Source organism: Engystomops pustulosus, chromosome 10 (genome assembly GCF_040894005.1).
Source record: "Engystomops pustulosus chromosome 10, aEngPut4.maternal, whole genome shotgun sequence".
In the NCBI taxonomy this organism is placed as follows: domain Eukaryota; kingdom Metazoa; phylum Chordata; class Amphibia; order Anura; family Leptodactylidae; genus Engystomops; species Engystomops pustulosus.
In genome coordinates, this window is record NC_092420.1 from 35,403,121 (window position 1) to 36,511,977 (window position 1,108,857).

The 1,108,857-nt window shown below is 41.8% G+C and overlaps 5 protein-coding genes and 3 long non-coding RNA genes across 13 annotated transcripts; 4 read left to right on the forward strand and 4 right to left on the reverse strand.

Moving 5' to 3' along the window:
• Nucleotides 1-24,577: 24,577 nt before the first annotated feature.
• On the forward strand, nucleotides 24,578-56,574 carry FAM234B (family with sequence similarity 234 member B). 2 transcript variants are annotated; one of them, XM_072129006.1, is made up of 13 exons: nucleotides 24,578-24,674; nucleotides 38,450-38,845; nucleotides 41,637-41,732; nucleotides 42,982-43,170; nucleotides 45,500-45,630; nucleotides 47,118-47,265; nucleotides 47,701-47,842; nucleotides 48,730-48,873; nucleotides 50,447-50,528; nucleotides 52,437-52,595; nucleotides 52,898-53,018; nucleotides 53,264-53,493; nucleotides 54,263-56,574. In XM_072129006.1, exons 1-13 carry the CDS (start codon nucleotides 24,614-24,616, stop codon nucleotides 54,269-54,271), a joined length of 1,908 nt encoding a protein of 635 aa, XP_071985107.1. In that variant the 5' UTR covers nucleotides 24,578-24,613; the 3' UTR covers nucleotides 54,272-56,574. The 2 variants fall into 2 exon arrangements, with proteins under 2 accessions (XP_071985107.1, XP_071985106.1); XM_072129005.1 differs by lacking the exon at nucleotides 24,578-24,674 and adding an exon at nucleotides 38,292-38,379.
• Nucleotides 56,575-79,133: 22,559 nt separating this feature from the next.
• LOC140103641 (40-kDa huntingtin-associated protein-like) lies at nucleotides 79,134-110,645 on the forward strand. The gene is made up of 12 exons (XM_072126794.1): nucleotides 79,134-79,282; nucleotides 80,400-80,446; nucleotides 82,088-82,160; nucleotides 82,679-82,838; nucleotides 87,011-87,079; nucleotides 93,986-94,106; nucleotides 94,609-94,701; nucleotides 99,039-99,103; nucleotides 99,922-100,003; nucleotides 101,769-101,815; nucleotides 106,270-106,325; nucleotides 110,261-110,645. Exons 1-12 carry the CDS (start codon nucleotides 79,224-79,226, stop codon nucleotides 110,340-110,342), a joined length of 954 nt encoding a protein of 317 aa, XP_071982895.1. The 5' UTR covers nucleotides 79,134-79,223; the 3' UTR covers nucleotides 110,343-110,645.
• A 16,181-nt stretch (nucleotides 110,646-126,826) lies between these two features.
• On the forward strand, nucleotides 126,827-152,583 carry GSG1 (germ cell associated 1). Its single transcript, XM_072129053.1, has 6 exons — nucleotides 126,827-127,054; nucleotides 130,637-130,949; nucleotides 144,105-144,152; nucleotides 145,649-145,801; nucleotides 148,121-148,232; nucleotides 148,340-152,583. Exons 1-6 carry the CDS (start codon nucleotides 126,998-127,000, stop codon nucleotides 148,629-148,631), a joined length of 975 nt encoding a protein of 324 aa, XP_071985154.1. The 5' UTR covers nucleotides 126,827-126,997; the 3' UTR covers nucleotides 148,632-152,583.
• Nucleotides 152,584-154,337: 1,754 nt separating this feature from the next.
• EMP1 (epithelial membrane protein 1) lies at nucleotides 154,338-175,079 on the reverse strand. The gene is made up of 5 exons (XM_072128652.1): nucleotides 174,922-175,079; nucleotides 158,078-158,188; nucleotides 157,474-157,576; nucleotides 156,553-156,696; nucleotides 154,338-155,297 (listed from the first exon to the last, which is right to left on the reverse strand). Exons 2-5 carry the CDS (start codon nucleotides 158,153-158,155, stop codon nucleotides 155,146-155,148), a joined length of 477 nt encoding a protein of 158 aa, XP_071984753.1. The 5' UTR covers nucleotides 158,156-158,188; nucleotides 174,922-175,079; the 3' UTR covers nucleotides 154,338-155,145.
• A 30,004-nt stretch (nucleotides 175,080-205,083) lies between these two features.
• Nucleotides 205,084-214,830, reverse strand: LOC140103907 (uncharacterized). Its single transcript, XR_011850203.1, has 3 exons — nucleotides 214,658-214,830; nucleotides 211,697-211,847; nucleotides 205,084-205,267 (listed from the first exon to the last, which is right to left on the reverse strand). It is a non-coding gene; the product is annotated as an uncharacterized lncRNA (long non-coding RNA).
• Nucleotides 214,831-297,592: 82,762 nt separating this feature from the next.
• On the forward strand, nucleotides 297,593-298,868 carry LOC140104535 (uncharacterized). The gene is made up of 3 exons (XR_011850354.1): nucleotides 297,593-298,361; nucleotides 298,445-298,545; nucleotides 298,624-298,868. It is a non-coding gene; the product is annotated as an uncharacterized lncRNA (long non-coding RNA).
• A 35,613-nt stretch (nucleotides 298,869-334,481) lies between these two features.
• On the reverse strand, nucleotides 334,482-887,420 carry GRIN2B (glutamate ionotropic receptor NMDA type subunit 2B). Of its 5 annotated transcripts, XM_072127540.1 has the most exons (16): nucleotides 887,193-887,420; nucleotides 743,870-744,007; nucleotides 697,293-697,417; nucleotides 646,173-646,552; nucleotides 548,116-548,529; nucleotides 460,639-461,237; nucleotides 393,349-393,463; nucleotides 369,778-369,986; nucleotides 364,831-365,002; nucleotides 362,863-363,016; nucleotides 362,312-362,437; nucleotides 361,281-361,510; nucleotides 350,260-350,420; nucleotides 349,050-349,237; nucleotides 347,707-347,945; nucleotides 334,482-342,731 (listed from the first exon to the last, which is right to left on the reverse strand). In XM_072127540.1, exons 5-16 carry the CDS (start codon nucleotides 548,509-548,511, stop codon nucleotides 340,971-340,973), a joined length of 4,350 nt encoding a protein of 1,449 aa, XP_071983641.1. In that variant the 5' UTR covers nucleotides 548,512-548,529; nucleotides 646,173-646,552; nucleotides 697,293-697,417; nucleotides 743,870-744,007; nucleotides 887,193-887,420; the 3' UTR covers nucleotides 334,482-340,970. The 5 variants fall into 5 exon arrangements, with proteins under 5 accessions (XP_071983641.1, XP_071983640.1, XP_071983642.1 ...); XM_072127539.1 differs by lacking the exon at nucleotides 743,870-744,007; XM_072127541.1 differs by lacking the exons at nucleotides 646,173-646,552; nucleotides 743,870-744,007.
• A 204,360-nt stretch (nucleotides 887,421-1,091,780) lies between these two features.
• LOC140104570 (uncharacterized) lies at nucleotides 1,091,781-1,094,493 on the reverse strand. The gene is made up of 3 exons (XR_011850364.1): nucleotides 1,094,450-1,094,493; nucleotides 1,093,374-1,093,543; nucleotides 1,091,781-1,092,936 (listed from the first exon to the last, which is right to left on the reverse strand). It is a non-coding gene; the product is annotated as an uncharacterized lncRNA (long non-coding RNA).
• Between the last annotated feature and the right edge of the window lie 14,364 nt (nucleotides 1,094,494-1,108,857).

The window sequence follows — 1,108,857 nt, forward strand, 5'->3', positions numbered from 1 at the left end:
TGTGGCTGCAAATTTGCGGCTGTACCCTTAGTCTTCCGGTTCTATTAATACAATATGCCGTAAGAGCTGGTGACTGTAAAATGTTACAGGTGTAGGTTGTATTGCAATAAAGTATCTCATAAATAAGGGTTAAAGTCCTTTTTTCACATGTTCATTTGGCAAATCAACCTAAGGTTTCTGGATATGAATGCACATTTTCCATCTCACATGACATGTGGCCAAGTGGCAATTCTGAAAAATCCAGACAATAAGTTATATATAAGGTTTTGCTTAATTATTGCAAAGCCTTTTATTGTTTTGACATAATTGTTACCATGGATATGTGAAAAAGTCAGATCCAATACAGGCACAGTTTGAAAATGATTTATGCTTCATAAGATTTAACACATAGTTAATTAAAGGGGTATTCCGGGAATCAGCATAATTCATATACAAGTGGGCACTCAAAATATAAGCTAATGTGTAATTAGTTGTTATTTAAAATTTTGCTCCCCTTAGCAGAAAATGCTGGTGACATAGACTGTAATGAAGAATTAAAATGCTACTGGCCCTTTAATCAGTCCGTTAATTTCCTCCGCGCGGTCCGTTGCAGGACAGAAGATGGCTGCTGGTCACATGTCCACATCACATGTCCTGCACCTGCCTGGGCAGGTCATGTGATCACCACTATGTTTGGCTGTAGTCAGTTGGTTGCAGCGCATCCAGTATGGCCAGTGGTGTGGTGATGGCAGTTACACATCATTACTATGGTAAAGAAGCAAGAAAACCTGTTACATCATCACTGGGAGCAGAGCATAAGAGGGAGGAGGAGTTACTGAGAACTAAAGGATCATGGAAATTGTAGTTTCCTGTGGCGGCCATCTTAGTGATAACTCCACCTACTTTAGAGAGGCCATAAATTTTGTAAATCATAAAATCAAATTATTTAAGCTCCGTTTTGTGACTAATGACATTGAGTATTGTTGTATTCATTTATTTATATCATCATGGGTTTTTGTGTCAGACGTTCATATTCCTGGAATACCCCTTTAAGTAATTTCCTGGGAAAAGGAAACTAAAGAAGAATAATCGATGAAGTATATAAATACATTTTCTTTACCCCTTAAAGAGAACCCGTCAGGCAAAATAACCCCCCTAAACTAAATATATTTTCATACACTGCCATTAGAGAGCATTGCCTCTATCCCTTCATTGTCCCTCTACATGCCTGTAAACCTAAGCAATGAGGTCCTAAAGCTGTATGCAAATGACCTGTGACATGCAAATGCAATGCAAATGACCTGTATGCAAATTACCTGTCCAATTAGTAATTAGCATATTCAAGCTGTCCAGCTTATTCATGAGTGGGAGGCACAGCCACACCCACAGTGCTTGACTGACAGCCTGTATAATGATGTAATGACTGCTTCATGTGCTTGCTGGTGGCCACGCCTCCTGCAGCCTGTGTGTGTATGTGAAAGATACAACAGTGTTTCAAATCTGCCTGTGTCACGATATGCAGTTCTAACTTTGGAACGCTTTATCTTACAAAGTTTAATTTCAGACTGTTTTTTTGTGAGATATTATACTTCACATTAATATTATATTTAAGTTAAAATTTTCTGCACTTATTTGTAAAAAAAAAGAAAATTTGGTAAAAATTTTGAAAAATTTAGCAATTTTCTGGATATGTTCTGCATATCATACAGTTAGTCTACCCACCCAAATTGATTCCTAACTAACAAACCATAAACCATATCTTTGCTTTATGCTGACATCATTTTTTATGAGGTTTAAAGTTTGATACGCAATTCATTTTCATTAGGGTTTTCACAGTTCTATTTATTAGAAACTCCCCACAAATTGCCCCATTTTTTAAAACAGCACCCTTGAAACTAGTCAAAACAGCCTTTGTTAAGCTTGTTAACCCTTTAAAAATCATTAAGAATAAAAATAAAATGGGGGTTCTATTTGTAATTTTTTAATGTTGACAATGAAATGATTATTTAGTCCTAAAATTGACTTTTTCATGCAGGAAAAATGAGAAAACACATGTCAGAATTTGCTGTGCAGTTTCTTACCAGTAGGGCAATACCCCACATGTGAATGTAAACTTATTAAGGGGCCCACAGAAGTACACAGAGTGGGAGAAGCGTTTATCGAAAATGCAGTAATATCCCACACGTGATCACAAACTGCTGTATGGGTGCATAATGCGGCTTGGAAGAGAAGTGTCTATTAGCGGTTCTTGCTGGAACAGGTTTCAGGTGTTATGTCCCGTTCGCTGAGCCCCTAGTAGGGCAGTAAAAACCTCCAAAGAGGGGACATATTTTTAAAACTAGACCTCTCAAGGATTGCAGTAACACTATATTTGGGGTGCAATAACCCTTTAATACATTAGCTTTTTGGGGGGGAGGGTGCAAAAAGAATCTATTTTGTAATTGATTTTTATGGGTTTTTTTTTGTCTTTTACACACCAAATAGCAAAGCTAAACATGTTACTCTATGGGTCACTACGGTTATGGCGATTGATATTTGTTGATTGAGCTGTTTTACAGATTATTTCAATTGTACTTTTTATTGGTATCATGCAGGGGTAAATGTGACTTTTTGATCACATTTTATGGTTTTATTTTGTTTAGTTGGATCCGCATAAATCATAAACTTTGTTCACCATACGAAATCAATAATTATTTTATTGCACTGATTTTTATGGCCGTGGCAATACTCAATGGGGCAGATTTATCAAGTGTCTGAAAGTCAGAATATTTCTAGTTGCCCATGAAAACCAATCACAGTTCAGCTTTCATTTCACCTGTGCTCATGAATATTTTAAAGGGGAGCTGTGATTGGTTGCCATGGGCAACTAGAAATATTCTGACTTTCAGACACTTCATAAATCTGCCCCAATATGTACTGTTTGTGTCGTGATTTTCACTTTTTATTGTGTTTGGGATTTTTACATTCTATGGGACATTAAGTGGATTTTTATTATTATGTATTAAAATTTATTTTTATTGAGGATTGAGTGAGGATTAGCTCTAAAAAGGGCTGTCCTCGCGTCCTGTAGATCCACCTTCCACCATTCTAGCTTTATAGGTAGATTCCTGGTGGTAGGTTTCCTTTAAGTAGAGAACCACCTGTAATAATAATAATAATAATAATAAAAATAATAGTTTTCCACATTTCCAAAAATAACACACTGATCCATTTTTGTATGATGTGAAGGCCACTGCTGCAGTTAGTCAAAGTTTTCCTGGCTGTAGTTTAGATTTGTTCTGAGGACATCTGTATCATAGGTTCTTGGTGTCTGATTATTACAATTATTTTACTCTTTTTGGCTGCTGAATTTTTCCTTCTAGCCAGAGTTTCAACAATTTGGCAAATTGTACTAAGAAATGGGGAACCTTAAATACTTTGCTTCTTATTCTTCAAAGGCCCAGTCACTTGCCAAAATAAATTAATAACATGGAGGGTGGAATTTAACAATGTGTCTCATATTCCGCCAATCTCTTGCTGGAAAACACTTGTCTTTTGCTGTGCCAGATTTATCAATGGGATGATGAATTCTGGTGCAGTCTAACACTGTCGGTTCCTTCTTTAGACCTACTAGTTATTCTATTAGTTAGTCTAAACTGTGCGCCGCAATTTATAGCGTACTGATGATTAACCCTTTCTTGCATGGCCAGGCCCCCTTGTTCAAACAAGTCGGGAAAGTGCCAGAAAAAGTCTAAAATAATTAATAAATGTGGTGCAAGGCTTTTTAGACAGTATTTTTTGCCACAATGGGGGTATTTATCAGGACTTATGCCACAAAAGTGGAGTAGAAGCTGAAGTAATCACAAATGCTAGTGCTAGTAATGCTATGCTAGCGAAGAGCTGTCACTAGGAATGTCAGTATAAACTGGTGACAGTTTCCAACAGCAGTCCTATGCTAATTTAATCTAGTCTAATCTCAAACAGTCTCTGTTAGGATTGGGTAACACACAAGACAGGGGATAGTGTGCCCTGAGCTTGCCCCAACCTCTGTCCCTTCCTATAGCCCCCCCACGCTAAACCGTGGGGCGACTACTTGAAGACTCGAAATACACTGCTAAGTGTGGGAAGGGAAAACACAAACAGACTGACAAACATAAAACACAAAAGAATGGTTAACTAGCCGGAGTCACAACGAGAGGGTACGTCAATAGCAAAATCAGTAGGCAAAGAGTCAATGTCAAAAACGAGCCGAGGTCAACAAGGATACAGATACAGATACAGAGCAAGTCAAACCTAAAGCTGAGCGAGTGGAGAAGGGATTTCAAACACTGGCACAGGTGACTAGTGAGGCTGCAATTTATGCAGCCAGAACCCCACCTCCAGAACCTGATAGGAGCTGGACAACTACTGAGAATTAACCCCTCATGGTGCAGAATAACCAAGCACAATAGCAGGCACCATGCAGAGGTACCACAAGTCAGCAGTTCAGAACACAACTCCTAGACAGCGCGAGATCTTAGCAGCCGCTGCCCGGGATGAGAGGAGGAGTTAGCGCGGACACGCGCTGGAGGTTGGAGAATACTGCTAGCACCACCAGAAGAACCAGAAGTACCAGCATTCTCTCTAGCGAACGTGACAGTCTCATCCTGCAGTCACTACATGTGTAATGTCAAATGGTCTCATACTGCAGTCACTGCATGTCTAATTTCAAATGGTCTAATCCTGCAGTCACGGCATGTCTATTGTGCAGTCGTCTCATACCATAGTCACAGCATGTCTAATGTGAAATGGTCTCATACCATAGTCGCGGCATGTCTAATCTCAAACGGTCTCGTACCTCTTTCACTGCATGTTCTCTTTTAATCGGTCTCATACAAAATGTGTCAAATGGTGCCAGGTGCTGTCACTGCCTGTCTAATGTAAAATGGTCTCAGATCACTGTAGCTATGATAGCATCTTATACCGCTGTGAGAATAGCTGTGTCTGGATACCCACATTGTCTTTGTTTTATAGCAAGAAAATTGTACGATTATAACCCTCATTTTGCAGCCCTCTACTCCTTACTTAGCATTAATTTTGGTGTTATAGTTTGGGTCCCCATTAATTTCAATTCATGGTCCACTTCAGGGTCAAGTCCAGGTACCTAACCAAACGTTTCCTGAAGTTTTGCCATATTTGTCAACCCTGAATTTTGACAAAAATGTTCATCACAATTCGTGACTAGAGATAATAAATGTGTTTTTACCATAAGCAACATTAAATCCGACAGGGCATAAATGAGGGAAGTCAGACCCTTACAAGCAATGTAAGTTCCTCCTTGCCTGCCATGTAATGCCAACTTTTGGCATTAGCTCTTCCTGTGAGTAAATAACTTAAACCCCATTGAAATCAATGGAGCTATGGAATGCACTCTATAAACTGCTATGAGACTTATAATAATAATTCCTTTATGTATATAGCACACACACAGATTACGCAGCGCTGCACAGAGCTTGCCAAATCAGTTCCTGTCCCCAATGGGGCTCACAATCTAATCAACCTACCAGTATGTTTTTCGCACAGCTCACGGTATCATTACCATTACAGAAGTCGGCATCTTAGGGTGGCTGTAATATTCCGCAGTCAGACTCTCGGTGATCACATAGTTATACCCTATTTTAAATATAGGGATGGATGTTATTCATAGGAAACTGTTTTCTGGTAATGTATCAATCAACTGTGGAAGAGGGAAAAATCCTGAAAAACAATTTTTTTTAAATGTATAACTTGAATTATGTTAAAGCACAACCCTGAACATGGATCTCGAACTGCAAACTTCTTTTTGATAGAATTAGTATTTATGGTCCAAGATGGTCTATCAAGCAACTTGATCTTCCATTATGTAACTAAACATCTCCAGCCAGGAGGTGATGTCAGTGTTGGAAATTTTTACAGTTTCATCCAAAGTGATGTTCCTTTCGCTCAGACACCAGAAGACCTGAGGGGTCCATTTTATGGTGTATGAAGACCATCCTACTAGGATCCACTCGGAATGATGCCAAATCACTGCCTGTTACAGGCTCCTATGTTCAGGTATATATGACTATGACATGAAGGGCTATAATGGTCCCTTATATTGTTGATGTTATTGGTCCTTGTGATTTCCCCTTCACTGTCGCCTGTCCATTATGAAAGATCTTTTTCTTTATCACATTAAAAAATGATCACATATTTACAATCACATGACAGATTTGGATGAATTTGGACAGTTGATGTCAGTTCAGAGTTGGTTATTTTGATCACTCTCAGTGACAAATATAAATTGGAGAATCAGCAACATATCTTAGTATAGATAAGCCAATATTGGAGGTGGATTCCCCTGTCAGGAAGCCATGGAGGTAAGTGTCATACACAGATAATTCTACATCTTACTGACACCTTTATAGTCCATCGTAACATTGTAGACCAATATATACTATTTAATAGTACTTTATTAGATGCAGACATATATACTATAACCTTCTGTTGGAGATCTGAAGGTGGCACCCAGACTACTCAGATTTATAGGACCTGATGGATTAGACCCCTGTTCTTCAGATGATGGAAACTCAGTAATAGATGCTGATGCACAGATCAATAATAAGAACTGCACAGTCAATACAAGAGCACAATACTTGGATTGGAAATAAAGAGATAGGATGATGGATAAGACGTCATGCTATCTAAAGACTCTTCATATAGATCATCTTACCCTATGGACTGTCATTATGATAGAACATGTGGCACATTGAAGTTCTCGTAGCAAAACAGCATTTTGGGTTCAAATCATCTTGCAGGTAACATGACCATAATATTATCATCATCAACACCAGATATACACAAATAAATACATATATCTTTACTAAATATTTATATATATATATATATATATATATATATATATATATATATATATACAATAATTACTCTCCAGTGTCCTCGCTGCAGGCATTGGGATGGCCATAGCGGTGAACAAGGGTTAGAGGCTATTTTATTGTTGTATTTTACACTAAACATGGAAGACAGAGAAGATCCTCCAATGATAATCTACCCTTTGAAATCCTATACTGTTACATATGGTACATATAGTAGGTACTCCAAATAGATTAGGGCTCCCAAACCAGAACCTATTGGGAAAAATTAAAAACCTAAACAGGCCTAACAAAGATAGTGTAAACCATCACTTGGTAGAGTGATAGATGGGCAGTATGTCCCTTTAAGGCGCACACGATCGGATTTTGGCGCAACGGCGCTGGCTTGCACGCGACAGAAATCGGTGGGCGGCCGTCAGACAACCTGACGGATTCAGACAAACCGCGGAATTTAAAAAAAGGTTTTGTGTTGCAAAATCAAGCACTCACATGCACCGGGTAGAAGCAGGTGAACTCCGGTGGACCTTGGCGCAGCAGCAACACATGCAGGAGCTCGGACGCATAGTGAATCGCGCCGGACCTAAATCCTTGTTGGACAATGCACAGCGGGATAGCGACAGGACCGGGTAAGTTATTCTGCTCCATTATTTTTGTTTTATGCTGAAGAAAGCTTCTTTAGTTCTTGTTGGACTGTGTTAAATAAATCTTTTGACTTTTATTTGGACAAACCTGCCTGAATGTGAATTTGTGCCAGACAACAAGTCTTTCTGAAGAGTCCCATTTCCCACAATAGGTTTTTAGGTGAAAAAGAAGAAACTCTTGCAGCAGATGTAGAATAGAGCTGTAAAATACAAATTGCAGCTGCTGGAGAGAGGTCCATCTCCTGCTGCAGAAAACATTCCCTAAACCTTAACACTTTCTCCACCGCCTTTTACTTACTTGTTTACACACTTTGGGTTCAGACTTTCCCCATTTTGTTGACACACATAATGTTTCCCATCAGTTCCAAATAAATTAAACTTGCTTTCATCACTTCTCTGTCCACACAACACGCTGCTCAGTAAAGGGGCTAGTACAGATGCAGAAGTCAAACAGTACCCCGTAAACCCTTCCTCTAACCCCCCCCCCCCTTTCGCAACCCAACACTGGCATCAGAGGCTGCAGGCCCTTAATGTCCGTATACATATAAAGAGAGCACAAAAAGAAAGATCCTGGGTTCAAGGCTACTAAATGCCTCCAGCTCATCAGGTGATCTTGAGTTTGCCCAATTTACCTGCTAATAATAATTAATAAATCATTTAGAACAGTGTTCCCCAACCACCGGTCCGCGGCCCAAGACCGGGCCTTGGAACACCTGGTATTGGGCCGCGCCTGACCTCTGTAAAACAAAAAAAAAACCACCAAATAATGCACTGCTCTATTGACGACAAGCGTCATGATGTCATAACATCATGCTATTAGTGAAGGGAAGGAAGAGAAGACTGTTACAGGGGAATGAGGAAGGTAAGTATTTTTGTTTTTGACAGAGTTCGGCTGGGAAAGGGGACATTGGAAGCATATGGTGAGGGAAGCAAAGGAAAGGAGACATGGAGGGAAGACATAATGCAGTAAAGGGTACATGGGAGGGGAGCATGCTACAGGAAAAAGGACAATACAAGTTGGGGTGCTTCAGGAAATGGAACGATGTAAGCTAAGCACACAGGGAGTTATGGTGGAGCATTCAAATATACATTTTTAGCTATGAAATTATGACACCAGACCGCAACCCCCACCGAACTGGTCCCTGAAGAAAATGTATGTTTACCGCTGGTCCCTCGGCAGAAAAAGGTTGGGGATCACTGATTTAGAAGATATGACACTGTAGAAGTATAAGGAGAAAGTATCTTTTGGATAATACTCTGGGTAAATATCTAAAATAAAAACCTCTCCACTTATCAAAGAGCTTTTCTGTTGTATCTTTGCAGTACTCCACCTCGATGCCTTCTAAGTGAATGTATCTCCTGATGAGCTGCAGTACATCCTCAACCTGCGGACCACCTGGCTAGTATGCAACGTTTAGCTGCTAAGATATAGACATGGAGCACTAGGGGCAGGGAGAATGATAGGTTTGGTCACTGCAGAGTGGGCTTTCAGGTCAAATGCTCTTAAACGTTGTGACACTATATGACGAGAAAGATCCTTACCCTGTTCAGTGCTGATCTGGTGAACAATTCCAGCTGCAGTGTTGAAACAATAACATGGACAGGTTTTCTCTCTTGTATTTGTCTTTCGAGAGTGACCATCTTTCTTGGGGTTCACCGCTTTGAGCTCCTTCGGGACAACCTGCTGCCCGAGTCTTTCAGCACACCACTTTTTTACAGTGAAAACTGGAAAGTTAGGCTGCAAGTTAAATAGGGTTTGCAAGATAAATATGGAAATTAACACCAGGTGTCAGATTATCACCAATGATTTGCAAGTATCAGAGGGTACAATCACACGTGGCGTTCAATGCATGCGTTTCAAAACGCATGCAAAACACAATCATTAATGCAATGTAAACTCATTAGTTAACATTGTGTTAACACATGAGTTTGTTAGCGCAATGTTACCACATTTAACTCATGCATTTACAGTTGCATTTTGTAAACATACATGTTAACAGCTGTTTAATTTGGCAAATCTTTCTTAAGCTTTTGTAATGCATTTTAAAATGCATGCATTAAACCCAGAAAGTGTGCTCTAATTTTGATAATTGTTTTTTTTTTTTTACAATTATCTCATTAACATTTTTATTTAGTGCTTTAGAATATATACATTTTACGAAATAAGCTTAACATACTAGTATTTTACTCATCTTAGAATATTTTCACATAGGACTATACTAATTTTGATCTCCAGTGTACATTATATACTTAACCCCTTAACGCTACAGGGAATTGAATGAAGAGGGCTCACGGGCTGAGTCCTCTTCATACAAGGGTGGGGGTTGTTGCATATTGCAGCAAACCCCCACCGCTAATAACCGCGGTCAGTGCTTGCACCGATCGCGGCTATTAACCCTTTCATTGCCGCCGACAAAGTCGCCGGCGGCATTTGAAAGACGGCGGCACGTGGGCGCCACCATCTTTTTTTACGATCGTCACTCCCCCGAACGTCATCGGGGGGCGGCGATCGGTTGCCATGGTAGCCTCGGGTCTTCGTTTGACCCGAGGCTATCTGGCTTCTGCATTGTAATGAATGAGCCGCAAAAATGCAGTATATTGCAATACAGTAGTATTGCAGTATATGGTAGGAACGATCTGACCATCTAGGGTTAATGTACCCTAGATGGTCTAAGAAATAGTGAAAAAAAAATAAAAAAAAGTTTAAAAAATAAAAAAAAATAATAAAATATTAAAAATTCAAATCACCCCCCCTTTCCCTAGAACTGATATAAAACATAATAAACAGTAAAAATCAGACACATTAGGTATTGCCGCGTCCCAAAATGCCCGATCTATCAAAAACCGGTTATGGCTGGCGGTGACCTCCGAGACAGGAAATGGCACCCAAATGTCCGAAATGCGACTTTTACACCTTTTTACATCACATAAAAAATGGAATAAAAAATTATCAAAATGTCACACAGACCTCAAAATGGTATATGTACTGAAGATATGGGGTATGAAACAAAAATATAATGCTACATCTGTAGTTTAGTCACTACAATTTAAAGAAAAGAACAGATGTAATTTGCAAGGTTGAATATAAATTTTATTAAGGTTAACAATACATGATAAAAACACTTAAAATACCCTAAAAACGGGTAAAAGCTCAGGTCCCCCAGGTGTATACTCAGGTATCACCAAAATTCATAATTTTACAACAAATAGTTTATCATGACAAGAAATTTCTTGTACATAAGAGTACATCAAATCACATTGCATTGCATTGCATGGTAGCTAAAGTGCAAAGTGTGTCATCTAAGCAACTAAAGTGCAAATAAACAATAAAGTGCATTAGACGTGGGCTAGCCTGGGTCCCATCAGAGCAAACATTAAAAACAAAAAACAAAGATAATATTTCATAATATAGACCTCAAAATGGTAGCAATGAAAACGTCGGCTCATTTTGCAAAATATGACACTTCACACAGCTCCGTGCGCCAAAGTATGAAAAAATTATTAGCATTAGCAAGTTATTGGCAAAATTTTATTGTACATTCATTTAATTTTTGAAAATGTATTAAAACACAATGAAACCTGTATAAATTTGGTATCACTGTGATCGCACTGAACCAAAGAATAAAGCTGACATGTTATTTGGAGCGCAAAGTCAAAGTTGTAAAAACTGAGCCCGCAATTCCACAATTATTTGCTTATGTGTTTGTGTATGCTGTGAACCGTTGTCTGGCCCATGAAGATTTGTTGAGTGGTTCTGGACCATTTATTATCAATAAGGCTAAGAGAACATGAATGCAAAGGCCAGTGGCATAACTAGGGTAGGCAGGGCCCCATAGCAGACTTCTGAATGGGGCCCCCTTACCCCTTAAAAATATACATATTTATATGCTCACAAATGTGAGTTACAGTTGCACGGTATACACATATAGAGCATAATGCAGTATATATACACATCATACATTGTGTAGACATACAGTATATACACATCACAGATACAGCTTGTATACATCACATATATGTTATATAAATATTATGTTGTACAATGTATATAATGGCGTACATAATGGTGTCCATTCTTTTGTCAGGTTGGGTGATGAGGCTGAATTCACACGAATGTGTGCCCACATGGCTACAGCCAAAGATAGAGCAGGTTCTATCTTTTTTGCAGCCACAGCACGGTGGCCCGAGCACGGGCACCATAGGCGACTATGCCGGACATATAGCCGGCCGAAAATTTGCGTCCCATATACATTCATGTGAATGCAGCCTTGTCCTTATAGAAATATAAATCTGATCCTAAAAGACAGTGCTATACCAAGGCATTGTACAGTTCAACTTGGAGCCTTGTTTAGAAATCACAGGGTGCCACATGCCGTCATACAGTCCCATTGTCCAGATGTGCAGGAGCCCTGAGGTCTTTGCTGCACTAATTCCATGTTAACATATCTGCGTGCACTCACAATACAGAGATCCAGCACACAAGCATGTTCCACAGCTGTAAGCATCCTGAATGGTAATGAATCAATGAAGCATAAATGTAAATCAGTGTTCTCCAACCTATATGAAACACCCTTTAATCTACAGGAGATTAACTGAGAAATATTTGAGTCCCTTTTCATGTTCAATATAGCTCCTGAAATGGATTAAGAAATCCAAAGTTCTCACTAACACTGATTTATGTCTGTTGATTTCTGGATGATAAAGTGCTAGAACAGATGTAGCAAACGCTGCTGTTTAAGAGACATAAATTCTGCCGCTTTCTTTTAACAAAGGCTGTGATTTTGTTTTATAGGGCTCATATGGTAAGTTACCAATTAAAGGTAGGACTATTGTACACTTCATATTAGCCAAGGGGAACTTAAACTAAACACTCACCATTAAACACAGTGGGGGAAATTTATTAAGATTGGCGTTTAGAATGCCATTATTAAAGTTCCCCCTGCCGGCAGTCCTGCGCCCATTTTCACTAAGAGGGTCTCTCTTAGTAAATATGGGCGAAAACTGCACCAGTCCCGACCTGTAGACCAGATTGGAACTGGCTCTGGCTGAGTTTTTTGCCCTAGTCTCCAACGGAACTAGGGGTGCGGGTGCGGGTTGTAGAATGGGCAAAACTGGCAGGAACAGGGAGATTCATGTGGTTTCTCCATGATAAAGAAGCCATAATAAATCTCTCCCAATGGATATGGCCTATCATTTTATGAAAAAAGGGAATTCTTTTCAAATAGGTCATAATACAATACCTTTTCTATGGCAGGAATTTCTGGAGATTTCTAGTCATGTTTCATACCCCCCATATCACTATACAGTATTTTCTGAAAGTAAAAGCTAGTAGTAGAAACTTCTGTCTATGTTCACCCCGGGCTTAGAGAGCCGATGCGTTCCAGTGATCCATTCAAAAGTTTCTCAGCGTTGAAGAATTTTTGGTCTGGTGATCACTGCCAATGTTTGAGGCTCTGTACTCTCCTTCTCCAACTGAACATTTTCACCTTAACCAAATTCCTCCCAACGCCCACTCTTTACCTAATACCACATATTTTAAGACAATTTGCACAATGACTCCTTCAGCAGAGATATGTTCTCAAATACAGTTTATAGCATTGAGAATCCAAAACCTAAATGTTGCTCCTTTCCTCCTGAGCCCTGCCATGTCTCCATCCTGCAGATTATTGCCACATATGGGGTGTTGCCCTAGCCGGGGTAACTCGCAGAATGATTTTTAATTTGTTTGTCCCCAGTGGCATGAGATGGGCAAAATACATTTGTCACTACAATGGCAAATTTGATAAATTGAAATGCAATTTTTACTCCGCACCACTAACTTTGTATTACATTTGAGCAGGGCCGGATTAAAGTTGGTGGGGGCCCCAGGGCGCAAAATCTGGTGGAGGCCCCCACTGAGTGTAGCGTACATACATATCCTCCTGCTCACTATCCACTATCCCAGCAGTAACACCGCTACATACAGCCGCCTCGCCCCTAGTAACACAGCTACATACAGCCGCCTCACCCCCAGTAACACAGCTACATACAGCCGCCTCGCTCCCAGTAACACAGCTACATACAGCCGCCTCGCCCCCAGTAACACAGCTACATACAGCCGCCTCACCCCAGTAACACAGCTACATACAGCCGCCTCGCTCCCAGTAACACAGCTACATACAGCCGCCTCATCCCCAGTAACACAGCTACATACAGCCGCCTCGCCCCCAGTAACACAGCTACATACAGCCGCCTCGCTCCCAGTAACACAGCTACATACAGCCGCCTCGCTCCCAGTAACACAGCTACATACAGCCGCCTCGCTCCCAGTAACACAGCTACATACAGCAGCCTCTCCCCCAGTAACACAGCTACATACAGCCGCCTCATCCCTAGTAACACAGCTACATACAGCCGCCTCGTCCCCAGTAACACAGCTACATACAGCCACCTAGTCCCCAGTAACACAGCTACATACAGCCGCCTCGTCCCCAGTAACACAGCTACATACAGCCGCCTCGTCCCCAGTAACACAGCTACATACAGCCACCTAGTCCCCAGTAACACAGCTACATACAGCCGCCTCGCCCCCAGTAACACAGCTACATACAGCCGCCTCATCCCCAGTAACACCGCTACATACAGCCACCTCATCCCCAGTAACACAGCTACATACAGCCGCCTCATCCCCAGTAACACAGCTACATACAGCCGCCTCGCCCTCAGTAACACAGCTACATACAGCCGCCTCATCCCCAGTATCACAGCTACATACAGCCGCCTCATCCCCAGTAACACAGCTACATACAGCCGCCTCACCCCCAGTAACACAGCTACATACAGCCGCTTCATCCCCAGTAACACAGCTACATACAGCCGCCTCGCCCCCAGTAACACAGCTACAAACAGCCGCCTCATCCCCAGTAACACAGCTACATACAGCCGCCTCGCCCCCAGTAAAACAGCTACATACAGCCGCCTCGCCCCCAGTAACACAGCTACAAACAGCCGCCTCATCCCGAGTAACACAGCTACATACAGTCGCCCCAACCCCAGTAACACAGCTACATACAGCCGCCTCACCCCCAGTAACACAGCTACATACAGCCGCCTCAACACCAGTAACACAGCTACATACAGCCGCCTCAACACCAGTAACACAGCTACATACGGCCGCCTCACCCCCAGTAACACAGCTACATACAGCCACCTCATCCCCAGTAACACATCTACATACAGCCGTCTCTCCCCCAGTAACACAGCTACATACAGCCGCCTCGCCCCCAGTAACACAGCTACATACAGCCGCCTCTCCCCCAGTAACACAGCTACATACAGCCGCCTCGCCCCCAGTAACACAGCTACATACAGCCGCCTCATCCCCAGTAACACCGCTACATACAGCCACCTCATCCCCAGTAACACAGCTACATACAGCCGCCTCGCCCCCAGTAACACAGCTACATACAGCCGCCTCATCCCCTGTAACACAGCTACATACAGCCGCCTCATCCCCTGTAACACCACTACATACAGCCGCCTCATCCCCAGTAACACCGCTACATACAGCTGCCTCACCCCCAGTAACACAGCCGCCTCATCCCCAGTAACACAGCTACATACAGCCGCCTCGCCCCCAGTAACACAGCTACATACAGCCGCCTCTCCCCCAGTAACACAGCTACATACAGCCGCCTCATCCCCAGTAACACAGCTACATACACCCGCCTCATCCCCAGGAACACAGCTACATACAGCCGCCTCATCCCCAGTAACACAGCTACATACAGCCGCCTCGCCCCCAGTAACACAGCTACATACAGCCGCCTCGCCCCCAGTAACACAGCTACATACAGCCGCCTTCCCCCCAGTAACACAGCTACATACACCCGCCTCATCCCCAGGAACACAGCTACATACACCCGCCTCATCCCCAGGAACACAGCTACATACAGCCGCCTCATCCCCAGGAACACAGCTACATACAGCCGCCTCATCCCCAGGAACACAGCTACATACAGCCGCCTCATCCCCAGTAACACAGCTACATACAGCCGCCTCATCCCCAGGAACACAGCTACATACAGCCGCCTCATCCCCAGTAACACAGCTACATACAGCTGCCTTTCCAGTAACACCACTACATACAACCGCCTCACCCCCAGTAACACAGCTACATACAGCCGCTTCATCCCCAGTAACACAGCTACATACAGCCGCCTTCCCCCCATTAACACAGCTACATACAGCCGCCTCATCCCCAGTAACACAGCTACATACACCCGCCTCATCCTCAGTAACACAGCTACATACACCCGCCTCATCCCCAGTAACACCACTACATACACCCGCCTCATCCCCAGTAACACCACTACATACACCCGCCTCATCCCCAGGAACACAGCTACATACTGGGGCCAGGTATACATCCCCCACACTGATATATACACACCTTTATATACTTTTATACACACAGATAAAGTTCTAAACGCATATACTTGCACCCATATATACACACACACATTTATGCACTCATATACATTTATACACTAATACAGAGTATATACAAACTCATAAAGTATATACACACATACAGCAAATACACACACATTCAGTATATACAGCATATACCCACATACCATATACCCAGCATAATATATATATATATATAATTTAAATGTACACACATATATGAGTGTATAAATACAGTATATGCAACACAGTAGATGCATATATGCCCATATACACAGTATATACACAGGAGATGCATATATACCCATATACATAGTATATACACAGTAGATGCATATATACCCATATACACAGTATATACACAGGAGATGCATATATACCCATATACATAGTATATACACAGTAGATGCATATATACCCATATACACAGTATATACACAGTAGATGCATATATACCCATATACACAGTAGATGCATATATACCCATATACACAGTAGATGCATATATACAGTAGATGCATATATACCCATATACACAGTATATACACAGTAGATGCATATATACCCATATACACAGTATATACACAGGAGATGCATATATACCCATATACACAGTATATACACAGGAGATGCATATATACCCATATACACAGTAGATGCATTTATACGCTGTACATGCATATATACACAGTATATACATATATACACAGTATATGTATGTATATACTGTACATACATATATATACACAGTATATACCCATATACACAGTATATACACATAAATACACAGTATATACCAATATACAAACAATATATACACATAAATACACAGTATATACCAATATACAAACAATATAAACACATATACACAGTATATACCAATATACAAACAATATATACACATATACACAGTATATACACTGTATATACACATATACACATATACACATTGTGACACAGTCAGGGGTTTGTTGTTGGATGGGAGGTATTATCCTCTCAGCTTGTGTTGCTCAGAGTAATGCAGCAAGCTGAAATCAAGCACCGGACCAAACTTCAAGCTCCGGTCCAAACCGGGTTTTCAGGGTGTTCCAGCTAACAAAGCTGAGCTGGAAGTGTGCACAAGGGGGGAGAGGCTTGTTTCCAAGAGAAAACACGTGTCCTGTCTAGGAAGACAGGTTGGCTTTATTTGGACTTTAAACGGACTAAGTGCTATACAGCATTTTCTGCAAGGTGTGAACTTACACCAATAATTTGGACTATTTGTGAAGACCCTGCTTCTGGGTGAGAAGGCCAAGCCTGGTCTGTATGTTTATGTTTTAACCAAGCATGAAGACAATGCTGGATTTTTTGTTCCATTTGTTTTGTGGTGTGAATAAACACTGAACTGAACTGAGAACTGTCTCTTTCCCTCTGTCTGCGACCGCTACCTAGCTTATACCTGAGCAATACCCCACAATTGGTGGAGGATGCGGGCAAAACGTAGTGAGGGTGGTGCAAAACCGGAGTTTTTTTTTCTGGGCACCATTGCATGTCGTGGATTAAACCTGCAAAGTTTCAGCTAGCATCACCGGACAAGATGGAGGAGCTGATTAAACAACTTGTGCAAGCTAATGTTCAACAGCAGATGGCACACTCTGAGGCTATGCAGGCCCAGCAACAGACTAACGACTTACTGCTACAACAAATAAAGGCGCTGCGTGAGACTCCAACAGTGGTGACCCAGCTACAGCCTGCGGCCAGAGAGAGAGTCCGAACTGCGCTGAGAAAGCTGACAGCGGAGGATGACGTAGAGGCCTTCCTGGCGGTGTTCGAGAGAACGGCAGAGCGTGAGGGGCTGCAGCATGACCAGTGGGCTGAAGTGGTGGCCCCGTTCCTGACTGGCGATGCGTTAAAGGCATATTTTGACCTCACTCAGGAGGATGCCCTGGACTACAAGAAGTTGAAAGGTGAGATCCTGGCACGCATGGGAGTCAATGTTTATGTGCGGGCCCAACGTGTATATCAGTGGGGGTTTGTGGAATCCCGAGCTGCCAGGTCTCAAGCTTATGACCTACTGCACCTGGTAAAAAGATGGCTTCAGCCTGAGACTTTAACCCCAGCCCAAATAGTGGAGAGGGTGGTGGTAGACCGTTTTGTGCGCACTCTGCCGGTTGCCATTCAGCGCTGGGTAGGTCAAGGTGACCCAGGTAATTTAGACCAGCTGGTTGGTCTGGTCGAACGTTATATAGCCACCCAGGACTTTGTGCGGGACTGTACCCCTACGCGTAAGCCACCCCGTCCCTCACCCCCACTTGCAGTGACTGAGGAAAAGCCCCGACCTTCTGCTGGGAGTAGCTCCCCAACGATGTCCAAACAACGTTCCACAAAGATTCGGGAGATCCCCACACTCCGCTGTTGGCGCTGTCATGTCCTGGGACATATGGCTGCAAATTGCCCCTTGGCCTCCGAACCTATGGACTGTGGGTACGCTCGCCGTACTTCCTTCTATGCACGGCCTGTATGTACCGCTGACGTCCTGGATGCAGGTAGGGCACCTCCCATGTGCCCAGTGTCCGTTGATGGGTGCAGGGCTAATGCATTACTTGACTCAGGGAGCCTAGTGACCATAGTACGGGATACCCTGGCGCTACCCTCTCAGTTCACTAGTCGCAAGGTTCGAGTTTTGTGTATTCATGGAGACTTAAAAGATTATCCAACCGCACTGGTGGTCATAAAAACACCTGCTGGGAGGAAAGTCCACGAGGTGGCAGTAGCATCAAATCTGCCCTATGACCTAATTATAGGAAGAGACTTTCCATTATTCTCTGCACTATGGCCATCGTTACTGCATGTCAGTCCCCAGGGGTCAGGGAGAGCAATAGCTGAAGGTCATGTTCCAGACCTAGAACCAGAACCTTGGGAACCCGAGGCGGAAGGGCCAGCGGTAGGGGTGACCGCCACTTCGGTGGATGATGGGGAGACACTACCAATGAATGTAATGGTTGGGGAAGTAGAGGACTTGCCGCCAGGCCCTGAATTGTCAGAATTAAACGTCTCTGGTGACAATTTTGGTACGGCGCAACTCCGGGACCAGACTCTGTCCCGAGCCTGGGGGAATGTGTTAATGGTTGAAGGTGAGCCACAACAACCAGGAGCTGAGGCAGTTTTTCCTCGTTTTGTGGTTCACCATAATTTACTGTATCGGGTCACCCAACTACGGGGTGAGAATGTTGAACAATTAATAGTGCCTCAGGCATATCGTAGGATGGTACTGGATCTTGCTCACCAACATGTTTTAGGTGGACACCTTGGGCCGCAGAAAACCCAGGACCGTATACTACAGCGATTTTACTGGCCCAGTGTGTTCAAAGAGGTGGAAGAGTTTTGTAAGTCCTGTCCGACCTGTCAAATAACTAGCCCCCAGCAGCACTTCCGCAGTCCCCTAGTACCCCTCCCAATTATCGAGGTACCTTTTGAGAGAATTGCCATGGACCTTGTGGGTCCAGTACCTAAATCTGCTAGGGGTCACCAACATATTTTAGTTGTCCTTGACTACGCAACCCGGTATCCAGAAGCAGTACCACTGCGTCATACCTCTGCCAAACTTATAGCTAAGGAGTTAATGGAGATGTTTTCAAGGGTTGGGATACCTAAGGAGATTCTGACAGACCAGGGGACTCCCTTCATGTCGAAGGTCATGAAGGAACTCTGCAAGTTGCTGGGGATTAAACAGTTAAGGACTTCAGTTTACCACCCCCAAACAGACGGCCTGGTGGAGAGATTTAATCAAACTTTGAAAAATATGCTGAAAAGAGCAGTGTCCAAGGATGGAAGGGACTGGGATCTGCTTCTGCCCTATCTTATGTTCGCAGTGCGAGAGGTGCCCCAGGCCTCTACTGGGTTCTCGCCCTTTGAATTACTATATGGCAGACATCCCCGAGGTTTGCTGGACGTGGCCAAAGAGGCATGGGAGCAACAACCCACTCCGCATAAGAGTGTCATTGAATATGTCACTAAGATGCAGGAGCGGATGGAGACAGTGTTGCCCCTTGTCAGGGAACATATGGAGGCGGCTCAGCGAGCCCAGAGTCAGGTCTACAATAGAGTAGCTAAGGTGCGGAGCTTTAACCCAGGAGACAGAGTCTTGGTTTTAGTACCAACGGTAGACAGTAAGTTCCTCGCAAGGTGGCAAGGCCCTTACGAAATTCTGGAAAAGGTAAGCAATGTAAATTACAAGGTACGTCAGCCAGGGCGACGGAAGCCAGAGCAGGTCTACCATGTCAATTTGCTAAAGCCTTGGAGAGAAAGGGAGACCTGCGTTGGGAGCACCCCGCAGCCGGTATGTTTAGGGGAAGGGAAACCAGTACCTCCAACTGTTCCCGGGGAAGCGGTTGCCACAGTGCACATTGCTGACAGCCTTTCCCCTAAACAGGCTCAAGAGGCCAAGGAGTTCATTAGTCGGAACACGGACGTGTTCTCTGACCTCCCTGGACGTACTTCCGTAATCCAACATGACATTGTCACGGAGCCCCAGGCAAAAGTCCGGCTAAAGCCGTACCGGGTGCCCGAAGCTCGGCGACAAGCCATCACGGAGGAAGTACAGTTGATGCTGCGGCTGGACGTAATTGAAGAGTCAAGAAGTGAGTGGGCAAGCCCAATAGTTTTGATACCCAAACCAGATGGGACGCTACGTTTCTGTAACGATTTTCGTAAACTGAACGAAGTATCCAAATTTGATGCTTATCCCATGCCCCGGGTGGACGAGCTAATTGAGCGCTTAGGACAGGCCAGGTATTTTTCTACCTTGGACCTCACTAAAGGGTACTGGCAAGTGCCCTTGACGGAGGCTGCCAAGGAGAAAACTGCCTTTATCACACCTGAGGGACTATTTCAGTATAAAGTGTTACCCTTTGGCCTGCATGGCGCCCCGGCCACGTTCCAGCGTTTAATGGACATTGTGCTTCGTCCACATCGGCGTTACGCGTCAGCGTACCTCGATGATATTGTCATTTTCAGTGCTGACTGGGAGAGTCATCTGGCAAAAGTGCAGGCTGTAGTAGACTCCCTCCGTAGGGCCGGGCTAACTGCTAACCCAAAGAAATGTGCCATAGGGCTAGAGGAGGCACGGTACTTGGGCTATATCATTGGGCGTGGAGTCATCAAACCCCAGATGAATAAGGTAGAGGCAATACGGAGTTGGCCACGACCTGTCACCACCAGGCAAATAAAGTCATTCCTGGGGATGGTGGGGTATTATATGAGATTTATTCCCCATTTTGCTACTGTAGCGGCTCCATTGACAGGGCTCCTGAAGGGACGTAAGACAGTGATGGTTCGCTGGAATGACCAAGCGGAGAAGGCTTTTTCCGCTTTGAAGTCGGCCTTGTGCGGGTCACCAGTCCTGGTGACACCCGACTTCAACAGGGAATTTGTAGTACAGACCGATGCCTCTGAAGTGGGCCTCGGTGCTGTACTATCTCAGGAAGTTAATGGGGAAGAGCATCCTGTTGGGTTCCTGAGTCGCAAGCTCACCCCAGCCGAAACCAGGTACAGTATAGTGGAGAGAGAGTGCCTAGCCATCAAGTGGGCACTCGAGTCTCTCCGCTATTATCTGTTGGGGAGGAAGTTCCGACTGGTGACTGACCATTCACCTCTCAAGTGGATGAGCCAGGCCAAGGAGAGGAATGCTCGGGTCACCAGATGGTTCTTGTCTCTACAGAACTTCAAATTCACAGTGGAACACAGAGCAGGCCGGCTACAGGGGAATGCAGATGCCCTGTCCCGGGTGCACTGTCTGGCGAGTGTTCATCCCCTCAAGGTTGAACAAAGGGAGGGGGTATGTGACACAGTCAGGGGTTTGTTGTTGGATGGGAGGTATTATCCTCTCAGCTTGTGTTGCTCAGAGTAATGCAGCAAGCTGAAATCAAGCACCGGACCAAACTTCAAGCTCCGGTCCAAACCGGGTTTTCAGGGTGTTCCAGCTAACAAAGCTGAGCTGGAAGTGTGCACAAGGGGGGAGAGGCTTGTTTCCAAGAGAAAACACGTGTCCTGTCTAGGAAGACAGGTTGGCTTTATTTGGACTTTAAACGGACTAAGTGCTATACAGCATTTTCTGCAAGGTGTGAACTTACACCAATAATTTGGACTATTTGTGAAGACCCTGCTTCTGGGTGAGAAGGCCAAGCCTGGTCTGTATGTTTATGTTTTAACCAAGCATGAAGACAATGCTGGATTTTTTGTTCCATTTGTTTTGTGGTGTGAATAAACACTGAACTGAACTGAGAACTGTCTCTTTCCCTCTGTCTGCGACCGCTACCTAGCTTATACCTGAGCAATACCCCACAACATATACACTGTATATACAAACAATATATACACATATACACAGTATATACTGTATATACACATATACACAGTATATACACTGTATATACACATATACACAGTATATACACATATACACAGTATATACACAGTATATACACAGTATATACATACAGATAAATATATATGTATATACTTACCTCTTAGGGTGACCGGCCGTGGCTTCAGGCAGGTGGGGGGTCTTTTGGCTGTTGTTCTGCTGGTAGGGGGTCGGCGGTGCTTGTTCAAGGGGGGAAAGAGGCGGGGGGGGGGTGCCACTTGTTCGGACGGGGAGGGGGGGCGACGGGTGCTTTTTCAAGCGGGGGGGGGGGGGCGGAGGGGGGGTGACGATTGTTCAGGGGGGGCGCCGGGTGCTTTTCCAAGCGGGGAGCGGAGGGGGGGGGGGGTGTCGCTTGTTCGGCCGAGGAGGGGAGGGGCGGCGGGTGCTTGTTTGAGAAGGGGGCGCGGGCTTGCTTGTCCTGGCGCGGGGGTTGATGTCACGGCCATGAATGGCGGGGGATGGGCGGGCCGGCAGGCGGTCTCCTGTGCCGGGGCTCGCTTGTTCGGCCGGGGATGGTGGGAGGGGGGGCCGTGGCTGCCTGTTCGAGCGGGAGCGGGGGGGGCGGGGCAATTGAGCGGGTTTCTTGCTTAGGCGGGCCGGCGGGGGTAGGTTGCTCGGCCACACATGCCTGAGATTGGGCGGGCGGGCGGCGTTAACCTGTGCCGAGGGGGGCGGCCTTGGAGGTGGAGGTGGTGTCACCTGTGCTGAGGGGGCGGCCTGGGAGGTGGAGGCGTCTCTGTCGTGAATGGAGATGTCGTGGAGGCGTCTCTGAATCTGGGAGCAGCGGGCATCTCAGATGGGAGGCGCGGGAGGTGCGATCTGGTGGGGGCCCCTAGGGGGGGCAAGATGGTGGGGGCCCCGGGGTTCGAGCCCCGGGAGCCCTGCCTATAATCCGGCCCTGCATTTGAGCCAGAATCTTGGGGGTTAAAATGCTCATACAACCCTACATACATTCTTTTAGGGAAGCCCTTTCCAAAATACGGTGACTACTTGGGGGTTTCTATTGTACTGGTACCTCAGGGGCACCTCCAACACCAATCTAGTGAAAATGGAGCTCCAAAAGCTAATATTTTGCTTGCTTCCTATCCTGTCATTTGATTGCCACATATAAGATATTGCCCTAACTGGGGTAACCCACGGAATGATTTTTAGGGGTGTTTGTCCCCAGTGGAATGAGTTGGGCAAAATAAATTGACACATGACATAGTTGAGATAAAAACACAATTTTCACTCTGCACCATTTACCATTTTGGCCAGCCTGTTGGGGGTTAAAATGCTCACCACAACCCCAGATAAATTCTTTGAGGGCTTTAGTTTCCACATTGGTATCATTTCTCAGGGGGTTTCTATTGCACTGGTACCTAAGGGGCTCTGTGAACATGACATGGCACTCCAAATCCAAACATGTGATAATGGAGCTCCAAAAGCTAAATTTTGCTCATTCCTTCTGAATGTGTCCATTTTAGGGCTAAATTAGAACAATCTTATACAAAAATTGAAATGTCAAAATTTTAAATCCATTTTTGTTTGTTTCCAGAGAAAGAATTAAAGGGTTAACAGACTTCTCAAATGCTGATTTGAATAGTTTGAGATGTTAGGTTCATAAAATGGTGTTACTTGTGGGGTATATAGTACATAAGCATTTATAGGGCACTTCCAAACTGAAATTGGTCACTAAAATTGTAGTATTTATCAAATCTCTGAGAAGTTGCTACTAAAACTTGAAACCTTCTCACATCTGTTAAAAAAGTGGAAACGTAAAACAAATTATGGAAATAAAAAGAAGACCAATAGCAAAAGTTTTGTGGTGTGACTTTTTGTCTAAAAAGTAGAACATCAAACTTTGAAAATAGGAACATTTTTTTAAAAAAATTACAAAATTATTGGATTTTTTTTATAAAAGGATTAAGCCTTATGTATATTAAGGGGTTAATATATATGAACCTCTAATCAAATGTACAGCACCAAGGAATCACTTCTATTAATAATGTACAATAATGTGGAAAATAGAGTGAAATATGCAGTTTTTCAATATATTCACGTGTTTTTTTCATTTATGATAAAAAATGGTTTGTAAAAATAAAAAATATGGCCATGTGTTTGAGGTATTCGCTTCCATTCCTTTGCTGTTATGACAGAACTCATTCCCTACTCTCCATGTCAGCAGCACATACACGGGGATCAGTATACAGCTATCCGCGGTATCTGGATCCTCACTGTACTTCCTGTCTACTGTCAAACTACAACTCCCAGCAGGAGTAGCGGCGCGCATGCGCAGTATCCATCCATTGAGTATGGCTACGGTGCTATCCAGAGCCCTGAAGCTGCCAGGTGAGCGCTCGTATAACGGTGCGGGGATTGGCTTCCTGTGCTCGGCGGGGTGTAGAAGGAGCGGCCCGGGAAGGCGCCGGGGCACGGAGCTCTTTCCTATAGAATAGGCGGTGTGTTTTATGATAGCATATGCTGCGCGCTGCTCCATGTACGGTGGGAGATAAGTCTCTGCGCTCACTATGGGACACGGGTCCATGTAGAATACAATGGCGCAGCCGCCTGCAGGCCCATAGGGGAGCACTTACTGGGGGCTCACGTCATCTGTGACCCCCTCAACTATGAACTCTGACCCCTACCTGCGGTCTCTGCCCCTCCAGCTGCTTTCTCTGACCACCACATCCGCTGCCCCTCCTCCAGCTTTTCTCTCTACCCCCAAAACTACCATTGTCTCCATTGATGTCTGCCCCCAGTCGCTGTCTACATTGAGCAGTGCTGAACTTGCGCTACATACCCTCCATTTCACATGGGGCACTCACAATTTTTTTTTATCACTGGGGAGGGAGGGGGGGGGGGTCTTAAAGTTTTATCCCCCTCATCCCCAGAAAGCAGACACTACTTCACTATGCAGTGGAAGGAGGATGAGGCATTAGTGGGAAACCCCTTTAATAAATCAGCATGTATCTAGGTGTCCCTGTTGCCCTTGTAAAAGGAGTTTGGTCCCTATGTAATAGGGATGTAAGATATATTTCCCATCTGGTCAGATATAATCATTCTGTGATCGCCCTGTGCCATGCAGATGAGCCTTGCAGTCATCTCCTCACAGTTCTCTTTCCCCCCTCAGATCTGTGAAACAGGGCTCCACAAACATAATACATTATAAAAATTATGAAATTTCCTCTACATGTCTGTTCTATTCTTCATCTAAGGATTTAGGCCATGGATGAGCAACATTTATTGGTCCAAGGGCCACATTTCCATACTGCTCAACTTTAAGGGGCAACATAAGTAACTGGCACCCTAAATGCACCAACAATAATGCTCCCCCCCCAAGCAGATAATAATAGTATCGGAGACGCCTCAGAGCAGACAAATAGTTCTGGAGACCTCATTGCAAACTTAAAATACTAGAGACCCTCTGGAACATAAAACTAATAATACTGGAGACCCCAGAGCAGACAAAATAAATACATGCTCTCCTTTTCTGGCTCCCCTCTCCTCCCTGCAGCACGCTGCAGCTTCTTCTTTCTCAATGTGCCGCTCTGCTTTGTGTCCTGTGCTGGTTGTTTCGACGACATCAGGGCTCGGAGCAGAACTGTGCCAGGATTAGGAGAGGACCCGAGAACAGTACAGTACGGCTGGCAAGTATTTATCACTCTTGGGTCCTCTCCTGGGGGAGTTCTGCTCTGGGTCCTGACCTCGAGACATAAAACCAATGTCAGGAGAGGACCAGGGAGCAGTGAGGACTACCCAGCCAGTTATGGAAGAGCTCATTGGACTGACTGACTTGTCAGCAGGGTGCGGAACACAACTCATGGCTTGATAGGCTGCATGTGATGTGAATTGTGCACCCTGAACCCCTGCACTTTATGTACATGCTCAGGAGTGAAGCTTCTCTGCTATAAATTAGAGGAATAAGGCACTGGGAAGGAATATAGCTTAACACTGCTGGAGTGACCAGGACAGAATTGTGGGGTCAGAGTCAATGACCAGTATTTACCATAAAAATTAACCCATTGGAAAATACAAGTACCACAAAAACAGGCCATTTTATGCCCATGTGGGATCAAAAATTAAAAAGTTATAGAATTTTGGCGCTGTGTCTTGAAAGCCATTTTAGGAGGTGCCCTTAAGGTGTTAAACAAAGGAAACTAATTGCAAATTCATTTGTAAACATTCAGCGGGAATTTTAGATTCATATGAAATTATACTAAGAGTGGTAGCGTGTCCTATACACACCAGCGTGTAGCATCCAGTGCAGTTCAGCCGTGTACTTGGTTTGTATATCTATGTGTACATATCTAAATATATATTTGCTTACATGGATCATTTCCTGGTAACTTTCCACAGATATTACCGGTATCTGTATATTTGCTGTGAAAGCTGTAAAGGACCAGATGTGTCTTTGTGTCTTCAGTAATTTATGAAAGTGACATTTTGGAGCAGATTTTTCTGCTTAGTATTTTCCAGTGTGTCCTGTACAGAGGGTGGTTTGTTTTTGATGTGCACAGTTGGTGTTTTTTATGTCCTCCTCAGATGTAGAGGCAGCTAAACAAAAGAGATTTATCCCTTGTATGTGCAGGTATATCACCAGTTATACAGCGTCTTTTTAGCAGTTCAGAGGTTTCCACTATACAGTCCTGTACTTGCCAGAAACTCCACCCCGATCTAAGCGTGTGACATTATTAGATAAGTGTCACCTGACTGCTTGCTGGTCTAATGCTCCTTATGATTATGACTTCTTATACAGCCAAGGCCACATGGGGGACAGCATGCTCTTCTGCAAGTCATAGAAGCAAAAATCACCCAAAAGTAGCTGCTGCTTTTATCTGCATGACCCATTCATGGCTCTCAACTTCAAACATCACAGAGGTTACAGTCTGCACTTAAAACTGGCAGCCATGATTGACATGCTGTAGCTGCTAGCAGAGTCCAGCTATCCTTTGCCTATTTTACCTAGAGGCTTACTGCGCTCATCTTGTAGGTGCATTGTAGTTCCTTTGATCTACATTCTTTGATCTACATCTGTAGTCACCTGTCAGACAAAATGACATTTTATGTTGCACTTGTCCCCTTCTTTAGGGCATGTTCATATCTCCCAACTTTTTCAATAGCGAAAGAGGGACAAAACATGTGGTGCAGAATCCTTTTTTTTTGCCATAAGCAATGCCTTTTGATCCGCCATTTACTTTAACTCTAAAAAGTAAAATTCCCCCTTTGCCCTCAAATTGTCCCCCCCCCAGCTCCCTGTCACATTGTGGTCTCCTCCTCCCCCTCACATTGTTACTCCCCCAGCTCTTCCTCACATTGTTGCCCTCCTCATATTGTATCCCCTCAGTAACTTAGCTCTCCCTTATATAATACCCACTCCGCTGCTTCCCCTCATATTATACCCCCCACCAATAGTTCTAACTCATATAATCCACTTCCTAAGCAGAAACCCTGATTATTCCCAAATTCAGCCCCTTCTACATTCAGAGTTTTGGCTGATTGGATCACACATATACTAGCACAGCTCCTGCTTTCTCCCTTCTCCCCTCTCGCTGCATAGCTACTATGTTTATAGGTAATGGCAGGAGGTTCTGCCCTCTCCTACTGATTTACAAACTGGGTAAGATATTTATCACAGGATCTTGTCTTTTATCGATCCACTCTGCTAAACATGGGAGAGGAAGCAGCAGAACTGAGCTTTATCAGACTGAGCTGTCTGCTGTGAGATGCAAGGGTCGTGTCTGAGCCGGAGGTCTTGCTAGAGCCCTGCTATATGTATGGAGCATCAGCAATCATGTGCTAATGTACTGTGTTGAGTTTCTGTATATGCAAAGCCTATGGACAAATCCAACACAGACTGGCTGCACATGTGTGGCACAGCTGTTTGATATTATATAGCGAAGAATTGGGCATTGGCGCAGATGTGAGAACAAGTGCAATCAGTTTTGGGAAATGTATTTTTTGCCCGAAGCTAAAGCTAGTCACAGACCCTACTATTTAATCTCAGGGATATGAACAGATTTTGCCATGTTCTTTGCATTTATTAGTTAAAGTCCATTAAAATATTATTAGTTTTGTACTTTATGAGCATTACAGTATGTATATTTTTCTTGTATTAATATTTGATGTTGTATAGCGGTAGTAATAGATCATAAGGAAAGTGAAAAAATAAAAAAGTTGTATCCGCACTGGCAACTGTTAAAAATTAAGGAGTTCTTCCAATTTTATTAACATCTAATTTAAAAGTGACATCACAAAAAGAGAAAGGGGAGAAGGAAAGGTCTGGTAACGCGTTTCGGACAAGAAAAGTCCTTAATCATACCCATTGACACAGAACTCCAGAGTGCTTTAAATAATGGAGGAGGACGCCACCGGAAGCCGGGAGGTAGGCGTGATGGAGGTGTGTATGTGAGTGAACATGAGGCCGGTCATGTGATATTGTGTGGGCGTATCATGATGACATGACTCGGAAAAAGAAAAAGAAAAACAGGGAACAAAACGTAAGTTACAAAATGTATAAAATACAATGTAATAATTAAAGGGGAATTATGCAAGAAAATCAATATATAAACATGAGGTCATTTCTATAATTTAGACCTTTGGGAAAACGTGTGTCCAACTGCATAATCCAAAAGGCTTCCCGCATATGGAGTTTTTTCTTATGATCTCCTCCACGGTTATTGGCAGGAACCTGTTCAATAGCTGTAACACTCATGTGTTTAAGAGATCCCCCGTGTGCATCCCGAAAGTGTTTGGATGCTCCGGAGACATTACGTGAACTAGTAATGTTGTCTGGATTTGCTCCGGTGATATGTTCCGCTATGCGGTTTTTGAGTTTTCTGGTAGTACAACCAGTATATTGTAATTTACATTGTGTGCACGTAATTAAGTACACTAAGTATGTGGTTTCACAGTTGAGATGCTTACGTATGGGGTAGGTTTGACCCGTGGAAAGAGATGTAAAGGTGGAGGTCTTATGTAAATATTTACAGAGGTTACATCTGTTACGCCCGCAGCATGTGCTACCTTTATAGCTTAGCCATGTTTTTCTATGTTGGTGGACAGAGAAAGAATTAGGGGAAAGTATGCCACCCAAAGTGGGTGCTCTGGTGGAAACACAACGTATGCCTTTCTTTAGTAAGTTGTCCAATGTATTGTCCTGATATAGGATAGGTAAGTATTTTTTTACAATATTTGTAATCTCACAGAATTGAGGACTGTACTGAGTGGAAAAAACTGGTATGTCAACAGATTTAGGTTGCGGGGCTTTATCGAGAAGATAATGTGAGCGATTTTTGCTGTCAGTTATATTGCGGGCTCTGCGACATAGTTTTGGGCCGTAGCCTCTTTTGCTCAATCTAGCCGAGATGACCTCACATTCTGCATTATATGATTCAAGGGTGGATGAGGCCCTTTTGGCCCTAATGTATTCCCCAATAGGTAAATTTTTAATGGTATGTTGGGGGTGGCAGCTATCCGCTCTTAAGGATGTGTTACCTGATGTTGGTTTACGATATAATTTGGTAGTGATGCTAGAATTGACGGCATAGCCCATTAATAAAATGTCAAGGAAGGAAATGCATTGGGAATGATGGTCAGAGGTAAATGTGAGATTATACTCATTATTGTTAAGGTAATGCATAAAATCGACGGCTGCCTCCTCACCCCCAAGCCAGATGAGGAGGCAGTCGTCGATGTACCTTCCGTACCAACAAATATGATCTTTGTGGGGATTAGTGACAGCAAAAAGATGTTCCTCCTCCCACATGGCCATGTACAAATTGGCCAATGTGGGGGAGAAGCAAGCCCCCATTGGGCAGCCCATTTTCTGTAGAAAAAATTGGTTATTAAAGGTAAAAAAATTATTATGCAATAAAAAACAATTTTTGCTCCCCTTCCATAAATTGCCCTACTAACGGCTCCGTACTAAACATATAGCAGGAGTGTTTTTTCTACATTATTTTTCCACTTCTTTTCCCTTTTTCTTGTTACATGGGACGTTATCTATTTGTCTACTAATAAGAAATAATATTTTTTATAATATGGAGGACACACCTAACCCAACACCGCCCGCGGAGGAGAACGATGACTTTTTATACAATCCCACACGTCTTAATAAAGTCACACAAATCTTCAATATGGATGAAAGAACCAGAGATACTGAAAATAATATACGTGATCTAACCAAAAGTCTGGACAAATCTTTGACACAACGTCTGAAATTGTGGTGGAATCTGACTACTCTACAAAACTATGTGGATAAATCCATGATCCCCAGAGGTCTACGTATCAAAAAGTTTCCGACCACAGACTATGGACAACCATTCATGGATGCTTGGAACAATGCTCTATCGGAATGTTCTTTGAAACTAATGACATTAATCATTGATCAAGAGAAAATTCTACTTAAAGAAACTCAAGTTAATATTGATAAAATCAGAACATCTCTGACAGAAACTGTTCCCATGGATAAATTTCAGGACATAACCTCAAAAATACAAGATAATCTGAACAAATTGGAATCGGAAATTATGGACATCAAGAAATCCAAATTTAATCGAGATTATTATGACTATATGTCGAACAATGTTTATAGTACAATCAAAGATCAACAGAAACGACACAGATCCTCTTCTAGAACCCGTAGACGCAAAAATTATACTCCTAGTCATGTTACTTTTTCTTCCTCAGAATATGAGTCGGACACCAATCTAGATTCCATGGCTACGTGTACAGATGGCAACATCACACAATTGAACACAACTCTTCCAAAAAACGGTCCACCCCCGACCATCCTAAAAAATACTACAAAAAAACAAGGAGGGCGGGGAAAAAACACAACAAACGAAAATATCATATATACGACCAGACAAACGAACAAGAAATAACAACAGAGTCCAACACAACTAAGTGTGATGTAGTGAATCTTTCAGCTTGCATCATTAATAAATCCCAATATGATCTCCTTATCAAGGGCTTGGGCTATGCCCCTACAAAAAATTTCGATCTTTTTAGAACATTATGTGACGTCAACAAATTTGTCAGACTTTTAACTGTCAAAAGACATTTCAGTCAAGACAAAGATCTTTCTATTACAACGGACATCGAGAATTTGGTTGACAGAAATGTCTATATAAATACATTGGGCAAAGACCCCTTCTCCTTAAATATGGATTTCAATCTTCAATATAACATTTGTCAATTAATCGACTTACAAACTGAATTCAATTCCGATCGTATTCCCGATGTTGAAATACACGACACCACCAATTTCATAAAAAGAAGAAATCCATCCTTCTATCCCATAAACTCAAGGACTTCTGAAATGGATACATATCAAAATCTAATAGAAAGAGATCTAAAAATCTTACACGACAAATTCTGTCATGACTCTAAAGCTATTGACAACCTTACCATCTCAGAGAGAAAAGCAATTACTACTCTAAAACAAAATCCGTATATCGAAATTCGCCCTTCGGACAAAGGAGGATCAATAGTAGTGTTGGACAAAGATCTTTATCTCATGGAAGCCAACAAAATGTTGGAAGACGACTCAACTTACTTGAAATTACCTACCAATCCAACTACTCAAATTCAGACTAACCTCAAGAAATTATTGGAAGAAGGAGTCATTCTGGGTATTTTTGACCAAACTACTGCGGATTCTCTCATACCCTCGGATCCTGTATGTCCCAATTTCTACTTACTACCCAAGACACATAAAGGATCGTTCCCACCCAAATTTAGACCTATTGTATCTGGTATGGGTTCCCTTCTGGAAAGACTGGGGTCTTGGCTGGACAATTTGTTGCAACCTTTTGTAACCAGACTACCCGGTTATATCCGAGACAGTAAAACTTTGTTACGAGCCATGAATGATTTGCCCTGGTCAACACAACACAGTTGGTTGACTTGCGATGTAGCGGCCCTGTACACCTCCATTCCTCACTCTGGAGCGTGCAGGGCCGTTGCATCGCACTTACGTAAATTCAGTACTTTCTCTTGTATTTTACAGGACTATATTGTGGACATTCTATATTTTTTATTGCATAATAATTTTTTACCTTTAATAACCAATTTTTTCTACAGAAAATTGGCTGCCCAATGGGGGCTTGCTTCTCCCCCACATTGGCCAATTTGTACATGGCCATGTGGGAGGAGGAACATCTTTTTGCTGTCACTAATCCCCACAAAGATCATATTTGTTGGTACGGAAGGTACATCGACGACTGCCTCCTCATCTGGCTTGGGGGTGAGGAGGCAGCCGTCGATTTTATGCATTACCTTAACAATAATGAGTATAATCTCACATTTACCTCTGACCATCATTCCCAATGCATTTCCTTCCTTGACATTTTATTAATGGGCTATGCCGTCAATTCTAGCATCACTACCAAATTATATCGTAAACCAACATCAGGTAACACATCCTTAAGAGCGGATAGCTGCCACCCCCAACATACCATTAAAAATTTACCTATTGGGGAATACATTAGGGCCAAAAGGGCCTCATCCACCCTTGAATCATATAATGCAGAATGTGAGGTCATCTCGGCTAGATTGAGCAAAAGAGGCTACGGCCCAAAACTATGTCGCAGAGCCCGCAATATAACTGACAGCAAAAATCGCTCACATTATCTTCTCGATAAAGCCCCGCAACCTAAATCTGTTGACATACCAGTTTTTTCCACTCAGTACAGTCCTCAATTCTGTGAGATTACAAATATTGTAAAAAAATACTTACCTATCCTATATCAGGACAATACATTGGACAACTTACTAAAGAAAGGCATACGTTGTGTTTCCACCAGAGCACCCACTTTGGGTGGCATACTTTCCCCTAATTCTTTCTCTGTCCACCAACATAGAAAAACATGGCTAAGCTATAAAGGTAGCACATGCTGCGGGCGTAACAGATGTAACCTCTGTAAATATTTACATAAGACCTCCACCTTTACATCTCTTTCCACGGGTCAAACCTACCCCATACGTAAGCATCTCAACTGTGAAACCACATACTTAGTGTACTTAATTACGTGCACACAATGTAAATTACAATATACTGGTTGTACTACCAGAAAACTCAAAAACCGCATAGCGGAACATATCACCGGAGCAAATCCAGACAACATTACTAGTTCACGTAATGTCTCCGGAGCATCCAAACACTTTCGGGATGCACACGGGGGATCTCTTAAACACATGAGTGTTACAGCTATTGAACAGGTTCCTGCCAATAACCGTGGAGGAGATCATAAGAAAAAACTCCATATGCGGGAAGCCTTTTGGATTATGCAGTTGGACACACGTTTTCCCAAAGGTCTAAATTATAGAAATGACCTCATGTTTATATATTGATTTTCTTGCATAATTCCCCTTTAATTATTACATTGTATTTTATACATTTTGTAACTTACGTTTTGTTCCCTGTTTTTCTTTTTCTTTTTCCGAGTTATGTCATCATGATACGCCCACACAATATCACATGACCGGCCTCATGTTCACTCACATACACACCTCCATCACGCCTACCTCCCGGCTTCCGGTGGCGTCCTCCTCCATTATTTAAAGCACTCTGGAGTTCTGTGTCAATGGGTATGATTAAGGACTTTTCTTGTCCGAAACGCGTTACCAGACCTTTCCTTCTCCCCTTTCTCTTTTTGTGATGTCACTTTTAAATTAGATGTTAATAAAATTGGAAGAACTCCTTAATTTTTAACAGTTGCCAGTGCGGATACAACTTTTTTATTTTTTCACTTTCCTTACTGTCCTGTACCTTGGACCCGGACCAAGCGGAAATTTCATCCAGCACGGCCTTGTACCTAGACGTCCCTTTGGAAGGGTGAGCACACACAAACTACAAACTTCTTTTTTTGACTTTTGCAAGTAATAGATCATAGCATGGGACCATTACTCTTATTAGCCTCTATAATGAAGCTATTGTGATACTGTAAGGTGATACTTACCTATTGCAGATAAGGACTTTGCAGGAACAAGACATCCACTGTAAGACTGTAAGTTTAATCCCTTTGCAGACCCGGCCTGGTTTCTAAAATAAGTGAAGAATTCCAGTCTGCTAGAAGACACGTCTTCACATCTGAAAACGTGGAAGTTGCTGGTTTAGTGCACTGTTTTGTGTATACACAGTAAGATACTCAGTGGATATTACAGCTAGCACAGTACAGGAGTACAGCTTCTATGGCCAAACCATCCCAATGCCATCAATTCCCCATGTCGTATGGGAGATGCCCTCTTTCCATGCTACAATGTGCAGTATAGGAAAAAGGTTGATGTTACTAGATTTCAGACTACTAGGCAATTCCACCAAAATTGAATTGAACCTTGAGTTTTGCTAAAATGGGGTCTCTTATATTTTTCCCAACTTTCACTAAAATAATGTTGTCTGTAGATATGAACACATTGCATAAGCAAAATTGCTGCAGCTGTGTGGCCTGCAGGTGTGATGTGATATTGTCATCATGTCTGCTATCATCACAATAATAGGGGTTGATGAGGGGTTATAAAGATATATGGACATGGTGGCTTCACAATATTATTACTACAACTAATAAGGACATGCTGGAGTATTATTACTACAAGTAGTAAGGCAGCAACATATCATAACTACAAGTAGTTCAGACACAGAGGGAGTTGAACAAGATGATGGTACAGAGAGCCCTGTTGCCCTGCTTCAGCTGTGTGGCCATCAGGAGTGATGCAATGATGTCTTCATGTCTGCCGTCATCACAACACATAGCAGCAACAGAGAAGAAGAGGAGAGCTGTTGGGGATAAGGGAGAGGTGTGTATCTGGTGTTTATTATTATTTTTTATTTATAGTGGGGGGGGGCTTATAGGGGGCCACAATAATAAGGGTGATGAGGGGGTCATATAATAAAAGGACATGCTGTCTTCATAATATTATTACTACAAGTAGTAAGGACATGCTAGCTGCACAATATTATAACTACTTATGGGAGTGAAGCAAAAGGCCGATATGTGGAGCATATATATGGTATTTAAGGGCTTTTTCGTATACACGGCTTGTGGCACTTTATAGTGGCGGTGCTCTAACTCATGCAGTAAAAAACAGACTTTATAGAAAAGTAGAAGAGAGCTGGAATTTCTTCTTTCAAAAGAACATATTCATTTTAGCAGCGCAAAATGAGTCGTCCTTCACACTGTTCTTTGTCCTGCAAATAATATCACTCCCTGTCTTGCTTGTATATGGTCTTTTTAAAGAAGAAATTAAGTCAAGACATTTTAAGTGGTGAGTTCCAGCTCTCTTCTCCTTTTCTACATCAATTATTACTACAAGTAGTAGGGACACGCTGACTGCACAATATTACAACTACAAGTAGTAAGGACACGCTGGCTGCACAATATTACAACTACAAGTAGTAAGGACACGCTGGCTGCACAATATTACAACTACAAGTAGTAGGGACACACTGACTGCACAATATTACAACTACAAGTAGTAAGGACACGCTGGCTGCACAATATTACAACTACAAGTAGTAAGGACACGCTGGCTGCACAATATTACAAGTAGTAAGGACAAGCTAGCTGCACAATATTACAACTACAAGTAGTAAGGACAAGCTAGCTGCACAGTATTACAAGTAGTAAGGACAAACTAGCTGCACAATATTACAACTACAATTAGTAAGGACACGCTGGCTGCACAATATTACAACTACAAGTAGTAGGGACACGCTGGCTGCACAGTATTACAAGTAGTAAGGACACACTGACTGCACAATATTACAACTACAAGTAGTAAGGACACGCTGGCTGCACAGTATTACAAGTAGTAAGGACAAGCTAGCTGCACAATATTACAACTACAAGTAGTAAGGACAAGCTAGCTGCACAGTATTACAAGTAGCAAGGACACACTGGCTGCACAATATTACAAGTAGTAAGGACACACTGGCTGCACAATATTACAACTACAAGTAGTAAGGACAAGCTAGCTGCACAATATTACAAGTAGCAAGGACACACTGGCTGCACAATATTACAAGTAGTAAGGACATGATGGCTGCACAATATTACAACTACAAGTAGTAAGGACACGCTGACTGCACAATATTACAACTACAAGTAGTAAGGACACACTGACTGCACAATATTACAACTACAAGTAGTAAGGACTTGCTGGCTGCACAATATTACAACTACAAGTAGTAAGGACTTGCTGGCTGCACAATATTACAACTACAAGTAGTAAGGACACACTGACTGCACAATATTACAACTACAAGTAGTAAGGACTTGCTGGCTGCACAATATTACAACTACAAGTAGTAAGGACATGCTGGCTGCACAATATTACAACTACAAGTAGTAAGGACTTGCTGGCTGCACAATATTACAACTACAAGTAGTAAGGACATGCTGGCTGCACAATATTACAACTACAAGTAGTAAGGACATGCTGGCTGCACAATATTACAACTACAAGTAGTAAGGACATGCTGGCTGCACAATATTACAACTACAAGTAGTAAGGACAAGCTAGCTGCACAGTATTACAAGTAGCAAGGACACACTGGCTGCACAATATTACAAGTAGTAAGGACACACTGGCTGCACAATATTACAACTACAAGTAGTAAGGACAAGCTAGCTGCACAATATTACAAGTAGCAAGGACACACTGGCTGCACAATATTACAAGTAGTAAGGACATGATGGCTGCACAATATTACAACTACAAGTAGTAAGGACACGCTGACTGCACAATATTACAACTACAAGTAGTAAGGACACACTGACTGCACAATATTACAACTACAAGTAGTAAGGACTTGCTGGCTGCACAATATTACAACTACAAGTAGTAAGGACTTGCTGGCTGCACAATATTACAACTACAAGTAGTAAGGACACACTGACTGCACAATATTACAACTACAAGTAGTAAGGACTTGCTGGCTGCACAATATTACAACTACAAGTAGTAAGGACTTGCTGGCTGCACAATATTACAACTACAAGTAGTAGTAAGGACTTGCTGGCTGCACAATATTACAACTACAAGTAGTAAGGACATGCTGGCTGCACAATATTACAACTACAAGTAGTAAGGACATGCTGGCTGCACAATATTACAACTACAAGTAGTAAGGACTTGCTGGCTGCACAATATTACAACTACAAGTAGTAAGGACATGCTGGCTGCACAATATTACAACTACAAGTAGTAAGGACATGCTGGCTGCACAATATTACAACTACAAGTAGTAAGGACATGCTGGCTGCACAATATTACAACTACAAGTAGTAAGGACTTGCTGGCTGCACAATATTACAACTACAAGTAGTAAGGACTTGCTGGCTGCACAATATTACAACTACAAGTAGTAAGGACACACTGACTGCACAATATTACAACTACAAGTAGTAAGGACTTGCTGGCTGCACAATATTACAACTACAAGTAGTAAGGACTTGCTGGCTGCACAATATTACAACTACAAGTAGTAGTAAGGACTTGCTGGCTGCACAATATTACAACTACAAGTAGTAAGGACATGCTGGCTGCACAATATTACAACTACAAGTAGTAAGGACATGCTGGCTGCACAATATTACAACTACAAGTAGTAAGGACTTGCTGGCTGCACAATATTACAACTACAAGTAGTAAGGACATGCTGGCTGCACAATATTACAACTACAAGTAGTAAGGACATGCTGGCTGCACAATATTACAACTACAAGTAGTAAGGACATGCTGGCTGCACAATATTACAACTACAAGTAGTTAGGACATTCCGGCTTGGCCATATTACGCTGCAGGCAATACAAATGTAGAAACTTTCTAAATATACTTTTGTTTGTAAAACCAGATCTGCAGGTGAGTGCTTGAGCTGAGCAGTGATAGGGAGAGTGTTCTGGATTATTTTGGATTACTCGCCCTCTCTGCCTCGTGTTTCTCCTGTACTGAAGGTGTACGTGCTTTGAGTGAGTCATTATGTTCAGACTGTTCAGCATGGTGCACAGGGTAAAACTAAATCCTTCCTACTTGTTTTGGTCCCAAGGATACAGTAAGTATCAGTCGAAGTAGTAGTGAAAATGGTGGTATAATGACACTCACACCTGCCTGCTGTTTTTCAGGGAAGAAGTCCCATGACCCCAGAGAGTACGACCCTCTCACCCAGGCCGATAGCGATGAGAGTGAAGATGACCTTGTTATTAACATCCAGCAAAACGGTGTCCAGAATGGAAAGGGCTCTCGAGGGGCCTCCCAGGATCATGACTCGGATATTGAAGGAATGCCAAAGAGGGTCCTACAGCGACCAGTAGATAATAAACAGGATGGACTGTCTACCTCAGGAGCCCTGGAACCAGAACTCAAGCCGCCATCCTCTCTCTTGTCGTATGTGCGGACCACGGTGTTCCTCCTGACAGTCGTGGTGTCCATGGTAATGGTGCTTGTGTGCGCTTTCCTCATCCCCTGCCCTATGAGCGGTCAGCACAGCATGTGGACGCTCCATGTTGGCTATGACACAGGTAAGCGATGCTTGTGCAATGAGAAATATAACATTTGGATTTCAAATGCACATAAAGGGTTAGAAGATGCGGCTGACAAGCCTCTGAAAGCTTTCAATTTTATTTTTACAAAACTCTGTAAACCTTTTAGCATTTATTTTTTAGTATTTTCTCTCGTAAATCATAAATCTGTGTGAAAAGAGCCAACAGATCATGGAAAAAATGCATATCCAGCTGCATCAGAAAAACATAGGACCTGGTTCCTATACCAATACCGAAAGCCTCCTTTAATGTGTACAGGGGTAGCTTTAACCATCAACTTATGCTATTGCTTGGGGCCCGTGAGACCTTCATGCCTATTGCATGCACATGGACTCCCTGCTCTGACATTAGGGGCCCCAGAATACCCCCTGCATGTGCATGCTGGAGCCGGGCATATGGCATACTTCTTGCTTATGTAAATGCATATTTTAGCATTGTTTCCATTCTGATGTTATGTACACTGTGGAGTGGTGTGTACTGTAAATATATCCAGCAGGATAGAATATAGTATAGCAATGACTCTTACACCCTATAAGGGAGTATTATGGTTCTTTATAGTATAGTATAGCAATGACTCTTACACCCTATAAGGGAGTATTATGGTTCTTTATAGTATAGTATAGCAATGACTCTTACACCCTATAAGGGGGTATTATGGTTCTTTATAGTATAGTATAGCAATGACTCTTACACCCTTTAAGGGGGTATTACAGTTCTTTATAGTATAGTATAGCAATGACTCTTACACCCTATAAGGGGGTATTATAGTTCTGTATAGTATAGCAATGACTCTTACACCCTTTAAGGGGGTATTATAGTTCTTTATAGTATAGTATAGAAATGACTCTTACACCCTATAAGGGGGTATTATAGTTCTGTATAGTATAGCAATGACTCTTACACCCTTTAAGGGGGTATTATAGTTCTTTATAGTATAGTATAGTATAGCAATGACTCTTACACCCTATAAGGGGGTATTATAGTTCTTTATAGTATAGTATAGCAATGACTCTTACACCTTATAAGGGGGTATTATAGTTCTTTATAGTATAGTATAGCAATGACTCTTACACCCTATAAGGGGGTATTATAGTTCTGTATAGTATAGCAATGACTCTTACACCCTATAAGGGGGTATTATAGTTCTTTATAGTATAGTATAGCAATGACTCTTACACCCTATAAGGGGGTATTATAGTTCTGTATAGTATAGCAATGACTCTTACACCCTTTAAGGGGGTATTATAGTTCTTTATAGTATAGTATAGTATAGCAATGACTCTTACACCCTATAAGGGGGTATTATAGTTCTTTATAGTATAGTATAGCAATGACTCTTACACCCTATAAGGGGGTATTATAGTTCTTTATAGTATAGTATAGCAATGACTCTTACACCCTATAAGGGGGTATTATAGTTCTGTATAGTATAGCAATGACTCTTACACCCTATAAGGGGGTATTATAGTTCTGTATAGTATAGCAATGACTCTTACACCCTATAAGGGGGTATTATAGTTCTGTATAGTATAGCAATGACTCTTACACCCTTTAAGGGGGTATTATAGTTCTTTATAGTATAGTATAGAAATGACTCTTACACCCTATAAGGGGGTATTATAGTTCTGTATAGTATAGCAATGACTCTTACACCCTTTAAGGGGGTATTATAGTTCTTTATAGTATAGTATAGCAATGACTCTTACACCCTATAAGGGGGTATTATAGTTCTGTATAGTATAGCAATGACTCTTACACCCTTTAAGGGGGTATTATAGTTCTTTATAGTATAGTATAGCAATGACTCTTACACCCTTTAAGGGGGTATTATAGTTCTTTATAGTATAGTATAGCAATGACTCTTACACCCTTTAAGGGGGTATTATAGTTCTTTATAGTATAGCAATGACTCTTACACCCTTTAAGGGGGTATTACAGTTCTCATGATGTAATTTGTTTGTTGATTTAATAGGACATTTTGTGATATTATCTAATGCAGATCATATTCTTAATAGATCTCTCTAATTACCTGTATAGAGGTATGAGCTGCATTAGTTCTGTATAAAACTAAATATGGCATCAGTCATGTGACTGCAGGCATACAGTACCCTGTCCCGCAAGTAGTAATATACTGCAGATCAGAATATATATAACCTCAGTCAGGGTTGCTATAGAAGCAGATCAGACGGCACCATCATTGTTCTGCCAGGGCACAGATACTAATAATCTGTGTATCATATGTTTTACAGGCGGTCCCCTACTTAAGGACACCCGACTTACAGACAACCCATAGTTACAGACAGACCCCTCTGCCCACTGTGACCTCTGGTGAAGCTCTCTGGATGCTTTAAAATAGTCCCAGACTGCAATAATCAGCTTAAAATTGTCTGTAATGAAGCTTTATTGATAATTCTTGGTCCTATTACAGCAAAAAAATTTGAAACTCCAATTGTCACTGGGGCAAAAAAAAAATTGTCGGGAACTACAATGATAAAATATACAGTTTCGACTTACATACAAATTCAACTTAAGAACAAACCTACAGTCCCTATCTTGTATGTAACCCGGGGGCTGCCTGTAATTAGTTCCCTAATTTATTTCTATGCAAATGAGAACTGACCCTTTCATTTTATGAACAGAGGAAAAAATCCTGAAAAAGTGTCAAAAATCATTCCACTGTGACAGATGTGAAAGATCTGTAAAATAAACTCCTGTTTTAAAAACAATAATGTTGTCTTATACCTTAGTATTTTTATGTTGTGTTTTCCAGAATTTTCCTCTCCGCTGGAGGTGTTTGATGTAAATAAGGATGGCGTACCAGATATACTGCTGACATTCCTCTCTTCTAGAATCGCTGCACCACAGGGTAAAGATTATTGCTTTCAATAGAACAAATGAGCAACCATTTTAGTACTTTAGTAGATGAAGAAGTGAGGGCACCTGTCAGAGTCCTTTTGGCCTGGTGTTTTAGTGTATTGGACTTCTGTCGGCACACTCTGCCCTAAAGCCTCAACTGGTGGAGGCTGCAGTGATAGTTGACCTTGTGGAACATTCTCCCACCCACAGTGATCTTGGGGTTCTTCTTTACCTCTCTCACCAAGGCTCTTCTCCCACCATTGCTTAGTTTGGCTGAGCGGCAACGTCAAGGAAGAGTTGTGGTTATCCCAAACTTTCATTTAAGATTATGGAGGCCACCGTGCTCTATGGAACATTAAGTGCTTCAGAAATTCTTTTTCAACCTTGCCTGAGCTCCTTGGGCAGTTCCTTAGGCCTCATGATTCTCATGTGCTCTGACATGCACTATGATGTCTTATATAGACAGGTGTGTTCCTTTCCTAATCAAGTCCAATCGGTTTAATTAAACACAGCTGGACTCTAATGAAGGAGTAGAACCATCTCAAGGAGGTTTAGAAGGAAATGGACAGCATATGAGTTAAATATGAGAGTCACGGCAAAGGGTCTGAATACTTATGACCATTTAATATTTCCTGTTTAATAAATTAGCAAAAATATCTACATTTCATTTTTTCTCTGTCAAGATAGAATGCATTGAAAGATCTTGATCTTTGATCCAATTATCTGCAATGAAACAAAGTGTGACAAATTTAAAGGGGTCTGGATACTTTCCTTACCCACTGTATACTCAGCTTGGTTTGAAGCTCTTGGTGGCTGCGCAGTTATTCAGTGAAGCCAGTGTAGTAAAACCCAACTTCACTACACATGTGCTATAAGTCCAGCCCATACGCAATGAATCTGGGATGGACTACGCTGACTTGATTAAAGTAACGAGCCAGTGCTGGGAGCAGGATAAACTGATGAGGCTTTTCTAATTCCAATACCCCTTTAAAAGTTAATCTGTGAAAACATTTTCATTGTCCAATCTGAGTACTGAGAAAGCATAGTAGTGTGGCGAGACCCTGATTTTAGTAGTCATTTCTTGTATGTCTTGTTATACTTTTCTTGAAATCACTTTTTATCATCTACAGGAGAAGCCTATAGTTTTTGCCATCGTTAGATATGTTAGCATATTCCTGATGTCAGATTTCTGTTAAATGTATCTGGGTGCTTCTTTAATATGATGTAGACTATGGCTTTTCCTTATATATCCTTTGCAGATGTGGTGAAGCAGCCCCCCTTCCTTTCTGTTCTCTCTGGTGATAGTGGGGTCGTGATGTGGAGCAGACACACCCAGGAGTATCTTCGGAGTATTCAATGTGGACAACTGCTCATAAAGCCTGGACAGAATGCGACTTGTCTTATAACTGGAACTTACAAGCTACTAAGCTTGATCACTGCATCTACAGGTAAAATCTTGTCTCATTCTGTAAGATACAGTATGTATCTAGTATGGGCTCTAGGTTCATATTCACTAAAGTCCTAGCTGCCCAAAATGAAAGCTATGCAATGTGTCTGCATTTACTGCTCATGTCTATGTCTGTACAGTAAAATCACAGCTTATGGTGTCATGTGTCTCTTACTTGAAGGTCCCATTAGCTTCTCTTCAGATCACTAGTAAATCACTGGTGACATGTTCCCTTTAACAATAAAAAACGCAAAATAATTTTTAACCCTCTCTTAGAAAACTACAACAGCTTAAATGGGTTGTACCACATATTTATATGATTGACCTTGTAGACATTGGCTTTAATTTAATTTAGTCCAAACCAAACACACATTGGGGCTCATTTACTAAGGGTCACGGACTGTGCACCTTTTTCGGGTATTTGGCAGTATATGGTAGGATCAATCAGACAACCGGGAGTCTGAAAAATAGTACAAAAAAAAAAAAAAAAGGTAAAATAAAAAAAAATTATTAAAAAAACCTAAAAATTAAAATCACCTCCCTTTCCCTAGAAGTCATATAAAAATAAATATCATAAACACATTAGGTATCGCAGTGTCTGAAAATGCCCAATCTATCAAAATATAACGTTTTTTCACTGCGTTCAACCCCATAACGGAAAATAGCTCCCAAAGTCTCAAATGCCAATTTTTTGCCATTTTTGCAAAATATAAAAAATTCATTAAAAAGTGATCAAAAGATCATATAGTCCTAAAAATAAAAGCATTGAAAATGTCCCAATGAATGAAGTAGACCTGTCATTTGGGGCGCAGAGTGAAATATGTAACATCCAAGCCTACAAGAAATCGGCGCAAATGTGTTTTTTCATCATTTTCACTGTATTCAGAATTTTTTTTCCCGCTTCCCAGTATAGGGCATAGAATATTGAATACTACCACTGTGAAGAGCAATTTGTTATGCAGAAAACAAGCCCATACACAGCTCTTTACATGAAAAAATAAAAAAGTTGTAGATTTTTTAAGGTGGGGAGTGAAAAATAAAGACGCAAAAACAAAAAAGGGCCTGGTCCTTAAGGGGTTAAAGAGGTTAGCCACTTTTCACAAAATCTGCCACTTTTCAATACACATATCTGCATGTTTAGTGTGGGTACCTGTACCTTGAGAGCTTCGAGAGCTTTGACCTTCCCCTGTTCTCGCCATGCTACCCTTAACATATATACACAACTTCATGTTTCTCACTACTTTAGTCTGTCCTAATGGCGTCACCCACTGTACCTCTTTCTCACAGACCGTCCTCACTGACAGACACCTAAATAGGGGAGTGCAGGATGAGGCATAACTCTCCTGCTTCATCCCCTCCTATTCATCAGTACACAAACATGAAAAAAGTCAAACGTACTGCTTTGACTCAAAGAAACAGGATCAAATCGCACGGGGGCGGGCCACAGCCCGATTGCATATGCGTTTCTATGGAACCGCATCTGTTTGGTATAAACAGCACCTGGTGTCTTGTATTGTATGAATGTGAACGGGCCACGCGCCTGTGCGGTTTAAATCTATTTCTAAATGGAGTCATTGTGCTACGTGTGACCACACCCTAAGTACCAGGAATGCTGAATCACTTGAGGGATTATTATTGTTGGCACATGGGCAACTTATGTAAAAGAGTGGCCAACCCCTTTAATACAAATAATTGAGGAAAAACTCAATTAGTGACCCCTAACACTAACAAATGACACTTTGGGGCAGATTTACTTACCCGGTCCATTCGCGATCCAGCGGCGCGTTCTCTGCTCTGGATTCGGGTCCGGCCGGGATTTATGAAGGCAGTTCTTCCGCCGTCCACCAGGTGGCGCTGCTGCGCTGAAAGTCATCTCATCGCGCCGGAATGCACCACCTCGGACCAGTTGAAGGTAAGCGCTCCCCAAGCGACACTTTTTCGGTTTTTAAATGCGGCGGTTTTTCCGAATATGTCGGGTTTTCGTTCGGCCACGCCCCCCGATTTCCGTCGCGCGCATGCCGGCGCCGGTGCGCCACAATCCCGGGGCAATTCAGGTACAATCGGCGCAAATCGGAAATATTCGGGTAACACGTCGGGAAAACGCGAATCGGGCCCTTAGTAAATGACCCCCTTTGTATTGTTTCCAATGCAGAATGCACACGTATACAATCACTCCTGGTCCTGGATATTCCGTGTAAACATTGAACTTTTCTAATATTATGATGACTGATGTCTCTGCAGTGCTGAGGTTTTTTTTTTTTGTGTATTTTTATGAGTTATGGGATTAATTTATTAGGTATAATTTATTTTTATTTTTGTTTGCTGTAAAGGGGAATCTTTATGGACCATGAGTCTCAGCCACGTGTCTAGAGGAACAATAGCTGCTCCGGCTGTAATTCTACCAGATCTAGACGATGACTTTACAAATGATTTGCTTGTTCTTACCATCGGGGAGAATCAGGTATGTATTAGTATTGTGTTTGGAGATTTGTATTTTGAAGCTGCGGAAGAGTAAAATGAAAGTATATATATTAACATATTGTTATCATGTTTTATTTTTTACCATTTACCGTATATAGTCCGTATAGTACTCACCTTTATAGCCGGCGCAGGGAGGTACGCGCTCGGCGCTTACCATGTGCGCGGCTCTCCTTCACTTCCTATGTAGCCGTGCGCACGGTCGCGCGCATGGTAAGCGCTGAGCGTGTACCTCCCTGCGCCGGCTATAAAGTTTAAAAAGTGTTTTAAACTGCGATACAGCCGTTTAAAACACTAACAAAAATAAGCTCCGGCACCAGCTCACCCTGAGCTGGTGCCCGGTATTTCCATCTGAAACCTGCCACTTCAAGTGGTAGGTTTCCTTTAAGGAGTAGTTGCTGCATTTTCACCCTAGGGTTATACAGGCAGTCCCCAGTTTACGCACAAGATAGGTTCTGCAGGTTTGTTCTTAAGTTAAATTTGTATGTAAGTCGAAACTGTATATTTTATAATTGTAGATCCAGACAAATTTTTTTTGGTCTTTGTGGCAACTGGATTTTTTAAATGTTGGATTGTCATAAGAACCAGGATTAACAATAAGGCTTCTTTGCAGACACCTGTGATAACTGTTATAGCTCTTTATTGTAGTCTAAGGCTAAAGTACAGTAAATGACCAACATCCAGAGGGTCGTTTGTAACTAGGGGTTTTTTGTAAGTCGGATGTTCTTAAGTAGGTGACCGCCTGTACGAGAGTCAATAAATTTTCCCAGTTTTTTTTGTGGCAAAAATACCTCGGCTTATACTCGGGTTGGCTTATACTAAAGTATATATATATATGTTTTTTTAACTGTAGTCAGGAGAAGAAGTTGGGTACATGGGGTTTGCTGGGATCTGTAGTTCTCTTCACTCAGAGTAGTATTACAGAGATTGTAACAAATAAAAAATGGATAACTTCCTCATGACAGATGAAAAAAGTCTTATTATGGTAATGTTTGGAGACATATTGCCATTGAATATAAACTTATATAACTTAAATATAAACTTAAATATATAACTTTTAGTCATTGTAACAATTTTATATGAGGTGTATACAAGCTCATGTTTGTCATTATGTTATTACCATTACGGTAAGGCTACATTCAGACGATGTATGCCCGCCGGCCTATATCGGCGCTGCAGAGAGGAGCAGGGGATGAGCGCTGCTCACCCCCGCCCCTCTCCATAGGAAGATACAGCGCACGGTGCCGTATCGCGTAGAAAGATAGGACATGTCCTATCTTTTCCCGGGCTACGGAACGGTACGGTGCCGCACATGTGCTGCACCGTACCGCTCCCGTACAGGGTCGTGAGTCCATACAAGTGTATGGGGGACGTATATCGGCTGTATATACGTTGGCGGTATATACGTCCCCCATACATGTGTGTGAATGTAGCCTTACACATAGCCTTATACATCTGTTTCTTATGCAGCCAGATCTCGGATTCCTTCTGGTGTCAGGCCGGACTGGGAACCCTTTGGGTGAAATGGTGAAATACAGCATCATGGGAGAAGGGAAACTTTTAGGACCTCAGGCCTACTACACAAGCCAGGGGGCAATTTACATCCTCTTTGGTTTCGGTAAGCTTTGTCTTCTTTGTATCTGAGTAGAATCATGTTTTGTGCCACCAGAAAAACCTGGTGAAGTTGTAATTGTATGTGAATATGGTGAAGTTGTCATATAAATTAAATCTGCCTGAAGGTAAACCTGAGTTTTAAAACTGGGATGGGGTACAAACCTTTATAGATCCCAGGGTCACATTGTCATATTATAGTGCACACAAGTTGAGGTGGCCCCTTTTATCTCGGACAGCGACTTCTGCTTGCGCACTTCATGCCGTGTCAGGAGCATATTGATTATAAATGCTGAAACAGTAGAATAGAGCGATTTCTTTACTTAGTAAGCAGATCCCTCCATTGAACCTCCATAAATCCTGTCTACAATCTCTGTGACCGGCAGCCCTACATACATGGACTGTTCTGAATGCCATTAATAACATTTTGTGCTTTTCATAGGGAACATCCAGGCCGTTGCATTAAGGGACATATATGCACAGGCTAAAATTGCTGGTAGTTTCCCAAGTGTTCTTCAGAGGATTGATCCAGACTGGGAGAAGAGAAGATCAGTCAATCACTCTAAACTGATCAATGTATACAGGTATCTATAGAAAGAAAAGATGTGTGCTTGTTTTATATGTATTCATTTTTATTACCGTATATACCCGAGTATGACACAAAAAATGGAAAAACCTTTTGACTCCAGTATAAGCCGAGGGTGGGAAATGCATTGGTCCCAGCCCCCCCCCCCCCCAAAATATAGCCTGCCAGCCCCCTGGAGTATATATAGCCTGCCAGCCCCCTGGAGTATATAGCCTGCCAGCCCCCTGGAGTATATAGCCTGCCAGCCCCCTGGAGTATATAGCCTGCCAGCCCCCTGGAGTATATAGCCTGCCAGCCCCCTGGAGTATATAGCCTGCCAGCCCCCTGGAGTATATAGCCTGCCAGCCCCCTGGAGTATATAGCCTGCCAGCCCCCTGGAGTATATAGCCTGCCAGCCCCCTGGAGTATATAGCCTGCCAGCCCCCTGGAGTATATAGCCTGCCAGCCCCCTGGAGTATATAGCCTGCCAGCCCCCTGGAGTATATAGCCTGCCAGCCCCCTGGAGTATATAGCCTGCCAGCCCATGGAGTATGTAACCTGCCAGCCCCCCTCGAGTATATAGCCTGCCAGCCCCCCTCGAGTATATAGCCTGCCTGCCTCCACAAGTATATAGCCTGCCAGCCCCTGCCTGTAGGAAAAATAAGAAAAGTGAACTCGCCTTCCGAAGCTCCCCGGCAGCCATCGCGGCTCCGACATCGGCTCCCGGTCCTATGCAGGCACCATGACGTCAGCCACATGCGAGCGGCTTTTTTCCTTGACTCGAATATAAGCCGAGTTAGGGTTTTTCAGCACATTTTTGTGCTGAAAAACGTTGCTTATACTCAAGTAAATACGGTAGTAATTTTTATCCACAGCTGAGAACTTTCATCTCTCCCCATTTTGCAGTGCTGGAGTGGAGTTTATTCAGACTGTTCCCGTCTATCTCAGCAATTTCAGCGATCTGCTGGTCACAACAAAAGAGTCTGTAACTCTTATGAGGGGACAAGATCTGGAGCAGAGATGGAGCATCAGTGGAAACAATATTTACAGGTCTGTATGACAGGATTGTCTTCTTCTTTTTAACTATTAGCTGTAAATGGCAATAAAACCAATATACTAATACTACCTACTAAAACGTACTCATTGTTATATTCCCATCCGCACAGAGTTCCACTTCTACAAAGGTCTGCCCATTTGGTGTACAGTGCCCTTTACTGGCTACAGACTTTCATCCTAATTTATCAGTTACCTGCACCATAGTGGATTCATAAAGCAGGCAGCAACAGGGGACCAATGAGGAGCAAAAGTAAAAATAATGGCCCCCATCAATCACTAACGTCAACCTTTACAACACCCACTTACCCTAAAACAGATCATTTGTAAATGATGCAATATACTGCTCTACTGTAGTACGGCAGTATATGGTAGTATCTATCAGACAAACTAGGTTTAAAATACCCTAGGAGGTCTGAAATACAGAAAGAAAAAAAAAGTTAAAACAAACCCCTAAAAGTACAAATCACACCCCTTTGCTTAAAACTGATATAAAAAGTAAACAGTAAAAATCATAAACCTGTTAGGAATCTCTGTGTCCCAAAAGTCCTGATCTATCAATCTATAAAAACAAAATGAAGAAAACAGCAGCACTCAAACGTTGTTTATTAACTGTGGAATAAACAACGTTTTTCACTTGAATGGAGTGCTGCCGTTTTCTTCATCTTACTATTGGACTCCTTTGGTGCAAGTGCAACCGAATTTTACTCTTGTTTTCTTTAAGGGTTGTGCTGCTGTTTTTCTACTTTTTTGTAAAAACTGTTATTTTTGACGGATAACCTAGTTATAGAAAATAGTGCCCAAACCACTTTTTTTGTCATTTAGAAACTCCTCACGAATGGTATCAATGTAAACATCATCACATCCCGCAAAAAATTGAAACCTTGAGCAGCTCCATGCTCAAAGTATGAAAAGGTTATTAGCATTAAAATATGGCAAAATGAAGAAATGTGTTTATTTATTTTTTTTTATGCTTATGAAAACCAAATAAAACCTATATAAATTTGGCTTACCCATAATTGCACCGACTGAAAGAATAAAGAGACTGTGTCATTTGGAGCACGCAGCGAAAACCATTGAGAAAACGGCAAACCATTTTTTGTTTCGTCCAGTTTACTCCATTTGCAATTTTTTTTTTCCCACTTCCCAGTACATGGCATGCAATATTTAATATGGCCACTTAGAAGTGGGATTTGTTACACAGAAAACAATCCTTATAAAGCTCCAGAAAGATAAAAAAAAGTTATGGATTTTTAAAGAAGGGGAGCATAAAATGGCAACGCAATAACGAAAAAGGCCATTGGCGGGAAGGGGTTAAAATTTAAAAAACCGCTCATGCTGTTCTAGCTTCTCCCAGTTGGAGGTTGCTTTTACTTGATGTCATCTGCATACCCTCTTATTTCATTAAAAATTCTTAAAGCTCTCTAAATCCCATCTGTGGACAATGGTAACCACCATACTATATAATGAAAGCCTTGATGTATCCTGTATGTAGACGTCTGGATCGCCTATGTGTATCATATAGGATACTGCATTATAGAGTGTAAACTAACTTGGCGTCTCCCTTTAGCCATCCACAGCCCGGTTACTATAACAGTGATGAAAACCTGGATTTCTTCATACAAGTTCAGAATAACGCTACAGAGAAAAAGGTATGAGTCAGACATAATACCAGGCGCTTCATCAGGATGGCAGCTTTTATTATTGTGCACTCATGCAATGCTTTAGGCACTTATTCATCATATTGTAATATTATTGCATTTAGCTATATGGGACACTGTTATTTTGTGTGTGAACTCACTACTCTTTGTTCTTTGCAAAGCTCACATTGTTCAGCATTAGATAGGAACTAAATAAAAAACGCCTAAGATGCCACAGTTATCTACTGGCCACAACATCTAAGTGGTTTCAGAGGAAGGACGCTTCTTCTGTCGCCGATCAGCAACCTGCATCTTTGATCCCCCAGGGCAGCAAGGGGTCCAATAAAGGACCACTATTCTTCCAGGAGTCTAAGGCTACATTCACACGATGTATGCCCGCCGTACCTTAGTACAGCGGGCATACATGGGCGCTGCGGAGAGGAGCAGGGGATGAGCGCTGCTCACCCCCACCCCTCTCCATAGGAAGATACAGCACACGGCGCCGTATCACGGGAAAAAGGACATGTCCTATCTTTTCGCGGGCTACGGAGCGGTACGCTGACGCACGTACAGGGCCGTGAGCCCATAGAAGTGTATGGGGGACGTATATACGTCCCCCATACATGTGTGTGAATGTAGCCTTAGCCTATTAGTCACTGCCTATGGGTGCATTAACACTAACGTATGCTAGCTTGGCCAGAGCTGGCCGAACATACGGCGACACGGAGCGGCACATGTGTACCACTTCCGGATTGCCATAGCTGTTGTGGGACGTATTTCCAGCCACAAATATGATGCACTGCACCACATAAGATAGGTTACTAATCTTTTATACTGGAAAATCCCTTTAAAGGAAAACTAGCGCGTGGATTGTGGTGATTCAAACTATTAATACTTACAGGTTGGACATTAGTAGTCTGTAACAGGACAGGTTTTCGTTAAGCTTTAAATAGCCTCATTCTGGAAAAAAATATACTAATTTGCACATAACACAGGCAGCCTGGCGCTTATTCATCTTTTAATTATGCACGCCTCCATTCTTAAATCCACTAGCACTCCCTCTCACCCCGGTGATATCATCCGGCTCTCAGGAAATCTTGTGAAAGCAAGCCAGTAGATGTGTCTACCTGATAGCGATGTAGACTGTGCACGCAATACTTCCCGAGAGATGGATGAGGTCATTGCGCATGCGCAGTGTACATCGCTATCAGTCAGCCGCATATTACATCACCGGCTCTGGGGTAGATGGGTGGGAATCGAGGAATGGAGGCGTGCATAATTAGGAGATGAATATACGTCGAGCCGCTTGTGTTATGTGCGAAGGATCAGCATATTTATAAGTAGTTTTTCTCCGCAATCACACTATTTACAGCTTAACGAAAACCTGTCCTGTTACAGACTACTAATGGTTTAAATCAGGACTACCCAAGTGGTAGTTTTCCTTTAATTAGGTTTCACTCTTTTATTGAAGATATTTTCTTCTTTTGTTGAGCAACAATAGAAACCACATTTGTCTTTTTAACTATATTTCTGAAATATAAAATCATTTATGAACTCCAATATTTATGATCATGTCTCCCAGCTCCCCAAGCCTGAGAAACTGCTACCATCCAGTTGTAGGTAAATCCATTGTGGAAGCATTGTTTCATTTTTTACTGAGAATTTATAGCTTTCTCTATGTAGATTTAGCACTAGAATGTACTGCAACAACAAATTAGAGGTATGGCACAAAAATGGGGATATGCGAATACACAGAAAGCTCGGCGCTCCATGTTTTCAGTTTCAGAATGAAGATCTTCCCTGTTCCTTGTGGATAGAGGATAACGTGTAGGGTTGGAATACCACTTTAACTTCTTAAATACAGATCCTGATAATTCAGTGGCTTAGATTGAGTGTTTTACCTGCTGTCTTTTATTTCAGGTCATCGTTATTGATGGGTCCACAGGTGAATCGCTTTGGGAGTGGGAGATGCCGTGGCATGAACATGACCGAGAAACCAAGGCCGTCTCACTTCTGACTGCTGATGGGAAATCTGTATTCCTTTTCTGGGGCGGAGAAGTGAATTTGGGTAACCGCTCTGTAAGTTTTGCATTCCACCGATTTAGGGTGCGGTCACATGGTGTATTTTTACTGCATATGAAAAACGCATGCGTGTTTACCTTACATTTGGCTGGGCTGAGTTTGTTTTTATTAATTGATGGAAGTGTAATCAGTTGCGATAACATTGAAACGAAGAAAAACAGGTTAAAAGCAGCCAAAGTAACATTCAAAAACCCATGTGTTTTGCAATGTGTTTGAAAACGCACCGTGTGACCGCATCCTAATCCTATTATTGTGTGTAGTGATCCTGTATAACTGTTATGATTCTCTATCATGGACAGCACGCGCCGTATAGACAACCGGACTCTTCATGGAGCCGACATCTCTATATGCTCTGCCCTACCTATCCAGGGGTTCTTCTGGATCTCTTCAATGTTTCTTCCAGTATTGTTGCTTCCGCTGGTAAGTTTGGATGAATAAATAATCATAGTGGGGCAGATTTGTAAGGTGAGACAGTGCAGAGTTTTTAGTTCATATTACGACATAATTCTGTCATGGACAGATTAATTAATCTTCCCCAATGGCTAAAGCAGGTTTGTAGCAATGTATCTTTTCGTGGCATCATAGTAGGACATTGATCCATTATATCAGTTAAACACTGATGCTAAATGTATATTTTTGTGCATTCTTTCTCTTTATGTTGTTAGTTGGGATCAGAGAGTTGGAGAAGGACGCTCTCCTTGCCATCATGACAGCAGAACAGGAGCAGAGTACGTCAGGCAATATGTCCCGTAACCTGACTGTAAGCAAAGTGGGCATGAGGTGGGCTCTATCCAACAGTCGCGCTGTGTCTCTGAGAGGAGCAAATATGAAGCCAAAATTAGAAGATATAAAAAAAATTCTTACTAGGCTGAAGTTCAGTTCGCTCCCTCAATGGGTAAGTGTGCAATAATATCTGTTATTGATTACATTTTCTCTATATAGAATTATACAATGAATGCAAAGTAGATAGATATATATACAGGCGGCCCCCTACTTAAGGACACCCGACTTAAAGACCACCCATAGTTACAGACGGACCCCTCTGCCCGCTGTGACCTTTGGTAAAGCTCTCTGGATGTTTTACTATAGTCCCTGATTGCAATAATCAGCTGTAAAGTGTCTGTAATGAAGTTTAATGATAATCCTTGGTCCAATTACAGCAAAACATTTTGAAACTCCAATTGTCACTGGGGCAAAAACATTTTTTTTGTTTGGAGCCACAATTATAAAATATATAGTTACGACTTACATACAAATTCAACTTAAGAACAAACCGATGGAACCTATCTGGTACATAATCCGGTTACTGCCAGTATATGCATAGACACACATAGATAGATGCAAGATTTGCCCTGTTTTGTAAGGTACAGGTAAGTGCTGCTGAAACGCAAGTTACGTAAGTATGGCTGAACACCATAGAAGCTGAGAGCAGATGAATATATTACAACATTGCTTCTAACTAACTGGGGTGAGTGCAGGTCAGAGACCCTAACATAGGGCTTATTGCCTCACATGTTATTTTCCATATCATCGGAAACCTTATGATAAGTAATGTGTAGATGGGCTTGTGATCACCTTATCAGGTTGTTCAGTCACTCTTTCATCATTTCTACTACTGGTTACCAGTGAGATATTTCTAAAGGTTGTCTTCTGCTCTTTTCCAGGCATTATAATTGTTGAAGGAGAAGACCATCCCAGACGAAAGTGGTTTCTATACCTTGGTGTCACAGGCGCAATTCACAAGAAAAGCCTTGAGATTGGGGGAGATGATAATCTGTATTCCTGTGTATCAGTATAGATGTATTGTGTCACTAGATTTCAGGACTACCTGATCCTTCCTACACACACACCTACACATTGGAGACTAGGTGACATATTGCCTTCTGTTCCCTTTTTTAGGATAAAACATGGTGCCGATCTCTAGGTTATGGGCTTAGTTTACTGTGACAATTTTATGGCAATTTTATGAGTTTTGCTGTAAATTCTCTAAAAAATTTTGTACTGAAATGATAGTTCTGGGATTTCTTCCATTGTTCTCTACAGTTAATGGGGTCTTCATGCTGGTGGTAATTGAGCTTTTTCTGTCGTAGTGCTGGATGTAGCGTCAGAGTCCTGATCCCATTGCATTTCATGAATAAGTCATGAATAAGTGTACTTAAAGTAATAAGCTGCTCCAGTATCTTCCTTGTATGGGAAGTCTTTATACTACATATTTTGATGCAGTCAACAAATCCTGCTTGACGTATGTCTATTTAGAAATAACAATATAGTGGTTCCAGCCCTGAATCCAGTTAGTAGAAGGATTTTGCCAGTCCTGCCTCCTTGCCTAGATGCTGGTATGAATAATCCTTTCTCTACATACCTGGAGGTACATGTTAAAGGAAATCTACCATCAAAATCCATCCTGATAAACCAGGGACACTTACTCATAGATCCAGGCACTGTGACTGTAGTAATCTTTTTATATTTGTTATCCGTGGCCTCTGTCTTTCTGAAATTAACTTTTAAACCTATGCTAATGAGCCTGAAAGTCTACTGTGGAGGTTTCCAGAGCCCCTCTGTGCTGTAGATTCACAGGCTGTCACATTGTACAGGAGCACTTCCTGTGTTGCAGGGAGATGACATCAGACAGAGGGAGCGCAGAGCAGGAGGAGAGGGGGACTGGGTAGACGGTCTTACAGCCTGTGAATCTGCAGCACTGAGAGGCCCTGGGAAGTGCCCCAGTAAGTGCCCCTGGTTTTTCATGTTTGATAACGATGGTAGATTTCCTTTAAAGGGAAGTGCACTCAGATTGTGTCACGGCTAGTCAGTGGCATCACTTGAAACTGATGGGCTCCAATTGCAAAGTCCTTGCCAGGCCCCCAACTATAATGTATGGTTTCTAGTACTAGTCTTCTCATACGGATAAGTGACACCACATGGGCCCCCGGTTGTGACTGCACCATCTGCACCCCCTTAAATTACGCCCCTGCTACTATTCCTGCCTGGACCAATACTCTCTAAGCTGAGAAGCAGGAGATTTGTCTTGTTAGAAGCATGGGAAGGCTTAGGGAGTGATTTAGGCAGAAGTTGCATATGGATTAAAGATGTCCATCTGTGAAATGGCATAATGGACACAACGGGGGTCATTTACTAAGAGCCCGAATCGCGATCGGATTGTGCACGCGACGGAAATGGGGGGTGTGGCCAAATGAAAACCCGACGGATTTGGAGAAACCGCCGCAATTTAAAAAATGTCGCGGGACACGCGCTTACCTTCACCAAGTATAGGATCGTGCACTGCGGCGGACCTTGGCGGACTTCAGCGGAGGAACTGCCTTGGTGAATCGCCGGAAGACCCTAATCCACCGCAAAGAATGCGCCGCTGGATTGCGAAGGGACCGGGTAAGTAAATCTGCCCCAACGTGTTGTCAGCAAATTATGACCCTTGTAGGAGAATTTAGACTCCAGTCATTTCTATTGGTGTAAAGCTATAAAAACAATACAATACAAGTATACAGGCACAGGTATAAAGTTTACCACATATTGTTCTCAATGGCGTTTTTTACATGTAGAAAAGATTGTACAGATACAACCACTATTGTATAAATCAGCAGTACATGGATACAGTATTGACGTAGGATGTGTATAATAAATGTATAGGATTGTATTATAGATTATTTATTGTCTAGCAGCAGGTTGCTTGCAGAAGCTGTTGTAGTGATGAGGCTTTTACAGTATATTTAGTACTGTATATACACGTCCACTACAGTCTTAAATATTTGAGACTAATTTATTTTGCATAGTGTTTCAGGATGTGTCCTGTGTTAGGTCTGAGTTGTGTGATGTAATGTGTAATAGACTATTTATTCTTTGTGCTCCGGCTGAACTCAAAAACCTGTGATATAACCTGATAGAGAATGTGAATGTCATTTGTACATAAAGTTATCTGTATAGAAACAGATTTCCTATTTATGGAATAAAGCATAATTGAAGTACAAAACTCAGTCTAGGATCATTTCTGGTATAACCTTCTTCCAGGTAGATGAGATCACACGAAGAAGGATAGGAGGTCATGTGCATTCTGCTATGCACAGTGATTATACCACCAATATAACTAAGGCTGCATTCACATGAAGGTATACCTGCCGGGCGGGCGTACGTCCGGCGCACTGGAGAGGAGGGGTGACTACTCCCCTCTCCATAGAAATGCATGGCGTATGGGCCATAACACGACACCGCATCGCTCCATGCGACCATTGCCGTCTACGGTGGACGTATGTATGCGTGCAAGCTTGTCCCGTATTTACATCCCCCATACGATCGTGTGAATGTAGTGTAACAGTAACCTTTATTATGTCCTGTACTATTCTGGCCAGGACCTGGAGCGTTGTGTGGACTGTGTTTCTTGCACATTTCTCTGCATGTCAGAAAGATTGATATGACATGTACATATTTTACTATTTAGACCTTGGACTAAATAGGGATGGAACACCTAAATGTAGATCTTTATTTGATTTGTGCAAGGCCTATTCTCCTGATGTGATTTGCTTAAGGGCATAGATCCAGGCACCAAGACTGTGATAATCTTCTTATACTTGTTATCCTTTCCCTCCATCCTTCTAAAATCAGCGTTTAAAATTATCCTAATGAGCCTAAGGGGCTCTCAAGGGATTTTCCAGAGCCCCCCAGTTCTGCAGTGTTACAGGATGTTACAATGAGCAGAGCATGTCTCGCCCTCCCACTGCTCTCTCCCTCCTCCCTCTGCCTGTGTAATGCAACAGGAAGTGAGACCTGCTCTGCTCTTTGTAACAGTGAATGGAAACATCACTGATCACTCAGGCTATTTTGCATAATTGTAAATGTTGATTTTAGAAAGAAGAAGCGCCCCTGGTTTATCATGATGGATTTTGATTTTCTTTAACAAATGAGCAGATTAATATACCGTATATACTCGAGTATAAGCCGACCCGAGTATAAGCCAAGACCCCTAATTTTAACACAAAAAACTGGAAAAATCTATTGACTCGAGTATAAGCTGACGGTGGGAAATGCTTTGGTCACAGCCGCCCCAGTATTTAGCCTGCCAGCCCCTGTAGTGTATAGCCTGCCAGCCCCCTGTAGTATATAGCCTGCCAGCCCCCTGTAGTATATAGCCTGCCAGCCCCCTGTAGTATATAGCCTGCCAGCCCCCTGTAGTATATAGCCTGCCAGCCCCCTGTAGTATGTAGCCTGCCAGCCCCCTGTAGTATGTAGCCTGCCAGCCCCCTGTAGTATATAGCCTGCCAGCCCCCTGTAGTATATAGCCTGCCAGCCCCCTGTAGTATATAGCCTGCCAGCCCCCTGTAGTATATAGTCTGCAGCCAGCCCCTGGCCCCCCAGTATATAGTCTGCAGTCCTTGCCCCTGGCCCCCCAGTATATAGTCTGCAGTCCTTGCCCCCAATATAATGCCTGTAGGAAAAAAAAACAAAAAGTGCCCCCTGACAGGTCCTCTTCTATACATCACTGCTCCGGCAACGGCTCCATGTCCCCGTGCAGTCCGTCACAGGCATCGTGACGTCAGCTGCTCTCAGACGTCAGCGTACATTTTTTGTGCTGAAAAACTTGGCTTATACTCGAATATACACTCACCGGCCACTTTATTAGGTACACCTGTCCAACTGCTCGTTAACACTTAATTTCTAATCAGCCAATCACATGGCGGCAACTCAGTGCATTTAGGCATGTAGACATGGTCAAGACAATTTCCTGCAGTTCAAACCGAGCATCAGTATGGGGAAGAAAGGTGATTTGAGTGCCTTTGAACGTGGCATGGTTGTTGGTGCCAGAAGGGCTGGTCTGAGTATTTCAGAAACTGCTGATCTACTGGGATTTTCACGCACAACCATCTCTAGGGTTTACAGAGAATGGTCCGAAAAAGAAAAAACATCCAGTGAGCGGCAGTTCTGTGGGCGGAAATGCCTTGTTGATACCAGAGGTAATAGGAGAATGGGCAGACTGGTTGGAGCTGATAGAAAGGCAACAGTGACTCAAATCGCCACCCGTTACAACCAAGGTAGGCAGAAGAGCATCTCTGAACGCACAGAACGTCGAACTTTGAGGCAGATGGGCTACAGCAGCAGAAGACCACACCGGGTGCCACTCCTTTCAGCTAAGAACAGGAAACTGAGGCTACAATTTGCACAAGCTCATCGAAATTGGACAGTAGAAGATTGGAAAAACGTTGCCTGGTCTGATGAGTCTCGATTTCTGCTGCGACATTTGGATGGTAGGGTCAGAATTTGGCGTCAACAACATGAAAGCATGGATCCATCCTGCCTTGTATCAATGATTCAGGCTGGTGGTGGTGGTGTCATGGTGTGGGGAATATTTTCTTGGCACTCTTTGGGCCCCTTGGTACCAATTGAGCATCGTTGCAACGCCACAGCCTACCTGAGTATTGTTGCTGACCATGTCCATCCCTTTATGACCACAATGTACCCTGTAACATCTGATGGCTACTTTCAGCAGGATAATGCGCCATGTCATAAAGCTGGAATCATCTCAGACTGGTTTCTTGAACATGACAATGAGTTCACTCTACTCAAATGGCCTCCACAGTCACCAGATCTCAATCCAATAGAGCATCTTTGGGATGTGGTGGAACGGGAGATTCGCATCATGGATGTGCAGCCGACAAATCTGCGGCAACTGTGTGATGCCATCATGTCAATATGGACCAAAATCTCTGAGGAATGCTTCCAGCACCTTGTTGAATCTATGCCACGAAGAATTGAGGCAGTTCTGAAGGCAAAAGGGGGTCCAACCCGTTACTAGCATGGTGTACCTAATAAAGTGGCCGGTGAGTGTATACGGTAGTTGGTGTAATACAAAATTTCTTGCAAGGATAATCTAGGATTAGAGGACCCCAGAATTATGTATAGAATATATATTTAATTATCAGAATATAAAAGCATATTTAATCCCTTATTCTGCACATATTTTTCAAATTAATGCCTAGGCTATTTTTTAGTATTCTATGAAAGCTTTCTACAAGCTATAATTTTTTCATTTTCTGGTTGCCACAGCAGTATGGGGTCTTGGTTTTTTCATGATTAAAAGTAGTAGGGGTCTTATATGTCCTACTTTTTCACTTCTATTAACCCTTTCTGTGCAATATGTTTAAAAAAGATTGCAAATCTGTTTTAAGATCCTGAGAGGGGGTGTAGCCTTACAGAGGTAGTGGCTGCCGAGTCCATGCACTGAGGGTGCTCTCATACCTCCATCCTCCGGTCCTCTGTCTCTACATGGAAAATCTGGCATGCCGGGGTCACCTGGTACTAACCTCATCCTAAAAGGACCGCGATGGTTCCTTTCGGGTGATCGGAGCCTGGTTGTCGATGCCTTGTGGTCAGTGGTGGAGGGGATGACGGCGTCTCAACGAAGACGGCACTGCAGCTACGAGCGGGGGTACACTCTGTATATCATAGATACCCTCGGGCTGGAAAGTGGATATTGCAACGGTGAGAGTCAGCCCCCTAAGGTCTGTGATTAACTACTTGAACTAACTATTAGTAACTATCTATCTATCTGGAATAACCGGAAAATGTAACTGTAGCCTTGCAAACTGTTTACAAGCTTAACTTCATTTGGCTGAGTGCAAGATTAATATGCCTGGCTGACTACAAGCTTATTCTTTTTGGCTGAGTGCAAGACTAACTTTCTTGATTGCTTATAACACCATTCGTTTGGACTAACCCAAGACTGTCTCCCCTGGCTGTCTACATTTTCGGCTTGAGCATATAAAGTTCCTTTGGCTGAATATAAGTCTAATGTCTCTGGCTGAAAACGTCAATGCTTTCTGAAGATATGTTAGAATAGGAACTTTTCTTGATAATTTTGCTGTGCTTAAATAGGGAGCAAGATAACCTTAACCTCTTTAGTCTCATCTCATAGTTACAGATGATAATGCTTGCCTGCTTGAAGTAACTCTCTGTTTGTATTTTGTTTAGAAAAAGGCATACATGTTACGTGTTTATTATTCTAAATATCTGACACTGGGTAATCCTGCAGGTTGTTGGAAGGTGCAAGGAAAGGAAAGGAATACTTCAGGGCAGTGATGGCCAACCTATGACACGCGTGTCATCATTGACACACGTAGCCATTTTCAGTGACACACGGCTGCTGGAGAAAAATTGCTGTAGTGCAGTTGTCTGTTGTCTGGGGCCGGTCGGGCGGTCGGTTGGCGATGTGGTCTGCAGCGAGCGGCTGCATCTCAGTCAGAGAGATTGCAGCTGCTGCTCCTGTCCTCCTGTCCTGCTCTGCGGAGGCCGCCCAATGACGCCAGAGTGGAGCGTGGAGACAGAGCAGCCCCAGCTCGCAAAGACGCAACCTATGCTGTGCCTGCGCGGGAACATCTACACAGGAGCTGAAGCAGCCTGAAGAGGAGTAACGGAGGCTCGTGGTGTCGTTGGAGCCTGTGCCAGTTAGGTAAGTTAATTTATTGAGTTGAGCTCTGCCGGGCTGGGCTGTGATGTACACTCTTTGGGGGGCACTTCTCAGGACACAAATGTCCTTAAAACTAGCTGTTGCTGGACTGCCACAGGTTCGCCATCACTGGAAGAATTCCCCCTCCCCCTCACTTATCTTAGTTTATGGCACCCCACACAAGTTAAATAACAGCAAGACCAACAAAAGAAACCAACTGACAGATTAACAAAGAAGTCACTAAGCAGGTAAGTTAAATAACTATACGCAATTCAAGTAGCACAGGATTCCAGCACTTTCACAGAGGACGCTTGTAGTATTTCAAATTCTTTATTCCATCAATAAAAAGTCACAGCAGATGCAGCATATAGACACGAAAAGATCTACGCGTTTCGTCCGGTTAGGACTTAGTCATGATCCCGCCACCATAAGACAAAGACTGAACATTTAAACCCTGGGCCATACACCAGTTGGACGAGGTGTGGATCACGTGGTATCTACCTGATAGGCAGTAATGAAACTGCATTCACGCCCCTCTTAGCGTGTAATGTGAATAGCGATCTACTGCTGGTCCAACTTGAATAAAAACACTATAAAAAGATTGTATAAAACATAGCTTGTTATAGGGAAACTAGTTGCAGGTTGTAAACATACATTTTATACAGTACATTCAAGTGTACGGGGGCAATTCGCTCCTTCCATATATAAACAAACAACCTACACTAACTTAAGCCGGGATGCAAAGTATCACGGTTCAGACTGTGAAAAAATATATGCAGTATTAATTTAAACCATATACAGTAAACAATGCTATCTCCTATATATTGAAAAAGGAGTGCATCCAATCCATCAGTACATGACAAAGTCATTTCTCTCATGAAGAGACATTAGGGTTCTATCTACCTACTCGAGAGTGCATACAGCACATACTATTATTGTGTTCGCTAACCCAGGAATGTGGTATGTTATTATCTGTTTTTATAGATTGCATCATGTGGAATATAAAATATCCTCTCCAAAATACCCACAAATTTACATTTTATTGGGTCCAACAATGCCTACCTTGCAAATTGCAGGCCAACCATATTGTTAGGAATCAAGAGAGTCTACCCCATGTCTAATTGTACCATAATATCATATCTTTCCTGGAGTTTAACCCCAAGGGGACCCTACTTTCCAGGGAGAATATCCAAAACGCCTCTCTGTTAAGGAGTTTCCTCCTATGGTCTCCTCCCCTGAGCGGGCGATGTACCTTTTCAATGCCCTTCCATGAGAACGAAGAGATGTTTTTGTCATGTGCATCCCGGAAGTGTTTAGACACTGCCAAAATGTTGTTTGAAGTATTTGAAATGTCAGATATATGTCGTCTGATACGAATTTTCAAGGGACCGGTGGTACACCCCACATATTGGAGTCTACAAACGTTACACGAGATTACGTAAACTACATACGGTGTATTACAATTAATGTATGTACCTATTTTGTGTTTAGATTTGTTCACGAACGATGTGATAAAATTATCAGTGCTCAAAAGGGGACAAACTTTGCAAATTTTATGACCACATTTGTGGTTTCCTGGAAACTGCAACCATGTGTACCCACCCCTATTTCCATGGCTATTAAACAGGCTGGGGCTAACTTGGTTACCTATGGTAGGTGCCCGTTTTGAGCTAAAGTTAATACCCCCCTGTCAACATCTGGCTAGGTCTTCATCCTGTTCTAATATAGGGGCATATTTTTTAATAATATTTTTAATTTTGTTAAATTGATTGCTATACGTTGTTACAAATACAATGGGTTTTTCTGTTTCTCCGTTGGGAATGTGGGGTTGAGATTTGGGTTTGAGCAATATTTGCCTATTTATTCCATCTACTTTCCTTCTGGCATTATCTAGAACTCTGGGGTTATATTGTCTTTCTCTCAATCGGCCATAAACTTTATCTGCTTCTGATCCATATTTAAGTGGATCCGAGCAGTTACGCTTAGTTCTTATAAGCTCGCCTGTGGGAATATTATTAATGACATGGCTAGGATGGCATGACGTAGCTAATAGTAGGGAGTTCCCCGCTGTGTCTTTGCGGTATGGTAAGGTCTCTATTGTGTTGCTATTACCCTTTAGTATGATATCTAAAAATGGTACTTCCATGCCACCAAATGTGCCCGTAAATTTCAGGTTCATGTTGTTAAGATTAATATATTCCTTAAATTGACTAAAGGAGGGTTCCGTGTCTTTCCAAATAAAGACCAGGTCGTCAATAAAGCGGCCTGTCCATTGGATGGCATATTTAAAGGGATTGTTTTCTGAAAAGAGGTATAAGAGTTCCCACTGTGTCATGTAAATGTTAGCAAGGGAGGGGGAGAAACGGGCCCCCATGGGGGCCCCCCCTACCTGCAAATAAAACTGACCATCAAAAATAAAAAAATTGTGTTTTAGAAGAAATTCTGTGGCCATAATAATAAATTCTTTCAGACCATCTGAGTATGAGCTGAAGTTGTTCAAATGGATGGCTAAATAGTATATGGCTAAATTATGCGGTATGGAGGGATAAAGTCCCACCACATCACATGTAGCCCATCCCCATGTGTCGTCCCAATCCAATTCATTTACTATGTTCAGAACATGTAGTGTCCTTGAGGAAGGTAGGGGAGACACTAGCAAGGGGTTGCAAGTAAAAGTCCAGCCAATTTCCCAATCTCTCCCCAAGGCTCCCTATACCCGCCACAATGGGTCTCAGTGGGGGAGGGAATTTACCCTTATGGACCTTGGGGAGAGAATGGAAAATCGGGGTAACAGGATGTTCAACCAACAGATACCTCGCAGTTTTCTCATCTAAGGCTCCCAATGTGAGTCCCTCCTGCAGTAATTTGCTCAAACCCTCCTTAAATTCAATGGTTGGATCCCTAGACAATTTTCTGTATGTGGTCTCATCATTAAGTATTGTTTCATTTAACATTTTATACAGTGTGGCATCCAGCAACACAATCGAACCCCCCTTATCCGCCGAGCGGACTACGATGTTATCATTATTTTTTAACTCTCTTAATGCCAGTGACTCTGCCCTTGTAAGATTGTATTTCTTATCATTTTTAGAACTGGAGATTTTAAGCTTAGTAAGTTCCCTTTCTACCAGCTCCTGGAAGGTGTCCATGACATCACTTCTGGAGGTTGTAGGGTAGAATAGGGGATTACGAGTTTTAAAGGGTTTAGTCAAGGCATCTGAGGGTTCCAACGATTCACATTGGAGGGTTTTCAACAACAAAACATTACATTGATCAACAAAATCAAAAGCACCTTGTGAGTGGATCTCACTTTCTGTATTTAACATGCCCCTTGGCCCAGTTGTTTCTTCAGATGAGTTACCTTCCTCATTAGGCATACCCAAAAAATGTTTCCGTACAGTAATATTTCTGATGAATTTATTTACGTCTAAAATGGTATTGTATAAGTCAAAGTCATAGGAGGGTGAGAAACCCAAACCCTTACTCAATGCTGATATGGTACGAAACGAGCGGGCAGGAAGCACAGGAGGGGGAGATGTAAGAATGAAGACCCGACATGGAAAGAAGGACAAGTAGCGGAGTCCCCGGTTATAAATTTATCAGCCTGTGTTATTAATGACCATACCATATCAGCATTGAGTAAGGGTTTGGGTTTCTCTCCCTCCTTTGACTTTGACTTATACAATACCATTTTAGACGTAAATAAATTCATCAGAAATATTACTGTACGGAAACATTTTTTGGGTATGCCTAATGAGGAAGGTAACTCATCTGAAGAAACAACTGGGCCAAGGGGCATGTTAAATACAGAAAGTGAGATCCACTCACAAGGTGCTTTTGATTTTGTTGATCAATGTAATGTTTTGTTGTTGAAAACCCTCCAATGTGAATCGTTGGAACCCTCAGATGCCTTGACTAAACCCTTTAAAACTCGTAATCCCCTATTCTACCCTACAACCTCCAGAAGTGATGTCATGGACACCTTCCAGGAGCTGGTAGAAAGGGAACTTACTAAGCTTAAAATCTCCAGTTCTAAAAATGATAAGAAATACAATCTTACAAGGGCAGAGTCACTGGCATTAAGAGAGTTAAAAAATAATGATAACATCGTAGTCCGCTCGGCGGATAAGGGGGGTTCGATTGTGTTGCTGGATGCCACACTGTATAAAATGTTAAATGAAACAATACTTAATGATGAGACCACATACAGAAAATTGTCTAGGGATCCAACCATTGAATTTAAGGAGGGTTTGAGCAAATTACTGCAGGAGGGACTCACATTGGGAGCCTTAGATGAGAAAACTGCGAGGTATCTGTTGGTTGAACATCCTGTTACCCCGATTTTCCATTCTCTCCCCAAGGTCCATAAGGGTAAATTCCCTCCCCCACTGAGACCCATTGTGGCGGGTATAGGGAGCCTTGGGGAGAGATTGGGAAATTGGCTGGACTTTTACTTGCAACCCCTTGCTAGTGTCTCCCCTACCTTCCTCAAGGACACTACATGTTCTGAACATAGTAAATGAATTGGATTGGGACGACACATGGGGATGGGCTACATGTGATGTGGTGGGACTTTATCCCTCCATACCGCATAATTTAGCCATATACTATTTAGCCATCCATTTGAACAACTTCAGCTCATACTCAGATGGTCTGAAAGAATTTATTATTATGGCCACAGAATTTCTTCTAAAACACAATTATTTTTATTTTTGATGGTCAGTTTTATTTGCAGGTAGGGGGGGCCCCCATGGGGGCCCGTTTCTCCCCCTCCCTTGCTAACATTTACATGACACAGTGGGAACTCTTATACCTCTTTTCAGAAAACAATCCCTTTAAATATGCCATCCAATGGACAGGCCGCTTTATTGACGACCTGGTCTTTATTTGGAAAGACACGGAACCCTCCTTTAGTCAATTTAAGGAATATATTAATCTTAACAACATGAACCTGAAATTTACGGGCACATTTGGTGGCATGGAAGTACCATTTTTAGATATCATACTAAAGGGTAATAGCAACACAATAGAGACCTTACCATACCGCAAAGACACAGCGGGGAACTCCCTACTATTAGCTACGTCATGCCATCCGAGCCATGTCATTAATAATATTCCCACAGGCGAGCTTATAAGAACTAAGCGTAACTGCTCGGATCCACTTAAATATGGATCAGAAGCAGATAAAGTTTATGGCCGATTGAGAGAAAGACAATATAACCCCAGAGTTCTAGATAATGCCAGAAGGAAAGTAGATGGAATAAATAGGCAAATATTGCTCAAACCCAAATCTCAACCCCACATTCCCAACGGAGAAACAGAAAAACCCATTGTATTTGTAACAACGTATAGCAATCAATTTAACAAAATTAAAAATATTATTAAAAAATATGCCCCTATATTAGAACAGGATGAAGACCTAGCCAGATGTTTACAGGGGGGTATTAACTTTAGCTCAAAACGGGCACCTACCATAGGTAACCAAGTTAGCCCCAGCCTGTTTAATAGCCATGGAAATAGGGGTGGGTACACATGGTTGCAGTTTCCAGGAAACCACAAATGTGGTCATAAAATTTGCAAAGTTTGTCCCCTTTTGAGCACTGATAATTTTATCACATCGTTCGTGAACAAATCTAAACACAAAATAGGTACATACATTAATTGTAATACACCGTATGTAGTTTACGTAATCTCGTGTAACGTTTGTAGACTCCAATATGTGGGGTGTACCACCGGTCCCTTGAAAATTCGTATCAGACGACATATATCTGACATTTCAAATACTTCAAACAACATTTCGGCAGTGTCTAAACACTTCCGGGATGCACATGACAAAAACATCTCTTCGTTCTCATGGAAGGGCATTGAAAAGGTACATCGCCCGCTCAGGGGAGGAGACCATAGGAGGAAACTCCTTAACAGAGAGGCATTTTGGATATTCTCCCTGGAAAGTAGGGTCCCCTTGGGGTTAAACTCCAGGAAAGATATGATATTATGGTACAATTAGACATGGGGTAGACTCTCTTGATTCCTAACAATATGGTTGGCCTGCAATTTGCAAGGTAGGCATTGTTGGACCCAATAAAATGTAAATTTGTGGGTATTTTGGAGAGGATATTTTATATTCCACATGATGCAATCTATAAAAACAGATAATAACATACCACATTCCTGGGTTAGTGAACACAATAATAGTATGTGCTGTATGCACTCTCGAGTAGGTAGATAGAACCCTAATGTCTCTTCATGAGAGAAATGACTTTGTCATGTACTGATGGATTGGATGCACTCCTTTTTCAATATATAGGAGATAGCATTGTTTACTGTATATGGTTTAAATTAATACTGCATATATTTTTTCACAGTCTGAACCGTGATACTTTGCATCCCGGCTTAAGTTAGTGTAGGTTGTTTGTTTATATATGGAAGGAGCGAATTGCCCCCGTACACTTGAATGTACTGTATAAAATGTATGTTTACAACCTGCAACTAGTTTCCCTATAACAAGCTATGTTTTATACAATCTTTTTATAGTGTTTTTATTCAAGTTGGACCAGCAGTGGATCGCTATTCACATTACACGCTAAGAGGGGCGTGAATGCAGTTTCATTACTGCCTATCAGGTAGATACCACGTGATCCACACCTCGTCCAACAGGTGTATGGCCCAGGGTTTAAATGTTCAGTCTTTGTCTTATGGTGGCGGGATCATGACTAAGTCCTAACCGGACGAAACGCGTAGATCTTTTCGTGTCTATATGCTGCATCTGCTGTGACTTTTTTTATTGATGGAATAAAGAATTTGAAATACTACAAGCGTCCTCTGTGAAAGTGCTGGAATCCTGTGCTACTTGAATTGCTTATGTTCGTGTGGGCTTACACGTATACCCGTGCACCTGGAGGACTGCAAGGAAGGGCGAATTGGTGAGCTGGCTTCCTCGTTTGTTATATTAAATAACTATACGTATTTGTTATTTAAACTCTAAATATCACAAAATTAGTTTTTTTTTCTCAAGGTGACACATCACCCGAGTTATGCTCGGTTTTTTGGCGAATTTTGACACACCAAGCTCAAAAGGTTGCCCATCACTGCTTCAGGGGAACAGGGATGCTCTGAGCACTCTGGAGTAATAACTTCCTACCTCTATCTCGTGCATAATGATGAGAGGTAAAAATTTACTAAAAAAACCTACCCCACCTAAACCAAAACACCAACTGACTCGTGCCCAAACCAAATCCTCCTCAAGGCATACAGCCCTGAACATATCTAAGGGGGTTAATAGTTTATGTTTTAACTTTCACCCTCAGCCTATTGCCCAGCCCTCTTCTTCTTCTCAGGGTGAATCTGAATGATTAGAGATGGCATGCTCGCTGAAAGGTGATCAAAATTTACCCCCATCGCTCAAAACGAATACGATAAATGAAAATCAACAATCTTTGCTCACAGTAGAAGTGATGAAAAATATGTTAGATAGATTTGAGGCAAACTTTTTGTCTAGAATGTAGGACATGATGGGGGAGTTACAAAAAGAAGTAAGGTCGATTGAGGGAAAGAATAGACCAGGTGGAAACAAAACTAACTGAAGTAACATCATTGCATAATAATTTACTGGTTTCGCACAACGAATTAGAAGACAAATTATCAGAACATGAGTTAAAAATGGGGGATTTAGAAGATAGATCGCAAAGAAATAATGTCCACCTGAGAGGCATCCCAGAAGTGGTCCCAGATTCGGCTTTGGAGGAATACGCAGAGAAATTTATTTCTGCAATCCTACCTGAAGCAAAAAAATTTGACATAAATATAGACCCCATCCACAGGATTCCAAAACCAAAACATGTAAAAGCAGACACCCCAAGAGATACAATCTTTAGGATGCATTTCTTTAAAACTAAAAATCTTCTTATACAAGAAACCAGAAAAAAAACTTCCCCCCACCTTATGGAAACATTGAGATTTTTGAAGACCTGTCACCCACAACATTGAAAAAAAGAAGAGAGTTTGGTGAGGCCTTAAGAGAAGCGTGTTTGGTATATAGAAGGGGTTTCCCAGTAAAATTAATCATAATAAAGGACATCACCAGCTTCACATGTAACAATGTAAAAAAGGTAGAGGAATTTATTGAAAAGTGGGGGCTGTCTAAAACTACTCCTAATTCAAATCGAGAAGTAAAAAATAAGGTGGATCAGGAGTGGGCGGTAGTAGGATGAGGAATTGGGGAAGATGGAGGGGAGATTAAACCCTCAAAGTGGATACACTGAGCGATATGGGATCCTCTTTTTCCCAACAAAGGGGGAGGACTTCCATCCTCTTGGTGAATTTCTGCCCTAGATCCATTACGTCAACACTGGAACTGTTAAAGTCTATTCCTGCTAAGAAATAAGTCGGAAATTCAGTGTATTTGTATTTAAGGAATGTTTTTGTATATGTGTCTGTTATTTTTGTTGAAGCTAGCTCTGGGAGGGGCAATTTAATGGAAATAAATAATGATGGATTAATTGCATTGCAGAATGAGTTACAGATATGGTTATTGAAATAATGGGGCACATTTAGTCCACAGACTGCATTTTCGTCGGGTTTCCCGGCAATTTCCGTGTTGTGCCGCATTTAACAGGGGATTTTGGCGCACGCACATCGGCGCCGGCTTTCACGCGTCACAAATCGGGGGCGGGCTGTCGGGCGATCTGACGGATTTGGACAACGCACGGGATTTAACATCTCAAATTGTGTTGCAAGACATCCACTCACATACACCGGGAAGAAGAAGGTGAACTCCAGCGGACCTCAGCAGGGACGCGACACATGCAGGATTTCAGGCGCACAATGTTGGTGAATCGCGCCAGACTTCATCTTCGTCGGACCGTCCGGAACGGGGATCGCGACGGGACCGGGTAAGTAAATGTGCCCCAATGTCTTTGAATGTAAATGGGCTGAATTCAACACAGAAGCGTTTGTCATTATGGAAAGAAATAATTAAATCACAAGTGGGTTTACAAAAGACACTCTCATCGAGATTTCCCCATGGTCATTTGCACATTATCTTATGCCAAAAAAGCAGAGGTGTGCATGAAACACTGTTATGTTCACCCTCACTAGGAAATTGGTCTATGATGGCCTGGGATGTCAGGGGTCTGGAGTAAATCTTTTGTGGGGTTTGTAGTGTGTCCATGTAATGTGCCATAAACCCAGGTGCAATATTGAGGCCTTGTGTCATTGACTGGAAGGTTATCATCAGTTTGAACTCCTCAGTTTGGACCTGGAGAATTCATCCTGCTCTGTAGTTGTTGTTGTGTCTCCCCAATGTATTTATTATTTATTTTAGCGACACCTCATGCATAGTATCATGTACACAGCATTGGAGGATCTACAGGAGAATGTGCCCAGGATTTTATACTCCTGTTGTGTGTTGGGGATGTGGACTGTAGAACAGTTTTTTGCTGAAAAAACTATTATAAAATTATGAAAATTAGGCTCTGTCGCTCCTGTGGCTGCCTGGTGCCTCTCATAATAGATGAAGGGAGCCACAGCACCAAGGATGTCAGGTTCCAAAAAGTCTTAATTGATACATCATCCAGGCATAAAAATGCAACGTTTTGATTCCCGTTGAATCTTTTTCAAGCAAAAAGGTGCCTCTCCTCACCCTAATTATGCACTGCTTCAGCCTTGTCCTGCCCAATATACGTAATCACTGTGTTGTCCCTGACAGAAGTAATCAATCGCTGCACCTCCCCTAATCATTAATCTCTGATTGATTAAGCCTGTCTGAATAGTTCAGGCAGCTGTGTATGTAGAAGTAATGCGTATGTATGGCAGTCAGCCTGGACCCAACTTTCCCAAGGTCCTGAATTTTATAATTGTTTTTTCAGCAAAACCACTCAGTTCAAGATATGCGTCTGCATCAGTGTAGCTACAGCATTCTCAATGTATGTTTGGTTCACAATGCATAAAAACAAATGGTAGATTTCCTTTAGTAAAAAAATGTGCGGCAGCAGCCTCCCCTCATCAATAAAATGTACAGCAGAGCCCCCCTTTTAAATAAAATGTTCAGCAGGGTCCTCCTTTAAAATATAATACCCAGCAGAGCCCCCCCTTAAAAGAAATGTCCAACAGTGCCCCCCCCCATATAAAAAAAAAAATGTAGAAGAGACACCCTTAACAAATAAATGTCCAGCAAGGCCTTCTTTTAAAAAAAAAAAAAAAAAAAAGTACTCACCTGTGCAGGGACGGTTTTATACAAAGTAAAACTAAAAGTGGGGCCCCAAAATAAAACAATTTATGACCAGTCACAGTCAGTAACCTTTAGTATGGTAAAACAATCTGTAATATGGGAGAATTTTATAGGAGATAGATGATAGGGAGATAGATGGTCAGCACGGTGGCTCAGTGGTTAGCACTACGGCTTTGCAGCGCTGGAGTCATGGGTTCAAGTCCCAGGCTCAACATTTGCAAAGAGTTTGTATGTTCTCTCCATGTTTGCGTGGATTTCCTCCGGTTTCCTCCCACACTCCAAAGCATACTGGTAGGTTGATTAGATTGAGAGCCGCATTGGGGACAGGGACTGATCTGGCAAACTCTGTGCAGCGCTGCGTAATCTGTGTGCACTATATAAAGAAATTATTAATTCTAATTGTTATTATTATGATAACAGATAAATATGAAAGATAATAGAGATTTGTAGATGTAGATAAAGTAGATTATGTATACAGAAGATAGATATGAGAGATACATACAGTTGAAGAGAAATAGAAGATTAATAAATAGAGCAAAAGTGAGATGTATAAATGGTCAGATTATAGGAAATAGATAGCTAGACAGATACACATATAGACAGGAGATAGATCATAAGCATCTTCACCCGGGAATTCAACCAAGGGATATTAACCCTTTCACTGCCAGGAATTTCTGTATATTTTGTCACGTTATTGGCCAGATCAATTTTTACAATTTTGACATTTACAAATAAAACCGATATTGCAGCAAAAAGAATAAAAGTGAACCGCAGCAAACCACATATTTTCTGAAATCAGAGACTTGCCCCATTTTCAAAATTGCATTAAAAAGTTTAAAGACATAGGCGCCTTCATCCAATTTTGATTCAAACTGAAACATTTTATAAAAAATACTTAAGATTTGACTGGCAAAAAAATGTGCTCCAAACAGAAAAAAATTACCTTCTAAATGTGATAGATGGACATGTGTAGAGTTCAGAAGAACTCTAGAATTTACAAAAATGCTAAAACAAAAACCATGACATACCATATATACTCGAGTATATACGGTATACTATGGGCGCATAATCATATACATCATATACATATACATATGGGCGCATACTATGAAGCGGCCGCTGATGACATCATAGTATGTGCCGGCCGGAAGGTAACATGGCCACGTCTATGCCGGCTGTTACATAAGACAGAAGAGAAGCCGCAGGGAAGACAGAAGAGGAGCTGCGTCGAGCATCGGGGAGCCGCGCTGAGCATTGAGGCTTCTGCAGGGTGAGTATATAAGTTTATTTTTTTATTGACTCGTGTATAAGCCGAGGTGAGGTTTTTCAGTACATTTTTTGAGCTGAAAAACCTGGCTTATACACAAGTGTATACTGTATTTGGTTGCAATCCACAAATTTGTTTAAAAATTTATAACACACAAAATAAAAAAGCTCCTATTCTGTCAAAATCATTTTTTTTTCCAGAAATCACCTTGTAAACAAGAATAACTTTATAATTCATACACACTTCCACCTTCATGCAACTTTGCAGCAAACAGCAATAAAATGCAAAAATTGCATTAAAATTCAAAATTCCCTCTGAAATATGGACAAATTCAGAATACTTGTATAAAGAAAATATACTTTCCTAAAAAAGTAAGATGTGAGGAGTTCATATATACCCCACATGTGTATATTCACCAAAATATGCAGCAAAAGGAACGTTAAATCCACATGGGACACCAAACCATTTTTGCAGAAAATTGCTCTGAGCTTCACACAGATCTATCATTGTATGATTCCTTACACAACGGTAGCCCAATTAAATAACTATATAGCCATAAACCAAGCGAATGAGATAACAAAAGTCACTTTTAGATTGCGCCATTGTATTAGCCGCCCAATAACAGAACCCTCTGTGCTTCATAAGAATTTGAGTAAGAACATCATAACACAGGTATAAATAATGGAGGATGGTGTGAAAAAAAACTTTATTCAGGAACGAACATGTGAGTGTTTTTGGTGTTACATATAACTTTATGGACATGTTCTGAGTCGCGGTGTTAATATGTAGCGACATTAGAAGAAAAGGATGGAATGTTCATCGTATCAGTCAATTTTCTCAAAAAAAAAGATCACAAAATAAAAGGCAATAAGAGAGCAAGGGTGTTCTTAGATAGTTCTGGATAGGAGAGGGTCAAAAACACAAACATTCGTTTATATTATTCCTTATCAAAATTTAGTAACACATAAAGTCATTGGGGCTTATATAACAAGGGTCGCGGATTGCACTTTCATTGGACTGTTTGCCGTTTTTTGGGATTTGCGCAGCTTTGACGGGTATTTAACAGGGGGTCTGTGCTGGCATTGTGTAGCACGAGATCGGATTTTGGCGCTGGCTTTCATGCAACAGAAATCGTGAATCGCGCCGGAAAACTTCCTGAAAAGTACAGAATTTAGAACTTTAAAATTGGAGAAACTTTGAAATTTTTGCCAAATTTAATTTTTTTTTACTAAACAGAAAAGATATATTCCAAAAATGGGAATTGATTTGAAGCACAGTGGGGCAAATTTACTTACCCAGTCCTGTCGCATTCCCCAATCCGGACGGTCCGACGAAGATGAAGTGCATCTGTTGCTTCCTCCGCTGAGGTCCGCCACTGAAGACCTTGGGTCATTTCACAGTGTGTTTGCCATCAGTGGCTTGTTACCAAAAGGATACCAGACCCACCAGTCTGGAGAGGACGTTAAGCATCTGTTCAGCCATAAAAAAAGATAATCTCTGGTGGCTTTAAGAGAACAATCTACAATGTTTGCTGTGGCACCACCAACCAACAATTACGATACAGATGAGCGCAAGTCTGACTGGTTGGAAAACAAAAGTTCTCCAATGATCTTGCTCATGACGTTTGGTCAAAGAGCATTGGGAACAATTTTGAAAATTACAAAGAACTTTGTGTTGTTTGGGAGTCTCTAAAAATAAATAAATCCTATATAAAGAATCATCACCTTCACATTCTGTCAAACAACATGACAACAGTGAGTGTCATACTAAAGGAGACAAGGGGGAACAAAGTCTTCCACCCTGCTAGCTATTTCTCAGAAAATCTTCAGTTGGGCGAGACATATGCAACATCCCTGCCAATGCATAGGCAAGGGGGTAGTTATGAATACCGCCCTCTCCATGTCAGGATCTATCTGGTGAGTCTGCACAACTCATCCAGAAGATAATGCTAGAAGTGTGATTGGAGAGGTGGTACCACCTGACCAGAGGGAGCATGAAAACCATTGCTGAATGATAGAACATGGTCAGAGCAGAGAGTCAGACCTCATGGTCTGTCTGTCAGTGTCAGTCAGAGAGACAGAGTGTTCAGCACATCTTCAACGCTGCCACAGCCATTCAATCCCAGGAACTACTAGTGCCTCAGGCCTACTGCCTGACACACAGGGCAAGTCTGGAGACTTGAGATCAGAACTGCAGCTTGCACTATTTGTACACAGTTCTTCCTGAACTAGCCCAGCCTGCATCTACTATCAGGCTGTGTGCAACTTTGCTGCGGAACACTCTCCTTGACAACTTCAGCAACCAGAACCTACTTGTTATCATGTTGGGCAATTGCATTCTGTTCAATAAAGAACTGTAAGTTGATTTACACAACTTTGCCTCCATCTGATCCCTGGAATACGGCTGCTTACCACCACGGGCTCCCCATCCATCACCCAGGGACTTATCCTTCAGACACTCAGGGATAGCCCCAGGGAAAAACCACTGCATCAGCCTCTCCCTCCATATTTCTTGCGCACACCACCTTCTGGAGACCGACCAGGCTGTAGGACAGCCCTCCGGTCCCCATACCACAGCATGCCTAAGGCCTGTCCAAGGAATTCTTGCCTCAAGAATGAACTCAAAATGTCATCATTCCTTTTCGCTAGACCCATGGAGATTCTTGACTCCTTCTGCCACAAGTGGGACATGCCTGTAGCCTGTGCATTCCCCTTATCTCAAGAATGCTTCGGAAGATATACCAGAACAAAATCAACATAATCTTGATCTGCCCAAACTGGCCAAAGACTAGCTGGTATCCATTCCTCAAATCCATGGCACTGCAATAATCCTGCCTATAGAAAAGTATATTCTGTTCCAAGGTCCCATACTCCATCCAAATCTGGGGAAACTGCACCTCTCGGCATGGATCCTTAAAGGAAACCTACCATTTCAAAATGGTCATTTTGACCTAAACATACCTTTACCTTGGGCTAGGTAAGCAGATGCTGGAGGTGGTCTTGTTAAAGCACATAAATCCGCAATTTCGTCAAAAAGATCTATTTTTACACTAAGCGAATTACACCATTCAGCGCTCATGGGCCCCTGACACAGGACGCTCGTCACTTGGTTAAGATCATAACAATGCCCTCACTCCCCAGAGTCGGAGACGTCATGTGCACTGTATCTTCGGCCGCAATACAAAGCGGATGGCCGTGCTTAATGAAGTACAGTTTAAAATGGTAGATTTCTTTTAAGGGTTGAATTTCTGAAGTTACAAATGTAATGAAAACCTTAAAGGGGAGTGGGTAATATGCCACTTACTATTTACCATAAAATTTGAAAGAGACTTGTTTCCCTCTCAAGCTAACCCATATATCTTACAGATTGGAATTTCTGGGGGCTGGTCTAGACATGGGATTATCTAAACCCTGCAGGTCCTTCTCTTTACGTAAGACGACAGATCCTAATCTTCTTCAATTTCAAGGAAAAAGATAAGGGAGGATTGTGGCTGAGAACTGCAATATCTGATTGCTACATACTGCAAAAGAGACAAGTTCCATATGCAACACCCCTGCCGATGCAAGGCAGAGCGGTTGTTGTGAATACGTCCCAATATGTAGCTTGCAACCTGTGTGGAGTCTGATCAACCCCACAGTAGGTCACTACACAACACAGGGAACACCGCAGCGGTAGATCCTGCCTGGTAAGGCAGGAGTTAATTGTTTAATGTGATGTCCTTCCATCAGCCAATCACATCGGTTCTAATATTGTATTGTAAGCTGGGATGCCATTGGAGGAGTAACCACCACCTGACCAGTGGTAGTAATAAAACCCCTGGTCAGGAAAGTTCTAGAGAGAGACACAAGACTCAGTCAGACAGAGCAGAGCACCCAGGACAAGCTGAAGCATCCTACTAAGACACAGCTATCTCCCAGCCTGCCCTTGCATCCAGGCTGGTGACCAATCCCTGTGGTTCCCTCTCCAAGTGCATCCCCAGCCGGTTACCATTGTCAAGATCCGTTTGGCACGTTATCTATTGTTGCTGTCGGTTCCAATAAAGAACTCTAAGTTACTTTTGTACAACATCTGCCTCCGTCTGGTCCCAGCTACTAAGGCTGTCACCATCACGGGCACGCTATCCACCACACAGGGACTCCAGACCCCAAAGGGTTCCCCCAGACAGAACTACTACAGCAGCCTCTCCCTCATAATTTCTTGCCAACACCACCTGCTGGAGACCTGCCAGGCTGTAGGACAGCCCTCCAGTCCCCATACCAAGCACCGTGACACTAGCGTCCCTAGCCACTCCGGTATCCCGGGCCCCGGCTGTCTCCAGGCCCCAAGAAAAAGGCTAGGCCCCGGTGGGGGATGTTGCACATCCAAAATCAGTGCTCTTTAAACTCGTGCAGTATCAACTCTCTGGGCAAAGACACTTATCCAAATTTGCAAGGCAGCAACCTGGTCCTCTTTTATGAAGCACTATTGCCTAGATCCACCAGGATCCTCGGACATATCTTTTGGAAGAAAAGTTCTGCAGGCAGTGATCCCTGCCTAAATATATTCCATCTGATAAATGTCCGGGTGGGTCATCATGGGGGACGCTTTGGAAATTGAGAATTAGTACCTACGAGTAATTCAGTTTCCATTAGTTCACCATGACAGACTATGTATTCCCTTTCTGTATCTCTGTGCTGTTTTGGTGTGTGAATTAACATAATAAACAAGGTCCCATGCACACAAATGTATGCTCACCCAGGCCAGCAAGCCCAAGACCTTGTGTACACTGACCATGTACGAGAGAGGCATAATGACACAATGGGGAACCTTTACTTACGCTTCCTGACGCGTTCCCCGAAAGTGCATTGTTCCGACGACAATGCACTGTGCCTTGATTCACTAAGTTCGTGCCCCCGATATCCTGCATGTGTTGCCTCCCTGCTCAGGTCCGCCAGAGTTCACCTTCTTCTTCATGGTGCATGTAAGTGCTTGATCTTGCGACACAATTTGAAAGTTCTTGCGCTCAGTCCAAATCAGTCGGATCGGCCAACGGCTCACCCTCCGATTTCTGTCGCATGAAAGCCAGCAGTTAAATAACTGTCACAGCGGCGCAAATCCCGAAAAAGTCAGAAAATTTGACAAAAGGGCGACCGTGGACCCTTGGTAAATAAGCCCCAATCAGCGCATCCTCAGTCACACTCCATCGACAGAGGATGAAGCCGACACAGCTGTTACAATATTATTTTTATTTTTTAATATATGCTACTGAGTTACATATCTTGAAACATAAGTATACTGAATGTATTTTTTTTGGAGAGGGGGGGGGGGGAGGGTGGTAGGAGGGTTAAATGGATTAAATACGTTAATTTCTATGTTATTTATATGACAATGTCCAGTTGGTAACAACCCTTTAAGACTACACAGGCGAAAAACCATTCCAGTCCCCTCCTGGTGCAGGAAATCTTTAGGAATCACTAAGACTGGGCGCCTGCTTATGATAAAGGGTCGTGGCTGATACATCAAGAGGTTTAGGCCTTTTGAGGTATCCATGGGGGGACTGTGCTGACCTGGTGTAGTTTTGCATAAAAATATTTTTTTTAAAGTACGCAGGCATGGGTTAGGAACGCCCTGTTCCTGCCACCACTCCACATCCACATAGCAATGCCCCCCCCCCCCCATAGTTTCTTGCCCGCTTTGCTTTTTTTGTTTTTTGAAATAAACCTATAGTTTTTATCTGTAAGACTTTTTTCTTCATTGTTACGCTGACAAATATCCTCTTTTCTCTTTGTGCCTCATTTCTAAACCACCAGCAACAGCCATGGCTCAAATACGTGTCTGATTCTTCTTCTGTGTAAAGGCACATTTACTAAGGACTTTGCTGCAGTTTTCTGTCGGACTTTGGACTTTATTTTATATGCATTTAAGAAGTGTCCGCACCACATATGTGTCACACAGGACTCATTTGTGTCACTGCTGCGCTATACCCGACACAACACAAATTTCTGCACATTAATGGGCGTTCCAATGCAGAGTGCACACACAATGTTGAAGGTTCACCAAAAAAAAAGTTAGTGAACTCTGTCACAGCAGTGCAGGGAGCGCCAGATACATGAAGAGCCATAAATCATGAATGTGGCGCCCTCTGTACACTACACAGGCAAACTGCCTAAACTCTCCACAAAACAGAATGGGGTCCTTTATAATTCTTCTCTGATCTGCGCTCGGAGTTAGTAGCGCACAATAATGGACTTATAATAACGCTTTTGTTTTCTTGCAATACTAACACCTTGATCACTCATCTAAGATGTAATAATGACTTTCTATCAATCCATCTAAAAACCTGGACAGTCTTTCAAAATGCAATATGCAATTTTACTCGTACTTAGAGGGTATAATCCACTGATATTTTCATCACCAGTGGACAATGTCACGACTACCAAAAACTCCTAGACTTGCCTGCTGGCATATTCTGGGTTATAATATTTGTATTGGGATCAGTTGAAGTTTTATCACACATACAGGTAACAATAGGAGGGGTCGGTACATTATCAAGGAGCCATTCTCTCATTGACCACAAGGTGGCAGCACGGGCACATTCAGAAACGTGGGGGTACTGTGGCACCGGAAGAAAAACAGCTGATTACGCACCGGCCAACCAAAACATGGCGGCGCTGCCGGAAGTCAGCTAGCTGTCACTGGACAACCATGGCGGCTGACGGAGATTTTCTGCTGCGTTACAGAGCCGTTTCTAATAAGCTGAAGAAGTGAGAGACGTTCTTTTTTTTAATCTATATCTGCATTATGCTTACCTCTTCCCGCGCTACAGGCTGTCTGCTTGGTGTGCACTGAGCTCAGCTTTATCTGTTGCGTTTTCTTGTCCCTGTAGGTTGCAATCGCTTGCATTGATTATGACTTCTTTCTTCATTGTATTTTATGCACTAAGTTAGGCAGAAGTAGTCATATCTTTATTATAAAAGTATATGCAAATAAAATACTAAGCAAATAGGTGCTAAGGTGCTCATTAAGTATGTAGTACCTCTTGTAATAATTGTTAGGTCCTGTTCACACCTGGCTAATCATAGCCATGGCTAGTTGCCAATCCACCATTATGTCCGTCTCACGTGTCCTGACGTGGACATCTAGTCCGTTCATCTCTAGCTGTGAGAGCGATATATACATCTGTGGTGAGACCAGGGAATGAGGCTGGCACGTAGACCTGGTGTCTTGCCCAAGAAATGGTTGTAATGAAAACTCAAAAATTGTGCAGATGTGTCAAAGCTTTCGGCACATTCTTCTTGAGAAAACTAGACCGAGTGATAATAAACTGCGCCAGATTTATCATCATGTATCAGACAGTGAGAAATCAGGCGCAGTAAGAGTCTGGTCCTTTGATAAAACTCCCCCAGTGTGCTAGATGGTAGCCAGCCTGACTCTAATATCTCCACGTTTCATCCCATTACCTTGGTGACCCTGTGCAATGGACATTTACTGCTGTCATATTACAATCACATATGAGTGCGGTCTGCATCATGGGGATAAGTCCCAGACCACTTACTGCCCTGAGTACAGGATGGTAGAGCTGCGCTTCGGCTGGGCCTTGCTTAAATTAAGATGTCAAGCTATAAGACATAATATGGGGCTTTAACCCTGTCTTTATTTTCTCTTCTAATACCATTCCACATTGTTATACGTTTAGATGCTTTAAAAAAAAAAAAAAAGGTCATCACCAGTAAAAAGGGTGAAGGACAGGATTGTTTTGACAGTGCTAATAATTACTGCCCGGGGTATCTAGGGGTCTTAAAAAGTCATCTGTATATCCATATGTGCACATTTTTATTTTATTGTGTCTTTGATACATCATTTGTGGATTTACTTTTGTAGGCGATTTCTTCGAAAACCCAATGTAGCAGAAGCAAGTGAACAATTTGGTAAGACTTTTCTGGTCTGTACTGGTCTGTGGTCTTGGTCTAATCTTGGATGGTCTCGTCACTGTTAGGGGATTACACTTGGTTATCATTTCAGTCTATATCTCTCTCTGGCATAGATTTTTATTTATATACACAACATATACAGAAAATGTCCCTTCACTGATGCTCTATTCATAGCTGTGAGACCTGCAGATATAGAACAACATGACCACAAAATTGTATGGAGCAGAAGGTGCCCAGGCAGGTATGTTCTGTTCTTGGGATCATAAGGGTCTCAGTGCTCGATCTGAAAGTTATGGAATAGACAATAAGTGGTCTTTGAGGCGGCATTCACACTACCACAGGTAGGGTTGTAAGCCATATCCCATTCAGTTTAAATGCAACACAACTCTTTCGGACTCCTTTATGCCCCTTTATGTGCAGAATTTTGGATCATGTGCAAAGTCAGACAGAAAACTCACGTAGGGGCTTTAAAAAATCTAGGATGGGTTTGGTCAGACATTCACTTGTAAAGTCTACGGGAGGAATTAAAAACACATTGCACTCTAAGATACATGCAAGTGCAATGTGTTTTTACCTATTGCATTGCTATAGAAAACATAGACTACAGTCCGTGCATGAAAAAGTAAAAATTGGTAAAAAAAAAAAAAAAACCTCATGAAACACTGAACAAACTCAGAAAACAGATGAAAAATGTCAGTTCTTCACTGACCAAACTCTGCCACGCTCCTGTGAAAGAGGCCTTAGAGGGGGATGGCCAGTATACACTGGAAAACCTTCATTAATAAATCCGGTCTAATCTAGAGGTGGATTGGACCGCTGAGTGTTCTTTTGGATGGATTGCACAGCAATGGATAACATTCCTTTAATTTTACTACTAATATCGAAAAATGTTATTCGAGCTCTGAAGTAAAAACACATCACATGACCTTGCAGTCATGTATCTAATAATAATGCCTGTAGCTTTCTATAGAATTATAACATAGATACCACCTTGTGTCTTCAAAGTCATTAACTACTACAGACCTGTGCACTGTTGTGTCTTAAAGGGAACCTGTCACCAGGGAAACCACCTATAAACCAGCAAATATACTTTATAGGCGCTTTTTTATGGTTCCTGGCCATGTGATTATCAATGTCCAACGCAACCTTTATCCTGAAAAATATAGTTATATCCGCGGAAAGTAACCAGTCAGGGGGCGGGATTCAAGGAACAGTTGTCAAGCATTCATCCACCCTCCTGGCCGCCTCGCCAGGTAACTCCCGCCTCCTTACCATTGTGGAGCTGGTACCAGCCCTGCCTCCTTGTTCTTGGTCTCCTCCTTGTCCTCCTGGGCATGCGGGGGTTACTTAACAAGGCGGCCTGGAGGCTGGATGAATGCTTGACTACTGTTCCCCGAACTCCGCCCCCCTGACTGGTTACGGCCCACGGATGTACATTTACTGGTTTATTTCCCTTGTGACAGGTTCCCTTTAAATAGTCATTGAATAAAAACAAGGTTGAAAACTGCACAGTGAAGTTCTTAAAAGCTTCATCATCTTGCCTTTCAGTTTTCTCGAATTGTGGAGACCATCGCTTTAGTATTAGTTTTACAGTATTTGTGGTATTTATTGTGTTTGTATTTATCCATCTCGCTATAGGTCAGTTGGCTAAAGAGCTGAAACAGCAGGACTGCCTCCAGTATGCGGGCTTCTGTAACCTGGCTATGGCTAGGTAAGTACTGCTAAAATGGTAAAAGACAGGCCAGACCACAAACTCGGGGTCCTTCTCTATAATTGATAACTGGGCAGTCGGCTGTTGAAGGAAGTGGGTGCTGAACAGTCATGGGCATAAATCATAAACACAATCTCCTGTTACAGAAAGCAATTTAACAATCTGATCAGTCGGGGGCCTCAGGTCATGAGCGTTCCCGCTCTCTTCTATTAATGGAACAGCTCGTCTATGCGAGTGCTGGAAGTAGCTGGGCGCAGTGCTCCACTATCGCTGGCACTTTCAGTTATCATCGAAGAATTTGAAAAACCCAGCACTGTGCTCAGCTATTTTTGGCACTTCTTAGAGGGTAAGGGACTTCCTGACTTGTGATTGGTTGATGTAGCTTTATCCAAACCACCATATTGTTACTTCTCATCCTGTATTTATCGGACAACAACATTTTTTTTGTATTGTTTTGCACTAGTATCTGAGTCATGGGTTATTCTATTAATGTATCTCATTTGTGGTTGGTTTTGTAGGTGTGAACAGACTCTCTTCAATGCCCCTGGAGAAGCCATGGCCCTGACGGAGGCTGCGCGCCTCTTTATGCAGGAAGAGAAGGAGACACAGCGCTTAAAATGCCCAGGATTTGAGGAACATCTGCAAGCGGCTATTAACTGCTACAGCTTCGCCATTAAGGTTAGGAATACAGGCAGTCCCCGGGTTACGTTCAAGATAGGTTCTGTAGGTTTGTTCTTAAGTTGAATTTGTATGTACGCCTGAACTGTTTATTTTATAATTGTAACCCCACACAGTATTTTTTTTTTAGTCTGTGACAATTGGATTTAAAAAATGTTGGGTTGTCATAAGAACCAGGATTAACAATAAAGCTTCATTACAGACACCTGTGATAACTTTTATAGCTGTTTATTGTAGCCTGGGGGCTAAAGTACAGTAAATTACCAACATCCAGAGGTTCATTTGTAACTAGGGGTCGTCTGTAAGTCAGTGGTTCTTAAGTAGAGGACCGCCTGTACAGTGTTTTGTCTAATTTTGTATATATTTTATAATAGAAGATTTAAAGAGATTTCTAATTGTAATTTACATCAAATTTTGTTCATACCTTTATGCATCAGTTATTCTGAGAACACCAGTAGAAAATACCAGGCGCACAATGCTCATATACATGAGTATATGAAAAATATAAACTTACATACTCGCCTTTTACTGCAGATCCCCAATAGTAGTTGATAATAATACTGCAGACCCCATAGCAGATGATTATAATACTGCAGACCCCATAGCAGATGATTATAACATTGCACACCCCAAGAGCAGATTATTATAACCCAGAGCAGAATACTCTCCTATCCTGGCTCCTCTTTTGCTCCCTGCGGCACAGTAGAGCTTGTTTCTCTGGCTGCTCTTCTCTGTGTACTTGGCTGGATGCATGGGTCCTGATGCTCATTTAGTCAGTGTTGGGACACAGAGCAGATGGGTAACTCCTGCTGCAGTGAGCGCTTCAATCAGTGATGGAAGAGCTCATTGGTGTTTGCAGACAGCAGCTTGTGGCTTGTATACCTCTGTAAATTATCACTCCAGCTGTATTTACAGGAGCGAGCCACTTCTCAGATGTGTTTTTCATGTATATCACAAAGGTGTTATGAACATTGTCTTACTCGTGTCAACCCTAAATTACGCACACCCGCCTAAGGCGTAAGGGGCAATAGATAATATTATAAATTGTGAAAGTTGTGAAACTTGAAAAGCAGATCTTGCATAATAAACCCTCTGCAGCTCCTCATGATAGACATTGTGTAATTCTGGGTGGAGGTGTTCTCCATGTTGTATTATCTTACTGGAATAGTTCTTTTATTTCTAGATATTTACTTTACCAGTGATTTTTACATTGTAGGAAGCATTTTCTTTTTGTCTTGAACCTTTCTTGAACCCAAGCTCATATATACTTGACATTTTCTTCACATGAATTAGAGGTTGACCCATATTCCCTGGAGTACACTTTAAGAGTCTAAACAGACTGAAGAGTCCTTATAAAAGTGTTTGTACTCCACACATTTTCTGAATATATGTAATTTATCTCAAGCATCCATGAATCATACAGGGAGAACACTTACATTCTGTTCTATAATGGGACCATCGCATTAAATATAAGTGGTACAATAGCGTTCCACATCCTCCAGCAACCTAGGCTTAATGGGGGTCTTCCCTAACATCGGGGCATATAATTTGGTGGCCACTTTGAGGGTCAACAAGGATTGGATGCATGGCACCTCAGTCTATACTTGTTATGTGCCACATATGACCGCCTGACCGCATGGACAAGATCCAACCCCTTACTAATGTCCTCATGGCGTGCATAGTCCAGAGTCAGACAACATTTCATCCTTAGTCCCTCATATTCAGTGCACCTGTCGTTAGATCTGCAACCCTGACTTTCAACACGGTCACCCACACCATGATTTGTATACATGGTTTATGGCTGGAATCTGCAAAGTAGCAGAACTAATACACAACACTGACAAACAAGTTGTTACGTTCACGGAATTACTGTAGAAATTCTGTAACCTCCAGGGCTTGGAATTTAAAATTTAAAATTTAAAATTTAAGGCTACATTCACACGAACTTATGGGGGACGTATATATGGCGGATTTATGTCCCCCATACACAGCAATGGGCTCACGGCACCGTACGGGAGTGGTACAGTGCAGCACCATACCGTTCTGTAGCTGGGAGAAAGATTGGACATATCCTATCTTTCTCCCGTAATACGGCGCCACGGCCATATATCACTATGGAGAGGGGCGAGCGGCGCTCATCCCCTCCTCCTCTCCCTGGCGCTGATGTATGCCTGCCGTCCTACGGTACTGCGAGCATACATCATGTGAATGTAGCCTAAAACATATATATGGTAAGCTTGTAAATCAAACCTACAAAAATTGCCAGGGCTAAATATCTACATTCAAAGATGATCTATGGAATACATATTTGTTAAAAACACTGGGCATAGATTAAAAACTGGTACATAATAGTAGACATCCAGCAATGTGCATGTAATGCAGACTTTGTTTCCACCAGCCTTGGTTGGTCCATGAATTTGTTTCAGTAACCGACTATAATCATTATTGCAATTTGGCACCGCTGTGCGAGAATGCAGGGGTTCCTTGCATGATACATCCCTATGATGCACGGAATCACGTCCTTGTCTCTGTGATCGGTCCATGATACAGCAAGAGACTAAATAAACGGGAGGATGGTGCCTTGTGTATTGGTATACGACAACAGTGGGGTGATTCAGTTCTCCTCTCATCTGATGTAAAGTATTGATGGACGTATTACATGGCATAGTTCTGGAAAGCTAGGCCGACTGCATCCCAAGATGGATTTATATAACTGCACCACTTCTCAGCAGGAATATGGTAACAGAAAAGCAGCCTCACAGAGTCTTTAAGTAATTTTTTGTATCGTAATGTATTCATAAAATCCATCACTCGTTACTGTATTTTGAAAAGGGAGTTCTGCCCGAAACGTGTTTATGCATAAACGATGACATCCTTAATTACTCGGGACACAGTAGTGTAAAACCGCCCTTAATAGCAGTACCTTATCAGCACAATGCATGGTCATATATTTGGATGCTGCAAACACAAAGGGGGTCATTTACTAACGGCCCGATTCGCGTTTTCCCGACGTGTTACCCGAATATTTCCGATTTGCGCCGCTTGTACATGAATTGCCCCGGGTTTTTGGCGCACGCGATCGGATTGTGGCGCATCGGGGCCGGCATGCGCGCAACAGAAATCGGGGGGGCGTGGCCGAACGAAAACCCGACGTATTCGGAAAAACCGCCGCATTTAAAAACCGAAATGTGTCGCTTGGGAAGCGCTCACCTTCACCTTCTATGGCAGTGATGGCTAACCTATGGCACTGGTGCCAGAGGTGGCACTCAGAGACCTTTCTGTGGGCACTCAGGCCATCACCAGAGATGACTCCAGGTATCTTCCTGCAGTAACAGACAGCCCAGGACTTGCTGTGCACAGAGGTATTTTAAAGTGACAGCTCTACCTGGGACTATTTTCTGCTTCATTGGTGTCCTCAGAGTGCTGGTATCAATGAAAACTGTGAGTATAAATCACAAATTAAATTTCTGTGATGGCACTTTGCGATAAATAAGCGGGTCTTTGTTGTAGTTTGGGCACTCGGTCTCTAAAAGGTTTGCCATCACTGTTCTATGGGATGGTGCATTCCGGGGCGTTAAGATTATTTTCGGCGCAGCAGCGCCACCTGGTGGACGGCGGAGGAACTACCTTCTTAAATCCCAGCCGGACCCGAATCCTGTGCAGAGAACGCGCCGCTGGATCGCGAATGGGCCGGGTAAGTAAATCTGCCCCAAAGACTTTTACACAGTGGGGTACGTATTGTATATATGTCTCTGAAGGGATTAAAAGGAAATGTCCTTTCACCCCAGAGGTTGCAAGCATTATCCCAATGGGTAGGTGACAGAAACTTGGGTTGTGATCTCTACTATTACTCACATTAGTTTCTTCTTACTTCTTCAGATAATGTGCATTATTCTGCATATTGCTATTAAGCACCTGTTTTTAATCCAGTTCACTACAAAAACTTAATTTTTGTGTCCACTACAGTGTTTTAAACAATATTATATGTATTCACTACAGTGTTTTTATATGTAGATATTTTGTTGTGGACATTTTCTGTAGACTTGAGATAATTTTGTGGCCATTTATCCTCTGCTTCTGGTCCATATTTGGTTAATGTGTCTTGTAACTTTAGGCCGGGGTTGATCATCTTTTGTTAATTGGTTAATTCATTGATTTCTTCTATTTTTCAGGTTTACATTGAACTTAATCAACCTGTCATGGCAGCCAGTTTATGTTTAGAACTTGGGAATTCTCTTAAGGTAAAGTTTTGATGGATATTCCCTTAAATGTTTTGTCAGTGGTTTTTAAACTACTTTTTTTTTTTTTACTAGTTACCCTTGTTCCTAATGATAAATGTAATTTCAAATAAGAGACTACCGATGTGGCCATTTGGTTACTCATAACCCGAAAAGGCGGTGCAATAGGTAATCATCCCTTCCACCACTTTTTGGCCATGTTCACACAGTGCACTTGGATTGCATCTTTAAAATACATTTCAGTTGCATCAGGAGGATGTATTAACACTTAGACCTAAACTCTTAAGTTCAGCATGAAGCAACACGTGCTTTTCATGTTAGCTTGCATGACACTCTCTGAAAGCGTAATTCCGTTTGGAGGAGTAATTCCTGATGTACATGAAATGTGTCAAAACAAACACTAGCTTAACCCTTTGATATCCTTGGACATAAATTCATGCACACCCGTCCCTGGGTGTGCATTTATGTCACCGTGACAACTGTGAACAGTGGTAGCAGTGCGTGACCCCGGCAAGTGTGACAGCTGGTCGTCAAACATAACCACGGCGTCTGAATGGTTAAACAGCTGAGATTGCAAGTATCACAATCACCAATGTTACATTGGAGTCCTGGGCATATAGGGCTTCTAGCCATGTCCCAGCCACAATTTTTCTCCACCATGTCTAAAAAAATTGCCATCAGTAGTCTAGTGGGTGGAGGTTCTGTCCTGTACCTCTATGGCAGGCAGTAAGCCCATAGTCTGGTGGATAGAGGTTCTGTCCTGTGTCTCTATGGCAGGCAGTAAGCCCATAGTCTAGTGGATGGAGGCTCTGTCCTGTGTCTCTATGGCAGGCAGTAAGCCCATAGGCTAGTGGATGGAGGCTCTGTCCTGTGTCTCTATGGCAGGCAGTAAGCCCATAGGCTAGTGGATGGAGGCTCTGTCCTGTGTCTCTATGGCAGGCAGTAAGCCCATAGTCTAGTGGATGGAGGCTCTGTCCTGTGTCTCTATGGCAGGCAATAAGCCCATAGTCTAGTGGATGGAGGTTCTGTCCTGTACCTCTATGGCAGGCAGTAAGCCCATAGTCTAGTGGATGGAGGCTCTGTCCTGTGTCTCTATGGCAGGCAGTATGCCCGTAGTCTAGTGGATGGAGGCTCTGTCCTGTGTCTCTATGGCAGGCAATAAGCCCATAGGCTAGTGGATGGAGGTTCTGTCCTGTACCTCTATGGCAGGCAGTAAGCCCATAGTCTAGTGGATGGAGGCTCTGTCCTGTACCTCTATGGCAGGCAGTAAGCCCATAGGCTAGTGGATGGAGGTTCTGTCCTGTATCTCTATGGCAGGCAGTAAGCCCATAGTCTAATGGATGGAGGCTCTGTCCTGTACCTCTATGGCAGGCAGTATGCCCATAGTCTAGTGGATAGAGGTTCTGTCCTGTACCTCTATGGCAGGCAGTATGCCCATAGTGTAGTGGATGGAGGCTCTGTCCTGTGCCTCTATGGCAGGCAGTAAGCCCATAGTGTAGTGGATGGAGGTTCTGTCCTGTATCTCTATGGCAGGCAGTAAGCCCATAGTCTAATGGATGGAGGTTCTGTCCTGTACCTCTATGGCAGGCAGTAAGCCCATAGTCTAGTGGATAGAGGTTCTGTCCTGTACCTCTATGGCAGGCAGTATGCCCATAGTGTAGTGGATGGAGGCTCTGTCCTGTGCCTCTATGGCAGGCAGTAAGCCCATAGTGTAGTGGATGGAGGTTCTGTCCTGTGTCTCTATGGCAGGCAGTAAGCCCATAGTGTAGTGGATGGAGGTTCTGTCCTGTACCTCTATGGCAGGCAGTAAGCCCATAGTCTAGTGGATGGAGGCTCTGTCCTGTGTCTCTATGGCAGGCAGTAAGCCCATAGTCTAGTGGATGGAGGCTCTGTCCTGTGTCTCTATGGCAGGCAATAAGCCCATAGTCTAGTGGATGGAGGTTCTGTCCTGTACCTCTATGGCAGGCAGTAAGCCCATAGTCTAGTGGATAGAGGTTCTGTCCTGTACCTCCATGGCAGGCAGTAAGCCCATAGTCTAGTGGATGGAGGCTCTGTCCTGTACCTCTATGGCAGGCAGTAAGCCCATAGTCTAGTGGATGGAGGCTCTGTCCTGTGTCTCTATGGCAGGCAGTAAGCCCATAGGCTAGTGGATGGAGGCTCTGTCCTGTACCTCTATGGCAGGCAGCAAGCCCATAGGCTAGTGGATGGAGGCTCTGTCCTGTGTCTCTATGGCAGGCAGTAAGCCCATAGTCTAGTGGATGGAGGCTCTGTCCTGTACCTCTATGGCAGGCAATAAGCCCATAGTCTAGTGGATGGAAGTTCTGTCCTGTACCTCTATGGCAGGCAGTAAGCCCATAGTCTAGTGGATGGAGGCTCTGTCCTGTGTCTCTATGGCAGGCAGTAAGCCCATAGGCTAGTGGATGGAGGCTCTGTCCTGTACCTCTATGGCAGGCAGTAAGCCCATAGGCTAGTGGATGGAGGCTCTGTCCTGTGTCTCTATGGCAGGCAGTAAGCCCATAGTCTAGTGGATGGAGGCTCTGTCCTGTACCTCTATGGCAGGCAATAAGCCCATAGTCTAGTGGATGGAAGTTCTGTCCTGTACCTCTATGGCAGGCAATAAGCCCATAGTCTAGTGGATGGAGGCTCTGTCCTGTACCTCTATGGCAGGCAATAAGCCCATAGTCTAGTGGATGGAAGTTCTGTCCTGTACCTCTATGGCAGGCAGTAAGCCCATAGTCTAGTGGATGGAGGCTCTGTCCTGTGTCTCTATGGCAGGCAGTAAGCCCATAGGCTAGTGGATGGAGGCTCTGTCCTGTACCTCTATGGCAGGCAGTAAGCCCATAGGCTAGTGGATGGAGGCTCTGTCCTGTGTCTCTATGGCAGGCAGTAAGCCCATAGTCTAGTGGATGGAGGCTCTGTCCTGTACCTCTATGGCAGGCAGTGAGCCCATAGTCTAGTGGATGGAGGTTCTGTCCTGTACCTCTATGGCAGGCAGTATGCCCATAGTCTAGTGGATAGAGGTTCTGTCCTGTACCTCTATGGCAGGCAGTATGCCCATAGTCTAGTGGATGGAGGCTCTGTCCTGTGTCTCTATGGCAGCCAGTAAGCCCATAGTCTAGTGGATGGAGGTTCTGTCCTGTACCTCTATGGCAGGCAGTATGCCCATAGTCTAGTGGATAGAGGTTCTGTCCTGTGTCTCTATGGCAGGCAGTAAGCCCATAGTCTAGTGGATGGAGGTTGCCCATAGTCTAGTGGATAGAGGTTCTGTCCTGTACCTCTATGGCAGGCAGTAAGCTCATAGTCTAGTGGATGGAGGTTCTGTCCTGTGTCTCTATGGCAGGCAGTAAGCCCATAGTCTAGTGGATGGAAGCTCTGTCCTGTACCTCTATGGCAGGCAGTATGCCCATAGTCTAGTGGATAGAGGTTCTGTCCTGTCCCTCTATGGCAGGCAGTATGCCCATAGTCTAGTGGATGGAGGCTCTGTCCTGTACCTCTATGGCAGGCAGTAATCCCATAGTCTAGTGGATGGAGGCTCTGTCCTGTACCTCTATGGCAGGCAGTAATCCCATAGTCTAGTGGATGGAGGCTCTGTCCTGTATCTCTATGGCAGGCAGTAATCCCATAGTCTAGTGGATGGAGGCTCTGTCCTGTGTCTCTATGGCAGGCAGTAAGCCCATAGTCTAGTGGATGGAGGCTCTGTCCTGTACCTCTATGGCAGGCAGTAAGCCCATAGTCTAGTGGATGGAGGCGCTGTCCTGTGTCTCTATGGCAGGTAGTAATCCCATAGTCTAGTGGATGGAGGCTCTGTCCTGTGTCTCTATGGCAGGCAGTAAGCCCATAGGCTAGTGGATGGAGGCTCTGTCCTGTACCTCTATGGCAGGCAGTAATCCCATAGTCTAGTGGATGGAGGCTCTGTCCTGTGTCTCTATGGCAGGCAGTATGCCCATAGTCTAGTGGATGGAGGCTCTGTCCTGTGTCTCTATGGCAGGCAGTAAGCCCATAGGCTAGTGGATGGAGGTTCTGTCCTGTATCTCTATGGCAGGCAGTAAGCCCATAGTCTAGTGGATGGAGGCTCTGTCCTGTACCTCTATGGCAGGCAGTAAGCCCATAGTCTAGTGGATGGAGGCGCTGTCCTGTGTCTCTATGGCAGGTAGTAATCCCATAGTCTAGTGGATGGAGGCTCTGTCCTGTGTCTCTATGGCAGGCAGTAAGCCCATAGGCTAGTGGATGGAGGCTCTGTCCTGTACCTCTATGGCAGGCAGTAATCCCATAGTCTAGTGGATGGAGGCTCTGTCCTGTGTCTCTATGGCAGGCAGTATGCCCATAGTCTAGTGGATGGAGGCTCTGTCCTGTGTCTCTATGGCAGGCAGTAAGCCCATAGTCTAGTGCAGTGATGGCGAACCTTTTAGAGACTGAGTGCCCAAAACGCAAACCAGAACCACATATTTATTGCAAAGTGCCAGCACGGGAATTCTAGCATTAAATTATTAAAATCTTCTTGCTCCGTGCTATACTACAGCTTTCCATTGTCCTGAGCACACCAATATCGTTGACAGAAGGTGGGAAAATTCAGATTGCCATTGGAGCTTCCCTGAACATGAAAAATTGTGGGGCCTAGAGCAGGAGCTTCAATGGCACCAATGATTATCTGACCATGTCCTCACCTTCTCTTCCTGCAGTCTCAGGTAGACCAAGATGCTTCACGTTTTGGGCTACTTGGGCCTGCAGGAGGATCCCTCAAGTCCTGTCTGGTAAATTCTGTGCTGGGGCAACAGCCTGAGTGCCCACTGAGAGGGCTCAGAGTGCCACCTCTGGCACCCGTGCCATAGGTTCGCCACCACTGGTCTAGTGGATGGAGGTTCTGTCCTGTGTCTCTATGGCAGGCAATAAGCCCATAGGCTAGTGGATGGAGGCTCTGTCCTGTGTCTCTATGGCAGGCAGTAAGCCCATAGTCTAGTGGATGGAGGTTCTGTCCTGTGTCTCTATGGCAGGCAGTAAGCCCATAGTCTAGTGGATGGAGGCTCTGTCCTGTACCTCTATGGCAGGCAGTAAGCCCATAGTCTAGTGGATGGAGGCTCTGTCCTGTGTCTCTATGGCAGGCAATAAGCCCATAGGCTAGTGGATGGAGGCTCTGTCCTGTACCTCCTATGGCAGGCAGTAAGCCCATAGGCTAGTGGATGGAGGCTCTGTCCTGTGTCTCTATGGCAGGCAATAAGCCCATAGTCTAGTGGATGGAGGCTCTGTCCTGTGTCTCTATGGCAGGCAATAAGCCCATAGTCTAGTGGATGGAGGCTCTGTCCTGTGTCTCTATGGCAGGCAATAAGCCCATAGGCTAGTGGATCGAGGCTCTGTCCTGTACCTCTATGGCAGGCAATAAGCCCATAGGCTAGTGGATGGAGGCTCTGTCCTGTGTCTCTATGGCAGGCAGTAATTTAAAAAAAAATTATAATAAATATAAACCTACAAATTCAAATCACCCCCTTTCCCTAGAACTGATATATAAATAAACAGTAAAAATCGTGTGTGCGTTTAAGCCCGTAAAGGACAATAGCGCCCTAAGTCGAAAATGGCACCTTTTTGCCATTTTTAAAAATATAACAAATTCAATAAAAAGTGATCAAAAGTTCTTACAGTCCTATAAATAGTAGCATTGACAACGTCATCAAAAGTCGCACAAAATGACACCACCTACAGTTCCGTACAATAAAGTATAAAAAAAGTTATTAGAGCCAGAATAAGGCAAAATAAAAAAAAGAAATTTTGTACGGAAGGTTTCATTTTTGGTAAATGTATGAAAACATTATAAAACCTATGCAAATTTGTTATCGCTGTGATTGTACCGACCCAAAGAATAAAGTAGACATGTCATTTGGGCAGTAAAATCCAAGCCCACAAGAAAACGGTGCAAATGCGTTTTTTTCACGATTTTCCCTGCTTTTGTAATTTTTTTTTCCTTCTTCCCAGTACATGGCATGGAATACTCATTACCATCACTATGAAGTGCAATTTGTTATGCAGAAAACAAGCCATCACACAGCTCTTTACGTGTAAAAATAGAAATGTTATAGATTTTTGAAGGTGGGGAGTGAAAAATGGAAATGAAAAAAACAATAAAGGGCCATGTCGTTAAGGGGTTAAACCACAATCATTCCAATAAAAAGCACTACTCATTCCATATGAACTAATACAGAAACATAAATAACATATCAATGCTATATGGCATTACCGATAAAAAAAAAAATTCCATAATAGTAATAAAATGTAATCAATAGAATATAGCTCCCCCAAAATGGTGTTACTATACTCCTTGAGGGTTGTAGTTCTCAAATGGGTTCACTTTTTAGGGTTTTCTCTTGTTCTATGTTAAAGGTTCGGCAAATGCCACATAGCGCCTCAACTTGTTTCATCAAAATTTACCCTCCAAAAATGCGATGGCACTCCTTCTATTATGCGCTGTTATGGGTCGATAAAGTGGTTTACATCCACATGTAAGGTATTGCCAAACTGCAGAGCGATTAGTTTTTTGATCAAATACATTTTTTTTTGAAAAATCGGACCATAGACCAATTTTTTTTACATGTAAACGATATAAATAATAAATAAACCCTCCCTTTGAAATGCAGTTCAAAAGCTGCAGAGAGGACCTAGCCCTTATCATGGGGGTCCTGAAATACTTGTATTTAGGAACAAGGACCACACGTTTGCATTGTACATGCAGAAGATGTGGTGCTCTTTTCTGATTCCAATATTTCCCATGTAAATGCATTCATCTGTTCCAGCCCGGTCCTGGGGTGTTTGAATAGTGTTTCAAAACAAAATGTGTGAACGCAGCCCAAAATTTTTATTGCAGAGCACTGTGTTTTATAGGACTATGGTCTTGATAGAAAATATTTTATTCTATTTATACAGGACATGAACAAGCTTGGTGAAGCTGTAGTTTACTTCCAACGTGCAGCAGAGTTACAGACACAGGTCCCCATTGAATGCCTGCTGTCTCTGGGATACGTAGCGTCTTGTAAGATCATGACACGTGAGTACTAATAGTCTGGGGCTATGGAACATGATGCACTATATAAATGAAGACTGTTTATTATTATTGAATATTAAATACTTGCACATCGAAGTACAAGCCCTCATAAGTCTCTGTTGTTTCCATTATTTGCACTAATCATAGTATATAACTATTTGGGTCTTTCTCAGAGAGGATCCGTTCCCTCATGCCATAGTGATGGAAAAGTCTGTCACATACTTGACAACATTCTTCTTATAACCACCGATTTTTGACAAGCAGAACTGATTCATTCATGTATATCTGTCTATAGTAACATGCACAGTTTGTACAGTTGTTTCTTCAAATAGATGTCCTGTCTTTTCCCTGTGTACGGAGCGGAATGGTGCCGCACCTGTTCTGCTACATACCTCCATTGCCGGCCTATGGGGGATGTATATACGACCACAAGCTTGCGGCTGTATATACATCCCCCAACAGTCGTGTGAATGTAGCCTTAGTCTTGTCTACGTCTTTTCTGCAGGAGATTATGATGGTGCACTGGCCGTGTTCACAGAGATGCAGCTTCTCGCTCAAGAGAAGGGTCTTCATGCTCCAGGGAATAATGTGCCCGTAGGTAAGGATATCAGAAAAACCTTTGGACTCATAAACGTCATAATAATCTGATGATTTAATAATCTGATGATTTAATATAATCTGATAAGAGTGCATATTACTATATGATTTAACTACTAAAAGGGGTCGTCCTGTTTTGCTGGGAGTGAATACTAGTCTGTAGCAGTAAGCAATCTTTATAATTTCAAACCTAGACACAATGATGCCGTCTATCTCCATACTACAGAGAGCGAGGGTTACTCACATATGCAGAAAGCTTTGCTAGTGGACAGACAGACTATCCTACTTACAATTATTTCCTCTTTTTGGAAATGTGTGTAGCACATTTGTCCCACCCAATACAATTACCAGCCCTGTACATTACTCACATGTAAACCATAGCCTCCCTCAATTACCGTAAAAGCAGTTATTATTATACATTTATTGGTTTTAATTAGGAGAGAAAATGTCATCTGATCCCTACAATGATGGACATCGATCTAGTTTTAAGGCCTTACTTGTGTCAGATGCAGAAACATGTGATAAGTCTGTGACCTCCTGTTATTGCCGGATCCTCCTGACTATGGATTAGAAGAGGCAACTTTTTTTGTCCATCTTTTTTGTGCAAAAATATGGTATATAAAGCTAGGAGTCTCTGCTTGCTGGTATAACATTAGCACCGACAATGTAATCATGACAACAGTGTGTCACTGCTGTTCAGCAGGAAAGTAGGGACTCCAAGCACATATCTCACTATGATGCAAGGAGTCCCCTTCCCGGCACTGTACTCTGTCCATGAAATCCAGGCCAGGACTTTTCACAGACCACGCATGGTTTTGTAGTGCTGACCTTATTCCTCCAGACTGATTATGATAAAAGATAAAATCAGCACAAAATGCATGGGAAAGTACATGTCATTGCGCTTAATCTAGCTGTGGACAGACTCCCTTTTAGATTTGAAGCTACTGTTATGACCCATTTTTGTAGTTGCATGTAGTTTCTGGTTGGGACCCCAAATAGTTGTTCATTTTTGGTTCATATTGACTATAGGAAGATAATAGGATATGAAAAATGTTAGATATTTTATTGTTATTGTCAATATGAGGTTTCTCAGGGTATTCCGTGTCACATAGCCATTTTCCTTCCACCTAAAAGGAAGACCCAAAGTGTTGTGCATTGTAGCCCCCTCCTTCTCAGCCACTTCTTTAACCCCTTAACGACTTGGCCTTTTTTAGTTTTTTCACTTCCATTTTTAACTCACCAACTTCAAAAATCTATAACTTTTTTATTTTTCCACATAAAGAGCTGTGTTATGGCTTATTTTCTGCGTAACAAATTGCACTTCATAGTGACGGTATTTAATATTCTATGGCGTGTACTGGGAAGCAGGAAAAAAATTCCAAATGCAGTGAAAATGGTGAAAAACCACATTTGTGACGTTTTCTTGTGGGCTTGGATTTTACAGCTTTTACTCTGCGTCCCAAATGACAGGTCTACTTTATTCTTTGGGTCGGTACGATCACGTGGATACCAAATTTGTATAGGTTTTATAATGTTTTCATACATTTAAAAAAAATTAAAACCTCCTGTACAAAATATTTTTTTTTTATTTTGCCATCTTCTGGGGCCAATAACTTTTTCATACTTTGGTGTACGGAGCTGTGGATAGTGTCATTTTTTGCGAATTTTGATGGCGTTTTCATTACTATAATTTTTGGGACTGTGCGACCTTTTGATCACTTTTTATAAATTTTTTTATATTTTTCAAAATGGCAAAAAAATGCCATTTTCGAATTTGGACGCTATTTTCCGTTACGGGGTTAAACATAGTGAAAAAACATTATCATATTTTGATAGATCGGGCATTTTCGGACGCGGCGATACCTAATGTGTTTATGATTTTTACTGCTAATTTATTTTTATATCAGTTCTAGGGAAAGGGGGGTGATTTGAATTTTTAGGTTTTTTTATTATAATTTTTTTTTTTTTAACTTTTTTTTATTTTTACTTTTACTATTTTTCAGACTCCCTAGGGTACTCTAACCCTAGGTAGTCTGATCGATCCTATCATATACTGCCATACTACAGTATGGCAGTATATGTGGATTTTACTCCCCATGCATTACAATGTGCAATTAGCACATTGTAATGCATGGGTTAAAAGGAAGTAGCCTCGGGTGTTCGGAACACCCAAGGTTACCATGGCGACGGATCGCCGTTCCCCGTGACGTCATCGGGGAGCAGCGATCCACAACAAGAAGGCGGCGCCCATGCGGCGCCATCTCTTTGAAGCCGCCGGCAGCATTGGCGGCGGCGATCGCGGAGAAAACACCGGGTGTTACCGGTAAGCCTTTGCTGCAATATGCAGCAAAGACTTACCGGCTATGGAGAGGGCTCGGCCCGCGAGCCCTCTCCATGAACCGGGACCCGGCGCGCGCCGTACTAGTACGGCGCGCGTCGGGAAGGGGTTAAAAACCAGATGGATTTTAAAATCCATTTACCATATATACTCGAGTATAAGCCAAGGCCTTAATTTTAACACAAAATACTGGGAAAGCCTATTGACTCGAGTATAAGCAGAGGGTGGGAAATGCATTGGTCACAGCCTCCCCAGTGTATATAGCCTGCCAGCCCCTGCCCCAGTGTATATAGCCTGCCAGCCCCTGCCCCAGTGTATATAGCCTGCCAGCCCCTGCCCCAGTGTATATAGCCTGCCAGCCCCTGCCCCAGTGTATATAGCCTGCCAGCCCCTGCCCCAGTGTATATAGCCTGCCAGCCCCTGCCCCAGTGTATATAGCCTGCCAGCCCCTGCCCCAGTGTATATAGCCTGCCAGCCCCTGCCCCAGTGTATATAGCCTGCCAGCCCCTGCCCCAGTGTATATAGCCTGCCAGCCCCTGCCCCAGTGTATATAGCCTGCCAGCCCCTGCCCCAGTGTATATAGCCTGCCAGCCCCTGCCCCAGTGTATATAGCCTGCCAGCCCCTGCCCCAGTGTATATAGCCTGCCAGCCCCTGCCCCAGTGTATATAGCCTGCCAGCCCCTGCCCCAGTGTATATAGCCTGCCAGCCCCTGCCCCAGTGTATATAGCCTGCCAGCCCCTGCCCCAGTGTATATAGCCTGCCAGCCCCTGCCCCAGTGTATATAGCCTGCCAGCCCCTGCCCCAGTGTATATAGCCTGCCAGCCCCTGCCCCAGTGTATATAGCCTGCCAGCCCCTGCCCCAGTGTATATAGCCTGCCAGCCCCTGCCCCAGTGTATATAGCCTGCCAGCCCCTGCCCCAGTGTATATAGCCTGCCAGCCCCTGCCCCAGTGTATATAGCCTGCCAGCCCCTGCCCCAGTGTATATAGCCTGCCAGCCCCTGCCCCAGTGTATATAGCCTGCCAGCCCCTGCCCCAGTGTATATAGCCTGCCAGCCCCTGCCCCAGTGTATATAGCCTGCCAGCCCCTGCCCCAGTGTATATAGCCTGCCAGCCCCTGCCCCAGTGTATATAGCCTGCCAGCCCCTGCCCCAGTGTATATAGCCCGCCAGCCCCTGCCCCAGTGTATATAGCCCGCCAGCCCCTGCCCCAGTGTATATAGCCCGCCAGCCCCTGCCCCAGTGTATATAGCCCGCCAGCCCCTGCCCCAGTGTATATAGCCCGCCAGCCCCTGCCCCAGTGTATATAGCCCTCCAGCCCCTGCCCCAGTGTATATAGCCCTCCAGCCCCTGCCCCAGTGTATATAGCCCGCCAGCCCCTGCCCCAGTGTATATAGCCCGCCAGCCCCTGCCCCAGTGTATATAGCCTGCCAGCCCCTGCCCCAGTGTATATAGCCTGCCAGCCCCTGCCCCAGTGTATATAGCCTGCCAGCCCCTGCCCCAGTGTATATAGCCTGCCAGCCCCTGCCCCAGTGTATATAGCCTGCCAGCCCCTGCCCCAGTGTATATAGCCTGCCAGCCCCTGCCCCAGTGTATATAGCCTGCCAGCCCCTGCCCCAGTGTATATAGCCCGCCAGCCCCTGCCCCAGTGTATATAGCCCGCCAGCCCCTGCCCCAGTGTATATAGCCCGCCAGCCCCTGCCCCAGTGTATATAGCCCGCCAGCCCCTGCCCCAGTGTATATAGCCCGCCAGCCCCTGCCCCAGTGTATATAGCCCGCCAGCCCCTGCCCCAGTGTATATAGCCTACTGCAGCTGGTGGACAGATCGCACAGAAGATATGCAGGGGTATTTATTTTTTTGATTCGAGTATAAGCCGAGTTTGGGTTTTTCAGCACATTTTTGTGCTGAAAAACTAGGCTTATACTCGAGTATATAAGGTATGTTATATTTCATATTAGTTGATGTAACACATTTCAGTTGCAGCCTATGTCTTTATTCCAGGAGCATTTTTGGATATTATTGTAAAATGTGAAGTCTCTCGGGTCCTTCTCCTAATGCTTCTTCAGGTAAGCTCTGTAAAATCTGCGATTTTTGGGTTTGGCTGAGCCTCCATACTCTGCACTAAGTAATTTTTTCCCCTTTTTTTTATACTTTTGGTGATTTTGATTTTTTCTACCCCTATTTAATATGTCGAGCAATGTGTAAACCATCAGCCTTGTCTCCGGGGCACTGAAAAGTTAGTTTGCATACAGATAGAAAGATCTCTTGGGAGTAGAAGATGTATGTGTGGGAAGCTTATTTTGTTGTTCACGCACAACCCTGATGTGAGGGACTACATGCAGTAATGTTCAAATTTCGATTACATAATGTTAAAAAATACTATCACTCTCATACTATACTATATTGTATATACTATAATATGTAATGTATATACTCAAGTTTAAGCCAACCCGCATATAAGCTTAGGCACCTAATTTTAGGAGTGCCCCTTAATTCAATGAAAAGGTGCTGCAAAAGCCCCCCCCTCCCCCCCCCCGCCTCAGACGTAAAGCACTGCAGCACTCCCCCCTACACACACTGATGTAAAGCGCTACAGCAACCACCACCACCCCCCTCCCTGGCTAAAAAAAACCCCATAAATCTGGTAGTTACCTCAAGCTCTCCTACAGCTCCTCTTCTCCCTCTCGGCTACACCATTTTTGGGTCAACCAGCCTACCATAAAGGGGCAGAAAAGGTAATACATTTCAATTATTAGGGTTTGGGGAAAGAGGTTATGTATGAACATGTGCGTAACCTAGGTATACCATATTATCAGGTGTAATTGAGGTTCCTTTATTGTATAATAAACATCCATCAGTATGTTGTGTGATTATCCTGTTTCAGCCTCCCCCTCAGAAACTACTACCTGAACACGCACAGACTCTAGAGAAATATGACTGGGAAGCCTTTGACACTCACAGTCATGGTAAGAACTGCTGTGTGTGAATGAACACCTGAGAATATGAATAATCTTTTCCTGGTTTAGTATACTCTGTTTCTCTAGGTCAGTGATGGTGAACCTTTTAGATACTGAGCGCCCAAACTACAACCAAAAACCACTTTTATGTCGCAAAGTGCCAACATGACAATTTAAGCAGTAACCTATTGATCTCTGCTGTCTCACAAGTTTCAATCATATTGGCGTCCTGAGAACACCCATACAATAGAAAGCAGGAGACATTTGGATTGTAGCTTCCCTCCAGGGTCCCCTGAAGAGGAAGATTCAGGGGACCCAAAGCTGGAGCTCTAACGATAATCCATCTCTGTCCAGCCCTTCTCGCTCCTCCTGGCAGCCAAGTAGGTGTAACTTTAAAATAGCACTGAGTGTGGCTCGTCCGGGGCTGTCTTAGGACTCAAGGCTTCCTCCTGCAGTCCATCTGGTAAATTCTGTGCTGGGTGCCCACAGAAAGGGCTCCGAGTGGCACCACTGCTCTAGGTCTTATAATCATATGTCACCTACTGCTATGCTGTATATCTATCCGAGTAATATATTTATTGCATATAACCTTTATTCTATAGAAAATGGTGGTGCCATCATCCAGAAAATCAACTTTCAAGTTAAATGTAAATTGGTTTTATAAAGTCAAGGAGGTGCCATGGTAGTGGATTATTAGATCAATTTCTGATGACAGGTTCCCTTTAACTATTTGCTAGCACTACGATCCTGTCCTAATTGTCTGGTCAAAATACTATTGGTATTTAAATAGGCATGGTCCTTGGGCGAATATTCTCCTATCAGGATCACTACCCACTTTTAGTATTATGCTACTAGGGAGCCGGGTAGAAGAGCCGTTACCAAGGTCATAGGAATCCCATCTAAATGGGTTACATGGCAGAGGAAGAATTTTAGAGTCTGTTATGGAGGACGCCTGAGGGCCTGACGGTGTACAGTACAGGCACTACCATGATTACATGTTCAAGTAGAAGAAAATATTAGTTATAAAATTTCAGGGAGTTGTTCAGGATTTAAGAATAAACTATATGTGACTTGGGGAGGTGCTATTAAAACAAGAAACACCTTATACTTACCTCCTCAAGTGCTCCCATGATGCTCATCACTGCCCGGGCTCTATTAGTGTACAAAGGCTGGCACTGCCGCCCCGACCACTGCCGTGCCTGTTATACACTGAAACACCTGGCAGTGACGTGCAGCGCTGTGGGTGAACACCATCCCCATTACAACATGGAGCGTGTGTGTATAACAAGTTTGCTAAAAGATTAAATTCACTTTTAATCGGCCATTAGCCTGAAATACATCCCTTGTAGATTAAAATAATGACACTTTTACAAGGCTTACAAAAAATATCTAAGTCACTGGTTTCAGGACTTGGCCAGGGGTTAACAACACGATGAATAGAGAATGTAGGAGGAATTATTTCTGAGATTAGAGGGATGGTGGATTACTTCCTGAGCTGTCAGTGTCCTTGTAATTATAGGGTTGGAACCACCATCGCTGTCTTGTCATCCATTAGGTATGGCATGACAAATAAAACCCTGAAATATGTCATTTTTGTGGCTTTTTTGGGAGGTGTAGTTTGCATTTAGTTTTTTTTTTAGGCTACATGGTTATGGATTACATAAAGACGGGGCAATGGGAGTCTTGAATCACCAGTAATGATAATTGTGAAATGATTCTGTTGTGACTAATCCTCTCCGCTGACAAATCTCTCTTTGTTTTTTTTCCCCTGCAGTGAATTATCTGACGGAGGAGGTGTTCTTACTGTTACAGTCAGTTGTGGCAAGTATCACTTTATGTGTAGTGCAGTGTGTAATAGAGACTCCTGTATATAATCATACATCACGCTGCATAGGGCTGAACCCTATTTGTACATTGGAAGGAGCGGCTTAAGGTTCCAGTCTTGCTCCTCTTACTGTAAAGTATCACTGTCTATGGCAGCGGTGAAGCCATCCTCTGTGTAGAAGATGTCCCCCTAAATAACATTAGAAAGATCTCGACATGCTGTCATTCTATGGAAAACTTCCTATGTTTACTTTTAGTGGACAGAAATGTGACCATGGTCAGTTTTCAATCCACTAGAAGTAAACATAGAAGCTATCTATAGAGCAGTGATGGCAAACCTTTAAGAGACCGAGTGCCCAAACTGCAAACCAAAGCCGACGTTTCTAGTGCAAGGTGCCAACACATAAATTTAGCCCAATAGTGCCACAATACCTCTATACAAGAGACAAATAACACTTTGACTTCATGACACCACCATTACAACCACATAAATAGCAGAATTCTGGTTATAAAGACCATTATAGAAAGGCCAACATTACCAATAATAACACTATACTAGAAGCTAATATAGTGATGAATACTGTATTACTGCCATCAGTGTCGGACTGGTGTACCTTGGGCCCACCAGAGAAAATTTTTTGGGAGGCCCACCCTTCATGTAATAAGAGACTACCAGACTACTCCTATTTGAAGGGTAAAAGACGTTTTATCAAACATTAGATACAGAGCCAGAATCAAGGTCTATACATAACTGTAGCATTCAGCCAAGGTTGCAGCCATATATGCATCCCCACAATGGCAGTGTGAATGCACACTAACTGTGTCCAATCATCGCTGGGAAAACATCTTATTAAATTACAGTGTACTGTGGCTGTAGCGCCATGTATGGCTGTGTACTGCTCCTGTAGCTTCATGTATGGCTGTGTACTGCGGCTGTAGCTCCAAGTATGGCTGTGTACTGCTCCTGTAGCTTCATGTGTGGCTGTGTTCTGAGGCTGTAGCTCCATATGTGGCTGTGTTCTGAGGCTGTAGCTCCATGTGTGGCTGTGTACTGTGGCTGTAGCTCCATGTATGGCCGTGTACTGTGTCTCCATGCTCCATGTATGGCTGTGTACTGTGGCTGTAGCTCCATGTATGGCCGTGTACTGTATCTGTAGCTCCTTGTATGGCTGTATACTGTGTCTGTAGCTCCGTGTATGGCTGTATACTGTGTCTGTAGCTCTGTGTATGGCTGTGTACTGTGTCTGTAGCTCCATGTATGGCTGTGTACTGCGGCTGTAGCTTTGTGTATGGCTGTGTACTGCGGCTGTAGCTTTGTGTATGGCTGTGTACTGCGGCTGTAGCTTTGTGTATGGCTGTGTACTGCGGCTGTAGCTTTGTGTATGGCTGTGTACTGAGGCTGTAGCTCCATGTATGGCTGTGTACTGCGGCTGTAGCTCAGTGTATGGCTGTGTACTGTGTCTGTAGCTCCGTGTATGGCTGTGTATTGTGGCTGTAGCTCCGTGTATGGCTGTGTACTGCGGCTGTAGCTTTGTGTATGGCTGTGTACTGTGGCTGTAGCTCCATGTATGGCTGTATACTGTGTCTGTAGTTCTGTGTATGGCTGTGTACTGTGTCTGTAGCTCCATGTATGGCTGTGTACTGCGGCTGTAGCTTTGTGTATGGCTGTGTACTGCGGCTGTAGCTTTGTGTATGGCTGTGTACTGCGGCTGTAGCTTTGTGTATGGCTGTGTACTGCGGCTGTAGCTTTGTGTATGGCTGTGTACTGCGGCTGTAGCTTTGTGTATGGCTGTGTACTGCGGCTGTAGCTCCATGTATGGCTGTGTACTGCGGCTGTAGCTCAGTGTATGGCTGTGTACTGTGTCTGTAGCTCCGTGTATGGCTGTGTATTGTGGCTGTAGCTCCGTGTATGGCTGTGTACTGCGGCTGTAGCTTTGTGTATGGCTGTGTACTGTGGCTGTAGCTCCATGTATGGCTGTGTACTGTGTCTGTAGCTCCGTGTATGGCTGTGTACTGCGGCTGTAGCTCCGTGTATGGCTGTGTACTGCGGCTGTAGCTCCATGTATGGCTGTGTACTGCGGCTGTAGCTCCATGTATGGCTGTGTACTGCGGCTGTAGCTCCATGTATGGCTGTGTACTGCGCCTGTAGCTCCATGTATGACTGTACTGTGGCTGTAGCCCCATGTATGGCTGTGTACTGCGGCTGTAGCTCAGTGTATGGCTGTGTACTGTGTCTGTAGCTCCGTGTATGGCTGTGTATTGTGGCTGTAGCTCCGTGTATGGCTGTGTACTGCGGCTGTAGCTTTGTGTATGGCTGTGTACTGTGGCTGTAGCTCCATGTATGGCTGTGTACTGTGTCTGTAGCTCCGTGTATGGCTGTGTACTGCGGCTGTAGCTCCGTGTATGGCTGTGTACTGCGGCTGTAGCTCCATGTATGGCTGTGTACTGCGGCTGTAGCTCCATGTATGGCTGTGTACTGCGGCTGTAGCTCCATGTATGGCTGTGTACTGCGCCTGTAGCTCCATGTATGACTGTACTGTGGCTGTAGCCCCATGTATGGCTGTGTACTGCAGCTGTAGCTCTGTGTATGGCTGTGTAGTGTGGCTGTCGCTCTTAAGTATAAGTTTTATTTTCTCTGAAAATCGCATACACAACACAGGAGAAATGCTGCAGCATTGTGAGTTTAGGGGTAGTAGCCAGTATAGAGACAGAGCCGCGAACAAGCGGAGCACCGGAGACGAGCAGGCAGCGCCGGGACCCGGCAGGCGTCGGGGCCCAGTTTCATGAGACTGGGGAGATGGTACGCGTGCCATAGGTTCGCCACTACTGCTATAGAGTGACAGCAAGCAGAGATCTAGAAAACGTTCAGGAATTGATACAAATTTTATAACATTTTATTATAAAAACAATAACATTAACTTGCCGAAATGGGAACACCCCTCTAACCCCTTCCTGCTGATGCCCTTTATGGTTTTTCGGTTTTCACTTTTCACTCCCCACCTTCAAAAATCTATAACTTTTTTATTTTCCCATGTACAGAGCTGTGTGATGGCTTATTTTCTGCGTAACAAATTGCACTTCAAAATTGTGGTAGTTAATATTCCATGCCGTGTACAGGGAAGCGGGAGAAAAATACCAAATGCAGTGAAATCGGAGAAAAAGCCCATTCGCGCCATATTCTTGTGGGCTTGGATTTCACTGTACGCCCCAAAATCATGTTTACTTTATTCTTTGGGTCAGTTTGATTACGGGGATACCAAATTTGTATAGGTTTTATAATGTTTTCATACATTCTGGCGCTGATAACTTTTTTATACTTTGGTATACAGAGCTTTTGGTGGTGTCATTTTTTTGCGACTTTTGATGACGTTTTTAATGTTATCATTTTTAGGACTATACGGCCTTTTGATCACTTTTTATAGAAATCTTTTATAAAATGGCAAAAAAGTGCCATTTTCGACTTTGGGGGCTTTTTTCCGTTACAGGGTTAAACGCATTAAAAAAAAGATTTATTATATTTTGATTGGGCATTTTCGGACGCAGTGATACCTAATGTGTTCATGATTTTTACTGTTTATTTATATTTATATCAGTTCTAGGTTAAAGGGGTGATTTGAATTTTTATATTTTTCTTATTAGATTTTTTTTTTAACTATTTTTCAGACTCCCTAGGGTACTTTAACCCTAGGTTGTCTGATCGGTCCTATAATACAGTATGGCAGTATATGGGGATTTTCCTCCTCCTTAACAACGTGTGACCCCAGGCTGCTGGTATCTGGAGAGGGATCACAGGCATACCCCTCTCCATAGCCTGTGAGCTTTTGCTGCGTAATGCAGCAAACACCCACCGGTAACACCCGCGAGAAGCATTAAAAATCCAACAGCGCTTCAAAAGGTTATATATAAAAGCTATATATAAGGAGAGAAAGGCAAGTGGTACATTTGAAACTTTGGGGCCCTTGGTCGGATACCTTGGTTTATTATACTAATTCAGTATGTTATTGTTGTTTGCCTTGTTGAATCCCGAAATGTTCATTGCATCTTGGCAAAAGGTTCTCATAGCCCTGTGTGGCGATTTGATCATATGTAGCATGCGTGCTAACTGTACCACAATTGGCCTGTAGCCTTGTCTGGAGTGGGAAGGGAATGGTGTGGTGAGATTGCTATGTTTATGTGTAAATTTTGCAAAATAATAAAGAAATATCTGATTAAAAAAAAAAAGCCGATGGCGCATCGGGGAGCCATGTTGGCTTAGTTGTAACCATCGTCGCTCCCTGCGACATCAGCGAGGCAATCTGTTTCTTTGACAGCCACAGGTCATACAAAGACCCGGGGCAGTCTGGTTTCAACTGAATATACACTATATTATTCTAGTTACAATTTGCAGAGTCTGTGAGCCTTGTGCACTTGTATGTTTGTTTCTCATTTCTTTCTTTTTCTTTTTCCTGCAGATGGCATGTCAGGAAAATGATGTGGAATCACTTAAAATTTTGCAAGTAGAACTCTGGTATGTGCATTATACTCCAGCACTCTTTAGTCTAGCACACTAGTCCTTGTCTACCAATTTTCAGATGCGCCTGTGTAACATGCAGAAAACAATCCGTAACATATAGAATCTGTAACAGACAAAGGCCTTGCACTGTAGGTTCCATTATTGATGCAATGGGAACATTGCCCTACAGCAGGGGTCTCAAACTCAATTTACCTGGGGGCCGTTGGAGGTAGATTCTGGGTAAGGCTGGGCCGCATCAAGTTTTCCACACAAAATGCGCTTACAAAATATCATTATTCAGATTCAAATGTCACGGCGTCTCCCAGTGCAAGGAAAGCCCCAAGCTGGGAGACGTGTTTTCTCTATGAACGCGTCCTGTGTACCGAGGGGTCCCAAGCTCCTACCGCACTGAGCCCAGTCAGGGACACTCCATTCCCCCCCCCCCACCCGGTACTTGCCTCCCCGTGTCCCTCCCATCGAAGAAGATGAAGTCGCCGCTCTGACCTGCACCAAGTGCGTTCAGAGCGGCGACTTCATCTTCTTCAAGTACCGGAGGGAAGGGGATTAACCGGTTACGGGCCCTTTCCTGTTTTTTCATGTCCATTTTTCACTCCCCACCTTCAAAAAACTATAACTTTTTTATTTTTACACGTAAAGAGCTGTGTGATGGATTGTTTTCTGCGTAACAAATTGCACTTCATAGTGATGGTATTAAATATTCCATGCCATGTACTCGGAAGCGGGAAAAAAATTCCAAATGCAATGAAAATGCATTTGCGCCATTTTCTTGTGGGCTTGGATATTACGTCTTTCACTGAGCGCCCCAAATGACATGTCTACTTTATTTTTTGGGTCGGTACGATTAAGGGGATACCAAATTTGTATAGGTTTTATAATGTTTTCATACATTTACAAAAATTAAAACCTACTGTACAAAAATATTTTTTTTTATTTTGCCAAATTCTGGCGCTAATAACTTTTTCATACTTTGGTGTACGGAGCTGTGGGTGCTGTCATTTTTTGTGAAATTTGATAATATGTTCAATGATATCATTTTTAGGACTGTACAACCTTTTGATCACTTTTTATAGATTTTTTTATATTTTTCAAAATGGCAAAAAAGTGCCATTTTCGACTTTGGACGCTATTTTCCGTAACGGGGTTAAACGCACTGAAAAACCGTCATCATATTTTGATAGATCGGGCATTTTCGGACACGTCGATACCTGATATGTTTATGATTTTTACTGTTTATTTATATTTATGTCAGTTCTAGGGAAAAGGGGGTGATTTGAAATTTTAGGTTTTTTTATTATTATTTTTTTTTTTGAACTTTTTTTTAATTTTATTTATACTATTTTTCAGACTCCCTAGGGTACTTTAACCCTAGGTTGTCTGATCGATCCTATCATATACTGCCATACTACAGTATGGCAGTATATGGAGATTTTCCTCCTCATTCATTACAATGTGCTATCAGCACATTGTAATGAAGGGGTTAAAACGAAATAGCCTCGGGTCTTCGGAAGACCTGAGGCTACCATGGAGACGGATCTCCGCCCCCCGATGACGTCACGGGGAGCGGTGATCCCAGGTAAGATGCTATCTTTTTGAGGCTGCCGGCAGCTTTGTCGGCAGCCATCGCTGTGAAAGCACCCGCGATCGGTGCTAGCACCGATCGCGGGTGTTACCGGTAAGCCTTTGCTGCAATATGCAGCAAAGACTTACCGGCTATGGAGAGGGCTCAGCCCGTGAGCCCTCTCCATGCAGCGCGACCAGGTGGGGGCCGCAAAATATTGTCCCGCGGGCCGCGAGTTTGAGACCCCTGCCCTACAGTATTGGCATTAAAATAAGCAAAAGTAAACCGTAATATGGACCCATAAAATCAACCGGTTAAGTTTTGGGTAGATCGTTCAGTATTATCACTATAGCATTATTCAGTCCAATATTTTGGCTCTAAATTTGATTAGTTTCCATTTGTGCACCATGTGCTGAGTGTATTTATTTATTTATTATGTAATAAAGAGAGAACTTCTGTTCTTAAGTGTCTTATCTTGCTTTAATCTTTTCATTAATCCTTGAAGGAATCCTGGTGCGGGGAGTGTTGTGTTATTGATGTTATGCAATTCAGTCTCTTCCTCAATCCTGCACCACACATTTGTTTCCATCTCTATGTGATTGGTACAGTATCAGTTATCACTGGATTGTCATGTGATGTGTGGCTGGTCCGTACATGAGCACTTACTGCTGGTTACAGCAGAATGGTTACTTTAATGTAGATTGGGTTGCAGTATTTTTTGTTTTCTTGCTTATGTCGTTACCCTTTATGTCTTTTCCACCTTGGATTTTGTCCTGTATCCTTGTATTACATTCAGATATTCTTTTGTAACATAAAATTAATACAGGCAGTACAGGATAGGTTCTGTAGGTTTGTACTCACTTTGAGTTTGTATGCAAGTCGGAACTGTATACTTTATCACTGTACCCCAGCCAAATTTATTTTGGTTTCTGTGACAATTGGATTTTAAAAATGATGGATTGTCATAAGAACCAGGATTAACAATAAAGCTTCATTACAGACACCTGTGATAACTGTTACAGCTGATTATTGTAGCCTAGGACTAAAGTACAGTAAATTACCAATATCCAGAGGTCCGTTTGTAACTAGGAGTCGTCTGTAACACAGTTGTTCTTAAGTAGGGGACCGCCTGTACATAGTTATTAGTAATACTTCGGCCCTGTTGGTTCCATGTCATGTAATGAATTGTCTCCGGCTTGTAGTTTATTTTTTCTGTTCCTGTGAAAATAAACTTTTTTTTTTTTTTTTTAATTAAAACTAGATGAAACATTTTTTAACATTTTGTTTAAATTTTGCGTAAATGAGTCCTATAGCAATGGTTTTATTTTGGATTATAATCCCACTTGTGATAATGAGATGACTGCTGGAAACAGAACAGTGTACAGAACAGACAGATCCCCTTAGGCCGTCTGCACATGAACATTGTTTTTGCCAGTGTGTTTAAAGGATTGCACACATTCATTTCTATAAGTTAATTCACATGACTGGTGTATGACCCAACTGCCTGAACCACAAAACAGGCCAATTCCTGCCGGAGTTTGCGGCTTGTTTAGTCTTTTTTACTGTAATTGGTGCATAAGTGGACCTCGCATGGTGATAACACACGTGCCACAAAACACTGTTGGATTTTGTTTGGTTTTTAAAATCCTAGATAATGACATTAAATATTAAAATTGATATTACCCAAAATAGTTATACAGGTTTTTACCAAAAAGTGTTTTCAAAAAAGGAAGTACTTTATATACTCGAGTATAACTCTAGTTTTTCAGCACAAAAACTATACACCGGGGGGGGGGGGGGGCAGGGGCTCGCTGGCCTTACACCGGGGGAGGGGGGGGGGCAGTTACTTGCTGGCCATACACCTGGGGGGGGGGCAGGGGCTCACTGGCCTTACACCGGGAGGGGGGGGGGCTTCAGGGGCTCACTGGCCATACACCGGGGGAGGGGGGCAGTTACTCGCAGGCCATACACCGGGGGGGGGGGGCAGGGGCTCGCTGGCCATACACGGGGGGGGGGGGGCAGGGGCTGACTAGCTATATATACGGGGGGATGGGAAGGGGACAGGCTATCTATAAAATGGCTGGAAGCTGTGACCAATTTATTTCCAACCCTAGGCTTATACTGGAGTCAGTAGGTTTTCCCAGTTTTTTTGTGTACCCAAATTAGGTACTTCTGCTTATACTCGAGTGTATACGGTAGTTTCCATTGGTGCAGAATAATCAACATTGTGTGGAGATTATTATTGTGACTCTACAATTTCCATTTAAATCCATTATCTTGGGTTTATTGTAATCAAAAAGTTCCTTGGTATATAGGATATTTATATTTTTACAATGAATACCCACTAATGTATTATCTTTAATATCTACAGGCCACTCTTGTCAGCAGAACAGAACCACTTATTACATTTGGTCCTTCAAGAAATGATTTCCCCCTCAGGTCAAGGCATATGAACCACGACATAGAGAAGACCTAGAAGAAGCTATTGAATCCTGTGTATTTCATCTGTAATCCTATGAAAACAGCATTGTATCTCAGTGTTTGTTGGTGCAGCTTTTTATAATGGTAGTGTATATACTTCATGGCTGTTCTATAACCTGTGACGATGGTGGGAAAGGCCTTTCCTGGTTCCATGTTCATTTCAGTTTACATTCCATGTATTTCTCTGCACTGTCTGCTCTATAAAGTTCTATGATGTAGTAATTTATGTATTGCAACAAAAACAACTGTTCAATAAAATGATTTTTTTATTAGTATTTACAATTCAATTCTTTTCAGAATAACACAATCTAACCATTTTCATTTACAAGAGCGTTTGCCATGATTGTCATGTTCCTAGCAAAAGTTTTTACCCACTGACAACTTCTCTCATAAATGAACGGTGGATGTCAACAAAGGAGCTACAGCACGGATTTGGTAATTTAGACTGGAAATTATGTGGCACAGATGTGTTACTATGTATCGGCTTCATGGCTATGGTCAGAGATAAGTAAGTGACTGATGAATCTCATAGATGCTCTACTCGACAGTGAAAATGTAGAGGAAAAGAAAAGGCACAAACAGAATGGGTTATACACCTTGTGTACTTGAATAAGATACCAGGGTATCACTAGTGCATACGTTTTGTACAATAATTTTATACTGCACCACTTATGGTGTTATGGTAAAATTTTGGGAGATTTTTACATAATAAAAGTATTTTACTTAAAATACATAGACAATATTTGAAATACATGGTGCAGGGCCCTTATACTCCATAAAATACCATTATTTATACATACTATCTTATATCATTCAATATTCAGAATATTCTTCAAACAACTTAATTGTAGACTGGTGCAATTGTAAACTGTTTCTTTTACATCACCAGATATAGCAAACACATTTAAAGTCTATATATTGCGCAATTGTATATAAAACGATCTAGGAAGATAGGAGTTGTGCATCTGTACAGCTCCTTCCCCCTGGTGCCATCATAGTATGGCCGCTGGTGACATCATAGTATGCGCCGGCCAGCAGATTGCATGGACACGTCTCTGCCAGCTGTTACAGCATAAAGAAGACAGAAGAGGACCCGCAATGAGTATCGGGGACAGCAGAAGGTGAGTATGTAAGTTTATTTTTTTCATGCGGGTTGGCTGTATACTACAGGGGGCTGGCAGGCTATAGACTACATGGGGGCGGGCAGGCTATAGACTACATGGGGGCGGGCAGGCTATAGACTACATGGGGGCTGGCTGGCTGGGTACTACATGGGGGAAGGCTGGCTGGATACTACATGGGGTAAGGCTGGCTATATACTACAGGAGACTTGCTGGCTATATACTGGGAGGCTGTGACCAATGCATTTCACACCCTCAACTAATACTTGAGTCAATAGGTTTTCCCAGTTTTTGTTGGTAAAATTAGGGGCCTCGGATTATAGTTGGGTCAGCTTATACTCGAGTATATAGGGTAATAAAAACGCCTTAGAAAATTCAAATCTTTCATTATTCTGGCATCTTGCAAACATAAATAATTTTGGTAATTGTAATTGACCTAAAACTGGAAAGGTTTATTCTGATTTCTTATCAGGTAGTGTAAAAAACATACATATGTGTCTTTTTGTATAGTGTATGTAAACCTGTTCCAAATATATCAGCATTTAACCTCTTCCCACCAATTCCCTTTTTTGTTTTTGTGTTTCCATTTTTTGCTCGCCTCCTACCTTAAACCGGTTTTCCCATGAAAGAAAATTCTCAAATTTCAATCACATAGTGATTTTACCACAATAAATATCATTTCCCCCTTCACCAGGACTGCACCATACACCAGAGAGAGGTCCGCCCCCCAGATAGAGCAAACCCTTAAAGCTCCACGCCTCCCTCCATGCCTCCGTGGTGCAGCCAGGCTTTCCGGGGGCAGAAGCTGGAGTGGTGAGAAGCCTCGGAGGTGGAGCAGGGCATCCAGCTCCTTTTTCAAGATGGCGCCGCATCTTATTAAGATTGTAAGGGCCATTATGTAACTAGAAGAGGAAAGAGAACAAAGATCAGTCCGTGATGTCATGTTCCTGGGATTGGGGGATAGAAAAAGGAAAGTGTTTCCTTTACACTGAAATCTTTCATCCCTTATAAAAGCAGAATGGAAAAGGTCAGAGAAGAAAATATTTGTACCCAAAGAAAATATCCCTTAAGGGGATATAGCCATATTTAAGGTGTCCAAAAAAGCTGCCTTTAGAAGACTCCAGAGTTTTAAAAGACCCTATGGACAAAAGAGCAGATGGGTTCCTGTGTAAGGCCTGGGAGGCTTCCTCCTCGGCTTTTACACAGAATATTGCAGCTACTTGTGTTTGCAGGTCCATGTTAATGTGGCTAACACCGCTGGAGGAGAAAGTGAAGAAGGCCTCTGACGGATGCTTTAGTTTAGTGGATGCTTTCAGATTATCAGTCAGGTCATCAGCCCTTTCCAACTCAGCCAGAAGGGCACTATGGCTTAAAGGTTGGAATGGTGATTTTGCCTCAAAGAATCATCTATGTTACATTCCACATGAAGGTCAATTCTTGTTCAGTACAACATTAGACGTGTATAATGCAGGGAGTGTCAGATTCATGATTTCTGGCGCCCGTTCGTAAAGAATTTGGCGCTCCCTAAACTGGCCCGACAGGGCACCAACCTTTTTTCTGGTCTATCTTTAACATGAGGCATGTGACACACTTTTGTAGGACTTGCATGTTAAATTTGGCGCATGGTCTGACTAAGCACCGGAACCCCCCTAATCTGTGTCGCATGATGCCTAGTGCAGGTGCCCCAACAAAACGGTTGCATGCAACACATTTGTGGTGCAGACACTACTTAAATACCTGTGCAAGCAGTTTGCACTAGAAAGAACGTGCAAAGCCTTAGTAAATGTGCCCCATTATGATCACATAGTGGTTAGATTATCAGGGTACAATTTTATATACACTTTCTCTTACCTTCTGAACATTGTACTAGTATCTGACACATAGAAAGAGAGATGAGACGGATCAGAGATGATGAGATCCATGAGATGCATATTACACACAATGACACAGTCAGCTCTCCTACATCTCTACTTTTCTACAACACACTACATTTGCTGTGCCTTCCTCCCCCAATAAATAACTTCTCTGTCTGTAGCTTGTAGTTCTCCTCATGCTGCCTCTGCTAGCAGGTTGTCGGTGTATGTGTCAGTGTGAGCTCCGTCCTGGACTACAGGGGGGCGGAGCTAGAGTGCAGGGAGCAGATGGAGAGAAACTCAGCTCCATGGCCGTCACACAGAAATCCAAGAGTCGTGTCTAGGGCAACTGAAATTGTGTACACCAGGACTGATAGGGACAAGTTGGACTTATGTCTGGGAAATGCTGTATTTTTGTTATCCTGAGTAGGTTTAAGAAACTGGTCTTCGTGGGAATACCCTTTTAATATTTTTATTCTGTGTTTGCATGTTTATAAGTGCTTGTTTTCGGTTAAACAAATTGTACTTGCATTGGCAATATTTAATTCTCCATGCCGTTTGCTGGGAGGCAGGAAAAAAATACAAATGCAGTGAATTTGGCAAAAAAAAAAATGTTTTTGCACCATTTTGTGGGCTCTGTTTATATGGCTTTCACTATGTGATCCAAATACTATTTCCCCTTTATTATTTGGGTTGGTACGATTACAGGGCTATCAAAGTTTTATTACGTTGAATAGGTTTTTAAAACTAAAAACCTTTTGTACAAAAAAGTCTTTATTTTGCCATATTCTGACGCTGATAACGTTTTCATACTTTGACTCACGGAGCTGTGTAAGGTGTCATTTTTTTGCAGGGCAAGACGATGTTTACATTAATACTATTTGTGGTACTGTATGACCTTTTGATCACTTTTTATTTACATTTTTATGATTTGCAAAATGACAAAAAAAAGTGGCATATCGGACCTTTGGTATTTTAGTTGCACTGAAAACATCTTGTGGAAAATTCTGCATCCTGGAAGAAGCAACCCTGCGATTCTGGACCTAATGGAGAAGGCCACCATCTATAAGTTGCAAGTTGCCTCTTCTGTCTTGTAGTACTTGATTAACCTTTTGGTGTGTGAGACAAACCTCATATTGTGTAGTGTCACTTAAAGAGTGTGAGTAAGTCTTCCTTCAAATTTGACCTGTCGGCTTAGTGTTGGTTGCATGCACACGAATGTATGCCCGCACACCTACTGCCAGGCGAGCATACATCTAGCACCATGGAGAGGCGGAGGGTTGACCCATTGAAATGCACGGCACACAGGCCGCACTACAGGGAAAGATGGGACATGTGCTTTCTTTTCCGCGTGTACGTAGCGGTATGTTGCCGCAAGCTTGTGCCTGTACATGCTCCCCCCCATACAGTAGTGTGTATGTAGCCTTAGTAGTCAGTATTATTTATTTATTTTTTTTTATTAAGGCACAGGTTCTTATTAGGGTTTACCTGGTAAACTTTTTTTGGACATGATATAAAAGGTGTGTTAGAGATAGAATGCTGCATCTATGTATTCAAAAAAATTAAGACTGGTAGTGCGCTTACAATCTCCATACAGCCCAAGGCCTATAGTAGTCTTAATCTCCCACTGTCTGTAGTCTAGAAATTGTGACTTTCATAGTGAAAGTGAATTGGTGGGCAATTCTGTTATCCGGACTATCTGGAGAAGCAATATTAATTGAAAAAAATTATGGGAAGGACCTCCACCAGTTTGTGCCCAGGGGCCTCCAAAACTGTTATTCCAGCCCTGATGGTGCATGTTTTCTGGTCACAAATGGATCTTAATTAGAGATGAGCGAACATGCTCGTCCGAGCTTGATGCTCGGTCGAGCATTAGGGTACTCGAAACTGCTCGTTGCTCGGACGAATACTTCGCCCGCTCGAGAAAATGGCAGCTCCCGCCGTTTTGCTTTTTGGCGGCCAGAAACAGAGCCAATCACAAGCCAGGAGACTCTGCACTCCACCCAGCATGACGTGGTACCCTTACACGTCGATAGCAGTGGTTGGCTGGCCAGATCAGGTGACCCTGGGATAGACTAGCCGCTGCCCGCGCTGCTCGGATCATTCTGTGTCTGGATGCCGCTAGGGAGAGAGCTGCTGCTGGTCAGGGAAAGCGTTAGGGTGTTCTATTAGCTTACTGTTAGGCAGGAGTGATTCTCAAAGAACCCAACAGCCCTTCTTAGGGCTACAATAACGTTCTACTTTTTTTATTTTAATTTGCATCTAGTACCATTTTGTGAGGAATTAGCAGGGGGACTTGCTACCGTTGTGTTTAGCTCTTAGTGGCACACATATCCATAGCAAAGACCGAAGTGGGAAAATTTAGTAGGGGTTGGATTTCAATTAGGCACTAACTCAGTGTCATCTCATCTGGCATAGTAGTGTGCTTTGATACTTGGCTAGAAAATAGCCATAGGAGAATACAAAGAGCTTACTTACGCCTACAGTAGCGTTCTATATATTTGATTTCTGGTTGATCTGCTGGTGGCTGTACTTTCTGCAGTGCATGTACTAGCCAATTCTGAGCAATTTGTAGTGAGACTTGCGACCGCTGTGTTCTGCGCTTAGTGACGCACATATCCATAGCAAAGACCGAAGTGGGAAAATTTAGTAGGGGTTGGATTTCAATTAGGCACTAACTCAGTGTCATCTCATCTGGCATAGTAGTGTGCTTTGATACTTGGCTAGAAAATAGCCATAGGAGAATACAAAGAGCTTACTTACGCCTACAGTAGCGTTCTATATATTTGATTTCTGGTTGATCTGCTGGTGGCTGTACTTTCTGCAGTGCATGTACTAGCCAATTCTGAGCAATTTGTAGTGAGACTTGCGACCGCTGTGTTCTGCGCTTAGTGACGCACATATCCATAGCAAAGACCGAAGTGGGAAAATTTAGTAGGGGTTGGATTTCAATTAGGCACTAACTCAGTGTCATCTCATCTGGCATAGTAGTGTGCTTTGATACTTGGCTAGAAAATAGCCATAGGAGAATACAAAGAGCTTACTTACGCCTACAGTAGCGTTCTATATATTTGATTTCTGGTTGATCTGCTGGTGGCTGTACTTTCTGCAGTGCATGTACTAGCCAATTCTGAGCAATTTGTAGTGAGACTTGCGACCGCTGTGTTCTGCGCTTAGTGACGCACATATCCATAGCAAAGACCGAAGTGGGAAAATTTAGTAGGGGTTGGATTTCAATTAGGCACTAACTCAGTGTCATCTCATCTGGCATAGTAGTGTGCTTTGATACTTGGCTAGAAAATAGCCATAGGAGAATACAAAGAGCTTACTTACGCCTACAGTAGCGTTCTATATATTTGATTTCTGGTTGATCTGCTGGTGGCTGTACTTTCTGCAGTGCATGTACTAGCCAATTCTGAGCAATTTGTAGTGAGACTTGCGACCGCTGTGTTCTGCGCTTAGTGACGCACATATCCATAGCAAAGACCGAAGTGGGAAAATTTAGTAGGGGTTGGATTTCAATTAGGCACTAACTCAGTGTCATCTCATCTGGCATAGTAGTGTGCTTTGATACTTGGCTAGAAAATAGCCATATCAATAGGATAGCATTGTTTGGTTTTAAAAACTCAAAAAAAAACAAAAAACACAAAAAAAACAAAAAACACAAAAAAAAACAAAAAAAAGTTTAAAAAAAAATAAAGTTATAACTCTCATTTTAAAAATGTTTAACCCGAGGGCTAGGGGTAGAGGACGAGGGCGGGGACGTGGGCGTCCAACTACTGCAGTGGTCAGAGGCCGTGGTCCTGGGCGGGGTGAGACACCACCTGCTGATGAGGGAGCAGGGGAACGCCGCAGAGCTACTCTCCCTAGGTTCATGTCTGAAGTTACTGGGACTCGTGGTAGAGCACTGTTGAGGCCAGAACAGTGCGAACAGGTGATGTCGTGGATTGCTGACAATGCTTCGAGCAATTTGTCCACCACCAGTCAGTCTTCCACGCAGTCCACCCATGTCACCGAAATCGCCACTCCTCCAGCTCCTGCACCTCAGCCTCCTCCCCCCCAGTCTGCCCCCTCCCAGGAAAATTTGGCATTTGAACCGGCATACTCTGAGGAACTGTTTTCTGGACCCTTCCCACAGTCACAAACCACTTGTCCGGTTGCTGCTGAGCAATTTTCCGATGCCCAGGTTTTCCACCAGTCACAGTCTGTGGGTGATGATGACCTTCTTGACGTAGTGGAAGTGTGTAAAGAGGTGTCCGACGATGAGGAGACACGGTTGTCAGACAGTGGGGAAGTTGTTGTCAGGGCAGGAAGTCCGAGGGGGGAGCAGACTGAGGGATCGGAGGATGATGAGGTGACAGACCCAAGCTGGGTTGAGAGGCCGGGTGAACACAGTGCTTCTGAGACGGAGGAGAGTCCTCGACCAGAACAGGTTGGAAGAGGCAGTGGTGGGGCCAGACGGAGAGGCAGGGCCAGAGCTGGTGCATCAGCGCCAAATGTGTCAACTAGTGAAGCTCCCGTGGCGAGGGCTCTTGCGGCGAGGGCTAGATCTTCAGAAGTCTGGAGGTTCTTTAAGGAAACACCGGATGACCGACGGACTGTGGTGTGCAACATTTGCCAAACCAGGCTCAGCAGGGGTTCCACCACTACTAGCTTAACTACCACCAGTATGCGCAGGCATATGAATGCTAAACACCCCACTCAGTGGCAACAAGCCCGTTCACCTCCGGCCGTGCACACCACTGCTCCTTCCCCTGTGTCAGCTGCTAGTCAGCCCCCTGCCCAGGACCCTGCCACAAAAACCCCATCGTCGCCTCCACGATCCTCCACAGCATCCACCAGCGTTCAGCTCTCCATACCCCAGACGCTGGAGCGGAAACGCAAATATAGTGCAACCCACCCGCACGCCCAAGCCCTTAATGTGCACATCTCCAGATTGCTTAGCCTGGAGATGCTGCCCTATAGGCTAGTAGAGACCGAGGCCTTTCGCAACCTCATGGCGGCGGCCGCCCCTCGGTATTCGGTCCCCAGCCGCCACTACTTTTCCCGATGTGCCGTCCCAGCCCTGCACCAGCACGTGTCAGACAACATCATCCGTGCCCTGACCAACGCCGTTTCTGACAAGGTCCACCTGACCACGGACACGTGGACGAGTGCTGCCGGGCAGGGCCACTATATATCGCTGACGGCACATTGGGTTAACTTGGTGGAGGCTGGGACCGAGTCTGACCCTGGGGCTGCTCATATACTGCCGACGCCGAGGATTGCGGGGCCTACCTCGGTCCAGGTGTTTCAGGCCTACTATGCCTCATCCTCCTCCCACCCCTCCTCCACCTCCTCCTCCGAACTACCATCCGTGGGCACGGCGCCATCAGTCGGTAGCTCTAGGCACAGCAGCAGTGCCGTCGCTAAGCGACAGCAGGCGGTGCTCAAACTGCTGAGCCTAGGCGACAAAAGGCACACCGCCCAAGAGCTATTACAGGGCATCACGGCGCAGACTGATCTGTGGCTGGCACCGCTGAACCTCAAGCCGGGAATGGTTGTGTGTGACAATGGCCGTAACCTGGTGGCGGCTCTGCAACTCGGCAGACTGACACATGTGCCATGCCTGGCCCATGTGTTAAATCTGATAGTTCAGCGTTTCCTCAAGACATACCCCAATCTGTCTGATTTGCTCACGAAGGTGCGCCGCATCTGTGCGCATTTCAGGAAGTCCAGCCCAGATGCTGCCACTCTCAGGGCAGCGCAGCGCCGCCTCCAACTGCCCGCTCACCGACTGTTGTGCGACGTGCCCACGAGGTGGAATTCAACACTGACCATGTTATCCAGAGTTTACCAGCAGCGCAGAGCGATTGTAGACTGCCAGATGTCAACTTCCACCAGAACTGGTAGTCAGGTCAGTCAGCTTCCTCAAGTCTACAATGAGGAGTGGACGTGGATGTCTGATATCTGTCAGGTGCTGAGTAACTTTGAGGAGTCAACACAGATGGTCAGTGGCGATGCCGCCATCATCAGCCTCACCATCCCGCTGCTTGGCCTGTTGAAAAACTCTCTGGTCAGCATGAAGTCGGAAGCTTTGCGCTCGTCACAAGAGACAGGGGAAGAATATTCCCTTGTTGATAGCCAAAGCACCCTCAGGTCTGTTTCTCAGCGCATATCGGAGGAGGTGGAGGTGGAGGAGGATGAGGAGGAAGAGGAGGAGAATGTTGGCGAGACACAAGAGGGGACCATTGTTGAGTCCTTCACTGTTCAGCGTGTATGGGCAGAAGAAGAGGAGTTGGAGGAGTTGGAGGAGGAGGAAATGGACAGTCAGGCCAGTGAGGGGAGTGAATTCTTACGCGTTGGTACTCTGGCGCATATGGCAGATTTCATGCTAGGCTGCCTATCCCGTGACCCTCGCGTTCAAAGAATTTATTCCATCACCGATTACTGGGTGTTCACTCTCCTGGACCCACGGTACAAGCAAAATCTTCCCACTCTCATCCCTGCAGAGGAAAGGAGTGTGAGAATGCATGAATACCAGCAGGCCCTGGTGCACAAGCTGAAACAGTATTTCCCTTCTGACAGCGCTAGCGGCAGAGTGCGTAGTTCTGCGGGACAAGTAGCGAGGGAGAGTAGGCGAGCAGGCAGCTTGTCCAGCACTGGCAAGGGTACGCTTTACAAGGCTTTTGCCAGCTTTATGTTACCCCAGCAAGACACTGTCACCTGTCCCCAGTCTCGGCAGAGTAGGGCTGATCTTTACAGAAAGATGGTGAGGGAGTACGTAGCTGACCATACCATCGTCCTAAATGATCACACAGCTCCCTACAACTACTGGGTTTCAAAGCTGGACATGTGGCACGAACTGGCGCTGTACGCCTTGGAGGTTCTTGCCTGCCCTGCCGCTAGCGTCTTGTCCGAGCGGGTTTTCAGTGCAGCTGGTGGCATCATCACCGATAAGCGTACACGCCTGTCGACTGACAGCGCTGACAGGCTGACGCTTATTAAAATGAATAAAGGCTGGATTTCTCAGAATTTCCAATCTCCACCAGGTGAAGGAAGCTCAACCTGAATAATTGATCCACTCCTCCTCCTCCTCATTTTCCTCCTTCTCCTCCTCTTTGTACAGTAAAGCAGAGGAAAATGGCTATTTTTTGACAGGGCCCACTGGCTCTTGCTATAGTACTTCATGCATTTAATTTTTCTGGAGGGCCACCTACCCGGTCCTCTGTTTGAAACAATTTTTGTGAGTGCCACATACAGGCACTCAATCTATTCCATTTTACTGGAGGGCCACCTACCTGCTCCTCTGGTTTGAAAAATTTTTGGGACTGCCACATACAGGCACTCAATCTATTCCATTTTACTGCAGGGCCACCTACCTGCTCCTCTGGTTTGAAACATTTTTGGGACTGCCACATACAGGCACTCAATCTATTCCATTTTACTGGAGGGCCACCTACCTGCTCCTCTGGTTTGAAAAATTTTTGGGACTGCCACATACAGGCACTCAATCTATTCCATTTTACTGCAGGGCCACCTACCTGCTCCTCTGGTTTGAAAAATGTTTGGGACTGCCACATACAGGCACTCAATCTATTCCATTTTACTGGAGGGCCACCTACCTGCTCCTCTGGTTTGAAAAATTTTTGGGACTGCCACATACAGGCACTCAATCTATTCCATTTTTCTGGAGGGCCACCTACCCGGTCCTCTGTTTTAAAAAATTTTTGGGACTGCCACATACAGGCACTCAATCTATTCCATTTTACTGGAGGGCCACCTACCTGCTCCTCTGGTTTGAAAAATTTTTGGGACTGCCACATACAGGCACTCAATCTATTCCATTTTACTGGAGGGCCACCTACCTGCTCCTCTGGTTTGAAAAATGTTTGGGACTGCCACATACAGGCACTATCCAAATTAAATTGTCTCCATAGCAGCCTCCACACGTTGTCTCCATTGCTACCTCCAAAAGTCGTCCATATAGCTGCCTCCATACATCGTCCCTTTATCAAACGAGGTGTGTCAGGCAGAAATTTGGGTTGTTTTCATGGATTCCACATCAAAGTTGTTAACTTTGTCGCCACCCTGCTGTGTTATCCACAAAATATACTGGCAAACTTTTACCATTTAGGGATATTATTTCAGCGCTTCTTGCGCATCTGTTTACATTCCCCTCACCCGGCATATCCTAAACTTATAAGAACGCTACTACACTTGATCTTATACAAAAGGTTCTTAGAAGTGCTGTTTGGGGAGTAGCCTAGAGACAGGGGCTTGGATTGGCGAAAGCTCGCCTGGCAGCGGAGCGCCAGCTCCATGCGCATCATGCGCTTCTTGCGCATCTGTTTACATTCCCCTCACCCGCCATATCCCAAACTTATAAGAACGCTACTACACTTAACTTGGTGCAGGCTGGGACCGAGTCTGACCCTGGGGCTGGTCATATACTGCCGACGCAGAGAATTGCGGGGCCTACCTCGGTCCAGGTCTCAAAGGCCTACTATACCTCCTCCCACCCCTCCTCCACCTCCTCCTCCTCCGAATTACCATCCGTGGGCATGGCGCCATCAGTCGGTAGCTCTAGGCACAGCAGCAGTGCCGTCGCTAAGCGACAGCAGGCGGTGCTGAAACTGCTGAGCCTAGGCGATAAAAGGCACACCGCCCAAGAGCTATTACAGGGCATTCCACATCAAAGTTGTTAACTTTGTCGCCACCCTGCTGTGTAATCCACAAAATATACTTGCAAACTTTTACCATTTAGGGATATTATTTCAGCGCTTCTTGCGCATCTGTTTACATTCCCCTCACCCGCCATATCCTAAACTTATAAGAACGCTACTACACTTGATCTTATACAAAAGGTTCTTAGAAGTGCTGTTTGGGGAGTAGCCTAGAGACAGGGGCTTGGATTGGCGAAAGCTCGCCTGGCAGCGGAGCGCCAACTCCATGCCAAGATCCAACTAACATAGTTTTAACTGCAGAACCTTTAATCTACTACTAGTTCACTGCCTCCATACATGGTCCCCTTATCAAACGAGCTGTGTCAGGCAGAATTTTGGGTTGTTTTCATGGCTTCCATGTTAACTTTGTCGCCACCCTGCTGTGTAATCCACAAAATATACTGGCAAACTTTTATCATGTACCGATATTATTTGAGCGCTTCTTGCTCACCTCCTTTGGTTCCTCTCTGACACCCATTGGTTTGAAGCCTGAGTCCAATTAGGGTATGTCGCCATGCCACTCTCTAGCCTGCTGCCGCTGCCTCTGCATGCCGTCCCCTATAGTGTCAGGGTCAATTATTGGATGTTTTAGATGCTATCTAGCTTCATTCTGTCACTCTGTCATGGCCATGCTGTTGCCCATAATTTTGGCATAATGGTGCGATTAGGCAGCCTCAGAGGCATCCATGCATGCTGCCCCTGCTGTTTCCTGTCCATTTCCGTGGTGTTTCCATCCTTTTCTGAGGTTCCCAGGTGTTTGGCCAAGCTTCCCTGTGCAGAGCCTTGGTCCCCTTGAAAAATGCTCGAGTCTCCCATTGACTTCAATGGGGTTCGTTATTCGAGACGAGCACTCGAGCATCGGGAAAAGTTCGTCTCGAATAACGAGTACCCGAGCATTTTAGTGTTCGCTCATCTCTAATCTTAATGTATCCCTGGGGCAAAGCTTTCAGGAGCTACAGCTCAGGGGAACTTAGTGAGACTTTGATGAGAGAGGAGAATAGCTGCAGTTTATTGATCATCGTCTGACACAGTAAAGAAGCATTTTGTGACTTAGTCATAAAGTTCAGCTGAATGCTCCATTCTGGATGGATTGAAGTCTAGCCTGTTTGGTCAACAAAGAACCTTTGTCTGCTGATGTGTCTCATAGTTAGGTGGAGATACAGGATCAGGGGATTTATTGTTGCGTAATTTGGTGTTTTGTAAGTTTGGGATTAAGGCCGACCTTTTGATATCTTCTGACATGTATGTTTTATTAAATACTGGGATTCCCCATAAAAGAACATTTCTGGAATGTATTTCATCATGACTGCTTTGTGCCTCTCCTCTAATATTGCTCCTCTACATTTATGAATAAAGTGACACTAGGTATTATCATTCCCCTTGTCATAGTGTTGTGTGTTTTTGCACCATCAGCATAAGGAATGGAGAGAGCCACAGCACCCGGTACGATTCAGTTCCAAAAAGTCTTTATTGTAACATCATCCAAGCATAAAAATTGCAACGTTTCGATTCCAGTTGAATCTTTCTCAAGCATGCTTGAGATTGAGCATGCTTCTCAAGCATGAATCTTTCTCAAGCATGCTTGAGAAAGATTCAACTGGAATCAAAACGTTGCAATTTTTATGCAATTTTTATAAAGACTTTTTGGAACTGAATCGTACCGGGTGCTGTGGCTCTCTCCATTCCTTATGCTGATTATGGGACTCTGAGCACCGGATCCACAGCTGCGAGCACCACTCAAATCGTGATTACCTAGGATTGCTGTCTTTCCCTCTCCCTTTTTGCACCATCATTCACTGGCAGTGCCAGTTATCAATTCTGGAATCATTTCCCCGTTAAATAATATTCTAATGTTTGGATCAATGTTTTTGTCATTTCCGATATAACTCTAACCCCTTTTCATTAGGGCCATTTTTCCTTTTTATGTCCCCCCCCCACCACCTAAAAAAAAATACATCAAAGAAATGTTTCTATTTTTCAGTGTACACAGCTGCATGAGGGCTTGTTTTCTGCATAGAAAATTGCACTTCCTAGTATCAATATTTAATGCCATGATTTACACAGCTGGTAAAAAATTCCAAATGCATTATAATTGCCAAAAAAACCCTAATTTGTCTTGTGTGGTCTGTTTCACTGGGTGCACCAAATGAAACTTTATTCTATGGTTTGCTATGATCACAATAAAACCAAATTTATATAGGTTTTATTATATTTTAATAGATTAAAAAAAATGTAATCCTTTTGTGCAAAACATGAGGACGGGGCGTGGAAAGAGGACGAGGAAGGAAGCGAAAGCAAGTCCTGGAGACAATAAGAGTAGAAGAAACAGAAGAAGATAATAATGACAATCTTTTAGTGGTCAATCTCACTGAGATCGATCTAAGCCCTGCATGTATATCAGTTTTGTCAAAAGGTCTTGGTTTTTGTCTAACTTATAATTTTGATTTTGTGGAATTGGAGATTGACCTCTTCAGGGGTGTACGCAACATCAACTTGAAGAGGTTTTTCTCAATCAATGCATCTATAAATAAAAGTGTTACAGTACCTGAGGTTAAAAAAGAAGGTTAAATACCCGTACAAATAGGTCCATTAGGGTTTATGGTCAACCTAACCACCTTACCGCCTTTAATATCGTTTAGAAGAAGTATAAGTGTGCGTCATATAATTGTGGGTAGCCGTCTACCCCCTCCAAAAAATAAATTGCTTCCCAAAATGGTTCTGACAGGCAATTTCTGTTAAGGCCACAGTAAATATTGCTGGCAAAATATAAAAACTAAGCATTTGTGTATTGGATGAGTTAAAATATCGACACGCCAATTTTTTTCATGCAATTTGTAGTTTACGTTATTCTTTGCCCTTGCGGGCATTTTTACATAGGTAAAACAATAAGACCGCTGTACATTTGATTTAGTGAACATTGCTATTCGGTCAAAAGCAGAAAAGGCGCACCAAGATTAATTGAGCACATTAACAAAGTGCATGGGGGCAACACACAAGTTCTTTGTTTCGGGGTATCAAGCAGGTACCTATACCACCTAACGGTGGGGATCGCCACAGGAGCTTTTAAGGAAAGAAGCCTGTTGGGTTATGAGGACCCATGCTATGGGTCCTCTAGGGCTGAAGGATAGACACAACATGGGGGTTTTCCTTTAATGGTACCCCCCTGTCCTTCCTCTTCGATCCGTCCTATGTTCTAGATATTTTCATATAGACATAGTATGATGTTAGCACTTACATTTATATATATATATATATATATATATATATATATATATATATATATATATATATATACTGTATATATATAATTCTCTCCGTTCTGGATGTCTTTACCGATTTCCTACTATGTAACACATGCCTATAAAGTATAGGTGAATGAGTATTTCCAGATTGTAATCCCCCCCCCTATTTTATATTTTATATAAAGGCTGTAGCCTTTTCCAATACCCTGCTCCTATCTCTATCCTGACTGGGCTACTATGTCATACTTGTTTTACTTTGTGAAAAAATAAAGAAGAGGTTTTATCGGTTAGTGCGGCAATCCTTCTGTTTTTTTCTTATGTTGAATGCACCCCTTCTATGAACAATGAGCATGACCTGGATGTTTTTGCATATTACTTCTGTGCCGTCTTGAGACATATATACTCGCACCTTGTATAAATAAGGAGTTTGCATAGTGCCCCTTTTTGAATACTGTACGCTTTATTTAAAACACATTTCTCTGTTTTAAAATCAATTTTTTTATGTGTTGTAAAAAAAAATGTAGATTGTGACAATTAGAAGTTATATTTTGATAGAACTTTTGGTATGTGGCAATATATAACATTTTTTAATTGTTTATTTTTTATTTCTGAGGGAAAGGGGAACGCTCCGAGGCACGCGCAGAACGCCGGGTAATCGGACGAGGGCGCGCAGCTATGAGGAGCTGCGTGCCGAAGATGAAATAGTAGGCGGAGAAAAGAGGCTACTGGGGCGTGGAGTAGCCGCGATGTGTAGCCTCATGTCAGGCTACTCCATGCCCCAGTAGGCGCTTAAGAAAATTTACATACCCGCTTATTAAAGTTATTATAGCCGGGACATGAGGATTAGCCCAAAAAAGGGCTGTCCTCACGTCCCATTCATCCACCTACCACCCGATCTACCTTTATAGGTAGATTCGTGGTGGTAGGTTCCCTTTAAACTGAAAACTCTTGCATTTTTGCATGTTTACTATATGTTTGACTGTTTTGAACCTATTTTTCATCATTTTTGGAAATGTAAGCAGCCGTGTTAACATTTTCACAGATGCTTACAATTCCAGAATTGAATAAAAACGTATTAAAACCAGTTAAATGCATGGTAAACATGCAAAAACACATTTGCTTTTGGTACGTTTAAAAACGCACCAAGAACGGTCCAAGAATTGTGTGACCGTACTCTAAGAGCTGTGTATTTCAAAACCTGGCCCTCCCTTCAACATCTGCTTCTCTGCATACTTGTATTCATATTCATAACTAGACAATGGCTTAATAGTACTTTCGACAACTTTTCTGAGTACGGTGCTTTTCTTTAATTTCAGGCAATTACTGATTTCCATGTATAGAAAGCAGAGAACATTCCCCCTTTCTACCCAGTTGCAGACTTCTTGACTATTTCCTTGAGTTATCATGATAAAATGTGAGTGGTTGGGTTATCACCGTGCACTAGATCTAAGATCAGGATGAATGAGAAGGGTTTAGATGGAACAGCTGGGACTTGATTGTTTTGTGGATTAGGAACCTCCATTTCTGTGCAGCAGATGTTGGTGATTTCACAGCAATGATTCGGGTTGGTCTCTGGATATTGCGATTAGATGGGAAGAGGAGCATTACCAGCAGTTTATTGTTGTCGAGGCTTTGTGCACGGCTTGTTTTATCTCTTCCGTGCATTTTTTTAACAACTATTTTATGTGTCCTCATACGTCTACACTATGCACCTTTCTTCAGAAGTGGCATCGTCTGCAAGATTTCTGCAAAAGACAACATCTGTGAGTATTTAATGTCACATTTATGGTGGTATACATTAGCTTGCATTAGTGTACAATACTTATTGAATGGGAATGGAAAGAACATAGTGATTTAATGGGGAGTTTATCTGCCTTTTATCTATTTAATGATTTCCAGTTGGTACAGATAGTAAAGCTCACATCCAGTGCTGAATCTTTAGTCCTATTATCCATCTTTTATCCCAAATTAAAGGGATTTTCTGATCTCTTTGCAGCAATGTGTTGCACAATAACAACATTGCATATAAGCATTGGCCGTACAGTTTTTTTTAGATCTGCTCAGTGAATTACTGCTCTTCTGTATCTTAGTAAAGAGATGTCCTTAAAGTTATTCTTTATCAAGTTAAACGCTATACAATTTTCCAACACCTAAATATGGCTGTTTGTCGCCATTTTGTAGGAACTGTGTACTCCAATTTACTTGAGGTTTTTTTTTACTGCTTCCTGTTTTTTTTTAATTCTATGTAATATAGATGCAAAGTGTCTTAACACTTATGTGCACATTTTTGGTTTAATGAATTCACTTAATTTTAACAATGTCCTTATGTTACTTGTTCATACTATGTGGAAATGGACTCAAGGTTCTGGGCACAAGTAGAAAGGTACTGCTTTCCATGGAAGATTGTTAGTGATTGTTTTTGTGAACGCTTTGATACTTTGACACCTTTACAATATTCTACACTGTAGATATCAGTTTTAGGGTGCTTTTTGCTTTTGCATGTTTGGCTGGTTTGAATCTGTTTTTTGTCATTTCTGGAAGTGTAAGCAGCTGTGAAAATGTTAACACAGCTGCTTACACTTCCACACTTCCAGCAATGAAGAAAAACAGATTTAAACCAGCCAAACGCATAGTAAACATGCGTTTTACCATGCGTTTAAAACGCCCATAAATGCACTGATTGGCCGCACCCTTACACAGTGAAAGTGAGTTTTATATGTTTTGACATCTTCTCTGAATTTAGTGAGAATGGAACAGAAACATTAATACTGCATACCTTGCAGCTTCATATTTTGAACTCATGACAGTATTGTTGGAAGCATTATACACACTACTAAAATAAAGTTAGGGATATTTCTGGTGAAATGTATGGAAACCATATAAAGTTCATACTGCAGTGATCCTGAAAGTAGGGTTATTTAAGAAAAAGCAATGACTATTTCCTTACCTCAAACTATTTATTGAAACAATATCCAACAACAGTGGTGGGTATACCCCCACAAAAATAGCAGTGTCTCAATGACATGGTCTTGAGCATAAATAACAGCTTGACAAAAACGTCTCATGCTGGTCAAAAATCAATTAATTGTCTAGTGAGGCCTGGAATACAACTCTTCCTTAAGGGCTGCCTTGTCAGTTCATTGAGGTTTTGGGGTGCAGAGATATGAGTGTCTACCCAGTGACCTAACTGATCCCATAGGTTGTCAATGGGACTCAAGTCTGGAAAAAGTATGTACAATCAAATATCCTTAACTTTTTGTGAGCGGTGTAGTATGGGGAGCCTCAACCTCCCCTTTTCCGAATGCAAAGAGTTTCTTGGCCTCATATAATCTTCATTGTTGACATAAATTACTGGTGTAGGAACGTCATGAGTACAAACCAGGGACACAGAAGTATATGACGGTAATTGATAATGGTAATGGCTTTGCCAGAAGTTGTTCTGCGTCAAAATAAAACAGATACGCTTAGGAATTGTATAAGAAGCTAATACTGAAATTGGACAATAGTTATTTTCAAGTGTTTATTTATGTTAAGGTTGATGATTTTGGCTTACAGCCAATGCAAAGTCAGAAGTCATATTTATCAGAAAATTTTAATATTATACAAGACCAAAAATTTTGAACACAGAAATGTTGGAAAAATGAAAATGATGTACAGTAAATGCCCTCAATACTTAGTCGGTGGTCCTTTTGCATGAATGACTGCATCAATATGTTGTGGCATGAAGACGATCAACTGATGGGTCTTGTCAAGACACCAGACCCAACAATGCAGACGAGCTAAAGGTCAAGGCTTCCATAAAACCTCTGCAGTTCCATCACCTGATCACCTCCATGCCAACCCACATTGACTCTGTCATTAATGCAAAAGTAGTCCTGATCAAGTATTGAGGACATATTTTTCATTTGGCCAACATTTCGGTTTTCAATTTTGTTTTTTACAGTAGGTCTTATATAATAATCAAATTTTCCGAAATAATGACTTTTGAGTGTAAGCCATAATCATCAACATTAACACGGATAAACATTGAAAAAGTTCACTTTGTTTTAGGCTAGGTTCACATTACATTCATTGTATATGTTGAGAAAGCTCCCGAACTGCACTGTGTGTAGTTTGCCTGTGTATAGTGCAGAGGGCGCCAGATGCAGGATTTCTGGCGCACGTTCTGAATGAATCTGGTGCACCCTGAACTGCTGCGACAGAGTGCACCACTTTTTTTTTTTTGGTGCACCTTTAACATGGGGCGTGCAACAGTTCTGTCAGACTTTGCAGGTTAAATCCGACTGAGCACTGGAACACCCATTTCAGCGCAGAAATTTTTGTCGCATGTAAATTAGTGCAGCCGGGCTACAAAAGGGTCGCATGCGCCACAATTGGGGTGCAGGCACTTCTTTAATACCTGTGCAAGCAGTTTGCACCTAAAAGAATGTGCAAAGTCCTACGGAAAACTGGTGCATGGCCCTTAGTAAATGTGGACCACTCTATATTGCATCTAACAAAAAAGGCAGGATAGAAAGACGTAGCAAGTCGTTTTTTTTTGTGATTTTGTGGTATTTTTGCACTTTATAAGGTATATGTATACAGGCGGTCCCCTACTTAAGAACACCTGACTTACAGATGATCCTAGTTACAAACGGACCTCTGGTAACTGGTAACTTACTGTACTTTAGCCCTAGGCTACAATAAACAGCTATAACAGTTATCAAAGCCATCTGCAATTAGGCTTTATTGTTAATCGTGGTTCTTATGACAACCCCACATTTTTAAAATACAGTTGTTACAGAGAGTCTGGAGTTACAATTATAAAATATACAGTTCTGAGTTACATACAAATTCAATTTAAGAACAGACCTACAAAACCTATCTTGTATGTAACCCGGGGACTGCCTGTACATTTATTTATTAAATTTTTGTAACTTTTTATTAAGTTTTTTTAACTTTAATATTTTTTTTCCACAGTATGGCTTGCACCAGTGATCCTCTGATCACTTTTTCAAGCTCATACATACAAATGTACTGCAGTGTGTCTCATGCTCAGTTAGTTACAGCCAGGCCCTACGCTCATGATAGACATTGGGCATTGGGGCTGCTTGTGGAAGGATCATATTGCATTTGATTAGTTTATTATAGCATCAAATGGCAGATACTTACTTGTAAATGCAGTGATCCATGTATAGAAGGGGATCAGGGATAATGGGCTGTATCTCTGTCTGTAAAACTCAAGACCGGCTGGGGGTCCACAATCTTTACGGCCACCAGGGCCGATAGTTACCTTAATCTGATACTGATAGTAACTATATTATATTTGCTGTTGATAACATTTTACGTTTTCTCTTTTTTTATAGATGGAGCTCACAGAGGTTGTTCCCTGGCGTCGTGCAATATTGGCAGTGAGTTTCAATCTGGTGTCCCTTGCTCTGTCCACAACAGCCCTTCTTAGCAGTTACTGGTGTGAGGGTACACAAAAAGTTCCTAAACCCCTCTGTGGAAATGGTAAGGCCACTAAATGCATAGTGGTTCCCATAGCTGTGGAGAGTGTAAATGCCTCTGGTCAAGATGTGGTCCATTACAGCTGGGAGACTGGAGATGACAGATTTGCTTTCCGCTATTTCCACACTGGAATCTGGTATTCTTGTGAAGAAAACATTTTGGGAACAGGTAAGAAAGAAAGTGTTGTTCTGTCCATTCAAAATGGAGAAAAGAGAGTGGCTTGTCCAGGTGATGACATAAAAGCTGTACATGTTTTTGATAGTCTGGATCCATGTAGGTCCCATCTTTGACCAAGTAAGTCTTATTATTAAACAAAATCTACCATTTAATTTCATGCATCATGAACCAAACATACCTTGAGAATGCTGTAGCTACACCAATGCAGGAACATATCTTGTTTAATCCTTGAGCTAAGTGGTTTTGCTGAAATAATAATTATAAAATTCAAGATAATGAAGCACTGTCGCTCCTTTGCCTGACTAGGCGCGTCTTCTCTTACATCAAGTATGCACTGCTCGAGAGAATATTGTAATCACTGTGTTGTGTATATGAGTCATCCAGTTCAGGTTGATTAGTCCTGTCTGGACAGTTCAGAAAGCTCCCTCTAATGTGTTTATCAACGACAGGCTAAAGCAATCCAGCTTTCCCAAGGTCCTCAATGTTTAATTGTTTTTTTCAGCAAAACCACTCTCAGGGATTAAACCAGATATACTTCTGCATCAGTGTAGCTGTAGCATTCTCTCTAGCAGCCACAGTGCCCCCCAGCAGTTGCACTGTTGCTCAGCAGCCAGAGCCCCCCAACTGCCTCCCAGCAGCAATGGGGACTAACTACCTGTCCCCTCATCTTGATCCTAATATTCTAGCTTCAGCATATTACATACATCCTCACCAGTAAAAGAGAGAATGCAGTTTATCATTACACTCAATGTCCTTGATTTTGGTATGTAGACACATTTTCTTACGAGAAAATAGTTTATTCTTACAAGCATAAACCAACAACATCTGCCCTTAAAGCAGAATATCCCTTTCTCCTGTAGCAGCTGGGTAAGAAGCAGCATATATATTCACGGCAGATGGTGTGACAAGGCTGATGTTGTGATGTAATTGTGAAGCTTACATTTAATCCAAGGTCAAATATTGGCACACTGTACATGCAAATTGTTCTCTATTGTTGACTAGCACTATATACAGAAATATACCTTATATAATGCATAATGTACAACTGTATTTTTTATTTCAATTTGTATAGAGGCAGAACAGAGCATATATGTACATTGCTAATATTGTGAGTAGCAGATCCATTTAAAGGGTACCTGTCACCAGGGACTTCATTTTCACTAAAGATAGGTTGCAGAAGCCGATTATCGCTGGATTGCAAATATGTCTTTCTACCTTTTCTGTGCATTTGCATTACAGTATAAGTGGGTGTTTTAGTTTATTTTTGGTTTGGCTGCATTTTAAAGAATGTGACTTGTCTGTGCTGCTCACTCACTCCTCAGCTCTCAGCCCCCATTTTTGTGCTCATTTACAATTCCTCCCTCCCCCGCCGATGTCAACTAACCAGTTGTCAGCTCTGTCCTTGTTTTTTCTTGAGGGGGTAGGGGGACTTTGTTTTTCTTTACCACATGCCCCTGGGACTCAAGGATGAAAGCTGGCAGGGAGCTTGGTGAAGTGTAATATAATTTATTTCGATAACCATAAAAGTCAGGGATTTTATAAAAACTGTTTTTCATAATGCTTCAATGTGTCTGTGGGCACAACTAAAACAGCCCTCTTGTGACAGGTTCCCTTTAAATTTAATTAGCCATGTACAGTACTTGCTATGCAGCCATCTTATTGAAGTCAAACTTAAAAATTAGCTTGAGTTATTATATTTAAAATATAGGGATCAGTTAACTATTCCATCAATGGTTCTCAAAGAGGGTAGAATCATACGTCGCGTTTAACGCATGCGACACCTGAAGAGAGATTTGCCTAAATAAACAGCTGTTAACACTCGCATTTACAAAACACAAATGTTAATACTTGAGTTAATGCATGAGTTAACATTTGTGTTAACAAACACATGTGTTAATGCGATGTTAATGATGCATTAGCGGTTGCATTTTGTAAATGCAACTGTTAACAGCTGTTTAATTAGGCAAATCTCTCTTCAGCTGTTGCAATGCGTTTTTAAACGCATGTGTTAAACGCAACGCATGACCGCACCCTGAGGGCGCGTTCACACGTTGCGTTTTGCCCTGCGTTTTCGTTGCGTTTGAAATGCATACACAACAGCTGAGGAGAGGTGATTTGCCTAATTACATCACTGTTAACGTTTCCGTTTACAAAACGCATCGTAAACGCGATGTTAACGCATGTGATAACTTTGCGTTTACAAACGTAAACGGTAATGTAATTAGGCAAATTATCTCACATCAGCTGTTGTATATGCGTTTCAAACGCAATGAAAACGCGACCAAAACGCAACGTGTGAACGCGCCCTGAGAGTTGAAAGACAATGAGACCTAACGCCATCTGATTGCTGATTTTGTAATGATTAGTAATGATTGCACATATTGCCCCCAATTCCTTGCATCTGTAGAATTACAGTATGCATGTGTGGTGGAACAGTATCAAAAGTCTGTTACAGGCTGTTACACAGGAGGCAAGTGTTGTCAAGCTTTGTACTGTCAGAGTTGGCAACACATTGATGAATTTCCCTCAATGTAACTTTACTATCAATAGCTTTTAAAAGGTTTTGGTATAGACTGTGTATGATGGGGATCTTGGGATATTGAGCTAGTGATGCCACAAAAAAAGGCACTACAATACTAGTCTCCATCTGTAATTGAAATCATTTGGTCAGAACTGCAGGGTCCATTATTTTGTGTCCTACCACAATTCAAAGTTTGCATGTTGAACAGTAAACATGCAATTGTAATCTCTTACTTTTAGCCCAAAACTGAAGGCCTAAAGGAAGACTAAAATTATCAACAGTAGGGAGGATGATTTTGTCTTTATTTGAAGAGGAGTGAAGTGGCTTCTTGCCTACAATCCTTAAAGGACATCTACCATTATATATACTGATGTAGACTCCTATAACATGTCATTTCCTCTTCTTTATCAAACACTTTTTATTATATTCCAGCACATAAGCATTTGTGAAATATAGAGCTATATTAACCCCTTCAGGACTAAGCCATTTTAGGTATTTAGGACCAAGCCTGATTTTTTTTTTATATATCTGCCCTGTGTCATTATAAGTGGTAACAGCTATGTAATGTGCAACATCCCCCAACGGGGCCTAGCCTTTTTCTTGGTGGCCTGGTGGCCCAGAATACAGGAGTGGCTGGCTAGTGCAGCCTAGGGCACACTGTGGTCACGGTGCTTGGTCTGGGGATCGGAGGGCTGACCTACAGCCTGGCAGGTCTCCAGCAGGTGGTGTATGCAAGAAATATGGAGGGAGAGGCTGATGCAGTGGTTTCTCCCTGGGAGAGTGTCTGTAGGTTGAATCCCTGGGTGATGGATGGTGAAGCCTGTGGTGGTAAGCAGCCATGTCCAGGGATCAGACAGAGGAAACATTGTGTAAATCAACTTACAGTTTTTTATTGAACAGCAATCAATGGCCAAAACAGATAACAGCAGATTCGTAAGCTGGAAGGATCATGGAGAGCCGGTCCACAGGAAGGTTACTGAACTATTATAACTGGATAAGCAATCCAGTTTTCCCAAGGTCATCAATGTTATAATAGTTTTTTCAGCAAAACTACTCAGCACAGGGATTAAAAAAAGATATGTTTCTGCATCAGTGTAGCTACAGCATTCTCAAGGTATGTTTTTTTCATAATGCATCAAATCAAATGGTAGATTTGCTTAAAGTGACTCTGAGAGTCCTAAATAATAGTAAAACCCTGTAAATTATGGCATTTTAGAAACTACACCGCTCAATGTAAGAATAATCAACTTTAAGAAGTTTGTTAACCCTTGAGGTGTTTAACAGGGTTAAAAAATTGAGATGTATTTTACAAGCTGTAATTTTGTAAACAATAGATTCATTTTGGCCAAAAATTAAACAATCATGAAGTATTAAATAATGGAAAACTCCACAACAGTTTGATACCCAATTTCTCCTGACTTTAAGGCTCCATAATATGTGTTGGTAAACTGCTCTATGGGCTCACGACCGGGCATACAAGGAGCACCATTCAGAGGAGATTTGCATTGTCACATTTTAAAAGCTATAAAATGTTTTTTGTTTTGTAATTTGGACATATGTTCGATTATGTTTTGCGGGATGTGATCCACTTTTCAGCTGCATCATTTAAGGGGATTCAATTGCCAATTGATGACATTTTTTTAACTCTTTCTTGGTGGTGGTTAAAAAAATGATTAAATTGGTTAAGGGTGTTTAGGTTTCACTATATCATAAACATAATATCTTATTTTTACTCTATGGATCACAACAATTACTGCAAAGCCCATATATATATATATATATATATATATATATATATATATATATATATATATATATATTTTTTTTTTTTTTGACTTGTTTTGCAGAATATAGAACTCATTTTGTGAGAAATGTGCTTGTTTTTGCATCACCATGTATTAATCGGCATAACTTTTATTTTTTTTGTTCACTGAGCTGCTTGTTTTTTGTGGGAGAAGCTGCACTTTTTATTGATATAATGTTTTTTTTTATGGTGTTCACCGTACCGGTTCAGTGACGAATGTATTTTATTGTAGGGGTTCTTACGGATGTGGTACCCAATATATAGTGTTTGATGGTGATTTTCTCTTTTTGTATGTTGTATTTGATTCTTATATAGAATGGGGTTCAGGGAATTGTATTCTTTTTTTAATTTATTTTGTTATTTACACTATTTAAAAACATTTTGGACTGTCTTTTTTGTCTCAATGAGGGACATGAACAAGTGATTATTTGATCACTTTTTCAGTGTAATATACTGCAATACTGATGTATTGCAGAATATTACATAGTCGGCCTAAGCATTCTGCATAAGCTGATATTAGCACTGTTAGAGCGTGCTGAAAGCACACTCTAACAGGCATTTACTTCAACAGGGCTTCAATAGCAACAAACGGCATCTCCCGTGGGGATCGCCCAGGCTCCGCTTCTGAGCCAGGCCAATCACCATGGCGTTACTCTGGTGGTAACCCACACCTTATGACGTACACTTATGTAAGGTTGTGGGAAGGGGTTAAATATGCTAATTCACCCAGGGTATTATTCAGACTGCTGTTGACGTCATTCGGAAGTTTGTAAGTCTTTTCTATCGAGTCTGCTGCATAAGGTAAGGCTTATTGTGCATGCGCGAGACTTGCAGACTGCCGGGTGACATCACCAGCAGTATGAACAGAACCTGGGGAGGGGCTCTACTAAAATTAAAATAGAGGGGGCGTGAATAAATTAGCCCATAGGACCAGGATATTTAATATAACTATATAAAAAATGCCACTGTGCTGGAATGTAATAGTGTTTTTTAAGAAGAGAAAATGGCATACAGGTATGTAAATCAGTATATCTGATGCAAAGGAACCTGTGTAATATTAGACCCATGGTCCTTTGTTGGTGGCTTGTGTGTCATTGGCATGCAAGTTATGCTCACGTTATCAACAGTACAAAAGAACTTCCTTGGCTGTAAAGGAATAGAACCCATTCCAAAATATGTTACTCGTCTCACATTCGGGATCATGGAAAAACAGCTCGCACACAGCCAAAACATGAGTTGACATGTAGGAAGCCTTACTGTGACTTTACAGTAATAATTTTAACATTAGTAAACCATGATCTATTATTACATCCTTTCTTGGAGAAAGGACTTTTTTTAAATCTACAGTTAATTCTTTTTAATCACATATCAAAGTGATTTTAAATTATTTGAAAAATTTGTATAATATCTTTTGCGTTTAGTTAAGAAAAAAACTGAAAATTAGCAAATATTTTGAAAAATTCTGCAGCACCCCTGCCAATATATAGGCAAGGGAGCAGTTGCAAATAAGGCCCTCAACCTGTTAGAACCCATCTAGTGAGTCTGATCAACTCCTTGAGGGGGAATGCAGTAAGTCTGAGGTAATTAGCAGCAGTAGATTCTGCCTGGACAGGCAAGGGTTAAGGGGATGTGAGTTTTCAGCCAATTGTATTTTACATTGTACACTGGAGTGTGATTGGAGAGTGAGCCACCACCTGACCAGGAGAAAAGAAAAAACCCTGGACAGGGAGGGGCTTGATTTCTTAGGCCCTAGCTCTCCATAGAGAGCACATCCTGTCACAGAGAGAGTAGAGAGACAGAAACAGGGCAAGAGCTGCAGCATCCACAACTGGACACAGCTCCATCCCAGCCTGCATCTGCTACCAGGCTGGTGAACCAATTCCTGAGGACACCTCTCCATGACCACTTCAGTACCGTGAGTTATTTTGCACAATGTTGCCTCTGTCTGTGGGGCACAAGAGGGAGGGCAAAGTATGAGATTTTTTTTATAAAACCTTTACCAGTAATAATGTGTAGATACCTGCTCCAAACCAAATATCAGGTTTATATGAACCAGTAGTAGTAGTAACATGCCTTTCAAAGATGGTTGACCCGTGTGAAACAATCCATGGGTTCCAAATTCTATCCAATAGAGGCACTGTGTCCAATCTAGTTGCCTCAATTCTCTTAAACAGCATTACAAGGTTAATTCTGTTTTTAACTGCTGCAAAGGATAGGCCTGCTGCATTCAATTTTGTTGGCAATGTTGATGCCGGTTGCTAAGGCTATGAACGGGACTTAACGGTGTACTCTATACTGTACTTTCGCTGGTTTGTCTCCAGCAGGAGTACAGCTGGGGTCATTGGTACTGCACTTCCCAGAATGGAGCGTATGAGAGGTTTCACATTGTTCTAGAGGGATTCTACAGTCGGACAGCACTTCCAAATGTAAACCATATCGCCCATAAGGTGGGTGGGCACATAATAGGCTCTATGTAGTTACCTAAGGGAGGCCACCATTAGTGTGACCTGTTGGCTATCCTTTGCCAATGCGGTGCCACAATGGGGCTCATTTACCGTATATACTCGAGTATTAGCAGAGTTTTTCAGCACAAAAAATGTGCTGAAAAACCCTAACTCGGCTTATACTTGAGTCAAGGAAAATAAAAAGTTAACTCAGCTTCCGACATCCACCGCGGCTCAGACATCCATCGCGGCTCTGACATCGGGTCCGTCGCAGTCTTCCTGACATCAGCCGCACGCTGGCGCTCTATGTGTGCCGGCATCGGCACACACTATGATGTCAGCTTGCGGCTGACGTCACGAAGACTGCGACGGACCAGGACCCGATGTCACGGCTGCGATGGATGTCGGAGCCGCAATTGATGTCGGAAGGTGAGTTAACTTTTTTTTTCTTACAAGCAGGGGTTTGCAGGCTGTATCTCGGCAGGGGGCTGGCAGGCTGTATCTCGGCAAGGGGCTGGCAGGCTGTATCTCGGCAGGGGGCTGGCAGGCTGTATCTCGGCAGGGGGCTGGCAGGCTGTATCTCGGCAGGGGGCTGGCAGGCTGTATCTCGGCAGGGGGCTGGCAGGCTGTATCTCGGCAGGGGGCTGGCAGGCTGTATCTCGGCAGGGGGCTGGCAGGCTGTATCTCGGCAGGGGGCTGGCAGGCTGTATACTGGCAGGCTGTATACTTGAAGGGGGCTGGCAGGCTATATACTTGCAGGGGTCTGGAAGGCTATACACTACAGGAGGCTGTGACCAATGCGTTTCCCACCCTCGGCTTATACTCGAGTCGTTAGGTTTTTCCAGTTTTTTGTGTCAAAATTAGGGGTCTCGGCTTATACTCGGGTCGGATTATACTCGAGTATATACAGTACTAAGGGTCCGAATCGCGCATTTTCTTCAGGTTCTTCCCAATGTCTCCATCTTGCCAATGAGAGCTGACAATCCAGGTCAGACTCACACAGGTCCATGAAGTGAGACTTGACGTCAGGGGTAGGAGCATTGCAAAGAGAGTATAACGTGATATCGTTCCCCTGCCAAATGAGTTATTCAGTATTTTCAAATACTGTGTAGCTGTTCGAGGATGTATCCTGAGGGATTAATTGTGCATAATGCGGTAGTTGTCAGGGTCAAAATAGCTCAGAGGTAGGAACTTCATATTTGGCAACAATTTCATTGTGAGATAAAAGCTTGCCCCTTGACATCAAATGGCAGACACCCTTTGTGAGCCCCCAGCCTCTAAAGGCTCTAGGTCCAAGGATAAAGGAGGAATTGCAAGTTTAGATTGAAGCTTAGATTGAAATCTAAGCGCACAGCTTTAAGGAATGTACAGTCATGGCCATAAGTTTTGAGAATGACACAAATATTATATTTTCACATGATCTGTTGCTCTCTGGTTTTTATGTGTGTTTGTCAGATGTTTTTATCACATACAGAAATACAAGTGCAATGATATTATGAGTAACAAAAGCTTTTATTGACAGTTAGAATGAGTTAATACAGCAAGTCAATATTTGCAGTGTTGACCCTTCTTCTTCAGGACCTCTGCAATTCTCCCTGGCAGCTCTCAATTAACTTCTGGACCAAATCCTGACTGATAGCCGTCCATTCTTGCACAATCAATTCTTGCATTTTGTCACAATTTGTTGGTTTTTGTTTGTCCACCCGTCTCTTGATGATTGACCACAAAGTCTCAATGGGATTAAGATCTGGGGAGTTTCAAGACCATGGATCCAAAATCTGTATGTTTTGTTCCCTGAGACATTTAGTTATCACCTGGTGCTCCATCATGCTGGAAAAGGCAATGTTGATCACCAAACTGCTCTTGGATGGTTGGGAGAAGTTGCTTTTGGAGGACATTCTGGTACCATTCTTTATTCATGGATGTGTTTTTAGGCAAGACTGTGAGAGAGCTGATTCCCTTGGCTGAGAAGCCGCCCCACACATGAATGGTTGCAGGATGCTTTACAGTTGGCATGAGACAAGACTGGTGGTGTCGCTCACCTTGTCTTCTCCGAACAAGCTGTTTTCCAGATCTTCCAAACAATCGGAAAGGGGATTCATCAGAGAAAATGACTTTACCCCACTCCTCAGCAGTCCACTCCCTGTGCCTTTTGCAGAATATCTGTCTGTTCCTGATGTTTTTTTCTGGAGAGAAGTGGCTTCTTTGCGGCCTTCCTTGACACCAGGCCTTGCTCCAAGAGTCTCCGCCTCACAGTGCGTGCAGATGCACTCACACCTGCCTGCTGCCATTCCTGAGCAAGCTCTGCACTGCTGGTAGCCCGATCCTGAAGCTGAAACACTTTTAAGAGACGGACCTGGTGCTTGCTGGTCCTTCTTGGGGCGCCCTGGAGCATTTTTGCCAACAATGGAACCTCTCTCCTTGAATTCCTTGATGATGCGATAGATTGTTGACTGAGGTGCGATCTTTCTAGCTGCGATACTCTTTCCTGTTAGGCCAGTTTTGTGCAGTGCAATGATGACTGCACGTGTTTCTTTAGAGATAACCATGGTTAACAGAAGAGAAACAATGATGCCAAGCACCATCCTCCTTTTAAAGTGTCCAGTGGTGTGATTCTTACTTAATCATGACAGATAGATCTCCAGCCCTGTCCTCATCAACACCCACACCTGTGTTACTGGAGCAATCACTGAAACGATGTTAGCTGCTCCTTTTAAGGCAGGCCTGCAATGAAGTTGAAATGTGTTTTGGGGGAAAAAGTTCATTTTCTAGGCAAATATTGAGTTTGCAATTAATTGCTGTTAAGCTGATCACTCTTTATAACATTCGGGAGTATATGCAAATTGCCATTATAAAACCTGATGCAGCAGACTATGTAAAAATTAACATTTGTATCATTCTCAAAACTACGGCCATGACTGTAGCGAGAAAGGGATTCAAAAATTTTAATTGCCCGGTAGCGGACCAATCATCCAGAAGAGGTTTGGAAATAAAACAGGGCGTAGTTTAGATTCCAGGGAAATCCAAGAACCTCCAAAAGGAGGTTCTATTTGGAATTTTTAAATGATTATTTAGCCCTAAAATTTACCCATTCATGCATAATAATAATAAACACATCTCATTTTTTGCTGTGCAGTTTATGAGTAGAGCAATACCTCACATGTGAAAGTAAACTACTGTAGGGGTGCACTGCATGGCTTTAAAGGGAAGGAGCGTCTACTGGCTTTTGAAGGGCAGATTTTATTGGAGCATTTGCTGAGCCCCTAAGATAGTAGAGGAGTAAAAACCTCCAAAGAGTGGACCCATAGTAACACTATTTTTGGGGACGCAATACCCCATTTTTTAACCTTTTTTTTTTTTAGAGGGTTGCAAAATAAAATAATTTTTTTTATGTTTGACTTGTTCTACCAAACAGAAATGAAAATTTAAATGCTGCCCAACCAGAAAACCTCTGATTCCCGGGTATATTTTCAGCCCACTGAATTTACAAATTGAAACAAAATGACTTTCACACATCACTTTCAGAAGGCACAGGCTTACTTGCCCTCTGTGGCAGATACTAAACATGCCAAGAGCAAGTAGTCAATCAGTGACACAGACATTAGTGGCATGTAGTACCTCACAGGTGACTATCTGCTCCATCAAGAAGAGGACTTCATTGTGTCTTCTCCCTGCCATGGTTTATTACTTTTGAATTAGCCAGCAGATTAGGCATTACCTTCCGGCATCACATCTCCCCACTGCGCCCATAAAGTCAACTAAATAACAGTGTTCTTAAATTATATATACCCCCACAACACAACTGACCAATAAATTATCATATAAATTGATACATATATGCAAATATAGCTCAAAACAATAAATTATGGTATGTATAGCACCCTGCATTTATATTATCCATACATCCCATACATCCATATCCATTATATACAGCCCCCCAGTTATGTTATCTATACAGCCATTTACATTATATTATATTATAATATATACACCCCGTTTGATTATGTTACATGCAATCCCCCTCTCCGTTATATTACCCATATATCCATATACATTCCCTGCCCCTGTGAGTACAAAAATTTTTTATATTCCACCCCTATTATTAAAGCTTGTGCCCAGAAATAAAAATAATAATTTAGTTACGTACCTCCGTTCATGGCCTCAAACAGGCGCTTCCATCCCCATCTGAACCCTGCTCTTCTCTTGCTGGATGCTCTGTGGATGGACACAGGTGGCGTGATGTCATTACACACTGCCTGGGTCCTCCAGAGCAACAGTGTGGAAAAACAAGTCTGCGTCAATTAATTATCCTGGTGGACATTAAATTCTCCTAAACTGCCGCCCCCTCAGGGATTCGACAGCTGCCGCCTGTGGCGAGATTCTCATCTAGCCTCATGGCAGATTCGTCCTTGCTACAAAATAAAAACTCATTTGGAGAGAAAAATCTGTTGATTTTGCATTGCTGTCTACTAAGCAAATGTTAATAATATGTGTCAGTCTATTGTGCTGGGAGGCTACAGGCATGGACCGCTGCTAAGATGAATGAAGCATCGGCCACTTAAGTAGGGTCAAGTAGTGGGGGTACCTGAAGGTCCTGAGTGGGATGACACGATTAGCCCAAACGAGGTGCGGGATCCCTGGAGGTGCTCCTGGTGCTGATGAAGCTTGTCAGGGCCATCACAGATCCAGTTGCAGAGCTGTATCTCCTGGCACTGTAGGAGCCTGGGCAGGCTAGTGAAGTACCTGGGTGCAGTAGGCCTGGATGCTGTGAGTAGATGGGGAGCATGGGGCAAATCCACAGGCAAGCTGCAGAATGTCCACACTCTGGTCCACCTTCCAATTAAGGCCCCGGGTGCAGGAGCAACTTAAGGCGGAGTGCAGTCCGTGCCACTGGAACTCCTCACAGGCAGCTCTAGGAAATCCTGAGCCTCCAAACGAGATCTGGATGGGGCGAAGAGGAGCCCAGAAAGGCAGCGATTACCAACGGCCCAGTGGGAGTTTCAGTACCCAAAAGAGTGGTACCAGGAGTAGGATCCACCCTTAGCAGGCTGGTGGTGGAGTTACTGGGTGCTTTGGGGCTTTAAAGGGACGAGATGGGCAAGGATTGTGTGTTGGTATCAGGAGAAAGGCTACCTTGCATCCATCCTGTTCAACAGCTAGAATTATAAAAAATGTTATTCCAAATTTATAGCAGAAATGTTTTTTTCTTCCTGTAAATAAAAACCACATTTTTTTTCCCAGAAAACAAAGTCCTCATACAGCAATCGCAACAGGGAGCCTTAAAGGGCAACTCCAATATTTTTTAACAAATCAATAGCATTTGGGATGTAGTAGAACAACTTTGCTTATTATTTGGATTATTTACTTCCAGCTGTTTCTTTGCTATACTCTTCAGTTTATTGGCTCTGTACTAGCTGTGTCTCCTGGCTGTGTTAATTTCACATGTGATTCCAACTAGTTGTTAAGAAATACAGGAGGGTCTACTGCATCGTGCTCACACAGGAGGGAGGAGGGGGAGGTCATGCGGTTAGCAGACAGCTGAGTGTATTTAGTACTGAGTATTTAGAGCTGAGTACTTAGTACTACATAGAATAGTGAAGTAAGGTCCCCGCTTTTGAGCGTCATTCCATCTGTCAAAGTCTTTGATTCTGCAGTACTGTCTCTGTCTCTCTCTGCATCTCATGCTCATCTCATAAACTCCTCTGCAGCCCCTCCTCCATCTTCTGCTCTCTCAGCACTTTATGCACAGTGCAGATAAGCTATTAACCCTTAGTGCTCACACAGCACAAATTATACACTTGATGCAACTTTTTCTATTACATGCTGCATGCACCTCCATGTGATGAAAGCTGACAGGTTAGTCGCCTTACAGATTCTGTATGTACACTATGCAGTGTTTTGATGGATTTACGTGTAGGCATTTCAATAGATTTACTGCTAAACTACTTAATGAGTGAACACACATGGTAACTGCGGGCAACATAAATTTGACCTTATTTAGGCAGATACAGAGAAAGGCTAGTTTCCACCTACTTTGCTGCTGCAGAAGATTTTTGACAAGCAGCTTCAAAAAACAAAATGCTGTATTTGTGTAGCATCATATGGGCATTAATTCTGTTTGTTTTAAAAAGGGGAATCACATATGATAATCTGGTAAATACACTAAAACATTGGAGTTTTGCTTAAAGTGCATGTGTTAAATGTATCCTCAAGGTACGATTGTGTTTATATAATAACCTGTCCTAGTACTCTAATCCACCCATGTTCTAGTTAATTTATAGTAGCTGTTACCTTTTACTGTGAAAAGTGTACTTTTGTAGCTTTTGTTATCTGAAAATATAAACATTGTACTTATATTTCTTTTTGTCACACTGCAGATGAGAAATGCAGAAGTTTTTTGGAGCTAACCCCCCCAGCAGAAAGGGGTATGTTAAACAGTGTTCAGTAAATAACCTAATAAATTGTATGCATTTTGTTGTATGCATTTTTTTGTCCAAAAACTACATTTTTCATAAAATCAATTAAGGATAACATGACAAAAATAGCATTTGCTGATTGGATGTGAGTAGATTATTCCGTAGGTACATAGGAGGGCAGACAATATACACTATGGGGGAGATTTATCAGTACTTCTACATCAGTTTTCTGGCATAGAAGCACTGAAATAATTGCAATAATGCCTAACCCTCTTGATGTATCCGGTGGGACATGGGTGGCATTGTCCTTATCATATGCCGGCCCCCGTGCGCATGATAAATTCCCTCCAGTGGTATTATTTCAGCCAGTAGTTTACATCTTGTGTTCCAGATGTGAAACATACACATTGTTATGCTATATTATGCTCTTTTTCATATCCCTAATATAAGATATTGCAGGAAATTTTATTTTCAAGTTTGGGCGACATATTCAATTCTGTTTAACAATACTAAGTGTTTTAGTTTACATAAAGCAAAACATCAGAAAGATAGGTGTGTAACCCAAACTTGGCCGGCCTGCTTATTGACTGCTGCAGGACAGACCAACTGGCCTATCTGATGTGTGTTTTGGGGTTCGGCTCAAGATAAATCCAATATTTTAATGAAGATTGCATTTACGGTAATTCCAATTTAAAGTTTGAAGAGAAATTGGTTAAACAGTTAAGGCTCTAAATACTTGTTTAAAAACTCTAGGGCAGTGATCCCCAACCCAGTACCAGGTATTCCAAGGCCCGGCCTTGGGACGCGGACCGGTGGTTGGGGAACACTGCTCTAGGGGACTCTAGAAATTAAGTCCAAGACTCAATAAAAGCAAACATTTTTGGGGGTGTTAAACCTTCTCATGAAAACTCTTTTCATAAATTATACTGGATTTTATAGAGTTAGCCGATTGTTTTAATAAACTTTATGTAAACATTTTAAAGCTGACATTTGAGGTGAAGCTAAGTAGGTCAGTGGGAAGTTAGGATGTGCATTTACTATACATGATTGAATTACAAATACAAAACATAATAATAGGGCAGAAGATATGTAAATATGTTAATAATGAATAATAAATAAATGATTGATGGCTGTAAAAATGCATGTCTATATATAACAGATAGGAGAACAATGTATTCTCATGCACATATGCATATACTCTCTGACTTATAGGTATAAACAGTATACATTATATACACCGCAGTCAAGACTTTTATTTTCAAGCAAGATTTTGTGCCTGGTTTTTGTAAAACGCTATTTCCAGAGGAGCAATTGTCAATAATCCAGTCATTAAGATTTATGAGCAACAAAACACAAATGGAACTCATAAATATGTCATATAGAAAGTAATGGTGAAGTGTCACATGTGTTCTAGTATTGCGTGTCTGTATAGTCTGGTTTTGGGTGGACTTGTTTTACCAATCAATAGGTTATGCATAATCCTTACATTGTGTTCTCTACTACAGGGATCCTTTGGCTTTCATTGGGATCAGAACTGGTGTATATTACACTGCTAGTTATCAGCTTTGTGCTGCTACTTCTGGAAATCATTTACACTGGGAATCCAGTCTGCGGACTGAAGCTGAATGCTTTTGCTGCAATGTCTTCGGTACTTTCAGGTAACATAATGTTTTTCTGACTAAGGCTGGGTTTACACCTCATTTTTTGGCATATGTTTTAAGGACATGTTGGATGGATTCCAGATGTGTTCCTACAACAAATGGCACAGACGTATCCCACCATATATGTCACCCAGTGATTCCTCCCACCTGAATGCAGGGAGAGGAGTGAACAGACAACGTACCTGCTCAGCAGAGGCTGAGGAACGTATCTGCTCAGCACAGGCTTCTGTTGCCTCCGCTGAGCATATAATGTTGCAGGATACGTCTCCATCTGTCAATGTGTACACTCAGTGTATATGTTGGGGGGAATACTAAAAACAAGGTTTGAAACCAGCCTAAGTGCTCTAAAGAGTGTATCATATCATATCTACAATTTAGCATAAAGACAATCATTCCATACACTATTCTCTTATTCTTATTTTTATATTTTAAGATCCCATGTATTCCTTCCCTTGCAAACTTGTAAATGATGTACAGTGTGAGAGAAGTACACAAAGTTAAAAATGGATTTATTTTTTAATGTGGAAACAGTGTATCTCACTGTTCCATGCTGTTTGTGTAACTCCTATGTAGTTCAATGGGAATTTAGAAAACAGCTGTTCTCGTTACTGGTCCCATCATGAAATTTTTTTTGTGTTATCTAAATAAAATATTTGAAGCGTTGAAAAGCAAGTCTTAGGTTCAATGCCAAATTCTTGGTATTATTGATGATGGGATTGGGTCTCTATTTGGCATCACTGCCTCCTAATTGTGGACATTGAAAGATTCCCAAAATAGATACTAATATCCAACAGGGCAGCCTGGGACTGGGTTCATTATAGAGAAAAGTGTGGATCCCAAAGTTGGGATCTGCATCTATAAAACATTTAAAGGAAATCTACCGAGTGATTCATACCTTATAAAGTAGCATCACTTACAGAATATTCTTTGCAGTCTCCTTTTCCTAAAAACAATGTTTTAAAAATACGCTACTGAGCTGCAAGTGCTGCCAGGAGCATGTTATTGTATGTGCAGCCTGAGGTGCTCTAGTGACGCCCCCAGGAAGACTTAGGAGACCATATTGTACCAGTATTGTCAATTACTTGAAATTAAAGGGGTTCTCTGGAGGTGGAAAATCATGGCTGCAGTCTTCCAAAAACAGCGCCTCACCTGACCATGAGTAGTGTGTGGTATTGCAACTAAGCTCCATTCATTTCTATACAGCTGAGCTGCAGTACTGGCAGTAACCATGGTCGGGTGTGGTGCTGTTTTTGGAAGACTGCAGCCATGTTTTTCCACCTCCTGAGAACCCCTTTAAGTTCAATTTTTTTAAGTTCAGTGCTTTTTTTTTGGTTCTTTTTTCGTCCATGTATAACTAACATCAGTCCTGAAAAGAGGTGGTCCCTAGGAAGATGTTGATAACAAAGGCAGAAATTCCAATATAAAAGTTTCAGTTCTTTACTGAGCTCTGGTTTGTTCCTGAACTTAACAGTCTGTCAAATCCCAACCACTTCGGCAACCAAGTCATAGGATTCAACAACCAATGTCAGGAAACCCTAATGTTATGTGCACAAATCAAAGCATGTCTGAAAGTTGCATAAGGCGAGCACTGCTACACAAATTCCAATATACAGTATCACCCTATAAGCCCCTCTTTAACTCCTTTTTATTCCTACCACTCCAATGGAAATACAGGAATGTAGACAGGTCAACTACGGTCTGAGCTAATTATTTCTGAAGGGAATTTGTCACTTTATCTGAGGCCCCTAAACCACCAATGTCAAGTTAAACAAGTGGAGAACTGCTGTTAAAGGGAAGCCATGTATATATTTTTCTATTTTAGTAATCAACATAATCTAAATTTGCATTGTAGAGTTCTCTATCAAGTCTCAGATGTTCCCTTGCTTTGTACTACCCACTCATGCGTACGAATGGCAGCTAGCATATGACCGCCATAGAAGTGCATTGTGCATGGAACTGTATGATGCTCTATATTTTGCCCAATGTACGACCTGCAGCACATCTTGCTATGGAGAGGGTAGGGGTTAGGAGTGCTTACCCCTCCAGCTCTCCAACCAAATGTATGTCCCGGCCCCGCTGTGGCATATGTTCATGTGAAAGCAAGTGAGTGAGTGAGCGAGTTAGTACTGTGACACAGATAACATTAATGAAACTTGAAGGCGGGGTGTCAAGGCTGGTCTGCATGATTCTCCAGTTGTGCCCCACCCAGATGGCATTTGATGAATAATACTGAATTCAACAATTTATTGGAATGTGTTACTTGGCTTATACACTGTATAGTAATATTCATATAATGACATGGTATATTTCATGCAGGACTTCTAGGGATGGTGGCCCACATGATGTATACCCAGGTTTTCCAAGCCACTGTAAGCCTTGGACCAGAAGACTGGCGACCACATTCATGGGATTACGGTTGGGCATTTTAGTAAGTTTATCCACGATTTCTTCATATGTAGTACAGTAGTTGTCAAAATAATTTTTTTTAGAGTATCCTTTCCTTTGAAAATAAGAAACCTATTCCTTGTATTTTAGCACTGCATGGGCATCTTTCACTTGCTGTATGGCTTCTGCTGTCACAACACTCAATACTTACACCAAAACTGTTCTGGAATTCCGAAGAAATCAGAAAGCTTTTCAGCAAAGCTTGAAGGAGCAAACATGCTTTCTGAATCACAAAGGTATGAATTGCTATAGAGACAAGCCTATCCACTCAGTGTCAGAGAGCTTGGACTTTTACACTGAACTACAAAAGAAAGTCCTTCTACGTGACCATTCAATGGATCTTGAGGACGTGGAAGAATCTATGGAGGAGGAACATTGCTAGGAAATATGACACATTTGGAATATAACACTGTTCCATGGACAGCTATGAAATTCTTCATCTTTAACTTTGAATATCCAGCAGGGCTGGACATTACACACCTGTGTACCTGTTATGCTAGTATAAGTGTTTACAATGATGTTGGTTATACTGATCTCCCCCGTGTGTGTCAGGCACCATATGTATTCATATAAAACAAAGTGAACCCCAAAATTAATGATCAGTTTGACCACATGTCTATTCACAACCAAAATACCGAATGATCTGATGTCTCTGACATTGTTTATCAGTAACTATTGCAACTTTTAAGCCTCGCTATTTTTTTTCTAAGCTACTGCATATCTCTGGGTTCCTCGTTTTCCCTGTTGGCTTCTCCTTCTACTACATTAAGCTGTCATTCCCAGATTTGCTGCCAGACCTTGCATTGCATCTAGCTATGAAGCCCTTATGTCTGCCAATTACTCTTTGCAGTGCTGCACCAAGACTTTATGGATCCTGAAGGAAAACATAGTTTACAGACTGTGCTCTTATAATCAATATTAGTGAGCTTCTGTTTACACTGCTATTCTTAATTTTATTAGGGTCAGGGAGTAAGAGATCTCCTTATGGAGGGTTTGCCAATTAAAGGGGCTTGCACATGAAATTTTAATCCCCTAGTCATGTTTACATAATAAAGATTTTTGTTCTTAACCCCTCACTTTTCAATTTTAGTCAGTTTTATTGCTGTTTTTGGTTATATCACTCAATAGACGAGTCAGTGTAAGAATCCAGAATTTGGGCGACACTAGCTAAGCAGACACTTCATGACTCCTCTGTGCTATGAGATGCTGTGTGCTGACAATGTGCTTAGTTTATCAGGGTACAGGTTTATCTGCACTTTAATTTAGCTATTGAACAGTCTACTAGTATATGACATATACAAAAATAAAGATGAGACAGATCAGAGTAATAAGATGGATATAAGACACAATGACACGCTCAGCTCTGCTTCCTCACCTAATCAATAAAACACACAGTTAGCTTTGCTATGTCACCCCCTCCCCTCAGATACAGAGCTTCTAAAGCTACAGTGAAAAGTGTAGAAGTACGCTGCTGCTGGAACAGGAAGTGCCCGTGTCTGTAGCTCTCTCTGCCTCCTACTCCTCCCCCTGCTCTTGCAATACAAGAGAAGCTAAAGGAATCTGCCGACCACAGTCAAAAGATTTATGGTTGGATCCAGGGACAACCAAATTCCCAAAACACCAGGACTGAGATGGGTTGGAATTTTGTTTGTGAAATGCTGTATTTTTGTTTATAACATTGAATTAGAGAATGTTTTAATGGGTTATCCTGACTATATTTAAGAATCTTGTCTTTGTGGTAATATCCTTTTAAGGACACTTTTCAGGCATGTGAAAATTTATTGCCATCGATGCACCACTAGGGTATTCTGGGAAATATGCAAATAACTGTAGACAGCGCTGTTTCATGGTTGTATCTATTCTGTACAATGTAGGGAACTGGTTTAGCTGAATGAGAGGCTTTTGACTAGTAAGAGTCGTTCTTACGGAAAGTTTGCCAAATTCGGCTGCCTTGCAGGCATGTGCCTGCAAATACATTTTTCTAGATGGGGTAAGGAAAACAATGCTTCTTTTGCTACCCAGTGCACCCACATTATACTGAAGTGCTGTTTACAGTAGGTAATCTGTCCCTTCTGTAATAGATATACTGGTTTGGCTTTAAATGACATTGGGCCAGATTTACTTACCCGGTCCATTCGCGATCCAGCGGAGCGTTCTCTGCGCTGGATTCGGGTCCGGCCGGGATTTATTAAGGCAGTTCCTCTGACGTCCACCAGGTGGCGCTGCTGCGCTGAAGAGCATCGGAACGCACTGGAATACACCGAGCCGGGCTGAGTGAAGGTAAGTGCAAGCTCCGCGACACATTTTTTGTTTTAAATGCAGCGGTTTTTCCGAATCCGTCGGGCTATCGTTTGGCCACGCCCCCCGATTTCCATCTCGTGCATGCCAGCGCCGATGCGCCACAATCCGATCGCGTGCGCCCAAATCCCGGGGCAATTCAGGTGAAATCGGCGCAAATCGGAAATATTCGGGTAACACGTCGGGAAAACGCGAATCGGGCCCTTAGTAAATGACCCCCAGTATGTCATTAGGCTTCCTGAAAGTCATGCTTTGATAGTAAGTGGTATGCCTTACAAGGTAGCAAAAGAGGCATGGTTTTCCATTTGCATATTTCCCTTAATTTTATTCACATTTACACGTTATAAAAATGATAAATTGTTATTTTTCTGTTAAAAATGTAGGCGTGTTTATTCTTCACCCTTGTCCTGCACATGTTGAAGACATGCTAACCTTGACTGCATAATCTCCAATAAACAAATCAAGGCCTTATCTGTAATCCCTGGATTAGGCGTTCCCTTAAAAAAACTGTAGAGAAATTAGTTATGAGAAACCACTAAATGAAAGACATAGATTAAAGACGGGGATCTAGGACGATTTCCATAATCCATTGTTGTCTTTCTTTTCCACCTAGTGTTGGTGCTATGATCAAGCAGTGGTATAATGACCAATAGATCTGATCACTTCAGGAAACGTTATAGTTTATTATTTATATTGAACATTGTTGTGTTGTTTTTTTAAGCTTATCTAGAGTGGGAAATGGCAGAATTTTAGGAATACACCTTCTCTCCAACATGGCATAATATTGTATTACCACATTTGTCTGACATTAAAGTAGAATGTACAGTGCATGGAAACATTACTACTTATCCTTATGCTCCAGCCATCTCATTCCTGCAGATACACTGAAACCTCTCCAAAAGACCACCACTTTGAAGACTACCTTCCTAAAAAGATCGATTTCTTTTATAGTGTTTATTTTTTTTCCCCCATTGTAGACTATTTAAGCTCCTCCTATGAGCGGAAAACCACTTCAAAAGGCCAATTTTATATGCAAATTGAGTGATCAGCTCAGAGAGGTTTCACTGTATAAAGGTGGCCACTACATAATTTTCCTTGTTTCTGGGATTCTACTAATAGTCATTTTTTTTATTCATAGTATACATCTTTTATAGGTTGAGAAGACACACGGAACTGGTGAAAGTTAGTGGTAGTGGTATTGATGGCGGATGCAAATTCTGTTCACATGCTGTAAACCACAACTACTGTGTGCAGCTGAAACTATTTTTTCTTTTTGTTGCACATAATTTGGTAAATCCCTTAAGTATATTGTGAAACAAAAGAATACCCATATTTAGATCAACCTGCCTGATCCTTTTTCTTGACATCTGTCATTCACAAACCTCAGGAACATTCAGGAATAACAGAAGAGACAGGTTGCAGTATATTTAGCCATATTTAGTCAATGAATCCATTTAATATTGTATCAAAATATTTACAAGTAATGCAAAAACTTCATGTTCATTCCATTCCACATAAAGGCAATAGTTGATAGTATGAAAGATGCAGAGTATATTAAAAGGATGGCTTAAATATATACTACCTAGGAAGCATGTACTAAGAAGATGCAGGGTTGCAGATGGACTCTAACCACAACAAAAATAATCCAGATCCAGTGTAACTTAAATCCACTTAACCCCAAATGCAAAATCTGTACCAGCCCCTCATTCCCCAACGTTAATATGTCTATATATGTATAGTACTGCTGTCCTCATATCGGGAAAATACTTTACATGGGCCTCCTACAATTCCTGGGCCCAGGTGCACCTGCACCCTCTGCACCCCCTCAAATTCTGCCCCTGAGACAGAAGTAAACAATGTAGTTACTCTAAATAGACTAAATCTGCAACTGTCTGGTTGTTCCATGAAATTTACAAAGGATCAATTCTATTCTGTCATGTCTGTAAATACTTGCATTCCTACAAAAAAAAAAGGTCTGGAGATCTTATTCTTAGAATTTGCATGTGCTTCTGTTATTCCTCTTAAAAACATATGAATGACTATTTTTCTTCTTTAAAGGGGTTGTCCGAATGTTTTTTTTAAATTCTTCAGGCGGGCTGGGAAGGGATTTAAAAAAAAACCAAAGCTTTGTTTTTTTAAAATCCCTCCCCAGCCCACCTGAAGAATTTAAAAAACACTCCGATAACCCCTTTAAGCATTTCTGTCATTTCTGACAGTATGGGGGAGGGGGACACCAGTGTTAGGCCTCTTGCACACTAGCGTTGCGTTTCACGTCAGGGTGCAATGCGTGAAAAACTGACGTTTTGGCTGCGTTTTTGTTCCATTTTTCCTTGAAGTCATTTGCGTTTTTTTTGCGTTTTCGGCGCATTTTTGACGCGCGATTCAATGGGAGACTCGAGCATATTTCAAAGGGACCATGGTTTGGGATTAAAATGTGTTATTTAATTGAAAAAGAATGTCTTCTGATAATTTGCAAACATCTGCGATCTATTCTTCACTGTTCCGCGCGTATATTATCTTCCGACAATTTAGCAGATGTGAAGAACAGTGAAGAATAGAATAAAAACAGTGAACACAGTGAACACAGGATCATTTAAGATAAAAACACAGTGCAGAACACAGTGCAGAATAGATTACAGATGTTCGGCACATCTGCTTACTTGTCGGGAGATACGCGCGGAACGGCGCGAACAAAATAGCATGTGAAGAACAATATATATGTGTGTGAAGAACACATTGCAGATGTTTAAATACATCTGCAATGTGTTCTTCACACATATATATTGTTCTTCACATGCTATTTTGTTCGCGCCGTTCCGCGCGTATCTCCCGACAAGTAAGCAGATGTGCCGAACATCTGTAATCTATTCTGCACCTTGTTCTGCACTGTGTTTTTATCTTAAATGATCCTGTGTTCACTGTGTTCACTGTGTTCACTGTTTTTATTCTATTCTTCACTGTTCTTCACTGTTTTTTTAATTAAATGATCGTTCGCGAGCAGGGGAAATAATGTTATTCTGGTCACCTAGCAACCCTTACGTTTAAAACGCATTGCACTCGCATTGCACTTGCAATGATTGCGAGTGCAATGCGTTCTTGATGCATCTCCATAGACTTGAATGGGGCGTGAAAATTGCGCGTGACTCGCAAAAATAGAGCATGCTGCGATTTTGACGCGCGTGCAAACGAACGCAAGCACGCGCGTCAAAAACAACGCTAATGTAGAAAGACCCATTGAATACAATGGGACAGAGTGCAATGCGAGTTCTGAGCGTCAAATGCACGCGCAGAACTCGCACGTGAAAAACGCCAGTGGAGAAGGGGCCTTAAAGTTGCTGGCGTCTCAGGTGCAAACTCAAAGCTGTAGCGCAGGACTGAAAGCGCAATTTTAGTTATACATTTCCGGAACAACACTTCCCTCTAAGATGACATGTTCCACAATTTGACAGTGGATGCAAATATGCGGTAAAGCAGACATGTCTTTAGAGTTATCCAGTTCTCTGGGTTATCCAGGAATGGACAATATTTAGTACTGCAACTTGACACCAATGAAGTAACTTGTGGTGTGGTAAAATGCAGCCATATTTTTTAATCCTGTAGATTAATCCTGTACAAGGCTGCAGACATATCCATTTCCCAGGTTTAAGCAGCAATAGGTGTAAATTCACCTCACGAAAATTGACTTCTGATTTCTTTGTTGGCCATTTTTTTGTTAACACGCTATACCAATATATTCTATTGATACCATCATTAATTATTTTACAACAAAACCTAACCGTGGAGAATCACATGTTTTATCACATGGTACTTTATTACATAAGGCATCTTAAAGCAAATACAATATATCCTGAATAAGGAATGGCTTAATATACAAGGTGAAAGGCTCCCCACATCATAGTGGCGCACATGACTGACCTTGGAAACGGGGCACTTTACATTAATATTTAAACAAATATAATATCTGACATATACCTATATATTGCCGTTGAGGGTTGAACAATTTATTCCCTTGCCGTACATTTTTCTGATTAACCAATAACATTATTATTCCTATTAAACAAACATATTTAACATTACAAAGGTAAAATAGAAAATTAATGTCTATGGAAACCCCTTTTTCTCACAAATTCATTCGCCAATTCAAGAGGCCTTGTATTGTGAACATGCACTACTTAGACAATACCACACGGTGTCCTCAGAATACAACCCAACACAAAGGTTTACACCAAAATATCGTATAAACTAGAAATAAATTAGTCAAATACTTTTTGCTATTTTAGGGTCACACATAGTTTCTAATTTGTTCCATTTGTCATTTTATTCATGACTAAGAATCCCTAAATTTAGGTAAATGGGAAATTTACTGCAACATGTTTTTGTTTACGACTTGGATGGCTTCCCCACTGCCATTTTGCCTTTCCGAAGGGGGCAATTATATTAAAAACAATGTGACTTTATGTGTGTCTTTCATAGACTATGTCCACTGTATTCACCCTCTTTTCTATGGCATGAAGGAGGATTTCTCATGTTGGCAAGTTGGGGAAATTTGTTGAAATTACGGTTCACAGGCTGTGGGGTAGGTACAGATCTATAGGCAATTACTTCTTCCGCAGAATCATATAAAGGATTGCAAGTATAAAGCTGAGAACGAAGCAGATCCAAGCTAAAATGAAACAGTATGCTTGGTATGTTCCATCAGTATGTCCAAATCTGGCTGTGTAGATTGCAACTCCAATTAGAATACAAATGACTGTGAAGAAAAGAAAAAAGATCATTGTAAGATCATTGTTGTTAATTAAAATGTGTAACATATTTAATAAATTTCTTGGCCATGTGTTCACTTGATCTTGGTTAAAGGTAACTTTTGTCTTTAAAGGGAATCTACTGGCAGTATGTTGTAGACAGATGCATAGTGTTTTCCAAAATACTGTTACCCCTCTCCATTATGTAATTTCCAAAATATTCCCAGTTTAATCTGGATGCTAATTAGGCAGTTGGGGCACCAACGTCATATCCTAATCACCCAAGTACTGCTTTTCCATCTTAAATCACTGGTCTTTTATCAGTGTCCCCATGATTCTCACAAGACACATCTCCTGATGGAGAGGGTAGTGGTCCGGGCAGGAACAGCAGTGCTCCAGGTGCTAAGGAATGACCATTATAATCTGTATGTAGTGAGGCAGTGCAACCAACTTTATATCTGAGACCTTAGTGCACCAAGGGAGGTAGTAGACTCCTGCAAACTCAACTTGGACCAAACCATTCTGTTGCCCAATTTTTTGTCTGTGTACTAAGGTGTAATAAGGAATTAAATAAGTTCTATGAAAAGGGAGCACTAGAAAAATAATACAATATTGTTCATGACACTAAGAACTTTATATATCTGTCCTGCTGTAGGAACAGAAAAATGCTATTTAAGCGGTGACAGATCTGTCAAACGCTTAACACAAATGGTGTCCAATGGACAACACTGAATGATAGTAGACTTCACTGGGTTTTCTTTCTTGATGTTTGTAAATATTAATATTGCATGCAGATTTTTCTGATATTTATGCAGTTTGTGTCATTTAACAGAGCCCCCTAGCCCGTTTCAGGCTGGTATGCGTGGGGCCCACCAGTGAAATCCACTGTTGGGGTCCACCACGCTATAACTACAATCAAATATTACCTGACAAACATGATCAAATTTCTAAAATATTGCTGACACAAATTTCTTTCAGTACTAGCTTCAAAGCCCGTGTCTTAAACAATTATGGTTCTGACAGCCCTGTCAGCTGTTTCCTTCTTGCGAGGCAAGAATACCAGCACAGCAGCAGGTAAATTGGCTTGATTGAGAAGGTTGGACCAGGGGAGGAATGATAAAGGACAGTGAGGGCACAGCAGAGTATTGGTAAAAATGGTAAAATAAGCAACATGAAATGTCCAGGTCCTTGAAGTTTAATTAGCAGAAGACTGTAATAAAGAAGTGTCAGTGTGATCAGATTTTTAGAGTTTTGCATACTTACAGCAGACAAACATTAGGGCCCCCGTAATGTAAAAACGACATCCTTTCCCCAGTGTGAAAAGCTGTGCAATGAATGCGATCAGTGCAAAACAGCAGAAGATAATGGCCAGGATCATGAAAGCTTCCACCGCTCTCATAGAAGGGTCTGAAAAAGACAAAGAAAAGCAGTGGACTAGCTGGTTACAAACAGCAAAAGCCATGAGCTTACAGTTGGAGCCTCACATATAGAGAATTAATAAAAAATAACAAATTTATCTGCAGATGGAGATTTGTCCATGAAACATGGATTTGTGGTATGTAGGGAGCACATACAAATGTGAGAATCCATTGCTGTATATATGTGTTATAGTACCAGGTCTGCTAAAGTCTGGCTGCACATTTATTTATACATTTCTTGATGGTTAAGTTCCACTGTTTTTGGAGCTCTGCTGCCCAGATTCATTAAAGTGGCTTTGGCCCTATAAAAATCTCATTCTCTAATTGCTGTCTAGGATTTTTTTTGTTAACAAAAATCGCAAAAAAGTCACAAAATGCATAAAAAGTTCCAGCACATGTGCCAGAAAGGCAATGGAGTCACTATGTGGCTTTGTGCAAAAGTCCCAAGTCATGAATATAGCTTTCTCATGGTTACGCCAGATTAATGAAGTGGTGTAAATTGTTCCTTGAGACTTTTTAGCAGTAAAGTCCAAAAAAACTCAATGGGACTTTTTTACTCCAAAAAAGTCACACAAAACCAATGATAAATAACCCCCCTCTCTTTATTCATATATATCAATACAAAAGACTGGACTAGCCTATAGCACCTCCTAAATCTACCACTCCATTACCAGTTGATGTTACTCAGAAAAACATACTAGTCTTTATTGTATTGTGAAGTCGCATTGAGACAAAACATGTTCTTAAGAAAAGAATAGTAACTTACGGTTCCCAGAATCAATGTAGTTAAATATACTGTTACAGGTCCCTGAAGTGCAATGGTACCATATACCTAGCGAAGTTATCCCAGTGTTAGTTTTTAGCCAAACCTGAAATATAATAACCAAAATAAATTATAGTCTTTGCGCATTGGATTTCCTGTGTTATTAAACATTGTGCTTAAAAGAAACAGTTATACATTTTGGTCCTGAAAAAAGAAACTGTTAGCACCATCTAAATTGACTCATCTTCATGCTTTTTTTTGCTGGTTCTGCAGATCATTTTCCTGGCTGAGCATGCATGTAATGTTTTGCAGAAGGCTTTTTGTTTGACTTTCTTGTTTTCTGTCTTGTGTCTCTTTCTATTCTAAACACTTAGAAACCTTATATAGTATTCTTATACCAATCCATCTATCAATCATTATATTTGTCTATTGTCTCATTTGTATCTTTTGTATCTATCTCCCCACAACATACTCTACTGTTTCTGTGCCTAAAAAGTGTAAAATGCTAAACAAAATATTTTATGTTATTCTCTTTACATTCTTTTTTCAAGGTAAAACAGACTAGCAAATAACAAAATAAGAAATACAATTTTATAATAATACATACATTAGAAATTGTGGCCACAAAGAGCATGATAGTGACAGCGATGTGAACCACAAACACAGCTGCTAGGATGACCAACATCTTGCTTTATTGCTGGGGATTCCACACCAGACCCTAAAAGAGATATACAGATGGTCAGACATGAATATTATAAAACATTATAATCACTGCCATACATTTGAAAATACAGCTAAGTTAAGATGCAACCAGTGACTGCTAAATGACGGCAGATACCTTGACCACATGTTTAAAGGGAGGGAGACGTATGAAACTTCTGCCAAACATAACCTAATGGCATATATTAGTAATATACCGTAAAATATCAACTTTCAATTTTGCATAAAATATAGAAAATAGATGAAGGGCAGTAAATTAATTTAGCAGGATCATAAGAAGAAGTAAATGAAATGAAGGAAAGATGGAGGAATGTGCAGTGGGAGAACAGTGGAGGTGATAAATATGTAGTTTTTCCATAAACAAAAAGAACTGGTAAAAAAAGGTAGACAGGAGAAAGAAAAAAAGATAGATAAAGATGGAATGCTGGGTGAGATCTAGATTGCACATTAAAAACCTGAACTTGCAACCTCAAGGAGTGTCCTTATGGGTGAGGTAGTATCATTTCATCACTGGTATGTGCGATTTACAGACACACCTCCAACACTGAAAGTGTATTTATCTATGTGACTCAGTCTATTCTTCATATCCAACCCAGACCCTAGTATATTTTACATAATTTGCCAACAGTGAACCCAAGGTACAATATAGGAATCTGGGTGTAGTGCAACTAGATTATCAAAGAATCATTCTACTTCTTCTGCTACTGACAGCCTTATCCTTCATAGTTTTCTACAATATGTATATCTGCTAAAGTCATTATCACTAGTAAAGTTAACACTCAGAATGCAGGTTAAAGGAATAACACTGGCAGTGTGGGTCATAGGAACCAGATTGTGCAATAGATGTGCAAGTAAAAAAAAATAAAATATATACATATATATATATATTTACATCAGGCCCCATCATCCGCATCATGGCAGCCGTGAGCTAGCTGCAAAAGCAGCAGAATGAAGGCATGGTGAGCATCTTTTTGTCTCACAGTACCGTGTCTGAGATGGGGGCGGCCACGCCGCAAAACATAGAGCGGGTCTTATACCTGCCAGGACTAGGGTGGCACCCCCTCCTTTTCCGGCCGGCTTGCGGCCTGCTGTGGACATGTGCATGAGGCCTCAATTTGCATTTACACATATAAGAAATCCTTTGTATAGAGATTACATTACTTATCATATGCTTAACCTGTGTAACTCTTATATAACTATTATTGTTTAGAACTGCAATACTATAGCTTCAGAGATGAAAAGTAACAGAATTCCTTGTTGGTTCAATCAGGGTGAAAGTAAAAAATTGGACAATTAGGAGCAAACATGTACAAAAGTAGATGAATTTATTTATTTCATGAACAGAGGATTAGGCATAGGGAGAACTTCCCTATTCTTTAGATCCAAATCCAGTCTTGGGATCTAGGACTCTGTGCTGAGGGTCCCCCACCCTTTGGGTATTGAGACACTTGTGGGCTATTAATATACCTATTTTCTACTGTATGGGAGCGTGATTTTCTCTTTTTTATATATTGTATTTATTGTTTCAAGATTGATCTGATATTCACTCTGCAAATAATATTCAGAAAGGAATCCAGCTAACAAAATTGTCAACTGCTTCCTACATCAATCAGCAGAATTAAGAATGTATCTCTGGACTTCAATTCCAACTTGAATGTTAGGTTAATAATATTTTTGTGTTCACTTAACAATCAACTTAGAAATAAGAAACTAAAAGAAGATATAAAAAACAAGTGTAATGTGCGCTTTGCGCAATATTATTTAACAGTATCACAGGCTCTTAGTCAATCTAGTCTGTTTTCAGGATGTGCACACAGTTCAAACTTTTTTTTTGGTGCATCTTCATTCTACACTGTCCAACACAATTGTGTTGTATTCTAGACATAAATGTGTCTCAAAGTACGCCTAAGCACTACCATGCCCCTTTATGTGCACAGTTTTGTAAAGTGTCAGAGAAAATGCAACTGTGACACAGCGTAAACACTAATAAATACATGTGCAAGACACTTTGTTTTTATACAAATATAGACAAAAAATTGGCACAGACACAATAATATATCTGGGCAATTGTATCCTGCTGGTAAGAAAAATTATTATTTAAAAAAAAAAAATATATATATATATTCATACGGCAAGTTATATAATATATATATAATATAAGTTGCCTTATGAGTCATAATATAGTAGTCGATTGAATAAAACAATAGGTCCATTAAAGTAAATCTTGGGCACTAGAGGCATTTATCCATTGATCCAGGTACTTTGATGGTGGTAATTTACTTCTATTTGTTATCCGTGACTTTTATTCTTTCAAAAATTCTGATAATGAACAAGAAAGTCATCCCCAGAACTCCTCCGTGCTGCACATTTACATGATGTTACAGTGTGCAAGGAGCACTTCCCCCTCCCACTGTGTGCTGAAAATTCCTCTGCTGCAGTGAAATTATATCAGGCAGAGGTAGGGGAGACAACAGGGTTGGACCGCCCTGGCCTAGGACTGGAAGACCCTCTGGTAAGCCCCAGAAATGGCTCTGTGGCAGGGGCTTCTGTCCCCAAAGGAGGCCTCTGCCAGTTTTAGTATTGTACACAGTGCAGCCGGCCATACCGGAAGCGATCAAGACACTTCCTAGACGCACGTTGCACTTTGACCCAGGATTCACTACAACTTGATGACATCACACAACCAATCATCCTGTTTCAGAGGGTGCTGAATCCGGCTGCAGTTATAGGGAGAAGTTATCAGGACTTCTGGACCCAAAGGATAAGACATGTCACCTGTGAGGTAACAGATCCCATTGGAGCTGACACTTTCATCCCTGACAACAGCCAGTCCTCAGCAGGAAGACCACAAAACCAGGGGTAATTCTTATAACATACACCAACATTAATGCCCTGACATATGGTTACTGCAGCCTCAGTATACAAACAGAGAGCCGAGCACTGGAAGAGAGTGAAGGAGAATTTCTGTATTAGTTATTTCACTGCCTCCCCACCAGTACCTAAAAATTCCCTGATCACAGACTCTTGCAATGTAGGTAAAGTTTCTATGTAGTAGAAGGGTAGGCCCCCAGAATCAATTTCTCTGGTGGGCCACAGGCACCCCAGTCCAACCCTGGGAGACCGTGTATTAGCCTGTGAAGCTGCAACAGGAGGAGCTCTGATAATGCCCTTCCAGCTCATTTTAAAAGTTGATATTAGGAAGGAGGACATGGATCACAAATATAAAAAAATTTATGGATCTATGACTGAGTGTCCCTGGTTTATCATGATGGATTTTGATGTTAGATTTCATTTAAGTCCAACAGTGGTTTACAGTGGTTTATTTTCTAGATGAAGGCAAAAAAGATGATGCCTATTAGTTGATAAAAAAAATACCCAACATGGCAGTTAAATAAAACCCTAGATCAAACATCACTTCTCAGAAATCTAATTCTCACAATAAATAATATTTTTGCTGTCAAGAAAGGTATCTTGGCCCCTTGCAAACTTGTCCAGTGTATCAAACATCACAACATACAAGCGAGTTCCCTAGACTCACTGCTATTATCATAAAGAATCCTGAGTTGCTACAACAAACAACATACAATAAAACTATTCATTAAACCACAATAGTTTGATGAGTAAATATTGAGGCCCTCTACATAATCATTATAAAGATATATACTACTAAGTATGGTTAACTGGAGTATTTAAGCCAAGACAAACACTCATTGTGCTTCTTGCTGATCTGAAAAGTCAATTGTTCTAAGTTTAATGTTTGTACTCAATTGCTGCAATGCAAAAGAGCAGATTACACACAAACTATATAAATTAGAAACCCAATTTCCCCATATGCTATTTTAAGTAAACTGAAAGGTAAAGCCAATTAGCAGCTTCAAATTTTTTCTCTCAAGTCCATTGATGTTAATAAGAACTAGTCTTTAAGCCACAGATTACATCTGGTCACTGATGGTTCCAGAAACAGGACAAACTATGTGCAGAAAGAGCAGAGCAGATTGATATAGAAATATGAAGTGAAAGATTCAGTCTAACATATAACTAATTGATTGAAACCCTTGTTCACTCTATGCTTGGGAATTTGGAGGACGGTATCACTCAATAGTTGGCAGCCTTCCCTGTATGAATATACATAACTCTGGGAACCAGGTAGAGCTACAATATATAAATAAATTTGGTGGAGTCTTCTTTCATTTTAACATATATGTGTAATGTTCTGTGCAGCTGTAAAATGTTGAACAACTAAGATGTACAATCGAGGAAAAAACAGCAGAACTCTGTTGTAATCCAGTGAATCAAGTGTTCTCTTTATTCATCAGAAATATATGAAATGTTTCGACGCTTGGTCTTTGTCAAGCTTGACAAAGTGGAAAGAAAGTGTTTAAGTGTTGCATGTATTTCTGATCAAGAGAACATTCAATTCACTGATAAAAACTGTCTGCTGCATTTTTCTCCATTGTATCTTCCTAGACCCATGCAACTGGGATCTTTCTGCTGATGGCACCCACCATTATGTAACCAGGCCCAGATTGGGCAAATTTCGATGCTCTCCCGTGCCTTGTTTTTCAAGGGTTTAAAAGTAACAACCTTCAATGAAAATCTTACTTTATGAGGATATTATGAAAGTTTGGTCAGCATTAACATTGAATAAAGAAGCTGATAAGATCATTTTGAGTAATATCTTTCTTAATGAAATCTGACGTTATATTTTATATACTACAATAGGATAGTTGGACATTTGAGCACAAAGTATTTGTCTTGTTGGCATGTTTTTCTTGCTCCTTTTTAAATTTTTTACAACCGTTTGAGTTGCTCTACAGGCCACACCTCAGCCTGAATCTGTTCTGGGCCAAGGCCAGAGGTTTCTGCAAGAACTTGCCAAAGGGTGCGGACTGGCTCATTGAAAGTTGAAAAAAATTATAGATGTATTAACAGAGACAAGATATATTACAATGTGTTACTTCCATTCATGGGGATATAAATTATTCAGGGATTGAGTTATTTTAAAGGGAACCTTCCACCACGAATCTACCTATAAAGGTAGATCGGGTGGTAGGTGGATGTATGGGACGTGAGGATAGCCCTTTTTAGAGCTAATCCTCACGTCCCCGCTAGCGTAGCATAAACTTTACTGCCCTAATATGTAAATTTAATTAAGCGGCTACCGGGGCGTGGAGTAGCCGGACACGAGGCTACACGGCGCGGCTACTCCACGCCCCAGTAGCTGCTTTCCCCCGCCTACCCTGTGATCTTCGGCGTGCAGCTCCTGGCAGCTGCGCGCCCTCGTCCGAGAAGCCGGAGTTCTGCGCATGCGCAGTAACTCCGGCCTCGTTCCCGAGATCGCGCCCGAGGATGATAACATGAAATGACATTGTTTAAGGGTTCACAGCATATAGTCAAGATTATAATGGGATGTACCAAGTATTGAGACAAAAATATGTCTGGAAAACATACAATAATACTCAGTTTAAGTAAAAATCTATGCATCATAGATCTATGAATCAAACATTTGGTAACTCAATTACTGGGGATAATTTATCACTACGTTTGTCTGGTTTATTTTATTATGTTCTTACCTGACTCAGCGGGGCAATTTATCACCACTTTGTCTTGGTTGTTGTACTATGTTTTCACACTTATTGGACTCAACTCTGGACTCAGTTTAGACAATTCCCACAGGTCAAACACGGCAGAGTGACACATCTTGTATTTGTACAGTCTCTTGTACTAAAGCAAGTTCACATCTAAGTTAGTTTATCAGATCTGTGAAATAACTAAATGAACTGGCACTTATTAAGTAACTTAAAGTGGTTTTCCCTTTTAGTACACTTACAACCCTACCCACAGGATCCCAGCAGTTTCTCCTCCAGTGACCCCCTGAGAGCTCCATGGAAAGCTTCCATGCATGTTAGACCAATGCTCTATTCACTTCTAGGAGAGCTAACTATGAAAGTATCTGTGCTGCTCAACCATGTAGACCAGTGCTATATTCATGTAAAACACTCGGGGGGCACATAGGGCATTCCTATGATCCCTGGTCCCGAAGAAATCAGACTCTTGTTCCCTATCCATGGGGAAGAGGATGAAGTTAATAGGCGCTGGTCAGTCGCTGCCTCTTCTTTTGTTCCCTGACGGATCTTTGTGCCTTGTTGCCTGAGAGAAAGCGCTATTTTGAGACTATTGTGATCTATCTGACCTCTACTCTGTTTCCTGACCTTGATTCTCTGCCAAAGTCTTGACCAGTGATGTACTACATAGTGGACAGGATTTGTATAAACTTGCTGCTTTAAACTGCAGTAGAAACAAGCAGGAGGCTTCTGCAGCAATCCCTCCTCTGTCTCTGGCCTAATGAAGTTTACAGGAATTCATTTTTTAAATGGATTATTCACCTATTCTTAGAATAAATAATCAATATTAGATCAGAATGGTGTAAGGATCGATCCTCAAGATACTGTGTTCTGCTGTGTTCTTTCTTTTATGTCCTACCTTCATTTACATTCATTCTTTATCTAATTTCCCCCCTTTTTTGTGTGTTGTAGCTGATTAGACTTTCTTATGTTAATGTCTGTTACATTTTTGGACCTTCCAATAGCTAGACTAGACTCATAATGCCGTGGTACCAAATTTATATCATTGTTTACCGATACATGTGTGTTGTGTTATTTCTGCACTTTAAATCTCAACAAAAATACAATCAATAAAAGATTAGAGGGTGTCTGATAACCCCCCTTGCTGATCAGCTGCTTGGAGTGAGCTCGGCTACTTCTTCACGGGCCAGTGATGTTTGTTTTCACGTGGCCTGTTTGCAGCTCGGTCCAATTGAAGTGAAAACAGATGATCAATAAAAGTATTTTGGAGAACTCCTTTTAATCATTTCTGGCAATATCTACATTCAGTGTCAGGCAGTGATCCTTGAAACCAGTGCTCCATTAAATCCCAGGGCTTCTGTAATTCTCTAAATTAGTCTTTAGAATTAGGTCACTATGGGGTCAGACGTATATCCTAACCATATATTGTATATACTGTACATAAGAGACATAGCTACATCTAGCCAAAGAAAGAGTGTTGCATGACACAACTATATTTAAAGCTATTACTTCTAACTTTGATATGAAAAAAAAAAAACATTTAGTTATCCTTGGTTGCAAGTTTTTGATAGTCTTTCTAGAATAAGTGAGATGCAGAACACTTATACCAGCCAACTATTCTTAATATCTAGTGTGCAATGGAGACTACAATATACAGGTGGTCCCCTACTTAAGAACACCCGACTTACTGACGACTCCTATTTACAAACGGACCTCTGGATGTTGGCAATTTACTGTACTTTAGTCCCAGGCTACAATAATCAGCTATAACAGTTATCAGAGGTGTTTACAATTAAGATTTATAATACAATTGTCAAAGAGACCAAAAAATTTTGCTGGGGTTACAATTACAAGATATACGATTCCAACTTACATACAATTTCAACTTAAGTACAAACCTACAGAACCTATACACCTGTATACCATGTAACTTAAGGGAGAATACAAATTATATTCACAGATATGGGTGTTGCCGCCTATTTGTGATATATAAGGATACTCTGTTTGCACGTGTGGTTTCCATGTGCATCGAGAAGCAAGTCTGAACACTTCTTTCTTGTCACCTCATTAAATGAAAGAGACATTACAGAATATATTTTACTCCTTTTCTGGAGTAAATAAAGAACATTAAGTTTCATTTTTGCCATGTCCAGCTGTTTCTACTGTTTGTATATCAAAAAAAGTTAATAGGAATCCCTCCGACTACAAGTAGGGTTTATTTGATGGCTGTAGCCATGGAGTCACATTATTTTGCATGCAGGCTACATACACAAAATATAATAATGTATTTTGTCAAGTCTTTTTTATAAAACTGCCTTATTTCTTATTTTATATATACTAAATAAATACAATGTAGTAATATTTATCATAAGCTAAAGTAGAAATGAATAATCAGAAGTAATTCTTCTGGTATTCTGTACACTTAGCAACTTATCGCCAGCGGCGCATTCTTTGTGGTGGATTCGGGTCCAGCCGGGATTCACTAAGGCAGTTCCTCCGACGTCCACCAGGTGTCGCTGCGCTGAAGAGCATCGCAACGCACTGGAGTTCACCGAGCCATCCTGGATGAAGGTAAGCGCGTGTCGAGCTACATTTTTTTTTTAAAATGCGGCGTTTTTTCAGAATCCGTCGGTTTCTTTAAACGGCCATGCCCCCTGATTTCCGTCGCGTGCATGCCGGCGCCGATGCACAACAATCCGATCGCGTGCGCCAAAATCCCGGGGAAATACAGGGAAAATCGTCGCAAAACGGAAAAATTCGGGTAACCCGTCGCAAAAACGCGAATCGGGCCCTTAGTAAATGACCCCCACTGTGTGCAAAGGGGCAAAAACTTGTAATGATGCAGAATATTGAAGAACTGCTTCCAAAAGTCCAGCCTTGACACACTCTATATACCACCTTCAGGATACATGCCAAAAGTCTATTAAATTCATCATCAATGAGCCGTTACATATGTACACGTTCAGTTATAAGAAAAGAAATTCTAATGAATCTATTCTTAATTAAAACAAAACCGAAATAAGATCCATAAATATTTTGTGAGTGACATAAATAAATTAACTCCCCATAAAACACTATTGCTAGCAGCTCTGGATTGTATACATGGTAGTAATGACCAAATCTAAATGCCAAGTGTAGTAAATCATTTTCATTAGTATGTATCAACATGAGGTGAAATAAATGAATGTAAATGACCTGTCATTGCTTACATGTCACATCATCTCCCCAATGGCACACCCTGTGTTCTATTTTAGTGATGGGTAGAGTAATTGGCCCATGTACTGTACAGGGAATAGTAACTACTTATTGTATGGGAAACTACACTATAGTATCTTTTTCTAAAACATGTTTGGTTATGCGCATTACTTGACTTTTGTAATCATGTACCAACGTGTTACCTTTGCCTCAGGTAACATGTCAATGAGCACAGGTCGTCCACAAGCCATTGCTAGCAGTCATATTAGAATAGAATGTGACAGCAAACTTTAGAGAATACATTGCAGAAAGTTATGTTACATTCATACAGTCTTTATCCAGGGTGATAGCTCGGTTCACCTTTTTCTGTAGTGGCTATAAGTGGCCAGCACCATAGTTACTTCAGGTTTTACCATAGAACTTAGTAATTATGACATACGAGGATGGTAAAAGGTTTCCTATATGTTTCTAGCATGCTCTCTTATTCTAGTAATTTTAAGGTTTTTAATTTCAGAAAGTTTGGGGGTCTGATTTTTGGACATATAGAATGGACGCTCTATTCACTTGTCAGAGACTGCTAAGTAAAGTGCTTAGCTCCAGTCATGCCATAGAGAATGAGTAAAGCATCTAGTCATGCACAACCAATTCCAATGACACTGGGATATAATAAACCCAGATTTTGTGATAGGTGGGCATCCACTAATTCCCTTTTGTACAGTTTCTTGGAGATAACTTAAATGACTAAAATCTCTCTTTATATTGCTTTGGAGAGATCTATTATAAACCCCCTGAACTGTGTGTAAACGGGGAGATGATAAAATGTTTGACATGTCTTAAGAATTTAACAATAAGCTTGCACAAGAGACCATATAATATCACACCCTTCTCATCTTCTCACCTCCTGTCATTACAAATGCTATGTCATTGTCTGTGGTATTTCTATATGGAAACCCTTTAGGTTTTGTTGCCAAGCAATTGTTTATATACTTATGATGATTTTATGAAGTAAATATGTGGTAGTGAATGTCTCAGCCTGACAATACATACGGATTTACCTCATAAAGTTCTCTCATAAAGTTCTCTCTGCATTTCATGGGCTGCAAACAATAGGCCCGTTGCTTTACATGAGATGACAGAACAAGGGGACTGCACCGCCCACAAATATGGGCAAGAATACGACCTTGTCTGAGTTTTGCAGACGCGTCATTGGTCATGCATAGGGTCGTGAAACCCATGGCCATGTATATAAGTCCACAAAATACATGGGGACATTTGCTAGCTGTTGAAACAACGGCTAGTACAAGTCTCCAAAATACATTTGTGTACAGTACAGGAGGCCTTATTCTCTTTAAAACTAGTGAAGGCTCCATGTACACGAACATGTACACTTTGTGGCCCGCCAATAGGGGGACGCTATGTGAATCCCCTGTTTGCGGCCTGCCTGTCATCGACAGGTGAGTGACGCTCACAATGCCAATAGCAGCAGAAAATGTTTGCCTGGGCCACAATCTGCCCTATCACTTGTGTGAATACACTGGCCGTGGGCATGAGCTCATATGGGGCCTTGTGCCAGCCCTCTATATGTTTATGTGCATCAGGTCTAATTCACAGAATTGTAGAACTTACCAAGTAATTTTGTTCCTGCCAGGTAAAATGATTTATAATATATATATACTTTACATTATGTAAATGCAGCAGTTGCTATGCAGTGAATGTCATTCTCATTGTTACAGCCTGATAAAGGGACATGACATGACACATTGACTCATCACTTGCTGTTTAATAGCTGTGAACATTTTTCTTAACAGATAATTGGAGTATAGAAAGTGTATTATTTCCCTCCTTATACATATAGTGTATAGTCTCCATGACAGTGGTCATCGTGTAAATGATTCTGCACAGTGAATCATCTCAGCTGTGGAAGGCTGTTATAGTACCTACAATTGCTCCAGGCATCCATCCTTTCATCTTAAAAATGACAGAAATGTACCTGAGGCGCTTACAGAGTAAGACTTATTTTAGCAAACACGTGGCCATCATTTTTGAGTTTATACTGAATTATCTAGCATTCCCTTTTTTGAGCAGGTAAAAAGCCTTGGGTATCACTCATATCTTTTTGTCCTTTGTTGATTCCCAAAACTAAAACTGTGACAGTTAAAATAAAATTTTCTTACTGACTAAGAGACAAATTCTTGTACAAATTGGAGATATTTGTTATGTGCAAATGGAAAGTATTGCTTTTGTAATAAGAAAAGTGAAGATTTTATCCAAGCATCAGCAAAAGCCCAGTTCTGTCCTGGTTACTATAAGAACATAGATCTTTAGAATTTTTATGGGGTCTTGGCTAAACAAGACACTGTTATGAATGTATATTTACTGCACAAATGTCATAGGTAACACGTCATATGATTCTTCCTCATCCCATCCCTTCCTCGATTGAACTTGATGGACGTATGACTATTTTCAACAATACTAACTACATAACTATGTAAATGCTCTCCACCATATTACTAATTTACTGTACATATACATTTATATGTCCTGGCCTAATGTTTTCTGCTTCTTTTTAGACAACTTGGTATATAAACTCATATGGGTGGCCTTGGAGGTTCACTGCTTGGTGGGATAACTGGTAACTTTCAAGATAACTACATGATGTACTCATTTTTTCTATGCATTATGTTGATGTATTTTGTGAAGCTTATGAATAAATGTAAATTAACTTTCTGATTATACAAAACTTGCAAATCTGGTTTTGCTGTATCTGCCCTAATGTCACTTAATAAAGACCTGCCACCTACGCAGAGTGGAGCTGGCATGCAATATAGGAAACAGTGACATTGCTCAGGCCCCGACATTACTCAACCATTCTCTAAATCACTAAAATAATAAGAAAACACCCACATTAAATGGATATTACTAAGATTATCAGATAAAAGCATATTTCTTGATATTTTGACAAGTGAGGGATTACTTGCTTCACTATAAAATACAGTCACAAACACAGCAAAATTAATGTGACATCATGAATATACGGTCGATTCAGTCTGCATCATTTTACAACCTTATCTACTATGATACTATAATCACACATTTGTTCAATGTGTTGTCTGTTTCTGAGTGCAGAATGATGCTGGAGACACCACAGTCTACAGCAGCGTCTACAAGACATGTACTAGCCCAATTCCAGTCTGTACTTAAAACATAAAACAACGCCCCTAATGTGTTTGCTTAGCTACATCTGACTGCTCTGTGGAACACTTCCTAATATTTTTACGTTCGAGCCAACACCCAACTACTAAGGGTTTGGTTCTCCCTTGTCATCCAAAATGTCTACTATTTGTCCTTTTTCTCTTCCTGACAACCATCCCATAACATTGCATTTGCAAAAACATACATAAATAAGTTGGGTAAGAGTCAGCAATGTAGTCATGATAACTTTTTTTTTACTGTAGTTCAGATTCAAGTTTAGAATGTATCCCAAACTGCTTCCTACATAGAGGTATAGATAGTGTCATAGTCACTAAAATGAAAAATGTCACTCCTTAAAAAGTCAGCAGTCCAGTTCACGTTATTGGAGTAAATTGCCATCAGCGCAATAGCATGGCAGAGTAGGCAGACATTTGATCAAGAGTGAAATTATGTATCAATTACTCATTGTCCTTACCATATTTGAGTGATTTGTTTCTTATGGCTTATTACAACATGGTTCGCACGTTAAGAGTGGTATAAATATTGAAGATTTAGTTACTAATCGTGAAAAAAGAAGTATATAATGGAATGGCTTCAAATGGAAAACAGCAAGTTTAAAAGTCATTGTATCAACATTAAGAAATAGTGAATCTGTTGAATGTATCATATCATATAAATACAAGTATAGTAGTAAAAGTTGTGCAGCTCATTCCAGGATTTTTTCTCTAAACAAAGTTTCAGAAGATTGTTTTTTGACTTTAATAAAGAAGATCATTTTCTGTAAAGAAGATAATTCTGGTCATGTCATAGCAACCTTTAGGTCCCGTCTTAAAGTCTTTCGCTTAGTGAGTTACAGGACCTGTGTTGTTCTAGTCTCATTGTTACACTTTAACTAGTGTTTATATTTATGTGGACAAACCTGTTCCTGGTATAAAAAAAACTATTGTAATGGTGTAAACTCTGACACTGTAAAAACAGTTCTGGGAGTTGGCTATTGCTAACTAGTGGTGCAAACACCCCAGATATTAGATATTTCTTTCTCTGAATTTGACATTTCAGAAATCATATTTTGAAAAATTGAGAGGCAGAGCTTCGATGTGAAGTCATGCAAGTGATGTGTAACTATTGTGTGATAACAGGCATCAAATGTCACACCAGCCAGCCGCCCCACCCATCTGTCAGATTCACAGTACTCTGACTCATTGTATATTAAAAAACAAAATCCTAGGCAACCCAACCTATCTTGTGAGATATGTACTGGCAGACAGTGACACTGGCAAACCACTTTGTTTACGTGGTTAAACCATGTGTATAAAGGACAGTGTCATAGCCACTGGAATGCTAATTTCCTACACACCCTGAGATGTTTAATACAGACTGTTAAAAGGAATATATTGGGGAGCAGCATAAAGGAGTGACAGATACATTGATTCAACCACAGGTTCAGCTGAGCTTGTCACAAAAAGTCAAATTCATGATCCTTCTGCGGATTGACTGCTCCCTATGTTACACATAGGGAGAAAGCTATTAACCAGCAATGGGGGATCTGGCAGCTCATTAATACTGAAGACTCCACAACTTGAGTACATCTGTGATGGGAGTCCAGCCTTGGCTCCTGATTTATCTAATAATTTAGGATTTTAGGAAATAGATATGGCAAAAGTTAGGGGGATAATTACCTTAAATGACATCACATGACATAAATGTAACACAAGGCACCATGTGAAAACAGAGCTTTATATGTATATGGTTGAATAATGGCAGATTGTCCCTAAGTACTGGTTCCATACAGGAGCATGTCCCAGTAGTGAACAAGGAGGCAGGGCAGTGCAGCTGTCATTCAAAATAAGGGGGTGTGTTTCACAGGCACCCAGAGAGAGAAGAAGAGTCAAACCCAGGATAAAAAAAGAGTCAAGTAAGCTCATTTGCATATCTGGAAAAAAGTGCCTCACTTGCAACTAATTTAAGGTGAAATGGAGAGTACTTTTAACCCTTTACAAGCAGGCATTGTTGGTTTGGAGGGTAAAATTCTGGTGACGAGTCTTCTTTAAAAGTAGGAGTCCGGCCATTGAAGAATACAACTGGTAATATAAAATTAGACTGTATACCGCACGTGATTTCCATATTTATACTGACAAAGATACATGTACTTGCAGGCTATAATATCAGTTCACTGGGGAGAGAGAGGACTCATAATGAGATTGCTGTAGCCCTGAGGTCATTGTACACTTAAGGCTTCAGCATACACCTGCCATGAATAACACTGAAGTGCCTGGGGCCATCAGTCACATTATGCAGTCAATTAAATGGCATAGTTGACATCTAAGCACTATCACTCAGGATCTCTGGATATTCATGATTAAAAATGTATACAGTATATGGATTAAGCCAAAATGCCAAGATTTTTATTCATTTTATTAAGTTAATCTTTCATGGCCTAACTAATAAACACTATTTTTGCTCTGTCTCCCCCCACCTGCCACTTACTGCAATTAGTTATCTATAAGGCAATTATATGTCCATTGCCATGATCAAAAGTATAATAAATGTCAGCTATGGAGGACATCTCTCTCTAGTGATTATGCAAATGTTATACCACATAATTGGCATATTATCATTCCCAATCCAGATGCCAGGGATACTATGTTCTATATTAGTATTGGCTATACAAGTTTTGGAAGGAATAACTAGCATAACAGAATTAGGTTATGAAATTTCTTAAAATGTCCCTTAATGTAAATAAATGGTTATTTATAGTCTCCAATACAAGTAGATAATACATACAATATACCGGTGTCAAGTATGCATGGCAGATGTTAGCTGTAAGGCAACAGGGGATTATGTAAAGTAGTATTGCATTATAATATAGGCAGTTTGGGAGATAGTCATGAGCCTAACCGTTCTAGGGGGCCCATGGCCACCCAAACCACCCATCAAGTTTTATACTCAGAAGGACCTTCACCCATGAAATCCTCATCCTGCTACACATGTACACAAGAGCCATTTTAGGACCTTTGAAAGTCTCCAAAGGTCCTACAACCACTGATTGGAAGGAGGCAAAAGGGAGGCATCCTCCAATCTGCAAGAAACTTGATTCTACTACCATATTTAGGAAGTGGTTCCCAGACTTGTAGGGGCTATAATATTCAGACAGCCCAGGGCCCTTGGTTGTCTTAATCTGCCCCTGGTGAAAATGGCCAAAAAATATATGTTAACAAATGTGTTGACACCACCAAGAAGAACTTGATTAAACTGAATAAATGTATTTTACCAACCCAAAAACGCTGCCATAAAACTATAATTGTGTGTGAATGAAGCCTCACAAGATATTGCAGAATTGCTTAACCACAAATACCAAAATAGAAGCCAAACTAGACAGCATAAAAATGTGTGACAAGGTAACCAAACAACACCCATTTCTGAGTGAACAAGGTGTATCCGTATTTGTAAGCCACAACCAGTAGTGGATCCTACATATATCATGTATGCTGGAAAGTATTCATACATTCGTATTTTGGATCCATTTCTGATTAACCCTTAACCCAAACTACTGCCCAAAATACTGACATGTGAAACTGGCCATAGGGTTCATGTCCACAACAGTGAAAAAGGGCTGTCTCCCGTGCCATGGCAGAAGGCTGTTTTTTAAAGTTTTGGGCACAAGCTCTTTTCACACCATGTGGACTTGCAGGTTTATATAACAGAACCTAGAATTACTAAACTGGACTGCCATGCTTTTTGGCTCAGTCTGGTAAGTCCCACAAGCACACAGGGACACTTTGTTGGACTTGCTTGTTGGCACAGGCTTAAGTCTTGCAGAGTCCTCATATTGTACTACACCCTAAGAGGTCTAGAAAGATAAGTGTTAAGGAGATACCCAATTCAACAACAAGGTTTGAGCATAGGGTTTACATCAGATAATTTGTAGCATTTTCTTACAAAAATACATCTACTAATTTTGTGTCCTTTGGATTTCCTAAACCACATTCTACTAGACATGTATCCTCTCACTGCTACTGCAGGATCAACCATCACTATTATGAGCTACTATAGCAACGACATCCTAAACCTTGGCAGAAGTCCAGAATTCAGGGTAGCAATGATTGTTCTAGACCAGCATTCCAAGTATGAAGTATAAACCTGGAGAATGTTGAGTTAGTTTGGCATTATTTTATGTGGGGTATTATGACCTAATGGATTAAAAGAAATATCCATCTATCTAATTTAGATGTATTTGGGTAGATATCATTAAGTACTAAATGACAAGTTATGTATTTTTATATTAAGAACCTTTAGAAGCTAGAAGGCAACTGAAAATCTTTTATAGCATCAGGTGCAGATTGCGGTAGGTTTCTCAGATGAAAGCTGTTTTGAAAGTTTTTCAATGGGTTTGGAAAAAAAATGCCAAAAATTCCAATCCCAGTGCATACTGTGCTAAAACCATAAATTCTGTATAGTTAGTCTTCTCTGTTATCTGACACCAAATTTAGCTCTAACTGCAGGATTTTCTGTAAAGAAAAAAGCAAACACATGCAAATATTTGTGTGAATCCAGCATTATGCAGACACATAAAAGAAAAAGACAAGTAAAATAAATGTAAATTATGGGTAAATTAGAAAAATACATAAACTGCACAGCTGTAACTGGTCAGAGACAACTATCACAAAACCTAAAAAGTTTTGTTAAATCTTGAGCTCTACTCATAGAAATCACTCGCCTTTACACAATCAGTGCTGAATGCATATTTGTGAGAACTTACCGGGGAGAGTTATGTGTTGCCAGAGCTCCTTGCTCACTTTAGTGTGAGTGGCAATACTTGCATAGAGATATTTCACAAGCAGTTATAGGTTCCCTATGATGCAATTTGGGAGGTGCCGTTGTGGGTTTTATAGGAACATATATGCAGAGAAACAGCGAGGAAAGAATTCAGCTACACCCAGTTTTTGGCAGCTGTACGGTTGCAAGGTATGGGAGGAGGCAGAAAAGTTGTATTACCTCCTGTGCTGTATGAGTCACAGTTACATTTTTAGGTGGAAAAAAAATGAATGACTAAAACATACAGAGTGATGCACAGAGGATCCTTGGGAAACAGATCTGTTTACCAAAACAAAGATTTACAATGAGTAAAAAATGAGGCGTGGAACTAAACGATCTTGTCATAGAAACTCCTCAAAATGTAGAAGTCTTGTCCAGGATAAGGTCACAATTTGGTAATGGCTAAAAGTTATATTGTTATGAGTACAAATACTTTTGTATTAACTTTTTTTTACATTTTTCTCACTTCTCAATGTGGTGATCATTGAGCTCCGTCTTTCCAGGCTGTAGCCAGATGTAAACTTACACTTTGTAGCTCAGCCTGTACATTGCCCCTTTCCCCTCACATGCTCATTGTTCCAAACACAGCACCATACAGTTCTTGAAATATAGCAGCTTTAGGCTGGGTTCACACCCACTTTTTTGCCATAAGTTGTAAGGATACATCAATAGGATTCTGACGTGTCTTTAAAACGTATGGCAGAGACATATCACACTGTATGCCTATACAGTAAAGTACATCGCCCATGGACCGGACCCTCCCTCCCCCATGTATACGGGTGGAGGAGTGTACAGTGGCAGCAGCCATTAATTTGCAATTGGGAACGGGGTGTTCCCCCAGTGATAACTAATATGAACAGCAACATTACCGGGTCCTCCTGCCAAGCACTGCATCCGCTCCTCATTGTCGTCCATTGCAGGATGAAAAGACATAACTTTCTGCATCTTTCTATCCTGCATTTTTTGCCGTATGGGAGCAATAGTAGTCAGACGGATTCAACAACTATGCCTCAATCTGCTACTATTTGACAATATTTGTGCTTTCCCTACGTATACGCTTAGCGTATACAAAAAGCGTGATGTGAACCCAGACTTATTTAACACCTCTAGTCACCTTCTTGTACGTCCCCAGATGTATTACTCTCACAAGCCAGCTGTCAGTGATACATTCTGTATGCAGCATTATGCCAAAGCCATATTTTTTAGAAATCTCTAAATATTTTTGCATTTTTCAGACATGCTTTACTTTCCCATTCATATTGATTACATAGAATAGTCTGTACTAATATAGTATTATACAACAATATCTGGTCTTCTATTCCTAGCAGGTGATAAAGCGTGAGTAAAGAGTTAATTGGACAATTAACTGGTTATATGCAGTAAATGTTTACTTTTTCAACATTTTAAGATTTCATTGAATGTTTGCTACAACGGTGTCAAGTCAAGTGTCAAGTTAATCTTTGCTACATATGTATCAGAGGTACCTGGAGAGTAAGGACAGATCCGTGTGTCTAGCTGCAAGGAGATAAGAACAAAAACAGAGGCGCTACCCTAGTGTATTACTAGGGATCCTGATGAAAGCTCCGGTCCGGAATTGAAACGCATTGCATGTCCGCAATGAAGCATTGAAACCATCACGAGTCTCCAACAATTCATTGGATGGATCAAGCGCCGGTCCACTCCTCTGCTTCTCCTTCACGGGTATTTGCATTTGCTACATTTGTGATATCTGATAAGGACAGAAGGTCATTGTTGTAAAGAAGTTCTTTACCAAGCCATGGAGCAGACCTGAGTTGACAATAGCAACATTAGCCACAAAAAACTGTTCAGGCTAGCAAAAATATACAGATATTATCCTGGGCTAACAGTAGGAAAGAATAAAGGGTTGCCAGGGATTTATGCTGCATTTATGTCATATTTATGTGCACTGTAAGACTCACGTATATTGTAGTAACGTAAGCTTTGGCAAAGAGGTGAAAGCTCTTACACATTAGTATGAGCTCCATTAGAGTCATGAAAAGGGCCATATATCGGTGATCCCATAGTTATATGTTCAACACTTGAATAAAGTCTACAATAAAAATCAATAATGATAAACCAGGGACACCAAGGCTGGGACCCGGACGTACATGTGCATGTGTTGCTCACCCCTCCCCTCTCCTTCAGAAGTAGTGCCGCACGGCCATTCTCATGGGTGAACATAGAGCATGCTGTGTGTTAAAGAGGTCTTATTCATAAATTCAGGCACCGTGACTGTGGCAATCTTCTTATATTTGTTATTTATGGCCTCCTTCTTTCTAAAATAAAATTTTACAATTATGCTATTGATGGGGGAGCCTCAGGGGCTCAGATGGGTTTCCAGAGCCCCTTAGTGATTTTCACAGGTTGTTGCAATGAGAGGGGCAGGTCTTCCCTCCCTGAAATTTCTGCTGCTGCAAGATTACACAGGCAGAGGGAGGATGGTAAGAGCAAAGGAAGAGGGAGACATATTCTGCTCATCGTAACAGCCAGTGATGCTGCAGCACTGAGGAGCTTTGGAAACACACAGAGCCCCTCAGGCTCATAAGCATGATTTTAAAAGTGTATTTAGAAGGATGGAGGCTAGAGATGAGTGAATATTTCGCCAGCTCGAGAAAATGGCATCTCCCGCCGTTTTGATTTTTGGCGGCCAAAAAACAGCCAATCACAAGCCAGGAGACTGCAGTACACCCAGCATCACGTGGTACACTTACATGTCGAAAGCAGTGGTTGGCTGGCCTGATCAGGTGACCTTGGAAAAGACTAGCCCCTGCCCGCGGTGCTCGGATCATTCTCTGTCTGGATGCCGTTAGGGAGAGAGCTGCTGCTGGTCAGGGAAAGCGTTAGGCTGTTCTATTAGAATAGTGTTAGGCAGGAGTGATTCTACAAGAACCCAACAGCCCTTGTTAGGGCTACAATAGCGTTATTTTATTTATTTTTTATTTGCTTGTGGCTGGGCTTGCTGGCACTAGTAGTGCAGCTAGTACCATATTGTGGGGAATTTACAGGGAGACTTGCGACCGTTGTGTTTAGCTCTTAGTGACACACATATCCATTTCAAAAAGTGGGACAATTTATTAGGGGTTTGATTGAATTAGGCACAGTCTGGCGATTTCTTTTTTTTTTTCAAAAGTGAAAGTGAAAGTCACAGCACAAAATCCTTTTGTGTGCTGTTAGTGGTGCAAATGCAATTTCATCTAGCTTAGTCTGCCTGCTACTGTTTAGCAAGCTAGTCTCCAGAAATCCCAATCCACATTCTCTCTGCCGGTGAAGCGTACTGTACGTCACCTGTGGCGTAATCTAATACGTTTTTTTGTTCACATTAGTGTCATCGCCATGTTGTTGCCCATAATTTTGGCATAATAGTGCGATTAGGCAGTCTCAGAGGCATCCTGTCCATTTCCGTGGTGTTTCCATCATTTTCTGAGGTTTTCAGGTTTTTGGCCAAGCTTCCCTGTGCAGAGCCTTGGTCCTCTTGAAAAATGCTTGAGTCTCCCATTGACTTCAGTGGGGCTCGTTATTCGAAACGAGCACTCGAGCATCGGAAAAAGTTTGACTCGAATAACGAGCACTCAAGCATTTTAATGCTCACTCATCTCTATTGGAGGCCATGGATAACAAATATAAGAAGATTACCACAGTCATGGTGCCTGCATCTATGAGTGTGTGTTCCTGGTTCATCCATTCTTGATTTTAATGGTAGATTTCCTTTAAGGTATATATTGTGTATATACTATAAATACTTAAATAAAATCAGATGCACCAAACAGCTTGTAAATCACTCCACAAATGAAAATACTCTATACCTGGGGCAAGAGGTAACAATAAAAAAGAAATAATGCTTACCCTGCTCCAACTCACAATTAGAGCTTCTCAGTTTGTCAGTTTGTTGGCACTATCCAACTGGGCCAGAGGTGTCAGCAGTCATGGAATCCACTTATGCCAATCAGTGGCGTTCACAGGCCCCCAATGACGTCACTTGTTTCATGCCGCTGAGGTCTACAGAGTACATTGATTGGCCACAAAGGTCCCATGACAACCAGACCTTCCAGTGTAAGTATGCTTATTTGTTTTACCATTTTTTTTACCAGTTTTTTCTTTAGTTTTTCCAAGATTTATGGTAAAAACTTTAAAGGGCTGTACATAACTGTGTAACGATATTACCAATAAGTATAACATACTTACAGAGCTGCTACTGTGTGACACACATAAAGCATTAAAATGAAAAGCAATTTCAGTTTGAATGCAGATGTTTCAGGTATGTTAGCATCTGTCAGATCTTAAAGGAAACAAAAATATGGCTTGATTGGTCAGAGCTTGGATAGTATAACTACAGGATATTCAGTGAGGTTACAGTTCCCTATTACATATTGTTATATATATACTGTAAGATACTATTTCTAAGTATACCATTGTGCTAAAATGTAGCTTTGGGTACTTAGGAATTATAGGGTTGACTGGGACCAATGTGAATACCTCCATATACATACAGTCAAGTTTCCCGTTAGAAACACTAACACTAACAGAATTAATGAAAGGCCCTCATAGGAACACGGGAATTCATGTGCAGAGGTAGAAGTAGTTGATGATTCACAAGATCTAGTTGTTCTGAGGACTGTCCCTGTATTGTATATTTAATCTCAGGCATGAATAATATAAGGTGTGGTAGAAAGAAGTATCAGATTCTTTAGGACAAGGCAGTCGAGCAAGGATTATAGTCTCTGGTTGGGTACTGTGAATTCACTGAGGACAATACTAAAGGCTTGTCATCTTATATAAGAAGAGGCATCCTTATTGTGTGGTGTCTTATTGTGATCGTGAAGAACAACGTGCAGGGTGCATTTTAATAGGCAAAGCTCTGTTTAATTTACTTCTTGCTGCTTTTGGTATAAGGTTTTGATGTTACAGAATGTTGAACAAGCAAAAATGTAAACATTACAAATACAACTGCAACTAAAAGCAAAAAATCATATAGTAATAAAGTATTGTTTGTGGATGTCATCTCTTACAGTTGTTGGGCCTGACGGACTACAGGTGCACGGCTCATTATAAAACACATCTCTGCTTTAGTTGTCTTCATACAGAAGGAGTAGCCAGCACTCGAGGGTTAGCATATAAGAATATTTCTTTTATTCTTTAAGCAGGCTTAAGAAGTCATACATGTAGACACATCGTAACAAAAACGAACAACGCGTTTCTGCATATAGCCTTAGTCATGATCTAAAATGTTATGTGTTACAAACATTTAAAAAGACCTCCTAACACAGACATAATACCCGAGGTGCGTTGTCCGACGAGGATGAAGTCCGGCGCGATTCACTAAGATTGTGTGCCTGATATCCTGCATGTGTCACTTCCCCGCTGAGGTCCGCGGACTGTTCACTGTTATTAATAAAAAAAAATACAGCATTTCACAGATATAATTCCAACCTGTCTCTATCAGTCCAGCTGTACACAATTTCGGTTACCCCTGTACACGACCCTGGATCTTTTGAGTTTAGGGTCAGCTGCCATCTTGACTGAACCTTCAAGGAGCTTCTCTCTTTGCTCCCTGCCTCAAGCCCCTTCCCGTACATTACAGGATGGAGCTCTCACTAATACACAGACACTTCCTGGCAGCATGTACACAGTGAGGAGAACCACAAGCTACAGGCAGATAAGTTCTTAATCCGGATAGTGATGGGAATTACAACTCTTCTAAGTGATCTGGCTCATTAGACTCTGCTCACTAAGATGAGCCAGCTGTTCTGGCTCCTGAACGTCTCCCTATTAAATATATAATAGGGAGCGCAGGCCAGTCACTCACCCCACACCACTCTACTTTTAACCTGACTGTATCAGGTTAAAGGGGGAGTGGTAAGCCGGTTAGGGGCAGGTTAAGTGAGTCATCATTCTTAGAGACGGCTCGTTCGCAATCGACACATTACTATATACGGGGAGGGGGGGCACATCAGATCTCATAGTCTGTGTGTGTGTGTAGCTGACATGTAGCTAGAGTTGGAGAGTGTCTAATATGCATCTCATGGATCTTATCTCCCATCTCTGATGGGAAATGAAAGTATGAAAGTGTATATAAACCTCTTACCCTGATAATCTAACCACATTGTCAGCTCACAGAACAAGATGGATGGTTGTCCCAGTCTACACCCTGGAATTTTACACTGACCATCACTGAGTGATAGGAGCTAAAACAGCAATAAAACTAAGTAAAACTGTAAAGTAAAGGGTTAAAAATTATCTTTATTGTGTTAACATCACTAGGGAGTAAAAATTTGAGAATTTTCTTTCATGGGCAAACCCCTTTATGGTTACTATATTACTTAACAGACTAAAATCCATCTAAAAGGTCATGCAGAAAAAATATACATACATACTGAAAATTCTAATATGCCAGAAACAGAGAACCATACCTCATTGTGACTGCACTTCCCTGCGACTGGTTTGCTGGAATAAGAGCATATTAATTCTCATTCAATAACAAGTAATTACATCAAGTCTAGTCCCCAGGACAAATATTCAAAATGCTTCTCTGTTTAAGATTTTCCGTTTGAAGTACCCTCTTCTTATTGATTTGTGCACTTTTTCTATTCCCTGCCATAAAAACCTGTAGTGTTGCCTGCATGTTGCCGACATCTCTGCACCTATGGGACCATGATCAGATTTCTGTCCACTGGAATTAAACATAAAAGCTTCCTATAGCAAGACGGACAGCAAGCAGAGATCTAGAAAGGAATTGATAAAGAAAGTATATTGGATAATTGAAATATTGAATAAGTTTTCATCATGCAAACAATAACATTAATTTGCCGAAATGGGAATACCCCTTTAACTATTGGTTAACTATGCACAGTCAAGCTAGTCAGCAGCAGAACAAGAGGATCCTGTAAGGCCCCTTTCACACTTGCGTTTTTCAGGCACGATTTTCTGCGCATGCTTTTGAGGCGCAGAACTTGCATTGCACTCTGACCCATTGTAATCATTGGGTCTTTTCAGACTTGCATTTTTTTTCACGCACACACGCGTGTTTTTTAAACTCGCATTTAAAAGCGCATTTAAATCTCAGCATGCTTTACTTTTGCAAGTCACGTGCGTGAAAAACACACCATACCATTTCACGCATCAATTGCCATAGAAAAGATAGAGCTCAGTCCTGAGCATTGAAATTGCATTGAAAATGTGCGTGAAAAACTGAGACACTGAACAAACTCTAAATACCAACAAAGATACCCTCTACAATCAAATGTAATCCCTATACCAATCAAGAGACAAATACCAAAAAGCAGTATATAGCACTGGTGGCGAACCTATGGCACGGGTGCCAGAGGTGGCACTCGGAACCCTTTCTGTGGGCACCCATGCCATCACCCCAGCAGAGAGTTTGCCAGACAGGACTCAGGGCTTCCTCTTGTGGTCCAATACAGCCCAGGACTGGCTCAGCGCCATTTTATACCAACATCCTTGGCTGCCAGAACTACAGGAGGAACAAGAAAGTGTGGACAGAGATTATTGTTGGAGTGCCTGCTCTGGGAACCCTGATTGTTCCTCTTCAGGGGACCCTGAATCCAAGTTCTCCATTATCTTTCTATTGTATTGGTGAACTCAGGACACTAATACGATTAAAACCTGTGATACAGCAGGGATCAATAAGTTACTGCTTACATTATCATCTAGGCACTTTGCAACATATAAGTGGCTTTTGGTTGTACTTTGGGCACTCTATCTCCAAAAGGTTTGCCATCACTGGTATATAGGATCAAAGTATCATACCACTATCAATACACAACTACCATGTTGTTATAAGATTAATTCAAACTTTATTATACAATAAATTGACACTCCAAAAATATAATAAAAACACGATTAAAACCACAGAAACAACAAAACAGAAGGGTGGTGGTCAGAGTAGTAATAACAATACATTCCACAGTGGGATATCACAATCAGGCACATGAGGGCAAGTGCCTACCAATAGGGTTCAAGTCACCAGACCACCACCGTGTGTGGTATTTAAATCCGTAATAGGTACGCCCATATTTAAGATGGTCCAATAATTATTAGACTTACCCAAGATCATAATTTGTCCAGGTGTGGTTAGCTGCGCACACCCCCGGCATCTGCACACACATCCGGCCGCGGGAGCTGAAGTTCCGGAAGACGAGGGCGCGCGGAAGTCCGGACCGAAGGAGCGCGCACCATCCACCCATCTTGGATGTTGGGCAGTACCTGGATGTTAGGTAAAACCAATTGCGTGCACTCGGTATGATGAAACAAAATCTGACTGAAAACTGATTGAACTCTGATGCAAAATGTCAGTTTTTCACTGACCAAACCGTAATCGCACCCTGGGAAAACTAGAAGGGAGTCCTTTAGCGTCATGCATGACTTGTTCAAGAACATTTTTTAGCAGTATAGAGCACATAGTATGTGCTTTAAGTGATAGAAATACTGTAAATAAATGATAGAACAAACACTTTGCTAAAATTTAGCTTTAAAGTGGATAACACATGTGGCTCATAATAAGTGGTTATGTGTAGGGACTTAAAGAAAACAGTGCATAAGGGTAGTTACTGGTGACCATGCGTTTAACCCCGTAATGGAAAATAGCGCCAAAAGTTAAAAATGGCACTTTTTTTGCCATTAAAAAAAAATTAAAATTCAAAAAAGTGATCAAAAGGTCATACAGTCTTCAAAAAGTCACAAAAAATGACACCACCCACAGCTCTGTACACCAAAGTATAAAAAAGCTATTAGCGCCAGAAGTTGGCAACATAAAAGAAAAAAATTGTACAGGAGGTTTAAATTTTTGTATGTATGAAAACATTATAAAACCTATATAAATTTGGTATCCCATACACACTACCCCCATACAGTGAGTAACACTACCGCCACACAGGTCTCAGACACTGCAGCTCATATTTACTGTGCAGGTTCCTGGTCATACATGTGGTGCTTAGATTGTTAAGTCTTTGGCTGGGCTTTATGGGCTTTATGGACTGGTGGCACAGTGTGCAAATTAAACATGGTGTTCTTACTTCTTCATTCTGTGAGAAAAAAATGCCACCCTTCAGACACCCTGTGCGATGGCCTTTGTTTCATGGACGTGTGCAGTAGCAGGTGACATGGCTACAGGCTGACCGCTGCACTTGGCCCACTTTTGCATGTTCTGCTGTTCCCATGGCTTCCTGGCCACCACCTCTTAATCTGAAGTATTACTGCCTTCTACCCATGTTGTCTCTGCACGTTGTATAAAGCGACATTCATTGGCAGTTGTGTTTTATCATCATCATAAGTCTCTTCTGACTGTCCACCACCTACACCATCAACCTCCAATAAAAGCGCCTGGGAATCATGGAACTTTATCTCTGCTACTGTGGCAGGGGAAGGTGGATGTGACATGGAATCCCAGATAGGAGAGTCATTGTATGGCATGACTGACTTTCCAAGACTTGTGGCTGAAATGGCTTTGCTACTTTGAAATCTATGTCTGTGATGCCTACCTATGGCTTAAAGGAACAAACACAGAAGGTAATTAAATGAATAGCTATTATTGTCTATCTATCTGCAAATAATTAGTAACTGAAGCTAGTAATATGTAAAGAAGGAGGCAATACAAACATTATTTATCAAAGATGGTTGGAACATATGCCTTGTACAACAAGACATATCCTTAGAGCACTTCTCCTAGAAATCCCACTCAGTAGTGAGACTACAGTGAGCATCTGTTGTCAGTTATTATGTGCCTTATATGTCAGTAAAAAGAAGAGGCTCAAGCTATAATCTTGGATATGGAATTTGAGGATGTCACAATACATAGAAGAGGCAATCTAACTGTGACTATAAGGTATGTGCTGTATGCTTATGTCCTGGATGATAAAGAGATTCCTCACTACATTCCAAGGTGACAAGTGTGCTAAGAAGTGTGAAAAATGAGTTTCTATAGTTTAGTTGCCTATAAGTGACTGTTCTTAAGTCTCTGTTAGAGGATGGTTAGCAGGACAATGCAATGAAGTAACTGTGTGCCATATTATTGAGGTTCTGTGGAAAGTGCTTACGGAGTGGCTTCTGGCTGCTACACAGTGTACAGAGCTGTGCTGGCACCTGAAAGTGGAAAGGCGAATATTTTTTTTTTTTTTAATTACACTGCAAAGAGAAGAGGAGGTCACAATAAGAGGTCAGAAATTAGGGGGGCAACAAGATAGGGGGTATCAGAGGGGAATATACCAGGGGGCCCATACTAAGAGGGGGGAAACAACGGGGGCATAAATGATACAGAAGATGCAGTGAACCAAAAAGGATAGAGGCTCACTGTAAGAAGGGGAAATACCACACTAAGAGGGGGGGGGAATGAAGGGGCCACAAATGTGGGGGGCCGACAAGATAGGGGGTCACAGTAAGAGGGGGAGATGCCAGGGGTCCCACAATAAGATGGGGAAAATGAGGGGGCCAACAAGATAGGGGGATCCATAATATGAGTGGGAGATGCCAGGGGGGCCACAATTAGAGGGGGTAGATGAGAGGGGCCCACAAGATAGTGGGACCTACAATAAGAGTGGGAGATACCAGGGGACGCACAATAAAAGGGGGATGATGAGGGTGGTCCACAAGATTTAGGGACCCACAATAAGAGTGGGGAATACCGACGGGCCCACAATTAGGTGGGGGAAGATGAGGGGGGGGGGCACAAGATAGAGGGACCCACAATAAGAATGGGAGATACCAGGGCTCCCACGATAAGATGGGGAAGATGAGAGGGGCCCACAAAATAGAGGGACCTACAATAAGAATGGGAGATACCAGGGGACCCACAATAAAAGGGGGATGATGAGGGTGGTCCACAAGATTTAAGGACCCACAATAAGAGTAAGAGTGGGAGATACCTGGGGGCCCACAATAAGAAGGGCCTCAAGAAGAAGATACATGAGAGGCCACAATAAGAGGGAGAGATGAGTTGGACTACAATAAGAGGGGGAAATGGTGGGGAATAATAAGTACGATACATAAGAGGAGCCAAAATATGAGGGGGAGATGAGAGCGACCACAATATAAGAGGGAAATGAGGGAGTCCAAAATATGAGGAGGAGATGATAGGCCACAATATTAGGGGGAGATGAGGAGGCACAAAAACAGATTACGCCACCACAAAAAAAATGCTGTGACCGCACTCCGAAACTCATATCAAGTACATCCTGAATATCTCCCTCCTAAACACATATGTGTTTAGACCTTGAGGGTGCGGTCACACGTACCGCTGGTGTTGTATTTACAAATGCAGTTCTAGCGTACAAGGGAGTACAAACACCAGTGTTCAAAAAGGTCCAGGTGTTAGAATATGGAGGTATGATTTTTTTTCTGAATGTTTTCACGGGCAACATGGACACTTAGGGGCTCCTCTTCAGAAGCTACTTGGGGCATGGATTAGCCTTAGTCCTGGAGTTCACAGAGGCCACTCCACACCTTGGAGATAATGAGCATAAACAAAGTTAAAAACACATACATTTTTGAAAATAAAAAAAAGTTGAGGGAAGAGGCATATTCGGGAAATCTGCCGTCAGGATCTACTAAGTGAGTAGATTCAAAACTATACAAATTTGTTATCTATTTGATCACTGTGATCTTATTGACCCAATTTTAACAGTAAAGCGAATGTGACAATTGCACCACACAGTGCAAATTGTAAAAACTAAGGAAATGGTGTGACTGCAGTATTAAATTGGGTGTAATGTTTTTCCCTCAAGAATTCTTATAAACAAAAAAAATGAGGTTATATCCAGGTAAAAATTTAACAAAGAAGAAAAATTGATATCTGACACCTAAAGGTCAGACTTCTTGTCACCTATGGCAGCTTCAGTGCCCGTGTTAGATTGTGCTTTGTCTGATGCACTTACAAAGGCTGGTATGTCAATGTGCTAGCCTCTCTGGCACTTACACTTTAGTAATTCCTACTGTGCTAGATGGCAAAAGCATGACCTCTCAACCGTGACTGTGCTCAAGGGATTTGCTCTGGTCACCTCCCCTTGTTTGTATCTACCGCACCTCTCATTACAAATACCTTGTGGCAGTAATTAGATTTAAAGGTATTTAAAGGTATCATTCCATACAGTAGTTAATGTCATTGGTATTAAAAGCCATGAAATTGCAGCTGATGTCTGCATAGAATCTTATTTCATTTATATATGTATAGTCAAAAAACAACAGTGCTCAAAGGATAAGGTACTTTATTCACCATATGTCCAGAGCAATGTTTCAGCTCCTAGGGAAGGGAGCAAATCACAAGTGCAGAATAAGAAGTATATAAAGAGGAAGTGACATCCTCCAGTGTGTATACATAGTGGAAAACATGATCAAAAAGTCACATGAATAACACGAAATTACATAATTTTAGTGCATAAAAAGACAGAAAGGTCACATGAGAAAAATAAAATCAGATCCATTATCAAGTCCATTATTGTGTAACTCACATTATATATATACATTCGGTTAGGTAGTTCATACATTATCAAAAGTGACTTATCATATAAATATATCAACCGGCTCTCTCCAAGGAATGACCGGAGGAGAAGGGAGGTAGGTAAGAAAAGCTACGGGGGAGTGTATCAGACATTGAAGCCGGGGCACAGAGAGGTTCGGTGATGCCCCTTAAGCACTGCAGCCTCGTTCATTCATGCTTTTAAAATGTCCTTTTTGATAAAATGGATCAAACATCTAGTGATTACGAGAACAGGGGTCGCTGTGAATATGTAATTTAGGGAGCTCTGTATATATGAAAGACTTCATTTGGAATCCGATATGGCCAGACTTGTGATGTGATTCATCCCACCATCATGTGCAGCAATAAGTAAAATTTTATTGAATTCCTGCAGATTATAAATTGTCTTTCAGTTCCCCAGTGTGTGTTTATGGGATGGACAAATATCCCATATACATGATAATGCTGCACTGCAGATCTGACAGGTACCCATAAAGTTTGGGGGACAGAAAAATACATTGACCAAAGGAGGTCCACACCAAAATTTTTCTACATGGCCCAGCCTTTTCTAGTAATGTCCTTCAGTCTAGGGATGGGTGCTGTATCGTTTCTCATCCTTTCACAGTTTTTTGGTCTCTCTACTCATCAGTGCAGCTGAGTGCTGTATAATTGATTAATTAGAAATTATTTGTACAGAATACTATTCTATTAGATTTGTATTTACACATTTTTTTTCTATTTCTCTAACGATGGAGGATTTTTTAGCTTTTTATTATTTGTTGAATCTTCTTGTATATTGTGCCCCTTTGGGAGTGTGACCTGGCTAAATTATTTAACCATATTTGGTCTTCTTTTGTTGCTGTTGCTGTTAACATTTCATTGTTCATTGACCAGTTTGCCGGTCACATGACTCCATTCACCAGTTATGGACATGTGCAGTAGTCCGACTAATGCCCAATTTCAATGGCAGAAGGCCGTTGGGTGCATCATGAACCTTGTGCTTATATTGGTGAGCACTTAACATATGGTTTCTAATTACATTGTACATCAATGGTATTTGGGCACCTACCAACCAGCAAGAATTTAGTCTCTCTCAGACCTGTTAAATTACAGAGCTCTGTACCCGTTTGAACTGGTTGCCTGTTTAAATGACACCTGTCCACACACTCAATAATTCTCCAACCTCTCAACCATGGCCAAGACCAAGGAGCTGTCTAAGGACAACAGCGCAAAATTTCAGATTTGTACAAAGCTGCAAGTAGCTTGGTGAGAAAGCAAAAACTGTCGCCACAATTATTAGAAAATGGAAGAAACACAAAATGACTGTCAATATACAGTCTTTGACTCCATACAAAGGTCAGGAAGCAGGCCAAAACTTATTATACATGGCCTTTTTGAAGTTCACCAATGACCATCTGGATGATCCAAAGGATGGAGAACGTTAAATAGTCAGATGAGACCAAAATAGAACTTTTTGGTATCAACTCCACTTGCCGTGTTTGGAGGGAGAAGGATGAATAGAACCACAAGTACACCCTTCCCACCATGAAGCATGGGGGCGGAAACAGGAGACTGATTTTCTGCAAATGGACAGGATGACTATACCGTATTGACTGGATGATGGATTAAGTGTGTAATATGTATTACGACATGTATAAAGAGATTGTGGCCAACAACCTTACTTCGGTAAGAACATTGAAACTGTGTTATGACTGGATCTTACAGCATGACAATTACCTGTGACTTGCAGCCAAAGCAATAAAAAAGTGGTTTTGTAAAATGAATTTCTAGGTCTAGAGTTTGACCCAATTGAAAATATTTGAATGTAGCTGAAACTCAATGTTGCCCTGAGACGGCCCTCACACTTGAAAGATCTGGAAAAGATCTGTACAGAGGACTGAGCCAAAATCCCTGCTGCAGTTTCTGCAACAAAACTGTTTCTTTACCAAGTATTAAGTTCTGTATTCCTATTGTATCAAATTCTTAATTCATGCAATATGCAAATTACTTATTTTAAATACATTTTGTGATTTTATTGGATTTCTTTTTAGATTCTCTCTCTCACAGTCGAAGTGGACCTACAATAACTATTAGAGACCTCTTAGTTGGTGGAAACTTGCAAAATCGGCAGTGTATCAAGTACTTATTTTCCCCATTGTACATACATTTTGTATATACATTTTGAATGACTTACATTACTTAAATTCCATTGCATTCCAGTATAGGGCAAGGTTTAATTAAATAAGGAAAGGTTTGCTAATCTCAGGAGACTAATAGTTATCTAAATATTCCTCAGAGCTTTGAGATTCATAGAGCTCACTTCTTCCGTAAAACTAGTTTGAACAAAGGGATTATCATTAACTGGCATGAAACATGAATCACCAAGTCATAAGAGGTTACTTTAAAATAGAAATCAAAAATAATGCTAAGTTATAATAATGGTTTATTTACAATATTTTTCTACCCATTTACAGAGTTTATTTTGGTCCTACTGTAATTGTTATTCATACTGCAGGATGAGAACAGGAAGTATTAGTATTGTCTATATTGGTTCTGGAGGATTGACACTCTGGGGGAAAATTATTGAATTAAATTTGCAATTTTGGTTGTGACCTATGTATACCTATTTATTCACATACCTATTGAATCCTCACATTTAATACCTTTCTAGTATATTCACTGTGACTTAAATGTACATTATCCCTATATTTTTGTCTTATACATTCTAAATACTGCCAGGTAGAATGTGAGTGTTGTCAGAGTTGTGAGAAGGATGCATTTTTTAGGGTTGTTTCCTAAAGCCTGATCTTCAGGACATGGCTGCTAGAATACTCCAAGTATTTGGGGTGATTTTGGCAGATAAGTTGCACTTCTTAGGTATTCTTTAAAGCAAACCAGTCACTAGGAATGTTATTTTTAGCTGGTAATACTTGTGGTTGTGGTCTAATTGAATGGTACACTCAGTGGTAAAGACTAAGTTTTGATTGAAAAACAAGGGTATCATGCCCATGAGGTTTTTATGCTTAACCCATGGCATCAGTCTTTTGTTTTCTGCGTAACAAATTGCACTTCATAGTGATGGTATTAAAGATTCCATGCCATGTACTCGGAAGCGGAAAAAAATTCCAAATGCAGTGAAAATGGTGAAAAAACGCATTTGTGCCATTTTCTTGTGGGCTTGGATATTACGGCTTTCACTGAGCGCCCCAAATGACATGTCTACTTTATTCTTTGGGTTGGTTTTAGGACTGTACTAACTTTTGATCACTTTTTATAGATTTTTAAAATATTTTTCAAAATGGCAAAAAAGTGCCATGCGCAGCATGCTCAGTGTCTTACATTACACAGTGCAATACATCTGTATTGCACTGTGTAACCTGCAAAAGAGCTTGAACAAGTGATCAAAAGATCACTTGTTCAAGCTAAGATGTCAGATACTGTAAAAAAAAGTTAAAACAATAAATAAAGTTTTTTTTAAATAAAAATAAATAATAAAAGAAAGTGAAAGTCCCCCCAAACACCATATTTCCCTGTACACAAGTAATAAAGTATAAAAAACACTAAATCACAAAAAAACCACTTATTTGGTATTGCTGCGTCCGTAACAATCTGTACAATAAATCCTAATCATAATTGGACCCGCTCGGTGAACGTGGTAAAAAAAAAACCCAAAAACTTGCCAAAAATTAAAACTTTTTATCAAATTGCTTTACAAAAAATGTTCTAAAAAGTGATCTGAAAACGTTACAAGCACCAAAATGATACCACTGAAAAGAACAACTTGTCATGCAAAAAATAAGCTCACAACCAGCTCCGTCAACCAAAAAATACTATACTTATGCCGCTATAAATATTGCAATACTAAAACAAATGCAATTTTTTTCTATTCTAGTTTTCCTTGAATAAAATTGGACAAATATAAAATAAAATATATAAATGAGGTATCGCCGTAACCGTAGTGATCCGTAGAATAAAGATAATATATTATTGTTATGCTACAGTGAACACCCCCCCAAAAAAATGCTAAAAATCCAAAACAAGAATTGATGATTTTATTTTCCTCCACACGTAAAAAGTTAATAAAATTGCTTCAATAAGCTAAAAACCCACTAAAATGAAGGGTTTTTTTACAGTGCATCTCATCTCGCAAAAAATAAGCCCTTATTTGTCTAAATTGATTAAAAAAATAATTAAAGATTGTGTAGCCTATTCCCAATGCGCGTTGTTATAGAACGGTGTGGCAGGTAGTGACTTGCCACCACGGTTCAGACACAGTGATCGGGGCAAGATGGCGGCTGTCCCTGACAGCCATACATCCTGCCCCATGAACCAGAAGGGTTCCATCCGCCCCACACCCCCCAGTTCATGATCGCTGCTATTGGCTCATCAATTCAGACCAGCCAATAGAAGCGAATTTACTTATGACGTCAGTAATACTGATCACCATGTCTGTAGACACGGTGATCGGGGCAGGGTGGTGGCTGTTCCTGACTGCCACTAATTTTGCCTTGCAGTCCAGAGGGGTTTTGTTGCCCCCCTCTGTCCATGTTTGCCGCTATTGGCTGGTCGATTTGGTCCAGCCAAAAGCAGCAATATTTGTCACAATGGGCATCGCTAGGGTGAATAAGAGCAACACTTGGCGATAATTTCCCTACGAAAAACGAAGATATGGTACAGAAGCGCTGGCCGTGCACATTGTTCAGATGATGCTGTACAACTCTTACGTGCTGTTCCAATGTGCAGGTCCTGCCGTATCATTTCTCCGTTTTCAAGAGGAAGGTATTAGGAAACTAATATTAAGACCCCAGTACCTCTGGTTTAGATGTTCCCATGTTTTGCCAGGACAGCATTTTCTCGGTGAATTCTGCTGCTTCTAAAGGTAGGACTCAATAAAGAGTCTGTTCCAAAAGAGGAGTTAGGATGGACACTATGTACTAAGAGACCCACGACACCTCCAGGGTGACAAAAGTTTAGTTGGTCCCCTGGTATATTCTACCTCCTTATACGCAACACATTCACAAATCAAAACCCAACCTGTTGTGAATTAATTTTGGTAAAATGAATAATTGTAACAACTGTTAGGTCCTGTTGCTCCCTATACCCCTCCATTATTTCATAAGGGGCGCCACATAACGGGCACTGAACTTTCCAGAAATAATTGCAATTTCCATCTTGGACTCCATTGCACATCATATTTGGAAACCACCTATATGTTCAAAATGCTCATTTCACCACGTGTATTACACTACACCACATATTACACCTCGCTAAATTCCCCAAGGGGTGTACATTCAACAATTAGGGTCACTTTTCAAGTTTTCCTCTGTTTTGTACCACTACGGCTCTCCAAATGCATCCTGACACATGTGAAGGATTTCTGTCAAATTTGGCCTCTAAAAGACAAACATCCCTCTTTTCCTCTACTGTGCGCCCATAAAGCATTTTATATGCACATGCGGGGTACTTCTACACTCGGGAGAAATAGTTTTATACCTTTTTCGGGGTTACTTAATATATTATCCCTTGTGGCTTACAAAAATTAGGGGTAAAGTGACATTTATAGGAAAATGTTCACCTTTTTAATGTTTAGGGCCTAATTGGATCATTCACCTGTAGAGGCAAATACATACACTCACCGGGCACTTTATTAGGTACACCTGTCCAACTGCTCGTTAACACTTAATTTCTAATCAGCCAATCACATGGCGGCAACTCAGTGCATTTAGGCATGTAGACATGGTCAAGACAATCTCCTGCAGTTCAAACCGAGCATCAGTATGGGGAAGAAAGGTGATTTGAGTGCCTTTGAATGTGGCATGGTTGTTGGTGCCAGAAGGGCTGGTCTGAGTATTTCAGAAACTGCTGATCTACTGGGATTTTCACGCACAATCATCTCTAGGGTTTACAGAGAATGGTCCGAAAAAGAAAAACCATCCATTGAGCGGCAGTACTGTGGGCGGAAATGCCTTGTTGATGCCAGAGGTCAGAGGAGAATGGGCAGACTGGTTCGAGCAGATAGAAAGGCAACAGTGACTCAAATCGCCACCCGTTACAACCAAGGTAGGCAGAAGAGCATCTCTGAACGCACAGTACGTTGAACTTTGAGGCAGATGGGCTACAGCAGCAGAAGACCACACCGGGTGCCACTCCTTTTAGCTAAGAACAGGAAACTGAGGCTACAATTTGCACAAGCTCATCGAAATTGGACAGTAGAAGATTGGAAAAATGTTGACTGGTCTGATGAGTCTCGATTTCTGCTGTGACATTCGGATGGTAGGGTCAGAATTTGGCGTCAACAACAACGGTTCAGGCTGGTGGTGGTGGTGTCATGGTGTGGGGAATATTTTCTTGGCACTCTTTGGGCCCCTTGGTACCAATTGAGCATCGTTGCAACGCCACAGCCTACCTGAGTATTGTTGCTGACCATGTCCATCCCTTTATGACCACAATATACCCAACATCTGATGGCTACTTTCAGCAGGATAATGCGCCATGTCATAAAGCTGGAATCATCTCAGACTGGTTTCTTGAACATGACAATGAGTTAACTGTACTCAAATAGCCTCCACAGTCACCAGATCTCAATCCAATAGAGCATCTTTGGGATGTGGCGGAACGGGAGATTTGCATCATGGATGTGCAGCCGACAAATCTGCGGCAACTGTGTGATGCCATCATGTCAATATGGACCAAAATCTCTGAGGAATGCTTCCAGCACCTTGTTGAATCTATGCCACGAAGAATTGAGGCAGTTCTGAAGGCAAAAGGGGGTCCAAGCATGGTGTACCTAATAAAGTGGCCGGTGAGTGTATATTACACATTGCAAAATTCTCTAAGGGGTGTGCATTCAAAAATTAGGGTCACTTTTCGGATTCTTGTCTGTTTTATACCATTAGGGTTCTCCAAATGCATGTCAAACATTTCTGTCAAATTTGGCTTATAAAAGGCAAACATCCCCCTTTCCTTTTACTGTGCGCCCATACAACATTTTATATACACATGTGGGGTACTTCTACACTCGAGAGAAATAGGTTTACACATTTTGGGGGGTTATTACATTTTTTTATCCCTTGTGGCTATAAAAAATTAGGGGTACAAAGACCTTTTCACCTTTTTCCTATTTAAGTCCTAATTAAATCAAACACCTTTACGGACAAATACACATATTACACCTTGCTAAATTCTCTAAGGGGTGTGCTTTCCAAAATGGTGATACTTGTTGGGGTTCCCCTCTGTTTTGGTACCACTACGGCTCTCTAAATGCATCCTGACATATGTAAAGGATATTTGTCAAATTTGGCTTCTAAAAGGCCAACGCCCCTCTTTCCCTTCTGAGCTTCACTGCGTACCCATACAACATTTTATTTGCATGTGTGGGGCAATTTTATACTCGGGAGAAATGCTAGTACACATTTTTTGGGGTTGTTTTATCTTTAATGCCTTATGGGATATAAAAATTAGCAGTAAAATGGACTTTTTTGGGAAAATCTTCATATTTTTCCTTTTAGGGACCTAATTGAAGCAAACACCTGTAGGGGAAAATACACATATTACACCTTGCTAAATTCTCCAAAGGGTGCACTTTCCAAAATCGTGACACTTGTTGGGGTTCCCCTCTGTTTTGGTACCACTAGCGCTCTCCAAATGCATCCTGACACATGAAAACTTTTTCAGCCATATTTACCCTCCAAAAACGAAACAACACTCTTTCCATTCCAAGTGCCCCCCTGTGCCCGTACAGCAGGCTACAGGGACAAAATGGGTATTGGCATACTCAGGAGGAATTTCCCTAAACATTGTAAAATACATTTTCCTTTTTAACCCATTGTGAAGGTGCAAATTTTAGTGTTCAATGAATCTATAGTAAGATAAAATTACATTTCTGTAATTTTACTTTCATTTATCTTTCACCCTCATGAAACGCTCAAAGGATTAACAAAATTCCCAAAGGTTGTTTTGAATATTTTGAGGGGTGTAGTTTCTAAAATGGTGTAATTTGTGGGGGTTTCCTGTCATGTGGGCCTTATAAAGTCACTTCTAACTAAATTGACCCTCCAAAAGTAGGTTTTGATGAATTTCGTGAAAATCTGAAAAATTGCACCTAAAGTTATAAGCCTCCTAACATCCTAAAAAAAGGAAAAGATGTTTGAAAAATGATGCCAAGTTAAAGCAGACATGTGGAAAATGTTAGTTATCAAGTTATTTTAGTGCTATGACCAACTGTCCAAAAAGTTGAAAATTTTGAATTTGGAAAACATTGCCAAATTTCCATTTATTTCATAAATAAATACTAAATATATTGATTAAATTTCTCAACCAACATGAAGTACAATGTGTCACGAAAAACAATCTCAAAATCAACTGGATATGTTAAAGTGTTCCAAAGTTATAACCACTTAAATAGACACATGTAAGATTTTAAAAAATGGGCCGTGTCAGGAAGGTGAAAAGTGGCTTCAGCGTTAAGGGGTTAAACTTATATAAAGTGTTGAAATGATTCAGAATGCTTATTTTGAAAATAAGCAGAGTGTAGGCTATTGGAACCTGTCACCAGCTAAAAATTACATTTCGAGTGACAGGTTCGCTTTAGAAAGTCAGAAAGTTTACAATCTATGCGAGCTGCCGAAGGGGTATGTTGTTTTTGGGAGGCTGTGCAGTAGGCTATGTTTAATTTTAATTTGGAAGTAGCCTGTTGTCTAATTGGCCAGACAGCCAGAGTCTTTTTCCCTACCATTATATACCATGTATACTCAAGTATAAGATGAACCGACCCCCTAATTTTACCACCAAAAACTGGGAAAGCCTATTGACTCGAGTATAAGCCGTGGGTGGGAAATGCATTGGTCACAGCATCCTAGTATATAGCCAGCAAGCCAACAGTAGTATACAGCCAGCCCCCTTTACTATATAGCCAGCTCCATGCAGTATACAGACAGCCTCCTTTAGTATATAGCCAGCCCCCAGTAGTATACAGCTAGTCCCCTTTAGTATATAGACAGCCCTCTGTAGTATATAGCCAGCCAGCCGCAAGTAGTATACAGACAGCCACCTTTACTATATATCCAACCACCAGTAGTATACAGCTAGTCCCCTTTAGTATATAGCCAGCCCCCTTTAGTATACATCCATCCCCCTGTAGTAGCCAGCCAGCACCCTTTAGTAGCCAACCAGCACCCTTTAGTAGCCATCCCTCTTTATTAACCACCCAGCCCCCTTTATTAGCCAGTCAGCTCCCTTTATCAGCTAGCCAGCCCCCAGTTTTCCAAGTGCTTAAAAAAAATAAACTTACATACTCACCTTCGGGTGGTCCTGATGTATGGCGCGGCTCTCTGATGCTCGGTGCGGCTCCTCTAGTGTGCCGATGGGGACCTAATGAATGTCTCCAGGCCTGTCCTCGGCAAAAGACTGCTCGATCCAGCTCCTGGCAGGACCAAGCAGTCTGTCTGTCAGCCTATGCAAGTGCATACAAAAACTGACACTTTACACAGCTCCATACATCAAAGTGAGAAAAAGTTATTAGCCTCAAAATATGGTGAAATTAAGGTTTTTATTTGCTCAAAAGGTTTTATTTTTTTTTAAATCAAAACAATAATAAAACCTATATAAATTTGGTATCCTGTTGATTATACCAAACCAAAGAATAAAATGTAGATGTGTTATTTGGAGAATAAACTGAAGCTTAAAAAACAAAGCCCATAAGAACATGACACAAAACGCTTCCTTGTAAATTTCATAGCCACTGGAATTTTCTCCCACTAATCAATAAACGGCAGGAATATAAAATACTGTACAGTCAATAGGAGGTAGCCATTATTCAGTTCTGTACACCGAAAAAAACCCGTAAAAATGTAAAAAGTCCATCGGCGGCAACGTGTTAAAATGCCCACTATACCATGTCCTCTCGGGAAAATTGGATTCTGGTAGCTCAGGGGCTATGCACACTGTCATGGCACCCGAAAGCTAAAATCAAAATCTGCCCTACAAAAGCATTTTAGGGCTAAATGAACATATAGTTTACAAAATTAAAATTAAAATTTTGTTTTAATTTCTGTAAAATACTTAAAGGGTTAACAAGCTTGAAATGTGCTGTTTTGAATAGTTTCAGGGTAAAAATAATTAGAATGGGGTGATTTGTGGAGAGTTTCTATTACTAAGACTTCAATAACCCTTATAGAAATAAAATGGTCCCTAACAAAAATTATTCTAAAATTTTGTGGAACAGTGATCTTTCTAGCATCAAAATAAAATAAAAGGACACCATCACAAAACTGAGATATGGTAAATGTTATTTTGGGTAGAGAGAACATTAAGAATTTTTCAAACTATTTGTCAAATGAACCCTTTTTCATAAATAAATGCAAAATATATCAACCAAAATTTCTCAATAATTTGAAGTACAACATGTCATGAAAAAAACAATTGGGTAAGTTAAAGCCTTGTAACGTGACATATGGCAGTTTTGAAAAATTGGGCTTGTCATCAAGGCACAAATGAGTTTGGTCACTAAGGGGTTAAATTTAACAGTTGCTGAACCTTTAAAGCATATTTCAGAAATAAATAGAGCAGGTGATAACAGTAAACTTCTAATGAATATTCTTAAAGCAACTTCTCTGTTCCTTTTTCTACTTCTTTCTCTGGTAGTGAGTTGGGTATCTTAATTGGGTATCCAAAAGAATTCTGAGGTCCATCCAGTTTAGATGGAAAAGGACAGGTTCTATAAATCTTTTGATACCCAAAACATGTTTTTCGTGATGATTCGGCTCTCTGGATATTTAAAGGGGTATTCCAGGAAACAGCATAATTCATATACAAATGGTTCATTAAAATACAAGCTAATATGTAATTAGTTGTTATTTAAAATTTTGCTCCCCTTAGCAGAAAACGTTGTGGACATAGACTGTAATGGAGAATTAATATGCTACTGGCTCTTAAATCAGTCCGTTAATTTCCCCCACGCGGAGAAGACTCAGGACAGAAGATGGCCGCTGGTCACATGTCCACATCACATGTCCTTTACCTGCCTGGGCAGATCGTGTGATCACCACTAAGTTTGGCTGTAGTCGGTTGGTTGCAGTGGATCCAGTGTGACTAGTGTTTTGGTGTTGTGCAGGGATGGCAGTCACACATCATTACTATGGTAACAGAGCAGGAAAGTCTGTTACATCATCAGTGGGGGCAGAACATAAGACGGAGGTGGAGTTACTGAGACCTAACGCATCAGGGGACTTGTAGTTTCCAGTGGCCGCCATTTTGGTGATAACTCTGCCTACTTTAGAGAGGCCATAGAATTTTGTGAATCATAAAATCAAACTATTTAAGATCCATTTTCCTGGAATACCCCTCTAAGCCATTTGACAGTTTAGCAGGTTCTGCCAGTTGATACAGAACTGGCAGGGGACAAGAAGGATGCATGAACAGGGCTACCCTATATAAAAGTGTTATATATCACCCAGCCAAAATGCAAGACTTTAAAAAAAATACCCCTTTTAAAGCCACGCTTACACCACGCCCAGGAAGGTCAATCCCATGTTAATAATAGGGCTAATATAGTTAGGAGCTTTAGACCTGGTCTTCAGGTCTTGGTAAAAAGTAAACTGCCAGCTAAGTGGAACGGACATAATGGAATTTTAGAAAAAGTGTAGAATAGGGAAAAGGAGAGGTGCACTGGAAAGCTAATAGTAGGCTTTACCAAACTTATCACATACATATAATTAACCCATGGTAGGACCCCGGGGTATGGTTGCTAGTCAACAATAGTGGTAAAATGAATTGTGTTTTAGGGTTATTTAGGTAAATATTCCAGGCACATTATCATAAGTTCATGTCCAGGAGGTAAAAGAGTTTAAACAGAGCAAAAGGCATGTGATACATTAACTAACAGGTCGCACATTATTATACAAGCAAGCAACATACAGGGTATGTTTGGGCTAGGGGTAAAGCTATTACAGAGGAATAGCAAATGAGGCTTGTGTCAAACACAGAATATCCAGGTCAGAAAAATAAAATAACCATTTTAAAATTCCCCGGAAGACAAGATATACTCAGGATAACCCAGGAAGATTAAATGTACTCAGGATAACAAAATAACACATTCTCTAATTCACTGTTATTAATAAATATACGGCATTTCACAGATATAATTCCAACCTGTCTCTATCAGTCTTGGTGTACACAATTTTGGTTGCCCCTGGTTCCAACCCCGAATCTTCTTACTTTGGGGTCGGGGAAGACATATTGTTCTCCTGTCTGATGCTGCACTGAGCTGCACTGAGCTGCTCTCTGCACTCCAGCCCCCAGCCTTTTTTGTACAAATAAACTCCAGTACTGAGCAGATGTAGGAAATAGAATGGTATAGGTAGCTCAATACTCAATACTTTTGTCACCATCACATAATCACTAATACCCCCACATATAAGCAAGTTATACCCTATCATGTGGATAGGGGGTAACATGTTGTCACTGGAGAGCCCCTGTAATTGTTGCAGCAACTTTTCAACAACTTTTATTTGAGTTATCAAGCAACCTGCTACATCTGTAGTGCTTGGTGGTTATCATTAAATGTATATTTACCCAGTTATCTATGCACCCAGGGTTAATATTGTATAAAACTTCATATTACTTCATTTCAATGCAGCTGCATTGAAAACCTCCACAAAAGCACATGTAAGTTTTCTGATAAAAATCTGATGGTCACACTATTGGTTTGGGTCGTATGACCTGTGGGATTAGTATACCAACTGTAATATGGTCCATTTAACAAAGCTGCATTATAGGTGTCTATATTAACCCTAGAGGTGCAGGCATAAAGTACATCTGCTCATTAGTGTTTATTTTGTGGCTGATCACCTGTTATTACATAATCTTGCTCAGGACTGCCACACCCTAGGTGAGTAACAAGGTTCTTTAATTTCTATTCATCTGTAGAGGTGTCTGTTTGCCATTATAGATTTGACCAACTTTTGTTTCCCAGCTCTGCCGTTGGATGGTTGCTTGTCCTGACTTGTATCTGACTTATCATAAAGCATGATCTCTACATGTCCTGAAGTCAGATCTCTATGAATACCCTCACACTTTCTTGCACTTCATAGCGTACTGAAGAATTTCTTGAACAAAATCTATAACACCACAGTATTTCTCAAGACTTTGGAGGACGTTATGAAGCCTTGTACTGGCGTACTACAAACCTTGAAAAATTCACAATTCCTGGTGCACAGTCAAGTGGGTGTTAAGGGATGTGGGGTGTAATGGCTGGAGCCTCTTAGTATTCCTGGTGTGACCCGTAGGATGGAGGAAAATGATAGGCTCCAAGTTCAGGTTACCTGAATATACAAGTGATATAAAGTCGTTGTCCACTCCTAATACACGACCTTGACAGCCAGGGCCGGTTTTATACAAAGTTGTGCCTCAGAACAAAAATTGAGGTAGAAAAATAAAACTATTTTATGAACAGTCACATTTGAGTAAGAGGCTCCTTCACCTCTGCACAATAATAACACCTTGTAATAAACAGTAGTATGGTAAGTTTATTTTTAGACAAAAAGATAGATACATAAATGGTTAGATGGACAGATATAGATAGGAAATAGACAAATTATAGGAGATAGATAACTAGAAAGATATATAATAGATATCTAGACAGGAGATAGATTCTAAGCATCTTAACCAAGGGGTATTAAAGGAGCAGTGCATCCTCTGCCCACAAAAGTCAACTTGCAGGAGGCCCCTTTAGGACAGGGAGCCCTGTTCAAATGCCCAGTTTGCCGCCCCCATACACTGAGCCTGTTGACAGCTTAGGTCCCTTAGGCTGTGGGTATTTATGCTAATGGTAAGTGACATGCCTATTAAGTATACATTTTTGAGTTGCTTTAATATATATATATATATATATATATATATATATATATATATATATATATATATACTTCAACTGATTTACTTTTTTTTTACAGAGTATTAATTTAACTCATTGTTGAATAATAAGTCGGCTGGAGGCAAGGGGGTTATGGAGAGGGTGCATGGGCTAAGCCCTCTTCAAACAGCACGGACGTTTGCTGCATATTTGTTGATAGAGGCATTTAAAAGCCAGTGACATTTAGGGCTTTTTGGCAATATTGGCACAATTTGTCCTATTGATACAGGGCAGCAGGTAACATGTTGTCAATGGAGAACCCCTTAAACTGTAGTTAATGTTGTTATTGTTAAATGTATTTTTACCCAGTTTTCTATGAATCCAGGATTTATACTATATAAATCTTCTTCTCACCTTTAAAAAAATGCAACTGCATTGAAAACTTCCACAAAAGCACATGTGATTTTTCTGATGCAGATTACTCTGATGCTGTAAGTTTGGGTTATATGATTAGTATACCTACTGTAATATGGCCCATTTAACAAAGCTGCATAGGTGTCTATCTTAAGCTTAGAGAGGCAGGCATATAGTACATCTGCTCATGAGTGCTCATTTTGTGGCTGATCACTTGTTATTAAATAATCTTGCTCAGGACTGCCACACCCTAGGTGAGTAACAAGGTTCTTTAATTCCTATTCATCTGTAGAGGTGTCTGTTTGCCATTATAGATTTGACCAACTTTTGTTTCCCAGCTCTGCCGTTGGATGGTTGCTTGCCCTGACTTGTATCTGCCTTATCATAGATCTCTGCTGGTCCTGAAGTCAGATCTAAGGTTTCTTAGGCTGTGAGTATTTTGACTATGGGTAGTAACTAGAGATGGGCAAATCAATTCGAACAAAGTAAAATTTGTTCCAAATTACAGGAAAACTTTGAATCGTCACGAATTCGAAGTTTATGGTGATTCGTGGGAACAAAGTTTTTTTCCCCCTTTATTAGCAAAATGGGCACGAGCACAACATGTTACATGAGGCAGAGAACTCTGGGAAGAATAAAAGAACACCCTCAATGACATGTGCAGACCTGTAAGCCAATCATCGAACGGCAGGCTTATGTGATGTTACACAGCCTCACTGCATCTGCTGTCTGTAGTGTCTGTACTGTACTATGCTGTAGTGATTTCTGCTCTAATCCCAGGCTGTCCGTTTTAGGCGATCTGTATGCCCCAAATAGCAGTTCTTTTATGTTGCTGAAGTTACTAGCAAGAACTCTGTGTAAAATCCACATCGTTTCTGGAGTGATTTTTGCACCAATCTCAGGGTGTCCATTTTGGGGGATTTGTATACCCCAAATTGCAGTTCTTTTTGTTACTGAAGTGAATAGGAAGAAATCTGTGTAAAATCCACATAGTTTCTGGAGTGACTTTTGATCCAATCCCAGGGTGTCCGTTTTGGGGGATCTGTATACCCCTAATTGCTGTTCTTTTTTTGTTGCTGAAGTTACTAGCAAGAACTCTGTGTAAAATCCACAGTTTCTGGAGTGATTTTTGCTCCAATTCCAGGGTGTCCGTTTTGGGGGATCTCTATACTGTAAATTTCAATAGATTATTTTTGCTAAAATTGAGAGCAAGAAATATGTGTCAAATCCACATAGTTGCTGGAGTGATTTTTGCTCCAATTCCAGGGTGTCCATTTTGGGGGATCTGTATAATGCAAATTTCAATAGCTTTTCGTTGCTAAAGTTGAGAGCAAAAAATATGTGTCAATTCCACGTAGTTTATTAGCCACTATGCCAGACAGAAAGGTGGAAGGTGAAGCTGGTAGAGGTCGCAGCACAGTAAGGGGACCTCGCAGCAGGGGTCACTCTGTGAGGCCAGAACTGCCATTGTCATCTTGCGGCAGTGTGTTGATCAACAACCCAAAGGTTGTCGATTGGTTGACTAGGTCTCATCCACTTCCTCCCAAATAACATCTTTGAGATTGGCACGGGAGGTTATGTTGCACTTGCAAGTAGTCAGGCTGTGCATACTGAGACCGTTGAGGAGAATGGCAGTGACAGGGAAACACAAATCGATGATGATGTAGCCGATCGAACTTGGGAGCTGGGTGAAGCAAGGGCTTGATCATCATCGTCGGGAGAAGAGGGTGTCAGCTTGCGCGTCAGGCAGTAAAGCAGGCAGCAAGTCCCTACTGTGGCCGTGAGTCAGCAGGGTGGCAGCAGTGTGAGAACCCGCTTTGCAGGTCTAAGTAAGCAGTGGCACAGGGGCTCAATGAGGCAGCGCCATTAGTAGTCACAGTGCCAAGTGTTGGCGGTAAAATCACCAACTCGGCGGTGTGGCAGTTTTTTGTTAAGACACCAGAGGAGCTGAGTGTGTGTACATGTAGAATCTGTGGGCAGAAAGTGAAGCGTGGCCAGGGAGCTAACGTTGGCACAACGGCCCTGCGTCACTTACCCCTGAGAAAGTCACCAGTTTGGTGACGATACGCGTGGGCCTTTCTCCACTCCCTATCCAGCTGACCTGCCTCCCTGGCTCTTTCCCCTCTACTAGGCACTAGATGTCTTCCATTTTCTTGGGTATTGTATGAGCAGGTTGAGGGTTTTTTCAGGTCCTACATTATATTACACTCTTTTGCACAGGGCACTTTACTGCATTGTTGTCATTTAAGAGGCTTTTTAGACCATTCATGCTATTTGACTCACAAATACTTGTTTACCTGTGCATTATCTTGATCGTGGATAGGGAGTTTAAGGGATTACTGCCCTTGGTAGCCATATACACCCATTGGGTGTATTTTTTTAAGTGTTTTTATATTCCTTGATGTCTTGTTATTTCTATTGTTTGTAATTGTATTAATAAATGAATTTTGTCTATTTAATGTGATCGCTTGTACGCATCCAACTTTTTCTGGTTTTGGTTGTTGCATTACTTATTGGGATGCGTGGATATGGTATTAATCTATACTGTGGTGGTGCCTGCTCTCCTTTTGTGTAGCAGTGGCGTTAGTAGTCACTCAGTGCCAAGTGTTGGCGGTAAAATCACCAACATAGCGGTGTGGCAGTTTTTTGTTAAGACACCAGAGGAGCTGAGTGTGTGTACATGTAGAATCTGCAGGCAGAAAGTGAAGCGTGGCCAGGGAGCTAACGTTGGCACCATGGCCCTGCATCAGCAGATCACCATACAATGGCCTGGGAGAAACGTGGCTCAGATGTGGTGGTCCATCCTGCCGCTGCAGCAGCACCTAGTGGCACACATGCCATTTCAGCTAGTCAATGCTCCAGCACCTCTGCCGAAGGGAGCTGTTTGTCTTTGATATCATCTTACTGTCCAGATGCTCCTCCTCCTCGCTATGCATGGCGCCTGCAGTCGTTTAAGGAGGCAATTTCAAAGAGAGTTTGTATTACAGTCCCTCCCGTGGACTGTAATACAAGTAGTTCCAAGCCGAAATTTATTTTCCAAAAAGACAGTGCCAGCCCTTCACAAATATGTAGAGCAGAAGGTGGGCCAGTCCTTGAGCTTATCGGTTTCTTCCAAGGTACACGCAAGCGCAGATGTGTGGAGCTGTAACTACAGTCAGGGCCAGTACATGTCCTTTAAGGCCCACTGAGTGAATGATTGAGTAAGTGAAAGAAATCAATCTGTGGCTATCCCCACGAAAACTGCAAATCGTAACCATGGTGACAGACAATGGGAGGAACACGGTATGTGCGCTGCACGGAGGAGGGATGCTCCATGCACCCTGCATGGTGCCCGTGTTCAATCTGGTTGTCAACAGGTTCCAGAAGTCTTTCACCCATATGTAAGACATTCTAAAAATGGCCAGGAAACTGTGCATGCACTTCTGCCATTCTCACAAAGCCAAGCACACCCTCCTCGAGTTGCAGTGGCAGAACAGCCTCCCCCAACATAGGCTGATATGCGATGTATCCACTCGTTGGAATTCCAGCCTCCATATGTTAGACCTGTATGAACAAAGAAAAGCCATTAATGATTTTTTTTGATGATGCAAGCGGATAGGAGTACTCCCCTGTGTAACTTTGATATCAGCCACTGGTAGCTCATGTGTGACACCTTGAAGAGGTCATGTTATTTGTCTTTTGCCAGGACTGCGGGATGAATAACGTCATTCCACTGCTTCATGCCCTGGAACTGATGCTGCAAAATTTGTCTGATCAGGGCACTGGAGAAGTGGCGACTACATCTCATGGCCACATTAGTCTTTTGGAGGCTGAACAGGAGGAGGACATTGAAGCACAATCAGAGTCTGATTAAATTAGTGGTTTTTCTACTCAGGTGACAGGAGAGGAGGAGCAGGAGCATCCGGAGGAGGTAGAAGACGAGCCAGATGACCCAGAAGCACCGTGGCATTATACAGTGGAGATGGAGGCCGGGAGTCCCTCAGACGCACTTGTGGAGATAGCCCGCAGAATGCTGCTTTGCCTAACTAGTTACAGCCAAATAGTCAACATCCAGCATAGGGATGAGTTTTGGCTCTCCACCCTCTTGGACCCTCACTACCAGTCCAAAATGTGTGACATTTTTCCAGCTCCCGAGAGGGAGGAACAACTGGCTTACTATAGAGAAATACTGTGCAGACAGTTGCCCGCCGCCTATGTGCGCCATTGGCCATCCTCTGTCAGGTCTGACCAGGGGATTCCTGGCAATCATCGCTCACATACTACTGCCACGGCTGTTGTGGGGAGATCTGGGGGGGAGGGTGTAGGAGCAGTAGCATCTCCATCAGCAGCAGCTTAAGTCTGGAGTTCTTAATGAGCAGCTTCCTTCACCAAACTAGTCAGGAGGGTAGCCGTCGCCAGCAGCTGGACATGGAGAGACCCTGCACCAGCAGGCGGTGGCCTACTTGGACAGCACTCTACCACCCCAGGTAGAGGATCCCCTGGACAACTGGGCAGACAAACCTGATGCGTGGCCGCAACTTGCGGAGTTTGCAGTAGAGAAGCTGTCCTGCCAGGCCAGTAGTATGGCATCAGGCAGTAGTATGGTATCTTCAGTGCGACGGGGACCATTGTTACTCCAAGGAGAACTCGCTTTCCACCCATAATGTGGAGAGACTTATCTTTGTCAAGATGAATCGGGGGTGAGTTGGCCAGGATTTCAACACAGCAATGCCTTATGCATCATATTAGCTCAGCCCTGACGCCTCTCCAAAAGGTTGAGAAATTAGTCTGGATTCTAACTACCTGCCTTATCCACTATTCTGATTCTGCCAACCGCCTGATGCCACACATCTGCTGCCAGTTGCTCCATCTGCCTCCCACCATCTTTACCAGGGACTGGAATTGTCACCCACCTCCACACTCACTTTCACTCACAGGTCACTTTCTGACCTTATATGATGCTGCTGCCACCTCCAGAATTTGTCATTGTGCCACTCTCTGACCTCATGCTGCTGCTGCCACCCCCAGAATTTGTCATTGTGCCACTCTCTGACCTCATGCTGCTGCTGCTGCCACCTTTGCGGTTCCTTTTTGGCAAAGAAATAATGGGGCACATTTACTTACCCGGTCCCTCAGAGTTTCCTAAAGTGCATTGTCCGTCCGGAATGCACTGTGCCACTATTCACTTAGATTGTGCACCCGATTTCCTGCATCTGCCGCATCCCCGGTCTGGTCCGCCGGAGTTCACCATCTTCCTCCCGGTGCATGTAAGTGCTTGGCTTGCAACACCATTTTGAAGTTAAATTTCACAGTTTGTCCGAATCCATCGGATCGTCTAACGGCTCGCCCCCTGATTTTCTGTAGCATGAAAGCCAGCGCAATTGCGCCAAAATCCGATCGCTTGCACCAAAAACACCTTTTAAATACCTGTCCCATCAGTGCAAAATGGAAATCGTCGGGATATCTGACGAAAGTGCAGTCCACGGGGCCCTTAGTAAATGAGCCCCAATATTTTCAGGGAAATTGTAATGAATGATGCATGTGGCATCTCTAATCTTCAAATTTAAATTAAAAATTAAAAAATTCATTTCAAACTTCGTCATTGTGCAACACTGGGGCCTACCATGTTGCTGTCACCTAAAGAATGTCATCGTGCCACTCTCTGACCTCATGCTACTGCTGCCACCTCCACACTTTGTCATTGTGCCACTCTATGGCCTACCAGGTTGCTGCCAGCTCCAGAATTTGTCATTGTGCCACTCTTTGACTTCCTGCTGCTGCCACCTCCAGAATTTGCCATTGTGTCACTCTCTGACCTCATGCTGCTGCCGCCTCCACACTTTGTCATTGTGCCACTCTGTGGCCTACCATGTTGCTGCCAGCTCCAGAATTTGTCATTGTGCCACTCTTGCCACATACTCATGCTGCTGCCGCTGTCTTCCTGGAACACTCTGTGATTTCTATAATGCTGTATTCACCCTCCACCACTATATGACATTGCCACTATGTTTGGTTTTCCCCTTCATTTTATCTGTCACAAGGAATGAAAACCTTCAGGATTGATAGCCAAAAGCAGAAGTGGATACAGAACACAGAGGACATGCAAATATCCCATTTACTGACCATCTCTGTTATGGAACAACTCCCGTTTGTTTTTGGCTTTTGCAATACTGGTGGATTATTGACTGATTGAAAGCAGACACTGACGGATGAAAAGAAGGGCAAAATGATCAGTGAAGTCAGTGCAAAATTACTGCCGACAACCTCTGCACTCTTACGGGGGGGTTTCTACATGTGTAAGCATTTAACAGAACAGGTTCTGTCGTAATCTATGGAATCATCTGATGTCAGTGTGAAAAAGAGTGCACTCTTTGATGTTATAGTGGGATCCTGACCTTCAGCTCCGTCCTTTCTAGCTGGCACAGACGTTACCTTGTCAGGCTACGTTCTCGCTTCACTTCCCCTGACGAAGCCCGACCCGTGGGGTCCTTTCTCCCACATCTGCATCTACTACTGGGCAATATTCTATTAACTGTATTTTGATTCCTTTTGGCATTCTACACTGCTTTGGTATTAAGCCTCTACATACTTATACATCGTGATTTTTTGCTGAGATTATCTTATTGGCTTTGAATGTTTGCACCATTGCAGTGTTATCTTTATATATTCCTAATTATTTGATTACAGTGACCGGGGTTTATGTATGGGATGTTATGTAATTTTCAGTGTTTTGCCACTGTTTTTAATTGTTTTTAATGCTAATTACATTTAATAAAGTTTATACCATTTGTATACACACCCGCTTTGTTCTTTCTGAGTAGCTTATAATCTTATTTGGGGGGTGTTTAACCCAATTTTTGTATATTACCCCTACATTGAGCTTGAGCTGGTACAGACGTTACCTTGTCAGGCTACATTCCCGCTTCACTTACTCGGTGAAGTTGGCCTCTGTAAGTGCCCATGGAATTGAAGAGTGAAGCGATTCTAAGAGCGGCGACTCTCATGTGCGTGTCATACTAAAACACAGCATTGTTTGAAGACCAAACCACCCTCCCTATGCATATTTAAGCATGGCACAATGTTCTACAACACCCTACAGGCTCTCTTCAGCTAGGAAATACCTGTTTTTCATTTGTCATGATTCAATTCAAATTTTTTGACAAATTTGCCCATCTCTAGTAGTAACGATCTGTAAACAAGTCCATATAAGACTCCAGGACCTGTAATTTATGCAGGTCTGTAAATGCAATAGATGTGCTGGTACTTTATTGCATTTTATGGCAGGAATGATCAAACCAAATAGGTTAAAATATTATAGTGTGCCTGAAAAACAGTAAAAAATGATGACAATAAATAAACTAAAAAACGCCCCCCTTTCCCGAGAATACAAAACTAAACAGAAAAACATAAACATGTTACGTATTTCCGTGTCCCTAAAGTCTCAATCTATGAAGATATTTAACCAATTATTCCCATTGGTGAACCCTATAACAGAGAATTTAGCAAAACAAACATTTTTTTGATAAAATGAGATCAATAGGTTGTACAGTCCTCAAAAAATGAAAATGTACTCTTGCCAGTTGTGTACAATGTAGTATGAAAAATGTTATTGGCTTCAGAATATGACAAAGCAAATACATTTTTTTCATACAAAAGGTTTTTATTTTTTATCTATTAAATTTTGTTCATATTATTAGTTTATCTATTAAATTTGTATAAGTACAAATATAAGTATTTTAGTATAAGCCGAGGGTTTAGTGTACAGCTAGCCAGCCCCCATGTAGTATACATCATCAGCGGCGACACTGCCGCATGGACGCGATCTGCCGGCTACAGAAGAAAGAAGAATGAAGAGAGAAGAGGAGCTGCCGGGACCCGTGCAGAAGATCGTGAGCCCTGCGCTGAAGATCGGGACCCTTGCCAACTATCCGGACACCGGAGGGTGAGTATTACATTTTTTTTATTTTTTACTTGACTCGTGTATAAGCCGAGATGAGTTTTTTCAGCACATTTTTTCTGCTGAAATACTCGGCTTATACACAAGTATAAATGGTATGTCATGTACAGTTTGTATAGCAGTAAACAATCCTTAAGCACCCCGGCACGTGGAAAAGTAGGGGAGCAAAGAAATGCAAAAATGAAAAAGGTAATTGGTTGAAAGGTGTTTAATATGTTGGTATTTGTATTCATTTCTAATGATGTATAGAATTTGTAATATTACTTTCCAGTAGTGGATTATAATATTGGCAGTTTTGGCAGTAGCCCTGGGCCCAAGCACTACCACAAGTTTTATACTCAGGAGGACCTTCACCCATGAAATCCTTGTAGATGTGCTCCTGCTCTCGTACATACACATGTACACAAGATCCATTTCAGTACCTTAGAAGGTCCTCCAGAGGTTCTATAACCGCAGATTGAAATCAGGCAGAAGGGACGCAGCCTCCACTCCCCAAGAAGCTGATTCTAGTACTATATGTAGGAAGTGAATTACGGACTTATAAGGGCTATGTTATTAATAAAATCCAGGGCCCATGGCAGTCTTAACCCGCCCTTGTTACTTTCACATTTTTATCTAGATTTGATTTTGGTGTGTGACTGCTTACACCAGCAGATCCAGCTGTCGCCTGATTCTACATGTATGTTATATTAGTCACTATAGGATTTTGAAACATCACATGAAATCCTTTATTAATTTATATATGAGTATGGAATACAGATTGCTGCTGGCCAAAATCAACACTCACTATATAATAAAGTAGAACCTTATAATAATTCATATTTAGAACATGTTCTATATTGCCTGGTAATTTTCAGTTTTATTGTGGGTGTAGTTTATAGGCTACATATTATGAGTATTTGTTAGTACAAGTTATTATCATGTTTTCTCATTTATTTCTGGGCAAACTATTTTAAAAAACTACAAAAAGCAGCAGGGGCATTATAGCGTGGTTGCAGGATGAGGGTGAGTGGGGCAGGAAGACCAACTTCCAGTGTGCTGCAGCAAAACTAAGACGAGACAGCTCAGCGCATGGGAAGATGTTGTTATATTAAACTGTGACAGCCACTGTGAGGCTTGAGTATCAGACTAAAATGGGGCCCATTTTAGTCTGATACTCAAGCCTCTTCTGTGAAAGAAAGCCGACTCCACCAGCCCCGGACCTTTTGTGGAGTAGCCTGCAGCCAAGGCCTTCTGTGGAGGTACTGTAAATCTATTTGAACAGGAGAGGGGGCTCCAAGGTTACATTACCATGTTAGAAAAATCTATCAATGGAATACATCAGTTTTAAAATACTGTGGATTAGAATTGCCTTTAAGAATTGAGGGTGAAAGGCATAGGGCTCTTCTGAGAAGAGAGGCTAAATGGATCATAAAGACAAATTCAGTGGGTCCTGTAGGCCTTAAATGGAACCTGCTATCAGAAATTGCCATAATAAACTATTATCAGTATGTTGTCAAGCAGCTGGACAAGCTTCCAACTCATGTTTCTTTCATGGCCCAGCATGGTGGCATCATCCAGAGAATTAACTTTAAAGGGAAATGTAAACTGTTTGCATAAAGTCAGGGAGGCAGAAAGTTTAACACTGAAGTAAAACTCTTCTCATGCATCGGACTTCCAGTGATCTGCTTAGCAATGTCTCTGGATGCAGGGCCATCAATTACAGTGAAGGGTTTCAGAGGCATGGAAAGCTTGACTTCTATGTTAAATACTCCGCCTCCTTGACTTTATATAAAACATTACATTACTTATTTCAAAGTTGATTTTCCGGATGATGTCAGCATGCTGGGCCATGAAAGAAACATGATCTAGAAGCTGCTTAGCTGCTTGACAACATACTGGTAGTGGTTTATTGATGACAGGTCCACTTAAACGAAAATAGTGATGAGTGTGTTCCTGTGTACTGCTTAATTGATGTAAGTTGGTTCAAATTGTAAATATATTAAGTTTCTGGTATCTGTTCTTAGTATGTGTATGTTTTTGGTATTATGTCTTACCTTGTGGACGAGATGGACCTTTCATAGGGATTAGAGAGAGAGCTGTCATTTCTGCAATCTCCAGGCGGGTGATGGGGGTTGAGCATAGAGAGCCTTTTGAGAAAAGCGTCTGTTGTAAGTTTGACTACGACATTCCCCTCTTTGCTTCCCCCTAGAGTGATGTACAATGATTCCAAGAGAAGAAGACAGGTTTTAGATGTCCGGCCTGAGTAGTGCCAGTTCATTCTGAATAGTTTCCAGAGCCTATTAAAAACTATTTACATCCAAAACATCCTTACAGTGCTTTGAGAAAAATATTCGCCCCCCCCCCCTCCTCTTGAACTTTTCTGCCTTTTGCCGCATTTCAGGCTTCCAACATAAAAATATAAAATTGTAATTTTTGGTAAAGAATCAACAACAAGTGGGACACAATTGTGAAGGGGAACAAAATGTATTGGATATTTTAAACTTTTGTAAAAAATAATAAACTGAAAAGTGGGGTGTGCAATTTTTTTCGGCCTCCTTAAGTTAATACATTTTTGCCCATTCTTTCTTTCAAAACAACTCGAGCTCAGTGACGTTGGATGGAAAGCATTCGTGAACAGTAGTTTTCGGCTTCTTCCACAGATTCTCGATTGGATTCAGGTCTGGACTTTGACTTGGCCATTCTAACACCTGGATACGTTTATTTGTGAACCTTCCATTGTAGATTTTCTTTTCTATATGATTGCTTGCACAGTGTTCCATGGGATGTTTAATGTTTGTGAAATCATTTTGTATCCAAATCCGTGTTTAAACTTTTCCACAACAGTATCCTTCCTGGTCTACATGATGCTGATTGATGATTACATGATGCTACATGATGATTACCCTTAATAGTACGGCGGCTGAGCCCTCTCCATAGGCCCCTTCCACACTTGCGTTGCAGATCACGTCAGAGTTTGATCAGGGTGCGATCAGGGTTTGGTCAGTGAAAAAAGCACATTTTGCATCAGAGTTCAATCAGTTTTCAGTCAGAGTTTGTTCAGTGTCTCAGTTTTTCACGTGCATTTTTTTTCAGCGCTGAGCTCTATCTTTTCTATGGCAATTGATGCGTGAAAAACGCATTGCACTTGCGTTGGACTTGCATGTGTCTCAGAGTGCAATTAGTTTTTGATGCATCTCCATAGACTTGTATGCATTTGTGTGCATTTTTCACGCGCGTGACTTGCAAAAGTAGAGCATGTCGAGATTTAAACGAATGTTAAAAAATACGTGCGTGTGTGTGTGTGAAAAAAAATGCAAGTCTGAAAAAGCCAATTGATTACAATGGGTCAGAGTGCAATGCAAGTTCTGCGCATCAAAAGCACGCGCATAAAACGCGCGTGAAAAACGCAAGTGTGAAAGGGGCTTAACCGGTAACACCCAGGATTGGTTGCGAGCACCGATCACTGGTGTTATCCCATCAATCGCCGCCGGGAAAACTGCATTGGCAGCCGCCATCTTGGTGACGTCATCGGGGAGCGTCGATAGGTCGTCATGACAGCCTCAGGTCTTCCGAAGACCCGAGGCTGTCTCGTTTTAACCCATTCATTACAGTGTGCGATTTGCAAATTTTTATGAATGAGGTGGAAAATCCCCATATAGAATGGCAGTATATGATAGGATCAGTCAGACAACCTAGGGTTAAAGTACCCTAGGGCGTCTGAAAAATAGTGAAAAAAAAAGTTTTAAAAAATTACAATAAAAAAAGTTAAAAATTCTAATCTCCCCCTTTCCCTAGAACTAATATAAATATAAATAAACAGTAAAAATCATAAACACATTAGGTATCAATCACCACGTCCAAAAATGCCCAATCTATCAAAATATAATAACTGTTTTTCACTGCGTGGCACTTTTTTGCCATTTTGAAAAATATAAAACATTCAATAAAAAGTGACCAAAGGTCGTACAGTCCTAAAAATTGTTGCATTGAAAAGTCTCACAAAATGACACCACCCACAGCTCTGAAGTATGAAAAAGTTATAAGCGCCAGAAGATTGCAAAATCAAAAAGAAATTTTTGTACAGGAGGTTTCCATTTTTGTAAATTTATAAAAAACATTATAAAACCTATACAAATTTGGTATCCTCGTGATTTTAGCGACCAAAAGAATGAAGTAGACGTGTCATTTGTGGCGCACAGTGAAAGCCGTAAAATCCAAGCCCACAAGAAAACAGTGCAAATGCGTTTTTTCGACATGTTCTATGCATTTGGAATTTTTTTTTCCGCTTCCCAGTACACGGCATGGAGTGATAAAACAAAAAAGGGCCAGTTCGTTAAGGGGTTAAACATAAACTATCACAGCACAGGTGTAGTTATATATAGACTTCATTACACACAGGGGGATTATATTTATCATCATCAGTCATTTAGGACAACATTGGATAATTCAGAGATCCTCACTGAACATGAGCATGCTGCGCTGAAAGTAAAGGCCAAATAATATTGCAAGCCCCACCTTTCAGTTTATTATTTTTTACAAAAGTTTAAAATATCCAATAAATTTTGTTCCACTTCACAATTGTGTCCCACTTGTTGATTCTTCACCAAAAAATTTACAATTTTATGTCTTTATGTTGGAAGCCTGAAATGTAGTAAAGTTTAAGGAGGCGGAATACTTTCGCAAGGCACTGTATATGTTAACATGGAAACCCATCTTTGATATCCCCTTCACAATTCTTGCGTCTGTTGAACGTGTGAGTTTTTGGAGAGTTTCTGCTTGCATTTCTTTGTATGATGTCAGAATAGCCTCCCAGAGATGCTGTTTTGATGTTAACTGCCTCTCAACCTCATAGATCTTTTGCTTGATGATAGGGTTAGGGTTAGTGGGCCCAGACATACATGAAGACTAATTTCCAAAAAGTTTTGTTTACTATATTTTTAATGAATATTTAATCAAATTTTGTGTGTGTGTTTTTACTTTTCGAGACAAAGGCAAAAGGGAATAGTACAGCTCACCTATCCATTACGGCGAAGTTCTGCTGCATCAAGTGTGAACGGTGCCCAGGATCCAGAGGGAAAAAAGTCCTGTGTCGGTTCAGGTGAACTTGAGATTGTAGATGGAGAGATCCAGCACTCATTCATGAAAAGTTAAAAAATCCATTTTCTTTATTTCGACTTCATTAAAAAAATAGAGAAATATACAATATGGAAAAAGTGTAGTAAGCTTACATACAAAAATAAAAAACACAGAGGGACCTACGCGTTTCGGACGCTATATGTTTCGTCCTTAGTCATGGTCTGGCGTGTACTGTGTAGGAAGGGATTTTTAAATGAATAGTGGGCGTGAGTAAGCGTGTGATGCGCATGCGTATGGTTTGCAAGAAGATTGGTAGCTATACAAGTCAGATAACTAGGCACATGCTAATAGTAATAGAGGCATTGGTGTGATGCCAAGACATCAGTATAGATACATAGTATCTGTTCTATTGTTCAAACCTATAGGTGCCCGTGTGTCCAATTTTAATATCCAAAATATCTCCCTGTTCCGGAGCTTGCGAGTTCTGTCGTTTTTACTTTTCACAGTTTTTTTTCTTTTACTTTTTTTTCTTTTACAAGTCTATAGAGAAGAGAGAGTGGTAATAAACCACATTTCTCTTCTTCTTAGGGTCTCCAGGTCTCTCTTACACCAAGAGACCCTTTACAATTGTACTGTGGACAGGGACTCTCTAAGCAGACACATTATGATCCCTTTGTGCTGACAAAGTGGTAAGATTATCAGGGTATAGGTTTTGAATATTCACTAGTATCTGTAACATAGAAAAAGACAGATGAGACAGATCAGAGATAATGAGATCCATGAGGTGCATATTACACATTACATTCTTAGCTCTAAGCCATAACATACATTGTGAACTCTGCTATATGCCTCCCTACCCCTCCCCTGGATAAAAACTTTATCTGTCTGTAGCTTGTAGCTTTACTCTCCTCATGCTGCTTGCTGGCAGGAATTCTCTGCGTGAGCTTGTCTTGGAAGGCAAAGGTGGAAGCCACTTCAGAGATCAGCTCAGTGCGGCATCAGACAGGAGAACAATATGTCTCCCCCTAAAGTAAGAAGATTTACGGTCATATCCAGGGACAACCAAAATTGTGTACACCAGGACTGATAGAGAATAGTGGAAGTAGAGAATGTGTTATTTTGTTATCCTGAGTATATTTAACTATCTTGTCTTCATGGGAATACCCCTTTAAGCATCAGTGCACCCTGTTGAAGGAGTTCTGACCTTGCGTCGATTTCCGCAATATCTGTGCAAAATCTGTGACTTGTGTCCCTTTATTTGCAATTTTTTCATAAACATAGTCCCAATGTCACCAGGAATTATTATTATATATTATTTGGAAAGAAAGATGATACACACAAAAAAACAAGAGTGCATTTCTACATTTAAAAAAAAAAGAGAGCCACTGTCCTGCAACACTTTATGCATTACAATTTTCTAGTGTACTGTACATGGTCATTTAAAACTACAATTGAACTTTGTACCAAATCTAATAAATACGGTAATCTTAATTCTCATAGCGTCATCATATCCCATAGTGGTCAAAGGGAACCTGTCACCAGAAGGCACAATTTCACTGGTGACAGGTCCTAATAAGCAATACATAGTACTTTAAATAATAATAGTTTCAGATCTCTGCTCCTTCCTCTAATATCCCCTAATAAATCTTACCTGGCTCCCTGCCAAGTCCTGGGTTCATGGCTCTTTTCAAATCTAACATTAAGCTCATCAATAAGCATAATTCCCACATCCTATCAGCCACTAACTCTCCCTTTCTGAGGTAAGCTCACCACGCAGCAAACCTTGCGTGTGCGCGGTGAGCCCTACACCCTCGCTACACCTGTGCGCCTGCGCAGTTAACTGCTCATCGGCTCGATGTGTACCTGAGCTCTGCCAAGTTGGAAGGCGCAGAGAGGGTGCGCATGTGCAGTTCACTGCCAGTCTCATCACACCGACGCTAAAAATGAGGAATCAGTTAAAAAATAAAGGCAATCCTTTCCTCCTTCTCTCTTATTCAGTGAACGACTCTTGGTTTGTAAGCAGAGACTGCAGGGATGAAGTTTTATGGTTTATGTCATTACTGCTGATATTTTTGCTTTGGATAAGGATGTGAGAATCAGCACTCAGCATCAGTAAGTAAATGCTAACAACATTTATAATAACCGATCACCACAGCCCCCATCCTCCTCCCTGGGGCACCACACCACATACATATTGCCCTTCTCTTCAACAATTTTTTTATAAAATACAAACAATTCAAGACCACTTTACCTTTATTTTCCTAACAGAGGCTCCAGGTGTAAATCAAGAAAGCAACTATACTCCCCCTTCCCTCCAAGCTGCACTGACCCTCCTGTCACCGCTGGTCTCTGTTTGTACACAGAGGCCCAGAGGTGATGTCACAATTATAGCAGGCACCTGCTACAGGCAGGCGGGCACCTGCTACAGGCCCTAAGCTGTATGAGTATTACTGCCCCTGCAAGTCTGAAATTCACTTCCTACATATGGTACCAGAATCAAGTAACATATGGAATAGAGGATGCGTCCCTTCTGCATATGAAAGCTGCAGAAGGAATGCACTATATATCACTATACATATAGCTCCCTCGAAATTATTATATTACATATAGCCCCCCAAAGAAGGCAGCAGGTGTTAAGGGTGTTCATCTCCATTTGTCTAGCTTTATGGCTACCATGGGAAACCGTATAGAACAGCTAGAGAGGAGAGGAGGCTTATTGGGAGAGTCAGTAGGATCTTGAGTGATGTCACAAGCATGTGACTCATCACATGCTGCAGACCGTCCAATTACAGACATGCTGTCCTGCATCATTTGAAAGTCCTTAGCGTAATGGCAAAAAGCCTTAAGTAATGTCTTCAGATCAGCCAATTACAAACATATCCTGTACTGGACACAGCCAGGAAGTACCCACACACTTCAGGAAGAGCTGAATCTGATTTAATAAGCAATTATGTCAGATATATCACAGTATAGGAAGAAACCAGAAGCATGATACAGGTATTGCTGGAATTCTTGTCAAAGCCTCTCTCCTGCGGTGCTAAATCTATTTTTGTCAGTAACTTTACAGTTATGCTTTAATTGTACCTGTTTGAACTTGTTTCCTGTATAAAAGACACCTATCCACATATGTAATCACACTCAAACCTGTCCACCAGGGGCAAGACCAAATTGCTGTCTAAGGTCACTAGGGACAAAATTGTAAACCTTCACAAAGCTTGGATGGGCTACAGGACAATAGGCAAGCAGCTTGGTGAGAAGACAACTGTTGGCACAATGATTAGAAAATGGAGGAAACATTCCAGACTGTCAATCATAGCCTCTCAAGGGGAAGTCGTGGTCAGGGTCATGGTTCTGTTATCATTGGATCTGGGCAAATCCCTGGATCGCATTGATACCAAACCTGACCCATTTGCTATATCCCATTTGCAAATACATTTTTCGATCTTTGATATTCAGGGGATATAGAACACTTGGTTACACAAATATCAATATCTCTGGATAGGTGGACAGAGATATTGATATTTGTGTAACCAAGTGTTCTTTATCCCCTGAATATCAAAAATAGAAAAATGTATTTGTCTTCTGGTGAGATGGGCCATAACTCCATAACTGTCCCTATTCAACCTAGTGGTATAAGAGTTTTTATGGCCCTTAGTCTGTTTGTGAGTGGAGGTGTGAATGCCTGAAGACGATTTGACACCTGCTGTGTGATCGTAAACGACCTAGCTCAATTAGGCCAATTAAGCGGAGGCTGGGGGAAAGTTGTGAATTTGTGTACTAGAAAGCCTCCCCCTGGTCACATTTATCACACCATGTAATGCAAGATTTTGGATTTTGGGTCTTTTAGTATGACAATGACCTAAAACAAACAGCCAGGGCAACTAAGGAGCAGCTGTGTACGAAGCATTTCAAGGTCCTGGAGTGGTCTAACCAGTCTCCAGACCTGAACCCAATTAGAAGTCTTTGGAGGGAGCTGAAACTCAATGTTGCCCAGTGACAGCCTTGTTACCTGAAAGATGAGGAGAAGATCTGTATGGAGGACTGGGCCAAAATCCCTGCTGCAGTGAGTGCAAACTTGGTCAAGAAATACAGGACACAGCTTACCTATGTTTTTCTATGGTATCAAATACTTATTTTATGGAATAAAAGACTATTATTTAAAAATCATACAATGTGATTTTCTGGATTTCTTTTTTAGATTCTGTCTCTCACAGTTGAAGTGTACCTCCAATAAAAATTACAGACCTCTTCATTGGTGGTGGGAAAACTTGCAAAATTGGTATGGGATCAAATCCTTATTTCCCCCAATGTATGTTCCCCCAAATTATTGTATTACATCTAACCCCACAACTTATTATTTACATATTGCCCACCAAATTATTACATGACATACAGGCCCCCTAAAATTACTGCAGTATATATAGTCCTTTCAAAATAGTATATGATACAGTGGCCCAAAAGTTTAAACATTTTAAATAATTAAGTGCCCCTCATATAAGGTTCTCTCCAAACTTGGTTATTACAAAAAATAAAAATCAGTTACTCATTTCAGTTGGCTCCTGCCTCCTTTCTGCCCATCTTCTTACTGCTGAAGCCAGACAGATATGAGTGGACGCCAGGACGTCTCCTGGCTGCATTGCACTCACTCTGACAATGGCACCTGAGTCATAAAGATGCAGATGCTACTATCTATTTAAGCTAACAAATAAGCATCAATAGAAAATGGTGTGGAACATCACTCTAAATGTAAATAACTAGCATATAATCAGCTGGAAGAGTGGTATAAGTACCTTATATCAAATTCTTATTGAATCACATTAACTGGTTCCCAACCGCCCCGAGGTGTATTCACTGTGTGCGTTGGGTCCCGGTGTATGGGCTCACGGCTCACGGGCCAAGCCCTCTCCATAGCTGGTGCTAGTGATCGGTGCTAGCTTGAAAAGATGACTTCAAAAAGATGGTGGCGCATGGGCACCATCCCTGTGACATAATCAGAGAGCGGCCATCCATCGCCATGACAGCCTCGGGTCTTCGGAATTACAATGTGCTTTTAGACATGTCATTTGGGACGCACATTGAAAGCCGAAAAATCCAAGCCCACAAGAAAATGGTGCAAATGTGCTTTTTCACCATTTTCACTGCATTTGTAATTTTTTGCCCGCTTCCCAGTACATAGCATGGAATACTCAATACCATCATGTTAATATAAAAAAGTTTTAGATTTTTGAAAGTGGGGAGTGAAAAATGTAAATGAAAAAACAAAAAAGGCCTGGTCCTTAACCGGTTAAAAAAAGCAATTGTGAAATTGTACAAACTTAAGGGTATCTGATGTTGGCAACAATCTGTCCTAGTGTCTTTATCGTGATTCAGGTGTACTGTAGTTGCAGCTAGATAGGAGTGGGGTTAAAAATGCTGCCCCTACTGTGTCTCCTATAACTCCCACCCTTTCAAGGGCAGTAGCGAGACCGCCCTTGTTAAAAAGTACTTCCCCCCATCCACATACACTTCCCTGACGTTTTTCATCAAAATTGATTCTTCAGTGGGACTGGCGTGTTAAGGTAACAAAAAGAGGGTAATCCACCAATTAAGGTACAGTAAGTAAAAGTCTTGCTGTGCACCTAGCCCAAGTGAAAACTGCTAGTCCCGCATCCTGGGGCGGGCGGTGGGACCCAGATGAGTAGAGTGGCATTACTTCCACCTCTTTAAATGAAAAGCCCCGCCCTGTGCTCTACCCCATTGGCTGAGGGAAGCCAAGGCAACCCCACATGGCCGGCAGCAGTGTGTGGACCCTAATGTTGCAGACCGCAGTGTAAACAGACAGTGGTACTGCCAGGTAGAGGTGCTAATGACTGCTAGTTAGTATCTATTTAAGTTACATGGATAGGTACTGTTATTACTATTAGTAGTTACTGGGGGAGGCCTCTTATGGGGAGAGAGCTCATCCTTCTGCAAGGCAGAATCTCATGTGCCATAATAGGACCTAAGAACAGAAGGGTCATTATATACTGAAATCTCTCCCATATTTTTTCCGTGGCATTGTAAACATAAAAGACAGCGTAGTAGTTCACTTCTGATTATATTTCTGTTGTCAGAATATGCGTAAACATATTTTTTAAGTGAAAGATTTTAAGTTTAAAATCACTCTCCTTCTGTCAGCAAGCAATACAATACAGGTGTTATAAATTTTGAGCCATATTCAAGGTGTCTTGTCACTGTTTCCATGTTTCTGTCCTTGGTCATATTGGTTTGGTAACAGCATTAGTTGCATTGCGGTGATATTACTCAGATAAAGAAAATGTTTTTGTAAAGAAAACTCCCATAAGAAGAAGTATAATGGCATGTATACATCACAATAGATATGATGTAATATAGCTATGTCACAACTCACTAATGCCATAACCCCTACTACAGTGCTCCGGAATAGCAACCCCCATCATCCAGTACATGCCTTCTGTATAGCTGCATCTGTGATGTCACCATGGGTGTAACTACCAGGGCAGCAAGTAAAGCAGTTGCTATGGGGCTCATATCAGCTTAGACATAGGGAGCAGTTAGTAATGAATGTGTCATCCAGGATTGTAATTAGCTTGATTACATTTTATTACAAAATTCTGGATATCAATTAACCCTGCACTGCAGCATTCATCTTTATTTGCATTGTTCCAAAACGATGGTGTGATGTGGCCGTTAGTACTGTAAAATTACTGAGAAGAATATTGTTTTTGTGTTTAACTTAGTACGGGGGGTCCCCTACTTAAAGGGAACCTGTCACCAGGGACCTCATTTTCCCTAAAGACAGATTGTAAAAGCCCATGACACCTGCAGTGCAAAAATGTCTCTCTGCCTTTTCTAAGCATTTGCATTACAATAAAATTGTGTGTTATAACTTACTCTTGCATCCTGATAAAAATCCTGTGGTAGCCCTAGAGGCTGGGCTTTGGCTTGGATGCATTTCAAAAAACAACATGTGACTTGTCTGAGCTGCTGGCTGCCTCCATTTTTGTGCTCCTGTACAGCTCACTCCCCCCCCCCCCACTGATGTCATCTCACCAGGCTGTGACCTCTGAGAAGGAGCAGGAGGGGGAGCTGTACAGGAGCACAAAAGTGGGGTCTAAGATCTGAGGAGGGAGTCACATATTGTTTTTTGAAATGCATCCAAACCAAAGCCCAGCCTCTGTGACTACCCCAGGATTTTGTATAGGTGCAAGGTCAGCTATAACACACAATTATATTGTAATGCAAATGCTTATAAAAGGCAGAGAGGCAAATGTAGGTGTAATAAGCTTCTGCAACCTGTCTTTAGTGAAAATTCCGTCCCTTTAAGAACACTTGATTTACGGACAAACCCTAGTTACAAACGGACCTCTGGATTCTAGTAATTTACTGTACTTTAACCCTAGGATACAGTAAACAGCTGTAACAGTTATTAAAGGTGTCTGCAATTAAGCTTTAATGTTAATCCTGGTTCTTATAACAACCCAACATTTTTAAAATACAATTGTCACAGAGACCAACAAAATTTTGTCTGGAGTTACAATTATAAAATATACAGTTCTGACTTACATACAAATTCTCCTTAAGAACAAACCTCCAGAACCAATTTTGTATGTAACCCGGGGATTGCCTGTACTGTGATATAACGGTGTGTCTTATTCTTGTACACCGATATCAGTGTCTTTATTATTTGTGTGCTGTGAGACCACTGGGGGACATTTACCATAGGATTTTCCTGACTTTTTGGTGTAAAGAAGTCGTTAACTTTTTAAAATAATTGAAAAAAATTGCAAGGTCGCTCCCCTCTTGGCTTATTTGCTGATATTTTACCCCTCTTGCAATTATTTTGCGATCATTTAAAAATCATCTTGCCCCAGATTAAGCCAGAAGAGGTTGGGGGCGAGGTGTCTTGGCATCTGAAGTACTTTTGATTATAGATGTGTGCTTTTAGATTCTCCTTGTAAGTAGAACAATAAAGTGATTTTTCATCGTAATACGCACAAATACCCTTAGGCACACTGAACGGGACTAAACATGAACTCAGTCATATAGGACTACACTATTGCTAATATAAATTAGGTAAATTGCCCCAGCCTTGTCGAGTAGATATGTCGCTCAGCAGGAGGGGTTAGCACTGTTTTTGATAAATGTGGCCCAATGTGTACTATCAGCCACAGTTTGCGTCATTCTGTTCCGTGCAGCAGCACACATAATTTTTGCCATAATAATTAATGGAAACATTATATAGGAGAGCGTACTCAATAAATAAACCTATGGGAAATGGAAGGTAAACTGGGGCCCATCCATTCAATTTCCACAGCAGAGCAATAGATCCGTAGTGTGAACTATTATGCTAAAAATAAATAGAAAGAAATAAAAAAGCCTTTTATACCTTGGAATTTATATGTATATTAAGACTTGATAGTATTATTGTTGGCATCTGAAAAAGGAAAACTGTACATTGATAAATTGCTGCAATAGTACTTCTGTTATTCAAACTATGACATGGAGACTAGAAAAATGATTGTAATTTTTGTAGGAGCCAGGAGCCAATCTATACATTCTTATACATAAGATTAGATGTAATCCTAGGTTACACATAAATTGTGTGTGTCACTGTGTCTAGATGTCACATCACTATGACAAAGAGGTCCTAATACTCTACTTGTGATGAACACAAATACTACAAATCATAGACACCATTTCAAATGAGCCTAATAACATTTTTATCTAGGTTTGAAAATCTTTGTTTCATAAATAAAACCACATACTGGTAAAAAAATGCACTGAAGCAGCACTCCAAAAAGTAAGGATTTATTCACCAGTCGTGCACAGTTCAACATTTCAGCTCATCAATAGAGCAATTTTCAAGCAGTTCGCAAAGTGTTACAAGGCAGGTATTAATCCACGATGTGACATCATCGTGATCTCATACATATTTAAATGAGTATTCACATAGTGGGGCACATTTACTTACCCATCCCGTTGCGATCCCTGCCGTGCGTTGACCGACGAGGATTCGGGTCTGCCGCGATTCACTAAGATCGTGCGTCCAATTTCCTGCATGTGTCGCTTCCCCCGCTGAGGTCCACCGGAGTTCACCTTCTTATTCCCGGTGTATGTGAGTGCTGATCTTGCGACACAATTTGCTTTTTAAATTCGGCGGTTTGTCCGAATCAGTTGAGTTGTCCGGCGTCCACGCCCCCTGATTTGTGTCGCATGCAAGCCAGCGTCGATGCGACACAATTCGATCGCGTGAGCCAGAAACCCGGGCAATTCAGGGCAAAACGGAAAACCCGATGAAAATGTGGTGTTCAGACCCTTAGTAAATGTGCCCCAGTGAGTATGAAAGTGACATGATCATAAATACAACTGTGTCAGTTATACATATACACATACTGTAATATGCGCCAGTGTTACGTCATTAGTAAGAACAATAGAGAATATAAAAATTTGTGTAGACACTCACTCCCCGTAGAGGGCAAAGACTGTCCCACATACAATCAGCGCTTGTCAAAAGATAAAGCATCACATAAAAATGAGAAAGGCCTAAGTTCCAGCAAAATATCACACCTTAAATCAGCGATCTTACCTAGTAAGGTGTGATATTTTCCTGGAACTTATTGTATATGGGACAGTCTTTTCCCTCTACGGGGAGTGAGTGTCTACACAAATTTTTATATTCTCTATTGTTCTTACTAATGACGTAACACAGACGCACATTACACTATACATATATATGTATAACTGATACTCACTGTGAATACTCATTTAAATATGTATGATATCACGATGATGTCACATCCTGTGGGTGGATAAATACCTGCCTGGTAACACTTTGTGAACTGCTTGAAAATGTCTCTATTGATGAGATGAAATGTTGCATTGTACACCACGGGTGAATAAATCCTAACTTTTTGGAGTGCTGCTTCAGTGCATCTTTTTACCAAGTCTCCTAACCATTAAAGGAAACCTACCACTTGAAGTGGCAGGTTTCAGAAGAAAATACCGAGCACCAGCTCAGGGTGAGCTTGTGCCAGAGCTTATTTTTGTTAGTGTTTTAAACCGCTGTATCGCGGTTTAAAACACTTTTTAAACTTTATAGCCGGCGCAGGCAGTGGCGTAACTAGAGTCCACTGGGCCCCGGGACAAAATTCCTAATGGGCCCCCCCAATTATACCTAAAAAAAACCCTCAAAACCCTTTCTGCTAACCGACATTTCAGTGCTTACATATTCTGCCCCCCACAATTAATTATTTAATATTCTCTCCCCCCCCCACAATGAATTATTTAATATTCTCCCCCCACAATGAATTATTTCCTATTCTGTCCCCCCCCCCCACAATGAATAATTACATATTCTGCCCCCCCCCACAATGAATTATTTAATATTCTCTCCCCCCACAATGAATTATTTAATATTCTCTCCCCTCACAATGAATTATTAAATATTCCGCCCCCCCACAATGAATTATTACATATTCTACCCCCACAATGAATTATTACATATTCTACTCCCCCCCACAATGAATTTTTACATATCCCCCCCCCACACACACAATTGATTTTTACATCAAATTAATTATTATATACAATAAGCCCCTTTTACAACTGATTGATTTTAAAAAAAAACCCTGTACACTCACCTCTGGCAGCAGGTCCCGCGTCTTCGTTCTTCAGCCCACGGCCAGACAGGAAGGGGTGCGCGACAGCGTGATGACGTCATCACGCGGCCGCGCATCCTAGTTCATGGAGCAATGTGCTGAGCGGTGGTTTTCCGGCCACATCGCTCCAGTTATAGTGCTCGACCGGCCGGAAACGGCCACATCGAACACTATACAGTGACGGGCAGGAGCTCCCTGTCCGGACAGACGGAGGCCCCTGCCCGACTGCCAGTGGCGTATCGACCGCTGTCGTCATTGATACGGTCGCCCGGGCCCCCCCGTCCGATGGGCCCGGTCTCAATGGCGACCGCTGCGACCGCGGTCGGTACGCCACTGGGCGCAGGGAGGTACGTGCTCGGCGCTTACCATGCGCGCGGCTCTCCTTCACTTCCTATGTAGCCGCGCGCATGGTCGCGCGCATGGTAAGCGCCGAGCGCGTACCTCCCTGCGCCGGCTATAAAGTTTAAAAAGTGTTTTAAACCGCGATACAGCGGTTTAAAACACTAACAAAAGTAAGCTCCGGCACCAGCTCACCCTGAGCTGGTGCTCGGTGTTTCCATCTGAAACCTGCCACTTCAGGTGGTAGGTTTCGTTTAAGTCTAAAAGCGTGCACTCATTGTGCTTCTGCATACACTGCTTTTTTTTAATAAAATCACATACTGGGGATCATTTACGAAGGGCCCGAATCGCTTTTTTCCGTCGGGTTTCCCGAATTTTTCAGATTTGCGCCGAATTGCCACGTGTTTTTGGTGCACGCAATCGGATTGTGGCGCTCTGGCGCCGGCATGCATGCAATGGAAATCGGGGGGAGCGTGGCCATTGGAAAACCCAACGGATTTGGAAAAATTGCGGTATTTAAAAAAAAAAAGTGTTGCTTGACACGCACTTACCTGCGCCATGAAATAGAAGGTGAACTCCAGTGAACTCCAGCGGACCTCGGCGCAGCAGCGACACCTAGTGGATATCGGCGCATGGACCTTAGTGAATTCCGGCCGGACCTGAATCAGCGTCGGAGATCGCGACTGGACCAGGTAAGTAAATCTGCCCCACTGTGTATAGATTGAGTTCTTTTCCCACGAATCAAAGCGCTCAGCAATTTCTGTTTGCTCCATTTAGATGTATAGAGAAGAACAGTCATGCACGGCTGTTTGCTCCATCACTCTCCAGAAGCGACGAGGGGTCTGAATGAGGTAACTGGGATCCCAAAAGACCCCTTGTTTTCCTGATCTGTGGGGCTCCATCACTGAGACCCCCACCGATCAGCAAGTTAGGCCCTATACTGTGGATAGGGCCCAACCTTGATTTTTGGGAAAACCCCTTTAAGTCATAATTTACAGTAAGGTTGTAGCTATGTATCCATGCGTATCTTTACTCTCTGCCTGGAACATACATTGAGGAAAAGGGTCAAGTAATGTAAACACTTTCCAGACACACCCTTACACAGGACTCCGTGTAAGATACTTCTTGTACTTATAACCCTTCTAGTGTGTTTACACAAGGTTCTGTTCTAAAATTGGAAAGTTCAGTGAACCATTAATATTTATGGGCTGAAATGATCAGCATAACATGTGATGATACATCAAAGCTTAGTATAAGAGGTTTATAGTTCCCCTCCTCTTGGTGAGGGTCCTTCTCCCAGCACCCCTATAGATCAGCTCTCGCTAGCAGCTAAAAACAGAGAATAGAACAGGAAGCAGACAGCTCTATTCTCTTGTAGTGGCTAAATTGAATTCCTACACTTTAGCTCCTATTTAAATGAATGAGAGCTGATCTGCAGTAACCAGATCTGACAACTAAACTGAAAAATTGATTATTTAATTCGCTGGAAACAGCTGATCTGTGGTGGAGCAAGGTATTGGACCCTCAACAACCTGATATTGATTTTGATCTTTTCTGCAGAAAAACTTCCTGGACTCCTTTGACGATGCAGTTAAAAGTGGTTGTCTGGTTTATAAAACATGTTATATCTATTGAAACAGCATAAATGAATGCAATGTATGCATACAGATATGTACAGTTTTACAATGTTTTAAAAAATGTAATTACTGGGCAACCCATTGCTGGATTATGGGGAATTAAGAACTGGCAAATTGCTTTGGTGATCTTAATGTGCGGAGCATATAAATCATTGGTGCCCTGAATCTACAGGAACTTAAAGCAAATCTGTCACCAGGAATGTAATTTTTAGCTGGTTACAGTTTTCACTAACCTATGCTTTCTGATTAAAAAAATTCCTATGTCAGCCTGAATCATTTCAGTACTGTATAAAGAAAATGTTAAGGATCACACGGGCACACGCTATGCGTATGATTGGAACCGTTGCCGTCGCTGGTATCAGAGGTGTGCCTCTCCACCGCTATTAACTAAAAGAAGGAGCAATAATAAGGTATACCTGCACTGGCTGGAAAGAGTGAGTGTACATGTATGTGTGTTATAAAAAGAAGAATTGTGCAAGGGGGAAAGGACTGGACTTCTTAACACTGCGATTATCTCTAAAAAAGACCAGTTGTCATGTTTTGCTACACTAACCTGTAGCACCACTTCTAGCGTGTTTCCGCGGGTCCAGCAAAATGAATCCAACAGTGTGATTTCTTTGGTCCAGGTTCACACTATAGTCCCCGTTGTAGTCCAAGCAATAGTTGAGCAATAGCGAAGCCCCGGCCGGTAGCATCGCTAGGTCAGACTAGTAAAAACAGATGTACCGGTGGTACGGATGGTCCAGAAGGACAAACAGGAATATCCACCGACGCGTTGTCGAAAGCAACAGCTTTCTTCCTCAGGGTAAGTTTAATTTACATCACCTGACTCCCTGCCAGCAGTGTGTAGGTTGAGTCCCGAACGGATGGGCAGCTGCAGCCTGTGTGTGCCTGTATCTCCTCATACATTATTCTTCTACTCACCTTCATCCCTCTCCAATACCTGGTCAATGCACATGAGAAAAATTGGGAAGGGTGAGGGAGCTGCAGAAATGTGGACACAGGCAAACACAGGCTGCAGTTGCCCTCTCCCAGGGACTCAGCACAAGCTGCTAGCAGGGAGCCAGGTAATGTTAATTTAACTCATATAAACTTCTGAAATGATTCAGAATGTTGACAAAAGCAACTCACAGGCAAATCAGCTTAACATAAGCTATGAGAACCTGTCACCAGCTAAAAATGACATTCCTGGTGACAGGTTCCTTTTAAATGCTCTGGATAGCTAGTGGGCCCAACTTCTGAACAACACTAAACAACACTGAACAACACTGGCATATTTCAGTCTTATCATCTTCTTGCCGGCAAAGAACAGGGATCCCAGAATACCCCTTTGAACAATTTTAGCTGAACTTAACAAAAAAGTGTTGCTTAATTGGCTGCAGGAAGCTCCAACTCTTTAGTTAATAATCAGGGCCGCATCTACCACATGTGGCAGATTGCGGCCACTTTTAGGAGCAGCATTTCACTGCCGGTAAAACGGACTTGCCATTGGCTGACAAGTCCATGCTACCTGAAAGAATGAATTAGTTACTCACCGGTAATTCTATTTCCATTAGTCCACCATGACGGCCCACCTGGAGGATGTCCCTTGACCTCTGTAGGGACAGGAAGAAGAGAGGTTAAATTCCCCTCCCCGCATCCTCCCGCCAGTGACTTCAAAATAACCACGCTGAGGAAGATGCAACAATGATTTATTTATATGTTTTGATCACATACAGTTTTATCATTGTGAATACAACGTAATCTTAAACAAATCAAGGGAGGGAATCTATAGGCCGTCATGGTGGACTAATGGAAATAGAATTACCGGTGAGTAACTAATTCATTCTTTCCACTTCGTCCCCCATGACGGCCCACCTGGAGACTTACAATATAAGTAGTCTTTTAGGGAGGGATTACTGCTTGAAGCACCTTTCTCCCGAAGGACAGATCCTTCGAGGAGGGCAAGTCTATAGTGTTTAGAAAAAGTAGAGGAGGAAGTCCAAGTTGCCGCTTTGCAGATTTGCTCTAGGGAGGCCCCTCTTTTCTCTGCCCAGGAGGTGGATACAGCTCTTGTGGAATGTGCCCTTATTCCTGATGGTACTGGGATCTCTTGGATGTCATAACAAGAAGATATCGCCATCCTTAGCCATCTAGCGATGGTTGCCTTGGACACCTTCCTCCCCTTATTTTTCCCATCTAGAGTGTGCCATTCGCGTTCTCTCTCGGAAGACGGATTCTCACAGAAAGAAGACTTCTGTGGAATTCTGAGACCACCTGTGCTCGATGAGGGGTTGATCGAAGAAGGCACTTAGGGCTGATACCTGGACTTTTAAAGTACTTGTGGAAAGTCCCAACTCCAGACCCTTTTGAAGAAAGTCAAGAACCTTTAGGGTGTTTATAACAGCAGAGGAGAGTCCTTGGGACTTCATATAGTCCGATTCAGGATCCACGCTGATAACTGGAGTTTTCCTGGATTTGGATGAAATATTGGACCCTGTACCAGGAGATCTTCTGATACTGGTAGAATGACTGGATCCCGAGTGGTCATTCGCTTCAGAATTGGGTACCAGCTCTTTTTGGGCCAATTTGGGCACACAAATATGGTCTGCGTCTTCTCTAGGAAAATTTTCTCTAATACTCTGGCGATCAGGGGAATAGGGGGGAAGGCGTAGGCGAGAGTGGTGTTCCAAGAGTGGGAGAATGCATCCAGATGATTTCTGGTCTCCCCTTTTTCCAAGGAAAAAAAGTGTTGACACTTGGTGTTTCCTCTTGTTGCAAATAAATCTATCTGAGGTTTCCCCCAAAGAGAAGACAGGTACTGGAATATCTCTTCTTTTAGGCACCACTCGTTGGGAAGTATTTTCCTTCGGCTGAGGAAATCCGCCCTTGTGTTCTCTGTTCCCTTTAGATGGGTAGCTGAGATTGATAGGACATGGTCCTCTGCCCACAAAAATATTTGTCGTGTTAGGGACATCAATAATGGGGATCTGGTTCCCAGGTGGTGTCGAGCTAGTTGAGCAGTGTTTGAGCTGAGTACCTCCCAGACCGCTCTCAGCTCCCGGTAGTTGGACGACCTTCTGGAGATCTCCTCTGTCCAGGAACCCTGCGTCAATTTTTGAGGAAGCACTGCTCCCCAACCGCTCTTGCTTGCATCTGTCTGTATGGTGATATACGGACTGTTCCTCCAGAAGATTCCCCTGTCTAGATTTGCGTCTATCAGCCACCACTTGAGATCTTCCTTGACTGAAGAGGGGATAGATACTTTTTTGTCCAGTCCTTCCCAACTCCTGTTCCAGGATCTTAGGACCCATTTCTGGAGAGCTCGAGTATGGGCTTGGCACCAAGCCACTGAGGTGATGCAGGCTGTTAATAGTCCTAGGACCTTCATAGCGCCCCTGATGGAGATAAGAGACCTTCTTCGGAATCTTCTTAACTCCTCCCTGATGTGAGCCCTCTTTTCCTGTGGAAGGAATGACATTTGCAGACATGAGTTTAAATTCACTCCCAGGAATTTCTTTACTGTGGCTGGTGATAAATCAGATTTTTTGTAATTTACGATCCAGCCCAGTCTTTCTAAAGTTCCTATTGTAATATCCCTTGAGGAAATTAGGTTCTGTTTGTCCTGTCCAATAACCAGCAGGTCGTCTAGATATGGTACAATCAGTATGTCCTGCTGTCTTAGAAACGCCACCACCTCTATCATCACCTTGGTGAAGGTTCTGGGGGCTGAAGATATGCCGAAGGGGAGTGCACAAAACTGAAAATGTAACGTGGAACCCCCCGGAGATAGGACAGAGAATCTTAGGAACTTTTGTGAAGACGGGTGAATGGGGACGTGATAATATGCGTCCTTTAGGTCTATGGTGCACATTAAAGCATTCTGGTGGATAATGTGGGTGGCAGACCTTACCGACTCCATCCTGAACTTGTTGTAGACGATGAAGTCGTTGAGTCGCTTTAGGTTGATTATCAGCCTGTTCGATCCGTTTGGCTTCTTTACAAGAAAGAGAGAAGAATAAAACCCTTGTTTTTCTTGTTCCCGAGGAACCTGGGTAATAACTCCGGAAGACAATAAGGAGGATATTTCTTGCCAGATAAGACAGTGAGACATTTTCAACATATGGGGAGAGGGTGATAGGTAATTTGTAGAAGGAACTTTCTTGAAATATATCTTGTATCCCTGAAGAAGGATGTCTAGAACCCAGGGATTTGAGGTAATTTTTAGCCATTCCTCTCTGAACTTCAATAATCTTCCTCCTACTATGGCGTCATTGCTTCTTGTTTCTATTGGGATCAGATGATGCTGAGAAAAGAAACCCTTTACCTTTTCCCCCTTTCGGGTAGCTCCAGCGACCCCTTTTCCCTTTATCTTTGTATTCCTCCCTTTGGCCTTTAAAGTCCCGAAAGGGCTGTTTTCTGGGTACTGGCTTATTCTCCGGGAAACCCTTTCTCTTATCTGATGCCCTTTCCAAGATGGTATCAAGTTCTGGGCCAAAGACAAATTCTCCTGAAAAGGGAAGACCACACAACTTTGTTTTTGAACGGATATCCCCGTTCCACTGCTTCAGCCACAGCGCCCTTCTTGAAGCATTTGTCAGAGCCCTTTCTTTTGAAGAGAAACATACACCTTCAGCTGCCGCGTCTGCTAAGAAAGCCGTTGCTGATTTTAGTAGGGGGAAATTTTCTAAGATTGTTGTTCTGGGAGTTCCCTCCTTAATATGAGATTCAAGCTCGTTCAGCCAGTACAGAAGATTCCTCGCAACTGAAGTAGCTGTTAAATTTGATTTTAAGCCCCACATGGATGTCTCCCAAGCTTTTTTTAGCAGAGAATCGGATTTTCTGTCCATGGGGTCTCTAAGCTGCGCTGCGTCCTCAAACGGCAGGTCTGTTTTCCTTACTATTTTAGTAACCTGCATGTCCACCTTAGGGCAGGAATCCCATAATTTAGAGTCTTCAGGCTCAAAGACTAATCTCTTCCTGAAGTTTTTTGATATAAGGATCCTTTTTTCAGGTTCCTTCCACTCTTCGGACACTAATTCTTTGAGAGTGTCATTTAAGGGGAACACCCTCTGGCGCTTTGCTTTTAACCCCCCAAACAACTCGTCTTCTTTAGACTGGGGTACAACCACGTCCTCAATTTCTAAGGTTTGTCTGATGGCCTTCAGTAAGTTATCTAATTCATCTATTTGGAATAAATGTCTAGATTCAGCAGATTTTACAAAATCCTGAGGGTTTAAGGAGTCTTCTGTCTCTATTATAGAACAAGAAGGAGTCTCCGAATCACTTCCTGCCTCAGATGGTGATGACTCGGGTTCTAATCTGGGTTTTTTACATGGGGGAGCCCTAGATGTAGCTGCAGCAATAGATGAGACCACTTTCTCTTCTATGAAACCTTTAAGCTCGTCCAGAAAGGATGTTTTCTCCTCTCGCATAAAGTTGTCAATACACACTTTACAGATTGGCTTTTTATACGAATCTGGCATAGAGTGGTTACACATGTTACATTTCTTGGTTCTGGTTTTATCCGATTTCTCGGGTCTTTCAGGCCTGCTAGCCTTATCCCCCTTCTCCTCTTTGCCTTTCCCCCTAGACCCCAGGTCTTTTTCCTAAAAGGCAAATACAGGAGACTAGTAACCCACTAACATTGCATACACAGTGGCAATATATCCCCTGAAAATTAACCCCACTTACATATACTGGAGGGTGCAGGAAGATTGGGTTAACTTCGTCAGTCATAGTAGACAGTAGAAGATTTTGGTCGCAGATACTGGAGCCGTCGTCACAGAGCAACTAGTGATCTACCTGCTTTAAATACCTTAATGGGGAGCCCATCCCCCTTAGAAGTGGCTGCGGTCTGCGTCCCTCGGCTCCCAGTAATGCTTTGCGGGTTTCCCGCGTCACTTCCGGTCGCGTCACTTCCGTGTAATCAATATTGCAGCGCGGCCGTGGAGTAACGCTTCGTCCCCCCCACCTGGAGGAGAGAGGGCACCTCTCTTTGACCTGCCTCGGTAGGGACAGGAAGAACACTGGCGGGAGGATGCGGGGAGGGGAATTTAACCTCTCTTCTTCCTGTCCCTACAGAGGTCAAGGGGCATCCTCCAGGTGGGCCGTCATGGGGGACGAAGTGGAAAAATAAATTACATTGGCGCCTTTAGGCCGCTCTGCAGAACACAGGCCGGCATTTGTGGTTATGTTAACACTTGCGCCTTCTTGTGTCCCTTCACAGACATTGCGACTGCCGTCAGGAGAACAGACGGTAGCTGCAGGTGAACGATGGGGCTGGAGCCCGAAGGTGAGTACAAGGCATGTTTTTTTTTGTGGGGGGGGGGGCTGTGTATACAGGGGGGAAGAGGCTGTGTATACAGGGGGGAAGAGGTTGTGTATACAGGGGGAGAAAGGCAGTGTATACAGGGGAGGCAGTGTATACAGGGGAGGCAGTGTATACAGGGGAGGCAGTGTATACAGGGGAGGCTGTGTATACAGGGGAGGCAGTGTATACAGGGGAGGCAGTGTATACAGGGGAGGCTGTGTATACAAGGGAGGCTGTGTATACAGGGGAAGAGATGCTTTTATACAGGGGGAGGGGAAAGGCTGTGTATATAGGGGGAGGGGAAAGGCTCCATATACAGGGGGAAGAGGCTGTGTATACAGGTGGGGGGCTGTGTATGTGGTAGGAGAGAGGCTGTGTATACAGGGGAGGCTGTGTATACGGGGGGCTGTGTATACAGGGGGGCTGTGTATACAGGGAGGCTGTGTATACAGAGGGGGGAAGCTGTTCATAACTGGGGGAGGCTAAACTAGGGCACCTAATAAATTGTGGGTGCTCTATAAACTATAATTCGGGTGACTATATATAGGATGTTTATGTGGGGAATAGTTTGTTCAGTCATGTTGTGAGGATAATATATATTAGAAACATGTTCTATTATACCATAAGTGACTTTGGTGTTTTTAAGGGTAAAGTGTGGAGTTGTGCTGTATAGAGCTGAAGACGTTTGATCGTGAATTCAGCAAAGATAAACCATGGCCGGGAGAAATCATAAGGTACTGATGGAGCAGAACGTCACCTGTAAGGTACGAGATACTAGATGTCACTAATGTCTGTGTCTAATGACTGACGACTAGTTTGTAAGGTAGCATCAATGGGCGTAGCACTTTCATGTTTCAGCTCAGGCTGCAAAAAGGCTAGAATCGGCCCTGGTAATACTTGATACTTATCTCTCTGATCTTGCATCACTTTACAGAATTTAAAAAAAAAATGTTGAGATATAAAAGCAGAAATGGTCAATAAGTCAGTAATAGAGTAGCCTTTTCTAGTATAACCTCAGCACGACACTACAACACTACACCACATTCTAAGCTTCTCGCACACTTTAACCATGGCCTATGTGCTGATTTTTCCTATGCTGCCTACGATGGCATGTAAGTTCTTAGTATTTATCACTCACCTGATTTTCTGTGGCCTCACCCTAAGGCGTTGTCTTGGCATCTCCAACAATGCCATGCTTTGTAAAAGTCAAGATCCTGACCTTCTCTCTTTCTCCCCACCCCGTCTCCGCAAACAGATGTGGAATTTCAATGATCTGGAGAAAAACTGGGAAAGAAAGGACCAGTCCTTTATAAACCTATAAATAATGTAATAAGCACAGGTAATTCATTCCAGGAAAGTGGAGTTTAAAACAATAGTGTACTATTATTTGTATATACCTTAATGTATGTAATCAGCATAATAAATAAAGTTATTTCTGCATGAAATCTAAAAGAAATGAACATAAAGGGGCAGATCTGTCAAATGTGTACAATTACTGTCCCGACAGGTTAAGGGTGCTATAATTGTTTAAATGAGGGTGGGACCCCTAAATTACTGCTGTAGCACACTCATTTGGAGTTTGTTTATGAATAACATCTTGAGGTTTTTCTCTTGGAACAATCCAAACATAGTGAATTAGATCAATAATTGATAGATCATCAGTCCCCCTCTGATACACAAGTTCACCCTCCTGTACCAGCAACGCCTGATAAAAGCACTTCTAAAAAGTACTTCTCTACAGTAATTGTTGAGCTGCCTTGACTTGACTAATAACAGGGTGGTTCTGTTGTGTCTCTGCTTGCATATTAATGTATTTGATATCTTAATTTCTAAATATAAGTATGTTGGAATGTTACATTATTTGATTGTATAATGCTAACTGACTTGGGTCTTACTTGTCTCCTGCGGTTCGGAGAGTTCTAATGGTACTGTGATCTATGTGGTCGTCACAAATATTTACACAATCGCTGTAAAGAGTGCTATTTTGTATAAACTCCAATCCTAAGCAGACGTAGCTAATATAATGGTTTAGCTGCGTTAAAATATAATAAACAGCAAAAATCACAAACATGTTAGGTATTGCCGCGTCTCAAAATATAAAAACGGTTATTCCCAGCAGTGACCTCCGAGATGGGAAATGGTGCCCGAATGAAATGGTACTTTTACACCATTTTAAATCACATAATAAATGTAATAAAAAGTTATTAAAATGTTGCGCAGTCCTCAAAGTGGTAGCAATGAAAATACTAGCCAATGGAGTGCTAAACAGCTGTTATTTGCACAGTGAACATTGACACATCAGTTGTAATTTATCATTGGGTTGTTGTCTGTGTTTGGTGTTGTTTTGGTGTAGATGTGGTACAAATGCTGTTTCGCGACTTTCAATTGCACCAAATGAACATAAGATAATGCATAGTCACTTTGACATAGACCCTGCTTGCACCTAATTCACTTTTTGTATTACGGTAACTAATTTTCACAATAGGACTAAATTCATGATTTGCGATTTGCTAATTTCCGTTTAGGCTCAAATTCTGGCACATATTTACGCCAGTACCCACCCTGGTCTATGTTGCAAATTTAGTTTGGGTTTTTTGTGACTTTTCATGTGACTGTTGCAAACAACCCAAACAACAAAAACCACTGCCAGCAGATTTATTAAGGGCAAAAGCTACTTTAATGAAACTGACTGCAGCGGACCTCTAAACACAGACATAGAACTGTCGTAAGAAGCCACTTGTTCATTTTTCCGTGTACAGATCTGTGTGAGGGCTTATTTTCTGCATAAATTTTACTGCTCAGTGACATTATTGATTATTTTATGCCGTGTACTGGAAAGCTTGAAAAAAATCCAAATGTGATCAAGTGGTCGAAAAAAAGAATTTGTGTCACTTTTTTGGGAGCTTAATTTTCACGACATGCACTGTGTGTTCCAAATGATACATCTACTTTATTCTTTGGTTTGTTCCGATCACGATGAAATCAAATTTATATAGGTCTTATTGTGTTTACATACATTTTAAAAATTAAAAGAATGTGTATGAGAGAAAAAAACTGTTTTGCCATCTTCTGACACTAATAACTTTTTCATACTATGGTATACGGAGCTGTGCAAGGTCACTTTTTAGAGTCACTTTTTGCAAGATGAGCTGACATTTTCATTGCCACCATTTTGAGGTCCGTGCGACAAATGGTGTAAAAGTAGAGTTTGATTTGGGCGCTATTTTCTATTATAAGGTTCATGGCCGGGAATAACCGTTTTAATATTTTGATACATCGGGCATTTTGAGACGCGGTGATAACTAACATGTTTGTGATTTTTGCTGTTTATTATATTTTAATTCAGTTCTAGGGAATTTTTTTTTTTAAATTTATATTAAATACATCCCCCAGTAATCACTATTTACAGCCCCCCAGCAATAACTACGGTATATATGTGCTGAAAAACCTCAACTCGTCTTATAACCTAGTCAATACTTAAAAAAAAAACACTTAAAAAAAAGCTTACATACTCACCCTCCGGTGGCCCTCCGCGGCCATGTTGTCTCACAGCCGACAGGCGCATAGTATGACGTCGGCAGCGGCCGCATCATACTATGCGCCTGCCGGCAGATAACATGGCCGCCTGTTACAGAAGACAGAAGAGGAGGCGGGAAGCCAGAAGAGGAGCCTCGATGACATCGGGGGAGCAGCGCTGACATTGCGGGAGCAGCGCTGCACATCGGGTCCACCGGAGGGTATGTAAGCTATTTTTGTTTTTTAAGTGCTAGGCTGGCTGTATACTTCGGGGGCAGAATGGGCTGGCTGTATACTACTAGGGGCAGGCTGGGCTGGCTGTATACTACTGGGGACAGGCTGGGCTGGCTGTATATTACTGGGGACAGGCTGGGCTGGCTGTATACTACTGGGGACAGGCTGGGCTGACTGTATACTACTGGGGCAGGCTGGGCTGGCTATATACTACTGGGGCAGGCTGGGCTGGCTGTATAATACTGGGGCAGACTGGGTTGGCTGTATACTACCGGGGGCAGGCTGGGCTGGCTGTATACTACAGGGGTCGAATGGGCTGGCTGTATAGTACAGGGGGCAGGCTGGGCTGGCTGTATACTACTGGGGGCAGGCTGGGCTGGCTGTATACTACTGGGGGCAGGCTGGGATCGCTGGATACTACAAGGGGCAGGCTGGGCTGGCTGTATTCTACTGGGGCAGGCTGGGCTGGCTGTATACTACAGGGGACAGAATTGGCTGGCTGTATACTACTGGGGGCAGAATGGGCTGGCTGTATACTACCGGGTCAGGCTGGCTATATAGTGGGGGGGGGGGCTGTGACCAAAGCATTTACCACCCTCAGCTTATACTCGAGTCAATAGGTTTTCCCAGTTTATGGTGGTAAAATTGGGGGTCTCGGCTTATACTCAGGTCGGCTTATACTCAAGTATATACGGTATATAAATCACCCCAGTAATCACTATATACATCCCCCTACCAATAACTATATACAGCCCCCAGCAATAACTATATACAGCCCCCTATAATAACTATATACAGCCTCCCTATAATAACTATATACAGCCCCCTATAAAAACTATATGCAGCTCCTTGTAGTAACTATATACAGCCCCCTATAATAACTACATATAGCCCCCCTATAACTAACTATATACAGCCCCCCTATAATAACTATATACACCCCCTGTGAAAACTATATGCAGCCTTCCTATAATAACTATATACAGCCTCCCTATAACTATATACAGCTACTATAGCTATACACAGCCTCATATAATAACTATATACAGTCCCCTATAATAACTATATACAGCCTCTTTACAATAACTATACACACCCCGTGTAATAGCTATATACAGCCTCCTACAATAACTATATACAGCCCCCCTATAATAACTATATACAGCCCCCTATAATAGCTATATACAGCCTCCCTATAACTATATACAGCCCCCTATAATAACTATATACACCCCCTATAAGCAGTGCTGGAGTCCTGGGTTCAAGTCCCATCCAGGTCAACATCTGCAAAGAGTTTGTATGTTCTCTCTATGTTTGCGTGGGTTTCCTCCGGGTCCTCTAGTTTCCTCCCACACTCCAAAATATATTGGTAGGTTGATTAGATTGTGAGACCCATTGGGGAGAGGGACCGTTTTGGCAAGATCTGTGCAGCGCTGCGTAATCTGTGTGCGCTATATAAATAAAGGAATTAATATTATTATTAACTATACACAGCCCCATATAATAACTTTAAACAGCCTCCCTATAATAACTATCTATAAACAGTATCCTATTATAAATCTTTACAACCCCCATAATAACTATATACAACCCCCCTATAATGACTATATACAGTTCTAGGTAAAATAATAAAATTGTACTCACCTTCCATCGTTTGGATGATGCACGCCAACGTCTTTCCCTTCCCTCGCAGTGTCAGGATAGTAGATATTGGAGGTGTACCTAGATGGTGGCAGGCGGCACCGTGACATTGTGTCACACACTGCGCTGTCGGCGGAAGGGAACATATTGTTCCGTCACTCTTTCAAAGACTGAAATCGGGGCACATCTGCTGCATACGGCCTGGGGAGCCCGGACCCAAATACTCTGTGGGCGGTCGTGTGACCACCCGAAACACCCACATTTGCTGGGGACCCCTTTAAGGACAAAGTGTGTCTGAGCCTATATGTTATGAGCTATATAAAAAGTTGATAATTGCTTACCTTTTACTGAGTTTTGCACCTTACACAATATGACAGCCAAGAGCTATGCCCTGCTACTATTAAAAACCTTGTTGGTGAGCAACATTTTGCCTTTCTTTAAAATTAGGCAGTAACCAAAAACTAAAATAATAACAAACAAATGGTGATACGAGAACAAAAAGAGTTTTATATAGGGCTTGATAATAGACCTTAATAATAAAGAATAAACTTCCCCGTCTATTAATCACCAAAGCAAACTCTATGTAGAAATTGAACTGGCAATGATTGTTTTAAGATTTCTATGCCAAGATATACAGTATTGAGAATACAGTCCTGAACTGCTGTATAGTAACAGTAAGGTAACAGTACAAAGGAAAATGACAACAAATGTTTTGCAAAGTTGCTAAACTTATCAACTGATCAACATAAGCTGATAAAGATAATACCGATTTGTTACAATATTCCATTACATAAAACACTTAGGAAACTACAAATAGTAACTGCATATAACAAGCAAATACATCAATGACAGGAAACAAAAATATTACCCAGGAGTTCACTACCCAACTGCCCCCAACCTTGTTCATTCATAAATAAAAAATTAAAAAATCTTTATTTATGCAGCGCCTTCATGTCCCGTAGTGCTTTACAGTAGCTCCTCAACCATTTGACTAGTTAGGGTTAATTTACAAATGCCAATGTACAGTTGTATAGCTTATAACATGAGCAAATGAAAGATAGTAAAGGGCATCACAGGAAAGGTCATTAACTGATGCTGCACCTGTTGGGGCCAATTTAGGGCAGAAAAACGACAGTTTTTTTCTTTTTAGTGACAGGTTGGCTTGAACATATCGGGGCTTATTTACTAAGGGTCCCGCGGCTGCATTTCTGTGGGGTTTCCCAATTTTTCAGGGATCGCGCCGGGAATTATGTCGCACGCACGCCATCTTTCACATGTCACAAATCAGGGGGGGGGCGGGCTGTCGGATGATCTGACGGATTTGGACTACGCACGGGATTTAACAATTCAATTTGTGTCGCAAGACATGCACTCACATAAATCGGGAGGGAAGAAGGTGAACTCTGTCAGACCTGATCGGGGAAGCGACACATGCAGGAAATCGGGCGCACGATCTTCATGAATCGCGGCATATGGGCATTCCGGCGGATAATGCACAGCGGTGATCGCTCTTGGACCGGGTAAGTAAATGTGCCCCATAGAGCTAACACAGTGCGATACAGATGTATTGCACTGTTCTATGTATCACACTGAGCATGCTGAGGGCCCAATGCTGTCAGAAATTGGCTCATCAGACTTATAGGAAACAACATGTAAAGTTATTCAAAATAAAATTAAATAATGAAATAAAGTGAAAGTCCCCTAAACATCACCATTCTCTATACACAAAAAAATTTATTCACAAAAACCCCCACATATTTTATATATGCTGTACATTGTAAAAAAAACTTGCCACATTTTTCATCAATTTAATTTCCAAAAAATGTTCTAAAAAGTGATCCAAAAATGTTACAAGCACCAAAATGGTACCACTGAAAAAAACAACTTATCATGCAAAAAATAAGCCCACAAACCCACAGCTCCGTCAACTAAAAAATATGTTTTATGTTATGCCCCTGAAAAAATTAGGATATTTAAACAAATGCGATTATTTTTTCTATTCTAGATTTTCTTCAGTAAAATTGGACAAATATAAATAAAATAATTAATATAAATAATTGAGGTATCACCATAGTCCTAATGATTCATACAAGAAATATAATATTTTTATACTACAGTGAGCGGCCCCCCCAAAAAATTCTATAAATCTGTAACAAGAATTGATGATTACATTTTTTTTATATTTACAGTATATATTCGATTATAAGAAGAGTTTTTCAGCACAAAATTTGTGCTGAAAAACCCTAACTCGGCTTATACTCGGCTTATACTCGAATCTATAAAAAAAATTAACACTGTACTCACCTTTGCGACGCCCCCCGTAGGTCCTCTTCTTGCTTCCGAGGCTCTGCTGCCTCTTCGCATCCTTTCGTTCCTCTTTGGGTGCTTACGCTCCTCTTTGGGTCATTCCCTCCACTTCCGGGCCCCTCCCAATGCCAGCGGCTCTCAAACAATGACATCAACAAGCGTCTGACTTCATTGTGTCTGCCAGCCCAGTGCGAAGACCCAAAGAGAGCCGAAGGACCTGAAGAGGGTCCAAAGCAAGAGGACCTACGGTGGACATCGGAAAGGTGAGTATAGTGTTACTTTTTTTTTTAACTACAGGGGGCAGACAGGCTATAGGAGGCTGGCTATATACTACAGGGGGCTGGCAGGCTATATATTACAGGAAGCTGGCAGGCTATATACTACAGTGGCTGGCAGGCTATATACTAGAGGAGCTGGCAGGCTATGTACTACAGGGGTTGGCAGGCTATATACTGTGGTGGCTGTGACCAATGCATTTCCAACCCTTGGCTTATACTCAAGTCAATAGGTTTTCGCAGTTTTTTGTCTTAAAATTAGGTACTTTGGCTTATACCCGGGTTGGCTTATCATCATAGTATCATAGTTTATACAGTTGAAAAAAGACACATGTCCATCAAGTTCAACCAAGGAAGGGAAGCAATGTTATTTAGGTGTAAAAAGGCATCTAGACCCTTCTTGAAGCTCTCTGCTGTGACCAGCGCCTGAGGCAGGCTATTCCCCAGATTGACAGTTCTCATAGTAAAAAAGCCCTGTCGCCTCTGGTAATTCAACCTTGATTTCTCCAGAAGGAGACAGTGCCCTCTCGTCTTTTGATTTAATCTGGAACAACTTACCACCATATTTTTTGTATGGACCATTCATATATTTATATAAATCAATCATGTCCCCTCGTAGTCGTCTCTTTTCCAGACTGGAAAGCATATTCCAGGTGAGGCCGAACCAATGCCTTGTACAGTGGTAATATTACATCCCTATCCTGAGAGTCCAAACCATTTTTGATACATGACAAAATCTTGCTGGCTTTAGAGGCAGCTGATTGGCATTGCATGCTGTTTCTTAATTTATGATCTACTAGTCACCCAGGTCCTTCTCAACAAGGGACTGTCCCAGATTTACTCCTCCAAGGACATATTTTGCCTTTGGATTATTGGCCCCCAGGTGCATAACCTTACATTTATTCACATTGAACCTCATTTGCCAAGTGGACAACCAAACACTCAGTTTGTCCAAGTCACCCTGCAGCCTATGAACTTCTGTATTACACTACACAGTTTGGTGTCGTCTGCAAAAATAGACACAGTGCTATTAATTCCTACCTCTATATCATTAATAAATATATTAAATAGTAGTGGGCCAAGCACAGAACCCTGGGGTACACCACTCATAACTGGTGACCATTCCGAGTAGGAATCATTGACCACAACTCTCTGGATACGATCCTTCAGCCAGTTTTCATTCCAATTGCAAATAATTCCTGCCAGACCAATAGCCCTAATTTTACCCATCAGGCGTCTATGAGGGACAGTGTCAAATGCCTTTGTAGAGTCCAAGAACACAATATCCACAGCTGCTCCTCCATCCAGGCATCTGCTCACCTCTTCATAGAAACAGATCAGGTTAGTTTGACAATTTCTATTCTTATTAAACCCATGCTGGCTGTCACTTATTACACTACTTGATCACACACTCCAATATATGGTCTTTTACTAACCCTTCCAATACTTTCCCAGCAATGGACTCAAGTATAGTTAATGAAGAATTAATAAAATCTCATCAATAAGCTAAAGACCCACTAAAATAAAGGATCTTAAAAGTGCCCAACGAACGACGTAATAGAGTGTTCAGGATGGGGTGCAAAGTGTACATTAATGAGAAAAAATGAACTTTTTTGTTCTTTACAACAGGCTGCAATGAAACAAAGAGTGAAAAATTGAAAGGGATCTGAATTCTTTTTTCATACCCACTGTATATAGTGTGTGGTTCATTGTGTGTTAAAAATTAAGTAAATGATACTAATGTATTCCTGATACCCTACGGCTCTGGTTCTATTGCTACCAAGGTCTGCATCTATCACAACACAAGAAATGCCCAGAGATGCCCAATCGGCCTCTCTCTGGCCTCATTGGTGATCAATTTCTATCAGCAATTGGCTCATCAAACATAAAGGAAATGTTTCTATGTGTGTTGACATCAAGAAGAGCAGACCGCAGTGTACCTGGTGATGATGTCACGGGCCTACCAGTCTACCTCCATGTGGCGGTGCCTCTTCGTGGCAGCTGCAGGCATATTCACCTCCCCTTCTGTCCCCCTCCCTCTGCCTGATGTAATATTACTGCAGCAGAGGAAGCTTTAGCACAAAGTAGAAAATCGAAGTTCACACTGTAACAGCCTGTTGATCTGCAGTATGAAGGAGCTCTTGTAACACGCCAGGCCTTCAGGCTCATTAGCATAATTTAAGAGTTGATTTTAGAAGGAAGGAGGATGTGGATAACAAATATAAGAAGATTGCCACAGTCATGATGCCTAGATCTATGAGTAGGGGCCCCTTGTTTATTCATGTTTATTGGTCGATTTCCTTTAAAATGTGCTTTGCAGTAGTTGTCTGCAGACTACGTAGAGATCTGTGAAGGACTGACCTTGTACATTGAATTCCCATTGCATTAGTTGCAGAGCTTGCCCATGAGAGAACACTAGGCACCATGGGAAGTGAGGCAACTGTGCACCAGGAAATAAAAAGTGAACAGCACTGATCAGAGGTAGTGGAGCCCTTGTACCACTGCGCATGATGACGTAAACCAACACCTGGGACTGAAGTCTAAGTGGTACCCAGTTTTCACTAGAGCCCGCCGCAAACCAGGTTGGACTTGTTGCGCCGTGGTACCAACGGGTCGTATCACAGGCACGACTTTGTCCGCGGTGGTGGCCAAGGCGTAGTACAGAATCATGAGGCAAACTCATGGTCGTGGACAGCCAGGAGGTCAGGATCGGAGTCTGGGAGGTAGTAGTAGGTCAGGACAGGCAGCACAGGATCACAGTCATTAACAGAACCGGGGTAAAAACGTGAATTCGTAAACACAGCAAATTGCCTGAACCTGCTTTCTCAGAGGCACTAGGCACAAAGATACGGTGGGGAACGGTGGGAGAGGCCGGCTTTTATGCAATTTCCTGGGGATGGCCAGCACCAATCAGTGGTGCGCTGGCCCTTTAAATCTTCACGCGCCGGCATGCGTGTGCCCTAGGACGCATGTCGAGATGCTGGAGCCCAAGCAAGGACAAGAAAGTGGCGCTAGTGTGGCACAAGCGTGGCGCCAGCAGGCAGCGAAGGTTACGGGTGAGCACCCATGACAAGCACCATCAGGCTGTACATGGATGGCAGCGTAAATTCATTGTAATTTACACATACATACAGTATTTCTTCTTATGCATACATATACTAATATGCCAAAGAACTAAGAGGCTTAAATTAAAGGCCAGAGAGAGTCAGTAGGTTGCTAACATTGCTCCCAGGGGCTAGCACTACAAGGAATTGGAAGCATGCTGCTACTTTGTGTCAGCTATTTTGCAAATGGGTATTAGATGATACTTAAAGGGAAGCAGCTAAAATTCACATACCTGGTGACAGGTTCCAATATGCTATGCTGATTCTAAAATGCTTTTGTTAGCATTTTGAATCATTTTAGTTGTTTAATTCTCACAACCTGGATCCCTGCCTGCAGCATGTGGTTAGTACCCCGGGGCAGTTGCATCCTGTGTGTGCCGGTGTCAGTCTCCTGTCCTCCAAGCTCATGCGGCTCCCTCACCCCTCCCCACTTGCTGTCTGTTTATATCAGTTCTAGGGAATGGGGGGTGGTCTGAAATTTTTTGTATTTTCTTTACTGTATTTTTAGACCCACTAGGGTACTTGAACCATAGGGTGTCTGACCACTTCCACCACAGCAGTATTGCAGTATATGAGAATTTTGAAGTGCAGATGTATCGGCTTGTATCGGTCTGCCGAAAGACAGTTCTGGGAGTTTATATACTTTACATACTCTCCATAAACCTCAATGGGGGAGATTTATCTCTGCTTCTATGCCAGTTTCCTGGCACACTGCACAGGAATTTTCAATTAAAATAGCAAATATACAACCTCTATGCCATGTGGACATGGGCAGGACCAGGGCCGGATTAAAGGAGGGGCTCATGGTGCTCGAGCCCTGGGGCCCCCACCACTTTCACTTTTTAAGGGGCCCCCACCAGTTCCCGACAGTCAGCGACTCAGCTCAGCTGAGTCACTGACTATCTCTGTGTGCAATGCGCAGCAGCCCGTGGCCGCCTGCAACGCACATAGGGGTCTAGGATGACAGCTGTCTCATTGAGACACAGCTGCCTTCACTGGGAGAGATCGCCATTTTCTGCAGGGGACTGACGGCTAAAGTCTACAGGGGGTTGGTGGCTGTATACTACACGGGTCTGGCGGCTGTATACTACAGGGGTCTGGCAGGCTATATGCTACAAGGGGTTGGCAGGCTATATGCTACAAGGGGTTGGCAGGCTACATACTACAGGGGGCTGGCAGCCTACATACTACAGGGGGCTGGCAGGCTGTATACTAAAGGGGGGTGGAAGGCTATACACCTCCAAAAACATTGTTGGAAGGGCCCCCACCAGTTTGCGCCCAGGGGCCCACACCACCCTTAATAGGGCCCTGGGCAGGGCATAGAGGGGTGTGGCGGCTGGTGAAGAGTGCTCTCCCTGTGCCTGCACTGTTTTTTACGCAAAACTACGTCAGGGGGCAAAGGGGGCATGACCAGGAGCACTGGCATATGATAATCTCCCTCAATGAGTCTGCCACTGTCTATCGCTGTCAATGGTTTTTATGCATACTTTTTATGCTATAGTCGATTTATGTTAACCTTTCAATGGTGCCTTCTATATATGTAAACCACCCACAACCAGCACCCTTTGCATGTAGTCCTTGGGCTGAGCCCTCTCCTTAGTAGGTGGATGCCTACTGTATTATACAGCAGGCACCCTCCATTAACATCCGTGATCATACAGCTTTGTAAGCTGACAAATAATCAAGTTATGGCTTCTGTAAAAATGAAAAATCTAAATCAAGCATGATAAACTCAATAAAATTAATAAAGCTCAATAAAATTATGCTCATGAGCCTGAATGGCTCTGAGAGTGTTTCCAGAGCACATCAGTGATGCAGATTCACAGGCTGTTACATTGAGCAGAACAGGTCTCCCCTCCCCTGCACTTCCTGCTGCTGTTAGATTACACAGGCAGAGGGATGAGTGAGAGAGCAGGGGGATAGGTAAGACATCTTCTGCTCATTCTAACAGTCAGTTAATCTGTAGCACGGAGGGGCACTGGTAAACCCAGAACCCTTCAGGCTTATAAGCATCATTTAAAAAGTTGATTTTAGAAGGAATGGGTAATAAATATAAGAATATTACCACAGACACAGTGTCTGGGTCTATGAGTAAATGTCCCTGGTTCATCATGCTTGATTATGAAGGTAGATTTTTTAGGTTAATATGATGCAGCATTGTCATATACATTTCTACATCATTTCTTCCTGCTTCCCATAGGTTTTCAACAGTCACCACTAAGGGGGTTAAGTGCACTGAGCTTAATGAAAGCTGTAGAAAGATCTCTATGTATTGATTTGTGTGCTACGCAGCAAGAAATTCCAGCCCGCCAAAACTCACTGGCGGGAACACACAGGCTGCACGGACCAAGCTCCGCCAATGCTTGAATGGTGCAAATCCTGCTTCAGAGCTCTGTGGCCATGAGAAATTCAGCCCGACATGAAGCTCCCGGTGGGAAGGACCTAAACTCTGCCCTCTGGCGCGAAGACTTACTGCTCCACCTTACTGCTCATTCCTGCTCCACCAGCGCAGGAAGAAAACTCCAGTGTGTCTCGTGGAACAAGTAGGAAGCTCTCACCATGGTGTGACCTCGGCTTCTTGATGAGGAACTGGAATTCCCTGAGGCCTTCGAGGCGGTCATCGTGAATAAGAACACTTACAGGGGTCTATTGCTGTAAAAGGGTTGATATGAGCATCAAAACTGCGCTACCCTTCAACATGCTTTGTGCAGTGCTGCGTAATCTGTGTGCACTATATAAATAAATTATTATTATTATTACCCTTCACCATAAATCAACGTCTGAAGTTGGTTTAAATTTATTTGGATAAAATAATGATAAAGATCTTTAAACTGATATTTTGAGCAATTCTGAAGTGTATAGAAAGAATAAATAACAGTCAAGGTATGACACATGGCATCACATTATATATCTTACATGCATGGATGTGACATAACTGTCCTCATCATTGAGAAGTAAAGTCATGAGTTATGTGGAGGGACATCGCCATCTAGTGACTGTGAGGAATAAGGACATGAAGTCAAATGCAATGGAAGAATTAAGAAATTACACCACATATCAAACCAAAGAAAATCATTTAAGAAAAAAAGGCAAAACGAGGAACTTTTTTAAATTTTTGGAAAAATAATAATTTTTTTTCTTTATTGATTTATCTATATTTGTGTCTGTGTTTCAGCATGTGTGGTCTGCGTGTAAAAGGAATCAAGCCAAACAAAAAGTAATACTGCAACATGCATCAGTAGTAAGGCTACATTCACACACTTCTATGGGCTCACGGCCCTGTGCGGCACCATACCGCTCCGTAGCCCGGGAAAAGATAGGACACGTCCTATCTTTTCCCGTGATACGGCGCCGTGCGCTGTATCTTCCTATGGAGAGGGGCGGGGGTGATCAGTGCTCATTCCCTGCTCATCTCCGCTGCGCCGATGTATGCCCACCGTGCTACATCGTGTGAATGTAGCCTAAGGCTGTAAAAATACAGCAGTATGGACTAATACAGCACTCCCAAATGATACTTAAGCCAAAAATGTGAATACAGGGAAATACACTACAACACAACATTAACTAAAGGTTTTTCTTCAGTTTTCTGACAGATTTTGCAGTATTTAAGAAGTGCCGGCACCACAATTGTGTTGCATGCGGCCCTTTTGTGGTGCAGCTACACCAGGAGTCCTGGTGCTCAGTCTGTCGCACGCACTATGTTAAAGGTGCACCACAAAAAAGTTAGTGAACTCTGTGCAGTGAGCACCAGGTTCATGATTTCTACCACCCATTCTTCATGAATCTGGCGCACGCTGCACTATACACAGGCAAACCGCATTTAGTGCAGTTTGCACCACTCTTAGTAAATGTGCACCAATAACTTTATTATTTCATGTTAAAAAATAGTACCATCATTCATTAATAAACACACAAGTTGGTTTTTTATATATGTTTGTTTATTAATAATTTGTGGTACTATTTTGAACATGAAATAATAAAGTTATTGGCCTACATTTACTAAGGTCCTTGCGCCACTTTACTGCCGGACTTTGCACATTATTTTCAGTGCTAACTGCTTGCGCTGGTATTTATAAAGTGCAACAGATTTGTGTTGCATGCAACAATTCTGTGTTGCAGATGCATTACACCGATGCGACAGAAATTTATGTACTGAAATGGGCGTTCCGATGCACAATCAGAGTTTTCACCACATTTATCATGCAAAGTCTGACAGAAGTGTTAAAGGTGCACTGAAAAAAGTTGGTGCACTCGGTCGTAGCAGTGCAGAAGGTGCCAGATTCATTAAGAACAGACACCTCAGTGTGCACTGTTTTTAGTAAATGTGGGCCATTGACATATTTTTTACCTATAGTTGTGTAGTATTTCCTCGTATTTACATTTTTGGTTTGCGTTTAAAAGGAGCTTGAAGGCAGCACTAAATGGGATATCTATCTATCCAAAAACATGGGGCAGCACTCCAAGTACTATATGGTGAAAAAAGGAAGTGATTTTATTCCAAAAAAGGAAAGATTTTGGTGTATTACCATCTTTCCCTGCGCACTGTTGGAACTCACAATATGATGTCAGTCGCATGAAGTAAGAATAGGACCTGTCAGGGGCATTGGGAAGGGGAGTACTGATGTGCTGGGCATACTGGGGGTGTATTCATATATCAGAATTCTTTAAAATAAATAGTAATAGCAATAAATATAGTAATAAATTCAAAGATTCACATGTATTTAAATATTGAAGTTCTTTAAATGTTGATTGATGAATACATGAATACATGAATTTATTACTATTTATTTATTACTATTTCTATTTACGAGGAGGAGCATTTTAAATAAAAATTAGCAGGTCTGGAAGAGACAGAGTTCTTACTGGTTGGTAGGCTATCTACTACAGGGGGCTGGTAGGCTATATACTACAGGGGGCTGGCAGGCTATATACTAGAGTGGCTGGCAGGCTATATACTACAGGGGCTGGCAGGCTATATACTACAGGGGCTGGCAGGCTATATACTACAGGGGCTGGCTAGCTATACACTACAGGGGCTGGCTGGCTATATACTGGGGGGCTGTGACCAATGCATTTCCCACCCTTGGCTTATACATGAGTCTCAAGGTTTTTCCAGTTTTTGCTTTAAAATTAGGGGTCTCGGCTTATACTGTGGTCGGCTTATACTCGAGTATATACGGTACTTATTTCATGCAATAAAATGCGAATTAAACATATAAAACATGAGATTGTCTGGAATTTTTTCAATATTCTGTCTCACAGATTGGAAGTGTACCTACAATAACATTTGGACAATGCTATTACAGCTATCTGTAACGTGTATAAATTGATAATTGGGGATATTCATATAAAAATATGATATAAAATAAAATATAAAAATATGAAAAATGCAATGAAAAAAAACCTGAAAATGTCCCGCAAGGGGTCTTTCATGATTTCATTGGAGACATGAAAAGTAAAAAAAAGCACATATAAAGTATAAATAAATACATAGATACTAATATAATACACATTAATATTGTCCAATTAAATCAAAAAGAATCCCCCTCTACACTTTAAAAAATAGTAGGTAACACAATCATGGGGAAAACTGCCGATTTGACAGATGTCTAGAAGACAGCCATTGACACACTTCACAAGAAGGGGAAGTCACATAAGGTAATTGCTATGGAAACTGACTGTTCATAGAGTGCTGTATCAAAGCATAATAATGGAAGGTTTAGTGGAAGGAAAAAGGGTTGCAGAAAAAGGTGCACAAGCAACCGGGTCCACAGCCTCGATAGGATTGTTAAGAAAAGGCCATTAAAAAATATTGGGGAGATTTATAAGGAGAGTGCAGCCACACACAGACATATCCAGGAAAAGGATTACAAGTATAACACTACACGTGTCAAGCCAATCCTGACCAATATACAAGGCCAGAAGCGTCTAACTAGACTGTTTTGGAACAAGACTCAGTGGTCCAATGTGTTTTTTTCAGATGAAAGTAAATTTTGAATCAAGGTCCCAGAGTCTGGAGGCACAATCCAAACAATGAGGGATGGTTTGGGGAGCTATGTCATCTGCAGGTGTAGGGTGTAGGGCAGCACTGTGGCTTAGCGGTTAGCAGTACAGCCTTGCAGCTCTGGGGACCTGGCTTCGAGTCCCAGGGTCAACATCTCCAAAGAGTTTGTATGTTCTCTCTGTGATTATGTGGGTTTTCTCCGGTTTCCTATCACACTCCAATACATACTGATTGATTAGATTGTGAGCCCCATTGCGGAAAGGGGCCATTTTGCCAAGCTCTGTGTAGGGCTGCGTAATCGGTGTGCCCTATATAAATAAAGGAAATATTACTATTAAGACCAAAGTCAGCGCAGCCATCTACCAGGAAATTTTAAAGTACATGCTTCCCTCTGCCAACAAGCTTTTTGGAGATAAATTTTCATTTTCAAGCAAGACTTGTCACCTGTTCACACTGACAAAAGTACCAATAACTAGTATTGGAGGTCTACTGAGCGTATATCATTTTGCTAACACTCTCCCACTGAGCACCTAGATTTATATATGCTGGTGTAGCAGACAACCATATAGGCAAGGTTGATTGACATTATCTTTGTTTTAGACTGGTTGATGGGAGATCTGGATTTGGATTGTAACTATCTTGTAAAAATGGACACTGTAGTGTGGATATGTATTAATTTTTTCATCTAGAAGCAAAATCTTATTTTCTCTACCAATTGGTCCAGGCAATCTTCTTATATGTTTTATCCATGGCCTCCTCCCTTCTAAAATCAACCTTTAAAATGATTCTAATGAGCTAGGGGGGTTCTGGGGGCATTATCAGAACCCCTCAATACTGCAGATTCACCATCTGTTACAATGTAAAGAACATGACTCACCTAATTCCCTGCTTTCTCCCTCCTCCCTCTGCCTGTGTAATGTAGCAGCAGAAAGTGTAGGGGTGGAAAGACCTGTTCTGCTCATCATAAAAGCCTGTGAAGCTACAGAACTGAGGAGGCTCTAGACACATCCCCCAGAGCCCTACAAACACATTAGCATAATAATACCTGTTTACTTTGAGAATTATCTCTCCTAAACTTGATTACTTCACACAGGTCTGTCTTTTTTCAAAGGCTTCTCAACTCCTGAATTAAACAATTAAATGACTTTCCAGAGCTCCTACTACTTCCACCAAATGTGCTAGTTATGAAATTCTGAAACAGGGGCAAATTAATATTGGCCCTGGGTTGTATGAATGTTATAGCCCCTACAAGTCTGGAATTCACTTCCTACATATGGTACTAGAAACAGACCTCTTGGGGAATGGAGGATGGGTCCCTTCTGCCTGCTTTCAATCTGCGGTTTTAGGACCTTTGGAGGACCTTCAAAAGAGCTAAAATGGCTCATGTGTACATGTGTATTGAAACCAAGACCAGAAGTAAGAAGATTTCATGTGTGAAGGTTCTACTTGCATGAAGTTATATGCTTCCATCCAAGTTATATGTACTTCACCTTGTATTCATGTGTTCTCAGTGTGATTATATCCTGTAACTGAAAGAGCTAGAATATATTTCTTTCAGGCATCCAGTAAACAAGTCTAAAGGTGCAGATCTTCACAACAATGCCAGAGTTGACACCTATCATAGCTCCATATTGGGTCCACAAACAATCTTCCCTGGTTTTGAAATGAATTCTGCATTCACTCCTTCCTATTCTACTTCAGCTTTACCGCTAAGGTTTACTTACTTACCTCTAAAGACAGAGCAGATGCTTCTCACAGGGTGTATCCTGGAGAAAATGACAAATTTAATTAAAGTGTTATGTCTAATGAAGGAAGTTTTGCTCAAATCTATATATTTTAAAGAACATCAACCATCAAAATAAAGCATGATAAACCAGGGACATTTACTCATCATGACTAATCTTCTTCTTTGTCTTATCCATGGCCTCGTTCCTTTAAAAATCAACTAATAAAATTATGCTTATGTGCTTGAAGTGCTCTGTTGGTGTTACCATGGCCCCTCAATGATGTAGCTTCACAGTCTGTTACAATAAGTAGATCAGATCTCCCCTCTCTCTCTCTTTGCACTTCCTGCTGCTTCTAGATTACACAGACATAGGGAGGAGGGAGAGAGCAGGGTTTTGGATTAGACATGATGAGAATCTGCAGTACCGAGGGGTTCTGATAATGCTCCCAGAGCCCTTCGGGTTTATTAGCCTCATTTTAAAAGTTGATTTTAGAGGAGGAGTGAAGAGGCCATGGATAACAAATATAAGAGGATTACCACAGTCAAAGTGGTGTCTAGATCTTTGAGTACAGAAAAGACATTGGGGGGGGGGGGGCGTGACTAACCGCCGAGCTGCATGGCCGCATAGAGGAGTAGCTCCGTGCCCAAAGCCATGAAACCAGCAGACAACGCCAGCGACCACCTGCGAGAACGGCTACAACACTCACCCCAACACCGGAGGATCATGATGAGCTCCTCAAGCAGGAAAAGAACGGCGAGAGACGCCGATAGACCACCCAGGCAGCAGAGCTCTGCGGTGCTCGGGAAAACTAAAAATGGCGCCGAGCAGTATAAGCAGCAGTCTTCCCCGCTCCCAGAGATCGCTCAGCAAAAGAGCAAGGGAGCGCTGAAGATACCACAGCCGGAGGACCAGGGGAAAAGAGGCTCAGGTCAGAATAAATCCCCCATAACACCAGTGCCACGGGCAAGCTATAAGCTTACATCTCAGCCAGACTCCATCATGGCACCCAGCCAAAATCTCCACGTGAGTCAGTAGAGAGCTCTCCCTCTCAGAGAAGCTCCCTGCAATCACCACCCAATTCAGCATCCAACTCCCCTTCTATTAGCCCTGCAAAGCAAAAACAGAGGCTACAAAATGATGAGCTAAATGCCTTATCTGAAGATGATCCAGAAATGCCTGATATTACTAACACCAGCCAGGATGCATTCACATGCTTTCAAGCATCTGACAAAACTGTATCTGAAGCCCTTCTTAAAGATATGTTAATGGCTCTGCGCAGTTCTATGCATAAGGACTTGTCACAACTAATTATTCCACTTCAAACTACGGTCAATAACCTAGGAGAAAGAGTCTCACAGACAGAAAATAGAATGACTAGTTTTACCAGCGCCCATAACGCACTAGTAGATGCGCATAATGACACTGAAGAAAAAATTTCTAAGTTACAAGCAAAACTAACTGACTATGAAGATCGGAGCAGACATAACAACGTAAAGCTCAGAGGAATCCCAGAAAGTATACCAGGACAAGACCTCAAACAATACGTACAGAAACTAACCAATACATTACTGCCAGAACTGGCCGATTCCGAACTATGCCTAGATAGGGTACACCGGGTACCAAAGCCAGCTAACTTGCCTGACACTGTACAGAGAGACACCCTGGCCAGTTTTACCTTCTTCCATGTAAAAGAAGCATTGCTCACGCAATCACGTGCAGGCAAGACGAGAATTTACACAACACCATCATTCCAATCGACTCAGCAGAAGCAGGAAGAGAGATCTTGGAATCCTGGAACATCACAACTAATCCAGATCCGAAAACTCCATTCAGAAAACCACCACAACATCTGGAAGCAGACTGGAATGCCCGCTGAAAATCCTGGGACTATCACTCCACGTATGCATCACGACAGCTAAGTATAGGCTTTGTTGGACACTTTGAACTACACACTATATGCTCATGCTGGGTATTCCCCCCCCCCCACAGTCGCAATATATATAGATCTTCGCGATCTCCTCACTAATAATTGAAATGAAGAATGTATTGCTATGCTATATTCATGTTTATGTTAAAATGTTTTTGTTATCCTTTACCCCCACCTCCCACCCCCATCCACTCTACAAGACAAGCTGTGATCGCAGTAGTAACGATTATTTAGAGTCTATACCAGATACAATAACCCTAGATAAGATAATGCACTACACCAAACATTAAATGGGAATCAAAATTATGTCCCTTAATGTTAAGGGAATGAATAGCCCTTACAAAAAGGCAGCAGTATGGCGAGAGGCCAAACGTAATAAAATTGACATATGCTGTGTACAAGAGACACATCTATTATCCACAAACACACCCAATATTAGCCACAACCTATACCCAACCATCATCTCCTCTACATACAATAAGAAGAAAAGAGGCGTGCTAATTGCTTTTAGAGCTTTTAGAATAGAACAACAAATAATAGATCCCAGTAGCAGATACATCATCTTAGTATGTGACATAAACAACATAAAATACACTATAGTGAACCTATATGCTCCAAATAAAAGACAGACCATGCCCCCATTTTTATGACGATATCAGATGCTTTATCCAAATACAATGACTATATATGGAAGGCGGATATGAGCATAATATTTAAAGAAAGCAACAAATGTATCATAGAAACCGCCCTATTAGAATGCTTAAAAAATAATTTTGCACCAGAAACGAACCTATTTTCGGCCTGGATGGGACATAAAGTATTCATAAAAGGAGAACTTATGAAATTAGGGGCGAAAATTAAAAAACAACGAGACAAAGACATAACTAAAGCAACCAAAAAAGTACATACCATAGAAACACAAAACAAAACAAATCAATCTTACGCTCTTAAGACAGAATTAAACAAAGAGAGAGATCACCTACGAAATCTCCTTCTTTATCAATACGAGAGATCTACACATTTTACCAAAACCAAGTACTATGCTCAAGACCAGAAAATAGGCTCATTACTAGCTAAAAAACTAAAAGGCAAAAACCAAAAAATTAAAATAACACGACTAAAACACCCCTTCAGTAATAAAGAACTGCACAACCCTAGAAAAATATCTAATGCATTTAAAGACTGTTACCAAAGTCTGTATAACATCAAATTAGACCCGACAACGCACCAACCCACTGAAAAAGATATCGCAGTATTTTTAGAAAAAATCAACTTACCTCATATCACTCCAGAACAACAGGAACATATAAATATGCCATTAAGCAGACAATCAGAAACTACCCCCCCCCCCCCCCATAAAGCGCCCGGGTTTGACGGACTAACAGGAGAATACTAAATAAACAATTTTCACACATACTAACTCCATACTTAAAAAAAAAATTCAACTTAGAGACTGACAAAGAAACATTTCCCCAAGACATGCTGACAGCTCTGATTATAACCATCCCCAAACCAGGCAAACCTACGGACAACCCCCTTAACTATAGACCAATCTCATTACTCAATACAGATATTAAACTCTACGCCAAATTAATAGCAAACAGACTTAAAAACATTCTACAAAAATTGATAAAAAATGACTTGTCCCCCCCAAAAAAAAGGATTTGTCCCCAATAGACAGGCACCCGACAATACCAGAAGACTGATAAACATAATCCAGCACTGTGAGATACATAACATACCTGCAACGTTCCTGACAATTGACGCAGAAAAAGCGTTTGACAGGGTGAACTGGAACTACGCTTTTCACACACTGGCGAAATACGGAATTAGTGGCCCAATTCTGTCAGCAATCAAAGCATTATACTCCAGCCCAGCCGCTTATGTGAAAACTAATAATACCCTCTCCCAAAAACTTACTCTTACAAACGGAACTAGACAGGGTTGCCCCCTATCCTCAATTTTTTTTATCCTCTCAATTGAGCCCCTGGCAGAACTAATCAGAAGCCACCCTAACATCACAGGAGTCAAAATAGGGAACACACTACAAAAGATTGCAGTTTTCACAGACAACATAGTTCTCATAATGACGAAGACGGAAAACTCACTAAAATATGTATTCGAGACAATAGAAGAATACGGGAAAGTATCACACTACAAAATTAACACTAACAAATCCCAAATCCTTCCACTAAAGATATCTGACATAGAACTAAACACCCTGAAGCAGCAATACCACTCCGACTGGCAATCACAAAATATAACCTATCTGGGAATCCAACTAACATATCCATTAAACAAACTGTATCAGACAAACTTTGCGCCCCTAGTCAATTCTATCAATGCATTATACATAAAATACTCTAGACACCAACTCACATGGTTTGGCCGGATCGCCTCATTTAAGATGGTAATTAGAGATGAGCGAGCACTAAAATGCTCGAGTGCTCGTTATTCGAGACGAACTTTTCCAGATGCTCGAGTGCTCGTCTCGAATAACGAGCCCCATTGAAGTCAATGGGAGACTCGAGCATTTTTCAAAGGGACCATGGTTCGGGAATAAAATGTGTTAATTAATTGAAAAAGAATGTCTTCTGATAAGTTAGCAGATGTATGCAAACATCTGCAATCTATTCTTCACTGTTCCGCGCGTATATTATCTCCCGACAAGTTAACAGATGTGAAGAACAGTGAAGAATAGAATAAAAACAGTGAACACAGGATCATTTAAGTGAAAAACACAGTGAAGAATAGATTACAGATGTTCTGCACATCTGCTTACTTGTCGGGAGATACGCTGTCCCGGGATCCGCTGCTCTTCTTCCACTGAAGTCTCCCCGATGTCTCCGTGCCCCTCGATGTCTCCGTGCCCCTCGATATCTCCGTGCCCCTCGATGTCTCCGTGCCCCTCGATGTCTCCGTGCCCCTCGATGTCTCCGTGCCCCTCGATGTCTCCGTGCCCCTCGATGTCTCCGTGCCCCTCGATGTCTCCGTGCCCCGATGTCTCCGTGCCCCGATGTCTCCGTGCCGCTCCCTGATGTCTCCGTGCCGCTGCCCGATGTCTCTGTGCTGCCGCTGCCCGATGTCTCTGTGCTGCCGCTGCCCCATGTCTCCGTGCCCCGCTGCTCTCCGTGCCCCGCTGCTCTCCGTGCCCCATGTCTCCGTGCCCCGCTGCTCTCCGTGCCCCGCTGCTCTCCGTGCCCATGTCTCCGTGCCCCATGTCTCCGTGCCCCGCTGCTCTCCGTGCCCATGTCTCCGTGCCCCATGTCTCCGTGCCCCGCTGCTCTCCGTGCCCCGCTGCTCTCCGTGCCCCATGTCTCCGTGCCCCGCTGCTCTCCGTGCCCATGTCTCCGTGCCCCATGTCTCCGTGCCCCATGTCTCCGTGCTGCCGCTGCCCCATGTCTCCGTGCTGCCGCTGCCCCATGTCTCCGTGCCGCTGCCCCATGTCTCCGTGCTGCTCCCCGGTGTCTCTGTGCTGCTCCCTTGTGTCTCCGTCCTGCTCACCGTGTTCTGCAATGTCTTCTTCACACATATATATTGTTCTTCACATGCTATTTTGTTCGCACCGTTCCGCGCGTATCTTCCGACAAGTAAGCAGATGTGCCGAACATCTGTAATCTATTCTTCACTGTGTTCTTCACTGTGTTTTTCACTTAAATGATCCTGTGTTCACTGTGTTCACTGTTTTTATTCTATTCTTCATTGTTCTTCACTGTGTTTTTTTAATTAAATGCTCGATCTCGAGCAGGGGAAATACTCGTCCGAGCAACGAGCCGTCTCGAGTACCTTAATGCTCGAACGAGCATCAAGCTCGGACGAGCATGTTCGCTCATCTCTAATGGTAATCCTACCCAAATTTTTATACCTGTTCAGAACGGTTCCTATCAAGTTACCAAACTCTTTTTTTCACTGCAAACAACAAAAACCTTCAGAAATGCATTTGGCAAAATAAAAAAAACGAGAGTCTCACTAAGTAAGATGACCAAACATAGGAAAGCAGGAGGCTTAGGGCTAATCGACCTAAATGACTATTATAAAGTTGCAATAATTGACCAACTTAACCACTGGTGAGCAGACACAAAAGACAAAGTTTGGATAATAATAGAGAAAGATTACAATAACAACACAACACTAGCAAACAGAATGATCGCCAAACTATGGGGTACCGACCCTCCACCCTCTAAACTCCAATCCATGACAATATCAGACAACTTATGGGCAAACATGATCAAGAATGAAAACAACTATACCCTCAACATGATGAATAGAATTCTACTAAGCTTCTTAGAAAACCAGAATAAAAAACTTAACCTAGAAATTTGGAGACAAAAGGGAATCCAAACAATAAGTGACATTCTCAACTCAAACGGTCACGTGGACTCCAGATTTTTAATGACCACTAGAGGTCTCCCACCTAATGAAAACCAACAAATTGCAAAAGTAAAGCTTTTATACAAGTCATTAAAACAAACAACTCCGAAAATCGACCCCATCTTATTAGAATACTTAGATAAGGAGCAACCGGGGAAAAAAGGGATCTCATATTTCTACAATAGACTAGAAAAGAAAACAGAATTTACCAAAACCCAAAGCGAACTGACATGGGAAGAAGATCTTCAAAGGAAATTCTCACCTGCAAAATGGAAAGCAGCACTCCAAACGACTTACCAGATACCATGCTGCACCTCACACATAGAGGCCATCCTAAAAACCCACTTTAGATGGTACTTCACTCCTTCCAGACTCAACCTTAGACAGTATACCCAAAATGTTTCACCAATGTGCTGGCTAGAGGAAGCTTACTACATATTCTATGGAATTGTCCCAAAATCGTACCCCTATGGAAAGCAACAACTACAATTATAAAAGAAATAACAAACAAGGACTTTGTGCTTAACCCAGAACAAGCCCTACTACTGATAAATCTAGAAGACATCCCAAATGAGAAGAAAACGGTGATAATACACCTCCTGATGTCCACAAAATTAATAATCACAAGACGCTGGAAGAAGACTGAATCTCCCCACATCAACGAGATCATCAGCCAAATGAACACAACCTGCGCCTATGAAAATATCCTAGCACATCAAACCACAACTTTCAATAAATTTCATGTCAAATGGAACCTCTGGACAGGAAGCAAACACTTTAGTACATAGCCTGAAAGTCTGTTATAAATGTCACCACTGGTATTAAGATTCACAGCTTGCCTATACCCCTACATATACACCCCCTTCCCCTCCTAAAATGTTGTCAAGGGACTAAATAAGCCCCTAAATAGTTAAGTTAACTGTTTTATAGGATAATTGTACAAACGGTACGTCACCATTAGATATGTCAAGTTTTATACGAGTTACGTAAGAGAGAAAGAAGATATAAAGATGACACAGGAACCAAAAGTCATGTTATATGCTTGATATGTCATTGTACAACATTGAAATACTTGTTATGTTGTCTTATGATAAAATTAATAAAAATAATTTTAAAAAAAGAAAGAAAGAAAAGACATTGGGGCACATTTACTAAAGGTTGTGCATCAGTTGGACAGTGCATTCATTCTGTTGGACTTTGCATGTTCTTTCTAGTGCAAACTTGCTTGCACATGTATTTAAGAAGTACTCACGCCACATATGTGTTGCACACGACCGTTTTGTGTCGCAGCCACACTCACCGATCTCAGTCAGCTCTATAGAGATTAATGGAGGAGAAGGGTCATGCGCGACCCCTCATTTTCGTGCTCTCTGGGGATCTCAAACACTGAGACCCCACTGATCAGCAAGATAGGCTAACTTTTGTTCGTAGGAAAACCCCTTTAAGACTGCCCTGATTATTATAACCCCTACAAGTCCCTTCTTTCCTTCTTTCAATCTTTGTATATTGAGAGCAGGAAAAGATGTACAAGGATTTCATGAGTGAAGGTCCTTCATAATCTAAAATTTGGTGGCTGCTTTGGGTGGCCATGAGCCCACTAGAAGGTTTGGGCCCTGGGCTACTGCCCAAACCGCTTATATTATAATCCACTGCTGTGTAGATTATATTCCGGGGGAATTTGAGATCCTATTGCATAATTCCTGATTTTAAAGAACTCACCATGTGTCCTGTAACTATAATCATTATTCTCCTTTTTCTTATGAAGCATAAACATCCAGCATAGCTGTTTGTAAAACGCTACAGAATTTGATGGCGCTATAGAAATAAAGATTATTATTACATAGCATGACAAAATGATGCAAGTATAAGACACATTTATTACAACTGACAGACATAAATACATCCCAAAAAATATGCATTTCCAAAACATGAGTGATGGAGGTTAGTCTAATTGACCAATATAATGTATTCTGTACTGAAGGATACGGATATAATAGGCAGTATTGATATAGTAGACAAACTCTTTCCATTCCATTGCGTCTGCTTTTTCACGCTGTCCATAATATTGACTTTGCTTTTCTTAAAGCTGTGTTCTTACAGAGATACAGCATGTCTAGAAAATATCCTGTTACTATGGAAACTAAAGCAGCAAATTGGAAATGCTGAGCAATTCATGTGACGGTAGATAAATAATTTAAGTTACCACTTGAAATCCAAGCCTCTCTTTCATTCTTTTTAGGCCACATTTCACAGAAAGAAAATGGATTCTGTATAAATAGCCTTATTGGGTCAAGTGTAATAGGGAACTGAATCTAAAATGTTCCTGTAAATTTACATCGCAGCCCTTGAGCGAAAATATAAGTCTTACAGACTAAGTAAACGAGTAAAAGAGTTAAAAATAGATTTTAATGTTCTGCCAGTTATAGTTTAGGCTCATTTTTATCTTGGGATTGAGAGGACATTCCCCAATTGTCCTGGTTTTATGTGTGAACTGCCATCAGATCCAGTAAGAAGTTGTTGTGGCTATAACTGCTAATCTATATACAGGCGGTCCCCTACTTACAGAACACCCAATTTACAGACGACCCCTAGTTACAAACGGACCTCTGGTAATTGGTTACTTACTGTGCTTTAGCCTTAGGCTATAACAGTTATTAAATGTGTCTGCAATAAAGTTTTATGGTTAATCCTGGTTCTTATGACAAGCCAACATTTCCAAATCCAATTGTCAAAGAGAATGGAAAAAAAATTGTCTGGATTTACAATGATAAAGTATACAGCTCTGACTTACATACAAATTCAACTTAAAACAAACCTACAGAACCTATCTCTTACATAACCCTGGGACTGCCTATATAGTAATTTCTCTCAATGTAACTTAAGTATAAGGCTGCCATGGGTTGCAGAGTCCTTAGGGGTTGTCCACTTTCAGCAATTACAGGCGGTCCCCTACTTAAGAACATCCTGTTCCAACATTTTTATATTCAATTGTCACAGAGACCTAAAAAATTTTGGCTGGGATTACAATTCTAAAATCTACAGGTCCAACTTGCATGCAAATTTAACGGAACCTATCTTGTACGTAACTGTGCACTTCCTGTAATTGATATTGTTTGTGTGAGGAAAAGTTATACAATTTTAATAGATCTCTGCTTGCTTTGCTTCTATAGAAAGCTTCTAAGTTTACATCCAGTGGATATAATGGGGCACATTTACTAAGGGTCCGCGGACTGCGATTCTGTCGCGTTTCCTGAATATTTCCTTTTTGTGCCGAATTGCCCTGGGTTTTTGGCGCGCACAATCGGATTGTGGCGCTTCGGCGCCGGCTTGCATGTAACTAAAATCGGGGGGCGTGGCCGTCAGACAACCCAACTGATTCGGACAAACCGCAGAATTTAAAAATGCAATTGTATCGCAAGATCAAGCACTTACATGCTCCAGGAAGAAGAAGGTGAACTCCGGCGGACCTCAGCGGGGAAGCAACACATGCAGGAAATTGGACGCACAACCTTAAAGAATCGCGGCAGACCCAAATCATCGTCGGACGACGAGGATCACGACAGGACCGGGTAAGTAAATTTGCCCCAATCTGTCCATGGTGATGCGATACACATGCAGCTGCACGAGCCGTTATTATCACACTCTCCTATTACTCTAATGACAGCTCATGCACCTGCATGTCCATCACATCACCATGGACAGATTCTTATCACTGGAATCAATAGAAATGCTTTGTATAAAAATACAGTAAGCAGAGTTCTAGAAAACCATGAGGAATTGATACAGAAAGTATTGAAACATTGTATAACTTTTTGAAATAGAAATAATATCAATTATTTACTTAAAGTTGCCAACCCCTTTAAGGAAGGGGTGGTAAGGGGCCACCTTGGCCCTGGGCGGGGGGTTTCTGAGTGATGTAAAGTTTTTTGGTGTAATCTGCTTGTCCCACAACTGGCTAGTCAGTAGTGTAACCTGAAATCTTGTGAAATGAAATCTCAAGTGATACAATGGGGTTAGTTAATTAGTTAGTTGTCTTGCATTAGCGACTAGGTAAGGAAGAACACATTGCTGATAAACTTCCTTTAACTACCTTGCACGATATGCAATGTATATTAGTGCATTTATTTGGAAGCACTAGCAGTTGTGTGTGTATATTAAAGGGAACCTACCACCACGATTCTAGGTGGATGAATGGGACATGAGGAAAGCCCTTTTTTGGGCTAATCCTCACACCCCGGCTATCCTTTTGTAAACTTTAATGCCTGTATATGCTAATTTTTTTAAGCGGCTACTGGGGCGTGGAGTAGCCGGACATGAGGCTACTAGTCGCAGATACTCCACGCCCCAGTAGCCTTGTTCCTCCGCCCACCATGTAATCTTCGACGCGCAGCTCCTCGTAGCTGCGCGCCCTCGTCCGAGTACCTGACTTTCTGCGCAACAAACTGACAAACTGCGCAACAGTTTGTGTCTAAAAAGTTACATTTGTCCTTCTAGTTGCACTTTTTACATAGAGTTATGCAGCTGAACCCAGAAGACATCAACAGTGGGCCATGATGCTATACCCAGTTCCCAGCTGTCCCTTCCTATTTCCAAGACCCTCCTAGGCACAGGGTAGACAACTTGAAGACAATCCCTCCTCATGTCTCAATGCACACATGGAAACTGAATCATAAATAAAAAATATAATAAGGTGGGAGTAAACAATGACAGCATCGCAATCCAATAGAGAAGTGATAAGTACAGGCCAGATATCAGATATTAGAAGGTTAGGAAATCTATGAGCAGAGCAAGTGTGAACAGGTGGAAAGAGCAAGTAATCGCAGGCACACAGCTATAACTCTTGCAAGACAAAGGCAGAGTGAGGGTTGTGATAGATATCAGGTCAGTCAGACACTAGAGTCCACTTCAGACTGCCGGTTGAGACAATAGGAGTAAAACTGAACAGCCTACATTTACTAAAAACAGTGAGAATTGTGCAGTTCATCTGTGTAGTGTGCAGAGGGCACCATATTAACACATTTTGGCACCCAATCTTCATGAAACTGGCGCTCCCTGCATTTCCAACTTTTCTGTGGTGCACCTTTGACATAGAGCATGCAAAACACTTCTGTTCGACTTTGCATGTGCCGCAGGGTCCGACTGTGCACCGGAACGCCCATTTCAGTGCAGAAATTTGTGTTGCATGAAGCCTAGTGCAGCCACAAAACAAAATGGCTGTGTGCGGCACATATGTATCTGGGACACTTCTTAAATACCTGTGCAAGCAGTTTGTACATGAAAAATGTGCGACAGAAAACTGGTGCAAGGACCTTGGTAAATGTACCGCAATGTATCCTAAACCTACTAGCACGGATAGAGGAGGATAATGATGGGACATTAGTAGAGTATGTAAGTTACTATACTATAAATAAAGAAACATAAATGATTGAAAATGGCTAGGACATAATATATTTCTTATATGATTCTTTACCTATTTTATTTGTAAAAACAACTATTTATGCTGCTTCAGCTCTGTATCACTAAAGTGGTGTTTCATCCAGAGGGTTCTTCATTTATCAAGCTGTCAAACCAGTACTAAATTTCCATTCATTCTACACCTCCACCAGATACAAATAGACTGCATTATTTCTGCATTGGTCTAAAAGCAGAGATAAGTGTAGGTTATAAGGGTTGGAGGGTTACCAAAGTTTAATTGCCTATGTATCACTTTCATATCAGTTAGTAGGATTCTTTTAAGATAAGGTGTGCTCTATAAAATATATACACCACATACCATATCATTCAGCTCTTTTTTACAGTAAATAGTGTTATCACTCTCAGGCAGTTTTTCCTTTATCCTGTACATTAAAGTGAAGGAGCTGGTTATATTGTGTCTCTCTAAACTTGAAGGTTATCATAAAGATTGATTCCCATTTTTCCACTTTTAATTGAGCACCTAGAAGTCATTGTGTTGCTTCACTAAGCAAAAAATATTTTGCGTTCTGGACAGGAGAATATATAACATGACAATGCATAACCTGAAGGCTTGGAAGCAGAAAAAAAATTGCAAACATAAGGATATACAGTATGGGATTTGTATGGATAAACCCTAGCCCTGGTCTTCAAAAAATTCTTAAAAGGGAGAACTTAGTGCTATCAGACTATCAATGATCTCCTCATCAGACCGTTATTTTTAATATTTGAAGATTCACTGAGGACTGGTTATGTTCCACAGGACTGGCGCATAGCAAATGTGGTACCAATATACAATAAAAGATCAAATAGCGATCCTGGAAACTACAGACCCGTGAGTCTAACTGCTGTGGTGGGGAAAATATTTGAGGGGTTTGTTAGAGATGCTATCCTGGAGTATCTCACTGTGCACAACCTTATAACCCAGCGTCAGCATGGGTTTATGAGAGATCGGTCCTGTCAGACTAATCTGATTGGTTTCTACGAGGAGGTAAGTTCAAGACTGGATCTGGGGGACGCTGTGGATGTTGTATATCTGGACTTTTCAAAGGCATTTGACACCGTGTCACATAAAAGGTTGGTATATAAAATGAGACTGCTGGGAATAGGAGAAAATCTGTGTATTTGGGTAAGTAATTGGCTTAGTGATAGAAAACAGAGGGTGGTCATTAATGGCACATTCTCAGATTGGGTTGAGGTTACTAGTGGAGTGCCACAGGGGTCAGTATTGGGGTCACTTCTTTTTAATATTTTTATTAATGACCTTGTAGTGGGTTTACACAGTCAAGTTTCAATATTTGCAGATGATACTAAGCTGTGTAAAGTAATAAATACTGAGGTCGATAGTTTAGCATTACAGAGGGATTTGTGGAAGCTTGAGGAGTGGGCAGAGAAATGGTTGATGAGATTTAATGTAGATAAATGTAAAGTTATGCACTTGGGCATGGAAACAAAAAGTATAATTATTTTCTAAACGGTCAATTACTTGGTAAAACTGGAGCTGAAAAGGACTTGGGGGTATTGGTGGATGTTAAACTTAATTTTAGTGACCAGAGCCAGGCAGCTGCTGCCAAAGCAAATAAAATTATGGGATGTATCAAGAGAGGAATAGATTCTCATGATAAAGACATAGTTTTGCCCTTATACAAATCGCTGGTCAGACCACACATGGAATATTGTGTACAGTTTTGGGCACCAGTGTATAAAAAGGATATAGTAGAGCTGGAACGGGTGCAGAGGAGAGCAACCAGGATTATTAGGGGAATGGGGGGATTAGAATACAATGACAGATTACAAAATTTGGGATTATTCAGTTTAGAAAAAAGACGACTGAGGGGAGACCTCATTACAATGTACAAATACCTGAACGGGCAGTACAAGGATCTCTCCAAAGATCTTTTTATACCTCGGCCTGTGACCAGGACAAGGGGGCATCCTCTACGCTTAGAGGAGAGGCGATTTTACCATCAACATAGACAAAGGTTCTTTACTGTACGAGCAGTGAGACTGTGGAACTCTCTGCCAGAGGAGGTTGTTATGGCGGACTCTATGTACATGTTCAAGAGAGGCCTGGATGCCTTTCTGGAGAGAAAAAATATCACGGGCTATGGGGATAAAACATTTATTTAATTCTTAAAGGTTGGACTTGATGGACTTGCGTCTTTTTCCAGCCTTATATACTATGATATACTATGATACTATCAAGTGTGTTAATAGGCAGAATGTAATCTGATCCCTCTGTGATCTGGCAGTTTGTACTTGAGACAGAGTTAGGAGAGAATTAAAAAATGGAGGAGGTTAGGAAACAGGGCCTAAGGAAAGGATCCCAATAAGTGGAGTAGAAGACACTTTTCAAAAATGTCCTTTTTGGAAGTATGGATGTCAGATGTCAAGGCTCATTGGCTTGGTGCGATGATTGACAGGTGCCTTTCTGAGACAGTTCCCTTGACTGAATAATGCGCATCCTTGGATACATTTTTTTAGATCCTTGAGATCCATTTATACTAAAGCAAATTCTATTGCGCTTGCAGGATCCCAACTCCTGTCCCTCCAATAAGACAAATGCTCTGTGGAGGAGCATTGTATGGAGCAAAGTAAGTACTGTGCGGTACAGAACTGGTGTGAACCCACTTTGAAGGCTACTTTTAACAGGTACTTTCAGACTGAGGCCTGTTACACATGAACGTGTGCAGACCATGTATACTCAACGTATTGTTGCACAATCCCATGGACTGCACAAAGTACAGAGGACGGGAGTCCCTACATTTGGAAACATGATGCAGGGACGTTCCCACTGTATTACACATTACAGTTCCAGCGCAGCTGTTCAGTAGGCAGAAAGAAAGTCCCTGCATTATATTTCCCTGGCATAGAAATAAGTGCAGCAATTGTGATGGCGCGGGTACAGTAGCACTCCCACCTTCATGCCCCTTCATGCCCCACTGGAGTGAAGGTGGTGGATTGGGGCAAATAATCGCAAGTGGTGGAAATAAGGGCACAGAGGTCCTGATAAATATGCCCCGTATAGTACATACAGTGTACCTGCTGTCTTGTGGTCTTACCCTAGTGTGCAACGTCTAGGTGTCACTATTTAAACCTGCAGTTTACAGAGGCCACACAAGTACTGAGCTCAGATTTTAGGCATAAGCCTGCGGACAGGATTTGACATAGGCAGATGAATAGACAGTGCAATACAGTCTTGACACAGCTGCAAAGCCTATTAAAGGTTAGTGCAAACTTAAATATAGTATTGGGGTATAGTATTGAGGTAGTAGGGGGTGTATCCAGTCGAGCAGTGAGTGGTATTGTTGTATATGTACACCAACTCAGGTAGGAGTTTCGGCCAGTCAGCAGTTGATAATGGTTTGTTTCATTTTCTCACTGAGCCCGTTTCCCTGCGGGTGATATGCTGTGGTCCTTAGCTTCTTACAGCCGTAAAGAGTACTCAACTCTTGGAACAGTTGAGATTCGAATGCTGTTCCTTGGTTTGTGAGGATGTTATGCGGGCATCCATAGGGTAGGATGAAGCTTTTTCACATGGCAGCCGTGGTGGTTCTGGCAGTCAGGTCCTTGACTGGCACCACCACCACAAACTTGGTGTAATGATCTATGATAGTCATCACGTACACATGGCCAGACCGACTGGACTTCAACTTCAAGTGGTCTAGGGCCACAATCTCCAGGGGGTGCTGGCTCATGATAGGGTGCAAGGAAGCCCTTTGACTATGTCTCATTTTCAATAGGCCCTGATGCACAGTTGGGACAACTCTCAGTCAGCCCTCACTCAATCAATGGATGCTTTCAGGTACTCGCCCACTGGAAAGGTAGTCCATTACTTCTCTGATCGCTCGGTTTTCACCCTGGAGACTCAATCAGAGTTCCTTCTCTATTGGTGGCAATGACTCTCCTTGTTGCAGAGCGGGGGCCACCACGGAGGGCATGGAGTACAATCTCTGGACACCTTGCCATATGAAACGGTGTCTCACTGGGCATCTGTGGAAGGTCCAGTTCCATGGTCAGGGAGACGGGACAAGGCAACCACATTGTCATTTGTCTTGCTGGCCCAGTACTTGAAGGTGAAGTTAAATTGGCCAGCCTGGAGGCCCACCGGTGCTCCAGTGCCCTAGGCAGAGCAGTATTCAGATTTGTTAAGGGGTTGTTGTTAGTGAAGACGGTGAAGAAGGAGGCTGCCAAATAGTCCTTGAACTTTTCAGTCAATGCCCAGCCTAACGCCAGGAACTCCAACTTGAACAAGCTATAATTTTGGTTGCTCTGTTTCGGCTCTCTGAGGAATCGGTTGGCAGTGTAGAGTATATAGGACAGATTGTAATCTGGATATCCTAAAATCAGAGGTTCTTTCAGCCTTTGATTCAGCAGCTGGAATGCAGCTTCTCTTTCTGCTGTCCAATCGATGGGCACTCGGGGTTGGCTTTTTTTTAGGAAGTACACTTAGGAGTTCTTGCAGGGGTGCTGCTAGCTGGGTAATCTTTGGGATAAACTGCTGGTAGTATCTGGCAAATCCCAAGAAGCTCTTGACATTCCAGATGGTAGACAGGGTAGGCCAGCCGTGGACAGCTGCAATCTTCTAAGGGTCTTGCTCAATTCCATCAGCACTCACATGCCCTAGGTATTTCCCACTAGGCTGTAACAGATGACACTTAGATGATTTAACCTTCAACCCATGACAATCTCTTCCTGACCCAACATAGTGACACCATAGATTCTAAGCCTGAGGGACTAAGAGATATAACAATGTCCATTGCTATGAGCGATGGCTTGTATTAGGGACACGGTGCCTTTAAGGCACAGTCACTATTCACCAGGAGGTGAGCCAATATACACCTAGCTTCAGAAACAATCTCTCCCCCTTTTAACTTCCCCAGCAGTACTCAGCCGCGATGATGGGACAGATCTGGTGCACACTCGATCCTTCTCTGGATGGTCAGCAGGCAGATTAGCTGAGGTAAGCAATGCTCTTCTCCAGATGCAGGACACATGGATCGGCACTTCAGTTGGTGCGCACATGGCAAGCTCCTCAGCAGCATGTGTTGAACAATCGAAGATGGCTGATTAACCCTCTTCTTTGCTGGATTGCTGTAGCTTTGGCTGCTCCTCCGAGGTACTTTGCGCCACATGCAAGGGAATCACTTTTAAGTCCATATTTTACTAACTAGGAAGAATACCAGGTGGATTTATCAAAAGTGCCATACAGTGCAAAGTTAGACAGAAATGTATTTTATTAATTTTATCCTATTGTGCCTGATGTTGGGTCACGGTTTTTGGGTCTGCATCTGCAGACTCAGAATTGAATAAGATGATGATGATGCAGAGAACCATTATTTCTCTTCCACATCACTTTTACACTGCTGCATCTGTGTGGTCAGCGGGCATTATATGTCATCAAGTCTGCCATCATCAAAGTACATAGACGAAGCAGAGGAAGAAGAGGAGAGCTGCTGGGGACCTGGGAGAGGTGAATATCTGGTGTTTATTATTTTTAATTAAGTTGCAACACAGGAAGGAGGAGAGGGTCCCACAAGATGAGGGGGCACAATCTAAAGAGGAGGTGATGGTGAGATGATAAGCCATAATATGAAGGTGAGATTAGAGGGGCACAATATGAGGGGGAGATGAGTGGCTGCAATATGAGGGGGAGATGAAGGGCTACAATATAAGGGGGCACACTATGAGCTGGGGATAAGGAGGTTACAATATGAGGAGATGAGGGGTCAACAATATGAGGAGAAGATGATGGTCCACAATAGTAAGGGAAGCTGACGGAGGCACAGATTGCTTTTAATACTGGACCCTAATTCCATATTGCCAATATGAGTTTGAATTGCTTTCTAAGTGCATTTCAAGCGTATATGGAGTATCCCCTCCGGAAATGTAGATGTTTCTAGACCTAAATGCTTACATTCGGTAAGTATAATACACGTGGAATGGGAGATCTCGTCAGTCACGGCGCTGCGACATCCAGAAGCCACTCGCAAACTATAGGTAGACTTTTAACTGTTTTTATTGGATCACTACGCGTTTCGGCCCCGATCCGGAGCCTTCCTCAGGTGTAAAAGACATATACTTTTATATATGTGTTCGCACACAAATATATACAATAAATGTTGGCTGACGTCTAATGACGTACAATGGAAGTGACATCACAAAAACAAAATAAGAAAATATAAATATAAATACATAAAAGACATAGTTTCCTAAAAATACATATTACAACACATAAAACCTGTAGGGTTGTATTCGGTAATGGGGTACACCTTTTGTGATGTTTTATGGTTGCGGTCTTGTTTCAGTTGAGTGGCATGTGTTCATTGGCTTTTTTATATTTATATTTATCTTTTACGAAGATAGTACGTGACTATGTTAACTGCAAGACTAAAAACGTGATATATGTTTTACAATGCTCGTGTCCGATGGTGTATGTGGGACAGACGGGGCAGGAATTAAGAAGACGCATACAACAACATCTCTCGTCCATTACAACGGCGCCGAATGATCTCTCTAAGGGCAAGACACTGTCCACTGTAGCCACTCATTTTTTACAGGCACACCACGGCTCGAATCACAGCCTACGGGTATATGGCTTGGAGAAAATCCGCTGGAATCCTAGGGGAGGAAATTACACGAATGAACTTCTAAATACTGAATCCAGATGGATCTATCACCTTGATGCACTTTCCCCAATGGGCCTCAATGAAGATTTACTCTACACAGGTTTCTATAAGGATTAAATTGGTCACTCCTACACTCACTATGCCCTTATTTTTCACTTAGTTTATTGTATCACTTCTTGGTCCCCTATTTACTTTATTTTGCTCTGTCATTACCTTGGACCTCCTACACTCAGTCGACGGGTAGGCAAGTCCAGACGTTGCGAACCCTCGGGTCCACACGTAGGGAGGCGCATAGTTCCGGTTGGCGCCCGACTGCAGGCCGCTATGAGGGCTGGGCGGACTATTTATTCTGTGCCCCCACACCACCACCTTACCCCTGAGGAAGCCTGGTTATCCAGGCGAAACGCGTGGGGATTAATGCCCCCAGTGCCACACTTGGATGTTCATCAACTAGGTAATATATAGGCCACCTTCACATCCTTCAGATGTTATATTGACTATATTATGTCTTATATTATTTACTAAGCTTATCATGCCTTACTAATATACAATATAGCCTGTATATACCTTTTTGCATTATAAACTATTGTGCGCTGGGGACAAGGGTACTTTGTATAGCACCTTAAGTGCTTTTTAATTGCTTTTATATTTTTTGTTTTTGTGTATCTATGTAAATTAATAAAATTGTTACATTTACCTATTCATGGGCATCCGCTTTTTTCTCCAATATTTTGCGTAGTGATCCAATAAAAACAGTTAAAAGTCTACCTATAGTTTGCGAGTGGCTTCTGGATGTCGCAGCGCCGTGACTGACGAGATCTCCCATTCCACGTGTATTGTATTATATTGGCTTGTTGGTCCATCTTCCTGGGAGAACGGACCAAAACCTGAATCTCGTGGCTGTCAGCGTCTCCCGATGCCCAAAAACATCTAAAAACATCTAAGAGCATAATTGCTCGCTGATATGTCTAGACTCTTCCAAACACCAGGTGAGAGTCATTATCCTTTTTTTCCTATCTCATATCAAAGAAACACTTGAGTCTTTTTGCGCTTCTCTGTTTTGTGATCCACCTACCCCGCTTCAAAATTTACTATGGGTGCTGTGGTGAGCTTAGAAAGAAGTAACAGCAAGTGTGGTCTACTTACCAAATGCTGAGGAAAAATACTTCCAATGATGATATAATTTTACGACCATGTTCACGATTTAAGAACGTATCTGCACAACCAATACTTACCATGTTTTTTATCTGTTTGTTTTTTTACTTATTTTTTCATTTACTTATTTATATACTTGTCTTGCCCCATTGGGTTAAAACTCCTCTTTATTTTCTGTCACTGTACTCAGTCTTTTGTTCACTTGAGAAAGGGGTAGAACGCCCCGAAACACATTGTGTTTTAAAGACCTTGAATAAAAATTTTTAGTATATTCACCATCCTTTTGGACCCCAACAATAGACCACTTTCACCACATCCTATAGTGTTTGGCAACTCCATTTAGGAGATTATCCTCTGGAGGCAGCACCAGACAAAAATTATCACCACAAAGCCTACAATAGTGTTGTGCTTATCTGCCGCACAACCTAAAACGGTGAGCACAATCTACAGCTTTATGTCCATTTGTTAACCCCTAAGATGTCACACTATTAGCGCTTTCTCCCTGTCCTTTCTTGCCACTTTCTATACTACAAGGGTTAAAACACAAACACAATGGGGGTCATTTATTAAGGGCCCGAATCGCGCTTTTACGTTGTGTTACCCGAATTTTACCATTTTGCACCGATTTTCCCTGAATTGTCCCGGGATTTTGGCGCATGCAATCAGATTGTGGCGCATGGAATCTTCCACAGAGAACGCGCCTCTAGATCGCGATTGGACCGGTTAAGTAAATGGGAAAAATGCAACTCAAAATACATCTTTACCATCGTTAATATTGATGTGTTTGAAATACATTTCAAAACACAATGAAAACTTGAATATACGGGTAATATTTCCATGTAGTATTCGGTGGGCCAGCAAAATTATTTTCACTGGTGGGCTCTAGGCCTGATGGCAAACCTGGCATAGTCTAAGACTTTCTATAAAAACTACCATTAGTTGTCTTAATCACTTAGGACGTTCCTGTGTATTCTAATGCTGTTAAGTTTCTATACAGAGGGATCACGGGCTGAACCCTCTTCATATATGGTCGGTGTTGGCTACATTATGCAGCCAGCACCCACTGCTGATACTCGTGATGGGGTTTGTTAACTACTTACCCGCTGCCATGCAAAGCCGTTGGTGGCAGGTAAATGCTGGTGGCACATGGGCACCGCCATCTTGGGTCACGGGGAGCGCCAATCTGTTCCCTTGGTAGGCTAGAGTCTGTGTGATACTCCAGGATGTATCATTGGGCAGGATCTATAGCACAGTTATAGCAAATTCTCCAAATACTAGTGACACCTCCACTTCCAAAGTTTTCTTGGCAAAAAAAAATATTTTAGAAAACCAAATTAGGGAATTTTGTGAACTGAATAAAAATGTGCCCTAACTTTAACATTCATTGGCTGTCAATATTAGGATTACTAAATTATTATTTTGCATGAAACAAAATACATTCCTCCCTATTTTTTTCCATTTCTCTCTATCTCCTGATTTTTCTCTTTCATTTTCTATCTTCCTGTCTGTAGGTCAGACGCTACACGATAACAACTTTGCTCTTTAGTACTTGGCAGATTAGCAGATTGGAGGTGTGGGTATTGTGTCCAATAAAGGTCCACAAAAGGTCAATGGTTTCATATGGAAGACAGATGAATGTATATTACTCAGCACATCTTGTTAATAATCACGTGAATGATCTCTTTAGAGGAAATCTGAGCCATGGCTTGTACATCCAACAACAAAAAAAATTATACTTTTTACTTTCAGATGTAAAACTTCATTATTAACCCCTTAAGGACGCAGCCATTTTACAGCTTAAGGCTCAGTCCCATTTTTTGGATTCTGACATGCGTCGCTTTATATGGTTATAACTTTTGAACACTGTTACTTATCAAAACGATTCTGAGATTGTTTTTTCCCCACATGTTGTACTTCATTTTAGTGGTAAATTTTGGCTGATAAGTTTTGCGTTTATTTACAAAAAAAAAGAAATATGATGAATTTTCTGAAAAATTTGCCATTTTTGAAATTTGAAATCATTGCGTTTTCAGGCAGATAGATGTACCACCTAAATAACTTGCCGAATAACATTTCCCTTTTGTCTACTTTACATTTTCACCATTTTTGAAATGTCTGGATAATTTATTTTGATGTCATGCGGCTTACAAATCGAATAGCGCTTTTCCGGATTTTCAGAATTGACTATTTTGGGGATAAATTCAGTTTTGAATGAAAATTTACATATTTAGCATCAAAACCCCCCATATAACCAACCCAATTTCAAATCTGCACCCCTCAAGCTATCAGAAACAGATTTTACAAAGATTGTTAACCCCTTGAGATCTTCATAGTAATTACATCAAAATGGAGGCGAAATTTAGAATAGTCAAATTGTGCCGGTTATACGTTCATTTAGCCCTAAAATTTACACATTTCCAAAAGATAAAAATACAAAACCCACCATACAATTTGTTCTACAATTTCTCCCGAGTGCAGAGACCCCCCACATGTGGCTGTTACTTGTTTTATGGGCACTCAGTGAGGCGCAGAAGGGAAGGAGCGCCCTGCAGCTGCCAGGATTTTACTTTCCTCATTGGCCTCTTTTGAAGGCTGTAAAATTTTCGCTTTTGCGCTATTAGGGCCATGTGACGGCATTTTTTTTGCGGGATGAGATGTTTTTTCCAATGTTACCATTTTGGGGTTGGTATTACCTATTGTTGAAAATTTAGGAACTTCTTTTTGAGAGCAGGAGTAGAAAAGCATCAATTCTGTACTGGTTTTTTTACTTTTTTTTTTTTGTGGTGTTCACCGTATAGACTAATAATCATGTTATCTTCATTCTATGGGTCGATACGATAACGGGGATACCAGACACGAATATATTTTCTTGCGTTTTACTAAATTTGTAAAATAAAACCCTATTGTGGGGAAAAATCTATCATTTTTGTATTGCTATCTTCCAAGTGGCATAACATTGTTACGTTTTTGGCTACGGAGCTGGTTGATGGCTTGTTTTTTGCAGGACACGTTGTACTTTGCACCAGTATCATTCTAGAGTACATATGTTTTTTTGATCACTTTTTATAGCATTTTTGTGGGATTGCATAGGTAAAAATCATAATTTTTTGGGGGTTTATAACAGTTTTCTTTTACGGCGTTTATCGTGGGGGTTCAATAATGATTTACTTTTATTCTACGGGTTGTTACGGACGCGGTGATACTATATATGTGGGGTTTGTGTTATGATTTAGACTTTTTTTTTAGTTATATGTCTCTTTATATGTTTTGGGGCTTTTGGGCATTTTTGGTGATTTATTACTTTATTTTTTTATTGAATAATTTTTTTTTTTTCTTTTTCACTTTTTCCACCATGGGAAATGAAAAAGCAATCATCTGATTGCTTGTTCATAATAATACCCTGCAATACTTATGTATTGCAGGGCATTATCAGTGTCAGCCTATGCACTTGCATAGGGTGGCACTCTGCCAGTAAGATGACGTCACAGACGCCATCTTACCGGCAGTTCCTGCAGGTAACACTGGGGTCCAGATCGGACCCCAGTGATACCGTAGCAATGATCGGTGCCCCCCGAAAATGATTCGGGGGGGCCGATCGTGGGGGAAAGACACCCCAATTGCATGTTAGATGCCGCGGTCGCGATGACCGCGGCATTTAACGGGTTAATCACCCGTGATCGGAGTCAACTCCGATCGCGGGTGTTACACTGGGGTGCCGGCTATCAGTCACAGCCGGCACCCCGTCTTCACTGATGCTGGTTCGGCTCAAATCTTGAGCTGAACCGGCATCGGCTCAGCGTCCGATATATCGGACGCTGAGCGCTAAGTCACTGAGCTCAGCGTCCGATATATCGGGCGCTGAGCGTTAAGAGGTTAATGTACATTACTTTTTGTGCTGTAACTGTAGTTTCAAAGAATTATTGTTAGGAAGATGAACCTTATTGACAAAATGGCAAGGTCCAATAAATTTTAGGCCCAAAAGACCTAAACTTTTTAAATATCCATGGTTCCAAGCAGGGCCGGTTCTAGACAAAGTGGGGCCCACGGCAAAACTAAAAGTGGGGCCCCAAATTAAAACTATTTTATGACCAGTCACAGTCAGTAGGAGGCTCCTTTAGTATGGTAAAACAAACTGTAATATGGGAGAATTTTATAAGACACAAAATAGCCAAATCCCTCTGGCACTATGCACTAATACTGTCCGGACCAAAGTAACATGTATATATAAGCATCGGACTAGGTCCTTTAAAATTTAACTTTTACTTAGTCACTTTAAAAAACAACAAACACTAAATGCAGTAAACAAATATTAAAAATCGAGCACTCTTACCAGGTGGAGTATCGGGCTGCAGGATGGGTATCCTTGAGAGACCTAAGGGGGGAATAGTTTCTCTCCCTATGTACTTAGTTGTCCCTATTGCCCCAATTGCTCCCGTCCTGACAAGGACAGTACTCAAGTCGTCCCTAGACCGGTGTACTCTTGTGCCCTAAAGGTATAGCCAAAAAAGTGTGCTCCCCGTCCCTCCCTACCCTACGCGTTTCATCACCGTTCGCGGCGAATCATCAGGGGGATTACTGAGGACTGACAAAAAGTCCAGGAGGGGGAGAAGATAACAATCAAATCTGGGATTCCAGGAATCCTGGATATAGGTCACACGCAGGCCTTCCTGGAAACTTCCCCAGAAGAGGGGTCGGGTCCACCTTCATTAAGTGGTATACCTTGGCTAGTGAGCCAATTGCCCACTTTGCCTACCCATAGCGCCGGCCGTGGTTCCAAATACCCTGAGGGGGGTACTATATAATATTACTGAGGGGGATAATATGCTACAGTTCAGGGTGGTTGTGGGTGCTATACAATACATTACTGGGGGTAATGTATAATGTTACTGAAGGTGGGGCAAGTGCTATAAAATGTATTATTGATGAATAATGTATGTTCAATGTATTAATAGAAGACCCTGATTATTAATACATTAGTGTAGATTTGTACTGTGTTAGCCAGGGAGAGCAGAAGAGGAGTGAAGAAATCAGGCGATACCTTTTTGAGGCTAACTGAGTATATTTGATGGTGAGCTTTCGAGAATACTAGTTCTCTTTGTCAGACATGATGTTTTGCATGAAACAGAAAATTCCCAGCATTTTATACACACTAAACAGTGATCATCAAAGGATATTAAAAAAACTCTAAAACAACAGATTGATAAATACAGGGACCTCTTATTTACAGCAGGACGGCAATAAAAAAATTAAAAACCTGTGAGGCGCGACACAAGAGCCCTAGCTCTTATCTGCTTGTGGCCTCCAGGTCAGAGGTAGGAGGTCATGAAGCTGGCATGAATGTTAAGACCTCTTTGTAAGGTGTTGAATTAATTTATACTCCCATTCTTTCCTTTCCCTCTGTGTCTTAAAATGTCCCATTAAAATAGTAATCTGCAAGTCTTCCATAGTGTGTGTGAGACACTGAAGGGGTTAACTGTGGATGGGCGGTATGTTTCCCCTAGGTTTTGCTATTATGCAAGGCCTTAGTGTTGAGGTTGGGTGTCCAGCACCTTGGACACAGGTGATGGGAGCAGCCCAATCAGTCTTTTTTTTAAACCGCTCAGCAGAGCTGGAAGTGTTGTCTCTCTGTAAGGAGGCTGGAGAGCACACAGCCCTGACCTCTGTGCCTGGAGCAGCCAAGTGATTTTGTATAGTGGTGAGTTAGTGAACACCTGTATAGTTAGCACCCTGACGGGTAGGATTTTTGTTTATTTAATGCCTGAATGTAAAGGCTGTTTTATTTTGCTGCTACAATAAACGCAGGCGAGACCTGTTTTGGACTGTACCTTGGTGTCACTGTCTTGAACTGCATCACAGCACCCCGCTACCACGGTCTCTACTGGGCCAAATCTCCCACATATGGTGCTTCGGATTGCGGGCAGTTCAAAAAGACACACACCTGAAAGGCTCGCTACATCCTGCAACATTGCATGGCCTGGGTGAAAGCAGCAGGCAAATTGCAGGATAAAGCCAAGATGGAGGACTTTATTAAATACCTGCAAGAGGAGGCCAGAGCTAATCGGCAGCAGCAGCAGGAAGAGTCCCAGGCTAATCGACAGCTGCAGCAAGCCATGCTCCAGCAGCAGGAGGAGAGGTCCCGACAGCAGCAAGCCATGCTCCAGCAACAGCAGGCAGAGTCCCGAGCCATGCTCCAGCAACAGCAGGCAGAGTCCCGAGCCATGCTACAGCAACAGCAGGAAGAGTCCCAAGCCATGTTCCAGCTGATGATGGAAAAGTTTTCTGGCGTTATGGCAGCACCGCAAGCGACGACTACTGAGGGGTCCCATACTGGTCTGCAAGGGTACCCGGTTGTCCAGCATTCCGCACGGGCTGCAGTGCAGAAGGCTTTACAAAAGATGACGGTGACCGACGACGTGGAGGCGTATCTCACTGTGTTCGAGCGAGTAGCTGAGCTAGAGGAGTTACCAGCTGAGCAGTGGGCAGATGTCCTGGCGCCATTCCTGACAGGCAAATCGCAGAAGGCCTACTACGACCTGAGTGAAACAGAGGCCCGTGAGTACCCCCAGCTAAAGGCGGAGATTCTGGCTCGTCTTGGGGTCACCGTTCAAGTTCGTTCCAGCCGGGTCCACCAGTGGGCATACTCTGAAAAACTACCCCCGCGTTCCCAAATGCATGACCTGATCCATCTTGTCCGGAAGTGGCTACAACCCGATGACTGCACCCCAGCACAGATGGTCGAGAGAGTGGTTCTTGACAAGTTCACCCGTTCTCTGCCCTCTCGGCTCCAGCGGTGGGTTGGACAGGCCGGTCCCACAAATGCTGAGGAACTCGTGTCCCTAGTAGAGAGATATCGGGCTACGGAGGATCTTCTACTTATCCCTCCCACACGAAGCAGTGCCAGTGACAAGGCCATTAAACCATCTGGTAGGACTGCTACTGCAGGAAAAGGGAAACAGGTCAGGTTGGGAGGGGGTACACTGGGGGGCTTGGATACACAGAAACCCAGTGAGGCTCGTGACAGAGGTCATAGCCGTATCCAGTGCTGGCGATACCATGAAATGGGCCATATTGCTGCCAACTGTCCCCTGTCAGTGGAGCCAATGGACTGCAACCAGACCCCGCGAATGTCACTGTTTGCCCGGCCGGTTCTGGCTGCCGAGTCAGTCACGGATGCAGAACCCCAAGTGTGTATGGTCACAATCGGTGGTCACACGGTGGAAGTCTTGCTAGACTCAGGGAGTCTGGTTACCCTGGTGCGGGGAACTTTGGTTGATCCTGGACTGTACAGTGGGCGTAAAGTGGGAGTGTTGTGTATACATGGGGACACTCGCGAATATCCCACTGCTGTCATCAACCTACATACACCTTGTGGTACTATTACCCATGAAGTGGGGGTGGTGGGGACCCTGTTTCATGAGGCTATTATCGGCAGAGACTTACCGGTGTTTTGGGACCTCTGGAGACGAAGACCCACCTCAGGTACTGTTGCAGATAATGGACGTCAGGTATGTCCGGCCTTGGCCCCTGAACCCTTTCAGGCCGATGTACCCACGCCAGCAGTAGGGGTGACCCCATGTGATGAATTCGCTCCCCTAGAGGTCCTAGCTGGTGAGGTCGAGGGCCACGAGGAGGTGGCCGACATGCCGGACCTTGAGTTTTCCCGTGAGAATTTTGGGGCTGCACAGCTACAGGACCTTACCTTGTTTAAAGCACGGGAGAATGTTAAGGTGATAAATGGGGTACTCCAAATACCAGGGGCTGACAAAATATACCCCCGAATGGTGATTGTTGGGGAGCTGTTATACAGGGTCGACCAGATACGGGGTGAGGAGGTTGAGCAACTTGTAGTACCCCAATCTCACCGTAGGCTGGTGCTAGAGTTGGCACACAAACATGTGCTGGGAGGGCACTTAGGTGCTGAGAAGACCCGGGAGAGGATCCTGCAGAGATTTTTCTGGCCCGGGGTGTGGGAGGAGGTAAACCGGTATTGTAGCTCCTGCCCTGAGTGTCAACTTACTGCCCCGGTGTCCCACTTCAGGAGTCCTTTGGTCCCGCTACCAATCATAGAGGTGCCATTTGAACGGATTGCAATGGATCTGGTTGGCCCCATAGTCAAATCCTCAAGGGGGCACCAATACATCCTGGTTATCCTGGACTACGCTACGCGGTATCCCGAGGCGATTCCATTAAGGAACACCTCCTCCAAAAATATTGCTAGGGAGCTGTTCCAGGTATTCTCACGCACAGGCCTCCCCAAGGAAATCTTGACTGACCAGGGTACCCCATTCATGTCTAGGGTAATGAAGGAGATGTGTAAGTTACTGCAGGTTAAACAGCTCCGCACCTCTGTATATCATCCTCAGACAGATGGCCTAGTCGAGAGGTTTAACAAGACCTTGAAGGGGATGCTAAAGAGGGTGGTCAGCAAGGATGGGAAGGACTGGGATTGTTTGTTGCCCTATTTGATGTTTGCCATACGTGAAGTTCCCCAGTCCTCCACGGGTTTCTCACCCTTTGAGCTGTTATATGGCCGTTCCCCACGTGGGCTTTTGGATATAGCCAAGGAGACCTGGGAACAGGAGAGGACCCCCCACCGTAGTGTGATAGAACACGTCTCCCTTATGCAGGACCGCATAGCGGCGGTAATGCCCCTTGTAAAGGAGCACATGACAAGGGCACAAGAGGCCCAGTCTAGGGTCTACAATAGGTCAGCCAGACTCAGGACCTTTAACCCAGGCGACAGAGTGCTAGTTCTGGTGCCCACCGTTGAGAGCAAGTTCTTGGCAAAATGGCAAGGACCATATGAGGTCATGGAGAAAGTGGGGGAGGTTAACTACAAGGTATCTCAGCCGGGGAGGAGGAAACCCGAACAGATATACCACGTGAACCTCCTAAAGCCATGGAGGGAAAGGGAGTCCCTGATGGCCGTGGGAGTAGAAAAAGCGTCTGTCCCCAAGAATGGGACACCGGAGGTAGGTGTACCCGATGCCAAGGTGCCTGAAGTACAGATCTCGGAGTCCCTCTCCAGGGCCCAGATTCAGGAAGCGAAGGAGTTTGTGCTCCGAAATGTGGATGTGTTCTCTAAGTTACCGGGACGTACTTCAGTCATCAAGCATGATATCATAACCGAACCCCACATCCGGGTACACCAAAAACCCTACCGGTTCCCTGAAGCGCGCCGGCTTGCCATATCCGAAGAAGTCAGGCAGATGTTAGACCTGGGGGTTATCGAGGAGTCTAAAAGTGACTGGTCGAGTCCTATTGTGTTGATTCTCAAACCTGATGGTTCCCTACGGTTCTGCAATGACTTTAGGAAGTTGAACGAGGTGTCCAAATTTGATTCTTATCCCATGCCCAGGGTTGACGAGTTGATAGAACGACTTGGACAGGCTAGGTTCTTCTCCACCCTTGACCTGACGAAAGGGTATTGGCAGATACCCCTTACTGACAGGGCCAAAGAGAAGACCGCTTTTGTTACCCCTGACGGGCTTTTTCAGTACGTGGTACTCCCCTTTGGGCTACATGGGGCTCCTGCCACATTCCAGAGGTTAATGGATCTCGTGCTAAAACCTCACCTGGATGAGTCAGGCCAAAGAGAGGAACGCCAGGGTCACAAGGTGGTTCCTAATGTTGCAGAATTTCAAATTCACGGTAGAACATCGAGCAGGAAAGCTGCATGGGAATGCCGATGCCCTGTCTCGTACCCACTGTCTGATGGCCAAAAGTGTTCACCCCCACAGGGTCAAACAGAGGGGGAGGGTATGTGAGACACTGAAGGGGTTAACTGTGGATGGGCGGTATGTTTCCCCCTAGGTTTTGCTATTATGCAAGGCCTTAGTGTTGAGGTTGGGTGTCCAGCACCTTGGACACAGGTGATGGGAGCAGCCCAATCAGTCTTTTTTTTAAAACCGCTCAGCAGAGCTGAGAGTGTTGTCTCTCTCTGTAAGGAGGCTGGAGAGCACACAGCCCTGACCTTTGTGCCTGGAGCAGCCAAGTGATTTTGTATAGTGGTGAGTTAGTGAACACCTGTATAGTTAGCACCCTGACGGGTAGGATTTTTGTTTATTTAATGCCTGAATGTAAAGGCTGTTTTATTTTGCTGCTACAATAAACGCAGGCGAGACCTGTTTTGGACTGTACCTTGGTGTCACTGTCTTGAACTGCATCACAGCACCCCGCTACCACGGTCTCTACTGGACCAAATCTCCCACATGTGCCACTGAAATGTGCAGCCACACAACTGCACTATTAGTACTGACCGAATTTCTCATTTTGCATGCTACTACATTACTCATTTTACCCAGAGCTTTATGCACTGCACTCCATTATATCTATTGTGGCCATCGGCATTAGGTAACTGTTATAGGGCTACTCTTTACCTGTATACTGTACATTACTATGGTCCCTAATTGTTCTATTTACTTGTTTATAAGTACATTTCATTTAAATCTTTTTCATGTAAATAAATAACATTATCTGGCATTAACACCAAAAGGAGTTGTTAGGGTTGGGTAACACAGAAGACAGGGGATAGTGTGCCCTGAGCTTGCCCCAACCACTGTCCCTTCCTATAGCCCCCCCACGCTAAACCGTGGGGCGACTACTTGAAGACTCGAAATACACTGGATAAGTGTGGGAAGGGAAACACAAACAAACTGACAACCATAAAACACAAGTTTTTGCTCAGTTTTGGCTTGTGATTTTAAGTGGCTAGTGAACTTAAGTGGAGTTAAAAAAAAGCGGAGTTTTGTGTGTGTTAAGAGTGAATCTGTTGTTTGGGTGATTGTGGACTGAGTATATAGGTAATAGCAAGGCACTTTTCTTAGTGTCACAATTTAAATAGATTTTTTTTTCCTTTCTTTGCCTGGTCTGCTAATTGGGAGGAGGGATTAGTGTTCACACCTGATAAATTAAGGTCTAGCAACTCACTTTTGAGCTCGCTCAGTTTTGGCTTGTGATTTTAAGTGGCTAGTGAACTTAAGTGGAGTTGAAAAAAGCGGAGTTTGAAAAAGAGAAGTCCACAGAACTGTAAGTAACCTACATATCTCTTGATTTATATACTTATCACTGTTTTGTTACTAGGATATGGCTAGCAAGATTGGTGGTATGCTCCAGTGCACACTCTGCCGCATGTATACACTGCTGGAGCAAGAGTTTGAGGGTGAATACCGCTGTGACAGATGTGCCCATATTTTTCTACTAGAAGCTCGTGTTAGAGATCTGGAGGAAGATATTGCACGGCTGCGAGCAATTGACAATCTTGAGAGGAGTATGCTGCTCACTGAGCAAGCAATAAGTGGGGTAGAAGTGGAAGATGGGGAGGTAAGCCAGCAGGGCCAGGTGGGTAGCTGGGTTACTGTAACTAGAGGGGGTAGGAAGGGGTCAAAGAAAAGGAAGGACAACTCTGACTCTGAACATCCAAGCAAAATTGCAAAATTGTGCAATGATGTAAGGACGTCAGTGTCAGAAATGGCAGCCCTAGCAGATCCTGCTCTCCCTAACAGCCGGGGGAGCAGACCAGCTAGTAGTAGGGTGGATGGGAGTGCAGGTAAGCCAAGGCAGCTAGTGGTTGTAGGGGACTCTATAATAAGGAAGACGGATAGAATAATTTGTCGCCATGACCGCCTCAACCGAATGGTTTGCTGTCTCCCTGGTGCCAGGGTTCGGCATGTGGTGGAAAGGGTGGATAAATTACTGGGAGGGGCTGGGGATGACCCAGCTCTCGTGGTCCATGTTGGTACCAATGACAGAATAGATGGTAGGTGGAGGAGCCTGAAGAATAATTTTAAAGAATTAGGTTCAAAGCTTAAGAAAAGGACCTCCAAGGTAGTATTCTCCGGAATTCTACCTGTGCCATGCGCTACACAGAGCAGACAGCGGGAGCTCAGGGAGTTAAATGCATGACTCAGATCCTGGTGTAGAGCAGAGGGATTTGGGTTCCTAGAGCATTGGGCTGACTTTTCACTGGGGTGCAACCTGTTTTCCGCAGATAACTTGCACCTAAATGGAAGGGGGGCTGCTGTGCTGGGGAGAAGATCCTAGCAGGGGTGGCAGAGTATTTAAACTAGGATCGGGGGAGGAGGAAAAGGAAGACACTGAAGGGGTAGACCGGTCAGAGAGGGGGCAGGTTATGTTGGTGGGTGGTGATGTGGGCGGTGTATGGGGGCCTAAGGCAGTGGATAAGGAGATCCACAAGTTACAGAACGGTGGTGAGGATATATGTGCCAGTAAAATTACTTTAAATCAGATAAATAACTGTGGAAAATTAAATTGTATGTTCACAAATGCCAGAAGTATCACAGGCAAAATGGGCGAGCTTGAGGCTCTGATATTAGAGGAACAGTTAGATGTTGTTGGTGTAGCAGAGACATGGCTTGATGCATCGCATGATTGGGGTGTTAATATTCAAGGTTTTACACTCTTTCGGAAAGACAGGGCAAATAGGAGGGGAGGTGGTGTATGTCTGTATGTCAGAAGAGACTTAAAAGCGATTGTAAATGAGTCAGTGGTCTCAGAGTGTGAGGAGGCTGAAACTTTGTGGGTTGAAATTCAAAGCCAAGAGAGCTTTGAGAAAATTATTTTTGGTGTAATTTATAGACCCCCTAACATCTCTGAGGAAATAGAGGGTCACCTATATAAACAGATGGAGTGGGCTTCACAGGAGGGGACCGTAGTGATAATGGGAGACTTTAACTTTCCAAATATAAATTGGGGTCAGGGCTCGTCTTCATCTGTGAAGGGGAGACATTTTATGAACATTCTTCAGGATAATTTTATGGTGCAGCTTGTAGAAGATCCCACAAGAGGTGACGCATTGTTGGACCTTGTGATTTCTAACAATGCGGAGATTGTCCAAAATGTCAGTATCCGGGAACCCCTTGGGAACAGCGATCATAATATAATTATTTTCCTCTTAAACTTTAAAAAGCAGAAACAGGTGGGAAAATTGAAAACTTTGAAATTAAGAGGGCTAATTTCCAAAAATTCAGGACTGCAATACAGGATATAGACTGGGATCAGATACTGTCACATGGTGATACTAATGTTAAATGGGAGAAATTCAAATCTATCCTGGGTTTTTATACTTCTAAATTTATTCCAATAGGTAACAAGTATAGACAGGCTAGATTACACCCCTCGTGGCTTACAGCTACAGTTAAAAGGGCAATTAATGAGAAAAAGAGGGCATTTAAAAAATATAAATCTGACGGGTCACCTGAGGCTTTCAATACTTACAAAAAACTTACCAAAATCCGTAGAAAGGAAATCAAATCAGCCAAAATACAAAATGAAAGACAGGTGGCTAACGATAGCAAAACAAATCCCAAGAAATTTTTTAGGTATATCAATGCAAAAAAAAATGGGTCACAACAGGTTGGACCCCTTTATTCTGAAAATGGGGCATCGGTGACTGGAGACCAGGAGAAGGCGGAGATACTTAATAGGTTTTTTAGCTCAGTTTATACAATAGAAGAGAGAACTTCTGACTTGGGTGGTGCCAGTGCGAGTCATGCACCCTGTAATATACTAGACTGGCTGAATGTAGGCATTATCCAATCTAAGCTAAATAAAATCGATGTGTACAAAGCTCCTGGACCAGATGGGTTACACCCCAGAGTTCTTAAAGAACTCAGTTCTGTTATTGCTGTACCACTGTCTAAAATCTTCAGGGATTCCGTAATGTCTGGTGTGGTGCCAAGTGACTGGCGCAAGGCAAATGTGGTGCCAATATATAAAAAGGGCTCTAGAACTTCGCCAGGCAATTACAGGCCTGTAAGCTTAACTTCCATTGTGGGGAAAGTGTTGGAAGGGTTAGTAAAAGACTATATACTGGAGTATGTGACATCAAATAGAATAATAAGTGATAACCAGCATGGGTTTACTAAGAATAGAAGTTGTCAAACTAACCTTATCTGCTTCTATGAAGAGGTGAGCAGGTGTCTGGATGGAGGAGCAGCTGTGGATATTGTGTTCTTGGACTTTGCAAAGGCATTTGACACTGTCCCTCATAGACGCCTGATGGGTAAAATTAGGGCTGTTGGTTTGGCAGAAATCATTTGCAATTGGATTGAAAACTGGCTGAAGGATCGTATCCAGAGAGTTGTGGTCAATGATTCCTACTCGGAATGGTCAGCAGTTATGAGTGGTGTACCCCAGGGTTCTGTGCTTGGCCCTCTACTATTTAATATATTTATTAATGATATAGAGGTAGGAATTAATAGCACTGTGTCTATTTTTGCAGATGACACCAAACTGTGTAGTGTAATACAGTCTATGGAGGATGTTCATAGGCTGCAGGGTGACTTGGACAAACTGAATGTTTGGTCATCCGCTTGGCAAATGAGGTTTAATGTGGATAAATGTAATGTTATGCACCTGGGGGCCAATAATCCAAAGGCAAAATATGTCCTTGGGGGAGTAAATCTGGGAGAGTCCCTTGTTGAGAAGGACCTGGGGGTACTAGTAGATCATAAATTGAATAACAGCATGCAATGTCAATCAGCTGCCTCTAAAGCTAGTAGGATCATGTCATGTATCAAAAGTGGAATGGACTCTCGTGATAGGGATGTAATATTACCACTATACAAGGCACTGGTTCGGCCACACCTGGAATATGCTGTCCAGTTCTGGGCACCGGTCCATAAAAAGGATGCCCTGGAGCTGGAAAGGGTTCAACGTAGAGCCACAAAACTGATAAGGGGTATGGAGAGTCTTAGTTATGAGGAAAGATTAAAACAACTAGATTTATTTAGTCTGGAAAAGAGACGACTACGAGGGGACATGATTAATTTATATAAATATATGAATGGTCCATACAAAAAATATGGTGGTAAATTGTTCCAGATTAAATCAAATCAAAAGACGAGGGGGCACTGTCTCCGTTTAGAGAAACCAAGGTTTAATCACCAGAGGCGACAGGGCTTTTTTACTATGAGAACTGTCAATCTGTGGAATAGCTTGCCTCAGGAGCTGGTCACAGCAGGGACAGCGGAGAGCTTCAAGAAGGGTCTAGATGCCTTTTTACACCTAAATAACATTGATTGTTATGCTATATAGGATTGTTTCCCCTAAATCCCTTCCTCATCCAATCCCTACCTTTCCTTGGTTGAACTTGATGGACAAGTGTCTTTTTTCAACCGTATAAACTATGAAACTATGAAACAAAGGAATGGTAAACTAGCCGCGGTCACAACGAGAGGGTACTTCAAGAACAAAGTCAGTAAGCAAAGAGTCAATGTCAAAAACTAGCCGAGATCACAACAATACAAATACAGAGCAAGTCAACCTAATGCAGAGAGCAAGCGATGAAGGGATTTCAAACACTGGCACAGGTGACTAGTGAAGCTGCAATTTATGCAGCCAGAACCCCACCTCCAGAACCTGATAGGAGCTGGACAACTTCTGGGAATTAACCCCTCATGGTGCAGAATAACCAGGCACCATGCAGAGGTAGCACAAGTCCCAGCAGTTCCAAACACAACTCCTAGACAGCGCGAGATCTTAGCAGTCGCTGCCCGGGACGAGAGGTGGAGTTTGCACGGATACGCGCCGGAGGTCGGAGAACGCTGCTAGCACCACCAGAAGAACCAGAAGTCCCAGCATTCTCCCTAGCGAACCTGACAGGAGTGCTTGGATTACTTTAAATTTTGGAACATAAAAAAAGTTAGAGGAGGAGTATCCATGGGTACAGTTTGGAATAAATATAGAAGTTGGGCAAAATATCCTATTTAAGCACATTAATTCTTCCAAACCAAGATAGGGCCAGCTGTTGACACTTATTTAGATCAGTTGCTTTAGTTTTCAATAATGGTTCTTGATTGAGAGAATATAGACGTGAAAGATCTGAGGGAATGTGGATACCCAAATATTTTATAGACATGTCTGCCCAGCGAAAAGGAAAGACGGAAGCCAAGTGTGATGCCTCTGCCGGGGGAGGGATACGTTCAGCATCTCCGACTTCAGATAAACTTTATATTTACTGAGTTCCCCAAAGGTATCAAAATCCTTCAGTATTGCTGGGAGAGAGATACGAGGGCTGGTTACATAAAGGAGTAGGTCATCTTCAATTAGGGACAACTTATGGTGGATGTGCCCTATCCTTAAGCACTGAATGTCAGGATTATTCTGGAGAGTGATGGCCAGGGACTCCATTACTAGAAAGGGTGACAGAGGGCATCCCTGCCTGTTACCATTTGATATGGTAACAGGCTTGTTCCTGATGTATCAAAGAGGAAATGAAAGGCTGAAGTCAGAGCGCTAAAAGCTTATAGAATATTTTGGTGTCCACATTCAGAAGGGATATTGGCCGAAAATTAACACAATGGGGCACATTTACTTACCCGTCCCGTCGCGATCCCCGCTGTGCGTTGTCCAACGAGGATTCGGGTCTGCCACCATTCACTAAGATCGTGCGTCCAATATCCTATATGTGTCGCTTCCCCCGCTGAGGTCCGCCGGAGTTCACCTTCTTCTTCCCGGTGCATGTAAGTGCGTGTTTTGCGGCACAATTTGCTTTCTAAATTCCACGGTTTGTCTGAAACAGTCGGGTTGTCTGACGTCCACGCCCCCCAATTTGTGACACACGCAAGCCGGTGCCGATGCGACACAATCAGATTGCGTGCACCAAAAACCCGGGGTAATTGAGGGCAAAACGGAAAAAAACTGCGAAACCCGGAAAATGCAGCGTTCGGACCCTTAGTAAATGTGCCCCAATGTGGCAGATTCACTTACCCAGTCCTTTCGCGATCCAGCGGCGCGTTCTCTGCGCTGGATTCGGGTCCGGCCGGGATTTATTAAGGCAGTTCCTCCGTCGCCCACCAGGTGGCGCTGCTGCGCTGAAGAGCATCGGAACGCACTGGAATACACCGAGCTCGGCTGAGTGAAGGTAAGTGCAATTTTCGCGACACATTTTTTTTTTTTTTTAAATGCGGCGGTTTTTCCAAATCCGTCGGGTTTTCGTTCGGCCACGCACCCCGATTTCCGTCGCGTGCATGCCAGAGCCGATGCGCCACAATTTGATCACGTGCGCCAAAATCCCGGGGCAATTCAGGGAAAATCGGAAATATTCGGGTATTCATTGTCCATAGAGGATGCTGGGATATTGGGTAATGAGTCCAAATAGTCATTTATAGCCGATGAGGGAGAATTGGATGATCCAACTTGGTTGTTTCTAATATTATATAGCTCTAAATAAAATTTGGATAATTCATCCAGTATCTGGTGTTCTTTATGTACCAAACCCTTGCCTGGAGAGTTTATAGAGAAAATATGGGTGGTCGGAACCCGTGGATGAATTGCTTTGGCTAACCACGCTCAACATTTGTCCCCGTATTCAAAAAACCCTAGCACAACAATATTTTTGATCAAGGATGGACAAGATTCTCAAGCTCAGTTTTCAGTCTGCAACATTTGGCAAAGGAGGCAGGGGACCTACCTGTGGTTGTGTCCAAGTCCACATCCATCACCATGTTAAAGTCTCCCCCCAGAACGATTTCTGAACCATTCGCAAATTCTGCCAGAGAATGAAGGACCAAGACACCAAAGGAGATCTGGTTAAAATTGGGAAAATATACGTTAGCAATGGTAAAAACGGCTCCTCCAATACTGATTTTCAAGAACAAAAAATAGAGTGGGGGACTGGGATAGGGTAGACAGGAGGGGACTACAAATAGACAAAATAGGTGGGGACAATAACAAATAAGTATACCTTAGTCTAGATAAACCAAAGAGGGGGAAGAAAATATTTACTAAGTTGTGAGTTACCGAGATATGCTGTATTTCAGCTGAATGTCTCAGGGTGTATCTGCTATCTCTGTGGCAGATATGTAGGCAAAAGGGGAAGCCCCAGGTGAGGAATATTCTTCTGTCTGAGTTCCTCTAGAAAGGGTATTAGAGATTTTTGTTTAAGTAAAGTGAGAAGGGATAGGTCTGGAAGTAGCTGTAGATGAGTCCCCTGGAAAGAGATGTTCTCTATCTCTCTGGCTTTGGACATAATGCCATCTTTGACTTGGTATTTGTGAACTCTGCAGATAACAGAGAACTATGTGCTCTGTCCAGCTTCAAGGCCGTATCTACAGGAAGTTCAAGCAAAGAGTTGAAAATCTGTCTAAGACTGTCATGAAGATGAGAAGCCTCCACCGTCTCCAGGAGACCCCGAATCCATATGATATTATGCCGGCCTCTATTTTCTGTGTCATCCAGTTGATCCGCCAGGAATTGCAGTTGGAATGCATGTGTGGACAGTATGGTGTCATGATTGTCCACCCTGGTGGTTAGGGTGTTTTAACTATCTTCTGTAGCATAGACTCTGGCAGTCAAGTTTTGCACATCTTCTCTCACCACCCCCAATTCTGCTCCATAAGACTGCTCAAAGCGTGCCATGTAACTTTTCATATCTTCCCAAGTAGGGATAGAGTAGAGATGGGCACGAAGGGCTTGCAACTCCGCTAATGCCCCAAATTCTTGTGACAGAAGAACAGACGGCAATTCAGACATCAGTGGCTGTGCATGCTGGGGCGATGGGGAGGAGAGTGTTGCATAAAGTGAGATTTTAGGATCAGTCCCGCCAAAATGCTGGGGTGCAGATGGTGGTAGCGAGAGGGACGAAATATGAGCCACTGGTGAGAATTGTACTGGAGTGGCTGGCCATTCTTCTCCCTGGGATTGTCAGGCATACAGCTAGAATGCTGTGAATCTGCAGCCCAATTAACCCCCGAGGTTCCAAGGTCCATGGGGACTTCTGATGGAGAGGTGGGTCCCAGAGTGCTGCTGGTAGCTGTGCCCGAATGTGGGCATGTAGAGAAGGGGGAAGGAGAAATTTCCTTTTAATGGGGTGTAGGCTCACCATTGAGCCTCCAGAGGACCAGGGTTCTGGGGTCCACGCCCTGATAGAATCTGTCGTAGGACCCTGTGAGTGTTGCAGCATCCTTTCCTGTTGTGCGGCCCCAGCGGAATCATTGGGCACCACCATCTTGGGACCCCCAGCCGCCTGTATAGCGGTCACTGGCTGGATGGCAACAGGATCCAGGGGCGCTGCCATCGTGGGAACCCGAAGCCGCTGCATAGTCACTGCATTGGAGGGGTCAGCAGGTGCCTCCATCATAGGTTCTGAAACCGCCCGCACAGTCGCGGCTTTCGGACTGGCACCGGAGGGACTTGCCAGCGCCACCATCTTGGAGTCTGTAGGGGGCCGCATCCATCTCCTGGGCACACGGACGGAGCCCATCCGGGGCACTATCTTCAGCTCAGGTAGTCACTGAACCGATGGTACTCCTGTGGAGAGGTGAGCATGGCTTCCAGTTCTGGGAGGTGGATGGTGCAGCAGGTCTGGTCGCCATATCTGCTCCACGTGGCGAGGATGAAGTGGCCGCAGCGGGAGTAAGAAATTTTCCAATTCCTTGGGCAGGAGTTCTTGTGAGTGTCTTCGGGTCAGCCCGTTTCTTAGGACCTATTTGGTGGGTGATGGGGTGCTGGAAAGCAGGTGGAAACAGCTGAATATGGGGGGTTTTCGAAGGAGCTACTGTAGACCATTTATGGCCTCGACCATAGCCAGGCCACACCCCCGCAAAGCTCCATTTTAGTATATAGGGGTCCAACCTGCTCTGACCTATTTTTGTTCAGATTTATATACTTAAAGAATATCTTGGGATTTGTTTTGCTATCTTTGGCCATTTGTCTTTTATTTTCTATTTTGGCTGATTTTATTTCCTTCTTACAGATATTGGTAAGTGTTTTGTAATTATTGAAGGCTTTAGGTGCACCATCTGCTTTATATTTTTTGAATGCCCCTTTTATCATTTTTTGCCTTTTTAACTGTAGTTGTAAGCCACACGGGGTGTGGAATTACCTATAGGAGTAAATTTAGAAGTATAATGACCTAATACCAATTTGAATGTCTCCCATTTAGTATTAGTATCATCATGTTACTGATCCAAATCTATATCTTGTAGTGCTGCCCTGAATTTCGGAGAATTAGCCTTTTTAAAACTCAATTGCTCCCATGGGTTTCCCAGACACTGACATTTGGGACAATCTCTGCATTGTTATAAATCACAAGGTCCAACAATGCATCACCTCTTGTGGGATCTTCTACAAGCTGTACCATAAAATTATCTTGCAGAAAGTTAATAAAATGTCTCCCCTTCACTGATAAAAAAAACCCCTGACCCCAATTTATATATGGAAAATTAAAATCTGTTTATATAGGCGACCCTCTATTTCCTTACAGATATTGGGGATAGGGGTCTATAAATTACACCAAAAATAATTTTCTCAAAGCTCTCCTGGCTTTGAATCTCAACCCACAAAGTTTCAGCCTCCTCACACTATTCTGAGACCACGGTCTCATTCACAATCACTTTTAAGTCTCTTCTGACATACATACATACACCACCTCCCTTTCTATTTGCCCTGTCTTTCAGAAAGAGTGTAAAACCTTCAATAATAACATCCCAATCATGTGCTGCATCGAGCCATGTCTCCGATACACCAACAGTAATGTGATCAAAAAACACAAAAAATTGGGGCTAAACTTATGGGGGCTGGACGGCCTAAGATGGTGGAGTATCTACATCAGCAGTAGGTTTTAACTGATTCAACCCACACCACTTAATTAGGCAATAGACTTTTTATTGAAGATATACTAAAAATAATAATTAATAAATAAATGACTAAACAAATTACAGCAATAATTACATTTACGCAATTATGTTTTTTGATCACATTACCACTGGTCCATCCGTCGATGGTACCTGTTATCCCAGGAGCTGTGGAGCTGCAGGAACGTGTTGGACACTGAAGACCATTTCCTTTGGATTGTACACTGCATACCACCAAGTGGTAAACAGGTGAGCAATATTGCTTACTCCCTACACCGCATCTGTGACGGTATTACACGAGGCGCCGTCCTCCTGTTGTTCTCTCTTTTTTCTTCAATATCCGATACACCAACGACATCTAACTCTTCCTCTTATACCAGAGACTTTGTAACTATTGCATCTCCTTATCCACTGCCATTCTCCCCCATACACCACCCACTTCATCACCCACTAACATAGGCGTTGCCCCCTCTCTGACCTGTCTACCCCTTTAGTGTCATCTCTTTCCTCCTCCCCAATCCTAGTTTAAATACCCTGCCAAGCCTGCTAGGATCTTTTCCCCTAGCACAACAGCCCCCCTTCCATTTAGGTACAAGTTATCTGCGAAAAACAGCCTGTACCCCACTGAAAAGTCAGCCCAGTGCTCTAGGAACCCAAATCCCTTTGCTCTACATCAGGATCTGAGCCATGCATTTAACTCGCTGAGCTCCTGCTGTCTGCTCTGTGTAGCGCATGGCACAGGTAGAATTCCGGAGAATACTACTTTGGAGGTCCTTCACTACGTAAGGTGTAATTTTTTGTAGTATGTGCTGGAGTTTTAACTTATTTAAATTTGGGACCTATATGACCAATTTTTCATTCAAATATTTATGGATGGAAAAATTGTGAAAAATGTCGATTTGGACATTTGAGCACTATTTCCTGTTACAGTACTCACAGCCAGGAATAATATAAGTGTCCCTGGATTGCCCAGATGTATGGAGTAGTGGATGGTTGGTGGGTGGACATCATGTCCCAACAAGGCTGCAACGTCAGCAAAATGATGACGGAGTCATGTTTTGGGCCATAATAATGAGAACAGGGTTCCTGGAAGTGTGAAAATGATCTCCGCAAAGTTTCAGACCACTTTCTCCCAAAGCAATATCATTTTCACGCATGACAATGGACCATCTCATGCTGCAAAGATACCTCCGTGTCATTGGGTCTCATAGGCATAAAAGGGGAGAATCTCATGGTGTGGCCACCATCTTCCCCTGACCTCAACCCGATAGAAAACCTTTGGAGTATCATCAAGCAAAAGTGGGGGGCAGTTCACATCAAACAGCAGCTCTGGGAGGTTATCCTGAAATCATGCAAAGAAATTCAAACAGAAACTCTCCAAAAACTCACAAGTTCAATTGTTCCTGTGTTACATGTAACTTTGCCTGTTAGGATGTTTTGGATTGAAATAGCTTTTCATTTCAGTGAATGTGCCTCTATGAGACTGTAGACTGCCATGGCAACCGATTGGCATCCTCCAATAACATCACAGGGGCGCTGATCGCCCATCCAAAATGGCAGCACTATTAGGTGCCGCAGTCGGGTTCAACTGTGACACCTAACAGGTTAACTGCAGCAATCGGTGCCAGCACAGGTGGATGTCAGCTGTTTTATACAGCTGATACCTGCTGCGTATGAAGAGAGCTCCATACTTATAGTGCATTATAGTGCACGAAGGAGTTAAAATAATGTAAAGAGTAAACATTTACCCCAACATTTTTCCAATACAATGTATATATAAATAAATAAACAATACAAATAAGATCATGTTCGGTATCCCAGTGTCCATGATCTATGAAAATATAAGTATCCAAAACATTGAGTGCTGTAACAATATGTCATTCAAAATCTCCAAATCCCCTTTTCACCATTTTGTCACCAAATAAATTTGCTTTAAAAGCAACAGAGTGCCTGTCATTATTCTAACTAAATTGATTAAAGTGGTTAAAAGGTTGCACTGTTCCCAAAATAGTATAAAAGAAAATGTTAGCTCTTCCCAAAGTATAACAAAGTTATAGGTGTCAAAATATGTTGATGCGAAGAAATGATGGAGCATGGTCTTCAATAAGAGCTCTTTCACATTGGCTTTGTTTTTCACATCCATGTCTCAGTGATTTCCACTTTTACATTAGATTATTTTTTCACTGTGGAAAAAATTATGAAACGTGGCCTAATTTTTTCATCAATGTGGAAGTCAGGCATCACAGAAGGCAATAGAAGTCTATGGGTCTGCAAAAAAAACCTGATGAAACGTCAGTTTTTTCACTGATGAGAAACCAGGTGTTTTGTTTTCAAAGCTATCTTAAACCTTCATTTTTTTTGTGGACATGAACACAACATGGGAGCATCAGCAAAATGGAGACACAACGGAAATAAAACGCAATGGATGCACAGCACTAACATCAATGTGAAACTACCCTAATGGTGGTTTCCAGGGGTGTTGCTATGGTCGCAGAAGATGTGGGGCACGGGCCCCAATACATATATATCAAATTTTCAGTGGTATCCACCCCTGTACATTACCTCCTTCACATGTGCAAATAACAACTGTACCTAACATATGCAGCTACAGAAAACTCAGAAGAAATCCCTACCTATTTCATCTACCACAAGGTGATATGCCCTGTGACATGAAATTGCACTGTATCTTCTCCATTAGGCACGGCATCACCATGTCTTCTCTTCAGCCACGTGTCATGCCTGTGGAGTTCACACAGGCATCTTATGTTCTTTATTGTCCCTACATCTTGGTTTATACAACAAACCAAAGCAAGAAAGTTGGATGCACAGGATCACATAGTATAGACAATATTTATTTATTAGTTCATAAACAAACAAATGAAACCACAAGACATCAAAAAATTAAAAACACTTAAAAATACACCCAGCGGATGTACATAGCTGCCAAGGGCAGTAATCCCTTAAACTCCCTATCCACAGTCAGAATAATGCACAGGTAGGTAAGTGCTTGTAAATCAAATAGCATAAACAATCTGAAACCTCCTAAATACCAATGGTTGAATAAAGTGACCTGTGCAAGACGATTTTTTGTCTATGGCCTGTAAGAGCCCACAACCTACTCATACAATACCCAAAGAGTGGAACATGTTGTGCCTAGCGAAGGGGGATGAGCAAGGTAGGCAAGAATGCTATCTAGCCTAATAAATACATTTTGTCTATACTATGTGATCCTGTGTACGCATCCAACTTTCTTGCTTTGGTTTGTTGTATAATTCTGCTGCTACCACTAACACTTTCTCTCTTTTACTGAAAGGCCCCTTTCACACACACATGGATGCTTTGCCTGGGCCAGGACTGCTGGAGAAGGGGTGAGTGCTCCTCATTCCTCCCCTCTCCGTGCAGCCAGGCCTTTCTTACTGGAAAGATTTATTTTTCCAGCGGCGGCATGGTGACAAAAAAGTGTGCTCACCACACCGGACACTACTATGGCAGCTGTATGCCACCAGTAATGTCCCTCACAGCCCTCTGTAATGTCATCCACAGCCCCCTTTAATGTCCTGCACAGCCCCCTTTAGAAAGTCCCCCCCCCAGCCAAAAGTAATGTCTTCCGTAGCCCCCCAATGTCCTCATAGCCCCCCTTTAATGCCCCCAGGCACAAGTAATGTCCCCCACAGCTTCCCCTCAATGTCCTCACAGCCCCAAGTAATGCCCCCAGCCTCATATAATGTACCCCACAGGAACCCCATATCCTCATAGGCCCCAGTAATGCCTCCAGCTGCAAGTAATTTCCCTGGCTGTATACTACAGGGGGCTGGCTGGCTATGTATTACTGGGGGCTGGATGGCTATATACTGGGAGGCTGAGACCAATGCATTTTCCACCCTCAGCTTATACTTGAGTCAATAGGTTTTCCCAGTTTTTGGCTTATACTCGGGTCGACTTATACTCGAGTATATACGGTACCTTGTTTTGTGTTTCTAGGGCATGTACTTTTTTAGTGGTGTCAGCCATGTCTTTGTCCCTTTGTTTTCTGATTTTCACCCCTAGTTTCATAAGTTCTCCTTTTATAAACACTTTGTGCCCCATCCAGGCCGAGAACAGGTTTGTTTCTGGGGAGAAATTATTTTTTAAGCATTCTAATAGGGCGGTTTCTATAAAACATTTGTTGCTCTCTTTAAAAACTATGCTCATATCAGCTTTCCATATGTAGTCATCGTATTTGGATAAAGCATCCGATATAGTCATAAAAATGGGAGCATGATCTGACCACTCTATATTTCCTATTGCAGTTTCCTCTATTCTGTCTAGGAGGACGCATTCAATTGTAAAAAGGTTGATTCTTGAATATGTCTTTGTGAAAAGAAGGAGTAGTCACGCTACATAGATGTGTCTCTTGTAAACAGCATATATCAATTTTGTTACGTTTGGCCTCGCGCCATACTCATGCTCTTTTGTACAGGCTATTCAATCCCTTAACCATTAGGTACATTATTTTGATTCCCATTTATAAGTTGGTTGTTCATTACCTTGCCTGGAGTTGTTACACCTGGTATGTTATCTATAGAGTTGGTACCAATGCAATCACAGCTCGCCTTGTGGGGTGGATGGTTATGTTATATTGAATTGTTTCCCCTAAATCCCTTCCTCATCCAATCCCTTCCCTTCCTTGGTTGAACTTGATGGACATGTGTCTTTTTTCAACCATATAAACTATGATGATACTATGAGGGGGATATTAGAAAAGATTAATTCCCAAGTTGTTGAGTACCGTTGTCTTGTCAAAATTAAAAAGACATGGTATGATTGCAGGCGAACACTCAAAAGCAAGGTGGCCAAACAAAAGAGATTAGCTCACAAAACTGGTGGTGGGCCCAATCAATCACATCAACTAACCTTTGAAGATGAGTAAGTTGAGGGGATTAGTCATTTTGACGTCTTTCTTGTTGATGAAGGTATGTTTTTTTGTTGCTATGTGTATAAATTTGCATTTTTTTGTCTGTTATGTCTACAGTGATTTGCAAACATTTGCATTGATTAATGAGTCTAGCAACTCATGCAAAAAACTGTGCCTTATGAAATGTGCCTGTTGCACATAAGTCCAAGCTTCAATCCCAACTTTTCAACGTCAATTTTAAGAAGAACAAAACAAGGGTTTTTGGATAGAATGAAAACGATTACATCATTTTATATGTTTTTCCATTGAGAATGCTGTCCCAACTTCCCCCTCGAAAATCAGGAGGCTGAACAAGGACTTGTGTCTGATGACCCCAGAAGCCCTCTAGCTGTAATGGGTGACATGAGCTGTAATATGGAAAAAGTGAATCCACCTCTTCCTGTAGAGAACCAGGCCATAAATGTTAATATTTTCCAGCAGTACATGGTGTGCAATGAAGCATTTATGGTGCAAATTTTGGAGACTCAGAAATTGATGATTACTACAATTGATTCTGTGGGAAAGAACGTTTGTGATACAAATGCTGCTTCAGTTCTATCCTGCACACTTCATCTGGAAAATAAGTCTCAGTCCCACAGCCCAGCACCAGAATCTGTTAATGATTCCCTTTCTTTTGAGGAGGCCTATATCTTGGATCTCACCCAAAAACACCAAAAAAAATTGTTGCCCTTGAGAATCCAAGTTGCACTTGGGCAGAGTGCACTTCATCTGAGAACGGTTAATGAGGGCAGTTCCATTTGATCTACCAGAAGTGGTTCTTGAACAAGAAAGACCTGCAGAAAAAATTCTTGCGAAATGTCTAAAGAATGAACTGCCAGGCCAAAGGTGAGAAAATCAAACAATGTGGGAAATGGAGGGCAATGTAGGAGAAAAAGTCATGTTTATGTTTTCTCTCTTGGCCGGACAAGGAATGGAAGATCCTGGGGAAAAGGCTGCTGCAGAGCCTGAGGAGGAATCTGAGCAAATGGGCGACCCCACTCCACCAAACATAAGTGAAAACATTCATGAGGTAAATACATGAGGATAAAAATCTATTGAAAACCAAAAAAGGTTCAAAACAATAAAAATATGTTACTTTTCTCCATAGATTGGTGATTAAGAAGGAAAAAAGAGATGGTGACCCTGGTGCTGGAGCATGTCCCAGACCCACCATCTAAAGCCAGGGGAAGCAGCAGCAGCACTTCCAGAAAGCCAGCAGCCAAATTTCCGATATGTAGCGAATTCTGCATGAGATGCGTTTAATGAATGTGAAAATGGTCCTGCCGCTAGATTAAGTAGAGCCGCTGTTATCAATCACCATCTTCTAAACCCTTCTTGTGTTGTTGATATCATTTTCACCACAGTTTGTTTGATTTTGTTTTGCAAACAAAAAAGTTCTACATCTATGTACAAGTAGGTGCCAGTCAAGCAACAACCAATAAAACTTATTTTTTGGAAAATAAATATGTTGAAATTCAAAAGTTGTCATTCTTGCTTAAAATTTCCAAAAAACCGTACATGAGCAAAAATGAACAACACATAACAAAAAAAAAAACATTCTTGCAAATTTTGCACACATTTGTGCCAGTTTATTTGTGGTGCACTTTGAAAAAGTAGTGTGCGACACAATTCTGCTGGCCACCCAGTCATAAATGTGTCACAGAATCCGTCCAGGCATTACCACGCCCTTTTAGTTGCACATTTGTCTCCCTGGAAACAGTCCAGTGGTGACACAAAACTGACGCAGACAATTTATAAATACATGTGCAAGCAGTTTGCACATTATTATAGATTTATAGAGCACCATTAATCCCACGGTGCTGTACAATCAGTAAGAGGTTCACATACATTACATTAAGACAAGAACAAATGCAAGTACAAATATACAAACAAACTACAGTGATCAGGAGACAAGTGGAAGGAGGACCCTGCCTGAGCAATAAGCAGCAAACACTTACCGGCTATGGAGAGGGCTCAACCTCACGCATCAGTAAGGGGGTAAAAACTAGGGTAAGTATGTTAGAATAGAAACTGAGTGTATTCAGTAGCACAGCATTGGTACCTAAGGAAAAGAGCTCTAACCTTATTTATAACTCTAATAGTGTCATTCATTTCTAAAATATCTAAAATACACATCTTACATGCATGTATTAGAGCTAAATTAATTTTATAATAAGAATACCCAACTTACAGAAGACTCCTAATTAAAGGCAGAGTTTCAATCTAAAATGAGGATACATGTTAAGGCAACATTCATGGATTGGATGGTCTTGAACAGCAGTGCGGGAATTTTATGCAGACAGATTTTATAAAGAAATTTCCTGATTCCACTTTTGCAAAGAAGCTTCTTTATTTAGGAGTCTGTTCAATTATAGTCTTACCAAACTTGTAGGGTGTTTAAAGGATCAAACTAACAACTATTAAGAGAGTAATCAGAAGTATTGCAGTGAACATACTGCTGTCATCTTTAGAAACCACTTATAGACATTCTTAAAATTGCCACTATATGGCAATTGTTAAGGGGTTAATTTAAAACTCCTTGTTTTGTTAGACATACAATGACCTGCAGCTAAATGCAAAGTTATGAAATGCACAGATATATATATATATACATATTAATGTCCCTGAAGTATAAGGCAAAGCTGTTCCTTGACCTCTGCTACTTAAGTCAGATTACTGCATCCAAGAACAACTCCTAGCCTCCAACAATTATCCCAAATTTAGTCTTTATCATTTTGCTCCAGAAGTAGAGAGTCATTGAAAGAAATATCTGGAAACATTTCCCACTATCTTCTTTGCTTCCTTTGTCAGTAATTAATTGCTTGCATTATGTTATTAACCTATATTGCCCAGATCTTAATTAGTTGAGGCAGTTGCTTGTATTATTGGTCAAGTAGATATGCATACAAATTGCCTAGAATGATGGGGCTGTCAAAGTCATTGAAAGTATTTTGAATATTTTCCAAAACACTTTATTTACTGTTATATAGTTTGGCTTATGTAGTCACGGACATCTTCATAATGGGGGTCATTTACTAAGGGCCCGATTCGCGTTTTCCCGACGTGTTACCTGAATATTTCCGATTTGCGCCGATTTCCCCTGGATTGCCCCCGGATTTTGGCACACACGATCAGATTGTGGCGCATCGGCGCTGGCATACCCACGGCAGAAATCGGGGGGTGTGGCCGAACGAAAACCCTACGGATTCGTAAAAACCGCTGCATTTAATTAAAAAAAAATCTGTTGCGGAGCTTGCACTTACCTTCACTTAGCCCGGCTCGGCTTCCGATGCTTTGCAGCGCCACCTGGTGGACGGCGGAGGAACTACCTTAACAAATCCCGGCCGGACCCGATTCCAGTGCAGAGAACGTGCCGCTGGATCGCGAATGGACCAGGTAAGTAAATCTGCCCCAATGTGTTAAATAATGAATTGTCTTGTAGATAAAAAAAAAATATTTAAAGGCTATACAGGCTAGTAACAGAATAACATAATACTTTTAACGGAGTTTACCAGCAGTTCTGGCCATATAAGGCTGCAGACAGCATTAGGTAGCAGGCCTGGACTGCTGTGCAATTATACCTTAGTAGCAGCAGGACTGTAAAAAATTTATTTATATTCCAGGATTGAAACACTGGGGATTCTCTTCATACTTCTGTGTTCTATAATCTCCACATTTTAATTCCTCCACATTTATATTCCCCGGACTTTCCCATCTGCTGCAATATCTAACCAGAAGCCTTCTACAACAGTGACTTGGAGCAAAGAAGAGGGGCTGTGCTGTATATAGTGAAGATATCTCACAAAGTAGTGCACCAAGTTTGGCTACAATCCTGAAATTTAAATGCATTTTTTTTCAGTCCTTCTGTTACTAAATAGCACAATTAGGAAGGAGAGATTGTGGATGCCTGGATCCCCCTAATTTGAGATATGCAGGAAAATTTGTTGTGTAGCTTATAACTTTTGTTAAAATATGCTCATAAAAGTAACAAACAACATCATGCTTTTATGTGCAGATTTTAACAAATAAATTTCAAGTTATAAGCTACAAACTATGGGGATCCAGCCTTTCCATGTTCTCTTACATCCATTATCTGCCAATGCTGGGGATTCCTCCTTAGGACACTGCAACCCTGGAAACAAAACACCCAATAGTTGAGTTGTGCCGGACTACACAACCATCCACAGTGAGCACTTCTTAGTTATTTTTGTAATCAACAATATCCCTCTATAGGCACTTGCCTGTCCTCTTCTCCCTTATTTTTGCTAAATAGCAGGGCTGCAACCTAAGTCTGAAGTCTTTTATTGCAAAATTGACTGTAGACTCCTTTTGGTGCTCCCTATATTTGCAGTGATGAGATGAAAATTGGGCACTGATGGTCTGGAAGAATTAATGGAAAAGGGGGCCAGTGAATCGAGACATTGAAGCAACTCTAAAGTTCTTTGGAGGGAGCCTGATGACATGTGGTCATTTCACTGCCAAATGCGATGAATACTTGCCCACGATTGATCATGGTCTCAGTGCTGAGCTACATGTGTGTATCTCACAATAAGAGTTACTTTCTAAAGGTACTATAGATAGGAAAAAGTGTTCCAGCAGGACAAAAACCCAAAGCAAATGTCGATATTGGTATACAAGTACTGTGCTGTTGCTAGATTGGCCCAGATCTCAAGTCAATGAAACATTTGTGGGTAGATTTGTAGAAAAATTGGATTTGTATCAAAGTGAGTCAACCAGTACACACCAACATTCTAAACATGTAGAAGGGCATGCTCAGAAGGATTTTGGAAGGCAAAAGGTGGATTTGTAATATCCTGAGAAAATAATACAAAAAATTTAGTAACAATGTTGTTATATGACAGGAATCTGTATAACAAAGCATATCCTAAATAGTTGCAAGTCGATTTTATGTATGAGCCAAGTTGATTGAGTGTGGGGATCCTCATCATGAGATCTAATGCAGGCATGTCCCTTCTTCCTATTCCCTTCTTCCTATCCTGTGTCACAGCATGTATCTCCTTTCATTTACAGATTGTACCTTTATGTCAACTTTTTCTCTAGCTTTCACCATCCATGCCACCCATTTTGTCTAGCCCAAGCCCACATAACTCATTTTTTCCAATGCATACACTTTCATTACCCATCTTTAAACGGGCCTACACCACAAGCGTGCCTCTTTCTCCAACCTCAACCTCATGGTCCCATTTTCTCAAACTTTCAACAGCATGCTCCCCTTTCTCCAACCTATACCTCCACGTCCCCTTCTTTTCTAGTTTGCACCTTTATGACCTTTTCTTCCACCAGCCTAAACCACGGTGGCCCTCTATTTCTAAAGCCTAACCCAACCTGGTCCTCGTACTGCTGTTCCTTTACAGTATAGAATATTGTATGAGTATTGTTAGTGAAAATTATTGGTATTTCATGATGAACTCATTCTGCCTGCTATATTAGAGATAAGTTTCTCTACTTTGGGCACACTAGCATCAGTCTTATGGACTGTAGGATTACGGGATGGACTTGATGAACTTGCATCTTAATTAACTTGTACATAACACTACTATGATCCTATGTAGGTAGAATATCTTTTGATAAGGAGAATAGTAATGCTCAGTCGGCCTTTCTTCACAACTTTCTAAAGAAAAACTATCAAAATAGTAAAAACGCACAGATTTGAGAAAAGATGCTCCAGTATGAGATATTTTTACTATTTACTATTTACTAAAGCAGACATCTTAGGTGAGCTAATGGATAAATCCAAAGGGTGATGCTGAAAAGTCAGAATGATAAGAACTTTTTTGCTTAGGAAAACATTGTTCAACACAATGGGGCAGATTTATCAGGGCTTGTGCGCAAGTTTTTGGCATACGAGTCCTTAAATAATCACAAGGCTTTGGGAACTGCCACACATTGCAATTATTATCCCCACCTCCAAGCTAAGCGGGTAAGAAGGAATGTGAAGAGGGGCGCATCTGACAACAGCGAGGCCCAGTGTTAGGTGTTCTATCCCTTGACTTACCTACTCACAAGTGGCTGTTTAAGCTGAAAAATCACTTCTTAACAGCACACATTTATGCCAGCAGAGCCCGCCAGTCAGATACATAGCGAGGCCGGAGCCTCCCAATGGATCTGGCAGTGCTGGAGGGGTGGGACCTTCATCATATGATGATAAAAGATAGATGTCCCCCAGTGTGTTTGAAGTATCAATAAAAAGAAAAAGAGTTCACCAAACTTTATTACCTGCCATCTTCTTAGTCCGTTCTTTGAAGATTATTTTTTGTTAACAACAACTACATCAGGAGAGACAAAACCTCTTTAATATTAACTTAGTGAATTTCAATATTTCTCTTAAAGTTATAGAGATTGTACAGTATACAGCTCACTTCTTATCTTAACTATGATTACGACACATTCTTTGTGACGGTATCACTTCAAACACCGAGCAACTAGACTGAACTCTACATGTCTTCAGAAGTTCTTGCTTCCTCTCCAGAACATTTTCTGCTGATCCCTGGAAAGCATATGCATCTTCTTTATAACAACCATCTATTTATAGGGCTCAAATTATATGCCGGGAGCTGCATAAATACCCAGGGCTGTTATTAAGCTGTCACAGTTCCAGTTCCTTTAAAAAATAATAATCTTCACAGTGAAGAAATCTCATTATTAAAAACAGTGAAGCTTCCCTGGCAGTAGAATCAGCAACAATTAACGCGCAGATGATCAGAGGCTCTACATAATGCCTGCATCCCAATTTATAAACTGCAGCTTTTCCTAAAGTTTTAAATTTGTCACCCACATTTCCTGATCCTTATATATTAGGTGATATTGTAAGATAGACATACATAGTATTTCATTCAGTTTAACATATTGTCCTATAGTGTTGATTTAGTATGCAAAACAATCCACTTGCCTAATCCGTTGCACATCCATTGGGGCTTATTTACTAAGGGTCCGTGGAACGCATTTCCCGCAGGTTTTCCAACATTTTCGGGGAATCGCGGCGCTGGGCCAGGTATTTAGCAGGTGATTGTGTTGCACATGATCGGATTTTGCGCAATCTTGCCAACTTTAATGGGAAACAAATCGGGGCAGGCTGCCAGACAATCGGATTGATTCAGACTGAGTGCAGGATTTAACTTTAAAATTGTGTCGCCTTTTAATGTCTCAGACACGAGCAAGGTCACTTCCGGCCTGCTTGTTGTCTATTGACGCAGAAAAGGCTTTCGATCGAGTCCACTGGGGTTTCATGGAGGCAGCGCTGAAACAGATAGGTATAGGCCCAAATTTTTTAGGGAAAATTCTTGCATTGTACTCTAGCCCAACTGCAAAGGTTAGGGTAAATGGTAATCTATCTTCTTCATTTAAGGTCAGAAATGGGACTAGACAGGGGTGCCCTCTATCCCCCTTGCTATATGTAATAGTAATGGAGCATTTGGCTGTTGCCATAAGGAACAACCCCAATATCCATGGCATTCATATGGGTTCCCGCCACTGCAAGGCAGCATTATATGCTGATGATTTATTATTATACGTGTCACAACCGAGGCTTTCTTTTCCGTCCCTCCTCCAGGAATTTAAGAGATACAGCACACTCAGTAATTTTAAAATTAATTACTCCAAATCAGTGGCTTTAAACATATCCCTTCCTCAGGCAGAGGTGCAACACATAATGGATAGTTTCCCGTTTCAGTGGCAGCAGACCTCCATTCGGTATCTGGGCATTTCGGTTCCTACTGAACTGTCTAGATTATATACCCTCAATTACCTACCCCTTCTGGAGCGCACCCTGGGAGACCTACAGCGTTACAATAGAAAGAAACTGTCATGGTTTGGTAGGATTAACGTCCTCAAAATGGATATTCTCCCTCGGTTCCTGTATGTTTTCCAGGGTGTGCCCATTAACCCCCCAGCTACATTTTACACTGCGCTCTGCCATGTTAAGATTTATATGGGGCTCCGGTAGGCCCAGAGTGAGTTGGAGGGTTCTCGTCCGCCACAAGTCCAGAGGGGGCGCGGGTCTTCCTGATCTTAAAATGTACCACCAGGCCTCAATGATTATGTGACTCCTAGACTGGCATTTCCATTCCACAACTAAACAATGGGTGTCCTTGGAACAAACCTACTCTCCAGTTTTACTTAAACTCCTCCTGTGGATTTCCCCGGAGTTTGTTTCTCCCCTCCCTCCTCAGGCTACCCTTTTGAAAGACACCTTGCGGCTGTGGAGATCGTTGATCTCTAGAGTGACCCTATCCAGTCAGCATAGCCCTCTCACACCAATATTCCGAAATCCTGGCTTTCCTCCTGGAATGTCAAAGTTGTCGTTCCTGGGCTGGGGAATCCTTGACGACCCCAGAATATATGATATCCTAAAAGGTTCTCCCTTGCCAACCCTGGCAGATTTTCATCCGCACCCCGAAGCGACTAACCCATAATGGTTTGAGTACTCACAACTTCAATCCTTCATGGCTAAAGCTGGCTCCACTGCCGCATATACGGATTCTCTTACAGAATTCGAGGGATTGTTTTGTTTATCGTCCGCTCCTTCCCACGTTATCTCACAAATTTATTCGCTTCTGTCCCAGGGCCCTGACATTGCTGAGCTCTCCTTTGTTAGGGGATGGGAGCATGACTTAGACAATGCCCCGTCAGAAGAGGACTGGCAGCGCTCCTTCCTCTTTACCCACAAACTGTCCTCTGCTTGTGCTGCTCAGGAAAAGGGTTATAAGATTGTGTCTAGGTGGTACCGGGTGCCGACAGTGCTCCACTTGGCTTTTCCCTCCGTTTCAGACTCTTGTTGGCACTGTGGAAAGGAGAAGGGCGATATGCGATGCTATCCGAAATTTCTGGGATCAGGTATTCGCTACATACCTGCAGATGACAGACACGCAGGTGACAGCCTCCCCGGAGGTAGCATTGTTGTCAATGCTCCCAGGACCCATTAGCCTACAGAAAAAAAACATATTGAGGTTTTGCCTCATTGCGGCCAGAGCAGTGATCCCCAGGCATTGGCGATCCACTGTCTGCCCATCCATGTCTGAATGGGCTCATGAGATGCTGGCACTGTCTCACATGGAGGAGCTAGCAGCAGTCACGCCAGAGGCTTATGCAAGATACACCCATGTTTGGCGGCCATGGATAGAGTTTAAAGACTCCCAGAATTTTAAGGATCTGCTCGGGGGGATAGGCGGTTTTTCTTTTTCTCTGAACATTTGTACCCCCTACAGTTCTACCCACACTTGCTTGCTTGTTCTCCTCTTCCTGTATGATGAGATCATAAAGATAGAGGTGGGGTCTCGCTCTTAGGTTTGTGGGAAATTCCCACATGAGCTGTTGTTTAAAACATGCTTATTTTAAGATGGCCGTATATGACATTTTGCCTCGTGTACTGCATCATAATATATTGTAATTCTCCACACTACCTAATGCCTTTGACAATCCCTTTCCCAATATTTTCACATTGGCAACTGTTATGTTATGTTATTTTGTTTTTATTTACTTTGTTAATGTTTATTGTTTGCTTGTTTATTGATGTGTGTTTTCAATAAACTGATTCAACATAAAATTGTGTCGCAAGACAATGCACTTACATACACCAGGAAGAAGAAAGTGAACTCCAGCGGACCTGAGCGGTGAAGCGACACATGCAGGATATCAGGTGCACAATCTTAGTGAATCGTGGCAGAGTGCATTATACACAATGCAATTTTGGGGGGTTTAGTTTCTGTGACTGCAAAAAACTGAAGGTTTAACATTTGTTTGAAAACATAACACCTGGTTTCCCAATCTCATTAGTGAAAAAACTCCAACTTGTTATTAGTTTTCTTAGCGGACCCATAGACTTCTATTGCCTTAATAATAATAATTCCTTTATTTATATAGTGCACACAGATTACATAGAGCTTGCTAAATGTCCCCAATGGGGCTTACAATCTAATCAACCTACCAGTATGTTTTGGATTGTGGGAGGAAACCAGAGGACGCGGAGGAAACCCACGCAAACATGGAGAAAACATACAAACTCTTTGCAGATGTTGACCTCCATGATCTGGATCACTGAAAATCAACAGACTAGTTTAAAAACTAGAAATATTCTGACTTTCAGACACTTGATAAATCTGCCCCATAGTGTTTGTTACTATAGCAGTGCAAAACATCTCATTGGCAATAGCTAGCCCAATGTAAACGTTGCATAACGTTACATAAAATTATTACTGTGGCAGTAATAGAAACAAAATGTCCTTTTCCTGAAAAAGAAAGGCATAATATTGATAATATCAATCAGCAGCAATAATTGTACTGTCATAGTCCTTTTTCCTGAAAGAGATGGTAAATGTTGATAGCACCACAATAAATGAAAATTCTCTCAGAGGGCTCAGTTGCATTAGAGTTCATGCTCTGGTCAAAGTCCTTGATAAAGGGGAAAAGGGCAAAGAATCTCCTCTGCGAAGAGGATCACAGTGCCAGAAGTAGATCCAAAGATAGTGGAATGAAATTTCCTCGATGGATGCCAAGTGAAACAAAAGGACTTACCATGGCGCAACCCGAGTAATGGAAGCTATATAGCGCAATATTAATTGCTTTGAATTATACAACTGAAGTTAAAATGGCTACTGGGCACCTCATCAGTTCAATGCACAAACAAACATTTGTATTATTTTATAATAAATAACCAGGAGTGATGTCACAAAAAAAGTTAAAAAAGAAAGTTTCAATAAGTTAATTAATGAACATACATTAAAGTAGAAAAAATACATAAAAATATATTCATAGTATCATATAGTTTATACTTGTCCATCTAGTTCAACTAAGGAAGAGAAGGGATTCGATGAAAAAGGGATTTAGGGGAAACAATTCTATATAACATAATTATCAATATTATTTAGGTGTAAAAAGTCATCTAGACCCTTCTTGAAGCTCTCTGCTGTCCCTGCTGTGACCAGAACCTGTGGCAGGCTATTCCAGAGATTGGCAGTTCTCATAGTAAAAAAGCCCTGTCGCCTCTTGTGATTAAACCTTATTTTCTCCAGACGGTGACAGTGCCCTCTCGTCTTTTGATTTGATTTAATATGAAACAACTTTCCACCATATTTTTTGTATGGACCATTTATATATTTATATAAATTAATCATGTCCCCTCGTAGTCGTCTATTTTCCAGACTAAATAAATCTAGTTGTTTTAATCTTTCCTCATAACTAAGACTCTCCATACCCCTTATCATTTTTATGGCTCTACGTTGAACCCTCTCCAGCTCCAGGGCATCCTTTTTATGGACCGGTGCCCAGAACTGGACAGCATATTCCAGGTGAGGCCGAACCAATGCCTTGTACAGTGGTAATATTACATCCTTATCCCGAGAGTCCATACCACTTTTGATACATGACAAGATCCTACTGGCTTTAGATTGACATTGCATGCTGTTAGTCAATTTATGATCTACTAGTACCCCCAGGTCCTTCTCAACAAGGGACTCTCCCAGATTTACTCCCCCAAGGACATATTTTGCCTTTGGATTATTAGCCCCCAGGTGCATAACCTTACATTTATCCACATTAAACCTCATTTGCCAGGTAGATGACCAAAACATTCAGTTTGTCCAAGTCACCCCGCAGCCTATGAACATCCTCCATAGACTGTATTACACTACACAGCTTGGTGTCATCAGCAAAAATAGACACAGTGCTATTAATTCCTACCTCTATATCATTAATAAATATATTAAATAGTAGTGGGCCAAGCACAGAACCCTGGGGTACACCACTCATAACTGGTGACCATTCAGAGTAGGAATCATTGACCACAACTCTCTGGATACGATCCTTCAGCCAGTTCTCAATCCAATTGCAAATGATTTCTGCCAAACCAATAGCCCTTATTTTACCCATCAGGCGTCTATGAGGTACAGTGTCAGATGCCTTTGCAAAGTCCAAGAACACAACCGCGTTATCGCGGTTTTAACACTTTTTAAACTTTAGAGCAGAAGGGGCTTCGGCCATGCGCGCGCAACATCTCCGCTATTTCCTATGGGGGCACGCGCACGATCGTGCGCACGCAGTGCTGAAGTGTCTTCTGCTCTAAAGATTAAAAAGTGTTAAAACCGCGATACCGCGGTTTATAACACTAACGAAAGTAAGTAGCGGCACCAGCTCACCCTGAGCTGGTGCTCGGTACTTACAGCTTACCTCTGCCATTCTAAGTGGTAGGTTTCCTTTAAGGTTACGTAATTTATAGATCCAGTATACATCTCTTCTACATAAAGTTTGGTATGTATTGGGTGATATTCTCATTAATCTGATTTATTGGGCTAATTATCATCAGTTTTTCATTTGTGTCCACATTTTATAATCCTAGGGACTGTTCCTATTGGTGCTGTTTGATTTAACTGGGAGCCAAAAGGTTCTTTAATGAAGAGGCTCTCCTATAAGTGATTATGGGTTTCTTTGGGATTTACAGGCTTTTAATAATTGATCTTTTTTTTAATACATGCCAATGCTTTTTTAATATATTATCGTTCTCCTTGAACCTAGCGTTATATCTGGTATCAGTTCAGGGTATATATATATTTTTTTTTTTTTTTTTTTTTATTCTTTGACAGGCATTCCTGTTGGATAAGACCTACAGTTTTGGCTTGCTTTACAATACGGGGGGGATAGCCCTTCAAAAAAAACGGCTCTTAAGAACTGATGACTGGTCCATATAGTTCTTTTTGACCCTTTTTTACTGACTATAGGGGATCATTTTATGAAGTGGGAGCTACCATAGCTAAGATAACTATAAGTGTCCACTTTCTTAAAAAACATTGATGTGGAGATGGAACCATCATTGGAGCATAGTTTTAAATCTAGGGACGTAATATATGTTTCTTTATATTGTGTTGTGAATGAAATCTCCCAATCATTAGTGTTTAGATATTGCGCAAATGATTCCGCTCTACTTGTGTGCCTGTCCATATAAGGAACAGGTCGTGCTTATTAAAAATTAGTTGCTTTCTGCGTTCAGTAGAGATGAGTGCTTTCCAGCACATGTTGGGGATAAGTCCAAGATTGTCTCTGGCTTAGAAACAATAGAGAGATGATCCCAGAAATATTTCTGGCTCAAACAAGCAAAAAGGATTTGAGACTCAGCCCAGTTGGGAGAAAAGCAGCAGATATATGTACACTGTAGAAAGTATCTTTTAAGGGTTGCAGCCCTTAAGGAAGTCATTCCACTTGTGCAGAATCCGCAGGATCCCTCTGCAGAACTGGATCTGTTGGGGCTGCGGTGATCACAGCAGCGGACTGGGGATACCTGGTAGTAGCAACTGGAAATTCGTGTTCTTTTGTGATGTTTCCTCGATTAGCTGGGGCTGGAACAACAACATTGATCTCCGTATCAATGGTCATTGCAGCCAGGGAGTCCTCAGCAGAGGCTGGCACCCAATGGGCAGCAGGAACAGAAGTCACTGGAACACTGGTCAGGGCAGCTCCGGATGAGGACTCACTAATAGTAACATGAACAGCATGAGCCAAAGGCTTTTCTGGAACCATGATAATGGCTATCGCAGCTGAAGACTGTGTTCCAGCAACAATGATAGAGGACCCTATGTTGCTGGACACAGTAACTGCCAGGTTCGGTGGCGATGCAGGGCATTCTCCAGGAGGCACTGATTCTTGGGCGACCTCGGGTACCTCATTGTCCCAGAATGGCTTGGGTGCCAGGGAATGTGGGCACGCTCCACTCCAGCAGCCCAGGAGACCTGCATGCCCTGTTGAAGGGAGAAGAGTACTTGCTCACCTAGTTGCAGGTTGTGCCACATTTCTGGCAGGTCAAACCTCTTCAAGGACCAGTGAGACACAAAAACACCTTGTCCAGTGCCATCTTCATGGATGAAGCTGAACCCTCGGAGCTTGTCAAAGAAGGTGAGGATGCCAGAGGTGCAGTTCTTCATCACCCAGCTACCAGTAACTGACTGGCGGGCAAGGAACCTGGCACCGCCCATTGCCTGTTCCGCTGCTCCCGGATGCCGAGGAGGATAAGTTTTCGAAGTGCAGCAGCTCACCTCTGCGGTGGTCAGCAGACATAGGCTGCAGGTGGGCCTGACATCATTGCAGGCGGAAGCTCCATAAACACCCGGGGTCAGGCTGCAGCAGAAGTTTCCTTTGATGAAGGAGCACTAATAGCTGCAGTGGCTTGCGATAATAAGTCGGCCGTGCTAAGTACCCCCTCCTCTCTCTGTCATCCTTCCATCCCTACACCTTAATGGAATGTTTTGTCACTCTGTTGTCTTTGGTTGTTTGCTTATAAGAACCCTCGTTTGCTGTTGTGAGAGACATCCATCAGTCATGAGATTTATTATCAATTGTAAAACTTTTGGTAAATATTTTGGCAAAGCAACCTGATGATGTTAGTTACCTTCTATTTGCATTATGAATAACATCTCTTATAAGATTCTGCTCTCTCTGAATGCTAGACTCTGATTTTGATGTTTACATTTTCTATGTTTTGTGTTCTAATTTAATTTGACCTCATATTAATAACTTGTTTATATGCACATTAGTTGGCATAGACTCAATTAGTGCCAATGCTACTCAGTGTACATTCTCTGTCATGCATGCACAACTTTTTGAGGGGTTATTACTGTGTGGGATGTGTGAAAATTGCCCTTCTGGAAATCTGGATTCTACATCTAAAGTTTTGAGACTCTTCAATAGAAATTATAAAGAGGAGTTTGCTGCCCCTTGAACAGAAACTCAGTCAAGCAGATGGTTGTGTGGGTGGAAGCATGGAGGTTTAGAGTAGAAGGCTAATTGGGTAACATATAAAAGTTGGGGTACAGGGAAGAGAAGGGAGTCTAGTCCACATATTGTATACCCCAATATGTTTGCCAAGTGGCAGATGAGGGTGTTAGTTCAGGGATAGTGCTCCTAAAGCAAGACGCTGGAAAGAAAGCACAGAAAAAGGTTAGACAGGTCTAATCCTAGGGACTGTTCCTATTGTCTGAAATCTGTCGATTTTATTATTATGGTGCTGTTTGATTTAACTGGGAGCCAAAAGGTTCTTTAATGAAGAGGCTCTCCTATAAGTGATTATGGGTTTCTTTGGGATTTACAGGCTTTTAATAATTGATCTTTTTTTAATACATGCCAATGCTTTTTTAATATATTATCGTTCTCCTTGAACCTAGCGTTATATCTGGTATCAGTTCAGGGTATATTTTTTGTTCTTTTTGTGCATTTTTCATTCTTTGACAGGCATTCCTGTTGGGTAAGACCTACAGTTTTGACTTGCTTTACAATACGGGGGGGATAGCCCTTCAAGAAAAACGGCTCTTAAGAACTGATGACTGGTCCATATAGTTCTTTTTGACCGTTTTTTACTGACTATAGGGGATCATTTTATGAAGTGGGAGCTACCATAGCTAAGATAACTATAAGTGTCCACTTTCTTAAAAAACGTTGATGTGGAGATGGAACCATCATTGGAGCATAGTTTTAAATCTAGGAACGTAATATATGTTTCTTTATATTGTGTTGTGAATGAAATCCCCCAATCATTAGTGTTTAGATATTGCGCAAATGATTCCGCTCCACTTGTGTGCCTGTCCATATAAGGAACAGGTCGTGCTTATTAAAAATTAGTTGCTTTCTGCATTCAGTAGAGATTAGTGCTTTCCAGCACATGTTGGGGATAAGTCCAAGATTGTCTCTGGCTTAGAAACAATAGAGAGATGATCCCAGAAATCTGGATTCTACATCTAAAATTTTGAGACTCTTCAATAGAAATTATAAAGAGGAGTTTGCTGCCCTTTGAACAGAAACTCAGTCAAGCAGATGGTTGTGTGGGTGGAAGCATGGAGGTTTAGGATGAGTAGAAGGCTAATAGGGTAACATATAAAAGTTGGGGTACAGGGAAGAGAAGGGAGTCTAGTCCACATATTGTATACCCCAATATGTTTGCCAAGTGGCAGATGAGGGTGTTAGTTCAGGGATAGTGCTCCTAAGGCAAGACGCTGGAAAGAAAGCACAGAAAAAGGTTAGACAGGTCCTGTAATGGGCAAACCGATGCTCTTTGATGGGATGGAGTTGACATAGTACCGGGGCGAGTGGCAGGGGCTCTAAAGGAATACATCTTTTATGCTGCACATTGTAGGGAGGTGATTTTTACTTCAATGAAGGACCCCTTAAAGGATACCACTGTGACCAGCAGGCAAAGAAAGGTTTTGCACCAGTTGTTTAATGCATGATGAATAGAATTGCCTACATAAGCACAGAGAACACCGCACTGTGCAAAAATAGCCATCTTCTACCAATTTACATGCCTATGGAGTATTTGTATTCCTGAAAATATCATACTCCTTCTTGGCTAAAATTACTCCTCCTGGAAAGAAATATAGGGGGACATGTATCACTATTTCTGCTAGTCTCATTTTTGCAACTTTTGTCGTATTTGCGACCATTCACTTGTCCTTTTTCAAGTACGCCTTGGTCTGCCCCTTGTGCAGTGTGCCTTATGTATATTAGTTTCCCAGATGTTCAGTGAGACTTCACTTATGTATCATTTTTATTGCTTATTTTTGCGACTTTTGTGGCGCAAATCTGCACCTTGTCCAGGGCAGGTGCAAAGGAATGATTTTTTTCATGGACCCTATTTTAACATGTAAATTGGAATCATTTCACATGCATTAAATGTTTAAAATTTTGCACAGTAACCTGTTTTTTGAAGATTCAGCAAGTTTTGCATTTACATTTTTTTTTAATTTATTGGTTACTTCTAATGGTGAGGTCCCATGTTGCATTTTAATTGTGCTTTAATTGCGTTTTGAAACCTATTACAACAGGTGAGGAGAGGTGATTTGTCTAATTAAATTACTGTTAACATTTGGGTTTACAAACCCAATATAAATGCGACGTTGACGCATGTGTTAACATCGCATTTACTATGCATTTTGTAAATGCAAATGTTAACAGTAATGTAATTAGGCAAATCACCTCTCCTCACCTGATGTAATAGGTTTCAAAACGCAACATGTGAAAATATCATATTAACAGTAGTGTCCACGTCTGCATATAACTTCCTTATATGACTTGTGTCCATGTGGATTTGAGACATTTACAACAAAAAGTCTCAAAAAGAAGCCAAAATTTGTGCCTGCCAGGATAGGAAAACCTGAACATCTATCACAAGTAAAAAGACAAGATCATACATAAGGCGCAAAAAAGAGCTGCCAAATGTCACCACATAGAGACAAAACTATGATACATGTCCCCCATAGTGTCACCTCTTCTGCATTAGAAAGGAGGTGCTTCCATCATTCTGTGTTTGTACTGCTGAGAATGTGCTGATAAGTGTCATTTTTTTTAATCATGTCTGAACACTGGTGTATTTTCTTCCTAGCAGCTTTGATTAAGTTCCACTATACCAATGGTGTGAATTCTCTGCTGGCTTTACTAACAGTTAATCTGCTGTGATGGATAGAAACTCTCCCCACTCACATTGCAGCTCTGTCTGATGTTAGAAAAATTATCCAATTATCTTTTGGACATTGGGTCTGGCATTGACCATGGTGTTGTTGACTATTGGCCTGGGCTCACTATAGTCTTGTACTCAGCTAGGTAATGTATATTCTGTCTTTTGTATTCTGGTATTTTGGACCCCGATTCTCTGACTGTTTGCCTAACGATTTTGTACTACATCGTCCTATTGGTTCTCAGCCATATTTGGTGACTATCCTTTTCCGTTTGTATTGTCTTGTCCTTGTCTCCATGTTTGCACAAGAAGGGAATGTCAACCAGTTGTTTCCTACTTCCTACTTGGGTAGCTAGGTGAATTAGGCAGGGACAGCTGGGAAGGGCGTTTCGTATCAGGGCCCACTGTCTTTGTCTGTTTTACCAGTCCATTCCCTGATGCTGCATAGTCCTTAACGGAAATCTAACACTTTATCAAAGCAGCTAACATTTACACATGCTCACCTGTCCTCCTCTTCATCTTGATCCTGGCGGTGGTCTTCTCTAATCTTGACACGCTGGCATCAACTAGAAAAGAGACTTAGTCTCCTTTCTAGGTGATCCCATGTCAAGATTAGTGAAGACCACCGGCAGTATCAAGAAGAAGTGGAGAATATGTGAGTATGTGTAGGTGCTTGTTACCCCTGTCCTGATAGCATAGCTCTCACAAAAAAAATGAATACCTCTTTTTTCTTTAGAGATGGAAGTATTACTGTGCACATGGAATTTAAAGAAAATCTACCATTTGATTTTCTACCATTTGATTTATGAACCAGACATACCTTGAGAATACTGTGGCTACACTGATGCAGGCACATATCTTGTTTGGTTTTGCTGAAAAAACAGTTATAAAATTATGATAATTAAGCTTTCTTGATCCTTTGCCTGGTTTGGCCCTTTTCCACAATAGTTACGCACTGCACCAGAGAATGATGTAATCACTGTGTAATCCCTGAGATGCAGAAGTAATCAATCGCTGCACCATCCGCCAGCTGCTGTGTATGATTGATCCAGCTCAGATTGATTAGCCCTGTCTGGTTTGTTCAGAACATGTAATGTGTTTGTCAATGGCAGGCTGAAGCAATCAAGCTTTCACAAGGTCCTAAATGTTATAATTGTTTTTTCATCAAAACCACTCATCTTGGGGATTAAACAAGATATGTTTCTGCATCAGTGTAGCTACCGCACTCTAAATGTACATTTGGCTCATAATGCATGAAACCAAATGGTAGATTCCCTTTAATCATTTACTACCTATGGTGTGGTTGAGACAGGAATGGCACCTACTGTATAGTGTATTCTCTGCCTGCCACCAGGTCTCTGGTTTAGGAATTTGAATTGGTAATAATATTCATCATCATATATAGTATTTTTAAAGGTGTTTGTGTCCATAATATGTAGGAATGGATTTCTGTGAATATTATTATTGGGATTGTAACATTTTTGTATTTTGAGTTAACCCATGCTTTACTATTTAATTAATAAAAGGCTTTAGCATTTCTTTCCACTCTTTCAGTGAAGAGCATAAAACATGTTGCATGTAATATATACAATCATTTCTGTTTGTGTTTTCATTTCTTTGCAAGATATTAGTTAATTTCAGGGAATGTGAATGCTATTTCAGAAGCTGCAGACTCTTCTTCCTTTTGCTGCTGTGAGCTAGGAAGAAATATATGCATACCTCCCAACTTTTGGAGAAGAGAAAGAGGGACACAAAGCTCCTCCCCCTTTTTCTAAGCCACGCCCATTGTCCAACCCTCAAGCATAGTATAATATCGAACTTGATGGTCCCCAAATGCTACAACGCCCCTTAATTTGCCCCCCTTCCCGTGGACCAATATAATATCCCCTAATGCAACTCTGTAACATGTAAAACATATAGACTGTCCTCCAGTCTCCTCCTGTAGCCTCCAGCCCCCTGTCCTCCTCCTGTAGCCTCCTGTCCTCCAGCCTCCTCCTGTATCCCCCTGTCCTCCAGCCTCCTCCTGTATCCCCCTGTCCTCCAGCCTCCTCCTGTATCCCCTTGTCCTCCAGCCTCCTCCTGTATCCCCTTGTCCTCCAGCCTCCTCCTGTATCCCCTTGTCCTCCAGCCTCCTCCTGTATCCCCTTGTCCTCCAGCCTTCTCCTGTCCTCCAGCCTCCTCTTGTAGCCTCCTCCTGTCCTCCAGCCTCCTCCTGTCCTCTAGCCTCCTCCTGTCGCCTCCTCCTGTCCTCCAGCCTCCTCCTGTCCTCCAGCCTCCTCCTGTAGCCCCCCTGCCTCCTCCTGTAGCCCCCCTGTCCTCCAGCCTCCTCCTGTAGCCCCCCTGTCCTCCAGCCTCCTCCTGTAGCCCCCCTGTCCTCCAGCCTCCTCCACGTGTCCCCCAGTCTCCTCCTGTTCCCCAGCCTGCTCCAGCATCCTCCTCCTGTCCCCCAGCCCCTCCATCCTCTATCTTCCTGCTGTCCTCCAGCCTCCTCCTTCTGCTCCAGCCTCCTCCTTCTGCTCCAGCCTGCTCCTGATTTCCCAGCCTCCTCCTCCTGTCCCCCAGCCTCCTCCTCCTGTCCCCCAGCCTCCTCCTCCAGCATACTCCTGTCCCCCAGCCTCCTCCTCCAGCATACTCCTCCTGTCCTCCAGCCTCCTCCTCCAGCATACTCCTCCTGTCCTCCAGCCTCCTCCTGTCCCCCAGCCGCCTCGAGCATCCTCCTGTCCCCCAGCCCCTCCATCCTCTATCTTCCTGCTGTCCTCCAGCCTCCTCCTTCTGCTCCCCAGCCTGCTCCAGCCTCCTCCTGTCCCCCAGCCTCCTCCTCCTGTCCCCAGCCTCCTCCTCCAGCAGCCTCCTGATTTCCCAAACTCCTACTCTTGGTGATCGGCTGTCATGGTAGCCTAAAGTCCCATTGAGACTAGTAGGCCTGCCATGTGTAATGATCTCTAATAGCAGATGAGAGGCTATTAGAGATCAGCAGTAATATTGCTATACACTAGTATTCCAGTATATTATATTAGAGAGTCTAAAATAATGGTAACATTTTTTTAAAAAAATTGAAAAAAAAGAAAAATTTTAAAGCAACCCCCTTTCACTAGATCACATATATACACATTATATACCTGTCACACTGCCCCCCCCCCACATTATATACCTGTCACACTGCCCCCCCCCACACATTATATACCTGTCACACTGCCCCCCACACATTATATACCTGTCACACTGCCCCCCCCACACATTATATACCTGTCACACTGCCCCCCCCCCACACATTATATACCTGTCACACTGCCCCCCCCCCACACATTATATACCTGTCACACTGCCCCCCCCCACACATTATATACCTGTCACACTGCCCCCCCCACACATTATATACCTGTCACACTGCCCCCCCCACACATTATATACCTGTCACACTGCCCCCCCACACATTATATACCTGTCACACTGCCCCCCCACACATTATATACCTGTCACACTGCCCCCCCACACATTATATACCTGTCACACTGCCCCCCCACACATTATATACCTGTCACACTGCCCCCCCACACATTATATACCTGTCACACTGCCCCCCCCACACATTATATACCTGTCACACTGCCCCCCCCACACATTATATACCTGTCACACTGCCCCCCCACACATTATATACCTGTCACACTGCCCCCCACCCCCACATTATATACCTGTCTCACCTCCTTGCACTGCTTCTGTATAACTTCTCATACATACCTCGGCATGCATGGCAGCAACCTCTACCGGGGTCTTCAGTAGCTCCTCCCACATAGGCGTCACATGGTCATGACCTCATCGAAGGTCCTTGACCACATTCACTGCTGTGATGATCCCCAGAGGTAGTGTGTGCTGCAGCCAGCAGGTGTGCCCTGCCCACCCGAACCCCCCGCCCCCCCCCTCGCGGTTACCGCGGTCACCGCGTCCGCGGTAACCGCGGTTACTCTCAGCCAGGCAAGTCGGACCCTGGTCCCGGGACCAGGAGACGGGACTCAGTCTCCTGGCCCGGGACAATGCGGGGAATAGCGTGACATTCCCTTATCCTCCCGGGGCGGCGGGACTGGGGTTAAAAAGCGGGACGGTTGGGAGGTATGTATATGTGTACAGTTCACGTAACAAAATTTGCAGAAATCAGCAGTTCAGTGTGTGTACATCAGGGGTGCACAACCTTTATCAGTCCCAGGGTTGGATTTTCATACTGCTCAACTTTGTGCAGCACCCTAGATGAACAACCGAAATACAGCACAAAATGCCACCCCAGAAACCAAATAGTGCATTTGTACAATAACTAATAGACCCCAGAGCAGACTGCAAACACAGTACTCAAAACCAGATAATATGGAGACCACCCCAGTGCCGATTATACTGGAGATTCCCCCAGAGCTGACTATACATAACCAGCCCCTTAGTGCTGACAATACAGGACACCCTTCCTAGAGCTGAGAGTACAGAAAAGCCCCCAGAGCTGACTATAAAGGAGACCACAATGGCACAGAATACAATTAAGCAGCCTTTAAAACATGAAGACATACCTTGGGGGGCAGAGGTCTGGATGCTCCCCCCCTCCTCCGACTACAGCCCAGTATTTCACAGGAGGGATGGGAGGCTCCCATACTGCTGCTGGCCCAGCACACATACAGCTGTTCAGGAAGTGGGAGGGGCTGTCAGCATCAATTCATCTCCTGAGGAAGCATTTGCCCTGAGGTGCCGTGCATCAGGTAATGATTGTGAATACCTGGCAGGCTGCACAGGGATCTGCTGGGACAAGAGTGCCTGCAACTGTGTCCTTGCAACTGTGATAATGATATTCTCCCAGGGCCTAAGCGCCCCAAGAAATGAGTCCTCAATTCATCTCATTCAGTGCATGAGGCTATGTGAGATAATGTAAAGGCCAGTTCCCTGAAAATTTTTCGTCCCCCACTTAAATCTACAGAAGTTATTTTGGTGTTTGAATAATTAATAGAACTCCCTATAAATTTATGTGAAAGGCAGAAAATTATCCCACGAGTCCAATAATAATAATAATAATAATAATTCTTCATTTATATAGCGCACACAGATTACACAGCGCTGCACAGAACCTGCCAAATCAGTCTCCAATGTAGTTGAATAAAAACAAATTTACATACTCAATTTACATAAGGCTCTTGGAGGGATAAGCAGACCCCACAGTTTCCTGAATTAATATGATTGTGGGAAAACTAGGGGTTCTGCATATGGCCTTAAAGGAAACCTACCACTTTAAAATGGTAGTTATAACCCTCAAATACCTTGCACCAGCATATCTTCATTATTTGCAGAAATCGCTGTATTGCTTGTAAAACTATTTTCTTTATATTTCAAGCACTCTTCGGCGCACCACGCTATGTGCTCGGCGCACCATGCGCGCGACCGTGCGTGCACCTGATTAGGAAGTGCTGGAGAGCCGGTGACGTCACCAAGCTCTCGGGCACACTCGCGCCTGTGCAACTTCAAATTTTTATCCTGACCAGCTTTGCGCGAGTGTGCCCGAGAGCTCGGTGACGTCACCGGCTTTCCGGCACTTCCTAATCAGGCGTGCTTGAAATATAAATAATAAAACAGTTTAACAAGCAATACAGCGGTTTCTGCAAATAATGAAGATATGCTCCGGCATCAGCTCACCCTGAGCTAGTGCAAGGTATTCGAGGTTATAACTACCATTTTAAAGTGGTAGGTTTCCTTTACGTGCCTCATGAGATTTTAGGTAGACCCATAGAATTGAATAGAGCACTAGCACCATCACTACATTATGACACCTAAAGAGAATTTCTTCTTTTATGGAAGACTGGAAGGAGTGTTCAGCAAAATTTCTACCAGGTATGTAACTTAAGTTGGGGGGGGTTATCAAAGCTTGTATGCCAGTTATAAGCATGATGCACCCATGTATGATAAATCTTGAGCGTAAGGAGGATCTATCACCATATTTTTATTTATTTAAACATTACATTTTTTTAGGTTCTGTATTTATTTTCTGATTGCTTTTTCTTTACATGATCACGCAGTTGCTCAGGCTTTTTAAACAGCATTAAATGAAAGGTTTTAAAGGAGTTGTCCAAGACCTATAAAAAACCGCTATGGGGCCAGGAGGGGGCTGCTTAAAAAAATAAAGACATACTTACCTTCTCCCAATGTCCCATGCCGCTCTCTCTCTCCGGGCCGTGCTCCTATAAACAAACAGGGTTCAGAGCAGCTTCCACCTGATACAGTGCTGCGATATGGGACAGGTGGGAATGGCTGTCCACCACGGCTGAACGGAAGCTGGCCTGAGCGCAGCGCCAGAAGCACTGCGGCACGGCACGGAAAGATGGAGATGTGTGTGTGTACTTTAGATGTGTTTTATTCTTTTGTAGCCATGTTCTAGTAGTCTCTAGAGCCACGTGTATCTCTACTTTATGTATATCGTCTATAAAAAATAATGAGGTAATAAGAAATACTGTATTATAAGACTTTTTTAGAACCAGCTGAAGAGGGACATTTGCTTTTTAAAACTGACATTGCACAGTAGGAATATTAAATAATCAAGGACTTGTTGTCTAATACCACTTTTGTAAATAAATAAATATAATTTCTTCTAGACAATTGAGCAGATGTTAGTATTGCAGGAAAGAAAAGCCATAGATGTCTATGGAGGGCGAGGAGTAAACAGGAGCTGGGTGAGAAGAAAACCCAGGAACAGACAAAGACTGAGTAGAAATGGGTTCTGCGCGTATCTGAAGTTTACGGTGGTTCGTGGGAACACATTTTTTCACCCCTTTATTAGCAAAATGGCCAGGAGCACAACGTGTTACCTGGGCCAGTGAACTCTGGAAAGAAGAAAGGAACACCCTCGATCATTCCCTAAATTTCAATTCTTTTTTGTTGCTAAAGTTAATATCAAGAAATCCGTGTCAAATCCACATAGTTGGTGGAGTGATTTTTTTCTCAAAGTCCAGGGTGTCAGTTTTTGGGATTTTGTACTCCCCAAATTTCAATTCTTTTTTTGTTGATATCAAGAAATCTGTGTCAAAGCCACGTAGTTGATGGATTGATTTTTGCTCAAAGTCCAGAGTGTCAGTTTTTGGGATTCTGTATTCCCCAAATTTCAATTCTTTTTGGTTTCTAAAGTTGATATCAAGAAATCCATGTCAAATCAATATAGTTGATTAACCAATATATCAGACAGAGATGTGGCAGGTGGAGCAGACACAGGTCGCAGCACAGTAATGGGATGTTGCAGCAGGGGTGATCCTGTGAGGCCACAACTACCGGTGTCATCTAGGGGCAGGGTGTTGATGAACAACCCAAAGGTTCTTGATTGGTTGACTAGGTCATCCAATTCCCCCCAAATGAGATCTGACAACCCCAGCCAAGAGTCTGCGGGTTCCTCAGATGCAACCCTCAGTGGGCATGGCCCACGATCAGGTCAGCTGCCCTCACCTGTCCTCAACCAGCTTCTGTCCTGTTCATTTCCCTCAGCCAGAGATCTGGGCTCAGTGCCACTATACAGCGAGGACAAACTCTTTGAGGACATAGCACAGAAAAACGTAGCACTCATCCTGTATAGGTTTTATCGATTTTCTTTTTAATTCATATCATATAGATAATATTTACAGCTCCACCAAATATTTGAGAAGAATCGTACAATGCAAAAACAGATCAAAGGATAATTTTCCGCAACGTTTCGGTCTGAGTCGACCTTTGTCAAGCACGATCTGAAACTAACGTAAAAGTAGAGCATGATTAACAGTCGGGTATATCAATATATACATATATATCTAGAACTACTCAATAAGACATCATGTAGAGTAAATGTCATGTCAATAATGCAAGTGGAATGAGTCTAGGCCAAGTATGTATATATATAAGGAATAAACAGAGGTGTCGTATATCAAGAGGATGTAGTGGCCTCTGGAGAGTATATACTCAAGGTATACCGGTTGAAGAGGAGATGTGATTGGGCATAGCAAATGTCAATCTATCCAGGTTACAGAAATGAGTTGTGTAAGAAGTAAGGATTATGGAAAGGCATATGGAAGACATAAGGTAAAGTAGAGGGTATCAGGAGAGGCATTATAGACAAGGTTGCAGGCACTTGAAAATAGTAAGGAGAGAGGGTGGATACTCACTAGGGTAGCAGTACTGAATAGGCTCCGGTGGAGGGCGGGCTGGTGCCTATGCGTCTCGTGCTTTATAAGCACGGACTGATTGGGGCCGAGCCAGCATGGAGGCGCGCCGCCGCGAAACCGGAAGTTCGGCTCCCGGCACGCGCGCCACCACAATGCGCATGCGCGCCAAGGCATCGCCCCCGGACCCAGAGCATTGGGTTGCTATGGGGACGCGTGTCCAGGCGCAGGAGCCGCGGTCCGCATCCCACACATGGGGATATTAGCGGAGGCGCGGTCCCCCACTGGCCCGACCCTGTATATTTAGATATAAGTGAAGCATCAATATGACTGTGTTAAGTCTAAAAATGTTATAAGGATGTTGTGCACATAATTTTAATGGTGCTTATGGGTTAAGGTCATACATGTCATAGCCTATGTGTTATTTGGACATGGGGATACAAAATTGGAGACGTAGGAACAGATTTGAAGATAAAGTCACATAGTAGAGAGTAGAATTATTTGGGTAGAAAAAGAATGATATATAAGCATTTGTATATATTATGTGTATACAGTTACCATTAACCACGGGTCTATGTGTAGGAATCTGTCTCAATGCCCATATCCACGAAATAGGCCATTTTTTCTGAAAGGTAAAAGATGCAATAAGTTAGATAAATAGAATCCTGAAAAACAGAAAATATATATTATATGCAAAAGACATAATATTAGGAAAATGATCGATCATAGGCACGATTGAGTCCCTTTGGTTCAATTGTTTGAAGAGTGTGTATCCAATACGCTTCTCTCTGGCGAAGTAGCGCCGCACGATTTCCTCCTCTCCTTGGTGTTTCTATTTGTTCGATTACCTGAAATCGTAACTGCGAAGGGTGGTGGTGGTGGGAGTTGAAGTGCGCTGGTACTGGAAGTAAATTCTGTTTCGTTCGGATGGTGGACTTATGTTTGCTTATTCTGTCTTTGATTGGGGTAATTGTTTCCCCGACGTATCCTAAACCGCATGGGCACTTCAACAAATATACCACAAATTGTGAATTACATGTAAAGTAGCCCTTTATCGGAAAACGTTGTCCTGTTCTAGGGTGGTTGAGGTACTCACCCCGAATGACTGAAGAGCACTGATTGCAGTCTAAACAAGGAAAAGTTCCTTTTTTGGGGGTTGCCAAAAAGGTCTGTTTTGGTATCCTTGAAAAGCTCCCAACATCTGCTCTTACTAAGGAGTCTTTTACATTTTTGGTGCGTTTATAGCACATCAAAGGAGGTTCCTGGAATTCCTGGATCCCAGGATATGCTTTTTGTAGGAGGGGCCAATGTTTGTTTACAATTCTGGTGAGAAGGGGTGATAGTGAGTGGTATTGATGTACCAAAGGGATACGATTAGACATTTTTTTGGAATGCGGTTGTGTCTGTGTTAAGCATTTTGTTTGTGTTTCCTGTAACAATTTACGGGGATATCCTCTATCCCGACCTATAGTAGCCTCAACTCCATCCTTTCCCCATTGGCTGTTTATCTTGAAAAAGTTCTAACACCCATGATCAAAACCACTCCAGCCTTCTTACTGGACACATCCCAATTTTTGAACTCCATAAAAACACTCTCTCCCCTACCTGAAACAGCCATTCTAGTGACCTGGGACGTTTGTAGTCTATACACGTCCATCAAACACGATAAGGGCCTCATAGCAGTTGAGCATCTACTGAGACAGAACCAGACGACTGAACAAGATAGGAGATTCTTACTGGAGTTGCTACACATTGTACTGTACAACAACTTTTTTCTATTTGGAGACAACTATTATCTCCAATTACAGGGAACGGCAATGGGGTCCAACGTAGCCCCCCCATACGCAAATGCCTATATGGCATACTTTGAAGAGAAGTATCTCTATAACAACCCAGACTTTAAACAACACTCCATTTATTGGCGCCGCTATATCGACGATATCTTTTGCGTATGGGAGGGCTCGTTGGACACCCTCCTACAATTTCACCTTTACATCAATTCCATCACCCCAGAGCTACAGTTCACCATACATCATGACAATGTACAAATGAATTTCTTGGACACTATGATCATAAAAAATGAGGGAGGACATATTCAGGTTGACCTATTCACCAAACCAACCGACCGAAACACATTGCTCCACTATCAGAGTTCGCATGCCCCCAGCACAAAAAAATCCCTACCTATATCACAATTTAACAGACTCAACAGAATAGTGAGTGAACCAGAAAAAAAGATTGAGAGAATGAACGACATGATTAACAAATCCTCCCAAAGAGGATATCCCCGTAAATTGTTACAGGAAACACAAACAAAATGCTTAACACAGACACAACCGCATTCCAAAAAAATGTCTAATCGTATCCCTTTGGTACATCAATACCACTCACTATCACCCCTTCTCACCAGAATTGTAAACAAACATTGGCCCCTCCTACAAAAAGCATATCCTGGGATCCAGGAATTCCAGGAACCTCCTTTGATGTGCTATAAACGCACCAAAAATGTAAAAGACTCCTTAATAAGAGCAGATGTTGGGAGCTTTTCAAGGATACCAAAACAGACCTTTTTGGCAACCCCCAAAAAAGGAACTTTTCCTTGTTTAGACTGCAATCAGTGCTCTTCAGTCATTCGGGGTGAGTACCTCAACCACCCTAGAACAGGACAACGTTTTCCGATAAAGGGCTACTTTACATGTAATTCACAATTTGTGGTATATTTGTTGAAGTGCCCATGCGGTTTAGGATACGTCGGGGAAACAATTACCCCAATCAAAGACAGAATAAGCAAACATAAGTCCACCATCCGAACGAAACAGAATTTACTTCCAGTACCAGCGCACTTCAACTCCCACCACCACCACCCTTCGCAGTTACGATTTCAGGTAATCGAACAAATAGAAACACCAAGGAGAGGAGGAAATCCAATTGAACCAAAGGGACTCAATCGTGCCTATGATCGATCATTTTCCTAATATTATGTCTTTTGCATATAATATATATTTTCTGTTTTTCAGGATTCTATTTATCTAACTTATTGCATCTTTTACCTTTCAGAAAAAATAGCCTATTTCGTGGATATGGGCATTGAGACAGATTCCTACACATAGACCCGTGGTTAATGGTAACTGTATACACATAATATATACAAATGCTTATATATCATTCTTTTTCTACCCAAATAATTCTACTCTCTACTATGTGACTTTATCTTCAAATCTGTTCCTACGTCTCCAATTTTGTATCCCCATGTCCAAATAACACATAGGCTATGACATGTATGACCTTAACCCATAAGCACCATTAAAATTATGTGCACAACATCCTTATAACATTTTTAGACTTAACACAGTCATATTGATGCTTCACTTATATCTAAATATACAGGGTCGGGCCAGTGGGGGACCGCGCCTCCGCTAATATCCCCATGTGTGGGATGCGGACCGCGGCTCCTGCGGTGCGCGTGCGCGCCTGGACACGCGTCCCCATAGCAACCCAATGCTCTGGGTCCGGGGGCGATGCCTTGGCGCGCATGCGCATTGTGGCGGGGCGCGTGCCGGGAGCCGAACTTCCGGTTTCGCGGCGGTGCGCCTCCATGCTGGCTCGGCCCCAATCAGTCCGTGCTTATAAAGCACGAGACGCATAGGCACCAGCCCACCCTCCACCGGAGCCTATTCAGTACTGCTACCCTAGTGAGTATCCACCCTCTCTCCTTACTATTTTCAAGTGCCTGCAACCTTGTCTATAATGCCTCTCCTGATACCCTCTACTTTACCTTATGTCTTCCATATGCCTTTCCATAATCCTTACTTCTTACACAACTCATTTCTGTAACCTGGATAGATTGACATTTGCTATGCCCAATCACATCTCCTCTTCAACCGGTATACCTTGAGTATATACTCTCCAGAGGCCACTACATCCTCTTGATATACGACACCTCTGTTTATTACTCATATATATATATACTTGGCCTAGACTCATTCCACTTGCATTATTGACATGACATTTACTCTACATGATGTCTTATTGAGTAGTTCTAGATATATATGTATATATTGATATACCCGACTGTTAATCATGCTCTACTTTTACGTTAGTTTCAGATCGTGCTTGACAAAGGTCGACTCAGACCGAAACGTCGCGGAAAATTATCCTTTGATCTGTTTTTGCATTGTACGATTCTTCTCAAATATTTGGTGGAGCTGTAAATATTATCTATATGATATGAATTAAAAAGAAAATCGATAAAACCTATACAGGATGAGTGCTACGTTTTTCTGTGCTATGTATCTGGGCTGAGTGTCCGACGCAAGCACCATCCAAAATACACTAGGAGTGCGGTACCCCTGTTTCCTGGATTATAAACTCTTAGAGGACAGTCAGCAGCTGCTTGGCAGTGAAGAGGTGGGGCAAACATCCGCTGCTGTAGGTGGGAAAGTGGAGATGTGGAGAGTTGCATGGAAGGTTATGTTGCATACTGAGACCATTTAGGAGAATCAAAGTGACAGGGAAACACAAATGATGATGATGTAGCCGCATTTTGGAGCCGAGTGAAGCAAGAGCATCATCATCATCGGGAGAAGAGGGTGTCAGCTTGCACGTCAGGCAGCAAGTTGCTACTGTGGACGTGAGTCAGTCGGCAGGCCATAGCAGCAGTGCGAGGCCGGGAGCCAAATGGCTGCGGGGTACAAAACCTGCTTCGCGAGTCCAAGTAAGCAGTGGCACAGGGGCTCAGCGAGGCAGCGGCGTTAGTAGTCACTCAGTACAGAGTGTTGGTGGTATAATCACTAACTCGGCAGTGTGGCAGTTTTTTGTTAAGACACCAGAGGAGCCAAGCGTGTGTATATGTAAAATCTGCAGGCAGAAAGTTAAGCGTGGCCAGGGCTAACGTTGGCACCATGGCCCTGCATCAACACATTCAGCGTCACAATCCAATGGCCTCGGAGAAATATGTCTCATTTGTGGTGGTCCATCCTGCCGCCGCATCAACAGCACCGAGTGGCACACATGCCATTTTAGCCAGTCAAGGCTCCAGCACCTCTGCCAAAGGGAGCGGTTTATCTTTGACATCATCTCCCGGTCCAGATACTCCTGATTTTCGCCACGCATGGCGCCAGCATGGCGAGCGATTACAAAGAGACAACTCTATGGGGGTCATTTATGACGTGTTACCCGAATATTTCCGATTTGCGCCGATTTTCCATGTATTGCCCCGGGTTTTGGCACACACGATCGGATTGTGGCGCATCGGCGCCAGCATGCACGCGACGGAAATCGGGGGGCGTGGCTGTACGAAAGCCCGACGGATTTGGAGAAAACTCTGCATTTAAAAAAAATAAATGTCGTGGGACACGCAATTACCTTCACCAAGTATAGGATCGTGAACTCCGGCGGGCCTCGGCGGACTTCAGCGCAGCAGCAACACCTGGTGGATGTCGGAGGAACGACCTTAGTGAATCGCCGGAAGACCCGAATCCACCTCAGAGAACGCGCCGCTGGATCACGAATGGGCCGGGTAAGTAAAGCTGCCCCTATGTGTTCAGCTATCCTAAGGTGCAGAAGCTGACCATGCTCCTATCCACGTTGTTTATACTGCAGTCCCTTCCTTTCAAAGTTGTGGACTCCACAAGTCGAGTTGCCTCAGATTAAATCAGCCATAACGCCTCCCCCAAACACTGAGTTAGAATTCCAGCCTCCGTATGTTAGACTGCCTATATGAACAAAGAAAAGCTATTGATTTTTTGATGATGCAAGCGGACAGGAGTACTCCCCTGCGTAACTTTGATGTCAGCCACTGGCAGCTCATGCGTGACACCTGCCATTTGCTCAGGTCCTTTGAAGAGGCCAAGTTATTTGTCAGTCGCCAGGACTAGGGGATCAATAACGTCATTCCACTGCTTCATGTCCTGGGAATGATGCTGCAAAATCTGTCTGGTCAGGGCGTTGGAGAAGTGGCGACTACATCTCATGACCACATGAGTCCAGTGGGGGCTGAACTGGAGGAGGAGGAGGATATTGGAGCACAAGCAGAGATTGGTGCAAATAGTGGTTTTTCTACTCAGGTAACAGGAGAGGAGGAGCAGAAACATCCAGAGGAGGTAGAAAATAAGGCAGAAGACCCAGAAGAACCAAGGCAGTATACATTAGAGATGGAGGCCGGGAGTCCCTTGGAGTCACTTGTGCAGATGGCCCGCAGCATGCTAGTGACAGCCGAATAGTCAACATCCGGCAAAGGGATGACTTTTGGCTCTCCACCCTCTTGGACCCTCACTACTGGTCCAAAATGAGTGCTATTTTTCCAGCTGCCAAGAGGGAGGAACAACTGGCGTACTATAGAGAAATACTGTGCAGACAGTTGGCTACTTCCTATGTGCGCCATTGTCCATCATCTGTCAGGTCTGACCAGGGGATTCCTGGTGGCAGTCATCTACTGCCACGGCTGCTGTGGAGACATGGGGGGGGGGGGTGTAGGAGCAGTAGCAGCTCCATCAGCAGCAGCTTAAGTCTGGAGTCCTTAATGAGCAGCTTCCTTCACCCACCTAGTGAGGAGGGTAGTCGCTAGCAGCAGTAGGACACGAAGCAGTCTCTGCACCAGCAGGTGGTGGCATACTTGGACAGCACTCTACCACCCCAGGTAGAGGATCCCCTGAACTAATGGGCAGCTAAACTTGATGTGTGGCCGCAACTTGCGGAGTTTGCAGTAGAGAAGCTGTCCTGCCCGATCAGTAGTATAGCATCAGAGCAGGTGTTCAGTGCGGCAGGGGCCATCGTTAGCCCAAGGAGAACCCGCTTGTCCATTCTTAATGTGGAGAGTATGACCTTTGTCAACACGCCAATGCCTTATGCATCAGATTAGATCAGCCATGACACCTCCTCCAAAAGTTGAGAATTTAGTCTGGATTCTAATTACCTGTCTCAGCTACTATTCTTATGCTGCCACCTGCCTGATGCCACACATCTGCTGCCAGTTGCTCCATCTGCCTCTCACCATCTTTACAAGGGACTGGAATTGTCACCCACCTCCACACTCTGTCATTGTGCCACGTTCTGATCTCCTGCTGCCAGCACCCCCACACTCTGTCATTGTGCCACATTGTGGCCTACCATGTTGCTGCCACCACCAGAATTTGTCATTGTGCCACTCTATGGCCTCATACTGCTGTCTCCCACCTACACACTCTGTCATTGTGCCACTCTGTGGCCTACCATCTTGCTGCCAGCTCCAGAATTTGTCATTGTGCCACTCTGACCTCCTGCTGCCGCCACCTTCACGCTCTGTCATTTTGCCACTCTGTGGCCTACGATGTTGCTGCCACCTCCATAATTTGTCATTGTGCCCCTCTGCGGCCTACTCATGCTGCTGGCAACTGACCGCTGTCTCCCTGGAACACCCTGTGATTTTCACAATGCTGTTTTCACTCTCCGCCACTCTATGATGTTGACACTTTGTTTGGTTTTCCCCTTCATTTCATCTGTCAGAAGGAATGAAAAGCTTCAGGAGTGGACAAAACACAGAGGACATGCAAATATCCCATTTACTGGTCATCCCTGTTTTGGATCAACTCCTGTTTGTTTTTGACTTTAGCAATACTGATGGATTATTGACCGATTGAAAACGGACATTGACGGATGAAAATAAAGGCAAAATGGTCATTGACGTCAATGCAAAATAACTGTCGACACCCTCTCCACTCTTTTGGGGGGTTTCTACATGTATCAGCATTTAGCAGAACAGGTTCTGTCGTAATCTATGGAATCATGATGTCAGTGTAAAAAGAGTGCCCTCTTTGATGTTATAGTGGGATCTTGGTCCTCAGCTCAGACCTTTTATGCTGGCACAGACGTTACCTTGTCAGGCTGCGTTCCCGCTTCACTTATTTGGTCAAGTTGGCCCCTGTAAGTGCCCATGGAATTGAAGAGTGAAGGGATTCTAAGAGCAGCGGCTGTCATGTGCGTGTCATACTAAAACACAGCATTGTTTGAAGACCAAACCACACTCCCTATGCATATTTGAGCTTGGCACAACGTTCTACAATATCCTAAAGGCTCTCTGCAGCCGGGAAATACCTGTTTATTAACGTGATTCGCCATGATTCGATTTGTCTCTAAACAAATTTTGTCTGAATTTTGTCTCGGCGAATCAAATTTTTAAAAAATTAGCCCATCTCTAACTGTGAGCCTAAATATTAAGTGTCTTACCCAGAGCTTTATTCACGTCAACGCTGCTCAGTTCTTCCCTATAACATCATATATGGCTATTGCAATACTTCTATGCCAAAAAACGTGGTTAGATGGACACACTCTTCTTTACATTTCATGTGCTGTTTATAAGACCCATCATGGCAACTAATTTCCACCCACAAGCTCTGAGACAACAAGACATTATAGAAAGAGACTACAATGGTGGTGAAGAGTTATCCGTCAGATATAGGTTTTCTGTTCATGTATTCCCAGTTTGCTAAAAGGTTTGCTACACTTTAAATTCTTCCCTAGTGCCTTTGAAAGGAGAAGGTAGAAATGACTAAGTTTTGGCTAAAAATACTGTAGAATCGAGCATTGGTGCTCAGTATATTGCAGACCTACCTACCAAATCAGATGAAATCAGAGATTTAAAACAGCACATACTAGTGTATACATAGTGGTATATAAATGGTCTGCCCCATTCAAACTCAACAGGCGATAAGAGAGGAAGGGAGCACTCACCCAGTTGCCCACAAATTAATTAGTTCAGACAAACTTGCTCTATGCCCGCATTTACTGGATCGAACCTACAACTACTGAGCTGAACTCAGGATGTTAGTTCAGTTTAGCAGTTGTAGGTTTGATCTGTAAATTTGGCACTTGTGTCGCACAAGTTTGTCAGAGCAAAATTATTTGAGGGGAAATGTTAAACGGTTCTGTGCTATCAGTTACTTGACAAAGAATAGTAAGTGGGAATATTGCTGTCTGGTGCATTCCTTGCTTTTCCTATCACTTCTCCCCTAATTGTAATTGATGGTGAGTGTGATGTGGAATCTTCTCTCTGACCAAACCTGCAGGGGAACCCTGGTGCACTTGTGATGATAGCTCCCTTGACTGAAGAAAGGACCAATAAATTCTATACTATGGGACTCCCTTATCCACCACATAAACCTTAGGCTCCAGTGCTTTAAGGAAAGAATATGATACCCCTTGTGTTAGCACATAAAGTTCCTACTGTACGGTAATAGGGAACACTAGTGCCCAGATACTTTTTGCGTAAATGAAAGCTGTACTGCAGTTACCTGGCCTGTCCACAAGAGAACTGGTCTATTCTTCTATGCTCTATTCTTTGGGTTGCTTCTGGTGCCTAAGGCTTCTGGGGCAGCTGAATCCAAGTATTGGATTCCCATTGATTTGATGACCTAATCATCCGTTTTAGATTTGGCCTTTTTGGGACCCAGGGAGTCTAGTAGGCCATATTCTGACAGCATCCACTGCATTCTCTGATTCCCCAAAGTGGTTGTTTTTAAAGGAAAATCATCCACTTAATTTGTGGTACATTCCCCATTAATGCTGCCAAGTAGATCCCAGCACCGTGATTAGGATTATATGTTTATTAGGAGCTCCGCTTCTTTAGTTTAATTGGAAAACTTATTTCTATCTCAATGAAGAGCAAGTGCTCCAGGGGTCGTCACCAAAGCTCCAGGCTCTCTGGTTATTACACATCCCCAGAGCAATTCTCCTTGCCTCCATGCTCTTTCTCCACTCCCCTCTACCACTATCTGCCGCAAATTTCAGCAGCACAGGCTGCTCAGACTGCTGACATTGGGAGGGGGGAGCGGTAAGGGAGCAGGGGTGAACTCCTCCCCCATAGTCCTAACCACGCTACTGGAATCTATCCAGCAGCATTAATGGTTAATCACAAACTAAGTATTTCCTCTAAACTGGTTTTGGATAATCAGCTTATTGGTCTGGGATAAATGGCAGCTTATCCCCAAATAATTTTATTGGGCTGCATTACAGATAAATAGGTCCCTTAGAGGTTTTTAGTAAGGGTTCCCTTCTGCATAGTCTCATAATCTATGCACCAATTTGTCTTTCTTTAAAATAAATAAGAAAGTCCCCCCCAAAAAAACAAGTAACACCAAACTAAAAATGTATCAATTCCCCGACATAATAACAGTATATTTTGTTTTATTTCAAATGTTGAATTGTAAGTAGAACTTCTCTGAGGACAATGAGCATATCAGAAATGTCGCTGTAAATATCTTAGCGCTGAGTGATTTGTAAAGATTGTGATTTTAAAATGTATAAAATGAAGATATTTTCATTGAAGTAACACAAAACAATGATATCCTTATATAAGTGTATAACCCAAAAGTCGCAAAGTCTCTGGCAAAATTCCATTGAGTCCTTTATTTTATTTCTTTTTATTATAGCAGTTAAGAGGCGTGAAAAATTGCCTTCAAAATTTGTTTGTTCGATTTTACACACATATAAACAACATGAAAGTCAGAGAGAATTTTGACCTCTTATTTTTTTTTTTCTTTAAACATTTGACTTAAAAAAAACACCCTGTTTCATAATGTAAAACGCCTGTGAATTACTTTCAATTAATATATATATGTACATATATATACGTTATTTTTTTCATTTAAAGTTTTTTGTCCCTTTAAAACTTTTATTTGTAAACAGCAGAGGAGGAATTATAGTAAACATTTTTTTTTTTAAATTTTTCTTTTTTTTCTTGTTCATGAACACATTTGAGAAAAAAAAAACCTTAAAAAATTTAACACAACAGGGAAAAATATCACAGTTCTGGCTTTCTGTACACCACAATTAGCTGCTTCTTTTTCTCTCCTGGGCCGTGATGTGGATCACCGTGTGAATGAACTAAGTTTTCTGATTTCCTGGTCTCTACTGTAATGTCGCCATTATCTTGCTCTATATCGTTAGATCAGCCATAACATCATAACATAAAAACTGGTAAAGTAATATAGATTATCTTGTTACAATGACTCCTGTCGAAGGGTGGAGTAGAGTAGGGAACAGTCAGTTCTTCAAGGTAATGTGCAGTAAGCAGGAAAAATGGCGCGTATGAGAAAATTGTAATGGTTGTAGGGGTGTTCTTAGTATTTACTCTAGTACTTACATTAGTTGGTTAACAGAAGGACAACCGGTGAAGCCGTAAAAGGATCCTAGTTGTCCCAAAGCTTACTAATGTGTGATTTGGGGCAAAAACTAACTCTTCAGGTTAGATTCCAGTACAAATTGCTGAATAGTTTATTGGTTTGTGAATTATAGATTTATAAATGTTTTCATGTTATGGCTGATTGTTGATAGATGTAATGATTTCCCATGGTATATCATTATTACTAACATTACTGATATAAGAGAGCACTAAATTAGCTTGACTTTTGTTATAAGCAGAACAGGCATAACCTTATACCTCAGAGTGGCCCCCTAGGGTTAGTGATTGTATACTCCGGCACATCCATATAGCAGCCTGTATGAAGGCGATACGTCCAAAGATCTCTATGTGGATGTGAATGAATAAACAAACCCTGACCACCAATGCTGTTTTTTTTCTAGAAATATCTACTCTATATAATCCCATATCAGATATAAATTTTCATGAGGGTCTTTTAAATGAATGCAAGCTGTGTTGTGTTTTATGTTGCCTAAAATGTATTACTTTTAATTATACTTTATTATTATTGGTCAAAATATTTTTTTTCATACAACCCAATAGTCCCCTTGAAACCTAGTTTAAAATATTACATTACTCTACAGGGCAGTCATACAAAGTATAGAGGTCCTTTTTTAATGATATATGTTGATAGACACCTCAGAATTGTGGCAGAATTCTGATCTATTTGTCCCATATTGCTTGCCAGTGTTTAGACCTATTATTTTATTATGGATAGATATAAACTGAAATGGTACCTCTGTTTCTGTCCCTAAATGTAGACCCCAACAGTCACTCGAGTGAAAGGGTACTGTTGCTCTTATGAACGTTTTCCAATCTATTAGCATGGCATCAACATTAGCTTGAAGATATGATATCACAGCTATTAGAAGGCCTATGGGTTCTCTTTCATTGTAGAGATCACTGGAGGTCCCAGCCCATGGACTGTTAGTGTGAAAACATCCCACATGTTTCATGACGTATTAGCAGTTACTATAACCAGAGGTAGAAAAACCAATTCATAATTTTGCTATTTTCAGATTTGAGTCCTTTCTTTCTCACAATTTTTTGTATAATCATGCCAAGAGTCTCTGTATACTATATTGTATTGCAGATAAACTTTATTTTTTATAAAGTTATATTGAGTTTTATAAACAAGTATCCTCCTAAAATGCTGTGTAAGACCACCATGTATTTTTTGTAATATTAGACAGGATTTATGCAAATAAATTTTGGCATTATAAGATCAAAAGTTACACAACTTTCTTCTATACTTGAATTTATAATTTGCTCCATTTCAAGATGCTATTTGACTAGAAATGGAAATGGAGATACATTAATATATTCTTACCCACTTATAACACTTATAACAACTTTATTCTGTGTTTTTAGAGGCTTTTAATACATGACGTGACTTTGAGTAAAGTGTGTGCAGGTTATGTTACTATGCCGTACAAAGACACACCACATTAAGAACACCGGGGGGTGGGGAGTATCGTATGCCAAACAGCCAATGCCCCCACTCCCCCCATCGCGGTGAATACATCAAGAGGCATTAGTCTTTTGTAGTATTGCATAAAAATCCTTCTATAGCAACGCATAAAAATATGCAAACAAAGGATTCTAAAAAATATGCAGGAACACTCTGTGTAGGCCCACTTCCCCGGCGACCATGCCCCTCTATGCCCACATAACATAGTGTAGCTGCAAAAGTAATCACAATTTCTTATAGTGCACAAGACATTGTGATTATTTCAGTGCTTCTACACCAGAAACTGGCATCGAAGCTCTGATAAATTCTCCCCACAATTTTGAGGCATAAATTGAGGCAACAATATGTGCAATGTTAGTCTAGACAGTGGCAGATATATCATGAGCATCAGCCACTGTTATCTGGAGCAGTCTAACATTTAAAATTTTTAGACAAAGTATATCTGCCCCCTGTATTTAGGCAGATTTACACAGTGTAAATCGACTGGACAGGAACTGATGCTTGCTGCTAGAGTCCACTGTGTGACTAAGAAGAACTGGCACATTGTGCAGTTACCAACTCTTAGCATATGATCGTGTTTTCAGATAAATTGTACACCAGGCCCTGTCTGGTCTTGTCTAGTCTAACTATACACCTGCTATTTTTGTATGCTTAGTCTATGCCACAAAATTGGCAAAATTTTAATGCTTTGGCATAATTATTGGCACAAATCTGTATTACTGAGCATTTTTTTCCTAAGACAACACTCCCCTTTACCCAATCAAGTTGTAAAGAGTCTAAAACACTTGATAGATGTAGCTGAAGTTATTTAACAAAGTTTCATTTAAGCAAATTTGGTGGCTGATAATTGCGCCTCAGAGTAAGTAAGAAAGTTGTATTGCTTTTTATCATACAATGATTAAACACTATGTAGATAAAACCAGTGGACTCTAAAACCTGTAGAGAACATATACTGTAAGTGCTTCTCATGACTGCACCCATCAGTAGTAGAATTCTTCAAATATTATTTTTCCTTTGTGTGTGAACCTGTGCACCCGTTCACTTGAACATGAATCAGATCATGTGTTTGGCACTGAATAATGAGCTACCCACAGATTGGTCAAGTTTTTCCAAAAATAATAATCGTTTGCAAACACAGCTCCAGCTGGTGGCAAACCCAGAAAGCTTATAATGATGTCTATCAGGTTTATGGTAGCAGCATCTAGAGAGAATGAATTTCAGCCAGAAAAGCAGCTGAGATTGTGAAGAAGAAGAAGAAAAAGAAGAAAGGAAATAAGAAAAATAACTAAATGAGCAGAAGCAACCACACAAGAAAAAGCTACTCAAGAAATGAAGTGTTTCCTATACATCAACAGCAAACATTTCTACAGCCAAAAAGTGGAAAACCACAAAGGATAGAAGAAATTACACGCTTGAAATTACATAGTAGGCTGACTGTATCATTATCTGTATCCCTGAAATACCTCATCCTCTCCAACCTTAATCTGGGCTACAAATCTTTAGGGAATTTCGGACACAAATGTGACACAAAATATATGTATTAACTGGATTTCCAATTTTCCCATTCACTTAATGGCATATGTATCAAGGATAGATTGAATTTCAATGAAATGACTCTCTCTCTCTAGTATTGTAAAATAGTACCATAATCCACATTCAGTGATTGCGTTCCTTGGTGTAGTGTTGCATGTTGTATTATTCAGCTGTACCTTGTAATGGCTTATAGTTATTAAACTAAATAAACCAAACAACAAACCAATGTGAAAGCCTTATACACATGGTAAACACTTGGTTACCAATTCACTTCAGGTTTCGCAATTGTACAGACAAGTTAATGCAAAACTACAGAAATTAATATATTTTTAGATTAGTATTGTTGGGGTCTATAAAACAGTGAATGTCCTGTGGTCAAAAAAGGTACAACACAATTCACTGGGTGCAACTTGCACCACAGGAAAGGGGATGACTTATTGCTCTTCGGAGCTGGGCTTCTCATCGATCATGGGAATGGCACGTGCATGGTTGACTGGATGCTCCATTAACTGGGTGAAACAGAACACCTGTTCTCATGCTTGGTGGGAGTCCAAGCAGTAAAGCCTCTTTACGGGCTTACTTAATGTGAGGTAACTAATGGTCACATTTATAATAAATACATTTGCATAAACATAAATATTAAGAGTAATTCTGGTTTAGAGGGCAGTTATCAGCTGTAATTCCGGTTCACAGAGCAGTTGGTGTTATTACTTTTTTGGTGCACAAATAGGTCTCGTTGTCTCTATCCTCTCTTTAATGTGTCTTTTATTTCAGCATAATTAATGACCCAGCTCCATGAATGTGTTATAAGCCAATACAGATGACATCATCGTAAGCACTCAGACTGACACTGCAATTACAGCATAGCACTGGCAATTATCCCCTGAATACATGATTACATATAGATACATGCAATGAATGTAATTGCAGCTAAATCGCACACATAAGCTCAGCAGCAGGTTCTCATAAAGCAAGTATGTGCTTAAGAAACAAAGTTTCTAGACATTAAATATAATTCATTTGCAACCTTCTTTTTTTTTTTACAGTGCAATGGCCTGTGTGCACTTAATAATGCTTTATGTATGTAAACAAATAGTGCAACGCAAAGAATGGTGAAATTCTGAAAGTCTGCTTACCTAACCTGATGATGGATAAAGGACAAAAACTAAACCCTTTGTTGCTTCAGAAGAGTTTACCTGCTTTGTGCTGGAGTAATTCACAAGGGAAACCTCCATTACTATTCTCCGAATGCTTTCACACTATACAATCGTATTATAAAAAAACATAAATATCATAAAAAGTAAGAAATTACCATGTAAGGTACTGCTGACTCAACATGCTTCGCTCTATTTTTTTTCCATTTTCCCCTATGACTTGTCATCAAGTATATTTAATATACAACTTATTTGTAACTTTGTACTATGAATAGATAATTCAGTGTCAGTGTTACGTACGTACAGTGCAGGTATATGAAACACACTGCAGCACCAGTTTTGCACACCAAACCCAACCTTGATACACATGCCTCAAAGTGCTCCTTAGACCTCAAGAGGTATCTTTCATTTTGAAACCTTTAAAAGAGTAAGCTGAGGAACAACATGGCAGAGAAGGGGTTAAATTATGTTCTGTCAGCGACTCCACTGTAAAAAGGAAAAAAAAAAACATGGACCAGTTTCACATTCTGGTTGAATGGCTTCATAGATGTGTAGGCTATTTAGTCAGGGTAGAAGTTGATGAGAGTCTCATTTCTAAGGTGGCTTCAGTATTTTGGCACATGGATTTTGAGCCTGGCACTGGACAACTCAAGCAATTGGCACATAAAAGAGCTTCTCACCCCTCCAGGACCAAGCTCTGTAATTGGCACATGAAGTTGATAAAAAAAAAAGGAATAACAACTATGATCCAGAAGCACAGGGAAATGGCACAGGGATACAGAGCCTTGAAACCTATAAAAATAGGTGTCTCAGAGGAAAGACACACAGCCATCTCCCTCTGTGTCAATAGAAATTCATTTATAAGTCTATTCAAAAAAGTTTCAACCACATATTTACAAAAAAAGAAAAGAAATTAACTATGGACAGTGTGATTCCATCCGTGTTTTCTGATGACTGAAGCGGTGCCCTGATTTCTCTCCCCTCACATTCAACGTGACGGAAGGACTAATTGGAGGCTAGGTTGACGCTTCCCATTATCTCTAGCTATAACCAAGTATCATCTAAGAGAAATGAAAATTAATGCCCTTATGGTCATAGCTCTTGTGCTAGGATACTGCCCGCAATCATCACATCATCCACCATACAATTCCCAATACAATATTTCCATTGTCCATCCATAGAGCTCTACAAAATGTAACGGAGAGGCTAAAACTGTGTCTGAGATGCAGCTAAAACAAATACGATCACTATAATGTCATACACGACCCTAGCTGCTTCTGCCTCCATTACCATTAAAACCGATGCATCAGTAAGGACATAATAACAAAATAGTTTATGCAAAATGCTGTGTAGATGAAAGAAAATGGAAAAAAAAAATCAAACAACATTCATTCCTTCACTATGAAGGATCACTCTATTCCTCTTTAACCCAGACTGGTGCTATCTGTTTCTGAAAGACAATGCCACGCTAGGAAGCCCTTGGATCCTGAAGTGATTTGTATCATATAAGTCTACTTCTATCTCTATGTCCTAAAACAGTCCAGTTTTTTTTATGTTTATTATGGCTGAAAATACTGAAATAGGAAACTGGCAGACAGCAGAATCTAGAATTTAGCAAAGCCAACTAAATATAAAAGGTTATAAAAACTATTCTAAGTTTACACTGCTGGATTCTCTGTAAGAGTTTACTGTTATAATGTTGTTGTTGCTTATGGACCAAAATGTTCATGTGCAGTAGTAATGTCAACAGCCTAAAATATTATAGTGTTGTCTTCCTGAGCAATCAGCAAAATTCCTTGTTGTGGTAGCATTGATTACATTATTTCCCTTTGTGAATTGATAACCTAAATTATGAGAATATATGTGACTAATATTAGAAGAACCTGAATCACGTTGTTGTATAGACGTGGATGGACAAGTGGATGTACCTTCAGAGATATCAGTGTCCTCAGACATTCTCCGCTCAAGCATACAATATCACTTACAACGGGCAGTTCCCAGTTACCCTTTCAGTAGATATAACAGATATCATTGGCTCAATAACAGGGATGCCTTCACTGCACCCTTATACTCAGAAGGTTTTGTTGAAGCTTCCTATAATGTAAGCAGTGCCCTCTGTCCTTCTAAAACATTCCCTGTGCCACCTTCTCTTTATTCTTTGCAAAAGACCCTCCTGTAGCTCATTGTTCTCCCAGCTCTTCATGTCATGGATTTGGAAGAAAACTCAAGAATGTCTGTACATATTCATTCCTCCTCCCTCCCTTACAGCGCTCAGCCTAAGTCTTTTGTAAATGAAAACAAAGATCCCCCACCCCATCTGATGTCATCTTCGATGCTTCTTCAGGCTGGGATATGAACTTCACATGAATAGAAATACGAAATGGCCCCAGGAAGAGAAGAAAGATGAGAAGGAATAGAAAGGCTGCATCTCATCCCACTCCAACAGCATTCAGGAACACCTCAGTCCTGTTTCACTGTAAGAGAGTAACATTTTGGAATTGGGAAGGGGAGGATTTAGGTCCCAGCCCACCTCCCCCTCAGACATCAGATTCAATGCTGGATAACTTCTCATACACATGGCCATTGGTAGAGTTGTTGAAAGATCTGGGGTTCTTATTGTTTGCAACACAGGCATTGGGTTGATTCCCTATACAAACGTCTTTTTGGAAACGTCCTGGGGGACCTGCATGTAGAGCAGTGAGTGATTTACCAGTCCCTCGGAAGTCCGACCTTCCCTTCAAGCCACCAATAGCAGGTTGCCTAAAATAGTAGGGCTTGCTCCCATGCAGCAGACATTGGTCATCCCCAAATGTGGGAATAAATGGGTTTTGAGTGACTCGGTCAGGGTAAAGGGAGCGGCTAAGCATGTATCCCCCAGGGTTGTGGCTTGGGCCATGGGACTTGCTGGCAAAAGAGGATTCATTGGGCATTTCAAACATGTGGGCATATGGGCTACCATCCAGAAAGCGTTCCTTATCCTTCAAGCTGACACTCCGGGGAGCTAAGGTCACATCTTCTTTCTGAAGGTCCACAAAAGTGTCATAAGAATGCTGGCGATGAAGTTTACTTCGGTTACGTTTCTGGGCTTTGCCATTCGATGGACTTTGAGGATATTTGGAATTGGCAGGTGGAATTGGTCTGGCATCCAAATCTTGTAGAGAATTATCCTCACTTATGTCATAAAGGTTTCCTGCTTTCTTGCACACCTCACAACGAATACATGCTGGGCGGTTAGTATTTTGCCCTGTGTAGTTGTGCATCTTTGAAGGGCAATTTCGACAGAAGTTGGTGGAAGTTCTGTCCTCCCAATCCATATTACCAATATTTTTCTCCCAAGCATTTCCAGTGGTTCCATGTTTACGTTCATTCTGCCCAAACTCACCAGTATGTTTTTGATGTTGCCTGTTAGAACAAGAACTTTCATGTTTAAAATCCTCCCCTCGTTCTTTGTAGATATCTGTTAGATCTACATGTTCCCAATGTGGATTGTTTTCCTTTGTCCTGAACTGATCCAGATAAAAATCTCTCAGTCCCTCCTTGTCTCTAAAGTATCGCTTGTGATCAGGAGACCTGGGGCGTCTACGATAGGCTAATTCTATCTCATCAAATTCCCTACGTGATTTTGCTGATGCTGGACGCTTCTTCAAACTATCTTTATATTGTTTTCTCCGTTTTGCATTACCTTCAATATTGCCATAGGTGACTGTATGTGTAGATATATCTGAAACATCTGATCTAATTAAATCATCATGGGCTCCATACCGGTCACTCTTAATTGAAAATTTTCCATAAAGATCGCCTATTTGTGGTGTTGTATGTTTGGATGGCAAGCCTATATCTAAGGGTTTCTTTGACAATGATCTTGGCTGTGTTGTGAAGGGAGCATTATCACAGTCATACAATCCATCAATAGAACTATTACTTCCTATACTGTGTGGTCTATGATGATGGAAATGATCTTGGTAGACATTGCTGTCTTTAAGTTGGAGGTTACCGAAGGTCCTTTCCACTTCAGAGATGTAGTCACTGAATAGATTTTCCTCTGGCTGAAAGGATTTACAGTCAGAGTGAGTAAAACTCCTCCGGTGTTCAGATATATCATATACTGAAGATTCTCGCCTTATGAAGTCTAATGCACTTTGTGGAGAACCATTCACTCCAGAAAGATTGGCCATATTCTTTGCAGTGCGCAAAAGTCTTAATATATTTGAGTGAGTGTTGTTCATCGTTGCCGACGGAGAGTTCATGGCAGACTGTCTATCTTCAATAGGAACTCCATGGATACAGCTGTATATGCCCTAAAAGCAAAAAGAAAAAAAGTATTAGCATACACATAATTCTCAAATTTGTAACCATAAAACTCTTAAATTATCGAATTGCTTATTTGTTATTTATTGTAAAATACTAAAATAATACTATATATTTGGAAAGGACACAGCAAAACAACAAAATTCTATGAAATACAGTAATAAAACAAAGTATATATAGCTCATAAAACACCAAATGAAGATTATCGCAAGCTGTTTCAAAATGTAGCATGACTTTATATAAAAAAATGTTTTCAGACTTCTTTAGAAAACACCTGATAACAAAAAGAGCAGACTTAGGAGGAGACTGGCAAAAGTACATACAGTATATCTGCCTATGCCAGTAGCGCTGGCCAATGTCTGTAATTTGTGGATATTTTGCCAGCTCAGCTTGATTTAATGTTAACTAAATCCATATGACAGTCTGGTAAATGATTTTTGCTGCTGAAATCAATTATGACTACCTTCTGTGGCTTATGCAAGAACGATGTATCAATAAATGCATAAAAAATGCACCATGTACTGTGAAATATTTATATTGGTCTAGTCTAGTGGACAACGGCTTTTTTAAGTGCAGCTATTTAAGTGCACAACAGAATTATTTCAGAATTGAACTAGAGGTGAACAAAGGGACTTTATCTGTAAAAACATGTCTTACTCTTGTCTTTCAAAATGTTATCTGAATAACATAATAACCTTTTTTCTCCATAGCCTTCCCACTCTGAATCTTGTGGACTTGCGGTGGCACTGCCGAGATGGCTCTACTGTATGTGGCAGCCTGTGCATTGGCTCCAGCTTTTGACCTGCAACCCTCAACCTGCGGCACCAACTTGGCACACTCACCCTATCACTCCTCACTAAGTGGCTCATCAGCAGCAGGGGCTCCATGTCAGACAAATGGTTACAACAGAGCACCAGAAGCAGGGGCTCAATAAAGTTGTATCATTTTGTGTGCATTTAACATTTCCATGTGCACTACTCCTAAAATGTCCAGTAAATTGCCACCATAACTTTATTTCAATGCAGCTTCTTGTGTGTGCTATAAAATACCCTCTTTATTCAGCAGCATATTGGGGCAGTGCCCAAAATGCAAACCAGACCCGCCTATTTATAGCAAAGTGCCAACACACCAATTCTACCATTAAATTATTAAAATCTTCTTGCTCTGTGGTATTCAGCTTTCAGTGGTCCTGGGGACACCAATATCGTTGACAGAAGGTGGGAAAATTCAGATTTCCATTGGAGCTTCCCTGAACAGGAAGAATTGTGGGGCAAAGAGCAGGAGCTTCAATGGCTCCAATGGTAATCTGACCATGACCCACACCTTCTCTCCTTGCAGTCTCAAGTAGACCCAGATGCTTCACATCCTGGGCTACCTGGGCCTGCAGGAGGAACCCTCAAGTCCTGTCTGGGGAATTCTGTGCTGGGGCAACAGCCTGAGTGCCCACTGAGAGGGCTCAGAGTACCACCTCTGGCACCCGTGCCATAGGTTCGCCACCACTGCCCTACCTCATCAGTGTCCATCAGTGTCCAGGCTTTAAGTTACATTTCAAGAACGTGGTGCAGAACTTTTAATATATGTATATTGCTATATTAACTAATATCCTTCCCCAACATTTACACACACATTAGAAAGTGGCTCAAGTGGCCAACCCCTTTAACCCTTTACTACTGCACCTGTTTTGCACTTCAACAACAAGCTTATGTGTCTCTTTTTCTCATCATTGCCTTTTACAACCAATAAATATTTTATTTTTTAGCTGTTGCCGGTCTTGTTTTTTGTTGGACAACTAAAAGCACCAAATTTGGGCTTCATGTGTGTTAAGTTATATATGAACATATTCTTTTTTTTTTTTTTTAAAGATAAATGTTGATGTTAACATGCAAAAACCAACATAAGAACTTTTTTTCTCTAGGTCAAACCCCAAACCAAATTTATAGGTTATAATTACAATAACAATGAAATCTTTTTTGGGAAATATAGTGCTTCATAGCACCAACACTGGAACTGTTGTAAGAAGGACCTGCATGTATTCTGTATTAGACCTTATTTGGTTACAGTTCTATAGATTTACAGAACTTAATAGAAAGACTAATATTTTACATTTTACAGACATTTACCAGGTTTATTAGACATATCTGATATTACAGTAATACATTTTCATCACTTTAAAACCTGCAGACACTTAAACTCTACAATTAACCAGCGTCTACATTTATCCATTATGGAAAGCATTCATCATTACATTTATTAGATAGAAAATGGCAAGTCTGGATGCAATATTTCTTACGACTATTGTGTAATTTGAGGATCAAAATGACTTTAATCCATTATTGTGTCATTAAGCATACTCTTAATAATCTTGCTCTTTTGAATAACAAGAAGAACCCACTTCTAATGCATTTGATGGATTCCTTTCATTTTGTGACACTGCTCACCATTACTTAGGTTTGTACATTATTTGGACATTATTATTTGTATATGTGCATTAAGATTTCTTTGATGACTATACTTTGGTATCGACTTTTTTTTTCTTGCAAAAAAGAGGGGTTCCCAGGACAAAGATAATAAGATGCTAATAACATATCTTAGGGATAGGTTTTTAACATTAGATTAGTGGCTGTCAGGGGCGGACTGGCCATTAAGCCCACCGGGGAAATCTGGGGCTGCTGCTGGGCCAGTTTGAGGTCGGCGGGTGTAAAAATAATCAACGATAAAACTGACCGTTCCGACACTACCCCGAAGCTCCGATGCTTTATCCAGTCCGGCCGGCAGTGACAGCTTTGTGCACCAAGCGGCTGACGTCACAGTCTGTGCGCCCACCGGAGCACATAGAGCTGTCACTGCCGGCCGCACTGGATAAGGGATTGGAGCTTCGGAAAGGTGAGTTCAGCGTTTATTTTTATACTGGCTGACTGTATACGGAGGGGGGAGCTGGATGGTTGGCTGTATACGGAGGGGGGAGCTGGCTGGCTGTATACGGAGGGGGGAGCTGGCTGGCTGTATACAGAGGGGGGAGCTGGCTGGCTGTATACGGAGGGGTGAGCTGGATGGCTTTATACAGAGGGGGGAGCTGGCTGGCTGTATACAGAGGGGGGAGCTAGCTGGCTGTATACAGAGGGGAGGCTGTCTGGCTGTATACTGAGAGGGGAGGCTGGCTGTATACTGAAGGGGGGCTGGTTGGCTGTACACTGAGGGGGGTTAGCTGTATACTGAATGGGGCTGGCTGGCTGTATACTGAGGGGGGGCAGGCTGGCTGTATACTGAGGGGGGGCAGGCTGGCTGTATACTGAGGGGGGGCAGGCTGGCTGTATACTGAGGGGGGGCAGGCTGGCTGTATACTGAGGGGGGGCAGGCTGGCTGTATACTGAGGGGGGGCAGGCTGGCTGTATACTGAGGGGGGGCAGGCTGGCTGTATACTGAGGGGGGGCAGGCTGGCTGTATACTGAGGGGGGGCAGGCTGGCTGTATACTGAGGGGGGGCAGGCTGGCTGTATACTGAGGGGGGGCAGGCTGGCTGTATACTGAGGGGGGGCAGGCTGGCTGTATACTGAGGGGGGGCAGGCTGGCTGTATACTGAGGGGGGGCAGGCTGGCTGTATACTGAGGGGGGGCAGGCTGGCTGTATACTAAGGGGGAGATGGCTACATACTGAAGGGGGGCTGTCTGTATACAAAAGGAGCAGTATTATAGTAGTTATATTCTCATACATAGGGGGCAGTATTATGGTAGTTATATTCTCGTACGTAGGGGGCAGTTTTATAGTACTTATATTCTTGTACATAGGAAGCAGTATTATAGTAGTTATATTCTTGTACATAGGGGGCAGTATTATAGTAGTTATATTCTTGTACATAGGGGGCAGTATTATAGTAGTTATATCCTTGTAAATAGGGGACAGTATTATAGTAATTATATTCTTGTACATAGGGGCAGTATTATAGTAGTTATATTCTTGCAGATAGGGGGCAATATTTTAGTAGTTATATTCTTGTACATAGAGGGCAGTATTATAGTAGTTTTATTTTTGTACATAGGGGCAGTATTTTAGTAGTATAATATTCTTGTACGTAGGAGCAGTATTATAATGTATTTTACTTAGTGGCAATATTATAGTAGTTACATTCTTGTTTATCGGAGAAGGTATTGTAGTAGGGTGTATTTTGTGTGTATGCAAGTTAGCATTAAAAAAGAAACTTTATTCCTGTACAGGGAGGCAATATGAGTCTTTCTCTGCGGTGTACATGTTGATTTGGACCATCTATCAACAGTTTGTGTGGAGTTTAATAACTCCATCCACATCACATAGCCACACCTACTTGTTTTGACTCCTCCCAGAGAATGGGACCACTTTTAACATTTTCTCCAGTGCCACTTTAAATTCCCAGTCCACCCCTGGTGGCTGTCCAACACCCAAGACCCCCACTGATCAGCTGTTTGAAGAGATGACAGCATTCTAACAAGTGCTGCAGTTTACTCGCTCCTTACCAAACAAAGTCCAATACATTATGCAGTGGCTGTGCTTGGTACTGCAGCTTGGCCCCATGCTCCTGGACTAAGATGCCACCAAATCATGTGACCAATAGAGGTTATGTCACAAGCCGGGTAAAGTAAACTTTGCTCACCATAATGCTGCTTCTACTTTGGTGGTGGTAGCAGGTGTTAAACCCTTCATCAATTTCTCATGTATTGATGACTTTTCCTAAGTATTTACTATCCAAACAAACCCTTAAAATGTAGTGCTATGACAAAAACACAGATAAGCCTTTGGTTTTGCTGCTTTTGATTACCTACGGTTCTCTAGTAAACCATAGTTGAAGCTTGTGCTGAACATGAGAGCAACCAGACAGAGCTGGCAAGATCCATTTCTCAGGCACTATAGGAAATAATACAAGTGCCACATAACAGTTGTATTTTCAGGATAATCCTTTATGAACATGAGAAGGTCTCATATCTCTAGTACTTACCCTGCTGATAGAAAACACCAGGCCTGGCTTTCCAGAGCAGACTCCCATAAAGCAGTGACGGAACTGCCAGAAAAATAGGTGCTCCATGATGAATGTGATGAGGCTTAGAGCCATAGCCGCGCCCAACATGTAGAAGACTCCAGCCATGTTGTCAATGTCCAGCTGACTACTCATCACCTCATTCTTCTCATTATGACAAATACCAGTTAACCAGAGGGCTTCCAGTTCCTCCATTTCCCCTAAAAAAAAAATCATGTCAAAGGTCTGCTTCAAAGCCACTAATGAGTTGGCATTTTTTCCAAATGTGTGTAACTTTGTGGTTATAACTTTGGAACAGGTGATTTTGGGATAGTTTTCTCGTGACACATTATACTTTGTGTTATTTGAAAAATGTGGGCGATAAGTGTTTTGTTTATTTGTGAAACAAATGGATATTTTTCAAAATTTTGAAAAAGTTCGAAATTAAAAATGGTCTACTTTTCTGACACATAGTCATAACACCAAAATAACTTGATGACTAACATTTACCAAATTTTTGTTCAAAATGCAAAATTATACTTTTGAGCAACCTGCTTAGGTATCAGGTCAAATTGTAAGGCCTAAATAATAGTAAAATCCCAAAAATTACCCATTATAGAATACCCTTTTCAAGGAGGAATCTCTTGCTGGTGTTACAAAAAACGTAAACACAAATTAATAAATGGTCAAGTCGTTAAGGGGTTAAAAATATAATATATACCTAATATTAGCGCGACCCTTACAAAATTTTAAGGGGTTTCTGCAACCAATCACCCTGTTTACATCACAGATAGAATTACTGTAGAATGTCTACAAAACTCTCCAAAAGATCTCAAGGAGTCAAATGTGCCACCTAACTGTTGTCTATGTCAATGTTAGTGCTGTAAAGCAAATCAATAAATTGCTATAAACAAAGCAGAGCAGAAATTTAATTAACATAACGGGCCCCATAATCATGTATAGAAAATTGGAAAAAAAAATACAAAATGGTTTTAATAAATAAATACATAAAAATATTGGGTATGTAATAACTTTAAGGCTAAGTTCATACCACAATGAAGACGTGCCTAAATCTACTTTTATGTTATTTATATTGGCAAAAATAAAGCAGGTTGCAGAGCCAATTCCATTATAAATAATGGTTGCGTAATGGAAAGTAAATCTGCATACAAATCAGTGGAACCTATAGTAAACAGAAGGGATTCCTTGAACTATAAGTTTATGGTGTGCGTAATTCTATGTCATAATGGACAACTCCCGTGGAGGTGTGAACTTAGCCTAAGATTCTTCCTTTACTGCAGTTAATGACTTAAGGATTTCCATACCATCACCAAACAGTTGCAGGATCGCCAGGTCAATCTGTCTTTTCCATCCAGAATCCTTTTGGATAGCAATACCATAACCAGTGGATGCAAAGACTTTGCCACTACCAATAGTCACTAGTTTACAGCCTTCATCCCGTCCTGCCATGTAGTTGAGCACAGCAGCATCATAAATAAAGGCATCCAGTTTACTAAAATATGAGCAGAGGGATAAAAATGGAATTAAGGTTCTTTTACAGAATTACTAGAATGCAATATTTTTTTGCTCAAAGCGTAACTCTGATTTTATAATGATTTTACCAAACTGTCAAATTCTCCCTTTAAAAACATTTTTTATTCTGCAGTCACTTGTCAAATATCTTTATCAGCAGCAGTGAAGTGGGTGTAAACTCACTAGCTACTCTGAAGCTGAGTCAAATTTAGTCTGCCCTCACTTCCCATGATACATTGTGTTCTCTAATTCAGTAATTTAGAAGCAAATCCAGTGAGATTCCTACAGGTAAATCCCCTGAAGACTGCATGTTGTACATACAGGATCTATATAGGGACTAGCCTGGCATCTTTCTTAATATGGAGGAACATGCCGCATGTAATATACAGTAAAAACCAGCAGTGATACAGTTGCATGAAGTGTATAGTCTGTACTGACTGAGAGTTAACTGCTCCTTGCTGTGCAGAAAATTTTCGAATCTATGACACAGCATGTGATACACAGAAACAAGTCCTCCAGAATCACAAAGTAAGATGGAGGGACTAATAGGGAACAGGACAGATCTTTTACTTTCCTATTCTGTGTAAGAGACATCTGTATCCACAGCACTGAACACAATCAGCTCTGATACTCCTCTCAGGTACACACAGAGAGCACTTCCCCAACCTCCTTCCTGTGGGAGCAAGGAGCAGAAACCCTTCCCATCTGTATACATATATCTAACCACTCCATGGAATGATAAGAGGAATCAGCACAGCCAAGTGAGGCAGTAACTGCAGAGCCAGGCTAAACTAAGGAGCTGACTTGAGTCAGCCTGCAACATCCCCCTTCCTCCTCTGTCATTTGGTAAACATCACGCAGAGCAACTCACTACAGTAAATTAGGCAGGAACTTTTCAGAGGCTAGATGTGCCTTACAGGTTATCTTTACAATATGGAGCATTCCCTTTAAATACTGCACCTGGTATATCATCTGCTTCCATCAGATACTAAACATACTTACCCAGTTTTTAAAGAGAGTAGAGCATCTTGCACTGATCGCTGGTTAAATTTTACCATGTAAGTATGCATCTCGAGGTAGTTGTTACGAATATTTCTTTCTGTGCTGCCATTTGGGACAGTGCCAAATCGAAAGGCAGGGGAGAAATCATTGGGTCTTTGAAACTGCAATAAAAAAGGAAAGTTCAGTTACTATGAGTAGCATAAAAATTGATGCAAAGAAGTAGTTTTAATGCACCGCTATGATCCACCTTTCTATCTTACTGACACAATATTGAAATGAAAGGTGTTGGCCCTCAAAGAATAGGATTATAGAAGACGAGTTATCAAACAGCAGTTGTAAATGTCTACTGCTACTCCATTTATCTCTCTAAAACTACTTAACAGAAGTCAAGCATAAAGTAAAATGGAGAAGCAGATTACATGCAAGGTCACAGTTCAAGGTCACAGTGCCCCTTTAAACTGGGAGTTGTGGGATATCCGTTTTTCTGTAGGAGAGACCCCAAGCTATAACACACCTTTAGACCCCCAACACCTCTGCAATATATTTCTGTAATATGAGATTCTGCAGCAGCTATGGTGTGTAATAGTCTTGAAATGACCCTTACCCCAGTTGGTCTTGATAAACCCTTTCTCCAATCAGTGTGCGTCTGATAAATGAGGATACACAAGCCTCATCATATACTCGGCACATGGTGTCCACACCATGGTTTCCATTATCTCATTCCATAATGGATGAGAATAATAGTGATAGTAATAATGGGCGAATAATGGAAGCCTTTCCGCCTACTTCCATTTTTCATAAACTTGCAGACATAGAAAGTTTCCACCTGCTGTTATTTATAACAGAAAAATAATATGCAACAACCGTTATTTTTACTGCTATTAATAAAGTAGGTATGGTGGGAAGGGAACCTTCTGTGTCTGAAAGTTTATGCAAAATGACGGTAAGTGGAGGTCTTTGTTAATCTACTCCATAGTAGAAGAAAATGGAAACCCCTAGGTAAAATTGGAGACCGATGGGATGCCCAAAATCATTATGCAGCCACTGCCAAAATTAACCACTTAACTGGTCACTAAGTTTTTAATAAACTTTGCAAAGTGAATGTAAGAATCTCTGTAATATATCTTATTAGAACAATGTGCTTCTTATTCCCCTTACTATGCTCCTCTCATGATTCCTCAAAATGAAATGACTTCTCCTATGAAATCTTTACTTAATTTTGTTTTGCTAGCAAGATGTACAGAAACTCCCTGAGCTGTCACAAGATACTTAATTACTTAAAGTATTCAGACCGCTTTCAATTTTTCACTCTTTGTTTCATTGCAGCCAATTGTTAGGATCATAAAAAAATGCACACTCTGCACCCGATCCAAAAAAAGTAATGTACATATTTGTGTTAATGTATTAAACAAGAAAAACTGAAATATCACATGGTCATAAGCATTCAGACCCTTTGCTGTGACACTCATGTTTAATTCACATGCTGTCCATGTCCTTCTGATCCTCCTTGAGATGGTTCTACTCCTTCATTGGAGTCCAACTGTGTTTGATTAAACTGATTGAACTTGATAAGAAAAGACACACACCTGTTTATATAAAACCTCATAGCTCACAGTGTCAGAGCACATGAGAATGATGAGGTCTAAGAAACTGCCCAAGGAAATCAGGAACAGAATTGTGGCAAGGCACAGATCTGGTTACAAAAGAATGCCTGCAGCACAGCAGCTTCTATCATCCTCAAATCTTGGGCTGGGCTAAAGGTTCACCTTCCAACAAGACAATGACCCTAAGCACACAGCTAAAATACCAAAGAAGTGAATTCAGAAAAACTCTGTGACAATTCTTGACTGGCCCAGCCAGAGCCCTGACCGAAACCTAATTGAACATATCCTTAGAAACTTGAAAAGGGCTTCCACCAACCTCAGGTAACTGCAGAGGATCTCAGGTAACTGCAGAGGATCTGCCAGAGGGCCGTAGAAACAAAAATTAATTATCCTTGCCTCGCTCCCGTTGTCCAGCACCACTGAGAATCAGTGCCATGACCCTGTTTGTTTACAGAGGTAGGTGCTCCCATCTGACTACTTCCGTTTGCCTGACACAGCATTATATTTAATGCTGTACAGGGGTGCTATGGTGGACGAATGGGAGCAACTGCCTCTGTCAACAGACTGGGACACAGCACTGACGGACATTGGTGCAGGTCAACAGGAGCGATGGAAGAGGTAATAACTATATTTGGTGTTAAACCAACCCCCCCCCCCCCCCTTCCTCCCCAGGGCTGGTTATTTAATTTGTTAAAGCTTCGACAATCCCTTCAATTCACATACAAAAATGATGGATAAATGTATTCATGGAAAAATGCTGCAGATATTATTACAGAAATGCTGGTATTTCTATTAAAATGTATTCATTTTTGTCTTTATATTGTGGATTCCTACTTTCAATGCTATTGTTTCAAATTAGGCTACAGTTATTACATGTATAAATGCATTATTCATTAAAAAAGCCAAACTACAGTTTTCCACCAAAGCATGAAATTCTAGCGAAATTAAATTAGGATTTCATTAAAGATAACATTCCCACAATCCTTTGCTCATGCAGGGGAGAATAATTGGTTCAAAGAGTCTTTTACTGGCAATAAATCTGGTCATTTTCTCTTGTTAATGTATGTGAGGTTGTTAAATGTTAAACTCCATGTTTTATGGTAGATCCAGTCAATTCTTCATCCTTTACAATCAATGTAAGTGTAAAAGATTTCATTTACTGGCTCACACTCCAGTAAGAATCAATATGATATTGTTACTATGCTTGAGGATAAAACTTGTTCATGGGTGATTGATAGTTTGTGATATTTCCATAAGTCGAGACCTATTAAAAAGTCATGATGGAAATCTCCTATGCAAAGCTTATGAATGTATGAGAGATGTGTGGATGCAGTCCATCTTTATGGTACCACTGTGTCTTTGTGTCCATTAGAATTACCCCACTGATCTGTCAATCAAAACAACAATTAAAAAAATAGAATATTTGTTTAACATAAGTAATTGCTACAAAATAAATCGGTGACATTATCATTTAGTCACTGTCATAGTATCTTGTATTAAGTATCTTAGTACTAGTATTTAGTATCTGTCATAGTAAGGAGACATTTTACAGTCAATCAAATATCTATAATAGACTATGGGGGTCATTTACCGTATATACTCGAGTATAAGCCGATCCGAGTATAAGCCTAGACCCCTAATTTCAACACAAAAAACTGGGAATACCTATTGACTCGAGTATAAGCCGAGGGTGGGAAATGCATTGGTTACAGCCTCCCAGTATATAGTCTGCCATCCCCTGTAGCATACAGCCTGCCCAACCCCTGTAGTAGAAAAAAAAAATAACACTGTAATCATCTTTCCGACGTCCCCCATAGGTCCTCTTCTGTCTCAGACCTACGGGTCACGTCAGAAAGGTGAGTTTTGTCTTTATTTTTTTAGTTGACTCGAGTATAAGCCGAGTTATGGTTTTTGAGCACAAATTTTGTGCTGAAAAACTAGGCTTATACTCGAGTATATAAGGTATCTTATCTCTGTTTGTTTTGGCTAGTTTTTGCCTGTCGTTTTTTTTTCACATCTCTTTTTGAGACAGTTACAAATATCGCACAAATGTAATTTCATTCCATTTTCTAATTTTTCCTTAAGTATAATTTTGCGCCAACAAATGTTGCAAATATTAGACCATTTGAAATGATAAATGTCACATCTGGGAAAGAAGATAAATGTGTCCTACTGACAAAAAACTGACAAAAAACATTTCAAAATGTCCCCAAAAAGGAGGAAAAAATTGCTATGCGGCAAAAAATGTTTCAAAAAAGAAAGAAAAAAGATAAAATGACCCCCAATGTTTTGCCAGAAACAAATCAACATTTTTTTCCCTTTGTGATGGTCATGGAAATTTTGAAATTTTGGAAAGTATAGGGACACTTTTGTTTTCTTCCTATCTATAATAGACTCTGGTGACATTTCAGAGTGGATGGAAGTTGAAGGTTTCACCAGAAGCACATGCTGCACCATTCTTTCCATATAAATGATGGATACCAGGATGTCATTTGACAGTTCTGGCATTCTGTTTTTCACTTTACTTTTTGTGTTGATATAATGTAACAGAAGATCAGTGGGGTGTTATTTCTTTTGATGTATTACTTCCTGTACACCAGTTTATTTGGCATGCAAGGCATGAAAAAGTCACAATTTCTGATGCACGCTATTGATATTGTGCCAGGACAAGGAAGTCTTGGCCAGCCAAATGTATTCTAACCTGCGACAGAAAACAGGCTCAGGCTATAGCTGAAAAAATTGAATTCTGGCATGCAAGTAATGTACACAAATTTCTAAGAGGTCAGAACCTCTCAATAATTCTGAGTTGGCAAGAGCTGGCAGTGCTGATTATTAGCAGTCACTGTCTGCCAGTCTCTCCATTGGTTACCCATTGCACAACTCAGTTTATAATATTAACCTTCACAACCCTCTGAACTAATCAACCAATACCATCACACATGAAATATCCGATTCTCACAAGACCTCCTTCTTCAACGCTATTCCCATCCGCTCTTCTCACAACCATCTCCAGGACATCTCAAGCATCCCCCATCCCCCCTAACCTCCCATATTGATTGTAAGCCCCTTACAGGCCGAGCTCTCTTTCTACTTTTTATAGATCTCTGCAGTTTTTGCCTTTTTTACTTTGCGAGTTTAAACCCCTTGTTGAACATACAGCACCATGGAATTAATGTAATAAGTGATAGTAAGAGTTGTCTGTCTCTTGGGTTGTGTTGGTATCTCCTTTTAGAATGAATAGGTGTAAAATTCTCAGAAGAATGATACATGTACAATACACGCTAAAGAATTTTTCCTTCCAATTATATATAAATGTTTTTCAATTATATTAAATTATTCGGTATAATATATTTGTTGGTTTGAATTTGTTCCCAACTATAGGCGCTTTAGTATATTCCTTGTTAGTTTTTTCCTCTGTATCAATACTTTAGGATTATAGATATATTTCATTGTTAGTATATCATTCATATATATGGCACAAGATGGCATAAACTAAATATTACATAATTCCCTATAATGATTCAATTGTGATCAATTGTAGGGCATGGCTGCATTTTGCTACCATTTTTAAATGTTTCAGGTAGCATATTTAGAACGATTTACAGGATTCACAGTTTACTTATTACACGTTTGTAGAGAGACTGGGCCTAATGCGTTCATTGTAGGTACCATTATACCACACTATGAAATCCTTGTCTGGATTGTCACTTTGTTTCACATAAAATCTGGATCTTTTCCAAAAGCTTTTTATGTGGCGCTTGATAGCAGAGCTGAGCCATGAGATCGATTTCTCTTTTGCAGCGTCTTTAATACGACATCATACCCGACTCCTTTTAGTGCAAAAAAAACCCCGTTTCTTTCATAAATCTAAGTGACGGACACTGATGTCAGAGGTTATTTCCAATACATAAAGCTCCTGGCCTTACCAATATGTAACAGAATAAAAAGAATATGCATCGGGGGAGCCAATATTTGTTCAGCCGCAATGCTGAATGCAGGGCCATTACAGAAGGAGCTGCTTAAACCTCTAGTCTAAGGTCATTGCCATAGAGCAAACTGGGAATTTTCCTGCGCCTGCTCGAGACTGATTAGTAGTTTAGAGATGTGCTTCAGATGAAGGCTTTGGAGAGAACGATTGTTAAGCGCTTGGAAGTACAATTTACATAATGAAGTAGCTAAAAGCATCTGTTGATTGGCCAGAATAAAGCTGTGATTCTGACTGGCTACAATTAAAGTGACATGCTGACTCGGAGCCTTTACTGCATTGCATCATGGGAAAATTGTGCACCAAGGCTTCTTAAAATTTTCTTACGTGCCTCTCCTAGTAAGGATAAAACCAGTGCCGAGTATGTTCTGGAATAATGACATGCTACACGACTGTGGGGATAAGCCCATAGAAGTACATAGGGACGGGTGCTAACCGCTGAAATGAGGTCTGCAGCCGCAGAGAAAACCAAGCACCTTGGGGGCGGACACAGGCAGCATCCCTAGAAATCCATGAACTCATCATAGAGAATGCATTCTGTAACTAATATGATCAATATTGCCTGATTATTGGGTAGTCATGTTTACAGTTTTGAAACAAATACTTAAACTGTATATTTTCTTGGGCAGGTCAGGCACGACTTATTTTTCAAGTAAAGTGGATGTGGTGAATTTTTTATAAGCAACATTTTTAGGGAAAGTTCTTTGCAAAGCTTAGTGGGCTGTAGTTACCAACTTCTACCTTATATGTGGTTTGATGTGACTGCACTATATTCTTTATACGGTCCCATGCACAAGTCTGCAGAAGTGGTCGTGAGCCGAAAGCCTACTGGACATGGAGGATGCGAGCACAGCTCACCCCTCCCCTCCATATAGTGAAGTTGAATGGTTCGGTAAAACAAAAGTGTGCTCACCTCACCCAGCCAGAATGCAATGCATGTTTATGGCAGCTGTGAGCTAGCTGCTGTTTTTGCGGCTGGATCACGGTTGCCATCTTGCGAACGTGTGCATGAGGCCTTAACCATGCAACATTTTGAAAAAATTTGGTGCAGTCGACAATTCATTGTATAAAGCCTCTGCGTGCAAAAAAATGACTAGGCCATGTAAGAAGTGACCGCTTCCTAAAACACAGATGTGATACCTCTTAAATACTAGTTCCACACAATGAAAGGGTCCGCGGATCGCACTTTCATCTGATTTTTGAAGTTGTCAGGATTTGCGCCGCTGTGATAGGTATTTAACTGGGGATTGTGTTGCAATCGATCGGATTGTGGTGCAGGCTTTCATGTGACACAAATTGGGGGGTGGGCCGCCGGACGATCCGACTGATTCGGACTGAGCGCGAGATTTAAGATTCAAATTGTGGCGCAAAACAATGCATTTACATACAACAGGAAGAAGAAGGTGAACTCTGGCGGACCTGAGCGGGAAAGTGACACATGCAGGATATCAGGCGCACGATCTTAGTGAAACGCGCCAAAGTGCCTGATCGTCGGACACTCCGTACCTTGTGAACTCCAGTGGCCGGGTAAGTAAATGTGCCCCAATGTGTAATGTAAATGGGTCAGCCAGCATAGAAACACGGGGGACTAGGTTGCTATTTTGTACAATAGCAAATTATGCATAAAAAGACCAAAATGTATATTTACTGTATATATAATATTTAAATGTTTTGAACCCTTTAGTAATCAGGCTATTTTAGATGTCTTAACAATTTTGTTATATTTTATTATTGTACTAGTGAGAACTAGTTTTTTGTGAGATAATTAAATTTTTTCAGTGATGGAACATTTGGGGAACAATAGCATATTCACATTTACTATTTATGGAACAATGGGGAAAACAGCAAATCCGTTACTGTTTAATGCATTGTAATTTTTTCCCCTGCTGACAGGTTCCCTTTCATATGGAATCTGTCACTGGGAAAAATGATTGCAATCTGAAATCAGCAATTGATAGAGCAGGAGGAGCTGAGCAGATTTATGTGTAGCTTTATGGTAACAGATTCAGTATAATTTGTATTTGAGTGATTTAGATCATTGGTTTTTTCTACTCATCTAGTCGTGAAGTTGGTTGGATCACTGTTATGACTATACATACAGAGTCAGCTACAAATTACTGATAGGAGTAGCCATAGGGGATGGACCCAAGCACAGAGCTCTAAATGAATAAATTGCAATTTATAGATATAGGCTGCTCAGCTCTTCTTGCTCTCTAACACCCTCCCTAGAAATTACATACATTTTTTATGGAAGCTTTTTCCCCTTTAATCAGGAAAATTTGACATTCTATGATTTAAAAAAAATGTTTTAAAAAACATTTCAATTTTTTCCAGCCTCCAATTTTTGGGCAGATCTAAAAGTTGAAATAAGGGTGACACACGGCCTGTTTTTACAGCCATATAGCTCAGATTCAGGAAAATCTGAATCATGAGGGATTCCCCAGGTTACGAGTTTTATAAATCATATATTGTTTTTGTTGAAAAGAGTCCGGAATACAGCACAGCAGCTTTACACTCAACCGTTCTCATCCCAACCTTCCCTGCACTAGAGGATGCAACTACAGAAGATGACTATGAAGGAAATATGTGTGAACTAAGGCGTAGCAAGCAAGCACAAAAATATAGAGTTCCCAGGTTGTCACATCTGAGTACGTGGGGAAACACTGGCCTAAATAAGCGTTTGACAATATTTTCCAGCCTAACTATGTGGCATCCACGTTTCCAGCGATGAGCTGATAAGCCTGGAGATGCTCTGATCTGTCAGGAAGGATTTGGATCTGGCAGAACACTCCGTCTCGGCTGCGTTGAGTCAGAAGGTCTCATCAGGTCGTGTCTGTCCACATCTCTTCTTGGGGCTGAGGGATGAGTCAGGTTTCATAGGAGCCTTTTTAGGAAGCCCAGTATCCTGCATCGTTCACGCTTTGTCACTTCCAGTTCCCTTGGCACAGAGTTTGACGGCCATCCAAAGATTTTCTGCCTTTACCCTTTGGGAATTTTTACCTTCTCTAGAGTTTATTTTAGATGCAGTGAGAAATCACCAAAGCATGCATTTGTGCATTAAGAAATTAAAAATGATGGCAACATTTCAAGGATTTACCATGGCTTTATAATGACAGAATAAAGCCGCCGTCACAAAGCTTAAGCCCAAGTGATTGCTTTGTTACTTCTCTATTATCTGGAATACAAAAGGCACTTTTCAGCAGCTTAACATTGTAGATTTCTTTCAGCATACCCAGCTTCCTATTTTACTGTGAACTATATCCTTGATAGCGGACTGAGAAGTAAGGAACATTCTTTATTTAATTCCTCCAAAATGTTTACTTCTGATTTCCAGAAAAACATACTTAAAGCATATGATGATTTTTACCAAACTTTGCCGGAATCAATAGACCGCTATGTGTACATGAGAAGTAATACAGTTTCTTGAAAGTATGTGGCAGGATGTAACACTTATTTTCCTCAAGCTCTGTATCTCTGTAATTTCTAGTTTGCAGTCTGCTGTGCCTCACTTCTCATATTTTGACCCCATGGAGAGTTTTTGTCCACCTAGTTAGCAAGATGGAATTCATCAGAGATGAATGAGTGAAAAGCAGATAAGGAATCCAAAGCATTAATTTGTACTACTTATTTATGTGATGTGGCCATAGCCATTGTTGTATTTAAAACCTACACTGCCCTTGCCATGCCTTTTATATGTCCCAATTATCATTATTACCCAATTTCTTGGTAACAATTCCTAAAGACTATGTAGCGCTATCCCCCGTTCCTGTACAATTTGACCCTCTTTGTCCCAATTCACTATACCGTAGACTGGTAGAATCAGGGCCGATCCCGAGGGAAAAAAGTATATAGATTGTCCTGGCACATGCCTCCAGTATAAAGGTAACCCAGAACATGCCCCTAGTATTTAGGTAGCCCAGCTATTGCCCCCAGTATATAGGTAGCCCAGCACATAAACCTAGTATATAGGTAACCCAGCATTGGCCCCCAGTATATAGGTAGCCCAGCACATATACCTAGTATATAGGTAGCTCAGCACAATGGCAACAGTATGTAGGTAGCCCAGTACGGGCCCCCAGTATAAATGTAGCCCAGCACGTGCCCCCATTATAAAGGTAGTCCAGTACATGCTGACAGTATAAAGGTTGCATCAATTGTGTTGATGCAAAATGATTTTTTTCTATATGACACATTAGAAGTACTAAATATAAAATAACATGTTGGTATCATAGTGCAACTGTATACATTTTTAGTGGCTCATTAAAATCTATTTTCTTAATTCAGAATTAAAAAGTATATATGGTATTGTGTATAATAAAGATAACTGCACACCCATCTCTCTGTATTACTTATTTTTGTGCAAATGTAGACTTAGAATTAAATCTTACAGATGTGTTCTATATGGAAAATATGTCAAACTGACGCATATACAAAGTATATGTAATATGTATCTTTACTTTAGTGGAAATTATTATATGACTAATAAAACAAAACCTACTCCCTCCTTACCTTCCTGACCAAGCTAATAAATTATAGTTTTAACTGTGTTTTATCCAAGATAATATTATCCTTTTGGTTTCCTCAATACGTCAATACTTCAATATTTTACTTTTTTAACCTCCAGACATGACATCTGTTGGCCACAAGGGTGCAGTTAGGTGGTGTGGTAAAACATCCCCATTACAATTTGACAGATAGTATATTGTATTAATGGTATTCATACCGTCAAAGGTTGAAACGCACTAGGGGGCATGAATAAAATGTACAAAATAAAAATGAAAAAAAGTTTTAAATAAACCTATTGTTGATTGCCAAGGTAATTCAACTGAAACACAGGTCTGGGCCGGGCTGCATATTTCTGTGGTGGCATGCTCAAAGACATATGGTAAGCACTTTTTTACCCAAGTGTTACACCTTGGTTTGATATGATATCTCATGCTGTATATGCACTTTAGCTTCTTTGTCGATCAGTTTCTTCGCTGCCAGCACCAATTTTTTGTGTGCTCGTCCTTACTGTTACATTAATATATATTTTAATGAACATCAATTTTTAATTCTACTAAAATTATGTTTTATTATGTACAGTGGCGCATTCCCTCTTTTTCTGTTTTAGTACCCAAACTCAAGAATCTATTTCCTCAGCATTTCATATTTTCCTTTCCAGAAAGGCATCCTGGTCCCTCTTGAAAATGTCCAGTGTCTAAGTCATCACAATACCCTGTAGCAGGGAGGTCCATACTCTCACTAACAGTAAAGAATCCCCGTAGAAGATGGCCCCTGGTCATTGTTACAGTACTAGAAAAAAGATCATTAGAAAGATCTCTGTATTTCTTCACTGTATTTATCTGTAATCCGCCCATTCTTCTAACTTCTTCCATATTTGTAACAAAAAAGTTTCCAGTAGTAAACCATTCTCTCAAATAATGGCCTACCTTTTTATCACTGAGACCGGACACCTGGTCCACATACTCTTCTTGGATCATGAAGGCAGCAAGGTTGGCTGTATAACTGGCCAGAAAGATCACAGCGAAGAAGGCCCAAACTGACACCATAATCTTACTTGTAGTTCCTTTTGGGTTCTGCACAGGCACAGAATTGTTGAATACCAAGCCCCATAGTAGCCATATGGCTTTGCCAATTGTGAATGATGGGCCACCAGGCTCTGGAGGTCAAACATAACATATGATTAGAAATGTGACACATTCCAGCTGCAACCTAAATTTCATTTTCATCTCATAACCATTAAAAATATGAAATGCTAAGCACAAGAGAAACTCGATGAATGCATTAGCTTTGTGGAACTTCTAATTAATAAGAATATAGTTTCTACTAAGAATATGCTTTTTATAGCTGTTCTCTGAGTAGGTATTTCAGAAAACTTACCCAGCTAACACCCCTTGGACAAATGCAACTTATTTTTCAACAAATCTCTTCAACAAATCTGAACATAAACTGATATTGACAGCAAAAAAGAGGATTGGTGGTATAAATCCCACCCCCTACACTGGTATTATAAAAAAATATATATACTACTGTATACTATTTTTATAATAATAAATGATAAAAATAGTGAATAGTGAACAAACTGTATTAGAGTACAAATCCTCAAACCCATAGCCAAAGATTAAATGGGATTGAGATTTAGTGGAGTAAGATCCAGTCGGTAAGAGAGGCTTTACTTCACAATGCTAACGACATAGTACTTCTAACCCCATCCAACTACCCCACCAGCCAATCTTAGTTTACCGCTTTACCTGGCTTAACCTCTGACCTATTATCAACCCCTAAAGCTGGTTGTGCCACTCCAAAAACAGTAATGCTTCAAGCCACACCTATCTGCCCCATTACAACTATGATAAAAGAGAAAGAAAGCACAAAAAACAGCTTGCAGGAACTTCAGCAACTATGTATTAAATAATCACTCCTACATCAACTGCAGCCATATTATAACAATGGTTCTTACCTCGGCCATCTGCAAGGCACCTGTTGTACCCCACCGGACTGAAGTACTCGAATACAAACACCGCCACCGCAGAGACAATAAGCAGCATCACAAACATCATGACCCAGACATCAGCACTGAAGGGCTCTATAGAGGAAAGAGAAATTGACGCAAGATCAACAGGAGATAGGGGATGGGGTTAGAGAAGAGATGATGATAGTTGAAAAGGTCAGGCACGAGGGAACATTGAAGAGTGATTCCAGGATCTGAACAGTAAAGAAACTGCACCACTCTCTTTGCTTCCTACAAAACACATGGCTATACATTGTACAATAGCGATTTGGGATTGCAACTCACACGCAACATACATTTTAATAGGACTAAGCTGTAACCAGGCCACATGACAAATGGGTGTGAAGCCAAAGGCCTGTGGAATGGAAGCTGCACTCACCAGAGCACCTTGACAACTTAAAACTGCTATCCTCGTTTTTTTTTTAAACTGGGAATAACTTTTAAGATATTTTATAGACATCAAACAGCATAGTACAAAAGATTTATTTATTTTAAGTTACCAAGAAAAGCAGAAGGAGACACTGTTCCGTTGCTTCTTGATACCATCACACTAATACCAGTCTCTATAAATGGCACTGAAAAATCCACAACTTCTGAGCGCTCTTCGTTGATGGTAAGCGACCCAACAGCCATGTATGCTCGTTTTGTTACCACCTAATAAATATAAAAAAATCATGAAGTCATAATGTGAAAAACTTAACAATACATGAATGGAAAGACATATAATCACTGGAGCTATAGCTAGTCACCAAAGTATCCAGTTACAGGCAGTCCCTGACTTAAGGACATCCAACTTACAGATGACCCCTAGTTACAGACGGACCTCTCTGCCCGCTTTGACCTCTATTGGAGCTCTCTGGATGCTATTACTTTAGTCCCAGGGTACATTTTTTTTGTCTGGAGTTACAAATTTAAAATACACTGGTTCCGACTTACATACAAATTCAACTTAGAAACAAACCTAAAGAACTTTTCTTGTTCATAACCTGGGGTGGATGCCTGTATTTAGCTACACTTATTGCACAACAGGTGACCAGACTATGGTGTCAATGATGTTTTCCATACTTTTACTTAGCTGGACAACCCCTTCAAATTGCTGTCTAACTGATTATTAATCTTAAGCATACAAAGATTCTTGTAGTTATAAATTAATAGATTTAAGAGAATTTGGTAGAAATACATGGAAATGTTTAGGAAATTTATTGATTTGCATTTCTAAAACCAAATGGCAAAATTGCTCCGATATCTTTGTAGTTTTATATGAATGTGAAAGCAGAGTAAGAAAAGTGCAGCATCAGAAAGATCTAGATATTATAGAAGGTTGGTGTGGGTAGAGACTGTTGTGGACTATGAACATTAGATCAAAAGAAATCTAACTTTCTATCTGAAGAACAAGTGTCTGGAATAAAACTTCACAATTTTAGTGCACAGATAAGACCCAGAATAAGATCATTAGAAATATAATTATGGCTGAAAGACAAAGAGGAAGCGGAAGAGCAGCAACAACAGGATGAATGGATACAATCACATAAATCATGAACATGCCAATAAGAATTCTGCCGACCCATACAGAATACGCTACATCCTGCAAAAAATTCATGACTGATTCATGATAATAATTTCAATTATATTGAGGCAGGAGTAGTTTTATTTTGGTGGAAGAAACAATCTCGCATGGGAAATTAATGTTGGCAATATACTGCGGCCAGTTGTGTAAATCTTAAGAATGTGATGACGGAACATGAGTAAAGAGTAATAGTATAATTTAAAACCATGTCATTGTCTTACACAATATATCAGTGCCAGCTTTTATAAGGTGACTTGTAAAACAGCTGAATTTCAGTCAGGTCATCAGAAAGTGAGTTGAGACGCGTAAAAGGGTTTTACCAGATATAAAAGCTATAGCATACTTGATGATCGCCAAAACCGCTTCAAAGGAACATATTACACAGAAGACTGATAGAATGACTTATGTATTTGTGCTGGGCTTGGAGAAGAGTGCCTGGCTTCTTTTGATATTTGGTATGCACCACCTATAACTGTTTCTGAGTATTTCCTGGAAGGTAACTTTAAGCTGTATACCCATTTGTCCAAGTTTTTTTTTTTTACTATGGATCAATGAGGTATAAAGTGACATATAGGTTGTGCTCAACTCTCACCCTAAATATGGCACCGCCTGTCACCTGTATACAGCATCTCAATGGTGATGTCACGGCAACTAATGCACAGCCAAACAGCTGTATACAAACAGAGGCTGGTGGTGACGGGTGGCACTGCATTAAACCAGGGAGAGGTTAGTACAACTTGTTTTTTTAATACCCCTTTGGGCTAATATAAAAGGTCCTGATCCACAAACCCTTTGACTTTTCAACAGAAGTAATGCAATTATAATTAACTACTACAATGTTACATTTTGTGTGAATCGTAGAATTAAGCTATAATGCTGCACTGCATTCAAAACATCTTACCTCCCCAATCATTCCGTTCCACGTGCCATTAATCTTCTTCCCATGCTTTCCGTTAGTTACCAGATAAAGATCATAGGTGAATTTCACAGTTTTAGCTATTTTCTTCAGGATATCAATACAGAACCCCTTGCAGCATCTCTTGATGTAGTTTCCTCCTTCTTCTGTTCGGTTCCTAATGATCAAAACAAAATTTACATATGAGACTAGAAGACAGACAAGTTCCGCCGATTAACAAAAATTGTAGGATTTTAGGGCATTGCCCCTTGTTGCAACCTGTTAATACAGCATCTTCTCAGACTTTAGTTTATTTGCTATTTGTATCCTCTCTGGTTGTATTTAATAATTTTGAGGTCAGCAACATCCATATAACGTACATAGTTCTCATTAAAAAAAAAAAAAATATATAAAAAATAATACACAATAATATTTGTATCTAGAACTTACTATGTAAAATATTAATAAATATTGTCCTGCATCTGTCTGTCTATGGATCCGCACTATGAGCCTGGTGTCTTTGAGTGTATAATGATCGCTGTGAATATCTGATTCATAGAGGACACATCTTTATGTCGAATCTCAGAGCGGGGACTGCGCTTAACCTTCTGACTTTGTTTTAGTTGTATGGAGCTGTAATATTGCACACTGAAGGGCACCGCCTTAGCCAATACCCAATAGCTCCAACAAACACTGCTAAACTAAGATAAACTTAAATCGCTGCCACGACAAGTGTGTATCTATATATTATAATTATTAAAATTAGAGAATAGAGAGAAAGTTTCTTAAAATTTGTAATTGGTCCGAACTGGAAGGTAGTGGAAGCCCTATCCAGATATTACATGGTGTCGTGCCCTGGTCGTGGAAGAATTTTATGCCAAAAAATGGGAGGCTCTCAAAAAGTTAGCCCTGGAGCCCTGACTCAGCCTTGGAGAATCTGGTCCTCCCACTTCTAGACATCCAGGAAGGGCACCTCTTAAGGGCCGTAAAAAAAACAGAGGTCAGATAGGCCCTCCACAACCTCTCAGTCTTGCCTCAGAGCCCAATTTCTTCAATATCTCTCGCCATGTCCATGCTCAGAGTCCCAGATTTCCAGGAAGAGCACTGTGTCAGAAGCTCCCTTGAAAATGCAAATCTGATTGTACACCACCAGAGGGACCTGGTCACAGCAGGCCAAGTAAGGGGTCCAGGTAGGTGGCTTTTCATTATTCTGCCACAATTTAATGAAGTGCCAGGCCATGCTGGAAAGGGTTCCAGGAGGTCAGTTATGGCTTCCACAACCTCCCGATCTACCACTGATCACCAGGAAATTTCAAATTCATGCTGAATGAAAATTTTCAGGAATTTGGGATCGAATTCCACTTTACTTCCACGTCCAATTCAATTATTTCATCTCTAGTTATATTAGTTTATATTATTATAGATATTGTAGATACATTTTGACCCCGTGCACTCATGCACATAACAACTACCCCAGTGTGATTAGTAGGTCACTCATATACATGTACTGGTACAAGTGAAAGACTATATTAATAAAAAGACATTCTCTATAGAGATATGTATCTACAAAGAAAGATACTCTCCTATGTTGGCTTGTTGGTTGTCTACCTGATATATAGCCCTGATCATACAGAATCAAATCTTCTCTTTATCAATTTTCCTTATCCGAGGTTCTGCTGTCATGTATACAACTAAAGATCTCTGATAGCCCTCTCAGACAACATGAAGATTACAGATCCTATGGGTAATCTTTGATATTTCCAAGGTGATATACAGCACAAGTGATAGCCTTGAATTCAGAACAAAGTTGTTTGTCACTTCACATAGTGGCATATGCCTCCTGATATGATAACATCTCAGCTATGACATAGGGCATGTCTGTAACTGTCAGCCTGATTTCTCCAGTGTTCAGAACACAGAAAGCAGTCTCTCTCATATAGTCAAAGTGAAAAGACAGTGCAAAGGTCGGCTTTATTTCTTATAGTCAATGGAACACAGATTGGAGCGTTGAAAGTCTCTGCGGATGTCACACAGGGAAGCTTCCCCTTCTACATTAGCAGCTATTTAAAGCAGAAATCCATCAAAGACTTGAAAAATGTAAGACTTTTGACAAACTACACTCACAAGGCGGTATGACACATTTGCAATTCTGAGATAAAACCTTAAAATGAGCACTGGAATGATTTGTACATGTGAGTATTTTTTACATTTACATTTTGTAACAACCCGAAACCATTTAGACCATTAAAAAAACATGTATTACTAATACAACACATCTTTCTCCAATATATCCTTACACCACATTCAGCAATAGCCAATGTCCTACTGATCATTATAGCCAAGACAAAGCCTAAAAAAGACTGCCCTGGTCAGCAACACAAGCACAAGGTCCGCTCTATCTGTTGTGTCTCGGGCAGTCAGCTCATACACGGGGCTATGGAATCCATTGCATTGTGCATTAGCCAAAGACAAAATGGCTAGCATACATCCTGTGCGTGAGCCCTAACGCTGAAACTACACCCTATCACTGTCTCCCTGAAGACAAATTTTTTAGGAAATTGATGATGGATGTTTAGTAGATGAAGAAGAGGTGGTGGAGAGAAGCCATTTTCTTTGATAAGATATATATATATATATATATATATATATATATATATATATATATATATGACAAAGTTTCTAGTGCCATCTTCTACTTAGGAAAAAGTGAAGAAGATAAGCGTAGTACTCTTTAAATTTTCTCCCTTTAAAGGAATTTGAGCACTTTTCCAAATTCTTGACAGGAGGGACCTATAGGGAATGGCACAAAGATGGTGCCACCCTTTGTGGATTATTGGTATTTGAAACAGTAAAATTTATGTATATGTATTCTGCTTGTTATGAGAATATATATTGTGATTTGAAACTTTTTGTAAAAATTCTTCCTTTTTGATGCAAATAAAAGTTAAAATAAAAAAAAGATATATCGTATATACTCGAGTATAAGCCGACCCAAGTATAAGCCGAGGCCCCCAATTTTACCACAAAAACCTGGTAAAACCTATATATTTTTTACTCGAGTATAAGCCGAGTTTGGGTTTTCAGCACATTTTTTTGTGCTGAAAAACTAGGCTTATACTCGAGTATATAAGGTATATGACAAAGTTTCTCATATTCGTTTATACTTGTGACTATAGTTATTTCTGTCATTAACAGTACGCTTCAAGCTGCACAATGGGCATGGCCACCAGGAGCAATACGCCCTCTCTTGCCCACTATCACAGAAGGAGCAAGAAAGAAAAACCTATGGGATAAACCCTTATACTAATATTTTACAAAAATAATAAGAGTAATTGACCTAAATCATAATTTTGGATTTAACCATGTGAATGTGAACTATTTTGCTTGTGTTAGCTGATTTTCTTATTGGTAGTTATTTCAGGCAATACAATACTGCAGGAAATTGCTTTAAAATTGTCGAAATGCGCCCAAATTGACAATGCACCATTATAGAGTAAAGCAGGGCATCTCCCCTTTCCCTGTATGCCTGGCAAAAAGCTGGCATATATTGGCCCAAATACATTAAACTGGCTGCGCCAGTTTTCTAACATCGCTCATAGAAGGTCGATTTGGTTTGTATTTATAAATTGTTTGCGGCAGTTTTGTGCCACGGCTGTACGGTGCCATTGTTTTATAATGTCACAGACTTCTCATTGTCTTTTTTATATGTTCTGGAGGTCTAGTTATTTGGACAAATATAAACACATTGCAGCTCACTATGCCAGAAAGAGACTAGTTTACTTACAGATGTACCTACAGAACCCACTTGCTTTCCAAGTTAATATGGCTACCAAAAGTGCAATCCGTCAATAACAATGTCCAATGTCACTCAGGTATGATATTGTTTTGCTCTTTGATAATGTTTTATGCAAATAGAATATTAAGTGCTTCATTCCACACAAAAGTCAGGCTTACTTCCCAGCAAACACCTATGGTGATCTCAGGAGATTATTGACTTTGTGCTGAAAAGGTTAATCAATAGACCTCATGGTTACGCTCTGTTAGCTGCTGTCGAGGAATTGTTAGACAGCTTGAAAAAATCCATTAATTTTAATGCGGGATGACGCTTTGAAACAAAAGTAAATTATACAGAAAAGTTTAGAATTATAAAGTGTAATTGTATACGTTTACAAGTCATACTCTCATTGACGTGAACCTGTCATGTTTAGTATGTAATCTGATGTGCAGGCAGCATTTTATAAAGCAGAAGGGGCAGAACAGAATGGTACGTAGTCTTGTTAAATATATTCCAGCATTCAGTGAAATCAGCAAGAAACTAGCCTGGTCCCTACAGCATCTGCTCTGTATGGACTGAATGGAGAAGCTCCGTGCAAGGCAGATTAGCCCTCTTTTGCCCATACTGCCAACCCACCCACCACTACCCCACAACGCTATGCTGGGATGCTTGGGGGTTGCCATGGCATTTAGAAATCTGCCAAATATGGAAGTCTATTAGGCCTATAATAAGACAAGGTTTAAAACAGCTGACAAAATTCTGTCCATTTATGCCAACAGGTTAAAGGTATATGCCTAACCAGAAGCAGCACTATGTAGGTCATCTGATTTTAAGGCATTTATTTCTAGTTTTTCTAACATTGCTCATTGTAAAAAAATAGTTATTTATTTTAAATTAAAATTCATTCATTTGCCAGGGACTTGTCTGTTGATACACATTTTTAGGCTGCCCAACACCAGCAGCATCCTGCTACGTCCCTTACAGAAAGGAGTTGCTTAAAGAAAATGATCAGGTGTTCCCGGAAATCAGCCAAATACTATTTTATTTCAATAATAGCCTATAAAGTGACCTACACAATCCTGGTTTTACTTGTGGGCAGATTTGGGAGGTGGTAGACTCTACTTATATATGTAATTATCATTAATTGACCTTCAAAGTGAAAAAAAAAACCTACGTACTCAATGCGTATCTGTTTTCGGCAGGGAACTGTATTCCTCATGCAGGTGCCACTCAATGGATCAACATCTTCTACAATAACAAAGGGAGCTTCCTCCAATGTAACAATGCTCAGATGTTCATCTTTATGTTCCTCTGAGTTGGGATACAGCTCAAACACTGGCCACACGTAATACTTCATTTGTAGACTCCGGTCCTTGTATTTGCCAACCTAAAAAAATTAGATAAAAAAGAAAACCGAGTTAATAAACCATGGGATTATACTAATGATACACTTTTTAAATCAGCACCAAAATATAAAAATCTTGAGAGGAAATACATTGTACGTATGTGTTTACTGAGGCTGCTGGCCTAAATAAAATACTCCTGTTCAACGTGTAGAGAGAACCTGTACATGAAACGACCGCAGTGAAAGTGAATGTTGTTAAATCTGATGGCATGTTGGTTATTTTAATTTCAAGCACCAAAATGCATGTTCTATGGAGTGCAGCAGCGCGCAGGTTGGATCATTAATTAGGCAGTAGAGTGGTTTAAATTAAAATCTCATGTAAAAATAATGCAGCTCCCAACATTAAGGGCTCTTTCATGTAAAAGTAGTTTTCACTCCAAATCCACTACTTCTGTCTTAAAGGGAGCACATACTGCAAGAGCTAAAGAAAAGTCCTGGAGGCATGAAAAAATTGATATCTCAACCAGAGGAGGATTAACACTGGACCCCATTTTTTAAGCAAATTTATAGTAGTGGTAGTTTTGTGTACATGCAGGATAAGAGTAGTACTGTGCAAAGCCCATTTACACAGAGTGATAATGGTAATACAGTGATGCATCACTTATGCAGGTTAATAGTAGCTTTCTGTTCAGTGCATAATAACAGCAGAAATCGTATCACTGTATATATAGAAAAATAATCTACGGTGTGCATACATTCAGGATAAGAGAAGTATAGGGTTGAAGACGCTTTTCCTTTCCTTATTATTAAAATGACAGTATCAAACTTGGGTCAGGAAGTAGGAGTTCTCCTCATGGAGAGATTGCCAATTAAAGGCATTCATGCTCTGCTAGGGAATTCTGGGAAATATGCAAATTTGTTTTCCAAGGTGGGAAATGGAAAACAATGCCTCATTTTGCTGCCTTGAAAGGCAGCCCCCTTAACACCAAGCATGACCTACAAGAAGTCTAAAAGCATGGTGTGGGATTAAGCCAAACCAGTATATCTATTCCACAAGGAACAGATTCCCAACTGTAGAAAGCACTGTTTCTACCTGGTTGGGTCTCCTCAGCGCAGCGCAGGGAACTGGTTTGGCTGAGTAAGAGGCTATTGACTAGGGTTAGGAAGTAGGAGTTCTCCTTATGGAGAGATTGCTAATTAAGGCTGCCTTATAGGTGTGTGGAGACTTAAAGCCATTTATGCTCCACTGTAGAATTCTGGGAAATATGCAAATACTTTGCACTGATCTTTATGGACACCAACACTGGAATTTTAACATCAATTCTGTTACTTTAATATGGAGAGTAGGATCAATTCTTATACCCGGAGAGAACATTTCTGATAGCAGAACGGCATGTACAACTTTGGTCTAAAACTTTATTAATTGTAAATACTCACAAAAATTACATCTGGGAAGGAAAGAATATTTGCAGGAGGTCGAAAACGACAAGACACGATATCCGTTTCATGCTCATGGTGCTGCTTCCACTTCAAACTGGATGAAGCTTCATGAGTGTAAAAATGGCCTTGTAGTGCTTTGATGTCCTGGACATATTCCTCCCTTCCCAGATGTAATTGTGAGAATAAATTAAGTTTTAAGAAGACCAAAGTATTGAGTGAAGTTCTGCTTCTTTTAAAAAAAATGACTGTATTCGCTGGATATACGTAGATTGCCAAATAGTTGGGATCCAACACTCATCAACAGATATTGTTCTCAGCAGCTGATAGACAGAAAATAGGTAAAATACATCTCTTTACCAGCAAATGGTAAAATAAAATGTCATGGGGAAGGTGATAATATATCTGCAGTGTCTTGCCCTACAATTCATTCGTGTCTGAGGTCACTTTACAGATTATAATACTAGAACTGCGACATGCATGATGTATAAATCGGACCTTCCTTCTGACAAACCATGCACTGTCACTGTGGAGTTAATCCCAATTCCTTCTATGCAGAATCGGCATTGCATTAGAACCTGTTGCAGATGTTACGGTTCTCTAATGGCTCTGATAACAGTCTTGTTTGAAGAATGTCCCAGGAGGAGCAATTAAAATTAACAGGGAACAGCTTGTTAGGAGTCTGTGCCAGACTGGAGAAGCAAGAGAGGCAAAACGGAGCGGGTATGAGGTTATGGCAGCAGTTATGGTAGGGAAATAAGCGCTTCAAGAATAACGCTGGGAAAGTGCGGACTGATCTTTCTATAAAATCCATGCAGTCGTATAAGGCACTGGTCACAGTAGAGCTTCAAGAAGGGTCTAGAGGACTTTTTACACCTAAATAACATTGATGGTTATGCTATATAGAATTCCTTGGTTGAAATTGACGGACATGTGTCTTTTTTTCATCCGTATAAACTATGAAACTATGAAAGGATTAGGATATAAAATCACAGGGATGGGCTGCCATTGGTAACTCAGGTTATTCCTTGTGCACCAATTGTAAGGTGCCCCCCGGCCCCCAGCACTGCTGAGGTGACATTGAGTGTAACCGTCAGTAAAGCCATATCACAGAGGGGCTAGGGTAGCCCATCAGGGTCATTAGTATAATTGTAAAAATTGATTTTTAGAAGGAAGGAGACCATGGATAACAAATATAAGAATCCCACTATCACAGTCCCTGGATCTATGAGTGTACCTGGTTTATAATGTGTGATTTTCATGGAAAAATCCCTTTTATATCATAATTATTGATCCTTCATTCACTGACACAACCAGAACTACAGTCACAGCACTTGTATTGTCCCAAATCACATCCCAGCTTCGGGAACTCTCGACTTTGGACTCTCTTGCATGCCAGATTTTTACTGCAACAGAGTCTGTCCACATGTACAGCAGAATAGGAAGAATGTCATACTTTATCAAAAATCCATCACAACACAACAAAAAAACCCGTAGCTTTGCATTTTCGGCACATTGTCTATTTCTGCTGTTTCCCATTGACCAGTGGTGCATCTATGCATCCACTTGGCTTTCTAGCGGAATTGATTTCCTATGGATATTTGTGGGTGAGCGTTTCTTCAGTCTCTTTCTTGTAATCACTTTTGTGACTATTTTATTACATTTCTCTAACCTAAACAATTAATTCTGCTTAAATATTTGTTGAATTTATGGAACATTCCCACATTTTATATTCCTGGTCGCCTCTTTACTTCATTACATGACTATTAACTTCTAAAATACAGTATTTTGGTCCCAAACACTTCTATCCTTGCTCAATCCTTCTATCTTATATTCTCCTCTATTTAAGTATTCTCAGTATCGGTACAGCTACGCCCTCCCATCTGGACAGTGTCTGTTGACAAGGGAAAATCAGATTCCAAAATTTTCTGTCCCTCAGCAGCTCCATTATTTAACTGCCTAAGCTCCCTCTGTATCTCTGGTGTTACAGTGACACTTGCAGTATTCCAGAACATATTACCTACAGGTCTTGGAATAGGGACTCTCATCTTAAAAAACAATGTTATCTATAATGCCAAAGGAAGCTGTCAGTGTCTGAAGAGTCTCAATTCACACTGAAAGAGAGAATATATTTATCTATTTCCATCCTGGTTTTATTCTTATGCAAATATGCCTTAGGCTACATGCGCACAATGTATGCCCGCCGTACCATAGTACGTCGTACGACATGGGGGAGAGCGCTGCTCACCCTTGCCCCTCTCCATAGGAATACACAGCACACGTCGCCGTATTTCGTAAAAAAATAGGATATAGTATCTTTCTAAAGGCTACGTAACGGTACGATGCCACACGTGTGCTGCACCGTACCGCTACCATGCGGTGCTGTGAAGTCCCTGAAGTGTATGGGGGCCGTATATACACCGTATATACGCTATACGTTTGTGTAAATGTTAATATGTACCAGGGGCATGGCCAATTTTCCATAACAAGGCATGCCTCCTAACTATCCCAACAAAAAAACTGTAAAAGACATTACATGAAAGTGAACAGTCTTGAGTGGGGTAATGGCAGGGCTTATAACTGTCCTGCAAATTGACATGAAAATATTGAGGGGTGCGCTCAGACAGACCCACAGGTAAACAGTTGAATACCTGTGAGGGTCTCTGAGCTAAGTATGCCTCTAGCCCCTTTATGGGTGGTGCATACTAGAGTACACCAACTGCATTTCTTCCAGATATTAAAGGAAATCTACCACCAGCAACAAGGATTGTAAATGAAGCACACTTCCATGCTGGTGTGTACCCCTTCTGCCTCTCTTCTTTTAGCTTCTTATGCCATTGTTTTCATTTAAAAAAAGCTTAAAAAAGTGCAAATTAACCTCAGGGGATATAGGCTCAATTAACAGCTATGAATTTGCATAATTTTAAAAGCCTTATTTATTTTTGTAATAAAGGGGTGCACACACCAGTATGTAAGTGTGCTTGGTGTACAATCCTTGATGCTGGTGGTAGATGGACTTTAACCCCTTCCCGCCAAGGCCCTTTTTCGTTTTAGCGTTTTGATTTTTCACTCCTCACTTTCAAAAGTCCATAACTATTACATTTTTCCATGTAAAAAGCTATATGAGGGCTTGTTTTCTGCGGAAAAAAATGCACTGCATAGTGCAGGGTATTTAATATTCTATGCCACATACAAGGAAGTGGAAAAAAAATTCCAAATGCAGTGAAAATGATGAAAAAAGGAATTTCCGCCATATTCTTGTGAGCTTGGATTTTAAGGTTTTCATTGTGCCATGTGACATGTCTACTTCATTCTTTGGGCTGATGCGATTACGGGGAATACCAAATTTGTATAGGTTTTATAATGTTTTCATACATTTACATAACTAAAACCTGTACAAAAAGCTTTTACATCAATTTTTATAGACTTTTTAATTTTTTTTTCAAAATGGCAAAAAAGTGGTATTTTCAAATTTGGGCGCTATTTTCCGTTACAGGGTTAAACGCCGGGAATAACCGTTATTATATTTTGATAGATTGGACATTTTGGAATGCGCAATACCTAATGTGTTTATGATTTTTACAGTTTTTTTAATATTTATATCAGTTGTAGGGAAATGGGGGGTGTTGAATTATTAGGTTTTTTAAATATAACCTTAAAAAAAAAATTACATTTTTTTTTGCTATTTCTTAGACCCTCTAGGGTAGATTAACCCTAGACGGTCTGATCATTCCTACCATTTACTGCAATACTACGGTATTGCAGTATATGGCATTTTTGCACAGTATTAATTACAATGAGCCACTGGCTTATTGCAACGGATCTGTAGAAACCAGAAAGCCTCGGGTCTGCCAAAGTCTGTCATGGCAACCGATTGCTGTCCCCCGATGACGTCACGGGGCGGGGATCGGATCCGTTGTGGCGTCGCCAGGATTTAAACCTCTCCTGCAGCATTGCCTGAGGCGTTAACTGGGTTAACAGATTCGGTTGACGCGTAACTGGTGGGTGGCAGCCGACATGTGACGTAATACTACATCACATGTTGGTAAGGGGTAAATATCTTTAGGAAATGCAGTTGTGTACACTCTAGTGTGCACAACCATAATGGGGCTAAGGGCACACTTAGCACAGAAGCCTAAGCATACAGCATCTCAACCATCCATTGGTTGTGTAACAAACTCAACAAACTCCCCAGTTTAACTTACAGTACCGCAGATGCATCAGATGCATGCTTTTTCTATATTGTACATACATCAGATCTAAATGAAGTGTATGGACAGCACGTATCACTCCTCACAGGTAATATTTCCATGTAGCTATATAGTTGTGGGCCCAAAGAATAGATATTTAAGGGAACTCGTCACCAATGAGCACATTTTCAGTAAAGACCGCTTGCAGAAGCCCATTACACCTGTATTGCAAATATGTCTTTCTGTCTTCTCTCAGAATTTGTATGACAATATAATTGTATGTTTTAACTTAACTTGCATGTTGGGATGCTTTTCAAAAAACAACATGTGAACCACTCCTTAGCTCTCAACCCCCACTTTTGTGCTCCTGTACAGCTATACAGGAGCACAAAGGTGAGGGCTGAGAGCTGAGGAGTGAGCAGCACAGACATGTCACATGGTGTTTTTGGCCTACATGGTAGGTAAGCCTCTGCCTTCTCTCCACCCCAGCATGTACAAATCAGATTACCATTATTCAGATCAAACACATAGCATAGTCTCACATGCTACAAGGGTAGTCAGTTACTACAGCACTGATAAAACGCAGAAAGAAACAGAAACTAGCAACTTAAAGGTGTTATTTGTGCTTCTTTGAGGTCGTGGTGAGCTGACATCAGTGGGGGTGGGAGGAGCTGTACAGGAGCACAAAACTGAGGGCTGAGAGCTTAGGTAGGCCTCTGCCTTCTTTCCACCCCAGCACGTACATATCAGATTACCATTATGCATATCACATATACAGTGGTGGCCACAAGTATTGGCACCCCTGCAATTCTGTCAGATAATACTCGTTTTCTTACTATAGAGTGATTGCAATCACAAACTCTTAGGAATTAATATCTTCATTTTTTTGCTTGCAATGAAAAAACACAAAAGAGAATGAAAAACAATTCAAATCATTGATCATTTACACAAAACTCAAAAAATAGGCCGGACAAAAGTATTGGCACCTTCAGCCTAATGCTTGGTAGAACAACCTTTAACAAAATAATTGCGAACAACCGCTTCCGGTAACCATCAATGAGTTTCTTACAAGGCTCTGCTGGAATGTTAGACCATTCTTCTTTGACAAACTGCTCCAGGTCCTGAGATTTGATGGTGCCTTCTCCAAACTGCCATTGTGAGATCTCTCCCCAGATGTTGATGCCTTTTTCCAAAAAGCTCTACTTTTGTTTCATCTGACCAGAGACCATTCTCCCAATACGTTTTTAGGCTTTTTCAGGTATGTTTTGGCAAACTCCAGCCTGGCTTTTTTTATGTTTCTGTGTAAGAAGTGGGGTCTTCCTGGGTATCCTACCATACAGTCCCATTTCATTCAGACACCGACGGATAGTACAGGTTGACACTGTTGTACGCTTGGACTGTAGGCAGCTTGTACTTGTTTGGATGTTAGTTAAGGTTCTTTATCCACCATCCACACAATCTTGCGTTGACATCACAGTTTCAAATTCTAGAAGGGTGGTCAGTTACTACAGCACTGATAAGACACAGGCAGAAGCAGCAACTAGCAACTTAAAGGTGTATGTGTGCTTCTTTGAGGTCGTGATGAGTGGACATCAGTGGGGAGGGAGGAGCTTACAGGAGCACAAAGGTGGGGCCTGAGAGCTGCCGAGTGAGGAGCAAAGAGAGCAAAGTCACGTGTTGCTTTTTTGGAATGCAGCCAAACCAAAGCCCAACCCCTGGGACTTAGCAGAGGATTCTGCGAGGTTGCAAAGTAAGTACACACAATATATATATATACTGGGGCTATGGACTGGCAGGCTGTATACTGGGGCTATGGGCTGTCTGGCTGTATACTGGGGCTATGGGCTGTCTGGCTGTATACTGGGGCTATGGGCTGTCTGGCTGTATACTGGGGCTATGGGCTGCCTGGCTGTATACTGGGGCTATGGGCTGCCTGGCTGTATACTGGGGCTATGGGCTGCCTGGCTGTATACTGGGGCTATGGGCTGCCTGGCTATATACTGGGGCTATGGGCTGCCTGGCTATATACTGGGGATATGGGCTGCCTGGCTATATACTGGGGCTATGGGCTGTCTGGCTATATACTGGGGCTATGGACTGTCTGGCTATATACTGGGGCTATGGGCTGTCTGGCTATATACTGGGGCTATGGGTTGCCTGGCTAGTTATATTGTGTACATAGGGGTAGTATTATAGTAGTTATATTCCTGTACATAGGGGCAGTATTATAGTAGTTATATTCTTGTACATAGGGGCAGTATTATAGTAGTTATATTCTTGTACATAGGGGCAGTATTATAGTAGTTATATTCCTGTACATAGGGGACAGTATTATAGTAGTTATATTCTTGTACATAGGGGACAGTATTATAGTAGTTGTATTCTTGTACATAGGGAGCAGTATTATAGTAGTTATATTCCTGTACATAGGGGACAGTATTATAGTAGTTATATTCCTGTACATAGGAGGCAGTATTATAGTAGTTATATTCCTGTACATAGGGGGCAGTATTATAGTAGTTATATTCCTGTACATAGGGGCAGTATTATAGTAGTTATATTCTTGTACATAGGGGGCAGTATTATAGTAGTTATATTCTTGTACATAGGGGGCAGTATTATAGTAGTTCTATTCTTGTACATAGGAGAAAGTATTATAGTAGTTATAGTCTTGTACATAGCGGGGCAGTATTACAATATATTTTACTTAGGGGGAGTAGTATTATAGTAGTTACATTCTTGTTTATTGGAGAAGGTATTGTAGTATGTTTTTAGTGTAAATATATGGCAGTATTAAGTTGTGTGCTCTTAAAATAGAAGTGTTATTCCTTTACAAGGAGGCAGTATGAGTCTCTTTCTCTGCGGTGTACATGTTGACTTAGACCATCTATTAAAAGTTTGTATGGAGTTTAGTAACTTCACCCACATCACAAGGCCACGCCTACGTGTTTTGACAGTTTCTTCCAGGGCCACTTTAAATTCCCAGTCCGCCCCTGATTGTTTGTGCCTTGGACAGTCAGCTTGTGGCCAGGGCTTTGGAAACCACTGTCATACGTGTGAGCCCATAGAAGATTAGGAAAGTATCCACCCTCAAATCATTGCTCCTTGTCCTAAATTGATATATTCAAGAAAAAGAGAACCATAATGTAATAAGTCACTGCAGCCTATCTTAGAAAGCAGCCTCCTGTACACAGCTCTGCTCCATGCAGGTATTACAATCATGTTTAAGTCATACCAAGGTGAAGTTTCACTTTATTGTTGTATTTCTTACAATAACTCTAATTTCTCTCTTCCATTATGACTTTTGATTGTGATTACCACTTTAAGATACTAGAGGAAAGTATACAAAAGTAAGCAGAATAAACATGCCACATGGAAAATGAAATCTGCTCTCAGGTAAGGAGGCGGCGGCTGGCAGGGCTCTAAATGGTGTTTCTATGTTCCTGGTGTTATTTTTACTCTTTTAAGCAGTAATCTCCTGAATTATTTACAGCCTTTGAAAGGGCATTTAGTGAATAAAAGCAGACAGCCAGCTGGATTGTCAAAATGCTGAACATCGAGCTACAGAGGTGTATAATGTCAGAATTGACGCTATAGATACATTGTATGTTATGTATGCTGGTATGAGTATTAGTGGGATTTTGTTGTTTTCTTTAACCAAACAGAAAATAGAACTAGAGAAGTAAAATAGCACCATTGCTGACAAAGTTACAATTTACGATTATTTACAGTAATGTGCAAAGGTCATGATGACCAATACCAGTAAATGCACTGAATTTGCTACATGTGCAGGAGCTATGCTAAGCTAACTTAGAAAAAAGTTACAAAAGTATCAGACTTTTCAGAAGAAACTAATTCCGAGATTGAAATGAAAAATAGAGAGGATTTATCAGCTCACCACAACACGCACACAAAAGGAAGAGATATTCTAAAATGAACCCAAATCACCACAAGCAGAGCAATCACAAATATTAGCTAAACAAATGTTAGCATCTTGTGGACCAGTTTGAAAACAACTGCCTGGGACGCAAACACGAGCGGGAATAGGACTCGCTCTATCTTCTGCATCTTGGACAGTCACCTCACCAGAAACAGAGGGATAACAAATGTTAGCTAAATGTCTGTAAGAAAGTCCTAAAAGGTATAAATTTTATACCCACAGTGAGGGGATATCTTTACAAAATTTGAAGGATATACATAAATATGTGCATTTACAAATAACTAAAATGCATTTCTTCACCCCAGATAAATATAGTACGCAGTAGAATAAAGTTAGCTAACATGCTATAATGACACTTAGGGTGCGACCACACGTTCAGTTTTTCAGATGCAGTTTTTGATGCCCAAACCAAGGATGGAGTAAAGATAGGAGAAGAAGTAGGACCTTTCAATCATTTGTCCCAGCCCATTTTCATCCACACCTGCTTTTGGTTTCAAAAACTGCATCTCAAAAAATGAACGTGTAGACGCACCCTGAGGGTGCGGTCACACTTCGCCTTTAACGCATGCAACAGCTGAAGAGAGATGTGCCTAATTAAAACGCTGTTAACACTAGTGTTTACAAAACACAACTGTTAATGCAATGTTACTGCATGTGTTAACACATGTTTGTTAACACAATGTTAACATATGAATTAACGCAGGTGTTAACATTTGCACAACTGTTTAATTAGGCAAATCTCTCTTCAGCTGTTGCAATGCATTTTTAAATGCATGCGTTAAACGCAACGTGTGACTGCACCCTTAACCCCCTAACACCGAAGCCACTTTTCACCTTCCTGACACGGCCCATTTTTTTCAAATCTGCCCTGTGTCACTATAAATGGTCATAACTTTGAAACATATACAAGTGATTTTAAAATTGTTTTCTCGTGACACTTTGTACTTCATGTTAGTTGAAAAATTTTGGTGGCATTTATTTATGAGAAAATCAGATATTTGGTGAAAATTTGGAAAAATTCTTGATTTTCCAACTTCAAACTTCTACTTTTTCCATATATAGTCATAACCGCAAAAATACTTAATAACTAACATTCACTAAATGTCTAATTTATGTGGACATGGTTTTTTATGCATAGTCTTATTTTTGTAAGCTGTTATGGGGCTTTGAACGTTAGGTGCGATTTTTCACATTTTCATAGAAAAAGCAAAATCCTGCTATTGAGGGACCTGCTCAGGTTTCAAGTCACTTTGAGAGGCCTAAATAAAAGTAAAACCCCATAAATTACCCCATTATAGAAACTACACCCCTCAACATATGTAAAACAACTTTTATGAAGTTTGTTAACCCTTTAATTGTTTTACAGGGGTTAAAACAAAATCGGATGCAATTTTGAAAGGGAAATTTTTTTGGCTAAATTAATGTGTTTTTCATAAAATGTACAAATTCTCAGTGGATAAAATACCAAAACGCTCCACAAAATTTGATACCCAATCCCTCCCGCGTATAACAATCCCCCATATGTGGTGGTAACCTGCTGTATGGGCACACGCCAGGGCATCTAAGGGAAGCTGCGCCATTCAGAGCAGATTATGCATTGTCCCTTTTTATTGGCTATACAATCTTTATTTTTTTGGCAATTTGGACACATAAGGGCTTATTTTTTGCGACATGAGATGCACTTTACAAATACTTCATTTTAGTGGGTCATTAGCTTATTGATGCGATTTTATTAACTGTTATTTTATTAATTTTTATTCAGCTGACATTATATTGTAAGTGACTGGTGTATTTTTACGGGTGTAGTGTGGAGATGCTATACAAAGCTGCCATGGCTGGGAGAAATCATAATGAAGTTTTCTTGCTTAAAGACTCACTCTCTTTTACATATTTCCTAGAGTGCTGCCTCCTCACTGAACTATATATATATATATATATATATATATATATATATATATATATTGCTTTTATATGACATAGCTGTAGTAAACTATGCTATTGCTGTTCTTCAAAAATACACAAGTATCCAAATCAACCAAAATGCTGCAAATAAAGAACAACACAGGTTCCTCACAATACATGTATTCAGATCACACAGTACAATCACACAGCTCTTTGTTCAGCATTGTTTCTTTCCAACACGTTCCTCTACTTCCCACATAGTGAAACATGTTTTAACCTGAGCTTAACTGAGTAAAAACAATTCTGGTTGGCAATCGAATACACATCTAACTGGGAAAGCTTCCAATATTACACGTTTTATAGGAACTGCTGCAAACGCGACAAAGCAACTCACAAATGACACAAATGAATTCTCCCAAAGCATTGGCTGCTGGATTATTAAGGGTTAAGAGACCTGTTCTGCAATAGCTCTGCATTTATGAGTCAAAGGTTATAATAGTACCCAAGTCAATGCAATGAAAAATCTAAGGGGGTCAAATGCCCTTGCGTCACATAGGTGGGCATCAGTACAGGAAATGAGGTAGGGATGTCACAATAATATAGACATTTTATATAGAAATGAACAATTAACTTTAATAATATTTATTACTATTAGTGCCAGGTACCAATCCGGTACATCTCTGTATATAAGGCAATAAATGATTTGGGTTTATTTTTCCCTCCCCTGAAGCTTGTACAAAGACGGATGGAGTGATGGGCAGCAAGGGCTAAGTGATGTGATGTGTCTCCACAGCTTCTGTTTCAGCCTCACTGATAATGTAATTCGCTGGCTCCTCTCTGAAGATTTGGTGGTAAATTTTGTTCTCCTTGGCTGCTTTTTCAGGAGAGCATTGATGAGTTGTGGAGTTGAGAGACATGCCAGCTTTCTACCACCCACCAGACACATTTCTGTATTTCCCTCCTACTTTAGAAAAACAGCACACTATGTTCTCTCAATCACCAGACGAGGATCCATTTTTCATGACATCCATAGAAACAGCCATGTGACAAGAGGAAGTGGTCTCTGGTGGAGCTATACGTCTTCATAATTACCATCCACTCTACATTGTATCATATCAGGATTCCAAACATTTGGCGTCTGACACTTATTTTGGTCCTATAATATAGTTCATGATGTGTTTACATGGTTTCTAGTTACTTTCTGTACAGTTATGTAGCAGAACATATAGGGGGGAATATATAAAGACTGGCTTTGTGCAAATCTATCTTAATAACCCCCCACCCCAACACCAGTAGACAACTTCCTAGGTCTAATAATGTATGGCGCACAGTGAAATCCGTAAAATCCCAGCTCACAAGAAAACGGCACAAATTATTTTTTTCACCAATTTCACTGCATTTGGAATTTTTTTCCCTCTTCCCAGTACATGGCATTGAAGAATAAATACCATCACAAAGAAGTGTAGTTTGTTATGCAGAAAACAAGCTGCCACACAGCTCTTTATGTGCACAAAAAAAGTTATAGATTTTTGATTGTGGGGAGTGAAAAAATAAAAATGACAAAACAAAAAAAGGGCCAGGTCCTTAAAGGGTTAATGAAAATTCAGGGAGGAAGGAACAGGCATTTTGATGTCTGTATGTAAATATGTACATAGAAAAAAATAAAGAATGTGACTATGACTTTAAAGTTTACAGGACTGTATCTAAATGGGGAGCGGGGAGCTTTCTTTATGTATAAATTCCATATAAATATTAGCCAATTCACTAATAGCTGAATGTTGTGTCCCAAAGACGCATGGAACACTCTCAGAAAGCTCAGCACACAGAGGATATATACATGACAGTTACTGTGATATACATCATGTTTGCATGTCACTATTACAAGGACAGCTCTGTTCAGCTTGTAAACGCACCCGAGCAAGGCCTTATGGGATTGAAGTCCTGTTATGCGACTCTGAATGATCTGATAGAGCAATAAGAGCCGTCAATTAAAGGCTTTTCAATGTGTCAATCCTGATGACTGCCAATTGGCACGACTAATCCGATAAAGAACAGGCCTGTGACTTACTAAGAGCACATATGCAGGCTGGGACTCCTGCCAAGTGTGAGAGGGAACGGAAAGTGCAGAAGGAGAATGGAAAGGTGGGTGGGAGGAACAGTAAGACGAGTGGGGGCTGGAGTGCTGCTCAACACTGTAAGGAGAACTGGAGGAACGCTAGAAAAGATAGAATAAGGTTATGCCCAGAACATCTGCATTCATCTCCGTCCCATGTGCAGATGCAAATCGGTTTTGCAGCTGTACAGTCAAAGATTTGGTATTAACATAAAGGAGCAATGCAATCTATGGAAATAGGACAATCTTTAGACATTTGCATTTCAAAGCAAATGGAAGTAGTACATACTGTGCGCCAATGTTTCTCATACAAGCAACAGTAGTAGCGTACCATCATAGAGGATATAGTTAGGAGGGAGGAGATTCAGTTCGGTTTGAAAATGACAAAATCTAAAACACTTTTATCTTATAACAAACCTTGGCTTAAGGTCACTAACCTTTTAGTACACTTTGAATGAACCAGTAGTACAAGTATATATCTATATATTTTACTACATCTTATGATAGCAAAGTGCTTCCTGCTACACTTATCCTGGGGCCCATCGTCCACTCTCCCTGCTTCCTCATCTACTTTTAATTCTTAAATTACCCCTGAATTCTCTCTTGCTAGCAAGCCATTTCTTATGGCTAGAAGGAGGCAGAATGTATCATAGCTACATAACATACCATGTTACTCCAAAATTAAAACATTTTACTTTTTGCTTCAAAAAATTCTTGGGTTTATTCATTTTGGAAAATCATAACTACTCTCCAAACCCTGATTTCCATGTCCAGTGAATCTCTGTTGACATTTTTTTTTTGCTCACTGATGTACACTCTGCACTCCATGTTGAGGTTGTCGGACAACTCGACTGAATCGGACAAACCGTGGAATTTAAACACCAAATTGTGTCGCAAGTTCAGCACTCACATGCTCCGGGAAGAAGAAGGTAAACTCCAGCGGACCTCAGCGGAAAAGCGGCACATGCAGGAACTTGGACGCACGATCTTAGTGAATCGTGGCAGCTCCGAATCCTCGTTGGACATTCCGGATTGGCGGCGTCAACGGGACGGGTAAGTAAATGTGCCCCAAAAAGTTCAACCTTCGTTCTATCAGACCAGGGAATCTAATTTCCCTTATAGATTTGGAGTCCTTCATGTGTTTTTTTGCACACTATATGCGGCTTTCATATGTCTTGCACAGAAAACTCTGCCATAAAGCCCAGACTGGTGGAGGGCTGCATTGACAGTTGACTTTGAGTAACTTTCTTGCATCTCCCTATTGCATCTCTGGAGCACAGCCACAGTGATCTTGGTGTTCTTCTTTACCTCTCTCACCAAGGTCCTTTACCATGCTTAGTTTGGCCGGATGACCAGGTCGAGGAAGAGTTGTAATTGTCACAAATTTCTTCCATTTAAGGATTATGGAGGCCACTGTGCTCTTAGGTACCTTGAGTGCTGCAGAAATTCTTTTGTAACCTTGGCCAGATCTGTGCCTTGTCTGATCTGTCTCTGGGCTCCCTGGGAAGTTATTTAGACCTCATGATTCTCATGTTCTCTGACATGCACTTTGAGCTGTGAGGTATTATATAGACAGGTGTGTTTTTCCTAATCAAGCCCAATCAATTTATTTTAACACAGCTGAACTCCAATGGAGGAGTACAACCATCTCAAGTGTCTGATTCTTATCACCATGTGATATTTCAGTTTTTCTTGTTTAATAAATATCTTCATTTCTGTTTTACACGATGGGGTGCAGAGTGTACATTAATGAGCAAAAAGAGTAAAAAATGTAAAGGGGTCTGATTAATTTCCGTACCGACTGTATATATAAAAGATCATTTTTTGTGATAATAGGTCTTTAAATTAAGCACAATGTAAGACATAAATGCTAAAGATGACACAACAATGACAGGTCAGCATAAACATGCCACGAAGAAAGTGTACATGATAGTCAAAGAAATATCAAAAGATAAGAATACATAGTAGCAAGAAAGTCTAAGGAATGTGATCTATATACATGTATTAATACTACAAAATAACAACATAAAAGAACAAAGTAGAAATTGTCAGTGTAAAACAAGAAGAAAGCAACTTCCGTTGAGATGCTAAGACCTGTAAAGCAGCTTCAGCTTCATACTGCTCTCTTTTCTCCTTACTTCCTTATCTCTTTTCCTGCTGTCCTCTTTAATCACCCTCTCCCTTGTTTGAACTATATGAGCCTGTGCTGATGATAGGAGAGGTTGCCTGTGATGGACAGTTTAAAGAGATGCAATAAACAGATGCAGGAAGATTTGGGTCATGCTTCTTGAAGGAACGTGAGATGGGAAATCAGACTGCTAAAACAGACTTGTACTGAACAAAACCAGATTGCGGTGCTACATAAAATACATTTGTGGGAATCTTTAAGCTAATGTTTGAGGATCTGTTGTTTGGTGTGACCACCATTAGTACACAATTTGCATAATGTGGTCAATTAAAATTAATATTACAGTCATTATATAAAGAATTCATAGTGAGGAACTATGCGATTAGATATGCCGGACTCCGAATATGATGACATTGTTGTGGTATGGTGGGGAATGAGGGACAGGGAGGTGCAGGACGCTTAAGAGAGAAATTAATGACCTGATTGCACCAAGTAGTTAAAGGGAACCTGTCACCACATTTTCACAAATACAGGTAATGGCAGGTTCCTATAGAGCCCTAGTAACTAACTGACATCTTTATTTTAGCTAAATATTATTCCCCTGAGATTCCCATACATTCATCTTTATAGTTTTACCCTGTATCTAAGCCTCCTCAGGCTGAATCCAGCAGCTCCTCTGATGGCAGGGTCTAATAGGGAAATGCTAAGGCCCCAGCTGTCCTTCCCTGCTGAAAGCACTTGTGGGAGAGGTAAGTACTACATTTACCTCCCTTTGACTGCATCTAAAGATTTAACCAAGGGCAGGACACCCCTAACTGAACCCCTGCACAATACTAGGCTAGAATTAGTGTTGCATTCTTGAGGTGAATCCTGCACTGCCTAGTCATGTCCTAACTGGAATATGGCCAAAAAGTTAGGCCGTTGATAGGCAGGGCAATGGAGCCAAGTTAATATATACTATTTGGTAAATCATACTATGAATCTAAAGTTTTCCATAAATTAGTGTTTCCAAAAAAATGTTACACTTAAAGGGGTATTCCCACGAAGACAAGTTTCTCATATGTACTCAGGATAGCAAAATAACACATTCTCTAATTCACTGTTATTAACAAAAATACAGCTTTTCACAGATATATGTCTAACCTGTCTCTATCAGTCCTGGTGTACACAATTTCAGTTTCCCTTAGATACGACTCTGTAACTTCTGACTTAGGATGGTGGCCGCCATATTGAATTCCTGTGTGACTCCGTGCTGCTGAGATTTTTTTCTCTCTCGGCCTGTAGCCATGCCCCCTGCAGTACAGCATGGAGCTCACAGACACTCACTGATTCACTTCCTGCCAGCACCAGATCATGAGGAAAGAGAAGCAAACTACAAGCAGATAAGTTATCTTGGGGAAGGGGGAGGCAGGCACATATCTGTGAGAACAGAGACGTAGCAAAGCTGACAGTGTAAAGGTCTGTCAGCCTTTGTCTGTCATGCCTCGGTGTAATAGAAATTTCATGCATCGCTGATCTCTCTCATCGCTCTCTATGAGTCAGTGTGTTACTACCATGTCAGAAGACAGCTGAAAGTACATATACACCTGTAACCTGATAATGTAATCACATTATCAGCCCACAGAACTAGATGGATTATAATGTGTCTGCTTAGAGAGTACCCGCCCTGGAATATTCTACTGACCAGACTTGGGAGTGATAGGAGATAAAACAGCATAAATCTGTTGCTGACATCATAGTTGTGTGCCGGTCGGGTCGCGTGCACAAAGCCATTGCGGACCAGGTGCCGGCATGAAGTAAGAAGAGGAACTGCATGGTTGTGTGCCGGTCAGGACGCGTGCACGGAGCCGTCGCGGACCTGGCACCGGCATGAAGTAAGAAGAGGCACTACAGGCGGACCTGCCGCTGCTCGGGCCGTCGGAATGGTGAGTACCGAATTTTTTTAAATACCCGAGTATAAGCCGAGTGGGGAATTCGGCTTATACTCGAGTATATACGGTATGTTTGGGATTACATTAAGAAGACAATGGTCCACATTTATCAAAGCTAGTGCGCACTCTGCTAAGTGCAGAGTGCGGCAGATTTCTGAATACTGGTGCATGGTCTTCTTTAATCTGGGCGCTCCCTGCACTGCTCGGGAAGTGTGCACCAACATTTCTGGTGCACATTTAACTGCATTAAACTAGGTCAAGTTGCTATAATAAATGTGGTGCAGGGTCTGAATTGGCACCGGAGCGCCCCTTTAGGTGCAGAATTTTGTACTGCTGTGGACATACTGCAGCCACAACACAATACTGGTGCAGACACTTTATAAAGCAGTTTGCACGTTCTTTTCAGTGCTAAGTAAGACAGAAAAGTGGCGAAAACACATCAATTAATGTGGGCCAATGGGTCATTTAAGTGCCTGATAAAGTCTTTGGTGGGAATTTATGAATAGCTGGCGCATTGTGTGCAGGGGCGTAACTAGGAGAGGCTGGGCCCCATAGCGGATTTCTGCATGGGGCCCCCCTTCCCCTTCAAAAATATATACATATTTGTACAGACATGATTATAAAATCACATGCATTTACACAGTCATATATACACACATTTATATATTATACACACACTGGTGCACATTTACTAAGCACAGTGCAGTGTGTACTATGTGCAGTGTACTGTGTAGTGTGCAGGGGGTGTGAGATTCAGGATTTCTGGCGCACGTTCTTCATGAATCTGGTGCCCCCTGCACTGTCCTGACAAAATGCACCACAGAAAAGTCCGACAGAAAAGTGGCGCACAGCCCTTAGTAAATGTGCACCAGTGTGTGTATAATATATAAATGTGTGTATATATGACTGTGTAAATGCATGTGATTTTATAATCATGTCTGTACAAATATGTATATATTTTTGAAGGGGAAGGGGGGCCATGCAGAAATCACATACTTACAGGCATATATACCCACATACACATACATACAGGCATACATACCCACATACACATACATACAGGCATATATATACATACATACAGGCATATATACACACACAGGCATATATACCCACATACACATACTTACAGGCATATATACATACATACAGGCATATATACACACATACATACAGGCATATATACATACAGGCATGTATACACACATACACATACATACAGGCATATATACATACATACATACAGGCATATATACACACATACACATACATACAGGCATATATACATACATACAGGCATATATACACACATACAGGCATATATACCCACATACACATACTTACAGGCATATATACATACATACAGGCATATATACACACATACTTACAGGCATATATACATACATACAGGCATATATACACACATACACATACATACAGGCATATATACATACATACAGGCATATATACATACATACAGGCATATATACACACATACAGGCATATATACACACATACACATACATACAGGCATATATTCATACATACAGGCATATATACACACATACACATACTTACAGGCATATTTACACATACTTACAGGCATATATGCATACATACAGGCATATATACACACATACACATACTTACAGGCATATATACATACATACAGGCATATATACACATACTTACAGGAATATATGCATACATACAGGCATATATACACACAGGGGTGTACCAAGCCTGTCTGCTGCCTGAGGCGAGCCGTAGAGAGACACCCCCCCCCCCCCATATAAGTATTATATCAGGGAATGTCAGGACCAGATCCATCATATTGGTTTGGTGTAAAAATAAAGAAATGCAAAATGCATACAGCGTGCCACCATATAGTATAAGATAGATAAAGCATATCGTACCGCCATGCAGTATAAAATGCATAAAGCGTACCACCATGTAGTATAAAATACATACAGTGTACCACCATGTAGTATAAAATGCATACAGCGTACTGCCATGTAGTATAAAATGCATACAGCATATCGCCATGTAGTATAAAATGCATACAGTGTTCCACCATGTAGTATAAAATGCATACAGTGTACAGCCATGTAGTATAAAATGCATACAGTGTACTGCCATGTAGTATAAAATGCATACAGTGTACCGCCATGTAGTATAAAATGCATACAGCATACCGCCATGTAGTATAAAATGCATACAGCGTACTGCCATGTAGTATAAGATAGATACAGCATACCGCCATGTAGTATAAAATGCATACAGCGTGACGCCATGTAGCATAAACTGCATACAGCGTACCACCATGTAGTATAAAATGCATACAGCGTACCGCCATGTAGTATAAAATGCATACAGAGTACCGCCATGTAGTATAAAATGCATACAGCATGCCGCCATGTAGAATAAAATGCATACAGCGTACCCCCATGTAGAATAAAATGCATACAGGGTAGCACCATGTAGAATAAAATGCATAAAGCCTGCCGCCATGTAGAATAAGATACAGCATACCGTTATGTAGTATAAAATGCATACATAGCCCCCCCCATCTAGTATAAAATGCATACAGCGTACCCCCATGTAGAATAAAATGCATACAGGGTAGCACCATGTAGAATAAAATGCATACAGCGTACCCCCATGTAGAATAAAATGCATACAGGGTAGCACCATGTAGAATAAAATGCATACAGCGTACCCCCATGTAGAATAAAATGCATACAGGGTAGCACCATGTAGAATAAAATGCATACAGCGTACCCCCATGTAGAATAAAATGCATACAGGGCAGCACCATGTAGAATAAAATGCATAAAGCCTGCCGCCATGTAGAATAAGATACAGCATACCGTTATGTAGTATAAAATGCATACATAGCCCCCCCCCATCTAGTATAAAATGCATACAGCGTACCCCCATGTAGAATAAAATGCATACAGGGTAGCACCATGTAGAATAAAATGCATACAGCGTACCCCCATGTAGAATAAAATGCATACAGGGTAGCACCATGTAGAATAAAATGCATAAAGCCTGCCGCCATGTAGAATAAGATACAGCATACCGTTATGTAGTATAAAATGCATACATAGCCCCCCCCCATCTAGTATAAAATGCATACAGCGTACCCCCATGTAGAATAAAATGCATACAGGGTAGCACCATGTAGAATAAAATGCATACAGCGTACCCCCATGTAGAATAAAATGCATACAGGGCAGCACCATGTAGAATAAAATGCATAAAGCCTGCCGCCATGTAGAATAAGATACAGCATACCGTTATGTAGTATAAAATGCATACATAGCCCCCCCCATCTAGTATAAAATGCATACAGCGTACCCCCATGTAGAATAAAATGCATACAGGGTAGCACCATGTAGAATAAAATGCATAAAGCCTGCCGCCATGTAGAATAAGATACAGCATACCGTTATGTAGTATAAAATGCATACATAGCCCCCCCATCTAGTATAAAATGCATACAGCGTACCGCCATGTAGTACAAAATAGAAGTCCTGGTTAATATTACAAATACAGCATATACATGCAGCATATATACACATATACAAACTGTTGATACAGCATATACACACACTGCACATTCATATAGCAAATATACACACATATACAGTATATATATATATATATATATATATATATATATATACAGTATATATATATATATATATTATATACATCTATATATGCAAAGATAAAATACCATTAACTTTCTTTTATGGTCTTGGTAAGTTTGCTGCCTTGTCCATCGGTGGAGGTTTCAGGCCGGGAGCGAGGGTTGGGGGGGAGAGTCGGGAGCGGGGGAAGGCGAGGTCGGAGCCGGGAACCAGCAGCCCAGCAGCGAGGAAGGGGGGGTTTGAGAGCCGGGACCGCGGGAGGGGGTCGAAGCCGGGAGCTTAGTTTGGGGGGAGTGCCGGGAACCAGCAGCCCAGCAGCGAGGAAGGGGGGGTTTGAGAGCAGGTACCGCGGGAGCGGGGTCGGAGCCTGGAGCTTGTGTTAGGGGAAGTGGAGCCGGGACCGCGGGAGCAGGGTCGGAGCTGGGAGCTTGGGCTGGGGGAGTGCAGCCAGGACCGCGGGAGCGGAGTCGGGAGCTTAGGTTGGGTGGAGTGGAGCTACGAGAGCGAGAGCAGCGGGGGGAACGGCGGAGTGTGGGGGCGGGAGCGGAGGTATGCGCGGGTGGGAGTGTCGGCCAGATGGACTTAGCACTGGAGCACCGGAGGCAGCGGGGGCGGGCAGGATTCTGCTCCAGCGGCGGGAGAAGTTTGTGGGCGGGCGAGAGAGTGGGCTCGGTCCGTACAGGTGGGCGGGCATGATCAGCAAAGCAGGCGGTGCGGCAATACAGTGTGGAGAGCGGGCGCCTGTTATTGTGCTGTATCGGTCATCAGGGAGAGAGGGCCCGGGATAACGGCACTCAATGATAAATTCTCCGCCGTCCATCGCGGGCCCCTGAGACGTCCGGGCCCCGTAGCAACCGCTACGGCTGCTACGGCGGTTGTTACGCCACTGATTGTGTGCCAGTCTTGAATATTTCCACCACTGGAGCATGCAGTCAATACTTTTTTATTAAAATCTGTCATGTAGGCTCCATTACAGGTGTGGTAGGTATTGAGCGATTGTTCGGCACTGGAGACCCTGCTTAGCCGCTGTCCTTTCTCTATTTCATGGCAGGGTGAGGATTGTTCACAAGCAGGAAGTAGAATTCTACTTCCTGCTTGGACTGGAGATGGTCAACAGCATGAGAACCCTGGATGGAGCTTGAGAGGAGGAGGCTGAGTAGAGAAAGCGGCAATCCTCACCCTGCCATGAAATAGAGAAAGGACAGCGGCCAAGCAGGGTCTCCAGCGCCGAACAATCGCTCAATACCTACCACTATTTGGATCTTCTTACCGGCCACTTTGGAAACGGAACACTCCCAGGAGCGAGGCAGCAGGAACAAGCCACCACGTGTATATAAAAATACACCCCAAGCTCGCATTGGAGTTGTGCCCAGCAGCACAACTTCAGAAGGTTAGTAGTTCCTAGACTCTTATACCAATCACTGTTAATAACAATATTACATAGGAGCGCCCCTTCTCTCCTTTTATCTCCATTACAGATGTGAGCACAGCTTGAGGGTGCGGTCACACATTCAGTTTTTCAGATGCAGTTTTTGAAGCTGTGGATGATAATGGGTGAGACAAGTAATTAAAAGGTGCTGCTCCGCCTCCTACTTTTACTCCATTCCAGGTTTGTGCATCAAAAACTGCATCTGTAAAAGTGAACATGTGACTGCACCCAGACTCTCATGATTTTGTCTTAATTGTTGGGCTGCACCTGAACACCTGAGACAACAGCATGGCCAGGTATAACATGGCAATTATTAGTTAATTGCAAGTGCCAGCTTCTTACGCCACAACCATAGTTTCTCTATAGATAATATAGAATTTCTAAGAGTTGCAGGGATTAGCCGCCAAAATCACTGCGCCTCCATTTCCACTATGGGAAGGCCCTGTGCTTTATCAAATAATAAAGAAAACTGTTAATAAAATAAGTTGTATGTGAGGGCATATTTGCTGTGAAATACCTCTATAATCTCTATGCTTTTCCAAAAATCTCACATAACAAGACCAGTGAGAAATAAAGCCAAATACTCGTTGTCACCAGACTGTCAATGTCAAAGCCTAACAGAGACGACTTATCACAACTTCACTACACACACAGGAAGTGAGGAATAGTACATACCCTTTCCCATTTTCTTTCCTGGTTGAGAAGTATAATAACCAATTTCGGATGCATCTGGTATCCATCTTCACTAAATGAGAGGTTCCGTCCTTCAAATGTTACATTGATTAAGTATCTAAAAACAAAACACAACAAAAATTGTCACTGCTGATATAGGGGGAGACTATGTCCATACTGTAATCTGAGAATTCTTTTTGTAATTATCATATTGCATTGTTGAAAATTGCATATTATAAGACACCTATTCTACATTATATATTCTGTATGATTTATTATGTTTTTGCTGAATATGGTCTTTAATACAATGTAAATGGAAAGTAAGTTGAACTTATAGAATTATATATAGAAGGCATATCATTGAAATATAAAGCTGTATAACGTTAACCAATTATCAATTATATTAAGGGGAACCTGTTATCACATTTGCACATATACACCTAGCGGAAGGTTCCCATAGAGCCATATTAGCTACCTGACACCCTTCTTTTAGCTAAAAAATGTTCTCCTTAGATTCCTGTATATTCAACTTTATAATTTTACATGGTGTCCAAGCATGTCTATAGCAAGTCGAGGTGGGAGTGTCCTCCTTGGGCTAAATCCAGAAGCTCACCCCCTTGTTATCTCTGTATGCAGCAGTAATGGCAAGTGATAGGTTATATACTACTGCTATATTTGCAATATTTTCTTTGATGACCCATATTTGTTATTACGCTTTACAATACAAAAACAATCAGATTGGTGACCCTAACCGCTACAGTTTTCTGTTGGACTTGGCACGTTCTTTTAGCTTGCAAATGTATTTAAGAAGTCTCTGCGCCACATTTGTGTCTCAAGCGACCATTTTGTGGCATGACTGACCACTTCTTCATGCGACATATATTTCTGCACTGAAGGGGGTGTTCCGGTTTTCAGTTGGTCCGTGCTTCACATTTATCATGCAAAGTCTGACAGAATTTTGTTGCACGCCTTATGTTAAAGGTGCACCAAAAAAAATGGTCCACTCTGTCGAGGAAGTGCAGGAGGCGCCAGATTCATGAAGAATGTGCACCAGAAATCCTGCAGGTCGCATTGTTTTTAGTAAATGTGGACAAAGTCTTTTCACCCTGCTTGTCTTGTGAGCAACCACTTTCTATGAGAAAAAAATGAGCGTTGAGGTAAGGGCCATCTTAAAATAGTATAAGTAGATAATAAATAAGACACATAAAATCACAAAAGATATAAATCACTCAACATTTTTGACCAAGACTTTCCTTCCTGAGTAATACTTTGTTTCACGCATTGTTATCTGACTCCTCACGTCTCTGCGCCTTCCTGTACATTGTATTTTGTATGAATACTGGTTTCATAGACTTCCTACAGTACTGTAGATGGAAACACTAGCCCTTATCACTCGCACGGCTGACTGATGGAAAGTAAATTAGATGGAAAAATGGAACATTTGCTTACATTCCGTAATTTCACTTGTGAAACTAGAGAAGATGCCATTTACTGAGTGTCTCCTGAGTTTAACATTTGCAACATTTCTACTCCTAAAATCACACGTATAAGTTGCAGCCATTTATACAATGACTCTCGTGTGGCCGCCTTCATTAGTTGCAGTTGCTTATAAGTGTGTATTAGGATGATTACTTCCCAATGAAAGAAACAATAAATGGGATCCTCTGCTATGCAGCTTCTAGTAAGACAATATCACCTGTTATTAGGCTGTATTCACATGAACAAGCCACTACAGGCGGTCCCCTACATAAGAACACCTGACTTACAGGAGACCCCTAGTTATAAACAAACCTCTGGATGTTGGTGACTTACTGTACTTTAGCCCTAGGCTACAATAAACAGCTAAACAACAGTTATCACAGGTGTCTGCAATGAAGCTTTATTGTTCATCCTGGTTCTGATGAGAATCCAACATTTTTGAAATCCAATTGTCACAGAGAGCAAAAAAATTTGGCTGGGGTTACAATTATAAAAAATACATAATATCATGCTGATATAGCTACATATGCACATGAACATTACAGTTATACTGGGCCCAAACCTTATTCCTTAAAAGGTTAACAATTTAGAGTGTAATTTCAGAAACATAAAGGATAGAGTTGCCATGGAAACATCAACCCACGGAGGGCGAGATTCAGAACACAGGAAGAAGAGAAGAATGAGGATGCAAGAATGCTGCCCATAGATGTCATGGTCCACTGATCAAACTGATATTTTTCAGATTTGGAATTTATGTCTGAAAATACATACCTGAACATGTAAGAATACTGGGTTGTTCTGACACAGAATGAATGCTTGGAGACCTCAGTATTAAGTACTGTAAGCAGGGTCAGTGATTGTAATGGAAATAAACTTCAATACTGATATACAACACAATGGGGCACATTTACTTACCCGGTCCTGCCGCGCTCCCCCCTGTGCGTTGTCCGACGATCATGGACTCCGGTGTGATTCACTAAGATCGTGCGGCACGATTTCATGCTTGTGTCGCTTCCACCGATCAGTTCTGCCGGAGTTCACCTTCTTCTTTCCGGTGCATGTAAGTGCATTGTCTTGCGACACAATTTAAATGTTAAATGATTGTCCGAAGACCCGCCCCCAATTTCTGTCGCATGAAAGCCGGCACCGATGCGCCAAGATCCATTCGCTTGCGACACAATCCCCTTCTAAATCCCTGCCCCGATATCCCTGAAAAGTCGGAAAACCCGACCGAAATGCGGCCGCAGTAAATAAGCCCCAATATGGGAGTGTAATGCATGAGACGATCACTGGAAGTGACCAGAACACCCTTCTTTAGTGCCCTGCACAGTCATAGGATAGCTACATAGAGAAACCTGGTAAAAGAATACAAAGTAATTCTGATTAAATCACATGGTCTATATATCAGTATTCAAATATCTTATTTTTATGGACAAAACATGATGGGTAAGTAGCGCTAAAGCTAGGTTTAGGGATTCCTGTCGACCCCTCCCTCCCTATCTATTATGCTGTCATGCAAGCAAACTTTTTTAACTTGTATGTCTCAATAAAAAAAAAAAAATTTAATAAAAAAAAACCATGATGAGCAAGTAAAGAACAGGCCAACAGAAAAAGTTTTAATTGTAATTTCAATGTAGGGTATTGAAGGATATACACGTTGCATTTTGAAATACATTACAACAGCTGAGAGGTGATTTGCCTAAGGACAATACTGTTATAACATTTGGGTTTACAAAACGCATAGTAAAAGTGATGTAACGTATGCTTTAACGTCATGTTTACATTGCGTTTTGCAAACGCAAATGTTTACACTGATGTAATTAGGCAAATCACCTCGCCTTAGCTGTTGTAATGCATTTCAAAACGCAATCAAAACGCCACGTGTGAGCTCACACTTTTCTGAAATGCAAAAGTTTATGAATTTTTCAAAAAAACAGGTTACTATGCAAAATTTTTAACATATACAGCATGTGAAATAATTCCAATTTACATGTTAAAACAGGGTTCATGAAAAAAATTCTTCCTTTGCACCTGTCCTGGACCAGGTGCAGATTTCTGCCTAAAAAGTTACAAAAATAAGCAAAAAAGTGATACATAAGTGAAAAGTTGCACGGGACATCTGGAAAATAAAGATACATAAGGCACACTGAACAAGGTGCAAACCAAGGTATACTTGAAAAAGTTGCAGTGAAAAGTCGAGAAAATGACAAAAGTTGCAAAAATAAGACGATTTGACTTGCAGAAATAAAGATACATGTCCCCCACTGCATTCATTAAGAATAGAATTTTGTATGCAAGTCTACAAATTCTCCCCGCTGGCGATCTGGTACTCACATCAGTTCTGACTTGTAGAACATGGTGACGTCACGCTGGAGGTGTGCATAATTAGCAGCCCGCAGTGCCGGACATCACGTCCCTGTGCTCCGGCTGCTAATTATAAGTTTCTTTTCTAGGTGATTCCGGTGTGTGAAGCTTAGAGAAGGACAGTGTCAGTAAATATTTGTACTCTAATATGTCTACCACCAGCTAGTGTTTGGTAGGGAACTACTATGTCCACACTTTAATGGGTAACCGATGTAAAATTTTATGGATTCATCGCGAAATCAGAACCATGGACATAAAATGTAGTCTTTTCTTTGTCTTTTCAGTGAAACCATCCACATATACAGCCTAAAACTGACCACACAAGGACGTCACTGCTGAGCCTCTGTATATACCAACACTAACTGGTGTAGACAGGAGGTGAAGACAGAGATAAGTATAGCCTGTTCTGTTTTCTTACTATTGCCTCTGCTAGAAATGTAAAGTTTATTTATCCCAGAAAACTCATTTAATAAGTAGCCACGGTATGGAAATATTAAAATAGCATTGTAAAGGATTTGTCATTCATAGGAAACCACTTGTATATTTCTATTAGTGAAGGTCAATTAAAAAAAACTTTATGTGTACCACAAAATCACATAAAAGAGTCGAATTAGAGTCACTTGAAATTACACACTGAAAATCCAAATGAGTGATATGTAAAAGTGAGGAGAAAATATCTAATAGTAAATGTAAACTTTATGTCCATCATTTTCTTTTTACATTCACAATTCTATGTTAGTGAATTTTGTGAAATGAGTTTGTAGAATTTTAAACTGTATTTTTCGTTTACATCACACAGCTTAATGGAACCTGGCATGATAGACATACAAAAGTATAGATCGTATATACTGGTATAAGTCAAATCTTGCGCTGAAAAAAACCCCTTGACTTGTACTTGAGTGAGCAGGGAGTAAGTGACCGGGCCCAAGGATGCAAGGGGCCCGTAGAAAGCAGGTCCATGACAGGAAAGAAAATCAATTGTATGCATGCCTTATACACATACGAAGGGTGGGGGTCGCTCCACATTTTATTATTGAGGAGATGCCATTATTGCCCATTTTATTACTGAGAGGAGGCTGCAAAGTGAGGACGCTGCTGCCCATTTTATTAGTGAGGGGAGGCATTTTCCACCCTAGGCTTATACTCATGTCAATATGTTTTCCCAGTTTTTTAGTGGTACAATTAGGTCCCTTGGCTTATATTCAGGTCAACTCCAACCTTGAGATGCACCACAAATCTAATGCAATACAAGCGGGGAATGATTCCATACAGGTAGGATCAACCCCCACCTCATATGTAAAACATGGAGTCCGATCATACAATCCTGTCATACAGGGAAGGCTGAGAGTTGTTAAATTAGGTCACCCATTGGACTTCATAGCGTAATATAAGAAAGTACAATGGGGAAGATGACCTTGTGACATAGTTCCTGTCCTTCTGACACTTTTGGATACATCAGGACGTTCCGGCCTCCTGATGTATCCCACGAGCAGCTTGCGTTGGCATACAATTGTGCCATAACCTGTCATAACTGTCAAACTTTCAGTCAAAAAAGTCCAAAGGCTATTGCAGGTGTGCAGGCGCGGGCAGGAAACCCACCCACGTGTAGGTAGCGTAAAGGGGGAAATAAAAGCAATTACTTGCATTTTGCTTGTAATTGCATTTATTTTAGAGTTGTGCCCTTATAAACCTTCATAGCTCTTTTAGTCTTATATCACTCATATTTAACTGCTGTCCATTCCCTTCTGATCCTCCTAGACTGGTCAGTACAATAGCTATCCCTAAATTATAATACATGAACAATATGTAGAAACAATGAAATGTCTATTTGTTTGCTGTATGTTTTTTATACATCCTTTTAAATTGATGACTTTTTTATGCATATGAATATTCTTATGAAATTATTTATGGACTTAATATCTGATTACAATTTTATGCACATGTATTTATGGACTTTTTATATGAATCCGTACCTTCTTATTGTCTTTTTATCCATTTTACTTAATGGGATTCTATTACTCTTTTCATAATGACACTTTATCTTTCTAATTGCATATTATGTATAAATGACTACATCCAACATTTTATTCAGTGTCATAATTAATTTTATGTATGGATTGCTTTTTTGACTGTATCTTCTCAGTGTTACAGAACTATTTATTGGACCTGATGAAGGGGGTAATACATCCCCGAAAAGTGTTGTCCCTTGTCAGTATACACTCACCGGCCACTTTATTAGGTACACCATGCTAGTAACGGGTTGGACCCCCTTTTGCCTTCAGAACTGCCTCAATTTTTTCGTGGCATAGATTCAACAAGGTGCTGGAAGCATTCCTCAGAGATTTTGGTCCATATTGACATGATGGCATCACACAGTTGCCGCAGATTTGTCGGCTGCACATCCATGATGCGAATCTCCCGTTCCACCACATCCCAAAGATGCTCTATTGGATTGAGATCTGGTGACTGTGGAGGCCATTTGAGTACAGTGAACTCATTGTCATGTTCAAGAAACCTGTCTGAGATTATTCCAGCTTTATGAGATGGCGCATTATCCTGCTGAAAGTAGCCATCAGATGTTGGGTACATTGTGGTCATAAAGGGGTGGACATGGTCAGCAACAATACTCAGGTAGGCTGTGGCGTTGCAACGATGCTCAATTGGTACCAAGGGGCCCAAAGAGTGCCAAGAAAATATTCCCCACACCATGACACCACCACCACCAGCCTGAACCGTTGATACAAGGCAGGATGTATCCATGCTTTCATGTTGTTGACGCCAAATTCTGACCCTACCATACGTATGTTGCAGCAGAAATCGAGACTCATCAGACCAGGCAACGTTTTTCCAATATTCTACTGTCCAATTTCGATGAGCTTGTGCAAATTGTAGCCTCAGTTTCCTGTTCTTAGCTGAAAGGAGTGGCACCCGGTGTGGTCTTCTGCTGCTGTAGCCCATCTGCCTCAAAGTTCGACGTACTGTGCATTCAGAGATGCTCTTCTGCCTACCTTGGTTGTAACGGGTGGCGATTTGAGTCACTGTTGCCTTTCTATCAGCTCGAACCAGTCTGCCCATTCTCCTCTGACCTCTGGCATCAACAAGGCATTTCCGTCCACAGAACTGGCGCTCACTGGATGTTTTTTCTTTTTCGGACCATTCTCTGTAAACCCTAGAGATGGTTGTGCGTGAAAATCCCAGTAGATCAGCAGTTTCTGAAATACTCAGACCAGCCCTTCTGGCACCGACAACCATGCCACGTTCAAAGGCACTCAAATCACCTTTCTTCCCCATACTGATGCTCGGTTTGAACTGCAGGAGATTGTCTTGACCATGTCTACATGCCTAAATGCACTGAGTTGCGCCATGTGATTGGATGATTAGAAATTAAGTGTTAACGAGCAGTTGGACAGGTGTACCTAATAAAGTGGCCGGTGAGTGTATATGTGAAATAAATGTATAATTGTATACATATGTATATGCTTGTTACTACCCCCTTTCTATATGACATTAAGCGAAGGTTATTCTGGTATTTTTAGACCTCGTGTTATTATTTGATCCTCCTTGAGACTGAGTGAAATTGATTAGGAAAGGCAAACATCTGTCTTTAATACCTCACAGCTCACAGTGTTTGTCAGAGCACATGAGAATCATGAGGTCTAAGGAACTGCTTAAGGAGCTCAGAGACAGAATTGTAACAAGGAACCGATCTGCCCAATGTTTAAAAGAATTTCTGCAGCACTAAAGGTTCCCAAGAGCAAAGTGGCCTCCATAAATCTTAAATGGAAGAAGTTTGGGATGACCACAATTCTTTCTTGACCAGGACGTCCAGCCAAACTAAGCAATCGTGAGATGGGAATCTTTTTCAGCAGCAGGGACACGATGACTGATTGCAATTGAAGGAAAGATTAATGTGGCCAAGTACAGATATATCCTGGATGAAAACCTCTTCCAGAGTATGCTGGAGGTTCACCTTTCAACAAGACAATGACCCTAAGCACACAGCTAGAATAACAAAGCATTGGCTTCAGAACATCTCTGTGACCATTCTGGACTTCCCCAGGCAGAGCCTGGACGTAAACCCAATTGAGCATTTCTGGAAAGACTTTAAAATGGCTGTTCACCCATGTTCACCATCCAACTTGATGAAACTGGAGAGGATCTGCAAGGAAGAATCTCAGAAGATCCCCAAATAAAGGTGTAAAAGGTGCATCATTCCCGAGAAGACTCATGGCTGCACTACCATAAAGTTCCTTCTACTCAATACTGAACAAAGGGTCTGAAAATGTATGACCATGTGATATTTCAGTTTTACTTGTTTAATAAATAAGCAAAAATATATGTACATTGCTGTTTTTTTTTCTCTCAAGATGGGGTGCAGAGTGTACATTACTGAGCAAAAAATAATAATGTTGTTTAATTGCAGCCAATTGGTAAGATCAAAAAAGAGTGAAAAATGTAAAGGGGTCCGAATACTTTCTGTACCCACTGTATATGCTCATAGTGACAGGCTTCTGCAAGCTTGCTGTGAAAGCACAGAGCAGAGTAGATATCTTATGTAAATTGTAGTATTTCACAATGGTTACATTTACATGTACAAGTTGGTAATTTACTATACTTTATTCCCAGGCTACAATGATAAGCTATAACAGTTATCAAATGTGTCTGCAATTAAGATTTCTCAATCCTGGTTCTTATGACAACCCAAAGGTTTTAAAATCCAATTGTCACAGAGATCAAAAAAATTTGGCTGGGGTTACTATTCTAAAATATACAGTTCCGACTTACATACAAATTCAACTTAACAAATCTACAGAACCTAACGTAACCCGGGGGACTGCCTTAAACAGATATATTCAGTCACAAATAAAGGCTTTTTACCACCGTCCACTTGAAGCCTGATGATTTATCATCCTAAATCATACTCTCTTGCTAATTTATATTGATCCCAAATTACCCTGCATGTGATAGGCATGAGAATAACCCCAAGGTAACCTTTCTCTGGGTCAGTAATAATTGCATCGATCTGAATGATCTGTTTCCTAGAAAGATCAATACCAAAGAAGACTGAAGTGCTTGTGTTAGCGCAACTTCTTACATCTGCATTGCTGTCTTTTATATTAAAATGTATACAAAGGCCAGAATCATGTAACAAGAAACCCTGGATATAAATGGTACAATATATATGGAAGGCTATAATCTTGTAGCCACAACATAAATGTATAATTGTTTATGCTAATTATACAAGAGGTTTCACCAAAGATATGAGATGAGCACTCCTCACCCCTCCCCTCTCCATAGAAAGCCGGACGGCTTTCATATTTTGCACGGCAGCCACATTGTGCGCTCTCGACACCATGATCGGTGCCATAGACTTCTATGGAGGCCATTACATGGACGCAAATTGTGTGACCGTATCACAGCCCCCAATACGGTTGTGTGCATGAGGCCTAGCTATAGGTGGAACAGGAAAAAATACCTATCCCAATGTAATAATGACTTAAGAAAGTGGCGTAGTCATTCTTTTAATGGAGTTTCCTACATTATTCTGGATCAAATATATCATGTCGTATTTTATGCCTGTAGTATGCAATTTGTTTTTACTATTCTTGTACTGTGACCTCGCTGCTTTTTATCCTTGTACTATGACATCACTGTGTCTATTATTCCTGCATGTGACATCACTGTGTGTATTATCCTTGTATTGTGACATCAGTGTTCGTATTATCCCAGTATTTTGACATTGATGTGTGTATTACACCTGTATTGTGACATCAGTGTTCGTATTATCCCTGTATTTTGACATCGCTGAGTGTATCAACCCTCTATTGTGACGCGTGTATTATCTCTGTACTGCTAAAACAGTGTGTGTATTATTCCTGAAATATCACTGTTTATAGCTTTGTACTGTGTCTTCACTGTGTGCTATAATCATTGCACTGTGACATAACTGTTTGCATTTCGCCTGTAGTGTGACATCACTTTGTCTATTATCTCTGTACTATGACATCACTGTATTCTCCCTGTACCGTGATCACACTAGGTCTATTATCTCTGTACTGTTCCATCATTGTATTTATTATCTTTGTACTGTGACATCACTGTCAGTATTAGGGCTGTACTGTGACATCACTGTGTGCATTATACCTGTAATGTGATATTACTGTATTATTATCCCTGTACTGTGACATCACTGTGTATATTGTGGCTCATTTACATAAGGGTCGCGATGCTCACTTTCGTCGGGCTGTGCACCGTTTTCGGGAATTACACGGCTAAATCCTGGGAGTTATTCTGACGACCTGACCACCGGAAGGAATTTTTCCCTACTTTGGGCCAACTGGCATCCTTCTTCTGGATAGACATGTTTAATTTAATAGGTTGGACTTGATGGACTGGTCTTTTTCTAACCTTATCTACCAGGCAAACTATAAAAACTGTGTGGTAAATGCAACTCCAATATTACAGAGCAGATATATAAAGCTGTTGTTCAGCCAGGTGCAGATCTTTACTATAAGGTTTGTGTGCTCAGGCTCTTTCTAGCCATCTATGAATTACTGTGATGTGGTGTAATGGAGTGAAAAGATTTCCTTTTTAAAAATGCAAAACTTTTCAGCCTATCACTATTTAGAAATGTTATTCACTTTGACATGGGGTAATGCATAGGAATAAGTAAACCAACAGCAGATCCCACACCTCAGTAAATTTAAAGAATACCTTTAGGAAAAGCTACTTTTCTTTCTTGTACCCTCTAACTGAAAACAGATATCCCAATGCACTGCTTTAATGTGGTCCCACAGGTATGCAAGGGACCCCTGCATCATATATATAGTGGGTACGGAAAGTATTCAGTTTGGTTTTAGTGCAGACCATTGGTAAGATCAAAAAAGTTCTTTTTTTGCTCATTAATGTACACTCTGAAACCCCATCTAAACAGAAAAAAAAAAAAAAATAAATGTAGGAATTTTTGCAAATTTATTCAACAAGAAAAACTGAAATATCGCATGGTCATAAGTATTCAGACCCTTAGCTCAGTACTTAGTAGAGGAAGCTTTTGAGCTAGTACAGCCATGAGTCTTCTTGGGAATGATCCAACAATCTATTCACACCTGGTTTTGAGGATCCTATACCTCTTCCTTGAAGATCCTATCCAGTTCTATCAGGTTGGGTGGTGAATGTTTGTGGAAGCCATTTTCAAGTCTCCAGAGATACTCAATTGGGTTTAGGTCAGGGCTCTGGCTGGGCCAGTCAGGAATGGTCACAGAGTTGTTCTGAAGCCTCTGCTTTGTCTCATCATGTGTTTTTGAAAACTTTTTGCAGGCTATCATATGTTTTGCACTGATGGGAGGCTTCTGTCGGCACACTCTGCATTACAGCCCCGACTGGTAGAGGGCTGCAGTGATAAGTTGACTATGTGGAACTTTCGGCCATCTCTCTACTGCATCTTTGGAGCTCAGCCACAGTGATTTTGGGGTTCTTCTTTACCTCGTTCACCAAGGATCTTCTTCCAGCATTGCTTAGTTTGACTGGACCACCAGGTCGAAGAAGAGTTGTGGTCTTCCCAAACTTCTTCCATTTAAGAATTATGGAGGTCACTAGGCTTTTAGGAACATTGAGTGCTGCAGAAATTCCTTTGTATCTTTGACCAGATCTGTCTCTGAGCTCCTTAAGCAGTTCCTTAGACCTAAGTTTATTGCACAGTTTATTGCCTACTATGCGCAGGCCACTGGTACAAAACTTTTTCCCCAAACAAGGGGATTAATGAAGTCTTATAGTATCGTATAATAATACTGTGGACAAAATGGGTTAATTGTTTCATTGTTAGAGATCTCTTTTATCTCAAACAGTTTTGACCAAAATACGAAAAACCCACCAGTCTTAAAACTGCAGAATTATTTTTATTCAAAGTAACTCTTAACCCTAAGCAAAAGGAATATTTAAACCAAAACTTCCTTTTTCAGACAAATAGATTAGGCTTGTTGCTTGTTAGTTAGAAAATAGCTTGTGTTCCCATTCCCCCCGAGGAACTCTGCATGAGGGGAATAGATATAATGAGAATGCATTTAATGAAACCAGTCTGTTGGAATTTCAAAGACTGCTTTAAAATGCCACATAAAACACGAGCCTCATTCAAGCCCCTGTCTCTGACTTTGAACTTGTTTCCATATACAGTATTTGCCGATGAGAGAGAGAATTTTACACACTGCCAAAGCTGAATTCATTTGTTAGAATGAAAAAGTTAAAATCTGTCAAAGTTATTTTGCAGACACTGATGGAAGGTTTAAGAAAAGGGTGGATGGGGGGTTGCCTAGTCTTATATGGTACAATGTCATTTCACGACAAAAATTCCTTTGGCAAGGGTTAAAAGCATTGAGACAGTTCAGTGGGGAATGAGCTAGCTTGGCAAAAAAGAACTAACCTGAAAATAGGGTTGATGTGAAATGACCTATGAGAGTTCTGTTAAAGGAAATTTCCAGGCGAGATATTATAGATAGAAACATTTCCTATGTTAGACAGGCTTTGGATAGCTTCTACATAAATTACATCACATATTTATAGCCAGATGGGTATAAAGATGAGTGATTTAGTGATGCTACAGTATTCCTTTCATTCTCCTGTTGTTCTCGAGAAGTACAGGCAGACCCCAGGTTACGAACAAGATATATTCTATCGTATTGTTCTTAGCAAATCTATCATTATAATCAAGCATGATAAACCAGGGGCACTTACTCAAAGATCCAGGCACAGTGACTTCTTATATTTACTACCCATAGCCTCCTTCCTTATAAAATCAACTTTTGAGATTTTGCTATTGAGTCTGAAGAGCTCATGGGGTGTTACCAGAGCCCCTCCGTGCTGCAGCTTCACAGGCTGTCAGACTGTGTCACCTTTCCCCTCTGCACTGCCAGCACTTCCCCCCTCCCTCTACATGATATAATATCACTGCAGCAGAGGACGTTTCAGCAAATGGGAAGGGGGGAATTGTGCCATAAAAAGGAGCAAAAATATTCAAGCAATACCTTGGTGTAAGCAAGTTTCATTCATGGGAGGAGAAAAAAGGTGCAAATTGTGCCGAATGAAAGGGAGGAACATATCAATGAACTGTCAGATTTAAGTAAAAAGCATAAAAAAATCTGTATGATAAATAAAAAAATTTTAAAAGAAGGGAGAACAACAAAAAGAACTAACTTTGATACGTGACCCTCACAGTGCCCTACACACTGCTGGTTTTAATTGTGAGGAATCTTAAAGTATTGTCCGAGAGTTGCAAAAAAATTAGGAACCTCCCCCGTCGCTCCCGATGTTCCGTCGGATCCGTGCTGCTGTTTGTTTAGTACTGTCAGTACTGTATCAGGTGCTGGGATATGATGACGGGTGGGTGCTCCTGTAAACAAACAGGGGCATGGATCAGACAGACCGCGGAGCATCGGGAGCGACGGCAGCGGTGAGTACATGTTTATTTTTTTTAAAAAGCCTGCCCCAGTTCAGCTTCTAATTTTTTGCAACTCTCAGACAACCCCGTATATTATATATATATATATATATATATATATATATATACGGAACAGAGTAAATAAGCCATTGCAACGCTCAGCATAGAGGAACCAGACTCAACTCCTGTGTGTAAAAAAAAAGGGTTTATTGACCTGAATTAGGTCACACTGTAACCTCTATACAACAGAGATGACATTTTCTGTTAGGACAGAATACACTTTCCAATAAAATAATAAAGTCCCAGTACACCAAGTCTCTTGTTTAGGGATATGGAACAAATTATGTCAAGAACTGTAGGGAGCCCTTCAGAGCTGAAATCATAGTAACAGGATCAGCAAAAGATGTAGAATACGGATCTTGACTTGCAGCTGGGAACAATTATTGGAAGACTATTAAGGAGAGTTGTATAAATTGACTGGGAGAGCAATGGACTATATCAATACTGGATTGGTTCTGCTCATATAAAACCATTGTACTAAGTTACAAAAAATACATATACAGAATACTGAATAATTACATGGGCGATGCCTCCCGATAGAAGGCAGATAACATAAAATCGAGATCTAACAGCTTGAAGTTTTTTTTTACTATTGTACTACAATCTGTGCAGCCTCACATCTTTAGCAATAGGACAAAACAAGTATCTTACTTATAAATAATTTCATTGAGTCGCACTGCGATACACTAGAAAAATAATTTATTCTCAGTGAAAAGAAGCCTGTAAGATTAAATTACTTCCTTACAATTTGACTGTATTCATTTTCTCACAATCAGCAAAATACGCCCCAGGGATTTCTTTGTATCTCCAAGACCCTGAAGCTGGATCCTTCACAATGCAAGTCCTATGGAGCTTCTCTACTGCCGATAAACATTTTAAGTAGAAATTCAGCAGTTTTATAAACTACTGCTTATGATTTATCCCGGGGATTTCTACTTGTGTCACAAAAAAATGCTTTGTGTCATTTCCAACTTGTGTGAAAGATCTAGATGGCACTAGTCTGGAGTTGGTGCTCATGAATGAACATTAATGTTTACCACCTTCAACAACTTCAGCTGGTCCAGTTCATCCTGAAAAACTATAAACCTTTAGAAAGGCCATAGATTGGTTTGGATAGAAATAAATTACATACTTCGAGCAGAATTCCTCCCAGGATAATCATAAATGATGCTTAAGCTTTTATAGGACCCTAATAAAAGTGTTATATAGAAGTTTATCTCAGGCCATGCCATAAGCCTGGGTGAACCGAGTCACAATGAGAAGCATCATTTGTTTTTCATAGTGCAAACTGGTTTTTGGATAACAATATATGCACAGATCGGTTTTCAGGTTCTGTCTTAGGCTTCTATGTGATGACTCTTCTAGTTAATTTAGTTTCTACTGGAACTAGTTCACGTAGTTTCCTCTATTGTCTGTTGTACTGGTTATACCTGCAAGAGGAATTATAATCTTTTACCCAATGCGTGGCATCCTTGACAGGTGGTGGCGAACCTCTGGCACAACATAGCTCAGAGTTCACCAGACAGGACTCAAATGAATGAAGAGATAATGGGCCACATTTATTAAAGTGTTTGCGCTAGTGTTTGCACTTAAAAGAACATGCACACTGATTGCACATGTATTTATAAAGTGTCTGCGCCAGTTATGTGTCGTATCTGCACTATGTCCAACACAACAAAATATTCAGTACGTAATGGGGTATTCTGTTGCAAAGTCAGACCGTGCACCACATTAATTACTGACATAGCCACAATTCTGTAGCATGAACAAAGAAAAATGGCGCACACTTCCAGAGCAGTGCTGGGGGCGCCAGATTGATGAAGACCATGCCCCAGTTTTTATGAATCTGCACAATCCACAGACAAACTGCACATATCGCAGTTAGCAATAGTTTTGATAAATATTGACCAATATATCTAATTTTCTTATTATGTTTTCAGTTGCTTGTGTTTTTCAATATTTTATTGATTTTTATTGACATAAACAAGCATCATAATATAAATTGTATTTAATGGCTAAATTATTTTATCTCTATGTAATAATAGTAAACTAAAAATACAATCCAAAGTACTCACACAGTAAGACCGTTCTGCCTCTAAGAAATAAAGAATAATAAACAGGATACCGATATATCCCCCTATCATGATAATATGAAGAAAATAACTACAGGCCATTAAAAGGAAATAAGAGCAGTTTCATATACAATATAAGAAATTATTATTTTAGACCAGAATGGTATAAAATCATCATTACCAAAGAGATTACTACAAGAATGGGTATGAAAAAACAGAGTCTTAAATTCCAGTATTAAAGAAAGTATTTTCTGTCCAAGACAAGTGATAATTGCTTTACTGTTGAGGGTACAACTACTGAGACCAAAACCGATTACAAGAACTCCAGTGCCAGGTTCTCCCCAGCCTGAAGTCCATGGGCAGGTTGACTTGAAATGAACAGTAAATCCTACTACTCAATACTGTATAGTCTATGGAAATTCTGAAGCATAATTCTGATGCTCAGTGAAAGTCCCATTGGTTGGACATCTCCCCCTCTATCTAGCAGTTATTCCATTCCTGTACAGTGCAATGATATTTGCCTACGATGCAATGCTTCATTAAAATAATAAAAAAATATCTAGATTTCTGTTTTTAATATTTTCTGTACCCACTGTAGTATACAGGATATTCATTTACAATGATCTACATTGAGGGTTAAAAAATGTGTGATCTTAGTTATATCTCAGTAAGTCCAAAGCAAAAACAAAATAGGATGTGCATATTATAAAGGGTACAAATTCTTTATTAATGACATACATGATAAAAAAAAAAACATTTTAAAAAACACATAAAAATCATGTGGAGCAGGCTTCCCAATTCCGCCTATGTCTCAGTATATATGATGTACAAATGGTGAACAATACATATGACACAGCACTAAATTTGCATCAAGAAAGTATCTAAACAGCAGGGGAAATATATGCAAATCCATAAAAGGAAAAATGCCTGTATATCCCTGTTGAGAACAAATAGAAAGATTAGCAAAATTGACATATAAAATGGCCAGGTCACAGGGATGGGAGGGATTGGAAGTCCCAAAATCTCAGTAGGTTTGGCACAAATGGAACATTGAGCCACCACAATGTAAAGGGCAGATGTGGGGCCAGAGTTACCATTTATCATTTCATTGGGTATTAATACACTTTTCAAAGATGAAGTTGAGATCTGCAAAGTCCAGTAAGGACAATAGTCCTGCTAACAGCCTTTTCCCCATAAAGCAATAGCAAATTTATGAGGTTGATCTATGAATATTCCATACATTATAGAAATGAACCTCTGGGACTTCAAAAACTTGAGGTCTCAAAAATGTGGTGCAGAGGATGACCTCTGAGGACATCAAACTTTACCAACAGACTTCAAAATGTTAAAACACAAAATAGAGAATACTGTATATTCCTAATCAAAAATTGTGGCCTATATGTTTTTTTTATAGTGGTGACTAAAAACGTCTTATGTATAGAAACAAATAGCAGCAAAAAAAGTAATAAAAATGATACCTCACATGGTCATGGAAAGAATATTCATACAATTCTAGGAGGAATAACACAAGGAATGTCAAAAAGCCACATAGAGATAATGTGCCTTGTGCTTTACAACTAATAAAGCTTTATTGGTGGCTACACTTGTCCTCTAAAGTCTATTTCTACCATGTCTCCTTTGTTACTCTCTTACTATTGTTTTTTAATGCACTTCCCTAGTCTTTGGCACTGCCAAATCTCAAAGCCCCGAGCTGCAAATTACAGATGTACATTAACAGACCTCCTGACATTGCTAAGGGGAGAACTGAAGGTATCACAGGAGTATCATCTCTTTTCAGCAGCACTAGACAAATATATCAGCTCAAAGACAATAGCCCCTGGAGACCATCTGTACACGCCAGACACAAAAGATCTTCAGTGTGTCTAACTAATTATATAAATGAGTGTAATTAGAACGGTAAGGGAAATTCTACTTGGAGTTACTCAGTGGGAAAACCTACATTCAAAGTGTGGATTGTCCACATTAGTTCTTTTAATTTGCTGTCTACACTAGAGGTTGGAGCAGTGGAAATACTGTATGGAAGACTTAATCTGTAGTGAAAGTAGAAAAGGAAAAAACTCAAACAAACAATTGTAAATTATACAATGGCCAAAATACTAACGGACATGAAAAAACATAAAAGGACCAGAGAGCATTCATCCCGTTTTATGTATCATGTCCAGGCAGTCCATACACTTACATACACATGCATATCTGTTGGTCTCACCAAAATCTGAGCATTTTGTGAAGCCACCTCTAGACTCTTATGAAAACTTTTGGTATATTCAACCATCTAAGAAATCTATGGCAAGCAAGTCTGTAACTAACACTGTAGCAGCCATGGCAGCTACTCTGGGGCCTAAGATGTCAGGTAGTTCCAGCAGCCTAGATGTGTTTGAATACAATAGAAAAGGTTGGACAACATGACTATGTAGTTATTCCTTCACAGTCCTCTTCTTCCGTCAACAATGTAAAAAATGCTTAAAGTGGTTTGCCCATAAACTTCTCAAATTTTAATTCCTTAGTGATGTTTACACAATAAAGAACATAATTGGCCCCTTTTTATATTTTATTTCTGTTTCAGCTTCTATCACTTAGTGATGGTCAGTGTAAAATAGTGTGGGCGGGGACTCTCTAAGCAGACACTTCATTATTCCTCTGTGCTATGAGATGCTGTGTTGTACTTAGATTATCAGCATACAGGTTTATCTACACTTTCATTTATTTTCTGAAAATTCTATCTGGCATAGAAACCCTGAAATAACCATAAAAGGTAGCTTATTGGGGAACATGGGCAGCTGGGGGGTTTATTTCTACAGCAGGAAGGGGCCGTAGCGTAGAAATAGATGCTATGCAGGGCACCGCTGGAAACATCAAGAGCCCGGAGCCTATTGATTTATCTGAGTGCGCCGGATGCTCACGAGCACCAACATATGATAAGAAACTCCCCTTATCTGCCTATAGCTAGTAGAGTAAGTCTATGCACACTGCTTGTAATGCAGGGAGGAGGATCAAGAGGCAGGGAGCCATGGAGTGTGCCGACAAGAGAAGCTATTCATGAAAAGAATCCAACCATAGTCGGAAGATTTACAGTTGGATCTGGGGGCAACCAAATTATAAACACCAGGACTGATAGAGACAGGTTGGAATTATGATATATCTGTAAAATGCTGCGTTTTTGTTAATACCAGTGAACTAGAGAATACATTATGTTATTTTGTTATCCTAAATATATTTAAGAATCTTGTCTTTGTGGGAATACCCCTTTAAAACAGTAAGGTGTATGATTCTTCCATGAGAAGGTACATGCCTGTGAATGACCACATGTTGCCTGCCTTAATATTGACAGCACTTTTTCAATTAGCATTGGTAGGATTCACGATTAACCTTAGATGGGAGACATATACAACATGCATTTGACCCTTGCTTACAATATTTGCTTTTTCATGTAAAATCCACTGCAAGTAGTGGAATATTGCTACTTTTATAGCGCAACACAGAAATGTATTTCGTAAAATATTGTATTATACTGTAATACTAGTGATAACCTACTATGTTCTTCCTATATCAGAGTTACACTTTAACAGCAAATTCTCATTAGCTTTTCTTCAGCATCATTATTGAGTAAAAAATTATTGACTTAAGATAAACAACCATTCTCAGTCAAGTTTTACTATTGAAAACTGAAAATAAGGATTATATTAAAATTCCAGAAATTGGATATTCTCCCTTTATCTCTGTCAGCAAACACAAGAGCTCCCAAAGTATTAATGGTGCACAGTGATAGGTGCTAAAAATAAGGATGACACTCAAGTCTTGATGTACTAAAAGAAATAAACTAGTAATTACAGTTTCAAGCTTAAACCCCACTACCACCTTTTTATCATTTTGTGCTTTCTTGTCTTCCTGATAGTTTTGCTGTTAACCAGGACGAAGGGGCAGCTTAAATTATAATGGGGCAGATTAGATGCAGCTCCGGTGTATAAAAAACATTGGGGCAGATTTATCAAGCTGCCTAAGAGTAAGAATGTGCGTAGTTGCTCACGGCAACCAATTACAGCTCCCCTTTAAAATATTCATGAGCACTTGTAAAATGAAAGCTGACCGCAAACACATTCCTGCTTGTGTCTTGTTTTGCACATATGTTCTTGTACATGAGGCCCGTTAGTAAATATTGTTATTCTTTACTGTATTTTTTGAATATGTTGTAAAGTGTTATTTTATAGAATCAATACCATGAATATAAGTTTGAACACAATTATTTTCTAGTTTTGAGTACTAAAAAAAAATCTGTTAATCTGATACAGTGGGGCACATTTACTGAGGGTCTGTTGGACGCATTTCCATCGGATTCCGCAAATTTTTCCGCTTCACGCTGAATTGTCCCGGGTTTTTGGCGCACGCGATCGGATTGTGGCTCATCAGTGCTGGCTTGCATGCGACACAAATCGGGGGCGTGGACGTCGGACAACCCGACGGATTCGGACAAACCACAGATTTTAACTTTCAAAATTGTGTTGCAAGATCAAGCACTTACATACACCGGAAAGAAGAAGGTGAAATCCGGGTGATCTGAGCGGAGAAGCGACTCATGCAGGAAATTGGACGCACGATCTAAGAGAATCGCGGCAGCTGCGAAGCCTCGTCTGACATTCCGGATCGGTGGCGTCAACAGAACAGGTAAGTTAATGTGCCCCAATGTCTTTTGTAAGTTACCGACCATAACTGGTTCTTTTTCTGTTATAAAAGATTTTCTTTGTGGTAAAAAATACTCCAACATGTGCAATCTCCATAACTGTAAGGACTGGGCAAGCAGTAGGGAAGAAGCTTTATGTGCTTATATATTTGTATTCACAAATACTCCCAAATTCCCAAATACCGCAAGTGCCCCAATGAGAATATTACACACATCAATAGTTGGGTTCAGATGCGCCGGATGTCTGGCTGTAAGTCACTTCCATTGCCCAGTGTTCGCTCATGTTCATGCTGTGTCCACGAGGAAGCGTTTTCCTTATCCCCGTTTGTCCTGTTGTTGTGTGCTGGTTCTGCTTGTTTACTGCTGCCTGCTGGCTTAAGAGTTCTGTGTACCAAGTATTTTGGAACTTCTGGATTCTTTTCAAACTAGATAGTATCCATGCCAACCAATGTCATCCATTATATCCCACTTTTATAGAAGACCACAGAAAAATAAGTCACCGCCTGATTCAACTAAGATGTAGGACTGATAGATTTTTAAAGTCACACTTTCCAGATTAGCAAATCTAGGACTGAATCTGGTGTGGAGAATCTTTATAACTCTATATGGAGTGTAATAATTGATATCAGGATTGATTGTATTATTTTGTTTTATACGTTTTAAGCAAGTATGTCTCAAGTTTTATGTATTCAGGTTTTTATTGTATTTATTTTGGAACTGGATGTGACGAAATTAATATCACTTTTGGGACAATAAATTCTATTCTTTAAATGAAAGTATTCAACCTAAAAAAAAATGCAGGTCCCATAATAAATTTGCACCATGGCCTATCCGGTAGTAGTGTCTCCACATGAAGCAACTATATCCCTGATAACTTTGTGATCTTTGGCTGTGTTAAACAAATTAATGTCATTCTTTTTATGATATAAAGTTATACAATTTTCTAATATACTTTCTGTATCAATTCCTCACAATATTTCTAGATCTCTGCTGGCTGTCATTCTATGGAAAGTTTCTAGGTTTACTACTAGTGGCCATGGTCAGACCTGTAATTACTGTCTGTGATATTAAGAGCTAGTAGTAAACATAGAGGTTTCCAATAGAATGACAGCAAGCAGAGATCTAGAAATCTGTGAGGAACAATACAGAAAGTATATTGGAAAATTGTATAACTTTATCATAAAAACAATAATTTGAAATGGGAGCACCCCTTTATCTATTTTACTCGTTTCAGGTATCCTTGGAGAACAATAATTTGATGTTGCTTGTCTAAATAAATTCAGTCTCAGAAGCAGATACTCTCTTGTAATCTTGTTCCTAAAAATGACAATTTTTTCACGGGTTTTATATTTGCACATTCAGAAAAGACCTTGGAGGTGATACTATGAGAAAGCAAATTCATTCAGCTGCTGGATCAGATATCTCATACGCCTGTGCTTCCAGCATCTAAACCAGCAAGCACAAGTGGGAAAAAGAGAATTATTCTCACCGTTAATTCAGTTTCCATTAGTCCACCATGACGGCCCCAACTGGAGGATGACCCTTGACCTCTGTAGGGACAGGAAGCAGAGAGGTTAAATACCCCACCCCGGCATCCGTACACCAGTGGCTACCAAATAACTACACCGGCCTTGGATGCAACCCATTTATTGTATGTTATCAATTCACACATAACAAATAGGCAATATTAACTTAATCAAAAATACAGGGTGGGAAATATATATGGGCCGTCATGGTGGACTAATGGAAACTGAATTAACGGTGAGAATAATTCTCTTTTTCCATAGCGTCCCCCATGACGGCCCCAACTGGAGATGTACCAGATTATAAAGTTAGGGGGGGACAACAGCTTGTAAGACCTTCCTTCCGAAGGTCAGATCTCTAGCACTTTGGACATCTAGCCTATAGTGTTTAGCAAAAGTCAGGTGAGTAGACCAGGTAGCTGCTCTACATATGTCCTCTAATGAGGCCCCACGTTTCTCTGCCCAAGAGGCTGCCACCCCTCTGGTCGAGTGGGCCCTAATAGTCCCTGAAATGTCCAGGTTGTTGGCATCATAAGCTTCCTTGATGACCGTTCTGATCCACCTGGCGATGGATGCTTTTGAAGCTTTCCTGCCTTTGTTTTTTCCCCTAAATTGTAGGAGAATGTTGTCGTCCTTTCTCCAGGATTTGGTCTCTTCGAGATAATGTAACAGGTATCTTCTGACATCCAGTGTATGCCACTCCCGTTCTTTGGCATGCTTTGGGTTCTGGCAGAAGGAAGGTAGAACAATCTCTTGATTACGATGAAAAGATGATGCAACTTTTGGTGTGAAGGTTTTATCTAACATTAACACAATTTTATCCTCACACAGTCTAAGATATGGTTCTTTAATTGATAAACTCTGGATTTCCCCTACACGCCTAGCTGTTGTTATGGCTATGAGAAAGGAAATTTTCAGGGTTAATTCTCTGAGTTTAACCGTCTCAAGAGGTTCAAACGGTATCTTTGTGAGGTAGTCTAGCACTAGTGAAAGATCCCAGTTTGGGATATTTTGCTTTATATGTGGCCTTAGCCTAACAGTAGCTTTGACAAACCTTTGAATCCATCTGTTCTCTGCTAATGAGGTGTCGAAAAAAGCACTGAGGGCTGAAATCTGGACTTTTAAGGAGCTCGTCTTCAGGCCCTTGTCGAATCCTGCCTGCAGGAAGTCTAGCACCTGTGAAATATTAGGGGATAGTTGGTTAGGAGGAGTCCTGCCACAAAAGGATACAAACTTTCCCCATATCCTTGCGTAGATTTTGTGGGTGACTGGTTTGCGGCTGGCTTTAAGTGTAGAAATTACCTTGTTTGATAGTCCTTTTGCAATCAACAACATCCTTTCAGGATCCACGCCGAGAGCTGGAGAGCCTGTGGATTTGGATGGTAAACAGGGCCCTGAAATAGGAGATTGTTTACTGGTTCCAGCATGATAGGTTCTTCTAATGCCATTTTCCCTAGCCACGGAAACCAGTTCCTCTTTGGCCACCAGGGAACAACAAGAATAACTTTCGCTTGGTCTTCTCTGATCTTTTGAACAACTCTCGCTATGAGAGGTATAGGAGGAAAAGCGTACATTAGAGGCCCACTCCAAGTCTGGCTGAATGCATCCCTCCGGCAAAACGGAGTATTTGGCTCTAGAGAGAAGAAATGGGGAACCTTTGTATTTTTGCTGGAGGCAAAGAGATCTGTCACTGGTTGTCCCCATTTTTGTGTGAGATATAGAAAGATGTTCTCGTTCAGGCACCACTCGTTGTGGTCTATAGTCTGACGACTTAGATAGTCTGCTATTAAATTCTTTTCCCCCTTTAGATGGGTGGCTGAGAGAGAGCAGATGTTGGCTTCTGCCCAAGTGAATATTTTGTCTGAGAGACTGAGGAGATCTGGGTTCCTGGTACCCCCCTGATGACGGAGATACGCCACTGTGGTGGTGTTGTCTGAGTAAATTCTTATATGACTCCCCTTCAGGCTTTGAGTGCTGGCTCTTAAAGTCTCTAGGACAGCTCTTAGTTCCCGAAAGTTTGAGGAACGGGATCTGATTGTCGATGGCCATAGCCCCTGAATGGGTCGCCCTGCTATGTCTGCTCCCCAACCTGACTGACTTGCGTCCGTCTGGATGTTTATCACTGGCCAGGGATGCCATGACACTCCTCTTCCCAGATTTGAAGTCTCTGTCCACCACTCCAAGGATTGCTTGACCGCTATCGATATCTGAACCTTCTGATTCAAGTGTTGGGGATTTTTGTCCCAGGAGGTCAAAACCCAGTTTTGAAGGGTTCTGGTATGACTCTGACTCCACTGTACACTTTGAATGGAGGATGTCATAAGTCCCAGTATCCTCATGGCTTCTCTTATTGTGCAATGATTCCTTTTTTGAAACGTCATGATCTGTTGTCTCAGTCTCGCTGCTTTTTCTGGTGGTAAAAAGGACATCTGCTGGATCGAATCCAATAGTGTTCCTAGAAATACAACTTTTGTGTTTGGGACTAGTCTGGATTTCTCCAAATTTATCATCCATCCTAACTGCTGTAGGATTGTCCTTGTAATATCTCGGTGGTGTATTAACTCCTGTTCTGAACTGGCCACCACTAGCAGATCGTCCAGGTAGGGGATGACTAGTATCCCTTTCTGCCTCAGATAAGCTATCACCTCGACCATGATTTTTGTAAATGTCCTTGGGGCTGAAGAAATCCCAAAGGGTAGTGCCTTGTACTGGTAATGGACCTCTTCTCCCCAAGGTGATCGAACTGCAAACCTGAGGAACTTCTGGGATTTTGGATGTATCGGCACATGGTAATATGCGTCTCTCAGGTCTATTGTACACATAACCGCTCCTTGTTGTATCAGGACGACTGCCGAGCTCACGGTTTCCATCTTGAATTTTCGATAGAGTATATGGCTGTTTAATTTTTTCAGATTGCAAATCATTCTGAATGCACCGTTTGGTTTTTTTATTAAGAAGAGGGGAGAGTAGTGTCCCTCTTTTAACTGTTTTTGAGCTACAGGGATGATGACGTCCAGTCGAACTAGTTTCTGTATCTCCAACCATAATGAGTTTGAGAGATTTTCCGAGGGCTGCTCGGTCAGAACAAATTTCCTGGGAGGAAGAGAGGTTAATTCTAACAGGTAACCTTCCCGAAGAATACTTAGTATCCAGGGGTTTGATGTTATCTGAGTCCATTGAGAGTGGAACTTCAATAGTCTTCCCCCCACCCTGGCGTCATTGTTTTCTATAAGCCGGGGCAGAGTTGCTGGCACTGAGTAGGAAGCCTCTTCCTTTTCCTCCTTTAGGGTAGCTCCATCTACCTTGCTTGCCTTTCCCTCTAAAGGGCTGTCTCCTGTCCTTAGCGTCCCGAAAGGGCTGTTTCCTGGGGTTACCCCTGGACTCCGGAAACCCCTTCTTTCTATCTGCCGCCTTCTCCAAAAGCGTGTCGAGTTCCGAACCGAAAAGATATTCCCCCTCGAATGGAATTCCACATAATTTCGATTTTGACCTGAAATCACCGGTCCATTGGCGAAGCCAGAGAGACCTCCTAACCGAATTTGACAGTGCGCCTTCCTTGGCACTTATTCTTACTCCCTCCGCTGAGGCATCTGCAATGAAGGCGGCCGCTGCTTTTAAGGTGGAGAATGTGCCCAATAACATTTCTCTTGGAGTGCCGTCTCTAACATGACCTTCCAATTCTGTAATCCAATGAAACAGAGTGCGTGCCATGGATGTCGTAGTAATATTAGATTTTAGGTTCAACATGGCACACTCCCATGTCTTCTTTAGAAGGCTGTCCGCCTTCCTATCCAGAGGATCCCTCAGCTGAATTGCATCCTCGAATGGAAGATCCGTCTTTTTAGTCATCTTGGTGACCTGAATATCGACTTTGGGGGTAGAATTCCAAATTTTAGCTTCTGTTTCATCAAAGGAGAGACGGCTTTTAAACTCTCTAGAAATGGAGATTCTACTCTCCGGTTCTCTCCATTCTTCCAGTATCAGCTCCTTAAGAGTGTTATTTATGGGAAACACTCGCCTCTTCTTAACCTTAAGGAGTCCAAATAACTCATCTTGAATGGATTTAGTTTCTTCTATCTCCTCAATCTTGAGGGTATCTCTCATAGCCTTTAGAAGTGGTTCCAGATCTTCTGAAGCTAGTAAATATCTAGATTCCATTTTACATGCTGAATTGGATGGTCCTGGCTCCATATCCATAGATTCCTTGGTCCCTTCCGAGTCCGATGCGGAGTCTGACATGGATTCCATAACTCGTTGTCTTTTATGCAGAGGCTCTTGAGGTATAAGAGTTGTTATAGATGAGGCTATAGATGTTTTAACCTCATCCCTAATAAAACTGCGCATCTCATCCACGAAAGAAGACCTCTCTTCCCTGAGTAGGTTATCCACGCAGGTTTTACAGACTGTTTTTTTGTAATCTGCAGGGAGCTTTTCTGAGCACATGTTGCACTTCCTTGAAGTGGCTCTCTTCGAGCTCGACTGATCTTTAGCTCTCCCTTTATCCTTCTCCTTTTCCCTGGGCTCCTACCAAGGAGAAGGAGAAGTAATTAGTCCTTAACCGGACCCTATGTGACAACACGGGGATATGTGGGTGACCCACCACCCTATCCCTAATTAACCCTACTTACAGGGTTCAAGGATAAGAGATCCAGACCTGAAGCCTCCATGCCTTGCGTCTCCATATTCCCAATTGTGGGACCACCGGTATCAGTAAACCTAAACATTTTAACAGAAGTGAGATAAATTCTGCTTTTAACCAAGTGGAATATGAATAAAGGAGTACCTGAGGTATCTTGAAATGAGGGATACGCTGCACAGGTCCCTAAGATAGATATATACATGTATATAGACCTGGGTTGGATAAGACACATATGAGGCAATGATACAGCATGTAACCGACCTTAATGGCTGGAAATGCCTAGAATAGCGTCCGATCTCAGAGATGCTTGAGTCAGGGCCAAAAGAGCGTTTGTTAGACCTCAGATCAACATGACTATCTCGCTTTTTGAATCTTACCGCTCCACGTTCCTGCTTCCGGGTCGCGCCATCGTGACGTCACATCCGGTCCCGTCATTTCCGGCGGAAGTCGTCACCGGAGTCGGACGGCAGCCGGTCCACGTGACCTCCGCGATGGACACGCTCCGGGTGTCCTTAGCTGCGCAGAGCTGCGGGCAGAGCCGGAGAAAATGGCGTCTCTGCTTGTGGCAGAGGAAAGGACCGAAGTCCGATCGAGGCCGAGACCGCCTTAGGGTAAGGGACAATTCCCTGCGCCACTTGGGTCCCCCCTCACCGTCCCAACTACTGGGGATGAGGAGAGACTTCTCTCTACTACCTGCCCTGTGTAGGGACAGGAAGCCACTGGTGTACGGATGCCGGGGTGGGGTATTTAACCTCTCTGCTTCCTGTCCCTACAGAGGTCAAGGGTCATCCTCCAGTTGGGGCCGTCATGGGGGACGCTATGGAAAAATACCATGGTATGATATAGTATGCTCCAGCGGAAGCTACTGAGCGCTCTATGGTTGGGCCTGTAAACTTGAAAAATTATAAGAACATTCAAATGTTGATCTCAACAGCAATTCTTATAATCCATTATAAAAGCTCTGGTCATTAACTACAATCACAAGCTCTGAAAACAAGCTCTGCTCCACTCACTGTCCTGTACAAAATAGTCCATATATCAGTCCTAAAAGCAGATATCGTACTGGCAGAAGGCAAAAGATCATCTGTGTATGCACAGTATGATTGAACCTTTAGAGTGAGAAACTTTATTTGTGGCCAACCCCTTTAATCTTTCATTGGCAGCATTTTCATCGCATAGTTTGCCGCTTTTGGGATTTGCGCAGGTATTTAACAGGGGTTTGCGCTGGGATTGTGTTGCACGTGATCGGACTGGTGCAGCTGCGCCGGCTTTCATGTGACAGAAATCGGTGGGCGTGCAGTCAGACGATCTGACTGATTTGGACTGAGCGCAGGATTTAAGATCCAAATTGTGTTGCAATGACATGCACCAGAAAGAAGAAGGTGAACTCCGGACCTGAGCTGGGAAGTGACACATGTTGGATATCAGGCGCACCATCTTAATGAATCGCATTGCATTATCTCATCTTTAACAGAAAATTACCAACAAAATCAAGCATGATAAACCTGGGACACTTACTTTTTGATCCAGGCACTGTGACTGAGATAATCCTCTTTTATTTGTTATCCATGGCCTCATTCTTTCCAAAACCAACTTTTTTAAAACTATGCTAACAAGCCACAAGGGCTAATCCATGCTGCAGCTTTGTAGGCTGCTACACTGTGCAGGAGTACTCCACCCTCCCACAGTGTGCTGAAACCTTCTCTGCTGCCATGAGGTTACAGCAGACAGTGGGAAGCATTAGGTGCTGAGGGTACAGGGAGACAGTGTATACGCTGATAAGTAAATTTCCTGTTTGTTTTCATGCATTGTTAACCAAAAATACCCTGAGAATGCTATAGCTACACTGATGGAGAAACATATCTTGTTTAATCCCTGGTTCGAGTGGTTTTGCTCAAAAAACAATTATAAAATTCAGGACCTTGGGAAACGGAGTTGCATGCTGGCTGTCATTCATAAACACATTAAACAGAGCTTCCTGAACTGTCCAGACAAGACTAATCAACCTGGGCTAGATGACAGCAGCTGGGGGATGGTGCAGTAATTGATAACTTCTGCCTGTCAGACACACCACAGTGATTATATCATTCTCTGGAGCAGTGCATAATTAGGGTAAGAGAAGAAGCACCGGGTAGCCACAGCAGCGCCAGAGCCTCATTATCATAATTTTATAATTATTTTTTCATCAAAACCACTCAGTTCAGGGATTAAACAAGATATGTTTCTGCATCAGTGTAGATACAGCATTCTTAAGCTATGTTTAGTTCACAATGCATAAAAACAAATGGTATATTTCCTTCAAGGCTCTTTTCACACTTTTGCTAGGTTTCAGTGTATTTTTGTATCAAATATAGAAAAACAGTTATGTTTAAAAGTTATTTCATGTTACTTGGCTCCAATATACCATATATATTAATCTTAACAATGCAAGTATGAACTCAATTCAATAGAACCATTGAAATTCTGATCATTGGGGATTACTTTCCAAAAGAAACATTGAAAGTGTAAATCCGGATCTTAGCATTACAGAGATTTTCAATTAAAAAAAGCTTGAAAAAAAACATTTCAGGGCACAAGCACAAACGAGGGCGGTTCAATAATTACCCGTGTTTGACAGAGGGGGTTCCTCAGAGGGAATGTGGCGTTATCATCATGTGCTACCATCTAACAAACAACAGCAAAACAAATTGCCGACTGATTGATTGGTTAGTTTGGATTTGGCAGCCATTTGAGTAAGACGTGTTTCGTGATTTTCACTAAGATGGAAAAAGAGCAGCATCGTGTGGTAATTCGCTTTTTGTTTTTGGATGGGAAAAAATGTGAGGAGAAAAAAAGCAAAGTTGGATGTTGTTTATGGGGACACTTCGCCATCTATGACCACAGTTAGATTCTGGTTCAACGAATTTAAACATGGGCAATCATCTGTTTTTGATGAGGAGCGACCAGGACGCCCGGCAGACATGGTTACCGAGGAAATCATTCAAAAAGTCCACGACACGCTGGTCGGCGAACGAAAGTGCGCGAAGTAGTAGAGGCCGTAGGTGTGTGGAATGGCAATTAATATTTTACATGATAAGTTGGCAACGAAAAAATTGTCAGCCCAATGGGTGTCGCGATTGCTCACGGTGGACAATGAGCAGATGTGGCTGATATCTTTCAAGTAGTGTTTGGAGAAATTTAAGTGAGATTTTGCATCAAGTTGTCACCGTTGATGAAACCTAGATTAATCATTACACACCAGAAACTAAGCAACAATCAAATCAATGCATTTCTCCCAGTGAATCTGCTCCAAAGAAGGCGAAGACTGTCCCATCGGCTGGAAAGTTCATGACGACGATTTGTTGGGATGCGAACGGCGTCATCCTCATGGATTTTTTAGAAAAAGGAAGAACGATCACTGGACAATACTACAGTGAGTTATACGACCACTTCGACAAAAAATTGAAGGAGACACGGCCACATTTGGTGAAAAGAAGGTCCTGTTTCACCACAAAAACGCACCAGCACATTCATTTGGAGTTGTCGCCGCCAAACTGCATGAATTTTGCTATGAATTGCTGCAGCACCCCTGTATTCACCCGATCTGGCTACCTGCGACCCTTTCTTGTTCCCTAACATGAAGAAATGGTTCGCGAGAACATTTTTTAGATCAAATAAGGAAGTCATCGTGGAGACAGAGGCGTATTTTGGAGTGTTCTGCAAATCCTATTTTTGGAGGGGTTAAAAATGGCAAGTGTCTTCATTTCTAACACGGGTACTTATTGAAGTGCCCTCATACTGTATGTTTAGCCCATTTCTGAAGATTTTTGCTTTTACATTTTTTAGTTGTCCCTATAAGGCCAGGGCACACACACTTTTTGTGCATGAACATCATGTTCACATGACTAGCTAGACCATCAGAACTGACCAAAAATATACTACGTTAAAGGTAAAGTGTTTTTATGTTCTGCACATTCAAAATATTATAATTTTTTGCCCAGAAAATCTCCTTATGGCACATTTCTAATGTTTTCTTGTTAATAGCGCAAAAACCTCCTGTCTCAAATTCATTTTTCCTCATTGCAGATAAATGTATACCTAGGTATGAAACAGTCTGGCACAGAAACTTTGCTGCTAAATAAATGTTCCTAACTTACTTCTTCTTATCAGCCTCCACACTATGCAAATCCTTCACTGGTTTCCTATTCCTTCCTGAATCACATTTGAAATCCTCGGTCTGACACCTAAATCCCTTAATCATGCCGCCCTCTCGTACTTCTCCACCGTTATCTCCGAGTACACCGCACAACTACTTCCAGTCGCACAAATGACTTGCTCTCTTGCTGCATCATCCATTCCTTCTTTCAGGACCAGTGCCGTTCCCTATCTCTGAAGCTTGGCAAACAGAGATGAGTAGATAATGTAGCCAAAACGGCGGTCACCACTAAAGAAACTATTTTTTTTTATTGCTTTAATTCATTTTTATATTTTTTTTTCCTTATCTCTTGGCAAAGCACTGGGATGAGAATCCTCCACTAGAATTGCTATTCTAAATACTTGTATGTTCCAAATGAAACCAGAATGACCAAATAATATTTTACTTTAAAGTGACCTCTGATGTGCATCCAATGACAGCACAGCACTGAGCTGTATAATGCAGACGCAATCCGTACAGTGGGTAGGGTCGGCTCCAGCACCCAGGTACCTGGACAAGTGCCGGGGCCCAGAGAGCTGCTGGGGGCCCACACGCTGTGGAGCAATACCATAGCCGCTCTGCACATCTTTCACTTCCTGGGAAGCCTGAGGAAGTGCTGTGTCCTACACTGTTCCTCCTTCACCACTTGTCTCAGACAAGGCACAGGACAGGCAGAGGCTACCGAACAATTCTGAGCCCCGTGTGATGCAGTACAGTATATTATAACCCCTCTCCCCATCACCTCCTCACATGGAGCTGCACTAAAGCTGAAATCTGGCAGCTTAGAAATCGGGATGAAGAGGTGGAGGAGAACAGTAGAGACTGCTCTGTGTGATACTAGGATTTACTGCAGACACCACAGGGTTTGTGATGGTATGTGACATGTATGGATGTGTATAACAGATCCATATAATGAGTGTATTGTATGTGTGATGATGTGTTTGCCTGCATGTATCTGTTTCTGACAGCATGTGTGTGTGTGTTTGCCTCCATGCATGTGTGTCTATCTGCATGTATCTGTGTCTATCTGCCTGTATGTGTTTGTCTGCGTGCATGTATCTGTGCTTGCATGCATATATTTCTGTCTGCATGGATCTGTGCTTGCATGCATGTATATCTGCATGGATCTTTGTCTGTCAGCCTGCATGTATGTACGCATGTATGTCTGCATGTATCTGTGTTTTCCTGCATATAAAGGTGAGTCTGCCTCATTGCATGTGTGTGTGCATGTTTCTGTGTCTGCATGTAGCTGCACCTGTCTGCATGTGTGTCTGCCTGTATAAATGTATTTCTGTATGTGTGAATGTGTGCTGGTTTATAGACTAAAAATATTAATTACCTAAAATGTACATAAATGTACATAGAGAGAGTAGAGAGGATTCTGTGTCAGCATTGATGTGTATTATGAGGTTCCAGAGCAAATGAGGTGTGTATTATGAAGTTCTGCAGCAGCAAAGTTGTGTGTTATGAGGTTCTGCAGCAGCTGAAGTGTGTATTATGAGGTTCTGCAGTGGCTGAGGTATGTATCGTCATGTACTGCAGCAGCTGAAGTATGTTTTATGATTTTTGCCAGCAGCAGTATTGTGTATTATGAGGTATGTGTTGTATTTCTGCATGTAGGTTCTGCAGCAGCTGAGATGTGTATTATGTTCTACAGCAGCTGAGTTGAAGCTTCAGTTTTATTATATGGTGGAGGGGCGCAAATCTGTAGGAATTATTAATGCTACCACGTGAGTTCACCGCAAAGGGGACCACTGAGGCTGACAGTGGGTACGGAGTGTTCAGATCCCTTTAAGTTTTTCACTGTTTATTTAATTGCAGCCAATTGGTAAGATCAAAAACTTATTTTGTTGAAGGAGCACAAAGACAGAATTGTGCACCAATCTGGTCAAGTTTACAAAAGAATTTCTGCAGTAGTCAAGGTTCCTAAGAGCACAGTGGCATCCTTAATCCTTAAATGGAAGACGTTTGGGATGACTACAACTCTTTATCGACCTGGCCGGCCAGCCAAACTAAGTAATTGTGGCCGAAGAGACTTGGTGAGAGAGTTAAAGAAGAACCCCAAGATCACTGTGGCTGAGCTCCAGTAATGCAGAAGGGAAATGAGAGAAATATATCCACAAAGTGTACAACCAGCCTCCACCAGTAAGGGCTTTATGGAAGAGTGTGCTGGCAGAAGGCTCTCGACAATGCAAGACATATGAAATCCTGTATACAGTTTGCAAAAAACACACAATGGTCTCCTAAATATGAGAAATAAGATTCTCTGGTCTGATGAGATGAAGATTGAACTTTTTGGTGTTTATGTGTGGAGAAAACCAGCCACTGCTCATCACCTGCCAAATACAATGCCAACAGTGAAACATGGTGGTGCCAGCATCATGTTATGGAGGTATTTTTCAGCTGCAGGAACCAGGCAACTGGTTGCAATTGAAAGATGGATGCGGCCAATTACTGAAATATCCTGGATGAAAACCTCTCCCAGAGTGCTCTGGACCTCAGACTGGGCCGAAGGTTCACCTTCCAACAAGACAATGACCCTAAGCACACAGCTAAAATAACCAAGCAGCAGTTTCAGAACAACTTATGTGACCATTCCTGACTAGTGCAGCCAGAGCTCTGACCTAAACCCAATTGAGAATCTCTGGAGACTTAAAAATGATTGTCCACCAGAAAAATGGACATTCACAATGTACATTATTCTCTAATTCTATAGTTGCCTGAAAATTATATATTTATTAAATGAGTATTTTATCATTCATGCTTGTGAATGTTCAGTTCAGGATCTGTGTGTGGACCCTTTTATTACACTGCCTTTATTGCAACAACTACTCATGCACTTGACTCACAACAGCAGAAAGAAAAGCTGCTTTAGTACGGACTCTACAAAGGGAGCAGGAACCTGCACTTGCCTCCTTTATAGGGTTGTCCCTGAAAATAAATAAAAACAAACACCAATGTCACCAGAGATAAAGGTGACTCAGAACACCATCCGGTTCATATAGTCCTTGGAACTGGAAAATATGCCTAGATACAAACTTTGTCTTTTCATTCATTTTTATGATTTACTTTTTTGTTTATTTCTTAATTGAACTGTCAACATCATTCTTCTACATTGGATTTAAGAAAAGATGCCCCTAAGAGTTAGTAGAGAAATAATTCCCTGCATTTAGTAAGGTCAAGCACAGTCACTACCTGTAGGTAAATTGATAACTGGAACTGCTTTTCCTGGAAATTTTATGGGAACACAGTGTGCTTTCTATTGCACACTGAACGAATCTACTATAAATGTCTTCCTTAAAGACATTTCATTCATTTCCACACAATGATGTCCATAAAAATATGATAGCAACGACATTTCCATTTAGAAAATGACTTTAATAATTATCAACCACTAAAGGAAATAACAGATTATAAATCCTCCTGAACATGGAAGACTTGAACAGAGAACTATTGGTGGGTCACGTATCACATATTTTATCATGGTTCATTCTATAGAAATGACAGAAGTATTGGCATGCCTCAATATTCAGAATGACAAATGTCAATGTTTGGGAAATTTAAAAATATTAAACTTGTGTTGATGTCACAAATTTTTAAAACGTCAATGAAGTCATTAGATACATCACATGTTTTTCTACTGACATCCATTTAAAGACTTGGGTTTGGAGACAGGATTAAAATTTTTTGAAATGTATTGAGCCTGTTTCATATCGGCCTGAACCAATAATCTTCTAGCCAGGACAGATTCCTGGTGGGCCACTCATAAAATGGGCTGCTCGGATATCCCTTTTTATCAGTACTGACAAGTACTATAAATCAGATACTGATTTTAGGCATGTCAAATCTATACCGTATTTTTCGGACTATAAGGCGCACCGGATTACAAGGCGCACCTGATAAGGATGAATGACCAGCAGATGGCAGACCTGTGCACAGTTCAAGGCAGCTGTTGTCTGTAAGTAGGGTTCATATATAAGGCGCACTCGACTATAAGGCGCACCTTTCTTAGATAATCAAAGGATTTTTTGTGCGCCTTATAGTCTGAAAAACACCGTAAATATTTCATGAGGCTGCGTAAATGTTGCTGCTGATGAAGTATAAATTAGCTGTCCGGGGATCTACTGTTGCCAGATAAAAAGTAAGAAACTCATCGAGACAAAAGGCAAAGTGGTATTATTGTATAAAGTTGTGTAGAGTGTGACATATTTCAGCAGTGTGTACAGTACATATATATATATTTGGAAAGGTGACTGCACATGTGGTGTAATGCTGCTGCTACATGTGCCACCGTTTTGACAGTAAGAGCTTTGTAGATGTAATCTATAGCTTTTGAATATTATTTCGCACAGGATTGTTCTAAATGCCTGAGTTGTAAATCCAAAGCATAAAGACGAATCTGAACTGTCCAAGGTTTAATTCTCTGTCTGCCCTTATGACAATGTCAAATTTGTGTCTTATGTGTATTTTTGCAACACAAATCTTCAGAACTTATAGGGCTTTCCACTTTCAGCAAATAATTGACATGCTTTGTGTGATGTAAAGTTATACACGTTTCTAATGTACTTTTTTGACTCAATTCCAAAACAAGTGCAGAAGTTTTACAGAGAGTAATCAGAGCTGTGTGATACTAATGGCCCGTTTAACTGTGTGACATCACATGAACATTGACAGGTTTCTGTCCATTTGAAGTAAACACAGAAACTTTATATAGAAAGAGATATACAAAATTTTTGATGCAGAAAATATATTGGAAAATTGCCTAACTATTTATAATACAAACAATATTAAATATTTGCTGAAATTGGAGAATCCCTTTAATGCCCAAGGATCTCTGTTCTAAGATCTCTGATCTTCTTGAGGCAAAGTAAATAACTATACAGCCAAATCGGCCACAGCTCTGTCCCACCTATCAGCTGGAAGCATTGGAACAGGATAGGCAGGACATCAGTGAGATGTTATATAATATTTTTTGCTGGACAACTGCTTTAAGCATATGCCTGTGGCTGGCTATCAGTATACACAGCATACCAGAAAAGCCATTTAATAGGATGTAATCTATTGGTTGACTGTCTTTGGGTACCGGAATGATGAAAATGTAAGCTAAATTACAATACTGTCAGTGCCAGGTTAATATTAAAATACAAATTAATTAAAGCATTTAAAACAGTGAGATGCTTAAAGGGGTTTCCCGGGAATATATAAATATAGCTTAAACAACAGAGCACTATACAGTCTCTAATTTCATAATAAACCTAATTAAAATTCAGTACCTCAGTGCCGATACTCCGAGCTGGGCCTTCAGAAAGGCAGCATTTGTTTTCATAAATAAGTCTATGAATGCAGAATAAATATTCTCCCTTATGTCCATAGACCCAAAAGATTTCTGAGTATTAGATATTTCTACACATTACGATTTTAAAGTTTACGATTGAAATATTTTTAAAAAATAAAACAATGCAGCATATAATTCCCGTATAGCACTACAAGTTTACAATGAATAGAAAATGCAGGATGAGTGTGAAATGCAGCCTCATTAGATACAATAGTATGGGTACTATATACTAAGACTGGCATTAATGGTCATGGTTACATTTCCTGGATTTTGATGAAAAATACATATTAATATTTGAATAACCAAGCAGACTAGGGTTAAAGAGATTTTGACTGTACAAAGTTGCAGACAGTGTTAGGTAGCAGCCCTGGTGATTGATATAGTCCTAACTGTGTGTGTTTTTAGTAGCAGGAGGACTGTGAAAAATGGATTTATAATGCAGGATTGTAGCTGAAGCTGTAGTACAGTGTTCTTCAATCTCTGCATTTAAACTGCTCTCTGCACCCCCACGCTTTAATATCTAACTATAAGCCTGCTAGAGCAGTGACCCAGAGCAGCAGTGAAGGGTGGTGCTGTCTGGCCACCCGTATTTTAAACTTCACTTTTCACAGTACTGCTGCCAACAATAATACATATATGGTTACACAGATCTCTAGTGTTGTTGCCTAGCTGCTACTGTCTAATGGATACCTTGCTACAACATATGATTCAAGTTGCTGGAAGGCTCCATCTAATAGATTGGTATGCTGGCAAAGGATTTGGTGCACCAGTCAAGGGTTTATTTCAAAATACAGAAAAGGTTAAACACAAAACTGAACGCAACACAGCACTGCCATGTTACCGCAAGTATAGCACCATTCTTACAGTACGTAAGAATCATTGTTTTGACTTTTGATATCAAGCAGTCCAGACTACTAGAGCTGGATTGTAAAAGAGTCTTGCAACTAAAATCTGTGCAATATCAAGGACGTCCTAGCATAAAGAAACGTTACAGATTCTCCCTTACCTGAAATTGCCTTTTCCTAACTGCACAACTTCTAGGCTACAGTTCCAGAGAATAACCAAAAAGAAAAACTTCATCTTCAAAAAACCTGCATGTCACTAGACAATATAGATCGAAGAATTTTTAGCAGCACATTTTGTACATCAGACATAAGTAGTACGTTTAGCGTCCCCCTTCTGTAGGAAATGCAGTACATAAAACTTCACACATCTGTAACTCTGTGATATCAAATTATGCAATTAATAATTATGCTGAAGGGTTAATGGCCTCTCACGACTACACTGCTGTGGGTGTCCAGGTGGCATTGAGATGCCAACCTAGCATTATGCTGAATAGATGCTATTTTTAGAGCAGAAATTTTAATGGGTTCATCAGTTAAAATTCTACTTTGTGCATAAAACTTGCTGATTTTCTTAGTGCTTCCAGCCAGCAAACATTAGGCAATCGATAGGTTAAAGTGTGTACCTCATTTACCAACAGGTAATCCAGAGGATTATACACTCTCAGGGTCTATCACCTTTACAACTCAAAGGATTAGCATAAAAACACTGATTCTTCCGTCACGGCTTGTGACATGAGCCTGCAGTCTAAACGTTATTTTAAGTCTATAATTGATTTGATCTGTGGGTTGTACAGAAAAGAGACATGTTGCTCTATAAGAATACATTCAGCACCTGGTTTTAGAGAATGTTATTATGTATGAATTCCACAAATATCAGAACAGGAAAATATGTTTGTGACTTGTTTCTAATAACTCAGCTGCAGGTCACTATAGAAGTGTTAGATGTTAGGGTTAGACCATCCCTGTAGATTCAAAGTTGGGAAGTTAAAGAGGTGGTCCCTTCATTGATAACCTCCCCTCTATGACAACCTTTTTGACTTCTCAAAAAATAAAAGATATACAGGCGGTCCCCTACTTAAGAACACTCGACTTACAGACGACCCCTAGTTACAAACGGACCTCTGGATATTGGTAATATATAGCTACAATAAACAGCTATAACAGTTATCACAGGTGTCTGTAATGAAGCTTTAGTGTTAATATTGATTCTTATGACAACCCAACATTTTTAAAACCCAATTGTCACAGAGACCAAAAAAGTTCTGGCTGGGATTACAATGATAAAATATACAGTTCTGACTTACATACAAATTCAACTTAAGAACAAACCTACAGACCCTATCCTGTATGTAACCCGGGGACTGCCTGTATAATGATAGATAATAAATGGCTTTACATTTAATACAGAATCTTTTTCCTGAAAATGCTATATATCAATCTGCTCAGCGCATCCTGCTCTATAACATGCTGTCTGTGGCTTTTTAAACTTTTACAGAAATGTCATGACAGCTGTTTTTATTATTATTCCAAAAGCTAACGGTGTATTTGTCCAATTTTAGAAACTATTCTAAGCAGACATTTTTGTTCCTATTCTGCTGAAAAATTTCTCAAGCAAATAATAAGATATGCTCTCTAATTCTTTAACCACTCAAAGACTTGTGGAAGACCCGAAGAACACAGAGAATGTATTAATGATCCAAAAGAGATCACCCAAAACATCAGGGGTGAAAAAAATCAGAAAATCCCATAATAGTTGTGTGATGCATAACACTTTATTGTCCATTGTGCTTGCCGACTCCATTTTTGACATTGCAGTTTGATAGTTTGCATCCAATGCCAACTTCTGCCATTACCTGTAGATGGGTAATACGCCTAACCCTAATGAGTAAAGTTTTCTTTCTAAGATTCCCCTTTTATTGTTAACGGATATGCAGCCCCCAAAATTGGTAAGAGATCCCTTTGGTGACCATTGTTGACTTTAGTAGGACCATTCCCTGTTACTACCAAGTTAATTTGTAGCTAAAAAAAAAGCAAATAACACCAGAAAATGACAATAATCTCTGATCTATGTAATCTTAAAAAGTTTTTCCAGGTTATTGATATTGTTGATTCATACTATAGGACAGTGGTGGCAAACCTATGGCACGGGTGTCAGAGGTGGCACTCAGAGCCATTTCTGTGGGCACTCAGGTTGTCACCCCAGGACAGAGTTCACCAAACCGGAGCAAATCCACCAAATCTTCTGCAGTCCCAGGCAACTTAAGAGATGCTGCTCTCAGTGCTATTTTAAAGCGACACTTCATTGGCCATTTGGAACTGCAGGAAAAGTGAAAAGGTTTGGACAGAACTGCATTACCTTTGGAGGTCCTTCTGCTGGACCCACCATTCTTCCTGTACAGAGAGACCCTGGAGAGAAGCTACAATGACAGTCTGAATTTCAACTGTATTGGTGTCCTCAGGGGGCCGATACAATTGAAAGATGTGTAAAAACAGGTAGCAATAAGTTACTGCATAAAATGCCCTGTTGGCACTTCATGGTAAATAAGTGGATTTTTGTTGTCGCTTGGGCACTCTGTCTGTTAAAGGTTCACTATCACTGCTGTAGGACATCAGAGTGGTGGGAATCCAGCACCTAGCTCTATAACCACTGTCTGTGTCTGTTCTCAGCACTAGAACTGACATAGCTTCTCTCTGTATTGGTTAAATCAGGTCATGGCACCTATAACCCTAACCAATTTAAACATTTAAAGAAGACCTTTAGGGACAGAAAAATAAATATTTTAAACTTTTATACTCACTTTGAGGCTCATTGGACTCACATGAGAAGAGCCCGTGCTGGCACCTCCTCGTGCAATGTGGAGAATGAAGCTGGGATAATGTGCTGTACATACTGCACTAGCATAAGTTTTTTATTTTATTTTTTTGACGTACAATCGCTTAAAAATATCAAATGGCCATTTGGGACACTAAACAAACGGTCCATATGGACCTGTGGTTGGTTTAGTGTCCCAAATGGCCAAAAAACGCAGGAAAAAAGGGGGGACAAGAAAGGACGGCGCCTCGGGTAATAACGTCTTGGAAACCGGCTCAAGAATCGGAGAAAGTGGAGGTGCTCACCTGATATGTTCTTTTGCATAGGCTCATAGAAAGCTGGAGGTAGTGCCTTCCTCTTCCTTGTCAGGGGGTATTAATCCAAGGGTGGCAAGGGGTATCTGTAGGGAATGTCCCTGTCTTTGCAGCTCCCACAGTCTGGATAACCGGCAACACCACAAGGGGACCTATGTTTGAGAAAGGGTGTTGTACACCCGAAACGCGTCCCGCTTGGGCATTTTTATGTAAATGTACTTTGAACAGAAGGATTAAAATTTACAAGTTTCCTGCAAGTTGAAGGTATTTGAAGTTTTTTGGGAACGTGTACTGTCAGCGCCCCACGATAGTCTTGTTGCATTTTTCTTTTATTCTCCAAATAGCCAAAGACAGGTTCCGTTTAAAAAGAACCTGTAGCCAGGTTTTACACCACTAAACTACTAGCATTCCAGGGGGAATATGAAACGTCTTTTCTTGAATTAACTGTTTTATGTGAAATCTCTCCCATTTTCCTATTAAAAATCTCCCCAAAGTCACGCAAGTATGACTCTTTTCACCACATTTTCATATGAGATGAGTCAAGTGGTTTCAGGTGGAGTGTCACTGCAGAAGCCCCTATCTTCTGCTCTATAGGGCCTAGAAACATGCCTCTTATATAAAAAAAGATAAGGATCATAATATGCCATATAAAGATAAGGATCTCATCTTTCAGATCCCAAGGCCTAGCTTTATTGCTGTGGGAGTTTACAGAACCAGAATATAGACAGTTTAAGACATACCGTATATACTTGTGTATAAGCCGAGTTTTTCAGCACAAAAAATGTGCTGAAAAACCTCAGCTTGGCTTATAAACGAGTCAATTAAAAAAAAAAAAAACGTAATCACCCTCCGGTGTCCCAGATGTTCGTTGCGGCTCCCGATTCCCATCACGGCTCCCAATGTCTCCTCTTCTATCTTCTCTAGCCGGCAGAGTCGTGTCCATGTGATCTGCCGGCCATCGCACACTGCGATGCAGCGGTGTCGCCGCTGATGATGTCATCAGCGGTGACAGCGCCGCAACGTAGTGTGCGACGGCCAGCAGATCGCATGGACGCGACTCTGCCGGCTAAAGGAGAGAAGCCGCCGGGGGGCTGCATATTACATGGGGGCGGGCTGTATAATCCTGGGGGCTGGCTGGCTGTATACTACTGGGGGATGGCTGTATACTACATGTATGCTACATGGGGCAGGCTGTATACCGCATGGGGGCCGGCTGTATACCGCATGGGGGCCGGCTGTATACCGCATGGGGGCAGGCTGTATACCGCATGGGGGCAGGCTGTATACCGCATGGGGGCAGGCTGTAAACCACGTGGGGGCAGGCTGTAAACCGCGTGGGGGCAGGCTGTATACTACGTGGGGGCAGGCTGTCTACTACATGGGGGCGGGCTGTCTACTACATGGGGATGGCTGTCTACTACATGGGGGCAGGCTGTATACTACATGGGGGCAGGCTGTATACTACATGGGGGCAGGCTTTATACTACATGGGGGCTGGCTGTAACCTACATGGGGGCTGGCTGTCTACTACATGGGGGCTGGCTGTCTACTACATGGGGGCTGGCTGTCTACTACATGGGGGCTGGCTGTCTACTACATGGGGGCTGGCTGTCTACTACATGGGGGCTGGCTGTATACTACACTCTCGGCTTATACTCGAGTCAATAGGTTTTCCCAGTTTTCTGTGGAAAAATTAGGGGTCTCGGCTTATACTCGGGTTGGCTTATACTCGAGTATATACGGGTAGTTGGAAATCCAAGCTGCAGATCCAGTTCCCACCTATAACAGAATGGTAACATTACAGATGAGAATCTTCTCTTTTATATGAAACAAAAAGTATTTTTCTATGTACTGTAGACCAGAAGGGATTCTGAAGTGAGGCTAACCCTGCAACCTCTAAACTTTACTCCCATTTTCACACGAGATGAGTCGTGTCATATTTGCCTGAGCTTTGGGTGAAACTTAAAAAAGAGGGAATTTAGAATGGACATTTCATACCCCCACCTGGGGGACTAGTAGTGTATTGGGGTAAAACCTGGTGACAGGTTTCCTTAAAGACCTATGCTAAAATCCTATATTAGATCAGGGCATGATTGTAATATTTGTACCCCCATATCCTAGTACCACTACCTCAACTATCACATGTGTTTTGTTTTAATAAATTTAGGAGTTTAACACACAATTGATTTTTTTTAACAATTCCAAATTTACTCTTTAATCCTCTTTTGATGATAGCCGTACAGAATTTTGGATGACCTCAAGTAAAGTATTCCTGTTTACGTTTGGGTGAGCAGAGAGTACTTTCCAGAAATGTGCTGAAAGACAGATGTAAACCTTTTACACTGCAGATGATATCTTAAGTAGATTTCTAATCTGAACCGCTATCTATGTAGGAAGAAACAGCACAGCATTCATTACAGCGGAGCAGGATTGGGATCTTTCATTCATTCATGAAGTTCCTCTCTACACCACTAGAGGCAGACCATGACCACAAGGAACAAGGTGCTGCATTCCCATGAATGTCTAAGAGTTAAATGGTAGAAAGGAGGCGCTTCCCCGATCCAATCCTGCCAGCAACGGAATGTGGGAGGGGGTTACCTAGCAACAGTCTCTCCATCTTTGTAACCTAGGAGACAAACCATACAGAAGGACTGTATCTCTTCTATTTTTTTTTGCCTCGATGGTGGACTAAATCCACAAGATGCAATCACACTTAATATTCACTGAGGCACACCACATGGCCGGGTTATGGGAAGAATCACACCAGCAGCTTGTGTCTCCAGAATCCTTGTAATGTGCGACATAGTGGATACGGCGCGTCTCATTTCCATTTACTCCGCTTTTATACACCTTTGTAGCACTTTCCAAGAAAACAGTGTAGCCAGGATATGTAATAGAACATCTGCAGGCTATGATTCCCCGTATACAGCTGTGTCATGTGTATAAAACCATCAATACCTCATCTATGTACTATGAATATACATATATACCTGCGAGGTGACCCCAGTTACAATGCCCGATTCACACGTCCGCTCCTACCTATTATTAACCCTCCTCATTCCTGATATTCATCTTTCATTATTTCTACTGCAGCTGCATGTTGTGCTGCACTTTACAGAGAATATGTTTGTTTCACATCAATTACCGGCACTTATCCAAGTGAACAAAGGGTCAAACTGAGGCTCATCATATACAGTATATGCATCTCCATGAACTCTGGGCCTGGTACAAGAGCTCATGTTTACCACTTCATTCAGCCAACGTGACGGTGGTGATTTTCTTATATTTATCCATGGCCTCCTTCCGTTAAAAGTCAACTTTGACATTTTTGCTAATAAGCCTGAAGGGCTGCGGGAAGTGTTAGTAGAGCCCTTCTGTGCTGCAGATTCACAGGCTGTTATACTGTGCAGAGCACTCCCCCCCCCCCCCCCCCCACTGTGCACTGAAAAGTCTTTTGCTGCTGTGATATTGCATCAGGCAAAGGAAGAGGAGAAGTGCTGAGAGCAGCAGGGAGGGGAAACAGTGTAACAGCCTGTGAAGCTACAGCACAAGTAGGCTCCGGTAACACTACCCAGTGCCCTTCTGGTTCATTAGCATAACTGTAATATGTGATATTAGAAGGAAGGAGACCATGGATAACATATAAGAAGATCACCACAGTCACAGTGCCTCAATCTATGAGTAAATGCCCCTGTTTTATAAGGCAATGATTTTTAAGAGACTCCTTTTAATTCCTTATTTTTCTGCTTTATATATATTTTGCTTTCATGTGATGCCAAAACAGGAAAATATCTGTTAATTTCATGTCCTATATACATAATATACATATATACCTACAGTCATGGCCAAAAGTTTTGAGAATTATGCAAATGTTAATTTTTACAAAGTCTACTGCATCAGGTTTTATAATGGCAATTTGCATATACTCCAGAATGTTATAAAGAGTGATCAGCTTAACAGCAATTAATTGCAAAGTCAATATTTGCCTAGAAAATGAACTTTTTCCCCCAAAACACATTTCAACTTCATTGCAGGCCTGCCTTAAAAGGAGCAGCTTAACCCTTTCGTCTGGCCTGCTTGGTAACTATATTTACTATCTCCAGATTTTGCTGTTACCTGATAGATAACTTCTGGTCATTATTTTGTTTCCATACCCTGTTGTATTTGACAGGCTTAGGGTTTGGGGCTGGGTTAGGGAGGTGTTGTTTCTTTGTGGGCATTATCATGTGCCCTACCCTCCCCTGGGTTTTGTCATGAGATCTTTTGGATCTTTTTAAATGTTTTTATTGTCTTTTGGTTTGGTGTATAATAACTTTTATGTGATAGCATTATTTAATAAAGATTTAGTATTTTGGCATAGCACATGGTTGTGTTGTATTGTTATTCAGTTAGTTGTTACATGTGCCCAGTTTTCTACCATTTAGTGTAGTTCCGCTTTATCTTTTGTGTTAAAAGGAGCAGCTAACATCGTTTCAGTGATTGCTCCAGTAACACAGGTGTGAGTGTTGATGAGGACAGGGCTGGAGATCAATCTGTCAAGATTAAGTAAGAATTACACCACTGGACACTTTAAAAGGAGGCTGGTGCTTGGCATCATTGGTTCTCTTCTGTTAACCATGGTTATCTCTAAAGAAACACGTGCAGTCATCATTGCACTGCACAAAACTGGCCTAACAGGGAAGAGTATCGCAGCTAGAAAGATTGCACCTCAGTCAACAATCTATCCATCATCAAGGAATTCAAGGAGAGAGGTTCCATGGTTGCCAAAAAGGCTCCAGGGTGCGCAAGAAGGACTAGCAAGCGCCAGGACCGTCTCTTAAAAGAGTTTCAGCTTCGGGATCGGGCTATCAGCAGGGCAGAGCTTGCTCAGGAATGGCAGCAGGCAGGTGTGGAGCATCTGCACGCACTGTGAGACTGCGGAGACTCTTGGAGCAAGGCCTGGTGTCAAGGAGGGCAGCAAAGAAGCCAATTCTCTCCAGAAAAAACATCAGGGACAAACTGATATTCTGTAAAAGGTACAGGGAGTGGACTGCTGAGGACTGAGGTAAAGTCATTTTCTCTAATGAATCCCCTTTCCGATTGTTTGGATCTGGAAAACAGCTTGTTAGGAGAAGACAAGGGGAGCGATACCACCAGTCTTGTTTCATGCCAACTGTAAAGCATCCTGCAACCATTCATGTGTGGGGTTGCTTCTCAGCCAAGGGAATCTGCTCTCTCACAGTCTTGCCTAAAAACACATCCATGAATAAAGAATGGGACCAGAATGTCCTCCAAGAGCAACTTCTCCCAACCGTCCAAGAGCAGTTTGGTGATCAACAATGCCTTTTCCAGCATGATGGAGCACCTTGCCATAAAGCAGAGGTGATAACTAAATGGCTCAGGGAACAAAACATAGAGATTTTGGGTCCGTGGCCTGGAAACTCCCCAGATCTTAATCCCATTGAGAACTTGTGGTCAATCAAGAGATGGGTGGATAAACAAAAACCAACAAATTGTGACAAAATGCAAGCATTGATTGTGCAAGAATGGACGGCTATCAGTCAGGATTTGGTCCAGAAGTTGATTGGCAGCTGCCAGGGAGAATTGCAGAGGTCCTGAAGAAGAAGGGGCAACACTGCAAATATTGACTTGCTGCATTAACTCATTCTAACTGTCAATAAAAGCTTTTGTTACTCATAATATGATTGCACTTGTATTTCTGTATGTGATAAAAACATCTGACAAACACACATAGAAACCAGAGGGCAACAGATCATGTGAAAATATTATATTTATCAAACTTTTGGCTATGACTGTAGATATGTATCCAAGATGGCGCCGTTATACTGACGCTTTCTGGCTAGCTGGATCACATGACTCTGATGCCATTCTGACATACCTCCCACAGAATGAATGATTTGTACCTTTGCCAATTAGCACCTCCGCCTCTGTCACATGCAGTAATTTTATACAAATGTTATTTTTGGCACGTTATCCTTTTATTTTGGAGCTTACAGTCATTGGATATTACAAGTAGGTGGTTGTTAAATTCTCCTGGATGGTTGGTCTGCTCTTGATCCTTATATACACACTAGCTGTAGCTCTCGGTGTTGCCCAGGATAGTAAATAACTGCTCTTAGCTATAACAAAATAGAATGGATTAACAAAAAAATATTTTACATGTATCTATCTTCCTCTCTGACTATCTCTCTCTCTCTCTCTGTCCCAGGCTGTCTCTATGTCTGACTATCTCTGACTGTCCTCAACTGTCTCTGTGACCGTTTCTGCCTCTGAATGTCTCAGACCGTCTCTGTCTGTTTTTGACTGTCTCCATCTCCAACTGTCTCTGTTTCTGTCTCTGACTCTGACTGTTTTTGTCTCTGTGACTTTCTCTATGGGGATTTATTTATAAGTAGTGTCTGAGAGCAGAACTGTTCTAGTTGCCCATGGCAACCAATCAGAGCTCAAGTTTAACTTTCTCACAGTCGTTTATAAAAATAACCGCTGATCTTTCAACTTTTACCTCAGACATTTCTGATAAATCTCCCCCTATGGTTACATTCACACAACCATCATGGGGACATATATAGACACAATCTTGCGGCCACATATACAGCACCATGAAAGGGGAAAAGATAGAACAAGTTTTATCTTGCGCCGTGCATCCCAGTGGACAGGGAGGGGTGAGCGCAGCGTGCGTCAGTCATACGTCCATATGCATGTAGCCTATCTCTGTATCTTACCTCACACATGAGCTGTCTTATACTCATTGCCTATAGTAACCAATCAAAGCTCAGTGCTCATATTAATGACCTGTGGCAAATGACCTCAGCTTCTAACTGCCACAGCAGCAGCAGACAATGACTCCTGTATATGGTGGACATAGCAGGCATGCATACACATACATACACTCAGCTTTATATATATATCCTCAATATTGGACCTTGTTACACTATCTAATCGACATATGGGATTCCATTTTTATATAAGTGAACACTGTGCATTAATTCTGTAAAAAGGAAAATGGTGCCTAATGTGTTAGATGATGTATTATTGATTGCCTCACTTTTGTACAAATATATATCTGGCTTGTACATCATGGGGTTGTGCATGAAAAAGGCTGAAGCTTAAACATTCCTTCATTTTGCAATATAATGAATGTTACCAAATAAATTTAACAAAAAAACATACTTCCAACCCCTGCATGTACTGTATGGACATTTGTACTTTGTTTAACCCCATTATCAAAATAATACCAAAGAACAAAGATCATAATATTCTTTCATTGTGGATCTCCTGCTATCCAGTGTAGTTAGATAATCTAGGTCACTTTGATTGCTACATTTTATCTGTATGTTGTCTTAAAGGGTTATTCCCATTTCAGCAAAATATTGTTATTGTTTTTATGATAAAAAGTTACAAAATTCTCCAATTTACTTTCTGTATCAAGTCTTCACAGATTTGTAGATCTCTGCTTGCTGTCCTTCTATGGAAAGCTTCTTTGTTTACTACTAGTGGACAGAATTCTGACCATGGTCACACAGGTGCACGGCTCGTTATATCACACAGCTCTGATTACTCTCTATGATACTAACGAGCAGTGCACCTGTGTAACCATGATCAGATTTCTGTCCACTAATAGTAAACATGGAAGCTTTCCATAGAAACTGTAAGGAATCGATACAGAAAGTATATTGGAAAATTGTATAACATAATAAAAGGAATGACATGAATTTGTTGTAATGGGAACACTCCTTTAATAGGGTTGCGCTGACAATCTTTTAGCTCAATCTTTTTAAATGTAATGCAGTCGACTTACAATATCTATTTGTTCTTTCATTACTGTGCAGAGATAATTAGGATACATAATACGTTTGTAATTTGCCTCACCCTTTCCGACTCCTCTATAGATAATGTGGCACATTTACCATTACATTTACAGTTTTCTGTCAAACTTTGCATGTTCTTTCTAGTGTAAACGGCTTGCACAGGTATTTAAGTAGTGTCAGTGCCACAAATGTACCGCACTAGGCACCATGCGACACAAATCAGGGGGTGTTCCAGTGCTCAGTCGGCCGTGTGCCAGATTTACCATGCAAAGTCTGACGCACCCCTATGTTAAAGGTGCACCACAAAAAAGTTGGTGAACTCTGTCTGGTCGGGGCGGGGAAGCGACAGATTCATGATTTCTGGCGCACGTTCTATACACTTAGTAAATGTGCCCCAATATCTCAGACCTAACTTGACAAAGGTTGCAATGATGTTGTACAAATTTGATCTGGTTATTATCATATAGGTTTGTACTGCTTGGTCGGCCCCTCCCATCTACTCCTCCCCATGTTCATGCCTCCTCTCAGCATGTCATGTGACCAGGGTGACATCCTCACAGGTGCTTTAGCCTCCTAATATTAGCAAACTGTACACCATGCATACATCTGCTCACATGTAATCATAGCAGCCTCCAGGAAAGATTTCTTAATATTGCAGCAATGGAATTTAAGTGCAATGCTTTTTAACCCGTTAACGCTCAGCGTCCGATATATCGGACGCTGAGCTCAATGACTTAGCGCTCAGCGTCCGATATATCGGACGCTGAGCCCATGCCGGTTCAGCTCAAGATCTGAGCCGAACCGGCATCGGGAAACACGGGGTGCCGGCTGTGACTGATAGCCGGCACCCCAGTGTAACACCCGCGATCGGAGTTGACTCCGATCGCGGGTGCTTAACCCGTTAAATGCCGCGGTCAGCGCGACCGCGGCATCCAACATGCCTCTGGGGGGTCTTTCCCCCACGATCGGCCCCCCCGAACCGTTTTCGGGGGGCGCCGATCGTTGCTATAGCAAGAATTGCCGGTAAGATGGCGTCTGTGACGTCATCTTACTGGCACAGTGCCAGCCTATGCAAGTGCATAGGCTGACACTGATAATACTCTGCAATACATGAGTATTGCAGAATATTATCATGAACAAGCAATCAGAGGATTTCTTGTTCATGTCCCATGGTATAAAAGTGAAAAAGTAAAAAAAAAAAATGTTATTCAATAAAAAAATAAAGTAATAAATCACTAAAAATGCCCAAAACCCCCAAAACATATAAAGAGACATATAACTAAAAAAAAAGTCTAAATCATAACACAAACCCCACATATATAGTATCACCGCGTCCGTAACAACCCGTAGAATAAAAGTAAATCATTATTGAACCCCCACGATAAACGCCGTAAAAAAAAACTGCTATAAACCTTCCAAAAATTATGATTTTTAGCTATTCAATCCCACAAAAAATGCTATAAAATGCGATCAAAAAACCATGTGTACTCCGACATGATACTGGTGCAAAGCACAACATGTTCCGCAAAAAATAAGCCATCAACCAGCTCCGTAGCCAAAAAAGTAACAATGTTATGCCACTTGGAAGACGGCAATACATAAATGATAGATTTTTCCCCACATTAGGGTTTTGTTTGACAAATTTAGTAAAACGTAAGAAAATATATTCAAGTCTGGTATCCCCGTAATCGTATCAACCCATAAAATAAAGATAACATTATTATTAGTCTATACGGTGAACACCAAAAAAAAAAAGAGTAAAAAATCCAGTACAGAATTGATGCTTTTCTACTCCTGCCCTCAAAAAAAGTTCCTAAATTTTCAACAATAGGTGATACCAACCCCAAAATGGTAACAATGGAAAAAGCATCTCATCGTGCAAAAAAAATGGCATCACATGGCCCCAATAACGCAAAAGCGAAAATTTTATAGCCTTCAAAAGGGGCCAATGAGGAAACTAAAATCCTGGCAGCTGCAGGGTGCTCCTTCCCTTCTGCGTCTCGCTGTGCGCCCATAAAACAAGTAACGGCCACATGTGGGGGGTCTTTGTACTCAGGAGAAATTGCAGAACAAATTGTATGGTGGGTTTTCTCTTTTTATATTTTGGAAATGTGTAAATTTTAGTGCTAAATGAACGTATAAGGGAACAATTTGACCATTCTAAATTTCACCTCCATTTTGATTCAATTACTATGAAGATCTCAAGGGGTTAACAATCTTCGTAAAAGCTGTTTCTGATAGCTTGAGGGGTGCAGATTTGAAAATGGGTGGGTTATATAGGGGGTTTTGATGCTAAATATGTAAAATTTCATTCAAAACTGTATTTATCCCCAAAATAGTAAATTCTGAAAATCCGGAAAAGCGATATTCTATTTGCAAGCCGCGTGACATCAAAATAAATGATCCAGACATTTCAGAAATTATGAAAATGTAAAGTAGACAAATGGGAAATGTTATTCAGCAACTTATTTAGGTGGTAAATCTATCTGCCTGAAAACGCAATGATTTTGAATTTCGAAAATGGCAAATTTTTCAAAAAATTTATCATATTTTCTTTTTTTTTGTAAATAAACGCAAAACTTATCAGCCAAAATTCACCACTGAAATGAAGTACAACATGTGGGGAAAAAACAATCTCAGAATCGTTTTGATAAGTAACAGTGTTCAAAAGTTATAACCATATAAAGCGACGCAGGTCAGAATCCAAAAAATCGGGCTGAGCCTTAACCTGCAAAATGGCTGCGTCCTTAAGGGGTTAATAATAGATTTTAATGAAGCCTTTTTTTCCGGTGGGTTAATTTGTATGACAGGTTCTCTTTAAATAGCTATATTTTCTCATCTGTGGCACCTAGAAACACAGACCTGGCATCATTTTAAAGAGGAGAATTTCTCCTTTCATGTGATATGTTTTATAGGTGCTACAGAACTGAATAAAAACATTGTTCAGACCTCAAAATTATAGCAATGAAAGCATCTTACAGAAGTTCAAAGACCAATGTATGAAAAAGTTATTGGTCGCAGGATATGGGGAATCAAAAAGATTTTTGCCATATACCACACTGTTTTCACCGGTGGAGTCATTTTAAAACCGAGACAGCCGTGTGAATATTTTTTTTTCTCTTTTTATAACGCTTATAATTTATAAAGTTTGAAAATTATCAAAATAAAAAAATGGATTGGCAAGAGAATTAAAAAAATACCTGCCCAGATTTTTGGAGATGAAAGTAGTCAGCAAAAACAGTGCAGAATTATTACATCACTGCAGGCAATTACAGAAGCCTCCAGCAATATCTAAAAGTGGCAAAAAAAGATAAAATGCGTCTTTAAGTAATAATTAATAACTTCTTTTCCACTGCATATCTCTTAATTACTTAATAAGATTGGTTTCTTATGGAATCACAAGTCGCACTGCTAAAAGCTGCAAAATGTAAAGCAGAAAGTCACGAGCGGTAACATTACTAAGGAACACTCTGGTTCAATTAATTTTACTTTATATTTTATTGAAATGCTATATAGATAAATAACTGTGTCCTCTAATCAATGAGCTACTAAATTTAGTCAAATTGTGTTCAACATAAAGCTAAAGTACCGTAGTTGTAGTGATAGCTGATAACATCTCCAGCACAGTTCTTTATAGTACAACCTAAACATCTTGTCACATGGTCCAAGAGACGTTCAGCCATCATGGGGTGAAGAAGATCGCTCATGTACCGCTATATACCAGCAAGTGTGTTGTTAAATTAAAAGACTGTCTGCAAAATTTGTGAAGTCATGCTATAAAACCGCCCAATTTTATAACCTCAAGGGAATAGTAGACTGAGCAAGTACAAAGTGGAATGGGGGTTCATAGACAATGACTACTGTAATTAAACCAACCCAAAAGATTGTTACATTTGGGATTATTCAGCTAGTAAAAAGATGTTCATGGGTGATCTAATCGTTAACTACAAATACATGCACGGACGGTATAGAGATATTTCTAATAATCACCTAGGCCTGTAACTATGACAAGGGGACATCCTCTAAGCCTAGAAGAAAAACCGTTTCACCACCATCAATGGGGTTATTTACTGGAAGAAGATTAGGAGTATGGAACTCACAGGATGTTGAGAGGATTTAGAAAAGTTCATGGTGGGCCGGTTTATTGTAAGTAAGAAATATCACATAACTACATTTTTGGGATGTAATATCGATAAAGGGATATATTTGCCCAAGTGACCGGCCAATTATTCCACTGGGTGGACCGAGAGATCTTGTGATATAGTGATATATGTAATATAATATTCTAGGTCTCTGTCTATCAGCAATTGAACTTCTGTAGCTGCCTTACAACCTCCATAGTTGTTTTACAGTATCATAATAAGTCTCTAATCTGATACTCTCAGGCTGCATTCAGGCACACGTAGCACGGCGGGCACACGTCGGCGCCGGGGAGAGGAGGAGGAGGTGAGCGTTGCTCACCCCACCCTCTCCACAGGGATATATGGCGCACGGCGCCGTATGCCGAGAAAAGATAGGACATGTCAGTACCACTCCCGTACGGCGCTCATGCCCATTGCCAGCCTATGGGGGACGTATATCCGCTGTATATACATCCCCCATATGGCCGTTTACTGTTGGATTTTACATAGAGATCTCCATAATACATCGAGAGTCATAGGGATTCTAAGGCCTTAGAGAACTCAACGTCCAGATACATGAATAATATAAAAAAAAAGTAAGGGTATCTCATTAGAAGGTTAAAAACCTGATTCCATTCATTTTGTTGTAAAGTAATTTTATCTATTTCAGGCAGTAATATTGTAATTTTTTCACCATTATCATTTACACACAGAAATGGGATTTTCTCTACAGAAAGTGATATCTGTTCAATAATATGAAGAGATGGCTTCCATAATTTAAATACTATTATTAACAGCAATGCTAGATGTTATATCTCCATTCAGATGCGGAATACGCAGCTCCATCCTCTATTATAGAACATGATCTGGATGGAAAATGAGGAGTTTAATCAGAGCCGTTTGCAGCTGCTGCATGTGGTGCCGAGCCCGGCGCTGTCCATGGTGCTGGAGCACAGAACTGCAGAACACACAGCAGGCGCTCTCCATGCACTAAGCACACAGTCAGCTCTCCCTGGTGCTAAATTGGAATATGGATTGCAGGGACAAAGAAAATTTGACTAGCTATAAAATGGACTGATTATATGTTCCTCTGTTCTGAACATCATTTTTAACCCTTTTCTAGTACTCAACTTAGAACTGTGTTCCACAATTATTTTTATGTTTTAACGCAAAATATACAGAAATTATTGTATGATGATCCACACACTAGAAACTGCATATCAATCTACATCTTACCAATATCTGAACTGTTAGACATGTGACAGGTTTTATGAACCATAAAGATGGATGGCAGAAATCCTGCTATAGTGTCATGTATTATGGGTTGTTGCACCTCCCTCTATATCTTCTGCAGCGGAGATGTACCCAGCATCCAAACCAACATGTGCCCGGAGGCCAAATTTCCTGCTCCTGATGACACCGTACTGGGCCCCCTTTAATGAAATGCCCACAGCAGAACCCCTCTATAATGAAATGCCCACTGCAGTGCCCCCCTTTAATGAAATGTCCTTTGCAGAGCCCCCCTGTAAACCAATGTCCACAGCAGAGACCCCCTTCAATAGAATGTCCACTGAAGTGCCCCCTTTAATGAAATGACCAGAACAGAAGGGCTCCCATTAATGAAAGTTCTCTGCAGAGCTCCCCTTTAATGAAATGGACATTGCAGAGCCCCCCTTTAATGAAATGGACATGGCAGATACCCCATTTAATGAAATGGCCACAATATAGGCCTCCCTTTAATAAAATGTCCATTGCAGACCACCCTTTACAGAAATGACCACAGCATAGTCCCCTTTAATGAAGTGGCCACAGCAGAGCTCACCCCCATAAATGAAATGTCCACAGCAGAGCCCCCCTTCATTGAAATGACCACAGCAGGGCCTCTTCCGTTACAGAAATGTCCACATTGAGCCGCCTTGAAACAAAAATGCAATACATAACGTATGCACGCAGACCTGAAGAGAAGATGGAGCCATGAGGAGAAGAAGCAAGTGGTGAGTATAGCATGTTTTTGGCGATCTTCATATAGGACCCAGGTATGCCACCTATATGAAGATCTGCCATTGCAGAGTACGAACAGTCATTTGGAACTATAAGAGTGAGGGAATATAGGAAACTGTCCCTTTTGTGTGATAACTGAGGTGTAAGGTTATCCGTACGGTCCATAACACATCGCCCTTTCAGGACCTTATGAAAATATTAAATTCAAGCATAATGTCTGGAAGGGTGATGCACAGTTAGCATCACACGGACCTATAGCTGCGGCCATTTTATGGATAAGGTAAAAGATATTTCTGAATGAGAATCTAAACTTTACATATCAATAAAACAGAGCAGAACATTAAATTAGTGTACTGTGATAAATTACCTAATATCCTGCCCCCCACGGATTCCAAAAAACAAGAGGCAAACCCCTTTAACACCATTTTTGTCATGTTAACCAATGTAACATCTGTAGTTTTAATTCCCTCAACATAGAAGGATAGAAATAACCGGCTACAGCACAAGCTGCCAAGCACGTCCGATGTATCTCCAGGTAGGTCAGCAAGCTATCAATATGAATCCCACAAACAATCCTACTAATAAAACAGTATATAATCTTGTACTCCTATATCAGATGGCACCTACACCAAACATCATGCCATCACCTAAAGACAACAAAATCAAACATGTAAATATGGCTGCACATCAGCCTTAGGTAGAAGGAATTGTCGCTATAGTTAAGTGCATATAATGAGTGTTTTAGAAACATTAAATAAAGGCTCAGACAAAGTCACATCGTCATGGAAACAGATCTTATAACCAATCAAAATGATAGACAACTTTAAGTTCCTGTTTAGTGGGAAGGCCTTGAACTGGTTTATAGGTATTTCCAGGAATTATTCATTCCTATGGAGACCAGTTTCCATAGTGAGATGTCTCCAGCCAGCCAATCACGTTCTATAGAGATCGGTCGTGAAATGGCTAATTGATTGTTTTCATACAATGCTGTGTTTAGCATATTATGCTGCATATATGTATATATTTTATGCATAGCACAAACATTGTATAGACATGGAAATCCATATATTCCCATACATAGAAAAGAGGTATCAAAATAAAACAAAAAACGTATTCATGTAAAACTGTCAAGTAAAACTGTGCTTATGCACTAGTGCATGCTGCAATACATGAGCAACCCACACGGGGGCATCTAATCTAGCATATATATAGCAAAATGCAAAATACGGTAGTCAAAAGCTACAACATAAATAATGTAATAACAAAAAAAGTAAGAATCCTAAATATATAACCTTGCTAGAATAATCCACCCACCCACCAATATAGTGTATACTGTAGACTTGGAGTTGAATTCAAGAACTTTATTATATACACTCACCGGCCACTTTATTAGGTACACCATGCTAGTAACGGGTTGGACCCCCTTTTGCCTTCAGAACTGCCTCAATTCTTCGTGGCATAGATTCAACAAGGTGCTGGAAGCATTCCTCAGAGATTTTGGTCCATATTGACATGATGGCATCACACAGTTGCCGCAGATTTGTCGGCTGCACATCCATGATGCGAATCTCCCGTTCCACCACATCCCAAAGATGCTCTATTGGATTGAGATCTGGTGACTGTGGAGGCCATTTGAGTACAGTGAACTCATTGTCATGTTCAAGAAACCAGTCTGAGATGATTCCAGCTTTATGACATGGCGCATTATCCTGCTGAAAGTAGCCACCAGATGTTACAGGGTACATTGTGGTCATAAAGGGATGGACATGGTCAGCAACAATACTCAGGTAGGCTGTGGCGTTGCAACGATGCTCAATTGGTACCAAGGGGCCCAAAGAGTGGCAAGAAAATATTCCCCACACCATGACACCACCACCAGCCTGAACCGTTGATACAAGGTAGGATGGATCCATGCTTTCATGTTGTTGACGCCAAATTCTGACCCTACCATCCGAATGTCGCAGCAGAAATCGAGACTCATCAGACCAGGCAACGTTTTTCCAATCTTCTACTGTCCAATTTCGATGAGCTTGTGCAAATTGTAGCCTCAGTTTCCTGTTCTTAGCTGAAAGGAGTGGCACCCTGTGTGGTCTTCTGCTGCTGTAGCCCATCTGCCTCAAAGTTTGACGTACTGTGCGTTCAGAGATGCTCTTCTGCCTACCTTGGTTGTAACGGGTGGTGATTTGAGTCACTGTTGCCTTTCTATCAGCTCGAACCAGTCTGCCCATTCTCCTCTGACCTCTGGCATCAACAAGGCATTTCCGCCCACAGAACTGCCGCTCACTGGATGTTTTTTCTTTTTCGGACCATTCTCTGTAAACCCTAGAGATGGTTGTGCGTGAAAATCCCAGTAGATCAGCAGTTTCTGAAATACTCAGACCAGCCCTTCTGGTACCAACAACCATGCCACGTTCAAAGGCCTCAAATCACCTTTCTTCCCAATACTGATGCTCGGTTTGAACTGCAGGAGATTGTCTTGACCATGTCTACATGCCTAAATGCACTGAGTTGCCGACATGTGATTGGCTGATTAGAAATTAAGTGTTAACGAGCAGTTGGACAGGTGTACCTAATAAAGTGGCCGGTGAGTGTAGTTACATAGTATAATTGAAAAAAAACATATGTCTGTCAGGTTAATCCAAGGAAGGAAAGGGAAGGGTTGTAAGGGAAACAATTCTATATCATAACATATTCATCAATGTTCATGTAAAAAGACCTTTTTTGAAGCTCTCTGCTGTTTCTACTGTGATCAACTCCTAAGGCAGGCTATTCCACACATTCACATCTCTTACTGTAAAAAAGGCTCCTCTTCTATGGAGATTGAAGCGTGCCCTACCTCTGTATACAAACAGGGGCAAGGAACTGACAGGAGATGGTTTAGGACAATGGGAAGGGGAGCAAAGGTATGTATAAGCTCTTTCTTGTTTTCTTAACCCCTTCCCTCAGCAGGTTATATGTTTTTGATTTAACCTGGAAAACCCCTTCAAACCTTGTTTTCTCTATGTGGCGACTGTGCCCCCTTATCTTTTGATTTGTCTTTGGACCCCCCTTCCCTAATCCCCAAATCATTTTTGTGGTTCTTCGTGTACCCTCTCTAGCTCCAGGACATCCTTTTTATGGACTGGTGCCCAGAACTGGATGGAATATTCCAGGTGAGGCCAAACCAATGCCTTGTACAGTGGTAATATTACATCCCTATCCCGAGAGTCCAGACCACTTTTAATACATGACAGCATCTTGCTGGCTTTAGAGGCAGCTGATTGACATTGCATGCTGTTATTCAGTATATGATCTACTAGTACATTCAGGTCCTTCTCAACAAGGGACTCTCCCAGATTTACTCCCCCAAGGACATATGTAGCATGTGGATTATTAGTCACCATGTGCATAACCTTACATTTATCCACATTGAAACTTAAGTGAATGACCAAACACTCAAAGCGGATTTTGTGCAAGTCCCCCTGCAGCCTATGAACATCCTCCATAGACCATATTACACTACACAGCTTGGTGTCATCTGCAAAAATAAGACACATTGCTATTAATTCCTATCTCTATATCATTAATAGACAGGCATCTGCTCACCTCTTCATAAAAAACAGATCAGGTTAGTCTGACAACTGTCCTTAGTAAACTCATGCTGGCCGTCACTACTTTATACATAAGTATACATAAGTATACATAAAGTATACCTTCCACTTTCAATTGTACTGTATTTGTCAGTATTATGCACAAAATATACACTGGTACACACGTGTTAATCTGCTACCTAAACGCTGGAACATTTCTAGTTGATAATCTTGCGTTGTTGCCCACAGAAGCCAAAAATAGTTCATTTTTCTGGTAAATCATAAAGTTACCTCAGATTGGTTGTCACAGCCAACAATGACAGTTTTGATAAATGAGGCTGTACGTATAAGTCCAGCTTGGGGCATGTTCACATACATCGGGCTGATGTGTATTCCCAAGGCTGACCCTCTAAGTTCTGCTAGGGCTTTTCATTTTATGCTTCTTTGAGTCTGTACACTGAGGATCTAATAGTGAATGGTCACCTTTTCACTGTTGTTTCAGTGAGAACTATGGAATGAAGAAATAATAGAATTCTGCATCTTTCTTGAAGCAGAGTTAAGCAAATATAATAATAATAATCATCATTTATATAGCGCCATCATATTCCCTAGCAAGCACTTTACCACTCATAGGGGACATATTGTATATAAATAAAATAAGAGTACCAGTGCTGGATTAAGTGTCCATGGGCCCTGAACTGTTCTCACAACTAGCCCCCCCCCAACTGCCCTTTTGTGTGTGAACTTGAGTTTAAGGTTGTCCTTACTGTCCATAACAAATCGCCCTTCCGGGACTTTATGAAAATATTCAATCCAAGCTTAAGGTTCTGGAAGGGTGATTAGTTATGCACAGTTAGTTTGACACGACCATACATCTGCGGCAATTTTACAGACAGGAGTAGCAGCAGATAAAGCTCCTCATTCAGAAATATCTTTTATCACTTCCCCTATAAATGGTCTTTCATCCCTTATGTATTCCATCTTGCTAGAAAGATGAATGGAAGCTCAAAGAGATTTCATGAGTCTACAGAGAGGGGAGGCAAAGGAGCAAGCTGGTGCTGAATCCAGTAGCTGAGGGAAGACTGATCATAAACTCCTTCCTGCATTGGGGTATTTTAGAGGGCTTCATACTTAACTGGGTGTTTGCTGCATAATACAGCAAACACCTGTCACGGTTGCTGGCACCAATCGTGGGTCTTATCTATTTAAAAGCCTTGGAAAAGGTGGTCAATCGGCCTCCATCTTGGTTTTTGAGCATTCGCCATGACAGCGGGGAGTTTGTATTAAATTCCCAGGGTTGTCTTTAGGCAGCATCTGTAATGGTTTTTGGGTAACATACCAATACAGATGTACTGCAAAATCGTTAAATACAATATATAGCAATACACAAATTGAACTAAAGGGTGAGGGAAAGAAGGGGAAATGTTGAGAGTGGAAATAAATAAGGATTTAGGTGTGAATTATGCAATGCATAAAAGCAGAGTGCTATTGGCACTTCAAACTGAAAAACTCAGCGTACCCCACATTATGGGCTTATTAAACATAAACAGGGGTATGTACCACTTATGTAAACTGTGATCCCACCGTGTATGGCATCATAAATAAGCCTTCTTTTTGAGGAACACTTTCTTTTTGTATGAAATTCCTGACTACTGATGATGGTAACGGAGTCATCTAACATGAGTAACCTATAGCTGAGCTCATGCAATATACTGACAGCTGACCAAGGGATTGCAACCCTGAATGCCGTAGTATATAATTAGTAGACAAACTGCACTGAAGGATAATGATGCCAAATTGTATTGCAGTATATGGTAGCAATGATCAGACCCCCTTAGGCAAACGTATATATTAGGCTGGAAAAAGACGCAAACCCATCAAGTCCTACCAAATGTTTTCCCCATAACCTGTTATATTTTTTCTCTCCAGGCCTCTCTTGAACATATACAAATAATCTGTAATAACAACCTCCTGTGGCAGAGAGTTCCATAGTGTCACTGCTCTTATCGTAAATAATCCTAGTCTATGGTGATGGTAGAACCGCCTCTCTTCGTACAGGAGTTCTAGGTATAAAAAGTTCTTTGAAGAGATCTCTGTACTGCCCATTCAGCTATTTGTACATTGTAATGAGGTCTCCCTTCAGACTTCTTTTTTCTAAGCCGAATAACCCCAAGTTATCATTGTATTTTAGTCTAATAATCTTGTTTGCCCTCCTCTGCAGCCATTCCAGTTCTACTGGAATGTCCTTTTTATACACTGGTGCCCAAAACTGTACACAATACTCCATGTGTGGTCTGACCAGGGATTTGTATAAGGGCAAAACTATGTCTTTATCATGAGAATCTATTCCTCTCTTGATACATCCCATTATTTTATTTGCTTTATTAGCAGCTGCCTTGCTCTGATCACTTAAATTGAGTTTACTATCCACCAATACCCCCCAAGTCTTTTTCAGCTACAGTTTTACCAAGTAATTTACTGTTCAGAAAATAATTATACTTTTTGTTTCTATGGCCTATGTGCATGACTTTATATTTATCTAAACTTCATCAGCCTATTCTCCGCTCAATCCTACAACTTCAACAAATCTCTCTGTATTATACTATAGCTCTTAGTATTAATTAATTTACATAGCTTAGTATCATCTAAAAATATTGAAACTGTACTGTGTAAACCCTCTATGAGTTCAATAATAAAAAATATTAAAAAGTAGGGCCCAATACTAACTCCTGTGGCACCCCACTGGTAACCTCAACCCAATCAGAGAATGTACCATTAATGATGACCCTCTGTTTTCTATTTCTATTGCTAACCCAAATACACAGATTGTCCCCTTGTCACAGCAGTCTCATTTTATGTGCCAACCAGTTATGTGGCACTGTATAAAATCCAGAATGCCTGGAAAAGTCCAGATACGCAACATCTACCAGTCGCAACATCCAGGTCCAGTCTAGGGCTTACCTCCTCATATAATATGATCAGATTAGTCTAACAGGACCAATCCCTCATAAACCCATGCTGATGCTAGGTTTAAAAGTTGTGTATAGTGAGATAATCCAGGATAGCATCTCTAGTGTACCTGTCAAATATTTTCTCCACAACTGAAGTTAAACTCACAGGGCTGTAGTTTCTTGGATCGCTTTTTGATGTTTTTTTGTACATTGATGCCACATTTCTGTGAGCCAGTCCTGTGAACCAGCACCTGTCTGTAATGAATATTTAAATATTAAAAATAATTGTTTATCTTTCACAGTACATAATTCATGCAGTATTTGTCACCTGGGCCCGGTGATTTGTCTATTTTATTGGTTGTGAGGAGGCGCCGCACCTCTTCCTGGCTTAAACGGTTGATATTTAAAAGAAAATTACATTATTCCTCATCATGTCTTTCATCGGGGGATTTTTCTGGTTAAAGAAAGTTAAGAAGGCGACATTCAATAGATTGGCCGTTTCCTCATCTACCTCCACCATGACCCCCAGGTTATTCCTCTGAGGGCCCACACTCTCCATTTTAATTTCTTGTAATTTATATACTTGAAAAATAATTCGGGATTATTTTTACTTAAATGCCTTATCTTTCGCATTTATTGCTTGCCTTGCAGTACTAGTTAACCACATAGTTTTTTTCTGTTTCTCTTATGCTTTTTCCTAGATGGTATGAGTTTTCACAGTACCTTTTTTGAATATTTTTAAAAAGGTCCCATTTTTGGGGTGCTTTTGTTTTTGAGAATATCTACTAAAAACACTGCAAACTCCACTATATGCAGTTTGCCTGTCTAGTGTGCAGGGTGTGCCAGATTCAGGATTGGACAACTTTTTATTGGTGCACCTTTAACATGGGGCGTGCAACACAATTCTGTTGGACTTTGTTAAATCTGGTGCATGATCCAACAGAGCATCGGAACGCCCATTTCAGTGCATGAAGACTAGTGCAGCCGCGACTCATGCAACACCTATGTGGCACGGACGCTTCTAAAATATCTGTGCTAGCAGTTTGCACTAGAAAACACGTGCAAAGTCTGACAGAAAACTGACATAAGGTCCATAGTAAATATGCCCCATTTTATGATATTAAAGTCCTCCCTTAGCTGTTGAAAATTTGCCCTCCTGAAGTTTAAAATGTTTGTTTCCCCTCTGCTAACCCTTTTAGTAAGGCGTAATATAAACTCAAAGATCACTATTACCCTGGTGCCCCAACCTGTAATTTTAAAACCCTGTCAGGTCAGTTGGTTAGGATAAGGTCCAGAATTGCCCCCTTCTTGTTGTCTCCAGGACTAGTTGCGACAGGTATTTGTCTTTTGTTGACAAAAACCTGCTCCCTTTTTAAGGACCTGCAGGTTTCTGCCCCCCAGTCAATATCTGGGTAACAGAATTCCCCCTTGATAAGTACTTCACCAGGTTTTGACTTATCAGCAGTTCCTCTGCTTCCTCTATTGTATTAGGAACCTTATAACAATTCTCTAGTAATATTTTCATATTTTATTCTTTTTCCTCCCCTTATCACCACCCACAGGGTGATGTAAGATTTCACAAATAAACAAACTCCTCCCCCTTTTGTATTCATATGATCATTTTTAAAAAGACTATAACCATCTATATAAACAGCCCAGTCATACAGTAGCTACTGTCCAGACACGTTTCACTGATACCCACTATATCATATTTGCCCTCCAACATTAAGAGCTCCAGTTTCTCCATTTTGTTTGTGAGGCTAGGTCTCTAGTTTTAACACTCCTCCAACCTTCTAGCCATCCCCCCCCCAAAAAAAACAGCCTCACCCTCCACATTGATGTGCAGCCCATCGCTACTGTAGAGCCTGTAGCCAACAGCAAAGTCAGCCCAGTTCTCCATGAATCCAAACCCCTCTTTTCAACCAACTTTTGAGACACTTACTTAACTCCCTAATTTCCCACTGCCTTTATGGTGTGGCACGTGGTACAGGTACTATTTCCGAGAAAACTAAAGGCAAATGTATTTGTGTTGCCACACCAAAATCACTCCAGGCAGGAAATAACCATAACATTTTTTTTACTGATATTTATTCCAACAAATTAAATAGATCCAAGTAACAAATATAATCGTGGGCCCATATGATCTCAAAATAATAAAAATTATACAGCTATCGAAAACATACATAAAAAACTATTGAAATCATGTAGAAACAGTAGAATATATTCAAGTGATGTTTCATATGTTAGGAAAAAATGGTGTAAAATACCATAATTGAACAAAAATTTCCTAACTTAATATCTCCACTGGATAGAGTTACCCTTGTTTGGGGTTATTGGTGATCTCCAGATAAAAAATTGGTAATATAATGTACGATACCAAGTCCAATAATTGAGTCTTTTACCACAGTCTGGGGTGCACCAGATCAGGATTTAACTACCTCTACCCCACCTTCTACATGTTACTCAACTATCTGCCCCCTCACTCTGCACCTCCATACTTCCATCCCCACACCCATCTTCCCCAGGAGCAGCAAACTTCGTTCCATATTGTTAATTAACAGCAGCCTTGAAACTTGCTCATTAAGGCTGCATTCACACTACAGTATGGGGGACGTACATACGGCCGACATATATGCGGCCGATGTACGTCCCCATACACTTCTATGGGCTCGCGGCGCCCTACGGGAGCAGTACGGTGCAGCACACGTCGCAGCCATACATCGCTATGTAGAGGGGCGCTCACCTCCTCCTCCTCCTCCTGCCGTGTGCCCGCCGTGCTAAAGTGTCTTAAGTGTCCACACTTTGGACACTGCACACACTTAGGATTAATGCACACTCACTTTTCTATTTGCTTTTAAAATGTTTAGATGGCAAAAAAAAGCTGTTCCTTTCTTTGTAACAAAAATCTGCCTTCAAAATCACTGAACACGCTGACCACAGAAGTATATAAAGGACTCTAAGTGGGTAGCTATATTCCACTATTCCATTAATTTTACTATTAATAGCGCTATTAATTTACTGACAAACAGGAAATTTTTTTTTTTTTTTATTAAAAAATAAGAGTGCAAATCACCCCCCTTTCCATAGAACTGATATAAAAAATAATAAAAAAAAAATCATAAGCATGTTAGGTATTGCTGCATCCCAAAAGTCCTGATCAATCAAAACGGTTATTTCAGTCAGTGAAAATAGCACCCAAATATTTGAATCGCCACTTTTTCACCAATTTGCAATGTATAAAAATTGTATAAAAATTGATCAATTGGTTGTGCAGTCCCTAAAATGGTAGAAATGAAAATGTCATCTTGACACATGATACAGCTCTGAATGCTGTAGTATGGAAAAGTAATTAGGGTCAAAAATAGCAAAATAAAGAAGTTTTTTTTGTAAGAAAGGTTTTTGTTTGTTCAAATCTATTAAAACATAATAAAACCTATGTAAATTGGGGTTTTCCATGATCACACTGACCCAAACAATAAAGGAAAGGTGTCATTCGGAGTGAAAAGTAAAAGCCTTAAAATGAAGCCCACACGGAAACAGTGCAGATGAGTTTTTCTATCAATTTCACCGTATTTGGAATTTTTTCCCACCTCCCAGTAAATGGAAAGGTATATCAAATACCGTTACTAGAAAATACAATTTGTTACGCAAAAAAAATGTAGTATAGTATAAACTAGTATAAATGTTACATTTTCCAGTAACCAATAAATTAATGATTATTAATGATTAAAAACCAAAAGTTATCTTATTTTATGATAAAAATATTTGATAAAATTCACACTTTATAACATGCTCCATCAGCAATTAAGATTTGCTTGTGTCACTGGACAAGGGGAATAATGCAAAGTGTGAACCATCAGACCAATGGGAAGTGAAGTCTATTGGGAGAAATATGTTGCGAGAAAACAAACAGCGAAAAAGACAAGAGGAATTCCCCTGGGAAAGACCACTGAAATGTTGCTAAATAGGGCTGGATCCCAAGATTCAGGGTCAGGATGGCTCAGCTGCTGTGCACAGACTTCTCACACCACCCACATCGGCAGGAAAAGCATTTCATTACATCAGCTCTGCTGGAGACATTGCCTGGATATATGCACATCATTTGTTTGCAAAAACATAGAAACCAAATCAGATAAACGGTCAGTGTAGTTCCCCTACTTAAAGACATCAGACTTACAGACGACCCCTAGTTACAGACGGCCCCCCTCTGCCCAATGTGACCTCTTTTTGAAACTTTTTGGATGTTACTTTAGTCCCTGGCTGCAATGATCAGCTGTAAGGTGTGAATAAATGAAGCTTTATTGATAATCCTTGATCCCATTACAGCAAAAGAAATTGAAAATCCGATTGTCATTGGGGCCAAAAAGACATTTTGTCTGGAGCTACAATTATAAAATATACGTTCCGGCTTACATACAGATTCAACTTAAGTACACACCCAAGGTACCTATCTTGTACATAACCCGGGGGCTGCCTGTATATTCCTGTTTCCCTGAAATAAGACCCCCTACCCCCCAAAAAATGTTCACACTTAAGGGCTCCCCTGAAAATAAGACAGCTACAAAAAAAAATACAGCTCCCCCACATTAGTATTAGAAGATCATTTAGACACTGCATGATGTTGTGACATGGGTGTTACACTCACTGACAGCTGCGTGTTTTCACATTACGAGGAGGCTACCCCGACAAGAAGGCCTCCTTTACAAAAAGTGCTATAGTATTAGAGATGGGGGCAAATGTTTCCAAAAGAAATTAAGTAGCAACATATTTAGCATGAAATTCAGGTTTTGTAGAGTTATGGTGAGGTTCCAGAAGGTAATGATACAACCGTCTTAAAATACTGGGATCTGCAAATGTATCATATATTGTTGTACATGGAAATAAGAGTCACAAGAAATACTTGACGGAATTCAGAGATTGTCTGGTTCTGCTGATGCATGTGATGATATGACTAAAGTATATTAATAAGTGTTGATATTTTGTTCAACAATAAATTTTAATTCTTGTACATTGCAAATAAGACATCCCCTGAAAATAAGACCTAGTGCGCCTTCAGCAGCCAAAAATAATAAAGGACACTACCTTATTTTGGGGGAAACAGGATATATATATATATATTTGTATAATGTTAGAAGAAGCAATAGTCAGTAGAAGATCATGGAAGTTTGTCTAACAGTTAAAATGTCATATTAAACTGAAAACGTGAACATCTGTCACATGGGTTACTTAATAGTAAAATAGTCCTGAAGAAGGGTATGCTACTGCCAAAATGCTGTGATGCTTAGCTTTGCGACTGGCTATAATAAATTCCACTGTGTCTACTTTTGGACTGATATTGTATCAGTTCTCTGGCAAAAAAAGATTGCAAGGGACGGAGATCCAGACACAATACATAAGAAGTGCTGTCATTCCAACATCTGGAACTATGAAACTACATTGACTCTTCATGAATGTTTCCTATTGCCAGCTATAAAAATATTCATTACCGTATATACTGAAGTATAAGACAAATTTTCCAGCACAAAAAATGTGCTGAAAAACCCTAACACGGCTTATACTTGATTCTATTAAAAAAAAGTGTACTCACCTTCCGACACCCTCTGGTCGGAGGCTGTATACTGGGGGGGCCGGGGCTGCAGGCTGTATACTGCGGGGCAGGGGCTGCAGGCTGTATACTGAGGGGCAGGGGCTGCAGGCTGTATACTGCGGGGCAGGGGCTAAGACCAATGCATTTCCTACCCTCGGCTTATACTTGAGTCAATAGTTTTTTCCAGTTTTTTGTGTTAAAATTAGGTACCTTGGCTTATACTAGGGCGGGCTTATACTTGAGTATATATGGTATTTTATCCATAACACAGTGAAGTGACTTCTTCATTAGATGGGTCATTGGTGGAGCGATGCATTCTTTCTACTTGCTATCTTATCTCGACTTTATGTATTAGGGAACGTTATTATTGTTACTATTTAGTCAGGTTAATACAGGCGGTCTCCTACCCCCGACTTACAGACAACCCCTAGTTACAAACGAACCTGTAGATGTTGGTAATTTACTGTACTTTAGCCCTGGGCTACATTGATCAGCTGTAACAGTTATCAAAGGTATCTGTAATGAAGCTTTATTATTAATCCCGGTTCTCATGACAACCCTACATGTTTAAAATCCAACTATCACAGACACCCAAAAAAATCTTTGTACTGCCTGTACAGTGAACAGCTTGTAGAAATACAGTATTCCTTGAGAAAATGGATGTCACAGCTACAAGCACTTCACATAGATGATCACATGGTCACATGGCTCACATTGTGTTGTGCGGTGTATATGGACGTATAATGCTAGAGAACAAGGAAAGATCAAGTAACCAATTAGGGGGGAGAGCATTGTCACTTCATTATATTATATAGAAAGCCCCAACATTTTGCTTCTAAATTCTTATGTATTCAGCTTTTATGTTTACAATGAAAATATGAAAGATTAAAGGGGTTTTTAGGCTACAAATATTAATGACTTATCTATACAATACACGCTGAATATCAGATCAGTGGAAGTGTGACACCTGGTACAGCCACAAATCAAGTGTTTTTAACAAATGATACACAGTTGATGGAACAAGACGGTGACAGCTCTGCTCTCCGTGTAGTGGTCAGAACAGGTTACTGCAGCTCAGATCCGTTCATTTACACTAAATTGGAAGTAAGCTTCTGCCAGTTGGTTCTGACACTACACAGAACTGTCTGCTTCTGGTACCACCTGTTCCATTCTCTGTGTTGAACCCCTTCAATATTAACTTAAGTCATCAATACTATAGCCTGGAAAGACCCTTTATTAATTGTAGCTGTTTAAGATTGTTTAGGTATGAAAAAGCATCCAACAACCTTCAATGACTGCAATTTTATTTCATTGTCTACAGCTTTGCTTGCAGGTGTATGAAATAGATACGTGACAATTATTTTCTTAACACTTCAGACAATGAATATTATTAAAAAGTTGAGTATTTTCTATGGTGACTCGAGAGATCCTTCACCCTGAGAAAAAAAGCATCTTAAATTCTTCATGTGTCTAAAATCATACATTATACAAAAGCTTGTGTTTCTTATATTACCTGTTTAACATATGGGCATCATCATGTCTGCTTTCTTGAATATTGTAGCAGCTGCTCTTGGACTGTGGAATGGATTTGTGCTCAGCCAACATGGTAGAAGCTGCAGTGGTGATGATAGCAATCCCGTCTCTCACTCGAGCAGGAAGGTCATAGTCCCACTCATCGTAGGACACCGAGATGAGTCCTGTAGGGAACTCAGCTGGCACAGTGTCAGTGTCTCCAGCCACAAGGCTGGGTACAATCCATGTGTAGCCATAACCCGTCAATCCCACTGAATGGGCCACTTCAAATATATAAGTGGCTTCTTCTTTTGTGCAATACAGCAGTATAACAGGACTCTGGAGCTTCTTAAGTTGGTTTTGGATCTTAGAGTCATTGTCATCCAAAGACATATCCAGATGTATAACTTCTTCTAGTTCCCAACCCACAAAGCTATTTTCAATGGTGCTCCGCACCTTATTCTCAAAGTCTTGATAACCAGGAAAGTAGGTAGTGACAATGGAGAAAATGTACCAGTCATATTCCTCCATGATGTTGAGCATAACAGAAGCCTGTTGTTCAATAGAGGGTCCAAATTGGAAGAACATAGAAGATTCTTCCTGTAAAAACAAAACACAGGAAATCAATACTTTTGCACATACATAAATAAAAAATGCACATTATATTCATTTATTGACTCTTTCTTCAGTTATAAATACTACAATTGGGGCATCTTTCTTTACCCCTGCACATGAGTCCTGTTCTCTGCATTGTTAAACATCCCTTTGTAAACTGCCATTCATATTTAGTGATGAAAACATGAGATTTCAGCTTTGTTACATAAGATCATATTCCATAACACCCATAGCATCAACACAAATCCTTGACCACTGCTCCCTTCATACTTCTCACTTCCACACATTTATCACTGATCCTCCTCCACCACCACCCTCATGGTTGCATCAGGAGCACATGACTGCTGCAATCAACTTACTTACCAGCCTTGTGCCATAAATACAGTAATGACCACAGAGACAGCCCTGTGATTGGCTCATCCCTGCAGGACAAGTCCAAAAATCTGGTGGGGACCATCAAAGCAGTCAAAAGATAACCTGTTAAGTGTAAGCTATTTTATTGATTTAAATATTTGTATTTATTTAATTTCTTTTATTAATATCTCTTTTTTTAAATCATGAAGAATCTCTTTGGGTACCACAGGCCACATGTGTCCTACTCTCCCCTCATTTATCTGACAAATAGATGGACTGGGTTTGGGTCATTGTTATGCTTGGCTCTACTGGTTTTTATCATGGTAGTACTATTTACCTTTAAAACATTGCTCATCTTGGATGCATAGCCCCTTATTTGAGGGGGATAGCAAGGTATACATATATATGTGTGGCTGTTTATGGACACTATAACACTGGTTAGTGTCCATACATATTTCATGTGTCTTATCACATTTTTACATGGTTTTAATTTACCTCTTCATATATGTCATTATTTGTTTTGAGCTAATAAAGATTTGTGTATATTTTGCTTATTCACACCTCACTTGTCTTAGTGTTCTACAAGTTGTTTATTGGTTTGTTGGGTTGATGGACTGAATATTAGTTGAGCAGACCCCTCTTGTTTGTGGATTTTAATCCCTTTTTTATAAGCAACTTAAAAAAGAAAAAATGATATATGATGCTTTATATCAACCTCTGAACTCTGGCGATCAATCAGTAAAGAACATACATTTCTTTTGATATCTAGGGAGTTGTATTGTCAAGAAGATTGTCAAAAATGTCTCAAGAGGGCATTACTGTTAATAATTACTCCTCAGCAATGACTGAAGACCAATGATTCAGAGATGCCAGTTAATAATATGGTTAATAGTCATAATATTAATAATATAAAAGGCATACTTAAGTTTTCTTGTTAAAGATTTGTGTTATTTTGTTGGTGTTTTTATTGTCTTTCTGATTTTTATTTGTTGTTTTTGCATAAATGTCTTTTTTCTTTTACATGACACCAGATGTCAACAGATGTACACTTCTAGATGGTGATCCAAGGACATGTTACTTTCCAAGCTCGTTGTGATGACTGAATGTGACATTTCATTACTACAAGTAGGTGAAGACTTCTAATAACAAAATGACTGTTCTGTTCTCTTTGGCTGCCTAGACAAGCTGATCTAGGTTGTGCTTTACGCACTTACAGTGTATGAGTTTATATTCGCTTTATACTAGCTTTCTATATTAAGTGCAATGTTTCAATGAAAACCATCATAGTAATAGCAATGCAGTTACTATGCAATTGATCACACGGTTTTATTTGTAATTACATAACTATGTAGACAAAGCTAAATACTAGCTTTTTGAGTCCAATGCAGGAAAAAATACTTTACAGCATTTCTTTTGGTGCTGCTAATAACTATATACACCGTAGCTTATAGTCATATACTTGATAGATTAAAACGGAGATCATAAAGTCAGGCCTATACAGTGGGTACGGAAAGTATTCAGACCCATTTAAATTTTTTACTTTTTTTTTCTTGCTCATTAATGTACACTCTGCACCCCACTAGCCGTACCCACTGTATATGATTATAATGGTTCATCCAGAGAAAGGGAAAAAAAAATTCCCGACTCCATATGTGGCAATAAGAATAACCCCTGGATAAACTTTTCACCAATAGAAGTCCAGTTGTGCTCTGGTAATATATTAGTAACTAAAACATGGAAACAGCCTGTTCTACTGTGGCAGGAGTATGTTAGGTGGGAACCACTGTGTTGGCACAATAGTGCACTTACAAATTGTTTTGTTGGCAGAAATTGCTATGTGGTACTGCTGTGCCTGAACAATTTCTCTGTGGGCATCACTTGAAGTGAACTTTATTTTGGAGCTAAGATAATACATGTTACTTTAGCAGTCATTTAGCAATAATTCGCTTGTGTACAATGCTGACCTCTATTCAAATTCGGTTTTAGATCCCAGAGGCAGCTGTTGCTATGAGGAAAGGTTTCTAAAGTTGTGATAGATTTAATTTTATGTGATAAATAAGCTGCATAAAAATCTTCAAAATACCAAATGATAAAAGCACTTTTCAAAAATAAATATCTATCTATCTATCTAGGCTTCTGGGAAGGTTTTAGAATAGCAACTACAGGTTTTTCATTGTAAGATTATTAGTACAAAAAAAGTAGCAAAATTATAAAAATAACATACAGGCACTGATAGATATAAAAGAGAACAGATAGTTCTTTGCATATAAAACCATCTATAAGAAAAAATCATATGAACCAATTTTTAATTCTGTAGCCTACAAAAAAAACCCAGTACTTGACACCATAGAAGTGGATGAGCATCCTGATCATAAATATCTTGGTTATTTACTGGCCACGTCAGTGGTGTAGAAGCCCTGAAATAATTGCAGATGCTAGCCTATTGCTAGCACTTGCGATTATTTTCCCCAATCTGCCATCTTCATGCCAGTTGGGCATGAAGGAGCATGAAGGGGGGGGCGCGGCCAGGCGAGTGGTGGGCACGGCCAGTGGGGAGTGAGCCGACGCTGTGCGTTACTGTCCCCATGCCTGCGCACTCGCTGTAGACGGCAAATTTTCACATGTGAAAAGTCACCGGCTGCGTTTATTTCTACGCCCGGTAGGGCCTGGCCTAGAGATAAGGGTTGTGTAGGATCCCGCCGAATGTATCAAGAGGCGGAAACCTCTTGATGTATTGGGCTGCGCTAGATAGAGTTACAGTAGTGAGTCCCATCTGCAGGACACCACTGATAAAGAGGTGGGGAAAGTTTAGATTGTAAAACTGTTCATCCCCATGACTGGTAGTGATATATATTAACCATTGTGGATGGGGCTTAGTTGTATGCACCACCAACCCACCTATCTAAGAAGATCTGATTAACATTCAGCGGACTCCATTATTGACCTTAAGAGTCATGAGATCATAAAACTTCTTATACAATGGCAGATGTTCATACAGGTGGTATGGGCCCTATATGAAGATTGCCACAAACAAATAACTTAAAGGGGTATTCCCATCTGTGCATTCACATATAATTAAATTCATTTGCCGTATGTAAACATTTCTTCAATTGGATGTTATTAAAAGAAATGTTCCTGTATGAAGATAATTTCTCATAAATGTAGCCATGTTGTCCCTTAGAAAGGAGATGGCTTCCTCGGATACGACCACCTCACATTTTGGCAGCAATGGCCAAACATACGCTATTGAGTGCTGCCTCACCACCTGGATTCAGCGTTAATTACCACAGGACGGCTGTGGGACCTGCAGGAACTCCGGGACTTTTCATATATAAAAAATGTTTGTTTCTTTGTGCAATCTCTCCAGCAGAGGTGGATGTATCCAGGGAGACAGTCTTGTTTCGAAGGGACCATATGACTACATTTAAGGGAAATTATCTTCACACAGGAACATTTTTTTTAATAACATCTAAATGAAGAAATGTTTATATATGGCAGATTAATGAAAATGAATGTAAATGCCCAGACCAGAATACCCCTTTAAGCTTAAAAAAACCCTTTATCCTTACCTCTGGCTTCTTTTCCCCACAGCTCTGTCTACTCCTCTACGGGCCCGCGCGCAAACACTATGATGTGGTCAGGGTCGCAGAAGCTTGACGTCGTTGTGTTGCGCGTGGGTTAGAAGAGGAGAAGACCGAGCCTTGGGGAGAAGAAGCCGGAGCCGAATATGGGTTTTTTTTTCAAGGGGCTCTAATGTGGACATACTGTAAAGGGAGGGGCCCTGCTGTTGCCATTTCATTAAAGAGGGCAATGCTGCAGACATTTCATTTATGGGGAAGGGCTCTGCTGTGGCCACTTCATTAAAGGGGGGCTCTTCTATTTGACATTTCATTTATGGAGGGATGGCTCTGCTGTGGCCATTTCATTAAAGTGGAACTCTTCTGTGGACATTTCTGTAAAGGGGTGCTCTACTGTGGGCATTTCTTTAAAGGTTGGCTCTGCAGCGGCCATTTCATTAAAGGGGAGCTCGGAAATGGCCATTTCATTAAAGGGACGCTCTGCTGTGGACATTTCATTAAAGGGGTGCAGCTATGTATATTTTTTTAAAGGGTAGGCTCTGCTGTGGAAATGTCATCTAAGGGGGACCAGCACGGGCTGTGGTGGCGTCGATGGGTGGAGGAGATTAGGCCTCAGGACATGAAGGGGGGGCCTAGTTAAGTGAACAGGCGAAGGCCCATTGGACACTTAATCCGCCACTCCTCTTATATTACAAATGATAACATCATGGTTAACTGAAGCCATATTAAGAGGGGCTAAAGCCCATAGAGCTCTTTATCAGGAAAATAAGGAAATAGTTAAGAAATAATATCGGTTAGGCATTGAAAAATCTAAACAAAATGATTGTTTTCTACCATGTATATAGTAGTACTGGAAAGGACTACATCATCACTAATCAGATAAAATATTGCAGACGTGCAACGTTTATCAAGCCATCGTCAGAAAAACAGCTTTTTTCAAAAAGCTAAATTTTCAAGTTGTTTTGGCTCTTGTTTAACATCATTACAGGTATGTTTATGGCTTTAAGAGAAAAGCCCCACTTGGTAATATTGTCCCTTGTGATTATGGTCCAGCTGCTGACATATGTTATGTGTTTGCAGGCTACGGTCAGAGGAGCAGCTGCTGCTTGTGTTGTGTCCCAGCTTGTCACAATGAGATCAGGGAACTAAACCATTTCAAAATAGTAGGGGTAATGAGATGAGTGGAAAGCCCGACAGGCTAGGTGGGGGTTGCCACTGGATTTCTAAGCTCTTTTCCTGGGCTGCAGATGGACTCAATTGTCCTCAATTTACTCAGTGATATCTCTGCAAAATTGCAGAGTCAGAGCAAATACCAACAGTCTTGTCATCAATTGTACAAAATGTGCATCAAGAGTGGTTAAAGGACAGTATTAGATTTGGAGAGTTTACCGCAGCATTGATTTATACTGCCACAGAGAACATTTACACATAGACTGTAGGCCCAGCAATCCATTATCTCCCCATATGGGCCCCTATAGACAAATTATTACACTTGCAGAGAGTGAAGCATGAATGATTATTAGTTTATATTTGACATTTACTATGAAACATTACAAAATACAAAAGAAAACATAAATAAATATTCCTTATTCTTTCTACAGGTGTTAGGGTCTGAGCACATGGCAGAGCAGCTTATACAGGTGTTTAGGTGCCATATGGAGGTCCCCTGGTCCTCTCTCCAAATATACAGACAAACGTATCAGAAAAGTAAGGGTAATACCGGCACTACCACCATGGGTCTCCCCCGTCCAGAGTACACAGGCCACGGGCTAACGTTGTGGGTGCTCAGCGCCAAGTCCAAGTTCAGATACAGCAAACAGCAATGTAGTAAAAAAGTGAAGCAGGACTCACCAGATACGTTTATTCAGCAGAGAGGTATGTGATCGCGGCAAGCATCGGGCCGTTTCACGCCAAACAGGCGCTTTCTCAAGCCTACAACGACACAAACACAGGGGAATCCCATATATGCAGGCCCCCAGTGCAGCGATTGCATTACGGGGGGGGGGGGGGGGGGAAATATATATCTGATTCCCCTGTGTTTGTGTTGTTGTAGGCTTGAGAAAGCGCCTGTTTGGCAAGAAACGGCCCATTGCTTGCCACGGTCGCTTCACTTTTTTACTATATTGTTTTCAGGCGAACGTATGCCCGCACGTCTGGCGCCATGGAGAGGAGGAGGGATCTTTACCCCGTGCACAGAGTGGTAAGCGGCACTGTATCTCTCTGTGTGGCCACTGCAGTCTATGGGGGTGCGTATGTTTGGCCGCACATACGTTTCCCATACGTTTGTGTGAATGTAGCTTTAAGGCTACCTGTGTGCTTTAATCTTTTGTTGAGCTGTGTGTCTGCAAAAACAGTCATCCGTATGTAATTTTTTTTCATGGATCCAGGAAGGCTGGACAATGATGTCCTAACCCCTTGAAGCACTACATGATTGTGTTACCTAGCAAGTGATTTGCAAATATGGATTACACTTGAATGATATGTATCATCAATGTGGCGTCCATATTTTTAAGACTTCTATGGGAAGGTACAGGCCGCAAATACGAACAGGAAAAGATCACCTCTGAGCTTCCTACAACCTCTACACTTATCTGGGAAAAACAAGCTCACATAAACAGGTCAATTAACATGTGTAATTCTTCTGCATAGGTAATATTTAATCTTAATGCAATGCTTCAAGGGGAGATATATGTATAAACCAAGTAAGGCTGCATTCACATGAACATGTGATTTCTGCAGTTTCTGTATTTTTGTTCTGTATGAATCCATATGAGGCTGCATTTACATGAAGGTATACCCACCTGGTCCCTCTTCTCTCCATTGAAAATTATGGTGCACGGCTGTAAATATGGCCGAAGTTAGAGCGTGCGCTATTGCTCTATCTTTTTGCCGCTACAGAACGGCCATTGTTGTCTATGGGGGGGAGGGGCATATGTATGTATCATGTGAATGTAGCCTAAATCCGTATGTATGTGATAATTTTCATCTGTATGTGCACGTATGTCACCATATCCATACTGTATCCATATAAAACACGGTGGGCTGCCGAATGGCTGACTATTGGCTGGCTAACAGAATGCATAGGGGCCTCTGAAAATTATTTTGAAGGGGATACATGATGGCACAATCCCTGGAGATGGTGTTTTTTCATTGACATGTTAATGAAAGCGTGAATGTGTTTTCTGTCAGGGTTGGATTTTGCCGCCCTTTTTCTGTGTGATGTTTATTGCAATTCTCCTCATGAAAATAATGCCACCTGATTGGTGGTTAGGCAAGATCAGCTGTGATTGGTAATCAGCTGGGTCAATGGCATTCCTGTCTCCAGCTGAAATTCTGCTCTCACAAGTATAAGGAGCTGTCTCCTGGGGTTCTGGGCAAGTTCTTCAAGATCTTCAGAGAGCAGAGGCCCGCCCAGCCCGAACTTAATTAATCATTTAAGCTTGTCGCGATTGTTTGTTAGTGGGGGTTTCGTCTCCCAGCTTAATATATATTTATTATATGATGAAATGATTTAATGTTATTAAAATATTAATTACCCAATACTAAAACATCGCTGCCATTTTTCTACATTAAAAACATTGTCTTGTGTCATTTTTTTAAATGTATTTATACATAAAGTGAATGGAATATGGGATTTGTGTTACCATGCACCTTCCACTGGTTCTGGACATATATACGGCAGCATGTTGTGCACAGTTGTGCAAATTCCTCACTTTCACTGTATTGGGAGTGCTTCCTTCTTTTTTGGATGACATGTAAATGGGAAGCTGTGTTTCCAATTGAACAGAATGGGGCTATATACTACCCATATATACTGCTGTTTTCATACATTCGTGTGAATGCAGCCTTATGCCTCATTTAGATGGCCGTCTGTAGGGATGTATATGCAGCCGCAGATTTGCGGTCGCATATACGTTCCCATAGGGGGCAATGGCGGCACCGATCCGCACCGTACACCACTGTTTTCTATGGAGGGAGGAGAAGTCACCTCCTCCTCTCCAGCCCACGGTGGTATGCCTGCCCAGCGGGCATAACGCCGTGTGAATGCGCCCTTAGGCGTGCAGCACTGTACTGTTGGGTACCCGGGGAAAAGATAGGACATGTCATCTTTCCCTTTATTACAGCGCTCACCCCCTCCTCATTTCCGGTACACCGACGTGTGCCCACCGTGCTAGTTTGAATGTTGCCTTACACTGTATGTGCTGGAATGCCTAGCAGGTACACAGTCTCAGTATGTATACAATCAGGTGAGCTTTCATGACAGCTTTTATCTGACTGTTGGCTATAACATAAAATACATAATTTTATCTCCTGGGGCTTTCAAAAATCCCTCCATCCGTACAGGAGAGGTTTGAGGAGAAGGGTTGTGCTACAGGCACTGGATGACAGAATACCTTGCGCTGCACTGTCAATGCATCACGTAAACACTCGGCTCCGTAGTTGAAACCTTTAGAGTCAGCAGCACTGGGCTGTGAAATTAACTTTTCATGTTTGTGGTTAGAGTGTATCTTATAAATGAAGGAGAGAGGTCATATTAACCCCATCCTTCCAGTTCTTTTTTCTCTATTTACTGTGATACTTGCTGTGTATCAACATTTACGCGATATATAACTGGATTAAATGCAGGATAACAGATTGCCAGCAAGTGAACACACAATATTTAGTGCCTTTGTAATATGGGCCAAATTTGTAGACAGAATTCTAAATATTTTTAAAATATATATGTTCAAATATATATAAGTTTTTGCACAAGATTAAATTTTGGAAGTCTCAACTGGATCACAGAAATCAGACTTTATACAGCTGCGGCTGACCTTCAGACCACAAGGTGTATGCAGGAACGTGTGGGCATAATGGTAAAGTTCCTCTTATAAGGGGATTATTCCTTTGTATTGTGACACTTTATTACAACACTCAAGATAAAAATGTATTTTACAAAGACTACAATTAACCTCTGTTCAAGCCCTAGGACCGACAGAACAAAGTCATTTAGATAGCATTGAAGGGGTTGCGTTATCAAACTTCTCTAAGAACATTTGATGTGCTTCATAATAGAGATCTACCCTGACAGAATCAGTATTAGAAGACCTAAAGGGGAGTATGAGGGCAGGAAGGACAAGAGGTGCAGAATGTACCAGGGCACTCAAGTTACATTAATTATTTTACAATAAAAATCTACATAAAATGTTGAATAACTTTGAAGCCTTTGCAAGTTAGATACAGGTGGGTCCAACCTTCACTCGATTACATTTTTTTTTTAATCTAAAACCAATTTAACACAGTATTGTGACAAAAACCAAAAACACAATGTCAGGGCAGTCTGCCATAGACCCATTTATAGTAGAAATCATAAAGCTGCTTCTTGGGTTACACATGTAGATGGATTAGGGAAGAAAATATTCTCCAAATTGAGAGTTTGCCATTAAAGGAAATTTTTGTAGGGGTACGGAGGCTTAAAGGCCATGCATGCTCGGGCAGGAATTCTGGGAAGGAAATATGCAAATATGTTTTCCAGGATGGAATAAGGAAAGCTTTGCCTCTGTTCTATCTTAAAGGCAGCTCACTATGACTTTCATATAGCCTAGTGAGATGATGTGTGAAAATAGCCTAACCAGCGCATCGTGTACTATATTTGGACTAGCCAAATGGAAAGATAAAGGAGGACATGTCTGTGTATATACTTCTACAGGCTTTTGATTTAGTAGGGTCCTACTAAAAGATAAGAAAAAGACATTACTGTATACAATGAAAGGAGTCTAACAAATCAAAAAAGTGATGTCTGCAGATCTCATAGGGCTCAGTTTTAAAACAGGCACCAAACTCTCATTCCTCTCTCACATACTGTACACAATGGTTCAATAAGTATGAATTCTGTACAACTGAATTCAATGATATCACTGGAAAGAGTAAGCATTTCTGAGTATGATCCCCATTTAGGGCACTTCATTTTATATATATACAGGCGGTCCCCTACTTAAGGACTTACAGACAACCCATAGTTACAGACAGACCCCTCTGATCTCTGGTGAAGCTTTCTGAATGCTTTACTATAGTCCCAGACTGCAATAAGCAGCTGTAATATGTCTGTAATGAAGCTTTATTGATAATAGCTAAAAAATTTTAAACTACAATTGTCACTGTGGCAAATTTTTTTTTTGTCTGGATCTACAATAATAAAATATACAGTTTTTACTTACATACAAATTCAACTTAAGAACAAACCCCCAGACCCTATCTTGTATGTAACCCGGGGACTGCCTGTGTGTATATATATATATACATACATATATATATATATATATATATATGTCTACCTATTATTTTATCCAAAGTAGCTCTGTCCAAAACTATACACAGGGCAAAGTTCAAAGACCCAGCAGAATTCCTCCATATTTACATCTATAAAAGACATCAAATCAAATAGGCAGCAAAACGATGGATTGATTCCATTGGCTACATTTGAATTTCGGAATCTAGAACCTTGTCAATGCCCAATGCAGATGAAGACACTAGCACACACTGGCTGATTCTCATTACAAACCAGTATGAGTTAGTAATTTTTTAACTTACTAAATTTATGTGAAGGTAAAATGGGTGAATTGTGAGCCATTTGTCTTGTTGGTATTTTTAAATCTCTGAACTCTGGCACAATGCACGGCGCTAATTCTTTATTTCAGTCATTAGTGTGACAATACAAATCAATAATGTTAACTAAAATAGCTCAATTGGGAGAATTCAACTGACATAATACCAATAGAGCACAAATAGTATAAAATCTCCCATTGAGCCACATTTATTAAAGTGTTTGCACTTTGTACTGAAAAGACTATAAAAACTGCTTGCACAAGTATTTCTAAAGTGTCTGTGCCAGTCACGGCTGCACTATGCCCGATGCTACTCAAAATTCTGCACCTAAAGAGGCGTTCCGGTGCAGAATCTAATTCATGCATTTAATAATAATGCATTTAATACATCGACTCTACTGAATTGTGTTGCACACTCTATGTTAAATGTGCACCATAAATAGTTGATGCCCACTTCCCGAGTATTGCCAGATGAATGAAGACCGTGCACCACTTTTGATGAATCTGGCGCATCCTGCACACTCCACAGCCAAACTGCACCTAGTGTTTCGCTGTACATTTGATAAATGTGGGCCATTGTGTGTTAACTCACATCCTCAAACCATGTAAAAATCACAACAATACAATGGGCATAACTTTAGGCACTGGTCCTTTCTTATGTTTCCTTTAACTGCATATGAGTAGTCCATAATGCAAATTCTATATCATGGCCCCGCCACTTAAAATTTGCTGTTTATTATAGTAGTGGCTTCTTATATGGTAGAGAGGCTTTCAATCCCTTTCAAACAGCAAAAAAGTGCAATATCTGAAATCTTGTAATTTACAAGAATTCACAAATATAGTTCAGAGAGATTTGCTTAGTACGGGACCGGGACACAATTATGGGGATAACCAATTCCTCAAAGTGAGTCTCACCGATAAGATTAGCACAAATGATGTATCACATCTTAACCAGGAGAAATGGGGGGGAGGGTTTGGTGGCATTTTGGATGGCTCAAGGGGACCATGAATATGGAAACTGATTTCCGGGTTATATCTCTCTTCCGGTTGTTTCTCACTCTCGTCATCTTGTCTTATTCAATGTACTTGATGAAGTATATCTTCTTCCTGTGTAAGGTATTGGGGAATGCTATGGGGAAGGAATTCATTTCTAATACACTGAAGTGGTGAAGTGGTTTTATGACACAATCCACGGCTGATGCGAGTTTCCATTCATGCAATCAGTTTTGGTTGTGTCAGCTAAACAAGTGAAGCTCTTTAATATAAAGCAGAATATCATATGCTGCGGGAATCAGAAATGTTATGTAGAAAAGTTGCTGATCCCAGCATGCAGTAGACACCACTTATGCATTGTTTGTGCCTATGCTGAGCTTTTCACTCATCTGTAATGCACAATAAAACTAATTTGTTTGTATTCTCAGGTAAAAATAGGAAGGATTATATACAGAATAGACCTTCCTATATTGAAGGCAATGTATATCTTGATATTATGATATAATTGATCCAAATATAGCCACAGTCATGCTATGACGGTAACGCTATGCTTTAAGGGTCATTCCAGAAAAACAAAGTCCGTTATAAAAAGCAAAGTCCTAAACTATGCATGTATTTCTGCTGAGAAAATTGCAATTTTATATAAGGCTACATTCACACTGCCGTTGCCCGCCCGTACCTTACCGTAGCGGGCAACGGCAGTGTACGGGGAGAGGAGGAGGAGGTGAGCGCAGCTCACCCCCGCCCCTCTCCATAGCAACCTATAGCGCACGGCCCCGTATTACGGGAAAAGATAGGACATGTCCTATCTTTTTCCCGGGTACTGAACGGTACGGTGCCGCACGTGTGCCGCACCGTACCGCTCCCGTAGGGTGCCGTGCGCTCATAGGAGTGTATGGGGGACGTATATCGGCCGTATATACGTCGGCCGTATATACGTCCCCCATACGTTCGTGTGAATGTAGCCTAAAGCTAAAATTTGGTGCAGATTTTTTTGACACTGTCATGTAATGTATTCAAAATTCCTTAAGGGAAGATTCTCGGTAGAGTAGAGGAAGGATGCAAACATTTGCAAAAGATTTTTTAAGTATGGATAACATACATACATATACATTTGTGTATTCTTCCAATTCAGCCTTTAAGATCTCCACTTTCACTATCATGTCCTATAGTGCGAGTACAGACGCAACTGATTGCAAAGGTTAATTGTTATAAGTTTTACAGAAATAGCTGAGGTCCTTCTGTATCTTCTTAATGGGAAACAAAAAACGTTTACTTACAATATTATTAGGTTTACATGGCTCCTATGTTGTAAATAAGATGTTCTTGTCATTTTTTTAATTTCCATAATAAGTTGGCCAGATACAGTGCAGTTCTACGTGACATCTAATTTTTTGTTGTAGGCGTTCATAGTGGGCGGAGAGTACATGTTATGATACTTGTATATTTTATATACTATGGAAAAAGAAGAGGAGAACCTGCTCTCTTACCACTCTGTAGGACACCATCAAAGTAGCATAAATATGGAAGACACTGTCAACCAGTATCAAGTAGTATAGCTGAGAATTCACCATAAGAATTAGGTAAAACACTTACTAGAAGATTCCTGAATGAGCCTTAGTGATTGGGCTTCCCTCAATAAAATTAATTATCCATCTCTACTTGTAATGGACACTAAAGAAAGATCCTGTTGCATCACTGTCCCAAAAACACCCTTTTAATCATGACCATGTATTCTCTAAATTACTCCCTCCTGTCTGCTTAACTGCCCAGTTCACTCAGATCTATCTGAATACAGATTTTACTTCATATGTCTTTCATCCTTTCATCCTCCATCAGAGCGCTGATAACACGGGATAAAAGCTATTTCCTTCTGCTGAGAGGCAGTGCATTACAACGTTTCATATATTAAACTAAGCTAGTCATTTACAACAAATATTTGAATTAACAATCTTTAACCTAGAGTAAAATCTGGTGCTCCTAGTGCCTGCCCAGGAAAGTACACCTTGGTGTCACTGCAGATGCTGCCATAGCCTACTACTGCTACTTTAGTAAAGTTATGCACAGGCACTGGGTTAGTATTAAGTTTTTTAATTTTTTTAATGAGGCCCTGAAAAGTGTTACAAATGGGAAATCTGATCCAACTACCTCCACCTGTGGGTGGTCTTATATACATCTCATGACCCTGATGTGTCTAATCTGTTTTTTTCTGTGTCCGCAACAGAGGCACATAGAAAGTAGACTGTTCAGAAGCTAAATGAATGTGAAGATAAACCCTGTTTACTGATAATCTAAGCACATTGTCAGCACACTATATCTTATAGCACAGAGGAATGATGTGTCTGCTAAGATAGATTCTGGAATTTTACAATGAACATCATTGAGTGATAGGAGCTAAAACAGCAATAAAACGGAGTAAAATTGCAAAGTAAGGGGTCAAAATTATCTTAAATTGGAGAACTTTCTTTCATGGGCAAACCCCCTTAAGTTTGCCAAGACATCATAGAGCTTCCCTTTAAAATAAAGTAATATGTAAGTGAGGTGATCATTTCAGTATAGATGAGCAGCAGTTAACCTTCTGCATACAACATATCTGAGCACTATGATATGTTTGTTCATATTGGGTGAAATATCTTTTCATAATAAGGCGGCGGGAGTTTACAGCATTATTACATTATATTGTACCTGTCCACTATGAGGATTTATTTCCCACTTAAAGTGAAGCTACCCTTTATACAACTGCCAAGTTAATAGTGTTCATCGGCTTCTGCCTTCGCCATGGCCATGCTATAGGTAGGGTTTACCTCTTTCTACTATATGTCTAGATATTGGGATTTCCTTCCTCCCAACCTCTGGCTCACAAGGATCAAATAGCCAAAGAAAAATTGTGGACTGTAATGAGAACCCACTGTATAATAACCTACCCCCACCATTGGTAGGTAATAGTAATAAACACAACATGCAAAATACATGTTGGGTTTGCCTTGTAATAGCTGATCAGTTAGGTGTAAACCAATGGTTGATTGCCGATGTGATTCAGAGATTTCTTCTTTCTCCGTGCCATTTCTTGTAATAAATAAGCAATGTACATATTACTTATGGTCTAGTCTTTGAGTAAACTGTATATTTCTCAGAGGAGCTGGAGAAGCAGAAGATGTTTTTCATATTGCTGCTATGGAAACAGTTATTTCGTCAATGCTATGCTTCTTGTCCTACTGCCAACTCCTGTTCTCCAGGGATCCGAATCTGCTCCTGGTTTTGTAAATCTCCACAGAACGCAGCCCCCTCCTAACATTTCAACTTACAGAAGACTCTTTGCTAGCTTTTCAAGTCTCTACAGAGATACACAGTACGAACACTTCATTATACAAATTTGTATAAAACCCAGCTTATTATACAGAACACATTATAACCTTCAATACTAAGCAAATGCATAATTTAAACAGAAGCAATGAAGCAGATAGACGCTTTTAAAAGCCACTATACAAAGACAACATGAGGTACAAAAAAATGACAGTGGATTAGGAGGGGTTGTGAGACTGCGGCGGATGCAGAATTTCCACATAATTTACTGGTTATCAATAAATAATACTCCATATTTATTCTCATGCTATATATACAGAAAGTAAAAAAATTTAAAATGTATGTAAATTGAATTGTCTAAAACAACTGATTTGTATATCATCACTTTCACTCAATTTCTCTGTTTCCAATGTAATTGACAATTTTATTTGCCTCATTGACAAAAAGTTCTCCTCTGGCTCCTCCTATACCATCACACTTAAATTTGGTTCTCCTAATTTGGAGCAGCCCCTAGTAAAGCTAGATACTTGGAATGAAATGCATGGAGTGGACCCACTATTCTTTACTGATCATTGATTCTAACCACCATTCACATTGCTTGTGTCTCCGATTACCATATATACTCGAGTATAAGCCTAGTTTTTCAGCACAAAAAAATGTGCTGAAAATCCAAACTCAGCTTATACTTGAGTAAAAAAAAAATATAGGTTTTACCAGGTTTTTGTGGTAAAATTAGGGGCCTCGGCTTATACTTGGGTCGGCTTATACTCAGGTATATACGGTATATTAAAAACTGTTTTCATTTGATGCTAGTATATTTTGTGTATTGCAAGTTTCTTATTGTAATTGAGTCTACTGTACATTAATGTCACTGCTGTGGTTTCAATAATCCAAACAATTAACGGGGAGCTTCATCCTATGAGGCTTCTATGACTTCAATTAACTCCTGAGTGCCGACTATTAATTTAAAGGGAACCTGTCATCAGGAACACTTTTTCTGGTCCCCATAGAGAATAGTGTGCCCATTGCACTCATTGAGTGAGATGAGATTGGAGTGGCCAGCAAGGAGTGGTTTGACCTCCCCTCTTCGGGAAACTGCTCCGCCATGCAAAAAAGGCTCCTGATGACAGGTTCCCTTTAATACTTACCTCATATGTTTGTGATAGCTAATTTGTGAACCATTTTTCCAGAAAGCATTGCCTGACCTACAGGCAGAGGTCGCATTAACGCCTCACCACGCGTCATAGACGCGCAATGAGGCGCCATTACCCCCCAAAATAATTGCCATGCGTAAAGTTACGATTGGCAATTATTCCCTGTAGCGCGCAGGATGAGCGGTTCAGCGCGGGACCGCTCAGCGGGACACGTGCCGGAGAGACCCGGAGTGAGAGCACTGGCCCCAGGGGAGACCTGTGGACAGCGGGGCTGCTGCTCCCCGTCCTGCTCCATCTCTACCTGCCCGCAGCTGCCTGCGTTTGTGATCGACGGGACCTAAGAGCAGTGCCGGGTGAGTGTAGAGTGTGCGGTGCTGTGTTGTGAGTGTGTGCGGTGCTGTGTTGTGAGTGTGTGCGGTGCTGTGTTGTGAGTGTGTGCGGTGCTGTGTTGTGAGTGTGTGCGGTGCTGTGTTGTGAGTGTGTGCGGTGCTGTGTTGTGAGTGTGTGCGGTGCTGTGTTGTGAGTGTGTGCGGTGCTGTGTTGTGAGTGTGTGCGGTGCTGTGTTGTGAGTGTATGTTGTGTGCGGTGAGTGTATGTGTTGTGTGCGGTGAGTGTATGTGTTGTGTGCGGTGAGTGTATGTGTTGTGTGCGGTGAGTGTATGTGTTGTGTGCGGTGAGTGTATGTGTTGTGTGCGGTGAGTGTATGTGTTGTGTGCGGTGAGTGTATGTGTTGTGTGCGGTGGGTGTATGTGTTGTGTGCGGTGGGTGTATGTGTTGTGTGCGGTGAGTGTATGTGTTGTGTGCGGTGAGTGTATGTGTTGTGTGCGGTGAGTGTATGTGTTGTGTGCGGTGAGTGTGTGCGCGGTGCTGTGCTGTGAGTGTGTGCGCGGTGCTGTGCTGTGAGTGTGTGCGCGGTGCTGTGCTGTGAGTGTGTGCGCAGTGCTTTGCTGTGAGTGTGTGCTGTGTTGTGTGTTGTGAGTGTGTGCGGTGCTGTGTGTGTGTGTGTGCTGTGTGCTGTGCTGTGAGTGTGTGCGGTGTTGTGTGCTGTGTGTGTGTGTGCAGTGCGCTGTGTGAGTGTGCTATGTGTATGGTGTATTACCGAAATTTTCATACTCCTCCTCAGGTAAAAATACTCCTCAAAAATGGTGAGAGGAGTATTTTTACCCTTCTGGAAAAATGTTAGTGCGACCTCTGCCTACAGGAGTCCCTACACCAACTGGAGGTCTTCACATGGAGAAACAATACCAACCTAGATCCAATCTAAGGAGGACATTAATTTTTTTTAAAATACTGATTCCAAAATTGAATAAATAATAATCATTAATGTCACATCATAGTTTCTTGTGTGATCTTCTTTCCTTTTTAACTTTTTATTCTTATCGCTACCAGTGTTATACACAATAGCTGATGGAAATCCAAAGCTTTGGGCAATAGGGTTTTTTCTAATATTGTAGGTTCTCTTAGGTTGGGCCATTAAGATCAGATAGTGGGGGTCCAGAGCTTGATTTGAAGCAGTTTGCAGGTTCAGAAACAATTAAACCAACTTAATGGGAGAAATCAGTAATAATTAGGTAAAGAGAACTATGGAGAGACCTTGATGCTCATATATTATATATATATATATATATATATATATATATATATACAGGCGGTCCCCTTCTTAAGAACAGCCGACTTCCATACGACCCCTTGTTACGGACCTCTAGATGTTGGTAATTTACTGTACTCCCAGTCTATAATAATGAGCTGTAACAGTTATCACAGGAGTCTGTAATGAAGCTTTATTGTAAATATGGGTTCTAATGACAATCTAACATTTTTAAAATCCAATTGTCACAGAGGCCAAAAAAATTCTGGCTGGGATTACAAGAACAAACCTACAGAACCAATCCTGTATGTAACCTGGGGACTTCCTGTATATATACATTAGGACAATATGATATATAATATAAACAATTATAACCAAAGTGCTTCAATTTAGTAATGAAGATCATAAAGAACATGGAAACTATTGTTTCGGCATGAAGTTCTTATGTATGAACGGTCGAGATCATAAAGGGAAGCAAAAACTATTATGCAGAAGGATATGCCAAGATTGTTTTATATTTTGTTTAAGTATAATGCCATATATTTGCAGTAACCACCATCGTAGGGGGGATGCATAATGGATATTAGAAATCTGATGATACATTTCTCTTTTTCCTGTCTAAGGAATTTCATGTAACAATTCATCAACCCCAACAATGGGAGACACCAGAACACTGGACAACATCGTGAGGATCAGAAGATTCTCTAACGTCTTTGGTGAGTGAAGAGAAAAAAAGATGACGGGGTTCTGGAGAATATAGAAAAATGAAGCAAGGAGAAAATGTCCTAATTTAGAGAGACAAGTTTTGTTGCTGTAGCAACGATAGTCTAAAGGCAGCAGGGTGTTGAGTTCTTTTCAGCTTCAAAATTTCAAGAAAAAAAGAAAGAACAGAAGGAAGACATTTTTGACAGGCATGGAGCGGTCAACAGCTGAAGCAGCTTGAAATATGCAGTAATACTGCAAGGGGAAAAAGCACATGAAAAAACTGTGAAACATTTTCTGCTTAGTATATGTCAAATGCAAACAGAACTGAAGATGGATATGGGCTGAAAGAAATGCTTTCCATCATATCGACATTAATCTGAATTCCCAAAAAATGATGCAATCTGCTCATTTCAATGAAAGGTGATACAGGCCCATCACATTTTCCATATTACGACAACAAATTACGGACTGACCATAGATCCAGGGAAAAAACTAACAAAATGATCTTTCATCATTGTGTCTTATGTAAGGTGATGACGTAAAGTGCCATGGGGGATCCTGCAAAAACCAGGATTCTCCCCTGGTTGGTAATGATAACACGTAGAAGAAAAGGCTCATACGGATTTGGGGATTAAGAATGCATTCACATTTGGTGTTTCTGTCATGTTGTCATGTTTTGGTGGAAACACAAATGGTTTTTTTTCTTGATACGTTTCAAATGCATATGTTTCATACACAGCCTCTGAAACCTTAAAATCAAGAGGTGTTCCTTTATGTCTATACCGTATGCATGTCTCTACTACAGACCAAAACGACACAGTATAGACATGGGCACTTGATGGTAGCACACACACCGATGACACAGTCCACAGGCCATTGGTGGGACCCATGAAAAGCTCACATTTGTGTACATGAAGCATAAAATATGCATCATCTGAACAGCACTGAGACTAGTAACAGGCTGCGGCTGTCACAGGCCGTCAATGTGACATCATATCTCAGCCCTCTGTGTTCAAACAGAGACTGGTAGTAACTTGGATGGCTGTGTTTGACCACATCAGAAGAGAACTTCTTAAGTACATAAGCTCCCGCTAATAGACAAAATTATTGTTTATCTGAATCCTGCACAACCTCTTGAAGTTTCCTTTAAGAACACTTAAAGTGTTCAGGGTTATAAAGAAAGAAAAATGGTAACTCATGTTTGGGATATGCTGCACATCATAGCTAAGCAACCAAGATTTGAGCTGGCATTGAAAGTTCTGCATAGGAAATGGCGACAATTGGATCTCAGTCTGTTCCCAGGAGACAGCGATTTAACTTACAGGTTTAATACTTTTAGATGTCCTATGACTTTAACAGAAAATACTTGAGGCCCTTCCGAATGTGAAGAAGCAGGTCTATATACAAGCGGAGAAGGATTAGAGACATTTTAGCAGCAGTGTTCAGGGTATTACTTTTCTGTCTTTACTAAACAAGAAAGCAATTGAGGAAAAGACGGCTTTTAAAGTTGTCACTGGAGACACACGAGGACAATGCTTCAGTTTATCACTTTGTTTAATGGTGTAGAAATGGAAAGAATGGAAGTGTGATACAACATTATGCCTTATGCACAGGTGAAAGTAGCACAAATAATCCAGAATATTTGACTCTCATAAAAGAGGTTTAGTGAATACAGGGATTTCTGCTGGTGAGTTCCTAGTGTATACAGAAAGCGCAAACACTGTGAATGATGAATGAGGCTACACAGCAAAGTAATGAGCCCCAGACGTGTCTGTGAATAGAGCCCTGTAGCAGTGAATGAGACAGATAATGGGAGAGTCCTCATCTCTGTCAGGATTATGAGTAAGTGAAAACTCATTGCAGTGAAATATCCAGCAGAGGAATAAATAAAGTCACTTGACAACCAAGGCGGAAGGAACTGCAGTCAGCGTTATGTACATATGCCTTCAATATATAGAGCCAACACCATAGATCTAGAGTGTATATCTATGTGAGCCAAATTGGACAACACTATTTATTCTGTTCCTTTATATTGGTCAATATAAGCCCCACACCTGACTGTGACCTCTCAAAATAGATAGTGTCATGAGTACATGGAGTTATGTGAGTGTCAGTGCGGAGCTGGCTATATTTTGCCCGGACTTCACCAGGAGTACACTGTGTGATACCAAGTTGCTTGCAAATGTCATGCTGTTACAGGTTAAGAGCCACACATATGGCAACCACAAAGACAAAGATGCCAGGGGTAAGTGCCTACACAATAGCCAGCCCAAAGTTCACTGATAACAGTCTGTCCTAGCAGGGCCGGCGCTAGCATTGGGCATACCCGGGCAAGTTCTGGGGCCAAAGCTGCAAGGGGGCCCAAATAAGGCTGTACATAAGGAATCTTTGAAGGTGAGGGGAGTTGTATCTAATGAATCCATAGGGGACGAGGGGGGCTGTGTATAAAATAATTCTGAGGGGGGCTGTTTATATAGGCACTGGTCCATAAGTGTTAGATTTTATTCATATCATCTAAAGGACCGGCATTGGATTTTTTTTCCCAATAAAGTGCCATGTTTTATTACCCAATCTGATGCACTCGAAACGGGATTCAACAGGCAGCCATTTTGCAATATGTAGAGTTTATACTGTTGTCGTCACCGCTCCCAACCTACAGCCTGACCTAGGGTGGGCATCATACCTAACTGTCCTAACTCTTCATTTGTCAAGGTGTCGGACCTGTTTGATTTAATTTAGAGGGTGATACAAGTATTAAGCAGCTAAGTCAGTGGGCTTTTTGCAACTTTATTTTTAAGTCGCAAAAAAGTCATAAACTCTTCTGCAACCCCTTCTAAACTTTTTCCTTTGTCTCCGGGACTGGAGTTCATTTGTGCCAAAGTTGCGACTTTGCTAGGCAAGTGGAAAAGTTGCAAATTTTAATGCAAATATTCATATGTGCCAAAAAAGTCGCTAATATAAAAGAAAGCAAAATAAATAAATGAACCTCCCTTTATGCCCCTTTATGTCCTGATTCTACATAGCATTAATAGGTGCAGGTAACCCAATCATTTTAGATACAGTTACAATTACACCGTGCCAGTAGATGAGATACTAATTACCATTCTTGGATCAATGTGATAGACTTGGCCTTGTGAGAAAAACATAATAAAACTGTCAATTCTGGATTTATTGGAGATTGTCTGTCTTTGGTCAAGGACATCTGGTGTGGAGTTTGTTATTTATTCAGTTTCATTATTGTAAAGTCTTAAATCATTAGCGGTAATTTGGACTGCGACAATAACTATGCACTACAAGTGCTCAAGACTGTGGACGTAATATCAATTATTCTCCACAAATGTCTCCGCTCCTCTATATCATCTATCAGTATGGAGAATTTACATTAACCAGTTGTGCTACATATTAGCTAGACTGTAAATCTTACAGTTACATTTCAGAGGCGGCTTATATAGAATCAAAGACGTAATCTCCTTGTGTATGTGGGTGCAAACCTCATGGATTGCTAGGCAACCAGCCTTAGCTCTTTGTAATGTTTGGGAACATAGCACAGCCCATGTGTTGGACACACATTCTGTTTTTAAGCTATGGGAATAATAACTGGATGAGCAGAAATTGTACTGCAATCAGGCCTATTGGTTATTTAATGATGACCTTGAATAAATCTGCATGGGTAATAGCTTGCTGGTACCGGTACCTTATGTATTGAGAATGTAATTTCATGACTTCACCACTTTAACTGTAGAGACCCCTTGTCTAAATCACCTTTCCTCCAAACAAAATTAATGTCCCTTTGTCATGCTGCTGAACATTAAATTTTCATGGAATTGAATATTTTTTTGGCCCTAACCATAATGGTAGAAATCCTTTGACTGCTCTGATTTATGGATCTCCATATACTGCTCTAAACATCTGCAGGTTGAAACCGTGAAGAGATCATTGTGCAGAGAGGGGGAATCGAGTTGTATGACCATAGTGTAATCCTGCATTATTTATTCATCATTTATTTATTGTAATCCTGCAAGTGTTGATAATGGATTCAGGCTGCAAAGAGGAGATTTCCACAGAAGAAGAAGTGTGGAGATCTCTGGCTAGTCAGAAATGTAACATTTTTACATTAAGTACCGTATTTTTTGGACTATAAGGCGCACTTAAAATCCTTTCATTTTCTTAGAAATCAAAGGTGCGCCTTATATATGAACCGTACTTACAGACAACAGCTGCCTTGAACTGTGCACAGGTCTGCCACCTGCTGGTCATTCATCCTTATAATCAGGTGTGCCTTATAATCTGCTGCGCCTTATATATGAGCCTAGATGTTTTAGCAGGCATTTATTGATGGTTCACCTTATAATCCAGTGCGCCTTATAACCCGAAAAATAAGGTACAGTAATATTAAAAGGTTGATTTAAAAAAAAAAAATGTCCTGCACCCAAAAGACTTCAGAATTTTCCTCTTCTTCTGGGTGCAGAAGAATGTCCGAGTTATTATCCTAATGGGACCACCAATGCAGATGTGAAGATGGCCTCAGCTGTTTATAAAAGATATGTAGTGTTCAATAATTTTCTTTTGCTAATTGCTATCAAGAATGATCACGTTACAGCAAATGATGTTTTACAATTCATGGGTTAATTTGCCATTGTAACATTTGTAATTAGAAAAAGTTGAACTTGATGAATTTATAGACTAACTTTGCAAATACTCCCCGGGGGGCTGAACAATATTCATGCACCATCACCTTGGCCTATTAAATAATCCTCTAGTGAGCCTGAAACCTGCAAGATAGAGCCTAAATAAATAATTAAGTATAATCTTCTGCATATAGTCATAAAATCAGGATTATGTTACCTGCCATTTAATAACTGGTAAGTGAGTCAATGGATGTGGCCAGGACTGCTGGATCAAAGTAATAGTTCCCTCCTCTAAAGTCACATTTTTATTTATGCAATAATAGAAAAAGGATAAAAAATGTGATGCTATATGTATGTAAAAAATTCATTGTGGATTACGATATAACATTCAGGTGGGGAAGCAGAATATATTTCTTACTGAAATAATTGGAGGTTCTACATATGAGTCAAGTAAAGAAATCTCCCGAGAGTTTTGGTCAATTTATATAAATGAACTCTTAAGGTGTCTCAGTATAATTCACCCAGTGGATTTTTTTTTAATATGGAAACTTCCCCCAGGCAGGCAGCCGCTGGAGCTACAGCAGAAAAACTCATTGACCAAAGAAAAAGGAACGTCTTGTTGAGGTCCTATAAAGGACTTTATATTACCATTTGTCCTGCTTTTAGATCCCCAGTGAACTGTTCTCTTTTGCCATCCGTCTCAACGACCTAAAAAATGAGATCCTGACAAGACTGTGCTGGAGAAAAAGAAAAAGCAGCAGACAAGTCTCCTGTGAGATATAAACTGTAATTTTAATGAAGGCTACAAAGGAGCTGACAATTTTTCAATTCAGAGAAAGAACACTGTTGTCAAGGAGGAGAGCCAAAAACATAAGCAGTTACGTGCTGCAAGACTGTCATGTGGAAGTCGGGTCATTGTGAAATTTGTTAGTGATTGTGTAAAAATTCATTACTAATGAGCTGGAAATATGGGGCCAGGTCCGGCTGAGCTGTACTCCTGCTTTTAGAGAATCAATAACGTCGAGTAAGGCTATAGCCGATTTACTTTAAACAAAGTAACATATTACAAAGACCGATGCTTTTTCTATGCCTTTTAAGCTCCTGTATTTCGTCCAAACAAAATTGAAAAAAATGTCTTATTTCAGGCTTAGGCTGGGGACACATAAGGCAAAAATAATGCAAATCACAGCAACACAAATCACCCAAAGTTGAGTCAAAATGTGACATGGTGCAAGGTTACACTTTGCTGTAACTGCACATAACTGTAGGGAGCCACCATGTTTAACTTGCAGTGAATATATAAAGACTGGTGCTTAGGGGAAAAGTCTCAGGCGTTTCTAAGGCAATAGAAGTGGGTCTGCAGAAAAAAACTACTAATACATCCATTTTTTTCACTGATGAGGATGAAAAAAAAGGTGTGATGTTTTCAAAGCAATGTTACACCTTCATTTTTTTTTTTTTGCAGACACAAAGACATAATGAAATAAAAGCTGAAACACCACAGAGACAAAACGCAACAGATTCACAACTGAAGCTGAACGTCAACGCCAATGCGAAAGAGCCCTATTATCCCATCCACCAGCGCACTACACACCAGATTTACTAAGAGGCTCCTGCTTCACAAATCTTTAGACCATTTTAGCCAATTTTGAGGCACGGCCTCAGATAAGTAATATTACCAAATGTACATTTACATTTAATTAGTCTGCCATATATATATATATTTCTTCAAATGGACACTATTAAGAAAATTGTACATGCGTACATAATATTCAATCAATATAGTCATTGGGTCCCTTAAAAATAGAGGACGACTGTCCTGCGATACAACCGCAGCTACTGGGGTGATTGCACAAAGACACAAATTTTTGGCTGGAAGGTACTTCTTGTCTCACAGCTGTCCTTTGGTAATGACTGCTGAATCCAGGTGGGCGGGCGATGGTGCACCCAAAAAATGTTTAATTAGACAAATTACCGTATATACTCGAATATAAGCCGAATATTTCAGCACTAAGATGTGCTGAAAACCCCTAACTCGGCTTATACTCGAGTCTATAAAATAAAAAAGTGTACTCACCCTCCAAAGCCCTCCCGGTAGGTCCTTTTCTAGCCATTGATGTTCTGGCTCCGTCTCCCTCTCTCCGTGTGGTGCCGTTGCTCGATTTGTGATGTCAGTGGCTTGCTGACATTCTAGTGTGTGCGCCACCATCGGCACAGCTCGAGCGACAGCACCACACGGAGAGAGGGAGCCAGAGCATCAATGGCTAGAAAAGGACATACCGGGAAGGAGTTGGAAGGCGAGTACAATTATTTTTCTTTTATACGGTGGGCTGGGGGGCAGGGGCTCTAGGCTATAAACGGGGGGGGGGGGGTACAGGAGCTGCAGGCTATATACTGGGGGGACAGGGGCTGCAGGCTATATACTGGGGGGGGGCACGGGCTGCAGGCTATATACTGGGGGGGCAGGGGCTGCAGGCGAAATACTGGGAGGGCAGGGGCTGCAGGCTGTATACTGGGAGGGCAGGGGCTGCAGGCTGTATACTGGGAGGGCAGGGGCTGCAGGCTGTATACTGGGAGGGCAGGGGCTGCAGGCTGTATACTGGAGGGCAGGGGCTGCAGGCTGTATACTGGAGGGCAGGGGCTGCAGGCTGTATACTGGAGGGCAGGGGCTGCAGGCTATATTCTGGGGACAAGGAGCTTCTGGCTATATACTGTGGGTCATGCGTTGGCTGGCTGTATACTGGGCGCAGACTGGGATCAATTTCCTACTCTCGGCTTATGCTCGAGTCAATAGTTTTATTCAGTTTGTGTTAAAATTAGGTACTATTGGCTTATACTCAAGTATATACAGTATACTATACCAGCTTAAAGAAGGTGCAAAGCTCAACTCCACAGTACTATATGTCATATTTATCATCTAGCATGATATAAATTTGCAGCACACTAAAACCGAACATTTTAACTTTTATTTATTTCTAATTTTAATTCTGTGACACATTAATAAATCGTTTTGGTAAAGATTTTTGTTATTCAGTTTATATTAACAGCTGAAATCTGATGGATCGCTCCATTATTCTTTACCATCAATGCAATTTATTATGATCATTTAACCTTATGATGCCTACATGCTGCAGAACTATGTTTGATGCATTTGTGCACTCACTTGAGAGTAAAAGGGTTAAAAAATCCCTGTGAGATTAATTAAGTACATAACTGCGCCTAGTAGAAATATCCCAGCTGCTCTCCCTATGGATATCTCCATTACCGGTTTGCTTATCTTAAAGACCCGCAGACAGCACTGGGGTCAGTAGGTTAAAAGATAGAACGCTTGCGATCCAAGCTCTCTGCAGCTTCCTGGAGCTGCGGTAACTGTCTTGGCAGTAATATGATGGAATATCATGTAAGAGGGGAACGGCGTATATGTATTTATGGTCCAGAAAATCATAATATAAAGGGTCCTGCTGAGAACCATGTCCCATATAATGCCAGGGCAGGAATCCCATTGCACTTTAGAAAGGTTGCCCGTGGGACTCAGCATGTATGCTTAATATGGAGAAAACTGGATTTTTCACACTTCTGTAAATGTCCCCTTATTCCTGGCAATACAGATAGTTTGTCTGAATTTCTAAACTGCTTTTAATAATTACCTAATTTTCAATTATATTGATAAAATACTATGACACATCAAAGTTTTGAGAGATAAAGCAAAACATTTACATTTTTATTCTATCCCACAATTCTAAATATACCGTATATACTCGAGTATAAGCCGACCCGAGTATAAGCCGAGACCCCTAATTTTACCACAAAAAATGGGAAACCTATTGACTCGAGTATAAGCCGAGGGTGTAGTATACAGCCAGCTAGCCCCCTGTAGTATACAGCCTGTCCCAAGTAGTATACAGCCTGCCCCCAAAAAGTATACAGCCTGCCCCCAAAAAGTATACAGCCTGCCCCAAAAAGTATACAGCCTGCCCCCAAAAAGTATACAGCCTGCCCTCAGTATGCCTAGCGAATAATAAAAAAATAAACTTAATACTCACCCTCCGACGATACTCACCTTTGGTGCTAAGTGGCGGCTCCCGGTCCTCTGCGGCGGCTTCTATCTTCACGTGCCGGCAGTCGCGTCCATGCGACTTGCCGGGGGACGCACAGTGCGCTGCGGCGGTGTCGCCGCTGATGACGTCATCAGCAGCGACACCGCTACATCATATTGTGCGCCCGCCGGCAAGTAGCATAGACGCGACTGCCGGCATGTGAAGATAGAAGAGAGAAGCCGCCGCAGAGGATCGGGAGCTGCCGCCGAGGACCGGGAGCTGCCGCCGAGGACCGGGAGGGTGAGTATTAATTTTTTTTTTTATTAACTCGTGTATTTATTTTTTTAATTAACTCGTGTATAAGCCGAGATTAGGTTTTTCAGCACATTTTTTGTGCTGAAAAACTCGGCTTATACACGAGTATATACGGTAAGTAGGATTTTTTTTTTTTTTTTTTTCAGTAAAGATTTTTACTTAGACTAATTTGGGAACATAAAATGGAGATTAAAATGTGACTTTCCTACCAGTGTCTGGGACTGGCTTTAAAACCATATCATTAACTTTTATCTTCCTTAAAATACCAGTCCTAAGATATTTATATTAACTTTTTTTGTGTTAAATTTAACCCCTTAACAACTTAGCCTTTTTTAGTTTTTTCACTTCCATTTTTCACTCACCACCTTCAAAAATCTGTAACTTTTTAATTTTTCCACATAAAGAGCTCTGTGATGGCTTATTTTCTGCGTAACAAATTATACTTCATAGTGACGGTATTTAATATTCCATGCCGTGTACTGTGAAGCGGGAAAAAAATTACAAATGCAGTGAAAATGGTAAAAAAACACATTTGTAATGTTTTCTTGTGGGATTGGATTTTGCAGTTTTCACTGTGCGCCCTAAATGACATGTCTACTTTATTCTTTGGGTCGGTGCGATCGCGTGGATACCAAATTTGTATAGGTTTTATAATGTTTTCATATATTTAAAAAAATTTAAACCTCCTGTACAAAAATTTTCTTTTGGATTTTGCCATCTTATGGCTCCAATAACTTTTTCATACTTTGGTGTACGGAGCTGTGGGTAGTGTAATTTTTTGAGAATTTTAATGGCGGTCTCATTGCTATAATTTTTAGGACTGTGCGACCTTTTGATCACTTTTTATTAATTTTTTTCGATTTTTCAAAATGGCAAAAAAATGCCATTTTCGACTTTGGACGCTATTTTCCGTTACCGGGTGAAAAATTATATTTTGATAGATCGGACATTTTCGTACGCGGCAATACCTTATGTGTTTATGATTTTTACTGTTTATTTACATTTATATCAGTTAAGGTTTTTTTATTATTATTAGATTTGTAGAAAGGAGCCGATGAAAAAAGCTAAATATATGTATTTTTATACATTATAACTATAATATGTAAATGAACAAAAATACCGTATTTTCCAGACTATAAGGCGCACAAAAAATCCTTTGATACTCTCAGAAATCAAAGGTGCGCCTTATAGTCCAGTGCGCCTTATATATGAACCGTACTTACAGACAAAAGCTGCCTTGAACTGTGCACAGGTCTGCTGGTCATTCATCCTTATAATCAGATACGCCTTATAATCCAGTGCGCCTTATATATGAACCTAGACGTTTTAGCAGGCATTTATTGATGGTGCGCCTTATAGTCCGGTGCACCTTATAGTTCAAAAAATATGGTAAAACTGCAAAAATTTCACAATGTGATACGTAAGAAAACCTATAAAAGAATTTTCACTGTACAACTTACCAAGAAACAGCATTAAAAACTTACTTTAGGCTAAGTTCACACTGCTGTTGAGACTTCAGTTTATTTACCTCCATTACAAAAAGATAACGGATGGCAAATAAACGGTAATACAACTGAACATATTGGATGACATTGTCCGTTACAGTTACAGACACTTTACTTTCATCTTTATCGATCTATTGCTTTTATTATGTCTTTCTATCCAACCCTCAAATTTATCTAATTATAATGGATTTGTTAAATTTCCATTTTTTACTTTTTTAAGCGGAAGCTAGAAACAGAAATCTGAACGGTAGTGTTCAATTGTCAGGCTCCGGGGGAGTGGACCCACTGTACTACCGCGAGCGATGACGTAAGCAGACACCTGGGAGCTGAGTCTAAGTGGGACCTGGTTTTCACCAGAGCCCGCCACAAAGCTTGTTGGACTCGCTGCAGCGGAATACCACTGGGTCACTCCACAGGGGCGAATTTTCTCCTGGTGGTGGCCAAGGCGAAGTACAAAGTCGTTAAACTGAATTGTGGTCGAGGAAAGGCAGGAGGTCAAGACAGGCAGCACAGGATCGGAGTCAATGGTAGAGCAGAAGGTCAGGGCGTAGTCAGAGACGGAACCAGGGTCAGAACGGGAATTCACCAAACAATGGCAGGACATAAGGGAACAAGCTTTTTTTATGGCAAAGTACAAAGATCAAGTAGGGGACACAGGAAGAGGCGAAGTAAATGAACCTGCTGCTGCTGTGAGGGGTCACAAGGAGGATGTAACAAGATTTATCCAACATGTCCATATGATGGCGAAATGGCAGAAATATATGTGTTTTTATTAATATATTATGGGAATACAACTAATTTAAATTGCGCAACTTATTGTACCCCAAAATGTATTGTAATAATCTTACTTCAGGATATGATAATATGAAAATCCAATAAAGATATAAAACACAAGGCCCATAAGCCAAATCTGGTGCTTATGTTATCAGGCCCGTTTCCCTACTCCTATTCTACACTCTTTGAGGGCGCAGGATAGTGGCAGGGTAACTCCAATACTTGCCTTTGCCCACTTCCCTGAAGGAGCAGCCATCGTCTTCACTCCTGTGTGCACTCGTTGTAAGCGCCGGCGCACGTGATGCACTGTGGCTGCTTCTAGGAAGGATGGGGTACTAAGGTTGCTTGGCGGGTCCTTCTGGCTGCTGTGGGGGTACTGTGGCTATTGGTTGCTGTGGGGACACCTACTGGCCATGTTAATGTCTGAGGCCGAATTAACACGTGGTGTGCCTTTACATAACACACAGACTCCTATGAACACCTATTGAAATAAGATTGCGTTTTCATTGCATTTAGTAAATGCAGGAGGAATTTGTGTGCATTGATATGCAACGCAATCACGTGTAAACGCAGCGTCAGATTATTGTTATTTAACAATACGTTCAGCTTTGTGGTTGCCCTCATAGGATTGATTGTAATGGTTATTCTGTATATAGTTCAATTATATCATAATAAAATTACATTTGGCGCCTTTAACCCCTTAACGACCTGGCCCTTTTTAGTTTTTTCACTTCCATTTTTCACCCCCCACCTTCAAAAATCTATAACTTTTTATTTTTTCACGTAAAGAGCTCTGTGATGTCTTGTTTTCTGCATAACAAATTGCACTTCATAGTGATGGTATTTAATTTTCTATGTCATGTACTGGGAAGCGGAAAAAACGCATTTGCGCCGTTTTCTTGTGGGCTTGGATTTTACGGCTTTCACTGGGCGCCCTAAAGGACTTGTCTACTTTATTCTTTGGGTCGGAGCGATCACAGGGATACCAATTGCCATCTTCTGGTGCTAATAACTTTTTCATGGTGTATGGAGCTGTGGGTGGTGTAATTTTATGCGACTTTTGTTGACGGTTTAAATGCTACCATTTTTAGGACTGTACGACCTTTCGATCACTTTTTATTGATTTTTTTATATTTTTTAAAAAGGCAAAAAAGTGCCATTTTTGACTTTGGCCGCTATTTTCCGTTGTGGGGTTAAACGCAGTGAAAAAAGCGTTTTCGGACGCGATGATACCTAATGTGTTTATGATTTTTACTGTTTATTTAAATTTATATCAGTTCTAGGGAAAGGGGGAGATTTTGCTAGCACCGATCGCGGGTGTTACCGGTAAGTCTTTGCTGCAATATGCAGCCTGTGAGCCCTCTCAATGCACCAGGATGCGACGCACGCCGTAATACTGCGGCGCATTTCAGTAAGAGGATAAGGCAACCACAAGGCTGACACTCCTGATCTAAAATAACCAGGTATAAGACATTGTAAATACTTTGTTTTTGTAGATTTGTGGGAAATCTGAATAAGTAGTGCATTCTACCGTATACGACAACAATCAATTGTGAAACATCACAATTTTTTGGTTAAATTCTGACTTAATTTATAATTTATGTTCTCTTTGCTGTTTAAAAGGGAAACTACCGAGTCTTCCATAAATTAAACCGTCATTATGTTGCTTGTCTTTAACTATATCTTTGTCCCGACTGTGACATAGACCATGGAAGTATATCAATAACTTCTACTGTGTTTTGGATTGGTATCATCTGTCTCAGTGTTTGAGTGTTCTCTATGGCCTACATGCAAATAGAAAGAATAGGAAATCATTGGTGCCCTACGGGGGGTACATAACCTAAGCTTTTCAAATACACTTTATGGAATCAAATGCCTCAGAACAACATTTGGCTTTGACTCTCTCCCACTGAGCTCAGATATTTATAGCGAGAGACATCTTTACAATCAACCTCATTCTCCGGATTTGAAATGTCATCTTAAAAAGCACTCAAGTTACCCAGCTTCTAGAAAGTTCACCTGTGGACAAATCCTCAAGTATGAAAAAAGTTGTCCATAGAATTGTTTGTTTAAAAATGCCCACCTGAAATCAAGTCCTCTTCCTAGGACCCCTAGTCAGCACCCATGATCTGTCAAGGAAGTTTTTTATCAAATGTTCTACTTCTTACTGTACCGACAAAGAAGAAATAAAGAATATCAAGGAACACAAATGGACCAAAGGGTTTTCTTTATAATACATGATTTGACAGGGTCCTCCAAAAAGGAAGACATTTTTGGTTTTTCCCTGATTGATGTAGATACTATACTACTCCATTCTAGTAACTCAGAGTTGCTTATTTCGGTTTTTAAAAATTACTTCAGTAAACTTATTTAATGATAAAAGGAAGCAGAATCCCATAAACAATGGTAGGGTGCTGACATTCTCAATGTTTGATGGCAAAATTACATCTGAGGAGTTCCTTTTTTAATCCTTAAATATGTGGCCAATGAACAATCATCTTTTAGTAGAAACTTTATTTAACTTTTATAGAAGGTGCAGCACATACAGTCCATCACATCCTTATTGGATAAAATCTAATGTATCCCAAATATCCCAACAATCAAGACAGAAGTGACAGCAAATGTTTTCTACTACTGATCTGGTGACTTTTATAATGGTATTAAAAATGGTATTTTTTTGGAGCAGATGGGTCCTTTCCATCCTTTTTTACTGTACTTTGTGGAAATGGGAGTGAACGGTCATTTTATTTCTCTTTTAAAATAATAAGCTAGTCTTACAGCGAGGCCTAAAATGACACAAAGGCGAATGTCACTATGGGACCCTGAGTTAGGTGGGTCACTTAGGCCCCTTTCACACTTGCGTTGCAGATCACGTCAGAGTCTGATCAGGGTGCGAGTTCAATCAGTTTTCAGTCACAGTTTATTCAGTGTCTCAGTTTTTCACGCAAAAACGCATTGCACTTGCATTGGACTTGCATGTGTCTCAGAGTGCGATGCGTTTTTGATGCATCTCCATAGACTTGTATGGTGCATTTTTCATGCGCGTGACTTGCAAAAGTAGAGCATGCTGAGATTTAAACATGCGTTAAAAAAAAAACGTGCTTGTAAAAAAATGCAAGTCTGAAAAAACCCATTGATTATAATGGGTCAGAGTATAATGCAAGTTCTGCGCGTCAAAAGCATGCGCAGAACACACGTGTGAAAAACTCAAGTGTGAAAGAGGCCTATACCATCCCATGCTTTTGAATATTAATTTAGATTATGTATTAATCCTAGGTTATTCTATATACTGTAGATTTGACATCTACATACAGTGTCTAGCCAACCAGTATCCTTCCTCTCCTGGTCCCATCTTCTCAATGAAACTGTGTTTTTCCCTGTTATCAATCATCTTGCACCGTTGTCTACACAACAATATAATCCAAAGAGCTATTAGGGCCAGAGTTCAATGCAGGAGCCTAATACTAGATGCACCTGTAGGTGTGACCATGTGCCCGCTGTCAGGAGAAACTCATTTGCATTAAAATAAAACCAGCTTTTTTTGTACAGCAGGTTAACTGCAGCAGTCGAGCATCCAGCTGCTAGAAAGGTGGCGTCTGGATGATGTATAATCATTCTGAACACATTCTGTTTCCTACCATAGTTTATGCGGGCACCTGTTTCAGTAGCGTCTGCAGTTTAAATTGATCAACATATATTATGCCTACACTAGATACCAATAAACCACATCAGCAGCTTTGCAAAGAGTAAGGAATTGCTTCTGCCATTTCTTTCTGGATATTGCCATGATGTGAATTTATACAGGCAAAAACGAGCGTATGTCACACATCTGAGCTATTATACTATCCACACAACGTATAACTGTACCAGTTATCATAGATGGCGCTCAGACACAGTATATGGCCAGTAACAACAAGTTCTAACACAGCCCTATTTTATCCACCCAAAATTATTGCACCAAACTGGGATCAGTATTGAATTCAAGGGTGAAGCAAAACATTATAAGGGAATGTAAAAATGTTTGAATACATTCGAGAACAACAGATTTATAAGAAGGACTAAACCCCATATATAACTCTCACCACTTATCTTGGTTGGTCCCTATATAGAAGCTAAGGCCTTTAAAGGGAACCTGCCAGCAGGATCAACACCACCAACAAATCATACGGTCGTGTCTTCATTACACAATTTGCTCACATACCTTACTTTACCATAAAGGCATCTTCATTCCTGAAAACAATGTTTGCTGGTGTCAGGTTATTCCGAAAGAGGTGTTAGTAACCAGTTTCTTAAACCCTCCCCACGTATTATGCTGTACAACCTGGACCCCATAGCAGCCACTATGGCTGCTACCTCTGTAGTTACGCCCCTGGTGACATAGGAAGACATGGGGAGGTTCAGAGCTGGCATTAAGGGGTGTGACTAAGTGGCTGAGGGTGGATGATAGCAGTGAAGCAGGAGCTTGATAGGCCCATAGATACCTGGATAAGACCTCCAGCGCTAATCAACATATGAAGCTAATTGTCAGCTGTGTTGACAACATTCTGTCTTCTAGACACAAACCAAGTGCTCATTCTGAACTAAGGATTTAAGAGCTATTTTCTTGAAAGCCTTCTGAAGTCTCTGAAGTTTAGAACTACAAACTTTTCTGTATTTATTAATACTAAATAATTTATAACCTCAATAAAGAACCATGTCTGCAGCTTTGACTTGGTACTGGGTTAATTTACAGTTTTTGTGTTTGCATTGCCCACTGCAGCAGAGTATACAAAGCTTTCATCAAACTCCTGGTAGGTTTCATGTTTTGCCAGATCCTATGAAACCTACTCTGTATATAAACCTACAAACAACTAGAATACAATGATTGATTACTTAACTTGGGGTTATTCAGCTTAAAAAAAAGACGGCTAAGAGGAGACCTTATTACAATGTACAAATATCTGAAAGGGCAGTACAGGGATCTCTACAAAAATCTTACAAAGACTTTACAAAAAAAACATAAGGAAAAATGGCCAACCCCATTAACTGACAATGTGCTGCAACTGTGGAGCTAATAGAATTAGAGGTTGTACAAATACTATCCAGTCTGTATGCTGCTTTAAGACAATACAGAACTGTACATGTAATTGACAGATTCAAACAAAGTGTTACATATTAGGGAATGGCTAGTTTACTATTAACTTTCCTTGCTTTGATGGTTTTCTTATAATTTATCACTATTCAGCAAAACTACATTCAAATTGTCCTTGTATTAGAGCGATTCTAATGACTTATTGTTAATATTTTATAGAAGAGAAGTTGAAGAACAGCGGAGTGATCTCTAATTGCCCAGTGCTCTAGAATAGACTACAACAAGGAGAGGTGTCCTATGTACTTCTTAATTCTGCCAGTCAGCCGCTTATACATAGGACAGTCCCAGAGGAGATGGAGGAGGCAGCTATTACAAGGCAGGCTCTCCTAATTAAGCAAGAGCTGATGGTCCCTGCCTGTGCCATGAGGCGAGAGTTGGAGCCTTCTGGGAACACAGCTTCCATAATTAATATGCTCCAATTTGGAGAAATGAGTGTGTTTAACAAAAGCCTCCTGTGTCTATCGGTGGCTAGGAACTGCTGGGAAAATTCATAGTCTCTGGAAGTCAACGTTTGACTAGAATTACAAAGCCATCTTAACAGACCAACCACACTAGCCCACCTACATGTACTAGGGCTACACATGTGTAGTGGTAACGGCCAAGGAGACAAGATGCAAACTATGACTAATGTCATCCCCATTTCAGTATATGCTGTACAGATACCTGTGTAAGGGACATATTTTATTTCAGAGACTTCAGCTTTTAAAAATCAGTTAAATTTTTCTAAATGCGCAGCAAGCCTTATTCCGATCAATGGAACAGATTTTCAGTCAAAGAAAGCCTCTGCAGCGTGTGACGGTGCCCTAAAGGAAGGTAACTATGAATAGCTCGATCTTCAGACTTCACTATACTCAACATTCTGATTCTGTAAGATCAAACATTGAAGTTGGGGGGGGGGGCACTTTTCAATAAATCTCTTCTATGAAACATGTCTCTGTATGTATATGTACCTGTGTCTTTGTTGTGATAGCCGCAGTCTGTCCCTATACTCACACAACACCTCTCTGATGTGACACTGCTGGACGTCCATGTGACGTCATGTTCATATATTTTGTGGAAGCCACATATTGACTCAGTCAGGGAACTGAGGTAAAAGAGGAGGAGGAGGGGTGCATTGTGATGTGAACGGAGGGTAGAACAGAGCTCAGGTATGTAAATAAAGAAGAATGCAGGCTCTGCACACATTAGGAAAGTAGATTACAGTGCTGCTTAATAACTTGAAGGAAAACAATGCTTCCTTTTGCTACCCATTACCCATTAACATCAAGCATGACTTTCAAGAATCCTCTAGTGGGCCATCAATGGCTATAAGTCTCCACTTGCCTACAACGCGGCGTTAATATGCGCAAAATCTCCATAAAGAGAACTCTTACTTCCTGACCCTAATAACTTGAGGAATTTTCAGAAATTGTGTACAAGGCATTAAAGGGGCAGGGGCATCTTAGCTAAAGGAAAGGGATAGCCCTTTAAATAAAGGTTTATAACCTGCCACCATGCACACCCCCTTTACACATTTAGTGAACCAACATACATGCTGTAGCTGATTTTTACATGGTTCTTTTGAAATTCTTTTGAGTAGCTATGGAATCTCCTATAAGTCAATATTAGTTTGCATATCATTTACCGGGTGGCATCTTCCAATATGTAGCATAAAAATATAATAAAATATAATTTTCTCTGTACATGATTATTGGGGGCAGCCATGTTGCTAGTGCTACTTATAATAATTATAGAGATGCTTTACAGCTGCTCCATGGACGTTATCCACAAAAATCAGGAGAAGTTCATCAACATCAATGGGAAAGTTTTTAAGGCATGCTCTGTGACCTGTACAGAAGCTACTGTGAAGGGATAATAGGGTACAGTGACCAGGACGGGGGTTACAGCCTACTTTAAGACGTAGTGGCCTAGTCAAAACTGCAGTTTTTTTTATTTTTTAAAACTAGTGACAATAAATATGAAAAAAATCTTTAAAGATAAGTCTTCAAAAAGACATTCCCTTTAAAAAGCATGGTAAGGTAAAAGCCCGGCAATGTAATCTACAATGAAGTGCATGGTGGAATGAAGAAAGGAGACTTGTGATTCTTTTAGTAAAACACTGTTGCTTCTCTCCATCTTATCCATCACAGATCTGAGAAACAGGAATCACATTATTTGCCACTTCTTTACTGTGAAAAATCTAGATTCAAGCAAATTCTGAAAAATAGAGGCAGCAATAGAAATGCTTATAAATACCCGGTGGAAGCAATGAAAGTTTAGGAGCCCTGGCATCCTGGCACCTGGAAATATTCCGGCTGCGACTGAATAGCCTGTACAAATCATGAAGATTTTGGAGAACAGCTGGTGTTTGAAAGGCACAGACATATGTAACAGGCATTCAAAGAAAAGCTGACATTTGATGAAAAATAGCCCTGTAGTTATTTAGCATTGTTCAGTATTTCACCCCCTCTTATTTCTCAGTATGAATTTATTAAAGATCCTCTTGTGTTAAAATGCTCTACAGTATTTAATGTGAACAACTGGCGTAACTGATTTGCTTTCCACTTTAGTTATAGAATGCGCTCTGCATTCAAGTAAACAGCCAGAATGCTAAAACCGCTAAGCGTCATTATGTTCTAGTATCTCGCCTTTTAGCAGAGGTATGATCCAGCATGCTTTCCTTTAACATACTGGAGCATAGTGACGATCAGCAGTTCCCGTCACAAGGCCATGCAGAGTCTATCAAGGAGGTATAGACTATGCAGCAAAGGAATTGCCAAGCCACGACCCTGGAATTAATGTCAAACATCTGTATGCCACTAGGCATAGCCCATCGCTTCAATGTAGTTTCATTGTAGAAATCTGTAATTAATTTAAAGTTCCTATAGCGGGTCACTAGGGATGATCACTTGAATAGTTTGTATTTATAAACCCTGTCTCATACCATTTAGATCTTAGACTACCTGCCCCATAATGTAATTAAATGCCGTAAACATCTCCTTCACTTGGTGGGACGCATAGTAATCGATCAAGCTGAAAGCCATATATGCATCTTTCTTTACGTGGAATCTATGTAATTTAATTGATTTTATTGGGAAACCAAGATAAGTCATAAGTTACACTGAAGACTTGGAAATGGACGGATTTCTCCACTGTGTTCCCTGCATTGCTATCTGCAAACACAGTTGGGTTCGTAGGATGCAATGACAGGAGGACAGAACAAACAAATCCATCCTATCGGAGCCGATCACAATTACATTTCACACTGTGTTTATCAAGCATGTAGACAGAAAAGGACAAGATGATATTAATTAAAGACAATAAAATTCATTTTCAGAAGTCTGTGGAACAGATATCGAAATGATGCCCTTCCAACTGGGACAGTGACAAATCATTGCAAGAAATTCATGTACGGGCATTTGCCGTCAGCCCGGATGTGTGAAATGAGTCCTGAATAATAAACATTAGTCGTGTACGGGGCTGCGCAGGAGATCCATGGTATTAATGAATCGGAAATAATACAAAGAGGGTCACAAGGTTCCTGATTAAGCAGACTCGTCCAGACTGGAAAAGAGGTGGGGAATCTATTTCTAGCACTGATAACCAGAAATATGTAAGATCAGGGTATGTAAGAACAAATATGTAACAAACACTGGGTATTTATCAAAAATATGAGAAGACTATGTCTCGGTATTGTATCCCCATACAAAGTTAGGGGATGTAGCTATAATATTCCATTAAAGGGGTTAGCCAAACAAATATTAATGAAACCTATAAAAATATACTCTCCATAACAAGCAACTAAATGTATGTTAGTTCCCCAAAACATGTTTCTTCAATGTAATCCATGGTCATGTGATGCAGGAAGTGGATCATCACTGGATCCTTGCTAACATCGCCCTACATCATGTGACCACAAGTAATATCATTGCAATGGGTTGGTTACATGTAATTTCCAGCACCTTGGAGTCTTGTCATTTTTGATATCATACCCAGATGGGAGAAGGTCATTTGGAAGAGGGATCGTCTGGTGGAGATGGTTACCAGCCCCTTGCAATAAGGCAACCACAGATTCCGGGGGAGACTTTGCCATATCCCTTCTCACTATGTGAGTATCAGTATACAGTCCCAACTACCTGAAGGTTTGGCAACAGTGATAGCAGCAGAATTGGGCTCTGTATATTTGCAGACATGGCTAAAGATAAGGGCTCGTCAGTGCAGAAATGTGCATAGTGCAGGGTCACGTGAGACACAAATGTGGTGCAGGCGCTTCTTAAAGACCCATGCAAGCAGTTTGCAGCTAAAAGAATGTGCAGTCTCTGATGCCCCATTATGGTTTTGTTGAGAATTCTGCCATTTTGGCTCACGATTCAGGCAAACCTACAGTATGTTCCTATTTTAAACATGAGGGGACACACCAAAATGTCTAGTGTGAACAACAATGATCAAAAACAGTTTTGTCTGCTTATTAGGTGCAGGTTTACAGTATTTCTTTATTCATTGCTTTTATTGTAAAAGCTCTTTTTTGTAGTTGTGTTTTATGTCGGCACCGTCTTCTCTCTAGATGTCAGTCATTGTGCCAGCATCACAGAATAGCTGACTTGTTTATGCATGAATATATATATCCCCCACATTGGAATGATTCTCATGTACAGTATGTTTAGCATAATTCCATTTTCATAAGCACATGCTGTTCAACCTCTTGGTCTTATCAGAATGCTTTATACTCTGAAATGACCTTGTGGTTTTATCAGTGGTGAACACAACAAAGCAAGGTTGGATATATGTTTCCCATTATAACATAGCATGAAGCTCTCACACACTGACGTTCAGGAAGCATATTCTCAATATTTAGAGCTTTCCTTCAGAACCTTTCACATGGCCCAATTATTGGGCAAATAATAATTGGCCCTTTCATAGGATCCAGCTATCGGCCATGCTCAGACCATTGTGAAGGATTGTGATCAGCACACCGATCCATGAAAAGTCTTACGTCTTGAACGTGTTCACTTTCCCTCTTACTGGTGGGAGTTTTCAGTAATTTTTGTGACCTTGCATAATTTAACAAATTTGTAATGTTTTGTGTAAAACTGCTAAAAATGTATGACTCTACTAGGCCACAACTATGGAATGCAGGGTGTGATATGCACCCCATGTCTCAAAAATGTCAACATTATTTATGGTGGCACTCACACGTCGTTTACACAATGGCATCAATCTGGTGGACTTCAGATGTCCATGAATACCACGTCATGAAAGATATCAACATATATAGACTGTGTCAACTTTTCTCAGCAAAATCAATTGTCACCTAGAGAACCCACCTAGAGAAGGACAGTTACTTGGTATTGCAGGTAGTGCAGCAGTGTCACCTGATATCTAACCCAATGAGGCACATTTACTAAGGGTCAGCGGACCGCATTTCCGTCGGGTTTCCTGACTATTTCCGATTTTTGGCGCACACGATCGGATTTTCATGCACCACAAATCGGGGGACGTGGCCTTCAGACAACCCGACTGATTCGGACTAAGTGCGGGATTTAAAATTCAAATTGTGCCGCAAGACATGCACTTACATACACCAGGAAGAAGAAGGTGAACTCCGGTGGACCTCAGCGGGGAAGCGACACATGCAGGATATCGGGCACACAATGTTGGTGAATCGCGCCGGACCTCATCTTCGTCGGACAGTCCGAATAGGGGATCGCGTCAGGACCGGGTAAGTAAATGTGCCCCAATGTTGTGGGTCAGTATGGAAACAGCAATAAGAATAAAGTATAGGTATACATTAATGGTAAAAAAAATAAAGCTGCTATTGGCAAAAGGGTGGAGCTTGTGCTGCAGGAAACATACTAACCAGCTCCAGTATCAACTTGGATTAGTGAACTTCCTTGCTCCCTCATCATCCTACAGGGGCATGTCCATACAAAACCCAAGATAAAAGTCTGATAAACTGACTGATTTTGGCAATACCTTCTTACATTTATGAGAAGTTGACTCTCCATCAACATTTAATGTATCGGGGGGTTGGACATGTCTACGTTTATATTTTGTTCTCAAGGGAGAAATATGGTGGGTAGTTTAAATTACTGCAATGCCTTTTTAAGAATTGCAAATGAAGAACATCTTTGTGGCTAAGTATTGTGGTAATGTGGGCTCTGTTCTGCTATGGGTGCCTAGAATCATAGCACCCTGTTTTCTTGATCTCTTAATGCATACAATACATTAGCATTTCGAATAGTAGTGAAAATAAAAGTGGGAACAACATGACCATGAGCAATATAAAACTGAAGATCCGATACGTCACAGTGCAGCAATGTGCAATGTCCCTGTTTAGCAGCAGTCTGGAGCAGGCACTCGCTATGGCTGGCAGCAAGGCACTGAGAATTCTGCACACGTGTACCACACTGCCTTGGGAATCTGTGCTCCCTCTCCATTGATTTGTAAATTAAAATGCACAGATCTTGAAGCGCGGTGTCTGACTGCAGCGCTGAGAACACTCTGTATGCAGCCCCTGACCCAACACTACTGCACCAAGGACAGCTCCTTGTTTAGAGCCTGCAAAAGTGCTTTGCTTATCGACTAATACAGATTCTACATAGCAAATCATTGTCTGAAGGCAAAAAAGAAGTACACAGACTACAAATACGTCACTGCAATCTCTCACTTTATATTTAATATGCACCATCTATAGAAAGAAAACTAATTTTCTGGTCCAAGGACAAGGTTTTAGGATCAGACATTACCAGCCTGAACGTGATGCAGCATGATAGACATGGGGAATGAATACAAAGTGGAGTTTTCATATACCCCGACTATAAAATATTTTGGGACAGTACAATCATTAGGCTGCAGCTCCGATAAAAAGAGTCATTAAAACTGTCCTAGGTGACATAGAACATGTTATTGTTTCAGTATTAGAGGTTTCTCACAACCCTTGGAAAAACGGGGCATTGAAGGTATGTAAAGGGACAAGAAGTGCAATATATTTCAAGAATTTAGTGTTATGCCAAGACATCTCAGAAAGTCATCTTCTTTTATTATAGACAGTGGAAGAGGAGACATGAGACATACTACATATAACCAGATCACAGACAGAACTTTCTTCATCATGTTTAATAATATAGTCATCAATTTTTAATTATTCTCTTAATCACAAAATTTTGCTTTTATTTTGGAACAGATTCATTAAAATGAAAAATTTCACATCAGGCAAGGACCTACCCTCCAGAGGTTTGCCTGAATTATGGAGACTAGGCACCATTTTGGTACATAACCTGCTAACCTCTATGTAATAACTATATTTGCACAGTAGTTACATGTTTACTTGTTATCACTGTGGTTTCTTTCCACACTGTTCCAAAGTAATAAATTATTTGCATATTTGTTGTTTATCTGGAAATAAAGCAGGGATTTCGATTAAATCTGTACTAACAAATAGATTATAACTCGAAATTTATGAATCATTTTCTATGAATATATATCAGATCATGCTAGTTTGAGATGAGCAGGATTATTTTGATGAAATGTCTGCGCTCTAGTATTGCACAGTGAAGATGGTGAAAGTTATATGGATCAAATTCTTTGTAGGAGTTTCAGCGTGAATGTGCTAAACTGTCATCAAAGCTGCATGTCATGGAACAGGTGGAGCTGGTAGACTGATATATAGTTTTGTGGGAAACAGTGTAACATGTAATTTATTCATTTGTATTTATGGCAATGGGGGTTCAATTTTATCTTTGACATCTCACAATTTAAGAATCATAAAACTTTCAACCTTATCCGCACACTGAGATTTGTGATGCAACCTGCCAGACAAGCCCCCTTAGAACATCATTAACCTTTCTATATCAGAATTATTTGAAGGTTAGGTTATTGTCATGTATCTGAAGCTATAAAAGAAATTGCAGGCTGCAGGTTTCATCCTGCATATCATACTTGTGTCCCTTCTTCTCATTGACCCAGCAGAACAGAGCAGTCTTGTGGGTGATGCTAGATTCTTTATTAAACTGAGAAGTTGCAGGAGGAAGACTATGTGTGGAAACATTATGGGCTGTAGAGAGCAGACATGGACTTCAGCTCCTGGCTTCCTGTTATAACTGAGCAGAGACAGGAGCGAGTAAATTGTATAGCCCCTCACCCTCTGCTTACCTGGAGACTATATCCTGCATCACCCTTTGCCTCCTGTTGTATAATACAGTTTCATAATGCAGAGTGCAGGGCTTAAGGAAGAGGGGCTGAGGCAGATGGGAAGGAGAGCACAAGCGGGCAAACATGAGCACTAAAGTAATGAATGTATAATAGAAAAATGTTACTTTTCAGCTATTACAGCTATATTAAAAACTTAATACACTTTACCATTACGCTTTAACTTTTGCTCCATGACACATGAGTCTTTAGTTAAAGTGGGTTTCCCACCAAGAGAGTTAGGCCTTATCATGCCGATTGGGCCTAACATGTTGGTCGGTGAGAGTCTCAGCAATGAGACCCCTGCAGATCATGAGAACAAGGGGTCTGATGGGGTCCCAGCTACTTCTGTCGGAGGCCTTGTCGCTCCTCGAGATGAATGGAGCAGACAGTCGCGCATGACCGGTCTGCTCCAATCATCTCTATGGAGCTGACTGAGATTGCCGAGCCCCGCTGGCTTAGGAATACAGACAGCAGTGCATAGTCTCTGCATCTACCCTCATACAAGGATGCATTTGAACAGGAACAACCACTGGGATTTAGATCAAAAAGTGTCTAATGCACAGAATAAGTGGGGTGCGTGTACTGGGCCATACTAAAGATTACTATAAATGACTTTTCTATTTTTAGACATATACATTACACAAGTAAATGAGATGTTGTTTCCTGCAGATGAAAAAAACAATTTTATGAAAAAAAAATTCAAAATGGTAACAGAACATGAGTCTGAACGAAATAAAAAAAGAACCATTGGCAAGTGATTGCATATTTTTCATGGGTGGACAATAACCAACTATGAAAGACATAGAATAAGAAAATATAAAAAAGTATCAAAGATCCCTTAAAATTAAAATTAACAAAGCGCCTATCTCATGAAGAACCTTGAAAAATTTAAGAAACAGAAGGCACAGCTTGAGACTATAACAGCTTTAAATAAAAAGGGGCAGAATGAAGGGCTCTAAGCATCCAGAGATCATTCTTAAGTCAAAAATTATTTCCAAGGCAATGGTAGTCTGACTAAGACCAATGTCCAATTTCTCCATTTTATTACCCATTTGAGAAGTCAGTTGTTCCATTGATCTCATATCTTTAATACATGTATTGAGGTTGGGAAAGTAAAGATGGGCAAGTAAACATTTAGCTGTAGTAAGGACATGAAGGAGCAGACTGGCAGGAGGTTCCTTAATAGCCCTAGGTAATAAATTAAGCAGACATATGGTGGGGTCCAAAGGGACATCCCGCTACGCCAGGTCTGACATAAGCCTCCTGACCATTTTCCAATAGCCTCCTATAGAAAAGAAGGTCCAGCATAATGTGGAACAAAGCACCCCTAGCTAATCCACAACATCAGCATACATCTACAACAGCTGTATTAAATTTATGTCATCATTCTGAAGTATGGTACCAGATCATTGAGTATTTTAACCTGAAATATCTCTGCCTGGAACTACAGTTTAAACCTGTTTAAAAGATACACTCAGATAGATGCGGAGTGAAGGACAGGTGTGAGTGGGGAATGGAAAATAGCCAACTGAAATCTCTGCATTTACGCCATACATCTCTAGTGAACTGCATATCTCCTAAAGGTGTAGATGGTGCTACTGGAAAGCGCCCCAAATGAAGTTGGTGAGATGAAATGGCGCTAACCAAAATTTCTCTAATTCTGTCCACCTATTACAGGTGTGGACCATAATTCTATGTGTCTATATGTTTGTTTCAGGTCAGGGAATGCTAATCCCCCATTAGAGGAGCTTGGAATCATAAATCGACCCTAGGGACCCAATGTCTCTGTTCATACTAGACATAATCAAGGCATAGAGATTGAAGCCTATTCAACACTCATATGGGCACCCTGACCAGTAGTGTCTTTAAGAGGTAAAGGAGTTTATGAAATATGAATATTTTAACTGCACCCTAGGAGGTATGTAGAGCTTTCCAGTGGATCAACAATTTTGGATCTCTCGGATCATGAATGTAAATTTAGCGTTAACCTCTATTTCAAAGAAGAAGTTTTCCATAGGGAAAAGTAGACTGTAAGGCTGTTGATCATCAAAGCTTCCCTCTTTGTGCAGTTAATCTTATATCCAGAAAAAGAACTAATAGTCAAGAGTAACATGTAGGTAGGTTAGGCTTATAGATAGATTATATAACTGCTACACCGTTTATATCATGATTTGACCTAAAATAGGTTGGGGAGAGTAGACAACCCTGACGAGTAGCATTTAGTAAGGGGGAAATGGAGGAATGGCCATGGAGATGTTTGCAAAAAAGGTCCATGGAATCCAAACTTCTTGTTGAAGAGTGGCCATCAAAAATGTGCAGTTTCAGCAGTCAAATGCTTTTTCTGCGTCTAAGTATAGAAAAGTCCCCCCCCCCCCATGCTGCAGTATCTCCACTAGATCTGCTGCCTGCCTTGTGTAAGCCATTGGCTCAATTGATCCACCAGTAGTTTGGAGAAAATGTTTAAATCAGAAGTAAAGCTATTGGCTTATAACTGCCACATACAAGGTCTTTGCCAGGTTTTGGAAGCCCTGATTAACACGAAAAAAGCATTGAGTCTGGTATGGGACTCCCAGAAAAGAAGACGGTAAACGTATTTAGTTAGCAATATGTCGCAATAGGTCTTGTAATAGGTGTAAGTGAGGCTTCCCATTGGGTAAAGCTTTAACCACTTCAGAGAACTCATCTAAAGTGATGTCCTGAGTAAAATGGGTCATTGCATCAGATGTCAGAGAAGTGAGATTATATTCAGTAAGATCCTGGTGTAAGCGGTCTGTCATATCTGGGGAATCAGCTGTAACGGTGGGAGGAAGGCAATATAGATTACTATAGTATTCTTCATAAATTCAAGGTACCTAAGTAGGATTATGCTGAGCTGTCCCAGACAAAAGAAGTAATTCTAACTGCATCAATCACTGATCCCTTGTTCACATATTTTGCCAAGGTACCCACTGGTCTCAAAATTCTTGTCCCTCTCAAAACCAAGAAAATGACTGCATAGCCAATCAATACATGAGATGGACGTAACCTTTAAAAAAAATGTATTTAAATGGTTCTTCCGAATAGGTTTTCTGCTTTTCCTTGACATCGGTTTTAGAACTTTTTCATTGTTTTTGATTTCTTCATTCCTTCTATACTGGTTGATTTGTAACATACTGCAGAATTTGATGGCACTATATAGATAAAGATTATTATTATGACTGGAGGAGAACTTAAGGATAGGGGTTAGATTGTAAATATCAGATGTGTGTTTTATATATAAAATAATACAGAAATTTAGGATTAATTCCTAAAATAGCTCATATATGTATTATAGGAGCTGTCCAAGACGATACTGCAGTGTTTACAAATCTGTTCCGCATCCCATATAACACACACTGCATTAAGTGTGACTCTCTGTTATCGAATGGTCCATTTATCAATGTGGTAACAGTCTTCAATTTATCTCCTGCAAAGTAGCTGCAGGATAAAATGCTCTTAGGATTGTGGTAGACAAGCAAGATATTGACCTTGTTCCGCTGTGCTAAATCACTTTTCTGAGTGCCTATGAAGGATATGAAAGTTTATGTCACCGTTGCACTGTGGCATCATGCCAAGGCTCCAAAATCCATATGAAACAGGTCATAGTGTCAAATCTATGCCATAAAGCACTAGAATGGCTTATATAACCTGCAGATATACATATATTGAGAGCTTGCCATTAATCATATATTTAGGAGACTACTATTGTATATTAATGCTTTTGGAGCAAAGTCAATTGTGCATTTTCTTTTCAGATTTTCGTGTAGAGTGTTGTTGTCTTCATTTCTCTGAACCATAGTGAAAAGTCAGCTAGCACTTTGCATTCAATCTCACATCCGAATCATTTAGTTGATTGTTCACCTTTGGCTTTGCTATTTTGTAAACTATTTTTTTAGTTAAGTTGGTCCTATTTGTTATACTGTCAATAAATGTAGATAAAACATACACTCTGGTGTGTAACTGGTTTCTTGGTCTAGATTGTGAAAACACTTCTACAAAAATGTTTTCATGTGGTATGTTACTATGGTCTATGATGTCTAGGTTAGGAAATCTACAATCAAAATCAAGCATGATAAACCAGGGACATTTTGACTTTGATCCAGGCACCATAACTGTGCTAATAATGTTATAATTGTCATCCACCTTCTTGCCAAAATCGATTTTTAAAATCATGCTAATAAGCCAGAAGGCCTCGGTGGGGGGGCGTATTACCAGAGCCCTCAATGGTGTAGCTTCACGGGCTGTTCCACTGTCCATGAGCACTTCCCTCTCCCACTGTGTAAGATAACTGCAGACAGAAAAATGGGAAAAGTGCCGAGGGTGCAGGAGAGAGGGGGAGACAAGTTGTAAATCTACAGCATGGAGGGGCTCTGATAATACTCCCAGAGCCCTTCTGGCTAATTGGCATAGTCATTAAAGTATGAGTATTACTCATATGAGTAAATGCCCCTGGTTTATCATGCAATGAAGAAGTCCAGGATCAGGCTGCACCACCTTCATACTCTGTGTTTCGAGGGATCCATTGAAAGGAAATCTCCAACAGCTTGATGTACTATATCACAAGTACTTTGACTTGCTAACACCTTATGTGTGGACCAGAAGTTTCATTGAGTGCCTCAAAGGCATGTATAAAGAAATGATCTTCAGGACATAGTCATAGTGAACAATGGAGGACCCAAAAACAGAGAACAATTAAAGGAAGCCAGTAAGAAGGTTATCTTCACCGCATTTTACAGCAAGTATCTTACTAATGGGTTATTAGATTAAAACATTTTTGTGTGATAGATTCTGTTTCTTTTTTTTTTTGCTCCCCACTTTCAAAAATTCATAACTTTTTATATGTTTCTCTGTACAGAGCTATATATGGGCATGCTTTCAGTGTAGTAAACTGTACTTCCTAGTTGCAGTATTTTATATTCCATAAACCTTACTGGGAAGATGGGAAAAACTCCAAATGTGTTGAAATTTACAATTTGGGCCATATTCTTTAATTTTTATTCTTGTTTTTTTTACGGAGTGTGCTACTGGGTGCCCTAGATAACATGTCTGCTTTATTCTTTGGGCTGGTGCAATCACAGGGATACCAAATTTATATAGGTTTTATTATGTTTTCATAGACTTTAAAAAAAATTACATTTTGTATGAAAAAGAGATTCTTCGTTTTGCATATAGGCGGTCCACGACTTACAGATGACCCCTAGCTACAGACGGACCTCTCATGCCACTGTGAGCTCTGGTGAAGCTCTCTGGATGCTTTACATTAGTCTCAGGCTGCAATGATCAGCTGTTGACACCCCCTGAGGAAGTAATCCGCAAAAAGAGCTATAATTGTGCAATGTTAGCAGATTATGATATGAGATTAGATATATTACAATCACTGAGAGTGTAGTGATGGGACTGTCATGTGTGGTGTGAAAAATCTCTTGTACACAACTTGCTGCAACTTTGTGTTCACTCTAAAATGTTTCCCTGAAACTATGTGTTTTAATGACTCGCCTGCCTGATGATTTTTACTGTATAGGAACCTTGATCTATATTATTGTTCACATATTTTAGATATTACAATAAAGATACATTCTCTTTCTAAATTGGCAATAGATATGGAGCAGCACCGTGTGTAAAGGAAGCCGGGTGCACGTCTTCAAAGAGGTTCAGACAGGAACCGCAATATAATGTACACGGACGATGAAGCAGCACTCCGTATTGGAAAAAATAGTGACTTTATTCCACCATAGGATTGCAACGTTTCCCCTAATCATTAAAGGCATTTTCAAGCATGCTCTCATGCTTGAAAATGCCTTTAATGATAAGGTGAAACGTTGCAATTCTATGGTGGAATAAAGTCACTATTTTTTCCAATATGGAGTGCTGCTTCATCGTCCGACTAAGTCTTTCTAAATTGTATATCTATGAGTTCATTCTATGTTGGTCGATTATACTTTGTGTTGATAATGGGAGGTCTATGACAAATGACCTGGTCCTAAATGAAATAGGCAGAGAGGATGCAATAGTTACTAATGGTGCTTGTAATGACATTTTATTGATAATCCTTTTTCGCATGACAGCACAAAATTTAGAAAATCCAATTGTAAGATGGACATAAATTTTCTCTGAAATTACAATTATTAAAAATATACCTGTTGCGACTTACAAACAAATTCAATTTAGAGCCTAAAGAGCCTATTTTGTACATAATCCGGGAACTGCCTGTATTCCAATGCTAATCACTTTTTCAGACATTGGTGAATGGATCTGTATGGGGTTAAGCTGACTACTTTATATCTACCATTTTTACAACCTTTTAATCAATTATCATAAAATTTTGTGTGTGTTGTGAATAGGCAAATATTAGGGTGCTGTTTTCCATTATGGGGTTCACTGCCTGATATAACCATGTTTATATTTTGATAAATAGTGAATTTTGAAATGCCTCAATACCTAACATTTTTATGTTTGTTTATTTTTATTTGCGAACTAGGAGAAAGGGGGGTGATCAGAACATTTAGATGTTTAGACATTAAATTAGTAAACTTTTTTTTTACTGTATTGCTAAGCCCCTCTAAGATAAATGAACCCTAGTAGGTCTTAACACTTATACAATATACCACAATATTATTGTATTGCAGTACATTGTAAAAAAAATACGCTAGTCTAAGGATTCCTTGCTCCCTCCCCCCCCCCCCTCCTCAATATAACTACTCTTTGAAATCCAGCACTGTAAAGTAGTAGGATATGGTGCATCATATAGGAAAGGGGAGAAGAGACAAACCTCAAGCTTCATTTTCTTCAGCATTTATAAGTATGAGTGCCACAATCGATTTGGAATATTTGATTAAACCCAATATAGTTCTAGTGCCTGGTGTAGAGTTGCATTGTTTGTCGGCATATAGTCCATATACTAGCTATGTTGTAAGCACAGGTGTACTGTTTATTTAAAAAAATGGCTTTGTACAAGAGTTATACAGCACCCATGTAAGTATAATTGCATGCATTATGCCTCAATAGTAGATAAGCATGGAAAAGAATACAGGTCCATCAAGTCCGACCTATAAATGTTACAGTGTTCATCCAAAGGAAGGCAAAACGCCTACAAGGCTGATGCCAATTGGCCCAAATTAAGGAAAAATTTATTCCTGACCCGAATAAGGCAGTCAGAATAACTCTCATGTATATATGATTATCTGCTATATGTTGTATCTGTTATTATCCTGTTTCAGGATTCTCCTAATGTTATACCAAGATAAGATCAGATGTTGACTTCATTCCAAGCATGCCAGAATTTTCTATTAGATAACCTACAGTACATATAACAGTAGCAATCTGTACTAACCCCATAGGGGTTAAACTGCATTACTGTAATAAATGTTTCACAGCTCATTAGGCCGCAGGGTGATGAGAAGGTTAATCTTAGAGCATGCAGGAACAGAGGAGGAACATTGTCCAAGCCTGATGGATTCTGTATTATATCAGGGGAGGTGATGTGACCTTTTCCATCAGGCTGAAACAAATTCTCATATACAGAGTCAATACCATGATGTTGGCTCTTAAAAAAACTGCCAGCAAATCAAAGCCTGTAGATTATAATTGAAGCAAATGTAACAGAAAAAAAACGAAATGTTTCACGAATATGTTTGATGTCACAATTACATTCAGAGACACAGAAGTTATACGTTGTAAACTTTGTGTCTGATAAGGTAATATCTATGTAAGGACAAGGGTTAAGACCTATTTTAGGAAGTATTTTTACTCATCTTAACCTGGAAAGAGTTAATTCCTTTTACTATACACTCACTGGCCACTTTATTAGGTACACCGTGCTAGTAACGGGTTGGACCCCCTTTTGCCTTCAGAACTGCCTCAATTCTTTGTGGCATAGATTCAACAAGGTGCTAGAAGCATTCCTCAGAGATTTTGGTCCATATTGACATGATGGCATCACACAGTTGCCGCAGATTTGTCGGCTGCACATCCATGATGCGAATCTCCCGTTCCACCACATCCCAAAGATGCTCTATTGGATTGAGATCTGGTGACTGTGGAGGCCATTTGAGTACAGTGAACTCATTGTCATGTTCAAGAAACCAGTCCAAGATGATTCCAGCTTTATGACATGGCGCATTATCCTGCTGAAAGTAGCCATCAGATGTTGGGTACATTGTGGTCATAAAGGGATGGACATGGTCAGCAACAATACTCAGGTAGGCTGTGGCGTTGCAACGATGCTCAATTGGTACCAAGGGGCCCAAAGAGTGCCAAGAAAATATTCCCCACACCATGACACCACCAGCCTGAACCGTTGATACAAGGCAGGATGGATCCATGCTTTCATATTGTTGACGCCAAATTCTGACCCTGCCATCCGAATGTCACAGCAGCAATCGAGACTCATCAGACCAGGCAACGTTTTTCCAATATTCTACTGTCCAATTTCGATGAGCTTGTGCAAATTGTAGCCTCAGTTTCCTGTTCTTAGCTGAAAGGAGTGGCACCCTGTGTGGTCTTCTGCTGCTGTAGCCCATCTGCCTCAAAGTTCGATGTACTGTGCGTTCAGAGATGCTCTTCTGCTTACCTTGGTTGTAACGGGTGGTGATTTGAGTCACTGTTGCCTTTCTATCAGCTCGAACCAGTCTGCCCATTCTCCTCTGACCTCTGGCATCAACAAGGCATTTCCGCCCACAGAACTGCCGCTCACTGGATGTTTTTCTTTTTCGGACCATTCTCTGTAAACCCTAGAGATGGTTGTGCGTGAAAATCCCAGTAGATCAACAGTTTCTGAAATACTCAGACCAGCCCTTCTGGCACCAACAACCATGCCACGTTCAAAGGCACTCAAATCACCTTTCTTCCCCATACTGATGCTCGGTTTGAACTGCAGGAGATTGTCTTGACCATGTCTACATGCCTAAATGCACTGAGTTGCCGCCATGTGATTGGCTGATTAGAAATTAAGTGTTAACGAGCAGTTGGACAGGTGTACCTAATAAAGTGGCCGGTGAGTGTATGTTGTAACACTAATGTCCTTAGTGGATACTCAAGTAGCTTGGAGCCAGGAAATAATGTTGCTCGACTTTGAACTATTTCAATCTCCCCTTTATGGCTTTCGGAATGAGAAGACTAAAACAAGATCCCGTACTGAAAATTGCTTTAAACAAGAGATTTACGTAATCTTTTGGCGTAGCATATGCCCGCGCTTTGACTTTGAGATTTCTGTTGGTGTTAACAGAATTAATTATTAATTAACATTGTTACCTTGTAACCTGTATTGTGAAAAATCAATGAAAAAGATTTACACAAAAACTGAAGTCCATCAATTCCAACCTTTAAGAATTAACTCCTTAGTGATGTGGCTTGAATAGGCTCTACAGATCTGGGATTTTTAGCGAATTTTCATTAATCAGAGCTGCTGGGTCTTATTAGACCCAGTCCAGCTCTGATCAGAATCCCCAGTCACAGGTGGTCATTTCCCCTGTTACTGGGGCTCTTATAGATGCTTCAGTTACAGAGGAAAAACTTGTAAAAGAAAAAAAATGCTATACTATCGGCCTCAGTATTATTTACTTTACACAGCTTAGTATCATTAGGCTCAAAATTAAGGTCATTAATAAAAATATTTAGAGGAAGGGGGCCCAATACTGACCCCTGTGACATTTCAATGGTAACGTCAACCCAATCCAATGAAGACCCTCTGTTTTTGATCACTAAGCCAATTGCTTACCCAAATACACATTGTCACACAGATTTTCCTCTAGTCCTGCCAGTTTCATTTTAGGTACCAACCTTTTATGTGTCACTGTATCAAATGCCTTGGAAAAGTCAAGATACACGACATCCACAGCCTCCCCCAGGTCTAGACTAGAACTTACTTCTTCGTAGAAGCCAATCAGATTAGTCTGACAAGACCGATCCCTCCTAAACCCATGCTGATGCTGGGTTATAAGGTTACATAGAGTGAGATAGCATCTCTAACAAACCCCTCAAATATTTTCCCTACAACAAAAGTTAAACTCACAGGTCTGTGGTTTCCAGCATTGCTTTTTTATCCTTTTTTGTATATTGGCACCACCTTTGTTATGTTCCACCTAAGAATTTTCCTTGGTATTGGTTTTTGCAGCTGCAGCTTGACATTGATTTAGACAGCTAAGCTTACCGATAACCAGAATAACCAAACCTTTCTCTTATTCTGTACTCCTCAGTTGTTGTCCATTCAGTGTATATGTGGCATTACACACAATGTCCACGTAGCCAGCTTTTCTAAGTCTTTCTTTAATATATTACAATCAAGCAATACATTTATAAGTATTCTACAAGGCTTTATATCATCTGTGGCACAGTAACTAGCTCACACATTAAGGCTGACGAACATTTAAGTAACGTCTCTTTACTGTTTAAAGGGGTTGTCCGAGTTCTGAAAAAAACTAAGGGAGGCCGGGAAGGCGCTGCTTAAAAAAATAAATTCCTACTTGCCTTCTGGTGCCCTCCGGTATCCAGTGCTGCTGTTGCTCCGGTCCAGGCGCCATGTAAACAAACATGGCCGCCGGAGCAGCGCTGGATTCAGCTTCCGGCCGGCCGGGCACGCCTACCCGTCCCTATTCACAGCATTGTGAATGCAGGCCGGAAAGGTTGTCGGGTCCAGCCGGAAGCCGAGTCCAGCGCTGTTTGTTTACATGGCGCCCGGACCGGAGCAACAGCAGCGCTGGATACCGGAGGGCACCGGAAGGTAAGTAGGACTTTATTTTTTTAAGCAGCGCCCTCCCGGCCTCCCTTCGTTTTTTTTTAGAACTCAGACAACCCCTTTAATGTAGTTTTTCTTCAGAACCACAACCATTCGATTTGTGCCATTAGGTGGTTGGCCCGACTGACTACATTAGAACTAATGACACAAATACTACTAGAAAATGAACAACTGTTAATTATTGTAAAACTGTGGATAACACAGCTTGCTGCCATATTTGCTTATCAACATTGACACCACTAATCTTTTGTTACGTTCCCACTAATATCCAAGTCATTTTGAGGCCTGTTCTATCTTGCCTTTCCAATCAATTAGCTTTGTGATGTTTAGCCAGATGATTGATTTATTTTTCCCTAGCTTCACAGGATCCGGATACTTACTGTGCACATCAAGAGTAGAAATTAATTTCTGTAGCATCTTTCACACACTTTTTTCCCATGAGGTCTGGTGCTTAAACAAAACTGACTGCACCAGAGGGATAATATTCACAAGCCACATTGGTATAGGCCAACAATCCTGCTTTCCAAAAGCCTACATTTTGTGATAAATTAGTTTAATCGGTTTTCTTAAAATTTCCATCAGCGACATTGTAAACTGGTGGAAGAAGCACTTCCCCTTCAATGTTGTATATAGTCTTTTATCCATAAGATAGAAATATTGGGTCTTTTCAGTTTTCTCCTGCATGAGTTTACAACATACTAATTGCAAAAACTGCAATTCCACTTCAACCACTAGACTCTGTTTCCACTGGAAGGGAGCAAAAATCATTTTGCACTTTGGTTCCATTGAATCAACCAAAATGGTTGCTAATCTGTCAATTTTATCCCATATGCAAATAAATGAATCGGTTTAAAGGTTCTATCACATGTATCAACATCAAGAAAAAATATGAAAGGTTATTGAAACAAAATTTTGTCAATAGTAGATGTTGATCTAGGAAGTTATTCTGATTGGCCGTCAAGGTGGCATCAGCCTTGTAATTTTTTTTGGCTTTCTCTGGATCACCATCACTCTAGCCAAGGCCATATTATTGGCGGGGCTCGCACCCCGGGGACCCCACTATCTTGCTCCCAGAGGGGCACGCACCAGATGACGATGTCTGACTGACACCGTCTGTCAGACATTTGTATGCTTAAAGCGCACGGTACGCTGTTGGTGATCGGGGATAGTGGGGCAGTGCCGCAGAACATCATTCTGAGGGCGTTGGGATGGGCTTGCAGTGAGCTCCATGGGTGCACAGTGCTGGCTGCTATGCTGCGAGTCACATACAGTAAGCGGTAAGCTAACTCTCTCTGGCTGGAGCAATGTTCAGTGCTGCTGCTGCAGGACATTGGTCCACGTCAGAGAGAGTCAGCTCTCAGCCAAAACACAAGGGACACAGACATCCCCTCCGGGGACATGAATCCTCCAGGAGCTGAAGTGTATAGCAAGTGATTCTGTGATGTCACGGGAGGGGGCGGAGCCTCTTGGGTAAAGCAGGAAGTAAAGAAGCTGTCGTGTGACTACAGGTGGAGAACAGAAACCTCACAAGAACAGTTATTCATGTAAATGGAGGTGAGGGGGTGCAATAGGAAAGAGGAATATAATGATTGATTAATGTCAGGGGAGCTGAACTGGAACAAGATTTTTATATGTCATTTGGCTCCATGGCTGGTGAGGGCTGTGGTGTATGGGGCTGTGTGTCTGGGGGGTGCGGGCTGTGGTGTATGTTACATGGGGCTGTGTGTCTGGTGCAGGCTGAGGTGTATGTTACATCTGATTGCGTGTCTGGTGCGGGCTGAGGTGTATGTTACATGGGGCTGTTTATCTGGTGCAGGCTGAGGTGAATGTTACATGGCGCTGCATGTCTGGTGCGGGCTGAGGTGTATGTTACATGGGGCTGCGTGTCTGGTGCGGGCTGAGGTGTATGGTACATATAACGTGTGTATGGTGCGAGCTGAGGTGTATGTTACATGGGACTGCGTGTTTGGTGGGTACTGAGGTGTATGTTACATGGGGCTGTGTGTCTGGTGCAGGCTGAGGTGTATGTTACATCTGATTGCGTGTCTGGTGCGGGCTGAGGTGTATGTTACATGGGGCTGTTTATCTGGTGCGGGCTGAGGTGAATGTTACATGGCGCTGCATGTCTGGTGCAGGCTGAGGTGTATGTTACATGGCGCTGCGTGTCTGGTGCAGGCTGAGGTGTATGGTACATGGAACATGTGTGTCTGGCGCGGGCTGAGGTGTATGTTACATGGGGCTGTGTCTGGCGCGGGCTGAGGCGTATCATACATGGGACTGCATGTTTGGTGCGGACTGAGGTGTATGATACATGGGACTGCGTGTTTGGTGGGTACTGAGGTGTATGTTACATGGGACTGCGTGTTTGGTGGGTACTGAGGTGTATGTTACATGGGGCTGTGTGTCTGGTGCAGGCTGAGGTGTATGTTACATCTGATTGCGTGTCTGGTGCGGGCTGAGGTGTATGTTACATGGGGCTGTTTATCTGGTGCGGGCTGAGGTGAATGTTACATGGCGCTGCATGTCTGGTGCAGGCTGAGGTGTATGTTACATGGCGCTGCGTGTCTGGTGCAGGCTGAGGTGTATGGTACATGGAACATGTGTGTCTGGCGCGGGCTGAGGTGTATGTTACATGGGGCTGTGTCTGGCGCGGGCTGAGGCGTATCATACATGGGACTGCATGTTTGGTGCGGACTGAGGTGTATGATACATGGGACTGCGTGTTTGGTGGGTACTGAGGTGTATGTTACATGGGACTGCGTGTTTGGTGGGTACTGAGGTGTATGTTACATGGGACTGCGTGTTTGGTGGGTACTGAGGTGTATGTTACATGGGACTGCGTGTTTGGTGGGTACTGAGGTATATGTAGATGTATTAATGGTGGTTGGTGGCTTGCCGGTTGTATGCAAATGTAGTACAAGGGGGTGAGGCAGCTGTATGTAGATGTAGTTATGGGAAATAGTCAATAGTGAGCAGGAGGATGTGTATGTATGCCACATTCAGTGGGGGCCTCCACCAAAATGTACGCCCAGGGGCCCCCACCAACCTAATACCGGCCCTGATTTGAGGATTTATAAGTTGGACTTGATGGACCTGCCAAGATGAAGAATGCAAATGCTCAAAACGAGTCACTGTTATTGCTAGGGGACTATTCACTCTGTACCTTTTAATGTAATGAAGAAATAAAGATATAACCAATTTCTATGAAAGGTGCTGGATTCCTTATATTTTCTTCAAATCGCATGGATCTGTATCCTTTTCCAACCTTAACCACTATGAAAAATAGAAAGGTTCCAAAGTTCTCTTTACTTTACTGGAGTAATTCTGCTGTCAGATGGCTATATAGTAATGTACTAAAGGCAATAGCAAAAAGAAGGGCGGTTGGCTTTATCTTTATTAGCTCATGCACTGGTAATGGTAATCCTTATGCTGCTATAGTCCTCTTGTCTAAGTCTTTAAAACATATTTCCATAAAAGATGCTGCATTTCCAGTCACATCAAGGATATGGACACGTGTGTTACTGATCCAATGCATCTTAAATGGGGTACTCAATATTTGCTGCAGCCATTACAAACTGATATCATTGGGTGCTGAAATAATGGTAGTAAAAGGGCAAAGGTCATCTAGGATGTGACCTTGTAACCCCCTTTCCTTTTTATGCTACATTTTGACAACCAGAGTATAGAAAATTACTTAAATTAGTGTCATGTCTAGAAAAATTCTCACATGTAGACTCAATATGAATAGTAATGGCCATTAAACAGGCGGGCTTTCCAGGATAAGTAATATAAATGGTGTAAATTACAAGGGACATCACACATGCCCCATTAGTCACACTGCTGCCTGTTGTTTCACAGGGAATGACACCAGTGCAGTCAAACATAATGAACTGATGTTACAATCTGAACAGGCAATTTGACATGAACAGTGATCTCAGAGCAATGCCAAAAATAGAAAGATGCTGGAGCTTAAACTAAGAGCCTAATGCTGTGTCCTGTTGCTGGGATTCCCTCCTACGTCAGAGGATGCTCAAAGCGCCGTCTTAGATTTTCCTCCCCCTCACAAACACATAGACACATTCATCTGCCCTGCTGCATCACAATATCTTAGTGTCACAAATTCCCACCTGTTTCTTCCTCTCTTTCGCTATTTTTCCTTGTTTTATGTTTCTCAAGGTCGCCCACTCCATTCCCACCCCCAGCCTGCCTTCCTGCGAAACGTGGGGTTTCCATGGCAACACAATCAGCGCTTCCTACTAGGACGATAACAATCTATTCAATTAGCAGATAGTGGATGTTCATGTTGAAATAGAAGGGAAATCATGTCTTACAGAAAAAGTGGAAAGAAAAACTCCCTGCTCTTAGTTTGTCACTGACACTTTCAATTGTGCTCCTCAGGACCCTTCGCTCTTCCCTTCATTCCCATAGATCCAAGCATATCTTTTCCACATTGGAATGCACAGCAGGGAGCAGGGTGGGTGATGTAACCCTGGGCACCGCTGACTGGGTGACCTGGATGTAATTACATGTCAACAAATCAACATGACATCAGTGGCACCCGCCAGTAAATGTTCGGTCCACAAAATTGTTTTCCTGAGTTTACCATTGATTCAGAAAGTCATAGAAGTTCTTGTCAGTTTTTTCATTATTCCTTTGCTTCCTTTTATATTTATTTATATTCCTTTTCCTTTTATATTACATGACCCAAAGACAAAGCAATGTGTAAAACCAAAGAACATAGATCCTGATGTTAGTGTACGTGATAGTGAAGATATGAAGTTATGTGATATATCAATAAGTGGCATGAGGTATTAAGGATCTATAGTTGAAATAGGTCATCAATATCAAATCATGGTGCTCAGGAAACTTGTACATTGACCAGTCAGCAGATCAGAAATGCAGAATGCTGACTCAGACACTATGGGGCAGATTTATCAAGTGTCTGAAAGTCAGAATATTTCTAGTTGCCCATGGCAACCAATCACAGCTCCCCTTTAAAATATTCATGAGCACTGGTAAAATGAAAGCTGAGCTGTTATTGGTTGCCATGGGCAACTGGAAATATTCTGACTTTCAGACTCTTGATAAATCTGCCCCTATGTGGCTATGTTACCCCCAGTAACCCTTGTCTATATCTCCAGCCCTTTTTACCCTAGATACCAAGACTGAACATTTACTATCAGTCATTTCTGATTAATTATATAGGACATTGATGGCGAACCTTTTAGCAACCTAGTGCCCAAACTGCAACCCCAAATCCCCCCTCATTTATCGTGAGGTGCCAACCAAAAATTAATGCGGTAACTTATTGCTCCCTGTTCTTCAACAATGTTCAATCATACTGGCCTCCTGAGGACACCAACACTATAGAAAGGAAGAGGGAACATTTGCATCATTGTAGCTTCTTTCCAGTGTCCTCCAAAGATAATTTGGCCCTGCCTACACATTCTCCCTCTTCTTAGTCCCAAGTAGCCAAGCTAGTATCACTTTAAAATATCACTGAAAGCAGCATCTTTTAAGTTGTTTGAAACTGCAGGAAAATTCTTTGAGTCCTGTCTGGAGTGCTGGGGCAATGACCCAGGTGCCCATAGAAAGAGCTTGGAGTGCCGCCTCTGGCACCCGTGCCATAGGTTCGCCACCACTGATATAGGAGATCAAACAGAATGATCTCAACATCCAACTCCTAAAGACTTTTACTATGGGTCTTCCCTTAGACGATGATCTCCTTGTACCCCTCTCTAACATATTATAATCCACTAATATAGAATTAGCCCCCTACAAACTATCCACTATACATCATATATCTAATAACCATGAAGTTCAGTATTTACGCCCATCTATAGTATAAACCCCATTCCTCCTCTCCTATCTACTACGACTCCGTGGATTGCCTCTCCTATAGTTTATGACACACACTGTCAGTCTGTCGCAGCAGTCTGGCCAACGATGAGGTAAAAAAATAAATACCAATTGAAATAAAAACCACGGCTCCCCAGTGATTCTGTACATGTCTACACACATAGCTGATATTACTCCTTACTCCCAGCACAAGGATCACTGTAGTAAGCTTTGATCAATGACTACAACTTAGCTGCATGCCCAAAGGGAGTCTGAAATCCACTTTATCAGAGCTTCAGGTTTCTGCTTTGTCCCTCCTCAATGCCTCATACTACAGAATAGCCTGCTCAGATGACATGTATAACACAAGCTATTCAGTACATGACACTGGCTGAGGTGAGAAAAGTACAAAGTCACATGTGTGCTGAGGTAAATGTGTCCCAATTGAAGCACCAGAAAAAATACTTAAAATTAAATATTTAAAAATATCTAAAAATAATCTGGAACATAAAGGGGCACTTCCATCATTTACTTGGTCTCTAGATCATTAGTGTAATGATGCTTCTGTCAGGAGTTATTTACTGCCATGTGATTACTGCTTTTTACTGACCCTGAGTTTTTGTTACTAACTCATAAAAATGTTCCTTGTTCATCTAATGATTCTAATTAAAATGACTAATGGTTGCCACATTTTACATACAATGACAGACACTAAAGCCTTCCACAGCCCCTTTAAAAATATATGACTGAGGTGTCATCCTGCTAATTCATTCATTGTGCTTATTCAAGGTCTAGGCCTCCACAATATTACTATGTGCACCACAGTAGTACTAGGAATGCTACCTGGTGACACTACTCTAATCCCTACACAATATTACTATGTGCACCACAGTAGTATTAGGAATGACACCTGGTGACACTACTCTAATCCCTCCACAATATTACTATGTACAACACAGTAGTACTAGGAATGCTCCCTGGTGACACTACTCTAATCCCTCCACAATATTACTATGTGCACCACAGTAGTACTAGGAATGCTCCCTGGTGACACTACTCTAATCCCTCCACAATATTACTATGTGCACCACAGTAGTACTAGGAATGACACCTGGTGACACTACTCTAATCCCTCCACAATATTACTATGTGCACCACAGTAGTACTAGGAATGCTCCCTGGTGACACTACTCTAATCCCTCCACAATATTACTATGTGCACCACAGTAGTACTAGGAATGCTCCCTGGTGACACTACTCTAATCCCTCCACAATATTACTATGTGCACCACAGTAGTACTAGGAATGCTGCCTGGTGACACTACTCTAATCCCTCCACAATATTACTATGTACACCACAGTAGTACTAGGAATGCTCCCTGGTGACACTACTCTAATCCCTCCACAATATTACTATGTGCACCACAGTAATACTAGGAATGACACCTGGTGACACTACTCTAATCCCTCCACAATATTACTATGTGCACCACAGTAGTACTAGGAATGACACCTGGTGACACTACTCTAATCCCTCCACAATATTACTATGTGCACCACAGTAGTACTAGGAATGCTCCCTGGTGACACTACTCTAATCCCTCCACAATATTACTATGTACACCACAGTAGTACTAGGAATGCTCCCTGGTGACACTACTCTAATCCCTCCACAATATTACTATGTGCACCACAGTAGTACTAGGAATGCTCCCTGGTGACACTACTCTAATCCCTCCACAATATTACTATGTGCACCACAGTAGTACTAGGAATGCTGCCTGGTGACACTACTCTAATCCCTCCACAATATTACTATGTACACCACAGTAGTACTAGGAATGCTCCCTGGTGACACTACTCTAATCCCTCCACAATATTACTATGTGCACCACAGTAGTACTAGGAATGCTCCCTGGTGACACTACTCTAATCCCTCCACAATATTACTATGTGCACCACAGTAGTACTAGGAATGCTGCCTGGTGACACTACTCTAATCCCTCCACAATATTACTATGTGCACCACAGTAGTACTAGGAATGCTACCTGTTGAAACTACTCTAATCCCTCCACAATATTACTATGTGCACCACAGTAGTACTAGGAATGACACCTGGTGACACTACTCTAATCCCTCCACAATATTACTATGTGCACCACAGTAGTACTAGGAATGCTCCCTGGTGACACTACTCTAATCCCTCCACAATATTACTATGTGCACCACAGTAGTACTAGGAATGCTCCCTGGTGACACTACTCTAATCCCTCCACAATATTACTATGTGCACCACAGTAGTACTAGGAATGCTGCCTGGTGACACTACTCTAATCCCTCCACAATATTACTATGTACACCACAGTAGTACTAGGAATGCTCCCTGGTGACACTACTCTAATCCCTCCACAATATTACTATGTGCACCACAGTAATACTAGGAATGACACCTGGTGACACTACTCTAATCCCTCCACAATATTACTATGTGCACCACAGTAGTACTAGGAATGACACCTGGTGACACTACTCTAATCCCTCCACAATATTACTATGTGCACCACAGTAGTACTAGGAATGCTCCCTGGTGACACTACTCTAATCCCTCCACAATATTACTATGTACACCACAGTAGTACTAGGAATGCTCCCTGGTGACACTACTCTAATCCCTCCACAATATTACTATGTGCACCACAGTAGTACTAGGAATGCTCCCTGGTGACACTACTCTAATCCCTCCACAATATTACTATGTGCACCACAGTAGTACTAGGAATGCTGCCTGGTGACACTACTCTAATCCCTCCACAATATTACTATGTACACCACAGTAGTACTAGGAATGCTCCCTGGTGACACTACTCTAATCCCTCCACAATATTACTATGTGCACCACAGTAGTACTAGGAATGCTCCCTGGTGACACTACTCTAATCCCTCCACAATATTACTATGTGCACCACAGTAGTACTAGGAATGCTGCCTGGTGACACTACTCTAATCCCTCCACAATATTACTATGTGCACCACAGTAGTACTAGGAATGCTACCTGTTGAAACTACTCTAATCCCTCCACAATATTACTATGTGCACCACAGTAGTACTAGGAATGCTACCTGTTGAAACTACTCTAATCCCTCCACAATATTACTATGTGCACCACAGTAGTACTAGGAATGCTGCCTGGTGACACTACTCTAATCCCTCCACAATATTACTATGTGCACCACAGTAGTACTAGGAATGCTACCTGTTGAAACTACTCTAATCCCTCCACAATATTACTATGTGCACCACAGTAGTACTAGGAATGCTACCTGTTGAAACTACTCTAATCCCTCCACAATATTACTATGTGCACCACAGTAGTACTAGGAATGCTGCCTGGTGACACTACTCTAATCCCTCCACAATATTACTATGTGCACCACAGTAGTACTAGGAATGACACCTGGTGAAACTACTCTAATCCCTCCACAATATTACTATGTGCACCACAGTAGTACTAGGAATGCTGCCTGGTGACACTACTCTAATCCCTCCACAATATTACTATGTGCACCACAGCAGTACTAGGAATGCTGCCTGGTGACACTACTCTAATCCCTCCACAATATTACTATGTGCACCACAGCAGTACTAGGAATGCTACCTGGTGACACTACTCTAATCCCTCCACAATATTACTATGTGCACCACAGTAGTACTAGGAATGCTGCCTGGTGACACTACTCTAATCCCTCCACAATATTACTATGTGCACCACAGTAGTACTAGGAATGACACCTGTTGAAACTACTCTAATCCCTCCACAATATTACTATGTGCACCACAGTAGTACTAGGAATGACACCTGGTGACACTACTCTAATCCCTCCACAATATTATTACTATGTGCACCACAGTAATACTAGGAATGCTACCAGGTGAAACTACTCTAAACCCTCCACAATATTACTATGTGCAGCACAGTAATACTAGGAATGCTACCGGGTGAAACTACTCTTATACCATTAAGCGCTAGCCCTTCTAATAGCATCCTAGTCATACTGTATGGTAGGAGATCTATTAAACCTTTTACAACATAAAAAAGGAAACCCCAACTTTGGTTTTGCAATCAGTTTTGTGTGTGTTTGTGGGAAAAGAGATGTCAATATAATATCACAAACCAATAAAGACTCCTGGAAGAAGAAGTCACCTTGGTATATATGCATCTTGTTTTACTGGTATTATTCTGAATTTGGAAAATTAGAGGCTATTGAGTTGGATGCATTGTTATGGTAATACAGAGCGCAGTAAGCTCTCGGCATCACCCCCATGTCTCTACAATGTATGTATACAGCAGAGGCTGGCAGACGCATTGACGTCATCATGCTGGGCGCTGCTGCGAACAGACGCTGTAGAAGAGAAGGCAAGGCTGCTGTGGGGAAAATGGAAAATAGTCGAGTTTATTTATTTTTACTAAACAAAAGAGAGACCTTAAAAAGAGGTGGAGCAGAGGAGGGGCCATAATGAAAAAAGAAGCAAAGAAGGGGGGCAAAATAAGAGGGAGAGCAGAGATGGGGACACAATAAGAGGTAGAGGAGAGATGGGGAGCACAATAAAAGGGGAAGCAGAGAGTGAAAGCACAATAAGAGGGGGAGCAGAGAAGGGGGCACAATAAGACAGGGTTACAATAAGAGGGAGAGATGTTAAGGGGGGACAAAATAAAAGGCAGAGCACAATAAGAGGGTTGTCAGAGGTGGGGGAACAATAAGATTGAGAGCAAAGAAGGGGAGTAAAAATATGGGGCACAATAAAAGGGAAAGCACAATAAGAGGCAGATCAGAGATGGGGGAACAATAAGAGGGAAAGCAGAGAAAGGAGGCACAATAATAGGGGGATAACAATAAGAGGGAGAGCAGATAAGGGGGAACAATAAGAAGGAAAGGAGAGAAGGGGGCACAAGGAGAGGAAGAACAGAGAAGGTACAGGGTGGAAACATTTTAGTTTAAGGACCATTAATCTGACAATTATTTTTTCTTTTAATATTTGCGGGACCAAAATAGGTTGTAAAAATAAACCTATTCCTCAAAAAAAAAGAGGCACTCTTAAGCTATAACATATGAAAGGTTTCAGTTATTGAAAATAACAACCAGAGTAGACCTTTAGGTCTTTATGTATATTATTTTTCTTTTTCTGTATTTAAGTCTGTATGTAGGTTGGTAATGTTTGCAGCTTAGACTGCGGCTACATTTACACGTAGCTGGACGGGCATATGTGAGCCCTGGTGTAAAGGAGGGAGGATGATCCCTCCTCTCTCCATTGAAAATAAAGTGAGCACACGCTGGGCTCACCGGAACGTTCTGTGCTCTTAATCTTTAAAACAAGCACCTAAAAACTCACCTCATATGTTTGAAAAAGGATGCATGAGATTAAAAAATAGGAATTTATTTTTTCCATACTTAGTTTATGGGCTCAGTTATATTACTAAACATCCTCCAGTCGACCTGATATTTTTCCTTAAATGGGTTCTTATAGGATTAATTTGGACACTGCACCATTAAAATGGATGTGATTATGTAATGGGAGATTCCCAGTTATGACATTTTCTGATGAATATAGTTCAGTATATACAAGTATTGAGGAGAAGACCTCCACTGTTATTAGAGATAGCGGATATCGATTCTGACTGTATGGTAGCAATGCTTCTACCCTAACGCAATTCTCATTATGTTCTTATTTGGTTATGTGTAATACATTTCATATGAGCAAAACAATCCTGAGGATGATAAGAGAATAAACAATTAGCACAAAGTTACATAATTAAAAGATAAACGTGGCATTGTTAATTTGAGATAAGGAAATTTTACTGACATCAAAGCTCTTCCAGTGTTAAAAAGTTAATGTAACTGAAACTCAATTAATAGCTACATTCCTGCAATGCAAATGAAGAGAGATAAAGGCACAGGTCAACCTGGGATCTGGGAGTAGAGGGCCCTTGGCTTGGATCGAAAGGAGACACCAGTGATGTTCTTCAGAAATAGCTGGATGACAATTACATTCGCATCCCATGACTCCACAATAACGGTTTGCTTTATGTTAACTTAGTATACAGAGTGTAACAAAATGGTCAGAACCATGGAATATCTAGCAAAATACACATTGGATCAAAAAATTTATAATATATGTGTCAAATGCTTTTAAAAAAAAATATATCCAATGATACCAAACTCCTGAGGGTGGGGACCTTAGAAATCTTAAATAGGAACCCCAATTTTTTTTTTATTGCAGATTCAGATTCTGACAGATGGCACTGTAATCATCAACAATCAAAATGGGGATACATCTAGAAATACATATTGGGGCACATTTACTAAGGGTAGATTTCCGTCGGGTTTCCCGAATTTTTCAGTTTTGCGCTGAATTGCCCAGGGTTTTTGCTGCATGCGATCGGATTGTGGCGCATTGTCGCCGGTTTTCATGTGACACAAATCGGGCGGGGGCGTGGCCGTCCGGCAACCCAACTGATTTGGATAAACCGCGGAATTTAAAAATAAAATTGTGTTGCAAGATCAGCACTCGAGATCATGCAATGGGAAAAAAAATGGTGGACGCACGATCTTAGTGAATCGCGGCAGCTACGAATCCTCGTCGGACATTCCGGATTGGTGGCGTCAACGGGACAGGTAAGCAAAAATATTTGTGAATAATTTTTTAAAGAATATCTAATGATACCAAACCATCCAATGATCCAAAACCCTTGGGGTGGGGGGCAGATTTGGATTCTGCAGGAAAAATTTTATTTTAACATAGGCCTTTTTGCAATTTCAGTGACAGATTGCGTAAAAAATTGACAACTGGAGAAAAAAAGTCCGATAAATTGACATCAGATTGAAAATCTCAACATAGAAGCAAAAGTTATTTTTCTAAAAGCTTTCCAATGCTACCAAATTCAATATGCCAGCATCTCCCATGGGTGTTAAGGGCGTCGGACAGGTTACAAATTACAAAATTGGATTTCCCATTCCAAGTGTTAAGGACATCTGTGTCTCTGTCATCTGCTGTTCAGCTGGGAAGGCTCTAAATTCCTTCAGTGCTTTTCAGTCAGCAATCTGAACAGCACTCTATTGCTGACTGATGGAAATCTGCAACCCTTGGAAATGGTTAAGACTTGCACACCATTAGAGTTCCACCTCCCTCAAATCTGGAGCATTCCGATTTTAGCTCTGTGTACGCCATCTTGCTATCCTGGTAAAATTGTAGTTGTACTTTGTGATTCTGACTGTAATCCTGTTTTTTTTATTCTTCCCGTTTATGTTTGTTCATCTTTGTACATGTTTACACTAAGGTTACGCTAGGATACTTTGAGGCAATAGGAAGGTGACAGTTTGGCAGGTTGGAAATTTAGGTTGCACCGTCTGTGTCCAGCCTTTATAGCTACTGTGAAACCTCATTTTACTTCGAGTACTGACGCAAATGCAAAGGTGAGCCGTTCTGAAGAAGAAAAAACAACTATTTTGATTATGCCTGGATAGGGTGACCATGCAAGATCATGGGGCACATTTACTTACCTGGTCCGTTCGCGATCCAGCGGCGCGTTCTCTGCGCTGGATTCGGGTCCGGCCGGGATTCATCAATGCAGTTCCTCCGCCGTCCACCAGGTGGCGCTGCTGCGCTGAAGTCCGCTGGAATGCCTCGAAATACACCGGCCTACCCAGGATGAAGGTGAGTGAAATTTTCGCGACACAATTTTTTTTTTAAATGCGGCGGTTTTTCCGAATACGTCGGGTTTTCGTTCGGCCACGCCCCCCGATTTCCGTCGCGCGCATGCCGGCGCCGATGCGCCAAATTCCGATCGCGTGCGCCAAAAACCCGGGGCAATTCAGGTACAATCGGCGCAAAACGGAAATATTCGGGTAACACGTCGGGAAAACGCGAATCGGGCCCTTAGTAAATGACCCCCCATATGCTGAAGTAAGGGCATTATTTAATGAAAATTTTTGTAGCCCAGACAATTCTGTTTTGAAATCCTCTGTAGAGTAAACTGTCAGAAACTTTCAGTAAACGTCAGTTAATAAAAATTGTAACATTCCTAGTTAACCAAAATCCAATTTGAATGTTGCAAAGTATGAGAATATCCTATGGAATCAAATAATTCTGACCATCAGAGAGATTGCTGGTGATAACTTTAACAAAGTATGGCTTCAACAATATTGTGCAGGACCTCACTTTGCTGTAAGAGTTTGAAAAATTTTATACAGACAATTTCTTAGATGAAGAGGCGAAATTGAGTGGCCAGCTCGTTTTTCTGACTTATCACCATTACATTTTTTTCTTCTGGGGTCAGCTAAAAAGCAGTGTCTACAGAAAAAAAACCAACCATACTCAATGTCTTCAACAAAGGATCATGGATGAAGCATTAAACCTCAAATTATTAAAAAACGGTGGATTTAACCATTAAATAGTGTATTGTCAGATTCAACCGGGTTCACAGTTCGAGCACTTAATGTAGAGAATTTCATATCTGAAAACTTTGTAGGCAACGAGAAAAGTCTGCATCTTCAGAGAGGAGGAGACTTAACATAATCAAGCTGTTCCATGTACACAAAGAGGGAAATGAACCCTGCACAACCGATGTCAAACAGTTCTATAGATAATGCCGACACACCATATATTAATAATCAGAACAAAAGAAAAAACTGTGGGGGTCATTTACTAAAGGCCCGATTCGCGTTTTCCCGACGTGTTACGCGAATATTTCCGATTTGCGCCGATCGTACCTGAATTGCCCCGGGATTGTGGCGCACGCGATCGGATTGTGGCGCATCGGCGCCGGCATGCGCGCGACGGAAATCGGGGGGCGTGGCCGAACGAAAACCCGACGTATTCGGAAAAACCGCCGCATTTAAAAACCGAAAAAGTGTCGCTTGGGGACCGCTTACCTTCACTTGGTCCGAGGTGGTGAATTCCGGCGCGATGAGATGACTTTCAGCGCAGCAGCGCCACCTGGTGGACGGCGGAAGAACTACATTCATAAATCCCGGCCGGACCCGAATGCAGAGCAGAGAACGCGCCGCTGGATCGCGACTGGACCGGGTAAGTAAATGTGCCCCTGTGTGTCATAGAGGGCAGTCTCCGTAAGGAGAACTCTTATTTCCTGACTCTAGTCACAAGCCTCTCACCCAGCCAAACCAGTTCCCTACGCTGTACTGAGGAGACCCAATCAGGTCGAAACAGTGCTGTCTACAGTTGGGAGTCTGTTGCTTCTGGAATAGATGTACTGGTTTGGTTTTAATCCCACATCATGTCATAAGGCCTCCTGTAGGTCATGCTTGATGTCAAGGGAGCTGCCCTACAAGATAGCTAAAAGAGGTGTGGTTTTCCTTATCCCATCCTGGAAAACTTTGCATATTTTCCCAGAATCCCCTAGTGGAGCATCCATGGCTATAAGACTCCACACACCTACACGGTGGCCTTAATTGGCAGTCTCTATAAGGAGAACTCTTATTTCATGACGCTAGAGAAAAATACACATAGTTTATTGAATTTCTACAAAGTCTCTACACAGACAATGGAATAAAAACAATTAAAATTGTATATAAGTATCTATAGATTCATACATTGCTTTATCCGAATCCATGAAGCAACAAAACACCTACTGTTAAGGTCAGATGTGACCTACACTACCCCAAAATAAATGGATGAAGTTGTTCATATGTCCACAAAACATAAGCAAGCCGCTATAACATATGAAGAAACGCTACGAAGGATCAAAGTATGATCATTTGCCTACAAATAAGAAATTAGGAGTCATAAAACGTAACAGATACACAAGGCAGATCCCTGGTATACAGTACAGGTCATATAACGGTGAGCATGAGTCAAGGAATCACAGCAACAGCTCTGGGTAGTGAATGTGTAGGAGGTGGAGGGCTCCCCACGCGTCACATCTCCTATTGGAGGCTTCCTCAGGGGTAGAAATGCTTCCATGTGTGAGAGGCAGGGACTCACATTAAACAAGCATCCTGAAGAGAATAGAAAATTACTACGCCCACGTTGTTGTTCCTGGGTTATACTGAATGTAGTTTCTATATAAAACATGATTCCCTTCACCTGACCCCTGGCGAGTGAAAGTAAAGGGTCAACTTTATTATCATTGGATAGATTTTTAAGAAATATTTGTCACATATTTGTTTTGATCAGATGCATATTTCTCGAGTTATTACCAGTTTTGAACCATTCTGTACCCATTTTTCTTGGAGAATCTCAATCTGCAATTAAAAAAAGTGAGTTCCCATTTAAGATGTCTAAGTTGCTCCCCCCCCCCTCCCCCCAGGAGGTCGAGTTTGGTATCATTGGACAGATTTTTTAGAAATATTTGATACATATATTTTTTGATCCAATTTTGCAAGATATTCCACCATCCCAACCTTTTTGTTACACCTTGTATATGAAAAAAGGTAAAGAATCTATTTGTAAAATTTGTACCTTTGGGTTTGTTCTGGATTTTGGACAGTTAAACTAGTTCTAATGGACAAAGTCCTCCCCCAATAACTTTCTGATAGCTCATAAGAGGTTTGTATGCAGACTTTACAGTCCTTGCTATAAGACTATCTTAGACCCCGCTACTGTTTTATGGATTGTATTTTGGATTCGTTGACCTATTGCCTGTTATCTGACTGTTTGTTTCTTGATTCTGTACTGCATTGTCCACTTGGTTTTTACCTATTTTTGTAAATCTGTATTTCTGTTGTCCTGTTTTTGTTTGTTATTTTTCACCTTGGAATAGTTGGAGAACATCGGCCAGTTATAGGCCGCTTAGGGTACAGTGGGGAATTAGGTAAGAACAGCTGTCCGGGGGCTAGCTTTTTTAGGTATGACTGTCCTGGTCTGTCCAACCTTTCTATGACAGTCCATTCCCTGACAGCAGCATTACACTATTACTGGTAGTCAACACTGTTACATTTTTTTTCCCTTGGACTGTAAGCTCTTGCTGCCGGAACTTAAGTACTTCTGTTTCCAAATAACTATGTCTTTATTCTGTATTACGCTATTTTATTAGTATATGACCCCCATGATTGTTAAAGAGCTGTGGAATATGATGTGGCTATAAATAAAATTATTACAATATGCAGTAAAATCTTTAAGGGACTTTTTTGGTGGGTGCCAGAGTAAAAAACACTTTTATTGTTAAACATTTCTGAATTTTCTTTTCTTTATAGAAAATTAAAAAATTTAAATCTTGTGACAGTGTTAACAATGAGTTGACTGCTGAAAGGTGATCTGCATAAAACAGGAAGTGTCAAACTTTTAGGATGGATACATGCCGGGCATATTTTGTTGCAGAAATCCCTTGCCAAAAACAACCCCATTTATGGTATGGTGGATGGGGAAAGAACTAGTCATTCATTTCCGGTTTTGCAGACATCACTTTTTCAGCAGTCAAGTAATTAGAATCACTAGCAGACATACAATAAAAATATAACATAACTTATTTTACAATATATATACGAAACCACCAATCACAGTAAGTAATAGAAACAAGTCACAGGATATGCATGTTCGATAGATATCACACGAATGGCAACTAGCATATGGTCACCACAGAAGTGCATTGTGCAAAGCACGGTATGGTGGGCACATACGTCTGTCATCGTACCCTGGTATTACTGGAAAAAACATAAAGCTTTTGCTGTATGTACAGCACGAATGCCTGGCTTCCTATGGAGAGGGGAGGGGTGAGGAGTACTGTGAAAGTGTGTGAAAGGGACCTTAATGTTCAGCCTGATACAAGATTATGCCTCCTTTTCTGCTTTATAATATTGTGATTACCATACCAGTAGATATGTCCTGAGTTTGCTCCCTCTTGTGGTAGATGTTCAGTAAATTGTTATAAGTGGTAAAGCAAAAGAGATGACAACATTTAACACAGCTGGAATCATCTATCGGGAAATGTGGGACAATGACAGGGACACCTGAACCTATCATTTTCCAGCTTGTAAACAATGTTAAGTGACAACTGTTTATTTCAATTAAAATGTATTTGTGGCTTGTTTTTTCCCAAAGAAAACTAAAATTATACACATAATTTTATTCACAAAAATAATGTAAAAATATATATGTAGGAATATCTGCACAAAAACGTTAAGATCTAAGTTTTTCCCTCCACATCCGTTTTGAGCCTTCATGACCAGAGCAAAATTTCACCTGTTTATTTTAAGTTTATTTTCTTTATTCCGTTCAACCTATGTTGTTACTTGTGTTTTACTGGACAGTTAGAGCTTTATTGTATAATTAAATATTTATATCTACATGTCTTTCTTGAGAAAATTGTCAAACCTAGCGAAAAATAAACTTTGCCTTCTTTAATGCTATGTTTAAGCAGTTTGCTCTATAAATCATGCTTAACCCAATAAGAAATTCTTTAACCCCTTAAGGACTAAGCTCATTTTCACCCTTTGGACACAGCCTTATTTTTCAAATCTGCCTTTGTCACTATATGCAGTTATAACTTTGGAACCCTTTATCTTACAGAGTTTATTTTCAGACTGTTTTTTTTTTTCATGACATGTTGTACTTCACAATAATACTATAGTTTAGTTGAAATATATTGCACTTTGTAAAAACTGGAAATTTGACGAAAATGTTAAAAAAATTCCAATTTTTCTGATTTCTAAATGTTATACTCATCATATGGTTAGTCTAACCGCCCAAATTGGTTGCTAACTAACAATAACCACATGTCTGTTTATGCTGACATAATTTTTTATATGTTATTTCATTAGGACATTCGGAGGTTTATAGTTCGTTTTTCCAAATATAAAATAAATTTCAGATTCAATATTTTTAGAGGACAATTCATCTTTGTAAGGGTTTTCAAAATTCTATTAATTGGAAATCTCCCCATTTTTAAAAGTGCACCCTTCAAACTATTCAAAACAGCCATTGGTAAGCTTGTTAACCCTTTCAAGCTTGCCAAGTTTTAATTGGAATTTTTACAATAAAATGATTATTTAGTCCTAAAGTTCATGCAGGATAAAATGAGAAAACAAAACTCACCCCAACATCATGGTGGCTTGAGGGGTTAACCCTCCCTCATATGGTAATGTCAAATATGTATATATTGTTTTACATATAGCACTAGTATCAGCCTGTCTAATCCAGAATTATTGCTTAATTTTCACCTGTGGCCAGAAACACATTTATTAAGGGTTTTAGACTGTTTTTGGTTCATGTTATGACTTCTCTAAATAAGGGGCATTCCTTGGGAAAGAGGGTGCAGCCTATCCCAGGTGCCAAATTTAGTCTAAGCACCAGAAAATTTAGACACAGTTAAAAACTACTCTAGACATGATTTATCTGCCACAGAATACAACTTTGGAGTCTGACTCTGTATTGGTTTATTCACCGACACTTCTTTTTATACATCTCCGAAAACTATGAAGAGCATGGCCTTGATAGGGTTGTATGCCCATCTGAGAAGGTAATATACCCTGACTACATCTAAGAACAACACTTCCATTTCTGCTCTTGGTCCTCCCCTTTAACTATCTGGTTGAGAGGTTTGAGGAGATTCATAAAGTACCTCTATGTATAATGATTTCCTTATTTCCATCCAAATAACAACCATTTTGACACTTTGCCGAAGATCATTTGCTCTTTGTTAAATACAAATGACATTACGTATGGTTGAATGCCGATTGTGCAGTTGAGTCAAACTCACTGAAGCAAAGCACACAAAATAAGAACAGCTAAGATCAATGGCAGCAAAGGTCAAAAGCTGAATGTTTTAGCAAGACTAGTGCAGACCAGGAACATTACATAGGACATGTTTAAGAGGATCGAATGGGAATAAATTGATTCCTTGTCTTTAAATTGTTATATTGTTACTAGTTCCATAAATAAATACTATGCACTTGTAGATGAACATCCTGATATGTGGGAATATTTGATTCTAAATGAACAAGTTTTTGGTTACATGTTTTACCCCAAGTTTCCAGACAGAATCCATAAGAAACTACTTTAAAAATGTCTCTACGTGCTAAGGGATGGAACTGGACAGGTAAAACACCAGTATATAATGGGCAAAAAGAGAAAGGGGGGTCCATTAATGTCCTGGTCTTTAGACCAGTGCAGATTAGAGATAGACAGTTCTCTGCTGCGCCAGATTAATCATTGGGGCACAGTTGTATGCAATAGTTTGCACAAAAATACATGTGCAAATTTCTTGTACATATATTGCGGCGGACACAGTGCACCTAACCTCACAACTCTGCACCTAAAGGGGCGCTCCGCTGCAGATTCTCACCATGTGCCACATTAATGTGGAAAGGCCAACAACCGAGTGCCCCCAGAAAACTGGTTAAGTTTAAGCACGATTGATACATGCAGGGTGCACCAGATTATTGCAGACTGTGCCCGGGTTTTCAATATTCTGCCTCAATCAGCAATATTTATAGATGTGGCCTATTGTGTCTAATGCTGGATGATGAATCTGGCGCAGTATAAGACTGGCGACTCATACTTTGCATCTTCTATTAGTCGGTCTAGTTTGCTCCACCACAATATTGAATTTTCTGTCGCACCGACAGAATTTTCTGGCCCACAGGCCCTTCTTTGTATCCAGGCATGCCCCCTAGATACCGAGGACACTGCCTAAAATAATCTAAGGCTTGCAATAAGTGTGGAGCAGGCCATTTATGAATAAAGAAGGCGTTAAGCATTAACTAAGATGGAAGCGACAAGAAAGGGGACAGTCACTCTACAAATTTCTCAGCGACTTCCTGTCAGCAGTGACTTCAGAGTGAAAGCAGGAGCAAGAGCCATTTAGGTTACGGATACGTTTATCCATTTACAGTTTATGTTATAAGATAAAGATATTTGATCACACATAAAAAGAAAACATGAACATCAGCACATGAATCCATGTCATAAGAACCACCAAAAAACTTGTGTAATGATTACATTTTCTCTAAAATGACGGATTGTGGGGAAACAGGAAAGGCCGGGAAATTGGAAAGGCCAGGAAACCGGAAAGGAAAACCTATCAAGTGCCCTACACAACACTGTTACGACGTGTAGGGTGATTTGGGAGGTGTTAGTCTCCTATCAGCAAGGAGCTCTTTAAAAAGAAGTCTTTGGTACAAGAGGCAATAGAATTAACATCCACATGTTTAAAAGTGGGAAAGCAGTAGTTGTCAAAATGACTCCAATTTCTATGACATTACTCATAGAAAACTTGGCTCATTCTGCTCCTCATAGACTTTATTTTTACTATGGTAATACTTAGAGCTTTCCACCCCATTTCAGCTACTTTCCATTGATCTTTGGTCATGATGACAGCTAAAAGATTTATTGGAGACCATATGAAACGTGTCCTCCAAAAAGCCCTGTTTTGTGTCTTCAGAATGTCAGGAAGAAGGTTCAGTTATGTGTCCACCTAACAGGAAAACACATGTCGGCACAAGTGTCGTCTTCACCACAGAGAGACATTAAAACATATCATAGAAACAAATATTCTGTTGACCTTTGCCTTATGTCAGGACATGTTTAGTTCATTTTTAATCAATTCTATTGCTTTGAAAATATTTTTGAGAAGATATTGAAAACTTACATTACAAGGATAAATAGAGACACTCTGTCCTTTCAGTTCTCTTCTCACCTCCCTCTAATTGGCATTTTAACCAGCATGTTGTCGTATCTCCCACCGTGGTAAATATCTATACAGCTTCTCCTATGTGCTTAACTATTATGTTAGCCTTTTCACCTGCTGCTCCTTTCCTCTCAAGCAATGCCTGCTTTTCCTACATCAAGGCATTTTATGTCTCACCTTAAAGTAGAGTCTATAGACATGTGTCATAGACATGTTCTTTCTAAAAACTCTGGAAAAAAAATCACACTGCATGCATAGAGTTTATCACATTCAAGGTACATTCGAGGTTAAGTTTATTTAAATAGTTAGAAAATGTTCCATAATGGAAGAGTGACTTATAAAATTACAAATACAAAATTGTATTTTTACCTACACAAAGAAAGAAAAACAAAAAAAAGTTGTATGAATCTCAGAACAGCCAAAAAAAGTATTTTGATGTAACAGACTTACATAAAAAATAAAAACATACAGCTCCCCGAAGATGGTAATTTTTTTTTACACAATGCTTTTAAAAGTGCGGTATTTTATATTTGGGGTCATCAAAGTTCTACATAAAATATGGAAAATAAGTGTTAAAATATTTTAAACAGCAATTTGCTGTTTTTCTACATTATAGAGAGAACATGAATTATTTGCAGCATAAAAAATATGGTATTGAAAAATACAACTAATTTACCCCCAAAAAAAGTCTAGATATTTGTTGACAAACAAAATAAAAAGTTGGGGCTCTTGACATTTGAGGCCAAAACAGATTAAATGATAAATGGTAAATGTCATACCATGGATCCCATGAACTTATATTGAGATTACCTAATCTTTCAATGAACTATGCCTTAATTCCATGTGCATGAAAAGTGAATAATTGAATAATATTCAGCACTACAGTTGAGTGGACCCTGGACCTGACCACAAACTTCATTATCATTAGCAGTTTGTGTCCGGGTTCGATTAAACACAACCACCCTTGAACTCCTCCTTAATATTAAAAAAAAGCCTTACCTCAAAGATAAAAATGAGTGTACACTTTGTCAAAGCTGAAAGTTTTTTTCATCTCTCAAAACAATCTAAACACAACTAACTATTCTGAACATGAGGATGCAGTGGATGAGGGTAGGAGGATGGGAGGCAAGGGGAGGTCAAGGGGAAGATGGTGGGAAGGACAACAATAGGAAACAACTGAAGGAGAGAACAAAAGACAAGCTGAGATAAAAAATCCTACTTAACAAGATTTCCCTTGGATTTACCTGTATATTTACCTGCATATAAAACACAAAAGGAACATGAGAAAAAATATCATATGATATCAGTGTTTCTAGCTAGACGGAATTCATCAGAAACTTTGGCTCCACATCTTGCTGAAACCAAGAGTAACTTAGCTGAAAGGGAGAAAGATGAGACAATGTACTGGGCAGTGCTTGTGTAGAAGGGGGCATTGTTATTGCTGGAGCTGGAATACTGAGGTGATCTACTAACACGCCCCCCAAAGCACTTCAACCTCATTTGCATATTTGCACAAAAGGAGGAGCTGGAAATTAAAAACGAAGGCATGGGTGGCATTTGAGGGCATAGCCCCACATAAACATAGCAGTTAGCAAAATGTGGTGATTCATTTCCACTGTTGATTTAGGCAAGTTTGTTAAAAGGTTAGTGATCATTTAAGGTTATTCAAGGCTATTTTGATAGAAACCTAAATTGAAAGGTGGATCAAAGTAGATGTGAACAAATATCACCCCTCCAACATAGCTGGTCATTTCTTGGATATAGAATAGACATACAGCAATGGTATTAAGGATTGCTAAGGAATGCCACTTTCTGCTACAGCAGATGTCATGCACTAAGCGATTATTTCTAAAAGTAATACACGTGTAGGCCAAATAGAAGAAATAGCTTATGCTCATGACTATTTCAGTTTTCTCATCCATGAAAAAGGTTCAGAACATCTATTTTTAATATCTTTTGTTCCGACTGACTATAGGATTGAAAGGGCACGTCTGGTCCATGGAAATGGATCTGAATAGGACATGCCCTGAGAATATGGGAAAAGATACACTAATTTGTTATTAAAAAAAAAACCTTGTAGTTCAGCTTGTTGTCTATTCTGAAAACAAGCAGCAAACTGAAGATAAAAAATGGAAACTTTATAGAGTCAAATCTTGCCTTCAGTCTACCGCTCCCTGTTCTCTTATGTAGTGTAGCCAGCCAGTGTGGCGAAAGCTGATAATTGGGCACATATGTCGTACAGCAGACAAGGTCATCCTATAATATTTCTAATAATTTAAGGGATAATTCCTTTAGTGTTGTTTTATCGATTGATCTTATGGATATACTCTACAAATTTGCCTCCGGCACAAACATCATAACTACTTTCTCAGATGCCTTCGTACCACGGTATTGTTCATTGATTAATCTCCTATAATCCCATTATATTCTTTGGTGTCGTCATTTCGAGCAGCTTGTTGGTTTTAAAGGTCAGATGTTGGCTGTTATTCCTTGAAAATTCACATAAGGGTCTCTGTGTCTTGCAACCGAAAACTCTCTAAAATATACATTCAGTATGGAGATATTTTATCATGGCAAGTCCATACTGGCCCAGGGCATGCCAAAAGTAATCACTGAAAATTCTGCCATATTGCAAGTATAACATACAGTATATGTAAAGAAGATTTACCGATATTAAGGAAATAATAAAAGAACAAGGCAATGTAATTCAATGAACTGTGAGGACAAGATATTGCATCTCTAAAGATGAAGCGAGGCAGCTTTATGAACACTTACAATCCCAGTACAGGTTGTTGACCTAGGTCAAGGAAGGGTGGATTAGACACAAGCTGACATTATGTATCATGTAATATCTTCAAGTGGAAGTGGTCGCACACAAAACATAAAGGGGGGCAGTTACTACTATGCATTGTTTGACAGTTTTCTGGTGGCTGTATTATTGTGTTATTGGCTGTATTATTATTGTATTATTGACCTTATTGTTATATGCAAAAGTAGGGGCTTCTGATGAGATGCCATGAATCAGTACAGTCTATTGGGTGGGTTGTCTGTACAAGAAACCAGTTTTATGGTAAAAGAAAATATTCCATCAGTCAGGTACAAAAGCGAACATTTCAGGAGATTCACAGATGGGACCATTTAGTTAAAGTACATGGGCGATAACAAAGAATTTGCCATTGGCGATTAAAAAAAAACTTTGTAGCCATTTGGTGTCATAAATATGACATAGGTCATAGATGTTACTAAAAGCTTAGGCAATAAATTATACGTTTATGTCTCATAGATCCAATATGACATATTTATATCGCTGGAAGGTCATTGTCAATGACCCTTTGAGATCCAGCACCATCGCTTCATTAATAATAGGAATGGGGTGATATTTATAGACCTAGTGGTTTTAGTTCACATGTGCAATCACTATTGTGTTTAGTGGTAAGGTTGTATCTGTCGCTTGTCTAGCTGTGTGTGTACTGTATGTCTTGTGATATAACATATCCTGACTGTAGGCAGTCTCCTGTATAAATACGTATGTCTGGCTGCACTGTTGAATTTGACTTTGCAGAAACAGCTGGTGACAAAAGCCTGCACAGTCCAGCTCCTAAAATAAAAATCTCTGACAGCTGTGGAGCAGCACGCACGATAAATGAATACGAATCCTTGTCAGTCGGAATGACCTTCGCATCCTCTCAATATGAACACTGCATTTTGTATGCATGGAAGGCGCTAAGTTGCGGTTGCTGAAGAACGAATTGCTTTGTGCAGACTGTTTGCAATCCCAACATTAATAGGAAGAATACATTCTGATAACAAAGCCAATGAAAATATCCACCGGTCTTATCAATGTGCTGGTACAAGTGTCAACAATAAATGAAGACTTCTGCATTTCTGCAAGTCTATACAAAGTACAGTAGTCTGACTGGTTGGTGGCACCTTATAAGGGAATAACGTTTACTTAACAGCTTATGTTGATGTCATGGTTAATGATAATTTGATAATATTGGGATAACTGGGTTGGGGGGAGGACAAATGGCACAGCTATGGCCATGCATAACCTGTGTCTGATGCCCCAACCACATGCAGTAGCCATTGGTTACATGTAACTTATGGTGGGGAAGGGGGGGCCCCGGATACAGAATCTATGAAGACAGACCTCTGCCCACTATTGTTTGATGTCACATTTGTTTATTTTAATAGACAACATTAACTTAATAGGCAGTCTGAAAATGACCCAAACAGCTGCTCATGATATATGATAAATTTGAAGAATTTAAGACATTTTTGCTCTCACTTTAAAACTTGTCACGTTTGTTGGAAGCATCTTTTGTGTTTCCATATTTCTCTATAAAATTTTCTGGAGATCACTCCCTGGTAGCAGTATTCTGGTCAGTATATTAGAATCAGGAGTGGGTCTTACAAAGGTAACATTTAGTATAAAGATTTATACATCATCTTTGCTTACGATCCATTCCTGACTTTGGCTTCCAAATCTTAATAAAATTATTGGTGTGCGAGAGGCTCCTAAAACAATATTAAATAATTAGCTCTAAAAATACGCTAGGTTTGGCATACAATAAGCCAAAATACAGACCTGTAGATAACCTCTGCTTAATGCATTTGGAATCTTCAAGTCACACATGGCCCCTTTGACCCTGCACTGTATTATAGTATCAGAGTAGGTGAGGTTAAAGAGGTCGGCCAAGTCCAACATATAAACCTATGGTGTGGATCCAGAGGAAGGAAACAAAACCTTATAAGGCTGATGCCACATGTCCCTTTGAATAATTCTCTGGATCAACATTATAAAAGCAAACTTGTGTCCCTATAACATTTTTCTATTTTTAAGAAACGCATCCAAACCCCTACACCTGGGGGGCTCCCTTAATTTTTTTGATACTTAGAGTCACTTTACTGCTAGGTTATACAACTTGTAGATAAACTTGTAGATAAATTCCATGGGTATACCTACTGAATTTGCTGAAATGTTATAGGGCAGTGATGGCTAACCTATGGCACTGGTGCCAGAGGTGGCACTCAGAGTCCTTTCTGTGGGCACTCAGGCCATCACCAGAGATGACTCCAGGTATCTTCCTGCAGTCCCAGACAGCCCAGGACTTGCTGTTCACAGAGCTATTTTATAGTGACAGCTCTACCAGGGACTATTTTCTGCTTTATTGGTGTCCTCAGGTGCTGGTATCAATGAAAACTGTGACAGAGGAGGGAGTATAAATCACAAATTAAATTTCTGTGTTGGCACTTTGCGATAATTAAGCGGGTCTTTGTTATTGTTTGGGCACTTGGCCTCTAAAAGGTTCGCCATCACTGTTATAGGGTATTGGGTCTTCCATGGAACAAATAAAAAATCATTAATAATAATTCCTTTATTTACATAGCGCACACAGATTACACAGCACTGCACAGAGCTTGCCAAATCAGTCCTTGTGCCTATTGGGCTCACAATCTAATCACCCTACCAGTATGTTTTGGAGTGTGGGAGGAAACCCATGTGCAACACCCTCGCCGATGCAACGCGGAGAAGTGGTTGCGAATACGTCCCACCATGTAGCTTGCAGCCTGTGTAGGGTCTGACTAGCCCCACAGCATGTCACTACATCACACTACATAGTCCTTATAGGATACAGGGGAACATTGCAGTGGTAGATCCTGCCTGGTAAGGCAGGAGTTAATTGCTTTATGTGATGTAAGATGTGTCATCCAATCACATGTATTACACTCTATCTTCTGTAAGCTGAGATGTAATTGGAGGAGCAGCAACCACCTGACCAGGGGAGTAACAAGATCCCTGTTGAGGAAACTTCTAGAAGTCAGTCTCTCTCAGGAGAGAGTAGAGACCAGTTCTAGCCAGACCTAGGAGTCTGCAGAAGCAGACTGGAGTAACCCCAGTCTAAACTCTATACAGCTAGCATACCAGACCAGAGCAGGAAGAGCCTAGCCCCTGCCTGAAGAGTGGAACTAATAGCTAAGAGTTAGTGAGGAAAGGGGTTTCATCCTACCTTTAAGGGTGATACCTGAAGCATCCCAGGACAAGCTGAAGCATTCTATTAGGACACAGCTACCTCCCAGCCTGCCCTCTGCATCCAGGCTGGCGCTCTACCTCCTGTGGCTCCCTCCAACTGCATCTCAGCAATCCACTACTCTGTTAAAGGCACGTTGCTGCGGTTCCTGACGGTTCCAATAAAGAACTGTAAGTTGTTTTTGTTCAACCTCTGCCTCCGTCTGGTCCCTGCTACTACGGCTGCCATCATCACAGGCACCCTGTCCACCACACAGAGACTCGTACTCTAGACACCCCAAAGGGTTGCTCCAGGGAAATCCACTAAAGCAGCCTCTCCCTCATCATTTCTTGCCAACACCACCCTGCTGGAGACCTGCCAGGCTGTAGGACAGCCCTCCGGTTCCCCATACCAAGCACCGTGACACTAGCGTGCCTAGGCCGCAACCGCCAGCCACTCAGGTACTGCGGGCCCCGGCTGACTCCAGGCCCCGAGAAAAGGCTAGGCCCCGGTGGGGGATGTTGCACATGCAAACACATCTTGATAAAGACTTCCTATGTAGACATATGTACACAAGGTGTTTAAAATTTCATGGACCCCTTTCCAGATCATGTTCATTACTGGTAAAGCTGGTAAAGTTGAGAAGGATGTAGTATAAATAATTCAGTGTTGATGCAGAAAAGGTTTGTAAAAAAGACATATTATAAAATATAGTGTAAGGTGATTGAAGGGTGGGGAGGACAAAGGTCATCATGATCTGTATTGATCTCCAACGGACAGATTTATGACAGGGCATTGCTTATCAAATGAGTACCGTACCTTTTTAATCACTAGAGAGCGTGTTAAAAACCTTAAAGGGGATGTCAAGGTGCTATATACAAAATTTTATATATGGTCGGGGGGCTTGAAAAAATAATATATACGAGGGCGGTTCAATAAGTACCCGTGTTTGACAACACAGGGCGTTCCTGACGGAAGTTGGTGTTATCATTGTGTGCTGCCATCTATCAAACGACGGCAAAACAAATTGCAGACTGATTGATTGGTTAGTTTGGATTTGGCAGCCATTTCAGTAAGACTTGTTTTGTGATTTTCACTAAGATGGAAAAAGAGCAGCATCGTTTGTTAATTCACTTGTTTTTGGATGGGAAAAAATACGAGGTGATAACAGCAAAATTGGATGCTGTTTTTGGGATCACTTCGACATCTATGACCACAGTTAGATATGGGTTCAACGAATTTAAACATGGGCGAACATCCGTTTTTGATAAGGAGCGACCAGGACGTCTGGCAGACGTGGTTACCAAGGAAATGATTCAAAAAGTCCATGACATGATACTCACTGATCGACGAACGAAAGTGCGCAAAGTAGCAGAGGCCGTAGGTGTGTCAACTGGAAGGGCAATTAATATTTTACATGATAAGTTGGCTCCCGCATTTGGCGAAAAAGAAGGTGCTGTTTCAACATGCTAACGCACCAGCATATGCATCTGGAGATTTCACCGCCAAACTGCATGAATTGCGTTATGAATTGCTGCTGCAGCCCCCGTATTCACCCGATCTGGCTACCTGCGACCCTTTCTTGTTCCCTAACATGAAGAAATGGTTCGCGAGAAAAATTTTTAGATCAAATAAGGAAGTCATCGTGGAGACAGAGACGTATTTTGGAGAGTTCGACAAATCCTATTTTTAGGAGGGGTTACACAAAATGGCAGGAACTTTTGGAGAAGTGTATCTTTCTAAAAGGGGACTATGTTGAAAAATAAAAAAAAATTAATTACCGCCCTCTTAACATCACTATGAATTTCTGCTTGTATAGTTATAGTATATCAGGAGACCAAGGAAACTTTTATAGTACCGTAATTCAATAGTTATTAATCACTGTACCCCCTTCATGAATATGTCCAGCCAATCACAATTTATAGGGCCACAATTTTATGTGAATAAGCTTATAAGGGCGGCACGGTGGCTGAATAAGTAGCACTTCTGCCTTGCAGCGCTGGGGTCCTGGGTTCGAATCCCACCCAGGTCAACATCTGCAAAGAGTTAGTATGTTCTCTCCGTGTTTGTGTGGGTTTCCACTGGGTACTCTGGTTTCCTCCCACACTCCAAAACATACTGTTAGGTTGTTTAGATCGTGAGCCTCATGGGGACAGGGACCAATTTGTCATGCTTAGTGCAGCGCTGCGCAATCTATGTGCATTATATAAATAAAGAATTATTATTATATTAGCCAAAAAGGCAGCACTCTTACTCTCCCTGTGGCTTTCGCCCTTTTAAATTTACTTATATATATATATATTATATACACACACACACACACACACACACTATACTGCTATAGTAAATCACTATGTGTGCTAATCGCAGGTATCTGCAAGGTAAAATCAGGGAATTTTTCAGTATCACTACAGGTGATTATTATCAATATCATTTTATATGAAAGTGACCATTTATGCTTTTACGTAATACTCATGGGAATATCATTTCACACTGACATCCAGGGTTCGCTTCCCTATGATCATTGTGAGTTTTATCTCCTTCTGTGATATTATTAATCATCTTTTCTGGTTATCACGGTGACCTTGAACTGACCTCCTGTATAAATGGGAGGTTAATTATAGACCATCTACATGGCTGTAGTAGGGGGCATAAAGCTTTTTACACGTTTTGTGGCTCATATTCTATTACATTTGAAATAAGGATAGGACTAGAGAAAATGTGCTATAGCTGAACATGTTTTCAAAGCTTCATTTTTAATAATTGAAGATGATTTGATGATTTTATTTTCATTTTAATGTACACACACCACATGCTTGATATTCACAGTATGACCCGTTTCATATCAAAAGAATCCTTAAAGGGAATCTGTTCTATTCAAGGATTGTAGCTTCCCTGAATTGGGTTTACTTGCTGAAGCTACACTGCTTTGTAGTAACGTATGGTTGAATACTTTGGCAGAGCAGCAGTATGAGGCCTTTTTTTCATAGTTCAGCTGCTACTACTACTACTTTGCTGCAACACACGCAGATTACACAGCTCACCAGGACTGCTACCTAAGACCATTTGCCCATGATCCGAGTGTCAAATTGTACGATTTTGATCCTAGTCCTATCCCACAATATGTTTTTATAGTGTCATCCAAATTGTGTTCGATTTTCACTTCTGATATTTACAGGTCTGAGCTACTTTCTTGAAACAAGTGCATCAAAAACTGACCGCTCCAGGATGGCATCTTATTTTATGCATCCATTAACCTCAAAGTCAGGAAATAAGAGTTCTCCTTAAGGAGAGTTTGCCAATTAAGGCCGCCGTAAAGGCAAGTGGAGATTTTGAAAGTGTGGATTTCCCTCACAACTCGTCCAATGGACTGTGCAAACATCTGACGTGCGCAGTGAGTTGTGTCCCAGTGGGGTGTAATGTAGAATTGCATTATTTGTAATTTTTCAAAATTCCATAGTAGAGTTTCAAAGAAACACCATTTACTTGATAGACGTGTCCCTAAACTAGCTTGAATTTGGTTAGGAGCGATCTAAAATGTCTTGCACCACAGTTATAAAAGGCTTTTAGACCTTTTTTGGCACTTTTCCGACTCAATTAAGGGGGCTTACAGAAAATCGTCTGTGCACCCAAAACTCTTCAGCATGGTTTAGACCAACTGAAAGTAGGTCTAAAGTAGAAACTGACAGTCTTATAATGCACCAGAGTTTATCATCACAGTGATAGATCTGGCACAGCAAAAGAATCGTCTTTACCAGCTAGAGACTGGCAAGACCTGAGACACTTGTTAAATCCCCCCCAATATGTGACAATAATGTTTGGTGATAAGTAAAATTATGTATATACACACACGTATACATTTGTGACACAATATCACTAAACATTTTTGCCTTTCACAGCTGTTACCTTGTGATACACATTTTCTGTCACAACTGTGTGTAAAAGCCTTTGTGGAGATCCATATACGCAGTTGGAACGCGGGTAACGACAGCCATTTCAGAACATTTCTGCTACCATCACAAAAGATGCCGTCTGTGAAATTCTGTATAATAAGCAGCTGTTTAGTTGTCAGAAATGAAGGAAATGTAACCCAGGCTTGTGTGGAACACGTGTTTCCAAGCTATTTTGTATAATTAGCAGCTTTTTATCAATTCTCAAAGAAGAAACATGGAAAAGCTCCTTGCAGTGACTCCATACTGGCAGCTCCCATCACTGGGGTAGAAAGGTCTGTAATATGTATGTTTGTCAAGGAGCATTTGAGGACACTGAATATATCAAATCTGCTGACAACACAATATACAGACAGATTTCCTTTAAATGCAGTGCCCAGGATATATAACAGTTACCAAGATGCCCAAAATGATGTACAGTATCCATGAAATGTTGACTGCGATCCATTACAAGACTTATAACTCATGGGGGCACATCATTTACATACCCGGTCACTGGAGTGTCACTTCCCGGCTCAGGCCCGATAGAGCTCGTCATCTTTTTAGTGGTGCATGTAAGTGCTTGGGCTCGCGACACAATTTAAAAGTGCGCTCAGTCCGACGGCAAGCCCCCTAATTTGTGTCGCATAGTAGTCAGCCCGGCTCCGCCACACAAAGGGTCACGTGCAACACAATCCCAGCGCAGACACTTATTAAATACCTGTGCAAGCCGTTTAAGCCCCGAAAAAGGTGCACTGCCCGACAAAAGTGCACAGTGCAAATGAACCCCAAGATCTAAAGAACCTATAGGTAAAATCCCATGCCAACGATTTGATGTCTTTTCAGTCTTTGAGGAAATTGAGAATTTATTTATTGGAAAAAATCTATTTCATGATATTATAAAAACACAAAAAAAGAATAAAGTTCAGATTTCTATACATTTACCCATATTTTTAATGGGTTATAATACCATGTGAAAATTGGGAACAACCCACTGCTGAAGGTTTTGCTCTTGACAATCATTCAGATCATTGAATAAAAAGAATAATTAATCAGTATTGTTCATTCAAAACAAGCGAGTCTTCAGCAAATACGTAAAGACATTCTGGAGACTCACTTGGTTTTCGGTATTATACAGAGGGTGGCTATTGGCAGGTGGGTCTGGGAGTTTCCATATACTGTACATGTATAATGATACTGCACATACATACAGCACTGCCATTCTCAAATATACTTACTTTGATGGAAAAGTGCACAGGCTGGAGAATTCTGTGAGTGCACGCACACACATATGGTATGTTCTGGAGAACCATATCTTTGGGTATGTTGTAAGAAGTGGTAGTGGACTGTAAAAAGTGAATTTTTAATCCAGATTTGCAGCTCCTGCAAGGTCTCTGGCCATTTTTTCAGCCTGAGGAACTTTCTGTTCTCTGCATTGAATAATCAAAGCACCTCTCTGTTGCTCTGAGTGACAGCTGTAGAATCCAGAAAGAATCCTTCTGCCGTTCTTGCTCAAGGCAGAGGGGAGGGGCTGCGGACCATCTTACTGAGAATATAACAAATCTATTCAGTCTGAAAGACTCACCCAGAGCACTTGCAGGAGCTACAATCCTTCCAATGCATTTTTCACAGTCCCGTCACCACTAACCACATACACAATGGTATGATTACACACATCTCCAGAGATGCTGCCCATTACTGTCTGCAGTTTTGTATGGTTAAATCCTGGGCCGAACAGTGAACCTCTGTGGTGATTGTCCTGTTATGGAATAACCTTGTGTAGTACTGCCTACCATTATATGGCTATAATAAGTTTTAAATTATGTCAATACAATAGTCATATTATTTTATTATTCAAAAAGAAATGTTGTACTCTACCTTATCAGCCATAATCATTGATGATCCACCATGAATGCCCAGGATGGGAGTAAGGGTCTGAGCAGAAATAAAGTCCAAAATCTGAGCAATAGCTTCCTGGTCAGTGTCGTCACCAAATACAACCCCTTGAACCTTCTTGTCAGACATGAGGTCACAGATTCGTGTGATGATGCTCTTGGGATCAGATTCATTCATAGTAACCAAAGCCACCCTTGGTGTCACTGACAAATTGTGGAAGTCATCTTTTTCGTGAACATCTTTGATGGCGACCTCGTCTGAGGTGCCTACCAAGATTACTGCAATGTCCATACTGGGATGTTTTTGGGCAAAGCAACCCACATAGAAAAGAATCAAGAGGCTGATTTTTAAGAAGTAGCAGGCTTCTGTAGGCCTCATCTTCAACTCTTACTCTCCCTAGAAGAAAGGAAAAAAACATTGGTAAATGACAAGAATTCACAGTATCTTTGTGATCACTATCAAAATATTTCACTTTACATAAATCACAATCCGTACAGAATACCTGACAGGTCAGCTTTAGTGAATACTTGCATCTTTAATAAAGTAACATTTTCTTGTATCGGTGTGTTGTGTTATCCCTCCTTATTATTATGTTATTCTTCCTTATGTATAATCTAATAAAAACTGAGTATTAGCAGTAGGGGGTCCAATCAATACTACTATTATCACTACGTATCACTTTGACAGAGACTTATAGGAATTTGAAACATTTTTAGGAGGAATAACAAAGGAAGAGTATAAGAAAAGATGAGGAAAAATTGTTATCTCGTTGGAGAACAAATAATTTGTCAGGAGAAGTGACTATAGAGAAGATCCATTAATGGCTGATTGTTATGGTGTAAAGAGATTTACAGCTCAACCTTATCTCATGAAAGTACCGTAAGCGAAGTGATGGTGTCCTACTATAACCTTAGAGTAATGAGGATTTAGTAACTGATCTAATCACATGGACAATTGGTTTCGTAGATATACATAGTCATGATTATCCTTTGGTTCAGGATAAGGAAAAGTTACAGCATTTTCACCTATACATAACTTAAAAGTGAAAATCTTAGCAATGTAGCGGATCTAATAGGGTCTGTGTCTCGCCACATTTTATTTAAAGGGGTTTGCCCATGGAAAAAAAAGTTGTCAATTTTGAATGCCCTAGTGATGTTTACGCAATAAAGATTATTTTAACCCCTTACTTTGCAATTTTTGTCAGTTTTATTCCAGAGGCTGATCAGTTTAAGAATCCAGAGTGTGGGTGGACACTAACTAAGCAGACACTTCCTGATTCCTCTGTGGTATGAGATGTTGTGTGCTGACAACGTGCTTAAATTATAAGGGTACAGGGTTTTCCTACACTTTCACTTAGCTTTTAAACATTGAACTATGTGACACATAGAAAAAAAGAGATGAGACAGATCAGAGTCATGAGATAGAGACACAATCACTCTGCTTCCTCACCTAAACAATAAAACACACAGTCAGCTTTGCTATGTCACCCCCTCCCCTCAGATACAGAGCTTATTGTGTTTGTAGTGCTGCTGCTGTCTCCTCTAAATCTGCAGTGAAAAGTGTAGAAGCATGATGCTGCTGAAATAGGAAGTGCCTGTCTCTGTAGCTCTCTCTGCCTCCTATCCCTCCCTCTGCTCCTGCCATACAAGAGAAGCTAAAGGAATCTGCCAACCACAGTCAGGAGTTTACTGTTGGATCCAGGGACAACCATATTGTAAACATCAGGATTGATAGAGACAGGTTGGACTTATATCTGTGAATGGCTGCATTTTTGTAAATAATATTTAATTAGAGAATGTATCCATTAAACAACTTGTTGTAACTTGTCAGCCCTTTATTTACACTATGTTGTTGACTTAAAGGGGATTTACAGCCGATTTGTTATGATTTCTGGGATGGGTTATTAGATTAGCTGTTGTCCCGAGTGTTAAAGTGCACAGGAGCTGAGCAGCAGTAACACAAATCAGCCACCACACAGATAAGAGAGCTGTTCTTCTCATGCTACGCATGGCTTTACTGCTTATTGGACATAGTCAGTATAATAATTAAAGACAATGTCTTTTCATGGTTTCTGTAAAAATGAAGACAAAAGAGGTCACCCATATCCAGAGAACATTTGGTATGAGTGTAAAAGACCGTTCCGCAGTCAAGCGTATACCCCTGCCTACTGCACAGTTAAGAGACCCAACTGGTCTACGTTCTGATCACTGGACAGATCATAATACACCGATACTGAATTCACGCAATGCATCTGTTAATAGCCGAGAAGTACACAACATACAACACAAGAAGAGATAGAGAAAGATGCCTATTTTCAACCACAAAAGGAATAATATACAACATACGGGACAAATTTTTTCCAGAGGCAAATCTTCAAAACCTTGGACTATCCATCTGGCAACTACAAAGCATAGTCTGTGTGCAGATAAAAATCTCAGGGCTTCTTCTTTTGCATTCTATTTCACTGGCTTATTGAAGTATAATAATCTATCGCAGTGGCCGGTGATGTAGCAAAATTGTCAGCTACCTACTGATAAGGCGGCACACCATCTCCTGATCTCCTGATCTCCAAGGTCTTCTGGAGTGGATATGATTTACAACCCTTTAACACCGGAATTGAAATTTGGTGCATTACTGGTGCTTTATTTTCTTGGTAGGAACATTAAATTTCAGCTCTTTATACAATATCCAGTTACAAATCTTGTATTGTACATTGATCACCTATCCTAACAATTAGACCCTGAGTGTCCAAGCAAATTGTTGTTTGTGATGATTTCAGTCAAATCTGGTAAACCCCTTAAAGGAATCCTACCATAAGGATCTACTTCTGATGGTAGATTCATTCTGTCTGCCTCTGCCCTTATCTGTAATTTTATAATCTTGGAGCCTAACCTAACTTTAAATTTAGTAATATGTAATTGCAGAGGCTACTGGGGCGTGGAGTAGCCTTAGGTCCCAGTGTCCGGCCAAGTTAGTACAAGCTCTCGTAGCCTCTGTAGTTAATTTAGTACTAAAATAAGGTTTTTAACAAGTTAGGTTAGGTTCCAGGCCATTTTGCTAAATGGCATAAAAGTATCAATTTGGACTTTATTTTCTGTTACAGGATTTGCCACAAGGATTAATCTTTTTTATATCTTTTATTTTTCATAGACCGGGTATTTTGGCCATAACTAGCATGTTTATGATTTTTCTTGTATATTTATTATATCAGTAATAGTGAATGGGGGATGATTTTTTTGCTTGTATAACCCCCTAGGAACCTTGAACTTTAGGAAGTGAGATCACTCCTAGCCTAGGAGTCAGGGACAATGATCCAATTCAAGATGTCGGCGCACACGCAACACTGGTATTTACATGGTTAACACCTGTAAGCAGCAAACTCCCAGTCTGTAGGGAGAGGGCTCAGACTGTGAGCCCTCTTCATATACCCACTTCTAATTGTAATTATGGTCGTGTCTACAGTGCTGTAATTTGCCACATTTATCATATAAGTCATATACTTACTACTTTTTTAAGTCACCTGTGATAAATGTGGGGTACAGCTAGGCAAGCTAACCACACTCACATTCCAGCTCCGTTTTCAAAAAAGGAGAGGGAGCTGTAAACGGGGACACCATGAGGGAGGGAATACCGGGACTCCAGTCACCTTTGTCGGGTCAAAGGCTGCTAAGGCTATTGCCGGAGATGACCCGCTGCAGGTGGATGCACTTGCGCCGCAACTTTGACTTATGTATTTGGGGGGGCTCTGTGGATTTACAATTGCTTTATTTTAGAGCAATTTGAATGTAGGGTACTGTGTGGCACTTTGATTATTGGTTAATGTGTGGTGCTTGTTACTTTATTGGCTATTGTGGGAGCACTGTGACAATAGTGGCTAGTATGTGGGGCACTGGTAACATATTGGCTACTTTAGGGGCACTGTTACTCTTTTGGCTACAATGAGGGCATTGTTACTATATTAGCTACTGTGGGGGCACAGTTAGTATAGTGGCTACTGTTGCAGACACATTTGGTAACTGTTATAGCTGATCATTGTAGCCTGGGACTAAAGTACAGTAAATTACCAATATCCAGAGGGTTGTTTGTAACTAGGGGTGATCTGTAAGTCGGTGTTCTTAAGTAGGGGACTACCTGTATTGGCTACTGTGAGGACACCATTACTATATTGGCTACTGTGAGGGCAGCATCACCATATTGGATAGAATGGAGGCACCATCGCTATATTGGCTGCTGTGGGGGCACCATTAAAATATTGGCTACTGTGGGAAACCGTTACTATTTTCACTAATGAAGGGGCACTGTTATATTGGCTACAGTGGGGGCATAATAATAATAATCTCTTCAGGAGCAAAAAAAACACTTAAATTTGTGTTAAAAAATACTAAAATCTTTGTGTTACTAAATCTGCAGAGACAAGTCGTGACTAGAGCAAACTGACATTTCGGTCAGGAAGAAGAAGAAAATGAAAGACTCCTCCAATCAAATATGTGATTTGTGAGTCACCAGATTTACAGTAAATACTTGTATTACTCCTGAGCTCAATTTTGCAATATTTCCCTTGTGCTGTGTCTCTCTGTTAACTTGAGGGGGAGCTACATGGATATTTTTGTGCTAGCATTGTCTTTGTGCTAGTATTGTATCTATGTAGTAAGCTTGGTTACGTTGCTATATTAAATGTAGTGGTTCTGGCAATTTATCTGTGTAGTCATGGTTCTGGTATCCTATTTATGCAGTAAGCTTGGTTCTGCTGCTGTATCTAAGAAGTAATAAGATTTGTTTTGCTAATGTCCCAATTTAATATGTTTAGTTATGTTGTAGTATGTTGTATGTAGTTTGTGTGTAACAAGTTTTGCTATTTTACTGTTTTTATGCACTACATACAAGTTTATTTAAAAACTGTAGACTATTGGGGAGGCCAAGATCTCTTTACAGCCCATGGTGACTGTCCTGAACTTAGACCGCTACTATACTACATCGCAAATTGGATCTTGACAATGTGACCCACATTTATTAAAGTGTTTGTACCAGTTTTCTGTCTGACTTTGCACTGAACTGACGCACTCTGCACACTCCACAGGCAAACTGCACATAATATAGTTGCTCTACTTTTCATAAATGTGCGCCAATATGTCCATTACATAGCAGCAACACTACACTACCATGGAATAGAAGTACAATGACCGCCTCAGCCATGTAATGTACTAGTGCTATCTTACCAGGATTTGGGGAATGAATTACATATTGCAGAATTTAAAATCATCTCCTCTATAGCAAATCAATTCCACAGCTTCCATTGTTAAACTACAAGAGAACACTAGAGAAGAGGATTCTACAAATGTATGTGTTATAAAAGTTGGTAACCATGGAGACACAGAGGTCTGAAAAGGAGCTGTCCACACATAACAATAAGATTTTTATTAGTACTATATGCATTCAATTTTGAATACATCTAATGACAAAAATGAAGCAAATATGAACTAAATTTTGATTAAAAATGCCTTACTGTTTTGTGTCTGCAGCTCCTATAAACAGTCCTAAATGCCACCATATGGTATTACTTTTTACTTTAATAGTTGTTTATAATTATCTACCATATACACTCGAGTATAAGCAAACCTGAGTATAAGCAAAGACCCCTAATTTTAACACAAAAAAACTGAAAAAAAAACTATTGACTCGATGTCAGGATCAGTGGTAGTGGATCCTCTGTACCACAGCGAACAATGACGTAAGCCGACACCTGGGAACGGAGTCTAAGTGCCACCCGGTTTTCACCAGAGCCCGCTGCAAAGTAGGTTTGACTTGTTGTGGCGTGGTACCACCAGGTTGTTCCACAGGCGCGATTTAGTCAACGGTGGCTCCCAAGGAACGTAAAGCAAACTCGTGGTCAGGGACAGGTAAGAAGTGGAGACAGGCAGCACAGTATCAGAGTCGGGGATGTAGTGGTAGGTTGGGACAGGCAGCACGGAATCTGAGTCAGGAACAGAATCGGGGTCACAATGGGAACATCAGGATAATCGCAGAGGGCTTTGAATACAGCTTTCTCTCAGGCATGGAAGCACAAATATCCGGCAGGGGACAAAGGAAGACTCTGGAATTTATCAGGGCAGGCAGATGGCCAGCGGCAATTAGCGGCGTGCTGGGCCTTTAACCCCTTCACATACTAGTACGGCGCGCTCCGGGTCCCGGTGCATGGAGAGGGCTCGTGGGCCGAGCCCTCTCCATAGCCGGTAAGTCTTTGTTGCATATTGCAGCAAAGGCTTAAAGGTGTTTGGACCTGCTGGAGACTATGTTGGACTATCTAAACTATTTGTTATTATAGGCGAGGAAACCAATTTCTGTTTAGTTAGCGCCCAGACAGGCAATTGTTTATTTTATTTTTGTTTCTGAGTCTGTGTCATTGCCAGCACCAGATCCCGACTATATATAATCTACAGGCTGTCCCCTACTTAAGAACACCCGACTTACAGATGACCCCTAGTTACAATCGGACCTCTGGATGTTGGCAATTCACTGTACTTTAGCCCTGGGCTCTAATAATCAGCTTTAAAAGTTATAAATGGTGTCTGCAAATAAGCCTTATTATAGTATAATTATAAAGAATTAATTCTGGTTCTTATGAGAACCCAACATTTTTAAAATACAATCCAAAAAAAATTCTGGTTGGGGTTATAATTATTAACTGTACAGTTCTGACTTACATACAAATTTGACTTAAGAACAAACCTACAGCAGTGCTTTATAGATCATGGGGTACAGACAAATTAAGGAACAAGAGGAATGAGGATGCAAGAGAGTGCAAGAAATTACAATGTATGAGGAAGAAGGTGTGACACAGGACGAGTAGATGTGTTCAGCCAATCTTATAAAGGGATCTAATAAAGTAAATAAAACTACATTAACCAGTCACAAGTTGCTGTCTGTTCATACATTAGTAGAATTGTGTTCCTTGAATAAAAAACAAATATGGCAATTTGAAATATATCGTACACAAGATAGTATGGTAAAGACACTATCTATTTTATTTTACACCAACTATCACAATTATCTGTCAAAATAACATATCTTCTCCAACTGCTGCATTTGTGTGACAGTAAAACCATGACTACGCCAAACCAATAGGAAGGTGTCAGATCTATGTTGTCACTAGGTATATAATACAGGCGGTCCCCTACTTAAGGACACCCGACTTACAGACAACCCATAGTTACAGACAGACCCCCTCTGACCTCTGGTGAAGCTTTCTGAATGCTTTACTATAGTCCCAGATTGCAATAATCAGCTGTAATGTGTCTGTAATGAGGCTTTATTGATAATCCTTGGTCCCATTATAGCAAAAGATGTTTAAACTCAAATTGTCACTGGGGCCATATTTTTTTTTATCTGAATCTACTATTATAAAATATTTTCGACTTGCATACAAATTCAACTTAAGAACAAACCTCCGGACCCCATCTTGTACGTAACCCGGGGACTGCCTGTATTCAATATGAAGTACCACATATGCCGCTGGGCCAATACATAAAAGCAGCTTTCCAGGCAAAAAATACTGATATATAGCCATAGAACAGATTATAAATATCAGATTTGTGGGGTGCAACACACCCATAGGTCAGTAGTTCTTAGCAGCTGATAAATAGTAAATGAAGCAGCAGAAATACAGTTTTGTTACCATTGTAGTGGTCAGACCAAGTTTTTGTCAATGTGTGTGTAAGTGTGGGGCAGGATATTAGGTAGTTTACCAATATACGTCTATTAATCGTTCTGTACCAGTGTATTGATTTAAAAAGTAAAGCCTCTTGTCTTTTACCTTATCAATGAGACATTCCTTTCCATAAAATGGACACACACTCACATTTTATCTGCTTATCCTACTACCCTTCCCTGGTGGTATAGGGATCTATCTTCTCAATAATTCTGTACTCAAGAAATGAAATCTATGCTTGCCAAAAGTATCTTGAATAGCAGGCCACACCAGGAAAATGGACGTTCGGACCTGCTGTGTTTGGTTCATGTTTGTCTGACAAATCAATCTATCAGACAGTAAATGCAGAAGGGTATAGATGCAGGAGAAGTAGGTCCTATGAGGACAGGCCACAATAACACAGGCAGGATCAGCACAGGGTTTCTGTGGGTTTTCAGAGACCTCCTTTTTCTTTAGGGTGTGAATCTACTGCATACTCCACACTGGACAGCTCCCCTTCCACCGTAGTTTCACCAGTTACTGACTGCAGCCATATTAAAAACAATATAGGTAAGGAGCTTTAAATGGATTTGCTGTGTGGTGTGGCTATTTTCAAGCAAAACTGACTGTACAGGTATTATTCCAACATATAAATAAAGCACAATTAAAAGTGCAAGTTATTGTTTAAATGTAAAAGTAAACTTTGTAAAACTAAATTGTGCCTTGTTTTCCCTTTTTTAACTGTACACACACAGCTAATAGATAAGGGGAAGTTATTAAAGTTTCCAGGGACTCAACTCCTTACAGATAGACTTTTCCGCTTATATGGATTTATCAGGAAAAATATTATCCACATCTTTAAGAAGTTAAATAAGGATAAGAGGCCAAAGGATATCTGCTGTGTACGTGCTTCAGAACTGCTCAAAGCTTGCAAAATTTACTATTATCACCTGCACTAATGGGGGATATTATTCAAAAATAAAAAAACTTTAGGTAACCTCTATAAATCAAAGTGTCTTCAATGACTGATACATCTAAATGTAAAGGAAGTGCTATAAAAAGAAGGAGAGCGGAGACGTTTGATGGCGTGGCTTTTAGAGTAATTATAATTATGTAAGCACAACTTCCATTATTACAGTACACTGTGTGAGTGAAAACGCTACATATGTGTTCATTAACCTTGACATTTTTTATTGCAATCCACTTTATTTCCTCCTACTCTCTACACAGGAAACTGCAGGAGAATGGTTTATTTTCTGTCTCCACTTCTTTTCTTTCTCCCACTCCATACAGGGAAATGCAGAAAGAATAGAAGTCTGTGTGTTCTTATACATTATTGCCTCCCACTTCCCAACAAAGGGCACTGCAGGGAATAGGACTGAGTGCCTCACATCTAGGGTGCCTGCAATGCTTGTCATTGTACATAATCAGTCTTATTGACTGAGAAAAATTATATTTCCAGTAAGTAAGCTTCTAGCATATTAAAAAAAAAAAAAAACCTCATGCTTTCATTTCGATCAACTCTAACATATAGCGTTTGCACACTCCAAAATCTGTTAATGAACACATACAGATCAACAGATAAAATTCTGCTACTGCCCCCCCCCCCTCAAAAAATAAACTCTACACGTGTAAATCGTTATGGAGAGATCCTCAATGTGCAGGTGAGGAATAAGCAAGGCTAGACATTTCCCCTGCTGAACCTTGTATGTTTCTTACTCCTTCCTCTATCACCTTATTTTAGAACATTTCTTTTCAAAGAGTAAAGTCAAGAACTGTCACTACATCCAGTTATCACGTTATCAGGCTTTGTGTCCTGCCATCACCACTATTCTCCTGCAGAGTATGCTCCAGTCTTCACTATCAGCATCTCATAGAATCGCATGCATGTCGCACAGGACTTTCAGCTTTGTTTAAAAAAACTAAAATAATAAAATTACACAATAAAAATGAATTTCAAAATCAAATTTCTAAACTATAAATATCCTCAAAGTTTTACATTTTAGCAAGTATATTAGTGCACAACGCTGTGTTTATATTCCTTTAAGGCAGTGGTTCTCAACCTTTCTAATGCTGTGACCCCACAATACAGTTCTTCATGCTGTGGTGACCCCAAACCATGCAACTCGCAGTAAAAACACAGTAAAATTGCAGCTCCGATGGCTTTTACGCGACCTCCGGTTTTGGTCGTTCGACCCCCGCTCGGGTCCCGACCCACAGGTTGAGAACCACTGCTTTAAGGGATATATCATACGTTTGAGCCTTCTTATACATATCTGGCGGAGTGGGCCCAAATCGCTCAGTTTTATGCCTCAGGTCCTGAACCTGGCAAAGGCTATACCTCTGCTGCGACTAAATCACTTAAGCATACGATACTTCCCAAGCAACGTGGATTTGCTGCTGTCGCAATGACTCTTAGGGCTCATTCACACAGCTGTGTGCTCTCCTGGACCGGATCCTGGGCAAGCACAGAGACAGGAGGAGGAGCAGAGGGAGGAGCACTCGTTACCCTTCCTTCCTCCAATGGCAGAAGAGCGTCCACACCACATATCACGCAAAATGTGAGGCCTTAGGTTGTGACAACTTCACTTAAGATTTACTGTTGCTATTACAAATTTACTGTATGTCCTAAAATCAAATCATGCTCGGATTCACTTATACTTTATATGCAACACAATTTGGTCAATTTTTGCAAATTGTCACTGTCTCTGCAGGATCCTAATCTTCATTCATGAAAAGCTTCCCTGAATATTAGTATCAACCTATCATACATGGTCAAGATTCATTAATATTCATTTTCCACTAATGTGCAACAGGCTGATGTAATTGTACCAGACGTTTCTCATGGCCTGGTGTTAACACATTTATACAGAACAGAGGAAGCATCAGGTGATTAGAGGATTGGACACACGATTAAGCAGAGGTCTGACTCCATCGTATCTACATGATGTTTTACACATCTCTTCTCCTAGTCAATTCTATGCACCTTTAACCAAGGGTTTATCCCCTTACTCTACTTGATGTAGATATGTATATATATTTTTTTATTCTAACATGTGTATATATCGAACTGTGGTAAAAAAAAAAAAAATACCCAGACCAGATTCTTCAAAAAACGAGAGACAGCACCATGGTAAGCAAAAACCCTGAAGCAATTATCTTTTGGCAGCTGGCAAGCACATTTCGATACAGTATTAATTTTAGGCTATATTCCCATTATATGTGGCATACACATACATAGTGCCATGAAAACATATGTTCTAGCTTCATACAACTATGTCCGTAGATCTATGGACCATGTTGCATCCATCTGCCAATGATTCCCATACACAAAATAAAATGTAGTCTGCTCTATTGAAAAGCAACTCATAAAGTATTCTAATTTATAGCCAAATGTATGCCAAAAGCCATTATTTAAACTCTCTGGGCACATTCGATATACAGTATATTATAAGAATGTAGAAGCAATAGTAATACAAGTGGAGCCTAGGCTTACTGACATTATTAGCAGAATGAATCCAAAAAAGAATATTACAGGCGGTCCCCTACTTAAGGACACCCGACTTACAGACAACCCATAGTTACAGACGGACCCCTCTGCCCACTGTGACCTCTAGTGAAGCTCTCTGGAAGCTTTACTATAGTCCCAGACTGCAATGATCAGCTGTAAGATGTCTGTAATGAAGCTTTATTGATAATTCTTGGTCCAATTACACCAAAAATTTTGAAACTCCAATTGTCACTGGGGCAAAAGAAATTTTTTTTTCTAGAACTTCCATTATAAAATATACAGTTTCGACTTACATACAAATTCAACTTAAGAACAAACCTCCAGACCCTATCTTGTATGTAACCCGGGGACTGCCTGTATATATATATATACCACCTTCCAATAAGCATAAAAGCACAAAACAGAGGAGCGATACAAGGTTGCTGTTAGGTGGTTACCATTGGGGCACATAGGTATACACTGCAGATCAAAAGTAGAGAACAATGTTTATCTCTTTATTTTTTTCAGAAATAATGTAATCTACATTGAAGAAGGATTTTTCATAAGTCGTGCCACTAAAACAGTGTTTTACAAAATTACCAAAGTATATCAACATAAAACCTTTATTTTACCAAAAATGTGATGATCATAATTGGAGAACAACAATGACTGTAACAGAGAAAGATTAAAATTAAGTTTTCCAAATGGTTACAAAGAGTCACCAATCAGTAGAAGTGCACAGGTCTTTGCTTTGAATGACTTCAGCACATCTGCGGCCACAGGACATCACTAGTCTCTCACACGGCTCTGGTGGGATTTTGGTCCACTCTTCTTACGGTCTCTTCCACAGTTCTGTGACTGTTGTGAGTTTCATTGCCATATCTTTGTAGCCAAGGAGTTCAAGAGGTTTTCCATTGGGTTTAGATCATGACTCTCAGGGACATTACAGAGCGGGATTACCCATGAAGATTCTCTGCATAATCCTGTCCCACAATTGTCTTTTGAGGGTGACCCGCCTTCTTGGAGGACTTGAATAAGTTGGTAATGTTGTATACATGCAATATTCTAGAAATAACAGACTTTGAATGATCAACTTCTCTTGCTATGGTCAACCCTTAATCCTTCATCTGGACAACCTGCTGCCGGAGAGTTTTAGTCACTTTGGAGTGGCACACCATTTTTGCAAACTCATTGAAAACTGGAAAGTTGGGGCTCTTTTACATTGGTGTTTTTTTTACTGATCCATGGTCGGATCTGATGACAGGTAAGTTTTTTCACTGATGAGGCTGGGAAACCAGTCAGTTTTTTTTACCCATCGCAGAGACGGAAGCAAAACGCAAACAGAGAGAAAATGCAACTGATGCGCAACTGACACACTGCACACACCCCCTTAGGATGCCAGTTATAGAGGGTTTGTCAAATTAAGGAAATTAGCACCAGGTGCCAGATTAACACCAATAACTTGAAGGTATCTGAAAGTGTTCTCTAATTTTGATCGGTGTAATTATGTAATTTAGAATATATGCAATTTACAAAATAAGCTTAAAATACTGCAATTTTACTAATGTTAGGATGTATTTACATGGGACTACACAATGACCTTTTATGACATTTAGAAAATTGTTCTCCAATCTTGATCTCCAGTAGATATAGAAGTTGTAGACACAAAATGAAGGATCATTTTATTTGGGAAAGTTACTTCTGTCTTCTATTTGTTTTTATTTTAGAAACAATAGAGCAATAAAATAATTGGTTGTGACCTCATACTTGCCGTGTCGCCTACATGTGGCTGTCTTCAACATAACTTAATGGGGTATTCTCATCTCAGCAAATGAATGTTATTGTTTGTATAGCGAAAAGTTTTACAATTTTCCAATATACTTTCTGTATCAATTCCTCACGGTTTTCTAGATCTCTGCTTGCTGTCCGTCCTGCTATAGAAAGTTTCCATCTTTTCTTACAGTGGACAGAAATCTTACCATAGTTACACAGATGTGTGGTTCATTAGAATTATAGAGATGTGAGATATAACGAGCTGTGCTCCTGTGTGACTGTGGTCAGATTTCTATCCACTGGAAATAAACATAGAAGGACAGAAAGCAGAGATCTAGAAAACCGTAAGGAATTTATATAGAAGGTATATTGGAAAATTGTATAATTTATTATTGTTTTAATATACAATTATTATTATCATACAAACATTAACATTAATTTGCTTATATGAGAATACCCCTTTAAGTCAGTTTACCTGCAGAGAATGAAAACATCTAAACCACTCAATGCACCTTCTGAAATAACTAGTGCTGGTTATATAGAGCTTTCTAGTTACAAGGATATCAAACTGTTTGATCCATAGGCCAACAAGCACATTATTTCTTCATGTATTCCCTTTAAAAAATTCTGGTATTGAATTGAACTACTTCTACTGTCCAACACGCTTGTGCCATCACGCTGGCAACAGATAAAACAGCGTGTTCCATGCGCAATCTAATCTGTTTGTGATTCTCTCCCAGAATCCATTCATCCTATAAAATCAATCAGCTCTACCCAACGTCTTTCTACTAAATTTGGCCCTTGGTTATGTAACTTTCTATCTAAATTTAATCCAAGCCTTGTCATCTCCTACAGTCATACTACTGCCTTGAACAGTCTTATTATACATCTTCCTCAGGTTTCAGTATTCAATGTTGTTTAATGCAATTTAATAGGAAACAACAGCATTTCGTGCAGAACAAGTACTAGATACTGCTCAATAATAACATATACTGTTGGGGGATGGCCACGGCATATTCACTGAGTCACGTATATATAGACATGCCTCTCTACTCTTATGTCGTTTTTTTCAGGATAGTCCAGACAAAATAGTACCCAAAGTACCAAAAGTCAGCGTAGGGCCAGCAGCTCTTACTTTGTTTAGTCTGTGACAAACGGACAATGTGCTGGTTACATATTACGAGCTGATCACAAGGCCATAGATGGGATATCTGGGAAATATGCAAATACTTCTTCCAAGGTGGGAAAAGGAAAATCATGCCTCCTTTTGCTACCTTGAAAGGCAGCTCCCTTAACACCAAGCATGACCTATAAGTAGTCTAATATGATTAAGCTATACCAGTATATTTATTCCAGAAGGAACAGACTCCCAGGCAGCGCCATTTCAACCTGGTTGAGCAACAAATATGCTTCCGTTTGCCACTACATGTCAATGTATTTGCTCACCGTATCCATCGGGAGACATCCCATCCTAACACAATCGTATAACACTGCAAGGGGTTGGGACAAGCTACCACCATCGTCTGCCTTCCTTTCCTTTTTTGTTTTTTTACAGATGACATACAGTTGACCTGTGGACTATTTTTGGGTACATACGTATCAGAAACACTGAAGATACACTGACCGTAAAACCAACAACACTGAACAAGGTGGTGTGCCACCAACCTGAACCTGCAATACAAAGGTTGTGCATTATACGCAGCCCGTTTCAGCACAAACCCCTTTAACTATAATGGGGGCTGAAGAGTTTCAGTGGTTATCATTTTATCAGAAGGCAAACTCTTTTCTTCAGGGGATATGTGAAAGAATCTGTGATGGGGGCTCCTAACTAAACCTCAGATACAGATGTGCACATAACCATTCTTACACAATGGTTCATTATATATTACTGGCATTGGTATTATTAGTCCTGGGATATCATCCTCTATTGCAGTCACTCTACTGTGATTCAACGTTGTAAATTATCTTTCAACCTTAGCATCCTATTTATTACCCATCTGCCATACTGTTATTACCTATGTGAAACCCATATCCTGCTATCCACTAATTGTTGGTTCCATGTATTATTTTCCTTGTGTTTATTATCCCTGTGCGGTGGCATCAATGTGATCTTTAGTTAATAAATGTAACATCATTAAATTTATTAACCCTGTTATTCGGTATTGCTGTGCACATTGTCCCAGTGTCATTAAGTGCATCCTATGACTTCAAGCACTTCATGAGATCACTGTATTAGTTATCCCCATGCGCAGTGTAAGAGTCATCCATGGCTATTCCTCCTCTACTGGTATGTGCTATCACACATTATTATTATTCACATCCAGAGACTGAACTATATCCCCCTCTGTATGATCACTGAGGTTATCATATGTTTCCAGGCCCTGATGCATACATTTTCTAGGTTCCAATGTATGCTGATACAAAGCATCTTTGCAGTCTTATTATATTTCAATGTTAAAATAGTTTTCCATTCACATGCTATTAGTGATCTGTCTCTAATTTGTCATTAAAGGAAATCTACCATCAAAATCCATCATGATAAAACATGGACACATACTAATAGATCCAGGAACCGTAACTGTGGTAATCTTCTTAAATGTGTTATTCATGGCCTCTTTCCTTTTAAAATCAACTTTTAAAATTATGCTAATGGCCTCTTGGGGCGTTTTCAGAACCTCTGTGTGCTGCATCTTCACAGGTTGTTACACTGTTCAAGAGCATTTCCCCTCTCTCACTGTGTGCTGAAACTTCCTCAGCTACACTGAGATTACAGCAGGCAGTGGCAGAGTGAAGTACTGAGGATGGGGAGACAGTGTAGAAGACTGTGAAGCCACAGAACGGAGGGGCCCAAAGTACAAAGGGCACATTGTTATTTTCAGAACCCCCATGGGATGAATGGCAAGAGCTGCTCATGTGCACTGCCCTCTCCTCTCACAAATGCTGCAGAACAGATAAGCCCCACACCTTTGGGTTAATTTCTATGAGACCTGCATCTATTGGACATTTGAAACATGTCCTACAGAAATGTCTGAGATGGTTGAACTCTCTTAAAAGGAGTCTTTCACCACCGACACCACTTTTTTTAACCAAGTGCACAACCCTACAGAGCCCCTCGGGGCTCCTGCACACTTGCGTGCCTGTTGTGTTTTTGTCTCCTTTTTTATTTCAAGTCCACAGAAAAACCTGAAGGTTTTAACATCGTTTAGAAAACAACAACTGCCTCCCAAGCCTCATCAGACCTATAAACTTCTATTGTCCTCTGTAATCTGCTGCTTTGAAAAAAATGGACAGGTCCTTACATTTTTTTCATGGACAACAGATCATTGAAAAACCATTGAAATATGAAAACACCCCAAAAAACAACAGGTTAGTAAGGCATCCATGAAGATCACTACACTGAATAATAACACACCTTCATTGGTATTGATTTCCCAGAATCCCAGGCACTACTTCGTAATTCCCCCTTTCCTGCCATCTTTGTGAACCATCATTGGCCTTCATCCCTGACATCAATGTTCTGCAGCTGCAAATCTCCTCCATCTGTATCCATGGCTCATTCTAAATGCAATAGCTTGGGGGGGGGGGGGGCAGGGTATTACAGAACGGTGCCCCTAAAGCAAAGTCTGGGTGCACAAGCTTCCTAATTTACCTTTACAAAAACCTATGTAGTAAAAAAAATAAATAAATTGCCCCTGTGACAATAGGATTTTCGATATTTTGTGTAGACATGGGGACAAAGATTATCAATACAGCTTTATTACATCTTCCGGCTGATCCTTGCAGCCTGCCACTAAAGTACAGCATCCAGAGAGCTTCATCAGAGGTCACACTGAGCAGAGAAGTCTGTCTGTAATTAGGGGTTGTCTGTATGCTAACCTGTCAGCAGAAACTGACCTAATAATCCGCTACCAGTATGTTCACATACAGCTGAACACCTTCCAGATTAAGTTTCTTTCATGACCCAGTGTAATTGCATCATCCATAGAAACAACTTTAAAATGAGATGTAATTTGGTTGTATAAAGTCAAGGAGGTGTGGATTTTAACACTGTAGTCAAGCACTTTCTTCCCCAGAAAGCCCATTCCTTGTTATTGATGGACCTGCATCCAGAAACATCACTAACCAGATCTCCTGAAGTCTGATGCACAATATCAATCCCAGAGGAGGAGGCGATCAGAGCTCCCCATCTAGACTTCAGTGTTAAACTCTCCTCCTCCTTGACTATACATCCATACAGCTCTCTTCAAAGTTGATTTTCTGGACCATGAAAGAAACAAAAACTAGAAGGTGTTCAGCAGCTTCACAATATTCTGGTAGTGGTTTATTAGGCCGATTGCTAAAGGCAGGTTCCCTTTAAACCGAGGACTGCCTGTACTGGCCAGTCTTTAGCACATCAGCAGCATCCAGTAGTTGCATGTGCTGTGAATTGTGGTGAACCCAGCAGGCTGTATTATCAGAGCGCCACAGCAGCTGAAGGGAAGGAATCTAATCTGAACACCACATTATAAGATAGCTAATACATTCATGTAGCATTAACTGGTATATTTTACCTCTAGAATTGCTACTACACAAGTCTGATTTTTGTCACCTGAAAGACTGCACTGTGCCTGCAGTATGCGATCACAGCTCTCCTGGGATGGGTACAACCATTCCATCAAATCTTACAGACACATCTAAGGGTGAATGGAGCAAAGGTTAAGATACTGTATAAGCAAAGGATTAGGATTATAGAAGCTTGTTAGACTGATAAATGTACAGCAAAAAGATGTTTTCTGTGCAATTGCAGCTGAACCTCATCTCCACGATTCATTTGGCACTTCACCTTTCTGACTACACTACAGGTCCGCCATCCCCGTCTCTCTTTGTTTAGAGTTAATGACCAGTAAATGGCAGGGGTCCCTCAATGATTTCAATGTGCTTTCACACTACATTAGAGAAACGCATCAGACCATGCCTACTTCGAGACTCCGTGACAAGCTATTATGCTGCTATCTACTCAGTTTACATCTGGACATTGCCAGAATCTGACCTCCCCTAACAAACGCTTAGCATATTAACATCATCTAATGCTGGCCTGTAGATGGATGTAAAGAGAGGTGTTAGGATAAGAGCCATGGGGCTGCGTACCATTCACACACCTCACTACTTGCTATTCTGCAGGAGGGTTACATTGGTACCCAGAGCAGGTACACATTCTGCAGTTCGAACCATGACCCATAGGAGAAGATAAAATAGGATGCAGCAAAAAGAAAAAAAAAAACCTTCTTAATTTCTGTGCTCTCCTGCAGTCGTACAGATTTACAGAACAAAATATTTGACATTTTCAGCAGCAAAACGAAATACCCATTGACTAATAAAAGACCAAAGTGAAGGGCAGATGTGCTATTCTAGATATAACATAAAGGAAAAAGCTGATACAGACGCAGCAGAGCTCAGTGCAGCAAAAGAACACTGTCAGCATCATCTGACTTTCTAGATCTGATACTGCAGGATGAAGCCTGAAATTAGCAAACACATTGTTAAATAGTCAATTTCAGATAAGAAATGAAAGGAAAATCTACCACTTGGGTAGGAAGCATTTTAACCAAAGCTACTTACTGCTTGGTTCTGTTGTGCTGATAAAGGATCATATCTTGATTAGCTTATAAACCATTTACTTTTACCAAAAAATGTATTTTCAAACGGGTAGATCAGGTAGTCTTTTTGGTGCTCTTGCTATGGCTACACCCCCTCCATCCCATTCCCTTTCTCTGAGAGCCACCGTCTCTCGGGAGTTCTCGCACACGCGCGTTCGGTCTCTATATCGTGCAGCTGCACTAAGGAGCAGTCGGCTGCCTTATATAGAGGTCGCGCATGCGTGACACGGTTTTTGGCAAATCAAGCTAATGAAGCTAATCAAGATATGATCAGCACAACAGCACCAAGCAGTAAGTGGCTTTGGTTAAAATGCTTCCTCCCCAAGTGGTAGTGGAAGTCCTATTTATCTTTCTGTACATTGGCTCGCGAAAAAGAAGGATTGCAGGGCTACTCTGACCCTTTATCTTTTTATACTGACCAGGTAGTGACTCACAGGAAAAACTGGAAGACTCCCCTGCCTCTAATATGCTAAGAGTACAAGTCTTGGCGTAATGTAATTAATTATACTGTATAAGGGAAACCGATTGATATTTATGTGAGAGCCTCATCAAGAGGCTCAGAATATGGTGACATTGGGAATCACTAAGATCAATAGAACAATCCCACGAGAGGTACATTAGGCAATGAAAATGAAAGAGGTTTTTTTGAGGGATTAAGATAGCAAAGATGGCCCTAAACATTACGGGAAGGGATACATACAAAATTCCTACAATTAGTATATGTTAATTGCATATACAAACAAGTCTTGTCTATAGCTGAGAAGCAGTAAAATGTTAAAGAGATTAAACTGTATATAAAAATTGCTTTTAGTTTTTGTAAGTAAAGAAAACGCGGACAGGTCACTCTGCCTATAAGATCCAATATACTGTTCATGATTACAGTTTACCTTGGTGCAAGATATTGATCTTTAATCATTCTACAATATTGATAATCTTATTAAGAAGCACATTTGCACACATATGCCCCAAGCAAAATACAATGGAATACATGGATTTAAAATATGATGGGATCCAATAGAAGGTCTTTGTGGGCTACAAAAAAAACACAAAACAACATGAAAATACCGTGAATATCACCAATATTACAAAAGTAGTGTAATGGACGAAAATACACAATACAAAATTATCAGTGGTTTGATGAATGGTTAGTAAAGAAACTAAAGGGTTAATAAGATCTTTAGTTTCTAACACACTTTATATATAGAACATTGGCTTTTGGGCATCATCCCTATTATGGGATATACAGTCTACACCATCTGTTCCTTCTGATCAATTACTCTATATAATGCTTTTTGGTTTAAAATACCAAATATACGCCAACAATATTAGGGTGTCAATAGAGTAATGCCCACTAATAAAAAACCTAAATTTTTAGTAAGATGAAAGACTTGCGACAACACTTTTTGTCAACCCAATGGACAACCCATTGTTTTAATGGGACATGTGTAGTTCTCCATTTCTCCTATTCAGGTACTGCAGGGAAATTAACCCCTTATCACCGACACTAGTTTTCTGCTCAATGACCAGACTCGATTTTTCAAATCTGACATGTCTCACGATAATTGGTTATAACTTCAGAACGCTTTAACATATCCGGGTGATTTTGAGAATGTTTTCTCGTGATACATTGTACTTCATGTTAGTTGTATAATTTAAGTGATAAGTTTTGCGTTTTGTTCTGAAAAAAAGTGAAAATTTGGCAAAAGTTTGTAAAAATTCTTCATTTTCCAAGTTTGAAATGTTCTGCTATCCAGACAAGAAGTAAAACTACCCAAAAAGCTTGATAAATTACATTTACGGAATGCCTGCTTTATGTTGGGATGATATTTTATGCGTTCTGTCATTTTTCCAGGATGTTATGAGGCGCAGAACTTTAGGTGCGATTTTTCTCATTTTCATGAAAATTGCCAAAACTCACATTTTGAGGGACAACTCAGCTTCCAAGTGACTTTGAAAGGCCTAAATAATAATTAAACCCCATAAATTACCCCACTATAGAAACTTCACCCCTCAACGTGTGTAAAACAACTTCTATTGAGTCTATTAACCCTTTAAGTGTTTCACATGGGTTAAAACAATATGGACCTGCGATTTAGAAACTTTTAAATTTTTTTGGAAAATACATTAATTTAGGCCAAAACTGACAGTTTCGTAATAAATAAAATGATGAAACGCTCTGCAATGTTGATGCCCAATTTCTCCCGAGTGTAGAGATACCACATATGTGGTGGTGTCCTGCTGTATGGGCGCACGGCCAGGCATAGGATCAAAGCAGCGACATGTACAGCAGATTTTTATTGTTACATTGTACAAGCTATAATTTTTTTTTTTTTTTTGGTAATGTAAACATATGAGGGCTTATTATTTACGAGATGAGATACAATGTATAGATAATTCATTTTGGGGGTCTATAGCTTATTTATGAGATTTTATTAACTATTTCAAGTGGGACACAAACAAAATCATCAATTTTTATTTTGGATTTTTAGCCCTTTTTTCCCCCCGCTCACCATAACGTAAAAATAATATTTTATCTTTATTCTCTGGTTCACTACGATTGCGGTGATACCTCATTTATATAGTTTTGCTCATCTTTGCTCAATTTTACTGAGCAAAACCAATATTGGAGAAAATCGCATTGTTTTTACTATTGATAACTTTTCAGGGCCATAACTTCTGTATTTTTCTGTTGTCAGATCTGGTTGAGGGCTTATTTTTTGCGAAAAGAGTTGTTCTATTCATTCGTATCATATTAGGGAACGTAGCTTTTTTTGATCACTTTTTAGAACATATTTTGTGATGGTGTTTGATGAAAAATTGTGTATTACGGGAAGTTTTTTGTGTTTTTTTTTTACGTCGTTCACCGAGCGGGTTCAATATTGATTTAGATTTATTGTACAGATTAATACAGACGCGGTGATACCAAATATGTAGGTTTTTTTATGTTTTTGTGTTTTATATACTTTATTTGCCTTATATGTGTAACTGGGGAGATTATGGGACTTTTATTTTATTTATTTCTTTATTTATTATTATAAAATTATTTAATGTTTTTTTTTACTTTTTTACATTTTCCTTACTTTGGCTTGAACAAGTGATCATCCGATCACTTGTTCAAGCCTTTACACTGCAATACACTTGTATTGCAGTGTAATGTGTAAGTAACTGATGCCGCGCATGCTCAGTTACATGCAGCCGGGTCCTGCCAGGAAGGCAGGACCCGGCGGGAAGAGAAGCCGGAAGCCTCGGGTCACTCGCCGGACCCGGGGGCAGCGGCAGGAGGGATCGGATCCCCCGGGAAGCACACCGGGGGGGTCCGATCCACGTGGGACACGCTTACACGCCGCGGTCATGCTTGACCGCGGCGTGTGAGGGGTTAAACACCCGGGATCGGAGTTTTTCCGATCCCGGGTGTTAGTGCCGGGTCTGGGCTGTGATATCACAGCCCGACACCGGCACCAGCGAGACCCGGTGTCCCAAAATCTTCTTCTGATGCGCCGCCGTAGAAAGGCGTCGCGTCAGAAGAAGTACCCTTAATGACCGCTGTAGAATCCCGATAGGGCGGTCATTAAGGGGTTAAACACCTACTGTCAGGTTTTCTTACCGACCCTAGGTGGTTGTTGTGGGTTCATCTGTGATATGGATATCCTTTTAGCAAAGGACCCAGAAGATGAAGAACCATTTTAAGATATAGTCAAGAGTCTACCAAGGCGTGATCATTTTTGCACTTATGAACATAGGCCAGACACACACTGCAGAATTACCAGTGGTTAGACCAAAGAACCTGCAGCAATTTACAACGTGACCACAGTTGATGGGATTTATGCAAATTCCATCCACATGCAGCAAAAGAAAGAACCTGCGGTGTAAAATAATGTATGATGTGAGAATTATATTTAGCAGCATATCAATTCCAGCTGTGGATTTTAGCTGCGGAGTTCAACCATAACAAGGCCACTGGTGTGAGCTGGCTTCAGCCACAGCTATAAGGGAAGGAAAACTCATGCAGGCTATAGGGGCAGGTAAGATACTGTAGTAGCTGGCGATAAGAGCTTTCATTAATACCACAATTTATTAAAGGACATCTACCACCAACATGAAGGACGGTATGTATGCAAATGAGTCCAAGGGGCTCCAGGCTCCTTTTACACCTATGGAGCGCCTCAGGCTCATTTGCACTCAGTCCTTTATCCGGGTGATAGATGCCCTTTAACTAAAATAGTTTTGTGAAATTTTAAATTATTTTGATGCCTGTATGAGTTTTGTATTTGTAGAAAATTTGTTAGAACCAAGCTTTTTCTTTTTATTGGAGGAGCCATACTGAATATAGGAAGAGGTGTTTGAGTATTCCCATTGCACGCTGTGGGACTGTGAGTTTACAGTTGATAAAGGCCATAACTAAGCTCAAGTCTAATCCAACACTCACCGCAACAGTGGTTTTGGGTAAACATCCACTTGAAAATTACACCTTTGAAAGATTTGGTTGACTCACATCTTGTGGCCCAAATGATATACACCTGATACTCCAAATACACATCAGCAAAATCTACAACTATTCTTTCATTTAGCACACTACTATCAGGAGATTTATCACACTCGATGGAGTTTTGCTCAACTAAACATGTAAACATTGGCGCTGGCGTTTCTGCCCAATCCCTTGATGTGAAGCTGGTTAATCACAATGGCTGGTGGTTCGCAAGGCTTTGTGATTATTTCAGGGCTTCTATGCCAGTTCTTATAGTTCCAGGTATCTAGAGTTCTTTCTACTGTTTTATCCTCTTGGATAAAAGTCGACATAAGTAACTTTGTGATATTTTGTATCTTTGTTCTCTTACAATCTAATCTTCCCTACTTACTTTCTAATCTGCTTTCCACTTTGAAATCTCTGCTGTATTCCATCTAGCTAGCAAGACAGGCAGAATCACACTATGGTCACAAATTACATGCAGGGAAGAGGGGGAGCAGTGAGTCACCGCTTCAAAAATCTCAGTTTTTTAAGTAGTATTCTTCTCTATGTTTACGTGGTAGGTTTAAAGTTGCTCTGTAGAAAACGAATAAAAATAATATCAAAGATATCCTCACATTTAAAATCCATGTCATTATTAGGATTTATTGAAAAAAATGTACTTTGGATACCATGTCAGCACTACCCTGAGCCAACAAAAGGGTTTTCTGCGTTATGCCCCCGGCACACAATACAGTCATGGAAAGGCATATCAGCGCTCATCCCAACTATGATAACAAAATTTGTTCTAAAATACTATTTGTCATGATAATTTTGACTTTGGTAGAACTTCCTCATCTACTAGGCAGTAAGTTTGTCACAGTTCATGAATCTGTGTTTACTGATTACCTTGACTTTGAGTTGCATTTCTGTCATTAGGGAATACTAGAATATAATCCTATGACCTTGTATGTCACTCAAATGTTTTTGGAAAAATATTAGAACCTATTTTTTGAGCCGGGGGCTATAGACTCTCAACTTGTAAAATGAATGTGTGCCCTTTACAAATTTGGAACCCTTGACCTGGATGTAATCTTGAAATCCATATTAGACAAACTAACCTGGGTAGGGTGTGTGGGTGCTGGCTGCCCACTAGGCTCCAATGGAGACAATGCTGCACATACCACATGCTCTTCTTATAACCCAACTACAACCACTTGAATAGTGAACTAGAAGATGACGTAGATACTTTAAGGGTGACTGCAGACTGCTTTAATGAGAAGGAGCCATTTGTGTGGGAAAGAGCTCAATTATATGGGTTAGGACAGACAGGATGACAAAAACAAGATCTTCAGCAAAGACTTATGGTTCAACAAAAAGAGACAGTGTAGGAAAATTAGAGCAGTTGCCTATTACAATAAAATTAGTTTACCATTTCCAATTTGCAACAATTGCTTATCTCGTGGCTGTTAATAACTTCCACAAAGGGACTTTGTACTAACCAGATGCTACCTATGGTGATCCCAGTAAAAAGGACTCCCTGCTAGGAAGGTATACAGTAGGCGAAGGGTCATGCATGTCTTACAGTTCTAAGGTAATGGGACTACAGAAGTCCAGAGAAGCCAGTGGGAGACCCACACCATCAACTAGAAGAAACTAAACTTGATCTCGTGTCATCCATTTAAAAGTTCCAGAAGAATGTCAAACTCATCTATGTCTTCAGATATACAGGCAGTCCCCGGGTTATGTACATGATAGGGACTATAAGTTTGTACTTAAGTCAAATTTGTATGCAAATTCTGGTATATTTTGTAAATGTACACTAACACATTAGTATACCAACTTGTGCTATTCTTAAATGGTGACCAGCGGTGTGTACTGTAGCGGCTGTATCTACAGTATGTACTGTAACCAAAGTAACTAAGGACGCATGCACTGGTGACATCCTGTGAGATCTTAAACCACCCACCCATTCTTTCACCAGCGCATAGGGTCCTTAGTTTCTCCTGTAAGATATCTCATATTTTCTACTACAGCCAATAGATTGAGGACATGTGCGCAATTGTACCGGCACAAGTGTTCTTGGATACGCAGGGCAGCAGCTTTCCGGAACTTACCGAAGACTCTGCAAATGATGAACAGAGGCACTTTGTCAAAGAACTGACAGAGGCACAGTCTTATAGCTTTTCTTTCTTGTAGTGCAGGAAGCAGCTTCAGCGCTATATCCTCCTGCAAGCGATCACGGGTATCCAAGGATGCTTTGCTGGTAAGATCGTGCAAGCGCCCTTGGATACCCGCAATTGCGTATGGCAGTGGGTTGCTGGAGGATGCAGTGCTGAAGTCACTGCCTGCGCTACAAGATAGAAACGAGATCCCCGTTCGTGACTATGGGTCATTCATAAGTCTGCACTAAGAATACACAAGTTTTAAATTTACCTGGTCATTCAAATTCTTATTATTTATGTGTCATATACAGAAATTTGGCTATTACCTAAATTTCCAGGATTCTAAAATTCTTTATATAGTGGAGGAAATTTTTTTGTTAGATTTAGTTTTACAAAATTACAGAGGGACGATTTCTCTGCATCAAACAGTAATAAGAGTCATCTTCAGTAGAAGAGCGTCTATGAGCTTTGTAGTGGAGATAAGACAGTAACATCCTTTTTTCCAGGGCATGATATTATGTGATCTACATAAAAATGCAAAAGACCTCCTTAGAGTGATAGAGAGACTCCTGCACCCGACATGCTGAGTCGATATCCACTCCGGGCTCAATTTAAGCCCAGGGTAGCTAGTGAATATTGATGAATATGGGCATCCTGCCAGTAGATGAAAACCTTCCTTTTTTGAGCATTATGGAAATGTTGCAGCTTTTAGAAGCAGCTGTGCACAAAACATTCTGTGGAGAATTCAGCAGATTCCTCAGCAAACAAAACCATACTAAGCACTACTTTACATAGCCTAATGATAGTTACACATACTTAGTACAAACATATCCTGCCACTGGATGCTGGAGTAGCAGCTTCCATAGAATAAGGCCCCTTTCACACTAGCAGTTTTAATGCACCAAAAAAATGTGCTGAAAAAATGTGTACTCTGACTAATTGTATTTAATCGATCTTTTTGGAAACTCTGTACATGCTCTACTTTTGCAAGTTACACGTAAAAAAACATCCCATACAAGTTTAGGGAGACGCATCAAATAGTCAGTCACAAGTAAGTGTGATGTGTTTTACACTGATCAATTGCCATAGAAAAGATAGAGATTACAGTCATGAGTCTTTTTCATTTGCATTTTATGTACGTGAAAAAAACCACTAAAACGTAATGAAATGCAAAAAAACATATGCATGCAAAACGCTAACAGATCAAATTGATGAGAATCGCAGGCAATAAATGCCATTTTTTCCCCGAGTTACACTCGGACATGATCTGCAACGCTAGTGTGAAAGATGCTTACAACAGAGCCCAAGTATTTCACGTCAATGAGATGCAACAACCCAGGCGCAGATCACAAGTAAAGTATAGGACATGAACTGCCATGTTGCTATAAGACTGAGTCTCATGCTGTTGGGAACCAAAGTACAATACATATTAGATAAAATGGATTAATAGAAAACAATAAGTCCCAGAAAAGGCCTAAACCACTGGAAGCTATAAGCACTTTCAGAATGAATACATATACAAAAGTTTGGGGCTTTTTTCAGAAAAGTATAATCTTATACAAGTAAGAGTGCGGTAAAAAAAAGCATGTTAAACATTGGAAATCATGGGTTTCTCAAGAGAACAAAATCTATAAAAAGGTATACTTCACCACAAAAATGTAAAATAGCTTTGGGAGATGCTAGTCAATACTTCTTGTGCCGTGCCGTTTTGTGTGCGACAGGCGACTAAGAACAAAGCTTTGAGATACGTAAGAGATGGTTCCAAAACAAAAATTGTAAATATACACCATCAGTCATCAACTTTTGCTATTCAGAACCACAGGAGTTTGTCTTAGCATAGATCTTAGTAAGGCCCTCTGCACATTAATGGGTTAGATTCCACAGACCAAACACGTAAGAAGTCTGGAAATCATTCTTTGGGAATATTAGCCCATACAGACATGATAGCTTCAACTGCTGTCCTGAGCAGCCCTGCTATGTAGTTCAAGGGATCCAATTCAAGGGAATAGATATTGATGACACTGGCATGGCCTTACACATTGGATGGAGCCATCTTCTTCTAGCTCTCTTCAGTGCGTAGTTGCGGAACTGGAAGGTGCTGCACAACCAATTGGTGAGGATACCCTCACCCGTCTCATATTAATGACCCATCCTAAGGATATCTATTACTTGGAATGCCCATTTAAGAACTGGGACTGTAAAGGTCAATGAAGCAAAGTAACAGTTCTGTTATAGATCTAGAACTAATCAATGAAAATCAAACCCTTGTTGCAATACTGCACATTTTGCTTAGGTAAGCCCCACAGTCAAAAAATTTTACTAAAGTCCAAATATTGATCAGAAGATAGATATTCATGGGCGACTAAAATTTAAAGTGGCTGGTCACGTAAGAAGAAAGTAATAATTTGCAGACAGAGGACCCATTACCAAGTGTATTCATCCTGATAAGAAGATGCCCTTGTACCAGTTTTCTCTCTGACTTTGCATGTACTTTTCAGTGCACACTCCCTGCACACATCTCTAAAGTGTCCACGTCTGCACTGCAATTTGTGCCGCGGCTGCACTTTACCTGATGTGACACAGTCGGACCGTGCGCTACAAATATCATGCAGCAACAAAGTGTGTTGCAAGTCCCATGTTAAAGGTTTACCAAAAAAAGTTGGTGCACTCTGTCAGCTCAGCGCAGACGGCGCCAAATTCATGCAACACGATTCGTGAATCTGGCGCCCCCTGCACACTACATAGGCCACACATAGTGCAGTTTGCACTGTTTTTGATGAATGTGGACCAATGTTTCAGCAGCTCACTGCACCTTTCTCAGTGAGATGCTTCAATGTTATCTGTAAATGATGGTTTAGTAAAAGTAAAATTTGGACCCATGGATGATTCTTCTTTTTACTGTCTGACGTGTCTTGGACCCTAAAGTCAGGTAAACAGCAGCTCTGGATCTGTTTCTATATGTGGCTGAATATTGCCTGTACTGCCGTTTTCCTTTGGAGTATCTCTTAAAGGACACCTGTCACCCAGAAAGAGAGTCCACAACAAAGCACATTTTCTAAAGAACTTCCTTAGCCCCTTTGTAACCATATTCAACACTTATGTTTCATAAAACTTTCATAATTTAATCTCTTACAGCGGGTATATGCATAGAAGACACTCTGTGCACTCCACTCTCCTCCTCTGCCTCCAATGTCTTCACTCCCCTCTGATTTATAGTCAAACTACATCAGGTGGTACATGCGCAGCAGTAGCGAGAAAATGCCGGCAGCTCTTTCCTCTCACTACTGCTGTGCCTGCACCACCCGCCATTTTAGGATTATGCATGCGCCACTCGCCATAGTTTGACTTCAAGACAAAGAGGAGAGAAAGGGAGGAGAGGCGAGTGGAGTGCACAGAGCGACTCCTCTATGCATACCCCGGACCGCGGAGGGAAAGTTCAATCAATCGGACCCATAGTAGCTAATTAGCATACTGTCAGTCAGAGATTAAATTATAAAAGATCTATAATACATATGTTGAATACAAAGGGGTCAAGGAGGTTATTTAGAAAATGGGTTTTGTTGTGGGCTAATCTTTCTGGGCGACAAGTGTCCTTTAAGGAAATAGTAATGGTCTTCACCTTCTCTAAAAGGTTTTGAGGTGTAAATTGGTAATTCAATTATTTAGTAACCCATCCAGTTTATTAATGGGTGTTTGTTGTTAAGGGAAGTTATTAAAGAGCTATAACAGAGGGGTATGTTGACACAGTAGATTTTTATAAAAAATCTGAATCTATGTTTAAACCTCTGCTACTTGTTGGGATTTAGCAGTTTGAATGAATCAGATCCACATGTACTCTAAAAACAGCCCCATCAATGGGACACAAAACAAGCCAAAATGTACACTACGAAAATTTACCATGCATCGTTATCCTCTTAGATCATTTTTTTTATAGAAAAGCAAGACATCTATGTTACATAATGTTACCAAAATTTTAACTTTATAATATTTTAATCTTTGTTTCTGTATTTTGAGGTCCACTAGGGGACTTGAACCCCAGGGGTTCTAATCTCTCATACCATATACTGCAACATAAAATGTATTGCAGCAGATGGTTATTTTACTGCCAATCTGTACTGGTCTGCTGCTGGCAGAACGTTACAGATACAGCAGAATGACAGACCTGGGAGTCTCATAGACCATGCTGGCATTACCCATGAGTTATCTTCTCCCATTAGGGGAAGCTAAAGGGAAACAATATTGTACTATATCAAATTTATCATGCAGCATAAGACATTGTAATAAATCAGGTGCTGTATAAGGATGTCTAACTGTACTTCTTTCTGGACCTGTATCTATGATGTAATCTCAGTTCTGACCCTGTATTAGGTAGTAAGCTTGGTTTAGGTGCAGTTTCTGTGGAGTAGGCTTGGCACATATCTATTTAGGAAGCTAAGTTCTGGTAACAAAGCTATATAGTAGCGGTTCTGGTACCTTGGTTGTAGCCTTGGTTCCATTGCCGTTTCTATGTATTAATCTTGGTTTCAGTAATCTATATGTAGCAAGTTTGGTTTTGATGCTGTATCTATATATGCAATATAATACAATAAGAAAAAAGGACATTTTCACGTATCCACAAATAAAATTAAATTGCCAATGTTTACTTCCAAAAAACATTAAAAAAGTCATAATGCCTTTCAGGCTTACGAAGCCTCCCTGAATGCATTATATATGAATACAGAAAAAACAGAATTCTTTCTAGGACATACTGTATGTTCAAATATTCACAAAGAAACAGTTAAACAGGAGAGGTAGGGTAGTCAAAGATGGCTCCTCCATGTGTAAGACCATGTACACTACTGCAGTAACAAAGACATAGTTGACCAGTAAATAAGAATAGTTAACTGTATCTATGTAGTAAGATTGATTTTGTTGCTGCCCCCATGTAATACATTTAGTTATGTTACAGTTTCTATGCAAAATGTTTTGTTTTAAAACTTTTTTCATGCACTGAACGGCAAATAATTAAAAAACAAAAATGACACCAATGGGGAGGCCACAATCTCTTTTGAGCCCAGAGCCCATGATAGTCTTAAACATATCCTATCAATGCGGGCGAGCTCACAAAATATGCCAGTCAGGGGCCTCAAAATTTCTAGTGGAAACCCTGATAGGGCCCATTAAACCCAGCAGTTACACAGCCAAAAATTAATAAGGAAATGCACATCATACCGTTGGTTAGTCCTACTTTGCCAGATTTTCTTACAGATGCCTTCAATTGTTCTAGTTCTTTTCTGGAATTATTGGCCAAATTTTCTATTTTTTTTTCTGTAGGCTAACTGAATAGCTCAGGCTCACCCCTTTTGCACATTTTCTTATCCATAAAAATGATCTGTGCATTTTGGATTCTCTTATTAAAGGCAATATTATTTATTTAGGAATTACTGTATCTTGGAGTTCATCTTCATAGAATTTTCAAAGATTTTATCACGAAAGTTCTGGAGAAATTCAAAATAATGTGGGATTGGGAATGTTCCTACTTGCTGTGTTTGAATGCTATTTCTAGTTATATAAGTGGCAATAGTAATTTACAAATATTTAGCTTTTCTTTTTTTTTAAGTCAAGATGCTGAAGCCACCTTATGGACAAAGTCTTCAAAATCCTCTACAAGAAGCTTATTTATACAAGATAAAGTGGATGAAAGCCGCCGTCATGATGTGAGGTTCTTGATTCTGTTAAATGAAGCTACTGATTAAATCCTGCACTACTGAATGCTGCCTAGGATCTTTGAGCGTGTGAAAGGCATGGATGCATCCCACAGAACCACAGGCACTTAAATTGGAAGCTATGACGACGTTCAGATTGAAGTCGCCCACGGCTACCAGCCGTTAACAAGAAGCAATCTGCACAAGAAGAAGATCTGCAAGCAATGAATTCTGGCTGCTGTATAAAGCCAATCTATGACACTTCCCTGACTCTCACTATATAATATCATAGCGGTCACACTGCACAACCTAAATATCCAACACTGCTTCAGTTGTGGTGATGGATCAGAACCCATTATTCTATCACATACGTCTATCTATTTGCAATTATTGGTCTTTATTAGAATATTTGCTACACTGATTTCCATGATTTCAAGTACAATATGGATGAAACCTATTAGAACACTTGAATTTAAATCCTTAATAAACTATATATGTTTAATAAGTATCATTTTAGATTACACATATAGATTACACATATAATTAGTTATTATATTAAAAACACACATATAAATAATTACAAAACATAGAAGGTCTAGAACGTTTTAAACATATTGCAAACACATTAACACACACAAGTTAAGTAAAAGACTCTGTAGGTTTGTTCTTAAGTTGAATTTGTATGTAAATCGGATCTGTATATTTTATAATTGTAACCCCAGGCAAATTGTTTTTGGTCTCTGTGACAGTTGGATTTTAATTTCGGATTGCCAGGATTAACAATAAATCTTAATTGTAGACACCTGATAACTGTTATAGCTGTTAAAGTACAGTAAATTACCAACATCCAGGGGTCTGTTGCATTCATCGGTGATGCGTTTTTCATGATGAGTTTGTAATGTGTTACAAACCGCAAAGCAAATGCATCATGAGAACACAGTCTAAAGAAAAATGCCAATATAAAATAGTTTAAAACCGTGACATGGTTCTTCCCTAGATCTATTCTAGTCCCGGAAGAGACTTAGAATGAATTCTCAGTTTGATAGCTGGAAATATCACCAACTCCCACTTCAAGGTCATTAACAAACAAATTAAATTACTGGTGAACCTTCTGGTACTTCATATTCTACTTGTCAAATTGGAAAAGGTTATGAACATATCCAACAACACTGAGTATTAATTTCCGTGTGAATGTTTTACCTGGGTGCTGTCATAATATGTTAAGTACTAACCCTCCTAGTACTAAGCTTTGTGAAGGCAGCATCACGATTACAGACAGTCCTCGGGTTGCGTACAACATAGGTTCTGTTGGTTTGTTCTTAAGTTGAATCTTAAGTAAGTCGGAACTGCATATTTTATAATTGTAACCCCAGGCAAAAAAAATTTTTGGTCTCTTTGACAATTTGATTTTAAAAATGTTTGGTTGTCATAAGAACCAGGATTAACAATAAATCTTAACAGCAGACACCTTTAATAACTGTTATAGCTGTTTATTGTAGCCTGAGGGTTAAGAACAGTAAATTACCAACATCCAGAGGCCCTTTTGTAACTAGGAGTCGTCTGTAATTCGGGTATTCTTAAGTAGGGGAACGCCTTTACTCAGATAATACTGATCTTTTACTTAATATCATATATATGTATATACAGGCGGTCCCCTACTTAAGAACACCTGACTTACATACGACCCCTAGATACAAACGGACCTCTGGATTTTGGTAATTTATTCTACTTTAGTCCTAGGCTACAATAAAGAGCTTTAACAGTTATCACAGGTGTCTGTAATTAAGATTTATTGTTTATCCTGGTTCTTATGACAACCCAACATTTTTAAAATCCACTTGTCACAGAGACCAAAAAAATTTTGACTGGGATTACAATAATAAAGTATACGGTTTCGACTTACATACAAACTCAACTTAAGAACAAACCTACAGAACCTATCCTGTACGTAACCCGGGGACTGCCTGTACTATTTATTGGACAATGAACACATGACCATAGACACACTTGAATTAAGAGCATAAAAGAGAAGAAAAGGTGAGTTTCACAATGGACTTCCAATGGGTAATATTCAGGCAATATAGTCAGGTGATATGATGCAAATGCACCTACTTCTTATTGTGCCAATCACAACGTCAGTCTGAGGATCGTTTTCTACAGGGTGTATACAGGCGGTCCCCTACTTAAGAACACTCGACTTACATACGACCCCTAGTTACAAATGGACGGTAATTTTCTCTACTTTAGTCCCAGGCTACAATAAACAACTGTAACAGTTATCACAGGTGTCTGTAATGAAGCTTTATTGTTAATATTGATTCTTATGACAACCCAACATTTTTAAAATCCAATTGTCACAGAGACCAAAAAAAAGTTCTGACTGGGATTACAATAATAAAATATACAGTTCCGACTTACATACAAATTTAACTTAAGAACAAACCTACAAACCCTATCTTGTATGTAACCCGGGGACTGCCTGTACTTTCACTTGAGCTCCCAAGACTCCCAAGACATTTTCCTGATTTTGCAAGTTTCCCCACCTACAAATAGTGGAGACGTTTGTGATTTTTATTGTCCATTTATTACTTATTTATCATTAAGTCCACTTCAACTGTAATAAATAGAATCTAAAATAAAATCCTAAAAATCACATGGTATGATTTCTAAATAATAATATTGCTAAAACACTTTTTAAACTTTATAGCCAAAGCTGCTTCGGCGCAGGGAGGTACGCGCTCGGTGCTTACCATGCGCTCGGCTCTCCTTCACTCCCTATATAGCCGCGCACACGGTCGCGCGCATGGTAAGTGCCGAGCGTGTACCTCCTTGCGCCGAAGCAGCTTCGGCTTTAAAGTTTAAAAAGTGTTTTAAACCGCGATACAGCGGTTTAAAACACTAACAAAAATAATTTCCTTCTTATACCTGCCACTTCAAGTGGTAGGTTTCCTTTAAGAACACCCGACTTACAGATTACCCCTAGTTACAAACGGACTCCTGGTACTCCATGTTGGTAATTTACTGTACCTTAGCCTTAGGCTACTATAAACAGTTATATCAAAGGTGTCTGTTATTAAGCCATATTGTTAATTTTGCTTCTTATGACAATCCAACATTTTTAAAATACAATTGTCACACCAAACTAAATTTTGACTGGGGATACAAATATGAAGTATACAGTTCCGACTTGCATACGAATTCAACTTAAGTATAAACCAAAGTACAAACCTTGTACATAACCAGAGACTGCCTGTATCTGGTAACCTACCAACCAGCAAGAATGCGGATTCTCTTAGACCCCTTGGTTTTCCCCCTCCCCTTTTTCAGTTTACGGAGCTGTATGAGAGCTTAGGCTACATTCACAGGGCATTAACTTGAGCATAGATGGCCACTTCCTTTTTGCCTCTGTGTGACCAGTATACATCGTAGCTGAAAGCTGAAAATGGAAAGGCTGTACGATGTGCTGGGCAGCAGGGATGCTTTCCTAGGCAGTTGTTTGCATGGACCAGGAAAAACAACATGTCAAGGATGTTTTGCAGATTTGATATTATGAGACTGTGCAGATCACTGAAACAAAGTAAACTACAAATTGAAGTGAAACCTTTGCTGTGATTTAATGGGTGCCAGTGGATGTAGTGTTTAGGCCAGAAAATAACAATTGACCAAACTGAAGTTTCCATCTTTTGGAACAGAATTCAAATATAACACAGAAGATGAAAACGCCATGGCAAGATATTTTCAGATGATACATAATCTATACTATATACACATCATATGTATATTTAGTATCTTATTGGGTGCACAGCTCTCCGTATAAGACACATGCTGGCATACAGCTCTATCCAACACCCACTGCAATCAGTCATGCAGTGAACACAAACAGTTGGTTCTGCTCTGATGGCACTGCAAGTTACATTTAGCCAGGTGGTTGGCAGAGGTCCACTACATCTTTATAAACTAGCACTGGCAGACATTAACTAGAAGGAAATGTTGCTTTTGCTTTTTCTTGTAAACGAATGTACAAACAGATCTCTTTTAGCTTGATTTTGGTTCCAATACTGTGGTTTGCATTTGCAAGTCAGTACAATGGACAACAGGGTTGTTCAAGTGAAGTCACTGTGAAAAATGGAGGAACATGTGGTTATTAACATTTTAAGAAGGAGAGGTCAAAGGTGCCTAATTACGCCATAGAAAGAAGATGAAGGAATAGGGTCTGAGCATCTGTCATTATTATTGGTAAGGAAATGAAGGTAAAAAGATAAATGGTATATAGATGGATGATATAAGATATGAAATGTCCCAGATTTAGTGTTGTAAAAGTATGAAATATGGCCATGATTTATTTATTGAAGCCCCTCCAGTTTTATAATTACATTTAGAACTTGGACAGAGACATTGGGGCAGATTTACTTACCCGGTCCATTCGCGATCCAGCGGCGCGTTCTCTGCGCTGGATTCAGGTCCGGCCGGGGTTTAATAAGGTGAAAAGCATCTGAACGCGCCGGAATTCACCGAGGCCGGCTGAGTGCAGGTAAGCATGTCCCGAGCGACACATTTTCCGTTTTTAAATGCGGCGGTTTTTCAGAATACGTCGGGTTTTCGTTCGGCCACGCCCCCCCATTTCTGCCGCGTGCATGCCGGCGCCGATGCGCCACAATCCGATCGCGTGCACCAAAATCCCGGGGCAATTCAGGTACAATCGGCGCAAATCGGAAATATTCGGGTAACACGTCGGGAAAACGTGAATCGGGCCCTTAGTAAATGAGCCCCATTATATCTGTGTGAGGGTCTTCCCTGCTAGAAAGTAGATCAAAAGAACAAAGGGGTCTTGTAATCAGATAAATTAACACTTATCCACAAAGTCAGATGCTTCCTCTATTTATTGATGCAGACTTCCCATCCCCTTCCCATGTGTATGCGCTATGTCCCTTAAAATGACGGTTTAAGATTATGGCAAAACTATACTTCATAGTATCATAGTATGTAAGGCCGGAAAAAGACACAAGTCCACCAAGTCCAACCTTTAAGAATTAAAAGCCAGACTTGTTATAATTTATAGATTTAAACTCCTTGCCGATGAAACGATGATCAGGCTTCTAATGTACCTTTGGAGTTTTGAGCGCCAAGGACATCAAGGTTAGGGAGCCATCAAAATAGATGTTAGGCAGTTGGCTAAATACTTCATAGTTGTGTTTGGTATTTCTAGGTTTGTAAATTCCCCATAAGAAATGTGCTGGGCATATTCTCTTCTAAGGAGACCCCTGGAAGAAGATATGACATAATTAGGAATACTGTATATACTCGAGTATAAGTTGACCCAAGTATAAGCTGAGGCTCCTAATTTTGCCACAAAAAACTGTGAAAACCTATTGAGAATAAGCCGAAGGTGGTAAATGCATTGGTCACAGCCTCCCCAGTATATAGCCTGCCAGTCCCTGCCCCAGTGTATATAGCCCGCCAGCCCCTGCCCCAGTGTATACAGCCCGCCAGCCCCTGCCCCAGTGTATACAGCCCGCCAGCCCCTGCCCCAGTGTATACAGCCCGCCAGCCCCTGCCCCAGTGTATATAGCCCGCCAGCCCCTGCCCCAGTGTATATAGCCCGCCAGCCCCTGCCCCAGTGTATATAGACAGCAGCCCCTGACCCAGTATGCAGCCGCACTCCTCGTCTCGTCGTACAGCCGGCTCCCCGTCCCATCGTGCAGCCAGTGCCACCACTGTCGGATAGATCGCACAGAGACCTACAAGGGCCACCGGAAAGGTGAGTCTTGATTTTTTTTTTTACTCCAGTATAAGCTGAGTTTGGGTTTTTCGTCACATTTATTGTGCATAAAAACTCAGCTTATACTCGAGTATATACGGTATGTCCCCAAGCTCACCACCTTGGTACAGGTGTAGCCATGCCCCTCTCACATTATAAAGGGGAAAGGAATAGGTAGAGATTCTGAATGGGCATGACAACATCTACTCTTGATCTGTCACCTTGAAACTCCAAAATAACACAGCAGTGAGAAAATGCAATTTCATTAATAAGACTATTTGTTTTTTGTTTTGTTTGTGTATGTATCGTATGTATATTCCTTTCAACCTTTTTACCTGACAAAATGTATGTTTATAATGTATGCACTATACTTTTTGTATATTAAATTTTTAAATGTAATAAGTCTCTGGTTGTAGCCTTATAGAATCTAAGTTTCTAAAGAGATATCACTACAAGGATTAATTGTGCAGAGTAGTGTGTAATTTTTAAATCTGTAATTTGGGTTTCTAAATTCCTGGGGGACTTATACAGACAGGCGCCTTCTTGCCATATTAATTATTAATTGAATAGTGGCCGGTGGCATCGAGGAAAGTGAGGAAATTAAGTGAGCACCAGGGCAAGCAGAGAAAAGATTAAAGGTGCAGGGCAGGGTTTAAAAGTTGAGGCTCTATAGAGTAGGTGCACCCTATGACGTTACTCGAAAGTGGGAGTTTCGTCACATATAGCTTTTTGTCCAGTGTTTATTTGTAATAATCCCAATGGCCGTGAGTGACGCTGACCAAGTCTTATGGATTCCTACTCTTCCAAGAACATCCTTAGGCCTCCTAAATACAAACTGTGTGATTTGGTCATTAGGCCATGCATTGCATGTGCTGTGAGGCACTGTGCATCAACATTCAAGGGAAATATCGACGACCCACTCCGCAAAAGATAGGGCACATCCTATTCCTGCCGGTCCTTGTGGCCCAGGCAGTCACTTACTACGGAAATCGGCAAAGTGAGGGACATTAATCTGCCGATTTTAGATGTCCATGATTAGAGGCACATGGTACATTGCTTGTGGCTTGCAAAATGCACAAAAAGGCATAATTGAGTACACATGATAAATAATAACCCCCCTCCCCCAATCTCAGCATTCCTAGTGTAGGTAAATAAAGCATAAAATAAACCACATAAATATGAATGTCCTAGTAAGTATGCAAAGTGTCACTTCCTCCAGGCAGTATGCCTGTGAAACAGGTATTTTTGCTGCTGACATTTGTGCTAAAATTAAATACATTAAATTAACTTTATTTAGCTGACATTTTGGAAGGCTTTGGTCTAAATTTTCTCATCATGGCTGGGTAATATGACTTACAGGTAAGCTGTTGATTCAGTCGTTCAGATTTCTTCTTTTACAGTTTTAACTGGATGCACAACATTGTCATTATAAAGGATTTAGCTTTTAGAACAAAAATAAAAAATCTCTTTCTTATTACATGTTGAGATCTATGTTGCTAGGCAACCCCTGCTATTCCAACCTCTAGAAACTACACAGTAACGACAAACACACCAGATTCCAGCTCCTACAGGAACGCTGGTGAAAACAACAAAGTGGTCAGATTCCTCCATGTGCGCTCTCTATATATTAACAGACGCTTGTAGCTCTGTATGTCTCCAGGGTTCCACATGCTTAAAAAACAGCAGAATGTATCTGCCATACGGAGGAGTGATTCATTGTCTTGTCACTTCTTGTCATTATTTATAACTTGTCCATTCCATCATAACACTTCATAGTTGATTAAAAGGTCAATGGGTTTATATTTCAGCTGTTTGGAGACAATTATGGAATGACAAGTGTGTTTAGGATTGATCTCTCAGTTTGAAGGATAGTTGGGAATGACACAGGAAGTAGAATGCTCTGTTGGCCAATTGGGTGCATTGTAGCGGGAGGGTGACACAGGAAGTGCTTAACTAGCTATGAACCTCCTTTTGAAACAGAGGTTATTTCAAAATCTAACTTTTTCACAGTATGGTCTGAAAACCGACCCATTTATGCAAATTAGCTTCATATTGTGCTAAGGGCAAGGCCATGCCTGTTGATGCACTGGTTTTTTTCATTCTATGCCTTCTGTTCCTGCGAGGAATGTTACTGTGGAAAAGGGAGGTTTGTTGCTAAACAGCAAGAACAATTAACAGGTATACCAACAGGCCTAGCCCTGTCCCTGGTGCACCAAGAAACTGATTTGCAGGGAAACAGTAAAGATATTTCTGTAGAGATGAGAAAATCAATAATTTCTGTGAAGCTTATAAGGAGAGATGAGCAAATACAACCTGGAAATATTGGTGGCCAAACAGCCAATCCAGAAAATTGACACCACTAGCTACTAGCCATGGCTGTGATTGGCCAGGCCCCCCATATGCTTCTGTGAAATGGGCCTTAGGCTACATTCACACTATGTTGTTTCACAGATATGACTCATCTGTATTTTATTAAGCAATCTCACGTTGCAATGATATTAAACATAGTAGTGAACACAGCCTCTGTTTTACTTGTCCGTATCTGTGTGTCACATCTACAATGTCCTTTCTAAGAATGTACTATTCCTGTCTGCATTTGCAAAAATACTGATGCCACACAGGTGTCATCCACACACCATCTGTATTGCGGATCAGTTGCTAGTTTACACAAAATCAAGTGAATGGAACAAGCCAGTTACATGATTAGCAAGTCTTCCAAGTCTTTGTGTCCACAAAGGGGAGAAACAGGAGAAATACAGGACACATATGTAGTACAAATACGGGAAACTGATCCATTGTTTTCAGGCAATATAAAACTATTTGCTGTGTACATGTAGCCTTAGACCTCATGTATATCACCCTGTGCTTGTCCAGGCCGTAACCCAGGCGTAGCACACGGCCGAGTGGAGAAGGGAGGTGGAGTGAGCACCCCTTCCTCTCCATTGAAAGACGCCTGGCTAGGTCACCGTTTGTTCACCGCACCATGACCAGGTGCCATAGACCTCTATGGGAGCCATATCATCAGCAACCATATAGTTGTGTGCATGGGTCCTTACTGTCAGGTACTCTGATAGGGAACACACAAACAACTGACCCCTGTGCAGGCAGAACATACAGCCATTTTCCAACTTTCTTCCAAGACCATACTTTTCAGAACTACTTTTTTGCAGCTGTCCTCACCTTTATAATTCTTTTGATTACTGGTGAACTAGTGTAAGAGAAGGCTAACGACTGCTTGCTTCCTTGAGACACTACTGCGTACAAGGGAGATTATATGAACAAAATCATATTAGGGACTGCAAACTATTAAACTTATTGTACCCAATTTTCTATGCATTTATAGCTAATAAATTAACATAGGGCAAAAACAGGTGAAAAAGATGCAAATCTAAAATATATCTTATACAATCATCCTTAACAAGAAGCCAAAATGATGCACTAATTTTTGTTCATTTCAAGTTCAAAAAGTAAAAAAACAATCATCGTACATTCTTCTGGCCGAGGAACATTGACAGAAAAACAAAAGCTTCAAACCTTTCGGACTGTTGGGTCTTTGAACTAACTTCTCCAGGACCCTGGTATATAGATATAAATGGTTGTATGGGCAAGAAAGACACTTTTTTAACTACCATTGAATCCAGCTGAAGCTTAATAAAGTTGTATTCCCACTGATTATCTGTGCCCTTCTGACATCAGTTGGATTTTTTTCAGCTCTAATCCCAGATTTTTATTAGTTTGGACAGTAAGTATTCCTCCTGGTTTAAAAGCTAGACGAGGCATAGGGGCCACAACTTAATCCCTGCACCCTTTCCCTGTTCTCCATCTAGAGCAACAGATTACATTAGTAATTTTCCATCTTCGGAAATTCTTTCCCGACTGCTGATCAATGTTTAGATTGTTATATAATATTTTATAGGACTGTTGACTAAAAGATGTATTTTATAGGCCATTCAATAAACTGTCTCTCGGACCACTTTAAGGATAAAATATAAACTTCCCCGGATGACTGGGTCATGGTGTCAGTGAAGCTGAAGAGTGGCTATTATCTGCTGACAGATTAGAGGTCACACACAGGCCACTTCATACTTACATTTTAAAAAATCTAAATGTGAGCGTTGGTCTAAGGAACTGACTATATACAAAGAAATATTATACAGTACAGCAATATTTTGACATCATGCATGTCAATATATTTTAGATTTAGTTGAAGATAATAAAACTTGCTTTTATAAGTATTGAAATCTGAACATATGATGAATAGTTTAGTGGTAGTTCATCACCAGGTGATTACTATTGTAGCTGTGGAAATCAGTACACCGCAGTCTGGTAGAAACTGACCAGCAGTGGCAGACTATTTTCCAAGGAGGATTCATTGGCACTCTGACTCCAAAAAGTTTTTGTAACGGTACGCAGAAATGGCACTAGAGTCTCTTTGGGAAGCGCCCGGAAGGAGAAGTCTGTGGACCACCGCGGGAGATGATAATGGTACTAGCCGACACCCGGGACCGGAGTCTAAGTGGCACCTGGTCTTCACCAGTGCCTGCAGCAAAGGGGGATGGTCTTGCTGCAGCGGGGTGCCACTAGGTCGTTCCACAGGTGCGACTAGGCCTGCGGTGGCAGCCAGGGAAGTAGGGGGTGTAGAAAACTGTCAGAGCCTCGAATGACAGCAGGAGTACGGCTTGGAAGGATGAGCTGGAACTCACGGGAGGCAGGCAGGCAACTGGCACACGACCCAAGCAGACAAGAACGGACAGGTCCACTGAGGAGAGCTGGTGGCTTGGAGACATCTGGGAAAGCTGGAGACACAGGAGCCACCAGGAGTGTCTGGGAAAGCTGGAGACACAGGAGCATCTGGGAACGTTGGAGACACAGGAACGTCTGGAAACGCTGGGAACACAGGAGTGTTTGGGAACGCTGGAGACTATTTTACGCCTTTTCTGGAACAGCTTAGGGAAGCTTGGTGAGGAAACCATGGAGGTTCCTCAGGGCACAGAAGATAGGGCTTTCACTTACAGGAAACAATGCTGAAGCAATGCTGAAGATCCAGTGAGGCAGGAAGGGAGGTGCCTGAATATAAGGGCAAGCCGGATTAGCCAGCGCCAATCAGGAGAAGCAGGGGTCGGGAAGCAGGAGCGTTGGAGAGTTGATTCCGGGCCAGGGAGTTACCACGCCGCAGGGAAGGGCATGGCTGTACCCTTGATCCGTACCGAGAAGTTGCCTTGAGAGTATTGGTAAGATTGTCTCCTTAGATTGTTCTTTATTCCAACACTTTACATTTGGAAAGCTGCAGGCTGATAAGAGGGGATGTTAACCTCCTGATAAATGATTGAAAGGATTATTTACAAGTTTAATTCACATTGCCTGACTCCCTGCCAGCAGTATGTGACAAGACCCAGGTGAGTGGGCAGATGCAGCCTGTGTGTGCCTGTGTCAGTCTCCTCTCCTTCAGGAGGAGAGGAATAATGCACGAGGAGACGTAGGCTGCAAACGCTCCTCCCCCAGGACTCACCATATGCTGCTGGTAGGGAGCCAGGTAATGTGAATTTAACTTCTATAAAGTACTGAAATGATTCAGAACGCTGACAAAGGCATTTTTTAAATCAGTATAGCACAGGCTATTGGAACCTGACACCAGTTAAAAATTATATTCCTGGAGAATTCACTTTAAGGTGCATCACACCAATCCTCCTACTCTAAAACATCATGCTTATAGATTGGTCTACATCTTCATGGAGACAGGTTTTTTTTAAAGGGAACTTGTCACAAAAAGCAATCTGATGTTTTAGAGGAGGATATTAATCTAAAAGTTTGTGGGAATAGTTGTCAGTTATTCATTAATGCTGTGTCCATGAAAAGGCTCAAAGGAGATGGTAGACTCCTCTAAGAATCTGCATGCCAAGACAGTTGTTATTCACTGGTATGCCCTGCCCTAAACCAAAGATATATATGGATAAATAACAAGTTGTACTGAATCTTTTTCCAAAATACTACATCTCAATCTACTCAGTTCCTCCTGCTCTGTGACATGATCTACAACGTTGCTTTCACTCCTCAATTTAAGGTTTGTGCTCAATGATACACAATCTACCAAACTATACTTTTTAGCATACAAAAACTGTTTAGTAACTCAATGACCTGAGCAACACGTATACCACAGCTCCTTCTTTACATTATTTCACCCAGTAGAATGTGAAATAGATATGAAATACCATACAGTTAAAACACAATGTATTATCCAAGGGTTTGAAGGCAATGTATAATGCATTTCTAAAATGTGATAACAAGAATTACATTATCCATTGGAGACTGAACACGCAAAGGTTGTGTTTGGCAAATACAATTTCTATTTGATTTTTTAGAGAATATAACCCTTGTGATTTACAGAGGATTCCTAGGACAGCCTATGCTGCATTAGTAAAGTGTTCTGCGGACAGATACATTGAGATAGTAGTCTGTTGAATGTTCAAGATATTTGTAGCACAAACCGAAACACATGTAAGAAACATTAACACATCTAAATCTTTATAGTGCTGGAAAATAATATCTAGCCAGTTTATTCAGTACTGTCTTGTCAGTCCCTGTGCCCCTGCACTTCCTGTCTTTCAGAGTTTTTTTTTAGGCAACTTTATTAACAACATACAATGATTTCTGCAACTGACATGCCTGACATGCTATGGGGCTGCAAGCTGCTTTATTGGCTACTCACCAGTCACTCAAGCACCTCAGTGCTTTTTCCCAAAAAATTGATCCGGATCCCGAATAGCAGAACTTTTGCCATACTGAATCCATCAAATTCGGTATGGACCTGAACTCCACTTTTCACTAAACATGATCAAAATTTAAATTAACTGTATTATCTAGAAATATTTAACAAAAATGTTTAACAACCGCTTAATTTTCAGTATTTTTTAACTCATCTCTTTATGGTAGTAATATTAATAATAATCTTTATTTATACAGCACCTTCAAATTCTGCAGCGCTTTACAAATCATAGGGGAAATATACAAATATAATATTTCATTACAGAGTACAAACAGTTATATGGAACAATAGGAGTGAGGGCCCTTCTCACAAATTATCAGACAGAACACTTGTTGTAACAATGGTGATTGTAGGGACAGAATGTTTGGCTTGGTTAGATACATTTTCTAGCATATGAGTAGCACTGTACACAAAACAACTGAGATGTAACAAGTGCAGTACAGCCTGAGGCCGGCCATATACATAAAAAAAGCTGTTGGCAGAATACCCATTTAGCTGACAGCTATCTCCCCCGACTCGCCCATAAACATACATCAATCGGTCGAGCGTGCATATTCACTGCCTAAAGGTCTGTAACAATAATATTATGACTTGTATGTTTCTTTTCAAATGTAATAAAAATTGCTCAATGTAAGTGTAGAAAATGAGGTTTATCATTGATTTAAAATGATCAACGCTGACACACAAGATCAACAACTGTTTAGGATGTCTATTAAATGGCCAGCTTCAGAAACATCAAAGCAGTCTGTAATATTCACCATCATCAAAATAGTCAACTATTAGAAGATATTTTCAATTATTATTTTTATTGAGACTATTTGAGAAATCTTTTCGACCCTCAAGTACTGCTAAATCGGATGCTTTATTTTTTACCTCTGGTTGAGGCTTAGCTTAAAGTGTACGAGTCCCAATACGAGTATCACTTCACAGATGCAACAACCCACCGGGTGCTTTTTATAATACAGGTGTCTGCCTATGTGGTCCTAGGCCCCAATACAATGTAATATGTAACACTTTCCTCAAATACTATGTACTATTTACTACATGGGGGCTGCTGTATATTACTAGGGGCTTGCTGTATACTACTAGGGGCTTGCTGTATACTACTAGGGGCTTGCTGTATACTACTAGGGGCTGCTGTATACTACTAGGGGCTTGCTGTATATTACTAGGGGCTGGCTGAATACTACTAGGGGCTGGCTGAATACTACTAGGGGCTTGCTGTATACTACTGGGGGCAGGCTGTATACTACTGGGGGCTTGCTGTATACTACTAGGGGCTGCTGTATAGTACTAGGGGCTTGCTGTATAGTACTAGGGGCTTGCTGTATAGTACTAGGGGCTACTGTATACTACTAGAGTATGCTAAATACTACATGGGGGCTGGCAGGCTGTATTCTTCTGGGGGCTGGCAGGCTGTATACTACTGGGGGGGGGGTTGACCAATGAATTTCCCACCCTCGGCTTATACTCGAGTCAGTAGTTTTTCCCAGTTTTTGCTGGTAAAATTGGGGGTCTCGGCTTATACTCGGGTCGGCTTATACTCGAGTATATACAGTACTTGGAAACGTTAGGTTAACATTTGATTTTTGCCCAGGTGAAGTTAGTATTTTGCATCTACATATTGCTTCATATAAAGATACGAAAAATGTTTTGCTTCTTTTGGAGTTTTGAGGAAGAAATGGGCAACCCTTATTTCATGCCTTATGTCAGTGGTGGCGAACCTATGGCACGTGTGCCAGAGGTGGCACTCAGAGCCATTACTGTGGGCACTCAGGTTCTCACCCAAGGACAGAGTTCACCAGACAGGAACAAATCCACCAAATCTTCCTGTAGAAACTTTAGAGATGCTGCTCTCAGCGCTATTTTAAAGCAACACTTCATTGGCTGTTTGGAAATGCAGGAAAAGTAAGAAGGTGTGGACAGGGCTGTATTATCTCTGGAGGTCTTCCTGCTGGACCCTTCATTCTTCCTCTACAGAAAGACCCTGCAGAGAAGCTACAGTGAGAGTCGGAATTTTCCCTCCTTTTTTCAACTGTATTGGTGGCCTCAGGGGCTGATACGATTGAAAGAAGTGGAAGAACTGGTAGCAATAAGTAACTGCTTAAAATTCCATGTTGGCACTTCACGGTAAATAAGTGGATTTTAGTGGTAGCTTGGGCACTCGTTCTCTAAAAGGTTCGCCATCACTGCCTTATGTAGAGAGGTTTTGCTTCTAGGAGAGAATATCTGTGAACATACAATGCATAATGGAGCTAACATAGCAGCCCATAGCTGAACATGGATCTTCTGCACATATGAGTTCTAATATTTGTCTTTCCCATTTTGCAATAAAAAAACCTGCAAGATATTCTCTATTCCTTGCTGTATGCAGGATTTCTGCTTCAAGAGATCAATGTGCATATTTAATTGTTTTATTCAAGAGATCAGTGGGTATATGTTAATGTTTTATTCAGGAGATTATTAGGCTGCATGTGTGCTTCAGGAGATCAGAGTTTTAATATTAGATGATAAATTGCTTCTTTAAGAAAGGATTGTGTAAATGTTTATATTTAAGAGTAGAAGATTCTTTCAAAGACGTTGGTGGAAACCTAATAATAATTGGGACAGTTCTGCCCTGGCACTGTTCACCTGCTCATAATCCACTGGTGTCTTCTCAAGGTGTAAGGCCTGTAGTTAAATACAGACGTCGTGTACAACTCCCAGTTAGTAACATTGATAAATTATTTTTACCTAGTGCAAACTCTGAAGCCTTGACCACTTTTGCCATCATATTTATTTCATCACAACAGTCTGTCATATTGTGTCTAGATTATGTGTATTTTAAGGAAATTAATACTAGTAGAAGCAACCCAAGAAACAGTGTGATCAACCTCAGCTAAAGAGGGGGGCATGGCCAATTTACACTCAAGAGGACAGCAAAGAAGATTCCAATTAAAAGGCACAGTGTGACCAATCTCAGCTGATGAGTAAAGTGTGGCAAATTCCAACTCAAGAAGACAATGAGACCAACTACAGCTCAAAAGCAATGTGACCAATTCACTTCATGAGAACAGAACAGTGTAACCAATTCATTTCATGAGAACAGTGTGGACAATTCCACCTCAAGAAGACAATGAGACCAACTCCAGATCAAAAGCACAGTGTGTCCATTTTCCTAATGAGGACACTGGTAGGACTATTCCAACTCAAGGAGACAGCGAGACCGGATCCAGCTAAAGACGACCGTATGACCAATTCCAGCTCATGAAGTCCATATGACCATCTATAGCTCAGGTGTTCTCAGGTGAACTCAACCATAGCTCAAAAAACCAGGTCTGAACTGGTGGAGTGTTTTGCTGGAAAACCAATGGAGACTATAGTAAATTGCCCCCGCTCCATGGTCACTCTCTGCCCACTTTCTTTGCCAGAATCCTGGTGGAGAAGGCATCTTGAATCTCCTCTGGTGTGAACAATTTCAGCTCAAAAGGACAGCATGCCCTTCTCTAGCTCAACAGGAAAGTATGGAAAATTTCAACAAAAGAGTACATTGTGACTATGAGAGTGACCCACAGCTAATGGTAACAAATTAACCATGCCCAACTCAAGAAGTTAGCTTCAGCTCAAATGTACATTGTTACCATCTTTTGCCTTTGTGACCATCAACAAGGGAAATTGGCAATCACCCACAGTTTTCTGGAGCCTGTAAAAGGCTATTAATAGATGCACCCAAAAGTATTCAAAAAATAGGACTTGTTTACTTTATTTTTTTTATTATTATTACTTATTTATAGAGCACCATTAATTCCATAGTGCTGTACCATCAATAAGGGATTCACATGCATTACATAAAGATAAGTATTTATGCTAATACGAAAACTACAGAGTTCTAGAACAAGTGGGAGGAGGACCCTGTCAGTGAGGACTATATGGGAAGGTAGATAGAGACACAAGGTAAGTAAATTTTGATAAATTTGGTTAAATTTAAGAAATATTAAATGTAGTACCTTTATAAGAAATATTACCAGCTTTATGGCAGTTTTACTTGGAAATCATTACTTTAGCACTACATGTGTTGAATGAAAAGTCCAATGGTCTACTGATACAATTTAGATGTGGGTTAAGGAAGCATGCCACACCTTCCTCTAAGAGTTTGCCATTTTTCTTCAAGGCGTCTTGCCAAATTCTACATTTATTTCTATGCATCCTTGAGCTCACAATTTGGAGCCGTGACATGCTAACCTCGGCAGTCTTGCCCGTGGGAAGGGAGCAGTGATTGTTTCATAACAAATTATCCAAAGCTCTCAGTTGGCAGGCTCCTCGTCATCTATAAACCATTCTTATGTTTCTGCCTCCTGCTCGGACTGTCGTGGAGGACGATTTATAATTAGAAGTCTTCATCAATCAGGAGTCTTGTCATACTATACCAGGTTTCCGAAAGGGAACACCTTCACATTTATATCTACACTACGCTTGACAAGAACAGCACAGTAGTGGTTTTTGAGCCAAGGGAAGTTTTACAGGGATATCATCCCAAAATTAACCAGCAGGACTACAACTGTGGGTGTAGTCATGTATATAAACGGTGAGATTATGTAAATAAAAATTGTGGTAGGATGCTGCATCATTTCAAGGCTATATATTCAAGGGGGAAAAATTACAGAAATTGAGATTGTGGTTTCCAATAGGTTTAGGCATAGTATGGCATGGCGTTTACAGGGGAAATTTAATTTGGTAAAAAACTTTCAACAAAGAAAATGTTGGTTCGTTTAATTGATTTAGCCTGTAAAACACCCTTCTTCCACCTGGCAATGTTTTTAGCGCCCTGTGCACTAAATGTGCACAGTGTTCTCCATAAGCTTAGCATTGCTGTTAGCGGCCAGTTTCTCAGTATGCATTGTGTTATTGCTAAGCCTGGTACCGTTTCATTGTTTATAGTGATAGGTCCATTTGTATGCACAGTGTTCTCCATACACATGGCATTGTTTTTAAGCATCCAGTCCCCTTTGTATGCACAGTGTTCTCCATAACCATGGCATTGTGTTTTAGTGTCCAGTCTCTTTGTATGCAGCGTCTTCTTTGGTTTGCTGAAATGTGCTCCTTCTGAATCTAAATTACATCCCTTCCTAGTCTGTTGCATGCAAGCATGTTTGATTTATGAGAATCTAAAAAAATAAGATGTTGAAGGACAGAGAAGAAGTGATGAGCAGGTAAGTGAGATTGAAGAGAGCTGAACGGTTTGATGAAAGGAAACCATTTATATCAGCTGTATAAATAAATAATGGAATGGGCATGTTAAAGCTGATAGTAATATATAGGATAGCACACCCGCACATGATGCGAATACAACACTGTTTATGGCCAGAGCGACTTCTAGAACATATTCAAGGGCAAAAGCAACAAAACATACTTTTTTAATCTTACATCTGCTGTGACACACATGTAAATATATATACTCAGCCAGTTTTCTGGAAGAGAATCCACATGAATCCCCCTCTCCCTGCAGGTTTCGGAGTTTGTCTGACCCACACGCCACTATGGGCATGTTGGGCAGAGACCGTGCAAGGCAAGCGGAGGGTGGGCAGAGGCGTGAACACCCGGCCCGTCACATTTATTATAGTCTGAGACAAAATGATAAATAAATACATTATGTGAAATCCAAATATTAGAGCATTTTCATTGTACTGGTTCTATTTTGTGGCTACTTTTTATTTATCACGTTCAAAAACAAAAACATTATATAATTCAAAGAATTTGGATTTCATTTTCATGACTTTGGCAAACATATATAGCTGCATTTAGTAAACAGATTGGGAACAGTGTTTGCGAAGATGTAACTAAATGGGCTGTTTATTCATTATAATTTAATCATTCTATACATATGATCATGTAAAAACTCTACATACAATTTAATGTGATTATTTCCATAATGTCTCTGAAACGACTGTATTAAATAGGAAATGGATGTGCATTTACATACTGCATGCAAACATACGGTCATGTAAAAATGGTAGTGACAGATACAAAGACCTACAAATACAAAGTCGCTGTAAGGCTTCTATAAATACTGTCAGATAAGTACAAAGCTAAAACATAAATACACATGTGCTATATTTCTGGCTGTTAAAGAAATGACAGCCCCTACAGAGGAGGCATATAATCCAGTAGAGACAGTCAAGTTGTCAACTTGGAGCAAAAGGATGAAAAGGTCTCATGCCCACAGGAAATAGAGGTGAAAAAGCAAAGTAAAGAAGACAGAAAATGACAAATCTGCCCTTTGGTGGACTTCAGTTCATGTGTTATACTCTGAGACCCCACTATACTTCAGCTGTCATAATCGTAAGTGAGAAGGTAAAAAATAAATTGTATCTCTCTTTGAAAGGACAACAACCATACTGAAATAACACTTAAGAAGTCCAATTGCCATGTGTGTGGTCCCTGAAAGATTACTGTGGGCTCATATAGCACTGCCAAAGCCATTTCTAACATCTGTGTAGCTGACCTCCTAATGGGAGGCAGAATAGGACTACACAGGTATAGATTATCTAAACTACCCAAGTTCAATGCAAGTCACAGAGAACGGCAGTCGACTTGATGCTCCCATCATTCTAGCACTGTTATTATCAAATCGACATTGGGGGAGATTCATCGCTACCTTTCTGACCTGTCTAACCCACCACCTTGAAAAAAAATTCAGATTAAAAAAAAAAAAAAATTTAAAAAGTTCACTTTAGAGACAGTAAAGTAAAAATGTTTTTTAAAAATATTTAAAATGCTTTATTTATAAACATCAAATGTTGTGCAAATTTCCCCAAAAATGTCGAATGCAATTTCTTTTTTTTTTGTAAAGAAATTTTTATTTGTGAAAAAAAAAAAAAAATGCTGCCGGTGAACGGTCTTTGGCGGCAATATACAGACAATAAAACCAAAAACATTATATAAACAGGCAGATTTATACATTTTTTTTAAAAAAAAGTTGCATCTTCCACATCATGGAGCAATGTTAGACTAACAGGCACAGGTAAAATTTAACAGGAGGAGAATCAACCCAAGACAAATTACAAAAACTAGACAAAAAAAAGGAACTAGACAACTACAAGACTAGAAAGAGAAAAGATAAATCTCCCCCATTGTGCATGACGTGGTGTGACTAGAACATAGGCACTGCTATTTCTTACATTTATAGTCATCATGGGTAAATGCTGTATGAAAAGTAGTGAAGGTATTGTTAGAGTTATCATTTTATGGCTGCTATATAATGGGCCCTGCGGATAAAAGAACATCACATGGGTACTCTATTATGTTGGTATGTTTTAGGTACCATATGGCACTATTATTGGTCATGTGTAGCAGTATTATGTGTACACTATTGGACAGTATTCACTGCACATTGAATGGCAGCTTCACTACTTTTATTTAGCTTTCAAAGAAATATGCAATAGCTGGAAAGGCAAATTCGACACTTTGGGGCTCATTTACTTACAAAGCCGCTTGAGTTCACAGAAAGTGCATTGTCCGTCTATAATGCCGCATGGGGCGACTCACTGAGATTGTGCGCCAGAAATCATGAATGTGTGGCTTCCCCGCTCAGGTCTGACAGAGTTCACCATCTTTTTTGTGGTGCATCTTAAATATAGGGCGTGCAAAATAATTTCATAGTTAAATACGGCGCTCGGTCCGAATCACTTGGATCATTTGTAATCATTGTGGGTTGGACTCACAGACATGACCAGACATGTGCCCTCCTTCCTATGCATAGAGAGTATGTGCATTTAAAAGGAGGAGCCCTTTAAAATTAATTAGGTAACCAAACAGAGGAAAAAAAAAAAAAACTAATGCCCTTCTCTAGCTATAAGACTTTTATAGACTTATAAATCCCTGCATCATAAATGATATTGTTATGCACTATCCCCATGTTATATTACTGCTTACCGATGCATGCAATGTAAATGCCACCATACTAATATGTTGTCTCAATTTCCGTGCACACGGCGTATGTATGTACTGAAAAACATGTTAATATTCATGTTAATATTTACTGCTAATATCTATGCCAAAGACACCACAATCATTTGACAAGTCATTGACAGCAGCTTTTCATCCCATTTGATAGATTCTGACGTCTAATTTCTAAGTCAATCTCAATAGTGATTTTTATTTACAGACTATGCATGCATTTTACTAGCAGGTATTTAGTATACCATAAATTATAGTACCCTTTATGTTTACTGACGCTTAACCAGAAATACAGGCATGTATAATTATCCGTGTAGGAGGAAATATGATTATGATACCTGCCATAAATCTGCTGATTACATGTTGTTGGAGAACCCCTGTACATTTTACGTACCATAATAATTCTACAACCACGTAAGGTTTAGATTTTCATGATCAGCATAGCTATAGATTGACCATGTTATCACAATTTCCCTAGAAATATAGCAGTAAAAATACACAAAAAACTGCATTAAACCTTCTTTTTACCATCTGAACAAAATGGAAACTATTAATGTCAAGATTGCAGAAGAAAACATCTAGTGTCACCATTCATCTTTGAGGAAAGCCTCTACTGCACATCCCACTGGTTACAATGATTATCAAGTACATCATAGACTAATTATATTATCACGTAAATGATCAAAACGATTTTTGGAAAAAAATTATTTAAAATGGCTTTCGAAATATTTCATTTCAAGCGATTCGTTTTCACAACTTATTATATTGTAATATATACAGGAAGTCCACGACTTAAAGAGGACCTGTCCACCTCAAAAATGGCACTAGTGCTAAAACAAACCCAGCAGTGTTATACTGCTAGCGTTATCCGAAACCTCCAATAACGCTAACTAACACTGCTGTGCTGTACACTGGAAACTGCATTCATTAGGGGGTGGGATTTGGGACGGTGACTGACGCATGGCGCGCGGCAGTCACCTCTGGCCTATGGGAAGGGTTGGGCGTTTTGGGGAAGAGGCAGCGCGTTTCCAGTGTACGGCGCAGCAGTGTTTGTTAGCGTTATCAGAAGTTCCCGATAACACTAGCATTGTAAAACTGCTAACTTTAGTGCCGTTTTTGAGGGCGACAGGTTCTCTTTAAGGACACCCGACTTACAAACGACCCTTAGTTACAGACGGACCCCTCTGCCCACTGTGACCCCTGGAGAAGCTCTCTGAATGTTACAATGATCAGGTGTAAGGTTCTGTAATGAAACTTTATCAATAATCCTTGGCCTCATGACAGCAAAACAGTTTGAAAATCCAATTGTCACTGGGGCAAAAGTTTTATTTTTCTGGAGTTACATATTCCGGGAATATGAACATCTGACACAAAAAACCCATGATGATATAAATAAATGAATACAACAATACTCAATGTCATTAGTCACAAAACGGAGCTTAAATAGTTTGATTTTATGATTTACAAATTTTATGGCCTTTCTAAAGTAGGTGGAGTTATCACTAAGATGGCCGCTACTGGAAACTACAAGTTCCACGATCCTTTAGTTCTCAGTAACTTCTCCTTCCTCTTATGATCTAACAGGTTTTCTTGCTCTGTTACCATAGTAATTATGTGTAACTCCCATTACCACAACACTGGTCATACTGGAAGCACTGCAACCAACCGACTACAGCCAAAATTAGTGGTGATCACATGACCCACCCAAGCAGGTGCAGGACATGTGACCAGCGGCCATCTTCTGTCCTGTGTCTGCTCCGCGCGGAGGAAATCAACAGACTGATGGCCGGTAGCATTTTATTTCTCCATTACAGTCTATGTCACCAGCATTTTCTGCTAAGGGGGGCAAAATTTTAAATAACAACTAATTACATATTAGCTTATATTTTGAGTGCCCATTTGTATATGAATTATGCCGATTCCTGGAATACCCCTTTAAGTACAAACCTAAAGAATCTATCCTGTAGGTAACCCGATATATCGCATACTTTTATATGCACAAGAATTGACAAAAAGCATGATACGTTCTCGAGATAAATTCTCAGGCTAAATTCAGAAGTTGGGTACCACAAGGATCAATCTTACGGCCCGTTCTCTATAATCTATGTAAAAATTAATCCGTTTTTGCAGATCTAAAACTCTGAAGAATACCCAAAAATAAGCATGATCATAAAATATTACAGAAAGATTTGAATAAGCAGGTTACAAGAGCAAGTACATGGCAGATGAGGTTTATGTTGATAAAGGTAAAGTAAAGCACTTACGCGATTGTAATGCCGCATTAGTTACTATAGACAGCGATGACACTATACATGGATAGGGTAGTTACTGCAGACAGCATTATCACTATACATGGATAGGGTAGTTACTGCAGACAGTATTGTCACTATACATGGATAGGATAGTTACTGCAGACATTATTGTCACTATACATGGATAGGGTAGTTACTGCAGACAGTATTATCACTATACATGGATAGGGTAGTTACTGCAGACAGTATTATCACTATACATGGATAGAGGGTAGTTACTGCAGACAGTATTGTCACTATACATGGATAGGGTAGTTACTGCAGACAGTATTGTCACTATACATGGATAGGGTAGTTACTGCAGACAGTATTGTCATTATACATGAATAGGATAGTTACTGCAGACAGCGATGACACTATACATGGATAGGGTAGTTACTGCAGACAGTATTGTTATTATACATGGATAGGGTAGTTACTGCTACATAGGAAGTGAATGAGAGCCGTGCGCATGGTAAGCGCCGAGCGCGTACCTGCCTGCGCCGGCTATAAAGTTTAAAAAGTGTTTTAAACCGCGATACCGCGGTTTAAAACACTAACCAAAATAAGCTCCGGCACCAGCTCACCCTGAGCTGGTGCCCGGTATTTCCATCAGAAACCTGCCACTACAAGTGGTAGGTTTCCTTTAAGTCGAGTTTGTATGTAAGTCGGAACTGTATATTTTATCAATGTAATCCCAACCAGAATTTTTTTGGTCTGTGTGACAATTGGATTTTAAAAATGTTGGGTTGTCATAAGAATCAATATTAACACTGAAGCGTCATTACAGACACCTGTGATAACTGTTTCAGCTGTTTATTGTAGTCTAGGACTAAAGTACAATAAATGACCAATATCCAGAGGTCTGTTTGTAACTAGGGGTCGTATGTAAGTTGAGTGTTCTTAAGTAGGGGACCGCCTGTATTGTCATTATACATGGATAGGGTAGTTACTGCAGACAGTATTGTTATTATACATGGATAGGGTAGTTATTGCAGACAGTATTGTCATTATACATGGATAGGGTAGTTACTGCAGACAGTATTGTCACTATACATGGATAGGGTAGTTACTGCAGACAGTATTGTCATTATACATGGATAGGGTAGTTACTGCAGACAGTATTGTCATTATACATGGATAGGATAGTTACTGCAGACAGTATTGCCATTATACATGGATAGGGTAGTTACTCCAGACAGTATTGCCATTATACATGGATAGGGTAGTTACTGCAGACAGTATTGTCATTATACATGGATAGGGTAGTTACTGCAGACAGTATTGTCATTATACATGGATAGGGTAGTTACTGCAGACAGTATTGCCATTATACATGGATAGGGTAGTTACTGCAGACAGTATTGTCATTATACATGGATAGGGTAGTTACTGCAGACAGTATTGTCATTATACATGGATAGGGTAGTTACTGCAGACAGTATTGCCATTATACATGAATAGGGTAGTTACTGCAGACAGTATTGTCATTATACATGGATAGGGTAGTTACTGCAGACAGTATTGTCATTATACATGGATAGGGTAGTTACTGCAGACAGTATTGCCATTATACATGGATAGGGTAGTTACTGCAGACAGTATTGCCATTATACATGGATAGGGCAGTTACTGCAGACAGTATTGTCATTATACATGGATAGGGTAGTTACGGCAGACAGTATTGCCATTATACATGGATAGGGTAGTTACTGCAGACAGTATTGTCATTATACATGGATAGGGTAGTTACTGCAGACAGTATTGTCATTATACATGGATAGGGTAGTTACTGCAGACATTATTGTTATTATACATGGATAGGATAGTTACTGCAGACAGTATTGTCATTATACATGGATAGGGTAGTCACTGCAGACAGTATTGTTATTATACATGGATAGGGTAGTTACTGCAGACAGTATTGCCATTATACATGGATAGGGTAGTTACTGCAGACAGTATTGTTATTATACATGGATAGGGTAGTTACTGCAGACAGTATTGCCATTATACATGGATAGGGTAGTTACTGCAGACAGTATTGTCATTATACATGGATAGGGTAGTTACTGCAGACAGTATTGCCATTATACATGGATAGGGTAGTTACTGCAGACAGTATTGCCATTATACATGGATAGGGTAGTTACTGCAGACATTATTGTTATTATACATGGATAGGGTAGTTACTGCAGACAGTATTGTCATTATACATGGATAGGGTAGTTACTGCAGACAGTATTGCCATTATACATGGATAGGGTAGTTACTACAGACAGCGATGACACTATACATGTATAGGGTAGTTACTGCAGACATTATTGTTATTATACATGGATAGGGTAGTTACTGCAGACAGTATTGCCATTATACATGGATAGGGTAGTTACTGCAGACATTATTGTTATTATACATGGATAGGGTAGTTACTGCAGACAGTATTGCCATTATACATGGATAGGGTAGTTACTGCAGACAGTATTGTCATTATACATGGATAGGGTAGTTACTGCAGACAGTATTGCCATTATACATGGATAGGGTAGTTACTACAGACAGCGATGACACTATACATGTATAGGGTAGTTACTGCAGACATTATTGTTATTATACATGGATAGGGTAGTTACTGCAGACAGTATTGCCATTATACATGGATAGGGTAGTTACTGCAGACATTATTGTTATTATACATGGATAGGGTAGTTACTGCAGACAGTATTGCCATTATACATGGATAGGGTAGTTACTGCAGACAGTATTGCCATTATACATGGATAGGGTAGTTACTGCAGACAGTATTGTCATTATACATGGATAGGGTAGTTACTGCAGACAGTATTGCCATTATACATGGATAGGGTAGTTACTGCAGACAGTATTGCCATTATACATGGATAGGGTAGTTACTGCAGACATTATTGTTATTATACATGGATAGGGTAGTTACTGCAGACAGTATTGTCATTATACATGGATAGGGTAGTTACTGCAGACAGTATTGCCATTATACATGGATAGGGTAGTTACTACAGACAGCGATGACACTATACATGTATAGGGTAGTTACTGCAGACATTATTGTTATTATACATGGATAGGGTAGTTACTGCAGACAGTATTGCCATTATACATGGATAGGGTAGTTACTGCAGACATTATTGTTATTATACATGGATAGGGTAGTTACTGCAGACAGTATTGCCATTATACATGGATAGGGTAGTTACTGCAGACAGTATTGTTATTATACATGGATAGGATAGTTACTGCAGACAGTATTGTCATTATACATGGATAGGGTAGTTACTACAGACAGCGATGACACTATACATGGATAGGAGGGGCTGGCTGTTGGGACATTGGACCCAGATGAATCTTTACCCTCTACAAATACTGGCAAACTATTGTGTCACATAATCCATTGTGCTGTTTAAGTGCTTTCTCCTTCATAGGCAAAATGATGAACAATGGTATTTTTTTTAATTCCCTGAAAAATGAAATGCACGTAACCAGCCCTGTGATTATATAACCTGGAAAGTACAATAATATTTCTGAGCGAAGGTCAGCGTTTATGCTACAGACCAATTATTCCGAGTTGCGATGTCGAATGATGGCTGATGGATATGCATTTCTGCTTCTAAATCTTTACACAGCCATTTGCTTGCTCCTTCCCATATGCAATGTCTGTGAATACTGGTGTGTGGGCGAGCTCACCGTGAATGCATTTCTGAGCTTGCAGTTCGGTGACAAGCTTTCCAAGGGTCTGCAATCACGGAGTATAATTATACACAAGCTTACCAGGGCGAACAATGGCAGTTTAGAAAGGCACAGCTGCCCTCCCCCTGTCCTCTGTTCAGCACACTGTAATGACAACAAGATGATTCAGCTCCCAACCAGAATTCTTGATTAACTCACCATGGAGACAGAACACGGCAGATACTACATACATGCCAACAGTATAGAAAAAGCTTTGCTGAAATCCACCCACTCGTGTTCAACACGCCCTCCCCTATACACATCAGCTGTCCCAAAAAGACTTCAATGGTGGGGATACTTCTTTAAAAAAATAACCTTAATTAAAGACTGTACTGGCGGTACTTACAGTCTTACACATCAATGGCATCATCCTCTTACACACATCATTAGATTTTAGTGGATTTACTTTCCTACACAGATTAGTATCCTTTAAATAATTCAGAGGGATCGCCTGCATGCACACGCTACGTTACATGAGATTTTCAAAGAATCTCACCTCGGTTTGTGCAGCCGCTTACAAAAAGGAGAAGCCGTACACTGCTTAACCCATTGGCTTCCAGAGGCCAGGCTCAAAGGTGAAGAAGTGGGAGGTTAAGCTGTGAAAACTTTAGCACATTTTATCATAAGAAAAACATAGATATTTTAATATTGAGGACAAGAGTTTACTAACACTTATGGAGGAGGTCTACAAACTCAAAGTTAATAAATGGATATGTGGAAAAACCAGGTTGCATGTTGACACGCTACCAAGATAAATAGGATTAATGTTTTGTTTGTGTGGACTACACGTTCCCTCACACAGGTGTCCAGAAAGTGAGAAGTATTCCTTCAACGACTGAGTAGAAGTCCTGAAAATAAGCAGTGCCTGACCCCTAGTTAGGTACATGGCGAGCCAAATAAAAACAGGGCTGCATAGGGCAGAGTTTCAGCTTGGGCAGGTGAAGATTAGGGAAAAGGATGTTGGGTCCAGGGGCACCTACAGGCCCTTTTGCCTTAGACCAGATATAGATATTGTGATAGGTTAGCAAACGATGTAATGAAAGTCCTAGTTTTAGAATACTATTTTAGACCTTTTTATAACCAAGGGCATATCTGTGAGCAATTAGTGAATGTGATTTGGATCTCATTCACAGTGTGCCCATTCAAGACCCAGCTGATACCAACATCTTTTTCTAATGAAAAGAAGGTTTCATTTGTGATATAAAAGGACAGGAGCAACATTTAAGAACATGAATGAATCTTCCTTTTAGTTAAAAAAGATGCATCTTATCCCCAAGGTTTTAGATTGAGGCTACATTCACACGATGTATGCCCACCGCACCGTAGTACGGTGGGCATACATCGGCGCCGGGGAGAGGAGCAGGGGATGAGCGCTGCTCACCCCCGCCCCTCTCCATAGGAATACACAGTGCATGGAGCTGTATTCAGTAGAAAGATAGGACATATCCTATCTTTCTACGAGCTACGGAATGGTACGGTGATGTGAGGCCATAACAGTGTATAGGGGACGTGTGTGTGTGTGTATATATATATAATATATATATATATACTGTATATACATCCCCCATGCGTTCGTGTGAATGTAGCCTTGGATTGATATTGGACAATGTATTTATTGCATCTTTTTTACTAGACTCAGTTCCTACATTGTGTTGATAGGCCTACTTTAATGTTGTGGCTCAATATGGAGCAAGTTTTACATTGTCCATAGCTGCTTGCCCCTCCTAATGGACCTAGCTAAGAATTTATAGGCAATTCATCTACACCTTTCTTTAGGGTAAAAATCCTTAATAAATTTATGACTGGCCGGGTTTAACAATGTCCCACAAAAGGGGTGCTCAAATGTTGAATAGTATTACCAAATGTATAAGGATACTTCCATACAGTTGGAGGCAATACATTCAGTCAAACGTGATATAAAACATTGGGGCTTATTTACCAAGGGTCGCGGATCTTACTTTAGTCGGACTTTGCACCATTTACGGGATTTGCGCGGCTTTGACAGGTATTTAACAGGGGTCTGCGCTGGGATTGTGTCGCACGCAATCAGTTTTTGGGGCAGCTGCGCTGGCTTTCAGGCAACAGTAGTCGGGGGGCATGCCGTAAGACGATCCAACAGATTTGGACTGAAAGCAGGATTTAACTTTCAAATGTGTAGCAAGACAATGCACTTTCATGCACCATAAAGAAGAAGGTGATCTCCATGGGACCTGAGCGGGGAAGCGACACATGCAGGATATCAGGCGCACGATCTTAGTGAATTGCAACAGAGTGCATTATCGTCAGACCATGCACTTTCTGCGAACTCCTCGGACCGGGTAAGTAAATGTGCCCCATTGTAGTACCATAGACTAAATTGTTTCACCAGTTGATTGAAGTAAAACTGATATTGGCTAAAGTTACAGGACATACATGTGCCATAGTAACATGGAGGAGGGAGACTATGCCATGACGGTTCAAGTAAGTTTAGATGGGGGTACGAATAGAGTATGAATACATTTTTTAGTAGTAGAAACATTTTAGGATTCCGAGAAGCATAATACTAAGTCTACACATGGAGTAACTTCAAATACAAGTCCATTGTGTGCAGTATATTATATAAAATGTCTTTACACATTTTTACATCCATCATCTATTTTTACACTTGCAGAATCTTATTGTGCTGATGTTAGAGCAATGACTGCTATGTTACATATTATAATGTCCCCAAAAAAAGTTTTTAATGTAATTCAGCCAAAATGGTATCTTTACATCCTTGGAAAAAAGTTCAATTTAATGTCACAAGTGCCCACACCCGTGCCCCTCTCCGTGGAGCTGCCCCCCGGACCCAGCACCAAACTCACCTCTGCAAGCTCCTGCTCCCGTCCAGCCTGGACCGCGCATGTGCTGGTACTCGTGGATTTAAAAGGGCAGTGCAACGCTGATTGGCGCAGTCACTGCCAGGTTTCCTTAAAGACTGACTGTTCCCAGGATTCCCTGCCGGATCTTTGCGCTCTTTGCCATAGAGAAAGCTTCCAGTGTGTTCCTGTGTTCCCTGTGCTGTTCCTGTTCCCTGCTCTGCTGAATCCCTGTTGAGACCTCTGACCTGAGCTCTGCATCTCTGCCGACTGCCCTGACTTTCTGCCTGTGCCTGACCACGGGCCTTGACTTCGATTCTGTACATTTACCTCGGCTGCCAGTGCGGGCTAGTCGCACCTGTGGAACGACCTGGTGGCAGCAGCAAGACCATCCCGCTTTGCGGCGGGCTCTGGTGAAAACCAAGTGCCACTGGGACTCCGGTCCCAGGTGTTGGCTAGTACCATCGCCCGTGGTGGTCCAGAAGGTCCACTGTCCCCGAACCCCGACATTTAATAGTGTAACCATCTAGAAGGGGGCCTGATATTCACTTTACCAAACTAATAGAGGCCTAAACCTGAATATGGGGCAGAATCATATGAAACACAAACTACTAAAATCCCTGCACCTCTCCACCACCATTCTGTATAATGTGAATGGACTGGACCTCTGGCACCTGAAATATTTTATCATACATTGTATACATCTCTAATATAATTAGTGTTGATGATATCTCCAATATATTTAGTTCAATATGGATTAAGACTACAATATCCAACATACTGTGTCTGCACAAATGAGTCCAGCATCCCATTGACATTTATTGTGGCAGCAGCAGGTTTTGGACAATAAAAAGTAGTGCTTTATTTCTAAAACGCTGCCAATCCTTGCCTTTGTCTACAGGGCTTTAAAAAGTCACAGCTAAAGGAAAAGAAATTATGTTTCTTGTCAATTGAAATAAATGGTGCTGCTGTGCTATCCACTTCAATGGAATGAGATGTAGTTAGGTGAAGAACACACCGAAATACTGGGTGTAGGCAGCTTATACAAGTATTGCCCTAAGAGGCACATTTTCTGAGGGCAAAGACCAAAATATGAGCTTTGTTACACTATGCAGAACGGTTTGGTCAAGTAATTGGAGGGCGGCTTCTATGGTGACATATTGGAAGGTGTTACAAGCTCATGTTTTATAGTAAGTCAATAGAGCTAGGTAACAATTCTTTTTAGCATTTCCAGACAGATATTATCTACATAAAAGGGTTTAAACAAATGAGATTAGAAAATGCTATAAAACAGACACACTAAAACATTACTCACTTCATTTTTCTCATCTCCATACAATATGAGTGGCTGCGCCCTACAAATCCAGGGAGTAATAGGACCTGAATAACTTGTGTTGTGGCTGGAGAGCACAATAGACCTCAATGGGGTCTGTGAGCTAGTCGCCGTTTTTGCAGCTAACTCACGGTTCTTATTTATGGGGTGTGAACGAGGCCAGTCTACTACTACAGGATCCATAGGTGTCTTCAGGCAAACCGTTATACTTCCTGTCATGAACGTCTACAGAGAATGACATAATGTAAAGTCGGCATGAGCTGTAGGACCCTCTCTACTAAACTTTGGTAACCTGAATATAGTGGTCACTCCTACTAGTAGATAACTATGGCCAAAGTAGTCATGACTAGGGCTAAGGTGGGTGTCTTGCTATTATCTGGAGTTTTTTACCCAAATCTCTTCTAAATCTGTAGCTTGTTTTGTCACGACTTCTTTTAAACAGTATATTAAGCAAAAAAAAAAAGTCTGTTCGCATATCTTCACGGGTTAATCTCTATCAATATCAGAATTGGTTAAGTTCACCCTTTTTCGCCATACATGTCTATATAACAGAGGGCTGGATTCACACTGATTACACATCTCCGGGCCCTTCAACTCTAAATTTCTTGTAATGTGCAGAGTTCATTTCAAATAAACCACATTTATCAAATACAGTTGTTTCCCTTTTACTTGTGTAGGAAAACGAATACGCTTGAAATCCATGCTATGTAAAGAGATCAACTTCTTGACTACAAGATTACCGTACCCTACTGATAAATCTGCCCCTGGTGTCACCAGAAAACAGGATTACACTACCAGGTCATGCAATGATAGACTATGTTGTATGTACATTGCAGAATATATTTAGATGTCTTGTCTGCAATCACAATTCAAACATTCATTATAGTGATCTGTGAACATTGTCCCAAATGTGTCCTATGGGCTGGAGGAACCGGAAATGCAAATAGAATATTTATGCTTGATTGAACTTCGCAGGTCAAAACCCACTTTTGGACAAAACTTATGTACTAGACCTCCCCCCCCCCCACACACACACACACCTTACTTCAAAAATTCAAAGTTTCAAGTAACATAGGACATCCGTATTCTGATTGTAACTGTGCTTTTCACCTGTTTTTGGCCTCTTCCCTTTTTATACATATTTTGCTTCTATGTGACTATTTATGTTGACACTCAGTCCATTGCTAGCCAAATTATTACTGCAGCATTGCATGTATAATGGTGTCCAGTTCACAACCCCTTTTTTACATAACCCCTAGGAGGTCATGACCCATGGTTGGGAAAATAGACACTAAATAACTAGCCCACTAAACAACTTGGCATCAGGAAAAATAGTGTAATGCATTTCAGTGTGAAAATCCAGCAAAAACTACTAAAAAGGTCAAGTTAGAATGTGCACTGTTATTTAACATGTGAACCGCAATGTTAAACTTTCTTACATCTGGATATGCACCAATCTTAATTTATACAGTACATTAATAAGGCTGCTGACGTGTTAGGGACACTTTATACTTTATAGAATATTATTTATTATGTATTGATGGTAATTGTTAAATTTGTATTTGTACATTATTTTTATTACTTCATTTACTGTAAATGTACTGCATAATCCAACCCTAAAATGCAAGTCAATGCTAAACCATTTACATAAAATGCTGCAATGATCTGTGGTTAAGGTCTGTCATTTAACCAGCCTTGTTTTCCTAATGTTTACTGCTGTATTTAAAGACAAATTCATTAATTACGATTGGATGGGTCACATTTGTGGTTGTTAAAAACATCATCTCAACAAAAACAAATCTTCTATTTCTTACTTTAGTTTTCAGGAAAGCTGGATAAAAGCTAAAATAGCTGTAATCTGCCGATACAGACTTTAAAATGGCTTATTTTTGCCTTTTTTGGAAATGATTTTAACACTTAGCAAAACCCAAGTGTTTTAAATAAAGATTTTGATGAGGAAAACAATTTAAAATCCCAACCACAAATATAACCCGAGGTTGAAGGGGTTGTCCACTTTCAAAATAAATATATATATATATATATTATATTATATATATATTTGATGTTGTTTGTGTAAAGAAAAGTTATAGAATTTCCTTATATACATTCTGTATTAATTCCTCACAGTTTGGTAGATCTCTGCTTGCTGTCATTCTATAGATAGAAACTATCTTTACTTCCAGTGGATAGAAATCTGTCCCTGGTCATGTGACATTACACAGGTGCCACATCACAGAGATTAATCAGAGCTGTGTGATACTAACGGCTCATGCACCTGTGTGACATCTCATGACCATGGACAGCAAGCAGAGGTCTCAATAACTGTGAAGAATTGATACAGAAAGTATATTGGAAAATTGTACAACTTTTGATTAGACAAACCATAACAATTATTTTCTGAAAGTGGGCAACCCCTTTAAATATGGTTTCAGTCTGAAAACATAGGATAGGATCAACAAAAGACAGTAGTAGAAAGCATCCACATGTCTTTGCTCTCTCCCTCTTCATTGTTATGTTGTGGTACCTTTCAGGGATGGGAGGAGCAATATAGGCTTATCCTGGATACAAAAAGTTTAGAGATGAGCGACCCAAGTTTCCAGTTCATGGTTCCAGTGTATTCTGCATGACCCAGACATATTGCCAGATTAGTGGCAATGTCAAATAGACGTCTCTAGCTACTAGGAATGGCTGGCAACAAAGAGAGTGTGACAAAATCTTGGCATATACCCCGAGCTGGGGCACATACCCCAAGAGCTGCAGAGCTGGAATATAACTTCACTCCTAACAACATACACTAAGGTATGGTTACACAGCTCTCCAGACACTGCTGCGATGTACAAGCGCTGTAAGCGATCGGGTGTATTCATGAGGGGGTGGTCCGAGTCGCTGCTTTTCCCCCGGTCCGCCCCTCCCACTCTGTAGGCCGGCGGTGACTGTCGAGCTTCATGCAGTCACCGCCTCCTAGTTTTGCCCGCTCATGAATACGCCCAACCGCTTACAGGTCCGGGGTTCCTATTGTACTACGTGACAGAGCCTGCAAGCTATATCGGAGTGTTCTGATAAAGCTAGCAGTGTAACACTGCTGCATCTGTTGTAACACTAGGAGCTGCTTACTTTAGTGCCTTTTTATTGGTGACAGGTGCTCTTTAAGTCACAAGTGCTAACCACCCTTGATTTTTTTTTTTGAGACACACTTGATCTAGCTTGCACAAATTAGCAAAAAATGGTTAAATACCATTTCATAACTCAAAAGAGTCTGCCCATCTTCTGCATTCTGCAACCCGAGCTATGTACCGTTAAAGTTTGTTGAAAAGCTGAGTAGAGTATATTTATGTCCCATTATTTACTTTTCAAGACACTTCAAAATATATCCAAATATAATATATGTATATAAAAGAAAATAAATTAAATTGAGCACAATAAACTCTTTTACACGTCAAATGTAGTAGACTCATGAGTACACGAGTCTGAGAATATTGGCCAACCCTATGCATTTTTAACAAACTACTTCTGCATTGTTTTGGCACAATTGTGTTTTGCAACTTTCCATTGCGCCAAATAAACATACGACATTGAAAAGTCACTTTAAAATGTGTCAAATTCATTATTTACATAGACTACTTTTCACAATACTGAACTTAATTCACGATTTGCAATTTGGTGCAAATTTTCATTTAGGCACAATTTTTGGTGCAAAGTGACTTCAGTCACCCCTTGGTGTAGAAATAGGAAAAAAAACACTACCAAATCTATCAAGACATCAAGGGACGTGTGCAAAAAGAGAACATTTTGCGACAAAAGGCAAAAGAAAATAAACAATATTATGGGACAAACCAAAAATACCAAATTCAACAACATACATAGACTCACTTGATGAGTTCAGATATAATAAAAATGGAATTGAACATAGACGAGCAAGTTGAAGAAAAATTTTAATGATGAATTCCCCCCAGTGTGTGTGGCCCTAATAGTTTCCATAAGGTTCCCCATAGAGTTCCAGACTTGCTGGAAGCAGCTTGTGTTAGTGTTTAGCTACAAAAATCTGGTTGCAAGGATTTTCATTAGGGAGCAAAAATTATTAGAATAAAAAACTGATTTTGTAGCTGATTTTTTGGCAAAAACTGATTAAACATTCACTAAGTCAGGTTTTGCAGACCTTAAATCTAGAAAAATGGTCCGTCTCCATCTACACCCTCGGGTTTCCATGGTGATGGCAGCAGCGATTTTCAAGCTAACAATTTACAATATAAAAGCTTTGAACTAAAACATAAAAGCCAAATTCTGCCATGGCTGGTGGTGTTAATTGTAATGGTTGGAGGCCTTTACATTTAAAATGTTCAGAATTCAGAATTAAGTACAGAAAAAATGCCACCCACTAAATGCAGTCTCCGCTGGTTGCTATGGTGATATAAGAAACGGTAGGTTTAAGGCCTTTAATTTACATTCTAAAAGCCGTGAAGAAATAAATAAATAAAAACAAGATTTTGCTGGTTTCCATGACACAGGATTGAATGTAGCATGAGGTGAAAATATAACTGGAGACGGCAAGAGCACATACAGCATAGAATGGATATCTGGGACCTGAATGTGGCGTTGATCACTGGCATAAATCTGTTAACATATGATCTACGATAAGACTCCATATGCACGCCCATATACGACAGCCACCAGAGGTGAATTATGCATAGGCACAGTGTGGTCAGAACACCGTGTCTGAGCCCTGCGTCTTTGCCAAAAAACATAGGGCATGTACCATTCCTGCCCGGATTTGCATTTCCGCCAATTCAGCTCCCTATGGAGAGGGAAGGAACGCTCTCCTCCTCCTCCTTCTCCACCAGGCCATGTGCGTCGCCCCAGGCTACAGCCTGGCTGAGCACACTGACGTGTATAAGGGCGATTTTTCCAGTTTGATCGACCATTTTTACCTGACAGCATAAACTCTGGGATTATCAGTTAAACCATAATTTACCAAGAAGCTGGAAGTTACAATAGATGCCTGCTTGCCTTTCAGAGTCATATCACTACTGAGAGGAACTTTATAGAATTCATACACATATGCAAAGTTTTCCAGGATGGGATAAGGAACACCACGCCTCTTTTAGCTACCTTGTAAGGCAGCTCCCTTGACACCAAGCATGACCTTCAGGAAGCCTTATGTCAAGATGCGGGATTAAAAACAAACCAGTATATCTATTCCAGAAGGAACAGACTCCCAATTGTAGACAGCAATGTTTTAACCTGCTTGGGTCTCTTCAGTACAGAGTAGGGAACTATCACTAGCTATAAGACGCCACACTCCTACATGGTGGCCTTAATTGGCAGTCTCCATAAGGAGAACTCTTACTTCCTGACCTTAGTCAATAACCTCTCACTCAGCCAAACCAGTTCCCTACGCTGTACTGAGGAGACCCAACCAGGCAGAAACAGCGCTGTCTAAAGTTAGGAGTCTGTTCCTTCTGGAATAGATATACTGGTTTGGTTTTAATCCTGTATCATGTCATAAGGCTTCCTGAAGGTCATGCTTAATGTAAAAGGGAGCTGCCTTATCCCATCCTGAAAAACTTTGCATATTTCCCCAGAATCCCCCTAGGGGAGCATCCATGGCTATAAGACTCCACACTCCTACACGATGGCCTTAATTGGCCCTCTCCGTAAGGAAAACTCTTACTTCCCGACCCTAGAATTCCTACACGCAGATCACAGCACAAAATCTGTGCTGTAACATTAAATGGGCTTTCCAATAACCAAGTTTAGCTAGAAACGTCTCCCAAAAATGATCTGGGGGTACCTGGAACCAGGTGCTTAATATTCCTATACAGTCACCACAAAATTAACAAATTGCATAATCAAAATCAATTTACCCAAATGCAGGGATTTCAAAGGGATTGGTTGATGGAACGGACATAAACATCTAGAATCTGGGACTATTTTGAGTGTGTCTACGCCCTTCAACATTGGCAAATGGAGACATACGTAACAGATGTAATGTCATATATTTGGAATGTGCTGAAAAAAATATCTGTAATTAATAATAGAAGAAAAGCTAAACAAAAAAAAACAAGACCTGGTGTAAAAGAAGTTACTACTGTAAATTATAGATACTGTACCCTACAGGAGAGTAGGACCAAAACCCAGGTAAGGATGTGCAGTGCCTTGCACCTAACTGGATCCCGCCATCTTCACATCAATGCCATTTCAAAAGCCCAAACAGCTGGAAAAGGAGTAGGTAAAGTACCACCATCTAATATATAATAAGCAAGTTACATAAGACAGGGAACTATGTAAACCACTGCCGCTACCTACTGAATGTAACACAAGTGCCGTTAATATTAGGCAAACCTCTGGAGGTATTTGGAGAATCTGGCACTACAGTCCACCAAGTACATTTATAGTGAAAGTCCTTTTGTTGTACATGTAAATGAATCATACGTACCAGAAGAGGCCCATATCAGGCCGCATGATAAATCCACATGTGAACCAGGATTTCGCTCACCTATATTGTTAGACCTGTATCTTGAAGTTTTAGGGTACGGTAATATCACTCATCAGGTACATATTGTAGCCTTCTTCCTGAATCAGGTATTCATTGACCTGTGTCCTAGTTACTTTACTGGCCGTGCTCCTACCCTGTAATATGTATTATGACTTCACCTTTAATTGATGAATCACATGAGGTTCTGGTCACTGCTGCAGAGACGGAGGCCATATTTTATATGATTTTTCTTTTAAAGGCTCCATAAATCCTGAACATTTTTTCCCTCCTCTAGCAGTTACTAGGCAATGCAGAAGACCTGGCTCAGCCCCCAGTGTTTGATAGCAGAGACATCAGTGCCAATGCCAGCTCAATACAGTACCATTCTAACCTACAAACAGCGGCCAATGAAATGAGCAGCCAACTAGTCAACGTATCAGGTCTTAAAACTGAACTATTTTATTATATCATACAGATCAAACTGAATGTCTGGTTCATTATTTCAAACCTCAGTGTAAAAGTCTAAAAGACTGTCACACTGGTAAACAGGTATATGATGGCACCTCTGTACAAACCAATTATAAGGATAAAATATTTGGAAACTTTGATACCTTTTATTAGCTAACTAAAATGGACAATGTAAGTTGTAAGCTTTCGAGACTTCTTAGGTCTCTTCACCATGTCACCATTCCTGATAAAGAGACCCATGTCTTGCAATGCTTGCAACTACCATCATCCTTTTTATTTAGCCAATAAATGGTATCAACAACTGAGGACTCTCAACTTTTATCTATTTAACCACTGGCCAACACGATACAAGGAATCTATTAGCGTATGGATACTTTGAGTAAGACAATATATCAGGGTGTTCTCCGATTCAAAATATTCTTCCTGTATGCTTACCTTACAATGAATGGCCAACTCTTACTGCTTCAATGCAACAATGAGTTAAAAATTATTTAAAAGTCTACATTTATCTATTGGTGTCCTCAAACTGCACATATCCAGCCTCCCTACCTAGGCCTTTTTCACACAAACGGCTGTATGCTACCTGTACCGTACCATTTTCATGCGGGTAGCATACGGCCACATTCATTTCAATGGGCAAAACAGAAATCTATTTACATGGCGGTATTGTACATGGACGTAAAATTAAAAAAAATAGAACGTTCTATTTTTTCCAATGTTTCCATTCCATATGCCCCATACAAGTCTAGGTGAATGTTCAAAATACATGTTGCATACGTGCTGCATATGGTTTTCCCCGTACACACCTGTATATACATGTAGTATCCAGGGTGCATTCGGTATACTAGCCAATAGTCAACCTGCCATCATTTTCCAACCCATCTTGTTTTATATGGTACAGATACAGTGACCTACATGAAAATATGTATAAATGGATTCAAAATAGTGGACTGGAGAAATCATATGTTCATGTGAAAAAAGCCTTACACAGATGCACCTCTTGTCCTCTGGTGCATGGTTTGATGGTAGGTCACCAATGTAGCCAATCACAGGTCCCAGCATTGACCATCTATATGGATTTGTGCAGATACCCGTCATTGGTGGCAGCCATAATGTGCAGTACTGTAAATCGGGAGGCTGGCTCTGGAACAGTGAGGTTCCAAGAGTTACGTTTTTTATTTTTAGAACATTGTTATATTCAACCGTCTGTATACATGTTAAACATTGCCTTTAAATACATTCAAGACATCCCCTTTAATAATCCCTTTGTTCCAATATTGCTTTTCCTTTTTATCCAGTAATAAGAGTTTGCCTTGTGATTCCAACGCCCTGAATTACTGTACTTTGCACAATACACAATGCAGAGGTGCTGTTTAAGGGATAATATACAGCAAATATTCAGTATTCTGCATTGTGGTCATTAATAATACATAGCTTAAGGTTATTTTGTCCTCGGGCATACTGAAAATAGGGACAGCTACAGTATCCTTTTTTTCATAGACCCCAATGTATATTTGTTTTTGAGACTTTCCCCACAATCTGGAATTGTCACTTTTTTCTCACGAATACGAAAAACTACCTCCTAAAACCTGAACACCCCCACCTCCCGACACGCACACGTATTCATGATATGTGTTTTACCTCACAGAGAAGCAGCCTTCCATGTACGGGCTCCGCCATATCACCTAGGAAACAGTGGGAAAGAACAAAGCTTTCCGCGACAGTCCATCAAATGCTGGATGTGTCCGCAGCAGTCGATATATTGCTGCTTTATCAGCACAGTAGTGTAGTGATGGACTGGAGGGATACAGAGCACGATGTCTGTACAGCTGGCATAAGAAGCATCCACAAAAAGTTATAAGCATCCGCAAATCCAGGATTTTATTCTTTCCAGTCAGCGTTGTAATGGTCCTGACTGCAAGCAATTAATAAGTGACAAAATATTGGACACATATTATTGCCCACATTAAATCACAGGATTTTTCTAACCTTTAGGGAAATCTAATACCAAAAATAAAACATGATAAATCAGGGGCACTTACTCATAGATTCAGGTACCGGGGCTGTGGTAATCTTATATTTGTTATACATGGCCTCCATTCTTCTAATATCAACTATTATAATTATGCTGATGAGCCTGAAGGTACAGGGCTGTTACAAGAAGGTCTCCTGCCTCCCTGCACATGCTGCTGCTGCAAGATTACAGAAGCAGAGGAAGCAGGAAGAGAGAGAGAGAGCAGTGTGCTGGGTGATATATACTCTGCTCATTGTAACAGCCTGTGAATCTGCAGCACTGAGGGGTTCTCGTAACACCCCTGAGCCTTTTCAGTTCATTAACATAATTTTAAAAGTTGATTTTAAAAGGCCATTAAAAGGAAAAACAAATAGAAGATTACCACAATCACAGTGCCTTGATCTATGAGTAAGGGCCCCTGGTTTAACAGGATGGATTTTGATGGTAGATTTCCTTTAGAGGTGTTGTTAGTCAACAATTTCAGGTCTATATTTACGATAGGTCATTAATTGGAAATTGGTGGGGGTTCGACACATGGGCACCGCACTGATCATCTGTTGGCAACAGAGTATGGAGCAGAAGGTTCCTACACCTTAAAGTAGCCCAACTCTGCTGTTGCAGCTCATCACCTATTCTAATGAGTGGTGCAGATTCATTTCAACCAATTATACTTCAGTTATGATATATAGAAAGTTAGGATGAAGCAGGCAGTAGACTGTGTAAAGATTGCTCAAGGCAAAAAGGGGGTTTCTTTCCAAATTAGTATATATCACTTCACCAACAAGCCATTTCTCAGCAATAAGTTCCTTCCTAACAGATTTTTATCAGTAAAAAGCAAGCTCCAGTCACATTCTTCTACTACACACTTTATCATTTCTGTTCTAACAACTGATTTGTGATACTTTGTTTTACCAATTTACCAAAGAAATAGAACCACAGTTAAAATTGCATCAATTTAAGAAAAAACTGGTGCATTTTATTTCGCCACTGTTCACATAAAACAGAATTACTCTCCCAATGGCTACACAAGAAATGACAAGCCCTATATGCCACAGGAAATCCAGATGGATGCTGCTCTCGATAAAGGGCATGTTTGTTAAAATCTGCACGGAAAGCATTTATTTTTGCAGATATTTGACCCACATTTTCCAATAGAAATACCAATGTGTGAAAGTACCTTTACTAACCATTTTAGACACATTTTGTGCCTAAATCAACAAGTTGAATATCCAAAACAGAAAGGGCACATAAATGTTTATACTGTCTAGTCAAAGTTTATGCAAATAGGACACAGGCGGTCCCCTACTTAAGGACACAACCAACCGACTTACAGACAACCCCTAGTTACAGACGGAGCTCTCTGCCCAATGTAACCTCTGGTGAAGATCTCTGGATGCTTTCTTTTAGTCCCAGACTGCAACAATCAGCTGTAAAGTGTCTGTAATGACATTTAATTGATAACACTTGTTCCCATTACAGCAAAAAATTATGAAAATCCAATTGTCACTGGGACAAATTCAACTTAAGAATCTATCTTGTACGTAATCTGGGGGCTACCTGCATCTTGAGAAAAAAACTGGGAATGGGGATGTCATTTACCAACTGGGGTGAGATCACCCACTTACATGGAGATGCTCTGGACTGTTCAGTGTGGACTTATATATGGGCAAGTAATTTAATGCTGCAATAAGAAGTATTTTCTACCCGTTTCTATACTTCCCTGCAGCACTTATTCATTTTGTGATTTTCTAATTACTGAGACATAAGATGTTCTACAATATTATTACAATTGTGATGAATATTTGTATTCTAATCATTTTAATAAAATGCTGCATCAACCTTTTCATATAATTGGCTGTCGAAAAATTTGAATGTTTGAGGCAGTGAATGTAAGCGGCGCCTTGGGCCAATTAGCTCTTATCCACTTCAGCCTGACATACTATGTTAAACATAACTTCAATACAATAATTAGAAGAGTAACTGAGATGTATAAGCTATCCCATAAAACTACTGTCATTCATTTCTAGTCAATGTCATGAGAGAGGCAGCTGTTAAAATCGGTAATTTACCATACTGAATGTTAAAGGGGTTGTCTGTTTTGGGCAACCAGTTTTTGCTTTGGGACCTCAGTTGTTTTATTGGTCTGAGCCTCTTCTAGAAACTACATTTACATGGCTATTAAAAAAAAAATAATAATTTCACTTATGATTCCCCAAGATCTTTATGGAAGTATTAGTTTCAAAGAAAATATTTGTTTTCATTTCTTTTGCTTATACACCAACATATTCTGAAGTGTTTTACAGATATCCCCACTTAGGAAAATAAACTAAGACAGGAGCTTTTAAAAGCCAGTCTTAATACCCCCTCCGCCAGCAAAAGGTGAGCTGGATATGAAGAGGCTCTGTCCTTCTGGACACCACGCCAGAAATAGGTGGAGATTTCAGCTATAGTAAATACTACAGTAGACACGTTGGGCTGGGATGTTCAACTCCCAACTCTCATCCTGCTCTCTGCCAAGCCCAAAATGGCATGCATGGCATAAAAGCCTCAAAGCAAGCAGAGATGGGGTTTTATAAAGGCAATATTAAATCCCCCAATGTGTCCACTAGAGCTCAGTAGCCATTGTGCTGCTCAGTAATATCTTTTTTGTAATCATAAAAAGAATGACAGTGTCTAATGGGGACATTTACCACCAGTCTTGCCTAGTTCCCAGCTGTAAAATCCATTCTTGTAACCCACCATTCTACATACAAATATGACCTGACACCTATGAATAATCTCCTAAAACAAAGGTGACACTAATTTCCTCCAGGAGTAGCTTGCTTCTTAGTCCTTGCCTTGAACTGTTATGGTCCTGGGAGACCTGTCAGTAACTCTTTAAATGGATCTTGCCTTCAACTTAGGCCCTCTAAGCTCTGATAGGATGAAAACAGAAGCAGCATGATGCAGTAAGATGTTAACCTATACATCATGGGGCCATTAAGGATGTATAAAGAGGGGTCTCAGGCTGAACTCTCATCATATTTACTTGGAGTTTGCTGCATTATGTAGCACCTAACTACTTAAATGCCACCGTAAAAATTGACAGTGGTGCCCACGCACCACAAACATGGCGGGGAGCATGACTTCCCATGACATCAAAGAGGGGCGTTGATCTAAAGCCATGTCAGCCTGCAGTCTGTACGTGACTCCAGGCCTTGTCATTTCAGTAGATCTTTTACAAAGTGCTGCTGGATAGAATCTGTCAAACAGTGGGCATTTTACCACCACATGTTTTTCAGGGAACTTAATTGACTTTAACTCGTAAGTGAAAATAAGGGGTTAAAGAAGAAAACACACCCAGTAGTTTGTTACTCTATCTTGAATATGGAGATACCTCATATGTGGTTGTAAACAGCTGTAGGGACACACAATGACATATGATGGGATGGAGCCTCAGTTGGCTTTTTGAGTTTGCTGGAATGGATTTGGGATGCAATATCACAACAACTATTTTTGAAACTTAACCCCCTTAAATAAGGTGTACAGTAAGCATTTGTGTCCACAGTTCACAGTTTATTTGTACTTAATGTGGATGCACTTGATGACTTAGATCAGTGATGGCTAACGTATGGCACTGGTGCCAGAGGTGGCACTCATAGCCCTTTCTGTGGGCACTCAGGCCATCACCAGAGAGGACTCCAGGTATCTTCCTGCAGTCCCAGAAAGCCCAGGACTTGCTGTGCACAGAGGTATTTTAAAGTTACAGCTGTACCTCGGACTATTTTCTGCTTTATTGGTGTCCTCAGGGGCAGGTATCAATGAAAACTGTGACAGAGAAGGAAGTATAAATCACAAATTAAATTTCTGTGTTGGCACTTTGCGATAAATAAGCGGGTCTTTGTTGTAGTTTGGGCACTCGGTCTCTAAAAGGTTCGCCATCACTGACTTAGATGATCTCTACATGCACTGTCTAGCCAACCAGTTTCCTTTTCCTCTTGGCACAACCTTCTCACTGCATTTTACCACTTAAAGGAAACCTGCCATTCAATTAACCCACTCAAAATAAATACTTCATAAAAACTATGATTAGAAAGCATTTCTCTGATCTCTAAATGGTTCCGTTCTATGACTGTAATGGTAAAAATTAATTTCTTTAGACTTATATGCAACACACCTGATCTGAGCCCAATCACAGTAAGTGAGTCCTGCATATTCATTGTTCCCTGCACTGCCTTGGCTCCCTGTTCCTGATTGACAGGTCTCACTTCTACACCATGCTGCTAGTATGGAACTAGTACTCAGGGGGCATTTGCCAATAATGAACTACAGACATATATAGCTTCACTCACCCACCTGTCTACACTTACCTTTACTTACAATTTCCCCTCTCTCCCTCTTAGATACCCCCATTACACACTTTGGTCCTTCTAAAGGTTGTGACTGAATTGCCAGTGTAGCGCTCTTCTTTCTTTACTAGCTGCACGTGGCGAATCAGTTCGAAGATATTGCATACTGTCAAATGATCCACATACACAGATGTTTACAATTCAACTTGTTATGTTTATCCAGCAGAGGTCCGGGAAAATGTTGTAATTCAGGCAAAATTTATCCTGGGCTTTACAATGCAATGTCTACACAACCTCCCTGCGCCTGCGTGCACTGTGGGCTATAGTGTGCTCATCTAGGGTCATCTGTCTGTATTCTGACGGGTAACTTTTGTTCAATAAACTGAATGCCACTTAAAAAGCATGGAGCTATGATACATTAAAGGAACCTGCCAGCAGATCTATCTTAATACCGTGATGTCATAGCACTTTACTGTGGCATGGCTTTGTAGGGATTTTCCACTTTACTTTGGTTTAAGGAACAATTTTCAATATGACCTCCCTTACTATCATGAGCCAGACTACAAAAATATGGCTGCAGCAATCTTCCTGTCATGTCAGGAGGATGAGTATTCAACAATTTAGGTTTGTGTCCAAAATCCACAATGTAACAGCTCTATAAATAATAGATGAACTGCTTCGCTGACCTGACTCCAAAGCCCAATTCATGAAGTAATCCACAGGAAAAAGCGGCATCCGTAGGCTCCATCCTGGAAATGCTACAACAAGCACCTAAAACAATTCATGTATACAATGTACCAATAAAAGATTTTTCTCTGTAGATAGATTTCATGAATATACTGTGTCACAACTTCATTTTGTTGTAGTCAGAAATTACATTGCCAAAAAGCCTAATAAAAGCAATAGCCCATGTGATATCATTATATTGTTTCTATCTTAGTGATATACAGTATTTTTGCATAATCTTAAAAGTGTAACGTAAAATTGAAACCATGTTGCATTAATCAGTAATACAAATAATAATAACTTGCCTCATGCAAGTTCTTTTGTTTCTGGATCAGGTAGTCACTGCTGCTCACAAACACTCTGCTGGCTGGTATGTGTTTTACTCTTTATATTAGGTCCTGCTATATAATGTACTCCATGCTGCAGCCGAACCTTGATGGTTCTGTTACAGAGATAGTGGAGGAGAATGCCTTCTTTCTCTGTGTTGGTATTACCATAGGAACAACATTAAATATGATAAGATGCATTACAAAGTTTTACATACAGACTTGGACTATTCATGTATGAAAAGTTGTAATAGATTCAACAGAAACAGCTACAAACCTTTAAGGAAGCAATATACACATTTCTATGACAATTTCAACACCATTCTCCATAACCATTAACTAAAATAAAAGCATGTTGTGGGCTGATCATCCTTTTTTAATGGACAGTACCCAGTTCCGCTAAATGAATACTTTTTAATAGATCAATGCATATGCTGTTCTCTTAACAGACCTTGCATTGTTTATAAAGTAGTGTATGTCCTAGTCCGAGACCTTTTTCCCAGATCACACATAAGCTATCGCTATCGAGAATCCATGAAAAATAGATGTAAATAGAGGCAACTTGACCATGAAAAACTGAATAGAGTAAATTTTTCATGGCAGAGAATTGGTTCAGTCATGGGCATTTAGCTTTACTTTCCTTAGGATCAGGTAACGTACATGGGGACAGATGTGGTCATAGCAGCCTTCCGATGTCCGCAGAGGCAGTGGGGAAGTGTTCAACCATTGCATCTAAAAAGGGGCTGTTCACTTTCAGCAAATAATTGATATTGTGGGTTTAAGGAAAAGTTATACAATTTTCCAAAATACTTTTGGTATCAATTCCTCGCGGTTTTCTAGATCTCTGCTTGGTGTCCTGCTATAGGAAGCTACTGTTAACTTCTAGTGCAGTGATGGCAAACCTTTTAGAGACTGAGTGCCCAAACTACAACCAGGACCCACTTGCCAACACAGAAATTTAATTTGTGATTTATACTCCGTTCTCTGTCACAGTTTTCATTGATATCAGCACCCTGAGGACACCAATAAAGCAAAAAATAGAAGAAATTTGGATGATCATTGTAGCTTCCCTCCAGGGTCCCATAAACAGGAAGAGTTGTCAGGGCCGGAGCAGGAGCTACAATGATAATCCAGATCTGTCCACACCTTCCTACCCCTCCAGTAGTCCCAGGTAGAGCTGTCTCTTTAATATAGCTCTGTGCACAGCAAGTCCTGGGCAGCCTGGGACTGCAGGAAGATACCTGGAGTCATCTCTGGTGATGGCTTGAGTGCCCACTGAAAGGGCTCTGAGTGCCACCTCTGACACCAGTGCCATAAGGTTAGCCATCACTGTTCTAGTGGATAGAAATCTGTCCAACGTCATGTGATAGACACACAGGGGCATGAGCCAAGTGATAATATCTACTCATGGACAGGCTTCTATTCATTGGAAGTAAACATAGAAGCGTCCTATAGAATGACATCAAGCCGAGATCTAAAAAAAAAAACATGAGGAATTATTTTCCAAGAAAGTATATTGTAAAGTGTTATAACTCTGCCCTTTGCCAAAAGGGGATAAAACCTTTAAAGGCTGAATTCCAAACCTTGGGTTCACAATTTTTTTTTCCCTATGATTATTTTTTTTTAACTATTTTCCCTATTATTTTTTACAAGAATAAAAGCCTTTTTGTAGCACATACTAGAAAAGTAATAATGGATGAACATGTCTGGCTTCATCTGTATTGAGAAACACAAGCATGTACTGCCTCCTTTTACCAAAATAATATCTCAAAGATGTAATAACTAAGCCAAAGGATATTTAATACTGAATAATGAAGAATATCCATCACCTAAAGAATAGAAAACACACTAATCAGTCTCATTCCAAAAATGGAATTACAACCAAAGTGATGTATTCTCCCATGTACAACGCTAAACAGCAACATACATTTGCTAAATATGATTTGTGCTAGAGCGTTTTCATTGAGCAATCCCTTATATAAATCACTAGTTTCTAATTAAAATGTCATTTTCCTTGCCGGACCCCTATATCTCATTGATTTTGCCTCTTAGATGCTGACATCTGTGTCCAAAGCCACACTTCATTATCAGGCATGTACCATTCTCTGGAGCCATAGAGCCGCCTGTGCAGAGATTTGACGTCACATCTTGAAAATACTGATGGTCAGATGATTGTTCCGAGTGTGATACATTCTTACACACCGTGTAGACGCGGCTCAGCCACCTCCATCCTTCTATTGCCAATAACGCACCCCATAAAATACACAACATATTTACTTTGGTATTCTTCCATCCATCTCTTACTCCTCTGCTTTTGCTTTGTTTAAACCCACTTGCTGCTCGCGAGTATATAAAAGCGGAGTGGACCTGCAGAGCTTCCCGAGTCTCTGCAATGAGTTACTATGGAGATAGCGTATCAGGGCTAACTTAGAATGCAGCAAGCCTCGTGTGGGAGGGAAATACAGCTTGTGCCTTGGCTTTCGCAGCACCTGAATCTGTACCACCATTATCTTCAGCTAAGGAGGCCTAGTGTGAATACATTAACCCCTTCACTGAACAATTACTTGACACGTTGCAAATGAGGCAATGGCATACAGAGACATGACCATTTTTGTGCATCATTTCCTCTGTATTACATTATGTCAAAATCTGTTTATTTTTTGTTGGTAAAGACATAAAAAAGATGTAATTGCAAACGGAGGATACTCATAATGACTGCTACATGGAACATAAATGCATAGTATCTACGGAAATACCTGTTTTTCTCTAATGGGATGGATGAAACAAACATTTGTTTGTTGAGGTTTGGAGCACAAAATAAGACAAAAATATTGCTGGATAATTAGACTATGAACAATTTTTTTTTTTTTTTTTTAAATGGGTGTTACATAGACAATAAATGTATCATATAAAAGGAAATATCCCGGCACTCACTTTCTTCTTTTGCTGTAATTCTTTTATTCAGTGATCATAGTATATACAAAGAATGCGTTTCGGCTTGCATCCAAGCCTTTATCAGCAAAAGAAGAAAGTGAGTGCCGGGATATTTCCTTTCACATGTATCTGGCGTTTGTTTGTCTATCCACGTGCACCACGCTACACGGAGTGCCGTCCTCGTCTATGCTTTTAGAATAAATGTATCATAGAGACAGTTCTAAGGAAATCTAAAGTTATGGCTGCAGAATTTTCCCAATGGTAATTGTCAAAGACAACAGGTTTTTTTGTTGCATTTTTGCGTCCTGGTTTTGTTGCAACAAGGATACGGATCTTAAATAGAGATGAGTAGACCAAATGGTCAGGTTCAGTGTTCGGGTTCAGGTGTCCCCCTGGCCAATCATAGCCATGGCTAGTTGCTAGGGGCATCAATTTGATGGAATGGCTGTTCGGCTGCCAATCCTGCAATAATTCCAGGCCAGGTGGCCGAACCCGAACGCCGGACCCAACCGTCGGGTCTGTTGATCTCTAATATTGACCTCTGCATTGCACAAGTTGAATTGTTCTTTAATATCTGCAGCAAATATGTGACATGCGATGGATCATAAACCCACAGCTCAATTTAGTTTCCACTGTATATTTTTCACACAACGCAGGGAATATCGGCACCACAAAAAGCCCAGTTTTCTGTCCCTCACAAGTCTTTGTTTGTCTCTCAATTTGTAGGCATTTTTTCTTTCCTGGCAATTGCTCATGGCAACCAATCAGAGCTCAACCTATATTTTACCATAGCAGTATATAAAATGTAGATGACCTAAAAGTATAATTCCTTCACAATACAAGAATTTCTAGACCTTCTGCCTATAGGGATTAAATTTTTTCATTAGGTCTTATCTATCAAAATTACAGCCACGTAAAAGCAGTTGATTTTTTTGTTGCACTTTTATGATCATTTGGGCCACAATTTGTATTATAGTAATAGTAATTTGCTCCCGAGTCTGTTTGTATTTATACTCAACAAGGCTGGATATATGGTTTCCATTTTGTTTGGCGATTATCCCTACGGAAGTTAGTTGAGAGAGCACACCAGAAATTTGGGGACATACTTCCTTTAAACACATAGGAAAAATATCCACTTGAGTCATGCTTGCAGCAGATTATCGTATGAAGAATTGCTGTCTTGTACAGTAGCATCAAAGTTACTGTTTGAATTTCACTTAAATATTACCCCGTTTCAGACAAGTTTCAGCACTGTGAAATCCTGACAAATCTACTACTGGATTCCCACTATGGAAAATCTGCAGAGGACGCAGCTGATGTGGACGTCCTCCCACTGTAAAAAGACACTTTCTAAAGAAAATTAGCGGCGCTGAATGTGAACTGCAGAAATCAGCTAATGATGAGCAATCACTTTATGGGTTATAAATAAATTGAAACAAACGGAGAAATAGGGGTCTATTCGCAGAACAGTTCTCTCCACAGATCTACAGTGAACATCTAAAGTTGCTGTTGAAATGATCTAAATGTTTAGTACTGGATGTATAATCCAAATCAGAATAATGCCTTATTTTTTTATTATACATACAGAAACACACTGGAGATCAACTGGAGATTACTGAACACACAATTTCCTAAATGTCAAGGTCATTGTGTAGTCCTACGTGAAGATATCCTAACATGAGCAAAATATCAGTATTTGAAGCTCATTTCATACAGTGGATCGCTATTTGATCCTTTTTTGTATATTGGTACCACATTTGCTATGCGCCAGTCCTGTGGAACATAACCAGTCATCAGTGAATCTTCAAATATTAAAAATAACGGTCTATCACCGTACATAGTTCATTTAGAACCCGAGGGTGTATGCCATCTGGCCCAGGTGATTCTTAGTGGTTGCGAGGCGGCGCCGTACCTCTTCCTAGGTTAAACTGTTGACATTCCAAAAAGAATTTACATTATTCCTCACCCAGAGGAATTATTCCAACCCAGAGGTACTCCAATTTGCCGGCCTTGAGAGGGTCGATAAGGACCCGAGGGGAGGCAACAAAGAAAAAGAACTGTTACGCCGTGAAGCAAAACATATCATACGGTTCGATGCCATGGGGAGACTGGGCCTTAATGACAGAAATGACCTAAGCGTCTTTTTGGGCACAGGTTAAAAATGGTTAAAAATGACTAACATAAGAAAACAAAGAATCCCTAGGTACATCACCATAGAAAAATAACCCCAATTACGACCGGAGGATCTGAGCACGTCTAGGTGAAGCTGCACAATACAGATAGGTTAAAAAATAAAAAATAAAGAAATAAAAAAATAAAAGATAGGAGTACTACATTAGAATTAAGTGTTGCACACTCCAAATAGGAAAGAGCACGACATAGTACTCTTAATTATCTTTGTATTTTGCTCTTTAGTTGCCTGTTTTATCAGTTGAACTTGAGTAACTTAGAAGAATAACAGGTAGTCACGATACTATGTACTAGCATATACTGTTGCCTCTTAACATCTGGACTTGTTGCCTCCCCGGACTTGCCCTCAGTCCATCGAGATCGCCCCTCTGTCTTTCTATTATATTTTATGTACTTCCCACATCACAATTTTTCTTTGTATTTCACTGCACCATTAATGGTGATGTTTTAATGTTGAATTATGCTAGGACAATATTAACATACAGGCATAACTCTATTCAATTTTCTTATTGACCATGCCTGTATTGGTTTATGAATACTTTCGACATGTCTAATAGACATAGCATAATTTTGGCGATCTCAATGCTGTGCTGGCAGTCCAATCAACATTATGTTAATGTTTTGTTTGTTGCTAGGTAGCAAAACAATGAGCGCGTCACTGGGGGTGTTTACCTCTCCGCGGCTCCCGGAAGCGCTGTCTCATGTGTCACATGACCGGCGCACTACCGGAAGTCGTCCCAGGGGCAGCCCCAGAGATGTGCCTTTGTAGGCTTGAGAAAGCGCCATACAGGCGCGAAACGGCCCGTCGCTTGCCGCGGTCTGCACAATGTCCACGTCTACACTCTGTGTGTCCAAATAAATTTCTCTGCACGAATCTGGTGAGTGCCGCTTTTTTGCTTTTTCTACTATGTGATTATTCCTCATTGTGTCTTCCACCAGGGGATTTTCCTGGGTAAAGACAGTTGAGAAGGAGACATTCAGTAGATTTGCCCTTTCCTCATCTCCTTCCACCATGACCCCCATGTTATTTCTAAGGGGACCCACACTCTCTGTTTTTAGTTTCTTATCATTTATATACTTGAAAAATAATTTGGGATTATTTTTGCTCTCCCTGGCATTATTTCTCTCAGTCTCTATTTTTGCGGCATTTATCTGCTTTTAACAGGATTTATTTTTCTCTCTATAATCCTGTAATGCCTCATCGCTACCTTTTAGCACCTTAAGCCTTATCTTTCTCGCTTATTGCTTTCCTTACAAGACTAGTTAGCCACATTGGCTTTTTCTTGTTCCTCTTATGCTTTTACCCATAAGGTATGTGTTTCTCACAGGACTTTTTCAGAATATATGAGAAAAAGTCCCATTTTGTCTTTGAGAACATTATCCCAATATATGCCTTTAAGGTCTTCCCTTAGTTGCTGAAAGTTTGCCCTCCTGAAGTTTAGAGTGTTGGTTGCCCCTTCCCTAACGTTCTTAGTAAAGCGTAATACAAAATCAGTGATATTATGATCACTATTCCCCAGGTTCCCCCCAACCTGTAGTTTTGATACCCTATCAGGTCTGTTGGTCTACAGTCACGGCTGTTCTCCAATTATGATCATCATGTACTTTGGTAATTTTGTAAACACTATTCTAGTGGCATGATGTACCCCTTACAAAAAAAAAAAAAAATTACCCAATGTTGATCAATTAATATTATGCAATTTTACTACTTATAGTAGTAAATTACTCTACTTTTTAATGTATATATGCACTGTATATTTCTTAATTACAGTAAAAGTAGTAAGCTGGTTTGGGAAAAAATGTCAGATTGAACTAAACTGTTTTAATGGAACATGGATGATGAACCAGTAAATTGAAGTAAACCTGCCGCTTGCATAATGCAGTCCATTTAGTAGGTAGCATGTTATAGAGCAGGATGAGCTAAGCAGATTATTATATATCTCATTTAAAAAAACTGTTTCTGCATGCATCACCCCACTGTGGAATCAATGACTAGACGACTGTACCTAAGTATAAAACACTAGCAGAGAAATGAAATGAATTACCTACCCTATTACCTATTAAACCCATGAGAAAGGTTTTCACTCCTTGGGAACTCAAAATGTCATTTGCACCTTAAAGAACCAAGATGGTGGCTGGTAAATATTACATAAATATTGTCCACAGATGTACTGTAATTTGACTGTTTGTTTGCCGCTTTGAAAACCATTGGAAACCTCCTATTATTGTGATAATTCCTGTGATAACCCCTTTATCCGAGAAAAAAATAAATATTCAGAAATGATTCACAGCAAGCCTTCAAGAAAAGGAGAAGAATAAATAACCTGTATACCGTATATACTCATGTATAAGCTGAGTTTTTCAGCACAAAATGTGCAATGGGGGCAAGCTGTATACTACTAGGGGCAGGCTGTATACTACTGAGGGCAGGCTGGGCTGGCTGTATACTATAGGGGGCTGGCTATATACTGTGGGGGTCTGTGACCAATGCATTTCCCACCCTTGGCTTATACTCGAGTCAATAGGTTTTCCCAGTTTTTGGTGGTAAAATTAGGGGTCTCGGCTTATACTCGGGTCGGCTTATACTCGAGTATATACGGTACTTTGTATAACATGTTTAATTCAGTTGATAAAATTTTTGGCAGAAATACCTTTAATTTTCATAAACTGCATATCAAGGGTAGTTCAGGTTATAAAAACTTTGTAATACTTGGTAAAGAAAATGCTTCTTTATTCTTGTATTTGGTACTTTCTTACATTAACTCTGAAATCTGTGCTGATGGCCTGTAGGTTACTGAGGTATCAACTTACAGTTCACCACTGTAAGTCTATGAAAAAAAAAACGGGGTTAAAGTATTTTACCAGCTCTATAATGTTTTATACTTTATTAAAGGACCTGGGCGTACTTGTTGAGAAGGACCTGGGGGTACTTGTTGAGAAGGACCTGGGGGTACTAGTAGATCATAAATTGAATAACAGCATGCAATGTCAATCAGCTGCTTCTAAAGCCAGCAAGATCTTGTCGTGTATCAAGAGTGGTATGGACTCTTGGGATAGGGATGTAATATTACCACTGTACAAGGCATTGGTTCAGCCTCACGTTGAATATACTGAGGCTGGAGAGGGTTCAACAAAGGCCACAAACATGATAAGGGGTATGGAGGGTCTCAGTTATGAGGAATGATTAAAAAAAAAAATTTAATTTATTTGGTCTGGAAAAGAGATGACTACAAGGGGACATGATTACTTTATATAAATATATGAATGGTCCGTATAAAAAAAATATGGTGGTAAATTGTTCCAGATTAAATCAAATCAAAAGACACGGGCACTTTCTCCGTCTGGAGAAAACAAGGTTTAATCAGCAGAGGCGACAGGGCTTTTTAACTGTGAGAACTGTCAATCTGTGGAATAGCCTGCCTCAGGCGCTGGTCACAGCAGGGACAGCAGAGAGCTTCAAGAAGGGTCTAGATGCCTTTTTACACCTAAATAACATTGATGGTTATGTTATATAGAATTGTTTCCCCTAAATCGCTTCCTCATCCAATCCCTTCCCTTCCTTGGTTGAACTTGACAGATATGTGCCTTTTTTCAACCGTATAAATTATGATACTATGAAATGCTCTATATGATGCTGCTACTGCTCCTGTGAGACAGCTAGCTGAGAATAAGAGATAAGGCTTACAGAAGGAAAAATGCTAATAACACATGCAAAAAGTCCAATACAGGCCACAAATGGTACAACTTCTTATTTACAGTGCACACACTGTAACTTGTCCTGACAAGTTTCAGGTACGTTTTAAATCCGTTTTTTTATAGTAGACACCGGTGGAGACCACAAATTGTAATATGCAATATTATAACATATTCTGGGATGAAAACACCCTTTCAGGGTAAATTAATAACAAAGTTATTACTTTTATTTAATTTCCTTGTATATATTCAATTAAATATTTAACCAGCTTAAGAGGGCCGGTCACTATTAAATAATGGTTTATAATTGAAAAACACATTTGGGTTAGACACTTAATTGATTTTAGTCTCATCTTTTCTGTCTAGCAGCTTCAAATGCCAGTGGCAATGCAAGCAAATATAACGAGGCACATTCTGAAGATATTCCATCAGAAAATTCTGAGCATATTTCATCTTTCAGTTGAAAGAACTTTGGTTTCTTAACACTTGAAATGAACTTAATTGTAAAAGAAATGTTTAATTTTCAGTATTTCAATTTACTGATAGCATTTAATGTATTTGACTGGGTCAAAAAAAAAAAAAAATAAATAAAAAATGTTACCATGAGATTAAGGTTCATGGAATACAGGCAGTCCCCGGGTTACATACAAGATAGGGTCTGCAGGTTTGCTCTTAAGTTGAATTTGTATGTAAGTCGGAACTGTATATTTTATCATTGTAACCCCAGCCAGAACTTTTTTGGTCTCTGTGACAATTGGATTTTAAAAATGTTCGGTTGTCATAAGAATCAGTATTAACACTAAAGCTTCATTACAGACACCTGTGATAACTGTTACAGCGGTTTATTGTAGCTATATATTACCAATATCCAGAGGTCCGTTTGTAACTAGGGGTCGTATGTAAGCGTGAGTGTTCTTAAGTAGGGGACCGCCTGTATAGTTTTAGTATAAAGCAGAATAGACAGCACTTTTCCATCGAGGAAGCTCTGCAGAGTTCTGGGACATAGCAGTCATACTGATATCAACATACTTTCACTATATCCATGTACCGTAGATACATTTCTACAACACTCATCTATGCATAGTTTCACATTGGCGTTGGCACTGCGCATCCGTTGCGTTTAGTCTCCGTTCTGGTTCCGTTTTGTCTTAGTGACGCTTCAGGCCGCATTCACACGATGCATTGCGTCGCATTTTTGATGCGTTTTTAACACATTCCAAAGGCTTCAATCTTGATCACATGTTGAAGTAACATTGTGTTTACATTGCATTTGCTAAAACGCTATGTTACTTCAACATGTGATTGCTTCAAAAACACATTAAAAAACACGAAGCATCGTGTGAACGTGCCTCAGTGTTGTCCGTGTCAGCCAAAAAAAACTGAGGGCTTAACATTGCTTTGAAAACATAGCACCTGTTTTCTCTGCCTCAGTGAAAAAAACAACTGGTGTTTCATCAGTATTTTTGCTGACCCATAAACATCTATTGCCTTTCTGTGATCCACATCCATGAATAAAACAGGACGTTTAATTTTTTTTTCCACGGATCAGTGAAAAAATAAGCCAATGTGAAAACACCCATTGAAAACAATAGCTCTGTGAGGCATCCGTGGAAATCACAGAGACACGTGTGTGAAAAACAACGGGAATGTGAAAGAGCCCTTAGTCTCAATACCATTTATGAAAATATATATATCTCCTATGAGCATAACCAGAAGTGCATAGCAAGTATTGTGAGCACGATGTAGTTCTCTTTTAAATTTGTTAAACTGAAAACTTCCCATCTTTGTTTTATTGTCCATTTTCATTTTCAATCAATGAGATAGATCTATATTTGTACATTAACACGAGAACCCTATACGTGTTTGTTAACCTGCAACCTATAACAAACAGACAGTAATTGATATGCCCCTTGTGGATTTTCAAAAGGTATTGTATCCGTAAGTGATTTTAATAGCCTGCGTCCCAACAGAGTCATGATCTGTGTTATTTCATTAAACCATATCACAAGCCTGCATTCGGCATTAATGGGATAATTTAAGGATTTTGTAGTCCACTGTTATATACCATGCGGAAACACTGAAAAGAACACAATATAAGTTCATTACTTAAATAATTAATTGTAAATTATGGTTAAAAAGCATTGCCCTTATCCCTAAATGGCTTCTTTTCATGGCTGCAATGTTACAGAAATCAGTATGTAAACTTATATGCAACTCACCTTATGCGAGTCCATCACACTAAATTAGTCCTGCACTGCACTGCCTCCTTGTTCCTGATTTACAGGTCTCACTGCCAGGACATGCTGCTTTATGGAAGATTGAGACAGCTCTGTAACATCGTTGGGCACTTCATGTTATATGACCTTATTGTTGTCATTTAAGGGGAAGTGTAGAAGTCCATGGAGACACTGTGATTTCATGTGATCAGATACATACATGGGGTAGTATGCAAATGTAACTAATTAAAGACCTTAGATTACATCACCCAGGTCACATGGCATTAAGTGCAGACTGTTGAGAAGAGGCATGGGACATGGTGAAGAGTAGATGGGAGGGGACAGCTGAGCAGGACATGCCCCTATCATATTTTGTAGCACTTTACAAATTGATGTCAGGTATTATAAGATAAAGTCAATTTATGGGGATGTAAGGGACACAAATTGTAAGCTAAAAGAAGCAGTTAGCTGATAAGGCTCTATGGGAACCAGTAACTAATTGTATTTGTGAAAATGTGGTGCCAAATTCCCTTTAATTTAGCTTGTTAGCCATATTCAGGATAACATATAGCACATAGATACTGTCAGTAATTTCAGGGTCACCTGTAGATTATCAATTGACAAATGCTTGTTACATCTAATATCCACTAATCTCATCATCTGACTTTGCATTTTGTGTTCATTGTATTTGGAGTTGTTGGAACATTTAATTGCTACACGTTATCCTTTGCAGCGATCTTTGTTTAGCTCGTAATTGAGATGATGCTTCATTCAAAAAAAACAATGGAGTGATAATATCTCTCTCAATTAACAAGGTTTTAATGTTACTTTTATGGATTATTTTGGGGGGGTTTTTCAGCTGGAATTTTAGATTTATAATCATAGGTCAGCACTGGCCACTATGATCAACCACTGGTGCCATATGGCATCACTACACCGTCATGGACACAGCATGTGCATCTTATACTTGAAATTATGCATTAAGTTATGTTGCTGTAGCAGTGATATGTGCTCTGTTCGTGTAGAATGCAGGATACGCCATATTCATTAAGAACGTCCGCCAATCATCTGGCGCTTCCCTGCACCGGCCCGACAGAGTACACAGTGCACCTTTAACATAGGGCGTGCTACAGACTTTGCATGTTAAATCTGACGCATGGTCCCAATGAGCACCAGAACGCCCCCTAATTGGTGTTGCATGATGCCTAGTGCAGGTGCGCCACAAAATGTGTCTCAGACACTTCTTAAATAACTGTGCAAGTTTACAGTCTGTCAAAAAACTGGTGCAAAGCCCTTAGTAAATGTGCCCCAATGATCCTCTTCTGTATATGATGTACCTGGATTTAGGACTAGGCCTTATACACTTAAAGGGGTATTCCGGGAATATGAACGTCTGACATAAAAACCCATGATGATATAAATAAATGAATACAACAATACTCCATGTCATTAGTCACAAAATAAAGCTTAAATAATTTGATTTTATGATTTACAAAATTTATGGCCTCTCTAAAGTAGGTGGAGTTATCACTATGATGGCTGCCATTGGAAACTACAAGTTCCATGATCCTTTAGTTCTCAGTAACTTCTACTCCCTCTTATGCTCTGCTCCCAGTGATAATGTAACAGGTTTTCTTGCTCTGTTACCATAGTAATGATGTGTAACTGTCATCACCACAACACTGACCATACTGGATGCACTGCAACCAACTGACTACAGCCTAACTTAGTGGTGGTCACATGACCTGCCCAGGCAGGTGCAGGACATGTGATGTGGACATGTGACCAGCAGCCATCTTCTATCCTGCAACGGACCGCACGGAGGAAATTAACGGACTGATTAAAGGGCCAGTAGCATTTTAATTCTTCATCACTGTGTATGTCATCAGCATTTTCTGCTAAGGGGAGCAAAATTTTAAATAACAACTAATTACACATTAGCTTATATTTTGAGTGCCCATTTGTATATGAATTATGCTGATTCCTGGAATACCCCTTTAACTAATGTATTAGTGAAAGAACAGATCATATTGTCACTGGCTCTAGACTTTAGATCATACTGATCTATGTAGTACAGAACATAGGAGTTCAGAAATTCCAATCTTTCATGGAGTGTTTGGACATCCAATTGGTTAATGAGGTTCAATGTGGATAGATGTAAGGTTATGCATGTACCATAGGTGCCAGGAGGAATAAAACTAGAAGGCTAATTTGTTTAAAGGGAACTGGGTATACCTGTACATGACAGATTAAATGGGATGTATATGATTTTATCAAAGCCTGATATAACATAGTGCTCATGTACTGAAGCAGATGACGCCATTTTCTATGCCCTGTAAATGGCAATGGAACGTACCGTAATATGGTCCAGCCACTACGTAGAGCCTAGAGCCATCTGCGGCCAGTTTAATGTGCTGTGTTTTACCAAGTCCAAACAGCTAATTGACCATACATAGAAGATAAATTTAGCTAATTTGTGGAAAATTTACACTCACCCCATGCACAGGGACACCAAAAGGTTAACAATGACGAAATAGTTGTCCAGCACTCAAAGGTGTTGCGTAAAAGTCCATTCTTTATTTCATAACATCTGGCATGACACGTCAAGGATACAGACACATTGGGGCTCATTTACTATCGGTCACGTGCTACACTTTCATTGGACTTTTCATCTTTTTTGGGGATTGCACGGCTTGGACAGGTATTGCTGGGATTGTGTATCACATGATCGTTTTCTGTCACAGCTGCTCTGGCTTCCATGCAACACAAATTAGAGGTCGTGCCATTGGACAATCCGACCGATTTCACTTTCAAATTGTATCACAAGACAATGCAATCCAATCCAATAAAAAGATGATGAACTCCGGACTTGAGCGGGGAAGCGACACATGCAGGATATCGGGCGCACGATCTTAGTGAATTGCAGCACACTGCATTAACATCGGACAATGCACTTTCAGTGAACTACAGGGGGAATGTAAGTAAATGTTCCCACCAGTAACAAAAGATCGTCACATTTTGCCGTGTAGCCTTTGTCATGATCTAAAAACATGTGCTCAACAAATATTAAAAAAGACCTTCCGGATCAAACATCTTGTCCTTTGGAGGAGTAACAAGGAACCTATATGCATTAACCCAATGGTTACCATATATAGCACGAAATACACGACAATAGACAATACAGTGGCAAAGTAGATAAAGTCTCTTATGATCACATTCTAAGTATTATTGCGTTATGCACAATTTAATAATATATTTTGACTAGTCTAAAGAAACAACAAAATTAAGTTGTCTATTGTTGTGTATTTCGTGCTATACAGTTAATGCATATAGGCTCATTGTTACTCCTCCCACTGGACATGAAGTTTGATCCGGGAGGTCTTTTTAAATGTTAGTTGAACACATGTTTTTAGATCGTGACCAAGGCTACACGCCGAAACACGTAGATCTTTTGTTACTATTTGTCTGTATCCTTGACGTGTCATGCCAGATCTTATGGAATAAGAATTGACTTATACACAACACCTTCGAGTGCTGGACAGCTACTTCGTCATTGTTAACAAACAGCTAATTGGTTAAAGACCAGGGTTTTGGCCCCCAATTATCAAATATTAAAGATCTGCACTAAAAATAGGGCATCAATATTAAATCATGGAAAACCTGCAATTTCAATCACCTGCTTCTAAGACCTTCAGAATATAGTTGTGTATTACAAGACATTTGGCCTCATGGGACCGGGGACATTATATCCCCTCTTTAGGCACCATGGAGACAACATTATCAGGTTCAGTTCTGTTATTGCTACAAAAAGGAGGACGTTACATATAATATATAAAAAAGAGCCTTTTAATAACATAACATAGTTGAAGACATGTACATATATGGCAGATAAATTAAAGGGGAGGCCATGTTACCTCATGTGTTTGTAATGTGTGTGGAAGCGTCAGGGCAAGATATAAAGTGAAGCCTCCTCTCTTACCTCATCAGCCAGAGATTCCTGATCATATAATGGCTGCTGATGGAGGGTCATGTGATCTGTCTATGAACCATCGCAGGGCGATTGTTCATTGACAGACAGAGATCACATGACTCTGCATCTGCAGCCATTTTATATTCAGGAATGTCTAGTTTATAAAGTAAAAGACAAGAGACTTCACGTTACATATCAAGAAAGTGGTGTAGAAATTTTAATAGATATTTACTGATAAATTACCTAATATCCTGCCCCACAAACTTACACACACATTACAAAAAAAAAACATAAGTTAAAGTGGACAACCCCTTTAAATTAAATATATATGTCCATATGGGTATTAAGAAAAGACTTCTAAAGGAAGACGTGTTCACGACAAGCTAGTGCAAATATACATCGGCCGGTCATGAAGGGGTGTTGTAGACTGTAATACAGGAGCAGTAAATTCACAATCTAATGCAATATATTGTATAAGTGACAAGAGCACTTACGGTTTAAGTACCCTAAAGGGTTCTGAAGAAATAAATCTAATTACCCCTTTTCTTTAGAATACATAAGAATTTCCGATGATAAACCCCTTAACAGAAAATAATGGCCAAATGACCGAATCTCCAGTTATTCACCATTTTGCCTTCAATATAAGTTTTAATAAAAAGTGATCAAAAGGTCATACAGTCGTCAAAATGGCATCAATAAGGACCTGTAGGTGGTTTAGTGTTCCAAATCCCCCTAGCAGGTCCTCTTTAAGCCGACCTTTTTCACCTTTACTACACAACAATATTGGGTTCATTCCAAGAGAAAAGAAAAGTTGATGACTCATTATTAATATTATAGAAAACTATCAACTTTTGTAATAAAGGTCTAAGATAATGACCTTAAGATAATGAACAGCTATTTTTTTAAGATTTTGAATAAATTGCTAGTGATTTGTGAGCTTAACTGACCTCAGTAAGAAAATAGACTCCCTAATAACTGCTGTTATTTTTAATACCAATTTACATAAAACCATGTTGATAATTCAATCAAAGCAGCTGATTAATTATTTATATAATCAATGGAAGAATGGATATTATTGATTAGCTTAAGCTTATGAAATGAAGATTTATTGCAAGCAGGCTCGGATACTGCTCCTTCGGGGCTTCAGTCCCAGTTATGAAATCCATGTCCAACAGGCAACAACAAAAAAAATAATAATATACAAATAATCAATATGTTTCTGCAGAATTATGTGTAGGAAAGACGTCAATGTTCAACCTCCTCACACTTTAGAATGACTCTCTATATGTTCTTATTTCTTGGTATAAAGTTTTCTCTGTTATTTTTTTTTTACTTGAGGTATTTGCTGTGAGTAGTTGTATGAGGATTCTACATAGGGAATTATGAACGGTGTATTATCTAGTAATTCAATTACTAAATAGTGTAGAGTCTGGATATAGGGGAAATCTCGGACTCCCATTGGGAAGCGGTCCTGGAGGGGATACCATTATTGTCTCAGTCAGAGGCCCAGCAATTATCCCAGATTCATCTCTTAGATAAGACGTATAATAGTAGTGCGTCCTGACTCATGTTGTTCCAGGTGTTCAGTACCAGATGCCAAGTTAGGAGAGTTCTGGAAGCAGGTACTGCACCTGATCCGGAGTGCGCTGTCAGTGGATCTGCAACCAGACCCAAGAGTTTCCCTACTAGGTCTGATTGACACAGACACCATAGAAGAAGCCACTTTGTTATATATATATATATTACTATATGCAAATCTATAGCAGCTCGTTGGATGCAGGAGTTTATCAATAAAGGCTGGAATGGGGGGTATACTTAAAATGAAACGGTCCCAAAAAATGTGAAAAGCTATGGGAAGGTGGCTAGATATGGCTGGACTTCCAAAGAGATCTCTGGTGGATTTACGAGGAAGTTCTCATTACCAATTGATGGTGCTAAAAGCATAAAGACAGGCATGTTACCCTTTTGCTTTTTACTAGGGGAGGCTACTCACATAATCATGATGAGAATTTGTGGTAATATGTCTCTTACTTTCTAGATATGATCTATACAGATTTAACAACTGGTATTGGTACAATGACGGAAATCGGGTTCCTATCTGTCTGCTATAAGGAAGAGGGAGGGGAAAATGGGATGCTTTTGTTGTTTTGTTCATTGTGAAATTGAGTGTGCTTGTAAAAATCTTTTGATTACAATACTGTCGAGTCAGAGTATGAGTAGTAACTAAATTGGCTATGGTGACTACACAGTTCACATATATAATCAGCACTAAATGTAGTTTGCCTCACGAAAGTGGAGGGTGCGCCAGATTATTGAATACTGGTGTACGGTCTTCAATTATCTGACGCACGCTGCACTGCTCAGAAAGTGCACACCATCTTTTTTTGGTGCTCCTTCAATACGCAGTGCCTGTTGCAGTATTAAATGTGTCTCAAACTCCAACTAAGCACTAAAACGCCCGTTTAGGTGCACATTTTTATTTTATGTTGCAGCTGCGACACAAAACTGCCTCAGTTCAAAGTCAGACGGAGATCTGGCCCAATATATCTGATGCTACAATTCCAAGCAAAACCGCTATATGATATAAGGGGGTATGACAATTCAATTTACCAGAGGAGCGCTGGGGCATATTTACTAAGAACAGGGCAAACTGCACTAATTGCAGTTTGCCCGTGTATAGCGCAGAGGGCTCCAGATCCAGAATTTCTGGCGTTCCTTGCACTGCCCACTGCCCTGGTGCACCTTTAACATAAGGCATGCAACACAATTCTGTCGGACTTTGCATGATAAATCTGGCGCACGGTCCAACTGAGCACCGGAACGCCCACTAATTTGTTTCGCATGACACCTAGTGCTGCTGCCTAAAAAAAGGGTCGCGTACAACATAATTGTGGTGCAGACACTTAAATACATGTGCAAGCAGTTGGCACTAAAAAAAAGTCCAAAAGAAAACTGGGGCCTAAGTAAATGTGCCCCATTTGACAATCACAAAAAAAAAGCATATATCAGTGTAGGTAAAGAGATGAAAAAGTCCATGAGTCCACGCTATGCTGTGCATGTGTTTTGGTTTAACAAAATTTCTTTCTCAATCCAAAAGATTACTAAGGACATCACCAGCATCTACATACCATGGAGTATTTAGTCTTACAACCTCTATAAACAGGCAGTAGCAGGATGGATCATTCATACTCGTTAACTTACTGGGGAGGTCTTGATTTTTTATAAACTATCCTTGGAAAACAGTCATGTACCAAAAAGAAGTGGTAGTACAGCAAAACCCATGCAAAATGATTGTTCACTCTGTTTAAGATGTTCCCAGAGGCAGGACTTAAATGTCCCAATTTTGCTAATTTAAATGTTAGTAACTATTGCTATTCTTCAGTCAATTTGTCATATTTTTTTGTGTTGTCACCAATAAGCCCCTGCTCTCCTGAAGTAGTTCACACATCCAAAATATGCCATACTTCAAGCGAAAAGAAGTGATGGATCATATTGACATTGCTTTATTCCGGGTGAAGAAAGCAACTTGTTTCTATAAAATGCTTTGTGTCCAAACCTTCTGACTACTTTGTTGAGAAAACTTGTTTGTACTGCAGTCTGACATTATCCCCATCTACAGGGCAAGGTTAAAAAAAATAGCCCTGACCTCAAACACATTGAGCAAATAGTCTTAAATGTCAACGACAAGCCAACACCAAACGTTATATTATTAATGGCATACAATAGTGGAACCAATCTAACATATCATTAGAATAGCTATGAAGACAGAAAGCTACAATCCACATTCAATTATATAACAATAAACTTTAGAGAAAAGAAAACAAGAGCGATAAATAATTATGTAGAATGAGGACTACATATCTTATACAGTTGCAGATATCTATAGAGGCAGTCACCAACTTAAGGACACCCAACTTACAGACGACACCTAGTAACAGACAGACCTCTCTGTCCTCTGTGACCTCTCTGGATGCTTTACTATTCTTTACTAAGGCGTCTGTAATGAAGCTTTATTGATAAACCTTGTGCCCATGACAGCACAACATTCTGAAAATCCAATTGTCACAGGGACAAAAAAGAATTTTGTCTGGAGCCGAAATTATAACATACCCCAGTTACAACTTACATATAAATTCAACTTAAATACAAGCCCAAAGAACCTATCTCACTATATAGTGATGCATATAGCCTGACTATATTGGTCTCTCTAGGTTTTGTTTTGTTTTTTTTATTTAATGGACATCTACCATCAGTTTAGCAATGGTAGATGTGTTCCTGAGAAAATATAGAGTTATAGAAATTATGCTAAATAGCCTGGGGTGCTCAGGCAACTTCACCCGAGTGCCTCAGGGAGTCTAGTATTTTAATGCATGAACTACCCCCGTAGCGCTAGCAGCCCTGCCCGCTTCCACCCCATAGATAGGCGATGGGTGGGGCCGCTAGCGATACGGGGATGTGCATACTTAAAATACTGAGGTGCTCAGGTGATGTAGACTAATTTGCATAACTTTTACAACTCTATATTTCTGCCCAGCATATAGCATCTCTCTTATTCATATATCTCTGCATGTAGAAGGTGGACATATAAAGTTACACTCTAATTTCCCTGAATAAAAGTATGACAAAAAATTGTCGGCGTTGGGTTTTAGAAGGATATTTAGAAGTGGGTTCTATTTTTTGAGCTTGTTTTTACTGTCACATATGATGGAATATGAGATGTATCTTCTCATGCCCAGGGTTATAACGTAAGGCTTCCTTTCTGCATATGTAAAATATCTGTCACCCCCAGCACTCTGCAGTCTGTGCATAGAGTGAATCCTGTTGCTGTGTTAAATTCCTCTCTATATGGGGGAGCTGTATGGTAAGAGTGATGGAGAAAGATGTCAAGAAGCATCTGTTACTGTGGTTTAAACAGATTCTGAATTGGTTTATGGCTCCTCAAAACCAAATCATGTGGTCGCGACACGCAAGCTGTTCTGCCTCCGCTGAAAGGATAATGGACAAAAGAGAAATGAGGGGCACAGGACGCAATATACATGACCCCTAATAATATAAGCCTGAAGCCTGTGAACAGTATTGTGACAATTATGCTCACAGGATCTAACGGAACTAATAACTCATTGTTCATTTCAAATTATGGTGCATTCTGGGTACTGATTAGAATTTACTGTATGCAATGTATTTAATGTACAGTTATGTATATTATGTTATATTAATCTACTATATACGCATACTAAAAGGATGCGTGGACATGTAATTTTTTTCCTTCGTAACCCTAATTCCCAGAATGCTTCATTATCACATCAGCTACTATAGCACTTCTTTTACCTCTATTACAAGCAAAGCTAGGCCCACTATAGTTTAATAAAAAAAAAATAAAATCAATATATCTACCGTAATAAAGCTTATTTTGTTATACTTACATCCACACTATTACTACAGTAACTAATAAGAGCTCAGATTTTACAATTCAAACTGCCCTGGAGTAATGAACACTTTGCTGTGATTGGTGGCTACGGGTAACAAAGACAGTTTTACAGTTAGACAGTTGTGATAAATGAGGCTACTTGAGGCTTCATATGATGATGTGGCCGCGTGCTGTCCGTGGTACTTACAGATCCTTCTCACCTGTGTAAAACATGTACGTTTCTAGTCTGTGGATTGTAAGAGGCCAGATCTCCCTTACATGAAGAGTGCACCCCTAGTTTCTGTACAATGTACTACAGCTAACTACTTGTACATATTATAACACTGTATTGTACACCCCGAGCTGAAATAACTCTTCACAATACTTTATCACAATAGAATATGAAGCAATTATATGCAATATATAGTAACTGCAATGTACTAGTATGTGCGACAGGTGATATATACACCAGCTAGAAAAATGCTATTGGAAATTATATTCAATTACTGACAAATATCTATTACAGGTGGTTTACCATGCAATCCTTTCCCATTATTCTACCACTGCTAGAAATGCTCCATATATAGGTTATAGTACATGTATATAGACGGCTCTGTAGCCTGTAGAGTAGAAGATGGATACAACACAGCTGTATTCTGATAACTATATATATATTCCTGTATTTAATGTAACTACTATAATGCCCTTTATAGGAATGCAAAGGCTGCTAGAAAGATGAAACTGCAATATTCATGTATAAATTATCCATTCCAGCTGTATATGCTGTATACTATATACAGTAGATGATTGCAATGTACTGCCAATAGGTAATGGCTACCAGAAAGCAATAACCTGCACCGATAAAGGTGCACATTAGGTCTGACAACTGCAACGTGTGCAAATCACCATGGGGAAGAAGAAGATACATAACAAGTAGCCATTGCATCATGCATGCGTCCATTCTAGAATTCAATAAATCAATGAAATGGAAGAAATAACCACATTTTCATCACACCATAGTAGAAAAAAGGGAGTAAAATCAACCAAGAGATGCCTAGGCATGTTACTATCTGGAAACATACATATATGATGGGGACTTGTTCTCCACATATAAGATATATCGTTTTTTTTATACATATGGAACACATTGTCATTTCATGGATATTCTTTGTAGGAGCTTATGCAGTGCTCATTGACTAGCTAGGCCTGAAACCTGCATTTTACCACTGCTCTGCATCAGTATGTGACTGGAGTATTGGAGGGCCCGTAGTGGAGACCACAACATTATACACATGTAGAGCACACACAACAAGTATAGTGAATTACAGGCATACAATATAACACACAATTTATCTGGAAATGAGAAGCAAATAAAATACCACATCCACGGCCAGTGTAATGTTATACAGGTGCACAGCTCTTCACATGGCTACAAAGAAATCACGTACATGTGGGCACCTCACTGTATCTCTAATAACACTGTCGGCAGATGATATTATCTAGATTCCTACGACAACAGCAGAGATGAGATTCAAAATGGAAATCATAGTAGAAAACAGGAGAATTACACGGTGTCATTTTTTCCACAATGGCCATGCAGAGGATGGAGAATGCAACAGCTACTACAGGTATGAGGCACATTGCATATACATGCAGAGCAGATACAAGCCTGGCATGGGGGTCACAATTTGGTGGATTTCCCAGAGAATGGGGTAACACTGATAATACCAGAACACCTACCTGGGCTTGAAGACACAGTTCCTTTAGTCTGCTGGGTTAAAGCACTGGACATGGTGGGATTAGGCTCTCCTCTCTTCTACCTTGCATATCCACATAAGAAAACGGTGCAGAAATACATAAAAATCAAAGGAATCAAAAGGAGTGAGGATGTGGGGGTGACAAGTGAAATCCTTTTGTGTAGCGGACAAGATCCTTCCCGGCTCTGAGCAGCAAAGGCAAAAAATATTCAGGAATGAGAGGAACAAATGAGGGATTCTTCAGGAAAGCGGAATAGAAGGCAGGGATCAGATCCTGGAGCTCGGGAAGGCTTATTTGTTTCTTAGCTGATCTGTGCTGTTGCTATCTGCAGCAAACTGGTCTCCTTTACAACACCCCCCATCCTATAGAGGAGAAAGAGAGAATGAATCAATATTTTATTAGAGAGAAGATGCTGAAAAGGGGGGGCTCTGGCATCTAGATTCTCTAAACCCTAAAATCCATAGTAGAGAGCAAGGGGAATGGGAAACTGCTCATGCATTATTCAGCAGACATGTTCAGCTATATCATATACTCTGAATATGCAGACTACTGGCATCAGGACCCAGCAAACCCTACACACATATTCACACACATACACAACCCCATAGCCCCTGCTGCAATAGCCATTCATTGGGACACGTTAACTCTTCCCATGCCTGTGACATGGCAGCACACAGTACATGGATGGAGCGTGTCAGACATGCTGATGATGGGCACACAGCGAGATGGCATCCATGTACTTACAGATATGTCATGCACTTCCAGCCCTGTATTGCAGAGACCTGATTTCTTATACCATCCACGCTATACACACACTGCCAGGATCTGGAAGAAGGGAGAATTTCCCTGCTAAGAATCCCTTCCCTGTGACTTGAGCACAAACTGATTGGATCTCCAACGTCATGTTGTGGAATAAGGGAGAAGGAGCTCCCCCTGATGGCGGCTTGTAGAACTGTCGCAAAGTTTTCTAGTGGATCCCGCCATAGTGAGCTACAGATGTAGAAGACAGCACACATGGAGGAGAACTAGAAGCTGTCACCTGTAGTAATCATTACAATTGTAGTTCTGAAAAGCGCGGGCTTTACCGGGCAATGGCAGTCATGTGCAGGGGGTGGGGTGAGGTCACCTGTAGTAATAGTGACATCTAAATGGTTGTTTTAATGATCACCCCCTTTGGGACAAAGCCATTTTAGGGTTTAAGGACCAAGGGGATCATTGATCATAATTCTTTAGGGTGTTTTTATGTTGTTTTTTTTTGCACAATTTTTTGTCACAGTTATTAAATTTGTCTCTAGTTTATTCAGTGTATGCTAAAGTCCGCCACTTAGTGGTTTTGAGCGTCTGCGCCTTATCTGACATAATGAACGGGCGTTTTCCACACATCATTATTTTGTGCCTAAGGGTAATGGCACACGTGGCGTTTTGAACGCTTTTTTTGGCCCGTTTTTAAGCAGTCCATCAAAAAACGCATCCGTTTTTGACCAGTTTGAATTAAGATAAACGGTCCAACCTGTCAAATACGGATGCATTTTCAAAAAAAGACGCGCCAAAAACGCGTTCAAAACGCCATGTGTGCCATCATGCCAAGGGTGATGCCACACGTGGTGTTTTTGGTCCGTTTTAAAGCATGCGTCTTTAAAACGCAACCGTTTTTTAACAGTTTGAACCTGTTTATCTATTAAGCAGCCAAATGCATGGTAAACGGTCAAAAACAGATGCGTTTTTAAAAGGACTGAAAATGCATACTTAAAAAATGGAACAAAAATGCCACGTCTGGCATCAAACTAAAAAGTCACCAAAAAAAAACTTGCCTGCTCTGAGCAGGTGCACTTGAACAAAAACTTTCATTACTGGAAACTAAGGTCTCCACTTCCCAAATGCAAAATTAAAGGGGTTTTGCCATTTCAGAAAGTAGTGGATATTGTTTGAATAATGAAAAGTTATGCAAATTTTCAATATACTTTCTGTATCAATTCCTCTCAGTTTTCTGTATCTCTGTTTGCTCTCATTGGGGACATGTATAAATCGTATTGCTTTCTTTTTTAATTTATTGTGCAACTTTTTGTGAGACTTTTAGCAGTTTGTGACTTTTTAGGCGCAAAATGAAGCGGCGTACCAAAGTCAGCTGCCTCCAGGAAGTAATGCAGTGGCCGGACTTATCTTTGTAGCCCAGATGTTTGCGCAACTTGTGAGACTTTTGAGCTTGGAATTGTCCCATTTTTACGCCTAATAAGTCACAAAGCCGAGCATGCTAGACCCAGATTTACTTTTGGTAATACTATTTGGGACTAAAAAGTCTCACACCACAAAAAGTCTCAAAAGTGAGACTAAACAGTCAACTCATTACACGTATCACAAAGGAAAAAAACTTTATGGGGTTATCCGATTTTACTAATAATTTAGGGCCTGGCTGGGGCGGGCTATTTAAAAATAATAAACGTGTACTTACCTCCTCCGGTGCTGCCGATGTCCCACAGTGCGGTCCATCTGATGTGTGCGCCGGTCTGACTACAAGGGTGCACAGGGAGCTTCCGGCTGGCCAGAAGCTCCCATCCGACACCATCTCCCAGCGCTCACAATGCTGAGAGATAGGGACGGATGGGAGGAGCAGGCCGGAAGCTCCCTTTACGCAGCTTCTGTGCCCCTGTAAACAAACAGGGGCACGGAACAGAAGGACCACGGCGCGGGGCATCAGAGGCGCCAGAGAAGGAAAGCACAGGTTAGTTATTTGTAAATAGCCCGCCCTAGCCCGGTCCTAAATTATTAGCAAACTCGGATAACCCCTTTAAGATACATTGCAATTATTAAGTAGGGCAACTTCAGGAAACTTGAAATAGTGTCAGCCAAAATACTATGATACAAGTGCCCCAATGTATAGAAAGCTTCTATGTTTATCTCCATTGGAAAGAAATCTGACCATGGTCACACAGGTGCACGGCTTGTTATAACACACAGCTCTGATTATTCTCTGTTAGGGTGATGTCCTACATTTTTTGGCAACGCATGCGTTTTTGTTCGGTTTTACCGAATTTGCGCAATTAAAAACGGACAAAAAGGCATGCGTTTTTTACGATCTGAAAACTCACTAACTAAAAACTGCCCAAAAACGACCTAAAAACGCCATGTGTGACATCACCCTTACCCTCTATGATACTAACGAGTCATGCATCTGTGTGACAGGAAGCAGAGATCTAGAAGACCGTGAGGAATTGATACAGAAAGTATATTGGAAAATATTATTATTGTTCATTATACGAACAACAACATTAAGGCTAAATTCACACTGCCGTGAGCCCGCCGCACCGTAGTACGGCGGGCACACGGCAGCGCGGGGAGAGGAGGAGGTGAGCGCAGCTCACCCCCGCCCCTCTCTATAGAAACTAATGGCGCACGTGTGCTGCACCGTACCACTCCCGTACAGGGCCGTGAGCCCATAGAAGTGTATGGGGGACGTATATCGGCCGCATATACGTCGGCCGTATATACGTCCCCCATACTGTAGTGTGAATGTAGCCTAAGTCGGAGCACCCCTTTAACTGAAAAAATACTTCCCCACAGTTTTAAAATGTTAAATTTCCTCATCTTTCCTTTAAAGTGGCCTCAAGTAACTACTTCATGATTTTCTATTGGAGCATATTTTTGAGTGGGATTATTGTCAATCTTAATGTGCACATCTGAAAGGTTATCAGGCTCCATTCCCTATACATTATAATAAAAAAGACAGATACTCATTTGACCAAGATTTTTTTTAACATTTTTACAAATAAATGCAGTCAATTTTTTGTGCAAAATAAGGCCCGGAATGTTCTGGTACACCATTTACCTATCTAGCTTCCTTATTGGCTGCACTTTGTAGGGGAATACTTTGCAACAATTTAGGCTCAAATGAATCGGCCATGCGACAATTCAAAACACATTTAATAAGGCAAAAGAACAACAAACATAAATTACAAGACAAGAACAAACCAGGTGCAAAAAAGGCGTACCGCAGACACACTATGATCACTGTCCCCCCAAGATTGATTTTTTTAACTCCTTCCCGCACTTTGATGTGATTCTACATCATAGGATGTGGGTTGTTCCCGCACCTTCATGTAAAATTACGTCATGGCAATCGCCCCAGGCTCAGAAGCTGGGCCCGTGCGATCGCCGTTGGATCCCGGCGGTAAGCAGTAGCTGGGATTCCGCCTGTTTAACTCTATAGACGCCGCGGTCATAGTGACCACAGCGTCTATAGTGCATCACCGCATCAATCGGCGCACTCCATGCATGGACCTCAGGGCTGCCTATAGTAGCAGCCTGTTAGGATCGTGGACTGTGCACAATCTAACAAAGCAGAATGCATAGACTGACTGTAATATGCTGTAATACATTAGTATTGCAGTATATTACAATGAACTAGTGATCAAATGATCACTTGTTCATGTCCCACTCTGATACAAAATAAAACAATAAAAAATTTTTTAATGGGAACCTGTCATCAGGAACCTCATTTTCACCTTTTGTCAGGGTGCAAGGTAAGTTATAACACACAATTATATTGTAATGCTTATAAAAGGTAGAAAGGCATATTTGCACTGCAGGTGTAATAAGCTTCTGCAACCTGTGTTTAGTGAAAATGAGGTCCCTGGTGACAGGTCCCCTTTAAAAAAACAAAGTGTAATTAAAAAAAATTATTAAAAAAGAATAAAAGTCCCCTGAAGTCCCATTCCATGCATTAATCAAATAAAAAAAAAGTGAAAATCACCAAAAAACCCCCAACAACATATTGGGTATCACAATGTCCATAACATCCCGTACAATAAAATAAAATTGTCACTGAACCTGTTCGGTGAACGCCGTAAAAAAAAAAAACACAAAAAAACATGAAATTTTCACATCTGATGTCATAAAAAGCACATAAAAGTGATCAAAAAGTAACATTTACCCCAATGATACCAAGAAAAAGTACAGCTTGTCCCATACAAAATAAGCTCTAAAACAGCTCTGTAAACGAAAAATATAAATGTTATGCCCATTTTTACATGGCGATGCAAAAACAAGCAAATTTCTTACAAAATTAGTTCTATATTCTGCAAAACAAGTTAACCATAAAAAAGCGGTATAAATGGAGTATCGCCGTAATCGTAATGACAATAAATGGGGTAAATGGGGTATCGCTGTAATGACCCATAAAATAAACATAACACATTGGGGCAGATTTACTTACCCGGTCCGTTCACCGGGCTGGACCAAGTGAAGGTAAGCGCGTCCCAAGCGTCACATTTCTTTTTTTAAATGCAGCGGTTTTTCCGAATCCGTCGGGTTTTCCCTCGGCCACGACCCCGATTTCCGTCGCGTGCATGCCGAATCCGTCGGGTAACACGTCGGGAAAGCGCAAATCGGGCCCTTAGTAAATGACCCCCATTATTTTATGTTACGTTGAACATCCAGGAAAAAAATTCTAAAAACCATAAACAAGAGTGAATGATTTTTTTAACCACCACCAAGAAAGAGTTAATAAAATCTCATGATCAACTATTGAACCCCTGGAAATGATGTACCTGAATAGTGGATCTCATCCACAAAAAAAATATTCCCCCGTATGTTGAATTGACCAAAAAAATGTGACAATGCAGTACTGCGCTGAATAATTTTTAGAAATTTTTGCCAAATTACATTTTTTTCATAATTAAACCAAAAGGATATACAGGCGGTCCCATACTTAAGAACACCTGACTTACATAGGACCCCTAATTACAAACGGACCTCTGGATTTTGGTAATTTGCTGTACTTTAGTCCTAGGCTACAATAAACAGCTATAACAGTTATCAAAGGTGTCTGTTATTAAGATTTATTGTTAATCCTGGTTCTTATGACAATCCAACATTTTTCAAATCCAATTGTCACAGAGACCAAAAAAAGTTTGACTATGGGTATAATAATAAACTATACAGTTCTGACTTACATACAAACTCAACTTAAGAACAAACCTACAGAACCTATCTTGTACGTAACCCGGGGACTGCCTGTAATCAAAATTTTTCTATTACTTTGAAGCACAACGTGTGACGAGAAAACAATCTCAAAATCCCCTGGATATGTTAAAGCGGTACAAAGGTATTGTCACGGGTGACCCCACGATACATGTCTCGGATCGCGGGTACAGCTCGGCTGCCCGCTCCTGGTCCGGCTCTGGTCCCGGTCTTCTATGTCCTAGCTCCCGCTACCGTCTAGGACTAGGCCTTGATCACCCCCCCCCTCTATAGGGCGCATGTGGCAGTACTTTGTGATTTATAGGGCCGGTCCTCCTAATTGGCAGTGGCATTTCCGGCTCTGCTATATTACCCGGCACCTCCCAGCATCCCCTGCCGGATCTTCAAGTCATTTCCCTGAAGGGAAAGCCCTCCTGTATTTCCGAGATTTCCAGCGTATCCAGCATTCCTCCGTGTGTCTGCATTCTAGTGTTCCTCCGAGTTCCTATATTCCTTTGGCGTTCCTGTATTCCTGTGGCGGTCCTTTACTCCTGTGGCGGTCCTGTATCCCGGTCCTGCCTTCCCGAGGTCCTGCCTTCCCGAGGTCCTGGCTTCCCGAGGTCCTGGCTTCCCGAGGTCCTGGCGTTCCTGTGTCTGGTTCCTGTGGTTCCTACTCCGGTGCCATCCTGTGTACCAACGTTGTACTCCTGCTGTCATCGCAGGCTCGGACTGTTCCTGCTTGTTATTTTGGCTGCCACCGTGAGCTTACCACCATCCCTCGCACTGGTCCAGAGGGTCAACAGACTCTTTATAGAGAGACTGACGGTTCGCCCAGCCAAACCGTGACACTAAAATCCGGCCATGGACTCCCCTAAGGTCATGAATCTTGCCAAAGCCATTGACAGTGCCAAAGAACCATACCAGCTACTGGCAGACCTTCCCAGCAGTATCGCCCAACAGTCTCAAGAGATTGCTGTCCAAAAAGACCTTGTAGACAAACTCGCTGCCACTCTCCGATGGATGATTGCCTCCCAGCAGCAGGCTCCTGGGACGACTCTTCCTGTTGTTCCAGTCACCCAGCTATGATTTCCAGCAGTTGAGTCTGGAACCTAATTTTGATGGCAACCCAAATTTGTGCAGGAGCTTTGTTTCCCAGTGCTCACTGCACATTGAACTAATGTTGTCCCAGTTTGCAACCAAAGTTTTAAGGTGGCGTTTGTCTTGCCAGGTCCGGTGTCCCAAGAGCCATTCCGGTCTCCGCACCAGAGTCTCCGGCCTTCCCAGAAGCCGCTCCAGAGTCTCCAGTTTCCCCAGAAGCCGCACCAGAGTCTCCGGCCTTCCCAGAAGCCGCACCAGCGTCTCCGGCCTTCCCAGAAGCCGCACCAGAGTCTCTGGCCTTCCCAGAAGCCGCACCAGAGTCTCCGGCCTTCCCAGAAGCCGCACCAGAGTCTCATGCTTGATAATGGCTCTATGGATGAGCTGAAACGTTGCACCTTTTTTTGCCATAGGTGAATAAAGATCACCTTTATACTTACTGGAGTGCTGCCTCATTGCATTTCTTTGGATAGTGGTTTGTTAGTGATTTTCTCTATTTTATGTTGTATTTGATTTTTATATGGGATTGGGCATCAAGGGACTTTTATTCTTTTTTTTTATTTCTATTTTTTGCACTTTTTAAAAAACTTTTTTTGGCTGCTTTATTTTTTCCATGATCATTAAATGTATTGCAGCATATAACATAGTCAGCCTATGCATTCAGCACGATTAAATTTACTGTTGACAGCCCTGAAGTCCTTCATCGGACCTCAGAGCTGCCATAGCAATGGTTGGCACCTCCTTGCCCTGTCATAACAGGAACCCTGCTATAGCATACTCTTGGGATTCCCCTGTAAACGTCAAGGTGCGGTTAACTACCCGCATCCCAAGACCTAGAGTTACATCAGGATGCGGGAAGGGGTTAAAACTCTGTGGGGCACATGTATCATAAGTCTGGCTTTATTAATCTATTTTGGGGAACTTTTCTTAGCTTTTCAGCTGGTCAGATCTATCTTTTTCCTTAACGATACATGTGACATGTGGTCTTTATTAAATTTGCGATTTTTTAAAACAAAAATCTCCAAAAGTTGCAATCATATTCAAGCAATGTTCTACGTCTGGTAAGGGACAGCTATACATTTGTGCCAAAATTTGTAACTTTTTGATAAAGTCGCAACTTTAACATCTGGATTCAGGTGATAACTGAATGGAGACAGATTTAGGCACAAAAAAAATCACAAATGTGCACAAGTAGCATGAAAAGTCTCAATAATTAAAGAGCCAAAAGAGCCAATTAAATGCAAGCCAAAAGCTTGATACATGTGTACCCTTGACTCAATGTGTGTCCTCCTCTGATCAGGTTATTCCTATCTACCTTTTCTAAACCACGCGCCTTGCCCCACGCGCAAGCGTTGTATAATACAATGACCTTAATGTCTCCCACGTACTATAAGACCCCTTAGTGTGGCTACTCCCCTATGAACCCATATAATTTACATCCCTCATATTGTGGCCTTCTTTCCTCCCTCATATTGTTGCCTCCTGTCCTCCATCCTCCCTCATATTGTGACCTCATGTCCTCCATCCTCCCTTACATTGTGGTCTCCTTTCGTCATGCCTCCTCCTGTAGCCCTCTGTCCTCAAGCTGCCTCCTGTAACCCCCTGTCCTATAACCTTCTCCTGTAGCCTCCTGTTCTCCAGCCTCCTCCTGTGGTCACCGGTCCTCCAGCCTCCTCCTGTAGCTCCCTGTCCCCCAGCCTCCTCCTGTAGCTCCCTGTCCTCCAGCCTCCTCCTGTCATTTAGCCTCCTCCTGTGGCCTCCTGTCCTACAGCCTCCTCCTGTAGTCTCCTATCCTCTACCCTTCTCCTGTGGTCTCCTGTCCTCAAGCCTCCTCCTATAGACCCTGTCCTACAGCCACCTCCTGCAGCCCCCTGTACTGCAACCTTCTCCTCTAGCCTTCTGTCCTCAATCCTCCAGCTGTAGCCTTCTGTCCTCCAGTGTAGCCTTCTATACCTGTTGTTCCCTGTTCTCTAGCCTCCTCTAATTGTGGTATCCTGCCTACTGTTCTGGAGTATTAAAAAAAACCCTGTTATTTGCTTTCCGTTGTACTCCTGCAGTTGTCTCACTTCCTCTTTTCCCCTCTGCCAGGGCTCTGACTGTGACGCGGCGGATGGTGATGGGGCCAACTGGACGGAGGAACTACCTCCTCACATGACTCCTTCAGACATGTGAGGAAGCACCCAATGCTTGTTCTACAGCTCTAATCTACGGACCAGAAGGGTTGCCAGGGGAGTTTACTGAGGCACACTCTGCTCGTTGCCACAGGGTTTATAGAGGCACACTCTGCTCGCTGCCAGGGGGTTTACAGAGGAACACTCTGCTCGTTACAAGGGGGTTTACTGAGGCACCCTCTGCTCTTTGACACCATCCGCCGATTGGATGGTGTCCGAGAATATTAGCATACTCGCACCCTACCACCCCTGCTGCAACCTCTCCTCTCTGACTATACAGGAGATTTAATAGTCAGACACTGTGGCTCATATCTCAGGAATGGAGGGGGCTAGGAGGAAAATTCAAAGTACCCCTGAATCAGTATGCAAGTCCTTACATGATGGTTTGCTTACTTTCTGATATTTGAGGAACCTGTGAGGCTGACGAGAGAGCTCTTGTTCTCTGCTTGTGGCCTTCAGAGGGGAAGTAAGACTTTTCCAGTTGAGGCTGCATTTACACGAACGTGTGCCCACACACGGTCACACCTCCCCTCTCTATAGAAAATAGAGCTGCAGGGCTGTTCTTATGGCAAAAGATAGAGGCTGCATTCAAATGAACGTATGAGGGACGTATATACTGCCACAAATTTGCGAGGGCGCCATAGATGCATGTGGAGGACTTTATTAGGTACACTTTATTAGGTACTTTATTAGGTACACCATGCTAGTAACGGGTTGGACCCCCTTTTGCCTTCAGAACTGCCTCAATTCTTCGTGGCATAGATTCAACAAGGTGCTGGAAGCATTCCTCAGAGATTTTGGTCCATTTTGACATGATGGCATCACACAGTTGCCGCAGATATGTCGGCTGCACATCCATGATGCGAATCTCCCGTTCCACCACATCCCAAAGATGCTCTATTGGATTGTGATCTGGTGACTGTGGAGGCCATTTGAGTACAGTGAACTCATTGTCATGTTCAAGAAACCAGTCTGAGATGATTCCAGCTTTATGACATGGCGCATTATCCTGCTGAAAGTAGCCACATCAGTAGGTACATCAGATGTTGGGTGCCAAGAAAATATTCCCCACACCATGACACCATCACCACCAGCCTGAACTGTTGATACAAGGCAGGATGAATCCATGCTTTCATGTTGTTGACGCCAAATTCTGACCCTACCATCCGAATGTCGCAGCAGAAATCGAGACTCATCAGACCAGGCAATGTTTTCCCAATCTTCTACTGTCCAATTTCGATGAGCTTGTGCAAATTGTAGCCTCAGTTTCCTGTTCTTAGCTGAAAGGAGTGGCACCCAGTGTGGTCTTCTGCTGCTGTAGCCCATCTGCCTCAAAGTTCGATGTACTGTGCGTTCAGAGATGCTCTTCTGCCTACCTTGGTTGTAACGGGTGGCAATTTGAGTCACTGTTGCCTTTCTATCAGCTCAAACCAGTCTGCCCATTCTCCTCTGACCTCTGGCATCAACAAGGCATTTCCGCCCACAGAACTGCCGCTCACTGGATGTTTTTTCTTTTTCGGACCATTCTCTGTAAACCCTAGAGATGGTTGTGCGTGAAAATCCCAGTAGATCAGCAGTTTCTGAAATACTCAGACCAGCCCTTCTGGCACCAACAACCATGCCACATTCAAAGGCACTCAAATCACCTTTCTTCCCCATACTGATGCTCGGTTTGAACTGCAGGAGATTGTCTTGAACATGTCTACATGCCTAAATGCACTGAGTTGCCGCCATGTGATTGGCTGATTAGAAATGAAGTGTTAACGAGCAGTTGGACAGGTGTACCTAATAAAGTGGCCGGTGAGTGTGTATATATATTATATATATATATTATATATATATACTGTATATATATATATATATATATATACAAAAAATAGAGTTCAAGTCTGCACAGCTTTGTGGAATCCCTAAGGAGGGGGGGGGTGCAAAGCCCGCCAAGGGCCTGGCTTGGTCCTTACGCAGATACAAATTGGAAAAAGTTGGTGATCTTTATTAAGGCAAGTGGCAACGTTTCAGTGTGGCTTGAAAAAGGTGTCCAACACAGAAACGTTGCCACTTGCCTCAATAAAGATCACCAACTTTTTTAAATTTATTTTTATAAATAAAGAATAATATATTTAAAGGCCTCATATATTTAAAGGCCTCATTATTCTTCCCCTAATGAAATTATAGGAAATTATACACAGCTCCCATATACAATTCCCCTCTAGCTTAAATAAAATCTTGCCCCACATATACAGCCCTCCCAGCTTAGTGATATACTGTATTCCGTATACATCCTCCCCAGCTTAGTGATATAGTGTATGCCATATACAGCCCCCCAACTTAGTAATATACTCTGTTCCATATACAGCTCCCCAGCTTAGTAATATACTGTATCCCATATACAGCTCCCCCCAGCTTAGTAATATACTGTACCTCATATACAGCCCCCCAGCTTAGTAATATACTGTATCCCATATACAGCCCCCAGCTTAGCAATATACTGTACTCCATATACAGCCCCTCCAGCTTAGTAATATACTGTATCCCGGATACAGCCCTCCCAGCTTAGTAATAAACTGTACCCCATAAACAGCCCTCCCATCTTAGTAATATACTGTATCCCATATACAGCCCCCCAGCTTAGTAATATACTGTATCCCATATACAGCCCCCCAGCTTAGTAATATACTATATCCCATATACAGCCCCCAAGCTTAGTAATATACTGTATCCCATATACATCCCCCCAGCTTAGTAATATACTGTACTCCATATACAGCACCCCCAGCCTATTAATAAACTGTATCCCATATACAGCCCGCCCCCAGTATAAAACGATTCTGGCCCTATATAATATATACAGCACCCCTCCCCCCTATAAAACGATTCTGGCCTCATCTAAATAGTATAAATATATACAGAAACCTCCCCAATCCCAACCCCGTTACATCAGTATTCGCCCCTTATTAGCCACATTTAATTAATAAGAATACATGAAAAATCATAAAACTGATACCCCACGGTGCGTGGCTCCTGGCTTCTCATGGCTCTTCAGTGAGCCGCAGCTCCACTCAGAGACACAGGCGGCGTGATGTCATCATCCGCCGCCTGTGTCACTGCATACAACGGAGCGACGCCAGCAGCCAGATAGTTTAAAAGTTTGAAAAATGTAACAAATTAATAAAATATTTAAAATTCAGATCACCTGAACTGATACAAAACATAATAAACAGTAAAAATCACAAACACATTAGATATCGCCCTTCCCAAAATGCAAGTGACTATTACACCATTTTACATGACATAAAAAATGGAATAAAAAGTGATCAAAATGTTGCACAGTCCTCAAAATGGTAGCAATAAAAATGTTTTCTCACTTTGCAAAAAATCACACCTAACACAGCTCCGTCCACACAAGTATGAAAAAGTTATTAGCAACAGAAGATGGCAATTTTTTTTTCTTTTTCGTACACATTCATTTAATTTTTGAAAATGTATTAAAACTAAATAAAACCTGTATAAATTTGGTATCATCACGATCTTAACCCCTTAACGACTTGGCCTTTTTTAGTTTTTTCACTTCCATTTTTCACTCACCAACTTCAAAAATCTATAACTTTTTTATTTTTCACATAAAGAGCTGTGTTATGGCTTATTTTCTGCGTAACAAATTGCACTTTGTATTTAATATTCCATGGCGTGTACTGGGAAGCGGGAAAAAAATTCCAAATGCAGTGAAAATGGTGAAAAACCACATTTGCGACGTTTTCTTGTGGGCTTGGATTTTACAGCTTTCACTTTGCGTCCCAAATGACATGTCTACTTTATTCTTTGGGTCGGTACAATCACGTGGATACCAAATTGCTATAGGTTTTATAATGTTTTCATACATTTAAAAAAATTAAAACCTCCTGTACAAAATATTTTTTTTTTATGTTGTTATCTTCTGGCGCCAATAACTTTTTCATACTTTGGTGTACGGAGCTGTGGATAGTGTCATTATTTGCGAATTTGCGAATTTTGATGGCGTTTTCATTGCTATAATTTTTAGGACTGTACGACCTTTTGATCACATTTTATGATTTTTTAAAATATTTTTTCAAAATGGCAAAAAAATTACATTTTCAACTTTGGACGCTATTTTCCGTTACGGGGTTAAACGCAGTGAAAAAACTTTATTATATTTTGATAGATCAGGCATTTTCGGATGCGGCGATACCTAATGTGTTTATGATTTTTACTGTTTATTTATATTTATATCAGTTCTGATTTGAATTTTTATTATAATTTTTTTTTTTTTTAACTTTTGTTTATTTTTACTTTTACTATTTTTCAGACTCCCTAGGGTACTCTAACCCTAGGTAGTCTGATTCATCCTGTCATATACTGCCATGCTACTGTATGGCAGTATATGTAGATTTTACTCCCCATGCATTACAATGTGCAATTAGCACATTGTAATGCATGGGTTAAAACGAAGTAGCCTCGGTTGTTCGGAAAACCCGAGACTACCATGGTGACGGATCGCCGCTCCCCGTGACGTCATCGGGGAGCGGCGATCCACGAGAAGATGGCGGCGCCCATGCAGCGCCATCTCTTTGAAGCCGACGGCAGCATTGCCGGCGGCGATCGAGGTGAAAACCGAGGTGTTACCGGTAAGCCATTGCTACAATATGCAGCAAAGACTTACCGGCTATGGAGAGGGCTCGGCCCGCGATCCCTCTCCATGCATCGGGACCCGGCGCGCGCCGTACTAGTACGGCGCGCGTCGGGAAGGGGTTAACAAACCAAAGAATAAAGTAGAGGTTTTATTTGGAGCGCTTAGTGAAAGTCGTAAAAACAGCCCACAAGAACGTGACGCACATGCCTTTTTTTTTACATTTTTCCACAATTGGAATTTTTTTAAAGCTTCCCAGTACATGGCATGGAATAATAATTAACATCACAGAGAAGTAAAATTTGTTATGCACAAAATAATCCCTCATACGGCTCTGTAGACACAGCCGTATGCACAAAATAATCCCTCATACAGCTCTGTACACAGAAAATTGAAAAAGTTATGGATTTTTGAAGGTGGAGAGCGAGAAATAAGCGAAAAAACGCTATGTCCTTAAGGGATTAAAAAATGCAAATCTTCCATTGTTTTTACTAATACATTAAAGTTGCATTTACCATGATACATAAAGACCTTAAAACTTTTTATCTTGTCCTTGTGTATACTGCAATGACAAATTTATAGTGTTTTTTTTTAACTACAGTTGAAAAATATAACTATTTGGTAAAAACAATTGTTGCAATGTTTGCTTCCAAAACTTTTTGTGAATTTAGCTTTGTTTTAGCTTGTTTTTTTCTGTAAAGACGTTACAGAATTACTGTACCATAATGTGTGTGTTTTTATTTTTTTAAGGAATGGGCATTTTTTATTTGTGTGTAGTTGGATTTTTCCTTCTTTTTAAAAAAGAACTTTTTTAGTTTCTGAAGCCTTTTAGACAATGTGGTCTATGGCTGGCTACGGGGTTAAAAATTCTGGGATTGAAGCCTTACTGATTATATGTGTTGGTGCCCATGCTTAGCTGTGAAAACACAGCTCAGCATCAGCTACAGCAGGAAACAGTCTCTTGCCATCTTCTTCTGAAGCACCATTGTAGAAAGGTGGCACATCAGAAGTCATCCTTTCAACAATCAACATAGAATCCCAATACCACAGGTGTAAACTGGTTAAAGGAAATCTACCATTTGATTTGATGCATTATGAAACAAACATACCTTGAGAATGCTGTAGCTACACTGATGCAGGATCATATCTTGTTAAATCCCTGTGCTGAGTGGTTTTGCTGATAAAACAGATATAACATTATGATAATGAAGTTCTGTCGCTTCTATGGCTGGTTCAGCGCTTCTCCTAGCACATAAGTTATTTACTGCTGCACAGGATGATGTAATCCCTGTGCGAGGTGTTTGATGCTACATGCTTTTACTGATACACGCGTTTTCACTGGTATGGCAATTTTTGTTTTGAAGCTACTTTCTTAGCAGTAGAGAAGTGGTGGAGACTAACTTCTTCCTGTATCTGCCCTGAGTAAAATTTAGGATGCCACAGTTTCCATTATGCCATGTGTTCTCACATTAAGTAATATAGCAGTAAATACACTAAACACTGCATAGTGTACATACAGGATCTATATAGTGACTAGCCTGGCAGCTTTCATTAAATGGAGGAAAATGTAATAAGTAGTACAAAGTATAAGTATTTGCATATACTCCAGAATGGTATAAAGAGTGATCAGCTTAAAAGCAATTAATTACAAAATCAATATTAGCTTAGAAAATCAACTTTTTCCCCCAAAACACATTTCAACTTCATTGCAGGCCTGTTTTAAAAGGAGCAGCTAACATCGTTTCAGTGATTAGCCCATTAACACAGGTGTGGGTGTTGATGAGGATATGTTTGGAGATCAATCTGTCATGATTAAGTAAGAATCACACCACTGGACACTTTAAAAGGAGGCTGGTGCTTGGCAACATTGTTTCTCTTCTGTTAACCATGGTTATCTCTAAAGAAACATGTGCAGTCATTATTGCACTGTACAAAAAAAGGGACTCCATTGAGCGCATACAACTATGCCTTCGCCTGCCATTATTTGTTATGCTTAGCGTATTCAAAAGACATGGTGTAAACCCGGCCTAAATAAATGGATGTTTATATAATACTAGCTGTAGATAACGGCGTTTCTCTCTCCTTGCCTGTCTCTCACTCTCCCTGCCTGTCTCTTACTCTCCCTTCCTGTCTCTCACTCTCCCTGCCTGTCTCTCACTCACTGTCCCTGCCCGTATCTCACTCAATCTCCCTGCCTCGCGGTCACTTTCTCTCCCTACCTGTCTGTCACTTTCTCTCCCTACCTGTCACTTTCTCTCCCTGCCTGTCTGTCACTTTATATCCCTGCCTGTCTGTCACTTTCTCTGCCTGTCTCTCACCCTCCTTGCCTGTTTCTCACTCACTCTCGATGCCCGTCTCTTACTCTTTTTCCCTGCCTGTCTCATAGTATATAAGGCCGTAAAAGACACAAGTCCATCAAGTCCAACCTTTAAGAGTTAAATAAATGTTTTATCCCCATAACCCGTGATATTTTTTTCTCTCCAGAAAGGCATCCAGGCCTCTCTTGAACATGTACATGGAGTCCACCATAACAACCTCCTGCAGCAGACAGTTCCATAGTCTAACTGCTCTTACAGTAAAGAACCTATGTCTATGTTGATGGTAGAATCGCCTCTCCTCTAGGCGTAGAGGATGCCCCCTTGTCCTGGTCTCAGTACAAGGATCTCTCCAAAGATATTTTTATACCTAGGTCTGTCCATTTACGTTTTAATGAGGTCTCCCTTCAGTCGTCTTTTTTCTATACTGAATAATCCCAAATTTTGTAATCCAGATATACAATATCCACAGCTTACCCAAGATCCAGTCTGGAACTTTTTTTTATATTGGTAACACATTTGCTATGCGCCAGTCCTGTGGAACATAACCAGTCCTCAGTGCATTTTCAAATATTAAAAATAACGGTCTGTCTATCACGGTATATAGTTCATGTAAAACCAGGGGGTGTATGTCATCTGGCCCAGGGTGATTTATCTATCTTAGTGGTTGCGAGGCAGCACCGTACTTCTTCCTTGGTTAAACTCTTGACATTCTAAAGAGAATTTACATCATTCCTCATCGTGTCTTCCACCAGGGGAGAAGGCGACATTCAGTAGTTTGGCCCTTTTCTCATCTCCTTCCACCATGACCCCCATGTTATTCCTAAGAGGGCCCACACTCTCCATTTTTAGTTTCTTATTATTTATATACTTGAAAAATAATTTGGGATTATTTTTTCTCTCAGTCTCTATTTTTGCGGCATTTATCTGCTTTCCACAGGATTTATTTTTCTCTCTATAATCCTGTAATGCCTCACAACTACCTTCACGTTTTAGCACCTTAAACGCCTTATCTTTCTCACTTATTTCTTTCCTTACTAGTCTAGTTAGCCACATTAGCTTTTTCTTGCTCCTCTTATGCTTTTCCCATATTGTATGCGTTTCTCACAGGACTTTTTTAGAATATATGAGAAAAATTCCCTTTTTTTGGGGGGGGGGGGGGAGCGGGGCTTTTGTCTTTGAGAACATTGTCCCGGTTTATGCCTATAAGGTCTTCCCTTAGTTGCTGAAAATATACCCTCCTGAAGTTTAGAGTGTTGGTTACCACTCCACTAACCCTCTTAGTAAAGGGTAATACAAAATCAATGATATTATGATCACTATTACCCAGGTTCTCCCCAACCTGTAATTTTGATACCCTATCAGGTCCGTTTGTTTATTGCCACCATCTCTTGTTGGCTCCAGGACTAGTTGCGACAGGCAATAATTCACGTATAAACAAACCCCTCCCCCTTTTTTATTTATACAATCATTTCTAAAAAGACTATAACCATCTATAGTAACAGCCCAGTCATAGCTACTGTCCAGCCATGTCTCGTTGATACCCACTATATCATATTTGCCTTCCAAGATTAAGAGTTCCAGTTCCTCCATTTTGTTTGTGAGTCGTCTGGCATTTGTGTACATACACTTTATATGGTTTTTTCCTATCCCTATTCCCCAATCTTATTCCAGCCCCCCTTCCTCCCCCATGGACTATGACTCTTCCCAGCTCTCTATCTACACTGTCTTTTTGCCTTGCACAAGTGTAGTTGCCTTCCCCCCAGGTCTCTAGTTTAAATACTTCTCCAACCTTCTACCCATTTTCCCCCCTAAACAGCTGCACCCTCCCCATTGAAGTGCAGCCCATCCCTACTGTAGAGCCTGTAGCTGACAGAAAAGTCAGCCCAGTTCTCCATGAACCCAAAGCCCTCCTTCCTACACCAACTTTAGAGCGACTTATTTACCTCCCTAATTTCCCGCTGCCTTTCTGGTGTGGTACAGGTAGTATTTTGGAGAAAACTAGCTTTGAAGTCCTTGCCCTGAAATCATTTTTAAAGACCTTCCACCTACCTCTTACTTTGTCATTAGTGCCAATGTGGACCATGACCACTGGTTCCTAACCTGCCCCTCTCAGTAATCTGTCAACCTGATCCACAACATGCCGAACACGAGCACCTGACAAACAACACACTGTTCGGTATGCACGGTCTTTGTGACAGATTGCCCTGTCTATTCCCCTAATATTGGAATCGCCCACTACCAGCACCTGTCTGACCTTGCCTATGCTCCCATTACCCTCCTTATTGGAGCAACCAGTCCCCTGGTTGCTAGAGGCCATGTCTTTCTGTAGCATTGTTATCCCAGAGCTGATATCCCCCTTATCCGTCAGCTTGGCAAACTTATTGGGGTGCACCAGATCAGGACTAGACTCCCTGCAACTCTTCCCTCTACCCCGCCTTCTACATGTTACCCAACTATCTGTCCCCTCATTCTGCACCTCCATACTTCCATCCCCACACCTATCTTCCCCAGAGAGTTTGTGCTCCAGGAGCAACAAACTTCGCTCCATATTGTCAATTGCCCGCAGCCTTGAAACTTCCTCATTTAGATCCAGAATCTGGGCTTCCAGATGAGGAATTATTACACATGCCACACAGCAATATTCCCCCTTGAATGGCTGTTCAAGGAAAGCATACATGGCACAAGATGTACACTGTGTAGCATTGCCACTTATGGAGTCCATTGTGCTAATGGGGAATGCAAGAGAAATAAGGAAGAAAAGAAGATTTCAAAGTAAAGTAACACAAAAATACAGCAGTTACTGCTAAAGTCCCTCAAACTTAAGTCCCTTAATCCTAAATCCCACTTTGGACACTGCACACACTTAGGAACAATGCACACACTTAGGAACAATGCACACTCACTGAATGCTCTTAAAAAGGTTATTTTCCACAAAAATCTGATGTCTTCACTGCAACAAGATCTGCTCTTAGATATAGCAAAATAGAATTGGTTAACCAAAAATATTTGATATCTATTTATGTATCTATCTGTCTCTGCCTGCCCTTCTCTCTCACTCACTCACTCTCTCCCTGCCTGCCTGTCTCTCTGTCTCTCACTTTCCCTGCCTGTATATCACTCTCCCTGCCTCATTGTCTCTTATTCACTATCCCTGCCTGTCTCTCAGACTCCCATTCACTCTCCCTGCCTGTCTTTCTGTCACTCACTCACTTTCCCTACCCATCTGTCTCTTTGACTCCCATTCACTCACCCTGCCTGTCTCTGTCACTCACTATCCCCGCCCATCTGTCTTTTTGACTCCCATTCACTCTCCCTGCCTGTCTTTCACTCACCCTCCTTGCTTTTTTCTCACTCACTCTCCCTGCCCATCTCTCACTTTCTCTCTACCTGCCTGTCTCTCTGCTCTTAGCTTTAAGAAAATAGAATTAGTTAACAAAAATATTTGATATCTATCTATGTATCTATCTCTCCCTGAGTGTCTTTCTGACTCTCACTCACTCTCTCTTCCTGTCTGTCTCTTAATTTCTCTCCCTGCCTATCTCCCTGTCTCTCACTTTCCCTGCCTATCTCTCTGACTCCTATTCACTTTCCCTGCCTGTCTCTCTGTCGCTCACTCACTTTCCCTGCCTGTCCGTCTCTTTGACTCGCATTCACTCTCCCTGCCTGTCTCTCTGTCACACTCACTCACTTTCCCTGCCTGTATGTCTCTCTGTCTCTCACTCACTCACTCTCTCTGCATGTATCTCACTCACTTTCCCTGCCTGTATGTCTCTCTGTCTCTCACTCATCCTCCCTGCATGTCTCTCATTCCTTACCTATCTCTCACTCATGATCTCTGACTGTCTCTCACTCACATTCCCTGCCTGCCTTTCTATCTCTCAATCACTCTCACTGCCTGTCTCTCTGTTTCTCACTCAACCCCCAGCCCATCTGTCTCTCTGACTCCCATTCACTCTCTCTGCCTGTCTCTCACTCTCTGCCAGCTTGTCTCACTCTCCATGCCTGCATCTCTGCATCTCAATTACTCTCCCTTCCTGCCTCTCTGTCTCTATCCCTATCCATCTTACCTCACACATAAGCTGTCTTATGCTCATTGCCTATAGTAACCAACCAATGCTCAAAGCTCATACTAATTGCGATGATTAATTAGTGGATTTTGGGAAGAGCTGGGTAAAAATTTCAATACAAAATCTAGTCTATGACGTTCCTGGAATCAAAGTCACAGCTCGGTGTCAGTGAACCCCCTGGACCACCACAGACGATGACACAAGCCGACACCTGGGACCGTAATCTAAGTGGCACCCGGTCTTTACTAGAGCCTACCGCAAAGCAGGATGGTCTTGCTGCGGCATGGTGCCACCAGGTTGTTCCACAGGTGCGACTTGCCCGTGGCAGTCTTGTGGTTGGGGACAGACACTTAATCAGGACAGGCAGCAATGATGCAGAAACTGGTATGGAGCAGAAGGTCAGGGCTGGCAGCGAAGGAGCAAGGTCAGGGTCAGGTCCGATGTCACAATAGGAAGTCAGGATACGAGGAAAAAGGAAACCAGAAGGAAGCTTTCTCATAGGCAATAAGCACTAAGATCCGGCAGGAATTGCTGGGAAAAGCCGGCCTTTATGGAAAACTCGGAAGTGGCCAGCGCCAATCAGCGGTGTGCTGGCCCTTTAATTCTGCGGGTGCCGACGCAAGTGCCCTAAGGAACGGGAACACATGTGCTGGCTGGCCCGGGATGAGAGCAGGAAGATAACTACACCTTATCACCTGGAGAGAAGACAGGAGGAGTCCTTCACTTCTCATCAGCCTTGGCCTTGATGCAGTCAGTGGCCCGGAGGAGAGACTGACGGGTTTGCTCACAAAATGATTTGAGGTCCTGTACCAAACCGCAGGGACATCCAAAGAAAGGGAGAGTGGAAGAGGAGGGCGAGTAATACGTCCATAAACCACAAAGAAGGGAGCTGCCCCAGCAGAACCAGAGTCCAGTGAGTAAAAGGAGAACTCAGCCCACGGTAGAAGGTAAGACCAGTCATCTTGAGGGGCAGAGACAAAGTGGTGGAGTTAACAGCCCAGAGTCTGATCCACCCTTTCTACTTGATCATTCGACTGCGGGTGGTATGCAAAAGAAAAGTCCAGATTTACTTGCAGCTGGTGACACAAGGAATGCCAGAACTTGAACGCAAAATGTTGCAGATTCCTTAAAGTGTAACCGTCATTCTGAACAAAAGAAACTAAAATACATAATTCTGCGCCAGGTGTCCCTGGGAATCATTCCTCAAAGTATTTTGCCTCTCGGTCCTCATTTAGTACCTTTTTTGGCCCATAGCAAACAGGGTTTCCAGCTCTCAAAAAACTACAATCAGAAAGATGGAGGGGCGGGACTTCCTCCTCTCACCTCATCACAAGCGCCTGCTGCTGACCAATGACACCAGAGCTATATACCTATCTATCTATCTATCTTAATATCTATCTAACACTCCAGCACAGCACATGACAGGACAGCATGAAGACTTGGAGAGTCTCCTGCCACTTCCTTGTGTGAGGTGATGGGGGGCTGCAGTTTCTGTGTGGATTATGTGTAGGGGAAGTGAGGGCTTCTACCTGCACATGGCTGAGTGCTGGGGCAGTGACACATGAGGTCATCAGCTGTGTGCAGGGAGTGGGATGGGGGCGTGTCTCCTGTTCCATAGTCTGGCTTCTTTATGAAGACGGAATGTCCATAGTAACAGACATATGAGAGATCACTGCCGTCTAGGGGAAGTCTGCAGAATACAAGACGAAGGAGTAAGATTCGGGTAACTATTCCAATTGCAAAAGGGCTTAAAATTACCTGCTCTACAACATATCAAAAGTTTTTTGAAGTGACGGTTACACTTTAAATGGACATACATACACTCACATACACACATACACTCAGCTTTATATATTATACTAGCTGTAGCTCCTAGCATTGCCCATGATGGTAAATAACTGCTCTTAGCTATAACAAAATAGAATGGGTTAATAAAAAATAGTTTATTTGTATCTGTTTCTCTCTCTCTCAGTCCGTCTCTCTCTATAATTTTCTCTGACCATTTCTGTTTCTCTGACTGTCTCTGTTTCTGTTTTTAACTGTCTCTGTCTGTCTCTGACTCCGGTTTTCTCTGAATGTCTCTGTCTCTGGCAGTCTCTTACCATTTCTGTCTCTGAGTGTTTCCGTCTGTCTCCATCTCTGGCCTGTCTCCATCTGTCTCTGATTATCTATGACTCTGTCTGTCTGTCCTCTCTGTCTGTCTCTGACTTTGACTGTCACTGACCATTTCTCTATTTGTCTCTGTCTCCGAGTGTCTCTAACTGTCACTTTGGGGGGATTTATCTGAAGTGTCTGAGAGCAGAACTGTTCTAGTTGCCCATGGAAACCAATCAGAGCTCAAGTTTCATTTTCGCACAGCTATTTAAAAAATGACAGATGATCTTTGATTGATTTCCAATGCAACTGGAACATTTTTACCTCAGACATTTTGGATAAATCTCCCCATCTTTCTGTATCCTTATCCATATTAGCTCACACATAAGCTCTTATACTCATTGCCTGTAGTAACCAATGACAGCTCAGAGCTCATATTAATGACCTATGGCAAAACATCAACTAACTGCAACAGCAGCAGCAGCAGACAATCATACCTTCCATCAGTGTAAAAAATACATCAAACATCCACTGTGTAAAATAGAACTATAGTAAAGAGATAAAGTAGAGAGAATTGGGGAGTCAGACATGCAGTGCCTTATTTGTCATGTCAGTCATCTCTCACAAAATGTTCTTGAAATGGAAATATGCAAATATCAGCTATTAAGTACAGAGCAGACTTTCATTCAGCTTTGATTGTTTTTATTTTTTTTTCATACAGTAGCTGTTTCTTTTATTGACTCAGCTGTAAAACCACCGGGGAATCTTGATGAGATTCATTGTTTTGTAGTTTGCTAGAAATTAATTTTATGTTATGTATGCATGAAGAAATGGCACAAATGTAGAAGGTTTTGGCTTAGAATTCAATTTAAGATATTCAGCAAGAATATAAAGCATGTAACTATTATTACACAGAAGAGTCAAAGATTGATGTTGAATCGCACTGTGTTCCTCTCCCAACATGATCTTAGGCATTGCTTGGTCTTGTTTCACAGTGTTTCATCCTTCCTTTGTTTGCTACCTCCTGCAGTGGCCTTACAATGAATATAGTGCCCTTGATAAATTACATTATTGGTGCATGATGGCTGTTGCATATGTGCACATCGATAAAGAGTAGGTACCCACTAATTACAGGGCAAATCATTTAATACTAGGAATGTGGCATTCAACAATTTTCTCTTCTAATTCTTTTTTGAGTTATCATCATGATCTTATTCAATAGTAAAAGCTTTCACCCCTTAAAAGGGAGTCTGCAATCTGTCACTTATATTACACATACTGGGGCACATGTGTCATGGACAGCTTTGTCCATCTCTTTTTTTGGGACTTTTCTTGTCGCAAGTCGCAAATAGTCTCCAAAAGGGCTTCTGTGGCACTTCAGTCCCCGTGCCTGCGCACTGGCTGCAGCTAGCGAATTTTCGTGAAAAGCCACTGGCTGCATCTCTTTCTACGCCAGGCGGGGTCCTCTGCAAAGCAGCGGTGGGGCTATCATATGATAAATAGCCCCTAAGGTGTCCAGCTTCATCACCAATGTCAAATGCATTCTCTCTTGCCAAGTTTCATAAAGAAAGCCTCCAATAATGGACAGGTCAAGTGATCCCTCTATGTAACTTTGTGAGTGCACCAGACCGAATTGCCATGCCCATTTTTTGCATAAATGCTCAATTGTTTAAAAAAAATTTTATCTGCTGTAGGGCTGTTTCACATTAGTCCATGTTGGATCCGCTATATATCAAGGACACAAGAACTCTGTGCATCATATATCAATATAATGCAGGGAGGCCAATCCCCACCATAGTGATCAGTCCGTGGCACGGGACACCTGTCACATCCTTGATAACAGGCTGATCATAGACTAATGTGAAACAGCCCTTAAGGTCATGTTTTTTCTCAGTCTGCTTATGATGTAGGATGTCACCTGTCCAACCAAACATTCATATGTGGTCTATTGACAGATTGACTTAAGGGACCACACCTACTTCAGCCTTAGGCCCGTTCCACACTTGCGAGTGTGATGCGATGAACTCGCACCACACTCGCAACGCATGCTGCCGGGAACGCACGGCCCGAACGCTGCACACCGGGAGTGAACTGACATGCTGAGTTCACTCCCGCGGTGCAGCGTTCGGGCCGTGGGTTCCCGGCAGCATGCGTTGCGAGTGTGATGCGAGTTCATCGCATCACACTCGCAAGTGTGGAACGGGCCTTAGAAATAAAGCATCAGTTTTCTTTTGATTTGATTTTGTATTTATAAAGCCAAATATGAGATGGAGTGGCCACTGTTCCTGTATTGTTTGTGCATTCCTCTGTATGTTATAGCCATTTGGATATTGGACATGGGTGGTGCGATCCAGTGATCTAAAAAAATTTGGTGCTGTAAAAATTTGGAAGCAGTATAGACACATAAAAACTTTAAAATGCTTGTATTTTATACCTAGCCCGGGCTTCCCCTCCTCTAAGACCTCCTTTCCTTGTTGGTTACTTGCATTACCTCTATTGATGCAACTGGCTGTCAATCTGGCTTTGCTACATAATATTAATTTATCATTATGTAACACAACTGAACACCTTCATATCTGTTTCGAGGGACTGCCCATCCGGAGTAAGCGATGGACTTAAGTCTCACCAAACATGGCGACGGGGCATTGGAGCGGGATTCTGTTTTACTCTCCTCCATAGAGGCTTGGCCCCATGCATGGTGCAGAAGGACATAATGCCGGGGGAAGCTAAATACAGTAGCTGCAAACATTGGGGCACATTTACTAAGGGAACTCATTTCCGTAGGGTTTCCCGAATTTCTCTGTTTTGTGCCGCATTTAACTGGGGTTTTTGGCGCACGCAATCGGATTTTGGCGCATCGGCACCGGCTTTCGCGAGACACAAATCGGGGGGCGGGGCGTTGGGCGATCCGACGGATTTGGACAAGGCATGTGATTTAACATGCACTCACATACACCGGGAAGAAGAAGGTGAACTCCAGCGGATCTCAGCGGGGAAGAGACACAAGCAGGATCTCGGGCGCACGATCTTGGTGAATCGCGCCAGACTTCATCTTCGTCTGACCATCTGGATCGGGGATCGCGACAGGACCGGGTAAGTAAATGTGCCCCATTGTGTTGTCCATATAGCAGCAATGATTACTTGGTAACAATACATATAGAGCAAACGATGTATATAGATGCATAAAGGCAACCGTCTTGGGGTGTATAAATCCAGAAGGAAAAGATTTGAGCAGTATCTGAACATATATAAATCATATGCAGTCAGCTTTCTTTATACTGCAAAGGCAGTATAAAAAATAACAATTGAAATTGATTCTGGGGGTCAGTATGACTATGGTTATGCCATAGTATAGTAATTTTAGGTGTCAGAAGCCTATGAATGGGGTCAGGTTTGTGGTTTCTGTGCTTAAAAACCACTTCCATGGCTGCTTTTGATTGACAGCTGCCTTTCAGGATTTTTCCTTGGGAAAGCTGGGTGTGTCATTTTGAGTTCAGTTTGTGTTCTGCTGTAAATCATTGATTGGACGGCAGAGCCAGTCTGCTGCTGGCAGGGGGTGGTGTCCAGTCACTCCTTTATATACAATGGAGATAAAAATTAGAGAGCAATTTCCTAAATGCCAAGGGCATTGTGTAGTCCTATATGTATATATCCTAACATGAGTAAAATAGCAGTATTTTAAGCTTATTTCATTAGTTGTATATATTCGAAAGCGCAGAATAAAAATTTAAATTATATAATTGGAAAAGAACACTGATAAAAGTTATTTGTGTTAATCTGGCACCTCCTGCTAATTTCCTTGATTCCACAATTTCCTTAATTATCTGAAAAACCAAGATAATTTTTAATGCACTGACTTTGCAAAAATGGTGTGCCATTCCAAATTAACAGAAACCCTGCAGCAGCCGGTTGTCCAGATGAAGGCCAAAGAGGGTGACCCTTAACTATACTGTTTGCCTTTTTTGGGGATTGCAGCTTGGACAGGTATTTAACAGGTATATGCGCTGGTATTTTGGTGCACGCGATGGTTTTTGGCACTGCTGCGCTGGCTTCCATGAGGCACAAATTGGGGGCCATTGGGTGATCTGTCTGATTTGGACTGAGCGTTGGATTTAACTTACACTCACCGGCCACTTTATTAGGTACACCTGTCCAACTGCTCGTTAACACTTAATTTCTAATCAGCCAATCACATGGCGGCAACTCAGTGCATTTAGGCATGTAGACATGGTCAAGACAATCTCCTGCAGTTCAAACCGAGCATCAGTATGGGGAAGAAAGGTAATTTGAGTGCCTTTGAACGTGGCATGGTTGTTGGTGCCAGAAGGGCTGGTCTGAATATTTCAGAAACTGCTGATCTACTGGGATTTTCATGCACAACCATTTCTAGGGTTTACAGAGAATGGTCCGAAAAAGAAAAAACATCCAGTGAGCGGCAGTTCTGTGGGCGGAAATGCCTTGTTGATGCCAGAGGTCAGAGGAGAATGGGCAGACTGGTTCGAGCTGATAGAAAGGCAACAGTGACTCAAATCGCCACCCGTTACAACCAAGGTAGGCAGAAGAGCATCTCTGAATGCACAGTACGTCGAACTTTGAGGCAGATGGGCTACAGCAGAAGAAGACCACACCAGGTGCCACTCCTTTCAGCTAAGAACAGGCTACAATTTGCACAAGCTCATCGAAATTGGACAGTAGAAGATTTGAAAAACGTTGCCTGGTCTGATGAGTCTCGATTTCTGCTGCGACATTCGAATTGTAGGGTCAGAATTTGGCGTCAACAACATGAAAGCTTGAATCCATCCTGCCTTGTATCAACGGTTCAGGCTGGTGGTGGTGATGTCATGGTGTGGGGAATATTTTCTTGGCAATCTTTGGGCCCCTTGGTACCAATTGAGCATCGTTGCAACGTCACAGCCTACCTGAGTATTGTTGCTGACCATGTCCATCCCTTTATGACCACGATGTACCCAACATCTGATGGCTACTTTCAGCAGGATAATGCGCCATGTCATAAAGCTGGAATCATCTCAGACTGGTTTCTTGAACATGACAATGAGTTCACTGTACTCAAATGGCCTCCACAGTCACCAGATCTCAATCCAATAGAGCATCTTTGGGATGTGGTGGAACGGGAGATTTGCATCATGGATGTGCAGCCGACAAATCTGCGGCAACTGTGTGATGCCATCATGTCAATATGGACCAAAATCTCTGAGGAATTCTTATAGCACCTTGTTGAATCTATGCCACAAAGAATTGAGGCAGTTCTGAAGGCAAAAGGGGGTCCAACCCGTTACTAGCATGGTGTACCTAATAAAGTGGCCGGGGAGTGTATAAACTGTGTCGCAATCCCATGCACTTACATGCAACACTTACAAGATAGTGAACTGTGTCGGACCTGAGTGGGGAAGCGACACATGCAGGATGGCACAGCACATTATCGTCGATTCTCTCAGCCAGCCTCGCAACGGCTGTTTAAGCGGTTTATTATTATTATTAGAATTCTTTATTTATATAGTGCCTACGCAGTGCTGCACAAAGCATGCCAAATTGGTCCCTGTCCCCATGGGGCTCTCAATCTAAACAACCTCCTGGGGGTGTGCAGGGGTATGTCTGTACCTAATAGAATCAGAGCACTCCTGATGCTGATGGTCTTTTTTGGGAAACCTGTTCCCATCAACATAGCAGGAAGGAACTTTAAGGGTGGCCTATCAGTTTCCATTAAGCCCACACACAAGGTAACTAACATACTGAATTGCTGATACTTGTAGTCCTAACCTTGTATTTTGTTCTCTGCTTAAATATATATAATATATTGTGTGTACTGTTTGTCTAGTGTTCCCTTAAGGCAATTAAATATAAAATTTAGCTTATGTTGCTCTTTTATCTCGGTGCACAAATCCCCACATCCGTGTCTCAGTCAAATACATGCTACCCGGTTGGTTCCTCACCCTATATAATCCCGTTATGGATTGGGTTTATATTAAAGGAGAACTGGTGGCAGCCTATTGGGTTGTTAAAGGTTCTGTTTCACTGAGGCTAGTGAAAGGGATCTTTCAGTCATTCAGGATTGTGATTATCCGGAGGTTCCTGCGCCTTCTACAACTTGTGCGTTCTGGGAGTGTCTATAAAAGGATAATTCATTGACCTTGCGGACTCCTCCAGTGTCTGAAACATCGTGTTTTCCTTTACAGAGGCCTTCACCCATGTACTGCTTTGCCCGCTTAACCTTCTCTCATGATCACACTGTATCTGTTAAAAGACACATAGGGGCTCATTTACTAAGGGTTGCGCCGCTCACTTTTGTCGGACTGTTTGCTGTTTCGTGGAATACACGGCTTGGACAGGAATTTAACAGGTGTCTGCGCTTGGATTTTGGAGCTTTCAATCGTGTTCTGGCGCAGATGCCGTCAAAAGATCCAACTGATTCGGACTAAACTTGGGATTTAACTTCCCAATTGTGTTACATGCACCACTAAAAAGAATGTGCGCCTGATATCCTGCATGTGTCGCTTCCCTGCTCAGGTCCAACAGAGTTTACAATCTTAGTGAATCGCGGCACAGTGCATTTGATTCCTTCTTAGTGCTCCCTGTATATACAGATAATGCACTATGATGTATTAATATACTATAATTTTAATATACTATACTATAATTAATTCGGTAGCCCAGCACACTTCCCCAGTATATAGGTAGCCCATGCCCTCATACCAGTATAAGACAGCACATGACCCCATATATAGCCAGTCCCATAGTATATATCAATCCAGTCCCCTGCCCCCCCCCCCAGTATATAGCCAGCCCCCAATAGTATATATACAGTCCGCCCACCTGTACTATATAGCCAGCCTGCCCCCTGTAGTATATAGCCAGTCATCCCACTGTAGTATATAGCCAGCCTGTATCTCAGTGGCTGCACGCTGGTGGCTTGTGAGATGGAGAGCAGCTTTCATCTCCCTGCTCCTCTTTAAATTTGTACAGTTGACCAAGAGGGGGAAAGGAGACTCAGACTGTAGGTGTATGAAAAGAGTTTAAGTATGGGGCAGTTTTATCATTCAGATGGTATATTAGAACAGCTTTTTAAAATGCGTTTGGAACTCTTTCGGTGTATTTTGCATTTCAGATTAGCATTGTATTGGGTCTGACAAGACAGATCGACATTGTATTGGGTCTGAATTTGCAACTTTTTAAAAAGTTGCACTTCAAAAATCTGTTTGCCCCATCTGGATACAAATAATACACTTGTCTGAAGTGTAAAAAAGGAGTGAGTTGTCGCATTGGGAAATAAAATTTTTTGAACAAATATGCTGATGTGTTCTTATGGGAGCTGAAAAATTAAATTGTTTACTAAAGAAATTGATTAGATCATGACAATATAGTTGCTTTTCCTCAGTATAGTGTTGTAAAATGCTTTGTAAATCCATTAATGATAAGGATCTGGGATGAAAGTTTAGACAAGGTTTGAATACATCATTTTTATTTTGTTGTTTGTATTCATCTTATTTTAATCTTATTTTCCAGGTCCTTGGATTCAGTGGCATTCATCATTAAACATCATATAACATAATTTCATCTTCATTGAAGTCATCCAACTAATTTTATGAACAAGCAGGATGAATGTATTTTATTAAATACATGTTTATTCATCATTTGCTATCACAATAGTTATTTTTAATATTTCCATAAAATCTCATATAGTTTTTTACTCATCTTGCAGTAGCCTTAGGCATGTTACTGTGTAAAGGAATGTCTGTTTTCACATATTGGGATTTCTCAGAATTTTGATCATGGTTTTATTGCCATAAAACATAATCTCATCTGTGTCAAAGTAGTTCCTTTCAAGACTAGAATGTAACAGATCTGCTTATTTTTTGCAAAACCTGGTAAATGTATAGTTTCCGTTCCAGGAGCTCTGCTATTTTCATAATAAAGGGATTAAATGTTTTTTTTCCAGGTAAAGCTGCATTGGTTCAACCCCAATCCATTAACCATTTACTGAAGAGCTTTGGGTTTAAAAGATATTTTACATTAATGGGTTATGATGTATACATTTATTTTTCTGCAGTTAATCTTATGTGAAATATTTGTAGTATTTAAATTATATTTCCTTAGTACAAGAATGAAGTGGACATGGATACTATGGGCAGGAAATGCTCATAGTGCTGAAGGAAGAACAACTGCTCAAATGCTGAGGGGACAGGGCTATACAGTGTAACAGCTCATTAGCATGATTTTGAAAGTTGATTTTAGAAGGAATATCATACTTTAAAATATTACCACAGTCACAGTGCCTGGATCCATGAATAAGTGTTTCTGCTTAATCATGCATGGTTTTATTTGGTAGATTTCCTTTAAAAGAAATTAACCACATAGATTTAGCGGGTTTAGTGGGTATATACCTGCACGCTACCATGTGCCCCCTGAAACAGGATCCGTTCATCATTTGGTGGGTAATGAGCCTATTATTTTCAGTCGAAAAATTACCTTTCTACGCCTAGCTGGGACGGGAACGGGGACATGCGTGCGCAGGCTCTCTTAGATTTAAAGGGCCAGCACACCTCTGATTGGCGCTGGCACTTCTGGGTTTCCTACTTAAGCCGGCTGCTCCCAACATTCCCTGCCAGATCTTTGAGCTCTTTGCCATAGAGAAAGCTTCCCTAGCGTTGGTCCTTGTTCCTGTTCCCAATTCTACGTTGATCTCCTGTTGTGACCACGGACCTGACCCTGTCGTTGTTCCTGTTCTGCCAGCCTTGCTCTCCTGCTCCGTTCCTGAATCTGCACCTCTGCCGCCTGCCCTGAGCATCTGCCTGCTTCTGACCATGAGACTGCCTTCTGTACCTGGACCTTGGCTGCCACCGCGGGCTACTTGCACCTGTAGAACGACCTGGTAGCTCCATGCCGTAGCAAGACCATCCTGCTTTGCAGCAGGCTCTGGTGAAGACCAAGTGCCACATAGATTCCAGTCCCAGGTGTCGGCAAGAGTCATTGTCCGTGGTGGTCTAGGGGGTTCACTGACCCCAAACCTTGACAATCATCCAGCTATTCCAGCATGGGTAGGGATGGGCATTTAATTTTCCCATGAGAAATTGGAATGGTTTTAGAGGGCCAGAAGAATATACAGTACTTAACTCAGCTCTACCAAATACCTATATACTGTATTCAATATATAACCCATCCCTACATAAAAACACAGAAAATAAAACATAACAATGATCCCAGGGGGGCCGCCCAAAGATAGCTATAGGGCCTCATGTATCCCGTGGGCCGTACAATGCCCATGTCTGCCCTAGGGTGTTTGAACCCTACAAGGTCTGATCGTATATACAATATACTGCAATACGACTGTATTGCCAATATTGTGGATGTGTAGAAGATGCTAAAATAATCATAAAAAATAATTGTAAAATTCCAACTAACGTCCCCCTTTCCCTAGAACACCAATAAAAATAAACAAACATATTTTTTTCTCAAATGGTTTATTATTTTATTAAGGTATTACAGCGCAATATAAAAAAAATATAGGAATTTGGTATCTTAATGATTATACAGATTCAAAGAATAAATGGGATGTGTTATTAGGACCACACAGTGAAAGCCGTCTAAAAAAAACTTGTAAAAATATGTTGCACACTAGTGATTTCAATTTGTCCTGCAGAAAACAAACCCCCATGCTGCTCTTTTAACAAAATGTAAAAAAAGTTATGGCTAGTTTAGGTGGATAGGAAAAAAAACTGAATAAAAAGGGCTGTGGTGGCAAAGTAGTAAGGTATTATGTATTGTGTTATATATATTTTAGACATATTAGCATATTTGAATCTAGAAGCCTTTGATTCCCATGAACAGATTTAATCATAATACACTGCAATACTCTGTTTGCCCTGTCTTACTGTAGGTGGCATTGGTACAGGGAATGTACATGTGTTTCCATATTTCAATAAATCAAGAGTATAATGCAAATAACTGTTACAATTCCCAAAATTAACATACTATAAGAGGGCCAACTACAGAAAGTCTCAATTTCAGAATTACAATTTATGAAAGATATTAGAAGCACTCTCATCCGTGGAAGGATAGTAATGTTGGATGTGATTATTCACAAGTGTAGAATAATGAGGTTTTGTTTTTTAGAAGTTCATTTCACTATGATTTTTTGGAGACTAAAAAGTAGAATGAAATCTGAGAATAATTTGATTTTGTACTTGGAAGGGAGAAGGCAATTAAATTTGATTGCAGAAAGTGAACAGTTATGGTAACAAAGGGCATCTTGACCACGTCGTAAGAACATTTTGATGAAGTAACTCTTTTTAAAACATATAATTTTATGATTCTTTGAGATAGGAAAAATTTTATAACAGCAGCTATTTCTTACGAAAATTACAGCTTTGCTGTATAGACAGTAATACTTGTGCTAGGACTGATTTCAGTGTTTGAAACGGGGAATTAGATCCCTCACATTGTCAATGTTCAGATTTTTGTTTACATAGCCATCTAACCATATCAAATACAGTAGTTTGATTTTAGAAGCTCATAGAAGTAGAAAATTTCTGTCTATCTGGAAGACCACAAAATGAAAAAATCTTAGGTCGGGTTCACAAGCTGTAGAATTGCTGCAGAATGTCTGAAACAAACAGTTCACAGTAATTCCAACTACGGCAAAAATGGGCAGTTTTTAAAGTGGCTTTCAGGGCAGCTCAGTAGTCTAAATACACGCCTATAAGTAGAAGAAATAAGTTCTTTACATCTATTTTATGGATTATAAAAATTATATAATCTTCTTATACCCTACTGCATTTTCCATGTTAAATATTAAAACAAATTTAGGATATCAAGGACTGCACTGAGACAGGGGTTATCTCCCCTACAGCTAAGCCCCAGTGGGTTAGAGTTTATTCTGTCATGGGGCAGAATCTCTGTAAATGCCACTGTGAGGCATTATTCCATAATATTTCTGGAATCTCTCATTCCCTTTCAGCAGTTTATTTCATTCTTTTTGGGCTACTAAGCAGACTATTGCCCTAGCCTGGGACAAACCTCAGGCAGACAAGAACGCACATATGAACATTTATATTACTGAACTAGAACACTTCTCAATTAATTTTACATGTTATGTACTAGGAAGAGGTAAAAAAAAAATCCAAATACAGTGACTATGATGGAAAACAGCTTTTCTTGTGAGCTTTGTCTAACATATTTTACTTTTCACTTCAAATAACACCTCCCCTTATTCTTTGGGTCGATGTGATTACGGGAGTACCAAATTTATTTAGGTTTTAATAGGTTTCAAAAAATTAAAACCTTTTGTACCAAAAAAAATCAGCATTTTGCCATATTCAAAGGCTAATACTTCTTCATACTTTGGTTTATGGAGCTGTGTAAGGTGCAATTTTTTGGCAGATGTGATGACGTTGTGATGTGATGACGACGATCATTGCTACCATATGGGTCACTGTACCATCTTTTAATCACTTTATATTCAATGTTTTTATTAAATTTTTTATGACAAAAATATTTTTGTGTCAAAATGACAAAAAAGTAGTTTTTTTTGGATATTTTCCATTACGGGATTCATCACCAGGAATAACCTTATTTATATATTGTAAAGTCAGGACTTTTGTGACGTGGTGAAACCTGACATGTTTAGGATTTTTACTGTTTATTTAATATCAGTTTTAGGTAAAGTGTGCTGATTTTAAGTTTTACTGTTTCCTATATTTTAACCCCTTAAGGACACAGACACTTTATAGCTTAAGGCTCAGCCCCATTTTTTGTATTCTGACGAATGCGTCGCTTTATATGGTTATAACTTTTGAGTACTATAAGGCCCCTTTCACACTTGCGTTTTTTAAGGCGCGTTTTCTGTGCATGCTTTTGACGCGCAGAACTTGCATTGTACTCTGACCCATTGTAACCAATGGGTCTTTTCAGACTTGCATTTTTTTTCACGCACACACGTGCGTCTTTTTTAACGCGCGTTTAAATCTCGACATGCTCTACTTTTGCTAGTCACGCGCGTGAAAAACGCACCATACAAGTCTATGGAGACGCATCAAAATCGCATTGCACTCTGAGACACTTGCAAGTGCAATGCAAGTGAAATGCGTTTTTCACGCATCAATTGCCATAGAAAAGATAGAGCTCAGTCCTGAGTCCATTTCACGCGCATTATCTGCGTGTGAAAAACGCATTGAAATTGCATTGAAAACGCGTGTGAAAAACTGAGACACTGAACAAACTCTGACTGAAAACTGATTGCAACCTGATGCAAAATGTGCGTTTTTCACTGACCAAACCCTGATCGCACCCTGATCAAACTCTGACGTGATCTGCAACACAAGTGTGGAAGGGGCCTTACTTATCAAAGCGATTCTGAGATTTGAGTTTTTTCCCCACATGTTGTACTTCATTTTAGTGGTAAATGTTGGCTGATTAGTTTTGCATTTATTTACAAAAAAAGAAAAAGTGATGAATTTTTTGAAAAATTTGCCATTTTTGAAATTCAAAATCATCGTGTTTTCAGGCAGATAGATTTGCCACCTAAATAAGTTGCTGAATAACATTTCCCATATGTCTACTTTAAATTTTCATAATTTTTGAAATGTCTGGATAATTTATTTTGATGTCACACAAAATGTCTGGATAATTTATTTTGATGGCTTACAAATCGAATATCCATTTTCCATATTTTCAGAATTTACTATTTTGAGGATAAATTCTGAATGACATTTTAAATATTTAGCATTAAAACCCCCTATATAATCAACCCATTTTCAAATCTGCACCACTCAAACTATCAGAAACAGTTTTTAGGAAGATTGTTAACCTCTTGAGATCTTCATAGTACCGTATATACTTGTGTATAAGCCTGATTTTTCAGCACAAAAAAATGTGCTGAAAAACGTCCCCTCGGCTTATACACGAGTCTATTACGAGCACAAAAATAAACGTATATACTCACCCTCCGGCGGCCCGATGCTCTACGTGGGCCCCCGATGTTCCCGATGTCGGCGCATCCCGTCTTCTTTCTCCCCCGCGGCTCTTCTTCTTTCTTCTGTCTCCTTTTATGGACGCGGCCATGTTTTCTTCCAGTAGGCGCATACTATGACGCCAGCAGCGGCCACGCCTACGCCTGCTAGAAGAAAACATGGCCGCGTCCATGACAGAAGAAAGAAGAAGAGCCGCGGGGAAGAAAGAAGATGGGACACGCCGACATCAGGGGCATCGGGGAGCCGTGCCAACATCGGAGGGTGAGTATATATAAGTTTATTTCTTTTAAGCGCTGGGGGGGGGGGCAGGAAGTATACTACTGGGGGCTGGCAGGCTGTATACTACTGGGGGATGGCTGGCTGTATACTACTGGGGGATGGCTGGCTGTATACTACTGGGGGCTGGCAGGCTGTATACTACTGGGGGCTGGCGGGCTGTATACTACTGAGGGCTGGGTGGCTGTATACTACATGGGGGCTGGCTGTATACTAAATGGGGGCAGGCTGGCTGTATACTACATGGCGGCTGGCTGTATACTACTGGGGCAAGCTGGCTGTATTCTACTGGGGGCAGGCTGGCTGTATACTAGGGGCTGGCTGGCTGTATACTACTAGGGGCTGGCTGTATACTACTAGGGACTGGCTGGCTGTATACTACTACTGGGGGCTGGGTGGCTGTATACTACTGGGGGCTGGCTGGCTGTATACTACTGGGGGCTGGCTGGCTGTATACTACATGGGGCTGGCTGGCTGTATGCTACTGGGAGCTGGCTGACTATATACTACTGGGGGCTTGCTGGCTATATACTGGGGAGGGGGCTGTGACCAATGCATTTTCCACCTTCGCTTATACTCGAGTCAATAGTTTTTCCCAGTTTTTGGTGGTAGAATTAGGGGTCTTGGGTTATACTCGGGTCGGCTTATACTCAAGTATATATGGTAATCAAAATGGAAGTGAAATTTAGAATGGTCAAATTTTGTTGATTATACGTTCATTTAGCCCTAAAATGTACACATTTCCAAAGGATAAAATAAGAAAACCCATCGTAAAATTTGTTATACAATGTGTTACCCGGGGATGTCAGCGGTAGATTATCACTGACATCCTGTGACTCCTGATTTCGGCATCGGCTCAGTGCCATACAAGTATAGCACGCTAAGAGGTTAAAATTTTTAATTGAGAAAGAGACCTCAAAAGATATTATTGAACAAGAATTGTACCCAGACAAATAGTGCAATGTATTTCACACTAACTTAAGGGAAAGAAAACCCCAAAAGATATTATTCAATAAGCAATTAAAACCAGTGTATTTGACACTAAAGGGGAAGGCGACCCCAGTATAATATTATTCAACAAGCAACTGCAACCTGGCAAATAGTGCATGTTATTTCACCCATACTATGGGAGAAGATGATCTCAAAATATAATATGTAAATACAGGCGGTCCCCTACTTAAGGACACCTGACTTACAGACAATCCATAGTTACAGACAGACCCCTCTGTCCTCTGGTGCAGCTTTTTGAATCCTTTACTATAGTCCCATATTGCAATGATCAGCTGTAAGGTGTCTGTAATGAAGCTTTATTGATAATCCTTAGTCCCATTACAGCAAAGAAATGTATAAACTCCAATTGTCACTGGGCCCCAAATTTTTTTGTCTGGATCTACAATTATAAAATATACAGTTTCGACTTACATACAAATTCAACTTAAGAACAAACCTCCGGACCCTATCTTGTACGTAACCCGGGGACTGCCTGTATATGTAAAAAATGTTGTCAGATAATATAAATGCAAGTAGGTACAGTGCCTTGCAAAAGTATTCGGCCCCCTTGAACTTTTGTACCTTTTTCCATATTTCAGGCTTCAAACTTAAAGATATAAAATAGATTTTTTTTTGGTGAAGAATCAACGACACAATTATGAAAAGGAATTAAATTTATTGAATTTTAATTTTTTGTAAAAAATAAACTGAAAAGTGGGGTGTGCAATATTATTTAAACCCATCAAGTTAATACTTTGTAGCGCCAGCTATTGCTGCGATTATAGCCACAAGTTGCTTGGGGTATATCTCTATCCTCCTCCTCTGGATTTCCTCAGCCATACTCTATTTAAGCCTGTGTGCTGTTTTGGGTGTCACCCTGCTGAGAGGAAAACTGCTCCTCGTCCTACTCTTCCTCCTCCAAAAGTGATCTCTGGCTGGACAGTACAGTACCTAACCGCTGGTCCAACAACCATTTGGTGCACCATTTATTGACTGTTCCTTATCTTCTTCCTACTGTACCACCCTTACATCCTCCGTTAGGCCAGAAGAGCTTTTTCAAGCAGGCAAAAGGGGAATGGTAGTGCTGATAATGGCATCATCAGTCCTGGACACTATTGATGGCATAATGGAAGCAGACATAGGCTCATAGGATTTTCTGTTAAAGGATAAGGGATGATTTCCCATAAATGTAGTTAGAACTGGAGGACAGCTGTCATTGTAAAAGGCCACTGATGCTGAAGTGATTGTGAAAGAAGTAAGTTCTTTTAGCATATGAAATGAGAGTTACTGTATGCCCCAGAGCTGTCTTGTGGTAATGAGAGCTTAATCCACCTCAATTACGCATGCGTGGCCACCGCTGGCAGGATGAGGGGGTAGTCATATCCAAGGAAATATATCTCATTTCTAAAGGACAACATGGCTACATTTTGGAAATTATCTTCACACAGGTACATTTTTTAACATGCAATTGAAAAAATTTGAATATATATCAGATTAATTAAATATATGAGAGAATAACCTGTCTTTTTCTTTTTACCAGTAAGAACTGGTCATCCCCCATCTTCTTCCTGAATAAAATGGAGCACACACTGTCCTAGCTAAAGATCATGTCAGCTGCTTGTCCTCACTGCAAATTGATAATAGACAGTCAGGGAAGCAGATCATTTCAGTTATGTCCTTTACCTCATCCCTGCTGTATGATTCATATTCATATGAGCAGGCACAGAGAGTCACTCTCAAACAGCCTGTGCTCAGACAAATAAGTAACTAGGAGAGGCAGAACCCCATAGACTTCCTGGGTGTGACTAGAGGACTTAAAAATGCAGGACATAGCCACAAATCCAAAATTTACAGTAGTGACCACTCCTGTATATAACACGCTCCCTCCCCCTCACATGGATGGTGTCCATGTGAATTTGAGACATTTGCAACAAAAAGTTTTCAAAAAAGCGAAAATTTGCGCCTGCCAGGATAGGAAAATCTAAACACGTATCACAAGAGAAAGGACATGATCATACATAAGGCGCAAAAAAGACCTGCCAAATGTCTTGATTATACAACAAAGGAAAAAAAAACGAAGATACACGTCCCCCATTGTATACCCCCTCTCCAACAACCTTTCATACCGGAGCTGACGACTGTTATACATGTGCAATATAACATGAATAAAATGGTGCTCATCCCCCATTCTTTAGTGTGTCCGGTTAGATGCTGGAGCCCCCTGACAATGCAGGCCCCATAGCAACTGCTACGTCTGCTACCGCAGACTTTCCTCCACCCCTATGGCACAATAGTTATATATGTCCATTCAGAGCAAAGACCTTGGCTGTGAATGCGAAAAAACAGGAAGTACCAAAATCAGAGCAAGAAGGGGGTCAAATAACCAGACAGAAAAGCAGGAATCCGCAAAGAATTAAAAGAGAAGACACATTACTCAGCTAAACTGGCTTATTTACTAAGGGTCTGCGGATTGCACTTTTGTCGGATTTCCAAAATTTTTGGGATTTGCGCCGCTGTGACAATTTGTGTTGCAAGACAATGCACTTACATACACCAGGAAGAAGAAGGTGAGCTCCGCCAAATCTGAGCGGGGCAGCGACACATGCAGGATATCGGACACACAATATTAGTGAATCGTGGCAGGTATGCATTCCGGTCGGACATTAATTATCATCTACACTACTGATTTCTAAAATTGAAAAAAAAATGTTTTCAGAGGCTGAGCTAATTTAAGCTGTGTTCGCCCCACTCTATAATGCCTATTATGTACTGTGCTTCATCCACATTGTATAATGCCCAGATGGATCTCCCCCCAGATAATAATGCCCCTTCCTGGAGGCCCGGACTCATAACATCCCTCTTTCAGTACTCCACCACTAATAATGGCCCCCATTATGTTGCTCTCCCCATTTCTATTGCCCCACCATATGTTTAGACACCCCTTTTCTCTATTCTTTTAATACACTCTTTCTGTAGTCACCCTGATTTTTGCACAATTTTTACCTTCTCCCTCCTCATTCCTTTTTTCAGTCAAATTAGCGGAAAACAGATAAAATACTTATTATTCCCCCACAACAATCCTATTTGTGACTCTGCAGCTGGCCTCAACCTCACACAGTACTGGCAGAGACTTAATGGTGGAGGGGAGAGTTGATGGCTTCCTACTTCACGATTACACTCACCTTCAGAGGATGTAGATAGAGTTGACATGTAGGACATATTTCCCGCTCCCCAAGATACTGGGACAAAGCTATAAAATCTGGGACCGTCCCACTGAATCTTTCAGGGTTAAGAGTTATGCCGTTCTGTTTGTTGAATGTTTATGTCACGGGTGGTCCCGCAACCCATATCGGGGGTCACGGGCTCATCCGTGCACCTCTGCTCACGCCGGTGCGTCGTCCCCGCATCTTACCTTTCTTGGCTCCATCCGTCATGCACGCGTTCCCGACTCCTAGGGAGCATGCACCGGCTTCTCTAGTTTAAAAGACCAGCGCGCCATTAATTGGCGCTGGCCATTTTCAGAATTCAGTATAAGCCTGCCTCTTCCTGCACACCCTGCCGGATCTTGGTGCCTCATGCCTTAGAGAAAGCTGTGTCTGATGCCTTGTGCTGTTTTTGACATTTCCTGTTGTGACCCCGGTTCCGTTCCAGACTATGCTCCTCTGCCGCCTGCCCTGACCTGTTGCTACGTCCCTGAATATGACCCTGTGTTGCCCGATTTGACCTCCTGCCTGTCCCGGACAATGGGACTGCCTGCCGTTCCTGCACCTCGTCCTTGGCTGCCACCGCGGACAAGTCGTGGCTGTGGAACGACCTGGCTGGCAGTGGTTCAGAGGATCCACTTCCTCTGTGCCTGACAGTTTGTTCAGACAGTTGATTGTTAAAAGTTAAACTCTTTGTTGTGTATTGTAGTTACATTCTGTGTCTCCTAATTCATATGAGTAAGGTTCGTTTCTATACAACTAACCATCATTCTGCTTTCATTTCCGAACAGTGCCTTGTAAACGTATCACAATAAGGTATGAAGCGATCCCTGTTAATACGAACAAGAGAGGGCAAGATGCAATCTGCAAATTTATAGCCTATGCTGCAGGAAAAGCACTAAATGAAGCTTTGCCTACCGTCTGTCATCTCTTTTATCTGTAATGTTCACTTTGCAATAAAACCACAGCAATAATCTGACTTCACTGTGTATATTTGTGGATGAATTGCCAATTGACATCAGAGGGAGAGAGATTTCCACATGACTCTCTCATGCCCTTATGTAGTTTTTGCTTCTGCTCATAACACTAAAATGACTTGGTTGCTTCCAAATAACACCATTGCTGAAAAGCCAATTTGTAGTTCTTATGCAAAGTCATCACTTCTACACTGTCTGCAGGAAGGTAATTGTTCGTAAAGTAGGAGGAATCTCCTCCGATTTTTAACATATTCACATCTGGTAGAAATGCAGCTGTATTTGACAGTGTACATTGTCCCTTGTCACTACAGCTTTAATTATATATGTGCAGATACAGTAGGTAAATATAAAGGTTCCAGTAAAAGACACCGGCATTCTGCTGTAATTTGAATCACACTTATCAGGTCTTAGGTACTATACTTTACTATATTCCTATAGAAGCTTCATGAGAAGTGAAAATGTAACAATGTGCACCAAAATGTGCAAAAATGTTTGTAACGTCCGTGCCAAAACGTCCCTGTTGGCAGATAAGGTGGTATTCATTTCTGTTAGTGTTCCCTCTGTGTGAACTATGAGTTAGCCTTTGTTGCGCTTTGGGTTTATTGAGCCACACCCTGCTCTCAGGGCCGGCACAATGGGTAGGCAAAGTGGGCAATTGCCCAGGGCCCCCTGAAAGGGGAGAATCTCTTCTTTCAAATTATTCTTGAATTTTGTTTCTAGGTACCATGGATCCAGAGATATTCAGGTTTAAGGTGCCATTTTTATATATAAAAATCACTCCCGACGGCAGTTTAACAGTTAATATCTCCGTTTTCCTGACACTTAGAACATAATTTAGATTCATATGAAAGGAGAGATTCTCTTCTTTCATAGGAAGAAAGAAGTGAGGTTCTATGTGTCACAGAGCCAAAGATACAGCCCCCTGTGTGCTGAATGAAAGGGTTAATCCCCATTGGCTGAATTCCTAGGTGAAGATGCTTATCATCTATCTCCTGTCTATATATATATATCTATCTATCTGTCTAGTTATCTATCTCCTATGATCTAACCATTTATAAATCTCACTTTTTCTTTATTTATCAATCTTCTATTTCTCTTCTACTGTATTTATCTCTCATATCATCTACTTTATATTCAGTGTCTAGAAATCTCTAACATCTTTCATATTTATCTTCTATCATAATAATTATAATTATTTATTTATATAGCACACACAGATTACGCAGCACTGCACAGAGCTTGTCACATCATTCCCTGTCTCTAATGGGGCTTACAATCTATTCAACCTACCAGTCATTTTTTGGAGTGTGGGAGGAAACTGGAGGACCCGGAGGAAACCCACGCAAACACAGAGAGAACATACAAACTCTTTGCAGATGTTGACCAGCGCTGCAAGGCTGTAGTGCTAACCATTGAGCCACTGTGCTGCCCATCAATCTCCTATAAAATCCTCCCATATTACAGATTGTTTTACCATACTAAAGGGAGTCTCTTGCTGACTGTGATTGGTCATAAAATAGTTTTATTTTGGGGCCCCACTTTTAGTTTTGCCCAGGGCCCCACTTTGTCTAGAACCGGTCCTGCCTGCTCTCTAAGGATAGTAAGGCCCCTTCCACACTTGCAAGTGTCTTAGAGTGCAATGCATTTTTGATGCATCTCCATAGACTGGTATGGTGCGTTTTTCACGAGCGTGACTTGCAAAAGTAGAGCACGTCGAGATTTAAACGCACGTTAAAAAAAACGTGCGTGTGTGCATGAAAAAAAATGCAAGTCTGAAGAGACCCATTGGTTACAATGGGTCAGAGTGCAATGCAAGTTCTGCGCGTCAAAAGCACGCGCAGAAAACGCGCGTGAAAAACGCAAGTGTGAAAGGGGCCTAAGGCTTCATGCACACGACTGTTATGGGGGCCAGATCACAGCTTCGACATAGGTCTATAGCACTGGATCATGATGTGGTGAGCACTCTGTGTGGGACTGGGAAAATATGGGACATATCCTATATATTGCTGCTCGGCTTTCTATGCTGCTCTCCTGCACCCGGCCATGTGCTCACCAGGTTATGCCCCGGACAAGCACATATTCATGTCTATAAGGCTTAAACAGGACCCGTCACCAGATTTTGACCACCCCACAATTTTGACTAACAATGCCAGCTGATAAAAGGTCCTCCCAATACCACCTAAAATTAGCTACTAGTGACGCTCTGTACCTTAATTACAGACATTTTCTCATATGCAAATTAGCTTTGTGACTCATGTCTGGTATCTGTGACTCTTCTCTCTCTCAAGCTGCCACTGAACCATGCCCGTAATTCTAACTGACAGCTATGTGTCTCTTCAAATCACTGCCCTGCCTCTTTGTACTTAGGGACTGTCTGCTAATATTCAACTACAGACATATAAAGCTCTATGCACAGATGGAAAATATTGTGTACATTTTTTACAGGGTGCCTTGCAATACATTCATGTGACGAGTGACATCATCGGAGGTCCTTTAGCCTTCTAAGAATAGCAAACTGTACACCATGTTTGTGATTACATGAAATTACAGCAGCCTCTGTAGAGAGGGAGCCTGTTCTTGTGATACTCATATAAAGTACACTGCTCACATAAAATACTGCATGCCTGTTGTTTCCCAACGATTTCTCACCTTGGTCTCATGGTCTAGAGCCCTTGAATGAATCATGTTGCAACCCTTAGCTAGAACCCGGGTAATCCTGTTTGCATTAAGTGCTGCCTCCTCCCTTTTTCTTACAAATATATATATTATTAGAATGTACCCTGATCAACATATTGTAAATTATCCTGCAATATATTGAACTCTAACAATATTCAGATGCATTTCAAAAATGGGAGCAAAGGGTGCAATGTTCACATTTTTTGTTGCTTTTCGGGAAACAGTGGTTCAGCATTACGTCCACTCACCGAGCACTTTCTAGAAGATTCTGTTGCTAGACTCACTTTTAATTTGGGTTATACCTTAAGATGTGCTCATTTAGATTTATTGCACATTGTATTATCTCTGCCATTGGGCTGTAAATATGTTATCATTCTGTCTCACTTTTTAGTGTAAAATCAATTGTTTCATATCCATTTTGACAGCCCTTTAAAAAGATGAAGCTTTAATTGTCTCGGGATAACCCCACCTGTGTAATCTTTCCATCAGCTCTTGAGGCTTGAAAGTGGAAAGTCTCATATTTGCTTTTAATATAAGCCATAGATATTGACCACATGGCAACAAACTTTTTACATACATTGGATTGTTACTAATAAAATGAAGCACTGCTTCTTTTCTGTACCCCTGCTTATAATTCTGTTAGCAGCCATCTGTTTTGTAACATCCCAAAATAACAAGCTTTGGATGCCCTACTTTAGAATTATTTTTTCAGTTTTAAACATTGAAAATATTACAAAAGATTCTGTAACAAATAAAAAATATTTTGCATGTGTGAGAAAATTATTAGAATCTAATCGTTTGGTCCATAGGGCTCGGTCTAATTTTTCAAACTCTGACATGTGTATGTTAGGGATTTTACCCCCTTTAAAATTTTGATTCACCATAACTTCCAGAGGTCTTGTCTTTTGAAAGTGGAGTTTAATTTTTAATGGCATCATTTCGAGGTACATAGAATTCATTGATACACATTTTAATCCTTAACAGGGGAAAATGTAGTTATGTGTGTTTTTATTTTAATTGACATTGTTTTAATGTCCCCACATTTAAAAGGAAATTTACCAACAAATTCAAGTGTGATAAATCAGGAACACTTACTCATAGATCCAGGCACAGTGACTGTACTAATATTCTTATATTTATTATTGATGGCCTCCTTTCTTCTAAAATAAATGTTTAAAATTATGCTAACCAGCCTGGGGGCCACCCTAGCCCCTCTATTATCTGGCTTTACAGACTGTTATACTGTTCCCCCCCCCCCTCTGTTCCCTCCACATTATTGAGATTTCTACAGGAATGACTCACTGCACAAGTGCTGATAATGTAGGGGGCAGGGTAAGACAGTGTAACAGCCTGCAAAGCCAGATCACAGAGGGGCTAGGGTAGCCCCTCACATTCATTTGCATAATTGTAAAAGTTGATTTTAAGCAGAAAGGATGGCATGAATAACAAATCTCAGAAGATTGCCACAACCACGTGCAATATACGTGCCAGGATCTAGGAGTAAGTGCCCTGTAAGTTTATCATGCTGGATTTTGATGGTAGATTTTCTTTAAGCTTCATTTGGGGGGCTATGTTTTGGCCTTTTTTTTATAGTTTTTTATTTCTTTTTTTGCACAAAATTTTATAGCTGGACCTAAATATTGTGCTACACGTATAAGGCAGCTTACACCAAAAAATGGAAACAATTTACTTTATCTAATAAAAGACTGATTTATGCTTTCTATATTTTGGTCATTGTGATTTGAGTTTGGGAATAATCTAGACAATCTAGTGGGGGTACACTGTGTCTGTGCCCCCTATTACTTGGATTAGCTTTACATATGTGGTTTTGTATATGGTTTACATATAAGGCTTTGTATATGGTTTACATATAAGGCAGGTTCCAATAGATGTGAAAACAACCACATACACTGCAAAGTGTTCATAGTACATAAGTCATGTAACCGTTTTAAAATTTTTGGTCTCTTGACACATTCAGGGCACAATTTCTATATTTTCACTTTTCACCTCCCCATTACTTTTATCTTATAACGAAGCACTCTTGAAATAAAATTAACTCTACTCTTTTTGATAAATTCTTCAGTGTAATCTCTAAAATGGGATCATGTATTGAGTTGCATTTTTTATTGCATCTAAAAGTCTCTGTTATTCCCAGACAGCGTAAAGTATGTTTACGTATAGGCCTTTGAGACCCCAAAAGCTCCTAAGCCCAGTTTTATTTCCAATCAAAAGTTAAGGGCCATATGTAGAATATTTATGAAATCAGAAAATACAGGATAACACCTTATGGTGGTTCGATGTTTTGGTATCTCGGGAGCTCTTCAAAAATATTTAATGACCCAAAGCTAATTACAGTGCCTTACGAAAGTAATCGTCCCCCATGAACTTTTCTACCCTTTACCACATTTCAGGCTTCAAACATAAGTTTGAAGTTTGCATAAGTTTTTGGCTGCATTTCTGATCAGTCTTCTCCTTGTTTAAAATGAAATTTAGAGGGATGATCGGATCTTGGTAGATTTGCAGTGGTCTGATACTCCTTCCATTTTAATATGTTCTCTTGCACAGTGCTCCTTGGGATGTTTAAAGTTTGTAAAATGTTTTTGCATCCAAATCCAGCTTTAAACTTCTCCACAACAGTATCATGGACCTGTCTGGTATGTTCCTTGGTCTTCATGATACCCTCTTTGCTTTAATATGCCCCCTATACCACATGATAAAAAGTTTACAAATTCTGTGGGATAAAGGTTTGTAGTGTCCGAGGCCACGTTCACACGTGGCATTTTGGTTACATTTGGAAACGCAATCCAAAGGCTCCACTTGTGATAACATACTTTGGTAACATTGTGTTTCCAACAAGTTAACTATACGCAAAGTGAATACAATCTTACCTCAATGTGCGATCGCAGGTGGAGCCTTTGGATTTTGTTTCAAAACGCAACCAAAATGCCACATGTTAACATGGCCCCAGGGCCTCTACAAACACGTCATGGCACCTGAAAACTATTCTGCCCTACAAAAGCTCAATGGCTCCTTCCCTTCCGCGCCTCGCCATGTGCCCTGACAGTGGGTTACATCCACTCGGAAAAAACTGCACAATATATTCTTAAATGCATTTTCTACTTTTGAGTAGTTTGAGGGGTGAAGTTAATAGAATGGGTTAAAATGTGGGGTCTTTTTATTAACAGAACTTCCAAAACCCCTATAGAAATGAAATGGTCCTAAAATAATTGATCAGTTTGAAAAACAGAACATTTTGAAGTTCAAAATAGCAAATTTTTTCAAAATGTTTACCAAATTCCCCTTTTCATAAATAAATGTTAAATATATCAACAATAATTTCCCACTATTTTGAAGAACAAAATGTAACAGAAAAACAAACTCAAAAACACTTGGCTAAGTTAAAGCCTTCTAAAGTTATGAACAGATAAAGTGACACATGATGGTTTTAAAAATTGCCCTTGGTCATCAAGGAGCAAATGAGCTTGGTCACTAAGGGGTTAAACAGAACCCTGAGACTATCACAACGCAGGTGTATTTATATGGGGACTAGATCACACACATGGAAATTATATTTATCATCATCAGTCATTTAGGACTACATTGGATCATTCAGAGTTCCTCACTGAACTTCTGGAGTGAGTTTCCTGCACTGAAAGTAAAGTGGCCGAATAATATTGCAAGCCCCACTTTTCAGTTTATTAATTTTTACAAAGGTTTAAAATATCCATTAAAACTTTGATTCTTCACCAAAAAAAAATTACAATTTTATAACTTTATGTTTGAATCCTGAAATGTGGCAAAAGGTAGAAAAGTTCAATTAGGCCGAATATTTTTGCAAGGCACTGTTATTCTACAAAACTCCTTTGTTGTTAAAATGCTAAATATATTTCCAAACACAGTAACTGGGGGTTTCCAAAAGTTGATAATTTATGGTAAATCAGGTTTTTTCTTCTATTCTAGTACTTCGAAATCATCAGCAGACAATAGGCAGACTTTGGATCTCAACCCCTTAAGGACGCAGGGTTTTTCGGGAAAAATTGAAAAAAAAAAAACGCACGTCACGTTCTTGTGGGCTCAGTTTTTACGACTTTCACTCTTCGCTCCAAATAACACGCCTACTTTATTCTTTGGTTTGGTGCGATCGCGGTGATACCAAATTTATATAGGTTTTATGGTGTTTTAATACATTTTCAAAAATTAAACGAATGTGTACAAAAAAGAAAAAAAAAATTTTGCCATCTTCTGACGCTAATAACTTTTTCATACTTTGGCGCACGGAGATGTGTGAGGGGTCATTTTTTGTGAAATGAGGCGACGTTTTCATTGCTACCATTTTGAGGTCTGTGCAACATTTTGATAATTTTTTATTTCATTTTTTATGTTATGTAAAAAGGTGTAAAAGTCGCATTTCGGACATTTGGGCGCCATTTCCCGCCTCGGAGGTCACCGCCGCCCGTAACGGTTTTTATATTTTGATAGATTGGGCATTTTGGGACGCGGCGATACCTAATATGTTTGTGATTTTTACTGTTTATTATGTTTTATATCCGTTCTAGGGAAAGGGGGGGTGATTTGAACTTTTAATATTTTATTAATTTTTTTTATTTTTTAAACTTTTTTTTTAATTTTTTTTCCACTATTTTTTAGACCATCTAGGGTACATTAACCCTAGATGGTCAAATCGCTCCTACCATATACTGCAATACTTCTGTATTGCAATATATGGCATTTTTGCAGGTCATACATTACAATGAGCCACTGGCTCATTGTAACGAACCTGCATAAGCCATGTAGCCTCGTGTCAAAAGAAGACCCGAGGCTACCATGGTAACTGATCGCCGCTCCCCGATGACGTACGGGGGCGCAGCGATCGTAATAAAGATGGCGGCGCCCGCGCCGCCGTCTTTTAAATGCCGCCGGCGACTTTGCCGGCGGCGTTGAGAGGGTTAATAGCCGCGATCGGTGCAAGCACCGACCGCGGTTATTAGCGGTGGGGGTTTTCTGCAAAATGCAAAAAACCCCACCTTTGTATGAAGTGGACTCAGCCCATGAGCCCTCTTCATATACCCCTTATACCTCTGCGCCGTAGAGCTACGGCGCAGAGCGTTAAGGGGTTACATTTCCAATGTGTGTTGATTTTCACACTGAATGAATCTGCAGTACATTTTTGAAATTGTCAAAATCTTATTGATTGAATGTTACTGTATAAGGCTGGATTCACACTACCGTTGCCCGCCTTACCGTAGCACGGTGGGCACACAGCAGCGCGCGGGGAGAAAAGGAGGGGGAGAGCGCTGCTCTCCCCCGCCCCTCTCCATAGGGATACACAGCACACGCCGCCGTATGCCGTGAAAAAATAGGACATGTCCTATTTTTTCACGCGGTACAGAGCGGTACGTGCCGCACCATACCACTCCTGTAGGGCGCCGCATTGCCGTCTATGGGGGGCGTATATCGGCCGTATATATGTCGGCTGTATATAGATCCCCCTTGCGTTAGTGTGAATGCAGCCTAATACTGTGAAAAAAATCCAGACCATGTGAAATTACCCTTAAATTACAGAAAAACAAATACAAGTGTTTTCTGTAAAGATCTGGTGAAGATTTACCATGTTGGCATCAATACATTGCATTCTCTACACATAAACATTGATGGGTTAAAAAAATGATGATAAAAAAAGTCTTAATCTAAACATACCTCTCTTGCTTTGTGAGTAGATATTTCTATTCTTGGAGTTGGCAATCTGGAAAAATTCATGACTGGTCTGACAAAATGGCTGCATAAAACCTAGTGCATTTTATTAGCTCAACCTACAAATTTTCTGGAGTTATTCAATAGCCTCGGACTAACTTATAAGAGGAGAAAAGAGTTTCTTACTTCAAGTGCAAACCTTATCAACTCATTTTCTATTGTTCACTGAAAACAAAAGCAAATAAACTATATCGCATCACTTGTGGTGTAATCGGTGCACGCGTGGATTTGATCCACAGTATCTATTTTATTCAAACACTTTCCAATAGCACCACACATCTATTAATTCACAGTTATTATGTACTTTCCTGAAGAAGGATGCATTTCTATCGATAAGGATCTATAAGAGGCTGCTGTTTGTCACTTGCATTGATTCAACAATTGTAAAGAAAGCAACACCGGTTTCGGGGAAAATTATGCTGTAATCACAATTGGCTTTAAATTATGGAGCAAGCTGTTGCATTGTTAAGATGTTCTTGAAGCAGAGTGTGCTTCCGATCAGATTTGCTCTCAGAACAGAACATAAATTCTTTGAGAAAAAGACTTGTTTACATCAGTAAAGATCTTACAGTTCTAGTCTCAAATCTTGAGCACTTTGCTCTGCCTATAACATGTAAAATGTACTCATTAAACTCCACTTATGGACCCATATGGCCTTGTAACAAGTCTGAGACTCATTTTATGTTCCAAATTGGCATCACACTAATTAATTCAATTTGATTAAAAATATACTGAACTACAAGTAGATAAAGACGGCCCCCAAGTTAAGGACACCCGACTTACAAACAGATCTCTCTGCCCACTGTGATCACTGGTGAAGCTCTCCAGATGCTTTACTTTTGTCATAGGCTGCAATGATCACCTCTAAGTGAAAAAAATCACTGGGAGCTACAATTACAAAATATATTTGTTCCAACTTAAAGAGAAATCACAGATTTGGAACAACCAACTTCTCTTGCTATGGCTGATGGTGTCACCTCTTTGGCATTCCCTTGGACAATCTGCTGCTAGAGGGTTTCAGTCACGTTGGAATGGCACACCATCACATGTCAATGAAATCTAGAATGTTAGGTTGCCAGGAAAATAGGGTTTGTCAGACAATTAAAGGGGTTGTCTGAGACCTGAAAAAATCTTATGTGGCCAGAAGGGAACTGCTTAATAAAAATGAAATCTTTTACCTCTGGTCTATCTCAGTGCTGCCATCTCACCAGGCACAGAAGCTGCGCTGAGTTTGGCTTTTGGCCGGCCATGCCCACCTGTCCACATTTCCAATGTTGTATCAGGCATTGAGATATGGGCAAGGGTGGGTGTGGCCTTATATATTTATATATATACAGGCGGCCCCCTACATAAGACCACCCGACTTACAGACAACCCCTAGTTACAAACGGACCTCTGGATGTTGGTAATTTACTGTACTTTAGCCTTAGGCTACAATAAAGAGCTATAATAGTTATCAAAGGAGTCTGCAATGAAGCTTTATTGTTAATTCTGGTTCTTATGATAATCCAACATTTTTTTAAATCCAATTGTCACAGAGACCAAAAAAAATGTGTCTGGAGTTACAATTATAAAATATACATTTCAGACTTACATACAAATCTAACTTAAGAACAAACCTATGAAACTTATCTTGTACGTAACCCGGGGACTACCTGTAATGTTAATTCCTTTCAAATGTTTTTCAAGTATTTTGTGCAAAACGTGTGAGAGTGTTTGTTTAATTTTAACTTTTATTTTTTTTGAAGTCTATTTGCCAATTAGCAATTTTACATAAGAATATAACAAATGTTTATTTTACAAATATTTTCACAGGGAGTAAAATGCAGAGAAATGTTATTAAATGTTAATCTACTACCTGGTTACTTTGCAATAAACTCAACAATTTATATAACACTTACCCAGGGGAGAAGAAAGTGTCCTCTGCCAAAAGAAGAAACGAAAAAGAGCATCATTCTATTTTCCTGGAGAGTCAATAATTGCATTTCCTTCTGGGCTCATACAAGGTTTGTTGCCTGGTCAAAATCTAGAATACAAGTGGGATATTTTTACAGTGACAAATGATCTGTCCTTAAGTTTGTGGTAATACTAACATCTTAATTATCTGTTATATTTCTTTCCAAGTCTCCTTTGGGAGGAACTAGAAGGCTACAAGGTGATTTCTCCAGGGCTAAAAAAAAAGTATTCATTGTATGTCTCAGGAAATGCTTCTCATGACATTTATTTGTCCATTTATATTTATATATCTTGTTATTACAGAAAAAACATAATAGTACCAATCATGAAGTGAATAGTATATAATGAAAAGATTTAAATGATAAATGAGATTATTGTATGTCAAGTCACATAAAATGCTAATTACCTAAAAGAATAATAGCATTGGCTAAGAACCATCCTATTTCTATTACAAATACATACAGGTTTTATTTACTCCATGAAACTATGTATCACCTGGTAGTAACTGTATAACATATTTAAAAACATTATACATTATACAGTGCCTACAAGTAGTATTCAACCCCCTGAAGATTTAGCAGGTTTGATAAGAAGCAAATACGTTAGAGCCTTCAAACTTCAAACAAGAGCAGGATTTATTAACAGATGCATAAATCTGACAAACCAAAAAGTTATGTTGCTTAGTTATATTTTAATAAATTTTAAACATAAAAGTGTGGGTCAATTATTATTCAACCCCTCAAACCACCAGAATTCTGTTTGGTTCCCCTAAAGTATTAAGAAGTAATCCAGGCACAAAGAACAATGAGCTTCACATGTTTGGATTAATTATCTGTTTTTCCAGCCTTTTCTGACTATTTAAGACTCTCCCCAAACTTGTGAACAGCACTCATACATGGTCAACATGGGAAAGACAAAGGAGCATTCCAAGGCCATTAGAGACAAGATCGTGGAGGGTCACAAGGCTGGCAAGGGGTACAAAAGCCTTTCCAAGGAGTTGGGCCTAACTGTCTCCATTGTTGGGAGCATCATCCGGAAGTGGAAGGCTTATGGAACTACAGTTAGCCTTCCATGGCCTAGACAGCCTTTGAAAGTTTCCTCCCGTGCCGAGGCCAGGCTTGTCCGAAGAGTCAAGGCTAACCCAAGGACAACAAGGAAGGAGCTCCGGGAAGATCTCTTGGCAGTGGGGACATTGGTTTCAGTCAATACCATAAGTAACGTACTCCACCGCAATGGTGTCCATTCCAGACGAGCACGTAAGGTACCTTCACTTTCAATGTGTCATGTCAAGGCTCGTTTACAGTTTGCTCATGATCACTTGGAGGACTCTGAGACAGACTGGTTCAAGGTTCTCTGGTCTGATGAGACCAAGATCGAGATCTTTGGTGCCAACCACACACGTGACGTTTGGAGACTGGATGGCACTGCATACTACCCCTGGAATACCATCCCTACAGTCAAGCATGGTGGTGGCAGCATCATGCTGTGGGGCTGCTTCTCAGACAAGGGGCCTTGCCATCTGGTCCGCATCCATGGGAAGATGGATAGCACGGCCTACTTGGAGATTTTGGCCAAGAACCTCTGCTCCTCCATCAAGGATCTTAAGATGCGTCATCATTTCATCTTCCAACAAGACAACGACCCAAAGCACACAGCCAAGAAAACCAAGGCCTGGTTCAAGAGGGAAAAAATCAAGGTGTTGCAGTGGCCTAGTCAGTCTCCTGACCTTAACCCAATTGAAAACTTGTGGAAGGAGCTCAAGATTAAAGTCCACATGAGACACCCAAAGAACCTAGATAACTTGGAGAAGATCTGCATGGAGGAGTGGGCCAAGATAACTCCAGAGACCTGTGCCGGCCTGATCAGGTCTTATGAAAGACGATTATTAGCTGTAATTGTAAACAGTGGTTATTCCACAAAATAGTAAACCTAGGGGTTGAATAATAATTGACCCACACTTTTATGTTCAAAATTTATTAAAATTTAACTGAGCAACATAACTTTTTGGTTTGTAAGATTTATGCATCTGTTAATAAATCCTGCTCTTGTTTGAAGTTTGAAGGCTTTAACTTATTTGCTTCTTATCAAACCTGCTAAATCTGCAGGGGGTTGAATACTACTTGTAGGCACTGTATATAAGTTACATTAAAAAAGCTACATCCATATATAGTGACTAAACATGCAAAGTTTAATGCAATTAAAGGAAATCTACCATTTGCTTTCATGCATTACGAGCCAAACATACCTTGAGAATGCTGTAGTGATAATGATGCAGAAACATATCTTGTTTAATCCCCGAACTGAGTGGTTTTGCTAACATAACAATTATAAATCTATGATAATAAGGCTCTGTTTCTCCTGTGGCTGCTCCAGTGCTTCTCCTCTTACTCTAATTACGCAATGCTTCAGAGAATGATGTAATCACTGTGTTGTCCCTGAAAGGCAGAAGTAATCAATCGCTGCGCCATTCCCCAACTGCTGTGTATGAGTGATCCAGTTCAGGTTGATTAGTCTTGTTTGCACAGTTCAGGAAGCTCCGTGTAATTTACTTATGTATGGCAGCACCCAGCTTTCCCAAGGTCCTGAGTTTCATAATTGCTTTTTGAAACTGTTCAGATCAGAGAATAAATCAGATATGTTTCTGCATAAGTGTAGCTACAGCATTCTCGATTACAATGCAAAAAAAACAAATAATAGATTTCCTTTAAGTGTTTACAAAAAGACCTGACACGAACAACAAAGAGGAAGGACTGAAAAATATAGTCACTGAGAGATCATTTTCATATTAAGGACCCAGCCCAACCATTCAAATCTGCCATGTGTCACTATAAGTGATTAAAATTTTAGAACACTTTAACTTAACAAGGTCACTGTTTGTGACATATTGTACTTTACCTTAATGGTACATTGTGGTTGAATTTTGCATTTATTTAAATTTGGTAAAAATTTAGAAAGATTAGCAATTTCTTGATTTCTAAATGTTATTCTTATCATACAGTTAGTTAAAAGGGAAACTGTCATCAGAAATTGACCTAATAAACCACTACCAGTATGCTATTATGTTTAAGTTTTATGTTTCTTTCATGCTCTGGTGTGGTGGCATCATCCAGAAAATCAACTTTGAAGTGAGGTGTAAATTGGTTTTATGAAGTCAAGGAGATGGAGAGTTTAACACTGAATCAAGCTCTCCCTGCCTCAAAATGCACCTTTCACTGTAATTGATGATCCTTCACCCAGGGACATAATTGACTGGATCTCCAAAAGCCTGGTGCATGATGTCAATAACATAGGAGGACGTGTTCAGTGTTGTGGAGAGCTTGACTTCAGTGTTAAACTCACCATCTCTCTGACTTTATCTAACCAATTAACATCTAACTTCAAAGTTGATTTTCTGGATGATGCCACCAAGTGGGGCCATGAAACAAATATGATCTACAAACTGTTCAGCTGCTTGACAACATACTGGTAGCTTTTTATTGGGTCAATTTCTAATGACAGATTCCCTTTAACCTCCCAAATATGTTTAATGTTAGTTAGTAACCTATGTCTGCTTTATGATGTCATAATTTTATTTTGTTAGGATGTTGGGAGGCGTACAAATCGATCAGCGATTTTCCAGATTTTCAAGAAAATTTTAGAGCATGAAATAAAACAAGATGAAGGTCCTATACGGAATTTAAAAATTTTAACAATAAAATGTTTCTTTAGCCTTAAAATGTACATGTTCATAAAGGATAAAATGTGAAAACACATATAAACAGAGTGCAGACGAGAGGAAGCACCAGCACGCTTTGAGAGGGCAAATTTTGCTAAAACAAATTTCAGGTGCTATGTGGCATTTGCTGAGCTTATAACATACCAGAACATGAGAACATGGGGGGAGGGGGTTTCTATACACCATTGATTACATTTTATACATTTTTTTTTGTGAGGATGCAAAAAAATTCCATTCTGATATTAATTTTTTACTTTTGTTTTTATACTCCGTAGTATAGATGTCATGTTTTTTTCAATTTTATGGGTCATTAAATTTACGACAACCATTTGTATAGCTTTTTATGCTATAATAATTTTGCAGAATAAAAAAATCTTTTGGAGAGAAAATAACTCACTTGTTTTTGCATCTTAGAGCCGATTTTTTGAGGGATGAGTTGTACTTTTTATTGGAATCATTGCGAGTTAAATGTGACTTTGTGATCACTTCTAATTGTGCCTTTTTTTGGTTGGATGTACAAAAATCCAAATTGTTGTTGTTTTTTTAATTAATTTTTATGGTGTTCACCATATGGGTTTAGTAATGATTTTATCTTATTGTACGTGTTGTTTTCCACATGGTGATACCTTATATGTGCGGTTTGTGTTGTCACTTTACATTTTTTGTAATATTTGGTATTTTATAATATATAATATATGGTATATTTAGGGGAATATTTTTTGAATTTAAGCTGTAAATACTTTTGAAATATACTTGAACTGGACTTGACTCGAACTGTCATACAGCTACTGAAAGCAGTTTGGGGGTCCTTCAATAGACCCTTGAATTGCCATGGAGACAATCAGCACCTCTCAAACCCTGAGTGGAGAAAATCGTGGAGGATTAGGTCCGAAAACCCTATTGATGGCATCAAACTTTTTAGTATTTGCATTTCTATTTTTCACTCATTCCAAAAGTGATAACTTTTTTAGTTATATGTTTAGAGACATTTGAAGGCTTGCTATCTGCGGGACAAATTGTGCATTATTGTGGCACCATTTAATATTCCATGCAATGTACTGGCAAGCTGGAAAAAAATTCCAAGTGCAGTGCAATTGACAAAAATCGCATTTGCAGTGTTTTCTTGTGGGCTCTGTTTTTACGGCTTTTATTCTGTGCTCCAAAAGACACTTTCTCTTTATTTTCTGGGTTGAAATGATCTCTGGGATACCAAAGTTATAGAGTTTTATAGAAATAACAAAAATATCACATATTAGTATGTAGAGATACAAATAGAAGAAAGATCTAGTACTGTAAGCGGGTGTCAACACCGCTCGACAACCCCAGAAAATAATATAATATAAACACAACAGAAAAGGGGGATCAGTCCTTCCAGTCGGGAGGGATCTATACAGATACATTCATATAGGTTTTATTAGGTTTTAGTAGATTTACAAAAATATATTTGCCATTTTGACAAATTCTGAAGCCACTAGCTTACTCTTGTGTAGGGACCTATGCAAAGTGTTATTTTTTGTGGTACGTGCTGGCATTTTAACTTATATCAATTTGGGACCTATATGACCATTTGATCATTTTGTATCCAAGTTTTCATGGCTATAAAAATGGCAAAAAAATGGAAATTCTGACATTTGGGTACTACTTTCGTTACGGTGTTCACAGCCTATAATAATCTATTTTATATTTTGGGCATTTTGGGAGGTGGCGAAACCTAACATGTTTATTATTTTTTCAGTCTTTTCTATTTTTACATGTGTTCTAGGGAAAGGTTGGTGATTTACTTTTTAAATTTTATTAAATAAAAAAATTAAAAATTTTTACTATTTTTTCAGACCCTCTAGGGTACTTTAACCCTGCAGGGTCTGATAGCTCATACTATATACTTCAATACTATTGTATTGAAGTGTATAGCAATTTTGCTGATGATCTCTGATAGCCTGTCATTCACAGGCTATTTGAGATCACTATACATGGCAGGCCTACAAGTCTCTATCAGACTGTAGGCTGCTATGGCAACCGATCGCCGCACTCCAATAACATTGCGCGGGGGGTGGTGGCAACGATGGCGGTGCCCATCAATCATCAGCAAAGTTACGTGCCGTGGTTGGGTTTGACCACGGCACTTAACAAGTTAACTGCCGCCATCAGTGCCAGCACCGACCACGGCAGTAACAGGAGTATATGTGTATGGAGATAGCTCACCTGTGTATTATGCATTATTTTAATGTCTTCTTATTGATGACACTAAATGCCATGTATTTCAATATATGGTTTTACAGTATTAATGTATTGGACCTTATAAAGATAGTAGTATGCCCCCAAATCTCTTTGTTCATTTATCCATGCATGTGAATAAAACCATTTAAGAAATAGAGCAGTATATCTTGAATATTCCTGGACTTTCCATTTGTTTTGCTAGCAAGACAGACTGAAGCTTACTGAGGGGATGCGCCACATTGATTAACAGTTTTAACAGACCATTTTTAGGAATATTTTCAACTTGTGCAAAAAGGGGTGTGACTTCAAAACTGCAGCAAAATACCCTTTTAACCCCTTAACAGTGAATAACCATCATGGATAGCCTTTATTAACCCCCTTCCTTCCATGCAGGATACATGTGTAGCGCTGTGTGCTGGCTGAGGAGCACAGTCACCATCAGGAACAGGGGTGGGTGGTAAGTAACAGTCATTGCACTGCATTATAACCAACAGAGTTGGATTTCCCCTAAGCTTCCACAGCACGGCAGTACAGTGTAGACCATCTCCCCTTTCCTCTAATAACTGTTCGTGGAGAGTTAGGAGGAGGAGCACTATGAGGTGGAAAGAAGGTGGTAGGGAATAGTTTTTTTAGAGGAAGAGTTGATATTTTAATTCAGTTCATCTGTCATATATATATCAAATTGTGGCAAGAACTGCCATCAGGTCCATATGTGATGGGGACCCACACCATAAACGTTAAATCATTTTCAAAAAAACAGAGTGGTGTGTAACAAATGTCCACATACTGTCCAATATGTAACAAAAAATAATCACTTTTATTTAATAAAAGTGATTATTTTTTGTTACATATTGGACAGTATGTGGACATTTGTTACACACCACTCAGTTTTTTTGAAGATCATCTGTCATATATATACATTTCTTCAATTGTATGTTATTAAAAGTAATTACCTGTGTGAATAACATTTCCCATAAATGTTGCCATTTTGTCCCTTAGAAACCAGATGTTCTTGGTTATGACAACCTCCCCACAGTGGCCAGGTATATGCTATTGAGGCGACCAACCTCTTGGATTCAGTGCTTATTATTACAGGAAAGCTATGGGACATGCAGTAACTCCTGACCATTTCATATGCAAAAACCATTTTTTTTTCTTTGTACAATCACTCCAGTTGAAGAAATGTATGTATATGGCAGGGAAATTAAATGTCAATACCCAAATGAGAATTTCCATTTAAGTCCTTCCAAATGATGATGAGAAGCACTTTACAACACCTGTGAGATCCCTCCAAACTGCCACCTGAAGCCATTGTCCACCTCCCCTTATGTCTAATTCAGCCCTCTCCCAACCACACAAAGAAGCTCTATGCAATTATTCAAAGAGGTGGAAGCAAGTTTATATCTCACCAGGTACAGAGCAATAAACTGCAGTTGCTTGCTGAATGCCCTTTTTCTTTTTTTTTATTGAAATAAAAGGTTAACGAAGGACAGAGGCTTACAAGTCTGTTTTGATTACAATTTTCTATTACTACGTACCTGTGCTAACAATTGATTTGGCTGCTTAGTGCAGGTCAAACATACTCCGCTGTATACTCATCTCTATCTTTTTTACTCTCTTTACTATGACAAACACTGGGGACGACTAATCTCACTGCCGTGGGAAATAACGCGCTGCAAGATTTACCGGGCAGCCTAGAATTAAGTGCTGGCTGGAGAACTGAGCGTGCAACATCGTATTTCACAAGCAAGAAGTCTATTAAAACTAGAAGCTATGGAATAAGGAATATATTTGCATGTCAGTGTGACCTTCTCAATTTTTTGTTTTTTTGCTTAGCTAGCAGTCAGTTAATATGTCCCCTATTTGGAAACGTTCTTACGTTTGTAAAATTTTATGTAAATAATTCTTAGAAATGGTCATGCTCAACAACACTTGGTATAAACATTACAATTAGGTTTATCATATTTCCAGCAGTAGTTAATATTACTATTTATGAGAAACTATTCAGTCAATGGTAATGGGTTTGCATAAAAATACTGCAATGTTACAGTTAACATATACAGTATAATTTGAAAACAGTATTAAACCAGTATAGTCACTTCTTGACGTTTTATGTGCTTTAGTGATTGGGGTATGTCTGCTTGAGAGTGATAAAATTTGCCTGGAACAGAAGTTTGAATGAATCCATCAGGAATAATAAAACAATATAACACAAGACTGGCTGTAGAGATGTACACCTGCGTGTTTACAGCACCCAAATGGCAAAAGCCATAAAAGGATTATATAGGATGAGCTGGTGATTTAAGTGCATGACAATCATTGTCTTAGAAGTGCAATGGTTGATTTTATTTTTATCCATTGATATTACATCTGCCTTACTCAAAAGTGAAGGATTCAAAAGCCATTTCAACTTTTACTGATTGATTTTATGGTGAAACCATGATATTTCAGGCTCAGGGAGGCATTCAAACAGAAGCAGAACCCAAAGTTCCGGGGCATCAAATCAAAATGTATAAATGCCTCTGAACTTTACTGCTTTTGTGCTTTGTATAATATTTAACCAGATCCACACATCTATATTTCATGAATTTGTGCTATCAATCTTCTTTAAAAACAGTGCACGAGACAGCTATAATTATGCACAAGTCAGTGGCTGATGTGTTATTCATAACAATAATTACTTTAAATACATAACTAAACATTCTCTGGGGTATTGGTAAATCGAAGTGGGAGTTCTGTGTCACGGGTGCTCCACGAAATGGATCGCGGGTACACCCGTGCTCCGCTGCCTGCCAGTCCCCGTCTCCCTGCCCTCACTTACCTCTCCTGGCTCCTGTCTGTGCTCCGGCTCCCGGCGTGTAGGCCGCACGCCTCCTTGCCTGCAGTCGCACACTCTCACCACTAGAGGGCGCGCGCGCGGACTTCTCAAGCCTTAGGATCTTCCCTAAGCCGTTCCTGTAGAAGAGAAAGCCCATTAGCGTTTCCAGATGCTTTCCTGTATTTCTGTGTGTCTCCAGCGTTCCCATACGCTCCTGGTGTGTCCTGTCTTCCAGCGTTTCCAGACGCCTCTGTGTTTCCCGTCTCCAGCGTTCCCATACGCTTCCTGCTGTGCCTTCCAGGGTTCCAGTCCAGCTGTGTCTGCAGTCCGTTCCAGCATTACCAGTGTTCCTCTGTGTTGCTGCTGTCATCCCAGGCTTGGACTGTTTCCTGCACTTCCCTGTACCCTGGCTGCCACCGCAGGCCTCATACCATCTCCTGCGGTGCTCCAGAGGGTCCACCGGTCCACAGACTCCTCCCTCCGGACTCTTCCCATAGAGACTTTTTCCGTTGTCTGTGTGACCTGTTACAGCAAGATCCGGCCATGGACCCCGCCAAGGCCATGGATCCCGTCAAGGACATGGACTGTTCTAATGACTCAGACCAATTGCTGGCAGAGGTCCTCACCCAGCAGTCTCAGCTGATTTTTTCTTGGAGAAAGGATCTGAGCGGGGTTACCACCCTGCTCCGACAGCTGCAAGACTCCCGGCTACCGCAGACTCTACTTCCGCAGCTTCCCAGTGCTGCTCCGGCTTTCCAAGAGCCACTCCAGCCTGCCTCCATGCCTCTGCAGCTGTTTGAATGCCAGCAACCACAAGTCCGACTTCCATGTCAGCCTCGCTTGGCTCCGGTGTTCCTAAAGCCTGCCGCCGTGCTTCCTCAGCTTCCATGCTCTAATCCGGTTTTCCAAGAACCACTCCAGTCGGCCGCCATGCTTCCACCGCTGCCAAGTTCTCCACCGGCCTTCCCAGAGGTCGCTCCAGTGTCTCCACCGGCCTTCCCAGAGGTCGCTCCAGTGTCTCCACCGGCCTTCCCAGAGGTCGCTCCAGTGTCTCCACCGGCCTTCCCAGAGGCCGCTCCAGTGTCTCCACCGGCCTTCCCAGAGGCCGCTCCAGTGTCTCCACCGGCCTTCCCAGAGGTCGCTCCAGTGTCTCCACCGGCCTTCAAAGAGGCCTCCGGCTTCCAAGAGCCGCTCCAGCCTCCGCAGCTTTCTAAAGCTGTTCCAGCTTTCCAAGAGCCGCTCCAGCCTCTGCAGCTTCCTAAAGCTGTTCCAGCTTTCCAAGAGCCGCTCCTGCCTCCGCAGCTTCCCAGTGCTGCTCCAGCTTTCCAAGAGCTGCTCCTGCCTCCGCAGCTTCCCAGTGCTGCTCCGGCTTCCCAAGAGCCACTTCAGCCTCCGGTTGTACTGCTTGCAGTAGGTGTTCCGTCACCGAGATGAATTGGAGGAGGCGAAAGAAGAGGCTGAAGAAGAAGAGAAGAGGGGCCCTAAAGGAGGGGGTACTGTCACGGGTGCTCCCGCGATCCATTTCGCGGATCGCGGGTACACCCGTGCTCCGCTGCCTGCCAGTCCCCGTCTCCCTGCCCTCACTTACCTCTCCTGGCTCCTGTCTGTGCTCTGGCTCCCGGCGTGTAGGCCGCACGCCTCCTTGCCTGCAGTCGCACACTCTCACCACTAGAGGGCGCGCGCGCGGACTTCTCAAGCCTTAAAGGGCCAGCGTCCTCCTGATTGGCTCCTGCTAATCCGGCTCGCCCTTATAATCCGGCACCTCCCTTCTCTCCCTGCCGGATCTTCTCCTAGGATCTCCTATGGTTTCCATGCCAGGCTTCCCTAAGCTGTTCCTGTAGAAGAGAAAGCCCATTAGCGTTTCCAGACGCTTTCCTGTATTTCTGTGTGTCTCCAGCGTTCCCATACGCTCCTGGTGTGTCCTGTCTTCCAGCGTTTCCAGACGCCTCTGTGTTTCCCGTCTCCAGCGTTCCCATACGCTTCCTGCTGTGCCTTCCAGGGTTCCAGTCCAGCTGTGTCTGCAGTCCGTTCCAGCATTACCAGTGTTCCTCTGTGTTGCTGCTGTCATCCCAGGCTTGGACTGTTTCCTGCACTTCCCTGTACCCTGGCTGCCACCGCAGGCCTCATACCATCTCCTGCGGTGCTCCAGAGGGTCCACCGGTCCACAGACTCCTCCCTCCGGACTCTTCCCATAGAGACTTTTTCCGTTGTCTGTGTGACCTGTTACAGCAAGATCCGGCCATGGACCCCGCCAAGGCCATGGATCCCGTCAAGGACATGGACTGTTCTAATGACTCAGACCAATTGCTGGCAGAGGTCCTCACCCAGCAGTCTCAGCTGATTTTTTCTTGGAGAAAGGATCTGAGCGGGGTTACCACCCTGCTCCGACAGCTGCAAGACTCCCGGCTACCGCAGACTCTACTTCCGCAGCTTCCCAGTGCTGCTCCGGCTTTCCAAGAGCCACTCCAGCCTGCCTCCATGCCTCTGCAGCTGTTTGAATGCCAGCAACCACAAGTCCGACTTCCATGTCAGCCTCGCTTGGCTCCGGTGTTCCTAAAGCCTGCCGCCGTGCTTCCTCAGCTTCCATGCTCTAATCCGGTTTTCCAAGAACCACTCCAGTCGGCCGCCATGCTTCCACCGCTGCCAAGTTCTCCACCGGCCTTCCCAGAGGTCGCTCCAGTGTCTCCACCGGCCTTCCCAGAGGTCGCTCCAGTGTCTCCACCGGCCTTCCCAGAGGTCGCTCCAGTGTCTCCACCGGCCTTCCCAGAGGTCGCTCCAGTGTCTCCACCGGCCTTCCCAGAGGTCGCTCCAGTGTCTCCACCGGCCTTCCCAGAGGTCGCTCCAGTGTCTCCACCGGCCTTCCCAGAGGTCGCTCCAGTGTCTCCACCGGCCTTCCCAGAGGCCGCTCCAGTGTCTCCACCGGCCTTCCCAGAGGCCGCTCCAGTGTCTCCACCGGCCTTCCCAGAGGTCGCTCCAGTGTCTCCACCGGCCTTCCCAGAGGTCGCTCCAGTGTCCCCACCGGCCTTCCCAGAGGTCGCTCCAGTGTCCCCACCGGCCTTCCCAGAGGTCGCTCCAGTGTCCCCACCGGCCTTCCCAGAGGTCGCTCCAGTGTCTCCACCGGCCTTCCCAGAGGTCGCTCCAGTGTCTCCACCGGCCTTCCCAGAGGCCGCTCCAGTGTCTCCACCGGCCTTCCCAGAGGCCGCTCCAGTGTCTCCACCGGCCTTCCCAGAGGTCGCTCCAGTGTCTCCACCGGCCTTCAAAGAGGCCTCCGGCTTCCAAGAGCCGCTCCAGCCTCCGCAGCTTTCTAAAGCTGTTCCAGCTTTCCAAGAGCCGCTCCAGCCTCTGCAGCTTCCTAAAGCTGTTCCAGCTTTCCAAGAGCCGCTCCTGCCTCCGCAGCTTCCCAGTGCTGCTCCAGCTTTCCAAGAGCTGCTCCTGCCTCCGCAGCTTCCCAGTGCTGCTCCGGCTTCCCAAGAGCCACTTCAGCCTCCGGTTGTACTGCTTGCAGTAGGTGTTCCGTCACCGAGATGAATTGGAGGAGGCGAAAGAAGAGGCTGAAGAAGAAGAGAAGAGGGGCCCTAAAGGGGGGGGTACTGTCACGGGTGCTCCCGCGATCCATTTCGCGGATCGCGGGTACACCCGTGCTCCGCTGCCTGCCAGTCCCCGTCTCCCTGCCCTCACTTACCTCTCCTGGCTCCTGTCTGTGCTCTGGCTCCCGGCGTGTAGGCCGCACGCCTCCTTGCCTGCAGTCGCACACTCTCACCACTAGAGGGCGCGCGCGCGGACTTCTCAAGCCTTAAAGGGCCAGCGTCCTCCTGATTGGCTCCTGCTAATCCGGCTCGCCCTTATAATCCGGCACCTCCCTTCTCTCCCTGCCGGATCTTCTCCTAGGATCTCCTATGGTTTCCATGCCAGGCTTCCCTAAGCTGTTCCTGTAGAAGAGAAAGCCCATTAGCGTTTCCAGACGCTTTCCTGTATTTCTGTGTGTCTCCAGCGTTCCCATACGCTCCTGGTGTGTCCTGTCTTCCAGCGTTTCCAGACGCCTCCGTGTTTCCAGTCTCCAGCGTTCCCATACGCTTCCTGCTGTGCCTTCCAGGGTTCCAGTCCAGCTGTGTCTGCAGTCCGTGCCAGCGTTACCAGTGTTCCTCTGTGTTGCTGCTGTCATCCCAGGCTTGGACTGTTTCCTGCACTTCCCTGTACCTTGGCTGCCACCGCAGGCCTCATACCATCTCCTGCGGTGGTCCAGAGGGTCCACCGGTCCACAGACTCCTCCCTCCGGACTCTTCCCATAGAGACTTTTTCCGTTGTCTGTGTGACCCGTTACATTCTGTCTGTGATTTTCATGGACCCATTGATTCTAATCCATTATCAGCTATGCCTACTCTTCATATAGAGCGGGGGATGTACTATACAGCAGATACCAACCTGGTACAGATTGCTGGGTCCTACAGTGGTTGCAAAAGTATTCAATATTTATTGATGATTATTTGTGAAGAGTAAAGAAAATGATACTTGCTAAATTTTTCCCAATGGAAACACTGAAAAGTGGGGAATACATATGTATTCTGCACCCCTGAGTCAATACCTTGTTAGACAATCTTACTGTTTTGGTGCACCTAGAACATGGCGCATGTGACCCACTTCTGTCGGACTCTGCATGATTAAATGTATCGCACGATCCGACTGTGCACCAAAAATGCCCCTTTCTGTGAAGAAATTTGTGTGGCGTCAGGTATAGTGCAGCCCTGACAATAACAAGTAGTGTGCAATAAAATGGGAAAACGAGGTTGGGGCAATATCGGACCACACATGGTTGCAGGTATATAAAACCATTAAAAATTGTTCCTTTAACTCGAACCATAGAGTTATTCAACACAATTTTATTTTTAGACTTTATTATACTCCGGTAGATCTTATAAAAATGGGAGTTCGAGGTAACATTGGATGTAAAAAATGCAGAGCAGTGACAGCTGGCTATCTCCATATGATATGGGAATGCCCCAAGATAGCAGAATTTTGGGAAAGTGTGTACGGTGAAACGTCAAGAATACTAAATCTAGTATTCTAGTCTAGTAAATCTAGACCTTCTGTTTTATTTTCAATATTTGGGCTGACAGAGGATCAACATCTGGACCCAAAATATGACATCCTGCTTATCAAAATTATGCATCTAGCTTGCGTCTGTATTTCCCGAAAATGGGGAGACAGAACTGCACCCTCGATGCATGAATGGCAAAATTTAGTCAAAAGTGTAAGAAGATTTGAAAGGATCAGGACGGTAGGAACTAAGAGTCTACAAAAATGGTTTAAAACTTGGGGATTATGGCAACAAACAGAGTAAGAATCGGCTGGAATATGGCAATATTATTCATCTAACTTTTCCTTCTTCCTTGGTCTTTTTTTTTTTGTCTTGTTTCGTTTTGTTTTGTTGTTGGTCCCCAGTGGAGGAATGTGGGAGGGGGGAGGGGGTTAAAGTTCCACAAATGTTTGAAATCACTATAGACAGGTAATGTAAAGACCGTTTTTCTAGTTAAATAAGATGAAAGATGAACTTAAGCATGTGTAATTAGCCGAAATACCGATAATTGTATATGTAACTATTATATAACATGTATTTAAAAACGCTTTTTTACTGTCTTAAGTGAAATTTGATTATCGTGAAACTGTTTTATCAAAGAATTATTTCTATGTAAATTTGAAGATATGAAATAAAGAGATTTTGGAAAAAAAAACAAAAAAAAAAACCAAACAAGTAGTGTGCAACACATATGTTGCGCAGACACTTCTTAAAAACATTTGCAAGCAGTTTGCAAGAGAAATAATAATCCACCCCTTGACAAAGTCCTGTGTGGACGAAACAGGTGTCGGGGAGGTGCTGGGCAGCTCTCCCTCCATGCGCCCCATTACGTCCTGTCTTTCAGGTATATACTGTGATTTGTCTCCTACCCTCTTTGATTTGTTTAGGATGGATTGCATTTTAGGCTTTGCACTATGCACTTTATGATATTATGTACTACACGCCTAATGTTCATTGTATATGTTTACTGCCCAGCACCTTTTTGGCTTTGCCATGTAACCACCCATATTCGTGTGATGTTCTATTTTTAAGCATAATTAATAAACTTTATATATTTTTTTAGTAACGTGTGCTCACTATATCTCTGTTTTTGGTAATGTAAGAGAAATAATGTGCAAAGTCCGAAGGAAAAGTAGTATAAGGGCCTTAGTAAATGTGCCCCAATATTCTTGTTGAGGAGGGGAGTGAAATTCTATCTTGTACCCTGATTTCATGATGTTGAGGATCCAGGGATTCTTTGTGATGGTCTAGAAGGGTGTCTTAGGACGCCTTCCTTAGCAGATAGTCTGATATTTTCTGCCAAGGCATCAATAGAAACCCTAAACCTAGCAGAGAAATTGTCTGTAATAGTAACTCTTTGTCTGTATCAGAATTCAAGTGCTCCCCTGTAAAAGAGAGTCCTGAGGTGGGCATGTCCGGAGCCTGATGCGAGCAGACGTGTGAGGGACCAGCCAGGCTACACTAGCAACTAAAACGAGCTCCTGGCAGTCCCCCTGATGGGTAATTGCAGGGGAACCTCCACCCGCAACACCCAAGGCCCAGTTGGAGAAGGTTCTACAACGATCACGATGGATAATTACCTGATGAAGTCAGCCAAGGCCGAGGCCTCGTGGCTGTGATGCAAGATGGCACCCACTGCCGCATCTTCGGCGGGAACACTTCAGCCAGCCCAGCCATTTGTCTCTACCCTGGACCAGGCGGACTTCCAGACCCTGGGACCATCCGCTCCTCAGGTCCACGCTGCGTCTGTCAACTTACAGCGACCCCCCACAGCCTGTCTGCGGATGGAGTCGGCCCCGCTTTATTCAGCGGTGGCTGGTACGAAAGATAGGACATATGTGAATGGAGAGCATGTGCAGGCACGAGGTGGGGTAAGTATTACATACCACCCAAGTATGCAGGCTGGTTCCAGACCCCAGGACCTCTCCAATAGACCTCCTGCCCCTCTGTCTACATCCCCCTCTCTACTTCATGGAGCAGGACCTGTCTATGCTGGCTCAGCAATATGCCAATATGGGTCAAGGTAGTGAGCCATCGCTGCCCCCTTCCCCAGTGTCACCGCCGGAGGTGACAGACACATTTATGTTGGCGCTTACAGGCGGACCCATCGCAGAGGCCCTTAATTAGCACCTGAATTTGGGTCGCGGTACAACCACCTTGTCAAGCAATCTACCAGAATGTCCACACAGCCCAGACCTCCGTCATCCGCAGAGACAGCAGGAGCTGGCTCAGACACCACCACAAGATTGCTTGTCATCTGATCTGATTTGGTCCCAAGACTTTAAAATATTGATATCGGAGGTTAAGGAGGCTTGCAGGGCAAGCCCTTGTGCAACAAGGCTTAGAGCAGGTGGCCCAATGAGTAGAACAGCTGGAGGATGACCATAGCGCAGCTAGATCAGTGGTTGTAATGCTACAAGACCAAGTACACATGCAATCCGGCACCATTAGGGAGCTGCAGTGACATATCGAAGATCTGGACAATCGGTGACAGAGGCACAATGTTCGGGTGAGAGGCATTCCGGAGGAGCCGAGCCAGGAGGATGTCCACCGCTACCTCCAAGGCCTTTTCAACCACATCCTGGAGAGAGCACCAGATACTCCAGTTTGGCTGGATATAGCACATAGGGCATTACGGCCAAAGCCCACTACGGGAGACCCTAGGAATGTTATATGCCACATCCCAGACTTTGCTCTTAAGGAAGAAATAATGTCCAAAGCAAGATTTAAGAGGGCCACCATCTACCTGGGCTACAAAATACAGCTATATCAGGACTTATCCTGGATAATTTTGCAGCAACGGCATGCTTTTAGACCTCTACTGGCCCAGTTAAGGGATAATGAGATCCCTTACAGATGGGGGTTCCCATTTAGTCTAATAGCTCGCAAGGAGGGCAAGACTGCCACTCTACGATTCCCGGAAGAACTGGTTGATTTTTGTGCAGTCTTAGATATTTCTCCACCAGATTTCCCGGACTGGACTGTTTTCTAAAGACCTTCTTCCCACATGGCAGCGGGTCAAGCCCAGGAAGAAAAGACAACGCACCCCAGAAGGAGACTAATCTAAACCATCACTGCTAGGTCTATAGGGACTGAGTTTCTCTTTCTTTTTTTTACCTTTGCTCTCTAGTTCACTCTACAGCTGGAAATTATGGACCATGAGGGGATGATGCCAAGATAAACACCAAAGCCTTGGCTGGGTTATTGGTGATTTTCCTGAACTTTCCTGTTCGATTTGGTGAAGTTCATGTTGTTACCCCCAATGGTAGCTCCTCCATTAAGCATTCATTCCCCTGTTGGGAAGCTGTTAGCTCCTTAAGCTTTAATATTACAGTCTGGGGGAAGTTACTGCGAGAAATGTGTGTCACTACCCTTCGCGCTTACCATGTTGGTTCTTATTTACAATGTTGTTTTTGTTGAATGTATTGCATTTCCTTCCCTTTCCCTTTTGTCTACCAATGAGCCTTACAGCAGATCCATAAGACATAACAGCACTTGACGGATAGAGATATTTGAGGGAGGGGCGTGGCTGGACGATCCCGTGGCAGGGTTTCCTCATTACATAACCTGCATGACTGGCTTTAACCAAATCCTTATTATACACCATGGTTAAAATATTATCGTTAAATGTGAAGGGCCTGAATACTGATGTCTTGCCCTGCGTGAAATGAGACAAACCAGAGCAGACGTAGTGCTATTACAGGATTTTTCAATTTCGCCAAACATTGGTACCCAGTAGCGTTTATATGTCTAATGCCACGACTAAACGAGCAGGGGTAGGCATACTTGTATCAAGGTCCTGTCCATTGCAAATTGTACATACTGAATGTGACCCAGAGAGTCGTTTTGTGATTATCAGGGGCAGCATTTCAGGAACTCCTGTATTACTATGTTCTATATATTCCCCTAACACTGGACAAATTTCTTTTGTACATCAAGTATTGGAGAAACTGACCACAAAACGAGGAGAACTGCTCCTAATTGGGGGAGACTTCAACACCATATTCACAGAGAGACAGGATCGGTATCCCCTTTCCTCGACCCCGACTTCACATAAGGTTAACCAAACAGCAATTGGCTTCTGCAGAATTATCCGCAAGCTTTCACTGTATGATTTATGATGAGTGGATATAATCCTACGGCCAGACAATTCACATTTTTCTCACCCCCACATTCTACCCATACCAGAATAGACAATTTTTTTGGCAACTTGCTAACCTTACAGTCATTAAAAACAGTAGCAAATGGGTGTATAAGCTGGTTGGACCATGCCCCAATCACCTAAGAATTCCACATAGATTTCCACCCAAGGCGGGTGACACACTGGAGATTGAATGAATCCTTATTTACAACCTCCCAAACTAGGGATCACTTTCAGTTAGCACTCACTCGCTACTTTGCAGAAAACTCCCCGTCGGCTCCTTCTGCGGCTACCCTATGGGAAGCTCATAAGGCGGAGGAGAATGCATAGTGGTAGCGACTGCGCAAAAGCGAGATAGACTCTCCCGATATCAACATTGTGAAAGGGACCTAAAAATAGCCGAACAAAGATTGACAGAACGTCCATCCCTGGTGTCCATGGGCAGAGTACAGAGGTTATGCGCTCAGCTTAGAGATTATCAAGTGCATTAGATATACGAGACGCCGGTTCTATGAATGCGGAAACAAGGCTCACACCCTCTTGGCTTGGCAACTAAAAGATAGAGAAGTGACCAACGCTCCCTTTGCAGTTAAGGACTCTATGAGCACCTTGCACTATCATCCTATGGAGATCGCAGATCTTTTCCATAAGTATTGTTCGCAACTATATTCTCTTCCCTCCACGCTGCCAAAATAGGCTCAAGATGGGAATGATATACTAGACAGCTACTTGTTGTGCCACTCCTTACCCAAACTTCCCGATGTGGCTCTTGAACATTTGAACCATCCTGTTGAACCAGAAGAGGCGGCAGATGTTAGGTGGCATCAGCCCAAATTAGGCTTCCACACTCAAACTCCCTCCAACAATCCATCTATAATGGGACATGTCAGGGCTGCCCTCTTTCCCCCCTCCTCTATGTGTTAAGTATTGATCCCCTAGCATTAGCATAATTAGACTTCACCCTGACATATTGGGCATTTTAGTTAGAGATAAGCCTTTCAAAATTTCTTTGTCTGCAGAGGACATGCTGCTTACAATAACCCAACCATTGACTTCCATACCTAACCTCCATTCAGAACTTGAGGAATATGGGAGATTATCAGGTTATAAAATTAATAGCTCAAAGACAGAGAAACTGCCCTGAATCTGCAGCTTGCACTTCTGACTAACTTGAAGGAGTCATTCCCATATCAATGGAGCCCAACCTTCATGAGATATTTAGGAGTTAAACTTACACCGACCTATTCCGCTCTCGCCATGTGGTTTCATGATCTTCTCTGGCAGCCTTTAACAAATGGACCGAGATTGAAAATCTATGGCATGCCCCATTCCAATTTGGGGACCACCAATAGATAAACCTCTACCGACTCTCTTAGCACCAATGGCATTCACTAGAGAGGTGTGGGCAAAACGTAGGATTAAGTTTCAGCTGGCAACACATAAGTCTCCGCTAACGCCCTTTCTCTACACTCCACACATTCCTCAGAGCACTACATATGACTTTGTTTCCCCTTGGCAACAAGTGAAAGCCTTTCAAAGAAAAAACTTAGTACATTCTAGTTCCTGATGCCTTTTTACTTTAGACAATTTGAGGTTGACCTCTCCAACCTCTGCGGATTTAGCTTTGACTTATCCACATATCTAGAGGTACAGCAGAAAAGTACTAGGCTCAAAAGAAATTCTGGAATTCATGGATTTTGAAAGAATATGTCTTCGAGGCTCTTCTTCGACTCATTACAGACATATATAGTCTTTTATTGGCTCAGTTATATGGCCCTACTCCACAAAACACATAAATGGGTCAATGGGAAAAGTGGTTGGGGAAAAGCATCTCCCGCGAGATGTGGCAGATGGTTTGGACCAGGTCCCCCAAGGGCTCCCTGTCTGCTGTATATAAATACAATCAATATAAAATTTTACTTAAATGGTATCACACCCCTCAGTTACTACATAAGCTTAATCAAACAATCCCCAACATGTGTTGGTGTGACTCTCCTGGGGGCTCCTTATTTCATACCTACTGGGACTGCCCTATAATCACTATTTTTTACAAACAGGTACAGAACATATTACAAAATATCCTACGTACTGACATAGAATTGGATCCCATGGTGCTACTATTATGTCTCCCTCCTAAGGGATTAGGGAAGGCTAGGTCCAAGCTCATGGGTTCCCTCCTCTAACAGACTTATCCCTTTCCTATCTACCCTTTAGTTGTTGATAGTGATATGCTTTGCTTTGTATCTTCGTTTCGGTCCAAGGTACCCTCTTTTCTATCTAGCTGCAAGATACACTTGCTACCTGGCTACCAAAGTAGTTGCTACATTGGACTCAAGATTAAGTATGACCCATCCGCAACTCGGATGCATCCTTGAATGGCAGATGTTTTCTTAACATTTTAGAAACCTGAATGTCCACCTTGGGTATCTTGTTTCAGATTCCAGTTTCCTTCTTGTCACATAAGAGTCTGTTTATAAATTCTTTAGCGATGTAAACACTATTCCCTAGTTGGGCAAACTCTTAACCTCTTTGCTTTAAGCCCCCCAAATAGCTCATCTTGAACTGATGAACAACGTCTTGTACACTTAATGTTCACTTTGTTTATCCTTTTAATAATTTGAAAAGAGAATTTAAAGGTACAGCAATCTTCTAAGATTACAGAGATGTCATCGAACAAGTCCTTCCCGGAGCAGGAAGGAGTTGGTAATTATTTATCGGAGTCTGAACCCATATGACCAGATGTAAATCTTTTTGCTTACACACCATACACATCTTGGATTCAGAGGTAGATTTTGTATTTAATTTAACCTCTTCTTTCACTTCTTTTTTCTCTGTGTCTCTAGGTTTAACAGCTCCTCTTAGGACAATGAGAAGAGTCCAGTGACTACAGGATATATGTATATAATTATGGAAAGTGACAAATCTTTTTACAAATTGTTATCCACCATGAGAAGGGAGCAGGGAAACCAGAGTGTCAAGGTGCAACCTGCATGTGCTGTCATGGGGAACATAATGGAAATGGTGGCGATTGGTGAAGATCGTCGCTCTCCGTGAGGTAATCGGGAAGTGTCGATCAGTTGCCATGACAGCCTTGGGTCTTCTCTTTTTAATCTATTCATTACATTGTGTGATTCACACATTGTAATAAATGAGTAGGAAAATCCCCATATACTGCCATACTTTAGTATGGCAGTATATGGTAGGATCAACCACACATCCTAGAGTTAAAGTACCCTAGGGGGTTTGAAAAATAGTAAAAATAAAAAAGTTAAAAAAATTATATTTAAAAAAAAACCTAAAAATTCTAATCACAACCCTTTCCCAAAAAGTCATATAAATAAACAGTAAAAATCATAAACACTTTAGGTATCACCACGTCCGATTATGCTCAATCAAAATATAATAACGGTTTTTCACTGTATGTACTTTGGAGGGCACAGTGTGAGCTGTAAAATCCAAGCCCACAAGAAACTGGCGCAAATGCGTTTTTTCACCAATTTCACTGCATTTGGAATTTTTTTCCCACTCCCCAGTACACGGCGTGGCATATTAAATACTGTCACTTTGAAGTGCAATTTGTGACGCAGAAAACGAGCTGTCACAGAGCTTTTTCTGTGTAAAATAAAAAAGTTTTACATTTTTAATGGTAGGGAGTGAAAAATGGAAATGAAAAAACAAAAAAGGCCAGGTCGTTAAGGGGTTAAATAAACAGTTAAACTTAAAGCACAAAAGTAAATGAACTTATTATTTAATTTTATTCTCCTCAATCTTTAGGGTAAATTCACATGGGCATGTATGTGGCGTGTTGTTTTTCTGTTTGGTCTCCGTTTTGTCTCTACATCGGTTATTTTTCACATCCATTATTCTGTTTTTTTTCATGACTGAAAAAAAAAGAAATATGAAGGCTTAAAATAGGTTACAAAACACAACACATGGTTTACCAGAGACATAAGTGAAAAAAACGGACCTGTTATCAGGTATTTTTTGCGGACTCATAGACTTCTCTTGCCTTCCGTGATCCACTTGCGTGGACAGGTTCCCTATTTTTTCCATTGATAGCGGATCAGTGTAAAACAACTGACATGTGAAAACACCCAGAGAAAACAAAGGCTCAGTAAGGCATCCGTAAAAATCACTGAATCCCAGACATGAAAGGCAACACCAGCATAAAAGAGCCCTAATGGGGAGACAAAATAATAACATAAACCTCACCTTTACCAAACAAATCTATAAAGTTCTTTAAAAAAAATATTTTGCAGCCATTAGAAAGTGACTCCACCTGCGGTCCGATATATTTTTGTTACACAAAATCAAACAAATGACACATTGAGCAATGAGTCTTGCTTCATGAGGGAAAGCAGCCATCCATAACAGTAAAAGGCATCACAATGCTTGTTATTCTGGCAATTAACCTCTTCTCTATATTCCCATTAAAATGCATTGGAGTAGCAGAAGATTGTAGATGATATTAGCAATAAAAATGTAGCTGCCAAACTGAACCGGCTGGAGATTAGAGAAACTAGAAAAACAGTTGAAGGATGGCGAATGTGTTCACTGAATGGATGGAGAGGAGGAGAGAGCTACTGATAGGAGGGCAAATAAAATCCAGGTAAACAAGAGGAGAGGAGTGTGAATAGTAACTATTAAATTATCATTATGCCCAACTATTAGATTCTCTGATGCTGTGAATTGTAATATAAAGAAAAAACAAACAATCACTCAACTCAGTCTGTACCTTATTACCAGCAATGGTGTCCACGAGCGCCGGTGTTAGATAAACTTCCCCCATATTTTATGATTGTGTGCTATCTGTTTATTCAATGTATGTTACTAATTTGAATGGGCTCACACATTTTTCACTGGCCCGTGATGGAGCTGAGATGCAAAATCAAGGGGGCTGCTTTAGAAGCATCAGCTGATGCTGGCCCAGCTTCATATCTGAGCCGGGCCAGCATCGGGATACACAGGCTGTTGGCTGTAACTAGCAGTCGACACCCCAGTGCAACACCTGCGGTCACAGCATTTAGACTGCCTTTCAGGGGTCTCTGTCCCACGATAGCTCCCCTGTGCATCTTCAGGAGGCGTGGATCGCTTCAATGGCAGCCCTGGGGTTCGATCAGGACCCCAGATCTGCCTGCAGACAGTGCCTGTAAGATGACGTCTGTGATGTCATCTTAAAGGCACAGTGTCGCTCTATGCATGTGCATAGGCTCACACAGCCAATACCCTGCAATACATTATTGCAGGGTATTATCATGAAAAAGCAGTCAGATGATTGCTTGTTCATGCCCCATGGTGGAGCTAATAAGAAAGTTAAAAAAAAAGTTATTCAATAAAAAATAAATTCATAAAATCAATAAAAATGCCCATAAGCCCCATAACATATAGAGACTAGAGATGAGCGAACACTAAAATGCTCGGGTACTCGTTATTCGAGACGAACTTTTCCCGATGCTCGAGTGCTCGTCTCGAATAACGAACCCCATTGAAGTCAATGGGAGACTCGAGCATTTTTCAAGGGGACCAAGGCTCTGCACAGGGAAGCTTGGCCAAACACCTGGGAACCTCAGAAAAGGATGGAAACACCACGGAAATGGACAGGAAACAGCAGGGGCAGCATGCATGGATGCCTCTGAGGCTGCTTAATCGCACCATTATGCCGAAATTATGGGCAACAGCATGGCCATGACAGAGTGACAGAATGAAGCTAGATAGCATGTAAAACATCCAATAATTGACCCTGACACTATAGGGGACGGCATGCAGAGGCAGAGGCAGCGGCAGCAGGCTAGAGAGTGGCATGGCGACATACCCTAATTGGACTCAGGCTTCAAACCAATGGGTGTCAGAGAGGAACCAAAGGAGGTGAGCAAGAAGCGCTCAAATAATATCGGTACATGATAAAAGTTTGCCAGTATATTTTGTGGATTACACAGCAGGGTGGCGACAAAGTTAACATGGAAGCCATGAAAACAACCCAAAATTCTGCCTGACACAGCTCGTTTGATAAGGGGACCATGTATGCTTACAGTTCATGCCAGTCGCTGCACTGGCTGCCAGTCTCCTTTCGAATACAGTTTAAAATAATAATAACCCTCATCCATAAAGCTCTGTATAATGCTGCACCCCCCTACCTCTCCTCTCTTATCTCAGTCTATCGCCCAACCCGTGCTCTTAGATCCGCCAGTGATCTTAGATTAACCTCTACCCTAGTGCGGACCTCCCACTCGCGTCTCCAAGACTTCTCTAGAGCTGCACCAATTCTATGGAATGCTCTGCCCTGGACTATCAGACTAATACCTAACCTCCAAAGTTTCAAACGTGCTCTTAAAACCCATTTCTTTAGGCAAGCCTATAACACTCATTAACTGCATGAAGTTTTAACTCTTCTACTAACCCGTCCTGTGTCGTCCTCCCATCTGTTATCCAGCAACCAACAGGCACCAGACTTCTCTGCAGTCCCATTCACCCTGGACCTGGTATATAAGATGACGGCTGAGTGGTTCAAGCGACAGCAATTCCATTTATTATATTTTTTTCTATTCCCTAAGAAGAATGGCTTGACCATTAAATATTCTTTTACCTCGTGTTACCCCATCATCTTCATAAACCGTAAGCTCTGGCGAGCAGGGACCTCACTCCTGTTGTTCCATACAAATGTTGTGCTCTGTTACATTACATTTGTATTTGTTTCCTATGATTTGTAAAGCGCTACAGAATATGATGACGCTATATAAATAAAGATTATTATTATTATTATTATGGAGGCAGTGAACTAGTAGTAGATTAAAGGTGCTGCAACTATGTTAGTTGGATCTTGGGATGGAGCTGGCGCTCTGCAGCCAGGCGAGCTTTTGCCAATCCAAGCCCCTGTCTCTAGGCTACTCCCCAAACAGCACTTCTAAGAACCTTTTGTATAAGATCAAGTGTAGTAGCGTTCTTATAAGTTTAGGATATGGCGGGTGAGGGGAATGTAAACAGATGCGCAAGAAGCGCTGAAATAATATCCCTAAATGGTAAAAGTTTGCAAGTATATTTTGTGGATTACACAGCAGGGTGGCGACAAAGTTAACAACTTTGATGTGGAATGCCCTGTAATAGCTCTTGGGCGGTGTGCCTTTTATCGCCTAGGCTCAGCAGTTTCAGCACCGCCTGCTGTCGCTTAGCGACGGCACTGCTGCTGTGCCTAGAGCTACCGACTGATGGCGCCATGCCCACGGATGGTAATTCGGAGGAGGAGGAGGTGGAGGAGGGGTGGGAGGAGGTATAGTAGGCCTTTGAGACCTGGACCGAGGTAGGCCCCGCAATTCTCTGCGTCGGCAGTATATGACCAGCCCCAGGGTCAGACTCGGTCCCAGCCTGCACCAAGTTAAGTGTAGTAGCGTTCTTATAAGTTTGGGATATGGCGGGTGAGGGGAATGTAAACAGATGCGCAAGAAGCGCATGATGCGCATGGAGCTGGCGCTCCGCTGCCAGGCGAGCTTTCGCCAATTCAAGCCCCTGTCTCTAGGCTACTCCCCAAACAGCACTTCTAAGAACCTTTTGTATAAGATCAAGTGTAGTAGCGTTCTTATAAGTTTAGGATATGCCGGGTGAGGGGAATGTAAACAGATGCGCAAGAAGCGCATGATGCGCATGGAGCTGGCGCTCCGCTGCCAGGCGAGCTTTCGCCAATTCAAGCCCCTGTCTCTAGGCTACTCCCCAAACAGCACTTCTAAGAACCTTTTGTATAAGATCAAGTGTAGTAGCGTTCTTATAAGTTTAGGATATGCCGGGTGAGGGGAATGTAAACAGATGCGCAAGAAGCGCTGAAATAATATCCCTAAATGGTAAAAGTTTGCCAGTATATTTTGTGGATAACACAGCAGGGTGGCGACAAAGTTAACAACTTTGATGTGGAATCCATGAAAACAACCCAAATTTCTGCCTGACACACCTCGTTTGATAAAGGGACGATGTATGGAGGCAGCTATATGGACGACTTTTGGAGGTAGCAATGGAGACAACGTGTGGAGGCTGCTATGGAGACAATTTAATTTGGATAGTGCCTGTATGTGGCAGTCCCAAACATTTTTCAAACCAGAGGAGCAGGTAGGTGGCCCTCCAGTAAAATGGAATAGATTGAGTGCCTGTATGTGGCAGTCCCAAAAATGTTTCAAACCAGAGGAGCAGGTAGGTGGCCCTGCAGTAAAATGGAATAGATTGAGTGCCTGTATGTGGCAGTCCCAAAAATTTTTCAAACCAGAGGAGCAGGTAGGTGGCCCTCCAGTAAAATGGAATAGATTGAGTGCCTGTATGTGGCAGTCCCAAAAATGTTTCAAACCAGAGGAGCAGGTAGGTGGCCCTGCAGTAAAATGGAATAGATTGAGTGCCTGTATGTGGCAGTCCCAAAAATGTTTCAAACCAGAGGAGCAGGTAGGTGGCCCTGCAGTAAAATGGAATAGATTGAGTGCCTGTATGTGGCAGTCCCAAAAATTTTTCAAACCAGAGGAGCAGGTAGCTGGCCCTCCAGTAAAATGGAATAGATTGAGTGCCTGTATGTGGCAGTCCCAAAAATGTTTCAAACCAGAGGAGCAGGTAGGTGGCCCTGCAGTAAAATGGAATAGATTGAGTGCCTGTATGTGGCACTCACAAAAATTGTTTCAAACAGAGGACCGGGTAGGTGGCCCTCCAGAAAAATTAAATGCATGAAGTACTATAGCAAGAGCCAGTGGGCCCTGTCAAAAAATAGCCAGTTTCCTCTGCTTTACTGTACAAAGAGGAGGAGAAGGAGGAAAATGAGGAGGAGGAGGAGGAGTGGATCAATTATTCAGGTTGAGCTTCCTTCACCTGGTGGAGATTGGAAATTCTGAGAAATCCAGCCTTTATTCATTTTAATAAGCGTCAGCCTGTCAGCGCTGTCAGTCGACAGGCGTGTACGCTTATCGGTGATGATGCCACCAGCTGCACTGAAAACCCGCTCGGACAAGACGCTAGCGGCAGGGCAGGCAAGAACCTCCAAGGCGTACAGCGCCAGTTCGTGCCACATGTCCAGCTTTAAAACCCAGTAGTTGTAGGGAGCTGTGTGATCATTTAGGACGATGGTATGGTCAGCTACGTACTCCCTCACCATCTTTCTGTAAAGATCAGCCCTACTCTGCCGAGACTGGGGACAGGTGACAGTGTCTTGCTGGGGTGACATAAAGCTGGCAAAAGCCTTGTAAAGCGTACCCTTGCCAGTGCTGGACAAGCTGCCTGCTCGCCTACTCTCCCTCGCTACTTGTCCCGCAGAACTACGCACTCTGCCGCTAGCGCTGTCAGAAGGGAAATACTGTTTCAGCTTGTGCACCAGGGCCTGCTGGTATTCATGCATTCTCACACTCCTTTCCTCTGCAGGGATGAGAGTGGAAAGATTTTGCTTGTACCGTGGGTCCAGGAGAGTGAACACCCAGTAATCGGTGCTGGAATAAATTCTTTGAACGCGAGGGTCACGGGATAGGCAGCCTAGCATGAAATCTGCCATATGCGCCAGAGTACCAACGCGTAAGAATTCACTCCCCTCACTGGCCTGACTGTCCATTTCCTCCTCCTCCAACTCCTCCAACTCCTCTTCTTCTGCCCATACACGCTGAACAGTAAAGGACTCAACAATGGTCCCCTCTTGTGTCTCACCAACATTCTCCTCCTCTTCCTCCTCATCCTTCTCCACCTCCACCTCCTCCGATATGCGCTGAGAAACAGACCTGAGGGTGCTTTGGCTATCAACAAGGGAATATTCTTCCCCTGTCTCTTGTGACGAGCGCAAAGCTTCCGACTTCATGCTGACCAGAGAGTTTTTCAACAGGCCAAGCAGCGGGATGGTGAGGCTGATGATGGCGGCATCGCCACTGACCATCTGTGTTGACTCCTCAAAGTTACTCAGCACCTGACAGATATCAGACATCCACGTCCACTCCTCATTGTAGACTTGAGGAAGCTGACTGACCTGACTACCAGTTCTGGTGGAAGTTGACATCTGGCAGTCTACAATCGCTCTGCGCTGCTGGTAAACTCTGGATAACATGGTCAGTGTTGAATTCCACCTCGTGGGCACGTCGCACAACAGTCGGTGAGCGGGCAGTTGGAGGCGGCGCTGCGCTGCCCTGAGAGTGGCAGCATCTGGGCTGGACTTCCTGAAATGCGCACAGATGCGGCGCACCTTCGTGAGCAAATCAGACAGATTGGGGTATGTCTTGAGGAAACGCTGCACTATCAGATTTAACACATGGGCCAGGCATGGCACATGTGTCAGTCTGCCGAGTTGCAGAGCCGCCACCAGGTTACGGCCGTTGTCACACACAACCATTCCCGGCTTGAGGTTCAGCGGTGCCAGCCACAGATCAGTCTGCGCCGTGATGCCCTGTAATAGCTCTTGGGCGGTGTGCCTTTTGTCGCCTAGGCTCAGCAGTTTGAGCACCGCCTGCTGTCGCTTAGCGACGGCACTGCTGCTGTGCCTAGAGCTACCGACTGATGGCGCCGTGCCCACGGATGGTAGTTCGGAGGAGGAGGTGGAGGAGGGGTGGGAGGAGGAGGAGGCATAGTAGGCCTGAAACACCTGGACCGAGGTAGGCCCCGCAATCCTCGGCGTCGGCAGTATATGAGCAGCCCCAGGGTCAGACTCGGTCCCAGCCTCCACCAAGTTAACCCAATGTGCCGTCAGCGATATATAGTGGCCCTGCCCGGCAGCACTCGTCCACGTGTCCGTGGTCAGGTGGACCTTGTCAGAAACGGCGTTGGTCAGGGCACGGATGATGTTGTCTGACACGTGCTGGTGCAGGGCTGGGACGGCACATCGGGAAAAGTAGTGGCGGCTGGGGACCGAATACCGAGGGGCGGCCGCCGCCATGAGGTTGCGAAAGGCCTCGGTCTCTACTAGCCTATAGGGCAGCATCTCCAGGCTAAGCAATCTGGAGATGTGCACATTAAGGGCTTGGGCGTGCGGGTGGGTTGCACTATATTTGCGTTTCCGCTCCAGCGTCTGGGGTATGGAGAGCTGAACGCTGGTGGATGCTGTGGAAGATCGTGGAGGCGACGATGGGGTTTTTGTGCCAGGGTCCTGGGCAGGGGGCTGACTAGCAGCTGACACAGGGGAAGGAGCAGTGGTGTGCACGGCCGGAGGTGAACGGGCTTGTTGCCACTGAGTGGGGTGCTTAGCATTCATATGCCTGCGCATACTGGTGGTAGTTAAGCTAGTAGTGGTGGAACCCCTGCTGAGCCTGGTTTGGCAAATGTTGCACACCACAGTCCGTCGGTCATCCGGTGTTTCCTTAAAGAACCTCCACACTTCTGAAGATCTAGCCCTCGCCGCAAGAGCCCTCACCACGGGAGCTTCACTAGTTGACAGTGGCGCTGATGCACCAGCTCTGGCCCTGCCTCTCCGTCTGGCCCCACCACTGCCTCTTCCAACCTGTTCAGGTCGAGGACTCTCCTCCGTCTCAGAAGCACTGTGTTCACCCGGCCTCTCAACCCAGCTTGGGTCTGTCACCTCATCATCCTCCGATCCCTCAGTCTGCTCCCCCCTCGGACTTCCTGCCCTGACAACAACTTCCCCACTGTCTGACAACCGTGTCTCCTCATCGTCGGACACCTCTTTACACACTTCCACTACGTCAAGAAGGTCATCATCACCCACAGACTGTGACTGGTGGAAAACCTGGGCATCGGAAAATTGCTCAGCAGCAACCGGACAAGTGGTTTGTGACTGTGGGAAGGGTCCAGAAAACAGTTCCTCAGAGTATGCCGGTTCAAATGCCAAATTTTCCTGGGAGGGGGCAGACTGGGGGGGAGGAGGCTGAGGTGCAGGAGCTGGAGGAGTGGGGATTTCGGTGACATGGGTGGACTGCGTGGAAGACTGACTGGTGGTGGACAAATTGCTCGAAGCATTGTCAGCAATCCACGACATCACCTGTTCGCACTGTTCTGGCCTCAACAGTGCTCTACCACGAGTCCCAGTAACTTCAGACATGAACCTAGGGAGTGTAGCTCTGCGGCGTTCCCCTGCTCCCTCATCAGCAGGTGGTGTCTCACCCCGCCCAGGACCACGGCCTCTGACCCCTGCAGTAGTTGGACGCCCACGTCCCCGCCCTCGTCCTCTACCCCTAGCCCTCGGGTTAAACATTTTTAAAATGAGAGTTATAACTTTTTTTTTTTTTTACTTCTTTTTGTTTTTTTTGGTGTTTTTTTGTGGTTTTTTTTTTTTTTTTTGTGTTTTTTGTTTTTTTTTGAGTTTTTAAAACCAAACAATCCTATCCTATTGCTATGGCTATTTTCTAGCCAAGTATCAAAGGAAGCACACTACTATGCCAGATGAGATGACACTGAGTTATTGCCTAATAGAAATCCAACCCCTACTGAATTTTGCCACTTCGGCCTTTGCTATGGATATGTGCGCCACTAAGCGCAGAACACAGCGGTCGCAAGTCTCACTACAAATTGCTCAGAATTGGCAAGTACATGCACTGCAGAAACTACAGCCACCAGCAGATCAACCAGAAATCAAATATATAGAACGCTACTGTAGGCTTCAAGAAGCTGTTTGTATTCTCCTATGGCTATTTTCTAGCCAAGTATCAAAGGAAGCACACTACTATGCCAGATGAGATGACACTGAGTTATTGCCTAATAGAAATCCAACCCCTACTGAATTTTGCCACTTCGGCCTTTGCTATGGATATGTGCGCCACTAAGCGCAGAACACAGCGGTCGCAAGTCTCACTACAAATTGCTCAGAATTGGCAAGTACATGCACTGCAGAAACTACAGCCACCAGCAGATCAACCAGAAATCAAATATATAGAACGCTACTGTAGGCTTCAAGAAGCTGTTTGTATTCTCCTATGGCTATTTTCTAGCCAAGTATCAAAGGAAGCACACTACTATGCCAGATGAGATGACACTGAGTTATTGCCTAATAGAAATCCAACCCCTACTGAATTTTGCCACTTCGGCCTTTGCTATGGATATGTGCGCCACTAAGCGCAGAACACAGCGGTCGCAAGTCTCACTACAAATTGCTCAGAATTGGCAAGTACATGCACTGCAGAAACTACAGCCACCAGCAGATCAACCAGAAATCAAATATATAGAACGCTACTGTAGGCTTCAAGAAGCTGTTTGTATTCTCCTATGGCTATTTTCTAGCCAAGTATCAAAGGAAGCACACTACTATGCCAGATGAGATGACACTGAGTTATTGCCTAATAGAAATCCAACCCCTACTGAATTTTGCCACTTCGGCCTTTGCTATGGATATGTGCGCCACTAAGCGCAGAACACAGCGGTCGCAAGTCTCACTACAAATTGCTCAGAATTGGCAAGTACATGCACTGCAGAAACTACAGCCACCAGCAGATCAACCAGAAATCAAATATATAGAACGCTACTGTAGGCTTCAAGAAGCTGTTTGTATTCTCCTCTGGCTATTTTCTAGCCAAGTATCAAAGGAAGCACACTACTATGCCAGATGAGATGACACTGAGTTATTGCCTAATAGAAATCCAACCCCTACTGAATTTTGCCACTTCGGCCTTTGCTATGGATATGTGCGCCACTAAGCGCAGAACACAGCGGTCGCAAGTCTCACTACAAATTGCTCAGAATTGGCAAGTACATGCACTGCAGAAACTACAGCCACCAGCAGATCAACCAGAAATCAAATATATAGAACGCTACTGTAGGCTTCAAGATGCTGTTTGTATTCTCCTATGGCTATTTTCTAGCCAAGTATCAAAGGAAGCACACTACTATGCCAGATGAGATGACACTGAGTTATTGCCTAATAGAAATCCAACCCCTACTGAATTTTGCCACTTCGGCCTTTGCTATGGATATGTGCGCCACTAAGCGCAGAACACAGCGGTCGCAACTCTCACTACAAATTGCTCAGAATTGGCAAGTACATGCACTGCAGAAACTACAGCCACCAGCAGATCAACCAGAAATCAAATATATAGAACGCTACTGTAGGCTTCAAGAAGCTGTTTGTATTCTCCTATGGCTATTTTCTAGCCAAGTATCAAAGGAAGCACACTACTATGCCAGATGAGATGACACTGAGTTATTGCCTAATAGAAATCCAACCCCTACTGAATTTTGCCACTTCGGCCTTTGCTATGGATATGTGCGCCACTAAGCGCAGAACACAGCGGTCGCAAGTCTCACTACAAATTGCTCAGAATTGGCAAGTACATGCACTGCAGAAACTACAGCCACCAGCAGATCAACCAGAAATCAAATATATAGAACGCTACTGTAGGCTTCAAGAAGCTGTTTGTATTCTCCTATGGCTATTTTCTAGCCAAGTATCAAAGGAAGCACACTACTATGCCAGATGAGATGACACTGAGTTATTGCCTAATAGAAATCCAACCCCTACTGAATTTTCCCACTTCGGTCTTTGCTATGGATATGTGTGCCACTAAGAGCTAAACACAACGGTAGCAAGTCCCCCTGCTAATTCCTCACAAAATGGTAAAAGATGCAAATTAAAATAAAAAAAGTAGAACGTTATTGTAGCCCTAAGAAGGGCTGTTGGGTTCTTTGAGAATCACTCCTGCCTAACAGTAAGCTAATAGAACACCCTAACGCTTTCCCTGACCAGCAGCAGCTCTCTCCCTAGCGGCATCCAGAGACAGAATGATCCGAGCAGCGCGGCCAGCGGCTAGTCTATCCCAGGGTCACCTGATCTGGCCAGCCAACCACTGCTATCGACGTGTAAGGGTACCACGTCATGCTGGGTGGAGTGCAGAGTCTCCTGGCTTGTGATTGGCTCTGTTTCTGGCCGCCAAAAAGCAAAACGGCGGGAGCTGCCATTTTCTCGAGCGGGCGAAGTATTCGTCCGAGTAACGAGCAGTTTCGAGTACCCTAATGCTCGACCGAGCATCAAGCTCGGACGAGCATGTTCGCTCATCTCTAATAGAGACATATAATACGCAAAAAAGTCTAAATCATAACACAAACCCCACATATATAGCAAAACAGCTTCCATAGCAACCCGTAGAAGAAAAGTAAATAATTATTGAACCCACACGATGAACACTGTTAAGAACCTGCCAAAAATGATGATTTTTACCTATTTAATCCCACAACAAAATGCAATAAAAAGTTATAAAAAAAAACAAATGTACTCCAGAATGATACTGTTGCAAAGTACAACATGATAGATTTTTCCCCACATTAGGGTTTTATTTGTCAAATTTAGTAAAACATAAAAAAAAAAAATATTCATGTCTGGTATCCCCATAATTGTATAGACCCACAGAATAAAGATAACATGATTGTTGGGCTATATGATAAACAACAAAAAAAAAAAAAAAAAGTGAAAAATCCAATACACAATTGATGCTTTTCTACTCCTGCCCTCCAAAAAAAAGTTCATAAATTTTTAACATTAGGGAATACCAACCACAAAATGGTCACACTGGAAAAAGCATCTCATCCCGCAAAAAATTTCAGTCACATGGCCCCAATAACGAAAAAGCTAAAATTCTATAGCCTACAAAAGGGACCATTGAGAAAACTAAAATCCTGGCAGCTGCAGGGTGCTACCTCTCTTCTACATCTTGCTGTGCGCCCATAAAACAAGTAACGGCCACATGAGGGGGGTCTCTGTACTCTCGAGAAATTGCATAAAAAATTGTAAGATTGGTTTTCTTTTTTTTATCTTTTTGTAAATATGTAAATTTTTGTGCTAATTGAACGTATAACCGACAAAATTTGACCATTCTAAATTGCACCTCCATTTTGATTTAATTACTATGAAGATCTCAAGGGGTTAACAAACGTCTTAATAGCTGTTTCTGATAGTTTGAGAGTTTCAAATTTGAAAATGGGTTGATTATATAGGTTTTAATGCTAAATATTTAAAATTTAATTCAAAATAGTATTAACCCCCAAATAGTCAATTCTTAAAATACGGAAAAGCAATATTCGATATGTAAACCACGTGACATCAAAATATATTATCCAGACATTTCCAAAATTATGAAAATGTAAAGTAGACATATGGGAAATGTTATTCAGCAATTTATTTAGGTGGTAAATTATCTGCCTGAATGCGCAATGATTTTGAATTTCAAAAATGGATTTTTTTTTAAATGCTCCTGTAAATAAATAGCATCCAGTTATGCTTTGATTATGAAGTTGCTCCTGTCAGTGAATAGCTTCCAGTAATACCTTGATTGTAAAGTTGCTCCTGTCAGTCGATAGCGTGTTGTAATACCTAGATGCAGGGGTGTAACAATCAAACTCGAGCCCGCCCGCCCGAACTCCATCCCGATCAGAAACAACTCAGAGGGGTGGTCTATCATTATTCTGACATGTTTTCTTCTTTTAACACATTTTTTATTTTTTGCACCTTTTTGGGTATTTTGAGTATTTGAGTATTTTTTTTCACTGAGGCAAGACAGATGTTTTCTTTGATTTGTACCTTCATCCCCCCCTAATTTTGAGAAAACAAGAGACGTTTTAGTCACAAATTGAAGTACAAGAGAACTTACTTCCATATATGTTTTAAAATGTGCCTAAGTGCAAAAAATAAAAGAATGTGTAAACACAAGGAAAAAAAAACAATCTGTAACATTTGACCCTTTTCTGTCCTACCTGATTTAATGTTCATCTATGCCCCTCAATGAGTTTGTTTTTCTCTGTTCAGAACTTGATCCACATGTGTTAAGTCTCCTAGATTAATTGTTTTATGAGCTAAATGAGGGCCTGGTCTCTTGTCTTCTCTGGGTATAAATTTAGTGATAGTATAGGATGCTTGCATTCCTTGTTTGCTTAGCATAATATTCTGCTAAGTCCAATAATATTCTGACAAGTATGAAACTGCAGTTTGACATTGCAGTTAGACAGGGCAGGAGACAGGTAAGATGGCAGAGAAAAATGAACAATTATGTTTGTCAAAAAATGTTTTCCATTTTCTCTCTGTTTGCTATGGTTGTTTTACTTGCCCACCGTCCATCTATTCCATCAGTACCAACTATCCATATCAATGCCTCCCTTCTTCACTCACCTTTCTTTACCACTCACACACTCTATACGTTATGTAACCAGACTAACTTATCACAGTCTTCTGCTGTGAAGCAAGAAATAACTTCTTATAAGTCTCTAAAGCATCTTCTGTCTCTTCTCATTCTCCTTCTGCTTTCTGCAGGGGACATCTCTCCTAACCCAGGCCCACCTTCTGCTTATTTTAACCCTTCACATAGAAACCCTGCTAACCTTATTAAGATTCAGTGTATCCCCTCATCTCCTTCTCAACCCGTAACCCCTTTTAAATGTGCGCTATGGAACGCCCGCTCGGTGTGTAATAAACTAGAATCAGTTCATGACCTCTTTCTTTCTAAGTCTTTTGACATGCTTGCCATTACGGAAACATGGATCCAGCAGGATGACTCTGCCTCCCTCGCGGCTTTGTCTTATGGCGGTTTACATTTTTCGCACTGTTCCAGACCTGAGAATAGGCAGGGAGGTGGGGTAGGCATACTCCTCGCTCCACGATGCACTTTCCAGGTCATTCCTCCTGTACCCTCTCTTACTTTCCCATCTTTTGAGGTCCACACCCTTAGACTTTTCCGCCCATTCTCTCTTCGTGTGGCTGTAGTATACCGTCCTCCTGGCTCACCCTATCAGTTTCTTGACCACTTTGGCTCTCTCACTTTCTATCCTGTGACATTCCAACCATCATCATGGGAGACTTCAACATCCCTGTTAACACTCCCATTTCTCCTCCTGCCTTTCAGCTCTTAGCACTAACAACTTCTCTCGGTCTTTCACAACTCTGCGTTTCCCCCACTCATAGTGAGGGAAACATCCTCGATTTGGTCTTCTCCCGACCATCTTCAATATCTGATTTTACCAATTCCTCCTTTCCACTTTCAGACCATAATCTCCTTTCTTTGCTTTCAATAATCCTTCTCATTCTCAGAATCCTTCCACCCATCATTCATACCGGAACCCACGTGCAATAGATACTCATCAACTCACAGAAAACTTACAGATTGCATTGTCCCCCATCTCCTCTTTCACCTGTTCAAACCTGGCTACTAACCACTATAATCACACTGTCAGAAGTGCACTAGATGAGATGGCACCACTCACTATCTGAAATTTTCAACACACATGCAGGCAACCTTGGCACACTGAACAAACTCGTTTCCTTCGGCAGTGCTCCAGGATTGCTGAGCGTCTGTGGAGAAAATCGCGCACATCTGCAGACTTTCTTCACTTCAAATTTATGCTGAAAACTTATAACTCTGCCCTTCACCTTGCTAAACAGGTCTATTTTACTAATCTCATATCCTCTCTCTCTTACAACCCCAAAAGGCTCTTTGATACCCTTCACTCCTTACTAACACCAAAGGTGCAGCCACCTGTCACAGACCTTGGGGCTGAAGATCTGGCCACCTATTTTAAGGATAAAATTGATTGTATCCGCCAGGAAATAATTGCTCAATCCACTCACCCCTCCAATCCCCTTCCCTCCCATACCTTATCTTGTTCACTCTCTTCCTTTGAGCCAGTCACAGAGGAAGAAGTGTCTAGGCTCCTTTCCTCTGCTCGCCCCACTACCTGCATCAGTGATCCCATCCCCTCACATCTGGTATAGTCTCTCTCCCCAGCAGTCACTTCTCACCTAACTAAAATTTTCAATCTCTCTCTCTCTTCTGGTGTCGTCCCCTCTTCTTTCAAGCATGCTATTGTTACCCCTTTACTAAAGAAGCCTTCACTGGACCCATCCAATGCTACTAACTACCGACCAGTTTCTAACCTCCCTTTCATCTCCAAACTCCTGGAACTCTTGGTCTATTCTCGACTAACCCGCTATCTCTCAGCTAACTCCCTCCTTGACCCCCTACAATCTGGTTTCCGCCCTATGTATTCCACTGAAACTGCTCCTTCTAAAGTCTCCAATGATCTCCTCACTGCAAAATCCAAAGGTGACTATTCTCTCCTCATTCTCCTGGATCTATCGGCAGCGTTCGATACTGTGGACCACCAGCTCCTCCTTAGGATGCTTCACTCCATTGGCCTAAAGGACACTGCACTCTCTTGGTTTTCTTCCTATCTCTCTGACCGCACTTTCAGTGTCTCCTTTTCTGGATCTTTCTCTTCTCATCTTCCTCTCGGTGTCGGGGTTCCTCAGGGATCAGTCCTAGGTCCTCTTCTCTTCTCTCTCTATACTGCCCCCATTGGACAAACCATCAGCAGATTTGGTTTCCAGTATCATCTTTATGCTGATGACACCCAGCTATATACTTCTGCACGTAACATCACCCCTGCCTTACTCCAGAACACTAGTGATTGTCTCTCTGCTGTCTCTAACATCATGTCCTCTCTCTTCTTGAAACTTAATCTTTCTAAGACTGAACTTCTTGTCTTTCCACCATCTACTAACCAACCCAACCCTGACCTCTCCATCTCGGTCTGTGGGATCACTATAGCACCGAGGCAGCAGGCCCGCTGTCTTGGGGTTGTGCTGGACTCTGATCTCTCCTTTTTACCATATATTCAATCTCTTGCTCGCTCTTGCCGTATGCATCTCAGAAACATCTCCAGAATCCGGCCGTTTCTGACATTTGAAACTTCTAAAATGCTAATTGTTGCCCTTATTCACTCTCGACTAGACTACTGTAACTCCCTACTAATCGGTCTTCCACTCTCTAAACTCGCTCTTCTTCAATCTATTCTTAATGCATCAGCCAGGCTCGTCTTTCAGGCCAAACGCTACACGGATGCCTCCAGTTTGTGCCAATCACTGCACTGGCTACCTGTCTCCTTCCGTATTCACTTTAAAATAATAACCCTCATCCACAAAGCTCTGTATAATGCTGCACCTCCCTATCTCTCCTCTCTCATCTCAGTCTATCGCCCTTCCCGTGCTCTTCGATCTGCCAGTGACATCCAGGACTTCTCCCGAGTTGCTCCAATTCTCTGGAATGCCCTTCCCCGGACTCTCAGACTAATACCCACCCTCCAAAGCTTCAAACGTGCTCTTAAAACCCATCTCTTTAGGCAAGCCTATCACACTCGCTAACTGCATGAAATGTCAACTCTCCCTTTACTATTCCATCCTATCTCCCATCTGTTATCTGGCAAACAGCAGATATATACCAAGCTCCAGGTTTCTCTGCAGTCTTTTTCACCTAGGACCCTGTAAATAAGATGGCGGCTGATGGCTGGTTCAAGCAGTAACATCGTTGTTTAGTAAATTATTTATTAAATTATTTTATATTGGTCTCTTATGAAGAATGGCTGGACCATTTTACAACCTCTTGTGTCACCCCCTCATCCTCATAGTCTGTAAGCTCTTGTGAGCAGGGCCCTCACTCCTAATGTTCCATATGACTGTTTGCTCTTTGTAATGTAATATAGTTGTATATGTCCCCTATGATTTGTAAAGCGCTACGGAATTTGATGGAGCTATATAAAGATTATTATTATTATTATTATTCTAATGTATCAAAGACTGAGATACGTAAAAACACAATGCTTTGAAAAGCAGCAGCAGAAATATAATGATGCAAGTGTCTCAGACCAGCCTGCTCCACCAGATACTATCTAATAACATAGCCCCTGAATTATTGTTTATAGTTTGCTTCTAGAGTTGAATAAGGTCTGGCATATAACCTCCAACAGGAAACAGCTTAGTCTGCAATATGAAATATCCACACTATGAATAAGACCTACAGCAAATCCATAGCAGATTCTGAAATATCTGATGATAAAAATAGAGCGGCAAGCAGCACTATTTTTCCATCAAAACAACAGACATCTCTCTGGACACCTCAGCAGAACCATCAGACTCCATTGTAAGTCAATCCAGGACTGTGTTTTGGTCTGTTTATAACGAAAAACCTGATGCAGTTATTTACAAAGCCATAAACCAGAACTTGTGTACGTCATTGACTAAAGAGCAGAGGGACCTAATTATGGAAATCACATATTTCCATTGTGTTCTGTTGACATTCATGAAAACTGTTGAACAGGGAAAGTGCATTTTGCTTCGCATAGCTACCATTTACAGCCCAGCTTTCATTTCTTGAAAAATCTCTTCATCAAGAAAAATTTCTTCATCAAAATCTCTTCATTTTTCATCTCTTGAAAAATGAAAACTGCATTGTGATCAGCTGTGGACAACAAAAAGTATGTTGCTATTTATTTCAAGTGAAGATGTGTGAAGCCTGGCAAAAAGAAAGAAACTGAAGAGCAGCTTTATTTTGCCAGAGCAATTTAACTATTACTTGGTGCTTGTTTTCTGTAGGACAAGTTTAATTTTCAATAGCACTTTTTTGAAAAATATAATACATTACATAACTTTTAAGAACCAGCGCTTCAGGAAACAGTATTGGCATATAAAAGCAAGAATACTTTATTTGTTCCTCTTTAAAATCATGTCACGGCAGAGTGCACATACAAGGATACCAGAACGGATCCGACGCGTTTCGCTCAGATGAGCTTAGTCATGGATACAGGACAAACATGTCTTACCTCTATTTAAACCTCGCGGAGCTCCCGGGCGTGTGACGTCACGAGCACGTGACCGAGCCACATGACAGAACAGTCATGTGATCGAATCACATGATCGGGACGGCCGCACCTCCCATAAAGAGAACCACAAGGTGAGTAAAAGCATATTCAAATTTGTTAAAAACAAACTGGAGAGATCTGATCGGGAGAGACAACAATGTGTAGACATATGTACTGTGTAATAGCAACACATATAAAAGAAACAGAATATAAATATGCGTATACATGACACATTGATACCGGGAACTGTACAGCCTCAGTGCTGATATAGCGCCTGTACCTAGGCATAACTAATTCCTGAAGCCCCGTTATCTATTTCTAAAGAAGAGAGCATGAACAGACAATGATGTATTAAAACTAAGCCACACAATTCCGTCTACCAATATTCAAGGGAGAAGATGTTTTAATTTTTACGTGTGTTCCCAGAAAAACTACGAAACGTATGAGACAGTATATGAATATATCATCCTTTAATAACACAGGATTAAATCCTGTCTTAAATTTAGTCCAAACGGTTGCGTAGTTTTTAACAGGAACATCCAATAGGTTTCCCTATTCATTAGTTTTTTCTTATGGTCGCCACCCCTGGTCGGTCTTTTTACCTTTTCTATACCCATCCATCTAAACGGACTAGTGTCCCCCTGGTGGGTTTCCCGGAAGTGTCTGGAGGCTGCAGAAATATTGGTTATGTTGACATTTCTAACATCCGAAAGATGTTTTCTAATTCTCACTTTTAGTGAGTTTGTGGTGCAACCTACGTATTGTTTATTGCAACTGACGCATACGATCAGGTATACCATATAGGCAGTGTTGCAATTAATGTATGTTTGTATTTTGTAACATGTGTTCGTTACGCATGATGAAAAGGTGTCCGTTGCTAGTAAGAAGCCACATGATAGACATCGCGAGTGACCACATTTGTGGTTACCCACATGGTGTAGCCAGGAGTAATTATTAGTGTTCTGTTCGTTATGTGTGAATAGACTTGGGGACACCATTGTCCCGATAGTAGGTGCCTTTTTGGAGATGAATCTCACTCCTCGTTCAAGGCAAGTTTTTAGATCATTGTCTTGTTCTAAGATGGGCAAATATTTTTTGACAACCTTTTTAATTTGATGAAATTGGTTGCTGTATGTGGTGATGAATGAAATAGGGGTTGTACTCTCTCCTCTTCCATGTGATGCATTATGTGGTGTGTCCTTCAAGAGTGTGGACCTGTGTATGTTATTAATTCTTTTTTTTTTTTTTTTTTAGCAGAGGACAGAATCTTAGGTCTGTAACCTCTTTCTGTCAACCTGCGTTCCCATTCGATTATATGTTGGTTAAAAGTGGAATCCGCAGAGCTATTTCTGCGGATGCGAACCAATTCCCCATAAGGAATGTTGTCCACGACGTGTTTGGGATGGCACGACGTGGACAACAAAATGGTGTTACCTGACACCTGTTTGCGAAAGGGAGATATTTTAACTACGTCCTCACTTGCTTCTAGCGTAACATCCAAGAAATCAATGCTATTGCCCCCAAAGTAATATGTAAATTTCAGATTCATCTCATTTGCATTCATGTAGGAAACAAAGCCTTCAAAATCTGAGGACGAGCCCTTCCAAATCCACAACAGGTCGTCTATGTAGCGGCCGAACCACTCCACAGACGACCTGTGTGGATTACTGTCACAAAAAATATAGTGTTTCTCCCACTGTATCATGTATATATTCGCAAGGGAGGGGGAAAATTTAGCCCCCATGGGGGCCCCCTCCACTTGCAAATAATAATGATTGTTGAACATAAAAAAATTGTTTTTCAGGAGAAACTCCGTGGTCATTAGGATGTATTCCTTTAGTTCTAGAGAATACGAACTGAATTCGTTCAGGTGCTTCGCCAGATAACCAAGGGCTTTCTGATGGGGGATTGATGAATATAGAGCACAAACGTCACAGGACGTCCAACTGTATGTGCTCTTCCACTTAAAATTTTCAATTTTTTGGAGTAGGTTTTTTGTGTCTCGTAAATAACTGGGTGTGACCCAGGTGAGAGGCTGTGGAGTGGTTCGGCCGCTACATAGACGACCTGTTGTGGATTTGGAAGGGCTCGTCCTCAGATTTTGAAGGCTTTGTTTCCTACATGAATGCAAATGAGATGAATCTGAAATTTACATATTACTTTGGGGGCAATAGCATTGATTTCTTGGATGTTACGCTAGAAGCAAGTGAGGACGTAGTTAAAATATCTCCCTTTCGCAAACAGGTGTCAGGTAACACCATTTTGTTGTCCACGTCGTGCCATCCCAAACACGTCGTGGACAACATTCCTTATGGGGAATTGGTTCGCATCCGCAGAAATAGCTCTGCGGATTCCACTTTTAACCAACATATAATCGAATGGGAACGCAGGTTGACAGAAAGAGGTTACAGACCTAAGATTCTGTCCTCTGCTAAAAAAAGAATTAATAACATACACAGGTCCACACTCTTGAAGGACACACCACATAATGCATCACATGGAAGAGGAGAGAGTACAACCCCTATTTCATTCATCACCACATACAGCAACCAATTTCATCAAATTAAAAAGGTTGTCAAAAAATATTTGCCCATCTTAGAACAAGACAATGATCTAAAAACTTGCCTTGAACGAGGAGTGAGATTCATCTCCAAAAAGGCACCTACTATCGGGACAATGGTGTCCCCAAGTCTATTCACACATAACGAACAGAACACTAATAATTACTCCTGGCTACACCATGTGGGTAACCACAAATGTGGTCACTCGCGATGTCTATCATGTGGCTTCTTACTAGCAACGGACACCTTTTCATCATGCGTAACGAACACATGTTACAAAATACAAACATACATTAATTGCAACACTGCCTATATGGTATACCTGATCGTATGCGTCAGTTGCAATAAACAATACGTAGGTTGCACCACAAACTCACTAAAAGTGAGAATTAGAAAACATCTTTCGGATGTTAGAAATGTCAACATAACCAATATTTCTGCAGCCTCCAGACACTTCCGGGAAACCCACCAGGGGGACACTAGTCCGTTTAGATGGATGGGTATAGAAAAGGTAAAAAGACCGACCAGGGGTGGCGACCATAAGAAAAAACTAATGAATAGGGAAACCTATTGGATGTTCCTGTTAAAAACTACGCAACCGTTTGGACTAAATTTAAGACAGGATTTAATCCTGTGTTATTAAAGGATGATATATTCATATACTGTCTCATACGTTTCGTAGTTTTTCTGGGAACACACGTAAAAATTAAAACATCTTCTCCCTTGAATATTGGTAGACGGAATTGTGTGGCTTAGTTTTAATACATCATTGTCTGTTCATGCTCTCTTCTTTAGAAATAGATAACGGGGCTTCAGGAATTAGTTATGCCTAGGTACAGGCGCTATATCAGCACTGAGGCTGTACAGTTCCCGGTATCAATGTGTCATGTATACGCATATTTATATTCTGTTTCTTTTATATGTGTTGCTATTACACAGTACATATGTCTACACATTGTTGTCTCTCCCGATCAGATCTCTCCAGTTTGTTTTTAACAAATTTGAATATGCTTTTACTCACCTTGTGGTTCTCTTTATGGGAGGTGCGGCCGTCCCGATCATGTGATTCGATCACATGACTGTTCTGTCATGTGGCTCGGTCACGTGCTCGTGACGTCACACGCCCGGGAGCTCCGCGAGGTTTAAATAGAGGTAAGACATGTTTGTCCTGTATCCATGACTAAGCTCATCTGAGCGAAACGCGTCGGATCCGTCCTGGTATCCTTGTATGTGCACTCTGCCGTGACATGATTTTAAAGAGGAACAAATAAAGTATTCTTGCTTTTATATGCCAATACTGTTTCCTGAAGCGCTGGTTCTTCCATATTTTGTATCGTTGCCTCGAGTCTATGGGGATTCTTCTGCATCCGTGCGCTGGACACAGATCGTTTGGTTGGTGAGCTGGATTTATTTCATTTTTTCTACTTGTATTACATAACTTTTGAAATTTTTTATGAAGAGAACAAAAAATCCACCACTTACACTGGGGTGAAACATTTATGAACAGGCTCTCATTGCATTTAATTTAAAAAAAAAAAGTCCACACTCTTACAAGGCTGGGTTGGGACCAAAGTACGGTCTGGGAATACTTACTAATTATTTTTGGACTATAAGGCGCACCATCAATACATGCCTGCTAAAATGTCTAGGTTCATATATAAGGTGCACTGGATTATAAGGCGCACCTGATTATAAGGATGAATGACCAGCAGGTGGCAGACCTGTGCACAGTTCAAGGCAGCTGTAAGTATGGTTCATATACACTCACCGGCCACTTTATTAGGTACACCTGTCCAACTGCTCGTTAACACTTAATTTCTAATCAGCCAATCACATGGCGGTAACTCAGTGCATTTAGGCATATAGACATGGTCAAGACAATCTCCTGCAGTTCAAACCGAACATCAGTATGGGGAAGAAAGGTGATTTGAGTGCCTTTGAACGTGGCATGGTTGTTGGTGCCAGAAGGGCTGGTCTGAGTATTTCAGAAACTGCTGATGTACTGGAATTTTCACACACAACCATCTCTAAGGTATACAGAGAATGGTTCGAAAAAGAAAAAAAATCCAGTGAGCGGCAGTTCTGTGGGTGGAAATGCCTTGTTGATGCCAGAGGTCAGAGGAGAATGAGCAGACTGGTTCGAGCTGATAGAAAGGCAACAGTGACTCAAATCGCCACCCGTTACAACCAAGGTAGGCAGAAGAGCATCTCTTAACGAACAGTATGTCGAACTTTGAGGCATACTACAATTTGCACAAGCTCATCGAAATTGGACAGTAGAAGATTGGAAAAACGTTGCCTGGTCTGATGAGTCTCGATTTCTGCTGTGACATTCGGATGGTAGGGTCAGAATTTGGCGTCAACAACATGAAAGCATGGATCCATCCTGCCTTGTATCAACGGTTCAGGCTGGTGGTGGTGGTGTCATGGTGTGGGGAATATTTTCTTGGCACTCTTTGGGCCTCTTGGTACCAATTGAGCATTGTTGCAACGCCACAGCCTACCTGAATATTGTTGCTGACCATGTCCATCCCTTTATGACCACAATGTACCCAACATCTGATGGCTACTTTCAGCAGGATAATGCGCCATGTCATAAAGCTGGAATCATCTCAGACTGGTTTCTTGAACATGACAATGAGTTCACTGTACTCAAATGGCCTCCACAGTCACCAGATCTCAATCCAATAGAGCATCTTTGGGATGTGGTGGAACGGGAGATTCGCATCATGGATGTGCAGCCGACAAATCTGCGGCAACTGTGTGATGCCATCATGTCAATATGGACCAAAATCTCTGAGGAATGCTTCCAGCACCTTGTTGAATCTATGCCACGAAGAATTGAGGCAGTTCTGAAGGCAAAAGGGGTCCAACCCGTTACTAGCATGGTGTACCTAATAAAGTGGCCAGTGAGTGTATGAGGCGCACTGGTCTATAAGGCGCACCTTTGATTTCTGAGAAAATCAAAGGATATTTTGTGCGCCTTAGTCTGAAAAATACGGTACTCCAATATTAGTGCCCACATAAAATTTCTCCCCATCCCCATCTTCAAGTTAACTTTGCAGAAAATTTGGCTGGTCACAAGGCCAAGTGTTCTATCCCACATTAGAACCAACCCTACAATAACCAATAGTGCAATACTAAATTTACTATCTCGCAATAAGTATTATCACATGGCAGACTGAACATGACAATAAAGCATAGAAGTCACAGGCAGAATATGCAATGGTTAAGAAATTGGTTGCCTCTTTTGTATCATCCATGAAATTAGATGACGCTTATTTCCTGCATTGTGTAGTAATGTTATTTCTTTTGGAAATGAAGTTAATTATATACATTGCAAATAGTCTGGACCTCTATGAACTGATGTGTCAGGTCAAGATAGGGATGAGGGATAGTAAACCCTGATATGAAACGCCCATGCTCTCACTCGTACTTGACAACCATTCTAAATGATGGCCCCCAACTAGGTAACATTCCCTAAAGTGACTAATTTGAGGGAACGAAAGAAGGGAAAGGCAAGTTTCTGCAAGATGAGGAACACAATTGTAGCCTATAGAGAGGGTAAGAGGCAACTGACAAAAATCTGTGAAGGTTTTGACCCCTTAATGACCTAGGAAGTAAATATATATTCAGGTCCGCGGGTACTTCCTGCACCTGGATGTGTATTTACATCCTGCACTGCTGTCAACAATGACAACTCTCAACGGTGAAAGCAGTGCGGTAGCCCAGCTGCACATGACAGTCCGGCTCCCCAGTAACAGCTGGGGTAGCGATAGTCATAATCCCAGTTGTTTAACCTTGTAGGAGCCACAGTCAAACATAATTGTGGCACCTGTAGGGCTTCAGGATCTTCCCTCGTTACGATGACCCCCCCACTCTCACACCGGTTTCTTTTTGTCCTACACAAAACTGTAACCGTGACAAACAAACGTAAACACAGCTATATGCGACAGCCGGAGTCACAGTCAAACGTAACCGCAGCATCTATAGGGCAAATGAACAAAAAAATCTTAACGTTTCATACAGCTATTAAAAGACAGGGATCCAAAAGCAAGTGATATTTCTCACCAAATGCATCTTTATTCTACAAAATTATTGAAACATAATATATATATATATATATATATATATATATATATATATATATATATATATATAAATAAATAAAGGGGATATGATCATAATGGGGGAATTTAATCAATGGGGTATAGCCTTCCCAATATAGTGTTACTATACTCCTTGAGGGATTTAGCTTTCAAATGGGTCACTTTTAAGGGTTTCTCTTGTTCTGGTTTATTATAGACACAGCAAATGCTACATAGCGCCTGAAATTTGCCCTCAATATAGATGTTCTCATGCTTCTACGTCTTCCTCTTTTTTTCTCAATAGCAGAGTCATTTAATACAGTGGAGACAAAGTATCTTTACAGCTGTGGGTCGCGACTCACGAGTAGAGATAGTATAACATCGCAAACTCCTTATCCTAGAGCGGCGTTCATTCGGACACTCAAGGTTGGTGTAAGATCTTTCCGCTCGGAAACCGAACTCCTCCACAGCTTGTTCCGCTTTCTTCCTATTTCCACCGGCTAAACTCTCAGGAAAAAGAAGAGACATCGCGATGGTGCAGCAATTTTTAAAAGGTATTAAAATTCTTTAATTCTCAATCAATATACTCACAAAAACAGGTAATTAAAAAGCCTTGTATAAAAATGCACGCTTAGTAGGAACCTGCGCGACTCTGAGTTTCACCTATAATGGCTTCTTCCGGGGCTTACCAATGTGCAGACATTCATAGTATTTATATAAAACAAGTGCATTCATGATAATTAACCCCTTATAGTGCATTCATGATAATTAAACCCTTATTTCCCCATTATTGAGGACACTACAGACAGAGAGAATCAATGTTATTCATTATACAAATTGATGTCCAAATAAAAGTGAGGTTCATGCAGCAGGGAACAAAAAGAATCAATATTACTCATTCTACAAGTTGATGTCTAAATAAAAGAATAATTAGATATAAACACTATATTGGAAGAAGAGGTTTCATAAAAAACATTTAATCTCAAAATCAGCGTTAAGACCTAGCGGGACCAGGGTTTTTAGCTGGAAAATCCAGAAGGATTCCCTCTGGCTCATCTTTTTGGCTAGATCTTTGCCCCTCCAATGTGGAGACACTTGTTCATGACTAAAGAAAATAGTCCCCTTAGGGTTTTACCCTGCATGAACAGGTAATTTTAGAGCTAAATAAACATATTGGGGCACATTTACTTAGGGTCAGCGGACCGCGATTCTGTTGGGTTTCTTGACTATCCCCTGAATCGCACAGGGAATTGTGTCGCATGCGATCGGATTGTGGCACATCGGCTTTCAAGTTATAATTGTAAATACTGTAGTGACACATGGTAGATTTGAAAAATCAACCTGTGTCCTTAAGAAGAAAATTAGCTGGGTCCTTAAAGGGGTTGTCCACTTTCAACAAATAATTTATATGGTTTGTGTAAGTAAAAGTTATACAATTTTCCTATATACTTTCTGTATCAATTCCTCACAGTTTTCTGTTTTGAGGGGAGCCTGCTGGATATTTCATAAATGAGAGGATGCTGTTGCTAGACATTTCAATAATAAGGGGGGCTGGTGACCATTATATTAATAAGTGGGTAACTGCTGAACTATAAAGTATAATGGGGGGCTGCTGCTGGACAGTACTTATAAACATGGCATCATACACGTATATCATATATGTCTGTGTAGAATATAAGTGTATAGTCAGTATCCAGGTTACGTACAAGATAGAAGCCGTAACTGTACATTTTATAATTGAAGCTCATAAAAAATTCTGTCCCAGTGACAATTGGATTTTCCAATTTTTTTGCTACAATGGGAACAAGTATTATCAATAACACTTCACTGCAGATACCTTACAGCTGATCACTGCAGCCTGAGACTAAAGTAAAGCATCTAGAGAGCTTCACCAGAGCTCAGTGGGCAGAGAGGTCCATTGAATGTCCTTAAGTAGGGGACCCCTGTATTCAAAAGTGTAATGTGTGGGACAAGGTTGGAAGCTGGAGATTACATACACTTATCCGGGGCCTACTGTTGTCAAGTTAAACTTATATTTTTGCAATCCAGCTTCACTAACCGAAACAATAGAAATGCATCAGTATGAGTGCAATAAATAAAAAAAGAAACCAAAAGTGTTAAAATCAATTGTTAAAATCAATGTGAGAGGTGCAGGGTTGCAAAAATGTTATGGAGTGCTTACTTAATAAATATAAGCAGCCCTGGAACCTGTTACCCTAAAAAAAACACACTAGGGGCTGCTTACTAAAGTAACTTACTAAAGTAAGTAACTTTATCGGAGGATTCTAATAAAGCTAGCAGTTTAACACTCCTGAAAATTGGGTAGCGCTTGGAGCTGATTACTTTTTTAAGGGTGACAGGTCCTCTTTAACTAAAATGTGCTAATGTAAGTTGTCAAATTTAGTACAGTTAATGGTCAACATGGCTAAAATTGTGTAAGTTAAATTGGCTACCACACAAAAGGAGTGTGCTACAGACTTTGTAAATGGTTTAAGCCAGTCATGTTAACTAGTGCAACATCTGTAAGTCTGCCAGGCCATAGATGGACATATAGTCCATTGCAATATAGTGCATTGCAAAATGGAAAAAAGTTGATAATTTTTGCAGAGTGATTTATCGCTTGATATTTATTCCAGACTGCATTCATAAAGCTATCAAGCTGTTATGTGAATTTTAACATAACATACATTAAATACTGCTTATAGATGTACCTGCTCTTTAATTTGTGTGGGTTGATCCAATCACAAGGCAAAATTTTATACAGAATATTGTAGAATATATTTTTAGTTGTCAGAGAAGAGGCAGTGATGTCACTGCTATAGAATATTCATAACCTGCATTTAAATGAATATACAATTCTAATCACATTTTTTACTAAATGCATTTTTGGTTGTCAATTTTCTATTCAATCGCTGTATCAAATTCAATTAATTGAAGAAACCTATAATGAGTTCATACTAGTGAAATCTGTTGAAAACGCATAGCAACAGAATAAAATGAAACAAGACAGCATCAGAACAACACTGTGTAAATGCAGGATAAGGAAACATGTCGTCTCAAGTTTAAACTCACAAGACCTTAAGAAAGAGTCTTATGAAAAATTTAGAAAACATATTTTAAAATATTTCTTAGTGTCAGAAGTGGTTAAGAAATGCATCAATCACACAGACCTAGCATAAAAGTTTGCTCATTTTTTAATTCATTTAGATATGAAAAGGACTATATACCGTGACATGTCACAGCCATTAGTAGATTTTAAGCCTTGGATGAACTAACATTTTTTTTCTAAATTGTGATAATTTTCAAGCAAAAATAAACATTTTAAGAAGTATCAGCACTTAGTCTTTAAAACCTTACACAGAGAACACACAGGTATATGTGGCAAAGTCTTTTGATGCCGATGAAAATGATCCAACACTCTTGGGAAATAAGCGGATCAGATTAAATGTGGCTGTGAATTGCTTGGGGACACATAGTTGGTCAGGCAAATTAAGCATTTAGTCAGTAAGTGAGCAGGGAGAAATAGAAAATAGAAAACCGGTTGTACGGAAGTTGTTTTCAGGCTAGTTACACACTGTCTCAACATTAGTTCCACATAATAGTGTATTTCCAGCTATGAAGACTCTATTAGCTTTTGACAGCAGTTTCTTTATTAACTATGTGTATCAAAAAGATTGTTTTACATTTTACTGCATTATATTAAAAAAAAAAACACAGAACAAAAGAATATAGACCAAAAATATGTTTGCGTGCTGAAAATCTAAACAACAACCCCAGCTAAAGATATACATTATCCTGCATATCCCTATTTTGCCATCTAAAAATAACATTTGCCGTATATACTCGAGTATAAGCCGACCCGAATATAAGCTTAGGCTCCTATTTTTCCAAAAAAAACTGGGAAAACTTATTGACTTGAGTGTAAGCCTAGGGTGGGAAATGCATTGGTCACAGCCTCCCCCTAGTATACAGCTTTTCAGACCCTTGCCCCCAGTATATAGCCAGCAAGCATTTGCGTATAGAGCACGCTGTCTGTGCATATAGCCAGCCCCTGTATAAAGCCAGCATTTACCCATTATATAGCCAGTCCCCTGTCCCATTATATGGCCAGACCCCTGTCCCCATTATATGGCCAGACCCCTGTCCCCATTATATGGCCAGACCCCTGCCCCATTATATAGCCAGTTCCCTCTCTATTGTATAGCCAGATCCCTGACCCATTACATAGCCACCCATTCACCAGCCTCAGTTTGCCCAGTTTATAAAATAAGAAAGTCAAAACTCACCTTTTGATGCCCCCCCGCAGGTCTTCTCTGCGATCCGTTCGGCAGCAGCACGTCCGTGTCATCACAGGCTTTGACATCAGCCGTCTCAGCCATAATATTGTGTGTGACAGCTGCCTGCTGCACACACTCAGATCGTGGAGAAGACCTGCGGGTGGCATCGGAAGGTGAGTTTTTACTTCCCTTTTTTTTTTACTTGAGTATCAGCTGAGTTCGTGTTTTTCAGTAATAACTTTGAAATGTTTTCACATATCCAGGTGATTTTGGGATTGTTTTTGTGACACAGTGTACTTTATATTAGCTGAGAAATTTAGCCAATATGTTTAGTATTAATTCATGGAAAAGAATCCAGAAATTTGGCAAAAATGTTGAAACAAATTATGTTTTACAAATTCAAATTTTTTCTACTTTCTGGAAAGTTAGCCATATCGCCAAAATAACTTGATAAATAACATTTTTGATATGTTGGGGTTTTTTTTAAACATCCTTTCCTTTTTTGAGGATGATAGGAGGCTTATAACTTAAGGTGCCATTTTTCAGCTATTCACAAAAATCGTCAAATCCTATTTTGATTTTATAAGGCCTATATGATTCCCCACAAATTACCCAAGTTTAAAAACAGCACCCCTCAAAATATTCAAAACAACCTTTTGGAAGTTTGGTAACCCTTTATTTTTTTATACAATATATTCAATAAACAATAACATTTGCACCTTCACAAGGAGTTAAAAAGGAGAATGCATCTCACAATGTTTGGTTCAATTCCACTTCAGTATGCCAATAAACAATTTATGGCTGTACTCATCTGTTTGGCCACAGGGTGGCACTTGAAAGGGAAAGAGCGGTGTTCAGTATTTGGAGGACTAAAATGGCTGAAATATTTTTCATATGTCAGGATGCATTTGGAGAGCCCAAAACAGAGGAGAACCCCAACAAGTGATGCCATATTCGGAAAGTAGATCCCTTGAAGAATGTAGCAAGGTGTAATATGTACATTAGCCCCAACAGGTATATGATACAATTACGCCCCAAAAAGGAAAAAATTTCCCAAAAAGTCACCTTTACCCCTAATTTTCCTAAGTGAAACAAGGGAAACACAGATTAAACAACTGCCAACAATGTGTAAAACTATTTCTCCCAAGTGTAGAATTGCCCTATTTGTGCATTAAAAATGTTGTATGGGCACCCAATAGGGCTCAGAGGGGAAAGAGGGATGTTTGCCTTTTAGAAGCCAGATTTCACAGAAATTCTTTACATGTGTCAGGATGTATTTGAAGAGCCCTAGTGGTACCAAAACAGAGAAGAACCCCAACATGTGTCCCCATTTTGGAAAATATAATCCTTGAAGAATTTAGCAAGGTGTAATATGTGCATTTTTCCCAACAGGTATATGATCAAACTAGGCCGTAAAAAGGAAAAAGTTAATAAAAGTCATAACAGTAGAAACAACCCCTAAAAAAGTTTAAAATGTTTTATCCCATGTGGATATAAAATGTTATATGGGCATGCAGTAGAGGGAAAGAGGGATGTTTGACTTATAAAAGCCGAATTTGACAGAAATAATTTACATGTATTTGGAGAGCCCTAGTGGTACAAAACAGAGGATAACCTGAAAAGTGACCCATGTTTGGAATGTACACCCTTTGGAGATTTTAACAAGGTGTAATATGTGTATTTTAGAAACTGCACCCCTTACAGAATTTATCAAGTGGTTTAGTGAGCCTTTTGAACATACAGGTGGTTTTCAAATACAGGTGGTGTCCTACTTAAGAACACCTGACTTACATACGACCCCTAGTTACAAACGGACCTCTGGATTTTGGTAATTTGCTGTACTTTAGTCCTAAGCTACAATAAACAGCTATAACAGTTATCACAGGTGTCTGTAATGAAGCTTTATTGTTAATCCTGGTTCTTAAGACACTTAAGAACATTTTTAAAATCCAATTGTCACAGAGACCAAAAAAAGTTTGACTGGGGTTACAATAATAAAGTATACAGTTCTGACTTACATAAAAACTCAACTTAAGAACAAACCTACAGACCCTATCTTGTACGTAACCCGGGGACTGCCTGTATTATGTGCAACGGAAATTGCAATTATTTCTGAAAATACACAAGTTTGATGCCCAATTTATGCCACTGTGAAATGTCAGCTCTCTGATGAAAAAGGCCCAACATGTAATCCTAAACACTAGCTAGAAGGTACAAAACGGCTCCGCAATGATAAAGCACCATGTGTACTTGAGACAAAACTTGGAGAATTACAAAAGATGTGCTAACAAATCCACAGGCTTGGAGGAGAAATAGAAAACCAAACTATGGGCAAGTCTCACAATGATATATAGTGTCCTTCCTAACCCTCCTTTTGGAACAGATTCTACATCTTTTCTGAGTCTTTCTTTAGTAGTAGTCTGGAGGACTTCATTGGGAAAATGTTGCCATGTCCAAATATTAGTGCCTTAATCACCACCTCTCGAAAATGGAGAAGTGATAGGGCATAACATGCACTTGGAACAGCACATGAGAGTTGTACAGTGCCATCCGTATCATATTTTTGTTTTCCGTGGCACACTGTACAGCTTCAGCACCTGTTTGGAAAAATCAACCCAACCCATGTATTTATTGTAAGCCAGGATGCCCCCTGGCTTGGGGGCAACGGTGGTGGTGCCTTGTACAGGGGTGAGTGTGCTGGAGTCCCCATGAATAATACTTGACAAACATCATGTTCTAAGTGCAGAGTGCCTTGAAGTCCCCCTTTCTAAGTGGCTGCCTAGTAAGGGATCTACAGAGGCCTCTCTGGTTTTTGCATACAGTTCTGCATGCTACAGCACCTCTGGAACTGAGTGATTGGAATACTGCAATTCTGTTATAAAAGTTATCCACATAGAGATGGTAACACCAGATTCTACAGAAGCTTCCCACTAACTCCTAGGACAAAGGGTGGGGGCATTCTGGGGGGCTAACTTGTATCTTTTCCCTCACAAACCCTAAACCTGTGGGTGTAACTTGAGTATAAGCCTAGGATAAAAAATGCAGCAACTATTCTTTAATAAAATGTCCAGCAGTGCCCCCCTTTAAAGAAATGTCCAGCAGTGCCCCCCTTTTCAGAAATGCCCAGCAGTGCCCCCCTTTTAAAATAAGGACCAGCACTGCCCCTTTCATGATGAAATAATAAACTTAGTACTTGCCTCCGGTTCTCAACCTGTGGCGTCCTCTTCTTCCCCAGCTCATCTTCAAGGCTGAGCTCTGGCTTCCCGGAAGTGCAGGCAGAGGCATGTCTTTGCTCTCTGCCCACACGCTTACACTGTTCTGCACTACTTGGAAGTCAGAAGATACTGGGAGAAGACAACCCGGGTGAGAAGAGGATGCCAGGGGTATAAGTATACAAAAAATTTGTACTCTAATACAGGCAGTCTCTGGCTAATGTACAATATAGGTTCTTTATGGGTGTTCTTAAATTGAGTTTGTAATTAAGTCAGAACTGATATATTTCATTGTAACTTCAGATGATAATTTTTTTTCGTTCAAGTGACAATTGGATTTTCCAAATTTTGTGCTGCTATGGGAACAAGTATTATCAATAAAGCTTCATTACAGACATCTTACAGCTGATCATTGTAGCCTGGGCTTAAAGGAAAGCATCCAAAGAGCTTCTCCAGTAGTCACAGTGAGTAGTGAAGTCAGTCTGCAACTAGGGGTCATCTGTAAGTCGGGTGTGCTAAAGTCAGGGTCCGCCTGTACTGCCTAATCTCAAGTTTTTAACAGTGAACATATGAGGCACAAGACCCCAAAATTTCATTATTTCTACTGCATCTACAGGGGTTTACCTAGAAAATGATGATGTGGGGTTTTGTGCAAAAAATTGTTGGCCATATAAATTTGTCTGTAACATGAAATTTATGAGATCCTCAGAGACAAAAGACTTTGAAAAATCTATTTCAGTGCGGCCATCAGTCTCTAAATGAATTCCTGAGTTGCCTACAAACTCAGGAATTTAGGGCACATCACATTATGGGTTGGGGTCCATGAAGGATCCCTTGTGGGCTGGGGACATGCTCAGCAGTGGTCCTGTGGCGCCTTCTAGAGAGCCCCTTATCACTAGAGGAGGAAAAATAAAGGAATGGGGCATTACTCCCCTTCAGAATCAGTGTCAATTCACTACAGTAAAAAAAAAATCTAGTTGTCAAACAGCAAGATGTTACTGATCAGAACCCATTGCTTGTGCAAAAACTATAGTAAAAAATAAGAAAAGAAAATAGAAAACCTACTTGACACACAAAAAAATAAATCAACAAAAAAGGTGCAAATGCTGTTCAGCAAGATGTTACTGATCAGCTCTCATTTGTCGCTACATTCAGAAAATATGGCTTGTGGAAGTGTAAAAACTATGGAAAAAAAACCTTTTTTCACATCAAAAAAGCCACAAAAATGAGAAAATGCTGATTAGCAAGGTGTTACAAGATGGCTTGGACACGGGTAAAAAGCAAAAAAAAAACCCTGCAGTATAAAAAGTTACTATAGCAAAAAAGTGTAATGTTTATTTTTACAGGGATGTGTGTCACTATCTGCACTTGGTAGTTATAGAACACATACAACTTACCAAAAATATATATAAAAAGACATACACAGAAGCTGAGCAGTGCTGCAAGTCAGGGGGAAATGATGGGAAATTTAAAAAATAAAAAAAAACCCTGACAAAAAAATAAGCACACAGCATTGCAAGACACACACAAGAAAGAGGGGAAGGAATTAGGAACAGGAATTGGGACAGGGAAATTAGGGAACAGAAAAAAAAACTGAATCAGATCACACAGAAGTGAGATATTACAGCAGCATTAGCAACAATGGAGGCTTGCTCTGGTGGTGCCCAGAAAGATGCCAGCCAGCAATTCTAGAAGGTCACAGAGCACAGTACGCTGTTCTGCACACTGTCATAAACTAGAATGAGATGTGCAGAAAAGTAGCCAATTGTTTGTACAGGGGAGGTGGCACGGGCTGCAGTACAAAAGGCCTTACAAAAAATGGCGACGACCGACTGTGTTCGAGCGAGTAGCTGAGCGAGAGGAGTTACCGGCTGAGCAGTGGGCAGATGTCCTGGCACCGTTCCTGACCGGCGAGTCGCAGAAGGCTTACTACGACCTGAGTGAAGCGGAGGCCCGTAAGTACCCCCAGCTAAAGGCGGAGATTCTGGCTCGTCTTGGGGTCACCGTTCAAGTTCGCTCCAGCCGGGTCCACCAGTGGGCTTACTCAGAAAAATTACCCCCACGCTCCCAAATACATGACCTGATCCATCTTGTCCGGAAGTGGCTACAACCAGAGGACTGCACCCCAGCACAGATGGTAGAGAGAGTCGTCCTCGACAAGTTCACCCGTTCTCTGCCCTCTCAGCTCCAGCGGTGGGTTGGACAGGCCGGTCCCACAAAAGCTGAGGAGCTCGTGTCCCTAGTAGAGAGGTATCGGGCTACGGAGGACCTTCTACTTACCTCTCCCACACGAACCAGTGCCAGTGACGGGGTCACCAAACCAGCTGGTAAGACTGCTACTGCGGAAAAGGGGAGACATGTCAGGTTGGGAGGGGGTTCATTGGGGGGCGTGGATACCCAGAAACCCAGTGAGGCTCGTGACAGAGGTCATGGCCGTATCCAGTGCTGGCGGTGCCATGAAATGGGCCATATTGCTGCCAACTGTCCACTGTCAGTGGAGCCAATGGACTGCAACCAGACCCGGCGAGTGTCACTGTTTGCCCGGCCGGTTCTGGCGGCCGAGTCAGTCACGGATGCAGAACCCCAAGTGTGCATGGTCACAATCGGTGGTCACACAGTGGAAGCCTTGCTAGACTCAGGGAGTCTGGTCACCCTGGTGCGGGGAACTTTGGTTGATCCTGGACTGTACAGCGGGCGGAAAGTGGGAGTGTTGTGTATACATGGGGACACTCGCGAATATCCCACTGCTGTCATCAACCTACATACCCCTTGTGGTACTATTGCCCATGAAGTGGGGGTGGTGGGGACCCTGTTTCATGAGGCTATTATCGGCAGAGACTTACCGGTGTTTTGGGACCTCTGGAGACGAAGACCCACCTCAGGTGCTGTTGCAGATAATGGACGTCAGGTATGTCCGGCCTTGGCCCCTGAACCTTTTGAGGCCGATGTACCCACACCAGCAGTAGGGGTGACCCCATGTGATGAATTCTCTCCCCTAGAGGTCCTAGCTGGTGAGGTCGAGGGCCACGAGGAGGTGGCCGACATGCCGGACCTTGAGGTTTCCCGTGAGAATTTTGGGGCTGCACAGCTACAGGACCCAACCTTGTTTAAAGCATGGGAGAATGTTAAGGTGATAAATGGGGTACTCCAAATACCAGGGGCTGACAAAATATACCCCCGAATGGTGATTGTTGGGGAGCTGTTGTACAGGGTCGACCAGATACGGGGTGAGGAGGTTGAGCAACTTGTAGTACCCCAATCTCACCGTAGGCTGGTGCTAGAGTTGGCACACAAACATGTGCTGGGAGGGCACTTAGGTGCTGAGAAGACCCGGGAGAGGATCCTGCAGAGATTTTTCTGGCCCGGAGTGTCAACTTACTGCCCCGGTGTCCCACTTCAGGATTCCTTTGGTCCTGCTACCAATCATAGAGGTGCCATTTGAACGGATTGCAATGGATCTGGTTGGCCCCATAGTCAAATCCTCAAGGGGGCACCAATACATCCTGGTTATCCTGACTACGCTACGCGGTATCCCGAGGCGATTCCATTAAGGAACACCTCCTCCAAAAATATTGCTAGGGAGCTGTTCCAGGTATTCTCACGCACAGGCCTCCCCAAGGAAATCTTGACTGACCAGGGTACCCCATTCATGTCTAGGGTAATGAAGGAGATGTGTAAGTTACTGCAGGTAAAACAGCTCCGCACCTCTGTGTATCATCCTCAGACAGATGGCCTAGTCGAGAGGTTTAACAAGACCTTGAAGGGGATGCTAAAGAGGGTGGTCAGCAAGGATGGGAAGGACTGGGATTGTTTGTTGCCCTATTTGATGTTTGCCATACGTGAAGTTCCCCAGTCCTCCACGGGTTTCTCACCCTTTGAGCTGTTATATGACCGTTCCCCACGTGGGCTTTTGGATATAGCCAAGGAGCCTTGGGAACAGGAGAGGACCCCCCACCGTAGTGTGATAGAACACGTCTCCCTTATGCAGGACCGCATAGCGGCGGTAATGCCCCTTGTAAAGGAGCACATGACAAGGGCACAAGAGGCCCAGTCTAGGGTCTACAATAGGTCAGCCAGACTCAGGACCTTTAACCCAGGCGACAGAGTGCTAATTCTGGTGCCGTTGAGAGCAAGTTCTTGGCAAAATGGCAAGGACCATATGAGGTCATGGAGAAAGTAGGGGAGGTAACCTACAAGGTATCTCAGCCGGGGAGGAGGAAACCCGAACAGATATACCACGTGAACCTCCTAAAGCCATGGAGGGAAAGAGAGTCCCTGATGGCCGTGGGAGTAGAAAAAGCGTCTGTCCCCAAGAAGGGGACACCGGAGGTAGGTGTACCCGATGCCAAGGTGCCTGAAGTACGGATCTCGGAGTCCCTCTCCAGGGCCCAGATTCAGGAAGCAAAGGAGTTTGTGCTCCGAAATGTGGATGTGTTCTCTAAGTTACCGGGACGTACTTCAGTCATCAAGCATGATATCATAACCAAACTCCACATCCGGGTACACCAAAAACCCTACCGGGTCCCTGAAGCGCGCCGGCTAGCCATATCCGAAGAAGTCAGGCAGATGTTAGACCTGGGGGTTATCGAGGAGTCTAAAAGTGACTGGTCGAGTCCTATTGTGTTGATTCCCAAACCTGATGGTTCCCTACGGTTCTGCAATGACTTTAGGAAGTTGAACGAGGTGTCCAAATTTGATTCTTATCCCATGCCCAGGGTTGACGAGTTGATAGAACGACTTGGACAGGCTAGATTCTTCTCCACCCTTGACCTGACGAAAGGGTATTGGCAGGTACCCCTTACTGACAGGGCCAAAGAGAAGACCGCTTTTGTTACTCCTGATGGGCTTTTTCAGTACGTGGTACTCCCCTTTGGGCTACATGGGGCTCCCGCCACATTCCAGAGGTTAATGGATCTCGTCCTAAAACCTCACCGGAGATATGCCTCGGCCTACCTGGATGACATCATAGTTTATAGTAACGATTGGGAGAGTCACCTGGCCAAGGTGCAAGCAGTGGTAGACTCCCTGAGGGCAGCAGGGTTGACAGCGAACCCCCAAAAATGTGCACTGGGTCTGGAAGAGGCCCGTTACCTGGGGTACCGTATTGGACGAGGTGTCATCAAACCCCAAGTAAATAAAGTGGAGGCGATCCAGCAGTGGCCACGACCTATGAGCAAGAAGCAAGTGAGGGCTTTCCTAGGCATAGTGGGCTATTATCGCCGATTTATCCCCGATTTTGCTACCATAGCGGCACCCCTGACTGACCTGACCAAGGGTAGCAGGGCGGTGATGGTAAAGTGGAGTGAAGAGGCTGAGGGGGCGTTTCAGCGACTTAAGACGGTTTTGTGCGAGGGACCGGTACTGATCACCCCTAACTTCACCAAGACTTTTATTGTGGAGACTGACGCTTCTGACGTGGGCTTAGGGGCTGTCCTGTCCCAAGTAGTGGAGGGTGGGGAACATCCTGTGACATTCCTGAGCTGCAAGCTCACACCCCTTGAGAAGAAATATAGCATAGTTGAGAGGGAGTGCTTGGCGATAAAATGGGCTCTGGAATCCCTGAGGTATTACTTGATAGGGCGACAGTTTACACTGGTGACCGATCACTCTCCCCTGGATGAGTCAGGCCAAAGAGAGGAACGCCAGGGTCACAAGGTGGTTCCTAATGTTGCAGAATTTCAAATTCACGGTAGAACATCGAGCAGGAAAGCTGCATGGGAATGCCGATGCCCTGTCTCGTACCCACTGTCTGATGGCCAAAAGTGTTCGCCCCCACAGGGTCAAACAGAGGGGGAGGGTATGTGAGACACTGAAGGGGTTAACTGTGGATGGGCGGTATGTTTTCCCTAGGTTTTGCTATTATGCAAGGCCTTAGTGCTGAGGTTGGGTGTCCAGCACCTTGGACACAGGTGATGGGAGCAGCCCAATCAGTCTTTTTTTTTAAAACCGCTTAGCAGAGCTGAGAGTGTTGTCTCTCTCTGGAAGGAGGCTGGAGAGCACACAGCCCTGACCTCTGTGCCTGGAGCAGCCAAGTGATTTTGTATAGTGGTGAGTCAGTGAACACCTGTATAGTTAGCACCCTGACGGGTAGGATATTTGTTTATTTAATGCCTGAATGTAAAGGCTGTTTTATTTTGCTGCTACAATAAACGCAGGCGAGACCTGTTTGGACTAAACCTTGGTGTCACTGTCTTGAACTGCATCACAGCACCCCGCTACCACGGTCTCTACTGGGCCAAATCTCCCACAATACATTTAGGGAAGCTCCTTGGGGAGGTAGACACAGGGTAGAAGGAAAAGACATAATAGTTAATAAGCATAGGCCCTCAAGGGGAGTCCCTTTCGTTCTGGCTAGAACACAAAGTTTTTAACCATTTTATGTAAACACTGAAGGAGATTTATTAATTTGGCAACAACATAATTCTGTTGTATTTTACACTGAAAAACCGTCTGCACCACATTTATAAAGGTTGTTATACAGTTTTCTGGCTCTCCTATGACTAGCTCTTTAAAAGGGTTTTGTGGGCTCTGAAAAGGGGGCATGACCTCGCACCAAAAAGATCTGTTCGCCAAAAATACTGCTGACCAGACAGAATTTAATCCTAGTTTTCTGGCGTAAAGTAAGCCAACTAATAGGATGTGCAAAGGACGACTAGACAGTCTTATACTAGGATAGATTTATAATCCAGAATAAGACTCTTATATAAATCCTGTGCAGAATAAGACTAGTGACAAAAGGAAAAAACTGTTTTTCAGCTCACCAAACATTGAAGAAACTGCAGTACAAGACCAGTCGCACGGAGTATGGAGGTTGGGCCGCTCCGAGACAGTGTAGGAAAAGTATGCAGGAACTCCAGCGAGGGTGAAAAAATATAATATCAAAAAATATTTGGAAAAGACATGTTAAAACTAGAGATGAGCGAGCACTAAAATGCTCGGGTACTCGTTATTCGAGACGAACTTTTCCCGATGCTCGAGTGCTCGTTTCGAGTAACGAGCCCCATTGAAGTCAATGGGAGACTCGAGCATTTTTCAAGGGGACCAAGGCTCTGCACAGGGAAGCTTGGCCAAACACCTGGGAACCTCAGAAAAGGATGGAAACACCACGGAAATGGACAGGAAACAGCAGGGGCAGCATGCATGGATGCCTCTGAGGCTGCTTAATCGCACCATTATGCCAAAATTATGGGCAACAGCATGGCCATGACAGAGTGACCGAATGAGGCTAGATAGCATCTAAAACATCCAATAATTGACCCTGACACTATAGGGGACGGCATGCAGAGGCAGCGGCAGCGGCAGCAGCGGCAGGCTAGAGAGTGTCATGGCAACATACCCTAAATGGACTCAGGCTTCAAACCAATGGGTGGCAGAGAGGAACCAAAGGAGGTGAGCAAGAAGCGCTCAAATAATATCGGTACATGATAAAAGTTTGCCAGTATATTTTGTGGATTACACAGCAGAGTGGCGACAAAGTTAACATGGAAGCCATGAAAACAACCCAAAATTCTGCCTGACACAGCACGTTTGATAAGGCGGCCATGTATGGAGGCAGTGAACTAGTAGTAGATTAAAGGTGCTGCAGTTAAAACTATGTTAGTTGGATCTTGGCATGGAGCTGGCGCTCCGCTGCCAGGCGAGCTTTCGCCAATCCAAGCCCCTGTCTCTAGGCTACTCCCCAAACAGCACTTCTAAGAACCTTTTGTATAAGATCAAGTGTAGTAGCGTTCTTATAAGTTTAGGATATGGCGGGTGAGGGGAATGTAAACATCTGCGCAAGAAGCGCTGAAATATTATCCGTAAATGAAAAAAGTTTTCCAGTATATTTTGTGGCTTACACAGCAGGGTGGCGACAAAGTTAACAACTTTGATGTGGAATCCATGAAAACAACCCAAATTTCTGCCTGACACACCTCGTTTGATAAAGGGACGATGTATGGAGGCAGCTATATGGACGACTTTTGGAGGTAGCAATGGAGACAACGTGTGGAGGCTGCTATGGAGACAATTCAATTTGGATAGTGCCTGTATGTGGCAGTCCAAAAAAGTTTTCAAACCAGAGGAGCAGGTAGGTGGCCCTCCATAAAAATGGAATAGATTGAGTGCCTGTATGTGGCAGTCCAAAAAAGTTTTCAAACCAGAGGAGCAGGTAGGTGGCCCTCCAGAAAAATGGAATAGATTGAGTGCCTGTATGTGGCACTCCCAAAAATTGTTTAAAACAGAGGACCGGGTCGGTGGCCCTCCATAAAAATTAAATGCATAAAGTACTATAGCTAGAGCCAGTGGGCCCTGTCAAAAAATAGCCAGTTTCCTCTGCTTTACTGTACAAAGAGGAGGAGAAGGAGGAAAATGAGGAGGAGGAGGAGTGGATAAATATTCAGGTTGAGCTTCCTTCACCTGGTGGAGATTGGAAATTAGGAGAAATCCAGGCTTTATTCATCTTGATAAGCGTCAGCCTGTCAGCGCTGTCAGTCGACAGGCGTGTACGCTTATCGGTGATGATGCCACCAGCTGCACTGAAAACCCGCTCGGACAAGACGCTAGCGGCAGGGCAGGCAAGAACCTCCAAGGCGTACAGCGCCAGTTCGTGCCACATGTCCAGCTTTGAAACCCAGTAGTTGTAGGGAGCTGTGTGATCATTTAGGACGATGGTATGGTCAGCTACGTACTCCCTCACCATCTTTCTGTAAAGATCAGCCCTACTCTGCCGAGACTGGGGACAGGTGACAGTGTCTTGCTGGGGTGACATAAAGCTGGCAAAAGCCTTGTAAAGCGTACCCTTGCCAGTGCTGGACAAGCTGCCTGCTCGCCTACTCTCCCTCGCTACTTGTCCCGCAGAACTACGCACTCTGCCGCTAGCGCTGTCAGAAGGGAAATACTGTTTCAGCTTGTGCACCAGGGCCTGCTGGTATTCATGCATTCTCACACTCCTTTCCTCTCCAGGGATGAGAGTGGAAAGATTTTGCTTGTACCGTGGGTCCAGGAGAGTGAACACCCAGTAATCGGTGCTGGAATAAATTCTTTGAACGCGAGGGTCACGGGATAGGCAGCCTAGCATGAAATCTGCCATATGCGCCAGAGTACCAACGCGTAAGAATTCACTCCCCTCACTGGCCTGACTGTCCATTTCCTCCTCCTCCAACTCCTCCAACTCCTCTTCTTCTGCCCATACACGCTCAACAGTGAAGGACTCAACAATGGTCCCCTCTTGTGTCTCGCCAACATTCTCCTCCTCTTCCTCCTCATCCTCCTCCACCTCCACCTCCTCCGATATGCGCTGAGAAACAGACCTAAGGGTGCTTTGGCTATCAACAAGGGAATATTCTTCCCCCGTCTCTTGTGAGGAGCGCAAAGCTTCCGACTTCATGCTGACCAGAGAGTTTTTCAACAGGCCAAGCAGCGGGATGGTGAGGCTGATGATGGCGGCATCGCCACTGACCATCTGTGTTGACTCCTCAAAGTTACTCAGCACCTGACAGATATCAGACATCCACGTCCACTCCTCATTGTAGACTTGAGGAAGCTGACTGACCTGACTACCAGTTCTGGTGGAAGTTGACATCTGGCAGTCTACAATCGCTCGGCGCTGCTGGTAAACTCTGGATAACATGGTCAGTGTTGAATTCCACCTCGTGGGCACGTCGCACAACAGTCGGTGAGCGGGCAGTTGGAGGCGGCGCTGCGCTGCCCTGAGAGTGGCAGCATCTGTGCTGGACTTCCTGAAATGCGCACAGATGCGGCGCACCTTCGTGAGCAAATCAGACAGATTGGGGTATGTCTTGAGGAAACGCTGAACTATCAGATTTAACACATGGGCCAGGCATGGCACATGTGTCAGTCTGCCGAGTTGCAGAGCCGCCACCAGGTTACGGCCGTTGTCACACACAACCATGCCTGGCTTCAGGTTCAGCGGTGCCAGCCACAGATCAGTCTGCGCCGTGATGCCCTGTAATAGTTCTTGGGCGGTGTGCCTTTTATCGCCTAGGCTCAGCAGTTTGAGCACCGCCTGCTGTCGCTTAGCGACGGCACTGCTGCTGTGCCTAGAGCTACCGACTGATGGCGCCATGCCCACGGATGGTCGTTCGGAGGAGGAGGTGGAGGAGGGGTGGGAGGAGGAGGAGGCATAGTAGGCCTGAAACACCTGGACCGAGGTAGGCCCCGCAATCCTCGGCGTTGGCAGTATATGACCAGCCGCAGGGTCAGACTCGGTCCCAGCCTCCACCAAGTTAACCCAATGTGCCGTCAGCGATATATAGTGGCCCTGCCCGGCAGCACTCGTCCACGTGTCCGTGGTCAGGTTGACCTTGTCAGAAACGGCGTTGGTCAGGGCACGGATTATGTTGTCTGACACGTGCTGGTGCAGGGCTGGGACGGCACATCGGGAAAAGTAGTGGCGGCTGGGGACCGAATACCGAGGGGCGGCCGCCGCCATGAGGCTGCGAAAGGCCTCGGTCTCTACTAGCCTATAGGGCAGCATCTCCAGGCTTAGCAATCTGGAGATGTGCACATTAAGGGCTTGGGCGTGCGGGTGGGTTGCACTATATTTGCGTTTCCGCTCCAGCGTCTGGGGTATGGAGAGCTGAACGCTGGTGGATGCTGTGGAGGATCGTGGAGGCGACGATGGGGTTTTTGTGGCAGGGTCCTGGGCAGGGGGCTGACTATCAGCTGACACAGGGGAAGGAGCAGTGGTGTGCACGGCCGGAGGTGAACGCGCTTGTTGCCACTGAGTGGGGTGTTTAGCATTCATATGCCTGCGCATACTGGTGGTAGTTAAGCTATTAGTGGTGGAACCCCTGCTGATCCTGGTTTGGCAAATGTGGCACACCACAGTCCGTCGGTCATCCGGTGTTTCCTTAAAGAACCTCCAGACTTCTGAAAATCTAGCCCTCGCCGCAGGAGCCCTCGCCACGGGAGCTTCACTAGTTGACACATTTGGCGCTGATGCACCAGCTCTGGCCCTGCCTCTCCGTCTGGCCCCACCACTGCCTCTTCCAACCTGTTCTGGTCGAGGACTCTCCTCCGTCTCAGAAGCACTGTGTTCACCCGGCCTCTCAACCCAGCTTGGGTCTGTCACCTCATCATCCTCCGATCCCTCAGTCTGCTCCCCCCTCGGACTTCCTGCCCTGACAACAACTTCCCCACTGTCTGACAACCGTGTCTCCTCATCGTCGGACACCTCTTTACACACTTCTTCCAGTACGTCAACAAGGTCATCATCACCCACAGACTGCGACTGGTGGAAAACCTGGGCATCGGAAAATTGCTCATCAGCAACCGGACAAGTGGTTTGTGACTGTGGGAAGGGTCCAGAAAACAGTTCCTCAGAGTATGCCGGTTCAAATGGCAAATTTTCCTGGGAGGGGGCAGACTGGGGGGGAGGAGGCTGAGGTGCAGGAGCTGGAGGAGTGCCGATTTCGGTGACATGGGTGGACTGCGTGGAAGACTGACTGGTGGACAAATTGCTCGAAGCATTGTCGGCAATCCACGACATCACCTGTTCGCACTGTTCTGGCCTCAACAGTGCTCTACCACGAGTCCCAGTAACTTCAGACATGAACCTAGGGAGTGTAGCTCTGCGGCGTTCCCCTGCTCCCTCATAAGCAGGTCGTGTCTCACCCCGCCCAGGACCACGGCCTCTGACCCCTGCAGTAGTTGGACGCCCACGTCCCCGCCCTCGTCCTCTACCCCTAGCCCTCGGGTTAAACATTTTGAAAATGAGAGTTATAACTTTGATTTTTTTTTAAACTTTTTTTTGTGTTTTTTTTTTTTTGTGTGTTTTTTAGTTTTTAAAACCAAACGATGCTATCCTATTGCTATGGCTATTTTCTAGCCAAGTATGAAAGCACACTGCTATGCCAGATGAGATGACACTGAGTTATGAAAAAAATAAACGTAAAATAAAAAAGGAAATGGCAGACTGTGCCTAATTGAAATCCAACCCTGGGCCCTAATAAATTTTCCCACTTCGGTCTTTGCGATGGATATGTGCGTCACTAAGCGCAAAACACAGTGGTCGCAAGTCTCACTCCAAATTGCTCACAATTTGCTAGTAGATGCACTGCAGCAACTACAGCCACCAGCAGATCAACCAGAAATCAAATATATATAACGCTACTGTAGGCGTAAGTAAGCCGTTTGGATTCTCCTATGGCTATTTTCTAGCCAAGTATTAAAGCACACTACTATGCCAGATGAGATGACGCTGAGTTATGAAAAAAATAAACGTAAAATAAAAAAGGAAATGGCAGACTGTGCCTAATTGAAATACAACCCCGGGCCCTAATAAATTTTCCCACTTCGGTCTTTGCGATGGATATGTGCGTCACTAAGCGCAAAACACAGTGGTCGCAAGTCTCACTCCAAATTGCTCACAATTTGCTAGTAGATGCACTGCAGCAACTACAGCCACCAGCAGATCAACCAGAAATCAAATATATATAACGCTACTGTAGGCGTAAGTAAGCCGTTTGGATTCTCCTATGGCTATTTTCTAGCCAAGTATTAAAGCACACTACTATGCCAGATGAGATGACGCTGAGTTATGAAAAAAATAAACGTAAAATAAAAAAGGAAATGGCAGACTGTGCCTAATTGAAATACAACCCCGGGCCCTAATAAATTTTCCCACTTCGGTCTTTGCGATGGATATGTGCGTCACTAAGCGCAAAACACAGTGGTCGCAAGTCTCACTCCAAATTGCTCACAATTTGCTAGTAGATGCACTGCAGCAACTACAGCCACCAGCAGATCAACCAGAAATCAAATATATATAACGCTACTGTAGGCGTAAGTAAGCCGTTTGGATTCTCCTATGGCTATTTTCTAGCAAAGTATTAAAGCACACTACTATGCAAGATGAGATGACACTGAGTTATTAAAAAAATAAACGTAAAATAAAAAGAAACTGGCAGACTGTGCCTAATTGAAATCAAACCCCTAATAAATTTTCCCACTTTGGTGTTTGAGGTGGATATGTTTGTCACTAAGAGCTAAACACAACGGTAGCAAGTCCCCCTGCTAATTCCTTACAATATGGTACTAGCTGCACTACTAGTGCCAGCAAGCCCAGCCACAAGCAAATAAAAAAAAAAAGTATAACGTTATTGTAGCCCTAAGAAGGGCTGTTGGGTTGTTGTAGAATCACTCCTGCCTAACAGTAAGCTAATAGAACACCCTAACGCTTTCCCTGACCAGCAGCAGCTCTCTCCCTAGCGGCATCCAGACAGAGAATGATCCGAGCAGCGCGGGCAGCGGCTAGTCTATCCCAGGGTCACCTGATCTGGCCAGCCAACCACTGCTATCGACGTGTAAGGGTACCACGTCATGCTGGGTGGAGTGCAGAGTCTCCTAGCTTGTGATTGGCTCTGTTTCTGGCCGCCAAAAAGCAAAACGGCGGGAGCTGCCATTTTCTCGAGCGGGCGAAATACTCGTCCGAGCAACGAGCAGTTACGAGTACGCTAATGCTCGATCGAGCATCAAGCTCGGACGAGTATGTTCGCTCATCTCTAGTTAAAACCGAACTTTTAATCCCACGATTAAAAAGCCATGTGCACATGGAGAGGAGAGAAGCCATTGACGCGTTTTGGAAATTAATCCTTAGTCATAGAATAAGACTATCTAGTCTAACTTTAGGACACTTTATAATTCTACCTGACTATATATAAATGATACTGTAATGGTATTAACCCCTTCAGGATGTAGCTTTTTTTGTCACATGTTGTACTTCATTTTATTGGTAAATTATAGCTGATAAGTTTTTGTGTTTATTTATAAAAAAAAATTAAAAACGGATTAACTTTTTAAAAAATTTGCCATGTTCAAAATTAAAAATTATCTTGTTTTCAGGCAGATAGTTTTACCAAATAAATTAGCTGCTGAATAACATTTCCCATATGAAAAAACATTATTTTCATGTCATGCAGCTTTTAGAACAACGGTTTTAGAATTTACTTTTTTGGGGGATTATTATTGTATTTAATGAAATATGAAATATATAATATTAGAAACACTCTATATATCAACCAATGCAAATCTGCACCTATCAAAATATAAGAAACATCTTTAAAGAAGATTGTTAACCCCTTGAGATCTACATAGTAATTAAATCAAAATGGAAATGAAATTTAGAATGGTCTAATTTTGTCGGTAATACGTTCATTTAGCCCTAAAATGTACACATTTCCAAAAGATTAAAATAGAAAACCCATCTTAAAATTTGTTATGCAAACCCCCCCCACCACCACCGTTACTTGTTGAATTGTAGCACAGCAAGAAGGAAGCAGCGCCCTGCAGCTGCCAGTTTTGTCTTATAGACATTGTCCTCCAAATTTTAGTTTTTCCTTTAGTGGGGCCATGTGTGAGCAATTTTTTTTCCAGGATGAAATGTATTTTCCCCTGATACCATTTTGGGGTTGGTATCCCCTATTGTTTAAAACATATTAACTTTTTTGGGGGGTGGAGGAGTAGAAAAGCATCAATTATGTAATTGTTTTTTAACTTTAATTTTTTATTTGGTGTTCACCGTATTTTTTTCTATGGGTCAATACGATTACAGGGACACCATACATATTTTTTCTTACGTTTTACTAAATTTACTAAATTTTGTGCTACATGAAGTACTTCGCACCAGTATCATTCTAGAGTAGATGTGTTTTTTAAAATCACTTTTAAAAGCATTTTTTGTGGGATGAAATAGGTAAAAATAATAAATTTTGGTAGTTTTTTAACAGTTTTTTTTATTCTATGTCTTGTTACAGGCATTATGATGCTATATGTGTGGGGATTGTTTAATGAATTTAACCTTTTTATGTATGTCTATTTTATGTGTTAATGGGAATTATGGTCATTTTTATACATTTATTAATGTCATTTTTTTTAAATTACTTTTTAAAATCTTTTTTATGTCCTTTCTTTATTCCTCCATGTGACATGAACAAACATTCATCTGATTGCTTGTTCATAATACCCTGCAATACTGATAAATTGCTTGTCTCTTTTTAGCCTTTTTGCCACTTTTTCGTTCTATTTGTTCATTCATAGCTAATATTATTGTTCTGTTTGTACTGTACTCTCTACTCAACTTTAAGAAGTTTGTTAACCCTTTAGGTGTTTCATAGGGGTTAAAACTAAATGGAGGTGGAATGTACAAGCTGTAATTTTGGACCAACATTAATGTATTGTCCAAAACGATTAAACGGATGCAATGTATTAAATGATGAAAAACACCACAAAGCCAATTATACCCGAGTACGCAGATATCAAAAAAGAGAAAGACAGATATGCTGTACAGCATATTTGGTTGCACATCTATATATTATTATTGCAGGTCTTGTCTTGCAATAGCACTTATTGTCAGCTACGGATTCTTACCATAGGAGTAGGAGGATAAATGTTAATTATGCATATTTTTGTATTTATTTATTTATTTGGGGAGATTTGAACTTTCATCCGAATTCTGGGAGTTTTAAGGGTTTTTAATTCTATGAGCTCTATGGCTCTTACTGTTCTGCGCTCTACAGTGGGCCTATAAAGTAGTTTACATTGACATGTGGTGTATTACTGTACATGGAAGAAAGTGTACAACAAAATCTGAGATGTGTTTTTTCATTTAATCCTGCATGAATGTGTACATTTTAGGACTTAATAATAATTTTGTCAAAATGTAAAAATTCCAAATAGATCCCCCATTTTGTTTTAATTCTTGTGAGATGCTTGAAATGTTAACAAGCTTACCAAAGGTTGTTTTGAATAGTTTGAGGGGTGCAGTTTTAAAAATGGTGGGATTTGTAGGGAGTTTCCAACAAATAGAACTTTGAAAACCCCTTTGAAGATAAATTGTCCTCTAAAAATCCATCCTAATGACATATAAAAAATTATGTTAGCATAAAGCAGACATATGGTTTATGTTAGTTATCAAACAAATTTTGACTGTTAAATTAACTGTATGATGAGCATAACATTTAGAAATCAGAAAATCACAAATGTTTACCGAATTTCCATTTTTTTTTATAAATAAGTGCAAAAATTGTTTACTAAAATATAGCATTAATGTGAAGTTTAACTTATCATGAAAAAACTGCCAGAAAATAAACTCTGTAAGATAAAGCGTTTCAAAGTTATAACTGCATATCTTGACACAGACTTAAAAAATCATGATGTGTCCTAAAGGTAATATTGAGCTGTGCCCTTTAGAGAAAAAGGAAGGAATTGGGTGCATTATTGAAAGAAATGAAAATTTCAGTTTTTCACCTTGGTTTTGTTTTAATTACTATGAAACACATAAAGGGTTAACAAACAACCTAAAAGCGGTTTTGTATAATTTAAGGGGGTGGATTGAAAAAAATCTGGGACTTTAAGGAGGTTTCTGATCTATAAGACTTTTCAATTCTCTTTGAAACTTTATTGCTCCCTAAAACATAATGAATATGTAAATGTTTCTGAAAATGTCTAAATGTACTATTAATATTGATGACCTTCTAACATTTTAAAACAATAAAAGGAGGTTTAAAAAAAAAAATACCAGCATAAAGAAACATATTCTAAATGTGGCCCTTTCCTAAAAGAGAACCTGTCATGAAAATTAAATAAATACTTCATTCAAGACTTTGATTAAAAAGCATTGCCCTAATTCCTAAATGGTTCCTTTTCATGGCTTCAATGTTTTTTAACATTGCATCTGAAACACCCTCGCCGATGCAATGGCAAAGGAGTGCTTGCGAATAAGCCCCACAGCATGTCATCACATCACACGGGGGACATTGCAGTGGTAGAATCCTGCCTGGCAAGGCAGAAGTTAATCTGTGTATGATGTAAGATTTGCTTATCCAATGATCTGTGTTATATCTTGTCCTCTGTAAGCTGAGATGTGATTGGAGGAGCAGCAACCACCTGACCAGAGGAGTTACAAAACCCCTGGCCAGGAATGTTCTAGAGGACACTCAGAGAGAAGTCTCTCTCAAGAGAGAGAGGAGAGCAGTCTCTCCCAGGAGGGAGAAGAGACCAGTCCTGGTCAGACCTGAGGGTCTGCAGGACATCCGCTAGAGATTAGTTTAGCTTAGCTTAGATGAGAAGAGAAGCAGACTGGGAACTCCAGTCCAGAATCTATTCAGCCAGCATACCAGATAAGAGCAGGAAGAGCCTAGCCCCTGCCTCTGAAGAGTGGAGCTAATATATTAGCTAGTATAGTGAGGAAAGGGGTATCATCCTACCTTCAAGGGTGATACCTGAAGCACTCCAGGACGAGCTGAAGCTTCCTATTAGGACACAGCTACCTCCCAGCCTGCCCTCTGCATCCAGGCTGGCGACCTATCTCCTGTGGCTTCCTCTAAAAGCATCTCAGCGCTCCATCACTCTGTTAAAGGCACGTTGCTGAAGTTCCTGTCGGTTCCAATAAAGAACTGTAAGTTGTTTTTGTTCAACCTCTGCCTCCATCTGGTCCCTGCTACTACAACTACCATCATCACAGGCACCCTGTCCACCACACAGAGACTTATACTCTAGACACCAAAGGGTTTCCCCAGGGAGATCCGCTATAGCAGCCTCTCCCTCATCATTTCTTGCCAACACCACCCTGCTGGAGATCTGCCAGGCTGTAGGACAGCCCTCCGGTTCCCCATACCAAGCACCGTGACACTAGCGTGCCTAGGCCGCAACCGCCAGCCACTCAGGTACTGCGGGCCCCGGCTGACTCCAGGCCCCGAGAAAAGGCTAGGCCCCGGTGGGGGATGTTGCACATCCATGGAAAGGAACCATCAGTTTGTAAACTTATAAAACTCACCTGACATGTTCAGGTGTCACTATTCTATGTCACTATTTGAGTCCAGTGAAGCCCTGTATATTCATAAGTTATTTGCCTTGCCTCCTAGTTGCTTATAAACAAGTCTCACTGTTACAAAACTGCTGCTATGCAGAATATTGAGTTAGAGCTCTGTTACATCATTGGCCACTTCATGTCATGTGACCAGGGTGACATCATCTAAGGTCCTTTTATATTTGCGCAGTCTACCCCATCTGAACAAATGAAGGCACAGCAACCTCCATGGAGGATGGGACAGGCAGAAATCCACAGAGACATGCTGTAATCATGCCATGATACTGCCATGTGATCAGATACATGCATAGTGTACAGTTTGCTAATGTTAGGAGGCTGAAGGACCTGTAATGATGTAACCCTCATCACCCCCATTCATAAGGCAAGAAATCCCACTTATTAAACCTGGAAGAGCACACCTGTGAGGTGACTTTTCTGGTGACTGCCTCTTGAAGTTCATCAAGAGAATGCCAAGAGTGTGAAAAGCAGTAATCAAAGCAAAAGGTGGCTACTTTGAAGAACCTAAAATATAAGACATATTTTAAGTTCAGTCAATTAATAGTTTTGATGCCTTCAGTGTGAATCTACAATTTTCATAGTCATGAAAATACAGAAAACTCTTTGAATGAGAAGGTGTGTCCAAACTTTTGTTCTGTACTGTAGATATGCAGGAACATAAAGAAAACGATGCATTAACTAGCACTTTCTCAAGCGTCTGTCTGATAGGATACGTTTAGGAATTGGGGTTAGGCGGCTCTAACTTTGTACATAAAAAACTGAGAGCAGTGGTGGATTCACAAGCTCTGCAGCCCAGGACCCATGAAAACCTTAATCAGCTATTGCCTCTGGATGCCATGAAAAATAACCACACTGTGATCTCCTTATAAGTATGCCATTAGGGTGACATGTCTTACTAGCTTGCAGTCAGTAGATAACAGGAAACATGTTGATAAATTAGGAAAGGGCTGAATTATGCGCTCATAATTATACTTTTTATTGTGCACTCCCAGCATAAGGTATGACCCAGCACATTACTTTAAATATTGCTTTGAGATGAGTCTGTGTGTATTTAGCTCTGAGTTTTTGAAATATATCTTGAAAATTAGTGGGAAGCACACCAAGTAATTATGAGACAACTGCATGCACACACACGGTAATTACTTTTTCAGCTGTAGCCTATGTAATGAATATACTGTATGTAAAAAAAAATAGTTTTTTTTAAACTTAAACTGCATGCTCATGGCTTAGCATTCACTGAATGATTTGTCAGGTGCTAATCATTAAACTTCATACAAATTCAAAATATGTTGAGCTTGCTCGGGAGCTTGGTCTGCATTTTGCCTAAGGCAGATAAAATGTTGGTGCAGTGTAAAGATGTAGAAAAAATATTGCACATGATTTTCTCTTAAATGTGTAAATGCAACAAAGATAGATTTACTGTCCTAATCAAATTCCCAATTTAACATCTAACCCCAAATACTTACTTAAAATTAGCTATCCATGCAAAAAAATTATAAACAAACATAAGCAATGCCAGGCTCAGACTGGATCCCCTGGAGATCCCTGAATGAGGTCGGGCACTAAGCACTAAAGGGCCACTTCCTGCTTAAAAATATGCATATTACATTAACATATATACACACACATTTATACACTCTTACACACATACGCACACATATAGACCATATACACATCACATATATAAACAGTGTCATGACATATGTGCAGCATATACACACACAGCATATACACATACAGCATATACACACACATATATGTTATATACATATGCTGTACTATGTGCGGCATAATATGCATACAGGCAGTCCCCAGGTTACGTACAAGATAGGTTCTGCAGGTTTGTTCTTAAGTTGAATTTGTATAAAAGTTGAAACTGTATACTTTATTAACCCCTTCCCGATGCGCGCCGGGTCCGGGTGCATGGAGAGGGCTCAGCAAAGGGCATATTGCAGCAAAGGCTTACCGGTAACACCCGCGATCGGTGCTAGCACTGATCGCGGGTGCTTTCACTGCGATCGCCGCCGGCAATGCTGCCGGAGGCTTCAGAAAGATGGCGCCGCCATCTTGCCGCTGATCATTGCTCCCCGATGACGTCACGGGGAGCGGTGATCCGTTGCCATGACAGCTTCGGGTCTCACGAAGGCCCGAAGCTGTCTCGTTTTAACCCATTCATTACAATGTGCTATCAGCACATTGTAATGAATGAGGAGTAAAATCCCCATATACTGCCATATTGCAGTATGGCAGTATATGGTAGGATCGATCAGACAACCTAGGGTTAAAGTACCCTAGGGAGTCTGAAAAATAGTAAAAGTAAAAAAAGTTTAAAAAAAAAAAATTATAATAAAAAAAAACCTAAAAATTCAAATCACCCCCCTTTCCCTAGAACTGATATTAATATTAATAAACAGTAAAAATCATAAACACATCAGGTATCGCCGCGTCCGAAAATGTCAGATCTATCAAAATATAATAACGTTTTTTCGCTGCGTTTAACCCCGTAACAGAAAATAGCGTCCAAAGTCAAAAATGAAATTTTTTTGCCATTTTGGAAAATATAAAAAAAATTAATAAAAAGTGATCAAAAGGTTCCACAGTCCTAAAAATGATAGCAATGAAAATGCCATCAAAAGTCGCAAAAAATGACACCACCCACAGCTCCGTACACCAAAGTATGAAAAAGTTATTGCCGCCAGAAGATGGCAAAATAAAAAAAAAATTTAAATTTTTTTTTTAAATGTATGAAAACATTATAAAACCTATACAAATTTGGTATCCACATAATCGTAGCAACCCAAAGAATAAAGAAGACATGCCATTTGGGGCACACAGTGAAAGCTGTAAAAACCAAGCCCACAAGAAAACGTCGCAAATGTGTTTTTTCACCATTTTCACTGCATTTGGAATTTTTTTTCCCACTTCCCAGTACGCACCATGGAATATTAAATACCGTCACTATGAAGTGCAATTTGTTATGCAGAAAATAAGCCATAACAGAGCTCTTTATGTGGAAAAATAAAAAAGTTATAGATTTTTGAAGGTGGGGAGTGAAAAATGGAAGTGAAAAAACTAAAAAAGGCCAAGTCGTTAAGGGATTAAAGTAACCCGAGTCAAAATTTTTTTGGTCTCTGTGACAATTGGATTTTAAAAATGTTGGGTTGTTATAAGAACCAGGATTAACAATAAAGCTTAACAGCAGACAGACACCTGTGATAACTGTTATATCTGCTTATTGAAGACTAAAGTGCAGTAAATTGCCAAAATCCAGAGGTCAGTTTGTAACTAAACCCCTAGTTACAAACGGACCTCTGGATCTGTAAGTCAGGTGTTCTTAAGTAGGGGACCGCCTGTATAATGATGCACATCCTGCATTCTTTAGTGTCAGGTTGGATGAAGGTTCACCTGAAGGAGACTTAAGAAAAATGTGGGCGCATTTTATAAAAAAAAATATAAATGAGTTAATATGTTGATCTAGCTGTACACTGTACAGCTGTAGCTTGGTGGATTTAACAGGTGCGCCAAGGTGTCCCTGTACAACACTGTGCAATTGCCTTCTCTTATCTGACGCTCTGCAGAAAAAATCCAAGTCATTAAACCAAAGGTGGCATCAACCGCGCATTTATGGCATATTTTGGTATTTAAATGTGGTGCCTCCCAAACCTGGCAGCACTGTCCTTGGTTGTAGACAATCATTGACTATTTAACCCTCAGTAAAACAGGAAGGCAGTGACAAGACATTACAGGAAAACTAATTTTCTAAAACAAAAAAATAAAGGCAAAATAAATAAACATTTTCCACCCAATATCAATTTTTACTACATCTAATCAAGGGGAGCACAATGGAGATATATCTCTGCTACAGTTTTAAGATTTGCAAGATTTGCTGTGATACTGGTGCAGACCAACTTCTTAAATCAGAACTAACACCAAAAAGAAATGGGGTCCAAACTCTTTTATTTGTAAATGTTATCATTAAAATGTCTCATTCATTGATTCTTATATAGCAGAGCAATTGTCAGATGTGCTACTGCTACACAGCTATTCCTATATGCATTAGCATGCATAGGTGGGACAATCCGATAGACATAGCTAACTTGTACTATAAGATAAAGAACCAATGCAAACATGCCACTAAACCATGGTTACAAAAATATACATCAGCATAAATTACCTACATGTCTCTGACCAAAAATTGTATACTGTAAAGTAGAGTAAACAACGAGACAACATTATGGGTAAGACTCATCTCATTCTATGCAGGTTATTGTTTCAGCACTGCCCACTTTATTACTTTCTTGGATTCTGCTCTGATGGCTCTAAGACCTTTGACATGTTTTTGAAATTACTTTTTCCTTATGATTTGGATTTAACCATTCTACTCTGCATTAACGTTGGTTAGTCTTTTTGAGTAAACTATGTGTCTACCGAGTATTTCACTACAAGGTTTTGTAATTCCAAATGTTCCGTAACTTTATGACTTCAATAATATGAATTATTCTTTTAAAGTAAGCAGAAGGTCATCTTCTAACTCATTTGATACAAAAAAGAATTCTACCCAGCACTGCTCACACTGAAAGCATGCCTGGAAGATGACTACTGATATAGTAGAAATACATGACTTTGAACTAACTGAGCTGCAGAAAGAAACCTTAGAAATAGCTGCACCTAATCTTTCTCTCTTTTCCACTGCAGAGAAAAGTGGAGTAAGCATTGTGCAGGGATATCATTGTCCATGTCAAAGACATGACAAAGAACTGTGTTGCATGGGGTTTATACCCACAGATCTGCTGTACTAGGACAATATTACAAAATGGCTGCGTCCTTAAGGGGTTAAGGAGATAGATGTGTAGGACCAATTTCTCCCCATGTGTATTTGCATAGATCCTTCTTATTCAGCCACACCAGTCGCAGTTTAGAGAGAGGTTGTTCATTATATCTGAACTAGTGTTTTTAATTGGTTTTATCAGGTTTGGTTTGTAATCTGTACATTAAAATAAAGATGTAATTTTTATACTATAACCACTATCATCATACTGTTTTTTGGTTGCATACATTTCTTTGGGGTGTGGTCCCTCGACTAGTTGTGTTGTCTATTCAATATATTTCCTGTTCCTCCCATTCCTCCTCATAGACTAAGTTCTTGCAAGCAGGGCCCTCACGCCTATTGTTTCATATGGCCATGTTATTACAGACTGTTTTGTCTGTATATGTACCCCATGGTTTGTATAACACTGTGGAATTTAATGGCACCATATACCATAGAAAAAGATTTATTAATTTTATTATTATTGTCATTTATAGTATTAAAAGTAGTGGCTTAATCAAATTACCACAGCACAGAGAAATAACCTGTTTCATGTTTCATTCTTTGTTCATCAAATAGTGATAGCAACTGGATGGTCTTCACTATAGATGAGCGAGCACTAAAATGCTCGGGTACTCGTTTTTCGAGACAAATTTTTCCCGATGCTCGAGTGCTCGTCTCGAATAACGAGCCCCATTGAAGTCAATGGGAGACTCGAGCATTTTTCAAGGGGACCAAGGTTCTGCACAGGGAAGCTTGGCCAAACACCTGGGAACCTCAGAAAAGGATGGAAACACCACGGAAATGGACAGGAAACAGCAGGGGCAGCATGCATGGATGCCTCTGAGGCTGCTTAATCGCACCATTATGCCAAAATTATGGGCAACAGCATGGCCATGACAGAGTGACCGAATGAGGCTAGATAGCATCTAAAACATGCAATAATTGACCCTGACACTATAGGGGACGGCATGCAGAGGCAGCGGCAGCAGTGGCAGCCTAGAGAGTCTCATGGCGACATACCCTAAATGGACTCAGGTTTCACCAAAGGAGGTGAAATGATTTCCTATGTGAACAAAAGGTTGACGGTATATTTAGTCGATAACACAGCATGGTGGCGACATAGTGACCAAGTTCCATAATGTATCTGGTGAAACATCCGAAAAATGAGCCTGACACAGCTCTTTTGATAAGGGGACGACATGTGGAGGCAGCCATGGAGACGACTTCCATGATTAAGAGCGACAGTATGGGGCATTCATATTGCGCTGCTATGATTGCAACTTCAGGTCTCCAGCATGGCGGCGACAGATGGGCCGAGTTCCACTATGTATCTGGTGAAACACCTGAAAATTCTGCCTGACACAGCTCATTTGATAAGGGGACGATATATGGAGGCAGTGAACTAGTAGTAGATTAAAGGTGCTGCAGTTAAAACTATGTTAGTTGGATCTTGAGATGGAGCTGGCGCTCCGCTGCCAGGCGAGCTTTCGCCAGTCCAAGCCCCTGTCTCTAGGCTAATCCCCAAACAGCACTTCTAATAACCTTTTGTATAAGATCAAGTGTAGTAGCGTTCTTATAAGTTTAGGATATGGCGGGTGAGGGGAATGTAAACAGATGCGCAAGAAGCACTGAAATAATATCGGTAAATGATAAAAGTTTGCCAGTATATTTTGTGGATTACACAGCAGGGTGGCAACAAAGTTAACAAGTTTGATGTGGAAGCCATGAAAACAACCCAAAATTCTGCCTGACACAGTTCGTTTGATAAGGAGACCATGTATGGAGGCAGCTATATGGACGACTTTTGGAGGCAGCTATGGCGATAACGTGTGGAGGTAGCAATGGAGACAACGTGTGGAGCCAGCTAAAAAGACGACATGTGGAGGCTGCTATGGAGACAATTTAATTTGGATAGTGCCTGTATGTGGCAGTCCAAAAAAGTTTTCAAACCAGAGGAGCAGGTAGCTGGTCCTCCAGAAAAATTAAATAGATTGAGTGCCTGTATGTGGCACTCCCAAAAATTGCTTAAAACAGAGGACCGGGTAGGTGGCCCTCCAGAAAAATTAAATACATAGAGTACTATAGCTAGAGCCGGTTGGCCCTGGCAAAAAATAGCCAGTTTCCTATGCTTTAATGTACAAAGAGGAGGAGAAGGAGGACAATGAGGAGGAGGAGTGCATACATTATTCAGGTTGAGCTTCTTTCACCTGGTGGAGAATGAAAATCCGGAGAAATCCAGGCTTTATTCATCTTGATAAGCATCAGCCTGTCAGCGCTGTCAGTCGACAGGCGTGTACGCTTATCGGTGATGATGCCACCAGCTGCACTGAAAACCCGCTCGGACAACACGCTAGCGGCAGGGCAGGCAAGAACCTCCAAGGCGTACAGCGCCAGTTCATGCCACATGTTCAGCTTTGAAACCCAGTAGTTGTAGGGAGCTGTGTGATCATTTAGGACGATGGTATGGTCAGCTACATATTCCCTCACCATCTTTCTGTAAAGATCAGCCCTACTCTGCCGAGACTGGGGACAGGTGACAGTGTCTTGCTGGGGTGACATAAAACTGGCAAAGGCCTTGTAAAGTGTACGCATGCCAGTGCTGGAAAAGCTGCCTGCTCGCCTACTCTCCCTCGCTACTTGTCCCACAGAAGTACGCCCTCTGCCGCTAGCGCTGTCAGAAGGGAAATACTGTTTCAGCTTGTGCACCAGGGCCTGCTGGTATTCATGCATTCTCACACTCCTTTCCTCTCCAGGGATGAGAGTGGAAAGATTTTGCTTGTACCGTGGGTCCAGGAGAGTGAATACCCAGTAATCGGTGCTGGAATTAATTCTTTGAATGCGAGGGTCACGGGATAGGCAGCCTAGCATGAAATCTGCCATATGCGCCAGAGTCCCAACGCGCAAGAATTCACTCCCCTCACTGGCCTGACTGCCCATTTCCTCCTCCTCCAACTCCTCTTCTTCTGCCCATACACGCTGAACAGTGAAGGACTGAACAATGGTCCCCTCTTGTGTCTCGCCAACATTCTCCTCCTCTTCCTCCTCATCCTCCTCCACCTGCTCCGATATGCGCTGAGAAACAGACCTGAGGGTGCTTTGGCTATCAACAAGGGAATCTTCTTCCCCAGTCTCTTGTGATGAGCGCAAAGCTTCCGACTTTATGCTGACCAGAGAGTTTTTCAACAGGCCAAGCAGCGGGATGGTGAGGCTGATGATGGTGGCATCGCCACTGACCATCTGTGTTGACTCCTCAAAGTTACTCAGCACCTGACAGATATCAGACATCCACGTCCACTCCTCATTGTAGACTTGAGGAAGCTGACTGACCTGACTACCAGTTCTGGTGGAAGTTGACATCTGGCAGTCTACAATCGCTCTGCGGTGCTGGTAACATGGTTAATGTTGAATTCCACCTTGTGGGCACGTCGCACAACAGTCGGTGAGCGGGCAGTTGGAGGCGGCGCTGCGCTGCCCTGAGAGTGGCAGCATCTGTGCTGGACTTCCTGAAATGCGCACAGATGCGGCGCACCTTCGTGAGCAAATCAGACAGATTGGGGTATGTCTTGAGGAAACGCTGAACTATGAGATTTAACACATGGGCCAGGCATGGCACATGTGTCAGTCTGCCGAGATGAAGAGCCGCCACCAGGTTACGGCCGTTGTCACACACAACCATGCCTGGCTTCAGGTTCAGCGGTGCCAGCCACAGATCAGTCTGCGCCGTGATGCCCTGTAATAGCTCTTGGGCGGTGTGCCTTTTATCGCCTAGGCTCAGCAGTTTGAGCACCGCCTGCTGCCGCTTAGCGATGGCACTGCTGCTGTGCCTAGAGCTACTGACTGATGGCGCCATGCCCACGGATGGTAATTCGGAGGAGGAGGTGGAGGAGGGGTGGGAGGAGGAGGAGGCATAGTAGGCCTTTGAGACCTGGACCGAGGTAGTCCCCGCAATGCTCGGCGTCAGCAGTATATGAGCAGCCCCAGGGTCAGACTCGGTCCCAGCCTCTACCAAGTTAACCCAATGTGCCGTCAGCGATATATAGTGGCCCTGCCTGGCAGCCGTCGTCCACGTGTCTGTGGTCAGGTGGACCTTGTCAGAAACGGCGTTGGTCAGGGCACGGATGATGTTCTCTGACACGTGCTTGTGCAGGGCTGGGACGGCACATCGGGAAAAGTAGTGGCAGCTGGGGACCGAATACCGAGGGGCGGCCGCCGCCATGAGGTTTCGAAAAGCCTCAGTCTCTAACAGCCTATAGGGCAGCATCTCCAGGCTAAGCAACTTGGAGATGTGGACGTTGAGGGCTTGGGCGTGTGGGTGGGTTGCGCTATACTTCCTTTTGCGCTCCAGCGTCTGGGGTATGGAGAGCTGAACGCTGGTGGATGCTGTGGAGGATCGTGGAGGCGAAGATGGGGTTTTCGCACGGGAGGTGTTTGGGACGTGGTCCTGGGCAGGGGGCTGACTAGCAGATGACACAGGGGAAGGAGCAGTGGTGTGCCCGGCCGGAGGTGAACGGGCTTGGTGCCATTGAGTGGGGTGTTTAGCATTCATATGCCTGCGCATACTGGTGGTAGTTAAGCTAGTAGTGGTGGAACCCCTGCTGATCCTGGTTTGGCAAAGGTGGCACACCACCGTCCGGTCATCCGGTGTTTCTTTAAAGAACCTCCAGACTTCTGAAAATTTAGCCCTCGCCACGGGAGCTTGACTACGGGCAACATTTGGCGCTGATGCACCAGCTCTGACCCTGCCTCTCCGTCTGGCCCCACCACTGCCTCTTCCAACCTGTTCTGCTATAGGACTCGCCTCCGTCTCAGAAGCACTGTGTTCACCCGGCCTATCAACCCAGCTTGGGTCTGTCACCTCAACATCCTCCGATCCCTCAGTCTGCTCCCCCCTCGGACTTCCTGCCCTGACAACAACTTCACCACTGTCTGACAACCGTGTCTCCTCATCGTCCGACACCTCTTTACACACTTCTTCCACTACGTCAATAATGTCATCATCACCCACAGACTGCGACCGGTGGAAAACCTGGGCATCGGAAAATTGCAGCAACCGATCAAGTGGTTTGTGACTGTGGGAAGGGTCCAGAAAACAGTTCCTCAGAGTATGCCGGTTCAAATGCCAAATTTTGCTGGGAGGGGGCAGACTGGGGGGGAAGGAGGCTGAGGTGGAGGAGACGGAGGAGTGCTGATTTCGGTGACATGGGTGGACTGCGTGGAAGACTGACTGGTGGACAAATGGCTAGAAGCATTGTCCGCAATCCACAACATCACCTCGTCGCACTGTTCTGGCCTCAACAGTGCTCTACCACGAGTCCCAGTAACTTGAGACATGATGAACCTAGGGAGTGTAGCTCTGCGGCGTTCCCCTGCTCCCTCATCAGCAGGTGGTGTCTCACCCCGCCCAGGACCACAGCCTCTGACCCCTGCAGTAGTTGGACGCCCACGTCCACGCCCTCGTCCTCTACCCCTAGGGTTAAACATTTTCAAAATTAAACGATGCTATCCTATTGCTATGGCTAGTTTCTAACCTACACTGACAGCACACAACTGGATTTTGTGCTGTGCCAGATGACTTTGAGTTATAAGATAAATAAACGTAAAAAATAAATAAATCAGCAGACTGTGCCTAATTCTAATCAAACCCCTAAAAAATTGTCCCACTTTGGTGTTTGAGGTGGATATGTGTGTCACTAAGAGCTAAACACAAGTCTCCCTGCAAATTACTCACAATATGGTACTAGCTGCACTACTAATAGCAGCAAGCCCAGCCACAAGCAAACCAAAAAAAAAGGAAAATAAAACGTTATTGTAGCCCTAAGAAGGACTGTTGGGTTCTTGTAGAATCACTCCTGCCTAACACTATTCTAATAGAACACCCTAACGCTTTCCCTGACCAGCAGCAGCTCTCTCCCTAGCGACATCCAGACAGAGAATGACGCGAGCAGCACGGGCAGGGGCTAGTCTATTCCAGGGTCACCTGATCTGGCCAGCCAACCACTGCTACCGACGTGTAAGGGTACCACGTCATGCTGGGTGGAGTGCAGAGTCTCCTGGCTTGTGATTGGCTCTGTTTCTGGCCGCCAAAAAGCAAAACAGCGGGAGATGCCATTTTCTCGAGCGGGCGAAGTATTCATCCGAGCAACGAGCAGTTTCGAGTACGCTAATGCTCGAACGAGCATCAAGCTCCGACGAGTATGTTCGCTCATCTCTATCTATAAACTCTTTAATGCAATTTTGAAAATGGGGAAAGTGTCTGCTTTCAGAAAATATGTGGTTTGTTGGGTTTACTTTGATTCTTTTTGCTGTGATTTCGATTTTATTTTAAACGTCAAAATTGAAAAATTGCTCTGGTCAATAATGTGACCACATATCCAGAAATGCCGGGCGGTGAAAGTGTTAATACCCCTTGGTTGAATTCCCGGGTGAAGATGCTTATAATCCATCTCCTGTCTATATATCTATCATCCATCTGTATACTTATATATCTCCTATAATCTGACCATTTATATATCTCACTTTTTCTCTCTTTATTAATCAATCTTCTATCTCTTTTATGCTGTATTTATCTCTCATATCCATCTACTGTATATATAATATACAGTATATAACCTACTTTATAGTTCTGCATCTAGAAATCTCTATTATCTTTCATATTTATCTTCATAATAATAATAATTCCTTTATTTATATAGCGTACACAGATTAGGCAGCGCTGCACAGAGCTTGCCAAATTGGCCCCTGTCCCCATGGGCTCACAATCTATTCAACCTACCAGTAATTTTTGGAGTGTGGAGGAAATCGGAGGACCCGGAGGAAACCCACGCAAACACAGAGAGAACATACAAACTCTTTGCAGATCTTGACCAGCGCTGTAAGGCTGTAGTGCTAACCACTGAGCCACCGTGCTGCCCATCAATCTCCCTATCATCTATCTATCTTCTATAACATTCTCCCATATTACAGTTTGTTTTACCATACTAAAGGGAGCCTCTTATTGACTGTGACTGGTCATAGTTTTATTTTGGGGCCCCACTTTGTCTAGAACCGGCCCTGGTGTGAGGTCATCACATCTGTGTCCAGCAGTGTGAAAGAAGCCCTGGGTGAAGAAGACAAAGGCACAGGAACGTCAGGAGTGCAGTAGGCAAGTCCTGAATTTTTTTAACATGTAAAAAAAGGGGCCCTGTACTATATTTTAATTAGTAAGAAGGGCTTCTGCTGCAGGACATGAATTTAAAAAGTGGACTGCTTCTGGAAATAAATTTAATAAGGTGTGTCTTATCTATATTTTAAATTCATAAGAGGATCTGACTTTAATAAGGGGTCTGGTGCTGGACTGTAAGGTTCTGGCTGCTGTTAAGCACAAAAATATGGGGGCTTTAATTTAATATTGGGGTCTGACTGCCGGACATTATCTTAATGTAAAGGCTGCCAAACTATAATTTAATTTAATTTAGAGCCCAGTAGCCCCCAATAATTTTGGTAAGAGCAGCCATCCTTATTAATACAGAGTACAGCATTCTCCCCTCCTTATTAATTAACTTTGCTGAATTTTACATATGAATTAATGAGGCGGGATGCTGCTACTTAAATTAAAGGGACATATTTATTAACGATGACTCTGCTGTACTAAATATTAATACAGGGGCTGTTGCTACTGCTTTAAATCAATTAGGTGGTGATGGAGATGTACATAAATCAGTTAGGGAATGTTGTTGCTGTGGGTTCCATATATAAATAAGGACATTGTTTTTATCCAGGTGGCAATATAATGTGCATAGTGGCTGTCACGCTTAGAGGTTGTGGATCCTCTGAACCACTGCTGACAATGACACAAGCCACTACCTGGGACCGAAGTCTAAGTGGTACCTGGTTTTCACCAGGTCGTTCCACAGGCGTGACTTGTCCGCAGTGGCAGCCAAGGTCGAGGCACAAAAAACGGCAGGCAATCTCGTAGTCAGGGACAGGCAGGAGGTCAGGACAGGCAGCATAGGATCGGAGTCAGAGACGTAGCAACAGGTCAGGGCAGGCGGCAAAGGAGCTATGTAAGAAACGGAACCAGGGTCACAATGGGAATTCACAGAAAGAGCACAAGGCATCAGAAAAGCTTTCTCTAGGGCGCTAGGCACGAAGATCCGGCAGGGGCTTGCAGGAAGAGGCAGGCTTAAGTAGATTTTGTTAAATGGCCAGCGCCAATTAATGGCGCGCTGGCCCTTTAAATTTTGAGAAGGTGCTGCCCGCCCTAGCATTCGGGGCCGCGCGCGCACAGCAGATGGGAGTGAGCCGGTAGCCAGGAGAGGTAAGCAGCGCTGGCGGGGGCAGGAAAGCACGGGTGAGCCCGTGACCCGCGATATGGGTCACGGGACCACCTGTGACAGTGGCATAGTGTAGAGATGTGCTACATGGAGATGAAGACATCTGTTATTGAATTCTGCAGCAATAAGTCATGACCGGGAGAAGTTATTGTGAAGTTCTGTAGCACATGAAGAAGAATGGTCACCTGTGAGGTCTCCAACAGGATGATGTCCAGGTCAGCACTAAGGGAGATGAGGCAGCATCTTTATCTGATTTTTTTTTAAAGTAAGTGATGTCTATCTCTATTAGCAGCCCTGGTGTGCGGTACATTTTTGCCATTATTCAGTAACATTCAATATATTTTCAGCCAGCATATATTTATGTGTTTGGTATTTTTATTGCTAGGCTATTTGCAGTATTTTACAGGCATTATGTGTAGCTATATTTTTATTTATGTATGCCTATATCTGATTTTTTTGCACATTTTATGCTTTTTACCGCTGCTGGCAGCTTTGCAGACAACGATCCAAGGGTTAACATCCGCAAGCAGTGCTAGCAGCGTTCGTGGGTGTTACGGTTAGGATTTTGCTGCAATATGCAGCAAACATCCACCTTGTATGGAGAGGGCTAAACCCAACATGTGATGTATTAATATATCACATGTTGGTAAGAGCTTAAAAGAAATAGTGTTTTATTTTACAAAAGTTACATCTGTTGAAAAACTATATACCTTTGTAGCACTGTAATTCAATTAATACAGAGCTTATTCTCTGCATTGATTTTATTACAGTGATATCAAATGTGTATAGTAGAGCTTATTGCTATTACCTCCCAGTAACAATTGATACCATTTGATCAAATATAATAATGTAATATAAATATACTCAAAATGTAAATGTCACCCTTAAATGCAGCAAACCAAAAGGTGAAATTTGAAAGTTAAAAAAACTGGTCACAAAGTGCAAAGCACCGTGATTAAGAAAGGGTTAAACCTGTTCTGAAAATAGCTTGAATGTGATTGCACTGATTTGTTTGCAGTCAAGAGAAACAATCAGCTGATCACATAAAAAAGTACGTTTGGCATCTATGCTGTGCCGGATGTTTTGTAGGGATATTTTAATCAGTTGTCATAGTGAATTTCTATCTCATGTCTGCACTGATAACTACAGATCTGTGTGAACCACTAAGTCATTCATTCAAACCATTCAAAATAATAAAAATACAGTTATAATAGTTCTCTAATAAGGCAAATATGCATACACAGGGCAATGAGTTCTGGAATAATCAGTGTAAATTTAAATAATTACAAGCACTCTGCCGTTCAATGAAGGCTGCTAAAGGCAGCTCAGGGATTAACGGTCTTGGAATTTGAGGAAAAGGGGAAATTCTAACCAAAATCAAAATTGCTTTCATACCATGTCTGCAGCTGGCAGAAAAAAATGCAGCTTCATATATTATTTGTCTCCTTGTGTGCAGTATAATACATGCTCTTTCATTCTGTTGTCATGGGACCATAATACACTTGCACGTAGAACATAAACATTTTACAGTATGCGCTAAATAAAAGATGAGGCTGAACATTTTATACCTTGTCCCCTGTTAAAGGTATAGCAAAGTCTCAAACCATTAGCTTTTTAAAAACAAGACACAGTATTTGGTAGTTGTCCATAAATTTGGACAATGGGGGGAATCATTTTGAATGGTGGTTTCAAAATTCTCCCCACCAGTGGGGATCTACTCAAAGGCTCTAGCAAACTACGCCAGTTTGGACCTAAGACCTTGTCTTAGGTCCCTAGAGTACTTAAACTCCAGGGTGTCATGGAGATGGATGGATGACGTCAAGGGAGGTGATGATTACTGCCAAGATTTAAAGGGTATCAGTGCCAGCTCCGATTGTGGCTGTAACATCCCCATTGTATAAAGAGGATTCAGCCCATGAGCCCTCTTTATACAGCCTTAATGAACAAGACAAAACTGCATGTCACATGTTGCCACGGTGTTAAAGGACTAAGGAGCTATCTTCAACAACCATTAATGTTCAACAAATGTCACCTAAATCAATAGTATATCTGACTACAAGGAACTTTCTGCCAGTGAAAAGTGCTTCTTTCTAAACCTACTTTGCTACTTCATTGTTCCCTCCCTTCATGATAAAATAATACAAAGAAACATGATGAGTGGGGAACTACGACATATAAAATACAAAAGGCATTTAAAAATTAAAGGAAAAGAGTTCAGAAACATATCTGTAAGAAGTAAAATTAAAACTAAGCTAGCAAGGTTATCCTTGCTGATGGCATAAAAACAAACTGAAAAAATTATAAAACCTTCTAAAAGACTAAACAAAACAACACAACACTCTAAAAGAGATGATGGGAATAAAACTTTGGAGGACAAAGGGAAGGTTAAGATGTTAAACATGTACTTATCATTTGGGTTTACCAGTGAGGGGCCAGAAATAAACTGTAAGAGTACTTCAACGGTGCTGCAATAGTAACTGATAGCAGGGATTTGTGTAAAATAAATCATGTGTAGGTAATATTCTTGACTTTAAGGTAAATGGAAATCTAGACATGCATCATTGCAGCTGAGATTTTGCTTAAGGTTTTGATACTGTACTACATAACCATTTAGTTTTGCAGCTACAAATTCAAGGATTGATAATATATGCACATGGCTAAATAACTGGTTTGGGGATAGAATACAGTAAGTTGTTATAAAGGTTGGGTATATACTCAAAATGAGCTAAAGGTAGTAGAAGGGTACCACAAGGATCAGTTTTAGTGTCTAGTGTCTATTTTCAATCTATTTCAATTTATGTATAAATGATTGAACAAAATGCACCAGTCTTTGCAGATTGTACAAAACTTATATTATAGAAAATTATGTGGCAGATAAAATTTTATGTAGATAAATGCAAAGTAATGCACCTAAGCTGCGGTAATTGTTTTGCTGTATATATATTTGTTAGACTACAACTGAAGACTAGAGGACAAGAGAAAGACTTTGGTGTTTTGATTCCAAAAATAAATAACATGTTAGGATGAAGAAAGACACAATAGTAACCGTCATGCTTCTTTATCATTTGTGACTTTTGACAGAACCTACAACCAGGACTTGTGGATCATCTTACATAGATATGAACAAGAATAAAGGACAATTTCAAATCCTTAAAATCAAGAGACGTCAAACATCTTGCCTGAATCAAGAGACGTCTTATACCTTGCCAGGTATTTGTAGTCTCTTGATTTTAAGGATTTGATATGCATGCTTTTTAAATGTGCTTTTTGTGAGTATATATAATAAATTGTTTGTATCCTTTATCCTGGCGTTCTGCACTATTTGTCCGCAATCCCCGATACAGGGACGATAGTGAACCTCGGGCACGAGAGTGAGACGGGGTGCACGCATCGGTCCAGAAAGTGGAGGTGGGGAGAAGGACGCTGAACCCAGGAGACCTCTATTCCTAACCTGTAGAAAAGGGGTGGTGAGATTCCTCATAACCAAATGTGAATAGGAGCCTATTGTGGAGTAGAGCACTGACACTTTCTTGCTTGAAGTAGAAATGTGTTAGTCAAGGTCAGGGAACTGATGGGAGGTAGACAAATAGCAGGCATTCCCTACCTGCACCCAAGTCAAAACATGAATACAAAGACAAAAAAATAGAAACAGAAAGGGATAATTGCCAAATATAGGTCAAAGCCAAATGAACTAATGCATACCAAATTGCAAGGCAATTGGATAGAGTAAAGCTCGAGCACTCCTTTAATGCAACCAGAATTTTTATTTGAAAACAGGTACCTGTTTGCATAAAAGAAGAGCTTGGGCTCTACTCTTCACATTATAGCGGAGTGGATATCCCAGCCGGTGCAGCACCCTCCCTACCGATGTACAGCCGCATCTCTTTTAAAAAGGCAATTGGATAGTCAGACTACAGGCAAATGGTTAGAGATAACAGAAAACAAAATGCAGTGGGAAAAGGACTTAGCTAAATATAAACTACATCAGGCAATAAAGAATTGGATGTGCAAAACCCCTTCCTCTTCATAGGCAAGGTGGTAGTTGCGAAAAGCGCCCTCTCCTTGTTTGGAGTTGTTCGGGAGACTGATCAACTCTCTAGGACAGCAATGGCGAGCCTATGGCACATGTGCCAGAGGCGGCACTCGGAGCCCTTTCTGTGGGCACTTGGGCCATCGCCCCAGCACACCGGACAGGACTCAAGGAATCTTCCTGCAGTTCCAAGCCACTTAAAAGATGCTACTTTCAGACATATTTTGATGCTTACTTCTCTACTTAGAACTGTAGGAAGAGGGGGAAATGAGTAGACAGGGCCGAATTATCTTTGGAGGACCTCCTGCTGGACCCCCGATTCTCTGTGTACAGAGGGACACTAGATAGAAGCTAAAATGAAGCAAATTTTTCATCTTCCTACTGTGTTGCTGTCCTGCTTTAACTTTTGGTTGGCACCTCGCAATAAATAAGGAGGGTTTGGGTTGTAGTTTGGGCACTCTGTCGCTAAAAGGTTCACCATCACTGCTCTAGGAGGTCTCTAAATACTAGAGAACTTTGTAATTGCAGCTGTAGCCACTGCCTGGTAAGGCAAGAGTTAACAAATGCCAAATGTTATTGTCCAATGATATTTCTTGTGATATTGTAAAGCAAGCTGGAAACTGATTGGAGAGTGCTAATACCTGACCAAGGGAGTATAAAACCCCCTGGTGGGCGGGAGCACTTGGTCTGCAGAGTCAGAACTAGGAGAGTGAAAGACTCCATCTTGGAACACATGTCAGCAAAGCAACCAGAGGAGAGTGCAACTCCTGCCGAGCTGCACTAGCCAGTGTCTTAATACCAAAAAGAAGAAGTGTCAAGGCAAGCTGCTTTACACATTAAGGCAAGTCAGGAGACTTAAGCCCCAGAGCCCACCATCTGGACTCAGCTCCATCTCTACCAGCCCAGCCTGAAGCTCCTACCAAGCGAGTAATCGTCCTGTGGACCAGCTATCTTCATCACCAGCTTGCTGAAACTGCTGCTACCGTTTGATCGTTGCTTGCGGTTTAAAGTTGAAAAAAGAAGTGTAAGTGTAATTACATTACATGCCTCAGTCTAATTCCTGAATAAGGCTGCTAACCATCATGGGCTCCAAATTCATCACCCAGGGATTCATCCTACATACACCTCAGCGTGCCCAAGGCTGCATTAGCCATCCACTCGGTATTCTGCGCCTGGCTTCCCCCAGGCCACAAGAAAAGGCTAGGCTCTGGTTGGGGATGTTGCAGATGTATCAGGAAAAACTTATATGAGAATCCATAGCCCCGGTCCAAAAGTTGATTGCAGAGGTTTTGTCAATCACATGGGGGGTTAACTCTTAAAGAACCAGAGTTGGGTTTTTGCAGTTGATAGATGGGTGTGGTACAATTTAATCAAGGCAGTCGGGGGGATACACCAATGTTCACTCATACCAAAAAACAGAACCAAACAAACTGATATGTCAGCATATTCTTAGCCGCATCATGATGAACAAAGAATGATATAGGCACCAATCTTACAGCCTCTCCCTTGAATCAACTCTGGTGTTTGAGTTGAAAACAGCATGTAAACCAGCAACAACACAGCAGCTTTACACTGCTTACAGCAGATCAAATGTTCGCAAGGGGAGACAAAATTATAATGTACAAATACTGAATGTTCAGTACAGAGATCTCTCTCCAATTATCTTTTTATACCTAGGCTTGTAACTAAAACAAGAGGGGAATCTTCTACAAATACAGGAGATACCTAGGCTTGTAACTTGGATAAGGGGGCATCTTCTAAGCTTAGAGGAGAGGCGCTTCTACCATCGCCATAGACGGGGATTCTTTACCGTAAGAGCAGTGAGACTATGGAACTCTCTGCCACAAGAGGTTGTTATGGCGGATACTTTGTACATGTTTCAGAACAAAAATATCAGAAGTTATGGGGAAAAAAACATTTGTTTAACCCCTACGGGACCCCTATTTTGGCCTCTAGGACGTAGCCCCATTTTTCAAATCTGCCCTGTGTCACTATAAGTGGTTATAGCTTTGGTACATAATTTTGGGGCATCTATAGCTAATTGGTGAGATTTTATTAACTCTTTGTTGGTGGAGGAAATGAAAATCATCAATTTTTAGGAAGATTTTTTTTTTTTTTTTGGCTGTTTACCATAGCATAAAAATAGTATATTATTGTATGGGCCGTCACGATTATGAAAATACCTCATTTATATAGATTTTTTTTCCCCAAATTTTACTGAATAAAACTTGAACTTGAACCAGCGATGTTCTGATCAAGTCCAATAGGCTGCTCTAGAATACTAATTCATTGTAGAGCATTGTAAACTGTCTGGCATGCAGACGCATGCGCAGACAGTTTACAGTCAGACCCGGAAGAGGGCTGACTGCCAAGAACATCGGGCACTTGGCAGACCTTGGAGCTTCCCAGAAGTGGATTGGATCTCCCGGTAAGTGGCATGGGGGATTCGTTCAAAGGGGGAAGACCCATACATGCTTGACCGCAGCGTGTAAGGGGTTAACACTCGCAGTCAGAGCCGGCTCCATTTGCAGGTGTTAGAGCACGGCGTCAGCTGTTATATACAGTTGACAGCCGCTGCTTCTGGTGCCGGGTCTTTTCATGGGCAAATGCCAGAAGTGGGATGTTATAGAAGTACTATAATGTCCAAGTGTGCTTAGGGGTTAATGTTATAGGTTGGAATTGATGGGCTTCTTATATACTATGATACTATTAAAGTTATAAAATATCTCTATTGCATCTCTGGAATATAACTTTGAGCTAAATTAAGGTGTTTTACAGTTGTAGGAGACTGAAGCCATCAGAGAAGCTATGAAATGGGATTTCAATTTGTTTCTGTTTGATAAATAATAGCAATACTGTACATGATGAAAATTTTTATTTGCTGCAGAAGTAATGGGTTAGTTAATAAAAATATGATTGTTACAAGTGCTAGCAGATTCAAATACTTAACACAAAAATTGTTGAAAAAAAAAGGTTAAAGTAGGCTGAATTATCTGTAACGGAAGATCTCTGGCAGAGTCTACACTTCATGAACTGGAATTAGTCACATTTTCAAAGCTACAACTGGTGCTTTATGTGGAGATAAGACCAACAGCTGCAGTGCCTGAGGTAAAATACATAGGAGAGACATGAAAACAGTATACACAGCACTAAGTCCACGTAGGGTCAGATATTAAGGGACTGGAAGAGAAAAACTCCATTCAATCACCTAATTTTATAAGTCACATGCATATATTAATCTCAATGCATGAACTATATTTTAATACAACTTATCATTTAAATTGCAGTTTATGTGATAAAATAATGCAAAATGAAAAGTATATAATGAAGTATATAATATAAGTATATAATAAAAGTATATAATGAAATGCATTAAACTGTTACATATAATGGAACCGTGCTATATTAATACATCATAAGGTTGCCATCGGCACTTTACCATGTCAATTAAGAAATGGTATTACACAGTCAGATCCTACATAAGCAGTTGAAGCTTGGTCTTAATCTGGCCTATGCTATGCTATGCCTACGCTATGTTTCCAATAGCAGTCAGAGCCTAATTGCAATATTTCTTTATAATACTGTAAGCGTAGAAAACTTTCATGAGCATCTTGTGCTAAATAAATATTAAAATCATTGAGCTGTAGAAATGTGGGGCTTACAGCAAATAATATTTTTTAACCCCTTAGCGCTCTGCGCCGTAGCTGTACTGCGCTGAGTCCCGCGAATAGCGCTCAGCGCAGTACAGCTACTGCGCAGAGACGATGCCGGTTCAGCGCTGTATAGCAGCCGAACCGGCATCGTTAGCCGCGGGATTTCAACGGTAATCTACCGTTGACATCCCCGGCTAACACCCGCGGTCGGAGTGGGCTCCGATCACGGGTGTTTAACCCGTTAAATGCCGCGGTCAACGCGACCGCGGCATTTAACATGCCTTCTGGGGGTCTTTACATCACAATCGGCCCCCCCGCACCGTTTTCGGGGGGGCCGATTGCTGTTTTGGCACCTCTGGGGTCCGATCGGGACCCCAGAGAAGCCTGGAGGGTTTACCTTTAAGATGGCGTCTGTGACGTCATCTTAAAGGCAAAGTGTCAGCCTATGCATCTGCATAGGCTGGCACTGATAATACCCTGCAATACATTAGTATTGCAGAGTATTATCAAGAACAAGCAATCAGATGATTGCTTGTTCATATCCCATGGTGGATCATGTAAAAAAATGTAAAAAAAAATGTTTTTCAATAAAAAATTACTTTATAAATCACTAAAAATGCCCATAAGCCCCAAAACATATAAAGAGACATATAACACTCAAAAAAGTCTAAATCATAACACAAACCCCACATATATAGTATCACCGCGTCCGTAACAATCCGTAGAATAAAACTAAATAACTATTGAACCCATATGATGAACGCCGTAAAAAAAAAACGTTAAAAACCCGCCAAAAATTATGATTTTTACCTATTATATCCCACTAAAAATGCAATAAAAAGTGATCAACAAAACATATGTACTCCAGAATGATATTGTTGCAAAGAACAACATGTCCCGCAAAAAACAAGCCATCAACCAGCTCTGTAGCCAAAAACGTAACAATGTTATGCCACTTGGAAGCCGGCGATGCAAAAATGATAGATTTTTCCCCACATTAGGGTTTTATTTGGCAAATTTAGTAAAACATAAGAAAAAATATTCATGTCTGGTATCCCCGTAATCGTATCGACCCATAGAATAAACATAACAGGATTATTAGGCTATACGGTGAACACAAAAAAAAAAAAAAGTAAAAAATCCAGTACAGAATTGATGCTTTTCTACTCATGACCTCAAAAAAAAGTTCCAAAATTTTCAACAATAGGCGATACCAACCCCAAAATGGTAACACTGGAAAAAGCATCTCGTCCCGCAAAAAAAATGCTGTCACATGGCCCAAATAACGGAAAAGCGAAAATGTTATAGCCTTCAAAAGGGGGCAACCAGAAAACTAAAATCCTGGCAGCTGCAGGGTGCTCCTTCCCTTCTGCGCCTTGCTGTGCCCCCATAACACAAGTAATGTCCACATGTGGGGGGTCGCTGCACTCAGGAGAAATTGTAGAACAAATTTTATGGTGAGTTTTCTCTTTTTATCTTTTGGAAATGTGTAAATTTTAGGGCTAGATGAACGTATAACCGACAAAATTTGACCATTCTAAATTTCACCGCCATTTTGATTCAATTACTATGAAGATCTCAAGGGGTTAACAATCTTTGTAAATGCTGTTTCTGATAGTTTGAGGGGTGCAGATTTGAAAATGGGTTGGTTATATAGGCGGTTTTGTTGCTAAATATGTAAAATTTGATTTCAAACAGTATTTATCCCCAAAATAGTCAATTCCGAAAATACGGAAAATCGCTATTCGATTTGTAGGCCGCGTGACGTCAAAATAAATTATCCAAACATTTCAAAAATTATGAAAATGTAAAGTAGACAAATGGGAAATGTTATTCTGCAAGTTATTTAGGTGTTAAATCTATCTGCCTGAAAACGCTGTGGTTTTGAATTTCGAAAATGGCAAATTTTTCTAAAAATTCATCATTTTTTTCTTTTTTTTGTAAATAAACGCAAAACGTATCAGCCAAAATTTACCACTAAAATGAAGTACAACATGTGGGGAAAAAACAATATCAGAATCGCTTTGATAAGTAACAGTGTTCAAAAGTTATAACCATATAAAGAGACGCAGGTCAAATTTCAAAAAAAAGTTGCGAGCCTTAACCTGCAAACAGGCTGCGTCCTTAAGGTTTTGTTTGTTAACAAATATTTGAAATATAGGCAACTGAAAGCACTATACATGTAATGTTAGGGTAACTTTTAAAGTTAGTTTCCCTGGTGTTTGTGTTCCTTTAATGGGAAGGTATCACCAAATGGGGGTTGTATGTTGGTAGCATCAGGAGCTGATTAAGACTGTCATGGGTTGTATAAAAATATTGGGCCCCTAAAAGTAATTTTTTTTTCAATAGTGTAACATTCACAGCCTACATACTGAACTAGAACCAAAATTAATGGTCAGATGCGAAATTTAAAAGGCCACTAACTAAATCTGTATAATAAGACTGTATCAAGGAATAATAGCAACCACTAATAGTAGAAATAAACCAATGAAACAAGTTAAGGGGTTACAACAATACAAGGGGTTTAAGTCATTTCACTCAAGGTAAAAAATAGAAACAGAAAGCTAAAAATGAATCCAGATATTGCAAAAAACTCTTATCCTCCTCAGGATTGTGTTTGAAACAGTAAGGTCTACTTTTACGTCATTGGGGCGAAAAATCGGAAGTTATAACATGCTCTGACTGTATACACTCACCGGCCACTTTATTAGGTACACCTGTCCAACTGCTCGTTAACACTTAATTTCTAATCAGCCAATCACATGGCGGCAATTCAGTGCATTTAGGCATGTAGACATGGTCAAGACATTCTCCTGCAGTTCAAACCAAGCATCAGTATGGGGAAGAAAGGTGATTTGAGTGCCTTTGAACGTGGCATGGTTGTTGGTGTAGATGAAGAGTATTTCAGAAACTGCTGATCTACTGGGATTCTCACGCACAACCATCTCTAGGGTTTACAGAGAATGAGAAAAAGAAAAAACATCCAGTGAGCGGCAGTTCTGTAGGCAGAAATGCCTTGTTGATGCCAGAGGTCAGAGGAGAATGGGCAGACTGGTTCAAGCTGATAGAAAGGCAACAGTGACTCAAATCGCCACCCGTTACAACCAAGGTAGGCAGAAGAGCATCTCTGAACGCACAGTACGTCGAACTTTGAGGCAGATGGGCTACAGCAGCAGAAGACCACACCGGGTGCCACTCCTTTCAGCTAAGAACAGGAAACCGAGGCTACAATTTGCACAAGCTCATCGAAATTGGACAGTAGAAGATTGGAAAAACGTTGCCTGGTCTGATGAGTCTGCGACATTTGGATGGTAGGGTCAGAATTTGGCGTCAACAACATGAAAGCATGGATCCATCCTGCCTTGTATCAACGGTTCAGGCTGGTGGTGGTGGTGTCATGGTGTGGGGAATATTTTCTTGGCACTCTTTGGGCCCCTTGGTACCAATTGAGCATCGTTGCAACGCCACAACCTACCTGAGTATTGTTGCTGACCATGTCCATCCCTTTATGACCACAATGTACCCAACATCTGATGGCTACTTTCAGCAGGATAATGCACCATGTCATAAAGCTGGAATCATCTCAGACTGGTTTCTTGAACATGACAATGAGTTCACTGTACTCAAATGGCCTCCACAGTCACCAGATCTCAATCCAATAGAGCATCTTTGGGATGTGGTGGAACGGGAGATTCGCATCATGGATGTGCAGCCGACAAATCTGTGGCAACTCTGTGATGCCATCATGTCAATATGGACCAAAATCTCTGAGGAATGCTTCCAGCACCTTGTTGAATCTATACCATGAAGAATTGAGGCAGTTCTGAAGGCAAAAGGGGGTCCAACCCGTTACTAGCATGGTGTACCTAATAAAGTGGCCGGTGAGTGTATATCTGTGATGCAGTGTTCCTTTCATTCTTTGTCAGTTTTGGAAACCTGAGAGAATGGGTTTGATCCCATCCCTGTATTGCTGTTTTAAAAACACTGGTACAATTTATCAGGAGGGGAAGGAAATACTTGGACGCCTGTTATGGACCTGGTCAGAATAGGGGAGCAGGATTCGAGTGTCCCAGTATCCCCCCCCCCCCATTCCTAAACTTTAAGACACTTGTACATGGATAAGATGCAACTGCTTTTCTTAGGTTCCCCAAAACGACTTTTAAAATGATAGCTGGTTCAGGGAACTAGGAAGAGGTAGGAAAAAGCCATTTCTCCCATGGTGGTGGACTTTTTCCAACACCATACAGAGCAGAGTAATGGCAGATGTGTGCATTACCCAAGTCATTCTCTATCAAACAGTTATCAGCAGGCAGTCAGAATGATAAAACATCTGCACAAAGTGCACACAGTTTTGTAAGTGTTGGAGGTAAATAGAGTAAATGGAGAAAAATTAGATAAGATTTTGAGTACATTCATTTAGTTTAACATACCAGTCAAGGGTAAGGTGATGCACCTTCTAGTTGATCTTGTAAGATAATGAGGAAAAGAGATAAAACAGTAAACAACAATTATTCCTAGTTCCACATTTCTGACAGTACCATTCTAACTACACTCTCTCAATCTAAAGTGCCTCACATTTTAACCTCTCTAGAGTCAAGCTAATTTTTGTCATTTGGACAGATTTTTTTCTTCTGGAAAAATTTAGGAATTGTTGGCAATAACAACATGTACACATAGAATAAAAAGAGAAAATGCATCTCAAAATTTATTGTGCCGTTATTAAAGATACTCCCAAGTATGAATGTAAACTTATGTTTGGGCATGGAGGAGGGCACCAAAGACCTTAAGCTTCTGGGGGGCAGGTTGAGATGGAATTCGCTTCAACTACCAAATATTTTGGCACATGTACCCTTGTGACACATGTTTTGGGTCACAGACGCACCTGTGTTCCTCCATGGGCCTCTCCACGCCAGCAGCAGTCTCACTCACCTCTACACACCCCAGCGGTGGCTCCTGCGGTTCCGCGCTGCTTATTGGTGCTGCCGGCCATCTGACCTGATAAGTAGACAGCCCCTCCCTTTGACCACTGCCGGTCCTTAGGTGAGAGCAGAGCTTCTCCTCACCTGAATATTCCAGTCCTACTCAGTTCAGGAACAAGTGGCCAGTTTCAAGCTATTGTCTTTCTGGCTCTGCAGGAAACTTTGTGGATGCTGTCCTGGTCTCCCAGAATCATCTCCCTGTGGTCCGTCAAGTCAGGGCATTGCACAAAGAGAGATGATCATTTTACATTTCTCGGAGAAGCAAGTGGAGACTCAGCCACCACACCGGCCCTACGACTCCCCTATAGACCTGTTGCCGGGCACGTCTATGCCACAGGGTCGGGTGTATCCACTGCCTGAAACTGCAGCTATGTCGGCTTATGTGAAGGAGAATCTGCAGAAGGGGTCATACGTAAATCCTCTTCTCCTGCCGGTGCTGGATTCCTTCTCATGACCAAAAAGGATGGTTCACTCCGCCTGTGCATTGACTATCGTGGTCTAAATAAAATTACAGTGAAGAACCACTACCTCTGATCACAGAACAATTCAACCACCTATGTGGAGCTAAGGTTTTCACCAAATTGGATCTACAGGGGACATATAATCTCATTCACATCCATGAGGGCGATGGATGGAAGACTGCTTTCAATACTCATTATGTGCACTTCGAGTATCTGGTCATACCCTTTGGACTCTGACAATGACATTTTCAGAGACTTCCTTTATACCTGTGTCATGGTCTACTTGGACGATATCCTGGTGTTCTCTACGGACCTTGAATCCCACCAGGTCCAAGTACATCAAGCTCTCAACTGCTTAAGGACCAATGCCCTTAAGCTTAAGAAGTGCCAGTTCCACCAAAAGAGTCTTCCCTTCCTCATCTATATCATCTCTGACAATGGTCTACAGATGGACCCCACAAAGTTGTCTGCGGTACTTCAGTGGCCTAGCCCAGTAGGACTTCGTGCTATTCAGAGATTTCCTGGGCTTCACTAACTACTACTGGTAGTTTATTCAGCATTTTTCCTCCTTTGTATCTTCTACTGTGGTGCTGACCAAGAAAAACGTCAATCTCAAGCTGTGGCCTCCAACGACTGAAGAAGCTTTCTCCAAGCTGAAGTCTGCCTTTGCCTCTGCTCCCCTTTTCACCCGGACTGATACTGAGATACCATTTCTGCTAAAGGTTGATGCCTCCTGGGTTAGTGCCGGAGCCATTTTCACCCAGAAGGGGCCCAAAGGTCATACCCTCACATGCAACTTCTTCTGTGAGACCTTCTGTAAGAGCTTCTGGCCATTAAACTTGCTTGTGAAGAGTGGTGTTAGCTTTAACTTTGATACATTTTCATCTAGAAGAGGACGGAATGTCAAGGCTGATGCTCTCTCGTGCCTCAGATGTAATTGGGGAAGAACCAACTACTCGACATATTGGGGCACATTTACTAAGGGTCTGAACAGCACATTTTCGTCAGGTTTCAGGTTTTTTTTTCCAGTTTTGCACTGAATTGCCCCAGTTTTTTGGCACATGTGATCGGATTGTGGCGCATCGGCGCCGGCTTGCATGTGACACAAATCGGGGGGGGGGGGCGTGGACGTTGGACAATCCGACTGATTCGGACAAACCAAGGCAGCTCCGCGGAAGCTCCGAATCCTCGTCGGACATTTCGGATCGGTGGCATCAATGGGACGGGTAAGTAAATGTGCCCCATTGTTCCTCCTGAACGGCTGGTTGTTGCAGCTACTGTGGACCTATGGAAGCTTTCTCCTGACAAGACCTATGCCCTACCAACTCTCCAAAAGAGGATACTGATCTGGGGACATTGCTCTAGTGCAACTAGGTACTCTGGGGTGCAGAGATCTGTCGCTTTTTATCTTGTTTCTACTGTTGGTCAGATCTGGTCAAGGATGCACAGGACTTTGTGAGTTCCAGAGCACTTCCTGTGCCGTAACAAGTCGTCACGTCTCAAGCCAGCAGGTTTGCTCCTTCCATTTCCGATACCTAGTTGCCCGTGGACTCACAAAGCAATGCACATTAAGGATCTTCCGCCATCTTCCAGTAATACCGTCATCTGGGTGGTCACAGACCGGTTTTCCAAGATGTCCCACTTAGGATGTGCTTTTCCACAGTGACCGACACAATTGACCCCATTTCTCCAACTATTCTACATCACTCAAGTTTATTAATTTATCAATTAGTGTACTGAGCATTTTGAGATCATAATTGCTGTTGAAAAGTTACCATGCTGCATGTCCCACACAACTCATGATTTTTTTTGTCATATGTGATTTCCCCCCTTCAAAACAAACAGAACTATGGTGTTGATCATTTTTTCCTTTAAGGCATTTTCTTTTCTTGAGCTACTTGTTGGAAATCTGCCTTAGAAGGGCTATAGCCTGGCGTGCACACATCGTATGAAAGGAGCCTCACACAGACATAGATTATGACTCCTTCCGAAACCAGCCACGATAAATAGTTGAGGAGACTACAATATGGCTACTCCAGATACCACTGCACAAACATCACAAACAAAACAAAGCCCCAAAATAGACAGGGTTAAGAGAGAACTGCAGCATGCCCTAGTTGGAAAGTGCTAATACACCAATGAATAGTCTATGGGCATGTCTACAATTCTGATGATCTAGAGCTGGTCACAGAATGCCCTGCCCCTGTTGATTAGTGGACATACTAATATACATTGTGGATAAATGGGATTGGAACTGAGTTATTTTATAGACTAGAAGTCTGTTGTCATGACTCCAGGACAAGGAGAATCGAATCTTTAGGTTTTCTTCAAAAGGCTCTTTTCTTTCATATTGCTTTTCGTATGTTTATTTTAGGTATTGTTTATGTACTACCTATGTTCTATGTTTTTTGACCTCAAGGTTGTTTGTTTGCGGAATATTAACATTTATATTTTGTTTGGAGGTCAACAACAAGAGTATTGTGAATTATATTGTTCAATGTGAATAATAATTTAAGGTTTGTTTCTTAAAAAATCCATGTGGTGCAATGCAAACAATTAAAAAGTTAAACAATATCCCATTGTGATAAATAGGTCTTTTATGTATTATATTTGTAATTTTGTATTTATACATGTTTGCACTTTATAAGCTGAAGTTGGATTGGAAACCTGCCTTGTTACTCACTTTAGAAGTCTTAAAAGTCATCTGGCCACATTTACTTAGAAAGTCGGAAACGTCACTAAATATGCAATTTCCGTGTATAATGCTGAGTGTGACACATTTATTAAAAACGTGCTCCAGAAATCATTAATCTGTCGCTTCCCTACTCTGGCCCGACGGAATTCACCAACTTTTTTGTGGTGCACCTTTAACATAGGGCATGCGACACAATTTGCATGTTAAATACGGCGCTCGGTCTGACTGAGTTGGAATGCCCCCTCATTTGTGTCGCGTGGAGGGGAGCAGAGTTGCACCACTAAAGGGTTGCGTGTGACACAATAGTGGCGCAGACACTTCTTAAATACCTGTGCAAACCTAAAAGAACTTGCAAAGTCTGTCAGAAATGCGGTGCAAAGCCCTTAGTAAATGTGCCCCCTTGTCATTGTTTTATGTTCCGCAGTCTGTGTTATGTTTAGTGTATTATGTTGATAAAGGAGTTGTTGGCGCACTCAGGTAGAGAACGGAAGCAGTTGGAATCTTCATGCGAAAAATTTTTATTTTTGGAATCTCAATAAAACACAACGCTTTTTGGAATCACAAAGGATTCCTTTTTTCATATTCATATTTTTTAGTCTCATCCCACTTGAAAAAGGAATCCTTTGTGATTCCGAAACGCGTTGTGTTTAGAGATGAGCGAACACTAAAATGCTCGGGTACTCGTTATTCGAGACGAACTTTTCCCGATGCTCGAGTGCTCGTCTCGAATAACGAACCCCATTGAAGTCAATGGGAGACTCGAGCATTTTTCAAGGGGACCAAGGCTCTGCACAGGGAAGCTTGGCCAAACACCTGGGAACCTCAGAAAAGGATGGAAACACCACGGAAATGGACAGGAAACAGCAGGGGCAGCATGCATGGATGCCTCTGAGGCTGCATAATCGCACCATTATGCCAAAATTATGGGCAACAGCATGGCCATGACAGAGTGACAGAATGAAGCTAGATAGCATCTAAAACATCCAATAATTGACCCTGACACTATAGGGGACGGCATGCAGAGGCAGCGGCAGCAGGCTAGAGAGTGTCATGGCGACATACCCTAAATGGACTCAGGCTTCAAACAAATGGGTGGCAGAGAGGAACCAAAGGAGGTGAGCAAGAAGCGCTCAAATAATATCGGTACATGATAAAAGTTTGCCAGTATATTTTGTGGATTACACAGCAGGGTGGCGACAAAGTTAACATGGAAGCCATGAAAACAACCCAAAATTCTGCCTGACACAGCTCGTTTGATAAGGGGACCATGTATGGAGGCAGTGAACTAGTAGTAGATTAAAGGTGCTGCAGTTAAAACTATGTTAGTTGGATCTTGGCATGGAGCTGGCGCTCCGCTGCCAGGCGAGCTTTCGCCAATCCAAGCCCCTGTCTCTAGGCTACTCCCCAAACAGCACTTCTAAGAACCTTTTGTATAAGATCAAGTGTAGTAGCGTTCTTATAAGTTTAGGATATGCCGGGTGAGGGGAATGTAAACAGATGCGCAAGAAGCGCTGAAATAATATCCCTAAATGGTAAAAGTTTGCCAGTATATTTTGTGGATAACACAGCAGGGTGGCGACAAAGTTAACAACTTTGATGTGGAATCCATGAAAACAACCCAAATTTCTGCCTGACACACCTCGTTTGATAAAGGGACGATGTATGGAGGCAGCTATATGGACGACTTTTGGAGGTAGCAATGGAGACAACGTGTGGAGGCTGCTATGGAGACAATTTAATTTGGATAGTGCCTGTATGTGGCAGTCCCAAACATTTTTCAAACCAGAGGAGCAGGTAGGTGGCCCTCCAGTAAAATGGGATAGATTGAGTGCCTGTATGTGGCAGTCCCAAAAATGTTTCAAACCAGAGGAGCAGGTAGGTGGCCCTGCAGTAAAATGGAATAGATTGAGTGCCTGTATGTGGCAGCCCCAAAAATGTTTCAAACCAGAGGAGCAGGTAGGTGGCCCTGCAGTAAAATGGAATAGATTGAGTGCCTGTATGTGGCAGTCCCAAAAATTGTTCAAACCAGAGGAGCAGGTAGGTGGCCCTGCAGTAAAATGGGATAGATTGAGTGCCTGTATGTGGCAGTCCCAAAAATGTTTCAAACCAGAGGAGCAGGTAGGTGGCCCTCCAGTAAAATGGAATAGATTGAGTGCCTGTATGTGGCAGTCCCAAAAATTGTTCAAACCAGAGGAGCAGGTAGGTGGCCCTCCAGTAAAATGGAATAGATTGAGTGCCTGTATGTGGCAGTCCCAAAAATTGTTCAAACCAGAGGAGCAGGTAGGTGGCCCTCCAGTAAAATGGAATAGATTGAGTGCCTGTATGTGGCAGTCCCAAAAATTGTTCAAACCAGAGGAGCAGGTAGGTGGCCCTGCAGTAAAATGGAATAGATTGAGTGCCTGTATGTGGCAGTCCCAAAAATTGTTCAAACCAGAGGAGCAGGTAGGTGGCCCTGCAGTAAAATGGAATAGATTGAGTGCCTGTATGTGGCAGTCCCAAAAATTGTTCAAACCAGAGGAGCAGGTAGGTGGCCCTGCAGTAAAATGGAATAGATTGAGTGCCTGTATGTGGCAGTCCCAAAAATGTTTCAAACCAGAGGAGCAGGTAGGTGGCCCTCCAGTAAAATGGAATAGATTGAGTGCCTGTATGTGGCAGTCCCAAAAATTGTTCAAACCAGAGGAGCAGGTAGGTGGCCCTCCAGTAAAATGGAATAGATTGAGTGCCTGTATGTGGCAGTCCCAAAAATTGTTCAAACCAGAGGAGCAGGTAGGTGGCCCTGCAGTAAAATGGAATAGATTGAGTGCCTGTATGTGGCACTCACAAAAATTGTTTCAAACAGAGGACCGGGTAGGTGGCCCTCCAGAAAAATTAAATGCATGAAGTACTATAGCAAGAGCCAGTGGGCCCTGTCAAAAAATAGCCAGTTTCCTCTGCTTTACTGTACAAAGAGGAGGAGAAGGAGGAAAATGAGGAGGAGGAGGAGGAGTGGATCAATTATTCAGGTTGAGCTTCCTTCACCTGGTGGAGATTGGAAATTCTGAGAAATCCAGCCTTTATTCATTTTAATAAGCGTCAGCCTGTCAGCGCTGTCAGTCGACAGGCGTGTACGCTTATCGGTGATGATGCCACCAGCTGCACTGAAAACCCGCTCGGACAAGACGCTAGCGGCAGGGCAGGCAAGAACCTCCAAGGCGTACAGCGCCAGTTCGTGCCACATGTCCAGCTTTGAAACCCAGTAGTTGTAGGGAGCTGTGTGATCATTTAGGACGATGGTATGGTCAGCTACGTACTCCCTCACCATCTTTCTGTAAAGATCAGCCCTACTCTGCCGAGACTGGGGACAGGTGACAGTGTCTTGCTGGGGTGACATAAAGCTGGCAAAAGCCTTGTAAAGCGTACCCTTGCCAGTGCTGGACAAGCTGCCTGCTCGCCTACTCTCCCTCGCTACTTGTCCCGCAGAACTACGCACTCTGCCGCTAGCGCTGTCAGAAGGGAAATACTGTTTCAGCTTGTGCACCAGGGCCTGCTGGTATTCATGCATTCTCACACTCCTTTCCTCTCCAGGGATGAGAGTGGGAAGATTTTGCTTGTACCGTGGGTCCAGGAGAGTGAACACCCAGTAATCGGTGCTGGAATAAATTCTTTGAACGCGAGGGTCACGGGATAGGCAGCCTAGCATGAAATCTGCCATATGCGCCAGAGTACCAACGCGTAAGAATTCACTCCCCTCACTGGCCTGACTGTCCATTTCCTCCTCCTCCAACTCCTCCAACTCCTCTTCTTCTGCCCATACACGCTGAACAGTGAAGGACTCAACAATGGTCCCCTCTTGTGTCTCGCCAACATTCTCCTCCTCTTCCTCCTCATCCTCCTCCACCTCCACCTCCTCCGATATGCGCTGAGAAACAGACCTCAGGGTGCTTTGGCTATCAACAAGGGAATATTCTTCCCCCGTCTCTTGTGACGAGCGCAAAGCTTCCGACTTCATGCTGACCAGAGAGTTTTTCAACAGGCCAAGCAGCGGGATGGTGAGGCTGATGATGGCGGCATCGCCACTGACCATCTGTGTTGACTCCTCAAAGTTACTCAGCACCTGACAGATATCAGACATCCACGTCCACTCCTCATTGTAGACTTGAGGAAGCTGACTGACCTGACTACCAGTTCTGGTGGAAGTTGACATCTGGCAGTCTACAATCGCTCTGCGCTGCTGGTAAACTCTGGATAACATGGTCAGTGTTGAATTCCACCTCGTGGGCACGTCGCACAACAGTCGGTGAGCGGGCAGTTGGAGGCGGCGCTGCGCTGCCCTGAGAGTGGCAGCATCTGGGCTGGACTTCCTGAAATGCGCACAGATGCGGCGCACCTTCGTGAGCAAATCAGACAGATTGGGGTATGTCTTGAGGAAACGCTGCACTATCAGATTTAACACATGGGCCAGGCATGGCACATGTGTCAGTCTGCCGAGTTGCAGAGCCGCCACCAGGTTACGGCCGTTGTCACACACAACCATTCCCGGCTTGAGGTTCAGCGGTGCCAGCCACAGATCAGTCTGCGCCGTGATGCCCTGTAATAGCTCTTGGGCGGTGTGCCTTTTGTCGCCTAGGCTCAGCAGTTTGAGCACCGCCTGCTGTCGCTTAGCGACGGCACTGCTGCTGTGCCTAGAGCTACCGACTTATGGCGCCGTGCCCACGGATGGTAGTTCGGAGGAGGAGGTGGAGGAGGGGTGGGAGGAGGAGGAGGCATAGTAGGCCTGAAACACCTGGACCGAGGTAGGCCCCGCAATCCTCGGCGTCGGCAGTATATGAGCAGCCCCAGGGTCAGACTCGGTCCCAGCCTCCACCAAGTTAACCCAATGTGCCGTCAGCGATATATAGTGGCCCTGCCCGGCAGCACTCGTCCACGTGTCCGTGGTCAGGTGGACCTTGTCAGAAACGGCGTTGGTCAGGGCACGGATGATGTTGTCTGACACGTGCTGGTGCAGGGCTGGGACAGCACATCGGGAAAAGTAGTGGCGGCTGGGGACCGAATACCGAGGGGCGGCCGCCGCCATGAGGTTGCGAAAGGCCTCGGTCTCTACTAGCCTATAGGGCAGCATCTCCAGGCTAAGCAATCTGGAGATGTGCACATTAAGGGCTTGGGCGTGCGGGTGGGTTGCACTATATTTGCGTTTCCGCTCCAGCGTCTGGGGTATGGAGAGCTGAACGCTGGTGGATGCTGTGGAGGATCGTGGAGGCGACGATGGGGTTTTTGTGGCAGGGTCCTGGGCAGGGGGCTGACTAGCAGCTGACACAGGGGAAGGAGCAGTGGTGTGCACGGCCGGAGGTGAACGGGCTTGTTGCCACTGAGTGGGGTGCTTAGCATTCATATGCCTGCGCATACTGGTGGTAGTTAAGCTAGTAGTGGTGGAACCCCTGCTGAGCCTGGTTTGGCAAATGTTGCACACCACAGTCCGTCGGTCATCCGGTGTTTCCTTAAAGAACCTCCACACTTCTGAAGATCTAGCCCTCGCCGCAAGAGCCCTCACCACGGGAGCTTCACTAGTTGACAGTGGCGCTGATGCACCAGCTCTGGCCCTGCCTCTCCGTCTGGCCCCACCACTGCCTCTTCCAACCTGTTCAGGTCGAGGACTCTCCTCCGTCTCAGAAGCACTGTGTTCACCCGGCCTCTCAACCCAGCTTGGGTCTGTCACCTCATCATCCTCCGATCCCTCAGTCTGCTCCCCCCTCGGACTTCCTGCCCTGACAACAACTTCCCCACTGTCTGACAACCGTGTCTCCTCATCGTCGGACACCTCTTTACACACTTCCACTACGTCAAGAAGGTCATCATCACCCACAGACTGTGACTGGTGGAAAACCTGGGCATCGGAAAATTGCTCAGCAGCAACCGGACAAGTGGTTTGTGACTGTGGGAAGGGTCCAGAAAACAGTTCCTCAGAGTATGCCGGTTCAAATGCCAAATTTTCCTGGGAGGGGGCAGACTGGGGGGGAGGAGGCTGAGGTGCAGGAGCTGGAGGAGTGGCGATTTCGGTGACATGGGTGGACTGCGTGGAAGACTGACTGGTGGTGGACAAATTGCTCGAAGCATTGTCAGCAATCCACGACATCACCTGTTCGCACTGTTCTGGCCTCAACAGTGCTCTACCACGAGTCCCAGTAACTTCAGACATGAACCTAGGGAGTGTAGCTCTGCGGCGTTCCCCTGCTCCCTCATCAGCAGGTGGTGTCTCACCCCGCCCAGGACCACGGCCTCTGACCCCTGCAGTAGTTGGACGCCCACGTCCCCGCCCTCGTCCTCTACCCCTAGCCCTCGGGTTAAACATTTTTAAAATGAGAGTTATAACTTTATTTTTTTTTTTACTTTTTTTTGTTTTTTTTTGTGTTTTTTTTTTTTTTTTGTGTTTTTTGTTTTTTTTTGAGTTTTTAAAACCAAACAATGCTATCCTATTGCTATGGCTATTTTCTAGCCAAGTATCAAAGGAAGCACAGTACTATGCCAGATGAGATGACACTGAGTTATTGCCTAATAGAAATCCAACCCCTACTGAATTTTGCCACTTCGGCCTTTGCTATGGATATGTGCGCCACTAAGCGCAGAACACAGCGGTCGCAAGTCCCACTACAAATTGCTCAGAATTGGCAAGTACATGCACTGCAGAAACTACAGCCACCAGCAGATCAACCAGAAATCAAATATATAGAACGCTACTGTAGGCTTCAAGATCAAGAAGCTGTTTGTATTCTCCTATGGCTATTTTCTAGCCAAGTATCAAAGGAAGCACAGTACTATGCCGGATGAGATGACACTGAGTTATTGCCTAATAGAAATCCAACCCCTACTGAATTTTGCCACTTCGGCCTTTGCTATGGATATGTGCGCCACTAAGCGCAGAACACAGCGGTCGCAAGTCCCACTACAAATTGCTCAGAATTGGCAAGTACATGCACTGCAGAAACTACAGCCACCAGCAGATCAACCAGAAATCAAATATATAGAACGCTACTGTAGGCTTCAAGAAGCTGTTTGTATTCTCCTATGGCTATTTTCTAGCCAAGTATCAAAGGAAGCACAGTACTATGCCAGATGAGATGACACTGAGTTATTGCCTAATAGAAATCCAACCCCTACTGAATTTTGCCACTTCGGCCTTTGCTATGGATATGTGCGCCACTAAGCGCAGAACACAGCGGTCGCAAGTCTCACTACAAATTGCTCAGAATTGGCAAGTACATGCACTGCAGAAACTACAGCCACCAGCAGATCAACCAGAAATCAAATATATAGAACGCTACTGTAGGCTTCAAGAAGCTGTTTGTATTCTCCTATGGCTATTTTCTAGCCAAGTATCAAAGGAAGCACAGTACTATGCCAGATGAGATGACACTGAGTTATTGCCTAATAGAAATCCAACCCCTACTGAATTTTGCCACTTCAGCCTTTGCTATGGATATGTGCGCCACTAAGCGCAGAACACAGCGGTCGCAAGTCTCACTACAAATTGCTCAGAATTGGCAAGTACATGCACTGCAGAAACTACAGCCACCAGCAGATCAACCAGAAATCAAATATATAGAACGCTACTGTAGGCTTCAAGAAGCTGTTTGTATTCTCCTATGGCTATTTTCTAGCCAAGTATCAAAGGAAGCACAGTACTATGCCAGATGAGATGACACTGAGTTATTGCCTAATAGAAATCCAACCCCTACTTAATTTTGCCACTTCAGCCTTTGCTATGGATATGTGCGCCACTAAGCGCAGAACACAGCGGTCGCAAGTCTCACTACAAATTGCTCAGAATTGGCAAGTACATGCACTGCAGAAACTACAGCCACCAGCAGATCAACCAGAAATCAAATATATAGAACGCTACTGTAGGCTTCAAGAAGCTGTTTGTATTCTCCTATGGCTATTTTCTAGCCAAGTATCAAAGGAAGCACAGTACTATGCCAGATGAGATGACACTGAGTTATTGCCTAATAGAAATCCAACCCCTACTTAATTTTGCCACTTCAGCCTTTGCTATGGATATGTGCGCCACTAAGCGCAGAACACAGCGGTCGCAAGTCTCACTACAAATTGCTCAGAATTGGCAAGTACATGCACTGCAGAAACTACAGCCACCAGCAGATCAACCAGAAATCAAATATATAGAACGCTACTGTAGGCTTCAAGAAGCTGTTTGTATTCTCCTATGGCTATTTTCTAGCCAAGTATCAAAGGAAGCACAGTACTATGCCAGATGAGATGACACTGAGTTATTGCCTAATAGAAATCCAACCCCTACTGAATTTTGCCACTTCAGCCTTTGCTATGGATATGTGCGCCACTAAGCGCAGAACACAGCGGTCGCAAGTCTCACTACAAATTGCTCAGAATTGGCAAGTACATGCACTGCAGAAACTACAGCCACCAGCAGATCAACCAGAAATCAAATATATAGAACGCTACTGTAGGCTTCAAGAAGCTGTTTGTATTCTCCTATGGCTATTTTCTAGCCAAGTATCAAAGGAAGCACACTACTATGCCAGATGAGATGACACTGAGTTATTGCCTAATAGAAATCCAACCCCTACTGAATTTTCCCACTTCGGTCTTTGCTATGGATATGTGTGCCACTAAGAGCTAAACACAACGGTAGCAAGTCCCCCTGCTAATTCCTCACAAAATGGTAAAAGATGCAAATTAAAATAAAAAAAGTAGAACGTTATTGTAGCCCTAAGAAGGGCTGTTGGGTTCTTTGAGAATCACTCCTGCCTAACAGTAAGCTAATAGAACACCCTAACGCTTTCCCTGAGCAGCAGCAGCTCTCTCCCTAGCGGCATCCAGAGACAGAATGATCCGAGCAGCGCGGCCAGCGGCTAGTCTATCCCAGGGTCACCTGATCTGGCCAGCCAACCACTGCTATCGACGTGTAAGGGTACCACGTCATGCTGGGTGGAGTGCAGAGTCTCCTGGCTTGTGATTGGCTCTGTTTCTGGCCGCCAAAAAGCAAAACGGCGGGAGCTGCCATTTTCTCGAGCGGGCGAAGTATTCGTCCGAGTAACGAGCAGTTTCGAGTACCCTAATGCTCGACCGAGCATCAAGCTCGGACGAGCATGTTCGCTCATCTCTAGTTGTGTTTTATTGAGATTCCAAAAATAAATTTTTTTCGCATGAAGATTCCAACTGCTTCCGTTCTCTACCTGAGTGCGCCGCTTCGACAACTACTCCTTTATTGACTTGCACAACTACATCTGGTGAGCCTCACTCTTATCATTCCACCACTTCTCACCATTATTACAATCTACTACTCTATGAGCGCTTTTGGTCTCTCCCTGTTTGCCTAGTGTATTATGACAACTTGGTCAGTAAAAAAAGGTTCCTGGTGCTCAAGAAATATATATATATACACTAGCTGTAGCCCCCGCATTGCCTGGGATAGTAATTAACTGCTCTTAGCTACAACAAAATAGAATGGGTCAACAAAAAATATTTTATATGCACCTATAGACCGTCTCAGACTGTCTGTCTGTCACTGGCAGTCTTTTTCAGAGACTGTCTGTCCTCGGCAGTCTCTTTCAGTGACTGTATGTCTGTCACTGGCAGTCTCTTTCAGTGACTGTTTGTCGACTGATGGTCTCAGAGCTCAAGTTTCATTTTTTCACAGCTGTTTATAAAATTACAGCTGATCTCTGATAGGTTTCCATGGGCAACTCGAACTGTTTTATTTCAGACATTTCTGATAATCTCCCTATATCTCTGTATCCCTATTCATCCTACCTCACTCATAATAGTCTTCTACTCATTGCCTATAGTAACCAATTAAAGCTCAGAGATCATATAAAGGACATGTGGCAATACAGCAAGTGGATTTTGGAAAGCGCAGGGTGAAAATATCATCTCAGAGCCTGGTTTAAGACGTTGTGAACTGTCTTAGCACTTAGAACAAAATTTGGTGATTGTAAGCGCGACGGTACAGATTCCTTTAGCGGACATACATACACACACACACACACATACCTCAGCTTTATTTATTTTAATGAAACAGCTGCTAAACTATGTGGTATACGGAAAGACAGTGTAGTCAGTCTGCATATAAATTAGCAGATAATTTGTTTCCTTTTTATATTTTTTGTTCGGTTATTAAATGTTAGTCAATTTAATTACAAATACTCCAATAGAATTTGATGAGTTTGTTATTTTATTACTTTCTTTTGTATCGATTTTGGGTGTCTAAATATAAATGTGTTATTTATTTTAGTACAAGTAGCAATATATATATATATATATATATATATATATATATATATATATATATATATATATACTGCTCTTTTGTACCCAGGAATGATTGTGAAGGGAAGACATTGGCATGTTCTAGTTCCTTGATGTGAATACCGGCCATACCTGTGATGGCAACTAAGTTAATCCTTTTATTTTAAGAATTAGAAGAATTTGTTTCCACAAATTTGTCTAGACAACCAAAGCCTTATAAATATTCTTCTAATTGGCATATCATCATCTTTCTATTCTTAATGACGATTTTATTTAAACTCATTCAATGCTGATTCGCTTAAATCAGGAAACCAATCCCATGAACTATCCTTGTTAAATTAGTTCTTCATTTGATGGACATTATGGTTATTGTAATGGTGTATTTGCTTTTGTATTATTTGGCAATTTTTGTTTTGTATTTAGTAAGTGTTTTAATTTGTGTATTACAACTCTGACAAATATTTATTAGCATATATAAATATGCAGAAATTTTGGACGAATATCATATATAGAAAATTGATTTAAAGAAGTTGAATTATTGGCACTGAATGGTTTGGGGACCATTTACGCCCTGTTTTTATTAACCATTAAACCTCAAACTTTGCCTGGAGGAAAAGCCAAAGGATAATAAGATCATTTGGACTTCATAAAGAAAAAGGAAGAGAGTTCCTTTTTTTGGGGGGGGGGAGGGGGCAGGGGTGTATCTAATTGTTTGTGGGCCCATCTGGCCCAAAAGGATGTATGCTGGCTTGCCTAAAATGTTATGACTTGAGATAATGTAAGAGTATCTATGGACAGATGGAGAAATAGACCATAAATATTTGCAAAACTCCTAGTAAATAATTACTAGATAGTCATGCTACATTTGTTTAAAATGGACAGTGCTATTTTATCTGGAGGGTCAAAACCATCATGAAAGTAAGACAACTGAGGGCAGCTGCATACCTTTACCTCTGGGTATTCTGCCAGATCTGGGAGGGAACATGTAATCTTTCTTGTCCATCAAGTTTGGTTCATGCCCAAAGAAGATATAGCTGGAGTTTTGCACCATCAGCAGTTGAGCTGTTTCGATGGTGGGCAATGTGTGGATTAATGTGTCTGCAGGTATGTTTGGTATATATAAGTTTGTACACAGATCATTAGTTGAGCACTTCTTTTCCTGTACTCTATATGTACACTTATTTTGCTCCTGTCCCATTACGGTATATGAGGGAGCATATGCAAACCTGTTCCTGGGGCTGTGGGAGAGGGACCTATTGTCAGGTGATCGGGTGTCGTTGATGGACCGGGTCATTTTCTGGACCCGGTACATCGACGACATCCTGATCATCTGGAAGGGGAGCCTGGATGAGTTGAGGGACTTCTTTCTCCAACTTAATCAAAATCCTTTCAATATTAGACTCACCTACGAGGTAAACAAGTCCTCTGTGACTTTCCCAGATGTCAAACTAACGAAAGACATTAACGGCTTCTTACAGACAAACGTGTATCGAAAGGGGACGGCAGTCAACGCTCTTTTGCATGCCTCATCATCTCATCCCTCCCAGACCATCCGTGCCATACCAGTTGGTCAATTTCTTCGCGTACGTCGGATTTGCTCTACGGACGCTGAATTTGAAGTTCAAGCAAAGGAGCTAAAAACACGCTTTCAACAACGGGGCTATAGCAACAGAGCTATAAAAAAGGCATATTCTCGAGCCAAATTCACTCCTCGACAGACCTTACTACATCCATCATCCAGAACATCAAGTCAAAACAAGGTAAGATTTATTACAAATTATCATTCACAATGGCAGAACATGAGAGAAATCCTATCAAAATACTGGCCGATCTTACAATCGGATTCCACCATATCACAGTACATTAATCCCCAACCTTGTGTGACGGCACGACGCTCCAAAAATCTCCGCGATCTGCTCGTTCATAGTCACTACGAAACAGCAAAGCCAAGAACTATCTTCAATTCAAAACTACCTGAATGGGGTTGCAAACCCTGCGGGAGATGTGTCGCCTGCCCAAACATAGCACGTGCTACAAATTTTTTTGACTCGACGGGGTCAAAAAAATTCAAAATCACTCATACAATCAACTGCAACACCAGGGCAGTCGTGTACTATGCCATGTGTCCATGCAAAAAGATCTACATAGGCCTTACAACACGTGAATTAAAAATCAGAGTGCGTGAACACATGAGGGACATCACATCCGCCAAAAAAGAAGATTATAACACGGAGGGTAGACCAATTGCACAACATTTTAAAACACACCACAATGCTGACCCTCGTGGATTTATCGTTTGTGGCATTGACAGAATTGTGACTAACATCAGGGGTGGCCCGATCCAAAAACAGCTTGCACAGCGTGAAGCCCGATGGATTTGGACACTAAATACACTACAACCAAAAGGATTGAATGAAACACTAAGCTTTGCTCCCTTTCTATAGGATCAACTTTAATTATGTTCTGCAGTCCACATTTCACCCACCTTGACCCGAGTCGTTCTTCAGGTTTTTAATGAGGTAACCACTTTACGGTTGTTTCCGCTTTTACAATGTGTATTATATATTGTTAACTTTTATGTGAATAATGATTTCTTCTTTTTTGTTATCACAGTCAGAGTATGATATTTACATCGAGCCACAGGACTCATACGCTTCAGATGCTGTCGCCTGAGACATAACCTACTCTTACTTCTCTTTTACTAGACTTCTCTAGGAAACGCTACGCCGACGATTCGCATAACCTAGAAACAAACTGTACTATATCGATCATATGATCGTCCATGGCATCGCATATAGATAAATAATTAACATAGATGCCTGTTTTTAACAATTGGCACGATTTGCATTTCATTGTACTATTCCAATGTAAAAAGATTTGGCCCTCCAGAGCAAAATTGTTTACCAAATCACCATGCACTGTTTTATGGTACTCCCTGCACCACTTTCCTCACTATCGAACACTTCACTACCCTTCCTTCACTACCTCCCTTGCACTGGTTCACGTTCACTAAATTATGTAATACATACAGTGTTTAGTATGAATTCATTATAATTGATGCACTAGGTTTTGTAAAAATATATGTTTTGATACAATTATATGACAGCAGTTTTTTATGGTAATAATCACGTTTTGTATTTAACCCCTAGGCGCACCTGGACGTTATAGTACGTCCCCGGGGCTAGATACTTAGCGCACGGGGACGTTCTATAACGTCCTGCTTCTGGCACCGGCTCACGAACGGAGCCGGTACCAGAAGCAGCGGCTGTCAGCTGTCTAGTACAGCTGACAGCCTGCGCTAACACCCGCGATCGGAGCCGGCTCCGATCGCGGGTGTTAACCCCTTACACGCCGCGGTCAAACATGACCGCGGCGTGTAACGGTGTTAGCGCTGTGGATCGGATCCCCCGTGCCGCTTACCGGGGGATCCGATCCTCTTCCGGGCAGCTCCGAGGACTGGCATGTGCCCCGGAGCTGCCCGGTCTCCATGGCAGCCAGACCCCTTCCGGGTCTGGCTGTAAACTGTCTGAGCATGCGCAAGCTTGCTCAGACAGTTTACACTGCTCTACAATAAAATAGGATTGTAGAGCAGTGTATTGAACTTAAACCAGTGATCAGAGCATCACTGGTTTAAGTTCAAGTATGTATAATTAAAAAAAAGTCAAAAACACTAAAGTTAACACATTAGAATAAATAAAAAATAAATACATAAAAATATAAGCCCCTAAAATGTCACTTTCCCATAAAAAAACTTAATAAAGTATAAAAAACATAAAAACACAAAAAAACCCCGCATATTTGGTATTGCCGCGTCCGTAACAATCTGCATAATAAAACAGAATCGTTACTGGACCCGCACGGTAAACGCCGGAGGAAAAAAACGCAAAAAACATTCCGAAAAAAGATAATTTTTAATTAATACCCTATAAAAAATGCTCTAAAAAGTGATTTAAAAAATGTTATGCACTCCAAAATAAGCCCACTAAAAAGAACAACTGTTCTCGCAAAAAATAAGCCCCTAACAAGATTTATCTGCCAAAAAATAAAAAAGTTATGCATATAAAAAGATGGTGATGCTAAAATGAATAAGATTTTCTCCAAATTAGTTTTTATTCAGTACAATTGAATAAAATACACAAAACCCCCACATATTTGGTATCCCTGCGTCCGTAACAATCTGTATAATAAAACAGAATCGTTATTAGATCCGCAAAGTGAACCCCGTAAAAAACAACCTAAAAAAACTCTCTGCTAAAGATGATTTTTTATTAATGCCCTTTAAAAATGCTCTAAAAAAGTGATTTTAAAAAGTTACGCAATCTAAAATAAGACCACTAAAAAGAGCTATCATTCTTGCAAAAAATAAGCCCTTAAACAGATTTTTGAGGTGAAAAATAAAAAAGTTATGCATATGAAAGACGGTGATGCTAAAATTAACAACAATTTTGCCAAATTACTTTTTATACAGTAAAAATGGGAAAAAATAAAAAAATATATATAAATGAAGTATTTTCATAAACGTGGCGACCCAAAGAATAAAAATAATATACTATTTTCATGGTATGGTTAACGGCCAAAAAAAAAAACACATAAAAATTTTCCTAAAAATTGATGATTTTCATTTCCTCCACCAACAAAGAGTTAATTAAATCTCACCAATTAGCTATAGATGCCCCAAAATTATGTATTAGAAAAGTGCATCTCATGTGGCAAAAGAAATAAGCCCCTATAGGTGCACAATAAAAAAAAGAAAAAAATTATAGCCTGTACAATGTGACATAGCAAATCTGATTTGAATGGCGCCTCCTTCCCTTCTATGCCCGGCCGTGCGCCCATACAGCAGGTTACCACCACATGTAGGGTATCGGTGTACTCGGGAGAAATTGCGTATCAAACTTTGTGGAGCCTTTTTTCATTTTATCCATTAGAAATGTAAAATTTTCCACCCAAAATGAGTGTATTGTGAAAAAATATTACAATTTGCAGACTCCACCTCCATTTTGTTTTAACCCCTATAAAACACGTAAAGGGTTAACAAACTTCTTAAAAGTGGTTTTTCATATGTTGAGGGGTGTAGTTTCCACAATGGGGTAATTTACGAGTCTCGCTATTATTTAGGCCTCTCAGTGTCAATTAGAAGTTGAGCAGGTCCATCTAAATACAGGTTTTGGCGATTTTACAAAAAATGTGAAAAATGGCACCCAAATTCTGAGCCTCATAACATTCTAGTAAAATATGTGGAATCTTAAAAAACCATGCCAACATAAAGCAGACATTTGGGAAATGTAAGTTATGAATTTATTTGGGAGCTATGACTTTCTGAATCAAAAGTAGAGAATTTAGAACGTTGAAAATAAAGAATTTTTCAAAATTTTTGCCAAATTTTGTTTTTTTTCATAACTAAACGCAAAAGATTTCATCCAAATTTTTAAACTAATTTGAAGTACAATGTGTCACGAGAAAACAATCTCAAAATCCCCTGGATATCTCACAGCGTTCCCACGCTATAACCACTTATAGTGACACAGGCCAGATTTGAAAAATGGGGCTGCGTCCTTTAGGCCAAAAGATGCTGCGTCCCGTAGGGGTTAATATTTTTTTCTTTTTGTTTTCATCAACTGGATTCTTTTTGTATTTGCTGCAAATTGCACATAGCACTTTTTGTCATTTTTATGAATTATTCACATCCTTGAATGTATGCTCTATATTTTATATTTTATGCATGTTTTGAATTTGTATACTAGCATTTAATTATGTTTCTATGGTCCTAAACAAAGTATTGTTGCTTGATTAAGAATTTTACAGAACGGATTATATCCACAATGTTTTCCGATTACCAGTTTTTTACATTGCTTGACACCATATCATTTGTGGCGCATGCGCGGTCCAGATGACCGTCCTAATGGACTCGCCTCCCTTAATAGCGCATACTGACTTTGTCGCGCAAGCGCACCTCCATCTGGTTTCGTTCGCGGCATTCCCTCGCGATAATCTGACGTAGTGACGTGACCTGCCATGTGACTAGATCACCTGATTATATCCGGGCACTTCTATTGGTTACATGTTTACATTTAATGTGGCTCGTTGTCCTGTTGACTCCACCCCCAGACGAAGGCTGCAAGTCAGCCGAAACGCGCGTCGGGGCACGGTCATTCCAGACAGCAACCATCCCTCAATATGGGTAAGGTATATGACATCTATGCATTAGGCACTTTTATGCATTTTTGAAATACCACTAGGTTTCATTAAAGTGTCAACTATTCCATACCTTCCCATCTGGTATTCAGCCAGAGCCACTGGTGCTATCTCTATGTATATATACAAAAAAGTTTTTTTGTGTGATGATCTTGTTTGTCTGGCGTGCAATTTTCATCTTGTGTCCCCCTTGGGGTTGAATCACTTTTTACCAGTGTTTGTTCAATGTCTATTATTTGATTTAAATAAAGTAATATTTTTTATTAACATTGTGTTTTTGTGTTCTAAATTGGGCTATATTGTTGGACCTCCTTCTCTCCCTTTGTGAGGAAGAACAATTGGTTATATGTTAACTTTCTCCAACAAGCCATATGGTACTACGATATGTAGGAAGAGTGACAGACATTAACGTATTACTATACATTATACTTCTCTCTATTTCCCCCCCCCCCCTACATTTTGGTTCGTTTCAATTTAATAAACTAGAGCACTTCTGTACATGTACTAGCTGAAAGTGACCCATGGCAAAAATCTTAAACATTTTTAGAGAATTTTCTACACATGTTCTGTGCAGATAGAAGATAGCAATAAGCTGACATCATAGCCTGTGCGTCACCAGCGTTCACGGACCTGCCGTTCGAAGAAATAAGAATACCTGCAGGGGTCGTCGGAAAGTACAAAGTATAGACTTTGTTTTTTATAGAGTTGAGTATAAGCCAAGTTTGGTTTTGTCAGCACATTTTTTGTGCTGAAAAACTCAGCTTAAACTCCAGTATACAGTATATCTTATCTGAGAGCAGAACTGTTCTAGTTGCCCATGAAAACGATACAACATTATGTTTTATAGAGGCATATCTATTATAATTATTTATTCGCAGAAATTTATAGACAAAAGAAAAAAAAAGTCAAGCTTCTACACCAGAATCGAAGATTCCAAATTTTCACAGGTGTAAGTAGATCCATGGTACTTTAAAGTGCTTTATATAAACACTATCTCACATAGAAACACTGCAGTATACACTATCAATTATCTTGAATGCGTTTTTTTGGGGGAAAGATATGAGGAGATATGCAAAGGAAAATCTATTGTGATCTATCTCTCTAAGCAAATCTTTCCTGGAAAGAATTAATCCAAGATAATTGTGGATTGCGGATATTGCAGCGTTTCTATGTGAGATGGTGTGAACAAGGATCAATGGGATGTTTGAAAGGTAAGGAGGAGACAGGTTGAAAACAGCTCTTTATTGTTTATTTGAAGCACTTAAAAGTACTGTGGATCTACTTACCCCTGTGAAAATTTGGAATCTCTGCTTCTGAGATAGAAGCTTGACTTTATTCTTTGTTTTTGAATTTAAAGGGGTATTCTTGTCTGGGCATTCACATTCTGTCTAATTAATCTGCCATATATAAACATTTCTTCAATTTAAAAAAAATGTTCTTGTGTGAAGATTATTTATCATAAATGTAGTGATATGGTCCCTTAGAAACAAGACTGTGTCCTTGGATACGGCCACCTCTGCTTGAGTGATTGCATAAAGAAACATAGGAAATGTCTGGGAGTTACTGCATGCCCCACAACCGTCCTGTGGTAATGTTTGCTGAAGCCCGTTGGTCAGGAAGGGCTCAATAGCACATGTCTGGCCACCACCGCCAAAATTTGAGGTAGTCGTACCCGAGGAAGCTCTCGTTTCTAAGGGTCAACATGGCTACATTTTTGAGAAATTATCTTTTTTTTATAACATCCAATTGAAGAAATGTTTACATATGGCAAATGAATTAAATTAAATGTAAATGCCCAGATAGGGATACCCCTTTAACATTTCATGTTGTGTACTGGAAAGCTGGAGCAAAATATATGGCCTTATTATGTCTTAATATATTAAAAAAAAAAATGTCTTTCAGACGTCCATAACCTTTTCATACTTTGGTGTTTCGTTGTTTTGCAAGATAAGCAGACATTTCTTTTGCTTCTATTTTGGCTATGGTACAAACTTTACATCACTTTTTTACAAAATGGGGAAAAAGGTGTAAGTTGAAAATTAGGGCATGTTTTGCAGTTATGAGGTTTGCCGCTGGGAATAACAGTTATTTTGAAGAAGTACCTAACTTGTTGGTGAATATGTTTCAATTTGCATTCTAGGAAAATGAGGTTGATTTGAACTTTGTTTTTTTTTACATTTTTTAAAACTATTTTAAATTTCCTTTTGTACTGTATTTTTAGTGTCCCTAAGGTAAAATTGCTGTACCTCTTACAGATTCTACTATGACAACCACGGAACCTTCCTTAGGAACCATGCCATCACAAGATTTAATTCACATATGATGGCGACACTAAAAGAGTTTATAAATTAAAATAAGCATCAGAGATCAAACCGAGGCCTGTCCTAGTGCCACGTGTGAACATGCCCCAAGAAATGCCCCATACATCCCCCCAGTAATGTGCCCTACACAGCCCCCTAGTAATATCCACCACACAGCCACCCAGCAATGACCCCCATAGATCTACCACCAGTAATGTCCGCCATACAACCCCCCCAAAATGTCCTCATACAAACCCAGGTATTTTGCCCCACAGCCTCCCAGTAATGTCCCCAACAGCTACCTTCAGGAATGGCCCCATACAGCCCCCCCCCCCAGTAATGTGCACCACGCAGTAACCCCCAGTAAGGTCCCACACATCCCCCCCAGTAATGTCCCCCCCACATCACCCCAGTAATGTCCCCCACACATCCCCCCCAGTAATGTGTCACACAGCCCCCGGTAATGTGGCACACAGCCCTCCAGAAAGTAATGTGCCCACACTCAGCCCCCAGTAGGTAATGTCCCCCCACACAGCCCCCAGTAGATAATCTGCCCCCACACAGCCCCCCAGTAGGTAATCTGCCCCCACACAGCCCCCCAGTAGATAAATTTTCCCACACACAGCCCCCCAGTAGGTAATGTGCCCCCACACAGCCCCCCAGTAGGTAATGTGCCCCCACACAGCCCCCCAGTAGGTAATGTGCCCCCACACAGCCCCCCAGTAGGTAATGTGCCCACACACAGCCCCCCAGTAGGTAATGTGCCCACACACAGCCCCCCAGTAGGTAATGTGCCCACACACAGCCCCCCAGTAGGTAATGTGCCCACACACAGCCCCCCAGTAGGTAATGTGCCCACACACCGCCCCCCAGTAGGTAATGTGCCCCCACACAGCCCCCCCAGTAGGTAATGTGCCCCCACACAGCCCCCCCAGTAGGTAATGTGCCCCCACACAGCCCCCCAGTAGGTAATGTGCCCCCACACAGCCCCCCAGTAGGTAATGTGCCCCCACACAGCCCCCCAGTAGGTAATGTGCCCCCACACAGCCCCCCAGTAGGTAATGTGCCCCCACACAGCCCCCCAGTAGGTAATGTGCCCACACACAGCCCCCCAGTAGGTAATGTGCCCACACACAGCCCCCCAGTAGGTAATGTGCCCACACACAGCCTCCGAGAAGGCAATGTGCCCTCACACAGCCCCCCAGTAGGTAATGTGCCCCCACACAGCCCCCCAGTAGATAATGTGCCCACACACAGCCCCCTGAGTAGGTAATGTGCCCACACACAGCCCCCCCAGTAGGTAATGTGCCCCCAAACAGTCCCCCAGTAGGTAATGTGCCCCCATACAGCCCCCAGTAGGTAATGTGCCCCCACACAGCCCCCAGTAGGTAATGTGCCCCCACACCTCCCCCCTCATCTCACTGATGCAGCTGTGTGTGCACTGCTTTCCCCAGCATGTCATGTGACCATGACACCATCAAAGGTCCTTAAGCCTCCGGAGAGTATTATTCTCCCAGAGGCTGCAGCTCCTGCTGGGGAAAGCATTGAGTGAACATATTCTCGTAACGATCTGTGATGATCGTGATGAGAGAGGGGAGGATGTCAGGGGGAGATCCGGGGCTCCAGCCAAAAGATCCGGGGCACGAGCCCTGAATCTTTTGACCTAGCAACGCCCCTGGTAAACACAATGCGATTTTAACCAATATTGGTTTTGCTCACTTAAAATTGGAAAAATTACATACATGAGGTATCACCGTAATCATAGTGAACCAGAGAATGAAGATAAAATAATATTTTTACGTTACCGTTAGCGGGGGGAAAAAGTGTAAAAAATCCAAAATAAAAATTTTGTTTGTGTCCCCCTTGAAAAAGTTAATAAATTCTCATGAATGAGCTATAGACCTCCAAAATTAATTATCTACACAAGTATATCTCATCCCGCAAATAATAAGCCCTCATATTTTCGCATTACCATAAAAATTAAAAATGTATAGCCTGTACAATGGGACAATACAAATATGCACTAAATGGCGCTGCCTTCATTCTATGTTCAGCCGTCTGGCCATATAGAAGTCAAGTTTTAAGTATTTTTTATAAAATTTTTCAGTTTGAATCAAAATTGCATGAAGGCGCCTATGTCTATAAACTCTTTAATGCAATTTTCAAAATTGGGCAAGTGTCTGCTTTCAGAAAATATGTGGTTTGTTGCGGTTTACTTTAATTCTTTGTGCTGTAATTTCGGTTTTATTTGTAAATATAAAAATTGTAAAAATTGCTCTGGCCAATAACGTGACAAAAATATTCAGAAATGCCTGGCAGTAAAGGGTTAATACTAGAGATGAGCGAACATACTCGTCCGAGCTTTAGCGTACTCGAAACTGCTCGTTGCTCAGACGAATACTTCGCCCGCTCGAGAAAATGGCATCTCCCGCCGTTTTGCTTTTTGGCGGCCAGAAACAGAGCCAATCACAAGCCAGGAGACTCTGCACTCCACCCAGCATGACGTGGTACCCTTACACGTCGATAGCAGTGGTTGGCTGGCCAGATCAGGTTACCCTGGAATAGACTAGCCCCTGCCCGCGCTGCTCGGATCATTCTCTGTCTGGATGCCGCTAGGGAGAGAGCTGCTGCTGGTCGGGGTAAGCGTTAGGGTGTTCTATTAGAATAGTGTTAGGCAGGAGTGATTCTACAAGAACCCAACAGCCCTTCTTAGGGCTACAATAACGTTATACATTTTTTTTTTTATTTGCTTGTGGCTGGGCTTGCTGGCATTAGTAGTGCAGCTAGTACCATATTGTGAGGAATTTGCTGGGAGACCTGCGACCGTTGTGTTTAGCTCTTAGTGACACGCATATCCACCTCAAACACCGAAGTGGGACAATTTATTAGGGATTTGATTAGAATTAGGCAGAGTCTGCTGATTTTTTTTTTTTACCTTTATTTCATTTTATAGCTCAAACTCATCTTGCAAAGCACAAAATCCAGTTGTGTGCTGTCAGTGTAGGTTAGAAACTAGCCATAGCAATAGGATAGCATCGTTTTGGTTAAATAAAAAAAAAAATAAACACAAAAAAAAAAAAAATTTAAAGTGTACACTTTAATTTGGAAAATGTTTAACCCGAGGGCTAGGGGTAGAGGACGAGGGCGTCCAACTACTGCAGGGGTCAGAGGCCGTGGTCCTGGGCGGGGTGAGACACCACCTGCTGATGAGGGAGCAGGGGAACGCCGCAGAGCTACACTCCCTGGGTTCATCATGTCTCAAGTTACTGGGACTCGTGGTAGAGCACTGTTGAGGCCAGAACAGTGCGAAGAGGTGATGTCGTGGATTGTGGACAATGCTTCTAGCCATTTGTCCACCAGTCAGTCTTCCACGCAGTCCACCCATGTCACCGAAATCAGCACTCCTCCGTCTCCTCCACCTCAGCCTCCTTCCCCCCAGTCTGCCCCCTCCCAGGAAAATTTGGCATTTGAACCGGCATACTCTGAGGAACTGTTTTCTGGACCCTTCCCACAGTCACAAACCACTTGTCCGGTTGCTGCTGAGCAATTTTCCGATGCCCAGGTTTTCCACCAGTCGCAGTCTGTGGGTGATGATGACATTATTGACGTAGTGGAAGAAGTGTGTAAAGAGGTGTCGGACGATGAGGAGACACGGTTGTCAGACAGTGGTGAAGTTGTTGTCAGGGCAGGAAGTCCGAGGGGGGAGCAGACTGAGGGATCGGAGGATGATGAGGTGACAGACCCAAGCTGGGTTGATAGGCCGGATGAACACAGTGCTTCTGAGACGGAGGCGAGTCCTATAGCAGAACAGGTTGGAAGAGGCAGTGGTGGGGCCAGACGGAGAGGCAGGGCCAGAGCTGGTGCATCAGCGCCTAATGTTGCCCGTAGTCAAGCTCCCGTGGCGAGGGCTAGATTTTCAGAAGTCTGGAGGTTCTTTAAGGAAACACTGGATGACCGACGGACTGTGGTGTGCAACCTTTGCCAAACCAGGATCAGCAGGGGTTCCACCACTACTAGCTTAACTACCACCAGTATGCGCAGGCATATGAATGCTAAACACCCCACTCAATGGCACCAAGCCCGTTCACCTCCGGCCGGGCACACCACTGCTCCTTCCCCTGTGTCATCTGCTAGTCAGCCCCCTGCCCAGGACCACGTCCCAAACACCTCCCGTGCGAAAACCCCATCTTCGCCTCTACGATCCTCCACAGCATCCACCAGCGTTCAGCTCTCCATACCCCAGACGCTGGAGCGCAAAAGGAAGTATAGCGCAACCCACCCACATGCCCAAGCCCTCAACGTCCACATCTCCAAGTTGCTTAGCCTGGAGATGCTGCCCTATAGGCTGGTAGAGACCGAGGCCTTTCGAAACCTCATGGCGGCGGCCGCCCCTCGGTATTCGGTCCCCAGCCACCACTACTTTTCCCGATGTGCCGTCCCAGCCCTGCACAAGCACGTGTCAGAGAACATCATCCGTGCCCTGACCAACGCCGTTTCTGACAAGGTCCACCTGACCACGGACACGTGGACGAGTGCTGCCGGGCAGGGCCACTATATATCGCTGACGGCACATTGGGTTAACTTGGTGGAGGCTGGGACCGAGTCTGACCCATGGCACAGCAGCAGTGCCATTGCTAAGCGACAGCAGGTGGTGCTCAAACTGCTGAGCCTAGGCGATAAAAGGCACACCGCCCAAGAGCTATTACAGGGCATCACGGCGCAGACTGATCTGTGGCTGGCACTGCTGAACCTGAAGCCAGGCATGGTTGTGTGTGACAACGGCCGTAACCTGGTGGCGGCTCTGCAACTCGGCAGACTGACACATGTGCCATGCCTGGCCCATGTGTTAAATCTCATAGTTCAGCGTTTCCTCAGGACATACCCCAATCTGTCTGATTTGCTCACAAAGGTGCGCCGCATCTGTGCGCATTTCAGGAAGTCCAGCACAGATGCTGCCACTCTCAGGGCAGCGCAGCGCCGCCTCCAACTGCCCGCTCACCGACTGTTGTGCGACGTGCCCACGAGGTGGAATTCAACATTAACCATGTTATCTAGAGTTTACCAGCAGCGCAGAGCCATTGTAGACTGCCAGATGTCAACTTCCACCAGAACTGGTAGTCAGGTCAGTCAGCTTCCTCAAGTCTACAATGAGGAGTGGACGTGGATGTCTGATATCTGTCAGGTGCTGAGTAACTTCGAGGAGTCAACACAGATGGTCAGTGGCGATGCCGCCATCATCAGCCTCACCATCCCGCTGCTTGGCCTGTTGAAAAACTCTCTGGTCAGCATGAAGTCGGAAGCTTTGCGCTCGTCACAAGAGACGGGGGAAGAAGATTCCCTTGTTGATAACCAAAGCACCCTTAGGTCTGTTTCTCAGCATATCGAAGGAGGTGGAGGAGGATGAGGAGGAAGAGGAGGAGAATGTTGGCGAGACAGAAGAGGGGACCATTGTTCAGTCCTTCACTGTTCAGCGTGTATGGGCAGAAGAAAAGGAGTTGGAGGAGTTGGAGGAGGAGGAAATGGGCAGTCAGGCCAGTGAGGGGAGTGAATTTTTGCGCGTTGGGACTCTGGCGCATATGGCAGATTTCATGCTAGGCTGCCTATCCCGTGACCCTCGCGTTCAAAGAATTTATTCCAGCACCGATTACTGGGTATTCACTCTCCTGGACCCACGGTACAAGTAAAATCTTTCCACTCTCATCCCTGGAGAGGAAAGGAGTGTGAGAATGCATTAATACCAGCAGGCCCTGGTGCACAAGCTGAAACAGTATTTCCCTTCTGACAGCGCTAGCGGCAGAGGGCGTACTTCTGCGGGACAAGTAGCGAGGGAGAGTAGGCGAGCAGGCAGCTTGTCCAGCACTGGCAGCGGTACGCTTTACAAGGCCTTTGCCAGTTTTATGTCACCCCAGCAAGACACTGTCACCTGTCCCCAGTCTCGGCAGAGTAGGCCTGATCTTTACAGAAAGATGGTGAGGGAGTACGTAGCTGACCATACCATCGTCCTAAATGATCACACAGCTCCCTACAACTACTGGGTTTCAAAGCTGGACATGTGGCACGAACTGGCGCTGTACGCCTTGGAGGTTCTTGCCTGCCCTGCCGCTAGCGTGTTGTCCGAGCGGGTTTTCAGTGCAGCTGGTGGCCTCATCACCGATAAGCGTACACGCCTGTTGACTGACAGCGCTGACAGGCTGACGCTTATCAAGATGAATAAAGCCTGGATTTCTCCGGATTTTCATTCTCCAACAGGTGAAAGAAGCTGAACCTGAATAATGTATGCACTCCTCCTCCTCATTGTCCTCCTTCTCCTCCTCTTTGTACACTAAAGCATAGGAAACTGGCTATTTTTTGCCAGGGACAACTGGCTCTAGCTATAGTACTCTATGTATTTAATTTTTCTGGAGGGCCACCTACCCGGTCCTCTGTTTTAAGCAATTTTTGGGAGTGCCACATACAGGCACTAAATCTATTTAATTTTTATGGAGGACCACCTACCTGCTCCTCTGGTTTGAAAACTTTTTTGGACTGCCACATACAGGCACTATCCAAATTAAATTGTCTCCATAGCAGCCTCCACATGTCGTCTTTTTAGCTGGCTCCACACGTTGTCTCCATTGCTACCTCCACACGTCATCGCCATAGCTGCCTCCAAAAGTCGTCCATATAGCTGCCTCCATACATGGTCTCCTTATCAAACGAACTGTGTCAGGCAGAATTTTGGGTTGTTTTCTTGGATTCCACATCAAACTTGTTAACTTTGTCGCCACCCTGCTGTGTAATCCACAAAATATACTGGCAAACTTTTATCATTTACCAATATTATTTCAGCGCTTCTTGCGCATCTGTTTACATTCCCCTCACCCGCCATATCCTAAACTTATAAGAACGCTACTACACTTGATCTTATACAAAAGGTTCTTAGAAGTGCTGTTTGGGGAGTAGCCTAGAGACGGGGTTGGATTGGCGAAAGCTCGCCTGGCAGCGGAGCGCCAGCTCCATCTCAAGATCCAACTAACATAGTTTTAACTGCAGCACCTTTAATCTACTACTAGTTCACTGCCTCCATACATCGTCCCCTTATCAAACGAGCTGTGTCAGGCAGAATTTTCAGGTGTTTCACCAGATACATAGTGGAACGCGGCCCATCTGTCGCCGCCATGCTGGAGACCTGAAGTTGCAATCATAGCAGCGCAATATGGATGCCCCATACTGTCGCTCTTAATCATGGAACCATTTCCGTAAAAACAATTAAAAATAGAACCACTATGCTATTCCATTATTCCTAGGTGAAATATTCAAACGACCCGGCCTGCTTTGAAAATTATAATTTTTTCAAAGTAAACGCTTCTGGCCCCCAGGCCCATTTTGGGTGGGGAGGAGCCGAGAGACAGGGGCTTGGACAGGCGAAAGCTCGCCTGGCAGTGGACCGCCAGCTCCATCCCAAGATTAGGCAGCCTCAGAGGCATCCATGCATGCTGCCCCTGCTATGTCCTGTCCATTTTGCCTCCACGATCCTCCACAGCGTCCACCAATGTCTCATTTCAACTCTCTATACCCCAGACGCTGGAGCACGAGAGGATATGCAGCACATCATCCCCTTATCAAACGAGCTGTGTCAGGCAGAATTTTCAGGTGTTTCACCAAATACATAGTGGAACTCGGCCCATCTGTCGCCGCCATGCTGGAGACCTGAAGTTGCAATCATAGCAGCGCAATATGAATGCCCCATACTGTCGCTCTTAATCATGGAAGTCGTCTCCATGGCTGCCTCCACATGTCGTCCCCTTATCAAAAGAGCTGTGTCAGGCTCATTTTTCGGGTGTTTCACCAGATACGTTATGGAACTTGGTCACTATGTCGACACCATGCTGTGTTATCGACTAAATATACCGTCAACCTTTTGTTCACATAGGAAATCATTTCAGCGCTTCTTGCTCACCTCCTTTGGTGAAGCCTGAGTCCATTTAGGGTATGTCGCCATGAGACTCTCTAGCCTGCCACTGCTGCCGCTGCCTCTGCATGCCGTCCCCTATAGTGTCAGGGTCAATTATTGGATGTTTTAGATGCTATCTAGCCTCATTCGGTCACTCTGTCATGGCCATGCTGTTGCCCATAATTTTGGCATAATGGTGCGATTCAGCAGCCTCAGAGGCATCCATGCATGCTGCCCCTGCTGTTTCCTGTCCATTTCCGTGGTGTTTCCATCCTTTTCTGAGGTTCCCAGGTGTTTGGCCAAGCTTCCCTGTGCAGAGCCTTGGTCCCCTTGAAAAATGCTCGAGTCTCCCATTGACTTCAATGGGGCTCGTTATTCGAGACGAGCACTCGAGCATCGGGAAAAGTTCGTCTCGAATAACGAGTACCCGAGCATTTTAGTGCTCGCTCATCTCTAGTTAATACCCCTTCCCGGTTGAAAATGCTTATTATCTATCTCCTGTCTATATATCTATCATCCATCTATCTGTCTAGTTATCTATTTCCTATAATCTGACCATTTATATATCTCACTTTTTCAATCAATCTTCTATGTCTCTTCTACTGTATTTATCTCTCATATCTATCTTCTGTATACATAATCTACTTTATAGTTCTGCATCTAGAAATCTCTATCTTCTTTCATATTTATATTCTATCATAATAATAGTAATAATAATTCCTTTATAGATATAGCGCACACAGATTACACAGCGCTGCACAGAGCTTGCCAAATCAGTCTCTGTCCTCAATGGGTCTCACAATCTAATCAACCTACCAGTATATTTTGGAGTGTGGGAGGAAACCGGATGACCCGGAGGAAACCCATGCTAACACGGAGAGAACATACAAACTCTTTGCAGATGTTGGCCTGGGTCTTGAACCCAGGACCCCAGCGCTGCAAAGCTGTAATGCTAACCACTGAGCCACCATGCTGCCCATCATCTATCTCCTATAAAATTCTCCCATATAATAGATTGCTTTAACATACTAAAGAAGCCGCTTGTCACGGGTGCTCCTGCAACCTATCTCCCTTGTCGCAGGTGCACCCGTGTTCCTCTCCCCTGCTGCCCCGGTCACCCGACGATTCACTCACCTCAGCACGATCCCACGCCTACTTTGGCAGAGCCATTAATTGGTGCTGCCCATTTTCAGCAAAATTATTTAAGCCTGCCTCTTCTTGCACTCCTTGCCAGATCTTTGTGCCTCACAGCCTTAGAAAAAGCTCCCCAGCGATATTCCGGCTTCCTGTGTCTCCTGCGTTCCTTTGTCTCCAGCGTGCCTGTGTATCCTGTGTTCTTGCTCCTGTGTGTTCCTGCTCATGAGCTTCCGTGTCCAGTGTTCCATGTATACTGCGTTCCTGCTCCTGAGTTCCTGTGTCCAGTGTCCCTGTGTGTCCTGCGTTCCTGTTCCCATCTGCCTGAATCTCCTGTTGGACTTGACATTGCATCTCTGCGGCCTACCCTGACCCTGTGCCTGGACCTGACCCCGAGACTGTCCTGCTAAGGTACCTTGACTTCAGCTGCCAACGCGGGCTAGTCGCACCTGTGGAATGACCTGGTGGTACCCAGCCACAGCAAGTCCATCCCGCTTTGCAGCGGGCTCTGGTGAAGGCCAGGTGCCACTTAGACTCCGGTCCCAAGTGTGGGCTAGTACCACCTCCCGCGGAGGTCAGTGGTTCCACGTATCCCGGATCCTGACACCTCTTACTGACTGTAACTGGTCATAAAATAGTTTTATTTTGGGGCCCCACTTTAGTTTTGCCTGACTGTACATTGTACATCATAATATGTATATAACAATGCACATCTTCCACAGTACACAGCTGAGCTATGAGCTCAGACAAGAAATGTCGGGCGAGGGGGTGGTAGATCAAGAAATCGCTCTTCTCTAGCTTCATGCTGTCTACTTCCATGTGGTCAGTAGCTACTGGGCTGCATAAATGTATGAGTATATAACTTGTGTATGTATATAAACGTGTATATATGAATGTATGTTTGGTTGTGTGTACTAATATTTATATTATTTTTTTAGGGGAAGGGGGTCCATCCAGAAGTCTGCTATGAGGACCCTGCCTCTCCTAGTTAAGCCACTGGTACCATATCTGATGTTATCAGATACTTGGGAAGACCAGGGAGGGCGACTGGAACGGCGCTAGCTGGATGGCAATCATTCAGGAAACTTGTTCATACTTCATAAATATTGGTTTAAATGTTGGTTTATTAATGACAAGTTTTGGAGACGTTGTCGTGTCTCCTTCTTCATATCAATGCGTGTAGCAAGTATTTCTGAGATAGGTGGACTAGGGTTTGTTCTCAGTGGCCGGTAGTTGCTACATAAAAGAGCAACACAGTTAGGTGCAGAGAGTCATGGATGTTGGACTAAGGCTGGTGCAGGTGGAGCAAAGGATCATAGCACAAAGAGATGTGGCCTGTGGCTCTAACAACTCTTTGAGTCACATTTTGAATGTCCTACTTGGCCACCAAGGTGCTCCCCTGTAGACTATATCTCTTACAATCAATTAGCAAAGATTCCTATGAACCTACTTCTAAGTCAGAGTTTGAAGATCAAGTGAAATCAAGAGTGGATACGGTAGAATAGCATAGGGTGTGTGCTTGGTTCAGGCCCAACCTTCATCTGTCATTGCAACAACACACCACCTCAAGTGTCCTTGTCCTTGTTGGGGTAGTGAGTTTGCACACTTGGGCATCTCTTCTTTGAGCAAGGAAGCTAGAGAGATGTTTTAAGAAGGAGGGCAGAGAGGCTTTGGATTTAATGCTTCCCGGCAAGAGTGGGAATGGGGGCCAATTTAATTTCACCCAAGCCGACCTTACTGCTTCTCTAGGAATATCTAGGCAGTATCTGTATATTCCAGCCAGACCAAGTCGATATTTGAAGTGCAGCCCTCGATTTCTGCAGATGTAAGTCCAGGCGACCGTGCAATCTGCAGAGCTGGAGAGAACATTTGACAGCAATTCCAACTATACCTATATCATGCTTCTGGCTTCTTCCTATCCTAAGATAAAGGGCTAATAGATATATGAGGCTATCAACCTTTCCTGAAGTGGACGGGACTTCCAGGTTGTGACATCAGCAAAGGGCAGCAAGGCCAGAGCACTTAGGGCATTCATGTGAATGTGCACTAACAGCTCAGCCAATCGTGACACAAAAACTGCGTTAATTCTTGTACAGAGATTTAGTGCAGAACAAGGCAGAGTAGGTACATAGCTGACAGCACAGAGCACTGGAGCTCTGCATCATAGTAAGAAATGATCATACAGTATCTACTACACCACAAAGAAAAAAAATATATTCAAACATGTCCATCTACACCATAAATCTCTCTCTCTCTCTCTCTCTCTCTCTCTCTCTCTGAAACCTCTCCTGAAGACCTCCTCTCTGGTCTGGGCCCCCCTCCCTTAAAGACTGGGTTTATATTCAATCACTGATTTTTTTTTTTTTTTTTGCCATTATACTCTGTGGAAACTGCCCCCTATCTGCAGACCACCCCTTTCCTGGGCAAAGAGGTTGCACTGTGTATATACTGTTCTGTGTGTGCAGGGTCTCATAAACAAAGGCAGAAAGAGAAGTCAGCAGACAATGGCTGCATATAGCTAAGGATTGTAAACTAGAGAATAGAAGTGCTCATTGGCTCTTATTCCTTTTAAAGGGACACAACAAATTTCCAATAGGAAGGTGCCTGAGAAATAATGTTTTACAACCCTGCATAGGAATCCTGATTGCTGGTTGTTTTCCAATTAACTTCTTGGATCTCATTTCAGACCTGTTCCTCTTCTGTTATGACTGCAGCTAGTCCTGACCATGACTGTCTATTGTCACCTATGGCATGTTGGTTGACTATACTGAAACTGAACCTGCTGCTGTGACTTTTCCCAAAAATTTTCTGCAGAGCCTCCAGTGTTAAGGGTCTCTAGAACCACCTGGTTCGGCTGCCACCTATTCCAACCTTATTCACTTTGTCTGCTTATTGTTTGATTTCTTACAATGTAACTGTCTAGCCCGATATGAGCTGTGTAATATAGTACTGTGAAGCAACATGTACATCTGTGACTATGAGTGACATAAGAAACCTATCTCCTCAACCATGTTTAAATGTTTGTCTATGAAACTGTACAGAGTTCATGGATTTGCCCTCATTTTGTTCTAGTACAAGTATGGTACAAGTGATTACTTTCAGCCTATATTTACTGTAACAATGGATAAGATGAGCTCCTGCTGAGGTACCTGGGCAAGGCAGCACTCGTTGTATTGTTCTCCTGTTGCCAAGCAACAACAACCAGCAAACCAGCACATTGCATAATAAGCAGCAGTGGGAGCAAGTACCCGTCCATCCCAGGTTGAAGTTAAAGGCAGAGCAAGTAGAACTGCTGAAGGTAACTGCCTGCTACAATAGAGTTTTCTACAATCTATTTGTTATTTAGTGAGGTACAGCTTAGAATATACCAAATTTTAAATAATAAAAAAATCTAGTATTAAAGTACCACATTTCTAAATGCATTGTCACTGTTGTGTGTGAATACACACCAAACGAACCTGCTCAAAACTCCAGGTGAACGGTCCTCTGAGAGTACTTCTCTTCTCCCAAGCAAACATAAACTTCTTCTTATGCGTTTCTGACCAATAAGGTCCTTAGGTCATAAGGTCATGGTTATTGGTCAGAAACGCGTAAGAAGATGCTTTTCTCTGCACTTATGTGTTAATACCTGTAACTTGCTGTGTCACCATGTTTGAATAAAGGTTTCAAGATTTCCGGTGAAAAAAAAAGTGCCGACCTCATCTGTTCTGAAGTTTACCTTTAAATGCATTGCTTTAGCTTCCAGCATCAGAGGGCAATCATTTCCTAAACACATATTTGAGTAATTGTCGGCCTTATGATAATTACATATAATAACAATATAAGCAGCTCAGCAGATTCTAGATGATGTTTTTTCATGGCCTAGTGTGCTGGCATCATCCAGAAAATCAACTTAAAAGGTGGATGTAAAATGGTTTTAACAAAGTCAAGGAGGCGGAGAGTTTTACACTGAAGTCAGGCTTTTCCTACCTTAAAATGCCCCTTCACTGTAATTGATGGTCCTCCATCCAGGGACATCATTGATCAGATCTCCTGAAGTCCGGCAATTGATGTCCATCACATGGGAGGAGAGGTGCAGAGGCAAGGAGAGCTTGACTTCAATTTTAAACTCTCTGCCTCCTTGACTTTATACATCTAACTTCAAAGTTGATTTTCAGGATTATGCCACCAAGCTGGGCCATGGAAGAAACATGATCTACAAGCTGTTCAGCTGCCTAACAACATACTGGAAGTGGTTAATTAGGCCAATTTTAAATGACAGGTTCCCTTTAAGTACGCCCCTGGTAGACAGATTCTCTGTGGGCCCCTTTTCTGTGAACTTACGTCCCAGCACTAAGTGCATTGATAGAAGGGGACAGCAGTGCCCCCTTCCAACAGGCGCAGACCAGCACATGTTGTGCCCTTCCACACCAATCTAATATATTTAAAGACCTGATGCTTTGTGCAGAAAAACAGTAGAGTAACAAAAGTCACAGGGCCCCACAGTAGCCCATAGTCATAGTGAGTTTAATATGAGTCACAGCAAAGGGCTTATTCTTGTTGAATAAATTAGCAAAAATATCTGCATTCCTGAGCAAAAACAGAACTTATTTGATCTTACCAATTGTCTGCAATGAAACACAGAGTGACACATTTAAAAGGGTTTTCCCACCACCTTATCAACATATACCCCGACAGTTTTTTTAAATAAAATTTCTGCCATTTATTGTTGAAAAGAAAAATTGTATCAAAGTTTTTTACCTGGCTCCCTGCCAGCATGGTTCTCTTGTGCCCTGGGTGTGGTTTCAGTAAGCAGCAAATTTGCTCATCCTCCTTGAAAAACTTGTCATGCTGCATGCTGCATTAAAAAAAACACCTCCCTTTCACTACTGCCCCCTCTCTACTCCTCTTCCTGTACTTGCTGACCGCAGAAAGAGAAACTCACACTTGTTCAGTCAGCACCTTCTGCACAGCGCAGATACAGTGGAGACGGCCTTCACTGCTATCTGTACATGCGCAATAGTGAGACGCTTACCCGGCTCAATGCCTAGCAATTGACGCATGCGCGAATAGCAATGAAGACTGACCACCCATCTCCACTGTGCACAACAAGGTGATGACCGCAAGTGTGAGAAGAAGAGGAGGGAGGAGTGAAAGGAAGGTTTTTTTCTTAATGCAGTGTGACAAGGGGGATCGAACTTGCTGCTTGTTTAAACCACGCCCAGGGGACAAGAGAAACATCCTGAAGGGAGCCAGGTAAAACTTTGATGTAAATGTATGTCTTTCAAAATAAATGGCAGAAATGTTATTAAAGCAATTGGGGGATATGATGTTTAATGTATGTGTGGGCAATTCGAAAAAAGGGTTTCTGATGACAGGTTCCTTATAATCCAAGCTCTTTATAGCAAGGAAGTGAAAGAATGGGTGCCCTCGCACACTACTGATTCTTAGTGATCTATTGGCAGAACACTGTACTTATGAAAGTACAGGTGGGACTAAAGTCTGACTTGAAAATGCCTCTCTGCTTCTGGAAGATGCCCTGCAGAGCACATCATCTTCCTCACAGCAAATTCCACTATGCTCTTGACTTTAGGACATCTACCACCAGGATGAAGGATTGTAAACCAAGCACACTGCCATACTGGTGTGTGCCCCCTCTGGCAGGATCCTCTTTTCTTTAAGCTTCCTAAGCCATTATTTTTCTAAAAAAAGGCTTTAAATCCTGTCAGAGAGGACACACCCCAGTATGTCAGTGTGCTTACTTTACAATCCTTCATCCTGATGCTAGATGTAGATGAACTTGGACTTTTTTTTAGCAGTTTTGGGAGTTATGGAACTTTGCTTCATTTCTGTAATCTCTTATTTTATTTGGATATTCCCCAAAATCTGTAAAGCGTTAAGGAATTTGATGGCGCTATTTAAATAAAGATTATTATTATTTGCATATTTTATCCCTATCGAAGCAAACAGGAAGAAGAGACCCACAATTCTCACATTTACTTACCCGGTCCAGTTGTAATCCAGCTGCGTGTTCACCGACGAGGATTCAGGTCTGCCGGGATTCACTCAGGTCCATGCACCCGATATTCACCAGGTGTTGCTGCTGCGCTGAGGTCCACCGGAGTTCACCTTCTTCGTTCCGGTGCATGTAAGTCCTGATCTTGCGACAGAAATTCTTTTTTAAATTCTGTGTGTCACGAACCCGACTCACCGGAGTTCACACACGGGGATAACTACTCTATGGAGTCCCAGAATTTAGCCCTTAAGCTCCGCCCACTTCCACAAAATGGCGTCCTTACGCTAAATTTACTCCACAGAATTTCCGCCCCAGCCACACTGCCACCACCCACGAGTTACTTGCTCAAAGAAGGCCGTAGGCACCTCAACCACACAGACAATGCACCCTGATGATAACTCAGCACATGCACTCACTACTTACACGATATTACAATTATAAACTCACACAGAACATGCAATCGCTTACTACATGGACTATGCTAATAATGACCTCTGGTAACGTGATTCCCTTTAGAGACTCAGATTCTTTAAGGCTACAAGCAGAGGCTTATTAAAAAGTTTTAATTTACATAAAAATGCAGTACACTCAAAGGATTAAATTGTCAGATAAAATGAAAAAAGGATTAAAACCAATACACATACAATACTTACAAACAGTTATGGAAGAAGAAACAAAAAATTCTTGCTAGTGGAATAGGAAGAAATTCTTTGGCCCGAGGACAGGGCATAAGCATCGATCCAGCCTTCTATTGTCATAGAGTCACTCAGTCTGAACACTACTATGTGGCTGCTTCATTAATTTAAGCCCAGGTGATTTTTTGACCCCCACCCCTGGCTGTGATGTCACTGTGAGGGGGATTTTTCTATCCCCCTCCCATCAGTGAGCTACTTTTTGGGTCTGGGTTTTTATCAGAACCCCATAACTTTTGATTGGGAGATGGCACAATTGTGCCATGGCTTCCAACCAAACGGGCATGTTATTCCCATTAACCCCATACCAAACTCGGGGTGTCTTAGCCTAATATCATGGGTGTTCTGCTATTGGCTGCCTTCCATTGCAGCTAATGTTCTGATTTTCGGACCAGGAGTGTGTCTAGACCCCATAACTGTCCTGTGTAACTTGGGACCTATAATTATGAATTATGTCCCAGTTATGGGCAGCTATGATATTCCCCTTTGTCTGAATTTGGAGGGAAAAACATGCAGTCTCTGGCTTCTTTTCATCCCCCACTAACTAGACTACTCTGGCCGAGAGGTGTTAATTTTACCACTTAGGAAGACCATGCTTCTCTGATCAAGCATAGACTCCCTGGGGTTTTATAACCACCCTGCCAGGCTCATCTTCTGGCTGATCTTAAACAAATAGAGCCTAATGATTTATAACAGGCAGAATGAAACAACACAAAGAAAGAATAAAAAAAAAATATATATATACAACAAACAAACTGTGTAGGAGTAATATTATTATCACACTGTGTTTTTTAATAAACCCGTCGGGTTGTCCGACGGCCACGCCACCCGATTTCTGTCGTGTGAATCCGATCGCGTGCGCCAAAATCCCGGTGCAATTCGGCGCAAAACGGAAATCGTAGGGAAACCCAACGAAAGTGCACGATTCAGACCCTTAGTAAATGCCCCACAGCGTTATAATGAGTACTTTGTGTTTAGCAGTTCTAGAAGTGATCTATTGGGGCAGATTTACTTACCCGGTCCGTTCGCGATCCAGCGGCGCGTTCTCTGTGGTGGATTCAGGTCCGGCCGGGATTCATCAAGGTAGTTCCTCCGCCGTCCACCAGGTGGCGCTGCTACGCTGAAAAGCATCTGAACGCACTCAACTTCACCGGGCCGGACCAAGTGAAGGTAAGCGCGTCCCAAGCGACACTTTTATTGTTTTAAATGCAGCGGTTTTTCCGAATCCGTCGGGTTTTCGCTCGGGAACGCCCCCGATTTCCGCCGCGTGCGCCAAAATCCCGGGGCAATACAGGGAAAAATCGGTGGAAATCGATAATATTCGGTAACACGTCGGGAAAACGTGAATCGGGCCCTTAGTAAATGACCCCCATTGTATGATTTTGTACAAAGCCCATGCTGCTTCATGGCACACACTATATGAATATTTGAATAAAGCTCTTTTAAATCAAAAAGCCCCTGTACAGAATGATTAATCTGGTGTAGTATAGGTCTAGTAAGTCGTACTTGCACCTTCTATTCTGTCTAGTTTGCAGCACCACAATTAATACTTTTTCTGGTGCTAAAACTCAAAATTTTGCAGCTATGAGTTCCACGTTCCCTTTTCAAAGGCCATTGCCGTTTTTCAGAAAAGTCTCTAAATGGTCTAGAACCCTTATTATGTGTGGTGGAAGGCATTTCAGTATTTACCTCCAGAAGTCTAGCCCAGACAGCATGATACATCTCCCCCAAGTGACCAGTTATACGAGAAAGTCTTATGCTGTGCCCAATTTATCACATTTCAGATGCTAGATGATAAATCGTCATAGTATGAGGATTTCTAGGCATACTTTGCACCTTCTGCTTGTTGACCTAGCTTACACCCAAAATTAGAATTACCACTACTAGTGCAGAAGCACAATTCTACATTTAACGATAATACAGACATCAAACCAGGCAATAAATGATTATGCAGATCCTAGATCCCAGACCAGACAACAAGTTCATTGGCCAAAGTAGATGAAAAAATATTCTCGCCCAAGAGCAGATAATAAAAATGAACACCTCAAAGCACATAAAATAGTATAGATAGGAATACCCCATAGAAGACAGTCATAAGGGAGACCCTCTCAAGATGACAACAATGTAAATAAAACCTCAACTATCCTCTTCTTCTCCTTCTGCCACATTCAATGTTCTTCTATGATCCATGCACTTTCATCTCTGGGTCATGCATGGTGCATACTACAAGCATCAGGACCCAATGCTCATCTGCAGTAGGAGAGGTGTATATCTGACAAGTACTCAACACTCCCAGGTCCCCTCCTGTTCTAGGCAGCGCTTTACAAGAGGAGAGCAACAGGAGACGACCCAGGAGTGGTGAGTACTTGTCAGATGTACCTTCCATGAGCTATGGAAGTACTCATTGGTTTCTTATGCTGCCCATTAGGAGGGTGCGGCGCACAACTTAAGCCATAGCGGACCATAATGAGTGTAAATATAAAAACTAAATTGTGGATGTTAATTTAACCCCTTAAAGGACACCTGTCATCAGGTCTCTGCCACTAGTCCTGTCACTACTACCTGTTGGAGCAGCTCACAAGGATCCCATCCCAGCCTTTATCTAGTTATTTCATACATTAATCATTATAAAATCATCTATTCTTTATCATATAAATGAGGCTGGTCACATGGTCAGAGGCAGTGATGTCACCCCTGTTCCCCCTCCCCTCTCCTCCCCCTGCTCATGTCTGTGTGTAATGTATAGTAAAGCATGGCTAGTGTGAGTGCTGCATCTGCTGACATGCTGCATCCTCCTAATATACAGGTGAGAGACACAGACATCAGCTACACATGAATCTGACATGTTCTGCTATAACATGGCTGCCTGGAGCTGCTGTATCTCTCCTAAACACACACACACATGCACACACAGGCTGCAGGGGGCGTGGCCACCAGCACCAGGAAGCACATCATTATACAGGCTGTCAGTCATGCACTGGGGGTGTGGCTGTGCCTCCCACTCATGAATAGAGTGGACAGCTTGAATATGCTAATGCTTCATTGGACATTTCACAGGTCATTTGCATACAGCTTTAGGACCTCATTGCTCAGGTTTACAGGCATGTAGAGGGACAATGAAGGGATAGAGGCAATGCTCTCTAATGGCAGTTTATGAAAATATATTTAGTTTAGGGGGGTTATTTTGCATGACGGGTTTCTCTTTAACGCTCTGCTCCGTAAGTCTACGGTGCAGAGGTATAAGGGATGTATGAAGAGGGCTCTTCATACAAAGGTGGGGGTTTTTGCATTTTGCAGAAAACCCCCACCGCTAATAACCGCGATCGGTGCTTGCCGACCCTCTCAACGCCGCCGGCAAAGTCGCCGGCGGCGTTTAGAAGACGGCAGCGCGCGGGCGCCCCCATCTTTTTTAACGTCATCGGGGGGCGGCGATCGGTTACCATGGTAGCCTCGGGTCTTCTTTTGACACGAGGCTACATGGCTTATGCAGGTTCGTTACAATGAGCCACTGGCTCATTGTAATGTATGACCTTCAAGAATGCCATATATTGCAATACAGAAGTATTGCAGTATATGGTAGGAGTGATCTGACCATCTAGGGTTAATGTACCCTAGATGGTCTAAAAAATAGTGGAAAAAAAGAAAAAAAAAAAGTTTAAAAAAAATTAATAAAATATTAAAAATTCAAATCACCCCCCTTTCCCTAGAATGGATATAAAACATAATAAAAACAGTAAAAATCACAAACATATTAGGTATCGCCGCGTCCCAAAATGCCCGATCTATCAAAATATAAAAACGGTTACGGGCGGTGGTGACCTCCGAGGCGGGAAATGTCGCCCAAATGGCCGAAATGCGACTTTTACACCTTTTTACATAACATAAAAAATGAAATAAAAAATGATCAAAATGTTGCACAGACCTCAAAATGGTAGCATTGAAAACGTCGCCTCATTTCGCAAAAAATGACCCCTCACATATCTCTGTGCGCCAAAGTATGAAAAAGTTATTAGCGTCAGAAGGCATGTTATTTGGAGCGAAGAGTGAAAGTCGTAAAAACTGAGCCCACAAGAACGTGAGCGTTTTTTTTTCAATTTTTCCACATTTGGAATTTTTTTTCAGCTTCGCAGTACACAGCATGTTAAAATAAATAACATTACGGGAAAGTAAAATTTGTTACGCACAAAATAAGCCCTCACACAGGTCTGTACACGTAAAAATGAAAAAGTTATGGATTTTTGAAGTTGGAGAGCGAGAAATGAGCAGAAAAACCCTGCGTCCTTAAGGGGTTAAAAACAACATCATTTTAGTATGTCATTTACATTTGTGATGAAAAATTAGCTTCTCGAAATCAAGAAAAGTTTTTCTGCACCTCACTTCCTTTGCAATTCAACAGAGTCAGATGATAAAACCTCAGCTCCAGTACAAACAAATGAAGGTGGACTGTTTGCTGACTTAGTTGGCTATATGAGCATGCAGAGGTAGCATTAGTGCTCAATGTTGTTATGGGCATCAATGGTGCCATTTTGAGGAGTCTCTCTTCTGGTAATACATTTTCTCTGTGAGTTTGGTGGTATCACAATTTAATGCTTTAAGATGAGACCAGTGTTGAGCAGACCAAAACTTGATTACAAGTTCGGGGCCGGCCGGGCTTAGCTCAACCCACAGCCCGCTGTTAATGCCTACAATAGGTGCTGGCAAAGATTGTAGGGGTTAACTCTTTAAATGCCGCTGGCGCCTTTGCAGTCGCAGTAGCCACAACGCCAGCACTAACCTGCCAGCAGCACAGGGCAATATTTTTTAGGGGAGATTTTTAAACTTCAGGTTTGTACGAACTCTGACAACCTAGAATTTTTACATGTCTGTACAGCACTCCATGAGACTTTTCTGCACATAAATTAGTGACTTTTTAAAAAGAAATCCCAGCCACACCCCAGACAAACATGTTGGACTTACAAGAACACAGCCTTATTAACAAACACAAAAAAAACCCACCTATGGCCACTTACACACGAGCGGGTTTGAGGTGTCCAACTCGCATCACACCGGCAGAGTGTGCTGGCTGGAAGTCAGGTCAGAATGCTCTGCAACCTGAACTGAACTCTGCATGCCTGCTCAGTTCTGGTTGTCAGCTTTCAGGCTGGACTTTCAGTCAGCACACACTGGGGCTCATTTATTAAGGGCCACGAGGACCGCACTTTTGTCGGACATCCCGACGATTTCTGTTTTGCGCCGCTGGGATGGATTAAAAAGTGTTTTTTGGCGCACTTGATAAGATTTTAGTGCAATCGCGCAGGCTTTCATGCAACACAAATCGGGGGGCGGGCTGTCGGACAAACCGCAGGATTTAACTTCAAAATTGTGTCGCAAGCCAAGCACTTATATGTACCGGGAAGAAGAAGGTGAACTCCGGCGGACTTGATCGGGGAAGTGACACATGCAGGATATCGGGAGCACGATCTTCATGAATCGCAGTAGAGTTCATCCACGTCGGACTGTCCGGATTGGGGATCGCGCAGAGACCAGATAAGTAAATGTGCCTCACTGAGTGTGATGCCAGTTGGGCACATCACACTCGCTCATGTGTAAGGAGCCTAATACAAATTACACACTAAAACTAGAGAAACTAGACCAGTGATGGTGAACCTTTTAGAGACCGAGTGCCCAAAGTACAACCGAAATCCACTTATTTACCGTGAAGTGCCAACATGGCATTTTAAGCAGTAACTTATTGCTACCTGTTCTTCCACATCTTTCAATTGTATTGGCCCCCTGAGGCCACCAGTTCAAAGAAGGAGTTTCAGATTATTATTGTAGCTTCTCTCCAGGGTCTCTCTGTAAAGGAAGAATGGTGGGTCCAGCAGGATGACCTCCAAAGATAACGCAGTTCTGTCAAAACCTCACTTTTCCCACAGTTCCAAACAGCCAACGAAGTGTCAAATAGCACTGAGAGCAGCAACTCTTAATTCGCCTGGGACTGCAGGATTCAGTGTTTGGTGAACTCGGTCCTGGGGTGATGGCCTGAGTGCCCATAGATAGGGCTTTGAGTGCCACCTCTGGCACCTGTGCCATAGTCTAGTTCAGTGGTGGCGAACCTAACAGAGAAAAGCTAAATCTCCCCCATTATGCTAGATGGTCTAGTGGTCTATAATTATGGTCTTCTAATGGTCTGGTAGCACAAGACTTTTGTTGAGATTCATATAGAGGACAAGATCAAAAGACCTGTATCATTTGCCGTAAAAATACTGTAAATAATGCAAATTTATGTGTTTAGGAGTTAATCAATATTGATAGTTGTAGTTCAAATGCACCACTTCTGCTAAATGCCCACTCTAATCAAATATATTGACATTATTAACAACAATTGACATCTTCTTCCCCCTGCTGGCTTGCAGTCAGAAGTCTAACTCACTGACACAAGTCTTTCTCTGGCATTCATAGAGTATCAAAAATGGGAAGGTTAATCAGAGGCTACATCTTGTAAAGAAAGAGGATTTGTAAAGAATATGAAGATATTATTATTATGATTCTGCTCATTTTCCCTGGAGTGTGATTCAGACAAGCATATTGTTATTTGTAGGTAAAACTGATGTGTAATATTTGTGTTAATGGCTACAGGATGGATCAGTTTTTCACTTGTATGTTTATTCCTTGTTTTTTATTTTGCACAGTAGATATGAATGTAAATACAGAAATAACAGTGATGGAATACTAGAATGATGATGCATTTGCACTTTAATCCATTGGATCATTGGTAGCGATCTAAAAAAAAAAAAAAAACATCTTGGAACCAGAGCTTCAAATGGTTGTAGACAGGAATTTAGTATCTATGATGTACTCACAAAAACTACAAAGAAGAATAATGATGCATCTGCATTTTAATCCATTGGATCTTGGATAGCGATCTAAAAAAATTTTGGAACCAGAGCATCAAATGGGAAAAGGGATTTACTATCTATGATGTACTCACAAAAACTAAGAAGAAGACTACCGTGGTCTACTCTGGTTTTTACCCATGCTAGGTTCTTCAGAAAAAAACAGTTCCTGGACCACAAAGGACATACATATCCTACCAATGAACACATGAATTGGATATTAGAGGAGGGGATCTAGATATTCAATTACTACGCCCTTAGAGTAGGTATATTTATACGCTAAAAGCCTCAAGGTCTGGATGATACTCTAAATCTTGCCTTCTTCCTTGAGTCCTGTCCCATACTACTCTGAATTATACAGATTCTAATGCCAGAGGGTGATACATGCATTCACCACGGAATGTATTTTCACAAACCTCCACCTTCCCTACGTCTTGTCATCAGGCAGCGAAGAGGTTAATTTTTAATAAAAAATGTGTTGTATGAACACAATGCTGCTTACATGCATAGTGCACCTGTAACCTTCCTTAAAGATTTTTTTAACCAGCTAACTGCTGATTGATTCTTTCCCCTGTGAATCACTATGACAGGTATAAGACAATGGGGGTCATTTACTAAGGGCCCGATTCGCGTTTTCCCGACGTCTTACCCGAATATTTCCGATTTGCGCTGATTTTCCCTGTATTGCCCCGGGATTTTGGCGCACGCGATCGGTTTTTGGCGCATCGGCACCGGCATGCACACGACGGAAATCGGGGGGTGTGGCCGAACAAAAAACCCGACAGATTCGGAAAAACCGAAAAAAAAAAGTGTCGTGAAACTTGCGTTTACCTTCACCAGGTATAGACCGGTGAATTTCAGGGCATTCCAGCGGGCCCTGGCGGACTTCAGCGCAGCAGCGACATCTGGTGGACGGCGGAGGAACTACCTTAGTGAATCACCGGAAGACCCGAATCCACCGCAGAGAACGCGCCGCTGGATGGCGAATAGACAGGGTAAGTAAATCTGCCCCATTCTCTCACCTGGCCGCTCCCACCCTCAGAAGAAGCTGTGTCCCTCAGCAAAACGTTGTGCCAGGGTACTGACCCACACTCATAGCAGGCACAGCTGATTTGGAGTTCAGGAGAAAGGACTAGAGACAGAGGGGAGATTAGGACTACCATCTTTACCCCCAGCGGTTCCTACTCTCTCTGAGAGCTGATACACACTGGTGCTGAATCCTGACTGAATCAGTAGCTGAAGTGTGACCTACTGCGTGCCACTAAAACAACTGATAGCTGGAGGTGAATGACCACACTACATGGTGCCAGCTTCCACTTTTGCCGCTGTTTCCCATTTTGTGGTTCTTCCTCCATGTGACCACACACAGTGGACCTAGGAGCGAACTGCAGTGGCAGAGTATACATTGATCCGGCATACACCACCTGACGCTGGTAGCATTATTTTAGATTTCAAATATAAAAATTTTACAAATAAATGATTTGATTACCGATTACCATAAAAAATGTACATAGTCTTTGTTGCCCAGAGCACACAGAGGGTTACACTTACCACAATTTTATTTTTCTGTGTCCTTGCATTTTTTTTGGCTCTGTGTCGTTTTAGGCATCTCTTTTGAGACCTTTTACTGCTTCTGCTTTGGTTTTACAAAGAAGTCTTCTTTACAGAAAATATTTACCATATATACTCGAGTATAAGCCTAGTTTTTCAGCACAAAAAATGTGCTGAAAAACCGAACTCGGCTCATACTCGAGTAAAAAAAAAAAATATAGGTTTTACAGGGTTTTTGTGGTAAAATTAGGGGCCCCGGGTTATACTTGGGTCGGCTTATACTCAAGTATATACGGTGAATGTGAAACCACAACTAGTCAGGAGCAAACTAACAAAGCACAATCCAGGTCTTTATGAATTTGACGGCTGTCGTTATTAGGGACAGGTAGAGATAAATGACCTTTTTAGGAGATCTGCAATAGGCTCCTCATAGACTGCTATAGTGATGGTATATTCTTACTGATCAGAGAGGATTTTACAGCAATACTATGAAAGACCAGACAAAAATATTAGCATTTACTGCATCATCCAGCAATATCTTAAAGGTTCTGTCTCTGTATAGTATTCAGCTCCATAAAAATCATAAAACATCAATCATTGTAAAGTTGCTACTGTGAATAGCACACAGTAATATGTAAATCATAAAAGTATTGTTTTCAGTGAATAGCATTTAGTAATATGTGCATCATAAAAGTGCTGCTCAGTGAACAGTCCGCAGTAATACATGCATCATAAAAATGTTTTCAGTGAATACCGCACATTAATACGTGGATCATAAAAGTGCTCTTCTAAGTGAATAGTGTACAGTAATACGTGGATCATAATAGTGATCTTCTTCGTGAATAAAATTCAGTAAAACGTGCTGTTGTCAGTAAATAACGTCCAGTAAAGGTGCTGTCAACAGCATAGTTTGGTATTGCAGGTCTTTTAAAATGAGGAAAGCACACATTAATGGACAGGGAACGTGGCCGTGGTGCTGGTGAAGCTGGTGCTGTAGGGAGGAGATATGCTTTCTGTCTGCTTCAAGATCCTCTGGTGCAAATAGGCGCCAGGTTGTGCAGTGTGTACTGGTAGGCCACACACATTTGAGGCATTTGTCAAATTTACATCCATCCACCTGCCACTGCCCCAGTAGCAGAGAGAGAGAGTTCTAAGATTTCCAAGAACTTTTATAGGAGGATGAGAATGTGGGTGGTGGACCGTCAGCAGAGACCTATAATGATAATAAAACACAACGGTCAATGGCTGTGGCTTTCAGCTATGTTCAGATGGAGGAGGAGGGTAGCAGCAAGGGCTCAGTGGCAACAGAAGTGAGGGGGATGGTGACATGCCTACTATCCCAACATGGATAGTAGGCAGTATGTCAGACGAATAGGTGGTGGCCAGGAATCAACAATCAGTCTTCAGAACAAGAGAAAGGAGAACAATGTGCCCAGAGACCCAGGGAACAAAAGCCATCGCACTTGTTCTCCATAGCATGGCATTTTTTTTTCTCACAAAATGCAGAAAACAGAATAATATGTGTCATTTGTACACTGTGCCACCAGTCCATAAAAAGCCATTGTAAATCTGAGCACCTCATGTATGACTGGGCACCTGCAGAGTAAACATGCTGCAGTGGCTGAAACACCAAAAAGTCACAAGGCCACCTGTATCACCCCAAAGGGAGGATGTGACAATGCCACCACAGTCACCAAGTCAGTCCAGCTCTCCATTTCCAAATAATGGAGAGAAAGTGAAAGAGTGCACATCTGATTTTGTCCTTCAATAAGCAATGCTATTAGTTCTGAAGTAAACCTACAACTGACCAGTAACCACAGCGAGGAACATTACGTCTCCTAAACTGCCAACAGGATTAATCTAGTGACAGTTGGACCCAAAGAAGGAACTGCTTTAACTCACATTCTGCCCCCCTCCCAGGATTGCCAGACATCACTCTTTGCCTCTAGTTGCCTCCTCCTCCTACTTCCACCTATCCTGCTTCCTCATACAGCCAGTGAAGAGCTTATATCAACTTATATCAAAACCATGGGGAAACGGCAGCAGTCTGTGCTAAAACACATCTGTCTGGTCAAAAGACCACACACCTCCAGAGAGCTGTGGACTGAGATCCAGGAGCAGGCAGATGAGTGGTTGCTGCTGAAATTCAAGCCTTCTAGCAGCTTTGGGGCACGTCAGGCCAGTCAGTGCAAGGACTTGTAGGGTGGGTTCACGGACCAGTTGTCTGCTACTGCACAGTCCAGCAGGGAATAGTTTGGAGCAGGAGGAGAGGGAGGAGGAGGAGGAGTTGAGCGACACCCAGAACAGCTCACGGGTCTCATGGCTGGGGAGATGCAGTGGAGGAATTTCAAATTCAACATTTTTTTAATTCTGCATTCCAGGAACTTTAAATACAAATTTTCCAATTATGCATTCCCAGAATTTCAACTTTAAATAACTGGGTCTGATCACCTATTGTTCCTTTAGGTGCAGGAGGATGGGTTTTGTGGTTTTGGATTCTAACTTCAAATTTACAAATGAACTGAAAGCAAGGGGTATAAACAAGGGATACTTTGAATCAGAATTTGCAACAGATACAATAACAGCGAGAGCAAGTTCCCCTAACTTGGGGTATAAAAACTATAATAAGTCCAGCACAGGGACATGCATCATTGTGGTAGAAGGTTGAGGGGGTTGGGGCTGGTGTAAGGAGTAAGTCCTGATCCTGGTATAGGATCCAAGATATAAGTCTTTAGAAAGGATACTCAGATGACATAGGGTATAGTACTCTGTTCAGGGTCATGTCATATGTAATGACATCTCAGAATCTTAAATAAGATAAAAGTGTTATTGGCTATAAGCGTATGGATTACACAGGTGCTTGAGAAGTGAAAGGTTTCTGTCCAGAGTGACCAAACTATAACAGTATTGCGGAGCAAACCCTCATCTGAAGACAAACTTCTGGATCTTCCTTTCTTCAACCTTGGGGAGATTTCCCTGCCCCAGACTAATTATCCAGTTAGCACAGATAAAAAAAATTCCAGTTATTGTGCTAGCATAGACTGCCAAGACAAGATTTTCAACCGATCGATGACCAATATTTCCCATTCAGAAGGTTCAAATGGTGCATCTCTAACCATGAAACTTAAAGGACAGCCTAAAAATGTGTACCACAATATATTTGTTCTTTTTTTATTTTAAATTGCTTATTTTTTTAAAAAAACTGTGAAATTAAAGTCCTATTTGCAGTCGCACTTCGAACTTTAGAGTAATAATGTAAAAAATTAGTGTACCTTATTGTACTTAATTTCACCACACTATTGTACAACATAGATAATACATTCTGGGAATTATATGCTAACTTTAAGTAAGGAAAACCACACCTCTTCTAGCTACCTTGTAAGGCAACTCCCTTGACATCAAGCATGACCTACAAGAGGCCTTATGACATGATGCGGGATTAAAACCAAACCAGTATATCTATCTGTGAAGGAACAGACTCCCAACTGTAGACAGCACTATTTCAACCTGATTGGGTCTCCTCAGTACAGCGTAGGGAACTGGTTTGGCTGAGTGAGAGACTTGTGACTAAGGTCGGGAAGTAAGAGTTCCTCTTATGGAGACTGCCAATTGATCTGATCAGAGATGGAGCTGTCAATCACAGGCAGCTTTGGGTGTGGTTTTCCAGCAAGAAACCTGAAACCAGATCCCATCAGAACAATTTGCGAGTTCTGACATGTTGTTTGTAAGACACAAAGGAGAGATCAGAGCCCAGCACAACCCCAAGACAGCAGGCTTCTTGCCTCAGTGTTATGGTGATACAACACATGAAATTGATTATGCCAGAGTTCGGATGTTTAGTACTTGGTGGAAAGACTATGGCCGACTTCAGCCTACTGTATACAGTATCTTAACTCTCTCCTTTGTGACATTTTGTTTTGCAAAAAAAAAAAAAAAACATATATACTCGAGTATAAGCCTACTTTTTCAGCACAAAAAATGTGCTGAAAACCCAAACTCGGCTTATACCCGAGTAAAAAAAATATATCAAAACTCACCTCTCCGGCTTCCCCCGCTGCTGGCTATATACTGGGGCAGTGGGCTGGCTTTATACTGTGGGATATGGGCTGGCAGGCTATATACTGGGGGGCAGGAGCTGGCTACATACTATGGGGCGTGGTCCAGCAGGCTATATAATGGGGAGGCTGTGACCAATGCATTTCCCACCTTCGGCTTATACTCAAATCAATATGTTTTCCCAGGTTTTTGTGGTAAAATTAGAGGCCTCGGCTTATACTTGGGTCGGCTTATACTCGAGTATATACAGTACACATCATAAAGTGGCATGTTTGTCCCTGTTCTTAAATGCTATTCACTGACCAGTACCAAATGAACTAAATCTTTTTCATGATAAGCTGTAATATTTTCTCGTCAGTACTATGTAAACCGTTTGCTTCCACTTTGTTCAGAGAAAGAAAGACACTGAACATTTTGAGGTTATTACTAGTTCAGCGTCTATACTGAATGCAATGAGCTAATTTTAGGATCTAGATATTTGGCATGCTGCCTGCTCTGAAGATGATTGGTTTAGGGCAGTAACTCTCACGTCTCATTATTCTTTGACTTAGTGTTGCTCACCTACATTAAGGATATCTTAATGTAATTTTGTATGAAAAAGTGAATATTCAGAAACCTGTTAAAAGGACATTGGAAGAAAAGCAAAATGCAATGGATATTTTGCTGTAAAGTTTTTATTCTAAAACCCTCTGCCGCATGTGTGTGTCAATGTTCATCACAACTATAAAAGTAGTCCGTGTTTGTTGGAGAGAGTATCGCTTCATTCCCAGTCATGTCAAGTCATTAATTATAGTATAGATCTGGATTTTTGTTTAAGTTAAGTTTTGTGATCTGCCATTCCTCTATTATTCTTCCTAGAAATGAATATATTGATAACTGATTGTTTACTAGTTGGAGTCATATACCTTCATGATCACTAGACAAAGGTTCAGTTAAGGACACTGTCAGGTAATGATGTTCTTGATGGAAAAACTGAAGTGACTATCCTTTATTGTACTACACAATACAGTCCTGAATGGGCACATTCATTGGGTAGTAAAGCAAAATAGACAGCAAGGAGCAAAATCTAAACTTCAATTAGGAAGAATACATTTAATAATATTGATACTACAACCTAAAATATAATTCTGAAGTAAAACACAGGACCTTTCTACTTTTGAAGTAAGTGCACTGCTGTCCAACAAGTACAAATCAATGGCAGCAGTGGGAAAAAACAGTAAAATAACAAAAACGGCTAAAGCGAAGTGTAACCCATGAATTCCTCAGGAGAAGTTAAACATTAAAATAACAAATGTCAGTGCTCTGTTAACACAGGAACCCAATGCCGAATATAACCTATGGAAGCTGAAGAGGGACATTCTAAACAACTAAAGTAGAATGGAGAATATTTAAAGAGGTTTTTCATAAGATTGGTCATAAGTAGAGATGAGCGAGCACTAAAATGCTCGGGTACTCGTTATTCGAGACGAACTTTTCCCGATGCTCGAGTGCTCGTTTCGAGTAACGAGCCCCATTGAAGTCAATGGGAGACTCGAGCATTTTTCAAGGGGACCAAGGCTCTGCACAGGGAAGCTTGGCCAAACACCTGGGAACCTCAGAAAAGGATGAAATGACCACGGAAATGGACAGGAAACAGCAGGGGCAGCATGCATGGATGCCTCTGAGGCTGCTTAAATGCACCATTATGCCAAAATTATGGGCAACAGCATGGCCATGACAGAGTGACAGAATGAAGCTAGATAGCATCTAAAACATCCAATAATTGACCCTGACACTATAGGGGACGGCATGCAGAGGCAGCGGCAGCAGCGGAAGGCTAGAGAGTGGCATGGCGACATACCCTAAATGGACTCAGGCTTCAAACCAATGGGTAGCAGAGAGGAACCAAAGGAGGTGAGCAAGAAGCGCTCAAATAATATTGGTACATGATAAAAGTTTGCCAGTATATTTTGTGGATTACACAGCAGGGTGGCGACAAAGTTAACATGGAAGCCATGAAAACAATCCAAAATTCTGCCTGACACAGCTCGTTTGATAAGGGGACGATGTATGGAGGCAGTGAACTAGTAGTAGATTAAAGGTGCTGCAGTTAAAACTATGTTAGTTGGTTCTTGGCATGGAGCTGGCGCTCCGCTGCCAGGCGAGCTTTCGCCAATCCAAGCCCCTGTCTCTAGGCTACTCCCCAAACAGCACTTCTAAGAACCTTTCGGATAAGATCAAGTGTAGTAGCGTTCTTATAAGTTTAGGATATGGCGGGTGAGGGGAATGTAAACAGATGCGCAAGAAGCGCTGAAATAATATCCGTAAATGGTAAAAGTTTGCCAGTGTATTTTGTGGATAACACAGCAGGGTGGCGACAAAGTTAACAAGTTTGATGTGGAATCCATGAAAACAACCCAAATTTCGGCGTTGACAAACCTCGTTTGATAAAGGGACGATGTATGGAGGCAGCTATATGGACGACTTTTGGAGGTAGCAATGGAGACAACGTGTGGAGGCTGCTATGGAGACAATTCAATTTGGATAGTGCCTGTATGTGGCAGTCCAAAAAATTTTTCAAACCAGAGGAGCAGGTAGGTGGCCCTCCAGAAAAATGGAATAGATTGAGTGCCTGTATGTGGCAGTCCAAAAAAGTTTTTAAACCAGAGGAGCAGGTAGGTGGCCCTCCAGAAAAATGGAATAGATTGAGTGCCTGTATGTGGCAGTCCCAAAAAATTGTTTAAAACAGAGGACCGTGTCGGTGGCCCTCCAGAAAAATTAAATGCATAAAGTACTATACCTAGAGCCAGTGGGCCCTGTCAAAAAACAGCCAGTTTCCTCTGCTTTACTGTAGAAAGAGGAGGAGAAGGAGGAAAATGAGGAGGAGGAGGAGTGGATAAATTATTCAGGTTGAGCTTCCTTCACCTGCTGGAGATTTGAAATTAGGAGAAATCCATGCTTTATTCATCTTGATAAGCGTCAGCCTGTCAGCGCTGTCAGTCGACAGGCGTGTACGCTTATCGGTGATGATGCCACCAGCTGCACTGAAAACCCGCTCTGACAAGACGCTAGCGGCAGGGCAGGCAAGAACCTCCAAGGCGTAGAGCGCCAGTTCGTGCCACATGTCCAGCTTTGAAACCCAGTAGTTGTAGGGAGCTGTGTGATCATTTAGGACGATGGTATGGTCAGCTACGTACTCCCTCACCATCTTTCTGTAAAGATCAGCCCTACTCTGCCGAGACTGGGGACAGGTGACAGTGTCTTGCTGGGGTGACATAAAGCTGGCAAAAGCCTTGTAAAGCGTACCCTTGCCAGTGCTGGACAAGCTGCCTGCTCGCCTACTCTCCCTCGCTACTTGTCCCGCAGAACTACGCACTCTGCCGCTAGCGCTGTCAGAAGGGAAATACTGTTTCAGCTTGTGCACCAGGGCCTGCTGGTATTCATGCATTCTCACACTCCTTTCCTCTCCAGGGATGAGAGTGGAAAGATTTTGCTTGTACCGTGGGTCCAGGAGAGTGAACACCCAGTAATCGGTGCTGGAATAAATTCTTTGAACGCGAGGGTCACGGGATAGGCAGCCTAGCATGAAATCTGCCATATGCGCCAGAGTACCAACGCGTAAGAATTCACTCCCCTCACTGGCCTGACTGTCCATTTCCTCCTCCTCCAACTCCTCCAACTCCTCTTCTTCTGCCCATACACGCTCAACAGTGTAGGACTCAACAATGGTCCCCTCTTGTGTCTCGCCAACATTCTCCTCCTCTTCCTCCTCATCCTCCTCCACCTCAACCTCCTCCGATATGCGCTGAGAAACAGACCTAAGGGTGCTTTGGCTATCAACAAGGGAATCTTCTTCCCCTGTCTCTTGTGAGGAGCGCAAAGCTTCCGACTTCATGCTGACCAGAGAGTTTTTCAACAGGCCAAGCAGCGGGATGGTGAGGCTGATGTTGGCGGCATCGCCACTGACCATCTGTGTTGACTCCTCAAAGTTACTCAGCACCTGACAGATATCAGACATCCACGTCCACTCCTCATTGTAGACTTGAGGAAGCTGACTGACCTGACTACCAGTTCTGGTGGAAGTTGACATCTGGCAGTCTACAATCGCTCGGCGCTGCTGGTAAACTCTGGATAACATGGTCAGTGTTGAATTTCACCTCGTGGGCACGTCGCACAACAGTCGGTGAGCGGGCAGTTGGAGGCGGCGCTGCGCTGCCCTGAGAGTGGCAGCATCTGTGCTGGACTTCCTGAAATGCGCACAGATGCGGCGCACCTTCGTGAGCAAATCAGACAGATTGGGGTATGTCTTGAGGAAACGCTGAACTATCAGATTTAACACATGGGCCAGGCATGGCACATGTGTCAGTCTGCCGAGTTGCAGAGCCGCCACCAGGTTACGGCCGTTGTCACACACAACCATGCCTGGCTTCAGGTTCAGCGGTGCCAGCCACAGATCAGTCTGCGCCGTGATGCCCTGTAATAGTTCTTGGGCGGTGTGCCTTTTATCGCCTAGGCTCAGCAGTTTGAGCACCGCCTGCTGTCGCTTAGCGACGGCACTGCTGCTGTGCCTAGAGCTACCGACTGATGGCGCCATGCCCACGGATGGTCGTTCGGAGGAGGAGGTGGAGGTGGAGGAGGGGTGGGAGGAGGAGGAGGCATAGTAGGCCTCAAACACCTGGACCGAGGTAGGCCCCGCAATCCTCGGCGTCGGCAGTATATGACCAGCCACAGGGTCACACTCGGTCCCAGCCTCCACCAAGTTAACCCAATGTGCCGTCAGAGATATATAGTGGCCCTGCCCGGCAGCACTCGTCCACGTGTCCGTGGTCAGGTGGACCTTGTCAGAAACGGCGTTGGTCAGGGCACGGATTATGTTGTCTGACACGTGCAGGTGCAGGGCTGGGACGGCACATCGGGAAAAGTAGTGGCGGCTGGGGACCGAATACCGAGGGGCGGCCGCCGCCATGAGGCTGCGAAAGGCCTCGGTCTCTACTAGCCTATAGGGCAGCATCTCCAGGCTTAGCAATCTGGAAATGTGCACATTAAGGGCTTGGGCGTGCGGGTGGGTTGCACTATATTTGCGTTTCCGCTCCAGCGTCTGGGGTATGGAGAGCTGAACGCTGGTGGATGCTGTGGAGGATCGTGGAGGTGACGATGGGGTTTTTGTGGCAGGGTCCTGGGCAGGGGGCTGACTATCAGCTGACACAGGGGAAGGAGCAGTGGTGTGCACGGCCGGAGGTGAACGCGCTTGTTGCCACTGAGTGGGGTGTTTAGCATTCATATGCCTGCGCATACTGGTGGTAGTTAAGCTAGTAGTGGTGGAACCCCTGCTGATCCTGGTTTGGCAAATGTGGCACACCACAGTCCGTCGGTCATCCGGTGTTTCCTTAAAGAACCTCCAGACTTCTGAAAATCTAGCCCTCGCCGCAGGAGCCCTCGCCACGGGAGCTTCACTAGTTGACACATTTGGCGCTGATGCACCAGCTCTGGCCCTGCCTCTCCGTCTGGCCCCACCACTGCCTCTTCCAACCTGTTCTGGTCGAGGACTCTCCTCCGTCTCAGAAGCACTGTGTTCACCCGGCCTCTCAACCCAGCTTGGGTCTGTCACCTCATCATCCTCCGATCCCTCAGTCTGCTCCCCCCTCGGACTTCCTGCCCTGACAACAACTTCCCCACTGTCTGACAACCGTGTCTCCTCATCGTCGGACACCTCTTTACACACTTCTTCCACTACGTCAACAAGGTCATCATCACCCACAGACTGCGACTGGTGGAAAACCTGGGCATCGGAAAATTGCTCATCAGCAACCGGACAAGTGGTTTGTGACTGTGGGAAGGGTCCAGAAAACAGTTCCTCAGAGTATGCCGGTTCAAATGGCAAATTTTGCTGGGAGGGGGCAGACTGGGGGGGAGGAGGCTGAGGTGCAGGAGCTGGAGGAGTGCCGATTTCGGTGACATGGGTGGACTGCGTGGAAGACTGACTGGTGGACAAATTGCTCGAAGCATTGTCGGCAATCCACGACATCACCTGTTCGCACTGTTCTGGCCTCAACAGTGCTCTACCACGAGTCCCAGTAACTTCAGACATGAACCTAGGGAGTGTAGCTCTGCGGCGTTCCCCTGCTCCCTCATAAGCAGGTGGTGTCTCACCCCGCCCAGGACCACGGCCTCTGACCCCTGCAGTAGTTGGACGCCCACGTCCCCGCCCTCGTCCTCTACCCCTAGCCCTCGGGTTAAACATTTTGAAAATGAGAGTTATAACTTGTATTTTTTTTTTAACTTTTTTTTTTTTTTTTGTGTTTTTTAGTTTTTAAAACCAAACGATGCTATCCTATTGCTATGGCTATTTTCTAGCCAAGTATTACAGCACACTACTATGCCAGATGAGATGACGCTGAGTTATGAAAAAAATAAACGTAAAATAAAAAAGGAAATGGCAGACTGTGCCTAGTTGAAATACAACCCCGGGCCCTAATAAATTTTCCCACTTCGGTCTTTGCGATGGATATGTGCGTCACTAAAACACAGTGGTCGCAAGTCTGACTCCAAATTGCTCCCAATTTGATAGTAGATGCACTGCAGCAAGTACAGCCACCAGCAGATCAACCAGAAATCAAATATATATAACGCTACTGTAGGCGTAATTAAGACGTTTGTATTCTCCTATGGCTATTTTCTAGCCAAGTATTACAGCACACTACTATGCCAGATGAGATGACGCTGAGTTATGAAAAAAATAAACGTAAAATAAAAAGAAACTGGTAGACTGTGCCTAATTCTACTCAAACCCCTAATAAATTTTCCCACTTTGGTGTTTGAGGTGGATATGTGTGTCACTAAGAGCTAAACACAACGGTAGCAAGTCCCCCTGCTAATTCCTCACAATATGGTACTAGCTGCAAATAAAAAAAAAAAAAAAAATTATAACGTTATTGTAGCCCTAAGAAGGGCTGTTGGGTTCTTTAAGAATCACTCCTGCCTAACAGTAAGCTAATAGAACACCCTAACGCTTTCCCTGAGCAGCAGCAGCTCTCTCCCTAGCGGCATCCAGACAGAGAATGATCCGAGCAGCGCGGGCAGCGGCTAGTCTATCCCAGGGTCACCTGATCTGGCCAGCCAACCACTGCTATCTACGTGTAAGGGTACCACGTCATGCTGGGTGGAGTGCAGAGTCTCCTGGCTTGTGATTGGCTCTGTTTCTGGCCGCCAAAAAGCAAAACGGCGGGAGCTGCCATTTTCTCGAGCGGGCGAAATACTCGTCCGAGCAACGAGCAGTTACGAGTACGCTAATGCTCGATCGAGCATCAAGCTCGGACGAGTATGTTCGCTCATCTCTAGTCATAAGCAAATGATCTATGTGGGTACTACCCACAGGAACTGGTAATTGAACCAAATAACTGACATTTAGCTCAAAAAACACGATATGACAGTAACCATTTGAAATATATATTATTTTCTTTATAAAAAAAGCATTAGTGTCGATAATCTTATAGTTCTGTATTTAATTAGAAGAAATCTTTCATATATGATCATAGTTGCACAGTCCCTGGCATTGATGTAGACAGATAATTGTTGCATTTGAAAAAAAATAATTTTTAATGCAAGTGAGCAATGAAACTGCCTAACTATCTGTATACACCAGAGCCAACAAGCATGTTTTAGGTATATTTTACTTAAAGAGACCTCCAACCAATCCATCCACATTTTTCAAGGGATAATCTGAATGTAAATACAGAGGGGCTAAGCATGCTATTACAGACCACTGCAGATACTATAGATTCAGGCATCCCTTAAAACAGTGCTGGAAACCCAAATCCACATATCCAAATATTGCCCACATTGGATTGTAACATCAATTAATATCTTGAGTAGAGATGGTGAGTAAAAATAGTGGGTTTGTTGACATTCGAGGTTTGACAGATTCATGCAAATTTCACAACAAGATACAGTTCAGGATGTAGTTTGGGACCCCATGAAAAATGGGGGGAATAACTGGGTAGTTGCCGGGCAGGAAGGCAACTGCAAGGCACCTGCAAAGCAAGCTCTGACCACATGTCCGATTGCTACCCAGAAATTGAACAGGGAGGACCCATACTTCAATACCAAGAGACATGGGGACAAATTATCCTCCACTATGTGAGTCCATCCAATAATGGTTGATGTCAAGCAGAATTCTACATGGCATTCCACATTGTGGACATGGTAGTCTCCCTTCTGCACTCGCGACTTTCTTCTCATCCTCCTTGTTTTGCCACCGAGCTCTCAATGTGGGATGGAAACTTCGCCAGAGGTGCCTGAACCAAAGTGAGCTTATACTCACTCATGTTATTCTCACGCTCCAGTATTGGAATTATGGTTGCTATGCTATCCTTGTAGCATGGATCCAACATGGTGGTCACCCTATATTCAGCACTGTTTAGTGTCTGGACAACTTGGAAGTCAGTGTGCAGGCATTGAAGTACATAGTGGCTCATGTGGACCAGTTTTCTCAGTGACAAGTCCTCACTGGTAGGTGTCTCCTCCTCCGCAGCTCCCTAGCCACGCTCCAAAACTGCTCCCTGGCTGGACAGCGCTGTAGCCTGTAACCAGTGGTCTGGGAACCCACCCACGAGTCTTGTGTGGCCTGGCCTGGCATCTGCTCCTCCTCTTCTTCTTCAGCAGCCACCATTGCATCATCTGTGTTTTATTAAAGTGTGAAATAACCATTTGCTCTTAAGTGAAAAAGTAGGTTATATAATACCATTTATAACAGCTCAAAATAATACAATCTTTCGGTCATCTCAACTTTTGTCAGGTTAGATCTGTATATAGAATTAAAAAAAAAGAAAGAAAACTTTAGTAAAAACTATACATAAGTGTACAATATACAATAATTACAATTGGAGAATTCATATCTTCTTGAAATGTACATATGTCTGTTTCACGTAGGGGGCGCAGTGCAACAAGTCAAAACATCAAAATTTAAATTGCGCTATCTTACAATGTGATTTTAAATAAAGACCAAAGCACAGATTAAGTCAGCAAAGTCACTAAGGGAACAACAGTGTTGTCTGGTAAGAACATACAATGATAAACTAAATGACAAACATAAAACTAAAGATTATAGTTCAATAGGATGAAGCCATCATAAGTAATACCAGGTCACTAGATACAGGGAAACATGTTCATAGTAGATAAATAATAATGAATATTCACTGTATAAAGTAGATACAAGGATTGTCAGATTACACTGTGCTGTGCTTCAGTAGATTGAGGTGCTGCGCCAACGAACCAAGGTAACTGCAATATCCCAATCTGGGAACAAGCTTCATGAAAAATACATAAACTAAGAGGCAGGGGGGAGGGAGAGGAAGGAAAGGGAATACAAGCAAATTATGTAGGAATTAAGCAGGGCAAGGACATTTTTGGGCAGGGTAGGACTGGGGGGCCTAGGGTCCGCCAGTGAAATGGATTCTGGGGGCCCACCTACTTCTACATGGAAATATGTATCTGTATAACCTTAGGCCGCATTTACAGAATGCATTTTCATTGCCGTTTTGAAAGGCACTGCAAATGCATCAGGTAAAAATGCATTCCAAAAAAAATTATTGATAGTAAAAAACACAGATGTATTCTGAGATGCTTTTTTCCCCGTGCTTTCAAACACAATACAAACTCATAATGTGAATGCAGCTTAAGACCACGTGCACAAGATGTTAATAAATTGTGTTTTTAAATGTATTTTAGTCGCATCTGGAGAATCTACTCCTGGAATACAGATGTGTTTTGACTTAAATGTTCGGTAAGTAACAACATGTTTTATTGCTACTTATGCAACACAAGCATTTAAGTCTAAACACATCTACATTCAGGCATCAGGGAGGAGTCTGCATTCAGGGAGGAGATTCTCCAGATGTACCTAAAATGTAATTCAATCTTGTGAACATGGAACTGTTCAAAGCAATCAGTGCCTCCATCCGTTCCTTTTGTGGCCCCTCATCTCCCCCTCATATTGTGGCCCCTCATATTATGGTTCCTCTCATGAATCCCTCATATTCTGGCCCCTCATCTTCTCCTCATATTGTGTCCACTCTCATCTGTCCCTTATATTGGGGCCCCCTCTCATACATCCCATATTTTTTCCCTCTCATATCCTCCCATATTGTAGTCCCCTCTAATACCCCTCCATATTGTGGGCCCCCTCTCATACCCCCCATATCAAAGACTCCCTCTCATATCCCACAATTTTGTGGGTCCTCTCTTACACCTCCTCTCTCATATTGTGTCCCCCCACTTGTTCTCTTTAAAAGTGTAATTTTTACCATCACAAAGATTTCTCTGGGTCATACCCCAATTCTTTCTGTAATAAAAGGAAAGATTATTAATATCAACAAAAAGTATGAGGCTTAAAAATGAGAAGTTAAATCATATGCCCAGTTAAGTCCAAGAGGTTCCACATTCTGGAGAGTATGGGTCCAAAATTACTTGTGTTTAAGTAGTAATGCGACCTGATTTCCCCCTCCACTTGTTCAATGACCTGGTATTTCACCTGAGAGGAATGGTGATGATGGGCATTAAAGTGGAAGGGTACCAGGAGGAGGTTTTGGCCCTTCTGAATTGTGGATTCAGGTTTGACCAGAGTTAAGCCGCATGGACATTGGGAGGTATTGATATACCAACAGTTTACGTTTAGATGTATCTTTTGGTTGGTGTCCACTTTTAAGGTCCTTTTAGTAGTAAAGTTATATCATGAAAGACTTGGTCCAGGTAAACCAAGCTGGTCATCCACATCCGTCAGAGCCACAGAGGGGTGCAAGAAGAGGGGGAGGTCACAATGTAATGGATGGTTCCACCTTCTGGTGTATGTGTAGTGATGGATCCATGGGTGGGTGATGAAGGTGATGGCAGCAGCGAGGGATCACACATGGAGATAGGGGAACTGTAGAAAACTCACAGGTCTCTTTAACGGGACACAGCCCAACAGTTGTGGTAAAGCCATGGCCCCTGGACACTGCCCTGAAGTCCAGTCAGAGAGAATATTTCTAAATTACCATATCTGTGTATTTCCAAGGGCTTCAACGATTCACTGGCCCAGGGCTGCAAAAAGAATCCCATAATAAAACATTTAGTGTAAACATTATAAATGTTAACCCTCTAATACACATAGTGTCATACAGTATTACAGCTGCCTTACACTAAGGCACTGTCCAGTGGAAATAGGTTTTTGGTTTGTGACCAGTCCAGCGGGCCATTTCAGATTCAAACCTATATTTTGTAGCTGAAGTGTCAATGCTAGAAGCAAAGCTTAAAAGGTTTTCCATTGAAGGAAAGTTCTCAAAATGTTAATCCCCTAGTGATGTTTACAAATAAACGATTTACTTTGCAGTTTTACTCAGTTCTATTGCTTTTTTTCATCATATCACTTAGTGATGATCATGTAATATTCAAAAGTGTGGGTGGGGAGTAGCTGAGCAAACACTTCATGATTCCTGAGATGCTGTGAACTGACAATGTGCTTAGATGATCATGGTACAGGTTTTAGCTACACTTTCCTTTAGTGTATCCAGGGACAACCAGGTTGGAATTATGTATGTGAAATGCTGTTTTTTTTGCTAATAACATTGAATTAAAGAATGTTTATTTTGTTATCCTGAGTATATTTAAGAATTTTGTCTTCATGAAAATAAACCTTTAATTTATTCTGTGTTTTGTACAAAGCCCATGCTTCTTCGTGGCACACACTGTTTGTAAGTTCTATGTGAATATTTTTTTTAAAAAAAAACAACATAGAAACCAGTTTTGTACAGAAAAACTTCTGCCTTCACCAAATTCTTTTGGTTGTTGCTGAAAGCGAGGGCCTGTACTTACATAAATAGATTCTGTTGAATCTATAGTGAAGCCATTACGCATAAAGTATAGATATTTGTTAAAGGGTTAAACACCGTAAACAAGTGAATGAACTCTATCTATAGAGATATAAGATGGAGGTGTTTGCAAATTTTTCAATGTGTTATGGTATGGAGGAGAAGAAGAACAGAATGCAACATGTTACACTGAAGAGGCTAAATGTCTGAGGCTGAAGAACATTATTGGAACTAATTATAACTAGGGGAGGCATCGAGAAATTGCATGTCATTCTCTTGCAAGCTATTGTACTGAGCAAGCTGCTCTGTTATTCGCTAGGTAGCTATGTCATTACCCCCAACTGAATATACTTTCTCCTGAAATCACTGTTTCTAAGCAACTAAAACAGCAGCCTCAGAAGAAAAGAATGGAAGAAAAAAAAACATTTTTAAATAAAGAATCTTTCTGACCAGTACTACCTCCTGCGGCATGTGGGCGTCTTACAAGCCAAGAACACTAAGGTTATGGTGGAGAGAAGAAAAAGTGTTTAAACTGTGCTGCAAACAATGAATACGGGTAAGGAAAAGCAAGATAGGTCACTTACTGGCTCCAATAAGCTAGTTACCGAACATTATGTTACAACAAGTGCTGTTTATGCCAAAAAGGGTAGAACAATTTAAGAGGCAAGTGGTTCTGGGATGTTTTATCTAAATTAGAATGACCATTGAGTGTGTGCAGAGAACACATAAAAGTCCATCTGGCCATGCTGCCGGGAACCAGAAGACCAGAAGAGGAGATTCGGGGAGAAGATAACGCAGGAGGAGAGCACCAGAGAGAAAGTACTACGTTTATTTTTTTAAGGGGGCTTGGTCGGACAATTCATTAATGAGGTGATTGAGCTGGACATTTAATTAATGAGGGGGCTGGGCTAGACATTTCATTAATGAGGGAAGGCTGCTCCTACCCATTTTATTGATATGGGGAGGTTGCTGCTGGACATTTGAATGGTGAGGGGAGGCTGCTGGACATTTATTTGTGCTCTACATTTGCAACATATAACATAAAAATAAATAATATACACTGCAATATGTACAAAATAGGGGGACATATATTACCAAAAGCAGGGAATAATGAGTAAATAAACACCAAAATAAGTCTAAAGGAAAACTTTTATTAAATCAAATTAAGTAAAACACACACGTAAAATCGGGATAACATGCACACCGGAATGAAGGCATACAATAAGGCAACATAGCAGTAGTAATATTTACGCAGCATTATGGTCAGAAACAAACCTCCTCAGTATACACCTCATATATACACACCATCCAAGAAATACCTAGACATAGTCAATTGACTGGTTCATTGGAATTTCGCCAAAAAATTCTGACTTTGGACCGAACTTTGACTTGAACATGAACCCCATTGTAGTCAAAGGTTCCAAAAGCATATGCTATGCTGATTTAAAAAATGCTTTTGTCAGCATTCTGAATCATTTCAGTAGTTTATGAGAATAGTTGATAATAGTTTGTCACATTTTCTGTCTCTCTGCCAGCAGTTTGTCATAAGTCCAAGGGAGGATGTGGGGCAGTTGCAGCATGTGTGTGTCTGTCAGTTACCTTGCCTTCATACAGCTCCCAGGGGATGGTGTGGAGTAGAGAAAGAATGCTTAAGGAGATACAGGTCCACACAGGCTGAAGCTGCTTCCCCCCCCTCCCCTTGGGACTCACCACATGCTGCTTGCAGGGCGCCTGGTAAAGAATTGACCTTAAAGTTCCATTAATCTGGAATTGGTAAAGAATTAAACTTAAAGTTTCATTAATCCGAAATTAAAACATTTTTTACTTTGAATTTTTATTAATCTGTAATTGATAAATAATTGATTGTGAAGTTCCATCTGGTGCAGTGTGACTATTGCTCACTGCTCCCAAAGCTTCTCCTGCTTCTTTGGCCGCTGGTTTTATGTACCAGAATCAGGCAGATCTGAGTCTGGTGCAGGGAAAGACCCGGGAGTGGTGAGTGCTGGTAATATATACTGTGTTTTCCACACCTTGGTTGTTTCCTGCTCTGCACATCCTGCAGCCATCCTGATCGTGGTTCTTGCCGAGTTGACGGGTCTGAGGTATCTCCACTACTTCAGTCTTGTTCAAACATGATCAGGATGGCAAACAGGAGATCAGGAGAACATACTAGGCCTGCCGCTACGTAGCAAGGTGACCATGAAGCTATGAAATGCACGTGTGTGAGCTTTGCATGTTCACACAGTCATGGCCTTATGGAAAGCGATGGTATTTTCCATCTACCTGAAGGATAGGGTTAATTTTTCTAATGTTATAATCATTGTAAATAACATATATTTATAATTCCATGCCACTTTAGATGTCCATTGATTGTAAAACCAGACTACCTTGGAATGAGCTCTTGCTGAAGTTTATTTAAGGAAGTTCCTTGCAAGGCTCTGGGTCCAGTCTGAGTGTTCTAAGAATCTGAAGACAAGGCCTGAAGAGACAAGCTGCCTGCTGCTTCTGTCTCCCTTCAGAGGGCTTACCCTCTATAAAATTGCTGCCAAAGCAGCCAACATACTTCTCCAGCCCCAGGCCTTAGTACCAGGGCTGGGAGCTACACCAGACTGCATAGAACCACCAACTACCTTGGACCTGGCAGAGCGGACCTACTACCTCAGTCTGTCAACCGTTGCTGTGTTAGAGTCTTGGAATAAAAAGATCCCTGGTTGCCACTAATATTACAGACCTTTACTTCCCCACCTTCCTGGGGATCCATTCACCACAGGTACACTGGGAGTGCCCAAGTGTTATTACAGCCTCTCCCTTTTCTTGTATCCCCTTGCTGGGCCTGCATGGTATGTAAGAGGCCTGTTCACCTGGACTAAGGTACCCATGACAAGACTAGCACTAGGCCGCACTTAAAGCCATCTGCTGGGTATCAGGGCAATCAAGTTGATACCACAAGTTTAGGCCCCAGTGTAAGGACATTGCACAAGTATAGCTGTATAATCCTAAATGATCAGTAAGAATATCACTGCACTGATGCAATTCTTTACCGTGCCCTTATAAGGGCAATTATTTCAGATTTCGACCTGCCCTTGATAATAGGAGCCTCTACTATACACCTCAGTGACCTGGCCAGGGCAATTGCTGCTGTTTCATAAGTTAGTGCCTAGCTGACTGACCCTATAAAGGAGTAACAAACTCTATTTGAGATTTGTGTGACTGTGATAGTGTAAGTTTGTGGCCCAAATCAGGTGGCGCTTTCGGAGTTAGGATTTAAGGGTTGATTTATTAATGATCTTAAAAGCTCCGAGGCATGCCTTGGAGGGATCCACTATTGCGCCCTCGGCACTGGTTTTGGTATGCCTTTTAGTCTTTATTCACTTGATAAAGGGGTACATTTCCGAGTGTGCCACCTGATTTGGACCACAAACTTAGACTATTTCCGTATATCCTGAGTAGTGTGGTGACATCACACAGGAGATCTCCCTCGGGAGGCAGCACCAGATCTACCTTATTTCTAAACAAACTCATAGTGTTGTTCCTACGCACAGTGAGCATAACCTTCACCTCAACTTCTATATTCTCCTTAAGAGATGTCACACTTTTAGCGCTCTCTCCCTGTCCTCTCTTACCGTTCTCTACTTCAGATAAGAAGCTCTGAAGTCAGTAGATGTGGTGTGATTACAACATCAGAAGAAGCAGACAGTTGCTGCTTCAGGGGAGCAGGGTAACATTGCTATCGGAGTACCCTAGACCCTATGCAGCACAGGGAGATGTGCCAGAAAACACAAGGACCTTGTGCTTGACAACCATGGTCTAAACCAGTGTTCCCCAACCACCAGACCATGGCCCAAGACTGGACTGTGGAGCACCTGATCCCCGGCTGCGGCCAGCCTTGGTTGAAAAAGAACCTTACCTGTTCCCCCGAGAGCTACACACAGTCCCGCTGCACAGCTCTGGTCCCCTGCCTCGCAGCTGCTATTGACGGAGTTGTGGGCTGAGGAGCGGCCAGATCTCAGGTATTGCACACAGTCCAGCATACAGGGTAAGTCACCAGCCTGGGCTATACTGCACTATCCTCCACAGACCACATAAACACATGGCATGTATATAAGGATCCCATGTAGCCATGTGCCATCTGATGCACCCTGTGGGCCAGATAGCTGCCTGCACTTAATTTAAGATTTTTCTATGTTTATGGCCACATTTTTTTTTACATCTATTTAGCATACAGTTCTCTTTTGCACCTATGTTGTGGTGAGTATTTGATTGTTTTGCTATTTTTTGCAGAGTTCAGTTGGGAAAGGGACATAGGAAGCAGGGGGTAAGGGCAGCTACAGGAAAGGGAACATTGAAGGACATTAGTTTTAACCAGACAGTTTCCACTTATCCACATCTGTTTCTATGGCATGGTAGAAGTTGGTAGAAGTTGATGAATGGGCTCATGTCTCTTTTGAACCACACAGCAAATTACTTGAGACCAGCTTACTTCTTGTCTATTTTGCATTATTCTCTTCCACTAACTTTGATCTGAACTGACTAAAAAACTGATGACGTGGTTACGTTTACAACAATTTGCCTCTTTTTTTTAATTTAATCAACAACTGGGATCAATGATAAACGCACTATAAAAGCCTTGACAGATCCAGAAAAAGAAAAACAAATATAATTAAAACTCATACAGTGAACTAAAATTGAATAAGATCAATAACATCAAAACTTAACCGCGATCATTGAAAATTCATAGCGTTCCATTATTTATTTCTGTCTTTCTCAATTTACAGAAACGGTTCCTAAATTCGACTAATAGTTCTACTATTCTATCAATCAAACTGTAACTAGTGAATTATACAATTTAGTTAATAGTAGTGTACTTAACCCCCCCAACATGTCTCCTCCCAATAAAATTGAGATAGCAGTAATCTCAGGCTCAGCATTAATAATAATTCCTTATTTATATTACACAAATCGGTCCATGTCCCCAATGGAGCTCACAATCTAATCAACCTACCAGTATGTTTTGGAGTGTGGGAGGAAACCGAAGGAAACCCACGCAAACGCGGAGAGAACGTACAAAATCTTTGCAAATGTTGACCGTGGGACTCGAACCCAGGTCCCCAGCGCAGCAAAGCATTGAAATGATGACATCCAGGACCAGTTGGATAGAGGTCCAGCCATGGTTTGAGATAGCTGTACATGACTTGATTTTTATATTACCGATTTGGTACTTAATTTTTTTAGCTCAACCAGGACATGCTTGAATTATATATGTGATATAGTAAGTGCTGTGACCTGTTATTACAATTCATATATTTTTTATTGCCACATGCCTAAAGATCGTAAAACTATTGTAAATCAATATTGTAAGTATAAACCTTAGTGACTATTGACACTGTCCTATTTTTCCTTTTTTGAGGTGCAACAGTGTTGGGCCTACTTCTTTTAAATACCTTTATCAATGCCCTAATAGAAGGTTTACACAGTTGAGTTTCAATATTTGTAGATAATACAAAGTTATGTAAAGTAATTAAAACAGACGGATGTTATAATATTACAGAATGATTTATGGAAAAGGTAGCATGGGGGGGGGGGGGTGAAATGGCTAGGAAGCTTAATGTAGATATATATAAGGCATTGCATTTAGGCTGAGGAAACAATACAACTACACGGGAGTCAAAACAGAACAGCACACAATTTCCTAAATGTCAAGGTCAGTGAGGGAGATGTATAAATCAGGAGTAACTGAAATGCTGTGTGACATATTTACATTATTAGGCTTTATTTCAACTCCTATGAAATAGGGATTTGTCTTTGGTAACTAGGTGTCTTGACGTAACAGAAAATAACATGTGAGTAATTCAGTCCGTGTGCCAGAAAAGTCAATTTTATGGTGCAGCAAACTAAACTGATAGGAGGTACAAAGTATGACTCGACAGTCTCATACTGTGGAAAAGTCCATTGAAAAGAATGGTTCAATAAGGCATCAGTGAAAAGTCACTGAGGCCAGAAGAGAAAAGCAATCTGTATTTGTCCATAAGCCAAAATAAGTTCACTGATGTGTCCCCCCAGAAGGCTAGTTGCCCTTGAAAGGCAATAGAAGAGAAGGCAGGATAATACAGAAAATCTCCATAAGTAATCAATTCAACACTGCAGCTGCATGTTCAGCACTGAACATGGAAAGTATCTGTCTCGTCATACAGTATCAAGATCTTTAACAGTGACCAAACCTACAGTGACCAAACCTCTCATTAGCAGAAAGAATCAGAAGGCTAGACTCACCTTTCATAAGCAGCGTGTTGTGTTGACATAGAAGTTTGTTGATTTATTAGGATTTGATGGGAAACAATTCATTCAGGGTCGATGCTAGGATCATATGCAAGGTCATAGCCTTGTACCAAATTCTGAGTACCGCTACGTAACCCCAACACACGTGCTTACATTAAAAACAAGACTCAGGCGGGTTATGTGTTCAATTTTTTATGTGTTCAACCTCCTAGAGGGGATCACCGAGGACTACTGTGACATACAGCCTGTCCCACTGCTGTTCCCACCAGAAAAAGTGGTGGAACTTTCTCAAAATACACGCAAGGGTGATTGCAATAAAAAAAAGAGGGACCCCTTACCCATGAATATATCCCTGGATGCTACTTTACATCTGACTTGACCTGGATAAAGTATGGCAACACAAACAATGTCATACTAGTAAAACTACCAATTATGGCAAAATCACATGCATGATTTTAAAGGTGAATTAAAAGTTATATTTTACTATTCAATACACTCACAACTTTTTCTATTCCCAATCTTTTATCCCTTTCCCTTCCTTTTGTATACATTAAAAACAACAGTAATTATTATACCCAGCTACAGAAAACATTGGAGAATTTTTCATAAATTCATGAGAGGTTGAGTCCCAACTGTGGGACATGAATCTGTCTATAAAATTGCCAGCCCACAATCCTGATCTAAATACAATAAAAAAAACTTACGAGAAAGTAATTGGTGACAAGTTATTGCCAAGCAACAACAGTCAAAGAACTGGGGAATAAACTGGAAGTAGATTAGACCAAATGCCACCAGAGCAGTGCGAGAGACTAGTGATGTCCTGTGGCAGCAGATGAGCTGAAGTCATTCAAAGCAAAGGCCTGTACACATCCTACTGATTGGTGACTGTTGTAACCTTCAGAAAATTGAGTGGCATGGTGTACAATGGCGATTACATTATTTCTGAAAAGATCAAGTGATCATACATTGTTCTGTAATTTTAATCTCCAGTGTATGTCTTAAATAGCCAATTAGTTGATGAAGCTTTAGCTGTAGACTTGGGGGTATTGGTGAACAGTACTTAATGAAAATCTATTATCCAAATCAATCATGATAAACCAGGGACACTTACTCATAGATCTAGGCACTGTAGCTGTGGCAATATTCTTAGATTTGTTATCCATGGCATCCTTCTATCTAAAATAAATCTGTACAATTATGCTAATGAGCCTGAAGGGCCCTGACGGCGTTACCAGAGCCCCTAAATGCTGCAAATTCCCAGGCTGTTATGAGCAGAACATGTCTCATCCAAACCTTGTTTTCTCCCTTCTCCCTCTGCCTGTGTAATGTAGCAGCAGCAGCAGGAAGTGTGCTCTGCTCATTGCAACAGCCCGCTGAGCTGCAGCAGTAAGGGGCTCTGGAATCACCCACCAGAGCCCCTATACATCATTAGCATAATTTTAAAAGTTGATTTTTAGAAGGAAAGAGGCCATGGTAAAAACAAATATAATAAGTCTACCACAGTTACACTGTCTGGTCTTGAGTAAGTGTGCCTGGTTTATCATGATGGATTTTGATGGTAGATTTCCTTGAATTTTAATGAACAGAACTGGGCAGCTGCAATAAGGGGAATAAAATTAGGGGATGTTTCAAGAGAGGCATTCGGGGACATGCGTCTTTATTTCTACTAGTTTGTCTCATTTTTGCAACAGTACGTCTTGGTCTGCACCTTGTGCAGTGTGCCTTATGCATCTTTATTTTCCAAATGTTAAGTGTGACTTTTCACTTATGTATCACTTTTTATTTTGCATATTTTTGCCACATTTTAGGCGCAAATCTGCACTTGGTCCATGGCAGGTCCAGAGGAAGGATTTTTTTCGTGGACCCTGTTTTAAGGTAAATTGGAATTATTTCACATGCTTTAAATGTTTACAATTTTGCACATAAACCTGTTGGGCATTGAAAGTTTGTGCTGGCTTTTTTTTAAAAAATTCATAAATTTTTGCATTCACATTTTGATTCTTTTCTTCAATGGGGTTTGTGCTCAGGTCCTGAAATTTTACTTGGTATTCAGACTCATTTGACAAACTTGTCTAAAAATACAAAGTATTTAACATCAGAACTAGTCGGCCATATTGTTATTGGCTATAACCAGATAAAACAAAACATTGGCTGACCAATGTACCCTCTTGTTGTGTGCCATAGTTTCTTCTGCTATCTCTGGTTTACTAACATTGGCAGTGACATTGCATGAAGACAAAAACAGTTGTAAGTACAAATGCAAAACTACACTGATCAGGAGACAAGTAGGAGGAGGACCCTGTTAGTGAGGGCTCACAATCTACTCATTTCTATACTGTATTTGCTCCGTTGTGGGACACTGACCTTGCTTTTTTTCATTATTTCTTAGCATCTGAACGAGGTGTAAACATGTAAGGAAAATACTAAATATTCTTTTTACATTCACCCACTCAATAAAAATGCATAGTTGATCTATAAGCTCCATGTTCCCGAAAATATAACAGCTTGTCTCTCGCTCAATAAAAATTAGCATTATTTTTAAAGGGTTGAAAATAACATTTACTATCACACATGTCCTACTTTTAAGATTTCTTTATGCTAAACATTTTTTTTCAGAGGGATTCAGAGGAAAAGGCCCTCATATAATCCAAAACATCTCCAAATTTCCTGCCCATGACAATGAAAACTACAAACACAAAGTGAGCAAGGCTACAATTTTCTCTCATCATTTCTTGTAAATTAATCTTGCAAAATCTTTTAAGATCTTCGAAAATGTTGTTCTGTATAGAGTTAATGCAAACTGCCGCTATTTAATTCTACCTGAGGCTTTCATGTGACTGCAGAAGACTTTGTTCCTTATATGATGCCTGACAACCAAGATCCCTTATTCCTGCTAACTGCCACCCCCAATTACGACGTAAAACCTTCTTTGACATGCTTAATATAGATCTTTTAGCTGCAGAATTACTGTTCACTTAGAAATGCCCTTGAAATTATCCCATACCAAGTAATAGGAGCAAACCCTGATGTCAGTACCTGACCTATTAATGTTCTGTATGCTGCGTTCATATTACTAGGAAAAATATGTACAGTCTGAATGTCTGTGTCTGAACAAGCTGTAATTCACCATTTTTATTTCATTCTACAGCTTAAGCATCTGCAGCGTACGTGCTGTAAGTAGCAGTGGGGATTGTCAGAGTCAAGTCTTTGAATACAGAATACAGGGGTTGTGAATATACATGAGCAAGTTTGTACTGAGAAATGTAGGGCGGCTCTGAAAAGATCAGGAAGTGCAAAAATTGTTCAGAGTTCATTTAAAGGCACATATTCCTCCATTACAAAATGCATTGCAACTATCACAAAAAACCTATTGACTCAAGTATAAGCTTAGAGTGGAAAATGCATTGGCCACAGCCTCCAGCAGTATATAGTTACCAGTCCCCTTTCCCCCAGTATATAGCTGGGCAGCCCCCTGCCCCTCAGTAGCCAGCCCATGCCCTTTAATATATAGCAAGCCAGCCCATATCCCCCACTATATAGCTAACCATTTCTCTCCCTCCCATTATACAGTCAGTCAGTCTATATCCCCAGTATATGGCTAGTCAGCCCAATCCCCCTAGTATATAGCCAGCCAGACCATGCCCTCAGTATATTGTGTACTAACGTTTGCCCCCCCGAGTACACTGCCAGCCTTGCCTATGTCAACAATATATATCCAGCCAGCCCCCTGCACTCCCCATTATTTAGCTTGCCAGCCCTTGTCCCCAGTATATAGCCAACCAGACCCTGCTTCAAGTATGCCAAGCCTATAAAAAAAACTCTGTACCCACCTTTCTGACACCCCCAGCAGGTCCTCTTCTTGCTTCCAGTGCTCTGGCTCAGTCTTCAGGGCCCCGCACACAGCTGGCACACACACTATGACGTTAGCCGCTTGCCGACATCATCGCTTTGCACCGTCAGAAAGTGTCTGACTTCATAATGTGGGTTCTGGCATTGCGCAGGGACCCGGAGACGGAGTCAGAGCAACAGAAGCAAGAAGAGGACCTGCAGGGTTGTCAGAAAGGTGAGTACAGTGTTAATTTTTTTATAGACTTGAGTATAAGCCAAGTTAGATTTTTCAGCGCAATTTTTGTATGGAAAAACATGAGGAAGGGATTTATTATTATGATATACTTCCTATAAGTTGTCCTATACAATAGATTCCATAATATGTGGACTCTCTGGGCAAATAAGGCACACTTCTCACTACATTTTCTGTAGTCAGATGTAGTCTCAATACACCATCTCCCATGGAATTTTTTTACATGCTTTTAGGAACAGCAGAATCAAATCAAGTTGAGTAGACGGGGCATTGCCAAAATTCTCGAGAACATTGAGCCACATGTAATGGTTTGAGATTTGTCACCACATTTTTAACATGCTTCAATAAAAGCTGTACTTTTACTTTTCATCTGCGGAAGTGCTGGAGAACATAGGTTTCTTCTTTTTTGCATCTATTACACTGCTACCAATGTGAGTCATATTGCCCCCTCTCTGTTCACCCTCAATCCAGTCTAGGATCACATATGGATGTGGTGAGATGACTATTATATATGATTTCGTAAAATATTACAACATTGTCGGTCGCAAGTTACTATGTGAGTCATATTGCCCCCTCTCTGTTCACCCTCAATCTAGTCTAGGATCACATATGGATGTGGTGAGATGACTATTATATATGATTTCGTAAAATATTACAACATTGTCGGTCGCAAGTTACTACCCCACACACACCAAAACTGCCCTAAACAATGGTATCAAGTCAGAGATGTAAAAAAGTGGGAACAAAGCCAATTTCTGGTAACAAAAGTTGAGGTCTAGCAGTTTATACACTCAGGAAATAAAAACCAAAAACTGCTAACTCTCCTTCAGACTCTGCTGAGAAGAAGGTGAGCAAGCACCATTTAGGGTCTTGACACTTTCCTCTTCTCAACTCAGCACTGCCAACAGGAATATTTTAACTCCCAAAAAAATGTAAATGACAGTAATGACAATAATCTTTACAACCATAAAAATCCAGAAGAAATTATACCGAATTCTGAGACTTTCTATCATCTTTTTAATTAGTAAAATATGTGAAGCGTTATCCTTCAACTACCTCTAAATCAAAAGACTCATAAAACATGTAACTAATAGACTCAGAAACAAGGTATGCTCCTAACATTTTTACACCATTAACAAATGTTATAAATAGAATTTGCCCCTCACTGTGAATATCTCCTTCCTTATTTGGCAGTCTCAATTTATGAGTTCACTAACAATAATTTGTTTATTGTATATTATGGTTCATTATTAGTCCAGTGTGAGAACCCAGCCTGCCGGGAATTTCAAGTGATGTGCTAAATGAATACACTTTCATGACTAACTGCTGAGTACACATATGCTAAATAAACACAATGCTTAGCACCCAAGAGCTAAATGAACATTGGAGTCTGCTTGGAGTATTCTTAGTTACACAAAGACATATTGAAAAAAAAATAATAATTATGTTTAAAGAGGACCTGTCACCCATAATAAAAGGCACTAGGAGCTGCTTGCTAACCAGCTTACTAACCAGCTCCTAGTGCTACCCCAGATATAGCAGTGCTGCATTGCTAGCTTTATCGGAACCCTCGAATAAAGCTAGCAGACTCTGCCGTGCAGTACAATAGAAATGTTGGACCACGCTCAAAGCGGTCCGGTGTATTCATGAGGGGGCGGGTGTAGGGCGTGGTGACTGCTGCATGAAGCCTGGCAGTCACCGCCGGCCTATGGAGTGGGAAGAACGGCTCAAACCAGTCTGGCGCATTCATGAGGGGGGGCGGTCCAAGGCACAGCTTCTTCCATGAACCGTCCCTCCCACTCCATAGGCCGGCGGTCACTGCCAGGCTTCATGCGGCAGTCACGGCTTCCTAGTCCCGCCCTCATGAATACGCCTGACTGCTTTGAGCGTGGTCCAGCATTCCTATTGTACTGCGTGGCAGTGTCTGCTACACTGCTACATCTGGGGTAGCACTAGGAGTTGATTGCCTTTTTTATGGTTGACAGGTCCTCTTTAATTCTTAACATTAGTAATTTATAACCAATTACGTTTATTTTTCCCTCAGTTCCGCACAATTCCTGTTAAAACACATGTTTTAATAAAAAAAATTTTTTAAAAAAAATCAATCTTTTGCCAAATGACTCCAAACAGTAATACCTTACATCACAAAAATAACACCAGTAACACATTGCCGCTAGATAATCCAGTGGGATGGCCTTGCTCTATCATGACAATGGGCCTCGATGGTCTAGCATACAAAAGCCGCAGAGCTTACTTTGAAGCCATGGTCTATGCTTATTTAGGTTCTCAAATAAGCTCCCATTAGAGATATGTTCTGCATGATGGTAACTGAGGCCTCTTTCACACTTGCGTTTTTTAACACACATATTCTGTGTATGCTTTTGATGCACAGAACTTGCATTACACTACGACCCATGGTAATCAATGTTTTTTTTCAGACTTGCATTCTTTTTCACTCACACACGCAAGTTTTTTTAAACGCGTATTTAAATCTCAACATGCTCTACTTTTGTAAGTCATGCACGGGAAAAACGCACCTTACAAGTCTATGGAGGCGCACATGCGTGAGTCGCGTCTCAGTACTGACTCTGCACCGGAACCTTCCCTGTCCAGCGTACACTGCGCGTACGCCCGTCTCCCAGCCTCAGGAACTACACGATTGGCTGGCATAGGTAGCGCGCCCTTTTTAAACCCCTGCACGGATTCAGTCAGGACAACCCACTGGCATCACACTGCCTCCTACGGCTGCAAGCATTACCTGGCTTTATTCCACTCCCTTGTTACCCCTACGGCATTAAGGTAAGGCCTTTTTCCATACAAACTGAACTGATACATGTATAGTACTACAAGTCTAGGCTGATCAGATCTCATTGGGGTTAACACGGCAACTATTCACTGTCTCTAATAGGGCGTTTATTGAAGAACCCAGCGTTCCCCTGATGAGCCCAATAGGGCGAAACAAGCATTGTTGGGATTTGGGTTTCTTTTTCTATTCTATGACACATTTGCGACCCTCATTTGTGACAGTATACGACGCCAATAGGCTTCAAGAACTTGTATATATCTGCTGAATAGGTCTGTAATAGGGCCAGTTTCTGCAGGGACAGGTTCCAGTCGGGACTTTGATCACATAGGACCATAGTCCCGAGGCTAGGTCATCAGGGTGCAATAGTCTATGTCCTAAATAGGGCTTGTATAGGGATTTTTTTACATGACTGTTTGGTCAGTAAGACCCGAGCCCAGATGGACTAATATCTATCAGTCACCCTTCTCTCTCCTAAACTCTAAAGTACTCTGCTTGGATCTTTACCTTTCTCACCTAAGACCCTATTTGACTACTTTGGACAGTCACAAAGACCAAGGTGAATTCTTTTGGGTATTTCCTTTAGGAGCCTTATAGAGTTACCTGACCTCTGATCCTTGAGATATACGAATAATGAACAAGGTGAGCCCTTGATATTATATTTACGTCACTATACCATCACGACCATTATTTGACTCTCATGCAATCAATTTTCTTTTCACAGACTGACTACCAGTGCAGAGGCCAAGTTCGCACCATTAAAAATTCTCTGAGCTTCATTTTTTCTGTTTAAATCAACGAATAAAAGAAAGCACATTTTTAAATCACTGATTGTAATTTGTTTTTCACTTTCTAGAAGTGATTTCTTTGGGTCCTCACCTATTTGAGATCGACCCACCCCCTCCGGGGTTTATTGTATTTTTAAGTCTATGGAGATGCATCAAAAACGCATCACACTCTGAGACACATGCAAGTCCAATGCAAGTGCAATTGCCATAGAAAAGATAGAGCTCAGTCCTTTTCACGCGCGTTATTGACACGCATTGAAATTGCATTGAAAATGCACGTGAAAAACTGAGACACTAAACAAACTCTGACTGAAAACTGATTGAACTCTGATGCAAAATGTCAGTTTTTCACTGACCAAATCCTGATCGCACCCTGATCAGACTCTGACGTGATCTGCAACGCAAGTGTGAAAGGGGCCTAAATGTGTGATGCATAAAAGTCAATTTGCACATGTTTTGTATAGATGCAAGTCATTCTGCTGACAGGGTGCAACTGTAGCTGACATGGACTTCAGTTCTGAGTTTTGCATGGATTTATCCGCCAGGTGCATGAACCAACAACTGGGCATAGATAGTGCAGCTTCTACTCCTACCCGCGTAGTCCAGACCGATAACACACAAGATGCAAACAGCTGTCCGCTCCTAGTAAGACTTTTCACTCTGCCAACAGATGTATGCTGTCCACAATTAAGCTTTCGTTAAAAATTAACTAAAGCTCAAGAAGATTTTACATAGATAAAATATATATTCTATATAAAGTGATAAGTGGTGCACGCTGCACATTCTCTATTTGATGGCTGTCACTGTAAGATTCTTAAATCATCACTTATTCTTGAGAAGAATGGAAAGTTACCTGTAACATCATTACAAAGTCTAACAGAACTCAACAAGAAAGCTTGTTAGTTATTTGACTGCTGACTTTGAAGTCTATATGGAGAATTGCTTCAGCTCTTTAATCCTTTTTAACTGTAAGTGGGGCTACTTTCATACATTCTGCATAAACATATCCAGCTCTGTGTTCATCATATTTGTCTGCATATTTTTAGCCTTCATGTTCTAGACCATACTATCTACTTGATGCAGGGCTTACTTCTTTTATAACACCTTTTATAACATATAATGGCCGTCTATCACACACAAAACGTATCATTTACTCACTACTCCCTACATTTAATCATGCATAGGGGTTTTATTGCTTGTTAAATAGCTTTGTTAAAGGAAATCTACCATTTTTTTTAATGCATTATACCTTGAAATACCTTGTAGCTGTACGGATGCAGAAACATATCTTGTTTATACCCTGAATTGAGTGGTTTTACCAAAAAACAATTATAAATCATGATAATGAGGCTCTGTCACTTCTGTGCCTGGCTCAGCGCTTCTCCTATGAGAACTACCCACGCCTCTGCTCTCACCTTTCCGCGATCCCATGATGGCTCTTGCAACCCGCCTACTAGGGCGCACACATTGGCTTCCGGAGATTTAAAGAGCCAATGCACCTATAATTGCCACTGGCCCGCTGCCAATTCTGATGAATTTCCAGCCCCTTCATTTGAGCCTTAGAGAAAGCTTTGTCTCACACTATTATTGCCTTCCCGTTGTGATCCCAGTTCAGTTCCTGACTACGCTCCTCTGCTGCCTGCTTTGACCTATTGCTATGTCCCTGACTCCCATCCCGTGCCGCCCCTCCTGACCTCATGCCCGTCCCTGACTACGATTCTGCCTAACGTCTGTGTATCTCACTTTGGCTGTCACCGTGGACAAAGTTGCACCTGTGGAACGACCTGGTGGTACCACACCACAGCAATTCCAACCCACTTTGTGGCGGGCTATGGGGAAAACCAGGTGGCACTTAGATTCCGGTCCAGGTGTCGGCTTACATCATTGTCGGCAGTGGTCCAGAGGGTCCATCACCCTTGGAGTCTGAAAAATTGCAATCTTGTTTACAGTTTTCCGACCTACCACATTCTCCTAATTTTCTGCAGTCTGACCTAATGGAGATTTAAATCCAGCAGTGGAGCACACATCCGGATTTACAAAGAGATTGGAGCAGTGCACTGTGGGAAGGGGATTAAAACTAACATTCAATATGCCATTCTTAATAAATTTCCACCAATGTGTCTATTGTCCTTGAGGAACATGTCTAATGGTACCATTCTGTGTTATGTACTGGGAGTCTGCAAGACTAGAGAGTAGAGAACATAATTGAGTTAGATTCTTATGTGCTATATTTTAACAGATTCACAAATATGTAATCCAAATTAAACATCCTGTTTATTTCTTAGGTTAGTATGAGCAGTACTTTTAATTAGTGATGAGCAAACCGAAACCGCACAATTTGGCTAGAATGTGGTCGATACGGCACCCATGGACCCAGAGATCGAACAAGCTTTTGGGATCTAGGTCCATGTTTAGGAAAAAGCACCAAGCAGTGACTCTGCAGTGTAATTGCAACATATCCAGATGCCACTATACACTCTAGGAAGAGGTTGCAATTTCAGGTAAGTCAGATAGCCAGGCACTTCTGAAAAACCAGCAGTTGCCCTTTTAAGGGCACTTAGTTGCATAGAGGAAGTTAAACACCTTGATTGTATTTTGTACTACGTGGCGGTACTCTGTATGCATTTTATACTACTTGGTGGTACTCTGTGTCTATTTTATACTACATGGCGGTATGCTGTATCCATTTTATACTACATGGCGGTATGCTGTATCCATTTTATACTACATGGCGGTATGCTGTATCCATTTTATACTACATGGCGATATGCTGTATGCATTTTATACTACATGGTGGCACGCTGTATGCATTTTATACTACATGGCGGCACGCTGTATGCATTTTATACTACATGGCGGTACGCTGTATGCATTTTATACTACATGGCGGTACGCTGTATGCATTTTATACTATGCGACACGCTGTATGCATTTTGCATTGCTTTATTTTTACACCAAACCAATATGATGGATCTGGTCCTGACACTCCCTGATATATTACATATATGTGCGGGGGGGGGGGGGGAGAGGCGGGCGCCTCTCAATGGCTCGCCTCAGGCAGCAGACAGGCTAGGTACACCCCTGATTGGAGGATGATTGTGTCTGTGGTGGACCGCCAGAAGAGACCCATGATGATGATAAAAGACAACTGCCAACATCTATGTCATTCCGCGATGTGTAGACAGAGGAGGGCAACTATAAGGGATTAGTGATAGAAGAAGCAAAGGGTGATGATGGGGTCCTAGACCTGATATTAGTAGAAGGCAGTAATACTTCAGGCAAAGAGGTGGTGGCTAGGAAGCTGTGGGCAGCAGGCAGCACAAGCGAAAGGGCTAAGACCCAGCAGTCAGCGTGTAGCCACATGAGTGCTATTGCCCAAACTCAGGGACACAGAAAACAAACGCCATCCCACAGTATGTCTGCATTGTGGGATTTTCTCATAGAATATAGAAGACAGAACATTTATCATTTGTTCCCTGTCTTGTTTCACAGTTTTGTTTTTAAGGGACCCTATGACTACATTTATGAGAAATTATCTTCGCACGGGTAATTTTATTTTAATAACATCTAATTGAAGAAATTATATATCAGATTAATAAAACTAAATGTTAGTCCCCAGACGAGAATACCCCTTTAAAAATCTGAGCACCTCATGTATGACCAGCCACCTGCTGAGTAAACATGTTAGAATCTGGAGTACTTTTATTATGAACCACTAATGGCCACTGTATTACTGTCATCTTGTGCAGCTCTTCTGTTTCTCACTACTGGAGGCTGCTGCATTGGCCCTTACCTAGGATGGTGGATTGATTGCATTATGGGGGTCAAATTGTTTCCTAGAAGAAAACCATGTGGCAATCCTAATATTACTTGTCCCAGTTTTCTGCTCCCTGAACGGTTTTACCCACATGTTTTATACCTCTATTACCTGCACTACTGTTACAACTCCTCAGTCCATCCTTGCGCCTGGCTCTCTACGTGTACTCTACGTACTATTATGTCACATGTCGGGAGTGATATATAGTGTGCCGTCAGTGATATATAGTGGCCCTGCCCGGCAGCACTCGTCCACGTGTCCGTGGTCAGGTGGACCTTGTCAGAAATGGCGTTGGTCAGGACACGGATGATGTTGTCTGACACGTGCTGGTGCAGGGCTGGGACGGCACATTGGGAATAGTGACGGCGGGGGACCGAATACCGAGGGGCGGCCGCCGCCATGATGTTGCGAAAGACCTCGGTCTCTACCAGCCTATAGGGCCACATCTCCAGGCTAAGTAATCTGGAGATGTGGACGTTGAGGGCTTGGGCGTGTGGGTGGGTTGCACTATACTTCCTTTTGCGCTCCAGCATCTGAGGTATGGAGAGCTGAACGCTGAGCATGGAGACATTGGTGGATGCTGTGGAGGATCGTGGAGGCGAAGATGTGGTTTTCCACGGGAGGTGTTTGGGCCGGGGCCCTGGGCAGGGGGCTGACTAGCAGAGGCAGCAGATGACATAGGGGAAGGAGCAGTGGTGTGCCCGGCCGGAGGTGAACGGGCTTGGTGCCATTGAGTGGGGTGTTTAGCATTCATATGCCTGTGCATACTGGTGGTAGTTAAGCTAGTAGTGGTGGAACCCCTGCTGATCTAGGTGTGGCACAGGTTGCACACCACAGTCCGTCGGTCATCCGGTGTTTTTTTAAAGAACCTCCAGACTTCCGAAAATCTAGCCCTCGCCACGGGAGCTTGACTACGTGAAACATTTGGCGCTGATGCACCAGCTCTGGCCCTGCCTCTCCGTCTGGCCCCACCACTGCCTCTTCCAACCTGTTCTTGTCGAGGACTCGCCTCCGTCTCAGAAGCACTGTGTTCACCCGGCCTATCAACCCAGCTTGGGTCTGTCACCTCATCATCCTTCGATCCCTCAGTCTGCTCCCCCCTCGGACATCCTGCCCTGACAACCGTGTCTCCTCATCGTCCGACACCTCTTTACACACTTCTTCCACTACGTCAACAATGTCATCATCACCCACAGACTGCGACCGGTGGAAACCCTGGGCATCGGAAAAGAGCTCAGCAGCAACCGGACAAATGGTTTGTGACTCTGGGAAGGGTACAGAAAACAGTTCCTCAGAGTACGCCGGTTCAAATGCCAAATTTTCCTGGGAGGGGGCAGACTGGGGGGAAGGAGGCTGAGGAGCTGTAGGAGTGCTGATTTCAATGACATGGGTGGACTGCGTGGAAGACTGACTAGTGGACAAATTGCTAGAAGCATTGTCCGCAATCCTCAACATCACCTGTTCGCATTGTTCTGGCCTCAACAGTGCTCTACCACGAGTCCCAGTAACTTGAGACATGAACCTAGGGAGTGTAGCTCTGCGGAATTCCCCTGCTCCCTCATCAGCAGGTGGTGTCTCACCCCGCCCAGGACCACGGCCTCTGACCCCTGCAGTAGTTGGACGCCCACGTCCACGCACTCGTCCTCTACCCCTAGCCCTCAGGTTCAACATTTTCAAAATTAAAGTGTAAACCGTAAATTTTTTGGGATTTTTTTTTTGTTTGTTTCATTTGTTTTTTTTTTTAAACAATGCTATCCTATTGTTATGGCTAGTTTCTAACCTACACTGACAGCACACAACTGGATTTTGTGCTGTGCCTAATTCAATCAAACCCCTAATAAATTGTCCCACTTAGGTGTTTGAGATGTGTGTGTCAGTAAGAGCTAAATAGAACGTTCCCAAGTCTCCCTGCAAATTCCTCACAATATGGTACTAGCTGCACTACTAGTGCCAGCAAGCCCAGCCACAAGCAAAAAAAAAAAAAAAAAATAACGCTATTCTAGTTGCAACATCCCCCACCGGGTCCTAGCCTTTTCTCGGGGCCTGGAGTCAGCCGGGGCCCGCAGTACCTGAGTGGCTGGCGGTTGCGGCCTTGGCACGCTAGTGTCACGGTGCTTGGTATGGGGACCGGAGGGCTGTCCTACAGCCTGGCAGGTCTCCAGCAGGGTGGTGTTGGCAAGAAATGATGAGGGAGATGCTGCTATAGCGGATCTCCCTGGGGCAACCCTTTGGTGTCTAGAGTATGGGTCTCTGTGTGGTGGACAGGGTGCCTGTGATGGTGACAGCCGTAGTAGCAGGGACCAGACGGAGGCAGACGTTGAACAAAAACAACTTACAGTTCTTTATTGGAACCGACAGGAACCGCAGCAACGTGCCTTAACAAAATGGTGGAGTGCCGAGATGCATTTGGAGGAAGCCACATGAGGGATCATCAGCCTGGATGCAATGGCAGGCTGGGAGATAGCTGTGTCCTAGTAGGATGCTTCAGCTTGTTCTGGGTTGCTTCAGGTATCACCCTGGAAGGTAGGATGATACCCCTTTCCTCTCACTGACTAATTCACTACACTACTGTCTCACTGCTTGGTCTGACTGGCTAGTCTTTCTGACTGAATCCTGTCAGATTCACTTCTCTGACTGAACTGACTGTTAGAAATCTCCAACCGTCACTTTTTCTCAGCTCTTGGTCATGTGGTGGTTACTCCTCCAATTATATCCCAGCTTACAATACATTAGGATAATACATGTGATTGGATGACACATTTTACATCACATCAAAGAATTAACTCCTGCCTTGCCAGGCAGGATCTACCACTGCAGAGTTCATCTGTGTTATCTAGTGTTATGTAGTGACATGCTGTGAGGCTAATCAGACCCTACACAGGCTGCAAGCTACATGGTGGGACGTATTTGCAAACCCAGCTCTGCCTTGCATCGGCGAGGGTGTTGCATAGTCCTAACAAGAGCTGTTGGGTTCTTGTAGACTCACTCCTGCCTAACAGTAACACCCTAACGCTATCCCTGCAGCAGCAGCTCTCTTCCTAACAGCATCCAGACAGAAAATGATCCAAGCAGTGCAGGCAGGGGCTAGTCTATTCCAGGGTCACCTGATCAGGCCAGCCAACCACTGCTATCGACGTGTAAGAGTACCACGTCATGCTGGGTGGAGTGCAGAGTCTCTGCAGAGTGCAGAGTCTCTGCTCTGTTTCTGGCCGCCAAAAATCACAACGGCAGGAGATGCCATTTTCTCGAGCTGGCGAAATACTCGTCCGAGCAACGAGCAGTTTCGAGTACGCTAATGCTCGAACGAGCATCAAGCTCGGACGAGTGTGTTCGCTCATCTCTATTCTTCACGCAAGAAAACATGAAGAAATCCAAACCTGACAGCTTAATACATTACAACTGAAGTTTACAATTATAGGGCTTACGTTTAAAACAGGATTTTATTCGTTTTGATGATTACCACTGTTAGAAAATAATAGCATAAAATATGGTATTTTGAAGATTTGAAAGAAATAAAAGAATGATACATATATTTTTTTGATAAGAAAAATATAATGAAAGTTAAAAATAATTGGAACCAATATGTTGATTCTACATTAAATAAAGAATGGAATAAAATTGGTATTAAATATGTAACGATCTGATGCAACCTGTTCCAAATTCTGATTCCTAGATTGTTTTTTAACCCCCATCTTCTGTATATACTTGGAGACAGTTTTATTGTTCTAACTGAATTGTTAAATGGGTTTTCTTGGGAGGGGGGAGGTTTGTTCAAAAAGAAACCCTAAGGGTGAAGACACACATGGCGTTTTTGGGCCGTTTTTACTAAGTGCGTTTTCAGATCGTTAAAAACGCATGTGTTTTTGTCCGTTTTTCATTGCGCAATTTCGGAAAAACTGACAAAAAAGCATGCGTTTTCAAAAAACGCATGCGTTTTTTAACGCATGCGTTTTTAACAATCTGAAAACGCACTTAGTAAAAACGGCCTAAAAACGCCATGTGTGTCTTCACCCTTAGGGTGCGGTCACACGTCGCGTTTACTGCATGCTAAAACTGAAGGTAGATTTGCCTAATTAACCTCTTAACGCTCAGCGTCCGATATATCGGACGCTGAGCTCAGTGACTTAGCGCTCAGCGTCCGATATATCGGACGCTGAGCCGATGCCGGTTCAGCTCAAGATTTGAGCCGAACCGGCATCGAGAAACACGGGGTGCCGGCTGTGACTGATAGCCGGCACCCCAGTGTAACACCCGCGATCGGAGTTGTCTCTGATCGCGGGTGATTAACCCGTTAAATGCCGCGGTCATCGCGGCATCTAACATGCATCTGGGGTGTCTTTCCCCCACGATCGCCCCCCCCGAATCATTTTCGGGGGGCACCGATCATTGCTACGGTATCACTGGGGTCCGATCTGGACCCCAGTGTTACCTGCAGGAACTGCCGGTAAGATGGCATCTGTGACGTCATCTTACTGGCAGTGTGCCACCCTATGCAAGTGCATAGGCTGACACTGATAATGCCCTGCAATACATAAGTATTGCAGGATATTATTATGAACAAGCAATCAGATGATTGCTTGTTCATTTCCCATGGTGGAAAAACTGAAAAAGTAAAAAAAAAAAATTATTCAATAAAAAAATAAAGTAATAAATCACCAAAAATGCCCAAAAGCCCCAAAACATATAAAGAGACATATAACTAAAAAAAAGTCTAAATCATAACACAAACCCCACATATATAGTATCACCGCGTCCGTAACAACCCGTAGAATAAAAATAAATAATTATTGAACCCGCACGATGAACGCCGTAAAAGAAAACTGTTATAAACCCTCCAAAAATTATGATTTTTACCTATTCAATCCCACAAAAAATGCTATAAAAAGTGATCAAAAAAACATATTTACTCTAGAATGATACTGGTGCAAAGTACAATGTGTCCCGCAAAAAACAAGCCATCAACCAGCTCCGTAGCCAAAAACGTAACAAAGTTATGCCACTTGGAAGATGGCAATACAAAAATGATAGATTTTTCCCCACAATAGGGTTTTATTTTACAAATTTAGTAAAACGCAAGAAAATATATTCGTGTCTGGTATCGCCGTAATCGTATCGACCCATAGAATGAAGATAATATGATTATTAGTCTATACGGTGAACACCACAAAAAAAAAAAAAGTAAAAAAACCAGTAGAGAATTTATGCTTTTCTACTCCTGCTCTCAAAAAGAAGTTCCTAAATTTTCAACAATAGGTGATACCAACCCCAAAATGGTAACATTGGAAAAAGCATCTCATCCCGCAAAAAAAATGCTGTCACATGGCCCTAATAGCGCAAAAGTGAAAATTTTACAGCCTTCAAAAGAGGCCAATGAGGAAAGTAAAATCCTGGCAGCTGCAGGGTGCTCCTTCCCTTCTGCGCCTCACTGTGTGCCCATAAAACAAGTCACGGCCACATGTGGGGCGTCTCTGCACTCGGGAGAAATTGTAGAACAAATTGTATGGTGGGTTTTGTATTTTTATCTTTTGGAAATGTGTAAATTTTAGGGCTAAATGAACGTATAACCGGCACAATTTGACTATTCTAAATTTCGCCTCCATTTTGATGTAATTACTATGACGATCTAAAGGGGTTAACAATCTTCGTAAAATCTGTTTCTGATAGCTTGAGGGGTGCAGATTTGAAAATGGGTTGGTTATATAGGGGGGTTTTGATGCTAAATATGTAAATTTCATTCAAAACTGTATTTATCCCCAAAATAGTCAATTCTGAAAATCCGGAAAAGCGCTATTCGATTTGTAAGCCGCGTGACATCAAAATAAATTATCCAGACATTTCAAAAATGGTGAAAATGTAAAGTAGACATATGGAAAATGTTATTCAGCAATTTATTTAGGTGGTAAATCTATCTGCCTGAAAACGCAATGATTTAAAATTTCAAAAATGGCAAATTTTTCAGAAAATTCATCATATTTTCTTTTTTTTTGTAAATAAACGCAAAACTTATCAGCCAAAATTTACCACTAAAATGAAGTACAACACGTGGGTAAAAAACAATCTCAGAATCGCTTTGATAAGTAACAGTGTTCAAAAGTTATAACCATATAAAGCAACGCATGTCAGAATCCAAAAAATGGGACTGAGCCTTAAGCTGTAAAATGGCTGCGTCCTTAAGGGGTTAAACAGCTGTTAACACTCGTGTTTACAAAACACATGTGTTAACTGCGATGTTAACACATGTCTTAACAATGTGTTAACAACTGCACGTGTTAATCGCTATGTTAACACAGGTGTTAACAATGTGTTAACACTTGCATTTTGTAAATGCAAGCGTTAACAGCTGTTTAAATAGGCAAATCTCCCTTCAGCTGTAGCAATGTGTTTTTAAACACATGCAGTAAACGCGACGTGTGACCGCACCCTTACTTTTAAGGCGGATTCATACTGCTTTAGTAGCAGTTTTTCAATCTCTGGTGCCTAGGTCAGGTTCATTCTTCATATAATGGCTGTGCAAATGCCTGGTCTCAGCTGCCACATCCAAATAAAGCACATGTGACCACTGAGGGCAATAAGACCAGTAGATATGGAGAACAAGAGATGGTGCTGGAATTATGGGGCAGCTACAGAGGTTTTTTTTTTCTCATTATGCAACAGAAGAAATCAGTGGCGTAACAACAACCGCTATGGCTGCTACGGGCCCGGTGGCACAGGGGCCTGGGATGAACAGCTAAGCCGAAATTTATAAACGCTATGGTGATGGGACCACCCTTTTACAGTAATACGGCCCTAGTGCCGTCCCACTGTCCCTGTCCAGCAACCTCATTTGCGGCCACTCAACCCGTACACTTAATTTGCTGCTGACCGCCCTCATGTCTCCAAAAGCGGTCTGTTCTATCTGCTGAAGCCGGGCTCATCTACTCCATGCACGGTCACATGGTCTATTACTTCTGTGGCGGCCTGGCCAGTCTACTACTTCCGTGGCTTCTTAGGCCCACATGATGCCACAACCATATAGCAGCCCGAAGACACAGCCACCCACTGCCATGATGCCAGAGCCAGCCAGGAGCCGATCTGCAATAAATGCAAGCAAGTTCCTATATATGAATTTATAGTTGGATGTATGTGTGTATGTGCTGTACACTATATGCTGTATGTATGTGTGTATGTGCTGTATGTATGTGTGTATATGCTGTATATACCGTATGGCACATAGCTGTGAGATGTAGCAGAAGCCAACAGTATAATGGTCTATCAGCCTCTGTGTAATAGCATCTCATCTGTTTCATCTCTCTATGTGTCAGTGTGTTAGTACAATGTCAGAAACCAGATGAAAGTGCACATACACCTTGTACCCTGATAATCTAACCACACTGTCACCACAATATTTTATCTGTATTTTCTATTTCACTATGATTACAGTGATAGTTCATTCATTATAGTTTTTCTTATCTTTGCTCAGTTTAACATTGGGTCCTGCAATCTTCTTCTGATGCACGACATGGAAAGGCGGCGCTTCATAAGAAGTACCCTTATTGGCCGCCGTATAAACCCGATACGGCGATCATTAAGGGCGCGGTCCCACGGTGCGTTTGCAAACGCAGACGCAGACCAAACCACGCCCACCGGGGCGGTCCGCGGTCCGATCGCATCGGCGTTTCTCTATGTTTCTATGGAAAACGCCGATGCGATCGGACCGCGGACCGCCCCGGTGGGCGTGGTTTGGTCTGCGTCTGCGTTTGCAAACGCACCGTGGGACCGCGCCCTAAGTGGTTAATAATGGTCTCCCTCTTCGATTTCATGTAAAAGTGCCAATAATTGAGATCATGTATAAAGAAGAAGCATTCTGGAAAATGATTTAGTACATTTTATGTCAGTATACTAACATGTGCTATTGGTATACTGCTTCCCAGAAAACTGTTTTGGTTACCATATGAAGGCTAGTCCCATTGAAAAGGGTCTGCAGCACAGAAATTCCACAGCAAACATGAAATGGGCTACCCACAAGACACAGATCCACAATATGTTTACCTGGAACCCTAATCCTGCTCTGCCATATAAGGCTTCAGCTTCAGGCTAGTAATAGATATTTTGATATAAACTGCACAATTAAATTAAGAATAGGCCCACGCACATGTTCCTGATGAAAAGATGAATTTACTGAATTTCTGTAGAGCTCTGCTTGAAGGAAACAGATCACATTATAAAAGTAATGCCATCTACAGGTATCATAATATAGAGCAGGACAAGCTGAGCACATTTCTGTATACTGTAGATTTTGTAACTCTTATTTTAACTCTTGGCACATTCTAGGCTTAATATTCACGAGGAGGTGCTATGTAGGGATCATCGTTCTATAGTTCTCCAGTGGCATTAAATCTGACCATGGTCATACTGGTGCACCTTTGTGACCACAGAGATTTCTGTCCACTAAGGCCCCTTCCACACTTGCGTTGGAGATCACGTCAGAGTTTGATCAGGGTGCGATCAGGGTTTGGTCAGTGAAAAACGCACATTTTGCATCAGAGTTCAATCAGTTTTCAGTCAGAGTTTGTTCAGTGTCTCAGTTTCACGCGCGTTTTCAATGCAATTTCAAAGGACTCAGAACTGAGGTCTATCTTTTCTATGGCAATTGCTGTGTGAAAAACGCATTGCACTTGCAATTGTCTCAGAGTGCAATGCGTTTTTGGTGCATCTCCATAGACTTGTATGATGCGTTTTTCACACGCGTTACTTGCAAAAGTAGAGCATGCTGAGATTTAAACGCGCGTTAAAAAAAAACACGCGTGTGCGCATGAAAAAAAATGCAAGTCTGAAAAGAGCCAATGGTTACAATGCAATGCAATGCAAGTTCTGCGCGTCAAAAGCATGTGCAGAAAACACGCGTGAAAAACGCAAGTGTGGAAGGGGCTTTAGAAAGTAAAGGTTTAAAATGTATACAAATAAGCCTGAGGGGCTCAGGGTTTCACTGACATCTATGGAGTCCAGGTTCATTTGCATAATCTAGAAAACCTTTTTTTTGTAACATGGTCCTAAGAAGCTAAAAGTTTACACTCATCCTGGTGGTAGATGTCCTTTAAAAGAAATTATTATTATTTAAAGAGACTTTGTCATTGGTGGCCAGTTGATTGTGATTTTGTCCCTTGTCCCTGTAACACAGTTAAGCAGCATATATCCAAACCAGAGGATCTGAGCTGCACAGAATAATATCTGCTGTTATGTGCAGACTTGGTTGTAGAATGTACAATGGACATCTAACAGCACAGGAAGATAGAAAGAGCGGGTATTTCATAAGACGGTGATGTCCACAATGTTCAGAATGGCTCAAAAAAACTCAGATGGTGAGCAGAAACTATCATTTTATTGGCAATTGCAAGCTTAAAGGTCATCCACCACCAGGATGAGAGACTCTATGCAAATCAGCCTGAGGGGGTCCTGGCTCCATTAACACCTATGGCATCACCCTGGTGGTAGAAACACGAGTTTCAACATGTTTCACACCATTACTGCGGTTACTTTATCAGGTCAATATTAAAGCCATGTACATTCCCCTGGGAGCAATTGTGAATGCCTTAATATTGACCTGATGAAGGACCCACCATAGTCTCCAATAAAAGGATATAATTTCTGATCACCATCAGTCAGTTTGCACAATTTTCACAATGTCCTCCTTTTTCGGATCTATCATGGACATCATTGTTCTATGAAATACTCCTGGTTTCTACATTACTATACCCAGGATGGGTTCGACACCCTTGGGATAGGACTTGACTGCAATACTAACTACTAACTAACCTACTTACTCTCTTAAAATTTATTACATTGTTAAGGGTAGCCTTGACCTAGGAAGCACTACTGTTTACCTGCTTTCTTTCTTTTCTGAGCAATTGCATAGGAAGATAGAGACAGTGGTCAGAGACAGTGGGGCAGATTTATCAAGCTGTCTGAAAGTCAGAATATTTCTAGTTGCCCATGGCAACCAATCCCAGCTCAGCTTTCATTTCACCAGTGCTCATGCATATTTTAAACGGGAGCTGTGATTGGTTGCCATGGGCAACTAGAAATATTCTGACTTTCAGACAGCTTGATAAATCTGCCCCAATGTTGGACATGTGAGGACATCAAGGTGGGGAGATCTGTGCTCTAACTGGAAACTATTTGGTGGCATAAACAATGGCTCCAATGATATAGTAGCATAGGAGAACCACTGTAGTGCTTCAAGAAATAGATTTAACCAATGTAGCCACAGGAAAGTGCTTGTATTTTTGGATGAAGCGTCTCAGTCACTGGAAGATGAGGACTATTGGGACCACCCAATACTCTGTGCACTGTACAGGGGAGCTGGAAACATGGCTGGCTTTGTACAAAAGTGGACACACTATGAACCAAAAATGTGCCTCGGTGTCATGATTTTTTGGCATAATAAAAGCAAACAAATTTTGAGGAAGTACCCCCAGTGCCCTCAGTAAAACTACAACCCTGAAATATAGCAGTGGAGTATCATAGTTTATATGGTTGAAAAAACAAACATGTCCATGTTCAACCAAGGAAGGGAAGGGCCCGGTTGTCATTTTTATTCATCCGATTTTATCTGTATGTATTTTATCCTGATTATAATATTAAATTGAGTCACGATTGAGCTTTACGTAATAGCCGTGATTCCTTCGGCTGCGCCAGAAGAAGTCCCTATTTTTTATCTGTTATCCATTGAGGAAATTACACTCCACATCTTTTGGATCCACCTATGCATTTTCTACAACCCCGAGGAGAGCAAATCACCCACAGGCAGGGACGGGGCAGCACCCAAAAACGTGATCTGATGTTGTTGTGCCTGATTGCACAACCACTAAAGGTGAGCGGAATACACATATGAATTCATATACACTCAAAAGAAATCACTTTTTTTGCACTAGGCAGAGCCTGTTGTTTTTTCTCTCCCCTGTCTTGTCTTAAGACAGATAACAGGTTGAGAGCACAATAATCTTGCATGAAGGAAGTACAAAGTAAGCTTAATTAGGGAAAAAGTAGAGTAAATTAGGAGAACAGGAACTGAAAACTGGAATTTCAGTGAATTTAGTTAAGGCTTAGCACAGAAGCAATCCATAGAGCTACATAGTTCAGTTAGAAGAGCTGCTGCCTGAAACGCAAAAGTCTCTGGGTCCTGACACCTATAGTCAAAAAACAGAAAGAGTGGTCACAGAGCTATTCTGGCATACATAAGAGTACCTCAGACTCTTTTCTAATTTCAGAGAGGCATGTAGAAATGCTGACCTCCTTCTTAAATTTTCACACTAGTAGCTGGGCTTTTTAATAATTATAGGTAGCAACATCAATACGTGATGCTACCATCGAATAATGTCCAGGTTGTCCCCATGTTTGCAGGCTCACAAAAATAAAAAAACAAGGCTGTCTAATGAAGGCAAATGTATTCCATCCTTGTGCCAACCAGGTTTCATTGACTTCTATAGGGCTGGACTAGCCACAAACATAGGCAAAAATAGGACCTTCTCAGGGTGTTTCCTCTGTGGCACTAGGCTCAGTCATGGGGCTGATGAATCCTCAACTGTGTGTTTGGACCATATAAATATATGAGGATGTGAGCAAGCCGCAAAAACCAAGACTGTATCGCCTTAGGAATGGTTCTGTATACGACACTGGGCTTACACTGTTTATAGTTTTGCATGGTCCAAATTCTTCCCATCTAGGATGGATTTGCAGTAAATGGCATCCTCTACAAAAATTTATTTTGGTGTTTGCAGTCCTCATCATAAAAAATAAAACAATTTTTGGTTCAGGGATAGACAGAGTGACGTAGAACTTTGTAATCTAATCTACCAAACACAATAATTATCTGTTATGATCCCCATTGATGCCCCCCTTTACAGTGTGCCAGCCAGCTTATGAAGGTAGGGTCTGATACAGCCCGCTTGTGGAACTGATCCCAGATACTCATCTTGCCTCATACCAGATGCAACCTTGATGCCGCTGATCTATATACATATAGAAAAACCATTGTAAAAGTGGTGGCATTTTCCATGCTCACTAACATACTTATACTTATGTATACAAGCACAGTGGCACCTTTATATTCTAAATGCACATGTATAAATTGAAGAAGGTATAGATAGAAGAACATGAAAGATGAAGATACTGATTCAAAGCCGGTAGAACCTTGGACTTCGTCACCCTTCATTTTCTGGTACAACATTGTTGCTATGCCAACCAGGCCTGTCAATTTATTGCATACTATGTAAATACAGTGAAAACAGCCCAGCTGTCTGATAAACCAGGGTTAGCTACATGTTGTAGAACACGACATATTATCTTATAGCATTCTCAAGTGTTATCTTTTCACATTCCAGCATAACAGGTTACATAAAGAAAACATTTTAAAGAACTGATCACTTGTGCCAGAAAAAAATATAATAAGTAAAACAGACTTTTACATACAACCATTTGCATGATATAAGAAAATAATTATCCCATCTATCCCATAGAAATATTTCTAATTCCTCCTTTCTCTGAAATCTTCCATACAAAGTGCTAGACAAGGGAAGTAAGCCAGCCTAAGGCCATGGTTTTAAGTGGATCTTAACCTTTAGATATGTTACTTCATATATTGGAAGCTGGTAAATTACCAAGAGCTGAGCCTCTGCAATCGCCTCATATCCAAAAAAGACCAATAAAAAGTCATCAATAAGTTGAACATAACTGTCATGACTCTCTGCTGGCAGGCTTGTGAACCACACCCAGCTTTCCTTCATCTCTGGAAAGCTGGGTTGCTGGTAATTAGGATCAGAGCTGTTCTAGCTGTCAAAAGCAATTATATTGAAATAAAAAAGTCCAATACTGCTCACCCCTGAAGATCCCTGTAGCTGTGGGTCCGATCACATTTCAGGTCCGTGCCATGGAACAAGTTGCCCGGACACCAACAAAACACTGGAGAAAAATTGAAGGAATTCCGGCACTGGACTAAAAAGATCTTCAATGCTTTATTAGATTACATTAAAAGAGTGACTACATACATGCACACAAGCTGACATTTTTTGGGCAAAAAAGGCCCTTAGTCACAGCCAAGTAATATAACAATGCGATGTGTATTTAAAGAGAGAGAGGAAGTACTGGCTGTCCTGTGATTGGAAGAGGAAACTCCCACATAGTTATGGCTGTTTAACTCCTTAAGGACGCAGCCATTTTGTAGCTTAAGGCTCAGTCCCATTTTTTTGGATTCTGACTTGCGTCTCTTTATATGGTTGTAACTTTTGAAAACGATTATGAGATTTTTTTGTTTTTTCCCCATATGTTGTGCTTCATTTTAGTGGTAAATTTTGGCTGATAAGTTTTGCATTTATTTACAACCCACCATACAATTTCTTATGAAATTTCTTCCAACTAGTCCCCCCACATGTGGCCGTTACTTTTTATGGGCGCACAGCGAAGCGCAGAAGGGCAGGAGCGCTCTGCAGCTGCCAGGATTTTAGTTTCCTCATTGGCCCCTTTTGTAGTCTATAAAATTTTCGTTTTTTCGTTATAGGGGCCATGTGACGGCATGTTTTTTGCAGGACGAGATGCTTTTTCCATTGTTACCATTTTGGGGGGTATCCCCTGTTGTTGAAAATTTAGGAACTTTTTTTTGAGGTCACGAGTAGAAAAGCATCAATTGGATCAACTGGATTTTTTACTTTTCATTTTTTCGTGTTCACCGTATAGCCTAATAATCATGTTATCTTTATTCTATGGGTCGATACGATTACGGGGATACCAGACTTGAATATTTTTTCTTATGTTTTACTAAATTTGCCAAATAAAACCCTAATATGGGGGAAAATCTATCAATTTTGCATCACCGTCTTCCAAGTGGCATAACATTTTTACTTTTTTGGCTACAAAGCTGGTTGATGGCTTGTTTTTTGAGAGACGTGTTGTACTTTGCAACAGTATGATTCTGGAGTACATCTGTTTTGTTGATCACTTTCTATTGCATTTTTAGTGGGATTAAATAGGAAAAAATCATAATTTTTGGCAAGTTTTTTTAACGGCATTCATCTTGCGGGTTCAATAGTTATTTAATTTTATTCTAGGGATTGTTATGGACGCGGTGTGGGGTTTGCGTTATGATTTAGACTTTTTCGAGCGTTCTATGTCTCTTTATATGTTTTGGGGCTTATGGGCATTTTTAGTGATTTATAAACTTATTTTTTATTGAGAAACATTTTTTTTTTATTTTTTACTTGTTCCACCATGGAACATGAACAAGCAATCATCTGATTTCTTGTTCATGATAATACTCTGCAATACTGTATTGCAGGGTATTAGCAGTGTCAGCGTATGCACATGCATAGGCTGACACTGTGCCTTTAAGATGACATCACAGACGCCATCTTAAAGGCACTGCCTTCAGGCATCTCTGGGGTCCTGATTGGATTCCAGAGATGCCATAGCAATGATTGGCAGGGGCACTGACCGTGGGAGGAAAGGCCCCCGGAAGGCATGTTAAATGCAGCGGTCGCGATCGGAGACCATTCTGACCACGGGTGTTAGCCGGGGATGTCAGCAGTAGATTACCGCTGACATCCTGCGACCCCCAATGCCGGTTTGGCTCCTGTGCAGAGCTGAACCGGCATCGTCTCTGCGCAGTTGCTGTACTGTGCTGAGCGCTATTCGCAGGACTCAGTGCAGTACAGCTACGGCGCAGAGCGTTAGGGGTTAATGGAAAACACCTGTAAGGTTCTAAGCAGGGATTGCAGTGTGAATACAAACATAGACTGAAAAACACAAAACACCAAACAGTCTGATATAATAGAATGTATAATAAAACATACAAAACATGTACGTAAACAGTGCAATCAGAAAGACTTAAAGTTATGATATAAATAAAAATGTACTATATTCATAAAATATTTATTCCTCAATAAAAGTATCTGATCTATAATTTAAGCCTAGACGTTGTCTGTTTTTTAATTGAAAGATCCAAAAAGCTTCCAGACAAAGGAGATTTTTCTTCCAATCACCTCCACGTTTAGGTTTAGTAATCTGTTCAATGCTAAAAAACGAAAAATGACTAGCGTCTTCTTCATGTGTAAGTAAAAAATGTTTGAAAGCTCTTGAAATTTTACTAGGCATAGAATTATTACAGTTCCGTACATGTTCTGATTTTCCTGGTAGTGCAACCTATGTACTTCAGGTGGCATGAAGTGCATTCAATCATATGAACTACATTTGTGCTGTTACAATTAATGATGGGAATTCCGGCTCTTCTTAGTGAGCTGGATGACTAGGCTCCACTCTCTAAGAAGAGCCGTCTCTTCTGGCTCCTGAACGGTTCCCAATTAAATATATAATAGGGAGCCACAGGCTAGTCAGGCATCCCACACCACTCCACTTTTAACCCGGTATTATCAGGGTAAAGAGGTGTGGTGAGCCGTTTAGGGTAGGTGTTTAGTGACCTATCGTGTCACTGAGGTGAGCCAGCAAATGAGCCGACTCTTTGTGTCAGTTTGTTCTCGAACGACCCATCACTAGTTACATACAATTTATAAAACTTTTTATAAAACTTGTATATGTCTGTATTCACACTGCAATCAGTGTTTTAGAACCTTACAGGTGTTTACCATTAAATAGCCCTCACTTTGTAGGAGTTTCCCCACAGATTAAAGCTTTATAATGAATAGACTGCATGTGACATTATATATGTTATTTTATAAGACTGTTGGGTGTTTCATGTCCTGCAGTCTATGTTTGTATTCACACTGAAGTCCCTATTTAGAACAAAGAAATTAAGACAAAGAAAAAGACAAAGAAATAAGCAAGATAAACCATATTTACTGGATCGTATGTGTAATGGAATATAATTGGCCAGCACTGTGGGAGCCAGGTATGCACACTATGGGGCACATTTACTTACCTGTCCGACGGAGTTCAGAGTTCACAGAAAGTACATTGTCCCCCAATTTCTGGCATGAAAGCCAGTGCAGCTGCACTAAAAGCCGATCACATGCGACACAATCCCTGTCACAGCCGTGCAAATCCCGAAAACGTCGGAAGGTCTGACAAAGGTGCATCCGCGGACCCTTAGTAAATAAGCCCTGTCAGGGAATAGTGTGTTGTGTACCAATGGAAGACGCGGTGGTTTAGTGCGTGAGACTCCACCCATGGGTGTGACATAAGATTCATACCTTGCAGAGCTTGGAACCTAGCAGAATGAACCGTGATTTTACAAGATTTATAGTTTTATATAATTGCTTATTGTATTCTGACTGTATACTTTACCTTATCTAACATTTATCCTATTTTTTCCAGAGAGACCGTAGATGCTTTCCCCCTCAAGTTGGTAAGATCCCCCGCACATAGTCCTCCTACATATTCTCTACAGCAGTGATGGCGAAACTTTTGGAGATAGAGTGCCCAAACTTCAACCAAAACACACTTACATGTCGCAAAGTGCCAACATGACAATTTAAGCAGTAACTTATTGACCCCTGCTATATCACAGGTTTCAATCGTATTGGCATCCTAAATTCACCAATATAATAGAAATATGATGGAGAAATTTGGATTGTAGCTTCCTTGCACGGTCCCCTGAAAAGGAAAAATCTGGGTCCCGAGAGCAGGAGCTCCAAAAATAATCTCTCTCTATCCACACTTTCTCATTCCTCCTGTAGTCTCGACAGTCAAGGATGGCGCTAAAGATGGGCGAATTTGTTAAAATTTGTTTCGAGCCGATTCGCCAAATTTTTCGAAAAAATTCAATTTGACTCGAATCAAAGCGAATCACGTTGAAAAACAGGCATTTCTTGGCTGCAGAGAGCCTGTAGGGCAGTGGTGGCGAACCTATGGCACGGGTGCCAGAGGTGGCACTCAGAGCCCTTTCTGTGGGCACCCAGGCTTTCACCCCTACACATAGTTTGCAAGCTAAGACTCAAGGCTTTCTTCTGTGATCCAATACAGCCCAGGACGTGCCATGCTCAGCACTATTTTAAAGCAACATCATTGGCTGCCAGGACTACAGGAGGTGCAAGAAGTTGTGGATAGAGATGGGTTGTCATTGGAGCTCCTGCTCTGGGCCCCCTAATACTTCCTCTTCAGGGGACACTGGAGGGAAGCTACAATACAAATTTCTCCATCTTTCTATTGTATTGTTTAACTCAGGATGCCAATACGATTAAAACCTGTTATACAGCTGGGATCAATAAGTTACTGCTTAAATTGTCATGTTGGCACTTTGCGACATATAAGTGGGTTTCGGTTGGGCACTCTGTCTCCAAAAGGTTCGCCATCACTGCTGTAGGGTGTTGTAGAACGTTGTGCTATGCTTAAATATGCATAGGGAGCATGTTTTGGTCTTCAAACAATGCTCTGTTTTAGTATGACACGCACATGACAGCCGCGGCTCTTAGAATCGCTTCACTCTTCACTTCCATGTGCACTTACATAGGCCAACTTCCACAAATAAGCGAAGTGGTAACGCAGCCTGACAAGGTAACGTCTGTGCCAGCTCGAAAGGACTGAGCTGAGGGCCAAAATCCCACTATAACATCAAAGAGTGCACTCTTTTTACACTGAGTGGCACAATGATATAGTGTGTTGGTGGCATCAAAAGCAGCAGCAGCAGGAGCCCGCAGAGTGGCACAATGATATAGTGCGTTGGTGGCAGCAGTAGCAGCAGCAGCAGCAAGAGCCCGCGGAGTAGCACAATGATATAGTGTGAAGGTGGCATCAGCAGCAGCAAGAGCGGCAGGGTGGCACAATAATATAGTGTGTTGGTGGCATCAAAAGCAGCAGCAGCAGGAGCCCGCAGAGTGGCACAATGATATAGTTTAAAGGTTGCATCAGAAGCAGCAGGAGCCCGCAGAGTGGCGCAATGATATAGAGTGAATGTGGCATCAGAAGCAGCAGCAGCAGGAGCCCGCAGAGTGGCACAATGATATAGTGTAGAGGCGGCATCAGAAGCAGCAGCAGCAGGAGCCCGCAGAATGGCACAATGATATAGTGTGAAAGTTGCATCAGAAGCAGCAGGAGCCTGCAGAGTGGCACAATGATATAGTGCGTTGGTGGCATCAGTAGCAGGAGCCCACAGAGTGGCACAATGATATAGTGTGAAGGTGGCATCAGAAGCAGCAGGATCCTGCAGAGTGGCACAATGATATAGTCTGAAGGTGGCATCAGTAGCAGCAGGAGCCCACAGAGTGGCACAATGATATAGTGTGAAGGCGGCATCAGTAGCAGCAGCAGCAGGGGAAGCCCACAGAGTGGCACAATGATATAGTGTGAAGGCGGCATCAGAAGCAGCAGGAGCCCACAGAGTGGCACAATGATATAGTGTGAAGGTGGCATCAGTAGCAGCAGCAGCAGGGGAAGCCCACAGAGTGGCACAATGATGTAGTGTGTTGGTAGCATCAGAAGCAGGAGGAGCCCACAAAGTGGCACAATGATATAGTGTGAAGGTGGCATCAGAAGCAGCAGGAGCCTGCAGAGTGGCACAATGATATAGTGTGTTGGTGGCATCAGTAGCAGCAGGAGCCCGCAGAGTGGCACAATGATATAGTGTGAAGGTGGCATCAGAAGCAGCAGCAGGAGCCCGCAGAGTGGCATAATGATGTAGTGTGAAGGCGGCATCAGAAGCAGCAGCAGGAGCCCGCAGAGTGGCACAATGATATAGTGTAAGGTGGCATCAGAAGCAGCAGCAGGAGCCTGCAGAGTGGCACAATGATATAGTGTGAAGGCGGCATCAGAAGCAGCAGGAGCCCACAGAGTGGCACAATGATATAGTGTGAAGGCGGCATCAGTAGCAGCAGCAGCAGGGGAAGCCCACAGAGTGGCACAATGATGTAGTGTGTTGGTAGCATCAGAAGCAGCAGGAGCCCACAGAGTGGCACAATGATATAGTGTGAAGGCGGCATCAGAATCAGCAGCAGCAGGAGCCCGCAGAGTGGCACAATGATATAGTGTGAAGGTAGCATCAGTAGCAGCAGGAGCCCGCAGAGTGGCACAATGATATAGTGTGAAGGTGGCATCAGAAGCAGCAAGAGCCCGCAGAGTGGCACAATAATATAGTGTGAAGGCGGCATCAGAATCAGCAGCAGCAGGAGCCTGCAGAGTGGCACAATGATATAGTGTGTTGGTGGCATCAGTAGCAGCAGCAGCAGGAGCCCGCAGAGTGGCACAATGATATAGTGTGAAGGTGGCATCAGAAGCAGCAAGAGCGGCAGAGTGGCACAATGATATAGTGTGTTGGTGGCATCAAAAGCAGCAGGAGCCCGCAGAGTGGCACAATGATATAGTGTGAAGGGGGCATCAGTAGCAGCAGCAGCAGGAGGAGCCCACAGAGTGGCACAATGATATAGTGTGAAGGTGGCATCAGTAGCAGCAGCAGGAGCAGCCCACAGAGTGGCACAATGATATAGTGTGAAGGTGGCATCAGAAGCAGCTGGAGCCCGCAGAGTGGCACAATGATATAGTGTGAAGGTGGCATCAGAAGTAGCAAGAGCGGCAGAGTGGCACAATGATATAGTGTGTTGGTGGCATCAAAAGCAGCAGGAGCCCGCAGAGTGACACAATGATATAGTGTGGAGGTGGCATCAGTAGCAGCAGCACCAGGAGGAGCCCACAAAGTGGCACAATGATATAGTGTGAAGGTGGCATCAGAAGCAGCAGGAGCCTGCAGAGTGGCACAATGATATAGTGTGTTGGTGGCATCAGTAGCAGCAGGAGCCCGCAGAGTGGCACAATGATATAGTGTGACGGTGGCATCAGAAGCAGCAGCAGGAGCCCGCAGAGTGGCACAATGATATAGTGTGAAGGCGGCATCAGAAGCAGCAGCAGCAGGAGCCCGCAGAGTGGCACAATGATATAGTGTAAGGTGGCATCAGAAGCAGCAGCAGGAGCCCGCAGAGTGGCACAATGATATAGTGTGAAGGCGGCATCAGAAGCAGCAGCAGCAGGAGCCCACAGAGTGGCACAATGATATAGTGTGAAGGCGGCATCAGTAGCAGCAGCAGCAGGGGAAGCCCACAGAGTGGCACAATGATGTAGTGTGTTGGTAGCATCAGAAGCAGCAGGAGTCCACAGAGTGGCACAATGATATAGTGTGAAGGCGGCATCAGAATCAGCAGCAGCAGGAGCCCACAGAGTGGCACAATGATATAGTGTGAAGGTGGCATTAGAAGCAGCAGGAGCCCACAGAGTGGCACAATGATATAGTGTGAAGGTGGCATCAGTAGCAGCAGGAGGAGCCCGCAGAGTGGCACAATGATATAGTGTGAAGGTGGCATCAGAAGCAGCAGGAGCCCGCAGAGTGGCACAATGATATAGTGTGAAGGCGGCATCAGAATCATCAGCAGCAGGAGCCCGCAGAGTGGCACAATGATATAGTGTGAAGGTGGCATTAGAAGCAGCAGGAGCCCACAGAGTGGCACAATGATATAGTGTGAAGGTGGCATCAGTATCAACAGGAGGAGCCCGCAGAGTGGCACAATGATATAGTGTGAAGGTGGCATCAGCAGCAGGAGCCCGCAGAGTGGCACAATGATATAGTGTGAAGGTGGCATCAGAAGCAGCAAGAGCCCGCAGAGTGGCACAATGATATAGTGTGAAGGCGGCATCAGAATAAGCAGCAGCAGGAGCCCGCAGAGTGGCACAATGATATAGTGTGAAGGTGGCATTAGAAGCAGCAGGAGCCTGCAGAGTGGCACAATGATATAGTGTGTTGGTGGCATCAGTAGCAGCAGCAGCAGGAGCCCGCAGAGTGGCACAATGATATAGTGTGAAGGTGGCATCAGAAGCAGCAAGAGCGGCAGAGTGGCACAATGATATAGTGTGTTGGTGGCATCAAAAGCAGCAGGAGCCCGCAGAGTGGCACAATGATATAGTGTGAAGGTGGCATCAGTAGCAGCAGCAGCAGGAGGAGCCCACAGAGTGGCACAATGATATAGTGTGAAGGTGGCATCAGTAGCAGCAGCAGGAGCAGCCCACAGAGTGGCACAATGATATAGTGTGAAGGCGGCATTAGTAGCAGCAGGAGCCCGCAGAGTGGCACAATGATATAGTGTGAAGGTGGCATCAGAAGCAGCAGCTGGAGCCCGCAGAGTGGCACAATGATATAGTGTGAAGGCGGCATCAGAAGCAACAGCAGCAGGAGCCCACAGAGTGGCACATTGATATAGTGTGAAGGTGGCATCAGTAGCAGCAGCAGCAGGGGGATTCCACAGAGTGGCACAATGATGTAGTGTGTTGGTGGCATCAGAAGCAACAGGAGCCCACATAGTGGCACAATGATATAGTGTGAAGGTGGCATCAGAATTAGCAGCAGCAGGAGCCCTCAGAGTGGCACAATGATATAGTGTGAAGGTGGCATCAGAAGCAACAGCAGCAGGAGCCCGCAGAGTGGCACCATGATATAGTGTGGAGGTGGCGGACAATTCCAGTCCCTGGTAAAGATGGTAGCAGGCAGATGGTGCAACTAGCAGCAGATGTGTGGCATCAGGCCACTCGCAGCATCAGAATAGTAGCTGAGGCAGGTAGTTAGAACCCTGACTCATTTCTCAACGTTTGGAGGAGGCGTCATGGCTGATCTAATCTGATGCATTAGGCATTGGCGAGTTGAAATCCTGGCCAATCCAAGCCTGATTCATCTTGACAAAGGCCAGTCTCTCCAAATTACAGGTGGACAAGCGGGTTCTCCTGGGGGTATCGATGGCCCCTGCCGCACTGAATGCCACACTACTGGCCGGGCAGGACAGCTTCTCTACTGCAAACTCTGCAAGTTGCTGCCATGCATCAAGTTTGGCTGCCCAGTAGTCCAAGGGATCCTCTACTTCAGGTGGTAAAGTGCTGTCCAAGTAGGCCACCACCTGCTGGTGCCGGGTCTGCTTCATGTCCTGCTGCTGCTGCCGGAGGCGGCTACCCTCCTCACTAGGCGGGTGAAGGAAATAGCTCATTAAGGAATCCAGACTTAAGCGACTGTTGATGGAACTGCTCCTTCCCCACCAGCTCCCCACAGCAGCCGTGGCAGTAGTACGTGAGCAATGACTGCAAGGAATCCCCCGGTCAGAACTGACAGAGGATGGACAATGGCGCACATAGGCAGCGGCCAAATGTGTGCTCAGTATTTCTCTATAGTATGCCAGTTTTTCCTTCCTCTCAGCAGCAGGAAAAAAGTCACCCATTTTGGACCAGTAGCAAGGGTCCAAGAGGGTGGAGAGCCAAAAGTCATCCCTATGCCGGATGTTGACTATTCGGCTTTCACTAGTTAGGCAAAGCAGCATGCTGCGGACCATCTGTGGCAAGTGACTCTGAGGAACTTCCGGTCTCCATATCCACAGTATACTGCCACGGTGCTTCTGGGTCATCTGCCTCGTCTTCTACCTCCTCCGGATGCTCCTCCTCCTCCTCTCCTGTCACCTTAGTAGAAAAACCACAAATTACACCAGACTCTGCTTGTGCTCCAATGTCCTCGTCCTCCTCCAGTTCAGCCCCCAGCGGACTCAGGTGGCCATGAGATGTAGTCTCCACTTCTCCAGTGCCCTGACCAGACAGATTTTGCAGCATGAGTTCCAGGACATGAAGCAGTGGAATGACGTTATTCATCCTGCAGTCCTGGCGACTGACAAATAACGTGGCCTCTTCAAAAGGCCTGAGCAAATGGCAGGTGTCACGCATGAGCTGCCAGTGGCTGACATCAAAGTTACACAGGGGAGTACTACGGTCCGCTTGCATCATCAAAAAATCATTAATGGATTTTCTCTGTTCATACAGGCGGTCTAACATATGGAGGCTGGAATTCCAACGGGTAGAAACATCGCATATCAGACTATGTTGGGGTAGGCCATTCTGGCGCTGCAACTCGAGGAGGGTGTGCTTGGCTTTGTAAGAATGGCTGAAGTGCGTGCACAGTGTCCTGGCCATTTTTAGAATGTCTTGCAGATGGGTGTAAGACTTCAGGAACTAGTTGACTACCAGATTGAACACGTGCGCCATGCAGGGCGCATGGACCATCCCTCCTTGGTGCAGTGCGGACACCATGTTCCTCCCATTGTTTGTCACCATGGTTCCGCTTTTTAGTTGTCGCGGAGAAAGCCACACATTGATTTCTTCCTGCATGACGCGAAGCAGTTCCTCCCCTGTGTTACTTCGTTCACCCAGGCAAACCAGGTGTAGAACTACGTGACACCGCTGTGCCCTGCACATGTGGTATGATGGAGCAGCACTTGTGGAGGCTGAGGTGGTGGTGGAGAAGGAGGAGGAGGCGGACACTGGGCAGGAGCAGCAGTTTGACAACGTGGAGGAGAAAGCGCCGTCTCTTGTGGAAGTTGTTGGTGTGCGGGAAGCACATTCACCCAGTGGGCCGTAAAGGACATATACTGGCCCTGACCATAATTACAGCTCCACACGTCCGCGCTGCCATGCACCTTGGAAGAAACTGATCAGCTCAAGGACTGGCCCACCTTCTGTTGTACATATTGGTGAAGGTCTGGCACTGCCTTTTTGGAAAAAAAATTGCGGCTTGGATCTCTCCCACCTCGGTTCGGCACAAGCCATTAGTTCTCTGAAGGGTGCACGACTTGGAAAGGGAGAGAATGCAGTACCAACAACTTCGAAAAGAGCATGGTCAGCTTCTGCACCTTAGGATGGCTGGACGCATAGAGTTGTCTTTTTGTAATCGCCTCGCTCAACGACTGTTGGCGCCATGCGTAGCGAGGAGCAGGAGCATCTGGACCGGGAGATGATGTCAAAGACAAACAGCTCCCTTCGGCAGAGGTGCTGGAGCCTTGACTTGCTGAAACAGTATGTGTGCCACTAGGTGCTGCTGCTGTTGCTGCACCTGCCGGATGGACCGCATCTGACACCCGTTTCTCTCAGGCCATTGGATGGTGACGCTGCATGTGTTGGCGCAGGGCCATGGTGCCAATGTTAGCTCCCTGGCAACGCTTCACTTTCTGCCCACAAATACGACATATACCCACGCTCGGCTCCTCTGGTGTCTTTACAAAAAACTCCCACACGGCTGAGGTGGTAATTTTACCGCCAACACTCTGCACTGAGCGACTACTACCACCGCTGCCTCGCTGAGCCCCTGTGCCACTGCTTATTTGGGCCTGCAAATCGGGATTTGTACCCCGTGGACGTTTGGCTCCCGTACTCGCACTGCTGCCACCCTGCTGACTCACAGCCACAGTAGCGACTCGCTGCCTGCTCCGCAAGCTGACACTCTCTTCGCCCAACGATGATGAATCCCCTGCTACACCCGGCTCCCAAGTACGATCGGCTACATCATCGTCAATTTGCGTTTGCCGGTCACTGCTACTCTCCTCACCGATGTCAATATGCACAGCCTGCCTACTGCAGGAAGCAGCGGAAGTCTGCCCCACCTCTTCACTGCAAAGCAGCTGCTGACTGTCCTCAAACACTTCGTCCTCGCTGAATAGTGGCGCTGAGCCCAGACCACCTAGTAGCTCTCTGGCTGTGGGAAAGTAACAGGACAGAGCCTGGTTGAGGACAGGTGAGGGCCGCTGACCTGCTCCTGGGTCATGCCAACTAATTGTTGTATCTGACGAACCCACGGACTCCTTGGTAGGGGTTGTCAGATGTTATATTTGAGTAATTGGGTGACCTAGTCAACCAATCAACAACCTTTTGTTGTTGATCAACACACTGCCACTAGATGACAACGGAAGTTCTGGCCTCACAGAGTCACCCCTGCTGCGACATCCCCTTACTGTGCTGCCACCTCTGCCTGCTCCACCTGCCACCTTTCTGTCTGACATAGTAGTTTATGTATAATCAACGTTTATTGGACAAGACAAGAACAGTACAATACAATGAGATAATGACTGTACAAGGCTGATCGCGCAGGATCGAGCAAGAACATTTGTTCATTATAAATTGTAAATTAGGGGTTGGAACCAACTTGTATTACATTGAGTAAGAAACCCCAAGGTGCCGTCTCGTACAGAATAACTATTACAATATGGCCGATATGGCCGCACAAAGAAAAAGGGTATATAATCTGACAAACATAGGCATATAATAGAAGAAAAAAGGAAACGAAAAGGAGAGGGTGGGAGGGAGGGAAAAGGGGGAGGGAAAGGTGCGTGAAAAGGAGGGGATACGTACAAGGGGTGGTGGACCTGTAAGACCAGGTTCCAGCGAATAGGGGAGGGCTGTGGCATGTACCTGCCTATGATAGAAGGTCGCGGAGTTCCTGAGAATTCGAGAATATATCCCATGGGATCCAAGCTGTGTTCGCCTTGCCTGGATCTGCTGAGTCATTAGCTACCAACTCCTCCATTCTACGAATAAACCCAAGCTCTTGGATCCATTCAACTATTGTGGGAGGATGTGGGCTCTTCCAATGTCTGGGAATTACTGTACGAGCTGCGGTTAAAAAGTGACGAAGGAGGCCTTTCTTGATGGTAGAGATACTACCGGGTATAATCAATAATAAAGCTAACTGAGGAGAAGGAGTGGCACTTTTACCAGTAACCTGATGGTAGGCGTCAAAGACTTTATTCCAGAACGACTGGAGGACCGGACAGCTCCACCATATATGGAGTAAAGTACCCACTTCCGCACCGCAGCGCCAGCACACGTCTGAAACCTCGGGGAAAATACTGTGAAGCCATGAGGGGCACCTATACCCCCTGGATAGTATTTTATAGTTCTTTTCCTGAGCACTACAGGGAAGCGGCATTTTATGCGAGAATAGAAAGGCCTTATCTAGTTCCTCGTCCGTTAGTTCTATAGAGAGAGCTGTCTCCCATGCTCCGATATAATTAAGCCTACCTGGAGTGGCATCCTCCAGCAACAGGCCATATATGGTTGAAAGAGCATGAGCTGGTGGGGAGGACAGTCTGAACAATGCTTCTAAGGCCGTGGGAGACGACCCGAACGCAGTACGATCAGGGTCAGCCGTTACGTATGATGCTAGTTGTCTATGTTCCAGCCAAGATAGTGAAATATCAGGGTGGGAGGCCCTCTGGGACTCCATTGTGGGGATGGTCCCACCAACCACAATCTGGCCCAGGTGGGTGTCAGAAGAAGCCTCCCAACAGAGGAATCGCTGTCTACCCATGCCAGGTGGGAATGCAGGGTTATGAAATAGAGGAATCAAAGGGCCCCCCATCCTAAGTAATGTATTCTTGCTCATCAGTCCGTCCCACGTAAAGAAGAAGTATGGGGAGAATAGTGAATGAACGAGGTCCGGCGGCCTAGAGTTAACCGGGATCCAGGGAAGGTAACGTAGCGTAGGGGAGACCAAGTCAAGTTCCAGCCGGGCCCACTGTTTAGTCTCTGTATTATAAGTCCAGTCTACCAGCCGCTGGACGATGGCCGCTGTATGATACAGCCGTGGATCAGGGAGTCCCAACCCATCCCTAGCTTTTGTACGGGACAGCACGGAAAAGCTAATGCGACTAGAACCGCCTCCCCAGATAAACCTCTGAAAAGCGGAACGGAGTTTTGAGAAAAAAAAACTTAAGGGTTGGATCGGCAGTGTCTGGAATAAGTACAGAAAACGGGGCATTGTGTCCATCTTTAAGACATTAACTCGACCGAACTAGGAGAGGTGGCGGCCACGGTACTGGCTGAGGTGGCTGAGGGTTCTCTCTAAGAGAGGTTTGTAGTTCAAGGCATACAGAGAAGAAAGGTCCGCTGAGATATAAATACCCAGGTAGCATATGTGGGAGCTCTTCCATTTAAAGGGGAATTGAGAGGCCAGGTGGAGCGCTTCAGCCCCATGGAGGGAAACATTTAAGATCTCTGATTTTGAGAGGTTCACCTTAAAATTACTAAGGGAGCCGAATTTTGAAAATTCTTCCAAAACATTGGGGAGAGTAATTCTAGGCTGCAAGACATATAAAAGGAGATCATCAGCGTAAAGGGCCGTCTTGTAATGGTGGGTTCCAATTTGAAGACCATGTACACTAGGGTTCCGACGGGGGGAACAGCCAAGTGTTCCATGGCTATAACATACAAGAGAGGAGATAGGGGGCAGCCCTGTCTGGTGCCATTCTTAATACGGAAGGGATCAGACAGGATACCGTTAGTTCGGACCTGGGCCGTGGGGGCCGAGTATAAAGCCTGCACCAGGCCCAGGAAGCGAGGACCGATGCCCAGCTGTTTCAGCGAGGCCCAAAGGAAACCCCAGTGTACATGGTCGAAAGCTTTCTCTGCGTCCACCGAAAGCAAGCACATTTGCTGTCTGGTCGACTTAGCCCTAGAAATAAGCAGCAGAGTCTTATTAATGTTATCGCGTGCTTCCCTCCCCTGGATGAAGCCCACCTGGTCATTATGGATAACGGCTGGGAGTAAGGGCCCTAGGCGGTTGGCCATTAATTTAGAGAGTATTTTTATATCCATATTAATAATGGAAATTGGGAGGTAGCTGGCGCAAATGGAGTGGTCTTTGCCGGGTTTGGGGAGCACGGAAATAGAAGTCTGTAATGATTGCGGTGGGAGGGGAGCCTGGGAGGAGATGCAATTGAACGTACGCGTCAAAAATGGGGCTAAATCAGTCTTCAATATCTTATAGAAACGGGGAGTAAGACCGATAGGGCCCGGGGACTTGCCCGCCGGTGTGGCCTTGATGACCTCCATTACCTCTGATTCAGAGACATGGTGGTTTATAAACTATGTGGATTTGACACGTAAATCTGGCTGTAAACTAGAGCCCCCAAAAGGTATTGCAATGTGCATTATACAGATACCCCACAACTGACAGTGTAATTTCAGTGAAAATCACTGTATAAACTATGTGGATTTCACACATAAATCTGGCTGTAAACTAGAGCCCCCAAAAGGTATTGCAATGTGCGTTATACAGATACCCCACAACTGACAGTGTAATTTCAGAGAAAATCACTGTATAAACTATGTGGATTTCACACATAAATCTGGCTGTAAACTAGAGCCCCCAAAAGGAATTGCAATGTGCGTTATACAGATACCCCACAACTGACAGCTCACTACTGTAGATGCATGAATGTCAAACAGATTTATTCCTATTCGATTTGTTCACTAAAAACAACTGCTATTTGGGGTATACAGATCCCCCTTAAAGAACAACCAGGGATTAGTCCACCAATCGCTACTGCAGATGCATGAAAGTCAAACAGATTTCTTCTTATTCGATTTTGTCACTAGCACAATAGCAGCAGCTGGACGCTACAACATGAAGTGTGAAGTGCTGAGATAGAAAATGGCTGGATTTTATAGGGCTGTGTGACATCACATAAGCCTCCCGGTCGTTGATTGGCTTACAGGTCTGCAGATGTCATCGGGGGTGTTCCTTTCTCCTTCCCAGAGTTCTCTGCCCCATGTAACACGTTGTTCTCGCGCCCATTTAGCAGAATCAGCTTAAACTTTGGGTTCGTGGCAAATCGAATTTTTCCTGAAATTCTAACCTAAGTTAGAATCATTAGAATCGATTCGCCCATCTCTAGATGGCGCTTTAGAATGGCACTGAGCATGGCACGTCCTGGGCTCTATTGGACTGCAGGAGGAAGCCCTGAGTCCTGTCTGGCAAACTCTGTGTTGGGGTGAAGGCTTGGGTGCCCACAGAAAGGGCTCTGAGCGCCACCTGTGGCACCCGTGCCATAGGTTCGCCACCACTGCCCTACAGGATATTATATTCCTCTCCCCTTCAGGCTATCCTTCTTAAGTTGTCCCCAATTCCCCCCCTTTGCATCTCTATCTCATCATCATACATCCATTTCTCGTACTCCTACTTCACTATTGGTCATTTTCCTACTTCTATAACAAGACACCATAATACATATAGGGTCAATATTTTTTAATAGGTAGAGCAACTTTTTAATGATACAGCACAGAGCCTATACAATTCACATAGACATGTGCAGACTAACATTGTTTACTCCATACCACTGCCCTTCCCCTCCATTTCATCTTCCCAGCGTCATCCTTGCACTTCATTCGTGCAAGTGCCCTCCTGCTTTAACCTGGCAAGCTTTCTCCTCCCACCTAGCTGACACCTCATCAGCATTTCACGTGACTCGTCACACCAGAGGACCACCCGTCGGCAGAGCCTCGCACACTTAAAGGAAACCTACCACATGAAATAGTAGGTGTAAGCTGCAAATACCGAGCACCAGCTCAGGGTGAGCTGGTGCTGGAGTTTATTTTCGTTAATGTCATAAACTGCTGTATCGCAGTCTAAACACTATTTAATCTTTATATCAGAAGCAGCTTCGGCGCACCGAGTGCACGACCGCGCGTGCACCTACATAGGAAGTGCCGTAGAGCCGGTGATGTCACGCGCGCATGGTGCGCCGAAGCTGCTTCAGATATAAAGATTAAAAAGTGTTTAAACCGTGACATTATCGAAAATTAGCTCCGGCACTAGCTCACCCTGAGCTGGTGCTCGGTATTTGCAGCTTACACCTACTATTTCATGTGGTAGGTTTTGAAGGAGTGCTTGGATTATTCTTAATTTTGGATATACTTGGGGTGGGAACCCTAATCCTACTCAGCACCCAACTTTCGAGTGGCGACCGCACAAATTAGTACATTAAGACAGTCTAGTTCTACTTCGCACATCTTACTTACTTTATTCCAGAAAACTAGGACAAAGTTCTGTTGGGTCAGCACTATTTTTGGCATGCTGACCTATTTCCTTTGTTCCTTGATGTTCTTTAATGATTGTCCTACAGTGGTGACATTCTCTAATCACAATCATCAGCCTCATCTTAAATTATACATCTTCTGATGCTGTTTATTGACTGCAGAAGTTACCTAGAGTAAGTTAATGGCACTTTGCTACTGGAAGAAAAGCAACAAGCTGCATTCCTAGCTTAGCTCCACCAAAAACTAAGAGATGCCACACTAGAGAGATCTGCTCCATAGAATTAAGAAATTCTACCATCAAATTCAAGTATGATAAACCAGGAGTACTTACTCATAGATCCAGACACGGTGACTATAATGATCTTCTTATACATGTTATCCATGGTCTTCTTCCTTCTAAAATCAACTTTTAAAATTATGCTAATGAGTCATAAAGGCTCGGGGGGGCGGGTGTTACCAGAGCCCCTCCGAGGTGCAGCTCCACAGGATGATATACTGTGCAAGAACAATTCTCCCCTTCAACTTTGTGAGATTGCATCAGACAGAAGGAAGGGAGAAATGTGTGTGGAACAGCCTGTAAAGACAGAGTGATTTTAGAAGGAGGGGGCCATGTATAACAAATATAAGAAGATTACCCCAGCCACTGTGCCTGGATCTATGATCATGCTCGATTTTGATGGTTCATTTCCTTTAATGAGCTCTGAAAAAAGTTTCCTAACCTTTAGTACAGTATAATTCTAATCATGAATATCGTTCCACACTTGCAAATGTGAAGTGAGGAACTCGCATTGCGTGCTGCCTGCATCTCTCGGCCCGTACGATGCAAACCGGAACTGAACTGCCATGCTGAGTTCAGTTCCGTTTTGCAGCGTTCGGGACGGTAGATCCAGGCAGCACTCGTTGCAAGTTCAGCGCATCACACTCGCAAGTGTGGAACGGGCCTTAGTTTAACTGAGGACAGTATTTCAACATCAATCCCCATTTCCTCTACCAACTTTTTGTTTTGTCCATCAATCCAATAAATCTTACAATAACATTATCAGCCTGTTTATTTATCTAGGATTAAATCAAGCATGATACTTCTTAGTGGGTAAAGGAGTGAAGAAATATTCAGAGCAGCCGTGTTACATGTTTCTGTCCACCACCCACATACTGATGCCACAATCATAAAACTCATTACATTATTACAGTGAGTGGGAAGTACTTAATGCTGAAATTTGTGTTCTAATTGAAGGTGAATATGACCTAATTGTATCATCACGGTATCAAGGTCAAGACTCATTTCCTGGGAATACACTGGACTAAAGATTCAGCCCAATTTATTGAGCATTAGATGAGATAATCATACAAGATAGTTGAGACCGCTATTCCTCTGAAAGTGTTTGCATAAGAAAAATTTACAGAATTTGTTTTTTACATTTAATATCAGAAAAGTCTGCTCTACCTAAACTAAAGCAAACCTGCTTCTTCTTATATCTTTGATGGAATAAATGATTGTAATAATATGACAACATTTATTCTTTTGCTACGTAGGTTAAGCTGTTCACACCTATATGTTTTTTTTAAGGTAAGTGGAAGAGAAGGGTCCTTGGAGCTGGCCCATTTCTATGTATCAAAATCTCATATCCATATTTCATCCCAAAAATCAGCAGCCTTACAGCCGTAGTTTCTGCTAAATGGTTCGTACGTTGCTATGGAGACTGACTCTGCTACTCATCCTACGATACTCTCTGTTGCCCTATTTTTAGCCTCAAATGAACAAGCTTTTCTATTCTTTCTTTCTTTCTTTTTTTTCTTCAAAACTCCCATAGCAACCAAGAGTTTTCAAGCTGAATAGTGAAGGAAAAAAATTGCATAAATGTATTTTTTACACCCACATAAGAAGAACATGATGCAGTATAAGGTGGTTCCATGTATCAGAGATGTTCCTGTAGCAATATTATCTTAACCATTGAATAAACAGAAACTAAAATGATGGCTTCAAAATGGTTAACGAGCTACCAAAATTAACATCACATAAAACTAAGTACCCATTATGGCATTACCCATTAGCAATAAAGTATGCTTTGTATAATTATCAAGCAACCAATTATTATTATAGAAGCCTCTTTTATGAACTTTAGTCTTAAAGCAAAAAAAAACTTTTCTATATCTTTAATAGAATCTTAAATTGTATCTGACAATGTGGGAAAAAAAAAGCAGTATACTCCAACGCATGTTATTTCTAAAGATATTCTCAACTAAAAGAGTTTTCCCTGTAAGAGAATATTATACTGTGGCTTAAGGAGCCACTACAGGTCTAAATGGGGCTCCATAGACTATGATTTCAACAACAAACATAAGAAATAGACAGTTTGCACAAAATAATACAGGATAAGAAGACTTCTGCGCAAAACCTATTTTTTACAGTGATATGAGGCAATTCTTTTAGTATTTGTTTCTGGCTGTAGTCACCATCAATGCCACTGTAGAATCTGTTTCATATTTTAGAAAGTATCCATGGTAGAAATCTACCCACTGAGAAAGCTATTCCTGTCGCTTGACCCTCAATGGCACAAATCAGGGCATTTGACATTGTAAGATCCCTTTTTTTCGCTTGGCCACTTACAATATATAAATAGTAACACATCACGTAAAACGGAAAGTCTGATGATATACATTCCCAGTGTTAGAGCAATGTCTTCATCAGTCTTGCATAACAGTATGATTGTTGTAGTTGATGCTTACAGAAACCATTTAGCCTATAGACAACAGTGCAAATACTGACACCTGCTGCCATAAAATAGATGAGACAGTATTTCACAGATTAGAAGTTCCTGGAGACCTAATAGCAAGCATACTGTGACATATTACAAACATGAACAATGAAGAATTCAGAGACATGCCACCTACATGAACATGCCCTGAAAGTGATTCATTTTCATACTAGATATTCCAGACATTTTCATATTAAACCTCTAGGGCTTAAAGGGGTTGTCCAAGACTGTAAAAAGAAAACCTTGGTGGCCAGGAGGGGGCTGCTTAAAAAAAATAAACATTTACTTACCTCCTGGTGTCCCGCACTGCCATCTCTTCCGTCCGTGTCCATGGGCGGCACGGTGGCTTAGTGATTAGCATTACAGCCTGGCAGCACTGGGGACCTGGTTTCAAAGCGTTTGTATGTTCTCTCCGTGTTTGCGTGGGTGTCCTCCGGGTCCTCCGGTTTCCTCCCAAACTCCAAAACATACTGGTAGGTTGATTAGATTGTGAACCCCATTAGGGACAGGGACTGATTTGGTAAGCTCTGTGCAGCGCTGTGTAATCTGTGTGCGCTATAAGAATTATTATTATTAAAGAAACACAGCGATGAAAACTGTGCTGCGTTCAGCTTCTAGCCAAGCCACCCGTCCCTCATATACAGCACTGAGAATAGGGACAAGTGGCCGTGGCCAGCCACCTCGGCCGGAAACTGACTGCAGAGTGGCTTCCGTACCCCTAGTTGTTTACATATAGCACTGACCAGAGAGATTGCAGAGCGGGTCGCCAAGAGGGTGTCGAGAGGTAAGTAAATGTAAGTCCACCAAGGTTTTTCTTTACAGTCTCGGACAACCCCTTTAATACTTTGGTCACGATTCCTAGTAAACATAATGGTCATTAAAGACCAAATAATAATGTGGCCATATTTTAACATTTAATCCTAGAATTTTATTCTCTCATCCAGTGCTTTACAGAGATACTGGGAAAAATTACATTTTTTTGGGGGGGGGGGGGGGGCTTTGGACTTATTATATACAGCAATACCCTTGTAGGTAAAATTTGTTGGGTCATAGTCACTGTATACTTTCGACAGACTTTCAATGACATATCCTATCAATGATCACAGAACCACTTTTAGCATCTGACGATAAGATCTACATCTGATGTTCAATAGTCAAGGCAAACAGTTTGTTGTTTTTTGTTGACTGTACGACAGGGAGTACAACTGTAAGATCTAGCGGAACTGTAAAATCTTACAAAATTATGAAATTTTACATCTGACAGCATAAAAAGTGATCAAAAAATAACATTTACCTCGACATGATACCAAGAAAAAGTACAGCTTGTCCCGTAACAAGCCCTAAAACAGCTCTGTAAACAAAAATGTTGCTATGGGTTTAACCTCTTAGCGCCCTACGTCCAATATATCTCTGCGTCCAAGATCTGAGCCAAACCGGCATTGAGACACACTGGATGTCAGCTGCAGCCAGTAGCTGACATCCTAGTGTAACATGCGCAGTCAGAGTTGGCTCCAATCGCGGGTGTTTAACCTGTTAAATGCCGTGGTCAGCGCGAACGTGGCATTTTTCATTCTTATGGCAGCCCTGGGGTCCTGATCGGCACAATGTCAGCCTATGAATGTGCATAGGTTGACACAGTTAATACCCTGCAATACAACAGTATTGCAGGGTATTATCATGAACAAGCAATCAGTTGATTGCTTGTTCACGTCCCATGGTGGAACAACCCGTAGAATGAAAGTAAATAATTATTGAACCCGCACAATGAACACCATTAAAAAAAAACTGTAATAAACACGCCAAAAATGATTATTTTTACCTATTTAATCCCACAAAAAATGCAATAAAAATTTATCGAAAAAACATATGTACTCCAGAATGATACATACTGTTACAAATCACAACATGTTCAGCAAAAAACAAGCCATAAGCCAGCTCCGTATGTTATGCCACTTGGAAGACGGTGATGAACAAATGATTTTTCTAGATTTTTTCCTCACAATTAGTGTTTTATTTGGCAAATTAAGCAAAACATAGGAAAAAATATTCAAGTGTGGTATCCTCGTAATCATATTGACCCATAAAATAAAGATAACATGATTATTAGGCTATACGGTGAACACCCCCCAAAAAAAGTTAAAAATCCAGTACATAATTAATGCTTTTCTACTCCTGCCCTCAAAAAAAAAAGTTCATAAATTTTCAACAATAGGGAATACCAACCCCAAAATGGTAACACTGGAAAAAGCATCTCATTCTGCAAAAAAAATGCCATTAACGATGCAATAACCAAAAAACTAAAATTTTATAGCCTACAATAATACAGGCAAATGAGAAAACTAAAATCCTGGCAGCTGAAGGGTGCTCCTTCCCTTCTGAACCTCGCTGTGCGCCCATAAAACAAGTAAAGGCCACATGTGGGGGGTCTCTGTACTCGGAAGAAATTGCATAACAAATTTTAAGATAGGTTTTCTCTTTTTTTAGGGCTAAATAAACGTTTAACCTACAAAATTTGATCATTCTAAATTCACCTCCATTTTAACAATCTTCCTAAAAGTTGTTTCTGATAGTTTGAGGGGGGGCAGATTTGAAAATGGGTTGATTGTATAGGGGGGTTTAATGTTAAATATTTAAAATTTCATCAAAAATATAAATTATCCCCAAAATAGTCAATTCTGATAAAAATCAATTATCCAGATGCAACATCCCCCACCGGGGCCTAGCCTTTTCTTGGGGCCTAGAGACAGCCGGGGCCCACAGTACATGAGTGGCTGGCGGTTGCGGCCTAGGCACGCTAGTGTCACGGTGCTTGGTATGGAGAACCGGAGGGCTGTCCTGCAGCCTGGCAGGTCTCCAGCAGGGTGGTGTTGGCAAGAAATGATGAGGGAGAGGCTGCTATAGCGGTTCTCCCTGGGGCAACCCTGGGGTCTGCCCCAGGGAGTCTGGAGTATACTCCCTGGGGTCTGGAGTATGACTCTCTGTGTGATGGACAGGGTGCCCATGATGGTGACAGCCGTAGTAGCAGGGACCAGACTGAGGCAGACGTTGAACAAAAATAACTTACAGCTCTTTATTGGAACCGACAGGAACAGTAGCAACGTGCCTTGACAAATGGTAGAATGCTGGAGATGCAGTTGGAGGGAGCCACAGGAGTAGATCATCAGCCTGGATGCAAAGGGCAGGCTGGGAGGTAGCTGTGTCCTAGTAGGATGCTTCAGCTTGTCCTGGGTTGCTTCAGATATCACCCTTGAAGGTAGGATGATACCCCTTTCTCTCACTGACTAACTCACTACACTCTTCAGGCAGGGAGCTGAGCTCTTCTGCTCTGGTCTGGTGTGCTGGCTGCACTGACTCCTCTGAGTCTGACTGAGCTCTTCCTCAGCTAACTCTGATCTGAGAGAGTGAACTCTCTCCTCACACTGGACTCTAGAACTTTCCTAACTAACTTTCCCAAAACACATGTGATTGGTTGCTGGAATTACATCACATAAAACAATTAACTCCGGCCTTACCAGGCAGACTCTACCGCTGCAGTGCTCATCTGTGTTATGTAGTGACATGCTGTGGGGCTGATCAGACCCTACACAGGCTGCAAGCTACATGGTGGAACGTATTCGCAACCACCCCTCTGCCTTGCATCGGCAGGGGTGTTGCACAGACATTTAAAAAATTCTGAAAATGTAAAGCAAACATATGGAAAATGTTATTCAGCTACTTATTTAGGTGGTAAATCTATCTGCCTGAAAACGCGATGATTCCGAATTTCAAAAATTCAGATTCAGATTTTTCAAAAAATTCAATCTCATAATTGCTTTGATAATTAACAGTTTGATAAGGTTATAACCATATAAAGCGGCACAAGAATACAAAAAATGGGGCTGAGCCTTAAGCTATAAACTGGCAGCGCAGGATCAATGTCGGGAACAAAGAAGAAGGTCAGGATGGGCAGCACGGAGTCAAAGTCAGGAACGGAACCGGGGTCACAACGGGAAATAATTTGCCAATGACCATCTGGATGATTCTGTAAGTCATTGGGAGAAGGGGGTGTATGTTTCTCTGCCAAGGGTACAGGACTGCATCAATGGGAGTATGGATGGAGCCATGTACTGTACTGTTAAATCCTAAAAGAAGCTAAGATCCGGTCGTTGCATCAGAGCCTGAATATACAGGCAGTCCCTGAGTTACGTACTAGATAAGAACAAACCTATGGAACCTAAGTTGAATTTGTATGTAAGTGGAAACTGTATATTTTATAATTGTAATTCCAGACAAATTTTTTTTTTTGCTCCAGTGACAATTGGAGTTTCAAAATTTTTTGATGTAATGGAACCAAGGATGATCAATAAAGCTTCATTACAGATACCATGCAGCTGATCATTGCAGTCTGGGGCTATAGTAAAGCATTCAGAGAGCTTCAACAGAGGTCATAGTGGGCAGAGGGGTTCGTCTTTAACTAGGGGTCGTCTGTAAGTCGGGTGTCCTTAAGTAGCGGACCTCCTGTATTAAAGTCATGTAAACCACAGACCCCTCATCCCATAGACATAACAAGCAGGCTATTTAGGACACTTTACCAGTAATCTGGTGGTAGATATCCTTTAAGGATGTGTTATGCAGTAAGGGCAATAGGAAACATATTAGAACCAGTAAGTATGTACAATATATCTTAGCCCCACGTGCAGAGGGACCAAGGCGGGAAAAGAAATAGAACAGGATAATTTAAATAGATAGACCAAAGATGACAAAGAGAAATATAAATACGGGTAGTGTATATTTTCAGGATTTCATTTAGACCATAGGAATGAACGCTTTTAAATTTGCATATTCAGTAAGATTCTCTAACTTTAAAGGTCTGGAATCTGTTTCAGGTAGCAGCTTGTATTTGTTCAGTGCAGGGTTTTAATTGGCTGGGAGGTAAAATAGATTTCAAATTTGTGCTACGTCTGGATTTAAGGTTGGACTTATGTGGAAGGTCTATGAGAAAAAGGTCAACCCGAACTATATTCCAATGGGAACTAAAAATTTCTCTAATTTGAAGCCAGTGATTAAATTAAATTTTCTCTTATTATTGTCAGAGAGTTTGGTGGTAGGAGACTTTTTTGGCTGAATCAGATGGTTTTGGCCCATTCAACAGCTCCAGATATTAGGGGGCTAAGATACTTCTTCGCTTGGAATCGCTTTCTAAGAAATGATGATTGTTTTGAGAAGTCTTCATTCCTAGTGCAGTTTTTCTGTAGCCTCTGAAACTGGTTAAAAGGAATGTTTAGTGCTTTGAAATTAGATGTAGCTGTTGACATTTCAGCTTTGAAGTGGGTCTTTGTGAGGATTTATAAAGAGTCATAAAATACAAAAAAATTCAATGGAGGATTGAGACCAGGTAAATGTAAAAGAAAGACCCACGTTCTTGGACGAAAGAATAGATTTCATCCTTATTACCATACCAAATCGGGATCAAATCATCAATATAACATTTGTAATAGATGATATTTTGTTTGTGTACAGAGCAGTCATGGATATATGAAGATTCGAATACCCTTAATAGAAAGGTTTGAGTAACTAGGGGTGAATCTTGTCCCATAGCTGTGCCATGTACCTGCCGGTATAGTTTGTTCTAGATGGAAAATAGGTTATGGGTTAGGATGAAGGAGATGCTGTCAAGAATGAATGCGACCTGTCGGGGTGGCAAAGAAGGATCAGCAGAAAGGGTACCATTGATGGCTCAAAGGCCAGGATCATGGGGTATGTTGGAGTACAGATCCGAGACATCCAACATGAGAAAATAATAAGATTACTTCTAAGGAAAGTCACTAAGTTCCCTGATGAGTTGTGTGGATTCATTTAAATATGACCTAAGATTCTAGACATGCTGTAACGTAATTGGAGAGATGGCAGGTTAGGGAATTAGTTCCAGCAATACAGGCGGTCCCCTACTTAAGGACACCCGACTTACAGACAACCCATAGTTACAGACAGACCCCTCTGACCTCTGGTGAAGCTCTCTGGATGCTTTACTATAGTCCCTGATTGCAATAATCAGCTGTAAGGTGTCTGTAATGAAGCTTTATTGATAATCCTTGGTCCCATTACAGCAAAAAATGTTAAAACTCCAATTGTCACTGGGGCCAAAAATTTTTTTGTCTGGATCTATAATTATAAAATATACAGTTTCGACTTACATACAAATTCAACTTAAGAACAAACCAGCGGACCCTATCTTGTATGTAACCTGGGGACTGCCTGTATTTGGCCGGCCAGGAGGATCTACCATTTTTGTTTTAGGCAGGTGGTCAAATATAGCAGTATGTGTTTGCATGTAATTACGTTCATTTTTGGCAATGGTTTTGTTTTGGAAAGCATGCTTTATAGGATTAATGAATTCTTTCTTGTTGTTGAGGGATGGGTCCATAGAAACTGGTTTGTAATAATTGGGATCGGATAGAATTCAATGAGCTTCTTCAACATAATCATCACGGTCCTGAATCACAATATTGCCGCCTTTGTCAGCAGCGCAGATGATAATACAAGTGTTGTTTTATAAAGATGTAAGGACTTTAAGTTTGCTAGCCCTTAAATTGGAATTGTCATGGGTGGAGTCTTGGGCAAGCCCTTTACTAGATTTTTCCCCCTTAATATGTGTTTTTAGCAATATGTAGGATCTGAAGAAGAGGGAAATCCTTCCTCGAAATGCATAATCCATTCTGTCAATAAAAGTTCTCTGATCATAGATGTGGTGCCTATGAGTGCTTATTTTTCTTCTTCAACCATGACCTTTCACTGGATTCTGACTTCTAGCAACTAGGATGTGTGCTGCCACTCTGACTAGTGGCTAACCTGCATCCGGTAACCTCACTCCCTTTGGGATCTGGGAAACCTGCAGGCTTTGTTTACTACATTTGACTGATCTACAACTTAATATGAGCGCTATCTTCTCTTTATTTATTTTATTTCATTGTACAGATCATGAGAAGGACCTCCAGCCTTGAAATTCTAATAACTTCAACAGATACTTATAGAAGGGTCCTTCCAGGACCTTTGAAGGTCCTCAAGCTGCAGAACTATATGTGGACAGAAGGGACCCCCTTCCTTTCCAAATAGCCTGGTTCTGGTACCATATGTGGAAAGTAAACTCGTAATGGCTGATAATTTCCATAGAGCCCATGACCCATGGCCTTCTTAAAATGCCTTGCTCCTCCTTTAGAGTCATGCTCCTCACTTCAGCCCCTGCAACATGCATTATTCAAGGAATTAGCTTTGACTGAAGTGTTCCTTTATACCACTGTATCCTTGTCTCGGATCGCGGGCACACCCATACCCCTCTTTGTGCCATGGTCCCCGCTGCCGCTATCCCGCTTCCCGGCCTGGACTCACCTCTCCATGTTCCTGGCACGTACTCCTGGTACTAGAATTAAAAGGCCAGCATCCTCCTGAATGGCTCTGGCTGATCCGACTCAGCCCTTATAATCCGACACCTGCCTTTACTCCCTGCCAGATCTTCAGCATCATTTCCTGCTAAGAGAAAGCTCCCCAGCATTCTCTGTGTTTCCTGTGTTCCTCTGTGTTCCAGCGTTACCAGTGTTCCTCTGTGTCTCTGCCATTACTGTGACCTGCTGTGCCTTCCAGGGTTCCTGTCCTGTGGAATCTACAGTCCATGCCACCATCACCAGTGTTCCTCTGGGTGCCAGCGTTACCAGCATTCCTCTGTGTTTCATCTCAGGTTTGGACTGTTTCTTGCATTTCCATGCCGTACTACCTTAGCTGCCACCGTGGGTCTAGTCACACCCATGGAACGACCTGGTGGCACCCTGCCGCAGCAAGCTCGCAGCTGGCTCCTACATCCTCCCGCAGTGGTCCAGAGGTTCCACTGGTCCACAGACACCTCCCTCCGGACTCTTCTCATAGAGGCTTTTTACTTCTGTTGTCTGTGGATCGTTACATACACTGACCAGGTAGGTCCCTTTGCTCCATGAAAAAGTTGCAGAACAAAAGACTTTTTCTATACTTACATTGCTAATTTTCATAGTCATAACACATATTACCCCTCAAGAAATTTGTGTTGTTACTACTAAAGTGTATGTTGCTTGGCAAAAGCTCTATGCTAAGAGCTGAAACATTTTGTTTTTATGTCAGCAAAAACACAGTTTCATATATTCTGGAGAGCTGCCTTCCTTTATTTTTACTGTTATACCGCTAGAGGTCAAGAAAATGAACAACAACAACGAGAAGAGGTTTATTTCGGAAAGCGACTTCCAGTCTACACACAGCAGAGCAGTATGCACTAAGCGAATACAAGAGTCCACAGAGGATCTGTACAAACTTTGTCAAGTGCATGAATCACAAAGATATTCTCTCCCAAAGCAATGCTCGTAAGGCAGGATACCTTCACACATTTTCTACTACATATGATGGTGCAGACCATGATTTTTTTTCCCTTCATCAGATACCAACAGCATAAATCCTCTCTTATATGAATTTATAAATATATACTACACAGGAACCTGAATGCGTGCCCTATTAAAGCTCTGTGCAAAATGGAAGTGTTTAATAAATAATACAAAGAAATACAAGGCAGAATAGAAAAAGCAGCTCAGTAGATAATGCTAAGGAGCATTGCATACTGTGAAAGGGGAATGATGTAATAATTGCAGATGCATATTTCTGTACAGCCGCAGATAATTCACTATATACTGGTTAATCATAATGTCATATTAGATAAGGTTGGATAAAGACACAGGTCGATCAAGTCGAACATATAACATTAACAAAATATTTTTACCGATAACATGATAATTTTTTCTCTGAAGAAAAGGTATCTAGTAGAGATAAGCGAATTTTTAAAAAATTCAATTCACCACGTTTTCCGACAAAATTCGATTCGACCCAAATCATGTCGAATCACGTTAAAAAACAGGCATTTCCTGGCTGCAGAGAGCCTGTAGGGTGTTGTAGAATGTTATGCCACGGTCAAATATGCATAGGGAGCGTTTGGTCTTCAAACAATTCTGTGTTTTAGTATGACATGCACATAAGAGCCGCCGCTCTTAGGATCGCTCCACTCTTCAATTCCATGGGCACTTACAGAGGCCAACTTGACCAAATAAGTGAAGCGGGAACGCAGTCTGACAAGGTAACATCTGTGCCAGCTCGAAAGGACTGAGCTGAGGGCCAGGATACCACTATAACATCAAAGAGTGCACTCTTTTTACACTGACATCAGATGATTCCATAGATTACGACAGAACCTGTTCTGTTAAACGCGGATACATGTAGAAACCCTCCAAAAGAGTGGAGAGGGTGTCGACAGTTTTTTGCTTTGACGTCACTGATCATTTTGCAGCATGAGCAGGCTGCAGGGTGGCACAATGACAAATTATGGAGGTGGCAGCAACAACGTAGGCCGCAGAGAGGCAGAATGACAGAGTGTGGAGGTGGCAGCAGCATCATGAGGTCAGAGAGTGGCACAATGACAAATTCTGGAGCTGGCAGCAATATGGTAGGCCACAGTGTGGCACAATGACAAAGTGTGAAGGTGGCGGCAGCAGTAGCAGGAGGTCAAAGAGTGTGACAATGACAAATTCTGGAGGTGGCAGCAAAATGGTAGGCCACAGTGTGGCACAATGACAGAGTGTAGAAGTGGCAGCAGCAGCATGAGATCAGAGAGTGGCACAATGACAAATCCTGGAGGTGGCAGCAGCAGCAGCATGAGGCCAGAGAGTGGCCCAATGGCAAATTCTGGAGGTGGCAGCAACATGGTAGGCCATAGTGTGACAAAATGACAAAGTGTGAAGGTGGCGGCAGCAGTAGCAGGAGGTCAAAGAGTGTGACAATGACAAATTCTGGAGGTGGCAGCATCATGGTAGGCCACAGAGTGGCACAATGAGTATGGGGGTGCCAGCAGCAGCAGCTGCAGAGTGTGGAGGTGGGTGAAGATTCCAGTCCCTGGTAAAGATGGTGGGAGGCAGATGGAGCAAATGGCAGCAGATATGTGGCATCAGGCGGGTGGCAGCATCAGGCAGGTAGTTAGAATCCAGACTCATTTGTCAACATTTGGGGGAGGTGTCATGGCTGATCTAATCTGATGCACAAGGCATTTGTGTGTTGAAATCCAGGCCAATCCATGCCTGATTCATCTTGACAAAGGTCAGTCTCTCCACATTACGGGTGGACAAGCGGGTTCTCCTTGGGGTAACGATGGCCCCCACCATACTGAACACCCGCTCTTATGCCACACTACTGGCCGGGCAGGACAGCTTCACTACTGCAAACTCCGCAAGTTGAGGCCACACATCAAGTTTGGCTGCCTAGTAGTCCAGGGGATCCTCTGCCTGGAGTGGTAGAGTGCTGTCCAAGTAGGCCACCGCCTGCTTGTGCAGGGTCTGCTCCATTGCCTGCTGGTGGCGGCTACCCTCCTGACTAGGAAGGTGAAGGAAGCTGCTCATTAAGTACTCCAGACTTAAGCTGCTTTTGACGGAGGCACCCATTTTGGACCGGTAGCGAGGGTCCAAGAGGGTGGAGAGCAAAAAGTTATGCCTATGCTGGATGTTGACTATTCGGCTTTCACTAGTTAGGCAAAGCAACATGCTGCGGGCCATCTGAGCAAGAGACTCTGAGGGAGTCCAGGCCTCCATCTCCACTGTATACTGCTTCTGGTTCATCTGCCTCGTTCTTTACCTCCTGCGGATGCTCCTGCTCCTCCTCTCCTATCGCCAGAGTATAAAAACCACTAATATCACCAGACTCTGCTTGTGCTCCAATGTCGTACTCTTCCAGTTTAGCCCCCACCGGACTCATGTGGCCATGCGATGTAGTCGCCACTTCTCCAGGGCCCTGACCAGACAAATTTTGCTGCATCTACACATGAAGCCGTGGAATGACGTTATTCATCCCGTAGTCCAGGCGACAGACAAGTAACATGCCCTGTTCAAAGGGTCTGAACAGTGCCAGTGGCTGAGATCGAAGTTACACAGAGGAGTACTCCGTTCCGCTTGCATCATAAAAAAAATCATTAATGGCTTTTCTCTGTTCATACAGGTGATATAACATATGGAGGCTGGAATGTTGGGGGAGGCCGTTCTGCTGCTACAACTCGGGAAGGGTGTGCTTGGCTTTGTAAGAATGGATGAAGTGCATGCACAGTTTCCTGGCCATTTTTAGTATATCTTGCAGATGGGGGGGAAGACTTGAGGAATCTGTTTGACAACCAAATTGAACATGTGCGCAATGCTGGGCACATGGACCATCCCTCCTCCATGCAGTGCGGACACCATGTTCCTCCCATTGTCTGTCACCATGGTTCCGATTTGCAGTTGGGGCGGAGAAACCATACATTGATTTCTTTTTGCATGACGCGGAGCAGTTCCTCCCGTGTGACTTCGTTCGCCAAGGCAAACCAGGTATAGAACTGCGTGACACTGGTGTGCCCCGCACACATGGTATGATGGAGCTGCACTTGGAATTGTGGAGGCTGAGGTGGTGGAGAAGAAGGAGGAGGTGGACATTGGCGCAGTAGCAGCACTTTGACAGCGTGGAGGAGAAAGCGGCATCTCCTGTTCAAGTTGTTGTGTGGCGGGAAGCACATTCACCCAGTGGACCGCAAAGGACATGTACTGGCCCTGACCGTAGTTACAGCTCCACACATTCGCACTGCCGTGTACCTTGGAAGAAACAGTCTCACTGCTCTTACAGTAAAGAATCCCAGTCTATGTTGATGGTAGAACTGCCTCTTCTCTAGATGTAGAGGATGCCCCATTGTCCTGGTCAAATATATACAACACCCCTGCGGTTACAAAGGGTTAAGTAGGTGTTGCAAAAGTATCACTAGCCATGTCAGAAGCTGTGACAGGAGAGATTTACTAATTGCCTTTGAATACTACCTGGAAAGGCAACAGTGAAGAGCGAGACAGTGCCAGTCCACCATCAGGGCTGACACTTAGCTAATCCCAGGACCAGAGTCAGGAGACTCAGAGCTGCAGCTTCCACAATTTGGACACAGCTCCGTTCCAGCCTGCATCTACTACCAGACACGTGATCCATTCCTGAGGACTCCTCTCCATGACCACTCCAGTAACCTGCATCTGTTATGAGACAGTTTAGGCCCGTTGGCTGCTGTTGTTCAATAAAGAACCGTGAGTTATTTTGCACAATGTTGCCTCCGTCTGATCCCTGGTACAGCTGTTACCACCACGGGCTCCCAATCCTTTACCTAGGGACATATCTTACAGACACTAAGGGGTTGAGAGAGGGAGAACCAGTACATCTGCCTCTCCCTCCATATATCTTGCACACACCAACTGCTGGAGACCTGCCAGGCTGTATGAGAGCCCTTCGGTCCCTAAACCAAGCAGCGTGACATCAGCATGCCTAGGCCGCAACCGCCAGCCACTCCGGTATTCTGAGCCCCGGCTACCTCCAGGCCCCACGAAAAGGCCTGGATGTTGCATATACCTAATTACTCCAATTACTGTGATCATAATGGTTTGTGCACCTGGATGTCCATCACAAGACTATAAACAGACTTCTATCCCCTGGAATAAACAGAAGCCTTCTATACAGTTAAAGCAAGCAGAGATCAAGAAAACCACAAGGAATTGAAACAGAAAGTATATTGGAAAATTGTATAACTTTTCCTTACACAAACCATATTAATTATTTACTGAAAGTGGACAACTCCTTTCACGATCTGCTAAGGAGAGAGGAAATCTCAGCCAAAGCAGATCAAAGTGATGTTTAATAACGTGTGGATACCATGACTTATGGCCCCAGTTGCAACAGCAAATTGTGTAGTTAGGAATACAGCTTTGAGTACATTAAAACCTATTATATGAAATAGGGTGTTTCATTTAAATGAGCTACATTAGTACATTAGGCTCCTGATTCACTTTTTCCCGGGCGGTCAGTTTTGAAAGTTGCATTTCTACTTAACTTATTTTAACAAATTTAACAATAATTGATAATAATTGATAGTCGTCACTACAATGACTATGTGTCTATTAGGCAATCGATCTCTACTTTTGTTGTTGCACTATGTATTTATTAGGAAATCAGTCTACTTTTGTGTCATTTTCTTCTTTAAATCTATTTTTGCCACATCCATGTAGTACATTAACTGGTCGTGATTATTGGTCATCCATACGGCTTTCATAACTACTTATGCCATTTTCCATATCGCTGCCATCCATCCTTCATCAGCCAATTCACATTCCTCATCCCTTTCACCCTAGACCCTCTTTTACACACTAGCGATCCTACTTACCTTACCTGGGTATATATATCTATAAAATATTTATGTTTTATATATGATATATGTATATGTCTAAAAAATATTTTATGCCTAAATTTATTTTATTTTATCATCATTGACGTTTTAGCATTTTATACATGTTTTGATTGTTTTGTCCAGTTTCCCCTGTAATTTCATGATTTTCACCATGACAGTCTTTTTTTTATTTATTTTTGACATTGTATATTTTTTGTTAAAATTGTGTTATCGGACCTGATGAAGAAGGTAGTCTGCTTCCGAAACGCGTTGTCCATCAGATTTATGAATTAAAAGTTCTGTATTACCGAGCAGCGCGGTATGAGCCTGATTTTTTCTTCTTCTCATCGCAAAACTGTAAGTCAGAGGTTAACCCCTTCCCGACTAGTACGGCGTGCACCGGGTCCCGGTTCATGGAGAGGGCTCACGGGCCAAGCCCTCTCCATAGCCGGTAAGTCTTTGCTGCATATCGCAGCACCGGTAACACCTGCGATTGGTGCTAGCATCGATCGCGGGTGTTTGCACGTCAGCATTGCCGGCGGCGGCTTCAAAGAGATGGCGGCACATGGGCGTCAGGGGGAGCGGTGATCTGTTGCCATGACAGCTTTGGGTCTCAAGAAGGCCCGAAGTTGTCTCGTTTTAACTCATTCATTGCAATGTGCTAAATGCACATTGTAATGAATGAGGAGGAAAATCCCCATACTGCAGTACAGCAGTATATGATAGGATCGATCAGACAACCTAGGGTTAAAGTACCCTAGGGAGTCTGAAAAATAGTAAAAGTAAAAATTTAAAAAGTTATAATAAAAAACCTAAAAATTCAAATCACCCCTCTTTCCCTAGAACTGATATAAATATTAATTAACAGTAAAAATCATAAACACATTAGGTATCGCCGCATCTGAAAATGCCCGATCAATCAAAAAATAATAACGGTTTTTCACTGCGTTTAACCCTGTAACGGAAAATAGCACCCAAAGTCGAAAATAGCATTTTTTTGCCATTTTGAAAAATATAAAAAAAAATAATAAAAAGTGATCGAAAGATCGCACAGTCCTGAAAATTATAGCAATGAAAATGCCACCTAAAGTCACAAAAAATGACACCACCCACAGCTCTGGGCACCAAAGTATGAAAAAGTTATTGGCGCCAGAAGATGATAAAATCCCCCCAAAAAAGTTTGTACAGGAGGTTTTAATTTTTGTAAATGTATGAAAACATAAAACATATAAAAATTTGGTTTCCCCGTAATCTTACCAACCCAAAGTAGAGATGTCACTTGTGGCGGACAGTGAAAGCCATAATATCCAAGCCCACAAGAAAACGTCGCAAATGTGTTTTTTCACCATTTTCACTGCATTTGGAATTTTTTTCCGATTCCCAGTACACGCCATGGAATATTAAATACCGTCACTATGAAGTGCAATTTTTTACGCAGAAAATAAGCCATCACAGAGCTCTTTATGTGGAAAAATAAAAAAGTTATAGATTTTTGAAGGTGGTGAGTGAAAAATGGAAGTGAAAAAAACTAAAAAAGGCCAAGTCGTTAAGGGGTTTTAAGGGGTTGTCCACTTTTAGCAATTATTTGATATGGTATGTATAAGGAAAAGTTATTCAATTCTCCAATATACTTTTTGTATCAATTCATCAAAGTAAACTAGGACCAACAGATTTAAATCCTCTTTTCTCCTGTCTTGTGATTGGCCCATTTAACAAGTTAGGAGCTGCTGACAGATTTAACCCCTACAGGACTCGGCCTATTTTGGCCTTTAGGACATGGTCCCATTTTTCAAATCTGCCCTGTGTCACTATAAGTGGTTATAGCTTTGGAACGCTATGAGATATCCAGGGGATTTTGAGACTGTTTTCTTGTGACACATTGTACTTCAAATTAGATTAAAAATTTGGATGATATCTTTTATGTTTAGTTATGACAAAAACAAAATTTGGAAAAAATTTGGAAAAAAACGTTAGTTTCAAAATTCTACATTTTCTCTCCTTTTCATGCAAATTGTCATAGCACCCAAATTAATTCGTAACTTACATTTCCTAAATGTATGCTTTATGGTGGATGGTTTTTTAAGATTCCAGATATTTTACTAGAATGTTATGGGGCTCAGAATTTGGGTGACATTTTTAAAATTTTTAGGAAAATCACCAAAACCCGTATTTAGATCGACCTTTTAATTGACTGTGAGAGGCCTAAATAATAGCTAGACTCGTAAATTACCCCATTAACCCCTTACCGACATGTGACGTAATAGTACGTCACATGTCGGGTCCCGGTACATGGAGAGGGCTCGCGAGCCGAGCCCTCTCCATAGCCGGTAAGTCTTTGCTGCATATTGCATGCGCCGCATGCGCCGCCATCTTTCCGTGGATCGTCGCTCCCCGTGACGTCATCGGGGAGCGGCGATCCGTCGCCATGGTAACTTCGGGTCTCACGAAGACCCGAAGCTACTTCGGGTTAACCCATTCATTACCATGTGCTGTCAGCACATGGTAATGTATGAGTATGAGTAGTATGAGTAGTATGAGTAGTAAAATCCCCATATACTGCCATACTGTAGTATACTGTAAAAGGGCAGCCGCGGGAAGGGGTTAAGGAAACTACACCCCTCAACGTATAAAAAAGCACTTTTAAATAGTTTTAAAAGTTTTTAAAACCCTTTAGGTGTTTAGAGGGGTTAAAACAAAATGGAGGTGCGGTCTACAAATTGTAATATAGATTATTTTTTTCCCATTTTTACTGAAAAAAACTAATTAGGCAAAAATGTTGTCAATTTTAGCATCACAGTCTTTTTTCTAGTCACTTTTTAGAGCATTTTTTAAAGGATATTAATTATAAATTATGTTTTTTGGGAGCGTTTTTTGGGGCTGTTTTTTAAGGGGTTCACTTTGGAGATCTAATAATGAATATATTTTATTATGCAGATGGTCACGGACTCAGCGATACCAAATATGTGGGGGTTGTGTATTTTATTCAATTTTAAAATTAGTAAAATTTGGAGAAAATCTTGTTCATTTCAGCATCACCATCTTTTCATATGCAGAACTTTTTTATTTTTCAGCTGACAAATCTGGTTAGGAGCTTATTTTTTGCAAGAAGCGTTGTTCTTTTTAGTGGTCTTATTTTAGAGTGCGAAACATTTTTTAAATCACTTTTTAGAGGATTTTTTTTAAAGGTATTCATTAAAAATTCTCTTTTTTCGGAAAGTTTTTTGCAGTTTTTTCCCCCAGCATTTACCATGCAGGTCCAATAATGAAAAATAAGTGTTTTTATGGGAAAGTGACATTTTAGGGGCTTCTATTTTTATTTATTTATTTTTTATTTATTCTAATCTTTAGTGGTTTTAACTTTTTTTTACTTCTTCAAACCTGAACCAATGATGTTCTGATCACTGGTTCAAAACTAATATATTGCTCTACAATACTTATTCATTGTAGAGCAGTGTAAACTGTCTGAGCATACAGACACATGCGCAGACCGTTTACAGTCAGACCCGGAAGGGGTCTGACTGGACAGAACATCCGGCAGCCCCGGGGCACTTGGCAGACCTCGGGACTACCCAGAAGTGGATCGGATCCCCCGGTAAGTGGCACGCAGATCTGATCCATAGTGGGAAGACCCTCACATGCTGCGGTCATTCTTTACCGTGGCGTGTAAGGGGTTAACACTTGTGATCGGAGTCGGCTCCAATCGAGGGTGGCAACTTCTGGAGCCGGCCCCGTTTGTGAGCCGGTGCCAGAAGCAGGGCGTTATAGAACGTCTCTGTGCGGGAAGTATTTTCCCGCAGGGACGTACTATAACGTCCTGATGCACGTAGGGTTTAATAGTGACAAATGTTTATGTGTGTATTTATAGACTTGTACATGTATGTTATGTGTATGTTTTGTATGCACTTATGGTTGTATTTTAATGTATGTTGTGACATAGCGGTTATTATTCTAGATTTTTGCTTGCTGTCATTCTATGGGAATCTTCTTTATTTACCTTCAGTTGATACAATTCTGCCCATGTGATGTGATGGACATGTATGTGCAAAAACCGTTATTATCACAGATAGTAATAGGAGCCGTGTGATAATAACGGTTTGTGCACCTCCATCACATCACATGGGCAGATTTTTATCCAGTGAAAGTAAAAATAGAAGCTTTTATAGCAGGAAAGCAAGCAGAGATCTAGAAAGCCGTGCGGAATTGATACGGAAAGTATATTGAAAAATTGTATAACTTTTCCTTACACAAATCATATCTAATATTTGCTGAAAGTGGACAACCCCTTTAAGCTGAACAGCCAAAGGCAAACACATTAAAAAGTACACTGATGATACATATACATTACCAGTGTTTCCTCTGATTTCAGCATCTATAAGTGTGGCAGGTATCTCAAAGATGCCAACTAGTGTGAACAATGGGTCTACGTCCAGATTTACTTGTGTAAATAATGGGTCAAACTTTGGCTGATAGTTCATGGGTATAAGTTAATATTTTGGCAATTTAGTAAAGTATGGATTTTTAGAAACTACCTCTTGGGTTGTTCTTCCCAACCTTCGACCCAGTAAGAAGGCTTGAAATAATATTTCTTATAAAAATAGTGAAACTTAAAAAAATAATGGCACCAATGAGAACGTTAAGTTATCCCACAAAGAACAAGCCTTTACACAGCTCAAGGAAAAATGTTTTGGTCCATAAATACAATGACATAATTGGCATTCTTTTTTTTTTTTTTAAATGTGTTTTATTGAGCAAATGTGTACGTCATTCATATCACGGTGGACTTGTGAGTGTTGTGCTTATTCATCCTCTTATGCAATACTTTACACGAATCCCAAAATGGTTCAATGACTATGTTCACAATAGTTGTATTTTATGGTTCAATAAACTTTATTGCAAGTGAGCGAGAAGCCTACAAGTCAGGCACATGTTCGGGTCGCAGCCCCATATTTAGCTATGACAAGGAAACATAATCAAGTAGGACTCAAGCTCAACCAAGCAAATATAAACGTATCTAACATTAACTAAACATCTAATAGTGGAAAAATAAGGGGGGTAGGGAAAGAAAAAAAAAAAAAAAAAGGGGGGGGGAAAGGGGAAGGGGGAGACAAGGGAACAATCACTACACATCAAGGTTAGGGGGTATCCCCTGTTGCTGAAACAGTGGTGCCCACAATTACAACGTCTAAATCCAAGAGGTTAGAGCAGGTGAGTTCCTGAACGTGTCCCATCTGTACCAAGTTTTATGGAAAACATCATATTGATTGTTATCTAATGCTCTCAGTTCCTCCATTCGTCTCAGTCTGTCCATCTCCTCCACCCACAATAGTCTGGTAGGTGGAGCAGTGGATTTCCACAATCTAGGGATTACCTGTCTCATTGCCACTATGCAGTGACGCAGGAGGCCTTTTTTGATGTCTCTCAGCCGCCCTGGGAGCATTGATAACAGAGCAATATCAGGGGAAATGCTCCCTGTGGAGCCGTATAGCTGCTTGTAGAGATCCCAAATGGCGTTCCACACTGCTGCCACCACTCCACAGTCCCACCACACGTGAAGCATGGTGCCCCTATCCTTGTGACAACGCCAACAAATAGGAGAAACCGAAGGGAACATGCTATGTAGGCGAGTGGGGGTTCTATACCATCTAGTAAGGATTTTAAAATTCGTCTCCTGGATTTTGTTGGACACCGACATCTTATGGGTTAGGAGGAGGGACTTTTCCCATTGTTCTTTGGTGAAGGTTTTGCCCAACTCCGTTTCCCATGCCTGCATATATGGCAGTGGTAGGTCCTCCCCCCCGCAACCCGACAACATCCCATAGACTAGAGACACTCCATGAGGAGTCAGTTTGGCTGAACTGCAGATGGACTCAAAAGCCGTAAGTGTGGAAGTCAATGTTCCCCCGGGAGTCAGAGCTTGAATAGCACTACGTAATTGAAGATAATGTAGCCATACCCCAGGATAAGGTCTCCTATCTCCTAAGATGTCTTTTAGAGAGCGTATTCCCGTTGTGGATATTATCTCCCCCAGAGTCTTATGACGACCATTGTCATTTAGTAAAATAGGGCATCTATTTAAGGTTTCCGGCATTCCGGGAAGGCCCATGACCGGGGACAGGGGACCGGGGACATTAATAAGTTTGACCCTGATGGCGAATTTGCCCCAGACTTTCAAGATGTGCAACATTAGTGGTGAGATGTTGTAGGAATTCCAATCACTCTTAGGGGGGAGCCAAAACAAATCTGGGAGATGGCCATTATTCAGTAGGGAACATTCCAGGTCTACCCATAGCTTTCCACTGTTTCGACTTGTCAGGTCAAGCACCACTTTACTAATGACCGCTCTATGGTAGCGTGAGAAATCTGGGAGGCCTGCCCCTCCTAGTTCTTTGTGTCTTGTTAAAATACTATGTTTTATCCGTGGGGGGGAGTTTTTCCAGACAAATTTAGTCGCTAGTTTCCTGAGACGATCTAGGAAAGCGGTGCTTAGATCTAAGGGAACCGTCTGGAAAATGTACAGGATCTTAGGTAGGGAGTCCATCTTAAGTGTATTCATCCTACCAAACCAAGAAAGGGATAGGGAACTCCATGATTTGAGATCAGTTTCAATGTTCCTAAGCAGAGGCGCGTAGTTCAAAGCGTAAATTTGGTTAGGATCTGCTGGAATGTGCACTCCAAGATATTTGATATGCCCATTTGCCCATTTAAAAGGAAGGGAGGAGGACAGGGAGGAGACCAGATGATTCGGGATATTGATGTTCAAGATCTCAGATTTTTGGACATTAACCTTAAAATTGCTTACTCTACTGTACGCCTCAAACTCCCTCATAATATTAGGTAAACTTACTACCGGATCCGAGACATAAATGAGTAAGTCATCAGCGAACAGTGAGAGTTTATAGGGTTTTCCTTTGACCTCTAGACCTCTAATTGATGGGTTATCACGAAGTGCACATGCCAAAGACTCCATCACCAGAATATAAAGGAGTGGTGACAATGGGCACCCCTGCCTCGTGCCGTTACGGATGGGAAAGGGGGAGGATACCGACCCATTAACCCTGACACACGCCGACGGATTTGTGTAGAGGGCCATAATTCTGTTCCTTGTCTTTGCTCCCAACCCTATCCTCGTGAGAGTGGCCCCCAGGAACCCCCAATGTACCCTATCAAAAGCTTTTTCGGCGTCCACCGTAAGCAGACATAAAGGGGTCCCCGAGCGCCGAGCCCACGAGATAATAGTTGTATTTTAAAAGTGTAAATTATATAGAAAAAGTACTGTACTCTTATGTAACACCATATTAGACATCATTGTGACCGTAGACATTCTCCTAATTTCTCACAGACATCTGTATCTACTGGTGTCAGATATTTTACAGTTATTAGAAGGCATGCCCCTTTCATCCATTATGGCACATCTGGGGCTTGCTGTGTGGCACAACTGAAACATACAAATGCATAAAAAGATACAAAGGTGCACTATATGTTGTGTTTGAAACTGACCCTTTCAGCAATTAAACCCAAGCTTTTTACACGGCAGGTCATTCTACTAGGAATACTGTAAACAATAATGTTAAAAATGTTCATTTTTATCAATTGAAATAATGACCAAAGTACAAAAATAGAAATTATGTTGAATCGTTATAGAATCATTTAAAAGCAGCATTTGAGTGCCATCTAGTGGATGATTACAAAACTACAGACTTTCTATTAAATTTGCATGAAACTTGAAGATCAGCTGTGGATTTAAAGTGTTTTTTAAGAACTGAACAATTGATAACCTAAAAATGTTCCTTAATCAGATCAGTGGGAGAGAGGCCACAGGGTTTAAACAAGCGATACAGTTCCTTCATTGCTCACTAAGCACAGTGCTGATGTATATGACAGCTTTGCTTGGCATAATAGCTCATCCCCATATGGCCAGATCATTTTACATCATGGTGCAGCAGTGGGTGTAAGGAGAGGGCTCACGGGCCAAACCCTCTTCACACACACTGGGTGTTTGCTGCATAAAGCAGCAAATATGACAAAAAAAACCACATTTGCCTGTTGTGTGTTTTTTGTGGGCTCAGTTTTAGGATTTTCACCGTACGGTCCCAATGATACGACTACTTTATTCTATGGTTTGGTGCCATGACGATGATACCAAATTTATATAGGTTTTATTGTGTTTTAATACATTTTCAAAAATTAAAACAATGTATGAAAAAATAAATATTTCTTTCACCATCTTGTTTCGCCAGCTGTGTAAGATGTAATTTTTTTTAGATGAACTGACGTTTTTATTGCTACCATTTTCAGGACTCTTTTTAATCACTTTATTAAATTTTTTTATGTGATGTTAGATTGTGTAAAAGTGGCGTTTCAGACATTGTAACGAATCTGCAGAAACCATACAGACTTGGGTTTTACAAAGACCTGATGCTATCATGGCAACTGATCAACGTACTTAGCAGAGCTCTAAGAGGTTAAACATTCATCTTGAGAATGTTGTAGATATTTTTGGTATGCTTGATTTATAGATTTATAAGGGGTTTGGAGTAACTTTTTTAGTTACCTTATTTTTCAGACTATAAGACACTGTTTTTAGAAAGAAAAAAAATTGCTAAAAAGTGCCTGTCTCTTATAGTCAGGAGGATCCAGCACTGCCAGACCCTCCTGACCACTGTAATGGAGATCGGGTGACGTGCTGACAAAGTGTTTCACACAATCTCCCAGAGAGGAGCCTTCTCACTGCTCTCTCCCAGAGTCCCAACTGTCACAGGACCTGGAGTGATGGCAGAAGCATGTGACTGATCATTACAACATGCAAGGTCTACAAGCTGCCAGGGATGAAGCAGAGAAGAAGTTAAGGGCTGGGACAGTGTAAAAAGAAGAGGGGTGTGTTTCTGTGTATAGCAGTGCCCAGTGTGTTCCTGTGTTCAGGAAGCTAATCTCTTCCTGTACCTGCCCTGAAGCTGAGTCTAATTCACTCTGCCCACAGATCTTATGATACCTCGCGTTCTCTCCTTAAATAATTTAGCAGCAAATCCAGTGAGATTGCTACAAGAAAATCCACTGAACATTGCATATTGTACATAAAGGATTTATAGAGTGACTAGCCTGGCAGCTTTGAACACATTCAGGAGCACATTCAGCTCTGCTATACACACAGAGAGTACTGCCACATGACCTTCCCCTCTTTCCTCCTCTGTGAGCAGGGAGCAGCAGCAACTTCGGTAAAAATAAACTAGCACCTAGTAAATTGCAGTCTGAGAAACCAAACAAAATAACTGGCGGCAAATTCAGTGTCCATAATTGTAGACACAAGAAATGTATGTTCTGCGATGGTATGTTCTAAATGAGGTAATAGAATCCATCTAGATCTATATCATTTAAAGCCCCCTTTATCAGATTACGCTTTGGTCTTTGTAATTTTTTCCAAAGTTATCAGCTCCAATTACAGTTCATACTGATTTAGGTTCACCTTTTTCCTTTTGTTTTTGTGTCTACCTGTATTAGTAGCAAATAACACATATGTGATTATATTACCTGTCCCTTACCTTCTTCTATCCCAAGGTTGCAAGGTGTGTACATTGTGGTCTATTGTATCCAGTGTCTCACCGCACTGTGACATGTCCTATTCTTTACTGGATTTGTGGCTGCATCAACCTGGTTCCCAAGATTGCAGAGAAGTGCAGAGTGCTCACTCTGCCTCCCTTCTTCACCCAGCCACGTGCTACGAAAGGTTACGGCCCCACAAGCATGTGGGGTATCCACAGTCATGTGGCATGTGTATCCACAGTCATATGGATAGGGCCTTACCAAGTCTCTGCTTGTCTGACAACCCTACCTTGTTCAGCAGGTATGGCTTTGGTTGCTAGGGGGCTACAAGCTGGTCGATTTGCCACTTTCTGCATTTTCCCAGACCCTGAAGATATGGGGATGTTTCACAGTCAAAACTGATGGATACTTGACAATGATCAATGAGCTATATGTCAATATCCTACAAGATAAGTTACTTCAGTACTATAGGTATGAAAAGAACGACCTGAAGCATATGTTGAAGGTGAGGAAATGGTGCAATGTGCAATTAGAGGTAGATGGAGTGCTGCAACAGTGACCCCAGCACACAGATCTATGTCTCATATAGCCAAAATAAGTAGATACAATAAATAAGGAGTATGCACTACAATAAATACAGCTATAAACACATACAGGGTAGTTACAAACCAGGTGGTGCATCATCAACATGTGTTTCGCTTATTTTCTCTTCCGGGGGTGTTGGCTGCAAGATGGAATGTCGGCTTTATACTATGTGACACTAATAGGAGAAAGGAGAGCACAGATGGCATGGCTAATCATGTCACATGATACTACCACAGTACCTACTACACTAGGCCAAGACCTACTACAGCCCTCTACGTAGCACCAATAAAGAAAGAGGAACACGGATAGTAAAATCAAAATGTAACACTGCCTGTCATACAGCCGCTTCAGATTTAGTAACATGTGCGGACAATGCAGATCAAGCTCGCGTAATCATAGTGCCAGAGCTGCGTCAGAGATCCCGTCCAGCAGTCACCTAACCACCACCTGGACCACCCAGACGCAATGCCATGACAACCACGAAGGCCAGAAAACATCAGGAGAAGCTAGTACAAGATATACACAATACACAGTGACTAAGACTGTATTCCATATAGAGAAACCAGTTAATTATTTCTGGAGACCCAATAATTATATATATTTCATAGAATGGTGATAACAATCACCTTATAGTAAACCCCTTGCCGTGGAGGCCCTTTTCACCTTCCTGACACAGCCCATTTTTTCAAATCTGACATGTGTCGTTATAAGTGGTTATAACTTTGGAACGCTTAGCATATCCAAGTGATTTTGAAATTGTTTTCTCATGACACATTGTACTTTAGTATGTTAATTGAAAAATTTTGGTGATATGTTATACGTTTAACAAAAGCAGAAGTGGCAACTAGAGATTAAGCTGTTATGCAAGAATCGTGTCCTTGGGACACACAGGGAGACATTACTTGTGTATGAGCTGTTGTAGGGGTGCTCTATAAGTCTTTTCATTGCTCAAAATCGTCTGCAAGAGGAGCAAATTATGGCGCTCACCAAACCAGCATTTTAATTTACTTCACACTTTATTCCAGGTTGTTACATAAAAACAGGGTCACACATACCACATGTGACTGCAGCCTAAGGGATTGAAGAAGAGGTGCTCTGTATACAAGCAACGGCCGCTTCGTGTAGCGATTCAAACCAGAAGAAGCGCTACACACGCGAAAACGGTTGTTGCTTTATTCCAGCATGTTACATAAAAATAGAGAAAAATATTTTCACTATAACCGGAGCTCCAAGGATTCTTCTTCTCCCTCTTATTTTATCTTAAAACTTCGATGAACAGCACCAATCTTCAATTTCTCCTGCTGAAAGTATGTCACCATTCAGACTAGCACCATCGCACTCTCATTCTCCTCTTTTAATTGTATTGTAACTGGAAGAAAATATGCAGGCAGATGGTGTGGTACGTTCCAATAAGGTTAAAATTTATTCCAATTCATCATACTCACAAAAATCCATTAAAAATGCGCATATCACAAATTCACATAACGGGACGCTAGCTTTCTATCCGCCCGACCCAGGGTTTCGCCGGCGAAGCCCCGGAAGAAGCCTTGCCGGCGAAACCCTGGGTCGGGCGGATAGAAAGCTAGCGTCCCGTTATGTGAATTTGTGATATGCGCATTTTTTATGGATTTTTGTGAGTATGATGAATTGGAATAAATTTTAACCTTATTGGAACGTACCACACCATCTGCCTGCATATTTTCTTCAAGTTACAATACAATTAAAAGAGGAGAATGAGAGTGCGATGGTGCTAGTCTGAATGGTGACATACTTTCAGCAGGAGACACTGAAGATTGGTGCTGTTCATCGAAGTTTTAAGATAAAATAAGAGGGAGAAGAAGAATCCTTGGAGCTCCGGTTATAGTGAAAATATTTTTCTCTATTTTTGTGGACTTTTTCAAAGACTGTGTGGACCGGTCTTATACTGTGAGTAGCTCCTTAAGGGGCAAACTGTGCACCACGAACAACTGTGTTTTTATGTTACATAAAAACCGGATAAGGGATTGAAGCAGAGGTGCTTTGTATAAAAGTATGAAGTATTCGAAAACGCTGGATTGGTGAGTGCCATTCTTTTCTCCTCTTGCACACCATGTTATACGTTTATTTATGAAAAAAATTGATGTTGTGCGAAAATGGAAAAATTCTCAATTTTCTAAATTAAAAAATTTCTAATTTTTCGACACAGTCATAACAGCAATATAACTTGATAACTAAGATGTCTGCTTTATGTTGACATGTTATTTTATGCATCCTCTCATTTTCATGTTATGAGGCTTAGAAATTTTGGTGCAATTTTTCACATTTTCATAAAAGGACCTTCTCAGCTTTCAAGTCAGAAAGCTTTGAGAGGTTTAAATTATAGTTCATTGCCATATATTACCCCATTATAGAAACAACAACGTTCAACTAATGTAAACACCTTTTATGAAGTCTGTTGGTGCAATTTTAAAATTTAAATTTGTTTGTCTAAATGAATGTATCTTTCAAAAATGTACACATTCTCAGTGAATAAAATACCAAAATGCTCCACAAAGTTTGATACCCAATCTCTTTTGAGTATTCTAATACCCCATATATGGTGGTATACTGCTGTATGGGCACATGCCATTGCATTGAAGGAAGGTACTCCATTCAGAGCAGATTTGTAATGTCACTTTTTAAAAGCTATACAATCTTAATTTTTTTGGGTAAATGAGACAGATGAGGGCTTATTTTATTCAAGATTAGATGCAGTTTACAAATACATCATTTTAGCGGGTCTTTAGCTTATTGATGTGATTGTATTAACTCTTGTATGGAGGAAAAGAAAACCGTCAATTCTTGTTTCCTATTTTTTACATTTTTTGGTGCTGTTCACCGTAACATAAAAATAATATGTTATCTTTATTCTATAGATCACTACGATTGCGATTATACCTCATTTATAGATTTGTACAATTTTATTGAAGAAAAAGTAACGTAGAGAAAATCACATTTGTTTTGCCATCTTTTTGGAGACGTAACTTTAATATTTTTGGTTAATAGAGCTGGAATAGATCTTATTTTTACATGTTGAGTTGTTCTTTTTAGTGGTATGTTAAGGTACCATTTTGGCGCTGTGGGGAATTGCTCTGGTAGATGCCTTGTAGCAGTGCAGGAAGCAGGGACACACGCAGAGTGAAAGTCCAAAAATCAAGTGTTTATTCACATTTGTTTTGTATTGGCTTAGGCACATACAAAATACAAAATAAACCCTGCCCGGCTGGGCACTGCCTATTACAATAACAGCACCTAATTATACATCTACCAGGCTGCCTGGCACACGCTCTTGGCCAGCAGAATATCAATAAGCACTCAGTTACCTTTGCTGTGTGAACTCAGACCAGCCTTCAGCTCTCCAGGTAGTGCCTCACCTACTGCTTTGGGCCTGCAGTCTAAATCAGGCTCTAACGAGGTTTGTGACCCGCACCTGTGGGTTCAAAAAACCCAGGACCGAAGCCTGGATGGAGCAGGAGTCCCACTACCAGCCCACCCCTAGTCCATAATAAGCAGGCCCAGTACGGACATTACAAAGGTGTCTATGCTAGCTAGGCCAACATAGACCATACAGACTTCTCCTGTTTACCACATGTCTGCATTAACCCTTGGCTTACTGCAGACAAATCCAGGGCTGTTACCATGTAATTTTTATCTGCATGTAAGGCAGATAGAGGTTCCCCACACAACACCTCTCACTTTCTGACAGCGCACATAACTTTTTTGATCAATTTTTGGAACATTTTTGTGAAGAGATTTTAAGAAAATTTTTGGCTTGTTCTGTTTTTTTTTACGGCATTCACCGAGCGGGTCCCATAATGTTTCTGAGTTATTGAACAAATTTTTACAGAAGCGGTGATACCAGAAATGTGTGTGTGTGTGGGGGGGGGGGGTTCGTGATTGTGTTTTTTAAATTAGATATGTATAGGCAATGTATGCATTCATGCGCGACCACTGTGTGTAAGGGGTTAATGCCCGCAATCAGAGGAAACTCCGATTGTGGGTGCTTGAGACGGGTGCCAGCTGTAACATACAGCTGGCACCCGATGTTTCTGGTACTGGCTCAGTGCCAGAAGCATGACATAATAGTACTGCAAAATGCGGGAACTCACCACCCGCCAAGCAGTACTGTTACGTCAAATGTCAGGATGGGGTTAAATATTAAAGGGCAAACATAGTCAGAAATAAGCGAAAAGTCAGTATATTTTATAACTCACAACATTATTGAAAAGTAAATATATCATTTGTCCTTAAAGGACTCTGATATAAAGGGTTAAAGGTCCCCATCCGTTTTTCATCTCACTGTAAATCATCTTATTTAATACTCCATCCACCTGTCTACCCCAGAGCATAGGCAACATGTAGTCTGCTACAAGAGGAAAGGAATCAAGAAAAGAAACAGAAAATGAATGTACAAATATGTATATTACAATCTCTATATGCTCAATTAAAAGCACAACAAATTCTAGTAGAACAACCACATATCCAATCAACATATATAATTAATCATTTTAGAAATTAGATGAAAATGTGTATAAGAGACGGGGGATCGGATGTTGATTGACACATGCTCAAGTCTGATCAGAAGGATTCAGGCAGTTTTGGACTTACCAAAAGCTAACCAAACAATACAAATTTAAAATTTAGATCTTAAGGAGCAAATCAGTAACATTGCAATTACATGACAAAAATCTGCGTATGCTAGCTAGTTGAAAGTTAAATTTATGTATGAAATATTCAGATTATTGTCTATAAAAAAGATGGAAGTGAGGTATGGAACCCAAAAGACAAAAGTCCAAAACATTGTCAGTATGAGTGTCACTCATTATAACTGTTCCAAAATGGTTATTGAGATATGTATGTCAGGCTTAGCTACCAAGGTAGTGTAAGAGATTTAAACTTAAACTGCCCTGCATGCATTTGTAAGGTAACTTTTCAATTAAACCTTTATAGCCAAAAATGGCTCCCCGGTACAGGGACGAGAGCACACACTAAAAGACATACCAGTTTCTTAGAAGATGCAGAATCCATAATCTTTATTAACATGCAGCCACATATATAAAATACAGAAGAGCAGTTTCATAGGGGCGTGAAAAGGTGTTAAAATACTGCAATGCTATTGGCCATCTTGACTATCTGCCCATAAATTCACTTTCTCAAAACATGTACATGAACTTTACATATTATTTCTCACACTGAGCACTGTCTCGGGGGAGACAGAATGTTATTACTAAAAGTACTCATGTTAGCTCTAGTCACACCATGCCCTTCAAACGGAGAAGCTGCAGAAAAAGATAAGATAGCAATAATGAAGACACAGTAATTTCTAAACAGTTCACACAAAATGAAGTTTGTCAGCCATGTCATGATTCAGCGGTCAACATGACCCCCGGCTAAAACTAAAATGGCATCTGCTTGATCCAAGATGGTGTCTGTAGAGGAAAAGATCTCTCACAGTAGACTGTCATTGCTCTCGAACCCCTAGCATCTTTGAAAGCAGAGCACTATTGCACATATATTTGTCATAATAATGTCATGCATAATATAATGTATTTATCTTATTCTTTATCACAATATGCTCACAAAGAGCAAGTTTGCTGTGGAGAAAGCCAAACCAAAATTCATAACATACACTTTTTCTTTTCATATTTTTTTATTTGACCTCACTCTTATAAACTATTTTATGTGTCCATATTTGAACCCTTTCAATATATACTTTAAATTCCCCTACATATGTATAAAGACGTTCAAGAACAGATTCCTTGAGATAGTCTGTTTAGGCTGAAGAAATTGGAACCAGTACAAAAGAAGTCATTCTTGTTCATAATTCTATAAACTCCCTATTTTACAATAACTTCTTCAACTCTCTAAGCTTTAGCTTCTTTTCAAGTGTTGAACTTCAGATACACAAAAGAAAAAGAAGCTACATTAGAAGTCCTTATCTTAAAAAACATGCTTAGTAGTTTTTGAAGAAATGTCTCTTTTGCTGTACTGTCAATGTTCGATATAAAGCTGTTCTTCAAGACTTTCTTGGTCCTTGCTAAAACTGCAGAAACATTTTTCCTTTAACCCCTTAAGGATGCAGTATTTTGTTACTATTACTTTTTTTTGTGAAAATTAAATATTTTTGAGGTACACATAATGCTTAAGAAAGTGACTCATGGGGCCAAATGCATAGTTCTTAGCATCAATAAATCACTCCTATGTTATTACATCATCAAGAAGATTACTAACCAAGGCTTTTACCAGGTATACAAAGGCAATTGGTTCCTGCCCATGAGCCCTTTTCAAACATCCTTAAAGGGAACCTGTCACCAGATTCACTAAAAAGCCAAATAATAGGTTCGTATGGCACTATACTAACTAGTGCCCGCACTTTTTTTTAGCTAAAAATGCACAGTTCCTATCCCCAGAAAATGAAGTTTGTAAGCCTTCCTGGCACTCTGACTGAAGGAGCCAGGAGCGTAACTAAGAGAGGCATGGCAACACAGCAGATTTCTTCATCGGGCCCCCCTTCCCCTTAAAAAAAAATTTATTTACTCATATTTATATACACACATAAATTTCCTCACTCATGCATGCACATTTATACACACACATACACACACATCCGACCTGGCATAGTTTTGTTCGTTTTTCAAAAGTTATTTCATTGCCTCCCCTTTTCCTAGAACTGATATAAATATAAATAAATAGTAAAAAAAAAAGTATTGCCGTGTCCAAAAAAGTCCGATCTATCAAAATATAATAACGGTTATTCCCAGCGTTTAATCCCATAATAAAGTCAAAAATGCCATTTTTTGCCATTTTGCTAAATATAAATAAATCAATAGAAAGGGATAAAAGGACCATAGGTTGTACCTGGCATTGCAACTTAGCTCCATTCATTTCTATATGGCTGAGCTGCAATACCTGTAAAACCCATGATCAAATATGGTGCTGTTTTTGTAAGAAAAAACTACCAGGCACCCTGTTTAAGAATATTCATGAACAAGAGTTGGTCCAATATTTACTGTATAGGCTAACATTTCAGATTACTAGGGGTTGTAATGCCGCTATGTGGCATGACCCCCCCCCCCCCCGGCCCGTACTTACCTCTCCAGGCTCCAGGCTGTGGTCCCGTCTAGGCCGCACAACTTCTCCGACCAGGCCGTGTGCGCCGTCTCGTCCTGACTTTAAGGGCCAGCGTCCTACTAATTGGAGCTGGCTAAAACGGCGCACCGTTATAATCTGTCACCTACCTTCACTCTCTGCCGGATCTTCAAGTCATTTCAAGTGAAAGCCCTCTTGCGTTTCCTAGTGTTCCAGCATTTACAGGTCTCCTCCGTGTCTGCGTTCCTGCGCTCATGTGTCTGCGTTCCCGTGCTTGTGTGTCTGCATTCCCGTGCTCGTGTGTCTGCGTTCCCGTGCTCGTGTGTCTGCATTCCCGTGCTCGTGTGTCTGTGTTCCAGTGCTCGTGTGTCTGCGTTCCAGTGCTCGTGTGTCTGCGTTCCAGTGCTCGTGTGTCTGCGTTCCAGTGCTTGTGTGTCTGCGTTCCAGTGCTCGTGTGTCTGCGTTCCAGTGCTCCTGTGGCAGTCCCGTATCCTGGTGGTCATCCCAAGATCATGCCTAGGTCCTGCCTTCCCTGTGGTTTCAGTTTCCTGCTTTCCTACCTTGGCTGCCACCGTGGGCCTAGTCCCACCTGTGGAACGACCTGGGGCACCCCGGGGCAGCAAGACCATCCCACTTTGCGGCGGGCTCTGGCGAAGACCAGGGGCCACTTAGACTCCAGTCCCTGGTTGCGGCTAGTACCATCATCTCTGCGGTGGTCCAGGGAGTCCACAGACTCTAGCCCCAAGAGACTCTCCCACACCCCACAAGTAGTTAAACAGAGATGTGAAAGTCCCCTGTAAATAAAGCTTTGACAAAAATCAGTCAGTGGTGCTCTATTAACTTTTATGCTGCTTTAAAGGGAAATCTACCATGAAAACCCATAGACTACAAGCTCTTGTGTAACCCCCATTCATCCTCATAGACTGTAAGCTCTTGTGTCACCCCCTCATATTCACAAACTGTAAGCTCTTGTGTCACCCCCTCATCCTCATAGACAGTAAGCTCGTGTCACCCCCTCATATTCACAAACTGTAAGCTCTTGTGTCACCCCCTCATCCTCATAGACTGTAAGCTCTTGTGTCACCCCCTCATCCTCAGACTGTAAGCTCTTGTGTCACCCCCACATCCTCAAAGACTGTAAGCTCTTGTGTCTCCCTCTCATTCTTATAGACTATAAGCTCTTGTGTCACCCCCTCATCCTCATAGACTGTAAGCTCTTGTGTCATCCCCCTCTTCCTCACAGACTGTAGGCTCTTGTGTCACCCATTCATCTTCATAGACTATAAGCTCTTGTGTCACCCATTAAGAAAATGAAACACAGTAGCATCATTTTCATACAAGCTCTGTCTCGGAGTCCCATCGGAGTTTCACACAAATGCGTACCTTGAATCAGAGGCACACCCCAGATTGCAGGAGAGTGGCGTGTTCTTTTCCATAGGTTCTAATTTTCCATGTAAGAGATGTAGAGGTTGGTGTTGCTCGATGGTCTCCCTTGTCTTTCTGTATTTAGTAAAATTTACTTTTATATTGATATCACCATCAATCGGCCAATCCTACATCATCTGAAAGGAAAATGTTTCGGAAATTTGAAATATAAATTTCTAGATATAAACTGCTCTTATGAATTTTATTTTCTTCATTGGCGCCCTTTTGTAGGCTACAAAATTTTTGTTTTTCCTTTAGTGGGGCCATTTTTTTTGCGGGATGAGATACATTTTCCAATGATACCATTTTGCTATGCCCTATTGTTGTACATTTATTAACTTTGGGTGGGGTGGCTGAGGAGTAGAAAAGCATCAATTCTGTAATGGTTTTATTACTTCTATTTTTTGTTGTTCACTGTATAGCCTAATAAACATGTTATTTTTATTCTATAGGTTGACACGATTATGAATACCATACTTATATGATATTCAAAACCTAATTTGGGGAAATATCTATCATTTTTGCATCACCATCTTCCAAGTGGCACATTTTTATTCATTTGTCTACAGAGCTGGTTTATGGCTCGTTTTTCTGTGGGACATGTTTTACTTTGCACCAGTATCATTCTACAGTAGATGACTTTTTATCTTTTGCATTTTGTATTTTTTGTGGGATGAAATAGGTAAAAATCATAATAAGTCAGGTTAAACACCCGTAATGGGTGCTCAATCTGACTGCAGGTATTACACTGGGGTGTCAGCTGTTAGTTACTGCTGACACCCAGTGTATACTGTTGCCAGACCAGCTTCAATTTCGAGCCGATTCAGCATCAGCTTCGTGGCGGATATATCCACCTCTGAGCATTAAGTGCCAGAGCTCAGCAACGGATAAAACTGCTGATGAGCAGCAAGAAATTAAAGGAGTTGTCCCAAGGATAGGAGATAACAAGGTTATCAGTGTGAATCCGATTGCTTGGACCTTGTGACCCGAAAAACAGGGATCATATTTTCACTAATTGATGGAGTGGCAGGAGGACAGCATTGGGTACTAGGGCATGGGGCTGCACTGACTATGGGGGGCAGCATTGGCTTCTGAAGCATGAGGGCAGCACTAGCTACTGTGGTATGGGTACAGCACTGTTGCTACTGTGGGCAGCATTGGCTACTGGGCTATGGGGGCAGCACTCTGGATAGTGGGGGTAGTACTACGGCTACTGGAGCATGAGGTCAGCACTGTGGCTACTGGTGGCAGCATCTGGTACTGGGACATGGGGCAACCCTGTGACTACAGAGGACAACGCTGGCACTAATTGAGGCAACTGTGTGACTATGGGAATTGGCTACTAGGGCAGGGTATATAACCAATGGCTAGGTGAGGGCATGCACTGTGACTATTGCCACTGTGGGTGCATAACTTTTGCTCTCAACAGGACAACAGAACACTATTGTCATAAGAAGGTGGCTTGGGGTTAATGGCTAGCTTTAGTCGGTTTAGGGCTAGTGGGGACACTTAGGTTCCTGGTGGTTACAGTCACATTTGGATTATGTCTAGGAACACAATTACTGCCAAGTGCAGAGGGGTTTCTACTACTAGCATGTGCACAATGCAAAACATATGGTGTACGTTTCCAGTTGTTTAAGTGTAAACAAAGATGGGAACAGAAGAAACTCCTCCCAATTGTGCCGTAATTGTGTTCCTAAACGTAATCCCAGCGCATTGTGTGAAGGCAGACTGAAGCGGTTTTTTAATCTAATGCTAGCAACGGATCATTGGAGAGACTCCTCCTAGGCCCACGGCTGCTCTTGTAACATGCTAGGGTTATAGGCAGAGGCGTTACCTAGATGGCACCAAAATGGGTGTAAGCACAGAGTGCCTAGGGCAGCATCAATACTTAATACGACTATGTGCGGAGGAACAGAATAAAATACATTTTCCACAAGTCTTTTTATTTAAATCTATGCATGGTTGACCCTTCAGTACGTGTTTTTTTTGTACAATTTTAGGGCATATATGACTTTTGATTGCTTTTTACCACAAATTTTGGGAAGTAGGGAGGACTAAAATGGCAATTTTGGGGGACACGGCCGGACAGCTGAGCTGCATGGACATGTGAGGCGAGAGCGCCTGCACTAAACCCTGCTCATAGCAACTATTCACAGCTATCTCTTTCGTTAACCTAGTCATTTGTTGCTGAAAAAGTGCTGTATCGACAGAGGATGACACAGAGATGAAAAATGAAAGAAAAATGAAGAAAAAAAGTGGCATCACCACTTCAGAGCGCAGCTAACCCGGAGAGAGAGGCAAGTCCAGGGGCTTCCCCAGGCTGCGACCAGACCCACTAGACTTTCATACCATTTGGGTAATGCTGGGGGGCTGTAAATAGTTAATGCTGGGGGGGCTGTATATAGTTAATGCTGGGGGGGAACTGTATATAGGCAATGCTAGTGGACTGTAAATAGTTAATGCTGGGAGTCTGTAAATAGTTAATGCTGGTGGGGAAAATGTATATAGTTAATGCTGGGGGGAACTATATATAGGTAATGCTGGGAGGGCTGTAAATAGTTAATGCTGGGGGGACTGTATATAGTTATGGTTAGGGGGACTGTATATAGTTATGGTTAGGGGGCTGTATATAGTTAATGCTTGAGAGGCTGTATATAGTTAATGCTGTGGAGGCTGTAAATAGTTAATGCTAGGGGGACTGTGTATAGTTAATGCTAGGGGGCTGTATATAGTTAATGCTTGAGGATGTATATAGTTTATGCTGGGGACTGTAAGTAGTTAATGCTGGGCTACTGTATATAAGGTAATGCTGGTGGGCTTAAAATAGTTAATGTGGCGGGCCTGTATATAGTTAATGCAGGGGGGCTGTAAATAGTTAATGCAGGGGGACTGCATATAGTGATTACTTTGGGCTGTATATAGTTATTGTTAGGGGGTTGTATATAGTTATTGCTGGAGAGTTTTATATTGTGATTACTGGTGATGAATATAGTGATTACTGAGGGCTAGTTATTGCTAGGAGGCTGTATATAGTTTTTTTGGGGGGAACTGTATATAGTGATTACTGGGGGGATGTATACAGTGAATGCTGGGAGCTGTATATAGTTTTTGTTAGTGGGCGGTATATAGTTATTAGTGGGGAGGCTGTATATAGTTAATGCTGGGGGCTGTATATAGCTATTGCTGTACCCTGTCTGGACTACATTCAATGGGGGCACCCACCAGATTTTGCACCAGGGACCCCCACCAACCTTAACCAGCCCTGAAAATGATCTACACAAATATCTGAAAGATTAGATGCATACCCTGGTACCAAATTGCCCCTCACAGGAACTTGAGATAGTCTGGGCACACAGGTTGCCCAGACCTCAGCACATGGATGAGACTACACCATCATAGTATCATAGTATCATAGTATATAAGGCTGGAAAAAGACGCAAGTCCATCAAGTCCAACCTTTAAGAATTAAATAAATGTTTTATCCCCATAACCTGTGATATTTTTTTCTCTCCAGAAAGGCATCCAGGCCTCTCTTGAACATGTACATAGAGTCCACCATAACAACCTTCTGCGGCAGAGAGTTCCATAGTCTCACTGCATGTATAGTAAAGAACCTTTGTCTATGTCTATGGTAGAATCGCCTCTCCCTTTGGCGTAGAGGATGCCCCCTTGTCCTGGTCACAGGCCTAGGTATAAAAAGATCTTTGGAGAGATCCTTGTACTGTCCGTTCAGGTATTGGTACATTGTAATGAGGTCTGCCCTCAGTCGTCTTTTTTCTAAACTGAATAATCCCAAATTTTGTAACCTGTCCGTGTATTCTTATCCCTCCATTCCCCTAATAATCCTGGTTGCTCTCCTCTGCACCCGTTCCAGCTCTACTATATCCTTTTTATACACTGGTGCCCAAAACTGTACACAATATTCCATGTGTGGTCTGACCAGGGATTTGTATAAGGGCAAAACTATGTCTTTATCATGAGAATCTATTCCTCTCTTGATACATCCCATAATTTTATTTGCTTTAGCAGCAGCCGCCTGGCTCTGGTCACTAAAATTAAGTTTACCATCCACCAATACCCCCAAGTCCTTTTCAGCTCCAGTTTTACTAAGTAATTGACCGTTTAGAACATAATTATACTTTTTGTTTCCATGGCCCAAGTGCATAACTTTTTACATTAACATTTATCTAAATTAAACCTCATCAACCATTTCTCTGCCCACTGCTCAAGCTTCCACAAATCCCTCTAATGCTAAACTATCGACCTCAGTATTTATTACTTTACACAGCTTAGCATCATCTGCAAATATTGAAACTTGACTGTGTAAACCCACTACAAGGTCAAATATTAAAAAGAAGTGGCCCCAATACTGACCCCTGTGGCACTCCACTGGTAACATCAACCCAATCTTAGAATTTGCCATTAAGGACGACCCTCTGTTTTCTATCACTAAGCCAATTACTTACCCAAATACACAGATTTTCTCCTATTCCCAGCAGTCTCATTTTATATACCAACCTTTTATGTGGTACGGTGTCAAATGCCTTTGAAAAGTCCAGATGTACAACATCCACAGCGTCCCCCAGATCCAGTCTTGAACTTACCTCCTCATAGAAAGATCAGATTAGTCTGACAGGACCGATCTCTCATAAACCCATGCTGACGCTGGGTTATAAGGTTGTGCACAGTGAGATACTCCAGTATAGCATCTCTAACAAACCCCTCAAATATTTTCCCCACCACAGCAGTTAGACTCACGGGTCTGTAGTTTCCAGGATCGCTATTTGATCCTTTTTTGTATATTGGTACCACATTTGCTATGCGCCAGTCCTGTGGAATCTTCAAATATTAAAAATAACGGTCTGTCTATCACCTTACATAATTCATGCAGAACCGGGGGGTGTATGCCATCCGGCCCCGGTGATTTATCTATCTTAGTGGTTGCGAGGCAGCGCCGTACCTCTTCCTGGGTTAAACTGTTGACATTCCAAAAAGAATTTACATTATTCCTCAATGTGTCCTCCACCAGGGGATTTTCCTGGGTAAAGACAGTTGAGAAGGCGACATTCAGTAGATTGGCCCTTTCCTCATCTCCTTCCATCATGACCCCCATGTTATTTCTAAGGGAATCCACACTCTCTGTTTTTAGTTTCTTATCATTTATATACTTATACTTATATCATTTAAAATAATTTGGGATTATTTTTGCTCTCCCTAGCAATATTTCTCTCAGTCTCTATTTTTGCAGCCTTTATCTGCTTTTTACAGGATTTATTTTTCTCTCTATAATCCTGTAATGCCTCATCGCTACTTTCACGTTTTAGCACCTTAAACGCCTTATCTTTCTCGCTTATTGCTTTCCTTACAAGACTAGTTAGCCACATTGGCTTTTTCTTGATCCTTTTATGCTTTTTCCCATAAGGTATGTGTTTCTCACAGGACTTTTTCAGAATATATGAGAAAAAGTCCCATTTTTTGGGGGGGGAGGGTTTTTGTCTTTGAGAACATTATCCCAGTCTATGCTTTGAAGCCGCATCCGCATCACTTATCAGCATTTCCTCTGCTGCCTCCATTATATTTGGAGCCTTATAACAAACCCCTAGTAATATTTTATTATTCTTTTTCCCTCCTCTTATCTCCACCCACAGGGACTCCACACTTGCATTTGCGTCACTGATGTCATCCCGCAGCACATGCTTGAAGCAAGAATTCACATATAAATAAACCCCTCCCCCTTTCTAAAAAGACTATAACCATCTATAGTAACAGCCCAGTCATAGCTACTGTCCAGCCATGTCTCGTTGATACCCACTATATCATATTTCCGCTATATCATATTTCCCAACATCAAGAGTTCCAGTTCCTCCATTTTGTTTGTGAGGCTTCTGGCATTTGTGTACATGAACTTTATATGGTTTTCCCTATCCCTATTCCTTTTGTTCTTATTCCCCAATCTCATTCCAGCCCCCATTCCTCCCCCATGGACTATGACTCTTCCTAGCTCCCTATCTATACTGTCTATTTGCCCTGCACAAGTGTAGTTGCCCTCCCCCAGGTCTCTAGTTTAAACACTCCTCCAACCTCCTAGCCATTTTTTCCCCCAAAACAACTGCACCCTCCCCATTGAGGTGCAGCCCATTCCTACTGTAGAGCCTGTAGAGCCTGTTTGCCTGTACTGTAAAGTCAGCCCTGTTCTCCATGAACCCAAAGCCCTCCTTCCTACACCAACTTTTGAGCCACTTATTTACCTCCCTGATCTCCCGCTACCTTTCTGGTGTGGCACATGGTACAGGTAGTATTTCGGAGAAAACTACCTTTGAGGTCCTTGCCCTGAGCTTATAGCCTAAATCCCTGAAATCATTTTTAAAGACCTTCCACCTACCTCTTACTTTGTCATTAGTGCCAATGTGGACCATGACCGCTAGTTCCTCACCAGCCCCTCCGAGTAATCTGTCAACCGGATCCGCAACATGCCGAACCCGAGCAGCCGGCAAACAACACACTGTTCAGTATGCCCGGTCTTTGTGACAGATTGCACTGTCTGTTCCCCTAAGAATCGAATCTCCCACTACCAGCACCTGCCTGACCTTGCCTGTGCTCCCATTACCCTTATTACTGGAGCAGACAGTCCCCTGGTTGCTAGAGGCCATGTCTTGCTGCAGTATTGCTACCCCAGAGCTTATATCCCCCTCATCCCCCAGCCTGGCAAACTTATTGGGTTGCCCCAGATCAGGACTAGACTCCCTACAACTCTTCCCTTTACCCCGCCTTCTACATGTTACCCAACTAGCTGCCCCTCACTCTGCACCTCCATACTTCCCTCCCCAAACCCATCTTCCCCAGAGAGTTTGTGCTCCAGGAGCAACAAACTTCACTCCATATTGTCACTTGCCCGCAGCCTTGAAACTTGCTCATTTAGATCCAGAATCTAAGCTTCCAGATGAGCAATTTTCACACACCCCACACAGCAGTATTCCCCCTCGAACGGCTGTTCAAAGAAAGCATACATGGCACAGGATGTACACTGTGTAGCAATGCCACTTATGGAGTTCATTGTTCTAATGGGGAATACAAGAGAAGAATTCACAGTAAAAGTAACACAAAATACCACAATTACCTGCTAAAGCCCCTCAAACTTAGGTCCCTTAATCCTAAGTACCACTTTGGACACTGCACACACTTCGGATCAATGCACACTCGCCACCAAGCTCGCACACTCGCTTTTCTGATGCTTTTTAAAAGGTTATGTGCCACAAAAATCTGCTGAGCTCACTACAACAAGATCTGGCTGCAAACCCAGCCTCCTCAGTCTACACAGCCTCCCCCAGTAGTATAGACAAGATCCTCCATAGTATACACCGCCTCCCCCAGTAGTATGCACAATCTCCTCAGTGGTATAGACAAGATCCCCCATAGTATAACAGCCCCCCCCCCCCCCAGTATATAGAAACGAAAAGAAAAGAGACAACGGAGGGCATTGCCTCGGGTAATATCGTCAGGTAAAGGGAAATAAGATGGTTCCCAAGTGGGTGCTTACCATAAGCCTCCTTGGCTAGTATCCATATAGTTGTTGTATCCCAGGTACGGATCTTCTGGTGAATCCACGTCCGAACACGGTCAGCTGCTCCACTAGCCCAAAAAAGGAACGGTTCCAGAAATGGAGCCGGTAATAACTAATAAATCAATATTTGGTCGGCTAGAATGCACGGGTGCTAACCATCGGTGTGTGGAGTGACAACAGTAGTGAATACTGACTTGACTCCAAAAAGATTAAAAAAAAAAAAATTGATAAAATAATCAAATAAAAAATAAAAGTTAAATAGTAAAAAGAATGTATGAAATTCCTACTAACGCGTTTCGGGTCGGACGACCCTTTCTCAAAGACAGGAATGATGACAATGATGGGCAGAAGACATTTATGGAGGTATACTAATAGCTGACAAGTGTGAAGCCAATCAAATGATTAGAAACCGGCCAATCGGCTGAAGTGCCCTAATTTACATATATCCATAGTTGACTGAGGTATAGAGCATAGATTATATTGTAAGGTTAATAAATTATAACTTACATGCACAAAGTATGCGTGATGTTTTGGCGCTGTGTGCCAATAGGCACGCCGCACCTGCACTCTCCCCAAGTGTGGCAGGGCACGCGGTGCTTGCCGCGTCATAATGGGGGAGTAAATATATATATATATAAAAAATGATAGATAAAATACATGTAATATACATATAGAAATATATTAATACATAAAAAATTATATATCAGAATATGTCTAGGATACATAAAAACAGTCAGATATTCTCTGTGCTCTCATTCAGACCAACAGGGACCAAGGTTTGCATTTTGTAGATCCAATACATTTCCCTTTGCTTCAGAGTGCTAAATCTATCGGAAATATTTGATTTTACTTGTTCAATCGGGGTTAGACTAAAATCTTTATAGTTTTTGCTATGGAACATAGCTGCATGACGGGAAACACTGTGCAATAGGAAACCGTGATCAATATTGTTCCTATGTTTATTGAATCTTTCTCTGAGGGGCATTATGGTCCATCCAATATATTGTAATCCACATGTACATTCCAATAAATAGATCACATAATTGGAACTGCAGTTGAGAAAATCCTTGATCGCGTATTGTACCTTTGTGTTATGCTCTCACAACATTTAAGCTTCGTGTGACCACAACGGTAACTTCCCACTGTTTTGGGAAAAAGAGATAGTGTGGGTACTGGTTTACGATTTTTTAGGCGACTTGGAGCTAGAATGTTTTTGAGGGATCTTGATCTCCTGTAGGTAAGTACTGGGTTCTGAGAAATTAGGTCTCTTAAATAAGGGTCATGCCTGAGTATGTTCCAGTGTTTCTGTAGGATCTTTTTTATGACATTACCTTCTTCAGAGTATGTTATTATGAAGTTAAGGGGAATATCATTTGTTTGGTCACCCTGCAACCTAGGGGCAAGACATTCTTGTTGACTTGAGGACCCTGCTCTATGACAGGCCGCATTAACAAGACTCTGGGGATAACCTTTGGACCTGAATCTCGTGGTGAGGACAGCACTCTGATTCTCATAATCACTATCTAGAGTACAGTTACGTCTAATGCGCTTATATTGTCCATAGGGGATATTCAACAAAATTTTTTATAATGGCTACTTTTGAAGTCTAGATAGCTATTGCTGTCGACTTTTTTAAAATAAGTCCTAGTGTTAATTTTGTTATCAGGAGTATGGAAGATGGTGATGTCCAGAAACTCTGCATCATTAACTGTAATATTGTCGGTAAAGTGTAGTCCCCAGGTGTTATGGTTGATGTCAGCTATGAATTTTTTTGCACTTTCCAAGTCACCTTTCCAGATAATAAAGATATCGTCGATGAATCTTTTGTACACTATACAATTGGTGAAGAGTGAGTGTTGGTATATCACATTTTCTTCAAAGGAGCCTACAAACAGATTTGCAAAGCTGGGAGCAAATTTGCTCCCCATTGCAGTCCCTTTACATTGTAAATAAATCTTGTCCAAGAATGAAAAATAGTTATGTTGCAGTATGAACAGGATGGACTCAGTGATGAATGTCTGCTGAGCAGCAGTAATATCATGGTCTCTAGATAGAAATTCTGCAACTGCTTGTGTGCCTAGATCATGGGCAATGTTAGTGTATAAAGACGATATATCCATGGTGATAAAGATATATTCTGGGGACCATGTGATAGGGAGAATTTTTCTTATTAGGTCTGCTGTATCCAGAATAAAAGAGTCCAATTTCCGTACATACTTTTGGATAAAAATATCCACATAATGTGACAGGTTGGAGGTTAAAGAGTCAATACCAGAAATAATCAGACGTCCCGGGGGGTGGAGTGGGTCTTTGTGGACTTTGGGAAGAAAATAGAAGAGGGGAGTAGAAGGCTCTTCTATCCTTAAATAATAATATTTTTTCTTGTTGAGGATCTCTGCTTTATGGCCTTTTTCAAGATGTTCATACAGAGTCATTTTAAAGCGGATTGTGGGGTTTGAGTCGAGTTTGACATAGAACTCCTGTCTGAAAGGAGGCGTAAAGCCTCTGACACATAGGGGGTCATTTATTAAGGGCCCGATTCGCGTTTTCCCGACGTGTTACCCGAATATTTCCGTTTTGCGCCGCTTGTACTTAAATTGCCCCGGGATTTTGGCGCACGCGATCGGATTGTGGCGCATCGGCGCTGGCATGCGCGCGACGGAAATCGGGGGGCGTGGCCGAACGAAAACCCGACGTATTCGGAAAAACCGCCACATTTAAAAACCGAAAATGTGTCGCATAAGGACCGCTTACCTTCACCTGGTCCAGCTCGGTGCATTCCGGCGCGATGAGTTTACTTTCAGCGCAGCAGCGCCACCTGGTGGACGGCGGAAGAACTACCTTATTAAATCCCGGCCGGACCCGAATCCAGAGCGGAGAAGCCGCCGCTGGAACGCGAATGGACCGGGTAAGTAAATTTGCCCCATAATCTTCCCTATTCAGTAGGACTATGCCACCCCCTTTATCCGCCAGCTTGATCACTATATTCTCATTATCAGCAAGAGATTTGAGGGCTGATTTTTCTTTTAGAGTGATATTGTGTTTTAATTTATTTGATTTATCCGAATGGAGAGCGTTAAAGTCTGTGGACACCAAAGTATAAAAGGGTAGAATATTGATTTAGGTTTGAGATCTGTATGTGTAAAGTTGTCCAGTTCATCATCAATAGAAGGGTCACTAACTGTTGACGTAGTGTTCTTGGATGACATCAAGTGCCTCTTGAGGGTCAGTTTTCTTATGAATTTATTCAGATCTACAAATAAATTAAAGTCATTAGAGGAAGAACTTGGACAAAAGGATAATCCTTTTTTGAGGATGCCACATTCCGAAGGGGTCAAAGAGTGGTTGGAGATGTTAAATATTTTCACCTAGTTATGAGTGTCAACATCAGGATCTTCCTCTAAGGTGGTGGGCGTGTTGGGGTCAGGTAGAGAGGGAATTAACCCCTTCACGCTCCGTGGCGGATATATCCGCCACGGAGCGCAGTGAGTTAGCGCTCAGTGGCGGATATATCCGCCACGGCGCTTGTGCCGGCTCGGCTCTGGATCAGAGCCGAACCGGCATCGGGAAACACGGGGTGCCGGCTGTAACTAATAGCCGGCACCCCAGTGTAACACCCGCGGTCAGAGTCGGCTCCGATCGCGGGTGTGTAACCCGTTAAATGCCGCGGTAAGCACGACCGCGGCATCTAACATGTCTCTGGGGTGTCTTTCCCCCACGATCGCCCCCCCCCCGAACCGTTTTCGGGGGGCACCGATCGCTGCTATGGAAGTGCTGGGGTCCGATCTGGTCCCCAGCACTGCCTGCAGGCACTGCCAGTAAGATGGCGTCTGTGACGTCATCTTACTGGCATAGTGCCAGCCTATGCAAGTGCATAGGCTAACACTGATAATACCCTGCAAGACATGATTATTGCAGAGTATTATCATGAACAAGCAATCAGATGATTGCTTGGTCATTTCCCATGGTGGAAAAGTGAAAAAGTAAAAAAAAAAATGTTATTCAATAAAAAATAAAGTAATAAATCAATAAAAATGCCCATAAGCCCCATAACATATAAAGAGACATATAACCCCAAAAAAGTCTAAATCATAACAAAAACCCCACATATATAGTATCACCGCGTCCGTAACAACCCGTAGAATACAAGTAAATCATTATTGAACCCCCACGATAAACGCCGTAAAAAAAAACTGCTATAAACCTTCCAAAAACTATGATTTTTAGCTATTCAATCCCACAAAAAATGCTATAAAATGTGATCAAAAAACCATGTGTACTCCGACATGATACTGGTGCAAAGTGCAACATGTCCCGCAAAAAATAAGCAATCAACCAGCTCCGTAGCCAAAAAAGTAACAATGTTATGCCACTTGGAAGACGGCAATACATAAATGATAGATTTTTCCCCACATTAAGGTTTTGTTTGACAAATTTAGTAAAACGTAAGAAAATATATTCAAGTCAGGTATCCCCGTAATCGTATCGACCCATAGAATAAAGATAACATGATTATTAGTCTATACGGTGAACACCAAAAAAAAAAAGAGTAAAAAATCCAGTACAGAATTGATGCTTTTCTACTCCTGCCCTCAAAAAAAGTTCCTAAATTTTCAACAATAGGTGATACTAACCCCAAAATGGTAACAATGGAAAAAGCATCTCATCGCGCAAAAAAAATGGCATCACATGGCCCAAATAACGAAAAAGCTAAAATTTTATAGCCTTCAAAAGGGGCCAATGAGGAAACTAAAATCCTGGCAGCTGCAGGGCTCTCCTTCCCTTCTGCGTCTCGCTGTGCCCCCATAACACAAGTAATGGCCACATGTGGGGGGTCTTTGTACTCAGGAGAAATTGCAGAACAAATTTTATGGTGGGTTTTCTCTTTTTATATTTTGGAAATGTGTAAATTTTAGTGCTAAATGAACGTATAAGGGAACAATTTGACCATTCTAAATTTCACCTCCCTTTTGATTCAATTACTATGAAGATCTCAAGGGGTTAACAATCTTCGTAAAAGCGGTTTCTGATAGTTTGGGGGGTGCAGATTTGAAAATGGGTAGATTATATAGGGGGTTTTGATGCTAAATATGTAAAATTTCATTCAAAACTGTATTTATCCCCAAAATAGTCAATTCTGAAAATCCGGAAAAGCGATATTCTTTTTGTAAGCCGCGTGACATCAAAATAAATTATCCAAACATTTCAGAAATTATGAAAATGTAAAGTAGACAAATGGGAAATGTTATTCAGCAACTTATTTAGGTGGTAAATTTATCTGCCTGAAAACGCAATGATTTTGAATTTCGAAAATGGCAAATTTTTCAAAATATTTATCATATTTTCTTTTTTTTTGTAAGTAAATGCAAAACTTATCAGCCAAAATTTACCACTAAAATGAAGTACAACATGTGGGGAAAAAACAATCTCAGAATCGTTTTGATAAGTAACAGTGTTCAAAAGTTATAACCATATAAAGCGACGCAGGTCAGAATCCAAAAAATCGGGCTGAGCCTTAAGCTACAAAATGGCTGCGTCCTTAAGGGGTTAACGGGTCTTTTTGTTTTTTGGGGTCAATATCAGGGAGTCTTCTTGCGATGTTTCTTCCTCTACCTCCTCTACAGCCTCTTCTTCTAGATTTTTCCTTTTAAGGCTTCCTGGCACTAGAGGGGGGGCCTGGTGTATTATTTCTTTTAGTTGAACGTGGGTGGGTGCCATTTGATACGTGGGGGTGCAGTTTACCACTTGAGGAAACCCTAAAAAAGAGCATGTGTCATTGGGATATAGGGATTCAGAAGGTACTGAGGGACCCTTATTACAGTTGGTTAGAGGAGTATAAAATAAACCCATTGGAGCTTCATCTAGAGAGCTATTCAAAGTTTCATCATTGTTATGGACAGTGAGTAAAGAACTGTTGAGGCCCTCAAATCTACCGGGTGGAAGATTAACCATGGGTCTGGGTTCTATCATAGGACAAGAGGAATTAATATTATTTAGAGAAGTGAAATAAGATGTGATCACACCAATATTAGATTTTGTACTAATGGGATTGGGGGGAGAATATTGATCTTAGGTCAGAGAGATTGGCTGACCTCTCAATGTTGGCGCTCTTGTAGCCAGATGTAGTTGGTGCATTAGTGTGATCAGTGGTAGAGAGAGTGCTAGAGTCTCTACTTGCTTCACTGGCCCTAGTAGAAGGACCTTTACCAGTGAGATTGGAATGTGAGAAAGTACGGGAAGGAAAAGTCTTAGATTCAGTGGACTCTGCTATGGACGGTTTTGGAAGAAGATGTGTAATACGGGGGTTTCGGGTATTCTCCATAATGTTGACAGCAGTAGATCCCTTTGGCTTATGATTTATATGCCTAGGATTGACAGGTACTGATCCATTATGAACTCTTTTCCCTTCAAATGTGTTTGGGTTACTATCTGTTTTGGTGTTTCTTTTTGGTTTCTTCTCCCAGTTCCTAATATTGCCAGATGCATAATCATATCTATCTCTTTAATTTATTGAATTTCTTGGCCAGTAATTCTTTTTCCGCTAGTTCTACATTATTGGTTAATGTTCTATAGCCCTGTTGGTATGTAGCAGTGTTTTTATAGGGGGATAGCTCATGGTAGAGGTTGTCAACAGTTCTAGAATAACTAAGAGACAAGGCAGATCTTTTTTTGCTTAGAATTTCTAGTAAAGAAATGGAGCACTTATGTAATGTAGCGTCCCATTCCTTACAGAAAGACTCATCCTCTTTGAATGCTGATTTTGGTGGTAATCTGAGACCCCTGGGAATAATATTTTCTTTTATATATGTATCCAAAAACATTTTGTCAAGATGATCAAGTGATTCACTCTTAAGGGCTTTTTCCAGATCAAACAGTTGTTTCATAATTACATCATGATCAACATTTGTACAAGAAATAATGTCATTAGTGGGCCCAACAGATATGGGCCTAGTGTAGTCTGTAAAAACACGCTCAAGTTTGGTGTAATGTTTCTCGATATCTCCCATCCTCAAGAGTCCGATGAATAGACCGGATTAACACAGTACAAGATAGTTCAAATGAGTGCTTCACAAATAGATGGTTCTTTGGCAGAAGAAAGCAGGATATATCCAAATTCTCATTCAAGTACATGACCCAATTCTGCTAGCCAGCCAACACCGGAGTCACAACCACTGGTTTTGAAAACCAGTAAACTGTTTATAGAAACGAAAAGAAAAGAGACAACGGAGGGCGGCGCCTTGGGTAATATCGTCAGGTAAAGGGAAATAAGATGGTTCCCAAGTGGGTGCTTACCATAAGCCTCCTTGGCTAGTATGCATATAGTTGTTGTATCCCAGGTACGGATCTTCTCCCCCCCAGTATACACAGCCTTCCCCCCCAGTATACACAGCCTCCCCCAGTAGTACACAAAGCCATGACAACCATAAAAGTATTAAACATGGCACTTACCTAAAGCCCCAGTATCCCCATGATTATACTGACCCAACGAATAAAGGAAACATGTCATTTTGGGTGCACAGTGAAAGCTACAAAAACCAAGCACACAAGAAAATGGTGCAAATTCCTTTTTTTCAACAGTTTCACCTCATTGGGAATTTTATTCCCTCTTCCCAGTACAAGACATGCAATATTAAATATTGCCACTATGAAGTACAATTTATTATGCAGAAAACAAGCCATCAAGCAGCTCTTTACATAGAAAACTAAAAAAGCTACCGATTTTTCAAGGTTGGGAGTGAAAAATGGAAACGCAAAAATGAAAAAGGGCCTCATTGCTAAGGGGTTAAAGAACAGCTTCAAACTTATTTATAAGGGTCAGTGGGCTCTATAATTCCACATGTAGAAAACGTTGGGTTGATGGCACCTGAAAATTTCTTTTACGGAGCCACAACAAACCCCAGAACCATTTATAGAGAGCCCACAGCTTGAGAACTAATAGTAGAGGTTTGTGATCCAGAGCAGTCTACGGGTGTATGCTCCATAGCCATATTATTAGGAATGAATGGAGACGTCCAGTGAGGCACATACCTGCCCTGCAATTCTGCTGATAAGAGTTACTGATATTTCTGCAGTAACTCTCCCACTGCAGCTAATATGCCTATCCTCAGAAGCTTTCACCTGGTGGAGAATGGAAATCATGAGAAATCCATGCTTGATTCATCTTGATAAGCGCCAGCCTGTCAGTCGACAGGCGTGTACGCTTATCGGTGATGATGCCACCAGCTGCACTGAAAATCTGCTCTGACAACACGGTAGCAGCAGGGCAGGAAAGAACCTCCAAGGCGTACAGCGCCAGTTCGGGCCAGCTTTAAAACCCAGTAGTTGTAGGGAGCTGTGTGATCATTTAGGACAATGGTATGGTCAGCTACGTACTCCCTCACCATCTTTCTGTAAAGATCAGCCCTACTCTGCCGAGACTGGGGACAGGTGACAGTGTCTTGCTGGGGTGACATAAAACTGGCAAAGGCCTTGTAAAGCGTAACCCTGCCAGTGCTGGACAAGCTGCCTGCTCGCCTACTCTCCCTCGCTACTTGTCCCGCAGAAGTACGCCCTCTGCCGCTAGCGCTGTCAGAAGGGAAATACTGTTTCAGCTTGTGCACCAGGGCCTGCTGGTATTCATGCATTCTCACACTCCTTTCCTCTACAGGGATGAGAGTGGAAAGATTTTGCTTGTACCGTAGTTCCAGGGTCACGGGATAGGCAGCTTAGCAACCTAGCATGAAATCTGCCATATGCGCCAGAGTCCCAATGCGCAACAATTCACTCTCCTCACTGGCATTTCCTCCTCCTCCTCTTCTTCTGCCCATACACGCTGAATAGTTAAGGACTGAGCAATGCTCCCCTCTTCTGTCTCGCCAACATTCTCCTCCTCTCCTCCTCCGATACGCACTGAGAAACAGACCGGAGGGTGCTCTGTCTATCAACAAGGGAATCTTCTTCCCCTGTCTCTTGTGGCAAAAGCAAAGCTTCCGCCTTCATGCAGACCAGAGAGTTTTTCAACAGGCCAAGCAGCGGGATGGTGAGGCTGATGATGGCGGCATCGCCACTGACCATCTGTGTTGAATCCTCAAAGTTACTCAGCACCTGACAGATATCAGACATCCGCATCCACTCCTCATTGTAGACTTGAGGAAGCTGACTGACCTGACTACCAGTTCTGGAGGTAGTTAACATCTGGCAGTCTACAATCGCTCTGCACTGCTGGTAAACTCTGGATAACATGGTTAATGTGGAATTCCACCTCGTGGGCACGTCGCACAACAGTGGGTGAGTTGGCAGTTGGAGGCGGCGCTGCGGTGCCCTGAGAGTGGCAGCATCTGTGGTCAACTTTCTGAAATGCGCACAGATGCGGCGCACCTTCGTGAGCAAATCAGACAGATTGGGGTATGTCTTGAGGAACCGCTGAACTATGAGATTTAACACATGGGCCAGGTATGGCACATGTGTCAGTCTGCCGAGTTGCAGAGCCGCCACCAGGTTACGGCCGTTGTCACACACAACCATGCCTGGCTTCAGGTTCAGCGGTGCCAACCACAGATCGGTCTGCGCCGTGATGCCCTGTAATAGCTCTTGGGTGGTGTGCCTTTTATCGCCTAGGCTTATCAGTTGGAGCACAGCCTGCTGTCGCTTAGCGACGGCCCTGCTGCTGCGCCTGGAGCTACCGACTGATGGCGCCATGCCCACGGATGGTAATTTGGAGGAGGAGTGGGAGGAGGAGGAGGCATAGTAGGCCTGAGAGACCGTGACCGAGGTAGGTCCCGCAATCCTCGTCGTCGGTGGTATAGGTTGCGAAAGGCCTCGGTCTCTACCAGCCTATAGGGCAGCATCTCCAGGCACAGAAATTTGGAGATGTGGACGTTGAGGGCATGGGTGTGTGGGTGGAACTGTATTTCCTCTTGCGCTCCAGCGTCTGGGGTATAGACAGCTCAACGTTGCGCATGGAGACATTGGTGGACGCTGTGGAGGATCGTGGAGGTGAAGGTGTGGTTTTCAAGCAGGAGGTGTTAGTGCCGGGGTCCTGGGCAGGGGGCTGACTAGCAGAGGCAGCAAATGACACAGGGGAAGGAGCAGTGGTGGGCCGGGCCAGAGGTGAACGGCCTTGGTTCCATTGAGCAGGGTGTTTAGCACTCATATGCCTGCGCATACTGGTGGTGGTTAAGCTAGTAGTGGTGGAACCCCTGTTGATCCTGGTGTGGCACAGGTTGCACACCACAGTCCGTCGGTCATCCGCTGTTTCTTTAAAGAACCTCCAGACTTCTCGCCATGGGAGCTTCACTATGTGAAACATTTGGCACTGATGCACCAGCTCTGGCCCTGCCTCTCCATCTGGCCCCACCACTGCCTCTTCCAACCTGTTCTGGTATAGGACTCGCCTCCATCTCAGAAGCACTGTGTTCACCCGGCCTATCAACCCAGCTTGGATCTGTCACCTCATCATCCTCCGATCCCTCAGTCTGCTCTCCCCTCGGACTTCCTGCCCTGACAACAACTTTACCACCCTCCTCATCGTCTGACACACTTCTTCCACTACGTCAAGAATGTCATCATCACCCACAGACTGCGATCATTGGAAAACCTGGGCATCGGGAAAGAGCTCAGCAGCAACCTGACAAGTGGTTTGTGACTCTGGGAAGGGTCAGAGTATGCCGGATCAAATTTCCCTGGGAGGGGGCAGACAGGGGGGAAGGAGGTTGAGGTGGAGGAGCTAGAGGAGTGCTCACTTGGGTAACATGGGTGGACTGTGTGGAAGACTGACTGGTGGACATATGGCTTGAAGCATTGTCCGCAATCCACAACATCACCTGTTCGCACTGTTGTGGCCTCAACAGTGCTCTACCACAAGTCCCAGTAAGTTGAGACATGAAGCTAGGGAGTGTAGCTCTGCAGCGTTCCCCTGCTCCCTCATCAGCAGGTAGTGTCTCACCCCGCCCAGGACCACGGCCTCTGACCCCTGCAGTAATTGGATGCCCACGCCCTCGTTCTCTATCCTTAGCCCTCGGGTTCAACATATTCCAGATTAAAGTCTATTTTATAGACAAAACAGAAATATAAACTGTAATTTTTTTTTTTTATTTTATAGAACAAAACGTGCTGTAGAAATCAGACAAACCTCAGAAGATGATTGCTATGGCTAGTTGCTAACCAACACTGACAGCACACAAACGGATTTTGTGCTGTGACTGTCATTTTAAGTTTTGAGAAACGCTAATGTAGCCCTAACAAGGGCTGTTGGGTTCTTGTATCACTCCTGTCTAATCACTCCTGCCTAACAGTAAGCTAATAGAACACCCTAACGCTATCACTGACCAGCAGTAGCTCTATCCCTAACAACATCCAGACAGAGAATGATCCGAGCAGCGCAGGCAGTGGCTAGTATATTCCAGGGTCACCTGATCAGGCCAGCCAACCACTGCTATCGACATGTAAGTGTACCACGTGATGCTGGGTGTACTGCAGAGTCTCCTGGTTTGTAATTGGCTCTGTTTCTGGCCGCTAAAAATCTAAACGCCGGGAGATGCCATTTTCTCGAGCGGGCGAAATACTCGTCCGAGCACCGAGCAGTTGGGAGTACGTTAATGCTCGAACGAGCATCAAGCTCGGACGAGTATGTTCGCTCATCTCTAGATATCATATTTGACAATAAAAAAAAATCACCCAAAGTAGTCTCTTTGTGGGTGGAATATCTGCAACCATTTTAAAAAAGTGATTAGCCGATCTCTTTTTAGCTCTGTCTACACACCTCTTGGGATAAACATATTCAATTAGGAGTTTTGGCTCTTTCTTTACTATAATGGTCTCAGAGAAGAAAACGAAGACTTTCTTTGGGAGATGTGCATTTGAGAGGTGAGCTGTTTGAGTATAATATCCTTATGTCCCCAAAGGTATTAAAACATAACAAAGTGTTATCTATTGTTCTATTTAGTTCTACAATAATACTTTCAGTTTACTAGCCATTTCCAATGACTTGCATGGGTGCAATTTTCCCTCTCATTAAAATTCCATTATTTACAATTGCAAAAATAGCGCTGCCACACTGCCATTATGAAGACCGGAATTTAGTACTAAACACCATTAGCATTTTTCTACAATTGTCTATGAGAAGACTATATATTTTAGACTTCAGGTTGAGTAGACTAATTTGGACCTAGAACAGTTTGATAATATTATCCACTTTTCCATTATGTATTTAGCTTTCAATGTTTTACATTAAACATACAGAAGGTGGCAGTACAGCATCAGTTGTAGAAGGTTTTACTTAATAGTCATTTCAGGTTACATTTAGTTCAAATATAACTTTTATAAACTATTGTCAAATAAAAACAGTAACCAAACTATTGTAAAATAAACAAAATAAAAATGAGTATTCTTGTTTTGTTCTACAAAACATGTAAGCATTTATCATTCTGTCATATAATTAAATATGTGCTTGTATAAATTGAATGTATCCTTCAAAGTATCAAAGTGATTGGTTACAGTTCATTGTATTTTGTAACAATTTTTTTTAACTATTCAATAAATGTAATTTTTTTTTTAGAATTATATATTAAGTAAAATACACAAAGACAGGGAAGGGTAGGGGAAATAAGGATTAGTAAATTCAGAAGCACAGTTCTTATATACATCTTCAATAATACAACATGAGTCAGCTCTAAAGCACCATGCAACATCAAATAAACAATGGTAACATGGGCCCAACTGAGTAACGCCAGTGTAGCAACACAGAGGGGCACATTTACTTACCCATCTTGGCCGATCCCCGCACAGGGATTGTCCGACCAGAATGCACATCTGCCGCGAGTCAGATCGTCCATCGGCCCAACTCCCCTCCCCCCCCTTCATTTCTGTCGCATGAAAGCCAACCCCGCTGCGCCAAATTCGATCTTGTGCGACAATACCTGTCACAGTGGCGCAAATCCCGAAAATGTCGGGAAGTCCAATGGAAATGGGATCCACGGACCCTTCGTACATAAGCCCCAAAGTATCCATCAAATGAATGGTAGAGTAACTAGTCTTAACACAGAATACAGAGACAATTGACAGGACACAGTATGAGTAGGGGGAAGGGAACAAGCCCAAATCAGGCCTTATAATAGGTGTGCCACCTATAATAGGCAGCCACCCACTGCCGCCAGTAAAAAAAATATTAGCAAAGTACTCACCTTCTGCCGCTTCCCACAGATCCTCTTCTCCCCTATATTATCTTGAACTGTAGAACAGACCAGAGCCAGCTCCGTGCACACTATAATGTCATGAGGTGCCACGTCATATTGTGCGTGCGGGCAGAGCCCATGGAGATGGCTCTGGACCTTGCTACTGCTGAAGATGAGGGGAGAAGAGGGGGGAAGAGGAGCTGAGAGGGGGACCAGCAAGTAAGTACTTAGTTAATTTTTTTAATGTGCTGGGGCATTGTGTTGGCTACTTGTATACTGGCAGGGGATGCAGTGTGCCGGGTAATTATATATTAAAGGAGGATTGCATTATGCTGGCTACCCATATACTGGTGGAGGGACTGCAATATCCTGGCTACCAATATACTGGCAGGTGAAGTGCGCTGGCTACCTATATACAGGAGTTCAGTGTGCTGATACCTATATACTGGGGTAGTGTGCTAAATACATATACACTGGGGAGGTGCAGTATGCTGGATACCTATATACAGAAAGGGCCATGTGCTGGATACATATATACTGGGGCAGAGTACTGCCTATACGGGCAGTGTCCTGGCTACTAATATACTGGGGAAGGACTGCAGTATGCTGGCTACCTATATCCTGGTGGTGGTGGCTGCATTGTGCTGGCTACCCATGTTCTGGGGGTGCAGTGTGCCGACTACTTATATTCTGGAGGGTGCAGTGTGCTTGATACCTATATACGGGGGGGTGCAGTGTACTGGATACCTAAATACTGGGGGGTGCAATGTACTGGATACCTATATACTGCGCGGTGCAGTGTACTGGATACCTATATACTATATACTGGGGGGTGCAGTTTGCTGGATACCAATACACTGATAGGGCAGTGTGCTTGCTGTATACATTTGTACTGGGGGGTCCAGTGTTCTGGATAGCTTTATCCTGGGGTCAGAGTGCAAGAAACCTGTATATCGGGGCATTTTTGCTGGCTACCTATATACTGGGGAGGATTGCAGTGTGTTGGCTACCTATGGACTGCAGCCCAAACCAGTATAACTGGGGGGGTTGTAGTGTTCTTTCTACCTATAAACTGGGGAGTTGCAGTGTGCTGGATACCTATATACTGGGGGTGCAGTTTGCTGGCTACCTATGTACTGGGGGTGCAGTGTGCTGGCTACCTATGTACTGGGGGGGTGCACTGTGCTTTATACCTATATGCTGGGGGGTTCACTGTGCTGGATACCTATACACGGGGGGAGGGGTGCAGTGTGCTATATACATATATACTGGGACGATACAGTGTGTTAAATACCTATATACTGAAAAAGTAGTGTACTGGATACATATTTACTGGGGGATCCAGTGTTCTGGATAGCTATATACGGGGGGCATTGTGCTGGATACCTATATATTTGGTATATCTATATACCAGAGAATGCAAGCGAAGCTAGAAACACAGCAAGATAGCAGTTTGACCAGCAAGGAGTCAAAGCTAAACTGGACACTTATAGGGAACCTAGGTCCGGCCATGGGTGGAAGGAGCAAGCGATTCCACAGTGTTGCAAGACTGAATTAGAGAGGGGTGTGGCAGAAATCAGGTCAGACAGCCATAGAACCTAGTTCAAAATATATATATATATATACACTCACCGGCCACTTTATTAGGTACACCTGTCCAACTGCTCGTTAACACTTAATTTCTAATCAGCCAATCACATGGCGGTAACTCAGTGCATTTAGGCATATAGACATGGTCAAGACAATATCCTGCAGTTCAAACCGAGCATCAGTATGGGGAAGAAAGGTGATTTGAGTGCCTTTGAACGTGGCATGGTTGTTGGTGCCAGAAGGGCTGGTCTGAGTATTTCAGAAACTGCTGATCTACTGGGATTTTCACGCACAACCATCTCTAGGGTTTACAGAAAATGGTCCGAAAAAGAAAAAACATCCAGTGAGCGGCAGTTCTGTGGGCAAAAATGCCTTGTTGATGCCAGAGGTCAGAGGAGAATGGGCAGACTGGTTCGAGCTGATCTGACTTTGAGGCAGATGGGCTACAGCAGCAGAAGACCACACGGGGTGCCACTCCTTTCAGCTAAGAACAGGAAACTGAGGCTACAATTTGCACAAGCTCATGGAAATTGGACAGTAGAAGATTGGAAAAACGTTGCCTGGTCTGATGAGTCTCGATTTCTGCAGCAACATTCGGATGGTAGGGTCAGAATTTGGCGTCAACAACATGAAAACATGGATCCATCCTGCCTTGTATCAACGGTTCAGGCTGGTGGTGGTGGTGTCATGGTGTGGGGAATATTTTCTTGGCACTCTTTGGGCCCCTTGGTATCAATTGAGCATTGTTGCAACGCCACAGCCTACCTGAGTATTGTTGCTGACCATGTCCATCCCTTTATGACCACAATGTACCCAACATCTGATGGCTACTTTCAGCAGGATAATGCGCCATGTCATAAAGCTGGAATCATCTCAGACTGGTTTCTTGAACATGACAATGAGTTCACTTTACTCAAATGGCCTCCATAGTCACCAGATCTCAATCCAATAGAGCATCTTTGGGATGTGGTGGAACGGGAGATTCGCATCATGGATGTGCAGCTGACAAATCTGCGGCAACTGTGTGATGCCATCATGTCAATATGGACCAAAATCTCTGAGGAATGCTTCCAGCACCTTGTTGAATCTATGCCACGAAGAATTGAGGCAGTTCTGAAGGCAAAAGGGGTCCAACCCGTTACTAGCATGGTGTACCTAATAAAATGGCCGGTGAGTGTATATATATATACATATATATATCACAGACATATTGGAGAAGTGGGGTGGATACATATACACTGGGGCAGGGTGCTGGATACATGTATACTGGGGGAATTATGCTGGATACATCTATAATGGGGGCAGTATGCTGGATACATATATACTAGGGTTACCTGGGTGTAGTGTGATGGATACCAATACCAATATACTGGGGTGATTTTTTATCATATTTTTAAGATAGAATTCTGAAAATTAAATGTTTGAATTCTTTGGTTTTCTCCCTGTGATTACTAGCACAATGCTCCCTTCCTGCATGGGTGATGCCTTAGGGGTATACAGCGTGTGATCAATGGGGGAAATCATTTATATGTATACAGTTGCATCATCACATAAGATATGTATATTAGAGAGGGACACAGTATATATATCTAATAAAAGGAGGATGGTATTTAATAGAGGGCGCACAGTGTCCGTCTATATTTAATACAGCATGCACAGTATGAATTAAAAGGGGGACTGCATGTAATAATTCATTTTGGGGGTACGGTATAAATGTAAATTATAGGGCTCTGTACATATATACAAATAAAGTTACAGAGAGTCAGCTCACCTGGACATTGGGTTTGTTTCAAGTCTTATCAGCGGTTTGCACGGACAACCCGGGTCTCGGGTATACAACATGAAAAAGAAGAAAACTCCAGCTCCCGCATTAGATAAAAATACCAATCTTCCAGCTTTATTCTTTCAGTTTAAAAAAGCATACACATGGTAGGCAGAAGCACAGGACAGAGAAAACAAAGGAACAATAAAGGAAGACCATGCTAGCTTAAGCGTTTCGAAAAAATCTTAATCATAGCTTGGTGTGCATCACACCTTGCAGGAATTTAAAAGACCCGCCTGTAGGAGTATGTGACATTCAGAGCCAATAAACATAGATGATCGAATCCCACAGGCTTCTGTGGATCAACTTTTGTGGATCCCCATGCACCACTATGTTAACAAACATACTTTTCCTTGTATTAACATCTCAAACTGTTAGATTATATACAGATTGTGCTATGGGGATACCACATAAGATTATGCACATGAATACAACTTAGTCAAACATGTTTAATAGAAACAGATCACATCTTGTTTTTTGTTTATTGTTTAACCCCTTAAAGACCGCCCTATCGGCTTTTTACGGCAGTCATTAAGGGTACTTTCTACGGCAGCGCATCAGAAGATGATTTCGGAACATGAGTTTAGCTGGTGCCGGTGCCGGGCTGTGATATCACAACCCAGACCCGGCACTAACACCCGAGACCGCAGCGTGTAAGTGTCGGATCGGACCCCCCAGAGGCCGTCAGCTTCTGTCCCTGCCGGCTTCCTCCCCCGGGTAGGACCCGGCTGTATGTAACTAAGCATGCCCAGTATGCTCAGTCACTTACACTATACACTGCAGTCCCATATTCTCCCCAGTTACACATAAAATGCAAATAAAGTATATAAAACACAAAAAGACATACATATTTGGTATCACCGCGTCCATATTAATCTGTACAATAAATCTAAATCAATATTGAACCCGCTCGTTGAACAACGTAAAAAAGAAAACACGAAAAACTTCCCGTAATATAAATTTTTTCATAAAACACCATCAAAACATTTTTCTTAAAAGTGATCAAAAAAAGTTACGTTCCCTATTATGACACGACTGAAAAGAACAACTCTTATCGCAAAAAATAAGCCCTCAATCAGATCTCACAACAGTAAAATACAGAAGTTATGGCCCTGAAAAGTTGTCAATAGCAAAAAAAAAAAAAATTTATTTCCTCTAACATTGGTTTTGCTCCGTAAAATTGATCAAAGATAATAAAACCTTTATCTTTACGTTATGGTGAGCAATAAAATCTCATGAATAAGCTCTAGACTCCCAAAATTAATTATCTATAAATTGTATCTCACCTCACCAATAATAAGCCCTCATATGTTCGCATTACCAACAAAATTAAAATTTATATACAATGGGGGTCATTTACTAAGGGCCCGATTCGCGTTTTCCCGACGTGTTACCCGAATATTTCCGATTTCCGCCGATTGTACCTGAATTGCCCTGGGATTTTGGCGCACGCGATCGGATTGTTGCGCATCGGCGCTGGCATGCACGCGACGGAAATCGGGGGGCGTGGCCGAACGAAAACCCGACGTATTCGGAAAAACCGCCGCATTTAAAAACCGAAATTGTGTCGCTTGGGACGTGCTTACCTTCACCTGGTCCAGCTCGGTGTATTCCGGTGCGTTAAGTTGATTTTCAGCGTAGCAGCTCCACCTGGTGGACGGCGGACGGACTACCTTCATAAATCCCGTCCGGGCCCAAATCCTGTTCAGAGAACGCGCCGCTGGATCGCGAATGGGCCGGGTAAGTAAATCTGCCCCAATGTGACAATACAAATCTGCTGTGAATGGCGCCTCCATTCATTCTATGCCCAGCCGTGCGCCCGTACAGCAGTCTACCACCACATATGGGGTATCAGTACACGCGGGAGAAATTGGGCATCAAATGTTGCAGAGCGTTTCATCATTTAATTATTATGAAACAGTCAGTTTTGGCCTAAATGAATGTCTTTTACCAAAATATTCTAAAGTTTCTAAAATCGCAGGTCCATATTGTTTTAACCCATGTGATCGCTTGTTCAAACCAACCTGTTAAAGTAAAACAAAAATGTTAAAAACACTTGATATAAACATTTATTAATAAAAAGAATTAATTAAATAAAGTTAAAGTCCCCTAAAACACAAACATTCCCTATAGATATCTAATAAAGTAATAAAACACAAAATCACCATTAAAAACCCATGTATTAGGTATCGCCGCATCCGTAACAATCTGTACAATAATGCAGTAACATTATTGGACCCACTTGGTGAGCGCCGTAAAAACGAAACCCGCAAAACTCGCCAAAAATTTACATTTTTCATTAAATCTCTTCACAAAAATGTTCTAAAAAGTGATAAAAAAAAGTTATGTACGCCAAAATGGTATCACTGAAAAGGACAACTCAACACGCAAAAAAATAAGCCCTAAACCAGCTCTGTCAACCAAAAAATATTAGCGTTATATCTCTGTAAATATGGCGATACGTAAATAAATTAGATTTTCTCTGTATTAGTTTTTATTCATAAAAATTTTAAAAATATTAAAAAAAAAAAGTATAAATGAGATATCACCATAACCATAGTGATCCATTAAATAAAGATAAAGTATTTTTTGGTGGCCATTCACCTTACCATAAAAATAACAAGAAGAAAGGAAACCAAAATTTATAATTTTTTTTCCTACATACATTTAAGAGTTAATAAAATCTCATCAATGACCTAATGACCCACTTTAATGAAGTATTTGTAAAGTGTATCTAATGTCGCAAAAAATAAGCCCTTATTTGTCCAAATTTCCCAAAAAATAAAAAGATTGTAAAGCCAATAAAACGGGACAATGCTTGTAAAACTAATCTCCAGGACTATCACTTGTAACTCTCCCCTCCTACCCATTCTCACCTTCCCTCACCCCTCCCCCCCCCCCCCATCCCCCTCTACTATTGCTGCCGCTTAGTATTTCGGACTTCGCGTCATGAAACAGGAAAAGGACAATCTGATCCTCCCCCCCCCTCCACCCCCCCCTTATCCCCCTCTCCCACCGTTAACTATGTAAGATATACTAAAGTTGTAAAAAAGGAAAGCTACCAGATAAAATGTAAAACTATGTCCATGTAAAATCTATCTTTACAATAAAGCTCTTTGAAAACCAAAAAAAAACAAAAAAAAACGGGACAATGCATAATCTGCTCTGAACGGCGCAGCTCCCCCCTCAATGCCCTGGCGTGTGCCCACAGAGCAGGTTACCACCACATATGGGGGATTGTTATACTCAGGAGACATAGGGTATCAAACTTTGGAGAGCGTTTTGGTATTTCATCCACTGAGAATTTGTACATTTTTTGAAAAACACATTCATTTAGCCAAAATAATGTAAATTTCAAAATTGCATCCGATCTTGTTTTATCCCCTGTAAAATAATTAAAGAGTTAACAACCTTCATGAAAGTTGTTTTACATACGTTAAGGGGTGTAGTTTTTATAATGGGGTAATTTATGGGGTTTTACTTTTATTTAGGCCTCTCAAAGTGACTTGAAATCTAAGCAGGTCCTGCAAAAGTGTGATTTTAAGTTTTTTATGAAAATTTGACAAATCGTACCTTCAAAGCCCCGTAAGTTCAAAGCCCCATAGCATCTTACAAAAAGAGTATGCACAAAAAACCTTGGAGACATAAAGCAGACATTCGGTTACTGTTAGTTATCAAGGTTTTTTTTTGCTGTTATGACTACGTATGGAAAAAGTAGAACATTTTCAATTTAAAAAAATCAAGACTTTTTTCAAATTTTCACCAAATATCAGTTTTTTTTCCTAAATAAACGCAACATATACTACCAAAATTTTTCAACTAGCATAAAGTACAAAGTGTCATGAGAAAACTAATTCAAAATCACTTGGATATGTTAAAGCATTCCGAAGTTATAACCATTTATAGTGACACAGGGCAGATTTGAAAAAAAATGGGCCCTGTCAGGAAGGTGAAAAGTGGCTTAGGCGTTAAGGGGTTAAACAACATGTCATCTGTCCTGAGAATGGGTAAGTGCCTTTTTATTATGTTTATTATTTGATAATATTCTGTACTGTATGTGGTGGAAAAAAACAAGGAATTGTTATTTTTATTTGAATTTTTCAAAACATTACAATACAACAGAGACCGGGCTCGCAGGCCCATAAGACAACAATGAAGACATGTCATATAATTTCTTATGTCTTAAAAGCAAGATATTACACATTCCTGAGTTTATCGAAATGTTGCTTGCAGCCAATATTTAACAAAACTAAATGAAAAAAATCGCCCTCCCCTTTCGTACTAACCAATACCCCATCTCCCTTAGGACCCTTTCAGCTGTTCCAGTAGATACCATTGTGTTAAAGTGAAAGGACGAAAAATGTATTCTCTTTCAGCAGCATTATAGAATTTCAATATGAACCCTCTCCACTTCTTAAACAGCTTAGCTGTCAATTTTGATTTCCCCCTCTCCGTCTCTAATCTTTCCAGCTGGAATAGCTTCTTCATCTGCGCCACAATATCACTCCTAGTCGGAGTTTGTGGCACAAGCCATTTTTGCAGTAAACACCTCTTTGCAACCAAGCTGACTGTGTGAAAAAGCCTTGGCAAACCTCCCCCTTGTGGAAGTATTTTGTCCTCTTGTGTTTGATCATAATGAAATGGATATGTCACAGGGTCCCTTTGAATTGGACGACCCCATATTTCTGTTCCTATTTGCTCCACTTCTTCCCAGAAGGACTGAGTGTGTGTGCACTCCCATAAGCCATGAAAAAGATCAGTTGCTGGCGACTGGCATCTGGGACAGGCCGTTAACCGATCTGGGAATCTGGGAATAAATGGCTCTATGCTGTATTCTAAATTGGGTGTCTCTTCATACCTCGTTCAGGTAAATCTAACCGATTTCCAATCCTTTAAAATTTTTCTGCTATATCCGAGTTGACCTCCTCCCTAGTTAACCACCTGTGCTCCTGATGATGGAATAAGTCGTCAACTTTTGTTATCCCCTTCTCTCTCCATTCTAGGAATAACCTGCTCTGGCGTCCATGCGAGAATCCTGGATGGTTCCAAAGAGGAAGGTGCTTGGAGACCTTCCATGACAGTTTGTACTCCCTACGAATTATTTTCCACACTGCTATGGTGTCTTTGAGCACACTCGAGCCCTTCATTTCTACCGGTTGTTTACCCTGTGGTACATGTAGTAGCGTCCATAAGTCCCATGGGGAGCAGAAGGCAGATTCCAGCTCAAAGTCCGAGAAGTAGCTAGAGCCCTTAAGCCAATCAGCCACATGTCTGAATATGCACGCTAGATTATAGTTACGTACGTCCGGTAGGTTCATCCCTCCCTCGTCTTTCCCCGCCATCAACTTTTGTGCCCTAATCCGGGGCCTCCTCCCTTTCCATAAGAAATGTGATAGCGCCTTGTTAAGTGAGCTCACGTCCCCATGTTTCAGAAGTATCGGCAGGGTCTGCATTGGATATATTAATTTTGAAATGCTCATCCTTTTGATGAGCTGATTTCGTCCCAGCAGGGAGAGAGATAGATCATGCCATTGCTGCAATTCCCTGGTGATCTTCTGAAATAGCGGGGTATAATTAAGAAGGTAGAGGGATTCTGTGTTCCTGCCAATTTTGATCCCCAGGTACCGTATCCATGTCTGTGCCACCATGTTGCAGATGCTTGCGATACCTGGCCTGTCTTGTCGCCCCGTTCCCAGAAACAATATTTCGCATTTTGCTTTGTTTATCCGAAAGCCTGAGAACTCTCCAAACTTATCTGGTAATTCCATTACCGCCGGTAGATGACGAACAGGGTCTTTCATGAACAAAATTATGTCATCCGCGAACAAAGCCAGGCGCAGATCCTTGTCCCCCACTCCTATCCCCACAAACCTTGTTGTGTTTGCCAGGACACGCGACAGGGGTTCCAATGCAAGATTGAATAACAGAGGAGAAAGGGGGCATCCCTGTCGCGTGCCCTTCTGCAATGGAAATCGTTGCGAGATAAAACCTGGAGTACTAATTCTGGCGCTGGGGTTCCCGTACAGAGATGTTAAATAATTGCAAAAAGGACCTTTAAATCCCATGTGGTGTAACACCTGCCTTAGCCACCCCCAACGTACATTATCAAAAGCCTTTTCTAGGGGGATCAAGGCAGGAGCCACAGCCCCAGGGGGTAGATGAGAGCTTGCATCCATTGCCAACAGAACTCGTCTCACATTTGTCACAGCTGAACGACCCACCGTAAAGCCTACTTGGAGTGGAGAGACAAGAGACGGCATCATCATCGCCAAACGGTTCGCCAAGATTTTAGAGAGGATTTTAATGTCGACATCCATCAACGAGATGGGTCTGTAAGAGCTGGGATACTCTGGGTCTTTACCCTCTTTGAGAAGCAACTTAATTTATGCCGTGTAGAATGTAGGGGCAACTTGCTCATGTACCGCCTTGTGCCCAGGTGCCTTGCCACTAGGAAGAGCCTTTATCGTCCGTTGTATCTCCTCCACTGTTATCGGTGCATTAAGAGCGTACACCTGTGACAATAGGGGCAACTCCAAGTCTTGCAAAAAAGATTGCCCGCAGTCTTCTCCTATGGGAGATTATTTATATAAATTTTCAAAATACTTCCACAGTATATCATTTATCTCCCTTGGGGATACCGCCACTGTACCGTTTGGGCGTTTCATTCTTAAAAGGTGGGTCATGGGACCCACGGTCTCTTATACGGCCCCTAACTACACTACTACTACTACTACTAACAACATCGAGTCTGTGGCATGCCTCCCATTTCCATCGATATATATTCCGTCCACCACCCTCGCAATAATTGTACAAAATACTCGTCTTTGGTCAAGAAGGAGGGAAATCTCCACAGTATGTCACTGCCTTTGTGGTCTTGTCAGCGAGTTCTTACATGACGGGGGAGTGATCTGAAATCACCATGTCTTCTATCTGAATTTGGGTGATTCTTGGCATCAGTGTCGGGCTCAATAGAAAATAGTTCAGTCTCGACCAGGTGTCATGTGGATGGGAATAATGGGTATACTCTTATGTCTTGCGGATGCATTAAACGCCAAGCATCATCCAGTGACAGAGATGTCGCCCAGTCTTTCAGTGAGTATGCCCACTGTCTCACTGTTCCACCCCTGCTGGATAAAACACGACACTATTATAACCAAAAATTTGGAAAAGAAGCATACTTATTGCACGAGAAAGGTATGTGTTTCTCAGGATAATGTTAAATTTCACCAAACCTAACAACTACACACTCCTTTGTGGACTCCCTTTTTTCTAATGGCACGGGTGCTAGACTTGATATTCCCCACCCCCGCACATGACTATCAGTGATAATATTTCCGGAAGAGCAGTAACAACAAAACGCACCCTTTCAGTACCTTCCCCTCTGGAGCGCCTTCTACCATCCCCGCTAACTATTAACGACATCCGTCATTGTGTAAGGTGTAAGTTTAAGCTACAAAAATTGAATGTCATAAAACATGAAATGCCCAGCAAGAACTGGCACATCGAGTACAGGCCAGGCGACTGTCCCAATAAACAAACCACAGAAACAACTTCTTTCATACCGCCATTACAGACATCATCTCTGGTAATTAAGCTAGCTCCTTCTTACTCTGTCGTTACGGGCTAGTGGACGCCCCTCGCGACTATCCCTGCTGGCTCTCGGGGATCGCAAATTCAGATCACTATAGTCTCTGTGGCTTCTCTCCTCCGACGTCCTCCGTGCAGCACCTCGACGCACCCTCTTAGGTAAAGAATCATGCGGCACAGTCTCCAAAAACTCCTCTGCTTCTGCCGGGTCTTGAAAAGCATGCTGTACTCCGTCTGTGGTAGTGAGCCGTAATATTGTGGGGTATGCCAGTTGAAATCAGACATTCTGCTGTGATAGTGTAGAGCACAACAGTGAAAATAGCTTTCTCTTTTAAGTGACTGTCAGAGAAAAGTCCTCAAAAATCAAGATCTCATGGCCACGGACCAGCAGGGGAGAGGGAGAGTTGCAATAGGCTCGTAGTAAGTCCTCCTTATCAGAGTAATTCAAATACTTCGCAATAACTTGTCTCGGTTTCATTGACTGCCCCTCCGAACTCTGCTGCAGCCTTCTGCGTGGCGGTCCTACCCTGTGCACTCTCTCAACTTGCCGCCTCCTGTTCAGGCCCAAGGCCTTAGGTAAGTCCTCCTCATATATTTCTCTCAATTGACCATTATGGTCTTCAGGTAGGCCCACAATTCGTAAATTGCTCCTCCGCGAGTGATTTTCGAGATCTTCCACACGCTCTAACAGAGTAGCGGATAAGGAGCGCAAGTCCTCGTATTGAGAGTGTAGCGCATTAGCCTTTGCGGTATTATCACCTAGTGATTTTTCCATGGCCTCTATCTTTTCCTCATTGCGCTTTATCGAGGATCTAATAGTTCACCTCTCCGACGGAGCAGGTGGAATGCTGCGGTATGGCGTATTACTGGTCCGCTTCGCTATGGTCTGCTGTCTGGGACTGTAGACTGATCTCTCACTCCTCTCTGGGGACCTTAAATGTTGGTAGTTGTAGCTCCGGTGACACCGTCTCCGTTGCCTCCGGTTCTCTTTCCGCCGGTGCCATGACAGGAGGACAGTCTGATGACGCAACACGTGGCCGGGTGTGTTTTATTAGCTTCTGCCCGCTCCGAAGCAAATACAGCTCCATAAACTAGTAGATCCTGATTTCCAGGCTTGTCTCCTTCCCTTTCTTGGCCTGGATGGCTTTAGATTGCCGATCTGGGGGCTGAGCTTAGCGGGGGAACACGGGAGCTGTTTAGCACGCTGCCATTCCCATCAGCGCCAGAACCGGAAGTCGACTTTAGTCTTTTCTTATTAGTACAATTTCTCTTATGATGTATCAATTCACCTGTAGGTATATTTTTTACATGTTTGAGGTGACGAGAATCTGCCCTTAATATGGAGTTGGTAGCTGTGGGTTTGGTGTATGGACTAACAGATATTGTATGATTACCTTCTAATGTAATGTCCAAATAATTAATTTTATGTTTTTGAAGGGATGAAGTGAACTTTAAGTTCATGTTGTTATGATTGAGGTATTGTACGAACTCTGTTGCTTCTGACTCCGTTCCCGCCCACACCAGATCGTCTATGAAATGAGTTCAGGACATATTTCCTAATTATGTCATATCTTCTCCCAGGCATCTCTTAAGTAGAAAATATGTCCAGCAAATTTCCCAGCATAGTTTTACCAATCTAGGCATATCAAACACCATTATGAAATGTTAAGCATGTTGTCAAATACTTATTTTGTTTGCTTCCTGAATCTTCCTTCCTGATCCTTGGCACTTGACACCCCAAAAGTATCAAAGGATCAGGAAGGAAGATTCAGGAAGGATTTGAAATCGGTATATGACAAGGCTCCATATAAAGTATAGTTTTTACATTGTCCTAAGTAGCCATTTTAAAGATATCCATTAGCATTTGCTATTAACGGGGCAGAGGAAACACAGATGAAGCCAGAGAAAAACATTTGTTATGTTGCCTAGTGACGAAGTGCGAATTAGGTCATCTTGCAGGTAACTTCCGTTACACATTTATCTAGGGGGAGGGTGTATCATAACCTATAACTTACTATACAAAGTTAATTAATGATTCATTAAAGAAATCATATACTGTACACCTCTCATAACACAACTGACCACTCTACCCCACCACACACAGAGCGGATATAGAACCGTTTAAAAATTTATTATAAAAGCTCCCCTACCCCAATTAAATTATATACAGCTCCTATAGTTTAATTAAAATCTGACCCCTATAACCAGATTCTCCCACGTGTAACTATATAAAGATTTGCCGCCCCAAATTTTTATTTAAAACATTCCCCCACTCACTCAAATTACATACAATACCCCATTTAAACCACCCTCCCTTTTAAAAATAGCCCCCTCCTATATTTATATTAGATGCAGCCCCCTCCTATATAATACTTTACCCACAAGTTAAATTATATACAGCCCACCTGGATTAAGTAAAATGTAGTTAAATTATGGTTAAAAAACACCCCCAGGTTACATAATGTCCAGCTCACCTCCCATATTATATAATATGCAACCTCTGTTATATACAGCCCCCTTATTATAAAATAAGCATCTCCTGTATTCTATGATATACAACCCCCTTTATTAATATATAGCCGCCTTATTATATGATATACACCCCCCTTATTATATTATACACAGCATCCTTATTCTATAATATGTAGCGCCTTATTTTATTATATACAGCCCCCATTTTTCTATAATATTATATACAGCCCCCCTTTTCTATTATGTACATTATGTACAGCATCCCGTTTTATAATATATACAGCCTCGCTTTTATAAAAATAATAAAGCAATGATTCACCTTGACTCCTGTCACGCTCCCCCGTCGGCGCTTGCGTCCTCTTCCCGGCTCTTCATCATCGCACACTGCCTGAGTCCTTCAGAGTACAGAGCGACACAGACAGATGGATCTGTGCCAGTGCCGCTTTGTACATCATGCGCGTCTGTCTCTTAAAGAGACTGGTGCGATTGATTTTTCATTTGGGTGATTCGGGCGGCAATGGCCCACATTATGGCCCCAAATTTCGCTACCGGGCATCGGGCATCCGCTGAGGGGAGATTTTTATCTGAAGATACTATACGCATGCACTGGCATTCATCAGCTGTCCACAAACTATAAATATTCTGCATGTCTTTCAGGTCGTTTTGCCTTGGATTAAGAAATGCATGTTGCTACATTCGGGAACGAGTAGGTCTCACCTACAGAACATATACTCTTGTACTTTTTTATTGGAATAATACATTGGATTTTTATTGTTTGGAGTATCAAACAACTTCCTTTACCTTCCTAGAGTAAAAAAATCAGGCCAGGTCCTAAAGTTAAAAATCAACTTGGTCCTCAAGGGGATCATTATAATAGATGCCCACTTCTATACCCAATATGATTAGACTGTATTAATACTGAAAGTTTTTAAGATTGATTTTTAAATTTTCACCAAAAATATGTAAAATATCAAGATTAAGCCTGGGTTTACACGTTTTTTACCACCCATAGGCTTTCTTTAGGAGAACTAATAGAAAACTAATAGAGACTAAATAAAACAACCTAAAGTCACAAAACAAGTCTCAATACATAGTTATAAAACCTTCAAGCCTAAGAATTTGATAGGTTCCCATGGTAATGGCCTAAGTACATGTTGGCTGCCATGGAAACTGTTGTAAGCGGGATGTGTAGGGAATATAGAAGTACCTTGGAGTGTCCATCTCCAATAAATGTGTCTGATGTACCTATACCTGTCTGACTTTCATCAATGACTAAGCTCAACCTTTAGATATGACATTTCATAATGCATCAATTAGTTGAGTGTTTTATGTAATAATATTTTATGGATATATTTAATGTTCAGCAAGACTTCCTGTCATCATTACAGTGACAGCTAAAATCCTTACAAAATTTAATTATTAATTTCATATTGTGGTATGGTCTGCCTCTGCCTCATACCCTGCGCCAGTTAACATATTGTCAGGAAAAACAGACAATGCCTGTTGTTGCTATGGAAATGTCTAGAGGTAATGTATAAGTATAAAGAAAAGGTAAAACAAATCTGCCTATTCCATATCATATTAAAGGTGTTCATATTAATCTAGCAGGGACAGGGATTTAGAAGTGCGACAGGAATCAGGGGGCGTGGCCGTCGGACAATCCGACTGATTCGGACAGAGCGCGGGATTTAACTTGTAAAATTGTGTCGCAAGACAATGCACTTACATACAACGGGAAGAAGAAGGTGAACTCCAGCAGACCTGAGTGGGGAGCGACACATGCAGGATATCGGGATCTTAGTGAATCGCGGCACAGTGCATTCTCGTCGGACACTCTGGATCCGGGAACGGGTAAGTAAATGTGCCTCAATATCTTTGCTATTGACCTTGTGCAACATCCCCCACCGGGGCCTAGCCCTTTCTTGGGGCCTGGAGACAGCCCGTGCCCGGAATATCGGAGTGGCTGGCGGTTGCGGCCTAGGCACTCTATTGTCACGGTGCTTGGTATGGGGACCGGAGGGCTGTTCTCCCTGGGTATGGATAGTATGGATGGTAGATGGATGGGGCACCCATGATGGTGATACAGACGTTGCAGGGTCCAGACATAATGTTGCAATGTTGTGCATAAAAGTAACTTGCAGTTCTTTATTCAACCAATGGTAACACGCCAAATGATTCTGTACAAATGCAGTACTGGAGTGATTTTGGAGAAGAACCTCAGGAGTTGTGTCACCAGCCTGGATGCAGGGGCTGGGATGTAGCAGTGTCCAATCCTGGAAGCTGCAGCTTTGTCCTGTTTGTCCTGTGTCACTCTATCTGTACTAGCTGAGGTGAGGCCTAGGGGGCCTGTGTGCAGAGCATGTGCTCAGAGCTCCTCCTGTGTTGAGAGCTTGATCTCAAGAGAGCTAACTCCTCCCTTGACTAAAGGTTTAGTTACACCCTAGTCAGATGTTCAGTATGACCTACAGACGTGAAACGTGCAGCATAGCCAGTCTGACATACCCTTTCATATAAAATATAAAAATAAAATCTAGTCCTCTCCAGCTTGTAGCCATGTTGAAGTCAATGGTTATTGTAACATGCACATGTATACACTACATTTACTCAACATGTTTCCATATATCTCTAAGATACAGCAAGTCCACAGAAATGCTAAGCAACATGTCTACAACAATACAGGTAGGAAAACAGGTTAGCCCCATTTTTGTTTACTTGTAGTTCCCCTCAGGGCCGGATTAAGGTTGGTGGGGGCCCCCACTGAATGTAGTCCAGACAGGGAACAGCAATTGCTATATACAGCTCCCCCTGCAATCACTAAATACAGCTCACCCTGCAACCACCATATACAGTCCCATATAATAACTACAGATAGCCTCCCTACAACTATATACAGCTTCCCCAGCAATCACTATATACAGCCTTCCTATAACTATATACAGCCCCCTATAACTATATACCATCCCCTATAATAACTACATACAGCCCCCTATAACTATATACAGCCCCCTATAACTATATACAGCCCCCTATAACAACTATATATACAGCCTCCTTATAACTATATACAGATCCCTATAATAACTATATACACCCCCTATAACTATATACACACCTCTATAATAACTATATAGAGCTTGCCCCCTTATAATCCGGCTCTTTCTGTTTGAAACACAATTCAAGTGGAATGGGGATGGGCTTGTCCCTAGCACATATGTGTTTCTGATGAAACACATGTGATCGGTAACAAGCATGTTTGAGCAATGCAAAACACATAACATGCATTGCAGTAAAAATGTATATGCGGAGGGGAGAAGCCCCATCCTGTTCAAGGTCTCAACTTCCAGTACACCTTTTAAAAAAAAACTTAGTGTAAGCGCTGCATCGAAACTGCATTGAAACTGGGCTTGGGTGCAAACACCAGCTGAGCAATTGAAGAGCCAGGATAAAAGGAACCTTTGATCTCCAAAACTGAAATATCATGAACTCCTCCCTCTTCTTTCAAGAGTTTACAATTAGGATCTGGGGAACACTTTGCAATCAGCCCTTGGGAAATAATACACTAAATGTAATCCATACAATACTTTGTGTTGTAGTGACAGAGGGTAGGAGTTATCAGCACAGGAGTATACTAATGCTTCGCAAGTTTGAATCAAATTACTAAAATATTCCAGCACCTAAAGAGTTTATAGAAGGAGATGGCTTCTGCTGTTTCTCCTTTAGCTCCACCACAAAGTGATCTCAGGCAACCAGGAGCCTTACAAAGGGCTTCAGGACTGTCATTGCTATATGTTTTAACGCCATGCCAGATTTTTTTCACTGGCATATAAAAATTATCTGGCATCCTAAGCTGGCAAACCATTTTATCAACAATCAAATTATCACACTGTGTTGTCCACTAGTCGGAATTTAATGAACATCCATTGTGGTGCTTGATCTTCAGCCTACACTTTAAAGGAAAGTTGGAGTTAATAAAACTGTGACATTCTCCATTTTGTACATATTTTCTTACGTTACAATGAAAGCAATTTCATCATAATAATGAGAGAACCAATAAAATTTCCAACAAAACGGATTAGGATTTGTTTCTGTCAATTCTTTTTCAATGTACAGAAAAAAATATTGGTGTTTTATAGAAAAAAAACCTGTAAAAGAAAATCTCTCTAAAATAGATTCTTACACTCTGTCACCGGAGGGCGCTTTTCTAGAAATGAAATGTCTTTCCATCTGTTTAGTTGAAAACCTGAAATGCGTCATTTCAACAATTTACAGTTATTTTTAGTGCAGGTACTTATACTAATAATACTAATGTTTGTCAATTTTATAGATACATCTATATATTAATAACATGATAACATTACTAATTAACTCATTTTTCTTGTACCCACAGAAATTTTTTTAGACCATTTCCTTATCTAGATCAGATTCCCTGTAATTTATTTTCAGTTCCACCATACATAATGCGCACTCCAAAACTTTGAGAAGATTGACACTCCAAATGTGCACTGTGCAATGTCATTTCAGATTTTCATCAGGTTACTTTTATGAATATAGCCATAATTCTTACAACTATTAATGTATTTTTAACTCAAACAGCAGCACAAAAGTGAGGTCACTATGAAAATGATGAAACTTTGTGGTAGAATAACCATCAGCATGAATGGAAATATATATTTTTATGTAGATGCACTGTAAGTGCTCTATTACACACACCCCAGAGCACTTATCTTTGTACTTCCTGTCTTTGTACTTTCAAATCCCCCCCTCACCTGATCTGCCATAAATCTCGTTGGAGCAATCACTGTGTGCTCTGGGGCATGTAATAGCCAGGGCCCATAGAAATCCAAGTAAACATATAGTTCAATTCACACTGGGATCTACTCAGCTGCAGGAATGGTTTATCTATGACAATTGAAATTATGACAAAGATAAAACAAGAACATATACACTGTTTCAGGATGGTAGTTTTTTTTATTAAAAGAAACACAAATGCTGCAGGATGGTAGTTTTTTGATTAAAAGAAAACTAAAGAATAAAAAATGTCAATATATGAACATTTATTTGGCATGCATTGTGTAGCACTGGGCAGATATTAAATCACACAGAATTATATATTACCTTCTGTAATCATGAATTACGGTATGTGCTGCATAATACATAAAGGACCAGGATCAAGAAAACAAAAAAAAATTATCTAGAAACAGCCTCAGACCAACAAAACAATTGTTAAAATAAATAAGGCAGGAATCCACCCTTCCCCCAGGTGCATGCTGCATGTGAGAGGAAAGAAGCCGACCCTCCCCCACACATGGCTGACTCATTAACCATCCACAGCAGGAACATGAGCACTGAGCCAGTCCCTCCCAAACCGTATGATCTGCATCACTGAGCAAAAAAAAACAGCTCAGAAGAACAGATATAAGTCCACTCCCTCGTTATACAAGTCTGTGCCTTTTCCTCAATAATGAAAATCAAGAGAAGCAAAACAGAGATTTTACCCTCTTTCCCCACAGATACAGGAGATGTGAGGATTAGCCCCGAATCTTTTTATAACTTTTATTTCCCTAATATGCTAATTTTCTAAAGAGGCTACTGGGGCGTTGACTAGCTGGAGTTCTGCGCATGCGCAGTAGCTCCAACTTTGGCGCAGTGACCGTGCAGACGCGGACCTGCGTTCTGCGCATGAGCAAAAGAGGTAGGCACATACATCAAGTAGGCACATACATAATTTCTGTTACAGATCTAGCTTGACAAAGGTCAGAATGATATAGAAATATTCTTGTGATCTGTTTTCTTCTTGTTTGAATATTGCACTTTTGGTGGAGATGTAAATATATGGTACTTGTACCTGGTGTGTAAGACGACCCCCCTACTTTCCTGTTTAAAATATAGAGTTTAAGATATATTCGTCGTATAAGACTACCCCTTTTCCAACGCATACAAAACACTGGTAAAAATTTTAAAAAAAAACAGATTTGAATTTAACATGATCCTTTTTTTAATTGAAATTCTTATGACATGCAGGTATAAAGCAGGAAAACTGTCGCTCATAAACATAAGGCATACAACAACAACATTACTATCGTCCATTTTACTGTAAATGTTACCATACTGTACCTTAAATTTTTATTTTATTAAATATTCCCTGCCATGTACTCAGAAGCGGGAAAAAAAATTCCAAATGCAATGAAAATGGTGAAAAAAAGCATTTGCGCCATTTTCTTGTGGGCTTGGATATTACGTCTTTCACTGAGCACCCCAAATGACAAGTCTACTTTATTCTTTGGGTCGGTACGATTATGGGGATACCAAAAATGTACAAAAATTATTTTTTTGATTTTGCCAACTTCTGGCGCTAATAACTTTTTTATACTATGGTGTACGGAGCTGTGGGTGGTGTCATTTTTTGCGAAATTTGCTAATATTTTCAATGATATTATTTTTAGGACTGTACAACCTTTTGATCACTTTTTATAGATTTTTTTATATTTTTCAAAATGGCAAAAAAGTGCCATTTTCGACTTTGGGCGCTATTTTCCGTTACGGGGTTAAACGCATTGAAAAACCGTTATCATATTTTGATAGATCGGGCATTTTCGGACGCGTCGATACCTGATGTGTTTATGATTTTTACTGTTTATTTATATTTAGGTCAGTTCTAGGGAAAGGGGTTTTTTTAGGGTTTTTTATTATAATTTTTTTATTTTTAACTTTTTTTATTTATACTATTTTTCAGACTCCCTAGGGTACTTTAACCCTAGGTTGTCTGATCGATCCTACCATATACTGCCATACTACAGTATGGCAGTATATGGGGATTTTCCTCATTCATTACAATGTGCTATCAGCACATTGTAATGAAGGGGTTAAAACGAAATAGCCTCGGGTCTTCGGAAGACCCGAGGCTACCATGGAGATGGATCGCCGCCCCCGATGACGTCACGGGGAGCGGCGATCCCAGGTAAGATGGCGGTGCCCATGCGCCGCTATCTTTTTGAGGCTGCCGGCAGCTTTGCCGGCAGCCAACGCTGTGAAAACACCCGCGATCGGTGCTAGCACCGATCGCGGGTATTACCGGTAAGCCTTTGCTGCAATATGCAGCAAAGACTTACCGGCTATGGAGAGGGCTCAGCCCGTGAGCCCTTTCCATGCAGCGCGATCCGACCGACCCGGCGGGCGGTCGCGATTACCGGCGTATAAGACGACCCCTAAGAAGACAGAAGATTTTTCTGTCTTCAAAAGTCATCTTATACACCGGAATATACGGTAGATCTTTTTAAGTCTGTAGTTGAATATTAGCAGACGGTCCCTAGGTACAAGGAGGCAGAGCAGGGATTTGAGCTGTCAGTCACAATAATGGGGCGTGGATCACTGGTATATCCAACTCTTCTCTCTCAGGAGAGTCAGAAAAGCTAATTTGCATATCAGAAAAATGGCAGTAATTAAGGTACAGACCCCACAGGCTGATAATTTAAGGTGATATTGGGAGGACTTGTAACCTATCTATTTCTATGTATAGCAAAAATCATGATGGTTTCTAGACAAAGTTGTAATAAAGAGAAAATAGATCCAAGGCTGATTCTAAAACTCTGCCACCAGAGGGTGCTTTCAGCAGACACAGGACAGAAGATGGCTACCAGGCACATGTCCATATCAGATGTCCTGTACCTGCCTGCTCTGGTCAAGAGATCATCAATTTTTTTTTGGCTGTAGTCGGTTGGTTGCAGTGCATCCACTATGGCCGGTGTTGTGGTGAGACACCATCTCAGTGAGGTAATGTGCAGTGATGGCAGTTACACATCATTACTATGGTACCAGAGCAGGACAGTCTGTTCGATCCTCACTGGGAGCAGAGCATAAGAGGGAGAAACTGTTACTGAGAACTGCGGCATCATGGGATGGCAGCCATCTTGGAGATAACTCTTTAGAAAGCCCCAAAATTTTGTGAATTATAAAAGCAAACTATTTGAGCTCTGTTGTGTGATTAATGGCAAAGAATTTTGTTATATTCATTTCTTTATAACATTATGGGTTTTTATATCAGATGATCATATTCTCAGAATACCCCTTTAATTAATATTTTTACTGTTAAAAGCAAAGCATGTGTTACTACTTACAAAACATATGCCTTTTGGTCAAAAGGTATTCCGAGGACTGACCATACCTGATAATTACCAATCTACCTGATGTTGCTAATCTACAAGCATATGCTTGTTGGCAGCCTGGCCACTGTCTATAGACGTTATTTGGTGATGGGCTCGAGCCGCTTTCGACATTGCTGCAGGATGGAGATAGCCAGAGACTCTAGGGAGAAGGGAGATGCAGTGAATATGGGAGCCGCCACATGATCGCTGGGTCTGCAGGGGTTAATCAGAGATATTAATCAGCACAGCACTGATCAGAAATATAGATGCCCCACTTACAGGGGAAATATAAATATGAAAAGAAAACATCTAATTAAAATAAAAAATGTGAAAATGTCCCCCAAAGTGGTCCATGACCTCATGGGGGATGGGGGACATATAAATGTAAAAGAACACACACATCACATAAATAAATGTATTTATAAATACACATTAAATAATTCCCAATACAATTTTTTTTAAAAATCCTTCTTACACTATAAAAACATTGCCATTTTGCCTGGTTTGCCTGAAACTATACATATTATATATCAAAATAAGTGTTACATACTTTGGAGTTAATTTATAATAGTCATTCATTAATTTCTAAGTATTTTTAAATGTACTTTACAGTACAAAAAATCTTCTACTTTTTGTAACTAAAAATGCAAAAAAAAAATTTACAACCTTATTCTAAAAATGCCTTTGTCAGCATTCTGAATCATTTCAGTAGTTTATAAGTAGTAAAGTAGTAAAGTTTTATTCACATTACCTAGCTCCAGCAGTTTGTAAGGGGGGAGATCTGCAGCCTGTGAGCCCGTGCCAGTCTCCTCTCCTTTACACTTATGGAGTTCCCTCACCCAGCCATTCGTCATTAAGGGGTTAAAAGATTCAAGACACAGCGCATCTACCTGTAAAAAGGGATGTAGTATTGATAAGTAGTACAGCTTTGTGGAGAATGCTATACAGATTAGTCCTGTCTTTCACTTTGCTTTGCAATGAGGCCGATGAATAGGAGAACCAGCCACCTTATAGATCACTGTCACTGTTCCTGGATGTGTCACATAAAAAATATATAAATATGTATTTATTATAGAAAAAGTTGCAAATGTGTATTTATTACAGAATTATATATTACTATTTTATAGCAGTGAATACTGTGCTACATGCAGAACAAGAGATGTTGTAGGAAAACACAACGATCTAGAAATGATCCGACTCTGTTTCTAGATAATTTGAGAAGAAATAAACCAACCCTCCCCCTCACACAGATGAACGACTAAACCACAATCCACCAAATCATGAGCTCTGAGCCTCTCCCTCTTCCACCATCTGATCTGTATACATGAGCAGCACACACAGAACAGCTCAGATGGACAGATATAAGGCCACTCCCTGTATAAGCCTGTCATAGTAAACACTAAACCTCTTCATACATGGAAATCAGGAGAAGCAGCAGAGATCTTGTCCCTCCCCACCTTGTAAATGAATAACATAGCCATGAAATTCAACGTTCCTTTTAACCCACGTACAAGGAACATGCAGCATTGCCACCCTGCCACACATACACATCATATTTACTCAACATATTTCCATGTATCCCCATGTATCTCTATGATAGATCAGTAAAACCAGAGAAATACTAAGCAACCAACCTACAACAATCCAGGTAGGAGAACTGGATAACCCTTTAGCCCCATTCTTGTTTACTTGTACTTCCCCTTAACCCCTCTCCATAGTAATACGCGGCGCCGTATAACGGGAGAAAGATAGGAGATGTCCTTTCTCCCGGCTTCGAAATGGTACAATGCTGCACTGTACCGCTCCCGTAGGGCGACGTGCACCTATTGCCGGCTAAGGGGGTAGTATATACGCCGTAATCAGAGACTGACTATCCTGCCTTTGAATTCTATAAGTTACTCATCTACACATATATTTTGTAAAGGGGTATATGCCTTCCTAACTCCTAACCTGTCAAAGAACTCAGAATTTGGGTGCTCATAATTCTCAGGGGTGGCCATGGGCCTTCTTGAAAGCCCCTCATCACCAGAGGAGGAAAAATAAAGGAATGGGGCATCCCCCCCTTCAATAACAGTGTCTGCAAGGAAGGCATATGCAGAACAGGATCTTTGGGACGAATCTGCCATTTTTATTGGGGTGGGGCATGTGTGTAAATGTTGTGCTTGAACACGTGTGTAAAATCTATTCAAGGGAGTGTTTATGTTGTGCTTTAACACAGGTGGGGAGATGAAACAGTAAACCCTAGGCACTAATGTATTTTTATTATTTTAGATTTAAAAAGAAACTGTGGTTTAAAAATTCACTACAACAAGATTAAATGATTAGTAAGATGTTACTGATCAGCAATCAGGTGTCGCAGCATGCACACAAGACAGCTTGTACACATGCAAAAACTGTAATTAAAAAAAAAAAAAAAGTCTTTTACCACCAGAGCAGAGCAAGGTAAGCTCTGCCATGATCATGCAGCAGTCAGTGTACAGCCCGCTCATGCTACTGATCATCTAATAAATACACTGCTCAAAAAATTAATTGTAGTACCCTGGTTCAGAGGAGCATTGAACTTTGGTAATTTGGCATAATTTGGCATCTTGGCATAATAATTCAGAGAAAAAGTGTAGAAATAACAGAGCGTAGAATGTGAATTTCGCTCTTTCAGTCAGTAGTAGCGAGTGCACTTTACTATGCAGCGGTAATACGTGCTGGGGTAATAACGTGCGTATAGCAGACTGCAGATTTAAAAAATGGTCAAAGGGAACCTGCCACCAGGGACCTCATTTTCAATAAAGAGAGGTTACAGAAGCCCATTACATCTGCATTGCAAATATGACTTTGTGCCGTCTTCAAAAATTTGTATGCACCCTGACAAAACCCTCTAAGTCCCAGGGGTTGGCTATGGTTTGAATCCATTTCAAACAGCATCATGTGACGGTCGGTGCTGTGCACTTTTTAGCTCTCAGCCCCCACCTTTGTGCTCCTGTACAGCTCCTTCCTCTCCTACTGATGTCAGCTCACCAGGCTGTGACCTCTGTGTAGGAGCAGGAGGGAGGAGCTGTACCGGTGCTCAAAGGTGAGGGCTGAGAGCTGAGGAGTGCACAGCACAGACAAGTCACATGTTTTTTTTTAAATGCATCCAAACCAGAGCCAACCCATGGGAATTAACTGAGGATTTTGTCAGGGTGCAAGGTAAGTTATAAAATGCAATTATATTGTAATACAAATGCTTAGAAAAGGCAGAAAGAGTTATTTGCATTACAGCTGTAATTGGCTTTTGCAACCTGTCTTTAGTGAAAATGAGGTCCCTGGTGACATATTCCCTTTAAGAAAGCAAGTTCTATTGTGGGAGTACCGTTGGAGAATTGGGATAGGGTTTTGAGCTGCACAATGCAGACTAAACTAGACTTGATTTTAGACAATAAATCCAGGACTAGCCAGTACACGGGTAAGTATTGAATTATAATAGGTTTTTATTGTTCTTAATGTTTCTCTTATAAATGCCTATTATTTGTATCTTATTTATATTTGTGTGTGTTGTGCGTTTGTATTTTTAATTGTGCTAGTATTGTGACACTATTAATTTGCCCTATGGGGATAATAAAAGTTATTCTATTTTATTCAAAAGTTAACATGCATTAATCTATTGTGTTTTGTTATATACATTCAGCCCATTGGTACTATATCTGTGTAGACCCATGAAAATAGTTAATGAACATGGAGAGACTTTCTGACTGCATATCTGTAACTAAAAGAAAGTTAGTAATTTTACACACCTATAGAAGAAATTATTTTGCAGAAGAAAAACAGACTACCTGAAAAGCAGCCTAACCTATGGGGGGAGTCAGTGTAAGTCTATAAGAGAATGCTTTGTCATTCTTTTCGCGGAAACAGAAGGCAAATTAAGAGAACAATCCCAGTCCCTCGTGTCTTGCAGTTAGGGGACAGAGTTTGGAGGAGAAAACTGGAAGTCTACCTGAACAGCCAGAAGAAGAAGCTGAGACGGGGATACTCTGTTATTGACCCTAAGACTAGCTCCAAGTCTTTTGCCAGGGTACCAGTGTACTGAGAAATCGAGGGACAGCTAGCCTAGGCCTTTCCTCAGTGTAGAACACCTCTTCTATCAGGGAGCACATTGAAGAAGTCAGCCCTGCGCTTTGCTTGTATTGCTTTGCAGCTGAAATGCTTCAGTAAATAAGTAAACTGTTCACTATAGGCCCAGACTCTCTAGACTAATTTTCCACTGGGGTGCACCACGTCTTACCATCCCTTCCAGAGAGCAGCAACACGTGGTGACACTGTTAAGGTAAACCTAGCAGATAGAGAAAACCCTGTCATTTCTACTTGCTTATTTTCCTAAAAGTTCTAAAACAGAGAATACATTTTAAGATGGCGCTGGCATCGTGGACCTGCGCAGTGCTGATTTTGCCGAGGGCAGTAGCACGTGAGACTTGAATCAGTCATTCCTTACAATATGCTTTATTGATTTTACAAACCTGTGAACTATGGCAACTTAGTTATGTGATTTGAGTGTGCAAACCTTTATTTTATGGCTTCACCAGATCCCCCAGAGGCCAGTCGCTATAGGATTAAGTCCAGCAGGTGAGGGTTTAGCCCATCTGAAGGTACCTGGAGTTTGAGGAGGTTGCTTTAGGAGGTTATAGGTCTGCAAGTCTCAAATAGGGGGGAATTGTTAGTTATATATTCCTCTACAGCAGCCATTTTGGACCAAGAGAACCAAACAGACGCCATTTTAGATCAAAGCTGGCATTTTAGTATTAGCCAGGTGCGTTGCTGAGCATCGTCCAGCTAATGGCATGATTGAGCCATTTTTGTGTAACCTGCCTGTACAAGTTTCTCCTTGACACATGTGAGAGATAGTTGTCCTTCAGACTGTTTTTCTTCCCCATATCTTTTTTTGGCTAGCAAGAAGCTGTTGGAGCCATTCTCTGTACATTTTGTAGCTGGGATAATATAAACATATCTGTGACAAAGGCCTCTGAGAATACAGTGAACAATTTATGAACCTTTTTGGAGAATGTCCTGGTAAATTCATTATGGCCAATAGCATTGCAGTATTCTATCTCCTTGTCATGCCCCCCTATGCTGATAATTCTGTATTTGATATATGCGGCTGAGCGCTAATAAAGAGGGGAGATTCTACATTCACTAAGAGACTGGGGTCTTGGCTTTGTGCTCTTTTCTTCTGCACCGGGCAGCCATGAAAGGGTTAATAAGAAAGTCACCTTGCAACTGAAGTAAGGGACCTGAGTGAAGTTGGCCCCCTGACCTTGTTCAAATCAAACAAAATTGGTGTCAAAGGTTTGTGCTACGTTTGTGCTGGTTTGTGCAGCAGAAATTTTCGTTTGTGCCACTATAGATTTTAAGATGAAAAATGAATGAAAGTTTCTAGAGGTCATCCAGCCCCCCACATTGCCCAGACCAAACCAAACTGGTGCCGAACAATTCTGCTACGTTTGTGCTGCTCAAATTTTTGTTTGTGCTGCTTTCGTTTTGAATAAATGAACAAAAAAATTAAAGGTCAAAAGTTCAAGCAGCCCCCCACATTAACCGAATCAAACAAAACTGGTGTCAAACGTTAGTGCTACGTTTGTGCAGCAAAAATTTGCGTTTGTGCCGCTATCATTTTTAAAGTATGTTCAGGTGTTTACATAGGTTGAAGGTGTTTAGGATGAACTGGTAAAAAACAAACCTAGTGACACTTCCCTGGTTTGATCACCAGGGGGAGCTAGCAAACACATTTACTTTAGAAGTAAAGAACCTATGACCTCTTGAAAAAAGTATAAATATATTAAAAATTACAGCGGCACAAACAGAAATTTTTGCTGCACAAACCAGTACAAACGTAGCACTAACGTTTGACACCAGTTTTGTTCGATTCGGTTAATGTGGGGGGGCTGCTTGAACTTTTGACCTTTAATTCTTTGTTCATTTATTCAAAACAAAAGCAGCACAAACAAAGATTTGAGCAGCACAAACCAGCACAAACGTAGCAGAATTGTTCAGCACCCGTTTTGTTTGGTTTGGGCAATGTGAGGGGGCTGGTTGACCTCTGACGACCTCTGGAAACTTTCATTAATATCTTAAAAACGATAGCGGCACAAAGGAAAAATTTTGCTGCACAAACCAGCACAAACGTAGCACAAATGTTTGACACCAATTTTGTTTGATTTAAACAAGGTGGGGGGGGCAACTTCACTCAGGTAGATTTAAGCCCTAGATAAAAATCTCTATCAACACGAATAACTCTCCTGCAGCTTGGCTCTGGTTTATCGATGCCTGCTATAGTCATGTCTTACAAAGCCCCAGATGTTCTTATTATTCTGATCTCTGTTGGATCTCGTGGTTCAGGCTCAGCTCTGATGACTCTTCTTCTTTGTTTATATTGTCTTGTCCAGTATTTGTGTTTTTCACTTTAGTTTGAGGTTTTGTCCCTACACCAGTGCCCCTTATTGCTTAGTCAATCTCGCCTGAGTAGGGCGGCAAAATGTGAGACCATTATGTGGGCGATTCGGGTGACCACAAGGAAAATCATTTGCGTCTGTATCTATGAGATCCTTTAGAGATCCATTTGTCTGTGCCGCTCTGTTGCTCTGACGCTACACTGTCTGCGCCCCTGCACAGACCAGGAGGCAGGAGAAAAGCCAGGAAGATGAAGAGGACATGAGCGGTAGCGAGGGAGTGTGGCTGCTAAGGTAAGTAACCGCATTATTATTTTTAGAAATGGGTAAATTACTACATCTATTACTACAACTATAATAATGGGGCTGTCAATTATATAATAATGGGGGCTGCATAATCTATAATAAGGGGGTCTGTATATAATAAGGGGAACTGTATATTATATAATGAGGGTGGCTGCATATTATATAAAAGGGTGCTATATATAATAAAATAAGAGAGTCTGTATTTAATATAATAAGGGGGGTTGCATATTTTATAATAAAGGGGATGTATATAATATAATAAGGGGTATATAATATAAGGGGGGCTGCATATTATATAATATGGGAGGTGATTTTCACCTCAGGCAGTAAATAGGCTACAATCGCACCTGCACTTAGGATTTGTAATGTAATCGGGCAGGTACAATTGGGAAGTGGGTTTCAGGCTCTGCTGTCTATGACTATTGTTATAATCTGTTCCCAGAATGCATTACATTATAGAAGTCACTAGATCTTTACTGCCTCCAGTTCAGTTGCAGATCGCATGGAGCGCTTACAAGGCATGGTATCTAAGCTGGCCAATCAGGTCCATACTCTCCTCCAATGTCAAGCCAAAGCTGCTGCAGCACCTCTTGCTGTTCAGCAGTCTCTTTCCTCTAATTTCCTTGTTACTCTTGTGACGAGGAAAAATTAGAAACATTCCTATAAATATGTTTACTGTACTCAATTCAACATGTGAAAAGAAATAAGCCACCCCCAACACACACATGCTGCTGACTCAACAAACATCTAGAGCAGAACGATGAGCACTCAGCCTATCCCTCCCGCACCATCTGTTCTGTATACATGAGCAGCACACAAAGAATGGCTCGGAAGAAAAAATATGAGGGCACACCCTCAGTATAGAAATCTATTCTAGTAAACAAATAAAGAACATTTTTTCACATGAAAATCTAGAGCAGCAGCCCAGAGATATTGCCCCCCCTCCCCAACCATCCTTACAGATGAATAACACAGATAATCATACAGAATGATGTATTACCATTCTATAGTAGTGAATAATATTCTACAAAATGCATAAAAGACCAAAATGATCCAGAAAACAAACCAAAATGATCTAGAACCACCATCAGGCCAACAAATCAATTGTTAACATAGGCAAGGACAGAGTCCACCCCTCCTCCAAGAGCACATTGCATAAGCATGTGAGGAAATAACAAACCCTCCCCCACACACAGATTACAATCATCCAGAGCAGAAACATGATCCCCGAGCCTATCCCTACCCCACCCATCTGCTTTGGATACATGAGCAGCACACAAAGAACAGCAAAACATATACAGGGCCACTCCCTCACTGGATAGGTCTGTTTTATTAAACAAAAAAAAGTGCCTTTTCCTAACACATGAACCCCCCCCCCTCACTATACAAATGAATAAAACAGACACAAGAAACGTGCATCATGGTCATACCCTTATATATAACCCTTGCATAGAATAAAAACAACCCCCCATTAGCATGCAGACATGTTGTTGGATCTACCACCAGGATCAAGGATTGTAAACCAAGCACACTTACATGCAGGTGTGTGCATTCTCTGGCATGATTTGATATTCTTTACGCTTCTAATGCCCTGTTTTTTAGGGAAAAAAAAGGTTTTTAAAATTATACAAGGAGGGGCTCCAGGCTCCATTAACATCTATGGAAAGAGTTTGTATGTACGTTCTGTGTTTGCGTGGATGTCCTCCAGTTTCCTCCCACACTCCAAAACATAGTGGTAGGTTGATTAGATTGTGTGCCCCATGGGGACAGACCAATTTGGCAAGCTCTGTGCCGTGCTGTGTAATCTGTGTGCGCTATATAAATATAAAGCCCATCAGGCCTTATCTTAAAAATAAGGGCATAGGAAGCCGACAATCAAGTGGGTCCTGCAAGAGGGGGCACACACACCAGTATGTTAGTGAGCTTTTATAATTCCTGATACTGGTGGTAGATGTCTTTTAATAAATCACACAAATATCACGTGTAGATGTGGCACAACCTCCACAATACAAAACAAAAATCATTGCAATTGGCGAATAAATCAATAACAATGAAGTACAGTTGCTTTATTTGCCACTACATTTCCCAGATCTCAACCTAATTAGTTGTATGGAAGAACTGTATTAGTACCGAGTGAATTAACCAGACTATAAAACTATGGAAATGTCACGTTCACAGCTTCAGTGGACTGAGTGGACTGCGCTTTCAAAGGCAGACAAAGCGGTGGTGTGGCACCGGCCTAAGTCAAAAGTCCAAAACACTGTTACTCATTGACTTGTCATCGTACAGCTCATCTATTACAGCCTCCCTCTGGCAGACTGTAGTACAAGTGGGCCATTTCATGTTACAATTACCGTATATACTCGAGTATAATCCGAGGCCCCTAATTTTACCACAAAAACCTGGTAAAACCTATATTTATTTTACTTGAGTATAAGCCGAGTTTGGGTTTTCAGCAAAAACTAGGCTTATACTCGAGTATATATGGTAAATAGGCTCTATACAGTATATATCTATTTCTATACACAACAAAGATGTTTTCGGTTTCTAAAGAAAAAGTTGAAACAACAAGAAAATGGATCCACGACTGATTCTGACACTGTCACCAGAGGACATTTCCAAGGAGTGAAATAAACCACCTAACTATATAAATTAATTTTCTGATGATAATCTAAAATGTTTCATTTCAATTATTTGGAATTATTTCAGGCTGCCTCCAGTAATGTGTTTGCATAAATAGACGCATTATAGACCAGTTTATTATGATTTGTTTATAACTATATCTTTTCATGGTATAGAAAATGTATTGGTGGTTTTTAGCTTAAAAATTGTAAGGGAAAATATCTCTAAAATGAATTCTCACACTCTGTCACCAGAGGGCGCTTTTCAAAGAGAAATGAAAAGTCTATATATCTGAAATGCGTCAACCGTTTGAAGTGCCCCATCCCCCTCCAGCCTGTCAGTTGAAGGCACAAGGAGAAAGACCAACAGGGAGACAGATCTTACAGTTTGCAGAAGTGCATGCACACTCTCCATCTGTAGCCAAACCTATAGGAGGCTAAAAGATTGGCGCTGTAAATGTTCTAACATATTTGTCAATGTTTATTACATTTTTTTACTTATTAAAAAACTTAAATGGGAAAAATTACAAAAAAAGTATGTCTCCTAAAAAAACATTTGACATAATAAAACTATCCTATCAAGTTAAAGTCTCATATATCATGAAAAACTTATGATATTTAAGGTACATTCAGGCACCAATGACCCTCGGTCAAAAAAGGTTTTCCGTAATTACAAAGGTGATTCAGGTGTTATGTGCTACAGGCCATTGTTTCTTTGATTTACATAAAAAGATCAAAATATATATAAACAAAAAGAAAACTGTTGTACATTATATATTCTGTAGCGCTGTACAGATGTTACATTGTTCATCACACTGCATATTACCATTCAATAGTAGTGAATTATATGCTGCATAATACATAAAGGACCAGAATGATCTAGAAACACCATCCGACCGACTTAACAACTGTCAACATAAGCAAGGACAGAGTCCACCCTTCCCCCAAGTACACGGTGCATAAGCATGTGAGAGGAAAAAAGCCAAAACCTCCCCCACACACGGATAAAAGACTCAACCAGCATCCAGAGCGGAAACATGAGCTCTGAGCCTGTCCCCCCCCCCCCCACATCTGATCTGTATACATGAGCTCTGAGCCTCTCCCCCCCACCATCTGATCTGTATACATGAGCTCTGAGCCTCCCCCACCCCCAACTGATCTGTATACATGAGCTCTGAGCCTAACCCCCCATCTAATCTGTATACATGAGCTCTGAGCCTCCCCCCCACCATCTGATCTGTATACATGAGCTCTGAGCCTCCCCCTCTCCCCCCATCTGATCTGTATACATGAGCTCTGAGCCTCCCCGCCCCCCCTATCTGATCTGTATACATGAGCTCTGAGCCTCCCCGCCCCCCCTATCTGATCTGTATACATGAGCTCTGAGCCTCCCCGCCCCCCCTATCTGATCTGTATACATGAGCTGTGAGCCTCCCCCTTCCATCTGATCTGTACACATGAGCTCTGAGCCTTTCCCTCCCCCCCCCTCACATCTGATCTATATACATGAGCTCTGAGCCTCTCCCCCCCCACCATCTGATCTGTATACATGAGCTCTGAGCCCCCCCCCCCATCTGATCTGTATACATGAGCTCTGAGCCCCCCCCCCCCATCTGATCTGTATACATGAGCAGTTAGCAACACAGTAACATAAAAACACAAGAAAAATTGTGATTCATTAGTATGTGGGAGTATGCCAATATGTTCTGAATATAAAAAAGAAAAATATTCATTCTTTAACCCCTTGCCGACGAAGCCAGTTTTCACCTTCCTCACCAGGCCCTTTTTTTAGAATCTGACACGTGTCACTTAAATATATTACACACATATAACATATTACATTATGTTACCAAAGACAAGCCCCGTTACGGGTTACGTACAAGATTCTGCAGGTTTGTTCTTAAGCTGAATTTGTATGCGAGTCAGAACTGTATACTTTATAATTGTAGCTCCAGGCAAAATTTTTTGGGTTTGTAGGACTATTGGATTTAAAAAATGTTTGGTTGTTATAAGAACCAGGATTAACAATAAATCTTAATTGCAAACACCTTTTATAACTGTTATTGCTGATCATTGTAGCCTAGGGCTAACGTACAGTAAGTCACCAAAATCCAGAGCTCCGTTTGTAACTAGGGGTCGTATGTAAGTCGGGTGTTCTTAAGTAGGGGGACTGCCTGTACTTCAGGTTTCTGGCATAGACAGATTGATACATCTCCCCCAATGTGCTTAACGTTAGTTGTAAAATTTGGGTGATATGTCTCTATTTAGATTTATTTAAGAAACATTAAAAATGTTCTGTTTTCAGAAAGTGTCATGGCACCACAAAATTTGAAACCCAATTTCTCCTGAGTATAACAATATTTCATATGTGGCAGTAAACTATTGGGCACACAGCAGGCCACTGAAGGGAAGGAGCAACAGAAGACAGGCTTTGTACTTGTACAATGTGGACATGCACATTTTGAGACGTCTATGGATTATTTTATAGATTTTATTAACTCTTTCTGGGTAGAAGAAAAGAGAATAATCAATTATTGTTAGGTGATTTTTAAATTTTTTTTTGGGCCCTCACTGTACCATTAAAATAATATGCAATCTTTATTCCATGGGTCAATATGATTATGGCAAAACCTCGTTTATATAGTTAATTTATTTTTTTCCCAATTTTACTTAATAACAACAAATTTGGAGAAAATATAAATTGTCACAAATGGTTGAAAAATGGTTATCCTGAAACAAAGCTGGTTGAAAGCTTTTTGTGTCACATGAGCCCCTCTGTGCTGTAGCTTTACCGTGCAGGAGCACCTAACCCCTCCCTCCCAGTTTGTCATATCAATGCAGGCAGAGGAGGGGGCTAGTGTCAAGGGTACTGGGAGGAGGGGGATACATTGCTGCACAGTGTAACAGCTTGTGAACCTGCATCAGGGTAGAGCTCTTCTGGCTGATTAGCATAATTTAAAACTTGACTTTAGAAGGAAGATGTCCATGGTTAACAAATATAAGAAGATTGCCACACTTATTGGGCCTGGATTTATGAATAAGTGCCCCTGATCTATCTATACTTAATTTTGATGGTAGATTTCCTTTAATGAATGAACATGCTTTCAAGTGTACCTGTTGGCTTGTTTCCATGCCAGATATATCATTGTTTATAGAGATACCAATGGCCAGCACCTCAGCGCATAGAAAAGAAGAAAATGGGTGCTTATTGTCAAATCCTCTCTAACATGAAGGATAGCTGGGAAAGTGAGCTTTCTTTTACCTATGGGGTGACTTCAGAGCTGATAGACCCACTGTAAAGTAAACCTGTCATCATGATTTCACATTGTTTCCTAATGACAGTTTCCCATAACCTTTTTATAATAATAATAATTCTTTATTTATATAGCGCACACAGATTATGCAGCGCTGCACAAAGCATGTTATATTAATTTCCACTCTGCATCCACACATTTTTAAATATTTACAAAAATACACCTGTTCTATGCCAGCAAACTGGATCAAGACATCAAGTCATTCTCATTATCTCCTCTCTGCTCCTACAACTCTACTTCCTGCTCCCTCCTTATCTCTCTTCATGCAGACGTGAGATGACAGATTTGCTAACAGCACAGGGATAAGCTTGTGCTTGCATGAGGAGGGAGCAAGAAGTAAAATTGTGAGAGCAGTGTGCAGATAATTGTGATGACTCCAGGTAAAATGGATTTACCTGGAATGGAGCCAGGTATGCTTTTATCAACTTTTAAAAGTGAGTGGAACTAGTAATGTTAATTATAAAAGCAGATTGTGACTAAGTATTAAACTGATTATTGGAACCTTGATCTAGGTTCCCATTAATAGGCTTTATAAAAAAAAAAAAGGAAATGCAATTGATGAAATGTCACATGCGCAGTGTGTCAATACAGAAAACTGCAAATCACTGACCAAGAGTTTCAGCAGGTCCCCTTTAATAGAGGAAACAGGTTTACATCTGTTCTGGGCTACCGATTTGCACAGATTAGACGTTCTGGAAAAGAACCTCAAAATGGTAATGTATTATTGAATTTATTCCTATATTATGCATTCCAATTTCTGCCTTCGTATTTTCTAAAAAATTGTAGCATCTGCTGATTTTTGGAGTTCTTTGATCATTTTTGGCTACACACTCCTCTTTCCACTTTAGTCAGCATACTCCATATTCATCATGTCGATCCAGATGTGGTAGGCAAATTTATGAAGTGCGCAAGTAAACTTCAGTGCACCAGTGGCACATGGAAAACCTAGTTCTGCCAAAATTCCATTTCAGACATTAACTACTCATGTGCCACAAATTCTCTAAGCCACTTTGATAAATATGCATCCTCACTGTATCCTGGAATCTGCACTGTTGGGATAATCCTGGAGGTTTGGTACATAATGCAGTCTCCCCTTTTTTCTGGAACCCGAATCACCCACCAGAAATACAGACCTGCTAAATACTATGGGCAGGTCCAGATAAGAAAATCCACTAGATCTGCAGCAGAAATTCCACTCTCTACACACTCTGTATGACACAGGCCAGCACAATCATGTGCGGCTTAAATCTGTCCACAGATGCCCCCATCAGAAAAGCCAAGAGAAGAGCCGAGAAGTAAGTGCCATGAGATGCTGGAAGGTGTACAACTTTTCTTATTTCATAACTGTGCACATGCTTTGTACACTGCTCAACTTTCAGCACTTTAAAAACACAATCCATTATGTATTCTTTATCAGTTTTATACCATAGAATATAGTACATAAATCTCCCCACATGCTACTTTGGGTCTTTAGAAATGGGCGCGGACGGGCCTCGGCCCCACCACATTTACTATAGCTTAGAAACGGCAAATTGTACAGCAAAAATCTCTACCAATTCAGACTTGGTCTACGGTCCACACTGGTGTAGAATGCACCCAGGGGGCAGAAACTTTAATATTGGTGTTTAAAACAACAATCTTAATAACATCCTCCCAAAGTAACTCCAAGTCAATCACACTTCCATGAGGTTACGGATCAACACTGATTGTGCATCAATTTCTCCTACTGTTTTGCAAAAGGAACAGACATCAGGAATAAATAATTAGCAAAACAACCCCTAGGAGTGGTTCTGTAGGTGATGACAACAGACCACTTCTCTGTTCTCGTCCTTTTTGGTTACTTTTGCATTTTGTCATTGCTCTCACCCCTAGAGGTAGCATGAGGCTGCCAATAAATAAATTAGGGGGATATGGGGGCTGTATGTATAAGAATAAACAGAGGGATTTCTATAATTAAATTAGGTACTTAGAGGGTGTACATGATTAAATTAGGGGACTGTTTGCAATTATATTAAATGAGGAAGCTGTATACAAAATAAAGTTGGTGGACCGTATATAGGAAATTTTTTATAATCAAAAACCTATGGTAGCTGTCTATAATGGAATAAAGTGAGGAGCTGTACATAATGGATTCAGTTGGGAAGTCTGTATATGAGGAACAGTAGATAAATTAGACATTAGGCTATGTATATATTTAAGGGGACTGTATGAAAATACATTTTTTGGATGTATATTTATATATTTATTGGTGGGTGCTATATATGTTTATCTATTAGCGGTGTGCTATATATGTATTTTTAGTGGGCTATAAGTAAATTAATAGATTTTTTTTAAATAAAATCTTGTGAGATACTATATCTAATAATTTTAGGTGGGTGCGTTATATTTTATATATTCTGGTTGCAGTGTCTATTGTGATTAAAATAAAATAAAGTAATCAGCTTGAATGTTCAATAGTTCAATGGATATTTATGTCCAGTGGCCATATATGTGCTGAGCTCATATAAAGGGGTATTCCCACGAAGACAAATTTCTTAAATATACTGAGGTTAACTAAATAACACATTCTCTAATTCACCATTACTTACAAAAATACAGCATTTCAAAGATATAATTCTAATCTGTCTCTATCAGTCCTGGTGTACACAATTTCGGTTGCCCAAGGTTCTAACCACGAATCTTCCAACTTTAGGGTTGGGAAGACAAATTGTTCTCCTGTCTGCACTGAGCTGCTCTCTGCAGTGGCTCCCACCCTTGCATTTCAAGACGAGCTCTTACAGGACTTCTAGCCAGCAAGCAACAATGTGAGGAGAGTGAAGCTACAAGTTACAGACAGATGCGGTTGTTATCCAAGGGAGTGGGAGGGAAGCACAGCAGATCTGATAGTGTATGTTGTGGTTGAGATGTAGCAGAGATGAGCATGTAATTCTGTGTTATATGCATCTCTTGGATGTCATCATCTCTTGTGTGACTCATCTCTCTTTATGTGTGTCAGTTACTAGTGATTATCAGAAGGTATATGAAAGTGTATATAAACCTGTACCGTGATAATCTAACCACTGTGTCAGCACACCGCACAAGAGGGATCACAATAGCCCACATTTACTAAAAACAGAGCAAGCTGCATTACTTGCAGTTTGCCTGTGTAGTGTGAAGAGGGCTCCATATTCAGGATTTGTAGAAAGAACAAAAAGCCCACCCTGGGGAGGGGCTCCGGATCATCTGGCAAACAAAAGCCAGTTGCTAAAGTAGATGAGTGGTTTGGACAAAGCAGCCCTCACAGCTCCACAAAAACCCAGACCACAGAAAGAGGCCGGTATAAACGATAGAGTAAAAAAACTGAATAAAGGGGGGAGGGCGCTAATAGGCCAATTAATGTCCCCAATAGTAAAATCGCTGAAGGTACTTTGAACAATTCTATTAAAACAAGGAATTTTTATTATAAATAATTTACAGAAATGGCATCATCTTAAAACAACAATGGTAAAATGTCTAGGTAACGCGTTTTGGTTATAAAAACCTTCTGCAGACCCAAAAACAGACAAGTAACACAACCAGGAGATAACAGTCCAGCTCAGTGGCTGAAGTGTGCTGTCGGAGGGTAAACGCCGGCGCCTGCACCGTGCCTTAAGTGAAAGATAAAAGGCACAATCGCCGAGGTAAAGCTTCGGTCCGCTCCTGTCTCACTATGGAGAGTGAAACTGAAACATACTTAGGGGTATGGTGTACTGCTTACAAAAAATCCTTCAAATCTTGAGTGTATATTATACATTTTACAATATATCTGACCATGTTGTGCTCCTCATCTAAAACATACACTAAAACAAACATATTTCATATGTTCATAAGGGGCGTAACTACAGTGGTAGAAGCCATAGCAGCCACTATGGGGCCCGCAGTGTCAGGGGGCCCCGTCATCCGACCTGACACAATAAAGAATGGAGGATGTGCACCATTATATCTATATTGTACTGCACATGTCAAGCATAATATGTATATAACGTACACTCACCGGCCACTTTATTAGGTACACCATGCTAGTAACGGGTTGGACCCCCTTTTGCCTTCAGAACTGCCTCAATTCTTTGTGGCATAGATTCAACAAGGTGCTGGAAGCATTCCTCAGAGATTTTGGTCCATATTGACATGATGGCATCACACAGTTGCCACAGATTTGTCGGCTGCACATCCATGATGCGAATCTCCCGTTCCACCACATCCCAAAGATGCTCTATTGGATTGAGATCTGGTGACTGTGGAGGCCATTTGAGTACAGTGAACTCATTGTCATGTTCAAGAAACCAGTCTGAGATGATTCCAGCTTTATGACATGGCGCATTATCCTGCTGAAAGTAGCCATCAGATGTTGGGTACATTGTGGTCATAAAAGGATGGACATGGTCAGCAACAATACTCAGGTAGGCTGTGGCGTTGCAACGATGCTCAATTGGTACCAAGGGGCCCAAAGAGTGCCAAGAAAATATTCCCCACACCATGACACCACCACCACCAGCCTGAACCGTTGATACAAGGCAGGATGGATCCATGCTTTCATGTTGTTGACGCCAAATTCTGACCCTACCTTCCGAATGTCGCAGCAGAAATCGAGACTCATCAGACCAGGCAACGTTTTTCCAATCTTCTACTGTCCAATTTCGATGAGCTTGTGCAAATTGTAGCCTCAGTTTCCTGTTCTTAGCTGAAAGGAGTGGCACCCAGTGTGGTCTTCTGCTGCTGTAGCCCATCTGCCTCAAAGTTCGACGTACTGTGCATTCAGAGATGCTCTTCTGCCTACCTTGGTTGTAACGGGTGGCGATTTGAGTCACTGTTGCCTTTCTATCAGCTCGAACCAGTCTGCCCATTATCCTCTGACCTCTGGCATCAACAAGGCATTTCCGCCCACAGAACTGCCACTCACTGGATGTTTTTTCTTTTTCGGAACATTCTCTGTAAACCCTAGAGATGGTTGTGCGTGAAAATCCCAGTAGATCAGCAGTTTCTGAAATACTCAGACCAGCCCTTCCGGCACCAACAACTATGCCACGTTCAAAGGCACTCAAATCACCTTTCTTCCCCATACTGATGCTCGGTTTGAACTGCAGGAGATTGTCTTGACCATGTCTACATGCCTAAATGCACTGAGTTGCCGCCATGTGATTGGCTGATTAGAAATTAAGTGTTAACGAGCAGTTGGACAGGTGTACCTAATAAAGTGGCCGGTGAGTGTATACTGTGATGTTTATATGCAGTATCTGTGATGTGTATATGGTGTCTGTATACACTGTATGTGAGTGTATATGCACATCTGTGTATTTATATGTGATTGTAACTCGCATGTGTGAGTTTACTAACATGTATATTTTTTAAGTGGGAAGGGGGGCCCCATGCAGTAGCCTGCTAGGGGGCCCTGTCTCTCCTAGTTACGCCACTGATGTTCATATAGCATCTCCACTAATTATTATATATATACTATATATAGGCATTGCCTGGGATAGTAAATAACTGCTCTTAGCTATAACAAAATAGAATAGGTTAACAAAAAATATTTTATTTGTATCTTTGTCTCTGAACGTCTCTGTCTCCGACTGTCTGTCTATAAGTGTCATTGACTGTGTCTGTGTCTGACTGTTCATGTTTCTGTCTGCCTCCTACCATCTCTGTCTTCAGCTCTGGGTTTCTCTGACTGTCATTGCCCGTCTCTGACTGTGACTGTCTCTATATTTGTTTTTTACCATCACTTTGTCTATGGGGGATTTATGAGAAGTGTCAGAGCAGAACTGTTCTAGTTGCCCACTGTGAACCAATCAGAGCTCAAGTTTCATTTTCCAACAGTCATTTATAAAATTACTGATTGGTTTCCATGGGCAACTGGCACAGTTTTACCTGATAAATCACCCCTCCCCCCATCTCTCCATCCCTATCCATCTTACCTCACACATAAGCTGTTTTATACTCATTGCCTATAGTAACCAATCAAAGCCCATATTAACCCCTTAAAGGGGTTGTGTCACCATAGCAAATGGCTGTAATTGGGTCCAATGCATTGTGACAAGTACTTTCACCATTTACACTTATTACAAAATATGCAGGCTTACTGAGATAACTCCTTTTGTCCTGGTTGCTGGCGCCCTCTAGTGGTAGCTGTGTCCCGTCCTGAGCTACAGCTGATCTGGCCGAGTCTGCGCACAAACATTCCACCAGCTGCTCTGCACTACAGATCACTCCACACTGAGAGATCACCTGACACACTGCAGCCAATAGGAAGTGAGACAGGGAGCAGAGAGCTCAGCCTTCTACACCAGTGAATGAGGTGATTTCCACTGCTCCACAGTTGCTTCCAGCAGCAGATACAAGGTAACTGCAGACATACATGACATCTGCTGCACAGAGGAGAGTCCTCCCCTAACATGGATCATAGCAATGCAGCAGCCCTTCCTCCCTCCACCATTAGTCAGGTCACACAGGAGCCTACAGCAACAGATACAAGGTAACTGCAGCCAGACATGACTATCTGCTGCAGAGAGGAGTTCTCCCCTAACACGGATCATAGCAATGTAGCAGCCCTTCCTCCCTCCACCATTAGTCAGGTCACACAGGAGGCTGCAGAGATAACACAAGTAACAGGCTGAGCTCTGACCTCTCCTGATGCATCTCCTGTACTCTCCACCATTCACTGTCCCTCCATACTACCCTGCAGTCCTCCTCCTGTACTCTCCACCATTCACTGTCCCTCCATGTTACACTGCTGTCCTCCCCCTGTACTCTACACCATTCACTGTCCCTCCATGCTACACTGCTCTCCTGCAAAGGGGCCCCTGTCCCTGACTAGCAGGAAAGTAGCTAAAGATCAGTAACATGTGAGAAGCTGTCACCTATTTATCTATGCATCCATGCATGTCAGCCTGACCGACCATGATGCTGTGAGAATACATAGTACATGTGTACTATGTGCAGTGACCTGTGTAGTGTGCAGGGGGCGCCAGATTCAGGATGTTTTACGCACGTTCTTCATGCATCTGGTGCCCCATGCACTGCTTTGACAGACTGCACCAACTTTTTTTTGGTGTACTTTTAACATGGGGCGTATGACACATTTCTATTGGACTTCTATTGGATCAGTAAATGCAGGGACTATTTGAGAACAGCAGGTGGAAGGAGACTCTGAAGGCTGAGCGCTCTGTAGCACTGAGTTGTGCAATAACTGCCTCTGTCAGTGCTGTGCATGTGCCTGGCCCCTCCCACATCTGCTTCTCTGTGGAGCAGAATAGAGGCGGAACAAGCATCATAATAACAAATAGAAAGGGATCTTTAATTCCAGGTAACCATTACAAATAGATTTTTGAAATATTTTAACCTCTTTGACAGCTTTTTGCAGTCAATTGTTTCGTGGCATAACCCCTTTAAGGACCAGGCCCTTTTTTGTTTTTGAGTCTTTATTTTTCACTCCCCACCTACAAAAATCTATTACTTTTTTATTTTTCCATGTAGAGAGCGGTGTGACGACAAATCGGACTTCATAGTGATGGTATTAAATATTCTATGCCGTATATTGTGAAGCGGGAAAAAAATTCTGAATGCAGTGAAAATGATGAAAAAACACATTTGAGCCATTTCTTGTGGGCTTGGATTTTACGTCTTTCACTGTGTGCCCTAAATGACAGGTCTGTTTCATTCACTGGGTCTATACGATCATGGGGATACCAAATTTGTATAGGTTTTATAATGTTTTATATACCTTTACAAAAATTCTTCATTTTGCCGTCTTCTTGCGCTAATAACTTTTTCACACTTGTGAAAGAGCTGTGGGTGGTGTCATTTTTTGCGACTTTTGATGAAGTTTTCAATGCTTTTATTTTTAGGATTGTATGACCTTTTGATCACTTTTTATTGAATTTTTTATATTTTTAAAAATGGCAAAAAAAATGGCATTTGCACCATTTTCCGTTACGGGGTTAAACGTAGTGAAAAACGTTATTATATTTTGATAGATCGAGCATTTTCGGACATGGCAATACCTAATATGTTTATGATTTATACTGTTTATATTTAAATTACTTCTAGGGAAAGGGGAGTGATTTGAATTTTTAGGTTTTTTTAATATAATTTTTTATTTTTTCCTTTAAATTTTTTACTATTTTTTCAGACTCCCTAGGGTACTTTAACCATAGGGTGTCTGTTTCATGCTACCATATATTGCCATACTACAGTATGGCAGTATATGGGGATTTTGCACACCATCTATTACTATGTTCAAATCGCACATTGTAATAGATAGCCTGAAACATGTGCAACACCCTCGCCGATGCAATGGCGAGGTAGTGCTTGCGAATACGTCCCACCTGTAGGTAACACCATATTACACTACATGGTCCTTATAGGATCAAGGGGAAATTGCAGTGGTTAATCCTGCCTGGCAAGGCAGATGTTAATGTATGATGTAATTATGTCAACCAATGTCTGTGTTACATCCTGTGCTCTGTAGCTGAGATGTGATTGGAGGAGCAGCCACCACCTGACCAAAGGGAGGTAATAAAACTCTCTGGCCCGGAATGTTCTGGGTCTTTCCAGAGTTCTTTCAGCAAGGATTCTAGTTGAGAGAGATCTTGTAGACTTAGGGAGTGAGTGTGTGCGCATCTCAGTCGAGCCCATACCAGAGCAGGAAGAGCCTAGCCCCTGCCTCTGAAGAGTGGAGCTATTAGACTAGAGTAGTGTAGTGAGGAAAGGGGTATCGTTCCTACCTTCAAGGGTGATACCTGAAGCTCTACAGGACAAGCTGAAGCTTCCTATAAGGACACAGCTGCCACCCAGCCTGCCCTCTACCATCCAGGCTGGTGAACTATCTCCTGAGGCTCCCTCCAACTCACATCTCGGCACTCCATCTACCTGTTAAAGGCACGTTTTCTGCAGTTCCTGCCGGTTGCAATAAACTGTAAGTTGTTTGCTTCAACTTCTGCCTCCGTCTGGTCCCTGCTAATACGGCTGCCTTCATCACCGGCACCCTGTCCATTCCACAGAGACTCACACTCGGGACATTAAGGGGTTGCCCCCAGGGAGATCCGCTATAGCAGCCGCTCCCATCTTTTCTTGCCAACACCACCCTGCTGGAGACCTGCCAGGCTGTAGGACAGCCCTCCGGTTCCCCCGTACCAAGCACCGTGACAATAGCGTGCTTAGGCCGCAACCGCCAGCCACTCCGGTACCGCGGGCCCCGGCTGTCTCCAGGCCTCACCTCAAGGGCTAGGCCCCGGTGGGGGATGTTGCAAGTGGCGTCACGAACAGGATATTTACTTCTGTGCCTTATTACGGCATTAAAGACTTTCCTTTATTAAAAAAGACTGTGCTGCCTAACCCTGCTGCCATCCGGGTTTAGGCCTAAGGACTTGTGTGTTTCTGAACTGTGTTATACTGCTGCCACGTGCTGCCGAGCGTTGCTCCAGCGCTCCGGAGGTTAATCCTGGCAAGAACTGTACCAGCTCTGCTACATCCGGCGCTGCCGCGCCTGAAGATTTTTACCTCAGAAACTGTGGCGCAGCAAATAATTCAAGCCCGCCAAAACCTTCACTGGCGGGAAATCCAGATGACACACCAAGCTCCACCCACGCGCGAATGGCGCGAACCCCGCCTCCTGTGGCGCAGGAAAAATTAGAGCCCGCCACAGCTCTTGGCGGGAAGGACTCAGACTCCACCCCCCGGCCTGAGGCGGACGTCCTGCCCTGCCTCAGAGAAGCGCGAGATCTCAAGTGGATGTGGAGCAGAGAGGACTACATCATGTGGGGTCCTCCGCTCTTCCCTCCTGTGGAGCGTCCTGAGTTTTATGAAGTCCTAGAGACGATGGTGGTAGTCTCCGCGCAGCCCGTCCGAAGACCTTCCGCGGGACATCGGCTGCACCGAGGAATTACTCGGGCTTTCGTCACCCGGACCTGCTACCACACGGTGACGCAGTACCCGATTCCACCCGGGCGGATCCTCGTCCCTATCCCGGCTGCCATTCCGGTAGCGCGGGCCCACGTGGAGGCGCCACGTGGAGAGGCCCCGACTCCTGCGGAGCCAACGCCTGGGCCTGGTATGGCCGTCCCACCTGCTCCGAGGCCTACCCCTCCGGCTACGCGGCCTGCTAGCCCCGCTATGGTGGTTCCTGACCCTCCGGTGGTTCCTGCTCCTGTTCCGGCACCTACCTGTCGCCCAAGGAGATCCGAACCCGAACCGGAGCCTCGAGCCCCAGCACCGGAACCTCCGCAGCCTCGAGGCCGAGGTGAGGCCACCCGCCGGCGACTCCGAGACGCTGTCTCGGAGCAGCGACGCCGAGAGAAGGAGGCCCAGCGGTATATGGCCGGCAGATCCACAGCGGGAGCTTGGGTCGAGAAGAACCGCACCACCGGCATGGTCAGGTTCTTCGACAAGCGGAAGGGCTATGGCTTCGCTACACAGGACTATACCGGACGGGAAGTATTTATACCCCGCCGGTCCGTCAAGAGGCCTGATCTGCCGGAGAGCCAGCACAACCTCAAGCCAGGCGAGTGCATAGAGTTCTCCCTGCAGGAAGGACCGCGTGGACCCTGGGCGGCTGGTGTGATCCGGATCCCCGACTCCGATGAGGACCGCTACTACCCGCAGGATGACTGGTATGAGGACGACGAGTGGCCGGAGTCCCCGAACACCTCCTCTTCCTCGGCTGCGAGTCCCCGGGCGGTGACCCATGTGAATGCCCCATCCACGGTAATCGTGAGTACGGGTCCCATTGCCATCCATGGGCCGGGCATGATACAGGGCGCCACCCCCACCGGTTCCCCTGCTGGGAGCATTGTCAGGTCCCGCGGCTCCTCCGTGGGTGAGGACATCCCGGCTGGTGAGCCTTGTCCGGAGGCTTCCACTAGGCCCTCTTCTCCAGTTGTCACCTACCAGTGGGGTGATGACCCGGCCCCAGAAGAACCGGAGCCGGAAGGAGCCGCGGCGCTGCCGCAGGTTCCCATTTATGTCTTCATGGACCCCTCTGTGGTCCCTGGCTCAGTTGAGCCCCCGGCTGGAACAGCCGACACCCCGGGCGACAGTGCTCCTCCCCCTGAAGGTTCGGAGGATGTTGCTGCACCTGCAGTACCCACTGCTGCCACCGGGTGTCCCCAGCCGGCACCTACTCCCGCTGAGGAAGCACAGGATTCCTTAGTGACTCTGGATCCTGTCCCTATGGAACCCAGCGAAGATGCTGACTAATCCCTGAAGGGCTGTCGCCCTCTACAGGTACTATGTCCATTGTACATATTGTATTTATCTCCATTTTCCCCAAAGAGCCAGAGACTTTCCTGAGACTCTTACCCTTATTTATCTCAGTCAAGAGATTATGTGCTATGATAGCACCCTTCCTCTGCCACAGCAGAGATGTCATCAAAGGACTCTGTCCCTCTCCAAATGGAGGAGACCCTTTGTTTCTTCATTGCACTTTTCCCCACCTCAAGGGCTGTACCCAGAAGATGGACTTTGTCAGTAGAGACCTTCTGAGAGACTTTTGCCAACCTCCAGGAAAAGTTGCAATGTAATTTATTATCATTTTGCACTTAATGCCTTCCTTTTTAGGTATGGACATTCTGCTTGCACTTTTTTATGCCTTTTCTTTGCAGGAAAGAGACATTTACTACCGTGCTACTCTGAGTAGCCTATCTACCTCTGTAACGTTTGTAACGTTCAAGATGTGTACCCATTGGGCTGCTAAGCCAATGTGAGTTTACAAAAATGTTTGCACACTGTCATCTCTGCCAGTAGTCTGCATTAACCCTTTTATAGGCTTTTCAGGTTGTAGTGTGGCTGTGTCGGACCGTCTTTTTATGTAAAACACTGACCGCTACCTGATCCCTCAAACTGAGGTTTGCACATGGGGGTAGTCCGTAAACTGCGGGTCTTTAGGGGACCGGGGGTGTTACACAGATAGCACCTGGATGCCACTCATACATGGGTAAGGTTGTCAGTCAGGAGGTACTTGTGTCGCATATGCTAACGCAATGCAGATAGACACCATATAATTGCCGCCAGGGAAGAAGTTGATCAAACAAATATACAGGCCTTGGTGCAAGGAGTGGATTACAGGACATGACACCACACCTTTCCTACTGTACAGTTCGGTTTAATGGCGTCAGCGACCAACTGTCATACAGCTACATATGTTTGTCTTAGTCCGACACCAACCCAGGTGCCTGTCTCCAGGACCATGGGCGGTTTGTCCCTACACCTCACACAGCCTGCACTTCCCAGAAGTGCCCTTAGCCCCCTCTGTGCCCCAAACCATCTGTAGTCGAGCCGAGGGCGGCTCTTTCAATTGCCCCCGGGGTATGCAACACCCTCGCCGATGCAATGGCGAGGTAGTGCTTGCGAATACGTCCCACCTGTAGGTAACACCATATTACACTACATGGTCCTTATAGGATCAAGGGGAAATTGCAGTGGTTAATCCTGCCTGGCAAGGCAGATGTTAATGTATGATGTAATTATGTCAACCAATGTCTGTGTTACATCCTGTGCTCTGTAGCTGAGATGTGATTGGAGGAGCAGCCACCACCTGACCAAAGGGAGGTAATAAAACTCTCTGGCCCGGAATGTTCTGGGTCTTTCCAGAGTTCTTTCAGCAAGGATTCTAGTTGAGAGAGATCTTGTAGACTTAGGGAGTGAGTGTGTGCGCATCTCAGTCGAGCCCATACCAGAGCAGGAAGAGCCTAGCCCCTGCCTCTGAAGAGTGGAGCTATTAGACTAGAGTAGTGTAGTGAGGAAAGGGGTATCGTTCCTACCTTCAAGGGTGATACCTGAAGCTCTACAGGACAAGCTGAAGCTTCCTATAAGGACACAGCTGCCACCCAGCCTGCCCTCTACCATCCAGGCTGGTGAACTATCTCCTGAGGCTCCCTCCAACTCACATCTCGGCACTCCATCTACCTGTTAAAGGCACGTTTTCTGCAGTTCCTGCCGGTTGCAATAAACTGTAAGTTGTTTGCTTCAACTTCTGCCTCCGTCTGGTCCCTGCTAATACGGCTGCCTTCATCACCGGCACCCTGTCCATTCCACAGAGACTCACACTCGGGACATTAAGGGGTTGCCCCCAGGGAGATCCGCTATAGCAGCCGCTCCCTCATTTTCTTGCCAACACTACCCTGCTGGAGACCTGCCAGGCTGTAGGACAGCCCTCCGGTTACCCCGTACCAAGCACCGTGACAATAGCGTGCTTAGGCCGCAACCGCCAGCCACTCCGGTACCGCGGGCCCCGGCTGTCTCCAGGCCGCACCTCAAGGGCTAGGCCCCGGTGGGGGATGTTGCACATGATAGCCTCGGATCTTTGTGTGATCCGAGGCTGTCATAAAAATGTATTGCCGCTCCCCGTACAGGTACTTCTTATTGCGCTATGGGGTTAATGACCTGTGGCAAAACAGCAACCAATCGCGGCTCGGCTTCTAACTGCCACAGCAGCAGGAGACAATGGCTCCTGTATATGGTGATTAATAAGTGTATTTTGGGAAGCACAGGGTTAAAATTTGATCTCAAAGCCTTGTCCATGATGTTCCCCGAGTCACAGAGAGCTGCTCTGCAAAATTTGGTGATTGTAAATGTGACGGTGCAGATTCCTTTAGCGGACTTACATACACACATACACTCAGCTTTATATATTAGACTAGCTGTAGCTCTCGGCATTGTAGGTAATAGGAAATCATGAATTAGTTACCTACCGGTAATTCCATTTCCATTAGTCCACCATGACGGCCCACCTGGAGGATGTCCCTTGACCTCTGCAGGGACAGGAAGAAGAGAGGTTAAAAGTTCCCTCCCCGCCATTGATTCCAAAATAACCACACTTGAGGAGGATACAACAATTTTATTAGTATGTTATCATCACATACAAAGTTTCATCCACAAACCTAGACAGCAAAAACTTTACATAAGGGTGGGAATATATACGCCGTCATGGTGGACTAATGGAAATGGAATTACCGGTAGGTAACTAATTCATGATTTCCACTTCGTCCCCCATGACAGCCCACCTGAAGATTTACAAAATAAGTAAGGATTTAGGGAGGGATAACTGCTTGAAGAACCTTGCGTCCGAACGCAAGGTCTTTTGAAGATGGTAAGTCCAGTCTGTAATGCTTTGAGAATGTAGAAGGGGTGGACCACGTTGCAGCCTTACAGATCTGCTCCAACGAGGCTCCTCTTCTCTCTGCCCAGGATGTGGACATAGCCCTGGTCGAATGCACTCGTATTCCTGCAGGGACCAGTGTCTTCTGGATATTGCCGTCTTCAGCCATCTAGCAATGGTTGCCTTTGAAGCCTTCCTCCCCTTGTTTTTCCCCTGAAATTGGATATAGAGGTTATGATCCACACGCCAAGGCTCCGTAACTTTTATGTACCTGATAACAGAGCGTCTTACGTCCAAAGAGTTCCATTCGTGTTCTCTCTCGGAGGACGGATTTTCACAAAAGGAGGGGATTATAATCTCCTGGTTCCTGTGGAAGTTAGAATTTACTTTGGGAACAAAGTTAGGATCTAACATAATAATTCTATCTTCCAGAATTCTCATATAAGGCTCTCTGATTGATATCGCCTGTATTTCACCTAGCCTTCTGGCTGAGGTGATAGCAATCAAACGGTCCTTTTGATAAAGTGTTCAAAACTAAGGACAGATCCCAGGAAGAAGTTTTGTTAATAACCTGAGGTCTTAACCTAGAGGATGCTCTAATAAACCTTTTAACCCACCTGTGTTCAATGAGCGGCTGGTCAAAAAAGGCTGAAGTTTTTGGACAAGACTATCCTTTTCTCTGGTTCACGCCATTCCTCAGATACAAGTTCCTTTATAGTATCGTTTAAAGGAAATACCCTCTGACGTTTTGTTTTTAGACTACCGAACAATTCCTCTTCCTTAGATCTGGGAGGAAGAACATCTTCTATCTCTAGGGTCTGTCTAATGGCTTTCAGGAGATTGTCCAACTCCTCTAGTTGGAACAGGTGTCTCTGAATTCACAGTTTTAACTGACTCCTGCGAGTCTGTCGGATCATCACCTTCAAACATGGAACATGACGGAACCTCAGAATCTTCCCCTTCCTCAGATAGCGATGAGTCAGGTTCAATTCTCGCTTTTTTACTTTTGGGAAGGTCTAGATGTAGCTGCAGTTACTGAAGACATTACTTTTTCTTCAATAAAACCCTTAAGTTCATCCAGGAAAGAAGTTTTTTCTTCTCTCATAAAATTATCTATACAGGTTTTGCATATTGGCTTCCTGTAAGATTCGGGCATAGAATGAAAACACATATTGCATTTCTTTACTCTGCTTTTCTCCGATTTTCGGGTTTTTCAGGCCTACTAGCCTTATCCCCTTTATCCTCCTTGCCTTTTCCCCTAGACCCCTGGTCTTTTTCCTAAAAGGCAATAGGAGGATAATAAGTGCCCCGATATCTTTTACATAACGTAAAACCACTTCCTGCACAATTTACCCCACTTAGTGAGACTGGAGGATGCAGGAAAGTCAGGTCTGCTTCACCAGCCATAACGAGACTACCAAAGCGCAGGAGACACGAGAACCAGCAGTAATCCACAGAGATCTTAGACCTAAGATCAACGTGACTAGCCCGCTTTAAATACCTTAATGGGGAGCCCATCCCCCATTGAAGAGGCTACCACTGGCCTTCCCAGCTCCCAGGGATGCTTTGCGCCTTTTTGGCGCCACTTCCGGACGTGGCCGGAAGTCGCCATTCGACCTCGAGGACGCCAGGATATGTAGTCTTTTCTTCAGCCGCCACACGTACAACCTCCGGATCGCGCTGCGGCGGCCTTCTTCTTCCACTTCTTCCTGTCCCTGCAGAGGTCAAGGGGCATCCTCCAGGTGGGCCGTCATGGAGGACGAAGTGGAAATAACCCATTTTATTTTGTTTTAGCTAAGAGCAGTATGCAACTATAGACTGTCTATCACCGCCACTCTCATGGGGGGATTTGCCAGTAGTGTCTGAGAGCAAAACTGCTCTAGTTGCCCATGGAACACAATTTTTGTCCATGTTAACACAATTTCTTTGTTTTATATTTCTCTGCCACTGTAAGCAAATGTAATGTTTAAAGTACAATTTTGCCCTACTGGTAAACTTTTCTTAACTCTTTCTATGCAATATTTAAAAAAAAAAATAAACAAAAATTTGATGTGGTTTTTTTCTAATAAAAAAAATTCTGTTTATATCGTCAAACCTACATAACATAATAACCCTTTTCTTTGGTTTAATAAGCATATGGCAATACCATATTTATATATAATTTTTTTTATAAAATGCTCTTACTTTTGCACAATAAAATACTTTTGAGGAAAAATACATTTTTGCTTTGCCACCTAAACACAAAAAATATTATCCAAATTTTTCAGCTATTTTGATGTGCAATGTGTCACAAGAAAACAATCTTAAAATCCCCTAGATATGTTGAAGCATTCCAAAGTTATAATCTCTTATAATGACACAGGGCAGATCTTAAAAATCAAGCTTGGTGCTGAAGCCCTAAAATTGCGTTGATATGAGAAATTAATTTCACCTTAATGGTGAAAGAGGGCATCCATTACTAAATTAATGGCTTAGTGTATGCCAGTAAAAAGGCTAGCAGGGGCAGAACGGTGGCTTAGTGGTTAACATTACATCCTTGCAGTTCTAAGTCCCAGGGTCAACATCTGCAAAAAGTTTGTATGCTTGTTTGTGTAGGTTTCCTCCGGGTCCTCCTATTTCTTCCCACACTCCAAAACATACTAGTAGGTTGATTAGCTTGTGAGCCCCATTTGGGACAGGGACAAATTTGGCCAAAAAAAAAACTCAGTGTTGCACTGTATAATTGTGCACTATATAAAGGAATTTAAAAAAATATTATTATTATTATTATAATTATTAACAAGAACCCCTTTACCATTACTCCAGTACACATCACCACCAGGAGTAACGGAATGAGATGGATACAATCCATCAACAGATAGCCAGGTGCTGGGACACCTTTAGGCTGGTATTATTTAGTTGTATACAAAATATACAAAATGTCACAGCGCAATTAGAGAGTAGCCAAAATAGATAGAGATACACAGAATTATCATGCGTTTCTTAGGAGAGGTGCAGTGCCCACTGGTTTCAAGAATCCAAAGGATCCAGAGGGGAAAGTGTCAAGTAAAAAAAAATTCCAGAAATATACGGACGCATACTCTGTTCGTGTGATGGGTTTTTATTTTTCAACAGTGGACGCACAGCGCGTTTCAGGAGCGAGCAACTCCCTTCGTCAGGTCCAAAATAATTCAAATATCTTTACAAATAATTTTCAAATACATGTAATTAGAAGAATGCAGGAGTATACCCAGCAGATGAGTGTTAACTAGAGATAAGCGAACATACTCGTCCGAGCTTGATGCGCGTTCGAGCATTAGCGTACTCGAAACTGCTCGTTGCTCGGACGAATACTTCGCCCGCTCGAGAAAATGGCATCTCCCGCCGTTTTGCTTTTTGGCGGCCAGAAACAGAGCCAATCACAAGCCAGGAGACTCTGCACTCCACCCAGCATGACGTGGTACCCTTACACGTCGATAGCAGTGGTTGGCTGGCCAGATCAGGTGACCCTGGAATAGACTAGCCCCTGCCTGCGCTGCTCGGATCATTCTGTGTCTGGATGCCCCTAGGGAGAGAGCTGCTGCTGGTCAGGGAAAGCGTTAGGCTGTTCTATTAGAATAGTGTTAGGCAGGAGTGATTCAACAAGAACCCAACAGCCCTTCTTAGGGCTACAATAACGTTATACATTTTTTTTTTTTATTTGCAGCTAGTACCATATTGTGAGGAATTTGCAGGGGGACTTGCTACCGTTGTGTTTAGCTCTTAGTGACACACATATCCACCTCAAACACCAAAGTGGGACAATTTATTAGGGGTTTGATTTCAATTAGGCACAGTCTGCCAGTTTCTTTTTATTTTACGTTTATTTTTTCATAACTCAGCGTCATCTCATCTGGCATAGCAGTGTGCTTTCATACTTGGCTAGAAAATAGCCATAGGAGAATCCAAACGGCTTACTTAGGCCTACAATAGCGTTATATATTTTATTTCTGGTTGATCTGCTGGTGGCTGGCCTTGCTGTAGTGCATCTACTACCATATTGTGAGGAATTTGCAGTGAGACTTGCGACCGTTGTGTTTAGCGCTTAGTGGCGCACATATCCATCGCAAAGACCGAAGTGGGACAATTTATTAGGGGTTGGATTTAAATTAGGCACAGTCTGCCATTTACTTTTTATTTTACGTTTATTTTTTCATAACTCAGCGTCATCTCATCTGGCATAGCAGTGTGCTTTCATACTTGGCTAGAAAATAGCCATAGGAGAATCCAAACGGCTTACTTAGGCCTACAATAGTGTTATATATTTTATTTCTGGTTGAGCTGCTGGTGGCTGGCCTTGCTGTAGTGCATCTACTACCATATTGTGAGGAATTTGCAGGGAGACTTGCGACCGTTGTGTTGTGTTGCGACACAAGGGTGAAACGGAGTCTCGTGCGTCACACCGAATTGGGAGCCCGAATAAGCGGAGGTATCCTGATCCCGGACGCAACGGACTGTAAGTCAAATGAGTATTTGACAAATTCTGAGCCGGGTTTTACACACGCCCCCCGATGGTTCCCGGGTAGGGGCGGGTTTAACCAGATATAACCCCCGGCATGAGGCGGCCGCGTGACGGCCTGCTACAATGCCGTGGGGGGTAATGCTAGGGATGTGACCTAATACCTAAAATCATCATCCTTGTACAGTTCAAAGCACCTCTGAGGACGTATCCCAGCACAAATAATGGGATGCAGAAACGCGTTAGGTGTAATTAGCAACGCTTACTCTGAGTTAGGTCTCTGGTAACCACCAGCACCTACATACAGGCCTATCAAAGCTATCAAACAAGCACTTTATGATAGACCATTTGTGGCTCGCAATACCGGGACAGTGCAATATAAATTCCCTAAACAGGGCTGTCTCGGGGATAGGACCACTATACTAGTCCGTCAATGCTGGCCAATGCCTGAAAAGCAAAATTATAGATTTATGTGGTAGGACTAGATCCACACGTTTTTAATAGTAATCAATAAAATTTATTTAGTCTTTTAAACGTTTCCAGTCAGGCAGAATTTTTGAATTTAGTTACTTAGTTTCACGAAACGTAAATATATCAACATTACAAGTGTGTTTTTGTACCTAGGTAAAATTTATCCAAAACCTTATGTTCATATGAGATGGCAGGATTTCTCACAGGGGAAATAGATACGAGTAAGTGGCTGACAGAAGCCAGAGAAGTATTCTCAGACAAAGACCTACCTCCACCCACACAAAATCTCACCATTGCCAATGCGTTCAGACAACTAACTAAAACATACAAGGACCATCTAAGAGGTTGGTGGGAGGTCCAATCTCTAGAAACATACCTAAGAAACAACATCGTTCCTAGGGGCCTACGTATCAATTTAATACCATCTGCTAGGATAAGATCCCCAGCCCTATTGAAAAAGTGGGAAAGAGAATCCATAGACTCCTCTCTCCGCTTTATGAACCTCCTGTTGGAGGAAGAAAAGGTCAAATTAGTGTCCTCTGATGCACAGTTAAAAACAAGCATAGAAAGCGCAAAAAAATTCTCAAACAATCCTGAGTTTGAGCGCAAGGAACAGATACTGCAGAACACGATCGAACGCTTCACTGCACAAATTAAAGAAAGGAAGCACTTTCAATTCTGCAGAGACACTATTGACTTTAAGGAAGGAAACATTCTAGACCTGAACCCCAAGGGGGATATTAGGGTCCAAGAATCTGAGATTGATATTACCTCGTCTGAAAACGAGAATTCCGATAGTGACACTTCAGGCAGAGGTACCTCCAGAGGTAGAGGCAGACGTGGAGGCACCCCCAAGCGAGGCAGAGGGAGAGGAGCCAGAGGCACTGGAAACAGTGACAGAGGCAGACCACAAAGAGCAAATAGGGGGGGTTTTTTATCTCAGGATCCGCCACCCCTAGAATACCAACTTCGGGGGCGAAAGGAAAATTGACGGACCTATTGACACCCCAAAGTGATACAATGCAGATCATTAATCTTTCAACTAGAACCCTAACAGCAGTGGAACATGCAGTGCTCTCGAGGGGTCTGTCATTTGTACCCACACCATCATTTGACCTGTTTACCTGGGTAAAAGACCTAAATCTCTTCTGTAGAAAATTGAAATGGAAAAAATTTTTTCAACAGCATGATAAACGCCAATGCCAGGAATTGGGCTTAGAACCCGCAGACCTTGACTGTCTAATGACATTAGAAAGCCTCCTGGAGGAAGGCAATCTACAGGAGGGAGAGGGCCCCTTTACCAATTTTAGACCGAAATCAACTAAATTTCCCCCCCTAAATGACAACACCTTGATTGATACCTTCTTACAGTTGGTTACTGATCATCTGCGAAAGACACATACGAATCAAACTCAGTGTCAAAACCTTTCGCGTGATGAATGGTGGGCTCTTAAAGACCTTGAGAAAGATGAGTCCATAATAATAAAGCCTTCGGATAAAGGCGGTAACCTGGTTATTATGGACAGAGAACAATACACTCTGATGAGCAAAAAAATTCTAAATGACAAACTATGTTACAGAGTTTTGCCTTCAAATCCAAAAATGACCCTACGTAACAAACTAGAGGCAATACTTAAAGATGCTCTCAGAGAAAAACTAATCAGTCAAACAGAGTATCAATTTCTCCTCCCAAAACATCCCACCACAGCCACCTTTTACAGTATTCCAAAAATTCACAAGGGCCTAAACCCCTTAAAGGGTAGACCTATTGTGAGTGGCATTAATAGTGTCACTCAGAATATAAGCATGTATGTTGACTACATTCTGCGTCCCTTTGTTGCCACATTACCCTCATACATCAAAGACACCATGGATGTCTTACGACGCCTTGAAGGCCTACAACTGGACCCTGATGTACATTTAGCCAGTCTCGATGTGGAAGCCTTATATAGCTCAATTCCACATCAAAAGGGCTATCATGCAGTTGAGTCCTTTCTAAACACTAGAGACATCCAATGCCAGAAGCACAACAGATTCACATTGGAGCTTCTCCGGTTCGTCCTGGAGCACAATACCTTTGTGTTCGATGGCAGATACTTCCACCAGCTCAGGGGAGTTGCAATGGGGAGCCCATGCGCCCCCACGTATGCAAATCTCTTCCTGGGCTGGTGGGAGAAGGAGGTAGTGTTTAGTGAAGCCATGGACAAGTGGACCCATAACGTAACACTGTGGCTACGTTTTATAGACGATGTGCTCATCTTATGGAAAGGCACCGCAGATGAATACAAGGACTTTGTAGCCTGTTTAAACAACAATGAAATAGGGCTCTACTTCACATCTGAATTTCAAAAGGCTCAGATTACGTTCTTGGATCTTACTATCAAAAAATTAGATACTGGCTTACTAACTACTCACATGTACCGTAAACCGACAGCGACAAACAACTTGCTGCGGTGGCAGAGTTACCATCCCAAGTCCCTGTTAAGAGGCATACCTAAAGGACAGTTCTTGAGAGCTAGGAGGAACAATACTCTCCTTCCGGACTTTATCTCATCATCAACAGACCTGCATCGACGATTCCGTCAACGGGGATACCCCGATAAAGTATTGCGAAGTGCTTACCAACATGCGCTCTGCACAAACAGAAATGACCTCTTAAATCCTCGCCCGAAAAACACCATGGAATCTCAGACCCGTATAATAGGGACTTTTGATGCGGGGCACAAGGTGGTCCGACAGGCCCTCCAAATGTACTGGGGGATCCTTCAACGAGACCCGGACATTGGCAACTCTATAGGTGATGTACCACAGATCACCTTTCGTAGAGGGAGAAATCTAGGCGATAACCTGGTTCACAGCCATTTAATGCCGATGACCAAATCAACCTGGCTTCCCAAGCCTCCATCGGGCACCTTTAAGTGTAAAAGATGTCAGAATTGCAGATACATCCGAGAAGGATCCAATTTCTATAGCTCCAATACGGGCAAAACATTCTCCATCAAGAAGTTTATCTCCTGCAGAAGCACAGGAGTCATCTATCTACTTACCTGCAGATGCTCTATCCAATATGTCGGAAAAACAATCCGCGAATTGCGAACGAGAATCGGAGAGCATGTCAGAGATATTATCAACAAACAAGATACCCCTGTCGCTAGGCATGTTTGGGAGCACCATCAAGGACGTCCTGAGGTGATCAGTTTTCAGGGTATAGAAAATGTTAACCCTTTAACCAGAGGGGGCGACTATGACAAAATAGTCTGCCAAAGAGAATCCCGCTGGATATTCACCTTGGGTACAGTCAAACCAAAAGGCTTAAATGACTGTGTACCTTTCGCCTGTTTCATATAAATAATACACCTAGGGATGGGTCCTCCTCTCAATCAATCCTTGTGATGATTGCGGGACTCATATCTTGCATGCCTACAACATCATCGAGTTTATGTGTATATATATATAGGAGACATCATATTTCTCTTAATACTGTACCAAATAGGCCAATACCTATAACCTTACCTAGGAGCTGGTCCAGCTCTAGTGAATTTTCCCTTGGCAATCAATGCCACCTCGTTTCTTCTTTCTCCAATTATCTGCCACTAAGTAGAAATCCTGCATAGTCTTCGTCTCTATAGAAACAAGCACATGATCCTCCGATCATGTGACTCCTCACGTGACACCATGTGACGCACTCTCGCGGCGCGAGGGGATGCGACACAAGGGTGAAACGGAGTCTCGTGCGTCACACCGAATTGGGAGCCCGAATAAGCGGAGGTATCCTGATCCCGGACGCAACGGACTGCAAGTCAAATGAGTATTTGACAAATTCTGAGCTGGGTTTTACACACGCCCCCCGATGGTTCCCGGGTAGGGGCGGGTTTAACCAGATATAACCCCCGGCATGAGGCGGCCGCGTGACGGCCTGCTACAATGCCGTGGGGGGTAATGCTAGGGATGTGACCTAATACCTAAAATCATCATCCTTGTACAGTTCAAAGCACCTCTGAGGACGTATCCCAGCACAAATAATGGGATGCAGAAACGCGTTAGGTGTAATTAGCAACGCTTACTCTGAGTTAGGTCTCTGGTAACCACCAGCACCTACATACAGGCCTATCAAAGCTATCAAACAAGCACTTTATGATAGACCATTTGTGGCTCGCAATACCGGGACAGTGCAATATAAATTCCCTAAACAGGGCTGTCTCGGGGATAGGACCACTATACTAGTCCGTCAATGCTGGCCAATGCCTGAAAAGCAAAATTATAGATTTATGTGGTAGGACTAGATCCACACGTTTTTAATAGTAATCAATAAAATTTATTTAGTCTTTTAAACGTTTCCAGTCAGGCAGAATTTTTGAATTTAGTTACTTAGTTTCACGAAACGTAAATATATCAACATTACAAGTGTGTTTTCGACCGTTGTGTTTAGCGCTTAGTGACGCACATATCCATCGCAAAGACCGAAGTGGGACAATTTATTAGGGGTTGGATTGAAATTAGGCACAGTCTGCCATTTACTTTTTATTTTACGTTTATTTTTTCATAACTCAGCGTCATCTCATCTGGCATAGCAGTGTGCTTTCATAGTTGGCTAGAAAATAGCCATAGCAATAGGATAGCATCGTTTGGTTTTAAAAACTAAAAAACACACAAAAAAAAAAAACACAAAAAAAAAGTAAAAAAAAAATTAAAGTTATAACTTTCATTTTCAAAATGTTTAACCCGAGGGCTAGGGGTAGAGGACGAGGGCGGGGACGTGGGCGTCCAACTACTGCTGGGGTCAGAGGCCGTGGTCCTGGGCGGGGTGAGACACCACCTGCTGATGAGGGAGCAGGGGAACGCCGCAGAGCTACACTCCCTAGGTTCATGTCTGAAGTTACTGGGACTCGTGGTAGAGCACTGTTGAGGCCAGAACAGTGCGAACAGGTGATGTCGTGGATTGCCGACAATGCTTCGAGCAATTTGTCCACCAGTCAGTCTTCCACGCAGTCCACCCATGTCACCGAAATTGGCACTCCTCCAGCTCCTGCACCTCAGCCTCCCCCCCCCCCAGTCTGCCCCCTCCCAGGAAAATTTGGCATTTGAACCGGCATACTCTGAGGAACTGTTTTCTGGACCCTTCCCACAGTCACAAACCACTTGTCCGGTTGCTGCTGAGCAATTTTCCGATGCCCAGGTTTTCCACCAGTCGCAGTCTGTGGGTGATGATGACCTTGTTGACGTACTGGAAGAAGTGTGTAAAGAGGTGTCCGACGATGAGGAGACACGGTTGTCAGACAGTGGGGAAGTTGTTGTCAGGGCAGGAAGTCCGAGGGGGGAACAGACTGAGGGATCGGAGGATGATGAGGTGACAGACCCAAGCTGGGTTGAGAAGCCGGGTGAACACAGTGCTTCTGAGACGGAGGAGAGTCCTCGACCAGAACATGTTGGAAGAGGCAGTGGTGGGGCCAGACGGAGAGGCAGGGCCAGAGCTGGTGCATCAGCGCCAAATGTGTCACGTAGTGAAGCTCCCGTGGCGAGGGCTCCCGCGGCGAGGGCTAGATTTTCAGAAGTCTGGAGGTTCTTTAAGGAAACACCGGATGACCGACGGACTGTGGTGTGCAACCTTTGCCAAACCAGGATCAGCAGGGGTTCCACCATTACTAGCTTAACTACCACCAGTATGCGCAGGCATATGAATGCTAAACACCCCACTCAGTGGCACCAAGCCCGTTCACCTCCGGCCGTGCACACCACTGCTCCTTCCCCTGTTTCAGCTGATAGTCAGCCCCCTGCCCAGGACCCTGGCACAAAAACCCCATCGTCGCCTCCACGATCCTCCACAGCATCCACCAGCGTTCAGCTCTCCATACCCCAGACGCTGGAGCGGAAAAGGAAATATAGTGCAACCCACCCGCACGCCCAAGCCCTTAATGTCCACATCTCCAGATTGCTTAGCCTGGAGATGCTGCCCTATAGGCTAGTAGAGAACGAGGCCTTTCGCAACCTCATGGCGGCGGCCGCCCCTCGGTATTCGGTCCCCAGCCGCCACTACTTTTCCCGATGTGCCGTCCCAGCCCTGCACCAGCACGTGTCAGACAACATCATCCGTGCCCTGACCAACGCCGTTTCTGACAAGGTCCACCTGACCACGGACACGTGGACGAGTGCTGCCAGGCAGGGCCACTATGTATCGCTGACGGCACATTGGGTTAACTTGGTGGAGGCTGGGACCGAGTCTGACCCTGCGGCTGGTCATATACTGCCGACGCCGAGGATTGCGGGGCCTACCTCGGTCCAGGTCTTTCAGGCCTACTATGCCTCCTCCTCCTCCCACCCCTCCTCCACCTCCTCCTCCGAACTACCATCCGTGGGCATGGCGCCATCAGTCGCTAGCTCTAGGCACAGCAGCAGTGCCGTCACTAGGCGACAGCAGGCGGTGCTCAAACTGCTGAGCCTAGGCGATAAAAGGCACACCGCCCAAGAACTATTACAGGGCATCACGGTGCAGACTGATCTGTGGCTGGCACCGCTGAACCTGAAGCCAGGCATGGTTGTGTGTGACAACGGCCGTAACCTGGTGGCGGCTCTGCAACTCGGCAGACTGACACATGTGCCATGCCTGGCCCATGTGTTAAATCTGATAGTTCAGCGTTTCCTCAAGACATACCCCAATCTGTCTGATTTGCTCACGAAGGTGCGCCGCATCTGTGCGCATTTCAGGAAGTCCAGCACAGATGCTGCCACTCTCAGGGCAGCGCAGCGACGCCTCCAACTGCCCGCTCACCGACTGTTGTGCGACGTGCCCACGAGGTGGAATTCAACATTAACCATGTTATCCAGAGTTTACCAGCAGCGCAGAGCGATTGTAGACTGCCAGATGTCAACTTCCACCAGAACTGGTAGTCAGGTCAGTCAGCTTCCTCAAGTCTACAATGAGGAGTGGACGTGGATGTCTGATATCTGTCAGGTGCTGAGTAACTTCGAGGAGTCAACACAGATGGTCAGTGGCGATGCCGCCATCATCAGCCTCACCATCCCGCTGCTTGGCCTGTTGAAAAACTCTCTGATCAGCATGAAGTCGGAAGCTTTGCGCTCGTCACAAGAGACGGGGGAAGAAGATTCCCTTGTTGATAGCCAAAGCACCCTCAGGTCTGTTTCTCAGCGCATATGGGAGGAGGTGGAGGAGGATGAGGAGGAAGAGGAGGAGAATGTTGGCGAGACACAAGAGGGGACCATTGTTCAGTCCTTCACTGTTCAGCGTGTATGGGCAGAAGAAGAGGAGTTGGAGGAGTTGGAGGAGGAGGAAATGGGCAGTCAGGCCAGTGAGGGGAGTGAATTCTTGCGCGTTGGGACTCTGGCGCATATGGCAGATTTCATGCTAGGCTGCCTATCCCGTGACCCTCGCGTTCAAAGAATTTATTCCAGCACCGATCACTGGGTATTCACTCTCCTGGACCCACGGTACAAGCAAAATCTTTCCACTCTCATCCCTGGAGAGGAAAGGAGTGTGAGAATGCATGAATACCAGCAGGCCCTGGTGCACAAGCTGAAACAGTATTTCCCTTCTGACAGCGCTAGCCGCAGAGTGCGTAGTTCTGCGGGACAAGTAGCGAGGGAGAGTAGGCGAGCAGGCAGCTTGTCCAGCACTGGCAAGGGTATGCTTTACAAGGCTTTTGCCAGCTTTATGTCACCCCAGCAAGACACTGTCACCTGTCCCCAGTCTCGGCAGAGTAGGGCTGATCTTTACAGAAAGATGGTGAGGGAGTACGTAGCTGACCATACCATTGTCCTAAATGATCACACAGCTCCCTACAACTACTGGGTTTCAAAGCTGGACATGTGGCACGAACTGGCGCTGTACGCCTTGGAGGTTCTTGCCTGCCCTGCCGCTAGCGTGTTGTCCGAGCGGGTTTTCAGTGCAGCTGGTGGCATCATCACCGATAAGCGTACACGCCTGTCGACTGACAGCGCTGACAGGCTGACGCTTATTAAGATGAATAAAGCCTGGATTTCTCATAATTTCCAATCTCCACCAGGTGAAGGAAGCTCAACCTGAATAATTTATGCACTCCTCCTCCTCATTTTCCTCCTTCTCCTCCTCTTTGTACACTAAAGCAGAGGAAACTGGCTATTTTTTGACAGGGCCCACTGGCTCTAGCTATAGTACTTTATGCATTTAATTTTTCTGGAGGGCCACCTACCCGGTCCTCTGTTTTAAACAATTTTTGGGACTGCCACATACAGGCACTCAATCTATTCAATTTTTCTGGAGGGCCACCTACCTGCTCCTCTGGTTTGAAAACTTTTTTGGACTGCCACATACAGGCACTATCCAAATTAAATTGTCTCCATAGCAGCCTCCACACGTTGTCTCCATTGCTACCTCCAAAAGTCGTCCATATAGCTGCCTCCATATATCGTCCCCTTATCAAACGAGGTGTGTCAGGAAGAAATTTGGGTTGTTTTCATGGATTCCACATCAAAGTTGTTAACTTTGTCGCCACCCTGCTGTGTTATCCACAAAATATACTGGCAAACTTTTATGATTAACCGATATTATTTCAGCGCTTCTTGCGCATCTGTTGATTACAATGCTGTGTAATCCACAAAATATACTGCCAAACTTTTACCATTTACGGATATTATTTCAGCGCTTCTTGCGCATCTGTTTACATTCCCCTCACCCACCATATCCCAAACTTATAAGAACGCTACTACACTTGATCTTATACAAAAGGTTCTTAGAAGTGCTGTTTGGGGAGTAGCCTAGAGACAGGGGCTTGGATTGGCGAAATCTCGCCTGGCAGCGGAGCGCCAGCTCCATCTCAAGATCCAAGTAACATAGTTTTAACTGCAGCACCTTTAATCTACTACTAGTTCACTGCCTCCATACATGGTCCCCTTATCAAACGAGCTGTGTCAGGCAGAATTTTCAGGTGTTTCACCACATACATAGTGGAACTCGGCGCGTCTGTCGCCGCCATCCTGGAGACCTGCAGTTGCAATCATAGAAGCGCAATATGGATGCCCCATACTGTCGCTCTTAATCATGGAAGTCCTCTCCATGGCTGCCTCCAAATGTCGTCCCCTTATCAAACGAGCTGTGTCAGGCTCATTTTTCGGGTGTTTCACCAGATACATTATGGAACTTGGTCACTATGTCGCCACCATGCTGTGTTATCGACTAAATATACCGTCAACCTTTTGTTCACAGAGGAAATAATTTCAGCGCTTCTTGCTCACCTCCTTTGGTTCCTCTCTGCCACCCATTGGTTTGAAGCCTGAGTCCATTTAGGGTATGTCGCCATGCCACTCTCTAGCCTGCCGCCGCTGCCTCTGCATGCCGTCCCCTATAGTGTCAGGGTCAATTATTGGATGTTTTAGATGCTATCTAGCTTCATTCTGTCACTCTGTCATGGCCATGCTGTTGCCCATAATTTTGGCATAATGGTGCGTTTAAGCAGCCTCAGAGGCATCCATGCATGCTGCCCCTGCTGTTTCCTGTCCATTTCCGTGGGGTTTCCATCCTTTTCTGAGGTTTCCAGGTGTTTGGCCAAGCTTCCCTGTGCAGAGCCTTGGTCCCCTTGAAATATGCTCGAGTCTCCCATTGACTTCAATGGGGCTCGTTATTCGAGACGAGCACTCGATCATCGGGAAAAGTTCGTCTCGAATAACGAGTACCCGAGCATTTTAGTGCTCGATCATCTCTAGTGTTAACATGTTACTGTAGTCAGGCAACTACATAGCAGACAATGTTTTTATGCAAGATGTTTCTTTATTTCATTTAGAAAACAATGAATATTAGTAAATTGATCATCATTTAGGTAACCCTTATTCTGCATTGCTATACAGATATTACCATGTTATTCTTTTATATCAGTATTATATTACATCATACACTAATCTGCTTGTTTAGCATTTAAAAAGTGACATGAGATGTGCTTTACACTGCAGTATAATGTATTACCTTTACAAAGTAGTGAATTGTGATCCTGAATAATCTAGAAGACAAAGAAAAATTATCTAGAAACCACAGCAAAAGCAGAAAACAATTATTCACATCAATACGGACAGAGTTCACCCTTCCCCCAGCAGCACGTTGCAAAAGCATGTGAGATGGAATAAGCCGCCCCTCCCCCACACACAGATGACTCAACCAGCATCCAGAGCAGGGACATGAGCTCTGAGCTGCTCCCTCCTCCACCATCTGATCTGTAGACATGAGCAGCACACAAAGAATAACCCAGCAGCACAGAAATAAGGCCACTCCCTCACTATATAAACCTGTGCTACCACTACATACATAGAAAACAGGAGCAGCCTTCCCTACCTTATAGATAAACACTGACCTGATATCCAACACTTCCTATGACCCGCGAACAAGAGTCTCCAATAACCACACATATCACATGAAATAAAAAAAAAATACTCCTTAAAGGGGTATTCTCGTCTGGGCACTCACATTCAGTTTCACTAATCTTCCATGTATAAACATTTCTTCAATTAGATGTTATTAAAAAAAATGTTGCTGTGTGAAGATAATTTCTCATAAATGTAGTCATTTTGTCCCTTAGAAACGAGATGGCTTCCTCGGATACGACCACGTCACACTCTGGCAGCGGTGGCCAGACTTGCGCTATAGAGTCCTGTCTGACCTCCTGGATTAAGCAATCATTACCACAGGACGGCTGTGGGACTTGCAGTAACTCCTGGACATTTCATATACAAAACCTTTTTGTTTATTTGTGCAATCTCTCAGGCAGAGGTGGCCGTATCCACGGAAGCTATCTCGTTTCTAAGGGACAAAATGACTACATTTATGAGAAATTATCTTCACACAGGAACATTTTTTTTAATAACATCTAATTGAAGAAATGTTTATATATGGCAGATTAATGAAACTGAATGTGAATGCCCAGACGAGAATACCCCTTTAATATACATCTGTATTGTCACATGAACATTTATCGAATCATGCACATAGATATGTACACCGGATACACACTCCATTTCATACTAGGAGGTAAAAAATACCTGAGAAACACACAGCAGCATGTCTACAGCATTAAATTTGGATAACAGGAATTGTGTTTATCAGGATAACCCTATTGTTGTTTATTTCACCTCCCTTTGAATGATGGCCAAAACATGTTTTTTGCAGTTGCCTTAAAAGGGAACCTGTCATCAGATTTACCCCATTAAACTACTAGTCCTCAAGTAGGTTATGAAATGTCCTTTCTAGCAATCATAATATATATATATCACACTATATATATCAATTTTTGATACTGGATCAGTAGTTCCTAATCACAAATATTTTTACAAATTATTTTACTAATACATGTGATTAGAAACTACTAATCCAGTATCAAAAATCGATATGTATAGCATCTATATATGAATTACACTAATCCATTAGGAGTGTACAGCATCATATGATTTATTCTTAATGTATTATTCATTGATTCATCTTTTAGGCATTATTTATCCATTCATGCACTTACAAAATAAGTACTTAATCACAATATGATGGGGCAGATTTATCAAGCTGTCTAAAAATCTGAATATTCTTAGTTGTCCATGGAACCAATCACAGTTCCCCTTTAAAATATTCATGAGCACTGGTAAAATGAAAGCTGAGCTGTAAACGGATGCCATGGGCAACGAATATTATTCTGACCTTTAGACAGCTTGATAAATCTGCCCCGATGTGTCTATACAATGTCCCTCTCCCTCAAAGGTTCAGCACATTGCATGAGGAGAGAGATGTCTGCTCTGCTAGTGCCCATCCACATAACTGAATGTTAGAGAGCTTCTGCAGTCATACGACGAAAAACAGCAAAAAACGGAATGAAATTGCAAAGTAAATGGATAATGTTTATCATGTTATGATCAAAAGGGGACTTGATTTGACGACTTTCTTTCTTGGGCAGATCCTTTAAATTTAATTTTTTATTTTAGAATATACAATAATCATGCTGTGAGAATCCTCTTGAAATGTGTCTCAAATGTAATGGGATACAAAGTAAAGTAATTCACCATATTTACAGTGGTGCTTGTACAATATTTAACATGCAAAGACTGAGAGGCGGTAAATCAGAAGAGCAGGTTTTTACACTATTTTCAGTAACATAGCTTATGTACCAAAATACATATTCAGTATCAGACAAGTAGACATCTAATGTCATTTCTCATTGGCACTTGAGAAATATGATCTTAAAGTTTAGTAAGGAGCTACAAATCACAATTGATATTTTAAACGATATTGAAATTTATTTAATTAAATTTTAGTTGATGCTACAAAGAAACTATAACTCTTCACAGTAATGAGTAGCCTGGGTTGCCTGCAGGACCATTTTATCCCACTTTGTTTATATTTTGATTTCATGTACAGTTTTGCTAATTTTTTGGTGAATAAATTTGTAACAAAGAAATGTGGTTTCCAAAATGATCAGTTCTTATACTCTGCCACCAGAGGGCACTTTTCATGTAGAAAAATAAACCATCTGCCTATTTATTAAATAACTGCTGAACTCCTGAAACGCGGCAGCTCAACAATTTAAAATTAATTTTAGTTCACATATTTGTGCTATAAAATGAGACTAATTTCTGTAAAATAATAATAGTTTTATGTACATGATATAAATGTATAATATAATGATTACAGCAATCATTGTTGATTTCCTTGCATCTAGTTTAAAACCCAAAAGTGCAAATGGTAATTTAAAAAAAAAAGATTTTTCTAAAATGCAATACAATTCTAGAAATGAGAAATGTGCAGTATGTAGTCCTGCCTAGTCCTGAAGAATGCAGGAGTATACTGGGCAGATGAGTGTTAGGTGACAGGTCACATAGAAGACCAACTACTGCATTGGTGATGCACGACTGTAACATGTTACTGTAGTCAGGCAATTACATAGCAGACAATTTTTTGCAAGATGTTTCTTTATTTCATTTAGAAAACATTGAATATAAGTAAATAGATCATCATTTAGGTAACCCTTATTCTGCATTGCTATACAGATATTACCATGTTATTCTTTTATATCAGTATTATATTACATCATACACTAATCTGCTTGCTTTGAATTTAAAAAGTGACACGAGATGTGCTTTACACTGCAGTATAATGTATTACCTTTACAAAGTAGTGAATTGTGATCCTGAATAATCTAGAAGACAAAGCAAAATGATCTAGAAACCACAGCAAAAGCAGAAAACAATTGTTCGCTTCCACAGGAAAAGAGTCCACCCTTCCCCCAGCAGCACGTTGCAAAAGCATGTGAGAGGGAATAAGCCGCCCCTCCCCCACACACAGATGACACAACCAGCATCCAGAACAGGAACATGAGCTCTGAGCCGCTCCCTCCTCCACCATCTGATCTGTAGACATGAGCAGCACACAGAGAATAACCCAGCAGCACAGAAATAAGGCCACTCCCTCACTATATAAACCTGTGCTACCACTACATACATAGAAAACAGGAGCAGCCTTCCCTATCTTATAGATAAACACTGACCTGATATCCAACACTTCCTATGACCCGTGAACAAGAGTCTGCAATAACAACACATATCACATGAAATTAAAAAAAAAATACTCCTTATTATAGGTCTGTATTGTCACATGAACATTAATTGAATCATGCACATACCCTGTTTCCCCTAAAATAAGACATCCCCCGAAAATAATACCTAGTACAATTTTGTTCAGGTTTAGAAATATAAGGGCCCCCTAAAAATAAGACCTAGCGGCAGCCATTGCAGCAGCTCCCCCCACATCATACATTATTATTAGTAAATCTTTTAGATTTTGCAGAAGGTTGTGACATGGGGAAGAATTCATGGAATTAAATCAATGACTGTTGTGCTGCAAATGTGATACCAGCAGCTACCAGGATAAGAAGGGTCATTTATGGAAAGTGCTTTTACTAAACATGAGAGATTGGGGCCAATGATTCCAATAGAAATGGAGTCACAAGAAATACAGCAGGAAATTCAGAGTTTGGAGAGTCAGAAGGGTGTTAGAGAAGTTGATTTTCTGTTCAACGATAGATGTAAATTCTTGTTTATGGAAAAATAAGACATTCCCTGAAAATAAGACCTAGTGCCCTTTTAGGAGCAAATATAAGACACTGTCTTATTTCCGGGGAAACAGGGTAGATATGTACACCGGATACACACTCCATTTCATACTAGGAGGTAAAAATTACCTGAGAAACACACAGCAACATGTCTACAGCATTAAATTTGGATAACAGGAATTGTGTTTATCAGGATAACCCTATTGTTGTTTATTTCACCTCCCTTTGAATGATGGCCAAAACATGTTTTTTACAGTTGCCTTAAAAGGAAACCTGTCATCAGATTTACCCCATTAAACTACTAGTCCTCAAGTAGGTTACATCTTACATCTTACCCAATTACCTTTAATAAATCTAATCCAAAGTCATATGAAGATGACCTGAGAACAGTCATACATGCCTGAGATGAGTCACTTTTAGAGGCTGCATGGGAAATGTCTCTTTTAGGAGAGTTGCTAGGAGAAAGTGTCAAGCAGAAAAAAAATGCCAGGACTATACGGACTCGCTACTCAATTCAAACAAATTTGTCGCAATTGTTCAAATGACTCTGATTTTCTATCCCAATGCAAGATCTTGAACGAAAGATTTAAAACTAAAGGTTACCCTGACCCCCTTCTAAGTGAGGCATGTGCGAGAGCCGGCTTACTTGACCAAGCAAGCTGCCTAGTACCCAAAGACACTAGTCTTGGAAAGAATATTAAAGAAAATTGCTTAAATTTTATTACCACATACTCAAATGAGCACTAAGATATTAAGAAAATTTTGGAAAAACATTGGGGGATTCTTCTGAATGATCCTTACCTCAAAAACATAATTCCTGCGAAGCCACATCTAACCTATAGGCGCTCGAAAACTTTGAAAAATATCCTAGCCCCAAGCCGTTTGAAACCATCTACTGGCTCTATAAAAACTTCTATATCCTTCTTTCCATAGACCATTGGCTCATTCAAATGCAGCCATACACGCTGCAAATGTTGCGAGTCAATCACTCACAGACGTACAAATTTCAGTTCATCACAGGTGAATTATTTCCCATTGAAAACTTTTTGAATTGTAGTAGTAATTATGTAATTATGTAATAATGTACGTGTAAACTACAATATATTGGACGGACCATTCAACCACTGAGGGAGAGACTTAATAAACATCGGAGTAATATTGACAAAGGTTTCGCCAAGTGTCTCCAAACACGCGGCAGAATGTCACGACTATAAGCAATTTACCATCACACCCATTGAAATGGTTAAAAGCAATGTACCCCATCGGTTTAAGACATTGAAACATCGCAAAATGTCCTGGATATATAAACTTAACAACGCTTATTCCATCTGGTCTAATTGAGTATATATAATCTTACTTCCCACAAACATTGCATAGGTAGTTTTCAACGTGATACAATTTTGTTCTGCTAGTTTTTGAGAATGGTTGTTATACACGAATTATACTTGTTTAAAAAAAAAAAAAAGTTAACGAAGTCATGTGACCTGATCTGCTTCCAGGTACATTTATATATGCTTGTTTGTATCCCATACACCAGTCGGTTTGTTTTTGAGAAAGGGGCAGGACCCCGAAATGTGTCACAAGGACATGACTAATTTCACTGAATTGTAAGTTACTTCATTTTATCATTTTGGAAATTTTATTAGCTTTTATGAATAAAGCAATTTTATAATTTCTTTGGAGAAGAGTCAATTGATGCATCATTGATGTAGACACTCCAGTAAAAGATAGTACTTAGAGTCAGCGCCACCCATTCTGGTTATATAGATATATTTTTCTCTTACGTTTGTTTTGTTAGCTGAAGTCAGGGGAAATATTTCCAAAAATACATTATAGACTTTCATTATTCTTCTTCAATGTGAATAGAATAATTTGAAGTTGAAGATTCAGAAGTTCCATGGAAGTAACCAGGCCTCCAGGTATGGAAGCTTTAATGACATGACTGGCAATGCAGAGCGATGGAGTCTATCCCGATCCCGATGTGGAGGCAGGATGGGAATATGAAGATCTGATAGGACAGTGGATGCCGCGCAGTGATACTTCTGAGGCAGGTCAGGATCTGTCAGGTGGGAAGGTTACAGAAGTGTATACTCAATGTATTGTTGAGGACACCTAGCTTCTGATAAAGACTTTGGCCAATCTGAAGAGAAGTACCTCCGTCTTCTTCTTGTTGATATTACACCAAGCCAGATGCACCAACTCCCACAGTTTTGAGTTAAGTGGCTATTTACCTACTCATGGAAGGTGTTGCCTGTGTCTGAACCGACCCTGTGTATTAAGTCAATGTGATGGAATGACCCCCAGAGTTGGATCTCATCCTGCAAAAAAAAATGCTGTCACATGGCCCCAATAACGAAAAAGCGCAAATTTTATAGCCTAAAAATGGCCAATGAGTAAACTATAAAATCCTGGCAGATGCAGGACGCTGCTTCCCTCGCTGTGCGCCCATAAAACAAGTCACGCGACATGGGGGGGGGTGTCTCTGTACTCGGGAGAAATTGTCGAACAAATTGTATGGTGGGTTTTCTGAAACTGGGTTGATTATATAGGGGGTTTTGATGCCAAATATGTAAAATTTCATTCAAAACTGTATTTATCCCCAAAATAGTCAATTCTGAAAAGCGATATATTCGATTTGTAAGCCGCCAGACATTTCAAAAATTATGAAAATGTAAAGTAGACATATGGGAAATGTTATTCAGCTATTTATTTAGGTGGTAAATCTGCCTGAAAAACGCAATGATTTTGAAAATGGCAGATTTTTTAAAAAATTCATAATTTTTTCTTTTTTGTAAATAAACAAAATTCATCAGCCAAAATTTACCACTAAAATGAAGTACAACATGTGGGGAAAAAACAATCTCAGAATCACTTCGATAAGTAACAGTGTTCAAAAGGTATAACCATATAAAGTGACGCAGGTCAGAATCCAAAAAATTGGGCTGAGCCTTAAAGGGGTATTTCCATCAGGGCATTTACATTTAATTTAATTCATTTGCCATATATATAAATATTTCTGCAATTGGATATTAAAAAAAAAAGTTCCTGTGTGAAGATAATTTCTCATAAATGTAGCCATGTGGCCCCTTAGAAACAAGATGGCTTCCTCGGTTACGACCACCTGCAACCTGGCAGCGGTGGCCAGACATGAGCTATTGAGTCCTGCCTGACCTCCTGGCTGCAGCCATCATTACCACAGGACAGCTGTGGTGTTATGCATTAACTCCCGGACATTTCATATATAAACACCTTTTGTTTCTTTGTGCAGTCCGTCCAGCAGAGGTGGTCATATCCAGGGACACATTCTTGTTACTAAGGGACCACATGGCTACATTTATCTTCATGAAGGTACTTTTTTTTTAATAACATCTAATTGAAGAAATGTTTATATGTGGAACATTAATGAAACTGAATATGAATGCCCAGACGAGAATACTCCTTTAAGCTACAGAATGGCTGCGTCCTTAAGGGGTTAAACACTAGCAAGTGTGATGTGTTCCATGTGCTCCTTGGAACGTCTGGACTGAACGCTGACAGCCAGAGCTGTACTGACATGCTGAGTTCAGTTTCAGTTACTCAGCATTTGGGCCTGATGTTCCAGCCAGCGCACGCTACAAGTGTGTAAAGCAGCCTTACACATTGCCATCTGCCACCTGAGGTGCGGTCGCATGGGTTTACAAAAGCTTTTTTTATGGTATGGGAGTGGGCTTTGGCTCGATCACATACGCGTTTCTATGAAAACGCAAGCGATTGGTAACCAGAACTCTGTGTCTTGCATTGTTTTATCCTTTAAAGCGTTCTTAACCCCTTCACGCTCTGCAACAGAAAAATAGAAAAATATCCGCCACAGAGCTATAAAGGGTGTATGAAGAAGGCTCACGGGCTGAGCCCTCTTCATACAGAGATTGGCTTTGCTGCATATTGCCCATTGCTATCAACTGCGGTCAGTGCTTGCACCGTGGGTGTTAATCTTTTTTCTGCCGCCAGCAAAGTTGCCTGTGGCACATAAAACATGGCACCGCCATGTTTCTTCTGACTTTTGCTCCCCCGAACGTCATCGGGGGCGGCGATCGATTGCCATGACAGCCTCAGGTCTTCATCAAACCCGAGGCTGCATGGTTTCTGCAGATTCGTTACAATGAATGTAAAAAATTCAAAATTCAAATCACCCCCCTTTCATAACATAATAAACAGTAAAAATAAAACACATCAGGTATCACCACATCCCAAAATACCTGATCTATCAAAATATAAAACCGGTTATTGACGGCGGTAACCTCCAAAACTGCAAATGTCGCCCAAATGTCCGAAACATGACTTTTATACCTTTTTACATGACATAAAAGATATAATAAAAAAGTGATCAAAATGTCGCACAGTCCTCAAAATGGTAGCAATGAAAAAGTCAGCTCATTTCGCAAAAAAAGACACCTCACCCCACCAGCTCCGTGCACTGAAGTATGTAAAAGTTATTAGCATCAGAATAACTTTTAAAAATTTTTCGTATACATTCATTTAAGTTTTGAAAATGTATTAAAACGCAATAAAAACTGTATAAATGGTACCACAATCGCTCGTAAAAACAGAGCCCACAAGAACATCAGGCACGTGCATTTTTTTTTTCAATTTTTCCACATTTGAATTTTTTTTCCTGTTTCCCAGTACACACCATGGAATAAATGAAATCATGTATGTAAAATTTGTTACGCACAAAATAAGCCCTCACACCACGTCTGTACACGGAAAAATGAAAAAGTTATGGATTTTTGAATGTGGAGAGCAAGAAATGAGCGAAAAAACCCTGGGTTTTTAAGGGGTTAAGTATCACCTGAGTATTGTGACACATGGCAGATTTGAAAAATCTGGCTGGGTCCTGAAGCTCTAAAATGGCTTGTTTGCTAAGGGACTAAGTTGAATGAAACCCTAAAAATACATTTTAACTTTTAATATGACTGATGGGGAGCCTTACATCGGTTGACCCCAGTGTCTAATGCGGTATCATTCAGGGTAACCTATTTTAGTTGTACATAGTTATTCACAGTACTTGTGTATATAGGGGGAAATAAGAATTAGATCCACTGCTGATTTCGCAAGTTTTCCCACCTACAAAGAATGAGGAGGTTTTGAGTTAAGTGCCTTTTTACCTACTCATGGAAGGTGTTGCCTGTGTCAGTACACAGGGTCCGTTCAAAGAAATAAGTATTTGAGCAACCAACCAGCAAGAATTCTGTCTTTTAAAGATACCTGAAAGATCTGGAGAAAATCTGTATGGAGCAGTGAACCAGTACGCATGATAAAAATTACAGATCTCTTGTTTTTGGCGGAAAACTTGCAAAAACATCAGTGTATGAAATACTTAAATTTCCCCACAGTGTGTATATATATATATATATATATATTACATATATATTACATATATATTTATACACCATATATATGTTTCTACCTTGTTTGATAATGATACTAGAGTGGATCAGGAATCAGTTTCTCTTTTCTTTTTTTGCATATTAGTGCACTTAAATATGGATATTAGAAGTTATTTTCCTGGAAAAAAATTTAGCTACACAGCATATCCCAGGGACAGGGAAAACAAAATGAAGCACAGCACAGCTCTAACTCTGCAACTGAAACAGATGAGATACAGATCTACAGCATGCAGATCTAAGGCCCAATGCAACCGAAGCTAGCACACTTTCCTTTTGAACAGTATGGGCAGCGTAAACGTTCTTTCCATATCATTGGTTTGAGAAGCATTGGTTTGAGTATTCTGTTGAGCAAAATGCAGCCTTTTATTTCCCATGTAAACAATACACAGTAGAATACCCTTTCGTGGCCACGATGAGACTGATGGCAGTCTAAATAAAGGGAACTTTTTAGAGTGTTTAAATTTATTGAAAACATTTGACCCCTTTCAACAAAACTACAGTCCACCGAATAATGCTACCTACACATCTCAGTCTTTACAAAATGAAATTCTTGAGTCCTGTGCAGATGAAGTTATTGCCAAGTAAGTAAGCAATGTTATGAATGCAGGAATGTTTTCTGTAATGGCTAATGAAGCCAGGGATGGTCGCTACAGAAAATTATTAGCACTTTGTGTGAGATGTGTTACACCTGAAAATGGCGTACCTACTGAACATTTTCTTGGATTCAATGAGTTGAAAGAATTTGATGCCCAGACTATAGCAGGTGCTATAGAGAATAGTCTCAGGGAACATGGATTAGAAAAGATACTGGGGGTCATTTACTAAGGGCCCGTACCGCGTTTTTCAGACGGGTTAAACAAATATTACCGATTTGCGCCGATTTTCCCTGAATTGCCCCAGGATTTTGGCGCACGCGATTGGATTGTGGCGCATCGGCGCCGGCATGCACACGTCGGAAATTGGAGGGCGTGGCCGTAAGAAAACCCGACGGATTCGGAAAAACCGCAGTATTTTTTTTTTTAAAAGTGTGAACTTCAGTGAACTCCGACGGAATTCAGCGCAGCAGTGACACCTAGTGGACAACGGGCACACTACCTTAGTGAATCGACGGAAGCCCCGAATCCTCCACTGAGAACGCGCTGCTGAATAGCGACAGGACTGGGTAAGTAAATCTCCCCACTGTGTGTTGCACAAACCTATGATGGAGCAGCTGTTATGATTGGCATAAGTGGTGGGGTGCAAGCCAAATTTCAAGAAAATCATCCAGAAGCCATCTATGTTCATTGCTATGCCCATGAGCTAAATTTTGTTCTCTTTATACCTGCAAAGCAGTACCGGAAGCTAAGGGTTTTTTTGAAACATTCTACACATTTTTTTTTACAACCTCTCTTGTCCACCATAACAAATTCACTGATGTTCACACAGTTTAGGGTTAGGTGCAAGCCAGCTTGTTCAACTCAGACACCCGCTGGTCCTGCCAGATTCGATCCGTAAAGGCAGTTATTGCAAATTACTCTTCTGTTGTTCAATGTCTTTCAGCAATAAGATCACCTGTCGCAATGGGATTACTCATTTGCATGAAAAAGTTGTCTACAGTTTTTTGCCTGTTTATGTTTAATTCCCTTCTGTCTACAACCGAAGGTTTCCATAGATTACTGCAAAAAGAAGATTTAGACTTAGCAACTGCAGTTAATTATGAAGAGGCAGTGTACCAAACATTACATAATATAAGAACACCTGAAAAAGGAACTGAAATATACAATGAATCAGTAGCTTTGTTTAATGTAAACAACATGCCCATTCCAGAACCCAAAGCACCACGGAAAAATATGGATGACTTTGTGGCTCAAGCAACATGTGGAATGAGGGAAGAGATAAATATACTAGATGCACTAACACAAAATTTACTTTACCATGTTTGGACAGAATTCTCTCTGAACTGATTTTCTAGCATAAAGCCAGACAGACATTCTCAATAGGATTCAAGCATGCAATCCACAATCTTTCCTCTGACTTGCATGCATTGGCTAAACATTTTAAAATTGAACTAAAACAAGAAGAAGTGCTTGTGGAAAAACATTTTTGGAAGGTGCAACAAACTTCATAATGAACACTCTGTATGATGACTTGGATCCACTTATGTTTCCAACGCTAAAGAAAGTTATTCAAATAGTTTTAACTATCCCAGTAAGTAGCTGCAGCTGTGAACGGTCATTTTCAGCACTACCACGTCTTCATAACTGGCTAAGACAGACAATGGGTCAGTCCAGACTCAATCATCTGGCCATCCTTTCAGTAGAGAAAAAAATCCTCAATCCAATTACAGATGAAGCCGTTATTGATCGTTTTGCCAATAAAACACAAAAGGCGTCACTTACTAGTTCACAAGAAATAGTTTATCTACCCTTCAAATTTATTATTGTAGTGAAGTCAATTGGTTGTGCAAAATTAACAACATTTTTTTACACCAAGTTGTGATATTACTGTATGTTTGGAACATAGGTTGGCACTATATTTAATAAATGTTTCTCAAAAGCTTCTCTCGTTTCTATAGGTCATGATATCTATTTTGACTGTAGGATGAATTCAAAGAGCTAAGCCTGTTGTATAATGATTCATCCATTTTTCACATCATTATGCTGCAAAGATAGCATACTGACCCTTAATTGTCTTTCTGGCTATTTACATGTCCTTTTTCTTTTACTGACTAGATCATATGTGAAAATAAATGGAGGTCGATATAATACTGACACAACACAAACTGAAAGCAGATGTATTTTTTGCAGATGCACCACATAGATGCCCTTAAAGGAAACCTACCACTTCCGATGGAGGTTATAAGCTGCAAATGCCGTGCACCAGCTCAGGGTGAGCTGGTGCCGGCGCTTATTTTCATTATGTTTTTCAACCGATGAAAAGAGTTTAAATGCTTTAGTAATCTTTATATACAAGTACCTTCACCGCACAATGCGTACTACCACTTTGTGCGCCTGAATAGTAAGTGGACACGCGCATGGTGCTCCGAACGCGGACGACGGTGCGGTGAAGGTACTTGTATATAAAGATTACTAAAGTGTTTAAACTCTATACATCGGTTGAAAAACATAACGAAAATAAGCGCCGGCACATTTATTAGTGAACATTTATTCAAGTGTAGTGTAAGGTAGATTCCTATTGTTATGGCTACTTTCAGCAGTGGCACTTTTTTATCCCGTTTTTTTTTTTCTTCTTAACATTATCTTACAGTAGATTGTTATATGGTTTGGACAGAAAACATTCAGACTCATATTACTCCTCCAACAAACTTACCGTATTTTCCGGACTATAAGGCGCACATAAAAGCCTAGGATTTCCTTAGAAATCCAAAGTGCGCTTTATAGTCCGGTGCGCCCTATGTATGGCGCAGGGCAGCGGACCCTACTTACATAGGTCCCCGCTACCGGAGACAGCAGATCTCCAGCGGGAACTGCAGACCACGCGGCACGAACAACTTCTGCCGCGTGGTCTGCAGTTCCCGCTGGAGATCTGCTGTCTCCGGTAGCGGGGACCCATGTAAGTATGGTCCGCTGCCATCCTCCCCCCTGAAAGGACCCCCTTCCCCGCTGACCTCTCCGGTCGCTCCGTCTCCGCTCACCTCACCGGTCGCTCCGTCTCCGCTCACCTCACCGGTCGCTCCGTCTCCGCTCACCTCACCGGTCGCTCCGTCTCCGCTCACCTCTCCGGTCGCTCCGTCTCCGCTCACCTCTCCGGTCGCTCCGTCTCCGCTCACCTCTCCGGTCGCTCCGTCTCCGCTCACCTCTCCGGTCGCTCCGTCTCCGCTCCGCATCAGACTGATGCGCCTTATATTCCGGTGCGCCTAATGGCCCGGAAAATACGGTAACTGTTTGCATTTAAATGAGCTAGTTTTTACTACAAAGTTGAAAAGAAACAGGGATTCTAGATAATTCATGGTAATGAGACCTTCAAGAACCACAGACAATGCATCTTTCGTTTGCAGAATCTTTATTCTGGTATGTTTTAATCAATTTTATTATATATTTATGAATTTTTTTATGCCAACTGTCCCCCAAAGTTTGTATTTTATGATGGTTTATTGGTTGTGCTATGTGCGGGTTGGTGTATTGAACATTTTACATTGTTAGTATATGGACTACAGGTTTAAGATGGGTAAAACAAGTACAGTAACTTATGTCAAAATTCCTGGTGCCCGTTCCCAGAATGTTTTGGGACCTTAGCAACGCCCCTAACGTCCAGTAAAAACACAAAGGACGCATTAGTATGAGGTAAGATGTGTACAGACAAGCCATATGCAGCCAACATCGCTGTATGAGGAGTTCTGCTGCCTGGATCACTCTCCAATGCCATTCATCTAGAGCAGACTATGGAGAACATACATAGAAGCAGAACTTAAAGATTCTGGTATCAGTCTGCTCTGTATCATTATTACATTATTTCACTATGTATAAAGATCATAGATACCTGCACATCTCACCAGATAGAGGCTGTGGGTACAGTGTATTAACACACAGGCCATGCTCATTACTTATCAGAGGCTGAGTGCACGCTCATTACATACCAGAGGCTAAGCGCATGCTCATTACATACTGGAGGACTAGTCCAGAGAAAAATGGTTAGTATATTCACAGTGTAAAGATCACAGATTATACACATGAAATATCGGTAAGATAATTCTAAGTCAAGCAGAGATCACAGACTCTGCATATAAACCCTGGGGACACTTGAAATGCAGATAAACATCAGCAATTAAACATCAGCAATGAAGATCTATGCATTCAGCAGGTAGACATGAGACCCGAGCATTCAGCCGGTAGATATTACACCTGAGTATTCAGCAGGTAGATATTACACCCGAGTATTCAGCAGGTAGACATATCAGTGCATTCAGCCGGGATACATACCCTGTTTCCCCGAAAATAAGACAGCGTCTTATATTCATTTTTGCTCCTAAAGAGGCACTAGGTCTTATTTTCAGGGGATATCTTATTTTTCCATGAACAAGAATTTACATTTATTGGTGAAAACAAAAAATCAACTTCTCAAACATCCTTATATCTCTCCAAACTCTGAACTATTGGAATATTTGGCCCCAATCTCTCATTTTTAGCAATAGCACTTTCCTTAAATGACCACTTCATGTCCATGTAGCTGCTTGTAACGCATTTGTCCTGCAACAGTCAGTGATGTTATTACACAAATTCTCCACCTATGTCATAACCTACTGCAGCATCTAAAAGATCTACTAATACTTGTACATCTTTTGGGGAGATGAAGCAATGGCTGCTGCTAGGTCTTATTTTCAGGGGATGTCCTATTTTAGGGGAAACAGAGTAGGAGACCTGAGCATTCAGCTTACCTCGTCTTGAAGAGTTCAGAAATTATGTGGCAGCTGAGAACTGCTGTGAGGTTGCATGATATGACTGCAATGGGTGAATGCAAATTGAAAATGCACCAATAGATAGCAATGGCTGACACATGTGCACAAGAAACACCAGAATGTCCAGGACAGGAAGCAGGCCAACCAGGTGCTCACAGGGTTAACGCAGGGTTAATGAACCACAATGCCCAGCAGGTTGGAGATGCAGGAGCAATATCATGTGTCAGTGATGTGTGCTAGAGGAAAGCTGTACGGGCTCCTCCAGGCCAGACTAGCACAGCCTGGGCTGCGGCCTATGCAGGAGGGGATCCAGGCGTCTGATGGTGAGGCACGCGGGGTTGATGAACCACAAGGCACAGCAGGTAGGAGATGCAGGAGGATCTCATCTGTTAGTGTACATGGTGGCCGATACACACCACAGCCTCAGCTATTACCCCTGTAATTACAGGATAGCGGTACAGACTCCTCCGGGACCGCATGCAATGGTATACAGCCCAGGCCGGTCCATCCAAGTGTTCTGTGTAAAGACACAGAGGACCTAGAAAACTTATTATCTGGATAGTATTTTTTTTTTTTCTGTGCAGACACACAGGACCTCAACTCTTCTCTAAAACCTAAGAGAAAAAGAAATACAAGGGTTGTGTGTGTGCTCCGGCCTTATATAGGTGGAGTCAGCCAAGACACTAATTGTTTAATTGTCTACTGCTGCATGTTACCTGTTCTCTGAGTTGTACATAGGGGAAGAATTCCAAATGTGTGCTGCCGTATGGACCAAAAGGAAATTATATATTCTTTATGTATAATCCATTGATTCATCTATTAGGCATTATTTATCCATTCGTGCACTATCACATCACAATATGATGTGTCTATACAATGTCCCTTTCCTTAAAATGTTCAGCACATTGCATGAGGAGAGAGAGTGCCCATCCACATAACTGAGTGTTAGAGAGCTTCTGCAGTCATAAGAGGAAAAACACCAAAAAACGGAATGAAATTGCAAAGTAAATGGATAATGTTTATCATGTTATGATCAAAGGGGGACTTGATTTGACTTAGATTTGCAGACTTTCTTTCTTGGAGAATCCTCTTGAAATGTGTCTCAAATGTAATGGGCTACAAAGTAGTTATGTAACTCAGCATATTCACAGCAGTTCTTGTACAATATTTAACATGCAGAGACTGAGAGGAGAAAATTCAGAAGAGCAGGTTTTACACTACTTACTGCAACATAGCTCATGTACCAAAATACATATTCAGCATCAGACAAGTAGATATGTAATGTCATTTCTCATTGGCACTTGGTGTTGTGACAGAATAGAGCAAAGCTAAAAATAATCTTAATGTGAAGTAAGGAGCTATAAATCACAATTGATATGTATTTCATTAAATTTTGGTTGATGCTATAAAGAACTATAACTTTTCACAGTAATGAGCAGTCTAGGTTGCCTGCAGAACTATTTTATTCCATTTTGTTTATATTTTGATTTCATGTACAGTTTTGCTAGTTTTTTTTGGTAAATGAAATTGTAACAAAGAAATGTGGTATCCAAAGATGATCAGTTCTTATACTCTGCCACCAGAGGGCACTTTTCATATCGAAAAATAAATCATCTGCCTATTTATTAAATAACTGCTGAACTCCTGAAACGCGGCAGCTCAACAATTTAAAATTAATTTTAGTTCAAATATTTGTGGTATAATTGAGACTTGATTTTTCTAAAATGCAATATAATTCTAGAAATGAGAAATGTGCAGTATGTAGTCCTGCCTAGTCCTGAAGAATGCAGGAGTATACTGGGCAGATGAGTGTTTGGTGACAGGTCACATAGAAGACCAACTACTGCATTGGTGATGCACGACTGTAACATGTTACTGTAGTCAGGCAATTACATAGCAGACAATTTTTTGCAAGATGTTTCTTTATTTAATTTATAAAACATTGAATATAAGTAAATTGATCATCATTTAGGTAACGCTTATTCTGCATTGCTATACAGATATTACCATGTTATTCTTTTATATCAGTATTATATTACATCATACACTAATCTGCTTGCTTTGAATTTAAAAAGTGACATGAGATGTGCTTTACACTGCAGTATGATGTATTACCTTTACAAAGTAGTGAATTGTGAGCTGCATATAACGTAAATGATCCTGAACAATCTAGAAGACCAAGCAAAATGATCTAGAAACCACAGCAAAAGCAGAAAACAATTGTTCGCTTCAACAGGAACAGACTCCACCCTTCCCCCAGCAGCACGTTGCAAAAGCATGTGAGAGGGAATAAGCCGACCCTCCCCCACACACAGATGACACAACCAGCATCCAGAGCAGGAACATGAGCTCTGAGCCTCCCTCCTCCACCCATCTGATCAAGATATATAAGCAGCACACAAAGAATTTAACTACTACATTAAACTACTTGCCCTCTCAAGTAGGTTATGAAATGTCCTTTCTAGAATTATCTCTTTATGTGACATCTCACCCATTTACCTTTAATAAATCTAATCCAAAGTCATAAGAAAATGAACTAAAAACAGTCATAAGTGCCTGAGATGAGTCACATTTATAGGCTGCACTGGAAATGTCTCTTCAGATGGATGTGACCTGATGCATGAGATTATTATTTTTAATATGATACCAGCAGTATGTTTCTAGGTCCTATTAAACCAAAGATAGGGGTGTCTGAAGTGAAACCTGACTCATCTCAGGTAAAATATGACTCTTCTATGCTAATTTTTCTTATGATTATGGAGAATATTTTTTATAGAGAAAGAGGCGAGGTTTCACATAAAAAAGGGAATGCTAAAAGATATTAAATACCCTATTTGCAGGGGGTTATAGTTAAATGGGGTAAAATTTGGTGACAGTGTCCCATTAAGCTTTAATCTACAGCCAAGGTATTGGTCTAGTCCTGTATGGGGAATAAATGGAGGCCGATATAATACTGACACAAAACAAACTGAAAGCAGATGTATTTTTTGCAGATGCACCACATAGATGCCCGTTTGAATGAGCCCTTAAAGGAAACCTACCACTTCCGATGGAGGTTATAAGCTGCAAATGCCGTGCACCAGTTCAGGGTGAGCTGGTGCTGGCGCTTATTTTCATAATGTTTTTCAACCAATGTAAAGAGTTTAAATGCTTTAGTAATCTTTATATACAAGTACCTTCACCGCACCGTGGTACGTGCTCGGCGCACCATGCGCGCTGCCACTTTGTGCGCCTGAATAGGAAGTGGTCGCGCGCATGGTGCGGTGAAGGTACTTGTATATAAAGATTACTAAAGCGTTTAAACTCTATACATCAGTTGAAAAACATAATGAAAATAAGCGCCGGCACATTTATTAGTGAACATTTATTCAAGTGTAGTGTAAGGTAGATTCCTATTGTTATGGCTACTTTCAGCAGTGGCACTTTTTTTATCCCATTTTTTTTTTCTTCTTAACATTATCTTACAGTAGATTGAATGTTTTCTGTCCAAACTATATAACAGACTCATATTACTCCAACAAACTTAACTGTTTGCATTTAAATGAGCTAGTTTTTACTACAAAGTTGAAAAGAAACAGGGATTCTAGATAATTCATGGTAATGAGACCCTCAGGAACCACAGACAATGCATCTTTCGTTTGCAGAATCTTTATTCTGGTATGTTTTAATCCATTTTATTATATATTTAAGAATTTTTTATGCCAACTGTCCCCCAAAGTTTGTACAGCATTTTATGATGGTTTATTGGTTGTGCTATGTGCGGGTTGGTGTATTGAACATTTTACATTGTTAGTGTATGGACTACAGGTTTAAAATGGGTAAAACAAGTACAGTAACTTATGTCAAAATTCCTGGTGCCCATTCCCAGAATGTTTTGGGACCTTAGCAACGCCCCTAACGTCTAGTGAAAACGCAAAGGACGCATTAGTATGAGGTAAGATGTGTATTACAAGCCATATGCAGCCAACATCACTCATAGCTCCCAACCGTCCCGATTTTGACGGGACTTTCCCGTTTTTCGTACCCCTGCCCCGCGTCACGGGCAGCTATGATATTGTCACGGATTTTCCCCCCAGGTCCCGCTGTGTCCCGGCGCTGTGTCCGCATAGTAAATACTTTGAAAGTCTGAACTCACAGTACAGAATGGCTTCTACAGACATCGGGAGGGAATCCTTTTCAGAGAAGTGTCGGGCTTAGCGCAGAGCAGGGACCACGTCATCAGCTTCAGATCTGTCCATATATGGTCACTAGGGTTCCCCAGAGCAGACATCGGGAGGGAATCCTTTTCAGAGAAGTGTCGGCTTAGTGGAGAGAGCAGGGACCACGTCATCAGGTCAGATCAGTATCTGTCCATATATGGTCTCCAGGGCTTCCCCAGACACAAGCTCTTTATATAATTAAATTAAATAAAGTTTTGGCCAGGCTGAGATTCGAACCTGGGACCCTCTGCACCATAGACAGGAGCCTAACTAACTGAGCTATAAGCCCAGTGATACAGAGCTGAGGATTTCTGGTAAGTAAGACATGTTATCTGCCATTTACACTGTGACACAGACTAATGCCCTGATATATAGAGAGGGATCTTCTCAGAGATTATTATTGTAATTATTGAGACTATTATTATTATTATTATAAATTTTATTATTATGGAGATGATTATTAATAATGGTAAAAATAATAATAATCATCTCAATAATAATAATAATAATAATTATTATTATTATTGAGATGATTATTATTATTTTTACCATTATTAATAATCATCTCCATAATAATAAAATTTATAATAATAATAATAATAATAATAGTCTCAATAATTACAATAATCTGAGAAGATCCCTCCCTATATACCAAGGCAGTATATAGTTCTTAGTTACCAAAATTCTTCACTTGTTAATCACTGAGGTTATAGCTCAGTGGGTTGAGGCGCTGTGTTATTATTGTACATGGACACTGCAGGTTCTGGGTTCAAATCCCAATGAGGATAATATTTTTTTTTTTTTTTTTTTTTTTAATTATGATTTTTATTATTTTTAATATGGCTAAAATTTGGGGCGTGGCCAGGGAGTGATTGGGGGTGTGGCTTAGGGGGTTCGCCGCGGCACGCTACGCGTGCCGCCATTTTGTCCCTCTTTCCTTTTCCCAAATGTTGGGAGGTATGCATCACTGTATGAGGAGTCCTGTAGCCTGGATATGAGAGGATCACTCTCCAATGCCATTCATCTAGAGCAGACTATGGAGAACATACATAGAAGCAGAACTTAGAGATTCTGGTATCAGTCTGCTCTGTATCGTTATTACATTATTTCACTATGTATAAAGATCATAGATAGACCTGCACATTTCACCAGATAGAGGCTGTGGGTACAGTGTATTAACACACAGCACACCTCGTCTTGAAGAGTTCAGAAGTTAGCTAGTAGCTGAGACCTGCTGTGAGGTTGCATGATATTATGACTGCAATAGGTGAATGCAAATGTAAAATGCACCAATGCATAGCAATGGCTGACACATGTGCAAGAGAAACCCCAGAATGTCCAGGACAGGAAGCAGGCCAACCAGGTGCTCACAGGGTTAACGCAAGGTTAATGAACCACAAGGCCCAGCAGGTTGGAGATGCAGGAGCAATCTCATGTGTCAGTGATGTGTGCTAGAGGAAAGCTCCAACAGGTACCCCTTACTGGAAGGAGAGATGGACATAAACAAGGTGGAGGGTATTAATATAAAATTTCAATCTTTATTGATTACAAAAAACAACAACATAAAAGCAAAGGAGGGGCCAACGGAACGGCTCCAATATGTGTACATACAATATGGTATATAGGTGTAATACAGTGGTTTGGCACAGATACAGAAGGCGGAAAAACCAGGCAGGGGATGGAATATGTTTTAAAACAGGTAAAGTTAGAGCTACATACTGGGATGTGTTGGTTATGTGATAACTCCATAGAATGGTTTTCTATGGAGAGAGGTTATGTGACCCACAATAAGGGTAAGTATGGTGTATTGTAGATGTATGTTGGCTCTTACCAGTAATGAGTGTTGCTGGATTCCGCTGCCGGGTTTAGACCGCGTCCCCGACGCGCGTTTCGGCTTGAGGGAAGCCTTCGTCTGGGGGGTGAAGGCTTCCCTCAAGCCGAAACGCGCGTCGGGGACGCGGTCTAAACCCGGCAGCGGAATCCAGCAACACTCATTACTGGTAAGAGCCAACATACATCTACAATACACCATACTTACCCTTATTGTGGGTCACATAACCTCTCTCCATAGAAAACCATTCTATGGAGTTATCACATAACCAACACATCCCAGTATGTAGCTCTAACTTTACCTGTTTTAAAACATATTCCATCCCCTGCCTGGTTTTTCCGCCTTCTGTATCTGTGCCAAACCACTGTATTACACCTATATACCATATTGTATGTACACATATTGGAGCCGTTCCGTTGGCCCCTCCTTTGCTTTTATGTTGTTGTTTTTTGTAATCAATAAAGATTGAAATTTTATATTAATACCCTCCACCTTGTTTATGTCCATCTCTCCTTCCAGTAAGGGGTACCTGTTGTGTCTTTGTAGTCTTGGACTAAAACTCCTTACATGCGTTACGAGAGTGGCCCACAATTACAAGGATTTCGTTTAGATACCATACAGACACTAGTGCGACTAACACTACTAGTGGGCCCTCACTGCTGTATCCAATTTGTTTTCTAATCTGCTAGAGGAAAGCTGTACGGGCTCCTCCAGGCCAGACTAGCACAGCCTGGGCTGCGGCCTATGCAGGAGGGGATCCAGGCGTCTGATGGTGAGGCACGCAGGGTGATGAACCACAAGGCACAGCAGGTAGGAGATGCAGGAGGATCTCATCTGTCAGTGTACATGGTGGCTTATACACACCACAGCCTCAGCTATTACCCCTGTAATTACAGGATAGCTGTACTGACTCCTCCGGGACCGCATGCAATGGTATACAGCCCAGGCCGGTCCATCCAAGTGTTCTGTGTAAAGACACACAGGACCTAGAAAACTTATTATCTAGATATTTTTTTTTTGTTTTTTTTTTCTGTGTAGACACACAGGACCTCAACTCTTCTCTAAAACCTAAGAGAAAAAGAAATACAAGGGTTGTGTTTGTGCTCCGGCCTTATATAGGTGGAGTCAGCCAAGACACTAATTGTTTAATTGTCTACTGCTGCATGTTACCTGTTCTCTGAGTTGTACATAGGGGAAGAATTCCAAATGTGTGCTGCCGTATGGACCAAAAGGAAATTATATATTCTTTATGTATAATCCATTGATTCATCTATTAGGCATTATTTATCCATTCGTGCACTATCACATCACAATATGATGTGTCTATACAATGTCCCTTTCCTTAAAATGTTCAGCACATTGCATGAGGAGAGAGATGTCTGCTCTGCTAGTGCCCATCCACATAACTGAATGTTAGAGAGCTTCTGCAGTCATAAGAGGAAAAACAGCAAAAAACGGAATGAAATTGCAAGTAAATGGATAATGTTTATCATGTTATGATCAAAGGGGGACTTGATTTGACTTAGATTTGCAGACTTTCTTTCTTGGAGAATCCTCTTGAAATGTGTCTCAAATGTAATGGGCTACAAAGTAGTTATGTAACTCAGCATATTCACAGCGGTTCTTGTACAATATTTAACATGCAGAGACTGAGAGGAGAAAATTCAGAAGAGCAGGTTTTACACTACTTACTGCAACATAGCTCATGTACCAAAATACATATTCAGCATCAGACAAGTAGATATGTAATGTCATTTCTCATTGGCACTTGGTGTTGTGACAGAATAGAGCAAAGCTAAAAATAATCTTAATGTGAAGTAAAGAGCTATAAATCACAATTGATATTTTATACAGTATTGAAATGTATTTCATTAAATTTTGGTTGATGCTATAAAGAAACTATAACTTTTCACAGTAATGAGTAGTCTGGGTTGCCTGCAGAACTATTTTATTCCATTTTGTTTATATTTTGATTTCATGTACAGTTTTGCTAGTTTTTTTTGGTAAATGAAATTGTAACAAAGAAATGTGGTTTCCAAAGATGATCAGTTCTGCCACAAGAGGGCACTTTTCATATAGAAAAATAAATCATCTGCCTATTTATTAAATAACTGCTGAACTCCTGAAATGCGGCAGCTCAACAATTTAAAATTAATTTTAGTTCAAATACTTGTGGTATAAATGAGACTTGATTTTTCTAAAATGCAATATAATTCTAGAAATGAGAAATGTGCAGTATGTAGTCCCGCCTAGTCCTGAAGAATGCAGGAGTATACTGGGCAGATGAGTGTTAGGTGACAGGTCACATAGAAGACCAACTACTGCATTGGTGATGCACGACTGTAACATGTTACTGTAGTCAGGCAATTACATAGCAGACAATTTTTTCTTTATTTAATTTATAAAACATTGAATATAAGTAAATAGATCATCATTTAGGTAACCCTTATTCTGCATTGCTATACAGATATTACCATGTTATTCTTTTATATCAGTATTATATTACATCATACACTAATCTGCTTGCTTTGAATTTAAAAAGTGACACGAGATGTGCTTTACACTGCAGTATAATGTATTACCTTTACAAAGTAGTGAATTATGAGCTGCATATAACGTAAATGATCCTGAATAATCTAGAAGACAAAGCAAAATGATCTAGAAACCACAGCAAAAGCAGAAAACAATTGTTCGCTTCAACAGGAACAGACTCCACCCTTCCCCCAGCAGCACGTTGCAAAAGCATGTGAGAGGGAATAAGCCGACCCTCCCCCACACACAGATGACACAACCAGCATCCAGAGCAGAAACATGAGCTCTGAGCCTCCCTCCTCCACCCATCTGATCAAGATATATAAGCAGCACACAAAAAATTTAACTACTACATTAAACTACTTGCCCTCTCAAATAGGTTATGAAATGTCCTTTCTAGAATTATCTCTTCATGTGACATCTCACCCATTTACCTTTAATAAATCTAATCCAAAGTCATAAGAAAATGAACTAAAAACAGTCATATGTGCCTGAGATGAGTCACATTTATAGGCTGCCCTGGAAATGTCTCTTCAGATGGATGTGATCTGATGCATGAGTTAAGCATGAGTTAGAGTTAGCAGTGAAAGGTTTATCAGGTTAGGGTTAGTGAGCTATAGTTAGAGGGGTTAGCAGGGTTAAAGTTAATCCCACAAGGATAGCAAGGAAAGGGATAACAGGGTTATATTTAGTGGGATGTGGTTAGGTGCGTTAGCAGAGAAAGGGTTAGTGTCATAGGGTTAACGGAGAAGTGGGCTTTAGTTAGCACATTTAGCAGAGCTATGGTTAGTGTTGATGGGTTAACAGGGAAAGGGTTGAAAAAGTTATGATTAGTGTGGTTAGCAGTGCTATGGTGAGAGCTGGGTTAGCAGGGCTAGGGTTAGTTAGGGTTATTTTTTTCTTATTTTGAGATCTTGTCTATGTCATGAACGTCAGATTTAGTGGACTCTGTTGATGACCTGGAATTTTTTTTTAGAAGATGGTTAAACAGGGTGATTTTGGCGTTATTATTTTAATAAAAAATGTAAAAAAAATATATATATTTTTAAACAATGGCTAGAATACAATGACATAACAAAACTTGAGGTTATTCAGCTTAGAAAAAGCGACAGCTAAGGGGAGACCTCATTACAATGTACAAATACTGTACCTGAAATGGCAGTGCAGAGATCTTTTCCGGGCTCTTTCATATGTAGGCCTGTGGCCAGGACAAAAGGGCATCCTTTACACATAGGCAGTTCCACCTCTGCCATAGACAAAGATTCTTTGCTGTAAAAGCAGTGACACTGTTGAATTCTCTGCTAAATAGAATCTACAAGTAAAGTAACAAGTTATAAATCACTATTGATATTTTAAACAATATTGAAATGAATATAACAAATTTTTGGTTTGCGCTACTCCACCAACAAAATCAGTTCATATACTCTCTTGCCAGAAGGCACTTTTTGTGTAGAGAAATAAACTGCCTAATTACTTAATAACTGCAAAATTATGTAAAAAAGTTTTCCAGGATAGGATAAGGAAAACCACGCCTCTTTTAGCTACCTTGTAAGGCAGTTCCCTTAAAGGGCATCTATAACCAGGATGAAGTACTGTATGCAAATGAGCCTGAGAATCTCTAAGCTCCAAAGGTGTTAATTGAGCCTGGAGCCCCTCAGGCTCATTTGCATAAAGTCTTTCAACCTGGTGGTAGATGTCTTTTAACATAAAGCATGACTTTCAGAAAGCCTAATGATATGATGCAGGATAAAAGCCAAACCAGTATATCTGTTCCAGAAAGAACAGGTTCCCAACTGTAGACAGGACTGTTGTCGAGTGGTTGCATCTCTTCAGTACAGTGTCGGAAAGTGGTCTGGAGTGAGAGGTTTGTGACGAGGAACTCCTGAAATGTGTCAACTAAATCATTTGAAATTATTTCAGTTCAAATATTTATACTATAATATATGCATCTACTTTAAAACCCGAAAGTCCAAATGGTAATAAAAGAAATAAAAGAATTTTGCTAAAATGCAATCCGCACTATAGTTAACACTAGTAATGAAAAATCTATTCCTGAAAGTCACACAAATGTGCAGTATGTAGTCCCGCCTAGTCCTGAAGAATGCAGGAGTATACTGGGCAGATGAGTGTTAGGTGACAGGTCACGTAGAAGACCAACTACTGCATTGGTGATGCATGACTGTAAGAGACAAATTTTTGTTGGTGTTTCTTTAATTCATTTACAAAGAGATCATCAATTAGATAACCTTAAAGGAAACCTACCACCACGGATCTACCTATAAAGATAGACCCGGTGGTAGGTGCATCTATTGGACGTGAGGATAGCTGCGTGCCTAAAAAATCTGGTAGAAGGATCAAAGAGGCTACTGGGGTGTGGAGTAGCGGCACCGTGTAGCCTCAGCTCCAGCTACTCCACGCCCCAGTAGCCTCTTTAGAAAATTACCCTTAAAAGGGTTATTTTCAGGTACAATAGATGAACCTACCACCCGATGTACATTAATAGGTAGATCTGTGGTGGTAGGTTTCCTTTAATTCTAAAATGCTATACATACATTACCATTTATTCTTCATATCATTATTATTTTAAATCAAAAGCTGCTTGTTTTGAATTTAAAAAGTGGCACAGGAAAGGGATGTGTTTTGTATTCCAGAATAATGAAGTATTTGAATTGTGAGCTTATGGTTCAGAATAAGGATCAGAATAAGGATCAGGATCAGAATAATCTAGAACAAAGCAAAATGATCTAGAAACCACAGCAAAAGCAGAAAACAATTGTTCACAATCAACACGGACAGAGTCCACCCTTCCCCCAGCAGCACGTTGCAAAAGCATGTGAGAGGGAATAAGCCGCCCCATATATTCAATGTTTTGTAAATGAAATAAAGGTAACCATCATTTAGGTAACCCTTATTCTGCATTGCTATACAGATATTTCCATGTTATTCTTTTATATCAGTATTATATTACATCATACACTAATCCGCTTGTTTTGAATTTAAAAAGTGACACAAGCTTTGTACTGCAATATAATGTATTACCTTTACAAAGTAGTGAATTGTGATCCTGAATAATCTAGAAGACAAAGCAAAATGATCTAGAAACCACAGCAAAAGCAGAAAACAATTATTCGCATCAACACGGACAGAGTCCACCCTTCCCCCAGCACCACCCTTTTGCACGTTGCAAAAGCATGTGAGAGGGAATAAGCCGCCCCTCCCCCACACACAGATGACACAACCAGCATCCAGAGCAGGAACATGAGCTCTGAGCCGCTCCCTCCTCCACCATCTGATCTGTAGACATGAGCAGCACACAAAGAATAACCCAGCAGCACAGAAATAAGGCCACTCCCTCACTATATAAACCTGTGCTACCACTTCATACATAGAAAACAGGAGCAGCACAACAAAGATCTTGGCCCTCCCCGAATTGACTAACAGTGACCTGACCTCCAACGCTTGCTGTGACCCACGAACAGGAGTCTGCAATAACCATACATATCACAAAAATAGCTTTAAAAAAGCTGTTCCTCATACAGCTGATATACACTCCCCTTCATACTTGCATAGCCCTCTATGATCTATGAGAAAAAAAGACATAGCAACATCTCTACAGCATCTACCACCAGGCTGAAGGATTGTACACCAAGCACAAGGGACATACTGGTGTGTGCCCCCTCTGGCAGGATCCTATGTTTTTATTTTTAAGAAAAAAAAGCTTTAATAATTATGCAAATAAGCCTGGGGGTCTCCAGGCTTCATTAAAACCTATGGAGCCCAAGGCTTGCATAATTTTTTTTAAAAAACAGGGTATAAGAAGCTAAAAGAAGATATAAAAATGTTTAATGTTGGCCACAATACCTTTTACAGTAAACTTAAAAGGGAACCTGTCTCATCAGATTATGCCCCATTAAACTACTAGCCCTATCAGGTAGGGTGTATAATGTCCTTTCTAGAATTCCCTCTTATATGTGACATCTCACCCATTGGCCTATAATAAATCTCCCCTGAAGTCAGAGAATAGCATTACAAGCCTGAGATGAGTCAAGTTTAGAGGCTGTAGGGGAAGTGTCTGTACAGACAGCCGATGTGATCTGTTGGATGAGATTAGTATCTTTAATATGACACCAGCAGCCTCTAAGCATGACTCATCAAAATATTACTCTTCTATGCTTATTTTTTAAGACTTCGGAGAAAATTTTTATAGGTTGTCACATTGTACAACCTATACATTTTTTTAGGTAATGTAATTTTTTGCGGGTTGGCATACACTGTACAGATACTTCATTTTGTGCTGGGGTTGATAGCTTATTCATGAGATTTCTTTTTAACTATTTCAAGGTGGACACAAAGTAAATTATACATTTTTCTTTTAGTTTTTAACACTTTGGGCCACCAACCATGCAATAAAATAGTGGAGCTTATTTACTAAAAGTCGCAGATCGCACTTTTGTCAGACTGTTTGCGGTTTCTCGGGATTTGCGCAGCTTTGACAGGTATTCAACTTAGAAATCGTTTTCTAGAACATTTTTGTGAAAGTATTTGGTGAAAATCATATATTGCAGTTAGTTTTTCATCTTTTTTGCAGGTTGAATATTGATTTAGATTGGTTGTACAGATTGCTACGGATGTGGTGATACTAAATATGTAGGATTTTTAGGGTTTTTCCTGGTGTATTAGGGACTTTTTATTTATTTAGTATTATAAATATGTTTTAACTTTATTTTTAACTTTGTACATTTCTATCAGACTTGGGGTTGAACAAACATTTGTCTGATCACTTTTTCTTGCCCTTACACACTCCAATACATATAAATTACAATGTGTTTTTTGTAGAAAGGCTTTGGTCTGAAGAAGTACCCTTAATGACCCTAAAAACATGATACGGTGAACATTAAGGAATTACATAAATTACAGGTAATCACAAAACAATAATAAGCTTAAAATATAATTTATAGTGTAGCTGAACTTATGATTTGTAAAGCGTTACGGAATTTGATGGCGTTATCTAAATAAAGATTATTATTATTATATTAAATAAAATTGGATATATCAATAGTGCAGATGATAATAGTAAACATTTTTCACATTTAAGTGAATTCATCTGCTACATACGTACATGTCTTCAACTGTATGTTATTAATAAAATTAACCTGTGTGAAGATAATTTCTCATAAATGTAGTCAAATGGTCCCTTAAAAACAAGATAGTTTTCCTTGGATACGCCACTGTCACACTCTTCCAGCGGTGGGCAGACATGCACTATTGAGATACTAGATATAGTATTCATTACAACGGAACGGCTGTTTTATTTGCAAAAACTATGGGGTACATTTACATAAATTGTTGGTGCCTGCCTTGGCTTGGTTACCGACTTTCTTTCGTAAAGGAGATACTTACTATTGTGTTGTTGTGCAGATATATTTCTGGCGCCAAGACCATTTTCTGTCGCTGGGACCAACATGTGTCCCGAGATTCAGAAATGTGTCTAGCAGTTGGAGTAAAAGCTAAGCATGCGGGCCTGGGGTGTAGCAATGGCCGCTGCGGCAAGGCATCAGTGGATGACCGTTGAGTCCGACAGCTTGTCCAGGCGGAGTGGTGAGTTTTGCCTTCGGCATTCCAACTGCCATCTACATTTTATTGACTATGGTACAATTAATCCAAGGTCTATGAGAAAAATTGCAGTGGAACACAATTTGATTTTAAATGCCCCTTTTCAAAGGCAAGTTCCCTGCTGTCCGGTCACGCTAGTGTAAGCTGAGTGCAGTAGCACGTTGTTGTGTCCCTGCTAGACCAAATTTCTTTTGGTCTACTATTTGCCAGTTTACAGTGCCCAAAAACAGCTATGACACATATTAATTGTGTCAGAGTTTCCATTCCGCCAAAGCCACGCCAATTTTAGGAGCAGGATGACAAAATCATTTTTTATGGGCCCGCCTGTTAATAAGTAGGTCAAAAAGCAGAACATACGGTGAGAGGGCAACAAAACTGGTGAAAACACCATCATAAATGTCCTAGTGTTGTTGTTTTTATGTGCAATCCAGCAGTGGTGGTCGTATCCAAGGACAGCTGCACTTCGTTACTAAAGGACCATGTGACTTTATTTATGTGAACTATTTTTTTCATAACTTGCAAATGAAGAAAGTCATGTACATGACAGAGGAATTCAAAATATAGAATTACTTGAAGGGTTAAGTTCCTCTTTCAGCATGTATTATGGTTCGTAAGCTCAAGTGTTTGAGATTCAGTATCAAAATGGAAGATAATAAATTCTGCTTCACCGGCAACATGGTAGATACAGCGACAGTCCCTTCGGAACAGACCAGAATAGCTATTTTTCTGTTGATATGGAAAAACTAAAATCCAACAGAGATATGAACTTGATCTAAATGGTTATTCAGAATGAAACATAAACCATACAAACATTTAAATGAATAAAAAAAACTGTTAAAGATATATATTTTTTATAATTTTCACTGGAAAAAAAATGAAAACCAGCTGTATTATAACAGCGTGCTCTGGAAGTGTTGGGTATGGTCAATGTTCATCACTGTAGCAACTTGCGTGTACACAAAGGTAACGCAGGAACAGTGCTTGTTCTTCCAACAGCAGGAATAGAGCTTGTTTAGGAGTTGCTGGGACAGCGGAGTAACAAAGAGAGACAAGACCCTATGGCAGACTTCTGAATGGGGCCCCCTTATACCCTCAAAATATATACATATTTGTATACTCACACATTTATACACTCTTACATACATACACACATTTATAAATTCATGCGCACACATTTATACACTTTCACATATCTGTCCCAATAGCTGCTGACAACAAGGGAGACAATGGGGGCACATTTACTTACAAGGTCACCCGAGTTCACTAAAAGTGCATTGTCCGTTCTACATAAATAGGTAGAGCCGTGGTGGTAGGTTTCCTTTAATTCTAAAATGCTATACATACATTACCATGTTATTCTTCATATCAGTATTATTTTAGATCAAAAGCCACTTATTGTGAATTTAAAAAGTGACACAGGAAAGAGATGTGTTTTATATTCCAGAATAATGTAGTATTTGAATTGTGAGCTTATAACATAAAGGATCAGAATAATCTAGAACAAAGCAAAATGATCTAGAAACCACAGCAAAAACAGAAAACAATTGTTCACACTAACACGGACAGAGTCCACCAGGATGTGAGAGGAAATAAGCCGAACCCTCCCCCACACAAAATGCAATACATACTATTGTTAACTCTAGAAATGAAAATCTATTCCGGAAAGTCACAGAAATGTGCAGTATGTAGTCCTGCCTAGTCCTGAAGAATGCAGGAGTATACTGGGCAGATGAGTGTTAGGTGACAGGTCACGTAGAAGACCAACTACTGCATTGGTGATGCACGACTGTAACATGTTACTGTAGTCAGGCAATTACATAGCAGACAATTTTTTTGCAAGATGTTTCTTTATTTAATTTATAAAACATTGAATATAAGTAAATTGATCATCATTTAGGTAACCCTTATTCTGCATTGCTATACAGATATTACCATGTTATTCTTTTATATCAGTATTATTTTACATCATACACTAATCTGCTTGCTTTTAATTTAAAAAGTGACACGAGATGTGCTTTACACTGCAGTATAATGTATTACCTTTACAAAGTAGTGAATTATGAGCTGCATTTAACATAAATTATCCTGAATAATCTAGAAGACAAAGCAAAATGATCTAGAAACCACAGGAAAAGCAGAAAACAATTGTTTGCTTCGACACAGACAGAGTCCACCCTTCCCCCAGCAGCACGTTGCAAAAGCATGTGAGAGGGAATAAGCCGCCCCTCCCCCACACACAGATGACACAACCAGCATCCAGAGCAGGAACATGAGCTCTGAGCCGCTCCCTCCTCCACCATCTGATCTGTAGACATGAGCAGCACACAAAGAATAACCCAGCAGCACAGAAATAAGGCCACTCCCTCACTATATAAACCTGTGCTACCACTACATACATAGAAAACAGGAGAAGCACAACAAAGATCTTGGCCCTCCCCAATTGGTGTCCTGACCTCCAACGCTTACTGGGACCCACGAACAGGAGTCTGCAATAACCATACATATCACAAAAATAGCTTTAAAAAAGTTATTCCTCATACAGCTGATATACACTCCCCTTCATACTTCTTAAATAACCGTTTTAGCCATTAAGAACATGCACAATCTGACAAAAGTGCGCAGCGCGACCCTTAGTAAACGTGAACCTTTGTGTTGAGAGATCCCTAGTCCCGTTGTTCTGCTGTCCCCTCCCCCAACATCTCTTATCTAAGCTTTCCATTCATGCTGTGTACTGTGGAAGATGTGCACTGGGGGATGGGTGGACTCTGTCTTTCTTTATGTTAACAATTGTTAAAATGATGGTTTTGATGCTGTTTTGGATCATTTTGTTTTGTCTTCTAGATTACTCTGATCTGCACTTTTAACCCCTTTAACCCAACAATGTTGTAGTTTCTTGATGGATTTTATTTGATACAGGATGCTGATTAGGTCAGAGAACAATTATATATTCTAGATTAATAATTATGTCCATCCCATTCCACTCGTGTATGTTGTCAGAGTCTGCTCCGCATATTGTGGCTTTCTGCTGCGGCTGTTTAAGCTGATGAACTCGTCTGAGCTGGTTGAAACCGGTTCTATCCAGTTCTTTCCACTTCAGGGCAGCAGCTGCTGTTTCCTGCTAACAAAGAGGCAGTGACATTGCCAGCGCCAAAACATCTCCCCTGTAATTCACAGTCCAGGCACATACAGCAGATGACAGCTAATTCAGGCACTGATAGAAATACAATCACAGTGATTGTGGCTTCACCTCATACAAGGATTTCTCTGCTTCTGCTAATAAGGTCTTGAAGCTGAGACATTACTATCCGGCCTGACCGAGGGCTGTTTCCTTATTGAGCACATGTGAATGGTCACTGCATATAGGGATTCACGTGTAATAATGGCAGTGAATCTTGTACAATATCACCGGCAGTTAAAGAGGTTTTTTGGCAATACTGCTTGTTGAATGTAAAAATTCTTGGTCACAGTTTCACAAATGAAACTCTCTTGAAATGGCTGTAGTAATGACCACCTACACGTGGTCCGCTTACAAAAAGGGCTTATTCACATGCAACATCCCCCACCGGGGCCTAGCCCTTGAGGTGAGGCCTGGAGACAGCCGGGGCCCGCGATACCGGAGTGGCTGGCGGTTGCGGCCTAAGCACGCTATTGTCACGGTGCTTGGTACGGGGGAACCGGAGGGCTGTCCTACAGCCTGGCAGGTCTCCAGCAGGGTGGTGTTGGCAAGAAATGATGAGGGAGTGGCTGCTATAGCGGATCTCCCTGGGGCAACCCCTTAATGTCCCGAGTGTGAGTCTCTGGGTGATGGACAGGGTGCCGGTGATGTAGGCAGGGGTAGTAGCAGGGACCAGACGGAGGCAGAGGTTGAACAGAAACACTTACAGTTCTTTATTGGAACCGACAGGAACATCAGCAACGTGCCTTTAACAAGATGGTGGAGTACTGGAGAGGTATTTGGAGGGAGCCACAGGATGTAGTTCACCAGCCTGGATGTATAGGGCAGGCTGGGAGGCAGCTGGGTCCTTAGAGGAGGCTTCAGCTCGGTCCTGGATCTCTTCAGGTATCACCCTTGAAGGTAGGATGATACCCCTTTCCTCACTACACTAGCTCTAGTCTTATCTTCCACTTCAGGCAGGGGCTAGGCTCTTCCTGCACTGGTCTGGTGTGCTAGAGACTCTGAGCTGCTGCTCAGCTAACTACTCTCTGCTTGCGTCCTGCAGACCCAGAGGGCCTGACTAGGACCGGTCTCTTCTCCCTTCTGGGAGAGACTGCTCTCCTCTCTCTCCTGAGAGAGACTTCTCTCTAAGATCTCTAGAACATTCCTGGCCAGGGGGTTTTATTACCTCCCTTTGGTCAGGTGGTGGCTGCTCCTCCAATTACCTCTCAGTTCACAGAGACAGGATGTAACACATATCATTGGGTACTGGTCTTTTACATCATATACAGATTTAACTTCTGCCTTGCCAGGCAGGATTAACCACTGCAATTTCCCTTTGTGATGTGGTGACATTGTTATGGGGCTTATTCGCAAGCACCCACTCGCCATTGCATCGGCGAGGGTGTTGCACACACATCAGTTTTTTCTCAGTATGCTATGAATTTTAAGGACACCACATTGAATGTGTTCATCCGTTTTATCATATCCGTGTGGCATTTGTTCATCATCAGGAATGTCAGACGAGGGGCAGCAGAATGACAGGACTAGGGATCTCTCAACTCAATTGCCGTCTATTTCCTCCATGTTGTCAGCAGCTACTGTGACAGATATGTAAAAGTGTTTTAACCCCTTATCACCGACACTAGTTTTCAGCTCAATGACCAGACTCGATTTTTCAAATCTGACATGTCTCCCGATAATTGGTTATAACTTTGGAACGCTTTAACATATCCGGGTGATTTTAAGAATGTTTTCTTGTGACACATTGTACTTCATGTTAGTTATAAAATTTAAGTGATAAATTTTGCGTTTCGTTCTGAAAAAAAGTGAAAATTTGGCAAAAGTTTGTAAAAATTCTTCATTTTCCAAGTTTGAAATGTTCTGGTTTCCAGACAAGATGTAAAACTACCCAAAAAGTTTGATAATTAACATTTACAGAATATCTGCTTTATGTTGGGATGATATTTTATGCTTCCGGTCATTTTTCTAGGATGTTATGAGGTGCAGAACTTTAGGTGCGATGTTTCTTAGTTTCATGAAAATTGCCAAAACTCACATTTTCAGGGACAACTCAGCTTTCAAGTGACTTTGAAAGGCCTAAATAAAAGTAAAACCCCATAAATTACCCCACTATAGAAAGTTCACCCCTCAACATATGTAAAACAACTTCTATTAAGTCTATTAACCCTTTAAGTGTTTCACATGGGTTAAAAAATATGGACCTGCGATTTAGAAACTATAGAATTTTTTTGGAAAATACATTCATTTAGGCCAAACTGACATTTTCAGAATAAATTAAATGATGAAACGCACTGCAACGCTTGATGCCCAATTCCTCCCGAGTTTACTGATACCCAAATGTGGTGGTAAACTGCTGTACGGACGCACGGCCGAGTATAGAATGAATGGAGGCGCCATTCACAGCAGATTTGTATTGTCACATTGTACGACCTATAATTTTTTTTTTTTTTTGGTAATGTGAACATATGAGGGCTTATTATGTACGGGATGAGATACAATGTATAGATAATTTGGGAGTCTATAGCTTATTCATGAGATTTTATTAACTATTTCAAGGGGGACACAAACAAAATCATCAATTTTTATTTTGGATTGTGAGCATTTTTCCCCCCCTCGCTCACCGTAACGTAAAAATAATATTTTATCTTTATTCTCTGGTTCACTACGATTGTGGTGTTACCTCATTTATATAGTTTTTCTTATTTTTGCTCAATTTTCCTGAGCAAAACCAATATTGGAGAAAATCGCATTGTTTTTACTATTGACAACTTTTCAGGGCCATAACTTCTGTATTTTTCTGTTGTCAGATCTGGTTGAGGGTTTATTTTTTGCGAAAACAGTTGTTCTTTTCAGTCGTATCATATTAGGGAACGTAACTTTTTTTGATCACTTTTTAGAACATATTTTGTGATGGTGTTTGATGGAAAATGGTATATTATGGGAAGTTTTTCGAGTTTTTTTTTACGTAGTTCACCGAGCAGGTTCAATATTGATTTAGATTTATTGTACAGATTAATACGGATGCGGTGATACCAAATATGTACGTGTTTTTGTGTTTTATTTACTTTATTTGCATTTTATGTGTTACTGGGGAGATTATGGGACTTTTATTTTATTTATTTAATTATATTATAAAAAGATTACATTTTTTTTTTTAACTTTTTTTTTACATTTTCTACTTCTTGACTTGAATAAGCGATCATCCGATCGCTTATTCAAGCCTTTACACTGCAATACACTTGTATTGCAGTGTATTGTGTTAGTAACTGAGCATGCTCAGTTGCACACAGCCGGGTCCTACCAGGAGGCGGAACCCGGCACAGAGAGGAGCCGACAGCCCCTGGTCACTCGTCGGAACCCGGGGCTGAGGCAGGAGGGATCGGATACCCCGGTAAGCTCACCGGGGGGGTCTGATCCATGGGGGACACACTTGCATGCCGTGGTCATGCTTGACCGCGGCGTGTAAGTGGCGGGTCTGGGCTGTGATATCACAGCCCGACACCGGCACCAGCGAGACCCGGTGTTTCGAAATCTTCTTCTGACGCGCCGCCGTAGAAAGGCGTACGCATCAGAAGAAGTACCCTTAATGACCGCCGTAAAAAGCCAATACGGCGGTCATTAAGGGGTTAATGTCTGCGCATGAGTGTATAAATGTATGTATGTAAGAGTGTATAAATGTGTGAGTATACAGATATGTATATTTTTGAGGGTGTAGGGGCCCCATTCTTTAGTCTGCTATGGGGTCCTGCCTCTCAGTTACTCCCCTGTTCCAGCCACTCCTAAACAAGCTCTATTCCTGCTGTTGGAAGACAGCGTTACCTTTGTGTACATGCAAGTTGCTACAGTGATGAACATTGACCTTGTCCAACACTTCCAGAACACGCTGTAATAATACAGCCGGTGTGGAGTTGTGAAACTATAATTCTCTATAGTTAATCATGCTTTCTGAACATATAAAATGAATTACAGGAGCATTGATTGAGGAGGAGCCAGGTAATATGCTGATAGCAAAGTGGTAACAGAATATTTTTGCACAAAACTGCCACATGTGAATATACCTATGAGTTATGTCCATACAAGGAAAAAAAGTAGAAAAAAAGGATGTTTATACCTTTGCTATTGTGTTTTAACCCCTTCACGCACCTGGACGTAATAGTACATCCTTGCGCAACAGGACTTTCTACTATGTCCTGCTTCTGGCACCAGCTCATGAATGGAACCGGCACCAGAAGCAGCGGCTGTCAGCTGTATATAACAGCTGACACTGCACACTAACACTCACGATCAAAGCCAGCTCCAATCATGAGTGTTGGCGTGCAAGGGTGTTCCCCCTAAGGATTGGAGTGGAGCGGGATCAGATCCACCTCTGGGCAGCCCCGAGGTCTGCTGAATGTCGCAGGGCTGCCCAGTGTTCCAGGCAAGCAGACCCCTTCTATTAGTATTGTAGAGCAGTGAAAAAATACTTTTAAAACATTAAAAAAAAAGAAATAAAAAAAAAAACAGCCCCTAAAATGTCACTTTCCCATACAAACTCTTAATAGCGTATAAAAAACACAAATACACAAAAAAAGCTACAAACAGAATCGTTACTGAACATGCACAGTATACGCCAGGAAAAAAAAAGTTATGGAAATAGATCATTTTTAATTAATACCCTTTAAAAATGCTCTAAAAAGGGATTTAAAAAGGAAAATACTCTAAAATAAGATCACTAAAAAGAACATAAAAAATAAGCCCTCAACCAGATTCGTCAGCCAAAAAATAAAAAAGTTATGCATCTGAAAATATGGTGATGTTAAAATGCTAAACAAGATTTTCTCCAAAATAGTTTTTATTCAGTAAAATTGATTAAAATACACAAAAAGCCCACATATTTGGTATCACTGCGTCAGTAACAATCTTCATAATAAAAAAGAATCATTACTGCACCCACAAGGTGAACCCCGTAAAAAATTAAAAAGTTCCAAAAAAAGATAATTTTTATTCAGTAAACTTAAAAAAAATGCTCTAAAAAGTGATTTAAAAATGTTACGCGCTCCAAAATAAGACTGCTAAAAAGAACAACTCTACTCGCAAAAAATTAGCCCCTAACCAGACATTATGCATCTGAATAGATGGTGATGCTAAAATGAACAAGATTTTCTCCAAATTCGTTTTTATTCAGTAAAACTGAATAAAACACACAAAAAACACACATATTTGGTATAGCTGCGTCTGTAACAATCTGTATAATAAAACAGAATCATTACTGGACCCGCATGGTGAACGTTGTACAGAAAACCCAAAAAAACTTCCCGAAAAAGATCATTTTTATTTAATACCCTTTTAAAAATGTTCTAAAAAGTGATTTTAAAAAATGTTACATGCTCCAAAATAAGACCGCAAAAAAGAACAACTCTGCTCACAAAAAATAAGCCCTTAAAACCAGATTTGTCAGCTGAAAAATAAAAAGTTATACTTTCAAAAAGACGGTGATACTAAAATGAACATGTTTTTCTCCAAATTAGTTTTATTGAGTCAAATAGGGAAAAATTTTTTTAAAAAATCTATATTAATGAGGTATCTCCAAAATTGTGGTGAAGAGAATAGAATAAAAATAATTTTAATAATGGTGAACGGCCAAAAAAACTAAATAAAAAAATCTTTCCAAAAATTTCTGATTTTAATTTTCTATACTAAACACAGTTAATAAAATCTTACGAATTAGCTATAGATGCCCCAAAATTATGTATCAGAAAAGTGCATCTCATGTGGCAAAAAAATAAGCCCCATATGTCCACATTACAAAAAGAAAAAATTATAGCCTGTACAATGTGACAATGCAAATCTGATCTGCATGCCGCCTCCTTTCATTCTATGCCCGGCCATGCGCCCATACAGCAGGTTACCACCACATAAGGGGTATCGATGTACTGGGGAGAAATTGGGTATCAAACTTTGTGGAGCCTTTTTTCATTTAATTCATTGCAAATGTTTAATTTTCAAAATGAATGTATTGTTCAAAAATATTACAATTTGTATGACGCACCTCCATTTTGTTTTAAACCCTATAAAAGGGTTAACAAACTTTTTTAATGTGCTTTTTCATATGTTGAGGGGTGTAGTTTCCATAATGTGGTAGTCTAGCTATTATTTAGGCCTCTCAAAGTCAATTAAAACTTGAGCAGATCCATCTAAATACGGCGCTTGGAGAGTTTCGAAAAAAAAAAAAATTAAAAATGGCACCTAAATTCTGAGAGTCATAACATTCTAGTAAAATATGTGGAATCTTAAAAAACCATCTAACATAAAATAGAAATTTGGGAAATGTAGGTTATGAATACATTTTGGTGCTATCACTGTTCTGCTTCAAAAGTAGAGAATTTAGAACTTTGAAAATAAAGAATTTTTCAAAATCTTTGCCAAATTTCCGTTTTCCATTTTTTAAATAACTAAACACAAAAGATATCATCCAAATTTTTAAACTAATTTGAAGTACAATATGTCACGAAAAATCCCCTGGATATCTTATATCCTTCCAAAGCTATAACCACTTATAGAGACACAGGGCGGATTTGAAAAATGGAGCCCCGTCCTAGAGGCCAAAATAGGCTGAGTACTGAAGGGGTTAACAGTTCTGTAGCTCTGGGCCTTCTTCCATCATATTAATGAAACAGAATGAACTGGATGAACAATGTCATATATGAGCAAGAGACACATTTGAAGAAACAGGGGACTGCATTAAGAGTTGTTTAAATAAATTTATGAGCAATATCAGTAAGTTTTTTTTTTCAGTTTGAGAGTATGGACTAGAAGATATAGGGGAACACAAAGCGCAGGAGACTTAAGTGAAGGTGATAGATAGCTTAGTAACAAATAGTAGAATGCTCACCTTCTAATGTAGGTTATACAGACCTATAATACAAAAGATATATAAGAGGTATATAAAACAACGCGTTTCAGCATTGAACTAATGCCTTCATCAGGTAAAAAGCAGATATATGTACAAGTGGTATAGTTGATTTACCTTTATGAAATCACAATAGGCTATGGTTCTCTAATGATGCTTTAGAACCAGGTTATTAACTAAACCATCCATTTTTTACATACCTGAAAACTATGATTAACAAATGCTATATAAATATGACAAAACTAAACACGGTCAGTGTGGTGTCCTTGAAGATCGTGCATAGCTTACTGAGAAAAAAAACTGATGTCTGAATAAGCCTTCAGCTATTTGAAGAGTTTATTTTGTATGCAAATATATCTGTACAGAGTGTCAAGAGATAATAAAGATTTCTACTTGATGTATGAGGTGTATACAAAATTCTGTGACCAAGAAGAGTCTTTACATTCGGCAAGCAGAGATTTTCAAGCAGTAAGTATGAAATGTGTGTCGGAGTGTTTCTCGGTCTCTGTCACGGGTGCTCCCGCAATCCATGTTTCAGATCGCGGGTACACCCATGCCCCTCTCTGTGTCGCAGCTCCCCCCAGCCCAAACTTACCTCTTCACGATCCGGCTCCCGTCCCAGCTAGGACGCGCTTGCGTTCCCTTGGCACTCAAGGATTTAAAGGGCCAGCACACCGCTAATTGGCGCTGGCCATTTCCAGGATTCTATAAAGACCGACGGCTCCCATCATTCCCCGCCGGATATTTGAGCTGTTAGACTTTGGGAGCTCTTGACCTCCTGTTGCCAACTCGGATTTCAAGTTTGACCTTGCTTCTCTGCCGCCTGCCCTGATCCTGTGCCTGAACTGTACTACAAGACTGTCTTCTCCTGAGGTACCTCGACCTTGGTTGCCACCACGGACTAGTAACACTTGTAGAACGACCTGGTGGCACCTGGTGAAAGCCAGGTGCCACTTAGATTCTGGTCCCAGGTGTCGGTTACTACCACCTCCAGCGGTGGTCCAGAGGATCCACAGATCCCGAACCCTGACAGTAAGATCCTGCGATGGATCCCGCCAAGGTGTCACCTCCAGTACTGGCTGATCTTTCCAGCGTTGTCGCCCAGCAGTCCCAACAGATTGCAGCTCAAGGAGAACTGCTTGGTCAAGTTACCATCGCTCTGCAACAACTGCTTCTCTCCAAGCACCAGTATCAGGCTCCAGCGGCTACTCTGGCGGCAGTTCCTGCAACTTCTTTGGTCACTCCGGCTAGTCTTCCGGCAGCAGAACCAAGGCTCTGACTCTCGATACCCGCCAAGTACGATGGTGATTCCAAACTGTGCAGGGGCTTCATTACACAGTGCTCGATGCACATAGAACTGATGCTATCCCAGTTTGTCACCGAATACTCCAAGGTGGCATTCATCCTCAGCCTCCTTTCTGGAAAAGCCCTGGCCTGGGTTACCCCTCTATGGGGTAGAAACAATCCAGTCACGGCAACCCATACTACCTTTCAGTCTGAATTCCGCTCCGTGTTTGAGGAACCCGCACGAACCTCCTCAGCTGAAATGGCGCTGCTGAATCTGTGCCAAGGAGACTTGGACGAGTATGCCGTCAAGTTCCGCACCCTGGCTTCTGAGCTTTGTCAGCAACTTTCAAAAAAGGACTGTCTCCCCAGGCCAAGGATGCATTGGCCACTCGTGACCTACGGGCTACTCTGAAATGGTCTCATCACCCTGGGCACCCGGAGAGATGTGCGGTTAATGGAGCGTGCTGAAGAGTTGCGTCACAAGCAACTGGAAGTCCGGCTTCCACGTCTGCCTCATTTGGCTCTGGTTTTCCAAAGGCCGCTCCAGCCTCCTGCCGCACACTCTGCAGTGGAACCTATGCAAGTTGACAGAGTCCGACTCACAGCTAAGGAACACTCCAGACGTTGTCAGGAAAACCTCTGCTTGTATCGTGCTAGTCCCAAGCACTTCATCGGGCTTGTCCAGTCTGTCTCCACATCTGACAGTTTCAGCGCTCCTCATTGTCGGTACCATCACTCCTGTGCAAGTCTCTGCATTCTTGGACTCTGGTCCTGCAGGGAACTTTGTGGGTGCCACTCTAGTCTCCCGGCATCACATTCCGGTGGTTCCTCTCAAGCAACTGCTAGTCATTTCTTGATCAGCAGCCAGCTCCTCTCCGATCTGGTACCGCACTGAACCCGTCAGTCTTCAAATGCTGCCACGCTCCACCTCACCTGTCATCCTGGGTCTCCTATGGCTGCAACATCATTCTCCGGTCCTCAATTGGAAGACGGGGAGATCCTACGGTGGGGTCCAGAATGCCAATCATGCTGCATGGTGACACCTCTACCTGTCCTGACTTCTTCAGTATTAACCAAGTCTCTGGAGGGTCTGCCAGCTGTTTCCATAAAACAAACAGAGACTTTGCCACTGCTACCCAATGCCGTTGATTGACTGCTACCCCCCTGCCTCTGTGATTGACTGCGCGGTTCCAGGGTGTTCTCGAAGCTGGACTTCCATGGTGCTTATAACCTCAAGGGTGACGACTGGAAGACAGGGTTTAACAGCCGTGAAGGTCACTTTAAAAACCTTGTGATGCTATTTGGACTCTGTAATGCCCTTGCTGTCTTCCAGGAGTTTGTGAATTACTTTTTCAGGGATCTGCTGTACTCCTGTGTTGTGGATTACCTGGAGGATATCTTGGTCTTAAGTTCTTGGCTGCCTCCGGGCCAACCGTCTCTACGCTAAGCTGAAGAAATGTCAGTTTTACCAACGCAGCCTCCCATTCCTCGGCTATATAATTTCAGACAGATGCCTCCAGATGAATCCTGATAAGTTATCTGCAGTTCTACAGTGGCCTCGTCCAGAAGGTCTATGAGCCCTACAGAAGTTCCTGGGTTTTGCTAACTATTATTGGCAGTTTATTCCGCATTTTTCCACTCTGGTCTCTCCCATCGTGGCACTTACCAAGAAAGATGCCAATCCCCGTACCTGGCCCCCTGCGGCTGAAGAGGCGTTCTCCAGGTTGAAGTCCGCTTTTGCCTCGGCTCCTGTTCTCACTAGACATGACACAGAGAAACCCTTTCATCTTGAGGTGGATGCATCCTCCGTTGGAGCTGGAGCTGTGCTCACCTAGAAAGGGCCTAAGGCCTGAACTCTCACAGGTGGCTTCTTTTCTAGGACTTTTTCTTCCGCGGAGAGAAATTATTCTATCGGTGACAGAGAACTGTTAGCAATCAAACTTGCTCTGGAGGAATGGCAGTATCTACTGGAGGGTGCTCTCCATCCCGTGTGTGTGTACACGGGCCACAAAAACCTCTTGTACCTCCAGACAGCCCAGCACCTGAATCCCAGACAAGCCCATTGGTCCCTGTTTATCTCTCGCTTTAACCTGTTGATTCACTTCCCTCCTGCCGACAAGAATATCAAGGCTGATGTCCCGTGCTTTGGCTGTTGTTGTAGAAGAGCCAGTCCCTCGGCATACCATCTCTCCTGAACAACTTGTTGCAGCTCCAGTGGATCTTTGGCAGCTATCTCCCGGCACGACGTTCGTCAGACCTGCCCTCCGGGAGAGGATTCTGTCTTGTGGACATTCTTCGCGTTTAGCTGGGCAGCTAGGGGTGCAACAGTCCGTGGCCCTCATCTCCCGCTACTACTGGTGGCCAGATCTGGTCTAAGATGTCCGGGATTCGTGGGATTCTGTTCCTCTTGTGCCTGTAACAAAGTCTCTTGTCTCAAACTGGCTGGATTGTTACTTCCGTTGCCGATACCCAGTCGCCTGTGGTCTCACACGGCAATGGATTTTGTTACTGATCTGCCTGTCTCCACTGGCAATACCATCATCTGGGTGGTGACGGACCGGTTTTCCAAGATGTCGGATTTTGTTCCCTTTGAGCTCTTCCATCTTCTCCATGGCTTGCCAGTTTGTTCTTCAAACATATCTTCCGGCTGCATGGACTTTCGCTGCACATCATGTCTAAATGAGGGGTCCAGTTTGTGTCCAAGTTCTGGCCTTGTGTAACCAGCTGCAAGTTCATCTTGACTTTTCTTCTGCCTACCACCCTCAGTTGAATGGTCAGGTAGAGAGGGTGAACCAGACTTTGGGCTGTTTTCTACGCCACTTTGTCTCAGCCCGTCAAGACAACTGGGCTGATCTGCTTCCACGGGCTGAGTTCTCCTACAATACCCTGGACTTAGGGTCTGCTGGCGAAGCTCCGTTCTTTGTGGTCTATGGATGAATCCCTCGTCCTCCGCTTCCGCTGTCTACTCCCTCCGATGTCCCGGCGGTAGTGGATCTGGTGCAAGACCTTAAAACAACATGGGACCAGACCCGTCAGTCTCTTCTCTGTGCCACTGACTGCACCAAGACTTAAGCTGACAAAAAGTGGCATCCTCCTCCTGTGTTCCCCTGGGGGAAAAGCTGGATTGTTAAATGGGGGCTTGTAGCCATTTTATACCATCAATCATAAATGAGTTATGGACATGAGTTTACATGAAATATTGTGATGTGATGCTATTATAGGTTTTTGGACACTGGAAGACGGTTTTGTATTCTGTGTAGCCCTATTTTCATCTGGGGCCTCTTATATCGATTATGAATTGGTAGAAAGATAATGATCACTATGTGATGTTCCTATGTATTAAGTTATGTTTGGATTAAAAATTTACAGATTTTTATTGAATAACATAGACTCCTCCTTTTTGGTTTAGAAACAATGTTTATACATTTTTTTGGGTGTTTTTGATATTTACATTGTCTTTGATGGATATTTCTAGTTATTTCTAGCAGAGATTTTTAAGCTCGACTTGGCCTGCTCTGTATTGCCAGAAAACCTCTTTAACCGCCGGTGATATTGTGCAAGATTCACTTACAATATTACATGTGAATCATTATTATACGGTGACCATTAACATGTGCTCAATAAGGAAACAGCCCACGGTCAGGCCGCATAAGAATTTCACAGCTTCAAGACCTTATTAGCAGAAGCAGAGAAATCCTTGTATGAGGTGAAGCCACAATCATTGTGATTGTATTTCTATCAGTGCCTGAATTAGCTGTCATCTGCTGTATGTGCCTGGACTGTGAATTACAGGGGAGATGTTTTGGCGCTGGCAATGTCACTGCCTCTTTGTTAGCAGGAAACAGCAGCTGCTGACCTGAAGAGGAAGGAACTGGATAGAACCGGTTTCAACCAGCTCAGACGAGTTCATCAGCTTAAACAGCCGCAGCAGAAAGCCACAATATGCGGAGCAGACACTGACAACATACACAAGTGGAATGGGATGGACATAATTATTAATCTAGAATATATAATTATTCTCTGATCTAATCAGTATCCTGTATCAAATAAAATCCATCAAGAAACTACAACATTGTTTTATTTATAGCTTTATTCAGCAAAACAGGGAAAATGCGTTTAAAGTGCAGATCAGAGTCATCTAGAAGACAAAACAAAATGATCTAAAACAACATCAAAAGCATCATTTTAACAATTGTTAACATAAACAAGGACAGAGTCCACCCATCCCCCAGTGCACATCTTCCACAGTACACAGCATGAATGGAAAGCTTAGATAAGAGATGTTGGGGGAGGGGACAGCAGAACAACGGGACTAGGGATCTCTCAACTCAATGGGGCACATTTACTAAGGGTCGCGCTGCGCACTTTTGTCGGACCCTGCATGTTCTTAATGGCTGAAGCGGCTTGCGCGGGTAGTGTCTGCGCTGCGATTGTGTCGCACGCGATCCTTTTGTGGCGCAATCTTAGTGAATCTTCGGGCACAGAATTATAGACGGACAATGCACTTTTAGTGAACTCCAGTGACCTCGTAAGTAAATGTGCCCCCATTGTCTGCCGTCTACTTCTCCTTTGTCTGCAGCTACTTGGACAGGAGTGGAATGGGATGGACATAATTATTAATCTGAAAGATATCAATGGTACCTGACCTAATCAGTATCCTGTATCAAATAAAATCCATCAAGAAACTACAACATTGCTTTATTTATACTTTTATTCAACAAAACAGGGAAAAGGGGTTAAAAATGCTAATCAGTTGGAAGGTTATGGGTTGTTTATCTAAAACATAGGAAGGAATATTCAACTTATTATGCAACCTCCCATGTATCTCTTTTAGATTTGACCCCCTGCGTGGGGAAGTTGTAGCTGTGAGGATTGTACAGCTTAATTTTGGCGTTCTTTAATAAAAATATTAGGAAACTAAACATGCAGATCAGAGTAATCTAGAAGACAAAACAAAATAATCTAGAAACAGCATCAAAAGCATCATTTTAACAATTGTTAACATAAACAAGGACAGAGTCCACCCTTCTTCCAGCAGCACGTTGCATAAGCATGTGAGAGGAAATAAGCCAACCCTCCCCCACACACAGATGACAATCATCCAGAGCAGAAACATGAGCTCTGAGCCGCTCCCTCCTCCACCATCTGTTCTGAATACACGAGCAGCACACAAAGAACAGCTCAGAAGAACAGATATAAGGCCACTCCCTCACTATATAAGCCTGTCATAAAAAAAATAATAATGAAACACAAAACTTTACCTTGTCCCTTCCCACTTGACAATGAATAAAACAGACATGTAATCCAATGCTTCCTATGACCCACAGACAAGAGGCTGCCATATCTAAACATATGTAAATGCAATTAACAGTCATTTAACCGGTTCCCGCCATTGGACGATTTAGATCTTGGACAATATATAGATCTCCTTAATTAGCGGACCGTTGCCACATAAGGACGATCTGTAATGTCATCAGGATCTTGCTAGCACTGTCAGTGTGCCATCCACAGCAGGAGACCATACAGCCTGGTCTCTGCTGCATCTGCACGGCAGGGAGATTGTTCCTTACAGAAGAGACAGAAGAAACAGTGATAGTGGGTGCCAGGGTGTCTGCCAGGTACGGTCCAAGACTGGGTCTCATAGGCAAAATGGCAGTAAAAGATTGACAAGCACAATACATAGCAGTACAGAAGTACTTCAATGCATTGTATAAGGGATCAATGTATCCCCAGTGTAAGTCCCCTAGTAGGACAGTAAAAAAAAGTAAAAATAAACAAAATAATAAAAAAAACACCACCCATTTCCCTATATATATATACTTGTATATTGAATACATAAAATAACCCCCCACAAAAACAGAATTGTTACCATTGCATCTGTAGCGACCTTGGCCAAGCAGCTATTACATTACTATACCTGTATTGTCAGGGGTATAAAAATGTTAAAAAATAATTTAAAAATTCAATGCTAGTGCTTCCTACCGCCTAAAAATATGTAATAGAAAGCGATTAAAAGCAGCAATATAACCGTTACCTTTTCCTGCAATAAACAAGCCCTAAATACCCTTTTTTGATTGAGGAATAAAAAAGTTAAAGCCTCAAAATATTTCGACACTTATGAAAATGCGGTTTCCTTAGAAATGAGTTTTTATTTGTAGTAACTCTCCCTAATTGTGCTAACCTACAGAAAAATGTTAGCATGTTTATTATACAGTACAGTGAACTGCATAAAAGATTTAATTACAAAAAACAAGCAGTTGCCGGAAAATTTGAATCCTCATGCTATTTTACCATAAAATTTTACCCATTGGAAAATACAATTGTAACTGCAAAAAACAAGTCCCTATATGCCATGTCAGATAAAAATTTAAATAAAATATGAAGTTATTATCTTTTGGAAAAAAAAGTTCTGTGTTTTGAAGGCCATTTTTGGCCATGTCCTTATAGGGGTTTGTCCATAATAGAAAATTCTATTACTTTCTAAGTAGATACTTTATGATCCCGCTAGTGCTATGTGATACAGTTTGCTGAAAATGTGGTTAGATTATCAGGGTGAAAGGTTTATATACACTTTCATTTACCTTCTAAACGTATTAATATCTGATACATAGAAAGAGAGATGAGAAAGATCAGAGATGAGAGATAGTGAGATCTATGGGATGCATATTACACGCACTGGGGCAGATTTACTTACCCGGTCCTGTCATGATCCCGCGGTGCGTTGTCCAACGAGGATTTGAGTCCGATGCGATTCACTAAGATCGTGCGCCCGAGTTCCTGCATTCGTTGCTTCCCCGCCGCGGTCCGCCAGAGTTCACCTGCTTCTTCCCGGTGCATGTGAGTGCTTGATCTTGCAACACAATCCCATTTTAAAATTCAGAGGTTTTTCCAAATCGCCCCCCCGACTTCTGTTGCATGCAAGGCGGTGCTGATGCGCCAAAATCCGATTGCGTGCCCAAAATCCTGGGGCAATTCGGTGCAAAACGGAAATCGGCGGGAAACCCTCATGAAAATGCGCTCCGCTGACCCTTAGTAAATGAGCCCCAATGACATTCTTAGCGCAACACACTAGATCTGATGTGCCTCCCTTCACCTTCCCCCAGTTAAAGAACTTATCTTCATGTAGCTCTCCTCACTAATGATGTGTAGTTTGCAGTGACGGTAGCCGGCTCCCATCAGTGAACCAATGGCTCATTTAACCCAGTCCCTAACTGGCTCACCACGCCCCCTTTAACCCGATACAATCCTGTTGAAAGTGGAGTGATGTTGGTTATTGACTGGCCTGCAGCTCCCTATTATATATTTAATAGGGAGCCTTTCTGGAGCCAGAAGAGCCAGCTCACTAAGAAGAGCCGTAATTCCCATCACTACTCCTCACAATGTGATGTGCTGTTTGCTTGCAGGAAGTCGGTGTGTGTGAGCTCCTCCTGGAATGCAAGGATGAGGGCTAGAGGCAGAGACCAGAGAAAAGCTCATCTCCACAGCCTCAAACAGTCAAGTCAGAAGATCCAGGATCGGAAACCAGGGACAACTGAAATCGTGTACACCAGGAATGATAGAGACAGCTTGGAATTATATCTGTGAAATGCTGTATTTTTGTTAATAACAACAAATTAGAGAATGTGTTATTTTGTTATCCTGAGTATATTTAAAAAACTTGTCTTCGTGGGAAGGTGTTAAAGAGGAACTACATTTTTTTTAACAAATTTGTATATATCAAAAGTGCAGATGATAACATAACATTATGCACTCTCTTGGTTTTCCTCCTATGTCTCTGACCACACTTTCAGTGTCTCCTTTTCTGGATCTATCTCTTCTTCCGTTCCGCTCTCTGTCGGGGTTCCTCAGGGCTCAGTCCTAGGTCCTCTTCTCTTCTCCCTCTATACTGCCCCCATCGGACAAACCATCAGCAGATTTGGTTTTCAATATCATCTTTATGCTGATGACACCCAGCTGTATACCTCAGCACGTAACATCACTCCGGCCTTAATCCAGAACACTAGTGAATGTCTCTCTGCTGTCTCTAACATCATGTCCTCTTTCTTCCTGAAACTTAATCTTTCTAAGACCGAACTTCTTGTCTTTCCACCATCCACTAACAGAGCCTATCCTAACCTATCCATATCAGTCTGTGGGGTCACCATTACCCCAAAGCAGCAGGCCCGCTGTCTCGGGGTCGTGCTGGACTCCGACCTCTCCTTTGAGCCACACATTCAATCTCTTGCTCGCTCTTGCCGGATGCATCTCAGAAACATCTCCAGAATCCGACCGTTTCTCACATTTGAAACCTGTAAAATGCTAATTGTTGCACTTATTCACTCTCGTCTAGATTACTGTAACTCTCTACTAACCGGTCTTCCACTCACCAAACTCTCTCCTCTCCAATCGATTCTTAATGCAGCAGCCAGGCTCGTCTTTCAGACTAAACGCTTCACGGATGCTTCCAGTTCATGCCAGTCGCTGCACTGGCTGCCAGTCTCCTTTCGAATACAGTTTAAAATAATAACCCTCATCCACAAAGCTCTGTATAATGCTGCACCCCCCTACCTCTCCTCTCTTATCTCAGTCTATCGCCCAACTCGTGCTCTTAGATCCGCCAGTAATCTTAGATTAACCTCTACCCTAGTGCGGACCTCCCACTCGCGTCTCCAAGACTTCTCTAGAGCTGCACCCATTCTATGGAATGCTCTGCCCGGACTATCAGACTAATACCTAACCTTCAAAGTTTCAAACGTGCTCTTAAAACCCATTTCTTTAGGCAAGCCTATAACACTCACTAACTGCATGAAGTTTTATCTCTTCTACTAACCTGTCCTGTGTCCTCCTCCCATCTGTTATCCAGCAACCAACAGGCACCAGACTTCTCTGCAGTCCCATTCACCCTGGACCTTGTATATAAGATGACGGCTGATTGGTTCAAGCGACAGCAATTCCATTTATTATATTTTGTTCTATTCCCTAAGAAGAATGGCTTGACCGTTATATATTCTTTTACCTCTTGTGTCATCCCACTCCTCCTCATAAACTGTAAGCTCTTGCGAGCAGAGACCTCACTCCTGTTGTTCCATACGACTGTTGTGCTCTGTCATGTTACATTATATTTGTCCCCTATGATTTGTAAAGCGCTACGTAATATGATGGCGCTATATAAATAAAGATTATTATTATTATTATTATTATTATTATAATGTATAGACATTCCCCAGGTTACATACAAGATAGGTTTTGTAGGTTTGTTCTTAAACGAATTTATATGTAAGTCGGAACTTGTATATTTAGTCATTTTAACTCCAGCCAAATAATTTTTGGTCCCTGTGGAAACTCGAAAACTGTCGTAAATTGCACTACATTTATAATTGGTTTTAGACAATTATTTTATGCAGATATGGTGCCATGGGGGTGAAAAACATACAGCCAAAATACAGCTGTAGTCATTGTTAAAGCCATTCGGGTAGGGGGGGGGGGACTCTTTTTTAAGCAAATATATGTCTGTACCTGTAGAGAATGTCAAAAAATTATATAGATTTGTGCCTGATGTATTAACAATCCTGTGAACAAAATTCTTTACATTCACTGACAAGTAGATTTTAAACCTGATACACACAGATGTTTCCTGCGCTTCAGCTGTGAGTTCACTGTATACTGCCATCAATTAAAGTTGACATTTTACAAGATTTCATACAATCATTACATGTGAATCCCTATATGCAGTGACCATTGACCCCTTCCCGTACCATGATGTGATTCCAGGGCATATGATGCGGGTAGAATTACTACGCTTCTGAGCCTGGGTGATCACCGCGGGATCCCGGCAGTACGTAACAGCCGGCACGCGACTATCGCAATCCCGCCTGTTTAACCCTATGGACGCTGCGGTCATAGTGATTAAAGAGATTTTGAGCCCAGAGATCGAGCTAAGTCCGGAACTTGCTCTTCTGAACTTGTGTGGAGGTAATCCCGCCAGAATTTAGGTGGACTTTAGAAAGAATGTTTGCAGAAGTAAGAAAAACTAAAGCACTTTACTGGAAAGATCCTAAGTGTCCAGATGTGAAAGTAATCTTTAAGAACCAACCTTAAGCAAGTGTACCAAGTGTAGCTTTTTCTTCTATTTGTGTCTTCTTCTTTTTTTTTTTATCTTCTTTCTGATAAATAAGGCCTCTATCCTGATGCTTAAACAGGGAATAGACATATTCATGTCTTTAAAGATCTGTTATATAGAACAAACTTGACTGATGATATAGAAATGCTAATAGCTGTAATTTTATGTGATGGATATGCAACTGTAATGGTAAAACTTTAATTAAAAGAATGAAAAAAATAGTGACCGCGGTGTCTATAGTGCATCGCCGCGACGCTCGGGACCCTCAGTCATTGCCATGGCAACTCTGTGCACTATGCACAATGCAGAATGCATAGGCTGACTATGTAATGTGCGTCAATACATTAGTATTGCAGTATATTACAATGAACAAGTGATCAAATTATTACTTGTTCATGTCCCACCCTGGGACAAATTGAAACTGTGAAAAAAAGTTGTTTTTTTTAAAAAGTGCAAGTAAAAAATTATTTGAAAGGTCCCCCATGCAATAATCAAATAAAACATAAAAAGGTGAAAATCACCCCAAAAAACACAACATACTGGGGCACATTACCCGTCCCTGGCGCGATCCCCGATCTGAAATGTCCAACGATAATGAACTCTGCCGCGATTCACTTAGATTGTGCGCCTGATTTCCTGCATGTGTCGCTTCCCCGCTTAGGTCTGCTGGAGTTCACCTTCTTCTTTCCGGTGTATGTGAGTGCATGTGTTGCAAAACACATTTAAAGATAAATCCAGCGCTCAGTCCCAATTTCTGTCGCATGAAGCGATTGCGCCAAAATCCACACGACACAATTTAAATACCCGTCCCAGCCGTCAAAACCCGAAAACGTTGGAATATCCGACGAAAGTGCGGTCAGCGGACCCTTAGTAAATAAGCCCCATTGAGTATCACAACATCCGTAACAACCCGTACAATAAAATAAAATTGTCACTGAACCTGTACGATGAATGCCGTAAAAAAAAAACACAAAAATCCTCACAAAAAATATTAAATTTTCACATCTGACCTCATAAAAAGTGATAAAAAAGTAAAGTTTAATTCGACATACTACCAAGAAAAAGTACAGCTTGCCCCACAAAAATTACAGCTTGTAAATTACACCTCCATATTGTTTCAACCCCAGTGAAACAACCTAAATTGTTAACACACTTCTTAATGTTGATTTTTCACACATTGAGGGGTACAGTTTCTAAAATAGCATAATTTAATCACAAAGTCACTTAAAGGGTTTTTTGCGATTTTCATAAAAATTTGAAAAATTGCACCCAAAGTGCTGAACCTCCTAACAACCTAAAAAAGAGGATGCATAAAAACCCATGCCCATATAAAGCAGACATGTAGGAAATGTTAGTTATGCAGTTATCAAAATTTTTCTATTACTTCGAAGTACAATGTGTTACAAAGTTATAACCTCCTATAATAAAACAGGACAAATTTAAAAATGAGGCCTGGTCATAAGGCCCTAAAATGGCTTATACCTGAAGGGGTTAACATGCGCTCTATAAAGAAACAGCCCTCGGTCAGGCCAGATAGTAATTTCTCAGCTTCAAGACCTTATTAGCAGAAGCAGAGAAATCCTTGTATGAGGTGAAGCCACAATCATTGTGATTGTATTTCTATCAGTGCCTGAATTAGCTGTCATCTGCTGTATGTGCCTGGACTGTGAATTACAGGGGAGATGTTTAGGCGCTGGCAATGTCACTGCTTCTTTGTTAGCAGGAAACAGCAGCTGCTGCCCTGAAGTGGAAAGAACTGGATAGAACCGGTTTCAACCAGCTCAGACGAGTTCCAGCTCAGACGAGTTCATCAGCTTAAACAGCCGCAGCAGAAAGCAACAATATGCGGAGCAGTGGAATGGGATGGACGTAATTATTAATCTGGAACATATCATTGGTCTGTGACCTAATCAGCATCCTGTATCAAATAAAATCCATCAAGAAAATACAACGTTGTTGTATTTATAGCTTTATCCAGGAATAGGGGTTAAAAGTGCAACAATGGTAAAGGATCACTTTACCTAAAACGCCAGAAAACTGCTTCCATAGCAGTCGCTTTACAGAATATTAACATTCCAATAAGTTTTCGACAATCATTTTATAACTTTTATAAAATTTTAATATTTAAAGTTGATCTTTATAGTTATGATTTTAATGTATCTGTCCGTTAAGGACACACCTTCTGCCAAGCATTACACTATATACAGTACAGCAGATGTGCTTGGTTGAGCACTGCCCCATTTACATGAATAGGACGGAGCTGCAAGCAGCACAGGTGGCTTCACGGGAATGCAAATCGGAAATGGAGCATACCGGAGCACCGCCCATCTCCAACTGATCACCCATTAAAAACAATATTATCCATATTTTTGGTTGTACAGGTATACAGCTTTACAGTAATTTCATTAACCCATTAATGACCGCCATATTAGTGTCAGGCTCCAGGGGCAGTGGACCCATTGGACCACTGCGGACGATGATGTGAGCCAACACCTGGGACCGGAGTCTAAGTGGCACCCGGTCTTCACCAGAGCCTGCCGCTAAAGCGGGTTGGATTAGCTGCGGCATGGTCCCACCAGGTCGCTCCACAGGTGCGACTTTGTCCGCAGTGGCAGCCAAGGCGAGGTACAGAAACGGAAGGCAGGTTAGTGGTCGGGGACAGGCAGGAGGTAAAGACAAGTAGCAAAGGTTTAGGGTCGGAGGCAGAGCAGAAGGTAAGGGCTGAGCGTAAATGGCAACACGTCCAGGGTCACAAGTCAATACACGAGTACAGGGCAACAATACAAGCTTCCTACAAGGCATATAGTACAAAGATCCGGCAGTGTGTGCAGGAAGAGGCAGGCTTAAATGGTGTTCTGGAAAATGGCCAGCGACAATTAGCGGCGCGCTGGTCCTTTAAATCTTCTGAAGCCATAGGAGTCGGAGATGCGCATGCACGGCCAAAGAAGCAGAGACAGGAGCTGGGACAAGTAAAAAGTGCGGGCGCCACGCCAGCGGGGAGTAAGAGGCATGGGTGAACCTGTGACCCGCGATATGGGTCGAGGGTCATCAAAAACTGCATCTGAGAACGTACCATAAATGCGTGTTTCTGATGATTTATAAAGGTGCTCCGAGAACAAGCCCTCATAATTATTTGGCCACTGGAAAATCCCAGTGACCTCTCCGTTTGTCGAGTGGGTACAGGAAATCATGAAACCCACCAAAGATGTATAGGATGAAAAAACTCACGGCTGTGTAAAACTTGAACACCGAGAAAAACACCCGTATATGGCACCCATGGCTACTCTTTAAAGGGAACCTGTCAGCAGGAGACCCATTTTTAGCACTCCCCTAGTCCCCACAGAGCATAGTACATACGCTGCCAAAGTGTTTTTGTATTAAAAATTGGTTTTACAGAAAAAAAGATATGTTATATTGTACCTTTCATTAGCATGTGCTGTGTGACTAGACAGTTGCCAAATGGGAGGGTCTGGAAAGGAGCAGTCCCCCCCACCCTTGGGAAACAGCTACTCCATGTGACCTTTTCAAATATATGAAAACACCCATCACTTGGCTTAGCGACGCCCCCTGCTCCTCTACAGCCAATCCCGAGTGTGGGGAGTTATTCATATATTTGAAAAGGTCACATGTTTCCTAAGGGGGGGGGGACTGCTCCTTTCCAGCCCCTCCTATTAGGCAACTGCCTAGTCACACAGCAGATGCTAATGAAAGGTACAATATAACATATCTTTTTTTTCTGTAAAACCAATGTTTTATACAAAAACACTTTGGCAGCGTATGTACTATGCTCTGTGGGGGCTGGGGGAGTGCTAAAAATGGGTCTCCTCGTGACAGTTTCCCTTTAAAGACTCCCCAGAATACAAGGAGCATTTTGAATAAACCCCTCAACAAATAACTGATAACCCCCTTCCCCCACTTTTATTTTTCTCTCTCCTTCCTTTTCCTCATGTGTATACCTCTTTCACTTCTGTCCCATCACCCCCCCCCCCCATCTTACCATTATTCCTATAATTTCATTGTCTGGGGAAACATTGGTTTGCTTGGAATGTTTTAGGTCGTGTTCAGTCCTTTTTATAGGCTCCTCCTGTTCTGCTTGCTCTGTTTCTATGGTTACCACGGTTATTCTCTGGGGCATGACATGAATTATTGCAATTCCTATAAAAAGAGATTTTAAAGAAATGTAGCACAGTATAAAGTATAGACAGGCTTGATACACAAAAAAAGTAAATTAACATACTCATACATATACACCATTCCCAGATTAACATATATATATATATATATATATATATATATATATATATATATATATATATATATAACAGCAGTGCATGTAAATAAAGGCAATGACAATACAAGTATATAAATGCAAAAACCCTACTTTGCTACTAACGCTTCTAAAAAATTGTGCAGATATGGGTAAATTTGTGTATTACTTGTAGAGATACAGACACATAATATTTAGGTAACATTTAAATAATTGGCACAAACATTCTATACATTTTCTGGTTTTCATGGTTAAGCTGTGTTATTACCCGGGTCCTCACACAAATGTCTTACTGTTTTCATTACCACAGAAACGCTCCTTGTAAGGAGCTGCATTTATAGTCTACCATCCCCCATCTATCCTACTTCTCAGATTACATAGTGTAACGCTTGGCTGAATGAGAAATGTGTAGTTGTGAAAGCTTGCTGGTGCAACGGGAAACAGAGGCTATTTGGCAGTGATCTCTGTGGTGAAAATAATCAGATAATCTACATTAATGCCATGGAGAATACCGTACATACTCGAGTATAAATCGAAACACCTAATTTTACCACATAAAAAATAGGAAAACCTATTGACTCGAGTATAATCCTAGTGGGAAACACATTGGTCACAGTCACTCCCAGTATATAGCTATTCAGCTCCCTGCTTCCAATATATGTCCAGCCCACCCCCCAGTATGTAGCTAGCCAGCCCCTGCCCCGATTATATAGCCAGCCAACCCCTGCCCCCATTATATATCCTGCCAGCCCCTGCCCCCCATATATATAGCCAGCCAGCCCCTGCCCCCAGTATATAGCCAGCTATCCCCCTAGCCGCAGCATATAACTAGCCAGCTCCTTGCCCCCAGCATATAGCCAGCCCCCAGTATTTATCCAGCCAGGATGCCCCAGTATGAGAGAGAATCACTTTCCTTAAATGACATATGTTGAAATATGAGTCTTGTGACCCATATTACTGTAACTAAAGCTCCTGGTGTTATTTATTTATGCATATCCTGATTAAAATGTATCACCATTTAAGATATTCATACTTTAAATGCAAAATGAGCATATGCAAAGAGCCATGGATGACAGTCAAAAAAGTTCACACAAACTGTAAAATAGGGAGACAATAAATACCTATAATGCAAGTACAATAAAGCTGTCATTAAAATGTATAACAACAATATACTAGGCTACATGGGACTTGGCCTACCACTATGACTCTATGCACATTTTGGCCTTTTATTAGTGTCTATTTAATTTGGTTGAATTATTTTGCTATATTTAACATATATTACAAAAAAGGTAAATTACATTCCATAAAATAAAATTAATCTTACATTTTCATAGTTTGTTGCATTTTATGGGCCAGTGTACATCATTGAATGTGGATTCTGTTGTGCAATGCTGTTAAATATCAGTGAGACATTATAACATAACATGGCATTACCTAGCAACAATCAGCCCACTCCAAGAGTAAGATGCTGAACAATTCCCCAAGAGCATTACAATTTTACCATGGGGACTGATAGGTAACTTTTCCTAGAAAGTAGCTGAAAAAAAACATATATATGGTATGTGTGCCACGAAAATAATTATGGCAGAATTATTAAGAATAAAAGCATAAAATAAATGTAACCTATGTAATAAAAAGAAAATATAAGAATGATTAAGTAAACCCTATGATGGTTGCATCGTGTGTTACTTTGAAATAGGTTATTTGAATAATGTGGATTCCATGTTGTCTAGGGCTTAAAATAAAACAATACTGCACTCACCTGATCATTCATTTTCCTACATGTCTGCTGCTATGACTTGTTATATTCACCAACAGATCTTTCTTAATAGATATTTCATTTTAATAAAAATTTCAATCAATTTCAAAAATTACTTTTGCTTTCTTCCTTCCTGGCATTTATTTTTGGACCAAGGTAACTAAAATATTGCAACTGTGAAACCGAATCCCTCATTGAAGCATGTTGAATATCTTCATAATCTGAATAGCAAAACAATTGTTATGTCACTGTTATTATTAGCGACCATGCGCTCTGCCGGCCGGCACACACTATGACATCATCAGCAGTGACACTGCCGCATCATAGTGTGCGCGGGGCAGCAGAGCGCATGTCCGCGCCTCTGCCGGCTAATACAGCATAGAGAAGACAGAAGAGGATCCGCGGGGACGGGAGCATCGGGAAGCCGCAGCAAGCATCAGGGGCACCGGAAGGTGAGTATGTCAGTTTATTTTTTTCTATTGACTTGTGTATAACCCGAGGCAGAGTTTTTCAGCTCATTTTTTGTGCTGAAAAACTTGGTTTATACACGAGTACATATGGTAATCCATAACAGGTTTCTGATTAATAAAATCCTGAACTCTAAATGAGCTATTAACATTGTCATGGCTTTTTCTTCAGCTTTATTCATGCTTTATACATTTTTTTTGTTTTGATTGAGAATTACTGCCATCATAGCAATAGATGATATTTTCTTGCATATGAACACTATGGTACAAATAGCCAGAAGATTGTTTTCTTTCTCTAACTGACTTGCTTTCATGATACAAGCACACGTAGAAGTACTTTAAAGGGCAGCAACCACCAGGATCAAGGGTTGTAACCCAAGCATAATAACATACTGGTGTGTGCCACCTCTTTTAGCTCCTCGTGCGCTGGTTTTTACAAGAAAAGGCTATTAAATTTATTCAAATGAGCCTGCGGGGCTCCAAGTTACATAGGTGTTACATAGGGCATAAGAAGCTTAAACAGAAGCAGATCCTACCAGAGGGGGAACAAACCAGTATGTAAGTTTGCTCGGTTTACAATCCTTTTTCCCTGTAGAAAAGCAATTATCCCTGTAATCGCACAGACCCAAAGAATAAAAGAGGGATGCAATTTGGAACGCAAAGAGGAAACCGTAAAAACAGAGTCCACAAGGAAAAGGAGCAAAAGCGCTTTTTTGGAAAATCAAATACCACCACTATAGAGTACAATTTGTTACGCAGAAAACAAGTTCTTATAAACTCTGTACATAGAAAAATAAGAAAGTTATGGATTTATATTTAAGGGGAGCAAAAGACAGAAACACAAAAAAGAGCACCGGCATGAAGGGGTTAAAGCGTAACTGTAAAGTTATAATAATTTGTTGTTCCCCCCTTTCTTTTTTTAAAGTCATGGCATTTTCTGTTATGAAAGTGTTCTTTCTCCAGTGAAGTGGGCGGAGACTAATGTCTGTCTGTCTATGCCCTCAAGTTGAGGAAGAAATCAAAAGTAAACCAGTTACATGAAGTCCATAGCTTGTGCTGTGTGAGCACTAAGGGTTAATAGCTAAACTGCACAGTGCACAAAGTGCTGATGGCAAGGTGGGGGAGGGGAGCAGAATGAGGTACAGAGAGAGACAGAGAAACTTCTGTAGAATCACAGACTGCGATAGAGGGACTAATAGGGAACAGGGAGATTTTGTACCTCACTATTCTGTGCAGGACACATCTGTATCCACGCTCTTCCACATACACAGAGAAAGCTCTGTCACATAGCATCCTCCTCTGTGAGCAAGGAGCAACAGGGTGTTTGTTTATACTATGGACTCCAGGGCTTGTCAGCACAGGAACAGGAAGCAGCTACTGCAGCACTCCAATAATCTGAGGTGTACAGCAAAGAAACTGCTGGATATAGGTAACAAAGATAATAGGCCAAGTTGTTTTACTGGCCATCAAATACTGATTTGTTGAAAAAAAAAAAACCTTTAGTTACTAGTTAAATTAAAAATATAAAACGTAAAATTAAATAATAAACATGTTAGGTATTGTCATGCTACAAATGCCTCATCTAGCAAAATATATAAACCATTATTCCCAGGGGTGAACCCTATAATGGAAAATAGTGTCCAAGTGTCCATATCATCACTGTTTCACCATTATACAACATTTTTTTTTTATAAAAAGTGATCAAATTTTCATACAGTCCCCAATGAAAATGTCTGCATAAAATTCTATCATACCAAAGTCGCAGGGAGCCAGATCAGGTGAATACGAGGGGTGCTGTGGCAATTCATAACGCAATTCATGCACTTTGGCGGCGACAAATACGAATGAATGTGCTGGTGCGTTATCGTGTTGAAACAGCACCTTCTTTTTCGCCAAATGTGGCCGTGTCTTCCTTCAATTTTTTGTCGAAACAGTCCAATAACTCACTGTAGTATTGTCCAGTGATCGTTCTTCCTATTTATAACAGATGAGGATGACGCCGTTCGTATCCCAACAAATCGTCGCCATGACTTTTCCGGCCGATGGGACTGTCTTTGCCTTCTTTGGAGCAGATTCTCCGGGAGAAATCCATTGTTTTGATTGTTGCTTAGTTTCTGGTGTGTAATGATGAATTCATCAACGACGACTCGAAGAAAAAACTCCTTCGGATCTCGCTTAAATTGCTCTAAACACTGCTTCGAGGTTAAGAGCCGTATCCACTTATTGTCCACCATGAGCAATCGCGGCACCCATCGGGCCGACAATTTTTTCATCGCCAACTTATCATGCAAAATATTAATTGCCATTCCAGTCGACAAACCTATAGCTCCTGCTACTTTGCATACTTTCATTCGTCGACCGGCAAGTATCATGTCGTGGACTTTTGAATGATTTCCTCGGTAACCACATCTGCCGGGCATCCTGGTCGCTCCTCATCAAAAACAGATGTTCGCCCACATTTAAATTAGTTGAACCAATTTCTAACTGTGGTCATAGATGGCGGAGGGTCCCTGTTAGGGTTGGGTAACACAGAAGACAGGGGATAGTGTGCCCTAAGCTTGTCCCAACCTCTGTCCCTTCCTATAGCCGCCCCACGCTAAACCGTGGGGCGACTACTTGAAGACTCGAAATACACTGGATAAGGGTGCCGAACAACCAGGCACCATGCAGAGGTACCACAAGTCCCAGCAGTTCCGAACACAACTCCTAGACAGCGCGAGATCTTAGCAGCCGCTGCCCGGGACGAGAGGAGGAGTTTGCGCGGATACGCGCCGGGGGTTGGAGAACGCTGCTGAAGAACCAGCAGAAGAACCAGAAGTCCCAGAATTCTCCCTAGCGAACCTGAAAGTACCCCCCCCCCCGGCGGGGGGGCCTTCGGACCCCTAGATCTTAAAGATGGCTTCTGAGGATAGGCCTGATGAAATAACCTGAGTAACCGCAGAGCATGAACATCTCTAGCCGGAACTCAAGACCTATCCTCAGGACCAAAACCTTTCCAATGGACCAGGTACTGCAGGGAGTTACCTACCCATCTGGAATTCACAACTTTTTCCACCTCAAATTCCAGATTCCCCTCCACAATAGATGGAGAAGGAGGGTCAGGAAGAGGCAAAACAGGCTCAACACTGCGCTTTAGAAGACTCTTATGGAAGGTGTTATGAACCCGCCACCCTGCTGGAAGTGTAATCTTGAAGGAAACCGGGTTAACAACTTCAGTAACAACAAATGGACCTACAAACCTGGGCGCAAACTTCAAAGAGGGGACCTTCAATTTAAGATTTTTTTGTTGATAACCACACTTTATCCCCCACCACAAACGTATCGGAGTTAGTGCGCCTTCTTTCAGTCTGTTGGACCATAGAATTTTGTGCCCTCTGAATATTCTCCTGAACTTGCGACCAGAGCGTGCGCAACTTGGATGTAATAGCTTCCGCCCGAGGAACATTAGAGACAGGCACAGATGAAAAGGAGAAACGAGGATGAAAACCATAATTGCAGAAAAATTGAGAAACCTGAGTGGAAGAACTACAGTGATTATTAATAGCAAATTCTGCCAACGGAAGGAATTTCACCCACTGGTCCTGACTGTCCGAGACAAAGAGTCGCAGATATTGAATCATCTCCTGGTTCATTCTCTCGGACTGACCATTAGACTCAGGGTGAAACGCCATTGAGAACGACAAATTAACTTCCAGTCTAGAACAAAATGCTCGCCAAAATTTGGAAACAAATTGTACGCCCCTATCTGACACAATATCATCTGGTATACCATGGAGGCGTACAATATTCTGTATAAACAATTCAGCCAATTCTTCAGCTGAAGGTAACTTTTTTAATGGAACAAAGTGTCCACGGTCCACTACCACCCAAATCACTGTATAGCCTTGAGATGCTGGCAGATCAGTGACAAAATCAATAGACACTTTAGACCATGGCCTGGTGGGAACTGGAAGCGGAAGAAGAGGCCCTTCAGGACGTCTCCTGGGAATCTTTCCTCGCGCACAGACCTGACAGGCTTGGACAAATGTGTGCACATCATTAGTCATGTGAGGCCACCAGTAACTTCTCTTTAAGAGATCCAAGGTGACCCGGATGACCTGCCAATACCGAGCAATGCGTCTCCTATAACACTCTCAAACGACAAGAAAGAGGAACAAATAATTTGCCTTCCGGAAGGTCTTTAGGTGCAGATCTTTGTCCTGCTAAAATTTGAGAGGAGAGGTGGGAGGAGACAGTTGCCAGCACAACCCCTGGAGACAAAATATTACTGTCAGTAGCCTCTGGAAGCTCAGGAGTCCCAAAGCTACGGGACAAGGCATCAGCCTTCACATTTTTTGACCCAGGTCGGTAGGTGACCACAAAATTAAAGAGAGAGAAAAACAAGGCCCACCTAGCCTGACGTGAGTTCAAACGCTTAGCAGTATCCAAATATACTAAGTTCTTATGATCCGTGAGCACAGTTATCGGATGAAGAGCTCCCTCCAAAAAGTGTCGCCAGACTTCAAATGCCCACTCTCAAAGAGGCAAGGAGCTCTCGATTACCACTATCATAATTCCTCTCACAAGAAGAAAACTTTCTAGAGAAATATGCACAGGGCCTAAGTCTGGTGAGAGTGGAGGACCCCTGAGACAACACTGCACCTACTCCATCCTCGGAGGCATCTACCTCCACAACAAACGGTAGAGAGAGGTCAGGTGGAACCAAAACTGGGGCTGACGAGAATGCCGCTTTTAGAGTTTCAAAAGCAGAGCAAGCGGCAGGGGACCAATTGTTCGGATCAGCACCCTTACGGGTTAGATCCGTGAGGGGTTTGGCGATCACGGAAAAGTTCTTAATAAAGTTCCGATAATAGTTAGCGAAACCTAAAAAACGTTGTAGGGCCTTAAGATTGGGTTTGGCCTACCAATCTCAGTCCGTGAGCGCCTGAACCTTACATAACCTAAGAAGGAAACCGTCTGGATGCAAAAAACACACTTTTCCAGCTTAGCGAAGAGGTGGTTTTTGCGCAACCTGGTAAGTACTTGGCGGAGATGTTGCTGGTGAGAAATCATATCAGGAGAGAAAATATCCTCTAGATACACCACCATAAACACACCGATGTAATCATGAAAGATGGAGTTCATAAACCCTTGAAACACCGCTGGGGCATTACTCAAACCAAAGGGCATAACCAGGTATTCAAAGTGTCCCAAAAATGCGGTCTTCCACTCGTCCCCTTCCCAGATCCGAATCAGGTTATAAGCCCCTCTGAGATCTAATTTAGAGAAAACTTGAGCCCCAGAAACCTGATTTAAGAGATCTGGGATCAAGGAGAGAGAACCTGAGTTTTTTACCGTTATTTTAATTAATTCTCGATAATCAATGCACGGCCGTAAACCACCATCTTTTTTCTCAATAAAAAAGAACCCGGCCCCAGTGGGCGACTCAGAGGGACGGATATGTCTGATTGCCAAACTCTCATCAATATAACTCTTCAGTGACTCCCGTTTTGGTACTGACAAGTTATATATACGACCCTTTGGCAATCTAGCATCAGGAAGAAGGTCAATTTTACAATCAAACTCCCTGTGAGGAGGAAGGACTTGGGACAAGGGTTTTGAAAACACATCTGAGTAGTCAGAGAGAAAACCTGGAAGACTCTGATCTTCCGCCACCACTGTAAATAATGAAACTCTGGTCAGGTGATCCTTACAGTGAGGACCCCAATGAACCAGCTCCAGAGTTTCCCAATTAATTACCGGATTATGGATCCGGAGCCAGGGTAGACCAAGAATGACATTTTCAGACAAATTTTCCATAACTAGGAAAGAACACCATTCTTCATGCATAGCTCCTACCATAAGCTTTATCTGCGGGGTTCGGAATTCAATCAACCCTGCCTGTAGAGGGGTCAAATCCGCACCTGACATCTGGATAGGAGTGGACAATGGAATCAATGACATACAAAACTGAGAGACAAAATTATAATCAATTAAATTAGATGCAGCGCCTGAATCCAAGAAGGCGCGACCAGTACAGGAAACAGATTGAAACTTAACCGTACAAGGTAAATACATTCTAGACACAACTGGGAGTACCTGAGCTCCTAAGCAGTCCCCTCGATTACTGCTTAGGAGTGGAAGTTTTTCCTGCTGCTGCCTCTTGGAACAGCTGTGTATCTGATGATCAGGACTTCCACAGCGGAAACAAAGATGGCGTCTTATTCGATGTTGCTTCCGCTGTGCAGGACAGATGCTATCCAGCTCCATGGACTCCAATTCTTGACGGCCTGAAGACAGACTGGCCGCTGGCTGACAGTCAGGGGACACCCGAGGTGATCGCCTGGATCTTAGGCGACAATCAACTCGGACGACCAGAGTCATAGCTTCATCTAATGTCTGTGGCTCGGCATAAGCTAAGACTAAGTCCTGTACTCGGTCTGACAGTCCGGACATAAATTGGTCTTTTAGGGCACAGTTGTTCCATTGCGAGTCAGTCACATACTGTCTGAATTGGGCACAATAATCTTCCGCCGTCAGTTTTCCCTGACACAGAGATCTAAGGTGGGAAACTGCCAGTGCTCGGCGGTCAGGTTCGTCATAAATCTGGCCTAATGCAGAAAACAAAGCGTCAAGAGAAGAGCGGGATGGAGAGTCAGGTGGTAGAGAAAAGGCCCAATTTTGCGGATCACCGCGCAAGAGAAATGACCACGCCCACCCTTTGAGTCTCGGTGCCCGATGAGTGAGGGCGTAAAGAAAAATAAAGTTTACATCCCCCTTAAATGAAAAAAATGTCTTATGGTCACCAAAAAACAAGTCAGGGAGAGGAACCTTAGGTTCTGGTGCAGGTGGTGGTGGAGCCTGCGGTGTTGTCTGCCCCGAAACCTGCATTTGAAGACGGGCAGACAGACTCTGAACATGCTTAGTTAAGGTCTGGACCTGAGCGACCACAGCTGACAAAGGCTCCATGGAAGGAGTGAATGTAGCAGGTCATATAGAGGATGCAGACCAATGTGTGGCCAGTGTTTCTGTTAGGGTAGGATAACACAGAAGACAGGGGATAGTGTGCCCTGAGCTTGTCCCAACCTCTGTCCCTTCCTATAGCCCCCCCACGCTAAACCGTGGGGCGACTACTTGAAGACTCGAAATACACTGGATAAGTGTGGGAAGGGAAACACAAACAGACTGACAAACATAAAACACAAAAGAATGGTAAACTAGCCGGAGTCACAACGAGAGGGTACGTCAAGAGCAAAATCATTAAGCAAAGAGTCAATGTCAAAAACTAGCCGAGGTCACAACAACACAGATACAGAGCAAGTCAACCTAATGCAGCGAGCGAGTGATGAAGGGATTTCAAACACTGGCACAGGTGACTAGTGAAGCTGCAATTTATGCAGCCAGAACCCCACCTCCAGAACCTGATAGGAGCTGGAAGCTTCTGGGAATTAACCCCTCAGGGTGCAGAACAACCAGGCACCATGCAGAGGTACCACAAGTCCCAGCAGTTCCGAACACAACTCCTAGACAGCGCGAGATCTTAGCAGCCGCTGCCCGGGACGAGAGGTGGAGTTTGCGCGGATACGCACCGGGGGTTGGAGAACGCTGCTGGCACCAGCAGAAGAACCAGAAGTCCCGGCATTCTCCCTAGCGAACCTGACAGTCCCTATAAACAACATCCAACTTTGCTTTTATCTGCTCACATTTTTTCCCATCCAAAAACAAAAAGCGAATTACCGAACGATACTGCTCTTTTTCCATCTTAGCGAAAAACACGAAACACGTCTTACTCAAATGGCTGCCAAATCCAAACTAACCAATCAATCAGTCTGCAATTTGTTTTGCAGTTGTTTGATAGATGGCAGCACACAATGATAACACCAACTATCCTCAGGAATGCCCTCTGTTGTCAAACAGGGCTACTTATTGAACAGTCCTCTTATTTTCATTAAGGCTACATTCACATGACCGTATGGGGGACGTATGTACAGCCGCAAGCTTGCAGCTGTACATACGTCCCCCATAGACCGCAATGGGCACATGGAGTTATATGTGTGTGACATTGTACCGCTCTGTATACGGGGAAAATATAGGATATGTCAGTACGCCATGCATCTCTATGGAGAGAGCTATGGTCGGGCAGGCATATGTTTGTGTAAATGCGGCCTAAAATTGTATGCATAAAATGTGAGATATTTTTAATAGCGTCTGCCAACTCCCAGATCCCACAAAAAGAATGCCAACATTATACAGAGGAGTTCCAGACATAAATTACAGGTAAAAAAGGAAAGTTATCATTAAAAAAAAAATTTAATTTGCATTATGCAATTGAACCTGTGTCTGCTGGTGCAACCTTGCCACCCTGTGATGTCTAGTAAATATTGTGGTGTCACTAGAAAGCTAAATTTATGGCTATTGGAATGTGCGGGGCAAAAAAATTAAATCCGAAAAAAAGGCTTCGTCTTTAAAAGGTAAAATGCATTTACAGTGTTGTATCACGTTTTAAAATTTTAGATATATTTTTCTTTCAATGTTTCTTTGTAGAAGCATCTCAAGCCTGACAGCCGTGTTTCTGTTTGAAGTTAAGTCGTTGTCATTTTGGGAAAAATCTGAACTAGGACACAGGAACTACAAGCAGAAAACATGGTCAAACAATCTTCAAAGCAGCAGAATTATAATGTTAGGAAGCTTTACAGGTGGCATACACATTTATCAAATTGAGAGGGACTGAAAGTGTCATATCAGTGCAGCATTAAATTTCAGAAGTAGGGGTACGTTCACACGTTGCAGTTAAAACTGCATCGCAATCAGCTTTGAGGTGGTTTTAGGTACAGTTTGTCAATTGAACAGGTGAAAGACATGAACTGAATGAGTGAATGACATTTGTGGAGCAGGTTTCCCCTTCAAAATCAAATTCACTCATTCAGTTCATGTCTTTCACCTGTTCAATTGACAAAACTGCACCTAATACCACCTCAAAGCTGATTGTGATGCAGTTTTAACTGCAACGTGTTAAATTCCATGCAGTGTATCACTGGCCAAGTCAGCAAACAAAAGTGTCACAAACAGTTGGCTGATACAGATAGCTGGAAACCATGGGAACAGAGAAAATAGGATTCCACTAACTATGAGAAATTGAATGCCACGTACAAAGAAAAATGCACTAAACTGAATAATAATAACCACATTGTGCAGTTGCAATATAAAAAACATCAGTATATAAATGAAAACAGATCCATAAGGAGAAATATTACTTCCCGACCCTAGTCAAAAGCCTCTCACTCAGCCAAACGAGTTCCCTACACTGTACTAAAGGGACAAATCCATATATGAGCAAAAATACTCGTTGAAGATTTTTAAGCAATAAATAAAAGTTAATTTTTAAGATACACTCACACCTTTCCCTTTCCTATATTCCCTACCCTCTTTTTCTACTTTGCGAAGACAAATCCAGGTCAAAACAGTGTTGTCTACAGTTAGGAAACTATTCCTTCTAGTTGTCAGGCACCAGGGGTAGTGGACCCACTGAACCACCATGGACGATGACGTAAGCCGACACCTGGGACCAGTGTATAAGTGGTACGTGGTTTTCCACGTGGTTGCCCGCCGCAAAGCAGGATGGACTAGCTGATCCGTGCTACCACCAGATCTTTCCACAGGCACGACTTTGTTTGTCCGTAGAAGGGGGAGTACAGAATCGTCAAGCAAACTCTTGTTCGGAGACAGGCAGGAGGTCGAAACACCCAGCACAGGATCAGAGTCGGGGATGTAGCGGTAGGTCAGGGCAGGCAGCAAAGGAGCGTAGTCAGGAATGGAACCTCGGTCACAACGGGAATTCAGAAGAAAGGCACAGGGCATCAGGAACAAAGCTTTCTCAAAGGCACAAGGCACAAATATCCGGCAGGGGTCACAGGAAGAGGCTGAACATTTATAGGTAGTCAGGTGGCCAGCACCAATTAGCCGAGATCGGGACGCGCACTGAAGTGTTAAGACCGTCGCTGGAGCTCGTTGGCTTGAGGGTGCTGGCTTGAGGGGGCACATGGGTGCGTCTGCGACCTGGAACATGGGTCGCAGGAGCACCTGTGACACTGGTAGGTGTTATCCGAGCAGAGCAGAGGATTTCTTCTTCAAGGAGCCCTCTGGCTCAATACCATAATTTTAACAGTTTATGTTAAAAAGGAGGAGGGAGTTTACATTTTCAATGGATGCTTGTGAGGGGATTGGGATTTCCAGGTTATCTTTTAAGTTATATAGAGCGCTGTAGTAGTCCTGAAAATCTTTAGCTATCCCTCTAGGGGATTGAATTTTTTCCCTCGTCATAGGGTGTTTTGTATTCTAAATTCTCCTCTTTTGTTTAATTTTTTTTTTTTTAACTCTAGAGGCTAGTTATTTTCCCGCCTTGTTGGCTTGTGAGTAGAGCTTCAGTTTTAGATTGTATATAAAAGTAAGTTACGAAGGTGGTCTCTTCCTTTTTTTAAGCGCTCTACAAAAGAGGGATTCAAAGCTTTTTTTTATTGATGGCTTCTAAATCTCGGATATTGTTCATTGTACTCTCTATTTGAGCATCTCTTCGGCGTTTTATTCTGCCGCTCAGGTCTGAAATAAGTCCTTTAACGTATACTTTGTGGGCTGACCTTAAAGTAAACTCATCTAGTTCAGATGCTGTGTTGTAATGGTAATAGTCTTGTATGTATTTCTCTATTGCTTTGGCATTCTGGTAATTTGCTAGTAAGTACGTATTCAACCTCCAGATATAATCACTATGCTTAGGATGTTGGTCAGAGAGATAGAAATTGGAGCGTGATCAGACCATGAAATCTCACCTATATTTACTTCTTCAACTCTGTCTAGTAGATCTCTATCCGCCAGAAATAGATATATTCTTGAGTATGAGAAGAAGAAAAATAAGTGAAATCTTTCTCGTCTGTGTGTAGAACTCTCCAGACATCAAATAACGAGTATTCTGAAATAACCCGGTCGAGTCTTTTATTTGAGTCAGGGTTTTGTGATGTAGTATCAATTGATGGTGTTGGGGGGGTATTAAAGTCCCCGCAGAGTAGTAGGTTACCCCTCTGCACTTTACTCGCCACTTTCATTGCCTTGCGAACAAATCTCAACTGGTGTTTCTTGGGAGCGTATAGAATCTATGTTGTTGATAGTGCAGATCACCACTATGTATCTGCTCTGTGGGGGGGGGTCCACTATTTGAGAGTGTACTACCACTGCCAGTGTGTACCTAAAAGCTACCAGCACTCCTCTTTTCTTTTTGGTAAATGTGGATGAGATGACTGTTGGGAAGTGTTTGTGCTATAGTCGTGGAGGTTTCTCTGTTGGTAAGTTTGTCTCCTGTGCGAATAATATTATGTCACATTTTTGGGTAATAACCTGCCAACACAGAAAATCTCTTTTCTGTAAGCTGCTCAGGCCCATGACAGTAATGGAGACAGTTTTAAAGCCCATGTTATGCTGTGGTGAGTTTTAACTTCAGTTAACTTCTTTAGTGTGGTAGAAGGAGAAGCGTGCCAAAACGTCTCTAGGGGTAGAATCCGGTACATTTTTTGGCTTGGGGACCCTGTGAGCCCTATCCACACATAGTTCATTTTCTGTTAGAGATTTTAGACATGCTTAAGTAAGCTGCATAACATATTCCCGCAACTGGTGGTTAGGTATAGATTCTGGGATTCCTCTAAACTTGATGTTGTTACGTCTTCATAGTGGACCAATTTTTCCTGCATCTGGGAAACTTTTTCCTCGAGCTCTTGATGCCCGTCCTCTAGATTATTAAACTCAGAGGCGTATTCTGCCATTTTAGATTCAACGTGTGTGACCTGATCTTGGATTTCAGAAATAGTGGATTGAAGGGGACTCACCACCTTTAGAAGGTTTGATGTTAGAGAGGCCCGGAGAGCCTGCAGCATGCCCTTAAGTGGGGTTCTGTGACTGCTTTATCTGAGGTTTGGAACGCTGCAGAAGCATCTGTTTCCTCATCCTCGGTATCTCCTGATTATAGATTACATTTAACCATGAATCTGCTTTTCAATTGTTCAATAACTTTACAATGTACATTTTAATAAAGTCTTGAATGATGCAATACAAATTCTGTGGAGTAATATTTTCAGATTTAGCAAGATTTATTGAAGAAATAAAACATATGGTAGGAATGATCATATTCTCAAGGGTTATATCACCCCCTAGAACTGATATAAAAATAAATAAGCATACATATATAAGCCACGTCCCAAAAGTTCAGAGGATTCCGAAGAACAACTCCCTAAAGTAAATCTAACACTCCAAGACTTTTCATGACATTATTATGTCCTGAAAATCTGAGATTATAGATTACATTTAACCATGATCTGCTTTTCAATTGTTCAATAACTTTCCAATGTACATTTTAATAAAGTCTTGAATGATGCCATACAAATTCTGTGGTAGTAATATTTTCAGATTTAGCAAGACTTATTGAAGAAATAAAACAACAATTGTCTAACTTTTGAAGAATGTATTCAAATACACATTTAAATGACAACAGGAGGGAGGAAATCCAGGTGCACCCAGGTGGCTTTTTATACAATAGCCTCTTTGCATCTTGTTGTAGTGTTTTGAAGTGTTTGAAAATGTACACATTACATCAACAGAAATCGATATTACTTTGTAAGCGGCAGGTATATGGTTAACACTCATGATCGATTCCAGCACCAATAGCGGATGTTAACCATTTATCTGTCACTGGCAAAGCCATCTTGGGTTGGATGGATCTGTTCCCATGGCAGCCTGGAGTCTGTATGAAACTCCAAGACTTGTCATTGCGCAGGATCTTTAGCATATTCTTCATATACTGCAATACTGTAGTATATGGTAGGAATGATCAGATTCCCAAGGTTTATAGGTCAAATCACCCCCTAGAACTGATATAAAAATAAATAAGCAAACATAAATAAGCCACATCCCAAAAGTTCCGATCTATCAACATATGCATATGGTTATTCCCTGCATTGACTTTGTAATGGAAATAGCTCCCAAATGTAAAAAAAAAACAGTTTCACCATTTTGCAACAGCAAAAAAACTTAATAATAGTGATCAAAAGGTCATACAGTACCCAAAATGGTAGCAATGTAAATGTCATCACGTTCCGCAAAAACACATTATAAAGGTCTGTATACCGAAGTATGAAGTTCTTAGCGTCAGAATAGGGCAAAATGATGGTAGTCTCGAGGTCTAATGACTGCCCTGGGGATGCGCCATCTCAAATTAAGTCCTGCATCCGGGAATTTGTATTGCAGTGTGTTAGCTCAATGAGAGCTTGAACAAGCAATTACAGGATTGTTTGTTCAAACCAACCTGCAAAAAAAAAAAAAGAGGTTTAAAAATATAAAGTTTATTTTTAATAAAAATAATAAAAGTGAAAATCCCATAAACACCACCCTTGCCTATTCACTTATAATAAAAGCCTCGCATATTGCTATTGCCGCGTCCATAACAATCTGTACAATAAATTAGAAACATTACTAGACCCGCTCAGTGAACACAGTAAAAAAAAAACCTGAAAAACTTGCCAAAAATGTACATTTTGCATCTCTTCCCAAAAGTGTTCTAAAAAGTGATCACAAAAAGTTACAAACACCAAAATAGTACCACTGAAAACAACAACTTGCCATGCCCTCAACTAGCTCCGTCACCCAAAAAAAATACTTAAAGTGTAACTGTAAAGCTATAGTGATTTTACCAAATTATTATATGTGATTCCACCCTTTAAAAACAAGCAGAAATAAGCTTACTTTGTGCTGCTCGTCCTTTTCTTTCCAAAGTTCTGGCATTTTCTGTTCTGAAAGTGCAAAAATCTTTTTCACTAGAGGTGAAGTGGGCGGAGACTAATGTCTGTCAGTCTATGCCTTCAGGATGAGGCCAGTTAGCTTGCCCACAGATCCCATGATGCAGTGTGTTCTCTCTTAAAGTAATTTAAAGCATTAAATACATTTAGTTTTCCACAAGTTAATCCACTGAAAACTGCACTGTGCACCTACAGGATGTTTATGGTGACCATCCTGGCAGCTTTCATGACATGGAGGAGCAGTGAACATGTAATAAGTGGTATAAATAATTAGTACCTGAAATCTATGTCTGTGCTGTGTAAGAACTAAGGGTTAATAGCTAATCTGCACGGAGCTGATACTGCTGATGACAAGGTGGGGGAGAGGGGAGCAGCATAAGGTGCAGAGACAGAAAGTTCTGTAGAATCAGAGACTGGGATGGAGGGACTTCTAGGGAACAGGGAGATTGTGTACCTTACTATTCTGTGCAGGAGACAATTGCATTCAGCTCTGCTGCATTCACTACCACCATGACCTCCTGCTCTGTGAGCAGGGAGCAGCAGCTACTCCCTTCCCATGAAACCGACCAAGAAAAAAAGTGCAAACAAAGTACGGATTCATAGGGCTTGTCACCACATGGAGAGGAAGTAGCAATTGCAGCTCTGAGGTAATCTGAGGGGGATAGCAAGGAAACTACTTAATATAGGTAACAAAGATAATAGTAAACGTTATTTTACATCCCAAGAGTTATTGATTTGTGGAAAAAAAACCTTTACAGGTACTCTAAGTTATGCCTCAGAAAATGGAATTTCTAAAACAATGGCAAAATGGCATTGCTATTTTAGTTTCTCTTCAGTAAAATTGGCCAAGTCTATAGAAAACTATATAAATGAGGTAGTGGTCCATAGAATAACGATAATATACTTCTTTTATGGTACAGTGAACAGGTCTCCAAAAAAAATGCTACAAATCCAAAACACACATTAAAGAGTAAGAGGAAATCTACCACCGGGATGAAGGCTTGGTAAACCAAGCTCACTTACATGCTAGTGTATGTCCCTTCTGTTAGGATATGTTCTTCATTTATCTTCTTAAGCCCTTGATTTTACAAAAAAAAACATTTTTTAATTATTATATTTTTTTAACTATTGACATCTATTGAGTCTGGAGCCCCTCAGGCTCATTTGCATAATATGTAAAAAATGAAAATGTTAAAAAAAAATTAAAAAAATTCTTTATTTTCAAAGTTCAAAATCCTCTACTTTTGAAACAGATAGTTATAGCACCCAAATAAATGTATAACTTACATTTCTCAAATACCTGCTATATGTTGGCATGGTTTTTTAACATTCCCCGTATTTTACTAGAATGTTATGAGGCTCAGGATGTTTTCCCATTTTTTGAAAAATCACCAAAACCCGCATTTAGATGGACCTGCTCAACTTTTAATTGACTGTGAGAGGCCTAAATAATAGCTAGACTCGTAATTTACCCCATTATAGAAACTACAACCCTCATCATATGAAAAAATCACTTTTAAGAAGTTTGTTAACCTTCTGTATGGGTGCATGGCCAGGCATAGCACTTTTCTGGTATATAATTTAATCTTAATCTTAATTGGTAAGATTTTTGGGGGCCGTTTAACATACCATAAAATAGTATATTATTTTTATTCTATGGATCACGATGATTACGCAATTTTACTGAATAAAAAGTAATTTGGCAAAAATGTTAATTATAGCATCACCAGTTTTTATATGTATTACTTTTTTATTATTTGGCTGACAAATCTGGTTAAGGCCAAACAAAGAATAGGACAGGCACTACCAATGTATACAGATAACAAATAAGTCCACGTATCCTAGGAGAGCATGTAACCAACAAAAGAACAAAAGAGAGGATACGTATGATGGACTAAGGTAATATCAAAAAAACTTTATTAATACATAAACACAGTGACAACAAAACCACATAATAAAAACACTTAAAATCTGGTTAAGGCCTTATTTTTTTACGAGAAGAGTTGTTCTTTTTGCAGGTTTTATTTATACAAACTTGAACTTGACCCAGCAATGCTCTGATCACTTGTTCAAGTCCAATACACTGCAATACTTAAACCCTTAACGCCGAAGCCACTTTTCACCTTCCTGACACAGCCCATTTTTTCAAATCTGCCCTGTGTCACTACAAGTGATTATAACTTCGGAACGCTTTAACATATCCAAGTGATTTTAAAATTGTTTTCTCGTGACACTTTGTACTTCATGTTAGTTGAAAAATTTTGGTGGTATGTTTTGCATTTAGTTATGAGAAAATCAGATATTTGGTGAAAATTTGGAAAAATTCTCGGTTTTTGAACATCAAAATGTTCTACTTTTTTCACATATAGTTATAACAGCAAAAAAACATAATAAATAACATTCAACGAATGTCTACTTTATGTGGACATGGTTTTTTACGCATACTCTTATTTTTGTAGGATGTTATGGGCCTTTGAACGTTAGGTGCGATTTTTCACATTTTCATAAGAAAAGCAAAATCCTGCTATTGAGGGACCTGCTCAGGTTTCAAGTCACTTTGAGAGGCCTAAATAAAAGTAAAACCTCATAAATTACTCCATTAGAGAAACTACACCCCTCAACGTACGTAAAACAACTTTTATGAAGTTTGTTAACCCTTTAATTGTTTTACAGGGGTTAAAACTAAATCGATACTATTTTGAAAGTACATTTTTTTTGGCTAAATTAATGTGTTTTTCAAAAAATGTACAAATTCTCAGTGGATAAAATACCAAAACTCTCCACAAAATTTGATACCCAATCCCTCCCGCATATAACAATACCCCATATGTGGCGGTAACCTGCTGTATGGGCACACGCCAGAGCATCGAAGGGAAGCTGCCCCATTCAGAGCAGATTATGCATTGTCACTTTTTATTGGCTATACAATCTTTATTTTTTTGGCAATTTGGACATGTAAGGGCTTATTTTCTGCAACATGAGATGCACTTTACAAATATTTCATTTCATTAGCTTATTGATGAAATTTTATTAACTCTTGAATGTATGGGTGAAAAGAAAATTGTCAATTTTGGTTTCCTTTCTTTTTGTATTTTTTGGGGGTCGTACACCGTACACTAAAAATGCTATATTATTTTTATTCTTCAGATCACTACGATTACGGTGATACCTCATTTATATAGTTTTTGGTTGACAGAGCTGGTTTAGGGCTTACTTTTTACGTGTTGAGATGTCCTTTTAAGTGGTACCATTTTGGCGCACATAACTTTTTTTGATCACTCTTTAGAACATTTTTGTGAACAGATTTTATGAAAAATGTACATTTTGTGTTTTTTTCACTTTATTGCATGTATATAGGGAATATTTGTGTTTAGGGGACTTTAACTTTATTTAATTAATTATTTTTATTAATAAATGTTTTTATTTAATGTTTTTAACTTTTTTATTTACTTTTACAGGTTAGCTTGAACAAGCTATCCACTGACGTAATAGTACTGCATTTTGCGGGAACTCACCTCCCGCGATGCAGTACTATTACCTCAAATGTCGGGAAGGGGTTAATCATTGTAAAGCAGTGTAAACTCTCTGAGCATGCAGACGCATGCGGAGACAGTTTACAGTCAGACCCAGCTTACAGTCACCCAGAAGGGGTCTGACCGCAGAAGAGATCGGCAACCCCGGGGCACTTGGCAGACCTCATGCTGCCCAGAAGTAGATTGGATCCCCTGGTAAGCGGGAATCCGATCCATAGTGGGAAGACCCTTACAGTCATGCTTGACTGTGGTTTGTAAGGGGTTAATAGTCGCGTTCGGAGCCACTGCTTCTGGTGCTGGCTCCATTCATAACCCTCTAAGTGTTTGACAAAATGGAGGTTAACAAACTTCATAAACATTGTTTTAAATACAGTGATGGGTGTAGTTTCTATAATGAGGTCACAGCAGGGACAGCAGAGAGCTTCAAGAAGGGTCTAGATGCCTTTTTACACCTAAATAACATTGATGGTTATGTTATATAGAATTGTTTCCCCTAAATCCCTTCCTCATGCAATCCCTTCCCTTCCTTGGTTGAACTTGATGGACAAGTGTCTTTTTTCAACCGTATAAAGTATGAGGTAATTTTTGGGCTTTTACTATTATTTAGGTCCCTCAAATGTGTGATTTGTGTTTTGAGTGAAAATGTGAAAAATTGCACCTAAAGTTCTAATCCTCATGACACCCTAAAAAATGAGAGAATGCATGAAGTACACAGTCAGTAAATGTTAGTTATCAAGTTATTTTGAATTTCAAAAATCGTTAATTTTTCTGAATTTTTGGAAAATATCAGTTTTTTTTCATAAATATACGCAACACATATCACCCAAATTTTTCAACTAATAAAAAGTGCAATGCGTCATGAGAAAACAATCTCAAAATCACAAGAATATGTCAAAGCATTCCAAAGTTCTGTCCACTTATAGTGCCACATGTCAGATTTGAAAATATGGGCCGTGGTAGGAAAGTGCAAATTGGGCAAGTAGCTAAGAGGTGTAATGTGCCTTTACTTACCCCTAGAACAAAAAATTACATGGACATCAACCCCTAGAGACAACACAGTTTATATCAATCTTTAGCAATGATTCTTTCTCAAAGCTGTGAATTATGCTTATTTGTTGACCGTATAGCTGTTTGCAGGCTATTTTTTGATGAGGTTATTTTGGGGAACTTGCTGAACACGCCTGCAAATATGAATGAATTGGGTAGGAGGTAAAACATTAATTCTGACATTTTATTAAGGTAATTATATTGCATTTATAAAATGTAAGCATTAAGCTATATTCACACAAGCTTTTTCATCAGTTTTTTATGGCCAAGTTTAAAACATGTGGCATCTGTCTTGTATCCGTCTGTTATTAACAGGCAAGTTGCAATTATTTTTTTTGTTTACTTTCCATTGGATTTTCTGATTCCAGTGTATCCTAGCAACCATCTTTCACGCACGGTGCCCAGATGCTATCGCAATGACATAAATTTTTTTCACAAACCTGCCTATTTTTAAGGAACGGACACACAGCCATGGAAAAGAACACATTATGGAGTAAAGTATTTAGGGTACTGTGTGTTGCCCATTAAATGGAAAAGGAAAATTTGTATAAAAACCTCTATTTTCTGGATCAAAATGATTATTGAGATACCTAATTTATTGGTAGTGTTATACTATAAAGATACTTCAAAATATTGTGATACTAGATTATTTTACTTTTTTTTTTAAAGAGAACCCGTCAGGCAAATTAAAGCTCTATACTAAATATATTTTCATAAACTGCCATTAGAGAGCATTGCCTCTATCCCTTCATTGCCCCTCTACATGCCTGTAATCTTAAGCAATGAGGTCCTAAAGCTGTATGAGTCATTAGTATATTCAAGCTGTCCAGCTTATTTATGAGTGGGAGGTACAGCCACACCCCCAGGGCTTGACTGACGGCCTGTATTTTTTTTTAAAAAGTATTTATTTTTGCAGTTTTTGAATTTTTATACAAACATAATAAACAAAACCAGAAATCAAGATTGTCTGTCACATATTTCCTTCCCCCCAATACAGGATTATTATACAACAGCCATGGTAACAGTCAGGTTCTTACTGCGTTTCAAAACTACCTGAGGGATATTACATAGTAGATAACAGCAGGATACTGCAGCCAGACATCTTGATACAACACAAATAACTATTGACACGTAGACAATCAGTCACACACACACACACACACCAGCACGCTCAGTCTCCTTCATCATGGAGAGGAATATAAATCACATGTGATTATAAGGCTGTATGGGGAGTCGCGCACCATCTGGACCAGATGCGGTCAAACTTCTGGGGACACTTCCTGTTGGCATACAGGGACCGGTAGTGGGGAATGACACTATTAATGAGTAGTATCCATCTTTTTAATGGAGGGGGCTCCTGGTCCTTCCAGGTCATCACCACCACTTTTCGGGCGTAGTATAGGACAAACCTAAAGAAAATTTTGTCATAGTGGCCATTGACAACTTCATTTATGATGCCGAGGAGACACACAGAGGGAGATAGTAAGCGTGGGAAATCAAAGTGTAAATTAAGGAACTCCAGCACTTCGGACCAGAAGACATGGACCCTAGGGCAGGACCAGACACAATGCAGGAAGGATCCGACTTCAGCCTGACAGCGAAAGCAAAGATCATTAGGCATTGCTCCCATGCGAAATAGTCTAGCAGGGGTGAAGTATACTCTATGGAGGAATTTAGATTGGATCAGGAAGTCCCTCGCACTCACTACAGATGTGAAGTAGGACAGTTCGACCTCCCTCCAGTCATCATCTGACAGGTCAGGGATATCCTGTCTCCAGCGTTCACAGGCTCTATCAAACGGTCTGGACTTTTGCTCTTGTAGGAGAGCATAGCACTGAGTGAGTGGCTTAGGGAGGTCTGGGGTACTCATCAGAGTCTCTAGTTTGGAGAATTTCACTGTCAGGCTGAAGGAGCCGAATTGGGCTTTGAATGCGTGTCGCAGTTGCGTGTAATGGAAGCTGGCCGTATTGGGTACAGTATGTCTCTCCCTTATCTCGTTAAAGCTGAGTAACTCTGCTTCCGGGGATAAGAGCTGGCCTACAAATTTCACCCCTGCTGCCCCCCACATTGTCCAGCCTGGGAGGGAGAGGAAGTGAGAGAGCCACGGATTGAGCCACAATGGAGTCCTAGGCGAGAGGGGGGGAGAGCTGCTCGGTTCTACCAGGGATTGTGCCCTACGCCAGCACACCGCTACCGTACGTAGGGGAAGTGGGGTATCAGATGGGGACTTATACCTGTACAGCAGGCACCAGCCAGTGCAGTAGCTGCATTACCCATGTCTATATCTATCCACCACTGGGCATATACTAGCTGGGAAGCCAGGTAATAAAGATACAGATCCGGGGCAGCCAGTCCACCCCTAGACTTGGGAGCCTGAAGCAGCGCTAGACTGAATCGCGGGGCACTACTCTGCCAGTAGAAGGACCTGAGAATGCCGTCCAAGCGTTTAAACAGACTCTTAGGAAGTAGTATAGGGCAGGCATGGAAAAGGTATAGAAATTTTGGGAGAAAAATCATTTTAAATATATTAATACGCCCGTACAAAGACAGGGGGAGAGTGGACCAGGCTTTTAGGCGCGATTCCGTTGCAGCTATCAGGGGTGTAATGTTTAACTCCGTAAATGCCTGGACCTTGCGTGACACCTGGACTCCCAGATATTTAAAGGTGGACACCACCCGGACTGGGACGGGGAGGGAGTGTACCCCTACCTCAGATAAGGGAAATAGGGCCGATTTGTCCCAGTTAACCCGAAGGCCTGAGAACCCCCCATAACGTTCTATCAGGGCCAGAAGGGATTCCAGAGAGGGGCCCACATCCCCAAGGTATACAAGTGTATCATCGGCATAGAGAGATACCTTTTCAATAATAGTACCTCTAGTTATGCCCTTAATGCCCTCAGAGTGGCGGATCGCCACAGCAAGGGGCTCAATGGCGAGTGCGAAGAGGAGGGGAGATAGTGGGCAACCCTGTCTAGTGCCCCTGGCCATAGGGAGAGTAGGTGAGATGTTAAGGTTGGTCCGCACCCTAGCCTTGGGATCGTTATACAGTAGCTTAACCAATGCTGTAAATCGAGGGCCAAAACCCATTCTAGGCAAAAGGGTCCACAAATAGGGCCACTCCACAGAATCAAACGCCTTACAATTGTCTAAGGATAATATAAACCCAGGGTCTGGAGACCGCTCTGCCTCTGCAATGTTCAGGTGTAGTCTTTGTATATTTATGTCAGTTCCCCTCCCAGGCATAAAGCCTGTCTGGTCCGGGTGAACCAATGATAGTATTACTTTGTTAAGCCTTGTTGCCAGAATTTTTGCTAGTATTTTAACATCTGAATTTAGGAGGGAAATTGGGCGGTATGAGTCAGGAAGCAGGGGATCCTTGCCAGGCTTAGGAAGAACTACAATAAGGGCCTCTCGCATGGAGTCGGGGAGGGAACCACTATCAAGCGCATCGGAGTATAGGCTGAGGAGAAGGGGGACCAGAGTCTCACAGTTATCCCTATACCACTCACCTCCCAGCCCATCAAGTCCAGGTGTCTTACCGGGGGGCAACGATTGGATGGCCAGTTCCACCTCCTCTGCCGAGAGCGGAGCATCAAGCTCCGATGACTGTGCCTGTGTGAGCCTCCAAAGTGGAAGACTGTCAAGGAATCCGGAGATCTCGACGGAAGAGGCGGACAATCTGGAGCTGTAAAGAGAAGAATAGTATTCATGAAATACCAAGTTAATGGCCCGGGGTTCTGTGATCAATGCTCCGTTACCATCAACAATAGAGGGAACGGAAGCACAGGGGCGTTCAGCCCGCGATAAATACGCAAGCAGCTTCCCGTTTTTATCTCCAAATTCAAAGATGGACGCTTCCCTGTCTAGCAGGCGTTTGCTGGTGCGCTCCTTCACTACAGCTAGATGGTTCCTCTGCGCCTGAGCCCAAGTCTTTTTATTCCCCGGAGTAGGTTTCTCTAGATAATCCTTTTCTGCAGTCACCAGTACAGCCGTCAGCCTTTCCTCCTGGGCATTCAAGGACTTCCTATGGCCAGCTACCCCCGACATGAATGCCCCCCGTACCGAGGACTTGTACGAGTCCCAGACTAGAAGGGGATCAGGATGGGTTGAGTGTACATCCCAGAACTCGCTGTGCGCTGCCCTAACAGTACTCTGGACCGCTGGGGACAGGAGCCAAGCCGGGTGCAGGCGCCATAAGCGGGAGTCGCTGGGAGGGCCTATAAGGAGACTAATGAACAAGGCGGAGTGGTCTGACGCACTGCGCGGGCAATAGGATATCTGGTCAACGTGCTGCATCATATCGGGGGAGACAAAGGCCAGATCAATCCGAGAGAAGCTCTTATGAACAGAGGAATAAAATGAATATTCTCTCTCTTGAGGGTGTTTACTACGCCAAACATCGGCGAGGTCTAGAGAGGTGAGCCACTCGTTCAGACGGACCGAGCCTGTGTCCAGACCACTTGTACGATCCAAGGAGGGATTAGGGACGGCATTGAAATCACCAATACAGAGTAACGGGCTTGGAGGCATAGCAGCCAGCTTACTGGATATTAGATGCAATACTGCTGGATCAAAGGGAGGTGGGACATAAATAGACGCAATAGTAAAGGTAAAACCCCACAAGGCACAATGTATGACTACATAACGGCCAAAGTGATCCGGTGCTACCTGTATGACCTCTATGGGAAGCGCTTTGGATATGAGTATGGATACTCCCCTGGCGTAAACAGAGTAGGAGGAATGGTAACCTCTAGCCACCCAGGCCCGCTTCAGGGAGAGGACCTTCTGACCCGTAAGGTGTGTCTCTTGGATACATACAATATGGGGGGCCTGACGCTTAATGACGTCTAACATCAGGGCCCTCTTGAATTTGGAGTTAAGTCCCCTCACATTCCAGCTCATTACCTTAAGTGAAGACATCTTAGCGGAAGGGAAAGGGGTGTGGGGAAGGAGACGTGAGCAACCAAGCATTCATCCTTTCATACCACAAAGACATAGACAGACAGACAACAGTGAGCATAACAAATATAACAGAACTGAACTAACAATCCCAAGAATACAAACCCCCTGTCTAACACCCTAACAGCAGTAGTGTAGACCTATACCCACTAACAGTCAAATAGTAGAACAGTGGTCCCTAACTCAAGACAAACCTACACCATTTGTCCCGGGACCTTCAACCCTTAATGAATAGATGATCAGGAGGTTATTAGGCAGCCATATTTAGAGAGAACCAAGAGGAAATAGGGGAGGGGGGGGGGGGGAAGGAGGAAGACGCAAGGAGGTAATGGTAGGGGGAGGTAATGGTAGGGGGAGGTGGGAAGGGGGGGGGGGAGGGAGGGAGGGAGAGAATGGAGTGCCATAAATGGCGCACTGGTCAAGATGACCAAGAAGAATGCGCAAATCAATCACAGGGTACATTTGTGAGGCACGTAAAGTGTAAACAAATATTAGAATACTGTAACAGTGATTTGGGACCCCTGGATAACCACTCAGGACCAAGTCCAGCACAGTCACTGCACATCAGACAAAAGGATATGTGAGTCCAGTCACTCAGGAGGTGCGGGCCTTGCAGCTGGAGCCCGTGGAGCTGCATCAGCCCAGTGAAGTGCTTCGGTTGGGCAAGTGAAGAATCGAGTCTTCTGACCATCCACTATTCGGAGCTTGGCAGGGTACATCATGGAGTATTTATACCCCTTGTCACGGAGACGGGCACGGACCTCGGTGAATTGTGCTCGCTGTTTCCTGACGGATGCAGAGAAATCAGGGTAGAAGGACACTCTGCTGTTGGCATAGAGAATTTCTCCCTTGGTACGGACAGCCCTGAGGATAGAGTCCCTGTCCCTAAAGTGCAGCAGCCGGGCCAGGAAGGGTCTTGGATTGCCCCCTGGGGGGCCAGGGCGGAATGGCACACGATGGGCCCTTTCTACTGTGAAGAACGGGGAGAAGGTATCTGCAGGCAGCATATTTTTGAGCCAATTTTCAAAAAAGGATACCGGGTCAGACCCCTCCACTTTTTCGGGGAGGCCAACCACTCTGACGTTGTTCCGTCGCAGGCGGTTTTCGAGGTCATCAGCTCTGTCGATGGAAGCAGACATTTGGCGCTGAAGCTCTCTTATCTGTGTCGGCATAGGCCTCTGGACATCCTCCACTTCAGATATTCTGCGTTCAGTTTCTGTTATTCGCTCTTTGGCTTTGTGAACATCGTGTCTTAAAAGAACAAAGTCTTGTCGCAGCTCATCCACCTTGGTAACCAGTTTGGATTGGCACCCATTAATGGCCGCCAGCACCTCTGCAAATTTGCGGTCCAGTTCAGTGGCCACGTCAGGCGGATCAGCGCCCTCCTCATAACTTACAAGCTGCGGCGGGCTCTGGGAGCCTTCAAAGAGGGAGGGAGAGGAGTTTGGGGACCCCTGAGGAGAGCAGGGCTGTGTGCGGGAGAATCTCCCCAATTTTTTTGCAGCGTTTGACTGTATCTGTGCAAGAACGGCTTGTGATGTGGAGCATTCCTGCGCATCCAGGGGTTCCAGGGACTGGAATGGAGGATCTTCATGGATGGATTCATCATCCGATGGAGGCGCAGACACCCCGGACGCCGCTTTTTGCAATTTAGCCGTCCTCCTCCGGTTACCCATGGCGTCTGGACAGAGGGGGCCAGTGATAAACAATCGAGGAGCCTAGCGTCCAGTAATTAGCAGAGATACAGTCCAAACCCACGTGGACTATTGCAGCGGCACTGCAAGGGTTAATATAAAACAAAACCCAGGAGCAGGGGGTCACTGGGAGTATGGTGGGCTGCACAGCTTGGGGTCCCCAGGTGAGAGGAGGGCAGTAGCAGGGGAATTACTTCCCTACCTTATTCCTGGCTGCAGTCCGGCAGTGACAGGGTTAACCCTGCGCGCCTAGGCCTCAGGCAGCGCAGGGGAGTCCAGTAAGATGGCGCCTCCGGCCGGATACAGGGCTGGCTGGAGCGCTGCCACGATCCCCCAGGTCAGCAGCACAGCGGGTCGGCGGCACAGCACGGGGGGGGGGGTTCCCTCCCCCGGTATTCAGCACCTCTCCGGTATACAGCCGCGATGCCGGGCGGCTATGGTCCCGCCGCCGCGCGGGACACGTGGAAGGCCGCAGGAGGTGAAGTGCTGGAGGGGACCTCACGGAGCCGGTGACCACCGCGATACCGCCACCGGAGTATGGGGGCAAGTACCCGCGGCACCGGGGAGCAGACTGGAGGGGGTACAGGTAAGGATGGCTGCCTGGGAAGGGTGATAGGGTGCCAGGTCCCGGGAGCTCCGCGGTGCACGTCCTCCTAGGTCGGCATCAGGCCACGCCCCGACTGACGGCCTGTATAATGGTGTAATGGCTCCTCCATGTGCTTGCAGGTGGCCATGCCCCCTGCAGCCGGTGTGTGTATAGGAAGGATACAACAGCTCCAGGCATTCATGTATATCAGATCATGTCAGGCACTTGTGTAGCTGATGTCTGATGTCACATGTGTATGGGAGGATGCAGCATGTCAGCAGATACAGCACAGACACCAGCAATGCTTTGCTATACATTACACACAGACATGAGCAGGGGAGATGATTTTTCAATGATTAATGTATGAGTTGACTAGATTAAGGCTGGGATGGATCCTTGTGAGCTGTTCAAACAGGTAGAGGTGACAGAAATAGTGACAGAGACCTGATGACAGGTGTCCTTTAAATCATTCCTTTTGCAATTTGAGGGATTGTTTTTATGCAGTATGTAAAAGGTGGCATGAGGCAAAATACATTAACTCCTAACAAGGGGATTATGATGTTCCAGGACAACACAAAGGTCAGTGTCCCCACTGATATGTGGCAAATCTGCCTCGGTGAGTGTGTATTGGGAATAAGACATAATCAAAAACCTCTAAACTTGATACTTTAGCACTTTGTTTAGGAAGGGGCGTGGTTACTCCACACCTGCTATATATATGAGATTGTCACTACCGTATATACTCGAGTATAAGCCAAGACTCCTAATTTTACCACCAAGAACTGGGAAAACAAAAAAACAGAAAAAGCAGTGTGTCACTGACATAATGGGTTCAGAAAAACATAATAAGTTTTATTTGTATCAAACACTGAACACAAACACATATCTAAAATCAATTAAAATTGTACCAAAGTACATACAATTGTCTACCCTGTTGTGCACTGCGGTCGGTGCAGAAACAAGACACCTCCTGAATGGGCAATATGCACCCAAGCCACCCCTAAGTAATGAGAAAACAGGTATAAAGTGCAAATGCATGTATCAAGCTGCCATAAGAGTAAATGCTAGGTAAATTAATGCCTACAGTGCAATCATGGTATACATTCAATACAGGTAATGGAGGCAAACCCTAGTGCAAAAAAGACAAATAACCTGGCAATAAGCCAGTAAGATAGCAGCATACAAACGGGGTGGTAAAGTGGTCAGGAGGTGGAGGGCTCCCACTGATAGAATGGCAACAGTGACTCAAATCACCACCTGTTACAACCAAGGTAGGGAGAAGAGCATATCTGAACGCACAGTATGTCGAACTTTGAGGCAGATGGGCTACAGCAGAAGAAGACCACACCGGGTGCCACTCCTGTTCAAGAAACCAGTCTGAGATGATTCCAGCTTTATGACATGGCGCATTATCCTGCTGAAAGTAGCCATCAGACGTTGGGTACATTGTGGTCATAAAGGGATGGACATGGTCAGCAACAATACTCAGGTAGGCTGTGGCGTTGCAACGATGCTCAATTGGTACCAAGGGGCCCAAAGAGTGCCAAGAAAAAATTCCCCACACCATGACACCACCACCACCAGCCTGAACTGTAGCCTCAGATTCCTGTTCTGAGCTGAAAGGAGTGGCACCCGGTGTGGTCTTCTGCTGCTGTAGCCCATCTGTCTCAAAGTTCGACGTACTGTGCGTTCAGTGATGCTCTTTTCCTACCTTGGTTGTAAAGGGTGGCGATTTGAGTCACTGTTGCCTTTCTATCAGCTCGAACCAGTCTGCCCATTCTCCTCTGACCTCTGGCATCAACAAGGCATTTCCGCCCACAGAACTGCCGCTCACTGGATGTTTTTTCTTTTTCGGACCATTCTCTGTAAACCCTAGAGATGGTTGTGCGTGAAAATCCCAGTAGATCAGCAGTTTCTGAAATACTCAGACCAGCCCTTCTGGCACCAACAACCATGCCACATTCAAAGGCACTCAAATCACCTTTCTTCCCCATACTGATGCTCGGTTTGAACTGCAGGAGATTGTCTTGACCATGTCTACATGCCTAAATGCACTGAGTAGCCGCCATGTGATTGGCTGATTAGAAATTAAGTGTTAACGAGCAGTTGGACAGGTGTACCTAATAAAGTGGCCGGTGAGTGTATATTATATATATATATATATATATATATATATATATATATAGAAAAGTCAACTTTTCAACTGTGTTTTTAACTTTTCTATTGTTTTATGCACTGAGCACTTTGATTGGATACATGCAGACGGGGAATTTTTCCTCGATCGGCCAGTACACCCATGGTGTGTTTATTAGCAACCATGGTAACACACACGTTACCTTAAAAATGATATTTTAACATGGAACACGTTATGTTGCAATATGATGATGTAACACTTTATCTCTGATGTAGCTTCATTGTATCAGTGATAGGAATTCATGCTTGTTTTACTGTTGTACAAATATATATGATGTCACACTTTTTCACACATGTTGGTGATCTCACTACTATATAAGTCAGCTGATGCTTGATAATGCCTTTACGGAAAAGTTGAAACGTTGCTGTTTGGTGGTGGAATAAATTGTCTGTAAGTCGGGTGTCCGTAGGGGACCGCCTGTATATATCAAAACGATCTAAACCAAATAGGGAATTCATTAATAATGTTCATTTAGAGTTCATTTGAAAATGTAAAAAAAGTACTATAAATTACAAAAAAAAAAAACCTTTTTCCACTTTTAACCCAAAATAAAAATTTTAAAAAATGTTTAAACTTTTATTAGGGCGATGTCACACATGGCGGTTTTGGGACGTTTTTAGTTAGTGTGTTTTCAGATAGTAAAAAACGCATCAGTTTTTTAAAAACGCATCCCTTTTTTAAACCGCATGCTTTTTTGTCCGGTTTTCCGAATTTGCACAATTAAAAACGGACAAAATGCATGCGTTTTCAAAAACCACATGCAGTTTTTAAAAATGCATGCGTTTTTTTACCACGTTTTTTTTAAGATCTGAAAACGTACTAACTAAAAACAGCCCAAAAACGGCCTAAAAATGCCATGTGTGACATCACCCTTACCTTTTAAACTAGCTCTATGAAAAAAAAAATAGCAAAAAAATTTAAGGTAGAATGCAAAAAAAAAAGTTATGGCCCTTAAACCGGCGCTTACGAAAATTTGCTAAGGGTGATGCCACACATGGCGTTTTAAAACCATTTTTGGTCGTTTTTTAAAAACAACTTAGGGTGATGCCACACATGACATTTTGAACCCGTTTTGGGTTTTTAAGCAGTCCGTTAAAAAAACGCATGCGTTAAAAATCAGGTTGTTTGACAGGTTTTACCAATTATCTTAGCGGCTAATGGGGGGTGGAGTAGCCGGAAATGAGGCTACACGTCGCGGCTACTCCACGCCCCAGTAGCCTCTTTTCTCCGCCTACCATTGGATCTTCGGCGCGCAGCTCTTCGTAGCTGGAGTACCCGGCATCTGCGCATGTGCAGTAGCTCCGGCCTCGGAGCTGTGGCCACGCACCCACAGGCCTGCGTTCTGCGCATGTGCAGAACGCCGGTATTCCAAAGATGCAATGGTAGGAGGAGAAAAGAGGCTGCTGGGGCGTGGAGTA

Coding starts and splice junctions, on each gene's coding strand:
- FAM234B (XM_072129005.1), top strand. CDS start 38,307: ATGTTCAGACTGTTCAGCATGGTGCACAGGGTAAAACTAAATCCTTCC. Junction 38,846..41,636: donor CCATGTTGGCTATGACACAG/GTAAGCGATGCT, acceptor TGTGTTTTCCAG/AATTTTCCTCTCCGCTGGAG. Junction 45,631..47,117: donor TTACCATCGGGGAGAATCAG/GTATGTATTAGT, acceptor TTTCTTATGCAG/CCAGATCTCGGATTCCTTCT.
- LOC140103641 (XM_072126794.1), top strand. CDS start 79,224: ATGGCGGCTGACGGAGATTTTCTGCTGCGTTACAGAGCCGTTTCTAAT. Junction 80,447..82,087: donor AGAAGCAAGTGAACAATTTG/GTAAGACTTTTC, acceptor ATCTCGCTATAG/GTCAGTTGGCTAAAGAGCTG. Junction 100,004..101,768: donor CTTTGACACTCACAGTCATG/GTAAGAACTGCT, acceptor TTTCCCCTGCAG/TGAATTATCTGACGGAGGAG.
- GSG1 (XM_072129053.1), top strand. CDS start 126,998: ATGCACCTTTCTTCAGAAGTGGCATCGTCTGCAAGATTTCTGCAAAAG. Junction 130,950..144,104: donor AGAAAACATTTTGGGAACAG/GTAAGAAAGAAA, acceptor GTCACACTGCAG/ATGAGAAATGCAGAAGTTTT. Junction 148,233..148,339: donor GATTACGGTTGGGCATTTTA/GTAAGTTTATCC, acceptor CTTGTATTTTAG/CACTGCATGGGCATCTTTCA.
- EMP1 (XM_072128652.1), bottom strand. CDS start 158,155: ATGTTGGTCATCCTAGCAGCTGTGTTTGTGGTTCACATCGCTGTCACT. Junction 157,577..158,077: donor TTGTGGCCACAATTTCTAAT/GTATGTATTATT, acceptor ATTATATTTCAG/GTTTGGCTAAAAACTAACAC. Junction 155,298..156,552: donor GGCCCTAATGTTTGTCTGCT/GTAAGTATGCAA, acceptor TTTTCTTCACAG/TCATTTGTATTCTAATTGGA.
- GRIN2B (XM_072127541.1), bottom strand. CDS start 548,511: ATGAGGCCTACAGAAGCCTGCTACTTCTTAAAAATCAGCCTCTTGATT. Junction 350,421..361,280: donor CCGGTCTCAGTGATAAAAAG/GTAGGCCATTAT, acceptor TTTTTATTGCAG/TTTCAAAGACCCAATGATTT. Junction 347,946..349,049: donor CCTGCAACTGTTTGGTGATG/GTATGGAAATCC, acceptor TTTTTTTTTTAG/GGGAAATGGAGGAACTGGAA.